The 1064845-nt window shown below is 41.2% G+C and overlaps 11 protein-coding genes, 1 long non-coding RNA gene and 1 other non-coding gene across 38 annotated transcripts; 4 read left to right on the top strand and 9 right to left on the bottom strand.

The window, feature by feature from the left end:
- Positions 1-20526: 20526 nt before the first annotated feature.
- On the top strand, positions 20527-54708 carry PANX2 (pannexin 2). Of its 4 annotated transcripts, XM_061640222.1 has the most exons (5): positions 20529-21614; positions 22190-22517; positions 45175-46626; positions 50099-50235; positions 51839-54708. In XM_061640222.1, the coding sequence occupies exons 1-5, from the start codon at positions 21534-21536 to the stop codon at positions 51887-51889; spliced, it is 2049 nt and encodes a 682-aa protein (XP_061496206.1). In that variant the 5' UTR covers positions 20529-21533; the 3' UTR covers positions 51890-54708. The 4 variants fall into 4 exon arrangements, with proteins under 4 accessions (XP_061496205.1, XP_061496206.1, XP_061496208.1 ...); XM_061640221.1 differs by having other exon boundaries at positions 20527-21614; positions 50099-54708; XM_061640224.1 differs by having other exon boundaries at positions 21258-21372; positions 50099-54708.
- Positions 54709-106383: 51675 nt separating this feature from the next.
- Positions 106384-107469, bottom strand: LOC133390819 (tetraspanin-7-like). Its single transcript, XM_061640219.1, has one exon. It carries the CDS (start codon positions 107119-107121, stop codon positions 106384-106386), a length of 738 nt encoding a protein of 245 aa, XP_061496203.1. The 5' UTR covers positions 107122-107469.
- A 16440-nt stretch (positions 107470-123909) lies between these two features.
- On the top strand, positions 123910-157681 carry TRABD (TraB domain containing). 3 transcript variants are annotated; one of them, XM_061640215.1, is made up of 10 exons: positions 123910-124209; positions 136049-136111; positions 136988-137066; positions 139066-139232; positions 139975-140115; positions 145617-145727; positions 146077-146216; positions 152130-152302; positions 152859-152970; positions 154580-157681. In XM_061640215.1, the coding sequence occupies exons 2-10, from the start codon at positions 136088-136090 to the stop codon at positions 154755-154757; spliced, it is 1125 nt and encodes a 374-aa protein (XP_061496199.1). In that variant the 5' UTR covers positions 123910-124209; positions 136049-136087; the 3' UTR covers positions 154758-157681. The 3 variants fall into 3 exon arrangements, with proteins under 3 accessions (XP_061496199.1, XP_061496202.1, XP_061496201.1); XM_061640218.1 differs by having other exon boundaries at positions 123911-124209; positions 152859-152985; positions 154580-154667; XM_061640217.1 differs by lacking the exon at positions 123910-124209 and adding an exon at positions 124291-124685.
- A 3090-nt stretch (positions 157682-160771) lies between these two features.
- Positions 160772-176047, top strand: SELENOO (selenoprotein O). Its single transcript, XM_061640214.1, has 9 exons — positions 160772-161476; positions 164428-164631; positions 165186-165366; positions 167260-167390; positions 168126-168406; positions 168597-168747; positions 172379-172564; positions 173028-173184; positions 174113-176047. Exons 1-9 carry the CDS (start codon positions 160914-160916, stop codon positions 174305-174307), a joined length of 2049 nt encoding a protein of 682 aa, XP_061496198.1. The 5' UTR covers positions 160772-160913; the 3' UTR covers positions 174308-176047.
- Positions 176048-193618: 17571 nt separating this feature from the next.
- TUBGCP6 (tubulin gamma complex component 6) lies at positions 193619-225947 on the bottom strand. Of its 4 annotated transcripts, none has more exons than XM_061640205.1 (26): positions 225763-225947; positions 223529-224356; positions 222247-222410; positions 220526-220736; positions 219664-219837; positions 218089-218210; positions 217145-217220; positions 216569-216678; positions 215590-215681; positions 214205-214344; positions 212782-212931; positions 210307-210388; positions 210124-210212; positions 209876-209991; positions 208257-208395; positions 208040-208156; positions 205203-206472; positions 204621-204676; positions 201368-201560; positions 200343-200511; positions 198713-198854; positions 198185-198379; positions 197843-197975; positions 196709-196922; positions 195340-195539; positions 193619-194067 (listed from the first exon to the last, which is right to left on the bottom strand). In XM_061640205.1, exons 2-26 carry the CDS (start codon positions 224273-224275, stop codon positions 193976-193978), a joined length of 5193 nt encoding a protein of 1730 aa, XP_061496189.1. In that variant the 5' UTR covers positions 224276-224356; positions 225763-225947; the 3' UTR covers positions 193619-193975. The 4 variants fall into 4 exon arrangements, with proteins under 4 accessions (XP_061496189.1, XP_061496191.1, XP_061496190.1 ...); XM_061640207.1 differs by having other exon boundaries at positions 198185-198313; XM_061640206.1 differs by lacking the exon at positions 225763-225947 and adding an exon at positions 225525-225630.
- Positions 225948-229922: 3975 nt separating this feature from the next.
- On the bottom strand, positions 229923-257911 carry HDAC10 (histone deacetylase 10). 3 transcript variants are annotated; one of them, XM_061640210.1, is made up of 22 exons: positions 257738-257911; positions 256861-256978; positions 254663-254731; positions 252771-252905; positions 251225-251321; positions 250921-251018; positions 250367-250471; positions 250206-250274; positions 249184-249310; positions 248377-248442; positions 247428-247487; positions 247214-247303; positions 246114-246220; positions 244213-244280; positions 241517-241802; positions 239228-239318; positions 235236-235321; positions 234288-234341; positions 233347-233428; positions 232720-232905; positions 230621-230780; positions 229923-230340 (listed from the first exon to the last, which is right to left on the bottom strand). In XM_061640210.1, the coding sequence occupies exons 3-22, from the start codon at positions 254725-254727 to the stop codon at positions 230315-230317; spliced, it is 2058 nt and encodes a 685-aa protein (XP_061496194.1). In that variant the 5' UTR covers positions 254728-254731; positions 256861-256978; positions 257738-257911; the 3' UTR covers positions 229923-230314. The 3 variants fall into 3 exon arrangements, with proteins under 3 accessions (XP_061496194.1, XP_061496193.1, XP_061496196.1); XM_061640209.1 differs by lacking the exon at positions 256861-256978; XM_061640212.1 differs by lacking the exon at positions 256861-256978 and having other exon boundaries at positions 229923-230335.
- Positions 257912-263082: 5171 nt separating this feature from the next.
- Positions 263083-273229, bottom strand: LOC133390813 (phospholipase A2 inhibitor and Ly6/PLAUR domain-containing protein-like). Its single transcript, XM_061640213.1, has 5 exons — positions 273133-273229; positions 267861-267977; positions 266583-266738; positions 264705-264845; positions 263083-263666 (listed from the first exon to the last, which is right to left on the bottom strand). The coding sequence occupies exons 1-5, from the start codon at positions 273179-273181 to the stop codon at positions 263452-263454; spliced, it is 678 nt and encodes a 225-aa protein (XP_061496197.1). The 5' UTR covers positions 273182-273229; the 3' UTR covers positions 263083-263451.
- A 7785-nt stretch (positions 273230-281014) lies between these two features.
- LOC133363356 (secreted frizzled-related protein 2-like) lies at positions 281015-287927 on the bottom strand. Its single transcript, XM_061582758.1, has 4 exons — positions 287653-287927; positions 286075-286244; positions 284768-284860; positions 281015-281691 (listed from the first exon to the last, which is right to left on the bottom strand). Exons 1-4 carry the CDS (start codon positions 287925-287927, stop codon positions 281381-281383), a joined length of 849 nt encoding a protein of 282 aa, XP_061438742.1. The 3' UTR covers positions 281015-281380.
- A 17988-nt stretch (positions 287928-305915) lies between these two features.
- MAPK12 (mitogen-activated protein kinase 12) lies at positions 305916-353716 on the bottom strand. 5 transcript variants are annotated; one of them, XM_061640202.1, is made up of 12 exons: positions 353515-353716; positions 349142-349266; positions 344062-344120; positions 342480-342591; positions 333944-333973; positions 332736-332783; positions 313322-313436; positions 310725-310796; positions 309458-309537; positions 307799-307877; positions 306835-307008; positions 305916-306102 (listed from the first exon to the last, which is right to left on the bottom strand). In XM_061640202.1, the coding sequence occupies exons 2-12, from the start codon at positions 349154-349156 to the stop codon at positions 306032-306034; spliced, it is 855 nt and encodes a 284-aa protein (XP_061496186.1). In that variant the 5' UTR covers positions 349157-349266; positions 353515-353716; the 3' UTR covers positions 305916-306031. The 5 variants fall into 5 exon arrangements, with proteins under 5 accessions (XP_061496186.1, XP_061496182.1, XP_061496187.1 ...); XM_061640198.1 differs by having other exon boundaries at positions 349142-349271; positions 353456-353658; XM_061640203.1 differs by having other exon boundaries at positions 349142-349271; positions 353515-353608.
- A 6836-nt stretch (positions 353717-360552) lies between these two features.
- MAPK11 (mitogen-activated protein kinase 11) lies at positions 360553-424060 on the bottom strand. 5 transcript variants are annotated; one of them, XM_061640196.1, is made up of 13 exons: positions 423675-423763; positions 389928-390099; positions 381984-382113; positions 380108-380166; positions 378224-378335; positions 375214-375243; positions 375061-375108; positions 371980-372094; positions 371784-371855; positions 370287-370366; positions 366474-366552; positions 365105-365278; positions 360553-361413 (listed from the first exon to the last, which is right to left on the bottom strand). In XM_061640196.1, the coding sequence occupies exons 2-13, from the start codon at positions 389951-389953 to the stop codon at positions 361340-361342; spliced, it is 999 nt and encodes a 332-aa protein (XP_061496180.1). In that variant the 5' UTR covers positions 389954-390099; positions 423675-423763; the 3' UTR covers positions 360553-361339. The 5 variants fall into 5 exon arrangements, with proteins under 5 accessions (XP_061496180.1, XP_061496181.1, XP_061496176.1 ...); XM_061640197.1 differs by having other exon boundaries at positions 389928-390038; positions 423675-423760; XM_061640192.1 differs by lacking the exon at positions 389928-390099 and having other exon boundaries at positions 423675-424060.
- LOC133390807 (uncharacterized) lies at positions 371764-380027 on the top strand. The gene is made up of 3 exons (XR_009764474.1): positions 371764-371959; positions 376764-376822; positions 379790-380027. It is a non-coding gene; the product is annotated as an uncharacterized LOC133390807 (long non-coding RNA).
- Positions 424061-438435: 14375 nt separating the features above from the next.
- On the bottom strand, positions 438436-438504 carry TRNAA-UGC (transfer RNA alanine (anticodon UGC)). The gene has a single exon. It is a non-coding gene; the product is annotated as a tRNA-Ala (tRNA).
- An 84924-nt stretch (positions 438505-523428) lies between these two features.
- Positions 523429-1043179, bottom strand: PLXNB2 (plexin B2). 8 transcript variants are annotated; one of them, XM_061640183.1, is made up of 39 exons: positions 1042572-1043179; positions 1042246-1042342; positions 879680-879857; positions 755933-755993; positions 668560-669676; positions 659221-659403; positions 657887-658009; positions 650909-651009; positions 646651-646777; positions 640200-640350; positions 627873-627984; positions 626808-626910; positions 626247-626348; positions 618946-619038; positions 617067-617145; positions 606931-607091; positions 604807-604955; positions 603405-603513; positions 585972-586108; positions 583045-583215; positions 581027-581165; positions 573938-574150; positions 573156-573332; positions 571286-571422; positions 569318-569418; positions 565870-566099; positions 564750-564931; positions 563588-563654; positions 560348-560494; positions 552517-552673; positions 551777-551877; positions 550416-550500; positions 542984-543138; positions 540483-540643; positions 539499-539646; positions 537463-537527; positions 529951-530026; positions 528466-528540; positions 523429-525880 (listed from the first exon to the last, which is right to left on the bottom strand). In XM_061640183.1, the coding sequence occupies exons 5-39, from the start codon at positions 669661-669663 to the stop codon at positions 525776-525778; spliced, it is 5526 nt and encodes a 1841-aa protein (XP_061496167.1). In that variant the 5' UTR covers positions 669664-669676; positions 755933-755993; positions 879680-879857; positions 1042246-1042342; positions 1042572-1043179; the 3' UTR covers positions 523429-525775. The 8 variants fall into 8 exon arrangements, with proteins under 8 accessions (XP_061496167.1, XP_061496168.1, XP_061496169.1 ...); XM_061640184.1 differs by having other exon boundaries at positions 1042246-1042338; XM_061640185.1 differs by lacking the exon at positions 1042246-1042342 and adding an exon at positions 1041367-1041492.
- Between the last annotated feature and the right edge of the window lie 21666 nt (positions 1043180-1064845).

Genomic DNA, 1064845 nt, shown 5'->3' with positions numbered 1-1064845 from the left:
TCAATCACGCAGCTTCCTAATGACTATTTCCTCTTAAGGTCAAAATTCCGCTTTCCCTGGTTACCTTGGTAACTGAGCATGCTCAGTTTGTTCCAGAGTAAGTTCATAAAAAAAAGAAAAAACCCTGAAGTGCAATTATTTGTATTTTCACAATCTAAGCACTCTTTGGATTCAAATCTATATCCAACTGTGGATTCACCTGATTGTTCCATCCAGCCCACATTTAGTTCGCTTGCTAATCAATTATCATGAGGCATTTTGTCAAAAGCTTTGCTGAAAGCAAGATATATTATGTCCACAGCTTTCCCACAGTCTACCAGGGCAGTTACCCAATCAAAACAATGGGGTAAAATTAATCTGGCAGGATTTGTTCTTGACAAATCCATGTTGGTTTCTAGCAATCACTGCATTGGTTTCAAGGTGCTTATAGACTGACTGCTTTCTAATCTGCTCCAGAATTTTCCAGGGATTAATGTTAAGACTGACTGTGTTGTAGTTCCCAGGTTCCTCCTTTTTGAACATAGGGACATTACCCCTCCTCCAGTCATCCGGCACTTCACCTATCCTCCATGATTTTGCAGATATAATAGACAGTGGTTCCGAGAGTTCTTCAGCCAGTGCCTTCATTACTCTAGGATGCAGTTCATCAGGTCCTGGAGATTTGAACTTGTTCAAATTAATTAGGTATCCCTTGACCATTTAGAATCATAGAATAATAGTAGAGTTGGAAGGGGTCTATAAGGCCATCAAGTCCAACCCCCTGCACAATGCAGGAATCCAAATCAAAACATTCTCGGTAGATGGCTGTCCAGCTGCCTCCTGAATGCCTCCAGTGTCGGAGAGCCCACTACCTCTCTAGGTAATTGATTCCATTGTCATATGGCTCTAACAGGAAGTTTTTCCTGATGTCCAGTCGAAATCTGGCTTCCTGCAACTTGAGCCCATTATTCTGTGTCCTGCACTCTGGGACAACCGAGAAGAGATCCCGGCCCTCCTCTGTGACAACCTTCCATGTACTTGAACAGTGCTGTCATATCTCCCCTCAGTCTTCTCCAGACTAAACATGCCCAGTTCTTTCAGTCTCTCCTCATAGGGCTTTGTTTCTAGTCCCCTGCTTATCCTTGTTGCCCTCCTCTGAACATGTTCCAGTTTGTCTGCATCCTTCTTGAAGTGCAGAGACCAGAACTGGACACAGTATTCAAGATGAGGCCTAACCAGTGCTGAATAGAGGGGAACTAATACTTCACGTGATTTGGAAACTATACTTCTGTTAATGCAGCCTAATATAGCATGTGCCTTTTTTGCAGCCACATCACACTGTTGGCTCATATTCAGCTTGTGATCAACAACAATTCCAAGATCCTTCTCACATGTTGTATTTGTTTATCATTCTCAAGCTACAATCCTGCCCCTTCAATTTGTACTTCATGATTGCCAGGAGGTTAATAGACCCTCTTTGGGGAGAAGACCGAGCCAAAGTAGGAATTGAGCACTTCTGTCTTTTCCACAGAATTCCCATAACTGCCATTTCATTCACTAAGTCCTCTATTAGAATCAAAGATAGCTGATCCTCAAGTTACTTCCTCCACTTTCTGTAGGAAAAAGTTATCAGCAACACAATTCAGGAATTTTTTGGAGAGCCTGTGTTTGGCAGAATTTATCACCCAGTAGATATTGGGGTAATTGAAGTCTCCCATTACTACTTCATCATGCCTCCTTGAAACATTGGCAGTTTGCTTTTCAAAAGATCCATCATCACTTTCTCCTTGATTGGGTGGTCAGTAGTAGACTGAAGCAGAGGGAGAAACTGCTGGGGGGGGGAATGAATGCTATATTTGTATGCCTGGTGTTCCTGTTACACCTATAGATGCATCTCATTTGTAGTAATATTCTTGCTGATAACCCTAGTACCAAAATGCAGTCTTGCAATTTGATTCACAATTATTTATTTAAAATATTTCTATCCCACCCTTCTACCCTGTAATAGGGCACTCAGGGTGGCTTACAATAAAATTGAACATGTACATAATAAGAGTTTACACAATAAAGATCATAAAAGCATTAAAATAAATTAAAATACATAAAATGCAATATATATATAAACACACACATATATACATGTGTATATATGCTTATATATGTATGTGTAGATTGTCACGTATTCAAAAGCTGCAAACATCTGTGTGGTAAAGGTATGTGTGAATCCACCTTTGGCTACTGCTAGCCCTTGGAGCAAGGATGGTATATTTGCTCTTGGCCCACCCTTTGGGGGCCACGTCCAAAGTGGCTGTGGTTGCCACACGCACACAAGCCACACCACACATACATCATGGGCTGTTCTCATTCCCCTATGAAATGTTGGGACTACTGATGTTTGATTGGGGGTGGTGTCATTGAATCTTGTCATTGCAAATATTTTAAAATAAAGACTGCAGGTCTCTGGCACAAACAAGGTGTGGAGTTGGGAAGGGTTGGTGGTATGGGAGAGCAGCTTATAAAGGGGGGGCAATGCAGCAGCAACCACAGACCACCATGTGGTTCAGTCGTTCCTTTCTTAAGAGCTTTTTCCTGAGACTTGGACCTTGCCACTCAGCTGATAATGTGCCGATTATCATTTGATTTAAATCACTTCTCTGATGGACTCAATTTTAATGATTTCAATTACTAGTGAGGAAGATTCTATTTAATCATCATTTTTAGTAGAAGTACATAATTGTTTAATATAACCTTAATACTTATTCAGAGAGCTAGATTTCATTAGAAGGTAGGTAGAAATTAATCAGTTATCAGATTAATTTTCATTAAAAAATGGGATGATAATTTGATCATTTTAGTACTAAAGCAGAATGAAGTTATTCAGGAGATGAACCAGCTCCAACTGTTCAATTAATCATGATATTTTTGTCATGATGTGCCAGAATCCCCACAACCCAAACAAGCGTTTAAATTGTACTAATAAGATAGTTTATTCTTCTGGTTAGTTTTCTTCAACAAGCAACAACATTAACAAAACACGCACATAGATTTTTGAATGGCTATTTCAGATTTTAGATAAATGTAAAGTTCTTTTAAAAAATTTTAGGCCATTTCAATCAAGTCAACATGAGAAACTTAAAATATTGGGTGGTAAAGTAAACTCAGTTTTCTTCACCTCTGTTTTCCTTGTTCATTGTCTGGCAAAGAAATATTTTTCCTGCTTTTTCAGTTCCCAATTTATTTCTCAATTTAGCATGAATTATTCCAAAGGAAGAAAAAAAATTCTGTACAGCTGCAGAAGAGGCTACTGCTGTTAAGAGCTGAATTACCACTTCAGTGGCCTCTCTCTCTAAATTCTCTGTTCATTGGCCTTCTCTATCTTTGCACTTAGAGAGGAGAGAGAGAAAATGCACTTCATGTACACCATCTGCAGAATCAGGTTATCTCTCATCTCCAGAACCGGCTGTTAACAATTCACAGAATATAATTAGAAGTTGTATCATTAATATTCATGATATCTTTAATCTAGGCTCTATTTTACTAATTGCTTTAAGACAATTTTGAAATCTGATATAAATTTTAAACATCAGATTTTTTAAAAAAATATCATGATTTTTATCAACCCTGATCTGAGGTCACTTAGATATAGCAAGAAGGGGCCTAGACCAGTTTGGTGTCTCATTTGACTTTGCAGCATGTGTGCATTACTTCCCTGAAGGTATAGCTGAACTGTAATCCATATCAGTCGTTATCATATTCACTAATAGGCAAACAATTTTTTTGCAGTTTAAGAAATTACCTATAGCCCATAGATATTTCTATCAAACTTTAAAAAGGGCAGCTATAGTGAATGCACCAGGGGAGTAGGAGACCTGACCACCTCTCTGAGTTATTGGACTGCCCTACAAATTTGTAAAATGCAAACGCAATAATTGTTTTTCAGGGTTTTCCTCCCTTTTTTTATTCTACAGCAGACACATGTAGTCTCCCACCTAAATTTAAACCAAAGCTGTCGCTCGCCACATCCACACCAGACCTTTATTTCACTTTAGACAGTTTGTGAAGGGTTCTGAGAGTTGCTAGGAGAGGCCCTATTCCTCTCACATAGTTACAATCCCCAGAAGAGGGGCTGACTGTTAAACCACTCTGGCTATTGGAGCTCTGTCAGGGGAACAGGAGTCTCCTAACAACTCTCAGCACTCTTCACAAACTACACTTCCCAGGATTCTTTGGGGGAAGCCATGACTATCTAAATTGAAATAAAGGTCTGGTGTGGGTGTGGGCATCTAATTAGCCAAGGCAAACAGCTGTGAGTCTGGCTTTTAGAACACTGACGGTTCTTAATGAGCATGCCTGGTGCTATACAGTAATAGACTTCAATGTTAAATTTCTTAAATTAATTAAAAATCAGCCATGCATTAACTTTTAAACTCCAGAAGCAGCTCAGAATATGTGGCAAGGCCAGTAATAGGATTACAGGTACTCTGTGAACATGGCTGATTTTTAATTAATTTCAACAAATTATGAGAACTCTGACAGAAAAAAGTCCAACAGGTCTGGTTTTTCTCTCTTTTTACACTTTGAACTCTCAATTCCTTCTGACTGTTTTGTATATCACCATGAAAACTTAGAGGATTGTTAAGCTTGCATTTCTGAGTTCAGGACTATAAGTTTTTGTTTTGAAATGAGTTTATGGGAAGGATCAGAATGTCATGGGGGTATTTTCAATTTAACATTGCGGAATGCAAAAAATCCATGTTGGCTATAGTGTATAATTTCCAATCTGAAGAAGTCTTTTAATGGGGAACTGTTAACAGCTTTAGCATGCTGTGGTATTGGCCTAGCAACAGAGACCAAAATGAAACTCTGTCTCCAAGTGCTAAACTGATCCTATTATTACCTTAATAGTGTACTTACTCTGTGATGTGGAAAGATAACTGTGCCCATTTGACTGGGCAATCAAACAGTGTTTTTAAAATAGAAGATCCTGAGGGAAGCTGAGGTGCTGACCTAAAGTATTTTGCTGCTTGAACTAGAGTCCAAATAGAGTCTGTCTGTCCATCCCATCCTAGGCCAACACTTTATGCACCATTCAGATACATTCTTCTACATGGCAGGGCCAGGCCTGTGCATGTTGAGAGAAACTACAAACGATTTCTGTTCTGGTAAAGTCTTCATTGCTATTAAATTCTGTAAAGGGATAATTTAGTGAGCAAAGAGATCTACTACTACTACCAGTTCTAAATTATTAAAAAGACTAGCCAAGAATCTTTAATAGGGATTTATGTAACATTTATAAACCATTAAAACAGCTGTATGGTGCTCCTTTGTGTACTCTGTGATAGCCCCAAGTACATATTTTTTTTCCTTTTGACTATTTTTGTGATATCAGGATTACTATTCCATCAGCAGCTAACTGGCACCTATGAAAACTATTTGTGTATTGTGTTTATTTAATGGGGAAAATTGGAACTCCAATGAACATTACAAAGTTCTTTGCAATCTTCACTTAAGAGATTATGAAATCTCTTGAAGCAAAATGTGAACTAACACACTTGAAGCTCAGAGAGGTAGGGGAGAGTTCAGCTGAAGTCTGATTTTATTTATATAAAAAATGTGGCCGGTACCAGTCGTGACTGGGCTCTTAGGCACCAGACTGCCCCAGGCCTGTATTGTCATGCTCTCCAACACCCCCTCCCAATTCAGGCAGTGTGGGCTTAAGTAGGCCAGCCAGCCTGCCCCGCCTACCTCCCACATCAGTGTGCTTGCACACCTGCCATCACCCAAGATGGCAGTGGGGGCATCAACCCCATAGGGACATCCCTGCAGCCATCTTGGGTGATGGCAGGCATGTACGCTGATGCAGGAAGTATGTGGGGCAGGCAAGACTATTTAAGCCCACTCTGCCTGCATTGGGTGTGTTTCCTGGAAGGGTGGAACTCCTGCTGTGTGATCTGTGGTAGCGTCAGGCCACTGGGCCCCACAACCAGATGGTGGTGCAGATTGTGGAGCAGGAGCTCCACCCTCTCAGCCTAAGGAGGGGCCCTTGGCCAACGCCAGACCTGGCCACCAGCTGGTGCTGTATAGGTGGAGAGAGACATGCATAGGAGGCTTGTTCTCTTGTTAGGACAAGTTTAACAAGGACATGTATGTGAATGTAGCAGCTCACTGTGAATAGTCACAGTACTGCAATATAGGCTCTATGTTTACACCATTTTGCTTCATTACAAAAAAGCTTCCAGATGGGAATGTAAATCAGGTGAAATAATTTTCCTGAATGTATTTACATGTGTTCTTACAAAGAACAGGCTTGATAGATACCTATCCCAAAGGGCTTACAATCTAAAAATATGCACATGGAAAACATCAGAAAGGGAGGGGGCAAAGATAGACAGAGGGAGAATATATAATGACCACTTACCTGTACTTGAGGATTGGCTCAATAGAACATTGCATTGAGACCAGAGGCTAATTCCAAAGACTAAACAGAAAGGGTGAGTTTTGAGGCACTGAAAGGAAGTAGGAAGCAGCCTCTCAGCCCTTTTGTGGCACAAGTCAAGGCATAAGTTTGAAAGCTCTTCAGAAAGCAGAGAGCTTTTGTTCAGCTGAAGGTGGTGGAGTTGGTCAAGTGGAAAGCATAGGCAGGGATATGTCAGGATCTCAAGGGGGGGGCACAAGGCCTTGGAGGATTTTGAAAGCAAGAATAACAAACCTGTCCCAAACATGGAAGTGGACAAGAAACCAGCATAGAGATTTAAGGAGGGGGTGTTGCATGATTAGTGTGAAGAGAGTGACCTGGGCAGCAGAAGGTGGGATGGGCATGAGCGAACCAAGTTTGAGACAATGGAAAAGTTGCGTCGCAGTAGTTTTCATTTTGTATCCCTTATTTTCATACTTGTTTAGAATGGTTCTTAAAAAGTAACTTGCAAATAGGGGAGTCAAGAGTTAGATTCTGAGCAGGGCCTTTTGTATTTGTATTACGTTTGCACCAAAAGAATTAGTGTAAAACACCTTTGAGTTCCTAAAACAGCACAAAGTTGGAGGAGTTTGTGTGTTTGTTTATTCAATACCAGTGATTAACACAGGTACTATCCAATAGTTGTCCTACACATACCTGCAACTTGCCAGGACCAGACTTCAGGATCCCCCACAGCACAACGCAAGTAGACCCCCTGCCACGGATGCCCCATACACACAGCTGATGCCCCCACACCCAATGCAGCCCGCTGCCTGGCCCAGCACCGCCCGTCATCCTCTCCACAACCATTCCCACCATCATCTTCCTTTGCCCCTGCCATTCCAATAGTGGCAGCTGTGATGGCAGCTTCCCTGTCACCTCCTCCCTTTGCCTGGGCTCTGAGAAGCCCAGGAGCTCCTTCTTCAGAGCTAGGCAAGGTGGCCAGAAGAATCCCTGTGCCACCGGCATCGTAGTTTGCCACAGCAGGTAGAAAATCCTTTTAAGCTTACAATTTTTAATGTGGTGAACTGCAGCGGTGGCAGCACCAGCATTCTGGCCCCGTCACCTAGAATGCCTCAAGGACCTTCCTGGTCTTTCTCAGTGCCCAGGCAAGAGAAGACAGGAGGTAGAGGTGGACAGCCACTAAGCTGCTGTGGATATCACCAATAAAGCATGTCGGGTCTGATGTCCAGCACTGACCAGGCAGCAGGGTTGGGCCAGCAACGGACTCTCTGGCAACGCCCAACCTGACTGCGGTGCAGGACCTGCAACTTTCTGCTATCCCAGCAACAAGCCATTGCTGCTTCAATTCTAGGAAAAGGCAAATTTCCTTGTGACAGAAGTGTAAGAAACTGACAACTTGAATAACAAATGCACACACAAACATAATAATCTTGGATGCCACTTCTAAGGTTCAGGGAATGGAGAACCTGTTGCCTTCTAGATGTTGATGCTGACGCCAACTCCCATCAGCCCCAGCCAGCATGACCAATGGTCAGGGATGCTGAGAGTTGTATCCAGCAACAACAAGAGAGCCACAGGTTCCCCACTCCTGCTCTAAGCGTCTGGATCTGGCAACCCAGAATAGGTCCCTAAATGTAACAGTTAAACTAGAAACCCAAAGCCAAATTTGGGATAACTACGGCAGTGTGTATTTATCTACTCTTAAAGCATAAAAGCAAGATCCTCCATGGCGCAGAGTGGTAAGCGGCGGTAATGCAGCCGAAAGCTCTGCTCACGGCCGGAGTTCGATTCCAACAGAAGGAGGAAGTCGAATCTCCAGTAAAAGAGGTCGAGGTCCACTCAGCCTTCCATCCATCCGTGGTCGGTAAAATGAGTACCCGGCATATGCTGGGGGGTAAAGAAAGGCCGGGGAAGGAACTGGCAATCCCACCCCCTATATACGGTCTGCCTAGTAAATGTCGCAAGACGTCACCCTAAGAGTCGGAAATGACTCGCACTACAAGTGCGGGGACACCTTTACCTTTAAAGCATAAAAGTAGTCTGAAGCTAGGGGGAGACATTACTGTTGTTTCCCCATAATACTACTTAAGACACTACTCATACCTGTTTCTGTAGTTCTTAAAGTCCAAGATCCAAATTTTGGACAGTGAGAGACAGAACATTCAAACCAGACAGTTGTATGTGGAGTATTGCCATCCTAAGTGAAGCATAGCGGTAGAAGCAGCATCCTGTGTACCATCTAGGACTTGAGGGAAGTGGCCAGTGAGCACATTGAGGGAGTTACAGGAAGCTTCTAATCTGCAACCCATCACTCTCTAGAGATAGGCCTGTAATATATTAGCAGTAAAGGCAAAACATTCACATACAAAAATGCCCAGCCAACCAGCAATTAAATTTTCAGCAGCACCCAAAATCTGCCTCTCGAGGCAACCACTCCCTGCCTATGGGTAAACTAGTCCTGCACAAGGAGTTCTGCTTGTCCATTCAAAAGTAATAGCTGCTTCCAAGCTTATTCTGCTTTGCTGCTTTACATCATGGAAGCCCTTACCCACAGACAGAATAACTACAGGGCTTACGTTACCTCCTTTCCTTCAATTCATGCATAAGATGTGCTTTCTTTTTCCAACAAACAGTGCCTGCATCCCTACCATATGCTTTATGTGAGTCTTCTCTATGCTGGGCCCAAATCATGTTCTCTAAAAAGTACGGTGTGGAGCCTACCTTTCCAGAGGTCCAGAGTTGTAAGGTTTAGGTTCCGAAGAATGTCCTTTAGTTGAATTTTTTTGCTAGTACATACAGATACATAATTTGTTAATAGTGTAACTATTTTTATAAATTAAGTAAACAATTCTTAAGAATTAATTAAGAATTCTTAAGAATCCTAAGCAATTCTTCCACCTCAGTGAAAGCATCTGCATCATCTGGTGACTGTTTACAATTACAGTAAGAAATTTGGTGTAAATGTTCTACTAGACCCTCTTACAAAAGAAAAAATCCAAGACTTCAAAAAAAAAACATGGAGCTTTGCACAGATTTCTGACACCACTGAATATTCCCAGACTTCTGTACTGTATGAGAAAGTCTTTGAGCAAGCCTGCACAACAAGCCCAACCTAAGAGCAGGGGTGGGTGGGACAGGAGCATGGGACAAGAGAAGGGAGCATGCCACACTAAACCTCCTCGGCCCTCACATCAAGATGTTTTGCGGGTCAGCTGGCAATACAGTCCCTAACTCTGAAAAGGTTTTTTTAAAATATCAAAAGAGAAAGGAACTTTCCAATTTTCTGAGTGCCCCCAGATTGGGGAGAAGGAGGAAATAGGCCCCTTGGTCTTTTTTTAAAAAGGTTTTTTACAAAAGGTTATCAGGCATGCTGCACCTTGATGGAAGGCATGACTGATGTTAAAAAAAAAAGTTAAAATAAAAGGACCCTGTCAACACCTGGAAACAGGAGGAAAAGCAAATGACCAAGGTGGTGAGAAAGCAGGGATGGCCAGGCAGGGGGGAGGCAGGAGTAAATCCAACTTGGCCAGAGCCTCCTCAAACCTAGCAGCATCACTGCTACAGCTTGTAACATTTGAGGAGAAGCATGTAGAAAGTAACTTGGGAGGCTATGACACTTTCTTGCTTTTATGGAAGGGTGGAATTCAAGAAAAGGAAGGGAGAAAAGATATACTAGTTGATGTTTTAAAAAAATCAAATAAAACTAAGCAACAGTAGTCTATTCAGGAAGATGAGTCATTGCCAGTATTAATAATGCAGTCTAGACCATGCATCCCCAGAAATACATTTTAATTGAATCATTAGCTTCAATAGAATCAGTAGTGCTTGGTAACTCTACAGTGAGGACCTATAGCCCTTCCCTCAGCCCCAACCAGCATGACCAATGGTTAGAGACAATGGGAATTTTAGTTGATTAACATCTGGAAGGCCAAAGGTTCCCCATCCTTGCTCTATAATTACAGGTGGTCTTAATTTTTGAGCTTTGCAAAGTGCCCAATTCTCACCGTAGGTTGCTGTGTCTTTGAATTTGCTTACAAGTGTGATTAACGGATGTCAGAGATTGTATTTTCCCCACTCAAGGGCAGGTGCAGTAAGGGCTGAAGTAACCTATATCACTATCACTACCATGACACACAAACCATGGCCACAAAGAAGCTTTTGGCTACAGTTCATGCTTTGCTTTGGGGTGAAACAAAGCATGAGATCAGCTTCGGATGTACGCTTAGCAATTGTTTGGCTTAGCATTAAATGTGAACCAGGTCATTGTGTTGGACTTGGTCCAAGACAGTCTAGGTTCAAATCCTGCTTGACCGTAAACACATGCTATGAGGTTAGTCACTCTGTCTGCCTAACCTACCTCACAGAACTGAAGTGAAGATCAACAAGAACTCCATGAAGTTTGTGTAATACAAATGCACTAAAGAAGACGGGAATAGTAACCTCATACAGTGAGTAGAAGGGGTGATTAACAATATCATTATTAAGGGCTCTACACTTCTTTAAAAAACTCCCAAAATCCTGAAACAGGAAAGCAAATCTAGTTGCTTCAATAAATGTGTTCAGTTGGTTTACTTCCCCCTTTAGGATGCACACCTTAACGTGGTGAGTGGGTTTGACAGTGTTGAAGACGCTGAGAGCAATGCTGTCAGGAGTCTAAACCAAGAGGCCAGACTCCTATCAGGGGCACCCAAGGCGGAATGGTCAAAGCTGAGACACCAGACTAAGATGCATCCAAACTCAGAGGAAGGCAATGGTAAGCCACCTCTGAATATCTCTTACCACAAAAACGCTATGAACAGAGTACCCAAAATGCAACATGAGATAGTGCTGGCAGATGAGACCCCCAGGTCAGAAGGTACTCACCGAGCTACTAGGGAAGAACAAAGGACAAGTATGAGTAGTGCTGTGACTAATGATGCAGCTGGGTCAAAGCCAAAAGGAAGCCCAGAGGCTGATGTGTACAGATGCAAAAGGAGAGTCTGGAGTTGTACAATGCACACAATAGGAGCGTGGAATGTAAGAAACATGAACCAGGGAAAGTCAGAAATTGTCAAGCAAGAAATGGAACGCATTAACACTACAATACTTGGCATGAGTGAATTAAAATGAACGGGAATGGGACATTTTTCAATCAGGCAACTACAAAATATTTTATGCAGGAAATGAAATTAAGAAGAAACGGGTTGCTTTAATAGTGAGAAGTGATGTAGCAAAAGCAATTAGGAGCTACAATGCAAGGTCTGAGCAAGTGATATCAATGAGATTAAACGGGAAACATATTAACCGTCATCCAAGTCTATGCTCCAATGGCAAACACAGAAAAAGAGGAATTGGGAGAGATTTTACGCAGAGGTACAGGAAGAAATTGATCACACACCAAAACAAGATATGCTGATAATCATGGGGGACTGGAATGCAAAAGTAGGGAACAGAGAAGAACTAGGAATTGTGGGGAAATGGGGCTTAGGAGACACAAATGAAGCAGGAGACTTATTGAATTCTGTGAAGCCAATAATTTGTTTCTTGCAAACACATTTTCTGAGCAACCGAAAAGATGACTGTACATGTGGACACCACCAAATGGTCAATGTAGAAATCAAATTGATTATATAATTGGTAGCAGAAGATGAAGAAGTTCCATACTTTCTGCAAAAACAAGACCAGGAGCAGACTGCGGTACAGATCATGAACTGGTCATATCGAAAATCAGAGTAAAGCTAAAAAAACAGCAAAGCAATCATAATGCCAAAATACAGTTTAAATAACATGCCAGAAGCATATAAAGATCAAATAAGGAACAGATTTGAGGCTTTAAACTTAGTTGACAGAGAACCAGAAGAACTATGGAGTGAAGTCAGAGACATTATCAGGGAAGAATGCTAAAAAGAGAGAAGGACCTCAATGGATGACTGAAAAAACTCTTAAAATGGTTAGAGAGAAGGAAAGCAAAAGGAGATAGAAACATGGTCAGAACCCTAAATGCAACAATACAGCGACTAGTACGTAGGGACAAAGAACTATTACAATAGTTATTGTATAGAAATAGAAGAGGACAACAAAAAGAGAACTATTCCAAAAGATTAGAGAAATTAAAGGGAAATTGACCAAGATGAAATAAAAGGAAGATGGAAGCAATACACTGAAGAACTCTATAGAAGAGATGCAAGGATGACAGATTCATTCACGGAGAAATCGTATGATGAACCACCAGAAATTTTAGAATGTGAGGTGAAAGCTGCTCTTAAAATACTTGGAAGAAACAAATCACCAGGAACAGATGGCATACCAATAGAGTTCCCACAAGCTACTGAGACTGAATCTGCCCAATTTTGACAAAAATTTGTCAAGAAATATGGAAAACTAAACAATGGCCCATAGACTGGAAGCGTTCCATATACTTCCCAATTCCAAAGACAGGGGGTCTCAGGGAATGCAGTAATTATCGAACTATTGCCTTAATACCCCATGCAAGTAATGCTCAAGATTCTACAACAAAGGCTCTTACCATATATGGAGCGAGAAATGCCAGGTGTCCAAGCTGGATTTAGAAAGGGAAGAGGTAGCAGAGATCATATTGCAAACATACAGTGGATAATGGAACGGACCAAGGAATTTCAGAAGAAAATCACCCTGTGCTTTATAGATTACAGCAAAGCCTTTGACTGTGTAGATCATGAAAAACTATGGAATGCTTTAAAAGCAATGGCATTGCCGGAGCATCTGATTGTCCTGATGCACAACCTATACTCTGGACAAGAGGCTACTGTAAGGACAGAATATGGAGAAACCAATTGGTTCCCAATCGGAAAGGGTGTGAGACAGGGGTGTATTTTATCACCCTATTTGTTTAATCTATACAGGCATACCCCGCTTAACATTGCTTCACTTAACGTCGCCTCACTATAACGTACATGCTCCATACGCCACCATACCCCGCTTAACGTACGCGTGCTTCGCAATTACGGACACTTAATGGCATGACGCCACTGCCATGTAGTGGTGATTGCAGTGCAGTACATGCATAGATAATTGCTTCACTTTAAGTACATTTTCACTTTACATACATGCTCCGGTCCCATTGCGTATGTTAAAGCGGGGTATGCTTGTACACAGAACATATCATACGGAAAGCGGGATTGGGCCAAGATGAAGGAGGTGTGAAAATTGGAGGGAGAAATATCAATAATTTAAGATATGCAGACAATACCATACTACTAGCAGAAACCAGTAATGATTTGAAATGAATGCAGATGAAAGTTAAAGAGGAAAGCGTAAAAGCAGGACTACAGCTGAACGTCAAAAAGACTAAAGTAATGACAACAGAAGCTTTATGTAACTTTAAAGTGCAGATTGATCTAGATTGTATTTTACATATAAAATGTGAAAAATACCCTAACTTTTTCAAATACAAAATAGCAGGTTCCACCAAGGAGCAATAGATGTATAAGGGCAGAATGAGCAGACAGTATCCTATGATGCAGGAGAAATTAATGTAAACTGATGGCTTACCTAAACATTGAGCAAGCTTTGTATAATTGGACAAGCATGAATTCTTCTGGGTCATTGGAAAGTTTAATTCAGATGTGCAGAACCTTTGGCTCTCCAGATATTGCTTAACTACAACTCCCATCATCCTTGGCCGCTGGCTATACTTGCAGAGGCTGATGGGAGTTACAGTTCAGCAACATCTGTAGTGCCTAAGGCTGCCCTCAGCTGGAATCCATGCCTCCTTTACTTTCTAAGTACAGGCTAAACAACATATATGTTTTTAGGGTTTTCTAACAATCATGAAAATGAGTAGAAATGCATATTTTCAAATACAAAAACCCAGTTCTGGGGGAGAAGTTAGCTATTAGCTTCAGTTTGCATTTCAAGCTGAATCAAATTTGCACTTTTTGAAACAATGAGTCCAAAACACAGCCTTCCTTTGAAATTTGCATTTAATCAAATAATGTGTTGTAGTTTGTCAACCACTGTTTACAAAAATGCATATATTAAGGGAAAGTGTGCATAAAAATGGATAGGAGTCAAAATAATTACAAAAATGCATTATATGACAATAAATTGCTTGCAAATATGTGTATATTAGGCAAACTGCCTACAAAAATGTGTTTATTGGAAGAAATTCGCACTAAAAATGCTGGAGAATTTTCATGAGGATTTTTGCAGAAATGTGGAGAACTGAATTTATTATTGGAAAGATGAGGAAACCAAAATTGACAGATCTTTCCATCCCTAATACATATGCCTGTGTTTTAGCATGTTGCATACCTTCTCTATCTTCACGCTTAACAGAGGCCACTTCCGTTTCTAACGCTGCAAAGCCTATATTCAGTTACACCGGAGTAAGAAGCCAATGAAGTCAGTGGGGCTTACTTCCGAGTTGGCAAGATTGAGGCTTGCACTGTAAATTGTTTTTCCCCCTATATTATAACCAGGCACTTTCCCTTCCCAACCGTCACAAGTTTGTCTTCCCAGTAGGGTCTGCACGTACAGTCTGGCCTATTTTTTCCAGGGAACATTACACAAAGATGCTGGGAATTTTGCTCGGGCCTAGCAGGCATTTCCAGGCCCCTCTTGCAGGAGCGTTCTCACGCAGCAGGGCTGCCTTACCGACTCTTGAAGGAAGGGAGCTACTATCTATTACCACCTTTAAAAGAGCTGGCCTCCCCGCACGACTATTAAGCCCAGAGCCTCAAATTACGTAACTGTATTTGGGGATGGTGTAAAAGACAGAATGGAACGGGCCCTTTATAAACGAAATTGATGCCAAAAACACTGGGATGTGTTAGAAACACTTAAGAACAACATTTAGGAACAAAAACCATTCCAATAGGATTTTTATTAACCCTCTAACAACCAAAATGCCCTCCGGAACGGAATGAAACAGCCCGGAACGGCAATTTCCCAGCGAGCCAGACCTCTGAAATTTACCAGTCCCACATGACTACATGGGATGCATGCAATAAGACACAAAACATCCACACAAACCACATTCTGATACCCGTTCCGGGCTATAATACGCTTTTACGTAAAATAGCCCAGAACGGTGACTTCCCAATCAGCCAGACCCACCAAATTCACCAGTCCCACATGACTCAATGGGATTCATGCAAAAAGTCACAAAACTTCCATGCAAACCACGTTCCAATACTCGTTCCGGGCTATAATACTATAAACAATACAGTACGTTGTTGTTTTTCTTTCCTAGCAAGGTTTTTGTAGTAAGCTATACTAGTATTGAATGCAACTACAGATAGCTTTTGGTGCTAGAGAATAGCTGCAGTTTACTCTTCTTCCCACTAGGGGCACTATAAGATATGTTGGTCTCTGCAGAGACAGGATGATCCCTTCTTTTTTCAAACCAAAAAGGCAGCAGCCCAGGTATGCTATATTTATACTGTGGAGGTGGCTCAGTGGCAGCAAGTAGTGTCTTCTCTCATTACCTACAGCAGAAAAGCCATGAGTGTAGTATACATGTGTAAGTTTGAGCAACTTTCACCATTTGAAGCTCTTGAGATTTTGGAAAGCCCAGTAGCAGGGAAAATATCAACTCTCCCAGCTGCTAAGCCAAAATGTGGGCAACTGTTTGTCTATAGCTATGAAGGCCACAAACATAAAAAAGATGACTGGAGATGTGATCAGTACAAATGGATTCAAAAAGGAAGGCATTTGTTGCCAAGGGGGGATCCTCTGGTATGAAAGATATACTTTCAAAGACTATTTAGCGCAGAGCAAGTGTTGTTTCACAGATATGCATATGACGTGCCTGATGGAAGTGTAGGCAGAGTAATTGTCCATTACCTTGGACAGGATGAGAGACGTGAACCATCTGTGCCTCATGGAAATATGAAAAAATATCCCATGAGATGTCATGTACGTACCATGCCTTGTGTATTGTCAGAAGCTATGGGGCAGAAACACTTTGGCCCATGCAAAGTTTACCAGCGTAAAATAGCAACAACAATAGTTTCAGCTGAACATATGAAAGTAATGTTGCCTAAAGATACACAACAAATAAAAAATAAACTGAAGTATGAGAAACAGAAAAACAGAATCAGCCATGATTATTTATATGGTGTGTATGAGCTTCACTATGCTCTGGAAGGGTTTGTATGTGAATTCACTCTTGTCCCTGAAGTCTCTGTAATTTTGGCACTTCCAGAAATTATTAGCATATTTGAAGAGGTGATAATGTTGAAGTCAAACACACTTTTGTCTTATGACACAACCTTTCAGCTTGGAGACTTCTATGTGTCACTTTTAATTTTCCAGTGTGCTTTCTTTGAGGAGAACCCAGCAATCACTCTGGTCATACTCATCCATGATAAGCGCACAACAAATGTGGATGAGCGGGTTTTTTTATTTATAGGAAAACGTGTGCCCAAGATCAACAATGATTCCACTGTGATAGTCACAGACAGAGAAGCAGCCATTGTGCATGCTATTGAGAAAGCTGTTCCAGGCTGTGCACATGTCCTTTGCTGGAACCATATTATAAAAGATGTAGAATTCTGAGTCTCTGCACATGAAGGAGGGAAAGGTGATCGGAAAGTTTACACCAACAATATTCTTCAGCTTCTGGATAGTGAGAGTGAAGAGGAGTTTCTGAAATTGCTGCACAAATTGAAAGTAGAGTGCAGGCTTCCTCAACTATTTTGATCAGAAGCTGAGAAAAGTTGTTATGACAAACTGTGGAAGATGGCTCTTGGAAAAAAGAGGGATCTATAAGGGAACCAGTGGCATTACCACAAATGTGTCTGAAAGCATGAATGCAGTGTTCAAGAGGCTATGCAGTGAGAAGGAACTGAACATGGATGAAATGGTTTTGGTTTTTTATTTCCTTCAGACATATTACCTAAAAGAAATTTTAAGAGGATTGTGTGGAATTGGAAATTACCACCTCTTAGCAGAACATAATAGCAGAAAATTAAATCCTGATACTACACAGTTTCCAGTAGACTGTGTTCCTGTAGATGACATTGTGCATTTCATAAAGCAGGGAAAGATGGACACAGACCATGTGCCTGAACTTCAAAGAAAAGACCGTAAATCAAAGACTATGGAAGGTCTAGCAGATTTAATTGTAAAGCTAAACCGCATATTCTTACAAGCACAGTCTGGCTGTTTTCTTATCAGAGGATTACGTGAGAAGGAATATGTGGTGAAATTATTTCCAAAAGAAACATGTTCTTGCAACAGTTCCAGGACATGCTACCATATTATGGCAGTACAGATCTCTGTAGGAAAAAGTCTTCATCGGAAAAAGGTGATGTATTCTCTGAAGAAATTGAGGATGAGTGGACGAAAAGGAAAATCTGGAAGAAACCTAGACAAAAAGATGAGTTAACCATATTGGCTGCATCAGATTTCCTTCTGATGCATGGTTATACTACAACTGATGCCTCCCAACAGAGAAATGAGAAAAATGAAAATCAGGTTGATAGCAAGGAAAGGCGATTATCATCCTTTGCCTTTGATCTTGAGCAGGAAGCCCCCTATTTTTCAAGTACCCCTCAAAAACCTACTCAAGGAAAGCTGATGGGTGGGAAAAGAACATGTTTCATGGGAATCTATAACATGCTATCCACGCATGAGAAATTCAGCCATACAAAGGGTCTACATCAATGCAGATGACATGAAGTCTCTTCTGAATCAAAACTGGCTAGTTGACAATGTAATTGAGGGATTCCTAATTACTAGAACAAATCTAGAGACTGTGACAAGTACAGATGTTGACATGTCTTCAGCCCATTTATTATGCGGCCCATGGAATTACAGGGATACACAACAAGTGTTCATAACTTTGGCACAAACTTGGATGTTGTGATGAAGGACATCTGGCTCATCCCCACCAACGTACAGAGTTCTCATTGGGTACTAATGATTGTGTTCTTCAAGTGGAAAATTATTCTGTATCTTGATTCCAAATATGGCATCTCCACCAAGTACACCAACATTCTGCAAACATTTATAGAGATGCAGTCAGCTTCAGCAATGAATTGGTCAGAGTGGATCATTCATGCACCTCTTGACATACCAGTTCAAAAGGACTCTTCCAACTGTGGGGTGTTTGTATGTCTGTTTGCACATGTGTTGTGCAGTGGCTCTCCAATCCCAGTAGACATGGTCCCTGTACGGCAGTGGATTGCTACGGAACTGCTCAACAAGAATGCATTACTTCCACAACCAAGTGCAACTCAAGAGACGCAGCAGAGAACAAAGAAACAAATAAATCAGAAAGTCATGAACAATTTCAACACTCCTGTCTCAAAAAATGTGCCTAAAGAATCATTGTCTACAATTGCATTCTTACCTTCAGCAGTACAACAGTATTATAATTCATCTTGGTCATTGTGTTTAATGGGTAATCTGTGCAAGAAACCTAAGGAGGACACAATGGTTCTCTGCCAAGGAGTCTGTCAGGACTGGTACCATCTGTCCTGCCTTGAGATAAATCAAGCTCCTCGTGGCATATTCAAATGTCCAAAGTGTTGTGACAAATGAAGAATCCATGCCACAGGCAAAAATGTTTTCCTCTATAACATGATCTTGTCTAATGTTATATGATTATTTTCAGTGTTGATAAATACTGTTCTATACCTGAAATGATCTTGCACGCCTACCTGCACAAAAGAGTACATTTGTGTTCTATTTATTTTGCAAAATGTTTACAAAAATATTGGTTCAGTTGCTGCTATTTATATTATGTTACATTTATATCCTAATGTTGTTTTAGAATATATATATATTTACACATATTTGTATACATTGTTTTAGTTCTTGCTATGTGTGTTTATTTTTTACTGGATTCATATTTTTCCAAAGAATATAGCTAATGATGCTATATGTTAAAATATCTTTAGAAGAATGAAAAATCATTACAGTATTTCAGAACTACTCTTTATAGTTATATTTATTTATTTGTGTCATCGTAGCCATACATAGAACAGGTGTGCTAAACCTTTTCTGGGTGGAGGAATGGAAGCTTGCCCCACCACTTTGTAGGCCAGATAATGTCAGAGGGACTGACCTCAACCGTGACATCTGATTGCTTTGTTTTGTGATTTTGTTGATATATACTGGTACAGTGGTGTGGCATTTTCTATTATTATTATTATTATTATTATTCCCCAATGTAAATAGCAGGTGCAAGGACTAAAGCCCCCATGTCAGGACCCCATTAGGGATCAGCTGCCCTGTATCTTCAATTTAGTGTTGCAAAGCTCATTGTGCAATTGTTTATTGCATGATTGGTATCTCATCTAGTTTGGCCCTCAGACTGGCAGTGGCTTTCCAAGGTCCTGTTCTCCAGCCTTCTTGCCTGAGAGCCTTTTGACTGGAAAGTTCTTCTGCCTCCACCTCATGCGCTCTGCCCAATGAGTGGGAGTCCCTCCCACAGGTTCCAGACTTTAATAACCTTGATTTTGAAAGTAGTTGTGTCAGAAACTCATTTTACAGAAAGCAAACTGGTGAGGTTTCGCCCAGAACTTGAATGCAAGGCAGAGGTGGAGTCTGAGCCCAAGCACACAAGAGCACTTCTTTGAACCCAGTTTTTTTTCCTGTGATAGCACATCTATTTCACAGAAGGCAACAGGTATCGGAACATGGTTTGCGTGGAAGTTTTGTGACTTTTGCATGAATCCCATTGAGTCATGTTGGACTGGTGAATTTGGTGGGTCTGGCTGATTGGGAAGTCGCCATTCCAGGCTTTTTTACGTAAAAGCGTATTATAGCCCAGAACAGGTATCGGGTTTGCGTGGATGTTTTGTGTCTTATTGCATGCATCCCATGTAGTCATGTTGGACTGGTGGATTTGGGAGGTCTGGCTTGCTGGAAAGTTGCTGTTTCATTCCGTTCCGGAGGGCATTTTGGTTGTTAAAGGGTTAGTAAAAAATCCTATCGGAATGGTTTTTGTTCTTAAATGTTGTTCTCAGGTGTCTCTAACACATCCCAGTGTTTTTGGCATCACTTTCTTTTTTAAAGGGCCCGTTCTGGCCTGTTCCGGCTTTTACACCGTCCCCACAAAGATGCTGGGAATTTTTCTCGGGCCTAGCAGGCATTGCCAGGCCCCTCTTGCAGGACAGTTCTCACGCAGCAGGGCTGCCTTATCGACTCTTGAAGGAAAGGAACAACTACCTATTAGCACCTTTAAAAGAGCTGCCTCCCTCCCCGCACGACTATTAAGCCCAGAGCCTCAAATTACGTAACTGTATTTGTGTGAGTTTGGGGGTGTTAACAAGCTATCTAGGGCTACGGCCGGTCCTATTCCTACTTGCGGGGCACGTGAGGGGAAATCCCACTGAACTCTTAAGATTTATTTCTGAGTAAACATGCAGAGGACCTCGCCTCGGGGAACTAGTTGATGAGGGGAGAAGAGGGAGGATGAGGATCTGGCAGCTAGCAACCGCAAGGACTCTCCTGCTGGGTTTGGACTTGCGGGGTTTCTCCGCCAGCAATCGCCACACGTGCCTTTTGCCACTTCCGTTCTCCGACTGCTTCCACAGCAAGGCACAGAGGCGGGTTTCCTGGCCAACCTTTTCTCCACAGAAGCCTCCTCCGGGGTCTCGTTTGCTTCTGAGAAGGCCGCCAGCCTGAAATGGGGGGAGATGCCGCTGAGCCATTCCTGGGAAGCGTTTGTAACGGCAGCTGCAAGAAACAGCCGCAGCGAGCAGGGAACCGGGCCCATCCGTTTGCCGAGTCGCAACGTGTTGCGCTAGGTGACTCTGCAGCTTCGGTTCCAGTGCGTGCAGCCGCTGCTGCGTCTTCCCGCTAACCTCCTCTCCCAGAGTGAAGTCCCCGCCCGCTGCTTCCGGCTTCGCCGACTCCAAATGTTGAAGCAGAGACCTTAAAGTACCTCTGGACGATTTCATGCCGCTGGGAGGCTGCTTTCGCTGCTGCAGGACCAGCAAATCCCCGCCTTGAGTTGTTGCGCGCGTTGCCGCGCGGCTCCTGCTGCAGATGGCTCATTCTCGGCAAGTGCCAGAATAATTATCCTAAATAAGTCGCCCTTCCTTTATTGGAGGCAAATGTATTATACTGGGGGACGCAGATTCCCTTTTGGACCAAGAGGGAGGACTGTGTGAAGGCCGGGATCTTTCTATTCAACCGCATCGGTATTTATTTTTTTACATTTATGTTTTGCGGAGTCATCCTTTTGCTCCTCTCAGCTTTGGATCAGGAGCAGAGACTAAAACACACAAAAACCTTCACCAAGGTAACTGAAAAATGACAACTCTCCCGTTCAACAAGCCTCGGGGGGGGGGGTCCTTACCACCTACCTCTGATTGGCTTATATTACCCAGCAGAGCTGCCATTACATGTTTATTGCCTTGTTTTATGAAGGGTTTTTTTTCCCTTACCCCATTTTTACGCCGGTGGCATTTTCACGCAAGCTCGATTTTTGCTCTCCGTTACTCAGCCCGATTCGGTTTAACAAAGCTTGGCGCGATTTGGATTCACGTCTCTTCTAATTGCCGCGCTAGTGTCCCGCCGCCGTTGCCGCCTCGTCCTCCGCTACTGCATGGCGCTTAGGGCGGTCGTGGTAGTTGCCTGGGGAAGGAAGGAACCGCGGTGGGGGGGGGAGGTTACGAGCGTTCAGATTTGCGGCAGCAGATGCCCGGGGACAGCCTCCTAACCCCGTTGCCGCAGCCTCGCTAGGGACCGGGCTCTTATGCAAAAGAAGATGGTGCCTCTGCCGCTAGCAAGCCCGGGCCGCGTACTCCTCCCAGCCCTCGCCTCGGCCCGCACGCGCGCTTTCATTGGTCGCGGGTGTTGTTCTCGTCCCTGCAGGCTGGGACCATCCTCGGCTCTGGATCTTCTTCGGCCAGGCGACGGCGACGCTTTCCCTGCCGGAGGAGCCTGCTGACAGTGCCAGCCGCACCGCCGTCGCTTATGCAACACATCATCGAAAACCATCCGGACATGGCAACGGCACTGCTGGCTGGGGAGAAACTCAAGGAGCTGATCCTGCCGGGGCAACAGGACGACAAGCCGGGCTCGTTGGCGGCGCTGCTGCTGCAGCTCAAGCTAGAACTGCCCTTCGATCGCGTGGTCACCATCGGCACCGTCCTCATCCCGATCCTGCTCGTCACGCTGGTCTTCACCAAGAACTTTGCCGGTAAGGGCAGCATCCTGTGCCTTGGAAACGACTGCGTGAAAGGCAGAACTCCAGCCGGTGAAGCTTTTCCCCCACATCACTGCATCTCGAAATCAGGAACAGCTTCACCTGTTGAAAGCATGTCTTGTCAGGCAGCTCTTTAAAAACCGGGAGCGTCACCAGAAAAAAAAGGTAGAACAGACAGTCACAACATGCACCTACCTATCCCTTCCCTTCCATGGTAGTTGGATGAATGGGGGGAGAAGGCATCATTGTAGCCAAGAAAAGAGGCATTTATTGGGATTCCGAATTTTAAACAATCCTGCATAATAGAGAAGGAATGCTAAGTGGCTGAAAGGGATCAGAGAAGCAGAAAGGGCAATGTGCAAGGTAAGGGTCAAGGACTTGATAGGGGGCTAGACCTAATGTAGCACTGTGGCTGAGCTATGAATGGGGACCTCTCACTTACAAGCCTGGTTGGATCTCATCTCTTCTGTGAACCAGTTTGGTGCCCTTAGCCTGGGAGTGGGGGAACTTCTAGCCTTCCAGATGTTATTGGACTTGACTCCTCTTGGCCCTGACCATTGGCCATGCTGGCTGCGGCTGATGGGAGTTGGGAGACTAACCATCCACATCTGAAGAGTCATCCCAGCCTTAGACAAGCCACTCTCTCAGCCTTGGTCCCCCCTCTGTAATAGGAAGGTAAAAGTCCTGTTCTGCCTTAAAGGGTGGTTTGTTGAAAGGATTACATCAAAATACAGTATTTTAGTATGTGAAGGTCTTTGGATGCTCTAAAGTACAGTATAAATTCTTGCTTGTTTATTTATTATCTCTGCATGGATATGCTTAGTACCAGGCTGTGATACAAAAAGAGAGGGTAGCCGCAAGGCCATGGATAGAAGGTGGAACGGCAAACTAAAGATTTTGAGAGGAAGGATGGTGTATTGTTGACATGGAAATTTGAAGTGCAGCCTTATGTCACTTGGGGTCTGTGGCCTCATCAGTCAGCACTATTTTGGGGATGGGGGTGCAGAGTGGGCAGCAAGAAGGTAGAACTTTTCTCCCCGGAGCCACCCTTTTTATCCCAAACATGCTCCCTTATGTGCTAAACTGTTATTTCAGACCACAAAAGAGAAAATTCGTATGGGATGTTCCCCCTCCTTACGGACCCAGAAACATTACCTTCTCCTTTCCTGAAATTCATGGCCATAGTTTCCTTGCAGCTGTGATGTATGCAATGGGTTGAGTGATTCCTATTCTCCCCAGAGATGCTATTCCGCAATTGCCCGCATGCTCCAAGAGAGGTGCTTTGCAAATAAGCTGTCACTATTTTTTGTTCTTCATGGAGTAGTGCTTGCCATCCTTTCCATTCCCAGGTATCTTGGTTTCACCTTATAAGGTCCTAGCGTAGCCTACTTCCTGACATCTGGTTTTCTGTGTGGAGGGACACTTTTGTACAGAGGAGCATTCAGTAATGCTAACCCCCCATGTTCTGTCCAAAGTGGTACAGCCCAGACACAGGTTTGCTATCTCAGTGAAAACCCAATGCCCTATTATTGGCATGCAGTTTTGATTTGGTGCAGTTACGATGAGTTCATATAAGTGGTCTCTTTAATCATGCCTGTATATAATTTGACATTCCTTTGCCTATTATGCATAGGCCCAAGAAGTGCCATCTCGCATATCCAAAGCCATTTACATTTATTTTACTTCTAAGGACTTGGTGGCAGGTGGATAGATCACTGTACGTGTATCCTTATTGATTTCCTCCCGGATCTGTAGGCCTTCAAACGTTGTTAGGGACTATAGGTTCTCCTTCCCATCTATTGCTGGAGGTTATATGAATGCAATGGGATGTTAACTATAAAGAGGCTCTCTTTTTTTTTTTAAAAAAGTAACAGTTTCCAGACTAAGTTATTATGGCATAAGTGGGATTGCATTTTCATATCTGTGCTAGTTTGAATCTTGCTTCTGCTGTGAAATCACTAGATAGTGTTAGGCAAGCCCCTAATTCACAATATGGGGATATTAATTCTGGTATCCCTTACAAGGTTGTTATAGAGTTTACAAGATAACACATGTGACGTGCAAAACAAATGCTAAATCTTCTGATCTCCCACTTTCTGAAATTGAAATTGTATCCATTGCAAACAGTGTGGTGTGACCTTTCTGACATGAGGTGTTAAACTGTTGTGATAGTAAGATTTTATTTAAAAAATCATAGAAATATGAAATACAAATGTATTTGCAGTTTTAAATCTATTTCAAGAAGAACTGAGTTTTCATGTGAACGTTTTGTTTTAGAGAATGGGGTTGGCTGGGAACAATAGTTGGATGTTATACAGAAATTATTTTCTCTTGTGAATAGCTATTGATATTATATGAATCTGTATTGAGGCACTTAAAGGCACTGTTTTCAGCTTGGTTGAACATAGCATCCCATAAAGTCTTTAGAAAGAGCCTTTTGAAAGTGAATCATACTGCCCACTGAAAATTACCCATCCAACAAATTGTTTGGATCTGCAATGAAGCCATTGAGTTAGTCACATTAATCTCTTCGTAAGTTATGAGGGGAGCAAAGTGGCAAGAGGTAAATTGTAGGACCTTCTGTTAAACTGATTTCTGTTAATGTAGGAGTATGCAAGCTTGTGACTTGGAAAAAAGTTAACAACTCAAAAAGATACACACCTTTATAGCAACAAGAGTTATTCTATTATTATTTTGGATTAATTTCTTTTAGAAAAAAAGACAAGGTGATGTATAAAATTATGCACGACGTGGAATATGTAGATTTTAAAAAGTTTTTATTCCTCTGTCATAATACTAGAACCCAGGGTCATCCAACAAAAGCTGAATGATGGGACCTTCACGACAGACAAAAAGGAAGTACTTCTTCATAGAACACATAATTAAACTGGATATGTTTCCACAAAATGCTATGATGGGCACCACCTTAAAAGGCTTTAAACATGGATTAGTCACAGGCTGTCAGTGGCTACTAGTAATGGTGGCTATATACCACAGTATGCCTCTGAATACCAGTTGCTGGGACACAACAGCAGGAGATGGCTGGTACACTCATGTCCTTCTGATAGGGTTTCCATTGGGATGTTGTTGGGAGACAAGATGCTGGCCTAGATAGGCCTTTAGTCTGATCCAGCAGCACTATTATGTTCGTTTGTTTGTTTATAAAAGTATGCATATACCAGCCTTTCACAAAACAACAGGGCAGTGTACAGCAACATAAAAACATTTTGAAAGAATAGAAAACAAATGCTTTTATTCTAATAAGAGATTTGCATTTATGCTTATTAAGCATCATAATCATCTAGCTGAGGTTAAACACTACCAAAAGTTGCATTTCTTTAAATTGGAAACATGTAAGCACAATGTAGTCAACAAATCACTATGGTTTAGGCTGCAATCCTGTGCACATTTACTGGGAGTAAGTCCCACTGAACTCTGTGGGACTTGCTTCTGAGTAGAAACATACAACATTGCAGTGTTAAAAGTGCTTAACAGGTGATAGTCATTGACTTTAATGGCCTATATTAGGACAGTGAGATCAGACACTGACAATGCAACTGTGCATGTTTACTTGGAAGCAAGTCCTTCTGTGTTTAATGAGTCTTACTCCCAGATTAGTGTGCACTGCATAAGATTGCAGTCTGAATTATGTGAGATGGGTTAGTCCTATGTATGTCTACGCAAAAGCAAGCATACTGACCTCAAAGGAACTTACTCTAACTGTGGAGGAGACCATAGCCTATGGATACATAGAATTGCACTGTAAGACAACCAAGGAGAAAATGATACTTGAATGGCTTTTCAGAGTTAAGTGTCAAAGAGAGTTAAAAAGACAAAAATTATATGATGATACAGCTCAAACCACTAAAAAGTGTTGTTTTAAAAATAGCAGTGTAAATATGTTCGTATCATTACTCACTTCAGTAGGAACAAATATATTCAGTAGATGGAAAATAGTGAATACAAATTGATACAGTCATTATTAAAAAATCCCTGCACAGTGGCAAACCCTGAAGTTGAAACACTAATAGGTAGTAGCAATAACCATAAATCTTTACAAATTCTTTTTTTTTTCAAAACTTCCCAAATGGTAAAGGTTTTCACAGCCATATGCTGACAATTTGGGCTCCTACTGGGAGGAAGGGTGGGATATAAATTTAATAATAAAATAATAATAGCAACAATAATTTTCACAATGAATAAATCTCTTTCTAGGATAAACCCTTCCTTTATATAAGAGTTTTTCCCTTCCTTTAACAGAGTATGAAAAATATCTTTTTTCTATGGCAAGATAGACACATAAAAACAAAATATTCAGAGATAGCAAAGTTCTTGCTTTCATAAGAAGGTCATTAGCCATTGGACTGGAATGCACAGCACACTATATCATCATGGTTAAGTGAGATGTGCAGGAATAGGAAGGAGATTCTATGGGTACGCTGCCCTTCTAACCCACCTCCTGCGTGCAGCTGAGAGAAGCACTTTGGGAGCTTTTCATTTGAACTTGATTTATCATATCCTCCGGAACAATGATCATGGTTAATAACAGTGGTGGGGAACTTCCAGTTCATGGGCCTAATAAGGCCTCCCTATTTGGTCTGCAAGGCTATTTTAGCCAAGTCACACCCACCTGATGTCATATATAGGTGTGGGGCAGGAAAGATATGGTCTTCCTGCCAAAAGCAGAGGTTGCCACTTCACTTGGAAAGCCTTAATCCTTGCAAGGGCCACCATGATCAACAGCGCTTGCAAAGCCGTAGGGCTTGCAAGCACCAACTATCAGCTAATAGGCTGCACTTGCAAAGCACTGCACCTTTGCCCACATGATTTGATTTCAAACCCTGCAGGCAAAGGAAAACAGGTCACCTGATAACATTATGAAATCAGGCAAATGACAGGCAGGCAGCCCCACCCACCTGCCAGAGTTGGCATGCCCAAGGGAGTGAGGGAAGTTAGGATCTAGTTCCCTGCCCCTAGTTTATAACAAACTCTGGATAGTTCAACAAGCCAGCTTCAAAAACCAGCTTGAAGTTGGTTTCTTTTGAAACTGACTAGTTTATTATAAATCAAGATCCCTAACTGGCTAACAGGACAAGCCAAAATTCAGGGAAAGCAAGGGGGCAGGAGTTACCAAAGTTCTCTACCTGGCCATGAGGGAAAGGAAGGGGGAGCACGTGAACCCCAGGAAATGGGCCTAGAGTATGACTTGCAATCTGTAGTTTTTACTGTATATAACTTTCAATAAATGCAGAAATACATGCCAAAAGGCATTGTGTATTTTATTTATTTAAAATACTTATATGCTGTCCAGTTTAATAAAACTTCCAGGGTGGCTCATATTAAAAAAACTAAGAGATACAATAAACTCAATGTTACAAATGCACAGAAACCAGCAGAGTGCCCCTCCGACTAATGGATAATATGTGAGGAAAAAGACCTGCAGAAGCAGAGATACTGGATATGCATACATTTTCACACCCACATCCAAAGGTGGATGAAAACGTCACAGCCATGTTTTGTATGCGTGTGCCTCTCTCCTTGGTGTGCACTTATGGTCCAGTGGATCCACTTCCCTATTTGCATTAATTGTTTGGTTTTCTCACATGCAGTGATATCCAGTACTGATCTATGCACAGAGGTCAAATCCCTAGATGTGCCTGTTGGGCCCTCTGCAGTGGGACCCAGCGCAGACTTGCATATGCATAACAGTTGTGTTGCATGCACAAAGCCCCTATCATTACATAGTGGGGTCATCCAGGGATTTGGAGTGCAGTGTCATCAGTATGCAACTCTTATTTCTCCTTTACATCAGCAGGTGTGATAGTGGGTGTGTTAGACCAGTGTCTGGCCTCAGTGATGGACTGGATGAGAGCCAATAAACTGAAGCCCAATTCAGATAAGACTGTAACACTATTAATGGGTTGTTCCTATGACCGGATGGGTGGGGTTCAATCTGTTCTGATGGAATTGCACTCCTAAAGAAGGGTAGGTACCCCTGATGCCACTGATGAATTGATTTTGAGTTGGCTTTAAATGTTTGTGTTTGGATTCAACTCATAACTGGTTCCAGGAATGGGGAGGATTCATTCATTCTCCATTATGAGCCCTCATTTCCAAACTTTTGCACCATAACTAGTTATTACTGTAAAGAAAGCTTTGCACTTGTTGTTCTTACTTTGACATAGAGGGCAGACATACTAAATCATTTGGATAGGAAAAATTACCCAGGAAACTTTTGTTGAATGGTGATACATGAACTTAGGATAAACCGCCTCTTCAGAAAACCTTGTCTGCTCAACAAACGCTGAAATTATGCAGCAGAAATTCAAAAGTATAAAACCAATCTAAAAGATTTATTGAACAGACCAACAACCAATATCAAGCTGGGGAGGGGGAATAATGATTCTGTATCCTACACTTTGATGACCTAGCTTATTGGTTTTTCCCCCTGAAATATTAATATTATGGGAGACCAGGGTTCAAATTCCCACACAGCCATGAAGCTCACTGAGTGACCTTGGGCCAGTCACTGCCTCTCAGCCTCAGAGGAAGGCAATGGTAAACCCCTTCTGAATACCGCTTACCATGAAAACTCTATTCACAGGGTCGCCATAAGTCAGGATCTACTTGAAGGCAGTCCATTTTTCAAAATAGCAGCAGATACATTGCAATATTATTTGATGAAGTAACTGCAACAGCAGGAATGCGTGTCCCCAAAATGGACAATGGTGTTGGAAGCCCTCAGCAGATGTCTTCCCTTTAGTTTTTTCTTTTTTGTTAGGAACATCAGAAAGGCCTGCTGGATCAAGCCAATGGCCCATCTAGTCTAGCATCTTGTTCACACAGTGGCCAACCAGATGCTTAAGGGAAGTCTACAAGCAGGACCAGAGTGCAAGAGCACTCTCCCCTCTTGTGCTTTCCAGTGACGTGGATTTAGAAAATATAAGTTCAGCATAAAAACTTGGTTAACCTACTTAGGGAAAAGAAAGGAAAATTAGGCCTCAGCTCCCTTCCCCTCCCCTCACCCTTCCAAGGCTCCCTTCATGGAAATTGTTATCTGTAGAGACAGCCAGACTCAAGGCAGGGAGAAGGAAGGAGGGAAATTGTCAGAGTTTCAGGGAAGGTGAAAAGAAGATAACGGATGGGGATGTTTTCTGATTGCTGTAACTTTCCATGAGAAACATGCTTTACTTTCAAATGTGTATAAATATGTGTGTTAACTTTTCCTTGGGGAGTTCCTCAGTCCTACGATGGTCCGATTGGAATCTCCCCCAATGCATTGGCTAATAAAGACTTTTAACTTTTAAACTCAGAATGATTTTTCCACAACACCAGCAATTGGTATTTGGAAGAACGCTGCCTCTGACTATGGAGACAGAACATAATCATCATGGCTAGTAGCCATTGATAGCCTTATCACTCCATGTTGAACGTAGGAAAAGCTTGCAGAGGATATGGAACAAAGTATGGAGCTCTTAAAATGTAAATGTACTGCCTTCAAGTCGATTCCGACTTACGGTGACCCTTTGAATAGGGTTTTCATGAGGCTGAGAGGCAGTGACTGGCCCAAGGTCACCCAGTGAGCTTCATGGCTATGTGGGGATTCGAACTCTGGTCTCCCAGGTCATAGTCCAACACCTTAACCACTACACCACACTGGCTCTCGTGGAGCTCTTAACGTAGCCCATTTGTGACTCTGTTGTTATGGCATGGTTGCCAGGACAATCAAATATTGACTACAGATCCCTGGGATGAAGCATTACAAGAAAAGAAAAAACATTTCAGGCATAGAGCAGCTGCAGAGTGCAGCAGCTGGGGTGAATGTTCCCTGAGGTAAAGATAATGGTGAACAATGTGTTTGTTTTTTGTCTTTTGAACCAGATCAGAATCTGAATTTGAAAGGTCACAGGTTTAAGAGCAATTAATTATCTAACAGGGTATGGTCTAATTTTTATGCACTGTTAATATCAGCACACTATTGAGCCTGAATTATAGCTATATTTTAGACCTAGAATAAAAATATTAAGGGATGCATGCTAAGGGGTGCAAAGTATGGCATGCTATTATGCTTATTTCAAGAGCAGCATAGTGTGGTGGTGGTGTTTTTAAAAAGACAGTTGTATTACATAAGAACATAAGAAGAGCCTGCTGGATCAGGCCAGTGGCCCATCTAGTCCAGCGTCCTGTTCTCACAGTGGCCAACCAGGTGCCTGGGGGAAGCCCGCAAGCAGGACCTGAGTGCAAGAACACTCTCCCCTCCCGAGGCTTCCGGCAACTGGTTTTCAGAAGCATGCTGCCTCTGACTAGGGTGGCAGAGCACGGCCATCATGGCTAGTAGCCATTGATAGCCCTGTCCTCCATGAATTTGTCTAATCTTCTTTTAAAGCCATCCAAGCTGGTGGCCATTACTGCATCTTGTGGGAGCAAATTCCATAGTTTAACTATGCACTGAGTAAAGAAGTACTTCCTTTTGTCTGTCCTGAATCTTCCAACATTCAGCTTCTTCGAATGTCCACGAGTTCTAGTATTATGAGAGAGGGAGAAGAACTTTTCTCTATCCACTTTCTCAATGCCATGCATAATTTTATTCACTTCTATCATGTCTCCTCTGACCCGCCTTTTCTCTAAACTAAAAAGCCCCAAATGCTGCAACCTTTCCTCGTAAGGGAGTCGCTCCATCCCCTTGATCATTCTGATTGCCCTCTTCTGAACCTTTTCCAACTCTATAATATCCTTTTTGAGATGAGGCGACCAGAACTGTACACAGTATTCCAAATGCGGCCGCACCATAGATTTATACAACGGCATGATGATATTGGCTGTTTTATTTTCAATACCTTTCGTAATTATCGCTAGCATGGAATTTGCCTTTTTCACAGCTGCCGCACACTGGGTCGACATTTTCATCGTGCTGTCCACTACAACCCCGAGGTCTCTCTCCTGGTCGGTCACCGCCAGTTCAGACCCCATGAGCGTATATGTGAAATTCAGATTTTTTGCTCCAATATGCATAATTTTACACTTGCTTATATTGAATTGCATTTGCCATTTTTCTGCCCATTCACTCAGTTTGGAGAGGTCTTTTTGGAGCTCTTCGCAATCCCTTTTTGTTTTAACAACCCTGAACAATTTAGTGTCGTCAGCAAACTTGGCCACTTCACTGTTCACTCCTAATTCTAGGTCATTAATGAACAAGTTGAAAAGTACAGGTCCCAGTACCGATCCTTAAGGGACTCCACTTTCTACAGCCCTCCATTGGGAGAACTGTCCGTTTATTCCTACTCTCTGCTTTCTGCTTCTTAACCAATTCCTTATCCACAAGAGGACCTCTCCTCTTATTCCATGACTGCTAAGCTTCCTCAGAAGTCTTTGGTGAGGTACCTTGTCAAACGCTTTTTGAAAGTCTAAGTACACTATGTCCACTGGATCACCTCTATCTATATGCTTGTTGACACTCTCAAAGAATTCTAGTAGGTTACTGAGACAGGACTTTCCCTTGCAGAAGCCATGCTGGCTCTGCTTCAGCAAGGCTTGTTCTTCTATGTGCTTAGTTAATCTAGCTTTAATAATACTTTCTACCAGTTTTCCAGGGACAGAAGTTAAGCTAACTGGCCTGTAATTTCCGGGATCCCCTCTGGATCCCTTTTTGAAGATTGGCATTACATTTGCCACTTTCCAGTCCTCAGGCACGGAGGAGGACCCGAGGGACAAGTTACATATTTTAGTTAGCAGATCAGCAATTTCACATTTGAGTTCTTTGAGAACTCTCGGGTGGATGCCATCCGGGCCCGGTGATTTGTCAGTTTTTATATTGTCCATTAAGCCTAGAACTTCCTCTCTCATTACCACTATTTGTCTCAGTTCCTCAGAATCCCTTCCTGCAAATGTTAGTTCAGGTTCAGGGATCTGCCCTATATCTTCCACTGTGAAGACAGATGCAAAGAATTCATTTAGCTTCTCTGCAATCTCCTTATCGTTCTTTAGTACACCTTTGACTCCCTTATCATCCAAGGGTCCAATCGCCTCCCTAGATGGTCTCCTGCTTTGAATGTATTTATAGAATTTTTTGTTGTTGGTTTTTATGTTCTGAGCAATGTGCTCCTCAAATTCTTTTTTTAGCATCCCTTATTGTCTTCTTGCATTTCTTTTGCCAGAGTTTGTGTTCTTTTTTATTTTCTTCATTCGGACAAGACTTCCATTTTCTGAAGGAAGACTTTTTGCCTCTAAGAGCTTCCTTGACTTTGCTCGTTAACCATGCTGGCATCTTTTTGGCCCTGGTGGTACCTTTTCTGATCTGCGGTATGCACTCCAGTTGAGCTTCTAATATAGTGTTTTTAAACAACTTCCAAGCATTTTCGAGTGATGTGACCCTCTGGACTTTGTTTTTCAGCTTTCTTTTTACCAATCCCCTCATTTTTGTGAAGTTTCCTCTTTTGAAGTCAAATGTGACTGTGTTGGATTTTCTTGGCAATTGGCCATTTACATGTATGTTTAATTTAATAGCACTATGGTCACTGCTCCCAATCGGTTCAACAACACTTACATCTCACACCAGGTCCCGGTCCCCACTGAGGATTAAGTCCAGGGTTGCCATCCCTCTGGTCAGTTCCATGACCAACTGGTCTAGGGCATAGTCATTTAGAATATCTAGAAATTTTGCTTTTTTGTCATGACTGGAACACATATGCAGCCAGTCTATGCCTGGGTAGTTGAAGTCACCCATTACTACCACATTTCCTAGTTTGGATGCTTCCTCAATTTCATATCTCAAGGTCTCCCTGAGCATTTTGATCAGGGGGACGATAGATCGTTCCCAGTATTAAGTCCCTCCTGGGGCATGGTATCACCACCCACAACGATTCTGTGGAGGAGTCTGCCTCTTTTGGGGTTTCGAGCTTGCTGGATTCAATGCCTTCTTTCACGTATAGAGCGACTCCACCACCAATACGTCCTTCCCTGTCCTTCCGATATAGTTTATATCCAGGGATAACCGTATCCCACTGGTTTTCTCCATTCCTCCAGGTCTCCGTTATGCTCACTATATCAATGCTCTCCTCTAAGACCAAGCACTCCAGTTCTCCCATCTTGGTTCGGAGGCTCCTAGCATTAGTGTACAGGCACTTGTAAGCAGTGTCTCTCTTCAAGTGTCTTTGGCACTTGTGGTTTGGCCTGTGGTAATTTTGCTCTTCTGAATTGATATCCTGTGCCCCTGCTCTCACAATGCCTACTTCTAGTCCTACCCCTTTTAAAATTCTCCAAGGGTAATTCTCCAAGGGTAATTATTTTCTTTATTTTTATCTAGCTGTTTATTGCATCTCCATTGTTCATTACCCTTCTGTATTTATGTGGCGCTGTTGAGAAATGTTACAACTCTTTGCTAGTTCATATATTTCATCAGAGCTCCTTAATTAGCCAACTTTTGTGGCTACCCATATTTCCCAGTCATCAAAACTCACTGTGTTCGCCCTCATGTAAATCTTAGTGTATTTATCAGTGCACATTTATTGAGAGATTTGACAATCCAAAGAGAGCTGATGATCTTCTAGGTGATTTGGATGACATTTCACCTTTTTTTTTATTAAAACGTGAAATCATGAAAGCTTCCATACTGTGACCAAAGGGGCAGGGCTGGCTGTTCAAATGCTATATTTCACCAGAAGTGGCTCACTGGGTGGGCTAGAGCCTCAATACTTGCTTCCCAGCAGGTGGATCTCTGTTGCTTACTTGGAGGGAGAGGAGTAGCAGCGAGATGCTTGGGAAGTCTATGCACTGCAATCACACCAGTAGGAGTCCCGAATTGGCCCTGCAATGTATCTGCTGCTATTGGCCGAATTGGTTCATTTGCACCGTGCCAACCTCCCCACTGCCTCATACCTCCACCTCTCCCTCCTGGAAAGCAACAGCAACCTGCCTGCTGGGAAGCTACCATAGCAGCTTGGCCCCGCTTGGCAAGATGCTTTTGTATCTTGCCTACCCATCCCACCACACACACACCACCACTTACTCACCCATCTATGCACTCTGAGCTCAAGGGCAGGCCCTGGACTCACATACTACCTCTTCCCCCCTCTGCTGTGCCCCTCATCACATACAGCAGTGAACCTCAGACTGGGAGATTCTGTAATTATTTGAATGTCAGATGTCTCCTAACCTTGGATGTTGTTCTAGGGAAAACTCTGGCTCTTTGGAAGCTGATTGAGAAGCAAAGTAATGGCGGGCAAGTTTGCTTGACTACCCTTCTGGTCCTGCAGTGTCCAGCTGCAGACTAGTGATGGGTGTGTTTTAAGGTACGCACTCAGAGTTGCACAGGGCAAGCTCCAATAGCCTTGCCCAGTGCTCTACATAGCACCAGTTCAACATGTGGGTCAGAACCCACTCCTGGGTCATGGCCTGGTCTAAGATGGGTCACAACTACAGCACTAACATCATATACAATGCTAAATTAAGAAGTGAATCCCCAGATGCCTGCTTGGATTAAAGGGGGGTCCCAGCTCTGAAAAGGTCGAAGACTACTGCCGCAGAGCATCCTAAAACTTGCCCCAGAATTGTCTACAACACACAAGAGTTCTTAAGGCAGACTAGCCAAGGTGGAAAGCATCCCCCAAAGTTAGAAAGTTTACAAACCGACAGCTGTAGAGCTAGGGATTTCAGTATCCAGGAGTAGGGGATATCTCATTTCCAAATACTGTGAGATTTGGCTTGCTTCCAGATCTCCTCATCACCTGATACGGATTTGCTGTCTTGCTTTCACTATGACAGGAACAGCAAGGAAAGAGCTAGGAGCAGTTTAACAGTGCAATCCTATACAGGAACTATCCAGTTCATTCAGCTTGTTCCTCTTTCTAAGGGATGCTGCAGCAGTGGTGCCTGAACATGGGAGCTGTCCACCTCTGTTCATTCCTGTCTGGATTCATGGAGCTCGCAAGAGTAACGATTCATCATGAGATCATTTTCCAGCCACCCTGACATCTTAATGAAAGGAGAAGGGTTGTTATCTCCATCATTGGCTAGACATTTGGAATTACAGCGTTTTGAGGATGCCCTTTAAGAAGCTTAAGGATAGATCCTTTTAAAAAATGACAGCTTATATAATATTTAGCTATATATGTCAAAAGTGATACAGCATTTGACTTCCAGCAGAATGCACACAGTTTTCCTAATACAGATCCTTTTCTCTTCCCCAAATATACCCAAATAATTTGGGGTGGGAGGTTAAGAAGGCAAAAAAGCCAGACAGCGTTGTGCAGGTGGATCAAAAACCCATGCTTTGGCCTCTGATCTCTCATTACATTTATTTGAAATGGATTCCTTGTGGCAAAGTAAGCTCATGAATACTGTCTTTTTATGTCTCTTAGTAGTTCCCTACCTCAGCCCTCTACCACTCTCCTGCTAAAGAAGCGATGGAGAAGACAGTAAGCTGTATGGCTGATGACGAGTCTGTTCCAGCGTTTTGTTTTAATCCCCAATATATAAGAAGTTCCTGCATAATGCATACTTCCACTGTGTTAAGTTTAGGACATCTATTTGAATGGCCACAGCATCTCTTTATGCACTGTGTTATATGTACTGTCTTTCAATTAAAATGGCTGTGGCTTACTTTTACCTCTTGGCCAACCCTCCAGGAATCGCATGCCAGCAGTGGGTGTCTCTAGTCTACACTTTCGCACGTGTACACACTGCAAACATGCATATGGGCATACACATTTTTTCCTCCTCAGCTGATCCATCCAGCCGGTTTGCATCTTCATCACGGTGCGGGGATGCCCCAGTGCCACATCTGTGTAATAACAATAATAAACAATAACAATGCTGTCAAAATTAGTGAGGTCCTGGGGGTAGATCAGAACCTTCCCCCAAGCTGGGGTTAACCACCCTTCAATTAAAATACAGTCTAAAGATTCACTTGATACTGGTGGTATCTCTGAACCACATTTCCTATTAAGCCTCATAAAGACTGAGCCTGTATATATTTACTCAGCATATTGATTTCAATGGGGCCAGCCTACTCCCAAGTTTAAAATAGGATTGCAACTTCAGTGGACAGCAAACTGATCTATTAGGACATAATTGATCGGAAAGTTCAAGGTCTGTGTGCAGCTTTCCTAAAACATTTCAGTGCAGTTCTGTATGACTTGCATTGCTTGTTATTACGTTACCATTCTTGGACCACAGAGATCTGTAAATAGACATGGGGTCGTACCCATCTAAGTCGGAGCAGATTCATTGAAATCAACGGACTTGAGTTTGATACATTCCAAACAACCCGGGAGACCAGGGTTCAAATCCCCACACAGGCATGAAGCTCACTGGGTGACCTTGGGCCAGTCACTGCCTCTCAGCCTCAGAGGAAGGCAATGGTAAACCCCCTCTGAATACGGCTTACCATGAAAACCCTATTCATAGGGTCACCGTAAGTCAGGATCGACTTGAAGGCAGTCCATTTCCATTTCAATGTGTTAATGCTTATGCACATCCAAAACAGCTCTAGGAATGCAACATTTATCACTAAAATATCTTTCGATGTTGTGCTATCTTCTCCATTAAACTTATTCAAAAGAAGATTGTCTGGCAAAGTAAGATGAAGATTTCAATTTGTGGCACAAAATATCTACAAATTTAGAAATAATGATTTTCTGATTGGAAAAGAGAGGTCCATGAAAGAACTGTGATGTAACCAAAGCGAGTTAGAATTGGGCCTTTGCCATGCCAAATGATAGCTGTAGCTTTGATGTGTGCTAAGATTAGACTCTGGATTTGTACAGCTACTAATTATTTTTAAGAGCAGGAAGTTAGCCCTATCCAGTCTCCCTTTCCGATAAACAAAAGGTCAGAAAGAATTTCAGACAGTTTGAATATAACATGGGGTTCTTCATTCCTGTGTTTCTCTCTCTCTTTCTCTCTCTTTAATATTGCAATGTTATTGAGTAAACAAGAGATCAAATGGGTACCCATACTTAAGCTTAACATATTCTGTAACAGCAGCTACGTGGACAATAAAGCCACACCGATTTATATATAACCATTTCATAGAAATAGTATGTATACATTTTCCTACTGTTAACATAAGCAGGGACGTAAAGAACCACACACCTGTTCCTGGACACCAGTTTGTGTTTGTTGAACAGCAGTCTTCATGCTGCATGGCAAATGGGCGTTTGAAATTGAGGGGGACTTTCAAAAGCAATTTATTGTGAAAGAGTATGAAGGCCTGCTGGTTACCAAATATCCCACTGGGCATGTTCGAGCTGTTTGGCAAGTGCCTAAAGAAGCTCTGTGAATGCTGGCCATGGGCTATTAAAAGGCATTTCATTTGGTAGCCATTGCTACAGATAGTTTTATTGTCACCTTTGGCCTTCTAGCAATGGCTAGAAGCCAGTGAAAAAAAATTCAGGCTCAAATCAATTTTCATACAACTACCTTTGCTGCATAGGAACATCTTCACAGTAGTCTGGTCCTATGCCTCGTCACTGACATGGAAACTGAAACCAAATGGGACAGTTTGCGATTGTCGCAACCTGTGCCCTTGCATGCAACCCCATCAGATTTACAAAGCCCTGTGTGTTGGTTACACTTACAGGATTTGAAAGTCAGAGCTGGCTTCAGAGGTTTTGGTCCCTTTAATCAGCAAAGGGATGGCCAGATGGATTGTGCAAATTCAGAGAACCCTTCAGAAACCCTGCCTAGATTTTGTGGTACAAGCCAGCTAAGTTGCATGTCAAATTCTAAACGTGTTTTAGAGCTTTATTTATTTCATTCTTTTTACTAATCACTTCCTATAAAATAATCTTGAAGCAATTTTAACAATAAAAACATCAACAATTAAATCAATTTCATTGATAAAAACCATTTCAAATCCAACAATGATTAAAATGTATCATCTGTTCTTTCAACTAAGGGCAATCATAACCTTAGTTAATACTGGAAGGATGGCAAAGATCCTTTTATTTGAAGGTTTTCTCCAGCAACGAGGGCCTCATGTGGGTCTCAGGGCACTGGCAACTGTCTCACCTTGATGCTCTTGTCAGGACACAAGTACATTGAAACAGTAGCAGTATGGTAGGCTGCTTTAATATTTAAAAGAATGTCATTTGTCCCCAACTAAACTAAAAAGATTGAATCTCTAATCCTGAACATTCAGTCCCATGTATTTCAGAAGAACTTGCTTCCATAAACTATGTTTAGGAGTGCACCACTGTGAGGTCTGTATTTATCTGTACATGTTGTTGGAGAAGGTTTTCTCAAGAAAGTTGTGTTCACCATTGAAGATATTATTCTTAACTACAGGAAAATAGGGGGTGAGGAATACTTAAAACTAATAGTACCACTACTTACCATTTGAGCTATCATCCCAAAATATTTTGTTTGTTTTATTTATTACGTTTGTATACTGCCTTTATGCTTTTTCATGTACACATGAGCAACCAAATGATATGCTAATTTGAATCAGCTTTGGCTGTGTGAATTGTTTGGAGAGTGTTGGTACCCAGTCATAAGCAGTATTAGGATCAAACCCCAGTGGTGACTGAGCACAGATAATGTCTTGGTAAAGCTGGTCAAAAAAGAGGGATAAGTGCCACAAGTATGCAGTTCAGAAGTTTAAACCAGAGATGACTGTGGTTCAGATTCAAATCGCTAGCTACTAGCAGCCTCATACCTGGTGTTGCTTGGGAATTCTAAGAAGCAAAAAAAAGTGCCTTTTTTAAATCAGTGGTTAAAATCAGTGCAGCTTTGAAAGATTCAGTTTGCCATCTTGATTCAAAATAGCACCCAGTTGTATCAAAGCACAGACAAATAAATCCTTGATCTCAGGAACCATCATGCAAATTCGGTTACATCTTTTAAGAGTTGTTCAAATGCGTAGCAAACAGACAAACCACTTTCCAAAATATATAGTAGATGAGATGTATCCAAGATGTTGGCAGATTCAGCTGGGAACATGGGTGGAACTAGGAAGACTGGTAGGTCAGCCTTGAATTAAACAGCTCACCTGGTATCTATAGGCATCAAGGAATTCCATCCAGGGAAATAAGCAGACAGGCAGAGGAAGAATGTATCTTTTCCTCCACCAGTCTGCTTGGTTTCCATGCTGGCCATGGAGAAAGGGAAGCCCATCCCTTAGCTATCTCCCTTCACTAACCCACCTGGTAGAAAGCACTTTCAATTAATCTTCTAAGAGGCTAGCATCCTGCATTTCCATACCATGTGAGACTGGCATGGAAACACAGGCTGCTGTCCTCTTAGCAAAAAAATATATAAAAATTGCAGGGCAGTAACTTTTCTGGACGACTTACAAGGCTTGGGTAGGTAGATTGGCAGATTCTACAAGAGTATTGAAGGACTAGGCCTGGATAAGCCTAGATGCTGTTGGACATCCCAGCTCCCATCAGCCCCAGACAGCATGGCCAATGGTCAGGGATGACAGGAGCTGTAGCCCAGCAACTTCTGGAGGACTACAGGATCCCCATCCTGGAACAGGCAAAGCTAGAAGGGATATCTGGCAACAGAAAGCAGCAGTATTCACTCAGGCAATTCTCATGACTGGACCCCAAAGAGTTTTTCCCAAGATCAGCAGGAGCCAATCACATGCTTTGGCCATTGGCTTCTTGTCAGAAAGCACAGCCTCCACAAGCCATGCCTTTTGCCTCTGAGTGGCTCAACAAGAAGTGGTCTCTAAACATGGCACCAAGGTCCTTAATTCATCTACTCATGGTACACTTCATTTAATAACTATTCAAGGGCAGACATTTTTTGTAATAACTTACAGATTTACATTTTAAAAAATTAAATAACAAAAGTAAGAAAAGTTGATACATTTACTTTGTGGCAAACAAGATACAAGCATCATTTGCGCTCTTTTAACCAGTTTAAATTTATTTTCCAGAAAGAAGAGGATTCAGGACGTTGTTATCATTATCATTAATTTTCTTTTAAACTGATTCATAGGAACAATGGAATACCTACTTTTCATTCAATAAAAAAAATCAAGAAATTTGCATGCTGTGTTGTATTTTTATTTGTGAGCCCAGCCTTGAAGGAGTGCTAGGAGGGTTCTTTCCGAGCACATTTGTATAACATTATTGTGCAATACGAGCACAGTCTAACAGGTGTGCACTCTTGTGTAGTCCTCATTTATTTCAGCAACACTTGCTCATGCAAAGCTTTGGATGTGTTGAAAACAACATGCATCATTACATTCTTTTGTCATATGTGAGGCCTGTTATTCATGTACAATAGCTCTCTCTCTCGCTCTCTCTTAGTGGAACCCACTGTGCTTTTTCTCATTTTTCATTCTGAGCTCTGTCATTACAAAGGTCAGAAGATCTAGACTTTCTGTATTAACTAATGCCATAGATTATGTTTAAATCCAAGTAATGAATGCCTGCTTATTTTGAATGCTTGCCATATAAAACCCTAACGCTCTGTATTTAACAGAGACCAAGCACTTCAGAACAGCATGATATCCCCTGAGAGGAACCCTGTGTTTAGGGGCACAAGCTACTTAAATTCTGAGAACTGATTTTTCTTGTTTACAAAATACTTTATAAATTATTCTAGCATCCTTGTTAGGCTTTTCGTGCTAGTCTGTTGCAGTAAAAACAAAGGTCTTGTGGCACCACAAGATTATGGCATAAGTTTGAGAAGGACTGTAGGCCAGGGGTAGAGCATGCAGAAGGTCCCAAGTTCAATCCCCAGCATCTCTAAGTAGACACAGAGAGACCCCTGTCTGAAACCCTGGAGAGCTGCTGCCAGCCAGTGTAGATAATACTGAGCAAGCTGGATTGTAAGGCTTACTCAGTAGAAGGCAGTTTCCTATGTCCCTATGTTTTTGAAATCTAGAGCCACTACATCAAATGCATGAAATATTATCCCCGGTTGGCAGGGATGGATGGGGCGGGGGAATGTGAAAAGTGAGGTCAGAGGGAAATAAAATGCAGAGACTGCAGTCTGTGGCCATTAAAGCTGAAATATATGCAAAATAAGCACAGGGACCATTTGTAACAGCAGCAATTGATGATGGCACAAACATTCTAGCATTGATAAGGTGTCCAGCCTGCCATGCATTTTCTTGCTTGATCTTACTATTTTGAATGAGGTAGTGAAATCAAGAATGATACCAGTTAATACATGTTCATAAATTCAAAATTTTCCAAAATGTTAAGCCCAACGCTTTTTAGGACTGCTCACACAAGAGTATTACTCTTAGCATTAGGGAGTTTCTTTTGTTAAGATCGGTATGATATTATTGTTTATATAGTGCCATCAGCAAGAATGGCACTTTACAAAGTACAAGGCAACAGGTCCCTGCCCGGAGGAACTTCCAATCTAAAATTTGTCAAGTGGAGACAGACACACAACAGAGAAGCAATATGCAGTTGTTTCAGTTGCATGTAGCTTAAATTACATAATCCCAGTACAGCTCTCTTTGCACATAGTCATGAGGTCCAAATACAGGTATCATCCTGCTGCTAATTTTGGACTTTTTTTTTATAATGGACCAACATGGCTACCTATACTTTTTGCACAAAACTGGTTATCCATCTTTTTTTCTGCATTAAAATATGGTCCAATCTTACATAAGTAAGTGTTTTTATAGAATGGAAGAATAAGCAGATAACCCATTCCCAATGTGTTTCTGTGAACCACTGTTCTAAGTTCACCTTCTGATTGGAAAGAGGCAAGCTGAGAGCAGAGGTCTGTACAGAGGTATGCATTTGTGGATCACTGCCAAATAGGCTGATGCAGGAGAGACAGACAAAAGGATAGGCTCCTTTGTGGTTAGTGTGGAAACCAAGCAGTCTTGCAGAGGAAAAACTTGGTTGGTTGCTCTCTCCCAGTCTTAAGAAGATTAATGAGAATGTATGTTTCAACAGGGCTTTGGGATCTGTGGTTTAGAGGGTTGCAGGAGTGTCACTGACGCTATTTTTTCTAACAATATTATTTTATTCAATAAATTATTGTAACCCACTAACCTTGAATTATCTAATTTGGCAGGATTTTTAAAAAAATCAGTATACCTCCCTGAAAGGCTAAGGGTTCATCCAGGTTCTGGACCAATAGATTTCCAAAGACAGAAACATTGGCTGTCTGGATGTAACCCTGGCTTAGTGCTACGAGAACAAGCCCTAGCCTAGCTTCCCCCTGAGCTTGTGCCCTCCCCTCCTATGGTGTAGTCATGAGAAGTAGTGATGGGAAGCTGTTTACTGCAGTTTAGCATATTGTCTGAACCCTAATCTGTGGCTAATCTATTAACTATGATTTGCAGAAACAACTCAGCTTCATAACGTCTGGTTTAAAGTTGGCTTGTTTCCACTAATCATAGTTTAGAATAACCACGGTTTGTATAGGTTCAGAAGACATAGGAAATTGCAGTTTACCTAAAATGGAAGTGAAAGCTTCCAAACTCCTCCTCCTAGCTGTACCAGAGGAGGAGGGGTAATGTGAGCCCAAGAGGAGGCTGCACACATGGTTGTAATGCTTAACTATGGTTTAATGTTACAGCCAAACCTGCCCATTGTGTACTTAGATCTATACCAGGGATGGCTACTCCGTGGCTCTCCAGATGCTGCTGAACTACAGCTCCCATCAGTCTCAGCCAACACAGCTCATGGTCAGGGATGATGGGAGCTGTAGTCCAGCAGCATCTGGAGAGCCACAGAGTGGCCACCCCTGGTCTATACTCTTAAGAAGGTTCACAGAAGATTTGCATGGCATTGGACAGCTATATCTATTCATAGGAGAGAAAGATACACATACACACAGTCAATATAAGGTTGATAGATTTCTAAAAATCATATATGTTCTTCTGTCCACATAGAGAGTGCATGGCATTCACCACAAAAAACTTTCATGTTCAAATTACAGTATAAGAGAGCACTTTACATTGATTATAGGCTTGCAGCGATTTCTCATAAAAACATATACAATAGGAAATAAATTTGTTAGTGATCATCTACTAGTCTGGTGTTTTATAACAAAAAAAAAGCTCTGTCCCAGTTACAAATAGCAGTTCTTAACTTATCTCAAATATTGCATTTGTATTGTATTGCTTTGGGGGGTTCCACACTGCTAAATTCTTTTAATTTTAATATTTTAATTTTACTGTTTTAATATGCAGTAAGAGGGTATCTCACAAGAGTGATTATGTTTAATGCTTCTTTTAAGTATTGTTGTGCATTTGTGTATTTGTATATGTTCAGTTTGGTCTATGACTGTAAATAAAAATGAATCAATCAATCAAATTCACAGTGGTACACTTGCCCTGATTCCACAGTTTTGGAATATTGTGTGAAGGGAATCAGATACAGATTGTGTACTCTTTCCCATTGGGCTGTGATTTTATGACAGGCCAGATTGACTGCCATAAAAATGAACTGTGAGATAGTCCAGCACTTCGTCTGGTAGTGTATTTTGCCTGAGAACATATCTGTATTGAGACTGGGCCTGTCCTTCTGGACTTGTTTGTAAAAACTCCAAAATTTAGAACATGACAGCTGTTCCCGTGGCACATGAGAGGGAAGCACCTGCCATAGTCCCAGCTACAAGGTAATTTTGAACTACCTTTTTCTGGTTCAGTACAAGCCGTGGAATGAATTATACAAATTTCAGATAGAGGAATCTGCCACAGCAAGAGAACATGAGACTTGCAAATGCTGTGCAACGTGGAACATCCAACTTATTTAAATATACCAGGTTGTATTCACCTATTTCGTACTCAGAGTAGATGCACTGAAATTAATGAAGGCCATGAGGCCATTTTCCCCAAACCATGGTCACCTATCCCATACCTGATATCATATGTTGGGTAGGTAGAGATACATAATTGGGAACCTTAAAGGGCGCTCCTGAATGTGCATTGGTAAGGAAAAGCAAGCTTCAGGTGATGGGTGGTAAAGCCTGTTGTATCTGCTTGCAACTGAATTCCCCACGGGGAACATGCTTACAGAGTCAATGCCTGCAGAAAGCATTGCAAGCCCTGCATGGTGTTTTGAAGTCCTGACTTCAGAACTTCAGAGCACCCAATCACTGTGACATCAGGTCTAATTTGGCACACCAGGCTATGACCTAATACAGATCTGGCACACAGAGCCAAAAAGTATCCCCACCTCTGCTTTAAGAGCTAGACGGAAGTTGGAAGGTTCTCGTGCTTTATTCTCTTATTCTCTCCAACTACAGTGCTCCACCATGTGAATTTTGGCCTCCTTCAAATGTCTTAAAAGGAATCAAAGAATATGGCAAACTCATTTAGTTTTTTACAAAATGTATGTAGCCTTTTGTATAGTAAGTATGGATATGCACACTGAGAAAAATAATACAAACTCTTGTTTATGTGGACATACCCTCATTTATCATGTGGCAGTTATGGTCTGCATTGGAAATTACCACCAAGACAATTAGTGTAAATGTTAATGTTATTCCTAGTTCAAGAAAGTCCATTGGAGATTTTTGGTAATTTATATAAATTAAGGGATTATGATCTATAAATGTATAAATTTATATTGGGAGTTGGGAAGACAGATGTTAACATGATAGGAATGGTGCCATTTGAAGTATACAGCAGACGAAAATTGATATAGTTCATGAAATATTTATTTTGCAGAGCTCCTTTTTGTAGGTTAAATGCACAGCAGTGACTTTTCTCTCTGTTATACAGAGGAGCCAATATACTGTTATACACCACACAACTTCACCCGTGACCAAGCCTTGTATGCCAGAGGATACTGTTGGACAGAACTAAGAGATGCCTTGCCAGGAGTAAATGCCAGCCATTGGCCCTCCTTGTTTGAGCATAAGTTCCTTCCATATGCCCTGCTGGCTTTTGCTGGTATTATGTACATTCCAGCACTTGGCTGGGAATTCCTGGCCTCTACCAGGCTGACTTCTGAACTTAACTTTTTGCTCCAGGAGATAGATAACTGCTACCACCGAGCAGCCGAAGGCCGCGCACCAAAAATTGAAAAGCAAATCCAGTCCAAAGGCCCTGGGATTACAGAGCGTGAGAAGAGAGAAATAATTGAGAATGCTGAAAAGGAAAAGAGCCCAGAGCAAAATTTATTTGAAAAATACCTGGAACGAAGAGGACGCAGCAATTTCTTAGCCAAACTTTATCTTGCACGACATTTGTTCATCATATTTTTAAGTATCATCCCAATAACATACTTGTCTACCTATTATGCTACGCAGAAACAAAACGAGTTTACATGTGCTCTTGGAGAGCCTCCTGACAAAACTAGCAGCTCTAAGTTGCTCATCCGAGTGAACTGCAAACTGCCATCAGTTCAGCTCCAGCGCATAATTGCTGGGGTAGACATTGTTCTCCTCTGCTTCATGAACTTGATTATCCTCATTAATTTAATTCATCTTTTTATATTCCGCAAATCCAACTTCATTTTTGACAAGCTGAACAAGGTTGGCATAAAGACTAAAAAGCAGTGGCAGAAGTCCCAGTTCTGTGATATCAATATCTTAGCTATGTTCTGCAATGAAAATCGGGACCACATCAAGTCACTGAACCGCTTGGATTTTATTACCAATGAGAGCGATCTGATGTATGACAATGTGGTGCGCCAGCTGCTTGCGGCACTAGCTCAGTCTAATCATGATGTTACACCAACCGTACGTGATTCTGCGATACAAACCATAGACCCCAGCATTGATCCTGCGGATAACGACCCGAATGAACCACTGATCATTAAGCGACCTCGGAAGAAAATCAAATGGATCCCAACTTCCAATCCTCTTCCTCAGCAGTTCAAAGAGCAGCTAGCTATTATGAAAGTTGAGAATAACAAGCCAGAGAAGCCAAAGCCAGTGCGTCGGAAAGCAGCAACAGACAGTCTAGTTGCCCCTTTGCTAGAGTCCAACTCTAAAAACTCTCAACCATCTTCATCCCTCAAAACTGACTCTACCACCCTGTCCAGCACAGGTAATGAGAAGAAACATACACGTCACTTTTCCTTAGATGTTCACCCATATATACTTAGCAGTAAGAAATCCAAGCCAGAGATTCAACCCATTACCTCTATGGCAACCTCCAAAAGCCAAGGGAGTGGATTTTTAAGCCAAGAAGAGAAAGTCGTAGTTCACATCGCCTCTTCTCTCAAAGGTACAGTGATATTCAGCTATTTGTTCCGTTGCATTCAAGCCACATGCTGTAGCAATTTACAAAATTGCTTATGTTGGGAGGTTTCCCCCACAATTACTCAGATGTCACTGGGACATGGTTGCTGTTTTCCACGTGGTGAGTCTTGTACCACAGCAGTAGCTTCTTTATTGGAAGCCATGTGTGTTCGACTGGTGGAGATAGCACGGGGAGATGTTACTGCTGAGTCATGGGATTCTGACCACACACAAATGGCAAACAGATCCCAAGGATATATACTGAGCCTGAGACTTGTCAATAGGACTTTTTTCCTCCTAGAATATGTTTCATTAAGGATCATGATCTTAATCTAGAGGCTTGTCGCCCACATCTGCAGTTTATCTTATAATTTAATAATAATAAAATAATAATAATTTTTACTTGTTGGTCGCCTATCTGTCCAGATTAGTGGACACTCTAGGCGACTTACAATAATAAAAGCAGTACATGGTATACAATATAATATACAAGCAAAACACAATCAAATCAATTTAAAACCAAGTTCCAGTTAAAACCTCATAAAAAATTAATCCTCCCCAATCCCATAGGCCCGCCTGAATAGCCAGGTTTTAAAGGCTTGGCGAAAACCCATCAGGGAGGGAGCATGTCGGAGATCCAGAGGAAGGGAATTCCAGAGGGTGGGGGCCACAATCGAAAATGCCCTCTCTCTGGTCCGCACCAGCCTAGCTGTTCTAACCGGTGGGACCGAGAGAAGGTCTTGAGAGGCTGATCTTGTCAGGCGGCATAATTGGTGATTCTGGAGGCACTCCTTCAGATAAACTGGGCCGAAACCATATAGGGTTTTAAAGGTCAACACCAACACCTTGAATTGGGCCCAGTAGACAACTGGTAACCAGTGCAGATCTATTAACACTGGCGTGATATGATCACGGCGACGGCTGTGATTGATCAAGCGCGCCGCCGCATTCTGTACCAGCTGTAACTTCCGGACCGTTTTCAGGGGTAACCCCACGTAGAGCGCATTACAGTAGTCCAAGCGAGAGGAGACCAGGGCATGTATCACCTGTGGGAGCAGATGAACAGGAAGGTAGGGTCGCAGCCCTTAAATACCTTTTAATTCACTTTTATAACTGTGTGTTGTTGTTGTTGTTATTATTATTATTATTATTATTTTAAGAATTAGCCTTCTGCTCCATTCACATGCTCTGGTGATCCATTCTGGACTTGGGTTGGACCCCTGCAAAATCACGCTGTTCCTCCAGCCTTTGTGAATTGCTGTTCTTTAAGAATTTGATTCATTTTGAATGATGAATCTTAGAATTTGAGCACAGCCAGGATAAATGTAGAATGTAGTTATATTAATAGTGTAATTTGCAGCCCATTTCTCCAAGTGGTGAGGTTTCAAGGGTTTGAGTGCTTACCCTGGGTTTTGATTTCCTTTGAATGAAGTCAGTATATAGGCTATCAGTAGTCCAGGCCTTAAAAGGTCTTGCCTTAGGACAATGCACACAGATAGCTCTGCTCACCAAAAACTCAAGAATCTCAGAGCTGGAGGGGATCCCAAGGGACCGTCCAAGATTACTGTCGGAGGTGAGGCATTTTGGAAAAGGGGAGGGACAGATTTGGCACCTGGGCCTCAGGTCCTCCATCTCTTTTATAATTTCCAAATGACTCAAATTTCAATTTTCAGTAATAACTAAGGTTTTCACTTCACTTGGTACAAATGTTGGGATATTTAAAGTAAAAAAATTAAATTGCTTTGTAGAATTTCCCTTGAAAAAAAATGTCCAAATTAGTCCCAATAAGTCACTTAGGAGTATTTCTTGACTAGGTACATTTATATCAGTTTTAAACTAAACTGTCATGGCTTCCACTAAAGAATCCTAGGAATTATAATTGAGGATACTGAGAATTCTCTGCTAGAGATCCTAGCCACCCTCTGACAGTGCTACAGTTCCCAGAAGAAAATGAATAGCTGTTAAATGAATAGCTGTTAAATCAAACTGTGTACTATTGATATGCTCTTAAAGCTTTCCTAGACGGTTTTTGCCCATAGTCAAATCATTTACTCCTGAGTAATCCCATTATTTTTAGTACCGCTTGTTTGCTATAAGCAGTTGGAGGTTTGTTTGCTTTTACTTAATGTATATGCTGGTTCCAGCTGTTCTGTTAACAATAATGCTATGTCTTGTTTTCACTTCTTTGGACTGGGGGGGGGTCCATCTGCTACTTATAACATCATGCTTTCTCATATGCTAAATTGTTAAAAGTGTTTTATTTTTTAAGAATTTCTGCAGCTTTCACATACTTTTAAGGATGACTGATCTTTTTTAAAAAGACAATACAAACAATAAAATCATGTAGCAGTTCATGAAAAAGATAAGCATAAGGGACCAGTAAATACTCTTTAAAATAATCGTCCAGTTAAAAGGAGGGACAGATATTTTAATATGCCATGCAAAACCTGGGGGAGCAGGATGGGCTTTATCTAGCACCTAAAAGATAGTAACAAAGGGACCAGGTGAGCGTATCTAGGGAGAGAGTTCTGCCATAATTTGGGTAGCAATGCAGAAAAGGCCCTCTTTAACAGCCACCCACTTCAAAAGGTGGGAACCACATAGAAAAGGGTCTCTGATGAAGATTCTAGTTGCCTGGCAAGTTCATGTGGGAGAAGTCAGCCACTGAACTATCTTGGCATTCTTCCTCTTGATGCCTCCTCAGAGAATTTTATGTATGTTTATCTGGGATAGCTTTTGTGTTAACAGTTATTTTGAGTCTGGAACCATATCCTCGCACCACCAGAGTCTAGAATAGCTTTCTAGTCATCTATGGTTTCTGTGCCTGCTTTTGGTCTCAGGATCTATTCACACGTAATAGCCTCTTTCAAAAGCATTGTGTGGATCTCCATGCTTCCAACAGCCTCTATGCATGCTCATGGCACAAGAGCAGCTATTGCCATGCACTCACTATCAGAGCAGCTTTGCTTTTTCTGACTACAAACAAAGAGAAAGTGAGTCACTGCCCCTGTTGTTGTTATTCCTTGTTCTCACAGATGCCAGCTGGCTTCCCTTGATCTTTCTCCTCCCAGGTGAAATCAAGAGCAGCCAATACTAGAAAGAACAAGGAAGGCAAACTGGTAACTTCCTTTTTAAAAGGGAGGTTGAATGAGCATTGGTTGCTATCTTCACCGTAATGGCTGTTGAAGCCAGTGACCACTACAGGGATATGGAGGCTTTGTTAGGCTAATGTGTCAACTAGCCCAGAGAGACTTAGTTGTGAGAAGATACAGCATCCTACTACAGATAGTTCTACCCAACTGTGTCAGAGTGTACATCCACGGAGAACATTGCAGCCTTTCAGAGGTGCTTTCACAGAGATGAACCCATAAAACATAAATCCCAGAACGGATTCTGTAGCAGTACAAAAAGTGAGTAAACTTGGTTAAGAGTTAATAAGTATTTTGTTTCTTTTTCAGACTCTTCCATTCCTGGAAAAGATACCCTTTACTCTCACGACACATGCAGGACTGTGCCTGCCACTGGGACTTTTCTCACTTGTAATCACAACCATATAGCAACTTCTGGTGCTGCAACAAAAGTCACTCTGCCCCAGGTCAGTAAGACAGAGCCGGTGCCTGCCCTAAACTGTAACCCTGCACATCCTCTTCTACATATCACTACACTGTATGAAAACCATGAAGAAGAGGCATCGAGCCTTATAAATGATTCTTTAGACAATAGAATTCACTCACCCACAGAGGCAGGAGACATAATCTCCATACCTTCCACAAAGCAAATCATGTTGGCGACGTTTGATGAACCACTGGCAATGGTGAACTCTGTAGAATATTGACGAGCCAGAGCTGGTGCCGATCAAAGTTTGATGGCCCACCTCCTAATACCACTGTAACACGAACCACACTGCCCTACAAATGCCATCCACTGCATGAACATGGAGTACTGTCCAACTCTGTTGTTCAGGGTTGCATTGTCACTGCTATCAATAGCTTGCAAAATATAATAACAATAATCATAATAATGACAACCAAATGATATATACTATACCTGGAACACCAAGAAACAAAAGCACAAAGACCTTAGCTGTAGCTTCATGAATTCTGTGTGGATTACTACAACTATTCAAATATTTAAAGTGCTTGAGCGCATGTCACACAATGTTTCTTAGACAAAGCACTTACAGCCTTGGTACTCCAGCTCACTCTCTAAAGTAGGAGTGGGAAAGCTGTGGCCCTTCAGATGTTGTTGGACTACAACTCCCATCATCCCTGACTATTGGCCCTGTGGGCCGGGGCTGATGGAGTGTTAACAGCATCTGGAGGGCCATTGGTTCCCCTCCCCTGCTGTAAAGTAATGAAGCACATAACATGTATGATATTTATTCTTCCATTTTAAAAGGCAGGAGTAAAATTGTGTTTTGTCTTTAACATAAAGCAAACAAAAGTTTCTTTTTTAAAAAAAAAATTATGTTGTATGCAAGCTGTGTTTTGGTCCACATTTATTGGGCTTGCCAGTGGCCAAGGCTGGCCCCAAACATTTTGCTGTCTGAAGGAGAAGGGTGCTCCTCCCTCCTCTGCCCCCCTCCATTTCACATACAGAGGCAACATAGCTGAATTTTACTGCAACACTGGCAGTGGGACAGCATTCTCCACCATCATATCTGAGGGCAACAGGCTAGTTTAGGGGGCACAGGGCAGGCCAGATGGCACACACAGCTCTGTCCTGCAGCACCTGAGGCAGCCATCTCACTCTGCCTAATGGTTGGGTTGGCCCTGCCAGCAACTTAAGGGCCAATTGGACTCACACCAGCATCAGAGTAAAGAGAATTGAAACCCGTCAGCCTGCTGCACTGCCGAATGAGGACATGAAGAGCTACGCCCTGCCCTTTGCTACATTTATATGTGCTGTGACTGAAAGATGATGAAAGCAAAGAGTTTATTTTTTTAATATCTATTTGACTGTGAATGAGAGTGTTAAATCAGACATTATCTTTTAGCAAAGCAGCGGGAAAGTTGTCCTACAGCTGCATATTTTTGTTAATAAGATGACGTCTGCAAACCAGGTTAGAAACTTTCTAAGATGCTTCACTGAGGTGAAGGATAATCCAATGCTGCTAAAAATATCCAATAAGAGCTGATTGCTCTAATTGTGTTGAATTTCAGTGGACTATTACTTGAGTCTTTTTCTCTCTTTTTTAGGACTTGTCTACACTACAGCTTACCACAGATCAAAACAAATACAGTGTTTGACTCATCCACCTTATAATGTTTTTGTATCTGAATGTTTGCTCGTTGAACTACTGCTGACCAAGAGCCAATTCAAATGTGCAGAAACGCCATATGGTGCAGACCTTGTGTGACTATGTCACTCAGAATTGTAGGTGCAGGATCACAAGTTAGAATGATGCCCCATGTAGGGGGTGCATTGGCGATCACTTGTGGCCGAGTAAGATTGCTTTCCAGGTAAGGTCTTTAACAGTGGGTCCGTAAGTGACTGTGGAGGTCAATTCTGGATCCACACAGCCTCCCACAGTGAGGATGGGGTGCAGGTCAGATGTTAGTATTCATATCAGAAAGGAAGGATTGCACCACATGGTATTTCTTTACATTTGAAGCAGTCTTTAGAAAGGCCAACAGAGATTCCAAGGCAGGACTGTTGTCATTTCACACAACTAAAGTGAATATTTTATTTATTTATTGTACTTATATACCGCCCCATAGCCGAAGCTCTCTGGGCGGTTTACAGTAACTAAAAATATATACAAATTTAAAAACACATATTTTAAAAACAATTTAAAACACAATTTAAAAATTTAAAACACATGCTAAAATATATATGGCACATATCCCCATGTTCTGAATTAAGCTTGTCACCCCCATTCACTAGTTGCAGTGGGCCAAGAGCCACTGATATGTACTGATTTAACACACACAAAAAGACCTGCTCCATTCAGGTGAATTCTCTGCATTCACAATCCCCCTTGAGAAAAAGGAAGGAAATAGGCTAAAATCAGCAAATGTTGCTTGCGAATACTTACAGTGATGCTCATATATAGGATGTGCTATCCTACCCACTGATAGTTGCTTAGCATCCTTCAAAAGCAGCCTTTAGGTCTTTTCTTCCCTGTCTTTTCCAATGAATCATTCTAGCATGATCTGCTTTCCCCTTCGAGTTCTGAGGGAAAATCAGATTCTACTGATGCATATGTGATATTTTGGAGTAGAAGATAGCGAAAAAAGGTTAGAATCTCTGCCGGGGGCTTCTGGAATTTGGGACTCTGCAATAGTAGCAACAGATTCCAGTGCTCAGTCAGCCCTGAAATAAATGGACACTAGAAGAGATCTGAAACAACATGTATTGATTTTGGCCTTTTCCTGGAAGCCAATACAAACAGATGGGATTCTGTACAGGGTTAAGTGTGAACCCAGCCAAAGGCAAGTAGGAGTAAAATGACAAATCACCTCTAACCATTGACAACAACTATGATGGGGTTCTATCCCAATTAGAGATTGGGGGAATTTGATTCAGTTTGCATTTAAAGCCAAATTTAGCAAATTTGCACTTCCCAAAACAACATGAGAACTGAAACACAGCCATCCTTGAAATTTGCACTTACCTGAATTTTGCAATGCAGGTCTCCAATTAAGCAATATTTGCAAAAATAAAATGCATATATTAGGGGAAAGTGTGCATAAAAATGAACACAGTGAAAATAACATACAAAATGCATTATATTGGAAGAAATTACTTGCGAAATTACATTAGTCAAAACAGCATATAAAAATAGCAGAAATAGTAAGAAAAATTCTCACTAAAAGAATTTTCATGAGGATTTTTGTAAAAGAAAAATCGCGCATTGCTGTAGAAATGTGGAGAACTGAATTTAAGAAAAATTGGAAACACGAAAAATAGAACTGCAGTTGACAGATCCTTCCATCCGTAATCCCAATGCACTAGGTCAGGGATTGAGAACCTTTCACCTTCAGATACTGTTGGTCTCCAATTCCCATCAGCCCTAACCAGCACAGCCAGTGGTCAGGAAGGATGCAAGCAACATCTGGAGGACCATAGGTTCCCCAGCCCTGAAGTAGGTGAAATCCATTGCTGCTGTTCCATTCATGGAATGGCTTTTGTTCCAATGGATACCCCTGCCAACTTAAGGGGGAGGTGTGATTTTCTGTAACTCCCCCTGAATCCCCCTGTACCATGCTGTTTTGGAGGGTCCTGCAATCCTCAGGACCAGATTTGGGGGGGCACAGGGGAAGGAGACACTGCCCCCCCAAAAAAACCCTCCTGTCTGGACAAACAGAAAAGCACAACTGGATTCTACACACAACTTATATTGTATTAAATATTAAAAACTGTTCACAGGGACATTAGGTGTTTTTAAAAGTGATGTGCTATTTGAATCATGCCAACACAGTTCTTGGTGGCACTTCTGGACACTTTTATTCAGGTTAGATGCTGCAGGTCAGCTTCTGGCTATGGCAGTTTCTGTTCAACATTCACCTGTGGTAAACCAGTAGTATAGAAAAGCCTGATGTAGCAAAGTACTTGAGTAGCTTTAAACACAAGTGCAGCTTCATTGAAATCAATGGGACATATATTTAAATCAATGGGATACACATGCTGCCCTAGGCTCCTAGTAGGAGAGAGGGCAGGATATAAATCTAATAAATAAATAATGTAAAGATAAAACAATACACTTGTAAGCACCTTGCTATTCCAGGCCATCCATTACCAGGGTAACACTTGTGCAGTAATAAACAGACTGTCATTTTCACGCCACGTTTACTTTGCTTGGGCCAAAGTGCATCCTCATGGCCTGATTCTTCCTCTAACATTGATGTGCAAGTTTCTTTCAAAAGGCACATAGAAAAAATAGCACGCAATAATAACCATTCGACAAATTTCTAGGTGAAGGACTTATTAAAGCAACATGGAAGCGGAAAAAAGCAATGATTTCAACATTTCTGTATAGTGGTAAAGAATACTGGGCATACTATGGGTCTACACTGAGTTTTTCATTTATTTTACCTCAGATATAAATATACCAGTATTTATTGAAAAATAGCACTGAAAGCAAATAAATGTTATTCTCAATACTGTTTATGTCTACTGCTTTATCATTAGAACGGTGCTCTATTGTCATAACAGCATTTATTAGGAAACAAGTGCTTCATCAAAAGTGTTCTGATAATGTGCTGGGCACTGCCAACAAGAAGCAATCACTGACCCTTACGTTCCAGAGAAGATAAGTGCATCGCCAACCGATGGTCCCTTCTCATGACTTCCAAATGCATGTTTCATAGAAACACCTAGCCGTTTTTAGAAGGGGAATTCAGAACATGTAACACTGCACAATCCCAGCACAAGTGCAAGAAAGTGATTTCATTAAAGCAAATTAAAAGTGAAATAACATCTCATGTAAGCTTAATAACTCTGCATAATGACAGACATGCAGTTTGTGAGGCTCCATCCTTGATTCCCCCTCCCTGTTTCTTAGTCAGCTCACCTGTGATGGGAAAGCCTGCCAAGATGCTAGTGCTATATACATTAGGCTCCTGAATGTTGCATTGACACTCCTCTGAACTATGAAGTGGCACATCTGTCTTTCTTGCGTCCTGCTTTATAATAAAATGGCTGCTCCTTGTTACAACTAAATATGACGATAAACTTCCAGATGCCCACTGGAAACCATCCTTGCTCCTTATATCTTTCTTGAGTCTTGGCAGAAATTCACAAAACTAACTAGCACAGTGCTTCTCAGACAATTTGAAATGGAACTTTACCCTACCTGGAACTTAACTCTACCTTGCCAGCCCCACCACAACAGAAAACACAGAGCTATTGCATCAGTAGATAACTAGGAAAAGTTTGTATCCTGTTTTTTAATGCTGATGTCAACTTGGTGCCCTCCAGATGCTTTGGACTACAATTCCCATCAGCCCCTGTACTGGAGGGCACCAGGTTGACAAAGGCTGATACAGAGTTTTATATGAAAATAATTTAAGCATGGCATATAGCAGAGGTGGGGGAACCTGTGGCCCTCCAGATGTTGCTGAACTAGAGCTCCCATCATCCCTTACCTTTGGCTGTGCTGGCTGGGGCTGCTGGGAGTTGGAGTCCAACAGCATCTGGTGGGCCAAAAGTTTCCCACCCCTGACATACTGGGAGGAGGGAACCTGTCTTTTACAGGAATGTGCCGCAACAGAAATAGTCCAGTGAAAGAAAAGCCCTCTCCGTGTATTACATGAAGGGGCAATGTAAGTACAAAGGCCTTCTGGTGCACCTCTGGCCCTCCCACACATTAGTGTGGACATCTGAGTCAGGGAAATCTATATACGTCGATCTGTACCCACATAGTCTTCCTCAGATCCTAGGACTCCTGTAGCTTTAATAATTGTGTAGATGAAAGAATGTCAGCTAGTGTAGCATCTCCTGCAGTTTGTGGCACTTGCTTCTGGATAAACAAGCAAGACGAGATGCACAAGCCATGGAAAGCAAAAAGGGCTTGTCAGACACAGGTTCAATGAGAGTTACAGTGCAATCCTAGACATCTCTACTCAGAAATAAATCCCATTTACTTATGGGGCTCACTCCTAGATAAATGGGCTTAGGAGTGCAGCCTTAATTGCAACAACTACATTTTAGCATGAAAACAAAATCATCTGGTCGCATAAGGCTGACTACATCTGGGTTTTCTGGTGGTTATGCTTATTTTTACTGAGAACTTTTAAAATAAAAATCCCCTTTTTTCCATGTAACTTTGGAACAGCGGAATTGTCATAGCATCAACTTCTGGTCTATTTTTAGTTCCTGTCCATCCCCTGTTCCCAGGAGGAACTACAAAAATGGAATGTCTGAAGTGCTAAAGCTTTTAACATAGATGCTTCTATATTTGTCTAGCCTTGATGTTTACACACACACCAGGTAAGCACATCTCACCACACCAAAATAAAAATAGCTGGGTAAATCATCTACAGTACCATCTGCCTACACACCCACATGTATTCTGGACACTTATAGTTTGTGGACAATTACATCATAGTAACTTATTTGTCCAAACATTCAGTCTCTATTATACAAAATGAGGCCGCAGAATTCTGGGCTGTACCACTTCAGACTGCCGTGGGGGAGGGGTTGATGTTTCTGAACGTTTCCCCACATGAAAGTTAGCATAAGAGGGAGAAAAGCGTAGCCTAGCCCTCCTCAGATACCAATTTGCTACCTGAAGGAAGCTTTTTATATAGGGGAGCCTTCAAAAACTGTTGGAATAGGCAAATATTGCATGTTCACTTTGGAGGTTATTTGGGGAAATATCCCATGTAACTGTTCACCATGATGTAACTTCCTTATGGGTGGGGTTAGTTACCTGGTTTCCTCCTTCCTTTGTCCTGGGGATTCTTTGAATATTCTCCATTGCTGATCTATCTACCACTGGGAGAGGCCGCATGGCGCATGGCTCTCTGCTGAGAGCATCAATACTAAAGACTAAGATGGACTGAGACTATTTTTCTTTCATCTAAGCTAGAGCCTATGTTTCTGAACATACGAAGAGGTTGTGAGTAAATGTTTATCTTTTACCTAAGAAGATTGTGTCTGTTGTTATTTGTATAGAAAAAGGTGTGGACTGGTTTATCTCACTCTGCTGCTTGTTTTTATCTCTGCTAAGAAATAGAACCACCAAACTTAGTTCCTATTTCAGCTTGGTATATTTTAAAATACTGAACAAAAACATGGCTCGCGCTTACTACTTAAACTAGTTCAGACCAGAGTTCACCCTTTCCATTGTGCAGAACAGCTGCAGAGCTCTTTTTTTTTCTTCCAAAAATCAACAAAGATGAACATTACTCTATTTGCTTGTATTTGTTGATATGTGGCGTGAGAACCAGTATGTTATACTGGTTAGAATGCTAGACTTGGAGTACGCAGACCCAGTTTCCAAATTCCCACCCAGCCATGAAGGTCACTGGGTGCTGACAGGAGGCTAATTGCCATCTCTCAGCCAGCTTGCTTCATTGGTTGTTATGAAAATAGTGGGAGGAGGGGAGGAACCATGTATGTCACCCTGTGTCTCTTGACAAAGGCTGCTTTCACACATTGGCCTAATAGCGCTAGTTTAACAGATTAAAAAGGTAGCGCTTCTGTCCCAATTTTTAATATCCCTTTCACACTGCAATACCTCTTGCGATAAGGAACAGTACTTTTTCAGCAGATATAGTGGCATTTCGCGCAACTGTCTTTCACACAGCTTGTTTTTGTCCCTCACCCATACACACTGTTCCCCACTGTGTAGGAGGTCTACGATCTTGTCCCGTCTCCATGCAAGCCTTCTCCCTTTAGGATCTGACTTTTTAAATTGTTTTAGTTGTATCAAGACGTGTGTGTGTGTGAAATCCTGCTGCTATCTGCGCCAATGCTGGAATACCGGTACAACGTTCATCAGGCAAAACAAAACAAAACACCGTGACTAAAGGGTGGGAACGCACTGCATGCTGGGATGCCTTTTACGTGAGCGGCAGCAGCTAGTGAAACACTCCTGCGATCTTCCAGGTTCCCAGCCTTGCCAATGGATTATTTCTGGTATCATTTATTGTGGAAATTAGCACTACACTTGCACTACATTCCACCAGAATTCTGGAGCTACCCGGTATGTTGTGTGAAAGCTCAAATATAATGTGCAAATTACCAGGTTAGAAATCATCAGAATAATGGAATAAAGTACAATGTGAAAGCACCCAAAGGGATGGAGGTGAGACTTGGGTTTCCAACCTCTCGCCTCCCTTGATAGTCCAGGCCTACAGGAACAAAACACACACTGCAGAAGTTTTCTATAATTCAGATAGAAATCAAGGAGCAAGCCTTTCTAGATAAAGAGGTCACCTTTCCAGCTGGAAAGACCCCATACACTGTAAGCAGAAAGACATGTATTTCCATGGGACTTGCTTCTAAGCCAGCACTTTTAGGATTTCAGCCTGAGGCCCAACATACAGCTTGCCCAACTGGGCACCCTCCAGGCGTTTTGAGCTACGACTACTATCAGCCCCAGCCAGCATGACTGTGGTGACTGGGGCTGATGGGAATTTAATATACATACTTCCTTGGGAGTAAGTACCATGGAGCGCAATAGGGCATACTTCTGAACAGAAACAGAAATACATACGATTGTGCTGTAATTTTTCATGTTCTACCATTCACTTCATTGTGCATTTTGCTTTATTAATATCTGGGCCTTATATACACACTTTTTAAATGTGAAACGATAAGGCATTTCTGTAGATCAGGAGGACGTATTTGATAAAAGAACGCCAGATGGGTCAGAATAAAGTTAACTGTATTCAACACAAGCTCTGTTAAGTAATAGTTTCCACAAATAGTTACCTTTAATGAGTTCTCATCTGTTGATTTACACTGTTGTATAATAAAGGAAGAAACCTATGGCTCTTGAGACACATAGATAAGACTAGTTGAGCATGGATGGCTGGGCCAGAATGATTTTATGACATCAAAGTAGCTTTAATCAAATGCAAATGCAAGATGTTACAGCTTTGGTTCTTCTATATGAGTAAATTTTATTTAAGCAGTAGCTGGATGAAAATTACAGTAATTTTTAAGAAAACGTGGAAGTCAGCTGGATTAGTAAAATATAATTATCAACACACATACATAAACACACACACACACACACATTCAGCTTGCATTCTGCATACACAGTTGTGATCTTGGCTGCCAAAATCTCGCCATTCCCAGTGTGAAAAAGGAAACACCTATGCCCCTTTATTCTTTGCATGTGTGGCTTGATGTACATGTTTAAATGACATTACTGGCTACCATTACAGATCCCCTTTCTCCGTAAGTGTCCCATCCAAAGCCAAGAAATCCAGGCACGCTCGGTTCTGTAAGTCGTTCTCTTTTTATTAAAGTTACAGCAACTTCAAAGACTTTTTGACTCATTCATCTAACTATGCTTTCTAGGAGCTATTTCCCTTACTAACTCTGACACAGCAAAGAATCTCCCCCCCCCGCACACCTCCTTAAGAAGGCTTGACTTTCATGCAAAGTCCCTGGCTCCTCCTTAAACCCGCCTGTTGCTCTTTGCACCTCAGAAGCCTTCGAGAATGGGGCAAAGGGGGTTGGACCTCAGCTTCCCTCTCTGACTGGTGGGGACTAGCGGTCTGTTCTGGCTTGGGAAGTTGCTGGGCACCCGCCTGGGGGTCAAGAAGCTGGCAAGGTGGCACCTCCAATGCGGGTGAGGGGTGTGTGTCCATATTAACAGTCTCTGACAGCCCGTGCTGCTCATGGGGGGGTCAGGTGACTGACCACACTGCCTGCTGTCCTCCCTCAGCTCATTGACCCAGTCCTCAAAGTCAATATCTCCCTCCTCCAAGCCACCCCCCTAACCTGGGGCACAACAGTAAGCCCTTTTTCAGCTTTACCCTCTATGCATAGATCAAACATTAAGAGGATGGAGCAGAAAACTGTCCACTGGCCCCAGCCCCAACATCACAGTATATCGCTGGGCCCAACCCTGACATCTTTGTATTTAGTGACATCAGAAAAGGAGTACCTTACATGCAGTCTGCAGTGCGTAAACTGCTTTGAACTTGCATGTCATGCACTCACATTTAGGCACTCCGTAAGTTCAGGAATTCTGACCTTGCAGCACTGTCAATCGTGAAGGCACCTCTTTCCAGATGACCTGCAAGGTTTGGGGGGGAGGAGGAGGTGAAGAAAGAAAAAATTAGCAGTTTTAATATGGACATAGAAGAAAGGGCTAAGATTGGAATTAGCTAAACTGAGAGTCTGATGCAAAGATCAGTGGATTTGCTGCCTGCTATAGGTGTGCCTATTTGCTGCTTCGATGCTCTGCTTCTATTTTTGTAAATAAAGCAGCTATTAAAAAGACACCATAAGAAAGCAGGCAGAGCAATCTTAATCAGGCACACACATCAAGAGGCTGATATACAAATAGGGGTGACAATGTAAACCATCTTCAACTCTTCCATTGACTCCTATGAGGTGAGTTTTAGTTTCACCCGCATTTTTGGTGGTGCAAGTTACACCAGGATCTGTGGGTGGGACTAGTGAATGAATGTGATTAGAAATGAATGGAGATTGTGTGTGACCACCCTGATAATATCATGAGCACGAATATATCACAAGCACACAATAAAAAGGATTGGAGGAGGGGAGCCTTAGATAAAATCCCAGCATAAAAGACTTGGGCACCTTGCATCAAACAAAAGATCAAGACGTGCCATGTGTACCTCCCAAAGCGCTCAGTTCCAAAGAGGAGGGGCTCAAAGAGAGAACACCCTATCTCTTGTCATCATCCCACTTCAGAAGGTGGTGGAACCTGCAATGCGGCCTCAGAAGCTGATCTTACCATCCAGGCAGGTTCATACTGGAATAGCCGATCTATCAAATAACCTAGTCTCAACTGCTTAAGAGCAGGGCTGACTTTTTCAGCCCGAGAGCCATATTCCCTTGAGGGCATCCTTCCAAGTGCCATGTGCCAGTGGTGGGCGGGGCCAGAGACCAAAGTGGGTGGAGCAGTGGGTGTGATTCTTACCTTTCGTACTTCATTCCAGCCATGCAAATGTGAGAGATTTCTAACACTTGCACACGCACACACACATATAGCCCTCTCCATCCAAACAGAAAGAGACATGACAGTTCAAGGACTTTTTCCAGCCAGGCAAAACTACCTGAGGAGGGTGCAGAGTGGGCTGATGAGGTATGTGGACCGGTGAGGGGCCATGGCCTGAGGGCCAGATGGAGAGGCCTGGAGGGCCGTCTTCAGCTCCCAGGCCTGAGCTTCCCCATGGTTGGCTTAGAGCTGTATAGGTCAAAAGCAAACACTTTGACTTTAGTGGTCCTGTGCCTTGGCTTGCCCAGCTAGAGCAAGAGACTGAGAGAGAAAAAGTTGCTGTCACCTATTTGAAGAGATCGACAGTCTTGTCAAAGCTAAATGCTGCCGACTTTGCTTGGTATGGAGTAATATCGCTACATCATATCTCTGCAGCATATAGGTACCCTATACAGCAATGGATAGTTTTCTCTCCAGGCAAGGAGGTGGGGAGATCAAGTCTACAGTATCTGGATAATGCTGGAAACATGCTAAAATATTCCTTGAGTAATCTCTTGAGCTAATCCATTTAGGAATGGACAAATTGGTCCATTTCAGTTTCTTCAAGTTTCTCATTTTTCCAATCTTAAGAGCAGCTCACCACATTGCCACATCAGTTTGCCTTAAAAAAAAAAAAAAAAAAGGCCTCACAAAAATTCATCAGCATTTTAGTGTGCATTTCTCCTAATGCACATATTTTTGCGAGCAATTTCCCCTAATACTGTATGTAATTTTGTGTGTTATTTTCACCCATGCATGCACACTTTAGTCAAATATATGCTTTTTTGGTACACATATTTTGACTGGAGAATAGCACCGCAAAATTTGGAGAAGTGCACATTTTGAAGGAAAGTTGTGTTTTGGTTTGCATACAGTTTCAGAAAGTGCAGATTACATAGATTCACATTGAAATCAAATTTTCCCCCATTTCTAAACACACTTTTTGTATCTTCTTTTTGGAGGGCTGTTTGTGGGCAGAACTGCCTTTTACTGGCCACTGCTGCAAACAGTCTGAAATATTCTACCCAAGCGTTTTGAACGGACAAGAGTTTCTGAAACTCCCTTGGAGGTGGTGATGGTGTAGAAAATAGCATAATCCAGGGTACCAAGTGTAAAATGGCACAAGGATTATTTTTCAAGGACTAGAAAAACTAGCCAGTGGTGAACTCAGAAGTGTTGTGTCTAGAAAATGTAGCTGAATAATCTTTTCCTATACTCAGGCTGGGCTGGATGCCATTTTTTCCCCCACGGAATAGTGAAGTCTGACCCCTTGTGGTCAAAAATACATCCAAGCACCACTGCAGTCAACTTAGGTGAAAAAAGATACAGACTCACTGTAGAATCCAATCCCATCCAATCTGTTTACTCAGAGGTTGGTCCCAATAAGTTCAGTGGGCCTTACTCCCATGTAAAAGTGCCAAGGATTGCAGCCTTAAGTATTATCAAAACTGGACGTTGTCATGTGGTTAGGACCATGAATTATGCCCTCCTTTATAAAACATTCTTATAAATCTTTGATATACAGAAGGCAAGAGAAGGACAGGAGGACACACTCTTTTTACATAAGAGTAGGAATGCTCCTTCACTCCCTGCATGTGAAAATCTAGTATTTAAGAAGACTGTGCTAAAGCTTTTGTCCCTAATATGTTAGCTTTCCATATGTGGGGACTTTTGGACAGGAGGAAGCATTCCAATATGCAACCCTCACCAACAGTCTGAAACCATACTTCTTGCTCTCATATGTTGACATGTTCTGATATTCTGCTGATCAACACTACAATCCACAGGCCACTTTCCTAAATCGGATTATTTTCATAGAGTCCAATCCTTATACCATGGGCCTAATTAGGGTCACAAGGCCATTTCCCCCAAACTATTGGAATTAATTACAAATCTGTCATTCACTTTAATGGCTAACACTGAAAGACTAAATTGCTTTACCTAGACCAAAGATCCTCAAGAGCATCCAAGATGCAAGGTGATTTGCTTCTGCTGCTGCTGCTGCTGCTGCAGTCACTGGCACCTTAAGCAACCAGCAATATGGGTAGCCCTTTTGGGCCTCTTTTCATTAGAGGAACAGATTGGGAGTGAAACAATGCTATCCCTATTTTTTCTCATTAGTTCCAGTTGAATAGGAAGCATTTTCAGTGAGAAACAGCCAATAGGTTGTAAATGCTTTCCTGGTAGGAATAAAGCTTTCCTGACAGTAATATTGTTTTTGCCTTCACTGCAGGGGTATTTGTGACTCATGCAGAGTCTCCATCTGGAGCCATTTGCTGGCCCTGAGTTAGCTAGTCAAAATAATAGCAGAATGCTTCAGCATTAAAAGCTTATCACTTTAACAGGCAAAAAACTGGTGGGGTTGCTAAACCTCTTAATAATACAGGCTTTTCAGATGTCTAGAATGTGTTATAGCTAGAGCGAAACAGGCACTGTATAGCACAATACAACCAACAAATCCACACTGACGCATCTCATGCCTTGCACTCTGACACCAAGTCTCAGGCTATGTAACTATGTTGGTTGACATTTACCTCTTGCTTTCATTTTTTTCTTTTATTATATAACATTTATATTCTATCTTTCCTCCAAGGAACTCAAGATGGTGCACATGGTTCTCCCCCTCCCAACTTAATCCTCTCAACAACCTTGTGAAGTAGGTTAGGCTAAGCGAGAAAAACTAGCACAAGATCCCCCTGCGGGCTTCATGGATGAATGGGGATTTGAACCCTGCTCTCTCATATTCTAGTCTGACACTCTAATCAAGCACTGGCTGTCTTGCCCTTTCTTCTCATTGTTGATTTTAAATTGTAAGCTCCTTGGGGCAGGGATCTGCTTAATAGTTTTAATTATTAAACTTATTTTTTACAAATTTCAGTGATTATGATGATCCAGCAACGGTATATAGATTGGTATAAATGTGATGTGGAGTGAGGTTGTCACCAACATGCAGGTAACATTAAGCATATATCTTTTTAATCAAATTCAGGTAAGGCAGTGAGCTTCTGAGGGCAGTAGTGGACTGGATGAAAGCCAGCAGACTCAGTTCTGACAAGATGAACATGTTGTTAGTGGGTGGCTTATCTTCCCAGTTGAGTGGTGTTCAGCATGTTCTGGAGGGGGTTAACTTCCCCTAAAGAATTTAAAGCACATTCAATGCACATGGCTCTTCCAACCCCCCCCCCAAGATTCCTGGGAACTATAGTTGTGTCGGGACAGCCATTCTGTCAGGTATTGTGGTCTCAAGCCATGTAAGGCTTTATAGATCAAAACCAGCACCTTGAATCGGGCTTGGAAACATATAGGCAGCCAGTGCAAACGGGCCAGAATCAGTTTTAGTTTTTTAGTTTATAGTTTATTTATATACCACTTTTTGGCCAAAAAGGCCCCCCAAATGGTGAACAACATATTAAAACATATTACCAAAAAAAATTACATAAGCAATAACCAGTAAAAAATATACAGTAAAAATACAATGCAACAAGACCAATGCAAATACAATGCAACACGAACAATGCAACAAGAACAAAGTAAGACATAGAAAATAACAGGAACTATGAGAGAATTTCCTCCCCAAACCCCTCCAAAGTCATGAAGAAATGTTTCAAGGAATTAGAAAGTTAAAAGGAAAACAAGTAAAACCTCACATTGATGACACTGTTCAGCCAGTGAGCCTACCACACAGATGTATTTATATGTTTGAACCATCTGGTCCCTGTTAACAATCTGGTCGCTGCATTTTGCACAAGCTGCAGTTTCCAAACCGTCTTCAAAGGCAGCCCCATGTACTGCGCATTGCAGTAATCTAATTTGGAGGTTACCAGAGCATGGACAACTGAAGCTAGGCTATCTCTGTCCAGATAGGGACGTAGCTGGGCCACCAACGAAAGTTGGTGCCACCAAGGCTACTTGAGCCTCAAGTGACAGAGATGGTTCTAGAAGAAACCTCAATCTATGAACCTGCTCCGTCAGGGGGAGTGCAACCCCATTCAGGACAGGTTGGACATCCACCATCTGCTCAGAAGAACCACCCACTAGCAGCATCTCAGTATTGTCTGGATTGAACCTCAGTTTATTAGCCCTCATTCAGTCCATTATCGCAGAGGCACCAGTTCAGCACATTGACAGCCTCACCTGAAGAAGATGAAAAGGAGAAATAGAGCTGTGTGTCATCAGCATACTGATGGCAATGCACTCCAAAGCTCCGGATGACTGCACTCAACAGTTTCATGTAGATGTTGAACAGCATGGGGGGCAGAACTGAACCCTGCAGAACCCCATACTGGAGAATCCAGGGTGCCGAGCAATGTTCCCCAAGCACCACCTTCTGGAGCCATGCAGTCCCTCCCACTCCCAACTCAGCCAGTCTTCCCAGAAGGATACCATGGTCGATGGTATCAAAAGCCGCTGAGAGATCAAGATCAATCAACAGAGTCACACTCCCCTGTCTCTCTCCCAACAAAGGTCATCATACAGGGCGACCAAGGCTGTTTCCATGCCAAAACCAGGCCTGAAACCCGACTGAAATGGATCCAGATAATCGGTCTCATCCAAGGGTGTCTGGAGCTGGCCCACAACCACTTGTTCAAGGACCTTGCTCAGGAATGGAACATTTGCTACCGGCCTATACTTATTAAGATTTTCTGGGTCCAGGGAGGGTCTCTTCAGGAGTAGTCTCACTACCGCCTCTTTCAGGCAGCCAGGGACCACCCCCTCTTGCAGAGAAGCATTAATCACTTCCCTGGCCCAGCCGGCTGTTCCATCCCTACTAGCTTTTATTAGCAAAGAAGGGCAAGGATCCAGCACAGAAGTGGTTGCACGAATCTGTCCAAGCACCTTGTCAACGTCCTCAAGCTGCACCAATTGAAACTCATCCAAGAAATCGGGACAAGGCTGTGCTCTGGATACCTCGCTTGATTCACCTGCTATAACACTGGAGTCTAAGTCCTGGCGGATGCTAAAATTTTTATCCTGGAAGTGCCTAGCAAATTCATTACAGTGGGCCTCAGATGGTTCTACCATGTCCCTGGGGCCAGAGTGTAATAGCCCCTGGACAATTCTGAAGAGCTCCGCTGGGCGGCAGATTGATGATTTGATAGTGGCAGCAAAATATTGTTTTTTTGCTGCCCTCACTGCCCCTAAATACAGCTTACCATAGGCACTTAGCAGTGTATAACTGCCTGGGTGAACAAGTGAGTCTTAATTGTATCTAACATAATTGGATATCATAAAGAGAATGTAAATTAATCTATTATTCTAAATGAATATGGTTGGAAGAATGTATGTGGCTGTGGAGGCTGGCCAAAGAACTGGGGCCACTTAGTCATTGCTACTGTTCCAGCTGCAGTGGCTAATTACAGTAGCACAAGGAGTCAAGCAAGGAGAAGTCTGACTCCTTCCTCTAAGTCCATTGCCCTGATCTAGCTGGCCGTAGAAACCTAAGTATTGCTCTCCCAATGCACACAGGGCTGTAGCCCAGTGGGAGTGGCTTGCATGCAAAATGTTTCAGGTTCCATTCCAGCCATCTTCAGGTAGGGCTGAGAAAGAGCTGAGTCACTGCAAGTCAGCATAGACATGGTGTGGGGAATCTGTGGCCTTCCAGATGTGGTTGGATTCCAACTTTCATCAGCAATAGCAAGCCAATGATCAAGGAGGATGCAAGCTGTAGTCCAGCATCATCTGGAGGGCCACAGGTTCCCCATGCCTGGTGTAGACTAGCCTTTCCCAACCTTTGGGTCCCCAGATGTTGCTGGACTAAAATTCCCATAATTCCTGACCATTGGCCCTGCTGGCTGGGGCTGAAAGGAGTTGCAGTCCAACAACATCTGGAGACCCAAAGTTAGGAAAGGTTGGTATAAATAAACAATACATTGCAATTGCTTGATGAACCAATAATCTGACACAACATATTGCAGCTATTTCCTATGTTTATCAGCACACAAAACATCTGCTAGAGCTCACATACATTAAGATCAGTAGACATATGCTAACAATGATTGTGGCCACCATTGTTGTGAAGATGTAATTGTTTAGGGGCATCAGATTCCAGAAAAAAACTTTTCCTGGTGTCAACTTTCATTTCCACCCATACCCTAATCACTTGAACTCCTGTCATAATGTAGATGTCATCCAAGAGGCCATGCAATGAAAACGTGAACATATCTGTCAGAATTAAAATGATTAGGAGGTGAGAGAACAATTGTTTTCTGTCTTGCTTTCTCTTTTCATCAGACTGTCTTTGGTATCAGATTTACATTGCTATTGACTTTGAAAACAAGAAGACATTTCAGGATTGGTAATTATGTATTTTTAGTGTACGGGGTTGCAAAAAGCATAGGGTATATAAAGAACAATGAAATAGGGGATCATTACATAAGGCCATTAAGAAAAGAGCATGAAGTTAGATTGCTCCATTGTGAGTTATGTCAAAGCTAGAGATATTTGTCTTGTAACCGATGCTTTTCAGACACATCCTACTACTTTCTTGAAGACATGATTTGCTTTCGTAGTCTTGCAATAAGTACTCGTCTGATCTTTTTTTTTTCTTGGCAGAACATAATAAATCTGGATAAGCTTGGATGGTTTCTGATTTCCAAGGGCCCAGTAATCTCTTCCACTTTCAAAGGAGACACTGTTTGGCTGCAAAGGGGAATTAAAATAATGAATGGCGACATAGTCAGCCCTCTTGACAAGGGTCTAAAATAAATCTGTGTGATGAAATGGAATCCTCTTAGTGAATGTCCCAGTGACATACAGTATGTAAAATTTGATTGCCTGTAGAGCTTTTGTTTTAAGAGAAGCACGACTATAGACCTCAGTTGGTGAAGAAGAAAATGTGTGAGTAGTGCTTGATGTTTAAGGTCCTCTGCAAAGGGGTCTCACTGCACTGACTTGTCTGTGTTGGAAGCTTCACTTCACTCAATGCAATGGTCTCACTGCGTGCGCTGAAGCTATTGACCACTAGGGACAATGGATATAATTAGTCAATTGAAACGGTCCCTGCTTGAATTCTCTTCTTGTTACTTTCCTCCGGCTTAAGCATGCCTCTGATTGGTTAGACTGATATTCTCAGGGCTATCATTACTTCCAGTTCCTTCTCCTTCTTCCCAAAATTTTCTCTCTAGTGGTTAAGGTGCTGGACTACAACCTGGGTGACCAGGGTCCGAATCCCCACACAGCCATGAAGCTCACTGGATGACCTTGGGCCTGTCACTGCCTCTCAGCCTCAGAGGAAGGCAATGGCAAACCCCCTCTGAATACCGCTTACCATGAAAACCCTATTCGTAGGGTTGCCATAGGTCGGGATTGACTTGAAGGCAGTCCATTTCCATTTCCACCTTTTGAATTCAGCTAGTTTAGATTATTATGCTTTCCTACCCACGTGTATTGTCTTAATAATATGAGTTTATTTTGTTTAAAATAAACACCACTTTCTTTCATATTCTTTTATATCTCCAGTGAACTCTTCTGCATAAAGCAACTCTCTTCAGTCTGGAATCTGCCAAATCTCTGAGAATGTATCTGGCTATATTGGCCCATGAATTTTGGGAGGGGGTATTATTCCATAGAAGTCTATGAGCTAGCTTCATCCATCCCTATTATTTTCCTTTCTCAGAATTCAACCACATGGACTGTGAAGTCCAATGCTGGTCGCTTTCAATAGTGTGAACCAAGAGAAATTTTCCTCATACCTCACACATGTGGCTATGCCCTCCTAGGACCTACAGATTTAAATGCCTTCTCAAATCTGCAAGCACCTTGTGGGAAAACAGTGCCAATGTGAGTGACATCAGAGGAGGAGTGGGGTGGGGAAGGCAAGCACCCCCCATAAGACAAGTGGCTTACCTCACCTTTGTTAGATTCCTATGACTACTTGAATGTAAGTATGTACTGTCAACATACTAATCATAACTGATTCAAAACAGTATAGCTGCAATCCTAAGGATGACCTGTCAAAATCAATCGGACTTAAGTCAGAGAGAATTTATTTGGCATAGAAGTGTCAGTGTGAGGAATACAGTTATTACCCTTTCAAGAAGCTAACATAAGATACAGCTGGCCTCCCCAGCCCAGAATGCCATTTCCCCTTCTGTGCCACACCCTGTCCCCAACAATATTCCTTTCTAGTGCTGCCACAGATTTGCTACTTTACTACTAAAAAAGTGTTGTCTGCAGGCTGCTTTGGTGAGTTCAAACTACATGTTAAAGAGAGACGTGTGAATGATAATAGGCCCACATTTTCCCCTATATCTTTCTGCTAACATGTAATGGGGGAAGAAGTGTGAGGTGAAGTCATGTTGTTGTTTATCTCATCTGTCAAAAAAAGCAAGAAAGTAGCTTGTGGGACAAAATAGGCATGGAATTGGGGAAACAGTAATGCAGAAGTGTTACACGGGATATTATCAGACAGAGATGGGTCAGTAGTACCCATGCCTCTCCTCCCAATGTGCCTCTCCCCAAAATGTTTGGTTCATATCCTAAATGTGTTCTATGGACACAGCTTCATAATTTTGATCATGTAAAGCTTCTCCTTGAATTAGATTTCAAAAACTAGACACCACAGGGCTTCTCTGATTTGATTTCATGGGAAATCCTGCTTAAGCTAAGGATAATGGCCTATATTGAAGTTTAGTATGTAAGTACAGACAGGGGTATAGTTGCTGCCTGAAATTGAGCTTTGTGTAGGTAGCTCCTTGCGGCAAGCCATTATTGAAGAGTGTTCCATATCGTTCTGGAAACTTCAAAAATGCAATTACAGATTTTGGGGGGTGAGCACAGGGGCTTATGTTTGAGTGGCTAGAATCACCTAATTCACAGAGAGCTGGGGTAGTGTTGTGTTCTAAGACTGTGAGCTGTAAGCCACAAAGTCCCTGGTCTCTCACTAGAAGGTTTTAGAGGGAACCACTCTCACATTCTGAATCCCCCACCAGCAATACACGTAGGGTTGCCAGGTTCCTGGCCTGAGACTGATCCTGTATCTTTAGGAGAAGAGAAAGACAGCCAAGTGCAGGTGTTCTTGCAACCCTGTAATGGGAAAAACCACATGGTGGAATTCTCCCTTCCCCCTGCACAACTTTTAAAGATACAGAAGACCTCTTGGAGGCCGGGCCCGGCAACCAAGAGCTCTTCTGTATCTTTAAAAGTTGTGCAGGGGGAAGGAAGAATTCCACCTTATGGTTTTTCTCATTACAGGGTTGCAAGAACACCTGCACTTGGCTCACCTTCTCTTCTCCTAAAGATACAGGATCAGTCTCAGGCCAGGAACCTGGCAACCCTAAATACAGGGATAATAAAATTGGCTTACCTTCCAGAATTACTGTTGTAATGTAGGTGAAATGCATCTGAAACACTTTGAACACTCAAAAAACACTCCATAAACACAAAGCATTATTATAATTGTTGTTTTACATAATAAATGACAAAAATAATTACTCAGTACAAATGAGACCTGCAACAAAATGTCACAGTGTGGACTGCTGTTCGGTATTCCAGCCAGCCAGTCATGTCCTCTTCCAGAATATTCCATTGCATTCCCTCTGCCTCCACTGATCGTCCATTTCCTTTCCACAGCAGACATTCTGCATTCTATGGCCGTTGGGTATGCTCATTTCTCTCTTTTTTTTTTTTACAATAATTTTTATTCAAATTTTCATGAAACAAACAAAACAAAATCATAAAACATTCAAAGACAAAAAACAAAACAAAACAAAAATGATTAAACAGTAAAATAAAATGTTGACTTCCGATTTGTCGCAGATCAGTTATAGGTCTACAATATATAACAATCCTGTCTCTTAAATTATATTATAAAATCACTTTCCTCCAGTAGTTATCTTAATTAATCATCAAATCTCATAAACATTACTTTATTCTTTCCACAAAAAGTCAAAGAGAGGTTTCAATTCTTTGAGAAATATATCTATCAATTTTTCTCCAAATAAGCATGTCGATTAATCCATCTCATTCAAATCTATTAGGTCCAATAATTTCAATAGCCATTCTTCCATTATCAATGTTAATTCCATCTTCATCTTCACTAATCCTGTTAAGTCCAGTAATTTCAGTAGCCATTCTTCCATTATCAGTATCCCATAATAATCTTATTGTCATAGCCATAGTCCAAATAAACATATTGATTAATCCATCTCATCAAATCTGTTAGGTCCAATAATTTCAATAGCCATTCTTCCATTATCAATATTAATTCCATCTTCCATCTTCAATAGTCCTGTTAAGTCCAGTAATTTCAGTGTCCATTCTTCCATTATCAGTATCCCATAATAATCTTGCTGTCATAGCCATAGTCATATAATAAGAGTCTGATGGGAATTTCCTTTATCACAAATATTTCCTTGCCATCAATTCTGAATATGTTGCTGAAATATTGTTGTAAAGTCATATCTCTGTTCTTCTTTTTTACAAAATGCACTGGCTCGTCTCTTGAGAGTTTTTCCATTGTCACATGGCTGTAGTTAATTCCATAGATTTTCTCTATGTCAAGCTCCATCACATCATTCCAGTCCAGAAAATTATCCAAGACATTGATAACTTTATCTCTAATATCTTCATTAATTTCTTCAGAGACAACGTTGAATTCCAAACAGTAGATTTTGTTTCTAATATCCATAAACTCCAGATCTTTTTCCAATTCCACATTTGTTCCAATCTCCAGGGCTTGTATCTTCCCTTTATTTTTTCTTTTCTCATCTCTGATCTCATTCTCCTCTCTCACAAGATCCCCTATTTCTTTAAGCTCCTGCGTCATTTTACCCAATTCAATTTTCATCTCCTTTCTACCCTGTCTCAGGGTTTGTTTCGTTATCTCAATCTCATCCATTATTTTCTGAAACATAATTACTTCCAGATTCTCAGCCACTTTCTTAATTGCCATTCTTAAAACCACGAAAACAAAACAAAAATAAAGAAAAACCACTTCTTATTTCAGCAACAATTGGGTTAATATTCCAGGCTTGATGACATCACAGTGTAAACAGAACAGCCTGCCTTATCTCTTATATGTTCAGGAATACAAAACAAATTTAGTTCCCAGCATCAAAACAGTTAGTGGCATCATGAACAAGCAGATTCGTCAAAATGAAATAGACCAAAAAGAAAATAGTCCCAGATATATAATGTTCCAAAGTTCATAAATCAAATTTATTTATTTATTTTTTCTCCTCGGAATAGAAATCCTTCTTCCGTTTATATCTTTAGAATGCACTTCCAGGACAGCTTTTTGCAATAGAAACAAAGATAAGCTTTTTCAATTTCTTTCCTCCTTAATTTCGTGAATAACAGAGAAGAGTTATAACTCACCCAGGAATTCTTTATAGCTGATTCATTGACAAATCTCTTTTTGCTGCAACAATTTAAACCAAGTGAAAAAAAAATAGAAAGAAGGGTGCTTGCCTGTTAAAAGTCCGTTTTTCTTTGAAGAAAAGATAAACGTGTCGCATTAATCAGTTAGAGCTTGTTTGGAAGTCCGTCCGGCATTGCTGGCTGAACCTTCTCTCATAAATTAATGAAATCCAGTCCTCCCAACAAAAACAGGCTTTTGAGGTTAACCTCTACATTTCTCCCTGCCTGGGAGAAAATCTTTACCAGTCAAAAAGAACGTTCTGACTGATTTTATAACTGAAAAAGCTTCTTCTGAGACGGGAGCTCGTCTCAAAAAGTAGGCACAAGCGAAGTCACCCTTCCCGGAAGTCGGGTATGCTCATTTCTCATGGTGCTGTTGTTTGGGGAGGGTTACTCCCTTCAGATTTTTTTCCTGTAAATATTTTGTTTTATTTCATACAACTGTAAACCCTGGGACTCTCCTACGCATGATGATAGCGCTTGTTTCTCAGCAGCACCATTCTAACTAAAATCCTGTTGACACTCATTGGGTGAATTTGCCATTAGAGGGAGTAATAAAGCTTATCTTCATGTGGGGAGCCTCTTCACATTGGGAGTTTCAACCCCGCTGTTGCCTTTGTGTCTGAACTGCGTCTCAGTCTGACAACATACTTCAGAAGAAGGAATTTTTAAAGACGCCTGCGTTGATGCTTCATGAATCTGTGAGCATACATCCAACACTCATTTCTCTTTGTGTTTTTAATTATCCTAAGTTTAAAAATCCACTAGCACAACAGTCAGTATTTTCCAGCTCACAGCACCACAGTACTTCCTGAATCTAGAAAAGCCTTTGGCCTCCTGGTGTTTAAAGTGATGCACAGCATGGGCTAATCTCACAGAACAGCACATTGTTTAATGAGGACAGTGCTGTGATCCGACCTTTAAAGCTCTGGGCAGCAGCTTATCGTAAAGAACAAAACCAAACATTTGTCTCATTCATCTGTGAAGGAGAGCTTATAATAATCGTCTGCACAACAGGATGGATTGGTGTTTCTGATGTTTTTGTCATTACCACTCCAGCACCCTCCAAACTTATAGTGAATTTCACTGATTTTAGAAGAATCGTCCCCATTACAGGAATGGGCATTGTGTCCTAAGAAAGTTAAAGAATTTACAGGAAAGGAAGCACATTGTCTCAGCATTATTAACAGTGAGCAAGACTGCATACACACCATACATTTAAAGTACATTTATAAAGCTCATCCCCCCCCAAAGAATCCTGAGAACTGTAGTTTGTTAAGGATGCTGGGAACTGTAGCTCTGTGAGGGCTAAACTACCATTCCCAGGATTTGGGGGGTGGGGAAAATGTGTATGTATGCAGCCCAATTCACATAATAGCTATTATGGACATCTACTTGATTAGAGAACACATTCCACTTTATAGAATGCTACTTTCCCAGAAATGAGTAACTGAAACATTAAAAGTACTCTTGTGGCTGTGTGTGACATATTCACAGCATGTCATACAGCTCTGGCACAAACAAACCTTCCTTGCTTTAAATGCCTTTCCATTCACAAGATGTTCTGGTTGTTCTGATGGTTCCCAAGTCCATGCTAAGAGTGGGTTCCAGTTCCTTTCTTCTACACCAATATGACATTTAGCAAGTTTGGCATCCTTCACCTCAGGCTGAGGTGACTAACCTGCCAGCTCTCATTTCCATCCCTATGCTGTGACAGTTGTTGTCTCCCACACCAAAAGTGGGGCACAACCTGCTGATTATGTCTTTGCTGTGGGGTTCTTCAAGGAATGGGAGCTTCATTATGCATGGTAACTGGGCATTTTGGTCCAAGTCAGAATCAGGAAACCACTGTTGTCCTCTTGGAGCATAAGATATATTTGCCCTCCATGTGCAGCTGGGATTGTTGTAGGGCAAGGGTAGGGAAACTTTTTCAGCTGAGGGCCACATTCCTTTTTAGGCAACCTTCTGGGGGCCACATGCCTGTGGTGGATGCAGCCAGAGGAAAAAGTTGGCAAAGCAATGCATGTAAATTTTACCTTTGTACAGAAGGGTAGTTCACACAGGCACTCACACATCTTTCTCTATCCTCCATCCAGAGAAGCAAGAGGCATTATCAGAATTCAAGGACACTTTGCAGCCGGCCAAAAACATTTGCCATGGCCTGGAAAGAGGGGTGTGGCCTGGGAAGCATTCTGAAGGCCCCAAAGAGAAGGCTGGAGGGCTGCATTTTGCCCCCAGTCCCGAGGTTCCTCGTCTGTGACCTAGGGGAAATATTCACAGTTCATACCTCTTCCCCATCTGCAGTTATACTGCCTAGAAAGGGATCTTTGGTACATTTATATCCTACCTTTCTTGTACCATTAAACTCAAGGAAGTATCCATAAAGTCTCCCATCTGCTTAGCTTCAGCAACATGGTTGCATCGCTTGCCCTCAGGCCATGCCCTGGGACCACATGCAAGTTTGAATCAGCCCTGGGTTGCTTTGTCTCAGTAACAACTACGTCTCAAAGTGAAAAACTCTACTTACAGGGTCCCAGATCCTATGGAAGGAGGGTGTGCAGCGCACACATACAACCATGTTATGTTCATAGGTTCTATGCACAATTGGTCTCATGAGGGTAGGGTCTGAAGACACATGAGAACATGCTGCTCGACTAGATGGGCCATTGGAGTTATCTAGCAGGCTGTTCTCTTGGGGATACCACCTTTCTGAAGCTAAGCAAGTCTGGGTCCGCTCAGTGCCTGAATGGAAGACTGCTTGGGAATCACATGTATGGATTCCACAAAGAAAGAAAAGTGGAATATCAATGTGCAAGGATATTAAAAATAAAAAAATCTCCACATGGATGTTGGCCATGAAGCTACAGTCTGCTTCCTGTTTCCAGTTGTCTAAACAGGGATAATTACTGCTGTTAACGCCTGTATAATGTGGTAGTTATTGAGATTTATGCTGACATTGATTCCAGATCCACTGCCTAAAGGAAATCAATCTATGACTGCGTACACACCATATATTTAAAGCACACTGCTTCCCCCCCAAAATCCTGAAAACTGTAGTTTACCCTTCATATATCTACCATTTCCAGCACCCTTAACAAACCAGTTTCCCATGATTCTTTGGGAGAAATAATGCTCTTTAAATCAGTGGACACCTCTCATTAAGGTCAGGTGGGGCACTGCCAACCCTCCATCCTAAAGCTCCAGACCCATAGCCCAGTCCCTTCTCTGTTCCTTTCATTTATATTCAATATATTACCTATAGGCCAGTGCCCTTTCTCTCCTTACATTCACATTCAATATAGTACCTCAGTTTAGACACACTCTGGACTTCTTTCTGTCCATCTTCTGTTCTGGCCAATCATCTCTGGATAGCACAGCCAATCATAATCATTGCTATGGTCCCACCCCTGTCTCCAGGGGTAAAATTCTAGTAGGAGTGGCTTAGGGAAAGCAGGGGTCCCCTTGGCACCAGGGCCGGTGCCAAAGGGCAGCTGGGTTGGGCCCTGGCAGAGGGCCCTTGTGGCCAAGAGGGCCCCTGAAGGGCCCCTCCTTAGGGTGGGAGGGTGCTGCTTCTGTTCCATGATCCACAGCAGTGTCAGGTCCTGCAAGCCAACCTGCTGTGAATCACAGAGAAGGAGCTCCCAGGTACCCCTCTCAATACAGACAGCGTATTCCATAAGCCCACACACGTGCCCCACCTAACTCTCGTGTCAGTGTGAATGCCATGCATGCTGTGTTTGCATGCTTGCAATCACCCACGATGACAATGGGGGCTTCCCTAAGGGGTTGACACCCCCACTGCCATCTACATCACTCACATGACACAAGAGGTAGGTGGGGCACACAGGGAGGCTTATTAGCCCTGTGCCGCCTACATTGGGGTGGTGTTGGGCTATGGTGCCGTGGGCCCAGGGCAGGCTGGTGCCCAAGAGCCTAGTCATGCCTGGCACCAGCCCTGCTCAGACCTAGGACCTCCATTTTGATTTTATTTCCCATATAATAAGCTCTAACAAATCAGGAGGATCATGTTATTTGGGACTGTATTAGATATGTGGCAGATAGAGAGCCTCTCCTCCAAAAGATTAGAGGTTTGGGGATTAGAAATTTGGATGTGAGGTCGGCCCTTCAAGACAAAAGTCATTGGGGCATGGTACTGGAGGCCATGTGGCAGTTTGTTAAAGTTACCAAGCTTTATAAGTGGCTGTGAATGACTTGTGTTTTCACAGTTAGTCAGTAGGTGGCGATAATAGGGCCTTTTCCTGGCCTTGATTCGCCATTAAACACCAGACGAAGAAGAAGAAGGAATCTCTCAGAAATGCATTGGAAGTTCCATAGCATTAGGGCAGGACTATGAAGAGCCTCCCCAATGTATTTCAGTCTGAGTCAATTTGAGCCAATCCGATGCATGCATTTGCAATCTGCATTGGCTCTTGTCTGAGTTTGCGTTGCTATTCCCTCACTTTTGCAAGCAGCAGGCTAAAGCAGCAGGAAGCATGATTCTTTCCCTGAAGCCAGCCTTTGAAAGCAGCAGCAAAATTTCTATGTGAGTTCAGTTCAGTATTTGATTGCACAGCAGGGTTACCAGGTGTCCGGTTTTTGCCCAGAGACTCCAGATTTTTGGGGTCCTCTCCGGGTCTCTGGGCATGTCAGCTTAATCTCTGGACTCTCAGCTTTCATTTAAAAAAAATTAAGTTTCTAGGTGGTCTGGTTCATGAGATATACACCAAAATGTCCGCCGTCACCCCCACCCCTCGCAACTTCAGTTAAATAATCTCTTAGCTGGCTGCTCTAATCCCACCCTTTCAGATTTGCAGCCAATAAGTGAAGTCAGGGTTGTGATTCACAAGGGATTTCTGGATCTCCAGGCAGTACCTAGACCCCATTGCAAAAGTAGAAAACTGTTGTTTTTTTCCTGTTTATCTGAAAATCTCATAAAGAGTAAGTATATAGCTTTCAGCAGTACCAAAAGTCTTTTTTTCTCTTGTGTGCAGGAGTCAAACAAGTTTAAATTTTTCTGGGCTGTTGAAGAGGGCAATGTTTTGAAAACCTTCCCAATATGAAGCTTTAATCCAATAGTTTCTTTTCTGGGAGTAATAATAATAATAATAAAAAATTATTTTTGAGTCGCCTATCTGGCCGAATTAACGGCCACTCTAGGCGACATACACCAACAGGATAAAATACAATATAAAACCAATACAACACACTCAATAATTAAACCAACCACCACTCTTATATTTAATCAACAACATTAAAAGCTAACCCACCCCAGAGCTCCCGTAGGCCTGCCTGAACAGCCAGGTCTTCAAGGCTCGGCGGAAATCTATCGAGGATGGGGCATGGCAAAGATCAAAAGGAAGGGAATTCCAGAGGGTGGGGGGCACAATCGAAAATGCCCTCTCTCTGGTCCGCACCAGTCTAGCTGTTTTAACTGGTGGGACCGAGAGAAGGTCTTGTGTGGCTGATCTTGTCAGGCGGCATGATTGGTGATGCTGGAGGCGCTCCTTCAGATAAACTGGGCCGAAATCGTATAGGGTTTTAAAGGTCAACACCAGCACCTTGAATTGGGCCCGGTAAACAGCTGCAAAGCTGCAATGCTAATCCCACATACCCAGAGAAAACTCCACTGAATTCAATAGGACTTACTTTTGAGTAGACATGGTTAGGATTCTGCTGTAAATTAATGGGACTTTTGAGTGAACATAGCAAAGGATTGTGCTTGTGTTGTAAATCTTTCTCTCCCTTCCCAATCCTATTTTTAAAGCAATTAGGCAGGGCTTACATAGGTATCACTGCTTTTATTATGTAGGAAACTAATACTGATTTTTTAAAAATGTTCTGCAATGACCAAGTGGTTTTGACAATAAACTATTGTACGGGGTCTATGTATTTTCACATCTGCATTGTGTGTGCATATATGGAATCTTCCCAACAACCTTGTGAGGCAGGATTGCCAATCAGAAACCAAGGCAGCTCACAAGAAAGAAATCTCTTTAAAATCCAATAACCATAAAAAGTATAAACAGTTGCAAAACAGCTTAAAGTGGCATGATTCTGAATTTTGGGTTGGGTGAGTATTCCTTGTCACTTGAGACTGCAGTTCTGTGCACGTGTCCCTGTTTGAGGAAGTCCCATTGAATACATTGGGACTTGCTTCTGAGTAAACAAACATAGGATAGCACTACAAACTTCTTTGAGAGGCATGCTTATATAAATATTTCTTCATACTAAGTCCCAATAAGTATTTGATTTCACACTATGGCTATACATTATTACTTCCTCTACATTTTAAGTATGCTCTTCTTCCCTGGGTGTTCATGGTTCCCCTCTGTTGTTTTCATCCTGAAGGGCAGATTAGGCTGAGAGATGGTCAGTAGCCCATGGTCACCCAGTAAACTCTATAGCTCATTTCCATTTTAAAAATTAATTAAAATGATTTACATGCAGGCAAAGTTTATTAAGTAGATCCACACAATACATTTAAAGCACATCCAACTCACATTTAAAGCGCATGACTTCCCCTAAAGAATCCTGGGAAGTGTAGCATTCCCCTCACAGTTATTGTTCCCACTATCCTTAACAAACTACAGTTCCCATGATTCTGTGGTGGGATTCATGTTCTTAAAATGTGTGTTTAATGTGCTTTAAATGAATGATGTGGATCTGTCCTAGATATGCTGTGCATTCATTAGTGAATTAAAAAAACAAATTTAATAGATACTTTTTAAACAGGGAAAGGGCTGTAGCTCAGTGGCAGGGCATATGCTTTGCATGCAAAGGTCCAAAGTTCAATTTCTGGAAAAGACTATTGCCTGGAATCCTGGACAGCCAATCCTAGTCCATGTGATCAGTACTGAGCTAGATGGTATCAAATGTCCAGAGTTGGTATAATGTAGATTCCTTTGTTCCTAAAAGTGGAAAGAGACCCAAGGGCCACAGGGACTCCAAAATTGATTTATGTATTTTATTTCCAACATTTATATACAGCTTTATTGTAAAAAATCTCAAAGCAGCTTATACAAGGAATTAAAGCAATACAATTATTGGCAAAAAGAGTTAAAGACAGGTATTTAAAAACATTCAAAATAATAAAACTAACAATGAGTTAAAAACAGATAAAAAACACAATAGCTTCTACCTCCCTGGGTAGGCTTGCCTAAACAAAAATGTTTTTAGCAGGTACTAAAAAGAGTACAATGAAGGTGTCTGCCTAATGTCAACTGGCAGGGAGTTCCAAAGTGTAGGTGCTGCCACACTAAAGGACTGATTTATTACAAGAGCAGAACAAGTACTATGTGGCACCCGTAACATGGAAACCACACCTTGAACTTGGCCTGGTAGCAAATTGAGAACCAGTGCAGAGGTATTATGTGCTGATAGGACCTCACTCTTGTCAGCAATTATGCCACAGCATTCTGCACTAATTGCAGCCCCAAGTCAGGTTATGTTGCATGGGGATTTCTGTGACCTTGGCTGACTGGCTGCCAGGATTTTTTTAGTTTTGGTTTTTGGTCAGGAATCCTGACTGGTTGTGGGATTCTGAGTTTTCTGCCTTATTCATAAGAATTTTGTTGTGGTTGGTATGGTATTGCATTTAGGAAATCATCACTGTCTTTTCTTTTTCTATTTGCATTTTATTTACCTTTAACCTCACTCCCTTACAACCATAGAAAAAACAACAGTGGTTTCATGCGCTCAGCTCAACCCTCTTAAACCTACTGATGATATGCCTTGTTGGTTGCATGACGATTTGTTTCATGCTCAATAGTGGTAAAAGAGAATTCACTTACTGGGCAGCGTGACTGCAATTGTTGTGCCCAAGCTGCTGCCTGTGACCGAACCATGTGTGTTTTCTCTTTGTTAATTATTCACTGGAATTGGGTTGGCTGTCAAAGTGGTTTACAGCAGTCCACAAGGTAGACAGAAAAGAGAATCTTCTTACTCTTATTAATTTCTCAAACCTCTTTCTGAAGTGAAGGGTCAAATCTGTAAAGAAGTTTGGAGCAGCCATGTTAAAAGGTACAGGCACGACATTCCAGGCAGGGGGTTGTCAACTCTGCTGGGATATGGATATCTTTGCAGAGGATCCCTAGTCAAGCATTACCAACAGCACAATCCAAACCATATCTACTCAGAAGTAAGTCCTATTGAGTTTTATGGGGCTTAGTAGGTGTGTTTAGAATTGCAACCTTCAGGGGCATCCACCTTTACTCCTGAGTGCTCCTATCTAATGTCTCCACAACACTAGTCTCCTTTCTTCCTACAATGGCCTTCTGGTGACTGGGCTGGCCTGAGGGCACTTAAACCCTTTTTGCAAGAAGCAAGTTGGCTAGATTAAATGTTCCCTACCCAGGCTCTATCTTTTAGCTAAGATTTCTATCTTAATTTCCAATCAGAGAAATGATTTGGTTTGAATTGTATGCTCCAAGCAACTGTGGTTGATGCTTAATATAGCATGCTTAATGATATCACTATGACCTGCCCCTGTGACATCACTAGGGCCCGCCCCTGAAATCTCAGGGTTTGGGATGCTTGTGACCTGGCAACCCTATATAATGCGCAGAGTAGGTGGATGGGTGTATGTTGCAGCATGGGGAGCAAGGGAAAAAACTGCAGAGTGGTGCATGGACGGGTATGCGTTGGTCTTGATGGGCCTCTTGCTGACTGTTGGAGGGGGAGGGAGAGGAAGATGGCAGTGTTGGTGGGGGGTAGGCCTTGGTCCTGGCCCTGCTGGGCCTTTTGCTGACTGTTGAACGGAGAGGTGGAGGCGGATGGCAGTGGTGAGTGGGGTAGGCCCTGGCCTTCATGGGCCTTTTACTGACTATTGGAGGGGGAGGGAGGGGAGAAGGGAAAAGTAGGAGTCAAATGGATTGTATGATGCATACACCACTGCTTCCTTTTGTTTTTGAGTGATCCACTACTCCCCAATCACAGCTACTCTAAAATCCAGGGATGCCTGAATTCTTTTCTATGGGGCAGCAGTCAGTCCTCCACCATGGAAGATCAAGAAGCTTTGAAACAAATCAAAATGGAGAGGAGAAGGTTGACAGTGGCAGGTGGGGTAGGCTCTAGCCCTATGAATTCTTAGAGGCTAGATCTACCAAGGCCCCACTACCATTCAATTAACAGATCTACTAGAAATGCTAGACCTGTTCTCCGATGCTGGTTATATATGTTTATTTATTAGAGTATTTACTTTGCCTACCCACCACCCGAAAAATTCTGGCAGATGCACATATATGGAAATAATGGATTGCACTCTTGTTGTAAGCTACCTGATCAGCGCATAAATCAATACGTAAATAAATACTGGCACTGGGATTTGTATAATCGGGGGTAATTTTAAATGTTGGCATGCTCAACAAAACTAAATGTTTCACTTAATCTAAAACCCATCTGAGCTAGAAACAGCAGGAAAGGTTTGTGCCCTCACTTCTGCCTTGAGGAATATTTAAAAATGGTTTCTCTATACAGATAATGAAATTGTTCTCTCTGGGTTTTTTTTTTAATCCCTTTGCTAAACTATAATTTGTCATGTACCAGGAAGTCAGGGAGTGAACATATGACTGAGATAGCATGTAAAAGCCTGAGGACTGGCCTTTCATAAAACTGACCCTAGTAAACTATGGGAAAAGGCCATAACTCAGTGGTTAAGCATCTTGCATGCAGAAGGTCCCACGTTCAATCCCCAGCATCTCCAAATAGGGCTGAGAGAGACCTTTGCCTGAAACCCTGGAGAGCTACAACCAGACTTTGTAGACAGTACTGAGCTACAAGGACCAATGGTCTGGCTTGGCATAAGGGCATCTTCCTATGTTCTCTATGTCACTAGTCAGCTTTGTGGCTGAGCAAGGATTTGGAGCTGAGGTCTGGTGATTGCACCACACTTGCTCCCTTATTCAAGTTAAAACTTTACCAAACAATTGGAAATGAAAAAAGGGTTTGTGATGCATAGAACAGATCAGCACAAGGCAGGGCAGTAAAACTATGAAGGCCTGTAAGTGTTGGCTACGAATGATCCATAAGACAAGAGAAGAGGAAAAGAAAGAAACGAAGTTGCTGCATGAATGATAAATGACACGCCAGCTAGCCGTATTTTGCCAGTTCTGCAATCTTATAATTAAAAGTGCAGGGAAAGCAGCATGATGGTAATAACATTTAAAATAAGTTGCAAGCAAGGCAAGCATTCCTCCAAAATATAAATAGGCATACTCATCAGCAGAGCAGTTTAAATGATAAAATGAAGTCCTTGCAGTTAAGATTGATGGGAATTTTGGAAAACAATAAGGAGCAAATACAATATTTCAATGAACGAGGAAGAGTAAAGCCATTTTCCCAAGACAGGAACTTGCAGAAAAGCTTTAGAGAAGTGTGATAAAATTGGTATAAAAAGAAGCAAAGATCAATGTTTCCTTCAATTGTTTTAGCTGTACACTTAAAAAAAAGAGAGCATGGCATGTTGTAGAAATCTATTGTGGTATTTAGCAGGAATATTCATTGTAACATGCCAGGGGTAAAAAATACCTCCTGATGTTGTAGGTAGCAGGGAGAAACTCTAATCTCTTTGAACGGTGGAAACATACGAATCATTCTTTAATTTTGTACTTTTTAAGTTGAGCCATGTATTGCCTGATTGTGGATTTACCTCTTAACCATCTCCTTCCAAATGTTCAACGCAATTCTGATAATATTTACTAGATTCTAAACTTACTCAATATACTTCAAAACATTATTTTATTATATGAGATACTAATTTGATTTTAGGTTTTGAAGCTCCAGCTTTTGTATTACCCTAACTAGTTTTATTTATTTTACAAAGCAATGGGTAATATCAAAATTAGTCCATTTATTTCATTGGGTTTACTCTTGAATATGACTTAATTAGATATCACCAAATAAAATTTAAATGCATTCTAAGCTATTTCCACAGTACTGGATATTCGAAATGCACACAATAAAATAGATGTGGTTTTATTTAGAGTTTAAAAGTAGGGGAAAGCAAACAGGGATTGTGTCTTAGATTCTCTTCTTTAATATTATTGATTCTTCCTGGCTAAATCTTGCTTGCTTGGAGTAAAAAGCTCACATCCCATATGGACCATCCTTACTAGAACTATTGTCCTGGCTTCCAACCAGAGAAACAGACTCAGGACTCAAAGACTGGGTTTCACAAGAAGCTTTATTCCAGAAGTCAGTACAGGAACACAGCATCAGTCTCTAGGCAGGATTCAGTATACAGAACACAAGCAGACTAGGCATGTCTCAAGAACAGACTAGGCATGTGGAGGCAACAGCAGATGTTGTCACAATGACCTTATCACATCCAATCACTCTCAGTTGCAAGAGACTGCGGGGTGGTGGTGGCTGGCAACATTCACCTCACTAGATATGGAGCTGCCAGAGGGTTCTGGAAGGTCTCTCCCAAGATTTCCCCAGCCCCTTCCTAAACATCTGCAACTCACGTTCCATCCTCCCAATCTTGCCAAAGGTTCATGGGGTCCATGACAGATATTTTAAGCAGTTTGGAAAAAACGAAATAAGAAAAACTATTTGTCTTTTCACAGAGTCTCAGAAATAAAGCACATTCAGGTCCAGTTACCTTGGACACATGTTCATATAAATGTGATCTTTAAACTGAGGTGATCATATGCAGCTGCAGGAATTCCCATGATTTGCTTCTTAATTCCCCTCACTGACATCACTGCAAAAGCAAATACCAGCTTCAAAGGAGGCATTTTCCTCAGGAGCGCAGCAGGGTCTGAAAGTTCAAGCACTATGCCTGCTGAAATTCCATAAATTAATCAGCCCTCCCAGTTGCTGCTATTTGCATTTTTAAAACCCTGCATGTTAAATGCCAAGATGCATTTAACTTCTAGTTTGACCCTCACTTGTTATAATAATAACCTTCTGAAGCTCCTCTGTGGAAAAATATTGATCTTATTCTGGTTAAACTTTATTATGTGCTTTTGGACTGCTATCGCTGTAATGACTTGGTTAATTGTTTTGGTAATACTAACATTGCAATGACCTGTCTGGAAAAACAATAAATGTGATTTGGGCTGACACTCTATTGACAACAAGTCAACCCAAATTAAAGGTTTGTTCGTGTTTTGCAATCTTATTTGAGCCTCTCTCATGCATGTCAGAGAACTGGTAATGCAAAAGAGAATGCCAAGAAACATTTGTAATGCAACTGAGCATTTTGCCAAGTTTTATATCTGCATTAAAATAAACCAACTTGAAGTAAAAGTCACGTTAGGTCTCCTTTGTGAATTCCTATGCAAGAAGTCCTCTTCAAATGCCTAAACTGCATGGAGCAAATGGGCATGAAAGAAGTTCAGAAGAGGGCAACCAGAATGATCAAGGGGATGGAGCGACTCCCTTACGAGGAAAGGTTGCAGCATTTGGGGCTTTTTAGTTTAGAGAAAAGGCGGGTCAGAGGAGACATGATAGAAGTGAATAAAATTATGCATGGCATTGAGAAAGTGGATAGAGAAAAGTTCTTCTCCCTCTCTCATAATACTAGAACTCGTGGACATTCAAAGAAGCTGAATGTTGGAAGATTCAGGACAGACAAAAGGAAGTACTTCTTTACTCAGCGCATAGTTAAACTATGGAATTTGCTCCCACAAGATGCAGTAATGGCCACCAGCTTGGATGGCTTGAAAAGAAGATTAGACAAATTCATGGAGGACAGGGCTATCAATGGCTACTAGCCATGATGGCTGTGCTGTGCCACCCTAGTCAGAGGCAGCATGCTTCTGAAAACCAGTTGCCGGAAGCCTCGGGAGGGGAGAGTGTTCTTGCACTCGGGTCCTGCTTGCGGGCTTCCCCCAGGCACCTGGTTGGCCACTGTGAGAACAGGATGCTGGACTAGATGGGCCACTGGCCTGATCCAGCAGGCTCTTCTTATGTTCTTATGTTCTTAAGTGGGATTGCAGCAACAGGCCCTGTCCATGATCTACCCACGTTTACTAGACTGCCTGCACAGTCCCTCTGTGCATACAAAATATGTGCATGTAGGCTTTATTCCAGATTGGCATGTCACTGCCCCATGTGGTGAATTGCAGGTGGCAGCTTCACAGTGAAGTACTTTGAGGTCCTGGACTGTCTCTACCCACCCAGGCTGGCCATTGGATGCTTTAACTTAGCAGGGGGTTGGCTCAATAGCCTTATGGCCCCTTCCAACTCTACTATTCTATGATTCAGAACAGGAAGGTGTATAAAAGGGCATCCTGTTGCAGTTGAGCTTGTTTGAGCAACAAGCTGTACTTGAATTTTGGTATGGGCCTTGGCTATGCTTCAATTTTGGCTTGGTCCTTGATCCTGCCTCTTGGTTTGTCTGTTGGTTCTGACTACTGCAGGGGGGTGGAACCTGTGGCCCTCCAGATGTTGTTGGACTCCACTTCTCATCAGTTCCAGCCAACGTGGCCAATGGTCAGGGATGATGGGCATCATAGTCCAACAATATCTGGAAGGCCACAAGTTCTCCACCCCAGATTACTGGCTTGACTCATTGCTTCCACCTCAGAGAGTTGTCTATGGCCCATCTTTGACACTGATCAATGATCCCTGCTTTTTGTTTTGCTTAGACTCTATGTATGTGTCATCAGAGCAATGTGCGTACATTTTGTTTGTCCACAAGGACTTTCCAGATCATCTAGTGAATGTATGTAGATTAGGGGGAGGCCCAATTGCCCTTAACCCCAATCTCCTCCCCTCCCCCTCCTCCTCTGCCTTCCTCTGAGGCTGAGAGGGAGTGACTGGCCCAAGGTCACCCAGGGAGCTTCATGGCTGTGTGGGAATTCAAACACTGGTCTCCCAGTCATAGTCCAACACTGAATTGGGGAAGGGGAGGGGAGGAGGAGGGGGAGGAGATTGGGTGGGTGGGCACTGGGCAGAAGGGAAGCCCCTTTCCAAAAGGAAAACATTGTGAACAGTATCGTCGCTTTTCAGCATTTCCCTCACCTTTTTATTCTACAGCAGGCATATGTAGCCTCCCACTCAAATTTAAACCAAGGCTGTCCCTGGCCACATCCACACCAGGCCTTTCTTTCACTTTGGACAGTCATGGCTTCTCTCAAAGAATCCTGGGAAGTATAGTTAGTGAAGGGTGCTGAGAGTTGCTATGAGATGCCATGTTCCCCTCACAGACCTTCAATCAGAGTGGCTGACTGTTAAACCAATCTGGCCACTGGAGCTCTCTCAGTGGAATAGGAGTCTCCTCTCAGCACCCTTCACAAACTACACTTCCCAGGATTCTCTGGAGGAAGCCATGACTGTCTCAAGTGAAATGAAAGTGTGGTGTGGATGTGGCCCCCTGATTAGGCAAGCCCAGCAGCTGTGAGTCTGGCTTTTAGAACACTGACAGTTGGTTCTTACTGAGCATGCCCGACGCTATCATTCAGCTCAATGCAAAATTTCTTAAATTAATTCAAAATCAGCCAGGCATTTTTTTAACTTTTAAACTGCAGAAGATGAAGGTCAGAGTATCGGACAAGGTCAGTAATAGGATTACAGATACTCTGTGAACATGGCTGATTTTTAATGAATTTCAACAAATTATGACAACTCTGATAGAAAAAAGTCCAAAAGGGCTCTGGGTTTTTTTCCTCTCTTTTTAGACGTTGAACTCTCTATTCTCTCTGACTGTTTTGTGTATTGCCATGAAAATTTAGAGGGTTGTTAAGCAAGTGTTTCTGAGTTCAGCATTATAAATTTTGTAAGGTTTTATTTTGCAATGAACTTATGGGAAGCATCAGAATGGCATGGGGGGTATTTTCAATTTAACATTGCAGAATGTGAAAGATCCACGCTGGCTATAGTATACAGCCACTGTCGTGGCTGTATGATACAAGGTTGTTAGCTCAATGGAATATTTTAGAACCAGGACCGGCCAACAGATCCCATCCCTTACACCATACATTTAAAGCACTCATACCACTTTTTCATGGCTTCCCCTAACGAATCCTGGGAACTAAAGTTTATTAAAGGTGCTGGGAATTGTTTAGTGTCCCCTCACTGAGCTACACTTCCCAGCACCCTTAACAAACTACAGCTCCCAGGATGCTTTGGAGGAAGACATGACTGATAAAGTGGCATAAGAGTGCTTTAAATGTATGGTGTGGACATGACCGTAAAAATGAAAAGACGAATGGACAGAAGCCAGGTTCTTATGAAGTGAAGAAGCAAAGGACAAAGGGAAAAGAAATGTGGGGCAAAGCCTGCTGGAAGAGAAGTTGGGGCTGACACTTGCCTACACTCAGGACTGGCCAAGACATTTTGCTGCCTGAGACAGAAGAGCAAACGGCAGTCTCTACCCCAAATCAAGGTCCATAGTACCCAAATCTGGCCAAGTTATTTTAAAACCAGAGGCAGAAAATGCCACAAGCACCTCTCTGGCAGTAAAAAACAACAATAATAAAATTAAACAGTGACACCCAAACTGTGCCTGAGGCAGCCACCTCACTTTGCCTAATGGCAGGGCCTGCTTTGGCCGTACTCAAGCTATAGCCTAGCATCATAGGCAGATTTCTATACACATTCATATCCGTTTAGCTAGCATTTCTCTAGCAAGAAAAGCAATGGGTAGGGTAGGCCTAAGCCTGGTTGTGCTGTTCTCATCTCCTATCTAAACGTAAGAGTGCATATGCATAATGCGTCATTTCTATTGCCTGTTCCCACCATGTGGAGGACAAAGAGAGACCTGAAAAAGTTTCCTTTCACAGAATCATGAACACTGTTGCATGAGCTTCCCATTGAATCAAGGCTGGGACCCCCATCAGCTTTTGCAAAATGGCAAAGCAGCTGGAGGAAAAACAAGATGGAAGCAGAAGTTTGCCCATTTCTAAACTTAAGAGTGCAACTACATATTTTGAGATAGATATGGAGCTCTCTGCTCTGAATCAGTTCATTCTCTGTCTGCTTTGTCTAGTTTTTTTCCTCCTCCCAAAATCAATAGTGATATTTTGAAAGGAAATATCAATAAATGAAAGGAAATATCAATAAATGAAAGGAAATATTGATAAAATTATAGTTCTTAATATCAATGTTTTACAGGTTTTTTAAAAGAAGTTTTCAAAAATACAAGCAGAAAATCGCTACATAAAAATCCAACCCGCAACTATAGTAAATAAATGAATTAATTTAAAATTCAGTATCAAATCTGGTTTGGGCTGAATTCTAGCACATCCATAATGGTGTGGATGTGACCGTATTTCCCCAATTCCTCTCAGTTCTATTCAGCTGTTGCTCCTCTTTGGTCATGCAACAAGCAAACACTGGGCTCTCCCAGAGGAAACAAAAGACAATAACAGAAGCACTTAGGTTAACAAACTTGTTTAATACATTTTATATATAAACAAGATTTACTTACTGCAGAAATTTCCACAATGATTGCTTCACAATGAGAAGTGGCTCAAAGCCCAAACGTAGCTAAAGTATAAAAGTCTTCATAAGTATAATATATGGGTTTGGAAGGATGACATGGCTCTGATAAATGCCTGCATTCTCAGAGGTTATTGCTCTTTGGCAGGCATTCACTATAGAATTACAACAGTTGTCCAAGTAACAGTTGGAGAAACCCTGTTGATCCTGCCAGGAGTAGCATATGTTTGCCCCAAAGATTAAACCACGCATACATAATTACACAGGTGGTACCATGAAAATGAGAATGGCTCATTAAATTGATTATGGTTCCTTTGGTTGCTCCAACTGTTAAGTGGGTAATTGTTGTCACACAATTTACTGGAAAAGATTGGTGCAGAGTTGGTTCCCCTCTATTTTCAAATTGTAACTTCCTCCACCTTTATACACATTAATGTTCAGCAGTGACTGTCATGGGCATCACTTTTCTTTTCTTTTTACAGCAGCAAATTCTGATTTACAAGAACTCTTGCAAGATGTTTACTGTACTTTAATTATTGGGATGAGTGAAGGTGAACAAGCTGAGATTAAATTCAGGCAAGACAGAGAACCATTATCTTGGACAGAGATGTTCAACCTATCTTAGATGGGATTGCACTCCCCCACAAGGGCCAAATTTACAGTTTGTGGGTGCTCCTGGATTTGACACTGTCTGGGGAAGTTCTAATGGCAGTGGTGGCCACAAATGCTTTTTACCAGTGACCCTATTTAGAGAGGTCCGATCTCACCTCAGTTATCCATGCACTAGTCACACCTAGGCTTGATTACTGTAATGTGCTTTGTGGGTCTCCTCTGAGAATTGTCTGGACCAGTGTTAGCAAAGTGGTGCCCTCCAGATGTTGTTGAACTACAACTCCCATCAGCTCCATTGCTATGGAGAGGGGTTATGGGAATTGTAGTCCTACAGCTTCTGACAGGCACCGCATTGACTACCCCTGGCCTGGTCAAAATACAGGTGCCCATTAACTGGTTGGTGCCAAGCAGTCAGAACATATCACCCTGGTCTTGTACCAGTTGCACTTGTTGCCTGTGCATTTCCAGGCCCCATTAAAAGTGCTGGTTATGGCCTTTAAAACCCTGAACTGTTTAGGACTGGGTTACTTGAAGGATTGCCTTCAGCCATACCAACCTCCTTCATGCCACCTCACTTCAAAGAAGAGGAGAGTTCCCAGTTTCTTAAACCACAATCTGGCTGTGATGTTGTAACAGCAAAATTGTAACTTAAGCACTACAAACCAGGATTGCAAACCATGGAAATGTTATGTCCAAACCAGGCCTTAGAACAGATGTTGCTGAACTACAACTCCCATCAGCTCTAGCAGTCACTGTTGTTAGGTCCAAACCCAACACGCAAGCCGTCACTGTCTACTCAGCTCACATCCACCCGGGAAGGTGCGGAGTTGAGAGCAATAACCCACTGCCAGAGATCAGGAAATAAGTTGCCAAAATTACCTTTGCAAAGGGGTCCCAAAACCTGCCAGCAAGTTGCCTTTCAGAAGTGGGAACCCAGTTTATTGAAATACAGTAGATTATATAGATTCCCCAGTGGTTACAAAAATGGGGAGCAGACATCATAAACTACAAGAAAAATAACTGTAGACAAAGTAACTTTTAGATATGTAAAGAGGGGTGCTTAAAGTAACAAAGCTAGGAACATCTTGCTTCTTTTGCAGACATTCACTTGCATAGTTTGTGCAACCTTGAGATAAGCGCTAGGAGCCAAAAGAACAAAGTACAGATAGGAAAAGGGGAGTATTGAAACAAGAGAGGCCCTTCAGTACATTCAGGTTACATTTCTGCATTTACAAACAGATACGTGTAGAAATCTATAGACATGTTAAAAAAAAACATTAGCTTTCTTTGTGCTCAGGGTCAGCAATATGATACAATCTATAGGGTATTGATATTGAATGCATAAGGAAGGAAGGGAGTCATCTCCAGTTTATTCAGGCTTTTATTTACCCAGCCACCTGGAGTGTGGGGTCAGGTCAGGGGGAAATAAACCGATATCATGTTTATATCAACCTTCATTTTCTTAACCCAACAGTCCCCCCTCTCAGCACTGATCGAGCCCACGGATCAATCAGTAAGCTGCATTTAACTACTTGTGGTCTTAAGGGAGTTTACTTGAACTTAAGGTTAAGGAGAAAGGGGGCCAGGTATTGGTCTGAGGTAGTGAGGTTCAGTAGAGCCCACCATGCCGTGATCCAAGTTAAGTTAAGCACCACATATGTCCCATTTCAAAGACCCCAGTTGCTTTGGATGGTGTGTGTGTGCAAATCATGCCTCTATTACCTTAACTGTGTTGCTGACACATACTTCATTGCTCAACGTCCCGCTCAGCGTGAGCTCCCCCTCTAGTTCCTGGGCTGCTGTAATGTTTGGGAATGAAAATGGAAGGGGACAGACGTAACAGGTCCCCGTTTTGGAGCTGCAGTCTCTAAGGCGGCCAAAAGGGTGGTTGCCCCCGCATCCCTGGGTGGCTATGGGTGCCCCTATCTCACCTGTTAGGTCCAGGCCTATGTGTTCTTTCTTATTGCTGTCCTGGTGTTGACGTGCTCTTTTCTTGTCACGTAGAGTTTCATAGCATGTAAGGGCTCCTGTCTCTACACAGAACTTTGGGGTCTGTGTATTTCGTGGGCAATATGTGATCACGTTGTGCTCAATTGCAAGGGTGGTTTCATCTATTTTTGTTGGACATGCAGTATGTATTGAGTTCCCCATTTGCCATGTGTGGTCAATGTGAAAAGGAGTCTTAGTGTGAGGAGACCCCATATGCGTGTGTGTATATCTGCATGTGTATTTCTAACTGACACCAAAAAAAACTAAGGCTCTTTCTAACGAACAATGGAATTCACTGTGGGTGGGGGGAAATCTGCCAAAGTATAAGATAACATTTATGCAACAGCGTTTAACTCTGCCCTTGTTCTCCTTTGCACAAAACCTCTGGAACACATCACCAGCCATGCCATCAGGTGGGGGTGTGTGAGAGTTGGGGTGGGAGTTATAGCTCTTGGCCTTGCACCTCCTAGAGTCCACTTGAACTAACATGGGGTTAGCCAAGCCGTACCAATCCCCCCCCTTTTTTTTGAAAGGCAGATGTACACAGCTGTCCTTTCACATATTAGTAATCACAATCCTGCCCCCGGGCTCCAATGCTGACTTCCAATCGGTGTAATTGTGCTATATGAGATGGAAACACATTACAAGGGCCAATTAGACAAAGATCAGAATTTTCTGGAAAGCCAAAACCACCACAACGGGGTGCAGTATAAGGTTGAAACCTCCTTTGGCGTTCTCACCCCAGCCAAACAGGGAATTCCACCATCCATGTGCCTCTATCTGTGAGAGCTTATCTATGATACGAGTGACTGCATGACGATCGTGTGTTATCTGACATGTAACTTGCACTCCTAAACATTGCACTATTCCTAACCATTGTTATGACAGAATGGGAAAGTAAACGAATGGGCGCGAAAATAATTATGCAATGGGCCAAAACTCTACACTGATGAACCCCACATCTGAAATAGCCAAATTCTGTAAATCCCCTGTTACAAAATCACTCAGAGGGATTTGAAAAGCAAAAACATCCTAGGAGCAAAACAGCCATAACATATAAATTATGAAAGGAAAAAAACAACAACAACGGTCAATACATCCTTAAAGGACAATGCATAAATAATTACATTCAATATTATAATGGACATAAAACAAGTATCATGGTATTGAAACATGCTGTGGGATGACTTGCACAAAGTTCATCCTCTGGAAACCAGCTGGTCATGTTCAGTGGAAGCTGTAACTGAACTGTGTATGGTTTGCTGATGCTAGGCAGAAAAACTGGAATAATGAAAAGAATAGTCATTCCCCCTCCCCCCGAGTGACTGTGATAAAGATTGCAAGCTTGCACAACATGGGACATCTCGCCAGAAGAAATAGTGGTGTCCATTTCAGGTCAATGGCCAAGTAGACCTGTCAGTTCTTATAGTTGGGGAAGAATGAAGCAGGCCCCTATGCTGTTATTGTAGCACATGCTGGAGAATGGCACGCCAGTTGCATAGCTATGTCCTGGCCCAGGGCGTTGGTACCGGCTTCATATCAGTGATCTGTGAGGCTCCAGTCAAAAATGCCTGCAATAAATCTCCTGTGACATACACGCAAAAAGAAAACGTTCCTTTTGGAGAAAATGCTTCCTTTACAAATCATTCAGCGCAGGAGATTAAATATAAAAAAATAAAATATATTAATGGCCACAGAGGAGACTTCTGAACAAAAGTGGACAAAAACCAAAATATTGTGTTGCAACTAACAATTTTAGCTGCTTTGCACCTTGCACTAAATATTCCCACTAGTAGTGAAAAAAAAGATGTAATTAAAAGGTTTCAGACAGACGAACACATAATGATACTACACATTCTAACTTTCGAGTTTCCCTAGCTTCTGGCCATGTACAGATGTTGCCCAAGAAAGTAGCCACGAAAAGCAGCCTTTAGGAAGAAGGGGGGTTACTTTGCAGCTTCTACACAGACTGGAGAAGACAACTTTAAGAAACTTAATAAGAGAAGGGAGCTCCGGAGGAAATAAAATCTTGCACAGAGGAATACAAGGAGAGAAAGAAAAAACAATTTGCAGCTGCATTCTTAAATTACCAAAATATACTTATGCTTTAAATCAGACAGTAGAAAACTTCTTAATTTCTTAACACTATACCAGAGTGACAAAAGGGAGATCCTGAAGGTTCTCCTTTATACCCATGTAAAAACAAAACAAACATTGTTAACGTTTATCAATCAAGACAGACAAATGAAAACCAGTAATAAAGGGAGATTCCTGGCTTCTGCTTCGTCCTGTAATCGGAAAGGCAAATGCGATAAAAAGATTAGACTTCTGATCATATACAAATGCATAAAGAAAACCCTCTGTCCGTGCAGTTATCAGCAGAAAATCTCGGGTCAGTCAAGAACTAATTCCTGTAATTAAATCATTATTTATATGCACGGAAACAACCGCAATCACACAATGAACTGAAAGATATAATAGAATTATACCGGGCTGCAAGGGGCAGCGGCTGCGTTGCTCTTTTGACTGTTTACCTGTCAAATGGGGGAAAGGAAGGAGGGGTTGTAATTTTAGACACGCACATACACAGAGAACAAGCTGCAGTAATGAAAACAAAACCCAGTACTGGAGCAAAGAAAGAAATGGGACTCTGACATTATAGAACAGAAATTATTCTCTTTTCTTCTCCCTAAAACAATCCACTAATTTGCCCAAGACATTTCTTACCCATCACAACTGGCTCTTTAACCTTTTCACTGTCTGCGTAGCTCAAACCTTCTGTCTACATCCTGTATGCCTCAATCTTACAACTGCCCCCATAGAAACTGGGGTTCCTTCCACATACCACCCTTCATTAAAGGTTATGTCACTATGCTCTTGCCTGCTGTAGGGAAGCCTAAAACTTCCAGGACCATCTCTGTACTCCCTTTTCCTCACCCTCCCCTTCTCTATCTCTGTTAATCACTTGCTTAAACAAACAGAGCAAATCTCTTCACACTAACTTAAAAGATTGCTAAAAGCTACTAAAGGAACAGATTAGGTTCTTTAAATCCTATGAAAAACAAGGACAGCCAGCAGAAATAGTATCATGGACGGCACAGCCGATCCAAGCAGCAAGGAAAAAGCAACTTGTTTTAGGAAGTGACAGTAAACGGAGGAAAGTTCCCTTATAACATTCCCACAGAAAACCTTCACACAGACACTCAAAGAAACCTTCACACCTTCACACATATAACCAATTCACACTTGATCAATTCATACACGTCTATTTAAACAAAATCATTCCTAATACCACTCTTATTTCCCGGGAAAATACTACAAACCTTACACACATGGGAGCCTGACAACTGGCTCCATTCCTTAAGATTCCATTCCAACCACATCTTGTGCTCAACCACCATCCTCTTTCTCTTTTTCTTTCTAATTTTCTCTTTTTCTCGCAAGCGCGTGACCATTTCCCCTGAGGCCCCTTCTCCTTTCCCCTTTTCTAGTTCATCATCTGAATCTGGAAAGGTATCCTCCTGCCTCACCTGAGGAGTTCCAGCTCCGGGGTTGGGAGGTGGAGGCGGGGCAGAGGGTATTATGGAACAACTCAAAATTGTTCCCCTCTCTGATTCTTCATCAGCAAAATAACTGGGAGGAGGGTCCTCACTGGTCAAAGATCTTACTGCCATAACTGTGAATCCTTTCCATTTCTGCGCTCCTGCCTGCCACAGGAGCCAGAAATCCATTTGATCTGGGTGGTTTACCTCAATCCGTCTCCTTACTCCCCTTAATGGAACGGCTTCAAAGGAACCACCTCTCGGCCACCTCTCACTAGGGGCCGAAACTGCAGTTGTCCGCGGCCAAACCTCCATGCAGAGCTCAATCATCTTTTTTTTTTCATGCCTTTTAACACCGGCAACTTTTTCTCCTCCCACAACTTACACATCACCCCGAGAGGGCCTTCCTCCACCGGAATACTCCCCCTCTGTCCCATGATATCTGGCAGAGATTTCTCAACTGCTACTTTACCCACGTGCTGTCGACTAGATCCTCATCTCTAGCAACCGAGAGAATAACTCTCGTGGCGCCTGTTGCCCGAGGAAGAGGGGTACCTCCGGCAGCACGAGGTTCGCACAGGAGATCCTGGACGAGCCCCCAATTGTTAGGTCCAAACCCAACATGCAAGCCGTCACTGTCTACTCAGCTCACATCCACCCGGGAAGGTGCGGAGTTGAGAGCAATAACCCACTGCCAGAGATCAGGAAATAAGTTGCCAAAATTACCTTTGCAAAGGGGTCCCAAAACCTGCCAGCAAGTTGCCTTTCAGAAGTGGGAACCCAGTTTATTGAAATACAGTAGATTATATAGATTCCCCAGTGGTTACAAAAATGGGGAGCAGACGTCATAAACTACAAGAAAAATAACTGTAGACAAAGTAACTTTTAGATATGTAAAGAGGGGTGCTTAAAGTAACAAAGCTAGGAACATCTTGCTTCTTTTGCAGACATTCACTTGCATAGTTTGTGCAACTTTGAGATAAGCGCTAGGAGCCAAAAGAACAAAGTACAGATAGGAAAAGGGGAGTATTGAAACAAGAGAGGCCCTTCAGTGGGGGATACATTCAGGTTACATTTCTGCATTTACAAACAGATACGTGTAGAAATCTATAGACATGTTAAAAGAAACATTAGCTTTCTTTGTGCTCAGGGTCAGCAATATGATACAATCTATAGGGTATTGATATTGAATGCATAAGGAAGGAAGGCAGTCATCTCCAGTTTATTCAGGCTTTTATTTACCCAGCCACCTGGAGTGTGGGGTCAGGTCAGGGGGAAATAAACCGATATCATGTTTATATCAACCTTCATTTTCTTAACCCAACACTGTCAATGGCCATGTATGAAGGGAGTTGTAGTTTGTCAATGTCTGGAAGGCTAAAGGTTCCCAATGCCTGCCTTAATGTTCATATCAGCTGCAAGGAGTAGGGGTTTAGTACTTTGCTGGGGGGGATTAAGGACTTTTGCCAAAGGGCAAGCCTATATTAGATGCTCTTTTAATAGGATTAGATAAATTCACAGTTTTTATGTTCCATTGTTTTCAATGCATGGTGGATTCTAAAAGTTTATCTCAATTACAAGGATGGGGAACCTCTGGTCCTCTAGACATTGCTGAGCTAAAAAAACCCATGATCTGTAACCATTAATCCTGCTGGCTTGAGTGCATGGAGTCCAACATCGGGAAGGCCACAGTTTCGCCATCTCTGGTCTAGTAGAAGTTCTTGTGCAGAAAGAAAGATTATCACAGTGTCAGATAGCAGAGAGTAATACTGAGACTGAGACTGAATATTTAAGGCTAAAATTTAATTTAATTTACTGTCCCGGATCATTATTAAGTATGTTGCCTTGTTACCTAATGAGATAAGTATCCATGAATACTTACAGACATAGCAAAAAGGGTAACATCAGGACTGTGATTTTTTAAAAACAGTGTAATGGAGAAATTGACAATTTGCCTGAGAAAGGTCACAAGGCATAAAAAGAATCTCCACGGCCCTGGAACACAAAGAGTAATGTAGGCATCACTAAAGCTCCTCAGCGTTTATAGTCATGTCTGTTTATTTCTCTGAAAATTCATTAAGAAGTAGGGAGAAATTCTAAAAGTCCTTTAATCAAGCAGGCAAAAGTATAATGAGAGACAGTGGCTGGAATTTTTACACTGGCTTTAAAGAGAAAAAGCCCCAACATTTTTAACCGTCAGGTGAGCATAGCTTCTCTACCACTTCTCATCTCCCAGCTGAATACTCAACTGCATCTTTCGGGGGGGGGGGCTTCTGTGCCATAGAAAATAGTGGTCAATAGAGCAGGTTAGAGCTAGAGATGTGAAGGGGAAAAAACAAAAAAATTGGGGGGGAAACATGTTGGGTTTTTTTTCATTTTTCCCCAAAGCTTCCCCCCCCCAAAAAATGGGAAAACTTGAAAAAAATAAAGAAGAAATAGATTATGGAATGTTTTATTTTAGCATGATGAATAAAATGTTTCATTGAAACTTGGTCCCCCTCTTTTTCTCAGTTCTTTTTATGGGCATGGAAGCTTTATGTCTGCTTGACACTGTGGAGGACTAGCGGAGACATAAATATTTTTCTTTGTTATTAATGTTGATGGTTTCTTCTGGGTTTTTTTAAAATTGATTTTGCCTGCTCCTCATAAACTGGCAAAATGAAAGAGGTTCCTTACAGTTCAGGATCTTGCAGATCCATTTGTTACAAAAAAAAAAGTAAAAATTTAAAGAAGCAAATTCAATTTGTAATAATTGTTTGAATAAAATCTACGTTTAATATACCAAATGTGATAATTTTATGCCAAACCTACTTGTACATAATTACATTTGATGTTCCTGAAGTAAAAGTGACTTTCAATCTGTAAAAAGCGCTATTGCGTTTTTTCAATTTTTCCAAAAATTTCTGTTTTTTTCTGAATTTTTTTTTAAAGTGACCATCTGAACTATATCAACTATCTTAATATTGTTGCTTTCTCCTTGCTAAAACAAGACCCGCACGTCTTGTTTCTGTCATTTGGGCTGATTGCAGGTGTTGCCACCACTCACCATATGCTCAGAGGCACATATTACCTAATTCTTCCAAGCTACACAGTAAGTGGATTGGACTGTGAAAGACCAACCCAAATTGTGTTTGCATTTTGACAAATTTGTAGGACAGTACAATATCTCAGAGAGGAGGTCAAGTCTCCTGCTCCCCTGGTGCATTGACTATAGCTGCCTAATTTCCCTGCTATTTAACATTTGATAGAAATATCTGCTGGCTATAGGTACGTTCTTAAACCGCAAGGGTTTTTTGCCTGTTAGTGAAAGTATTTGTTTAAATTATTGTTGCCACCTGTCTGTTTTTTCCTGTTACTAGATTGCCACTCTGCAGCTACCACTGCGGCTCATTGCTTGTGCTGTTCATCAGAGTAATATGGGAAACCACTTTCTACCTGGCCAGACCATTTGTCCATTAAGCCCCATATCATCTACTCTGACTGGCAGCGGTTTGCCAGGACCAGTTCCAGTTTAACTGGAGATGCCAAGGATTGACTAGTACTGTGTTGCAAATTAGTTCCCCTCCCCTGGCCATTCTCTGTCAATTAATGAGAAAAGAAATTGCAACCGAAAAGAGGAGATAAAATTGTAGTGAAATTCTTACGGATTTTCTAATGCTTACTTTACTTTTGAAATAGCTGAGGGGGACTTGAGTGTTGTTTATTTCATTCTATCAACCATCCCACCACTTTCCGTACTCTGCAGCCTTCTCCAGTGCCCATGCTTCAGTTAAAGCCCAAAGAAAACATCAGGCAATGTGGTGTAGTGGTTCGAGTGTTGGACTATGACATGTGAGACCAGGGTTCAAATCCCCACTCAGCCATGAAACTCACTGGGTGACCTTGCTCTCAGCCTAACCTACCCCATAGGGTTGTTGTGAGGATAAAATGGAGAAGGGTGAACCATGTACATGACTTTCAGCTCCTTGGAGGAAAGGTGGTATATAAATGTAATTAATAAATAAATATAATTAGGTAATTCCTCCCATAGGGCTTTTCTCAGATGAGAAAGCACAGGCAGCCAGGGAAGCCACACAATGCTGAAGATGAGTTTACTGGAAAGAGAATAGCTCACACCACCCTTGGCCGCCTCACAGCAGTAAGGTAAGGTCAAAACCCCACACCCACTGAAAATTTAAAGTGCTACCTGGGAATGAGGCAGAAAAATGGAAGCCTCTTTTGCATGGAAAGAAAACCTTTTGAAAAATTAGAGGCCAGATTTTGGCACAGCCCTACCTTCTGCATTCAAAGCCAGTGCTTAGCAATATTCCTTCCCAAAGAGAGACGGCTGGGGAAGAAGTAGACTGATTGGGGCATTATTTTTCCCTCCCCATCCCCTATGACTGTTCTCATCAGGCTCACCCAGGGCTTGGGTTCAGGCTGCTCTGCTTTGTCTATGGTAGGAAAGAAAACAAGGTTCAAATTTGGCAAGAGTCACAGTAAATGCAAGAAAATTGTATGAAAGTGGAATTTTCCCCATTAAAAAATTGCTAGAGTGGTTGTGAAGCATAAGGACTATTTTACCATATGTTTCAGATAAAAATGTTTTCAGAATGTAATAAAATCAGTGGCAAGCATGTGCACCATATACCCCAATAAGCATGACTGCCTTTATTTGTTGAAGTAAAACGTTACTGTATAAGAAAATGTTCATATTCATGATGATGGCAGCAGGGCAAATCATAGGTAAAAACTGAGGGTTGTACCCAGCAAAGTATTATTTATTTATTGTTTATTAAGTTAAGTGGTCCTGTTTGTGCAAAGACTTCTGCTTGCGCATCAGAACTTCCCCTCCCTCTCCTCTTCCCGTGTGGCCCACATGCATATCCTTTCAAATCTGCTTCAGAAGGTTGGAGAAAACCCCAGAACAAATGGGAGGGGCACCCAGGGAATGGAGAGGGAGGGAAAGTTCTGCTGTGCAAGGGGAAATCCTTGTGCTAATGAGATGACTACAATGAATATCACTTTGGAAGACTCAAACAGGTTAATGTGCCATTGGTCCACAGATAAATGTTACGGCAGTAAAAATAAGGGACACATAACATCTAATTCCCAAACTAATCTGTGAGCTTCATTCAGGTGGTCCATGGCATGTCTGTGGATTTGTGGTTGAAGACAGGAGATGGCACACCCATTGCATTCAGTATTCAAATTGATTTTAATTGTATTTTTATTGCCTCTTTTATTTTTTATATTGTATTTTATTGTATTACAATTTGAACTCTTATGGAATTACAATTGCTACAACAGGCAGAATAATCATTAAGTGGTCCGCCAACACCCTCAACAATTTTCAAGTGGTCTGTGGGAAAGGAAAGTTTGGGAACAACTGATCTAGAGGGCCACAAGTTTCCCATCCCTGAGTAAACATGTTATACATGACTGCAGCCTGGGTGAACCAGAGTTCTAATATTATCAGAGAAGGATAAAAACAAAGTCCTTAATTCTCTCCACACCACTGTCTTCAATAAAACTTCATAACAGAAACTAGTGCCCCCCCGCCTCACATACACAACTACATTTTCCAATCAAGAATATCAGAATATGGTTCCCAAATGCTTGTGCCAGTTATAGAAGCCTCCAGGGCTGGTGCCAGAGGGCCGCCAGGTTGGGCCCTGGTAGAGCGCCCCTGCAGCCCAGAGGGGCCACTCCTTAAGGTGGGAGGGTAGCGCTTCCATTCCGTGGCATTCCATTAGCAATCCGTGGCAGCGTCTACTCCCAATCATGGAGAGGGAGCTCCCAGGCACACACACTCCCAATATAGTCAGTGTGGGCTTCAGTAGGCCTGCACGCACACCCTACCTACCTCTCCCATCCCTGTGAATGACATGCATGCTGCACACAATGCTTATTAGCCCCACATTGCCGTATGGGGGGTTAGGCTATAGTGCCACGGGCCTGGGGCAGGCTGGTGCCCAAGGGTCCAGTCATGCCTGGTGCTGGCCCTGGAAGCCTCCTTTTGCTTTCACCAGAGTGGAAAAAATAGCAAAGGGCACTTCTTCATGGAGTTTCTTCCCCATGCCAGTGCTACTCTGACATTGCAAGCCTAATGTGCTGTATGCACAGAAGTAACACGTAAGCTTAAATGTCTTAATCCCAGGCTCGGTTCTGCCGCCTTTGTTCTGCGTCACAGGGGACTATTAAACTGGAGCATTTACACCACCATGGAGTTGGTCTGAATATATTATTCTGTTTTCCTTCTTCGTGAAAGATCTACCTGTCTGCAATGTTAGTGTGCACAGTAGCTTTCTCAAAGAATGCAATTTCAGTAAAATGGACAAGTGTCATTCATGGTTTCAAAGCTTTATTAGCTCATATCAGGAAGACTGTAATGATAAGCATACAAGGCTTCAAAATGTGTAGATTTTAACTGGACATTAATAAGAGGTATTGCAATAGATATTAATCATCTGTTATGTGTTTAACACATAAAGAAATGTGTTTAGTGTGCAGTTCTGTACAAAGTTGTAGATGAATGTACAGTGCTCACTAGTGCAGTGCTCCTGGTAAGAACAAGTGTTTTGTGGCTCCCTCAGTAATTGATCAATAGACCGTTGCACATGCATTTTCCATGCATAAAGATGTCTTTTCATATATGCAACATTTTTTCCTTGATGCAGACATTTTTTTCAATTTACATTTAATGACTTGCTGTGTTTCAAGAGAAAATATACAAATATAGAGAAACAAAAATATCAATGCAACTGTCATTTCAAAAGTATTGAAATATAAGCCAAAGCCCTGTCTACCATGGCATTGCATCATGCCTATGTTACATATATATATTATATAATATACTTTATGATGGGGAGCAGGTCATATTTGAATTTTATGAGATAAGCCTAAGTGCCATAAAACAAAACAAAACCATACACACAAATACCTATAAGACTTCAATGTACGAAACTTTCTCATGGATGGATTTTGACCCATAGCTGAAACTACAGCTGGCCACGCTAACTGGAACTAATGAGAGTTGAAGTCCAAGAACATCTACAGAGCATCCACTTGGGGAAGGCTGGTTTAGTGCATTCCAGAGAATGTTCAGGTTTTAAAAATATCGCAGCCTGCCCTCAGCTTTCAGGATAAAATGGTTAATACAATAAATAAAAATTAGATAGATACGCTCCTGTGTTTTTGTTGTACACAGTACTGCATCAAGATACTCTCTCGGCTGTAAATTAAGAAGTAAAATACATTATGATCTCAATACTATGAGTTTAAAACAATAATATTTCTCATGTGCTGAGTTTCACTTGAATAAGAATACATTCATACCTTACAGTTACAATGACTTTGCATATTGCATCAGAATTTACAAATTATCAACTAAAACTATTAACACAAACCAGTGACATTTATTCAACTAATGAACCTCTAAATAATGAACAAAGGCATATGATGGTTCATTTCTCTATTAATATTGCACCATCTGAAAAAAAATTATACTACAAGTCAGGCACAGAAATGGATATCTCAAAATATCAGCTCCTTTGAGAAAAGGTAATCCTACAATTTAATTATTTTTTTAAAGAGCCTTGAGGAATCAAATAAAAGAGAACTAAGTAACAAGTACAGAAAATGCCCTAATAAAAAGCTCCCTTCTCCTCTTCCCCAGACATCAAGGTCTTATATTCAGATGTTAAGTTTTCAATCGGAATATTCACCTTGTGGCTTTTTCTCCCTATGATGAGCTGTTACATTTTCCTCTACTGAATTTATACTCTTATAGGCATCACCAATCCTGAAGACTTTAAAAGAGTCTCCCATAATCACCTATGGAAAGGAAAAGACCCATGTATCCAACCCTCAGGTTTATGTTTTGAGAATTAACTATGCAGAAACTGTATGCTTGAAGACTTGGGATGGCATCCAATAATGTCAGCTCTACTGGTTTGACTGCCAGACAGCTTCCATGAGTCCAATTATTATAATGGATATACTCCCTCACAAGGAACATGGAGGACCACCAAAGTGCAGCTCTGAAGAACACTGGGGTCTGAAGGGCTCTGAAGACATAAAAGGGAACACTCTGAAAAGAGAAAAGTAATGAGCAGACAGATCTTTTGTCCTAGTACAGTAGGTGGACTTTTTCAATCGCAAGTTTGCCTATGGAAACTGCTACTTCCCAAGACATGTCTGGTCCTATTAAATGGGCTCACAGATAAAATATTAGATGTCACATAGGAAAGAACAAGGACAAGTTATTTTGATGTTCTTACACCTGTGAATCACATTTTGAAATACTCTCTAAATGCCACTTCTCAGAGATATGGGAACTTGAGGGAGGAGGAGTTGCTGAATCAAAACTAGTAATACAACATCGTATCATTTTTCATGTGCAGGTTCTATTGCTGTACAGCAATTAGGTTGAAATCCTATGTACACTTACCTGGGAATTAGTCCCATTGAACTCAGTGGGACTTCAGGCATGCATAGGACCGCACTCTCAGTAAAAAAAAAGTTTTAACTGAAATATACATTATGTAGAGAATGGGTTAGGCATGTTATAAAGAAGAAGCAATTGATATGATTTCCTCAGTCTAAAAACCAACATGATCCCCAAAGATTAATTTCCTCCCAAAGATTAATTTCCTCAGCAAAATATTATTTTGAAATGATGGCATATCCCATGTTTCATATTATAGGGTTGTATCCAGCTAAATCATACTCAGAGAAAATCCATTCAATGGACTTGACATAATGACTAACTTAATTCCATAGATTTCAGTGGATCTACTCTGAGTAAGACTTAGCCATATACAACCCATAATCATTTATATATATAGGGATTAATCATTTTAAAGAAAGGGAAATCAGTTAGGATTGCCTCTGAAAATGTACGGAAATCAGCAATTTCTTCACTAGGGCAGGGTGAAGGTCCATTATTATGAGCTTCATCCTATAGTTTTAAAGTTCAAAAAAAAATTGTCTAGTGAAGTTGGTCTGTGATACCTTAATTTATTCACATGCTAGTGATCAAAACTGCCAATTGGTATTAGATAGTCTGAATGATTTTCCTGGTCCTTTTAAATTGTCCCAGGGAACTGAAATGCTGTTTGAAGTGGCCATTTATATCTGTTACAGATTCTCATTTCTACTTGGCCCTAGTATATTCTTTGCATTTCATTCGAGCAACACACACGCTGCAATATTTTTGGTGCAATACAATCCTGTGCATGTCTACTCAGAAGCAAGCCCTATTGGCACCAGTGGGATGCTCTCCCAGGTATGCATGTATAGAGTTCCAGCCTTAACCTTTATCAAATGCCATGGCCCCATTTTGTTTGCTTAACTGGATACAGCAGTCTCTTAACTTCCTGCCTGGTACTGTTTGTTTGACTCCTTTGAGTAATCTGAGGTCTCTCTTCCCTGTCCTAAAGCTTCTCTTTCAACCTTGAATTTATTGACCACTTTTTCTTGTCAGTCCAAGGGTACTGGCTTGTTGAATAGACAGCAAGGAGTTTGTATGTATTTTACAGATGGAGAGTCTAACACCGACATAAACACTCCCCAAAGTGCTTTGACAGTAAAAGTTTCCCTGCCCTCCAAGCCTCCCTTTGAAAACCTCTTCTCTGACCCTAGGGCTAATCAAACAGAAAAATGAGCATGCTGCAGCTATTCACTTTCTATTCATACTATTTAAGCCAAGAAACATGTATAAGTATGATAATAGCACCAGTTTTTATTCCAGCCTAAAGATTTTATATGACAGCTCATCTTGTGGAAAAGCTGCAAAGGAATGGTAGCTTAACAGTGGCGGGACTATTTAGATCTCTCATGGTTACAAATTCTGCAGCATCTTCTATGAAACCCCTTTACTACAGTGGAATTAGCACCCCATTTCCCAGCCAGCCAACATTAAAATTTCTTATTGTAAAGATTAGTTTAGAAAAAGTCACCCTTCATATCTTTTTCATATTTAAATCAAACAGCAATTTTAGCCATCAGGCCTTGGCCAAAATATGATCTGATTCCTAATGTTACATTTAAGTCAAGCATCGGGATTATCAAGTAAAGCTATGGAAAGGTTTTGTAAAAAATTAGTAAAGCTGGAAATTTGCAGCTGGTAAAAAAGATGATGACAACTCTACTTTTCACTAAAACAACAATGCAAAGATGTTCCTGGGAGTGGGAGGAAATCACATACAAAAATAACATAAAGCTGCTACGAAGGTTTAGAAGGGTGTACATTCAAGACATATTTTCCTGGCAGCAATTTTGGAGAGAAACACAACCCATTGACAGTCTTCTTCATTTTCACTGATTTTGCCAGGAATTAGCTATCCTAGCATATTAAGAACACAAAGGGTCCTTTGAGAATCTTTTCACAGTCTGAAAATTGGAATTGACTATTATTTTTCTAAGATAAGCCCCTTCCGAAACCATCAAAGCCATTTTACACAAGGAAGTACTGTACATCTCACCTCATCTGGTCTTCCATGGTTGAATAACAGAGTGCTAAAAGTTCCAGTCCCCCTTTCACTGTCATGATCTTTCCTTTGCCACAGATGACCCTTAATTTTCCTTTGCCTTCCCAAAAGAAAGTAACAAAGGCTATTCTCCTACTGTCATCCCATAACACAGGGACTAATTTACTATACAAGTCTCTGTTTCTTCCTTTGTTTTCTCCATTATGCCCCCCCACCACGTCTCTCTCACTGCGAAACACTTCTGTTAGCTGCCCCAGGAAAAGGTATGAGCTTTTTTTTCTTCCCACCATTGTTGATGCAAGAAAGTGGCTTTAAGAAGCACCAAAACTGAGAATAGATTTGTAGGTGGTGGGGATGACTGCCCACCCACTGTGAGTGAAGTCAGCAAAAGGAACTTCAGCAGAATTCTAGCTTTGCTATACCATTCCAGTCCTTGGAAGGCATTAAAGGGAGGCTGCGTTAGATGGGGAACAGGGAGATACTAGGCAGGCTCTCTGGCACAGTGGCACTATTAGCAGGGAAAAGGAGGACAATGTAGATAAAGGGGGTTGCAGTGGGAGCAATGGGATGGTAATGATAATGAGGTGTAGGGGCAGTGCATGAGCACTGTGTGGTTGAAGGCTTTGGTCCTTGCCTGGCTGGTGGTGATGGAATTGTTTGGAGGATGGAGATTACAGTACCTTCTCAATCTGAAGAGTGGCTGGGGAAAGAAAAGATCTCAGTGCTGTTGCCACATGAGATATGCACCATATTCAATGTGGAAGGGCACCTCTGGATAGCTCAGCACGGGGCAGAATTCGAGCAGCCAGTAGGCAAGCCAACACAATGCCCACCACCTGCATGAGTGCCAGCCCAAGGGCCGCAGTAGCAATGTAGAACATGTTGTCAATGACGAAGTCGTAGACCTTGCTGAAGCACCCATCACGGTAAATGCCCCAGGCATCCAAAGGGAGAGGGCTGTGCAGGCAACCTTTGCGTGCCTTGCAACAGCTCATGGGCACTGAGACATTGGGTGCCTGTTGCTCCATAGACCAAGGTGAGAAAAACCAATCACGGTAACTCTCTACCCCACAGCAGTTCAAGGCACGCTGGACAGAATCCAGAGCCTCTGCCTTGTCCTCATCCTCAGTGTAGGAACGTATGGCTTCCCGGAGCCCATTCTGGAAACCTTCTGCAATATCCTTGCGATAAAACAAGCTAGAGAGCCCTGCTGCTAAGCCAGCCATCAATACAGCCAGCTGAAAGCCCCCGTAAGTGCACAACAGGCAGCGGTGTTCAGTGGCAGCACTGAAGCAACCAAGAAAGCCCCACACGACGACAGCTGTGCCAGTAGCCAACAAAATGAAGGCAGTATTGGGGTATTCATTGGTGGAGAGCACCAAGTAGGTGCCCAGTGAAATCTTGGCCCAGATGCCAATGTTAAGCATGGTTAGACCTGCTGCCCAGAAGACAAAGCTGAAAGCCATGAGCGAAAGCTTGAGCATAGCCATGGTACCTTTCTGGTGATGGAAGGTAAAATTTCTTAGGTGCCGGTGACTGGTTTGGGGGAAGGAGGTGACGCTTGGGGGCTGCTGACAGATGGTCCTCAGTGCTGACTGATGCTTAATGCCACCTTTAGATTATGTTTTCTTGAATCTTCTCCACCTTGTATGTTGGATAGTGGTGATCACCTTCAGTGGGGATCCTTGAAAGACATTGAATGCTTCCTAGGGAAGTTTTTGACGGTCAATAGTACTGGGATAGTGTTGAAAAAGCTCTTGTATGCTGGTGGAGGTTGTTCCTGGGATCCTAGAGCCACTCTTGCCGAGGAGAATGTGTAGAAATCTCTGCCTGGTTTCCCTTGTCAGAATCCAGGATACAAATCTTTTTCTATCTATTCCACAAAATGCAAAGAAGTGTGCACAAAACCGCAAAGCTGAACTGGTCAAATTGGTATCCTGGCTGATGCACAGCTGTGCTTGTAGTAATCGCTGTTTCTCACACACCAGAGGAGATCAGGACTGCCCCCTCCCTGGTTGTCCCTCAGTCACTCCAGAGACTGCTATTCTAGCTTCTCCAGTCGCATGCCCCTCCTTGGTATACCAGCTGCTAATTCACCCGTCATGGGCTCTGGTTTCCCTATTCAAGCAAGTTTTATAGTTCACAGATTGTTTTTCATTTAAGTGCCACATAGCAAAACCAGCCTTGGTGACAGAGCTCATTTCCCTATTACCAGCCAACTACTGGCTGGTAGTTCACCCTTTTGATCCTCCACATCTCAAGATATAGGGATTTTTTATATAAATGTAACATACCATTTTTTTTTTTTCAATAATTTTTATTCAGATTTTCATAAAACATACAAGACAAAATCATAAAACATTCAAAGACAAAAAACAAAATCAAAAATAGTTAAACAAAAAGAAAAAAAGAAAAAAAAAACAAAAATAAAAAATAAAGAGTAAAATATTGACTTCCCATTTGTCAAAGATCAAATCAGTTATAAGTCTATAATATATAACAATCCTGTCTCTTAAGTCATATTATAAAATCACTTTCCTCCAGTAGTTATCTTACTTAATCATCAAATCTCATAAACATTACTTTATTCTTTCCACAAAAAGTCAAAGAGAGGTTTCAATTCTTTAAGAAATATATCTATCAATTTTTTTTTCCAGATAAGCATATCGATTAATCCATCTCATTACTAATTATGATAATCTTATTGTCATAACCATAGTCAAAATAAACATTTCAATTAATCCATCACATCAGAATCTGTTAGGTTCAATAATTTCAGTAGCCATTGTTCTATTATCTCTATTAGTTCCATTTTCCATCTTCCATCTTCAGTAGTCTTGTTAAGTCCAGTAATTTCAATATCCAATCTTCCATTATCAGTATTCCATAATAATCTTGCTGTCAAAGCCATAGTCATATAGTAAGAGTCTGATGAGGATTACCTCTATCCCAAATATTTTCTTGCCATCCATTCTGAATAGGTTGCTGAAATACTGCTGTAAAATCATATCTCTGTTCTTTTTTTCAAAATACACTGGGTCATCTCTTAAAAGTTTTTCCATTGTCACATGGCTGCAGTTAATTCCATAGATTTTCTCTATATTGGGCTCCATCACATCATTCCAGTCCAGAAGATTATCCATGCCATTGATAACTTTATCTCTAGAATCTTCATTCATTTCTTCAGAGATAACATTGAGTTCCAAACAATAGATTTTATTTCTAAAGTCCATAGACTCCAAATCTTGTTCCTGTTCCACGTTGGTTCCAATCTCCGGGATCTCCTCTCTCACAGGGACCCCTATTCCAGTCTCCAGGGTCACCTCTCTCACAGGGACCCCTGTTCCAATCTCCGGGGTCTCCTCTCTCACAGGGACCCCTTCCAGGGTCACCTCTCTCACAGGGACCCTTATATCTTTAATCTCCTGCTTCATTTTACTCAATTCAATTTTCATTATCTCAATCTCATCCATTATTTTCTGAAACATAGTTATTTCCAGATTTTCAGCCACTTTCTTAATTGCCATTTTAAAAGAAAAATATAGGAAAACCACTTCTTATTTCAGCAACAATTGGGTTAATACTCCAAACTTGGTGACATCACAGTATAAACAGAGCAGACAGCCTTATCTCTCCAATAGTTAAGTAAACAAAATGCAGTTCCCAGGATCGAAACAATTAATGGCAATCGTCAAGAAACAGATTCGTCAAAATAAAATAGACCAAAAAGAGAGTAGTCTCAAAACAGTATAATATTTTTCAAAATAAAAATCTGGAATAGAAATCCCTCTTCTGTGTATATCTTTAGAATGCAAATCCAGGACAGCTTTTTGCAACAAAAACAGAGATAAGCTATTAATTAGTGCGTAGCAGAGAGAAGTTATGGCTCCCCAGTGAGATGTCAAAAACTGATCAATCTGGCAAATCTCTTTTAAACAGCAACAATTTAAGTCAAGTAAAAGAAAAATATAGAAAGAAGGGTGCTTGCCTGTTAGTGCGTTCTCTCTTAGAAGATAAGGTGAACGTTCGCTTTATCAGATAGAGCTTGCTGTTAAAAATCCGTCCCACCTTCGTCGGCTGGACCTCGTCCCATAAATTAATGAGATCTGGTCATCCCAACAAAAATAGGCTTTGAGGTTAATCTCTTCGTTTCTCCCTACCCGGGAGAAGTTTAATCAGTCAAAAAAAAAAGAAAAAACTGACTGATATATCTGAATAAGCTTCTTTTGAGGCAGGAGCCCGTCTCAAAAGCAGGCACAGGCTAAGTCACCCTTCCCGGAAGTCTTAACATACCATTTTTTGACCCCAAAGCTGAATATCACAAGATTTTCCAATGCGTCCCAACTGACGGTAAAAGATTAGAAGATGTTCCCATTTCTGATCCTTAAACAGGTGAATTCCTCTTTGTGTCACAGACAGCGCTGATAATTTTCAGATATGGAGAAGGGCTGTCAGAGTAAAATGTGAATGAAATAGTAGGATATTATGCAGCTGTGGTGCTCCATGATATACATTTCATGGAGCTACAGTGTCCTGAAATATGGGATGATCCTTCAGTTACAAGGCATCTGATGACTGCATGCTGTATTATGGAGATGAATGAGTCTTGCAACCAGCTATTCCCAGAATCTACTTCGCTAAACCATGCATTAATCAAAAGAAAATAAAAATACTGCAGAAAACCAAGCTTCTCCACTGAGATAACGAGGATCCCTGAGCTACACGTCAGCCCCTTTCACTCCTCTGCTGCCATTCATGCATAGCAAGCAGGATGGCTTTCCAGAAGGGAGAAATTAGATAGATTTATGGCATAATAAATAGAGGACTGTATAGCAGATCAATTATTCACTCTTTCCTTGGAGTTGCAAGTTGTAAAATGAAAGGATTCTGCAGCTGGCAGCACAAGATTAGTCCTGAACACAATATATGGTAGCCCCAGATTACATGCACCAAAACAGCAAATATCTCCTAGTCACTCACAATTTATATTAACATACAGAGATTGCCACCAGAAAAGAATCAAATGTGTTTGAAGAAAATTCACAAAAGTATATTTTATTTCATTCTACAGTAGTAATCTGATGCCTGTTGGGTTTCCCCCAGAAAATAGTCTAACGGTTATGCAATTGCCACAGAGCTCAAGGCAAAATCATTATTTGCTTTTATTTGTTTCATTATTATTATTTTTTAAAAAACATGCTAATTGGAAAAAAGGCCCACTGTGGGAAGCCTGCATGAAATTGTTCCACTTCATCTTTGGGGCTATTTTTTCTGTACCAGCACAATTTTTTCCCTTGTCGATATTTGCAGTGGTATAATTGTTTCCACAGTGTCTTGTATTACTCCACATGTGACAACATTAGTTTGCTAGAGCCCTATGACAGTCTTTTATTTTGAAGGGTTGTCAGAGGACAGTCCTCTATTTGAGGGCTGTCAAAGCTAGTCTGGCTTAACGATAAGGAACCATAAAAAGGGAGAGCAGGAGGGGCCTTGCAGTTAGCAGGAGCCATCAACAGTAAGCAGCACTTGGTCAGCAGAATGAGCAGGCAGAGTCTTTACCACTGTGGTAAGGTGTGTTATATGTCTATTTAAATTATAGTAATTATCTCCAAATTTGCACCTATTTAAAGATTACCAAATATAAAATTTATGGAAATTAGTGCACTAATAAATCCATGATTCTATACTGGGGGGAAAACTCTCACTAATGCCAGACAAATGTTTACCAAATCTGGGATTTTTTAGACCTGCGCAACAAAGAAGACTGGGCACAAAGTTTTATTATCTTCTTGCAGTACAAGTTGCTCAGGATGCACCAGAAGAGACCCAGACTGCACAGAGGACTTGGTGAAGATAACCTGGGTTGCCAACAACATATAACGATATATGGAGGCTGTTATCTCACAGGTTTAAATGTGTTCAGGTATGCTGCGTCTGTGTAACATTAAAAAGATGTAAGCTCCCTCTAGTGACTAATTTATGATAAGCCATGTACTTCTCAAAACTAGCTGTACTTTCAACATGCCTCTCTGTAAAATGGAAATAATTAAATATTGTTTCTGTTTGGGCTTTGTGTCTGTGGTATCATTGTTTTTCCTGCTACCGGATGACAAATATTAGGTTATGAAAGTTTTAAATGTAGAACCATAAGGCCATTACAGTTGTCTGCTTTCTACATGGAAAGGTAGCAAAAAGAGAAGCAGGAATGTACAGATGGCTCTACTTCAGGAAGTTTCAGCTTTAGAAATGCTGGAACTAATCCAGTGAACACTTAGGTCTCCTTTAACTGTATTTTTCACAGCTAGGCCTCTCAGTATGGCTGTTGGCAAAAACCTGGAAAAACACTTCTTACTTAGGGCACCTTGTGTTAGGAATGGGCGAGAATTCCACTGAATTCGGATTTAGCACTGGATTTTTTAAATAGCCCGCATATTCTCTGTCAAGAATGCCTGGTTTGAAAGCTTAAAAAATAAAATGGTTCTGAGGCAAGTAATTGGGCAAGGGGAAATGTCCAAAATAATAAATGCCTAGGATTTCCAGAGGGGCTGGTAGTTATTGGGCAGAACAATGTTTCTCAATGAGATGGCAAATAAGGGCAAAGTCTGACTTTTATTAATTCCTATAGGAGAATAAAATTCCCTTGGTGAATTCTGACTTTTATACTGTGTTTATGTATATATTTATATATCAATATTGTTTATGTATTTTGCTTTGATTAATCTGATATGTTTTATTGTACCTTGTGTATTCTATTGTAAACCGCTTTGAGATGTTTTAGATAGTAAGCAGTCTATAAATGGAAATTCCCTCTGGAATTCTCTGCCTTCTGATCTTCGCCATGCCCCCTCCCTGATGGGGTTCCGCCGGGCTTTGAAGACCTGGCTATTCAGGAAGGCCTACAGGATCTCGGGGGTGGATTAATTTTTATGCTGTTATTAACTGGAATGGGGTTTTAGATTAATCATTGATTGTGGTACTTTTATATTGTATTTTATTGTGTACTGTACGTCGCCTAGAGTGGCCTTTAATTCGGCCAGATAGGCGACTCATAAATAAAATTTTATTATTATTATTTATAATAATAATAATAAAAACAACTTGGGGCCTCTGAGAGGCCATGAGATTGCAGTTCTCACAGCTGAAGCTAGTTAATTAAGCTATAAGCAAGAACACCTGCTTATCAGTTGAGACTGGTATTTCAAGGCCAATTGGCTTTATTATTATTATTATTATTAATATTACTATTAACAATACTAATAATATTTCTATCCCACACTTCTACCCTATAATAGGGCACTCAGGGCGGCTTACAATAAAATCGAACATGTACATAATACAATTATACACAATAAAGATCACAAAAACATTAAAATAAATTAAAATACATAAAATGCAATTAAATACATAAAATACTACACACACACACACACACATATACACATATATATAGGGAGCGGTACTGAAGGGACTACAGACGTAAAAATTAACATAGAAGGCATAAAATCAGTGTCAGGCTCTACCTTCAGTCCCTCCCAAAGGCTCTCCAGAACAAGATCATTTTCAGACGTCTCTGGGAAACCATCAGGGAGGGAGCAGAGTGGTCTTCTTGGGGTAGGGTATTCCAAAGCTTGGGGGCCACAGCTGAAAAGGGTCTCTCCCATGTGCCTGTCAATCTAACATCTTTCATTCCAGGCACACACAGGAAACTAGAGGCAGATGATCTTAAATCCCAGGCAGGTACATATGGGCATAAGCAGTCCCTCAGGTACATTGGTCCAAGGCCGTTTAGGGCTTTACAGGTTAGAACTAGCACTTGGGCGACCAAGGCAGTCTCTGTCCCATGACCAGGCCTGAAGCCTGATTGAACAGGGTCTAGATAGTCCGATTCATCCAGGAAAACTTGCAGCTGAGCAGCCACTACTCAAGGTTGGTGAGTGCATGACCGTTAGGCACAAAAGCTCCAGAAAGTTTCATCATCAGAAAGCCTCCTCATTGGCTAATTAATTCTGGCTGTTGCTGGGCATTTTCCAATAAGAATATGATCCAGAGTTTGGGTCTTTGTTCCTCAATGTTCTTGATGTTGCCTGATGTTGCATTTCCATGTTCCATCTGCTATTCAGGCTATGCATCTCTGGGGAGATGTGGAACCATGACGTGGTTTGCTGTTTACCTCTATTGTAAGTATAGATTAGGCTAGACGGTTTTGCTATTTTTATCTGTGACTGTAACTCTCTGTATTTTACCTGGCCCTCAGGGGTGTGGGTTTTAAGGAATTATTTTGCTGCTATATTTGTGTACTTATATTTTATTTAATAAAGCTACTTCTTATTTACCAGTGTGTGTTCATTGCATGGGAGATTTGGCACTGAGTCCAGCACCTTGGCCAATAAGCCACAGACTACCGTATATTTGAATATTTTGCCTAAGGCTCCAAGACAAGAAGTGCATTCTTGGCTTTTGTCTCCTGGAATCCTTGGCAGATCTTTTTCTGGCACCTTCAGTTTCCCCTTGGTCCAGAGTGGGTGACCAGGATTAAGGGTAGTGGCAGTCTACCTACCTTGCAGAGTTGGTGTTGGTTTACTCAGCCCTGGTAAGGGAGGCACAGGTTGTGCTTTGCTAGGATCAATTGCCCTGAGTTTGGGAATTGACTCCCTGGGGCTGAACCAGGGCGGTTCATGATATTCTCCATCTTTGTGGAGCGATCCTGTTTATTCCACTTGTGGCTTTCCCCTGACATCAGATTTCCCCCCCTCAAACATTCCCTCAAATATATTGTTCTTTTGTTTATTTTAGTCACAGCACAATAGTACAGCACTCTCTCACTCTCTCTGCCACACCTCCCTCCACTCAAATAATCCAAGCTCCAAGCAGGGAGGAAGCAAACCAAGTCTATAATAGCCTATAGCAGCAGAAGAGGAGGAAATGAAGCCACTTGCTTTTCAAAATATTAATAGTTCCTTTCAAAATATCAATAACTCCTTTCAAAATATTGATAACTCCTTTCAAAATATTGATAACTCCTTTCAAAATATTGATTGTTTCTTTCAAAAATATTGATATTAATATTGATATTGTTGGGGAGGAAAAAATTGGACAGGTAAAAGCAATGGATAGTGGACAAAGAATGATCTCAAATCAATACCTGTTAGGTAGACGGAATACCTTCAAGGTAGCACTGGCCAACAGATCCCATCCCTAGCCTGTAATACAGGTTAATTTAGTGTGACTCTTTCTTTGATGATGCATGTCCTAAGCAGAAGCCAGTACATTGCCTGGGAGATAAAATGACTAGGAGAGAAAATGATCAATCCATCCCCCCTCCCCCTCTCTCTCATTATCATTATTTTAAAAATCTCCCTTTCCCACCTAGCTAAATCTAAACCGTGAAGGAAAGGGGGAAAGAGAAAGGTCATGGATAGGAAGAGAAGCCTTAGGCTTGAAGTAGTGGAATCCTGTGGTGATAGAGGCTGCATTACACAGCATACATTTAAAGCATATTGCTTTCCCCAAATAATCCTGGAAATTGAAGTTTACCTCTCACGGAGTTACATTTTCCAGCACCCTTGTGCTTAAAAGGACCTCCCTGGACCCAGAAGTGTTAAACTATCATCCAGTGGCAAATAACCCCTTTGGGGGCAAGGTGCTCAAGAAGGTGGTGGCAGTCCAGCTTCAACCATGCTTAGAGAAAACTGATTACTTGGATCCATTCCAGTCTGGCTTCAGGCCTGGCCATGGTACTGAAACTGCTTTGGTCGCCCTCAATGACATCTGTCTGGAGAGAGAGAAGGAGAGTATTCTTGATCTCTCAATGGCTTTTGACCACAGTATCCTTTTGGAGCATCTAAGGGAGGCTGGCATTGGGAGCAATGTGCTTCCACTCGTGCCTCCAGGGCCACTTTCCAAAAGTAGTTGTGGGAGGCTACTGTTCAGTACTATGGGAGCTATCCTGTGGTATTCCCCAAGGTACCATCTTGCCCTCGCTGCTATTTAACATCTATATGAAGCTGCTAGGAGCTGTCATCAGGAGATTTGGAGGGAGGTGTCATTAGTATTCAAATGACACCCAACTTTATCTCTCTGTTCCATTTGAATTGGGAGAGACAGGTGAAGTGCTGGACTGGTGCTTGGAGGCAGTGATGGGCTGGATGTGGACCAATAAACAGAGGCTATATCCTAAAAGACGGAGGAGTTATGTGTCCAGAGTTCTCATTGGGAGATGGGGAGATAGCCTGTTCTGGACGGGGTTGCACTCCCCTAGAAGGAGTAGGTCTGCAGCTTGGAGGTACTCCTGGATCCAATATTGAATCAGCCTTGGTCGCCCTGATGGATGACCTTTATCAGGAGAAGGACAGGGGGAGTGTGACCGTATTACTCTTACTTGATCTCTCAGCAGCTCTTGATACCATTTATTTATTTACATCATAAAAACAAACTTTAAAACACATTAAAACAAAACATCTTTAAAAACATTTCTTAAAAAAAGCTTTCAAAACATCTTCTAAGATTAAAAACATTTTAAGAAAGAAGGTTTAAGAACATATTAAAAAGCAATTCCAACACAGATGCAGACTGGGATAGGTCTCAACTTAAAAGTCTTGTTGAAATAAATAATAAATAAAATGAAATAATAAATAGATAGATAAATAAATATTGTCACTGGAGGCTGATGTGGCCTCAGTGGCTAGGAGTGTTTTTTTCCAACTCCGGCTGGTTCACCAGCTTCGGACCCTTTTGGACAGAGACTTGGACTTGGGTACAGTACTCCATGCTCTGGTAACTTCCAGATTGGATTATTGCAATGTGCTCTATGTGGGGCTTGAAGACAACTCTGAAACTTCAACTGTTCCAAAATGCAGTGGCCAGATTACTGGCTGGGGTTCCTTTTAGATCTCATACAACCCCTGTTTTAAAACAGCTGCATTGGGTGCCAGTTTGTTTCCAGGCCCAATTTGAGGTGTTCACATTGGTGTTTATCTATTGTTATGCAAAATTTGATATTGTTGCGTGCCACCCCAATCTCTGAGTGATGCAAGACTGCCAGGGGTTCCAGCGCTTAGCCAGGGTTTGGTTTCCTTGGAAAGAAGGTCAACGGAGACTGCAGTGTCTTTTTTTTTTTTTCAATTAATTTTTATTCTAATTTTCAAAACCAAAATAATACAAAAAGAAAACAACACAAATCAATAACTAATACAATACAAAAAAAATACATATATATAAAAATATTGACTTCCGATTTGTCATAGTTCAGCTATAAATCTATAATATATAACAAACCTATCTCTTAATAGATTATAAAATCATCTTCCTCCAGCGGTTATCTTAGTTGGTTTCAAATCTCATTAACATCATATCATTTTAATATTCCACAAAAAGTCAAAGAGAAGTTTCCAATCCTTGAGATATATATCAATTTTTTTTCTAAATAAACATGCCAATTAATCCAGCTCATCAAATCTACTAAATCCAGTAATTTCAAAACACTATAATTCAACTATAAATCTATAATATATAACAGACCTATCTCTTAATAGATTATAAAATCACCTTCCTCCAGCAGTTATCTTAGCTGGTTTCAAATCTCATTAACATCATATCATTTTAATCTTCCACAAAAAGTCAAAGAGAAGTTTCCAATCCTTGAGATATATGTCAATCAATTTTTTTTTCTAAATAAACATGTCAATTAATCCAACTCATCAAATCTACTGAGTCCAGTAATTTCAAATCGCTCTTCTGTCATTATCCATATTGGGTCCATCTTCCATCTTTACGCACCCAAAAATCTTGCTGTCATAGTCATATAATAAAAGTCTGATAGGAATTTCCTCCATCACAGATATTTTCTTACCATCAATCCAAACGTAACACTGAAGTATTGTTTCAAAGCCGCATCTCTGCTCCTCTTTTCCACATGATACACTAGTACATTTCTTGAAGGTTTTTCCATTGACACAAAACAGGGATTAATTCTATTAACTTTCTCCATTTCAAGTTCCATCAAATCCTTCCAGTCCAGGAATTTTTTTGAACCGATAATATCTTTATCTCCAATCTCTTCAATTCCTTCAGAGACAGCGCTGTATTCCAAACTGTAATATTTATCTCCAGGATCCGTCACAACCAGGAAATCCAAATCTTTTTTCATGTCCATATTTAAGCCAATCTCCATAGATTGAACCTTGCCTTTAATTTCTCTTTCATCCTTTTTTTGTTTTCCAGATCTATCTTTATTCTCCTTTCTCATAGAATCCTGAGTTTCTTTCAGCTGCTGTCTCATTTCATGAAATTCAGTTCTCCACGCTTGTCTATTATTTCTCAGTTCTTGTTTTATTCAGTTAATCCCATCCATTATTTTCTGAAGCATGTCTAGAAATAAAGTCCCTTCTTGTACATCCATGATCTTCTTAATTGCCATTCTTAAAACCAAAAGAACAAAACTCCTTCAATTTTCAATGTCCCAAGCAAAGAGCAGTTTATTTCTTTATCCAGTTACAAAGGAGTTAATCTTTCCAACCAACTAACGTCACACGCTAGACAGTCCTTATCTCTTAAATGTCCAGAAGTGCAAAAACAGCTTTTAGTTCACAGCGTTCAAATAACTAGTAGCAGAAAGAATGAGCAGATTCGTCAACAAAAAAAAAAAAAGTAGATCAGAAAAAATAGTCCCTTATATATATTACACAAAAGTCTTGTAAATCAAAAAGATTTCTTATCTCTCCCAATCAGAAAGCTCTCATCCGTTGTAATCTTTAAAACGCAATTTTCCATGTCAGCTTTTTGCAATAAAAAAAAAAAGATAAGCTATTTATATTTTCTTCCCCCTTAGTTCCGTAAATAAAGAAGGAAAGTCTTACCTCATCTAGGTTATCTTAATTGCTGTTACTTTGACAAATCTCTTTAGCTATATAGATAAGAAAATGATAAATGTAGACAGGAGGTTTGCCTGCTAGTCCGTTAAAAAAAAACGGGTCACTTATCCAGCTGAGCTAGCATAAAATCCTCGCTCTGTCTGAACTGCTGGAAGACAGACAATTCTGACGAATTCCAGGCTCCAACAATCAAAACAAAACTATGTGGCAGATCTCATGCTTCTTCCTTATCCGGAAGAAATCATTCCCAGTCAGAAAAAACCCTTCTGACTGAATTTAAAACTGGATAAGTTTCATCCAAGACGGGAGCCCGTCTCAGAGGCAGCACAGGCGGAGGGATCCTCCTGGGAAGTCTGGAGACTGCAGTGTCTTTTTGAGATATGGTTTATTTATACATATTCACAACCTGAGCTTAAGATGGAGAGGTTCTCAGTATTAACAGTCCAATAGATCTTGCCTTTCCATCAGGCTTGTAGGAAAGCACCCAAAGCCATGGTGCAGAGAGCAGGCCTCTCTGTGTGTCCACCTAGTTCCCAGCTTCTCCTGACTAGACTATAAACGCAAGCCTCTCCTGGGCACCAGAATGGGGGGAGGAGGGCCTTTCCCCTGAAAAGAGTTGCAATAGCAATAGGATCTCTCTTGGCCACATCGCTTTGGATACGCAGATTGACCAGTCAATAAGTCCATTAACTAACAGGCTAACTTGGTTAAACTATTAGCTTAACAAAGGAAACCAGTCTGACCAGTGGAGCCGGTTCCTTTCTTTGCAGATCTCAACTTCCAGATGCAAGATCACAGGCTTAAAGGGGACCCAAAGAAAGCATCTATCCCAACCCCCAATCCCATAACAATATGAATGCATTTTAGTTGCCATAGCGCATATTGTTTCATTGCGCTTCATTTGGAGAACACATTCTGCTCTGCCCAGAGCCTGTATTAATAAACTGCCTTCATGAAGGGCCTTAACCAGCCCTCAACCTTCTCACCCACCCACCCAGCAAAGTAATATACCCCTCATATAGTTGTAATGTGCAGTGATTGACATACGTACATATAAGTGTGTTCATTTTCACTTAGAGAAGAGCAACTTCTTTCACAAATTTACTGCTGCAGCAGTAATAATCTCTCAGCACTAGTGTTGCACAGATGGGGAGGGATTATTATTATATATTTTTTAAAATCACATGAATAAGGGGAGGAATTAGTTTTATGTTATATCCTAAGACTCAGGGTGGGGGCACCCTGATTTAACTGAATGATAAGGTGAAAAACATTTCTGTAGCACAGAACTGCAGCAACTATTCCTTCCTTCCACTTCAGGATACTTAGTAAATTCCCTCAACCAACCATAAACCTTCTCTAAAGGTTTTGGACAGAATTCCACCATTTGATATCTCCCCAGTAACTCCTGTTGCTGTCCTTGCTTCACCATGCTCATAGTAACCTCCCGCACCCCTGCTCTGAATCTCCTCTAGCACCATCCTACCACAATGTTAAGGGCTAAACTACATGTGACCTTAACAGCCTAGTTCTACCCTTGAATGCAGGTTACCCCACAGTACACACACACAAATTGCCTCTGTGTGTGTGGCAATTCAGATTGGGACCTTAACATGGAGGGTCAGGGGAAGTTAACCCTTTGCCCCTGCTGCAGTCCCCATCTGGATCGGGTCTCCTCCGTCTATAATCTAAATTACAACAATACATAATCTACTTGCATTTACAGCAGCACTGTTCTCGTTGGGGTGGCTTATGCATGAGAGAGGTGGGGTTGAAAATATTGATTAGGAAACATTTACTTATTTGTTAATTATTCAGTTTGCAGCTTGCTCTTTAGCTTCATTTAATATTTATTTCCCGTTTTCCTATTCCAGGAATCAAAGGGGCTTGCAACAAAAGAAGAAAACACGTCAGAATAAAAACAAAGCTAAAAACAACTCATTAAAAAAACACAATAACAACAATTTATAACAATAAAGCAGCAAGATATCTGCAATTAAAATATTAAGAAACAGCAGTACAAAAATGCACACTTCAGAAGATAGCATTAAAAATAGTAGATTATACATTAATAGCTAACTGGAATTTTTAAAAAGTATCACCTAATTAAATATGGGCATAAACCTCAAATGGGGAATCTGTGGCCTTTCAAATGTTGTTGGACTGCAATTCCCAACATCCCCGATCACTGGCTAGGCTAGCTGGAGCTGATGGAAGATGGAATCCAGCAACATCTGGAGAGCCACAGATTCCCCACTCCTGGGCCCTGGCATAGAAGGACCTCAGCAGATCTCACTTGGGAATGAATTCCACGGTCTCTGCAGCACTACTGAGAAGGCCCTATTGCACAGAAACACAGGAAACTGTCTTACACAGATTCAGACCATTGGTCTATCTAGCTGAATATGTCCACAATGACAAGCAGCAGATTTCCAGGGTTTCAAATACAGATCTTTCCTAGTCATAAATGCCAAGGATTGAACCTGAGACCTTCTGAACGCAAAACATGTCTTTTATCACTCAGCTATAGCCATTCTCGCATACCAGCCTGTTCTAACCTCACAGGTAGGTAGAAAAAAGAGCAGGAACTCCAAGGCCAATCATAAAACCTGGCAGGTTCACATGCAAGCAAACAGTTTCTAAGGTAATCTACCCTTCTGCCATTTAAGGTTTGAAATGTTAATAGCAACACTTTAATCTGAGGTGGGGAAATGGCAAACACTGCTGATGAAACAAAGTTGGGGCTATATGCCTACAGATCTCCAAACTAGCTAATAACATACTGAAAACACTAAAATTCAATGCAAAATTAAAAACCCCAAATCAAAAGAAATGTTAAAGTAAGAGTTAACTTTTTTTATAATCCAACAGTTTATAACAAATAAAATGTAAATGTACTGCCTTCAAGTTGATTCCAACTTATGGCGACCCTATGAATAGGGTTTTCGTGGTAAGCGGTATTCAGAGGTGGTTTACCATTGCCTTCCTCTGAGGCTGAGAGGCAGTGACTGGCCCAAGATCACCCAGTGCGCTTCATGGCTGTATGGGGATTCGAACCCTTGTCTCCCAGGTCATAGTCCAACACTCTAACCACTATGCCACATTGGCTCTCTATAATAAATGGCAAGGCCAAAAAGAGAGAGAGAGAGATTGGTCCTGCCTCCTAAAACTGACAGTAGAATGAATCTAGCAGGTTTCCCTCCTGGAAAGAGTTTCACAAACAGATGTGAATGCTGACCTCACCTCTAATGGTGGTGGAACTGGCAGGACAGCCTCACTTCCTAATTGCAATTCATGGAGGGATAGTCACACTGGACTACAAAAATCATTAGACTACAATGATTTCTTTCAATACGCATAATTGGGACAACCTGAAAAAAGGTTTTAATTACCAAGAACAAGCAAAAGAGCACTTAACAATTGTGTTGGTCTGATTTAAGATTTTGCACTCAAGGACTCTACTGATGCAGCTTGTAATTAATAAGGTTTTACTCCACTGATGTTCTCCCCCTGGTTTTGTGAGTAAAACATGAACAATTCAACTTCAACCTACAGAGAAAGGTCTATTGGGCAAATAAAAGGAATGATTGGGATTTATATTCACAGCAACCTTTCATTTTGGACTGTGGTCTTCAATTCTTAATGCATCGAAGCATTGGCCAAGGTATCTAAAGCACAAGCAAATGTGTTTGCAATATATTTTTATATGTGGTAGAGGAAAGTGAGAAAGAAATTTCTCAAAGGTTACATTATGGGGAAACTCTGGATTTGAGCCCACAGGTTTACTTGCCACATCAGAGTGAAAGCCCAATGACTAAACCACCCAGTTGCACTTTTCTGTCATTGATGGCTCTCCACAGTCATGCAAGTTGGGGAAACAAGACACACAGGTGTACATTGTCATTTTCTGCTCAGTCCCACAAGCCTCATCCGCTGCCCTATCATTTTTACAAGCTACTTGTTTGTGTGACAAAGGGGGAGACATATTTATAAAGGGTTGGGCTGCAGCCCTCAGCACAGGGTAAATTATTCAAATTTGTGAGTAAAACATGAGCAATTCAACTTCAACCTACAGAGGTTGAAGGGCAAATAAAAGGAACAACTGGGATTTATGACCACCATGATCACAAAAATATTGTGTCTGAACTTGGGCAGTGTGGTACAGTACATGCACTTAATAAGATTTACTTCTAAGTCAGTGATGGGGAGCCTATGGCCCTCCAGATGTTACTAAATTACAACTTCCATCATCCATGACCATTGGCCATGGTAGCTGAGGCTGATGGGAATTGGAACCCAACAATATCTGAAGGGCTACAGGTTCCTTTCCCCTGTTCTAAGTACATGTATATTATTATTAATTATTACCATCATCATCATCATCATCCCTTCACCAGCAGGTCTCAGGGCAAGTTACAACAGTTTAAAAATTAATATAAAAACAATTAAAGCCAATTATAATCACAGGAATAGGGTGGATCCTGAAAACATGTATCTCGGGTGTCAAAACCATGTTTGTACATCACCTTGAACTCCTTGGAGGAAAGGTGGGATATAAATTCAATAATTAATAAATAAATAAAGATCAGGGTAAAGAGGTGTGTGTTCAGCATTCACCGAAAACTGTACAGTGAAGATGCCAGATGCACCTTTGTGAGGAGGGAATTCACAGCTGTTGATGTGGCACAACTTAGGGGCTGCCACAGAGAATGCCATCTTCCAGGCCACCATCCCCTGAACTTCTGAGGGTGACAGAACTATCAATATCAGCTTGGGAGTTGTGCAACCTGGTCCTATGCTCATTTAATTGGAAGGCAGCCTCATTGGGGCATATGCATAAGTAAGTGTGCGTAGGATTTCAGTTTTACACCATAATCCTATGCATTGTTTACTATGTATCCTGAGGTTCCATAAATCATACCCTAGACAGCTAAAAGGGCTGAGTTGAGAGGAAGGGTGGGGTATTAATTAATTAATTCAAGTGGGGATTTGAACGTTGGTGTCCCGGGTCCTAGTCCAACACTCTAACCACTACAATCACACTGGCTCTTTCAAGATCTGCAGCCTTAAAATGTTTAAGGGCTGCAGCCCTTTTTTCCAACTTTCCTTCTGTTATTATGATGCCCGCTGTTTCAAAGCCTCAATCTTATCTGCACTTACTTGGGAGTAAGCTCCACTGGACTTAAAAAGATCCAAATGATCAGGCTGCAGTTCTGGGAGACACTGCATTACAGGCAACTACAGATGTTTATGCACCTGAGACGCTTTTGTAAACTCCTCGCTAGAGTTTATCTTCATGCTTGTCCCTGAGTGTATTTAATAACAATAATAAAAAAACACTCATCGAGGAGTCGCAACACAGGCGGATAAAGGGAAACGACTCTCACAGCACATGCGCTTGCCACTGGAGCTTGGGAGATGTAGGCGGGCATTCTTCTCCCCGCCTTTTGCTTGGGCAGGGGCAAGAGCAGGAAGCAAGGGCGAACTACAACTCCCAGAATGCACAGCGGCATATTTCCCCCCCCCCTTCCATATGAATGACTAATACAACATGTTGTCACGCTAATGTGTTGCGAGTACCTGGAGGGCTCGATTTCCTTTTGGATCTTTTTTCTTCTCGAAGTTCAGTCCCCGAACATTTTGGAGTTTAAGCTGGTGGTTCTCAAGCCTAAAGCACCTCCCTTGGCAGGGAGCGGCACAGCTTGTAAAGTAAGTAAAGGGCGAAGGGGGAAGATATACTTACCATTTCCTGCTTAATTGAGCGGGGGGGGGGAGCGGTTGCCTTACACGTCGAGGAGTGTCCACCGCATGGCGTTGGCAATCCTGCAGCTGTGCAACAAGGACAAGTCCTGTTGGTGTTCAGACAAACCTCCCCCTCCCTTTTCCTGCCTCCAAAATGGCCAAGAATTAAGAGTGAATTGTAGTGAATTGTAGGAAGGAGAGGAAGATACGAATATCTTATTTCTTATCCAGCTTGGAGTTTCTTAGCAAACGTGATGCGGCATCTGTTTTGTTTTGCTTTTTTTATCCTTTGGTAGAGGGACTGAAGTTTTAAATACTGCAGTCGGGGTGCCTGTTTTGTGTCAGCTCTAAACTTTCTTTCCCTTCCAGTCCTTTCCCAACTTGCCTCGTCAGGGTTTCTCCTATGAGCCGAGGCTATTTTCAAGGCTGCGAATTAGTTGCAGGTAGGGTTTCGGTGACGTGTGGCATTGGGGAGGCTGGGATCTAGAAAACTTTTCTGGGCCTGCTTTTGTGACCAAAGGTAGAAGCTAACAATACTGTCTTTAAAAGTGTGTATCATACTTGAGGCAAAAGCAAAGATAATACGAACTCATCTGATTTACATATTTCTCTTCGTCACCCATCTCCCCGTTCTCCAAACTAAGTTTTCTTTTCCAAGAACAGAGAGGGTAGTTTGTGTTGCTTGCAACAGTTAACTTAATGGGAACGCTGTGCTTCTGGGATGTATCGGTAGAACAATGTGGGTGGCTCAGTTTAGATTGCTGTTTGTCCTAACTAATAATTCTTCTATAATGAGGAAGTCTTGATATTCGGTCATGGGTGTTAATTGGTAATGCAATCGATTTTGAACAAAAATCTGAGAGATTTCAACAGGCAAATTTCTTGAAAACCTAAAATTTCACATCATGTTATTACTGATGTCGTTTTAACAGAAAACATCTGGCTTCCTTTAGACAGTGTGGACAACTTGTCTTAGAAATGAAAATATTCTGAAGTTGTGGGGTAGCCCTGCTATTGTAATAATAAAGCCTTGATTCAACTGTCTGGTTTATTAGTAGAATGGCATGGAAATATTCTGCATAATACTGCCTTGTCTGCTTGCTTTAAAAAATTGTTTGAGGCATTTTATGAAAGTTTATTGTGTATGATAGTAGCATTATCCTAGCAGTAGCATAGCTCAGAACAGCTATAGAGCCTGTGAACAAAACAAAACAAAACAATTCACTGGATCAGTCTTTGCCAACCTGGTGGCTATCTGATGTTTTGGACTATAACTCCCAGCCAGCACAGCAGGGATTATGGAGGTGCAAAACATCTGAAGGGCACCAGGATGAGGAAGCCTACATTGGACTGAAGGCAATTCCATGTGGTCCAGATTTTGATTTTGCTGTACTACCTGAAAGGTGGCTAACACATTAGTCATGCAAAAGTTGTTGCCAATGGTTGACCATGTATGAACTCTTTCTTTCTGTAGTCAGCCAGAGAAAGAAGGTTGGTTGTAATGGAAATTGCCCAATCATACCTACTGAACATTGGAAAATGTGATGACAAGCATTACATGGAGAAGTTTAGACTGGCCATAGGCTCTTCTATAATTTCACATCATAGATGTCAAAATGCCTTGGGCTGGCAATGATGGCTGTAAAGAGTTGGAATTATAAAGTTAGAAGGGATCTTGAGGGTCATCTGGTTCATCCTCCTGCTCAGTGTAGGACTGGCAATGCAAGTTGCAGCTATAGCATCCCTGTTAGCACTATGGGCCCTGATAACAAAAAATGAATTCCTTTTGAATTCAATGGGACTTGTTCCCTACAAAGAGTCCTGAGGATTGTACCTTTAAATTGTCCTCCTTCAGGGTGCTTTTAGATAGCCATTGCCAGCGCTGGTGAAACCAACCTCACCTACAGCCTTGTGTGCTGAATATTTGAGAAGCCATTCTTGTCCCATCACTGTTTCAAATGCCTGCAGCGAGCCCAAGGTCAGGGTTCAGGTCAGCCAAGTTTAGAATAAACTTGGGTCAGCTGCAGCCATAGGAGACAGTTAAGCTGACAAAAAATCAGCTTACCAACCTATGCAGCTTCTGAATACTCTGTAGGGTTTGTCTGCCAGCTGAGTTAGCTTTACCTGGCGGGCTGTGTGTCAAAACATCTCTAGTTGTGCCAACCCACAATACAGTACTCAATATCTCAAGTCCTTAGCCAAAATCAAGTTCTTGGGTGCCAGCCACCTAAAATCAGTGTTTCAAATTAGTAGACCCAGTCATGAAAGATTTTAAATTCTACTTTTGTTCACTTTCTTAAACTTCCAGGAAGCAGTAGTAGGCTGTGTGTGATTTGCAGGTCAAAGAGAGGTCACCCCATGTATATTGCAGAGAACTCTGTGAGTATCTTCATGTGTTACAGGTTAGCCAAGTGCACTACATATATCTTTTAATACATGAAGCAGGTAATGGTCCATTTCTTCATATACTGCTCTCTGGTGTCCAGCGATGTGTTCTCAAGATGAAGTAAGCACTTGTATCCTCCTTCCGCATCATGCGTAGGGCCGACGAGAGGGGGGGAAGCTGGTACAAATTACCGGGACCCGGCGGCCCAGAAAGGGGCCCAGGGCCCAACTATGTTGCATATGTTTTTGTCTTTCTCGGTAGTAACATTATTTGTCAATTGTTTTTGGCATCCATTGTAAAACCAGTGAATTTCAGAGAAAATAATAATGATATAAAAGTGTAAAGATTTTTAGCCGATCTGCCCTTGCTGGGGGGGCCTGAAAAAATTTTTTCACCATGGCCCAAAACCACTCTTGGTGGCCCTACAGTTCACCACAAGATCATCTGATGTGTGCATTATAGATTGGCAGAGCAATCCAAATTATGGCTGGGCAGCGGCAGGGTGTGATGGAGTGGCATAGCCACATTCGTAGACCCATTGTTCATTCCAGCCTGAGCATTTCATTCCAGCCTGGAGCTGGTATAGTAATTGGGCCTGATGCCATCAAATGACGGCAGTGCGGCTAGCTCAGGATCCAGTTGATCCTGGACCCGCTTAGGCTCTTCCTCCTTCCCACCATACCCTGTTTTATGGCTTCCCGCTAGCATGTTTCCACTCACCCCCATTTTTGCACCAATGGAGTGACACTATCATTAGTCAGCTGGCGGAGCTCTTCTAGACAGGGAGGAGAAAGACATTGCCCATTCCAGTCCACTTCCCCAGCACAGCAGATCGGTGGTTTGTATTGCATCCTTAATGTGTGAAATAGTTTTTGGTTCTCCTCCCCTTAAATATGACTTGGATTGGGAGAAGTCTAGTTCAGCAGGTTTCCAGCGACTGGAAAGCACATAAAATGATGACATCAAATGATCTTGAGCTGGAAAGATGAGCTAGTTTGATGGGAAACAAATACGTCAGGGTGATAATTCCAGTGCCTTAATTATTTCTTGGTTTACATTAGCGTATGTTGAGCACTTGACCGTTCATTGGTTCAACCAGTGTGACTGGTCTGGCAATCAAATCTTGTTTGTGATTCTGGGTGATTTATGTGTCAGAAAACTGATTTAGAAGCCAAGTGTTCATTTCCAACAAAGTTGGAAGAGTATTTTTACAAAGGTCAGTCCACTAGGCTCTATAGTAAACTAACAGAAGATCAGGCACTGATATTTCTTAGGTAACAATGACACTAATGTGTAATAAGTTACCCTAGCCTGGTAGATCCTAGGTTTGTGTTTTTGTGTTTTTGTTCTTGTATCAAAACAAAAATCAAGTTTCAGGGTTGGGTAGTAAGGCAGGTTACAAACTTTCCTAGCTTGAGAGCTTTTGGTCCGTTTTGTTCAGCCAGTTGACTTTGCTAGTATTTGTTCAAGAAACCCTTGAAATCTAAATGCACCAAAGCCTCTCATGCATTTTAATGGTGGTAAGAGTGAGTAGAGCTCTTTTCATAAGTTATACTCACGTGTAAGATCAAGATCAGCGTGTGAGTGGGCAGCAGGGCTATGCCCGCTAACCGTCCCCCTGATGATTTGTGTGCTGACTAGTCCCACCTCCTGGTGTCCACATGTAAAGTGCAAATGTCTGCAAGAAGGAAGTCTTCACGTGGACAACTGCACGTGCAAAGGCACCTTCTATGTGTACAGATGCCAGAGGCATTGCTAGTGGCACATTCACCTTGCACATTAGTATAACTTCTGAGTAGGGCCTAGATAGAATCCAAAGCACTTGGTTTGTAAAAAAAACTGAGTGCTGCCTTGGAACCACATGAGGGACAAACTGATTTTAGAACTACTATATAATACTTTCTTTGCATTTATTTGTTACATTTTTATAACATCCTTCTGCAAAGGGCTCTGGTCAGCATACATGGTCCCCTGCCCTTTCTCAACTTTTATCCTCTCATCAACTCTGTGTGATAGGTCAGGCTGAGAGATGATGCTCAGCTCAGTGTCGCTCAATAAACTTTGTGGCTACACTGATATTTCATCCATCTGCTCTGACTTCATCCATTCAGAAATAACTACTTCCGCCCCCTTACGCTGATCCAGCCCAAACAGCTGATTGGTCAGAGTTTAGCTTTTAGGAAAGGGCTGCAGCCTCAGCAGCTTTGCATGTATTATGTTGGTTTGAAGCCTCTGTAACCATGTGTGCGTTGAGAGAGTGCGGTGGGATGGAAGGAATTACAGAACAGTAGAATTGGAAGGGGCCAAAAAGGCCGTCGTGGCCAACTCCCTGCTTAGTGCAGGAATCAACCATTTATCACTTCACCTCATCCCTTAAATAAGTATAGCGCATTCAAGTATGAACAGAGGCCACATTCACACCATATGTTTATCCCACTATTATTCCATTTTAAACAGTCATGGCTTTCCCCAAAGAATTCCCCAAAGGGTGCTGAAAGTTGTTAGACTCCTAATCTCCTCACAGAGCTACAGTTTCCAGAGTGGTTTAACAGTCAGCCCCTCTTCTCAGAAAACTCAGAGAACTGTAGTTCTGTGAGGGGAATGCAGTAATACCTCAGTTGATGAAGTGCATGCGCTCCTAGCCATGTTATTTATTTATTTATTTATTTATTTATAGAATTTATTAGTCGCCCATCTGGCTGGCTGTCCAGCCACTCTGGGCAACGTACAACACAGGCATATAATACCTAGACATTGAAAATCTAAAAACAATGAAGATAAAATCTAGCCCACCCCAAAAGCCTGCCTGAAGAGCCAGGTCTTCAAGGCCCGGTGGAAACTCATCATAGAAGGGTCATGGTGAAGATCATTTGGGAGGGAGTTCCACAGGGTGGGGGCCACAGTTGAAAAAGCCCTCTCTCTAGTCCTCACCAGTTTGGCTGTTTTGACTGATGGGATGGAGAGAAGGTCTTTTGAGGCTGATCTTGTTGGGCGGCATAGCTGATGATGCTGGAGGCGCTCCTTTAGATAGACTGGGCCGAAACTGGGTTTTAAAGGTCAAAACCAACGCCTTGAATTGGGCCCAGTAAGCAACTGGTAACCAGTGCAGCTCTTTTAGCCATTACTTCTTTAACAGAAACTTTAGTACCAGAGGTAAGAATAACATGGAAAGAACAGGGATAGGTTCCTACACCAGAAAAAGGAGCAGTTCAATGTATTTCGCCAAACTTTTTATTCAAAACCAACAGTATGCATGTCTGAAATGGAACAACCAGGTCAGGTAAGCCTTGCATACAGACCACCTGAGGCTTCTTCCAAAATGCATCTAGAGATGCCTGCCTTGCCTTCTTTCTTTTATCATGTAGCATCTTGTCCCAGTTATTGTACAGTGTTCCGATTTGGATCCAGGGGTTTAACTTTGTTGTGGAGAGTGTTCTTTTAAAATTCCTGAGATCTCTTTTCGGAATGCCAAGATGTGTTACAGCCACAGGTTTACAACTTGAGGCTGGTCTTGCATCAATAGAATGTATTTTTTAGATACTGGCTTAAGGTTGCTTACAGTGATTCCTCTTTAGGATATTTAAGTCTTCTTCAGAAAGATGTTTATACCAGCTCTTGGTTCAAATCTTTTATTACTAAATTGCATTTATTAGATTTTTCTGTTGATTTTCTTTATACACAAGATTTCAGAGCTGCCAAATTTATTTTAGATCAAAGAATTATTGATTTTCAATATTCCATATTAAATGCCCTTAAAATTTGTTCCCCTATTTATTTTGTATTGAGTTTTCAGTTTCGCAGATATACCACCTATTTGGAGAATCTGACTATCCCTAAGTATTGCCGTGTTTTTTCTAGAGCTGGGTTTAATTGTCTTTTTTCCACTCTTGGATGGGTGGTTTCAAGGTGTCCCTCATGAGGATCGGTTGTGCCCCTGAGGAAATGAAGTTGTCAAATCACTGGATCATATTTTTTTTACATGTAATTTTTGTAGGGAGGAACATAACAGACTACTTGGCCCTGTCACGAGGAACTTTCCTGATAGGACACTGGACTGGTATTTGAAATATTTTGTGGCTGATACCAGTAAGCTTACAACTGAGTCAGTGGCCAAGTTCCTCTTCTCCGCCCAAAGTAGTCATAAGAGGCTTCTTTTTTTCTTAATTATAATTTCTTTTATATCTTATCTATTGTATTTCTGTAGTTATGCCAACATTGAACTTGGCATGATGTTTCAGTGACATTCCTAATAAAGGGGAATGCCATAGTTGTCCTGTTTCTGAGAAGCGTCCTCTGATTCACCCACTACTCACTCCCATCTTGGCCAGATAGCCCTCTGATGTAGCTCATTACTGCAGTTCCTATCTGCAATATCTGCCTAGATTTAGATGACGGTGGTGTGTGTCTGCAAGTGAGGCTGCTTTCAAACATGGAGCTTATTACATTGGTTTAACAGATTAAAACGGTAGCACTTCTGTCCTGATTTCTACAATTCCTTTCACACTGCAGTACCTGTTGCATTAAGAAACAGTAGCTTTTTCAGCCAATATACCGGCATTTTGTGCGACTGTCTTTCACACGACTGCAATGAACATCTTGTTTTCGTCCTCACCCATTATACGCATGTGCACTGTAGTTCCCCACTGTGTAGGAGGTCTAAGATACCATCCTATCACCATGTAACCCCTCTTCCTTTAACATCTAACATACTTTTTTTTTAGTTGTATAGACATGGGAGGGTGGCAAATGCTGCTGCTACCCGTGCCTATGCTGGAATATCAGCACAATTTTCATCAGGCAAAAAAGCCACACACACCTAAAGGGCAGGATGCTGAGAAGCCTGCTATGTGAGTGGCTGCAGCTAGCGAAAACTTCCAGTGATTTTCCAGGTTCCCAAGCTTGCAAACAGATTATTTCTGGTACTATTTATCATGAAAATTAACACTAAACTTGCACTGTATTCCACAAGATTTCCGGAACTAGCTTGTACGTCATGTGAAAGATCAAGTATAATGCGTAAATTACCAGGTAAGTAATCATCAGAATAAAGTGCAGTGTGAAAGTAGCCCACGTGGATCCACCGGTGCTTGGCTACTATGCAAAAGAGGGCCAAAATACTTGTTACTTTAAATCAGCCTTTCCCAACCAGTGTGCCTCCAGATGTTGTTGGACCATAACTCCCATCTTTCCTGACCATTGGCAATGCTGGCTGAGGCTGATGGGAGTTGTGGTCCAACAGCATCTGGAGGCACACTGGTTGGGAAAGGCTGCTTTAAATGCATAATTTCTTCTTGCTTTGCTGTGTTTTCTTCTTAAAATAGCATCCTTCTGTGTAAGAGTAGTAGTAAATATCCACCACTGAAAGCTTCTGAGAGTATTCCTGTAGTTCTGTAAAACTGGACCAAAAATATTATGTTCTGTGTTTACTGCACTTGAAAAATAGAAAAATTATGCAAACAGGATGTAATTCTGGAAGCATAGTTTGGCTGTTGTATTGGAGCATTCAGGAGCTTGTTCCTATCATGTACACAAGTCTAACTGCTATAGTTATGACAATGTGCTGTCTTATTAGAAGACATATCCCATCATGCATTCCTCCAAAACTAAGCAGAATTAACAATGAACCATTGTGAACATATGGGGACAGAACTGGAGTTGCCTAGGGTAATGCAGACTGAAATGATAGTAAATATAAGTACTGCAGCATTTCTTGATTTTTGTTCAAAGTGGCCGTAGGGATGGCAATTCACAATACCTTTAACAACTCTAGTCTTCTAACAATAGTCATTGTCAGTGTGTATCTTAGAGAGATTCAATTTTTTTGCATGTATTATTTATAGCCACATACACATTTTTGTGACTAAGCCCTAATTTTATATGGCTCTTCCAGTTAACACTTCCATAATCCTAGTTTATTTGTAATATTTGTAAATATATTTATTTAGGGAAGAAAAATTGCATACTTTTAAATGGGATTGCACAGTGTAATGTGCTACTTGCTTGTATCAAATGCACACCATCTCAGAGTGTTGTCTCTAATAAAGATGTGAGTGATCTAGACTTTACATTGGCCCTCCCCCCAGACCCTGTACCTGGACTTGGTGGGGGCAGGGGAAGATTTTTCTTTTGAGCACATTATAAGACTGTGACTTTTTATGGGCTGTGTACATTTCTGGAGTTGGAGCACACTGTTTGTAAGTAAACAAGCACTACTGATTTTGGTGTAAGGTTTCTAAAGATGTCCAAGCACAGGAAATCACCAGTGGGAGTGACCACATGTAAACTGATTCTCCCTAGGGCAGTGGAACAAAATCCTAAAAGTCACAATAAGATAAGTGGAGGATTATTTAACCAAAATTGTAATGCTGGCCCATCAGATTTAGAGGCCCAGGTAATACCCAGCACCGCAGCTATGTATTGTCACAGCTATATATTGTCACCCATCAAATGCTGAACAAACCTCATTTTTGTGGTTCCAAGTACACCAAAAAGGGGAGAGGTGGAAAGTGTGTATGTGTAAGCTGAGTGAAGCTCAGGGCACAAGTCACAGGTACAAAAACAATGCAAAAATGTTTAGGCCTTTTCCCATTAAGTTCTGAGACACCTTTGAGTCCATCTGCTATTTGTAACATCTGAGTTTTGGGGCAGTCTTATAGATGTTGATCTACCAGGGTTTTTTTTAAGAAGTATTAGAAACGAACCTGCAGTTAGAGTTGACCTCAGAATAGTTTCTGTCATGCATAATAAACATGCAGCTGCACATTCTAATCTATTCTCTAGAAGTGTTCTGTTCTTGTCTCTTGTTCATTTAGTAGTTAGTAATAGCTAAAGATGGTTGCTGATTTTAAGCCCCACTGTAAAAGTGTAATCTAATCAATTTTTGAACGATAAAAATTTCAAAATTAGACTGAAAATCTTGATGCGCATTCAGGAAATGTCTCTTTCTGTGCTAGAACTTGAAGATGGTAAAAATGTAAATGTATTGGTGAAAGAGTTGTCACTTCTTTTTTTAATATGTATAGTTCATTCTTTGACTCACTAAGCCAAAACTTGGCTACAGCTTGTGGTTAGTGAGGAGAGAGCTTAACCACGAGTTCTTGTTTGAACGGCATGCTAAGCCAAACCTTGGCTTAGCTTAGGGTGGCATGGCAGGAAAAAAGGTCTGGGGAGGAGCAAAGTTGCTGTGAGCTCCTCTCTGAGGATGTTTGCTTAGTTTTGCTAAACCAAGGTTTGGCTTAGTGTGCCATGCAAACCAGCTCAAAGTATATGCATACACACCCGCACGTGCACACACCTTCTCCAGCTTTAGGTTGGAATAGTCAGATCTGTGGCTACTCCCTCTTGAAAGTGAAGAGCTCATATTTGTTCACTGGTTTTGAGACTTGGCTTCAGAACAAAACGCAGATATACACCAAAAGAAAATATAGACAGCAGTCAGGCCATTCAGAATTGCCAAAATGCAGCTTTGGGCATGGATAGAGCTGAGTCAGGAGGTCAAACATGCTATCATGCCTCCTTCCATCCCACCCCAAAGTCTCAAGTTTCCTTTAACACAGCCTAGCCAGGTTGACCAGCTCTGCCATTGTTGAGCTGTTGAGCTTCCTAGACCTCCTCTTCTCTGAGGCTGCAAGCTTATGCATGCTTACTGTAAAAACGTGAACTCCCATGGAACTTGCATCAGAATAAATATGCATAGGATTAAGCTGCTAGATACATTTTGTGTTCCATGGTGGAAAAACCTATGGTGGGAATTAAATACCTTCTTGGTTTCCCTGCAATGAAATGTGGTGGCAGATTTCAGTCTGAAAAGCATACTGACTTCTTGTGCTATCTTGATGGATATCGTTCTTGTTTTAATACCCTTCCTGTTTAAATTGCAGACAAAAGGTAATTGTGCAAACTAGAAATTTAGCAACACTCAAGATGATCTTGCAGTGCTGCCCTACTAATAAGTAGTGATGTCGTAGATGCTTACCAAAAAATCTTTGAGAGTTGTTATGTGCCTTCAAGTTACTTTCTCTCAAATTTTCAAGTGTAGAAAAATAAGTCATGAAAGAAGAATCCTCAAAGATGGCTGACAAAGAAATGATCAATGTTCATTTATTTTGCAATGTTGTTTATTTCCACCACATGGTGCACCATCTTGGATTCCTGCAATGAGCATGGAGTTGGCCTCGATGGCCTTACAGACCCCTTCCAAGTCTACTATTCTATGATTCTATCTTACAAATACCCCCAATAGCTATTAGAGGTTGCTTGATGTTGCATTGTGGATTATCTTTAACATGTTCAGTGTTGTTTAATACATCACATGCACTTAGTGCTAAAAGAGAACAATAAAAGATTTTCAGTCTTGGAAAGCTCTCTTCCCAATATGCCTTCCCTATAAAAACATTTACATATTGCCATAAGTTTTCTTGCTGTTCTAAAACCCATGCTGGAAGCTTCTCAGCTGCTATCTGTATTGAGACAAATGGGGGGGGGGTTAACCTTTTGGCAAGTGTGCAAAAAGAGAAGATTAAAAAAATGAGTCTGTGCCACTTCACTGTAAGCTTAATTACCTGTGTAGTGCCTTGGTGTACTTTTGCCTGCAGCCCTCTGAGCCAGACGTAGCACAGCACAGATGAGGCAGGTGGGTATACTGGTCTGACTGCTATAGCCAGCCCACAGCTTCTCTTGCTTCAGTCTAGGACACTACAGACTCCTACCACATGTGCTATTTACCACACCTGTGGTGCAGGCACACAGACCATTGGTGAAAGTTTCAGCTTTCAAGGACTTGCTCTAATGTGCTTTTTTAAAACAAAAATCAAACTCCTGATAATTTTCAGAGGAATTGCTCTGTAGTCTGATACTGCAAAAGTATCAGATAGTTTTGTGGCATTTTAAAAATTAACAGGTTTATTGTGGCATAATCTTTTGTAAGCTAGATGCATGGTGCATTTTGGATTACGCTATGTGGGTTTATTGGTAGGAAACAGTTTCTAAAATGATCCTGAACCACTTGAGGAGATACAAGTGCTTTCTTTGTATTCCTGTGTTTCTGATTTGAGGAAACAAATTCTCTTTGGGGGGTGAGGAAGTAAATTGAAAGCTAGCTTAAGTATGTTTGACCAAGCTTTGCATGCCTCCGGACAGAATGTTCAGCCTTGGACTTCCCTATATTTTGTCTCTCTCCGCTTTTTTGGATTAATCGGTAGGCATTAGAATCCCAATTGGCAACAGAGATGCATCTTATCACTATTTTTGAGTATTTTAATATCATTATTTGTACAGTTTTGGTTTTAAGTGTTTGGTTAGGGAGAAGGAACTTTTTTTATTACCAAACATTAACCAATTGTTAAAATAACTCTCTTCAGTATATACTTCAGACCTTGCTAATCATAGCTTCTGAAGTCTTTCCTCCTAAATGTTTTGCAGGTCTAATCTGGCTGGTGAAATTTGAAGAACATTCCTGTGATGGAGGGAGAACAGCAGCAGGAGGTAAATTTGGGAACAGCAACATCCTGTGTAGCTAGTAGAAAATGCTGCGCTAGATATTTGGTTTAGCAAAATTTCTAGAGGGCTGCTGTGTTTAACTGCAGAAGCAGAAATCAAAGTGCACTGAGACATTTCAGAGGGACAAACTTGAGTTATTGTGGCATTTGTTTCTTGTAGGCAACAGCTAACTTGATCAGAAGTAGAATGTGTGTGTTGCTGTGCATCCATCTTCATTATCCAGGGCAGGAATGGGAAATCTTTGTCCCTTCAGATGTTGTAACTCTACCAGCCCCAGCCAGCATGGCCAATAGTTAGGGATGATGGGAGCTATAGTCTAACAACATCTGGCAGGCTACAGGTTCTCTATCCCTGCTTTATATAATGTAACTATGGATTGCTTTCCATTTAAAACTGTTCATGGCTGTGTGCTAAGCACTGCTAGTACACCCCAAGAAGCGAAATTGTGCATTTGTCCATTGTCTTTTATGGAGAGAGCAGGATGTGCTTGCTTTCCACCCAGCAAGATGGCAGATGGGGATAATGTGCTAGCAAGTTGTGACTAGAAGGAGCACAGGGTGTAAGATTGCACTCCTAAACACACTCACTAGGAAGTGAGATCCCTAGACCTTGCACAAACCCCACAAATATATCTTGAGCTGCTCATGACTTGAGTTCACAGCCATGTCATTCTAACAACATTTCCATAAAGCGAAATAGTTGTGGAACAGGATGCAAAACAACTTGCCTTTGAGCTCTGTCTATGTTAAGTTGATCAACTTCCAGTATTAGTTAGAACTGGTGGTTTATCAATGAATAATAAACTGTTTTATTCAAAGTCTTCTCTCTTCCCCTCCCCCATCTTCTTTTCATCCAACACAGACAGCTGCAGAACCGGAACCTTCACCTGATGTACAAGGAGATGGGCCAAAAGATGCTTCAGACATTGCGTCAAATCTTTGTATGTTGGAGTTGTAGACACTAAGGCTATTTTGCATCATACATCTGTCTTGGTTCAAAACAGTTAATAGTTTTCATTCAAGCTAGAGTTTGGTGGGGGGATTAAGTCTGGCCTAAATGCGCAACAGAATGAGGTAGCAGAGCTTGAGGTGATAGAATGGATTGTGACCACATTCACCCCGCACATTTATTCCACTACTATTCTGCTTTAAACAGTCAAGTGTGGTTTGTGAAGGATGCTGAGAGTTGTTAGGAGACCCCTATTCCCCTCACAGAGCTACAGTTGTCAGAGTGGTTTAACAATCGGTCCTTCCCAGAGAACTCTGGGAATTGTAGCTCTGTGAGGGTAATAGGGTCTCCTAACAGCCCTCAGCACCCTTTACAGACTACACCTCCTAGGATTCTTTGGGGGAAGCCATGATTGTTTAAAGTGGAATAATGATGGAATAAATGTATGGGGTGAATGTGGCCTGTATCACTTTAGAATGGATTATGCCACTCTATGTGGAGTTACTTAGCTGTGTTTTCAAATGCTTGTCTATATTTAGGGTGGAAAAAACATAAAACTTCCATGCAAGTAGACAACTGGTATATTACGCTAGGCTGGAACTTTTTTTCTTGATGTGTTAATTTTTACTTGGCAGGTGCGCATACAGATATGAATCTGCAGTGGTACAGTACAGTCTGTCACCTTGTTCTGCTGTATGTGTAGATAAGATCCTAACTGCATAGAAAGGCTTGACTGGAAGGAGCACAGGATCTGAGACTGCACTCTAAACACACTAGGAAGTAAACCCAGTTGAACACTGTGACATAAGTTATGGGGGGGACAGTGGACACCACGCCCTTCCTGGGTATTGCTGTTTGGAGTGTTGCCTTCAGTAATCTGTCTGGGACCTGTTTTCATTAGATTAATAGCTAAAATATTTTTGTCCTGGTTTTTTATACAGAATTTCAGCATGTGTTTAAAGCAGCTAAACAGAGTTTTTAAAAGCAACATTTTCAGCACCAATGGAATCATCAAGCTTATAATAACCACCCAGTATGATGGGTAGAGAATTATTTTCTTGAAGGGACATTGCTGATTCTAGACACTTCAGTGTCCATGAAGCTCACTAGGTGACCTTGGGCTAGTCAGCATTTCTGAGCCTAATTTATCTCAAAGGTTGGTTGTGAGGATAAAATAGCTCCTTGGAGGAAAGGTGGTTAGAAATGTAATATCATAAAGTTGGTCTATTTATCTATTTAACATATTTGTATATCACCTTTCAGGGCCATACAGTCCATGAAGGCGGTTTGCATTGCAAACAAAAAGGATAACATACCACGTTCAAAATAACAATGATATATAAGGTTTTCCTGTATCGAGACCTTCTAAGAAAAGACTGTGGTGTTCTATTAAAGGCTACTGCTGTGTAACACATGAATTATAATATAAACAATGTCAGTGCCAAAACAGGAAGTATTCTCTGGAAAAGCTGCCTCTGCAAAGGGCAACTTCCCCCAGTTTGGTCATAGGGGAAGGGCTGAGAACCATGGTAAAAATGTTGGCCTATCAGATCGAGGTAGCAAGCATTGCCTTCCCTCTGATCTGGCTTTGTGACTTCATACAGACAAATCTGATTGGCTGTGTGACAGTATACCATCAATACTCTGCCTTTGTTATCCCTTATTTGGCTGTAATTACCTTGCTGTGAAGCTCCTGCTTTGCTTTGTTTTTAATTGGCACCAAAGCTGCAAATTACAGGAGAACGTAGCTGCAAACAGGTGATGATTGGGGCACAGAAATTGTAAGCAGGATGGTTGTTGTATGATACATTTCACGCACGCATATCCTGAAACCCTCTATTTGTTACCAAAATGTTAATGCGCAAATATTTGCCTTGGCTTCATTATAAACATTTCAGTCCGTTCACGCCCTTTTTGTAGATATTGAGGGTAATGTCAAAGCTGGGGTATAAATACTCAAAATAAATACAAATGTATTTAAATATTTGCAGCTGATGCAGATGCTTTAAAAATACTTCTGGAAATGAAGATGAAGAAGAGACAGAAAAAGCCCAGCCTTCCAAGCACTGTGACTGAACTTTCCACTGAAGAGGGCTCCAAAGTGTATGTTGTTGGCACTGCTCACTTCAGTGACAGCAGCAAAAGAGATGTAGTGAAGGTAAATTTTAAAAAATTTGGAATCTTAAAACGTTTTTAAGGGTGCCCCTCTGAAAGTCTTGACTGTTTTTGTAATGCTCAAAAGAAAGGAGTTGCCCCAAACCCTTTGGGGTTGAGAATATAGCAGCGGTGGTGGTGGTGGTTGGTAACTTTAAACAGAACCAATTCATATAGCACTTCTTACATGGACAGTGCTCTCATATACATATTTTATTCATCCTGATTAAATACCTATAAGGAGATCCTCTTATTATTCATGTTTTGATCACAGCAACCCAGGCCAGGGGTGGGGAAGAATGTATATGTGTGGGAAACTTTCTGGGGATTGAGGAGGGCAGGGTTCTGTTTTCTCTGAGGGCTGATATGGAATAAATAGGAATTTGGGGGGAACTGAAAAATCTCTTCTGGCTACATTTTTATTGTACTGATGAGCAAAAACATATTATTTTTCTTGAAATATTTTTAAACTGTAAGCTGCTCTGGAAGTTTTGGGGCTGATAACAATGGAATACAAAAATGTGTAATTAAAAATAAATACATTCTTTTCTGAGAGTTTCCTCTACTATAAGTGTATGAGAAACTGTATATGTTCCTCCACTTAAAAAAAGCATTCAGTTTTATTAAAAAATAGTTTGTGGAATGGGATGTGACTACTGTATGTTTGGAAAATACTCACACAGAAACATCAATACAGCCTTTTGTAATCGTGTCTGCAAATATATGACTGAATCCATTTTTTTCAGACAATACAAGAAGTACAACCTGATGTGGTCGTGGTTGAGCTATGTCAGTACAGAGTTTCTATGTTAAAAATGGATGAAAGAACATTGCTAAAGGAAGCCAAAGAAATCAATCTGGAGAAACTTCAGCAAGCTATAAAGCAGGTATGAGTTCTTCAGTGATAAAACCATATTTTTGTGTGTATGAGAGGTAATTCATCACAAATGAATTGAAATAATGCTTTCCCCAGCTTTTTATAATTCGCCACAGTTGAAGCTTATGAGAGCACACGGTGCTACAGAAGAGTTTAACTGCATAGCTGTTCGCATTCAGCTTTGTTCTGTAGGGAGTCATAAGAGCAGAAGTATGCGGGGAGCAGCTTTATACCACAGCAAAGCTGTGAATGCTCATGTAAAACCAATTGACAGGGTTAAAGTCCAGTCTGATACTCATGCAAAAATTCCCTGCAGGTCAACACCTAGAAAGGGCAACTAAAGAAGGATGACGTAACAAAATATGGTTCCTTGTAACGGCAAAAAAATAAATTTGAAATAAATAAACTTTTCCTTTTTTTGTTTTGGCACAGAAAGACTTTATTTTCTATATAAATTCTGAAACCAACACACTCTTGACTTGTACATGGCACACTGGTATCTGCAACTTCTAGCCGCCTCTCCAGTAAGCTTTTTAAAGATGTGTGAATTATAGAAACACAACCTCAAACTGCCACCATTTCCCTACGGAAGAAAAGCAGAGAAACAAGTGCTAAATCATTAACACCGTTTTGGTTGGCATGCTATTTTTAGCTAGTAATTTTATTTATTCTATCATTATTCTTTCAGATTATTTTTGTTTGTATTAAGAATTTGTTTCTGTATGTTGAGTGAACAATAACTACGTCATTTGCTGTATATTATAATTTTCTTCAAAAAAATTACTTTCTTAAAAGACAAAAAAAATCTTATGCAGGCAAGCAATTTGGCTAATAGTCGGGTTTATATTTGTACTAGGTCAAATAATGACCTCCATGTATGAATTGCTATTTGCATCTGTAGCTAAGTTAGTCAATGCAAAAAATTCAGGGCCTATTGGAGGCGTTGTAGATATGAACAACAGTGCAGTTTCCAAGATCCCCATTCCTCCATCTGCCTATGACCATGTTCAGAGAAACATCTCTGCTTGTTCATCTCTAAATAAGCTGAGATAGGAACAAGCCTTTGTGCGAGATGGCAAATAAACTAGGAAGTCTTCCCTTAACTATAGCTTCCTGTTTCATCCAAACCAGGAAACTGTGGCCAGCAGTTTCAAAACAAACCAGGCTACTAAGCCATAGTCTGAATTCTGTTTTAAAGAATTTAAATCTTGTTCTAAAGCTGTTAAACCTTTTGGCTATCAGATGAGATATTGTCATTTGAGCTTGTACATTATCTTCATAACCATACCATTTATCTAGATGTTCCACATCTTTAATCTGGAAGCAATCAAGGAGCACTTGCCTGGGAATTGCCTTGTTTTTCCCTCCCTGCTGCTCTCCAGAACAGGCCTTGGGTGAATTGTAGTGAACTGTGAAGCCAATATGAAGGTCACAGTCTCAATTCCTGCTCTGCCATGAAGATTGCTAGGCAGATTTATGGAAGTTGTACTCTGTGTCCTGAAGTTATTGGGTAAGGCTGAAATAAGTCCTATACATAAGGTAGGGAGGAAATTAAATCGAATAGCAGAAGGAAAGGCTTTTTCCAGTGAAGAGGAAAGGGGAACATGTTATTTTCCCCCAGCCTCTTCACCCACTCCTAAACTTGCAGGCACAAGGAGGTAATTCCAGTGGTATACACACTTTGCATGTGAAAGTTTGCAGTTTCAGTCCCTAGCATCTCAAAGGATCTTTGCTGGCTAAATGGACCAGTGTTCTGGCTTGGTTTACAACAGTTTCATATGTTCAGTTTCCCTCTGGGACTCTTGCCTAATTCTCATTGAGGTGGACTCAAGTTCTTCCTGAGGGCTGTACTCTAGAGTGGTACAGCCCAGATAGGTTTGCCACTCTGTCAGTCAGAAGTAGGTGTATGTATCACATGTGAGTATACCAGAATTTTTTAAAATTCATTTTCCCTTTCAGCAATTGCTCCTAAGGAACCTTTAACTGATGTTTACAACTCTGCCTCAAGGAAAAATGGCTTTTGTGTCTTACAGCCCTCTTATGGTATTCTTAGGCTGAACTCTTTAAAACAACTTCAGTCCCAGGCTATGGTCTGAAGGTACAAGAGGCCCAGCACCCTGCTGAAGCTAAGCGGGGTCAGGTCTGGTCAGTGCCTGTATGAGAGACCGCCTGGGAACCATATATAAGCCGCCTTGGGTTTCTATCATAAAAAAAGGTGGGGTATAAGGAGGAAAGGTGGAATAAAAATGTAATATATAGCTTAAATAGCTTGGGAAACATATAGATCAGCATTTCTGAACTTTGGGTTCTCAGATATTGTTGGACTGCGACTCCAATCAGCCCCAGCCAGCATAGCCAATGGTCAGGAATGATGGGAATTGTAGTCAAGCAATATCTAGGACCCAAAAGTTGGGGAAGGCTGATATAGATGATCAAAGCAAGCTCAAACAAATTTGAGTTCTGTTTTTAACAAAGGGTCATGGCCTACATGGGAGACGTACAGTAGATACGGATAATTGGGTAGATTTGGATATCTACAAGATCCTGATATGCTGAGATTTTGAAATCACAGCTGTTGTGTATTTAATGTAACTTCACCAATATGCTGAAAACAGAATTGTGACACGTCACACATCTTTGACATGATGGATTTTCCTTCAGTACCCTTGGCATGCTCATTGATGCAAGTAGCGTTTGGACAACTATCCAGTTAGCAGCAAGTTACTGCCTGAGTAAGTGTGGGCAAGGGGATATGGCTAGCCACTGACCTGTGACTCAACACTAACACAACAATTTTTCCTTCTTGTTGCATTTTTTAAAAAACATTGCAACATAAACTCTGTCGCACATGCCTATATGAAAGCAGGATCATAACATTTTCTTGGCTAGTTAGCTGCAGGAGTAATAGGAGCTAATTGATGACATGAGATTTTCCTGCATCTGTGTACATCCTCAGCTAGCTGACAGGTTTAATAATAATTTTAAACACCCAGTCTTTCAGCTCTGATGCTTTTATAGCAACTTGCCTGTTGCCATGTATTTTGATGGAAAAACTGGGATCCCCCTTTTAGGAGGCTTTATTACCCTGACCTTTGAGCAAGAGGTGGGGCACTGAGGTTTGAGCAGATTGAGAATAAAAATGGCCCCTCTCTAAAGCAAAAACATGTATAAGAGCTTCAGTGGTTGGGCAGAACCAAGCAGAAACAAGAGATTTATCTATATCTGCCCTGGGCTCCTACTGGGAGGGAGGGAGGGATATAAATCTAATAAATAAGTTCTGAGCTTCTGGCATGTGTATGATTTCCCTCCCTACCCCATCTTAGATTAGGGGGGGCTTGTCTGCTATGTGAAAACATTTTGCCTCTCTAACGTGCCTAGAAACTGGGTCCTTAAGCAGCTGTTTTTTGCTGAGTAAGACCATTGTTCATTTAGCCCAGTATTGTCTTCTCTTAACTGTCAACTGCTCTCAGCCAGAGGTTTTTCGAAGGCTTGCTATCAAACATCCATTAACTGGAGATGTCATGATTGAACTTCAGACTTACCCTCATGCAAAGCTTGTCTACCACCGTTAAGACATTGTCACCCTTTTCATAGTTGTATTATGAGCATATACGTGTAGATTTTCTTTCCTATTGTGTGTGTGCTGTATTCTTCAAGTTCTACTAATTTGCCTAATTCTAGTTTTGCTATGTATTTGGGGGGGGAATGAGCTTTGAAGAGCACTGAAATCTATTCCTTAGCTATTGGAAAATGTATTCAACCCTGCTCTGGCTTTTGCACACTTTCTTTGAAAGAAATCTGCACAGCATTCTACATTACTTTTTATGCTGTGGAATCCAGAGCATTTGTGCAGCCCTGTCTATATCCCTGTGAAACAAAAGGGGCTAGTAAGCTTAATTCTTACCTGGCTAATTAGCTGAGCACTGAAAAATGAAGGCCATGGTAGTACTCACATCCCTTACATGCAGGTGAGAGGTTGCACTTGTGTACGTGTTTTTCCAGTGTCCTTTCTCTGATTCTGCAGCCTCCCAAGCTAACACACTAGTGAAGGGTAGCAGTAGCTGCAGTGGCTGAACCAGGAATCAGGAAAGGACACCCAGTCCCATGATGTGCTCATTATGGGCTTCACTGCATTGTGATCTAGGTTTGTTTCCCATTTTAACTGCAGCTGCTGCTGAAGTTTCATGCTTTAGCAAGAGAAATGGTGAACAGAAAAGTAATCCTGAGCAAGGATAGATTTCTAGAGATACAGCTACTATATTTTTGCTTATTTGGTACAGATTCAAGTGCCTTAAATTTTCGTTTCTCTTATTTTTCAGCGTAGTGCCTAAATATATATGCCTCACCTTTAAATTCTAAGACTAATTTGTGTCATAGAGAATCTGTAGCGTAATAGTAATGTTAGTAAAAATAATAATCCCCCTAGTTTAAACTGCCAAAGTTAGCAGGTGTCTCCTATGTGGCAATTGTCCAGCTGTATGAATGGAAAGAAAAAAGAACTGAGGTGGAATATTTTTCAGTTGACTACTGTTGCTACTACTGACATAGAACCAGACTTCCTATGCCTGGATTACTTCACTGATTGCTTTTGGCACATAATCTCCCAGTAAATCTGATCTCCCTGTTCCTTATTCCTAGCAAGATAGCCTATAGAGAAGTGGTTTTATGGTAAGGATCAATTGTTTGAAAGATTTGGATGGATAAACAGGTACAACCAGATTGGGTTCTTCAAAAGATTTGGATGGGTGAACAAATGTGAAGGCAGGTTAAGAACTCCTTCTACAACGTAGTCCATAACAAATCTGTGGATCATGGATAATTATAGCTCCATAAACCTTATCTAGGTAACCTAGTACACCATCCTTACAATGTTGCTGGCAAGGCATATAAATATGGCATTTGGTTAGCAGGTCAGGTAGGGATCTTATGGGATCATACTATTATGTACATGTTTCAGGTATTTCTAGACTGTTTAGCAACATAAAGCTTTGTTTGTACACTGTGTGTGTAATATATACACATACCAAACTGTATGTAGCTAATGCACTTCTGAGTTGTGCAAATGTTTCATGTTGCAGCCCCTCCTTTTTTAATGCAGCAGATAAATAAGACTGTTTTAATTACAAACCTATGCAAGGAATTACTCGTTATTCACAATACTTAGTCACTTACTTCTCTTGGGGAGAGATGGGTGGGTAGAAACCATAAATATTATGCCAAAGCCAGGCAGGTTTATTTAGTAATATTTTCTTCCCTTTTCCTCCACAAGGAAACAAATTAGCAGATGACTAAAAGGCTTTTTAGCAATGATCCTGTATATACATGTTAAAATAATGGGGATTGTGTTCAGCAATAAATCAGCTCCCAAAGGCAGAGATTATGTTTTTCTCCTTTGCCAGAATAATTCATGTTTCTCCACAACTGTTAATGGCATCATTGTCTTTTCTAGTAATCTGTAAAAGGTTATCTCATTCATTTTAATGTTTCCTCTCCCCCCCCCTTTTATGACAGAATGGGCTCATGTCTGGATTGATGCAAATGCTGCTGCTGAAGGTCTCTGCACATATCACAGAGCAGCTGGGAATGGCTCCTGGAGGGGAGTTCAGGGAGGCTTTCAAAGAGGTGAGATTGTTTTAAAAAAAATACTATGTGTGTGTTTCTCCCTGAGGTAAAAATGCTGCGTGAACTGTAGGAGGCTGATAACTAAATAAACTGGTGTGGCATTTCACTTGGATCACATTCTTTGTGTCTCTTAAAAACAAATCAAAATCTGAAAAAATACTTGTGAAAAGAATGTCTGTTTTTTAAATCTGATCCTTCCTTCTACAGCTGTCAGTCTTGAGTGTGCAGGAAGCATACCTTGACTGACAGCTCAGTTGAAAACAAAAATGTTTGTTTGTGACACAACCTGCAGCATCTTTGCCTTCTGCTGTATGTAACATTAATAACTAATGTGCATATTCTCTTGCAGGCTAGTAAAGTACCTTTCTGCAAATTTCATCTTGGGGACAGACCAATTCCAGTCACTTTCAAGAGAGCTATTGCTGCACTTTCTTTCTGGCAAAAAGTCAAGCTTGCTTGGGGCCTTTGCTTCCTTTCTGACCCAATCAGGTAGGGATGAGCATGATACCTTGTGAACCAAAATGGTTTAATCTCAGGAGCTATAGGACACTCAAAGCCTGAGGCATCTCTGAGCCCTGTGATACATTTCAGGGCTTTGGCAAGTATTTTTGGTGCCAGTAATAACAAAAGAAAGGCTGACAGTTGTAACAGTAGATCAGAGATGGGAACCTGGAGCCATCTAGATGTTGTTGGACTTCAACTTCCATCACCCTTGGCCATGCTGGCTGGGGTTAATTGGAGCTGGAGTCAAACAACATGTGGAGGGCCCCAGGTTCCCCATCCCTTCAGTAAACAGCAAAATGCATACAGCTGTTGCATAGATGAATACAAATCCACTGCTAAATATAATGCAACATTTAATACCTAATAATAGCAAAAGAATGCTCCATAGCACTGAATGATCATAACACTGAAATATAAACAGGCAAAGAACGACATATGATACAAGATCCTTTAAACTATTCATTTAAGTGTCCTTAATCCATGCAAACAGCTCCTTGTGACAGAGGGCATTTAGTCTGGAATATCAATTCAAATTTGGAGTTGATTGCACGGACGTCTAGCAAGGGGCACCTGAAGAATTGTTACGAAACAGGGTGAAAACCAGATGCCTTTAGTGCTTTTGCCACTTCACATCTTTGAGAAACTTGAGTCCTGTTCACACGTTTACTCAAGTGTAGGACAATTGTGTGAGGAGTAGGGGAAGACTTTTAGCTCCACCCCTGAAATCATTGTACAGTTGTCTGTAAGGAAATTTCAGCTGATAAGCTCCTGTTCATGTGTAGGGAATCCACAAAATCAGAACACCTAGTGGTACGGATGTCCCGATTGCGCAGAGCCTGTACATTGAGCAGGAGTTGATGTGTTGAGGATACTTTACAGATGGTTGTGGTTCTAGAAACAGAATGAAGCCAATGGGGCTAAAAGCATGGCCCTACTCCCCAGTCACCATGCAACTGCCCTACAAATGAATAATGCATAAATAGGACTTTGTTTACTTTGCGTTGGTAGTTGGATGATGTGATATACATTGCTATAGAGTTTTTTTTCTATATATGTGGTTCTTTTTATCATAACAATTATCAGTCTGTTTTGATCAATCACACAGTGGCAGTAGTGCAGTGATCTTTTTATAGTGTCCTTTACCATAAGTAGTTCTCTGCATGCTTATATTTCAGTGTGACGTATATGCATTAGTGTTCAATGCCAGAATATTGCCATGTATGAAATGTTGCATTATATACAGCAGTGGATTTCTCCCATATGCCAATAACAGTTGTATGCCTGAGAGCATCTCACAGTCTACAACAGAATGAGCAATGTGTTTGGTAACAAGGGCCAGTTGAGGAATATAGCATGCACTGGAGAGCTGTAAAAATAAAGAGAGAAAGAGTGCCAAGTTGTATATTTAAAGTGCATGTATTAGCATTATTTATATGGTAGTCTCAGGAGCATTGTAGCAGTTCCAGAGCTCTGTATAAGGCAACTGCATATGTTTTGTGGATGCCAGAATACAGTGGATGGACATAATTCATTATTTCTACAATACTGGTGTTAAACAATTACCTTCAAATGTGGAAAAGAAGCAGTGTAACTATTTGAGACTCTACCTAGAGCACACAATATGTTTTGTGTTATACAAAACTGAGCCTTTTCAGAATAGTTGTGTTTAGAGAAAATAAATGCAACAAAAAAAGAGAACAGAGTCCAACAAATGTTCCATAAGTTTCTACCATGAGCCTAATAAGAACAGAAGGAATTTGAATCCTCCAAGTGAGAGAGAAAGTTGCTGCTTTTGGAACTGCATGGTGGTGCATCACCAATGCAGAGGTATTGTTTTACAATATGAGGCAGGGAAGGCCAGTGTGGGTCAACTTTGTCATTCATTATTGTACATTTGACCTTCTTATAAGGTGAGTTAAGACGGCATTGCACTTTAACATACTTCACATGGACAGACAGGAGCCAGAAATGAACTAGCAAAGATGGAGTCTGTGTTTTACCAGTTGGCCAATTAGGGTTGGGGGTGGTGGGATAAATAATGCTGCAGTTCTGTTCTCTATCAGTGAGGAGTAAGTCCCATTGAACTCAATGGGACTTATGTCTGAGTAGACATGCACAGGATTTCATTACAAAATATGTATTTTAGAAAAATTAACTCAAAAACTTGCAATAAACTTATTGCTGAATACAAGGTGAGACTGCTTACGTAAGAAATCATTATGACCATCTTTGCATGGAAAGTATGTCTGTCTCAGCTTTGAATCTGAATACAGAAGAATCTTTAAAATAGGAAGCATGATCACCTTACCATCCACTAATTGGGTAGCCCAAGAAATAACTTACACTTGTGTAGAGGTTGAACGTCTTAACCAAAAAAATTCAAAAAATTATCATAGAAGATATATCTTCAAGCTATTGAAGAAAATATTCTCTCATACAGCTGTCCTGATGTGACAGATAATACATCATAGTGTGAATTTTCCATGCAGAAGTAAAGGAGACACTATGTCCCTTAAGGACTGGTTTAAAAAAAATATAAAAAGTATCAGAAGAAGTCATAATGGCCAGTGATGATAAATTTTCCTCTGTGTAGTTTGAAAAAAAGAGCCTTTCTCACACTCTCACATATGTCACAGCCATTTATAAAAATCATATCCACCTGCCTATCATCTGACATCAGCATATGGGCGAGGTGGTGGGATTTGATTCTGCATTGGCTGCACATGTGAGTAGCCAAAGCAGCAGAATTTAACCACTGCTCACCAGCTGAGTGGGAGTTAACATCTGCTCAGTTTGGCTGCATGTGCCTATTCCCAGCAGCACAGCCGAACATGCACACTCCTCCCTAAATGCCATACAATACCTACTGATTAAATCAGTTTATATATAAGGGGGCATTAACCACAGTAGTTCAGATATGAAAGGACAAGTAGAAGAGGTGACCACCTTCTAGTCTTAAGACTTGGCTATTGCAAAATTCATTGTTCCCTAATAAAATGATCATGAGTCCCATGTTAACAGATAATCAAACTAGGAACACTTTGATACTGTCCCTCAGTACTGAGTCAGACAATGTTACATGCTGATGCTGGAACCATTGACTTGCTAAAGGGTGCATCTTGTGCTACTGCTTTTGAGTTTTGGCATCATTGAGGCTTCCAGTTATATGAAGTACAACATAACCATAATAGCAGAGCAAGGCTAAACTTCTCTCCAAGGAAATTGTTGTTGTTATGTGCCTTAAAGTCGATTACGACTTATGGTGACCCTATGAATCGGCGACCTCCAATAGCATGTCTTGAACCACCCTGTTCAGATCTTGTAAGTTCAGGACTGTGGCTTCCTTTATGGAATCAATCCATATCTTGTTTGGCCTTCCTCTTTTTCTACTCCCTTGTTTTTCCCAGCATTATTGTCTTTTCTAGCGAATCATGTCTTGTCATGATGTGTCCAAAGTATGATAACCTCAGTGTCATCATTTTAGCTTCTAGTGATAATTCTGGTTTAATTTGTTCTAACACCCAATTATTTGTCTTTTTCACAGTCCATGGTATGTGCAAAGCTCTCCTCCAACACCACATTTCAAATGAGTTGATTTTTCTCCTATCCATTTTTTTCACTGTCCAGCTTTCACATCCATACATAGAAATCGGGAATATCATGGCCCAAACGATCCTGACTTTAGTGTTCAGTGATACATCTTTGCATTTGAGGACCTTTTCTAGTTCTCTCATAGCTGCCCTCCCCAGTCCTAGCCTTCTTCTGATTTCTTGACTACTGTCTCCATTTTGGTTAATGACTGTGCCAAGGTATTGATAATCCTTGACAAGTTCGACGTCCTCGTTGTCAGCTTTAAAGTTACATAAATCTTCTGTTGTCATTACTGTAGTCTTCTTCACATTCAGCTGTAGACCTGCTTTTGTGCTTTCCTCTAACTTTCATCAGCATTCGTTTCAAATCATTATTGGTTTCTGCTAAGAGTATGGTATCATCTGTATATCTTAAATTATTGATATTTCTCCCTCCAATATTCACACTTCCTTCATCTTGGTCCAATCCCGCTTTCTGTATATGTTCTGCATATAGATTAAACAAATAGGGTGATAAAATACACCCCTGTCTCACACCCTTTCCGATAGGGAAACAAACAGTTTCTCCATGTTCTGTCCTTACAGTAGCCTCTTGTCCAGAGTATAGGTTGTGCATCAGGACAATCAGATGCTGTGGCACCCCCATTTCTTTTAAGGCATTCCATAGTTTTTCATGACCTACACAATCAAAGCTTTTGCTGTAATCTATAAAGCACAGGGTGATTTCCTTCTGAAATTCCTTGGTCCATTCCACTATCCAATGTATGTTTGCAATATGATCTGGCATTTCTCGCACCATATAGGGTAAGAGTCCAAGAAAATAACATGTTTCTGGTTAGAGTTAGGTTGATATGCTTTGTCTTATCCACACCTCCCTCTCACTACTTGAGCATGAAAGGGTAACAACTTTACTTTCTACTGCACTTGCTGTAGAAATGTCTGCCAAGTTTTTTTTTTTTAAATGAAAATTGATTTCCTGGGAAAACAGATTTCTGTACCAAGTTCCTACCACCTCTAAATCTATGGAATATGCACAGTACTTTTTATGCAAAGCTTTTTAATCTTGTTTGTGTGTGTGTGTTATTGTAGTTCATGTTGTAGCTGTTTGTGAGCTGTCTTTTAGTAAGGCTTTTTCTGCAGAAAAGGTGATCAACAAATTCAATTTTTATCACTGCCACCACTTTTGCAGTTAAGGAGCACTTTCTTTCCTGCAACATAGATGTCCTGGTTCTGTTACATGCTTGCTTTAATTGTAGGCTTCTTGAGCATAGTTTCAAGTGACCAACTTTCCACACACGCTGTTCAGTACTGTGTAGCTACCTCTTTTGTAATAAGCCCTGGAAATCCAGCTTGCTGAAAGGCTACTAGCTATGCCGGACCACACCCTTATACTCTCCATTAGTAGTTATCACTGCCTGGTTCTGTTCTCCCCATCAGTAATAACAGGTTAAACATCTAGTTTCATCTGTAAGAAATGTTGTTGAAAAAATGGAGAAATCTCTCTTGGTGCTCTTTTTTATTGATGTTGAATTTCAGTGTATTATTTTTATCACTCATGTCTGCAAAACAAAATTTATAAAGAGCAGCAAATTATAAACAAATTATTACTGCTGCCTGGAACAAAGAGTTCTTAACTGATAATTGAGAAGCAAATAAAGAGTATGGCAGATATCCATTGGCTGAGAGTTGCATAATTTTTGCATCACCACTGAAAAAGCCCTGCCTCTTATAGCGACATGACTGATCTTACGAATCAAAGAACTGAACAGGTCATCTGTCACTGATCTTAAATGCTGGGCACGTCCTTATGGGAGTGGCTAGTTAGGTAGGTAATCTGGCCTCAAGGCTTTAGGAAAGCTTTAAAGTACAGTAAAAGCATTAAAATGTGTTAGCACAGGGTGGCTGAAATGTGCAGTTGTAGGATGAGCGTCCTACTAATTATGCACTTCCATAGTCCTTTTTTCACAAATGGAAGACTGTGTGTAAAATGGACTTGTGAGGTGTCACACGATTGTTGTGAAATGGTAAGTATGAGCATAATGATGTATCAAGCAAGTCTTAGAGAAGAGACCATATTTTTACTTCTTCTGCTTATCAAAGATCATTTTTTATTTATTTATTGAATGTATATCCTGCTCTTCCTCCCGAAGGAGCCCAGAGCAACATGGGTGCAATATTTCTGATCCCTAGCATAAAGGCTGGTATATTGCATACTATAGATGTTGTCATTGTTGGAAGTTACTGTTTTTACATTTGCTTTCATTCATCTCTGAGAATATAATACAGACACTGGGACTGTTTGTTTCAGTAAAGATGATGTGGAGAAATGTAAACAAAAGGATTTGTTGGAGCAAATGATGGCAGAGATGATTGGTGAGTTTCCTGATCTTCATCGAACAATTGTCTCAGAAAGAGATATTTACTTGACCTACATGTTGAAGCAAGCTGCAAAGCGAACAGAACTACCTCGTGCTTCTGAAGGTAAGTTAACATTTTTCAGTAGGAAATGCCCTCCTCCAGTCATGTTATTCTCTAACTATGCTGCTTCTCAGGAAATCTAAACTCGTATGTATAGATGATGAATGTGTCAGCTTGAGTAGAGAGTCTTGAATTATTCCAGCTTCAAAGAATAGCCCTTAGCACAGGGAGAGGGAATCTGTGGGCCTTCAGATCTTGTTAGGACTCCAACTCCCATCAGCCTCGGTCAGCATAGCCAATGGGTAGGGGTGCTGGGAGTCGTAGTCCAATAACTTCCCTATTCCTGCCTTAGCTAACTATTTCGGACTTTGCCTAGACATCATTTGGGACTTAGACTCAGTTGTGGCTAGAGTGCTGGGTCTGGATTCAAATCCTGAACTCTGCCTGGAACAGACAAGTAGAATTGGCTGCATTTGTGTCTTGCTGTTTAAAGATTTTCCTGTATCTTTGTTTTTCATTGCGTTGACTATAGAGCAGCCTAAAATTATTAACAATCATTAAAAAATGAACATACTGGATGTGATCTTCTCGTTTTGTTTGTTTTTCTGCCCTCTCTTAGCGGAACCTAGAAGATGCGTCCCTTCCATTGTAGTTGGGGTGGTTGGAATGGGTCATGTGCCCGGGATTGAAAAGAACTGGAATACGGACTTGAACATCCATGAAATAATGAGGTAATTCTCTCTCTGGTAGGTTTGGACATTTTCCTTATGTTACAATTTCTGCAGTTAGCCTTGGGCAAGAGGGAAAAAAAAGCCAGTGAATAGGTATAGTGGCAGGCTGCTCATTGCAGTAAGATGAACTTCCAGAGATTTGGGCGATGAGACTAAACCACAGAAAGTTTTGGGACTGCATGCTCCTCCTGCTCCTCTGGTACAGCAGTAGACTTGTTCACACAAACCATGGATCAGTGTGAATAAACAAGCATGTTTGTGCGTGAAATGAAAACTGCTCTTTCATCACTTGGACTGCTGTGCTGGAAGCTAAGCCATGTGAACACTTAACATTATATGCGAACTTGGGCTCATGGTTTGTCTCACTCTAAACTAACCACAAGCTATAACCAAGGTTAGATCTTGCCTTGCCATATGTGGCTTTTTGGGGGGTGATGAACAACAAGCCCCGGTTCGTACATAACGCTAACCCAAAGCATGGCATATCTCCCAGTAGAACAGCAGGAGCAGAGGAGGAGCAAAGCAGCCATGATTTTTGTCGTGTGCACCACACTGCTTGCTCGTTCATGCATAGCCATGGGCTAGCTTAGCACTGCATCTGAACAAGGCCAGTGTGTAGTAGATATAGACTTCCACTTCTGATTTCCTTAACTACAGCTTGTCATGCCTTTTAAACTGATAAACTATAGTTAACATTAACAATGGTTTGTTTGAAACAAGTCTATTGCAAATCACGGATTATATTACAAGAACATAAGAAAAAACTCTGCTGGATTAGCCAAAGGCCTGTCTAGCCCAACATCCTATCTTCCACTGTGGTCAACTAGATGCCTATGGGAAGCCCACAAGAAGGTCATACGTCACTCCCTTGCTCACATTCTCATTAAGGGTTTTAGAGTTTGGGTAAAAAACTAAACTGTGGCTAATGGAGAACACAATTGAAGGCTTTCTAACTACTTCTATTCTGCAGCTGTGTCCAAGGAAGATTTTTTTGGAGGAGGGGGGTCACAAGCCTGAAAGTTCACTGTGGCTCATTCTTATCATGCTAAATATAGTTTAGCATGACATATGAATGCAGCCAGTGAATGTTCGTTTAAATGAAAATAATGGTGCAAGAAAAAAATACGTTCCAATATGTATGAATTAACTGATTTTCCAAACTCCTTTTTCTACATTGGAAGGCTCACTGTAAAATACAAAGAATTTCAAAAATTGAATCCATTGTTATATAAATAAATCATAGGATGTGTAATAACAAATACCACTGTTAACTATTTAGTTCATGACCTGATTCATATGAGATGATTTTCATTTCCAGCAATTAATGTTTGAACTTTACCTTATATGCTGTTACTGGCAGAATGGGGCAAAATGACTATAGGGGTGTTGTGTGTGTGAGGCTATCAGCTGTTACACTCCCACCACTAAACAATTAAACAATATATTGATTGGGGAATGAAAACTGCAGCATGATACATACTGAATTCTCACCCACCTAAGTAATGAAGATAATGGCAGAAATGATAGTGTTTGATGCAAGTAGCGTTTAGTATTTCTTCTAGCACAGCTGGATGGTAAGTCTCTTCTCCCCCCCCCCTCCTTGTTTCAGTGTGCCACCTCCATCACCCTCAAGTAAAATCCTCAAACTTGTTATAAAGGCCACGGTATTTGGACTAGTGGGCTATGGCTGCTATAGGATGGGACAAAGGACAGTCCGGTTTATTCTCTCTATGCCCGTTGCACAGAACTATCTTCAGAAACTGGCAGATGTAAAGCCTCACCACTGAATTGGAAGACTCTGCAACTACCTAGAGCAAAATGCATCATACTTAAAACTGGATTGGAAAGAAATGACTGTCGAATTTAACAGAATTCTGTCCAAAGGTCTTATTTGACTCTTGAGTTACAGCATAACCAGTGGATTGTCATTAAATGCTACACCAGCTGGGACCTAAATGAATAAGCATTCACTCGCAAACCTGGCTAAATGTGCAGCATAAAAGTACATGCCAGTATAAGGTACCGAAAGTATGTACACATATATATTATACTATTATGTGTATATTGTGTATTTATAAAGATGATGATATAGTGGACAGACAACATTGAATCTAATATTCTTGGACACAGTTCACTGGAAAGTTCCAATGTGCACGCACCATTGAAATGAATGAGACCTGTACAAAACTGCAGCCATTCATTCCAGTGAAGCTAGCACAGAAGAATGTCCTGGTGGATTGTGTCCCTTGATTTCTTTTTCCAGAACAGAGCAAACAATATGCTAGTTGCATTCCTATTAGAAAGCACAGTGGCCCATTAGGTATGTGTGTGTTCGGTATAAGTAATGCCAAGCTATCCTTCCTGGTGCCAAGCACCTATAAAATTACTTAGAAGGACCTCTTCTTACTGAAAAACATTTATACTTAGTGGCTTTTTAAAAGAAAACAAATGGCAGAAGCTTTTGAAATATCAGAAACTTGCTGGCTGCTATTGATAAAACCTCTAAATGTCTTTTACAAGCCTTACTGACTTTAAAAAAAGTTGCCTTCAGCATTGTACCCAGTGGACGTGATCCAGCCAAAATTAATCACTTTAAAATCCTGGCTTTAAAATTTCAAAGGGATTACAATCACTTTGAATTTTAATGGAAGGTATAAGAGTGCTTAAGTTTGGCCAGCTTAGCCTTCCCTAGCCTGATGCCCTCCAGATGTGCTGGACTAAAACATGGAAGGCACCAGGTTGGCAAGGCTGGCCTAGATCACACCTTCCCAACAATTGTTCTCTCAAATGAACTGTTCAGTTGTAATCTGACTGATTTTTTTAAAGTTGCTGTTGGGTAACTTCCTATGTTTACAGGGCACACAGTTCCTCCAAGATTAGATTTAATTTTATTCATATTGGTAAACCAAATCCTCTCAGTGTAAATTTCAGTACTGCAAAATTGTTGAGACTCGTGTAGCCCTCCTACTATTGAGGTTTCACTTCAGTTCTTTGGGGAAAAATAAATCTGGAACTGTTGTGTATGTAGTATTTACCCTTCATTCCTCAGATGCCATGTAAGCTATTATCACAATTCCAGTGGAATATAATAAAATACTGATTTAAAAAAAATCAGCGGAATGTTATTTTAACAGATATCAATCAGTATTTTTAACTGCCTAGGTTTTGTTTGTGTAGCTTTTATGGATCCTTTTCAATAATTCTTTTTTTAAAAACATACATTTTTTAAAAAAACACATTTTGTCATGTATGCTTTGTAGACATTTATATGCCCTTCAGATTGCCTTTGAGTGCATACTATGTGTTGCCATCTCAACAGAATATTAATCATAAAAAATATGGCTGTTAATCTATCCTGTGAAAGCATCTTGCCTTTTATGCAATTGTTGTCCATCTTTTTTGGAGACGGTGCTGTTTGGACAATGAGCGAGAAACTGAACACTGAAATCGGTAGGATCCATAACCTGACTGCATGTTTAGCAAAGCAAATGTGAGGAGCACATTTCCAAATGAATACCACTTATGTAGGTTTTCTTCTCACCGAACGTAATACAGAACAGATAAGTGCACTTGGGTCCCATGGGCCGGCAAGAAACAAGAGTTATGCACAATTAGCTGTGTAATGAATATGGCTGTGTTTAGGTTTTGGTGCTTACTTAAAAGAAGGCTATCATTTTGTTTTCTTGCTGGTGATATTGCAGTAGCGGTGTTTAGGGGAATTCCACATTGTTGAATGAGGCTTATAATGGATTGTTTTATTGAACTTAATGGAAGTAGTACACTTGCAGGGCCCAATGCACTGTATTCCCCAACATCAGAGGAAATAAATATTCCTAAATGAAATTTGACACTTTTTTTGCATCATATATTGTAATTATATCTGCAAAAAAAACCAAAACCTGATGTTTGCTTGTTAATAGCACTCAACACAGTTTACACTGGAACTGTAACACTTAACTGTATTATACAATTAAGTGGTTTGTGTTTGAGAACCAAAGTAGCAGTAAGAAATGTGGGGGAAATAGTCTTCCCCCCACCATTCATATGCAAATCTTTTGAATAGCTTATACACTTGATTAAACAAAAACATTTTTAACTGAAATGTGAAATGATGGGAGAGGGTCGGTAGGTTGTTGTTTTTTTACAGGTGCAAATCCAACACAAGGTGCAAGAAGTTAAGGATCATGTCATTGGACCTCACCACGTACTGCTTTGCTGACAATTGTCTGGAAGAAAAAGGAGACTGAGCTGGAAAGTACTATGTGTATGCAACTTTTCACCAGTTGGAATGATTATTTTAATTATGATGGTTTCTCCTTTGTTAACTCTTAAGAAGTTTGATAAAATGCTTCCAAATAAGTTTATTTTTTATCATACTTCGGGGAATATGTTAGAAAATGAGATAAGAGGGGCTATTAAAACTAGCTTTTATGTCTTACCAAAACATGTCACAAACCTGTTAGATCTCTTTGTGTTCCCCCACCCTCATTTTGTAAGTTAACTGTATTATGTTTACTTCAAAGTATTTCATACTCAGGTAAACTTTGCAAAAGATTAAAACAAAGTTGAATGGCAAATGTGAGCCTTAAGCTTGAATGGACTAATGTTAATGATGGACTGGAGGCATGCTGTATTCTATGTATTGCCATATGCCAAAAAAGAGAACAAGAATAAAATGATTTGCTGTAAGCTATCATTTCATAATTATTAATTCAGAGTGTGTTTTATTCAAAAGTGTATGAAATGACCATTCCATATCGCAAAAACTTCTGCCCAATGCATTTGAATGGTGCTACCAGTATTTGATACTATACTGAATGCTTCTCAGCACTGGACCTAAGTAAAATTGTCATTAAATATTCCCCATGAATCCTGAGGAAAGACCATTCGTAGAAGAAGGTTCTGCTTCATGAAAAAATGCAACTTGTAATAATAAAAAGTGGATTACTGAGTCCGTTGTTTTTTACTGTAGTGTAGAAAGAAGATACAGCACTTGAAAATTGCTGAGGGTTTTGGTGGACTACTAAATGATTTTTCTGCCTGTTGTAGAAATTAACGTGCTGTATGATTTAATTGTATTGCTTCATTTATTTCTTATATATTGGGGTCCTCCTGGGAGGAAGGGCGGGATACAAATCAAATAATAAATAAATAAATATTTTATTGTAATACAATAAAATACAAAAGAAAGAAGCAATTAAGATACTGTTAAAAATCAATACAAATATTTAATATGACAGGCTGTTTCCCATCTTCAACCACAAATGTACAAACACGCCACGGATCACCTGAATGAAGTTCACAGACCACTGGTAGCCTGTAGACCACAGCTGGGGAACCCCTGATATAGCATATTCTATAAGACTACTACAAACATAGATATAGAGAAACTAACCCATCACATTCTCAGCATCAGCCTTAACCATTTTGGTGACCCAGGCAAAAGATTAAAAGGGCTGTTTTGTGTCTGCATTGGCTCTGGTTTTATAGGCCTGTAAACATCACTCCCAGGTAAATGCAGAAGATGGCTTTGTTTTAACAGGCTGTATTATTAGTACAGCAGTGTAAGACAGCTTCTTTCTCTGGTGAAGCTACAATTTTTCTCTTTTGTTTGTGTTAGGCTGCAGCTGTAGGCTACCTAACCCAACTCTGGATGACTTGCAGATCAGTGTGTGAATTGATTCTGTGGGAAAGCATTGACTATTTCCTGCATGATCATTACAAGCCCATCCTAGCTGTACTTTTGGGGAAGTGAGACTTGCACTGATTTTGATGTGAGTACAATACTGTAAACAAAAAAAAATTACACAGCCACAACAGAGCTTTTTTGGCCATGCTAGCTGGGGCGGATGGGAGTTGTAGTTCAAAAAAGTAACTTTTCCAAGCTTTGAGCCATAAGACTACTATACTATAGCCGGCATGGATCTTTTGCATTCCTCAATCTTAAACTGAAAATGCCCCTCATGCCATTCTGCTGCTTCCCATAAGCTCATTTCAAAACAAAACCTTACAAAACGTATAGTCCCGAACTCAGAAACGCTTGCTTAACGACCCTCTAAATTTTCATGGCGATACACAAAACACTCAGAGAATCGAGAGTTCAAAGTGTAAAACGAGGGGGGAAATCCAGACTCCCATTGGACTTTTTTCTGTCAGTGGTCTCATAATTTGTTGAAATTAATAAAAAAATCAGCCACGGTCAGAGTACCTGTAATCTTATAACTGACTTTGCCCCATACTCTGACCTTCATCTTCTTCAGATAAAAAAAATGCATGGCTGATTTTTACTTGAGAAATTTAACTTTGAAGTCTATGGTAGTGCAGGCATGTTTAGTAAGAACCAACTGTCAGTGTTTTAAAAGCCAGATTCACAGCCGTTTGGCTTGGTTAACCAGGGCCACACCCAGTCATGACTTCTCCCAAACAATTCTGGGAAGTGTAGTTTGTGATGGGTGGTGAGTGTTGATAGGAGACTGTTATCCTGACAGAGCTCCAGTGGCCAAAGTGGTTTATCAGTCAACGCCTTTTCTGGGGAGTTTAGCTCAGTGAGGGGAATAGGGCCTCTTCTAGCAACTCTTAGCACCCTTCACAAACTACACTTTCCAGGATTCTTTGGGAGAAATTAGGACTGTAAAGTGAAATAAATATCTGGTGTGGATGTGACTGGTGACAGATTTGGGTGGGAGACTACACATGCCCGCTGTAGAAAAAAAAAGTGGGGAAACTCTGAAAAACAATGATACTGTTCACAATGCTTTCCTTTTGAAAGAAAAGGGGCTTTCCCTCTGCCCAGTACCCACCCACCTAATCTCCTCCCCTCCCCCTTCATCCCTATCCCTACCCTTCCATTCTCTCCCCCTGGTCAATTTCACCTATCCTAAGCATGATTGTACAGGAGTAAATCCCACTGAACTCAAAAAGCATGCAAAGATTACACCTCTCCCCTCCCTCTTGCCCCTTCCATCCCTCCTCTTTCTGTTCCGCCAGGCAGCAGAGCTTGGCAAAGTTACTTTTTTGAACTACAACTCCCATCAGCCCCAGCCAGCATGGCCACTGGATTGGGCTGGTGGGAGTTGTAGTTCAAAAAAGTAACTTTTCCAAGCTCTGCCCAGGGTTACGCAGACCTTTGTTTTTATTGTATTTTAATGATTTTATTCTATGGTGGTGGTGGTTTTTAAGACGTAAACTGCTTTGATGTTTTTAACCAAATAGCAGTATACAAGTATCTTCATAATACATATAAAAAATCAATAAAATTTATCCATACTTTCCTCGCAGCTTCATGTACAGCATTAAGTGAGTTATGCCTGACTTGCTTCGATGCTGTTAAGGGTCCTCAATAACTGTGCTGACCGGAGCCCCCCAAAACCCTACAACCACCACTGCTCCATGGTCATAAAGTCACACTGAGTCGCAACTCCTCCCTTCCCTCCGCCCGCCCCCCACACTATGAGGATAGGGTGTTTGCAGAGTAATTTTTTTAAAACGTTTTTTTAAATGTTTTTTAAAAATCGTACCAAGAAAGAGCTGAATTAAAAACTCTCTTCTTCCGCTTCCACCTTGGCGGGGCAGATGGACTGTTTCTGCCCAAGCATAGGTACGCCGAAATCCTGGATTTCTCGATTCCTATCCGCGGCAATCGCTTCTGCCCGGCTTTGCTAGATTTTTAAAACACTGTTTCCACTGTGTCTAGACAAGGAGATGATGTGTCACTCGTAACATAGGGAAAAGGTTAGTAATTTACATCTCACTCTTTGATTGGCTAGTCTCCTGATGCCTGTCTGATGGGGGGGAGGAATTAGGAGGTGCTTGCGCATGTGCAAGGCCAGAGCGGGAGAGGCTGAGAGGGAGGCGTTGAGGACGCGAAAATAGGAAGGCCTGACGAGGTTGCTCGCCAGCGCCCTCCCTGGTGAACGGTGGCCGAAAAGACAGGGGAGCGGTGAATGGCAACGGCGCTACGTAGTAAGAGTCGCTCCTTCAGCTGTTTACTGCCGTTGCCTTTTTCGTACGTCTCTGCAGTAGCCTCGCGCAGGTTAATTATTATGGAGGCTGCGGCATCTTCCCCCTCGTATTCTTGTAGTCCCGGTGAGGCCGTTTGGTGGCTCGGAGTGCTTCGGTTTGACAACCGGGCACTGCGGGCGCTTCCGCTGGACCCGAGTGAAGAGAATGTGCCTCGGCCTGTGGCGGACGCTTGCTTCTCCCGTGTGCGGCCTACCCTAGTGCAGACCCCGCGACTCGTATCTGTGTCTCAGCCAGCGCTGGCGCTACTGGGCCTGAGGGAACCGCGGACGCTGGAAGAGAAGGCTGAGGCGGCGCTTTACTTCAGCGGGAACCGGCTACTGCCGGGAGCGGAGCCCGCCGCCCACTGCTACTGCGGCCACCAGTTCGGCAACTTCGCTGGGCAGCTCGGTGACGGCGCTGCCATCTACCTGGGCGAGGTGTTGAACCCGCGCGGCGAGCGCTGGGAGATCCAGCTTAAGGGCGCCGGCCTCACCCCCTTCTCCCGGTAACAGCCCCCGCCTCGTCTGTCAAGTATTCCCATCCAGGGAAGGCACACGCGCGCACATTGTTTTCGGGAGAGGGAGTGGCAGAGACCCGGTCCCCTTCTTGGTCCTGGAAGAAACCAGGTTGTATTAGCATACGATGTAGGCTGCAGAACTTTGCCGTGGGAAATAAGGCCCATTGGGTTTGATTGGACATATTCTGAGTAAACATGCTTAGGGTGCAGCTGTTTGTGAGCTTACTCAGAAGTAAGTCATTGTAGTGTCAGTGGGTCGTATTGTCTTTAGTCTTCTCCCTTCCTTGACAACTTGAATCAAGGTTTAGCGCCGTACACTTCTCCATTGTCTAGTCAGAGTCTGGGATATGTAGTATCAGCTAAACTGCTAGAGAGTGATTCAGGTGTATCATTTGATATTGTATCACTCAGTGGCCTGCAGATGAATGTGTGGACAGTTTCCATTGATTAAGGGGTGGTACTTGAATGAGGTGTCCTAAAACCTCTCTTTGAGGTGGTATGATACGAGATGGTTGTTTCTGCTGTACTTGCCATTGCGTGGTACTGCACTCTGGCTGTCACATTTATTTATTTATTTATTATTTCATTTGTATCCCGCCCTTCCTCCCAGCAGGAGCCCAGAGCGGCAAACAAAGCACTAAAAACACTTTAAAACATCATAAAAACAGATCTTAAAATACATTAAAACAAAACAGCATTAATGAACATGTATCCGTGCTTAACCATTGTCAGTCCCTATCCATGTATTAGCAGGGGAAGGTTTTAAGTCAGAAGTCTTCTAATAGGTTTCTTTAAAATGCAGCTGATATAATTTCCTAGAGGTACTAGATGTATATGTCTATTCATAAACATTTTTACTGTATTTCTTGATGTACTTTTTTAAAGAAGGGCATTTTCCTATAATAGTGTTTGCTGTCAAGTTGGGAAGGAGGGCACAAGGTAGTCCATTATCTTTACACACCATGTGTAGTGTGAAAAGATTGCTGTTTCTTAGGATTGCAGACAAAAATAATGCTTTGTATATGGGTTTTCTATGGCCATATGTTAAAGAAACATAGAATGACATTTATTTCAGAACACTTAAACTTTATTGGTGAGAGCCAGTGTGGTGTAGTGGTTAAGGCAGCCTTTCCCAACCTTTGGGTCCCCAGATGTTGCTGGATAACAACTCCCATCACTCCCAGCCAACAAGGCCAATGGTCAGGAATTATGGGAAATGTAGTCCAGCAACATCTGGGGACCCAAAGATTGGGAAAGGCCTGGGTTAAGGTGTTGGACTACAACCTGGGAGACCAGGGTTCGAATCCCCACACAGCCATGAAGCTGACTGGGTGACCTTGGGCCAGTCACTGCCTCTCAGCCTCAGAGGAAGGCAATGGTAAAACCACCTCTGAATACCGCTTACCATGAAAACCCTATTCATAGGGTCGTCATAAGTCGGAATCGACTTGAAGGCAGACCATTTCCATTTTTTAAACTTTATTACCGGGCAATAAATGCAAATATGACTGCAGCATTCTACCAAGTGCTCTTAGTTGCAGTGTGTTTGGGGTGTTAGTTGTAGTTGTTAGATATTTCTTGACTATTTCTCTACTGCTGGGTTTGTTTCTGAAAGAATGTTAGAAGTGGCTGTTTCTGCAGAAATGGTGGCAAGCCGCACCAGGGAAGCGATAACCTTTTATCTGCTTGTCGCCCTCCTCCATGGTCAACATAATTTCAGTTTTCTGACACTTTCATAGAGAGGGAGGGCGGCTTATGGGCTTCCCTTGGTGAATTCTTACTTTTATACTGTGTTGATGTATATGTTTATGAATATTATTCATGTATTTTGCTTTGTAAATTAATTTGATATTTTTATTGTACCGTGTGTATTGTATTGTAAACCGCTTTGAGATCTTTTAGATAGTAAGCGGTCTATAAATGGAAATGATGATGATGATGATGTTAGAAGTGGCTGTTTTGCAGTTTGTGAGCCCCCATTTTTCTAAATTTTTGGAGATTATTTTTGGAAATTATTCAAAAATTAACAAATTAATTCATTAAGTACGCTTACAGTCTTCCCTATCCCATGAACAACAGCAAGCCACTAAGGATTCTTGCTGGCAGTTCCTGTTATGACCAATTATGTTCTGGTGGCATTTGAACCAGGGGTTACCATGTTATTCTAATATTGAAGATAAATGCCAAACCATTACAGTATCATAAAATAGAAATGGACTGCCTGCAAGTTGATCCTGACTTATGGTGACCCTATGAATAGGGTTTTCATGGTAAGCGTTATTCAGAGGGGGTTTACCATTGCCTTCCTCTGAGGCTGAGAGGCAGTGACTGGCCCAAGGTCACCCAGTGAGCTTCATGGCTATGTGGGGATTCGAACCCTGGTCTCCCAGGTATAGTCCAGCACCTTCACCATTACACCACACTGGCTCTCTACAGTACCATAACCTATCTTCTATTTATACAAAAATAATTGATCACTTCTATGTGAGGTAAAATCTATTCAAGGATTCTGTTTTGGTTTTTATTGTTATTAACAAAGGGTATATTCCTACTTAACATCAAGAATAGCAGTAATATCAGTAGAAGCTGTAGTGGCAAAGTAGTTTCATCTTCATATGTACAGACACACTAAGACTATGATCTTATATGCACTTAGCCAAAATTAAGTCTTGCTCATTCATTGGGATTTACTTCTGAGTAGACATGTCTAGAACTGCCCTATAAAGTAAGCAAAAGTAGTTTACTGCCTGCTTTATTTTCAGTACAGAAAAGAAATATTTTTACTGCTGGAATAAAATGCTGTTTAAGAGCAGGCATAATTTTTTTATATTGAGTGAACTTTTCATAGTGAATTTGATCCTTCCATTTGTAAATTTGAAACTATGCTAAGATCTTTGATTTTTTAAAAACTTACTGTACTATTTTTCCATCTTTTACAGACAAGCAGATGGTCGTAAAGTTTTACGATCAAGCATACGAGAATTCCTTTGTAGCGAGGCAATGTTCCATCTAGGAATACCTACAACCAGAGCTGGAGCCTGTGTAACATCTGACTCAGAAGTTATTCGGGACATTTTTTATGATGGAAATCCAAAAAAAGAAAGGTGCACCATTGTCTTGAGAATAGCACCAACATTTATCAGGTAAATGTCCTGGTTTGGATTTTATGTTAAATCAGGATTATCTGCAGTTTTTAGATAAGACGAACATTTCAGGTACCTGGGACTTTTGCCTATTACTTATAAATACTGGATTGCTTATATTTAACTCTAGACACAAGGACATTAGTTTTCAACAGGTGGTTTAGGACCCAATACTGGGTTGCAACCACAGCACTACTATCATACAAGTACACGGTTAAAAAAAATGAAGAAGTAATTTCCCAAATGCTTGTTTGAACTAAAAGTCTTTAAAAACCTGAAAACTGCTGGTAGTTCTATCTTTGAAACACAATTCAGTCTCCCATCTCTAACAGCTAATAAAGTAATGAGTTTTTAAAATCTCTATAAAACACGTTTTAGCATTAGGGCTTATCACTATGCTGTTACCTTTTGTTGCAGTACATCAAGCCAAAAAAAATTTATTTACTTGCTGTTGTTTAAAAATGTATCAAAATAAACTATACAGAAGAAAACCTAAAGAAAATATCTTCATATTCTGCTGTTTTATTTCAATATTTGATAATCATTTTATTTAGATTTGGATCATTTGAAGTTTTTAAACCTGCTGATGAACATACAGGACGTAAAGGCCCCAGTGTTAATAGAAATGATATTCGTATACAAATGCTTGATTATGTGATCAGCACTTTCTATCCAGAGATTTTACAAGCACATCCAGACAATAATGTTCAGAGGAATGCTGCTTTCTTTCAGGAGGTAAGACAGGTGCTATCTGATAATTTAAATACATTTTTATTAGATTTGTATTCCACTCTTTCTCCAAGGCACTCTGTAAAATTACACAACAGAGATCATCATCATTTATTACCTATCTTTCACCCAAAGGTCTCAGGACAGGTTACAACAATTGTAAAATAGGACATTAAAAACAATTTAAAAACAACCTAAAACCCCCAAATAGGGTGGGTCCTAAAAATACATTTCTCAGATGTCAAAGTCCAGGGTAAAGAGGTGCATCTTTAGCATTTGCCTAAAACCATACAGCAAAGTTGCCAGATGCACCTTGGTGGGGAGGATGTTCCACAACTTAGAGGCCACCACAGAGAATGCCCTCTTCCAGGCCGCCACCATCTGAAATTCTGAGGATGGCAGAACTACCAAAAGGGCTCCTTCTGCTGGTCTCAGCACCCAAGAGGGTTTGTAGGGGGCAGTCTTTCAGATATTTGGGTTAAAGTAGTTTAGGGCTTTAAACACTAGCATGAGCACCTTAAATTGGGCTCAGAAACGTAACTGGCAACCAATGCAGCTGTTTTAAAACAGGTTTTGTAAGATCAAAAAAGGAATTCCAGTCAGTAATCTGGACCAGTTTGGACCAATTGAAGTTTCCAAGTCATCTTCAAGGGCAGCCCCACACAGTGCACTTTGCAATAATCCAATCTGGAAGTTACCAGAACATCACTGTCCAAAAGAGGTTGAAGCTGGCGAACCAGTTGGAGCTAGAAAAAGGCACTTCTAGCCACTGAGGCCAGTGACAATATTGGATCCAGGAGTACCCCCAAGCTGTGAACTTGCTCTTTCAAGGGGGTGCAACCCCATCCAGAACAGTCAAGTCTCCCCACCTCCCAGACATGAGAACTCTGAACACATAACACCTCTGTCTTTTCAGCATTCAGCCTCGATTTATTGGCCCACATCCAGCCCATCACTGCCTCCAGGCACCAGTGAAGATGGTTTCGGAGGTTTAAAAGCAACATAAACATTTTTAGTTTTTAAGGGTTACTTAAATGTTTTGACATCTTTGAAAAACCACCATCATCAGTATGAGTAGTTTTTAAGATTGTAAAAACATATTCTCACATTAACAATAAACTTACCTAAACAAGAACCAGAAGATAGTGAGAAACCACTACAACAATGCATGACTAGGTCTTCACTCCATAGAAACCAAACGAATCAGTAACTAGGGGTGGAGTAATAGAAGTGAGAATACTATAAAGCCACCCATAATTATCTGCACTGCTGCATTACCTTTCGCACGCATTTAAGAAAGGGGCTCACGTTTCTTCATTAACAGGATGGGAAATTAGTAAATTGGTATCGGTAAAAACAACCCACTTGAGTTTAGAATTAAAATATAAGTGACCTATTCTTTTTACATTGGTTGTGTTTTTCAGGCTAGCTATCTTGACATTTCATGCTCATGTCTTTGATAGTGGCCAGCTTTACCTGAATATATATGCCACCTCTTGCTGCTCATTTGTCCAGAAATAAGCAGGGGAATCAGCTCATTAAAGTGTGAACATCAAGAACTTCTGAATTTCAGTACAATCATGTCGTTGAGACTTGTGTTTATTGCCCAGTGACAGTGGATTTATTAAATGTACTGAGATCTGAGGTAGCCATTTTATTTTCTGTTCCATGCATGCAAGAGGTATCGACAGAAAAGAATTAGTCTTTTATTGTCCATTGGATCTGTGGTTAATTTTTTAAAAAAATATATGGGTAATGGGGCATATAGATGGAAAATGCTCATTATGCACATTTGTAATTGTCTAATCTTTAGTACCACTCTATTTAATATGCAGTGTATATGAAAAATTAAAGTTCATAGATGAAAAGAGACAAAACTAATCAGGACATATTTTTAAGGTAACAAGGCGGACAGCAAGGATGGTTGCTGAATGGCAGTGTGTTGGATTCTGTCATGGTGTGCTCAATACTGATAACATGAGTATAGTTGGACTTACAATTGATTATGGACCTTTTGGATTTATGGACAGGTTAGTGTATCTCAGTACCGTTATATTGACTAGAAAATGGCACCAGGGTCTCACTTTTTTTCTTTGATTTTTGAAAAATAATTTAACTCTGTGGAAGTATGCAGTAATATAAAAACTTCTAAAATCCTTGTACTGGATTATACGTATTGGTGTTAATGGGATAATCCAGAATAATTTTGCTGTGTATTGCAGCAGCATTGTTGTCAACCTTGTTAGATCTATAGCTGTCAAAGGTTTATATTGGTTTCTTAGCATCTTATCCATGTTCAGTATTTGACTAACTGGTCCTGAATGAGATTAAGATGGAGTAAAATACAGAACCATTGTTTAGCGTGATATACGATTCTTATATATGTAAAATTGTATCCAGTTGGTGTCCACGATCCAGCAGAGCCTTCCATCAGCAGAATAGGAATTGAAGCAATCTTCAACAGTTGCCCTTCCCCATTGTGACTTCCCACAGCTCCCCAAACCTGCTCCAGTGGATTGAGGAAACCTTTTGGAACAGTGTGGAATGTGATGTTGGGGAGCTGCAAGGGGAGGAGGAATCATCAAAGATTGTGTCTCTTACCTGTTCTGGTGATGGAAGTCTGTGCTAGATGAGAGAGACTTCCATCAATGGTGGGACACCAGTTGGATAACTCTGTAATGTTTGTATTTCTATAGTATCTAGTGACTGCAGTATTACTGGTCACTCATATAAATTGTATTGTACCAAATATTACTGTTTTGTAGATACGATCCTGAACATATTTGCAATGGGTCTGATAACACAGGGCGCTATGCTTACAATAAACAACCAGAGATTTGTAAGTGGAATATAGGCAAACTTGCTGAAGCCTTAGTCCCAGAACTTCCATTGGAAATCAGTATACGCATACTGGAAGAAGAATATGATACAGAATTTGAGAGACATTATTTGCAGACAATGAGAAAGAAGCTAGGACTAATTCAGCTCCAGTTGGACGATGATAATAAATTGGTATCTGATTTATTGGAAACTATGCATCTCACAGGTTAGTGTGCGTTCTATATTTATATTTCAAATAACAAGGTATCATTCATTTGATATTCCATATAAAATCATTTGGATCATATATGTTAATACATTGAAAATAAGAACATTATGCTAGTACAAGATAAAAACAATTTGAACTGAATTATAGAAACAGCTGAATTAAAGTTCCCATTAAATTTGTTTCTCAGGTGCAGATTTTACAAATACTTTCCGCTTGCTGAGTTCTTTCTCAGTAGACTCTGATCCTTTAAAATTGGAAGACTACTTAGATAAGATTTCAAAGCAGTGTGCGTCTTTAGAAGAACTGAAAGTTGCATACAGGCCTCAAATGGATCCCAGGTATATTGAGCTGTGATGCTGTGCAGTGATACAGTATGTTTTTAGATATATTCATTTCTGGAGGAAAATGATGGATTCATTGTTGAGGTATAAATCTGGAAGGTTGAATGTGAACAGTAGCAGATATTTATTTTGTTTTCTACAAGATTCTAGTACTAGATTAATATGGTAGTTCTAGTCGGGTTGAAAGACCCTCCGTGGCGCAGAGTGGTAAGCAGCGGTAACGCAGCCGAAGCTCTGTTCATGGCCAGAGTTCAATTCCAATGGAAGGAGGAAGTCGAACCTCTGGTAAAAGGAGTCGAGGTCCACTCATCCTTCCATGGTCGGTAAAATGAGTACCCGGCATACGCTGGGGGGTAAAGAAAGGCCGGGGAAGGAACTGGCAATTCCACCCCATATATATGGTCTGCCTAGTAAACGTCGCAAGACATCACCCTAAGAGTCAGAAACGACTCGCACTATAAGTGCGGGGACACCTTTACCTTTACTTTAGTTGGGTTGAAAACAGGAGACTTGTATTTAAACTTTGAGAGACATTTTTTAGTTAAGTGGCAGACATGTTTTTGTGTGTACTGCATGTGCTGAGTTCAAATGTGTACTTCAGCTCTTTTACTCTAGAAACTAAAAAACAAAATGGAAGCATACTTTTATTGAGAGTGAAAAGCCAACATTTTTTAGCAGGAATTTTTAATGTTTTGCGGGTTTTAAGGAAAATGATTTTGGGTTTGCTACCTGATTCAAGATAGTTTTTGCTTACAGTCCTGCTCTCTTGTTGCTATGAAGACCTAACAGATTGGTGGGAATGAGGGTCTTTTCAGTGGTGGTCTGACACCTTTGGAAATCACCCCCTTGAGAAATATTTATGGCACCCTGGTTAGTGACTTCTAAACAAATTTGAATTAACATTTTTGTTGTACAGCTTTTCATTGATGGTTTTATGCTGGCTTCGTGCTGCTGGTTTTAGTTGTTTGGAATGGATCCAGAGTCCCCATGAGCAGAACTCTGTTCCCTTTTTCCTGGACCAAGAGGAGAGGTTGTTTTTGTCAATTCCTCCTTCACTCTGTAACCCTCTGTGTCCCCCCAAAAAACTGCTTCAGAAGGACCCTACAATACAGCATGTAAAGTTGTGAGGCTGCATGGGGAAGGAAGAATCATCTCCCTTTCTCCAGTGGGAACCTTTTCGTAGATGGGAGAAACTCTTCCATTCACAGAAGGGTACTCTGGATAGCAATGTGAAAGCTTGGGGTGGAAACTGGAAAAATTCAGACTTCAGGGGGGGAAAAGGGGGAAATTACACACACACACACACACACACATTTTCCCTTTCTTTTTTCCTAGGCCTTCACATCTCTACTCTCGATTCAACCCATTGTCTTTATTAGTTGTAAACCACCTTACAGCATGCACCTTAAAAGGCAGGATATAAATAAGTAATAGTTGCTTTAATAATATACACACATACAAATATATTTGTATGCAATACTTTCCATGTATAATTAGACTTTAAAAACTTACCTTAGAAGCTGAGAATGTGAGATCTTATGAATAATTTTCAATGTGCCCAGTACACAACCTATCTTAGTGATATCGGTGCTATGAAACAATATGGTAGGAGGAAGTTTCAAGATCTCTTGAAACAAGATCTCAGAGAGGAAATTATGACCACTGTGCTTCTCCTCCCACAGTCCTCCTGCCATGCTACCTGACACTAAGCCATAGTTTGTCTTAACATGTTACCTGACTCGTAAAGGCCCAATTCCTATATTGTATGGAACTGACATGCTGATAAAATGGCATCTGCAGGAGGCCTTCCCAGCAGAGCCTAGCGATCAGTTGAGTATATAAGGGATGAAACAATTTTTTAGGTATTCTGGTCCCAAGCTGTATAGGATTTTGTATACTAATACCAGCACTGGTAGCTAATTGGCAGCCAGAAAAGTAGGACAGCTGATTATGCAGTTTAGTTTTGTGCCATCTTTTCTGCAACTGAATGAATGGAGATGTATTTTTTCTCCATTCCAGCTTTTCATCTTTTTTTTTTAGTTTTCCTCAAGAAGGTATATATGAGAACATTATCGTGACATCATTATTGTGTGAAGCTCCAACAATAACGTGTTATATCATTGAGTTCCACCTGTTGACCATCTAAGAATGCTATTATAAGTCATTTCAACTTTCTGTTTTTCCTTTCTTTGAAGTTGCTTTCCTTTTGACTGCATACAAAGAATTGAAGGTCAAGGCATTGTTCTTCATTGTGTCATAAAACTTGATGTTATCATTGTTCGTTTTGTGAAGTCTTGTTTTGACAAACATATCTAACTGTTCTTGTCTTAATTTCCTAGTACTCAGAAGTGAATACTGAACAACCAATATTACTAAAACCTTGTTTCCAATGTTCTGTAGAGTAGTTGGAGCATAATCTACTAAATATTTGCTATTAACTGCCTCATCTTTTGTTAGTCCCCACCTTTGGGCTTATCTTTCTTAAAGACATAACACAAAAAGAAAAGGGGATGAGCAGGTGAACTTGTATCACAAGACCCTTTGCTGTAGGTCCCATCTTCTCAAACCTTTTAAAGGGTTTTTTTGTTGCTGTACACCACCCTGATGGTTTGTGATATATGAACAGTTTTATAATAAAAATAAAATAAAGTTTTGGTGCTGCCACTAATACTTCCTTTTTTGCCAACAGCATTTTAACCTAGACAAGAAAATTTCCCTTTCTTAATTCCTCTTTAATTCATCTGGTACCTGTAAATCTCACTCAGGAGTATGGTTCCCCAGCATGCATAGTTAATGTGATTTTTTTTAAAGGTAGCATTGATTGGAAAGAATCAAGTTATGTCCGTGATGCCATCCCTTTGTGCTTGTTCATACGCTTCCATCAAAACAGAAAAAATTAAATGTTCTTGTCTCTTCTGAAGGAGTGTATTGCCATTAGCCCTGAGATTAAATTGATCGCATGCAACCATTTTAACTTTCAGTCTTCAGGTTAAACCAAGTTTCTGAATTGGAACATGTATCTCAATGTTTTGGAATGTAAGCTTGTGTACCCTCGTACCTCTCACATAGGATTTGCCTAATACCACCCATCTTGTAGAATTAGTACCTAGCATACCACTTTGTTTGCATAAAAGCATCCATAGGCCTGAAAACTGAGTGTATTGACCAATACATTTCACAGAGTTTTTGTCATAGATAGTCCACCCAACCATGCTATCAAGAAATCTTGGTACAGTATTTGAAAACAGCTCACATTATGATTAAGCTTGCAATATAGTGAGAACTACAAACAAACTAGCCATCAAAAGTAGGATTGAGCTGAAAGTTAAAGGATAATATGTGGGAGAGTTTAGTTTCTTCCTAAACCTTTTGTACTTTATACTCCTTGTTGACTGCTTTGCTCTTTCATTCTCAGTGGAAACATGCTGCCCTCTTGTGTTTAGGCTGAAAAGGCAGAAATACACCCTGGCACGCAGTAGAGATAGACTTGGCACAGCCAAAACATATGTCTGCAACTTCCGCTTAGAAGTCAAATGTTTTTTCTGTACAATTATTTCAGAAACCAAATTAACACACAACTGATAGTAACTAATTTCTGTCATTATTTTTCCTCCCTCTTTTTTTCTAGACAACTTTCAATGATGCTGATGTTGGCACAATCTAATCCACAACTTTTTGCCTTAATTGGAACAAAATCTAACATAAATAAAGAACTTGAACGCATAGAACAGTTCTCTAAGCTACAGCAGTTAACAGCATCTGAACTGCTTAGTAGCAATAAAGGACACTGGAAAGACTGGCTGCAGAACTACAGGTGAGACTAATATACGTCAGCAAAATTATCTGATACTATTTTCATTCATTGAAACATGATAAGTTGCCTATTCAGAGTTACATACTATGAAAAGTGAATGTACGTTTATAAGTTTTATTAATGCACATGTACATTAATTAAATTTAGCCCTAAGGCTTTTATACTGCAGCACTTATTATTGGAGTATATTCCAAATAATATCTTTTAAATAGCCTTCTTGAAATCAATTATTTGTATTCACTCTCTAGCATACATTCCTCAAAATAAATTTTAAGGATTTCCTCTCAGCATTGTGCTCTGGACATCTAGTGCTCTGGAAATCCTATCAAAGTGTTACTATAGACTTGTCCTCTTAAGATGCTTGTTTGTATATTTCTGAGTTTCAGGACTGTGACATCAAAGGCTTTGTTTAAAACACTTGCACTAGACTAAGCTCTCAGTGTTTGCTTCTGTGTGCTTTCAGAGGTCGTCTAGAAAAAGAAATGGAACATGTTAGTAATGCTGATACCTGGAATGCTGAACATGTGAAAATTATGAATTCAAACAATCCAAAATATATCTTGAGAAATTACATTGCTCAAAATGCAATAGAAACAGCAGAAAAGGGAGACTTCACAGAGGTAAACAGTATTACTAAACCTTGCAAAATGTGGTATTCACAAGATACTGGATAACCAAGCTTTGGTGTTCCCTGAGGCCAAAAAGCCGTATAAAAATTCACTAATAGGCAAAAAATCTTGCGGTTTAAGAATGTACCTATAGCCAACAGATATTTCTATCAAACTTTAAAAAGCAGGGAATTTGGTCAGCTATACTGACTGCACCAGGGGAGCAGGAGACCTGACCACCTCTCTGAGATACTGTACTGCCCTACAAATTTGTCAAAATGTAAACACAGTTTGGGTTGGTCTTTCACAGTCCAATCCACTTGCTGTGTAGCTTGGAATAATTTGGTAACATGTGCCTCTGAGCATTTGGTGAGTGGTGGCAACACCTACAATCAGCCCAAATAACAGAAACAAGAAAGGTGCTGCCCTCTGTACTCTGGCCACTGGATTTCTTAAATTAATTAAAAATCAGCCAGGCATTTTTTTTAACTTTTAAACTTCAGAAGATAAAGGTCAGAGTATGGGGCAAGGTCTGTAATAGGATTACAGGTACTCCGTGGCTGATTTTTTATGAATTTCAACAGATTATGAGAACTCTGACAGAAAAAAGTCCAAAAGGGTTCTTGTTTTTCTCTCTCTCTTTTTACACTTTGAACTGTCGATTCTCTCTGACTGTTTTGTGTATCACCATGGAAATTTAGAGGGTTGTTAAGCAAGCGTTTCTGAGTCCAGGACTATAAGTTTTGTACAGTTTTGTTTTGAAATGAGCTCATGGGAAGCATCAGAATGGCATGGGGGTTATTTTCGATTTAACATTACGGAATGCAAAAAGTCCATGCCGTCTATAGTATACAGCCACTCTCGTGGCTGTATAATAATAAAAACATTATTTCTTAAAATATAATTCAGGTTTGGTTGTAATAATTGTCTTCTTTTCCAGGTGACTGAAGTCTTGAAACTCTTAGAAAAGCCATATGAAGATAAAGAATGTTACAGTGAAGTAACTGAAGATACTGAAGTGGAAGGAATTGGGGCTGCAGCTGCTGCCTGCAGTTCAGCAACCAGGGGAAGAGTTCCATATAGTAGTAAACCTCCACTCTGGGCTTCAGAACTCTGTGTTACATGATCTTCGTAACTGCCTTGCTTGTATTTTCCACAGAGATCTTGATCTTCCCAAGTGGAAAGTGCAACAAGGCACAACAGAAGTGCTATTAAGTCTCAAACAGTTTGGTTGGATATCTTCACAGACTCACTTGAGCCATGATCATTTATAGCATGTAACAATCACAGCTGTCCATGCACTCTTGAGGTGTTGGAAGAGAAACCAAAGTTGTATCTTCTCCCCATCACGCACAAAGTGCAGTTATATTTTCTGCACATTGATCTGTGAACATCCAAATGAAATCTGTGTTTGTGAAGACAAAAATAGCAAACCAGGTATTGGAAGTATTTTTGTCTGAAAGTGATCTAATAGTACTGACAATGTTTATAACATTTTTATTATGCAAGGATATTTTGATTCTGTCTCAGTGGGAAGTAGGTTTAAGCTCATCATTGCTTATTTGAAGCTGTGTTTCATTTAATTGTGTAGTTCATGAAATGTGAATCTTCATATTTATATCAGGTTTTTAGAGAAATAATAGGCAAGTAAGGAAAATATGGCAATAATGTATATTATAAAAAAGAATGAAGAAAAAAGTTACAGCTTAACTACTTTATATATAGTGGCTTCATTTCAGCTATGTTGATGTCCATATTGAAGCATATAGTTCAGGACAGTATCCTGCTTCTGGATCTGTGCATGCAGTTCATTTTACTGGATCTCGAATGATTTGTACAGTCCTAAAAAAAAGAGGTTTGGTCATCAATTGCTGGAACAGCTGGGGAGACTGAATCCTCATCCCTCTTCTGTCTTCTTATAGTGTGGAGTATGGCTAAGGACTGCAGCTTAGATTTCTTCAACAGGATAATTTTTGTCAAAATACACTGTGATATTGCTTGGGGTGTAAACAATGCCTTCAGCATTCAGATGATGTATGCTTTCACATTTATATAGCATATTTATTTTGTATGTAACAACTTTGCTACCTCAGGAGAGTCTTTCATTCTCACACTTTCTGCTTTTGTGGTAACTGCTGAAATATTTTAATAGCATTTTCTCAATCAGATACATTAACAAAACAGCTGCATGAAGACATTACTGTTCTTCAGAAAAGTAAAAGGAGATGTTGCTAAAATAAATCTCACTGGGTGGGTGACCGACCATTTCTGTAGTCCTAAGGCCCATTCATTAGTGTCCCATTAAAATAATTAGGAATGTACTTCCAGGTAGCATAGGCCATCTTCATATTTTCATTGATCCGGATAACTGACGTGGCAATGCACCTGAGATACCGTGTCCTTTCTGCCTTATAATGTAAATGTACACTAGTGGGTGGAAAAAAACAGTACTTTGAATGTGGGATGGGGACAAATGGTAGGTATAGAAATTTCTGTGAAGAGCAGCATACAGACTTTTCTTGCTTTTAATTTAGAACCCTGTACATGTGTTCACTCAAATGCATGAATAGGGCTGCTGTGAGCCTGGCTATTAGGAGATCTTTTTTGTGGCTTCTGAGGGTCTTTATGTACAGTTTTTAATTTTAAAAAATAGTGCTTCGGACAGCTGTTGTGAATGGGAAACCTATTGCCCATAGTCAAACTTCAGTTAATTTTTATCCAATTTTAGCAATAAAAACATATGAATGTTCTTGTGATTTTTTTTAAGTATTGCGCTCTACCTTTTTTAAAAATTGGTGTTCCAGCCTTTTCTCATTCTGCAAATAGCAGCAACAATCTGGAAATTATTACCCTGAGCTGGGTTTGTTGAAAATAAATGAATTTGACAATACTCATACAAAAAGGTGGTCTTTTGTTATTTTTAGACTAATTAAGAAATCCAGAAGATAATTAAAATAAATATCTACTACAAGTAGGTACATCCACTGTAGTGATATTTCTGAGAAACCCAATTTTGAAAATTTCAGATTTTTATTATCTACTGCTGTACTCTGTTTTATCCAATGTTTTGACCACTGTCTCCGAAAGAGTTTTGAATCATTTTTGTTTTAAATAGAAAGACAGACACTGCCAGCAGGCTTACGATGACACACATGGGAAGAGAAATAGAAGGAAAAGATAGTCCTTTAAGTGATGGATTATGAGTATTTTTACCCAGTTGAGGTCAGGTTGGTCTTACTTTGTTGGCATTCTTGTTTGAGTAACAGAACTAAATGGGTTTTCTTCTAGGTAAAGGTGCATAAGATTGCAACCTTGCCTACTTTGGCTTTCTGTTATCACTTGGAACATAATGGCTACCTAAACTTCCAACCATTTTAAGACTCAGGGTTTTCTCTCTTCCCCACTCCCCACATGTGCCCAGAACACAGACACATCATGTTCCTTTTAAATCTGTATCAAAGTTGCTGTTAATTGTGATCATTCTACATTGAACTCAAAATGGCAATTAATCCTGCCCTATCACTTCACAGAAGTCTGAAACTTGTCTACTGTTACAATCATACATTTAGGAATTTTTCCCTTAGTATAGGACACAGGGACGGGCAGGACTTGTGGTCTTCCAGGTGTTGGATTCCAACTCTTGTCATGCTCTGCAGGCATGGCAAATGGTAAGAAATTATGGGAATCTGGAGGGCCATCGTTTCTTCACCACTGGCACAGGGAAATGTTGACAAAGGGCAGTGAAAAGAAGTGTTTTGTTTTCTTTAAGAGACTTTTATCTGAAATTACAAGTAGAAAATATTTTCTAATTAGCCATATTTCCTTTTGTTGTAGCCTTATATTTGCAGAAATCTGTTGTGTGTGAAGACTACTGTCAAGTCACTATGCATCTGGAGCATTATTACTACATTTATATACCACCTTCAAGGAGCTCACAACCACCATGTGTGGTAGAATAGGCTGAGAGGCAGTGACTGGCCCAAGATCACCCAGTGAGCTTCATTCAGATCAAGTGGTGATTTGAATCCTGGTCTCCCAGGTCCTAGCCCAGCACTCTGATCACACCACCCACCACACTGGCTGTCAGGCACACATCTATACCATCCCTAGGGGCCACTTATTTCAGACAACAGTTTTCTAACACCTGAAACACTAGGGTTTGGATCCAAACTTAGTCATACTTTGAGTAGACCCACGGAAATCAATGGGATTTAAGTCACTGCTACCTGGTTCAATTGATTGTCTAAGTCTGGATCGGGTATAGTTGTCTAGAGTCTTGGGATCTTAGTCCTCTTTTTTCGGAGCAAGTCACAGCAGGATTTCTATGTCTCTAGCATCCTATGAGCCAATCAGCATGAAAGGGGAGTGTGTTAGCCACTGGGAAGAGTCTTCTAATGTGCTTGTCCTTTCCTGATGACTGGTGCCAATCAGAGTGAAAGAAGCTGAGTCTGCCACTGGGAAGACTCTTCTCAGCAGCTAATGCTCTCCCCTTTCATGCTGATTGGCTGCTAGGGATAGCCATTGTTGTGGGAGAAGGCATTAACAAGGATCGAATTTTCAGCCCAGCAGCGAAGGGGTGGTGGTAGCTGTGACTAACATGAATTTACTTCTGAATTTGCCACTACACTAGGGTCTGGAACCAAGCCTAAAGGTTTATTTATGGCATAAGCTGTTGTGCAGATATATTGTTAGGCTAAAATGGCAGGTATATACAGATGATTTGAAGGTTGTAAGCAATGAGGAGGAAACTGCAAAAAGTACAGACTGACAATTACATTAAAGGTTACAGTTACAAAGGGTGAATTGTCACTAATGATGTTTAATGTACTTGTCACAGACTGCACTCTGTATGTCCTCCTAGCCTCACTGCTTATCCCCCACACACACAAAAAACCCATTTGTATATAATACCTGCCAATTTAGGATAGCGCATCTGATGAAATGGGCTCTGGTCCACAAAAGCGTATGCCATAATAAATTTGTTAGTGTTTAATGTGCCACTAGACATTCTGTTGGTTTTGTTGCAGCAGAGTAACACAGCAGCCACTCCCTTCTGGAAATTCTACGGGCAAGGTGATCAAGTGTGCTTGGGTGTGCTTCTGAAACAAAGGTTTCACTAACAAGGTGGTGGGTGTTTTTTTTTAAATTGGGGCTTTAGTTCATAAATCTTGTGATAATATAATTCTTATGGGATTTTTCCCCTCCCCAAAGGAAACATTTTATGCATATTGTGGGATATTTGCTGTCTACAAACATTGTTTTTATGTTTGCTAATCAGCAGTTCTTTGAACTATCGTAAGGAACCATTATAAATGATTATAAATTATAAATGATTTCTTAGCCACAGTATGCTACCTCTGACCTCTATAGCAGTGGGGTGAATGAGCTTAATTGCATCATCTTGTACATATCTACTCAGAAGTAAGATCCATGGTCACTTACTCCAGGTAAGCGGGTATGAGATTACAGGCTTACAAAGAAGTATGCAGGGCCTGAGCTCCTTATTTCCTCTTCTCTTCTTCATTGGTAAATTGTTTGGCAGAAAAGCAGGGAATAGTTCTTGATATAGCAGAACTGTATTATCCTTGCCAAATCAGTGACCAGACAGGCATTACATGGAGACTCACGTCTCTAGGAAACATCACACCAGCAAATTTATCTCTAAAATGTTATATTATTATTAGAACAGTAACTGTAATTCGTCTCTGCTGTTGCTGGATGATGTGACAAGTCTTCTGTTTCAGACTGAGACAAAATGTAAGCCCCGCATTTGTGATTAACAGTTTTGTGAGATCCTAGATCTGATCATTGCATTGTTTGTAATTTGGTGAGATGTCCTCTTTATTCACTTACCATTAATGTCTCTTAGCGGTTCTCTCTTTTCTTCTGGAAACTCTTCCTTATGGAAATGTGAATCAGTAAGTTTAAATTGAGGGCAAATCTAAATGTGATGTGAGAGATTGTGAACAGGATTTCCCACATTAAAAACAAAGTTATTGGGGACAGGAGCAATTCTGATCAGGACTGTATGGTGGGAGCCACTGGGTCTGTATGTGATAAACCGTTGAATGGCAGGTGGCAGCTTCTCAGTGAAGTATCTTCAGGCCCTAGACTGACTGCCTTCCATGCTTGCTGTTTGGATCCACCTGAACAGGTAGGATAACAAGAGAGCTTCCCATTCCACTTGAGCCTTGCTTGAGCAACAAGGTCTTTGGTATATGCTTGTATTCTTGATTGTTCTTTGGGCCTGACTTGCTCCTTAATTCCACGTCCAGGTTTATCCTCTGGTTCTGACTTCAGTCCTAACTAACTCTAGGCTTGCACCTCGATAACCCTACCACCTAGTTTGCCCTGCTTTTATTACTTCTCATTGGCCCACTCCTGACTACTTGCTGGCCTCAGAGCTATTGGTTCCCAATTGTAAATTCATCCTAGATTGCAACCCATGACCCATCCTGACCCTGTGGCACTGGAAAAGGGGGAAGTAAGCCTTTTCCCCCAAAGTCCTTTCTCCCAGATTAAAGATGGGTGTGTATGCACACACTTTTCACATTTTCCACTTGGATTAAGATTTTCAGATACCCATATTCAGATGCTTAAAAAAAAAAATCTGCAAGTTTCCACAACTCCCAATCCTCACTTTAAGGAACTTCTAAATTCATCAAATGATGTATAGTACTAGGGGGACTCTGCCCTCCTCCCCACTCAACTTTCCACCCACCCACTTGCTCCGCTTGCCTCACTCACCCCCCCCAGGTAACCCCACTCCCCTCACCAACCCCCCACTCCCCTTGCCAACCCCCCACTCCCCTTGCCAACCCCCCACTCCCCTTGCCAACCTGCTTGCCTAGCCTGTTCCTCTACTGCCACTGCCCCAGAGACAAACTGCCACTGTGCAGTGCACCTAGGTCACAAACCCGCCCACCTCACTTGCTCCACACCCACCCACCCATCTTGCTCGCCCATCATCCTTGCTTCCCTCAAGCCCTTGCCTCACACCTGCTACATCCTGCCCCCCATGCCCCACCACACTCCCATGTACATCGTACATGCAGCGTGACAGGTTTACAAAAATATTGGATGGCTGGATAGTGGTATGCTACACTTGGCTATATGTTGTATGGTTGATAAATGTAAGAACTGTGCTATGGAATGCAACTATTTGGACAAATCTGTATTTTTTTATTTCAGTTACGAGAATGAACCAGTGTTTCCAGTTCAAGAGTATTGTAGGGTTTTTATTGATCCTGGATTTTCAGCAAGGCAGGACAAAGGTAGTAAATAATTATATTGGCACTTTCATAGAAGCCAAGGGCGGAAAACATTTTTTTAGTCTGGGGGCCACATTTTGTTGTGGGTGACCTGCTGGGGGCCATATGCCAGTGGTGGGCAGGGCCAGAGGCAAAAGTGGGCAGAACAAATGAATGTGATTCTTCCCTTTGTATAGTAGGCCCCATACTCGCCTCTATTTCTGTCCTCCCATGCACTTCTATATCCACCACCCTAGCAAGCAAGAGGCATTGTCACAGTTCAAGGGACACATTCCAGCCAGGCAAGAGCACTTGAAGAGGATGTGAAGTAGGGCTGGGGAGTGGACTGGTCTGGGAAGAAGGGATGTGGCCTAAGGCGGGAGGCAGGGCCTAAGGAGAAACCTGAGGTCAGGAGAGAGAGGCCTGGAGCACCACATGCAACCCCTGACAATGAGGTTCCCCATCCCTGGTTGAAGCAAAAAAGCAAACAACAGTGCTTTACTTATTTGGCTGAGCCTGACTTACTATTTGGCCATGTTGCCTCTGGCAGCTTGAAAACATAACTGCAGGTGGAAAGGGGGGGGGGAGGTAGCAGAAGATGCATGAGAAGAAAAGTAGAAGGAGGAGCTTATTTCGAATGCAAGTCTTTGCCAAAGGCTACTATTCCTCATAAGCCATCTAACTGGAGAAGAAATAAGTATAGGAACTTTCTTCTGTCTGGAAATATCCCTTAAAAACTCACTTGGCTGGCCATCCTCCATGTGAGACTAGAATAGCCTTCCCCATCCAGTGTCCTCCAGATGTTGTTCGACTATGTCTTCCTGAGCATTGATCATGCTGGTTGGGGCTGGTGAGAGTTGGAGTCCAAAAACATTTGGAGGGCCCCAGGTTGGATAAAACTGAGGTACATAAGAACAAAACAAGACCCTGCTGGATCAGGCCAGTGGCCCATCTAGTCCAGCATCCTGTTCTCACAGTGGCCAATCAGATACCTATGGGAAGCCCGCAAGCAGGACCTAAGCAAGAACACTCTTCCCTCCTGTGGTTTCCAGCAACTTCTATTCAGAAATATTCTGTGGCAAAACAAGGGCGGCAGGTTGATTTCCACCTCTGTTCAAAGTGAATAACACTGATTCCTTATGTTTAGAAGACTTATACCACCTAACAATTTTACAGTAATCTGAGGGTTTTTTCTTTTGCATAAAGACACACAGGAATAGTTTTTAAGTCTGTTCATTAGTAACATCAGAAATTTGAGTCATTAGAACAATGTTTGCAACTGTCTCCTATAAAGACAATTTAATCTCTCCACAGGCAGAACCACGTCAGGCAATTAAAGGTAATTTTTTTTGCTGTTAATACTTTAATTATGATTAACCTGATTTGCATGCAGTGCAACATAGGGGCACACATATCCCTGTTTGCCCAGCACATGATTGTGGACCCTGATTCATGATAGCCTCTGAAAGACGCACCACATGGGGAAGTCTCTCTGCTTCTCATACTTTATGAACACATTAATAAAGTATGTCACCTATTAAAAGAAGGACAAAAGATAGCAAAGTTAAATGCTTGGAAGTTGTTTAAAAACACTATATTAGAAGCTCAACTGGAGTGCATACCGCAGATCAGAAAAGGTACCGCCAGGGCCAAGAAGATGCCAGCATGGTTAACGAGCAAAGTCAAGGAAGCTCTTAGAGGCAAAAAGTCTTCCTTCAGAAAATGGAAGTCTTGTCCGAATGAAGAAAATAAAAAAGAACACAAACTCTGGCAAAAGAAATGCAAGAAGACAATAAGGGATGCTAAAAAAGAATTTGAGGAGCACATTGCTAAGAACATGAAAACCAACAACAAAACATTCTATAAATACATTCAAAGCAGAAGACCATCTAGGGAGACAATTGGACCCTTGGATGATAAGGGAGTCAAAGGTGTACTAAAGAACGATAAGGAGATTGCAGAGAAGCTAAATGAATTCTTTGCATCTGTCTTCACAGTGGAAGATATAGGGCAGATCCCTGAACCTGAACTAACATTTGCAGGAAGGGATTCTGAGGAACTGAGACAAATAGTGGTAACAAGAGAGGAAGTTCTAAGCTTAATGGACAATATAAAAACTGACAAATCACCGGGCCCGGATGGCATCCACCCGAGAGTTCTCAAAGAACTCCAATGTGAAACTGCTGATCTGCTAACTAAAATATGTAACTTGTCCCTTGGGTCCTCCTCCGTGCCTGAGGACTGGAAAGTGGCAAATGTAACGCCAATCTTCAAAAAGGGATCCAGGGGGGATCCCGGAAATTACAGGCCAGTTAGCTTAACTTCTGTCCCTGGAAAACTGGTAGAAAGTATTATTAAAGCTAGATTAACTAAGCACATAGAAGAGCAAGCCTTGCTGAAGCAGAGCCAGCATGGCTTCTGCAAGGGAAAGTCCTGTCTCAGTAACCTATTAGAATTCTTTGAGAGTGTCAACAAGCATATAGATAGAGGTGATCCAGTGGACTTAGTGTACTTAGACTTTCAAAAAGCGTTTGACAAGGTACCTCACCAAAGGCTTCTGAGGAAGCTTAGCAGTCATGGAATAAGAGGAGAGGTCCTCTTGTGGATAAGGAATTGGTTAAGAAGCAGAAAGCAGAGAGTAGGAATCAACGGACAGTTCTCCCAGTGGAGGGCTGTAGAAAGTGGAGTCCCTCAAGGATCGGTATTGGGACCTGTACTTTTCAACTTGTTCATTAATGACCTAGAATTAGGAGTGAGGAGTGAAGTGGCCAAGTTTGCTGACGACACTAAATTGTTCAGGGTTGTTAAAACAAAAAGGGATTGCGAAGAGCTCCAAAAAGTCCTCTCCAAACTGAGTGAATGGGCAGAAAAATGGCAAATGCAATTCAATATAAACAAGTGTAAAATTATGCATATTGGAGCAAAAAATCTGAATTTCACATATACGCTCATGGGGTCTGAACTGGCGGTGACCGACCAGGAGAGAGACCTCGGGGTTGTAGTTGGACAGCACGATGAAAATGTCGACCCAGTGTGCGGCAGCTGTGAAAAAGGCAAATTCCATGCTAGCGATAATTAGGAAAGGTATTGAAAATAAAACAGCCGATATCATAATGCCGTTGTATAAATCTATGGTGCGGCCGCATTTGGAATACTGTGTACAGTTCTGGTCGCCTCATCTCAAAAAGGATATTATAGAGTTGGAAAAGGTTCAGAAGAGGGCAACCAGAATGATCAAGGGGATGGAGCAACTCCCTTACGAGGAAAGGTTGCAGCATTTGGGGCTTTTTAGTTTAGAGAAAAGGCGGGTCAGAGGAGACATGATAGAAGTGTATAAAATTATGCATGGCATTGAGAAAGTGGATAGAGAAAAGTTCTTCTCCCTCTCTCATAATACTAGAACTCGTGGACATTCAAAGAAGCTGAATGTTGGAAGATTCAGGACAGACAAAAGGAAGTACTTCTTTACTCAGCGCATAGTTAAACTATGGAATTTGCTCCCACAAGATGCAGTAATGGCCACCAGCTTGGACGGCTTGAAAAGAAGATTAGACAAATTCATGGAGGACAGGGCTATCAATGGCTACTAGCCGTGATGGCCGTGCTCTGCCACCCTAGTCAGAGACAGCATGCTTCTGAAAACCAGTTGCCGGAAGCCTCAGGAGGGGAGAGTGTTCTTGCACTCGGGTCCTGCTTGCGGGCTTCCCCCAGGCACCTGGTTGGCCACTGTGAGAACAGGATGCTGGACTAGATGGGCCACTGGCCTGATCCAGCAGGCTATTCTTATGTTCTTATGTTCTTATGGGGAAAAATAAAATTATAATTGCTTAAAACAGGCCAAAATGTGACAGGGTGGGGGCAGGGTTGTTTAAAAAAGGCTTTAAAAAGTGCGATGTAGTTTGTGGATAGTCCTACTCTGGTTTTGGTGACTCACAGTGCCTTGCAAAAATACTCAGACCCCTGACCAATGCTTTTATATTACTGGATTACAAACGGTACATTGTAATTTCGTTCTGTATGATATTTTATTTTGAAACACTGAAACTCAACATCAATTATTGTAAGGTGACACTGGTTTTATGTTGGGAAAGGTTTCTAAGAAACATAAAAAACTGAAACATGTTGCTTGCATAAGTATTCAACCCCCACACATTAATATTTGGTAAAGCCACCTTTCACTGCAATAACAGCTTTTAAGTCTTTTGGGATAGGTATGTACCAGCTTTGCACACAGTGTTGGAGGGTTTTTGGCCCATTCTTCTTGGCAGATTTGCTCCAGGTTGTTCAGGTTGGTTGGACGTCACTTGTGGATCTCAATTTTCAAATAGCACGACAGATTCTCAGTGGGATTGAGATCAGGACTTTGACTGGGCCATTGTAGGACAATCACCTTTTTGTTCTTGAGCCACTCCAATGTTGTTTTGGCCTTGTGCTTGGGATCATTGTCCTGTTGAAAAGTGAATTTGCTCCCAAGGATTGGAAAAATGAGAAACCGAAATTAACGGATTCACAGAATCGTAGAGTTGGAAGGGGCCTATGAGGCCATCAAGTCCAACCCCCTGCTCAATGCAGGAATCCAAATTACTGCATACCTGACAAGTGGCTGGCCAGCTGCCTCTTGAATGCCTCCAGTGTTGGAGAGCCCACAACATCCCTAGGTAATTGGTTCCACTGTTGTACCGCTCTAACAGTTAGGAAGTTTTTCCCGATGTTCAGTTGAAATCTGGCTTCTGCAAATTGAGCACATTATTCCATGTCCTGCACTCTGGGATGATCAAGAAGAGATCCTGGCCCTCCTCTGTGTGGCAACTTTTAAAGTACTTAAAGAGTGCTATCATATCTCCCTTCAGTCTTCTTTTCTCCAGGCTAAACATACCCAGTTCTTTCAGTCTCTCCTCATAGGGGTTTGTTTCCAGTCCCCAGATCATCCTTGTTGCCCTCCTTGGAACCCGTTCCAGTTTGTCTGCATCCTTTTTAAAGTGCAGTGTCCAGAATTAGATGCAGTATTTGTTATGTAAATTTGTATAGATATTAGCAAAGATTGTCAAAAGTCTGAGATGTGTGTGTGCCAGTGTGTGTATTTACCTAAGTAGCAGGCTTTTACTCTGCATTGAGCTCACTCAAACTTAAGACTTAGTAAAATAAGAAAAGCTACTTTATTTATAGAAATACATAGTAGATAGGAAAGGCATACCTAGTTCTAACTAACTTAGTTGGAGGTGCAACACCCAGGTTTGGGAGTTGCCCTCATGGCTCAGGAGGCAGAGAGAAAAGACAAAGGTGTCTCCTCTCTCTCGGACAGTTGAAGAAGAAGAAAGGGAAAGGGCAGAAGGAGGAGGGGCAGCAGATAAGCTTCCCTAAGCATATCAGTCTAATGACGGAAGGTAGTCAGTCAGAGCATCACAGGTAAAGGTAGTCAAGGCTAGCCATCTGGAGGACCCTAACTCTTATCTCCCTTCTGGAACATAAACAAAAGAACAAAACAGGAGTTGCTCTTGCCCCACTTCCAACAGTATTCAAGATGAGGCCTAACCAGTGCCAAATAGAGGGCAACTAGTACCTCACATGATTTGGAAACTATACTTCTGTGAATGCAGCCAAAAATAGCATTGGTCTTTTTTGCAGTTTTACGTCTCTAGAGCTGGAAAGAAAGAAAAACATAAAGAGGGAAATTAAATCACCCATCTTTAAGCACAGCCACCCTCTTCCCTTGGCTCACTAGGTGCCACTCAGCTTTGCCTCTTTTGTATCAGGCTCCACCCCATTATCTGCCAGGTACCATCCCTTAGCTCCAGGACTTCATCCTTCCTTCTGCTTCTCACAATCTAAACGGCATAAGACTCATAAACCCTAATTCTTTATGCTGTTTTTTTTTACTCTCTGTAAATCTTTCCTTTCCATTAAAGGAACTGATTGTACAGCAATATTTGCTGCAAACACATATGCCACCCGTGGAGTTTACACAATCAAACCAAGTAATTTTCCTGACCCTTTTGAGGTAAGGTATGATTCCACAATAACACTTTGAGCCACCTATGTTTCATTTGGTCATTTATTAACAGTTCCTTTATATAAGATGCCAAACTCTCCTTGAGAGCATCCAGTTTCACAACATCGTCTTCTGAACAACTTTCTTTTTTAAAATGGGGTAGATTTTGGTGGCCAGAGCGGTGAAGATTTACTCAGATGCTGCCTTTCAAAGAGTACTAGGTTCCGAAGCTTAGGCCTTTCCTTTCTTCTTGTAATGTGAGCTTTAAAAAAAAAAAAGCATGCACGAAGCAGAATTGGCTCTTGTTCTTTGGGAACCCTGTTTGTGTGTAAGTAGCATGCCTACCTTTCTACATAGAATAATAGAATAGTGGACTTGGAAGGGGCCTATAATGCCATCAAGTCCAATCCCCTGCTCAATGCAGGAATACAAATTAAAGCATGCCTGAATGCCTTCAGTGTTGGAGAGTCCACCACCTCCCTAGGTAATTGGTCCCATTGTCGTACATCACTTGCATGCTCTTGTTCTGCATCTCCCTGTTGGTATGTGATTTCCTTAGGCTTGGAATTAGTCTGTTACGAAGGGACCTTGAACTTCCTCATGAGCATAGCTCACTAGAAATCCAAATTCCCCAAAAGAGAGCAGTAGGATCTTTTGCTGGAGTTACCCGCACGTCACCCCCAGAGCATGTATAATTTTACCCTTAACCCAATAACACATACACTGAAAGTAAAATAAAGAGTGGTTTTATTAAGAGAAGGAACAAGGGAAAATATTGCAGTATACAATTGCAGTTAACAATGAGCAGCTTTCTAACTATTATTCATTCATTCATTCAACAACACTGGATAGACTAAAGCAAAGAGACTAGCCCTATAAGCACTTTCACATTAAGCTCACCCACACAGAAAGAAAAGAAAAAAAGGAAAGAAAAAGGCCCAGATAGTTGCATATACCTTTCCTGGAGAGTTGCTGCAAGCCTAAAACTGAGAGAGACCTTTCGTATCTAGCCCAATGAGCAAAAGCTCCGCCCTTTGTAACCAGCGCCAGATTTGAAAGTTCTGACCCAAATCCATAGCTCTGAAATTGTCCCAAAGATGCTGGCGTGCGTTGATAAGAAAAGCAGTTGTTGCAGCCCCCCAGAAGAGGAACTGCCTTCCCCTTCTCACTCCTCATGTTTTATACCTTTTCCTAACTAAACTGACCCCAAAGTAAACCCAATGTAAATGTGATCAGGAAGGTGGGAACCCACTCATTTCCTGATAAATTCCCAGATAATAGGTGTGATCTCCTGCTGTAGATTCCTGATGATTCCTCAAGGTTAAGATTATCATAATCCTTGTGTAAAACAGTTTCTTTGTTTGACAGGAGTTTATCCTGTCTTCTCCAAAGGCTTAGAAATGCACAACACCTCCTAGTTTGAAAGGATCTATTCTGTTTCCTCCTGATGGCCTAGGTTATCATATGCATTTCCTTTGTTTGAAAGGAGCACCTATTCTTACTGGGTGACAAATCCCAAATTTCCATGGGAGTCAGGAAGTCTGTACCTTCAGGCATTGCAAGATATGTACTCAGAGGTCACAGAGGGGCTGTTTCCCAGGAATCTTTGCTGTTGCAGGCCTTTTCAAACTCTGGTTCACTGAGATGAATCAAAGATTAAAAATTCCAAATATTTGATACCTCATAACAAGTCCCACAGCTGTGCTTCAGCTCTGGGTCTCAATGGTCTCATCAGAGAAAGACTCTGGAGCAGAAATCTAGAGTCCCACTCAGCAGAACGAGCAGGAGGGTCCCCATATACAACAGGGCTGGTTTACCCCATCTTGATGGACACAAAGGATTGAAAATGGAAATGGACTGCCTTCAAGCCGATCCCGACTTGGGACTTTGTGCTAGATTTTGGTGCCTGCTTTGTGAGACCTTGGCATCCTGAAGAATGATTAAGATCAGAAGTGAGAAAACAGCCATGAAGCCAAAACAGAAGTGAAACCATAACATGGTTTTGGCAAGTCAGTGCTGGAGTGTGTCATTTTCCTGTGTGAAGAACTGCTGTGGAAGCAAGGGTCCCAGTTATTCCCCTGGTTCAGTTCCTGATCAGTTTAAAATGGTGTATAGCAAACAGTTTTGGTTAATTCTTTTTTGAGGGGAGGGTATGTTCTTTTATTACCTGTTGCCTGCTACCTGCTCTGCTTCACATGTTTTCCCCAGCTGAATAAAAGCCTCAAAATCCTGGCCTACTGCCCTAGATTGGTAGCTATAAACTTTATTCTAATTTAAGAAGCTAGGGAACTTAGAACTTTTGTTTTATAACTAGATGGGCTGGAGGAAGTTAGGAGACAATTGCAACAATGTTATTTACTCTGATTACTTTGCCAATGCAATTAGTTCATACCTTGATCCAGCAGGCTGTTTTTATGTTCTTACCATTATTAAAGCATAAATTAATTTGTGTAATTTAAATCACATTACGTTGCTGGTTTATTTTCTTCAGATGTCATAATGTGCAATTTGCTTTATTTTCTGATAAGTTTATTATCTTCAAATTTCATAATACCATTAGGCTTTGTACACCAAAAAACCGATTGATTTTTTCCATTACAATCTGGAGTCTATTTTGTCACTGGTTATGCTTATCCTGTTCCACTGGGTTGCTGCTTAGCAAATTTGAACCCTGGTTTTAAGACCCAATTAATATTGTTACACTAGCCAGGACTTGCCTTGAGTGGCTCCCCAAATTAACCATGTTAATTATGACTTTTTTTCTAAAAGGAAAGAACCACAAGACAGTTCCAAAAGAGATGAAGGTCTACTCCCCTTGCCCCACACCAGGATCTACCAGCTGAACAGATGCCTTGTTTGCAAACAATCTGACTGGTGTCCCATAGACCTTAAACAATGCTTTCTGTTTTATTAACCTAAGCCTCAAGTCCAAATAATGATATTTCTAGACTGAGTGTAACAGATTTTTAAACTGTGAAATATATTTTGGGGAATACAAGTGAATTCAGTTGCTAGACTCCTGCAGGGAGGAAGGGCGGGATACAAATTAATTAATTAAATAAATTTAAAAAATAGACTCACTTAAAGAATCTAAACCCTTTCATATTGACTTTGACCTAGTTAATCTAAAACTGCATCACCTTCTAATTCCATATTCACACTCATTTGCTACACTGGAATTGCCTTAGACTAGGCAGTGAATGAAATGGAATGGAACGCTAGATCACTTACTGTGAATGGGCTTTCTTGGGTGGATTAGTGAGCCACCCACACAGCCCCAATTCACCCAATGCAGGGACATGTGACTAACAGATTTAATATGGCTTTTTCTTTCCAATTTCCCCTTCATGTTTTCATCCATGACTAGGCTCATCCAGATAACAATTCTGAGAACCTAGATAAAGATAGGAAAGATGGCAACATTTGGGGCTTTTTAGTTTAGATCATCCATGGCACAGAGTGGTAAGCGGCGGTAACGCAGCCGAAGCTCTGCTCACGGCCGGAGTTCAATTCCAACAGAAGGAGGAAGTCGAATCTCCAGTAAAAGGGGTCGAAGTCCACTCAGCCTTCCATCCATCCGTGGTCGGTAAAATGAGTACCCGGCATATGCTGGGAGGTAAAGAAAGGCTGGGGAAGGAACTGGCAATCCCACCCCCTATATATAGTCTGCCTAGTAAACGTCACGAGACAACACCCTAAGAGTCGGAAATGACTCACGCTACAACTGCGGGGACACCTTTACCTTTTTAGTTGCGAGAAACGGCAAGTAGGAGGTCACATAATAGAAGTATATGATATTATTCATGACAAGGAGAATGTGGAAAGAGAAGCATTTTTCTCCTTCTCTCATAAAACAAATTTGTGGACATCCAAGGAAGCTAAAGGTGGGAAGATTCAGGACAGACTAAAGGAAGTACTTCTTCATTTACTGCCATTCATTCTTGTTAGGTCTGGTGGAGGGTTCTCATCAGAAGCTGAAATAGGGAAACAGCAGAGGAGTAGACTGGGAGACCATGGTGAGGTGAGTGCATCCATACCCTCTTTTTGTAGCGTCTGAAACCTGATGAAGCATTGGTGGGCTTGCTGTTGCATTTTGAGGCAAATTGGGTAACCCAGAGACTGGACATATGTGAATGCTGGTTGGCTCAGTGCCCACTCTTCTGGTAAGACACAGGTCCTGGCTCAAGTAGTCTGTTTTTGTGTTGGACTCTGCTGATGTACTAGGCTAGCAGGGATTTGACTCTGCTGGCTTTCTGCTGAAAAGTGTGAGACCTGGTGCCCCCCTGTGAATCAAGAAGCACCTTGATAGTAGTATTATCATTCAGGACCAGGACATACTGCTTGTGTAGGATGGGGGCAAATTCTGTCAGGGCCAGGAGGCAGTATGCTTCTGAATAGCAGTTGCTAGAAACTGCAAAAGGGGAGAATGCTGTTGCTAGTGAGCTTCCTACAGGCATCTTGTGGGTCACTGTGAGACCAGGTTGCTGAACTAGATGGGCCATGTTGTTATATATACCACCCTGAGCTCAAGCCAATTGATGCTGTGAATGGATTTTAGATAGGATATTGCACCCTGTGCTGTCCAGTCTTGGCAATGTGTCCCACATCTTTGAAAGCTGGTGTCTGTTGTTGGGACCAGTCTGTGAGGGCAGCTGATCAGATGTAGAGGGGAAAGCTGCTAGTGGAATTAGTGCTTGAGTTGGCTGGACTGGTGTATGGGCTTGCACAATTTGTTGGGGTTCTCATTTTGACATGGGAGCAGGGCCTACAGCCGTAGTTTGGAACAGAATGTTGCTCAAGGGACATCACACACAGCAGTTGGGCCGGTAACTTTGGGTCTGCTATTAGAGGAGTGTTATATGGTTTATTGGATGTTGGTGATCCTGTCTGGGGCTGGAGCTGGGGCCCTTGCTGAGATGGGTACTTCTAGGTGTGGCAGGTGGCTTTTGGTAAGGTTGACCAGGAACCTGTGGTGTTCCAGGCACTGAAGGGTGATCTGGCAGTTCTGTGTTGCTTTGAGGAGTGAAGGAAACTGATGAGAATGCTGTCAAGACAGAGATACAGGTGAATGCCCTAGAGGCGTAGGTGCACCACCAGGGTCACCATTAGTTTTGTGAATACTCTTGTGCTAGGCCAAATAATAGGGCTCTGTATTGGTAATGCCTCTGAGCAAAGCGTAGGTCTTTTTGTTGAACCTGTAGTTTAGGCACATTAAGTTGATGGAACTCAGGGGGTCGCCCTGGGAAAAACTTCCTTGACAGGGTTTCCATTCTGAACTTCACATAATTTATTAACTTGTTCAGGTGCTTTAGAGCCAAACACACTTTTCAGTCTGCTCCTTTTTAGGGAATCACGAAGACAACTGAATAAACACCTAAACAGTCTTCTCCTAGAGGCATGTATGAAAATGTGTTTATGGCTTGCTGCACTATGGCTGCTAGGAGACCAAAGGTTTGAGTTAAGAACATAAGAAGAGTCTGCTGGATCAGGCCAGTGGCCCATCTAGTCCAGCCTCCTGTTCTCACAGTGGCCAACCAGGTGCCTGGGGGAAGCCCGCAAGCAGGACCCGAGTGCAAGAACACTATCCCCTCCTGAGGCTTCCGGCAACTGGTTTTCAGAAGCATGCTGCCTCTGACTAAGGGTGGCAGAGCACACCCATCGTGGCTAGTAGCCATTGATAGCCCTGTTTATAACCATGAAGGAGTGTTTGGGTAACTTAATTGTCTGATGCGATGGACTGCCAAGTTGGAAAAAGTATTGCAGGTAGCTGTCTATATGGGCCCATGCCTGGAAGGTCTTGGCTTGGTTGTGGTGTAGCAACAAGGCCTAGAGAATCTGTTCTTATTCCAGGCTGGCTTGGGGGCTCTGAAGTCCCTGGAACAATAAGGATTTATTTAGGGCTGAAAGGAAGGAAAATATTTTTCGTCTGTCTTCTAACATCTTTTTTAGGCCGACTGGATGTCCTTAGTTTCACTCAGCACTTCCTTGAATGCTGCTGCTCCAAACAATCTAGTTCCCCAGAAGGGACAGATGCTGGGTAGCCTCTGGAGGTGCAGTCCACCATCCAGTAATTTAGCCTGATAGTCATGTGTACCATTACATTAGTAGTTGCTACTCTAGATGTGAAGGGTAGAGTGTCTAGGGTGGAATGCCTCCGTTGGGACTGGTTGATCTGCAGGACTCAAAAACTTCATGATGGAAGCTTTTTTGTTTTGTTTTTTGGCAGAGGAATTCGCAGTCATTTTTTCCTTTTGCTCTTTCTGCAAATTTGGAGCGTTCTTAGATTGCAGAGAACCTTTAGTCTTGTTCCTGCCTTCTAGAGACATGGCAGAGTTGTAGGACACAGACAGGTAAGTGGAAGGCAAGGGGAGGTAGATGGAGAGAATGGCCTTTTTAAGAGAAGAGGCAAATCAAAGAAATAAAGGGAAGGGAAACGCTTGATAAAATAAGGAAAAGGGGATAAATTCCTGAGCACAAGGCAAAATGGAGGAAAGAGGAAGAGAGACATCTGTAATGGGTAAAGACAGGGACTAAAATTGTCAGGGAAACTGAAAATATGAAGTCCAGTAAATCTGTTAGTCACATGTCCCTGCCTTGGGTGAATCAGGATCTCAACCTATGCATGGCTGGCTCATTTTCTCTATGCTGCCAAAAGCGTGTTAAAGTATGCTTAAATAATAACAAGGATCTGGCACAATGGCTAGATCAGGTTCCCCACCCCTGGGAACAGCTAACAAAGAAAAGGGCATAAATTCAGCATTCTTTTACAATGGAATATTAATTTTATCAAAGTTCCCAGGTATGATCTAGGAATAATTTCTATTTCCCAACATCTTCCAAACAATAGATTTCTTTAAATTCCAAAACAATATGCTTGACTTTTAGGTTGTAATCTTTCATCTTTTTTTAAACTTCCATTGTCTTTGGGCTAGCCTAACTGTGTGAAATAATAACTAAACTAAATTTCCTGTTCTTATTTTTCTGATGAGCACTAAAGTAACAGTCTAGTTATCTGATCAAGGCAAAGGTAACAAACTTTGTATGTCACCCTATTTATCTCATACTAACATGTCAGAAGTGATTTTAGTGTTTTTATTTGCTGCCCTGGGCTCCTTCTGGGAGGAATAACGAAATAAATGGGGCAGACTGGGCAGTACCAGCAATAGGGGTTTTCCATTTGGAAACTGACATACGAATGACTAAGTAGTATGTTTTTGCTTTGCTTTTTTATTTCTCACACATTTACATGAGAAGATTTCACAAGGCTACAAGGAAGAATTTACACATTAACAAATTTACAATGATGCATACATTACTGTATTGGCAACATGCTTTCGTGCACAGAGAATAAAAACTTCTGCCATGCTAAGGAAAAGTTATCTTCCTAAATCTTGATGATATTCTCCTTGGACCTCATTTCATTATTTAACAGTGTAATGGAAAAGTTTTTCTTCTTAGATCCATCTTGGCACTGGTAGCTTTCAGTGTTTCGTGGTTAGCTTAAATACATACACATAGCAGACTCTGTGTTCTATCATTAGTTTGTGACGTATTATAAAAAAGCTCAATTATCTTTGTAATAGTTATTGAAGTTGATTCTCAGTAGGAAATCTTCCAGGTGAGGCTGGTATCCTCTGTTTACAAGCTTAGTTACTACTGTAAGGAGAGAACAAAAGGAGAAAAAAGCTTAGAATGGTCAATTATGAAAAAGACAAATATTTGTTTAAAATGACACATGGCAAGAGATACACAATTCAGCTCCTTCATATATCTCTTTCTGGAAATGTGTCCCTCTAACATGTCTATATAAAAGAATGCACATGCTTGATGGGGTAAACAAGCTGTTGCACTCTTATCTGTTCTAGCAGAGATCTGATTTCATTTCAGTGAAGCCCATCCAGGAGCCTATTTATTTCTACAGGTTCTAACCAAGAGCATTTTTGGTATCTTCTCTCTTTTGTTGCAAAAAATTATTTAACTTGCCAATACTAACAAGACCATGCTTTAGTAAACTCAGTTCAACACAGTGATGCTCTACAGATTTAGCTTACTACTGCTACAAGCTTTGTTGAACTCTGCAAGCTTAGTTTACACTTGATTCTGTATAAACAAAAATAGGATGGAAATATGACTGGAAACAGAACAGTATGGGAAAGGACCACAGCTCAGTGGCAGAACACATGCCTCATCCCTGATTTTTATTTTTAAAAAAGAGATCAGGAAGCCGGTGATGTCGAAGAGCTCTGTCTGACCCTAGAGAGAACTGCCAGTCAGAGGAGACAATACTGGAAAAGATGGACATTTAGTCTGATCCAAATATAAAGCAACCTTCCATGTTCTCTTTTGTAGGTTAAGCCTTTCCTGTTGAAAACCATGCAAGCTTTACACAATGGCCTGGTTCAGACATAGTGCTAAACTATGGTTTAACGCAGCCTCTCCCAAACTAGAGTCCTCCAGGTGGTGGATTACAACTCCCATCATCCCTGGTCGTAACACTAGCTGGGTCTGATGGGAGTTGTAGTTGAACAACCTCTGGAAAGTACCAGGATGGAGGAAGGCTGGTTAAACATGACACACAGATGCAATCTTCAATCTTATGGCAGTCCCCCCCACTCAGCCTTAGGCCTTCAATACTCCAAACAAACAAACAAACAGAAGAAGGGTTAGTCCAGACCCCCAGGAAAAGCGAACTGATCAAGAAACACACCTGCTAACTAAAGGATTCTTGTTGCCCTGCGCAGGGCACATTTCCTCCCCCAATTGAGTACAACACATTTTCTCAACAAAGAGGTGGGTAAACTGTGGTCCTCCAGATGTTGCAGGATAACAGCTCCCATGATCCCTGATCATTGGCCATGCAGGCTGGAGCCAATGGGAGCTGAAGTCCAACTAATCTGTTCCCCATCTGTGCAACAACTCAAGTCTTACCGTTGAATAAGAAATGGGAGTAATATTTGAATGTGTTGTAAGATTGCTGCATTAAGCCAAAGTTGGGGTGAACAGCCATTTGTTTGCTGGTATCAAAACTCCATGACTGAGAGATTAACTGGCTACGGAACTTTAAAATGAGGCTGAAGATGCTGTGAATAATGTTCATTACAGGGGCTGCCTTTTCAGTCAACAATCCCCTGTCAAAAGAAAACAGACCGTTTTTATACTAGTTAGCAAGTGGCACACAAGTTCTTTTAATCTGCAATAAACATTTAGGGGGGGAAATGAAGGGATATTTTAAGGTTACAAAACTTGTCTATATTTGTATCAAGACTTCCATCCTGCTGATGTTTGCACTCAGATGGAATAATTCTGGAAAGGCAGGATATCAAGTTAAAAAATACCACACTAGTAACATGATGAAAGTTTGTAGTCTTTAGCCTCTTACCTTTAGGTAGAAGGGTATAGTCAGCCTAAACAGATAATGCAAATCAACTTGCCTGTCAGCTGGTTATTCTGGAAAAAAGCTTTGATGGGCCAAATACAGCCAACTTACTATATGGCATTTACTAAGGCTTCAATTGTTTTATTGTTGCTATAGGCCCTCTTTGGCCTGAGGGCCGCATTCACCCTTGACTGACCCGCAGGTGGGGGGGACACATACCAGTGGTGGGTGTGGCATTCCACATACTCACAAGCACCCACAGGCAAGCATGCACATACATCGCTCCTCAGATAATCCATGCAGATCAACTTGTGGAGGGTGGTTATTGCCACCTTCCCATTCATCAAATGATCAATCTGATGACTGGGGAAGAGCAATTTTCATCCACACATCAAGGTGCTGTGCTGAGGAGAGTGGTTTAAACCTCTCCACCTTCCCTAGCACTGTAACTGATTTCCCCCCTTTTTACTGCCAAACTCAGCAGGGTCTTTGGGAGGGCTTTTCTGGCCTCTGGGCCAGGGGATAGCTACCACTTCAGGAGAAATTTCTCTTTCTAGCTTCCCACTAGGTCCTGCTCCTACTCAACCTCTCCAGCCACAGGTTGGGGGTGGGGGGAGAAGCATCATGTGGTCTGTGAGAGAGGTGGTCTGGTTCCTTCTCTCAGACATTGCAGAGATGGCGATTAAGTTGAAAGCAAAGTGCAGTCCCCCTCAGTTTTTCATCCAAGATTCTGTCTTTGTAATGCGTAAGTGGCAGGACCTACTAGTGCCTCACATTACAGTGGCATCCAAACCAGCAACAAAAACCTATATAAAGGGTAGCCACATTTATGTAGCCTTCTAGTTAGATGAAAACTGTTGACCTCAGCATGCAAGCAAAGACAGACAAAATTTGCTATACTATATTAAACCACCTTCTTACCGGAAGATTGCTTTGTTGAGGTATTCCGCATGCGTTCTATAAATTTCCTCCAAGTTCCCTACAGAAGACAGTTTATTTCCAAATTCACACCATGTCACATGCAGGATCTGGTTGGCAATATAACCTTGAATAACTTTCACAAAGTGCTGCATTTCATGCTTATAAAGCTGGAGCTGTCGAAACTGAACCGAATTTGATGCATGTTTCACCAAGGCTAAAAAACCAAAAAGAAAAGGATGACTTGCAGCACCTGAAAAAGCACCGCTGTTGGTTAGCATGTCAAAATGGGCGCAGCCAAGGCACAAAGCAGGCACGGCCAATTTTTACTTTTTTAAAAAAAGGACAAATTTTGAGGTGTCTTCAGAGGTCACAAAAAAACAGTTGGCATCACTGTAACACAGGAGGGGACCAAAAAGTTTTAAATTACTTTTTTTTAAAAATCAAAGTCTTTTGAAAATAGAAAAAGTCTTAGAGGGCTGGGGGGGGGAGCACAAAGAATCATCTGGCATCATGCTATCACAGCAGTGGACCCAGAGGAGTAGTCAAGTGTTTTAAAAATTGTTCTGTTTTTTTAAATGACAAATGGGGAGTCTTGGGGGAACATAACCCTCTTGGGGTGGTGAATGCAGCTCACATGGTAACCATCCCTGGTTTAAAAGTTATAATGCTAGGAGGCCAGTCAAATGGACTTTGTGTAAACTCACCCTTAATCAATGTTATCTATTTGTCTTTTTGTACTTGGTTAGCTGGGACAGGGTGAAAGCTTTTGCATGTGTAACTACTTACGTTTCCCCCTTTGTTATTTCAAATATGCTCTTACGTAATGCTTAAAATGCACTAGGTGTTGTTTTCCCTGGTGATGCATTAACTCATAGAACAAACAGAAAGATCACCCTTGGAAGACAGCTGGCCTCTCCTTTGTGCTGTATGGATGGGAGACCAAAACCTTTTCAGCTGTGTCAGAGTAAACTGCATTCACCTTTAATTATATGGGTCTGATTTTGAATAATCAAACTCTCATGGAATACAGTTACAGGAAACAAGCTTGGAAAATTTAGATGTAACCTGCCTATCTGAATCATTTGGATAGGGTTAGGTTTCAGACTCAGTAAAAGCAGCCAGGTTTTATCTTACCAGTTCGCTTTAAGTGGAACCAAACATCCTTAAGAGTCCACACCATATGCTTCAATTGCAACAGGAAGGAGAAAATCTTGTTATATTTATTCATGCAGTTCTCAGTAATGACAATATTTATGGGCCAGTCAACCTTTTAAAAAAATAAAAAAGCTATTATGACTACATGTTCTCCTATCATCAGAATATTCTGCTGCCTATTTAAGATAAGGGTTGTGCAGCTGTTAACAAAACAGAATGCATGTATAAGTGGCATAATAGAACGGGCAGGATCAATTAACTCCAACTAATACAAAAGAAACCTAACATTCGGCTCATTTCTCATCTTGTGAGTCTTCTCACCTTATAGCGCAGTTCTAAGCAGTTTAGGGCATCAGGTGCATTGGGCTTGAACATCTCTGGAAGGTACTTCAATGCAAAAGAGAGATTGGAAGCCAAGTGTGTGTCTCCATGAAGACTGTACTGCAGAGCCTTATTTAAGATGGAATTGAGGACTAGTGGGTTTAGAAGTTCACCAGGTGTCTGTCCTGATCCAAGCTTGAATTAGCAAACACCATGTTAGAGACTGAGAATTCATTTGTCAGAATAACCCTTGCAGCAGAATACAATACTGTTTGCTTATGTTTATGTCAAGCCAGAAAGTTCCTTAAAATAAAAACTTCCAAGAGAGGCTCTTTAGGTTATGATCATTAAAACATAATATTGACTTTGTAAATATTACAACTATTGCCAGGCCTCTATATGGTGCCAGATGCTACACAAATCCCCTCTATTTAATAGCACAGACACACTGCAATGTGATTTCCTCAAATGTTGGCAACTGGATATATAGTCAAGAATCAGAAGTTTAGGGAAAGGCTATGCAGATACCTTTTCAAAAAGTAGGTCACTGAGTGACTGAGCAAACTCTCCATCCTCCATCAACAAAAAATGTCTTAGTGCTCCAAAATGCTTCTCAACATTTAGTTCCACAAAGTAATAATCAACAATGGCTTTGTTCACAAGGGAAACACTAGGAGCAAGTGAAAACAAGCACCAATTACTTTTTCCAAAAATGTAAATAAAAAGATAAAATTGCACTTTGAATCTTAAACCAAGCTTTACGGATAAATTAAAAATGGCCAACATTTTGATCCTGTACCCAAAATAACATCATAGTTCCCTCCAGTTATAGGTTCCCTGACTTGGTACCTTTTGGCAGTCACTTGCAGAAACTCAGGATGCACCAAAGATGGCAAGAAGACATCTTTTGAAAAGTAATCCTAGTTCTCATCCCTGTTCACCACACTTGCATGTAAATCATTTTGCACTATTCAGAATAAACAGCTATGGTGCCCAAACTAGCAGTATTACTGTTTCTCATTTTAAAACAAGGGTGGTGGACACTGGCTCATAGGCCTGATTCAGATCACCACACCTCACCCACTGCCCCCGATTCAATATTCCACCAGTGGCAGCACTTGCACTAGAAAAAAAAGTGTGCAGAAACAGAGTGACTTGCATTCCCATCCAGGTTCTAGATTGGGAAGATAATGTCTCTGCTCAGCACCTTAATGGGGATTGAAATTTCCACCTTATGCCCATGAGATGAGCATATCTGATTCTCGTGTTCCTCAGTGTTCCTCAGGTGAGCCAACTGCATCCCATTAAGGCGCTGGGCTGGGCAGAAAAGTTTAAAACTCTCTGCCCATCATCCTGATGGAGATGGAAATTGCCCCTCCCCAACACACCTGATGATCAATCTGGTGAGTGGGAAGGAGAGGGGATATAAACCTTCCCATCTATCCCAGAACCTTGATACGGATTCGGATTGCTCTGCACACTTTTCACCGCAATCCCTGAAGCCTGACTGCAATTGCTACAATTAAGTTTTTTTATGGGAACCATCCATACTGAGCTCTCCCACCTGGAGATCCATCAGTCTCAATGAAGGAAGCAAATCTCCATTCACATCCTTTCTGTCTGTGAACCTGATCCTCCAGTGAAAGAAATGAGAAGCCTACGTGTATGAATTCTGTGTACATACTGGATCATGCGTGCAGCTTTTCATAACAGTGATTGGTGGCATAGATTATTGTCTTTTGTGTGTCTGTGTCCTCTGTGTGTGTGTGTAGTTTTAGCCACATCCACTGCTGGCATGCAGCCCTCAAAGGGTTGGCCAAGAGTCAATGTGGCTCTCAGGCTGAAAAACAATTGCCACCCCTGTTCTAAAGTGAATGGATGTTGTATAGGTACTCTGAAAAAGAGAAGACGGCAGAGGAAATATGATTTGTAGTTTAAGACCCACAAAAGATGGCTGTGTAAAAATATATACATTTGAACTACATAGCACTGAATCAGTTTGCATTTGTTGTTGCAGCAGTCACTGAATTGTTTGTATTTCTAACCAAATAAAATGAAAGAAAGTCAGTGAACATATCAGTGTGGTCCTTGTTAAGGAAAGGATATGATCAGCAATGCCAACTATATATTACGACTATCGCTTCTAAGTACTACTTACTGAGAAACCAGGGGAGCAGTAATTGATCGTTTCATCAGCACTGGAAGTGATAAGAGCTCGCTCAGTTGTACGGCTGTTTCATCTGTTGCTGACTGTACTGATGGATCCACAGGGAACGTGTAGGACCTTGGGATCACATGACGCAGGAGATGGGAAACTGGAAGCTCTGCTGCATTGGAACATAGGTTTAAAAAAAGTCCAATGATTATTATTTTTAAGGCGCTTTCAAAACAAAATGCTACACAACAAATAAAATTAGAGATTAGCCCTGTCCGCAGCTTAAAATCGACAAACCCATTAACTACCCTGATTAAACCAGGATGAATGAAAGTATCTGTAAATGCTGTTCCAAAACTAAAAGTGATACGGGTGTTCCGATATCAGGAGGTAGGGCATTTCAGATGTCATTAAGAATGAGAAAAAAAGTGCAAGTGATGCAATTTATAGAGTTTAACCAAGAGATCTGCAAACCTCTGTGCAAACTTGTGCAATGACACTTAGTCTGGTGTATGAACTGTCAAACTGAGGCTGACTCTGCTAATCTACCACTTTGCCCTGTGGACTAGTGGGAATTAGCCCAGGGACTGGCATGATCTACCTGTATCTTACTGATACCAAGTGGGCCAAATCAGCATGATGGCACCCTCCAAAAAACCCTTCTCTCTAGGGCAACTTTTAAATGCTACTCTAATCATGATGGAACAGCTTTTCTTTGAGCACCTTGGACAATGCTTAAATGTCCCAGTAACATTGGTGGGAGCACGTTGCATGGATCCCGATCATGAAATTGACATCCTGAGACAGCCACCTATGTGACTGGGTCATTTAAATATGGCTCAAACTGATCATGGGGAAGAGCCTCCAAGGTGGTAAGGATTAAGGGCCTCAGAAGTAGTTTTAGTTAATGGCATTCTAGAATGTTCTACAGAATGCTAGACATACACACCAACCACTATTTTCCCTTGAGGGGTAACAGCATATCAAGCTGTTGCATCGTCTTAATGCACCTCACTGAGATTACTTACACATCAAATCATAGCTATCCTGATATTTTTCAAGACGATATTGACCAGATAAGGCTTTCATGTAATCTTCTTCTTTCTTCCATATGTCAGTATTGGCATTTCCTCCTTCTTGACTTTCAGATCCACTGACTTCAGAGAGATAAATTTGTTGAGTCATAAGAACCAATTCAGTTGATTTTTCAGGTTCCTCTACCTGATGAAAGAAGTGTCATGGGTATTAGAGAAAAATAATTCTTAACCTAGAAGCCTTCACACTCTTCCTTACACATGCTTGCTGTTGCATCTTGTGCTTTTCTGAACCTGTAAGACCCTTGCCACGTAAACAACCTTCCTTATAATTGTTGCTTATCTTTTGTAATAGACTATGTTAAAGTATGAAAAGATGGGCTAGATTTATTCTCATCGAACGCGATTCAGTCTCGTGATTTTTTAAATCTCTGCTTGGCTAAACAATCTGTCATGTCAGTGTTAGAAGTTTTGCACATCCCTAGAGTCAGGAAAAAAGACAACGTGGTTCAGATAAGGAATCCATAGCTGATTAGTGAGTACAGATAGTATTATTTTTTTTTTCTGTTTATGGCATAAATGAGTGAAGATAGGTTGTAATATTTTTGGGAATTAATAGAATTCAAAGTATTTCACACAGTTAGGCTAACCCAAAGACAATGGAAGTTAAAAAAAAAAAGATGAAAGATTACAACCTAAAAGTCAAGCATATTGTTTTGGAATTTAAAGAAATCTATTGTTTGGAAGATGTTGGGAAATAGAAATTATTCCTAGATCATACCTGGGAACTTTGATAAAAATAATATTCCATTGTAAAAGAATGCTGAATTTATGCCCTTTTCTGTTAGCTGTTCCCAGGGGTGGGGAACCTGATCTAGCCATTGTGCCAGATCCTTGCCTCCCCAACCTTTTGAGGGCCAAATCTGACAGGTGGGCATGGCCACCCACTTGTCAATCACTTGACATTATAATGGCATCAGGTGATGATTGTCAGAACTTCAAAGCACTATGGTATTTTGAAGTGCTGCTGATCAGCAGGCTTGAAGTTACCATCCATCAGCTGATGGGCGGTTTCAAGCCTGCTTTCTGCAGAGATTAGCAGGGCGATCAAATCCAGTTGCATCTCAACCTGTTCCTCAAGTCTCTTCACATATGACATCAGGTATGGGGAAGGTGGGCATGGCTTGGGAAAAATGGCCTCATGAGCCAAACTGGGACCCATGCCAGACTAAACTTGGCCCACTGGCCGGACGTTCCCCCACCCCTGATTTAGCGCATCAAGAATGGTTTACATTAGAGGGAATCATACAATAAATTAGGTTCTCTCACCAGAACCTCCCTAACTCCCAGGTCAGGATAGCTCCTTACTCCTGCATCTTGGTTTCTTCTCTTTTTCATTGGGACAGCTCAGAAAGAACTATTTGTGTAAGACTTTTAATCTTCACACAGAATCATCACACAGCTTTTCAAATGTGTTTTTTCTTATTACACCTACTGCATTTTTTGCCTTTTGTCTATGCTTTTAAACCATATCTTATTAACATGTAAATCTTGTTTGATATTTTGAAGTAGATTCTTTTTTTAATAAATACTTTTTCTTTTTTAACTATTCTTTGGTAGTGTAAAACCAGTTATGTTAGAACCCACTGCAAAAGACAGACGTGTATACTTCCTTCATGGGAGATCTTATACAGCCTGGTTTGCTGATATCTTAGTATTATCTAAATACCGGGAGGTATGAAACTCACCCAGGGCAGAAATGTGGTAAAAGCACACTTGCATTATCCTGCCATCTTCATTGAAGAATAAGAGCTCTATTGTCATAAAATGCTCTATAGAATTAAATTCTAATAAAATTCATATTATTTGGCTAGGCTTTATTTATTTAACATATTTATATGCTATCCTGTGTTTGACTAAATTCCAGCAGAGAGTTCAGTTACATAAAAATCCAAGAGAATACCAGCAATACAAAGGCACAGATGATCCTCGTGGCTTCCATGAGGCATAAAAAAATATCTTCCCTCTTAAACCAGCCATTAGTTACAACAAAAATGTACATCAACAGTGCATCAAGCAAAGTAACTGCATTATTGCTACCATCACCCATCAATTATTTTCTTGATTCCCCCCATAGCACCCAACCACTGCTCACCTGCCTCATGCACCCAGTCAGGAAACCTCCTTTTTAATAGCAGGAAAAGAGGCATTGACAGCATCTTCCAGTTCTCAGTAATCTTACTGTTACCTGCTCTCAATGGAGATGTCAAGTGTTTGGCTCTACCAAACTCCTCTCCCCAGCCTTCCTACTAAACTGGGGGTGGAGATCCCAGCCAAAGTTCCAAGGCAATCCCAGCCCACCTCTGCAGATTCAAACTGAAGAGACTTATTGTTTGTCAAACTAACCACATGGCATGATAAGCATAATTGCCACACGCTGGTAAAAAAATCTGCCTTCTGAAGCATGCCACAACCCAGGTGGTCACCTGAGGGGAGCTTTAACTGGATGGAGATTGGAATCCCAGCCCCACCTCCTAGAAGCTAACTGGGCAAACTCTGCCATCCAAACTCCTCTTTAGAATGGCATCCTTGAAAAATCCACTGTTTTAAGTGAGTATTGATAACAGAACCTAGACTCTGTTTAGACAGTCATACGTGTATGTTCATTAGAAATTTAACCGTTTATTTTCTTTTTATGTTAGCTATCTGATTTGCTCATTTTTCTCGAGCCTAATAAAGCCTTTGTAATTTTGATCTTGGAGAATGGGCTAAATGGCCTGTGACTCAAGACCCATTCCACAACCCACTACCCACGCTCAGTCTAGCAATAAAATTTTGCTACAGCTTAAGCAAAGGGCAAAGATGGGAGATATCCCAGTCACCGCTGGGTCTGTTTCTGCCAGGCTAGTCCCCAATACTGTTGCCTGGTGGTGAATCTCTCTAAGGAAGTAGTATTGAACAGGAGCTGGTGATGGCAATTTGCCTAGTAAGCTGGCAAACAATCCACTGCTGGAGACTATGGTTATTACGATTTTCCAACCACAAAAGCTAAATGGCTGAATTAAAATATTTTATTACAAAAGTAAATAAGTGGTCAAGATATAACACAATCGGCACAGCTCTACAGCAACATTATCCATTGAAACATCTTGCCCATTGTTTCAGAAATTTGACTTGAGTTCAACAAGGAGATTCATATACAATGTTTGGGGGCCAATATTTATAAATTAACTTGCTGCTTCCTCACCTGTACATTCTGAGGAGGATTTGCAGGGAGATGTTTGGCATCATATGGTATAATTGCTATATTATTTAAAAAGAAAAGAAAATTATTATTGGAGGGAAGAAACATGTGAATACTGCATTACCCAGATTGCTATAATAAATATAAAAATAGCATACAGCTGACAGAACCTCACAAAAACGACAAACATTTCAAACTCATAATTTAGTTTCTCATCCTTCCATCTGTTATTCAGTGCCACAACCGTAAAAAGCGATGGTGTCTTGTATTTATGTGGATTACGCTGGGTTACAGTCATAATCTTCGTAGGGAAAGAAATACTTAGGTCACATGCACAGTTCATTCTCTCCTGTTTTAAATGCCCACCAACATATTGTTTTCATTTAGTTAAACGTGACCCAAAAACCCATTAAGATATCTACTAAAATATCCAGATGTAAGCCAGCTGAGTTCCACTGAAGACAATGAATCCTAACTGGTTCATATCTCTGATTTAACAGACTTCTATTTTAGGGGCCCTTAATACTGTGGGGCGGGGCGGGGCGGGGATTCTACCAAATATCTCTTTGACTCACTGTCACTCACCCTCTTCCTCCTCATCTTCTAAGCTTCTTTCTGGCTTTTCATCCAAGTTATCACTTAATGCACAATCAGATGGTTTCAATTCTTGTTCTTTACCATTCTCTTTGATTGTGCAGAATTCCCTATTGTATAAGAATGTCTGAACGGTAGAGTCCGATGCAGGGCCAGAGACAGCTTTAAGGTGAGGTATTGGATCACTGTCAGTTGAAGGGATCCACTCCCCAATTTGAATGCTTGACTGTGATGAATGGCCAAAGGGATTCCATCGAGGCGTAGTAGTCTCTGAATCAGAAACCAGTTCTCCAATTTTAATGTGCGACTGAGAGGCATGCCCATGAACATTCCACCGAGGTCGAGAGGACACAACTTCAGACATGTTTTCCCCAATTCTGATATTAGCATCTGACACGTGGCCATGGATGTTCCACCGAGGTCTAGGTGGCTCTGTGTTTGACACATACTCGCCAATCTTAATGTTGGCATCTGAAGTGTGCCCGTGAATATTCCACCTTGGCCTTGAGGCCTCTACCTCAGAGGCACATTCTCCAAACTGAATATGAGCTGCAGAGACATGTCCATGGATATTCCATTGTGGCCGGCTAGGTTCTACCTCAGAGACATATTCTCCAATCTTGATGTGCGCATCTGAGGAATGGCCATGAGGATTTGAATGTGGATGGGATAGTTCAGGCTGAGGTACATATTCCCCAATTTTAATATTTGCATCAGATGCATGACCGTGAACATTCCAGCGAGGTCTCCTGTCCTCAACATCAAAAACATTTTCTCCAACTACAATGTGGCTGTGTGAGATTGAAGGCCTGAGGACAGTATTAAAGTCATACCCATCATATTCACCATGCAAGGAGACTTGGGTACTTGTTTCCCCTTCTGTTGCACCTTTCAGCGCAGAATTGCTTTCATCCATCTGATCATTCAAGGGAAGATCAGAGCTGATAGTTTGCAAAGCTTCATCTAACAAATTTATCTCTTGAGCACTGGGGACAACAAACAATTCTTCCTGAGGCTTTGGTAAAAAATCTTCAAAATCCAGACCAAGTTCAGACACACTTTTTGACACAGCAACTGTTTGCTCCGTACAGAGGACTTGTGATGCAGTTACTGTTTCTTCTGACTCAGAATAGTCATTAGACTGTGTATTTGTTGGCTGGAGTAAGAGTGATTTGTCATCTGATGTGTCATTCACCACTTCAGATCCTGCATCTTTGCCAGCATCCACACCATTAGGATACTCATGTTCTAAAGAAGATAACTGAAATGCAAATAATGAAAATTAGTTACTAGAACAGATATGTAACGTATACAACTGGGATCTTCACCCTTACTTCTTTCATTTACAGCTTCTGAAACTACTATGATGTGGCATTTTTATAGTTCCATATTACTGCATTTTCTAAAAAACTGGCTTTGGGTATTATCTTCACTAAGCTTTCCAAATGCTCCAACAGCTACTTCAATCATCATGGAAACAGCTGGTACTTGCTTGTATACCACCAATCTTTATGATCAAGGTACTGTTCAAAAGACATCTTTAGGGAAGGAACCATAGCTTAGTGGTATAGCACATACTTAGCATGCAGAATAGTCTGACCTGCTATAAGCTTATTATTATTATTGCATGAGTCATGATTGACCGCTATACATATACTAAAAAAAAAGATGGGCATAGTGCTCATGTATTCAAGTACAGTATGGATACACACAGCAGGCTGTTGTATACCTATTATTTACCCTAACATGTGAGACAGCCCTATGAGGTCCCAATTTAAAACCAGAGAAACAGGTAATTTTATACATCCATCACTGCAGGCAAAACAGTAATTATACTGGGCTTTAAAATGGGTATCTTAGTGTGCATGCTGTTTGTAACATGCAGATAATCTTACAGGATACAGACCTTAAAAAGAAGAGGCAGAGAAGGAGTTGTTGTTCTAGGAGTGCCCAGAGATGACTAAACCATTTTCAAAACATCAATAACATGGCATATGCAGTACAGAACGCTGTTTGATTTCACAGAACAGAAGAACCCATAAGGCAGGGCTTGCTAACCAGTTCTCCAGATTTTGCTAAACTACAACTCCCATCATCCCTGATCACTGGCCATGCTGGCTGGGGCCGAGGAGTCCAGCAACATCTGGAGGGCCACAGGTTGGTCAGCCTTGCTATGTTTTATTAGGCCAAATTTTAAAGAAACCACTATACCTGTTATTCTAACCGAAAGGGAGTATACTCTAGAACTGATCTACATTTGATTGTCCTTGGAAATACTGAGCAGTCAAAAAAAGAGGCAATTAGACCTGCAATACATGCAGACCATAGTTCCATACAACTAGTTTATAGGAATAAACTTCAAGGAATAAACCTCAGAGAATATGGAGATGAAATATGTTATTACTGAAAGATCCTGAAATATTGCAAAAAAGATAATGGCAGACTTAAGTCTCTGTTTTCAAGATAAACAACACCCCAGATGTCTCAGTGATGTTATATTTGTAACTATATCAGCCTGTTTATCTAAAGAAACAAATGAATTAAGAAATAATTCATATAATTTCATATATGAAAGAACTATAGGAGTTAAAAACGAAACATTAAAAGTTTTTTTTAAATGAGCATTTAATAACTACTATAAAAACAGAAAAATAATCAAATGGTAACAGAGGAGATAACTGAAGAATTTATTATCTACTATAATACCTTATATAAATCCCAAAACCAAAGGAATAGAATATATATGAAAGGAAAAGCTGTAATTGCCACAGTTTAATCAAGAAGACAGGAAGTTTGTGGGAGAGGAGCTTTCTTAAAGCAACACCAACCTGAAAGTTGGAATCTCTTACTGGCACAACTGCGACAGAAACCTGTTGGCACTGACATTCCGGAATTATGTCAATTTTCCTCCTGTACTTTCCACCAGGAAGTTTCTCAAGCATGTCCTACACATCAAATGGAAAATGTAAAAGATGCAAACGTGCCAATACATACATAAACAAACACTGTCAACTTGCTTTTTTTAAAAAAAGGCATTTAAACTACCTCAGTACGTTTTTGATCTTCCAACAGAAATCTGAGACGAGCCGTTTCCAATTTGTGCCTCTCAATTTTCCATAAGGCTTTTTTTCCTCTACGAGCTGCATCTTCAGATAGTTTGCTGTAATGATCAATTAACTCTTGCCTAAATGAAAGTAAAGGTAGAATAATGTTACCATGCCATTTTACAGGATATATACCAAGCTAAAACAGAGGAAAACAGGAAGTGTTTAGATGTCTTAGACCACATCCTTCAAAAGTAAAAATGGAGCCCCCAATCTCAAGGTTTAATGAGCTAGCAAGGTGTTGATTAACACCAGATAATGTATCAAGGTATCAAGCAGCATGTTGAAGGTTCTGAACAACTAATGCTTTGTGAGAAAAGCCAAACCTAATTATAGACTTAACTTCAACAAGTGAAATTTTGGGAGCTGTGTGCTTGTAATGATACGTACATGGTGCTGCACAGTCAGATATTTGTACAAGAGTAATGATGTTCTTTCACAACTCTACCACCCCCAAAAAATCTTTAAGCTGTTTATATCTGGTTGTAACACTAAATACCAATGGGTTCACACATACCCAATTTTTCCCCACAATTCTTCATTTGGATCTAGCAGCACACAGGTGATCCAATACACATGGCTTAGTTCAGACACAGCAATTATTTCTGAATTTCACACAAGCAGGGAGGCTCTACGTACGGAATAGCTTGAATGGGAAAGCCTTTCTAGTGCAGGAGCCTCTTTGTGTTGATTAAAATTCCTGCAGAGCTTTGGCTTGGTTTCCTATCCCCAGTTTACACACTGAAAGTTTCATTAATGGGGAGTGCCTCAACTATCAGCACTAGATCAGAAGATTAACGGGACTCCTACTGTAATGTTCCAAGCAATGTTGCAGTTAACATTTTATTTGGATGTGGAGACTCAGATTCAAATAACTGCTCAGCCTCAAAGACTACTGGCTGCTCTTGGGAAGCCATTAGCTCAGAGTAGCCTACCTCACAGGGTCAATGTGAGGATAGCTGATGATTTTGTGCTGTGTACCACTTTATAATAGACAAGATCATCTTGGACATCTTTGCTTCAATACAAGCAACATGTAGACTGAATAATTAGCATGTAAAGCTTTCCTGAAAACATCAGAGAACTGGCTTTCACTACTGTGCAACGTGTATCAGCTCAACCAGTGAATGGGCACATGGCTACAAGGCTATTTAGACTGAACTAACAGGGAGGAGGAAGGTTAGCTGGGCTGCAAGTAGGAAGACAGGAGCTGCTCAAATTATGCTGACAGGGTGAAGCCAAGGTGCTGCACCGACTCCTGGCGCGACATACGCACTGACACCTGGCATTTACATGGTTTTAGATGTTCTAAATACCCTGGGCTCCTTTGGGAAGAAGGGCTGGCTAGAAATTTAATACACACACACACAGCACAAGTAGGCTGACAGAGTTTAAGGAGGAGTTTGGAGCTTCTTACCAAAGCCTATCTTCCACTTTGAAAGCCAAGAAACTGGGATGTGTATTTTCCAGATCAAAATTTTCAAGGTTGGTAATGCTTTTTTGACCATGCAAAATTTTCATCATACCATTTAACAGCCTTTATTCCTTGTACTCCATTACCTTGCCCTTTTCTCCAAGTCCTCTTCTAAAGCCTTCAGTCTTCTCTCCCTTTCTCTGAGTTCCCGAGCATAACTGAAATCATCACCAATCTCCTCCTGTTTCAGAGCACGTCGACGCTATGTAAACATTCAAAAAGCTTTAGAAACCACTTTCCAAAAGCCACACATTGAGCTCTGCATTTCATAGTCAAACAAGTAAAGCTTCTCTATCTTTTTAAGCTACTAGAAGGAAATGTGCATCCCAAATACCTCTTTATCTTTTGCAAATTGTTCTTTCAATTTCTGAAACTGCTCCCGTTTCTTTGCATCCAGTGCCATTTTCTCTGCTATTTGTCGATCTAAATATAAGTTTAACATGCCATAACATTACAAAAAGAAAAGAAAAAGTTACTGAGAAAAACTAACTAGACAGCAAAGATATATGTAACTTACCAGTAAAGGCTTTTAGAGTTTTGCTAGCTGTTTCTCGAGCATGGATAATTAATTCCTGTTTTTCAATTTCCATACGCAAGTCCTAGGAGGCAATTTCACATGATTTACTGTGATTCTCAAGCGTTACATTGCAAAAGCATATCTTGGTTCACTTTAAGTTTATTAACAGTCCACCACAACTTCTAAAAACCAAATTATTTGGATTTCATACGATTAAACACAAAAATACAGAAAGGGCAATTAACAATACATTTTTACAGAAAATTAAACAAGATTAGTATCCAACTAGAATCCATTTACAAAATGTTGTTTACAAATCTTTACAGCTTGGAACACAAACTACAACTGATTTGTTTACTTAAGATTATGTAGGACATTGGTCTTTATCTGGTAGATTGGGAACTACTATTGAAGGTGTGGGGAACCTCTGGCCCTCCAGATGTTGCTGAATTACAACTCCCATCATCCCTGGCTGTTGGCTATGTCTTCTAGGGCTGATGGGAGTTGTAGTTTAGCAACATCTGGCGGGGGGAGGGAAGGTTCCTTACACCTGCACTAGCAAGTACAACCTGATCTACAGAGGATCACAAAAGCTTCATTTACTACTGTACAAAGGAGCGCGTCTTCAAATGCAAGTTTGGGTTAAAGGCAGGTCCTAGGTCAGAAAAGGTTGAAGACTACTGGTGTAGGAAGGCTGTATACCAGTCTAAAGACATTCCTGGGAAGGCACCAATTAAAGTACAAATAAGTATGGTTCTGTAGTCTCTATAAAAAAAAAGTTCAACAGTAACACACACAGTACACTTTCTAACTCTTTACAACCACACAGACATGCGTGATTCACATATGAAATGCCATTAAATCTTCCTCCCAAAATAACTGAGAGGAGAACATTGAAGTGAATTAATGTAACTGCTTTCCTATATTTTGGCGCAAAGCACCAAAACCATGTCTTCAGGTGTGCAATTTCATGAAGAACAAATTATCAGCCAAAGAACTATTTTGCCTGATAATTTGTGGTACAGTGGTTAGAGTGTCGGACTGGGACCTGGGTTCAAATTTCCACTTGGCTTTGTACTCTGGTCTGCTGACTAATTGTTGGCCTACATTAGCAGTTTCTACATTATGTAGACCTTGATTCTCTTTCACTAAACACAGCAGAACCTCAAGCACTCGCATAGCTTGAGCAATAACCAGATCAACTAAAATTTCCACTGTGCTACAAGCATTTGAATATTCTAAATTTAACTGCAGATGCATCCAATAAATGCATTATATGTAGATTTGTATGCATTGTTGTCAAAGGTAGGATGCCAAACTTTTTTAAAAAAGATGTCTCACTAAAACATCAAATATAATGTAGACATCAAATATAATGAGTGTGTTTGGATGGCATGGTAAGGAAAAACTGAGGCTTACCATGAATCAGCAGTGTGCTAGTGCACACTGTGGAATTGCTTCTACTGTGCTCCTCCCCTACTGCATGCAGGAGCAACAAACTACAGGCCTTGGTTTACTGTGATACCCACAGTATTTTCAGTTGACACACTACTCCCCAATCATAGCTACACTAAAATTCTGGATGCCTGAATTCTTTTCAATGGGGCAGCACTCACTCCTCCAACAGGGAAGACCAGCAGAAGAGGCTTAAAAACAAACCAAGAGTCTGGATAATGGGCGCTTTGTTCTCTTTGTCTAACTGGCTAAATCTGCTTTCCTAAATATCAGTCATTGCTAAGACTTCATTTATTGGCTAAAAACACTGAAAAGGTGGGAGAAGGCTAATTTTTCACAAAACAAATGAGAGTAGCGCCTGCACATTTTGCCAACACACAGGTTCTACAAATGCTAGAAATGTAGGCTGCAATCCAATACACGTCTACTCAGAAGTAAGCTCCACTGGGTTCAATGGTACTTACTCCCAGGTAAATGTGTATTGGATTACAGCCTTACTCTCTCTTTGAAATGAAAGCAGGGAATCTGGGGATTATGGTTCATCCAGAGGGGATAACTTCCCCCTGTGTGACTCCCCCGTGATGCTCATGACCAGCATTTAGGGTTTGTTTCCCTCCAACAAACTACAATCTGGAGCCAAAGTTTGTTCTTGGCCTCCTTCTCTCTTTTGGAGAGAAGCAAACCACAAGCACTGACTCAGATGTCACAGTAGCACAAGGCTTGTGACTTATTATCACCAGAAGCAATTCAGCAGTGTGTGCTAGCATACTGCACATTCACAGTAAGCTATGGTTTATGGCTTACTCTGTTGTCCAAATGCAATCACTGAACATATGGAACACTCCAAGACAGCAGCGGTCTATGGCTGAAATCCTATACCCACTTCCCTGGCAGCAAGCTGTTTTTGAGTAGACATGTACAGGATCATGCTGTGTTTTGATACACTATACACAGATGAAGCCCATGCTCATGGCAATAACGTTTACGAATACAAAAAAATGATTGGTTGAGTCAATGTACCTTTTCCTCCTTGCTGATGGTACTATAACGCGCAATTCTTTCCATTCGGCCCACATATACCGCACAGTCTCTCTCAATTTCTTTTAATTCGTCAAGGGAGAAAATTACAGAAATCCGAGGAACAGGAATATCAGACCAGCATATGTAGTGCTGCAAAATCAGTAGTAAATATTTTAAGAATAAAATCCAAGTTTTCATACAAGGTCTTGTTCAGTTTTAGATCAGGGGGAAACTTCAGGCCTGAGGGCCTCTCTATGTGGCCCTCAGGACTTTTTCCAGACTACACCGCCTCCCAGGCTGCACCTCTCATTGAGTCTGCTCTACACTCTCCTCCAATACTGTTGCCTGGCTGGCCAGAGAGAAGTATGCATAAAAACTGCTGACTTGTGTGTGGCTGGACTGCAGCCTACTGTACAAAAATAAGAGCCACATCCATCATCTCACGCACCACTGGGATGGATTTCCCAGGACAGTGTCCATGAGGCAATGTGGCCCTTGGGATGAAATGTATTCCCCACCCTTGTTACAGGCATGCAACAACATTTATTATATTATTCTACATATGGCTGGGCTGTGCAACTATAGTAACTGTTTCTGATGCTCTCTGTGAAAAGTGTGGTTGTGAACAGTTCCATGGAACACACTCTTTAGCTTCTTTCAGATTGTTTAATGCTGAAAAGTACAATTTGCATCCCATCAGTTTAGATAAAACATAATACAGTCAATTATTAAATGAAAATGTAAGCTTTCGTTACTTGACAATATGATATAGAAGATAAGCAACATTTTCATATCAGAGCATCAGAACAGAATGATTTGTAGTAAAATCAAAGCTTAATTAAGCCTACAGATGCTCTACATGGAAAGCTATCTTAGTATAAATATAGATGCGAAGGCCCAGAAAAAAAATAGGTTTTTTTCCATTTCCCCCCTGAAAAATGAAAGAAAAACAGAAAAATTATTTTTTCAAAATCCTTCCAGGCCTTCATATCTCTAAGTATGAACGGTGAACAAAAGGCAAGGAATTCAATCTTTTATTTAAATGAACCATAACTTAATATTTAATTTTTTTAAAAAAATATTAAACTAAATCTTTCAGTTATTGTTTGATCTCGACCAATAAAGACTAATCCAAGCAAAAAAGTGCTATAATACTTTTGGAAGATGCAAAGGCTTAGAGTTTGACAAGCATACAGGAGCAAAGAATTTCATAACTATGTAACAACAGTACTTCTCTCCATGAAGTCACTATACAGACCTGGTACCTGAATGCCACTGTTAGCAAGGTGCTCTCAGCTGATCCCACAGATTGCAAGGGGAGGCACAGTCTCTTTAGCTAAATTGACCTTCCAAGGATATAGGGTTTCAAATGTACTTGAAAACAATGTCCAATCCATGATTTTAAACAGCAACAAGTACTTACCCTGGGACAACACAACTTTAGTAAGTTTATGGTTTTTCCACAAATGTATACATCATTAGCAATATGTTTCAAGAATACAGGGACACAATCTTCTACTTCCTTTGAAATCAAAACGTACCCATGAGTCCAGTAGTGTTTGTCTAGAGATCCAAAAGGACAGAAAGGTCAGGAAGTCCTTTAGCACAATCAGTTTTTAATGCAATAAAAGTGCAGTTATTATCCATCTGTTGCATACAACCTAGATTATTTCCTTTGTGGCAGCACTTCTATTGTAGGGAGATCACACACTCCCTGTAGTGGTGATGCTCACTGTATTTTGTACCTAGGGAAGTGCACTACTTTGTCCAGATGGCACATCTTGTGACTATCACTGGGAACCTGCTTACACAAGTGCCACTGCAGTCTACTCGTTAGTGTCAGTGGTATTTTTAGCTGTGTGATCCCTGCACTGGATCATTTACCTGGCACTAGTTTGAAAGAGGTTTTCTTTGTTTCCCTTTGTTCTTATGTGCACAAGGCAAAACAAGCCTGCATACAGTAACAGGCAGAATATGCACACGTGGTTTAAACCAAACATAGTTAGAAACAGCTAAATTCATTAGCAGCAGAAAACAAACATAGTGTTGAATAGAAAGTTAACGCCATCTCCTGAGGAAAGAATAATGGGATAAATCAATTCAAGTGGCAAATCAATGATGTTAGCATTGAGAAAAAATTGATATGATCTAGCTAATACTAGAACAAAATATTTAAAAGCACAACCAATAGGAATACCTCTGCTGGATGTTATCCCGTATGTAATTAAGTTTTATCTACTTATTTCCCTCCTGGCTTATTTCTTAGAGATACAATAGCAGAGATGCAATTGCTCACATTCCCGCCCGCAAAAGACAGTGACGGCCACCAACTTGGATGGCTTTAAAAGAGGATCAGAAAAATACACGGACGAGAAAGCTATGTTAATGGCACTTAGCCATGATGGTGATCTTATCCCCTCCATTGCTGAAGTCAGTATACCCCTGAATACTAGTTGGTGGGAATCACAAGTAAGAAGAATGCTGTGCTCTGGTTCTGCTTATAGCCTTCCCACAGGCATCTGATTGGCCACTGTGAGAACAGAATGCTGGACTAGATGAGCCCTTGACCTGATTCAGCAGGGATGTTATGTGCCCCCATTAAGCAAAAAGTCGGGAAAACAGTAACACTACATTCTCTCCCATTACAGGATGACAGGAAGGAATGCTGTGGGACTTTATCAACGCTTGAGAGAAACAGGCTCAATATAATGTGGAGTTGAATCATACTTTTCCAGCTGCACAGCAAAGGCCCTTAGTCCCTAAAGCAATGTGACTGGAATTCAAAAGACAACTTAATTCATATCATACCTCTAAAGCCAAGATAATCCTCATTCACCTGAATCATGAATTCACCATACGCATCTCTGAATACACCACTATACACCCAGTCATGGATAAACCTAAAAGGCAAAACACCGAACATCACATTTGAACAAGGTATTCTGAAATATCTTCTAAAGTCTAAAATAAGGATAGCTGTTCCAGCAGAAAATAAATCATACAGAACACTACAACTAAAATAACTATTCAAGTGAGATGGCAATTGTAAAGAGCTATGGCACTCAGGTTCACAACTGCTCCCAGTGAAGATGCCTTAACTCTATAGCATTTCAGTTTTGCACAAGTTTGGAAACAGATGCATTAAGTATTATGTCAAGAATTATATAAAAAAGAGCCTCATATTGACTGGGATTTCTACTGTGGCACTTAATCATAGGATTTTCCCCAAAGGCTCTTTCAGTCTCTTGAACCTTGCGCAGGCCTTAGGGGAAAAAACCCTGCAACTCTACTATATCCAGACAATTCTTTTATCTTGCAAAAAAGAATAAATAAAAAATAGCTTTTAAAAGTCCCAGAACATATTTCAGTATAAGCATAGACCATTTTAAGATTAAGGCTGCAGTTCAAGGAATAAGCCCCACTGGCTGGCTTGTGCAGCTGTGGCAAGCTGAGCAGGCCCTAGCCAGCTCGGGAGGACTAGCCTCAGAGGGAGGCAATGGTAAACCCCCTCTGAATACCGCTTACCATGAAAACCCTATTTGTAGGGTAGCCATAAGTCGGGATCGACTTGAAAGCAGTCCATTTCCGTTTTTCCTTCTGAGAAGACATGTATATGATGGCAGTGCTAGTTTTATTTCAGTAGACTAAAAAAGGGTTACCACCACTCTGAAAAAATTCCTTGTGCAGATAAGGCAAGAATTCACACAAATGCCATCTATAAGAAATCCATTGGCTCATCTTTGTTATAGCACTATCCCAGCATACAATTTTAAACTGAAGCAACTACCTTGTGTATGGTTCACAACTTGTTTTTAGCAGTGAGAGAAGAACTGGGTAATGTTCATTGCTGCAGTTATTAAGAGCCTCTTGGTATAGATAGGAAAGTAGTTTCACTCCCTGAAATATAAATACACAAGCCACTCTTTGCATGGGAAACCATAAACACATGTAGGTACTTATGTGATCAGACTTAGCTTCATCAAATAATTTTGTCATTGGCAGGACTTTGCTGCCTTGGTTGAGCAAAGCCTTTCACTGATTTTCAGAGATTCCTTTTTATTGAAGCTGAATGAGAGTAGAAGAGGAAGGGCTGTGGACTCCCACTACTGATGTTTCTTTTGAAAGTAATACATTCAGCCTCATTTACGCAATCTGGCATTGTATTTAAAATACTAATGGGCAAATACATTACAAGCTGAACCATTTGTGGAAATCACTTTATTAGAAATGAAAGCATCCAGAACCGAGAGAGCTTCCAAAACATTTTGAGAGAGCACATTTATGCTTTAATTGCACACAGTGATTTCATATATACATTTCTTAATTTGCTGCAGTTGCTGAGGAGAAGCACAATCATACTCACTGTCGGAAATGAAGTGCCAGCACCACCACAAACTCCCAGTGCAGTCACTCCTATGCCACAGAGTTCAGCTAAATACCTTCACAAAAAACAGCAATAGATTACGCTTGCATGGTATTTTTAAGAGCAGGAGTGGTCCAGTAACAACTGGAGAGCTATTGTTTCCATTATTTCTGATAATTGGCCCTCTGGTTAGAGATGATGAGAGTTGGAATCTAACAGCTGGAGGGCCACAGATTCCTGTCTAAAATCATAAGAAGTGCTTTACTGGACCTTCTGGCCTAGCATTCTGTCTCCCCCAGTAGATAATCAAATGGCTCTGGGAAGTTCACAAACACAATGTTTAACTATTTCCCAGTGTTTGGCCCCAGGAGCTGGTGTTCAGATGCTCACTGCACTCGTTTGTGGAGGTTCCACTCAGCTATCAAGACTAACAACTGCCAACAGACTTAAGCTCCACACATTTGTCTAATCCTTTTTTTTAAAGCCAACTAAGCAAGCAGTCAGCACCATATTTTATGGTAAAATAAATCCTATGTAAATCATGCATAACCCTATTGAGAGAAAAAAATCTACACTCGCCCTCACCCCACCAGTCAAACTGCTCTTAAAAAGTCATTTGATTTCAAGTCAGTTCCACTGTCTAGTGGCTTGGTTTCTAACTCCATAACAGACAACTGGAGGCTCATGGACCAGATCTGGGCCTTAAGGAATTTTGTCTAGTCCCTGACAGCTAATTAATCCAGAGTCCAGACTACAGGGGAAGCATTACAATATTTACAACTAGTTAACCAAGCTTTAAAGGCTGGCTTGAGCGATTAGGACTGAAGGAAAGCAATGGCGCTGTCCAAATGCAAAGGGCACACATTGGATCCCTCTGTGTCTTGGCTCAAGCAGGTAAGGTTTCAAGACTTCCTTTCCATTAAACTGTAATACCATGATATTACCTTAGCTGGCGTCCTAGTTTTCTGAAGAGAAAGCTGATAGTTAGAAGAGTTAGAGTGGAAGGAGTTGACAAAACACATGCTCGGTAGTACTGCAGGTATTTCCTCAGCCCACTTGTGAATGCCTGACGGGAAAGAAAATGTGAGACGTTCTGCTATTAAAATGGTTCACGTACAGTATATGATCAACATGTGCTTATAGGAAGGTGGCAGTTGGGTACACTCTTCTTGTTTAGGCTGCAATCCAACACATGACTACTCATAAGTAAGCTCCATTGGGTTCAATGGGACTTGTTCCCAGGTCAGTGTGTATTGGATTGCAGCCACAATCCCCAGATTTCCTGCTTTTATTTCAGAGTAAGGCTGCAATCTAATACATACTTACCTGGGAGTAAGTCCCACTGAACCCAATAGAGCTTACTTCTGAGAAAACATGTATTGGATTGCAGCCTTAGTCTCTTTCAGGTGACATGGATCTCAGCAACCCCAGGTTACACCCTTTGGGCAGAACTCTACTAACTTTTTGGAACCAGGAGGGATCATAGTGTCATGCTCTGCATGCACAAAGACTCCATTTAATCCACATCCAATTAAAACAATCAGCTAGCAGGTGATAGGAAAGGTTTCTGCCTGAGACCCTGGACGGGCTCCTGCCAGTCAAAATAGATAATATTAGACTAGACAGACATATTGCCTGACGTACTACAAGATAGCTCCTTAAGCACTGCTTGCTCTACATGCACACAACTTTCTAACAAACTCAAACCATCCCTCTGTCCAGCTGCCGAAGAAGCACTAAGCCCCAAAGCTCCTGACAACTGCATTTGCAACATTGTGTATGTTTAGACTAGAAGCTCCCTTCCACCAAATAACTTCGCTTGATTGCCCTCACTGTTTGGATAAATTATCTTGCCTTTTGCCAAAGCTCCTTTCATCGCCTCTGCACCCCCACCTTCTGGTCCCAAGCTCAAGCAATCCACTTTGGGAAATCTAATTAGAGCTCTGCTTGAGGCATTTTTGTTCACAACCCAAGCACTCAGTTCCCGTGCCCCCAAAGTATACAACATTCATTTCCCTCATTTATCGTCACAATAAATCTGTGCAGTAGACCTCTGTTACTGCTGGCGGGCAGAGATGGGATTTCACCTTAACCCTTAGACCCAAATAACTTTCAATCATTGCACAACACTGGATTGCAGATAAAGGATTTACACATGGCTTCTAGGCACATTTGTTCCAAGAGTATCATCACCAACATCATTGCCATCTATTTATATAGGGCCATCAGATGCACATGTGAGTAGTGAGTGTACCTTTTCTCTGCTGCCCCCGTCCCTATCATGTAAAGAGTGTGGGTTGGCTCTGGTACAGATGCTCTCAACTCTTCTTTCCCAAAACTCTGCTCTGTAGGGTTGAGGGATCTTACAGACCATTGCTTGGGAGAAGGAACAGGAGGATTCAAGCTGCTTCCGCAAGCAAAATGGCACAACTGGTTCTAGCCAACAGACATCAGATAAAGACAAAAATGTACCAGGACATCCAACTAGATTTGCAATAGCCAAACTGCAGGCATGCTACCTGAAAAACAAGTCCTTTTCTGTATGAAGAATCCAAAACTGGTTGGACAGAGAAACGGCTCAGTCGTGTGTAGTAAGTTCCATATTCAGCAACTTCTGACAGGAGACCGCTCATACTTTCAGGTGATGTTCCAGATACATAGAGGCCCTGCTTGATCACAAACATCTGAGCTGCCTACAGGGTTGGAAAAAAAGGGAAACCACCAATTAAAATGCACAGCACACAAAATAGTTAGAAATAAATATGCAAGTCTCCTCAGTGTCATTTAGTACTACTAAGTAGGTGCTCTATTTGATTCAGATTTTTTTATATAAATCTACTTTGCAAAACATTCACTACATAATAGTTTACCGGCAACTTCACTATTATGTTATGAGATAAAACAAGATAAACTACACACATGGCAAAATTTTAAGGAAAATTAAATCCATAAAATGCACATTCATATGAAAAACCTTATTTTTCAGGACATTGTTTTATTATCCAGAATACAGTTTGTAAATAAATTTTGATAATACTCAATGAGCTATTATGTTTCACTGGATGAATACATGATTTCTTTTGCACCCAAATCATAATGCTTCTAACATTTCTAGCTACAACCTATATTAGTTTTTGTCTGCTTAGTAGCTCTTTAGAAGGGCTGTCCTAAGAGTATGCAAGTTATATTTGTAGCATCTTCTTAAAACCGAAGTCTAGTTCCATATGCTTTGCAAAATTCAGGAACTTGCATCCTCTCTGTATACAGATGTGTATGTTACTCTTCTTATATTATTTCTGATGCCATAAGAAACAAGCGTGCACATTAGGATTTCAAAAACTTCCTGCCCCTCAGCATTTTTTTACAGATGTTTCTGGATACCTGATTAAATGAGAAGGAAGTAGATACCACCCCAATAAGAACATTCAAAACATCTTTAACAAGTTCTGATTCTTTGATTAAAACGCGTTGTGGAAGCTGAAGTTTGGTACTGCTGAAAAACTGCAATTCCCCTTCTCGAAGTCTGCAAAATTTGTCAAAGGCTTCTCGGCCAGCTTCAGAAAGGTATGGCTCCTCTTTTTTTCCAGGCGGACTGCATCAGGAAAAAACAACAGAAGCATTAATCACAACTATAAAGCACCACACTGAAAACACAGGCCCGTAAGAGATTGTGGTGAATATTTTTACCTAGGCTGCAATTAGGGACGCAACCACAAATCACAATTGTGAATTTCCATTCCTATTCTTTGGTTTCTTATATTTACTATGTCTATGAACCTGATACAAGTTTCTGACACATTAAAATGATGTAGCCCACAGACAAGGAAGCATTTGAAACAGCATCAGAGAGTGTGCCTTGCAGTTCTCAAATTACAGCTGGGCTTGGCCCTTTTACCTATTAGTGACAGCCTCCTTAGCTATTGTTTTAGAAAGCTAAGGCTAAAATTGAGAGGGCAGGGCTCCTAGATTTCATTAATCCACCTCACCTTTTCTCACATAATTTGAGCACTGGTACCCATAGAATTTCCTGACAAATAATATAACTGTTAACAAGCACTTTGAAATATGAAGGCCAGCTTCAAGCTATGACCAAAGCAGATTTACTGTAATTATCTGTTCAGAAACACAACAGAGTTGTCACTAGCATCTAGACCAGCCTTTCCCAACCGGTGTACCTCCAGATGTTGTTGGACCACAACTCCCATCAGCCTAGGCCATTGGCAATGCTGGCTGAGGCTGATGGCAGTTGTGGTCCAACAACATCTGGAGGCAAACTGGTTGGGAAAGGCTGATCTAGACCTTCGTAAAAATGGTCACATTCATTTACTTTCATTTCTTTCAGGGAAGTTTTATGCACTGCTTATTCAGATAATTAAATGATACTATGACAAACTTTGTCGTTGTTGCTTATAGTTTATTCCTTATATTTAATGAATGAATGAATGACTATTTATTCAACATAGTTTATTCTAACAAGTATTAGGATTGGGTTCGCATGCTCCCCCACCAGGCAGAGCCACAAAGAGAAATTCAGAAGCTTTAGCTTTCATTTAGCTTTAGCCACAGCTTTAGCCTGCAGTGTTGTCTAAACCTAGGCAAACCTATGGTTTGTTGAAACAAACCAATGTCAAACTACAGTTTAAGAAGCTGGCTTGTTGTTATAAAATATTAAAATTAAATTTAGAGGTTCAAATGTAATGCAAAACTGCGGTAAATCTAATCTAAAATGGAAGAGCGATCTTCTGATCTCCTCCTTGCGGTCACACTGGAGGAGGAGCCAGCGAGCCCAAGGTTCACTGCGGCTCATTCTTATAATGACAGGCCATGGTTTAGCATTGCATGCAAACCCTCCCAGTGGGAAAGTACAAAGGGAAGTCCTGAAAAGCTGAGCTGCGTATGGCTTTTGGATTCCACTTTGTATTCAGCAGCCAACCTGAAGTCCCAACTTTACTGGAAACTCCAGGCCTTTACTTCTTTATCTTGTAACTAATTCTGGAAACTAAGTTTCAAATTCACTGACAAATCTTGACCTGATAATGTACTAATCACAGCAGCTTCCTTAACAAAAGCACCCATTCTGAAGCTTAAAGAAAGACGCATACCATCCAATCCTTTCCCAACATCTTCGCTTACTAGGTCCATAGGTAAGCACTGCTTCCCAGAGATCAATATCCGGTGTCACGCTGGGTTCCGACTGAGAGTCAGGGGTGAGATTAGATGCAGATTGGAATCCCTCATCTTCTGAAGGATCTATACTTTGTGGAACCTATAAAAACGTAATGGTAGCTTTAGTTCACATATATGCAGCCAATTATCTTTCAGCATAATGATTTTCCATAATTGTGAAGAGTCAGCTCCTTTAGTTGCCTCTCAGCTGTCTCCCTGCCTCCTCAGATTGTTCCCAATTATAATTTCTCAGTGCAGGATTGTATATTCTGTCTGCAACCTGGTGGGACAAGCTTAGTACTTTTTTGTTTACTCTAAAATAAGTGTGACAAAGCGTGTATTGCCTAATTGCAAGGAATTACTGGATAAACTAATTCTTACATTTGAGATTTTCTTTAGTGCCTATTGCTAGGTAAAAGACAGAAAAAGCTAAAAGATACAGTGCGAACCAACACTACCCAGTATTGACCATAAATGTGGGTTCAAATTCTTCCTCAGCCATGCAATAAGCTACAGTTCTCCCTCATCTTTAAAATTAGGACCTAATGAGCTCTCTTACAAAGCTATTGTGGGGATAAAAAAATACAGATAATGATCCATATACATTCAAGAGATTGTATACATGCAGCAATCCCTTAACACAAAACACTGCCTTCTCCCTCCCTGTTTCTTAAATTTCAAAAGCAGTTTACAATAGCATACATGGGAAGTGGTGGAAGAAAAATAAGCAAAAAGGCAACACCCAAAGGCCTGCTGCACATATAAATCCAGGACACATGCTGTCAAAATTGTGGCTCAGCTCTTTTGCCAATAGCAGTTTCCACTTGTTACGCTACTTTTGAAATCCCAAGTGGTGCAATCTGCACCACTTGGGATTTCAAAAGCAGTGTAACAAGTGGAAATTGCTATTGGTAAAGGAGCAGGTCAGACTGAACTCAACAGAAATCCTTAATTTGCAGCAAGTGCTCTCAGATGCCTAAGTAAAAGAGAAAGGGAAATGTCAAGTGGACAACAGAATGAATACACAACAAGAAAATTATGAACAGAGCTACCCTTGCAGAGTGTTTTGCTCATGATAGTCTCACTGAAATCAATAGGATTTACCAATAAAGTGTCACAATTTCATATAACTCCAAGTATGCTGCATTTAGTAATGCATTTTAACAAATACCTGTGGCTAACTATATATAAAATAAGCTCATTCAAAAAGGTCCACACCTTGATTGCAAGTCCAGACAAATCAGCACTGTCAGGCACTGGTGGCAGATCCAACTTGATGTCCATGTCATATGTACGACTGTGAACAAGCGCCCCAAAGAGTGAGACACGAGTTTCTCTCTCAAACTTGTCACCCACTGGGCAGTTCTGTGAAAATAATTCTACAGTAGGAAGACCTGTGCCAGGTGCTGCCTCCATGATCTGCAGTGTCTTTTGAATTGTATCACTAAACTGATGTTCCTCATTCACAATAAAAGCTTGGATATCGGCTTCAAACACACTAACATCATAATAATCGTAACCTTGGTATTTAGGGTTTCTCCCAACATATTTGTTGTTTATAAAGTAATCCTTCTTGGGGGGTAAACATTGAGGTGGTCCAGATCCCGCAAGCTGTACCAGAAGATCCAGAACAGAAGCAATCTCAGTAAATGGTAGACATGTAGACTTTTCCAAATCATCTACAAGCTCCTCCAGCCTGTCTGCTTCTGGGCCCATTCCAGCAACTCTCAAGTTGAAAGAGAGCATTAACATTCTGTTTTTCACTGGAAGTCTAGAAATATGCGACTGCACTTTCTGGGCCTCATCCAGGAAAAGGGTAGCAAACAAAGCATTGTATGCAATCTTCTTGAGGCTTTTGTTTGATCTTTTTTTGCAGATCTTTCCCATGCCCAAATGGACCTTCTTTGACAAACCTGCTACGTGGGCCTCACACAAATCGCCAAATAGCTTTGTAATACTCTCCATGGCAGCAGTAGTTACTAGACAGTCTCTTGAAGCCAAGACAGAATATAACTTGCGCTACGAATCAGACAGGGATCCATTACACTGCATGGAAAAGTGGAAGAAAGAAATAATAATTAATGTGCTGGTTTCAATTACTTTAATGCCACATCATTATGAAATGTGCACTGAAATGCTAGATTCTCAAACTGTGGGCCAAGCCCACTCACCAGGCATCACAAATAATGGGAGTCAGAGAGTGCTCTACTCCTGGAAGACAAGTAACAAGAACACAGCAGCAGTAGTTGCTGGCGGAAGGAGCTGTTCAGAACTTGTCCTTCAAATAACTTGCCAGACCAACACTCTGTTTTGTGACTCTTAGGTTCTAACCCTAGGCATGTTTACCTGGGAGCAAAACATAAGGTCTAACTGAACATACCAGGGATTATTTCCAAGTAAACATGCATAAGGTTAAGTCACATAGGAAGCTGTCTTATACAATCAGACCACTGGTCCATCTATACTATATATAGTGGTCCATCTATATTATCTATACTGACTGGCAGCAGCTCTCCAAGTTTTTAGATAGAATCTTTCCCCAGCTCTGCTTGCTTTGTGGGATTCATCTGTACTATAATCTATACTGTTCCGTTTTTGTTGGAAACTGTTTTACTTCATTTTATAAATGTATGGATATAGTGTAACCTACCCTGGTACCTTATAATGAAGGGCTGGTAAGACACGTTATAAATAGATAGATACAGGGATTGAAGCTGGTCCTTTTGCATACAAAGTGTATGCTCTGCCTCCGAGTTATATCCCTTTCCCTGAAAGGTACACCCTTTTATGTAGATGTCTGTAAGGAGTAATATTCAAGGATGTAATAGAAAACTGCCCTGTATTACATAAGTTGCCACTATTTTCTTTCATAAAATGTTTTAAATCATTTAATTATACAATTGATTATTACAATTTAAACAACGTTGAAGAACAGCTCTGTAGCACCACTAGCTTCTGAGGTTTTAATATGGATTCTCAGCCTTATACGTGGTATGTCTCACCACAGCGTTATCCATGAGAAAAGGTAAACAAGCCTCTGAAGCTTTCCGTACACCTTGCTAAGTCGCCTTAGCAACTGTTTAATTGAAATGGCGGCAAGATCACAAGATCTTAACGCAATTACTCAGGATGCGGAATTAGGAAGATCCCACCCCCAACAGAGCCTGTTTTTTTTAAAAAAAGTTATCAGGGCTTAATCAGAGCCTGGGCTCACCAGGGTTTTACACCAGGTCTTCTTTTCAATTACAAAATTCAATCCCAGGGCGTATGAAGTAAGACTAACAAGCGTCTCTCTGAGTTTGTACAGAACACCAGTCTTGCGCCACTGAGAAACATCAGTTAGGCTTTATACACCTGGGATAAAAGGTGGACAAGACTCCAGCACCTCCCACTTTAGAAACCAAAGACTCTTGCCCTATCCCATCCCCGGTATCCATGACGATGTCCCATACCAAAGACAGATGTTTCCGTATTTTGTTTTTTTCTTCTCTTCAGCCCATCACTCGGGCGGCAAGAGGAAAGCCCTGAGGAGTTTGGCCGCCGCTAACCCAGCGGCAGAGACGGAAAAGCGGGATCTTCTGTGGGTCGCGGTCTTGTGACGTCACGGGTGAGCGACAGGGACTGGAGGGGAAAGGCGGAGGTCGGGGGACGCTGAAAACTTGTATGGAGACGGAGGGGAAGAGTAGTTAAGAGTAATAATCTGGATGGAATTTTTTCACACACACGCACACACTGCATATCACACGTAATACCATGGGCTTTGTAAAAGCGCAGCTGTGGGGAACTTTATTGTGGTTCTACGGTGGTGTGGACAACACACACTGAACAATAAGGGATGCTAAAAAAGAATTTGAGGAGCACATCGCTAAGAACATAAAAACCAACAACAAAAAATTCTATAAATACATTCAAAGCAGGAGACCATCTAGGGAGACAATTGGACCCTTGGATGATAAGGAAGTCAAAGGTGTACTAAAGAACGATAAGGAGATTGCAGAGAAGCTAAATGAATTCTTTGCATCTGTCTTCACAGTGGAAGATATAGGGCAGATCCCTGAACCTGAACTAACATTGAGACAAATAGTGGTAATGAGAGAGGAAGTTCTAAGCTTAATGGACAATATAAAAACTGACAAATCACCGGGCCCGGATGGCATCCACCCGAGAGTTCTCAAAGAACTCCAATGTGAAATTGCTGATCTGCTAACTAAAATATGTAACTTGTCCCTTGGGTCCTCCTCCGTGCCTTAGGACTGGAAAGTGGCAAATGTAACGCCAATCTTCAAAAAGGGATCCAGAGGGGATCCCGGAAATTACAGGCCAGTTAGCTTAACTTCTGTCCCTGGAAAACTGGTAGAAAGTATAATTAAAGCTAGATTAACTAAGCACATAGAAGAACAAGCCTTGCTGAAGCAGAGCCAGCATGGCTTCTGCAAGGGAAAGTCCTGTCTCAGTAACCTATTAGAATTCTTTGAGAGTGTCAACAAGCATATAGATAGAGGTGATCCAGTGGACATAGTGTACTTAGACTTTCAAAAAGCGTTTGACAAGGTACCTCACCAAAGACTTCTGAGGAAGCTTAGCAGTCATGGAATAAGAGGAGAGGTCCTCTTGTGGATAAGGAATTGGTTAAGAAGCAGAAAGCAGAGAGTAGGAATAAACGGACAGTTCTCCCAATGGAGGGCTGTAGAAAGTGGAGTCCCTCAAGGATCGGTATTGGGACCTGTACTTTTCAACTTGTTTATTAGTGACCTAGAATTAGGAGTGAGGAGTGAAGTGGCCAAGTTTGCTGACGACACTAAATTGTTCAGGGTTGTTAAAACAAAAAGGGATTGCGAAGAGCTCCAAAAAGACCTCTCCAAACTGAGTGAATGGGCGGAAAAATGGCAAATGCAATTCAATATAAACAAGTGTAAAATTATGCATATTGGAGCAAAAAATCTGAATTTCACATATACGCTCATGGGGTCTGAACTGGCGGTGACCGACCAGGAGAGAGACCTCGGGGTTGTAGTGGACAGCACGATGAAAATGTCGACCCAGTGTGCGGCAGCTGTGAAAAAGGCAAATTCCATGCTAGCGATAATTAGGAAAGGTATTGAAAATAAAACAGCCGATATCATAATGCCGTTGTATAAATCTATGGTGCGGCCGCATTTGGAATACTGTGTACAGTTCTGGTCGTCTCATCTCAAAAAGGATATTATAGAGTTGGAAAAGGTTCAGAAGAGGGCAACCAGAATGATCAAGGGGATGGAGCGACTCCCTTACGAGGAAAGGTTGCAGCATTTGGGGCTTTTTAGTTTAGAGAAAAGGCGGGTCAGAGGAGACATGATAGAAGTGTATAAAATTATGCATGGCATTGAGAAAGTGGATAGAGAAAAGTTCTTCTCCCTCTCTCATAATACTAGAACTCGTGGACATTCAAAGAAGCTGAATGTTGGAAGATTCAGGACAGACAAAAGGAAGTACTTCTTTACTCAGCGCATAGTTAAACTATGGAATTTGCTCCCACAAGATGCAGTAATGGCCACCAGCTTGGACGGCTTTAAAAGAAGATTAGACAAATTCATGGAGGACAGGGCTATCAATGGCTACTAGCCATGATGGCTGTGCTCTGCCACCCTAGTCAGGGGCAGCATGCTTCTGAAAACCAGTTGCCGGAAGCCTCAGGAGGGGAGAGTGTTCTTGCACTCGGGTCCTGCTTGCGGGCTTCCCCCAGGCACCTGGTTGGCCACTGTGAGAACAGGATGCTGGACTAGATGGGCCACTGGCCTGATCCAGCAGGTTCTTATGTTCTTAACATGTTATGAAAGAAGTTCCTTATCACTTCCAGATCAGAAGCCTCTGCCTTGAAAACAGTCTCCAGAGCTGAGCTCCCATGTGTGCGCGCCAGGGCTGCTAGCTACAGATGGGCATCCCAAATATATACCCAGAAAGCCCGTGACTGCCCTGTATCGTGCATGCAAGCTTTATTTCAGTACTGCTATAAGTTCCGTAGTAGACCATTCCAACTTGCAGAAAAGGTGTAAGGGTTAATTATTTGGAACATGTTTTCTGAAAGCAAGAACTGCTGAAAGTACTTGGTTTCAGTATTTCTCAAAATGGGTGTATGAGATGGGGTGATGTCACTTTGAGTGAGAGTAACTCATTTTACCAACAAGGGCTGTTCTCTAATGTCACGGATACTCTCCTGATCCATTTCCCTCTCCTCTTATATTGATTATTTGTATGTATAGCCCATCCTTCACCAAATGGTCCAAGGTAGGTTTCAGTATATCACAACTGTTTTCTTTTTAAGTGCAAATTAAAAAGCATAAAACTAATCAGTAACAGAATGAACAAAACAGCAGATCACCAGAAAGTATAGTGTGATGATGCAATATGCACCTTGGAGGAAAGGCTCTCTCACATGCTGATGCCACAGGAACCTCAAAGGGTGGGAATACTGCCAATAGGGCCTCCTCTGCTGATCTTAAAACCTGAGGTCAATGTGGGAGACGGCACTCTTCAGTCATCTGGGCCCAAGTCATACACACCACCTAGATATTTTCATGATGGGTATGGGATTAAAAGCAAGCAGGGGCAGGGGAAAACACATGAGCATACAGACTAGCCCCCACAGTGTTTGCATGGTGGGCGTGGTTCATGCAGACTGACAAAACTCTCATGCAGTCTTTCAGTGAGTATGTGTGTGTCTTGTGAATCCCCTATTGGCATACAGGTTTCAATGCAGTGAGTATGCCTAACAAAATCCCAGTTGTCTACATTTCCAGTGATTAAAACTGATGTGTTGGATGTTATCAGTTCCATCACTCCCAGAAGCGAATTCCAAGATAATTCCTCAGTGTGATATGTTCCTGTCACAAGAGCATTTTCATTTTCAAGCAGAGTGGGCTCTCCACAAAATTTCTCATCTCTGTTAGGTCAGCTCCTGACGTAGGCAAGATACATGCTCTCTTCCAACATTCAGGAGCTTTGTTAAAAATTTGGTTCACCAACTACAGCTGTTCTTGGGCAAATAAGCCTGGCCACAGTAATCCAATGCTCTGGTGACTTCCAGGTTACATTACTGTAATGTGCTCTACATGGGGCTTCCCACAAAGATGGTTTGACAGCTGCAGCTAGTGCAAAATATCGCTACCAGGGTGATGATCAATTCAGCTGCTCAGAACCATACAAACACCAGTTCAGAAGAGCTTGTACTAGTTGCCTATATGCGACCGAGTCCCCTTCAAGGTGCTAGTAACTACATAATGAAGTCCTGAAATGATTGAGGACCCACTTACTTAAAGGAGTGCCTCTTCCTGTCCTACTTGGGCTTTAAGATGTGGAGAGAGAAGCAGTGCTGGCAGTTTCCATTAGCCTGAGAGCTAATGAGCAACAACAGCAAGCCAAGGGAGTAGAGATGTAAAATGTCTAGAAATTTTGAAGCCTTGGCAGAAAATGTTTTTTTTTCAGGTCAGGAGTGGTGATGGAAAAAACCCTGAAATGTTGGGGAAAACAAAAAATATGCAATACTTATTTGTTTAGCATCCCTTATAGACTGAAAGTCACTTTGTTACTTTAGGAACATAAAATGCATTGTATATAACTTGATTTGCCCACACAATTCATGTTTGGTACAGTATATTAACAATACAGTTTATTCAGACAATACTCATAAATTGAATTTACTTTTGACAAGACCAACACTGAAACCAAGGAGGAAGAAGGTGACAGCCATTGCCATCCTCTGGGCTTGTTGCAAGTAGGCAGGCAGGTGGTGGCGGAGCTGAGGGCAGACTGAGGTGGGTGGGCAGTGCCCCATTGTCCTAATGGAACAGCCTCTACTGGTAGAACACCTAAAGTGGACTATAGTTGTGAACGATTCTTGCAGTGTTATTCCTTATGTGTAGCTCACATTTCATTCTTTTTTCTGATTTCCTGGACAGTCTTTTCTCTTTATTTTTGTTCTCTGTGCGAAGATCAAAGGAGAGCGCCAAAATGACAGCCAAATAAATTTCATCTTTCAGCAGTGGAGACCTTTGCTATACAAAGAAGAAAAAAGGTTCACCATATTTTACAGCATACAGCCACACACAAAAAAGTTTTCCTCCTGAGCTTCTGTAAAGGCAGTTAATTCAGGGCCTTGAAGAATGGTATTAACAAAGTCCTATGCACATCAGCTCAGAAGCAAATCCCACAAGTTCAGTTAGGTTCACTTCCATGTAAATGGGTTTAGGATTGCAGCCTAAATTTAATGTCCATTTTAATTTTGTTCTCTTTTTATAATTGATACATATTACTTGCCTGAACTTGATTACTTGCCTGAACACTGAAGCAGTTTCCATTCCTGTTGAAATTGCTCTCTTAATTCCAATGTCCTTTGCACATTCTCTTTTAAATCTGGAGCATACGTTCCAAAGTACGGTATAAAGTCACCCGTCAAGGGTTTGATTATATCTTGCAAAAGTTTAACCTCTGTATCCTTAAAAAAACAAAAAGAACAACGTCATGTTCTGATAAATCCATACTAATTTATGGACCACAGTTTTGAAATTCCCTCTCCCAGGAAATGTGTATGGCTCCCTCGTTGATAACATTTAAGAAGATTTTAAGAACTTTGGTTTTTGTTCCACCTGGTGTTTGTTTGATGCTGGGTTTCATGTTTTAATTTATTCTATTTTAGTTCTTAATGTATTTTATCTTATTTTAACATGGAAGGGATGTAGCTCAGGTCCCAAGTTCAATCCCAAGCATCTCCAAGGGCTAGGAATGTCCTTCATCTCAAAACCTGGAGAGCTGCTGATAGTCCGCATAGACAATACTAAGTTAGGTGGACCAATAATCTGACTAAGTATATGGCATCTTACGTTCCTAATGTTGAATTGTTCAAAAAAGTATTTTCTTTGTCAGCCACCTGGGGGTTTTATGCTAAAAGGCAGGATATAAATATATTAAATAAAATAAATGTCTTTTATTTTATGTATGTTTAACTGAATTTGTATACCACTTAATTGTATAAACCTCTAAGCGATGTACATGAAATATAAGATAGACAATAAAATGACTGAATAAAAGTCAGAAGTTAAAAAAGTTGACCTAAACAAATTCAAATTATAAAAAAAGAGCAGTTGGAAATTTACATTATAAAGAATGTTGTATGTTAAAGTACACGCCAACTTTACATATTTGTGTAGGCTTGCCTAAACAAGAAAGGTTTTAGCAGGTGCTGAAAACAGTACAGCGGAAGTACCTGCCTAATATCAACCAGCAGGAAGTTCCAGAGTGTTGGTGCTGTCACACTGAAAGATTGGTTCCTAATGAGTAAATTAGATTCAACCTTTGACAAGAGACTGGGGAAACTGAGGCAATGGCACCAAGATCTTTAGTGCTAACTCAAAAACTATTTTGATCTTGAATCAATGGAGCTGACAGTGCTGTGGTTCTGAGGAGGTGGTATGAGTGGAATGGCTGCTCCACTATAAATAGACAGCTCCCACAGGAGAGGGAAGGAGAGATGTGATCAAGGTGCTTGACTGTGTTGTTTTTTACATGATCTCTGGCATTTTGTGAATTGCATGTTTGCTGATGTTATCTTGATTGTTTGCAGTTATTTAATTTACTTGTAACTTTTTGCTGTCATTTTGATGGTTTTATCTGGAATTTTGTTAATTTGTTTTGAGTCATATTTGAACCCTTACAGGGCAACAATGTGATCTATATTTGGCCATTTCTATGGGTGTAAACTGCCTTGAGCAGTCATCCAGACATGCTGGATACAAATTAAAAACTAAATGAAATTAAAATATTGTGCAGCAACAGGGCCAAGCTTATATAAGTATCATGGTGATGGTCTTCCTACAGTGTAGTCTGTGCTGTCCTGTACACTGCACAACAGGGCCCACACATTGTAAATACCAATTCTGTAGGAGGGTTATGAGCAGCCACTCCTTATCACCACAGCAGCCCTAGATCACTGGTACGGGGATAGCAAAAGCTAGATTGTAGTTACTATTAGAGATGCAACAGCCTGAAAAAATTGGGAGGGGGAAGTTGTTTCCTCCCCAACCCCCAAATGTTTCCAGTTTTTTTCCCAGGCCTTCACATCTCTAGTTGCAAGATAAATGTACATTTTCCAGGGAACCAGAGAATGTGGAAAAAATACAGGTGTGGTCCTGAAGAAAAGTAGTGCTATTTGCCCAATCAAGGCTACCCAAATGCTCATAACATTCTTTAATATGAAAAGGTTGTTTTCCATTGGTAGTAGCCAAGAAGACTGTGTTCAACAGTTTCTAGAATGAATAGGTGAAACAAAATTAAAATGCGGGGAGAGGCAAAATGTGGTATGTTCTGCCTGGATCTTTCACCCTAGTTATCAAAAAGCTATTATTATGTTGTCATTAAGATTAAGGTCAACTCCTTACCTGAATCAGAGTAAGAATGTGAGATTGTGCCAACCCTTGCAGCAAACTAATAAGCAAGGTAATCCCATTTTTGCCAACGCTCTGCTTTGGTCCAACAACTATGACTGTTAGGTCAGGCTGGTAGCTGTACGCTACTGGAAGAATGAATCCAAGGGCAGCAGAAAAGAAGTTGTTTGTCTCAACATCCTTCAATTAAAAAAAATGTAGCAGTTGTAAAGCCAAATCAATCCATTTGTTTTTGTTTCTAAAAAATCTGTATTTCCTAACCACTGGATATAGTTCCTAACCACTAGATATATGTTTGAGTACTACACTGTGTACAACACTCTTAGAACATAGTGTTTCTAAGCATTTTATGCTGGAGTTTATCCAGCTTTAAACAAAAAACGTGATTGCAGGACATACATTGGCACTTTCAGGAGCAAATAAGTAAAATGCAGGGTTTATACATACATAGATACACAGCCTTAAAAATATACACATATGTGGGATGTCTGATTGGGTCAAGGGTTCCCCAAACACATGCATGTCATACACAGTTTAAAATCAATGCTCAGCTTCAAGCTTGGATTCTTGCATCCCCAAATAAGTCATGCCTGGGGAGAAAAAGGATCAGAAAGAGATTACCTTTTTCCAGTTTACAGATATATTGTATTTGGTATCAGATTTTGTAGGGGGATTGGCATCAACATTGATCAGGAGAACTTCACTGTAAAATAAAATACAACATATTCTGCCACAGTGATGGGGAACCTGTGGGCCCTCCAGATGTTATTGGACTCCCATCAGCCCCAGCCAGCATGGAAGTGGTCAGGGATGATGGGAGGTGTAGTCCAACAGCCCCTGGAGGGCCATGGGTTCCAAATCCCTGTTCTACTAGTTGCCAACACAATATAAAACTACATTATAAATTACAGTAACAGGGCTACAGAACTAGTTTAAATCCATAGAAGAATCCTAAGAACCCATTCACTGTCTATATATGACATTTGAAACCAAGCAAACAAGTCATATTTGGGGACTGAATCATCTAGAGTTGTAGAAGAGATGGAAGAAACTGGCTGTAACTAATCATGATAGTCAACTAGTTTGTTTTTTCACTTTAGCAGATATATTTTCACAATGTTATAGAAAGCAGATAGTCTGACATCAGGAAAAAAAAGATTTACAGTTCAACGCTATGCATGGGGAAGAGCCATAGCTCAGTGGGAGAGCATCTGTCTTATTTGCAGAAGGTCTCAGGTTCAATCTCCAATGACTCCAGATAGGGCTGCTAAAACCCTACAGAGCCACTGCCAGTCAGGGTAGGCAATACTGAGCCAGATGGACCAACTGTCTGACTCAGTAACAGCAGCTTCCCATGTTCTTTTGTTCGCTACAAAGCAAGTCCTACTGATTTTAATAGGACTTACTCCCTGATAAGAGCATGCTGGTCTGTAGACTAAGTAATGAGTCTCCCTCCCTCTTTAACGCCCTTTCAAACTGTCCCAAATACTAACAGCAGCATAATTCTGTAGTTTGTAGTTGCAAATTTAAATCCATGGGGGGGGGAGGTGTGGAATTCTTACCCATCATCCAAATCAATCTTCATATCCATGTCACCAACAAATACACACAGAACTCTATAGAACAACATTAAGTGTTATAACTCGATATGCACCTTTATATATATATATATATATATATAAAACATTTAAATCAATTAGATATCATATGCAAAAATATCTGCCAATAAGCTGCATTGTAAAAAAAATGGCAAGGTAAGCAGTATAAGAAAACTAACAAAATACAGCCAGGTAATAAAACAAAAAAATCCTGGCAGAAACAAAGACCAAAGACACAGGGAACAAACTGCAAATGGATGATAATAAATTAAGTTTTGAGCCTTATATTGTAGGGGCATGTATACAAAGATACTCTTTAAAGAAGCTCTCTAGCCTACAAAAACCAATTTCAGGATTGCAGCGTCTAGAGCAAAATGTCTCACCATGCAGCGCTACCCAGAATGGTTAATGCTGCACGTGAGAAGCAACAAATTTATTTGCAACAAAGCAACATAATGACAGTGTTTTCCCTCACTGGGGAGCAGCCTATGTACCTTTTCACTACTTCTAACCCTATCTCCTGGGCCAATCTACTCAATTACACATACAGCAGAACATATACACAAATATTTTCAGATCAAATCAAATTCTTAACCCTAGTAGACAGTCCTGTACACGTCTACTCAAAAGGAAGCCTTACTGAGGTCAACGGGAGTTGCTTCCATGTGAGTGTGTACAGGATTGCAGCATAAGCCATGTGAAATGGCCCAGGTTATGGCAGGATCTGTGTTTTCTAGCCTGTCAAGAATTGTCCCAGTCCCAAAGCAGTAGACTTCGTTGCTCTGTAATACTGTATATATATATTCACTATAAATAGTACTAAGTAGTTTTACGCATGTTATAACCCTTTGATAATAACTGAACAACATGAATTGCAGAAAAAAACTCAAGATGTAAAACACTTTTACCCACTTTTGTATCTTCAGGTTATGGCAATGTTTCAGAGCAACAGCAGAAGAAAGCGAAGCTACAGATGATACTGCCAGACCGTTGGTCACCTAAAAAGCAAAATACTTTTACTATCATTGTTTTTATTATGAGCTGCAATCAAGATGTGCATACAAGCACAAGTAATAAAAAGTTGCTCTTAAAGCAAAATTCCGAGGACACCTAAGTCTCTGAAATATAGAGCAGGGGGTTGGGTTATTCCATTTGTTAAGGATTATGGGGCATATCACATACGATATCTGCTTATCTTTATGAATCCAGATTTGAATTCTTACTGGCCCAAATTGAACACCACTTACTGAAGGACATTCACCCATTAGATCTTCCATTTGTTAAGAAATATATTAAGCTTGATCAGATAGAGCAAAATTCATTCTCTAAGCCACTTTGGTATGTTTGGAAAACAGGTAAGGAGACACTAATGCCAGGGATAACACCTCTCATCCCTTTGGGTGAGCATCCGTTTTGCAACTGGAGATCACTTTTGTTTGGAAGCTTACAAGCAAGTTTATCTGTTCTTGACTTTATGCAGATGCTACTCCACTGCCCAGGGAATCGTGGCATACACAATTACACAATAAAAATATAACCTGGCTATCTTGGTATCAGGCTGGTAATTTTATTAGGTGACCAAATAACAAGAGACAAGCCCTGAGAGATCTCACTTTGTCTGAAGAATTGCTATTGAATGTCCCAAAGACATGCCCTTTTTATAGAGGGACATGAGTTCCATGGATAGCTTAAGGCGAATGTGGGAAATGGATATCTGCGTGGACTAAATTTCCATATAAATCTATATCTGCAGCAACAAAGGAACTGATGTGAACGGTATTTCAAAAATGGTATTTAACCCCAACAGAGTTATCCTATATCTCAAAGACTGCCTCCCCTCTCTGCTGGAGGGGTGTCACAGAGAAAGGCTCTTTCTCCCATATGTGGTGGGCTTGCAGTAAAGTTATTAAGTTTGGGACTCAGTATTTTCAGAAACGGAAAAGACTGCAAATTAAAAAAATATATAGAACTCCTGAACTGGTTTTATTAAAATTGGCTGTTCTGTTATTTAAAAAAAAATTTTTTTTTAAAGTCACTCTTAAAACAGTCAATTAACTAGATTGGAGGGGAAAAGAGAAAATGAGGCCCCCTTCACCATTATTGATATGTTCCTATTTGTGTGCATGAACAGAATTTTCTCTAGATTTACCCAACAAACAAGAAGGAAGGTAAAACAGAAATGCAGCTATCATCTCATAATTTGATGAGGAATGTCTTTCATACTGCGAATCCTGTAACGTTTATATCAGACCAAGAGATGATATCCAATTTCGGCTGCATTCCAATACATGTCTACGCAGAAGTAAGCTCCATTAGGTTCAATGGGACTTACTCCCAGGTAAGTGTGTATTGGATTGCAGCCTAAGTCTGAGCATGACAAATGGTAGATATCATTCAAAGTGTTTTGAAGCAGATACCTTGTATCAAGAATCAGATTTGTTTATTTGTATCTAGAAGCTACATCCATATGAAAGTACCACAAGTTGACATACCATATATTCCGGCATAGAAGACGACTTTTTAACCCTGGAAAATCTTCTCCAAAGTCGGGGGTCGTCTTATACGCCGGGTGTCGTCTTATTAGGGTTGCCATATTGCCCAGATAGCTGGGTTTTACCCGGATTCTAAGCATGCCACCCGGTGCCCGGCTAGCCCCTTAGGTGGCCCGGATTCTCAGCTTTCATTTAAAAAAAAAATTAAGTTTCTAGGTGGTGCGGTTCTCAAGATATATATAAAAACGTCAGGCACCCCCCCCAGTTAAATCTTTTTTTAAACTACTGTATAGCACTTCGTAGCTTTAACCCCGCCCATTCAGGATTTCAGCCAATCAGTGAAGTGTTTGTTTGGTGGCAGTGTCTGCAAAACCTCATTGCGAGGCCAGAAAATGGTGGTTTCCCCTCCTGTTTATCTGAAAATCTCATAAATTGGGTAGGTATATACATTTCAGTTTTTCCCCCTGTTGTGTGTAGGAGTCAGATCCTGGGCAGTGTTTTGAAAACCTTCCCAATAGTTGCTTTTGGGGGTAAAAACAGTGCTAATCCCATATGCCCAGAGTAAATCCCATTGAATTCAATAGGACTTACTTTTGAGTAGACATGGTTATGAATGTGCTCAAAATCAATGGGACTTTGGAGTGAATGTAAAAAAGAATTGTGTTTGTGTTCTAACTCTTTCTGCCCCCTTCTCCAGTCCTATTTTAAAGCAAGTAGGCAGGGCTTACTTAGGTATTACAGTTTTTATTCTGTAGGAAAGTAATACTGATTTTTTTTAAAACTAATACTGATTTTTCTGCAATGACCAACTGGTTTGACAATAAACTATTATATGGGCTGTATGTATTTATACATCTGCAGTGTGTGCGTGTGCGTGTATGGAGTCTTTCCAACACCCCTGTGAGGTAGGGTTGGAAACCAAGGCAGCTCACAACAAGAAATAAAGCCATTTAAAATCCAATAACCATAAAAACAAGTATAAAGTTGCAAAACAGCATAAAGTGGCATGATTCGGAATTTTGGGTTGTGTGAATGAAGTTGCTTATCACTTGAGGTTGCATTTCTGTCCCTGTTTGAGTAAGCCCCACTGAATACACTGGGACTTGCTTCTGAATAAATAAGCCTAGGATTGCACTATAAATATCTTTACAGTTTGTGTAAATAATAAATATATTTGATAGTTATGCTTATATAAATATTTCTTCATTTATCATATTTTTGGTTTTTGGTTAGGAATCCTGACTGGTTGTGAGATGCTGTTTTTTGCCTTATAGGAATCTTGTTGTGGTTGGTATGGTATTACATTTAGGAAAGTGTTACTGCCTTCTGTATTTTTTTTTCCTATTTGCATTTCACTTATCTTTAACCTCACTCCGTTACAGCCATAGAAGCAACAGCAGCATATGCAAGATAATTAACTCCCATTAGTGATAAGAACAAGAATTTATAATTATTATTTCAATTAAAACAAGAGGCTTATCAATACTTTGAAGAGGACCAGATATTTATTTTCTTTCTGAGCCCAGGACTGGGTCTTTCATGATGCCCGGTGTGTGTGTGTGGGGGGGGGAGAGCAGGAGAGTAGTCGATAAGACAGACATACTGGCATTGATAATCGAATTAGCAAGGTATGTGTGGGGTTGTTGTACACTTCCAGGCTCAGTTTCATTTTGAGTATGGAGGTGGAACCTGTGTAGATGTGGTTATCAAAGGGAGAAGAAATTTTGAGTTAAGCAAAGCTCTGCTTTTATAAAACCTAAGAAACATACAGTACTTTGAATGTCTGAGTGCCTGCACCAGTGGAATACTGGAGGAACTTGTAAAACTTGCTGCAACAGTTTTTAGAACTGAGCATGTGGTGTGAAAGACTCCTTTTCCTAACATTTTGGCTTGTTTTTCTCTGATTGTGTATTTTTATTGTTTTTACTATATTTGTAAGCTGTGCTGAGCTCTGTTTTTAACAGCAAAAGGGCAGGATATAAATTCTCTTAATCAATCAATAAATACTCCATAGTGTTGGAAACTAGAGTCTAGGCATTTAATGTTGCTTTTAAAAAAAAGATTTCTCACATCTTTCCCCAGTTTTTGGTGGTAATTCCTAGGCACAAAAACAAAACAACTGGACAATCCAAATATTAATATTTATAAGTTTATAAGTGACAGTTTTCCTGCTAAGTACCTGCATGTCATAAGCAGGGGTAGTCTTATACGGCGAGTATATCCCAAACTCTATATTTTAACTGGAAAAGTTGGGGGTCGTCTTATACGCCCAGTCGTCTTATACGCCAGAATATACGGTAAATGAAATTTACACTAGGCATGTGGAAGCTAGGGGCCTCCAGAGGCTTTTCAGCAGAGGCTTGATGGCAGACATTCCCAGACTAAAGAAGAATGTATGACTGCTGATATTACCTCCTTTTTAATGATTTTGTCAAGCACAGCCAACATGTTCACAAGCGAGTTAAAGACCTTTTCTTCTTTCACAAGTTCAGCATCAAATCCACTGTAAAATATTTATATGAAAACTGGTTACAAACTGGAAAGTCTGGAATAACTACATGCTGTACAACATGTAGAGTTTTTAACCATATACTAAGGTATATAATTCATGAGCAAAGGTTGTGCTGCTCTCAGTAAGGGGCCTTGTCCCAATTACCAAATATTAAGCATCACTTGGCCCATTTTACAAAATGAAAATAGGAAGGCAGAGAGATGTTAAGTAAATGGGATAACTCCAGTGAAGTCGTCAGCAAATGATCTATAATTGTACATCACTTCTGCTCTCCTAACTCAGTATTAACTGGCTTGACACATTTCGTGCCATTATTGGAGAAAGTGACAATGAAGCTTGTTGCAGGTGGTGCCTTACTCATTCCCCAAAAAGGACTAGGCATATTCCAAGGCCAAGAAAAATTTGCATTAACAGGGTTACTTAAAAAAAGTTTTGCACTAAATAAGAACTGTTAGAAAGAACAGTTTTTTTGCTGCTGCCTTTTCACACTTTTGTACCCACTGGTGCCCAAGACCAACTACATTAAAATCTTGGATTTTTTCTTTGATTTCTATGGGCAGTTATCACTTTCATCCTTGGAAACACTGAAAGATGGCTTCTTGGTGAGAATCAGGAAACTTTCTACACAGACAATCAAATGATTCTATCTACACTTTTTATATCTATGTGGCTCTTTCTCCATCCTCCTTTTCAGTCCATTCTACTCCATCCCTCCTGCAACGCAGTTTAGTGTGTTTTCTCCTTAACAGTCAGTCAGCAGTCCATGCCCAATCCTCACTAGCCTGGTTTTGGAGGGGGGGGGAGTCTCTCTTAGGGATTTTTTCTTAAGATTGTTTGTACTTCTTCAAACCTCAGGGTTCCCCCAAGTCTGCCAACACCTTCCCTCCTCAGGGGCCCTGCTATTTTGCTGCATGCGTGCAGGCACTCTCCCCTGAAGATGAGAAACGGAATGTAAGATAAGGCTACATTAGACGCATCAGTGGCAGATCTGTGTGTTTAAACCCAGACTGCTGCAAACACATGGAAGGCAGGGGTGGAGTGGTCTGATTTAAGGAGCAAAAGGGACATGCAGGTGTGACAAAAATGGAAACAAACCACCTCCCCCCAGGTTTACCTCCCCATTTTCTCTCAGCCAGGCCCATTTCCGGCATCGGAACCCTAACTGTACAAAGGGTCAGGTGAGGAGGGCTATGGAGGCCTAAGCTGCAGGTGAAACAATTATATACTCACTCATCTGCTCCTTTTGATCCTTAAAATTACATGCTTGCACACATCATTTTCTGCATCATACTCTGGCCCTTACTTGTTATTGCAAAAACTGGTTTTAGTTTTAAAATGACAATCACTTATGAAAAACCAGGGGAATGAAATAACCTGAGAATTATTTGCAATGAGAACCTAACATGTCGTATTGAGAAGCAGCCAACAAGGTAGCCTGGTCTTCTTTTGCAGACACGGTAGAATTTGCAGATGTTCATGACCTACCTAGGATGTCTCCTTGAAGTAATATAGTGCTGTTATGCAATGGAACTCATGCCATACAGGACCCAAAAGATTCACTTGTTTGCAGTTAACCTTTACATTCAACTGTTAATTTTATGCATACAAATTAAAATATAGGAAGTGGGAAGGAACGATGAAGGTACATGCTGCATATAATTATCTAGGTATAAATTGCCAGCACGAAGCACCTAAAGCCTCTTCAGGTGTTACAATAAGGGAAATGTACATACATGAGAGGGTCAGTGGAGACAAGCGGTGCAAGAATCCCCCACCACTGTCATCACTCCAGCTTGTGGGAGGGACGCTTCTGCAGTGGGAAGCTTTCTGATCCCTGGAAGTTCCCCATGCGTTTTAGATCCCTGGAAAAATCAGCCTTCCAAAATGAGCAGGGGAGTGTTATGGACACAAAAGCCTCTCCTGCTGCAGAAGTTGGCCTTCCTCCAGCTGGAAAACGGTGAGAACAGCAACAGGGGTGGCAGGAAAAGCTCCTGCACTTGTCTCCACTGCGCCCTCCCTCCCTTATTTACATTTTCCTTACTGTAACGGCTGAAGAAGGCTTTCAATTCCAATCATTTCACTGGGACTGGCTGAACCTATTGCTTAACTGTGTCATTGAAATCTGCGGTGTGTACATTGCCTACTTCACAAGCACACACTGTTTCTGACCTGGCCACAGTATGGCTGACCTGAGAATGGCTTTGAGCTCTTTCGGATCTGTTGCCTTCTCAACTTGAACAGATGGCGGTAGCAAGCATCTCTCCTTCTCATCAACAGCGACTGTTGTTTTAATGCGGGGTATCGGAAACGCAATTTTTTTCATATGCAGCTCCAAAAACCGATCCGTTTTGATGGCCTCGGCACTATTTGCCTTTCCAGATTCTTGTGGAGGTAGGAGCTGAGCCCCAGTCTGCGTAGACTTTGCCTCCCCCATCTGGTAGGGACTGGTACTGAGGTCTAGCAATGGAACTGTGTCTGAGAACAAGAAAAAGCATCTTTAGGCAACACAGCACAGCTTTATTATTTTATTTATTTATTACATTTATACCCCCCCGCCTTTCTTTTCTTGATAGAAAGCCAAGGTGGCTTACATATGGTTCCCAGGCGGTCTCCCATCCAGGCACTGGCCAGACCTGACCCTGCTTAGCTTCAGCAGGGTGCTGGCCTCGTGTGCCTTCAGGCCATAGCTTATATGGTATCAACACTGCTTGCTTCCCAAAACGGTGAGACCTGCCACTTCTCCAAGATTACCAGAAGTCTTCGAAACTGTAGAGCATTCTGAAATCTAGCACTCTAGCCCATAGATCAGGGACAGCCAATGTGGTGCTTTCCAAATGTTCCTGGACTACAAATCCTCTTACCCCTAACAATTGGCCACACTGGCTGGGACTGATGGGAGCTGGAGTCCAACAATATCTGCAAGGTACCACACTGGCTACGCCTGCCACAGAACATACTGCATTCATTACTTAATGGATGGAATACCTCAGCAGAAATGAACAGCGTAGTTTCCCAGAAAGGCAATGTGAATAGTTATGCACATTTTCTCATAATCTTGCTATAGTCTTACCTTCGCTAAAGACTTCATAATATTTAACAACCCAGGGGGAAAAGATCTGGCTATGACCTATAAGCCAGATTAATTAATTTATTTATTTATTGGATTTCTTAGTCGCCCATCTGGCTGGCCAGTCACTCTGGGTGACGTACAAAATGAACAAAATAACACAAAATGACACACCAATACAATAACATTAAAGTCTAAAAGCGATAATGATAAAATCTAACCCACCCCAAAGGCCTGCCTGAAGAGCCAGGTCTTCACGGCCCGGCAGAAACTCATTGCAGAGGGGGCCTGGTGGAGATCATTTGGAAGGGAGTTCCATAGGATGGGGGCCACAATTGAAAAAGCCCTCTCTCTAGTCCTCACCAGTCTAGCTGTTTTGACTGGTGGGATAGAGAGAAGGTCTTTTGAGGCCGATCTTGTTAGGCGGCATAGCTGATGATGCTGGAGGCGCTCCTTCAGATAGACTGGGCCAAAACTGTGTAGGGATTTAAAGGTCAAAACCAACACCTTGAATTGGGCCTGGCAAGCAACTGGCAGCCAGTGCAACTCTCTGAGCACTGGAGTTATGTGATCTCGCCGGTGGCTGCCTTTAATCAGGTGCGCTGCCGCATTCTGAACCAGTTGCAGCTTCCGGACCGTTTTCAAGGGTAACCCCACGCATTACAGTAGTCAAGGCGAGAGGAGACCAGGGCATGTACCACCAATGGGAGCAGATGATAGGGAAGGTAGGGGCGCAGCCTCCGTATCAGATGGAGTTGATACAGTACTGCCCGGCTCACAGCCAAAACCTGAGCTTCCATGGAGTCAAGAATGACCCCGAGGCTGCGGACCTGGTCTTTTAGGGGCGGTTGTACCCCATTGAGCACCAGGTCCAAATCCCCTAACCTTCCCTTGTCTCCCATGAACAGTACCTCGGTTTTGTCAGGGTTCAGTTTCAGCTTATTCCTTCCCATCCAGGCACTTACCGACTCCAGGCACTTGGACATGGTTTCTACAGCCAACCTCGGTGAAGATTTAAATGAGAGACAGAGCTGTGTGTCATCCGCATATTGGTGACACTGCAGCCCAAATCTCCTGATGATAGCCCCCAGTGGCTTTATATAGATGTTAAATAGCATCGGGGAGAGGATGGAGCCCTGCGGCACCCCACAAGTGAGAGGCCAAGGATCCGAAACCTCATCCCCCAATGCCACTCTCTGGTACCTATCAGAGAGGAAGGAACGGAACCACTGCAGAATAGTGCCCCCTATGCCTAACCCCTCCAATCGATACAAAAGGATACCGTGGTCAACGGTGTCAAAAGCCGCTGAGAGATCCAGGAGGATGAGGAAGGTGCCTTCACCCCTATCCAACGCTCTCCTCATATCATCCACCAAGACGACCAAGGCTGTTTCAGTCCCATGTCCAGGCCTGAAGCCCGACTGAAATGGATCCAGAACTACATTTCCTAATTTAGCCCCACTGACTTCAACCCAAACACACTGGCTAACTCCCCTCACCCACAATCAGGCTAGCCACTGTAAGCATGCCATCATTTCATTGGAATATTGGATAGGAAGCTGAGGGGGGGGAAGACAGAATATTCCTTATTCATTCCATTAGTAATATTTTCCCACTTACATGGCATCTCCCTCTAGTTACATCAATGTCTAGCCAAAATTTCAGTTGTTGCACTTCAATGGCAGTTAAACTTGACAACTTCCTCGAGTTGTAGATCTCCTGCAGGATTATCAGAACCTGAAAATATTTCTGTTGTCTTAATACCTTTTCTGCATTCATTTTATCAACTGCACTGCACACGAGAAAACATGCCATTACCTTCAAACATCAAACACTCCCAGTGTGGTTTGTGTACAGCTCTCACATTGTGGATTGATTCTACTGCGCTACAAAAGATGAGAGTATAAGAAAAGTTATCTGCAAAATGCATACAAAGTAAGTATTGACCCAGTCCCCATCTAAAGTAAGAATCTGCAAAGATGTTGCAGTATTTAGCTGCACTGGCACAGGACAGAAACAAGAGTACGGCTAAAAGCAATACAAAGTCTTGTGGCACTTTAATGACTAACAAATTGTTTATGGTATAGGGAGGCTAGGCTGTGTGCATGCTAACCTGTTTGTAGCACAAAAATGTAGCTGTTCTCAATCTGGAATAGTTCATGCTTGTCCCCAACATGCTGCTTTCAATCTAGATTGATTCTAGATCCTGCCATCCACAAAGCTGGATGTGATTAATTGATAAGTATTTGAAAACCCTCCCCTTGATTAGGTAATCCATGCCTTTTCCTCTCTGCACATGCCCCAAGTCAAAGAAAGAAGTGGTATATGCCAACCCACATTCAACTATCTTTCATTATGTGATAAAGGATGACAGGTATGTCCTCTGTTGCTGCACAAGTGTTTTATTATGAAAAATATTGCATGGTGCTCAGTCCAAACACCAACACAGTTAATATATACCAAGCTCAATGCCCAGCCTCTCCTCTAGGCTTGGCTACTGCAGTATTGTCTGTTCAGAAGCTGCAGCAGAATGCAAACTACCATGGCAGTAAGACAGTTGGAAGCCTAGTACAGTAGCATGTGAGAATTTGCATAGGCTTCCCATATCCTCTTTGGGACACAAAGCCCTTTAACAGCCCTAAACAGTTTGGATCCTATATATGCTAGAGACCACCTCATTCTCATGTCCCATCCTGATTCTTGACAAGTAATACACTCCAGCCACCACCTACTATGGCTATTCCTTTTGACTGCAAGTAAGATTTACTTATAGTACAAGACAGCCAGTGTGGTGTAGTTAGATTGTCGGACTGGGACCTGGGAGACCAGGTTCAAATCCCTGCTCAGCCATGAAGCTCAGTACGTGACCTTGGGCCAGTCATTGTCTCTCAGCCTAACCTACCTCACAGGGTTGTTTCGAGAATAAAATCTGGAGGGGGAGAACCACATTTGTACAAAACCTTGAGCTCCTTGGAGGAAAGGTGGGATATCAATGTACTACAAACAAATCAAGAGACAGACAGGAAAACACACATGCAGGCCCTACACCTTTTCTGAGGTGCAGTTTCGCTTCAGTTTTCCCTCTTACATTTCAGGAATGCTAGTTAACAATGAAATTTTAATTTTAAAAGAAACTTTGTTAAGTTTAACTTCTTCATTAAATAATATAGTATCTAATCCCAAAGATGCTACCAATGTCTTCCAAAAACAGGAGCCTCATTCACAAACATGGGATACCGGACTTGCTTACGTCAATAGGAAACAAGAGATTATTAACTTCCCAAATTAAATCAGTGGGACTTAAAATGTACTGGATTTTGGCTGAATTATGCCCACACATATATAGATAATCTTTACACATGAGCCCTCTTCAAGCATTACGGATGTGAAGGAGGCATGTGTGGTCACACGCTTAGCCCCCAAAGTTGCACAGTTCCTGCTGCCCTTCTCATGTTGGGGCATACATTTCTGAAGTGGGGAGCCTTTTCTATGCATGGAGGTTCCCTGTGCAATTACACAGAACAGATTTCCCATTTCAGAAATTATGCCCCAACAAGGCAGGGGTTCCAGGGGCCACTCAACTTTGGGAGTGGGGCTAAACATGTGACCTCGCCACCCTTTTCACCATGCTTGCCCCCTTCATGAGAGCAATGCCTGAAGAGAGCTTTAGTCTTTTATTCCATGTGTGCGAGGACATGCATGCACACGTATACATTTACCTTAAACATGGCGCCATTTCTCCAGACAAACGTGGCAAAGGATCTCCCAGCAACGTTTTTAGAGTCATACAAACTGATTCAGACAGTGACCTCAAATGATATCCACCCTAAATATAAACAAATGAGTGTAAAGCAGAAGGAAACATACCAAAACAAATCATAAATACCAGGTAAGTTGTTGCAATTTCTGCCCGTTGGGTATTATACAATGATCAACCAGCATTCAAGAGGCACCCAATGTGCAGTGGACTCAAGGCAAGTACAAGGTACAACAACTTCACTGAAGTTAAGCAGGTCTGTGTCTGGTTAATACCTGGAGAGAAGATTACCTAGATACCTCAGCATTTGCTACCTTGACTAGCAAGATGGGAAAAGGTGGGATATAAATGTAACAAACAACACCAAGTTTTGTTTTGTTTTTAAGATGTTTTTAGTGTTTTGTTTGCTTCTCTGGGCACCTTTTGAGAGGGAGGGCGGGATAGAAATTTAATAAATAATAAATAATAATTTGACAGTCGACAGTAGGCTGTGTGTGGAGTGCCAACCACCTTTATGTAATGCGGAAGTCAAGGTCTACTCGCATAGCCGCATGATGTAACCACCTGAAAGGAGCCATAGGAAGAATGTTTAAAATGCCTGCCAGTGTTGGCTCTGAGTATGTGGTAAACTTGTCAAGAGCACCCATTGCAAAGATAGGGAGAAAGCTTTCTCCTTGCTGTGGAACTGTCCCTGCATGCAGCAGTTTAGTGTTTTGAATACAGAAGAATGGCAGCCATTGAATTATGTGAAAGAAGAAAAAGCAATCATGTGAAACAGCCTACCCTCCGAAATAAGTATATACCAACTGGATTATGTTTCAACGTATGTTAAAATCTTCCTTGGTCACCCAGGCATTCCCTAATTGTTAATATTAATTTGGCACATATCACCACCTACAGTGGATACTGCGCTGAATTCCTGTATTTTGTCTTTATGTTGTTTTTACTGCTTTATGATGCATTTTAGTACTTTTGTATACCATTTTGGATATTTTTTTAACATAAAGCAGCATGTAAGTGCTTTAAATTAACTACAATAAATTCTTAGTATATAAAGTTTACCTCTAGAACAACACATAATTTTCCTTTTGCTAAATGCATTAGGAGATGAGTAAGATGTGCAAAACATTCTGGTGTAGCACTCATCTGACCCTAGAAAAATGGGAAACAAACAGCTCATCAAATCAGAAAGCTGCATGTGTATGCTCTTACATGAAAAGAGATTTTTAAAAACTAAAATCAGGAGGAAAGATACAGGGGGAAGGAAACTACTTACCTCTGGATCACCAATTCCAGAATCATAACCAGCAGAGACCAAAACAAGTTCTGGATCAAACTAGGAATAAAACACAAAAAACCAAACGAAACTTTCAGTGCACTACAGTGCAGTTCAACTGGCTCTAACACACTCTGAGTGAAGCTACAGAAACCTTCCAGTAATGCATTAAGCAGAGACAAAGCTCTGAAGGAGGCAAAAACTGATGAGGATGGAGCCTTCACAGACATTACACTGACATACCACTACGAAAGGTCTTTTTAAATGGACTGTGTATGCTGCAATGCCTCTCATTCTCTAAACTGTACAGAACTGCCTTAAGGCAATTCAGACCCAGTATTGCTTATGACAGCGTCCCCCAATCTGGTGCTTTCCAGATGTTTTGGACTACAACTCCCAACCGTCTCAGCCAGCATGGCTAATTGTCAGGGATGATGGGAGTTGTAGTCCGGAAACGTTTAGAGGGTTGGGGAAAGGCTGATCCACTTGGACTGGCAACATTTCTCCAAGGTCTCAGGAAGATGCCTTCCTCAGCCCTGTCTCTTTGCAAGCTCTTTCACTGGAGACCCCAGGGATTGAATCTAGAAACTTAAGCATGCAAAGCGTATGCAACTGAGATATGGCACCTCCACTGATAATCTCTAAGAGCCCTGCAAATCATCACCATCTCAAGATCTGTTTTCATTTTCATCTGGGTCTGCTGCTAACAGTTGTATATTTGTTTATTCGCCCTCTAGCCAATGTAGTTAGTTTTCCTATCAGATAGCCAACATCACCCCTAATCATCACTTTTCTAGAAACAAGAGCCTTTTTATAATAATCACCATTTTCCTATAGCTGAGGGTCATTTCTTAAAATGCCAGTACAAGGAATATGTTGCAATTGCTTTTAGATATTTTTTCTAAGTCATTCAAGTGCAGTTTTAAAGTATTTCAAATGAAAAAGTTACCTCAAAGGCCAACGGAAGTAACACATGAAGAAAAGCAGCTACATAATCTGAATTTCCCATTCCAATCTGCAAAGCCAATGCATGAAAACAAAATGAAAAAATCCCTGTTAAAGGTGCCAAGAAAGCCTACAAGATTTCATTAAGATCTCAGGGAAAATGATCCAAGGCTTTAAACAGAGAAGCAGAGTTGTGGCTCCTACAGTTATCAATAGGATCAAATCCTAAGATCAAATGCTACGTGAGGAAAACCTTATGTACATGTTTAATGCTGGACTGAGATCCAGCTGATAGTATGCAAACAGAATGGGGATGTGCGATTCAGTTACAGGAGTTAGCTATGTTTGTTATCATTACATCCTTTTGATGGAAGTCACGCCAGTCCACAATCCATTAGTGTACGTGGGAAGTGAGTTTCTCTGCTTATTAGAGATCTCTGCCAACCACTGAATGTGTGCATAGTGGGGGGAGCGATACTTTTCTGGTAGTTAACAAAGCATATAGAATACAAAAATATGACATCTTTAATGTGTTACATATCAATTTACAAATTCTTGTTTTACCAGTTATGCATGTAATCATTCTACGCAGCATCATATAATCAATTCCAAAACTTTCCATTTCTGATGCTCTTTTAATGAGCTGGGTTCCACCCATTTAATACTTCTCTCAATACCTTAGCACTGCAGTTAAACATATATGTTTTAGAAATAATAAACTGTTTAAAAAATACTTTAAAAAAAAGTCACACCAAGTACATGACTGCTAGAGCTCATTAAATTTGTATTTTTATGTTATCATGTGAAGCACCTTATTCCATGGTACATTTATATTGAATCCTCTTCCTTTCCCCTGACCAGCTGCATCATAATTAGATTCACTGAGTGAAGGCCAGTACTGCTGATGTTCAAACCGGTGCCAGGAAAAATAGAGAACACTGAAAGAACAAACAAAATAGTGTCAGTTGTGTTATTAATGCTCACCTGAAGCTTTTTTTTACCATACGTGGTCACCAAGTTTGTAACTCAAGAGTAAATTTGAAACATTACAACATTACATATTGGCCCGGTTCGCATGTCTGCTAAGCCAAACCATGGTTTGGCACAAATGTGTGGGTTCCAGAAGAGGAGATCACAGGCTCTTTGCTCCTCCCCTCATCAGTCTGCTGCTCAGTACTGTCCAAACCTAGGCTTATGGTTTAGCTCTCTCCTGACTAACCATGAGCTGTAACCAAGATCTCATGCTCATGGTTTGAGTTAACACCCAACTCATGGTTTGTCCAGAAACTTAAACCTCAAGCTCGGGTTCATATGACACATTACGCCAAACCATTATTTTTACAGCCACCACCCAAACCACTCTTTCAACCTTGGATGTCTAAGTTCACCCAACAAGTTCAAAGCTGGGTTTTGATTCTAGCTATTTTCAAGCCCAGCATTCTATCCACTGACCTAAAGACAGGCCAACCTGATTTTTTTTATATCCTGTATGGTATATGCCAGCAATTCCCAAAAGAATTACAAGATAAGCTGGAAAAATTAACTGACATAATCAAAAATGATGAGCTCCAACAGAGAGTATCAATAATAATAACAAAATCATGATGCAAGATATGTAATAATAAATAGTTATGTTAATACTTAACATCACTTTGTATTTCAGAATGATGCAGTTTTAATGATTTAAGCATGTTAAAGATACCCCTGGCTAAAAGTGCCAAAAAGTGGCAAGAACTGACATTTTCTATGATACCTGCTTCCAGATGAATTACAAGCATTATGAAAACAGTATACAGCTTGCTCCAAATATGTAAAAACCAGCAAACAACAAACCTTGGATCTTCATCAAATATATACTGAATTCCTTGTCCATGATGCACATCCCAGTCAACAATGAGAATTCTGCATGAACCAATAACAACAATATTCACTAGAGAAGCAAGAAAACTTCTAGGCCAGAAGGTAATAAATCTAAAGACAAATATATACTCAACCTCTGCAGGCCATATTTTCTTTTGGCATACTTGGCCGCAATAGCAACATTGTTGAATATACAAAACCCATTGGCTGCATTTCTCTGGCTGTGGTGACCCGGAGGCCTGCAACCAAGCAAAGTGGTTACTCAAGTACTAATTCATAGAACATAGATTTGAAGGGTGGGCTAGAGGTCATCTAGATGGCTGTCCAGCCTCTGCGTAGAGACCTCCAGCAAGGGAGAGCCATCAACCCTCTAGGTCAGGTGTGGGGAACCTCTGGCGCTTGAAGTGAAATTCATGCCGATGGCAAGGAAGAAAAAAACCCAGGGAGAAAGTGGGTGGCAGAAAGAAAGAGAAAAAGGGGGTGCCTGTCCCGCTTCTGGCTCTGGACCCACCTACCACTTCCTCCCGCCCCCTGCCAACATGCAGATTACCTCTGAGGAAACAGCCCTAACCGAAAAAAGGCTCCCCATTCCTATTCTTGGTAACTGGTCCCATTGTCAAATTGTTCTTGCTGTCACGATCCGAAGGATACTGAGAAATTCTGTTAAGAATTATCTCCACCTTGTTACCTTATTAGAGCCATCCCATTCTGTGATTTTCCTGACATCACAGCATCCACCAGTTCCAATGTTGCTCCCACAGCCAATTTGGCACAGCGATACGTCATCTGAAGAACAGTAGATATTATGGGTCAAATTTTTCATGACATCTCCAAGAGTCAGCATTTGGGTGCATATCAGCTCCTCAGATTGAACTTTGGATGTTCTCTTCCATCTCTCTTTCCTGACCTGAGGGCCAGCGAAGAGACACAAAGAGATCTATCGATGTGGAACATTCGATATAGAAAGTGATCATTACCATGCCTACACCTACCAGATGGAAGTAAACAGATTCATAATCAGCTGAAGTTTTTCGGAGTTCTTCTTCCGTCATTTTCGGAGTTCTCTTCACAATTTCCAAATAATCCAAACTGAAAAGGGAAAAAAAAGATTTAGACATGTAGGCAAAGGGATGACGGGAGTTGTAGTCAGATGCTGTTGGACTACAACTCACATCATTCCTTGGCCATGCTGGCTGGGGCTGATGGAAGTTGGAGTCCAACAACATCTGTAGGCTACCCATCCCTGCTTTAAGAGCTACCTGGGACACAGGCTAGTTTGGCTAAGGTTGCAGTCCGATCCATGCTTACTTAGGGGTAAGTCCCACTGAACATGGGAGATGTACTCTGAAGTAAACATGCATATATAAACATATCAGTATTTTGGGGGCACTGGCTGACAAGAGAGCGATGGTTAGCCATTAAGCAAGTGCTTCTATTCCCATCAATCCAAAAGCATCTGTTTGCAGATAGGTTGACAAGGCAGCCATCTACAGTGAGCTCATATGAAACCAAGCCTACAAAAAAAACTGTACTGCATTTTTGATCTTGGTCCACAAACTGAAACAAGAAGAATGAGTCTGATTCCCTGTCAGGAGCAACCACCTATAGTTCGATCAGTTTTACTTAAAATGTGTTTGGAGCCCCAGGTTTAGGAAGCATTTCAAATAAATAGCCAATGACATACAAAATACCAGCTTGCATGGGCATCTCATTCCCCTACACGGTCCAAGGAAAATGTAAGATTCCTGAACTCTCATGGATTTTGTCAGGACAGAACTTTATGGCAAGTCCAGGACCTCAGCAACAATGAGAAGGACCCTCAGATGCAACAGGGCTGGCTTACCACACTTTTGAGATAATATAAAGAGGCCATCTAAAGGAAGGCCCATTAAAGTCCAGAGTCTAAAATTTCCTAATAACGATGAAGAGATTGAGAACAGGGTACAGACTTCTATTCATCCTACTTTCTCTTTACACACAATTCCCCACCTCTTTCCTTTTTGGAGTTTTAGTGTGGTGTTATATCATTGTTAATGCTAATCCTGGTTAGCTTGAAGGAGCCTTTGCCACCGTGCTTAGAAATGGATCTGCAGCCTCTGTTTTAATTACCTATGGTTAGTGTCAACACCAGCACAGACATGATGCAGCACCATGATTAGGTCCAAAAAAGAGGGATGTCATGAGAGCCAAGGAAAGATGGGGAACAGATATTCCCACAGCCTATGTTACCCATGGTTGGGGAAATCAGAAATATTACATCTCCAATGAAAGAATTTTAAGTTAGTATTTTGGCTAACGTGTTGTGCTTGGATTGTTTCTTAACATCTTTCCCATGAATCGGTATGAAGCATTTCCTGATTTTCACTCTGGGCGTCATCTACTTTTTGCAATAGGCAGGGATTTCATTTCCCAGCTAGGTCTTAGGTTAGGCTCTTTCACTGTAAGAACAAATTGTGTGTGTAAGAAAAATGTCAAAGGTGAATGCCTTTTCTATTATTTCTCTAATACGGACAGGGATGGAAATAAATTACAGCAGACCTGTGAACCAACATGATCTCTTCCTCAGTTCCTTCTCTGACAGGAACAGATATGCATCTTTCAACCAGATTATAGCACTTAAGGCGCTCGTAGCAGGAAGAAAGCCTCTCAGGGACTTCAATATCACAGATTGGGCTGAAAAACAAACATTTTCTTTTTGCATTAAAAAAACCAAGGAACCATCCACATTACTACTGATAATACATATACTGTATATGTGTATCTATATATATATATTCTTCTTTCCTTTGAGGAGAAACTAAAGGTGGATTTTTAAAAAACACATATACACACCCTTTCCCACATCAGGCATCCTGATGAATTACTATTATTAATGTTGGAAAAAATGCTTTAAAATAATTGACAGGCTAGAACAAGAAAATAACTCATGAAGAATTGGTACATGCAGAATAACAACTTCAAAATAGCAACAGTTTATCAGAACCTCCCTTATACTGAGTTAAACTATTGGTCCATCTAGCTCAGTATTGTTTACACTGATTGGCAGCTGCTCTTCAGGGTTTCAGGGGAGAACTTTTCCTGGTTCTACTTCAAGATGCCAGGAATTGAATCTGGGACCCTTTGGCATTCAAAGCTTATGCTGTACCACTTATGCTGACCAAGTGGTCGAATAAACTGATTGATTGATTGATATGCTGTACCACTGACCGGCAGCCCTTCCCACAATGCCACCTTCTGCTCGAAGAACAGATAGAGAAGTAGAATGCCCACCTTTTTCTCTGGCTTTGCTTCCATATATCGAATAGCAGCCTGGCATACAAAATATTTTAGAAAGTGAAGCTTTCCTCACCATATCTCATGCCAGGAAATGCTTCACCTGCTAATTTTATGTAGGCCAGGTTGCTATTCAAAGCACAGTAAGAGAGTCAATAAAGAACAATAAAAGTCTTAATTTGTCCTTGGAATGTTAAAATCTCTCCTCTCACCCTAAGATGGCCACAGTTAACATTTTCAGTAACTGAAATGCACGGCTATTCGAAATACTCCGCCACCCCACCCATCAGCTGCCCCGAGCTGCCTGCCACCTCCATTCTATTTTTGGAGTGGTAGACATTTGCTAAGGGGGACAGTAATTTGGGGCTGGGGACTGGGGCCAGTCTACTTTTTGCAGTGGAAAGATATGGAGGCATTAGGACAGAAGCATGTTCGCCGATGCGCAATTTTAAAGGGCAAGGGAAAAACTAACCATCTCTGATGATACAGGTCACATCTACATTTAAAGTGCACTTAAAGTACACTGCTTCCCCCAAAGAATCCTGAGAACTGCAGTTTGCCAAGGGTGCTGGGAACTGTAGTTCTCTGAGGGATACACTACAGTTCCCAGGATTCTTTGGAGGAAGTTGTGTACTTTAAATGTATGGTGTGGATGTGACCACACTAGGCCAATAGTTAGGATATGCGCATTGGGTACCAAACTAGACAGGATGTTAAATGTGTTGTTGTGTTTCATGTGTGTGACTTTTAAAATGTAAATCGCATACAGTGAGGTGATTGAGACAACAGCTGCCAGGGAGTGGGAATTCAACCCTTTCCCTCTGCTATGATCCTGACAAAAATGGTTTCCAACTCCCCAATATTTGCATTAGGAGAAAAACTCCTATGGACCCTCTCATTAGGAGACATTCATTCCAATCTCATTCCTGGTAGATGCCCATGACCCTCTCTGCAGCCCTAGTCTGGACACCCAGCTGGTTTATTAGAAGATTTCAGTCCTGCCTTTCTAGTTCCCAAGACACACTCAAGGCAGTGAATGTAAATAACAAGCTGCTACCAGTCATGAGCTGCTTAGCGGAAAATAGGATGGCACATGCCATTCTCTTTATTGTTAAAGCAATGTTGGTAGCAGTTTCAATGAGAAAGGATTAACTTACTCATCCCAAAGTAGCTTATGGCTGGTCATTTCATTATCATAAACCAATGCTGTTCCAGAAGCCATGACTCTAAAAGTAACAAAACACAGACCATTTGCACACGTTCCAGGAAGAAACATTAACACATTTCTAAATCAGAAGTTATAAAAGTGACAAAATTCATAACAGAGTCCTGTAATGTTCCGTTTAATAGTTTGAATTGACACAGAAGACCACAGGCTCAGTGAAAACAATCATCACCTTGGCTCAGTCCAAACTCTAACCCATACTTCAGCATTATGGGAACAAGTCTGCTTGGGCCTGAGGCTTGAGTGCCCCTCCTTCATCTCTCTTTCTACAGCATGCGCTAGAAGTATCCTCTTTCAGGTTTAAACTACTTGAGGTTTGTTGTCACCTCTGACAAACCGTAGCTAGTTTAAACCAGTTCAGGGGTCTTCTCTAGCCCCTCAATTTTTTCTGGCTCTTCAAGACCCCACCAGTTTTGGTGACAGAAGTAAAAATATTGTGTTTTGTTTGTTGAAGCAGACCTTAGTGCCCTGAAGAGGATGCAAACTGCCCTCTCCTTGGTCATCTGATCCATCACAGAGAGGGGGTGATAATTCTCCTCTTCTCAGCTGATATGCATGGATTTTTGGTCACCCTCAGGCATGTGGCCCAAGGGTGAATTTAGCCCTTGGTCCAAAGAAGGTTTCCATTTTAAATTATGTTTTATTGAAACAAGCTGAGATCAAACTCAGGTTTCTGATCATGGTTTATTTCAATAAACCACAGATTTAAACTAGATATAAGGTAGATTGGAATATATTGATAGAACTCAGAGAGATCTGCAGTAGATCAGCAAAGGTTTCTAACACACAAATTGTTTAACAACAGCTACAACAAAACTCGGGGTTCTGGTAAGAAACAAAGCAGAGCCAATGTGTCTAAAAGTTGGCCATCCCTGGTTTAAACTAACCACATTTCCCAGTTCAGAAGTAACAACAAACTGCAAATTAGGGTTGCCAGGCTCAGGGCCTAAGAATGATTCTGTATCTTTAAGAGAAGAGAAAATTCAGCCAAGTGCAGGTTTTCTTGCAACACTGTAATGGGAAAAACCACAAGGTGAAATTCTCCCTTCCCCCTGCACAACTTTTAAAAATACAGAAGACCTCTTGGAAGCTGGGCCTGGCAACCAAGAGGTCTTCTGTATCTTTAAAAGTTGTGCAGGGGGAAGGGAGAATTTCACCTTGTGGTTTTTCCCATTACGGTGTTGCAAGAAAACCTGCACTTGGCTGAATTTTCTCTTCTCTTAAAGATACAGAATCATTCTCAGGCCGTGAGCCTGGCAACCCTACTGCAAATAGTTTTAAACAGGAAGCATATGGTTTCAAACTCTTCCTCTGGCATACACTGGTGGATGAAGTGTTTGAGCAGGAGCTCATTCCCATAACTCTCAAGTAAGGTTTACAATGTTGCATCTGAACCAGGTCAGTAAACGTGAATGTTATGATTTTTCAGCTAATATGCTCAGAGGCACTAACAGTGACTACAATTCAGGACTTGTCCTTGCATTCTAGTGATATGACTTTAACATGCCATGTGGAAAGAGAAGTAAGGAAAACTCAATGGATTAATGAGGCTACAGCAATTTACTGTGCCATTTCAACAATGGAGGAACCACATGTTAATTACTACTGCATCCATGCATACAGATACAGAAACTACGTAGTAGAAATAAAAAGCTGATCTCTCTTCTACAGTTTTTAAAGGCCCAGCATTCTGTTCCCCTGGATCAGTAGCAGGCAGATGGCAGATCAGGAGCTACTGGCAGATCAGGAGCTACTGGCAGACCTCAATCAATAGCAACAACTACAATTTATTTATTTATTTATTCGACTTAGTAGTCGCTTAGCTGGCTGAATTGTCAAGGCTTTCTTTCTTTCTAAAACAACTAAAAAAGTTGTTTTCTTTCTTTCCAGTTTATGCTGCTGAAACAAAGAACTCTAAGGAGGAACAGATTTTTGTGTGGAAAAGGCTGTGAACTCATTTCTGGCGCTGTAAACAAATTCCTGGGCCAAAGGCATGTTCAGAGTACCTAAATCTTTAATTCTCTCTGCACACACACCCCACACACACACACTGGTTCTGGCTGCTGCTGGGTTTCAGGGCTCTAATAAAAAGCAACTCAGCTCCCAAAAGAAGCAGACCAATCCACTTACCTCAGAGTAAGGAACTCAGTGGGGCTTACTTCTGAATAAACATGGTATACATGGCATGCCAGGTGCAATTCACAGGGCCCAATCTCAGAAACCGATTTCAATATTACAGCCAATTGTTCTAGAATATATGAAGTAATAGTGCTAAGCGTGCCTCTGAGCGTGCACAGAGTATCCCCTCCCCTGGAGAGACTACAACATGTGCCCACCACTTTAGAATTAGGGTTGTACTGGAGCAGAATATATGGCTTCCAAGCACCCTTAAGCCCCAGGAGCTCTCCAAAGGGATGTTCACACAGGAGATGGGTCCTCCTCTAAACCCAGCAGGATGGATCTCTTTGCATATACATTGATAGCCATACCCCCTCACACATTCGTTTCTTTTAACATGAGCATGGGCTAATTCATCTGAAATCCTAAAGTATGGCGGGATTAAGTAAGGAATGCTGACCCCTCTCTTGATAGTCAGCATAGCTGTCTTTTTACACAGAGCAACGCTCTCTATGAATTAAAATAGAAACAGGTTCAAAAAGGTCATCCCCGCCCCCAGCTTATTGAAGTGTAGGATCAGAATTCAAAAGACGACCAGTACTGAAACTGAGCACACATTTCACGCGGTTTTTAGAGCACCACCACGCATCTTCTTATCGAGGACTTGGATCTCAAGCAGGGCTGAGCCGGTAACATACGAAGGTAACCACAACGAATGAGTGCCTTTGAGCGTGTACAGAGCGCAGTTCTGTCCCCCACGAAGTAACTTCAATCAGCTGCATCCAGCACGTCTGAGAGCAAAGGGTCACGGCTGCCAGGGTATCTCAAGTGCACCCCCCCAATGCAGGATCAGGTCACTGATTTCATTCCAAAATTAATTTTAACCTACCTAAGGCAATAAAGATCGATGCTTCCTCCAGCCCCACACAACACGGGAGTAAAGGGTTAATCAAAAAATACCGAGTCGGACCTTTCCACACCTTACATCGGACTTCGACTAAACCTCAAAGAGGGGGAAATCGATCAAAGCGCTTGAAGGGCGGAGAAAACAAAAGAAGTTTCTGATTGGCTAGAGAATAGTACAAAGAATGTTTCGCCGCCCAAACAGAATCATAAATTCAAAGGAAAAGGCAGGACCTAGAAGTATCAGTCGGTCAAAGGTAGTCCTCCCTTGCCCGCCTCTCTCTCTGTATTACTGTCTGTGATTGGGCTAGAAGTCTGCCAGCTAACTCATTCTTTGCCGAAGTATAACAAAAGAGCAAGTCGCAAAAGCGGCAAAGTTACGGACATCATAATACATGTTTCCCCAACGTTAAAATGTGTGATAAATATTACATTAGAATTGGCTCGTTAAGTGACTTTAAGGTGCGAAAGGCATTATGAGTTTTCACTGAATTGGTGTTTTCCTCCAGTTTTGTCAATTAAATTTTTTGTTGTTATGTCCCTTCAAGTCGATTACAATTTATGACGACCCTATGAATCAGCGATCTCCAAGAGCATCTGTCATGAACCACCCTGTTCAGATCTTGTAAGTTCAGGTCTGTGGCTTCCTTGATGGAATCAATCCATCTCTTGTTTGATCTTCTTTTCCTACCCCCTTCTGTTTTTCCTATAGACCCTCTGTGGCGCAGAGTGGTAAGCTGCGGTAACACAGCCAAAGCTTTGCTCAGGGCCAGAGTTCGATTCCAAGGGAAGGAGGAAATAAAATCAGCCTTCCATCCATCCCTGGTCGGTAAAATGAGTACCCGGCATATGCTGGGTGGTAAAGAAAGGCCGGGGAAGGAACTGGTAGTCCCACCCCATATATACGGTCTGCCTAGTAAACGTTGCAAGATGTTACCCTAAGAGTCGGAAACGACTCGCACTATAAGTGCGGGGACACCTTTACCTTTTTTTTCTGTTTTTCCCAGCATTATCGTCTTTTCTAGCGAATCATGTCTTCTCATGATGTGTCCAAAGTATGATAACCTCAGTTTCATCATTTTAGCTTCTAGTGATAGTTCTGCTTTAATTTGTTCTAACACCCAATTAGTTGTCTTTTTCGCATTCCATGGTATGTGTAAAGCTCTCCTCCAACACCACATTTCAAATGAATTGATTTTTCTCTTATCTGGTTTTTTCACTGTTCAACTTTCACATCCATACATAGAGATCGGGAATACCATGGTCTGAATGATCCTGACTTCAGTGTTCAGTAATACATCTTTGCATCTGAGGACCTTTTCTAGTTCTCTCATAGCTGCCCTACCCAGTCCTAGCCTTCTTCTGATTTCTTGACTACTGTATTGTCTCCATTTTGGTTAAGGACTGTGCCGAGGTATTGATAATCCTTGACAAGTTCAGTGTCCTCATTGTCAACTTTAAAGTCACATAACTCTTCTGTTGTCATTATTTTGTCTTCTTGACTTTCAGCTGTAGTCCTGCTTTTGTGCTTTCCTCTTTAACTTTCATCAGCATTAGTTTCAAATCATTACTGGTTTCTGCTTGTAGTATGGTATCATCTGCATATCTTAAATTACTGATATTTCTCCCTCCAGTTTTCACACCTCCTTCATCTTGGTCCAATCCTGCTTTCCATATATGTTCTGTGTATAGATTAAACAAATAGGGTGATAAAATACACCCCTGTCTCACACCCTTTCCAACTGGTAACCAATCGGTTTCTCCATATTCTGTCCTTACAGTAGCCTCTTGTCCAGAGTATAGGTTGTGCATCACGACAATCAGATGCTGTGGCACCCCCATTTCTTTTAAAGCATTCCATAGTTTTTCATGATCTACACAATCAAAGGCTTTGCTGTAATCTATAAAGCACAGGATGATTTCCTTCTGAAATTCCTTGGTCTGTTCCATTATCCAACTAATGTTTGTGATATGGTCTCTGGTGTCTCTTCCCTTTCTAAATCCAGCTTGGACATCTGGGATTCTTGCTCCATGTATGGTAAGAAACTTTGTTGTAGAATCTTGAACATTACTTGCATGAGATATTACGGCAATAGTTCGATAATTACTTCATTCCCTGGAATCCCCTTTCTTTGGAATTGGGATGTACATTAAACGCTTCCAGTCTGTGACCATTGTTTAGTTAGTAAATTAAATACAGGTCATATATACCAATGCTAACTGAAGATCCTAATTCGAGTGCACAAATCAAAGAGTTTTGACTGAAGCCAATAATTAGTCACGTGGACAGACGGTGTATGTGCTACTGCACTTCATATGTAAGAAAACAAACTAGATTGCTACTTTTGGTTTCAGGTTTTAGCTAAGACTGAGGATGGGAAATCACAGGTATAAATCAAATTTAAATATGAATCCCCACCCCCAGTGTGAATAACATCTATTGTATCTCCATTGCATTAAACCCATTCCCATTCTAGCACAAATAGTTGTACATAAATACCTTTTGAAAAGGGTGATGTTTAACCTTTAAAAAGAAGACTATGGCATGCTCCTGTTAAGAATTTTGGGTAGATACATATTGCAGCAGCGCAGAAATAATCTAGATCAAAGTCTCAAACTTCCTTCAATCCAGACTTTTAAAACTCTGTCTGGACAGTCCAAGAAAGCAGTAGCCTACCTTGAGTCAAAGCCTTCTTCCATCTAGGCCCTTCAATCTCTATTTGCCTATCCAACCAACCTTCCCAGGCAGAACTGGAAGAATCCCAGGACTCAGGAGTGGCACTGCTGGAGAATGGGGTTCTTGCCTCCACATTCTATAACATTCCCTTTCCAACCTCTAGAAAAAATGAGGGAACTTCTGGCCTGCCCAATGTTGCTGAACTACAATTCCCATCATCCATGGCCCTTAACTGTGCTTGCTTGGGCTCATGGGAGTTGCAGTTCAGCAACATCTGGAGGGCCAAAGGTTCCCCACACCTGCTTTAGAAACAACCTTTATAATGAAAAATGCTCAACATTTTTTCTCTCCCCCACCCCAAGTGTTCTCCATCCATCCAGCAGAGAAGTACGGATCTGAAAAGCATTTACCGCAGGGAAGAGAAAACCACAGGCAGGAAAGCAAACAGACTTTGCCCCCAAGGCTATAGTCTCCTTCTTCCAAGCAGTCTGCCCTCCCTCTGGTTAGGCCAGCCATCAGAGAGGTGGGAGCAGGATTTTCCTGAGCCAAATAACATTTTTATAGTCTAAGAACTGACTGGTGTATCTTTTGATTAAAATAGGCCAGAAAAACACTGAAATTTATTTTTTAATGTTTCTGTTGTTTTCTGTTAACCTAACACAAGAAAACTCCAAGAGAACAGCAACTAGATTGGCTGTGCCCACTCTGTAATCTGTGCAGAAGCAACTTTTTCAAACTAAAGTATCCATTGGTCTTTTTCCAATCACAGCTAAAATGTCAAGGAATGTAATGACATTCATGGTACATAATAAACTCCCCTTTTCAAGTGAAGACCTGGGGGAGGGGGAATCATTTTGTTTCAGAAGCCTTGTAATCCACCCTTCTGAATTCCACCCAAATGGAATGGAAGAATTTAGCCATGCTATTCAGCCAAGCTATTGTCAATTACCTAATCATGCTGGGAATAGTTAGGACACCTGTCATCCACACAGTGGCTGGCTGATGGCCCAGATGTCAATCACAGAAGCATTCCTTCCAGTGATTTGCTATTGCTTCTGACTACCTGGCAATCAATGATGTGGTCTAACTTCCAGGCTCCGGGGCAGAAGTTGTTGCAGATGAATTCAGTGTACCTATGAATACCAGATAACTGGAGACAACAGCTAGAGAGAGAGATGTCTTCATGACTTGCTTCTAAGCTTCTCAGAAGCATCTACCTGGCTTCTACTGCAAACTGTACGCTAGAGCAGATGGCCTCTTGGCCTTATGTCTTATTTCTTATTTTGTTATCCTGCAGTTGTCCTGGAGAAGAGCCACAGAGATGTCTGGGAAAGAACTGAATCTTTCCTCTGCTCTCTGGGTGTGTACACGCTCAGTTTTCAAGTGCATTCAACGCACTCTGGGTGCGTGTCTTTTTTGCATTGTCCACACAACAACATCCTTAAACAGATCCTGAAATGTTGATCTAATGCATTTCTTCCCTTTCAGCCTATAATTGACTTGAGATTAGTCCAATGGCAGCAAAAGACTCCGCTCGGACATGATTCTCAGCATCAGGATATGGACATCAGACATAGATCTTCAATTCCTAAACTGCCTAAAGCACAGACAGACAGCTACCCTAATGCAATTACGACTACAAACGATCAAATGAGGGCTCCTCAAGTTGACCTGTTTCTTCAGTCATCCTGAGTTGCTTGCACAAAGCCTACATTAGGTGGCTAGATTAGACTACGTCTGGTTTTTACTGAGCATTTGTTGATGGGGCAGTTATATGACAACAAGCATTCATCCTGCATTAATCATTTGTTCATCCCACGCTTTTCAATGCTCTAACATTGTTTAATGTTAATCAGGTATGGGCACACATTCCTTTAGAAAAAGCAGGTTAAATTTAATGTAGAGGGAGGCCTTGCAATGGCTTCAGTGCTTAGTATTGACTTGTACATTACCAGTTTAGCCTGTGTAGCTAAAGTCCACAGCTGCCACAGCCTGAAAGGACTGGGTGAAGAGGCCCTCATTGTGGAGGGGAAAGCTCTTTGCACAGTCTTCCGTACACTTGTGTTCATAGTGACCAGGGCAAAGCTGGGACACTTTAAATATGCTCCAGGGCAAATTGATAACTTTCAGAACTGAGTAACCATAATCTTTGCAGATGTTGGATTATGGCAGGGAAGGTGAACCTCAGGCCTGGGGCCCGAATGTAGCCCTCCAGGCCTCTCTGGTTGGCTCTCAGGACTCTGCCCAGCCACACCTCTCACTGACCCTGCTCCATGTCCTCCTTGAGTGCTTTAGCCTGGCTGGGAAACTGTCACAACGCTTTTTGTTTGTCTGGATGAAGAATGCACAAATGTATGTATAGAAACCTCTGGTGCTTGTGTGGCTGGGATGTAGCCTGCTATTCAAAGGTAAATCACGTATATTGCTATATCCACTCTTTGCCGTTGGCCTCACCCACCACTGACATGTGGCCCTCAGAAGTTTGCCCTTGAGGGAATGTGGCCCTCAGGCTGAAAAAGGTTCTCTACCATGGGATGATGGGACAAGGGCTTCCATGTCACAAATTGTGGCTTGTTTTATTACTGTTTTGACCTCTGGAACCTCTCTCTAAAAACTATATATACTGGTGTAAAAAGATGCAAAAGCCAACTTAATTAATTAATTAATGTGCCAGATGATGTGACTTCATTGAACAAGCAATGGGTGAATTCTTTCCCAGACTCATCAGTTATGTCAGTATATCACTGTATCAAAATAACAATAGTTGTTATGACCATGACATCTGACAGTATGGTCCTGTGATATTGTTGTAGCTGAACAAAACCATAAAATAATATAAAATAATAAAAAAAATTCCTTGATTTGGGTGTAAGACTTAAAGTGATCACAGTGTCCATGCCTTAGTCCTTAACACATGAAAGGAGCTCATTCTCAGGTCATCCCAGTTGTCCAGTTATGTTAAGAGAGAGCACACGTCTTGGCTTAGCACTTCCATCCACTTGTTAATGCCTGCAGTGGATCAGTTAGGACCAGAGCTGAATAATCAAGAAGCCAGCAATGGCTGAAAGGAGGAGTCCAGGTGGTCCAAGAGGCATGCTGGCTGGGCTGGCGGCTGCTGCACATTCAAGCTTTGTGATTGCTGAGCTGATCCCTGTAAATGTTGCTGCGCCTCCCACACTAGCAGTGCAGACGGCATGGGTAGCGCAACCCTTCATAGCAACTTTTTCAGAAGATTCACCTGGTAGATCGAAAACAAGATGGTTGTCAGCCACAAGGGGGCAATAGTTAATCATCTGTCCATTTCTCAAAAGCCAACCAAAGATTCCCCTGCTCACTCGTTCCCAACTGTCATACTTGCTGGATTGATTGATATCCTGCACCTTTACTAAACATTTCAAGGCAGCTAACTATCAAATGTACAACAGTGGGGGGGGGGGGAGTGTAATTTTGGTAAAAAATGCAGAAAACAGAATCAATAAAATAGACTAGCCCAGAATTGAGTAATAACTTTGCTGTCTTGGCTCATTCATTTGGTATCTAAAGATCAGTTGGAAGTTGGTAAGCTCAGTTACAAGTTAGTACATTCAGTTAAGTTCCCAGGGTATGGTCTGAAGGCACATGAGGCTACTAATTTGCTGAAGCTAAGCAAGTGTGGGTCTAGGTAGCATCTGAATGGATGACTGCCTGAGAAATCACATATATGCCTTCTCAGGTTCCAAGGTGGAAGAAATAAATGTAAGAAAACTTAAAAATTAGAACTTGATTTGCAGGGTAACAAAAAGGAACTTATTCCAATGGGCATAAATTCACATGGAAAGTTGTTAGTCATCTGTTGCATCCACCAGCATGGCGAGGAGAATTCACCACTGTTTAACTCCCCCAGTGTTCTGATCCAGTGAAGCAAGGCCAATACAAAGTTCGAAGGGGCCTGGGTGGCTGCAATGTGGCGGGTCCCATACTCTGTTGGTGGACTCTGACGGGCTTACTTGGTGGTGGTGGGCAGCAGCAGTAATACTCCAGAAAGAACCAAGTGGCTGGGTCTAGCTGCCATTTTAATTTCCCACAATGCCCCTGCTTTAACATTTCTCCAGGGCATTGTGGGGGATTAAAATAGTTGGAGCTCCTTGGAGTGCCAGGCCAGCTTTTTGTTTGGGGGAGGGCAGGACAGGTGACTGATCTGCATTTATGATATGAGAATAATTGCTGACATCAATAAGAACCCAAATGAAATGCATGCATGCATAGGAACAAATAAATTACCTATTATCAGAATTACCTAAATGTATGTATCCAGCCAAATCGATGCACTGAGATTCAGATCCAACACAATCCACTGTTTCATCACTGCATGAATCATTAAATAAAGCATAGCAGGCTGGGCACTGCAGGCCATTGAGTTTCGTATCTAAAAGTGGCACTGAACAAACAGAAAAAGTTAACTTCTGGGAATGTTACTAGCTGTTTAGAATATAACTGTGTTGCACAGTGGCTTTTCTTTGGGCTAAATCTTGACGGGGAAAGGATATTTGCTCTTCCAACTAACACACAGGAACTTTTGCCCCCAGAGATAGAAAAACATACCTGTACTGAAAGTAGTACTAACCCCCACAGATCTTAGATCGTAAACTTCTCTTAAGTATACAAGGTTGAAAGCTTTTAGTTTTTAAGTTCCTCCGGCCAGAGACCTATTTGTTTATTTACAATGATAGAGTGCCATTGATGATGGTATAATGGAAGATACTGAGTGAAGGAAAATTAAGGGGGGAGATCTTTGCCTTCTGTAAGAAATTCCTTACCTGATGGGATGAAGGGATCCTGGGGAGATCTGTATTGTGTTCTGTGACTTTTTGGGCTGGAACACTAGGCCACCTCAGGTTTACTCTATCTCCATGGGACTCAATACGTGAGGGGATCTTGGTGACGCAGCGTGGCGCACTTAGTAAAAGATCCCAGTGAGGATATTTGGACTAAAGGGGAAGGCTTGCTCACTCCAGCCCTTCCGCTCATTGGAGTCAGGACAGATGTGGCTTGCTGAATTCATTTTTTGAGCGCAAGACAACCCCTTACAACAGGGTTGGAGAACTATTTTCAACCTGTCGGCCACATTTCCTAATAGGCAACCTTCAGGGGGCCATGTGCCTGTGATGGGTGTGGCCAGAGATAATACTGGAAGGGCCAGAGGCACATGTGAATGGAGCAACGGATGTGATTATCTTAACCTTTGTGCAGGAAACAACATACCAGCCAAGCAGAAATGGGTGGTTTCTGTCCTCACCTGCATATCTCCATCCGCTATCCAGGCAAGCATCACAATTCAAGAACACATTCCAGCCAGGCAAAAGCACTCCAGAGGAAGAGGGGCTGGGATGTGGTAAGGGGTGTAGCCTAAGGAGACGGGGTGTGGCATGGGAGAGTCCCAAGGGTCATGTAAGGAGGCTGTGGAGAGCTGCATTTGGCTCCTGGGCCTCAGCTTCCCCACCCCTGCCTTAGAATAACCTCAGAGCTGATGGGGAGAAGCGAGTATCGCTCCCACCCTTTTAACCTGAACCCATCATGGAGGGCAGCGGGGGGAGGCAGAGGAGATTCTGAGGAAACTTGGTACTGTACTGCATTGTGAGAACTCTCCAAATGCAGCACTAGGCCTCCTCAAGAGTATGCTTACTTGGGATGCCATGGAATCCTAAGGGACACAAGGTAAACCAGGACAACATCCCCTTCCACTTCCCATTATAGGTTTCAGGCAGAAGTTTGTTCACATTCATCACCTGAGTCTAAGGTGCTCCAGCCACAACAATCATTTTGCAGCAGAAGGATGGGGTGTAAAGAAGCCCCGTCCTTTGGTCCCAAACCCATCTTTTGCTAGACCTAAAGAAAGCAAGTGAGAGGCTGCTTGCTTCCCTTCACCCACCCAAGCCTTTGACCCCCTATGTCCTTGCACCCCAGCCATATCTGTGCTGCCAGAATTTTCCCCATCAGTGATGAGCATCACACATACAACTCTTAGCCTGAATCAGTTCTGGGGGTGAGAGTCTTTACCATGAGTTACGGGCCACCACCAGTCCTGCAGGACCCCCAAACCCAATCTCACTGCTTCAGCATCCCGAAGCTCAGAAAGCAGCATGCAGATGGATGAACAGGACAGAGGGATACCTACAGTTGGCAGGGGAGGCTGTATTGCAGGCATCACTTTTACAGCAGGAAACTTTGGTCCTTGATCTTCCTTTTTTACCCAAGTTAATATCAGCAGAACCAGCTTCACAGACATTGGATGGAACACAGTTCTTCACAATGCCATTAACCTTCACATCTTCTGCAGGTGGGAGTAGAGAGAAAGGCATGAGACTTTCTATCAGAGGATGAAAATGATGCATGCAGTACAGACCCTCAAAAGTGAACAATGTCTATGAAACACTATGTTCCAGAGAAGTGGCGAGACTAGAGGCCCTCGTTGCTAGCTCTCTCTCAGATTGATGCAATGTTTTAAAATGTTGTTTATTTTTTATTATTCTTATGTATTTATTTACTACATTTATATCCCAACTTTCCTCCAGGGAGTTCAAGGCTGCATTCATAGTTACTCCTCCTGCTATTTCATCCTCACAAGAACCCTTTGAGATAGATTAGCCTGAGAGATAGTGACTGGGCCAAGGTCATCCATTCAGCTTTGTGGCTGAATGGAGATTCCCCAGTCCTAGTGTACGCTGACTCCACTATCCACTTCCCAGACAATCTTGGTCCCTGAAGCACCTTACAAAATTAACCAAAATATACATAAATAGAATAGAGTACAATAAGAGTCAAAAATCTAAAAACACAATGGCCCGGTTTGCAAATAATGCCAAGCCAAACCACGGTTTAGCATCAATGTGTGAGAATGAATGCAGGCTAGGGAGAGAAGATCATGGCTCCTTTGCTCCTCAACAGTCATTCTGCTGCTGTGCAATGGCTTGGGTTACTATGCCATCTGAATGCAAGCTTATGGTTTCTCTCCAGGCTAACCAAGGTTTGTCTCATGGAAAAGTGCATTATCAGTTTGAACTGCCAAACACAACTGGTAGTCAACAAACAGTGCACTCCTAATCCCCAGATACACCCCATCCTAATCTCCTCCAGATGGTGTATCTCCCCTCCCCCTGGGTGTAAATGATTTACACAGGTGTAAACCTGATTAATCTCTCTTCCCCCTCCCCCAATTTCTCTAGTGCTTTTAAGAAGGAAACACATAAACCCCTAGTTAACTAATTCTTCCTAAGCAGAGATTTACCATGAGAGAGGGTGACGCCCCTGAGAAGGCCCTTAACAAGTCAGCCACTTGCAGCACTTCCAGTAACATAATATAATGTACGCTCTCAAATATAAAACAAAAAAAAGAGTACCAGGTTCTGAACTTCAAAAAATTATACACAGATTATAAAACACCATTTTCACTTACCCCGTTCACTTTGAAATAAAGTTATGCCACAAAAATCATGATCTTGGGGGCAAGTCACCAAGTCACCACTGCAGTTGTGGCCTACACCTGTGCAAACTTCACATTGCAGAGCAGTCCCTGGAGAACAAGAAAGAAAGAAAAGGAAAGCTATTGTCTGAATTGGTACCAATTTCATATTGTTTCCGTGTGCTAATTTCTGTTTTTCTGGGAAGAAAATTGCTGGACCTAAACAGTTCTAAAGACTGAAGTTTCTTCTTAGATCTCACATCCTGAACCAGAAGTACTTGTCTGATAAGATCAAAAACTGTCCCCACACTTAATTCACTTAAGTTATGGGTGTATATATAGTTGTAAGTTTACAAGAAGTAGGATGGGAAGTAGAATGAGTATGATTAATTCCTACCATTTGGAATAGCATCAGATTAAACAAGCCAAAATGCAGAAGTCACCTTCTTACTTCACAAATATTAGGACAATGTATTGAGGCGATTCTTTTTATTTTCATCAGCATAAAAGACAATGGATGTGTTCTAGTATTCATTTTATGAAGTTCTTGCTAAGTTGACTTGGGTACAGCCAGCATCACCAATAGCCATAACTTGTTCATCTGGTTCATATACCTGCTCAGCTCAGCTAAGAAACATTTTGGCTGACTTTGGATGAGTCATTCTCTCTAAGTGTAAGCTAATTCAAAAGATTGCTGATAGAACTATATATAATCTGTACTTTTAAAACAAACAAACAAACACCAGTCTTCTGCAGCAAAAAAGTAGAATCTTGAGACCTCTAACCAGGGCCAGCGCCAGAGGGCAGCCAGGTCAGACCCTAGTCGAGGGTCCCTCCTTAGGGTGGGTGGGTAGCACTCCTTTCCACAATCTGTCGCAGCGTCTGCTCCCAACCCTGCCGCAGATCGCAGAGAGGGAGCTCCCAGGCACCCCCCACCTACCTTTTCCTTGAAGTAAATGCTGGCTGTGCAGTGGGCACATGCCTGCCATCAACCAAGATGGCGGCCGAGGCTTCCCTAAGGGGCTAATGACCCTGTCACCATCTTGGTTGATGGCAGGCATGTGCCCACAGTGCAGCCAGCATTCACTTAATGGGAAAGGTAGCTGGAGTGTGCGGGCAGGTGCCGGAGCCTGGGACAGGCTGGTGCCCATAGGCCTTGGCATGTCTGGCACCAGCCCTGCCTGTAACATTATGTAAATTAGACATGTTTGCACATATTTGCATAATTTATTCTCCTCAGGGAAGGCCCAAGACATTTTACTGCCTGAGGTTCCACCATTCTTTGTACAGGAATCAACTGGAACGGCAGGTGAATCTTATTTCAATATTGACAATGGGATAAGTATCCTATAGTGCACCTGAGGGCAGCAGGCTAGTTCTGGGGATGGAGGGCAGGCTGTGTGGCATGCACAACTCTGTCCTGCAACAGAAGAATATACCCAAGGGGCTCAGGAAGACCAGCCAGGGGTCTGCCATTGCTGCCCTCCCTGCCTCCAGCGGTCACCTCATTCTGCTTAACGGTAGGACTGGCCCTGATTGTGCTTTTCTTAGGGGACATATGCAAAAACTATGCAGAACTGTGAAGCTCCGCCTCTTGGCCTGGCTTCTGAGAATTTGTCAGGCATTTCCCACACATATTTCAAGTTTATGTTTGCAGCTGTAAAAGCTAGAAACATACTTTTACATGGACAGAAAAAGTTCATGCTCTCAGATGACAGATCACCAATCCAATTTCTATGAACACACAGCTCTGTTTGTGGTTAGGACAAAAGGAGAAATGGAAGGATGTATAACAGAAGCTCACTGGTTTCTGTGGGCAAGCCACTTTTTCTCAGGAGAGACATTTCCCATTGAATAATGGAAAAGTTCCTTTTTTTAAACTACAACTCCCATCAGCCCCAGCCAGCATGGCCACTGGATTGGGCTGATGGGAGTTGTAGTTCAAAAAAGTAAATTTTCCAAGCTCTGCAGTCAATAATAAACTGTTGTATTTGTGTTATTTTAATTAAACCTATTATTTCTGTAACACCATTTATTAAAGAAAAAGAAAATAAATAAATCAAACTCATATATACCATCCTAGAATTATTTTGATTTAAGGATGACATAAAAACTCAGAATTAGCTGTATTTCAGTGGCAGATTCTTCAGCTTACTCCCTAGTCACTGTTTCCCCACTCCCCCCGTCAGATATTTCCAGGCTCCAGAGAAAGTCCAGAAATGACTTCACTGGGAATTTGGCCCTTAATAGATTCAAGCTGACAACTCGGGTTGACAACATCACAATCCCGAGTCATTGTGTAGGCAGACATCAGGAAAATAATCTGTCAGATCAGTATTATTTGTAGACCATGACCTAAAGAGTTTGCCCATCCTTACCATATTCAGAGGACAGAGACACACTTACTGTTCTGCTGGCTCTAGTGCCTCTCCACTTCTCTTTTCTGAAAACAGGTACACATAACGCTAGTCAATCCCCACCCCTTTTTACTGTAAAACCTGGTAGGATCAGCTTGATTTTTCCCTTAATTTGCTTCAAAGAGATTTTGCAACTAATCAGCAGGTCAACTCATTCTCCCTCTAAGTGTGGCCATGGAAACACTTTGCTGTAGGCAACTAGTATGCTCACAGCCTTAGATTATTATCCTCTAGTTAATTACAACACAAAAGCAGTAATAAGAATGCAATGCAAAGCCCACAAAGCAATTTTGCTTGCTCACCTTGCCCCAATTAATCCAGGTCTTTCCATCCAACTGAATTATTATATTTATGTACCTGCTATACTAGATTATTATTATTTCCACTTGGTTCTCTAATCATTGCCTGATGGCCGCAAAATCTTACTCTGAAGCATGGTGAATAGGATTAGAAACCACATGATCAGGAAAAATGTATTCCAACTGCATATTAGCCTTTGTGCAGTTTAAAATAAGGTTCATTTTCAGTGTCAGTAGCATGATAAACTATCCACCTTTCTGTCCAGAAATTATTGTTCATATTAACTTTGTTTTGGAGAAATCCTTGATATCTGGGGAGGTGAACGCACTCTTAAATTACATCCCTTTCATGTGGGAACTAACAGATGGACAACAAAAGTGAATCTGTACCCATTATGTGACTTTAGAGACTTATATTGCAAGGCTGGAAGGAAAAACACCAGCCACACACTACCCAGTGGTCTGAAGATCTCACTGCCCTTTCTGTGTTTGAATACATGACTCATAATCGTCAGTCTCATTTATCAACCTGTTTGAACATATGGACTGCTTCTATGAATCCATACATTTAAATTAGGATTGATGGAATATTCTTATTGCTAATATCAGTTGCCGATGTTTTTCTCTCTCTGTTTTCTTTATCTTTCTGTTACATTTGCAATTAAAAAAAAAAGATAAACCATCTGCAGCCAAACAGATGCAAGGAAAACTGTGCTGGTGTTCACTCCTTGTTTTTCGTTTTGATCAAACAATAACAACAATGCTCCATTGCATAAGAAATGAAATGTATTAGGTGGCATTCAGTGGTAGCCCTACACAGAGTTGACCCGTTGACGTTAATAAACATGACTAACTTAGGTTCATTAATTTCAGTGGGTCTGCTCAGAGTAGTTGAATGTTCTTAGTTGGATCATTTGTTTATTTTATTATTTATTTATTGGATTTATATCCCACCCTTCCTTCCAGTAGGAGCCCAGGGCGGCAAACAATCCCATAGCTTCCAGATAATGAAAAATAAGAACATAAGAAAAGCCCTGCTGGATCACACCAAATGTCTAACTCGTTCCATATCCTGTTTCCCACAGTAGCTAACCACCACCCTCTGTGACATGCCCTGGGTAAGTCCACAAATAAAGCAGAAGGGCTCCTACTGGGAGAAAGGGCGGGATATAAATCTAATAAATAAATAAAATAAAATAAGGGCTATAACCCTCCTCCAATGTAGTATTCAGTTGCATACTGCCTCTGAATCTGGAGGTTCCATTTAGCCACTAATAACAAAGCAACCCTAAGGTGGTGGTGGTGGTGGTGGTGGTGAGAATCTGTGGCAGAGAAACTGCCACTTCTGAAGCCCCGCTGGATTGTGCCAGCCATGGCAAAAGGTGGAGGGGTGGATTTTCCATTGCCCCCCATTTGGCCTTTTAAAAATTTTCCCTCTCGTTGACACTGAGAGGAAAAATATATCAGGTCCAAAGCTCAGTGTCTTTGTTCATCCTTTCTGGGGGCTCATAAAAATGAGGCCTCTATCCTGACATCCTCCACTCCAGAATGATCTATTTCCAGGAATGCCAATTTCCACTGCTGGACTAGGGAGGCTTCCCTCTCTGCCAGTGGAGAGGAAGATCCACAACATCCAACAGCCCCTCAGCTGCCTTACCTGGAAGCTTAGCATTACTCCATAACTGATTTTGTATACCCTAGATAAAATTAAGGTATGCCACAAGTTCACAACATGGTGAGGTACCTCTGGGTGTAGGGAGATGGGGAGGAAAGAAGTGATGGGTTAACGACTTCTATTCATCACTTTTGAAATAAAGTATTGTTGGATCATGAGAGCTCTTGTCTTGGAGCTGTTCCTCATAATTTCTGCAGTTTTTTTAAACATTAATAAAATAAAACTTAATGGAAAGAGGAGGGACATAAAACAGTCCAGACATGCAGGAGAAACATTGAGAGAGGCATGCAGGAGAGACATGCAGGAGAAACATAACATAATATATATCCAATAGGTACACATTACAGCTGCACAACTACATTCTACATAAAAATGGCATTAAATTAGTTCTTGCTCGCTCGCTCTGTGTGTGTGTGTGAGTGTGTGTGTTCCACATCTTCCAGGCAACAAATTTTGGGTGAAAAGCCTTCAAAATAATGTCAATTCTCATGTGACATTCTGGCAGGGATTTAGGGAGAACATTTGATTTAGTTCAGCAGTGATATCTCTCACATCTCTGTGAAGGGCTATGTAGCTGACATATATTTAATGCAAGAACATTCCAGAAATCAGGTGCATCCAGATTCATAAATAAGAAGCATGCAATTATGTCTTGTAGAGCTATAATATTTCAAAACAAAGAAGATCATACTGAGGACTCTGATGTTTTGTGACAAGGAATAGATTGTTAAAGTAAAGGATATCAGTGAATCCATGTACGTATGTGCATGCACATGTACACACACACATACACCCCATAGGAGAAAGCATGTGTTCTAGTGCACTAGCTCCCCCATACTATATATAATGCTACCACCATAGGATGAGATACTCACCTCTGACTATGAGTGCTGAGAGGAGGCAAATGCGGAGACAGACCTGCATTGTTGCTGGGTGAAATGGGTTAAGCCTCTGATGTGGCCAACTCTTCAGATGGGAGTTGTAGTCATACAGACAATTACTGCAAATGAGGGAGGAGTATTCAAAAGCTTTTTTCTTCCTCACAATCACATTGGACAGGAAGTTGTGCAATGAAGGCTCATTTATTACATTTTTATCTCACCCTCATTCTTTCTCTGAGGAGCCTGAGAGGATGTACATTTCCTCCATTTTATCCTTACAACAACCCTGGGAGGTAGCTTAAACGGAGAGATAGTGACCAGCCCCAGATTACCCAGTGGCCTTTATGGCTGAACAGGTATTTGAACTTGTTCACCCTAACTTCTTCACATAGTGGGCTCCATGTCAATATTGATGTCATCATCTATTATAGGTTCTACTTGTAAAAGTTAAAAGAGGGTTGATCATTCCAGGAATGAGCTTAGGCAAGCCTCAAGGTTACACATTGCCCCCTCCCTTCTCTTCTGCTGGCACGGCTTCTGCTTCCATTTTTGATCAACTGTTGTTAAGGGTTCTGTCTGAAGCCTAAACTGTGGTTAATCTTAAATTGGCTTGCTTCATTTACCTAAAGTTTGTCTGTGTTTGGACATAATGTTAAACTATAGTTGGTCTAAAGGTTCTAGTCTCCTCTTCACAACCATACTAGAGACGGAGAGGCTGAGACTGACCTAGGCTCACTCCAGGAATGAGAATCCATAAATGATGAACTGCATAAGGCCAATGTCATCAGCTTTGCTGCTCACAAAGCCCTGGCTAAATGAACCTGTATTTGACAGAACTTAATCAGAGCACCTTCTCCATGATGCTGACTGGGAAACATAGTTTCAGTAAAATAACTGTGAAGTGAGCAATTCAAATTTCAAATGTTACACAACATAGGGGAACAACCGTATTCCACCCAACTTCACTTCTCTGCAATGTTCCATATTACATTTCATGCCTCTTTCCCTAAATTCCATATCTCCCTCCATACTCAGAGGCATATTGGGAGTTAAAGCATTCTACCACAAAGACTTTGTGCCGAGTCTCAGAACGTCTGAAGCCTATCAGTGTTTGGTGGAAAACTGAATCTGTTCTCAAAGAGGACTGACAAAACATCACCATTATTTATTTATTCATTTATCAATCATTTCATGAAACACAACTCAAGAGTAAGGAAATATGACTCAATGAAGAGAAGGCCATAGGCTTTGGATTTAAGAGACACTGGTTCAAGTTGTTCCTCAACCATGGAGATTGCTTCATGGCCTTGGCCTGATCTGAGGATAAATGGGATTGTTAAGAAATGTTTGAATTGTTAAGGGTGAATGTTAGGTAGGTGTGCTTGCAAATAGCTAGAGAGAATCAGACTGCCTTGGCATAAGACATATGATGCAATAATTTATTATTCTCTCTCTCTCTCTAGATGTGGGCACCCTCTTCACTGAAAATATCAGCACTGTCCCCACCCCCCCAGTAACGTTATGGGTTTGCCATCAGAATAATGTAAATAGTCACAAATAGTGTGAATCTGACAAGTGTGAATTACTGAGTGTTTGCCTTAAGACAATACGTGGCCAGAGTCTTGGACAAAGGAATGCTGATAGCTGTGAATCTTTAGGTGATGTCTCTTAATGGCATCCAATAGTCAGGTCTGGCTATATCTTCCTTTTGTTAGAGAGATTGCTGGCTAAGTGGGCACTAGATGCTCTCTCAATGGCTAGAAAATAGATGGAAGGTCTTGGATTGTTGTGTTTCAAATAGGGGTGTACTTTCTTTCCCCCACCCTCCATCTAATGGTAATGTAATCCAGGTCTGTGTATGTGTACAGGAGAAAAGATAATGCAGCTTTTGAGAGAGACCAGAGAATATTGAGACAGAGAGGACAAAGGGATGCCTCCCTCTGCCAATCTGATATAGGATCAGTGGAATCTGCTGATTGTGGGGTTTTAGTTGTGCCTCTACCAGTGATGAACCCCACACCAAACTCAGGTAGGTGAGGTGCTGCCCTGGGCTCTACTGGGATAAAGGGCGGGATATAAATATAATAAATAAACAAATAAAAATTGGGAAAGTGGAGTATCTCTCTCTCTCAAAACAAAAACCCCAGTCTTGTGTGGCACCTTAAAGGCTAACAAATTTATTATGGCATAAACTTTCATGGACTGCGGTCCATTTCATCAGATGCCAAAGCACATTTGATCAAGTAGTCTGTAGTCCATGAAAGCCTGTTTCATAATAAAGTTGTTAGCCTTAAAGGTTGCACAAGACCCCCCCTTTTTTTACTGCAGGATACCCCTCTGGACATTGGATCACACAGTTAGGAGTATGGCAATATGCTATTGCATGTTTCATTCCACTGATGGTTTGGTGTGTTTTTTTAATTAAAGAAAAGCAGCCTTGGAAGCTGTAGTAGAGTTGGAAGAAACAGCAGGGAGGAGATCAAAACAGTCATTCCAGTTATGGACCCTTGTAGGTGATCCTTCTAGTACAGCATCAAGTTTAACAGCGATCAAATAGATGTCTCAGGAACTTGATAAGCAGGGAATGAAGGCAATAGCTCCCCCCCAAAAAAGTTGGGGCAGCATAGTGGCTAAGATACTAAGCTATGAATCATTAACCTCCAGGGTTGAATCTCACCTCCATCATCAGCCTTAAGGCCAAACTAGATGAGATAGAAGAAATATGGGATCAGAGCTCACTAACTTAGGGGAGGGACCACAGCTCAGAGATAGAGCTCATGCCTTTGCGTGGGGAAAGTCCCAGGTTTATTTTATTTATTTATTTATTTATTGCACTTGTATACCGCCCCATAGCCGAAGCTCTCTGGGCGGTTTACAACAATTAAAAAAAAAAAAGGTTCAGTCCTGGGTTCAGCTAAAAAGGATTAGGTAGCAAGTGACTTGTACACAGGAACATAGGAAGCTGCCTGAGTCAGCTGTCTGAGTCAGACCATTGGTCCATTTAGCTCAGTATTGTCAACAATGATTGGTAGCAGCTCTCCAGGGTTTCAGGCAGGGTTCTTTCTCAACCCTACCTGGCAATGTTGGGGATTGAACCTGGGACCTTCTGCATGCAAGACAGATGCTCTACCACTGAGCTATGGCAAAAATTCTGCCGGAGACCTTGGGAAGCCAGTGCCGGTCAGAATAGCCAATACTGGGCTAAACTGATAAATATGCTGACCTTGGTATAAAGCAGCTTCCTCGGCACAGTTGTTAACTAAAATGGAGACCATAGTCAAGAAATCAGAAGAAGGCTAGGACTGGGAGGACAGCTATGAGAGAACTGCAAAAGGTCCTCAAATGCAAAGATGTATCATTGAACGCTAAAGTCAGGATCATTCAGACCATGGTATTCCCAATCTCTATGTATGGATGTGAAAGTTGGACAGTGAAAAAGGCAGATAAGAGAAAAATCAACTCATTTGAAATGTGGTGCTGGAGGAGAGCTTTGCGCATACCATGGACTGCAAAAAAGACAACTAATTGGGTGTTAGAACAAATTAAACCAGAACTATCACTAGAAGTTCAAATGATGAAACTGAGGTTTTCATACTTTGGACACAAAATGAGAAAACATAATTCACCTGAAAAGACAATAATGCTGGGAAAAACAAAAGGGAGTAGAAAAAGAGGAACACCTAACATGAGATGGATTGATTCCTTAAAGGAAGCCACAGATCTGAACTTACAAGATATGAACAGGGTGGTTTATAGCAGATGCTATTGGAGGTCGCTGATTCATAGGGTCACCAGCTATAACAATATTTCCCAGTGTTTGCCCCTAGTATCTGATATTTAGAAATAGACTAGCACAGCCTTCTCCAAACCACTGTTATTGGCTATCAGTTCCCATCAGCCCTAGCCATCATAGCCAATGGTCCAAGATAATGGGAATTGTATACAGCAACATCTGGAGGGTGCTAAGTTTGGGTAAGGCAGAACTAGCAAACCTGTCACTTCTGCCCAGTTATGAAAAGTACAGCAACTCTGCCCTCCTCTAAATCTGGTCAATGAAGTTACAATTACATTATGATGTTGCTCCAAACCTCCACATAGACAAGCCTGTGTAGCTATTAAAACCTGGGTGTAAAGACCAATGAATCACACACTAACTTCCTTTGAAACCCACAGGCACATGTAAACAAGCTTCAGGCTTCCCAAACACAACACTTCAGCTGCCTCCCTCCCACATGTCTCCTCTTTTCTCAACAGGAAATCTGTCCCTGATGGACACTTGGCCTTGGCCCCTCCCTCTTCAAGCATGCTTAAACCTTTATGGGGGTGGCAGAGCTCTGCTGGCTCACCCTGATGGAAGATTTCAGCCTCCCAGGTGTCTCAACCTCCACACTAAACAGTTCTTGTATTATCAGTGGAATCTGATCAGCAGTGTTGGCTTGCCTTTGTTTGCTGTTGTTTTGGTTCACAGGGCTAATACTATATTTGTATTGTTTTATTGATTGCTGCTATGGTTGCTGCTGTTGTTCCGTATTTCAGGACACAATTCTTCCAAAGTGGCTTCCAAGAAACATTAAAATTCATTGCAATCACAGCAAACAACTAGAAGCCATCAGGATCCTTTCCACAGAACTGTTAATGGTAGATCTCCTGGGGGTGGTGGGGGAAGAGAAAGTCCAGGTAGAGCAGGCACTGAGGTGGACTTCATCTGCCTGCCTGCCTTTCTCTCTCTGTGTGTGTATGTCTTTCTCTGCCAGAGTCCATCCCACAAGGCAGTTGATAAATAGATTGCCCGGCAGGGGTAGGTGTAGGGGAAAAGCCCTGCTAGTCTTTCTGGTTACATACTATGCCATTAAAAGTAGATTCTGTGTTTACACAATGGTGGGTTTATTTTGCAACCAAAAAGCTGTGGTTAGTTCTCGCAGGGATGGTTTTCTATTCCTGCCTTTACTGTAAAACCAAATGAATCAGGGCCTTGACAGCCTGAAGTTGCATCCTAGTCTGAGCTCAAAACCCATCCTGCTAACCCTAGCTTAGATCTGCTGCTACAACTGACTGGTCCTGAGACAAAGTGGGGTATCCTGATTGTCTAGAGACAATTCTGCAGGAAGTTAGGCAGGCTCCCTCCCTGCATTACTTCCTGTCTGCTGCAATATATAGAGCAGGGATGGGGAAGCTGTGGCCCTCCAGATGTTGTTGAACTCCAACTCCCATCACATCCAGCCAGCATGGTCAGCGTTCAGGGATGATGGGAGCTGTAGTCCATGAACATCTGGAAGACCACAGGTTCCCAACCCCCAATATACAGCAATACATTTTACTGAGGAAGGGCCATTGCTCAGTGGTAGAGCATCAGATTTTCATGCAGAAAGTCCTGGGTTCAGTCCCTGGAGTCTCCAGGTATGGCTGGGAGGAAACCCAGTCTGAAACCTCAGAGGGCCGCTGTCAGTTGGTGTAGACAATACTGAGCTAAATGTGAAAGTTCGGAGCGGATTCCCTTGCCCCACTGACATGGAGCCACCAGCTGCCATTGCAGACAACAAATGGCCAGGCCTTAGCATGGCAAGACCCCCTGAACACCTCATCATTGAATTCTTAAAAGGTGATGTGCCCTCTGACATGGCCTTCCTGGCTTTTGCTTTCCCTCAGAGCACACAGGTCTTATGTAGCCCCAGGGAAAATGAGGGAGATCCTGGCCCAACAGTTTTCTCAGACAGTTGACCAAGGAGCTCCCAGGCCTGGGCTTCCTTACTTCATGATTGCTTTTTAGTGAGGAAGATGAAGAGGCCTTTATGTTTATTGAGATGACTGCCTGGTGGAACTGGGGGAATGCTTGACTTCTGCTATTATTGTTAGTGTTTGTTGTGATGCTTTGTATGCTTTTAAATTGTTTTATATGTTGTAAGCTGCCGTGGGAAGATGATATCAATTTATTACGTAAATAAATGCAGAGACAGGAAACCTGCCAAAGGTTTTAATCTTTTTTTTTGTCCTGCTATGCTCCAGGCAGCAAAATCCCTGTTGTAGGCAATTGCATGGTTTGGTTGGGTTGCATGTGGAAGATGTTTGCATAATGACATGGGGCTAGGGAGAGTAATTGTCTAGCTGATATTTCTTGTTCCCGGGATTAATTTGTACTGAAGCTGTAATTGGAACTGTGATAAATTCCAATGGCAGCTCCCACATGGAAAACTTCCGTTGTTGATATCGCCATGAATTCTTTTCATACATATGCATACAATTATTTACCTGTCTTGGATGTTGGATCTAGGAGTCAGAAGTGGCTACACCAAAATATTTCAGTATGAAGTCCTTTGGGCTGTTCAGGGTTCCAGCCAAGCCCTCTTCTAGAATATTCTATTCCATTCCCCACCCCCAACAGTCAGCCAGCATTCTGTGACCACTGGGCATGCACAGTCCTCATTGGTGGGTTAGTTTTTTTGTTTTTGTTTTGGAGGGGGTCCCCTCTGAAGAGTTTTTTTCCTCCCCTAAATATTTTTGTACCTCTGTAAACCTTGGAGTTCTCTCAAGCTTGCCGATACCTTTCTTGGGTGTGGATGATACTTTTTTGGCTATATAAGGACTGGCCATTGGAGATCTGAGCTTGCTATGAGTATATGCAAGGGTGGTCCCACAACAAAATGTTTCATTGTATGTCTAGTTTACATGTGAGTTAGCTGAAACGGTGGCTAAAAACGAACAAGAGCCAGTGTGGTGCAGTGGTTAAGGTGTTGGACTACGACCTGGGAGACCAGGGTTCGAATCCCCACACAGCCATGAAGCTCACTGGGTGACCTTGGGCCAGTCACTGCCTCTCAGCCTCAGAGGAAGGCAATGGTAAAACCTCCTCTGAATACCGCTTACCATGAAAACCCTATTCATAGGGTCACCATAAGTCGGAATTTATTATTGTTGTATTTTTACTGCCAGGGAAGGGTTGGGTGGGAGAGAATCTTCTGGGATTTTTCTGCCTAGTAACTTGGCTGGCCTTGGGTATTCTGCACCTTGATTTTGGATGGGGAATGCCTTTGTGGGAGCTGGACCCCATGCTGACACCTAATGTTAGGAAGCACAGGGCACAGAGTTGGGGGGGGGGGCAGAAATGCAACACTATCCAGGACAGGAAATGTGATCTATATATTGCTTATGTGCAGCTTAATTCTAAATGGGCTTTTGCAGGAGAATGTTTATCAGGGGTATACTGTATATGATTAAAACAGTGCTTTTTTTAAAAAAATGAGGTGCAGGTACCCATATCGTAATAAATTATAAAATGACCCTCCCCCTTCTGTACTGATAATAAAAATACATAATACCTTAACCCCAGTGAGTCGGCTGTAAGCATGATAAACATTGGTTGGGTACAACCATTAGTGGAAAAGCAGCATCGGGAACGTATAGCAAAATGGAATAATGGATATTATTATTAAAACTAATATTCTGCCCATGATGCCAAACAAGCAAAAAACCCAACAACATTAAAACATCTATAAAACATATTAAAAACAAAACATCTTTACAAAAAATCTTACAAACAATTCTTTCTTTTTTTTACAGTACCTTGCAAAAGTACTCAGACCCCTGACCAAAATGGAGGGGGGAAGGGGAGGCGAGACACAAGGTGCATAAAGTTGATGTAGTATGCAGGGTGATGGTATTATCTGTTTGCATAAACTGAAAATGTCAGCAAAATTATAAAATTTTGGAGACACCCAAATCCAAAGAAGGCATCTTTAGGTCTTTTGCATTTTATCAGTAAGTTTATTATATCTCTCTAAATATTCTACAGTATTATACAATCATATTTCCAAAGGTCTGAAGATATGAAGCTTTACCACAAGGCACTGCAACTCTCGTGATCCCACAGAAAATATGCACACTTGTACCAAGTAAACTGAAGAAGTCGACATTTATCTATTCCATCATATGTCAGAAAGAGCTGTGACAGTAAGGCTTGACACGTGGTTTGTGGTACACTGGTATTTACAAGACACCCTTGCCCTGACTCACTGGCCTGTTCTGGGCATGGAAACTCCAAATATGTACACAGCCTTATACCCTTGGCTTCTTCATTCATTTCAAAAAGAAACAAATTCATGCGTCTTCTGCTCCAGACTAGCTCCCTCCCCTGGAGTGAAAGGGGATGCCAGCAATATGCAGGGTTTCTGCATGCACATCAGAGTGCTCATGAAACTGTAGAGTGAAGCACTAAACATTTACAAATGGTGGAAGTTGTATAATAGAGTTATACACATTTACGATGTCTCCACTTCCATGTTGCTAGGGTCAGCCTGTAATCCCACTTCTGCCAGTGATACACTTGGTTGACTAAGACATTACCTTCCTCAGCTGTCCCCACAATGAGATACACCATGGGACAGTGAGCGTGGATCATTTGCCGAGTGCAGTTTTCATTGATCAGAAACCATTGCTTGATCGCACTGCAAGCATCATAAGGCAAGAGCAACCCCTGGTTAATGAATTCCACCTGGCAGTCAATGTTATACTCTTGAACATGGAAGGCAGATCGTTTCCTGGACAGCTTCACCTTTGCAGCTGCGAGAACAAAAGAAAATGTTGATGTGTTGCTACTTTGTACAAATATAGCACACAGGACTGCCTCAGATCATGCTTGGAAATAGTGGAATACAATCCAGAGGATATTAAATGTGGTTAAGGTGCGGGACTACAACCTGGGAGACCAGGGTTCAAATTCCCACACAGCCATTAAGCTCACTGGGTGACCTTGGGCCAGTCACTGCCTCTCACCCTCAGAGAAAGGCAACGGTAAACCCCCTCTGTATACAGTTACCATGAAAACCCTATTCATAGGGTCGCTATAAGTCAGAATCGACTTGAAGGCAGTCCATTTCCATTTTTCAGTCCCATTGAGCTGAGTGGGATTGAAACACATTATCTGGATTTTGCTCAATGTATACACATTTCACACCTACTGCTGCATAAGCAAATATATGAGCCCTGGCTTCCACATAGGAATGTGTATTATCTATTTCACGGGAGGGCAAACCTCAGGCTTTCAGGATCTACTTTGTGTTTTTTCCCTCAACCCACCCGCAAAGCCAGGTGCAAAAGACATACACTTAGAATTGAACAATTCTGAGCCCAGGAATTCACTTGTAGTACCAGAACTCAGCTGAGTTCACAATCCTTCCACATAAAAATGGCTACTGGTAGATCCTGTCCTACCTTCTGCCCTCCCCTGATCTATTTATTTTAAAATACTTACATCCCATCTTTTGTACAGTTGTCATACAATATAAGAGACAAGATAACAAGCCAGCAACACAAAAACAATTTTTAAAAAATCAGAGGCAGAAGGATAGTATACTAGTGATGGGAAGGACGGGCAGCCAGTATAGTTTAGTTTCTAAATGCCAAGATCTTTTTAAACGGGAAGGTTTTAACACTGTGGTAAAAGACCAACAAGGAGGGCAAAAGAAATCTCCCTAGGGAGGGAATGCTAAAGTCTGGGCACAGTAACGAAAAAGCTGTCTCCCTCATCCATCTCTCTCCCTCATTCCAGCTAAAGGTAGGTTTGGAACCTGCAAGTGTACCTCTGTATATGATGTTAATACCTGGGAAGGTTCATACAAGATAGACCAATCCTTTAGTCATCCTGGCCCTAAAATATATAGAGCTGAGCAGAGCAATCCTAACGGGGCAGAAGTGAGAGCATATATGAAGGAACCACCAAATCCAAAGTCCTGCTTTATTTATTTATATTTTATTATTCCATTTATCTCCCACCTGGACGCCAAGGAACTCAAGGTGGTGCATACAGTTATCCTCCCTCTCTAGTTTATCCTCACAACAACCCTGTGAGGTAGGTTAGGCTGAGAGATTCAAGGTCACCAAACAAGGTTCATGGCTGAGTGGGGATTTGAACCTTGGTCTCCCAGGTCCTAGTCCAACACTCCAACAACTACACCACACTGGCTTTCTGTTGGGCTCCTGCTTGCAGGGGGGAAAGTCAGGAGGACCTTATCTCTAATCACCCCCAGCATCCATCCTTTTTCTTATTTTCCTTTCCCTTCCCTTGGTTTGAGGGTTTGTGTGGGGAATGAGTACATCAGCATGTCTTGAGAAGGTGGGTTTTTGGTTCCTGCACATCCAAGGCTTTTCCTAACATGCTCCCAGAATGCCCCCTTTTTGCCTTCTCCAATAATTTATTTATTTGTGTTATTAAAATACTTATAGACCACACTTTCATAAAAATGCAGCAAGGGGGTATACAGCATACAAAATGCCAATAGGGTACATAAAATGCCAATAAAAACATCAACACATCCTAATTGTTAAAAAGACATTCACATAGCAAAGACCTGTCTGAATTACCGTTTTTAAGAGGTGTCTAAAAGAAGGCATGAATGGCTCCTGCCAAATTTCTACAGGCAGGGGGTTCCACAGGGCAGAGCCTGCCACACTAAAGGCTCAGTCCCTACTAGCAAGGGCTGACCGAACCTCAGGGGCATGGGAAACCACAAGAAAGGCTCCATCAGAGGATCTCAGTGATCGAGGCGGAACATAAGGAATCAGGTGGTTCTTAAGTTACTTTGGGCCCATGTTGTTTAGGGCATTGTGAATTAACACAAGAACCTTGACCCTTCAGAGGACCAAAGGCAGAAGAGAAATGGCAGCAGATCTTTCTGCTACCACATGGGATTGCATTTGAGGATGGACCTCCCTCTTTGCCCATAGAGAAGATCTGCTGTCCTATGGCCCTTGGAACCCCCTTCCCGGGACTGCACTGTTAAAGGTCGTAACTAGCACTTTGATTCCGGCCCAGGAAACCAATCCGTTTGTATTGTTTGCTGTACAACATGATCCTTTCATGGATGCTCCAGTTCTACAGTAAAGTCATAATCACTTAACAGAAGAGGCTTTATAGTTCTAGAACACACGTACTAATGTATGGCTAGGACATTACATACAAAGCCCAAAGAGAGATTGGTGTGTATCCCACCTTCTTTTCACAAACAAACAACAATATTAAAAATATAACAATCCCCGTTAAGATCCAAATATTGACATAAATAAACCTAGTCCACAATAACAAATTCTAAAACAATAATCAAAACTGAAACTTCATAAATAAACCAGCAGAAGGAAAAACAATCAGCTGAAAGCATGTTAAAAAACCCACCCGTTTTCACTATGTGAAAATACTTAATAGAGCACCGTAATTTCTGGAGATAGGAGGGGAATGGAGCAAGAAAATGGGACGTTTGTAATCAACACCTGTAAAAAATTCTGAAAAATCTGCAATAAACATGCATCTATATCTATGTATATATTAACCCATGTTTTTACCAGTTGCTTAAAACAATACAGCGATGGGGCCTGACACAACTCACTTGACAAGGTATTCTAAGTGGACCATTGCTCAGTGGTAGTTCGAAGGTCTCCGGTCCAGTCCCTGGCATCTCCAGCTAGGGCTGGGAGACACCCCGTCTGAAACCCTGGGGAGCCACTGCCAGTCAGTGCAGACAACACTGAGGTTGATGGATCAATGGTCTGATTCAGTATAAGGCAGCTTCCTACGTTCCACTGGATGGGCACCACAACGAAGAAGACCCTTGTTATAATATTACTTTTATCAATATGAACTTACCAAAATTGTCAATACAAAAAATGTCTAGCACTTTCTTGCGTGTCAGGAGCTCATCAATGGCTGGACAAGTCTGGCAGATAGGCTTTGGAGAGGCTGGGGATGAAAGAAGAAAAATCCAGTTTGTCATGGGGATGTGCATTTGATTCCAGAGAAAATAAAGCTGTCATGTCTTGACATCTCCCGAAGCACTCTTAGAGTTTTTCAATAACTAGGCACTGCTGAGATAGGGGACTCAGTAGATTATAACCCCTTCAGATAGAAATTTCTAGCAAGTCATCACATGAGTGTCACTTGTCATATCTTAAAGGCTATATCTGAGTAACAGTGCAATCCTAACTATGTCTACTCAGAAGGAAGTCCTATTGAATTCAGTGGGACTTACTCCCAGGTAAGTGGGGTTAGAATTGCAGTCTAAGGTTGCAATCCAACATTTATCTACTCAGAAGTAAGCTCCATTGGGTTCAATGGGACTTACTCTCAGATAAGTGCGCGTTGGATTGCAGCCCATGTCATACTCAGAATGGACCTATTGAAATGAATGAACTTAAGGTAGCCTTTGGACTTAAGTTCATTGATTTAAATGGGTCTGCTCGGAGCATGACTTACTCAATTCAAGGTGTTTTAAACTCAACAGAGAGGATGAGATCTGAACCATTCTCTCTAGGACAGGCAGTGTTGCCAGCATGCTAAGCTAGGCGTGTGTGGGTCTGGTTAGTGCCTGGATGAGAGACCACTTGGGAACCCTGTGTGCACCATCTTGATACAAGAAAGGTAGGATATGAATGTACTAAATAAATGGGTTAGGTTTCTACCTATGTGTGAAACAGTGGCGGCTGCTGGTGCCCAATAAAACTGGGAGGGCAGAAGGCAGGGAGGCCAACAGTATGTGGAACCAGAGCCAACGGCAAGCAGGGCCACCCAATTCTAGTTTTGCCCAATCCTCCTTCTGGCTGAGTTCTGCAAGGGTAACACAGAGACTTAAACAGGAGGAAATTGACAGCCAGTGTAATTCCCCTGGACTGATTGCAAGTAAAAAGGCAGAGCTGGTAGGGGCTGGCTGAGGACAGCTGGCAGAGCAATGCCCCTTCAGAGCTTGGAAAAGTTACTTTTTTTGAACTACAACTCCCATCAGCCCAATCCAGTGGCCATGCTGGCTGGGGCTGATGGGAGTTGTAGTTCAAAAAAGTAACTTTTCCAAGCTCTGCTTTAGCTGCAATGGGTCAGCCTCCCCTGCGAAAATATTCTCTGTTTGCGTATTTTTAATCAAATCTTTCACGTCCGCCACCCACATGCCCCATATAAGGTACCTCTGAGACCACGTTTATACTCTTTGCCGAGGGATGCCAGGCACGTGTCCTCATCTGCAGGGAATCGATCACAGTCCAAACTGCTGGGCCAGGGGTGTCCTTGGCATTCCGAGACAGGAGCACAGCTATCCCGAACAGCGACACACATACTTCTGCAAGGCTGGACGAAGCTAGTAAGAAAGCAGGCCGCTGTTATGAGCAAAACTACTTTGGAATGCCATTCAAGGGTTTGTTTATTAGATTTCTGACCTGCCCTGAAAATTACCCCATGAACTACCAATAGATCCTGGCTACTTGCCATCTACTCCTGCCTGCACTATAGTACATAGAATAGGGCATATCAGCACCTGCATGTACCAATAGAAGGCACCTTAGCCCTACAGTGAAATATACCATTGTAAATATTTGGTATCTAGGTGAGAGAGATGCCCTTGCAAATATTGGATCCCCAGGTATAACTCCTAGGAAAAGTTCATTGAGGGAAGGTTTGAAATAACGTTACAATTTAATCAACTCTAATAACTAATTGTAAGCAGAGGGAAAAAATCATTTTTACTATTTGTTGTTGCCTGCTGCAAGAAGAAATAAAGTAACAGTGCAATCCTAACTATGTCTACTCAGCAGTAAGTCCTGTTGAATTCAATGGGGCTAAGATTGCAGCCTAAGAGTTGTATTCAACTAAATTCTGCTCAGAGTAGACCCACCGAAATTAATTAAACTACGTTGATCATGTTTATTAACTTCAATGGGTCTGCTCTGAGTAGGACTAGCACTGAATACCACCCTAAGGCTGCAATACTATACCTGGGATTAAGTCCCAGTTGAACTCAATGGAGCTCACTGCTGACTGGTATACAATTGCACTGCAAACAAATCTACCATTCAGTCAAGACCACCAGTTCACATTCTCCACCATCGATGCTATCCGGTAAAGGTATCAATTTTAGTTTTTTTTAACACCACTACTTTATTTATTTCAAAAGAAACCCAAGCTTATTTTTATTTTTTAGCATAAGAGGATGGACTAAACTGGGAGCAATTCCGGCTTTGGCTATTCGCTCACAGAAAGCACGCACGTCTGAACAGGCATCATGTAGACCAGTCATCGCATCGGTGTCAGGCAGAAGAGATCTTCGCTCTCAGCAACGTTTATTTATTACATTTATATACCGCCCCACAGCCGAAGATCCCTAGGCGGTTTACAGCAATTAAAACAATAAAAACAAATATACAAATGTTAAAATACAAAAAAACCCCAATTTAAAAGCAATTAAAAACAATTTAAAAACACATGCTAAAATGCCTCAGAGAAGCGGAAAGTCTTGACCTGGAGCAGAAAAAATAACAGTGTTGCCTATTTCCTTCCCGTTACTCTTGTCTCTTCAGTCGAGGGTAACTAACGTGGTGCCCTCCGTTTGTTTATTGGACTCCAGCTCCCATCAGCCTCAGCCAGCACGGCCAACAGAGAGGGGCGATGAGAGTCGCAAGCCAAGAATATCTGGAGGCACGCCCGCCCTAAGCGTTTGACAGGATTGGCCCGTGCGCTTGGGCTGTGCGCCCGCGTGTCCGCATACTTACGTGTCCAAGCAGACGGGCGCAAAGAGCGAGCACAAGAAAAGGCTCGCGAGGGGGTGGCAGGCGGTGCTCACGAGGCGGTGCCAGGCGGCAGATTTCTGGACGACCTCCGCCAGGCCGGTGTGCCCCATGAGGTTGGGCAGCCTCATTTCCGAGTAGCCGATGTCGCGACACAAGGCCATTTCCTCAGGGATGGCTACGCACTTGGTGGATAATCCGATATCAACACCCCCAGCCGGCCTCAGAGCAAAGGCGAGGATAAATGCCGCAAGGCGCATTTTTGGGATGGGGGGGCTCTGCCAAACTGAGAGAAGATGCCTTGCTGGGTCAGTCCTCCTGCGTATCTGCCAGCCTCGACAGTTTTGCGCTTGCATATATATAGGCCCCAGGGCTCCCTTCATTATCTGCCACACATCAAAACACTCGAGGTTTATAACCTCTTTGGATGCCTGATGAGATTAGGCAGCATGATGGACACACACAAAAAAGTATAGGATAGATGTATGTGTGTGTGTGAATGAATGAATGAACATTTTACAGATGAGATTTGTAAAAGTGTGAGATGTGCCAGACTTTAGGATTCTGCATATGAATGACATTGTGATCGACATGCAGGCCTTTTTTTTTTTTTTTGGCTAATTTATATCCAGTGTGAAACTGATTTAAGACAGACTCCTGGAAAGGGTGAGGGCAGACAGCCTGTCTCCTGGAAGATGGGTTTGTCTGCTTGGCCCTTCAGACATGGCTGGTTTAACAGACAATACAGACAAGATGGATTATCAAGAGAAAATGTTTTGCTTTTGCCGATTGCCTCCTGCCTTTTGCTTTGCTCAGGAGTGTCAAAGAAGACTTTTCTTGCTGGGTTCAAGTGCTAGAAAGGAGATAGCCCTCTGTTGTAAGAAGAATCTTAGGTGCAGAAACCTGGCAAAAAAGGAGCACCTAGTTTCAGAAGAAATTGGTCTAATAGAGCAGTAGTGATGCTAGCAGGGGCCCTAGAAGCCTTCTACAATTGTAAGACTTTATTTATATTCAAATGTATCACATCTACAGAATGCGTGTTTAGACATGTAATTTGAATTTAGGACCATGAGTATAACATTTAAACCCTTTGTGTAGAAATAACAAAAAACAAGCTATAAAAGTCACTTATCAAGCCCTTCTGCATGGAGTACAGCTCAGCAAATATTTGCACAATTTCCCCCATTGTCACTTGCACCATTTAAACATAAAAAAGGATATTCTTGAGCTTTACTTCTGAATTTTGTTTATATAGAATTTGGTATGCCCCAGCGTCCTTTGCTTCAGAGGCACATCTGCATCCAAAGCGATGCACACACAGTCCTCAAATGAACAAGAGAATCTGTGGTATCAGAAGCCTCTGTTTCTGTTCAGATTTACATCTGTAAATTAGATTTTTAAACAAAATAGGTTAAAATGACAAAACCTTTTCTGTGTAGGCAGTAATATGCTTTCATGGTACTGCACATGAGAAAGTGATATGTGAAATGTGGTTAAATTTGTAGAAACAATGTATATACTCGGCTAGATAGGCAGGAATGTATATCACGGCTAAATAGGCAGGGAATATCTGTGTGTGTGTGTGTGTGTGTGTGTGTGCGTGCGTGCGTGTGTCACATGAGAAGTATGAAAAGGAGAATCTGGGCTGGAAGCACTCCTTATTATAGAACTACAGAATTTCAGAGTGGTAAGGGATCCTGAAGGTCATCTAGTACAACCTCAATGCAGGATGTTCAGTGCAAGATGCAACGACAGTATAACAGGTGGCTGTCCAGTCTTTGCTCGAGCAACTCCAGCAAAGATAATGAGGATGACCAGATGCAAAGAAAGACATGGCTCCTGTATGCATGCAGTTGTCTAGAAGGGGATTTTAGCAAATGCAGTGGTTCTCGTCCTCACATAACTTAGGAACACAGGAGCTGCCTTATACTGACTCTCAAACCATTGGTCCATCTAGCTCCATATTTTCTACACTGACTGGCAGGGCCTCTCCAGGATTCCAGACAAGATTCTCTCCCAGTGCTATCTGGAGCTGCAGAGGATTGAACCTGGGACCTTCTGTGTGCAAAGCAGATGCTCTACAAATGAGTGATGGCCCTTCTCCATTGATTTCTTACTACATTTATATCCCACCTTTCTTCCAAGGAGCTCAAGGTGAAATGCCTTATGCTCCCTATTTTTTCCTCACAAAACCCCTGCAAAGTAGGTTAGGCTATAAGTCAGTGAATAACCCAAGGACTCCCAGTGAGCTTCATGGATGAGTGGGGATTTTAGTCCTATTCTCCCAGAGCCTAGTCCAGCCCTCTAACCACTACACCACACCGGCAATTTGACATGCTACAATTGCAAAAAAAAAAAAAAAACTTCATCAAAGCACAGGCACAGGAGCTCTGTCCTGCTTTGCATCTTATTTATTTGGGCCTTTTTCTGCATTTTGATCCCTCCAATGAGGCTCTTCCTCCTTGTATCTTAACAACAACCTTCTGAAATAGGTTACGCTGTGAAGTAAATTACACTGAGAGATAGTGACAAGCCCAAAGATGACTCAGTGAGTGTCATGGCTGAGTGGGCATTTGAAGCCGGGACTCCTCAGCCCTCCTCTGTCACTCTAACCATTACACCAACGGGCGACTCTAACCAGATCACTCTGCTGCAGTGGAGGGTGGGGGGAAAGGTGCATGTACCTGCCAAATGTGTCCCAGTGCCTACGTCAGAGACATGGCAGACACATCCTCAATGGAATGTGACAAGCTTGGATCCAATATTTCAGGAACTTGCTCTGTTATGAATTAAGAATTAACAAGAATAACAGAGATTCTTGCCCTGTAGGTCTGTACAGTTTCTCCAATAAGAATAAATATTTACATAGCACTTGAGCCTTCAAAGGACTTCACATACATTATCTCAGAAGTTCTTACAAGAACCCTGTAAGGTAGACCAGTATTGATTTCTAGTCATCTAAGGGTACTTAGTGAATTTATGGCAGAGGTTAGATTTGGAGCAGGGATTCCTGGCTCACTACAGTATTACCTTCAAAACATGTTCCCTAGAACAGGTGTAGGGAATCTGTGGCCTCCAGATGTTGCTGGACTATATCATCCCTGACTACTGGCCATGCTGCCTATTCAACAGCATCTGGTGGGCCACAGCTTTCCCACTTCTGATCTAGAACATTAAGAACTGGCCACACTCAACGCCTGGATATTACGTTAGATAAGGGTTGTCATTGCTGACCATAAAGGGCCCTTCTTAGGCTTTGATATTTGACTAGAAGGGAAGATGTTTTACACTTGCACCTTCCCTTTTTACTGCTTGTCCATTCACGTAGCCATTAACGGTAGGAGCCTTATCTGAATTAGGAGTTGGCAATACTACATGGTAGATAATTGATTTGGCCTAGGATGTCTAATATAATTACAATTTACAGCAATTTTATTAATATTATGAAAGCTGCCTCAGAGGTGCAAGAAGCGGGGAAACCTACGGAATACACATATAATTCAGAGTTAGTTTTTATATGCAACATTAATTGTTGCTTTGGCAGGGGTGTAGTCTTGGGGTTTTTTAGACCCTTTACTTTTTTGGGAGCAGGATCCCAGCAGGGTCCCTATGTCTCCAGCATCCTGTGAACATGAAAAAGGAGTATTTTAGCCACTGGGAAGAATCTTCTAACATGCTTCCTTGACCTTTCCTGCTGATTGGAGCCAATCAGTGAAAGGAGGTGAGTCAGCCACTGAGAAGAGTCTTCTCAGTAGCTAACACTGTCCCCTTTCATGCTTATTGCCTCCTTAGGGATGTCTATTGTGAGAGAAGGCATTAATAAGGATCTAATTCTCAACCATGCAGCAAGAAAGGGGCAGGGGCATGGCTATGACTAACATGAAGGGACCCTGCACTTCTGAATTTGCCACTGTGCTACCTTTTTGGATCCTATAAACACAAATGATGAACCCTTCTTGGAAAACTTAATAATTTCTAGTGCAATTTGTGGTGGGCAAGTGATCTGGAGCAATTATCCCATTAATTCCCTGCTCCCATGTACAGAGTTTGGTGCATCGATAAGACTTGAAATTGGATTTAGGAGCAACTCCCTCTGCAAAGGATTGAGCAGTAATTTTCACATCAGCTTGTGATGTAGTCATGGGGCAAAGCAATATGTGCTCTGGGCATAGCAAAGACTAAAACTGTTTAACATTCTTCACTAAGGGAACTCCATTTCTGTGCATAGAAAGCTCAGTTCTGATAACCCATAAAAATTACACAAATTTTCATCATTTCATACTTTTTCTTAATTTGCAAAAATGAATTTTTCAAGCATTTTCATTTCCTACCCTAAAGCAGACACTTTTGATCAAAGCAATGATGATGGAGGGGCGTGCGTGTGTGTGCGCCCTCTCTCTCTCTCTCTCTGTCCCCAATCAAAACCATCCCCATAAAGCTGTCATTAACCTGCCATCGTAACAGTAGAAAGCAATCCTTGTGCTATAGAAATACCTGAATAATTGTTTCAAGCTCAGGCCTCCTCAAGATATCTCGGAAGAAGGTTGAGTCTGCTGCATTAGCCTGTGGCTCTTTTTTATTGCCCATGGATATGAGAGTCAGTTTTCTGCTGTTAGATCCAGATAACTTGATTAGATCTTGGAGCCCAGCCCTTCCCTTATCCCCCCACTTTTCCCACTTCCTTTGACTGCTGCTTAAGAGAATGGCAGAGATTAACCAGGAGCCAAAAATCACCATCTTGTTTTAACCAGGGGACTGGAATGTTCTTCAAAGAAATCTAGGAGGTTGTTTTAGCAACGGAAAGTTAGAATGGCTTGTATTCCAACTAGAAAACTGGACAGCTGCACTTGTCTTTTAGACAAGGAAAACTTTTTAGGAAGGCATCTTCTTCAATTTACATCTACCCTTAAAACCTTATTGAGACAAGTAAAGAAAGTCAAATGACATTTTGTTATAAACCTCTTTCCTGCAATTGCTGAACTGCAAGAGGGTTCACACCAGATATAAATATGCCAATAGTCCATACCAATCAGTCAAGTTCATTACAGACAATAATCAAAATGTTCAATGAAGGAAATGGAGAGTGCCTTCTTTAGGCTGGATTATGTTTGTTGTTGTTGTTATATATTAAATTTCTATCCCACCCTTCCTCCCAGAGTGAACCCAGGGCGGCAATGAAGGGGCAAAACACTAGCAACATCTTAAAACATCTTTTTTAAAAAAATCTTAAAAATGAAACATCTTTAAAAATATTTTAAAACATCTTAAAAAGCAATTCCAACACAGACAGACTGGGATAAGGTCTCTACTTAAAAGGCTTGTTGAAAGAGGAAGGTGTTCAGTAGGTGCCGAAAAGATAACAAAGATGGCACTTGTCTAATATTTAAGGGGAAGGAATTCCAAAGGGTAGGTGCCACTACACTAAAGGTCGAATTCCTATGTTGTGCGGAACGGACCTTCTGATAAGATGGTATCTGCAGGAGGCCCTCATCTGCATAGTGCAGTGATTGACTGGGTATATATGGGTTGAGACGATCTTTCAGGTGTCTTGGTCCCAAGCTGTATAGGGCTTTGAACACCAAAACCAGCACCTTGAACGTAGCCCGGTAGCTAATGGGCAGCCAGTGCAATTCTTTCAGCAGCAGGGTAATGTTGGCAATATCCTGCCCCAGTGAGCAGTTGTGCTGCTGCATTTTGTACCAGCTGCAGCTTCCAGACCAAGCTTAAGGGCAGCCCCACATAGAGCGCATTACAGTAATCTAACCTGGAGGTGACCAGTGCATGGACAACAGTGATCGGACTATCCCTGTCCAGAAATGGCCGCAGCTGTCTTACTAGCCGCAGCTGGTAAAAGGCATCACCTTGGCCTCTAGTGACAAAGATGGATCCAGGAACACCCCCAGACTACGAATCTGCTCTTTCAGAGGGAGTATGACCCCATCCAAAGAGGCAATTAACCTATTATCTGAATTGGGAACCAACAATCCACAGTGCCTCTGACTTGCTAGTTATTATTAGAAAGCAAAGAACAATTTTACACTGATGCATTAAAACATTTGTGTAAGAAATGAGCCATCAAGGTGTGTCAACCACTTCTAGATGATCTGTTATAATTTCCTTTTTTACAATTTTAGAAAGGTTAATAGCCTAACACATTTGCCCATTTGTCCTCATAAATCTGTGTATATTTGGAGCACCTAACAAATCTGTGGGATATGTTTCCCAAGCGAACAAGATAGGATTGTACTGTGTAGGTATATTTCATGGGTTAGCACAAGTACTGAGTACAGATCAGCAACCAATATGTACAATTGTGAGAGAACAGGCACTCAAATTGGTGTCTGTTTAATAGTTAAAGGGGATTATCTCTTTCAGGTCAAGATGCTTTGAATATTCAATCCCTTATCCAAATTCCTAGATTTGACACAATTGTATAAAACACCTTACAGATTACATAGAATAAACAGTATTTCTGATCCTTATTATTGATTGTGTAAAAAAGAAAGAGTTAGGCACATTGTATCATCTCCAGTGGATATACCTAATGGACACGAATTAGAGAGATGATTTATAGGATAACAAACATTTGTGTAGTTTTAGATTTGTATAGATAAAAGTTTGTACCAATTGGAATTCCATTATATTTTTGTTAACCAACAGTTAACACAAATAGTACAATCTCATCAACATTGGAAGAAGGGCCTTGGGAGGTGATGAACTCTCTTTTGTTAGACATTTTTTAGCTGAATAGGTGGTTGGCTTGACACATATCATGAATGTTGTGGCAGTGTGTTTCCTGCATCAGCAGAGGGTTAGACTAATGGGGTTTTTTTTAATAATATGTTTTTAACCCTTTTTTAAAAGATGTTTTTAAAACTTTTTAAAAAAATGTTTTAAACATTGTTTTGTTTTAATGTATGTTAAGGTCTGTTTTTATGATGTTTTAAAGTGTTTTTAGCGTTTCTTGTTTGTCGCCCTGGGCTCCTGCTGGGAGGAAGAACGGGATATAAATCAAATAATAAATAAATAATAAAATAAATAATTACAGATCCTAATTTCTATGAGTGATATTCAGTGTTCATCATTCTGAAAACAGACTAAGTGAAAACAATGGACTTAAGTCAATTAACCTCAGTGGGTCTACTCTGAGCATAATTTACTTGGATATCGCCCTGTGATTCAGCTCATATATATTTGTAAGCTATATGTTATGGGGCAGCTGAAATGCTGAAAAGAAATAAGTAAATCAATAAAATATTATATACTGAAAAACAGAATATTCCTACTATAAAGGAATGGGAAAACAAAAAAACATGATGTTGCTATTTCTGATAAATTGACTAGCTATAGAGGACAATTTTGAAACTCTAGAAAACTAGTGACCTTTCATCAAATATTGGATAGTCATCCATGCAACTGTCATATTTTGATATGCTTTGAAAAATAACGTGCTCTTTGCATAGAATGATAAAACCAATTAAAAAGAAAAATAAGTATGTTGCACTAGGAGAGTTATTCTGAGTAAGGCACCTTGTATAGCCAGAAAGACAATGCAGAGAGATGTCAATTAGGGCTGAAGGGAGAATTTTGTAGGCGTGCCAGAGAATAAAGTCAATGTTCACTGGGGAGTTTGACTTTCATACTGATTGAGCTCCTTCTCCTATCAGCTGGAGGCCAGACAAGATTGTGAACTCTTGATGTGCCTCCCTTCCTTATCACAGTCATCAGAAGCTGGCCTCAAACAGACAAAGAAAGTGCTGGGAGGCAGACAAGATGACCCTGCTGACTTTTTCAATGGACCACAAAGAGGCTGCATGTGCTTCTTGTTTACTTTCATCCACATAAGTTGTTCTTTGGCCTTGGCACTTGTGAAGCAAATAGAGGTATCTCTAATTCGCTTCGGACTTCACAAAGCACAGGCAGATCCTAGCGATGACCTGGATTGCATGGCATGGGAAGTCAGTTATGGCTTAAAAAGACCACATGCATGTGCTGGCTCCTGGAGAGGAGCTCACAGCCACTTTGCTCCTCCCTGGTCCTTTTTATTGCTGTACCAAGCAAAGCCCAGTTTTGGCTTAGTGTGTTGTCCAAGCTGGGACTCTTGTTTAAGCTCTCTTAAACTCACAACCTGTAGCCAAGGATAAACCTTGATATTGTGTTGTGCGAACCAGCTCAATGTGTGCATTGTTTGATGGCCATGGGAGAAGAGCGGAGAGAGTAGCAGAGGAGAAAGTGTTCTTCTTTTGGAATGACCAAATATTCACATTGGCCAGGATTCACGCGGCTAGTTCTTATTGCTCAAGGGGGCTTTGGACTTGTATTTCTGAAACAGGCCCCCTTTCTAATGTAGTGTGACAAATCACTTTTGAAACAGAGGAATATCCTAAGTGGTTTGTAATAGCCTGAAGAATTGGGGGGTGGGGGAAGAGACAAAGTGGTTCAAAGGAAAAAGTCGAAAGTCCCACTAGTTGTGCCAACCCTGTTCCCAAAACAGGTTCAGCACCTTGGATAGCTTCTCAAAAGTTTAGACTAAAACCTGGAGCAGATTCTACTGCCCAACTGACATGGAGCCACCAGCTGCCACTGCCTGGGCATATTTAAACCAGATAAGACAGACATTGTCCAGTTTGAATGATCGTCATAACTCTGATGCCTCTTTCCTTTTATATTTTTGTCAATCTCCCCATCTTGCTGCCTCTGCTCCTCATCTTGCAGCTGAGTTTCTCCTGTGGCTCTCCCTTTCCCCCAAAATGAAAGATGGAAGCCAAAGTGGTTTGTTCTGCAAGAAAGCAGAGTTCTTTCCTCTGGGAGCCTAGAACTATTAGGCCACTAGGAAGATTCTGTTAGTGGTACCACAGTCTACAGATTATCAAATGGTGGTAACCCAAAAAAGGGCATTTTCTGGTTCTGCCATGGCATTATGGAATCCCCTCATCCATACAAGAAGCATCATTGGTCTTCTGTTTTGGGTGTCTTTTGAAGGCCCCTGTCCATTAAAGCTGGACACCCCTGTTGTATTTTCTGATGCTATATATTTTGTTGTTAGTGGTTTTATATGGATATTTTTATTGTATATTGAATCTGTTGTATTCTGCTTAGAGTTTTTTTTAATATATTAAGCAGTTTAGAAATACTGTAAAATACAACAAAGCAACACATCTGAACAGGAACGCCACCAGAACGCCTTCTGGCGTTAGCATTCTTATTTACTTAATTAAAAGCACTGATGAACTGCTTAATATTTAAAAAAATATTTTAAAAATCTCTAAGCAGTGCACAACATCAAAACAACAAACACAAAACACCCTTCCCCACAACTTCTCTACCCTTTCTCGCATTAATTCCTTTTTGTTGGGATCTGTAAACCGCTTGGAGATTTCTATTGAAATATGAAGCGGTATATAAATTAAGCAAATGAAGTAGCATTTCCACTTAGTTTGCAAAAAAGGCAGACAGGAAAACAGCCCATTGCCTCAGCAGATCCGCACCAGATGTTTAAAGCACCTTTGATGCACATTGAAAGTACATTACTTCCCCCAAAGAATTCTGGAAACTGTAGTTTGTTAAGGGTGCTGGGAATTGTAGCTGTGTGATGGGGAAACTACAGCTCCCAAGACTATTTGGGGGAAGTCATGTGCTTTAAATGTGCATTGGATGTGCTTTAAATGTATGTTGTGGAGTTGGCTAGTTCCCAGTTCCATAGTTTCATGAAAGTTCAAAACACAGCCCAATCACAAAACCAAAAATTTAAAGTTTATATGTCCCTAAATCCCAAGGTAAGCTTTGGAATACCATATATCATATATCTGCATGGCTGGGGGACTCTCCCCTTTGAGATCCAAAATATTTTTCCCAATTAAACTGTGTGATGATGTCAGAAGAAAAAAAAAGGAACTTGGGATGTGCACTCCGCAATAACCATGGGGCCACTCAAAATCATGAAGTTTCCTGGGATGCAAGACACTGTCAAATATGTCACTCCCACACCAACAATAGTTAAATGTGTAAAAGTGAGAAATAAACTGAGGGTGTACACCCAACAAAAAGTGTCATCATGTTCCATTTAGGGTCATACTTGTGCTGAACTACATGCATCTTTTAACTGGATGGATCAGAAAGAACCATCTGTTCTGAGGGAGGACTGAATCCAACCCACCACACCCCTTCGAGCACATGCTCAACACCACCCATCCTCTTGGCTCTGGCATTTCAGCCTGGGAAACCGCATGCACAGCAGCCCACTGTTTTGTGTCTTTATTGCTGGGTGGAGACCATCCACTTTCTGTGTTTTTTTGCTTTTTGCTTTTCTCCCATATCAATGCAGATTTTAAACAAGGCCATGTACATTTTATCAAAGGAACGAAAATCAAGTGGATACAGCCCCCTGCTGGATAAAACAATGCAGACTTGTGGCTGAAGATTAAAAAATCTGATGGTTTGCGTCAAGAGAGACAGAATTAATGAATGGCATTGTAGCAAAACTCTCTAGTTCAAAAACATGTCCAAAGCTTGAAAAAAAGAGAAGACTTTCTTCAGGCAGTACTCTGTCACCCTCATCTAGACAGCAGTGTGCATACTCTCTCTTGCTCTCTCTGCATAAGTGAGTGTATAATGTGCACATGCATATATATATATGTATGTGTATGTGTGGAGAAGGGGGGATGAGGAGATAAGAGAGTACTGCCTAAAGAAAGCCATAGTTTGCAAACTTTGAACATATTTTTGTGAACTGTAGTGTTTTGCTACCATGCCATTCACTAATTCTTTCTGTTGACAAAAATGATTGGAATTTGAGTGTTTCATTCATTCCTCCAAAGCAGTCTAATTTCAGAAATCCATGGTAGCTAAAAACTAATAAATAATAGACTTGACTCTTGGTGTCAAGTACTGTTAGTCCAAACAAAAGTATGAAGTATAGTTACAGTACTTAATATTTAAAACCAGTCAAGAACCAATCAAAGCCTGCCCTGCACGCACAGAGTAGTAGACATTGTTACTACTGTAGCTGCAAATATTAAACATCAGCCATGAATAAGGTACTATATAGAAAACTGTGATATACAACAGAGGGACAAGACAAAGATGGGGGACAGGACAGGGACTGACACATGAGAAATGTGGATGGGGAAAAGGAATTATCAGGTGGCAGCAGAGATATAGATGAGACTTCAGTGATTAAGGAAATAACTAACTACACCCCTTTTTCTGTTTTCTTTAATACCGAGTCTGAGGAACAGTTCTGCAAAACTTGAAAGCTGGCTCATGTGATTTGTGTTTGGTTCTAATAAAGCTATAATGATACTGTTCCTGTTTGAGTTTTAAGGTGAGACTTGAAAGGAGAAACTAACCAATTTTGCCTAATAGTATATATAATAAGACAAATTTGATAGATTTCTACCTCACCCTTCTACTGCTTGTGCATCACTCAGGATGGCTTAGAAAGGTTAAAAAAAGATCAACCAGAATATAGCTGAGGCAGGCACAGCAGATAAACAAAACCAACCTCAGATAAATGTGTTGTCTGAAATAAGAAAGTTCTCCTAATCTGTAAAGACGGCCATCTGAATGTAATGAGGCAAGGAATTCCACAATCTGGGTGCAGCCATTGACAAGGCCCTATCTCTTGTCACAGGCAACTGTGTCTCCACCTGATCTTTGCAAGCAGACAACAAAGATACTTTGAAGTGCACAAAAAATGGGACCTGTGGAAAGATGCTTCTACATCAGCCAAGCAACTAGATGCACTACCTCAGTTTGCATGTTGGTAACTGCTAGTTGAGGCATACTGCCAGTTAATGTCAAGGGCTGTGCCTTCCATTCATTAAAGTCAATATGCATTCAGACCCATAATACCTCAAATGTTTCTACTGTTGATTGTATTAAAGTAGAACCTCACCATAATGTGGCTCACTGAACCATGGATTCAGATGTCCCCGAGTAAGATACTGTTTACAGAACACAGCTTTTGTTATAATGCAGAAGCCCTATAATGCAGGCACATCCTTTGTCCTCCAACTCCTGCATCATAGCGGGGTTCTACTGTATTATGTCAATGCCTATTATGAGCTATGCACTTGACTTGTATGTAAAGCCTTACTTTTTCTAACCACTAGATAGCCACCTGCCATCCTCCATCAGGTTTATTTATTGGAACTGAGACAAAGGCAATTGCTGCAACTTGATAATCAGCTATAAAAACAGGTGGAGCCTCAATCATAACAATCCAATCAACCAAACAGCTCAGTTATTTCACTACAGTTGCACCTGGATATAGGGAAGTTATAGCTGGTACTGCCCAGACATCAACAAAATACTTTCCACAGTATTTTCCTAGGGCAGATTAGTAGAGACTCAATTATCCCAAGCCAGTGATCACAATCCATGCTTTTCAAATCCCAGAGAAAGAACCACTTGCAAGCATAATGAGTATTACCCTCAAAACAGTAAAGTACAGAGACTTCCGGGAAGGGTGACTTCGCTTGTGCCTGCTTTTGAGATGGGCTCCCGCCTCAGAAGAAGCTTATTTAGATATAAATCAGTCAGAACATTTTTTTTTGACTGATGAAATTTCTCCCGGGCAGGGAGAAACGTAGAGATCAACCTCAAAAGCCTGTTTTTGTTGGGAGGACTGGATTTCATTAATTTATGAGAAAAGGTCCAGCCAGCAATGCCGGACGGACTTCCGAACAAGCTCTATCTGATTAATGCGATACGTTTATCTTTTCTTCAAAGAGAAAACGGACTAACAGGCAAGCACCCTTCTTTCTATTTTTTTTGTTACTTGGTTTAAATTGTTGCAGCAAAAAGAGATTTGTCAAATGAATCAGCTTTAAAGAACTTCTGGGTAAGCTATAACTCTTCTCTGTTATTCACGAAATTAACAGCTTATCTCTGTTTCTATTGCAAAAAGCTGTCCTGGAAGTGCATTCTAAAGATATAAACAGAAGAGGGATTTCTATTCCGAGGAGAAAAAAATAAAAAATATGAACTTTGGAACGTTATATTGTCTGGGACTATTCTCTTTTTGGTCTATTTTATTTTGACGAATCTGCTTCTTCACGACGCCACTAACTGTTTTGATGCTGGGAACTAAATTTGTTTTGTATTCTTGAACATAGAGAGATAAGGCAGGCTGCTCTGTTTATACTGTGATGTCATCAAGCCTGGAATATTAACCCAATTGTTGCTGAAATAAGAAGTGGTTCTTCTTTATTTTTGTTTTGTTTTGTTTTCGTGGTTCTAAAAATGGCAATCAAGAAAGTGGCTGAGAATCTGGAAGTAATTATGTTTCAGAAAATAATGGATGAGATTGAGATAACGAAACAAACCCTGCGACAGGGTAGTAAGGAGCTGAAAATTGAACTGAGCAAAATGACGCAGGAGCTTAAAGAAATAGGGGATCCTGTGAGAGAGGAGAATGAGATCAGAGATGAGAAAAGAAAAAATAAAGGGAAGATACAAGCCCTGGAGATTGGAACAAATGTGGAATTGGAAAAAGATCTGGAGTTTATGGATATTAGAAATAAAATCTACTGTTTGGAATTTAACGTTATCTCTGAAGAAATTAATGAAGATATTAGAGATAAAGTTATCAATGGCTTGGATAATTTTCTGGACTGGAATGATGTGATGGAGCTTGATATAGAGAAAATCTATGGAATTAACTGCAGCCATGTGACAATGGAAAAACTCTCAAGAGATGAGCCAGTGCATTTTGTAAAAAAGAAGAACAGAGATATGACTTTACAACAATATTTCAGCAACTTATTCAGAATCGATGGCAAGAAAATATTTGGGATAGAGGAAATTCCCATCAGACTCTTATTATATGACTATGGCTATGACAGCAAGATTATTATGGAATACTGATAATGGAAGATTGGACACTGAAATTACTGGACTTAACAGGACTATTGAAGATGGAAGATGGAATTAATATTGATAATGGAATAATGGCTATTGAAATTATTGGACCTAACAGATTTTGATGAGATGGATTAATCGATATGTTTATTTGGACTATGGTTATGACAATAAGATTATTATTATTATTAACGAGATGGATTAATCGACATGTTTATTTGGAGAAAAATTGATAGATATATTTCTTAAAGAATTGAAACCTCTCTTTGACTTTTTGTGGAAAGAATAAAGTAATGTCTATGAGATTTGATGATTAATTAAGATAACTACTGGAGGAAAGTGATTTTATAATATAATTTAAGAGACAGGATTGTTATATATTGTAGACCTATAACTGATCGGTGACAAATGGGAAGTCAACATTTTATTTTTTTGTTTAATCATTTTTGTTTTGTTTTGTTTTTTGTCTTTGAATGTTTTATGATTTTGTTTTGTTTGTTTTATGAAAATTTGAATTAAAATTATTGTAAAAAAAAAAAACCAGTAAAGTACACAGAATAAAGCATGAGTAAAACCAATATCTGTAGTTCTAACTTGATGACAGCGGTGGATAGTGGTGTCATGCATTATGCAGAGATTATCTTTGATCAGAAAACTGTAAAGAGCAGTATTTAAATTGCATTGGGGGGAAATCGTGAGAAAGAATAAACAGGAATCGGTTATCACAGTGGTTTTGGGAAAGTTACAAATTGCCCAGTTTAAAAATAAGTTATTTATGTAACAATAAGGTAGCAGACTTGAAGGTGCATTTGGCAAGGCCAATAAAAGCCAAGTCAAGATGGAACAGTTGTGTTACACTTATCAATGAATTAGCAAGATCACACTCAAAGAATAAATTGTGCTTTGTTCCTCAAAGGAGCCAGTGACAAAAACATTGTTTCCTGGCTTGGAGATTAGGAGTTGTTGCTAGGTGGAGATGTCAGCTTTACTGTGTGTGCTGATATAAAGGTGAATAGCCTTTTTTATACTGCAGACAAGTCACTTGGCAACAAAGATAGCATAAAAAATGTTTATGTGCATGAAAGTGTCTTTCATGAAGGGTACTTTATCTTTACCACCAGTCAATATTTGCTTTCAAAAATATGCCACAGCTCTATGGAAAATTTCTGGGAGGAAATCAGTAAACTGTCTTTGAAATACTTGCCAGAGTATGTAAAATATGGGTAGACTGGATATAAGCTGATGGAAGGGTGGCTGAAAGTGCACAAGCAGTCTGGTGATCTTTGACCCACCGCCTTGCAAGCCTCCTCTGTTTATATAACACAACTGAGGGGGGAGGTTCCCAGCAAACAGAAGGCAAGCTTAAACCTTTATTGCTCTGCTAGGCAAAATCCTTTGCACTGCTTCTCACTCTTTAGAGGACTAGTAGGAATAAAAGTCATTTTGACACGCGATACTTTTCTTCTGTGCAGTTAACATGAATTTGCCCACTTCTGTACAGCAGCTCACTTCCATGATGGGGATGGACATTACACTCCTGCGTTGGCTTGTTCTTTTTTTGCGAACCCAAAGTAAGAGACGAATTTTGAATTACACAGACTTTTTACAGCTTGGATTCAACATACCCAAGAGGTTGCAAGTTTCCTCCACTGGACCTCTCAGGCTTGCAGTCTGAGGGCAAAGTAAGCACTTGAGCCTAATTCACTGGTGTTGGTGTCAGGGGCAGGCAGCATAATCTAAAAGCAGCTTCATTTTGACTCATGTATAAAAATTGCTCGTATTGAGAAGCTAGGCCTAAGACTATGGCCAGCTGAAATCCTACCCTATGTTATCAAATTCTTCCAAGCTACACAGGAAGTGGATTAGATTGTGAAAAACCAACCCAAATTGAGTTTGCATTGTGACAAGTGTGTAGGGCAGTACAATATCTCAGAGAGGAGGTCAGGTCTCCTGCTGCCCTGGTGCATTCAATATAGCTGCCCAATTTCTCTACTTTTTAATTTGTTAGAAATAGCTGTTGGCTATAGGTACATTCTTAAACCGCAAGGTTTTTTTTTGCCTATTAGTGATTTCTCTGCTTTTTAATCTGGGAGGTAAATGGGATCCTGTGCAAGTTTACTGAGAATGGATTGATCATTTGCATGCTTATTTTCAATGGGATTTACTCCCCTGTAATCATGCTTAGGATAGGTGAAACTGACCACAGTGGAGGGGGAGGGCGGGAGGAAGGGCAGAGGGGAGGAGGAGGATGGGAGCAGGCAGGAGGGCAGGTTTGATCATTTGCATGCTTATTGAGTTCAGTGGGATTTACTCCTGTACAATCATGCTTAGCATATGTAAAACTGACCATGGGGGGGGGAGGAGGAGAAGAGGGGGGAGAGTTGGAGTGGGCAGGGGAGGAGGCAGGGAAGGGAAGGAGGGGACTGGCAGGTCTCATCATTTGCATGCTTATTGAGTTCAGTGGGATTTACTCCCATGCAATTGTGCTTAAGATAGGTAAAACTGACCATGAGGAGGGAGAGGGGAGGTGAGAGGGAGGAGGAGGGGGAAGGAGGGGATTGGAAGGGGATGGGGAGGGAGGGGCAAAGGAAGGGGGAGGGAAGGGGCAAGAGGAGGGGATAGGAGGGAGGAAAAGGAGGGAGGAAAAGGAGAGGGCAGGTTTAGTCATTTGCATGCTTTTTAAGTTCAATGGGATTTAGTCCTGTGCAATCATGCTTAGGATAGGTGAAACTGACCATGGGGAGGGGCAGGGAGGGGAGAAGAGGAAGAGGAGATTGGGTGGGAGGGCCCTACCCTGAGAGAGGGGAAGCCCCTTTCCTTTCCAAAAGGAAAACATTGTGATCATTGTTTTTCAGCGTTTCCCCCACCTTTTTATTCTTCAGCAGGCACATGTAGTCTCCCACCCAAATTTAAACCAAAGCTGTCAGTGGCCACATCCATGCCAGACCTTTATTTCACTTTAGACAGTCATGGCTTCTCCCAAAGAATCATGGGAAGTATAGTTAGTGAAGAGAATTCTGGGAAGTATAGTTAGTGAAGAGAATTCTAGGAGACGCCCTGTTCCCCTCACAGAGCTCCAATCAGAGCAGCTGAATGTTAAACCACTCTGGCAACTGGAACCCTATCAGGGGAATAGGAGTCTCCTCACAGCACCCTTCACAAACCCCACTTCCCAGGATTCTTTGGGGGAACCCATGACTGTCTAAAGCAGCCTTTCCCATCCAGCGTGCCTCCAAATGTTGTTGGACCACAACTCCCATCAGCCTCAGCCAGCATTGCCAATGGTCAGGAAAGATGGGAATTGTGGTCCAACAACATCTGGAGGCACACTGGTTGGGAAAGGCTGGTCTAAAGTGAAATAAAGGTCTGGCGTAGGTGTGGCCCCGATTAGCCAAGCCAATCAGCTGTGAGTCTGGCTTTTAGAACACTGACAGTTGGTTCTTACTGAGCATGCCTGGGCTTATCATTGACTTTAATGTTAAATTTCTTTAATTAAAAAACATCTAGGCACTTTTTTTAACTTTTAAACTGCAGAAGATGAAGGTCAGAGTATGGGGCAAGGTCAGTAATAGGATTACAGGTACTCTGTGAACATGGCTGATTTTTAATTAATTTCAACAAATTATGAGAACTCTGACAGAAAAAAGTCCAACAGGGGTCTGGTTTTTTCTTTCTCTTGTTTTACACTTTGAATTCTTGATTCTCTCTGACGGTTTTGTGTATCGCCATGAAATTTTAGAGAATTGTTAAGCAAGCGTTTCTGAGTTCAGGACTGTAAGATTTGTAAGGTTTTGTTTTGAAATGAGCTTATGGGAAGCATCAGAATGGCATAGGGGGTATTTTCAATTTAACATTGCTGAATGCGAAAAATCCATGCTGGCTATAGTATACAGCCACTGTTGTGGCTGCATAATAAAATTTTCACACCACCTTAGTTTAGAAAACTGGTTGAGGAACTTCAAGCCATATCACACAATTCCTTTTTTGTCCATGCAAGCAGTCCCAATTGTCCCTGGTACCTGTTCTCATGACTGCAGTGGCAATTTTTCATGTTGCTGCTAAGGCAGAAATTTCTGCCAACTATATATGGTATAAACAGGTTCTCACATCCATACAAGCACATGTTGGGGACTTTTCTTAATGAAAAATGTATGGTGTGAAGCAGCCCGTTGCCATCAGAAATTGTGGCTACAAAGAGAGCCTATAAAATGTGAGAACTTGGAGGTTGAGAGAGCCCAGGTGGGAGGATGGGAAATACATACTTGGTGTAGGGTATAAGGAACATGGGGCAGAAACAAAACATTCACACAACCATGATATGCTGCTTATAATAGTACTGTCTTCCTAGCTAAAGTCCAGAATACAAATATTCCTTGGAATACTGGTTAGACAGATTACATCCAGTTTATTTATAAAAGGTTTGTACAATTAAATTATATATTTTTAAAAAAATTACACTCTCCTTCCTTTATTGGATTTCTGAGCAAACTTGTCCTTGTGGTTACACTGCTGTCTCTTTGGACTCAGGCAACTGTGGAGGCTTAAAGTTTATCACTTCTTTATATGTGATGCCTGAAAAAATAAAAATAGAAAAGTATTGCTTTTACATTCAGAAAAATAATGATTCACATCATATTTCTTTAAACAACAGTGTCATCATGAATTACCACCAGTTAGGAAAAATACCACACACATTAATAGTTTGAGAGCCTCTGATCTAGCTATAATTAATTATACTGTAATAATAAAACTAATATTATTGTTATACCTTTATTATTATATTATATATTATAATACCTATTGGAAATAGCTAGAGATAGCAAATGACCAGAAGAAAACAGCAAGGCCTACACTTCTGTCTAATCAGCAGATAGAGTTTTCATACGTTCATTCCAACAAGTCTTTCAAATACAGATCTTTCCCAATCAGTATCTATATTGGAATTGTTTTTAGATGTTTTAAACGTTTTATCACTTGAGTGTTTACCACCCTGGGCTCTTTTGGGAGGAAGGGAAGGATATAAATTAAACAACAACAACAACAATATAGCATAGGTCAAGGACAAGAAAAACCTGGGAGAATGGGAGTAGAAGGGAAAGGGAAACTGTATAGAACGCTGAAGGGGAGACAAATGTAGAAGCTAACAGTTTGATGCATCAGATTTCTAAATTTGCCTGAAGCATATTTTTAATTGAAATCAAAAAGGCCTCTTTGCATGACAATCTAAAATAGATAGCAGTCTTCTATCCTAAGCTACTCTTTTGACTGAAGATTGTCTGTCAATCACAACACCACCAAACGTACATTTCCATTCATCCAGGGGCAGATCCATGTTGTCAAAAGTGTCATCGTATTTCTCTGCTTCATTTTCTTCTTCAGGATCATGAATGGCTTCAAAATAAGGATGCACTAAAGCTTCTGCAGCTGTTATTCTTTTCTCCGCATCTAACACCAACATCTTCTCCAAAAGGTTCACTGCTGGCTCAGTGAAGGAGAGAGAGAGAGTACAAGCAAGTACAAGCACTAGATCCAGCACGAAATGTAATGACTTTAATTATATTTTAATTTTGCAACAGCAAGTCTGAGTTAGGAAATAATATCAAAACATGTGCTTAACTATTTTTGCTATCTGAAGATCATATAGATCAGGGATGGCTTTTGCATTTGCCACTTGGTTCTTCAGGACAGGAGCACAAGGTGGTTAGACTCTATAATACAGTGCACCCAGAAGTGAGAGCTTACGCTTACAAAACACATATGTATGGGCAGCATGAGGCCATCAGGGCAGGATGGGGAAGGGTCTGCTAAAAGAACAAGAGGCAGACTACAGTTTTTTGCCTTTCTGGAATACATGGGAGAGCATATAATAAAATATATGATATACAGATGGTTTCACATTATTTCTGAGTAGCTGCTGGTGTAGCATTACACAAAAAACCACCAAAGAGATATGTAAATTAAAAATATGGAATCTGTCAAACACACAACTTTTGAAAATATTTATTTCTGCCTGACTAATGAAACTGCAAACAATTTTTTACAGCACACCTTGATTAAAAGTTGGCCATCCTGATGGAGATGGATTTCCTTAGACTGAGAAAAATAGCCTATAGAGAAATATCCTATAGAGAGCAAAAAAATCTTGGAAAAGCTTATTAGTGAGGAAAGGGCAGAAAGTATCTGTCCAACTTCAGTTACACTTAATTGTTCACTGCCATGCTACTACACAGCTTCATAATTTGTGACACACACATATATATTTACTTACCTAAAGGATTTGCATACTTCAAGATAGCAGCAAAGTCTTTTTTCTGGACTTCTGGAAGGCTTTTGATATAATTTTTTGCCTTGAAAGAAGCCCAAGCAATATATTAAAATTTACAACAAGGAAATCAAATTGATTTAAGCTGGTCTGCCCAATCAGGTTTAATGTCAGAGCTATTCACAGAGTTCAGATTCAGTTCTCTCTCAGTCTGTTAAAAAAGTGCTTAACTTGTGTTTCTCCAGACATTGTTGGACTCCAACTCCTGTAAGTCTGAGCCAGCAAGACCAATGGTCAGTGATGATGGGAGTTGTAGTCCAGCAACATTTGGAGGGTCACAGTTTTGCCATCCTGCATCAAAGGTTCTTCCACACAGAATTTTACTCTTAATACAGGGATGGGCAACCCCAATCTACTTTCATGAGGCCCTTTAAACACAGTGAGCTCACTATGCTATGATGCAAACTCTGCCCACTTTTGGTTCTGGCCCCTCCCACTACTGGCATGCAGTCCTTGACAAATGGGGATGTGGCCCTCAACAGGAAAAAAAGGCTTCCTACCCCTGTTTTAATAAAATGGGATGGTTGAAGAAAAATTAGTGTTGCACATGTGACAGTGGATATCAGTTCTATAAACGTGCAGTGAACAGCACGTTTGTGCAGACACAACAAACGAGAGTTACATTACTGGCTGTATACACATGTTTGTATATACAGTACATATTCTATGAATTTAGAGCATAGTGAAAGAAGAAAGTATTACATATGGGTAATTCTTAACATTTTGGAATATTCTGTAGCATGTTGCTTTCTACAATTAATGACAACTGGATTTTGTCTTCTTAAAGTAACATCATTGTGGTCATCATTGCTGTGCAAGCCTCCAAGCCAGCCTTTCCTAACCTTTGGGTCTCCAGATGTTGCTGGACTACAATTCCCATCAGCATGTTCACTGGCCATGCTGGGGGGCTGATGGGAGTTGTAGTCCAACAACATCTTGGGAACCCAAAGGCTGGGAAAGGCTGCTTCTAAGCAATGACTTCTATCTCACTCGTTTTTGTTTTATGTTCATTTTTATGTAGAGTTCATTACTTAATAAAAACAAAACAAAAAGCTAAAAAAAACGTGCAATGAAAACTATGTATTATGAAAAAGCATATATTTAGAAATCCAATTTGTCTTAAGTATAATTACTCTCAGAAGCTATCATGATATATCCTTGTGCTAAACTTATGTTGGTTGTCTCCAAAAGTGAATGCAGTCTCCTCCTGTGGCCAAGTTTTTCTGGCAACTGTGAGTGGGTTTAAGTGTTAAATAGCAATTGGTTGAAAATAGGAACGTACTGCATGTTCAGAAACCTTACATTACATGACATAACCCTCTTGAAAATGTAACACACTTCATGCAACAAGGGGCTATTGTGTGTTAAGAGTATTTCTTCACATTAAAAAAAACTGTGGAAAGCTAACATATAAGGAAGAAGAGTTTGAGCCCAAATTTCCTTGATTTGCTACTTTTTTATGTTCAGGGAGGTTTTTTAAAACATGGCATTCACGTATGCAGTCTCCCATCTGAAGTCTGGATTGGTGCAACCCAAGAAGGCCAATACAAATTTCTGAACTGGTAGTTTGTCTTTTAGAAGTTAGGGAAAACAAGAGCTACTTACATCTTGGCTTTGCAGTTTCTGAACAAAATCTTGAGTTGGTGTGCCTGTTACTTTCATAATTTCTGTGAGCTGGTCCAGATCTGAATGCCAAAGTCAGGAGTTAAACCTTCAGTCAGTATGTTAAAATGAAACTATTCTATAACTTATCCGATTTTCTTCATGTTAAAATGAGAGCATACAACAGGTGTTAACAGAAGTATTCTATACAACCTGGGCTTCTACACACCAAAGACAACCACCATCTACACCTTCTCAAAACCACAACTGGCTAAGGATGACCTCTGAATACCATTTAGAGATAGGAATGGGGAGGATATTTCTATAAAGAAAAAGGTGTTAAATAAATAAAAAAAATCATTGTTCAGCTTTCAACCTGAGAATATCCCAGAATAGTATGTTTTAAAATTTGCACAAGTTTTTATAAGCTACATTAAAGGTCAGATACACTTACATGTCTCTTTCAAAATTAGTTCTAATGGCCTTCTCCAAGCTTTTGAGGGGAGGTAGGCAGGCTTCCTTGGGTTTAGATGTCACTGTCTTTCAGTAATACTTGTTGAGGTTCTACAGAATCCCATATCAGGAAAGGAAGGGACAGATATGAAGCTGAAAATCTTAGCTGACCTCAAAGTACATATGATAAACTAAAAAGCCAGCCCTGTGTGCCAAGGAGTATTACAAATGTGAATTTATATCTGCAATTAATAATGCAAAGAAGCTGTGATGAACTATCAAGTTTTTCTCTTTGCAAATTTTGGCAAAAACACAAACTTAAAAGATGACATTTACAAGTAAGAAGCTCAATGGATGATGATGATGATGATTATCTAAAATTTATTTGACGCCTGGCAGGACAACCTGTCACTCTAGGCGACACACAAAGGAATAAAAATACAAAAACAACATCAAAATAAAAATCAACAAGTACATAATAAAAATACTGTTCACATAAGACCCCAAAAATCAGACCACCCCCTTAGCCACCTAACTGTGGCATGTTCATTCATCTGACTGTACAAAAAGCCATGTCTTCAACTGCCTCACCCAAAAGTGAAGGGGCTAAGCGAGTATCAACTGGTAAGGTGTTTCATAGCGTGGGAGCTACAATGGAGAAGGCTTTAGATCTAGTACCACTTAATCTGGCCGCTCTGATAGATGGAACCACAAAAAGTCTAGGATAATTGTTTAAAGTGGTTTTGAACTCACTTTGACACCCAGATTCTTTCACACTTCTACATCTTAATGCCAAACATTCACCATGAAAGGATACGATCATTGCCTTTGAAGAGTGGCCTTCCTGTTATCATCTCAGCCATTATACAACCCACTGACCAGATGTCAACTGAAATACAGAAAATGGTGACACTTCTAAATTTTGTTTAGATCTGTCCTTTATGCAGAAAAACAAATCCTTTAATAGGCAAGCCACATCACAAAGTCAAACTATTTTGGATTGTAATGGTCAAATGTGTATTGGTTTCTGCAATAGGAGGAGCTCCTTAACACAACCCAATGTGTGCTTTTTGAGGGGGGGTGATGTAGGGCTGGACCACAAAAGTCTTTTCTCTCTTCTACTTTCAGGAGTCAGCATCCATGCAGGAATACGGCTAATTGTGATTCTGAGTTGGGGCCATCGAATTTGTCATTATGTTTTCATTTATTTATTTATTTTACACCCCACCTTTCCTCTATGGAGCTCAAGGTGGGGTGCTTGGTTCTCCCCCCACCCCATTTTATCCTCACGACAACACTGCGAGGTGTGTTAGGTTGAGATAGTGACTGCCTAAGGCCACCCACTGAGCTTCATGGCTGAGCTACTTAAGGAAGGGCAATACCTCAGTAGGATAGTGTCTACTTTGCATGCAGAATGGCCCAGGTTCAGTCTCCAGGTAGGGCTGAGAATGTCCCCTGTCTGAAACTCTGGACAGCCACTGCCAGTCAATGTCGAGACAATTCTGCGTTAGATGGTCCAATGCATAAGACAGTTTCCTGTATTCCTAACTACTGGGTTGAGAGTACTGTAGCTGGTTTATTATGGCATGATCTTTTGGATGTTTCAACATTCAATCATGAAGGCAACCAGGGCAGCAGTTTAGGGAAAGGAAAAACACTATAGGCAAGAATAAAATAAAATTGGTTTGGTCTAGCAGATTGAAGTAGGAGCAGGAATATATGCCAGTAAGGAAAACTGCATCGACGACAGACGGAAGGGTGAGTTGTTCTGCGAAGTTAATAAGGGCACTGAGATGAGCAGGTAGGCTGAAAGCCAGACAGATCCCAAGGTAGCTTGGTTGTCATATGACAATACCTTCGAATCCAAGCGTGGTAGAAAACTTCCTTGATTTCCTGAGGGGAAGGTGGAAGGGCTAAGAGACAGAAGTTTCTCTCCAGACACAGTGGCGTCACTAGGGTTGGGTAACTCCTTGGCGAGCCCCCAAATGTCCTGCTGAGTGTGCGCACACACGTGTGCACACATACAAGGCCAACCACCCATGCCCCTGGGAGGGCGCGCACCAAAGGGGCACCCAGCCGGAGAAGCAGGCCTGGGAATGCCGGCGCGCCTCCCTCGCCCCGCCGACGCTGCTCCTGGTCTCGCCCACCCGCCTGCCTGCCTCCGAGGAGGAGTTGGCTGTTCTGACGCCGACCCAGAGTGCTTCTCGGCTCCTTTGCTGGGCAACAGCGCGGGCACCCTGCCCTGCAACGGGGCGGCTCTGGGTGTCACTGTGACGTCCTTCCCTGGTTCTCCCTGTCAGTTTCCCACCAGCTTGTGGCTACTGCCTTTCACTAGGCACCACCAGGGACACCACCAGTCAGGACCATCCTTTATATGGTTTCTCACTCTGCTCTAGCACAGATCTCACTAGATCCCACTGCTAGGCAGCACCACCAGTCACTTCCTGTAACCAATACTCCCAGAGACCTTGCCTAAGTCTCTCTATAGCTTGTTACTTTGTGACTGTGTGCCTATGCTGTTCCCAACCCCTTTGTATCTTTATATGTAAAGCATACAACTCGGGGTTGCTCTGGATACTTGACTTGTTACAATATCTCCCTTCACCACTGCCACCATTAGATACAGTTTCTGTTCAGCCTTGGTAATTACCTTGCCCTCCCTTCTGGTCTGTATATTCCCCCAGCCAAGGATCAGGCCTTTGGTAAACCAAATAAGTATTTATTTACTAACAACAGGAAATAACAAATTACTTTAGGAATGTTTCACAAGCGTATGGTTTCATATATGGTCACTCTTTATGTTCCTGTTCATATATATACTCTTTAAATATCAGCCAAATACAATCTGAACTTCCCTCAGAACTCTGCCAACCAACCCTCACCAAACGACCTCACTCCAACCAACTCAACTTCTCTCCCCTCATCACTCACAAACCTCCATTTATACCTTCAGCCAGTCAGCCACTCAGCCACTCATCATCCAGCATACTTCAGCTTCTAACCCATGTACTCCCCCTTTCTCTCTCAGTCATTTACCATACATCACCTAATAGACCCGCACTTACCATATCTACAGATGCTTAACCTACAGGAACATCACAGTCACCCCCCTCATGGTGTCACCCGGGTGCAGTCCACACTCCCCGCACCCCGCTAGTGACGCCACTGTCCAGACACCTGAAAGGCCTCCATGGAAGTTTATACCTGACAGCTACCCTTATTTTTGATCAAGACATGCATAGATTAATGAATGCAATTAGCACAGCAGAGACCAGGCGATTATGAACAAAGTAATACCCCTTGGTTGGTATACTAAGAGACAAAACAGAACCATAGGATATCTTTTTGTAATGATGTCACTAGACTGCAATTTGAAGTGATCAAGTTATAATGTTAATCTAGAGCACAAATTACCTGTTTGTGTATAATGCATCCAATTCAGTATAACCTCCGGGGCTCTGTACCACCTGGTGACCACATAACCAGTCATCTCACTGTCTGTATGTCTTGCTAGTCCAAAATCCAGAATCTGTTATAGAGGAACCAAATACTCATTCACTTTACAGATCCAAATTAGTCATAAACACATTGAAAACAGGGATAATAAACAGAACATGTTGCACTGATGTTCAAAAACTGCAACTGAAAATCACAGTAGTAATAAGGTATACATTATATTTCTGATTTCCACTGTTGTCCATTATAATGCTGGTGAGACTGGTGAGAAAACTGAGTTGCTGTGCTATGTTAAGTTTTAAAATTACTTTTCTTCTTTGCTAAGAGTTCCTGCTCAAGGAAAGGTTCAGGGCGTAATTGGTGCGAGGGCTCTGCCCCATCATGTTTCCAAAGCCAAGGATCAATCTTTGGAACATGAGAAATGAAAGAGAAATTAATCACTTATTGACTAAGATGTATGCTTGAGAAATAATAATTGGCTTGAGAAATACAGGACAAAAATTTAAACTGCTATGGGAAAGAGACTTCCCCCTTCCTGCTGCACCTCTATTCCACTGAGTTGGAGAATCCTCCAGAAGAATGTGGAAGATGGTGCAGGGGGAATTAGTAGAAATCAGATGTGTCTGCTGGATCACCCATTGCTTACTTGGCACTAACTAAGAAAACAAGTATTAGTAATGGATCCCAGAAGAAGCGGCAAGATATATTTTGTATCTTTATTCTTAGCTCCTTACTTAGAGTAGACCACACTCTGGTTGATAGGAACCATGTGCATCCATCGATATTTATGAAGTTCTGTGTGCAAGGTTCCCTTCAGCTTTTTATTTATTTTTGTGCTCACAAACACTGTGGAATGGGCACCAGTTGGTGACCTCATCAGACAGTTAAACATGCTTGAGAATCTTAAGTGCAGTTGCACCCACTGTTACAAAAAGTCCCAGGATATAAATATTTTATCATTTATAGAGGTTAGTTTAAAATAAAAACAAGAAAAAAGTCTAAGGCTGTGCACATAATAAGCATTATTATGAGGGTCACATCACTCGAAAATGCTTGGAAGTTGTTTAAAAACACTATATTAGAAGCTCAACTGGAGTGCATACCGCAGATCAGAAAAGGTACCGCCAGGGCCAAGAAGATGCCAGCATGGTTAACGAGCAAAGTCAAGGAAGCTCTTAGAGGCAAAAAGTCTTCCTTCAGAAAATGGAAGTCTTGTCCGAATGAAGAAAATAAAAAAGAACACAAACTCTGGCAAAAGAAATGCAAGAAGACAATAAGGGATGCTAAAAAAGAATTTGAGGAGCACATCGCTAAGAACATAAAAACCAACAACAAAAAATTCTATAAATACATTCAAAGCAGGAGACCATCTAGGGAGGCGATTGGACCCTTGGATGATAAGGGAGTCAAAGGAGTACTAAAGAACGATAAGGAGATTGCAGAGAAGCTAAATGAATTCTTTGCATCTGTCTTCACAGTGGAAGATATAGGGCAGATCCCTGAACCTGAACTAACATTTGCAGGAAGGGATTCTGAGGAACTGAGACAAATAGTGGTAACGAGAGAGGAAGTTCTAGGCTTAATGGACAATATAAAAACTGACAAATCACCGGGCCCGGATGGCATCCACCCAAGAGTTCTCAAAGAACTCAAATGTGAAATTGCTGATCTGCTAACTAAAATATGTAACTTGTCCCTTGGGTCCTCCTCCGTGCCCGAGGACTGGAAAGTGGCAAATGTAACGCCAATCTTCAAAAAGGGATCCAGAGGGGATCCCGGAAATTACAGGCCAGTTAGCTTAACTTCTGTCCCTGGAAAACTGGTAGAAAGTATTATTAAAGCTAGATTAACTAAGCACATAGAAGAACAAGTCTTGCTGAAGCAGAGCCAGCATGGCTTCTGCAAGGGAAAGTCCTGTCTCAGTAACCTATTAGAATTCTTTGAGAGTGTCAACAAGCATATAGATAGAGGTGATCCAGTGGACATAGTGTACTTAGACTTTCAAAAGCGTTTGACAAGGTACCTCACCAAAGACTTCTGAGGAAGCTTAGCAGTCATGGAATAAGAGGAAGGATCCTCTTGTGGATAAGGAATTGGTTAAGAAGCAGAAAGCAGAGAGTAGGAATAAACGGACAGTTCTCCCAATGGAGGACTGTAGAAAGTGGAGTCCCTCAAGGATCGGTATTGGGACCTGTACTTTTCAACTTGTTCATTAATGACCTAGAATTAGGAGTGAGCAGTGAAGTGGCCAAGTTTGCTGATGACACTAAATTGTTCAGGGTTGTTAAAACAAAGAAGGATTGCGAAGAGCTCCAAAAAGACCTCTCCAAACTGAGTGAATGGGCGGGAAAATGGCAAATGCAATTCAATATAAACAAGTGTAAAATTATGCATATTGGAGCAAAAAATCTGAATTTCACATATACGCTCATGGGGTCTGAACTGGCGGTGACCGACCAGGAGAGAGACCTCGGGGTTGTAGTGGACAGCACGATGAAAATGTCGACCCAGTGTGCGGCAGCTGTGAAAAAGGCAAATTCCATGCTAGCGATAATTAGGAATTGAAAATAAAACAGCCGATATCATAATGCCATTGTATAAATCTATGGTGCGGCCGCATTTGGAATACTGTGTACAGTTCTGACTTCCGGGAAGGGTGACTTCGCTTGTGCCTGCTTTTGAGACGGGCTCCCGCCTCAAAAGAAGCTTATTCAGATATAAATCAGTCAGAACATTTTTTTTTTTGACTGATGAAATTTCTCCCGGGCAGGGAGAAACGTGGAGATCAACCTCAAAAGCCTGTTTTTGTTGGGAGGACTGGATTTCATTAATTTATGAGAAAAGGTCCAGCCAGCAATGCCGGATGGACTTCCGAACAAGCTCTATCTGATTAATGCGATACGTTTATCTTTTCTTCAAAGAGAAAACAGACTAACAGGCAAGCACCCTTCTTTCTATTATTTTTTTTACTTGGTTTAAATTGTTGCAGCAAAAAGAGATTTGTCAAATGAATCAGCTTTAAAGAACTTCTGGGTGAGCTATAACTCTTCTCTGTTATTCACGAAATTAACAGCTTATCTCTGTTTCTATTGCAAAAAGCTGTCCTGGAAGTGCATTCTAAAGATATAAACAGAAGAGGGATTTCTATTCCGAGGAACATTATATTGTCTGGGACTATTATCTTTTTGGTCTATTTTATTTTGACGAATCTGCTTCTTCATGACGCCACTAACTGTTTTGATGCTGGGAACTAAATTTGTTTTGTATTCTTGAACATAGAGAGATAAGGCAGGCTGCTCTGTTTATACTGTGATGTCATCAAGCCTGGAATATTAACCCAATTGTTGCTGAAATAAGAAGTGGTTCTTTATTTTTGTTTTGTTTTGTTTTGGTGGTTTTAAAAATGGCAATCAAGAAAGTGGCTGAGAATCTGGAAGTAATTATGTTTCAGAAAATGATGGATGAGATTGAGATAACGAAACAAACCCTGCGACAGGGCAGTAAGGAGCTGAAAATTGAACTGAGCAAAATGACGCAGGAGCTTAAAGAAATAGGGGATCCTGTGAGAGAGGAGAATGAGATCAGAGATGAGAAAAGAAAAAATAAAGGGAAGATACAAGCCCTGGAGATTGGAACAAATGTGGAATTGGAAAAAGATCTGGAGTTTATGGATATTAGAAATAAAATCTACTGTTTGGAATTTAACGTTATCTCTGAAGAAATTAATGAAGATATTAGAGATAAAGTTATCAATGGCTTGGATAATCTTGTGGACTGGAATGACGTGATGGAGCTTGATATAGAGAAAATCTATGGAATTAACTGCAGCCATGTGACAATGGAAAAACTCTCAAGAGATGAGCCAGTGCATTTTGTAAAAAAGAAGAACAGAGATATGACTTTACAACAATATTTCAGCAACTTATTCAGAATTGATGGCAAGAAAATATTTGGGATAGAGGAAATTCCCATCAGACTCTTATTATATGACTATGGCTATGACAGCAAGATTATTATGGAATACTGATAATGGAAGATTGGACACTGAAATTACTGGACTTAACAGGACTATTGAAGATGGAAGATGGAATTAATAGGGATAATGGAATAATGGCTATTGAAATTATTGGACCTAACAGATTTTGATGAGATGGATTAATCGATATGTTTATTTGGACTATGGTTATGACAATAAGATTATTATTATTATTAACGAGATGGATTAATCGACATGTTTATTTGGAGAAAAATTGATAGATATATTTCTTAAAGAATTGAAACCTCTCTTTGACTTTTTGTGGAAAGAATAAAGTAATGTTTATGAGATTTGATGATTAATTAAGATAACTACTGGAGGAAAGTGATTTTATAATATAATTTAAGAGACAGGATTGTTATATATTGTAGACCTATAACTGATTTGATCTGCGACAAATGGGAAGTCAACATTTTATTTTTTGTTTAATCATTTTTGTTTTGTTTTGTTTTTTGTCTTTGAATGTTTTATGATTTTGTTTTGTATGTTTTATGAAAATTTGAATAAAAATTATTGTAAAAAAAAAAAAGGAATACTGTGTACAGTTCTGGTCGCCTCATCTCAAAAAGGATATTATAGAATTGGAAAAGGTTCAGAAGAAGGCAACCAGAATGATCAAGGGGATGGAGTGACTCCCTTACGAGGAAAGGTTGCGGCATTTGGGGCTTTTTAGTTTAGAGAAAAGACGGGTCAGAGGAGACATGATAGAAGTGTATAAAATTATGCATGGCATTGAGAAAGTGAATAGAGACCTTTTTTCTCCCTCTCTCACAATACTAGAACTCGTGGACATTCAAAGAAGCTGAATATTGGAAGATTCAGGACAGACCAAAGGAGGTACTTCTTTACTCAGTGCATAGTTAAACTATGGAATTTGCTCCCACAAGATGCAGTAATGGCTACCAGCTTGGATGGCTTTAAAAGATTAGACAAATTCATGGAGGACAGGGCTATCAATGGCTACTAGCCATGATGGCTGTGCTCTGCCACCCTAGTCAGAGGCAGCATGCTTCTGAAAACCAGTTGCCGGAAGCCTCAGGAGGGGAGAGTGTTCTTGCACTCGGGTCCTGCTTGCGGGCTTCCCCCAGGCACCTGGTTGGCCACTGTGAGAACAGGATGCTGGACTAGATGGGCCACTGGCCTGATCCAGCAGGCTCTTCTTATGTTCTTATGTTCTTATGTTCATTGTTTTGCCTGGTCCTTTGTAAATTGCAGCTGAACCATAGACAGCAGTTACTTGAAAGGATTTACAATGGAGTTACATGAAATCTGTGGAATATGATTTTAAAGATTGGATGCAATCACCAGTCCTTCAACCCTTCTGTTAAAAGGTGGTAATTTGTCCACAGGGCTTACACTTCACTCTAAAATGTTTCAGGATTAATAAGGTCCACTTGCTTTGACAGCAGTACTTTACACTACAATTCTGTCATAGATAATAGGCCTATGGAGCATTGCTGATCTCTTAAAGATGGAAGTGGTATACAGCAAATTCTCCTCTTGGGAACTGAATGGTGTTTGTAAAGCATACACTGTTAAGGACTTAGATTTCCTTACATCCAAAAAAATTGACTTCATAAGCCTTATTTTCCTATCTCTCCATCAGCTATGGTCTATTTTTAGGTAAAATCTGATGTTTCAACTTGGGTGTCAAGGAGGTAAGGTTGAATCATTCAGATTTTTGCTGAAACCTTATTTCAATACTTAAAAGCCACAATTAAGCATAGCATTAAATAGTGCAAAGGATGAAGCATCTGCAAAGCTCTGACTTCATATTATGGGAAACCACCAAATGGCTAAATTTGCATGATACAATTACATCATTTATTTATTTATTTTATTTATATCCGGCCCTTTCTCGCAGTACGAGCCAGGGCGGCAAACAAAAGCACTAAAAACACTAAAACACATCACAAAAACAGACTTTAAAATATATTAAAACACAACAACCATTAAAAACATATTAAAACAAAACATCTTTAAAAACATTTTTAAAAAGGCTTTAAAAACATTAAAAAAGGTTTAAAAATATATTAAAAAGCAATTCCAACACAGATGCAGACTGGGATACAGTCTCTACTTAAAAGTCTTGTTGAAAGAGGAAGGTCTTCAGTAGGCGCTGAAAAGATAGCAGAGATGGTGCCTGTCTAATATTTAAGGGGAGGGAATTCCAAAATTCCACTACACTAAAGGTCCATTTCCTATATTGTGCAGAACGGACCTCCTGATAAGATGGTATCTGGAGGAGGCCCTCACTGGGTATATAAGGAATAAGATGGTCTTTCAGGTATCTGGTCCCAAGCTGTATAGGGCTTTGTACACCAAAACTAGAACTCTGGACTTAGCCTGGTAGCGAGAGATCAATTAAAAGTAACAGATTCACACTCCCCCATCCTTCTCCCAATAAAGGTCATCTGTCAAGGCGACCAAGGCCAATTCAGTCCCATAACCAGGCCTGAACCCAGACTGGAATGGGTCAAGATAATCTGTTTCATCCAAGAGTATTTACAATTGTTGCACCACAACCCTCTATCACCTTCCTTAAGTAGGGGGTATTTGCGACCGGGCAGTAGTTGTCTCAAATCAATGGATTCAGGGTGGGCTTTTCCAGGATCGGTCAAATCACTGCCTCTTTCAGGGCAGCTGGAACCACTCCCTCCTGCAATGATGCATTGACCACACCCTGGATCCACTCAGTCAACCCCCCTTGGCAAGCTTTAATAAGCCAAGAAGGGCAAGGGTCGAGAGGACACGTCGCTGGCCGCACTGTTGCAAGCACCTTGTCCACTTCATCAGGCCGCATCAACTGAAACCATTCCCACGTTCCCAATTATTCCCAAATCATAATTCCATGCAGGAGGAGGATCCCAATGAAAAACAGATGGGGCTAAATTATCATGCTATTTAAAAAGCTGCACATAGTGTGTCATCTTCTACATCCTCATGGGCTACAAAAAGTAATCCAGACACCGATGTCTGGTCTTTGGTGCCTGATACTTAGTGGCAACTAAGGAGGACATTTGGGTCTACTGAAGTATAAGGTGCAACCACTTTTGAAGCAACTTCTATGTCCAAACAAATTCATAAAATTGACTGAATATATCATTAGAGCCTGCCTGTCTGGTTGTCTTAAACATAATACATTTAACTTTGTAAAGATTACTCCCTTTCCCATATGCAAATCCTGTACAGCCATCACCTGGGCCATACATCTCCCGTCGCCGTCTGACTCCTGCATCTAAGTGATACATGTTTGCTCTGTAACGCGCACATATTTCTTCCTTTACCACGAGGTTCCAGCTTCCAGGCTAAGATAGATGGCAGAGAGAAGGAGGAAGAGCGGGCTGAAGCCTTTTCCTCTTTGATTGCAACTCCACAGCAAAAAATCTAAATGCAGCAGGGCAGAGGTGTCCTCTGTTAGGCTCTTGATGGGACAAATGGATTGGTAGCATGTCAAGATGTTTCTAGGTGCGAAGAGGCTCTGTTGTTTGTCCAGCTGAGACGCACCCTCTTTGGCCCATAACATCAACGGCGCAGTACGATGCGCCGTTTTCGGCCTGCGGCATCGACGATGGGGTGCGACGAGCCCTTCTTGGCCACCGGTGCACGGTGTGCCTTTTTTTGGCCCGCGGTGTCGGCGGTGTGGCGCAGCGCACCCTCCTTGCCCCACGGCATCGGCAGCGCAGTACGACGTGCCTTTTCCCGGCGGTGGGGTGCAACGCGCCCTCTTGGCCCGTGACACCGGCGAAGCAGCCCACTTGGCCCATGACATCGGCGAAGCAGCGACATTGACGACGACATTGATGGTGTGGCGCGGCGCGCCCTTCTTGGCCCATGACATCGGCGACGCGGTGCGACATGACTCGCCCTCCTTGGCCCACGGCATTGGCGGCATATCACGACTCACCCTCTTTGATTAACGGTGTCGATAACGCGGCTTTAGCGCGGTTTTTGCCAGCCATTCCCAAGGAGCAGACATTGAGAGGGGAGAGGAGAGGAGGGGTGGAAGACGGAGAGGCGAAGATGCCATGACGGGCTATGCTGGGGGGGCGGTGAGGGGTGGGGGTGGTCGCTGGGGTGGAGGCCCAGGAGTGGTGAGAGGTGAGAGCCTCACCGGCTGTGGGCGAGCCAACCCCACTTGGGGGTAAGAGAGATACGGGTAGGGGCAAGGGCCTGCCTGATTGACGAACAGGGAGGGAGATATGTGTAGACCGGGGGGGGATATTGGGAGAAGGGTGGGGAGCCATGACATTAAAAGGCTAGGCGGCAGATCCTGGAGAGGCGCAAGTGGCAGGCCACGCCAGCATAGGGGAACAAGGGATAGATGTATAATATCCATCCCCTGTTCCGGACCTGTCCACAACCAGAAGATAACTGGGGGATGCAGGACTCCATCCAATCTTCAACAGCTGTTGTGTAATGCCAGGTCTGTGGTACAAAAAACAGCACTCATCCATGACATGATCTTGGATGAGAACGCAGACCTGGTATGTATTACGGAGACCTGGCTGGATGAGGCCTCAGCTCCTATACTTGAGGCCATGTGTCCAGCCGGTTTCCGATACGCACAGCAGCCAAGAATTGGTAGGCGGGGAGTGGGAGTGGCAGTCATCTATCGGAGATCCTTGGTTTTTGCCAGACTCGATCTCCATGAGACCAAGTTTGTTGATTGCATGTACTGGAGGTTGGGCCCAAAGGGCAGTTTAGGGATCCTGCTTGTGTACCGCCCACCCCGCTGCACAGCAGACTCCCTGACCGAGGTGCTCGAGGTGGTCTCGAGCGTGCGGTTGCTTTCCCCCAACCTGTTGGTTGTGGGGGATTTCAACGTACACGCCGAGACTGCCCTCACGGGAGCCCCTCGGGATTTCATTGAAACCATGACTTCTTGGGATCTGCACCTTAGTAATATAGGGCCCACCCATGTAGCCGGTCATGCTATTGTCCTTGTGTTTGTCTCGGGAGGGGAGGGAAGTGTGTGATGTTCCTATATATTAGTGTATATATGGTAAGTGCTGGTTGTTTAGAGTATACATGGTAAGTAGTGAAAGAGGAGGGGGAGTGAATGGGCAATAGAATGCTTGATGATTGGCTGAATGTGAAAAATGGCTGACAGTATAAATGAAAGGATGACAGGTAAATCTGGGTGAATGTGAGGTGGTGAATTGTGGAATCTGGGGGGAGAAGAGAAAGAGTGGATTGCTTGGTGGGGTTTGAGAGAGTTGTTTGCCAGGAGAGAGTGAAGAAGGAGGGAGGTGGAGTTCGGATTAGTATTGAGTAAAACCATATGCTTATGTGCCTTAAGAAGAAATCTTGTTAATCTTGTTAGCTTTGTTATCTGTAATAAATACTTAATTTGGTTTACCAAAGGCCTGATCCTTGGCTGGGGTTTCACAGACCAGAAGGGAGGGTAAGGTAATGACCAAGGCTGAAGGGGAACTGTAACAAATGGTGGCAGCGGTGAAGAGAATAACAATACCAGTATTCAGAGTCTCTGGGAATACTAGTATTGGGACGTTACTGGTGGTTGCCTAGCAGGGGGATCTGTTGAGATCTGTGCTAGAGCGGGGAGAGAAATCATAAGAGAGAGCGGTCCGGACTGGTAGAGTCCCTGGTGGTGCCTAGAGACAGGCAGTAACCACGAGCAGGTAGGAACCTGACAGGGAGAGCCAGGGAAGGACGCCTCGCATGTGGTGGTAGCGGTGGGATACGAACAACAGAGAATCCAGATACGAACCAAAGAGAGTCCCAAAGACACGTGGTGACAAAGGAGACTACATCACAGGTGTTGGCTGTAGCAGTGAGATACGAATACTAGACAATCCCTAATAGTTGTGTGGCAAACAGAAATAACAAAACAAGATTTCTTGTGAGAGTGACTGGCAAAGAGTGTGTGGCAAAGAGTGAGTGAACTCAAACACCATGGCTGAATACATAAAAATGAAAAGAGAGGAGCTGGTGGAGAAGTGCATAACATTCAATTTACCTCATGAGGGTAAAGGGGTAGATGAATTGAGGGTAGCACTTATAGGATTTGCAACTGCCCAGCAAAAACAACCTGTCAGAGAAGAGACCCCAGAAGGATATTTAAGCAATCCCGCTTATATAGAGTACTTGAGAGAGAAGTTGAGGATGGAAGGTGCAGAGAAGGAAAAACAGAGAGAGTTGGAAGCTGAGAGATTGAGGATGGAGGCTGAGGAAAAAGATAAACAGCGGGAGTTGGAAGCTGAGAGATTGAGGATGGAAGGTGCAGAGAAGGAAAAACAGAGGGAGTTGGAAATTGAGAGAATGAGATTGGGGTTTGAGGAGAGGGAGAAGCAACGAGCATTGGATGCTGAATTACAAGTAGAAAAGTTAAAATTTGATAGAAATTTCACTCTGAGGAGACAAGGAAAGAGAGAGATGGAGCAAAAATAAAAATTACTCCAAAGGACTTTGCTGTCTATGAGCCTGGTCAAGATCCTCAAATTTACCTCAGCACCTTTGAAAAAGCAGCTCAGTTGTGGGGGCTACCTGAAGATAAATACATGCAGTATTTATCAAACCTGATTAAAGGGGAATTGGCTGAGGTATACCAATATTTCCCCTCAGACAAGCCCGTCACCTATGCTGAATTCAAAGAAGCAGTGTTTAAAAGATTCAGACTGGGGCCTGATTATTTTAGAAAGCTTTTCAGAAATTGCCAGATACAGACAGGGAGGTCTTTTGTGGAACTGGGAGCAAAGTTGATGGGTATATTTGGAAAGTGGATGAGTAGTGCCAAAGCTCAGTCAGTGGAAGAGGTGAAAAGCCTCATGATACTGGATCAATTATACCATCAGTTACCACCAGAAATAAGGCTCCTGGTCAAAGACCGTTCCCCTACATCTGTGCAGGAGGCTGCAGAGATGGCGGATCACTTCGCCTCCAATAGAACTGGCTGGGTGGGGAAAACATCAAGAGAGTTTAAACCCAGACCATATAGTGCTGGCAGAAGGGATGTGGTACCACAGCGAGTGAGTCCTCCATTAAAATCTGAAGGGCACAGGACACCCCAGAGTGGATCTGTGTACCCTAAAAGTGAGGAGAAATTATGCTACAAATGTGGTAGACCGGGGCACCTACGTTTTCAATGTGAGGTTGCCAACCCCATTAGTAATCCTGCTCAGATAAGGGCAGTGAAAACAGAGCCCGAGGCTTTAGAAACAGCGAAAAAGGTTCAGTTTTGCCAGATAAACTGGACAGAAGTAACAGACCTTGATTCAAGTCTGAGAGAGGAAGTGAGTGTACAAGGGGCAAATTATTGGGCATTGCTTGACACTGGTGCCGCTCAGACGTTACTGAGGCCAGATTTAATAAAATCTGAAGAAATATTACCTCAGGAAACAGTGACTATCCAAGGAGTGAGGGGTCAACCAGAAAGTTTGCCTGTGGCCCTGGTGGAAATGACTTGGAGAGGCCGAGAGGGCCGATATAAAGTAGACATTAATGCCCAGCAACAAGAACCAGTAATACTGGGAAGGGATGTAATGGGCGCCCAAGGAAAGATCTATGTAGTGACCAGACAGCAAATTGGCAGAGAAAAAGAAGCCATATTAAGGGGGGCTGAAACAAACAGGGTGGAATCTGTTAACCAGCCTCAGGTCACCATAGCAACCACTAGCAGACCTGCTGAAGAAGACAAACTGTATCAAGTGGTCTCTGGGGAAGAAGCAGAGCAATTCAGGGAAGAGCTGCATAAAGATATCAGTTTGAAGCAGGTAAAGGAACAAGCCCTGACCCAACAGATTCCTTTCACTGACAAACTGAGGAATCAAGTTGTGTGTGAGAATGGGATTTTATATAGACTGTGGATGCCTGCTGAGAGAAAGGATGAATGTGAACCAGTGAAACAAATGATGGAGGTGGTGAAAAAGAATCTCAGTCAAGCACAGCAGAACCAAAGTTACTGGTATGACAGAACAGCCAGAGAACGTGTGTATGATGTGGGAGATATGGTTATGGCGTTCATACCCAGGAAACATGACAAATTACAGGCTAACTGGGAAGGACCATATACCATCAGAGAAAGGCTTGAAACAGTGACATATGTAATCACCACAGACCAATTAAACAAAAGCAAAGTGGTTCATGTAAATATGTTGAAGCCTTACCATACCAGGGATGCACAGGTGTTGCAAGTTACCTTATTCCCTGAGGGAAGTGGGCCTGAACTTCCAGATTTGGTACAGGAAAGCAAAGACAAAGGAGGGGTAGATGAAGTGGAATGGTCAAAGGAGGTAGAGGAGGAAGTAAAAGAAGAGATTCTGAGAGTTTTGAAAACCTATAGGAATCTCTTTAGCAACAAACCTGGCCGAACCAGTATAGTTATACATTCCATTGATACTGGAGATCATGCCCCAATCAGATCTGTTCCGTACCGTGCGAATGGGAAAGTTTTGAATGAGATCAAAAAGGAGGTGGAAGATATGCTGGAATTAGGAGTGATCAGGGAATCCATCAGTCCCTGGGCCTCAAGTATTGTCCTGGTTCCGAAAAAAGATGGAACGACAAGGTTTTGCATTGATTATTGGCTAATCAATAAAATTACTGTCCCAGATGCGTATCCTATGCCTAGGGTAGACGCTATGTTAGAGTTATTGGGGGCAGCAACCATTATCCCTACACTAGATCTCTGTAAAGGATTTTGGCAAATGGAACTAGATGAGCAATCCAGAGCCAAAACTGCCTTCAGTACACCAGATGGGTTATATGAGTTTGTGACCTTACCCATGGGACTAAGGAACTCACCAAGTTCATTTCAGAGGCTAATCAATACTGTGTTGCGAAGCATGTCAGATTTTGCAGTGGCCTATATCGATGATGTGGCCATTTTTAGCAAGTCAGTGCCTGAGCATGTCCAACACCTGACAACAGTATTGGAGGCCTTAAGAAAAGCAGGCCTCACAATAAAAGCTAAGAAATGCCAGTTTGGACTAAAGGAAGTAATCTATTTAGGACATAAGGTGGGGAGTGGGAAAATCACCCCCTTATGGAGCAAGGTGGAGGCAATACAAGCGTGGCCGATCCCCTTAACCAAAAAACAAGTAAGGGCATTTCTGGGTGTGGCTGGTTTTTATAGGAAGTTTGTGAGAAATTTTGGGGAAATAGCAACCCCCTTGCATGAATTAACAAAGAAGAAGTGTTCTGAGCGTGTGGTATGGACGGATGAATGTCAGAAGGCTTTTGATCTACTGAAGCAAGCCTTGTGCCAAGGACCCATATTAATAGCACCAGACTATGAGCAACCATTCATCGTGGCTACAGATGCATCAGACCTCGCGCTGGGAGTCGTCTTGCTGCAGGAGAGAGAAGGCACCAGACATCCAGTGGCGTATCTGAGTCGCAAGCTGACGCCGAGGGAGAAAAACTATTCGTCGGTCCAGAAGGAGTGCCTAGCGGTCGTGTGGGGACTGAACAAGTTGCGCCCATACGTGTGGGGACAAAGATTCACAGTGACTACGGATCATCGGGCCTTGTTATGGTTGCAGACTATGAAAAACCATAACACTATGCTGCAGAGGTGGTCCTGGGCCCTACAGGACTATCAAGTGGACTTCCAGTTCATAAAAGGTAAGGACAATGTACTGGCCGATGGACTTTCCAGGCAAGTGGCTGGGACTGCAGTGACGTGACCAGACAGAGGAACAAAGAAAGACATTTTCCCCATAGAGACTTTTATTTGTTAACGCGACGTATAAATCCTGGAACAGGAATAATACTCTGCAGTTGTTTAAGGGGGGGGGGAATGTGATGTTCCTATATATTAGTGTATATATGGTAAGTGCTGGTTGTTTAGAGTATACATGGTAAGTAGTGAAAGAGGAGGGGGAGTGAATGGGCAATAGAATGCTTGATGATTGGCTGAATGTGAAAAATGGCTGACAGTATAAATGAAAGGATGACAGGTAAATCTGGGTGAATGTGAGGTGGTGAATTGTGGAATCGGGGGGGAGAAGAGAAAGAGTGGATTGCTTGGTGGGGTTTAGAGAGTTGTTTACCAGGAAGGAGGTGGAGTTCGGATTAGTATTGAGTAAAACCATATGCTTATGTGCCTTAAGAAGAAATCTTGTTAATCTTGTTAGCTTTGTTATCTGTAATAAATACTTAATTTGGTTTACCAAAGGCCTGATCCTTGGCTGGGGTTTCACAGACCAGAAGGGAGGGTAAGGTAATGACCAAGGCTGAAGGGGAACTGTAACAAATGGTGGCAGCGGTGAAGAGAATAACAATACCAGTATTCAGAGTCTCTGGGAATACTAGTATTGGGACGTTACTGGTGGTTGCCTAGCAGGGGGATCTGTTGAGATCTGTGCTAGAGCGGGGAGAGAAATCATAAGAGAGAGCGGTCCGGACTGGTAGAGTCCCTGGTGGTGCCTAGAGACAGGCAGTAACCACGAGCAGGTAGGAACCTGACAGGGAGAGCCAGGGAAGGACGCCTCACAAAGTGTTCTGAAAATGGGGGCTGTTTCTTCTAACCCTGTGTCATGGTCAGATCACTATCTGATGAATATAGATCTCTTGATGCCGCACACCCTCCGCAGGGGACAAGGACCTATTAGGATGGTCCGCCCCAGACGCCTGATGGAACCTCAGGGGTTCCTGAATGCGCTGGGTGATTTGGAGCTGACTGAAGGACGCCCGGTCGAAGCCCTGGTGATGGAGTGGAACAGGGAGATCACTGGGGTTTTGGATAGGGTGGCTCCGAAACATCCTCTCCCCCTGAATAGAACTCAGACAGCACCCTGGTACACACCACAGTTGCATGGTCTGAGACAGGAGGTGAGACGACTTGAGCGCCGGTGGCGGAAGTCTCACACTGAAGACGATCGGACACTGGTTAGAGTGGCAATAACTGCCTACCAAGTGGCAACAAAGGCAACAAAGAGGGAATTCTTTGCTGCCTCTATTGTGTCAGCAGAGTGTTGTCCCAGGAGATTGTTCCAGGTGGTTCGAAGCCTGGTCGGTCCAGTTGCCCAGGAACCTATGGAGCAATCTAAAATCTCCTCTGACATTTTTGCTAAACAGTTTGCTGGTAAAACCGAGCGCCTGAAGGGCATGATTCCGTTCGCCGTGGATACAGGTAGTGGGCCAGGGTCGGCGAGTTGCATTCCGGTCCAGTGGGATCGGTTTCAGCCTCTTCCCTCTGAGGAAGTGGACAAGGTGCTCAGTACTGTGAAGCCGACCACCTGTCTGTTTGATCCTTGCCCTTCGTGGCTCATTATGAGTTGCAAAGAGAGACTGAGCGAAGGGATCAAGGCAGTGGTGAATGCATCCTTGACAGAGGGTGCAATGCCATCAGCCCTCAAGGAGGCGGTGATAAAGCCCATCTTAAAAAAAACCTCCTTGGATCCCCAAGAGCTGAATAACTTCCGCCCAGTTTCAAATCTACCATTCTTGGGCAAGGTGATTGAGCGAGTGGTGGCCAAACAGTTACAGACACACTTGGAGGAAACGGATTATTTAGATCCATTCCAATCGGGTTTCAGGACTGGGCATGGAACTGTAACAGCCTTTGTCGCTCTGGTGGATGATATGAGGAGGGCGTTGGATAGGGGAGAATATACCTTCCTTGTCCTCCTAGATTTCTCAGCGGCTTTCGATACCGTTGACCACGGTATCCTTTTGGATCGCCTAGAGGGACTGGGAATAGGGGGCACTGTTTTACAGTGGTTCCATCCCTATCTCTCAGATAGGCACCAACGGGTAGCTTGAGGTATCAGACCCTTGGCCTCTTAATTGTGGGGTGCCACAGGGCTCTATCCTCTCTCCCATGCTGTTTAACATCTATGTGAAACCGCTGGGGGCCATCATCAGGAGTTTTGGGCTGAAGTGTCACCAATATGCGGATGACACTCAGCTCTATCTCTCCTTTAAGTCCTCACCAGAGTTGGCTGTGGATACCATGTCCAAGTGCCTGGAATCCGTAAGTGGATGGATGGGAGAGAACAGGCTGAAGCTAAATCACGACAAGACCAAGGTGTTGCTTGTGGGAGACAAAGGAAGGTTGGGTATTACGGACCTGATGCTTAATGGGGTGAGATTACCCCTGAAGGACCAGGTCCGCAGCCTCGTGGTCATTCTTGACTCCAGGCTGTCCATGGAGGCTCAGGTCTCAGCGGTGAGTCGGGCAGTTTGGTATCAATTACATCTGATACGGAGGCTGCGACCCTACCTTCCTGTTCATCTGCTCCCACAGGTGATACATGCCCTGGTCTCCTCTCGCTTGGACTACTGTAATGCGCTCTTCGTGGGGTTACCCCTGAAAACGGTCCGGAAGTTACAGCTGGTACAGAATGCGGCGGCGCGCTTGATTAAGCACAGCCGTCGCCGTGATCATATCACGCCAGTGTTAATAGATCTGCACTGGTTACCAGTTGTCTACCGGGCCCAATTCAAGGTGTTGGTGTTGACCTTTAAAACCCTATACGGTTTTGGCCCAGTTTATCTGAAGGAGCACCTCCAGAATCACCAATTATGCCGCCTGACAAGATCAGCCTCTCAAGACCTTCTCTCGGTCCCACCGGTTAGAACAGCTAGGCTGGTACGGACCAGAGAGAGGGCATTTTCGATTGTGCCCCCCACCCTCTGGAATTCCCTTCCTCTGGATCTCCGACATGCTCCCTCCCTGATGGGTTTTCGCCAAGCCTTTAAAACCTGGCTATTCAGGCGGGCCTATGGGATTGGGGAGGATTAATTTTTTATGAGCTTTTAACTGGAACTTGGTTTTAAATTGATTTGATTGTGTTTTGCTTGTATATTATATTGTATACCATGTACTGCTTTTATTATTGTAAGTCGCCTAGAGTGTCCACTAATCTGGACAGATAGGCGACCAACAAGTAAAATTTATTATTTTTATATTAGTGCTATACGAATACGGTGCGAACATTATATGGGCTGGTGCATGGAGAGACCACTTATCAAACTGTGTGGTAGCTATATCAGTACTGCTGAGGATCACAGCTTTGGGGGACATTGCACACAGGAGGTTTCATATTTCAATCAGCCCTAAGAGCTTGCATTTATAATCTGCTACAGCATCCTATGGAACAGCTCTAGCAGGCATCCAGGGCCACAGCCATCAGTGTTGTTTCTCTTGCATTCAGGAAAAAGTACCAAGGCAGAGGGACATTTTCAAAAAGGTTTTTGGAGATGTATGTATGTATGTGTGGGAAATACTGGCACATTTCTGCACTGGTAAAAATTTAAGATGAAGAAGAGGAAGTTTGAAAAGCAAGAAGTATACAGTGAGATGGGTGGTCCCTCTTGCCTCACCAAATTGTGCTACAGTTGTTTGTGGAGCAAGCATCGGCTTGTGCTACATCAAATACAGCAAACGATAAGATCAGGCTGACAGGTTGCAAATCCTATGCTCACCAGGTGATTTCAAGGGGTCAAGTGAAAAGGGGTTGCAAACTAGTAGATTAAAAACATCCATTTGATGTTTTACACTCTACTCTTATTTCCACTACCTCAACCCTAAATACATGTTCTTCAATAACAAAGGCAAATAGGAAACAATCTCTTTCCCTGCATCATCATTAATACTCCAAGTTTCAGCACTGGCCAAAGAATCACTTGCAGTGAAACAACAGCTTTGTATCAGAAAAATGCAGATGTCTACTCAATTTTAATACCCTTGTTCACAGTGAATAGCAGTTTTGCAAGGAACAGGGCATTTATCTGAAAAGGCCTATTCATTATACAAAGAGTATCACGAACATAGCTTCTGCTAGTTGTTTTTTTCTGGCAACAATAAGTGAGAGTTCCAGTTCACATAAGTCTTTCTCTTTTTGAACTGCACAATTTAATTATAAAACACAGGAGTACTCTTCACATCATTTGGGTCGATCATTCTTTTCTCACTTTCCTCTCTTGCACCAACAGTTCATGTCATTTTTTTTACTTAAACTTTTATTATTTTATAAATTAAGGAAGATATAATTATACAGTCAGTGTCATTCTCCTACTAACGGCACAATTCAACAGTGTGTATAGAAGAGTCAACAAGTGCCTTTGACAGTCTTTAGGTTTTGTTTCATTCTTTTTTCTGCAGCAGCAGCAGCAGCAGCTCCCAGCATTCAAATGCAAATATTTTCATACTCAAGCCTCCCTTTTGCCCTAAGGGAATATATAATGGAGCTTAGCAGCTCAAACACAGCACTGTTGTTGCAGCAAACACGAAGGAAATAACCCAGGTGCATGCACAGAACAGGGACTAGCCCTTGTGAGTTGGCAAGTCCCTCCTAGTAGTGCTGATTCCAGTTGTAATGTACACCAAAAATGAAGGGCACATCCCAGCAATTGTAGTTTTCGGAAGATACTAACAATACTCAATTACAGCCTTTCCAGATGGTTAAAAAGAATCTGGATTTCCTCCTTAACATTTTAGTCACGCTGTCCCAATCCAGTAGCACTAGCAGTTTATCTCCTGTTTATTATTTTTTGCAGCTTAATAAATTATCTTTGGCAAAGTTTATTCTTTGCAACCAAATGCTCAGCTCTGCTGTCCTCTTATAAACATAGCATCTTGGATGAAGTCCAGTAATTATCAATGAAACCAGTCATGCACAACCTTCTCAAAAGGTAGCTAAGAGCTTATGGTGGAAGCAACAATAATTACACACAATGGGATGCTGCAGATTACACCTTAGCCAGTAATTTTGAATCATGTTATTTCAGGCTTGATGGCACAATGGGCTAGTTTGGACAATCATATCTATTGGAGGTTGCTGATTCATAGGGTCGCCATAAGTTGAAATCAACTTGAAGGCACATAACAACAACAAATCTCAGCTTAATAAACCAAGATGTGAACGAGCCTCATGGTTATGCACACAGCCCCTTTTTGGCAAAGCCAAAAAGTTTTCAATAAGCTGTAATTTCCCATTTCATCTGAACTGGGAAGTTGTGATTAATAGTCCTTGATGAAGCCAAGATACTAAGTGAACTTCAACCTGTAGCTTAATATACTAGCTGTATTAAACCTGTTAACTGTAATTTCCTAGTATGGATGAAATGGAAAACTATAGCTGGTTGAAAATTTCTTGACTTGCTCATTCACTTCTGCAAAGGGGTTGAATCTGCAGCCACAGGGCTTGTTCATACAGTATATCTCAAGTTATGGTCCAAACACTGTCATTATTCTGTTATTTCAGAAGAGATTTTAAAAAACCCAAAATAAAATAATTATATATCACTGTCTCACCCTACTTTTAGAAGGTTTGCATCACATTTGTTCAGAGATCCTATCAAGTTCCCCTGTACCCATTTTGAGGTCTTTAAACTTCTGCATACCCCAGTGTTTATATTTCTTACCTTCAGTTCACAATCTTCATTTACTGCTAGGTTTCCAGGTTTTAAGTCCTATAAATACATTTAACAAAACAACTCTGAGATAGAATTCTCTACAGGCAGAAGAATGCATTTTTAAATGTCAGCATTTCTTTCAAATGAGGGCAGTGTTTCAGGTTGCTCAATGCAGCCTGAACACTATTGCCCAAATCTCAACATGGTGACTGAGCCATAAATAAGCAGAAGCAGAGTTAAGCTGCAATCCAATACACTCTTACCTAGGAGTAAGTCCCATTGAACCTAATGGAGCTTACTTCTGAGTAGACATGTACTGGATTGCAGCCTTAATAAGCCATAACATTAAAAAAAAACCTGGTACCCAAATCTGAAGCTACATATTTCAGGTAAAATTGCCACTGAATTTCTGAAATGTCCAGAACTTGTAGTGCAAACTGCCACCTGCCCAGAAAACAACCCTACACTGTGTGAATGCCAGGCACATCGAGCCTAGATCCAAGCCTAATGAGCAGGGACACACACACTCACGAGGTAATTAACAACAGGAATATCACTCTTCATGTTATGATTATTTACATTAAATTGGCAATAATTTCTGATCTAGCTACAAAAGGTTGAAATTTAAGTAGTATTTAAGTTGTGACGTCTTAAAAGAACATGCAAAAGAAGCCAAAAATATATCAGAAATTCACTGAACAAGCAATGCAGAAATTTTTATTCATAGAGTTTAAAAAAAATCTTCTAGGTACTATTTATTGAAACCATGCATCAAAACAATGACTCTTTGTATTTATTTTTCTTATCACAGATGAAATGAAAGATGACATGTGAATATGTGTGAATTTCTTTTCCTCTAATGAACAAAACTGTCATAGGGTTGGATATGGAATTAGAGCAGACCCACTGAAATCAATGGAACTCAAGTTAGTCATTGATTTCAATTGCTCTATTCCAAGCATGACTAGTTGGGATGCAAGCCATTAACTGTATTTTGCTAATTGGCAACAATCCTTCACTTTAGTAGTAGCAGCACAGATCTTATAATCAGAATCATGATAAATACAAATTAACACTGTGCTGACGACTAGATTTCTCTATAACTCATTGTGCATTTGCTTTTTAAATCAGTCTTATCCCTCTGATTTGCTTCTGTGGGAGAACCATCTAAAACTATAGAACAAAAAATAAACCCTGAAAAGAGATATTTTACTTACCCTATGAATTATCCCTGATGAATGGATATACTGTGAAAAGCAAATGGTATTTTATTTATTTGATACTGATAAACATAGTTCACAATGAAAAGGTTTGTCATGCTGTGGCTTAATTTCTGATCAATGAAAACTAGAAATCAAGGCTTGTTTTGCCTGTCAGAAATATTAATTACACTTTTATTCTAGATTTCCTCTAAGGAGCTCAATGTGGCATCTATGATTTCTGCCTTTCCCCCACCCGTTGTTTTCTCATAACAAGGCTGTGAGTTGTGCAAATAAATAAAAAAGCACAAGGGAGTCATTTTATAAAACTGTCCAGTTCATGAAGTCACCATAATAAGAATGCAATTGGCTTATTTCACATGTAATGCTAAGCCAAACCATGGCTCGGCACGAATGTATGGGCTCCTGGAGAGGAGACTGTGTTTGCTTTGCTCTCTTCTGGTCATGCTGCTGCTGCCCTATCAACAGAGCCATGGTTTGGCTTATCCTGTTGTCCAAACCTAGGCTTGTGGTTTCTCCTCCAGCCAAACCACAAGCTGCGAACCCAGAAGAAATTTACATTGCAACTCATGGTTTGTGTGGAGCGAGACAAACCATAAGCCTGGGTTTGTAGAACACATAAAGCCAAACCATGGCTTAGCTCATAGCAGCAGCAGGACTAGAGGAGGAACAAAGTAGGTCAGCTCAGCTTAGTAGTGTTGCCATGTAAATGGCTGGTCTGGTGTGTTCCACTTGCCATAGAAATTGAGGATGCTTCGTAAATCAGGGATGTGTTGAAGGCAGAAATCTGAGAGATGATCAGGGAGGCAGCCCAGCAAATGTATAAAAGGGCTCAAAAAGCCCTTGAAGGAAGGGGAGGATCATAGAACAATAATTAAATGGAATGGTGCAGAGGACTGAATCTTTTCCTCAGGTCTAGAAACAAAGATCTGAGAATGACCTTTTATTATACCTGCCATTATACCTGCACTCCCTAGCTTTCTTCTCACACTCCCATTCAGCAGTGTATGGAGAAAGTGGGGTAGTGGCCCCTGGTCTAGTCTCCAACATCTGTGCCTTGGGTGAAATGTGAAAATTGGTTCTGTGCATGTATAACCGGCATGCAAGCAAAGTCTCTCCATGCAGCAGGGAACCACGGCTCAGCTCAGCTAAATGTCTTTGAGAGAAGAGTTCCCTTGGCTGTGGGGCCCTGGCATAATGTACCATGACTAGTCCCACCCCCCCATCTTGAGCATGAATATCTGAAAGACAGTGCCTACATTTGTAGACTTCTATGCATACAGGCTTCCCTCTTGCAGATGTTCTATCTCAACACCTGGATGTTGGGGTGAGGGCCTTGCATCTCCTTCAACACATGGAGGCCCCTTTGTGTGAGTAACACATCAGGGCAGGCTAATTATACAAGGGGAAATATATGTATTTTGTATTTCACTTTCAAACTTTTCTGTTTACAAAGAAAAGGATTTCAGTGTGTATCTAACTAGTCCTAAGGATTAGTCTGAAGGCACATGGTGTATCAACCTTGCTGAAGCTAAGGATGTCTGCATCTATTCAGAACTCTATGACATGGCCTTGAGCTCTATGGAAGAAAGACAGGATTGGTTTATTTACTGCATACATTTAAGTAGGGTTATGATCTAAGAAATTTCTGCTCATTTCTTTGTTTAATTATGTTTTCTTTTTCTATCAAACAAAAGTTGTACAGTTTAATGCTACAAAATTAGCTGTTGTACTTATACAATGTTCCAGAGAGTACCTTCTACATTTCTTCTTTACTTTTTGTCTAAGATCGGGCTGCCAGATTTACTAGCAACCCCAGCTGTTGATGCTAAGACAGAATTGCAAGACGGACTAAACTTCTTGTCACAGTACTCTGTAAGCACAAACTTTGTCGTCTGCAAAGCCTGGTCACTGCTAACTTTAAATATATGTAATTCAGCAAACAAACACTATTTTTATCAACATAGTCTTCAAACATAGCACAGTTCCAAAGCCAGTGGCCTTGTTTTCACATCAGAGTAAACCAAAGTATGACTTACTGGAACCATGTGAATGTACTGGCTCCTGGAGAGAAGCTCACACCCACCTGGCTCCTCCCTAGGCTTTTTAGCTCAGTGAAGGATGGCAGCTAAGCCAAGGTTTGGTTTAGTGTGTCATCCAAATGTGGGAACATGGGTTGAGATCCCTCCTGCTTAACCACAAGCTGTACCCATAGAACAAATCTTAGCTACAGCTCGTAGTTGAGGAGAGACCTTAACCATGATCCTGGGTTCAGATGACATGCTAAAGCAAATCTTGGATTAGCTGCCATCCCACGCTCAGCTAAAAAGCCTGGGGAGGAGTAAAGAGGGTCAGATCTCCTCCTTGGGAGCCAGAGTGTTTATATTATGCCATGGTTTGGCTTAGCATTAGATTTGAATGCAACCACTGTTTCTCTCTTAATTGCATAGCAGGGATGGTGAACCTCCCCCACCTCCACAGGCCATGGGAAACAATAATGTCAGGTGACTATCTTTTTTTGCATTTGAAATCACACTGTGAGGTACAGGTTGTTTCAGGTACTAATGATCAGCTGATTATCAATGCTTTCAAAACTAATTGGCAGCGCCTGCCAAACCTTGCTTTCAGCAGAGAGCTGCATCTTTACCTGACCCGCACCTGACATCATATACAATATACAGACTAAGAGGCTACTGGTGAGCTTTTCTGTATCTGGATTCTGTTTATGTTTTTGCTTTACTTAAACAGATGGCTGTTGATGGAGCATACAATTACTAGTCAGTGTTTTCCACACATTCAGCCATGTCCCAGTCTGTGTCTGTATTGGAATTGCTTTTTAATATGTTTTTAAACTTTTTTTTTTAAAAAAACTGTTTTTAAACTTTTTTTTAAAAAAAGATGTTTTGAAAGCTTTTAAAAAAGAATGTTTTTAAATATATTTCGTTTTAATGTATTTTAAAGTCTGTTTTTATGATGTGTTAAAGTGTTTTTAGTGCTTTTGTTTCCCGTCCTGGGTTCCTCCTGGGAGGAAGGGTGGGATATAAATCAAATAATAAATAAATAAAAATGTCTAGCTTATCCTTCATTTCTTCCAGGTGCTCGTCTGGAGCCTAAACAAACTTCTAAAGCTTTAGAAAGAGTGTACATAGGTAGAGGAGACTTTTTGTACAAGGAAAAAAAATCTTATCACAGGCTCATAGAGTCATATAGCAGGACAGAGTTGCTAAGGAAACATTTCTAAATAAGTGAAGTATCCTAATGGCCTAATTACAAGACGAAACAGGAAAAAATAGGCATTTCCTGCCAGCAGTCAACTCCTGCTTCTGAGAAACAAATGCATTCCAATGAGTATATGCCTTCTCCTAAACTCCCTGTTATTCGGAACAATTAAGAACATACATTTGCAGCCAGTGAATGTATCCAGAGAGACTTAGGTCTAGAATCCTAAACACATTTATTTTAAAGGATGTTAATTCTACTGAACTCAAAAGCACTTATTTCTGAATACATATGTTTAGCTTGCACTTTTAAGTATTAGACCCTGAAATAAAAAAAAACATAAGCCAAACTGAAAGAGGCTTGCTAAGGCAGTAACCCACAACTCATTGATTTGAAGGTGACTATTCTTAAATAAATTAAGGACTCCAATTCTGTGTGCTCTATACTCACATTCAAGGGCTGCACTTCGGAATGAGAATTGCTGGCAGCCGCCTAGGCAAGTCTCACTCATTTCAGTTGGAAGTAAAATCTCCTCAACTTCCACACAGTAAAGGAAGTAAAGATTTTCCATTTCTTCCTCCCCCCTGAACAACTGTGGGATGGAGTTGCTGGGGAAAGGGGAAATTGCTCAAGAGTGGGCTTGGATCCTAAGGAAAGTTAACTGAAGGATGTTCATGGAAGCAAAGTTTCTTGTGGCCTTCTGTCTCCTGCACTATATCCCACATTGTTCAGGGACAGCCCCCTGACCCTGCAAAGAGGCTTTTTTGCTGGATTCACTGGGGGCTTCAAAGAGATATCTTAGGATACAAGCCATTATCCATTAGCAATAGTGTAGAGAGAAAAACCTATTAGAGAGAGGCTATATTGCTTTGTTATTCTCACCAAGAACATAGGACTAGTATTTGGGACTAATTCACACAAGAAGCAGTGGCATGGGTAATCAGAGCTTGGAAAAGTTACTTTTTTGAACTACAACTCCCATCAGCCCAATCCAGTGGCCGTGATGTCTGGGGCTGATGGGAGTTGTAGTTCAAAAAAGTAACTTTTCCAAGCTCTGCATGGGTTGTTGCTTTAAATGCTAATGTGTGGAAGCTTCTCTGTGCAGCAAGCTGTTGTGTGTGCATAGTGGCAGTTTGGGCTGCTTTCACTATGAGACTACAAACTGAGACTGAGATAAGAAGCAACTGTGTGTAATCAGAAGGACCATGTGAATAGATAAAACTCCAGCAAATAATGTAAAAAAACCAAACCCAGCCCAGTCTATTAAGCAAAACAATAGCTTAACAGCACAAAGGTGAACCAAGGACAGTGTAAGTGGGGTTTGTGTGATCACTGCTCAGGCACAGAAATGTCCCTCAAGGTAGATAATCACCTTACTGATTTTTTTGTTCCCAGTAACTATGTTTGAAGTTGAACACCAACCAGACAACAGTTCAAACATGTAATGATGTGCGTGGCAAGTAAGGAACTAATGTCTACATTATAAGCTTCACGTTCATCCATGTGGAACTGAAGTTGATTTACTTAGTCACGAACATGTAGGTCTATACTGAAAACATCTGGATCAACAAGAGCGGCACTGGAAGTTGTATTTGTACAGGTAAAGTTTCACCGTTCTGATGTGAGACAAATATTCTCAGCAAAGCTAAATACAGTACAAAAGTATGTAGAGACAGATATCAGAGTTAACCCTAAAGTTGACAACCATGTTTGCCAAGGCCAGGTCAAGCTATCTTGTGAACCTTCTTGCTATCTCCCTGGGACTTTATCCATGCTGCCTGTCACAAAAAGTGCAGTGATCTTTTTTCTCTGTTTTCTTTTTGTTTATTGGCTTTTCGGGATGTTTTGTACAACTGTGCAATGTATGTTTCTGTTCAATTTAGCACATTCTACAGAGATGCAAGATACATTCAGAATCCAAATGGAGACAGCAGGTGAACATCACCCCCACAATCTACACCAAATAAACCAAACAACCATTTCGGCAAGAGATAGACCATTATAGAACAACAGGTTTTTCAACAGCCAATGAATAACTTGCCCTATAAAGAAGGAAGGCAATCATTTCTACTGCAGGTTACAGAAGAATTAAGGCAAGCAGGTGGACCATTCACTCTCTTAAAACAATTCCTCGGTCTTTGATAGATTCACTGAAATTGGAATGCTGTCCTAGGTTGCTGTTCTTTTTAAATCTAGGCTGCCTGGATAACTTACCTTCTAGCTATGTAACACTTTTGTGTCTTCATTTCTTACTGAGATAATGGGCCAGTTCAGACTAACATGATAGACTGTGTAATGTAGGGTAGCAAAATTGTACCTTTCCACTCACCAGGTAAGGTTGTCCCATGTCTAGGCTCATTGTGTAAGGCCCAAATTGCATGGTTGATTCCCAGATTGTATATTTTTAAGTTATACAGGACAAATAAATATTAAGACACACTAAGGGTGCTTTCACACTGCACTTTATTCCATTATTCTGACGATTTCTTTCCTGGTAATTTGCACATTATATTTGATCTTTCACACGATGCACAACCTAGCTCTGGAATTCTAATGGAATGTAGTGCAAGTTTAGCACAAATTTCCATGATAAATGATACCAGAAATAATCCGTTAGCTCGGCTGGGAACCCGGAAGAAAGCTGGAGTTTTTCACTTAGCTGCAGCTGCTCACATGACAGGCATGCCAGCATGCAGTGCATTCCCGCCCTTTAGTCACGCAGGGTTTTTTTTTTTTTGCCTGATGAACGCTGTACCGGTATCCGGCATTGGCACAGATAGCAGCAGCATTTCCCCCACACGCCCCTGTCTTGATACAACTAAAACAATTTAAAAGTCAGATCCTAAAGGGAGAGGGCTTGCATGATGATGGGATGAGATCTTATACCTCCTACACAGCGGGGAACAGTGTGCACGGGTGAGGGATGAAAACAAGCCGTGTGAAAGACAGTTGTGCGAAATGCCGGTATATCTGCTGAAAAAGCTGCTGTTTCTTAATGCAAGAGGTACTGCAGTGTGAAAGGGATTTTAGAAATTGGGACAGAAGAACTATCTTTTTAATCTGTTAAACTAATGCAAGGTAAGCTCTCATGCTCTTGGGATGGATACAAATACTACATTAAAATCCCTGTGTTTTAGCCACTAAATCTAGGTCAGGATACAGTCTGCAATCACATTTCATTTATGCTGAGTCCCCACCCCATTTCTGAAGCACACCCACAGTAATAAGATCAGACAGCACGTTTTAAAGGAAGCCCTGTCCTTTCACAACAGAATCAAAACTCAGTAATAATATAACATTTCTATCAGAGAAAATCAATCAATCAATCAATCACATAATAAAGTCTGGCCCTGATCCAGTAGTGCCCACAAGCAGCCCTCTAAAAGAAATGGCTGGTGAAGGGAAAGGACTACCCTGCTCCCGCTTCCAAACAGATGATCAGTGCTGTCTTCAAGCCCTGCTTAGTTCAGCTAGGATCTTCTAGTGCAGCACAGATTGAACTCAAGATGTGTTGCAAAGGAAAAAATTTCCTTGGCAGAACAGCTTAAGTTCACGCTCCAATGCTGAGGAAAAATGGGTGACCTGACACTGTGATGTCAGGTGATTGACAGGTGGGCAGCCCACCCAACTGTCAAAGTGGCCTGCTGAGCCAAATCCTCTTCCCCACCCCTGCTCTACACCGTGGTTTAGTGTTATGGGCAAATGCAGCCAATGGATTAGCAAATTATAAATGCTACTTGGGTTTTAAGTGCAAACCCCAATTGCCATCTTGTTCCCATGCTTTTTAACATGTGCGTGAAACTCCTGGGAGAAGTTATCTGGAGGTTTTAGCTATGGTGCCACCAAAATAGGGATGACACTCATCCCTATCTCTCTTTGCCATCTTCAAATCCCAGGAAAGTTGTGGAGCTCCTGAATAAGTGCCTAGAGGTTGTTTTAGAATGAATGAGGGCAAACAAGTTGAGACATAAACCAGGTAAGACAGAGGTATTGTGGGTGGGGAAGTTGACCTAGGTGGGTGGAAGTATGTGACCAGTCTTGAACGGCACTGAATTTCTTCTGAAGTATCACATTTGCAGCATAGGGGTTCTCATGGATTTATCACTATCTGTGGAGGCACAGGTGATGTCAGAGGCTATGAGTGCCTTTAATCAAATTAGGTTGCTACAACAGCTGCAACCTTATCTAAACAGATTGCAACTAGCCTCGTTACCCACACAATAACAACTTCGAGACTTGACGACAGTAATGTATGCTGTAAGGGCTGCCTTTGAAGGTATTCAGAAACTTCAACTGGTGCAGAATGTGGCCACCTAGATATCAGTTGAGGATCAGTGGACAGAACATATGACACTGATTCTGTACCAAGTAGGCATTTCCAGGGCCAATTAAAAGTACTGTTTTTGACATGGTTAAGGACCAGGTTACCTGGAGGACTCTCAACATTCATATGAACTTGCTTGTGCATGTAGCTCTTCTTTGGGGACTCTGCTTGTAGGCCCGCTGGTATGATCAATTCAGCTGGCAGCCATGAGAGACAGGGCCTTGTCTGTGGTGACCCCCCAACTGTCCAACTCCTTCCCTCACTAGGCTGTGAAAGGCCTGACATTATAAGCCTTTAAAACATATTTGTTTCGGGTTGCCTTAAGGTATTTTAGTGATGCTGGTTTAAATTACTGAGCTGTCATAAAATATTTTAGTGTTATGTCTTAATTACTGGAATCTAAGCTGCTGTGTTAGTAATGTTTGAATTATCTTGCCTATATTTTTTATTTGTTCTGCAGCTGTTTAGATTTTAGGCTTTATATTACTGTGTAAGCTGAGGACTATGCCCTAAAATATGGCCTATATAAGTAAAAATAAATAAATATGAGTGAACCTTGCACTCTGAAGTAAATGTAACACTATTCCATGAACATTAGCCAGATTCTCTCACAACCAGGGTTTGAAAAACCACTTCAAATCCTAATTTCAAATTCTGTTTATAAGGGTAATTCTGATCACTGCCAGTTGTGATGTGACACTATACCAGCCTTCCTCCACCTGGTGCCCTCCAGTTGTTTTTGGACTCTAAATCCCATCAGCTCCAGCCAGCAAGACTAATGGTCAGAGATTATGGGAGCTGTAGTTTAGCGACATCTGCACTATACCATTGTTAAAACAAACTATGGAAGGCCATCAGAAATTTGTGTGGGAGGGAGCCTGCAGCACAATTGTAATTTCCTAACCATGAGATCTTAGGAAAATGTTAGTGTATAAAAGAAAAGAGAGTTGGGGAGAGAGAGAGAGAGAGAGAGAGAGAGAGAGATTTAACCTTTAGGCCCTTTAACATTTGATAGACCAGGAACTGGATTCTGTCTTCAGTTAGTTTCTCATGCTTCATTATTTTACCCAAGTCTGTTCCCATAAATGGCATGACAAGATAGCTAAAAAAAAAACCCAAACATAAACTCATTTAAGTTTTTTAAAAACTAACCATAATAAAACATTAATGTTATGGAACAATAATTTCTCATAATTATTTAGCTGATTAAATAACAATGAGGTGTTATTTTGCAAGGTTTCATTTAAGGCAAGACTTATTTAACCAAACAATACAATCAGTTTATGCTTTGGCAAATGATCATACACACATCACTTGAACTCAAGTGAAAAATATCAATTGGTAATGTCATTAGTGCTGGACACAATTTTATACTAGACATAAAATCAGATTGATTTAATACAATAAGTGCTTTCACATCTGTTCATTAGAGATCATTGATAAAACAACAAAGAAAACAGGAATCCCTTTCAGAATGCTTCTTTGCTTGGATTAAGGCAGAAAACAAATGGCTTGGATCCAAAAGAGACTAGTGGAAAGGCACCTCTAACTGTGCAAGAGAGGAGGTCCACAATTTCTATTTATTGCCCCATCACCATAACCTACATTTTAAAGGGTCCCCTTTTAAACAGAATTGGCTGGGTGTTTATGTACTGTAACAGGGAGCAAAGGCCAGGAAAGCCCTTCTGTGTGTGGAGGGCTGGTCACATTTTTACGAATGCATGCTAATATCTTGGAATCTCTACCATTGTTAAAGAGGGAAATAAATATTTGTAAAGCTGTAAACAGTAATAAAATAAGGCAATTACATTGATAATTGGCCACTTTTGGCTTCTGGCGCTGCTACTGGTATGCAACTCCGAGAAAGTTGTCCACAAGGGAATGTGGCCCTCAGGTTGAAAAATGTCCCCCCCCATGCAAAAGGTTCCATACTAATTTGCACTTGAGAGAAAACCAAAAGAAAAGCCTGAGTCCATGGAGGTAATTAATTACCAAAACAACAAGATGAGTAAGGCAGGAGTATAGTCAAAGAACATAGGGGGGAAATATGTAGTACAATGTTCAGCAATACTTTGCTATGTGAACAATGTCCTCATTTTTATTTCAAGGAATCTCTACCAGAGTAATTTTCTTTAATAATGCAATGGCACTGAACTCCCTGAAACAGGAGATAGAAGTTGCATAGTTCAATTTATTTGTGGTAATTTTTTAGCTGTGAGAAAAGAGACGTACAATTCAATATACTTTTTAATGTCTAATCAGGTCATCCAACACACGTTATCATGTCAAATATTAGTTTTAATATTAGTAAATATTAGTATATAAGAACATGAAAAGTAGGTCCCATGCTCCTGTTGATCAAGTTCAGGCCTAAACACTTTTACTTATGGAAGACAATAATTCTATTGATACACATAACAAAGCAAATGAAATCAGAATCTAACTTTTCTGCACATCACATGGATCTAAATGTTAAAGTACAAAACTTTCAAAAGCAACTAATTCTCATGGAACCTATATACAAATAAGAATATATCATCCAGACTTAATATCAAGAATATTATGGACTCACAAGTCATTAAATTTATCCAGCGACATATCGGGCGTGAAGACATCTAGTAGTCCAATTACCTATGAAAGGGGGAAGGAAAACATAAGGGCAGGGAAAAACCTGGCATTTCACAATCATAAAAAAGAAAAGCACTTCATAAAACAAGGAAGAATACACACACAAAAACTATGCAAGTTATTCACAAGGGACACATTGATCACTGAAGTAAATGGTTGTATATCAGTAATGCTACATGTAACAGATATAAAGGGCTGAATCCTAATTATTCAGTGCAAGTTCTGACTGCAGAATGGAGCTTTCTACTTCCTATACACAATAGCTCTCCAACAGCCTGAGGGTCAGGGAGCTCTCAAGAATAGTGAGGTAGTGACATAGGATACATTCAGATGTAACACTGAACTATGGTTTAGCATTACGTGAATAAACCTTGTGCTCATAATTTCCTGCCTCCCCTCTCATCCTTCCATGTAGCTATAAGAAAGATACGAGGATTTCAGTTCAGCATCTTGTCTGAACTCAGACAAACTGTAGTTAGTTTTAACTATTGTTTACTGAAATAAGTAAATGTCAAACTGTGATTTATGAAGTTGGCTTGGTTCAAGAAACTGTCATTAATATTAACCACAATTCAGTGGTTTTCTCAGGTTTTTGGATGGTTCCGACCTAGCAACCCTACTCGCCGCCTGGCGCACCTCAACGAGCCGCCTCCTGGCGCCCCTCACCGCCGCCGCGCTCCATCCCCCGGCCAGGGTCGCTATGCCTGCCCGGCGGCCCTGCACCCTCGCCGCGCCTGCCGGCCTGCCGTGCGCTCTGGCCCATGCTGGCTCCGCTGCTGCCGCCGCCGCCGCTGTGCGCCCAGCCCGGCCCCGGATGCCTGCTGCCTGCCTCGGCTGGCTGGCTGGGGCTGTGCTCTTGTCCCCTCAGGCGGGAATGGATGGAGAGGAGGAGGAGGAGGAGAGAGGCTGCAAGCTGACCCCTCTAGCAAGCCAGGCCGTTTTTTCCTCGGACTGAAATGGTGCAAGACCCAAACGGCAACTTAGGAGCCGGTCAACTCCCTTAACTCTTCCCAACAAGTTGAGACATCGTTTCCTCCTCCTGATCAGCTCTCTGCGATTTGACTTGGCACCAGCTTGCGGTGTTTGGCTCTGGGCGAGAGAACCCTCCCTTGTCAGATTGATCTTCATCCTGTGTTTTTTCCTCTCCGAGCCTGAGCCCTCGAAACCTCAATGCGTTGTCACGCTGGTGATGGTGCAAAAGTAGCTGCTTTTGCCTCTGGCTACGGCCACCACTGACATGTGTCCCCCCAAGGAGAATGTGGTCGTTGGCCTGAAAAAGGTTCTCCGCCTCTGTTGCTGTTGCCGATAATGATGAATTATGTGACTTCTCACCCACCCAGAGACCCAGGGCAGGTTACAACAGATTAAAAATTCAATATTCAAAACCGTTTAAAACAAATTACGATCACAGGAATAGGAAGGGCCCTGAAAACACATATCTCAAGTGTCAAAGGCCAAGGCATCTTCAACATATTGTAACTGAGTTGTTTCTATGTTTTTGTTTAGTTTTATTGCTGAGTTTTTGATGTTCTTGATGTTTTATATGTTTTTGCTTTGTACGTTGCTCAGAGTGGCTGGGTACCAGCCAGATGAGCGACTAATAAATCGAATAAATAAATAAATAAATAAATAAATCTAACACTAACATTCTGGTTAACTGAGAACTCAAGTGAAACCCTTCAATCCCCCCTTGCAGCCTCACTCGAGGGGTAGAGGGGTGTATACAATCCCTAGGCTCATTCATGTAATGCTAAATAGTTTAGCATTACATCCAAACCAGGCCACTATACCCCAAGATCTGTGACTAATTTTGCTCCAGTTCATGACTGATGAAGGTGGGAGGAGAAAGAAGAGCGTTGCACAAAAATTATACTTCACTAGAGGCACAGTAAAAACACCTGCTTTTCCTAACATGAAATCAGTGCATTTCAAAGCCATACATACGCAGTTTACTATTCCTTGGTAAGCTTATCTGAAAATTAATACAGTATGCTTTTATATACCAAAGGCATTTTGAGGCAAGATATGTTATCTCAACTGCACTCTTAGATGTTGAATTAATTGATACATAATGAGGGCATCTCTCTGAAGTTTTAAGCATTTCACCTTTTAGTCTTATGCATTAAAATCTTAGAACAGTGAAGCCAAGTTGTTTTGGCAGTCATGGAATACCATCAATATTTTTGCCTTACACAAAGCTCTTATGCAATCAGGTCTCACAGCTTTTGCATTTCTACAATGTAACTTACATTGTGTAAAGGTGTATGCTCTACTAGAAATGTTTTTATTTGTATTTCCTTCATTTCTATGGTACTACAGGCATCACTACAATCACTTATTTCAAATTATCTTGAATCCTATCATATTCACTCTTAAATGTAAATGTACTGCCTTCAAGTCGATTCCGTCTTATGGCGAACATATGAACAGGGTTTTCATGAGGCTGAGAGGCAGTGACTGGCCCAAGGTCACCCAGTAAGCTCCATGGCTATGGGGGTTCAAATCCTGGTCTCCCAGGTCGTAGTCCAACACCTTAACCACTACACCACACTGGCTCTCATAGTCACTCTTACTCCTGAATAATTATCTCATTGGCTATAGTTTCATTCTATCAGTCAGCAAAGCTAGAATAAACTTCTTTGTCACTTCCCCATATACTGTTAACTTTGCCTACATGAATCCCAGAAAACCTATCACATATTGATACCAACAGCATACAGGATTATAATGATGGGTATTTATATTTTCCCTCTCTCATGAGGACTGTGAATCCTGGTGAATAAGAGAGGCTGTTTGCTAGCAATAACCCCTAAGGTCCACAATTTTGTTTGATTTCCCCCTCAACTGTCTCTTTTCCTAGATCTGTCAAAGTTACATTTACATACAGTGCAATCCTGTTCATATCTATTTGAGAAGTTCAGTGAGACTAGAATTGCAGGTGATAGCATGACTGGCTGCATGTAAACCTGGACCCAAACACTGAGAACAATCCTGAGAAGATACCGTTTATTTTTCATCATGGAGACTATTGGAAACAGTGCCTTATTTATTAACAATTTTAACTGAGGTTTTTGTAATAGCATAGTATTCTCATGTCATTGGTTTCAGCACAAAATGTCCTGTAACAGTTCACAGTAAACCACATGTGACCCAGTACTTGCTGAGACCGCAAGTCCCAACAACTTGAGCATCCATCAGTAACAGCAGTAAAGGATCCTTGTCAAACAAAAAATGAAAAAAAAGATAATAAAAAGAAAATAAATTAGGGGGAATAAAACCTGAAACAAAGTTGACCTAAGTACAGTTATACTCTTAAATCCTACCGAAATGTGGAAATCTCCAAATAAACTTCCTAAGGATTCCGCTGCAATGCTACTGTCGTTGCAATCTAGTCCCCTTGAACGTAATGGGGCTTAGTCCAAGCAAATCTGCATAGCGCTCAGGTGCAATGGTACCGAATATTAGTGATACTACAGCACATTTAATATTCTTCTAGATTGAAGCCACTGTATTGAAATACTGTTTGTATTTTAAAGCCTGTCTAACAAAAATCCTTTTTGTTACTGCCTTCTCATCTTTTCATTATTCTACTCAAAAGACAGTACACATTAATTCTATATAAATATTAAAAAGTCCATCTCTATTCCCTTCAAAACAAATTATCTGTTCATATATGAGATAATCTCTAGACAGGGGCAAAACGCATGTGCACAGACTAACAGACTCGTACATCTTCAGTCACCTTTTGTACTGACCTCTTTCTCCTAATGTGTTCTACATTACCGCTTATCTCTCTTGAGATTTCAAAAGGCTGTCAAACGATCAACTTAAATTTAACTCACTATCATTCTGCTAGAACTTCTACTTTCTTGTTGTTCTGTAGGGTGGATCACAAAATACATTTTTATCCTTATCTTGACTCCTCACGGCATGCATTCACATGGACAAAGATAAAGAACACAATAGTAACAGGAACTTTTATCAGTCACATTCATACATTGACATGAATCCCAGGATAACTTGCAGTGCAAACCTATACACATTTCAAGCCTAATCAGCAGCAAATCCCACTGAGTTACTTCCAGGTTGAGTGCACATAGGATTGGAGCCTTAAGGAAGTTCAAGGAAGAAACATTTACCATTGTCACCTCCGCAGTCTGCTCCTCACCCTGCTCTCCATCCCACATTGTTAGGAGAGACCCCCGAACCTCCCAGAGAAGCTCTTCATGGGCTGCATGTGGATTCAGGGCTGAGGAGGAGATGGGAAACATTCCTTCGGTGAACTGTCTGAAATGTACATATCTGGGATACCTGGGACTGAGCTCCACTGAACGCAGTGGGACTTTCTGAGTAAATATGTGTAAGATTGCACTGTTAGGATCCAAGCCATTGTATCTGCATATAAGCATGTACTTGCAGATGGGTGTTGTCGCTTGCATGAAATAAAATACTGTGTGAACTGCCCTTAATGTTTCTATGATTGTATCATCACATAAATCAAACTCATCTGTAACACTTAAGTATATTTTTGTCCTTCTCATTACTTGCATTCTAGGAATATGCAAAATGTGGAAGATTTTGTACTGCCACGAAGTACAAAATCTTGTGCAGCTAACAAGAGTTTAATTAAAGTTGCAAACAGTAGCAACAGAACAGTTTGAAACAAGAGAAGACACGTTAACTTGATATAATGGCATGATTATCCAAAGAAACAAGAACATATTCACAGACATTATGCATATGTGCACACATGCATAAACTAAGATATGTGAGGATGTTGGGGATAGTAGTAGTAATTTCTGGACACATAATATGGGCATCTTGCTATTTTTACAAGAACACCCACAGATATACATATTTCATATTATGACCCAATCTGCTTTTTTAAAAAAAAGCTAGGTGCATATTTACATATTTGAAATAATTTCAATTATGGTCATGCTACTACTCACAGTGTGCAAGAGCTAACTTTGTAAAGTGTGGGATGAGTGAAGGAAGAGAGGTTTGCTAGCATCTGTACTTACGTTTTCATGCTTCATGTGTTTCAGAAGCCGCAATTCCCGGTAGGCTCGTTTGGCAAAAAGTTCAGACTGAAACGGACGGTACAACTTCTTAATAGCCACTTTGATTCCATTTTTCCTGTCAACAGCTGAGCTTAAAGGAAATGAGAACAGAAATTTTTCGAATCAGAGCTAGACAGAAGGGTATAGCTGCATCTTGGAACACAGACAGCACGTTAATTGACTCAGCTCAGGGTGACAAAATTCAGTTTCTGTCTTCATAACTTCTGCCAGGTAGTGTGTCTTTTCCAACAGGAGGGTATGTGTGACTGGATAAGGATGGGTGAGTGCATAAGCCTACTTTCAAACCTGGCAAATTTCATTGTAGCAAGCAGTTTGCTTGTTAGCTCAGAGCTAGGACAGGAAGGTATACAGTCAGTTTCAGAAATGCATTGTAGCACATCTAGCCAAGTATTGTGTCCTGCTTATGGCATTTGCATAGGCAGCTGGTTGGCCACTGTGGGAGCAGAATTCAGAATAGGCCTTTGGTCTGATCCACTGGGGATCTTCCTGTGTTCTGAAGTCTGCTCTAGCTGGAACTAGTTCTCTGGATCTCAAAGCAAAGGTCTTCTGTCACCTCCAGCCAGCATGGCCAACAATCAGGGATGATGGAAGTTGTAGTCCAACAACATCTGGAGGGCCATAGGTCCCCCCATTCTGGCATTAGGCTAAACTGCTAAATGCCTAGAGATGGGTGGATAATACAGGTCAGCTTAAAGTACCATAGCAGTTACATTTTATTATTATATTTTGGGTGATTAAAACACATGAGGCTGGCCATAACTTTATACTCCTGTAAGAACAGTTTCTCCTATCTCAGCACAGCTGTGTTTCATGCATCTGCCCAATCCCCACAAATGCAGCAATCAGGGCCATTTGCTAGGCCGGGAGATGAGAAAATAGCAGGGGTAGGCAGGACACAACATTGTTATTGAAGACAATCTCTGCATGTAAAGTAAGGTGTGACACAAAACAGACATAAAATAGCAAACAACATGAACACCTGGAATGTGAAATATTGACAAGGGCAACTCCTATAAAATGTCAACATATGGAAAAGTGCAGTGACAAGCCAATACTCGTGGCTAAAAAGCCATTGATGTAAATGTTCAAGAGAGGTAAAGCTTATTCACACATTTTAGGACTCATTCAGATGTAAAGTTTGAACATAATAACACAGTGGTCTAACACAGAGTCAGGTATTTAGTCCACCAAGCTCAGTATAGGATATAGTGATTGGCAGCAGCTCTCCAAGGTTTCAGGAAGGAGTCCTTCCTAACCTTACAGGAGATGTCAGAGACTAACCCTGGACCTTCTGCATGAAAAGCTATGGCTCAGTGATAGAAATAGTAACCAAAATGATCCTGCAAATGCTAAAATGTAGAAATATTACACTGCAACAGGTAACCCATATTATCTAGGATCCCGCTTATGGATCTGTCCCTAGGAATGTTACATGAATGAATAGATCCTTATATTAATTCTTCCACAAGTACAGGTTCAACCGCTCACAAACTTATTTCAACAAGTGATCCTGTGAATACCATACATTGTTATCAAAGGGATCTCTAAACACTGCCACAGCTATTTTGATCCTTGCCATCATGAGAAGACATGATTCACTAGAAAAGACAATAATGCTGGGGAAAACAGCAGGGAGTAGAAAAAGAGGAAGGCCAAACAAGAGATGGATTGATTCCATAAAGGAAGCTACAGACCTGAACTTACAAGATCTGAACAGGGTGGTTCATGACAGATGCTCTTGGAGGTGATGATTCATAGGGTCGCCATAAGTCGTAATCGACTTGAAGGCACATAACAACAACAAACTCCCCACACACATATCATTCATTTCATTCATTGGCGATCACTTGTGGCTGAGTAAGATTGTCTTCCAAGATAAGGTCTTTAACGGTGGGTCCGTATATGTGGCTGGCTGCGTATAGCCTTAGCTCCACTAGTCTCTCCTTCTTTCCCTCTCTCTTCTTGCCACAAAACAGAGATGACAAGAGAGGAAAGGAAGAGAATGAGCATAGACAAGCCAGTGCTAAGACCCAAAGAGCCACATCTCTCTCCTGTGTCTAAAACCTGCAGAAAAGGGTAAAGCACACCCACAGGAAGCCATCCATAGGTATGCCAACATTTTGGAAGTAGCTTGGCAGCTGTCCTCTGAGACAGATATGGCTTAGCTGTGTCATTTTTTAAAAGGATTTTTAGACAGGAATACAAAATGAGAATGCACTTCCGTGTTGCTAACTGGCACAGCCACATGCTGATTCAGCGCTTTAGCAATGTTGGAAGTAATACCACAAAAGGAGCTGCAGTGTCACGCAGCATTCACATGGAACTTACATGATTCTCTTGGTCTGCAGTGTGGACATGGAGGATCAGTGCTGGGTTGTGGGGACTGGCATGTAAGCAATGTAAGGGAAATGGTGTCGCTCAGAAAGGCAGAACACATACAAAAGGTCTCAGGTGCAATCCCTGGCATTTTCAGTTAGGAATGGGAATCTCAGAATCTGGAGAGCTGCTGCCAGTCAGTGTAGACAATACTGAGTTAGATGGTTCACTGGTCTGACTCAATAACAAGACAGCTTCCTACGTTCCCAATGTTCTTACGAAGGAATTCAGTTTGCAGTATTTATGTATTTATGTTATTTCTACACCTTACAGGGCAAATCCTCAGAAGACAGTTTATAATATTATTATTGTTGGTATTATTATTATTATTATTATTATCATTATCATTATTTGCATTTACATCCCACTTTTTCTCTAAGAAACTCACGGTGGCATACATGGTTCTCCCTCTCCTCGTTTAATCCCCACAACAACCCTGTGAGGAAGGTTAGGCTGGTAGGCATCAACCAGCCCATGGTCACCCAGTGAGCTTGATGGCTGAGTGGGGATTCAAACCCTGGTCTCCCAGGTCCTGCTCCTGCACTCTAATCACTACACCACACTAGCTCTCTATAAAATAAAAATCTAAATATGATACAATCCCCATAAAATAGCCTTGTGTTACATAAGTACCCTCTATGATGCCACTTATTACTTCATAACTGTTTATGTTTGAGTGGCCAAGTTTCACAGCAGTTCTCAGTGGAATACAACGAACAGAAGTAACTGCAAAAACAGGCACCTGAGCAATACTCACCAAAAGGAAGCTTATCTATGTCACACAGTCCTCTCTGTACATTGCTCTATGTCTGACAGCTGTCAGCCTCCCATAGTTTAATCTCAACACCTTTCTGTGTCTGGACCATAACTGATTCTAGAAGTGTAACTTCTTTAGACTTTAAACTCACTAGTGATCAACTCTCACACAGTATGTCGGAGACAGTGAAATACTGTATGTGTCTCCCCCACAGGGGTTGTCAGCACTTAACAACTGTAGAAGAGGCAGAAATTCAGCAGGCGAAGACTAGAAATGCAAATGATGGGGGAAAGTGATCTGTGAATTCTGACATGCAGCCATTAATGACAGAAGGAATCCTGCCAGGGGAAGAAAAATGATGACACCCATATGAATGACTGGAAATCTATTTCCCAAGAGGAAATTTTGCTTCCTGTGCGCCCCACCCCCACCCTAACAGGAAGCTTTATAACACCATAGGAAGCAAGGTAAAAGAGACAGTTATTTGAAAGAAAATTTCAGAGTGTGGAGGGACATAAACATTTCCCGCTTAGCCGTACACATTTCTGAAATATTTTCTTCAAATGTATATTTCCCTACACAACCTTACACCCCAGAATTCTGTACTTTTGATCAACACACAATAACTTGGCTCCCCAGATCTTAACCTCCGCACAATCTCTCTCCCCTGCATGAAAAAGTCACGGTCACGAGATCCAGCCCTCAAGTAGACGAAATATTGGATCCAAATTCAAAGCCCACCCGCAGCCTGCGCAAAGCGTGTGTGTGTTTGTGGGGGAGGGGAGAAAATGCACGCGTCGAATACGTCCAGTTGGAAGACCTGACAGAAAAAAGCGCTTGAGGGGTGGCCAACCGGCGCCCACGCCTTTTGCTTCTGGGGAGTCGCGTGGAGCCCAGCCCCATTCCAGAGTGGGAAAGCAGACGTTCCGAGGCGGGCAAGCGACCAGCAGGAAAGTGCCTATTGTTGCCTTCCTCAGCGGGGACAGAGTCCAGAGTATTGGGAGGCTAGAGAGAGTTCCCTCCGGGGTTGTTTTGTCGGCTTCTCCTGGCCGCCGCAAAAAAAGGGGCCGAGGCGCGCGGGTCCTCCACACCCCGCCCGGCTTCCTCAGCTGCCCACTCACCAGACGGCGCCGTAAGCTCCGGACCCCACCGACTGGAGCTCCGGGTAGCAGTCCCTCACCTCCCAGACGGTCTTGGTGATCTCCTGGCGATAGAAGCCTTTCTCGGGGGAGGACATGGCAGCTTCCTTCCCGCCAGCCCCCCTCCCCGCGCCTCCAACAAAGAGGGAAGCTACGAGAGACAGAGGAGGGGCTGCCTTTGGAGTTGCTGCTCCTCGGCTTTGCGCGGGCGCGCGCGCGCGCGCGTCTCTCCCTCTCCCGTGTGTGTGTATGTTTCTCTTTTCCAGCCTCTGTTGAACGTGGCTCTGGTATCTCCCTCGCCTCCCTTCCACCATTCACTCTCTTTGGTGGGAGGAGACCATGCTGCCTTCAGTGACATGAATGAATGGAGAGGTCTCATGCCTCCTCCTCCAAGCTGTTTTCAGGGGCGATTGTGAACGTTACTGACTGTACTCACTAACTCTTTGCTCAGCCATAAAGACCGGGCAGGAGATGTCTTTTGTATCTTCACCAAAATAACCACTCTGGTTTCCTTCATTGTTAAACGTCGCGTGCGAGAGCTGCGGTTCCCTGAAAGCTGTCTTTGATTGCCCAGTATCAGCGAGAGATGGTTGTCCTGAAAGCCGCTTTCTGGTTGGATGGGATAGTTATCGGGTTATTTTTTTTAGGGGCAACAAATGGTTGTTTTTAAGTCCTGTGAGCAAGATTGACGACCTGATCTTTTGCATGTTTCTTCAGAAGTAACTTAGTCACCACACCAATACGACTTCTTAGGAGATGTACATGGGATTATAACTTTTCAAACTTTTTGACTGAACATCAGGAAAAACTTCCTAACTGTTAGAGCCATACAACAATGGAACCAATTACCTAGAGACGTAGTGCGCTCTCTGGAGGCATTCAAGAGACAGCTTGACAGCCATCTGTCGGGAATGCTTTGATTTGGATTCCTGCATTAAGCAGGGGGTTGGACTTGATGACCTTATAGGCCCCTTCCAACTCTACTATTCCATGAAATAGTGGTCAAGGAGAGTGGCAGAATTGTTGAATAAATAAGTCAATTTTACTTGAAATACTTCTGCTGATTCAAACCATCCAGTTTCCAACAGTGCTCAATTAGATGCCTCTGAAAAGGCTACAGCAGGCCACAAATGCAACATCTGTTATTCACAAATATAGTGTCTTTGTACTTGGAAGCTACACTTGGTCATGATGCCCAAGTGGAACTTGCAAATCCAAAAGCAGGATACTTTGTTTACTTGTCATTAGAGTGTTGCTATTTTTCATTCATATTTTTCATACCCCAGCTACCATTTTTTTGCCTAGGGCCTTTTTTATAGGTTCTACTTACAATACATAAACAGGCTTACTCTTAATTCTTTGAAAGTGTCTCTGGTAATTATTCTCTCTTTTTTTTTTTTTACAATAATTTTTATTCAAATTTTCATAAAACATACAAAACAAAATCATAAAACATTCAAAGACAAAAAACAAAACAAAACAAAAATGATTAAACAAAAAATAAAATGTTGACTTCCCATTTGTCGCAGATCAAATCAGTTGTAGGTCTACAGTATATAACAATCCTGTCTCTTAAATTATATTATAAAATCACTTTCCTCCAGTAGTTATCTTAATTAATCATCAAATCTCATAAACATTACTTTATTCTTTCCACAAAAAGTCAAAGAGAGGTTTCAATTCTTTAAGAAATATATCTATCAATTTTTCTCCAAATAAACATGTCGATTAATCCATCTCGTTAATAATAATAATAATCTTATTGTCATAACCATAGTCTAAATAGTCTACGGCCATACTACCCTGAACACGCCCGATCTCGTCTGGTAATTATTCTCTAGCTACACTTTATCCATTGTTTCTTTTCATGCATCTTTGTTTCCTTATCTTCCGTAACAGCTTGTCTCAAACAAATGAAGTTACTGAGTGACAATAGTAGATCAGAAACAGTCTTGTGACACCTTGAAGACTAACAAATGTTATTATGGCACACAGTTAGATTGCTTGCCATTTGTTGCTAATAGAGGAGTCCAGAAATTACACTTCACATTTTTCTACAAGTATCAAGACCATTAATGTTAAGTACGAAGTTGGTGTGACTTTTGCAAAGTTAATCCCATTCCTCTCTCTTTCACAAGCAGGGTAGCTAAGAAATGGGAAAGGGTGCATGCATTCCCCTCATTTTTTCTAATACATGCTTGTGACTTGAGTGTGGAGTCGGTTTACTTTAGATTGCTGGATTTGTGGCAGATTTTTTTTTCACAGATCCGTGACTCATTCACCATGAGCAATAGCTGTTGGTTTGCATGTCATGGTTAATCCTCATTAACCTTGCTTGTAAATGGGATGTAAAAAATTGTGATCATGGCAAACCATTGTGGTCACCAAAAGGGAGACTTGCCAGACTAAACTAAAGAGTAGCTGCGGTGACCCAGTATTTATGGGAATTGGCCCCATTCCAAATGGTCCCAGGAGAGTACCTTTGTTAGGGCTGTTTCAGACAATCTCAAACCTAGCTGTTTCTCCATGTGTGTGGGCCAAAAAGGCAGTCATGAAAAGCATTACAAAAGTGCCTTATTTTCTGTTGCACCTCTGGGCTTATAGGCCAGGACAATTTTTGAAATAGAAGCTTCATATATATATAAAAAAGGCTTGGTACAATGATTGTCTCTCTGCATGGTAGCAAATAGCACACAGTGGGAGGAAACTGCTTTAATGGAATGGGTCCTTAGTTTCTAGCAGCAAGACCACAAAACTGTCAATAGTACAGTGAAAAATAGCTGGTTTGTTAACAGTTTTCTAGCCAGCAGCCTACTTCATTAAATGCATGAAGTGGATTAAAAGAAGTTGAGTTACAGGAGGCTAAATCAGGTTAACAAAGTGAAAACTAAAGATAACAGGAATACAAAATAAATCTAGTGGGTAGGAATATATTCCACCTGGTAGAAAGTATTTATTTGGGCAGACATGTATACTAGTAAAATTAAGGCTAGCCCCCTTAAGAATTGCTTTCATGGAACTCCGGTTCCAAGTTATGCCTACAGTGGTACTGGATGGTCATTATCAGAAAGTGCCATTTGAAAGAAGACTGTGTATTTGTGATCTAGGAGAGGTGGAGGATATTGTGCATTACATGTTAAGATGCCCTCTATACGATCACCCAAGAGAGAGATTTATTAAACCTTTGTTGTCCCAGGGAAATGGGAACTCCCTGGAGGAGACCTTATATCTCCTGAGTGATGTTAACAGCTATGTGACCCACAAGGTGGCTCTTTTTGCCCTTGCGGCAAAAAAGATCAGAAAAAAAGAATTAGACAACATAGCAATTAACTGCCAGGGAGACTCTGCTTGTTAATTTTTATTATGTATATTTTCTATGTCTTTGTTTATATTCAATATTAAAGTTTTTTTTACAGTATTTGTCATGGCCTATGGCTAGCACAATAAACATTTTTTGACTTGTATACTAGTACAGTTTTGGAACAGGAATATATTGTATAAATGGCTCATTTGCTGGAATGTTATACATAAATATCTTAACAGTTTTAGGAGCACAAATCCAAAAGTACTGCAGAATCAGAATGGAAGGTCTTTCATTTTTGCATTTGGGAAACCTGCCAATAATCCTTGTTTGGACTCTGAGAAACCACAAATTTATTGCAACTTCCAGTTTTGAAGTTCCTTGCTTCAACTTCCTTTTGTTGTAATGGATTTCCTGCTTTAGAAGAGGGTTGGAGGAGTTGACCTTTGGAGTCCCTTTAAACTCTGATCCATTGCTTACTCCTCCTGTATACCAGTGTGCAGGGATCTATCAACTGAGGTATTTCATACATCTGATGAAGTGGACTCTAGTCTACAAAAATCTATGCCACAATAAATCCATTAAGTCTTTTAAAGTGTCACAAAACTGTCATGTAGGAGAGTAAACCAGAAATTAAAGATGGTAAGCTGAGACAAACTGAATATTCCACCTCCCTGGGTTCTGTTACATTTTACTGTCCAGTTTTAACACCCATTCAATTCCTTTTTGAGGACTTTCAAAAGGGCAAGTGCTTGGAAAGGGAACTCCATTCCACATTTGTGTAAAAGTGGCTTTCTGCACTAAATGACTTCCCCTATAGCTCTCCAGATATTGTTAGATTCCAACTCTCATTATTCCCAACTACTGGCTATGCTGAAAGGGATGGTGGGAGTTGGAATCCAACATCTGCAGGACCACAGGTTAAGAACATCAGAAGACCCTGCTGGATCAGGCCAATAGCCCATCTAGTGCAGCATCCTGTTCTCACAGTGGCCAACCAGATGCCAATGGGAAGCCCACAAGCAGGACCTGAATACAAGAGCACTCTTCTCCTGTAGTTTCCAGCAACTCATATTCAGAAGCATACTGCCTCTGACTGTGGAGACAGAGCATGGCCATCATGACTAGCAGCACTGATAACCTTATTCTCTGTGAATTTGTCTAATCCTCCTTTAAAGCCATCCAAGTTTGTGGCCATCACTGCCTTTTGTGGGAGTGAATCCCACATATATGCTCTGTGAAGAATTACTTTCTTTTGTCTGTCCTGAATCTCCCAACATTCAGCTTCATTGGATTCTATGAAAGAGGGAGAAAAAAGTTTCTTGCATCTACTTTCTCCATGCCATGCATGATTTTATGCATTTCTATCATGTCGCCTCTCATTTGCCTTTTCTCGAAACCAAAAAGCCCCAAATGCTGCAACCTTTTCCCATAGGGGAGGTTCACCATCCTGGTATTACACCAACAATACTCGGGAGCCTTTTGCACTATGGTTCAAATTGCTGACCCATGCGGAAAACTTCCTTTACAAAAACGGCTTCTATATAGTTCCTTATTCAAGTGGCTAATGCACCATTATGTAATTTATGTTATTAGTTTATCCCAAGAGATGCTCTGGCAGCTGATCTCCAATTCTGGAACCTTCTTGCCCAAATTATAATGTAATCCAAACCTTAGTAAGTATTTTAGAGGGGTTGTTCCATAGTAAAACCTACTCTTTTTTTGAGGGGGGGAATGTAATCTGGCACTGAGCCTAAGGGATAGAAGGGGTAGGGGTAGGAAAATAAAACGCTGCCCTGCTGTACAAAGGTAACATTTGCATATGTTGCTTTGCCCATTGTTGTTTCTGGCCCTGCCTATTCCCTATCCCTGGCATAAAATTCCCTACCCCTCATCCCAGCTCAGCCAGGGATAAGCTGGCATAACTCTCTTATTCTGGCTGAGCCAAGGCTACGCTGGTTCAGCCAGTGGAATTTACACCAGCATAAGTCCCCAAAAAGGGATGTGACAGAACAGGGCAAGGACAGACTTACACTTATGCCTAACCTCTTTCAGCTCAGTCTTGTGACCTGGCAATCCAGTGGAACTTGCACCTGCTTGTTTTCCCATGCCAGGCTCAGACTGCCTCAGCTGTCAATAGCCTCACTCCTGAACAGAGCTTGGAATAGAGGCGACTTAAGCCAGTGTGAATTCCACCGGCTTTTTAGAGTAGTCAGTTTCTTTGGATGGTGATAATGTATTTAGGGTTAAAGTACTTATGATTCTGATTCTCTCTACACCAATAAAGGCTATTTCCTCACATTTTCCTCTTTCTCCTCCCAACCCCAATTAACCTTTGGATATTTTACTTTAAAATGAGTACAATTTTATCATTGTATGTTCACTGGAACATGTAATGTACACGGAAGAAAAGAAAATTATTCTCATCAATCATTCTCCTTAATGCTTGGAAATACAGTAAGTTAATACTAATGATCCTCTTTGCTGGAAATCATTTTGAAGGTACACTTGCTACATGAATCTGGTAATTCTGTTGAAGGTGATATAGAGATTTATTTCAATTAACCTTCACAAACAATATCTGAGCAATACGTATCTTCCTTGTTTTAACTTTTCTTTCTTAGTTCATTGGTAAAAATGGCTGAAAACTGTGTCAGGTAAAAGTATAGATTCAGAACAGCAGCTCCCCTTCATGGCTATACTGGCAGCAAGCCCCTGAGCACAGTGATACTTACTTCTGAGTAGACATGGATAGGATTGCACTGCAGGTCTCAGTAAGTATGTAAGAAATAAAGTTCATTATTTCTAACATATTATCAGATTTAAAAGATTTTTACCCTGACTTGCAAGGCAGACTGCCCTCATAAGGTAGCTTGGAATGGAATGGACTGCCTTCAAGTCGATCCTGACTTACGGCAACCCTATGAATAGGGTTTTCATGGTAAGCGGTATTCCGAGGGGGGTTACCATTGCCTCCTTCTGAGGCCGAGAGGCAGTGACTGGCCCAAGGTCACCCAGTGAGCTTCATGGCTGTGTGGGGATTCGAACCCTGGTCTCCCGGGTTGTAGTCCAACACCTTAACCACTACACCACATTGGGTCTCAAAGTAGCTTACAAGATGAAAATACAATACAATTACAAAGCAAAACCCTGCCGTAGCTAAAAGATTTTTCCCCGTGTAACACAATTCAGCCAATGACAGATTTGAATAAATGTGTCTTCAGAGATTTCTTAAAAAAAAAAAAAGTCCAGCAGTGCTGAGGCCATATGCATCTCCCAGCAGAAGGAGTTCCAAAGGTGTGGGACTACCACTTAAAAAGCCCTATCCCTAGTATTGTCAGCAACACGGCTCTGGTTGGCAGGCTAGGGAACGGGGGCTCAGAAGCTGATCTTAATGCTTGGGTAGGCACATACAGCAGAACAGAGCCATATACAGAGCACACACAGAAAACTATTATCTAAAGCTGCTTTTTCCAGATGAGGTCCTGAGGAGGGTATAAAATAGGCAGTTAGCAATCATTTATCAGCTTATCTTTTAGGGGCAGGCAGAAGCCTACTACACACTTCATATCTGAACTCTATGTATCTAATTCACATAATGACATAACTTCCATGCAAGTATGTTTAGCATGTCCATATGCCAGATCTGTACTTAACATGTTCAGGATGCTTCAGATTAGAAAAAAAACTCCAAAGAATCTCTAGTTTCAACTCACAACACTCATGTTTTTGCCTAGATTAAAATTGACTGCCATCTTCAAAAAATCACAGGAAAATGTTTTGTTTTTGAAAGAGTTTATTGACTGGAGGAACAGGCACTCCATAATTACAGAGAAAATGCTCTAGTGGGGAGCTAGATCTTCAAAGAACTCAAATGTGTGAGATAAAACTCCACTCATTAGAACTTGACACTGGACCACTTTAAGGCTAGATCACTAATAAAACTGTGCTCTGCAGTTTTCTACAGCTATAGGAAAAATGATGGCAGACTTTAATGACAAAACAATTTGACTCACTGACTTCCAAGTGTTGCTCAGTCACTCAAGAAACTCTTAACATGGTCATGAAACCGCTACAGGTATATATTATGCCTAACTTACAACAGCAGCCCCTTTTCCTAAAGGCACTATCTATAAATTAAGAAAAGAAGAAAAACACAGAATTAAGGTAACTCTTAAAAATAATAAACTGCTTTTATGGACTTCTATTTTTGTTTCAACATACATTCATGCTTTAACTGTACAACTTCAAAATAATATTAAAATCACAATTTTTGGCATCACAACCAATAAAATGAGACATGCAGAGAAGACACAGTTAAAAAACACCTCAGTGCATCATTTGCCAGAATGAAGCAGTTCTTAATGTTCTGTAATTATTACATTTGTAGCACAAGGCAAAACACACCCCAGATACATTTTCCTTCAGTGTTATTTGCTTTTCCATAGCTTTCCCAAGGTCTTTGGATAGTAAAAACGTACACTTGTGGTATGTGAAATTAATTGCAATGCTATGTGTTTAATAGTCTTCATAGTACAGCATGGCAAAAAGATAAGTTTCTGGATTTATTGTTCAATTTCAAGGCTATCCATCTTTAAATCAGGTGGTTTGAAGCTGATCACCTCTTCATATGTAAGTTCTTTAAAGAAAGAAAGAGAAAAGGTAGTGAGAATATGAAATATCTTAATATAAAATATTAATAATTTTAAAGTGCATCAGTCTTTGAAGCTATAAACTCTTATGAATTCAGAATGAAAATAAAAATTCAAGGAAGTGTCTTTTTTTTAACACAGTGTCTCTTTTAAAAAAAATAACAATTGGGATGCACAATCCATAGGAGCTCCCAGTGTAATTTGACTAATTTAACTGTGAATACAGCTGGAGTGACCTGGCACAAGGGTTAAAAAATGCCCCCCATGCCTGTTTATGACCCTATTAACTACAAAAAACTTTCCTATAAATTTGAATGGAAGTACCTACTTATGCAAGTATTTGCTCTGAATGACCCTGGTGTTAGGAGAACAACAGTCTTTTGTGAATAATTCAATATAGCCATTAAATTAAAAAAAAACCCTACTCCCATCTCATTTAAAAAAACAGGTAAGGTAGCTCTATGGGGAAAGTTTCGTTCCCATCAGCACCCAGATTCTAAAACAAAAGTATTCCGAAACCCAATGTAGCTTCCTGTTGATTTGCAGGAGCAACGCTTTGAAATCAATGGTTTTACAGCAGAAACCATCTAACGCATGGGGAAAAACTTTTATGAACATAAAGCATACATTTTAAAATAGAAACGTAAGAGATACAGAATCAAAATGCGTTAAGACTGATTATGGTTGGCCATATGACAGCAATTATCTCCAGGAAAACAATGTTCTGGTCTGAATCTTTCTTAATCTACTTCTGCTTTTTCTTTGCGAATTTTGCTGGAAGGCATTTCTTTGAAATGTTCCTTATATAAAACCTATCTTTTGGTCAAGTGCATGTGAATAATAAAATTAGCTGTCTCAACATTTCAAGTGGTCGAAAAGATACAATTATACTGTTTTCTCCCCTGCCACCTTTATACCAAGAGTTTTTATTTAAATAAATGGAGGTTATTGCATTTTACAGAAATAACTGTTTATAGGTAGTCAAATGATGTTACCGTGGAATGAAGAACTTTCCACTCATTGTGTGACTACACTTCCCCCCCCACTCCTGTGAATGGTAACTTCTTGTCCCAAGGTCTTGGAAACTAGGTGATTTCATAGGGTCTAGCACAAGGAAGACTCCCTGGCTATAACAGCTGGGCAGGCTATGGAAATGAATCTTATCCAAAATTGGTGGGTAAGAACCACCACTATCCCCAGGTTGTGAAAAATATACAATGAAACTTTTAGATACCAGTATTTCCAAAATGCACTTGTGTGCACTAACCTTGCTTCTTTTAATTGGGCTATAGGATACACTAGGAGATTTGCTATGCACACTTACTTGGAAGTAAACAATACTGAACTCAGTGGGACTGAACTACCAAATAAATATGCATAGGATCAGGCTGCAAAACAAAGGTTTACAGGTGTTTAAACTCCACCTAGTAAGAAAAACCTGACTATGCCAGTCACACAGGGATAATCTCTAGCAGCAAACTAGTATTTAGAAGCTTGCACCTAATGAGATAGCAATTATCTCTTGGCTCAGCAATCAAAAGATAAAATGTAATGTGTGCATAGATGAAGATGCCATAAGGAAGTTCGTGCAAAGAAAAATGCCTCCTGAAAACCTTATCTGGAAGATCGGGTACCCACATGAACAATGTGGGATGGGATGCTAAAGGAAGAAGGAATGGGAAGCAGGAAACTTTTGTTAACTTGATTAAAAAAGTAAAGGTGTCCCCACACTTGTAGTGCGAGTCGTTTCCGACTCTTAGGGTGACGTCTTGTGACATTTACTAGGCAGAAAGTATATATGGGGTGGGATTGCCAGTTCCTTCCCCGGCCTTTTTTTACCCCCCAGCATATGCCGGGTACTCATTTTACCGACCACGGATGGATGGAAGGCTGAGTGGACCTCGACCCCTTTTACCAGAGATTCGACTTCCTCCTTTCGTTGGAATCGAACTCCGGCTGTGAGCAGAGCTTCGGCTGCGTTACCGCTGCTTACCACTCTGCGCCACGGAGGGTCTGATTAAGTTATATGTTAAAGCTAAATTTTGGGGAATCACCTCCCTCCCCAGCATCCTCCCATGCACCATTGCTGATGTAGGGGGGGCTTCAGTCCTCCAAATAGTTTTTTTTGGGGGGGTACAATGGAGAGACTAGGAAACTTCTGTGTACTTATGTTAACGCAGAATCCAAGACATATTGCACATTTTGCTTAAAGCAGGTTGCAGGTTTATTTAATTTTAAGTGCGTGTCTTCACTCATTCTTAAACCAAAACCAATATCCCTTGCTAGCAAAACATGTTGTCTATGACATCACTTAAAACGTCAAGGTACCAATAAAAGCCTTACTCTATTTAAATAATGTCACAGGAAAACTGTTTTGCTAGCAAGGGACATTCTGTATCATTTTAACCTGGACAGAAATAATACTGTGTATCCCAGATGCTGTTAACATCTGGATGCCAATCTTGGGGCCTGCTCACATGACTACAGTGTCCAGGGACTGCAGTTGAAGCAAATGTCTGAAGTACTTCTAGCAGAGCAATTGTAAACTATGGGATTTGTACCTTCTTTTATTTTATATAAGGGGCTTAGTTCCTAAAAAATGTTTGCAGGTTCTGCACAAATGGTTTTTTATTTATATGTATGTATTTTTAAAAAGCCAAGGTACTAATAGCCATTGAGCTAAACCAGGCACAGAGATTTCATTTTCTCATGCAGTTCTTCAGTCCTAAAAAGGGAATCAAAGGGTTCTGAAAAATAGTTTCAAACCCCAATTTTCTCTTGCCTTCTAGAATTTTGAATAGATTCCATGAAGCTGTTAAAGAAAAGCCACTTGAACAAGTCTTTAAAGAGAAGCCTTGCTTGCGTAATATTGCCTAGGCACTCAATTATTCCCAGTATGGAATAAATCATATATATTTGCTTGAGTACAGAAGCTGAAACATTTTTTCCAACTGCTTGAAGAATAGTTGGAGCAGCCAAATGCGTCTGCTTATATCCACATAAATTAAATGTCAAGGCAATAAAAGAGCACCACAAACCCTTCGATTTCTTCCTAGCATTTTTAAAAGGAAAAAGTGCTAGTGGAAGACATTTTTCTGAGGCTAGATAAAAATCACATCAGAAGTAATGAAAAACAGAATTGCAAGCACAGATTCCATTATTGACTTAGATGAACTTGAAACAAGGTTTGGATGAAAAATTTGTCAAATTGCTACCTGCTAGTCCACCCCAAGAGGTTTACACCAAATAACAGCTAAGTCACAACACGACTCACAAAATCATGAAAACAGTATAAAGCCAGTTTACAGAATCCTTGTGAAGTTCATAAACACCCAGTTCAGCAGTTTGAGAGTAGGGCCATCCAAGTTCCTTTGTCTTTCTTCGAAGACCTGTCAGACTAATGTGTTTTAATACATTTCCCAAAAACCTTCACATATTATCTACAGTCAATAGGAGACTAACAGTCTATAGGCGCTTAATGACAGCTAGCTCTGTCCCACCAAAACTTTGAAATGAATTTTCTACATTCACTCCAGCTACTTCATCTATGCACCACCAGATAAAATCTTTTACCTGTCATTTATTTAAGATTATCCTTGGCTAATGTTTTACACTTTTTAATTTGCTGTGTGTGTGTGTGGTTTTAAATTTCAACTACAAAATAAATCAGTTCCTTACCTTTCCATTCATCTATAATCCGTTCTTTATTCTCTATTGATTCATCATACAGTTCTGCCTCAGGTTCGTCATCAGGATCATGATATTGTACAAAGTAAGGGTGTGCAAGTGCTTCTGAGGCAGTTATTCTTTTATCGCTGTCCAGTATAAGCATTTTCTCAAGAAGATCTACAGCTAGAATTTTAAAAATAAAACTCAAAATAAAGCTGGTAATTCGTATTACCATAATCACAAGGAAGCCTTTATATTTTAGGACTTCAGAGTAAAGCATTACACGCCGTTCACAACCTAATCTTAAGGTTGCAATTCTTTTCCTATTCAGTGGAGAACTAGAGAGCTTAGATGTTGAATTCAAAGATCCATGAATAACTTTTGATAAAACTGTTATTGAAAAGTAAAATGTCAGACTGATAGCTTATGCAGTACTGAAGCTAATCTTCTAACCAAGGCTGTATTTAAGTTCTGCAAAATCACTCTGCAAGTGCTGTAAAGGCAAGATAGTGTGTAGGGTGTGGTTCCCTGAGCTAGGTTTTTTTCCCCCTTGGCAGAGTACAAATTTGGGGGTGGGATATGGACTACAATAAATATGAGCCTTCACTATCCAGGGCTCTTATGCTGGTATTTGCTGAAAAAGAAGGGGCTGGGGAAGAAGAAGAAGAAAAAGATTTGCCATTCTAGTCCACTCTGCCAGGCCTGTAGGGAGACCAGTAGCAACAAATAAACATAGACTGATGATGTGTTGCCATTCTCATAACAACCAGAAGAATAGATTCAAATAATCAGGAGCCACATGTTAGCTGCTTATAAGCTAACTTACAGTTCCTGAAACTGCATGTATAGTTGGCCACTTGTACCCATGAAGTTAAGCCCATTGTTAGTACCTCTCAAGATTTCTGACCAACTGCAGAATGGCTGTAATGGGTGAGCAATGAAATGAGAAATCTGTTTTTTTTAATTCTCCAGTGCCCTCTATTGCTAGTTCTAGGATTACCTTCTAGAGGCAGCATGCCAGTGGCTGATGGGGCCAGAGGCAAAAGTGGACAGATCAATAGTTGCTAGTATTACCTGTGTACAATAGGCTACATTCCAGCAGATGTTTCTACGCACCCACATCTCACCATCCTCCATTCACATAAGCAACAATTCTAGCCAGGCAAAAGCTCTCGAGAAGGGTGCGGAGCAGGGGCTGGTGAGGAGTGTGGCCTAGGAGAGAGCTGCAGGACTGCATTCAGCCCTCAGGCCTGAGGTTCCCCATCCCTGTATCAGAGTGAAGGTATTTGAAAAGTCGCAGCACTGTACATTTTCTATTTGAGTTGACTGTGCCTTTGCAAAACAAGCAGATTAAATAGTAAAACTTCCAAATTCATACCTAATGGGTTGGCTCCACGAAATACTGCTTTCAGATCCTGCTGAGGCATGTGTGGTAGAGATTCTATATACTTTCTGGCCTGCAATAAAAAAAGGTGGATGCATTTACGTTTGTGGTAAAAACATAAGTACTCACTCTTGGAAAAGTAACACACAGAACTCTTATGGTACCTAGACAAAAAAATAGCTGCAGCCATCCTCAAATATTTGAAAGATTCAGAGATCTCCATCGAAGGTAGAAAGGTAATAGAATTGCAACCCAAAGATGGAGGTCTGAATGGAAAGGTAAAGATGGAGGATGGCTGCAGCTATTTTCTTGTCTAGGTACCATAAGAGTTCTGTGTGTTACTTTTCCAAGAGTGAGTATTTATTTTTTTACCACAAACTTAAATGCATACATATATATAATAAATCATTCATTGATGTTAGCAGGTCAAATATGCTTGATCTCAACTCCCCACTGAGCACTCATCTGTTCAAAAATTGCACCCTTCTGAAGCTGCTTTTCATTAAAAAAAAAAAAAATCTTGTCGAGCCTTTGTTAGGTGTAGTTGAATGTCCAGTTTGACTCTCAATAGGACTTTCTGCTTATCATACAATAGGAGTTTAACCATCTTACTTGCCAGTCTCCACAGGTACCCATAATTAGAACCTAGAACATTTAGTTGTGATTCTGGTAGAGTCTTAGAATTAGCTCTGTACTTTAATTCTTAGGTATGCATCATACAGTAAAACACAAATATTCATTAATCCATGACAAGCCATGTTACATTACTCTGCATGTGGTTATGTCCTTTGGTGACACTCCAGGCAAATGAGGAGACTTTTCTCCTCCCTGTTGCTGATAGGTATGAAAAATGGCAAGTCTCTATTACTGTCTGGAGGAAAAGAAAACTGTTGAGGTGAGGACCAAGGAGTATCTTCCTCCATGCTCTTCAGAGAACTGCAGCTGCCCCCCTTTCTATTTCTCAACATTTCATAGCACTTTTGCATCCAAAGCGATGATCAACCCATTTTTTTTAAAAAAAACACCTCAATATCATCAGTTACGAAAATGGCCTTTCTTCTCTTAGTCCACATGGCCTGTGCTGTCACCTGCACTTGCTTCCAGTCTGTTTCTGGGTCCAATTCAAAGCACATGTTTTAAAGACCTAAACAGTCTGCATCCCACACAGTGCTAGCTATATATGAAACAAGGAACCATATGTGATAGGCACGGTAACACAGTCACTTAACATGAAGGCAACATATGTAACATTATTAATTGGACCATAAGAGTAGCATTTTAGACTCATCTATCCTGTGAGATACGTTGGACTGGCTGTGCTTTGTTCACAGCCAATGAGTGATCTTCACATAAAAGCAGGGGTTTCAATTTGGGTTTCTCATACCCATGAAACACTTTGGCTATTCCACAACATCAAGTCTCAGCAAATTGTCAAGGAATGATATGGCCAACCAACCAAGAGCACCTTTTACTACAACAGAGGAACAGGAAATGCAAGCATGCTTCTCCATTAAATCTGAAATAGAACTCTCGTATCTCCCTACTGAGGGAGAGGCAAGATGGGAAATATTGATTTATGATGAGACAAAGAGACCATATAGATGACCAAACTGAACCATCTCAGCTATCTGTATCATCCTGCCAAGCGGTATTTTACCACACATCAGGTATGAAAGTATGGTAAGGTGAGTGATGTTATCTGGGACTAGATCTATCCAGAGACGCACTTAGTGTATCTGCACCAAAAAATATATAAGAAGTTGTAAAATACAATTTTGAGTCTGCTATGGTCCTGAATTGCAGAACATAATTGTAGGGAGATATGACCATGTGGAACAATAGTTTGCTTTACGAGTTCGTCATTTTACAGCTGCATCACCTTAAAGAAGGGTAGTTTGTCGAGAATTAATGTAGCTCAAAGCAAGGCAGATTGAAGTTAAAAACATGTAAGTAAACTAGATCATTAGTAATTCTGATAATATTGGCTTTGGGCATTTTCTGGAGTACCTGCAAGTTTTAATTTCTCTCCGTAACAGCTTTTTACGCTCTTTATAACAAAGCTACTATCACTGCATCCTATTTAACAGTCATACTTTTTATTGCATGTAATCATTATTTGTCTACAAAATGGGAAGATAATTAATCCCTCATTACCCCCTTTAATCTCGCTACTATTAATCCTTCAATTATCCCTTCAAATCTCACACAGTAAGTTTAATGGTGTTTAAGTGTATAATTTGCAAAACAGGCTTTTATTTTAAACACTACTGGCTAGCATTTAACTAAACACAAAGGCATATTTGATTTAACCAGTTCTCATATGCCCTCGGAAGTCTGGTAAATTTTTTAAAGATCACATTTCCAGTGTTCAGTGGTCTTGAATATGTAACTACAAGGAACGGGATGAGAAAAAGTATCATTTGACCAATCTTCACTGGACGGTGGCAGAGAGGGGGGAGTGGATTCAGGCCCCCGGAGTATTCCTTGTCAGGACAGGATATATTGATTGCTGCAGCTACACCAGTAGTCCTACTAAACACACATAAAGCATAGAAAGTGACAAAACATTAACTAGTAATGGGCTCCTGCTGGGAGGAAGGGTGGGATAGAAATTAAATAAATAAATAAATAAATAGTAGCCTGGTTTGCAAGCCACACTAAGTCAAACACCTTGGTCACAGCTTGTGGTTAGTCTGGAGAGAGCTATATCACAAGTCAAGGTCTGGACAACACAAGCCCTAACTTAGCTCAATGCAGGGCAGCAGCAAACAACTGTGCTGGGAGCCTGCATGTATTTGTGCTAAGCCATAGTTTGGCTTAGTGTGATGTGCAAACCAGGCCAGTGTCTTCTATTGTTCCACCATAAACTACTAAAATGATCTAGAGCTAATCCTAGGCAATGCTACTTCTTTCTCAAAGCCCTTGTTTGTCACAATATGGCATCAATAATGCCCCAATAATTTCTGAATATGGCCAATGTTTCAATCTACTGTTAACCTCATAGTCACCATATTTCACCATAAAAGACTTCAAAAGGAGGCTATAACATAACATTTATGAACTAGAATTTATCAGCAAGTTCACTCTTCTTCAAATTGGACTTCATCAGGACTGTGTGTTTCTTTCCCACCACAAGTGTTAAACTAACAAAGCACAGCAAGAAAGATAGTATTATTTCCAGTAACTGTATTTATGAATACATCTGCCAACTGAAGCTAATACTTGAAGAATCCAATGTCATAGGTTCAAGTCCACAAAAGCTTATGGCATGATAAATTCTTAGTCCTTAAAAAGGTGCCACAGAGTGATGGTTGTTTTTACTAACCTAGATACTCCCTTTGGAATAAGTAAGAATGTATATATAAAATACCCACATAATTAAGCACCCATATACTTGTGCCTTTGAACACAGATTGGATTCTAAAGATTCTGGAATAGCATCCACATTACATGTTTGCCAGGGCAAATGCTGCTCTACCCAAGGCAAGCATCTCTTCTTGCAGAAAGTATAGCACTTCCCAGAAAGTGCTTTCCTATTTTCTTTTCTTTCACAGGTTGCTTAGATTATGTTAGCCACAAACCAAATGCTGTTGCTGGGTCTCCTGGGTTTCACAAATCTATAATGGGATTTTATTAAAAACACCTAACTTCTTTTAATATTCTAAAATTTTCTATTCACACGATTACCATCAATGACTTAACAAAGCTTTGCAAATTGAAGACATGTTGTTCCTGCGCAACTCAGAAAGCCAGTATGAGCCAGCTAATAGATCTTAATAGCTAATGCTGGTGAAACATTGCACTTACGTGCTCGGATGAGATTTTCTTGAGAAGTTCAGAACTGGGTGTACCAACCACTTCCATTATTCTTTTTAACTGGTCAATATCTGCTAGGATTAAAGAAAACTACAGGAAAGGTGGGAAAACAGCAGATGAGTCACTTACTTACATAAACTGACAAACCCATGTACAGCGTCTGCTTTGTCTACTCTGCTATGTAATGACAGAAGGTTAGATAGTAGACATATATAAATGAGTGTCAACTCTAGTGAGAGAAAACTATGTTCATATGCAGCGGATAGGGTCTCTGCCTATGCCACAAAAGTTCTTTGCAGGCACAGTGCAGCCTCATTCTTGGCCAAACATTGGATAACTGATAAATAGTTATTTATGCCTCCAAGTCCTTAACTATATTAGCAGAATGATCCAGTGGTATTTTTAGAAAAAGGCTGAGTAGAAGTCTCAGATTCTTAGTCATTATGAAAATCCAATCCATCGCCAGTTAATACCAAATAAAGTTTGTCGTTCTATGGGTAGGCCATGATTTACTTGAAACCTAAAAATATATTAACTCTCTAGATAAAAGAATGACTTAACTTTCCATTCTCCTGAAACTGAAAGTTTTTGCACTTCTGCCTACAGAATGTGGTTTATGATGACAGCGGTCAGTGCACATGATTCCCAGTGTTGGCTTTGAAAGGCAAAGATCTTGTTTTCAGGGGCTACATATTGTTCCTTTCCTCACCACAGGTGAATGAGAGCCCTTATCCACCCATAGTCTTTTGGATCAGAGTCATCATCTTTTGTATCACTCATTCTCCAACAGCCCTATTAATAATTGTAGGGGGGGATTTTCCCCAGTCTTGATATATGCAGCTCCATGTCCTTACAAAGGAAGCTGCCTGCCTGGTTCCTATGGTAACTTTGCTGAAAGTGCTGCTTCCAACATGAGCCATTAAATAATGCCTGGACACAGAATATAAGCCTATCACTTTCAGGTTGAGATGTGCATTCAAAGCAACATCAGCACCTAGGATTCTTAATTCCAATGTGTTGGTTGGTACTGGTGCTACAGTTCCCAAACAGATTGTTTTCAATATGTTCTAAAACTAGAAAAGAACAGATCATTTTTATATAGTACTGGGTGTTGCTAAAGAAGAGAGGGATCTTGCATTTTCCAAGGGAGTTATGAATCTTCTGTGCAGTTCTGTTTTCCAACACCAACCCAGCAACCACCATCTACTTCAAGCTGTTTTTATATCTGGGTCATTATTTAAATGAAGCATACAAAAAGAATTTTTTTAGGCAGCCTACTGTGGCTTAAGGACACAATGTTGTTACTCTTTACAATTGTTATCCTGTCCAGCTGTGAAAAAACAGTCACTTTAACGATTAGCAATATGTTTGCTGTACCTTTTTTGTTAAATGACTAACCCTGCCTTAAAAGCATATCAGTGACACCAGCACAGCAAGACCCAGAGTATATTTGCATTTGTGTGACTTCATTTGTAGAAGGAAGGATACAGTCATTCCCAGGAAAAAGGGCCTTCCCTTTCAGCAACTCTGCCATGATGCATCCAACTGACCAAATGTCAACTGTCAAAACACAAAAGAAGAAGCGAGGAGGTTGGGAGTGCAATGGGCATGACAAAGCTCTTCCCATCCAAGCCCTTATTTCATAGCACAACACAAAGAAGGAGGTAAGAATTTTCCATCTTACCTGTTTGATTATAATGCATCCAATTTAACATGATTTCTGGGGCTCTGTACCACCGTGTGGCTACATAACCTGTCATTTCATCGTCAGTTTGCCGGGCTAAACCAAAGTCTAAAATCTACAGAATAATATAAAAAATCCTGTTATTTTTATTATAGAAATGTTTAAGCCTGCCTTTATTCTGATGACTCATCTAAGACAGGGATTGCCAACAGAAACATCTGGTCCATATCTAGTTCAGAGTACTCATCAGTTGATCTGCCAACAACCAAAGATTTCCTGCCTTCTCTCTGTTACCTGAAAAGATTATCCTGCAACCCCCTAATCTGTTAAGTGGCTTGAGGGGTATCACAGAAAATAGCAGGATGATTTGAAGAAAAATCATGTGTGACATTGCTAGACAATCATACAACCCCTGTCACTTCTGACTAGAACCCAGAAGTGACAAGGAACATCTGGGGTGTTTCTGCTACCAGTATGACTGACTCCTTTGGTTACTCTGTCTTCTCTTCGCTGAAGAAGCCTAAACCCAGTAAGAAGTAAATATGAGGCTGCCTAGAAAACTGAATATAGATATAAGGAGCCGACACTGGAACATGGAACTTGACAGATCAGCCATGGTGGTAAAGGAGTTAGGTATATTTTTGGAAGGTACTAGAGAGGTTTCCCACCTCAGTAGTTGGTGCAGGATTAGCATACCAGGCAAATCAAACTGCAGAGGACTAACCTAAAGAAAGAGTTCTCAAAGCACAAGGAAAAGGGTTCCAGAAGGTACACAGGAAATTGCCTTCCATCAGGTCAGGCTGTTAGTCCATCTAGCACAGTATTGTCTGCTCTTACTAGCAGCAGCTCTCCAGGGTCTCTGTCACAGGTCTTTCCCATCACCTGATACCTGATCCTTTTCACCTGGTGATTCCAGAGACTGAAACTGGGCCCTTCTACATTCAAAGCATGTACTCAAAGTACTCAATTACCAAGCTATGGTCCTTCCTAAGTGCAACCTTTTCTTCCTAATTATCTCACCTGGCGGATAGTGACAAAACATACACATAAAATCAGACAACATAAAGCAGAAGATTATGTTCTCTATCCATTATTTTGATTATCATTTTTCACAAACAACAGACTAAACCAGTATTATTTGTAAGATTTTTATTTTCCTAATGTTTGTCTAGTCAAGTAACCATGGACTTCATCTTTCCTTTCTTGGTGACTGTGGGATGAGGGCAAAAGTGCCACCAGGTGAACCATCTGTGTTGTAGGTCTTAGTTATACATGGAGAGGCCTGAATAGTTGTTTCCTTGGCTAAGGGAACCTTCTGAGGATATTTGGTTGAGAAAGCTCATCAGTCATGAGTTGACTGTGCCAGGCTTAATTCAGCTTTTTATCTGCCTCATTAACATTTTCCGTGAACATTAAGAGGATAATTCAGAGACCATATGCTCTAGTATGTACACTATGACTGTAAGTGTGTAGTGAATTAGAGACTGACATCTTTTAAGATGGTGCCTTGATGTAAAGTTTTGATCCTAATTATCCAGCTGCAACACCTATTTACATTCCTTGCAAAAATGTGTTGTTCTATGTATAGACAACATCCTAATCATTTAATGTTTTGCAGTAACAAGCTCAAGTCATAAGGCCCTCCCTCTATTTTACGGTACTGTCTGTCAAGCCTTACATCTATTAAAGTTCATAATTCTCTGAACTGGTGCTGTAGATCTGGGATGAAAATAAAAGCATTTTCTATTAATTCAAACCTTTTTTTAAAAAAAAAATCATATACTTTAAAAATAACCCTGACACATGGAGAGATTGGGTCAAATTTTCAAGAGCAGCTGAATAATCCACCAATTTAAATATTATTTAATTTAACCAACTATTCAGGAAGCATACCCTAACTGAAAGGATTCAGGACTATCTAAATGTACAATGCAGTCCATAAACCAATCTATGCCAATGCACATGCTTTTAAGCCACAGAATTTAATAGGACTAGGCCCAGATTTATATACTACCTGAGGCAGTGCTCTTCTTCACAGAGTAGAGGAGCAGGTGTACCCCTTCCCATTTATACACAAATATGACCTTATCCACTTTTTTGGTGGAAGAATCTTGAAAACTGAATCTCAAGTTGCCCACATGCTGAATGGGAGGAATATGCTCCACCACATGAAGAGAAGCACAACATATGAAGGAGAGTTTTGGGGGTCACAACAGCCATACAAAGATATATAGACTTGATTTCACAAAGCAGAATAAGGAATACAGCAAACAAATCTAATCAAGTAAAATTTTACCTGCCAATTCATACTAAACCAACATGCTTTCATTCCCCCCCTTAACTAATCACTTATGTAAAATTATTTATCTCAGTAATAACAGGTTAACAGCCAGCAAATGAAATGAAACTCGGGCCAAAGGATGAAATGTTTAGACTCGAGAATAGACACCCTAAACAGTACTATGCTAGAAAATATCTCCCTTCATATATCTCATTGCAATCCTTAAGACTGATTAAAAGCAATGTTACCAAGTTCAAATATAAGGACACATGAAAGGGTGTGTTTAGTAGCTTCTCTCACTATATAGGAGAGAATGTGGGGTACAAAGATGATTAACCAAGATTTTTCAGTGTGGGATGATATGCTGATATCAAAAATCAGAAATAAGAGCATCTATAATAACAGTACAAGCAGACATGGTTAGGAGTACACTATTAGTTATTATGTATCTTGATATCTGCCACATCTACTATTTAACCTAGTTATCCAGGGCCTGAAAATGGAAGCAACATTCTTGTGAGGAGTTACTATAGAAATCAAGAGGATTACTGCCCTGAAGAAAGGACCAGAGTATCCACAGTAGCTCATTTAGTAGTCAGTTTTAGATTGGTCAGATTTACACAGCTCAAGCTTTTTGTAAGAGTATTAGATAATGGTTCATAAAGATTTTGACATGAATTTATGTTCTTACCTACTATCAGAATACAATTAATAATGGATGATAGCATTAAAACAGGCACTTCTCTGTTGCATATTTTGTTCAAAATGTCCTGAAAAAATCAAAATAGCATGAATCCTACCCTTAATTCACAGTCTTCATTTACAGCTAGGTTACTAGGCTTCAGGTCCTGCATCAGAACAAAGAGTTAAGAGCGTTAAAACGGAGCTAACAATAATAAGGTAGTGATAGTCTTGTAACATGCACAGTGCATTATAGCCCAAATGCAACTTACCCGATGAATGATTCCAGCCGAATGAATATACTACCAAATAAAAAGAAAATAGGTGAAGTCAGAAACTGAAGTCAAATGCAAGTGGTTAATATAGGTACTAGCTATCATTCCCTCAGAGTGATGTTTCTGCTACAGAACAAAGAGATTAAGATTAGCCTACATTTCCATCTATGTGTCAAGTTCACAGTGACGTAGGTAAGAAGCAAAAAGCTGCAGGGTAACCACACCTGACATTTGTATTTTTTTCAAGACAACTTTTAAAATGTAAACCCTTTGTTTTGAAAGGCTGCTGGTCTTTCGCAATTCAGTCTATAGTCATTGAAGTTCAACTTAAAATTTAAACTAAACCACATTCTCAGGAGAGGGTAAAGTGAAAAAAGAAGTAAGTCAGGTTTCCCTCACTGTAGTTCACGTACTGAGATACCCCTCCACATCTCAACTCCTGATGTACAAAGGATCCTATGTTCTGATAGGAGACAATTTTTCCTTCCCTTGATCAGGTTTCATGGAATCTCAGAGCATCAAGAACTGATGTATCTCATTCTGCATGTTCTGTCTCTTACGGAGGAGGACCTTTCTTGTTAGCAAGCCATAACACAACAGAGGTGGAACTTATATATATTATTATACATGCATTAGGTTCCCAGTGGTCAGCCATCTAGACTGCTGATCAGATGTACACCTGCTTAGGGTTACCAAAATGGAAGTGTGTTCTCAGACAATTCACTGGGCCCAACAGAGACAGAACGTCCTTTCAGTTAGCCATAGCTTATCAGGGCAGTCTCAGAACTGGTTTGCAACAGCCAACCACAGTCCTAGAACATGTGAAGTATAATAAACATACATAGCATGTATAGATGGCTTCTATCTCCCCATCAGATATTTATTTATATATGTTTAGATGCCAGGTAAATATTTTTAGAGGCAGATGGGTGAAGTCATTTTAAAGTTATGATGCTGCTAATTATGGTATTTGTATATTTTATGAGAATTACGTTTAATATCCTTGCTTATTATATATCATGTTTTGTATTGTCTTATTTGTTGTAAACCATTCTGTTTATGACCGTTTTTGGTGAAAGGCAATACAGAAACATCTGAACAAATAAATAAACCAAAACTGGCCCCACCCATCTGGCATTCGAGAGAAGGATTTTCCAAGTCAAAGGCTATTACTTCCATAAATCGTTAATTAATCATAAAATGTTAATGCTGAAACAGCAGAGCCTCACATGCAAAGTCCTTCCCACCTATATATTTAAAACAGACTCACGAAGTCTACAGGAAGGAGCAATAACCTTTTCACAGGTAAAGAAACTGAAGCAAGAGCCATTAAATTTTGATCCTGAAAATTCTCTGATCGTGCAATTTTTTGCTACACGAAGAATCTCAACTAAATCAATAAAGCCACTAACTCACAGGGTGCTGGCTTACACTTAGCCAAAAGCAAAATCCAGCAATAGAAGGCAATTTATTTCTGAACTACTGGCCCAAGCCTTGATAATTAAAGTATTTCATTCCTTATTCCTTGCCAATCTGTCTATCTGCAGTTAATTAAGACTGATAGTTCAAGCTGCTCAGGGGATAGCATCAGTCACCCCCAAGAAAGGTAAGTATTTATTTTACTTTTATTTTTTTGCAAAAAAAAAGCAGCTAAAAGTTGTTGCTGGAGGTAGCTATGGGCCACTTACATTCACTTGTACTAGATGCCAGTGGAAGGACTCCTCCTCCCTTTTTCTGGAACTCAGCACTGGCAGAGGGGATCCCGACTACATGCCTTCCAGAACAACCTGTGAATGATGCTCCCCATGTTGGAAACAGCAAATACTTTCACCACTGTCTTGCTCAACAGTTCTAATTCTTCTGCAGTCATCTAGGTTCTGGCCACACAGGAAACAGAGCACTACTCAATTTACAAATCTCTGCATGGCAGGGGGCAGCCCAGAACATAATAATGGTCACCCCATTGCACAGGCAGATCTTGTAGCTCTCCACACAGTTGAAGAAGCCACAGGGGAGAAATGGTCACTCTCAGAACTCTGTACAGCTGATTTCCCTCTTCACAAATCAGGAAGAACAGAAGAATAAGGCAAGAGCACTAAGGTTTCTGCCTCTGACATCACCAACCCAGGGCTTCTCTACTATTACTGCTCCCTATATTAAAACAGCAAAAAACTTCAACTACAATATATGTGCCAATTATAGAGGAACTTAGAAGTCGCTAATGCATTAATTTTAATTATAATGCTACTGACATCTGCGTAGCAAATTGAGCTGTAATATTTAAGTGAAACATTTTGATTAACTGAAAAGGTTGATCAAACCAGTTAACCGAGGATTAAAATATTATGATAGAAGTATAATATTATACAAGTAGTTGTTAAAAAACTAGTGCTTACTCAACATGTATTTTCTGTTGGGTAAGTCATTTGTGGAATATGAATAAAAATAAATAAACTAGGGGCTCTGCCCCACTCACTTCGCTCACTACCACAGTCAACTCCCCTTCTCCCCTGGGTCACCAAAGCCCCCCTCTCCCCACAGTTTGCCATAGCTCTCTCCCATTCCCCCTCAGGCATTGCGAGAGCTCCCCTCCCTCTTCTCCCCCCCCGGGGCACCATAGATCCCCTCCCCCCCACAACCCCAGAAGGTGCCATAGCTCTCATTCCTCTTCTCCCCCCACAACCCCAGTGGGTGCCAGAGTTCTCTTCCCCTGGCCGGCCTCCCACCCACCTGGTGAGGGTGAGCTCCGGGTCTGCCATTGCTCCCCCCACTCTCACGCACCTCCCTAAACCATCCACCTCCACTACTTACCTTCTTGCTGCCACCCCTCTTGCCGCAGAGGTTTATCTCGCCTTGCCTGCCTCACCTGTAAGCATCACATTACCCATGAATGCTTACAAAAATATAATATAGGTAGGTAACATGGGTGGCAAGTTTTATAGTTAAAAAAGGTATTTCATCCTGTGTTTTCGCTCTAGTATGGTTTTGCTCCCTCTACGGGTTTTACCTTAAGTCCTCGAAGTAACTGATATATAAGAAACTGTATATGGTCATCCGTCAATTTCTGGCACTTCACTATATTATTCAGGTCAGCACCCATTAAATTTGTGACAAGATATCTGTAAATACAAAATATGATTATGTCTTACAGAAGATATTTAATGGTTTCTAAAGTTTTTTTTTTTAACTATAACATTGTTTCTCTTTGTAAACAGCTGGTACATAAGATATCCTTGAGAGTCTGGAATCTGTAGTCAGTGACACAGTAAGACTTCCAGGCTTGAGCAGGATTGGGCCTCGCATTCATTTTATATGGTCATGGGATTGAGGAATGGAAAAATATGAAGTGTCAATTGACACCAATAGTGGCTAGGGGTAACTGGACTCAGCATAAGGTTTCTGTAATCATAGGAATGGATGCAAAGTTTCCCTCCTCCGATAAAAAGAATCCTTCCACTAGAGAAAGGGAACCTTTGGATCCTACTCACAGAGTTTGGTGGAGGCTTGCGCCAAAGTATAATATACTAAAGATGAATGACAAAGGCCAAGGCTAAACGATACTATCAGGCCAGTAACACATAGCGAAATATAGTTTCCTAAAAGGTGTTATTTGGTTATCTACAGAAGCAACATTTCAAGGTAACATACAGACAAGAGATCAGTGTCCTATGTTTATTTATTTAAACCTTTTATATATCAGACTTTAGTCAAAGAGACTACCAGAGCAGCTTACCAAAAAAATCAATAGTCCCTGCCCTTAGGCTTCTAACCTAAAAGATGTGACACTCGAGGAAAAAAGGCACCAGTTCTTAAAGCTCAGGCACCAGTTCTTGACGTTAGAGTTCTTATAATATAGCTAAATAGTTCTGTCTATATCTAGAATGGAGAACCTGTGTCCCTCCAGATGGTACTGGACTCCCATCACCCCTGACAATTGGCCATGCTGGGTGGGGTTGATGACAGCTGAAGGCCAGACAACATCTGGAGGGCCAAAGGTTCTTAACACTTGTCCTATACAAAGCACCACACTGCAGGTTCTTACTGTCCATTTCAAACTATACCTTCCCCAGCTCTGCCCCAGACAGAAGTTCAGATGAAATTAATGACAGCTAGGATACTTCCTTCCTTGGCTACGTATGTGTAGTTAAGAAATAGTTAACTCTGCTCTGAGGCCAAAATAAATGGAAAGTTAGTATTTGCAAGATGTATTTGTGTTAATATGAAACTAATCTCCTTTCTTCCAGTTAGATTCCTATGACAATTTAATGTTTTTAAAAATACCTTACAGTTTATAAAACATTTAAATTAACTCTTTACAGGTTTTGTACAAGAAAGGGCAATTACATTTTAGAAATAAACCTATTATTATTAAGTAGCAGTAGTAAAAACCAACAAAAAGTCATTCACTTTACACCATATTAATGACATGTTGTAATGGAAAATCACAATACAACTGTCTTTCCAAAGCCCATTTCATCTGCCTTGATGCTAGAAAATTGTATTACCTTTTCAATTATTATGTATTCTTTGTTATTATTTCTTATGCTTATACCCCATCTTTCTTTCATCATAGAACCCAAGGTGGCATACATGTGGCTCCCAGGTGGTCTCCCATCCAGGCACTGACCAAAGCCAGACCTACTTAGGTTCAGCAAAGTGATGACCCCATGTGCCTTCAGACCATAGCCTGGGATAATTGTGATTACTGGATCTGATACAGCCAAAATTAAGTACTTGAAGGTTCTGTAGACTTCAACAGAAAATAGATAAGCACATGCTTAACTGTTCCATTGAAATAAACGAGATTTAGACATGCCTAACTTTGGCTGGACCATGCCTACAATGTTTATCTTAGCAGCTTGCCAACATGTTTAGATCAAATTTTACTTACACTTCATTAAAATTTTCTATTGATGCTGCAGGTGTGAAAACATCTAGTAATCCTATAACCTGAAACAGAAAAAGAGGAATTTTCCATTTTCTCTAGAGAAATGCATGAGGAAACATAGCATTTTCACTATCTCTACTTCCAAGTTTCTAAAATGAAGGTTAATGACATAATATAACATATCACAGCATAGTATAACAGGGTTAGGTATACTTAAAGCCAACGGAATCAGCTGTGTCTAACTTTTGGATTCTGGGCCCACTAACAGTGTGTATGTACATGGAAGTTAAGATGCGTGGAGTCTGTTTTTTTCTCCCACTGTTCAGGTCTAGCTTCCTCCTGCCTTCATGATATATTTTACATGCGTACTTGCCAGCAAACTGAATACCGTTTCATTAGTCTATCCTGTCTTTCCCCTCATGCTTCAGACATGCTGCCTGCCTTTATGCTGCATGTATATTTAATTAAATGAATTTTCCTTTTAAAAAAATCAAAAGGCAAGCCTATCCAAATATGCAGAGAACATGAGGGGAAGGGTGGGATATAAATTTAATAAATGTATTTTAATATCTAATATGTTTTTTTATTATGCATTTTTTTGGCTGCCGATCTCATTTATCGTGTGAAATCTTTTTAAGCTAATTTGTTTTTTACTTCTGGCCTTTATTGATAATTGTAACATATATTTTATGTAAAACATTTAGAGTTTTTTATTATTAAATAGTATACATATTCTGTTAAATAAATAAATATGTTGAAAAATTGCTTCAGAGAAGAGGAGGAAGATGGGTTAATGATGTCACCAGTTTCTAGACAATCAGCTCTGTTTTCAGCTTCTCCTGTAAACACATAGAATTGGATTCTCCTGGGCTCAATCTGAGACAGAAGATTGTACATCTAAACAAAACATGTAAACTATATTTATAAGCAGGCTCACTGCTCAAATTATGTTTTATTGTGACTTCTAATTGTATGATTTATTTACATCACAGTTCTTTGGGTTGGATATAACAGAAACCTATGGTTTCTCAAAAAAGAGGTAAGTGTGGAAAGGTGAGAAGGGAAGAGGGAATGTGGTAGACCACAGCACATTTCCAATCCTCTAAACCAATTGAAAGAACTGGATGTTAAGTCTGAACCAACAATATGCAAAGATTGCAAAACCATCCTCTTTTTAGCTAAAGGAATCCTTACTGATGTAAAAAAAAAGCTTTATTTATTTTCCAAAATTAATGGAATATTCAATGTCAAAACACAGGAGACATATTTTCTGTTATAGAATATTAATAGTTAGTAGTTCATGATGTTGTAGTGAAATAATAGTCTACATTTTGGGGGTCTATAGTTGCACCAACAACTCCAACTTTGGTCAATGTGTTTTCATATACTGCACTTCTACTTTAGAAGTTGCTGCTACAAAACTAAGGTCAGTATAAACAATTTTAAAGATTATATGAAAGAGGTCATCAATACTGTGGCCCTACATTGCCCAAGATAATGGCAGCACTGGGTTAAAGGGGCTGAGGAGAATGTGCAACGCCTCCTCAGTAGTTCAAATCTCCCACATTCTTGAGTTTCCCAATCCTCATACTATCTGTATGTGTACCCTCAGTTAACTTGCTTGGGCTCACCCAGTACTTGCTTGTATCAGACCAGGATGGTCTTCACTTAAGGGTAAAGCTAAATTAAGGAATCCGGATGCAAGAGACAGAGAAAGGAACAATAGGTCCAAACTGTCTTGGCTTACTAAAGCGTATAAAACAAGTGGATCCTGTACACAGATGTGATTTTCTGATGAACAGTTTTAAAAACATCAAATGATAGATGAATTACAAGCACTCCACTAACAATTTACACAACACAGTCTTTTATGACTCACGTTTTCATGTTTCATGTGCTTGAGTAATCGAAGCTCCCTGTAGGTCCTTCTGGCATGAATAAGGGATTGGAAAGGTCTTGAAAGCTTTTTGACTGCCACCTTCTGTCTTGTTTTGGTATCATATGCTGAACTGAAACAAAACCAAATGTAAAAAAAAAAAGTAAAAAAGAATATAGTCTGGAGAGTTTTCCACTCTTATCCGAGTCAACTATATTCACTTCTTTTTAAACACATCTGTTGAATTCCTTCATTCATTCCATATGGGAAAAAGTAAGTCTCAGATCTTTGGTGTTCCCCACATTGTACACAGCATTTATCATTAAATATCCATCCACAGCCCCCCTACACACAAGAGGTTAATGGACCTGACCAGCAGGTCTACTGTGAGTAGAACTTAGCTGAATACAACCCATACTGTTGAACTGGCAGCAAGCATTCAAACAACAAACTATCTTGAATTCCTTTTAATAGGCTAATCTAATGGTCAAGGCAACAAGTAGACTGGGTCTTTTGCTCCATCTCCATGGTGCCTGTGGCACTGCACCACAGAGCTTGGAAGATTACTTTCAAAAAGTAATAAATTACAGTTACATGGCCCAAAAAGTAGTAATTACTGTTACAATTACAACTGCTCTGAAAGTAACTGATTGCTTTTTCTCAAAAGTAATCACTACAGTTACATTTCAGTTACTTTAAAAAATGCCTACAAGGTGCTGGCCTTGGCTGCTGCACATCTAAGCAGCCTAAAACAACATTAAAAATAAACACACACATACAGAGGTAGTAGAATAATTATTTTTATCCATAAGATAGCAATGGTGGTCTCTTTGCTGGTAAGGGAGGAGGGGAGGGAGGCTGAGGCCACTACTCAGATCTTTGTGCATCAAATCAAGTGCCACCACCCACCCACTCATAATCCCCCAGCAAGCATAATCTCTCTCACTTAACCACCTCCCAGACCCTGCTCTGTCAGCAACTAAGGGACACTCACCCAAGCAAACATTTTCCCCTGAGATGCAAAAAAGTTAAAATACTGCAAATGGGCACAGTAGCCAGAAAGGGTGGTGGAAGCCACTTTGTGTGCCAAAACATGTTGTCATCTTTAACCTCCACAGTTCTTTATCTCCATTTTGCTGGGGCCTCCTTCTGCTCCTTTATCCATGTTCTTGCCCTCTGGCTCCTTTTTCCCACCACTCCATTTTTTTAAACAATTGTTTTCTCCATTCCACCCTGTCTCACTCTCTACCTCCTCCCTTGTTGTCTCCTACCCACCCACAGACCATGATGATAATGAAAGTTAAGGAGGAAAGCACAAAAGCAGAACTACAGCTGAACATCAAGAAGACTAAAATAATGACAACAGAAGATTTATGTAACTTTACAGTTGACAATGAGGACATTGAACGTGTCAAGGATTATCAATACTTTGGCACAGTCATTAACCAAAATGGAGACAATAGTCGAGAAATCAGGAGAAGCCTAGGATTGGAGAGGGCAGCTGTGAGAGAACTACAAAAGGTCCTCAAATGCCAAGATGTATCACTGAACACTAAAGTCAGGATCATTCAGACCATGGTATTCCCAATCTCTATGTATGGATGTGATAGTTGGAAAGTGAAAAAAGCTGATAAGAGAAAAATCAACTCATTTGAAATGTGGTGTTGGAGGAAAGCTTTGGGCATATCATGGACTGCGAAAAAGACAACCATTATAACCAAGTGACTTCCTGGAGCTATTATTGCAAATAAATAGTCTGAATGCCAGCACTCCCCCTAGGCTCCTAGATCTGAGGCTTTGATTTGTAAGTCTGACAGTTTGATTTAACGTCAGTTCACAAAAGCACCAAACATCCAGATAAAAGCTGGCTGCAAGACCCCCAGTTCCAGTCTCACTTAAGGGTCCTCGATAAGTCATTTGAAATCTGCTGAATTAATGAAGCAATATTCCCGGATACCCCAATATCACCACACACATACATATGCGAAGGCAACTCCAGATACATAGCCCAACCACCTCTTTCAGAGTCCGTCTGCTACCTCAACACTTTCAGTAAGCTAAGAGCCTCCAGACAGAGAGTTCATATCTAAGTAGCAGAGGATATGTGTTTCATGTGCTGAGGTCCCATGTTCAATCTCTGACAGTTAAGAGGATCTCAGATGACAAAGCTAGCAAAAGCCCTTGGCCTGAGTGGCTGCCAGTCAGAGGCAGTAATACTGGGCTAGATGAGCCACTACTCTGATTCAGTATAAACCAGCCTCCTATGTTCAGAAAACACGTTCAACTTGAGGCATCTCCTTTCAAATCCACAGAACTTTCCAAACATGATATACACACTCTCCCCTATGAAGAATTCAATACCTGACAGAACTTCCTGGGTTTTTAGGACCCAAACAAAGCATCCATAATTCTTCCTTCATTCAGAACCTGGAGAACTAACAGTCTACCCTATTCATGTTTACTCAGAAGCAAGCCTCAATCCCGATCCATCTGTCCTTGACCGTTTGTGGGGAAGAAAGCAAGTATTTCACCAGAGAGCAGGAGGGTTTTTTTGGGGGGAGGGGGGGGTACAGAGTTCTATAACAAGAGCATTACGTTCAACTGGACTTGCTTCCAAACAAGCGTACTTATTATTCCAGTCACCATACAGCCCAATCCTATGTATGTTTAGCAAGATCAATGCAACTTAGTCCCCTGAGTGTGTGCCTGTGCACTAAGTACTGTGAACCAATCCTATGCATTCTAATTTTCTTTATGCTCAGAAGTAATCCACCAAATTGACCCCCATATCCAATTTTAGATGGTAAGCTCTTCCAGGCAAGCACCTGTCCTGTGCCTTAATATGCACAGTGTTACCTAAAAAAAAAAAAGTTCACCAGTGAAGCGTGCATAGCAGAGAGAGGGGGTGAGGGGGCAGCAGGGCAAATGAGTGGGTGAGCGAGCGGGAGGCAGGCGGGGGCAGAGAGGGGGTGGGGGGCAGCATCGGGACGAGTGAGCAAGCAAGGGCAGGTGGGGGAAGAGAGCAGGGGTGGGGGGCAGATTGACTGAGCGATTGAGCCAGCAGGGAAGGCAGGTGGGGGGAAAGAATGGGGTGGGGGGAACGAATGGGGGTGGGAGGGCAGCAGGATGAGTGACAAGCGAGGGCAGGTGGGGGAACTGAGCAGGGGTGGGGGGCAGATCGATTGAGCGATTGAGCCAGCGGGGAGGGCAGGTGGATTGAGCAATTGAACAAGCAGGAAAGGCAAGCAGGGGGAGAGAATAGGGGTGGGGGACAGGGCGATTGAGCCAGCAGGGAAGGCAGGTGGGGGGACAGAATGGGGTGGGGGGCAGGGTGATTGAGTGAGCGGTAAGGGCAGGCAGGGGGAGAGAGTGGGGGACAGGGAGATTGAGTGAGCGGGGGAAAGCAGGGGGAGGGTAATACACACACACACACACACACCATCGTCACTTGCCTCCATTCTGCTGCTGCCTTCTCCGTCATCCTTGCCCTGGCTTTCTCCTCCACCATCCATTTTTTATCTCTCCTGCGCTCCACCACCCTCTGCCTCTTCACTTCCTCCCTCATGCCTCCTAACACAGAGCACGAGGGAAGAATGAGGCTCCGCAGAAGCCCAGTGTGAAGCACATGTCTTCTGTCCACCAATCACAGGAACAGAAGACTTCCACTTGCTCCCTCCCAAGTAACGTTCAAACATAACACTGGAAATGTTACAATTGCTGCTAAAAAGTAGGAAAATTACTCGTTGTTCTATTACTAGTAAAATGTAATGAAGTTACCCACTTGTTACTTAAAAAACTTATTTCTAACAAGTTACTTCCAAGCTCTGCTGCACCAAAATGTTGACCTGGCAATTCTACCCAGAACCATACAACTGCACCAAAGTCTTACATGATTCAAACAGAAACTGAGTATGCGTGGGCAGAAAAAGGGAACAACAATGCTAAATATAATTCTACCAGCATCAACAGCCACAAGGACACTTCTTGTACTTCTAAACAGAAATCAGGAATAATAAACTCAACAAACTTGAACAACAGACTTCAATGCCAACAACTTCAACACACCAGAGGATACATCCCAGAAACAGGCTCACACTGGGACAACAGCATGTTTTTGCAGGCACTGACAGGACTGACCTTGCAGACACAAAACAGATCAAGAGATAGCTAGTATTTTACTAGGGTCTGCTGATTAGCTTACATTCTCTTTCATTTCATTAAACAAAATATTCAGATCCATTTTATTTAACGGCTACATATTTCCAACATAAACAAATAGTGTTTGTGCTTTCTTTAGGGGAAGAAATATTACTACTTATTTTATTTCTTTCATATCTCATGTAAACAATCTTTTACAGAAAACTGTACTCTCCTCAAATTAGTATTTCTTATAACACCACCACAAGGATTATCCCCCGGTAATATCCTTCTTCCATCTGCTATAACAAATAACCTGAGAATTAGCTTCATTAATTTGGCTTCCTATCTCTCAGGTTCCCAAGTCAAGGCTCCATAGGGAGCACTAAGATCTGAATTCTGGGCCCCTAGTGAACAGACAGGAGCCTCTATTAATTACAGAGTCTGCCATCCTGTCTAGGTGTATCAAGTGGTAATTATGCCTGGCAAACACTGGTATGCTGCATTCAGTCTTCTCTTGCTCACCATTAATTAAAGCCAATCAGCTTATAAGGCTATAAAAGTTTGCCTTAGGCGCCACTGAAAATAAACAAGCCTTCACTATAAATGCTTGAGGCTTTGATAATTTAGGCTTTGATGACTGAAAACCTTACAATTTTCTAATGAACTCCTTTTCATATCTGCTGATAGTTTGAACTTATGATCTTACGGCACTTTTCCTTATGATCTTGATGTTGTGTTCACTGTAACAATTCCCATCAACACAGCTTTACTTATGCTAAAAATGAGGCAATAAAACATGATTCTGGTCCTATGTATATTCACTACATCTAGCTGACCTATTGTATGCAAGACAGCTTCTAATGTGATCACAAAGTATAGCCACAGGTTGTTTCATTATTGCTCACAATCCCAGGACAATTACGAAAAGCAGAGCATGTACAAAACTACAATCATAGCAGAGAACAGGAAGCTCCTATACATGCATAACTCCATGTGTGCAACATAGGCCCTATGGGGTTTTGGTCTGCACTCATTATTTATTACATTTACCCCACCTTCCTTTCATCATAGAAACCAAGGCGGCATACATGTGGCTCCAGGCAGTCTCCCATCCAGGCACTGACCAGACCCAGACCTGCTTAGCTTCAGCAAGGCAACAGCCTCATGTGCCTTCAGACCACAGCCTGGGATTATAATGAAATTAAAAATGTTGAATTGCCAAGTTACATATTTATAATTGTGGAACAGACCTATATTCCTAAATGTATGCGGATATAAAAAATACCAAGGTGCTGAACAGATGCTTTATAGTGCTGAATTTGAAGGATTATCTTTTTCTTATGTATATATAATGAACTGATCTATAGCATTTATTATAATACTCAAGTTGCTTGCTAAGCTTATTTCTGAAAGGAAGTTTAGTTTGATCTCAGGATTTGCAAAGGTTTTCTTGCTAAAAACATTTGGCTATATTCAACTAAGTCCTACTCAGAGTACACCCGCTGAAGTTAATGAACCTAAGTTAGTCATGTCTATTAACTTAAATGGGTTCACTCTGAGTAGGACTAGCATTGAATACCACCCATTGTTTAGGAAACATAATTTAAAATATTTATTTACCCCGAATTTCCAAGATGGACATACAAAATCTATTTAAATACAGCCAAAATAAAAGTTAAAACAGTAGCAATTTTCAACAGCAACAGAATTATCAACGGCTATTTAAAAACATCATAGCATTGAGGGCTACAAAAAGCCAATTTAAAAGCAATTAAAAGTGTGCCAAGCAAAATCATTTTTACCTGGTGCCAGGTAACCCTAAAGAAAAAGAGTCGCAGCTCAGACACTCCATCAAGAAGGTCCTGGTATTCATCCCCCTTGCTTCAGAGGGTTGGGACATCCAGAATTAGACTTCTAATGAAGAGTGAGCAGGTTCATATGGGAGTAGACCAGGGATGGATAAACTCTGCCCTTTAATTGTTGTTGGACTCCAACTCCCATCCGCCCCAGCCAGCATGTTCAATGGTCAGGGATGATGGAATTTACAGTCCAACAACTGAAGGGCTACAGACAGCCCTTCAAAAATTCTGTCCTTACACCAATCAGGGTTTAAAGTTTAAAATTATCATTTTGAATTGTGCCCAGAAACAAACTGGCAGCCAGTGAAGAACTTTAATTCTGGCACAATATGTCCATACCTAGGAGCAGTAGATAATAGTGTCATTTTAGACCCTCTAAAGTTTGCAAGGAAGCCCATGTAAAGTATGTTACTGTGGTCTAATGTAGATGTCAGCAAAACACAGATAACTGTGGCCAGGCTGAATTTTTCCAAGAAGACTCACTTCTTTAACCAAAGTTGTTAAAGGCACTTTGCGCTGAAAAGACAATTGCATGTTCATATGTAACCCCAAAGAGCAAACTTGAACCTTTAAGGAGAGTTCAGCCCAATCCAAGATCTTATTAACAACCAACAATATTTTAATCTTATCTGAGTCAAACTTCAGTCTGTTGGTCTATCTACCCTTTACCAGCTCCAGACACCTATTCAGAAAGTCTATCGCTCTCCTGGTTTTGAGAAAAAGGGGAAATAGAGTTGGGTGTTATTACATTCTGATGGCTCTTCACTCCAAATCCCTAGACAACCTCTCCCAGTGTTTTCATGTAGTGGAAGTGGAAAACCTTTTTCAGCCAAAGGGTTGCAGAGCCTCATGGGCAATCTTTCAGGGGTTGCATGCCAGCAATGTGCACGGCCAGAGTCAAAATGGGTGCAGCAACAGTGCAACTCTTACCTTTGTACAGTAGGTTACATTCCAGCCATGGAAAAGTCAGAGGTTCACATATTTCTCCATTTGGGAAAGGAAAAGGCATTATTACCAGAGAGCTTTTTTGGCTTAGGGCGGTATATAAATAAAATAAATAAATAAATAAATAAATCACAGTTCAAGGCCGATTCCAACTAGATAAAAGCACTCAAGGGCGGCATGGAGCAAGGCCAGTGAGGGGAGGGCCTGAAAAGAGGACACTGCCTGGGGAACATCTGAGGGCTGTATAGAGAGGCCTGGAAGGTCACATTGGACCCTAAGCCTGAGTTTCCCACATGTGATGTAGATGTTAGGAAGCCTAGCAGACAAGACTCAGGCCAGACTAACACAGGCTACATTCACACCATACATTTTTTCCACTATTATTCTACTTTAAACAGTCATGGCTTCCTCCAAAGAATCCTGGGAAGTGTAGTTTGTGGGGTGCTGAGAATTGTTAGGACACCCCTATTCCCCTCACAGACCTACAGTTCTCTGGGAAGAAGGCCTGACTGTTAAACTACTCTGACAATTGTAGCTCTATGAAGAGAACAGCACCCATAATTCTTTGGGGAAAGCCATGACTGTTTAAAGTGGAATAATAGTGGAATAAATGTATAGTGTGAACGTGGCCTTAAAGGTTCTTCTGTTGAAACCATATAACTCTTAGGAAACAATATATTAAATGCTAAATAGACGTATGCAGGCCCAAAAATGAATGATGGCTATGAGATGTCAGGAATGGTTAAATGTTAAAGCTAAAAGTGTGTACTCCAGGAACAAAAATGGGTACACTTGAAATTGATGAGGCTTAAGTACACAAAAGTGTACTTGAGTCCTATTTATTTCAAGAGGACTTTACAGCACTTACCCTTCCTGAATTATATTGATCATGCACTCATTTTGAATTCTACTGATTCACAACTCAGACCAGGACTAACACCTCTCTTTTCATTTCAGCAGGCAGAAAATAAGTTTATAACTGGACATTCTGAGTATATTATACCTGTAATTTTTTTTTAAGTTGGCCATTTTAAAGTTGTTTTAAAAGCTGTGACGTATCCTCATAGCTGCTGCTCCTTCCTGGTTTCGTTTTTAGAGCTTCATCCCTAGTGAGCTTCAGGAGGAAGGAAGAAGAGTGCGAATGAGGAGAAAATAGGGGGAAACAGAGGGAAAAGCTGGAGAAAGAAGATAAAACTGTCAGAAGCAAAAGGAAAATAAAGAAATAAGAGCATTTGCATCCAAGCCTTGCCTGTTGTGTCCTCCTTACAAGTAACAAAATACAAAAAGCTCTGCCTTCTATTCCTCCTTATTCCAAATACTATTTTAATAGTTCGTGTTCCCCCATTTTCGTATACCAGCCATCCCAAACTCTGGGGTTTTTGTCGAGTCGAACTGGATGGATATTACCATCTTTGAACAGGAACAAGCCAGTTGGATCCAACTATGAAGCGGTACCAACATGCCTTTGATAACCAACCAAAGCAAGTACCTTTTGGTACATATTTATGACCAACGGCAAGCAGGGAAATAAAAGGCTTCACTGAGCTCTGTGGAAGATCCCATCACATGCGTAGCCTCATGTTTGTTTGATGCAGATTCCCCTGGTATAGAACCAATTGGCTCAAAATGCACTGAGATTTGTTTCTGAACTAATAATCTCACCTCTCTGTCCCTTTAGATTGTTGTTGATCTACATTTATTTGGGAGCTTCCCTCTCTTCTTATCATGTTTCACAAGAGAACGCCCAGCACATGATCAAGTCAAAAATACTACTGTTAACATGGCCAGAACAAACATTTGCTGCATATCTGCATGTAGTGGTTCACCACATGTATTGTGAAAGTTTCTCAGTGGCACCATAAATAGTCATACCATAAACATAAATGCTGGGGTGTGGTTAAAAAAAAAAGGCCCAGCTTCCAAAAAGAGACTTGCTGCATACGAATTATCACAAAACCACGTACCATAAGTGATCTAAAATGCTCTCCAAGTATAAACTGGCTAATATCAAAATAATGAGGCAAGAAAAAATAGACATAGAAACATTTCAATCACTTCTCCATCTCTACAAATGTTTTCTTGTTTTGTAGAATTTCCAGGAAATGGGCACATGATGGAGGCTTCATAATTTTAAATGAAATGTGAAATAGCTTTTCTGGCTAGCACAAAGAGAACAAAGACCTGATGAGGGCTTAACTCTGCCAATTTCCCAGCACTGCAAAATTTTCCCTACCCTTCTCGTGGCTTGCCTTAACTATATTAACGCTGACCACATAATAGTCACATTATGACCATAATAAATCATATTTAAGCAAAGATGCACATGAGCTGCATGATGGTGCACACAACTCGAGTGCTCCTACTTAGCTCTTTTATTAGTTGAGAAAGGAAACAAAGCACTGAGTGGTTGGCTTACCTTTACATCTGAACCCAGTGCTTGTGGTTTCTCTTTCCCAAACAAGTCTCATTCAGGAAACCAAGAATAAACCTTGGCTTCAGATTGTAGTTTGAAGAAGAACAAACCATGATCACTAGTTCAGACACTGGACTGGACACTAAATCAGTTCCTCTGTGGTTTGCTTCCTCATTTAAGAATGCAGCTCATGTGCATATTAATTAGCTTAACCATAGTTTACTGGTAAGAATTAAGGCGAAACAAAATTATATATGAATGCATTTCATGAATCTGTCTTTTTAATTGTTTTAAAATAGCAGCCACAGTGGCCTGACCAGGATTGGGACCAGAGCACAAAGGGAGGAAGACTTAACCCTTTCCTCCCACAATATGGCTCCAACAAAAAAATCCCTCACGACTGGAAGCTTCTCTCCCAGGGTAAGTGGGAGAAGCAACTTTCAGCAGGACCATGACAGGAAGAGAGGACTCACACCCTCCTGCGTACCATAGTCTAATCCTGATTGAGAGCCCCATGGCAGCTACTGTTAAGCAACCCCCCTCCCCCAAAAAGGCATAATTTGTAGTTGCATGAAAAGCCATGGTTAAAAGATAAAAAAGGGAACAACAGGAAGGAAATGTGCCCCAAATTGCAAAGGAAGTACCTGAGCACACAACCCACTCTTACTTAATTAACCCTTCCTGTTTCTTAACCATGGTTAAGTCCGCACTAGGCTTAAGGAGATAAATTGAGATATATTTTTACTAAGCTAGACAGATTTCATGTTGGAATATGGCAATTTTCAAACTTCAGAAAACTCTTGCACCAAGCAAAAACTGTGCTATGTAGAACTTGAAAATATCCATGCTTCGGCACCAACTACACTGGCTCAACAAAACAAATCCTTTAATTATTTTGTATATCCACTTCTGTGGGACAAACAAGGCAAGCACGGTCAACTAAACCAGATGAAAATACAATAAAAAAAATAAAACCAGGTTGAAAATATAATGACGAAAATCAACACACAAAAGGAGAAAATATTAATAATGGACTTCAAATTATCAGTCATTCTGCCCCAGAGTGGACCGTGTTCCTCCATCCTGTTAAAAATAGAAAGTGACAATAATTTAATTTTGTTGCTTATTACTTTAGCTCCTGAACAAGCAGGGTTAGTTAGCTGTAATTAATTCCTCCAAATGAATGAAAAAATATATTTACACACACACAATCAGTAAAACCTTTATTAGCTAATGCCATACTGAAGATGGGATGTGATTAAAACATACAATGTTTTATTAGCTTTTTAATCAGTAACCTGAAAAGGGGAAAGAAACCTAGCTGTTGGGTACAAGTGTCCATCAACAACAATATACATGCGTCACCTAACCATTTTTTATGAACACAATGTTTCACCTAGTATCTTCCACGGCTCCCATCGCTGAAAAACAAATTTGTGTGGGCTTTTCTTTAAGGCACCGTTATGCAACTATATATTATCATTTGAATAGTTTTGAATAAATAAAGACTAATAATGCCAGTCACATTATCTTGAAGAGATTGTGAAATGTCCGTTTCCCCAGCACAGCTGGTGGGAGCAGGAGTGCCTTTTGTACCCAGTGTCAGAAAGATGACCTGGGGCCAGCTACAAAACAGCTGTTTTTGTTTTGGCAGGGAGGGAAGCTGGCTGCCTTTCACCACTTTTGTTCAGTGCCATCTTCTCTCCCTCACAGTTGGGTCCTGGCTGGCACTGTTGGAGCCATGAATGATCACTTTTCTGTAGATCCTTATTTGAATTTGGAATCTACAGGGTTTTTTAAGCTATGTCAGACTGGGCTTGGGCTGTTTTGGTGGATGTCTAGGGCTTTCCCCCTTTTTCCTGTTTGGCAAATAGAGTGTAGAGTTAGGTGAGCTGGGGCTGAAGAAAAATACTGGTGAGCAACTTGAGACACCTTCTAGGAGACCCGCCCACCAATGCCACAAGGCTCATGGGTGTGGGCAGGAGCCCTCCTTAAGAACTGGCCTACTATCCCATTCAATGCTTCAAGGCTTGAGGCGAGTGGGGAGCTCAGAATTCCCTTGGTATGAGGGCATAATTGTACAGACACATACTATAGCCAGCGTGGATTTTCTGCATTCCGCAATGTTAAATGGAAAATACCCCTATGCCATTCTGATGCTTTCCATAAGCTCATTTCACAACAAAACCTTACAAAACGTATAGTCCTAAACACAGAAACGCTTGCTTAACAACCTTCTCAATATTCATGGCGTTACACAAAACAGTCACAGAGAATCGAAAGCTCAAAGTTAAAGAGAGAGAAAAAAACAAGGCCGATTTTGGACTTTTTTCTGTCAGAATTCTCATAATTTGTTGAAATTAATTAAAAATCAGCCATGTTCACAGAGTACCTGTAATCCTAATACTGACCTTGCCCCATGCTCTAACCTTCATCTTCTGCAGTTTAAAAGTTTTTAAAATGCCTCGCTGAATTTTAATTAAGAAATTTTGGCTTGAACTCAATGATAATGTCGGACATGCTCAGTAACAACCAACTATCAGCGTTCTAAAAGCCAGACTCCCAGCTGCTGTGCTTGCCAGACTTTGATTTCATGTGAGACAGTCATGGCTTCCCCCAAAGAATCCTGGGAAGTGTAGTTTGTGAAGGGTGCTGAGGAGAGACTCCTATTCCCCTGACAGAGCTCCAGTGGCCAGAGTGGTTTAACAGCCAGCCACTCTGTGAGAGGAACAGGGAGTCTCCTAGAAACTCTCAGCTCCTTCCTCCTCCCCCTCCCCCATGGTTAATTTTACCTATCCTAGGACTACGACCTGGGAGACCAGGGTTCAAATCCCCACACAGCCATGAAGCTCACTGGGTGACCTGTGGCTAGCCACAGCCTCTCAGCCTCAGAGAATGGCAATGGTAAACCACCTCTGAATACCATTTACCATGAAAACCCTATTCATAGGGTTGCCATCAGTCAGAATCAACTTGAAGGCAGTTCAATTTATTTTCAAGCATGTTTGCATGGGAGTCAATCCCACCGAACTCAATAAGTATGCAAATGATCAAACCTGCCTTCCCCTCCTCCTTCCTCCCATCACCTCCCTTTTGCCCCTTCCTTTACCCCTCCCCCTCCCCTTCCAATTCTTTCCCTACCCCTCCCACTCCTTCTGCTTCCATCTCCCCATTCTTCCTTCCCTCTACTCTCCCCTCCCCCCTCCCCATGGTCAGTTTTACCTATCCTAGCCAAGATTGCACAGGAGTAAATACCACTGAACTCAATAAGCATGCAAATGATCAGATGTGCCTTTCCCCTCCTTTCCTTCTCCTCTCCTTTCCTCCCCCCTTCTTCCTCCCCCCCTCTTCCTTCTTCCCCTCCCCTGCCCACTCCAGGCGTCCCTCCCCATGGTCAGTTTTACCTATCCTAAGCATGACTGCACAGGAGTAAATCCCACTGAACTCAATAAACATGCAAATGATCAATCCTCCTCCTCCTCCTCCTCCTCCTCCCCTCCCCATCCCCTGTGGTCAGTTTCACCTAAGCATGATTCCAGGGGAGTAAATCCCACTGAACTCAATAAGCAAGCAAATGATCAATCCATTCTCAGCAAACTTGCACAGGGTCCCATTTCTTACCTCCTGGATTAAAAAGCAGAGAAATTCACTCATAGACAAATAACCTTGTGGTTTAAGAACATACCTATAGCCCACAGATATTTCTATCAAACTTTAAAAAGCAGGGCAATTGAGCAGCTATAGTGGATGCACCAGGGGAGCAGGACACCTGGCCTCCTCTCTGAGATATTGTACTGCCCTACAAATTGGTCAAAATGTAAATATAATTTGGGTTGGTCTTTCACAGTCCAATCCACTTCCTGTGTAGCTTGGAAGAATTTGGTAACATGTGCCTCTTAGCATATGGGAAGTGGTGGCAACACCTGCAATCAGCCTAAATAACAGAAACAAGATATGCTGTGCTGATCTTGTTTTAGCAGGGGGGAAGCAACAATATTAAAACAGTTGATATAGTTCAGATTGTCACTTTAAATATGTTTGATTTACTTTGCAATTTTAGTGAAGTGTCCTATAGTAAATCATTCTCTTTTGCTTCTGTTTCTCTGAATATGTGAAGTAGAGCAACACTTTGCAAAACTAAAAAAAGCTCCAAAAACAATTGTGGAATAATGGCACTGACTGTTCTGCAGAATAGTTTCCAATGGACATGAGGAGTGTTTCAGTTTGCACAAGATAAAACAATGGGAGGTGAAATATATTTTAGCAAAATTCTAGGTGTGCTCTACGTTTTTAATTGACCATGCCCACCTTTCCTTAAGTGGAGTAGTTTAAGCATAGCAGGCTGAAAACATGCATCTTGGGCAGGCTAAGTTTGTTTTTTCCAACAGCTAAGTAGCAACATACTGTATTGTAATCAATCTGATTTTACATCAAACTGCAGTTTCAGATTCAACTGTTAATGTGCTCAAATATAGAGCATAATCTCCAGTTTGAAACACAAAAGGCTGTTTTCACCATCATGACATTGACCCATAAAAAGGCTTTGAAATTAATAAAAATAAATTTGACACAGATATCTAGGCTGAATAATGAGAGAAATATTATTTTCTAGGTTAGATTCTCTGTAGAAAGAGTAGTAACACAGAGAAGAAGCAAAGTAAGAAGAACATCAACAAACATACAAAAATATAATACTCCATCTTTAGATATGGCAAGCATTGCCACCAGTCACCATATGCTCAGAGGTACATATTACCAAATTCTTCCAAGCTACACAGGAAGTGGATTAGACTGTGAAAGACCAACCCAAATTGTATACTGGATTTGTATACAGCTTAATTGTAAAAAACCTGTAAGCAGTTTACATGAAATATAAAATATTCATTACAATTATCAATAAAATGTCAGAAGTTACAAGTAGACCTAAAAAGCTTAATATAAATAAAATCAACCATTAAAATATATATATTATAAAAATATGAGCCCAGATATGTAAAGCTGACATGCATTTTCATATGCATTTAACATTGTGTGGCACTTGTAAGAGCACTAGCTCCACAGATCAAAGTGGGCCAAGTGCATGTATATGGAGTAAAGCCATCTTTCAAGTAAACTGCATTCATAGCAGCAAGTTAGCTTTGTGAGTACAATACCTCAGAGAGGAGGTCAGGTCTCCTGCTCCCCTGGTGCATTCACTATGGCTGCCCAATTTCCCTGCTTTTTAAAGTTACACCTTTACCTTTTATAGGTACATTCTTAAACTGCAAGGTTTTTGCCTATTAGTGAATTAACCTGCCAGCAAGGAAGGGCTAAGAGTAGAAAGTTAGGGGCCCTAAGCTAAGGGACTTGCCCCAGACTCTGATCCTATGTTTAAGATTTACCAGATTCTGGATACATAGCAGTTCTACCAATCTGTAGATCCTTTAGATTTATTTTCTGTGATAAATTTGTTACCAGTTTTTAAATCAAGATAGTTGTGTCTTGTCTGTGATTTGCAGCAATCAGCTGTGGTAAACTATGAGCATTAACACAAAACAAAACACATTTCTTCAATACAGGGTCTCATGAACATCATGCCACTGGACACAGAACAAGTGCTGAAGTATTTACTAAAGTAGACTTGCAAATGTGACACTCCATGTCTACACAAGAGCATAGAACTTACTAGCCAGTAACATCTTCTACCAATCCACAGGTACCTTTGCTATACATTTATGGCATTTGTAACATCCTGAAAACACACAGAAAAGAACCAACTCTATTCCAATGTATGAAAGTGCCTCCCATATATACTGACCGTCAGATCCCAAGATCATCTTCCGAGTTCCTTCTCTGGATACCCTCATTAGTTGAGGTCTGGCAAGGTGGCTACTACAGAGAGGGCCTTTTCAGTGTTGGCACACCGGTTGTGGAATGTACTCACCAGAAAGCCTTGCCTGACACCTATGTTACCATTTTTTGAGTGTTGGGAAAAAGCCATTTTATTTCTCCAGGCTTCTCAATCTTAAAGTATTTTTAGTGCTCTTCTCTTTCTTATGCTACTGGAACTACTTCCTTGGAAACCGCCCTAAAAATAAAGCTTCCTTGCCTGGTTGCCTACAGCTAATTTTAAGTTGGTCATATAAGTGACCAAATAAATGGCTGTTTAAAAATTATGGTATGTCCTTGTTCCTGAGTCTTCTGCCTGGTATCTTATCTAGATTGATCCATAGGTATCGTCAAAATTGCATTTTATTTCATCTTCTAACTTTCACCAGCAAGAAAAAGGCCAAACAACATTATCTTATTTTTATTTACGTGGAATAAGTTATATTTACTCGGAAGGAATGGGAATTACTCCCTGGTAGTGTTACTATTTATGCCTTGCTAAAAGAGAGGAAATGCCTAACACCCACCACCACCAAAAAGAAGATGCAGGGTTGCATAAATTTTATATATGTAGATTCGTAAATTTAGAAACAGTGGGGAAGACTGTGATCAAGTGTCCTGTGTGCCTGTCCTGATGCTAAACATTGGACCACTGCAAGGCCCCTTGTTTTCCTTCTAGGGTTGCCAGGTGTCTGGTTTTTGCCCAGAGACTCTGGTTTTTGGGGGTCCTCTCTGGGTCTCCAGGTGAGTCACCTTAATCTCTTGCATTTAAAAATATTAAGCTTCTTGGTGGTCTGGTTCAAAAGATATAAAGCAAAATGTCAGCCTCCACTGCAACTTCTGTTAGTATCAGCTGCTCTAATCCCTGCTCTTTCAGGTTTGTAGCCAATATTTGAAGTCAGGGTTGTGATTGACAACATTTGTTGACTAGCTAAATCCACAGTTTCCTTTTCCTGCATGTCTCACATTAGGAATTCAGTAAATGTATAGCTTTCAGCAGCATAAAGAGTACTTTCTCTGTACAGGATTGGGACTTACTTCTGAGTAAACATGCATAGGATTGCACTACAACAGTTGATCACAGCAGGATCTTGGTAGGCATAGAAGTGTACATGCAGGTTTTTTTAATTACTTGCAAAAACATTTTATCTTTCAAACAATTTATGAACAGAAGTTTTAAAAAGTGTACATGCTGCAGTGTTATACTTTTCTAATTAAGGAGCCCAAGAAATTTAAATTTTACTGGACTGCTGAAGAGGGCAGTTTATTTGTCTTATTCATGACCTGTTTTGAAAACCTTCCCAATATGAAGCTTTTCTGGCAGTAAAGGTACAATGCTAATTCCACATACCTGGGAGTTAACCCCATTCAGTAGCACTTACTTTTGAGTAGACATGGTCAGGATTGTGCTGAAAATTAATGGGACTTTTGAGTGAACATAGAAAAGGATTGTGTTGTAAATCTTTCTCTCACCCTCAGATCCTTTTTTAAAGCAGTTAGGCAGGGCTTACTTAGGTGTCACTGCTTTTATTTGGCAGGAAACTAATACTTTTTTAAAAAAATTCTGCAATGGCCAATTGGTTTTGACAATAAACTATTATATGAGGTGTATGTATTTTTATATCTACTGTGTGTGTATATGGAGTATTTCCAACAACCCTGTGAGGTAGGGTTGGAAAACAAGGCAACTCACAACAAGAAATAAACAAATAAAGCCATTTAAAATCCAGTAACCATAAAACAAGTATAAAGGTTTGCACTATAAATATCTTTACAGGTCGTGTAAATAAAACATATTTGACATTTATGCTTATTTAAATATTTCTTCATACAATGTGTTGATGTGTATCTGATTTCACACTATGGTTGCAAATTATTATTTCCTCTACATCTTAAGTGTGCCATTCTTTCTTGGGGTGGTCATGGTCCCCCCCCCGTTGTTTTTACTCTGAGGGGTAGATTAGGCTGACAGATTGTACTGGTCACCCAGTAAACTTTGTAGCTTATTTCCATTTTAAAATTTAATTAAAATGATTTATACGCAGGCAAAGTTTATGCAGTAATGTAGATCTACATAACACATTTAAAGCACATCCAACTCACATTTAAAACACATTACATCCCCCAAAGAATCCTGGGAAGTGTAGTTTCCCACACACAGTTATAGTTCCCACCACCCTTAACAAACTAGAGTTCCCATGATTCTGTGGTGGAATTCATGTGCTTTAAATGCATGTTGAAGGTGCTTTAAATGCATAGTGTGGATCTGTCCTAACATGCTGTGCATTCATTAGTGAACTGAAAAGAATAATTTTACAAGACACTTGTTAAACAGGGCTGTAGCTCAGTGGTAGGGCACATGCTTTGCATGCAAAGGTCCAAAATTCAATCTCTGGGAGAGACTACTGCCTGGAGTCCTGGAGAGCCAATGCTAGACCATGTCATCAGTACTGAGCTAGATGGTACCAAATGGCCTGACTCAGTATAAAAGAGGAAAGAGCCACACTGACTCTGAGATTTATTTATGTATTTTATTTACAACATATATAACCACTTTATTGTAAAAAACATCAAAACAGTTTATAGAAGGAATTAAAACAATAAATTATTGGCAAAAACAGTTAAAGACAAGTATTAAAAACATTCAAAATAATAAAACCAAAAATGAATTAAAAACAGATAAAAAACATAATAGCTTATATATGCCTGGGTAGGCTTGCCTAAACACAAATGTTTTTAGCAGGTGCCAAAAAGAGTACAATGAAGGAGCCTGCCTAATGTAAACAGGCAGGGAGTTCCAAAGCATAAGTACTGCCACACTAAAGGATCAATTTCTTACAAGAGCAGAGCAAGTACTATGTGGAACCCATAACATGCAAAGCAACCTTGAACTTCGCCTGGTAGCAAATCAGCAATCAGTGCAGATTTCAGAGCAGTGGTATTATGTGTTGACAAAATCTCACTCGTGTCAGCCATTGTGCCACATCATTCTGCACTAACTGCAGCCCCCGAGTCAGGTCGTGCTGCACGGGGATTTCTGTGACCTTGGCTGACTGGCTACTAGGATTTTTTTAGTTTTGGTTAGGAACCCTGACTGGTTGTGGGATGCTGAGTTTTATGTCTTACTCATAGGAATTGCGTTGTGGTTGGTATGGTATTGCATTTAGGAATCACCACTGTCTTTTCTTTTTCTATTTGCACTTCATTTACCTCTGACCTTACTCCTTTACATCCATAGATGCAACAGCAGTGGTTCCATGTGGTCAGCTCAACCCCTTTAAACCCACTAATGATGTATCTTGTTATTTGCATGATGGTTTGTATCTTGCCCAATAGTGGTAGAAGAGAATTCACATACTGGAAAGTGTGGCTGCAATTGTTGTTCTCAAGCTGCTACCTGTGAAGGTAGACCAAACCATGTGTGTTTTCTCTCTGTCAATTATTATTCACTGGAATTGGGATGGCTGTCAAAGTGAGTTTATAGCAGCCCACAGGGTAGACAGAAATGTGTAGAGAATCCTCATTTCTCAAACCTCTTTCTGAAATGAAGAGTGTAAAGAAATTTGGAGCAACCATGCTAAAAGGTAGAAGCAGGGGCTGCTAACCCTGTTTTGATATGGATATCGTTGCAGAGGATCCTTAATTTAGCCTTACCAACAGTACAATCCTAACAATATCTATTCAGAAGTAAGTCCTGTTGAGTTCTATGGGGCTTAGTCCCTTAGTCAGTGTGTTTAGAATTGCAGCCTTCAGGGGCATCCATCTTTATTCCTGAGTGCTCCCATCTAACATCTCTACAACACTAGGCTTTCTTCCTACAACGGTCTTCTGGTGACTGGCCTGGCCTGAGCTCCCTTAAACCCTTCTTGCCAGAAGCAAGTAGGCTAGATTAAATGTTCCTTATTTAGGGTAAGCAGGTGAGAAGGAAAGAGATACCGTCACTTCAGCTGGACCTGGAAACACCCTTATTTAGCTAACATTTCTATCTCCAATCAGAGAATTTTTGTTCGTTTGAGTGGTATGCTCCAAGCAACTGTGGTTAATGCTCAATGTATCATGCTTAATGACATTACTAGGACATGCCCCATGGCATCACTAGGGCACGACCTTGAAATCTCAGGGTTTGAGATGCTTCTGACCTGGCAACCCTATTCCCTTCTTCTGGTAGATTGGAGAGCTTTTCAAACAGAGGATTGTCCTCCAACAGCTGCTCTAATAGAGAGCTATCTCCTATAAAGTAGGGCACATGTCCACCCAGCCTCCCTCTTTCAGCTAAAGGTATATAGGATTGCAGCCAGAGCCAAATAAGCTGAAGAACATTTAACAGTATTTAAAGAGTGGAGAGAAAAGGAAAGGGTGACAAGGGTTAGGCATTTTGGAATCTTGGAATGTCATCATTTACATTAACATGGGAGCTCCTAGCAATGGCTACTTCACAAAAGATAATACTGGTATTACTGCATGAATATCACAATATAAACATCAGCACCCTTGTAACGAGCAGGTGAAAACGCTCTCATGTAGCCTGAGCTTATGCATATTTACTCGTAGATGAGTCCCATTGAGTTTAATAGAGGTTACTTCCACTAAGTAATCCTAATATGCATGGGATTGCAGCTTTTAATCATATACTGATTATAGGTTCTCAGTGTAGTTGTTTCTGATGCCTTGCTATCCCAACAAGCCACAGCAAAGAACATCTGAAGAGATTTACATAAGATAAAAAGAAAATTGAATTTTAACATCTAATTTAAGAGCCCTGAACACTGAACAGCTGATCTAAAATGTTGATATGTCCCTAGAGTATACAGAATGTGACTATTGATTTACTGGTTCATCAGTTAAAAGTCAGATAATCAGATTTTAACCCATTCTTAATGCCTCGGGCAGTCCTGCTATTAGGTTGTTTGTGTAGCATTCCAAGCTCGTAATATTTATAGACATTTCAGTGACCCCTTCTAGGTTAATTTTCTCTTTCAACTTAAAGAGGTCAGCAAATAAAGATGGTCAGCTCACAGGAAAATTAGTGCTACATACAGAAGGTCAGATCAGAGTAAGACAATTAAGCTTTCCTGCTAGAATTTTATTTATTAAATTTATTTATTTCTTAAATTTATTAGTCGCCCATCTGGCTGGTTGTCCAGCCACTCTGGGCGACGCACAACATAAAAACATACAATTCACATTAGAGCCTTAAAATTCCAACAATAACACTAAAATCTAACCCACTTATGACTTATTTCCATGCCTAACGAGTCTAAGGATTATCACTAATAGGCAAAAAACCTTGAGGTTTAAGAACGTACCTATAGCCCACAGATATTTCTATCAAACTTTAAAAAGCAGGGAAATTGGGCAGCGATAGTGAATGCACCAGGGGAGCAGGACACCTGACCTCCTCTCTGAGATATTGGACTGCCCTATAAATTTGTCAAAATGCAAACACAATTTGGGTTGGTCTTTCACAGTCCAATCCACTTGCTTGCTATAGGTACATTCTTAAACCGCAAGGTTTTTTGCCTATTAGTGGATTTCCCTGCTTTTTAATCTGGAAGGTAAGAAATGGGATCCTGCCCAAGTTTGCTAAGAATGGATTGATCACTTACATGCTTATTTTCAGTGGGATTTACTGCCCTGCAATCATGCTTAGGATAGGTGAAACTGACCACAGGGGATGGGGAGGGGAGGGGGAGGAGGAGAGAGGGGAGGGGGAGGAGGAGAGAGGGGAGGGGGAGGAGGAGAGAGGGGAGGGGGAGAGAGGGGAGGAAACACAGAGGGGAGGACTGGGATGGGAGCAGGCAGGAGTGGGAGGGGAGGAGAAGGACAGGTTTGATCATTTGCATGTTTATTGAGTTCAGTGCGATTTACTCCCATGCAATCGTGCTTCGAATAGATAAAACTGACCGGGGGGGAGGGAGGGAGGGCTGGAGTGGGCAGGGGAGGAGGAAGAAAGAAGAGGGGAAGGGAGGAGGCAGGGAGAGGAGAAGGAGAGGAAAAGCAGGTCTGATCATTTGCATGCTTACTGAGTTCAATGGGATTTACTCCTATGCAATCATGGTTAGAACAGGAAAAACTGACCATGGGGGAGAAGGAGGAGGAAGAAGCACATTGGAGGGGGACAAAGGAAGGGGGAGGGCAGGTTTGATCATTTGCATGCTTATAGAGTTCAGTGGGATTTACTCCCCTGCAATCATGCTTAGGATAGGTGAAACTAACCACAGAGGATGGGGAAGGGAGAAGGAGGAAAGGCAGAGGGGAGAACTGGGAGCAAGCAGGAGGGGAGAGGAGGCGAAGGACAGGTTTGATCATTTGCATGTTTATTGAGTTCAGTGCAATTTACTCCCGTGCAATCATGCTTAGGATAGGTAAAATTGACCGGGGGGGGAGGGCTGGGGAGGAGGAAGAGAGAGGAGAGGGAAAGGAGAGGGAAAGGAGAGGGAAAGCAGGTCTGATCATTTGCATGCTTATTGAGTTCAATGGGATTTACTCCTATGCAATCATGCTTAGGATACAAAAAACTGACCATGGGGGGGAGGAGGAGGGGAGGGGGAGGGAGCATATTGGAGGGGGGCAAAGAAAGGGGGAGGGGCAGGCAGGTTTGATCATTTGCATGCTTATAGAGTTCAGTGGTATTTACTTGCATGCAATCATGCTTAAGATAGGTAAAAGTGACCATGGGGAAGAGGAAGGGGAGGGGGAGGGGGAAAGGGAAGGAGGGGACTGGAAGGGGATGGGAAGGGGAGGGGATAGGAGGGAGGAGAAGGGAGGGTGGGTTTGATCATTTGCATACTTTTTGAGTTCAATGGGATTTGTTTCTGTGCAATCATGTTTGAAAATGGAAATGGACTGCCTTCAAGTCGACCCTTTGAATAGGGTTTTCATGGTAAATGGTATTCAGAGGTGGTTTTACCATTGCCTTCCTCTGAGGCTGAGAGGCAGTGACTGGCCCAAGGTCATCCAGTCAGCTTCATGGGTGTGTGAGGATTCAAACCCTGACCTCCCAGGTCATAGTCCAACACTGACCTGGTGGAGGGGCAGGGAGGGGTGGAGGATGGGGAGGGGATGAGATTGGGTGGGTGGGCACTGGGGAAAAGGGAAGCCCTTTTCCTTCCCAAAAGGAAAACATTGTGAACAGTATCGTTGCTTTTCAGTGTTTCCCCCACCTTTTTATTCTACAGCAGGCACATGTAGCCTCTCACCCAAATTGAAACCAAAGCTGTCCCTGGCCACATCCACACCAGGCCTTTCTTTCACTTTGGACAGTCATGGCTTCTCTCAAAGAATCCTGGGAAGTGTAGTTAGTGAAGGGTGCTGAGAGTTGCTGGGAGACGCCCTGTTCCCCTCACAGAGCTTTAATCAGAGCTGCTGACTGTTAAACCAGTCTGGCCACTGGAGCTCTCTCAGTGGAACAGAAGTCTCCTCTCAGCACCCTTCACAAACTACACTTCCCAGGATTCTCTGAGGGAAGCCATGACTATCTCAAGTAAAATCAAGTCTGGTGTGGGTGTGGCCCCCTGATTAGGCAAGCCCAGCAGCTGTGAGGCTTTTAGAACACTGACAGTTGATTCTTTACTGAGCATGCCCCACATTATCATTGGGTTCCAGCCAAAATTTCTTAAATTAATTAAAAATCAGCCAGGCGTTTTTTTTAACTTTTAAACTGCAGAAGATGAAGGTCAGAGTATGGGGCAAGGTCAGTATTAGGATTACAGGTATTCTGTGAACATGGCTGATTTTAAATGAATTTCAACAGATTAGGAGAACTCTGACAGAAAAAAGTCCAAAAGGGCTCTGAGTTTTTTTCTCTCTTTTTAGACTTTGAACTCTCTATTCTCTCTCACTGTTTTGTGTATCGCCATGAAAATTGACAGGGTTGTTAAGCAGGCATTTCTGAGTTCAGGACTATAAGTTTTGTAAGGTTTTGTTTTGAAATGAGCTTATAGGAAGCATCAGAATGGCATGGGGGGTATTTTCAATTTAACACTGTGGAATGTGAAAAATCCACGCTGGCTATAGTATATAGCCACTGTCATGACTGTATAACAAACTGCTATTACTATTTAACATTTATTATCCCTTTTACAACTACACATGTTTATCTGATGTGACATTGGGAGGAAGTGGCATCTGCCTACAATATCTAGCAACACACCAGATATGTTTGGAGAGAAATACAAAGATACTTGATATCTGCTCTTTTAGTGGTTTTAGTGTACACTGCTCTGATCACCTTAGGGACGAAGAGCAGAATATTTATTTATTTATTATTAATTAAACTTATATACCACCCGACTAGCAATAGCTCTCTGCGCGGTGTACATCAAAAAATACAATAAAATTACACAATCTCATAAAACAGAATACAAGTTATTTCATATAAATATTTACTAATATCTGCGTTTGGGGATAGGGATGAGAGTTAAACAGTTACTAAACTTATTACCTTTGTTTTAGGAATACAGTTGCAAATGCTAAAACAACAGATTGTCATCATTACAGGGTGATGTAAAGAAGTCCAAAGCTAAGCTAATCAAGTAGTTCAGGAGTGGAGAACCAGTGGCCCTTCAGATGCTGTGACTTCAACTCCCATGAGCCCCAGCCAGCATGGCCAGTGGTCAGGGAAAATAAGGACTGTAGTCCAGCAACATCCAGAGTGCCACAGATTCCCCATCCATGAAGTAACCAAACAGGACTGAGACAGAACTAAGCTAAGTTTCACTGGAACACCCCCTTTTTTTCCTGCTGGATACCATCTGTCTCCCTTCCTCGGGTTATTATTTCACTCATCATTGTCTTGGACGCCCCATACTAGAGGAGCCATCTCTACCGCTCGAAATTCAGCCAATGGCATCCGAAGGTTCTTCTTCACTAAAGGAGGACAATATATTCCGGCTGCCATTAAGGTTTTTAGAGCTAAAACTATCTCCCAACTTCTTTACGGGGTACCCTTATGGATTGGCGCTTTCAATTCCTCAATGGAGGCGGTTCTATCCCTATTCCTTAGACAAATTCTAGGTGTTCCTAGATGTGTTCCATCGGCGGTCCTCAGGTTAGAAACTGGTCTAGCTTCACTCAAGTCCCAAGCTTGGATGGCTGCTCTAAAATTTTGGCTTAAAATGTCATATGATTATTCATCTGGTTATCTTCCTTTACTTTGGGAAGATCTTTTCATTTCAAAATGGGCCAAAAATTTTACAGATTATCTTGCAAGTATTGGCCTTTCAATTGAACATCTGGCGTCTCAGGATCCAAAGTTAGCTAAGCTTTCAATCCTGATGCATATCAGTGACATAGACTTTCAAAAATCCATCACCGCAGCCACTTCGACCTGTTCCCCTATTCACCTTGGTTTAAGTTTTGCGCCACTACTCAGTGCCCCATATCTGGAATACCTCACGATCCCTAAATATCGTCTAGCCTTTATGAAGGCTAGATTCAACTGTTTAAATTCTGCCTTACTAGAAGGGAGATTCCAGCGCATTCCTTATCCAAATCGTCTATGCCCTTGTGGTGTCAATGCTATAGAAACCTTATTTCACGTTGTTTTTGAGTGTTCCTTATATGATGATATCCGTTTTAAATTTATAACTCCTATCATAAATAAATTTCCTCATAAACCGCTAGACCGCCTACTTGCTTATCTTTTGTCAGCGGCTAGCAGAGATAATACCCTGCTAGCAGCAAAATACATTTTTGCGGTCCAATCAGCTCGGAGGGTATTCATTCCCCCAGATGTTCCCACTATTCCATGAAATTGTTTTATGTTCCATAGTTTTTACTGTTTTTTAATTATGTTTGCTGTCTCTGTATATTCTGTATATCTGTTAAAATTGTACATAGCTTTTACATCAACTTTCTGGTCTATGACTGTAACAATAAAGAACTGAACTGAACTGTCTCCCTAAATTTGCACTATGTAACTGGACAAAGTGTAACGTAGGAGTTAAGTATTTACTAGTGTCATCTGGTAAGTTCTGTCCTGAAAGGGATATGGGTCAGTTGCAGTCAATATGGGAAATGTGACACAATTCCCTATAGCCCATGCAATGACAGAAACCTTCCTAACCAAAAGGAAGATTAACCAGGAAGCTAGAATGTCACACAACACAGAGTAGCAGCCTTCTCATGCCAATATTCTGCATATAATCCCAGATGCAACGTGAAGTGAGGAAAGAAATCAACCAGTACAGAAGATACTCTTAGCCAACCCAAGGCCATAATGTGAACATTAATATTATTTGATTTCTTAGCCACCCTTTACCGTAAGGTCCCAGGATGGGTTACATCAATTAAAAAATATAGTATTAAAAACAGTTACAATCAAGAGAACAGGGTGCATCCTAAACGCTGTATCTCAGGTGTCAAAGGCCAAGGTAAAGATGAGCGTCTTCAGTATACAAGGAAAATGACACAATGAAGGTGCCACAAATCTCTCTTTGGGAAGGAAATTCCACACCTTTGGGCCTGCTATTCTCCCAGGGCATCACCCCCCCCCTCGAGGGTGGTGGAACTACCAAGATGGTCTCCTCTGCTGATCTTAACACCCAAGAGGGTCTTGCAAAGGAGGCGGCAGTCTTTCAGATATTTAGGGCCCAACATATAATATTGTCTGTTATAGGGTCAGGCCATTGGTCCATTTAGCTCAGTATTGAGGACTCTGACTGGCAGCAGGTCTCCAGAATCTCAGGCAAAGCCTTTCTTAGCCCTGTAGCTCAAGCTGGTTTTAAAGCTCAAAGATTCAACATGGGGCCTTCAATAAGTAGAGCATGTGCTCTACCACTAAGCCATGAGTTTAGGATAGATTCTGAGCCTTATCATCTCACAATGTCTACAGTCTCTATAGTGCATGGTAGGTCTAGTCCCAGTCTAAAAATCCCAGGAACTCCAATTCGATCTGCAGCCCTCAAACAGTTTATTTATGTGATACCTTAACTGTATTCACTGTCACAATCCAAAGCAGAGGCCACCAGTATGGTGTCCATGCAAGCACACGCATGCTTCCATACAGGTTCTTCCCTGGCACCCACAGTGACTCCTTCCCTTGCTGAAATTAGGCCAGAAAGAAGCATTCCATTGTCATCAATAGAATAAACTATGGTGTGTGCTTGGTGCATGTAGTGCCATGATAGTTTCCCTGGTTTGAAATGTGCCCACAGGCTCAAAAAGGTTGGCAACCCCGATGTAGACCAAAGACTGCTTCTTAGCTGCCTTTAAGGTAAACGCAAGCTCACAGTTCAATTATTGCTGATTTGTTTCATCTGCATGACATGATTCCTTCAAAGAACACCCAGAGGAGGCCATTTTCCATTCAGAAAATGGGCTATGCCGAGATGCACTGTGGTTCAGACATGAATATTTATCAGGTACTCCAAGCCTAGAGAGGCTTTCTTTAAAAAACAAAAACAAAACTTGATGAAGTACATCACAGGTGGTTGTCTTACAAGGTAATCCTATTAACCCACTATACAGATGGTTGCTATGCCAGTAAAAATGCTGGGTAACATAGGCCCCCTTCTCTACGTGAAGGCTTCTAACCAATGACTCTGAAAGTGGGTCCACACTGCTGGCCCTGCCCCCAGTGTCTAACACCACCCTCTGGATATCTACGTCAAAGTGTAATCGCTCAAGGAGTGGAACTAGTGTTGTGTTCTATGTTCTACTTCCACTGTTGGAGGCAATATGTTTCTGAACAACAGTTGCTGGAAAGCACAGTGGAGGAGACTGCTCTTGTGCTCAGATCCTACTTGCAGGCTTCCCATAGGCAACTGGTTGACTGCTGTGAGAATAGGATGCTGCACTAGATCCTGCAGGCCCTTTTTATGTTCTTAGGTGTCCAATGCTAGGAAGGACTATTACCATGATTTCATGTACTGCAAGCAGTTTTGAGAAGACAAGTGTTATTTGCTTGACCTTTATTTTTTTACCCTGACTTTTGAATATTTGCTGTTTGTTTAAAAGGCGCCCTTTGTGCAAAATATCCCATCATGAAGACCCCACTTGTGTGTTCCTAGTTTTCTAGATTTGGAATCAGAGTGATGGAGTTATGCCACTTGCCAGAAGAGATCTTCATTTCTTTGCTGCATGCTATACACTTCTGGTGGTGTGCAATGATTGGCTGCACAGTAAGTCAGAATCCTATACTCCTTTGTGGCTGTGGAAATGCAAAGGGACAAGGTAGTGATGGGGAGTCAGATGGGGGTCTTCACTAAAGGGTATTTTAACTTACACCACCCCTATTGCTGGCACGGCAATCCTTTATTGAGAGTGGCACTGCTCACTGATTGAACATGAAATTCTGATTGCTAATTTCTCCTACCATTTCGCGAATTCCATCCAGTTTCTCCCCTTGCACTATGTGAGTGCTATTGGTATAAGAGTTACTAGAAGTAGATTCTCATTGGCACAAGAGTACTGACACACCAGTGAAATTTTCCCCCTTTTTACAAAGAAGTGTCTTTTGGCAACCCAGGTTCAGAAGAGGGCAACCAGAATGATCAAGGGGATGGAGCGACTCCCTTACGAGGAAAGGTTGCAGCATTTGGGGCTTTTTAGTTTAGAGAAAAGGCGGGTCAGAGGAGACATGATAGAAGTGTATAAAATTATGCATGGCATTGAGAAAGTGGATAGAGAAAAGTTCTTCTCCCTCTCTCATAATACTAGAACTCGTGGACATTCAAAGAAGCTGAATGTTGGAAGATTCAGGACAGACAAAAGGAAGTACTTCTTTACTCAGCGCATAGTTAAACTATGGAATTTGCTCCCACAAGATGCAGTAATGGCCACCAGCTTGGATGGCTTTAAAGAAGATTAGACAAATTCATGGAGGACAGGGCTATCAATGGCTACTAGCCATGATGGCTGTGCTGTGCCACCCTAGTCAGAGGCAGCATGCTTCTGAAAACCAGTTGCCGGAAGCCTCAGGAGGGGAGAGTGTTCTTGCACTCGGGTCCTGCTTGCGGGCTTCCCCCAGGCACCTGGTTGGCCACTGTGAGAACAGGATGCTGGACTAGATGGGCCACTGGCCTGATCCAGCAGGCTCTTCTTATGTTCTTATGTTCTTAGGAGTGTTTAGGATCAATCGCATCCCGCAGGCATAAATTGAAGATACTGCAATCCTATTACAGTGGTTAGGAAGAATCAATCAACTTGATTAAGCAAGCTATCCTAGGACATCCCTCACCTTCTAATTTGCCTGTTCTTCCCACATGCCATTGCTCGATTGCAGTGAATTCTGAACTACACACACCACTGTATACCCACCACTGAATAAAGTTATTGAGTAGATATGAAAAAGATGTGAATCAAAAGTCTTCAATTATCCAACAGCTCTTTGCCTGCTTGCTTCCAACTCAATTATTCCTTGAAAGCAACTAAATGATTCTTTAAGGAAGGCCTGAAAATATATAAATTTGCAGCACCATTTTTTTTATTATAAAAAATAGTCTGTGCCTTAATGTTCTCCCTCTTTCCCTGGAAAATTTCTTTATAAGTAAAGCAGCTGGACACACAAACCTGCTGTTGAGAGAGAGGGGTGTGAGTGTGTATGTGTAAGAGTGTAAGACCCATTTTCACTGCCATCATTATGCCTGAAAAATAACTGGTACTCTCACTGCGCAAATGCTGGCTGAAAAATGCTCTTTACGCAAGGGAGGGGCTCTTTTTACTGCTTCTATAGATCTCAAATCAGCTTTCGATATAATATCTTGCGAGAGGCTGTGGGAGAAACTAAGGGACACAAACATTGATAGATGTTTACTTTGCTTAATTCAATGTTTGCACGAAAGGACCCAGATAAGGGTAAGATGCAATCGGGCTTGACATCTGTCTGCACCAATTGCATCTTTTAAGGGTATAAAACAAGGATGTCTCTTGGCTCCCTCTTTATTTAATTTTTACATTAATCCATTGGTTAAACGCCTAGAGACAGTAAATTCTCATCCCCCTGCGCTTATGAGGAGACATATCTCATGCTCATTGTACGCTGATGATATTGTTTTACTTTCTCAAATGCCAATTGGATTGTGCCGCTCATTAAGAGAACTTGCAGCCTTCTGTACTGATGAACTTTTAAAAATCAACTATGCAAAATGCAAGGTCTTAGTTTTCTCCAGGAAGAGACATAAGTACAGGTGGCAAATTGACAATCATTCTATTGTCCAAGTTAATGCCTTTAGCTACCTTGGTATAGTATTCCAGTCCTCGAGCCCTGCAGCTGTCCAGGTGTTTAATGCCAAGGCTCTTGCACAACTACTTTACGGGACCCAAATTTGTAGCGGGGGCAATTATACATTGCTGGAGGTGGTTCAATCCAACTTTCTGAGGTTGGTAATGGGTGTCCCGTGCTGTGTCCCTAATGTGGCACTACGTTTGGAACTGGGTGCCCTTTTAATCGAGACCCGAGTTTGGATGCTCAGATTCAGCTATTGGCTGAAGTTACTATTCATACCCACAGGATTGCCCCCTTTAACTCTGGAAGATTCCTTCCAGTCTCAATGGAAGCAGACACTGTCCAACAAATTAGAATCTCTTGGCTTCTCTCTGCCAGCGATAGGGGCCCTAGGGTATATGAGGGCCAAAACAACAATCATTCAACGCCTTAGAGACATTGAACTCCAGAACAACCAGTGCTTGGCTGCTGTCTACTCCTTAAGCCACATTAATATGAAACCCTTTGTCCCCGCCTCCTATATTTCGAATCTATCTACCCCGAAATTTAGGAGAGCATTTACCCTGGCATGATTCAATGTTCTTCCTTCAGCACTATTGGAGGGCAGATATAAGGGTGTCCCACATTCTGAACGTACCTGCTCCTGTGGTGCTGTGGAGGTGGAGTCGGTGTGTCATGTATTGCTCTGTTGCCCTTTCTATTCTAACCTTGCCACAAGTTTATTTTCCCAATTTTAGCTAATCTCTATCCTAGTTCTGAGGCTGAGTTTCTGCGATGTTTATTGGCGGATCGGGATCCTTGGATTACTGCAAAGGTCGCCTCATTCTGTGTAGCCGCTATGGTTCGCAGAAAGGAACTACACGCTGCCAACCAGCCCGACTCCCTTCCCCCCTGATTCTTTTATGACATTCCTGGACTACTTTTTAATCAGTCCTTGCTGTAATTTTGCATTTCATTGCTATTCCGATATCCAGCTGATTGTATTGTATTTGTATTGCTGATCCTCGATCGTAATAAAGACTCTGAAACGGCACAAATGCTTTTCACAGCTATATTGGCACTTTAAAAAAATCAAGTGCAATTAGGAAAACAAAGTCCTTTATGGATAACAATGGTGAACTCATTGGTTGAGAGTTATTGGAAAAAAGAGGAACATTCATGAAAAAAGCTGATATGACTCAAATAACAAGAGTGCCTGAGTTTACTCAGAGGTAATAAATATTCCCCCTGCCTGAATGTTAAATTGAAGATTTAACGTTTAAACTGAAAGACTGTCAAATTGAGATAAGCTGGATCTCTACACATACCCCTCACAACTACAAGAAAAAAAACTTGAACCTGTAGGCCAGGGGTGGCTAATTTATAGCTCTCCAAATGTTGTTGGATTAAAGCTTCCATTAGTCTGACCACTGGTCATGGTGGCTGGGGCTGAAGGGAGTTGGGAGACCAATAACATTTGGAAGGCCACAAGTTCCCTACCCCACTACAGGAAAAAGAAACTGTTTGAAAAGGCAAAACTTTGCAACAAATATGAGCCAAAACACAGAGCAAGCAAAAGTTAATTGACACTGGGACACATGGTGTACAGACAAAGCCTTTTCCCCAGAATGTCTTCCCTTTTTCTGGCAGGATATGCTGGCCACAGCTACACAACCGAAGGACAAGTCTTGGCTCATGAAGCTTCCGCTGACCTACATAGTGGAAACATAGTTGTTCTATTGTGTAACTGTACCCAGTACCTAAACATGCCACTTAGGACCACTTAAAGCATACCAGATTTCCAAGCATTATAACATTTCCATGCAGCAAAGCTTGAAAGCGTGTGGTACAGTGGTAAAAAAATTGGACTGGGACCTGGGAGACCAGGGTTCAAATCCCCACTTGGCTATGACACTCACTGGATGACCTTAGATCAGTCACTGTCTCTCAGCCTGCCTCATAGGGTTGTTGTGAAAACAAAATCGGGAGGGGGAGAATGTTTTTTGTACACCACCTTGAGCTCCTTGGAGGAAAGGTGGAATATAAATGCAATAAAAAACCAAAATAAAAACCATGTGCTCCTCCCATGGGGGGAGGAGAGGAAGGGGAAGTTTAAATGCGGAAGAAAAACTATGTTGTGTTAGCAAAACAGCAGCACTGGATACAACCCTGCTTAGAGTCAGGATTATTTACACTGAGGGTGTCTTTTGCTGTCTGAGCCTAACCATTTCATTTGGAAGAAAGCTCCGTTCACCTGAAAGAACTAGTCTCCTGTGAGAGTGAGCATAAGATTTCATAATTTGTTATTTCACATAATGATTCAAAGTACTGGTGGGGGAAGTACTAGACAACCTCAGAGCTTGAGCAATGCAGATGTTAGAAATATTTTTACATGCATTAGAGATGGTACTTTTAGGTTCACACTGTGTCCCACTTTAAACTCTGGTTACAGAGTGTGGTGAACTTAATCTATTGCTTCTGTCATCAGATGGCAATGACGGGTGAAACTGGTCTTTCAGAGGCTGCATGAATTCACACAAAAAAATGGTTATGACCTAGAGCAACTTGTCACTTGTGGGCAAACATTTCTACCAGAAAAGCTACTTCCTTGATTACCCTTTGTCCTAAAATTAAACTTTAAGAGATGTGGCACAATTTAGAGACTTACAAATTACACAACAGGATGTTCATTTATTAATCACCTTTTTATCCTGCCCCTCTTATTATTATTATTATTATTTATTAAATTTATATACCGCCCGACTAGCAATAGCTCTCTGGGCGGTGAACATAAAATAGCATAAAAATACAATGAATAACAAAATAATACTAAAATACAATCAACAATCCAATACAATAAACATTTTTAAAAGTAAATCAGTGTAACTTAAAATGCTTCAGAGAATAGGAAGGTTTTGACCTGGCGCTGGAAGGAGAGCAGAGTCGGCGCCAGGCGTACTTCCTCGGGGAGACTGTTCCATAGTTCGGGGGCCACCACTGAGAAGGCCCTAGATCTTGTCATCACCCTCCGGGCCTCCCTGTGAGTTGGAACCCGGAGGAGGGCCTTCGTAGCAGAACGTAGTGCACGGGCCGGTTCATATTGGAAGAGGCGTTCCGCAAGGTATCGTGGTCCCGCACCGTATAAGGCTTTATAGGTTAATACCAACACTTTGAATCTAGCCCGGAAACATATTGGCAACCAGTGCAAGCTGGCCAGAACAGGTGTTATATGCTCGGACCGCTTGGTCCTTGTCAGCAATCTGGCCGCCGCATTTTGCACTAGTTGTAGCTTCCGAACTGCCTTCAAAGGTAGCCCTATGTAAAGCGCATTACAATAATCCAAACGTGAGGTTACCAGAGCATGTACCACTCATGTAAGGTCCTCCTTACTCAAATAGGGGCATAGCTGGGCTACCAACCGAAGTTGGTAAAACGCATTCCTAACCACCGAGGCTACTTGAGCCTCAAGTGAGAGGGAAGAGTCTAAAAAGACTCCCAGACTACGAACCCGGTCCTTTAGGGGGAGTGTAACCCTGTCCAGGACAGGGTATATATCTTTCAAAGAGCTAAGAGCTACGTACATGAGTCTTCCCTACCCATTTTGTCCTTGCAACAAAACTGCAAGGAGGGCAGCTGGGAGATAACCCAGGCTGCATTCAGACAGCACTTTATTCTGTTTTCCTGACATTTCCTTACCTGTTAACATAAAATATGAAACTTATATTTCACACAATGTAAAAGCCACTTCTGGAAATCTAGTGGAATCAAGTGGAAGATTAGCACTCACTTCCATGTTAATTGCTTCCAGAAAAAAATCCGTTTGAAATCCCACCTGGAAAATTACAAGAATTTGACATTTTATTTTTCTGTAGTTTTCTTGGGATCATGCCACTGTCATTCATGTAATGAAACCTGGAACGGTATTCCAGCAAACAGAAGCATGAATATGCATTAAGAATGGAGGGTGTGTGTGATATGTTTGATGGCGTCTGCTGTTGTGTCACTCACACCACACCCACTAGTGTGAAAGAAATTTAGCCCAGCATGGCGGTATAGTGATGAAAAAATCCACAATTTCATAACACAACAGGTACTGCAATGTGAAAGGAACATTAGAAATCAGGACAGAAGCACTAGCATTATCATCAGGAAAAATAACACAGTAAAGCCCACGTCTGAATGCACCCCCAATGAGATTCACGGCATGGGGGGGATTTGATCCCCTCTGGTCTTACCAGTCCAGCACTCTAGGAGGGAATTTTTTCTCACACTGAAGGCTGCATTCCCTTCCAGGGGCTGCATGCCAGAGGTGGATGGGGCCACAGCAAAAGTGGGTGGAGCAACAGATGAGTCTCTTTAGTTTGTACCTTAAGCTATGTTCCAGCCTGGCCAAAGTCACATCTTGCCATGTGGGAAAGCAAGGGGTATTATCACATTTCAAGGACACATTCCAGGCAGTCAAGCACTCAGAGGAGAACACAGAGCAAGGCCAGTGAGGAGTGTGGCCTGGGAATGCTCCCACAGGCTGCAGGGAGAAGCCTGGTGATCCCCAACCCTCACTCTAGCTATTAAACCACAGCTCCTGTATAGATTGCACTATTGTAAACCTAGATCTTTTACTGAATTTAGGAGTTTCACTTTGCATTCAGTATTCTAAGCAATGTACACCATGCATAAAATGTCACAATAATAAAAATAAGTTAAAAATCAAGAGCCCAACAAAAAGACAAGAATCTAGAAAAATTACGAAGCAGCCATTTGCCTCTCTGAACAAAAATCTGTGAAGCTGAACCTCTGCTTAATGATATCTGAATTATATGATTTGACATGGAAGACATGTGTCTGGAAATATTTGCATCAGAAAGTAACCCTTCTCTCTAAAATGGAAAATTAGCCACTTTTCTGTTGTGCCGAACAAAGAGTTCCTTGAAACATAGGAAACTGCCCTATACTGACTCAGACCATTTGTCCATCTAGCTCAGTACTGCCTACACTGGCTGGCAGCTGCCCTCCAGGGTTTCAGGCTGGAGATGCTGAGGATTGGATGTGGGACCTTCTGCATGCAAGGCAGATGCTTGTCCACTGAGCTATGGCCCTTCCCCTTGGATACTCTTTTATTAGCATATATTAGGCCCATGTCAACAATTTGTAGCAGTGGTGAGGAACTTGACATCATATAGTCTATCAAAGGTCTTTAAAATTGAACATTGATCTTCCAAACAACAGTAGATCTCTGGACAACACAATTAGTGCAAGAGTAAAATAATAATTGATTTTAATCAAACCAAGATTTATCCTTAATTTCTGCAGAGTTTTATATGACAGAATATAACTATATAGCCAGTGTGGTGTAGTGGTTAAGGAGTTGGACTACGACCTGGGAGACCAGGGTTCGAATCCCCACACAGCCATGAAGCTCACTGGGTGACCTTGGGCCAGTCACTGCCTCTCAGCCTCATGAAAACCCTATTCATAGGGTCGCCATAAGTCAGAATCAACTTGAAGGCAGTACATTTTATTTATTAACTCAGAGACCGATTGAGGGAAGGAGAATACATAGCTATGAAAGAGGACTGTGGCTTCCTGTTCTTTTCTACATAGGCCGCTTCTTTCCCCCAAACTAGTATTGTTTCAACTGAGATTGTTGTTTTCCTGCCTTAAGTCTACACTCCCATTAACCAGTTTGCCATGAGTCACAGCACTTATACAAATACACAGGGAAGGCAATCATGGGAGCAAGTGAGAGGTAAGCAAGCCAGAGAACAAAATAACCCAAACCAGACAGCGCAGGACAGAAAGCAGCAGCTCTTCTCAGAAAGATGTTATCAATAGGATCTTAAAACACTCTTGCAAAAAAAATTCCCAGTATTGACACATTGCTACTGGTGCTTCTGAGAAATTAAAATTTTGTTTCTGATTCACACAATGACTCTGCAAAATCACTGGCATTGCTACGTCTCTGAGCACAAAGTGGTTAGGGAAAAAATAAATGTTTTGACAGATGGACAGGCTGTAAACATACACTCATTTCTTTCCTGTTACTAAGATTGTGGGATACTTTCCCCATGATAATGTCCAACTGATGCATTCCCGTGACTTACCAAATCTTGCAAATCATGCAGGTTTTTACCTCCACAATAATCTTGGGGACAAACAGATATGATTAGGGAGTTTCATGATCACTATGAGATCACGTTCTCATCTGAGAAATTGGCATGTAAGCAATATAAAGGAAAGGCTGTAGCTTGGTAACAGAGCTTTGCATGCAGGAGGTCCCAGCTTCAGGCCCCAACATCCCCAGAAGACTCCTGTCTGTCACCTTGGTGTGCCATAGGCAATGCACAGACCAGGGTGGAGAACATCTGGTCCTCCAGATGTTGCTGAGCTACAACTCCCATTAGCCGCAGCAAGCATGGCCAATGGCCAAGGAGATGTAGCTCAGCAACATCTGGAGGGTGAATGATTTCCCAGACCTGACATAGACAATACCAAGATAGATGGACCAATAGCCTATCTCAGAATAAGGCAGCTATTCAGTTTGTTGAAGCTAAGCAGGTCTGTGTCTGGTCAGTGTCTGGATAGGAGACCTCCTGGGAACCACATGTATGTCACCTTCGGTGCCACGATGCAAGAAAGGTGGGATATAGATGCAAGATAAATAAAACAGATGGTCATTTCTTCAAGTATACGAAGCTGGTCATTTCTTCAAGTATACGAAGCTGCCTTGAGTCAGACTGTTGGTACCTCTAGGCCAGTATTGTGTACTTCAACTGCAGAGGGTTTCACACAAAGCTCTGTCCCAAACACTGCTACTTGAGATCCCTTTTTTGTTTGGGGATGCTAGGGATTGAATCAGGAAGCTTCTGATGCAAAGCATGCGCTCTAACACAACACAACACACACAGGGTTGTGCCCCTGCTTGCTGTACTTGCCAACCCACTGCCACTCCCCTAAATTAACCCTCAGAGCTTCCCATTCCCTCATGAAACTACTAAGCTCCCTTTTCACCTTCCCAACCCCATTTCTGAAGCTGCCTCTCTTCTACTCTCCAGCCCTGCTTTGCACCCCATTTTCACCTTCAGCCCCATGTCCATACTTCCCCCTCCCCCTCTTTTTGGGTAACTCCACCTTGCACACAGACTACCCCCTTGGTAACCTCCTGTATCTTCCACCTTCCACATATACATCTACTAAGGATCCTTTTCAACCTTCCACCCAATTATGAAACCACCATTCCCTATTCTACAGACTTTTGTACCCCCTTTATCTTCACCCCAGATGAAGATTCATACCCCCATTCCCATGCATACTACTCCCTTTTTTTTGCAATCCCCTTTTCACCTTCACCTCTTTTTTCTACCTCTTCCCTCTTTTCAGCTCCCCCTTGCATACAGACCACCCCCAATTTACATGCCTCCTCCCCTCTCCTATTCCATTGCCCCCTTTGAACACCCATCCCATCTTCACCTTCACCCCCTTTCCCTACTTCTTTCCCTCCTTTTCCCAACTCCTCCTTGCACACAGGCCACCCCCATTTCCATGCCGCCGCCTCCCTCCTATCTGCAACCCCCTTTATACCCACACCTTGTTGTGATATTTGTTGCTTTATCTTTAAGATGAATAGACTCTTTAAGAGTAAGCCTGTCAGCTTGTTCAGTTAGAAAAGGTTAAATTCAGTTAATGGATGTTGTACGTATAAGGGCATTTACATATTAATAAAATACCTGTTATAAATTACTACATTGAATCTGGAACTTCATGTTGAAGACAACACATGGTACCAGGAGTGAAATACACTGTGTGAAAGTACTATGGAATATTTGAGGGCTCCACATCCTTTTTCTATCTCATACGAGGCACAAATGGAAGAGGGAGAAGTTTGAATACAGTGAGAAAGGAGGGACACTGAATGGAAAAAGTGGTGGTTTTAAACAACAGCAGAGGTTTGAGTGAAGCAGAGATAGAGAGACACTGAGAGGAAAGTGGTGGTTTTTAAAAAACAGCAGAGGTTTTAGTAGAGTGAGCAGGGGGAGACACTGAGAGGGAAAAAGTCCTGATATAAAACAAAATTTGAGTACAGCGAGAAAGGAGTTGAGAATGGTTCTGTTGTGTTAGTTCCTGTGTGGTACCCATCAGATGGTTAAAAAGTAACTGTATATTGAAATATGTATAAGCTGAAAAAATTAAATTCATGTTAACTGCCATTAATACTTGTATACTGATAGAGAAATGTTGTTAGCAACAGCAGCTTAATTTTGTATATATTTTTTCTATTGTCTTTCAGTTATTAGACTTCAATATGTAAAAGTATGTTTTTTATTTATGAAAAATTCAGATTTTGCAATAAAATTGTTGCAATACTACAAGTTTTGTTAATGTTATATAACCTTATAATTTAGATTGCTCAAACGTGTAACAAGTTCTTAATTTTTAAAAAATAAAATATTACTTTAGTGGTATCTTGTGTCCATATTACTGGTATATTCTGATGTTGTTTGGTTTTTGTTCTTTGTTTGTTTTGCTTTTTGATTTTCTTATATTTGTTCTATTCATATATTTTCTTGTTTATCCTCTATGTACACCGCCCAGAGAGCCTTTTTGGCTTAGGGCGGTATATAAATTAAATTAAATAAATAATAATAATAAATAATCTCTGGTGCTTCTCCTTGTTAAAACAATCCCTCAATGTCCCTCCCTTCCCAATCTATTCAGTTCTCTCCTGTTGTTTCCACCACTTTTCCCTTGTCAGCGTCCATCCCTTCTCACCCCATGCCACAGCTGCTGCCATCGTGCAACCTGCCTTCTCTTTTGTTCCTCCACCTGGCCCTGACTTCATGCAAATCCAGGACTGTGATGAGGCTCTACAAGTCCTCCAGTGGGGGCTGTGTGGTGACACTCTTACATTTTGTTAAATGTAAGATAGAACTGAACTTTTCTAGCCCAGGAGTTCTCAGGACTAAGATATTTTTAGCCTTCTCTGATCACTGTCATGATGTTAATGAGCATGCATGGTTCCATCCATCTGAAGAAACATATCTCTGGTCTTATCAGCAGTCATTGTTTAGTCAGCAAGGGCACAATATGTTCACTGCTGTAGCACTGATACACCAGCACGTGAAAACGCACACAACACTAACCTATAAAATGCTGCTTTTGTCTGAAACACACAAGAAACAGATAATGCATATGCCAACACAATGAATTCTGGGCTTTTCCACCACATCGTACCACACAACCAGGGCTTTCAATTTCCTGTTTCCTCCAAGCCACATGACCAAACTATACATTTACTTGAATCACACTAAGTGGATTCAGAGGATGGCATATTTACCCATCACACAGTGGCAACCTCATGCAAAATCAATTCTTTAGCATGTGATGGACACCAATGCAACAACAAGCTGCAGGCCTGAAGACATCAGAATCCTTTGCATAAGAGGCTAACTGAAACCATTGCAGTTCCACCAGGATCATATCATTAGATCCCAGCAAAACGCACCACACAATGACTATGTTCACTTGAGTAACATCACCATAAACACTTGGCATTTACATAACACATTTTGAGTACTCAAATCACTTCTCAGTAATCCTTACAAAAGCTAAGTAAGAACTTAACACAGGAAGAGCCCTGATGGATCAGATCATCTGGTCCATCTAGCTTGCATTTTGTTTCCAACTATGGCCAGCTAATGCCTCTGGGAAGCCCTCAAGCAGGGCATGAAGGCAACAGTTGCTCTCTTTGTACCCCCAGGGTCTGGTATACTGCCTCTGAACAGGTTCCATTTAGCTATCAGGACTTGGAACTGTGGATGGACCTATCCTCCCTGAATTTGTCTAGCCTCCTTTTAAAGCCATCTTAGCTAGTAGCCAATACATCCTGTGGCAGTGAGTTCCAAAAATTTACAAAGCCCTGTATGGAACTACTTCCTTTTGGCTGTTCTGAGCCTATTGCTGCTCAATCTACAGGAGAGAAAAGTCTTATCTTCAACCACTCCCTCCACACTGTTCATAATTTTTATAAACCGTCTCCTTTAATCATGTGTTTTTCTAAATTAAAAAGCTTCAAATCCTTTAACTTCTCATCATAGAGAAGGATCTCCCCTACTCCTGATCATTGTATTTGTTCTTTTCTGTACATTTTCCATTTTAAGATGTTCAGAACTGCTCACATATTCCAAATGTGGCTTCACTAAAGACCTATATGTGAGGCTGGCATCTTTACTTTCAATCAATTTCCAACACAGAGTTTGCCTTTCCCCCCATCACTGCACACTGAGTTGATGCCTTCGGTGAGGTGTCTACCACAATCTCAAGATATCCTTTCTGCATCATGCTCACAGGACCCCATCAGGGCATATATGTAACATTACAAACTGTTTTTGTTCCAATGTGTTTCACGTTATTACACGAATCCTATTTGCTAGTTTGCTTCCCAATCACCAAGTTTGGATAGATCCCTTGGCAGTTTTTCACAGAAGCTTCACCCTTATGAATTATTTGGTGTCATCCAGACGCTTGTCTAATTCACCTCACCCTGACTCCAAACTGTTGATGAACAAGCTAAATAGCACCAGTCCCAGTGTATTCTTGGGGAGAATGCCAGTGCTTGCTTCCCTCCATTATGAAAACTGTCAATTTACTCCCACTCTCTGCTTCCTATTTGACCACATAACAACAGGAGATTGTATGGTACCTGTGTTGAAAATATTTATGCATTTATTGCATTTCTATCCCACATTTTCCTCCATAGAGCCCAAAGGACCATACATAGGATTTCCCCAGGTGATCACTCACCCAGATACTGACCGGACCCAGAGACCCTGCTCAGTATCTACAACTTTGCTTCAGCCCATGCCCAGGGCCCTCAACCTGTGAGAACTCTCATGATTAATATTGTTAAGACAATGTTTCTTGCTTGCACAACACACACAGAGCCAGCACAAGGTCACCCCACATAGTATGCAGTGTGATAAGTGACTGGAAAAAGAAGAAAGTTATGTCAGATTAGGGTTTCTCACACCACTAGGCAATCTTTTTGAAGCTACTCTAGAGTGGTGGCAGCAGGGAAGAACCAGGACTAATATTTTGCTTATTTGGAGATGATTCTGGACTGTATTTCACAGCATGCCTCCACTTGTATTGTTCCCATTCTCCAAAACAACACAAGTTCAGGGCTTGACCACAATAGTGAATTAAAACATCACCCTACCAGAGTTCCATTCATGTGCGCAGTTCAGTGGTGAGCGGAGGAGGAGATCTTAAAAATAGTCTGGGGAAGCCTCTTTCAGTGGCTGGCATGGCCCAGCGTCACCCTTAGCAACCCGTGAGGAATTCCAAGCTGAATGGCATTGTGAATGTAGCTTAGCTCTGTACCCCAGTGGGGGCAGGGAAAAGGCAGAAATAAAAACACAAAACCCCTGCCATGCGCAACATTGGGCTATAGGTCAACACATGCACACACATGTATACGAGCTCATGCCCATCAAACTATGCCCACTTCACACAACTATCCACAGATACACACACAGGTTCTGCACACACAAGACCTAAGACAAAAAAGCTAAGCCTTTTCTTACTTTATGTATGTATGAATAGATGCACTTCTGTTCCGATCGCCTTACCCATCTTGAATCTCTTGTCCCCCACCCCAAAAGTCATTATCCATACTGAAGTATGATCAATTTGTGTCACACACTTTTCTGTACATACACACTGCTGCTTCTGGCTTACGAACGCACACATACAGACCTGTGCTCCTAGTTGCACACCAAGCTGTCCCCAAAGGTGGAATCATACCTGTCTCTAAGTGTACTTTGATGGACACGTGTTATATGTGGCTAACAGCATCACAAAACGCACAGCAGCCAAGGCCTCCCTGTGCATTTTCCACACCCACAGACACCGGGTGTACCTACATGGATCGCTCGCCTGCTTCTATGCACCCAAGGAGGCTCCCAATATCGGGCAGCCCAGTTATATAAAGCAAGGTTCCAACGCCAGCGGTGAACATGCCTCTGTATACATTCCAGGCAGGCAGCCTTGCTCCACATAGACCCAGTAGAGTTGCCTTGCTACGGGCGCACCTATTATGTGCACTCGCTTTCCATACATGCCCAGCCAGTTCCGAGAACGCACAAGGCAGGCCTAGTGGCTCCTGTGCCAAACTGTTACTTGCATTGTTCGCTCCCAGCTCTAGCAAGGAAAATCCTGCTGGGCTGGAGCTGAGCCTTTGCCTGGGGCTCCCCCTCCTCTTCTGATGCAAAAAGCAGCACCTGCCCTTTCCCTCCCTTCTTCCCCCCTTTGGAGCAGTCGCCACCTACCACACCGAGCCGTACGCTCCCGAGCCCACCGGGGTCAGGTGCTGGTAGCGTTGGGGTACCTCCCACACGGTCTTATTCAATTCCTGCTTATAGAAGCCGCCTCGCTCAGACATTTTCCAGACCCAGCACCGGCGGCAGCAGTAGCTGAGAGCCGGGGAGGTACAGCTGTGAGTAGAAGAGCAAGCCAGCCAGCGCCGGCAAGAAGGAGGGGCCAGGGGCGGGGACAAGGGAGGAGAAAAGGCCTGGAGCCTAGGAGGTGGAAGCGAGCGAGCGAGCGGATGAGTAGAGAGGCTGAGAAGTTGAGAGAAAAGGACAAGAATCCCCGGAGGAGGGCGGGATCTCCCTTCAAAAAGGAATTGAAAGTGACTCTTGCCTGATCAGTACAGGCTGGCAGCTCGAAAAAAGTTGGAAAAAGAAAGTGAGCTTAGGCCATTAAAGAAAAAAAGGAGGGGGGAGCTGTAACACCTTAGGCCAGGAGGGCGGAGAAGCTGTGGAGCGCCAGGTGTCGTTGGGACTCCAATTCCCATCTTCCCTGGCCATTGGCCCATGCGGGCTGGGGCTGATGGGAGCTGGAGTCTTATCAACATCTGGAATCAAATGTATCAGGAGAATAAGTATCCATACAAACTATTTTCTTTGCTTTGATCTATCTATGTAACTACATTTATATTTTTGATAACATGCTATATGGATATATATTATTAGTAATGCCTTTTTGTTATTCATATATATGCTGGAAGAAAAGTAGTTTTGTAAAAAGTTTGTTTTCTTCTTTTTCTTTTTTTCACTTGTTTATAATTTTTCCTTAATAAAGTTTATTAAAAAACAACACCAACAACATCTGGAGTGCCACAGGATAACTACCCCTGCTCTAGGTGAAGTTTGCAACTGTTAATGTCATTAAGGAAAACTGGGGAAAACATCACAGCAGCCCCAGAAGTCAGTGTTCTGCTGATCTTCATTCCATAATCAAGAAGGCATAATCTAGCTACTACCATAGGATGAAAGAACATACCGGAGCAAACTAGCTGATCAGATTGTTAATAGAACACACACACACAAAGAGTTGAGGTCATTCTAACTTTGGGCTTCTAGTGACTGCCCAAAGTGCACCTTTTTAAAATAAATGGCAGGCTCCCTTGCATTCCGCAGCGGCTACTGCAGTCTATTGATATATTTTCCTGTAGAGGAGGTTAAAACAGCTTGTGATACTGATAAATAAAGTACCTCAGAGCCAGAGAACATTTCCAAATTTATTATACTAATGTTTTCCACTGTTTTGTTTTATGGTGCTTCACCACAATTTTGGATAAGAAAGGTGATGCTGTCTATACAATGTTCATTAGTGTTTTTCCCCCAATAGGATTGACTGTGTTTGGCCTACAATAGGCTCAGTCCAAAACCTAAAGATACCCTAACCTGAAAAGCAAGGTTTTATCAATGTGAATCTGGATACCAATGAATTATACATGTGGGAGAGCAAAGGTCATCAGAATTTACTGCTTGGCAGTGATTGGGTGGAGGAGGACATCATCTTCCTATGAACCTCTTCTGAGCACCATTTCCTCTGACATTATGAATGTTTGAGGATAGATTTATCCAACTGGATGGTTTCCATTCAGATATGCTGTGTGTCAGATAGCCAAATATTTTGAATCTGATAATGCCTGTGTGGGTATAGTTTCTGTTGAAGGAGTACTGGGACAGTGGTTTTTCAAGGAACCCAAGTTCCAATTAGATCAGTAATATATTAATTAGATCAATTCGTTCAGTAATAAACTGGAAAACTTCCCCGACAGACAAGCTTGCACATCACAATCAATTGTCCCTTGCAATGTTCAGATGCAGGAAGGTGTTGGGTGTGTCCTTGGGACTTACTCTCAGTTCAGGTAGTACAATAATGAGGCCAAACAGGTTTGGCTAGTTCCCCACATGAACTGAATGTGCCCCATAAAACACATCCCAGGATCCTTTACAATGCATTGGGGTTTTCTCGTGGATACACTAATGCACACAATTTCCTAAAACCAGATTCTTTTTTTAAAAAACCACTGTAATAGGGGATACTTATACAGCAGCCTTCCCCATACTTGGGTCTTCAGATGTTGCTGGACGAAAGCTCCCATCATCCCTGACCATTGACCATGCTGGTTGGGGATGATGGTCATTGCAGTCCAACGCATCTGAAGAACCAAGGTTGGGGACATCTGCCATACATAAGGCGAACATATATTTTATTGTGATCCATGTCCTCAGAGACTAACATTTATGCTGTAAGCTTCCTTGGAAAAATTGTTGTGTAGTGGTTAGCGTAAGGAGAAAGAACCTGACGCCCTCCAGGAGTTGTCCAATTCCCATAATTAAAAAAAACTTTAAAAAATAATTTTAATATTTCTTGTAAACACTTAGAGGTTTTATTACAATCAAGTGGTATATGAATGTAGATAGATAGATAGATAGATAGATAGATAGATAGATAGATAGATAGATAGATAGATAGATAGATAGATAGAACTCATCTCTGACCATCAGCTGTGTTGGCTGGGGCTGAAAGGCATTAAGATCTAATATCTGGAGGGCTACAGGTTCCCCAACCCTGGGTTAGAATGTCAGACTAATATTGGGAGACCCAGATCCAATTACCCATTCAGCTACAAAGCTCACAGGACAACTTTGGGTCTCTCACTCTCACTCTCACTCTCACTCTCACTCACTCACTCTCTCTCTCTCTCTCTCTCTCTCTCTCTCACACACACACACACACACACACACACACAGAGTTGTTGTGAGGATAAAACCTAATCTAGACAGACCCCCAGACCCCATTACAATTGTTTCTGACAGCACAGATGGCTACTGGAGGGAGAATTTTATTTATTAATACATTTATATCTCACATTTCCTCCAAGGAGCGCAAGATGGCATACAGATATGGTTCCCCCCTCCCAATTTTATCACAATAACAACCCTGTAAGGTTGGTTAGGCTGAGAGACAGTAACTAGCCCAAGGTCACCCTGGTCTCCCAGGTCCTAATCTGATGTCTAACCACTACACCATATGGGATGGGAAACTTTCTGTCCATGAACTTCCTTAAAGTTACCTTATCTTATGCTCCAAGTATATGGTTTTAGGTTGGCCTTTTTTTTTTTACTGTGTGATCCTAGATCAGGGGTAGGGAACCTGTGGCCATCCCATCAGCCCCAGCCAGCATAGTTGATGGTCAGGGTTTATGGGAGTTGTAGTCCTGTAACATTTGGAGGGCACAATCTCTCTCTTTAATGACAATTTAAGACAATAAATAGGGGGTATCCATGTTGAGTTTGTAGCAAATATAATACACTTGCACTTTGCAGGAAATATGACTTGGTGTGTGTCTATGCTCTCTCATTCAAGGTATGCAGTGATGCATAGAAAGCATAGAAGGCCTGAGGTTGTAGGACAGGGCTAGCCAATGTGGTACTTTCCATATACTGTTGGGCTACAGCACTCATCAGCTATGCTGGCTGGGGTTAATGCAGTGTTCTTCAACTTTGGGTCCCTAGATATTGTTGGACTAAAGCTCCCATGATCCCTTGATCAGTGGCTAAGCTGGCTGGGGATGATGGGAGTTGCAGTCCAAGAACATCTGGGAACCCAAATTTGAAGAACAGTGCGTTAATGGGGATTGGAATCCAACAACATCTCTATAGCAAGTGTGGGAACTTTTGGCCCTTCAGATGCTGCCAAACTACAACTGCCATCATCCCTAGCCATTGTCCATGCTTACTAGGTCTGATGGGAGTTGTAGTTCAGTAACATCTGGAGGGCCAAAGATTCCACATTCCTAATCTATAGGATACTATGCTGGCTATCCCTGTTGTAAGAGAAGACAACATTGTCCTACAACTGGATGTGAAGTAGGGGTGGACTAGCAAAATCCCAGTAGTATTGGTGGTGGTAGGGAATACTACAAGTAAGATGGTGATATGGAAGAGGCTGATATGGCTGTGATAATGGGGAGAGGGTGAAAGAGAGACTTCACTCAAAGCAGGGATATAGAACCAGTGGCAATCCAGGTGCTGTTAGACTCCAACTCCCATCAGACCTGGTTGGGGCTGATGGGAGTTGGAGCCCAACATCATCTGGAAGACAGCAGGTTCCACATCCCTGACTTAGAGTTTTGAGAAGCCAGATGGGCTGCTACATATAGAATCTCCAGAATTTGCTGCAGGGTAAGACACCATCTTAATATTTCATCTAAACAGGAAGATTTAGATCTGACCTGATCTGATTAATTCAGATCTGACCTGATCTGATCAACAGTGTACAGCTGGTGTGGAACTTCTGCATTTTTTAATTAGCAACCCTCAATGAGTGTTAAAATCAGCAGATGATTGATATGCATGCTGAAGGCAACGGAGCTGAACATGTACGCTGGGTTTGTGCTTCTTGTTTAACAGCCAAAGTTTCGTTGCTTCTTTTCATTTGTATCCAATACAGGGATGCATATAAATCTGATGTTAGTATGTTCTTTCCTCAGCCTCTCTAAGCAGCAATTTCCAATATGACTTGGTGCCAGATGGAGTCAAATATTTTTGAAAATAAAGGAAAGCAGGTAAATCTTATTCTTGATTCTTGGGTGAGTTTTTTAATTGTTTACATGCATGTGTGTTGCAAAGTAGCAGTTAATGGTTTCCTTTTTAGGGAGGCAACCCATTTTGCTTTCATGAAGGAAGTTGAAGATGGCTATACACGACACCATTCTTTTCCTGGAAAACAACTTAGCAGTACTGCAGCTCATGTGTTTATTGTATCAGCATATTATATCCGTTCCAAATTCAGGGGTTTCCAGCCTTGCTTCTGTACATGGAGGATTTCCAACGGAAGAATTTTCAGGTGTCAAATGCACTGACTCATTGTGCTTAACCTTGGCTTGGCTTAACCTTATCACATTTAAACATAATATCTAGCTATCTTACAGGACTGTTTAATGTTAATGTAGTCTACATGTTGGAGAAATGTTATAACACACGCATAGATGTTCTTTGATTAATAATTCTGTTTATGTGGTAAGTCACTGTAGTTCCCATTTAACAGATGGCAATGTTATCATGAAGTAGTAATGTTCTGATTATGCCAACTTTATCTTTTGTTTGCCTTTACTTGTTTACATAATTTGTATCCTGCACCTTCAACATAATTTTATGTTCCCAGGGCAACTAAATGGAGGAGTTAGAAAGAAGCAAAAATATTAACAATAATAATTGTACAAATTCTACAAATACAGCAAATTAAAAGAACAAACTAAAACAGCAACAGCCCATTCAAATAGACAGCGAAATCAAGCTAAGTTAAACAAATGCCTAGTGTCCTAAATGCACTGGATGGTGACTAATAAACAGAATTCACACAAGACAGGGATATTGCTGGTAGGTAATGATGGTGTTCAATCTCTTTTGGATAGAATTGCACTTTCTTCTTAAGCATCAAGTTCATAGCTTGGGAATTCTGTTCGATTTGGACCTTTAGAGGCCTAAATGACTTCCATGGCATAAAGTGCTTTTCAGCAGCTTAGCTTGGTGTAGCAGCTGCAACTTCAACTAGACAAAGACAGATTTGCAAAAGTTATGTGTGCTCTGGTAACACCTAGAACTGATTGCTGCAATCCATTATACATGGGGCTGCTGTTGAAGATTGTTCAGAAATTGCAGTTGGTTCAGAATAGGGGTAGGCCAACATGGTGACCTCCAAATGTTGCTGGACCACAACTTCCATCATCTCTGACTATTGGCCATGCTAGCTGGGACTGATAAAAATTGGACTCAAGCAACATCTGGAGGCCACCATGTTAGCTGCCCATTTTGGAACACGGTAACAAGATTATTAACTGAAATGTGCTAAAGAGAACATTTCTTGCCAATACAGTATTTTTAAAAAACACCAGTGAGTTTCAATGTGTTCCTGGTCAGAATTCAAGGTGCTGGTTTTGACCCATCCAGCTCAATTTTGGGCTTGAATCAATATATCTGAAGAAGTGCTTCTTCCCATATGAGTCTACTCACACTTCATCAGAGGTCCTTCTCCAGGTATCCCTTGCTTCTGAAGTGAGATGAATGGCAACCAGAAGTGGAAGGTGAAGGCTCTGGAACATTTGCCAGGGACTCTCAGCTGGTGCGTATTCTTCTAAATGTTAGGTGCCAGATTAAAAGGATATTCTTCCAAGTTTTTAATTAGATGGCTTTACTGCGTGGCTGTATCTTGTTGCTCCTTTGTTTTTGTTTTAATTAATATTCCTGCACATGTTTTAACTTTTATAATTTTTCTTATTTATTTATTTTTAAATTTCTACTGCTCCAGCTGCTCATACTGGCTTTCTTGTATGTTTATTATTTTTGTACTGGTTGATTGTTTTAGACCTTGTTATTAGCTGCCTTGTAAACCTTTAAAATTAAAAGGTGGATAAAAATCTTGTAAATAAATAAATATGATCCATGGTCATTCACAGCATGTTCTCTGCTAATTGGGATATGAACTTAGGTTAATGTCTATGGATCATACTTGTTCACAAATGCACTCTTAAGCTGCAGTCCTATTTTAATTTCTTTATTTGAGAACATTTCTAAATGACTTAATCTATATTTTAAAAATCTCTGTGATGTATAGCAAACTCAAATATACAATAAAACCATCAGTCTAAAACCATAATAATGGAACAGCATAATGTAATACAAATATGTAGAGCATCATAACATACAGAGGTACAGAATCCACCTTCACAGGTGATAATCATCTATATCAGTGCTTCTCAACCTTTATTACAGGACCCCCTTTGTAAGCTAAAAAAAATTTGTGACACCCCCCCATGCTAATTGTAATTTTAGTCTCTGTTAATCGGGAAAAAAATGGTACGTGGCAAAATCACATCTCCAAATATCCCTTTCCATTAAAAGCTCCCTGCAGACAGGGAGGTGTTGCTTTCCTTTCTTAATGCAAAGGTCCAATCAAACTGGTATACCACTCCCCCCACTAGTCTGAAGATGTACAGTCCTGTCTCCCAACACTATTGGGTTACAGTGTTGGACTAAGAACCAGGTTCAAATTCCCATCCAGCCATGAAGCCCACTGGGTGACCAGACACAGTCTGTCAGCCTGCCCTATCTCACAGGGTCTGTGTAAGGATAAAATGGAAAGGGGAGGAGGAACCATGTACGCCACCTTGAGCAACTTGGAGGAAAGGTGGGATATAAATATAATAATAAACAGATAAATACATATATTTCAGCTGCAGTATGCGGACCCAAGCCTCAGCCAACTTGCTGAGCTTTTTAAAATCATCATCATCATCAAGAAGCAGCAATGTGGTCATGGTGGGGATGCTACACGGTGAATACAAAGGGGTAGATAGATTGAAGAGGAGGGTTAGTGTTTTTAGGCTTTGGGATGATCATCAGAACTGATGACTTGGTTAGCGTGCACTGTTGGCAAGTAAAGGGTTCCTGAGAGTATTTTTTCCATGGCAGAGTTACAAGGCCAAGACGCTCAGAGTCCGTGCAGATCTCAAGGACAAGTATTCAAGGCAACCAGCTGGCCTTATCTATAAGACTTGGCAGATCTGGCCAGTTGGTGTGGGGGCAAGAGAAAGGAGAAAAGCGCTTGTATAGAGAGAGAGCTTGTACTGTATTCTAAAAACCTCTAATGTCAGTAAAAGTGACTCTTAAAACCTATGTCTTGTCTGGCTGAGTGATTCAACTGGGATCTAGCCTGTCACTATTCTGTTCTGCATCCTGGGCATCTGCTTGTGCCCGATCCAACATCCAACATGCACTTGGGGAATGAGAGTGGAGCAGAAGACAGATCAGCGCACGCACACACACAAACACATCTGCCTCTCCTGCAAGCATCTGCAAGCGTGCACGCATTCAGGCACATGAGAAGGGGGAAGCCCTCAACTGCCACACCATCTTAAGAGAGTGAGATTGGGGGGGGGGCAAGTGCAGGTGGAGGAAAGGGGGGATGCTGGCATACACACTTAGCCTCAGAGATGGGGGTGAGCAAGTCCTGAGCATCTGCACTGCTCCTTGGCTCCATCTGGGCCAAAGGCAAGATCTGGGCAGCCTTGCAAATAAGAGTAATTTTTAAAAGGAGGTGGCAGTGAAGCACGAGCCAAGAAAGGCAGGCAGGCTGGCTGCCAGGAGGAAGGGGGAAAGCAGCCTTTCCTTGCAGCCTTCCTTCTTTTGCTTCACAAAAAGCCCTCTCCTCTTGTTCTGAGCAAGGGCGGCGGCGTCAGCAGTGAAGAGACAGGAGTCCAAGGAGATGGGAGTCAGCGATAGTAATCCCCTCTTCTTCCTGGTAGCTCTAACCTCAGCCTCCTTTGGCGTCTACCACGTTTTATAGGCAGATGTCTGCCCTCGGCAGGCCTGAAAGACGTTTTGCCACTTCAGCAAAAGTCTTCCCTTCTTATTTGGAGCAAGGGGGAGGTGTAGTCTGCAGTGGCAGTGGGGAGCAGGCAGCATCCAGGGAATGAAGACTTAAAAAAAATCATTTCTTTACTGTTCGTGGCCCCCCTGGGGGGTCATGGCCTCTAGGTTGGGAATAACTGGTCTATATACTGTATATCTATTTATTATATTTAGATCCCATCTTTCCTCCAAGGCCCTCAAGGCGGTATACACGGTTCCCACTTCCTCATTTTATCCTCAAAACAACCCTGTGAGGTTGGTTAGGCTGAGAGGCAGTGACTGGCCCAGGATCACTCAGTGAGCTTTACGGGTGAGTGGGGATTTGAACCCTGGTATCCCAGATCATAGTCCAACACCCTAATCATTACACCACACTGGCCGTCAATGGCACTCAATGACTAAGGGCACTTTCTTTTGCGAATCACTACCATACAGTGGCCTGCAGAATACAGGATCCTATGCACCTTGGAGTAATCCCCATTGACCTCAGTGAGCCCCACTGAATTTGCTTCAAAGTAAACATTCATGGAATTGTGCAGCAGAAGGGCCCTTCACACAAGCAATTTGTCATCGGATGAAAGCAGTTTGCAAGGCCTTGGAGCGGATGCAGATAATCAGGCTATATCTGCATGCAGATATGCCCTGTTCTGTCTGGCCATAAAAAAGGACGGGAAACTAGGGTGTTTAAGTTCATCAAGTTCATCCTTGTCCTGTAATCACAGAGTGTGCCAGGGTCCCTTGGTTCATCAAGTCATGCATCCTCCCTCCCTGCAGTTTGTGTCTCTGGGCTTCATAATTGGTCACCAGTGGGGTGTGACAGAAAGGATTTTTTTGCACACTTGGCTGGTTGGCACTTACAGAGATGCATTTTTCACCTTTCCCAGGGGCTAGGAAGGCATTGAATTTTGCTAATTCTTTTCTTTGTCACAACTTGGCAGGTGGACTAGTGGCCAGGAAGAAAAATCAGGTAAAAGTAGAAAAGAGATATCATCTACAGCAGGTATGAGGTTAGGACAGCTGCCTGAGCTGTCGTTTTGAGACTCTGTGTGTGTGTGTGTGTGTGTGTGTGTGTGTGTGTGCATGTATGCCTGTCTTTCAAATAGCCAGGCCAGACAGAAGCTGGATGGATGGCACCTCCCTCATGACTGCCAAAACAAGTAAAGTTCAGTGCTGAGCTGGCCCTTGGGGGTCAGTTGATGGCACATCCAGAGAGACAACATTCACTCTCCTCCATCATCAGCTTACAGTTATTACTGCAATCATTTGATATTGTTATTGCAATTATCTGCAAGTTTTATAAAGAGTTATACATATTAGCATTTTGTTAATAACATTTTGGCCTATTTTAATCCAGCCAATGTGTCTGTCTCTTCATTGTACTCGCAAAGCTAACTTGCTGCTGTGAATGCAGTTTACTTGGCAGATGGCTTTACTCCATATACATGCACTTGGCCCCCTTTGATCTGTGGAGCTAGCGCTCTTACAAGTGCCACACAATGTTAAATGCATATGAAAATGCATGTCAGCTTTACATATCTGGGCTCGTATTTTTTATAATATATTTTTTTAATTGTTGATTTTATTTATATTTTAAGCTTTTTTAGGTCTCCTTGTAACTTCTGATTTTTTATTGATAATTATAATGAATATTTTATATTTCATGTAAACTGCTTGAAGGTTTTTTACAATCCTGTTAAATAAATATAAATAAAATTTATTTATTTATTTATTTATTAGATTTATTAGTCACCCATCTGGCTGGTTGTCCAGCCACTCTGGGCGACGTACAGAATAAAAACATACAAATACATTAAAACATTAAAATCTCAACAGTAGTAATAAACCTAACCCACCCCAAAAGCCTGTCTGAAGAGCCAGGTCTTCAAGGCCCGGGGGAAGCTCATCATAGCAGGGGCATGACGGAGATCATTTGGGAGGGAATTCCACAGAGTGGGAGCCACAATAGAAAAAGCCCTCTCCCTAGTCCTCACCAGTCTAGCTGTTTTAGCTGGTGGGATAGAGAGGAGGCCTTTTGAGGCTGATCTTGTTGCGCAGCATCCTTGATGAAGCTGGAGGCGCTCTTTCCGATAAACTGGGCCGAGACTGTATAGGGTTTTAAAGGTCAAAACCAACACCTCGAATTGGGCTCGGAAAATAACCAGCAACCAGTGCAACTCCTTCAGCACTGGAGTGATGTGATCTCGCCGGCGGCTGCCTTTGGTCAGGCAAGCCACCACATTCTGTACCAGTTGCAGCTTCCGGACTGTTTTCAAGGGTAACCCCACGTAGAGCGCATTACAGTAGTCTAGGCGAGAGGAGATGAGGGTATGTACCACCGATGGGAGCAGATGGTTGGGAAGGTAGAGGCGCAGCCTCCGTATCAGATGGAGTTGATACAGCGCCACCCAGCTCACAGCCGAGACCTGAGCCTCCATGAATGCAATGAATGCAAGGGCTTCTCTTTGTGAACCCACACGACTTATCTACCATCCAAATAGGCAACTGACTTTGTTAGTTAGAACAGGAGTCACCACCTTCCTAGGTAGTGTGCAGATAGTGCAGAGAAGCAATACTGCTCATGCAAAGTGCTGAATGATTGTCTTCTGCATTATACATTTAAAGCAGTATCATACCACTTTAAACCACCATGGTTTTCCCCAAAGAATACTGAGAACTGTTGTTATGAGACCTCTGTTCCTCTCACAGAGCTATGATTTCCAGATCAATCCTTCTTCCCAGGGAATGCTGGGAACTGTAGCTCTGTGAGGGGAATAGGGATCATCTAATACCACTCAGCATTCTAAACAAACTACAATTCCCAGGATTCTTTGGGGGAAGCCGTGACAGGTGAAAGTGGTATGGTACTGCTTTAAATAAGTCACACATACCCATCTTGAACAGTACCCTTTTGCACTGGCAGTAGAGTTCTCTTGATTATTCACTAATAGGCAAAAAACCTTACAGTTTAAGAAGTTACCTATAGCCAACAGATATTTCTATCAAACTTTAAAAAGCAGGGAAATTGGGCAGCTGTAGCAAATGCACCAGGGGAGTAAGAGACCTGACCTCCTCCCTGAGATATTGTACTGCCCTACAAATTTGTACCAAGTGATCTGAAATAATTCTGCTGATGAAGTAAAATAAGCCTGAACTCTAGCATGAATGCAACAGAGTTGTCCTTATTACAGACACAAAGGACTTATCGACATTCTGCAGATACTGTGTTTTATTGTTATTACATTTCAAAATACTTCTTGCGTGTGCCCTCAGATTTGTTCCAGTAACCAGTCAGTATTTTGATTCCAAAAGCAACATGCTGACCTCGCCTTTCCTGCCTGTTTGGCAACCTTCTTTGCTGTCCCAAGGTCCTCTTGTACTGCTCCCTTCTGAAAAGTAGCTCTATTATTACAAGGCAGTAGTTCCTCAGACACATAAGAACTATTTTAAATGCGATAAGGATTCCAAGGATGCCATCTGTATCTGACCTGAAAGTTTTATCAGGCAATGATTTTCTGTTCCACTTCCACCCCTGAAAAAACCCAAAGCTGACTGATGCATACAGCTATTTTGAAATGGGAAATTTACATCACGCTTACTATTTCCTACTAATTGGGTGTGGTGAAATTACGGCATCACTATGCGATGATGCTATCACTGTTCCACACAGCCCTTTTTGCCTCTAAGCTGGAAAAGAGTGCCTGGGGGTGTGACTGCCAGTTGCTGATTTCCAGTATAGTCCTCATTTCATACAAAATATGATTTGCCCAGAACAAAGGTCTTGCAACTCAGAAGCCCACTTTTATGGCCCCACTGTGCATAAGTCAACACATCTGGGATAGGATGAATCAGGTTCTGCTTACAGGCTTCCCATAGGTATCTGGTTGGCCACTGTGAGAACAGAGTTCTGGGCTAGATGGGCCTTTGGCCTGATCCAGCAGGCTCTTCTTATGTTCTTATGATCTCCTATCAGGGTGCTGACCAGATCCAGACCTGCTTAGCTTCAGGAAGATAGTGTGCTTGTACAATATAATAGCAGAAAACACACAGTTGTGCAGGACAGTCCTATGTATATTTGCTTGGAATTCAGCCCCACGGTATTCAATGAAGCTTACTCCCTAGTGTGTTTAGGACTGCAGCTCTAATAATGTTTTGGAGCATTTAGGAGAAGGATTCAAAACATCAACATGTGGGGTGTAGGGGGTAATATCCCACATCATAAATGAGAAGGTGACTGAGTATATTTTTCAGGCATTCATTATTGGCTAATTCTTTGTTGAAATTTTCATTAGTAGCCTTGGATGTCTGAAAGTACACTGAGCTAATTGAATTGGCAAGTTTGTCAATGCTTTGGAATAACTCGGAAAATGTTTGAACCATTCTAGCAAATGATGTTTTGGGAGTTAAATATGTACACCCAGAGAACAGGTCATTTTGGCCAATACAATGGCATACTTGACAAACTGTGACAATAACCATCTGATAACTTTTCAATTTTGTTTGCCTGCTTTTACAGAATTTGCAATACGAAGCAAATAACGAGCAATAATATCCTTCAAATTATTTCTCCTAAGAATTTGCCAATTGGCACGCAGAGGAACTTCTTAACTGCAAAACACTATCCATCAGCAGATTTACTCTATGAAGAGATGCTGAATATTTGATTTGCCCTAAATATCCACTCTCAATTTATGCCACTAAGGCAGAGCTCCAGAATGTGTCTTCTTCAGTCAGTCAATATTTTAAGTGGTGTTTAAAGGCATCAGCATTTCCAGGTAAAGTAAAATAATCTCCAGGAATTTGCTCCTACTCTCTCAATTTTACAGAGCTATCTTGGAAACATAGATTACATTTACCCAACCTGCATTAATTTATAGGGTTGCAGCCAGCTAAGCTACTCAGAGGAGACCCACTGAAATTAATATACTTAAGTTTTAGGTGGGGTCCCTTTGGGAGGAAGGGCAGGATATAAATTTAATAATAAATAAATAAGTTAGCCATTTCATTAACTTCAGTGGGTTTACTCTGGATCAGTATTGGCTACAACCCACATAGTGGCTAAGAAAAATTACCAGTTAAGAGAAGTTACTTGCCTCTACCATGACCTCAGGCAAAACAAAATAATGAAGATTCTTATGACACTTTAAAGACTAACACATTTATTATGGCATATATTTTGGTAGGCTAGAGTCTTACATAGAGAGCAAGTGTGGTGTAGTGGTTAAGGTGTTGGACTACAACCTGGGAGACCAGGGTTCAAATCCCCACACAGCCATGAAGCTCACTGGGTGACCTTGGGCCAGTCACTGCCTCTCAGCCTCATAGAAAGGCAATGGTAAACCCCCTCTGAATACCGCTTACCATGAAAACCCTATTCATAGGGTCGCCATAAGTCAGGATTGACTTGAAGGCAGTCCATTTCCATTTCAGAATCTTACATAGTCAGATATATGAAGTTATCCTAGGTTGGAAGGGATATGCATAGTTCAGGGGGGGGGAGGCAAATATTGTAAGCAGCGGGGTCAAAGGGAAATGGAATACAGAAAGTGCAGACTGTGACAATCACTTTTAAATGCATATAAAATTGTTACAGTGACCATTTCCAAAGCAAACATTGTGGCACTGGTAACTTAACTGACACTAGCAACGGAATACAAGCCTGTTATATCAGTTCATGCTGTAGGTGATAAATTAAACTTCTTTATAAGTTGTAATTCAGAAGATTCACACTGGAATCTGCCTTTTAAGTTTTGTTGTTCAAGAATGATTACTTTAAGGTCAGTAACAGAGTGTCCTGATGGCTGAAATTTTTCTTTCTGGTTTTTAAATATTGGCCTTTCTGATGTTAAGATTTACATAAATTTATTCTTTTGCACAGAGACATGTAGAACACATGGCTATCGTCCCATGTAGAGTGCATCATCTGCCTGGCAGATGATAATATATATTACATTGGAAGAAGAACAAGTGAACAAACTGTTGATGTTGCGTCTGATATTCTTAGGTCCTATAATGGTGTTGTCAGAGTAGATTTGGCTCCAGCACTGGCATCTGAGCTTACTATTGCAGAATTTGGTTCCAGTGTTTATCTCTCTGTTATTGCTGGTGAGTAACTGGTTTGCTATTGATGACGTGAAGCTGTTTTCAGTTAGCAAATCAGGTCTACCACCACAAGAACTGTGAAAAGACAGTATAACTGTCTACAGGAACACAGGAAGCTGCACTTATGCTGAGTCAGACCATTGGTCCATCTAGCTCAGTATTGTCTACACTGACTGGCAGTGCCTCTCTGGGGTTTCAGACAGGATTCTCTCCTAGCCCTATCTGGAGATGCCAGGAATTGAACCTGGGACCTTCTGCACGCAAGGCAGATGCTCTACCACTGAGCTACAGCAGTCTAGGATGGCTGTAGATCACTGATGATGCATTGGAGCAGTTTGGGAGTTCTAGGTAACAAGTGGTGTTTTGTCACTCTCTCTTCTAGGTCTGCTCTATAGTAGACCATTCACTGAGTTCCTTCCAATACGGTCTGGGTGAGCTGTTTTTTCGCTTCATTGGGTGGGTATTGTAGTCTGAGAAGTGCTCAGTGTAGATTCTTAAATTGTGGATCTCCATCTAATAAGTTGGAATATATGCAGCCGTATTACAGGGCTTGGCTGTTCTGCAGTGGATCTTGTGATTTGCTCTGGATGGAAACTGGAAGATGTACAGTTGTCAGTGGGTTTAATCAAAGGTGGTGCTTATCTGTTCATTATGCCACAGTCCCTCAGCCTCAGTTTCTGCAAAATGGAGAATAGTAATTCTGAACTTACATTACAGGGTTGCTTGTTGTAAAGATTACATCCAGATAATACATGTGAAGTACTTTCAACACTTGAAAGCACTATATAAATTTTAAGTATAATGATAGATAGTATTTAGCTTTTTGTGCGTTTGTTGGGCTATGTAAACTGACGGAAGGACAGTGGGCTCATAAGCACATGTGAAGTGCCTATTGTTTACTAATGACAGCATTGCAAACCTTTTTCACTCGTGGAGCAAAAACTTAAAGTAAGGCCCACTCTTGAGTGGAGCTTCTCTCTCTCTCTCTCTCTTGGGTTGCATACACGTCATACATATAAAGCACTGCCCTCCCCAAATCCTGGGAACTGCAATTGACCCCTCACAGAGCTGCAGTTCCCAGAACCCTTAACAAAGTACAGTTCCCAGGGCTCTGGGGGGGTGCATTTTAAATGTACTGTATAGTGTACACGGCCTTAGAGACTGGACAAATATAGGTGCTGTGTCCCCTCTCGCATGTACAGTATCCAACAGCATATATTGTTGGTCTTATATTGTCCATGAAAATATACACACCTGGATGTGGAAGGCAAAACATCTGAGGGAATTTATGGTTTCAAGTTTACAAATCAAGCAATAACTGAAGCCTAGAGAATGACTGTGTGGGGTAGGAAAACACTCATTCACTCTTAGACATTGTGGGTGTGCTGACAATGAGCCTTGAATTAATCTGCCTAAAGGTTTCTTTATATAAGACTAGTTGGTTTATTTTTAATGTGCCCTCACATGCTTCCTTAGTTCTCTGGTGTTTTGTATTTGTGAGGATGGAGAGAAGTGCTCCCCTTTTGTGCTACATAAAATTCTCATCCGAGGTCCAAAGGATAAAAAACAGAAAACACCCTCTTTGTTCTTAAAAAACATATACAACAAAGGAATATAATGTGCAGTCTAAAGCCAGCTTGAGTCTGTTTCCAAAGTAGCAAAAACACCCACCCACTTTTCTGGGAACCATTAGCAGTGCCAGGGACTCTGTGGAGGGATGCCAAACCAGACTTCCTTACTGGAGAAATCAGCAAATGGGCCCCTTTTGACTCGCCCTCCTTCCCTTTTAATGGGGCACCCCCACATGAGGAAAACACAACCCCAACTCTCAAATGAGAAGGGAGAGATTTCCTCAAGTCACTTTCCCTGAACTCACAAGTCCCTTAGCCATTTTGGATCTATAATCTAATCTCAAAGGAAAAGCTTTCACAGCACAGACATCAGTACAGAAAAAACACACACAAAGAGCTGGTGGACTGGGGGAGTGGAAGAGAATGCTGGAAAATACAAGGCTGCTGTTCTGCCATCTCTTTGCTATGGCTTCTGAAGCTATGTTCAGCATTAGTTCTGGGATTATGTGCATGCAGGCATAGATTAACCAGATTTCAGCAGAGAAACATATGGAAATATATTACCCGGTGAGTGTGTGTGATCCCATGTCAGCAGTAGCCTATCTGCACAATAAAGAAACTAAAATATATAGAAATAGTATCTATTATACTAACAGAAAAGGTCAACAACATGACAATTTTTCATACACATATAAAATTCCAAATGACAATGAATACTATGAACCACCAGCTACAGATCAGCAGTAAAAAGTCAGTTTCAACTATGAGACTCTCTCAAGTTCATGGAACTTTGTTCTGGTATTTCTGATTCTAATATTATTATATGGCATATTATCAACAAATGAATTATATTTTTTGGGAAGTAATTTATTATAAAAAATGACATGCCTAGTTTGAAGAATGGCTAGCTTGTACCTATTGTACAACTCTCATGCTTATTAATGATTCACACTGGAACCTGACAAAGAACGTTCACTAAGAAATTAGAAGCCATCAATCAGGTGCATAAACTTGAGAAAGATTCATAATGGACTTTTTACCAGGGATCCATAGTTGGTGGTTCGTAAGATTATTTGGGATTTTGTATGTATCTGAAAAAAAATGTTGATCTTATATCTTAGTATAACATGTTACTATATATCCAAGTTTATTTATTTATTTATTGGGCAGATTATTGCACAACTCCTATAGTGATTAATAACCTATCTACAAAATAAGACTTAAGAGACTGAGCCAAAGAGCTCAGTGGTGGCATGGTGTAGTGGTCAGAGTGTTGGACGAGGACCTGGGAGGCCAGGGTTCAACTCCCTGCTCAGCCATGAAGCTCACTGGGTGATGTCGGGCCAGTCACTTTCTCTCAAATTAAACCTGCCCCATAGAGTTACTGTGAGGATAAAATGGGGATGAAGAGAACCATGTATACCACCTGAGCTCCTTGGAGGAAAGGTGGGATATGAATATAATAAATAATAAAATATCAGTTACATATGTATCCCACCTTCCCCTCCAGGAGGTCAAGGTGGAAGCAATTCTGTGAAAGAAAGAAAAAATGGCTGAGCCAAGATCATCCAGTCAGCTTCATGGCTGAGAGTCAAACTACACATTTCCATGCTTACAACTGCACACTGTCCTTCATGTCCCACAAATCTGCTGTGGTGAGGAGCCGTGATCCTAGTCAAGGCTGCAGCACATGGAGAAGGGGATTGGTATTTCAAGGTTGCTTTAGAGCCTCTTACAGAATCAAACAGACGCTGCTTTATAAACAAACTTTAAACTTTGCCTGAATAAGGTTTTACAGAGCTCTCCATGATTGTGGTCTCTCTCTCCTCTGACCAGAAGCAGCTCTTAACTGCTTCCTGGTTCCATCTACTCAAGTGGTATCTAGTGCTTCTTTCATATTGTTACAGTGAGTTAGGCCTTTCCTTCCCGTATCATTTTTGTCAGAAGGATCAGCCGTGACTCTGCCCTTGAAGGTGCTACTTGCACAGCAAAGAGCAAACACTTAACAAGAAAATGGCAGGCGGAGGAAAGGATTAAGCCATTCTCCCAATACTGTGATCCCACTCTGAATCAGGGGACCCCTATGGAGTGGACAGATATAACTTAACATGTAGTTTGCCCTAAGTGGGGATCTGAATCCAGGCCTCTGGTCCAGGTTCCACACTCTTATCTGGAGAATTGTATCTATCTCCCTTATTATTAACTTTCAGGAGGAATTTAAAAACACTTCTGTTCACCCAACCCTGAAATTTCTGGCCAACCCTGAAATTATTGGCTGTGAGTGTACATGACTGTTTTTAAATGTTTTTAGATGTTTTAAAATTTGTTTTTGCTTTAAATACGTTTTCATTTCATTTTTCATTGTATTATTTTATCATTTTGTTGTTTGCTGTCCTGAGCTCCTTTGGGAGGAAGGTGAGATATAAATTTTACATAAATGTATTTTTGCCATACCGGCTCTTCCAGTGGGACAACCCATATATGATATCAATCTCTTCCCCCAGTGCAAACATGAAGGAAGAACACAGAATAATAACATTCAATCCTTCCTTCAAAATAAATAGTTGATTTTAAACAATAAAGTTGTATATTATTAACTTTTCTTTTATGGACCATCCCTTCTCCCTAATCCTTCAGTACATGTCAGAGTAGTTCTCTTTGCAAATGTTCAATGTTTGTCCTCTCTGATAGGAAGCAACTTCTTAACATAAACAATTTAATATAAAGCCATGTGCAATACTTTCTCCACTGGCCTAGAGTAATTTAAAAAACAACACACACAGTTCCCCCCTCCCCAAACTTTTAAATTTCCTGTTCAGGCAACTGATCAGGAAGACAAACTTTATGAGCACTGTGCCAGATAACTAAAACATCTGCAATAGCAACACATCTTGTTCTCTGAGATGTAACTTTCCATGCTGCCTGATGTAGAGTTTATAGTACTTGAAAGACTGTATATGTGCCTCCACCAACAGAAGTTGGTTCAATAGAAGTTAATCCCTTTGTCAACTTTTCATTGTTTACTGGAACAAGCATGGCAACAAGAGTCAGTCTATAATGAATGCATGGCCAGTGGTAAAGTTGGTCATAGGTTTGCTGACTCATGACCAAAGTAGCAATCCCATTCAATTGGGGTTTCTCTTCTTGATTTCTATAATACAATTAGACTTGGTCTTATAATTCAAGCTCTCACTGCAGTCCTGAAAATGAACAAGATTTACTTCTGAAAGAAACGTGATCTAGATGTTGCTGTAAGAGCCAGACAGGACAGGACATGTTAATTGTGTGAATGCAATTAGTGTATTAATAATAATAATAATAATAATAATAATAATAATAATAATATTTAATTTGTGTGTCGCCTATCTGGCAAATAGCCACTCTAGGCGACGTACATTAAAATGGAATAAAATACAATAATATCAAAGCAGTCATATTAGTTACAATAAAATATTGGACAGTCATCAATACCTTCATAAAACATTTACATTTAGCTTATCTCTGTTTCTGTCGCAAAAAGCTGTCCTGGAAGTGCATTCTAAAGATAATAAACAGAAGAGGGATTTCTATTCCTGATTTCTATTCCGAGGAATATTATATTGTCTGGGACTATTCTCTTTTTGGTCTATTTTATTTTGACGAATCTGCTTCTTCACGACGCCACTAACTGTTTTGATGCTGGGAACTAAATTTGTTTTGCATTCTTGAACATAGAGAGATAAGGCAGGTTGCTCTGTTTATACTGTGATGTCATCAAGCCTGGAATATTAACCCAATTGTTGCTGAAATAAGAAGTGGTTCTTCTTTATTTTTGTTTTGCTTTGTTTTCGTGGTTTTAAAAATGGCAATCAAGAAAGTGGCTGAGAATCTGGAAGTAATTATGTTTCAGAAAATAATGGATGAGATTGAGATAACGAAACAAACCCTGCGACAGGGTAGTAAGGAGCTGAAAATTGAACTGAGCAAAATGACGCAGGAGCTTAAAGAATTAGGGGATCCTGTGAGAGAGGAGAATGAGATCAGAGATGAGAAAAGAAAAAATAAAGGGAAGATACAAGTCCTGGAGATTGGAACAAATGTGGAATTGGAAAAAGATCTGGAGTTTATGGATTTTAGAAATAAAATCTACTGTTTGGAATTTAACGTTATCTCTGAAGAAATTAATGAAGATATTAGAGATAAAGTTATCAATGGCTTGGATAATCTTCTGGACTGGAATGATGTGATGGAGCTTGATATAGAGAAAATCTATGGAATTAACTGCAGCCATGTGACAATGGAAAAACTCTTAAGAGATGAGCCAGTGCATTTTGTAAAAAAGAAGAACACAGATATGACTTTACAACAGTATTTCAGCAACTTATTCAGAATGGATGGCAAGAAAATATTTGGGATAGAGGAAATTCCCATCAGACTCTTATTATATGACTATGGCTACAACAGCAAGATTATTATGGAATACTGATAATGGAAGATTGGACACTGAAATTACTGGACTTAACAGGACTATTGAAGATGGAAGATGGAACTAATAGGGATAATGGAATAATGGCTATTGAAATTATTGGACCTAACAGATTCTGATGAGATGGATTAATCGAAATGTTTATTTGGACTATGGTTATGACAATAAGATTATTATAATTATTAACGAGATGGATTAATTGACATGTGTATTTGGAGAAAAATTGATAGATATATTTCTTAAAGAATTGAAACCTCTCTTTGACTTTTTGTGGAAAGAATAAAGTAATGTTTATGAGATTTGATGATTAATTAAGATAACTACTGGAGGAAAGTGATTTTATAATATGATTTAAGAGACAGGATTGTTATATATTGTAGACCTATAACTGATTTGATATGTGACAAATGGGAAGTCAACATTTTATTTTTTTTTGTTTAATCATTTTTGTTTTGTTTTGTTTTTTGTCTTTGAATGTTTTATGATTTTGTTTTCTATGTTTTATGAAAATTTGAATAAAAATTATTGTAAAAAAAATAAAATAAAACATTTACATTTACAGTATATAATAGATGACAATTCATGGAGATTAACCCATCCCAAGGATCTCAAAGGCCTGTTGAAATAGCCACGTCTTCAGGGCCTTGCGGAATACATCCAGGGAAGGGGCATGTCGAAGATCAAACGGGAGGGAGTTCCAGAGAGTGGGGGCCACCACAGAAAAAGCCCTCTCCCTAGTGCCCACCAACCTAGCTGTTTTGGTTGGTGGGATTGAGAGAAGGCCTTGCGTGGCTGATCTGGTCGGGCGGCATAATTGGTGGCGGTGGAGGCGCTCTTTCAGGTAAACTGGTCCGAAACCGTACAATATTTAATACTTTTAGCATACTTTTAAACATAGATAATAGCTATGGGAGAGGAATCAAGAATAGGATGGGGTTTAACACCCCCTTCCATGCTGTGCTCCTGATGAAAATCACCCCTTGTTTTTCACTCTAGAAGAGGAGCTTCCATTTGCATTACAGCAACACAAAAACCATACCAACACTATAAATGTAACATAGTATGGTAGGATGGCTGTAGGCATGGCCATACTAGTTGCTTCAAAAGCAGTGAGAATGGTTTTTCTGACTGCTTTTTCAAGCAACTCTGCCCTCTGCTGCCAGACCTCCCTTCCCCACTGCTGACTTCAGAACTTTCAGGCCTGCCCACAGCAAAGTGCTGGGCCAATCACTGTCTCTTCCTGAGACTACAGCAAAGTGTTTCCAGTGGCCACGCCTGCAAGAGCAACAGGTTGATCTACCAATCAGTTGCAAAATCTGTCTGAAGCTGAATTTTAAAAAATGCACTCTAGCTGATCTGACCTGGTTTTAGAATAAAAAGGGGTGGGGTTTCACTAGCATTGTGTGCCTCTGTTTTCAGAAAAGAGAAGTCAAGACACACACTGGAACCAGCACAACAGTAAGTATGTCTACCCTCAACTTTTCTTGACTGTTATCAATACATTTTCTGGCTAATTTGTCCTAAATTATGGAATGTGCCCATAATATCAAACATATCACATTTTCAGGCTTTAGCTTTTACTCTAGTATCTAAATTTGAAACAAAACTATCAAATTGTCAAAGTCCCCTTCTTTGTAACACCTACCGTGACAATTAAGTTTTCTGTTTGCTTACAGCTCATCTTTGACAAAATAGCACATAAGAATCAATATGAGATTTGAGTGTACCCAGTTACATACAAAATGATACAGTTGTGCAGAATAAGAAGTTTAAAAGCAGATCCCTTTCATAGTTTGCTGAATTCAGCACGATATATGACAGGAAAGCATCAGTTACCAAACACTTGCTTTTTAGGCAGGGGTTAAAGTCACAGTATCTATACCAGGAGAAAAATGGTTGGCTACCATATGGCAAAATGGTGTACAGCTAACTTGAACAGAAAAATGTTCCACATGCCAAAAGAAATTATAAGACCAAAACAATTGCTAGGTAAGCCGGCTGAAATGGATTATAAACGTGAGGGGTTTTCAAACTGACCTGGTCACTTGCAGCTGATTACAATACCCGAAAAGTTATCTCAGGACCATTATGTTTGTCTGATAACCTGGGAAGTTAACTTACACTAGTTTTTAATGAAAGTCAATACAGATTGCAATACACCTGGAACCTATCAGGGAAAATAGCAACATCTTATCTCTGCTCATTAAGCAGATACTGGGATCTAATGCTGGTTGCTTTCAGACATTATGATGTCTGAAAGCAACCAGCATTAGATCCCATCATCTGCTTAATGACTTATTATGATAAGTGTTGGGTTTCGTGGTTTCAAGTTGGCTTGTTTCAAACAAACCATAGTTTACATTAAACACAGTTGCTTAGTTCAGGTGTCACAACATGATAAGCTGTGGTTGAGTAAAAGTGGAAGCTAATGTCTCAAAACTCCTCACAGGTATGTTGGAGAAGCAGAAAGGATGAGGGGGCAGCATGTGAGCACAAAGCTCACAGAGGCTTGTTCCCATCACACTCAGCAATGGCTTTGTGTAAAGGCATATACAAATTGCCTTTCAGATTCTCCACCCTATTTGTGGACAGAGAATCTGGGGAACCATTTCATCAAAATTCTTAAGTGGGAGGAGAAATTCTCTAACAGTTTCTCAGGTGATTGGGCATACCAATAGCAATGGCAGTAACAGAGCTTCTTTCTCTTTCCTTGATTTTTTTTCTACTGGGAGCAGCAGCAATGTTGGTAGTCTGGCCACCATTTTTCACCTCCCACAATGTCCCAGGCCAGAGCACTGTGGAGGGAAATTATGGCCACCAGAAACACAAAGTGACAATAACAACAACTGAATTTTTTCTGAGAGAATTCTGCGAAATGGTCTTCTTTGAGTGAGACACACCCAAAGTGAGTAAAACACATCTCCACCTCTCTTTTCTGAAAACCGGGACACATAACACTAGTCAAACCCCAATCTTTTTTACTGTAAAACTGGTGGGATCAGCTTGAGTGTGGTTTTTTAATTCAGCTTCAAACAGAATTTGCAGCTGATCAGCAGATCAACCCATTGCCCCTTCAGGTGAGGCCAATGGAAATGCTTTGCTGTAGGTGGTTAGTGTGCTCACAGCCTTTATCAGGGGGGGGGAATGAGGGAAAAAAGAAAAGCATCTCATACACTTTTTCAGAAAAATGTCTTTTGAGAATTTTTGGCTTGAACTCAATGTAGTGAGACTTCCAAATGTGGCTAATGTGCTACATGCATCTTGTAGGAGGGCAGCATTCTATGCAGGCTGAAACAGATATACACGTTTAACTATATAAAAAGCATTGCAAATGTGCTTTGAGATAACTTATTAACATCTGTGCAGCTGTAGCATAGCAGTATATTGACATTTTGCTATGTGAGGAAAAGGACAAGATAGTACTTCCCCCTTCACCCCAATTCCATGCATAAAAGTCAATTGGGCTGGCAGCTGAATCTTACTTCAATACTGGCAATAGGGTAGCATCCTCCAGCACACCTGAGGGCAGCAGGCTCTATCCTCCAACAGAGGGAAATGGCCAAGGGCTGAGGAGGAACCACCAGGTGGCTGGTTTCAGCACCCCTCCAGCATCTGCCTTCTAAGGTGGTTGCCTTATTCTGCCTAATGGTAGGTCTCCAAGGTCATTTTCAAAGAATAGCATTTGGTGATTGTCTTTCCGCCCCTTGGCAGTTGTGCTGTGGGGTGCTGCAGGGTACCATCTTGTCCCCTGTGCTGTTCAACATCTATATGAAGCCCTTGGGAGTGGTCATCAGGAGATTTGGGATGAGGTGTCAGCAGTACACTGATGATACCCAGCTCTATTTCTCTGTAACATCTGAATCGGGAGAGGCCATGCAAGCCCTGGACTGGTGCCTGGACTCGGTGGTGGGTGGGATGAGGGCCAATAAACTGAGTCTGAATCCTAGCAAGATGGAGGTGCTGTGGGTTGGTGGTTCCCAAGTTCAGATAATTGGTCTGTTGTCTGCTGTGGATGGGGTCATACTCCCTCTGAAAGAGCAGATCCATAGTCTGGGGTGCTCCTGGATCCATCTTTGTCACTAGAGGCCCAAGTGACCTCAGTGACTAGGAGTGCCTTTTACCAGCTTCGGCGGGTAAGATAGCTGTTGCCGTTTCTGGACCAGGATAGCCTGACCACTGTTGTCCATGCACTGGTAACCTCTAGACTCAATTACTGTAATGCGCTCTATGTTGGGCTGCCCTTGAAGTTGGTCCAGAAGCTGCAGCTGGTGCAAAATGTGGCAGTGAGACTGCTCACTGGGGCAGGGTATCACCAGCATGTCACCCTGCTGCTGAAAGAATTGCACTGGCTGCCCATTTGCTACCGGGCCAAGTTCAAGGTTCTAGTCTTGGTGTACAAAGCGCTATACAGCTTGGGACCAGGATATTTGAAAGACCGTCTTATCCCTTATATGCCCAGCCGATCACTGCACTGTGCGGGTGAGGGCCTCCTGCAGATACCATCTTATCAGGAGGTTGGTTCTGCACAACATAGGAAACGGATCTTTAGTGTGGCAACAAGTACCCTGTGGAACTCCCTACCCTTAAATATTAGACAGACGCCATCTCTGTTATCTTTTCGGCACCTGTTGAAGACTTTCCTCTTTCAACAAGCCTTTTAAGTTGAGACCTTATCCCAGTCTGCATCTGTGTTGGAATTGCCCCTGATATAGAGCAAGTGTGGGGAAGCTGTTGGAGTACAATACCCATCATCCCTGACCACTGGTCATGATGGCTGGAGCTAAAGAGAGATGCAGTCAAATAATATCTGGAAAACCACAGGTTCCCCATCCCTGATATAAAAAGTGTGAGAGAGTATAGGATCCAATTTCAAGAGCAAAAACAGACAGAGGTTGAGAGTGCAAAACCTCCCCTCCACCACCTTGCAGCCTGCTCCCAACATTAATCACTCAGACAGGCTCTGATACCAGAAATAAGTCCCATGGTTTGAAAAACAAAAACATTTGGTGTAGGGCTGCAGGGAGGAGAAGGAGGCTGGCAGGGGAGGATTTTACAGAGAACCTCTTTATATCACATTCCTTGCTTTATAAGTGATTGGGGCAAATCCAGGTGTGATCACATGCAGCCCGAGCCTCCAAACTTGTGTATATCCCACACTGCCTCAAATGCGACACTCTTTCAACAGAAATCTGTTCACATATTCAGCAGTGAATCACCAACTAATAAGTAGGTGTTGTACATGCAAGTGTGACCCAGTCTTAAATATAATGCTAAACATTTTTTGTTTATCCTTCACCGTGAGTCAACCATGCTGGCTTAAACCTAATTGGTTTTATATTTAGGAGGGTGTTGGAATGCCTCTTTTGTCTCATGCAGGATGCTGCTCGGTCTGCACTGGGAGAACGTCATACACACACCTAAGCTTACCTTTAGGCTCCAGGTGGCACGTAGGTAACAAGCTGACCGATTAATTGTATTGTGAAATACACTATGATAACTTCTGCATTGTTTGATAGACAGCATTTAACGCAAACATGTTAATAAAATGGTTTGCTGAGGTGAGGTTTGTACCCCAAACTTCTTCCTTTGCATCTCATCTTCTTAACCACTACATTACCACAGATTTCATCTGACCTCTGTTAACATGATGAGATGGAGCATATTTTTCTATAGTCCACGTGAAGGAGACATTTGACTAAAACAATTGCATTGTGTGGGGAGGTTTCCCACAAAAAGAAGAATCTAGGTTACATCATCAGTTTGTCCAAAGTGATTTCAATTGACATCCTCCCACACCTACGTCTTTACTGAGAGAACATGTCTGGTCATAATATAGTTGGCTTTTGTGATGACAAGCTGTATGTCACACACACAAACATCTGACCACATGGGATTAGTCACACTAAATTATATTTGCGGACAAGAGGACACAAATTGCTTACATGAAGGTTGAGATTTTAGTGCCAAGAGATGAACAAGCACGTTTCTAGTCGAAGCATCAGCTGAGAATGGCTGGTCAAGAACTAGGTTAGCAGAGAGCAAGGGAAAGAGATGTGTGTGTAAAGCTGATCCATATAGCTGGACAGATAGGAGCACAGCTTGTGTTGTGACTGGGGACAGATGTATTCATTAAAGTCTGGCCCATCCAAGTTCTTGGAAGGGATGAACAGGCTGTCTCACCCCATTTCCAGGCAGATTTTTAATGGAAAACCTTCCAAAATCTGGCAACACACACTCAGTTGAAAGTATTTTCAAGTGACAAGGTGGAGTTGCATGTTCCCTCAGTTGTCCCAATTTTCCCCCCTTCAAAACTTCAGAAACTGCATATCCAGCCATTCAAAACCTGTGGCTAGTAGAAACTTTGATGCATGTAGATGTAGTTTCCCTGGGAGTGTTGGGAATTGTTGGTGTTTCACTGTTCACAGGGGGAATTGTACAGAAAGACAGACATGTTTTTTTCCATACAATTCCCCCTGGGAGTGATGGAATGCCATCAAGTCCCTTCACTCTGAGGAAGGCATCAAAGTGCACAGTGGCAAGATGTTTTGTGTGCTAACCACTTAGGCTAACTGAATCATACTCCAGTATCCTCCAATGCATCTGAAGGCAGTAGGCTAGTTTAAGGGTTGCAGGACAGATTGCATGGCACATGCACACACAGCTCTGTCCACTCACCGCCCCTCAGGATCTGCTGCCTGATGTATCCACTTCACTCTACCTAATGGTAGGGCTAGCCCTGACCTCTCCTCTTCCTTTGGCATCACTGCAATGAGATCAAAAGCTGCAATGAGAAGCTTTCACTTCTGATTGAATTAACCACAGTTTAGCATTACATCTGAACCTTAAACTGTGGTTAATCTTATTCATAATACATGGTTTGAAGTTGGTATGTTTCAAACAAACCATAGTTAAGTTTAACTATAGTTTTTCTGGTTCAGATGCTACAACAAGCTGTTGCTTATCATTTAGTTACCTATTTTTGTCTTTAAAAGTTTTGCTGATTTTTTAAATAAAAATATTTTAAATTAGCTATTGATAATTTATGTACACAACTTAAACATTTTCTGATTAAAAAAGCTACATAAATGAAAGCAAAAACTTCTCAACTTATCTTTGCAAGCATGCCAGAGGCAGAGAGGGGAAGGGGAGAGTGCAGAGGTGTGAACCTCACTTAGGTTTGTTCCTGTCCAAATGTAGTCATTGTGTCAACTAACAGGCTTATTGCCCTCATTACAATAGTGTTTCCTTCCACAACCCATTGTGCAATTGAGATTGCAAAATAAGAACACAATTATTTTCATATCTTTTGTGGTAATTCTACCTATCAGCACACAGTCTATTTTTATTTTGAATTGCAACAGGTATCTAACTTTCAAACATACATATGCCATTGTTTTTATCTCGACGTGCATCCTGAAGTATCCTTTCAATGACTAAACAATCCAAGAACTACTAAGTTAGAAAGCACAAGACCTAACCTATGAGTTCCACAGGCCGAATATCTAAAAAATGCACATTCAGATCACTCATGTCATATCATCATCTTGAAAATGAATATGGCAAAGAGAAGATGCTAAGGAACTGTATGGTTTTTATAAAACCAAAACATAAATGGCATGCATAAAAGTATGAGATTTGTTTTTGTTTTTCATAATTAAGGGTGAAATTCAACAGTATTGTCCGCCACCATGGACACTGTTGGTGGAATGGTTTCTTGTTCCAACCTATAATTCTCTGCCTGCTCCCCAAATCTGCTCCAGAGGGTTGGGGGACCCTTCACAGCAGATTTGGATAGAGCATGGGGGACAAGGGGGTCAGAAGAGAGGAAGGGGAAGTTCCATCACACGAGCGGAAGTCTGCTTACACAGTGTTGGCTGCTACCCAATAATTATATCCATTTTGGAGAGTTTGAAATGTTCCAGGCTCCCTGTACCGCATTTGGCAGTAGAAATAACATGAAACAGAGTGGTTTGGATCTGATGTATTCAGAAATATTAAAAAACAATATCTAACAAAAACAGCTCTTGGTGCAATCTTATACATGTTTGTCTACAAGTTAAGTCCAGTTGTGCTCAATGGAGCTTACTCAGGGTACATGTGCAGAGGATTGCAGCCTAAATTGGCAATATTGGTAACTGACACATAGTGGAACATAACAGATTTCTCCTTAAGCATTTAATAACACAAGTTTTGAAAGCTGCAAGAATTGTATCACCACCATACTGGAAAGGTCTTGTGAACCCTCCATTGTTACATGGTACTCTCCTGATGCAAATGTGGATTCATATCTACATGTTTAGGAAGTACTTCATCCATATTCTCACCAAGAGACCCTTTGCACATAGGTATCTCTGAACAAATCTAATTATGCATCTATGTACAAGGACTTTGTACTCCTCTGCATGGGATAGTGCAGCATTGGATATGCATCCCTGTTGCTTGTGAGGAAAAGCATTAATCTTTGCAATGAATGGGGAATATTGTTGCTTGCCAGGACCTCTGTGTACAAATTGCATTGGAATGGCATCATCGCCTCCAGTCTCCCTTGCATATTGGACATTGGATCATTGCAAGAACTTCATGATCTTAGCATTCCTTCCTGTCAGGGAAACCTGGAAAAAGGAACGTTAGTTTCAAGGTTATGGCGTGCCATTTCATACCTAGGCTGTAAACACACTAGTTGCCACATCAAAGTATTTCCATTAGCCACACCTGGACGGGAAATGAGTTGATCTGCTGACCAGTTACGAAATCTCCTTGAAGCTGAATTTAAAAAAAAAAAACGCACTCAAGCTGCTCCCACTAGATTTTACAGTAAAAAGGGGCAGAGTTTGACAAGCATCATGTGCCCCCATTTTCAGAAGAGAGAGGTGGAGATGCACTGTAACCGGCAGAACAGTCAGTATGTGTCAGGCCCAGGATGTGACTCAGGAACCAGACCAACGATTGTAGTTAATTCGTGTTTTATTAGGGTAATGTCCAAACAAAGACTGCGTTTTCTCATGAATCAATACAGGGATACAGGTCCTGCGGCATTGGGAGAAAGTTGACAGAGCAAGGGACTTCTTCCCGCCTGTTCTTTAAGAAGGGGCCAAACGGGCGCGCAATCTTTCGCTCCTCCTTAACTGCCCCTCAGGTACTGCCCGCCTTCCCCTCCTTCTCTCCTGTCTTTTCAGCTGTCTGCGTGTGCGCGGTGAGGGGGGAAGCATCACCCCCTCCTCTTCTGAAGTTTCCGATTCCAGGATGGGGGATAGGGGAGGGGCTGATGGTAAACTGCCTCCCCGCTTTTCGGCTGTGAGCAGCCCTCCCTCTTCCCCCTCTTGCTCTGCGCCTGAAAGAGGTGGAGGCATGAGAATGTCCAGGGAGGGCTCAGGCTCCCCGTTGCTAAGCGACCTTATCACTGGCAGTTCCTCTGTTTCGTCTTCGCTCCAAAGGGGGGAAGTTCCTCCCCCTTCCCTCTGCCATCCATCCGAATACTCTTCTCCCAACTCTCCGGGATCCAGCTCCCCGGGATTGGGACCCCAGCTCTGCCTTCCGACAGTATGTTTCTACTCCTAGAAAGGGTGGCAGCAGCAGCAAAGTATGACACCATAATTTCCCACAAGGTATGCGTATTCTTTCTGACACACCTCTAGTGAAATGGGTGGGTTCCTTCTACCCATACTCATTCCTTCTCAGTCACATCAGTGTCACACATGACTCATTTTTGCCCTGAACAATTCCAATTACATTGATGTAATTTTGGCATTCAAATAATTGCATACAAGGGAGGATCCTGTAAACAGATTTCCATACTGAGTTCATATACACAAAGATGGGGATTATCTATGAATGATCACATTACATCACATCTGGACCTTGGAAGAAAGAAATCACAGAAATCGTATTATGAGATTCCGCAGCTTTTTGCACTAGAGAACACCACCATATACTGTTCCTATGAAAAATATCTCGGGGTTTAGTGTAAGCCTAGTAAATCCACAGTTGTATGAAACAAAGTGCTTAGTTTGGACCACTATTATCCCCCTAACATGTCTTCAGAATCCCAAGTAAAATGATCCTCTAAGTTTTCCATTATCCCAGGTTATTATGAAGTAAAACACCTTTGGCTGAAGTAGACAGCCTGAGATTGCCACGCCTACTGAAAGGTAAGTCCTATTAAATTCAGTGGAGCTTTCTCCCAGGTAAATGGGGTTGGGATTACAGCCTACACCTCTAAATTAATCTCAGCAATTCTACCAGATATCCCATGAGAACAGTGGAAAATAATACTCAGTGAAGTCAATAACTTGAGATATTATAGCTGTGTACAAATTACCATTTACTCTGCATCCAGTGGGCTCCCATTACTAGTTTTTGAAGCCATGTGCGCATGAGCTATAATCCATACAGATCCTGTAGTTTCTTGAGAAATATCCTGTGCTCCAAACTAACTTCAATCTGATGGGAAAACTTAAAAGCCATATTCACTTTGCAGTTAAGCCAGGTGTGTACATTGGAGACAGGCATTGTGCATGTGCAGATGAGCATGCTTGTGCAGATAACAGCTTCAAGAAAAGCAGTTGGGGGGCTGAATGGGTGAGAAATCAAATGGATAATGCACATTGGGTGAACATGTTCCCCACCCCCTCTTTAGTGTGCACAGCAAAGTGCAAATGTTACTTGAAAAGCTGCAGGGGGAAATGACCTCACTGTTTTTTAAGCCGCTGAAGTGTACACACCCTTGTGTTGTGCTTTTTGTTGTAATACAATGTCCATTTTTGAATCAAAAGTTAATTTACTTTTTGTTATATTGTATTGATTGATTTCAACTTTTATTGTGGGTCATCCAGAGACCTTTAATTATTAGGTGGCATATAAATATTGTAAATAGATAAATATTAACATTAATAATTATAATTTGTATAGTACTTTCAAGGGTTTAAGGTGCTTTGTATGCACTATCTAGTTGCAGTCCTTACAACAACCCTGTAACGTAAGTCAGTATTATCCCTTGTTTTAGAGATGGGGGAAATGAGCTTGCTTAGGTATTGTAGTGAATTCATGGCAAGGATAAAATTGATCCAGAAACTTCAATATATTTTTAATTTTCTAAACTCGGAATGCTACTGAGTTTCCATCAGCATGCTTTGAGTTAGGTTAAAATGGACCCTGATTTAGGCTGGAAACCTTGTCTTGGAAACCTTGGTTTAGTCTAGAAATCTGTCAAAAAGTTTTCACAAATTTAAGAGACTGTAATTTTGTGCTCCCATGCTGGTTCCTAGTATTTTGCCTTAATCTACAGAACCTTCTAAAAACTGTCCCTCCCTCTTTATCTTATTGTTACACCATCTGACTTTTGTCAGGGCTGCCAGCCTTTGATCTAGGCTATTTTCCTTTACAGATATTTCCACACTGTATCCACCCTGAAAGTTCTTGTCCAAACATGTCTGCTATACCATTACTAAAGCTAGTTAAAGAATACAGATTTTATATTTCATTTAAAATGTTGCGCTCTCTCTCTCTCCCTCTCCCTCTCTCCCTGCCCCCCCCCACACACTAGCACTTGCACTGTGGCAGGGCAGGGAGATCCACTCTTCTACGTTGTAAAAGGAATACTATGGGAATGTATAAAAAGGGCTGTATCCCCAAGCCCTGTTTGGTGGCAGCTTGGTGGAGGTGGGGGCTTCAGTTGGCAGAAAGCACCCGAGCTAAACAGAGGGCAAAAACTCACGCCCACAGCAACACCACCACAACCAGCCAATCCCAACACACTAGCCACCATGCATGCATGCCATGCCCCACAGGCACACAGCCAGCCAACAACACACACACAAGCCTTGTCCCCCATCCTATCTCCCTCCAGCCTGACAGATCCAATTTGGACTGCACTGTATATGTAGTCTAAATGTTTTTGTATTTTCCTTTTTTTTGTAACACCATTTAAGGGGGTGTGAGTGTGTGAGAGTGAGTAAGAGAGAGAGAGTCCATTTTTAAAAAGCTAGTTTCTCATGTGTGTCATTCCAAGGTACATTCACATCTATTTCTTCCCAGAAATATATTCCAGTGGTGAACATTTGCAGCCTGAGGGACACGTGTCCTCCTGAACAACCTCCCAGGGGCAAGAGACAAAGGGCAGGTTGACTGCAGTATGGTTCATTCCAGCCCCGCCAAAATCAAGAGGTTTCTACACTCATGCACACATCTCCATCCAGGCAAGCAAGGGATATTCTCGCAGTCCAAGATCGTATTCCAGACAGGCAAAAGCCTTTTGTTATTATTACTAGTATTCATGTCCTGCTCTTCTATGAGAAGAACCCAGAGCTGCTTTAAAAAACAATAAATAGAAATGTTAATATGTAAATTCATTAAAATGGCCAAGAGCTAACATTCTCTTAATAAGGGCATCATCTTTATTTATTTTATTACTACATTTATATTCTGCCCTTCCTCCTAAAGAGATCCCAGGGCAAAAAACCAGAAGTGGTAAAAACGTCTTTTAAAAAATCTTAAAAACAAAACATCTTAAAAACAATTACAATACAGATGCCGATTGGGATAAAAGACGACTTTAAAAGCTTGTTGAAAGAAGAATGACTTCAGCAGGCACCGAAAAGTCCAGAGATGGTGTCTGCCTAATATTTAAGGGGAAGGAATTCCAAAAGATAGGCTCCACAACACTAAAGGCCCACTTCCTATATATCATATCCAAATCCTAGTCTATTATCCATTTTTAAAGTGAAGTATGTCTGGCACTCGCACATCATTCACACATGTCCCATTAAGAGTGCCTAAATCCTTCCCCAAGTGTTCGACAGTGGAGGCATCATAGTTGACTAAAGCATGTTGCTTGTATTGTGACTGCAGCCTCAGCTGACATGCGCAGTCATCTCTTCAAACAAAAACAAGCTCTCACTGCATCCTATAATGGGTCATGAAAAAAATGTAAATGTATTGCCTTGAAGTCGATTCTGACTTACGGCAACGCTATGAATTAGGGTTTTCATGGTAAGCGGTATTCAGAGGTGGTTTACCATTGCCTTCTTCTGAGGCTGAGAGGCAATGACTGGCCCAAGATCACCCAGTGAGCTTCATGGCTGTGTGGGGATTCGAACCCTGGGCTCCCAGGTCGTAGTCCAACACTCTAACCACTATGCCAGGTACACCAGGATGACAAGTCCACATCATAATCCCTTGGGAAAACTGAAGCGCTGGCTCATTGACCTAGCATCAGTGAGGGGGGGAGGAGGAGGAGGAGGGGGAGGAGGAGGAACTTAAGAATTCTTTCCGCCTATCTGTGTTGGTCTGGCTGTGGAAAACAGGGCAGGGTCAGTGAGACACAGCCTGGAAAGCAGGGATGTGGTCTGGAGATGAGGGCTGTAAACACACTAGTCACCGGATCAAAGCGTTTCCCTTAGCCCACCCTGGGGTTATCTGCTGATCAGCTGTGAATTATCTTTGAAGCTGAATTTTTTAAAAAGTGCACTCAAGTAGCTCCCATAAGGTTTCACAGTAAAAAGGGGCAGGGTTTGACTAGGGTTGTGTGCTCCAGTTTTCTGAAGAGAGAGGTGGAGACGCAGTGGAACTGGCAGAATAGTGAGTGTGTTTCTACCCAAGGTCTTTGCAGGAGGGGTCTCTGATTACAGCCTTAAAACACAGTGCAGCTGTTTTTTCTCACTGTCTTTCAATTTAGTTTTGCAAATTCTGGTACATATCACTTAGATGTGTTTCTACAAGCCCATTGTCTGTCCTCAGTTCATCCTCCACCCACCCCAATTCCTGTTGGTGAAGCTTTCATCCCTCCAACTCCAACCCACTGGAAATTATTACCTCCCCCCCTTTTATTTACCATACTTGATGTATTCTGGAAGCTCCACTTCTATTAAACCTAACTTAAATCCCTCCCCTTAAATATTAGACAGGTGCCATCTCTGTTATCTTTCCGGTGCCTATTGAAGACCTTCCTCTTCCAACAAGCCTTTTAAGTAGAGACCTTATCCCATTCTGTGCCTATGTTGGACTTGCTTTTTAATATGTTTTTAAAGATGTTTTAATATGTTTTTAAATATGGTTTGTTTTAATATATTTTAATGTAAATTGGGGTATGATCTTCCTGTGATCTTCCAGATCTTGTTGGATCCCAGCTTCTAGCAATCCTGACCATGAGGATGAAGGGAATTAACGTCTTAACAATATCCTGTGGGCAGTAGATTCCCCACCCTGTGGCCGATGTTTGTTAAAATAATTTAAAAAGGAATGTGAAAAATATTCAGAGCTTGGAAAAGTTACTCTTTTGAACTACAACTCCCATCAGCCCCAGCCAGCATGGCCACTGGATTGGGCTGATGGGAGTTGTAGTTCAAAACAGTAACTTTTCCAAGCTTTGAAAATATTTGTAGCAGTGTTAGTTGCTCACTCCAAGTTCTGGGGGCCCTTCAGTAAGGTGCTCCCAGGTGGTCCCCCTCCCCCAGGGGCCCCACCTCTTCCTCCTTGCCATTGGTGCCATTTGCTTGCCTTTCCCTCTGGACCCAACCTGCATCACTTTCCAGAGTGATGTTGCTAAAGATGTTACTACTCTTTTGCACTCCTCTTACTAAGCCAGCTCATTTGCATGGAGATGCCAGGCTCAGGTGCAGCTGCAGCTTACTAGGGTATGGCAGGGTGGCGGTGAAGTTAGGACTGCATAAGCACAGTGGTGGAACCAGTCCTGTGCTCCTGCCAGTGTACCTGCACAGCTCCACCCTCACACCATTCCAGTAAGTGACAGTGATGTCCCTGTGAGATGGATGGCAGCGTGACACCAACCCACTAGGCCAGCTGCTCCTGCAACAGTAAGGAGGAGATGCTGCAGGGCCACAAGGCTCCAGTCACTGGTGATGGGTCCCCTACTGGGGTATGGGCTTCATCAGGTGCCCAATGATGCCAACCCCGCAACAGGCCCCTTCATTTTGTCCCACCCAAACTCAGCATCCTTCAGCTTCTTGGCTTTATACAGTTTAAGGGTTGTTCCTGCGTCACTGTCTAGACCATTTTTAGACAATGACTTATTTGTAGCACTTCCTGCTTTATCATTGGTATCTTTGAACTGGGGCCATGGAATTTATCATCTTTCATTCAAACATCTTCTAAATCTCTTCAAGAAGTGCAAGTCCTATTTTGTGTTCAGCTGTTCCACGATTACACGAACATTACACATTCTTCTTTCCCTGTCATAAGGTTTTGTAAGATTTATTTAGAAAAAGTGTCAGGAATTGAAAAATATGGAAACGGCCATCAATATATTTTTCAGATAAAAAAAGGAGCAGAGTTGTTTTCCTAACTACATCAGGGCAGAAGGTAGGTTTGGTTTTTTTTACTTGGTTCAGCCTCAGCTTCAGAGGAAAGGCAATGGTAAACCCCCTCTGAATACCACTTACCATGAAAACCCTATTCATAGGGCCTCCATAAGTCAGAATTGACTTGAAGGCAGTCCATTTATGAGAGCCAGTGTGGTGTAGTGGTTAGAGTGTAGGACTACGACCTGTGAGACCAGGGTTTGAATCCCTACACAGCCATGAAGCTTACTGGGTGACCTTGGGCCAGTCACTGCCTCTCAGCCTCAGAGGAAGGCAATGGTAAACCACCTCTGAATACTGCTTACCATGAAAACCCTATTCATAGGGTCACCATAAGTTGGAATCGACTTGAAGGCAGCCCATTTCCATTTTCAGTGTAGGTGTGTTAAAAGCAGGCAGCTATGTCAGAGTGACGAACAAGATGTGGATGGCTGCCACCTCCAAAAATGGCCTTGATTGTCATCATATACCCAGTCAAGCACTGCACTCTGCAGGTGAGGGCCTCCTGCAGATACCATCTTATCAGAAGGTTCATTCTGCACAACATAGGAAGTGGAAGTGTAGTGGCACAGACAATTTGGAATTCCCTCCCCTTAAATATTACAGGTGCCACCTCTGTTATATTTTTGGCACCTACTGAAGACCTTCCTCTTTCAACAAGACTTTTAAGTAGAGACCTGATCCCAGTCTGCATCTGTGTTGGAAGTACTTTTTAAGTTGTTTTTAAAGCTTTTTAAAATGTTTTTGAAGATATTTTGTTTTAACATGTTTTGTTTGTTTCAATATATTTTAAAGTCTGTTTTTATGTTTTAGAGGGTTTTTAGTGTTTTTGTTTGCCGCCCTGTGAGAAAGGGCGGGATATACATTTAATAATAAACAAATTTTAAAAATCAAGATCACATACCACTGCATGGCGCAGGTTGAGTTACTTTTAGGAGAAGTGTCAGAGGTCAGTTCATCCATCCATCTGTATATTTCCATAAAATTGAGCCCAAAGTAGCTCACATCACGTCAAGTGAACAACAATAACAATTCAGAAAACATACCAGGATCAATTAAAAATAATCATTGTATCAGTCAGTAAATACAAAAAAACCCAATCTATACAAATTGTTGAACACAAAACAAATATACTAACCACATTTAACAGCTTAAAATAATCAGGAGAAGAGGATAAGATATAACACAGAGATAAAATGGTACTATATAAAAGAGATCTTTAAAAAAAAAATCACAATCCCCCCCCCCCAAAAAAAAATCCACAGAGGATCACCACAATTAACTTATATGCACTGGATTGTAGCCACACCTGTCACTTGTGGCATCTTTCCCTCCCAGCTCTCATTTCTGGGTTTCCTCTCTCAGCCAGTTCCCCATTCCCCACCTGGAGAAGTAAAGATTGCCATTTCTCCTTCAAGCCCCACATCCGCTCACAGTTGTGATTTTGCGCACTCTCTCTCTTCACCAAACATTCCTTCCAGCATTGATCTCAAGGCACTAAGAAACCACCAATCAAGTTCAGCCTCTAGAGTTCTGCTAGTTAGCCTGCTGGCCAAAGAAGCCCTCCTCCTTCTCTTCCTTCACCAGTTCAACAATGCTGGACAGCACTACACTGCACCACAATGAAGATAATGAGCTGTGCTATGCCAAACACACAAAGCAGTGGAAATCCACCTGTGACAGGTGAAGTGCTATAGGGTTGCTTGAGTGGCAAAAGCACCAGAAATATTGTCCAACATATGGCTTTGGAATGGCCTACCATTTTAATGGCCTACTATCCCTCACATTGTCACCCAATGATTGTGCCAATTGATCTGGCATGGCTGTTTTTAACACTCCAACTCTAGTAACTAATTTTCTAAAGCACTTTCTGGATATTGGCAGGCATACTAAGGAGTTTGAGCTTCCTGATTAACTGATTATAATTCCGCTGAACATACAGATATATTTGTGGCATTTCCTCTATGGGCCCATGAGAAATGAGGAATGCACAACAGCCAAGTTACTTATTAAGGGAAGCAAAAGCTGAACAATATGTTAATGAAGCATTTTAAAGAATAAATCTTACTTATTTTTGTACTCCATCAAGTGACTAAAATTGGACTGCTCCAAGAAAGACCAAGACCTGTTTTACAGACTTTGGACTAGTGATAATCAGTGAAGAGAAGTCTGGGAAAAATTCTTCCTTGGATGACATTGTTGTTTCTTCACCCCTTTGCAGAGCAAAACCAATGTGTCTAGTATAGGTGTGTCCACCCTGGGGGAGTGGGACATTGAATGCCCCTTGACCCATGGATTCCATGGGGGAATATGTCCAAACATGACCCTCAATTTTCAACAAGAGTGCAGCAACTGTAGCTTTGTTGAGGCTTTGGCCCTTGATACAGTCTCACACTCCTTTTTCCAAGTAATACAGCTCCAAATCCACACAAGATATCAAAAGTCCTTCCCATGACTTCCACCTTGCCCTGCTCTCTGATAGCTGCTGTAGCCACCAAGAGATCTGGTCTGGTCCCAGTGCACTTGGTGAGTTCACAATTGGGTCTCTTTAGCTTCTGAGGCCTGTGGCACCCCACTTTTCTCCTGGTTATGGGGCTTGTGAGTGACAAGTCTGGCAGTCCTCTTGCTGGTCCCTTCTGAGGACCCCCTAGGTGGGGATTCTTTGGACCTCCACATTTTACTGTCCATTATTTTCAAATGCATCTTTGTGTGCACTTTTCACTAATATACACATTTTTCTATGCACTCCTTGCTTGGAGAACTACATTGCAAAATAAATAAATAAGGATAAATTTCAAAGAAGAGCTGTGTTTTGATTTGCACATTAGTTCAGGAAGTGTGAATTTGGTAAGTTCACATTAAAATGCAAACCAAACAAATTTCTTCCCCATCCCTACCCTACCATGGTATTTAGTCCTGGGAATACTGTATTAAGTGTTTCTGTCCCGCATTTCAACAATAATAAATACTAAAGACACCCAATGAAGCTAAGAACCACTACCCCCAAACAAAGCTTACTCAGTCAATCAATACACCATAAAGGTAGTACTAAGCCACAAACATAATATGCACAAAAGCACAACGAAAGAAAAACTATAAGCAGCAGATAGTCTACATTTATTGGTTTGAGACAACTACTGCCCAGTCAAATATACCCCCTTTTTAGGAAAGGTGATCGAGACGGTTGTGGCATAGCAATTGCAAGAAATCTTGGATGGAGTAGATTACCTTGACCCATTCCAATCTGGGTTCAGGACTGGATCAGCCTTGGTTGCCCTGATGGATGACCTTTATTGGGAGAAGGACAGGGGGAGAGCAACCCTGTTATTCTTACTTGATCTCTCGGCGGCTTTTAATACCATTCACCATTCACCGTGGTATCCTTCTGGGCCAACTTGGTACTGGAGGCACTGTTTTACAGTGTTGTTTTCAGAGAATAGCATTGGATTATTGTCTTTTGGCCCCCTGGCAGTTGTGCTGTGGGGTGCTGCAGGGTACCATCTTGTCCCCCATGCTGTTTAACATCTTGGAAACGGTCATCAGGAGATTTGGGGCGAGGTGTCAGCAGTACGCTAATGATACCCAGCTCTATTTCTCTGTAACATCTGAATCAGGAGAGGCTGTGCAAGCCCTGGACTGTTGCCTGGACTTGTTAGTGGGCTGGATGAGGGCCCATAAACTGAGTCTGAATCCTAGCAAGATGGAGGCGCTGTGGGTTGGTGCTTTCCGAGTTCAGATAATTGGTCAGTTGCCTGCTTTGGATGGGGTTGTACTACCTCTGAAAGAGCAGGTCTGTAGTCTGGGGGTGGTTCTGGATCCATCTTTGTCACTAGAGGCCCAGGTGACCTCCGTGGCTAGGAGTGTCTTTTACCAGCTTTGGCTGGTAAGAAAGCTGAGGCTATTTCTGGACCAGAATAGCCTGACCACTGTTGTCCATGCACTGGTAACGTCCAGGCTGGATTACTGTGATGTGTTCTATGCGGGGCTGCCCTTACGGTTGTTCTGGAAGCTGCACTTGGTGCAAAATGTGCTGGTGTGACTGCTTACTGGGGGAGGGTATCGCCACCATGTCATCCTGTTGCTGAAAGAATTGCACTGGCTGCCCATTAGCTACCGGGCCAAGTTCAAGGTTCTGGTTGTGGTGTACAAAGCCCTATATAGCTTGGGACCAGGATATCTGAAAGATCATCTTACCCCTTAAATCACTGCGCTCTACAGAGGAGGGCCATCTTATCAGTACATCTATTCCACACAACACAGGAAGTGGACCTTTAGTATAGTGGCACCTACCCTTTGGAATTCCCTCCCCTTAAATATTAGGCAGGCGCCATCTCCGTTATCTTTTTGGCACCTACTGAAGACCTTCCTCTTTCAACAAGACCTTATCCCAGTCTGTGTCTGTGATGGAAATGCTTTTTAAGGTGTTTTAAAAGCTTTTTTAAAAATGTTTTTAAAGATGTTTCATTTTAATATATTTTAAAGTCTGTTTTTAAGATGTTTTAGAGTGTATTTAGTGTTTTTGTTTGCCACCCAGGGCTCCTACTGGGAGGGAAGGCGGGATATATATTTAATAAATAAATAAATACATTTATAAAAAGTATTTGTACACTGCTATTCCTAAAAAATATCAGTGGTTTATAACAACCATACATACATAAAATAAAAACCATGTAAAATTTTAAAATCAGAGATCATCAACTATTTATTACAGAAAGATATTTTCTTAATTGCCTGCATAAGCTTGGTGGCACAGAAGTTTTCAGCAGCAGAGCTTGGAAAAGTTACTTTTTTGAACTACAACTCCCATCAGCCCAATCCAGTGGCCATGCTGGCTGGGGCTGATGGGAGTTGTAGTTCAAAAAAGTAACTTTTCCAAGCTCTCAGCAGATGTTTAAAGGTTAGAAGGCACCACAGCAGCATATTTCCTAAAGTACCACATTCCCTAATGATTTCTGGAATAATTAAAAAAAAGGCTTTCGCCTCTGCTGGAACATCAGAAGAGTGGATGATAAATAGCCTTTCTAGAAGAAAGAATTCCAAAAGCCTGAGTGCCGTTGTGGAAAAAGTCCTTGCCTGCATGAAACCCACTCCATCCTGGAGGGAAGGGGAGCAGGCTCTCTGTTGATTATCTGAGCGATCAGGCAGGCTCATATTGGAGGAGGTGGTCCTCCAAATATGCTGGGACCAGGACATTTAGAACAAAGGGTAGCAAAAGTGGTGCCCTCCAGATGTTCTTGGATTAGAACTCCAATCAGCTACAGGCAGCATGGCTCATAGTCAAAGATGATGGGGGACGCAGTCCAATAACTTCTGGAGAGCATCACCTTGGCTGCCCCAGAGATGGTAAGGGGCATGAGTTATATGCTGATAAGAACATAAGAACAACCTTCTGAGGCTTATGTGCTTAGGAATGACTGGAGTCACCTTAAAACTATGTCCCCCTCCAACCCTTCACCATAAGGCACCCCAGAAGGATATTGTCAGTACTGTTACCGAAGGTATCAAAATCTGCTCTGAGAATCAGGATTATGCACTTTCCCTGTCTTTGTCTTGGTGTGAGCATCTTCCAGGGTGACCAAAGTTATTTTCGTTCCAAAACCCGGCTGTAACCAACTGATCCAGATCATCAATTTCACCCAGAAATAGGGATTTAGTAATGTGGTAGTAGAGAATGGGGAGCAGCACCAAAATGCCAGAAGTCTGGTGGAGGAGATGGGCCTGAAGCTGGTGCTAGAGAGCAGTCATTTATTTAATGCAGAATGCCCAGTTATACATTATTTATATGAAGGCCAGCTTTTTTATGGTTCCTCTTGAAATGGCATTTAAATATGTAATTTGTTTTAGTGCCCCTCTGTCAAAACATCGTGGACATTTTTCATAAAATTAATTACTGCCTTTGAGCACCAATTTGAGGTCCAAGTCTTCCTTCACTCTCCTGCATTAATAGAATGCAGAGTCTTTTTCTGCTTCAGAGAACCACAGCCATCACATTGTCACTTTATCCAATCCACGCTCGAGTCTGAGATCACCATCAAGGACGAAACAAGGTTACAACTCAGTCATTCAGAATTCAGCTTTTTTAGACAATCTCACTCTTAGCTTTTCATAGTGGTGTTGTCAAAGCAAGACTTTGGGGGAGAATGACCAAGAGGGCCCCCATATGCAGCAGGATCACCTACAGGTTATTGCATTTCTAGCCCATACTTCATCAGCTAATGATTCTAAGGCAGGTTACAGCATAAAAAGAAACATAACAGAGTCATCATCATATAAACAGTACCAAAAAACCCACATTCCAATTAAAATGATTATGGGGTCTCTCTCCCCCTGGGTGTATTCTGCAACATGTCATTGGCACAATGATAGTGCAGTAGTGGTGGATTGATACTGGACCATAAAATCATTGAATTGTAGCGTTGGAAGGGTCCTATAAGGCCATCGAGTCCAACCCACTGCTCAATGCAGGAATTTAAGTTAAAGCATACCTGACAGGTGGCTGACCATCCACACATCATTCCGCTTTCTTAGTTGTTCTGCAATGCTTCCCCACTGTTACTGCATTATTGTCATCTGGAGGAGCACTCTTGCACTATAGTGCAACCAAAGTGGGAACAACAAAACCACTCTGGAACATTTGTAGTATGAAAAATTATAGTATTTCAGGAGGAAGCTATGGGACATGCACTGACTGGAAACAAAGCAGTATGTTTAACCCAAAAGTTTTGCAGTTGCAAATAGTATTGAAAGTAGGATCACACATAACTATATATTGAGCCCCAACTCCCCCAGGAGGAGCAGGGAGAGGAGTCGGTCGAGCCCCAGCATGCTCAGATAGATCAGGGAGAGGAACCAGAGATGGATGAGATTTTTGAGGGCATTGAGGGAGGGGGTGAAGTCGACAGCCTGCCAGTTCCCACGGACAGTCCTCCCTACAACACAGAGCTTGCTCCACCTACAAGTGCCCCAACAGAGCTGTTGGGGGATGACCTCACGCGTGCGCTAACTCCACCCCCCCAGGACTCCCCACCTGGCACTTCAAATGCTTCCCTGCCAGTGGGTTCCCCGGCCCTTGAAGTCGAGTCGGCACCTAGCAAGCCTGCTTTGTCAGATGAGCAGGTGGAGGCTTGCCCCCCCTTGCCCCACGTGAGACACTGCGAGAAGCGGGTCGGTCAGAAGGTGGAACTTCGAAGGAGTCAGAGATTATGGGTGAAGACTTTTCCTATTTAAGGCGGTGCCCCCCTGATTGGGGTGCTGAGTCAACTTACTCCACAAGCTGCAGAGCATGCTTAGGTAGTCTAGTTAGGGGCAGTAGTGAGTCAGCATAGAGAGGTCTATGAAGTGCACTGCTTTCAATGTAACCATTATTCTAATAAAACAAGAATTAATTCCAGTCTCGTCTCCGTCTTGTCTCTCGGACTCTGGGCAGGACACTATACCAATACCATAATGAGCACAAATTGTCAGGAATGCACAATAAAAAAGACATATCGAGGGGCCCATAGATCCCATCATTAAACACTTAGACTCAGTTCTGCCAAACTTCCACAGAGGCCTGAGTGAAAACAGATGTTTTCAGTTGGTGGCAAAAGGTGAAAACCATCTAGTGTTGTGCTGAAAATCTCTCTTGTGTTTTTCCCAACCATTTCCCATCAGTTAATGAGAAAAGTAATTGCAATTGAAAATCATCGGGGGGGGGGATTTTCAAATGGATTCTCATGGGTGGGGTGCAAAGCTTTTGTGGCACTGACCTTACTTTTAAGGTGACTGGGGAGCATTTGTGAGTGACCTTTCTTTTAGTGTACAAACCTTCTCTCCTAAGGTCTCTTTTCTGCAGCCTTCCTGGGTGCCCACATATCCTTGGGGGCTTTCTTGTAAGCCCAAGAAGGTGGAGAGCTTGTTTACTGTGCTGCTGTGTTGTTTTTTTAAAGTGAAGTATTTATTTTTAAAGAAATCACTACAGAAAGACTTTTTAAAAGGCAAAAGGGAGGATTTCCCTTAAAAATAAGATCAGCGAGCATGTGCTGATCTCAGTCCTTCAGTAGCCAGCCTTCCCAGCTTCCTCTGCTTTGATTTAAACTCAGGGGAAGATGCATGAGGTAACCAGTAGTGGATGGCATGGTGGAGCTGTGCCACTCACCTGACTTCCCTCCAGTTACATTGCTGTTGCATATCGGGATGGAGAGGAGGAAGGGCTAGGCGGTGGCAAGATTGGCATGATGCAGATGTGCTAGCACGAATGCTGGGTTGGCTCTGCCAGTGCATTTCTGCCATGCCAAACTCACTATCCCCTTGCCCCTCCCTGTCTTGGCATGAAGCAACAACATAACCGGAGGGCTGTCAATTGAGCAATGCAGTCTCACCACACTGTCTGCTGCTGGAGATAACTCCTCCCATGGGGCTTTTTCAGACCAGGAAGTGTGAGCAGCCAGGGAGACTGCAGAGTGCTGGAGAAATGCTGAATGAAAAGCAAAGCATACCCACAGCCACTTCACAAGGTGAAAGCAGGCTCAACCCTACCCTAGGAATGGGGGAGAAATGTGAATGAATGAATGAAGTCTTTGTTGTTCAGAGCCATAGACTACCACAAATAAACAGATATAAAAGGAAGATACAAGATACATATTAAAAAAACAGATCATATTACAATAAAACACAGTTTGACATCATAGAGTGGTAGAGCAGCAGTACAGATCAAATAAAATTTCCTCTCTTGAGAGGGAGATACCCTGACCCACCCCATGGCTTAGTGTATAGATAATACGGTCAGAATAGCGCTGGGGCACATCCCTCTCATCATCCCACAAGGTGTTTTAGGTAACTAACTCTTACTTTTCGTGCAGCCAGGAAGTGTGAGCAGCCAGGGAGACTGCAGAGTGCTGGAGAAATGCTGAATGAAAAGCAAAGCATACCCACAGCCACTTCACAAGGTGAAAGCAGGCTCAACCCTACCCTAGGAATGGGGGAGAAATGTGAATGAATGAATGAAGTCTTAGAAATGTGAATGAATGAATGAAGTCTTTGTTGTTCAGAGCCATAGACTACCACAAATAAACAGATATAAAAGGAAGATACAAGATACATATTAAAAAAACAGATCATATTACAATAAAACACAGTTTGACATCATAGAGTGGTAGAGCAGCAGTACAGATCAAATAAAATTTCCTCTCTTGAGAGGGAGATACCCTGACCCACCCCATGGCTTAGTGTATAGATACTACGGTCAGAATAGCGCTGGGGCACATCCCTCTCATCATCCCACAAGGTGTTTTAGGTAACTAACTCTTACTTTTCGTGCAGCCAGAGCAAATTTTGCCACCTGAGTAGTTATAAATATGTCATTGCCTGCTAACAGGATGCATATCTACTCCAGGGAGGTCTATCTGACAAGGAGTGAAGGATGCAGGAAAGAAATTTTAATCTTGGGGACTTATATGGGGAGGGGGAAGAAATGTGATTCAGTTCACATTGAAAGGCATATATATCAAATTTGTACTTTCCCATACAATATGCAAACCAAAAGACATTTCTCCATTGAAGTTCGTGCTTTGTGGAATTTTGCAATAAACTTTTCCAACCAATGATTACAAAAATGCATATATTAGGGGAAGTATGCATATATTCATGAAAACAACATACATATAATATTAGGAGAGATTGCTTGCAAAAGGTGTACATTAGTCAAAAGTGCATACAGAAATGTGCAATTTTAGGAGAAATTTGCACTAAAATGCTAGAGAATTTTCATGAGGCTTTTAAAAAAAATCCAGAAAGAAGGGTATTTTGATGTGAATGAACAATTAATACATATTACCATCCAAAGAGGGGAATTCCCATATGACCATTAAGTCCAGAGTCTAATGTTACTGGTCAGCACTACTGATTCTTTTAAAAGCAAAAGCACAGAAATAACATACCAATGAATATGAAAGATGACATAATAAGTCTTATGCCTTTTCACTACCTCCAACCGCCACTCACCTCCAGGGTTTCAGGGGACACATATGTATTCTGCATTCCTAACACTTGCCCAGTTGTATAATGGGCTAGATAAGTATAGTACAGCTAGACAAAGGATCAGTCCTTTAAAGTCTAACAGGAAGCAGCACCTTTTAAGGTTAGATAGCTAGGCAAGTGGCCCACTTGTTTTAATGGCTGAAATACATAAATGAGCAGTGGCCATTGACCACCCTAAGTAATTATGTCACAAAGGCTTAATATTTAATCTTGAGAATGTAAACTAATGAACGAAGATAAAATCATGCCATTCTCATAGGTGCTTTTGAATGAAAGAGAAAATGCTGAATGAAAAAAAAAACAGTTGAGTTTCTCCCTCCACTTTTAAAAATGATTCAAATGGAAAACTGCCACTAGAGGGCTCTCAGTACTAGCCAAATAAGAAACGATGTTTTGTGCCCCACAAGTCAGCATGTCTTGCTTCATTTATCTTTCCTCACGGTGAAAAATGTTGCGAAAAGCTCAGCAAGCTGCAGGTTAAAACCAAACGGAAAAGGCACCAAATCATATTTTGGACCCTACATGATGTCCCATCATCCCCATTTACATCCTCAAAAGGCACGTAAGCTTAAGGCAAGGCAAGGGAAACAGGATTGTGCCCCTGGTCTCAGCCTCTAATCACCACACATTGATCCAAATGGTAAGAGAAGAGTATACAGGTAGACAATCTGACTCACTATTAGGAGGATACAGGATACCTATGTGTGTATACATGTAAGGAAAGGTGTAGGCTCTGTTCTGATCCTCAGATCAACATGTGGGGGATGAAGGCAGAACAGGTGTCTCTCTCTAACATGAATTGAGGCAACATGCTTTTGTAAGATGTGAATACTATGTTGGACAATCCATTTTCAGTACGATCTTAGCAGCCTTTTAAATGTCAGAAGGGCCAAGGCAGACCAATTTAAAAAAAGTGACAGAAGACTTCTTGAAAAGTCCAGATACCATTGGAATGTTAAGGAGACAGGAGGAATGTGTTAACCACTTCACCTCCACCCCCCTTCTTTGAATACCCAACCCGGACCCCATCTTCTTACTTAAGACCAGTCCAGCAGGTGGCAGTATTAGTCAGATTCCTTCTCTTTAGTCTCAGTGTTGCTCTTGTAGAAGCCCACAGGGAGGAGTCTGGGGACCAAACTAAGAAGTAGCTGGTTCTGCCTGTCCTTGGCTCTGGGGCCACCTACTGTTGGTCTCCGTGACTTCTGCCCTACTAGTCCCAATGGACACCAACCACCACTGATGTTAGAGGCCTGAATTAGACTTTTTAGATAGGTCCAGAAGAGAAATGGGTTCAGTTGCCCGCGAGGAACAGTCTCTTGACTCGAAACGTATTGGGCCTTAACAAGCTATCTGATTCCTATGCACTTTTGAGCATGTCCTTCAGCTAAATAAGCTTTCTTTGGAGAAAGAAGGAAGCCTTGCAGGAAATGAGCAAGGTCTCCTGTAACCTCATCAGGGGATGGTTATTGAAATTGTCAAAAAAAGCTTGAAATCTTCCCTCAGGCATTTTTAAACATTAACTCACTGGCAACAGTCCAGTCTGAATTTTCAAGCTCCAGATATCTTACACCACAAGGCAAATCTCAGCTAAAGTAGATGGGATCATGCTGGAATGAAATTGCATATTTTGTCCTTGGGTAAACAGTCCTTTCCTCTCCTCTTTATACTGTCCAAAACAGTTCTGCAAAAAACCCTGATTTCTTAAATAAACACACTAGGCAATGAGTCATAGGAAAAATTATTCTCTACAACCTCAGGCCTAGCTAACAAGGTGAATCAACTAACTGGCACAAGCAGAAACCCTGAGATACAGTTACAGCTGCTAATACACATATTAAATTGGAGCTGTAGGGATTAATGTCAATTGTGAATGTTGAGCATGCCCCAGAGTAAAGCAATGTCAACTATTTTACTAAAGCCATATGTAATTTCAGCCTTTGGCCACTAGCAGGTGCTGTGCCATAGCTGTAGCTAACCGACACATTTGTTGTGATTGCTTCCAAACAACTGGTTTATTGAGCATCTATCCTGATTTATTTGCACAGTTTGTAGGGAGGTTATACAACTGATGTTTGAGGATTCTTTCTGATTTGTTTGCAGGGAAGATATACAATGTCACATCAAGTAATTGCTATTCCCACACTTTCAAATGCGTTTTCCTGCCACTTTCCTTGCCACAAAAATTTCCTCACTGCAAAAACGTATTTTTTGGAAGTGGGTTTGTTGCACAAGAGCTCCAAATCCATGTTAATTGTGCAAACTGAATTTTTTACCTTCTGGTTTAAGCTAAACCATGAGCCTGGGTTTGGATGACATGCTAAGCAAACCATGGCTTAGCTCAGTGCAGCACAGCAGCAGACAAACAGGAGAGAGCAGAGTGGCCACAATATCATTTCCTGGAGTCTGGGCATTATGCTATGCCTGGAGTAGACAATGTGGTGCCTTCTAGATGTTGTGGACTACAACTCTCATCATCCCTGACCATGTGCCATGCTGGCAGAGGCCGATGAGAAGTGTAGCCCACAACATTTGGAGAGCATCATGTTGGCTACCCCTGCACCAAGGTTTTTTTTTAATGTGCAGCTGGTCACAAAATGTGGAGTTGGAAAAAAAATGAAAGCTTATAATGTGCAGTATGAATAATGGGAGGCAGATTAGACATGTTAGACATACGTGTTTATTAAGCACTTAAATGCCTGGAACAGCATCTACACAAAATATGTAAGTGTAGAATGCATTCAGTTTCCATACAGTAGGGCCCCGCTAATATGGTGGGTTAGGGACCCCGCCGTAAAGCGGAAATCGCCATAAAGCAGGGCCCCATAGACTATAATGGGTGGCGTCATGCGAAAATGATGTCAAAATGGCACGCGACGGAAAAAAACGCCGTAAAAGCAGAACAAGCGCCGAAATGCGGGGCCTTTCCCTAACTGAAAACCACCGCATGAACAAAGCGCCATAAAGCGGAACGCTGTAAAGCGGGGCCCTACTGTACTTACAACAAACTGCCCACACCACATTAAAACAAACCTTTTTGGCCAGAATCTTCTCTTCTTCACCTTAATCTTTGGGCAGGAAATACTTCGTCACATCCTGGTTTTGCACCTGTTACTGAAGTAAGGCAGATTCATAAATGAATTATAGCTGTATAGTAGGTAAGACTTCTATGGACTCCTATGGAGAAACCACCACTGATACAAGGTGCAAGCAAGGAGCAAAGCACACTTTGTGTTCCTTTGGCTTTTTCTTTTTTTTTTCTTTTTAGTGTGGGCTGTTGGAAAATCTGCTTTTAAACACTCTACTGACTTGAAGCAATGATTTGGCTTAGCATGACATGCAAACCAGGTGAATCCCTTCCTGGAAAGGTAGTACAACAGATGGCCCCACATTTTCAGCAAAAGTTATGAAGGCCACATCCCCATGACAGACAATGCTTGAAGCAGTTTTCCAAAGCAGTAAGTGAGACTCATCAACCACAATATACGGGGAATTTCCACAGGGACCCAAGTAATCTCATGCTGGTTTTGCTACTTACCCGGGACCTCAAAAATGGAGCAGATGTCCACTGCATGGAGCGAAGGATACTGTTTGGCGGCTTAAAAAGATTTACAAGCCTATGGCACTGAATATACCAAACCCTGAAAAATTCAACAAATCTCTTAACAGAAAATGGCAAACTCCTTTCGCTGAGAAACAGCACAAAATACAGGGCATAAAAAAACTAGAAATGAGGTTTGCAAGAGATTTGTTATTACCACAGTGTCTGCCACCATGGTAATCTGATTGTCAGTGCGGGTATTCAGAAGTGGCTTTCATTGAACTTAATTTTATTTATTTCCACACTGCTTTTTTCCCATCATGGAACACTAGACAGGATTCATGCTGTTTCCAGTCAGCCACCTATCCAGACACTGACCAGACCCAGACCTACTTAGCTTCAGCAAGTTAGTAGCCACATGTCTTTTCAGACCATATTTCAGACTCTTAGACATTAGAATGGAATGGTGCTGCTTCTCAGTAACTCAGTTCTGATGCAACTAGTCAAACTGGTGTACTGTTGAATGGGCGGCAGCCTACCTGAGGAAGAGGCTACGAAGATAGAATTTTTCTCTTTCCTATTCATTCGTAACTGGAGCCCCTTACTCATGTATGGAAACTGATCGCTTGCTTCATAAACTATACAAGTAGGAGTTGTTGTTGTTATGTGCCTTCAAGTCAATGATGACTTATGACGACCCTATGAATCAGTGACCTCCAACAGCATCTGTCATGAACCACCCTGTTCAGATCTTGTAAGTTCAGGTCTGTGGCTTCCTTTATGGAATCAATCCAAGTAGGAGTAGGTGTTATTTATAAAGGATCTATAGTTTCTAGGTATTGCACACACAAAGACACAGATATAGGCCTCACCTACAGGCTTACAATCTAATAGACAGCATACAAAAGGAAAAAGAGCAGGGAGGGAAGAGGAAAACAAGAAAATGCAAGTACCGATTCTTCATTGATGGTATGATGATCAAGTAGAATGGCCATTAAGGGGACAGGTGTGGGAGGAGAAAAGCCAAATGGTAGTTGGAGTGGTCTGTGCTATCTCACTTCTTTCTCAGATGCAGTCAAGTGGTGTGGCTTCTAACAGAGACAGTACTGGGAGTCGGGAGCTGGACGATGGGGTTGTCATCACACGGAGGTGAGTGCCGTTGTTTATGCAAGTAAAAAAAGGTCTCACCGGTGCCAAGAGGAAGGCATCAGCAGACTCAGAGGAACCCCTAGATTTACCGAAATAGACTGTTTCAGGGGGAGGAAACCAGACAGCCCAATGAAGACTGAGCATGCTCAGTAGCCTTGGGATACTGACTGACTGTTCAGGAGAGAGGGAATGAGAAAGCAGGTGGGAGGGGGGAACAGAATGGAGTGGCATGGAGGAGGGCACCACCTTGCAGGATTTTGTGGCAGGTTCCACTTATTTCCTTATTGCTCTGAAAAGCCTGTCAAAGAAATGGAACTGACAGTGAAGCAGGTTCTATTGATTTAAGTATGGAAACCCACAGAGTTCTTTAAAAAACCACAAAGAACGTTTAAAGCCTCTGCAGTGAAAGGAACTCACCTTTCCCCTGTTAATTTATCTAGGCAGCTATTTTTGGATATTTTTCTCACAGGCAATAGAGCTGTTTTCCTAATCTCATGGAAAATGACAGCTCATAAGACAAAAGATGGCTGAACAGATCAGTCCATAGTAGTGACTGCACTAGATACAAGAGTATCATTCTGGGCTTAGGGGCAGGCACATCTAAGGCACTTTCAAATGTTAGTGCCATGTAGCTGGGTGCAGGGTTGAAATCCAAGCACTTAGGAAAGCTACCACTGTGAACCACACGAAACACAAACAATGATGGCTGCAATCCTACACACTTGCCAAAGAGTAAGTGCGAACTCTGTGGGGCTTACTTCTGAGTAGAGACGCATAGGATTGTGCTTTATGTTGACCTAACTGTTCAGGACATTACACGTATGTTGTACAGTGGTCAGGGGTGGAAAGATCTGTCAATTTTGGTTCTCGCCATTTCTTATTTCTCCAATCTTAAATTCAGTTCTTCAAATTTCTGCAGCAATTTGCGATTTTTTCAAAAAAAATCCTCATGAAAATTCTTTAGCATTTTAGTGCAAATTTCTACTAATAAACAAATTTTTGGAGGCAGTTTTGATGAGTGTACAGATTTTTGCAAGCACGTTCTCCTAATACAATGCATTTTGTATGTTATTTTCACTAATAAATGAATTATCAGTTGGAGAACTGCACCACAATATTTGAACAAGTGTGAATTTTGAAGGATGCCTGTGTTTGGGTTTTCATATCATTTGAGAAAGAGTGGATTTGATGGATTCAGCTTGAAATGAGAACTGAATCAAAATTCTTGCCCATCCCTAACAGTCCCTAACACATCCTTGGATGAATTTAGCTGCATGACAGGTTAATTCAGTTGTTTTATTCAGGTCACTGATTTTTTAAAATAAAAAATGTATTGTAATTATTTATATCCTACCTTCAGGATGTAGATCCCTCCAAGGCAGCTTGGAAGTACCATTAAACTGCATTTTACCACCACCCCCACACCAATATTAACATCCTTAGCATCCTTTTCTGAGGTCCTGAAATAGTGTGAGCAAGGAGATAGCCCAGCAGGAGCGGGACCTGATGTTTTCTTCACACAGCCACCCCCCCCTCTCTCACCTGTACAGGTTGCCCACCTTTTTCAGCCAGTGAGCACATTTGGAATTTTGAGAACATGTTGCAGACACCAATCACAAAATGAGCGCTGTGGGAGTGTGGCATAACATAAAATAGCTACCAGCTATGAAAGAGTCGCAAAGCCACAAAATGGTATGGGTATGCCATCTCCCATCAGCACGCTCATCAATGGGGGACAAGACACTACTGCCCTTTGCATCTCTTCACTCTTCAGAATGGAAGGGAGGGCGGCATTCAATGAAATGTGGGCATCTTTAAGGGGACACGTTCAGTTTAGGAAAGTCTGTCATGCATTGTGATTTTTTGAGATGACATTTTCTGAGAACTTTTGTGGGTATGGCTGCCATGTTAGAAACCCCTGCAAGTCTACTGGGATCCTTCCTGCAAGGTGGTTTGTGATGGGGAGGGCACAGTGCAGCTGGAGCAGGCTCTGAGATGGACTTTGGCTGTGCCCCCTTTCCCCATCCTTCTCACGGGACTGTCGATGGTGGAAGGGCTCTGTGGGGTGGGGGAGGACTGGGCTGGAGGAGGCTCTGCAGGCTCTAGGGTAGCTCCAAGCAGTATTAGGAAGAGGGCATATAAAACAGCTAATGTAAATAAAAATATGCAAGAGGGAGTTTGAGAAATATTGTTCACCAAAAAGATCATACATGCTAACAAATGAGGTGAGTTCAATCTTCTGCGGGGTTGTTCAGTCTTTTTCCATGTGAATACATTTTAGGGTGAGCATTCACATTAAATTGGCTGTGTTTTGAATTGGCTCCTAATGCAAACATGAAACCTGTTTTGGTTGGGATGTTTATTCAATTTATCTTCCACAGTTTCTCTCACATGAATAGCAATGTGTGATTAAAAAGTGGTCGAAGACAGGAAAGCATGTTTTCAGGGCATATGTACAGTACGCTTAAGCTGTTTTAACAGCTATTCCCTTTCACAAAACAAGCCTAAGAATTCTAGTTCTGTAACTCAGAATTCACAGCACCCTCATCAAACTACAGTTCCCAGGAATCTTTGGGAGAAAGCTATGATTACTAAGGCTATGGGTGCCTCCAGACTGTCACTGTCTTGTGAAGGGAGTTAAGTGCATACTGGAACTTTAGGTTTGCACAATTAAAGTAGATTAAAGTGCTCTATTATCCTGCGGAACAAATCCAGTTAATTTTTTTTTTTGTGGTTTGGAAAGTGACACGGGAATTAACTTAAGGCAAGACATGTAAACACCTCAGAAGAAAATCAAAATGAATGCAGGATGAATGCTTGTTGTCATGTAACTACCATGTAAACAAATCAGAACGAAAGCTCAATAAAGACTGGATATTATCTAACAACTGTGTAAGTTTTAAGCAAGCAAATCAGGATGAATATTGAATAAACAAGTAATCTGGAGGAGCCCTATAACCTGTGATGGTTAAGGTGGTATAAAACTGCTGTATGTTTGTTTTATCTATCAGGCATTATCCATTATCAGACAGACAGCCCTGGCTTTATGTGAAGATCTATAGGTAGGGCTGGATTAGGCATCTAGACTATTCACTAACTGGCAAAAAACCCTTGTGGTTTAAGAGTGTACCTGTAGCCCACAGATATTTCTATCAAACGTTAAAAAGCAGGGAAATTGGGCAGCTATAGCGAATGCACCAGGGGAGCAGGAGACCTGACCTCTTCTCTGAGATATTGTACTGTCCTACAAATTTGTCAAAATGCAAACACAATTTGGGTTGGTCTTTCACAGTCCAATCCACTTATGTGTAGCTTGGAAGAATTTGGTAACATGTGCCTCTGAGCACATGGGGAGTGGTGGCAACACCTGCAATCAGGACTTTATCTCCAAAGATGGAGAATTACATTTTTGTATTTTTGTTGGTGTTCTTGCTTTCCTTCTTTCCTGTGTTACTACATTTCTACAGAGAATCTAACCTAGAAAATTATATTTCTCTCATTATTCATCCTAGACATCTGCATCATATTTATTTTTATTAATTTCAAAGCCTTTTTATTGGCCAGTGTCATATGATAGTGAAGACAACCTTTTGTGTTTCAAACTGGAGGTTATATTCTATTTCTGTTTTGGGTGCATTAATAGTTGAATCTGAAACTACAGCTCTGATATAAAATCAGACTGATTACAATATGTTGCTACTTAAGCAATAAATCTAGCGGATGGAAACAATAAACTTGGCCTGCCTGAGGTGCATGTTTTCAGCCTGCTATGCTTAAATCACTCCACTTAAGGAAGGGTGGGAATAGTCAATTAAAAACATAGAGCACATTGAGAAATTTGCAAGAATATATTTCACCTCCCACTGTCTTATCTTGTGCAAACTGAGACACTCCTCATGTCCACGGGAGACTATTCTGCAGAATAGTCAGTGTAATTGTTCTACAATTGTTTTCAGAGTTTTTTTAGTGTAAATTATGCAGTGTTGCTGTATTTCACATATTCACAGAAACAGAAGCAAAAGAAAATGATTCATTAAAGTTGCAAAGTAAATCAAACATATTTAAAGTGACTATCTGAACTATATCAACTGTCTTAATATTGTTGCTTCCCCCCTGTTAAAACAAGACCAGCACAGCATATGTCTTGTTTCTGTTATTTGGTCTGATTGAAGACCAAAACCTGGTCTTCAATCTGAGGACCTGGAGAGGGGTAGGAGGGGGAAGGGGAGGAAGAGTAGGGGTAGGGATGAAGGTGGAGGAGAGAGGGAGGGGAGGAGATTGGGTGGGTGGGCACTGGGCAGAGGGGAAGCCCCTTTTCTTTCCAAAAGGAAAACATCGTGAACAGTATCATTCTTTTTCAGGGTTTCCCCCACCTTTTTATTCTACTGCAGGCACATGTAGCCTTCCACCCAAATTTAAACCAAAGCTGTCACTGGCCACATCCACACCAGACCTTTTCACTTTAGACAGGCATGGCTTCCCCCAAAGAATCCTGGCTCTTTTGTGCCCATCTAGTTTTCCTGTTCATTTGTTTTTTTAAGGCAAGCATAGGACACATTAATTTGGTAAAAAGCTGCATTGCTAGTGTCTCACTGCAGCCTATATTAAACATACTGGATGCCTCCCCTCCCCACCCCACCCAAATGGCAGCCATTTCCAAAGCACGTAAAATAATTTTTATGGGATACAGCCGAAATAGCAAGAATGTTTATCAAGGAAAAAGAAAGTAATGAGCACATCAACCCTATTTAGATAGCATCTGTTTTCAAATTCAAACACAAATATCTTTTCATTATGCTACTTCATGGGTAAAGTACCATAGCTGCATTCCTGGGTATTTCCTTACTCCAGCAATTCATATGTTGCCTGCTAAGTTAATGTAATAACCGGCTAAAGCTGTTTGTTTCAGGTCCTAGAGTGGATTGAATTCATTTAAGTTCCACAGAAATCTAATTCCCCCCCCATAATAAAATCCATCTATGGCTCTTAGGTGGTTTTGGAAATCTCTAGCAGGTGACAACCGACTTAATATGGTTACTTCACATTTTATATGCGCATCTAATGCTCAGCAAAAGCACCAGACTGATGGCTGGGAAAGCATTTCCACTTTTATTAAAATAAATAGGGCTGAAAGAGGCAGAGCAGCAGCACAATGCAGTATCCAGCTTCAGTCCATTTCAAGCTCACGAATCAGACAGCTTGGTGGAAAAGACAATCGCACAGGGCAACACAACCATTTAGAGCTTTCAGCTATGATTGTTTGGAATGCCAATTGTTGTGTTTGCAAATGATCCACTCTGGGTGTTTACAGTGCCAGGCTTAAATTAGCCTGTAACGCAAAATGGACGCTGGTGAAAATGGATCTTCAGATTCTGCTCTGGGTGCTATTCAGACCTATGGTCAGAAATTCTGTATCACAACATGGGGGTGCCCATGCTTCAAATTAGTAATGTACAGAAAAACCAAATAGAAGAGGTGGCTGGTGCTCCATGTCAGTGTGGCAGTGGAATCCGCTCCAGGTTTTAGTCTGAAAGTTCAGACTAAAACCCAGAGTGGATTCCATTGCCCCAATGGCATGGAGCCACCAGCCGCCACTGGTTTAAAGTTCATTTGTGTACATAACGGATTGGCATCAGCACCTGACAGCCCTAGGCAGCTGTCGGGGCCCAAGTGCAAGGAAGCGCTAGAACCTCAGCAGAAAAAACAGGTTCCTCAAAGAGGAAGAACAGCCATGATGGCAGGAACAGCTGGAAGCCAAGGGAAGAGCTATTGTGTAACATCATCTTGCTATGCTTCGTATTGCCGCCACGAGCAAGAAGCCAGCCAGATGACCAGAGAGCAACACAGCACCGTCCAGAGAGTCACTGGGAAGTGGTCATCTGCCAAGAGCACTGCTGCTTGCAGCATTACTTTTGGGCCAGTATACTGCCTGGGAGTTGACACAGGCAGTGAGTAAAAACAGTTGACAGTCTGCTATCATGGCAGAAATAGTAGGAAGTGAGCGGAAAGTACTTTTATGTAACACTACTCCATTGTGCTTCCTATTGCTGCTATGGGTGAAGAGTTAGCTGGAAGACCACAGGGCAGCACACCAAAACCCGGAGCATCACTGGAAGGAGATCTGCCAAGGAAGTCCATTGACAGGTTGCAATGCTATTTCCAGGGTTGGGGTACTTCTTGGGGCTTGACACAGGCAATAGATCACCCTCTTTGGTGACACCAAAGAGGAACCATCTTTTATGTCCATCCTGCTGCTGAGCAGTCTCCCTCCCGAAGCTGGCAGAGGTGATCACACAATTGGTGGTGGGAACCTCAAGGCTTTTGGCTTTAGGGAACTTCAGCATACATACAGAGGCCACCTTGTCTGGGGTGGCTTGGTATTCCATGGGCACCATGACAAGCATGGGCCTGTCTCTGATTATATCTGGCTCATCATATGGGGCAAGACATACCGTGAAATTGACATTTTTGTACTGGATTAGGGGAAGGTTACCTGTGAGTGGGGGAACTGATAATGATTTGTTTTACTACTACTACTACTACTACTACTACCACTACTACTACTACTAATAATAATATCCTGCCCTTCCTCCCAGTAGGAGCCCAGGGTGGCAAACAAAAATACTAAAAACACTCTAAAACAACTTAAAAACAGACTTTAAAATATATTAAAACAAAACATCTTTAAAAACATATTAAAGCATAACATCTTTAAAAACACATATTTAAAAAGCTTTAAAAACACCTTAAAAAGCAATTCCAACATAGACACAGGCTGGGATAAGGTCTCTACTTAAAAGGCTTGTTGAAAGAGGAAAGTCTTCAGTAGGCGCTGAAAAGATAACAGAGATGGCGCCTGTCTAATATTTAAGGGGAGGGAATTCCAAAGGGTAGATGCCACTACACTAAAGGTCCACTTCCTATGTTGTGTGGTGTGAACCTCCAGATAGAGCTCACTACAGTAATCCAACCTGGCAGTTACCAGTTCATGGACAACATTGGTCCGGCTATCTTGGTCCAGAAATGGCCGCTGCTATCTTACCAGCTGAAGCTGGTAAAAGGCACTCTTAGCTACTGAGGTCATCTGGGCCTCTAGTTACAAAGATGGATCCAGCAGCACCCCCAGACTATGAACCTGCTCTTTCAGAGGGAGTACAAATCCATCCAAAGCAGACAACTGGCCAACTATTCAAACTCAGGAAGCACCAACCCACAGTGCCTCTATCTTACTAGGATTCAGACTCAGTTTATTGGCCCTCATCCAGCCCACCACCGGGTCCAGGCAGTCCAGGGCTTGCACTTCCTCTTGCATGATTTGTTGCCATAATCACATCATTATCTGCACATGTTTTGTGTTTTAACATGTGTATATTTGTTTTTCTTGTTTTTAATTGCTGTAAACCACCTAGAGAGCTTCAGCTATGGGGCGGGATATAAACGTAATAAATAAATAAATAAAACAAATAAATAAATTTTAAGGCCTACCTGTTTCTTCTGAACTCTGTAGGGATGGAGGATTAATTTTAATGGTGTGCCCCAAAGGCTTATGGATATCCATATGGTCTTGAGTTTCCCACAGATTTATTTATTTATTTATTTATTTATTTCGTTCAATTTATATACCGCCCATAGCAAAATAGCTCTCAGGGCGGTGAACAACAAGAGTAAAATACAGTACATCATAATGATAAAATCACAAAAACATATACTAGACACAAATAGGAAAACAAAACATCACTAAACTATTAGTCCTGCCATGCTGTGGCCCTGGTCTCTACTTGAAATAAGATGGATCAGATCATCAATATAATTACTCCCAAATGTCCTCAGGCAATTGTAGAGCTATGGTGGCTCCTTGGTCTTCTGAGAAACTAAGGGCAATGAAATAACTGGATCAACAACCAGACTGCAAAAGCCAGAAGACCCAGGGTGCACGAGATAGTACACAGACTAGTGCCCATTCCAAGGCCTATTCTGTGATGGTGAAGAAAGCTTTAGCAAAATTATAAGTACACAATGTTGGCTAGAGGAGCTGTGCTGAGTGGTGAGGGGCCATCTTCCCATAGGCCCAGTGAGTCAACTGGTGGAGTACTTGAAGCCTGGCTCTGACCAATTTGCTTTACATTTTGCAGAATTCCCTTCTCTTAAATATTAGATAGGTGCCATCTCTGTTACCTTTCAGTGCCTACTGAAGACCTTCCTTTTTCAACAAGCCTTTTAAGTAGAGACCTTATCCCAGTCTGCGTCTGTTTTGGAATTGCTTTTAAAGACATTTTTAATGTTTTTATAAAGAATATATTTTAAAGATGCTTTGTTTTTAAGATGTTTTAAGATATTTTTAGTGGTTTGTCCCTTATTTGCTGCCCTGGGCTCCTTCTGGGAGGAAAGGTGGGCTAGAAACTTAATTAATTAATTAATTAACAGGACCAGAGACTGATGCAGCGAGGTTACCATTGGATCATGCTGTTATTTATTTATTTAATTAATTACACTTTTAAATCGCCCTATAGCAACAAGCTCTCAGGGCGGTGTACAACAAATTAAAACCACATTTAAAATCCGAGTAAGTGTGGTTAACACTATACAAAGTTAAAATACAATAACAATAAAATTTACAGATTGCAGTTAGATTTAAAATTGAAATTAAAATTAAGCTTAAAATGCCTGGGCAAAGAGGTAGGTTTTCACCTGGCGCCGAAAAGATATCAAAGAAGGCGCCAGACGTATTTCATCTGGAAGGGCATTCCATAGTTCGGGGGCCACTACTGAAAAGGCCCTAGATCTAGTTGCTGTTCTCCGGGCCTCCCTATGAGTTGGGACCCGGAGAAGGGCCTTGGATGTCGAGCGCAGTGAACGGGTAGGTACATAGCGGGAGAGGCGTTCCATCAGATATCGGTCCGATGCCGTTCAGGGCTTTATAGGTAAGAACCAACACTTTGAATCTGGCCCGGAAACATATTGGTAGCCAGTGCAGTTGGGCCAGAATAGGTGTTATGTGGTCAAATTTTCTTGTCCACGTAAGAACTCTGGCCACAGCATTCTGCACTAGCTGAAGTTTCCGAACCGTCTTCAGAGGTAACCCAACATAGAGTGCATTACAGTAGTCCAATCTAGAGGTTACCAGAGCATGAATAACTGAGGCAAGGTTCTCCCTGTCCAGATAGGGTCGTAGTTGGGCTACCAGCCGAAGCTGGTAGAACGCATTCCGTGCCACCGAGGCTACCTGAGCCTCAAGTGACAGGAGCGGATCTAATAAGACCCCCAAACTACGGACCTGCTCCTTTAGGGGGAGTGTAACCCCATCAAGGGCAGGTAGAACATCAACCATCTGGGCAGAAAGCCCTCCTACCAACAGCATCTCAGTCTTGTCAGGATTGAGTCTCAGTTTATTAGCCCTCATCCAGCCCATTATCGCGGCCAGGCAGCGGTTTAGTACATTAACAGCCTCACCTGAAGCAGATGAAAAGGAGAAGTAGAGCTGCGTATCATCAGCATATTGCTGGAAACGCACTCCAAAACTCCTAATGACCTCACCCAGTGGCTTCATATAGATATTAAAGAGCATGGGGGACAGAACTGAGCCCTGCGGAACCCCATATTGGAGTACCCAAGGACTCGAGCAATGCTCCCCAAGCATCACCTTCTGGAGACGATTCCTGAGATAGGAGCGCAGCCACTGCCAAGCAGTGCCTCCAACTCCTAACTCCGTGAGTCGTTCCAGAAGGATACCATGGTCGATGGTATCAAAAGCCGCTGAGAGATCAAGGAGAACCAACAGAGTTACACTCCCTCTGTCTTTCTCCCGACAGAGGTCATCATACAGGGCGACCAAGGCCGTTTCTGTACCAAACCCCGGCCGAAAGCCCGATTGAAATGGGTCAACATAATCAGTTTCATCCAAGAGAGCCTGGAGTTGACGAGCGACCACACGTTCTAGAACCTTGCCCAGGAATGGAACATTTGCTACCGGCCTGTAGTTGTTAAGATTATCAGGGTCCAAGGAGGGTTTTTTAAGGAGCGGTCTCACCACCGCCTGTTTCAGACAGGGTGGGACCACTCCCTCTCGTAAAGAGGCATTAATCACCTCCTTGGCCCAGCCGGCTGTTCCATTCCTGCTAGCTTTTATTAGCCACGAGGGGCAAGGGTCCAGAACAGAGGTGGTCGCCCGTACCTGGCCAAGCACCTTGTCCACATCCTCGAGCTGCACCAACTGAAACTCATCCAATAAAACAGGACAGGACTGTGCTCTGGATACCTCATTAGGTTCAACTGCTACAATATTGGAGTCAAGGTCCCGGCGGATGTTAGTGATCTTATCTTGGAAGTGTCTCGCAAACTCATTGCAGTGGGCTGTAGATGGTATTGTTACGTCCTGAGAACCAGAATATAAAAGTCCCCGGACAACTTTATAAAGTTCCGCTGGGCGGTTACAAGATGACTGAATGGAGGCAGCAAAGTATTGCTTCTTCGCTGCCCTCACCGCCTTCACATAGCGCTTAGTAGAGACCTTCACAAGTACATAATTACAGCTGTCAGGAGTTCGCCTCCATTTGCACTCAAGCCTTCTCCTTTCTTGCTTCATCACTCTAAGCTCCGAGGTGAACCAGGGAGCCAATTGAGTTCTGCACAGGAGAGGGCGCACCGGGGCGATCGTGTCAACTGCCCGGGTCATTTCCGTATTCCACAGAATGACCAGGGTTTCGACAGGATCGTCAGTTTTATCAGCTGGAAAATTCCCCAGAACCTTTTGAAAACCCCCAGGATCCATTAGTCTCCAGGGACGGACCATCTTAATTGGTCCTCCACCCTTGCAGAGGGAAGAAAACAATGTGAGTCTAAACCTCAATAGGCGGTGATCTGTCCATGACAAAGGAATAGATGTAAAATTCCTCACTCCCAGATCACCATCCCCTAATCCAGTGGCAAAAATCAAGTCTAGAGTGTGCCCCGACACATGCGTAGGGCCAGTAGCAAATTGAGACAGCCCCATGGCTGTCATGGAGGTCATGAAGTCCTGAGCTACTCCAGATAAAGCGGTCTCGGCATGAATGTTGAGGTCCCCCAACACCAAAAGTTTGGGGGATCGCAACAGTAAATCCGAGACTACCTCTGTCAGCTCAGTTAGGAAGGCTGTTGGGCAGCAGGGTGGACGGTACACCAACAGTAATCCCAGTCTGTCTCGCTGACCCAACGTAATGTGCAGACACTCCAGACCATTAGCCACCTGGATAGGGTGCCTAACCAGAGGGATGGAATTTCTATAGACCACAGCGATTCCCCCTCCCCGACCCTCGAATCTACCCAGATGCTGGACCGAATACCCAGGTGGGCATAGCTGGGAAAGATTAATGCCTCCCAGATCGCTCACCCAGGTTTCGGTAATGCATGCCAGATCGGCCACCTCATCCACAATTAAATCATGGATGAGGGAGGTTTTATTATTTACCGATCTGGCATTAAAAAGCAGCATCTGCAGATCCGAGAGTTGGCTGATAGAACTACCAGCAATCCTGTGGATGTGAGGAGGACCGGAACATGGCACAGCTACCAATTGTCTGGGCCGAGTTCCCCTCAACTGGCATGTCCGCCTCCCAACGCCATACCTCCCATTACCCGTCACTACACTGACAGGGGCCCCCTCTGGTCCTCCCTCCCAATACACTATCCTCTTGCCCAGGCACATAATAATAATAATAATAATAAAAAAACTCCCAATCTATAAACAATCACACACTCACTCCTACAAGCCATTCATACATCCAAGCAGCACAGCAGCAGCAACGATGTCTCAGCAGCCGGCAGGGACGTAGCGGCAAGGGCCCAGAACAAGGCCCCCAGCCGCACAACAGCTTCCTCCTGCAGGCACTGGGTCTCCCAGGCCACCTCAGCCAGCCGGCTTATGTATCCCTCCAAAGAGGGACAGGTGGTAATAATCAGTCCTAGCTGGCTGGGTACCTGGGGCCTGGTCCTGCCAGGCAGAAGTCCCACAGGGAAGGGTGGTGGAGGTGGTGGTCCCACAGCAGCAGCACAGCAGCAAGAGCAGCAGCCTCTCCTTCCCTTGGTGATGATGGTCTCTTCCTCTTGCAGGCACTGGGTCTCCTGTTGTGGCTATGGTTCAACTTGTGCAGCCAGAGGATATGAACAAGCTGATTGGAAGAGGAAAGTTGTAGCCTCACCTCCTAATCCTTAGGTTCCTGCTCTTCTTGTTTGTTGAAGGCAGCTGGGACTAGGCTGTCATTTTGTCCCAGCATGGCAATTTCTTATATTGTTGACCCATGATTTGGGTTCAGCCACAGGGTTACGGTATCACAAAGCTTCTGGAATCTACAATAGTTGCTTCTAAATTAGATTCTGCCAAATAATATTTAGAATTAAAACCCATGTCCCACATTTCTGTATATCAACATTTCATTAGGAAGCAGATTAAAGCCCTGCCAGAAATGATTTTGTACTTAATAGAACATTCCTACGTTTCAATCATCATATTGTAGGTTCCTTACAGCTGTACTGCAATAAATATTGTTTGCAGCAAAGAGATCTTAATCACGAACACTTCAGCTAACATTTGTTGAGAAACCCAGCCGTATCGCTAATTTTAAAGATTAGCATGTTTCATTTTAGATTAATCTTTTGCAGCTGAAAAGAAAAAGAAAACCAAACTGCTTATGGGAAATGATAATGAAAGAGCCCAATATTATACACTTCTGAATTGCATTACTTAATATAGTCCATTTTCAGACACGCAATTTAAGCTCAGAGAATTAGGCAAACAAATCACTGACAGGAACAGGATTGGTGAGTCTGATTTATATATGCAAAGAATATGCAAGAGAAAGACTGAAGCCCTAACCTATCCACTTCTTCTGATATCTCTAGTAGTCACCATCTTGGAGTGCCTCCCCCACTGATTTCATATACATCTATGTATGTATTCATTTGCACATGGAGCTCTGCTTCTTCCATTGAAATTAATGGGAACTGTCATGCATTCAACAGATCTGCATTAATACCAGCAGTTCACAGAATACCAAGCAGGTAGGAGCCACTGCATAAAGCTGTATAATTACTCCATTCATCTAGGTAAGACAGATGTATTGTTAGATGGATAAACTATGGATTATGGGACAGGTGAAAAACCTGGTGTAATCCCTCTAAAGCAGCAGGTTTGCATCTTGGGGAAGGGGTACTCCTGGATCCCTGGGTGGGGATGCTGACAAAGAACACCTTTAATCAACTCTGTCTGGTATACCAGCCACATTCTTTCTTGGGAAAGCTGGACCTAGCTCAGTCATACATGCCTTAGTAATCTTCAGGTTGGGTTATTGTGATAAACATTGCAAACTGTTCAGAAACTTCAGTTAAGAACAGAGCCCTGCTGGATCAGACCAACGTCCCATCTAGTTAGGGCCGGTGCCAGCCTTGACTGGGCCCCAGGCTCACAGCTCCGTAAGGCCAAACACCCCCACTTGATACAGGTGGCATGGAGCTTAAATAAACCCGCCCATCCTACTTACATGCCCCATGCACTGCATGCACATGCCTGCCATCACCCAAGATGGTGGTGGGGTATCAATTTCTTAGGGACACCCCCAGTGCCATCTTGGGTGATGGCAGACTTGTGCACAGGGAGTGCACACCAATGTGACAGGTAGGTGGGTCCAGCAAGCTTATTTAAGTCCCATGCCACCTCTATTGGGGTGTGTGTGCCTGGGGGCTCCTGAGAGCTCCCACTTTGCGATCCATGGCAGTCCCACAACCCAAGCTACCGCAGATTGCCGAGCAGGAGCTTCATCCTTCCATCCTAAGGTGGGGTCCCTTGGCCAAGGCCCAATCTGGCCACCCGCTGGCCACCGGGCCTGCATCTAGTCCAGCATCCTATTGTCACGCTGGCCAACACATGCCTATGGGAAGCCCGCAAGCAGGACCTGAGTGCAACAGCACTCTCCCTACTTGTGATTCCTAGCAACTGGTATTCAGAAACATATTACCTGCAACAGTGGAGGCAGAACATAGACATCATGGCAAGAAGCCATTGATAGCTTTATCCTCCATGAATGTGTCTGATCCTCTATTAAAGCCACCCAAGCTGGTGGCTATCGTTACATCTTGTGGAAGTCAATCCCATAGTCTTCCTCTGCATTGTGTGAAGAAGTACTTTCTTTTGTCTGTCTTGAATCTTCCAATATTCAGTTTCATTGGATGTCCCTGAGTTCTAGTATTGCAAGAGAGGGAGAAAATGTGGCTTCCAGAATTCTCACAGAGTTGGTTCAGGATGTAGCTCCTGGAGTTTACAAAAGCCAGGAGATCAGAGCACATTGTTCCAGTATTTTGTACGCTTCATTGGTTATCAATTTATTGCTGGACTCTGTTCAAGGTGTTGGCTTTGACCCTTAAAGCCCTACATGACCAGAGCCTGGGGTATCTTCAGAACTCCTTGCCTTGTATAAACCTATCTGAGAACTTTGTTCGGCTATGGACCCCTTGTCCATGTTCCCTTGCCATCTGAGGTACCATAGGTAGGGAGGAGAGTGAGGGAGGAAGGCAGCTTTCTCAGACATGCTACCCAGTATTGGGGTGGCAGTTGATGTTCTTTGATCACAGCAGTAATGAGACTGATGTGGGCAAATAATTTCAAATAATTGGGACTGTACTCCCATGCACCCCAAATTTAGCAACAGAAAATATTCCAAGGTCTAGCAGCAAAACAGTAGCGGCATTCATAGTCATCATCTCCATGATGCAGTCAATCCTTGGCTCTCACCCTCCCCAAGCTGGATGTTAAGGTCAGTCGGTTACAAGGAGCTAATGGCAGAAAACGTTCAGGTCAATGAGTGCAGCAGCTAGGTGGGTTCCTTCACAAAGCAAGTATTGTTGGTGGATCCTCCTGGGAGGAAATCTGGGAATCACGAAATTATCCTCGGTAGATGAAACACAGAAATATACAACTGGTGCCCAGACCCGATTGCAATCAGTATAAAGTGCTCTGCCGGCAGATTCCAGGCAATTCTAATCTCAGAAGGACCATTTAAAAATATTTGTGCTTTTCCCTGTCACTCCCAGTGCAAGCTATATATCACTCTGTTTAATTATCATGACTTTTGTACTCCCTCTGTCCAGACACTGAGGTAATTTTTAATTAAAACCTCTCCTCTTTCATTTATCTGATGTCGCTTAACAAGAATTCCTTTAGATTCCCTTAAATACCTTTCCCCTTAACCCTTATTGGCTTTTGTTCAACAGGGACATTGTGGGTGGCCGTGAGGCTGTGCTTATCATCCAGTCGAAGGAAAGTTTTGATGACAGACATGAAATGACATTGCAGGAAACGTGCACCTTGGCATACTACTGACATGTTTTAGGCATGTCTGAACAAATTGCTGCCTAAAGCTCCACATGGGAGGGCAAGGAGGGACGTTTCCATGGGTGACAAAGCGGAGAGCATATACAGGTGTATACAGGGCCAGAATACTACACCATCACACGGCTGCATACTGCAAGTGCAGAAACCGAGGTTTGGTATGCAGCTCCGTGTGATGAGCATCCCAGTGCCAAAATGAGATGTTACAAAAATACTCTGCTTGCTAAAAAGAGAAAATGGCACCCTATGTCAAGGATAGCCTCCTCTTCTAGAATGCATAGGGAGATTTACTGCCCTCCCCACAGCATGTCTTGAGAGATAGGAAGTTACCTTATACTGAGGCAGGCCCATTGGTCCATCTAGCGGAGAACTGTCTGTACTGCCTGGCCAGCATTTCAGGCAGGGTTCTCTTCCAGCTCTATCTGAAGATGCTGGGGCTCAAGCCTTGGACCCTTCGCATGCATGGCAGACGCTCTACCAGGAAGCTACAGCAAGTGGAGCAGAGCAAGGATGGAAAATATCCCCCAAAGTATGTGATGTTGTGAGTTCCCCTCCAGGGCCAGCCAATGAAGCAGACCAGGACAAACTTCAGAATGGGATGCGGTCAGGACACAGGCACTACAAACTATGAAGAAGGTGGGGACTTGACTTAGGGATGGCATTTCTGGCAGTAGCTCCATGTAATCAGATGGTGTTCCATCTCTAGATCTAGTTTTTGGAGATTGAGATTCTAGATATGGCTGAAAGGTGTATGAGTAATGCTTGAGAAAATCTTGGAACTTGTGGTGGGAACAGGATTTTTAAGGTAGGGTTTCAATGCTGTCATGCTCAGATCTTTACCAGATCTTTGTCAGTCCTGATGATTAATTGCAAAAGTTATGCAAAAGAAGCAAACACGGATCCTACATCAGTTCCAGAGGTAGCAGAATTCAGCTATTCTTGGTGATGAGTTTTGGTTTGGGGAAACACAAAGCTCCTTGCTGCAGCAGCAGCAGCAGTGTGCTGTAGTGAGCTCCTGCATGTGCATTTCCAGGTCTGAGAAACCAAATCCCATAGTCAGATCACAGGCAATGGCTTCAATCATCTGTGTGGAAGTGGTGCAAGTTGCAAATCCAACTCTCCAGTCCTCCCGCTCTCTTCCCCACCAAACAGATGCTAGGTACTATTGTTGACTATCTGACTGGGGTAGGATATATGCAGCTTTGTTTCCTGGATTGGCTTGTAGTCTAGATCAGATATGGGGAGCCACCCCTTGTTTGGTCAAGGCCCACATTCCCTTGGGTCTGTTGAAGGCTACATATTGGTGATGGGCAGGATTAGAGCCAAAGTGAGTGCGGCCACCCATTTTCTCAACCTTTATCTCACTCCCCAGTGGGCTACCAAGAGAGGAATAGATTAGCCATGCCACAGGTCTGAACTGACTGCTGGCATGGAGAAAATCTTCTGTAATCTTATTTGCCTAACTAAGTAGATCTCTACACATAAATAAACATGCACATGCATATTACTTTCTTGATTTGGAACCATGATCATTAGATGAACATCAAAAAGAAGCAGCAGTCAATTTATACTGCATCGCTTTGAATGGGAAGCACGTTCTCATGCCTTGATACACATTCTCAAGTAACTTGACATATGTTGACAGCCTGTTTATGCACTAAAGCTGAATCAGCACCATTAGCAGCAATTGCTCTCCCTCCTGTGCTTCTAATGCTGTGACTTTCCAGATTTTGTTGGACTCCAACAGCCCCTCCCAGCCAACATGACTAATGGCCAGGGATGATGGGAGTTGGAATCTAACATCATCTGATGGGCCACAGGTTCCCTGACCCTGTTATAACAACTTTTCCCTGCCCAAGGAAACTGGGTTACTTGACTTGTCAAGGTATTTTGCTGGTCAGTCGAGGTATCGCTGATTAGTCAATTCCATTCTGAGTAGCTTGTAACAGTATTACAAAAATGAGTAGATTTTGCTAAATGCAGTGGATTGTGATTACACTGACATATTTTTCCCCACATCCTGACCCCTTCTTAGTCGCCTGGACTTCTCAGCTGCTCTGTATGATGGCGATTCTAAGAAGGGTTTTTTTTTTACAACTTAGGGTATTTTTAAAAATAGCTACAAGGAAGCAGCAGCTCTCAGTCTAATGGCATCCATGGGAATGCTGTACGTGGAGGCTCTCAAACCCCATAACACAACAAACTGTCCTTGTTGAAATTCCCTTTTCTAAAAGGAAGGGTCCTCTGCTCCGTTGCATCTGGGAATTCTACAGGTGAATCAATCAATATTTGAACTGATGCTTAACTCTGACACAATCTCTGTCAACTGGCCTCCAACTTTACTCTTCCAAATCGGGTAGTCCATAACAAAACGTTCTGAGCCAGCTGAATCAAAAAGTGGCAACCTTGCACAGAAGAATGCATATATTTCTCTATGCACTTGGACTCGAAAAAGAGTATGTGAGACACCAAATCTAAATATTTAAGTTGAAATCAAATGAATAGGAACATAGGAAGCTACCTTATACTGAGTCAGTCCATTGGTCTATCTAGTTTGGCACTGACTAGCCAGTGGCTCTACAGGGTTTGCAGCAAGAATCTTTCCCTGCCCTACCTGGAGAACAATGTCATCAGGAGTCTAGACCAAGAGGCTAGACTCCTAGCAGGGGCACCCAAAGCGGAATGGTCAAAGCTGAGATACCAGACTAAGATGCAGCCAAACTCAGAGGAAGGCAATGGTAAGTCACCTCTGAATATCTCTTACAACGAAAACCCTATGAACAGAGTATCCAAAATGCAACACGAGATAGTACTGGAAGATGAGACCCCCCAGGTCAGAAGGTACTCACCGACCTACTAGGGAAGAACAAAGGACAAGTATGAGTAGCGCTGTGACTAATGACACAACTGGGTCAAAGCCAAAAGGAAGCCCAGAGACTGATGTGCACAGATGCGAAAGGAGAGTTCAGAACTGTACAATATACACAATCGAAACATGGAATGTGAGAAGTATGAACCAAGGAAAGTTAGAAATTGTCAAGCAAGAAATGGAATATATATCAATATTACAATACTTGGCGTAAGTGAATTAAAATGGACAGGAATGGGACATTTTCAATCAGGCAACTACAAAAATTTTTATGCAGGAAATGAGAAATTAAGAAGAAATGGGGTTGCTTTAATAGTGAGAAGGATGTAGCAAAAGCAATTAGGAGCTACAACGCAAGGTCTGAGCGAGTGATATCAATGAGATTAAATGGGAAACCTATTAACATAACCATCATTCAAGTCTATGCTCCAACAGCAAATGCAGAAGAAGAGGAATTGGAAAGATTTTACGCAGAAGTACAGGAAGAAATTGATCACACACCAAAACAAGATATGCTGATAATCATGGGGGACTGGAATGCAAAAGTAGGGAACAGAGAAGAACAAGGAATTGTAGGAAAATGAGGCTTAGGAGATAGAAATGAAGCAGGAGGGAGACTATTCAATTATGTGAAGCCAATAATTTGTTTAATTCATTCACATTTTTTGAGCAACTGAAAAGATGACTGTACATGTGCACATCACCAAATGATCACTATAGGAATCAAATTGATTATATAATTGGAAGCAGAAGATGGAGAAGTTCCATACTTTCTGCAAAAACAAGACCAGCAGCGGACTGTGGTACAGATCATGAATTGGTAATATCAAAAATCAGAGTAAAGCTAAAGAAGAGCAACAAAGCAATGATAATGCCCTAATACAATTTAAATAACATCTCAGAAGAATATAAAGATCAAATAAGGAACAGATTTGAGGCTTTAAACCTAGCTGATAGAGAACCAGAAGAACTATGGAGTGAAGTCGGAGACATTATCAGGTAAGACTGCAAAAAGACAATACGTCTAATTAGAGAGAAATATCTCAATGGATGACTGATTAAACTCTTGAAATGGTTAAAGAGAGAAGGAAAGCAAAAGCAAAAGGACAGAAACACAGCTGGAACCCTAAATGCAAAAATACAGAGACTATTATGTAGGGACAAAGATAACTTCTACAATAATTATTGTACAGAAATAGAAGAGGATAATTAAAAAAGGTAGAACAAGAGCCCTATTCCAAAAGATTAGCAAAATCAAAGGGAAATTTAAACCAAGAGTAGGGTTGTTGAATAGTCAACAGGGGAACACACTGACTGACCGAGATGAAATAAAAGGGAGATGGAAGCAAGACACTGAATAATAATATAAAAGAGATGCGAGGATGACAGATTCATTCACGGAGTAACCATATGAAGAAGAACCAGAAATTTGAGAATGTGAGGTGAAAGCTGCTCTTAAAATACAAACAAATCACCAGGAATAGATGGCATACCAATTGAGCTGCTACAAGTTACTGAGATGGAATCTGTCCAAATTTTGACAAAAATTTCTCAACAAATATGGCAAATATAAAACAATGTCCCTCAGACTGGAAGCGTTCAATATATATCCCAATTCCAAAGAAAGGGGATTCCAGGGAATGCAGTAATTATTGAACTATTGCCTTAATATCCCATGCACTTGCAAAAAAATTAAAAATAATAAATAAATAAATAAATAAATAAATAAATAAAAAGTAATGTTCAAGATTCTACAACAAAGGCTCTTACCATATACGGAGTGAGAAATGTCAGATGTCCAAGCTGGATTTAGAAAGGAGGCATCAGAGATCATATCACAAACATACGTTAGATAATGGAACGGACCAAGGAATTTCAGAAGGAAATCACCCTGTGTTTTAGAGATTACAGCAAAGCCTTTGACTGCGTAGATCATGGAAAACTATGGAATGCTTTAAAAGAAAAGGGGGTGCCACAGCATCTGATTGTCCTGATGCGCAACCTATACTCTGGACAAGAGGCTACTGTAAGGACAGAATATGGAGAAACCGATTGGTTCCCCATAGGAAAGGGTGTGAAACAGGGGTGTATTTTATCATCCTATTTGTTTAATCTACACGCAGAACATATACTGAAAGCAGGACTGGACCAAGATAAAGGTGTGAAAATTGGAGGGAGAAATACCAATAATTTAAGATATGCAGATGATACCATAATACTAGCAGAAACCAATAATAATCTGAAATGAACGCTGATAAAAGTTAAAGAGGAAAGCACAAAAGCAGGACGACAGCTGAACATTAAGAAGACTAAAGTAATGACAACAGAAGATTTATGTAACTTCAAAGTTGATAATGAGGACATTGAACTTGTCAAGGATCAATACCTTGGCACAGTCATTAACCAAAATGGAGACAATAGTCAAGAAACCAGAAGAAGTCTAGGACTGGGGAGGGCAGCTATGAGAGAACTAGAAAAGATCCTGAAATGCAAAGATGTATCACTGAACACTGAAGTCAGGATCATTCAGACCATGGTATTCCTGATCTTTGTGCATGGATGTGAAAGTTGGACAGTGAAAAAAGCAGATAAGAGAAAAATCAACTCATTTGAAATGTGGTGTTGGAGGAGAGTTTTGCAGATACCATAGACAGCCAAAAAGACAAATAATTGGGTGTTAGAACAAATTAAACCAGAGCTATCACTAGAAGCTAAAATGATAAAACTGAGATTATCATACTTTGGACACATCATGAGAAGACGTGATTCACTAGAAAAGACAATAATGCTGGGAAAAACAGAAGGGAGTAGAAAAAGAGGAAGACCAAACAAGAGATGGATTGATTCCTTAAAGGAAGCCACAGATCTGAACTTACAAGATCTGAAGAGTGTGGTTTACAACAGATGCTACTGGAAGTCACTGATTCATAGGGTCACCATAAGTCGTAACCGACTTGAAGGCACATAACACACCCACATCCCTGCAGATGCTGAGGGTTTAACCTGGAACCTTTTGCACTCAAAGCATGTGCTCTTCCGCTGAGCCATGGCCTTTTAGAAAACCTGATAGTTAAAGGAAATTATTAAAGGAGACATAAGAAAAGCACCTTTTTGTCTGCTAATACGGAAACAAATAAAAATAGAGTAATAAACGGGAGACATTTGAACTCTGCATCATCACCCTAAGTTAATTTGAGTGCAGAGCAAAAGTTTGCAAAGGCAAACAGCTACAAACTTTCAAATCACAATGAACAGGTTTACCTCTGTTTTAAGAGAACCTTCTAAAATATGGCACATTCCACATACATTTCACTATCTTTGTGAACCTGTCTTCCACCAGCCCCATTTAAATGAATAGGCATATTTAAACCCTACCATGCCCCATTCACTTCAGTGGGACTGGAATAGGAGAAGTGCTCATGTTGTTCAGCTCACAGCCTAACAAAGGTATCCTTCCTTCACAGCCGTAAAGCCACAACCGTGGATAAAGACTGTAGTGGCACTTACATAATTGTTGGATGCTTCTACAGCTAATCTGCTTGACAGAACAAAGCACAGACCTCATGAAACACCAGGAAAATCACAGACTCTTGTTAACTGCAGAAAAGAGGGCACGTACGCAGTCACTTGTCACTATTAAGCAGTCATTGCTGTAAAACTGAGATAAAAGCTCTGGAAAGAATGAAGGATTCAGCCATGGCCCTCAACTTGCCAAGTATAACAAAGCAAGATTACTGACCTTTGGAAACGCAAGCCAAATGGCTAGCAATGAAAATCAAGATTCCAAGGAAAGCAAAAACAAGCACAATCCCTAGGAGTCAGATAAGTTGTGTTCCCCCCCCCCCGAAAAAACCCCCAGTGGAATTTTGACAGGCAAGTTATGGTATCCATCTCCACTGCGCAAGAACCTCATAACCCAGCCACTGGTCACTTGAAAGAAAAGCAGGGGATCAAAGAAAAATGAAGACTGAAATCTTTTTGGTACAGCTCTTTGGATGGTAAAGATCATTCCTATATGCGCTTTTCACCAGTGGTATCTGAGGGTGGACTGAAACCCCTATTCTGTTTAGTGGTTTGCCAGTCTGAAGCTTCTGAGGGATACTGCTTTGCACTGACTCTGCCTACGTACCTTCATAACACTGAGTTTGCATATGCACCTTTAGATAGCCTCTTGAAAAGACAATTGCATCTTTGGGATGTGGACAAGAATGCCCTTAACTCTCTGCCATCCAGGGAAGAGTCAAGCCTCTACTCCAGCATTCCTGTTTGTTTATTATATTTATTTATTTATTACATTTATATACCGCCCCATAGCCGAAGCTCTCTGGGTGGTTTACAACAATTAAAAACAATAAAAACAAATATACAAATTTTAAAACACAAAAAACAATTTAGAAACACAATTAAAAAATAAATAAAAACAATTAAAAAAATGCTAAAATGCCTGGAAGAAGAGGAAAGTCTTGACCTGGCGCTGAAACAATAACAGTGTTGGCACCAGGCGCACCTCATCAAGCACATCATTCCATAATTTGGGGGACTCCACTGAGAAGGCCCTTTCCCTTGTTGTCAGCCTCCCAGTTTCCCTCCGAGTAGGCACCCAGAGGAGGGCCTTAGATGCTGAGCGTAGTGTACAGGTGAGTTCATGTCGGGAGAGGCGGTCCATCAGGTATTGTGGTCCTAAGCCATGGAAGGCTTTATAGGTTAAAACCAGCACCTTGAATCAAGCGCAGAAACATTCAGGCAGCCAATGCAAGTGGGCCAGAATTAGTTTTATATGTTCGAACCGTCTGGTCCCTGTTACCAATCTGGCCGCTGCATGTTGCACAAGCTGCAGCTTCCGAATCATCTTCAAAGGCAGCCCCAAGTAGAGTGCATTGCAGTTATCTAGCTTGGAGGTTACCAGAGCATGGACAACTGAAGCCAGGTTATCCCTGTCCACATAGGGGCGTAGCTGGGCCACCAACCGAAGTTGGTAGAAGGCACTCTGTGCCACCTAGGCTACCTGAGCCTCAAGTGAGAGAGATGGTTCTAGGAGAACCCCCAAGCTACGAACCTGCTCCTTCAGGGGGAGTGCAACCCCATCCAGGACAGGTTGGAAATCCATCATCCAGGCAGAAGAACCACCCACTAGCAGCATCTCAGTCTTGTCTGGATTGAGCCTCAGTTTATTAGCCCTCATCCAGTCCATTGTCGCAGCCAGGCACCGGTTCAGCACATTGACAGCCTCACCTGAAGAAGATGAAAAGGAGAAATAGAGCTGCGTGTCATCAACATACTGATGGCAACGCACTCCAAAGCTCTGGATGACCACACCCAACGGTTTCATGTAGATGTTGAACAGCATGGGGGACAGAACTGACCCCTGAGGAACCCCATACTGGAGAGTCCAGGATCCCGAGCAATGTTCCCCAAGCACTACCTTCTGGAGCCGACCCACCAAGTAGGAGCGGAACCACTGCCATGCAGTCCCTCCCACTCCCAACTCCGCCAGTCTTCCCGGAAGGATACCATGGTTGATGGTATCGAAAGCCGCTGAGAGATCAAGGAGAATCAACAGAGTCACACTCCCCCGTCTCTCTCCCAACAGAGGTCATCATGCCAAAACCAGGCCTGAAATCCGACTGAAATGGATCCAGATAATCGGTCTCACCCAAGAGTGTCTGGAGCTGGCCTGCTACCACTCTTTCAAGGACCTTGCCCAGGAATGGAACATTTGCTACCAGCCTATCGTTATTAAGATTTTCTGGGTCCAGGAAGGGTCTCTTCAGGAGTAGTCTCACTACCGCCTCTTTCAGGCAGCCAGGGACCACCCCCTCTTGCAGAGAAGCATTAATCACTTCCCTGGCCCAGCCGGCTGTTCCATCCCTACTAGCTTTTGTTAGCCAAGAAGGGCAAGGATCCAGCACAGAAGTGGTTGCATGAACCTGTCCAAGGACCTTGTCAACGTCCTCAAGCTGCACCAACTGAAACTCATCCAAAAAATTGGGACAAGGCTATGCTCTGGATATCCTGCTTGATTCACCTGCTATAACACTGGAGTCTAAGTCCTGGCGGATGCTAAAGATTTTATACTGGAAGTGCCTAGCAAATTCATTACAGTGGGCCGCAGATGGTTCTACCATGTCCTTGCAGCCAGCGTGTAATAGCCCCCTGACAATTCTGAAGAGCTCCGCTGGGCGGCAAATTGATGATTTGATAGTGGCAGCAAAATATTTTTTTTGCTGCCCTCACTGCCCCTAAATACAGGTTACTATAGGCACTTACCAGTGTGTAATTGCATCCACCAGGAGTTCATCTCCATCTGCACTCAACCCGTCTCCTATATTGTTTCATTGCTCTCAGCTCTGGGGTATACCATGGAGCTGTATGAGCTCTACACAGGAGAGGGTGCTCAGGAGCAATCATGTCAACTGCCCGGGTCATTTCTGTATTCCACAGTTCAACCAGGGTTTTGAAAGGAGTGCCAGCCCTATCAGCCAGAAAACTCTCCAGAGCCCTTTGGAAACCATCCGGATCCATTAGTCTCTGGGGGTGGACCAGCTTAATAGGTCTCCCACCCTTGCAGAGGGGAAAAGCTGCTGTAAATCTAAACTTCAGCAAGCAGTGATCTGTCCATGACAGAGGAACTGATGTAAGACCCCCCACATTCAGATCACCATCTCTATGTCTAGTTGCAAAAACCAAGTCTAGAGTATGCCCTGCTACATGTGTTGGGCCAATGGCATGTTGGGACAGTCCCATAGTTGTCATGGAAACCATGAAATCCTGAGCTGCTCCAGATAAGGTGGCCTCCACATGGATGTTGACATCCCCCAGAACCAACAGTCTGGGGGATCTCAACAGTACACCTGAGATCACCTCCGTCAAGTCAGCTCAGGAGTCTGTTGGGCAGCGAGGTGGGCGGTACACCAACAGAATCCCCAGTCTGTCCCGTTGACCCAATACAAGGTGCAAACACTCCAGACAAGTAGTCACATGGACAGGGTGCTTGCAGAGGGAGATGGAGCTCCTATTCTGTTTGTTTATTATATTTACTCTATATCCTGCCTTACTTCCATGGTGGGATTCAAAAGGGCATACAGAAAATATCCAGGTAGTCTCCCATCCAGGCTTGGTGACAGACATGAACCAGAACTTTGTAGTGTGAGCAGGGTGGGTGCCAGCCATGACTGTAGGGGTGCCTGGGAGATCCCTCACTGCGATCCATGGCAGGGTCGGGTTGCAGGACCCGATGCTGTTGCATATCACAGAAGATGAGTGCCATTCTCCCACCCTAAGGAGGTCTCTGGGCTGCAGGAATAGGGTTGCCATATTCCAGTTTCATAAATTTGGGTAGCCTAATTTGCACATTATGCAAATTAAGCATATTAATTGTTGCATTGTCCAGTTGTTTTGGTTTTGTGCCTACTAATTATCACCAAAAACTGAAGGAGAATGTGAGGAATAGTTTTTTTTAACTTACATTTTCAGCCTTAAATGCCTAGACTCTAGTTTCCAACACTATGAAATATTAATTAATGTATTTATTAAGAGGATTTATACCCTGCCTTTCCACTGTTAAAAACTGAGCTCAGGGCAGCTTACAAACAAAATAAAAACAATAAAAAAATACACAATCAATAAAAAAAATTAAAAACACAAAATAGAAACAAACATAAAACAAGCCAGTTCAGTAGTATAAAAATCCAGCATAGAACAAAAAGTCAGCAAAACATCAATTAAAACTGCTACAACTTGCAACACAGATAGAAATCAAGTTTCCATATTATCAGTTCAGTCAATCATCTTATCTAAAGAGAGCAGTGTCTAAGCATGTGAGAAATGTCCTTAGTACACTGATTCTCACATACTATATCAGGGAGAGGGGAAACACAGCCTTCTGTCATAAAGGCTGGAACTTGATGGAGACTTGAGTGCCAGCACCTCTTTTTAGAATAAATAAATAAATGCAGTGAATACTAGAGACCTGACTAGCTGTGCTAGCATTAGACAGGGCAGCTGTTCCATTCCTACTGGTCTTAAGGGGGGGGGAAGGTTGCACTCCTCCTGCACTGAATAGATAGACAGATAATGTTTGTGTGTGTGTATGTATGTTAGGGTTGCCATATTCCAGTTCCACAAATCCGGGCAAGCTAATTTGCATATTATGCAAATATTTGCATATTAATATTTGGATTGTTCAGTTGTTTTGTTTTTGTGCCTAGGAATTACCACCAAAAACTGGGGAAAGAGGTGAGAAATCTTTTTTTTAAAAAAATTTACATTTTCAGCCTTAAATGCCTAGACTCTAGTTTCCAACACTATGGGATATTTACTGATTCCTCCCTTCTGCTGTTAAAAACAGAGCTCAGCACAGCTTACAAATATAATAAAAACGATAAAAATACACAATCAATATAAAAACACAATAAAAAACACAAAATAGCAACAAACATAAAGTAAGTCAGGGCACCAGTCCGGTTAACCATTACATATATGATATATTTCAGAGATGTGGTGGGTGGAGAAAAACAAGAAGCCAAAATGTTAGAAAAAGGAGTCTTTCACACCACATGCTCAGTTCTAAATACTGTAGCAGCAAGTTTTACAAGTTCCTCCAGTATTCCACTGGTGCAGGCACTCAGACATTCAAAGCATATGTATGTTTCTTAGGTTTTATAAAAGCAGAGCTTTGCTTAACTCAAAATTTCTTCTCCCTTTGATCAACCACATCTACACAGGTTCCACCTCCCTACTCAAAATGAAACTGGGCCTGGAAGTGTGCAACAACCCCACACATACCTTGCTAATTAGATTACCAATGCCAGGATGTCTGTCTTATCAACTACTCTCCTGCTCTCCCCCCCCCCCCCAGGCATCATGAAAGACCCAGTCCTGGATGTGAAAGTTGGACAGTGAAAAAAGTGGGTAAGAGAAAAATCAACTCATTTGAAATGTGGTGTTGGAGCAGAGCTTTGCACACACCATGGACTGCGAAAAAGACCAATAATTGGGTTCTAGAACAAATTAAACCAGAATTATCACTAGAAGCTAAAATGATGAAACTGAGGTTATCATACTTTGGACACATCATGAGAAGACATCATTCACTAGAAAACACAATAATGCTGGGAAAAACAGAAGGGAGTAGAAAAAGAGGAAGACCAAACAAGAGATGGATTGATTCCATAAAGGAAGCCACAGACCTGAACTTACAAGATCTGAACAGGGTGGTACATGACAGATGCTGTTGGAGGTCACTGATTCATAGGGTCACCATAAGTCATAATCGACTTGAAGGCACATAACAACAACAACCTCTTCAAAGTACTGATAAGCCTCTTGTTTTAATTAAAATAATAATTATAAATTCTTATTTATTTATTTATTTATTTTATTTTATTTATATACCGCCCTAAGCCAAAAAGGCTCTCTGGGCGGTGTACATAGAGGATAAACAAGAAAATATATGAATAGAACAAATATAAGAAAATCAAAAAGCAAAACAAACAAAGAACAAAAACCAAACAACATCAGAATATACCAGTAATGAAATACTGTTTTAAGATACACTATAAAACATTTTTTTTTAAATAGAATATTTAAAAATTTTTTAAATGCCTGGGAGTATGAAAAGGTTTTCACCTGGCGCCGAAAAGATAGTAGCGTCGGCGCCAGGCGTACCTCATCATCTTGCTCTTATCACTAATGGGAGTTAATTGTCTTGCATATGCCCATAGTACATTTCCAGATACTTTCAGACCCTCAGCAATTTTCAAGTGGTCTACGTAGAAGAAAAGTTTGGGAACCCCTGGTATAAGACATCTGCTTATGTCCCTATGCTGCTCTCACTCCTCATTTAGGTGCCTGGGATGCTTGCATGTGGACATACCTCCTTACAATTATGGAAAGTGATTCTTAATAATAAGTCTCCAGACACAAGGTTACATAGGTATTTATCAGTTGTTTAGCAGAAAATTCAGAAGTGCAGAGTCCCTTCATGATAGTTGCAGCCACGTACACCCTTTTTTGCTCCTGGATTAAGAATGAGATCTTTGTTAATGCATTCTCTCACAACAACAAACATCTCTAGGAGCCAATCAGCATGTAAGTGGAGAGCGTTAGCAACTGAGAAGAGTCTTCTCAGTGGCTGATTCACCTCCTTTCACTCTGATTGGCTGCAATCAGCAGGAAAGGCAAGGAAGCATATTAGAAGACTCTTCTCAGTGACTAACACACTCCCTTTTCATGCTGATTGTAGGATGCTTGGAGACATAGGGACCCTGCTCCTAAAAAAGCAGAGGGACTAAGACCCCCTGGGCGACTACCCACCTGGTGCTTATGGACATGACCATAAAATATTTTGTGATGTGCAAGTTCGATATGACATTATTTATTAAGTGTGCTTAGGATCACACTAATGGCATTCCCAAATATGTACTTTCACACAGACTTTGGTTTTCCATAACACAATGTTCGTCCAAGCCTCCACACTTGGGGGGGGCACTACTTGCGCACCCCTTCCATAAGCACATCAAAGTTGGATACACACCTGAACCAAGACCCAGACAACAGGGCACTCAAAACAAAAAGGTAATTACAGTGGCTGAGTAGATCTTGTACAGTGGTTATACTGACTGGGCAGCCACTGTCCTTCATATTTTACAAAATACTTTTTCCTATACAAAGATTAAATTTCTGTGTATGAAAAAGTAATATATGAAGTGGTCTCAATAGTGAGAAAAGTAAACAAGTGAATGGTGATCCAAATGTTTTTCATTCTCACGGTATGAAGCTAGCTGCCAGATGATGTATCACCTTCCCTACGGATGCAGCGTAGACTGAAAAAAACAGCACCCAAGCCACCATTCAATACGTGCACGTGTTCTTTCCAACATGAATCTACAGGTCTCAAAAAGTAATGTGTGACAAAGTCCACAAACACCTTATAACATGCCTCAGACATGATCTCTTGTTCTACCAGCATGCCTTCACACCATCACTTTGCCAAAACATGAGGATAGGTAAATTGCTTTTAGGGAGGTTCACAATTATGATTTCCTATTTATTTAATCTAAAAATATTTAAAATACATAAAAACAGCCAGGGGAAGATATTGGAGAAATATAAAATAAATACAAATAAAAAAGGGGGGGGGAGGTGAAGAGACCTTAAATGTGCTACTCACCATCTCTCAGCCTATCCTCCCCTCAGGATGAAAACAACGGAGAACCATCACCACCCCCAGGAAGAAGAGCACACTTAAGATGTATAGGAAAAAATCATCTACAACCATAGTGTGAAATCAAATACTTATTGGGACACAGTATGAAGAAATATTTATATAAACATGACTATCAATTGCGAGTGAAGGGGCGAAATAAGACAAGGACACATCAGCTTGGGTTGAACAAGGGCCACTTTATTAAACTATACAAAAACACCTTTTAAAGTGACCTGCAGAGGGAAACCTAGGTGCGGAACTATCTATAAGCAAGCATCTTGCCATACAGCTCATGGGCGACCAGCCCCTGCTTGGGACAAGGGCAAGCCCCATCTGCTTACCCCTTCCGCCAGCCACACCCAGTAGGTGAGTAGGGGGGCCTTCTCAGGTCACCACCCCCCGGGGCCGCACAACCCTCGGGTGGATGAGTTAAGTTGGCCCCAAAAGCAGCCCATATCCTGCCCTCAAGCCGCAAAGCTCTGACAGACAGGCCTCTGGAACTGCCAATCACCTCCAAAGGTGCCTAAAGGGGCCACCGAGCTGTCCTTACCTATTTCCCTTTCCGCACCTTCCCGCCACAAAAAGGGGACAAATCTCTATTTAGTCCCCTTTTACCCACTGCCGAGAAGCACCTCTCGCAGACACCCCTGCAGGTCTGCCAAAAAGACGTTACCTGCGTCAGACAGGTGAACGCCATCGGCCCTGTACAGTTCACCCATCCAATGCTGAATGCAGGGTGTGAAATAGCCAACCCCCCCTGCCCCAGAATAGCCAACCGAATTTGCCGGTTGACCTTCTTTTGCGCTTGGTCCATCCCTATCGGGCTCCAGACACCACGCCAAACCCTTCGCAGGAGTATGTCTGACCAAAGCAGACATACCCAAGGCAGGCCGACATCGCCTTATTAACTGCATGCCATGCATGCCTGCCAAACTGAGGGCCATGCCCTTTCGTTGCAACTGAGGGCCATGCCCTTAAGTAACCGAGGCCATCGTTGCCTCCTGAACTGCATGTCCACACATGCCTGCCAAACTGAGGGCCATGCCCTTCCGTTGCCTCCTGAACTGCATGTCTGCACATGCCTGCCAAACTGAGGGCCATGCCCTTCCGTTGCCTCGCCAACTGCATGTCCGCACATGCCTGCCAAACTGAGGGCCATGCCCTTAAGTGAACCGAGGCCATCGTTGCCTCCTGAACTGCATGTCCGCACAAGCCTGCCAAACTGAGGGCCATGCCCTTAAGTGAACCGAGGCCATCGTTGCCTCCTGAACTGCATGTCCACACATGCCTGCCAAACTGAGGGCGATGCCCTTCCGTTGCCTCCTGAACTGCATGTCCGCACATGCCTGCCAAACTGAGGGCCATGCCCTTAAGTGAACCGAGGCCATCGTTGCCTCCTGAACTGCATGTCCGCACATGCCTGCCAAACTGAGGGCCATGCCCTTAAGTGAACCGAGGCCATCGTTGCCTCCTGAACTGCATGTCCACACATGCCTGCCAAACTGAGGGCCATGCCCTTCCGTTGCCTCCTGAACTGCATGTCTGCACATGCCTGCCAAACTGAGGGCCATGCCCTTCCGTTGCCTCCTGAACTGCATGTCTGCACATGCCTGCCAAACTGAGGACCATGCCCTTCCGTTGCCTCCTGAACTGCATGTCTGCACATGCCTGCCAAACTGAGGGCCATGCCCTTCCGTTGCCTCCTGAACTGCATGTCTGCACATGCCTGCCAAACTGAGGACCATGCCCTTCCGTTGCCTCCTGAACTGCATGTCTGCACATGCCTGCCAAACTGAGGACCATGCCCTTCCGTTGCCTCCTGAACTGCATGTCTGCACATGCCTGCCAAACTGAGGGCCATGCCCTTCCGTTGCCTCCTGAACTGCATGTCTGCACATGCCTGCCAAACTGAGGACCATGCCCTTAAGTAATCGAGGCCATCGTTGCCTCCTGAACTGCATGTCCACACATGCCTGCCAAACTGAGGACCATGCCCTTCCGTTGCCTCCTGAACTGCATGTCCGCACATGCCTGCCAAACTGAGGGCCATGCCCTTAAGTGAACCGAGGCCATCGTTGCCTCCTGAACTGCATGTCCACACATGCCTGCCAAACTGAGGGCCATGCCCTTCCGTTGCCTCCTGAACTGCATGTCCGCACATGCCTGCCAAACTGAGGACCATGCCCTTAAGTAATCGAGGCCATCGTTGCCTCCTGAACTGCATATCCACACATGTCTGCCAAACTGAGGGCGATGCCCTTCCGTTGCCTCCTGAACTGCATGTCCGCACATGCCTGCCAAACTGAGGGCCATGCCCTTCCGTTGCCTCCTGAACTGCATGTCCGCACATGCCCGCCACCTGAGGGCCTTGCCTCAAATACTGAGGTCATTCCCAACTCAGGGAATGACCACCACATGCGGAGATATCTGCACTGAACCAAGCTGGGACAAAGTGGGTAGGAGCCCGTCCCAAAGTATTCCTCGCCAGCCAAGCCACCACACTGCAGCCCATTGACTGAGGCCTAACTGTAAGCCCAGGATAGGGTGTGCAGCTGCTCCATCCCTGTCCAGCAACATTGCCGGTCCATCAATGTTATACAGGTACAACTCCCTTCCATGGAGACATCTGATTGCTGGAGGGCCCGTCGAGACAAATCTCCCTTGGATCCGGCCACCACCTCACCTATCCTAAAAGCTCCAAAAACCAGCATAAGGGCTGCCACCTGGAATAGTCTGGCTTCATAGCTTGAGGAGCATACTGTTTTTCACTGGCCCACCATACTCAATAAAATGTCCCGTGAGAAAGGGCAACGGGGATCGAGGGTGGCAGGGTGTTCTCTAGCCCACCCAGCTAACATACGGCGGACTCTAAAGTCCCTGGAATAAGTGGGAAAATCATCAGCCTTTACCTCAAAGTGCTTGGACTGAGAGGCCCAGTCTCCAGCCATTCTCTAGGCAATCCCAGCAGGTGACTCACTGAATAGGCCACTCTGGTGCATAGCCCTTGCCGGCCCAGAAGTCCTGGGAAAAACCCCTCCTGCATTCTGGTAGCTGTTGAGCATGCTGGGGCGACAGACCGGCTTATGGCCATCTTTAACTCTGCTCCCCAATCTCCCAATGTGCGGTTGCACAGCACAGCTGAACCGCTCCACCTGAGTCTACCTTACCATGCCCCAAAAGAAAACATTAAAATCTGGGCACTAAAGAACAAAGGAACAGACAAGGGCCATAACCCTACCTAAAATGGACGGAAGAGTTCCCAAGCCTCACTACCTATAAGTCCAAGCCTGCAGCCAGCACAAAAACCCCGATGCATCCACGGACTTCCAGTTCTACCTCCCAGCCCTACCTAGAGATGCTATGGACCTTCAGCCTGCAGTTCAGAGGCTCTAGCCCTGAGCTATGTCACGTAATTCTACAGCAAGTTAGTTAGTTCTTCCCCAGGAGTGTGGGAAAACTAGACCAAATGATTTGGGCAAGAATATAAAATGTAACCTGCAGTTTGGCTCTAATTTCTTTTTTTTTTTTTTTTTTTCAATAATTTTTATTCAGATTTTCATAAAACATACAAGACAAAATCATAAAACATTCAAAGACAAAAAACAGAATCAAAAATAGTTAAACAAAAAGAAAAAAAGAAAAAAAAACAAAAATAAAAAATAAAGAGTAAAATATTGACTTCCCATTTGTCAAAGATCAAATCAGTTATAAGTCTATAATATATAGCAATCCTGTCTCTTAAGTCATATTATAAAATCACTTTCCTCCAGTAGTTATCTTACTTAATCATCAAATCTCATAAACATTACTTTATTCTTTCCACAAAAAGTCAAAGAGAGGTTTCAATTCTTTAAGAAATATATCTATCAATTTTTTTTTCCAGATAAGCATATCGATTAATCCATCTCATTACTAATTATGATAATCTTATTGTCATAACCATAGTCAAAATAAACATTTCAATTAATCCATCACATCAGAATCTGTTAGGTTCAGTAATTTCAGTAGCCATTGTTCTATTATCTCTATTAGTTCCATTTTCCATCTTCCATCTTCAGTAGTCTTGTTAAGTCCAGTAATTTCAATATCCAATCTTCCATTATCAGTATTCCATAATAATCTTGCTGTCAAAGCCATAGTCATATAGTAAGAGTCTGATGGGAATTACCTCTATCCCAAATATTTTCTTGCCATCCATTCTGAATAAGTTGCTGAAATACTGCTGTAAAATCATATCTCTGTTCTTTTTTTCAAAATACACTGGGTCATCTCTTAAAAGTTTTTCCATTGTCACATGGCTGCAGTTAATTCCATAGATTTTCTCTATATTGGGCTCCATCACATCATTCCAATCCAGAAGATAATCCATGCCATTGATAACTTTATCTCTAAAATCTTCATTAATTTCTTCAGAGATAACATTGAGTTCCAAACAATAGATTTTATTTCTAAAGTCCATAGACTCCAAATCTTGTTCCTGTTCCACGTTTGTTCCAATCTCCGGGATCTCCTCTCTCACAGGGACCCCTATTCCAGTCTCCAGGGTCTCCTCTCTCACAGGGACCCCTGTTCCAATCTCCGGGGTCTCCTCTCTCACAGGGACCCCTTCCAGGGTCACCTCTCTCACAGGGACCCTTATATCTTTAATCTCCTGCTTCATTTTACTCAATTCAATTTTCGTTATCTCAATCTCATCCATTATTTTCTGAAACATAGTTATTTCCAGATTCTCAGCCACTTTCTTAGTTGCCATTTTAAAAGAAAAATATAGGAAAACCACTTCTTATTTCAGCAACAATTGGGTTAATACTCCAAACTTGGTGACATCACAGTATAAACAGAGCAGACAGCCTTATCTCTCCAATAGTTAAGTAAACAAAATGCAGTTCCCAGGATCGAAACAATTAATGGCAATCGTCAAGAAACAGATTCGTCAAAATAAAATAGACCAAAAAGAGAGTAGTCTCAAAACAGTATAATATTTTTCAAAATAAAAATCTGGAATAGAAATCCCTCTTCTGTGTGTATCTTTAGAATGCAAATCCAGGACAGCTTTTTGCAACAAAAACAGAGATAAGCTATTAATTAATGCGTAGCAGAGAGAAGTTACGGCTCCCCAGTGAGATGTCAAAAACCGATCAATCTGGCAAATCTCTTTTAAACAGCAACAATTTAAGTCAAGTAAAAGAAAAATATAGAAAGAAGGGTGCTTGCCTGTTAGTGCGTTCTCTCTTAGAAGATAAGATGAACGTTCGCTTTAACAGATAGAGCTTGCTGTTGAAAATCCGTCCCACCTTCGTCGGCTGGACCTCGTCCCATAAATTAATGAGATCTGGTCGTCCCAACAAAAATAGGCTTTGAGGTTAATCTCTTCGTTTCTCCCTACCCGGGAGAAGTTTAATCAGTCAAAAAAAAAGAAAAAACTGACTGATATATCTGAATAAGCTTCTTTTGAGGCAGGAGCCCGTCTCAAAAGCAGGCACAGGCTAAGTCACCCTTCCCGGAAGTCGGTAGGAGCAGTTTGGCTCTAATTTCTTGATCAATATTTGATCACAACAAGCACTAAATTATTATACAGCCACAAACCTGAACCTGTAGTAAGGCTGTGGAAGCCCTGCTACGACCTCATAAACCACCGGAAAACACCTCTAATACCTGGAGGGCAGACAAGAAGAAACACTTTCTTGGCCTAACTGTCATGAAACCCTACTGACTGACCACATGAGTATGATTGGTGGTGAATTAGGTGGTATGCCCAGGAAGGTTAAAACAGGGCAGGATGGTCCATTGACACAGCCATTAAGATGAACCAGTTACATAGCCATTCCATAATCTGTGACATCAGGTGTTAACATGCACCCAATTTTTTATTTTTTATTTTTTTTACCCTCTCATCCAGACAGCCCCTTCAAGGAAGGAGCTGAAGCGCTCCATGCGAGAATAGAGCAGCCTATATGTAATGCTCTACCTCATAGAATTGACTGAAAAGGCAAAAACCCAGCAGCTATAAATCCCCTTGTATCCCCACAGTAGATGAAAAAACAGATTAGATGTCATACTTTCCCATAGGCAGTGCATTAACTAACTGGTAGGAAGCCATTACTGATTGCCATTGCGTCTATGCCCAAGACAAATTTAAGAGCGCAGTCCCTTAAGGCAAGCCCTGAGACTACAATATGGGATCCAGAAACTGAAAGAAAACCCCATAACAAAACAAACCTCCCCAGGAACTGGGCAGTCTGCAAGCAAGGTCCCAGTACCTCGAGCTTAACAGGGGAGGAACGCTTTCCTTGAGCAGCTACTGCTGGGTGCTTCTCCTCACTGCTGTGAGGGCCACTGGCCTCATATTTCCCTGTTTCACATAAAGAAAGGAAATAATTTATGAGTAAGCACACTTTCCCAGACGCCATTTTAGTGCAGCTAACCCAGTTCCCCAAAGCACAGATACTGGAGATATGGCGCTGCCACCCATATTTGGCCCACTGCAGCGGCCTCCCCCTTGTAGGCTTCCAAACACCTATCATAATAGATGTCCAAAATGCAAAATTAACATCCTATATCCCTTTCTAGTAAATGATATCATAAATCCAAGAGCAGCAGATGCCGAGGATGTGTTGCTGTCACCAATATGTGGCTGCACTATAGCAGGTTTTCCAACACATATCAAAATAGGTGAGCCAATGCAACAGTTGCACGCTATATGTAATTCCAGGTAATGATATCAGAAGTCCTAACTAGAATGTAATTTCAGGTAATGATGTTTCGTTGTTGGTGCCACAATCCTCAGTAAAGGGGGGAAGAGTCTGCCTGGACCTTAAAAGGCAGCCCTATGTCAATAAGAGTCTAAGATCCTGTAATATGAGGGATTTCTATTAGGCAAATCGGGCTTTCCTCTTTATTCCTATTCCCCAATCAATATGATTACCATCTGCTAAACTTTCCATTCCTAACTAAAATCAGGTAAATGCCTCTTCTGTCTCACTTAAGATACAGCGATTTAGACATTTTCTAGCAAACTGTTATCTCCGCCCTTATTATCATATAACTATGAAAGGCCCAAAGGCTAAAAAGGCTCACTAGGCCCCACCAATATACTAGTATGTAGTATAATAATCATATAATTAAGTACTTCAAAGCTCATACATGCCTGGGCCTAGCAAGAAGTTGTACCTATGCCTGGGCCTAGCAAGAAGTCATAAGCCTCACGAAAGGGCTCTGCCATCACATCATGCATCCACCCTGTAATAATATAATAAAGAACTAACCTGTGTATATCATCAGGGGGGGCTAAGCTGGATAACCTGCGGGGGTGGGCAATCCTCCTGCTATGTCTGGGCCTAGCAAGAAGTCATAAGCCTCACAAAAGGGCTCTGCCATCACATCATGCATCCACCCTGTAATAATATAATAAAGAACCGACCTGTGTATATCATCAGGGGGGGCTAAGCTGAACCTGTTGGGGGGAGAGTGCTCAGAGGGAACTTAAACTAGAAGGATTAGATACAATTTTTGTTCGTCCCTTTTATTCTGATTTATTTTTAATTTCCCTTTATGTGCATGAGTCTATCTTTAACCAGTGTATTAGCATGACTATATTTAATTTTGTTTGTATATCCAGTATAGTCTCATTTATTTTTAAACTTCCTGTGTCTTTCTTTTAACCAGCAGCAGCACTAACGTCACGCTGCTCAATAAAAAGCCTCAATCAACCCCTCCACAACTGCTAGGTGGGCGGGGTATCGGACGTGCCGCTGCTAGGCCCCACTACGAGGCCCACTGGTCAGGCCCCTTTACGAGGCCTGCCCCAGTCGCAGCCACGCCGCAACGCTACCACCCACAGCTGTTGGGGCTCCCAAAACCCCCTCTGGGGGTAACCAATTAGGCCTAATAGGCCCAACCAACGCCGACTGTCCTGCAGCTTTCTCTGCTATGTCCCTCATCGTCCTCTCGTCACTCATTGAAAGAGGAGGTAGGAGGGGCGGCCTGGCCTTAAATAGGCCCATGGCCCCTCCCCTCCCTGCCGCACGTCACACACACATAACGCTGCGACACATGATGTTGCCCTTAACGAAGATGGCCGTGGCAGCATCGCTCCCTCCTCGCAACTATGCCCCGCTTATCCATGCTGCACAGGTAAGTGGGGCTTCATATATGTTTATGAATTACACAATCTGTAAATATATTTATAGTGCAATCCGATGTTTGTTTACTCAGAAGCAAGTCCCAATGTATTCAATGGGGCTTACTCAAACTGGGAAGTGTGCAGAGAACTACAGCCTCAAGTGATAAGGAACTTGTTCTTTCAACTTGTTCTTTTAAGTTGAGAACTTATCCCAGCCTGAGCCTGTGTTGGAATTGCTTTTTAATGTTTTTAAGCCTTTTCTTTTTTTAAAAAAGATGTTTTTTTAAAGATTTTAAAAATATTTTCAAAGATGTTTTAATATATTTTAAAGTCTGTTTTTTATGATGTTTTAAAGTGCTTTTAGTGCTTTTGTTTGCCGCCCTGGGCTCCTACTGGGAGGAAGGGCGGGATATAAATCAAATATAAATAAATAAACTTCATTCACCCAACCCAAAATTCAGAATCATGCCTCTTTAGGCTGTTTTCCAACTGTTTATTCTTGCTTTATGGTTATTGGATTTTAAAGGGATTTATTTCTTATTATGAGTTGTCTTGGTTTCCAACACTACCCCACAGGGTTATTGGAAAGACTCCATACACACACACACACTGCAGATGTATAAATACATACAGCCCATATAATAGTTTATTGTCAAACCAGTTGGTCATTGCAGAAAAATCAGTATTAGTTTTTAAAAAATCAGTATTAGTTTCCTATAGAATAAAAACTAATACCTGCCTACTTGCTTTAAAATAGGACTGGAGGGGGGGACAGAAATAGTTAGAACACAAACACAATTCTTTTTTACATTCACTCAAAAGTCCCATTAATTTACAGCACATTCATAACCATGTCTACTCAAAAGTAAGTCCAATTGAATTGAATGGGATTTACTCTGGGCATATGGGATTAGCATGCTTTTACCCCCACAAAAGCAAGTATTGGGAAGGTTTTCAAAACACTGCCCAGGATCTGACTCCTGCACACAAGAGGGGAAAAAAACCTGAAATGTATATACTTACCCAATTTATGAGATTTTCAGATAAACGGGGGGGGGGACCACAATTTTCTGGCATTGCAATGAGGTTTTCTAGACACTGCCCAGGTCAACCAAACTGGCTTCACACTGATTGGCTGCATTCCAACGGGTGGGGTTAGACTGAGCTACAAAGTGCTATAAAGGACATATTTGTTTTAAAAAAAGATTTAACAGTGGGGGGGTGGCTGACGTTTTTATGTATATCTCGAGAACCGGACCACCTAGAAACTTAATTTTTTAAAAAAATTAAAGCTGAGAATCCGGGCCACCTAAAGGGTAAATGGGCGCCGGGTGGCATGCAAGGAATCCGGGTAAAACCCGGCTAACCAGGCAATATGGCAACCCTAATGTATGTATGTATATGTTAGTGTGTGTACATCACTGGGGAGGAAAAGAAATAGGGTGATCTTTGGCGGGGAGATGCCTGCCAGTCATTTTGAAGAAGGATATGCATTAAAAACACATTTTAGCCCTTTCTGGATTGCTGAACAGAGGCTTTGCTGGCACAGGGTGAGTGAGGCTGCATTCCAATGCAACTTTACTTGAGAGCAAGCACCATTTAACAGGGCATGGGCAGGGCTGAAAAATGCAAATGCTAATACTGCAACCTTTTCTGCAGAGAGATTTGCTTTTATATCTTGTATTTGTTCAGGGGAGGGAGTGTTTGGTGGATTCAAACCCCTTTATTCCATCCTCTATGATGGCAGGAGACCCTCCCACTGCATTCTCCACTTAAGACACATACCTTGAGACACAGAGGCAAATGAGATGAACGCTGCTTCTCCTTGCTGACTCAGCCAGAAAGTATCTTGATCAGGAGTGGAGCTGCATGTGTTGATCAAGTCAGCATGTGCACTTTTCTGAACTGCATGTATTCTGCATGTGCAGCAGGCAGGCTGGCTAAATTCTTGATTTTCCCAGGACAGCTATGGTCTCCCTCATTGGCTAAGAACGATGGAAGGTGGGAGTAGGCTGATTTCTCACAAAATGGCCAGAAAACCACCTCTGCATTTTTTCTTGTATCTCTGGATCCACAAGGGCTAGAAATTTGCTTTTTTTTCTTCTTCAAATGAAAGCTGGGAATCTGAGCCACCTAATGGGCTAAATGGGCACTGGGTAGCATGGCTAGAATCTGGGTAAAACCCAACTAACCAGGCAATATGGCAATCTTATACAGTACAGGAGCCCTCCGCCAGGGCCCAACCTGGCTGCCCTTTGGCATTGGCCGTGAGCTTCAGCAAGGTTGCTATGATGTGTCTTCAAGATTATATAGATTTCTTAGGCACTGGAAAGTAGTTGCAGTTTTCTGTTGGCCATTGAGGCCCAGTAGGGCAGCAGCTCTGTTCTGGTGACACAGGCTGCAAGCCTATGCATACCTCCTTGACTGTAAGGCTACATACACCATACATTTAAAGCACATGCCTTCCTCCAGAAAATCCTGAAAACTGTAGTTTACCCTTCACAGAGTTACAATTCCCAGCATCCTTAACAAGCTACAGTACCCAAGGTTCTTTGGGGGAAGTCATGTGCTTTAAATTGTGTGTGGTGTTTATGCAGCCTTAGCCCTATTAAGCCCAGTGGGACCTACATCTGAGTTAACGTGCACAGGATGTTAAATGTGCACAGGATTGCACTGACAGTTTGATGGCATGCAAGCCTACAGTAGGGCCCTGCTTACCGGCGTTCCATTTTGCAGTGTTCCACTGATGCGGTGGCTCTCAATTAGGGGAAATTCCCCATTTTAAAGCCGATTTTGGGATTTTACGACATTTTGTGACATTTTCGCATGACGCAGCCCATTATAGTCAATGGGTTCCGCTTTACGGCAATTTCCGCTTTACGGCAGGGGCCTGGTCCCTAACCCGCCGTATAAGCAGGGCCCTACTGTATTTTGAAGTCAAAGAAGCTTCAAAAGTAGGATCTTCTCTTTCAAATTTTAAAACAGTGTTCCTTAAAAGAAACACCTAGAGGATTATTTCATCCCACTCGCAACACATTTTGCAGTGGTTCTCAAACTTTTTTGGTTCGCGGCGCACTGTAAAACATACAAAAATTTTCTGGCACACTTCGTGTACAAAATTAAAAATATATTAATATATTTTAAACTATGAATAAAAATAAACTATAGAAAACTATTACCCTATACAAATGGGTTTCTTCTCATTTTTAAAATATGCTTTCATAATATTTGAGGCACACCTAGCCACCTCTTAGGGCGCACCAGCGTGCCTGGGCACACCGTTTGAGAATCACTGCATTAGAGGCTCTGCCCTTTCCCTCCTTACTGACTTTATACAGTATTATGTTTATATCCCGCCTTTCTTCCAAGGGATTTAAGGTGGCATGCATGGGTCTCTCTTTCTCCATTTTATCTTCACAACAATCCTGTGAGGTAGGTTAGGTTAAGAGACAGTGACTGGCTCAAGATCACCCAGCAAGCTCTATGGCTGAGTCGGGTTTTAAACCCTGGACTCCCAGGACCTAGCCCAACACTCTAATCGCTACATGCCACTATATTATTTTTGAGGCCCATGCAAATTTACTGGTGCTTCCTGCTGAATTATTTATTTGTTTATTTATTATTAAATTTATATCCCACCCTTCCTCCCAGAAAGAACCCAGGGAGGCACTCTAAAACACCTTAAAGAACAAAATACCTTTAAAAACACATTAAAACAAAAGATCTTTAAAAACATATTAAAACAAACAGCTTAAAAACAGCTTCAAAAATATCTTAAAAAGCAATTTCAGCACATGCAGACTAGGATAAAGTTATGTGAATTATGTAGAGCTAGGCTATTGCACCACTGACATATATTCCTGCCAGTGCTGTATAAATACCTTCAAGCCCTTATTGCCTGAAAAGGTTGGGATTGCCTCTTTTCTCTGGCACCAGGCTTCACACATTGGCCTTTAGGAGGAAAATGATGCCTTTACAGGAAGTGCCACAGATTCATAAAGGTGTAAATCAGAGCATAATCTAACAGCAGGAGAAGAGCAACAAAACCAGCCAAGACCTTTTCACAATGAGATTCCAAGAAAGACCCTTGATGCAGTGTTACAATTGGCAGTGCTGCCGCCTCCACCACAAACCAAGACAGCAGCTGCAGGAAACCCTTATTTTTTAATAGCCCAGGGACCGGCACTCAGGCCACATAACCTGCGTGAGCGTCATCTTGCACTGAAAAGGGCCAAGCCACAGGAGAGAAAAAATCAAAGGGACACTTTTCTCCCTATTTTGCTTTTTTTCTTGTTAACACTGGATTTTTTTTAAAAAAGTGGGTGGTGGGGAAACCATTTTGCTCAACACTCAATTCTGAGGAGAATTAAATTAGATCAAAAAATTGTTCAGAAGTAGAAGAGCGAAAAAGGGATTTTGGAAACACAGTGTGTGGCTTGGAGGTATTTTCCCCACCAAAACTAAGCTATATAAAGCTTTTAAAATGGAGCTATTATTGTACTCTAGCCAACCAATGAATCAGTTCCCCAATTCTTTTGATAAGTACCTTTGAGATTTTTTTAAACAAGAAAAACCTCTGCTTCAAAAAGCAATTTTCCCCACAGATTGCATAGAAAGATGTTAGCTGAGCCATTTAATTCTGTTAAGCACTACTGGTCCCCCCCCCCCATGCTTAAGATTAGCCATTTGGAAATCAGCACTTCTTGGCTAGAATGCACATTACGACTGACATATATTCCTTTCATTTGGGAATATCTTTGCCTTAGTAAGTCCAAACCTAACAGAATCCTTATTTTGTAACATTGAAGGTTCTAATTACTCTTATTTTTGCATCTTTGATTGCCATACACCTTGGAATGAGGGAGGGAAATGAAGAATAGCATGATAACCATGTACAGGCTATGGTATGTTATTTTTTCCCTATTATTAATGAACTTGAGATGAATTCTGAATGCATTGTTCATTTAATGAATTCTAGCTTGTGGTTGTTGTTATGTGCTTTCAAGTCGATTACGACTTATGGCAACCCTATGAATCAGTGACCTCCAACAGCATCTGTCATGAATCACCCTGTTCAGATCTTGTAAGTTCAGGTCTGTGGCTTCCTTTATGGAATCAATCCATCTCTTGTTTGGCCTTCCTCTTTTTCTATACTCCCTTCTGTTTTTCCCAGCATTATTGTCTTTTCTAGTGAACCATGTCTTCTCATGATGTGTCCAAAGTATGATAACCTCAGTTTTATCATTTTAGCTTCTAGTGGCAGTTCTGGTTTAATTTGTTCTAGAACCCAATTATTTGTCTTTTTCGCAGTCCATGGTATGCACAAAGCTCTCCTCCAACACCACATTTCAAATGAGTTGATTTTTCTCTTATCTGCCTTTTTCACTGTCCAACTTTCACATCCACACATAGAGATCGGGAATACCATGGTCTGAATGATCCTGACTTTGGTGTTCAGTGATAAATCTTTGCATTTGAGGACCTTTTGTAGTTCTCTCACAGCTGCCCTCCCCAGTCCTAGCCTTCTTCTCATTTCTTGACTATTGTCTCCATTTTGGTTAACCACTGTGCCAAGGTATTGATAATCCTTGACATGTTCAATGTCCTCATTGTCAACTTTAAAGTTACATAAATCTTCTGTTGTCATTACTTTAGTCTTTTTGACGTTCAGCTGTAGTCCTGCTTTTGTGCTTTCCTCTTTAACTTTCATCAGCATTCGTTTCAAATCATTACTAGTTTCTGCTAAGAGTATGGTATCGTCTGCATATCTTAAATTCTTGATGTTTCTCCCTCCAATTTTCACACCTCCTTCATCTTGGTCCAATTCCGCTTTCCTTATATGTTCTGCGTATAGATTAAACAAATAGGGTGATAAAATACTCCCCTGTCTCACACTCTTTCTATGGGGAACCAATTGGTTTCTCCATATTCTGTCCTTACAGAAGCCTCTTGTCCAGAGTATAGGTTGCGCATCAGGACAATCAGATGTGGTGGCACCCCCATTTCTTTTAAAGCATTCCATAGTTTTCCATGATCTACACAGTCAAAGGCTTTTCAGAGTCTATAAAGCACAGGGTGATTTTCTTCTGAAATTCCTTGCTCCGTTCCATCATCCAACATATGTCTGCGATATGAACTCTGGTGCCTCTTCCCTTTCTAAATCCAGCTTGGACATCTGGCATTTCTCGTTCCATATCTGGTAAGAGCCTTTGTTGTAGAATCTTGAGCATTACTTTACTTGCATGGGATATTAAGGCAATAGTTCGATAATTACTGCATTTTCTGGGATCCCCTTTCTTTGGAATTGGGATATATATCGAACGCTTCCAGTCTGTGGGCTATTGTTTAGTTTTCCATATTTCTTGACAAATTGTTGTCAAAATTTGGACAGATTCAGTCTCAGTAGCTTGTAGCAACTCTATTGGTATGCCATCTGTTCCTGGTGATTTGTTTCCTCCAAGTAGTTTAAGAGCAGCTTTCACCTCACATTCTAACATTTCTGGTTCTTCATCATATGGTTCCTCCGTGAATGAATCTGTCATCCTTGCATCTCTTATATAGAGTTCTTCAGTGTATTGCTTCCATCTTCCTTTTATTTCATCTCAGTCAGTCAGTGTGTTCTCCTGTTGATTATTCAACATCCCTACTCGTGGTTTAAATTTCCCTTTCATTTCTCTAATCTTTTGGAATAGGACTCTTGTTCTTCCCATTTTGTTGTCCTTTTCTATTTCTATACAATAACTATTGTAATAGTTTTCTTTGTTCCTACGTACTAGTCGTTGTATAGTTGCATTTAGGGTTCTGACCATGTTTCTATCTCCTTTTGCTTTCCTTCTCTCTTTAACCATTTTAAGAGTTTCTTCAGTCATCCATTGAGGTCTTTCTCTCTTTTTAACTAGAGGTATTGTCTTTTTGCATTCTTCCCTGATAATGTCCCTGAGTTCAGTCCATAGTTCTTTTGGTTCTCTGTCAACTAAGTTTAAATCCTCAAATCTGTTCCTTATTTGATCTTTATACTCTTCTGGGATGTTATTTAAATTGTACTTTGGCATTATGAGTGTTTTGTTGTTCTTCTTTAGCTTTACTCTGATTTTCGATACGATCAGTTAATGATCTGTACCGCAGTCTGCTCCTGGTCTTGTTTTTGCAGAAAGTATGAAACTTCTCTATCTTCTGTTTCCAGTTATATAATCAATTTGATTCCTATATTGACCATCTGGTGATGTCCACGTGTACAGTCGTCTTTTTGGTTGCTCGAAGAATGTGAATGAATGAAACAAATTATTGGCTTCACATAATTGGATAAGCCTCCTGCTTCATTTCTGTCTCCTAAGTCCCATTTCCCCACAATTCCTAGTTCTTCTCTGTTCCCTACTTTAGCATTCCAGTCCCCCATGTGTATCAGCATATCTTGTTTTGGTGTGTGATCAATTTCCTCCTGTACTTCTGCGTAAAATCTTTCCAATTCTTCTTCTTCTGCATTTGACGTTGGAGCATAGACTTGGATGATGGTTATTGTTAATAGGTTTCTCGTTTAATCTCATTGATATCACTTGCTCAGACCTTGCATTGTAGCACCTAATTGCTTTTGCTACATCACTTCTCACTATTAAAGCAACTCAGTTTCTTCTTGATTTCTCATTTCCTGCATAAAATATTTTGTAGTTGCCTGATTGAAAATGTCCCATTCCTGTCCATTTTAATTCACTCACGCCAAGTATTGTAATGTTGATATGTTCAATTTCTTGCTTGACAATTTCTAACTTTCCTTGGTTTATGCTTCTCACATTCCATGTTCCTATTGTGTGTGTCGTACAACTCCGGACTCTCCTTTCGCATCTGTGCGCATCAGCCTCTGGGCTTCGGCTTTGACCCAGCTGCAGTCACAGCGCTACTCATACTTGTCCTTTGTTCTTCCCCAGTAGCTTGGTGAGTGCCTTCTGACCTGGGGGTCTCATCTTCCAGCACTATCTCGTGTTGCATTTTGGATACTCTGTTCATAGGATTTTCGTGGTAAGAGATATTCAGAGGTGGTTTACCATTGCCTTCCTCTGAGTTTGGATGCATCTTAGTCTGGTGTCTCAGCTTTGACCATTCCGCCATGGGTGCCCCTGCTAGGAGTCTAGCCTCTTGGTCTAGACTCCTGATGGCATTGCTCTCAGCTTCTTCAACACTCTCAAACCCCCTCACCTCGTTAAGGTGTGCATCCTAAAGGGGGAATTCTAGCTCACATCCATTCAAAAACTGCCTAGTTTCCCCCTTTCCCACCCTACAGAGGAACCTATTTTTTTTGCCTAAGGATGGAGACAGATCAGGCTTAGAGCTGGTTTGTGTATTTCCAGAGATGGGGAAATCAGCCATTTTACTTTTCTCCTTCCTATTATGCCTTGGTGAAACCTGAAACTGCAGAGCAGTCAAAGAACCCGATTTGAATGTTTGCTACGTTATCCCACATTCCATCATGAGACCCTTATCAGATGCAGGCTCATGGCTTTACTACCCAATTTCCCCCCTCCCTTCTTGCTTCGCTCACCATCCAATGATGAGGTCTGGAGAAAGCTTGCACACAATTTTGCGACAGTTTGCTTGGCCTAATATAGGTAGTGTCCTAAAGACCTTGAGCGAATCGCTCTCTCTCAGCCCACCCTACCACAACAGGGTTGTTGTGAGGATAAAATCAGAAGAGAACCATGTATGCATGCCACCTTGATCTCCTTGGAGGAAAGATGGGATATAATATGTATATATTATATCTCTGCTATATTTTTGGTGCCTTTTGAAGACTTTCCTCTTTCAACAAGCCTTTTAGGTTGAGACCTATCCCAGTCTGCGTCTGTGTTAGAATTGCTTAATATGTTTTTTAATGTTTTTAACCCTTTTTTAAAGATGCTTTTTAAAAAAATGTTTTAACGCTGTTTTTAGCGTATTTTAAGATGTTTTTATGATGTTTTAAAGTGTTTTTAGCGCTTTGTTTGCCGCCCTGGGCTCCTGCTGGGAGGAAGGGTGGGATACAAATTAAATAATAAATAAATAAATATAAGCATATATTTCTAATATTTACAGTAATGCTTAATATCTAAAACTAGGAGTTGGGATCCCAGACAAACTATTAGGTATATTCCTTGTATTGGACTTTCTGGATCTTTCCCCATTCTCTGCAATGCTGAGCTGTCCTGCCATCCCATCCTAATCTCATTGCTGCATCAGTTAATTGAGTTTCAGGATCTCATATATGTATAAGGAGCATCAAATTTAAGAGGATTCATGTTACTTCTGGGATGTCTTTGTTCACAGCCTGTCTCTTGCTTGCCAACATGGGGCCTTTGTCCTTCATTGGTCTCCTGACATTATTGAGTAACTGAAGGATTTCCCCCTGCAGTGGCCCTTGGATAGAAAATCGCTCTTATCCTTTTGTAGGCAAAGCATCAGCCCTGAAATGACCTGTCCTAGGCAGTCACATGCAATTACTTGTTTCTACGTTTCTATTCTATTTTTTCCATCAACTAATGTCCTGAGAGCTGTACACAGTGCACAGCAAGATGATAATCAGTCCCAAAAAAGATAGAAGTTTACAGTTTAAAGAAACATGTTTGTAGTGGTGTTTTTAATATGGGTTAGAGAGTTTTTCAGGTGGATCCTGACTTGAGAGTTAAGAAGACAAATGCTGCAGAGCTGGGAAATCAAGAGAAGCTGCAGGACTGAAAGGCTCAAGAAGCCCATATTGTGATCTTGATCATGTGCATCAAGCTTAGATACTCAGCGATATCAGCTGGATGAGAGGATTTGGAATCTCAATTTATTTTCAATGTTACTTGGTTATGGTACAGAACACATGCTCCTTCCAGAAGTGGATACTGAAAGAAATGTGCTCAGAATAAGCACCAAGTATACAAGAATAGTCCCAAATATACTCTTGAAATGCACAGGATTCACCACCATCCCACAGCAACACATTTTTGTAATGATATGATTTCTATGATTCTGTCTGAGCTGCACTGGCTGTCAATTCACTGCAGAGCCCAATTTACAGTATTAACCTTAGTGTATAAAGCGCTAGATAGCTTAGGACCCAGATTCTTGAAAAAGAGACACCACTTCCCATCTCTGCCAATTTGGGCCATGGGCTCTGCAGAGGAGACCCTGGCCACTGCCGAGTTGTTCAATGATTGCTGTCTTTCAGTGGTTTTTCAGTTTTTTAAATTTAACGTTAAGCTGTTAGTGTATCTTGTTTTATTGTACACTACCTAGGGATCACATAGAATGGTGATTTAGTAGTATAGCAAATAAACATACACTTGTTTTGTTAAGCCTTACCTCTGAGGCTCAATCTTTAGACAACACCTCTGCTGAATATTATCTATACCCCTTTCTTTTTTGACTTACTGACATCTTATTTGGTCCTAATAAAGACAATACATTTATTGGGTAATAAAGTGGTGTTTTGGGTTTTCTTCTGTAATGGACCAATGCAGCTGCCTACAGTTTTTATCTGTATACTGGTGCCTTTCAGAGGCAAACATGACACATTAAATGTGTAAATGTATTTAATGTGTCTAGTCCCCTGTTAAACAACAGCCAGAGGTGGGAGATCAGTTATGTGTGGGGAGAGGAGCTTAGCCTTGTCCTCCCGCAGTTGACCCACTGAAAATGATCCTCCTCTCCAAAGCTACTATTAGCTGTGGGAGGAAAGCTTGCTTTTGACCCAGTAAGAGCCATGTTCCGTTTCTCCCAGTTTTTAATTTTTCTGATTGTAAGTTCAGTTTGCCACATTTCTGCATAAGTTTGTGAAAAATCAGCATCTAATATAGATATATTTATATACATATTTCCCTATTATAATGCATTTTTGTATTTTATCACCACTAAGCATTTTTATACCACTTCCCCCTAATATATGTATTTTGGGGGGTAGAATTGTAAAATTCAGTGAAGTGGACATTTCAAAGGATAACTATGTTCCAATCCACATATTATTTGTAGAAGTGCAAATGAATAGGTTTATATTAAAATTTCTCCCCCATTCCTATTATCTCCTGGAGCTAAAAGCAACTTTGGGAGGTTTGTGAGGTCCTCAAAAATTAGGACCATGGCAGTGGTGAAGCTTAAATCCCTCCTCACATGCCATAGTTCAGATTGGGCCCTCCATGGCTCTTCTTTTTGGGGAGACGCTGCAGACTTATTAAATACATTCACACAGAGAGTCTTGTTTACAAAAGGTAAATGCAGTATCTGCGTTTGTTGGGTTAATCTTCCCATATGAACGTACACAAGGGTTCCACATGGGCTACACACAGAGAACTGGAACCTGATCATATGATCAGTCATCTTGCCTGTCTAAATAAAATTGTATCCCTTAAATTATTGATATCACCCACACCCATGATCGCACATGGAAACTGAAGGAAGGGGATTCCAGAATATGCTGTAAGAAAGGCAGAAAAATACTTACACTCAATGACTATAGGAAATTTACTAAAGCCTCAAGATTGTGATGTAATGCGCAATGATCTGTTTGCGAAGATTACTGAAAAACCAACGATATACTTATAGGTCCACTCAATTCAGTGTTAACATGTCTGAAGAACATACTTAGACGATTCAAATATAACACTTTGTGGAAAAATTGTATTTGATTTACAATTAACAGGATTTACAAATAATGACAAAATAAAACAGATTAGCAAGTTTGGATACCTTTGTTGATCAGACAGAAGGCAAGTATAGAGGCATAATTTGACACATAATTCTTAGGTAAAACTGATCCAAACTATTCATAGTTCCTTACATTCCAGGTGTGCTGAGCTGCGCATACAGATGACGGCAAATGTTTAATATAAAAGGAAATATGAAACGTGACTCCCTGCTTCTGCCTGTCCTTTAACTTCTATGAGAATTCACAGCTGCCTTCCCACTGCAGCCATCAGAGTTCCACCACTAGTAACTTGCTCCACAGAAATCAAGAAGAGATTACTGATACATCTGAGGATGAACGTAACAGCAAAAAGTTTGGACTAACTCCAGTACAGGGAGAGGTAGCAACTGAAACTCTGTCACTGTGTTAAGAGCCAAGCAAGTTTAAGGTGTTGCAGGACAGAAAACACAAGAGCAACACCAAAAGATAATGAGCGTTGATGGCAGTGCTATGTGAATAATGCTGCTGAACTGCCCAAAAACTAAGGTGAGAAATGAATGTAACAAAGATTGCTTTTTTTGTGCAACATAGCAATTTAAGATAACGTACCAAGCTTTATCAAAGTGCCTGGAAGCTGACTAATATTGTAAACAAACATTATGTCTTTGACAGGTTACTTTAATTTCCACAACAAAGTTAATGATGATTATCCCATCCATTGCAGCATTCCAAGGCTCAAGTGGTGTTTAGGCTCGACAGGGCACAGGATTTTCTTACAACGAGTATTTTACATTAAGAACACAGATATTTTCTCCTAAAACATACACACACACACACACACACACACACACACTCAAACCAAATAATGTTCTTCCTTGGACAGCATGAAGATTCATTTAAACAAATTCCTATGAATCATTCCGACAAAAGATTTACATATTGGAATCATGTCAAACAGCACACTATTGGCAATAAGCTAATTACAGGCATTCTGCTGGTCAATTTTCTCACAAAAGTCATCAAACCACACATAAATATTTTTGATAGGATTTTCTTTACAAAACCATTCAGATCCACATAATTAGTACAAGTAAGGCACATTAGCATATGTAATAAAATTATAATAAAAAAAGACCAATTTGATTTGCCACAATTTCTGAATCAAAATAGTAGTCAGCAGTACTTTCCATCAGGAATTATAAGAGACACTTACAACTCTTTAGGGAAATCTACAGACTCACTAAATCCAGATATAGGTATTTCTGGGTCTTGAATAATAGACTTTTACTACCATTCCTTCAGTACTACTAAAGCAGCCCTGTATATCACACTGAACACAGACTCTCCCCATGATATTTCCCCTCATTGTGTAATTCAGAATCCATGTGGCAGCAACAGTGTCAACAAGTGTGAACAATCACTTGCCTAAAACCTACAGAGAGTGATTGTCCATTCCCAGTTGTCTTCATGTCAATGGCACGCTGGACCAGTATTGGTTATATGGAAGTACCTTGTGATTTTGATCTAAGTTCATATTGTGGACCTTAGGTGCCTTGCACATTCCCCACATTGAATACTGTGCTGAAGCACACATACATCATTGTTAAGATCTATGATCTTAGACATGCGCTTTCCTAGTTAAATGATCAAACCATCCCAATTATTCTACAATATTGTCCATTTTGACCCTGGCAAAGTGAGTTTGAGGGCAGCAGTTACAACCACTATTTTTAGCACTTAGTTTTCATGTATGTAAAGATGTATGGTACCAAATCCACTGCAATGTCTTAAACAGAAAAGTCACAGCAAGTGTGTCTTTCATTCTACTCATTATGAGTAGAACACAGACAACTGGATTCTTAAAAGAGTAAGAAAAAAATCCATTTCCAATTACTGAAATTAAAAGGGGGATATTGCATTTATTTTTCCAATATGCTATCACTGTTCTAGTACACATATTGCTTAAAAAGTATAAAGAATGCTATAGGTAGTGAATTTACTAGCATAATGAATTCTAAAAATGCTGATGCTTCAAGATTGTACTATTTGATTAAATGAGCTATAAATTTACCCTCCCCGCCCCCAGAGGACTTCCCTCATTTCCCACTGAAAATTCATTTACACACAACACAAGATTTTAATTAGAAGCATAATTTACAGTAAAAACTCTTTACATTACAGCTTTGCTATAAAAAAACCAAGAAATCTTTTGTTTTTCATTTAAAATTGTAATTACACATTAAAAAATAGAACACTATTTCCTTATTAGGAAGAATGAATTTACACATCTTCAGATCAGACTTCTTTATCGCAGCTTTTAAATCAAAGGTCAGTCACTTTATTCTCTAAAGCAGCTGCTATCTGTTGTAATCGAAAAGCAAGCTGCATTTTTTGTGCAGCTGGGTCCTCTTCCAGCGCATTTATGATCTAGACAAAAATATAAAGAAAGCAAGATTCAGGCAAGATATTCAGCTTCACTTTCAGTTTTCACGGTCACAGCCTAATCTGATATATTTTATATGGAGGAAAATCCCATGGATTTTGAAGGATCTTATTTCCAAGTATGTGCAAAACTGGAGCCACATTGCTCTATTAGACTGAAAAGTGGTGAGATTAAAGAGATTGCACAGGCAAAATCCACCAGCAAGAGGGTAAGACTACCACTGCAGAGGACTGCCTTGCCCCAAGGATCCTCTGTCCTCACTCCAGTGTTCTTTGTTTCTGCAACCGATATACCGCAAAAGTTTCCCAGACAGAAGAGTTCTGTCCTGGCTGTCATTTAACTGCTGGTGATGTGGGAGGCTTGCAAGCAAGCCCTGACTGTTGAGTTGCAGGTGTTGGGAGAGTGTCTCATTCAGACTGGCTGGGATGTGAGTCAAACCATTTTCTTTGTTTCCCTGGAGAAATGCCTTGGCATATATACAAGCCAGAATGATATGAACCACGACAGCTTGTCCATCTGTAACTATTCAAGGATGAGCACCATAAGGATTTGAAGCACTTTTGCAGAACATCATTACTACTAGCAAATAAATAAAAAAGCATGGCAGAAATAGGAATGCTCCTTCATAGTTTGTGGATGCTGAACTGGAGGAAACATAATTTCTATTGTGTGATGTAAAGTTTCCATTTGGCTAAATTATCCTCCCCCCAAATCTCAGAATAAAGGGATCAGCAGCAACAACTATCAGCTTTTCAAATGGAGAGATGCACATGCTAAGCAATTAGCTAACTTATAAATTCTTTCTAAGTGTAGGTGCCCTTTCCTCTGAAGGTCGAGGAGGTTTCTCCTGCTTCTTCCATCTTTCCGGAACAGCGTCCATGGCTCAGGGCCAACAGCTGGTGTCAAGGAGTGTCTGCCCCCATCATCCTCCAGGCTTTGCAGCTTTGTGTGGGTCAGAGAGGCCTCATGTCGAGGTCCTGTCCCCACTCCTCAGAGCTTTAAAGGAGCAGATCTGAAGAAGCTGCCTTTCACCTCAAAAGATGCTTCCGGTTGCTCATAATTGTTTTCATTATCTTCCCCCAAAACCCAGACTGCACCTGCCTGCCAAGCTGATTGACCTTAATTCAATCAGCCTCTCCATCAGGTGAGCGTGACATAAGCAAAAGAACACCCTGCCAGCTACACAGCTGATCTAGGCCTGCAGGGCAATAGATAAATAAATGCCTGCATAACAGGTGGTATATAAATATCTCAATAATAATAATAATTCCTATGCAGCTCTGTCAATCAGCAACCCCATACTGTAACTTGGAAGGCTGGGCGCTAAGCCAGAACCAAAAAGAGGAGTCCTTGGGATGAAGCAAGGCTTTGAAGTGCCCTGTTCCACCCCCTTTTTGATTTGGCACATCAGGCTTGCAGTTAGTGCTTCATCTCATGTCTGCCTCTAGGGCCGGATGCAAAAGCCCCCCACATAACAAAGCTGAGGTGGGGGAAAGTAACATAATTGTCAATGTTCAAACACACCCCTTTACTAAAAGAAAGGCTATAATATATGGCAGGGGATGCCAGTGTGGCACCCTTGGGTGCACATGTGCCCAGAGTGCCTTTCCTGAGGACCACAGGATCCCCCCCTTGGAAATTAGGTTTGAAAGAAGCATTCTATTGTAGCCAACAGAATAGGAGGCTGTGGTGTGCATATGGTGTACCCACAACAATTCATCTGGTCTGCAAATGTGCCTAGGTACACAAAAAGGTTGGTGACTCCTGGTATATGGAAATCAGATCATCTCAACTCTAACCTTGCAACTGACAGCTGTTTTGGTTTTTAATCTGGTACTGATAGAATCCTTCTGGTTTTACTGTTGAACCTTAGTGCTCTGTGTTTATATTATCTTAATTGTTATTTATATTCCCATCCTTTTTTGAATCATGTAAGCCACCCAGGAGCATGATAGATGAAGGTGGTATATATACATTATCTCAAATTCAGGATTTAATCCCATACACAGAACAAAATGCTTGTGTTTGATAGCTGCCTATGGCTCTACTTACACACAGCTCCTGCGGTTCAGTTAGGAATTTTTTAGACTCTGGACTCCTTTATAGGGGCCTCTTCTTGACCATGAGTATTAGAATTCACTTACTTTGAAAATGTGGGAGGCAATCCTTATTCTGTAAGGGGGGCCCTCCTGCTCATTCTGCTGAAGGGAACCTGGATTTCTGCCCCCAGGTCCAGCCCTGAGTGCACCACTGCACAGTTCATCAATATGAAAACAAAAAACACTACCCTCCATCATCCCTCCCCAATTGCTATTAGAGAACATGGACCTATGAGATCTGCTGTTTGTTATCACCACCACCTCTGGATTCTTCTGAGTATACTTCAAAGTGTAGCAGCACCTATTCCCCCAACCCCTAGTGGATCGGAACTACAGCCTCTTTGTTTTTGCCAAGCACCAGGTAAGCCAGCAAATCATGTGCCTGCAGCCTACTAGCCTGTTAAATCTTATTCCTGGTGGACCTTATTACTGTATTGCATAATAAAGCTATTTTGATGGTGGAAACTTACCTCATCATAGTATTTGTTAGTATACTGGTAGAGCTGGTGTAAAGCCACAAGGGTGTTTAATGAGTCTGTGTGTGCCTATTAAATCAAACAAGAAGAAAAAGAATGTGTCTGTCAGGACACCATCCTGGCTGCATAAGAGCTTTAATGAAATATATATAGGAGCACCAGACATGATACAAATCCCTTTTCCATAGCCCATGATTGGTACTTAAATCTTTTAATAGCTGTCTGGCTTGGTGAGGAAGTGAAATTGACAATTTGCAGAACTCTCATGTCAAGGTATCCTGCTGGATTTGTTACTGCCAACTGTGCTGCTTTCCTCATTACAGAAAGGGGTAAACAGCAACCTCAGTCAAATCACAGGTTGGCTCCAGACATGTCTACAGGTCATATGGGCAAATGCTCCAAATAGTACAGACGTCATCTGGTTGGATGGATATGGACTGCCTTCAAGTTGATTCCAACTTATGGCGACCCTATGAATAGGGTTTTCATGGTAAGCGGTATTCTGAGGGAGTTTACCATTGCAGAGCCAGTGACAGGCCCAAGGTCACCCAGTGAGCTTCATGGCTGTGTGGGGATTCGAACCCTGGTCTCCCAGGTTGTAGTCCAGCACCACTACACCACACTGGCTCTCCCTCATCTGGTTAAGAACCTCATAAGAGCACTGTTGGATCAGACCAATCTAGTGATCTATTCCAGCATCTAGTGGCCAACAAGATGCCTCTGGGAAGTCAACAAACAGGACATGTGAGTAATAGCCCGCTGCTACCAGTTTTCCCCAGCAACTGGGGTTGAGAGGCATATTGTACCAAACTAGTAGCCATTGATAGCCTTATCCTTTATTAAAATGACTAATCTTCTGTTAAGGCCTTCGAAGCTAATAAAACACAAAGTTAAATGGTCTGTTGACTGTAATAAAATGTGATATGACACAAGAACAGAAGAGATTTAGATTAGTTACATCTGAATTTCATCCTTTTGCAATCTTTTACATTTCTTTTAACAACTACAGTGAAGCAAACAATACGGGAGACCTCTATATGAACTGAATTTTGAATAATTCTTGAGGATGTGTTGCATGTAAATTCCCTAAATAAAGCAATTTTGAAAGTGGTCATGGTTTTCCCCTCAACAGCCTTGCCTTACACATAAGAACACAGTGTTTTTCTTTGTGCCATTATATTTAACTAAGCTATTATAAACCCAATCCTCTCCGAAACTGAAGTGAATGTTAGCCATTGCACGAAATGATACACACTCAAATTGTTGACATTACTTGAGAAAATTACCTTAAAAGGATGTTTGAACATCTTTTAAAATCAATAATTCACAACAATATATTATAATTACATGAAAAAAATTCAAAAGATTGCAGAGGACATGTAGAAGTTCTAATTGGATGTGAGCACAAAATGACAAATATCAGTACTGTGCATCTCTATTCTCCAGTTCCCAAGGGAAAATTTTCAATTTTATACTTACCCTGGAAATCTCTGCTAAATGTGTATTCATATCCTGGTCACTCACTTGTACCATTTGACGAATACCTTTGTAATAACTAGAAACAATTAAAAACCCAACAAAAATGTTTAGTTGATGCCATACAACATTTTTTATGCATTTATGCTTTCTGGCAATTTTATGACAATTTTCTGTAGGCCTAAGTTCACCAGAGGTTTAGAGATGTTTGAGGAATTGCAAATTTTTCTATGAAATGATCTGATCTGCACCTCTTAGACTAATTTGAGGACCAGAACTTAGCTACCATATTCTGCATTTCTCCAAATGTTGCAGTTCTCAGTTTAATGCATCTCAGTTTAATGCATCTCAGTTTAATGCATAATAATGAGTTTTTTCTTTTAAAAAGTTAAGATTATGGTTACAAACCTGACAAATTTGACATGGATTTGAAATGTTTATCTAATACAGCATCCTATCCAGTAGAAGTTTGTGGGGCAGTAAAGATGGGGTGAGGTTGTGTACCTGGTTTTTGGATGGCAACCATCACTGCTGTTTATCGAGAGGGAGAGGGAGCACAGGGCATCATGGGCACAATGATGGAGTCAATATGATGCTCCTGCTGCCATGCTAGTATGCTTGCATTGCACATGCTTTGCCCCTCCTCCTCTTGGTAAGTGGCAGTGATGCTTTCTGTCTAGGAGCCAGGTGTGCAACCCTGCCCTGCCTTCACTGCCTCACAAACCAGTACTGTTCCCGTCAATTTGCACTAGATGGAAGGTTTTTGTTTCTTCTTTGGTTAAATGTGTAATGGGCTTAATCCATCAAAGCACAACTACCTAAGAATTGTGGCTCTGAGAGGGGAATAGGGGTCTCCAAACAACTCACAGCACCCTTCAGAAACTACACTTCCCGTGGTTCTTTGGGGAAACAATGACTGTTTAAGGTAGAATTCACTAATAGGCAAAAAACCTTGTGGTTTAAAAATGTACCTATAGCCCACAGATATTTCTAACCAACTTTAAAAAGCAGGGAAATTGGGCAGCTATAGTGAATGTACCAGGGGAGCAGGAGACCTGACCTCCTCTCTGAGATATTGGACTGCCCTACAAATTTGTCAAAATGCAAACACCATTTGGGTTGGTCTTTCACAGTCTAATCCACTTCCTGTGTAGCTTGGAAGAATGGTAACATGTGCCTCTGAGCATATGGTGAGTGATGGCAATATCTGCCATCTCCAAAGGTGGAGAATTACATTTTTGTATGTTTGTTGGTGTTTTTACTCTGCTTCATTCCTGTGTTACTATTGTTTCTAATCTAGAAAATTTTATTTCTTTCATTATTCATCCTAGAAACCTGTGTCAAATTTATTTTTATTATTTTCAAAGCCGTTTTATTGGTCAGTGTCCTATGATGGTGAAGACAGCCTTTTGTGTTCCAAACTGGAGTTTATATTCTATTTCTATTTTGGGTGCATTAACAGTTGAATCTAAAACTGCATTTTAATGTAAAATCAGAATGATTACAATATGTTGCCCCTTCACGTATGACTCTAGCTGTTTGAAAAAACAAACTTGGCCTGCCCAAGATGCATGTTTTCAGCCTGCTATGTTTAAACCACTTCATTTAAGGCAAGGTGGGCATGGTCAATTAAAAACATAGAACACACCTGGAATGTTGCTAGAATATATTTCACCTCTCACTGTATTAACTTGTGCAAACTGAGACACTCCTCGTGTCCACTGGAGACTATTCTGCAGAATAGTCAGTGCCATTATTCCACAATTATTTTTTGAGTTTTTTTAGTGTAAATTTTGCGAAGTGTTGCTGTACTTCACATATTCACAGAAATGGAAGAAAAAGAAAATGATCTCCTATACGAAACTTCACTAAAATGGCTAAAACAAGATCAGCACAGCACATGTCTTGTTTCTATTATTTGGGCAGATTGCAGGTGTTGCCACCACTCACCATATGCTCAGAGGCACATGTTACCAAATTCTTCCAAGCTACACAGGAAGTAGATTGGACTGTGAAAGACCAACCGAAATGGTGTTTGCATTTTGACCAATTTGTAGGGCAGTCCAATATCTCAGAGAGGAGGTCAAGTCTTCTGCTCCCCTGGTGCATTCACTATAGCTGCCCAATCTCCCTGCTTTTTAAAGTTGGATAGAAATATCTGTGGGCTATAGGTACATTCTTACACTGCAAGGTTTTTTTGCCTATTAGTGAATTACTCTGCTTTTTAATCTGGAAGGTAAGAAATGGGATTCTGTGCAAGCTTGCTGAGAATGGACTGATCATTTGCATGCTTAGTGGGATTTACTCCCCTGCAATCATGCTTAGGATAGGTGAAACTGACCACAGGGGATGGGGAGGACAGAAGGAGGAGGAGGGAGAGGAGGAAAGGCAGAGGGGAGGACTGGGATGGGAGGAAGAGCAGAGGGGAGGAGGGGGATGGGAGCAGGAAGGAGGGGGAGGGGGAGGAGAAAGACAGGTTTGATCATTTGCATGTTTATTGAGTTCAGTGGGATTTACTCCTGTGCAATCATGAGGAAGAAGGAAGAAGGGAGGGGAGGAGGAAAGGAGAGGAGGGGGAAGGAGGAGAAAGCCAGGTCTGGTCATTTGCATGCTTATTGAGTTCAATGGGATTTACTCCTATGTAATCATTGTTAGGATAGGTAAAACTGACCATGGGGGAGGAGCGGAGAGAGGGGAGGAGAGAGGAGAGGGAAGGAGAAAGGGGAGCAGGAGGAGGGGGACAGGGAAGGAGAGGATTGGAGTTGGAGGGGCAAAGGAAGGGGCAGGGGAGGGCAGGTTTGATAATTTGCATGCTTATTGAGTTCAATGGTGGACTTCCGGGAAGAATTGCTTAGCTTGTGCCTGCCTCTGAGGCGAGCTCTCGTCTCAGAGGAAGCTTTTTCAGTTTTAAAACCAGCCAAAAGGTTGTTTTTGACTGGTAAAACTTTCTCCCAGGCAAGGGAGAAACTAAGAGATTATCCACAAGCTTCGTTGTGTTTGTTGGGGGACTTGAATTCATTAGGAATGAAGGACCTGCCAGCAACATCGGACGGAGCCAGGGAACTTCAAGCAAGCTCAAACTGATTAAGCAAGACATTTTTTTTTCTTTAAAGAAAAACGTATTCTAACAGGCAAGCATTCTTCTATCTACTCTTATCCTTTTGTTATTGTTACAGTAAAAGAGATTTGTTATAGGATCAGCAACAAAGAATCCCTGGGTGAGTTATAACTTTCTCTCATATACACGGAATTAAGGAGGAAGAAAATCGAAATAGCCTATCTTTGTTTTTTATTGCAAAAAGCTGGCATGGAATTGAGCATTTTAAAGATATAAATGGATGAGGGGCAACTAATCTAAAGAGGAAATCTGATTTTATGACATTTGAGACTATTTTTTCTGGTTTACTTTTTTTTTTTTGACGAATCTGCTTACTTTTTATGCCACTAATTTTTTGGATGCTGTGAACCAAATTTGTTTTGCACTTTTGGACACATAAGAGATAAGGCGGTTTGTGCTGTCTAGAGGGTGATGTCAGCAGGCTTGGAGGATTAACTCCTTTGTGACTGGAAAAAGAAATAAACTGTTCTTTGCTTGGGAATAGTTAAGAATGACAATCAAGAAGGTGGCTGAGACCCTGGATGTACAGGAAGGGGTTCTCTATCTAGATATGTTTCAGAAAATAATGAATGAGATTAAGCTGGTGAGACAGGAGCTGAGACAGAGCAGACAAGAGATGAAAAGTGAATTTGGCAAAATGAGACAGGAGCTGAAGGAAATTCAGGATTCTGTGAGAGGGGAGGTGGATGAGACCAAAGATATGGCTGGACAAATAAAAGAAGATGAAAGAAAAATTAAAGGAAAGGTTCAAGCCCTGGAGATTGGAATAGATATATCAAATATGGACTTGGAAAAAGATTTGGATTTTATGGCTGTGATGGATCCTGGAGACAAATATTACTGTTTGGAATTCAGCGCTGTCCTTGAAGGAATTGGTGAAGAGATTAGAGATAAAGATATCAACGGTTCAAAAAAATTCCTGGATTGGAAGGATTTGATGGAACTTGAAATGGAGAAAGTTTACAGAATTAATTCCAGATGTGTGACAATGGAAAAACTCCCGGGAGATGTGATGGTGCATTCTGTGGAAAGGAGGAGCAGAGATGCAGCTTTACAACAACATTTCAGTGGTACATTCGGAATTGATGGCAAGGAAATATTTATGATGAAAGAAATTCCTATCAGACTTTTATTATATGACTATGACTATGACAGCAAGATTATTATGGGTGCAAGGATGGAGATGGAAGATGGAATTAACACTGAGAATGGCTATTGAAACTACTGGACCTAGCAGACTTGATGAGATGGATTAATTGACATGTTTATTTGGAGAAAAATCGATGGATATATTTCAAGGAGTGGAAGCCTCTCTTTGACTTTTTGCGGAAAGAATAAAGTAATGTTAATGAGATTTGATGATTAATTAAGATAACTACTGGAGGAAAGTGATTTTGTAATATATTAAGAGACAGGTTTGTTATATATTATAGATCTATAACTGATCTGCGACAAATCGGAAGTCAACATTTTATTTTATTGTATTAGTTATTAATTTATTTTTTGTTGTTGTTTTGTTTGGTTTTGCTCTGTTTTGTTTTTTTAAACTTTGAATAAAAATTATTGATACAGAGTTCAATGGTATTTACTCCCATGAAAACATGCTTAAGATAGGTAAAACTGACCATCGGGGGGGAGGAGGGGGAGGGGAAGGAGGGGATTGGAGGGAGAGGGGATTGGAGGGGAAGGAAGGGGCAAGAGGGAGGAGACAGGAAGGAGAAGGGAGGGCGGGTTTGATCAGTTGCATACTTTTTTAGTTCAGTGGGATTTATTTCTGTGCAGTCATGTTTGAAATTGGAAATGGACTGCCTTCAAGTCGATCCTGACTTATGGTGATCCTATGAATAAGGTTTTCATGGTAAACGGTATTCAGTGGTGGTTTTATCATTGCCTTCCTCTGAGGCTGAGAGGTAGTGACCTGCCCAAGGTCACCCAGTGAGCTTCATGGCTGTGTGGGGATTCAAATCCTGGTCTCCCAGGTCATAGTCCAACACTGACCTGGCGGAGGGGCAGGGAGGGTAGGAGGAGGGGTAGGGTAAGATATTGGGTGGGTTGGCACTGGGCAGAGGGAAAGACCCTTTCCTTTCCAAAAGGAAAACATTGTGAACAGTATCACTGCAGTATCATTCAGGGTTTCCCCCACCTTTTTATTCTACAGCAGGCACATGTAGACTCCCACCCAAATTTAAACCAAAGTTGTTCCTGGCCATATCCATACCAGACCTTTATTTCACTTTGGATTCTCTCAAAGAATCCTAGGAAGTGTAGATAGTGAAGGGTGCTGAGAGTTGCTAGGATACGCCCTGTTCCCCTCACAGACCTTCAATCAGAGTGGTTGACTGTTAAACCAGTCTGGCCACTCTCAGGGGAATAGGAGTCTCCTCTCAGCACCCTTCACAAACTACACTTCCCAGGATTCTCTGAGGGAAGCCATGACTGTCTCACGTGAAATCAAAATCTGGTGTGGCCCCCTGATTAGGCAAGCCAAGCACCTGGGAGTCTGGCTTTTAGAACACTGACAGTTGGTTCTTACTGAGCATGCCCGACATTATCATTGAGTTCAAGCCAAAATTTATTAAATTAATTAAAAATCAGCCAGGCATTTTTTTTAACTTTTAAACTGCAGAAGATGGTCAGCGTATGGGGCAAGGTCAGTAACAGGATTACAGGTACTCTGTGAACATGGCTGATTTTTAATGAATTTCAACAGATTATGAGAACTCTGAGAGAAAAAAGTCCAAAAGGGCCTGTTTCCCCCCCCTTCTTTAGACTTTGAACTCTTGATTCTTTCTGACTGTTTTGTTTATCACCATGAAAATTGTCAGGGTTGTTAAGCAAGCGTTTCTGAGTTCAGGACTATAAGTTTTGTAAGGTTTTGTTTTCAAATGAGCTTATGGGAAGCATCAGAATGGGAAGGGGAGTATTTTCAATCTAACATTGCGGAATGTGAAAAATCCACACTGGCTATAGTATACAGCCACTCTCGTGGCTGTATAATAATAGTGGAATAAATGTATAGTGTTAATGTGGCCATTGTTTATAGCCATAAATAGTTGGAAGTTAGAAAGTGTTCTAACTGGAATACAATGTACATTTTCATCTTCCTATGTAACAGAGACTTGTACCTTTTCGGCCATTCTAAAAGCCCTGAATGAAGGATCTTGCAAGCAAAAAAACCCCAGACCCCAAGATCTGTTTTCATCATGAAACTGGATTTAAAATAACACCAAAGTATAGCATTGCCAAGTCCTGTTAGCAGGCAGTTTCAATGATCTAGCTTGAAAAGCTTCATATGAGACATATACTCTAGCCTATGAAAACTCTTGCTCCATGCTGTCAAGCCTTGAAGATGCTACAGGTCTTTTAACACTTTGAAAGACTTGTTAACATTCTTTCTTCATTTTTGTAGTGCAATTTATTGGACAGGAAATTCAAATAGGCATCTAACTGTCGAAAATATACCTTCCACACATTTTGGGTTTTGTAGAAAATACAACTGCTGTATTATATCAGAGAACTTCATAAAAAATATTCTATATATGCAAGGGGAAAAAAAGACCAGTCTGAAAAATTGGAAAGGCCAAAAGCTGTGAAATTAATCCCAGATCAGAAGTTTAAAATATCATGTAATGTGTTCATTAATTTATATAAAGCCTGACACATTTATACCTAAGTCTGATTAAACTGATATCTGTTTTGAAAATGTATATAATATTATTGCAATATTTGACTTCACATCTGGCTAGCAGGAAATAATGGCTAGTTATCAAGCCCAACTAGAGTTTGTACAACCATTTATACACATTTGATTAATCTAGGGTGAATTGGACTCTGTGTATCATTCCACAGATCCTTGAACAATTCAAGGAGATTTTTAATTCTGATGTACCATTTCCCATGTACCACATGATGAACCACTTTCCATTCTCTTCAGTGAACATGCATTCAAATTACGTCTACCACATTTTAGAATGTACATCTGTTTTAACCTAGAGTCTGACCCTTCTTGGAACTGGCAGTGTAGAGCTGTCTTCCTAACCTGGGGTCCTCCAGATGTTTTGGACTATGTCCCATCAGCCCCAAAGAGCATGGCCATACTCACTAGGGCTGTAAACATCTTTTGGACTACAGTCCAAAACATCTGGAGGGCACCCAATTGGGAAAGGCTGCTCTAAAGACTATCGTGATTATTGACAGAACATGTATTCTTCCTTTTCCAAATCCCACATTAATTTCTGAACTGGTAAAAATCAAAATGAAACTATTTTCACCCTGTCAATTTAATATAGGGAATATTTCTAATAAACATGTCCTGAAGTGGTGGCGCCTTCTGAGAAAAGAATTTGTTTTCCTGCTGACAAAGGCCCAGACACAAAAACACTTTTCTCTTTACTTACTCTTCCACCATCTTCTTATATGTTGAAATCTCTTTTGCATAGAGTAACTTATTACTCGGAGAATCCTGAAAAAGACATACAGAGATGACTGTTCAAGTTCAATCCACGTTAGGTTTTACTTGGAATTTTAGAGATTTATTTGTACAGGTGGAAAATTCATTTATTTCAACCAAGTGTGTATATCATGATAAGATCTGAAAAACAGGCTGTGGGTATACTGTGGCATTTAAAGAAATAACCTTCCCTATGTATGTGTGAGAGAAAGAAACTATATCCATCACCTGCAGCTTCTGAGGCAAAGAGCCGCCATCTCCCTTCTTCATGAGGAAAGTTTACCATACAGGCAGCAAAACAGTGTGAAAAGACTTGATTTGTGCTATTTCCCCTGTCTTCTTTGAAGGAGAAGATTCACACTCATTGAACCTCTGCATCATTGATTTGTCTATAGGTCTATTCCCCTCCCTCCCCCCCCAGTAAATATCTTTATTAAGTATAAATCGTAAGTCAGAAATTATTACCACATGAAATACAAAGAAGAAAGACAATTCATAGTAGTACATCATCAAAATAAAAGCTTCATGGTCCAGTCTTACTGGATCATGGTCAACATGGCACTACATCCATTGTTTAAAGACAGGAGATTTCTCCCCCTTTCAACTTTACAGACAAGTTTCTACATGTTGGTCTCGTCTTGCCATGCCAAAATTCAGGACTGTGAAACTACCCTCCCACTATTCCAGTTATCTACAAAATATAGGTCTATTCCTGTGTCACCATTGTACCTTATACCAGGGGACCCCAACTGTTTTGAGCCTAGGGGCATATATGGAAGCTAAGAAACTGTCATTGGCATCACAAAACACTCATTTCACAGAAAGAAAACTGGTGATGCCCAGAACCTCCTTCCCAGCAAAGCACCTATCCTCAAAAAACAAATAAAACACAGAGAAAGGAGGAGGAGGAGGCAGCAACACCCCCTCAAGGCAACTTCCTCACTAAACAACCAAAATAACTAACTCTCAGTTTGAAAAAAAAGGGAGGGGGCAGGGGGCTTTGGTTGGCAGAAAGTTGCTTTGTAATACCAAAAGGCAAAACAGGCATGGATAAAACAAACAGGTGAAAACAAAGCTTGTAGCCATTGTTAGAAGGCCAGGGAATCTCTGGCATGTGGGCTAAACTTGGCCTGCTAGGACTCCCCATTTGGCCTGCAAGGCCGTTTTGGGAAGCCATGCCCACCTGCCTACACCTGATGCCATACAGGATGTCATGTGTGGGGTGGATAAGGGCGGGGCTTCAAATGACTAATCAGGAGCTTAGAGGGGGTTCCCAATTGTTCCTTTGCTGGAGCAAGACACACTCCCAATAGCCCATCAGTGGTAGGGAGCATGCCTTGCTGAAGGAGTGGAAACCACTTCTCCCTCCCAACATTGCTTTTTGAAGCCATCCTGTGCTTCTCCTTTCCATCTTAGACATAGAGAATGGAAAGGAGAAGTGTTGGGAGGCTTGCAAAGGGCAAGGGATTTTGACAGGTGGGCAGAACAACCAACTGTCAATCATGTGACATCATAGTAACATAATGTGATTAACAGGTGGGTTGTCCCTCCACCTGTCAAAGATGGATTGTGTGGTGGGGCCAGATAAAAGTTCTGGGCCCCAGAGCCAAAAAGGTTCCCCTCCCTTTGGGTAGGTAGTCAGAGCTCAGAAATGGTGGCTGTTGTTGTAAATTGTCTGGGAACAGCATGATAGGGGAGACATCCATTATTTTTCAAAATTCAACTTGCACCGTTTAATAGCTAAAAATATATTAAAAACAGTAATCAAGCTCTATTCTAAAAGCACTAGAAAATAACTCTTTGTATGCACCACTAAAGATTAAACACTGAACTTTCCTTTAAGCTACAAAACAACATAATCATCCTTACAAGAAAAGGCAAAATGAATTGACCTATGTACTACCTTCTATGGTTTGTCTATCATAACATACTTAAAACATTCTTCCTCTCACACAGACATAGAGCGGAATGTAAAATACTTACCCTGCTTAATTTGTGCTCTGTTCTTGTGCAAGCATCCATGAAAGTCTGTGCAATGACTGACAAGGAAGCATCCACTACTTCATGAACATGAACATCAAAGATGAAGTGGGGGTTTTTCAATATGTTTACCCAGAACCTAAGTGGCAAGCTGTGAAGAAAGCAAAGAAATAACACAACCCCCTATTAAAGAGTGAAGGTAAAGTGTAGAAAATCAAGCCTTGACAGGCAAACCAGGTTGCTCTGCTTCAAACTACTATACCATATTTTCACTGTAATTATATGCTTAAGCTACTAAATGAATCAGTATCCACAATGTGCTTCTGTGTGTATCTTATACAAAAAGAATATAAAAGATTTCATTTAAAAGACAGACAGCAGTTCCATTGCTATATACCTCACTATTTTAGCAAAACTATTGCTTTGTGATGCCGAGTCCTATGCAACAATAAGGCTGTCACTAAGGTGAAGCACAGATCCTTTAACTTTCATGCTGTTGGGGCATATCACTTCAAATGTGAAAGCCCAGATTCCGGTAGAACAGGAAATCATTGTAGAAAAAAATAAAAAAGTAAGGCTGCCATATATACCTATGTACTCTTTCTACATATTCTGTTCCACTTATATTTTTTAACGCAGGGAACACTTGACATTTGACTCTGTTTTAAAGCTTTCATCTCTCTCCCTCAGTGCCTTTGCAAAACCATTCCTGCTGTGGTTGCCATCACTTTTAGAGGCACTGCCCCAGTTTTACAGGACTGTGATTGGACAGTTAAAAGCACAAAGAACAGCTGCTTAAAACAGAGGCTGTGGTCCAGGAGCCACATATATACAAGCAATTCTGTTGACAGTCATGAGTGAAATGAGACTTTCTCTTGCCATATCTGATAAAGAGAGAGCTCCAGCTTGTAATGTTAAAACCAGTATGTTGCTAATGAATATGTAATATTTTTCAGTTATTTCTTTCCATGAACCCCAACAGCTTACCTGTTTGTTTTCCAGATGTGGATAGTATCCTCATCTTTGATTTCGTGCTTTTCTGCTTGCTCATCAAGAAAATCAAAGAAATATTTCACAGCGGGTGGCACAACATAGTTTGAGTCAAGTACACTGTGAAAAAAGTTATCTACAAACTGCTGAAGTGTACCCTGAAGAAAAATTAACAAAAAAGAAAAAGAAAACATACATACATGCATTAATAATTCAGGCTGTAGTGCAAGTGTAGCATTTTTCAGAATATTGTTTCAAATGTGCAAGAATGCTTTCTAAACTGATTTGTAGTCATCTGTACAGGCCTCTGTCCCAAATGACCAAGGAATTGCAATAGCTTGAAGTGTAGCATTTTTCATTTCTAAATGGGTAGCAAATGCTCTTATGAACAACATGAAATAAACAGGCGTAAGAAACGACCCAGGGAGCTCAGGAAAAATAATTCTCTGCGCAGTTTTAAAGAGGTAGATTTCAGTATTGTTGCTTAGGGAACACAGAAGGCCTGACTCTGAAATAGATGGACAAGCAAAGAAGGGAACTGATGGTGGAGTAATGCATTTATAATTATGCTTCCTGGATACATTTTGATAATTACAGACATGAATGTTTATGATCTAGTAACTTAATTATAATAAAGGGTTGTATTTCTAGTCCCTATCTTTTTTTGATACTGTAAAGGAAGAGTTGCTTTTAGAAAACAGTTCCAATATTAAGTGGGATGTCAAGAAACCACAAAGGACTTCTGCCATCCAATCAGCCATGGTTTTCCACAGAAAATCTGTCTAGTCGGTCAGATTCTAGCTGGTAGTGTCTGCTGTGCCACATTTTCTGTAGTTACCATTACTGAAACCTCAAATATCTTCATGAATGGGGAGCAAGCTCACAGTCTTACCACATCACAGGTTTCATAGTCTATTGAACATCCATCTGGCCCTTGGCTACCCCCACCCCACTGCACCAGCCCTCTCTCCACATTCTTCTCAAATAATTTTGCCTGGCTGGAATGTGTCCTTGAACTATGATAATGTCAGCTACTGTACAAATGAATGAGTCACATTCACTGCTCCACCACTTTTACCTCTGGCCCTGCCCCCCACTGCCATGCTAACGCTGGACGTTTGCCCATACAGCCTTCAGGCTGAAAAAGGTTTCTCAACCCTGCTGTAGCAGATCCACACACAAGTGATAATTATTTTACAGGCAAAATAGCTATAGACACACATAACAAAGGCCATGGTGTAGTATCAGGAAATCGCTTCTGGATCTGAATCCTAGGCAGAAGACCAAAAGGAACCATTTTAAAAAGTCAAGCATTTTTTTGGTCAATATTCTTTTTTCAAGTTCACGTTTAATGAGAGCATTCAAGATTCCATCCTGCTTGTGGGCTTGCCATAGGACCCTGGTTGGCCACTGTGACTAGACTAGAGCCTTTTCAGTTGTGGCTCCTCATTTGTGGAATGCGCTGCCCAGGTAAGTCTGCATGACACATTTGTTGTTATCTTTTTGGTGTCAGGTAAAGACTCACTTCCCACCCGCCATGCTTTTAATAGACAAACATTATGCTTGTTATTAGTGTGATGCAAATGCTTCCAATGACTGCTATGGTTTTTTGTTGTTGTTTTTTTGCTTCTGTTTTATGGTATATTTATTTGGGTTTTTAACTGAGCTGTAAGTCACTTGGAAACCTTTGAGAAACAAGTGACTAACAAGTCTACTACTATTAATAATGATGATGATGCCTTTAGTCCAGCAGGGCTCTTATATTTTTTCTGTGAATCTAATTCCACATTGTTTTGTATTGAGGAAGTTCAAGCAAACTGCAGAACACCTTCCCATCAGCACTGACGCAACAGTGTAAGTCACCATGTACAATTAGCCTTTAAGGCTACTAGAAGAAGAAACAAAACTAAGTGTGCAGTTGGCTCAGTTTGAATTTACCAGAAGACAGCACTGAGGTTATTCTACATTAGGTTCACCTTCTGTAGGCTTATGAGCTAGTAGGCCAATGTTAGAAGGAGAAGCACAGTCACAGCCAGGGTCATTGCAGATATGAGGACAGGGGAGAGGAGTAGGTAGTAGGCAGTTTAGGCAAGTAGAACAGTAGTTGGTAAGTGTTATGTAAATATTACTTCACAGAAACTATGTGGAATATCCTGATGATTCTATGAAAGATCATGGCACAATAAGCTAACTAAGCTTGAAGTATGTCAGGACTTATACTTTAACTGTTGTTGTGTGCGTAAACCAAAAGCAAGCATCTTTGTGCAGATAGTCCTGGGTTTCTTCTTTGGATTCTTTGTCAAATAATGAACACAAAGCGCATTATTTCTGGAACTAAAAACAGACTCATAAGGACAAGAGAGATACATTATTTTTATATTAAACCTCAATTCTAAATTATACACAGTAACTTATTACTTTGTATATCGACACCTAACACAGCAAATTAAGAGTATCCCCTAGAGATGATAGTTATTAACTTGACGTCTCAATCTTACCTTCACAGAGAGGAGTCTTGTCAGATAGATTTCTGTAATAGCTTTGGTTCTCTCCTTCTCTTTCATACTCCCTCTTTTTGATTTACCTTCATCAACTTCATCTACTGGCCGAACTAGATGCCAAATCTTATTTTCCTCTTCCAACAATGCATGCCCTAAAAATAGCAAAGGCGACACATTTCAAAACAATCATAATAAAATTAAATTCACTGATTGAGCACTGATTGCCATGCCATAAATAATGTGTCAGAGAGCTGCAACTAATCTGCATATTTAGTTGCAGGTAATTCATATTATTTGCATATAATAAACACAAGGATGCCAAATTGAAGTCTAAAAATGTGCTGATGCTGTTCTACAATGCTCTTGTTTAGAAGGTCTTATTTTCCAAGGTAAGAAAAACCTTTTTTAAAAAAACTATCCTGAATGTTTTAAAACAAACTGCAGTCCATCAGCTCCAATGCAGAATCCCAGCACTTACACAGGCTTCCAAATGAGTAGGAGTTTACAGTTCACTGCAACAATAAAGAATGGCCTGCATTTCTAATGGGATTTGGGGTTTAGGACATTCCTATGCGTATGATATTGACCTGTACCTGCTTGCACAGAATCCTGTGTGTGCATCAGAATTTTAGAGATTAGACAGGCACTCTCCTTGTTGAACTTCAGGGACATGATTAAACCTTTTCTTTTACAGCAGGCATTTTAAGGTAGTGTTTGGTTTTATGGTTACAGGCTACTTGAGATAATGTACAAAATACAGCAATACAAAATACCTGCTGCTGCTGCTACTACTACTACTGTAATGAAGAGCACCAACAGACAAAGAAATTTGTTGAAAGTCCAGGCTAACAATTCAATTTGTGAACTGGGATGCAAAAAATATTTGAGCAATCAAACTAATTTCTTTGGAAAGTCGCACTGAAAAGAACAGGAATGCCACATTTGTGAAACTCTCATTCATTTCAACATGCAATTTGAAAATGTGAAATATTACTGCACTTAATTCACTGGACTTTATAATCAGCTAACACATCTCTCTTTGGAAAAAAAAAAAACACCAGAAAGCAGAACCGTTAAACCATTCAGACATTGTTTCACATTTTTTTTGGAACAAGATGTAAACCCTTTCTTTTTCTTTATATCATTAATGGAAACCAGCTTCTTAAAACTGCCTAGCTTCTCATGAAATGACTTCAATAAAAACAGCCAAACCTAAGCATACAAAAATCCTTTTTAAATCCCTATTTTTTAAAATTGGCAGGAGTGGTTCTGTATTCAGACCTCATAACAACCTTTTTTTTCCCCAGAGGAAAACATTTATGCAATAAAGAACCCCACAAATCATTGTTAGTGCAGGCTCTAGTTCTGCCCTGGCTCTCTAACATTTTATAGCTTTCCTAATAAACAAGCTGGTACTGGATAATTCTAAGAGACCTAAACACTATTGGAAAAAAAATTAGCTAGGGATGAAATATTGCCTTTCCAGAATTCCCCTGAAAGCCATTCCCTGTGTAAAAAAGGTCACTGAGTGGTTGGAAGCCTTCATCTTTGCAGCTCAATTGATCACTTTTGCTACCTGATATAGCTCGTGGCATACATGTCATCAGAATATTCTGCTTTTAGTCTATCACTAAGTAGATTCTAGTTCAAAGGTCCTCTTAATTTCAATATATTTTTCATCTGTTATTTTACAGACAAACTCAGGAAACAAGAGACAACAAAATAGGAAAGCAGCTCATGATCATATATGGCCAGAACTTGGACTGTGCAAAATACACTAGGAAAACAAAGCAGGAGGCCTGGGAGGGCACACTGTGTATTTTTGCACAAGTTTTGCATTTTACTCCCCTACCACCAGAAGAATCCTGTAGTCTCTGATGTAAAGAATGATGAATATGTCAAAGACATGACTTATTATACAGCCACGGCATTCCAGAATGTTGAATTGAAAATACCCCGCATGCCATTCTGATGTTTCCTATAAGCTCATTTCAAAACAAAACCTTACGATACGTATAGTCTTGAACGCAGAAATGCATGCTTAACAACCCTCTAAATTTTCATGGCGATACACGAGAGAGAGAAACACCAGACCCCTTTTGGACATTTTTCTGTCAGAGTTCTCATAATCTGTTGAAATTAACTAAAACTCAGCCATGTTCACAGAGTACCTGTAATCCTATTATTGATCTTGCCCCATACTCTGACCTTCATCTTCTGCAGTTTAAAAGTGAAAAAAAAATCCTGTCTGATCTTTACTTAATTTAAGAAATTTAGCATTGAACTCAATGATAAGCCCGGGCATGCTCAGTAAGAACCAACTGTCAGTGTTCTAAAAGCCAGACTCCCAGCTGCTGGGCTTGGCTAATCAGGGGGCCACACCCACACCAAACCTTGGCTTCCCGCAAAGAATCCTGGGAAGTGTAGTTTGTGAAGGGTGCTGAGAGGAGATTCCTATTCCCCTGACAGAACTCCAGTGACCAGAGAGGTTTAACAGTCAGGTGCTCTGATTGAAGTTCTGTGAGGGAAACAGGGCATCTCCTAGCAACTCTCAGCACCCTTCACTAACTACACTTCAAGGGATTCTTTGGGAGAAGCCATGACTGTCTACAATGAAATAAAGATCTGGTGTGGATGTGGCCAAGGACAGCTTTGGTTTAAATTTGGGTGGGAGGTTACATTTGCCTGCTGTAGAGTAAAAAGGTGGGGGAAACCCTGAAAAAGAATGATACTGTTCACAATGCTTTCCTTTTAGAAAGGAAACAATCTTCCCCTTTGCCCAGCGCCCACCAATCTCCTCCCCTCCCCTGCCCCTCCCCGCCCCTCTCCCAGGTCAGTTTCACCTATCCTAAGCATGACTGCACAGGAGTAAATCCCACTGAACTCAATAAGTATGCAAATGATCAAACCTTCCCTCCCCTCCTCCTCCCTCCCATCACCTCCATTTTGCCCCTTCCCTCCCCCCTTCTTCATCCCTCCCCCTCTCCTTCCAATCTTCTCCTTCCCCTTCCCCTTCCAATCTCCTCCTTCCCCCTCCCAATCCTTTTGCTTCCCTCTCCCCCCTTCCTCTTTTCCTCTACTCTCTCCTCCCCCTCTCCCTCCCTCATGGTCAGTTTTACCTATCCTAGTGATGATTGCATGGGAGTAAATCCCACTGAACTCAATAAGCATGCAAATGATCAGACCTGCCTTTCCTCTCCTTCCCGTCCGCTCTCCCTTTCTCCTCCCTTCTTCCTCTCCTCCCCTGCACACTCCAGGTCTCACTCCCAATGGTCAGTTTTACCTATCCTAAGTCTGACTGCACGGGAGAAAATCCCACTGAACTCAATAAATATGGAAACAATCAAACTTCCCCTCCCCCTCCCATCTGCTCCCATCCCCCTCCTCCCCTTCCTATCCCCTGTGGTCAGTTTCACCTATCCTAAGCATGATTGCAGGGGAGTAAATCCCACTGAACTCAATAAGCATGCAAATGATCAATCCGTTCTCAGCAAACTTGCACAGGATCCCATTTCTTACCTCCCGTATTAAAATGCAGAGAAATTCACTAATAGGCAAAAAACCTTGTGGTTTAAGAATGTACCTATAGCCAACAGATATTTTTATCAAACTTTAAAAAGCAGGGAAATTGGGCAGTTTTAGTGAATGTACCAGGGGAGCAGGAGACCTGACCTCCTCTCTGAGATATTGGACTGCCCTACAAATTTGTCAAAATGCAAACACAATTTGGATTGGTCTTTCACAGTCTAACCCACTTCCTGTGTAGCTTGGAAGAATTTGGTAACATTCTCTGAGCATATGGTGAGTGATAGCAACATCTGCAATCAGCCCAGATAACAGAAAGAAGACATGTGCTGTGCTGATCTTGTTTTAGCAGGGGGGAAGCAACAATATTACAACAGTTGATATAGTTCAGATAGTCACTTTAAATATGTTTATTTACTTTGCAATTTTAGTGAAGTTTCCAATAGTAAATCATTTTCTTTTGCTTCTGTTTCTGTGAATATGTGAAGTACAGCAACACTTCGCAACACTAAAAAAAGCTCCAAAACAATTGTGGAATAATGGCACTGACTATTCTGCAGAACAGTTTCCAATGGATATGAGAAGTATCTCAGTCTGCACAAAATAAAACAGTAGGAGGTGAATTATATTGCAAAATTCTAGGTGTGCTCTATGTTTTAAATTGACCATGCCCACCTTTCCTTAAGTGGAGTAGTTTAAGCATAGCAGGCTGAAAACATGCATCTTGGGCAGGCCAAATTTGTTTTTTCCAACAGCTGGAATCATTGCTTAAGTAGCAACATATTGTAATCAGTCTGATCTTACATCAAACTACAGTTTCAGATTCAACTGTTAATGCATCCAAAATAGAAATAGAGCATAAACTCCAGTTTGAAACACACAAGGCTATCTTCACCATCATATGACATTGACCAATAAAAAGGATTTGAAATTAATAAAAATAAATTTGACACAGATTTCTAGGATGAATAATGAAATATATTTTTCTAGGTTAGATTCTCTGTAGAAACAGTAGTAACACAGGAAAAAAGTAAAGTAAGAAGAACACCAACAAACATGCAAAAATGTAATTCTCCACCTTTGGAGATGGCAGGTGTTGCCACCACTTCCCATATGCTCAGAGACACATGTTACCAAATTCTTCCAAGCTACACAGGAAGTGGATTGGACTGTGAAAGACCAACCGAAATGGTGTTTGCATTTCGACCAATTTGTAGGGCAGTACAATATCTCAGAGAGGAGGTCAGGTCTCCTGCTCCCCTGGTACATTCACTATAGCTGCCCAATTTCCCTGCTTTTTAAAGTTGGATAGAAATATCTGTGGGCTATAGGTACGTTCTTAAACCGCAAGGTTTTTTGCCTATTAGTGAATTACAATCCCTATCAGGACCAGCCCTACCATTAGGCAGGCAACCAAGTGACCACCTCAGGCATTAAGACTGGGGAGTGGGCTGCAGGGGTGAGGTGTTAACCTTCTAGGTCACCTTCTGTATATGGAATGGGGAGTACCACTTCCCCTTTACCTTGCCCTTCAGTCCTTTCATTTACTTTCTTCTATTATGAACTTATCTTTCTTTATATATATATTCTTCAGAGCAACAGTCACCAACTGTCATCCGTGGGTGCATTCTAAAATTTCTGGTTCTTCATCATATGGTTCCTCTGTGAATGAATCTGTCATCCTGTCATCTCTTTTATAGAGTTCTTCAGTCTGGATAGCAGGCAATGGAAATTCCTGGGGTCCCTAAAGAGCTGTTGTTTCTCCCTTCCCTGGAGTCCTAAACAACTGTTGCACTTTTCCCGTTTCTACCTTTTTTGCTAGTCCTTGGAATCTCCATAGTTTGCCCTTTTACCATAGCAATCTGGATGCATCTTTCCTCTGCTGGGTTCACCTGATATCAGGTAGTGCCTAGAAGTTACATTCTGCTACAGATTAAGTGTGGGTGAGTATTAAAGAAGAATGTTAAAGAATCCCCTTCCCCCCAAAAGGCAGATGTGAACACTTTGTAAAGATGCTTAGGGCTTTGATTTAGTGTTGGCATTGCTATATGGCAGACAGAAATCCAACAGGTCAAGCCCTTTCTAGTATGAAACAATTATGGGAAAACTTCACCATGACTACTGTTTAATTTTGTTAATTTTGTGTTATGTCACGCTTCCCATGGCAGCCATTTTGTGACTGGTACCCCCAGTACTCTCAAAATTTGAAAGGTGCCCACTGGTCTAAAAAAGGTTGGTGAGCCCTGCTTTACAGCTTTTGAGAATGGGTTTTTTTTTGCTAGTGCCTCATCAAGTATGCTTGTCTATCTTTGTTTCTGAGTTATGTGCCTTTGTCACACTCTACTGTAACAACAATCCAGGACAGGAATATGCAGATAAGGGTGGGTTGGGGTCCTCCATGGCTGCCACTGGGAGTGATATATTGGCAAAGTGAACAGGAAGCAAACTGACAAAAAGTCAGAGACTGAGAAACCTGCCCCCTACTCCATATATGAGATAAAGCAGGGCTCTAGTTGGCACATCAGTGGTCATCATGGTGTGCACATAGAACATGGAATAATCAGGGACAGGTGAAGAATTAGTCACCACCCCAATATAATCTGAGGAGATGCCTTGATTCCCTTCCCTATATATGGCTTTCCTTCACTCTTATGGGAAGTAATGAAAATGCTGCACTTCAGGAATGCATGTGGTAGAGCCCAAACCTACCTCCTGCCCCTCAGTAATGGGAGTGTGGTTGCAATGTGTGTCTACACACAGAGCTTAATAAGATGCATTGCAATTCCCAGGGGTTTGATACAGCCCCAGCCCTCATAATGCTGGATGTTCCAGTAATATTTTCAATAGCTTTAAAAAAGCAAATGGGCAAAACCAGAATGCCTATATATTTCATTTTGAGGCCCAATGAATGCTCTAGAAGCATCTGATGCTAAGCTGGAGTGATCCCTATTAGTTCCATGAATGGAAGACTGCTGGTATATCCTTGTATGAGCAAGATATAATAATTATAAATATTTAAAAAACACATTCTGCCACGTGAGAAAACCCACATCAGCTATGTGAAACCCGATAGGCATAAAGCAGAACTGTTGTACAGTATTCAAATATCTGAATGCTGAAGATATCAGGTTTGTCTTTAGAGAACCCATGGCAAAAATGGGCACAGCTGGTGGCAAGGGAAAATTGAAGTAAACTAAAAATGGAATTGCAATGGAAATACTTCAGGGCCGTGATATGAGTGGAAAAGTGGTCATAATCACTGGAGCAAATTCAGGAATAGGCTTTGAAGCTGCAAAGTCTTTTGCACTCCACGGTGCGCATGTCATCCTTGCCTGCCGAAATGTTTTAAGAGCTAATGAGGCCATCCAACGCATCTTGGAAGAATGGTCACAGCCACATTTGTTGCATAGAGCTGGATAAAAATCATGCAGGAGACGCAGGCATGACAACTCACGCCAGAACTTCCAACAAGATCAGAAGGATCCAGTAGGATACCTACTATCGGAAGCTTGTAATTGCTGTTTTTCCTTTCTTTTTAATAATGTTATTTGTTATTTAATTTTGAGAATTGTATTATTTTATTGATGTATTATGCTCTATTGATGTATTGCTATATTCGTGTTATTTTGTAAGCCGCCTTGAGGGCCTTTTGGCCACAAGGCGGGGTCTAAATTTAATAAATAAATAAATAAAAATTTAAAAATCACCTTAAATCTAAGGTTCTTTAAGTAATAGTCCTGTCGACAGTGATGAAACCACTCTGCTTCCTGCATGTTGAGAAACAGCTTTAGCCATGACGACATGAGGGCCAAATCAGAATAGGGCAACAACAGCATTACCCACAGGTAATGTGTTACATGTCTCTACTTTCGGAGCCTTAAAAGGAGCAAGACATCATACTTACTTTCCCCTGGCATGTCTTGCTGGTGATCCTCTGGCTGTTGTGAGACCCCCATTTTTGACAAGATGAGAGTAGCACCATCCCGTACCTTCAAGAAAATACACAGGAGGAAATAGGTTAGAATGGCCAAAATAAATCTTACTTCTGTGAATGTCTGCCTCCTATGTAAGCAGTGTGTTCAATAAAAAAAAAATTGCTATCCCTTGCTCACTCTTCCTTTCCCTACATTCCCTCAAATTGTTCATTTAGATGTCCACATGGAGTTCCTGCAGACAAAAAGCTTATTCCTTGATTTCATAATCTGATAGGATATCAATGGTCAACTTGCTGGTGGAGAGGGAGAGGGAGAGCATAGCCCCTGGCTGGCTGCAACAGCCCCAGGCTCAAGTTCTGAGCATTCAGCAAAGAACCCAGCAAATTCATGGGTGGCAGGAAAGATCCAGCATTCAAGATTGTTCCCAGGCTTATAAAATGTGGGTTCTAAATGCCATCCTTGGGATCCCCTGGGAACAACCTTTCTCCTGAGACTTTGGGGAGATTTGTGTGTGTTTGGGCTCTGAGTGAGAGCCATCTTGGATGGGTGGAGTCCTGGATGGAAGCTAAGACGTTGAGAGATGTTGAGTGGGGTGAAGGAATTTGGGCCAGTATTTATTTATTAATAATTTATATTATGTATGTATGATCTGTATTATGGTTATACATTTTTCATAATACTTCTTGTAGTTTTACTTTTCTGTACACCGCTTAGAGATCTTTTTATTTATTAAGAGGTATAGAAATAGTCTAGATAAATAATAGAGGGGACACTCCAAACATGCATCCATTTGTGTGCACGAAGCTATGCCCAGCTTTGAAGTGCATTCGGAAAGATGCATTTTCAGAGTTTCTAATCAAAGCAGGAATCCAGTGATTACTGAAACACAATTAAAAATTCAACCCTTTAGATTCTTTGAATATGGGACTGACACTCACTAAAGAGCAGAGAAGATGCATTGTATTCTTCATGTACGAAAGTGTCACTGGAAGTGCTTCTTGCTTGAGGCACAACTGACAGCCAGCCTTGAGTACTGGCAATATACAAACCTGACTTTTATCCTGAGCAAAGACTATGCCGCGGATTCAAAAGAGGCTGAAATTTGTCCTCCTAATAGATGAGGTACTCTATAATCACCCAGTTGCAGCAAATGTTAACATGATTTTGTTGCCTTTTAGTATTTATAGTCTGGCCTTTATAAAGGCAACAAAAAAGATCTACTCATATATTTGATAGGAGAAGGAGTGCACGTTGCTCAGACAGTTTTTAAAGAAAAGCTATGTTAACTAAATCGCAATCAACAAGCAACTGTTTCAAAATACTTCCTTACATTATAGTGCATCAGGGTATTGATGCGTCTCCACCTGCCGTCTCTTTGAGATGTTAAATCCAAATCTGACAGTATTTGTGCAGTAGAACCTGGACGCCACTCTGAGGAGCAATTACAAGAAAAAAACACATCTTATTGATTTGCAACTAAGAACAATATGCATCAGAAATGGGGCTTCCATTTAGTAAACCACTAAAGCGTTACAAACCTCTTGAATATCTGCTCTCCAACCCCCCTACCAGATTAGTCTTGTTTCAAAAAGAAAAACAAATTATCTCTCTCCTGAACAAAATATGACAAATGAGAAACAACTTTACATGCAGTAATTTCCCCAAAATATATTCCCCCAAATCAGTTTTGTAACAATAGATAAAATCTTGAACAGTAACTCAATATGTAAGTAGCAAAGTGAATAGATGTTTATACGTACAGCATTACTGAAACTCAGTTTATTTAAGACATTTCTTGCTTGACAGTCACAATGTCTTTCTTTTCTTACCATTCTTAACCAGTTAACAGATCTTTGTTTTATCAACAACTGACTATTACTCTGGTTTACATATTTGTGAATATGTACAAATTATTCTAAATCAAATGCTTTGTTTATAGGTTATTTTTGTAATAAGTTATTAATATGAAGGTAAGATAACTTACTGAATCAGTCCTCCTTGCTAGTATCCTCTTGGACACCAAAGTATTTATTAAATGGCATTAATAAAGCAACAAGAATAAACACATACCAAGAACTACACTCTCAGGCTTTGGCCACTGTGAATAAGGCAGATTTCGATAGACTTGGTCAATGATCTTTTCTTTTACTTGAGAAATGGTATCACAGTTGAGCACTTTTACTGGTACAGATTCTGTGCCTTCATCTTGTACAATCACATTTACAGTCTGGATGGTAAGAAATTTCATGGTTATAAAATTAGACAAGAAAAATCAGTACTGATGTTTACATGAACAACTTCTTCATTCCAGATGAGCAAAATTTAGACAGCACTTACAATTCCTTTATTGCTCTCAACTCTATCAAAAACAACGACAAGATGTGGTAATTTGGGTCATACAGAGATCTCCATTGTTAACTAGTCAATGAGTCATTTTAGTGTCTTTTCCTATTCTGATTATACATAATTAGGGGGCACAGCACTCCTAATGACAATGCCAAGCAATTTAAAAAACATTCCCCTACCAAAAAACTCAAAGCTGCACACTCTTTCCTGCCCATACACTATTTTATTGTTTCTGCAATTTACAGAGGCTTGTGAAGGCATTTCTTTCACTCTCCTATTCTCTCTGGCCAATCAGCTCTCTGCACCACTCAGCCAAGCCTAATCAAAAAGTGTAGCTATGGCAAAGAGGTCCCACCCTGGAATGCCTGTTTGTCAGTCCTATTAAGAAGGCTCCTGCTCCATATGTTGTTATGAGGCTTAATCCAGCACAGCCAGTATAGCAGATTAGGGAGGATTTAGGCTTGAATCAGGCTTGCTTCAAGAACAACCCTATGAGGTAGCCTTAGCCTGACTGTGAGCGTGTTCAGAGCTGTTTCCAGATCTCCTCATTGGTGACCAGAGAAGACACAGAGGGTGTTTCCTATTTGAGGTGCTTTTTTGGTTTAATATTTTTTTATGACAGAGAGAGAGAGAGAGAGAGAATGTCCACATGCACGCAACGATAAATATCTATATTTTGCGTTTATTTTTGCAAATTGGGATGAGAAATAGTGGATGGCTTGTGTATGTGTTGTAATAAACACGGTATTAACAATTTGCTTTCATTCACTCCTTAAAAGCTGGGTGAAGCAGGGCCAGTTGATTTGAGCCATTTGCAATTCCAGAGTATTTTTCAGAGTTTTTCCAGACCCTAGCTTAATTTCACAATATTTCCAATGCAGAGAAATGGAGGAAAATGCTGATGCTTTTATTTCTGACTTTATGAATTTTGTCAGTGAATTCCAAAATGAAAGGTTTGGGCTCTATGTTTGGATATGACTTCATATCCTTCCACAAACCTGGAAGATATTCTCCGTAATCTCAAACATAACAGAGGCTGATTATGATTAGTCTCGTGTGATGTACTCTGCACATGAGCAGTGATTATTACTTCATATTTTCAGGACTGAGCCATACATTGCAAATATGTTTTGCTGTGCTCTAATCGTTGGAATAAGCAAACTTGCATGTTCCCCCTGTAAAAAAGGGAGATGTTCCTTCTAACCAATATTTGGGGAATATCTCTACGTATCTGTTTACAGTGATGTAACTTCCTAAAGGGTGGGGTTACCTGGCTTTCTCTTCCTCTGTCTTTTCTGAGGGGATTAAGATTCCTGCATATCCACCATTATTGACCCTATCCTTTAGCAGGGGGTGCATGCCGGATGCTCTTCCATGAGCATAATCACCAAAGACTGAAAAATGGACTGAGACTACAGATTATTTCTGTCTAAGCTAGAGCTATTTGACTAACTAGTATGTCTGAGGGAAAGGTGGGCTGGTTTATTCTCAAATCCGCTGTTGTTAGTAAATACTTCTGCTAAAATTAGGACTATATAATGTTCCTAATTTTTCATTGGTTTTAAAGGGAAAAACCAAACACTAATGTACTCTGGTTCAAATGATTTTTTTTCATCTATTTGTTGGAATACTTTCTTCTTTTAATTTAGAGGAAAAAGTGTTTTGGATAATGAAAAGTTAAATTGATTTTTGTGGGGAAGAAAAATGCATGCAAAAGGTTTTGAGTGGGTGTTTAGTTTTTTGGCAATGGATGTGCAAGTATAATCAATACATGAATTCAGAACTTACATCATATGGTATGGCTTAATTATACAGCCACAAGAGTGGATGTATACTATAGCCAGCATGAATGTTTCACATTCCACAATGTTAAATTTTAAGGGGAAAAAAACTCCATGCCATTCTGCTGCTTCCCATAAGATCATTTCAAACCAAATCTTACAAAACCTATAGTCCTGAACTTAGAAATGCTTGCTTAACAACCCTCTGCGTTTTCACGGTGATACACAAAATACTCGGTGAATCTAGAGTTCAAAGACTAAAGCAAGAGTACAAAAATCCAGACCCCTGTTGGAATTTTTTCTGTCAGTGGTCTCATAATTTGTTGAAATTAATTAAAAATCAGCCATGTTCACACAGTATCTGTAATCCTATTACTGACCTTGCCCCTACTCTGCCTTTCATCTTTTGCAGTTTAAAAGTTTAAAAAATGCATGGCTGATTTTTAATTAATTTAAGAAATTTAACATTGGAGTCTATGATATGCAGGCGTGCTCAGTAAGAACCGCCACTGTTCGAAAAGCCAGACACACAGCTGTTCGGCTTGGCTAATCAGGGGGTCACATCCATGCCAGACATTTTTCCCACTTTAAGCAGTTATGGCTTTCCCCAGAGAATCCTGGCAAGTTTTGTGAAGGGTGATAAAAGGAAACTCCTGTTTCCCTGACAGAGCTCCAGTGGCCAGAGTGGTCACCCTCTTCTGGTGATTGTAGTTCTGTGAGGGAAATAGGGCATCACCTTTCACAAACTACACTTCCCAGGATTATTTGTGGGAAGCCATGACTATTTAAAGTGGAACAAATGTCTGGTGTGCATATGGCCAGGGTTTAAATTTGGCTGGGAAACTACACGTGTCTGCTGTAGAATAAAAAGGTGGGGGAAACCCTGAAAAAAATTATTCTCTTCCTCCTTTTCTCTCCCTCTTCCCCCTCCCTGTCATTCTCCCAGGTCAGTTTCACCTATCCTAAGCCTGACTGCACAGGAATAATCCCACTGAACTCAATAAGCATGCAAATGATCAAACCTCCCTTCCCTCTTCCTCCCTCCTGTTGCTCCCCTTCCTTCCAATCCCCTCCCTCTCTCCCCTCCTCCTCCCTCCCTCCCCCTTCTCCTCTTCTGTGGTCAGTTTCACCTATCCTAAGCAAGATTGCATGGGGTAAATCCCACTGAACTCAATAAGCATGCAAACAATCAAACCTGCCCTCCTCCTCACCCTGCTCCTATCCTCCTCCGCCCTTCTGCCCTTCCTTTCTCCTACCCCTCCCCATGCCCTCCCTCCTCCCCTGCATAATTACAGGGGAGTATATCTCATTGAACTCAATAAGCATGCAAATGATCAATCCATTTTCAGCCAACTTGCACAGGATCCCATTTCTTACCTCCCAGATTAAAAAGCAGAGAAATCCACTAACTGGCAAAAAAAACCTTGCGGTTTAAGAACGTACCTATAGCCAACAGATATTTCTACCAAACTTTAAAGAGCAGGGAAATTGGGCAGCTATAGTGAATGTACCAGGGGAGCAGGAGACCTGACCTCCTCTCTAAAATGTTGTACTGCCCTACAAATTGGTCAAAATGCAAACACCATTTCGGTTGGTCTTTCACAGTCCAATCCACTTCCTGTGTAGCTTGGAAGAATTTGGTAACATGTGTCTCTGAGCATATGGTAAAAATGTAATTTTCTGTCTTTGGAGATGCAATCCTGATTGCAGGCGTTGCCACCATTCACCATATGCTCAGAGGCATGTTACCAAATTCTTCCAAGCTACACAGGAAGTGGATTGGACTGTGAAATTATGTTTGCATTTTTACAAATTTGTAAAATATCTCAAACAAGAGGTCTCCTGCTCCCCTGGTGTATTTACTATAGCTGCCCATTTCCCCTGCTTCTTAAAATTTGATAGAAATATCTCTTGGCTGTAGGTACGTTCCTAACTGCAAGGGTTTTTTTTGGTCTGTTAGTGAATTTTTCAATAAGAGCTATGGAGTCAATCATGTCTGAAAATCATACTTGGCCCTCTTTCATGGAAGCTCTTCTATTGTCCATAGATGTGCAGAGAACTGATATATTTTTAGTGAGGAGACAGTGGCATTCTGCACTTGTGTAATAGCACACTTTCCTAAATAATTACTGTACAAGTCCTATTATGATGAAAACAGCAAGGTTAAAAATTGTAGCCCTATCAAGTCACCAGCTGCCACTGGAGCCTTCAGTGGATTTTCCTCTATGATATATTTCTAAACCACCGGTATTGGATATTGGGGACTTATTAAAGACAGGTTTTAAACAGAGGCGAGTCATCCAAGTAGCTTAACTGTCTACCATCTATGCCTCCTTAGATAGTGAATGAGGTACCTTTAACAGAAGAAAATCACTTTTTAAAAATTCTGTCAAAATGAAAGAGAGATTCTAAGAATAGCTACAGTTATTCTGGTTCAAGAGGAATTCCTGTTCTTATCATAGTACTACAAAATTTTCAACCATGCAACATCTATTAATTTTAAACAGTATGTATTTAAGCAGGTGTCAAATTTAGTCTACAGAAGTCATATATGTTTGGGTTATGAGTGTTTTTTAATTTGATCTGCAGTTTTAATTGTATTGTTTTTATATGCTGTAACCTGTCCTGAGACCTTATGCTGAAGGGTGGGCAATAAAATAAATGCTGAGGTTGATATTACCACTGTTATTAACATGAGAGCCAAGTGGTTTCAGTAAATGCCAGGACAACTAGCATAGCATATATGATACTACTGAGCAATTAACTCTTTTCCACTTGCATATATAGCAGTATGAGATTTATTCCAAATTACCTCTGTAGGTTTGGTTTGGCAAGGCTATATTCCCTATCTGTTCCTCTCCTTATATTCAAGGTTCTGGCCACACTGAACTAGCATAGGGAATGTTCCCAAATAATGACCTTGGGCACACAAGGCTGCCACTTATTATACTGGCAAGTACGGCAGTATTTAATAGTGTGGTAGATAAATGCTGGTAATTATCTTTGCTAGTAATTACTTTTCCTGGTATTAGGGTCCTCTGGTTTTTCAACTGGGAAAGCACACAATCCTAATAGTCTATTCTCCCACAACAGAAAGAAAATACATGTGATGATATATGTTATTTTTGTCTTCTACTCATAGACACATTCAACTCACAGACACAATAGCAAGGATGCCTGCTGAATGACTATCTGGTATTAAGCAAAACAGAAATGGGGTGGTAGAAGAAAGCTTTGAGGGGGAGAGTTCAAAAGGGTCTTGATGGGTCCCCTAAGTAAATGTTTGGAGTTAGGCAGTATTCACCGAATACTAGCTTGGGCCAACACATGGATCATAGCAGTCAATCAAATAGTGAAAAAGAGAATCCTGCCTCTTCATCTTCATATTTATTTATTTATTTACAGAAGTATTTCTATGTCTCCAACTCATTTAAAATATCAAGGCAGTGTACAATGTACACAAAACATAAAACACCACTACAAATACCAAAGAATTCTTAAAATGACTGGCTAATTAAGAAAATTTAAACAGCTGCATAGGCTTGTCAGCACAAAAAAGTCTTCAAGTGACATGCGAAAGTCAAAAGCAAGGATGCCTGTCAAATCTCTGCTAAAGAGCATTTTATAGCATGGGATTGGCAGTATTAAATGCCTGACTTCTAGTAGAGGACAGTTAGGCCTCTGTAACATAGGAGACAAATAAAAGGACTCCTCTGGATGATCTCAATGATAGGGCTACAACGTAAGGGCTCAGGCGGTGCTTACGTTATCCTGAACCAAAGAAAATGGCCTGGGATAATATGCCATATATTTATAAAAACATGAAGAGATTGAGTTAAGAGCTTGACTAGAAAGTGAGTTTTGGTTACACACAAAATGGCAGTGCTGACTATTTCCCAGGCTGTTTTATTTCGTTTATCAAAATATATTCCTCCCTTTCCCCCTTGAAGCTGTCTAGATACAAACAGCTGTAAACTATGTGCAAAAGATTTTGCTCTTCCCACACTCCCCCAACATTTTTTTCAAATATATATTAAATGTGCTTTCAAACAGCACTTCATAAGTTTTTTTTTATTAAGTTTCTTCTGATGCCACGGATGTGCCATTACACAACTCACTGTCAAACAAAATGAAATGGTTTCTAGTAATGTCAATAAACCTGGAGAAATCTCCCAGTAGAGTGATTTTCTAGACGAAGGATATGACAGCACACTTCTGCAAAGCCCAGTCCCACAGTCTATTCATATTCACTACATTTTTAAATCTTTCATAAGCAAATCAGAGCCAGATTAGAAGTGATGCAAAATGTGTTTTCGTATATAAGAGGCAGGTTTTTAAAAACGCAAATTGCATCAGCTGGTGGGGTTGATAATTAATGGAAACAAAGCAGGAATGCAGAGTGAATTTGACAATTTCTTTGTCTGCTTTGGTCCAAAGGAATTAAGCCGTCCTCTCAAGCTAAATCTTGAAGAGGGAGGAAATCTCACACTGGTGCCAATGGGAGATTTCTCCCCAAAGCTAGTATCGGCTTCTGAAGGGGTATTTTTAAAAAGCTGAACATTTGATGCAGAGAGGCATTTGCCCTCAGATTTCTTACAAATAAGAGCTTATGCAGGCCTAATCATACCACTTTGAACAATGCAGCTCCTACAGTGCCATCTGGCCAAGCGCGTGAGTAGAAATATGCCCTAAGCTGTTATGGCCTTCTGCTCAATGGACAACAGAGGGGAGGACAGCAAACAGATTTGAGTAAAGAATGCTGGCTACAGATTGTATCATGAGTAATAGAATTAAGTAGAGAGACTCAGGACCTAGAAAGGAACAGAAAGTGTTGGGACAGAAGTGAGGGACAGGGCCCCACCCATGTGCTCTCTGCAGCTACAGACAGTTCTGACTGAGGCCTGATCCCACTTGTTCAATTGAATAAAGATCTAACCTAATGCCTGCAAGTGCTTTGACTAATGAAACATGGTGGCAGCGTAACACAGATGGAATGGGGGGTGGTGTTAAAAGGGTTTTTGGCATGAATGTAATACATAATGGGTGGAGAGAGACTGTGAGGCTAGGAAGTTACAGCATTCACTGGAGATTACGGGGCAGGTTAAAAACTTAAACAGAGTCCTCCTGGAGATCAGAGATCAGATGAAAGAATCCTTCTAATCCAACCAAGGATTCAGCTATGGTCAGCCAGATGCTTCCAAAAACCTTACAGCAAGGAGATGAATTATAGAATAGAGTTGAAAGGAGCCTATAAGGCCATTGAGTCCAACGCCCTGCAACAGGCCTTTCCCTTTGTTTGTTCCTGCCATCTGATACTCAGTGGTATACTGCATCTGAACATGGAGATTTGATTCAATTACACCTAAATAGCCATTGAGAGACCTGTTCTTACTCATTTGACTAATTACCTTTTAAAACCATCTGAGTAAATGGCCATCACAGCTCCCTGCAGTTAGGAAGAAGCAAAGGGCAGTTTTTAATTTTGTGTGGGTTTTTTTTAAAGAGAGACTTCACATTGGAAAATGTCATTAATGTTTCTTTTTTGCCCAATTCACTAAGTACCAAAGGATTTATACCAAACTGATTGTGCTCATGTTAGGGCAACAAAATTAATTACATTATCCTTTTGGAGGGGGGGGCTTATGGCACTTCTCTGTCATCTACATCTTCTGTATCGTTTACAAAAAAACACATCAACTGGAAAATGGAGGATGTATTTCAGAAGGATTCTATTTTACTGATATCCTGAAAAAACATATAGAAAATTTACGTACCAGCTGTGAATATTCCACATCATCTCCCAACAAACCAGTGTCATTCAGTGTATATTTGGCCTTCATTTGCACAGCATCCACAGGGCCTTTTTCTACCTGATGTTTGATAGCTTTGAACAACTTATAAAGAGGCTCTCCAGCATTGTCCTGTAAAAATTGGGGAGGAAAGACACTGTCAAGACTAGCTACATTTTGACAGATAAACAGTGGCTGTGTTTGAACGAACCAGTCTGACACTGTAAGAACAAAGAGGCTCACACGCTCCCTCCTTCCTCTTGGAGATGGATGTTAGCAACTTCTGATCCCATTTTGTGGCAAACCATAAGCCCTATTCATGCAGTTGAGTGAAGACATGAGGGCTTAAAGTGAGGTGGGTAAGACTAGGCATGCAATCTCCCGCCTCCCAAAGCCTGTATGTACTGGCTGCTTCTGGGCTTCACGTGTTAAATAGGATGGTCTGGAGGAAGATTCTAGCCATATTCAGCTGCATGCACACAGAAGTCCTACACATTATCTGAGTTTCTAATAACAGGGAGGCTTCTAAGCACATTCACCAAATATTCTTAGAATTCCCCTTCAGGTCTTTGTACTGAAGGTGAGAAGGCTGGAAATGAAGTGCTTTGCACTGGGATGTTGGGGGCGGGGTTTGTGTCTGTTCCCTATCACTTCCCCACTCTACGTCCACATGCGTTCACACTGGATGAATGAATAGGGCTATAACTTTCCATTTTATCTAAATAAGTAAGCTATTTATATTTTATTTATTTATTTATTAATTAAACTTATATACCGCCCGACTAGCAATAGCTCTCTGGGTGGTGAACATCAAAAAATACAATAAAATTACACAATCTCATAAAACAGAGTATATAAAAACTGTACAAACTGAAAGCAGATTACAACAATTTAAAATTAAATTAACTTAAATTAAAATGCCTCAGAGAAGAGGAAGGTTTTAACTTGGCGCCGAAAGATTATAGTGTTGGCGCCAAGCGCACCTCCTCGGGGAGACTATTTCATAGTTCGGGGGCCACCACTGAGAAGCCCTAGATCTTGTCACCACCCTCTGGGCCTCCCTATGGGTTGGGACCCGGAGGAGGACCTTTGTAGTAGACCGTAGTGAACAGGCGGGTTCATATCGGGAGAGGCGTTCCGACAGATATCGTGGTCCTGCGCTGTATAAGGCTTTATAGGTTAATACCAACACTTTGAATTTTGCCCGGAAGCATATGGGAAGCCAGTGCAAGCGAGCCAGAACAGGTGTTATATGCTCAGACCGCTTGGTTCTTGTTAGCAGTCTGGCCGCCGCATTTTGCACTAGCTGTAGCTTCTGAACCGTCTTCAAAGGTAGCCCTACATAAAGTGCGTTGCAGTAGTCCAGACGCGAGGTTACCAGAGCATGTACCACTGATGTGAGGTCTTCCTTACTCAGATAGGGACGTAGTTGGGCTACCAACCGAAGTTGGTAGAACGCATTCCAGGCCACCGAGGCTACATGAGCCTCGAGTGAGAGGGAAGAGTCTAAAACGACTCCCAGACTATGAACCTGCTCCTTTAGGGGGAGTGTAACCCCATCCAGGACAGGGTATATATCCACCATCTGATCAGAGAAACCATCCACCAACAGCATCTCAGTCTTATCAGGATTGAGTCTCAGTTTGTTAGTTCTCATCCAGTCCATTGTCGCGGCCAGGCAACGGTTCAGCACATCGACCGCCTCACCTGAAGAAGATGAGAAGGAGAAGTAGAGCTGCGTGTCATCAGCGTACTGATGACAACGCACTCCAAAACTCCTGATGACCGCACCCAGCGGCTTCATATAGATGTTAAAAAGCATGGGAGACAAAACTGAACCCTGCGGAACCCCACATTGGAGAACCCACGGTGTCGAGCAATGTTCCCCAAGCACTATCTTCTGGAGACGACCTGCTAAGTAGCAGCGGAACCACTGCCAAGCAGTGCCTCCGACTCCCAACTCCACAAGCCTCTCCAGAAGGATACCATGGTCGATGGTATCAAAAGCCGCTGAGAGATCACTCTCTCTGTCTCTCTCCCGACATAGGTCATCAAACAGGGCGACCAAGGCCATCTCAGTGCCAAAACCAGGCCTGAAACCCGATTGAAATGGATCTAGATAATCGGTTTCATCCAATAGCGCCTGGAGCTGGTCAGCAACCACTCGTTCCAAGATCTTGCCCAGGAATGGAACATTCGCCACTGGTCTGTAGCTGCTGAAATCCTCTGGGTCCAAGGAAGGTTTTTTCAGGAGCGGTCTCACCGCCGCCTCTTTCAGACAGCCAGGGACCACTCCCTCTCGTAAAGAGGCATTAATCACTTCCTTGGCCCAGCCAACTGTTCCATCCCTGCTAGCTTTTATTAGCCAAGAGGGGCAAGGATCCAGTACCGAAGTGGTTGCACGAACCTGTCCAAGCACCTTGTCCACGTCCTCGAACTGAACCAACTGAAACTCATCCAACAAAACATGACGAGACTGTGCTCTGGACATCTCATTTGGATTAACTGCTATTAAGTAGGAGTCTAGGTCCTGGCGAATGCAGAAGATCTTATGCTGGAAGTGCTCAGCAAACTCATTACAGCGGGCCACCGATGTATCTACCATGTCCCGTAGGCCTGGATGGAGTAGGCCTTGAACCACTCTAAAAAGCTCCGCTGGGCGGGAGAGAGATGACTGAACAGTGGCAGCGAAATGTTGTTTTTTCACCACCCTTACCGCTCCCACATACAGCTTGGTAGAAGCACGAACCAGCTCATAATTGCATTCGTCGGGAGTTTGTCTCCATCTCCATTCAAGCCGCCTCCTATCTTGTTTCATCGCTCTCAGCTCTGGAGTATACCAAGGAGCTGTATGAGCTCTACAGAGGAGAGGGCGCGCAGGAGCGATCGTGTCAACAGCCCGGGTCATCTCTGCATTCCACAGATTAGCCAGAGCTTCGACAGGAGCGCCAGTCCTATCAGCCGGAAAATCCCCCAGAGCCCTTTGAAAACCTTCAGGATTCATTAGTCTCCGGGGGCGGACCAATTTAATAGGTCCCCCACCCTTGCAGAGGGGAAAGGCCACTGAGAGTCTAAACTTCAGCAAGCAGTGATCTGTCCATGACAACGGGAGAGATGTAAAGCTATGGTTTGCAGGCAAGCCAGGATCGTAGACCAAACTGTGGTTTGATGGGACCAGTTTATTACACTTGAACACAGCAAATGTGCATGCATTTCAGATGTTACCTTGAGGTACTGATATAGACAAATTGACATCCAGTTGGAAAGCATTCTCTCCACAACAGTTTCTGATCTAAAACAAAAGAACAAAAGCAAATGGTGAACTGTGCGGCTAGAAACTGTAGTCTGCAAACATGCATTTGTCAAGTGCTAAAATCCATTACCAGCATCTTTTTCCCATCCTCCTTACCCAACATATATAATGTCAAGTAGATGCAAAATAGGTAATGGTGTTGTAGTGCTCATTCCCAGTGACTCTGTGAACAAATATGGTATAGTGCTTAGAGTGCATGACTAGGGGGAGGCCCAAGTTCAAATCCTCACTCAGCTGTGAAGCTTATTGGGTGACCTTGGGCCAGTCACTAAGTCTCGACTTCGCCTACCTTACAGTAGTGCTATGTGGATAAATGGGAAGAGAAGAACCAGACATATTTTATCCGGCCCTGCAGTAATACAGTATATAAAACATCCTCTCAATGGGCAAGTAGCGTATGCTTTCCTGTCATATGATATAGGAACAACAGTAAGTGGTGGGAAATAGTAAAGCTCTCCAATAGGATAAGCATCCTCCCTTGGGTGTTTCTCTCAGATAACTACAATACAGTGAAGACCTCAGAGATTTTTCATGGCATATTTGGTATAGCAGTTAATTTAATCCATCATTCTTAGGGTACTCCCCTATCACTACTGGTATCAAAACACATTCATCTACTTTCAATATTATAATAGAAAGTAGAGGCTTGCACTGAGGACTGCATGTCTTAATCTATTGATTTCGTGCTGTGCTGTGAAGAGCCGCACTCTCAAATGTGTAGCAAAATTCTCCTAAGAATTCTGATGTACAAAATCAAATTTTCATTATGTCTTGGTCTCTGTATATAGTCATAGATATATTTGAGGAGGGGAGGGGAACAGGCATAGTTCATTGTGATCTGTTCTGTTAAAAATAATGGGAGTTTTGTCATTTACTTCAGTGGAAACTGAGCAGCTCCCATTTATTTATTTATAAAAGTATTTACATACCAGCAATTCATACAATATAACATGACGGTGTACAACAATATATACAATAAAATATAAAATGCCATAAAAACAGTAAAAATGATCATTTAAATATATTTATTTAATTTAAGTATTGGTACTGAATTACTGAAGAAATCTTCCCTACCTTCTGAGCATCAATTTAGGATTTTTGGCCCCAACATACTGCTCTATCAGCTCCAAAAATAATGTCCTCATGATGTCAGTATAGTATTCTAGCTTCCCATGCAAAGCCACAGTCAAGAGAGATGCAAAATATACTTTTGCACGGGCAGAGAATTCTTTTTGGTTTTCCAATGTGTGAATGAACTAGACAAACAAAAACAAAAAGACAACAGACATGATTGAACAACTGAATTTTGTTCAGTTCAATTCATTATTTCATTGCAAACACTTTACAAAAGAAACTGCTGGGTCCCTTTTCACATGTTTACTCTTGTGTAGCAGCAGAAATGGGGACGTGCTTCTGGCCAAGCCCCAACATTGCTTCACCTTCTCCAATCTTTGCAGCTTGAGCATGGATGTGTGAAAAGAGAAACCTTCACTTGAGCAGCTGTTTTGCACTAGTCTGAGGGTTCCCTTTTCAGACATTCATGTTTAACATGAAAATATTTGGTACAGTGTTTGTGACAGGATGCTATGGCTGGATTGGGGCAGCTCTTTTCCTGTTGCCACTTGTGGGTTTGCTGCATGTAAGTAAACATTGAAACATGGCTTGCGGCAAAATATATTCCACCAGTACCAACTACAGCTTTTGTGTTTTTGGCCAAATGAAGTGATGCCTTTGTTTAACTGATCCATTCAACATTTTGCCGTTTGTAAAATGACAACTTCCTTGAACAATGAGATAGCACAGTGACATTTGGTGTATATGTTCAGGATACCATTCATTAAAGAAAAAAGCCAGAAACAGGGATTTATCAGTAAGTCTCAAGGAAAATAAAAAACAAATGAATAAAATATACAATCCTTTAATTTCCATTAGATTGAAATTTTCTATGTAAATAACTTTTAGATCTAGGTTTTTCAAAAATATTACCTCTACTTAAAATTGTTACTCTAAATAGCTGATGCAGTGATCAAAATTGACAAAACTGACAAAACTATGTGAGATATTACGTATATCACTCAGACAGCCTTTTGCAAAATACATGGTAAAAAAAACACAGACTAATTTGGTTGTTGCTGTAAATATACAGCAGATAAAAATGCTTTTCAGGAAGACAAAAGGGGCTTTTTTAACTTACATTAATAAGAAATGATTTACTATTGAGCAGATTGGAGAATTGATTCAATCCCTGTTCTACAGTTTGCCGCCTAGCTTCAGGAATATCCAGTTTCCCAGTGATCATGACATCTTTTTCTCCATCTTTGGATGGCAGAAAGAAGACTCTGTCGGTATAGGTTTTGTAGTCCAGCACAGGAATTCCAGCTTCATTAACATCATTTGTCTGATCTTCCATTTCTATCATCAGATCTACAATAGGCAACATTTTTCACATTTAAGTAGAAAGTATATTATTGATTCAATTTTTGCTACTTTGAAAGGTCAAAAAATTCATGAGGAAAAAAATATTTTCATTGACATCCCTTCATTTTGGTCATTTAGCAGAATTTGCATCTTAGAGTAAAGCTTGTTTTCCCAGTGGAAGCTTGCTTAACAGAATTGATTCCTTGTCTAAATTAGTTGCATGCAGACAAGAGTTTCAATTTAGAACACAGTTGTGAGTAATTGACTAATTAGATCTACTTGCGAGTAAATGCATTGTGCATTCTAGTCTTAGATGCAAAGCATTTGGAGCCAAAATCACCACTGTCCTGTTAATGGAATGCAAAATAATGTCTTATAGTGCAACTGATATATTAGTGTTCTACTTACCCCATGTACATTTCAAAGCAGTTTATGATTTGTTGTATTCTGCCACACATGACCCACTGAGACTGAGAGGCTACCATACTATACGGTGCTTACACCAAGGTATCCTAGTCAGCCTTTCCTAACCTGTGGGTCTCCAGATTATGCTGGACTACAATTCCCATCATTCCTGTCCATTGGCCATGCTGGCTGGGGCTGATGGGAGCTGGAGTCCAACAACATCTGGGGACCCAAAGGTTGGGAAAGGCTGTCCTAGGTCAAATTCTATATCCACTAGATAACATTGTCTCTTAATAATGATTCACCTCTAAAAGGTCTATCAGGTTTGTATGCTTATATAGGAAGGCAATTAATACAGGAAGAGCAAACTGTGGGACTAGTCTAGTTTTTCAAACTGTCCTTGGCCTTGTTACCTCAAACCAACATACATTCAGGCGTAAAAGAAAATGCTTCCTCCTCTGGACTCAAGAGGAGCACCACATCCTGCCCATTCCAAATCCTACTATTGCTTTGGACAGTGGGGGAGAGGTATGAAACACGGGGAACACTGTCCTGTACACAGCAAGCTTGAACTGTTTTGAAAAGAGAAATTTGTTAAGTACAGCGCAGTATCCCCATCAGTGGATGCAAGGTCATCTCCTGTCAGGAGATCTTGTCTCCGATCATGTTTTACTGTTGCTTTGATAGCAGCCACTAAAAATCAAGCTTGCTACCAACTGCAAAGCCTCATCCTGGCTTTCTGCTTTGAGCTCAATTGTTACAGAATGCTAGAAACTGGAATGCTTAAAATGAATTGTAAGAGTTGCTTTAGATCACCTCAGAGTAAACCTGCTTTGAGGGATTTGGCTTTGAGGAATTTAGCAATCTCTCATGTGATCAGTATAGGCTGCTTTACCTTTGAAATTGGTTTGGAAGCTATGGCTAATACAGAATCCATAGACTGCTTCTTTATAGGGGTGAGTCACAGGAAGCATAGTATTAATGTCTTAGCTTAGACTGATGGTTTAGTTCTGAGCTCAGTTCGCAATGACTTTTAAAGATCCCAATGATCTTGGTCCTATGTACCTTAAGGAGAATCTCTCTATGTCTTTAGATCAATAGACAAGGCCCTGTTCTGCATCCCATTCTGACAAAGCTGAGCACAGTAAAGGGCACATGGTCAACCTTTCTTCATGGCAGCATTCATGCTATAGAATAGCCTTGCTACAGGGATGTATCAGCCCCTGCTTCCAGAAATAAAAAACATTGCACTTTCAGAAAGCTATTCCTGCAGGCTCATCATTTTCAACTGTTGACGTTTTAGCTGGCTGAAAATTCACTACAGAGCTGTTATGATTTTCTTTTCATTGTAAGCTACTCTAGGTGCTATATGGATGGCAGAGAATCTAGTACAGTATAGGAATATTTAAATAAACAGAATGCTGCTGATTTATAACCATGTAACTTATTTTATCAGGAACTTGGGGGCCAGCATTCAATGAATCAGTTATTGTGCACACACATGATTGTTCTGCGCACTAAGGTAAACTACATCATGGGATTGTTAGTGTACATGATATATATATAGATGTTTGTGCATGAACAGGATTTTACCCTTTCCCGCTTCCCTTGTGTGTGTTTTGTTTTTTAGACTGTAAGCCTGTAGGCAGGGACTGTCCTATTTTAACTGATTGTATGTACGCCACTCGGAGTCTTTTTGGCTGAAGAGCAGGGTACAAATATTCTAAATAAATAATGAACAGCAATATTGCAGAATTTGATATGATTACAAACTATAGTTTCACTCAAAAGGGTTCACATGTGAAGATATGCAAGGACAATGAAAAACTCCTTTTAGTATCTTAATAAACCATAGTGGACTTTTGTATAGCTGCTAAGAATTTTCAAACCAAGATTCTGTCTTTTCAGAACTTCAGTATTTCAACCAAATTGTGTTTATAGCAAAATTTGGTTAAGAGTTGCTGATGCAAAAACAAACAGAATCTAAAGAATCATAAAGAAATCCATCTCTAATAAAGCGCAAGTGACTGACAGAGCAGAGCACAAGAGATTAGCTCATTTGCCTTTTTTGAGGGTGGTGGTGGTGCTGCAGGGCCATAGTTGCCATTCCAGTAAGTCTAAAGTCTCTCTTTTATTGTTTTAAAAATATCAGTGATAGATACAACAGTGGTTGAAGAAGCAAAGATCAATATGCAAGCACAACTATTCTACTGGCAGGGAGGCAGACTAGACAGTTTCATCCGACATTATTAACAACACATCAGGTTGATTCAGGAGTGTTTAAGTTTTGACACAGGGGACAATTACTTCGTCTCCTTACAAATACACTTGAGCTACAGGGCTTCTGGTTTTTTGACTGACTAGAACTCCAAGTTAATTAATTTGTTGTCTCAGCAATCTTTACTGCCTACATAATTCACCCTTCATTTTCTTTGTTATCTATGTTCAGAGAGCATTTCTGCCTATTGTTCCTTACCCCCTGCCCCATTCCATGCTGCTGGCCCAAATTGTGTCAAAGTTCTATTAGAAATATCTTCAGGGTAAAAAATGCGCAACTATTTCCCTACAGCCAATTTAGTTCCTGGCACTTATTTTTCTTTTACATTAACACCCCCTTCAGTTTCTTTTATGCACACTCTTATAGATGGCCTTTGCATTTAATTGCCAGATGACTATGCAATGCATCAACATGCTATAATAAAGAACGGTTGTGTCTCCTGCATATTCTCAGAAGGCAGTTTAAGGCAGAGAGTAGCAGAATTTTGGCACATCTTGTGATTTCTCTGGAGGACCCACAAGGAATTGGGCATCAGTCATACCTGTAAATTCCTTTTTGCACCGGTCTCTGACGCTTTCTTCCAAGCCTTCAAGTTGTGATTTAATTTTTTCGTATTCTCGTTCTGCTTGTTGGCTTTTCCGTCTATAAGGAATAAAAACAGAGAGTACAGAAAAGTTACAGGCTGTAAAAATAAATCATTTTACAACACAGCCGTGCAAAAAGCCAGAGGGATATTTTAGAAGCACAGTCCTTTTCCTCTTGATCTTTTAAAGCTGAGAAGGCAGAGGTGAAAAAGAAGACAACAGGATGAAATTTAAGCTGGCATAAAATTAACAAGGCTTTATTGATTTTACTGCATCAAGTACTGCTTAAAAATCTACCTCAAAGTACAGTTTTTATTCAAAAGAACACTACTGACTGTTGAATGAAGTTGAGTTATAATTGCTGCTGGCCTTTTCCACAGTTGTTTATGAACTTGGACTAATGGCTGCATGTTCTTATCAATATAATTCTTAACGACCAGGTTAATTGCAGCCTTTCAATAGCTGGTCATGTGTCAATTTCATTTTAAATCTCACTGCCACAAGCACTCAGACCACCCTCTGCATTGTTTTTCTGAATATGTGTGTTTAAATAACACTCATGTATTCATTCAGAAGGAGAACACACAAATTTCAGCATGGGTTCATAAGAATCATGTTATAACAAGTAACACCTGAGTACCCCACAGGGTGCAGTGGTATTCGCATGCTGCACAGAAATTCAGATCAGGAGTGGGGAAACTTTTTGGCTCTGGGGGTCAGATCTTTATCTGGCCCCACCCTGTGGGCCAGCTTTGACAGGTGAATGGGCAACCTACATGTCACTCACATATCATTATGACATGATATGACAGACAAATGGGTTATTCCGCCCACCTGTCAAAATTCCTTGCTCTTTACGCGCCTCTCCATGATTTCCCTTTCCATCCCTGATGTCAGAAATAGAAAGGAGCCATATGGGGTGACTTCAAAGAGCAGTGCTGGGAGGATGAAGCAGTTTCCATAGCTTCCCCTCCTTTAGCAAGGTCTGCTTCTACTGCCCATCAGCTGATGGGCGGTTCAGAGCACATGTTGCTCCAGCAAAGAAACAACCGGGAGCCCACTTTAAGGTCATGATTGTTCTTTTGAAGCCCCTCCCTTATCTGCCCCACACCTTAAGTCCTGTATGACATCAGGTTTAAGGCAGGTAGGTGTTACTTCTCTAAAATGTCCTCGTTGGCCAAATGGGGAGGCCTGGCAGGCCAGGTTTGGTCTGCAGGCCAGACATTTCCGTCACTGCTGTAGATGTTTCAGTAGTGTGTCTCAAATACCGGAGTGGTGATATCTCTATATATGAGCTTCCTTCTACTTGTTTTTTTTATAACTGTCATCTTTAAGATTACCCCAGTATGAAACAATTTCTCACTTTGGAAAAAGACACATTACAAAGATCTTAGAATTTAAGATTGACATAGATTTTTCCAGGAAAAAATTCTAAGCACAAGTGGTAGGAACCTAATATCCTGACTCTTTCCTACAAAATACACATATACTTTGCATTCCAAGGTCACACATGAAGAAAGAAAGATATAATGGATTTTTCTTGTCTTGCCTCCCCAAAAATACCCATCCATCCACACCTCTCTGCACGGTATGCACAGAAAATGCATGGTAAGCCAAGCAGCTCAATATTTAACCACTTCAAAAGCAATAGGAAGAAACGCTAATCACATCTCCACACACCCCGTTTAGCACGTATCTTTGACTGCACATGTGTATAGCTCCAAGACATGATACGTAGCATCAGTGATGTCAGAAAAAAACCTAAAGCAATATGGTATTTTATTTCACACAAAACTGCATATGTGAACATAGGGAATTATCACAAATAATTCCCTTCATGTTTCTCTGCAGACACATTTCCCTTCACCATCACCCTTTGCCTTTGGCATTTCATTAATGTCTGATGATTGATAACCGCATCTTACCTGTAGCAAAAGATTGAGATGATGATAATGGCCACCATGGGAATAATTACTGATGGCAAGATCAGGCCTAGTGGTATGTCACCCACTTGTGTATACTCCACTCTTCCTAGGACCCATTCTTTGAAGCCAAATCTCACCTAGATAAATAATTGCACTCCATAAGGCTCAGACAAAGTGATTTTACTATGCATTATAACTTTTTGTTCTATGCCCCTTTGTTCATTTTTTTCAAATTAATTCAGATCCTCTTCCCATATATGTCCAATTCATCATCTAGACTAAACAGTACAAAAGATTCAAATTCAGGCTATAAAAATACTGCCCTTATAGAGTATTACAACTGTCAAATTTACTAACAGAGCAATCCTAACCATGTCTACTCAGAAATAAATTCTACTGAATTCAACGGGGCTTATTCCAAAGTAGGGTTAGGATTACAGCTTTATTCACTAACATTTACTACATGGTAAGGAGTCAAAATGATAGTGGACAAAGGAAGGCCATTGGGCAAGGAGGGCATGAACATATGCTGACTTCGTCCCAAACCACAGTGAACAGAATCCCCAGCATTAACATCAGATTTAATTAGAAATTTCTATCAAAACTTTCAGTATTAAAAGGGCCCCAAAGTAGCTTCTAAATTTAAACACGGAAATGAAATAAAAGTAACAGCAGTTAAACCACTACAACAAAAACAAAAATAAAGACCACAACCATACAATAAATTAAAACAGCAGCAAGAAGAGAGAATAACAGGTCAAATAAAAATAATACAAAACTACAATAGGGCAGATTAAAAGCACGGCAAAATAAGAAAGTCTTTTCACTCTCCTAAAATTAAAAAAGAGGAATCTAACCAAACCCTCTCAGGAGAGAATTACATTAGCAGCCTATTGCAACTGAGAAGGTCTCCCCTGTATCTCAGCCAACGGTACCTCAGAAAGTGGTGGGATGTGGAGTAAAGCGTTGGAAGCAGTGTAGTGGGTGTGCAGGTTTATTTGGGAGGAGGCGGTCCTTCAGACAGCTAATACCCTAACTCTTTATCTGAACTGGACAGCCCCCTAAAAAGCTTTCAGCTCTATAAAGTTGCCAAATTTAACACAGATGTAAAGGATAATAAAGCAATACAACAAACATAAAAATCAAACACAAAGTTGTTCAATCGACCCATATGTTTTTAAAAACAAATCTTTTGACTCAACATCAAAAAGAAAAAAAGCAAAGGAGTCTGCCATTTCTGTATACCAGAAGTAGCCAACATGGAGTCCAACAACATCTGGAAGGCACCATCTCACATCAATCCCATCTGCAACAGATGATGGTCAGGGATGCTGGGAGTTATTGTCCAATAACAGCCGGAGGACACCACACTGACTACTGTTGCCATAAACACATAATTTGTTGCATCATGTATCAGATGGATTTAATGCATCTTATTGTTTTACCTTTGAATATATTTCCTTTTTTTGTACACCACCATAATATTTTCCAATAGTGGGTGGTTTATAAATTATTTAAACAAACACACACTAAGGATCACTGGGGTGCATCTCTCAGATCACTTGCTGTCTCACTGACACCCCTAGAAGCATTGCTTCCCTAAGAACCACTTAGGGTATCTTGTGCTGTTGGCCCTGAATCTAAATGCACACATGTTAAAGTACCAGTACAGCCTAGGCCTTAGCAAAAGAAAGACAACAGTTTTCTTTCAGACATTTTGTTCCTAGGCAGGGAATGGCAAACAGGAGAATGGTTTTCTTCCACCAATGCTCTGTGGAATCACAAACGATGAGCAAAGGAGAGCTCTTGTGTCCCTCTGTGCTACACTCCCTATATATGTTGTTAAAAACATAAGACGAATGTGACATACGCTGAATTCTGGCAGGTTATTAACTGTATCTCTCTTCTGCCTTCTCTTGGGCAGGGGCTGCACTTCAGGTGGTTCACAGTACAAATCCTTCTCTGTCAGGATTTTTATGTTGCAGGGCTCCTCTCCCACAAATGCTTGAGCCTCATCCATTGTCATAGCTTTGTTGAGATTACTACCCTAGACAGAAACATAGAACATTAAGCCACGTTAGGATCAGATCACTTCAGAGTGTTTGGGGGGGGGGAGGGAAGGAGAGGATAATAATGATTAATACATTAGTCCTTTGTACAGTTTCATCTTAAAATCAAACAGTGGCATTTGATATCTAGGTGGAAGAGGAAATACCCTCTAGATAGTTGACAGAAATTCTGAGGTAATCTATAGTCTTGTTTACGGAAGCTGTTCCTGCAAGACAAGGAAAGGGCAGGCCTGATTTACAATATCCAATACCATCCCCTTCTGGCAGACAGACGTATAAAGAAGTTCAAAGAATGTTAAAAGAAGCTAGTGGAAAGGGACTAAATTCTTGATTTCAACAAGAGGAAACTCCACTGATAAAGAAGCCATTAGAGGTATTTCTAAGCAGCCAAAGGTTTCCTCCCCTAAGTAGCATCAAAAAGCAATTTATGTTCCCCACAATTACACTGTATTAGCCTTGGAATTATCCCAACCAATTACTTGCATGAGCCTAAGCTGACATAAATAGGAAAGAAAACATCAAATGTAAATATAAAAAGACTAAGCACAATGGAAAGGAGGAGTCATTTTCTCGACACACCTACCTTTGCCTGAATAAGTTTGTTGACCTGCTTTTTGACACCATCAGTGAAGTTTTCAAAGGTTGGATCAGCAACGTATTGAAAGTCCTTTTCCTCCTGATGACCATCCATTTTAATAACTATAGAAATTCTATAATTTTCTGGGTCCTCCAGTACTGGTGGAGATAAGAAGACTAGTGCGGTATCATTGATTTTTGAGATGGTTTTTCCTTCAAACTGAAAAACAATATAGTAATACCTCAGTTAACAAATCCTCCAGGAAAGCTTCTTTTAACAGTCTTTTTTTTGTGTGTGTGTGGGGGGGACACACACATTTTGACATAATCAGAATGTGGCTCCTTATCTACTGGATTGTGGCTGCTGCAGCTCTCTCACATGTGGCTAGAATGGGGCTCCTTGCCAGGTGGTGCAGATGTGTCTGCTCACATGTAGGGGAGGGTGGCAGAGAGCAAGAGAGCGCACGCAAGCACAGGGTGGTTGTGGTGGCTGCCCATTGCGGGCCTTCTTGAGTGCACGGAGAGAACTGTGCTCAAAGCTTTAGATTGCTGTAGCAAGATGATATATGATAAAAGAAAAAAGGCAAGGCAGACATTTCTGGATGCATTTTGGAAGAAGTCTTCAAATGGCCTGCATTCAAAGCTAACCTGACCTGGTTGTTTCATTTCAGACATGTGTATTGTTAGTTTTGAATAAAATGTTTGCTGAAATATGTTGAACTGCTCTTCTTTTTTGTGGTGTAGGAATCTATCCCTATTTTTTCCATGTTATTCCTACCTCTGGTACCGACGTTTCTGTTAAAGAAGTAATGTCCAGGAATGCATCTACTTCGTTAACTGATGTATATACCATATAGGAGCACTGATAATTAATACTTAAAATATACAATTTCTGCTACTGGAATTGTGCAACACTGATAATGTTAAATCCTAATAAACACTGATAGAAGGGGAATTAGCTCAAATGACAGAGCACTCCTTTAGCATGTAAGACGTAGTGGGATTGATGCCTGCATTCTTCAATTGGGTTTTCAGTGCTCTGCAACATTTTTTATTAATGCCTTGGATGAGGAGGTGGAGGGAATTCTTATCAATTTTGCAGATGATACAAAATTGGGAGGGACAGCTAATACCCTGGAAGACAGAAACAAAATTCACAGTGATCTTGATAGTCTGGAGCATTGGGCTGAAAACAACAGAATGAAATTTAACAGAGATAAATGCAAAGTTCTACACCTAGGAAAAAGAAACAAAATGTACAGTTATGAGATGGGGGATACTTGGATCAGCAATTCTACATGTGAGATGGATCTTGGAATTATTGTTAATCACAAGCTGAATATGAGCCAATAGTGTGATGTGGCTGTAAAAAAGTCAAATGCTATTTTAAGCTGCATGAACAGAATTAACAGAATGAGGTTGGGCTTCATCGTGAACACTGCATCCAGTTCTGGACATCACATTTTAAGAAGGATGCAGATAGACTGGAGCAGGTTCAGAGGAAGGCAACAAGGGGACTGGAAACAAAGCCCTGCGAATAGAGACTGAAAGAACTGGGCATGTTTAGCCTTCAGAAGAAGACTGAGGGGAGATACGATAGCACTATTCAAGTACTTAAAAGGTTGTCACACAGAGAAGAGACATTTGGTCTTACCGTGAAATCGGTCTTCTCTGTGCATGTCAAAGATGATATCAGGTGGGTAACTAGCTCCACCTAGTGGTTGAAGGCAAAAGAGTACTGCTGACGTTTTACTGTAGGTCCGTTCCCAGTCTGCGCCTGCTCCGTCCGCAGTTTTTTAATAACAAGCCCACAGAAAGAAATGAAATAATACCACAAAAAGACAAGACAACAGTACTCATACACTCTCTGCTCAAGGTCTAACAGCGCTTGGACAGGCAGCCCAGCCGTCATAGGGAGTGGCCCTGATATCATCTTTGCACAGAGAAGACCGATTTCACGGTAAGACCACATGTCTCTTCTCCTGTGCATGGAAAGATGATATCAGGTGGGACATACCAAAGCTGACCCATGTAGGGTGGGAATACTGCTGGGCTATGGGTACTAGTGATCTGAGAGGACATGCTGTAGCACCCTCCTACCAAAGGCTGCCTCGGCTGAAGCATAGGAGTCTATTTTATAATGTTTAATGAAGGTATTGGGAGTGGCCCATGCGGCTGCCCTACAAATCTCCCCCAGAGAGGCATTATGGGAAAAGGCCGCTGATGTGGCCACCGTCCTAGTAGAATGAGCTACCAACCCGGCGGGCCGGGATAATCTTAGAGAGGCATATGCCAAGGAAATGCATGCCTTGATCCACCTGGCTAGTGTAGATGTGGTGACTTTATTCCCCATGGATTTTGGGTGAAAGGAGACAAACAAATTATCTGTTTTCCGAAATGATTTAGTCTTGGAAATATAAACTTTAAGGGCTCTTCTCACATCAAGAGAGTGCCAGGCTTTTTCTAAAGGATGGACAGGATTTGGACAGAAGGATGGTAAGACCAGCTCCTGCTGACAATGGAAGGCAGACAACACTTTGGGACGAAAGGAAGGGACAGTATGGAGGACTACTCTATCCTTATGGAATACACAAAAATTTTTATGGACAGACAGGGCATTCAATTCAGACACTCGACGGGCTGAAGTAATGGCCACGAGAAACAAGACCTTAAAGGAAAGAAGACGGAGAGAAACTTGACTCAGGGGTTCGAACGGAGGTTTTTGAAGGGCTGACAAAACCTTATGCAGATCCCAAGTTGGGTAGCGATGCACCGTAGGAGGTGCAGTTATCGTTGCTCCCCTGAGGAAATGCTTGACGAAGGGGTGAGATCCGATTGGCTTGTCCGGGGATCTGGAGAGGGTTGCCGATAAGGCTGAAACTTGGCGCCTCAGGGTGTTTGGTCTGAGACCCAAAGATACGCCATCTTGCAGGAAGGACAAGATTTCTTTTACTCCCGCCTTTCGAGGAAGAACCCCTTGTTTCTGCGACCAGGATGAGAAGGCCTTCCAAGTGCTTTCATAAATTCTGAGCGTGGATGGGCGTCTAGAAGCCATCATGGTTTCTACTACTTGCGGAGAGATGCCTCTTTTCAAGAGTCTCTTCCGTTCAAGTTCCAGACATGAAGTGCCCACCACTCTGGGTCTGGGTGCTGGAGCTGTCCCTGAGAGACCAGGTCCGTTCGCACTGGAATCTTCCATGGTGGTTCCACCGACAGGTCGAGAAGGTCTGGAAACCAAGGTCTCCTTGGGCACCATGGAGCCACCAATAGAAGTGCTGTCCTTTCGGCACGAAGTTTTTTGAGTACCCTGGAAATCACTGGAATTGGAGGAAATGCATATAGTCTGCCACTGGGAAGTTAAGGCATTTATCCCTTCCACGCCTGGTGACGCGTATCGGGAGAAGAACCTCTGCACCTGCCGATTGGCACTGGTGGCAAAGAGGTCTACTTGAATGTGGCCAAAACGTTCCACTATTTGACGAAAGGACTGTGGGTGAAGTCTCCATTCTCCTTGAATCAGCTTCTCCCGACTGAGCCAGTCCGCTTGGCTGTTGTCCTCCCCCTTGAGGTATTCTGCCGCTATCGATATGATATTGGGCTCCGCCCACTGGAAGAGGAGAAAGGCCTCCTTCTGAAGAATGAGGGAGCGTGTGCCTCCCTGATGGTTTAAATACGATTTGGCCGACACGTTGTCTGTTCTGACAAGCACTGCCCCTAACCGTCTGGTGTTCACAAAGTGCCTGAGGGCCAGACGAACTGCGCGTAGTTCGAGTAGGTTGATCGGCAGTGCGGATTCCTGAGCCGACCACGTGCGTTGAATCATCAGCCCGTCGCAGATGGCTCCCCATCCGGATAAGCTGGCATCGGACGTTATCAGGGTGTGGAGTGGATCCTGGAAAGGGACGCCTCGCATCAGGTTGAGCTCTTGGGTCCACCAGAACAGCGACTGACGAACCTGTGGCGACAGAGCGACCATGCGGTGGTGCCTGGACGCTATGTCATTCTGGAATGGCAGCAGCGCCCACTGAAGAGTGCAGGAATGATGACGTGCCCATGGTGTCGTTTGGAATGTGGATACCATCAAACCGAGAAGTGCTGCCAACTCCATCAGGTCTGTAGAGGGGGAGGATAGGACATGCAACACCACTTTGCGGATCTTGCTGATCCTGTCTGAAGATAGCGTAATGAGGCCATTTTGAGAGTCTATAGTTGCTCCCAAATGTGTGATGCGTCTGGACGGAAAGAGATGACTCTTGGCTTCGTTGATCAGGAAACCGTGATCCTTTAGACAGGTCAGGGTGACATGGAGGTCCTCCCATGCCTTGTGTAACGATGGTGAGCGGATCAGAAAATCATCCAGATAAGGAAAAATATGAATCCCCTGTGTCCTGAGGTGTGCCACCAGGGTAACCACTATCTTGGTGAATGTCCTGGGAGCGGACGACAGGCCAAAGGGCATGGCCCTGAACTGATAATGGTCTTGTCCCACCGCAAAGCGCAGATACCTTCTGTGAGGGGGAAAAATTGGAATGTGCAGGTAGGCTTCCTTCAGGTCGATAGATGAGAGGAAGTCCCCTAGCCTCAGCGCTTCTTTGATGGAAAGTAAGGTCTCCATCCGAAATTTGCGGTATTTTATGAAGCAATTTAGAGTCTTGAGGTCTAATACTGGCCTGGATGAACCGTCTTTTTTGTCGACGGTGAAGAACAGAGAGTAGTTTCCCAGGAACCTCTCCCCTGGAGGTACTGCCTCGATAGCTGCCATGCGTAGATGGGAAACTGATCTCAAAACTTTGCCCCTTTTGTGTGGATTTGCTGACAGAGGGGATGGGAGGAATCTCGCCAGGGGGGTGGAGGAAAACTCCAGGCGAAGGCCGTATCGAAGAGTGCGGAGGACCCAGCGATCGGAGGATAGGTTCTCCCATCGGTGAGCAAAGCGTTGGAGACGGCCTCCCACCGGCGAGGTGGAGGCGTCAGAACTGATTTCTGTTTCCACGTGCCTGGGATGCAAGGCCGGATCAACCTGGGAGGTGTTGCTGGGACTTAAGTTGGTTGCGCTGTCTGTTCCAGAAGGGACGGCTGGAGCGGGCGTCCTTCTGTCTTCCGAAGGGACATGTCAGTGGTTCCAATCCTATCTCCAGGGTGTTTTTCAGAGAATAGCATTGGGTGATTGTCATTTGAGCCTCTGGCAGTTGTGCTGTGGGATGCCGCAGGGTACCATCTTGTCCCCCATGCTGTTTAACATCTATAAGAAGCCCTTGGGAGCGGTCATCAGGAGATTTGGGGCAAGGTGTCAGCAGTATGCTGACGATACCCAGCACTATTTCCTTGTAACATCTGAATTGGGAGAGGCCGTGCAAGCCCTGGACCAGTGCCTGGAGTCTTTGATGGGCTGGATGAGGGCCAATAAACTGAGACTGAATCCTAGCAAGACAGAATTGCTGTGGGTTGCTGGTTCCCGTGTTCAGCTAATTGGTCAGTTGCCTGCTTTGGATGGGGTCGTATTCCCTCTGAAAGAGCAGGTGTGTAGTCTGAGGGTGCTCCTGGATCCATCTTTGTCACTAGAAGCCCAGGTGACCTCAATCGCTAGGAGTGCATTTTACCAGCTTCAGCTGGTAAGACAGCTGCGGCTGTTTCTGGACTGGGATAGCCTGATCACTGTTGTCCATGCTCTAGTAACCTTCAGGCTGGATTACTGTAATGTGCTCTATGTGGGGCTGCCCTTGCAGTTGTTCTGGAAGCTGCAGCTGGTGCAAAATGCAGTGGCCAGACTGCTTACTGAGGCAAGGTATTGTCAACTGTCACCCCGCTGATGAAAGAATTGCACTGGCTACCTATCAGCTACCGGGCTAAGTTCAAGGTTCTGGTTGTGGTGTACAAAGCCCTATACAGCTTGGGACCAGAATACCTGAAAGACCATCTTATTCCTTATATACCCAGTCAATCACTGCGCTCTGCAGGTGAGGGCTTCCTGCAGGTCCGTTCCGCACAACATAGGAAACGGACCTTTAGTGTAGTGGCACCTACCTTTTGGAATTCCCTCCCCTTAAATATTAGACAGGCACCATCTCTATTATCTTTTTGGTGCCTACTGAAGACCTTCCTCTTTCAACAAGCCTTTTAAGTTGAGACCTTATCCCAGTCTGTGTTGGAATTGCTTTTTAATGTTTTTAAAAGTTTTTTCTTTTTTTAAAGATGTTTTCAAAGCTTTTTAAAAAGATGTTCTTAAAGATGTTGTGTTTTAATATATTTTAAAGTCTGTTTTTATGATGTTTTAAAGTGTTTTTAGTGCTTTTGTCTGCTGCCCTGGGCTCCTACTGGGTGGGATACACATCAAATAACAATAAAAATAATAAAATAAAATAATAAAATAAATAAAAATAAGTTGCAGGAAGCTAGATTTCACCTGAACAAGGAAAAACCTCCTGTTAGGACGGTCCGACAATGGAACCAATTACCTAGGGAGGTGGTGGGCTCTCCAACACTGGAGGCATTCAAGAAGCAGCTGGACAGCCACCTGTTGGGTATGCTTTAAGTTGGATTCCTGCAATGAGCAGGAGTTGGACTCAATAGCTGCTGCCTACCTGCTCACCTCTCCCTCGGTCATTCGCTTGCTTGATCTCCAGGCAAGCGGTTAGCGGTTGGGAGTCAGTGAATGAACAAGTGAACGAGAACTGCAAATTGCAGCATGACTGAGTTCAGGGGGAACAAACTGAGTAAACATCCACAAATATGCATCCGTAGTGGCAGCTGGCAATGGCCTAGCCGACTCACTTCATGGGAGGCCTCGTGGTAGGGGCTGGCTTGGCGGCTTGCTCATGCTGCTGCTGCCCACTTGCTCACCTCTCCCCAGTTGTTCACTCAGTCAATCTCAAAGCCATGTGGTCTAAAGGTCACAGGGGGGAGAGTGGGAGCTTACAGAGGTCAATGGGGGGGAAGAGAGGGGGCTTACCAGTTGCAGTAGGTGAAAGGGGAAGGTCTAAGGGGTTACCATGGGTGAGTTGGAGTTAGTGAGGGGTGGGGGGAGTTTTGTTAGGATAGGTGGAGTTGGCAAATGAAGCAACCAGAGTCTGCAGCCCTTAGTCTCTACAATTGCTACCTTTTGTAGTTCCTCTGTTTGCCTCCTCCTCCTCCTCCTCCTCCATGATATATCTCCAAAAGGTTTAAATATAACTTCCACAGAGAAATTCTGAATTATATCAAAACCAGCTCCGACAACAGTAATATTTCGTCCTCCGCTGAAATATAAAAGCACAAATAAAACCATGTATCCCAACTCTCATTCTAATTTATGTTCAGCGTTACTGGAAGGTGACTCTACCTTCATTATTTTACACCCCATATTTCAATGATAGAGGAAGAGAATCATTATGCCTACATTAAAGATACAAAAAATGAAGGCTTGGTAGATTTTTTCTTCTTCCTAGTAAAACATTAATATTCCTCCTAATATCTGTTTTTGAGTCTTTTAGTCACGTCTTTGTTCCTTTAAAATATTCTGCCACTCTTGTTTTTTACTGTAAAAAAAGAAATCCTCCAAAACCAAAAGGGTGCACGAACAAAAGTGTTGCCTGTTTTTCCCGTGGCTGATAACTCAATTAGACAATAATAAACCATAAAACAGTCCTTTTTCTTTGCTTAGAAAAGCATAAGTTGTTTTAATGCCCTTATTGGCTGTGTGTATTATTGCACGTTGGCTTAGGTAAAAAAGTGGGGGATACACTTCCCCCCCAACAATGAATAAATCATCAAGCCATTTGCCAGTAAATGGATGGTGCGGCAGGAGTCAAGCTACTTCTAGACTGAACAAAAATCTCCACCATAATCCTCCCTAGCAATCCTGCTTTGGGGATAGAAATATTTACTTTAATGTGGTGATAAGAGAACTTTCTACACTTTGAGCAGGAAAAACCAGCCCAGTACCATGCAACTGCATGTAATTTACAATAAAGATAACTGTACTCTGTGCACAGAGGTGGTGGGGAACCTGTGGTCCTCCAGCTGTTGGTGGACCAGCTGCCACCAGTCCTACCCAGAATGGCCAGTGGTCAAAGATGGTGGGAGTTGCAGTCCAGCAACAGCTGGAGGACCACAGATTCCTCATCCCTGCTATAATATGGCAAATTTTTGCTGTTTTCCTTCTCATCCACATATTGCTAAGCCTTTTACCATTTGCCTCTCTGTAGAGATTATTGTGATCTTGTTCACTACTTCAGTAACTCTGTATAACATATACTTTCATGCATGCACAAAGGCACATTAACAGCTCCAGTAAACACAATCAAGTACTCATCTAAAGTACCTTTCCGGTCATGATTATGATGAACTCCTGTACTCCTTAGACCAGCACATGCAATTCAGGCAGAGATCAGGAATGCAGAAACTATGCAATTCTAAAACGTTTAATACTGGGAAATGCAATGCCATGTAGCAGAGAACCCATGAGTAGCTAGTTTCTAAATTCAGGTCACCCATTGGTGATCTACTTTTAGAAAAGAGCCTCTTCAAAGGATTATTGTGAAAGCTTTCTGTTCTAGAAAGTCAAATTCTGTGACCACTAGCATAGCCCCAATGCAAAAGGCAGGACCCTTTGAATTTCAGGACGAGATACAGAAGAGTGGTAGAGCGCATGCCTTGTAGGCAGAAGTTTCCAGTTTAATCCTTAGCATCTCCAGGAAGTGCTAGGAAAGGCTACTGTCTTTAATCTTGGGGAGCCACAGCAAGTCAGATGGACGTTGCTAGATTGGTCTGACTTGACATAAAGGCAGCCTCCTATGTTAATTGTCATACTGATAGTTTTACTTTTTGTTAAATTCAAATTCAGCTTTGCAGATCAGTTCAGCTTTGCAAATCAGTTCATCATTTTCAGATGGAGTAGGAAGCAAGTCATATGAACATCAATTAATTTGAGACTCATTCTTATATGAAAGAAGAGAGCTCTGCCTTCTCTGAAGGTGATGACTTCTGTTTTAGAAGATACAATTATATTACATTTATTGTGATTGCTTAGACCCAGGATAGTAGTTATCTAATAATTATATTCAAAGGGGGAAAAACCCTTATAATTTCAGCTCATTAAGGCTCAACACATTTTTTGTAAAAGAAACATTTAATTACCTGCAAATGCTGGCTTCAGGTGTGATCTTGTTAACTGTAGGATTTTCACTGTAGGTAAATTGTTCATTTTCTATTCTCTTTTTGTTCCTTCCATGCTGTACAGTTACAGAAACAGGCCCTTCCTTGCTATGTGGTCCAGTAACACAAACAATTTCTTGCCCAAATTTGATACTGAATTAAGGAAAAGGGGTGGGAAATTATGTCAGAAACAACTTCTGCAATCTGCTTATTGTGTAAAAGTCACATTTCTTCACTTATCCAAGGGAGATCAGCATTATTTAGCCTGACATTTTAAATATAAAAATGTGGTTACATTTGGTATAAGGGCTACATAAGAGAAACAGAGAATGATAATCAGGCAAATCTGAGAAATCATGTTCACCACCCTCCAATGCAGGGACACCGTTGTGCTGGGTATTTGGTGGTCGAAAAGGATACCTGGAGGGCAGGAGAGCAAAGGAGTGATATGACCATGGCTATTTGGCTTAGTTCTGACTGGCCTGGGGATGGAGCAACACTATCTTATTCAGTGTTGTACTTCCATTTCTTTTTCAATATCACAAGTGGCTGAGACATTGGAAAGAGATCATAGGGTCAGGGCTAAGCATGTGGAGAGACCTTCTTAAGGGTGCATATAAGTCCAGTCCATCATGTGACTGTAGGGACAGAATCCGACTGTTGCTGCTGATCTCCATCAATCCACACCATGCCTGTCCACCCCCATACCATACAGAAGGAGGAGACAGGAGAGGAGTATCCCCTATTGGAGATGAGCAACTTGCAAAGAATTCACAGTGGGCCTCCAAAGTCCCACTATTGTTCCACCGGGGGAGGCTCCTCTCCTGCCTTTTCCTTCTCCCTGGTGAGGGGTGGGGTGGGCATGGGGCAGATTAGTGGTGAGCCAATTCCACCTCTAAAATTTATGCCAACTATATGTCCAGGTTATTAGGCTGCCAAAGCAGTCCTTGCAGATAGTGTTTCAAGCCATTCTTGTCCCCAGCCCCCCACATAGATGGGTTGGGGGTTCTATTGTCAGCAGACAACCAAACAACAATATTGGAGCGTCTCTGCTCACATGAAGACAAATTCATGGAAGTTATATTCTCTAAGTTTTGGGCTGTTTTGGCCTAGTCCTGTGTATGGCTTTCATCCTTCTCTAATTTCCCATTCAGATGTCTGAGGACTGTTCTTACTTTAAGGTTTTGAGGGGGAATGTTATGGAAGGTTGTCTATTTTATGTCAGACCTCTAGACCAAGATGATCTGGTGATCCTTTCTGACTATAAACTTATTTTACCAAGTGTAAAAAGCACAGAAAGTCCTACCTTCATTCTTCTATATTTCCTTATGTTTTGTTAAGCTTCCTTTCTTCCTGATAATTTCATGTCTATGTTATACAGCTATGTTCTCAACAGCCAAAACAAACATAAGGAAATTACAATAGTAATGCCCTATTTAAGGCATCAGGGCAACAGACTGAATATGACACTTGAAGACAACATTATATGCTGCTTCTGTACAAATTACCCATTTTACTTGTCTCTTCATTGTTAACATTTAAGATGATCTTCTCAGATTTAAAGCACTCCCCTAGATCTGTTGTTTTGAGCACTGCAATCAGGTACATGTCTTCACTGTCAGGTTTTGACATGTCCATATCTGTTAACATACTTGCTGATATGCTGTTGGTGCTCTAATGGTAATGCAATATTACTACATTAGACATGTGTCATTCAATGTACTAGCAATTGATGGTTTAAAACATGCAGTGTAGCATGATCAGTTCTCAAGAAGGGTCATAATCTGCATTATATAAAAAGAGGTAATCTAATGTATGGAAAATGTATACAGCCAGTGCGGCGCAGTGGTTAGAGTGTTGGACTGCGACCTGGGAGACCAGGGTTCAAATCCCCACACAGCCATGAAACTCACTGGGTGACCTTGGGCCAGTCACTGCCTCTCAGCCTCAGTGGAAGGCAATGGTAAAACCCCTCTGAATACCACTTACCATGAAAACCCTATTCATAAGGTCGCCATAAGTCAGAATCGACTTGAAGGCAGTACATTTTACAATCTAATGTATATTGTTTAGAAGTCCTCAAAGGTTAGGTGGTATTCAAATGTAATAACCAAACCAATCAAGGCTGATTCTATGAATATCTCAACATGTGTCAAAAATCTCATTTACACATTGTCCTGGAGCATCACAAACCCAAGGGGTTTTAATGGAGGCAGTTCACATACTGCAGGGCCAAAGCACATACTACATTAACCATGGGGATTTTGCCAAAGGAGTCTCTGAAGTGAGTGATATCTATCACAGATCCTGCTGCATCTAGGGTTACTTACCATATGGATTGCGACTGTCATTTGAGAGTTTCCATATTCCTTATGTCTGTAGATAACACTATGGCAGCAATACACCTGGTAAGTAGTTCAGGATAACTGCTATAACTATTATTTGTTTTGTTTTGGGGAACAACAGCCCTAATGCTCACGTTGAATGAAGCATGAACTATTGCTCTTAGCTTAAAAGTGTCTAAAACTGTTTGCACTGCCTCCACTAAAATATATTGTGCAGGATTGGGACAATATAAAAATAATCCTTTGATGGTTAATATTTGATACTTGTTTTCATTCTTTTAAGTGGCTGATGCTTTGTGAATTCACCCGATTTTGATTTAGATAGATAGATTAGACAGATACATAGATAGATGTTTCCATTGTGGAATCAGGATGATTTGAGGAAACAGCAAAACAGGATAACTTGCTGATATGCTATTGGTGCTCTAATGGTAATGCGATTTAAATACCACTTAGGTGAGGCTAGGATAGTTCAGATTATCTAAAATACCAATGTATGTATAATATAGATGCCATAGCCACAGCTAAAGGAAAAACGGCACCTAACGTGGGCCTTATACTTACACTTGACAGAGTTCATTATCGAGGTAAACTTGAACATCTTGAATAGAGCCAGTGTCCAAGTTTGTGCCACTGATAGTCAGGATGGTCCCCCCAGCTTGGGGACCTTTTTGTGGATTTATTCCTGTAGGTTCAGGATCCTGTGATGAAGAGATCATCACAAACTGGTTAAATTCAGTTGTTACTCTAAAAAAGGCACTTGTATAGTAATAATATCTGGGGGGAAATGGATCATTGAAGAAGAAATGAAAGAGATTATGAACATATTTAAAACTTATACTACTATAAGCTTACACTGCTACAAGGCCCAAGCTACAAAATAATAGCTGCCTGATCATTTTTTATAGGCTTCATTTTGGCTTCTTACTGTTTTCAGTCACAGTTTCAATGTTTTTCCTCATCCTTTCCTTGGATATAATTATATCAATGACAGGAAGAACAAAGCAAGGCCTGGAGCATTGTGAGGAAGTGTATAAGCTACTAGTTTTGATATGAAAAGCAACTCTACCCTCCTATCATCTATAGGAAGTTGGCTAATTTGGAAAGTATCAGCTAAAGCAGGACTGCACAACTTGTGACAATCTGATCCAAATACAGCCTAATAAAAGCTGCATAAACTTCCTGCCTGAGACTGCAAAAAGTGGGGAGCTGAGGAGCATCTGACAGGCCACATTACGTGGCTGGTGGGCTGCGTTCAACTTGGTGGATGATATGTTGTGCAGGTGGGCCTAACTTAGGGACTGGGCCTATCAATTCTGTGAAAACTTACTGTTTTGTGACCATCCAGAATTTGCTGATCTACTAACAGGTTTTAAAAACTGTAACCTACACACACCCTGTGTCTCATTCTAGCCTCTCATGCAAAAATGTTCTACACTGTTCTGGTGTAATGTGGTACACTCACTTCCTCCCCCTTCTGGTACATCCTACTTCCCACCCACCCCATTGTGAATCCTACTACTACATTGTTATGGTCTAATGTGGTACACTCCACTTTCCTCCCCCCACTCAAGGAACCCATTTTTGGTATATACCCCTCCCCTCAACTTTCTATCTTTCTTTCACAAACATAGAAAACAAGAACACACATCCCTCCTTGACACACATGCATACATAACTCACCCTCCCTCCCTCTCTCCCTCCTTCATGCATAGAATACACAACTCTCCCTTCCAGACACATACGCATGCATACACTCCCGTCCCTTTCAGAAACATGCATAGAACATACATCCCTCCTCTCAGAAATGCATGCATGCATGCATACATACATACACCCCCTTTCTTTCTCTCACAAACATGTACAGAACATGCATCCCACCCCCCAGACACACATGCATGCCTACACCCTCTTTCTCGGTCTTTTCAGAACAGGTTAAGAACATGCATCTTTTCCTGCCAGACACATAGGCATACATACACCCCCTTTATCTTCTATCTCTTTCACAAACACACCCCCCTCCCTCCCAGACATGTAGGCACAGATACACACCCCTTCTCTCACACACATGCAGACAACTTAGTACTTCCCTCCATTTTTCTTGTGCACGCCAGCACACAAACATGGCTGTTTCTATTCTGCAGCCCCCTTGCATACACCCCATGTATATAAGGTGATATATAATTAAAAGGAACAGGGGATGCTGTGGGGGTGGGAGAAGTAAGAGAATTGCTGCCTGCCTGCCTAGCCCTTTCTTGGTGTGGTGGTAGTAATGGCAGCAGTGGCGGCGGCGGCGGCAGCAGCAGCAGTGGCAGGACCTTCTTTCAGTCATTTCCCTCAGCTCGGCTCCCAGCTCAGCAGCAGATGGCAAGACTCCCCTCAGGACACCTAATTAATCATCCCTTTCTCACCCACTCACTCATATGCCCACCCGAGCTCTTCTTTTCCCTCATAGGCCATGCCCGGTGTGCATGCAGGGAGAGAGAATGATAGGGAGGATGAGCTGTCAGTCACAGCTGGCTGCGTACATGATGAGCATGAGTGTGATGACATCCTTACACAAATAGAGAACAGAAGAGAAAACCAAAAACCCATCAATATATTTTGACTAACCGGAACTGAATGCAGACTTGCTCACTTTCTAATGTCAGATGCTTCATGTCTTTTGTTCACCACAATTATCAAGACATTCTATTAATAGCTGGAATAACATGGACAACACAGTCTGTTGATATTTACTTGAAAGTAGGTTCCACTGCATTCAATAAGGCTTACTCACTAACAAGTACAGTCTTAATGTCTAAATAAGTGCCTCCTTAATGTCTTGATGGAGTGTCAAAGTCTTTTCAAGTGTAAATGGCAGAATCTATACAGCCTTCAGAATTCAGCGCATGTAAGATTTGAATTTAAAGAGATGTGGGTAGCTGTGCAAGATCAGAATCCTTGTTCACTTTGACATAAGCACTAGCACAATGAATCCCACAGTACTAAAGGATAGGAACAGTTTACACATGACATACAAAATGTGTTACTTTCAGCAGGTGTTTTAAGTGCTCTTTCAGGAGACACAATTGCAACATCAGGGATGTAAAGCAATGTCCATGGGTGCCATGGTGCATGAGAGGGCCTTCACCGACACCTCTGGGCAGGGCTCCTGGACTCAAAACTTTCATTTTTTAAAAAAAGTAAGTCTTTAGCCTTCCTAGAAAGAAAGTTATGGAGCAAAATGTGCAGGTAAACATGCTTGGCTGCTCCCACTTGTCAGTGTTCTTAGCCAAGGAGTGAAGTCAGAGCTGTGATTTACAAGTGAGCTTTTTGGAAAACTGGCACTAGCAACCCCTTGGGGTCTTAAAGAGCTTCTGTTTTTCCCATACCCTTTAGATCACTTTTCCTGCTTCTGTCTTATTTTCCCTAGCAACCAGACGACATCTTTCCTGCAGTGGGTTCATCAGAGATCAGGTACTCCCTAGATGTAATTTTCTGCAAATACCCACAATAAGTGTGGGTGGATGTTAAAGAATCCCCCCTCCCTGCAAAAGGCAAATGGGATATAAACAATATAAACAAGTGTAAAATTATGCATATTGGAGCAAAAAATCTTAATTTCACATATACGCTCATGGGGTCTGAACTGGCGGTGACCGACCAGGAGAGAGACCTCGGGGTTGTAGTGGACAGCACAATGAAAATGTCGACCCAGTGTGCGGCAGCTGTGAAAAAGGCAAATTCCATGCTAGCGATAATTAGGAAAGGTATTGAAAAAAAAACAGCCGATATCATAATGCCGTTGTATAAATCTATGGTGCGGCCGCATTTGGAATACTGTGTACAGTTCTGGTCGTCTCATCTCAAAAAGGATATTATAGAGTTGGAAAAGGTTCAGAAGAGGGCAACCAGAATGATCAAGGGGATGGAGCGACTCCCTTACGAGGAAAGGTTGCAGCATTTGGGGCTTTTTAGTTTAGAGAAAAGGTGGGTCAGAGGAGACATGATAGAAGTGTATAAAATTATGCATGGCATTGAGAAAGTGGATAGAGAAAAGTTCTTCTCCCTCTCTCATAATACTAGAACTCGTGGACATTCAAAGAAGCTGAATGTTGGAAGATTCAGGAAGTACTTCTTTACTCAGCGCATAGTTAAACTATGGAATTTGCTCCCACAAGATGCAGTAATGGCCACCAGCTTGGACGGCTTTAAAAGAAGATTAGACAAATTCATGGAGGACAGGGCTATCAATGGCTACTAGCTGTGATGGCTGTGCTGTGCCACCCTAGTCAGAGGCAGCATGCTTCTGAAAACCAGTTGCCGGAAGCCTCAGGAGGGGAGAGTGTTCTTGCACTCGGGTCCTGCTTGCGGGCTTCCCCCAGGCACCTGGTTGGCCACTGTGAGAACAGGATGCTGGACTAGATGGGCCACTGGCCTGATCCAGCAGGCTCTTCTTATGTTCTTATGTTCTTAAGAGACTTAGGCATGCCTCCTGTGCAGGAGCTAAAGACTAGGCACTCATTAAGAAGGCACTTACAGGACAATGGTATGTGTCTATTCAGAAGTAAGCCTCTTTGTGTTTAATAGGGCTTACTCCTAGGTAAGTGGACACAAGAATGCAGCCTAGGATTTGGTTTAGGGTTGGAATGGGGAAAAACAGGATTATTGTACCTGTGTATGGCAGGCAGAACTTCAGCAGATTAAGCCTTTTCTAGTATGGAAATAATTATGGGAAAGCTTCACCATGACTGTACTCTCTATAATTTTGTATTACGCTATACCCCTCACAGCAACTATGTTGTGTTATACCACACCCACATGGCATCCATTTAGTGACTGTGCCCATAGTGCCCTCTCAAAATCTGAAATGTGCCCACTGGTCTATAAAGCTTGGCGACTCTTGCACTATCTCATAAGAACTGGAACTGGAACACCATACCACTGAATCAGATATGACATTCTTATAGCAAAAGAAAGACAGAGATGTGAACCCTTAGATAGCTTACCACCAGTAGGGCCATAGTGGATAGAGAATTGAATTGCACTGAGGAAACCAGATTCAAATACTGACTCAGTCATGATGCTCACCAGGTCACCTTAGATCAGTCAATACTTGCTCTCTGCCCAACTACCTCACAGGGTTGTTGTGAGGATAAAATGGGACAACTTCCCAAATATGCCATTTTGAGCTCTGTGAGGGAAGGGGTAGGAACAACTCACTCCTAGGGGTGGAGGTATACTGTATTTTAATGCAGGCTCCACTTGTGAGATAACAATTTTGAGGCACTTTATAAAAAAAAAAGCACTAATGAAATTTGGAAAAGTAGTAATTCAGGTGGCTTGAAGGGAACATCCATAACATTTGGATAAGCAGAGGTGCGCAGTCCCTTGTCCCAAAACATGCCTTGATAAGGGTTTGGGCAGTTGGGGCGGGCGATGCTATTACATTATCTTTTAAAAAACAAAATAACCACAATCTATTAAGCATCTTGTCCTCTTTTTTAAACAAAATCAACATCATAAAATGACAGAAGCACAGACCGAGCAATGAGAAACACCTGTTTCTTGCTCTGCTCTTCATAAATCATTAGGTTTGTTTTGAATATGGTGCACACCTGGTTATGTTTTACTGCCAAGATTACTTGCCAAAAGATATAACAAATCCTCTTCTTTCTGTACAAAACAGAGTAAACTTTCTTGCACAGTAAATAGCTTCAATTAATCTTCTGCCCAAGCATGCTCTCTTGTGTAGTATATCAGCTTAAAAGCTACAAAAATAAAGCTCCTGTAATATATTGGTTTAGATGGATTTCTGACAAAACTTAATGGCCTGGGCTTATTTTACAACACATAAAATAGGGTTAGTTGGGCCAGGCTAACTGCAGTTGAAATATATTCATTACATGCTGTGAACTGCAGAACAGCTGTCTATTGCTCTCCTACAGAGATAGGCACTACATGTGGCCCATCTACAAAAATCTGCTTGCATGCTCACAGGGACATTCAACCCTTTGCATAAAACATCATTTGGGAGATTATGACACAGCCCTTTATAGACACACTTTCCTTTCCTGTGAATATAAGTTCAGTTCAGGTTTTGAAACCTAGGCTCTTCTCCTGGTGATATCACACCTGCAAAAATGGTTCTTTGTGTTATGACAGCATCAGAGGCAGATTTGGTGAAAACATGAGACGGGCTCTTTCAGTGGGTGGATCCAGCTGTGGAACTCCCTACCCAAGGAGGCCTATGTATGTATGTATGTATGTATGTATGTATGTATGTATGTATGTATGTATGTATGTATGTATGTATGTATGGGCCACTCAATATTCTATCTTCTCTGGATTGCTCACAAAAAAAAAAAATCTCAAAAACAATAAATTGTGTGGGTTTTTCTTAACCAGCACAGAAAGTGTGAGATCCACTGTGGTGCGGTCCGTAGAGTGCTGGGCTAAGACCTGGGAGGCCATGGTTCAAATCCTCACTCAGCCATGAAGCTCTCTGGGTGACCTTTGGCCAGTCACTATCTTTCAGCCTAACCTATCCTATAGGGTTGTTGCAAGGATACAATGGAGGGGATGATCTCAGCTCATCGGAGAAAAGGTGGGATGAGATCCAAAACAATACTCCTCCCAGCCCCCAAGGGCTTTTTTTAGTTGTTCTTATTGTGGTGACTGATGCCCATTGGGATTGGTAGGGCAGAAGGCAGGTTGAGCCATAGCAGGTTGAGCTATAGTCAATCACAGGAAAGCCAACTTAGTTTTGTCCAGTTCCTCCTCCCTACTGAGTTCCACTCAAGGCAACACTGAGACTAAGGAGGAGGAAGCTGACAAATACTGCCACCCCCTGGACTAAGTAAGAAGGCAGGCAGGTGAGTGCTGGCTGAGGGCAGACTGAGGTTGGGGGCAGTGCCCCATTCACCACAATAGAACAAATTCGACTGAGTCACAGTCATCACCATCATCATAATCTAAACCAATTTAGCAGCACAAATATACAGTAAGTCACAGATCAAACATTAAGAGCCCAGAATTTAAGTTAATAAATAATTTAAAAGACCTGGGTAATAAAAAGGTCTTCAGCTAGCACTGAAAATATAATAAAGAAGCTGCCAGGTCAGCCTCTTTGAGGAGACTATTCCACAGCTAGAGTTCCACTACCAAGAAGGTCTGATCTAGCTCCTTCTCTATAGAGCTTTTGTTGGATGGCAGAATTTTCTTTTCTACATAGAAGATATTTCTATTCTTTTGAAATAGCAGGTTGCTCTCTTTCTTGTCCCCATGAGATATGGTTTTATTGCTATATTGGTCTTACATTATTTTAGCTGGTTGTCAGTTTTAACTCTTGGATTAATTTTGTATATATTACTAGCCATCACTTTCTCCTGTTTGCTTATCATAATAGGTGTTTGAAGTTTCACTTTTAATATAAAGTTTTCTTTAAAAAACAAAGCAAAAGCCTTGTTCTTGGTAGCTGTCCATGACTTAGTCCTAGCTACCATACTTTCTTCTACTGTACATACACACTTGGATGAGCAGTGCCATAAATAAACATGCAGGCTGAGGCTGGAGCATGCAGTGTCACCAGGAAGAGCAGGTTCATGAGTCAGAAGATGGACACTGACATACTTCCAGGTGCTGAGATTGGCTCGCCTGACAATTCAGCAGCCTAGTAACTGGCTTACAGCAATTAATCACACTTTGATTTCACTGCAGTCACATATTTTTGTTTGGCTCAGGCAGCTTTCATACAAAACACATCAGACATGGGGGTTGGGACTACTCTAAATTCAGGCATGACAAGAAAGAAAAAGAAGAGTTAATATTTTACATGATCCTTACAGTTTACAGGAACCGGAACACACATTGAAAATGATAGTTCCTTCCCTATTCTTACAAACACTGATTTTGCAGCAGCCCAGGGAAGCAGCCTTCTTTGCAGAATACATTCACTGTTCAGCTGGACTGCCCTAGAATGGAACTCACTGTAGAGCAGTGCAAGTCACAACAATTAACATTTTGCTTTGATACTGAAGAGTACAGCACTCTTATATAACACTTAAGGAACTATTTTCAATTTTCAATTGAATATCAGATGGTATTTACTCTCCCACTAGAAGTCTGGATTGTGCGTGTGTGTTCAAAAACCATGTTTTTCTATGGCATTTTGTTACTGTCTCCTTTTTCTTACAGGTTCTAAAATGAAAGCAGGCAACAGCGGGAAAATGTCTTGCACCAATCTGATTGAAATGAATGGGAGTGGTGCAAAAGCACCCTGAACTCATAGCTGAGAGTAGGGAATAAAGTTCTAATGCAAAGGCCAGAGGCAAACCTGTTAGATACACAGAATTTCTGCATGTGCATGCTTCCCAAAACCAATTAAATGTTGATGGCAGCTGCATGGAAACAATGATTAAAGTGCCCCTACCATAGCAGTGAAAATGCACATTGAACTATGTTGTGTACATTAACGCCAGGGTCTATACTCACACCTGCTGAGTTAAGGAGAATAATTGTAGCCACCTTGATAGAAATATACAACCTAATCACATAATACCTTACCAGTAACTATCCAGTTCAGCTGAAACACTTAAAAAGTCTCACTGATTTCAATGAGATATTTACCAACAGCAATTTATTAAGACTTGTTAGTTGCTTGTTACTCAAAGGTCTCCAAGTCACTTACAACACATTTTAAAACGTAACTATGCTACTGAAATCAATGGGACTTAAAAGAAATTAACTTGTTGGATTGTGCCTACAATTTAGTGAGTCTTACATCCAGGAAAGAAATTGTGACCCACCCAATCTTTATTTTGTTTTTCTTTCTTTTTGTCTACTAAACTGAAAACTGTAACTCAACGGAAGGGCCGTAGCTGGATGATAAACCATCTGCTTTGCATGCAGAAGATCCCAAGTTCAATTCCTGGCGTCTTTAGGTAAGGCTGGCAATGATCCTTATCTGAAATCCTGGAGAGCCATATAGCCACTGAACTAGGTGGACCAGTGGTCTGACTCCACAGAAGGTAGCTTCCTATGATGCTATGTGCATAGTAACAAAACTGGTTAAAAAAGTCATGCACTTAATTTTTAAGTTTGAAGAATCCTTTCTGCAACATAAAACGAAGCACACATTTCCTTGTCCTTTTAATATAATCATCTGGCGCTCAACAGAGCTGCCTCAGCACACCTAACGTTTTTCTTAATGGGCCAAAAAAGTAAGTGCTATAAACATAATGAAAGGCACTCCTTAGTATGTAACTGTGCACATTTGGGTTGCATGTGAGGTTTCAGATTTCATACTGTTTGATTAAATAATGCTGGTCTCACAATGAACTAGTTACATCTAGCTGGATTGCCAGTATCAAATTATTTCATATTATCATGGTGAATCAGAACTAATCCTAAACACATAACATTTTTTTTCTTGCTTAGATCAACGTGAGGTGTTCTCAGTGATTTGTTCAGTTAGGGCAACACTGCATATATATTCCAAAATGCTAGAAATCTTATCTGTAATTTAGCATTCAAGATCACTGCACATTATCTTTTACTTGCTGTTGCTTCTCTAACTATTAAGATGAACCATAATGAAGTTATACATTTACAGTGGTTATTCTCATTTTGGAAAGGTAATGTTTTGTGTTGTTAACCTGCTTAATATGAAATTTATTAATTTATATAAATTGTAACCTTATCCTTTTTCTTAGTGTTTGTCATTAACAATGAAGAAGATAAAGTTATGGGACACTTGCATGATCTACTGCAACATCTGACAAAAGGCCATGTTTGGACATCAACATGCTGGAATGGCTTGCAGTGAATCTTAGGACTGCACACTCTCTTCTTTTCTTCCTACAAGTCAGTGAGGAAGAGTTTGGAAGCTCTTATGTTATTTGAACTTACAGCTTCTTAATTGAACTTACAAAGGCCTGGTTCACACACAGAATTATGCCAAACCTTAATGAAAGCGAAGGTACTCACAGCAAAATCTGCGGCTGCTTTGCTCCCCCCCCCAATTCTGCTGCTGCTACACAACCCTGAATTAAGCCTTGGTTTTGTTTAAGGTTATATCTACACCTGGGATTGTAATTTGTCTCACCCTAGACAAACCATAAGCCCAGGTTCAGATGTAATGCTAAATCAAACCTGGCTTAGCTCAGGGTAGCATGGCAGCAGGAGCACTGGGCAAGGAATGAAGTGATCACCATTTTTGGTGAGTACGTACCTACTTGCTTCTTCATCGTTAGCCATGGTTTTGCATAGCAATGTGTGTAAATTGGACCACATTGTGGTTAATATTAACTAAGTTTTATTTAAAACAAGCCAACTTGAAACCATGTCTTCAAACAAATATTAAATCCAGTTGGACATTTTTTTAAAAAAGAACCATTTAAGGAAAAGGAAACATTTAATTCATCTGTAGAAACTCTATATAACAAGAAGAGATTTAAGTCAAGTCTGTTCTCTAGAATAAAAAGAGTCTTCAAAAAGATAAATTACCACAAACAATACCCACAGGTGATCTCAGAGACAATGGCTGTTGAGACAACATAATACACACTTGATTGCCTGGTTTGAACTTCAGCTTCTGTGACAAAGCTGTAAAAGATCACACTATGCTTTTGGAGAATTGCGCATTATTATTATTACATTTCACCTTTCCTCCAAAGAGCTCAAGGTGGTGTACATGGTTCTTTTATCCCCACAATAACCCTATGAGGTAGGTTAGGCTGAGAGATTGTGACTGGCCCAAGGTTACTAAGCAAGCTTCATGGCCGAGTGGGGATTTGAAGCCTGGTCTCCCAGGTCCCAGTCCAACACTCTAACCACTACACTACACTGGTATGTAGCATTCTTATACTAATTCCTCTGTAGTCAGAAGCGGTCTCTGTCTCTTTAGGTAATAAGAAAGGCAAACCAAGTGAAAGGATATCAGTATCAGCAAAATCACCTATACTGCAATGGCCTTACTCACATATCACATTAAACCAGGGGTCACCAACCCCTTGCCACTAGGCAGAATGATGTCCACAAAGGCTTTCAATGACATCCCCAGAAGGTAAGCCAGACTGTGTTTTCATTTTAAAAGAAAAATAAATCTCTAGCTGTCTTAGAAAGTTATAGAGGTTATATGTGCAAGTATACTACTAAGCAATTTTTCTCAAATGAGTCAGCCTGGCTGTTCCTGCCTATCAGTGGTATTAGCCAATAAGTGAAGTAATAGGTGTAACTGACAAGTGAGTTGTTTGGATACCAGGCAATAGGAATCCTTGGAGTCCTAAAGAGCTGCTGTTTTCCCCTCCCTTTTAGTGCACTTTTCCTGCTTCTGTCTTTTTTTCCATAGTCCTTGGAACCTCCATAGTTTGCCCTTTCGCCCTAGCAACCAGGATGCATCTTTCCTATGCTGGGTTCGCCTGAAGTCAGGTAGCGCCTACACATTTTCTGTAAATATTTCTACACAATAAGTGTGGTGAATGTTAAAGAAGCCTCCTCCCTCCAAAAAGGCAAATGTGAAAAATTTGCAAAGAGGCTTAGGAATGTCTCCTGCTTTGCAGGAGCTAAAGACCAGGCACTCATTAAGAATTCACTGTATAGTTAATTTATAGTACAATGGTACACATGTCTACTCAGAAGTAAGTCTCTTTCTGTTTAATGGGGCTTACTTCCAGATAAATGGGTACAAAATGGCAGCCTAAGCTTTGATTTAGGTTTGGCACTGAGGAAAACAGGATTGTTGTACCTTTAACAGCTGTATGGCAGGCAGAAATTAAGCAGGTCAAGCCTCTTCTATTATGGAAATACAATTATGCAAAAAGCTTCACCATGACTGTACTTTTTCTAATTTTGTGGTATGCCATGCTCCCATGGTATACCAATTTCGTGACTGGTGCCCCCAGCACTCTCTCAAAATTTGATCCAAAAGTGTTGGTGACCCCTGTAATAAATGATAGCTAAAATTAACTATGGTGTATGCTGCTGTGTTGCTGGGAAACACGCAATTGTCTGGTTTAGTGTTATGAACAAACCTGAGCAGTTTGTTTCCCCCAGAGTGGTAATCCAAGAATAAACATTGGTTACAGCTTACGATTTCTTTGGAGACAAACAAACCATGACCCTGAGTTCAGATGTAATGTAAGCCAGACTAGTGCTACCACTAGCAGCAGGAGCAGGAGCAGGAGCAGGAAAGGAGCAAAGTGCCTGTGATTTCAGCAGTCGGAACTAATATGCTATGTGTTCACATTAAACCATAGTTTATTTCAACTATGGTTTAATGTGACATGTAGACTAAGGGCCCATCCAAATGGAGCGGGATAACCCACGTTTTCCATATCCGGTTCGTCATCTGACAGTCCTCACTTTGCCTGTTTGTTCGCTCTTTCCCAATAAAAAAACCCACTTTCTTTGTGCCCACACACACAGCGAGAGGACCCGTACTTCTCGCTTTTTCCCAGCTCTGCCCATAATACTGCCCCCTATCAGCCAATTGGTCTGCAAAAATATGATGTATGCTCCTCTCCCCCTTTGCAACAAAGCACAACAAGGTGCATGCGCTTGAACGTACGAGCGCAAAAGTTTGAATTTCCTGATGGTTTGGTAGTAGTGGCTGTAATGCAGTTCCTTGTCGCTCATCACTCTGGAGCAGCGCCGGCCGGAGGGGGGTGTCTCCAGGTGCCCCTGACCATCCAGAGGGATTGTGGGCAGTGCAAGGGATCAGCACTTATAATCGCTGGGTGAATCCCCCCGTAACCCTTGGGCTCATTCACTGCAGGGTTCAGACCCGGACTGTTATGCAGCTCGGCAGCAGGAATGCTGCCCCTGAGGGAAGCAAAGAGCCCCCCCATGGGTGGCCGTTCTTGGCTCAGGCAGGGAATGCGGGCAAACAGCCCGCGTGCTGCTGTGTCAATCTGCGCTGAAGCGACCAGCACAGGCTTTGTGGTGTTCCCTCTGATAAAAGAAACATGCAAACCACTTATATGCCTATAATTCCTGTATTTTTGTTCATTTGTATTTGCGATATTTCGCAAAACCGACTGTATGCTTTTCTACCTTTAACGTTTCTGGAGATACACATGATTGCAATTCCACTTATTTCTCCAGAACAGCAAGTAGCGATGTGTCATGTCTAGGAAGGTAGACCACCAGTCTCTATGGTTGCGGGTGGCTGAAACGCTCTAGCAAACCACTTATATGCCAATAATTCCTGTGGGGTTTTTTGCTTGTATTTGACGGTATGCTTTTCAGCTCAGCTGGGCTGCGGAGAACCTGCAGGCTGTGGCTGAAATTGACAAGACTCAAAAAGAGTAGCCTTGCAGGCAGGAAAGCGAAATTGATTAAGGGTGCATGAGTGTCTGTAATCCAAGAGGAAAGCCTCTATTTCTCTTCTCCCCCCCTCTCCCTCGCCTCTGGATGCCTGGAAGCAAAGACCAATACGTTCAAGAAGGGCATTTGATGAAGGGGGGGTGAGGGGTGGGAGGTGGAGGTTAGGCAAAGATAAGAGGGACTGATTTAGTGATACTTGGTGCTAATACATATTTGGTATATAAAGCCATATTAAATGTTTCCTTTGTCCAATTAAAAAAAACCCAGCAAAGTTTTCAGTAACAGTTTAGTTAGTCATGAAAGCAAATGTAGGTTATGGCATGATGCATCTGCAGTTTTCAGACACAAACTGTTATGCCGATGTCTATTTATAGAAGCTGCTGCAAGGAAAGGTAGTCAAAGAATGTCCATCTCCTTTTAGAAGAAAAATTATCTATTACTCTTTTATCTGAGAGGGAGGGCAGGAAGGAGTAAAAGATAATTAGCACAGAATGGAGTGAAAAGTCAGAGAGATGAAAGGGAATTACTCATAGCTTGGTGACCTCATTAAATTAACAGTTCAATACTCCCTTTTTCTCTTACACTGCATCTTTCCAGTAACTCTGTAAGAAAGTTTTCCAGCTAAAATGTAAGTTATACTATTCAATCCAATGATCCTTAACAACTGTCCTTTTGGACTATGAAAATAAGTACAAAACCATGTGTCTTCACTATGTTGTTAAGACAAAACAAGACTGCAAAGCACACTCCATTGCTATCAGCCCACTCTCCCAGTCATGAGGTTTATCAAGTGCAATTTTTAAAGGTCTTCATGGGACATTATGGATGTTTTTTGCTGCAGCATATCCCATCTCATCTCTACCTAGAGTGCTATGGAACAACCAGTGTAATGCACTGACTAGAACGCTGGATCTAGATCAAGCAAATCTGGTCTTAAATCGCCATAAAGCCATGAACCTTGTTGTTAGACCTTGGGCTAATCTCTTATCTTTCATCCTAAGCCACCTCATAGGGTTCTTTCGAGGAAGGAAAAAAGAGTCTCATGTATACCACCCTGAGCTGCTTGAAGGTGGGATGCAAATATGATAAACTGTGTTAGAAATGTTTGTCACCATGTACTTTCACACATAACTCTGCAATAGTGAAGATTAGAAATGAATGTGTGTTGTTAATATTATTATTGTGAGCTAGAATTTCACACTGAAAGTCTCATATACTGCAAGTTGCCTACACCTGCTATGAACTAACAACACAGATCCAGCATGTACAACCCTTGTTTTGTAATTCTGGCTTAGCATATATTTCTACATATATCCAACTTCTTCCTTCTTGTGGGTTGACCATATCCACTTCCTCTGTGCTGTTACCCAGCCTGAAAGCTGAAATTGCACAGGCAGAAAAATGAATGCTCAAGAGAATAAACTAACCTTGACTTTCTACAACATGACACATTTCACTATTTTGTTTTAAACACCAGAAGTGACAGCTGAATTTAAAAATAACTCTGTATTTTGAATCTATCCATGTACAGTTTAGAGGGCCACTTATGTATGCCTTGCAAGCATTATAAGGTCTTGAAATTTAAAGGGCCACATCTGTGGTAAGGTAATTTAAGGCCTATTGTTTGCCATGGTGACAATATGACTAATTATATTATCTCATGTGATGCCACAGCATGCCACAGACTCCTTCCACTTATGGCATGCTACTGAACTAAGCAATCAACTGAAAACATTTGAAGATTTGTGGTGCCGGTGGACTTCCGGGAAGGGTGACTTAGCCTGTGCCTGCTTTTGAGACGGGCTCCTGCCTCAAAAGAAGCTTATTCAGATATATCAGTCAGATTTTTTTTTTTTTGACTGATTAAACTTCTCCCGGGTAGGGAGAAACGAAGAGATTAACCTCAAAGCCTATTTTTGTTGGGACGACCAGATCTCATTAATTTATGGGACGAGGTCCAGCCGACGAAGGTGGGACGGATTTTCAACAACAAGCTCTATCTGATAAAGCGAACGTTCATCTTATCTTCTAAGAGAGAACGCACTAACAGGCAAGCACCCTTCTTTCTATATTTTTCTTTTACTTGACTTAAATTGTTGCTATTTAAAAGAGATTTGCCAGATTGATCGGTTTTTGACATCTCACTGGGGAGCCATAACTTCTCTCTGCTACTCACTAATTAATAGCTTATCTCTGTTTTTGTTGCAAAAAGCTGTCCTGGATTTGCATTCTAAAGATATACACAGAAGAGGGATTTCTATTCCAGATTTTTATTTTGAAGAATATTATATTGTCTGAGACTACTCTCTTTTTGGTCTATTTTATTTTGACGAATCTGTTTCCTGACGACCGCCATTAATTGTTTCGATCCTGGGAACTGCATTTTGTTTACTTAAGCATGGAGAGATAAGGCTGTCTGCTCTGTTTATACTGTGATGTCACCAAGTTTGGAGTATTAACCCAATTGTTGCTGAAATAAGAAGTGGTTTTCCTATATTTTTCTTTTAAAATGGCAATTAAGAAAGTGGCTGAGAATCTGGAAATAACTATGTTTCAGAAAATAATGGATGAGATTGAGATAACGAAACAAAACCTGCGACAGGGTTGTAAGGAGCTGAAAATTGAATTGAGTAAAATGAAGCAGGAGATTAAAGATATAGGGGTCCCTGTGAGAGAGGTGACCCTGGAGATTGGAACAAACGTGGAACAGGAAAAAGATTTGGAGTCTATGGACTTTAGAAACAAAATCTATTGTTTGGAGACACAGGAGATTAAAGACATAGGGGTCCTTGTGAGAGAGGAGACCCTGGAGACTGGAACAGGGGTCCCTGTGAGAGAGGAGACCCTGGAGACTGGAACAGGGGTCCCTGTGAGAGAGGAGATCCCGGAGATTGGAACAAACGTGGAACAGGAACAAGATTTGGAGTCTATGGACTTTAGAAATAAAATCTATTGTTTGGAACTCAATGTTATCTCTGAAGAAATTAATGAAGATTCTAGAGATAAAGTTATCAATGGCATGGATAATCTTCTGGACTGGAATGATGTGATGGAGCCCAATATAGAGAAAATCTATGGAATTAACTGCAGCCATGTGACAATGGAAAAACTTTCAAGAGATGACCCAGTGTATTTTGAAAAAAAGAACAGAGATATGATTTTACAGCAGTATTTCAGCAACCTATTCAGAATGGATGGCAAGAAAATATTTGGGATAGAGGTAATTCCCATCAGACTCTTACTATATGACTATGGCTTTGACAGCAAGATTATTATGGAATACTGATAATGGAAGATTGGATACTGAAATTACTGGACTTAACAAGACTACTGAAGATGGAAGATGGAAAATGGAACTAATAGGGATAATAGAACAATGGCTACTGAAATTACTGAACCTAACAGATTCTGATGTGATGGATTAATTGAAATGTTTATTTTGACTATGGTTATGACAATAAGATTATCATAATTAGTAATGAGATGGATTAATCGATATGCTTATCTGGAAAAAAAAATTGATAGATATATTTCTTAAAGAATTGAAACCTCTCTTTGACTTTTTGTGGAAAGAATAAAGTAATGTTTATGAGATTTGATGATTAAGTAAGATAACTACTGGAGGAAAGTGATTTTATAATATGACTTAAGAGACAGGATTGTTATATATTATAGACTTATAACTGATTTGATCTTTGACAAATGGGAAGTCAATATTTTACTCTTTATTTTTTATTTTTGTTTTTTTTTCTTTTTTTCTTTTTGTTTAACTATTTTTGATTTTGTTTTTTGTCTTTGAATGTTTTATGATTTCGTCTTGTATGTTTTATGAAAATCTGAATAAAAATTATTGAAAAAAAAAAGAAGATTTGTGGTGCCATTAGATATTGTTGAGTGGTTATGCATGCATTCTCACCATTAAGATTATTGATTCAGCAAGAAAACATGAGCTGTTTTCTGAAGTACAGTCCATTTCAAAGCAAATTCATTTTTTTAGGAATGGGTGATAATTCAAGCAGGAGTACTCAACTGTGTAACTACCCGTTTACATGGTTGCAGGCAGAGCAGCCTGGTCTTCTTGCACATCATCTGTCCACTGGCTGTTACTCCTTTCCCAAGGCAAAGTATCCCTTACCTTGAGGAAGAGTGACAGTGTAGCAGCCAGTGGAGAGCTCCAATGAAGCCTGATAGGCTGTTATCCAGTGGCAAATGATGCACAGAGCATCTTTTTCTACTGTAGAATCCATGGCCTATAAGCTCCACAATTTCCTGGCAGGAAATGATGCTATGTGCATAATTTGCTATTATTTAGGCAGCCCCCCAGGATGTTCCAGTCTTCACTTTTGAGCATAAATTCAAATGCCCTGAAAGCCCTTTTGACCATTAGACTTTTATGCATTTTGGGGTGAGCACAAGGTTGTCCATCCATCTCTTTTTCTTCTTCTGTAGTATAGATGCTTTAAGCACGCTGCTTACAACAGGTTGTCTTTTTATTTCTATCATATTTAGTAGACTTATAAATTCTGTTTCAAGAGAGTTTCAAATGTATGAAATCTGACAAAATATTTCCCAACAAATTGAAGGACTAAAGGTCAATGCATTGATGACACACTTCCATTTGTCCCAGTAATAAATGGAAAACAAAATGCTGTGTGTTAAATAAAGTAAGTTATTGGCAAAGACACTCACCTGATATGTAAACTGCACTTCATGTGTTGATCTGCCTACTTGTCCATTTATATCAACTTCAATTTTACCTTCTATTGCTTTTGGCACTTTTCCAACCTCACATACAATCCTAGTTGGAAACAAGACAAGTTCATACATAAAGGATCTCTTTCCTGCAGTCCATTCTTAAATAAAATAAAATGAAATAAAATCTAATGATGAAAGAAGCTATCATCTTAGAAGCCTCAAAAGGGACAAACGTGAAATAAAGTAGCATCAGTCATGCAAATTGGCCCTTACGATCTTAAATCTCTGGGAGAAGATGGCCCTCATGCCTTCATTATACATAAACAATTAAAAATTGGTATATTGGTTCTTTTAACAAAGTGAACGTACAAGTTTATTTCTCAAAGAAATATCAAAACTGACTAATCTTGTTTGTACCATCTGTGGTGCATTCTGGCCCCATCTAGACTGTTAATTTTTTTTTTTTGCAGGTTTATTCTGCAACATTTATATGGGACCATTCACATATCATTCCATTTTATTAGTTCTGCAATACTTCTCCAATGTTACTGTGTTATTGTTGTCTGGAGGGGCACTCTTGTGGTATAGTGCAGCAAAAGCAGGACAAAAAAAGCCCTGGAACATTTGTAGTATGAAAATTTACAGGATTTCAGCAGGACCCTATGGGATATGCACTGATTGGAAACGACACAGTGTGTCAACCCCAAATGTTTTGCAGTTGCAAACAGTATTAACAGTGGGATGGCATATAATCACCCCAATACCATCATGAACACAAATAATCATGAATGCACAATAAAAGGACATCTGGAGGGATCCTCCATCTAACATTAACCAAAGGGAATTGAAATATTTCAAATGTCAATTTTAGTAACGTCTTTTTAAAATGAATGTAAGAAAGCTACCTATTCATTATAGTATTTGTGTACAGGATTACAGAAGATGATTTTAAAAAAATGTGTATGAGGTTGTAAATGTTTAATATATGTGTTTTTCCTGAAGCGACACCACTGGAAATTTGACTGCATGAGGTAACTTACTAATGTATCTAATTCAAAATAAATTAGTGAGTAACTGAATCTGAATAAGCAATAAACAAGGGAGTTAGAGCTATAAGATCACAAAGAGGTGGCTGTTATCACATGTCTCTTACATAATGACATATATAAGCTACCACAGAACAAGCATAAACATTGTAGCTATCTCTAGAATTATAGCTGAACACATTAAATACTTACAACTCATAAACATAAACAAACACCAATGGAGTTACATATTTAAAGCCACTAACTGCCATTTTTATCAGGACAGCTTTTTATTTTACATTTCTATGATCCTTTGGTATATAGACTTCAAAAAAATTTCCTGGCATTCAAAACATTTGACAATTACTTACTTGGTAGAAACAGAGTAGAGTGGTTCTCTAAATATACATTCTGTTCCTGCCACCATTATATTTTTGACATCTTCAGCTGTTATGCCCAAATTAGACCCCATAATTGACAACAAAATTCCACCATTTAGTGGTCCATTCTTTGGTTCAATCTGAACATACAGAAAACATATTTAAATAGTCACAATAGCATTTTAACAATCAACTAGCAGCTTAAACAGTAGTTTCTCAAACAGGAAGGGGGAATACAAATGATTGATTTTTGGCAAAAATCTTGAGAACCTCAACTTTTATTCTGGTTATAGAGGATGGGCATGCAAACTCTGCAGTTGAACATCCAGTGTTTGTGGAAAGATTGCTTAGGATGAATCTAGGACCTAAGACATCAGCATTTAACACTTTTTATGCACTTTTTAAAATCAAGACTTCCTGCACTGTGAGTAGCTACTCAGCATAACTTGACTAGCTGTAAAAGGTATTACAGCTTAGTCTGCCATTGTATAGTAACTATAGTTCAATGATTATTCAGAACTCTTTTGTTGCCATAACACTCTGACCTACATGCATACATGCATGGACACATGATCTGCCTTTTTCCTTCAAGTGGTTTTACGCAGCCTGAGGAAGAAAATGTATGAGAGCTTAACACAATTCTCTGCACCAAGAGGGACATTTTTTTCCCACCCTGACAAGATCATTGCTGAACTTTCAGAACCACTTCTTTTGACTCTGGAACCAACATTTTTGAACTGTTGTATATGTGGAAATATGTAGACATTTAGACACCTCCTGAGAGCAATAATATTTGATATCCTACAGAGTACTAAAGGCAGTATGTACTACAGAATATGCCACTGAAATATCAGACTGCTTGTTTTAAGTATTAAACATAATGAGCTATAGACTGTGTATTACCTTTGGGTTTAGGCAGGGGGAAAACATCTACGCTATAGGAGTTTTATATTCTAGGAGTATACTGAAGAATCCTATTGAGATCCACCTTTTTCATTGGCAGCTTTAAGGAGAATGATATATGATTTTTTTCTTGAAGATTTAACTATTAGAATGGATTGTAACATCATTATGTCTGTCAAGGGATTATGGCAACAGAGGAGCAGTGCACAGCTAGGAAGGATGGTGGGATACTTGCAGATCATGGATGGCCGACTGATAGCTCTGATCCATAGAGAGTGGACCTGTGCAGGTCAAGACAGACCAAACAGATTTGTACAGAGCTTCTGATCTTCCCCCTGCTCTAGGCAAAAATATACTTCAGAAGTCTCTGAGTCATGTCTTGTTGCCTCTGAGAACCTGAGTTCTGTGACCAGGTGTAAAACACTGCCCACTCTTGAAGGAAGAAGGAAATGACTGAAATTTTGTAAGTCTGAGATTCAGCAATATTAGTACAGAACTTTGTATGGACTTTCTGTGCCCTCTTGCTTATCTGCCTGCCTGCTCCTCATAAATCTTGATTGCCTTCTTTAAAAATTGAAAGTCAACAATTTGTTTACAGTAAAATGTCAGATTAAATGCTTTTCAAAATAGTATAAAATTAATAATAAGCTGCAGCATCAGGTTATAACTATTATATATATTTCTGTTTAGAGTAATACCTGGTATTTCATTCTGTTTATATCTTGTTGTGGCCACTTAAAGAACCTGATACTGTCTCCTAAAAAAACCCCATTCCTTTAGTTGAATGTCCATCCTCTTAGGCAGGTTGCTAGCAGGCAGAGGCACCTTTTGAGGTACTACTCTGCTTACAAATGTTCTTTGATGCTCTGTAATGTTCTGATAAAAATCTGGGCCAAGGGAAGGAGCCATGCTATGAAGTCCTCTCATGTAATTTGGTATTAAGGTAATACTGGAAGAATCCCCTAGGATGTGTGAGTATAGTCTCTTATTTGTTGCTGTTGTTCAAGAAGCCAGTTCTAACTCCCCAGTTTATCATTCAGCACAGCAATAATTCAAAGTCTGGGGTAAGATCTTAAAAGAACGACAAAGAGATTCTTTATTATGGGACTTGACAAGTTTGCAATAGGACCTCAGAATTTCATAACGTCGTTGCAAGTTGACTTGTGTAATGTCCCTTCATGGCATGTTTTGAATGATGTGGAACTCACTCACCCTAGTAATGACTGGAGCAGGGCAGGTGACAATAGGAGTAGAACAACCTTTCGTGTAAACACATCTGTCAGTGCCGTCACACCAGACACATTTATACTTAGGATCAGAAGCAAGACACAAGCTGCAGTCATCCCGACCATATGAACAGCTGTATAGAGTCACTATAAAAATGAAAAACAAGTCATATTCATTTGTCTAATGTCAGTTACTGCTATACCACTCAAAGAAAGTCAAAACCCACATAAGGCTTGATGTGTATTCATCAGGGCAACATCATTAAGGCGCAATAATGGCCAGTGGCACATGTGACTAGCATAGCATGTGACTAGCTATCAAGTCAACTGTGTGAGCTTATCACTGTGTGGCAGAAGCAGCTTTCTCCTAGCCTGGGCATTATCATCCGGTCTGCTCCCAGTTCTGATTGGGGGTGGGGTGGGAGAGGTGCTTCAAGGTGGTGGTTGTTCTTTGACAAGGCCAAGAAAGCCAGAACTGTCATGACCATTGGCAAGGAAGGAAGGCAACTCATCAACAGAATGTGAGAATGTCCAGGTGCCTTTTTGGCTTAAGATACATAAAGGGGCACAAATGCTTTAAATAATAAATGAACAATCAATCTGAGTATCTGATCACCTTTTTGGCTTTCAGTAATGTAGTTAAGTATCCTAAACACTTAGCTTCCTCAAATTATTGTCACATTAATGCACTATTAATGAATACTGTAATTTACAAACGAAAGTAAAATAGCATCCATGCATAAATCAACCTGCAAGTCAAGGGCAAGAGGCAAAGCAAAGCAATGAGAGTAACAGAAAAGAACATGGTCACCTCCATGTTTCCTATTATTGCATTCCGTGGATTGACCATACTCATGCAGAGACAGACCACCAAACGTGGGGTTGGAAAGAAATTTCCCCCAGATCAAAGTGGGTAGAGACAAGTGAAGGTCTGTTGTTATTGTGTTGTCTTCCCACATAGTACAAGTGTGGAGTCTCCTGCTTGAGTCTTCTAGTGATATCTGCTTAGCAGGCTGCCTTTCCTCAGATTAACACCTTGTAGTCTGAATTGTACAACAGACAGATAGGTGGATAGTTCTAGTTTTAGGCAGGGGGATTTCAACAAGATGACTATGATATCTTTAAGTTCTGTTGACATTTTTCAGAATAAATATGGGTCATAAGTTGGAAACAAAAGGATAACGGAGAAGTAACAACACATACACTCTTCCTGCTACAAAGGACAATACGGGAGATAGTAACAAAAATTAAGTAGAATCAGCTGTTTTGTTAATTAAATACAGTGGGTTCAATTCAGATATTATTTCAAATAAAATGCACATGTGTTAATGGGCAAAGAGGGTTGTAGAAGTGCTATGTTTAGAGGTTTGTGATAAGCAAGTTCATTCTTGTTTGGAGTTTTCTTATTAAATCTCAGATGTTCATGGAAGAATAAGTTTGTTTGTTTGTTTGCTTATTATTTGATTTATATCCCACCCATCCTCCCAGTAGGAACCCAGGCCAGTTGAAGTTGCTATTCATATTTAACTTTAAGATAAACAGACCACACTAAAGTTTCCAAATTCCTACTGACAAAATGAAGCTGTGCAACAAAAAGCAGAATTCAGGTAGTTTTTATTAATATATTCTCATATACACCAACTTGATTTAACTTATTTCTCCATCCAAGGAGTCCTGTAGCAAGCAACAAAGGTTGACAGACGAAGGCAGATACCAGGGGTGGGAGGGCACTGGGGAGCCTTGGAATCTTGATAAAGAATGTCCTGCCACTTCTGGTTATAATGACTATGAATCATTGAAAAAGACAGAGTGCCTCGACTTCCGGGAAGGGTGACTTAGCCTGTGCCTGCTTTTGAGACGGGCTCCTGCCTCAAAAGAAGCTTATTCAGATATATCAGTCAGTTTTTTCTTTTTTTTTTGACTGATTAAACTTCTCCCGGGTAGGGAGAAACGAAGAGATTAACCTCAAAGCCTATTTTTGTTGGGACGACCAGATCTCATTAATTTATGGGACGAGGTCCAGCCGACGAAGGTGGGACGGATTTTCAACAGCAAGCTCTATCTGTTAAAGCGAACGTTCATCTTATCTTCTAAGAGAGAACGCACTAACAGGCAAGCACCCTTCTTTCTATATTTTTCTTTTACTTGACTTAAATTGTTGCTGTTTAAAAGAGATTTGCCAGATTGATCGGTTTTTGACATCTCACTGGGGAGCCGTAACTTCTCTCTGCTACGCACTAATTAATAGCTTATCTCTGTTCTTGTTGCAAAAAGCTGTCCTGGATTTGCATTCTAAAGATACACACAGAAGAGGGATTTCTATTCCAGATTTTTATTTTGAAAAATATTATACTGTTTTGAGACTACTCTCTTTTTGGTCTATTTTATTTTGACGAATCTGTTTCTTGACGATTGCCATTAATTGCTTCGATCCTGGGAACTGCATTTTGTTTACTTAACTATTGGAGAGATAAGGCTGTCTGCTCTGTTTATACTGTGATGTCACCAAGTTTGGAGTATTAACCCAATTGTTGCTGAAATAAGAAGTGGTTTTCCTATATTTTTCTTTTAAAATGGCAATTAAGAAAGTGGCTGAGAATCTGGAAATAACTATGTTTCAGAGAATAATGAATGAGATTGAGATAACGAAAATTGAATTGAGTAAAATGAAGCAGGAGATTAAAGATATAAGGGTCCCTGTGAGAGAGGTGACCCTGGAAGGGGTCCCTGTGAGAGAGGAGACCCCGGAGATTGGAATAGGGGTCCCTGTGAGAGAGGAGACCCTGGAGACTGGAATAGGGGTCCCTGTGAGAGAGGAGATCCCGGAGATTGGAACAAACGTGGAACAGGAACAAGATTTGGAGTCTATGGACTTTAGAAATAAAATCTATTGTTTGGAACTCAATGTTATCTCTGAAGAAATTAATGAAGATTCTAGAGATAAAGTTATCAATGGCATGGATTATCTTCTGGACTGGAATGATGTGATGGAGCCCAATATAGAGAAAATCTATGGAATTAACTGCAGCCATGTGACAATGGAAAAACTTTTAAGAGATGACCCAGTGTATTTTGAAAAAAAGAACAGAGATATGATTTTACAGCAGTATTTCAGCAACTTATTCAGAATGGATGGCAAGAAAATATTTGGGATAGAGGTAATTCCCATCAGACTCTTATTATATGACTATGGCTTTGACAGCAAGATTATTATGGAATACTGATAATGGAAGATTGGATATTGAAATTACTGGACTTAACAAGACTACTGAAGATGGAAGATGGAAAATGGAACTAATAGAGATAATAGAACAATGGCTACTGAAATTACTGAACCTAACAGATTCTGATGTGATGGATTAATTGAAATGTTTATTTTGACTATGGTTATGACAATAAGATTATCATAATTAGTAATGAGATGGATTAATCGATATGCTTATCTGGAAAAAAAAATTGATAGATATATTTCTTAAAGAATTGAAACCTCTCTTTGACTTTTTGTGGAAAGAATAAAGTAATGTTTATGAGATTTGATGATTAAGTAAGATAACTACTGGAGGAAAGTGATTTTATAATATGACTTAAGAGACAGGATTGCTATATATTATAGACTTATAACTGATTTGATCTTTGACAAATGGGAAGTCAATATTTTACTCTTTATTTTTTATTTTTGTTTTTTTTTTTTTCTTCTTTTCTTTTTTTCTTTTTGTTTAACTATTTTTGATTTTGTTTTTTGTCTTTGAATGTTTTATGATTTTGTCTTGTATGTTTTATGAAAATCTGAATAAAAATTATTGAAAAAAAAAAAAAGAAAAAGACAGAGTGCCTCTTAGGCCCATAACAGCTTTGTGCCTGCTGAGGGGTGAGGTTAAGAACTGAATTTGTGATATGTGAAAGCATTTTCAGATAAAACCGTATTCATCACGTGACTGAAGAACATCATGGCTTAATTCCAGAACATGTGGATTAAATCCAGGGTACTGGATAATTAGGACTGTGGACCAAGTAGTCAGTTAAGAAGCAACAACTCTCAAGCATGAAGGCTATAGTATACTTTGATGGGTAGACAGATCACCATTTTAATTGGAAGCAATTAGCACTCAAGTTTACTAACTACACTTTAGTTCTGCTTTGTGAAGAAAGCTGAATACAAGGGCAGGGAGGGGACCTCTCTGATTATTTGGCTCTTTAAAGCTATCATTAACCTTCATGACTACACTGGGGGGAAAAAGCAGTCCCCAGAATAGCTATGCTTTCAGAATAACTCACATTATGCACAAAGAACTGTTATAATGCATCACTGTGTTCTGAAGCCAACCTTTTTAAAATAGCATCATCTTACTCAGCAAGTCCCACTGTATTTCTTCAAAGAATTGTACATTTGCTGGCTGAGTTGAGGTTAATTTTTATTTTATTTTTGCTAGGAATCCAAAACTTGAGATTTTGTTTTCTTTTTGTTTGCAGGACACAGTCTGTCTACTCTATCACTGCAAACCTATTCAAGGTAATATGGTTGCACACGTGTTGTTGACCAAGACTTCAACATTTTCCGTGTAATTAATGACTAACTAAACGGAGAACTAAATGAGGCTGACCAGGGCTGGTCAAGATACTGACTACCTGAGGCTAAGAACAGGAAGGGAATCCCTCCTGCCATGTACAAAAGCTACCCTGGTTTCCAGTATAGCAAATGCACACCTTTTGCAATAAATAATCCCTCAGGCCATTGGCATGCCTCTGATCTCCTTATTAAGTTGGTGTGCAAATGTATGGGCCAAAGTCTGATAGTGGATACATGCTTTAGATTGAAGGGTTTTTTTTGTAGTGTTTTGATTCTGGCTAAGGAATGTGCATTCACACATTCTATGACTGAAGAGAGCGCTGAGCCACTAGGTATGTAATGTACTGAAAGCTCTCATGGTTGTACACAATACAGAGACAGAGTTCAAAGTGTTAATCAGTTTTGTTACTGATCAGCTTGTTAAATGTACCAGCAGCAGGCCAGCCATCAGATTCTAACCCTTATCCATCATCTTTAGATACTAGCTGTGAAACCATTGATAAAACAGGACAAAGGATAAAAGGCATATATTGGATTTCATACTGTCTCTGAGTCTCCAGTGGCTATAAAACTAAATTAAATGCCAATGCTACTTGGTATTCTCTAAATGTGTTATAGAAAGAAAGGATTCATTTATATTTGGAAATTCAATAATTGGTCGCCTTCTCTTTAGTAACTACCAGAACAACCAAAGTGACTATCTTTCAAAGTGTGATGTGTTTAAATTGAGCTCTATTAAGGGCCTGCAAATAGATTCCAGGAGAATCTGGATAGCATCAATACAAAAAAGTGACCTTTCCATGTTCTTTTCTGCTTCTGCTTTTTATAGTTAATTGTAGAGTTGAATGTGAGCAGCAGCACACACATAACATTCAGCTACATCCTGCTGTTACCAATCAAACTATGAACATTAATCAATTAGTATGTGTGTGTGTGTGTGTGTGTGTGTGTGTGTGTGTGTGTGTGTGTGTGTGTGTGTGTGTGTGTGACCTTGGGAATTTAGTACAGAATCACTGATTTGTGAAGCTGGAAGGGTCAAGAAGATTATCTAGTCTGGGGTGGGATGTGTCAGTCAATTTCTGGTCCATGCCAGTTTTACATGTGTTCTTTCACAACTCTATTCTATCTCATTTCAGCATCAATCTCCAATCTTTTTTTTAAAGTCACACTAAAATGTGCAATATCTCTAGTACTTTTTAAACAAAGCAATCATTTTTTGTAAACATTTAACTCTTAAAAACACATACTGATACACTTTTTCAGCTGAGAACCATGCCACAAAATTTGGAGAGGTGCAAAAATGGAAGGATAACTGTGTTCTAATTTACATATTAGTTTGGGAGCTGCATATCAGGTAAGTTTACTTAAGATGAACCACTGAACAAAATCCTCTAGCATCCCTACTCTAGACACACAAGATTTAGAATCCTCTCTGAATTTCTTTGCATTTATTCCAAGTTCAATTCCTCCTGCTTGAACACTGTTGACCAAAAATGGATAAAGGGGAAGGCTGCCAGTGTGGCATACAAAAGGTAGAAACAATTTGTAGTCCTTACTGGAAATGCCATATTAAATTCATCCAAGATTATAATTTGCTTTTTACGTGGCCACAATGTATTAGTGGTTCACAGTAATTCCATACAGGAAGATGATGTATGTTGTTTGGGTGGAGGAGCTATTAGTGTATATATATATATAAAGAGAAAAGTTCTCGAGCAATGAATTTTATTTGTACTATCCATTAAAAGTAAATCTATTAAATACAACTGTACCTATAGAATGATTTCCAGCTACGCAAGATTTATCAGTATGGGCACATCAGTTATAAGTGTCACTGAGTCACAGTAATAAGCATACAGATTTCTAAAAAACATTTGGAAGGTCATGGCTCTTTCAAGCATAATTACTCATTGTGCATGGACTTCTCTGCCTGCCAGGAAACAAGTGTTCACATTCGACCTGTGCCTGGACAAGAATAATTGCAAGATTGGGATAGTAATCAGTAAAAGAACGTAAGAACATAAGAAGAGCCTGCTGGATCAGGCCAGTGGCCCATCTAGTCCAGCATCCTGTTCTCACAGTGGCCAACCAGGTGCCTGGGGAAAGCCCGCAAGCAGGACCCGAGTGCAAGAACACTCTCCCCTCCTGAGGCTTCCGGCAACTGGTTTTCAGAAGCATGCTGCCTCTGACTAGGGTGGCACAGCACAGCCATCACGGCTAGTAGCCATTGATAGCCCTGTCCTCCATGAATTTGTCTAATCTTCTTTTAAAGCCATCCAAGCTGGTGGCTATTACTGCATCTTGTGGGAGCAAGTTCCATAGTTTAACTATGCGCTGAGTAAAGAAGTACTTCCTTTTGTCTGTCCTGAATCTTCCAACATTCAGCTTCTTTGAAGACCAGAGCTAACTGATCTATAGCAGAGGGGGCAGCAGCAGCAGCAGCAGCACAGAAGAGCAAGTTTTGACTGACTTTACACAGAGTGGCAGCATTAGAATCTTGAAAAAAATGTACCTTTTATTAGTAGACTTGGCTGCTGCATATGATACAAAGCTTTTAAAAATTATATATTCATATACATGTGGAAGTTTTCGGAGTAAATCTTTTGAATCCCCTGTTTTTCTTTTTCTTATTGCTAGTTTTTACTCTTGTAGCAGAGGAAAATATTTCTTTATAAATAGAACCCTGTGTTATTAAATTATTTACTCCAATAACTTCCACATGTATAACAAGATCACCTGACATAACTTACAGAAATGACTCCACAACAATAATAGATCTCACTGCAGGCAAAATGTCACCTAATGAAATTAGGCTTCTATCTAAAGGCCTCAACCCTTGCTCGACACCTAGAGAGCACCACATAGCACAAATGAAATGTGACATCAAAGCATTTGAAAGACAACAGAGATCCTCTGCTACAGTTTCTGCTACCTAAATCTTGGACACCGGATATCAACAGGAATCCCGTCCTAGAAACCTTTTTCTTATCAATAAACAGAGTCATTAACAACCATACAGCAACTTCTATTCATGACAACCTTTCAAAAGAAGAAAGAATAGCCCTAAAGAACCTTCAGATGAGAAGGGATGTCATCAAGCCTGCGGATCAGGGTGGTGCTGTCGTGGTACTTAACGCTACAGACTACATAGCAGAAGGTCAAACACAACAAAGGAGGAAACAACATATAGATGTCTTGACAAAAACAAAACAAATCTCAATACTCATATCATTAAAACTATACAAAACCTTACAAGTAGGAAACTTCTTAAAGAGGAGACTGCTGATCTCCTTGTTAATCCAAATCCCACCCCTGGAAGGTTTTACATGCTGCCTAAAATCCACAAAGCCAACAATCCTGGTCGCCCAACTGTCTCAGGTAACAACACAGCTACTGAAAGGATTTCTCTGCACACTGACTTAAATTTACAAAACATGGCACAAAACCTCTCATCATATATTGAAAACACTAATGACTTCTTACTTAAAATTGAGTCTTTAAACAAGCAGTATCAATTCCACAACAATACTATACTAGCTACTTTAGATGTCACATCTCTTTGCACCAATATACCATATAATGTTCAGGCTTTAAATGAGTTCCTTGACACCAGAGATAGAAACAATCCTCCAACAGAGGTTATCACAACTTTAGCTACACTAGTCCTGACTTGCAACAACTTTACATTCAATGGAGAACACTACAAGGCACAAGCTATGGGGACTCACATGGCTCTATCATATGCAAATCTATTTATGGGTAAATTGGAACAAGAGATCCTCAAAAAGGCCATTAACAAACCACGTACATAGTGGCGATACACTGATGACATCTTTATGGTCTGGACTAATGGTAAAGGGTGTTTAGAACAATTTAAAAATTACATAAACTCTATCCATCCATTAAATTTACATTTAATAGTACAAATAATCCTCACATCCCTTTTCTTGATGTCCTTCTCACCATTGAAAACAACAAAATAGCCACTGATCTCTACAGCAAACCCACTGATGTCCACACCTATCTAAAGTGGAAATCCTGCCAACCTAAGCATATCAAGAAAAACATTGTGTATAGCTTAGCTCTGAGAATCAAACTTATTTGCAACAATGAGGATAAATATCAGAGAAGGATCAGTGAACTTAAAGAACACCTACTTCTGAGAGGATATCCTCCACATATTATTGATTGCAACATCCACTAAGCTCCATTCTGTCCAGAGAAAACCTCCTCCATCATAATGAGGTGTCAAAGAACAACAACAGATTCCATTTGTGGTAGATTTCCATCCAGCATCTCCTAACTATCACTGAGCAATGAGGACTACCCATCGCTAGCAAACTCTGAACATCTTGTTAGAGCCATCAACAAGCCCTCCTGTTGTAGCCTTTCGCCAGCCTCCAAATTTACACAGACTGTTAGTGAGAGCTGTGCTTAAGCCACCCATCAGCAATCCTGGGTCTCATCCTTGTCACTCCAAACGCTGTATCACCTGTGTGTAACTCAGGGAGTCAGCTACTTTCAACAGCACTAGGACAGGAAGAACATATTACATGAAACAGAACATCACCTGCAGGTCCCGCAATATAATTTATGTCACTGAATGCAAAAGACCAGGATGTCATATCCAATACGTAGGAAAAACTACAACTGACCTACGCACACGCTTCAGAAACCACAAATCGGCAATCTTGACAAAAAAGTGGAGCAACCAGTTGTAAAACATTTCAACACAGAGGGCCATAGCCTGTTTGACTTTTCTGTAACAGCAATAGAGATGCCAACAGATCCAGCAGCATTGACTAAGAGGGGGAATTTTGGTATATACTCTCTGGACACATTGGCAACACATGGCCTTAACTTGGAGGACAGTACAAGTATTACTTAGCTTTTGCAAAGGAAGCTGCTCTGAGCATTCCATCCTCAAAGCTCTATAACTTGGTAACTGCATTTGTATGTTAGCAGCTGATGAAGGTGGAAGCCAAAATGTTTTGGTAGAACAATAAAAACTTCTGTTTTGTTAATCACAATTATGTGCATATATTTTTAGGTGAACGGCATCCTTATAGGGATCGAGAGCAAGCTTGGGTGAAGTTTTGTTTGTTGCTTTCAAAGCGCTCTCTCTCATTTTCTCAAAAATAAACAATACATTCAACATATACAAATATAGAGAACATCACACATAAGTACATAAACCAATTAGAGAAAAAACATTAATCCAAAATGCATACCCAGGTAAGGATAAGAGGGTAACAAATTAAAACTCCCCTGTGGTCTCCAGATCTGGTCACTCTTGCAGAGATGCATCAGGGCACATGCTGAAGAATTTGGAAGGAGTTATCACAAAACCTGAAGCACTGATTACTGGAAAAAATATTTTTCATACCCAAGCAAGCAAATGCCAAGACAATGTTTTAATGTTCAAACTCATGCTAATAATATTTTTTGCCAGGGTAAAATCCTATTTAAGGCAATAGGATTTATATAATTGTTAGTTCCTTATTAAAGCAGTGAAAAATTAAAAGGTTATGGTCTTGGAGGTGCTGCATACTTACCAATCAGTTTGCTATCAATCTTGCCTTTATCCATTTTAATGAATAAACTAAGTGGTAGAGTTTCATTTTCAACAGGAATCTGAAGGGTGAGGGAAGACAATGGTTATCTCCTTCAGAAATAATCTGAAGTCTTAACCCATTCATCCCAAATCAAGTAGCTTATTACCATGGTCATATTGTGATTGCTGTATCTTCAAAATTGATGGCACCAATTCTTCTACTAGGAGATTCATTCATAGCCATGTTATTTTAACACTGAGGCTGGAATCCAATACATTTCTACTCAGAAGTAAGCTCCATTGCATTCAATGGGACTTACTCCCAGGTAAGTGTGTATTGGATTGCAGCCTTAATTGTTGTAACGTTTCAGAAAGCATAGAAAACAGATGAATATAACAGAAAATGTTCACACACACACACACACACACACACACACACAAGCTCATCCTTACAGGCACACAAAGTGGAAGTGTAATGTTTAGTCACTTTTTAAGCGACAAATATCAGTGGGTGTTTTGTTGTTTGTTAAATAAATGGTTCCTTCTAAGAACCGAGTAATACATGAACACAAACACACATTAAATGGCTTTCATTCTAGATGTAAAGATACATTTAGAAAGTGACTACCACAGCAAATCTCTGTCTTGCAGAGAAAGCAAAGAGGGAAATTTAACAATCTTTTATTATATCATATATGTAGTTTGTCCAAAAACTTAAATATATTCTTGGCTGCTACAACAAATATGAATGACAGAAATGGGGAAATCTCATCAACATTCACAAGCAAAGTTCAGCAATCCCTCCAGCACTGGACTTTTCTTAAGATATGTCATCAACATTAAGCCATGCCCAGCTCTGTACATTTGTAGTAGCATGCACATAATATACGTAACAGAAAACAAGACAGATTTCCTGCAATATGGGACCAAAGGAAGATGTTCCTTCTCATACTATATTGGCCTTTGGTCAACGCAACAGAATGGGATATGGCTTATGAGTCGGCTGATCAATGTTAAACCAGAGTTCCCCAGTTCAAATGTGGAACTCTGGCTTAATACAAGCAACATTTCCGTCCCAAAGATGGCACTCAAAGGAAGGAGGGGAGGGGCAAAGAAAGGAAGTCTGAATATGGCCAATATGTTGATTGCAGGTGGCAAGATGAACTTGATGATGAATTTATTTTTATTTTATTTAACAAAATGTATGTACTGCTAGATTGTAATAAAGCCTCAATGCAGTTTACAAAACAATAAAAAATTCAAATTATCAATAACAACCAGTTAAAAAAGGCATTTACAAACATTCAAAAATAAATTAAAATCAACAATAAGCTAAAAATAGATTAAAACATATGTAACTTCTACATGTCTGGCTAGGCTTACCTAAACAAAAATGTTTTAAGCAGGTGCTGAAAAAGGTAAAATGAAAGTGGCTACCTGATGCCAATAGGCAGGGAGTTCCAAAGTGTAGGTGCTGGCACACTAAAAGATGGATTTCTTACAACTGTGGAATGAGTATTATGTGGCACCTATAAGAGTGCCAGTTCCACAGATCGAAGCAGCTGAGTGGGCATATACAGAGTAAGGTGATCCTGCAAGTAAACTGGTCCCAAGCTGTTAAGGGCTAATAGCAACACCTAGAACCTGGCTTTGTAGCAAATCGGGAACCAGTGCAGTTCTTTTAGCAGAAGTGTAATATGCTGCCATGGTCTCCCATCAGCAGTCGCGCTGCAGCACTGTGCACTAACTGGAGCTTCTTGATCAAGTGCAAGGGAGGCCCCACATAAAGTGCATTGCAGTAATCCACTCTTCAGCTCAGCCTTAAAGAAAGCAAAATACAAAGAGATCTGTAACACTGCCTCTCAATTCCTAATATTTACCGGTTCGCTTTCAAAGACGAAAGTTCCATCAGATGTTTTTTCCACTGTGGTCTCAAACTGAACGTGGTTATTTCCAATTATGAAATGGCTACCCTGTGAAAGGCAAAATATTAGACTTAGAATACCAGCAGTAGACCAATAGTAGTTTCACTGAGCAATATACCTTCCATCTCTAGAAATAACAAGATCAAACAGAGAACCTTAATCATTAAGCTGTGACAATTTCAATCACAAATATAACACAGAAAGTATAAGCACTTTAGGCAGGATTTTACAACATTTTCTGATGCCCCAAATTTTTTGTATAAAACTTTTATTGGTTTTCACAATAATATACATATTTGTCTCAAAAACCATCAGCAGGCATTACAAATCACATAGATATAACTCTTATACCAATTAAGTATTCAGCATATCTAAGAGAAAATCCCAGCTGCCCTCTCAACCTCCCTTCCCTCAACTACCCTCCTCCAACCCCCAAGGTGGTATAACTTAGAAAACATATCACCTATTTATTTGTTTGTTTTTCCCATTAATAGCTGATGGGACCTATGGTACTTCACATATGTCAAGGCTGTCTGTTAGATGCTAAAGATACATGCAGTGTTACTCATTCCAAATACTAGTGTAACGGGATGGGTTTTTTTGGTTATTTTCTTTCCTATAAACATAGGCTATGAATAGAAACCTGTAATGACCTTATATGTTAAAAACTGTAAATATGGTAAGTGCGGGTTTATATAGGGATATATGGTAAATGAATTGAGTAAGAGGGGAGTACATGGGCTAGAAAGCAGGAGAATGTTGGATGATGATTGGCTGAATGTTTGAATGGCTGAAGGTATAAATAAGAGGATGACAGGTGAGTTGGGGAGGTTGTTGGGGGGAGTTGAGAGGAGAGTGATTGGAAGGGAGTTGAAGTGGGAGGCAGTTGGGATTGAGTTGACAGAGTTCTGAGGGAGGTTTGGATTCTATTAGGCTGATATTTGGACACAATATATATAACTGGAAACATAAGAGTGATACTATATGAAACCATACGCTTGTTAAACATTCCTAAATTAATCTTGTTATTTCCTAGTGTTATCAAATAAATACTTTTATTGGTTTACCAAAAGCCTGATCCTTGGCTGGAGATATACAGACCAGAAGTGAGGGCAGGGTAAAAAAAGTAAAAAAGGAATGGGTGCATGCAATCTGAATATAAATGAACTTAGACTTATCTGACATCTATAGAAGTCTGTATCTCTCTCTTTCAGATGCTTTTTTTAAAAGCATAGGAATTTAATGTAATTCAATGATAGTGAGATTGTAAAGGGTTCTGCAGTAAGTACAGATAAAAATTGCAGACAATTTTCTTGCTATACCAGTATAAATGGTAATCAGATTGTTGTTAGACTGAACAATGTTCACAATACAATTGCTGGTATCATTTGGGGTATCACATCTATGGAAGCTGGGGGCTTTGGATTGTGCTGTCTTCTGCAAAGGGAACCCAAGGACAGTAAAAAGCCTTGGGTGGAGAGTATATTGATTTAGACTCCTTGCCAAAAAGGTCTTTAGGTTTCCAGCCACAGGTTTCATGTCTGGTAACCTCCTCAGAGATTCCTGATAGTGTCCCCCCTCAGTAGAAGTTGCCTATAAACAGCAGTCCCCTTTAGGATGCACACCTTAATGTGGTGAGGGGGTTTGAAAGTGTTGAAGAAACTGAGAGCAATGCCATCAGGAGTCTAGACCAAGAGGATAGACTCCTAGCAGGGGCACCCAAGGCGGAATGGTCAAAGCTGAGACACCAGACTAAGATGCATCCAAACTCAGAGGAAGGAAATGGTAAACCACCTCTGAATACCACGAAAACCTTATGAACAGAGTATCCAAAATGCAACACAAGATAGTGCTTGAAGATGAGACCCCAGGTCAGAAGGCACTCACCAAGCTACTGGGGAAGAACAAAGGACAAGTACAAAGCAGACTGCGGTACAGATCAGGAACTGGTCGTATTGAAAATCACAGTAAAGCTAAAGAAGAACAACAAAGCAATCATAATGCCAAAATACAATTTAAATAACATCCCAGAAGAATATAAAGATCAAATAAGGAACAGATTTGAGGCTTAAACTTAGTTGACAGAGAACCAGAAGAACTATGGACTGAAGTGAGGGACATTATCAGGGAAGCAGGGCTGTGGAGTCGGAGTCGTGGAGTCGGAGTCGTGGAGTCGGAAGCAATTTTGGGTGGAGTCAGAGTCAGAACAAATGTACCGACTCAGACTTCAAAATAAATTTTGATTGACAATTTTTTAAAAATATAAATTCAAAATGTCAAAGAAGCTTCCCATGAAGTCAGCTGTAATTGAGCATTTCACCATAACTCACGATGGAAAACATTTTGTATGTCAGTGTATGACACAGGACCCAGATGAAGACAAATGCTGTGATGCCAAGATCAGCACATATTCAGGCAGCGATAAAAATGCTCCTATGAGAGCTTCCAATTTAAAAAGACATTTACAGCCCTTTCCAGGGCTGTGGAGTTGAACAATTTTGGGTGGAGTTGAAGTCGGACAGTAGAAAAATAGAGAAGTCGGAGTCAGAGGTTTGGCGTACCGACTCCACAGCCCTGCAGGGAAGAATGCAAAATGACAATACCTCTAGTTAAAAAGAGAGAAATACCTCAGTGGATGACTGAAGAAACTCTTGAAATGGTTAAAGAGAGAAAGAAAGCAAAAGCAAAAGGAGATAGAAACACGGTCAGAATCCTAAATGCAACAATACAGCGACTAGTATGTAGAGACAAAGAAAACTATTACAATAGTTATTGTATAGAAATAGAAGAGGACAACAAAAAGGGAAGAACAAGAGCCCTATTCCAAAAGATTAGAGAAATGAAAGGGAAATTTAAACCATGAGTTGGGATGTTGAATAATCAACAGGAGAACACACTGACTGACCGAGATGAAATAAAAGGAAGATGGAAGCAATACACTGAAGTACTCTATAAAAGAGATGCCAGGATGACAGATTCATTCACGGCGGAACCATATGATGAAGAACCAGAAATTTTAGAATGTGAGGTAAAAGCTGCCCTAAAAATACTTGGAAGAAACAAATCACCAGGAACAGATGGCATACCAATAGAGTTGCTACGAGCTACTGAGACTGAATCTGTCCAAATTTTGACAATTTTTTTCAAGAAATATGGAAAACTAAACAATGGCCCACAGACTGGAAGAGTTCAATATATATCCCAATTCTAAAGAAAGGGAATCCCAGGGAATGCAGTAATTATCGAACTATTGCCTTAATATCCCATGCAAGTAAAGTAATGCTCAAGATTCTACAACAAAGGCTCTTACCAGATATGGAACGAGAAATGCCAGACGTCCAAGCTGGATTTAGAAAGGGAAGAGACACCAGAGATCATATCGCAAACATATGTTGGATAATGGAACGGACCAAGGAATTTCAGAAGAAAATCACCCTGTGCTTTATAGATTACAGCAAAGCCTTTGACTGTGTAGATCATGAAAAACTATGGAATGTTTTAAAAGAAATGGGGTGCCACAGCATCTGATTGTCCTGATGTACAACCTATACTCTGCACAAGAGGCTATTGTGGAGACAGAATATGGAGAAACAGATTGCTTCCCCACAGGAAAGGGTGTGAGACAGGGGTGTAGTTTATCACCCTATTTGTTTAATCTGTATGCAGAACATATCATACGGAAAGCGGGATTGGACCAAGATGAAGGAGGTGTAAAAATTGGAGGGAAAAATATCAATAATTTAAGATATGCAGGATACCATACTATTAGCAGAAACCAGTAATGATTTGAAAAGAATGCTGATGAAAGATAAAGAGGAAAGCACAAAAGCAGGACTACAGCTGAATGTCAAGAAGACTAAAGTAATGACAACAGAAGATTTATGTAACTTTAAAGTTGATAATGAGAACATTGAACTTGTCAAGGATTATGAATACCTCGGCACAGTCATTAACCAAAATGGAGACAACAGTCAAGAAATCAGAAGAAGGCTAGGACTGGGGAGGGCAGCTATGAGAGAACTAGAAAAGGTCCTCAAATACAAAGATGTATTAATGGGGAATTTTATATATCCACACATATATAATCATAGATATTAAAAAGGAATATGTTTTATGGTCATAAGGAATTTAGCATAGGCCTGAAGGCTTGTTGAGAACAGGCTCACAGAGAATCCTAAAAACTATAGAAAAAGCAGGCAAAGTAAAAGTTTGAACTCTTGGGTTCTTGCCAAATCAGCCGGTGCATGAGTGACATTTATTAATTGATCTATTGTTCTGATTCAAAGCAAGCATTTAAGATGGTAAGCAGTGATTGATATGATATTTGTTTTAATCCAGGGAAATAATTTCTTGTACAGAGCAAGAACTTCCTCTAGGGAAAAATTATGAAACATGTATCAAAAGTTATAATGGGACAAACAGTGTGATTTTACAATGATTTTAAAATAACCCAGTGTGTTACATTATATTTACAACTTTGTAAGTGTGTTTTTATTAAGAAAAAGGTACTCTGGGGTGGCCTGCCTCCTCTATATCTCTAAGGCTGAAAGATACTAGTTAGCCAGAGTCACCCAGTCTTTTCCTTAGTCTGTGTGGCTTCAAAATAAAACTCAGTGTTTTAAAAATAATTCCCTCTCTTGAGCTATGTATTTTATAAGTAAAGAAATGGGATTTCTGAGAAAGTATAAGGACATAAAAACCCCTATGGCAAAGGAATAGGATTGGGGGGTGCTCATACATTCCCAAGCACCCTAAGTTGAGGCAAACTTAACTCAAAGAACCTGTTCAAATATCTCCAAGAGTACCTGGGTCAGCGTGGCCAATCAGAACAATGAAAACAATGAGAACAATGTAAGTACAAGGATGCTTGAAAGCACATTCACAATGGTACTGGCCTGAAAATTCATTAGTCAAGGTGGACAGCAGAACAATGGTAACATTAATGAGATGGACAGAATTTTGGAATCAGCATGGAGTTGCCTAATGCTTTCTGATTGGTTTGGAAACAATTGTAGAGATGAAGAACTGTGATGTTAGGTGGGCAAGAACTCATGAGATTGTCTGTCACATGCTGTAACTGTACTCTATAAAAGAGCTTGCACACAGTTGTCTCAGTGCAGTCTCTCCTGGATGTTTCTGGGAGGCTGACCCTGCATATGCTTGTAAAGAATAAAGGCCTACCTTTTTGCTTCAAGCCTGTCTCTTAGAATTGTTTTTTTTAAGGACCCCCAGCAAAAGATCCCAATGGAGAAAAATTCTCCATCAGTATCACTGAACACCAAAGTCAGGATCATTCAGACCACGGTATTCCTGATTTCTATGTATGGATGTGAAAGTCGGACAGTGAAAAAAGCAGATAAGAGAAAAATCAACTCATCTGAAATGTGGTGTTGGAGGAAAGCTTTGTGCATACCATTGACCGCAAAAAAGACAAATAATTGGGTGTTAGAACAAATTAAACCAGAACTGTCACTAGAAGCTAAAATGATGAAACTGAGGTTTCATACTTTGGACACATCATGAGAAGACCTGATTCACTAGAAAAGACAATAATGCTGGGAAAAACAGAAGGGAGTAGAAAAAGAGGAAGACCAAACAAGAGATGGATTGATTCCATAAAGGAAGCCACAGACCTGAACTTAAAAGATCTGAACAGGGTGGTTTATGACAGATGCTCTTGAAGGTCACTGATTCATAGGGTTGCCATAAGTCGTAATCAACTTGAAGGCACATAACAACAACAACATAAACAGCAGGGTCAGGCATTGAGATAGCTCCTGGGCAGATGATCAAGGTCATAAGTATCACTGGAATCAAGGAAGTGTGTCACATTGTCTTTGTGGTGCTGTTTCAACCATGAGGACATACGACAGATGAACTGAGTCCTGCATTAACCATCATTTTGTCATTACTTTACAGAGAGCTTTTGGGACTTAATGCTTAATACAATATGGTGGCCCTGCCTGAATTGATAACTGAACTTGTTTCATGCTTCTGCTAGATATACTCCTGGTGCTATAGGCAAATCATCATCATAAATGAACATATTTAGGAATAATAATTCTTCCTCAGAGTATTCCTGCTTAAGTCACTTCAAAAGTGTATGCATGCACAGAGAGAACAGTATTACATATGTATTCCTGTTTATAGCTCAACACAGCTGCATTAGACCCACACCCAAACGTTTTTTATTTTTTCCTGTAATTAAAATCCCACAAATATTGATTTCTATATTCAAGCTGAAACATAGAGAGCTCTGAACTACATTTAGAACAGCTGCCCACTGAATATGAAACACTAATTTCTCAAGGGGCTGTGTCACAATACATAGAGACCTATGGAGGAGGGGTAAAACTTTGCTTAATGGACTATTTCATAATAATCTGTATTCACATAAAAGTATCATGCTAACTCAAGACTCTAAGCACAGAGCTCCATGTATTACTACATTGAAGATATAACCTCTCAAATACGGTACTTCAGATACAGCCACTGAGGCAAGAAAAGTGGTGGAATTCTCTGGAAGGAATGGATGAGATAGCTGAAGGTAGAACATGACTGAGAAAGAACAGAGCCACCATTGATGGGTCACACTTGGCTGCCACACCCTCTCTTTATTTTTCAAGATTGCAGATTATTCTTTTTCCGTACCAGTCAGTGGTCTCTAAACCGGAGACCCACAGCAATAGCTAGAGAGCTGATTTAAGAGCTGTTTATATAATTCACTTACATTCCACATAGTAGAGATTAGAGCTATTTTGCAACATTAGCACATTTTTGCTGACCATGGAGAAAGGAAGAAAAGTAATAGTTTTATCATCACTGATAAGTTTCAAGGAAATAATTGTGGCTACAGAACAAAGGTATGAAATACAACAGTCACTTCAACAAAAGACATAAACTAGACAAACATATTCCTCTGTTCATTATAACATTATTATTTAAATGCAACAAATAGTATAAGTAAATCAAAAAACTAAAAACATCTAGGTTCTTAATTATTTACCCCACAGCTAGTCTACACTATTGAAGATTAATATGAAATTTACAAATTATTTATGAAAGCAAGCTTAACGAAACTGCACAATCATCAGTCATGTATAAATCCAATTACTAAATGGCTACTTGGAAACGCATGACTTTTTTGCACAAGGAGTTTGTAAATAGTGGAATTCAGAAGAGAACACCCATAACACTATTTGACAACTGTTGGGTTGTATACATTAAAATATATTCAAGCACTTCATGAAATTTACCTGATAGAAATCTAGATTCTTTCCTTCAAAATATACTTTTGTTGAGACTTCCATAGGAATTATGTTAGGGCTGGGATTTAGAAAGTGTGGGCATTCTTCTGCCTAGGAAATAAACATTTTCATATGTGATTAAAAATAGAAATATTGCATCATAAAACATCTGAACATACTTGGGACAATATAATTTTTGGTGTTCTGAAGATCTTCACACTTTGCTCAGAGAGTGACAGATTTGACTACAGTTTTTCAAATTAGACATGCTAAAAATGACTGCAGCATATGCTGAACTATCATTCCCATTCTTGAAATTTCTTTCCACCTATTAAAGTAAAACAGCAAAATGGACTGTAAAGAAAACACTGAACTGCTTTTTAATCACTTAACCGAATATTTTTATTTTCATGCCTCTACCAAGGCGTTAGAAAAGCTGCAGAAAAATATTTCAGAATGTTGATCTTTCTTTGCAATTCATTTACAGTTGTTTCAGAAAAGAAGGAAAAATACACACCACCTTCTTAAATGTTTAAATAAGATCTGCTCATTCTATTTTAAAAAATTTACCTTGTTTTGTTTAATCACATCTTCTTCTAAAGAAGAGTCTTCACAGATATGTTTCTTCCAATCCCACTGGCAATTCCATCTACTGCTTGCACAGGAATAGCACCTGCATGGATAAACCAGAAGGTTAGAACTGTTTTTGTATTGCATTTTCCATTGTTCCTTTCTTTCCAGTTCTTTTATAAGCCTCCCTAATAATTTCATTATATATAGCAATAAATATCACTTCATTTTCAGAGAAAAAAATTAATATGGATACTTGGCTGCTACATGAACAGCCAAGGATGCTCTTGCAGAATTCCAGGTGCAACACACAGTAACAAAGTGTTTTGCAAGAGGGAACACAAAGTAAGTTGGAAATTCAGGACTCTGAGAGGAGTCATGCCCTCAAGATGGCCAGGCCATCATGGAATAAGCAACTATATTGTAAGTTGGTCTACTGTAACTATATTTTTTCCACCCAAGATAGACCTAAAAAGTGTAGAAAGGTGAGAGACTAAGTAACTGGTCTACAACCATTAAATGCAAAGTACTCTGGATTTTAGAAAACATTTACTATTTCACAAATCCTAATACAATTCAAGGACTCTTAAACTTTGTTTTGAGTGAAACTTACTTAATAAATGAAGAAAATAATTTCTTTGTTCAAGCATAAAATTGAAAAAGCAAAGATGGACAGAACAAAACAAAGATGGACAGAATGTATTGCTACTTTAGAAATATCACCAAAGATCAAATCCAGTGGAATATGACATAACAGACAAATTACAAGAAAAGCTGAAATAGGGCAACATGCTTTTCGTAATGTATTTTATTGATCCCGATAGAAGAGCTGTGGAAGGCAAAAGGCTTATGGAAAAGAATAAGAACACTTCAGTTCACTTAAGACATAAACAGGAACAGTCAAGAAGTTGTTTGCACATCTTTTGCTGATGCCCCATAGGAAAACCTTCCTCTTACTTTGAGAGACTCCACTTTGATTTGAAAAACATTAACTATTATAATATTTGAATGTGTATAGGATTAGGGGGAGGGGGAGACATGAGAATTAAGCAGCTAGATACTTACGGTTCATTTTCAATTCGGTTTATAGCTTTTTCACAATCATAAAAAGGATATGTGCCCGATGCAAGCAATATATTATCACCAATGGTCAGACGCAGTGGAACCAAGACATAATCTACAAAAAAAATTAGAGATTTATTTGACTGAGATTGCTTTATATAGCCTTCTGAAGCATTCTTTGAACCTGTGGGGTTAGAGTGTGAATCGTTTGTTCACTCTGAATGAAACAGCATTAAATGCTCAGGAACTAAAAGGAGAAAAAGCTGATGGGAGAAGTATGATAAAATATTTAAAAGCTCTAAACTATTAAAAGTAGGAAAATGCCTATAATCTATTATACTTCTGAAACATGCAAGTCAGAAAAACCAAAAGAAATAAGATGCATGAATTCAGAAGATTAAATATTTTTTAAAAAAGTTTTTATATTGACAGTGTGTGCAATTTATGAATTCTACACTATGAATAAAACAGATGACTTTAGGGTTTCTGAAATAACCAATATGTGCTCAAAATAACAAGCTAAACCTAGCATTTTGGAAAGCTATTCTATAGCAAATACTTCCTATATTAATAGGTTTCTAATCTGGATTATTACTGAACTAAAGATGATGATCTATACATATAAAATTGGAACTTTCTCAATGAGGCTTCCAACTATTTCTCTTATGGAAACCATTAAGCCTTTCTGACAATCTATTTCACATGCTATTGAGCAATTACAAACTCAGCTTTCTTGTAACAGCTTTTTGAAAGAGTGGTGACAGCTTAGATTTAAGTCTACTTTATGAAGAATTCTGTTGAAAATCCCAGGTTGTTTTTCACTTTAGCCCATGTTCTGGGGTCAACCGAAAATTGGATTTTGAAAATTTTATTTTTAAAAAAGTACCAGTTCAGAGTTTTTTTTTTAAAAAAACCTAATATTTACATATTTAAATAGCATAGATTATTGCCTTTTGCCAATCTTCTCAGGAGAAATATGGCTGTGACTGGAAGCGTTTGTTAGAGTCCACGGGGAACCACTGACTCTCACATGCAACAATCTGCAAGAGATGGCATCATGTAGCAAAACTTGTGTGCACTTTACTTTCTAGAAAAATATACAGATTCTAACATATAGAAAATGCATATACAGAAAGGCCACAAATCAACTTATTTGTGTGGTGTCCAGTAATTACTGAACACTGAATACTTAATTCCATAAACTGCCGCCCTGGGCTCCTTCTGCGGGGAAGGGTGGGAAGGGTGGGATGGCGTGCGTAACTGAAACCTCGGTGGGCGATCAGGGAGGAGTTGCTCTTTCCCAGCTCTGCCCACCTGGGTATACGGTTCAGCATCATGGTAGAACCGAAGGATGGGGAGGTGGGGTTGCTGTGGTCTATAGGAGTTCTTTCTCACTCACCAAGCACCCTGTCCAGGTGTCGACTGGTTTGGAGTGTCTCCACCTTGTGCTGGGCCAGAGAGACAGACTGGGAATTTTGTTGGTGTACCGCCCACCCTGCTGCCCAACAAATTCCCTAACTGAGCTGACAGAGGTAGTCTCGGAGGTATTGCTGCGGTCCCCTAGACTATTGGTACTGGGGGACTTCAACATCCATGCCGAGACTGCTCTATCTGGGGCGGCTCAGGACTTCATGGCCTCCATGACAACCATGGGGCTGTCTCAGGTTGTTACTGGCCCAACGCATGTATCGGGACATACTCTTGATTTGATCTTCGCCACTGGACATGGAGATGGTGATCTGGTGGTTGGGGTTTTTTCATCTACCCCATTGTCATGGACAGATCACCGCTTGCTGAAGTTTAGGCTCACAGCGACCCTTTCCCTCTGCAAGGGTGGGGGACCTATTAAATTGGTCCGCCCCCGGAGACTAATGGATCCTGAGGGTTCTTTTTTTTTACAATAATTTTTATTCAAATTTTCATAAAACATACAAAACAAAATCATAAAACATTCAAAGACAAAAAACAAAACAAAACAAAAATGATTAAACAAAAAAATAAAATAAAATGTTGACTTCCCATTTGTCACAGATCAAATCAGTTATAGGTCTACAATATATAACAATCCTGTCTCTTAAATTATATTATAAAATCACTTTCCTCCAGTAGTTATCTTAATTAATCATCAAATCTCATAAACATTACTTTATTCTTTCCACAAAAAGTCAAAGAGAGGTTTCAATTCTTTAAAAAATATATCTATCAATTTTCCTCCAAATAAACATGTCGATTAATCCATCTCGTTAATAATAATAATAATCTTATTGTCATAACCATAGTCCAAATAAACATTTCGATTAATCCATCTCATCAAAATCTGTTAGGTCCAATAATTTCAATAGCCATTATTCCATTATCCCTATTAATTCCATCTTCCATCTTCAGTAGTCCTGTTAAGTCCAGTAATTTCAGTGTCCAATCTTCTATTATCAGTATTCCATAATAATCTTGCTGTCGTAGCCATAGTCATATAATAAGAGTCTGATGGGAATTTCCTCTATCCCAAATATTTTCTTGCCATCCATTCTGAATAAGTTGCTGAAATACTGTTGTAAAGTCATATCTGTGTTCTTCTTTTTTACAAAATGCACTGGCTCATCTCTTGAGAGTTTTTCCATTGTCACATGGCTGCAGTTAATTCCATAGATTTTCTCTATATCAAACTCCATCACATCATTCCAGTCCAGAAGATTATCCAAGCCATTGATAACTTTATCTCTAATATCTTCATTAATTTCTTCAGAGATAACGTTAAATTCCAAACAGTAGATTTTATTTCTAATATCCATAAACTCCAGATCTTTTTCCAATTCCACATTTGTTCCAATCTCCAGAGCTTGTATCTTCCCTTTATTTTTTCTTTTCTTCTCATCTCTGTTCTCATTCTCCTCTCTCACAGGACCCCCTATTTCTTTAAGCTCCTGCGTCATTTTGCTCAGTTCAATTTTCAGCTCCTTACTGCCCTGTCGCAGGGTTTGTTTCGTTATCTCAATCTCATCCATTATTTTCTGAAACATAATTACTTCCAGATTCTCAGCCACTTTCTTGATTGCCATTTTTAAAACCACGAAAACAAAGCAAAACAAAAATAAAGAAGAACCACTTCTTATTTCAGCAACAATTGGGTTAATATTCCAGGCTTGATGACATCACAGTATGAACAGAGCAGCCTGCCTTATCTCTCTATGTTCAAGAATACAAAACAAATTTAGTTCCCAGCATCAAAACAGTTAGTGGCGTCGTGAAGAAGCAGATTCGTCAAAATAAAATAGACCAAAAAGAGAATAGTCCCAGACAATATAATGTTCCTCGGAATAGAAATCTCTCTTCTGTTTATATCTTTAGAATGCACATCCAGGACAGCTTTTTGCAACAAGAACAGAGATAAGCTGTTAATTTCGTGAGTAACAGAGAAGAGTTATAGCTCACCCAGAAGTTCTCCAAAGCCGATCAATCTGACAAATCTCCTTTTGCTGCAACAATTTAAACCAAGTAAAGAAAATAATGGAAAGAAGGGTGCTTGCCTGTTAGTCTGTTTTCTCTTTGAAGAAAAGATAAACGTATCGCATTAAACAGATAGAGCATGTTCGGAAGTCCGTCCGGCATTGCTGGCTGGACCTTTTCTCATAAATTAATGAAATCCAGTCCTCCCAACAAAAACAGGCTTTTGAGGTTGATCTCTACGTTTCTCCCTGCCCGGGAGAAATTTCATCAGTCAAAAAAAAATGTTCTGACTGATTTATATCTGAATAAGCTTCTTTTGAGGCAGGAGCCCGTCTCAAAAGCAGGCACAAGCGAAGTCACCCTTCCTGGAAGTCCCGATCCTGAGGGTTTCCAAAGGGCTCTGGGGGATTTCCTGACTGAGAAGACTGGCGCTCCTGTCGAAGCCCTGGTCGGATTGTGGAATACGGAGATGACCCGGGCGGTTGACACGATCGCTCCCATGCGCCCCCTCCTATGTAGAGCTCATACAGCTCCATGGTATACCGTGGAGCTGAGAGTGATGAAGCAAAAGAGGAGGAGGCTTGAGTGCAGATGGAGGCGAACTCCTGACGAATGCAATTATGCCTTGGTGAGTGCCTCTTCTAAGCGGTATATAGTAGCGGTGAGGGCAGCAAAAAAGAGATATTTTGCTGCCACAATTAAGGCATCTCTCTCCCGCCCGGCGGAGCTCTTTAAAATAGTACGAGGGCTTTTACATTCTGGCCCTCGGGACATCATAGATTCATCTGTAGCCCGCTGTGATGAGTTCGCGAGGCACTTCCAGGATAAGATCGCATGCATTCGCTGGGACTTAGACTCCAATATTATGGCAGTGGGATCTAATGAAGCATCCAGAACACGGTCTTGTCCTTGTTTATTGGATGAGTTTCAGTCTGTACAGCTTGAGGATGTTGACAAGATCCTTGGACTGGTGCGGGCGACCACATCTGTGCTGGACCCTTGCCCCTCTTGGCTGGTGAAAGCTGGCAGGACCGGAACCGCTGGCTGGGCCAAGGAGATAATAAACGCCTCTCGGAGAGAGGGAGTGGTCCCTGACTGCCTAAAAGAGGCGGTTGTGAGACCGCTCCTGAAGAAACCCTCTTTGGACCCAGATAACCTGAACAACTATAGACCTGTGGTGAATGTTCCGTTCCTGGGCAAGGTGCTAGAACGGGTGGTTGCCGGCCAGCTCCAGGGGCTCTTGGATGACACTGATTATCTTGATCCATTTCAATCCGGTTTCAGGCCCGGTTTTAGCACCGAAACAGCCTTGGTCGCCCTGTATGATGACCTTTGTCGGGAGAGGGACAGGGGGAGTGTGACTCTGTTGATTCTCCTTGATCTCTCAGCTGCTTTTGATACCATCGACCATGGTATCCTTCTGGGAAGACTCACGGAGTTGGGAGTTGGGGGTACTGCTTGGCAGTGGCTCCGCTCCTACTTGGTGGGTTGCCACCAGAAGGTAGTGCTTGGGGAACATTGCTCGATGCCCTGGACTCTCCATTGTGGAGTCCCGCAGGGATCAGTACTGTCCCCCATGCTTTTCAACATCTACATGAAGCCACTGGGTGTGGTCATCAGGAGTTTTGGGCTGCGTTGCCATCAGTACGCTGATGTCGGAAGGCAGAGCTGGGGTCCCAATCCCGGGGAGCTGGATCCCGGAGAGTTGGGAGAAGAGTATTCGGATGGATGGCAGAGGGAAGGGGGAGGAACTTCCCCCCTTTGGAGCGAAGACAAAACAGAGGAACTGCCAGTGATAAGGTCGCTTAGCAACGGGGAGCCTGAGCCCTCCCTGGACATTCTCACGCCTCCCCCTCTTTCAGGCTCAGAGCAAGAGGGGAAAAAGGGAGGGCTGCTCACAGCCGAAAAGCGGGGAGGCAGTTTACCATCAGCCCCTCCCCTATCCCCCATCCTGGAATCGGAAACTTCAGAAGAGGAGGGGGTGATGCTTCCCCCCTCACCACGCACACGCAGACAGCTGAAAAGACAGGAGAGAAGGGGGGGAAGGCGGGCAGTACCTGAGGGGCAGTTAAGGAGGAGCGAAAGATTGCGCGCCCGTTTGGCCCCTTCTTAAAGAACAGGCGGGAAGAAGTCCCTTGCTCTGTCAACTTTCTCCCAATGCCGCAGGACCTGTATCCCTGTATTGATTCATGAGAAAACACAGTCTTTGTTTGGACATTACCCTAATAAAACACGAATTAACTACAGCCGTTGGTCTGGTTCCTGAGTCACATCCTGGGCCTGACAGCTTGACAGAGCCACCTAAATCACCCTCAACGCTCTCTTCACTTGACTGGGACAAGATGTCAAAGGGAGCAGCGGGGGGGACGAATCCCACTTCTGAGATGAAAGAAGTGGAACTCTTGAGGACTAAGGTAGCTGATTTGCAGACGGATGTTCAAGCCCTGCTAGCAGCAGTCAAGGCGCTGAAGACGGATAATCAAACCTTGAAGGCCACGATAGACCAGATGCGAACAGCCCCTCCAGCTGCCGTAGTAAAGGTTCCCATTGGATTGCCCCCAAAATACGCGGGACAAAGTGATCAGTTGGCAACCTTCATGGCTCAATGTGAGTTATATCTGGATGTCAAGCACACGGAATTTCCAGACGATGGGGCTAAAGTAGCTTTCGTGATTAGCCTCCTGGAGGAAGAAGCTGCAAAATGGGTGACTCCGTATCTCGTGAGAAAGGATACTGTCTTAGGAAGGTACAGAGGATTTATACAGGAGATGACTGAGATGTTCCAAGACCCGCAAAGAGCTGAAACAGTAGCGCGGCAACTAGGCGCTCTGAAGCAAGCTAAAGGGACTGTTTCCGAGTACACTAATGCTTTTAAAATTCTGTCCCAGGAAACTGGTTACAATGACGCCACCCTGATGTTTATGTACCAGAGTGGATTAAATGCTGAAATCCTGGATGAGTTGGCCAGGACCTCCCCCCCCGCTGACCTACCAGGGCTCATCCGGCTATGCCTACAGATAGATCACCGGATGGAAGGAAGGCGCCTGGAAAGGAAGCAGGAGGTCCCGAGATACTCAGCCTCGGCATCCCGCAACAAGACCCTTCCCACTGCAGGGATGGCAGGTAATGCAACTGAGGGACAGGGAGGGGCTAGGCCAAGACTGTTGGAAGAAGAAAAGGAAAGACGATGCCGGGAACGTTTATGCTTTTATTGTTCAAAGCCGGGCCATGTGGCCAGAGACTGTGGACTGAAAGGGGGGAAAGCCGAGCCGTCGGGAAACTAGAACACCCAGTCCACGTGCAGGCCGGTGGACTGGGGGCAGCGTTGTATAAAGGCCCCCCAACGATCCAACCTCCCTCAAAGGGGGTGTTGGTCTTGCCTATTCGGATTACAACTTCCAGAGGAGTGGTGTTTAATTCCACTGCCTTAATTGACAGTGGAGCCTCCACAAATTTTATTGATGCAAAGTTAGTCAAGCGTCATGGAATTTCCCAGTGGAAACTGGACGCTCCCCTAGCTGTGGAGACTATCGATGGGAGACCCCTGAAGTCAGGAGGGGTGACACAAGTCACGGAGGAAGTGAAACTTCAAATCCCTGGGCACGAAGAGTTCATTTCGCTATACGTGTCAGATCTCTCGAACTTTGAGATGATTCTGGGAATGCCCTGGCTAGCAAAGCATGTACCCAAAATAAGTTGGAAGGAGGTGGTGGTGTGGTTCACCTCACAGTATTGCCAGGAGAACTGTCAACCTGAAGGAATCAAGAACACCTTAGCGGGGGCAGTGCAAGAGATCGAGCAAGTGACCCTGCCGCCAAAGTATGAAGAATTCAAAGATGTGTTTGATGAAAAAGAGGCAGAGACTTTACCCCCCACCGCCCTTACGACTGTGCGATTGACCTAGTGCCAGGAGCCAGCATCCCATCAGGGAGAATCTACTCTCTCACAGAGAATGAGAGGGAGGCCCTGAAGGAATTCCTGGATAAAAACCTGAGGCGAGGATTCATACGCCCCTCACAATCCCCTGCTGGAGCACCACTATTGTTTGTGAAAAAGAAGGGGGGGGACTCAGACCCTGTAACGACTATCGCGCATTGAACCAGATCACCATCCCCAACAGCTACCCGCTGCCCCTGATCTCAGAGTTGCTGGACCGACTGCGCTCTGCAAAAATCTTCACGAAGTTGGATTTGAGAGGAGCGTACAATCTGATCAGAATGAAGGAGGGAGATGAATGGAAAACAGGATTCTTGGCCGCTTACGGACAGTATGAATACCTGGTCATGCCGTTCGGGCTTTGTGGAAGTCCAGGAATTTTTCAAAAATTCATGAACGACGTGTTTAGAGACTTGTTGGACACGTATGTAATCTGTTACTTAGATGATATCCTGGTGTTCTCAAAGAACCAGGAAGACCACGACCAGCATGTGAAGACGGTGTTGAAGAGACTGAGAGAAAATCACCGGTATGCTAAATTAGAGAAATGTGGATTTGACCTCAAGTCTCTAGACTTCCTTGGATATCGAATCTCAGTGGAAGGCATGGAGATGGACCCAGGGAAAGTAAGCTGCATATTGGACTGGGGCCAACCTGTCACCAAAAAGGATGTACAACGGTTTTTGCGGTTTGCCAATTATTACAGAAAGTTCATTCCAGGGTTTTCCAAATTAACAGCTCCTCTGACTGACTGTTTAAGGGGGAAGAAGAAGTTTCAATGGACAGAGAACGCCACCGAGGCCTTTGAGGAGCTGAAGAGAAGGTTTGCTACTGAGCCCATTCTGCGCTTTGCTGATCCGAACCGCCCTTTCGTAGTGGAAGCAGATGCTTCAGATTTTGCCATCGGGGGGGTCCTGCTACAATTAGACCAAGAAGGGAAGGAGCTGCACCCCTGTGCGTACTTCTCTCGGAAGTTAAAGCATGCAGAGAAGAACTACACAGTTTGGGAGAAAGAGCTGCTGGCCATCAAGGACTCTTTTGAAAACTGGAGACAATACCTAGAGGGGACCTCTCATCGAATTGAAGTGCGCTCCGACCACAAGAATCTTGAAAGCCTCCAAACCGCCAGAAAGCTGAACCAGAGACAGATAAGATGGTCCCAGTTCTTCACTAGGTTTAACTTCCAGATTACTTACCATGCCCAAGCCAAAAACCAGAGAGCGGATGCCTTATCCAGACAGCCACAATACAAAGAAAGTGAATCCGAGGACCAGCCTCAGTACGTAATCCCGCCAGAGAAATTAACGTTGGGAGTATGCCAGCCTTCATGGGAAGAGGAACTCAAAAAGGCACAACAAGAAGATGCAGACATGCTAAAATATCAGCAGGAGACGGGACAAGGTCAAGACTCAGAAGTAACCTTTCACTGGAGAAATGGACTGTTATGGTTCAAAACCGCCAGATATGTGCCAGAAGGGGAAATAAGGCTCAGAATCCTACGCCAGTGTCATGATTCCATCACAGTGGGACACTTTGGGATTTACAAGACCATTCAGAACGTGGCCAAGGACTTCTGGTGGCCTAAAATGCGTCGGGATATTGAGAGTTATGTAAAGTCCTGCTCTGTCTGTCTGCGGACAAAAACACAAACAGGGACACCAGCAGGACTGTTACAACCGTTGCCTGTCCCACACGAACCCTGGAAGGACCTCTCCATGGATTTTATGACTGATCTACCCAAGTCCCAAGGAATGACAGCCATCTTAGTAGTGGTGGATCTACTTACCAAAATGGCACACTTTCTTCCTTGTGCAGGGGGCTTAGAGGCTAAAGAAACAGCCAAGTTATTCATAAAAGAAGTCTACCGGCTGCATGGATTGCCAAACAGCGTAGTCTCAGACCGAGGAACTCAGTTCACAGCCAAATTTTGGAGAGCAATGTGGAAACAGTTGCAGACGGAATTAAAACTCTCCTCCGCCCATCACCCCCAGACAGATGGGCAGACGGAACGCTTGAACGCCGTTTTGGAAAGATATTTAAGAAGTTATGTGTCCTATCAACAGACTGACTGGGTATCATATTTGCATTTTGCAGAGTTCGCCTACAACAATTCTCAGCACTCCAGCACTCAACAAACCCCGTTCTTCGCTAATTATGGATTCCATCCTAAAGTCTTTCCAAGCAGCTCAGAAGGAATGCTGGTACCGGCAGCTGAGAACTTCCTTAAGGAATTGCAAGCGGCGCAACAGACACTGAAACAGCAGTTAAACGAAGCCAAAACGGAGTACAAGCGAGTTGCTGACCTGCACAGGAAGGAGGCCCCCCCCCTTCAACCGGGAGACCAGGTATGGCTGTCCACCCGCTTCCTCCAGATGCCGGGCAAATGTAGAAAATTACAAGACAAGAGGGTGGGTCCTTTCGAAATAGAAACTCAAATCAATCCCGTGGCGTACCGACTGAAGCTGCCTGACACGTTTAAAATACATCCTGTGTTCCATCGATCCCTCTTAACGAAAGCCGCCCCTCCCAGTGAGTTACGGCCGGAGGAACCTCCCGGAGCTCCACTCCTGGTAAATGAGCAGCTTGAGTTTGAAGTTGAGGAGATCTTAGATTCCAGGATCAGACGCCACAAGCTGCAGTACTTGATTCACTGGAAAGGCTATGGGGTGGCTGACAGATCATGGGAAGATGCAGCTGATGTGCATGTTCCAGAATTGGTAAAACTTTTCCATCAACGTTTTCCCCACCGTCCCAAGCCAGACAAGGGGAGGGGGGCACAGCCTGGGAGGGGGGATGGTGTCGGAAGGCAGAGCTGGGGTCCCAATCCCGGGGAGCTGGATCCCGGAGAGTTGGGAGAAGAGTATTCGGATGGATGGCAGAGGGAAGGGGGAGGAACTTCCCCCCTTTGGAGCGAAGACGAAACAGAGGAACTGCCAGTGATAAGGTCGCTTAGCGACGGGGAGCCTGAGCCCTCCCTGGACATTCTCACGCCTCCCCCTCTTTCAGGCTCAGAGCAAGAGGGGAAAAAGGGAGGGCTGCTCACAGCCAAAAAGCGGGGAGGCAGTTTACCATCAGACCCTCCCCTATCCCCCATTCTGGAATTGGAAACGTCAGAAGAGGAGGGGATGATGCTTCCCCCCTCACCGCGCACACGCAGACAGCTGAAAAGACAGGAGAGAAGGGGGGGAAGGCGGGCAGTACCTGAGGGGCAGTTAAGGAGGAGCGAAAGATTGCGCGCCCGTTTGGCCCCTTCTTAAAGAACAGGCGGGAAGAAGTCCCTTGCTCTGTCAACTTTCTCCCAATGCCGCAGGACCTGTATCCCTGTATTGCTTCATGAGAAAACGCAGTCTTTGTTTGGACATTACCCTAATAAAACACGAATTAACTACAGCCGTTGGTCTGGTTCCTGAGTCACATCCTGGGCCTGACAGCTGATGACACGCAGCTCTATTTCTCCTTTTCATCCTCTTCAGGTGAGGCTGTTAACGTGCTAAACTGCTGCCTGGCCGCGATAATGGACTGAATGGGAGCTAACAGACTGAAGCTCAATCCAGACAAGACTGAGACGCTGTTGGTGAGTGCCTTCTCTGCCCAGATGGAGGATGTTCATCCTGTTCTTGATGGGGTTACACTCCCCTTGAAGGAACAGGTTCGTAGCTTGGGGGTTCTTTTTGATCCTTCCTTGTCACTTGAGGCCCAGGTGGCCTCGGTGGCACGGAATGCTTTCTACCATCTTCGCCTGGTAGCCCAGCTACGTCCCTATCTGGACAGTGACGACCTCGCCTCAGTTGTTCATGCTCTGGTAACTTCTAGACTGGACTACTGCAATGCGCTCTACGTTGGGCTGCCCTTGAAGACTGTTCGGAAACTACAACTAGTCCAGAATGCAGCGGCCAGATTGCTGACGCGGACCACAAGGTCCGCTCATATAACACCTGTTCTGGCCCGTCTGCACTGGCTTCCTGTTTGTTTCCGGGCTAGATTCAAAGTGCTGGTTTTGACCTATAAAGCCATACACGGCATGGGACCACAATACATGGTGGACCGCCTCTCCCAATATGAACCTACCCGGACACTACGCTCAACATCTAAGGCCCTCCTCCGAGTGCCATCCCATCGAGAAGCTCGGAGGGTGGTGACTAGAACCAGGGCCTTTTCCGTGGTGGCCCCCGAACTGTGGAACAGCCTCCCCGATGAGGTGCACCTGGTGCCGACGCTACTATCTTTTCGGCGCCAGGTGAAAACCTTTTTATACTCCCAGGCATTTTAAAGTGTGTTTTAATAGCATTTTCATCATTATTTGTATTTTGGATGTTGTTTGGTTCTTTTATTGTTTGTTTGTTTTGTTTTCTTGATTTATTGTATTTATTGTATTTATACATTGCTTGTTTTTTATCTTTTTGTACACCGCCCAGAGAGCCTTCGGGCTTAGGGCGGTATATAAATAAAATAAAATAAAATAAAATAAATAATAAATAGCAGAGATTGCCTCTGTAAATGCTCTTGCCTTTGGAACTTTGATATACAGTGGGCATTTTAAGAGGTCACTCTTGCTTGATTTTGGGAACGTGACGGGACACAGAACAAGCAGGACTTGTCAGTTCACTGCTGTTCTCTATACAGTTTTCATTCTTTATTATTCTGGCTTTACCAGTCAGGGCTGTATAGCACCTGCTAATGTTTAGGGTGAATGCTTGTCCTTCTCTCTTTACATTTTTAGTGCAGTAAATATTGGGGTACATGTGGCAAACCTGACTGTTGCATAAAGCATGAAGTAGCTGTCAATCTTTCAAATAAAAAAAAGGATTACTGCTACACATCTCAAACCAATACAAAGAGAAATGGGTTGTGGAAAAGGATGCATCCTTTCCAAGCAACTACTAAAAATAAGTAAAATCAAAGTCAGAAAGCATGGGCATATATTAAATGTGACATCCTGTACGCTTCTACCTTGGTCTTTTGTTGTTGGAGGGATTTCATTAGGATGACGGCAGACAATAGACCCTTCTTGTAACCCTGCCTGATGACTTGTTTCACCAAAGTGACACCAAAGCTGGTCATCTTCATTTAAAGCCGGGAAAGGGCTGAGAGTCAATTCTACCTGGAAACACAAGCAGAAAGGAATAAAAAAGACTGTGGACTTCCTGGTTGGGGTAGCAGAGAAGAAAGGGAGCAGGGATGAAAGTAAATGTTGGTGGAAAAACAAAGAAACCTTATCAATAACACGTGATAATTAATACTACAATAATGCACTCTTCACTGATATCTATGATTGGTGCAATCTTATTGTTGTTGTTAAGGGGCCATAGTTCAATGACAGTGTTCAAGTCAGAAACAGCATCACTGCAAAAGGAGAGCTCCCACCAGAATAGGTAGTACTAGATGGACTGGTGGGAAAACACTGCTTCATATGTTCAATCCCCTTGCTAAAGGATGGTTAAATTCAAAAGCAGTGACAGAATTACTTTAGATAAGCACTATATACTATAATAGAGTGCCTGAAACTACTTTGTATTATACATTATTTTAACATACACACACACACACACACACACACAGAGAGAGAGAGAGAGAGAGAGAGAGAGAGAGAGAGAGAAGAAAAGTCTTTTAATGTAATCTATTTAAAGTATACTGATGAAATTAAACTACTTTCCTTAAAAGGTAATAAAAATGAACCATAACTAAAATCCCACACAAGACTCTATAGGAGTATCCTTAAATCCTACTGCCTCCACATCTTCCACAAAATTAGTATTGACAGAGATAGCTGTTCCCAAGAATAAAACCAAGGTAAAATAATTCCAAATATATTGAGAGATTGTTCTTTTTGAACAAGTTATATCCTTCAGTTGCTGTACTCCAGTCATGGAAGTCATCCCACCTAGTTTAACTTAGCTATCAAGCTGTACTTACTCTCCTGTATTAAGAGTCCAAGTTTGTCCTATTTGTTTCTCATACTCTTGTCATTAGTATATAGACATCAAAAACCATGTGATTTATGGTTTGGCTTCCTTCCTCAGTTTTTATGAAAACTATTATTGGGCTCCATTAGATCTGTTCTCTAAGTTCCTCTTACTGTACATAAAGCTTCACCCACCATTAGCTTCCCACTTACGTCTCCTTCCCCATTAGGATTTAGTTTAAAGCCCTCCTGATTATGTTCTCTATGCTGTGGTCAAAAATATTCTTCCCAGTCCTTGAGAGGTGCAATCCATCACTTGCCAGCACATCTTCCATGAAGTGTGAATCGTGGTCCCAGAATTCAAATCTCTCACACTGACACCATCTTCGTAGCCAGTCATTCACTCAGAGTATTTTTCTTTCCCTTTCTACACCTCTCTAGTACTGGAAGGATGGATGAGAAAACTATCTAGGCCCCAAAGTTCTTGAGTTTCCTTCCCAGAGCTTCAGTCTGATGTGATTTCTTTGTAGCTTCGCTTCGCAGTATCATTCCAAATGGATGGGAAGAAAGGGATACGTTTCAGTGGGCTTTATAAATGATGGCAACCCTTCAGTCACATCCCTAATCTGTCCTCCAACAAGATAGCATACCTGGCGAGTCCAAGGGTCTACTCTGCATACTTGGGTTTCAATCCCACGCAGTAAGGCATCTCCTCCTCCTCCTCCTCCTCTTCTTGTTGTGGGGCATGGTTTCATTGCCTCTGCTCGACTGAGCTTCAGTCTCCTGCTCACTGTCCCACTGGATCCTGCAATTTTTCCTCTGCAGGCTGTCCTCCAGTCTCATCCTCAAGTGCCTGAAAGCAGTTCCATAGTTCCACCAGTGCAGAGCATTTTCTAGCTCTTCTGCTTCCAACTGTCACCCTTTTCTACTGTTTCCTCCACTTCACTGTTCCTCTCCTTAACACTCTCCTCTTCTGCTTCTTGTTGTTCTTCCACCTCCTGTACTACTTTTTGTTGTTATTGTTCCAGCACTCTAGGAACTCTTAATCTTTTCTTATTCCCTTGAGTGTGGACACTTGCTGCTCCAGGCCTCTCACTTTTTCTTCCAACAGTGCAACCAGTTTGCATTTGTTGCACATGTATACCATGTTGTTCTCAAGTAAGAAAACAAACACTACACACACCTTGCAGATCACCACCACTGGAGTGTCCTTTCCATACGTAATCTCTATTACCTTGTTTCTATGTTTCTACTTGTATTGGAATGTCCTGTGCTTTGTTCTGTCCTCCTTGAAGGATAACAGGCAAGTCCCACTGGTTATATAATGCACACTACAAGGGTTTTTTTTTTTTGTTAGGGACCTCCCCTGCCAAACACCTGTTAGCTCTTCCTGTTTCTTCACTTGCTCTCTGAGAGCTGACTCCCTTGTATACCCTTTAGACGATCTGAGGCAGCTCTGCTCTGCTCAGTTAGGAGTCAGGAAACAGAATGAGACTCCCAGCACAAACAACTGCTGATAGTTGCACTCAGCAGTTATCAGGACGTGGCCCTTCAATCAACAGTTATCAGGACACACCCCCTCCACTCAAGTTGGTATGGAGCTCTTCAGCCTTTCCATCTACCCAACTGAGCCCACAGTGACTCAGAACCGCTGAGCCCACAGTGACTCAGAACAGACGGCCTCCTGGGGTTACTCCAGGTCGCTCACCTCTTTGCCTTTGTCTCCTCCTCCGCTACACCTCTTCCTCACTACATCCCCCCTGCTAAAGTCCTGTTAGCTCTCCCTGTTTGCTCAATCTCTGAGAGCTGGCTCACTTGTATACCCTCTACATCAGCTAGACAGCTTCCTCAGCGCTGCTCATTTAGGAGTTAGGCTGTGTGTGTGTGTGTGTGGATTGGGCAGAGGTGTCCCTTCAGCCAGCTCTGCTGGTTTCCACCCACAGAGTGATGCCAACATCAATCCATCAATGAGGACTACCTGCTGCATCTGCTGAATGGGTGGTAGACGAGTCTCTGGCAGGGTACCCACTAGTGGCAGCCAGGGAAAAGAAGGGGTTGAGCCAGCCTAGGATCTTTTGGATCCTGAGCTGGTCACATTGACATCACTTTCCAATTTGCCTGCACCACACCTTCTACCCCAGCTTGCAAGTGGCAGGACTGCAGATGTGGTTGTAGCCCCACCAGTTACTATCTGGAGTTTGGACAGTGGTGTGACATTTGCATAAAACTGCCTTTAAAGAAGAGCAGATTTTTTAAAATCTGAAGCCAGTTGGATTGGCTGTATACTACTATGTTTTGGGGAAGTGGGTACCCTGTTCTCCCTTCTTATGAATGTTGCAAGCTAAACATGTATACTTCAGTTGGTGCTGTGCTGATCTTTTTCAGTTGTTTGGATCAGCATGTCCCAGCACAAACTTAAAAACAACAACCCCACACCATTTAAATTGTGGGAACCAGAAGTGCTAGCACTGAGCTCCTGATTGGTGGAAACTTCCAGAAGAACCTATAGTGTGCTTTGATAATTCTGTCCTATTCCACCTAGAAAAAGTCTGGGGGATTCATTTGAGATCCCTAGTAAGTATCAAATCCTTGACTGAAAACTTTTCTTTTCCCCTTTGGGTAAAACTCTTGGTAAACCCTTGGCAAAGATGGAATTACACTCTGTCATCTTGACCTAAAATCTGCTCGAAAAAAGAAGTTCTGCAGGGGTTTGCTTGGTTTTTTGGAAAGTACAAATGCAACATCTATTGAACACAAAAGTTATTTAAACTTTTCCAACATAATTAAAGCACGTTAACCACACAACAACAATAGCCAGAGGATACAGAAGGAGTTTAACCCTGTAAGTGTCATTTCACAGTCCAATCACAGTCCAATCCTTTCACAGTCCAATCCACTTCCTTTGTAGCTTGGAAGAATTTGGTAACATGTGCTGTATAATATCTTTAAAATGTTAGAAACCTAGGAATCTGCCTCATACTGAGTCAGATCATTGGTCCATCTAGCTCAGTGTTATCTACACTGACTAGAAGCAGCTTTCTAGGATTTCAGACAGGAGTCTCTCCCAAGTCCTACCTGGAGTTGCCAGGGATTGAACCTGGAACCTTCTGCATGCAAAGCAAATGCTCTACCACTGAGCTATGACCCTTCCCCAAACACATTGCATGCTTTGTGAGTATGAACCACTGATCCACCATAATTTGCTAATGTATGTATGCTTTTGCAGCTCTCTCCCTCTCTCTCTCTGTCACACACACACACTCAATCATCAGTGCAATTTTTCAATGCTTTGAACACCTAAGACTGAACAGAATTCTGATTAACTATGAAAACGCATTTCATGATTTTAAACTTTAATTGACTTAACAGGAAATAATCAGTGCTTTTCATTCTGTGTGAAATGTACAGCATTCAGTGGTGACTGGTGCCCGTTGCAGCTAGGGCAGAAGGCAGAGAGACCAACAGCAGGTGGAGCCAGAGCCAATGACAGGCAGAGCCAACTAATTCTAGTTTTGTCTCCATCCTCCTCCCTGTGGAATTCTACATGGCCAACACTGATACTAAGGAGGAGGAAGCTGACACCATCCCGGACTGGTTGCAAGTAAGAAAAAAGGCAGGTGTGGGCTGGACAGCAAACATACTGGTGGGGCAGTGCCCCATTTGCCCTGATGGACCAGGCTCCACAGGTATTTGCTAAGAGATATCTGCACCAGAAGTCCCTCCCCCTCCCAATTTAGGGTGGCACCCCAGGACATGCACCTCATTCCAGATGGGGCTCCCAATTAGGGCTTGACTTCTGATTTTTGATCTCAGTTCCCCATTAAATTTACCTAAAATCTGCAGGGCTGTTTCTCAAAAATACTAAGATCATTATGATTGAACTAGACCAGATAAACCATGGTTTATTGGGATGAAAATTAGTGCTGTATTTGTATGCTCTCTTCTCCACTAATTTAAGATTTATGTGGTTTCTTAAACCACACATTCTGGTTTGTAGTTAGAGCTTAAACCACAGTTTCTTGGTTTGAATGTACAGTAATTGAGAAACTGCTTTAACAAACCCTTGCATCTCACATTAAGGCACATGACAGAAGGGAGACATTTCACATTAAGGCACACACGAGAAGGGAGTTATTATGGTTATTATAACCATGATAACTATGTCTGAACTGGGCATATTTCAAGACAAGCAAGCTGTAAACACTATCCTTCTGAAGCCTTAAAGTGGCTGGCTGGATCACCTTTCTACAGTTAATTTACATAAAAGCTTGCCATCTGAATGGATAGCTTCCACTGCACAAGCAAACTCTTACCGTATATTCTGGCGTATAAGACAACCCCCAACTTTTCCAGTTAAAATATAGAGTTTGGGATATACTCGCCGTATAAGACTACCCCTGCTTATGACATGCAAGCGATGCACCTTACCGGCGATTGGCTGGTTGTTGTATACAAAGCCTATCGTGCGAAGGCAAGAATGTCTTTGAAGTCAAGACTAGGGGCGTCAGGCCCCTCCCACTCTCCAGTTCATTCTTGCCTTCGTACGAACAAGATTGAGATCCTATAGCGTAGCTTAGCTAAGTTTTCTGTGTTTTTTGTTGCTGTATTTGTTTGACAGAGTGTGGAGGTTTTGTGACTGTGTGTTTACCAAGTGTTCCCTTCCCTCTGTCTTGTATCTAACGTCGTGTTTTCCATTCCTGGGGAGTTCCCTTGGGGGGGTTCCCTGTTGCCCGGGCCGTTGATTTTCCCAGCCTTTCATCCAACGGCCATCAGAGGGACCGCGGCTGCAGCTCCCGTCGTTATTTCCCTCCCGTTCCTGGCCGTTTGAGTCTCCCCCGTCCCGGGAATATTTCATTGAGAGTCTGCGGCTGCGGCTCTCTCTCTCCCTTTGCGGCTTTTATCTCGGACTGCCTTGAGCCTCGCTGCCTGACAGTTTCGCGCCGCAACGGTCCCTGCATACGGCGGCTGCGGCTGCCTCCTCCTGCTTCCTTAGCGGTAGCGGCTTTTTTGCCTTTTTTACCTAGCTGTTCCTTTATTGATTTTCTGCGCCGCGACCTTGCTTATCGGCCCCACGGCTGCAGCACAAGCGGCTCTACCCCCGCCCGCCATTGCCACTTTGTTATTGTCCGCCATTTTTTGACTTAATTTTCCCGCTCTTTTTCAGCACCCGGCGTATAAGACGACCCCCGACTTTTGAGAAGATTTTCCTGGGTTAAAAAGTCGTCTTATACGCCGGAATATATGGTAATTCTGCTCTAAAAATACTTTTTTGTGAATAATATTTTAAGATTTTGTACATAAATATTTTAAGATTTTTGTACAGAAAATAAGCTGAAACTTCAGTAGATTAAGCAAGTCCTTTAAGGAAGCACTTTCTTAAGATTATTGTAAATCAAATACACACATAATTATATGCAAGCATAACTCCTGCCCAATACACTATGATTTCATAAATTCTTTAGATTTCTATGGCAAAAACAAAAATCCTGATGCATTTACCTCGTCTGGGCTTCTTCTGCTCATATTTTGAGGGTGAGCACTTGTAATATTCAAGCAAATGCCATCTGGGCTCCAGAGCCAGTTATTTTCCTTAACTGATCTTGCACAGTCTTTTTTCCTTGTGCATCTGAATCAAATTCAAAAATCAAAGTTATCCAAAGTAATTAATACTTTTAAATCAGCACTCATTAATCAAAATGCAAAGGCATTCAAATGTATATGAACAGACAGAAGAAAGCTGGCCAGATGTGTGTTATTTCATTTCTTTTCTTCAGTTTATGTATTGTTCTTTATGACAGGATAATTACCTGTTAGCATTTTCAAATGACAACAGGAAATGTACAAATATTTGTATACTGTACAACAGAGAAAACCCTAACCTAATAACATGTTAACAGAAAAGTCGTTTAACTGTTAAAAGAGGATATTGTTGCTTATTAAGTGTAGAAAATTGAAATGTTTTGCTTATTCCTTACACACTGCAAATTTGCCACTGGGTCTTTAGCCTCAGCCCAAGGCTTAACTGTTTGGGCTCATGCTTGCGCCATGGAAGAAAGCAGACATCCCTGACTGAGGGGTTGGCTATTTCTCATTGCTAGCAGAAAAGTGAACTCAGGGCAAATTCTTTAAATATGAATCCACTTTCAGGTTCTTTCATTCATTATGCTGAATATAGTAATTGCAGTAGTGCAAAGCACCCACTATGGCCTTTCTTTATGGGTACAAATATTGTTTATAATTTGGTACAGGTGAACATGCCATCTGTACAGAAAAAAGAAAAAAGCAACCACATGCTGACTGTGATTCCCACCTCATGTTTCAAAAGTGGTTGATTGGCTCACTAGAAGTGCTAGTAACACACACCCAAAAGCCCCAGGGACAACAAAGGCAAACCCTTATAAGGTTCCTGGGCACTTGACTGAGCATCAGACTGATTGGCCATAATCCAGACAAAGTTAATCCCTATTAAAGTGATGGAATTTCAGCATTTAACTATTTCTCTGGATTGCTAACATTTTGTCATCCTGTAAGCAGCTTTTACACAGTGCACTTTATTAAGCTGTCTGCAATACATGAATCTAGATGACAGGAAATAACTAGGGGAAATACCGGAGGACAGTGGAACTTGTAACAGAACAGGGGCTCAAACTAGTCAGGTGCAGAGCCTCATCCTGCTAAACAGCAAGCAGAATTTTGTTACATGTCAACTCCCACTGTTGCAAATTGGACAGTGGTAAAGTGTCACTGGTATGGTCTTCCATCTCTTTTATAAGGTGGACACTGTAGCTCTGACTAGTAGTATTGTGCTGCTTTCTTAATATTTCAAAGTCATGCAGTTTCCATCTTTTAGGACACACGCAACACAAATCTGTAGGGAAAGGAGGATCATGGTGGGCCAAACGTGAAACCCACTGACTAGGAAAGGAAGTTCCTTATATTCCACATTATTCTTCAGAACACAAAAATCTGGCAAGCACATTGGTATGCACTTCTCTATCTTTCATCCCAACCTGCTGAAATGAGGCTGAGAGGGCGACTGGCCCAAGGTCATGCAGTGAATCTCATTGCTGCATGGGGATTTGAATCAGGGTCTCACTAGTCCTATTCCAACACTCTAGTCACTACGACACACTGGCTCTCATAATATTAGTATCAAAAAATATAAATGGGATCGGCAACAAAATGTTGCTGTGTGGAGTGCACCTATTCAGGATTCAAGCCATGCCTTCTTCTAGATATTCCATTCCACCTGAATTTCCATTCCATTCCCTGGCAGCCAGCATTGCATTGCACCGAGTTCATTGTCACACACTCTTGGGGTGTGCTTGTGTCCCTTGAGGCACTTGAAGAATTGAATTGTCTTTAAGTATATATGATCAAAACTGGCTGTTTGCTGACAAAGACCTTTAAAACAATAATGTCAGGAGCCACCATGAGAAGTCTTGGGGAAAAGCTAAGATTTCCTCCCAGTATGCCAGAATGTCTTCATGTTCACAGGTAGCAAGACCCTCATTCAAATTAAATTGTGTGGTCTGAGGGCACACAATCCCACTGCACTGTAAGTATATATGTACAGAGATATTCCTTGTTTGGCTTCACATCAAACTTTTAGGTAATTTTATCATAGTAGTTCAAATGTTTGCAGTGGTAGTAGGATCCCTGAAATCCATCTTCCTAAAATTAAGTACAGTAGGGCCCCGCTTTACAGCACTTCGCTTTACAGCGCTTCGCTAATGCAGCAGTTTCAATTAGATGCAATTAGACTAAAGCCCCATTCATACGGCGCTTGTTCCGCTGTTATGGTGGTTTTCGGGTGTTGCGCGCTATTCTAATTAGTTCCGCTTTTCCACGGTTTTCGCTTTTCAGCGGGGGTCTGGAACGTAACCCACCATATGAGTGGGGCCCTACTGTAAGCCTTATGTGCCAACAGCATGCACTTCATATAAAAAAATCCCATATGGTTCTACCATGGGGTTAATTACCTTCAAAGTTTGAAGCAGAGTTGACTGACTTAGAGCCATACTGCCTTCTCTTACTTATTTAAAAGTAAATCTACAGACCTACAAAAGGTTCGGTTCAGTAAATTTTAAACTTATGTCTGACGTATAATTTAGTTACCAAGGCTGATAGTCAGCCATGGCAATAGTTAGGCCAGTGTGTTCAGTGACAGGCTCAAATGAGGCTGGTCTTTAATTTCAGAATAAAAACTAAGTTTTTTTAAAAAAAATCTAGGAACAGTCAAAAAGTGGTGGTATGTTCCCCTCCCCCTCCCCAATAATGCCTTGCAAACGATTGCAAGTTCACCCAGTTGACAGTGCCTTGATCTCTGAAAAAAGGAAATACAGCTTTTAGGAACCACAGAAAGTGATGTAGCTCAAAATAAGCAATTATAAGTAACAACGAGAGACAAAAAGCACAGATTTGGAAATCCATGGATTAAAATTGCCGAATTCAAACTCATGGAACATTTTATTCAAATTAGGAGAAAAACTTGCTCTCTTCAGTTTTTCCTTAAAGGTTTCTACTTAGATTTGAAAGTTTGAAATAAAATTTGTTTTACACATGGCTTTCAGGTCTAGACATAAACATAGCTATATATTTTTAAAAATTCAGACTAACTTAATTTTGTACTTCAGAAGAAGCAGTGGGAATTGTAGTTTTGTGATGAGAAAGAAGTTAGAATATTTGCATAGAAAAGATGCCAGGTTGACTGTCTTGCACAATGCTGGAGGTAGTTATGGGAAAGACTCCTATTTGCAAACCCTGGAGAATTCCCATAGAACAGTATTCAACAAACTAATTTTGTCAGTGCAAGGAATGCCGAGCAATGGAACTGTCCTTCCCTCTCCTCTCCTGTGCCCTCTACACCCCCTAAATCTGTTCTGGGGGTTCCCTCCACTCTGCAAAGCATATTTGGACAGGGTGTGGGTCTTATGTGGGGAGAAGAGGGGTGAAGTTCCATTGTGCAAATGAAAATCCTTGTGCTAACAAAATGAGTGCATTAGATACAACCCATAGTTTCTAGCTTGGAAACAATTAGGGCTAAGTGAATTGATAAGCAAATAACACTACTTCTTCCCTTCTTTTATGATCCTTACAATTTATACATTAAGGATGAATCAGACTTCTGATTTCCTGGTAGGGAATCATTACAATGGATCTTCATCAACCCAACTGAATGGAAGCTGTAGATATTGAAAAAGGACTCAGAAAACTGATGCCCAACATATCCATGGTCACTGTATTTGGTACAAACAGAAGGTAACTTTTTTTGCTCACAGCATCTATAAATTTTCAAGATGGCCCTCAATAGAAGACAAAAACTTTGCATTGTGAAAACATCAAAAACCTAAATGCATAAAAAAGGAATCAAAATTCAGTATAGTTTCCTTCCTCCCCCCAAATCTAATTATTTTCAAGTGCTTTTTTTTTCAACTGAAGGGACTACATTAGGGAATGTTTAAAGCTAAAATCCTAGAATAAGACTATCACCAGATAAATGCTAGATATTCACCAGCTGTGGCTTGGCAACCACTATTTTCATGCAAATTATATACAAGCTACAGAGAAAAAATATGCAAATTAGCTTCCTCTCTGCTGCTCATTATATGTTTACACTGTGGTAATTTGTGATGAAGAATTTTTCCAGTTCTGGTACAAATGCTTTGAAGAAATTATTCAGCACACATGATATTCTGAAAAGAATTAAGATGCATAATATGATATATCCCTCTTAGCTGTAGCTTGCAATACTTACTTTCCCTCTGTTACACACCAGCCACAGAAAGGATCCCGGGATTGAATACACAGATCACAGGTAGAGTAACTAGCACATTCTTGGACTGGCAAGCGAAATACCTAATAATAATTTTAAAAAAAGATAAATAGCAAAAGAGTGGATACATTTAATGGGAAATTATGGAAACCTAGTTTGGTCATATATACATTATTTACCTTTAATACACTCCAAATTCCTGATGACTTGTACTCCTAGCCCGTTCACAATTTGATCTATGCCCATAGGGATTTGTTTGCATCATAAATACTTAAGGTAAACTTAAGGTCACACGTATGGACAAATGAGGACCCATGAGTTCTCTCGAAATTTATAGTTTGTTTTAAAAGTAGCTGTGAGTGCCTTCTTAAGAGTGATGCTGGAAGAGTGTATGCATTAACCCTTTCCCCTCTGCTGTTTTCCCAGTATAAATCCCCCTACTCTAAGGCTATAATTTTCCCAGTTAGAACACATAGTTACCTGAATACTCTCAACTTTCCACTAAAAACTAACATTACAGGCTGGGTATTTTCCCAAGCATAATTTTAAACATTGGCAGATTTTACATTTCATTTCTACTATGATAGGCTCAATAGTTACTATGACGCCATGTTTGCATAGTCTTCAAGGAATAGTAATTCTAACTATACCAGCCAATTAGCTAAAAGCATAGGAATATCCCAAACAGTATCTATACATGCTCAGATTCAGATATACCTGTTGATATTGGATGTGGTCTGTAATCCCAAACATATACTTACCTGGAAGTTTTAGAGCATTTATTTCCAAGCAATTGTGTTTAGAATTGGAATGCCACATTTCATTAGTCCTTCACTTGGAATACGTTCATAAGTAATTTAATATGAATGAGATTGCTTTCTGTTACCAAGGTACTTAGTTAAGCTGCCGCTCTGCACATAACCCAGAACCTTTCAACTCTTTTAGTTTTACTCTAAGATGACAGTGCAATGAGTGTGGAATCTTTGTAAGTGTACAAACCTAAGCATTGACTAGAGATTGTGTGTCCTCTTAGGACAGAGAGGTGAATATATGCCAGTGCCTACTTTAAGATATAATCCAGCTGCCAATTGATAACACAAGAAATCATCTCTATTCAGTCATTCATTAGCCATGATAAGGTAGACACTTCCTTCTAAATGGCACTGTTCCACTAATTAAAAAACAACCACAGCCAAGCAACAAAACTGGGATAGCATCATTAGCAGGCCAAAGGGGGGTTATTTTAAATTGTTGTAATATACTTCTACGAAGAAACTTGGTAACTTCTAATAATGTCACATGAATTTGTGAAAATATATCTCATTCTGTATTAATTTTGTACCAATTATCCTTTTTCTTACTTATGTCATTTGTACTTTTATAGTGTCCTTGTGAAAATGTTTTTCTCTGAAATGCATTGGGCTCTAAGTAAACACTGTTTTGTACGATCTGGAGTTTCCTCCCTCCCCTGGTAAACTGTTCTACAGTAACCTAAACATTCCCTATATACAGTAACTTAACCAACTGCAGCATTCCCTCAGGTTAAGCTCTTCTGCTTCTGTTCTCCATGTTGGACATTCTTGTCTATGTTCCATATATGGTATGGATTTAGGATACTTTGTTTTTATTGGCTCACAGTTCTCACCTATGCTTCCAAGGGCCACCATCTCCAGTTTGTAACAGAAACACGTACGGTCACTTAGCATTTTGAAAATCTGCTTTGACCTCTGGCATCAATCTCATTCTAGCATTCCCTTCTGTCAAACCTAAGCCACTTTTTGTTTCAGATAATCTCTCCCTTTGGGCAACTCTTTGCCTCAGAGAGACCATTTTGTCCAGTCTTCCTTCTTTGTCTGTTCCATGTGTTCAGTTGTGGTCTTGCTGGCTGTTCCACAGTTATCTGTTTGATTTCTGTGGGACCTCCTTGACAGCAGATTGCTCCAACTCTAGCTGATTCTTTCCTTGACTCCACTATCCCATTACCTTGCCTTTTTTCTGTGCTTGCTACTTCCTTTGGGTCAGTAAGGAATCTTGAGGGAAAACAAGCCTCATGTTCTTTAAGGAAGCTTTGGCTACTTTTGAACCATTTGGGAAGTGTTTTAAAGAACACAGGGCTCAAGAGTGCACTATGCAAAATTGTCTACCTTTGGTCCCTGCAATCATTACCAGTGTTCTGGGTGATCCATAGTCTGCCTCTCAATATCTGCAGACCGTGGCATACATCCATAAGACTCATGTCTAGTTCATGTTTCAAGAATCCCTCTATGCAGCTATGACTGAAGGACTTTGGGTCATGGCGAAACTCCTCAACCTTGCTCCTTCCCCTCATTGGAGCAGGTAATTATTAGTGTTCATTCCTTCATTTCTCTCTGTTTCCACCATTTCGTATGTAATTTGTACCAGACCTCCATTTTAGCCCATTGGATATCTAGTGTTGTTCTCTGCACTTTATAGGGCAACAATAAGCTTCCCTTTCTCCATCTCTCTTTATCATAGCAACAAGTTAAATGTGAGCTGCTGGTCCAGACAATGTGATTTTGGGTAGCCTGTGTCAATCTCCATGTGAACTAGCCATTTTACTCTTCAGTAAACATTGCATTTGGTGTAACAAGCTGCTAAATCATTTTATTTACTGCCTGCCATTTTACTCACTAGTTTTGTACATAAATAAATGTTCTTATCTTTGGACATAAATTTGGACTCAGTGGTTCCCCCAAGTAATTAAGCTGATTGAGGCGATTAAGGTATAGTGCAATATTTCCCCATGGCATGCAATGAATTCTGGTTAAAAAAGATCTCAAATATCACACATCATGACTACACACAGGCCAATATTATCATCATCACCATCATCATCAATATCAATAATAATAATATCAATATCAGTATCAATAATAATAATAATAATAATAATAATAATAAAATTTCTATAACGCCCCATAGCCGAAGCTCTCTGGGCGGTTTACAACATAAAAACAAATACAATATATAATATACAATTCATATTTGGTACAATTAAAAGGAAAAATACTTCACATTTTAAATAAAAATAACTAAACAATAAATCTCAACAATGTACATAACAAAATAAATAAACTGAACATAACAGTTATAAAAAAAATAACACGTGAAGAGGGACAGGTGCAGCCTTGCAACACTCTCAGTCATGTGACACAAATCAATAATCCTAGTACTAAGAAGCAAGTCATTAGAGAACTACAAATTAAATTTAAATCTACTTTTCTTTCTTAAAAAATATTTTAAGAGAATCCTTTTGCAGTGTTGATTACACTAATCATGCCTATTGCACAAACAAGCACCTGTTGATTATTCTTAATGATGTTTTGAATTTGCTATGGAGGAAGAGACCCTGAGTCACAAAGCAAGCCAGAATAATGCTGTGAGCTGTTTTATTTTCTAAAGGGAATACTACTAACCTTGAGAGCCACTGCATCTGCTTATGTATCACATAAAACAAAAGAGACCATGGGGGATGGATTTTCTGATATCTACATAAACTAATGTAATGTGCTGCACGTCGGGCTGTCTTTAAAAACAGTCTGGAAACTGCTGTTGGTCCAGAACAGGGCTGGAAGATTATTAATCTGGATTGGGTGGTTTGACCATATTATACCTGTTTTTTCATCAGCTACACTGGCTTCCAGATAATTTCTGGGCACCAATTTAAAGTGCTGGCTTTAACCTTTAAAGACCTAAATTGCTTGGCACTAGGTTAACTGGAAGATCACCTTTTGCCGTATGTACCTACCTAAACCTTAAGATCCCCTTCACAGGCCCTGCTCCTTGTGCCCCCCTTAACGAAGTGAGGCAAGCAGCTACCATGGTTATGAGATTTTCAATAGTGGCACCGCAGTTCTGACATAGCCTTCCCAAGGAGGTTTGCCTGCCACCATCTTTGTGACCTTTTCGGTATAAGGGGAAGACCTTTTTGTTCACCCAGGTCTTTTAAATAAAATTAGCCAATACCATTCTGTGTTTTTTTAAACCTCTTTTTTAATTTGGGGGGTCTGGCAAGTTCTGTTCTGTTGTACTGATTGTTTTTAAAATCTTATTTTTAATGGTTTTGTGTTTTTACTTTGTATTTTCATTGTTTTTAATTATTTACTGTAAACCTAGAGAACATGTTACGTTACGGAGTGACATACAAACTTCATAAATAAAACACACATGATCTGGGATTGAAATTTAAAAGATAGTTGCTCCAAACTACCCTCTGCTTATTTAATCACAGAGAACTACATAAATGGATATGATATAGAAGAAACCAAAAAGCATCTAACAGTTCCTCTGTTGATTTCCATCTCCATCTTCTTTCTCTCTCCAGAAAGATGTATCGTATCCTCTTTATCCACACATTACTTGCTAACTGTTTTTTAAAAATACTATTCACTGTTCCATAACCAAATGGTCCCAGCAAGCGTCAACCAGCATTCGGATCACCACAGTAACTGATGATAAGCCATGTGGTCCAGTGGTCAGCATGTTGGACTAAGGCCAAGCTAAACCAAAAACTGCAGAAGGAGATCTTCTGGTGCGTTTTGCTTTGTTCATTTGTTTTCACTAAAATGCAGTAATTTTCCTTTTGTAAATAGCCCCAGGTTCTTTTTGTTCCATGGAGATATAAAATATAGGTGCCTGTCTGCATTAAGCCTGTATTTCTCCCAAGCAGGGTGTCTTGGTACTGTGTTGATTCCCCACTTCCAAAAATTTTGACAATCTGAACCAAGAGTAATCTATTTTATTGGCAATCTGTAAAAGAGCAGGGCCTGGTATTACCAGGCCTGCATGTGTTCCTGCACACACATTATGTGGTGCAGTTGTAACCACAAAGGTGTGATGTTTGCAATCTTTAATCTGGAGCTTGTTGCATGCCATGGGGGATATCTCAATTATTACTGCTCAATTTGATTTAGACAAAAACTACGGAGTTCCAATCTGGGTTCAGATGAACTGCCTTGTATCATATAGTGATTTATTTATAATTATTTCTAAACCACTTGTTATTAAAATAATTTCATAATGGTGAATACACACATAAAATATACAATAAAAACCATCAGTAGAAAACCGATCATAATAAAATAACATCAAAGGAAGAACTATACAAGGGTACAGAATCTGGCATTAATTGGGGTGGGGGGAGCATGTGCAAAGAGGCATGTCTTCAAAAGGGGTCTGAACCATATATAGATGGTACTTTGTATATCACAGAGGGAAGGGCATTTCAGAGTACAGACTCAATGGCAGAACATGCCTATTTCTGTGTCACCATCAGATAGTAATTTGCAGGGTGTGGTGCCACGAATTGTGACTCCCTGATGAACTTAGTGATCTAAGGGATCTATACAGGGGATGCTGGTCTTGTACATAGACATCATAACAGTGAGAAGAGTAAAATGGCTTAGCAGCTTGAAACTCCAAATGCAATGTTACAGAATGGCAATATGGTTAGTCACAGCAAAATGGCTACTCAAACCCACATACCTGGATCACCATTTTACACTGAAGTTGCTGCTATGACAGAGATAGAACAGATGGAGGTGATGAACCTAACAGTGGTGACATAAAGAGCAAGGAATGGCACTAGGGAATCCACTGGACTGGCCCTTGACTCCTTTTGGGAGGAAGGACAGGATATAAATCTAATAAATAAATAAATAAAACTAGATGCCTAAGCACACAAGAGAGAATGTTCAAATGCAAACGTAACTGGTTTGTGAGGAAAAGGGTAGCAAGATTTAGGAAATGGAGGGTAAGCAAGGAAAGGAAATGCTGATGGTTTTCTTTTACAAGGAGAGAAAAACAGAAGGAGCACTTTCACAGATTCACTGTGACCCCAGGGTGTGGCCTTGCAGCTGTGTAGCAGAGTTTATTGAATGGCTGGGCTTGTGGATTTATGCCACAGTCTGCCTCTCAAAGTCTGCAGATGGTAGGTTTCCACTTTCATCAGAATTTAAAGCTAGTGGTAGCCTGGGTTCCTTGGAACCCTTCCAGTATTGTTCAAAAGTAGAAAAACTGTCCTTAAGGGAGTGCATGAGACTTGTGTTCCTTTAAGGTACCTGACTAACCTGAGCAAAACAAATAAACTAACAAACAACTGCAGAGAAAGGAAGCAAGGTAATGGGGAACAGCGGAAGCAACAAAGGGATCCAGCTGGACTTGGAGCAATGTGCAGTCATGGAGGAACCGCAGAGACCAAGCAAACAGATTGAACAATGTGGTGTAAGGGGAGGGGAGAGGAGGAGATAGCTAGATACCTGAGACAAAAAGGGATTAGACTGAGGATGAGGCTGGATACAAAAGAGAGAGAGGGAGAGAATTGGGACAAGGTGTCTTAAGTCCATACCATGTTTGGACTTGAGTGACAGGTGTCCCACATAGGAAGCAGAGGCGATTGGGGTTTAATCTTAGGGAATACAAATGGCCATTGATTAAATTAGCAGTGAGACAGTGCTAGTTAGAAGGAAGCCTTTTTTCTGTGCAAGGCTCATGGGGACCAAGTAAAGGGCTCATGCTTGTGTTGACAGTTGGCTAATTATTAGGTGCATAATTCAGTATTAGCATACATGCAGAGTTCTTGCACCTCTCAGTCTCATGAGGATAAGCAATCTACTCTCAATTAGGAAGTTAGTCTATCCTATGGGCTGCTTTCTCTGTGCACTTTCAACAAGTCTGCACAGTCACCTGCTGAGTGAAACTAAAGGAATCACACTTCTGTGGCATGTGCAGACTACCAACTGAAATGAGCACCTCAGTAACTCATTCTTTTATGTGACAAAATTATGTCCCTACTCAAGGGACTATTCGTATGTATTTTTGTGATTGTCACTGAGCATCACAATGGAGAGTTGAACTACCCTGTAGATATGCCCTAAGAAACATATGTTCAAACTGAACATGATCATTAAAGTTTCCTTACTGTTTCCAAACATTTTGTACCTCTTTTGCAGTCATCACATACAAGTTCTCATGGCGAGCATCAAGGACAAGATCCTTCTTGATAGGCTTGTTTTTTTCAACAAGAACACCGGCATATTCCTTTTCAGGATTATCCAAAAACACCTGAAATACATATTAACTACATTATTTTAGCTGTTTTAGTTAATAAAGAACAAAGATTTCTTAGGCTGTAACACATTTAGATTTATGACATTTTTATTTAAAAATAAATCAAAGAAATAATTTGAGATAAAAAAGCACTGTTCTTTCAAAACATTATTGCTCTTTCAAAATCTTGTCCTGTTCAGGCTAAATTATCAGTTTCTATTTGACCAGCACTCTTTGCTATTTTCTTTCATGTGTTATGATGGAAATATGGTCCAGGTTTCAAAATTACAGACAAGATATTACCAAATTAACGTAATCTATTTTCTGGTCCTTTTTCTAATTAAGGATATCTATTAATGCTTTAGACTTTTATTCTAAGTCATATTAGTTTTTCATTTGGTACTGATATTGAGTCATTTGGTCACTGGATCTAGCTTTGCTCATGTGCTCCTTTTCTTTCAAGTGGTCCAATTTGCTCCTTTGCTCTCCTGTTCATCGGAAACCAGAGTTTGATGTTATATCTAACTATGATTTGCACAAATCATTTGCTTGCAAGTCATAATTGGAGACATCAATTGAAGTGGGCTCCCAATTTTAGTTTATAGGCCATATGTACTTTGAACAAATTATAGTTTTGCCATTTTGGACATAACAGTGAACTATGGTTTTCTGAGAACCTGAGAGAATCTGACCATACAAGGAGAGGAGGGAGAGCAATGTTCGGTTGGTATGGCCATTTGTCTATATTGGCTCATAAACATTTTCTATCTCCAAATCTGCACTGTGCAGATTTATTACACTTCCAATAATTTGTTGAGAAGGGAACAAGAAAGATGCTTTAACACAAGGAAGAATTCTTGCAGGCTTTGATTAAGTGAAGATCTCACTCTACTAACTCTACTAAATACCAATTGCAACAAACGGGAAGCATGCTAGGTTTTTGCCAGCCTAATGGGCTTGTGTTTATTTGAATTTCAATACAAATACACAGGTACAGGCTTAAAGTCTTTGAGAAGGACATCTTTGAACATAAAGTTTTATTGATGTTGGACTGAAAGATAAGTTAAGACTATTCACAAATTGTGATCTCAAAGTTTAAAAGTCAAGCAACATCTCTGATAACTTTATGTCTGTAAGCTGATTCATGTTGAGCATAGCTTTTTTATATTTTAAAAAAGGCCACCATGTTTTTTTTAACTTGAAAACATTTAAAACATTTAGGTTACCTTCAGGATTCTGCCATCCGATGTTCCAACAAATGCTACAGTGTGCCCATTCTCTACTGCAAAGGTCACTGCAGTTAAATCAATGCCCTCCTTCTTCAATAAAGGTTCCCTAGTAATTCCCTCTTTGCTTCCCAAAGGGTATGGTAAATGTTCAGAACCACATGGAAATGTTTGGCTTGAATTCTAAGAAATGAAGCAAGAAATAGAAACAAAACATTCAGATGGCTAATTAGGATGCAACTAGGATGAAGTTGAAATTATTTACAATTTTTCAGTTTTGAACCATTTGGACACCCTAACCATGTTTTCAATCAACATTCAAATTACTCCCTAGAGCAGCCTTTCCCAACCGGTGTGCCTCCAGATGTTGTTGGAGCACAACTCCCATCAGCCTCAGCCATTGGCAATGCTGGCTGAGGCTGATGGGAGTTGTGGTCCAACAACATCTGGAGGCACACCGGTTGGGAAAGGCTGCCCTAGAGAGTGCACACTATGTAGTAATTGCCATCTTGGATTACATGTATAGACACGGAAAGCTATATTTATTTTCCTCTTCCCTTCTCTCTCTTTTTTTTTTACAATAATTTTTATTCAAATTTTCATAAAACATACAAAACAAAATCATAAAACATTCAAAGACAAAAAACAAAACAAAACAAAAATTAAACAAAAAAATAAAATGTTGACTTCCCATTTGTCGCAGATCAAATCAGTTATAGGTCTACAATATATAACAATCCTGTCTCTTAAATTATATTATAAAATCACTTTCCTCCAGTAGTTATCTTAATTAATCATCAAATCTCATAAACATTACTTTATTCTTTCCACAAAAAGTCAAAGAGAGGTTTCAATTCTTTAAGAAATATATCTATCAATTTTTCTTCTAATAAACATGTCGATTAATCCATCTCGTTAATAATAATAATAATCTTATTGTCATAACCATAGTCCAAATAAACATATCGATTAATCCATCTCATCAAAATCTGTTAGGTCCAATAATTTCAATAGCCATTATTCCATTATCCCTATTAATTCCATCTTCCATCTTCAATAGTCCTGTTAAGTCCAGTAATTTCAGTGTCCAATCTTCCATTATCAGTATTCCATAATAATCTTGCTGTCATAACCATAGTCATATAATAAGAGTCTGATGGGAATTTCCTCTATCCCAAATATTTTCTTGCCATCAATTCTGAATAAGTTGCTGAAATATTGTTGTAAAGTCATATCTCTGTTCTTTTTTACAAAATGCACTGGCTCATCTCTTGAGAGTTTTTCCATTGTCACATGGCTGCAGTTAATTCCATAGATTTTCTCTATATCAAGCTCCATCACGTCATTCCAGTCCAGAAGATTATCCAAGCCATTGATAACTTTATCTCTAATATCTTCATTAATTTCTTCAGAGATAACGTTAAATTCCAAACAGTAGATTTTATTTCTAATATCCATAAACTCCAGATCTTTTTCCAATTCCACATTTGTTCCAATCTCCAGGGCTTGTATCTTCCCTTTATTTTTTCTTTTCTCATCTCTGATCTCATTCTCCTCTCTCACAGGATCCCCTATTTCTTTAAGCTCCTGCGTCATTTTACTCAGTTCAATTTTCAGCTCCTTACTGCCCTGTCGCAGGGTTTGTTTCGTTATCTCAATCTCATCCATTATTTTCTGAAACATAATTACTTCCAGATTCTCAGCCACTTTCTTGATTGCCATTTTTAAAACCACGAAAACAAAACAAAACAAAAATAAAGAAGAACCACTTCTTACTTCAGCAACAATTGGGTTAATATTCCAGGCTTGATGACATCACAGTATAAACAGAGCAGCCTGCCTTATCTCTCTATGTTCAAGAATACAAAACAAATTTAGTTCCCAGCATCAAAACAGTTAGTGGCGTCGTGAAGAAGCAGATTCGTCAAAATAAAATAGACCAAAAAGAGAATAGTCCCAGACAATATAATGTTCCTCGGAATAGAAATCCCTCTTCTGTTTATATCTTTAGAATGCACTTCCAGGACAGCTTTTTGCAATAGAAACAGAGATAAGCTGTTAATTTCGTGAATAACAGAGAAGAGTTATAGCTCACCCAGAAGTTCTTTAAAGCTGATTCATTTGACAAATCTCTTTTTGCTGCAACAATTTAAACCAAGTAAAAAAAATAATAGAAAGAAGGGTGCTTGCCCGTTAGTCCGTTTTCTCTTTGAAGAAAAGATAAACGTATCGCATTAATCAGATAGAGCTTGTTCGGAAGTCCGTCCGGCATTGCTGGCTGGACCTTTTCTCATAAATTAATGAAATCCAGTCCTCCCAACAAAAACAGGCTTTTGAGGTTGATCTCTACGTTTCTCCCTGCCCGGGAGAAATTTCATCAGTCAAAAAAAAAAATGATCTGACTGATTTATATCTGAATAAGCTTCTTTTGAGGCGGGACCCCGTCTCAAAAGCAGGCACAAGCGAAGTCACCCTTCCCGGAAGTCCATTTTCCTCTTCCCTTCTCCTTGCCCAGCACCACCTAGTGGCCCTGGTGTTCATACAGCTAACGCCACAAAGCCAAATCAGAAATAAAGGCATACCATCATCTAAGTTGGTGTTTATTGTGGGTTGCACTCTGGAACAACCTGATACTGTTGACGACACACTGCCATGAATGCAAACAGCTTTTCTGACTATAAAAAATTACTTACATCAATGACAGCAGCAGGCAATGCCTCTAGAGTATGGAAACTTGGAGGACCATTCATTTCTCCCATGAGAATCTACCCAATACCTGCTATCTTGGATGGCTGTGTATCTGATTGAGTTTGCAGACCCATAGTGATTTTAACTGAAGTAGTAACTGCAAAACATGGCAGCAGAAAGGGTAATAAAATGACATAAAATTATTGTGAACAACTCAATGTTTGTGTGTTTTGAATACTGTTAGCTGAACTGTTCTCCACTATTGGAAATGTATATTTGAAGGGGGGAAAATTTAATTGCAATTATTTCAGTGAGCTCTATTTGAAATAGTTTACTTCTGTGTTGTGCTGTGCCTCTGGCACAGCAACTGGCAGACCATTGTTTTATCCTATTTTAATTCGTTTACTTACAATCATTCCCTTACCCAAGCTGCTTGCAGAGGTATCCCCTGTAAAGGGGTCTCTGGATGGCTGGCTGCACACATACCTATATAAGTGCAAATATTCTGTGGGTTGGATATATGGTACCAATGACACCAAATTCACTCCAAACTGCTGCAAGTGGCTTTAATGTAGTAGTGGGAAATGCTCTGCATCTATATCAGTTTATTTATTTATATTTGTATACCGCCCTATAGCCGAAGCTCTCTGGGCAGTTTACAGTAACTAAAAACATTAAAAACAAATATACAAATTTAAAACAGATCTTTTAAAAACAATTAAAAAAAATTAAAAAACACATGCTAAAATGCCTGGGAGAAGAGGAAAGTCTTGGCCTGGCGCCGAAAAGATAACAGTGATGGTGCCAGGCGCACCTCGCCAGAGACATCATTCCATAATCTGGGGGCCACCACTGAGAAGGCATCCATATCAGTTGTTTGGACTTGAGGATTCTTGGTAAGGAAGCCCTTGCTTGCAGAGGCTGTAGCAGGGAGCTCTCCCGTGCTTGGGTGGAGGCACTATGGATGGTATAGAGAAGGGAAGGCCCTGAACAAAACTGGAAAACTGTTTTTCTCCTTGGTGAATTCCTTCCCCCCCCCATTTTTAAAATGGAAAAATAGGGAATTTGGGAGAACCCTAAAAAAACCCGTTATTAAATATTTTCTCTTTTAAAGTGAGGGAAATGCTTTGAAAGATTGTTTTTTTTAAAAAAACACTGCCATCTTCATAGGAGGAGGATGCGGGGCTTTGTTGCTTGTCAATTGCTGCTAATGTTTTTTCTTTGGTCTATTTTGAAGATACTAGAAGCTAGTTTTGACCTAGCCCCTCTCTTGTGGTCCAATGTTTCACTTCTCCCCTCAAATGAGTATGACACAAACATCCTACTATACAGATTGGCAAACAAGCAACTTATCACCCTGTCTTGCTGGAGGACAAAAAGGTCATGAGGTGGGGCAGAAGCTGTAATAGAACAGTTATAGGGAAAATCTGAAATTTTGGCTGAGAATTGAACTCTAGCCAAGACCCACAAAAGGAAGTGGATTACAACTTGGTACATCTGCAATTTTGGTTGTACAAAACCAAAGCATTTATACTTTTACATTTCATAAATATGCCAAGTAGCACAATTTCATATTCTAACAATTAATTATACATTTTATGTGGTAAAGGCAGTAAAATAGTTTAGGTCTGGTAAGAAAAGAAGCATTGCAAATATTTAAATTTTCCTCCAAATTTCTGCTCTCCCCCTCAACCCCCCTCCCATATATTTTTCCATGGCTTCAAAATTTCCAGAACTGTGATATCTCTACTGTGGTCTGATAAGATTTTATGAGAAGGCTGAGACTGCTGGAGGCAGGGTGGTCATTGTGCATGGTGAACCCAGTCTTGTCTCAGCTTCCTGAAAGCCAGTGATGCCAGTAATTTTTCCCACCCCCACCCCATAGACTATAACTTGTACAGGCAGGAGCACAGTGTCCACATGTAAGCATGGCATCATGCTGTTGACCTTTCAGGAGTACCATCTTGACAGTTGAATACAAAAGGAATAACTGAACTCAAGTTTATGTCATGTTGAAAAGTAAATCAATTTACTTCCTTCATAATTTGTTTATTAGGCCTCTGATCTCCGTGTCAAAAGTTATGCAAACATCTCTTTTAAAGATCAGAACTTTTATTTGAATTGTACTGCTGCTCTTCCATTTTATGCTGAAGAATTCTGTTTTCTTGTAATATGATCTGTTTTTAAATATGTATTCTGTATTTTCTTACATTTGTTTAATTGTGGTGGCCTATGGCTTTGAACAACAAAGATTTCTTCATTTTTCTTCTTCAAAAATCAGATAACAAATGAGCATTAACAAGGAAAATGATAAGTTGCACATCTGAAGCTGTAACTGACTCTCTCCAAAGCACATGCCGAGATGCGTCAGTGCAAGGCAGTGACTTCAATATTGACCTAAACTTTGCACATGTAACACCCCCTTTCTCCAGCATTTCATGTGTAAAGCTGTCCCGCACTGAGTGCTAAGCCCTTGTTACCATGGGAGATTTGTGTTTGCACTAGAGCTCTTATAGAGCTTTAGATCTCATTGCTTTTTCAAAGACATTAGGACTGATCTTTCAATAAATCCCAAAATGAATTTTCTTACAATTGCAAATCACATGAAATTTGACATTTGACTGAACTGCAAAAGCATAATCATGTGTTACTAATTGCTGACATCATGCTGTGCTACTTTTTACTCTGGTTGGCAAGTGGAGAGGGAGGGGAGGAATGACAAGTGTCAGTAGTGGTGTTCACACATTACGTTCAATGTGTCTACAATCTGTGCATATGTGTACCCAAACTGCTGACCTGTACACTTGTACAGTTATTCACATGTAACAGATCATCCATTGCATTGTAATCCCTATATTATCATTATTTAAATTTAAATCTATATCCCACTCATCCTCCTAGAAGAAGCCCAGAGCAGCAAACAAAAATGCTAAAAATATCTTCAAAACATCTTTAGAAGCATCTTAAAAGAATTAAAACATCTTTTAAAAAACCCTTAAAAACATTTCCAACATATGAGAAAATAAAAAGAGCCTGCTGGATCAGGCCAAGGGCCCATCTAGTCTAGCATCCTGCTCTCACAGTGGCCATCCAGTTACCCATGGGAAACCCGCAAGCAGGACCTGAGTGCAAAGAGCACTCTACCCTCCTGCAGTTTCCAGCAACTGGTATTTGGATTCAGACTGAGATAAACTATCTAAAAGACTTGTTGAAAGAGGAAGGTCTTCAATGGGCACTGAAAAGGCAACAGAGATAGCACCTGTCTAATATTTAAGGGGAGGAAATTCCAAAGGGTAAGTGCCACAACATTAATGGTCCACTTCCTATGCTGTGCAAAATGGACCTCCAGATGAGATGATATCTACAGAAGACCCTCACCTGCAGAGGTCAGTGATTTATTGGGTATATAAGGGGTAAAATGATGTTTCAGGTATCATGCTCTCTAGCTGTACAGGACTTTATACATGTGTGGTCACCCAGCCCCCAATCCAAGCACACATTGTAATCTATTCTATTGACTACAATGGAATGCTTCTTTCATGCCTAATTTTGGGGAGGAAACCCTGTGGGCGCATGTGCACCCCAGGGCACTATACTGGTGATTCTTGCTGAAACCTTTTCATTGCTGCTGCAATACTGAAAATTCTTGATTAACAAACTGTCAAAACAAGGAATTCTTGGATTTGGAGTAAATTGGCTAATGTTTTTAGTTTGATCCAGCCATTAAAACGCAAATGATTCTTGTTGCTTTTATATTTAAAAGCTGCTTACAGTAGTAAGTTCTAGTGTGTTCAATGGGGCTACTGCTAAAATGTGACTTTATAGCCAGATAACTAAAAATGTTTAAGTACTCTGTGTCATTCAAGTCTTTTTTGTTGTTTTAAGAATGTTTTCTTAATAATCCTATTTTTCAGAATATTCTGAAAATATTCAAACGATATTTCTGGAAAAAATTAGCTGATGATTAATGGCATAATCATAATCTCAATCAACCTCATAATAAAAGGGAAATCATGCACATAAGATCAAAAAGTTTTATTATTTCTGAATTTATATAAAGTTTGGAAAATCATTTGGATTTTGTTAAACACATGTATTTTCAGAAGCAACCACTAGAATTACAGACCTTTAGATATCATATACTCATATATATTACTTGAAATAATGTAATAATTGTGTGAATGACAGATCCAAATGGTGCAAGTATAAGCATCCTTTTAAAAAAATGTCAGTTACTGTTTTGACCACTCTGTGACCACACTGCACAAAATTCAGTTTTACGAGCAATTCCATTCTTATGTAGCAACGATGTTAACATGGCAGAAAGTGGGGTTGGAAGATGCAATGCTTCCTTCATTATCAAGATCCCTCTGAATTTTCTGGGTCTGATCACTCTAAGCCTATCAGGCCTTTCTCACAGACACAGACATACCCACCCACCCCTGCTATTTACACTAATCCCTGCGAACCCTTCACACAAACCCAAACACATCTTTAGATGCTATGGATAATAACCATTGATACAGACATCTTCCATATTCCTTTTGTCATTGCTAAACCTGACCTGGGACAGCACAGTAAAACACACACAGATATTCTGAGACAGTCAGACCTCCCACTCCATTCCAACACTAGCACCCAACTTCAAAGAATGAATTACAGAAAGAGGGGCAGCACACAACTACTATCTGTGCTTGGACACATCAGGTCTCAGTACACATGCACACAGAGCCAACTTTCTACTCATCGCCTTAGCAGTTTCATCCTACTACTGGGGTCAAACAGCTCCTCCTGCTGCTATCAACCACATGAGGTATGACACAATTTAAAGCCCGTCCCACACCCTGTTCCTTCATTTTCTCCCATACTCATTCTTTGCCTTAAACATTTCTTTGACACTTCTAGGGTTACATAGGATCACATTTTTTCCTCCTTATTGGGAGACAGCTCTATGATCCCAAGTTCTAAATAACTGCAACTGCAGTTCTGGAAACAGCCCTCTCCCTCGCCCTGGAAAAACCGACAGAAACAGATAGTTTAAAACAAAGACTTCCAGCCACTACTGCTGTGGGGCAAAAATTGGGCAGCTGATTTTTAATATCAGGAAAGCAATCTTCTCTTGTTCGCCCCTCCCCAACAAATGCTTTATTTAAATTCAGTTGTTAGAAATATATATATATTTGCTCACATGGATACAGTCAGTATATTGTGGAAAGCACAGGCAGCCTTATTCATGGCTTCAGATCAGTAAGGGAGGAGGCTGAAGGCACCTTGTTTGAACCAATTTCCCTCCTGAACATTGGAGGGCTATCTACTTTTGAGCCAGAAGGGCTCTCCCAAAAGCCTTGCTTGTGCACCCCACTGGTGCTGCCATCCCTCTGGGGCTTAGAAAATCTTAACGGGGGAATTCTACCCTTGTCCAAACTGTCTTTGTTGTCCCAGCAAGTGAATGCAGGAAGGTACTTTGTCACCTGCTGTCTTACACACACAGAAATCAGAAGGGGACAGGCGCCTCCTCCTCTCACCCTCATTTGCTCAAGTTTCTCCTTTACAAAAAGTGTGCAAAGTTAGCCGACATGCCAGAGAAAACAGAGAGGCACAAATTACCTCTCTACACTGAGAGGTTAGGATTGTTAACTGAGTACAGATCACACACAAAACACTGCAGGCAGTCATATGCAGGTACACGTAACTCAGCTACAGCAGTATCGGTGATTGATATTTTACATTTTTTAAGGTTGACTGTTAAAATGAAAATGACCTCAGTCATTCACATGACACATTTGTACATGGGTACAGACTCTTGTACAGTATAGTGTGTGAAGTGCCCTTGTAAAGTCTAGGAATGCAAAAAAGGCAGCATTTTAGGCAGTTATTTAAGAAAAGAATTGCCTAAGTTTCAAATACAAGCCATAAAAATCAGACATAAGCTTGTCATAATTACTCTGACACTTAACATTGTTCTGCCTAAATTATTCTCTCGAGGAATGAGAAAAATGAATCTTTCAATTGTAGCTTTTCCAAAGTAATTAGAAACCCAACTGATAACAAATGCCTTCTTAAAGAAAAAAAAACCAATTTTGTCCTCCCCAACTGCATAAATCAAGGTTTGTTCAGTGGGATCCATAAAGCAAAATCCTATTGCTGATTTCTGCTATGAATTATAGTGATGGAAGTTGGAGACATTACCCAGCTAAAGTGAAGCATTTTTAAATTGGATTTATCTCAACATGAGACATTCAAGCACATGCAAAATCTGTGTAATTCAGATCAATAGGATTTTGATGCTTAATTTTGACTGGATTGTGTCCATTTAAAATTCCTGAATGGGCAAATTTATATTTTGCTTTGAAAGTGAATACTAGGAAGATTACTGTTTTGCCAGTTGAAATATTAATCTTATAATATAATATATTGTGAAATAATATTGCCAGAGAAGAGGAGGATTGCGCATATTATGCAAAAATATATCCGGAGCCAAAAACACAAACAAAACAAAACAAAAACCCTGTGCTGAAATATTTTTTTCTCCAGCCCCTAGATTGCACACTTTTGCTTCACAGACTGAAAATACGAACCACTCAACCACTGGGTGACCGCTCAACTGTTCTGTCCCATAAAAAAATAAAATAAAAAAGGTTTTCATATTACCTGGTGAGATGAAGTGGTACACGGAGGACTTTCTGTTCGAAATGGTTTGTAAAATACATTTCGTGCATCCTTCATATAGCATTGTTCCCTTTTTTCTTCCATTTTTTCATTGATCTGCTCCAAGGAAAACAAACACATGGCAGATTCTACCGAGTTTTTATCTTTGTTGATCCTCCTGAAAAGTGCAATTAGCTTTTTATCCTGTGATGGGACACCATCCTCTTGTCCTGATGATGCTGGAATCTGACCGTGTACAGAGGCATAGGCCGCATTACACTGGTTGTAAGGACCACTTACATCTTTACATTCCAAGTCCATTTCAAAGTAGGAATGATAATGTTCATCTTCCTTGCAGAGTCGCCCAATTAGTGTCCGGTTTTTAAGGGGCTGCTTTTCATGCTGATTGAAAATAAAATATACATATTTTTTGTGTTCAAAGATGTAAAGAAACTGTTGTGTGCCTGAGGAAGTATATAGTGATTTAATAACAGCAGCATCTGCATATAGTTCAAAAATCTCTCTCCCATCCCCATTAAAAAGTTGTCGAGTGCTGACAATGATCCCATTGTCACTTGGCCCATTTCCCTTTCCCACAAACATCATTCGACCTTTTTTCAAAGAGGTAATCAACCCCACTGTGGCTACCTTCTCATCATTGCTTGCAACAAATGATTTCTCTCCACTGCCATTCTCATAGTAAGTTATATTTGAAATGTTCTCGAGCTCCCTAATGGAACAAATGCCCTTAAACAGGCTCCCACAAACCACAATTCTTCTCTCCTGTATGTCCAGCAAAAGGATCTTGACATGATTGTTAGTCCATTTTGCTTCAATGCACTGGCTTTCATCAATGGGAGGTGTGCACATTATGTTATCAAGATGTGGCCCAGTTAATACCTCATCCACCGATGGATAGGGTTTCAATTCCTCTGTGAGTTGATGCAAGGCATTTACTGCTCCTAAATAGACTGTCCCTGTGTCATAGTTTACTGTCAGGTGGCTCAGTTCTGTGTTACTCAGGAACGAATCCCATTTCCTAGGCCTTAATGCACAGGAAACACAGGAGTAGGTCAGAATGCTCAACGTCCAAATCCAAACAGCCATTTCTTTGTGATACCTGAGAAATAAAGACAGAAAAGATATTACATAGAGGTAAAAATCAAAGTTCTTTGTGGAGGCTATAATTTAAAGGAGAGCCTCCCCCCCAATACTGAAAAATATTGAAGGTTTCAATTGTAAATCATTTCATTAGCAAGCCCTGATCACCTGACACATGAACGGATATTCCATGCTACGTAGCTGTCAAGGTTACCACTTTTCACCCACTCAATCCTGCTTTTAGATTTTCTTTCCCATCTGAGATTCTTCTCTTTCAGCTGAGCAACAGACAAAACAAACATTTTGCATGGACCAGAATGAAGCAGGTAAGGACAGGGTCAGGTGGAAGAGAGACGTTGCCTTCGCATTGCAGTGCTTTTGACAGTGATATGCCTCAAAGTAACTGGAGGATTGTTTTAGCAACAGGTTGGGCACTACGGGAGGAACTATTACTGTGTACAGTCATGTTTGGTAATGCCTGGAGAATCATTTAAGGTCAAGTTGTTCTTCTTATGAAAGATGTCAGTAAGATCTTAGTCTTCACTATTAAACAACAGAATTATGAAAACTCCGAGAAGAAACTTCATTTTAACTGATAGCTGGAATATGGACAGGCAGGTGGGTTTTCCCCCTAGGATAAACATTCATCTACATATCCTTTTCCTGTATATTAATGACATGCATAGCATAAAAATGTAGAGCATCTCTTGAATAAAGCTAGGCCTGTCTGGCATACTTTGGAGTTGCTGTATTAGAAATACAAGGCTTTTGTTTACTAAAGAGGTTGTCAAAATTAGAGCAAAGAAACAGCTTGCAAAAAATAAGGCATTTTATTCATATAAGAATTTCTATCCTACCCTCCTAATGTATATGGAGCACTTTGGAGGCCTTATATCAGTTAGAATCACAGCAACATTATACTAAACAATATTTGTTCCATTGGTCCCATAAGTATTAGTTGTGTGCTTGGCACTTTTGTGCTTGCTTCAGGCCCGGTTTTGGCACTGAAGTGATGGTGGTTGCCCTGAGTGATGACCTGTACCAGTAGAGAGACAGGGAAAGTGCAACCCTGTTAATCCCCCTGGATCTCTCATTGGCTTTTTGATACCATATCAGAATATCCTTCTGGAGCTGGTCTGTGGTTTGAGGGTCTAAATCATGGTGAAATGTTGGTTCAATTCCTACTGGCAGAGCCCTTTCCAGAGAATGGCAGTAGGAGATTTCTGCTCACCCCCATGATTATTGTGTTGTCCAGACCTCCATATTTCTCCTCCATGCTTTTTAATATCTATATGAAGCCACTGGAAGAGTTCACTGGGGGATCTGGGGGCACAGTGCCTCAAGGCAGTATTGGGCTGAATGAGGACCAATAAATGGAGGCTGAGACCCAACGAGATTGAGGTCCTGTAGGTAAGTGGTTCCCATGCCTGGCAATTGAATAGATTACCTGTTTTGGATGGGGTTGCACTCCCTCTAACGTAACAGGTGCATAGTCTGGGGTGCTCTTGGATTTATCTTTGATGCTGGAAGCTAAAATGGCATCAATGGTTTGGAATGCTTTTTGCAACTGATAATACTCCAGCTGATCCACCAGCTCCAGCTGTTGCTGGCATAGTTAGCCATGCTCTGGTAACTTGCAGATTAAATTATTACAGATTAAATTACTGTATTAACCAGAGCGGGCTACCCTTGAAAACATTTTGGAACCTGGGGCTGGTGCAGAATGCTGCAGCAAGAGCCTGCACTGACTGCCTAGATGCTATCAAGCCTGCTTCAAAGTTCTAATGCTGACTTATAAGGCCCTAACAATTTCAGACCCTATTACATGAAGGAACATCTTTCCCTGTATCATCCTGTCCACATATTAATATCAGCTGGGGATGCCGCACTTGCTAGTCTGTCCCTGAGTGAGATTTGTACCTTTAAAACTCATGAAGGGGCCTTCTTAGCTGTGGCTCCTCAGATCTGGAACGTCCTTCCTCTTGAAACCTGGCTGGTGCCAACATTGGTTGTTTATTGTTGCTGCTTAAAAACCTAACTCTTTAGCCAGGCTTTTATTGGATGTGGGTACCTAATATATTAGGCCACTAAACTTTGTTGTAAAGAAAAGTAGTTACCTCAATTGATTTTATATTGTTTTAAAGTTTACTGGAATGGTTGTATAGCTAGCTTGACTTATTTGTTGATAATAGCATATTTGATGCACCCTGCCCTGGGATCACTTGTGTGATGAAGGGCAGGTTAAAAATGAAAGAAACTATGCACAATGAGGCACACAGGGTTGCCATAAAAATGGCAGCTCTGTATCTAGTTTTCTCTTGTTCTAACATGGAGTAAAACTTGCTCCCTGTCCAGATGTCACAACATTGTGCATGTTCCTACTAGTGGCTGTCATTTTTGGCAGCAGTTTTCTTATTAGCTGCAGTTCTACCTTTTTTAAAATTTTATTCCCAAACTTTATACCCCACTTTTTGTCTCTACACAAGTTGTTCCAAGTGACTTATCAACAGAAATAAGAAAAAATAAAAACCAATAACTCAGTGATTAAAAGTACAAAGTATTAAGCTAAAAACAGTAGCAAAACCAAAAAATGGCACTTGTATTCAATTCCTTAAGCAGTAACAGAATCAAAAACCTGTTTTTTGTAAAAATAAATAAAAAAATGTTTTCAGTTGCCAGAAAAACACAAATACAGAGGAGAATGACCTAACCTCTTAGGGCAGAGAACCCTACTTAGGTGGTACCATGACAAAGAAAGCCCTCCTGTGCACTGTCAGCAACTTTGCCTCAGAAAACAATAGCATCTACAAGGGTTATGTATGCAACAGCTGATTGACCTTTCAAGCAGCTTCGTGCCAAACTGTGTAGGGCTTTATGGGTAGCACCTGCACCTTCAATTGCACCTGGAAACTAACTGGAAGCCAGTGCAGCTGATACAATAAGGGGCTCACATGATCCCAGCAATTTGCCCCAGTTTGCCCCAGTTGAAGTTTCTGTGTAGCTTTCAAAGGCAGCCTCCACACAGAGCTCAATACAGCAGTCCTATCAAGATGAAGGGGGGACCATTGCCAGGTCTGACAATACTAGCAACAGGTTCAACTGACCTACCAATCAAAGGTGGGGAAAAGCATTTCTGGCTACAGCCAACAACTGAGCATGTAATAATAAGGCTAGGTTGCAGAGTACTCCCCCAAGCTACAAACCTGGTTTTTTAAAGAGAGTTCAAGCCCATCCAGAACAGGCTGAAATACTATCCCTGGACTGGTAAGCCTCCTGACCAATAACCACTCTTCTAGATTTAATTTCTGTTTGTTAACTCTCAACCGGTATATGCTCAAGCACTTTACCCAAAAATAGAGATGCAACTTTTCTGAAATTTTGAAGCCAATGAACTATTTTTTTTTCTGGGGCATTTTCAGTAAAAAAAAATTGAAATCTTAGGAAAAATGGAAAAGTATGCAATACATACATACATACTTAGCACCCTTTACAGATCAAAACTCTTACTTTAGGAACATAAAATGGATAATATATAACTTGGTTTTCCACAAAATAGTCATGCTTGGTATATTAAAAATATAGTTTGCTTCAGACAATAATTACAAATTGAATTAACCTTCTTAAACCTTTTTTAAAAAAATAATTCTTACAAGTGGAGCTACAAGCTGCTGAACTGCCGGGAACCTAGCATTTCTTTGGTTTTGCCTTTTTATAAGAAACAGGCAAAAAAAATAAGAAACCATCAACATTAAAGAAAAACAAAGACAATTATTATATATTCTGAAAATTATTGTCTCCTGCAGTCCTCCACGGGGCAAGGCATTCCAGGCAGGGGGTTGCCAACTCTCGTTGGATATTGTTATCTTTGCAGAGGATCCCTAGTCAAGCCTTACCACCAGCACAATTGTAACTATATCTACTCAGAAGTCTTGTTGAGTTCCATTTGGCTTAGTCCCTTAGTAAGTATATTTAGAATTGCAGCCTTCAAGGACATCCATCTTTTCTCCTGAGTGCTCCCATCTAACACCTCCACAATACTAGGCTCCCTTCTTCCTACAATGACCTTCTGGTGACTGGCCTGGCCTGAGGGCACTTAAACCTTTCTTGCCAGAAGCAAGTAGGCTAGATTAAATGTTCCCTACCTAGGGTGCCTAATTAAGTGAGAAGGAATGATTCCGTCACTTCAGCTGGACCTGGGAACACCCTCTTTTAGAAGATATTTATGTTAATTTCCAATCGGAGAAAAGTTTTTGTTGGAATGGTATGCTCAAAGACTGTGGTTGATGCTTAATGTATCATGCTTAATGACATTACTAGGGCTCAGGCTTTGGGATGCTTCTGACCTGGTAACCCTAGATACCATACATGAAACACTCCTTGGGGAAGGGCTGTAGCTCAGTGGTAGAGTATCTGTCTTGCATGCAGAAGGTCCCATGTTCAATCCTCATTGGCATCTCCAGGTAGGATTTAGAAAGACTCCTGCCTGGAACCCAGAGAGCTGCTGTCAGTCAGTACAGATGATACTAAGCTAGATGGACCATTGGTCTGACTCAGTATAAGGCAGCTTCTTATGTTCTGACCATTCATGAAAAAGCATTATGTATATATTATTTCCTCAGTGACTGAAAAAGGTGATTCAGTGCTCCTCTTCTCCATAGCCCAGGCATGAAGGGTGCTTCAGCCTGCGTTGATTCCTACCACTCTTCCTGGCTAATATAATAAACAGCACCAGCTGTGATAACTAAAGGAAGTGGCTTTCCTCAAACTTCTCACACTGTAGCACTGAACCAGTGCAAGAACCCACCGGGCAGCCATTTATTATAGCTTGCTGGACAACTACCATCTTTTCGCAATCACATGTAGGCAGCAAAATCAGTTTAGCTGCCTTTGACTTTAGAGGTTCTCTACTCTAGGGACACTAATGTCTCAACTTATAACAAGTCTTATTAATTAATTTAAGCATTTCTAAATCGTATTCTCTGCTACCAAAAACCACTGAAGTGATGTACACCCAAGCCTTGTGCCTGTCAAAAATCTTGGTTAAAATTAATTTCATTAAAACAATACACACATTAGCACCCCTGGTCATCTTATAGACCACCCACACCAAATCACAGTTCTTCTTCTCTTTTGATGCCTGCTTTGGTTGTCTTGTTGCCTTTCTGCATCAATAATTACTTGAGACTCAGCTGGTTTTTTACTTAGCTCTAATATACAATCAATAAAGCTGATTAATGAACTCATAAGCAACAGGATACAGTGGAGTATATGCACCTTCAGGAACAACAAATACTCCACCATCTATTACAGAACACTAATTCAACATGCATGCAAGTCTGGCAGATGGTACACAGGCAGCTGTGCTTGTGCCCATATGTAAAACAGAAGAAACAAAGCACTGAAGGTTTGAGGGGCAAGCAGAGGAGGGGGAGGAGACTCGGCTGGGTTGAAATCAGAATAAGTTAGAGAGATGTGCAATGGGATTTCATGAACTTTAATGAATGTGAGGATTCCTGAGCACACATTCTGTAATAGGCCACAGACGTGCCTTTTAATATGATTCCCATTCAAAAGTAAAAATAATGTCAGAAATGACCATCTGCATTTTTAGCTAAAATCTCTAAGTGGGAGAGCTGGCAGAAATCTAGTGTAGATCTGCCTTGAAAAATCTCCATGCATATTTATTTCTAATGTAATTATTTGCATGTGTACTGCTTGGCAGACATCATTTTGAATGATCTTTAGTAAAATGTTACATTGGAACCAGCTCTGTGATGACTGAATTTTAAGAGATTAGTTGTTAGGATTTCTCCAGTGTTTCAAGTGCTTTCACCCACCTCTGCCTTGCATAATGTTTCCTCACTTCCTCACACTTTAAATGATTTTCCCCATTCTGGAGTAGTAGTCTTAAATGTTTATCTAGCAACTGTATAGTCCTAGAAAATACAGATAAAGGCTCTCTCTCTTTTGTAACCTCAGTGGCTTCCAAGACATCCCACTCCTTCAGTGGGGAAAAAAAACACCTAATGATAGGCCTGCGAAGCACAAACTACTATTCTAAGAGGGAAAAATCAGGGAAAGAGTCTGTGATACAGCAATCACATTCTGACCGTTAATCACAGAACCATCTACCACTGACATTACGGAGGAAAGGTTTTGGAAAGCTCAAAGAGTGCTCAAGCCAGACCTAAAAGCTCTAAACCGGCAAAGATAAATGCCAGACCTCCAGGAACAACAATTTAAGACAAGGAAATCTAACCTAGCAGAGCAAGAACACACACACACATTTGTGTGTGTACACACAGCATGAAGTGCTCAAACAAAAAGCATAGAACAGGGATGGGAGGGGGAGAAGGGGAAAGAGAATCTCACAGACTATGCCAAAACAGAAGTCTAAGTTGCCTGGACAGTAAACTGCTTGCTGGAACTGCATGTCTCATCAGTTCTCCTGGCTAATGAGACCAAAAAAATCAATACTCAATCTTCAGGAAAGTTTCAGGCAAGGGAGGGAAGAGTCATATGCCCATGCCCAATGACCATAATGACATTTATAGCCACCCACTAATTCTGCTCCTACCTGGTAGCAGTTGCTACATTTTTATGACCAGATACATAAACAGAGTAAGTGATAGTGCACATAGCTTCCTTTGGGGTCTTAAACCAGGCTGCGGGAGGATAAAAACCTATAAAGGCTCTAAAAAGTTAGGGAGAGTGTCTAGTAAAACAGAGAGAGATCACAGACATAACTACAGACCAGCTGTATTTAGCAAACTCCTTATACTTAGACAAAGGCCTCCTTCTGGACATAACGGACTTGTGAGCTACTTTGACAATGTTTCTGTCTCATTATGCATTTGTTTACTGTAAGCATTTGTCACCCACCTTTCCAAGGTACAAGAAACATAAAAAAGAAAATACTCCACACCAAAAAGCTATACTGAAAGCAAAGTAACAAAGGTGTGGCTAATATCCCCTTCAAAAAGTCCACAGAAACAGGTGATTATGCACTGCAGGAGTAAGATCATTCCACAACCTTGGGACAGAGAATTCCAGGATCCTCTTGCAGGGTTTGACAAGATGATAGGAGCAAGTGTGGAAGACAGTACAAGGAACCTTCAATATTTGCATTTTAGGGATCCACAGAGGTACACCGCCAGCACCACCATCACATGACCACCACCACCATACATATAGTGGTCCCCCCCCAGGTTTATGGGATCCAAGGATTCCTGACTGCTCTGGGGGATTTTCCAGTTGGCATAGTTGGCACATGATTGTTCCAAGATGCCCTCTCTGACACGAGCTGCAGTGCAGTGGTTTTCAGCGGAGCTCCAGGCAATGAAACAAACCAGATGATGGCTGGAATTCAGGAGGCAAGTTTCCTAGCAATTGTGATCAAGCATAGGGGAGAGCCTACTATGTTGAAGAAATCTTATTGGCAAAATGAATGCATGTGCCACTGAGCTGCACTGGTTGTTATTTGCTACTGGGCCCAATTTAAAGTGTTTCTTTTGATGTACAAAGCCATACATGGCTTGAGACCCAAGTATGTGAAGGTCAATCTCTTCTATTCTCTGTTGACCCTGTCTTAAGATCTGTAGGATAAGCCCTGCTTGTAGTTCCATCAACAGTTATAGTCACTGTGTGACAGCACTGAGCAGGGCTTTCTCTGTTATGGATATGGAGCTCCCTCCCACTGGAGATATGGCTGTCCCCCATTGTTAACAGTTTTTTGATGTCAAGTTAAGAAGTATCTTTTCCTTCAGGTCTATGGAGATGGCCAATTTAAATGTTAAGTTTTTCTGCTGCTTGATTATCGTTTCATTATGTCTATTGGTTCAGTTTTGTTATACTTGATGTTAGACTTGCTGTATTGGATTTTAATGTCATGTTGTGTACCCTGAGAACCTCTGGATCGAAGGACGGATGATGACGATGATGATGGTGATGAATACATAAAAAATATGCACTGCAGCCCTCCAGATGTTGGTAGACTGCAACTCTCACCATCCCTACCCACTGGCCAAAGTGACTGAGGCTGATGGGAGTCCAACATCACCTGGAAGGCCACAGATTCTCCACCCTTGTTCTAAATTGTTTCTCTATGTATGACAGTTGTAAAAGATTACTTAGATAAAGTATGAGGTAGGATAACATTATTATCCCTTTGGTGACTTCCTAGCTCACTGTTGGCATTCTTAGCCACAACATCACACAGACTTGTACGATCCACAATTTCATTAATGTCATAGGTGCAGCCTAATTAATGAAAACCTGTGGGAAATTTCAAATCCAGAAAGATTGTACATGTAGTGGGCCAAGGATTGCCTTGCCTCGCCTTCTGCTCCACTGTATGATTAACATGTGAGAAGGATGTATGCACAATGTGCCCAATTTCTATTATCCTCCTCACTTCTTCAAAAAGGGCATCATGGACACATATGAGAGATTCCAAGTTGTCCAATGCCACCCAGTGAATGAGCCTCAGAACATGGGTTTCCCATAGCCAAGCCCAGCATCCTAGTTACTGTATCTTACTGATTTGATAGTTTCAACTTAATCTGGGATTATTTGAAAAAGGACTGGGTAAATTACAGTAAGACATCCTACTGCTTTTAAGAGATGATCAGCTAAGAAGTTTTCAGCAGTGCTGGAATCTTGCTGCACAAAGTTAGGCATGGATAGCATAATTGTCACAGCACAGTTTCCATGCATCTTCAGATGCCATAAGGCATATATTTAAGATGAAATACTGGAAGTGGACCTATGAGATTTGTCGAAAGATGCAGAAGAAACCTCCTTGGGAATCTGACACTAAAACCAAGCTTTGTTATGCTTTGCTCTGATGCCCCAAATCAATCTTTCTTCTCCACCTATATTTAAACTCCCAGTTCCACAGCAGTACAAGTCCAGGGTTGCTCTCAGAAATTTCACAGAACTGTGAACTATAAAGAGTCTTTGACACAGCATCTGATTAGTTATGCAGTCCTTTTCAGCACCAATCTCAAGCTGTGTGCATTCTTTCTTCTTCCCTCCAAAACTATCAAGGCCCCTCACTTGCCCAGGACATCTGTTGGGATTAATTGAATTGCAAAGCACTTTCCCCTAAGAAACCTGTTCCTTTCCTGCCCCCATTCACACCCTGCAGGGGCTGCTGTTACTTATTTAAAATTCAGTTTAAGTTAATTCCTTTTGACAGGAGGAAACCCTTCAAGTTATTTCCAGGGGTTTCTACTACAAAAATGGCAACATTAAGTTACAGAATAAAAATACTTATGAATATGTTATGTAGACACCATAAAAATGACCTATGTTTCAAAGGAGGATACTGGGATGACATCATTTTGCTGGTGTCTCCTCCCTAACAGTAGAAAAAAATGCTCAGCTTTTAAGGATGGTGCAGCAATATCTGCATGCAAACTATTGTAGATGGCATAGTAGTTGCATTGCAAACCCTTTGTAGAAAGCTTCACTGGCACCTTTAGGAATAAATGATACAAACAGCTATATACTAAGCAAACCATTTCCATTGACAAGAAATAGTGAGTTCAGAATAGTTATGAAGATGAGGACGAATGCTGATAAAAGTTAAAGAGGAAAGCACAAAAACAGGACTACAGCTGAATGTCAAAAAGAATAAAGTAATAACAACAGAAGATTTATGTAACTTTAAAGTTGACAATGAGGACATTGAACTTGTCAAGGATTATCAATACCTTGGCACAGTCATTAACCCAAATGGAGACAACAGTCAAGAAATCAGAAGAAGGCTAGGACTGGGGAGGGCAGCTGTGAGAGAACTAGAAAAGGTCCTCAAATGCAAAGATGTATCACTGAACACCAAAGTCAGGATCATTCAGACCATGGTATTCCCGATCTCTATGTATGGATGTGAAAGTTGGACAGTGAAAAAGGCAGATAAGAGAAAAATCAACTCATTTGAAATGTGGTGCTGGAGGAGAGCTTTGCACATACCATGGACTGCGAAAAAGACAAATAATTGGGTGTTAGAACAAATTAAACCAGAACTGTCACTAGAAGCTAAAATGATGAAACTGAGGTTATCATACTTTGGTCACGTCATGAGAAGACATGATTCACTAGAAAACACAATAATGCTGGGAAAATCAGAAGGGAGTAGAAAAAGAGGAAGGTTAAAGAAGAGCTGGATTGATTCCATAAAGGAAGCCACAGACCTGAACGTATAAGATCTGAGCAGGGTGGTTCATGACAGCTGCTCTTGGAGGTGGCTGATTCATACGGTCGCCATAAGTCGTAATCGACTTGAAGGCACATAACAACAACAACATGAAGATGAGGCAATGATTCTCAAAGCAACAAGGTAACAATGCAATTTCTTCTTCTGACTGGGTCAATTTTAAGATCCAATAACATAATTACATGTTTTTAATAAGCAAGTCCAATAACCAAATAGAATTCACAGAACTGAACATAAAGCAGCAGGGAAAATGAAAAAAATGCCTTCAGAGAGCCAAGAGCAACTGGAGCTTCTGAGCTTCAAAAAGTGCCCTAACAAGCATTTTCCAGTTCTAGGAACCAAGATAATCCATAGCTTTTTCTTCCTCAGGTGTGTTACACTAATTCAAAAGAAAACCAGTTTGCTTTTGAGGAATGTGCCTGTCACTGGGTGGGCCTAAATCCCAGATGAATCTTTTCACTGTAGAAATATCTGAAGAAAATGGTCAGGCTACTTTCTTTATGATATCAAATATCAACGTAAGTCATTAAATCCAGTCAGTCTGAATTCATCTGAAAGGGGAGATGTGGGTAACAGAAAGGGGATACTAGATAATCTGAAGACAATTCTGTCTGTGTATAAAAGGGACAATTAGCTTATGAATACACACCCACATAGACACACACACAGAGAGAGGGGGGGTTCCCCTGCTCACACACACAAAAAAGGTAAAACCATAGGTGACCTGATCTAGAGAAACAGCTCTGGGCATATAACATCACTTTCTAGTCCAGGAGCTGAAGGAGTAAATCAAATATTGATCCAAATATCATCCACATGTGGATTTTGTCTGGGTGTTGGATGGACATCCCCATCCCAGCTCAAGGACCAGAATATTTCCAAGTATGCAATTTCACCTACCTACTTATGGAAATAACGTGTCACGTGTATAAAAACGACTTTATTATCAACCACATCTTCCCAGGAGATTAACATTCCATTTTGAAAGAACTCTGAATTTTACGACGTTCCAGAATAGCCATTAATTCACTGTTTTATAAGACAAACATCAGTGCATTACCAACAAATATGGTTTCTGAACTAGTATTTGGAACAGTTATTCCACAAGTGTGTGCACTACATTATCAGTAACTGTAACTAAAAATTAGTCTGTGTCAGAATTGCTTAATACGTTTTTAATAATGTTTTTAACCCTTTTAAAAAGGTTTTTTAAATGTTTTTAACGCTGTTTTGTCTTAAAGTGTTTTGGGATTTGTTTTTGTGATGTTTTAAAGTGTTTTTGGTGCCTTGTTTGCTGTCCTGGGCTCCTGCTGGGAGGAAGGGCGGGATACAAATTAAATAAATATATAAATAAATAATAAAAATTAGTAATGCTTTGCTAATAGGCCTGAACATTTTCTTAGTTGTTTGAATCTGATTAATTTGGGAATTCTAGGGAATCACTGTCTATCTACTATTGCTCTAATACAGCCATTTCTTCAGGACAGATTTTCTGTGCTTTTCAGTGGAAGCAGAATATTCATGTTTTTATTCCTTTGCATGCAAACGATCCAAAATTAACAGGGCAGCCTATCTATGTGTGTGCTCAGCAGAGCACACTCAGGGATCTAGCAATTGTGTTCCATCTACAAAACATTTCTTAGTATTGCCATATAATAGATTTTCAAAATATCATCATGGTAGATACCTAACACATAAAAGTTTGGAGTCAATGGAAAACTAATATTAGTTATTCTGTTTCTGTTATTCACCACCTAGATGGACATTGAAAGTCACCTCTCATCATCTATCAGCTATTATGTGGGCTCCTGAAAGACAAAGCAGGAAGTCTGCTGAAATCAAAGAGTAGCTTCAGAAAGACCACCCGGAATGGTGATATGAGTTAAATTTTAGAATTCCTCTAAGCCATATATAAACTTTTAAATAAAGTCTGCAGAGGGGAAAATGCTGTCAAGAGCTTTAAGTTATTTAATATTATGTATTAAAACAGTTGCTTTTTTGAATAACCTCAAATAAATCTCTTCAAGTAACTGCTGCAAAATGCTTGTGATAAGGTATGAATTTTTTTTAGGGCCAATTCAAGACAGATTGTCGTCTGCATATGCACTTCACTACATACACTGAAGTGGCACTCGCGCTTTGGACTTGACTAGTGGCACCACTGTCAAAAATAATAATGATAATGTTATTTATTATTTAATTTAATTTGTTATTATGATGCTATTTGTTATTTAATTTAATTTTTGTAAATTGTATTGCTTTTATTGTATTTTTGTTGTATTTTTATATTGTATTTTTATACCTATGTTTATTTTTCTTTGTTAGCCGCCTTGAGGGCCTTTGGCCGAAAGGCAGGGTATAAATAAAATTTAATAATAATAATAATAATAATAATAAAAGTCTGCCAAACAACATTGTCTTCTAGACAATGAGTTTCTCTAGTGATCATACTACCTCAGCTGGTATGTCAGAGTGCAAATCAGCCACAGGCATTTTGGAACACAGTTCAGTTTTGCATCTTCTTAAAAAAAAGACGCTAGAACTGAGCAGCTATGAATTTCATTTAGGAAGTTTCTTAATAATGGTAACCGTATGTCCCAACATGGATGGGGTGCACACAGCAGAGACAGCCAAGACAGTGGCTAAGTTCATACAAGGACAGCCAGCTTCTGAGAAAGAGACTCATCCTACAAAACAGATGAAATTGATAAAAGGTGCTCCCAGGTATGACTAATATGTGCCTAACCTGATCAGATAGGGAAACTACCATCATCTATCAGAGAAAGGACCAACCAAACCAGAGCAGCCTGTTCAAACTCTGCCTCAAAACACAAATTAGATGCAACACAGGTGCTCTTGGATGCTTACTTAGTGAAATATAGATCTGGATATCATCACTATATTCATTGCACAACCTCTAAAGGTCTAAATAGTCTTCCAGCACCTTCATGTTGATGTCAAATTATTATTATGGTTATTAATTATATTTGTTGCCCAGCCTTCACCATGAGGTCCTGGAGGGTCTGGAAAAGATAATTCAATAGTACTGGTGATAAAACTGAGCCCTGTGAAACACTTTGTCATGCCCTCAGGAAGCTGAGCCCAATATTGTCCAAGCTGGGTTAACTGAAAGTCATCATATCCAAAGCAGCTGCTTAGAGGTCCAAAACTATAAAGAGTGAAGAATTCCCTTTGTCAAGCTCTGGACATAATCACCCATCAATGCCACTAAAGTCATCTTGGTCTCTTGGCCAGGCTAAAAGCGTGACTGATATGGGTGGAGGAACCATGTATCATCCAGATGTGCCTTCTTTGCTACTACACATTCAATTATCTTCCCTAAAATGGGAAGATCTGAGATGGATGTAAGCTGGTGAAACCATCCATATCTAAAGATGGCTTTTTCGTAGGGTATAAAACTGCTTCCTTCAAATACACTATTCCCTGCTACTCCAGATTTTGATGCACTACAACCTATTAGCACCAGCCAGCTTGGACAATAATCAGGGATGATGAGGGTTGCAGTCAGGGGTTTGTTTTGAAAAAGCAAAAAAGTCAGAGCAAAATTTTGCTTGGAAGCTGTTACAGTAGGGCCCCGCTTTATGGCGCTTCGCTAATGCAGTGGTCTCAGTTTGACACAATTAGACTAAAGCCCCACTCATACGGCGCTTGTTCCACTTTTACAGCGGTTTTCGGGTGTCGTGTGCCATTCTATTCAATGAGTTCCACGTTTCAGTGGTTTTTGCTTTTTGGCGGGGGTCAGGAACGTAACCAGCCGTATGAGTGGGGCCCTACTGTATTTGCTAGCCTGGACATTTTTATTTCTTAATCCTATATGTGTTGGAAGTGGTTGTGGTAAAAGAGAAGCCACTTTGGACAAATCAAAGACACTCCATTATCACTACTTCACATGTTCCAAGTAAAGTTGTAGGTTGCCCTCCCTTCTTGTAGAGAATCTTGTGTGTCGTCGTCCCCCACATATAACCCATCTCCTGAGTCCAACAATGGATTTTAGGCAAAAAGGCATTACCAGCTCTGTCCTTATCCTTATTTATGTATTCTGAGTAGGATCAAAAATAAGGATTAGAATGTTTCTAAAATACCAAAGATAACATATTGACCAACTAAAGAAATACAGGGACATTATTTTTATTTATACTTATTGCTGTGCAACAAACAAAATCTAGCAGTTTGTTGAATTTGTACCAGCAGCAGTTAAGCAGCAAACACCAACACTTAGTGGATCTACCTGTCACAGCTCCAGAGCAAAAAACTAAGCTCTAATGAGTTCTCTACAGTTGAAACAATGAGTTTATTTAAACACTCCTTTTTTTACTACAAATTGTAAAATTATAAAACAAATAAACAAACAACTCTTTCAACAGAAGCAGTAACTCAAAATAAAAAGGGGTCCATTTTTCATTTGTACTAAAAGTTTGTCTGATTCATAAAATTATCTGGAATGGCCAGGATTCTATAGTAACAGATCCTAGTGATTAACTATCACTATGATATTTGCTATGCAAAAATAACCTTTTTCTTTCAGAAGTTTGGGAAAAAAACCATTCAGGAATCACATTTTATTTTGAGGGGGTACTTAGGTTCAACTAAAACCTACTCAGAGTAGACACACTGAAATTAGTAAATCTAGTACATCTATTAACTTCAGTGTGTCTACTCTGAGTAAGACCAGCATTGAATACCACCCTATGTTTCTGAGAAACAGAGATATTTCTGTCAAGCAGAGGCCCAGGCTAATTTCAGTACCTGGTAACATGAAGTCATAAACCCACAGGACACTGCACTTTAAGATGCATGTAGACAAACTGGAACAGGTTCACAGGAACAAAACAAGGATGATCAGGGGGCAGGGAAAAAGCTCTGTGAGGAGAGGCTGAAAGAACTGGGCATGTTTAGCCTTGAGAAGAGAAGACTGACGGGTGACATGATAGCTCTTTTCAAGTACTTGAACGGGTGTCACACAGAGGAGGGCCAGGATCCCTTCTCAATCATCCCAGAGTGCAGGACACGGAATAATGGGCTCAAGTTGCAGGAAGCCAGATTTTGGCTGAACATCAGGAAAAACTTCCTAAGTGTTAGAGCAGCGTGACAATAGAACCAATTACCTAGGGAGGTGGTGGGCTCTCCAACAGTGGAGGCTTTCAAGCTGGACAGCCACCTGTCAAGTATGCTTTACCTTGGATTCCTGCATTGAGCAGGGGGCTGGACCTGACGGCCTTATAGCCCCCTTCCAACTCTACTATTCTTTAATTCTATGAATTCTTTGGTTCTATGAATGCATGATACATAACCGAGTAATGCCATATCAGGTTGTGGTAGAAATGAATCTATTTGTGCTACAGTATCAACCCCACACCCCAATCCACAATTTTGTCCATTGTCAGACATGCTGGTAACATTTGCTCTTTCACTCTTATACACTTCCTGGTTTTGTTTTTAAAGGTGTGTATGCAGGCACAAATCCAGAATGGAAAAAAAAATGGATGGCAGGGGAGAAGTGTCTGAGAGGAGGAACCAAAAAACTACATACATTCTTTCCTAAGCTGCACTTACTTCAAACAGCAAGTGGCAGAGTAGCAATGAAGACTAAAAAAATGTGCCAGTTGAGCACACAGAAAAACTGGAGCTGCCTGAGCTGTTTGCAGTATGAAGTCCCTGTCTGGAAAGCCCCTTACAGAAACAACGCTGTCTAAATTCTCCACTATGGGTAAAGCAGGCTGGGTGCTGCTAGTTCCATATTTCATCAGTCACTTGCTTGTTTACAGTACAAAGGTTATTTTCAAGGACTATGTTTGGACTTCCCCTGGATTAAACAAATAAGAGAGAACTTTCCACAACGCAAATGAATTTGGGTATAAGCATGACTACACAAAGAGGAAAATGCTACAAACTGTACAGTAACCAATCTGGGCTAGAGATGCTTTATTCTTTAATTAGTACATACAAAAACCAAACAAGTCCTATGATTTTTACCTTTATATCACATTAATTAAATCCATTGTTTAAGATATCACACAAATATATCAAAACACAAGAGAGGGTTTGAAACTAGATTAGAAACGTTAAACATAGATGTACTCATTGGGGTAGCAGTTTACAAGCTGACAAATGCCCTAATCCTAAACATATTTACTCAGTAGTAAATTTCATTGATTTCAATGTAATTTACTTATAACAAGTAAGTGTGCTTAGCACTGCAGCCCTATTTAGGATGAGAGTACACATTTAAAAGGGAGCTGGCTTCCTTTGATAAAGGTGGATAAAATTGCAGTTCAACTTTCCATGTTAAGCAGCAATTTGGCACCAAGTAAACTTTTAATTTCAGTTAATAAATTTTATCATCCTTTTGAGTACCTCTATAAGAAGACAGATCCTAATTTGCTCTCAGAGTTTACATTTCACATGATTCCAGTGCAGTATAGTGGTTAGAGTGTTGGACTAGGACTTGGAAGACCAGAGTTCAAATATTCACTCAGCCATGAAGCTCACTGGGTGACCTTGAGCCAGTTACTATATCTGTCAGCCTAACCTACTTCACAGAGTACTCAAGAAAGAAGATAGAAAAAAGAAATTTCCTCATCTGAGGAAAGCATTTCTACTTCAGACCTGAGCCATTTAAAAATGAATGAAATTTGCTTATGAAATAAAAAAAGAACACAAAATTTGTATAGCACCAATGTTTGCAAGATTGTGTTCACTGTAAAGTTGCACTGGCACATAGATTCTTAGGACAGAATGTAAGGTTAGAAGGAGAACGTAACTCTCCATTTTTGTTGCAACAGGTCATAGAATTTGGATATTTATTGCACTTTTTAAAAACACATCATTTTTGCGTTGAATTTCTAAAGACAAGGCAAAGGGGACCTATGTAGCACAGGAATTAAGCATGTGGGTTGTGATGGGCCTTGGACTCTGGTTTAAATCTCGTCTCAACCATGAACTCATTGCAGCTACAGCTATTGAACGGGGAAAGTGGCCTACTTTACAAGACAGCTGCAAGAGTTACTTAAATAATATTATGTAACATTATTAAAGTCATGTATTGAATGCCCCCACTTAACCAAACTTTGTACATACTGTATATGTGTGGTGAAGGTGAAGAAAATATACTCTCGTCATTAGAAGTTACTGTTTCCTGCAAAAAACCACATAGTTGTGGAGCTGGAGATTTTGAGGGTTTTTTTTTGTTTTTTGTTTTGCTTCCCTCTTCTATAAATAACTCACATATTTTAGGCTGGCTTGTTGCTTATTAGGTCTTCTCATTTGCTGGTTTTGTCTTCTTAAATTTATCTAATGCCTTTTGGTCCACCTAGTTTTCTTTTGTAAAGTACATCTAATTTTCCACTTCGTTAGGTTTTCTTTCTAAGCCTTAACTGCCTAATATATAGGCAGTTAATATGTAGACACAGCAATTGCCTCCCCTTCCCCCAGGTATGAGTGTTATCTCAGTTCAGGAAGCTGAAATAAGAACAACCTCCCTGCAGTCCAACATCAGTCTGGCTGTTAAGGCAACACCCCATTATTATAGAGTGTAAGTAGAGCACAATCTAATGCACGATAAAAGCATCCAGCGTGGCACTAACATAGCATCCATACCCAGATCTTCTCCTGACTATAGTTGCCTAAGCAGGTTCTGTGGCACTTAAAGGTCAACAGATTTATTGTGGGCATAGTTTTTTGTGGGGTAGGATCTACTGCATCAGAGATATTAAGTATTTCATCATAGGAATGTGTACACACACACACGCAGAGAGAAATAAACTGAACAGTGAGACTAAAAGGCCTTGAAATACAAGAATACAGCACAAGATTTTTCTCACACATGTAGAAGACAAAGACAATGATCATGGATAACATGTCATTGGTAATAACATAATCTTCTTGTCATAATCCAACACCTATAGGTAAAGAAAACAAGTTGGTTCTGATTGCATCCCAACAAATGCAGTAACAGCTTCTGAGTCTATACTTTATTTCAGGATTCTATGATGCCCACCATCCTTACTCCTCCCTCTGTTTCTAATACAACAGCAAAGGAGAGCTGGAGTGGCTTTCTGACTTTCACTTGTTTCTAAACAGAGGGCAATGAAGGCAATGCTCTTGAGCTTAGTCAGCTGGCAGCAGTTTGTACTGATTGAATCTACCTGTGTAAAGAACTGGGTGCACTTGCTCTCTATTTCTATTCATCACCTTTCGCTTCAAATTTACACAGCCAGTTAAACAGTAACTAGTGCAGATCTGACAGTAGCACCTACCATGTCTGTCTGTTTAATGGCCTGTCAGTGCAGCCATTATACAATCAATTTTTTATGGATGTACAGCGTGGCCATTAGATGATCCCCCAACCTACTCAGTTTGGGAAAGGTGTCCAACAGGATTTTAGGTCTAGGAACATTTTTCTTTTTTAATTTTTTTTTTGAAGTCTGCAACATTGCTGATTTAGGGACATTCTCTTGGAGGGCTTTCCTAAAGAGACTGAATTCTAAGCTTTTTGGAACTTGCTTAGAGACTTCAAATGTGTGTAACAGCATGGCAACAAATATGCTCAGTTCTTAAAGATTCAACAGGTTCTTTTGACTGTGGCATCTGCATGTAAACAAATAAGACTGGAACAAGTGTCAGATTTATATTTATTTGCTTCAGGAAAAATAACTTATGTTTCTGGAGCCCACTCAAGGTCAATGGGGTTATACCTAAACTCATGCTGAAAATTTGACCTCTTTGTAATGGAGTACAGAACAAAATTACAATGGACCATTTGTAATTCAGTAATATGAGAGCATTGGTCAGGGGTCTGAGTACTTTTGCAAGGCACTGTATTTTGCACAGCTACTGCCTGCAAACCCTGTCCATGTACAGAAACAGTACCCAAAGATTTGGAGCAGCCTTCATCTACCTTGTGCCCCCCCCCGGGGTTATGGACCTTAACTCCCATAATCACTGACCACTGGCCATGCTGACTGAGGTTGATGGAAGCTGTAGTCCAACATCTGGAGAGCACAAGGTTGGGAAAGGCTAATATGGATGTTCAAATTTAAGTTTCAGAAACTGTTGCTGAATGATGAGGATTTTGCAATGAACTCTACATAAGCAAGCACTGACTGACCAACCTAAAATTTCATGCCATTTTTTACTACTGCATGAATGCCAAGTTAAGCAATAGCCTGTGCGTCATTGAACGCTTCTTCATAAACCTACAATGTAAAATGTAGCAGCTCAGAGGCAAAACTAAATAGAAAAATCCTTAAGGGCTTCACATCAGAGCTGCGCAGGACAGCTTTCTTGTTTGGTCTTCTGTTTCCAACCACCCTAAGGTGTACTTTGATTTCTTAAACTAAAGAATATATGAACAGAACTTGAAATTCCGCTGATGCCAATAAGCTGAACAAGGCCTTATGTCAAAGTTGCCCAAAACCAGAGAGTCAATGTTTTGACTGAAAGCCATATGGGCTCCTGCTCAATATCTCCCCCCCCCTAGCCTTAAGCTGTTTCCTTAAGTGAAGTCCCAAATGAAGCAAGAAGCAAATTAAACCTATGTGATATCATCAGACATGAGGGCCCATATTTCTGTAGTAATGTAAAATCTTAACATTATTCACATTTTGGATGTGTATTTAATTGGTAGATTTATGAGCTCTTTCTCTTTCAGACTCTGGAATTTTTGTTTTAGTATTTTGGACAAGGATCAGAAGAGGAGGCATGCATTTCACTACTGCTGCTGCTGCTGCTAAGTAAGGAGGGACAGGGACAGGAAACCTGTGGAACCACAGATGCTGATGTGCTTCAACTCCCATCATCTCTGATGGCTGGCCATGCTGACTGGGATTAATAAGTGTTGGAAGTCCACAACATCTGGAGGGCCAGGGGTTCCCCATCTTTGGCACAGGATGTGGGGACATATACTGAGCAAAGTGCTTTACTACCAGATGCATTTCAATTCCTCTGGGTACAAAGCACACAGATGCAATTTTTCTTTGCAAATGCGAGAGTTAAACATTTTGCTTAAATCAAAATGTAAAAGTAGAAGACAGAATGGCAGTCATCATATACTAAGCTTATTTTTCTAGAGTGGAAGTTATGTTTGTCTACTACAGCAAATAACAGAGTCCTATGGCACCTTAAAGGCTAGCAAATTTATTCATTATGGCAAGTGCTTAATTGGAGATTTCACTTGATGCATCTGACAGAATGGACTTTAATCCATCAACGTTTATATCATAAACAGATTCATTAGACAGTTCATCAGGACTTGTACATGAACAATAAAACTAAAACTAAAAGTGCAAAGTTTTTAAACCATTGCATCAGTGAAGACTACTCATAAGGCAAATGGTACACCATCTGGTTGTTTCACTTCCACATTGGCAGTTTTCATGGGAGTGGAGCAACATAAATAAAAACCCTCTGGGTTGGTAGGCAATTGCTGAAAGGGATATTAACCACTTCCAAGCCAACTTGGAAGTTCATAAGATTTTATTCTCCATCATACCTAGGTATATTGACTTTAACAGTACAAATGAACACACTTCCCATTACTTGAGTATATTAGATGGGGTGGGGGAGAAGGAACTGCGATGGGGGGGCAGTCATGGGAGCTTTAGCCAGCTGTCACACAGAACTGAATATAGACAGGCATTTACATATTTTGTGTAACAAATTGGGAACCCACAGCGTGGGTTGATCAACAGCTGCAGGCCATGTCATATATGTGTGTGTGTGTGCACGCGCACTACAATACTAATTCAGCATAACCAAGTGGGTAAAACCCTAGGCACAATTTAAAGGGCTACAAAAAATAAGCAAATATAGTCATATGCATGACTAGTTCCACCCTACATGCCTAATAAGTGAGGCAATCTTCAAAAGATTTTGGGTAAGCAGTTTTAAGCACAGACAATCCCTTTCCTCTTGAGTTACATGCTTCTCTTATGACTCTTGTGATGAAGGATAAACTAACTTTGAAAAAAATTACCTAGTATATCAAGCCCTGCAAAAACAAAGGCAGTTTCTGCTTAATTTTGAATGGGATGTTTTATATTTCCAAACCCTGTTTTGGAGTCAAATCATCTGGAGTTTTTTATGCAGCAAACCACAGTTTTAGGAAATAGTTCATAATGTAATCAGCATGAACACATACTTTATCAGTGTGATTAAAGCATATTTAAACAATGTGTATGCACAGTTGTCACTGTCTATAAAGTTGAGTCATTCATGCGTATTTTAGCACAGAAAAATAATCCCATAGTAATTTACCTCAATTACTTTAAATTATTGATGTTATACTGCATGTTTTCATTTGAGCTAGACTAAATTCTGACAATGTCAAAAAATTCACAGAAACTCCCAAAGTAACCTATAATTATGTAGATTACATGACACCAAAGCAGTACTGCTAACATTCTTCCATGTACACATGCACTTGCTTTGCAATGAAGATTTCCAATTCTTTCCACTGCTATAGCATCTAGCCTCACCAGGACTCGAGGACAAAAGCTGCACGCAAAAAAACCCTAGAGACTGAGATTGCCTTTGGACATCACATCAAGCATTACCAGTGTCCTGCCTCTTGCACTGTCAGTTGGCAATGCTTACTTGTATAATCCAACAGTGAACTTGCTCATGCCATTTTTGAATTACAGACTGTGCAACCATTCTAGGCAAAACTTGTTGGATGATTCAAGCAAGGCCAACCACTTGACTACAGAAAAGTGTGAAGGTAATTGGCAGCATTTGTCTGTTGCATCTGAAGCTGCTCTGAGATATTTATTTGGAAGGCTTCACTTAGTGCACTGAAACTTTTTATACTGAAATTTTAAAACTATTCTCCAGGAATTAATAGGAAAAGGCATTGCATTTGAAAATTATCAAGTGGGAGATAAATGTTTGGAGAAATTCTTATGAGTGGGGTGAAAACTTTTTGTTGCACTTACCTTAGGGCTGATTCAACGGGAGCTGAACTTTGTATTAAAAACAAAGCTTTTGCCATCGTGTTAGATTTGCAAGGTTCACACTTCCTACCTTCCAATCTCTGTTTTCCATTCACACTGAAGGGAAAGGATTTATCACATAGCTTCATAATAACCATGCTCTCTTAAGGTAAAAATACTACTTCCTGTGACTACCTTGGCAACCGAGCACGCTCAGTTTGTTCCAGAGTAAGTTTCACTAAAAAACCTCTGAAGTGTGATTATTTGTATTTTTACTGCTACAATCCAGCTGAAATACAAATATTTGTTTGAACAGTGTTATGCTTTTTTGCACCAGTTAGGGGAGAAAGAAAAATAAAGCACCATTTGCAGCAGGCAGGCTTGCAGAACTGGAGCCAGCAGGAGAAGGAGGGAGTGGGAGTAGAGAGGGGGATGATTGACACACCCACCTAAAAGCATTGGTGCACAGTGCCTGCAAGCACTAGAGATACAAAGTGGAGACTTTTTTCCTTCCCTTTTCAGATTAAAAGAGGACTGGGTTACTACGGATTTAAAGGGGAAAATTGCGTTCTAGCTGTTGATTACCTGTAACGTCATGTGAACCATTCAAATTAAACGGGGATGCAAGTAGCACCAGATTCACATTAAACCTCTGTGTGAATCAGCCCTTACTTTCAAGGTGGCCAAGAGGTACTTGTGAGTGTCCTTTCATTTTACAAATCATCTCACCTATGGTCTGTACTCTGCAGCCTTCTTGGGTACCTGTATTTCTTTGAACTCCCAAGGCATCTTCAGCTGAGCTTTCTTATAACAACAGAAAGGCAAGAAGGCTGTCTACTGAGTGCCCGACAGCTGTTTGCCACTTTTAAAAAAAAAGAAAAAGATTTTTTTTCTTTTAAAGAAATCAGTACACAAAGGGTTTTTTTTAAAGCTAAAAGGCACTCAGTAGTCAGCCATCCAAATTTCCTGTGCTTCGATAAAACCTCAGGAGAAGACATCGTGCAGTAACTTCTCCCATGTGCTTTTCCAGATCAGGAAGTGCAAGGCACCCCAGGAGTTTATAGAGTGCTGGAGAAGCATTTAATTGAAAGAAAAACACCCACACTGCCCACAGCTAACTCTCAAACAATAAGATAGGCTTAACCCCACACCTAACAAAATGCTAAAGAAATCCATAGTACTATGAGCAAGTAGCAGAAAAATGAAACCCTCTTTCGCAGGGGAAGAAAACATGCAAAATTGAATAAAAGGTTTCAGCACAACACGCAGCCTCACTGTAGTGAGGCTTTTTATGATTATCTGGATGTGCTGGCATGATTTTGGAATATGATTTTTTAAGCTGTGCTGCTTTATGGTATTTTGTCATTTTATTGCTTTTACAGATTGTTGCATTTTACAGATCTGATGTATTTTAATTGTTTTTGAATGTTGTTAAGCTGCTTTGTAAGGAGTTATCTTAAAAGGCACGGGAAGGATGCAAAAAATAAATAAATGGAATTTTAACAGTGAAATGGGAAGATTCAAATAATGGTTTAAAATATGCATACAATGTGCTGAAATCATTTACATATGCTTAGATTTGCTTAGAAGATGCTTAAGACTTATTGAACTAGTGTATAAAGTTTGCTACAGGTACAGGAGCCAAACAGTAAAACAGGAGTAGTTTGAAATTGCCCCCTTTAAGAGTTGGAGAAAAGGCATTTTTAAAAAAGACAAGTATTTCTGTACCCATTCTCCCCTCCAGGAAGTCTAGATGTATAGCCAAGATAGCATATTCAAAATAAACAAGTCTGCATTAGAATGGACACAATGAAGAGAACAAGAAAAACCTTAGTAAGATTTTCTGAATCGCTGGCAGTAACCTGGCCAATTCACCTATGAACTCATATGAATCTCTGAGAACATTTACGTTTATAAAACAGAAATATATGAGAATGGACTTTGTAAGACTGTCCCATGAGAATGTTTATGACAAATCTGTGGAAATGAATTCATGAGAAAAGACCATGGGAAAACACCTTCCCATAGAAAAGAAAGTGTATAAAAAGCCAGGTTTCATAGCACTTAGGGCCCCCTCAGCTCTGCTAGAGTGGGGAGGTCAAAGAAAGCAGAAGCCATCTATTCCATCCATAACATCTGATGGGTGATGTATTACTATGTCCTTTGTATTTTGGCTCTTAAGAGTTTAACTCAGTCCTTTAACTATTGTAACTTGTTTTAATTAAGATGTGCCTTCAGAGTTTTGATGTGATGTTAAATGGATATCCAGTAATTTCTTTTGTGCATATATATATTCACCAATCCTGGGCCTCATCCTTGTCATTCCAAACACTGTATCACCTGTGCGTAACTCAGGGAGACAGCTACTTTCAACAGCACTAGGACAAGCAGGACATATTACATCAAACAGAACATCACCTGCAGGTCCTGCAATATAATTTATGTCACTGAATGCAAAAGACCAGGATGTCATATCCAATACATAGGAAAAACTACAACTGACCTACGCACATGCTTCAGAAACCACAAATCGGCAATCTTGACAAAAAAGTGGAGCAACCAGTTGCAAAACATTTCAACACTGAGGGCCATAGCCTGTTTGACTTTTCTGTAACAGCAGTAGAGATGCCAACAGATCCAGCAGCATTGACTAAGAGGGAGAACTTTGGTATATACTCTCTGGACACATTGGCGACACAAGGCCTTAACTTGCAGGACAGTAAAAATATTACTTAGCTTTTGCAAAGGAAGCTGCTCTGAGAATTCCATCCTCAAAGCTCTATAACTTGGTAACTGCATTTGTATGTTAGCAGCTAATGAAGGCGGAAGCAGAAACGTTTTGGTATTATAATAAAAACCTCTGTTTTGTTAATCAAAATTACGTGCATATATTTTTAGGTGATTAAAGGAATCCTTATAGGGATCCAGATCATGCTTGGGTGAAGTTCTGTTTGTTGCTTTCAAAACTGTCTTTATCTGTTTCTGCAATGATGGCTAAGGCCACCTAGCATACATTTTATTAGTTATAATGTGCAAAATATGAATAGATATCATATATTGTAAAGCCTGTTCTGCTGTCTGAAGTCTGACTGGCAAATAGAAAATTTCTGGTACCTCCCAAGAAATCTTGAGTAGGGTCTCCTCTATTATATTCTCCACCTACACTATACAACTGCTGTTGATAACTTGTGAGTTTAGGTGGCCTAATGTTTAACATACAAGGACTCTGTGCAGATACGGGGGAAGGGAAAAATCAAGAACCTTTGGTCTATGCATACACTGGCAAGGGGGTAGTCTTGCCGGTAACAATAGCTACCTGTAAGAACTGCATGCAACAGAGATGTAGAGGGCTATTGATATTACTCCTATTTCACCAAGTTGCGGGTAAGTTTTAGCTAGTTTTTTCCACACATTGTTTTCTACTAGCTTCCCTTCAAAGCCTATACTTAAATGAAAGGCTGCAAAACGGAGCTTTGTACAAGCCTTCTCAATGTCCATATTCAGCTGAGATGCAAGCAGTTTGGGAGTATGGGAAGAGTCAGGCTGGTGGATAAAGCCAGTGGCAGACATGGCATTCCTACTATACTACTGCAGCCATGAAGTTGTCTCATAAGCAGCTTCAGGGCTTCACATCAGAGAATTGATACTGATGTAAATTGGATGGCTTGCATGCCTTACTTTTTGTGGATCAATGAACTTATCTCTTATAAACAGAAAGCAAAAGATGCATAGATGTGATTGCTAGTATTTGAATCATTTGTGGTTCATGCCAAGTCGATCTGGAGTACTAAATTAGCACCCAAACCCAGCTCTGGATGAGCTTCAAACCACTCAGAATAGGATGAAGCTACTCAAAAGATACCTGCTTCAAGGTTAACACTTTTTTTTGTTTCCAACATTGTTATTCTCTAAAAAAGCAAGAGAAAATGTGCAAAATGGGCACTTAGATGGTATGTGCTACCTTCTTTTTTCCTGAGGTCAATATTTCTGAACATAAATATAACTGTATCACCCAACGGTAGAATGCTACTTTGAAGGCTAAGTGGCTACAAATGGCTATATGAACCAATCTAGTATTTTTCTGATTTTTTTTTTTTGTGATATATTAGTCTATCTTGGATTGGCCATATTTAAATGTTAATCTGATTTTGTGAGGGCAAATGAATGCAAAGCATTAATATGGTTCTTTTTGCCCTTGCATAAGTTAAATAAATATACAAGTAGGCATCACATATAAGAACATAAGAAGAGCCTGCTGGATCAGGCCAGTGGCCCATCTAGTCCAGCATCCTGTTCTCACAGTGGCCAACCAGGTGCCTGGGGGAAGCCCGCAAGCAGGACCCGAGTGCAAGAACACTCTCCCCTCCTGAGGCTTCCAGCAACTGGTTTTCAGAAGCATGCTGCCTCTGACTAGGGTGGCAGAGCACAGCCATCACAGTAGCCATTGATAGCCCTGTCCTCCATGAATTTGTCTAATCTTCTTTTAAAGCCATCCAAGCTGGTGGCCATTACTGCAAATTCTATAGTTTAACCATGCGCTGAGTAAAGAAGTACTTCCTTTTGTCTGTCCTGAATCTTCCAACATTCAGCTTCTTTGAATGTCCACGAGTTCTAGTATTATGAGAGGGAGAAGAACTTTTCTCTATCCACTTTCTCAATGCCATGCATAATTTTATACACTTCTATCATGTCTCGTCTGACCCGCCTTTTCTCTAAACTAAAAAGTCCCAAATGCTGCAACCTTTCCTCGTAAGGGAATCGCTCCATCCCCTTGATCATTCTGGTTGCCCTCTTCTGAACCTTTTCCAACTCTATAATATCCTTTTTGAGATGAGGCGACCAGAACTGTACACAGTATTCCAAATGCGGCCGCACCATAGATTTATACAACGGCATTATGATATCGGCTGTTTTATTTTCAATAGCTTTCCTAATTATCCCTAGCATGGAATTTGCCTTTTTCACAGCTGCCGCACACTGGGTCGACATTTTCATTGTGCTGTCCACTACAACCCCGAGGTCTCTCTCCTGGTCGATCACCGCCAGTTCAGACCCCATGAGCGTATATGTGAAATTCAGATTTTTTGCTCCAATATGCATAATTTTACACTTGTTTATATTGAATTGCATTTGCCATTTTTCCGCCCATTCACTCAGTTTGGAGAGATCTTTTTGGAGCTCTTCGCAATCCCTTTTTGTTTTAACAACCCTGAACAATTTAGTGTCGTCAGCAAACTTGGCCACTTCACTGCTCACTCCTAATTCTAGGTCATTAATGAACAAGTTGAAAAGTACAGGTCCCAATACCGATCCTTGAGGGACTCCACTTTCTACAGCCCTCCATTGGGAGAACTGTCCGTTTATTCCTACTCTCTGCTTTCTGCTTCTTAACCAGTTCCTTATCCACAAGAGGACCTCTCCTCTTATTCCATGACTGCTAAGCTTCCTCAGAAGTCTTTGGTGAGGTACCTTGTCAAACGCTTTTTGAAAGTCTAAGTACACTATGTCCACTGGATCACCTCTATCTATATGCTTGTTGACACTCTCAAAGAATTCTAATAGGTTACTGAGACAGGACTTTCCCTTGCAGAAGCCATGCTGGCTCTGCTTCAGCAAGGCTTGTTCTTCTATGTGCTTAGTTAATCTAGCTTTAATAATACTTTCTACCAGTTTTCCAGGGACAGAAGTTAAGCTAACTGGCCTGTAATTTCCGGGATCCCCTCTGGATCCCTTTTTGAAGATTGGTGTTATATTTGCCACTTTCCAGTCCTCAGGCATGGAGGAGGACCCAAGGGACAAGTTACATATTTTAGTTAGCAGATCAGCAATTTCACATTGGAGTTCTTTGAGAACTCTTGGGTGGATGCCATCCGGGCCCGGTGATTTGTCAGTTTTTATATTGTCCATTAAGCCTAGAACTTCCTCTCTCGTTACCACTATTTGTCTCAGTTCCTCAGAATCCCTTCCTGCAAATGTTAGTTCAGGTTCAGGGATCTGCCCTATATCTTCCACTGTGAAGACAGATGCAAATAATTCATTTAGCTTCTCTGCAATCTCCTTATCCTTCTTTAGTATACCTTTGACTCCCTTATCATCCAAGGGTCCAATCGCCTCCCTAGATGGTCTCCTGCTTTGAATGTATTTATAGAATATTTTGTTGTTGGTTTTTATGTCCTTAGCAATGTGCTCCTCAAATTCTTATTGTCTTCTTGCATTTCTTTTGCCAGCGTTTGTGTTCTTTTTTATTTTCTTCATTCGGACAAGACTTCCATTTTCTGAAGGAAGACTTTTTGCCTCTAAGAGCTTCCTTGACTTTGCTCGTTAACCATGCTGGCATCTTCTTGGCCCTGGCGGTACCTTTTCTGATCTGCAGTATACACTCCAGTTGAGCTTCTAATATAGTGTTTTTAAACAACTTCCAAGCATTTTCGAGTGATGTGACCCTCTGGACTTTGTTTTTCAGCTTTCTTTTTACCAATCCCCTCATTTTTGTGAAGTTTCCTCTTCTGAAGTCAAATGTGACCGTGTTGGATTTTCTTGGCAATTGGCCATTTACATGTATGTTTAATTTAATAGCACTGTGGTCACTGCTCCCAATCGGTTCAACAACACTTACATCTCGCACCAGGTCCCGGTCCCCACTGAGGATTAAGTCCAGGGTTGCCATCCCTCTGGTCGGTTCCATGACCAACTGGTCTAGGGAATAGTCATTTAGAATATCTAGAAACTTTGCTTCTTTGTCATGACTGGAACACATATGCGGCCAGTCTATGTCTGGGTAGTTGAAGTCACCCATTACTACCACATTTCCTAGTTTGGATGCTTCCTCAATTTCATATCTCATCTCAAGGTCTCCCTGAGCATTTTGATCAGGGGGACGATAGATCGTTCCCAGTATTAAGTCCCTCCTGGGGCATGGTATCACCACCCACAACGATTCTGTGGAGGAGTCTGCCTCTTTTGGGGTTTCGAGCTTGCTGGATTCAATGCCTTCTTTCATGTATAGAGCGACTCCGCCACCAATACGTCCTTCCCTGTCCTTCCGATATAGTTTATATCCAGGGATAACCGTATCCCACTGGTTTTCTCCATTCCACCAGGTCTCCGTTATGCTCACTATATCAATGTTCTCCTCTAAGACCAAGCACTCCAGTTCTCCCATCTTGGTTCGCAGGCTCCTAGCATTAGCGTACAGGCACTTGTAAGCAGTGTCTCTCTTCAAGTGTCTTTGGCACTTGTGGTTTGGCCTGTGGTAATTTTGCTCTTCTGAATTGATATCCTGTGCCCCTGCTCTCACAATGCCTACTTCTAGGCCTACCCCTTTTAAAATTTCATCATTTCTTTGGTTTTTATCCCAGGGGGGAGGTTTATTCCGAACCGGACCTTTCTCAGCTCCTGTCGGGTTTCCCCCCTCAGTCAGTTTAAAAGCTGCTCTGCTACCTTTTTAATTTTAAGTGTCAGCAGTCTGGTTCCATTCTGGTTCAAGTGGAGCCCGTCCCTTTTGTACAGGTCCGGCTTGTCCCAAAATGTTCCCCAGTGCCTAACAAATCCAAACCCTTCCACCCGACACCATCGTCTCATCCACGCATTGAGACTGCAAATCTGGGCCTGTCTGGCTGGTCCTGCGCGTGGAACCGGTAGCATTTCAGAGAAAGCCACCTTGGAGGTCCTGGCTTTCAGCATCCTACCTAGCAACCTAAATTTTGCTTCCAGGACCTCACGGCTGCATTTCCCCATGTCGTTGGTGTCAACGTGCACCATGACCACTGACTCCTCCCCAGCACTATCTACCAAACTATCTATATACTCACACATGCAAATGCAAACACTGTATTAAAAGCAAGGGTATTTATATTCTACAATTAAGGGATGGGCAATGCTTCCATGATAGGTAAAGCAAATTCTGCAACTTTTGTACATGTGGAAGCAAAATTAAATATATTTGCTTATTTTGCTTAAAGCTCTGTTTCTGCTTGTTATGGGGAAGGGGAAAGTACAATATGGGGAATTAAAGTCCCACCCCTTAACCACTGCAAATTCTACTGAGTATTCCCCCCTCCCCAATTTACCTCTAAGATTTCACCAGGCATGATCATACACTTGTAAGCCTATCTTCAGAGCCTGTAAGTGCTAGAAAATGTATTTTAAAAGGCTATACAACACAGAACATCCTGGTTCAGGATGCTGAGTTCTGAACCCAAAACAAAATTATGAATTTAACCCTCATTAAATATTATGGATTATATGCTGCATAAATAAGATTAATATCATTATAACTGCAATACAACAGATCAAACAAATTCCTGGACAGGGAAGTGGAAAAGCTAAAAAAAAAATCATTACTAAATAAGAAACATGAGTCATAACTGCATTTATTAGGATGGAAGAACTAAAAAAAACCCAAATATTATTTTGGTGTATTAGCAATTAGCAGTTTACTTTTCCTCAAGCTGTTATGCTGACACCATACAAGTTAATAACTGTGCAAGGGTCCTAATGAACAACAAGAGAAAGCTAGAATGTGTCCCTGGATAGGAAGTGCCTTGCATGAAGAAGTTGGAAACTAGGCTGCAATCCAGGCAAGATGTGGATTTACATTTCAGTTACTTGCACTGGCTTCTCGGTGCAGCAAATATCTTGACACAAGATGGATTGCTGTTGTCAACTCTGGTAGCCAAGTCAAGAAAGATCTACACTCTGTGGGCTAGAAAGTGACATTCCCGCCTCTGGTGCTGTACATATTTTATTTAAATTGCATCACCCCCTACTGATTGGGAGACACATGCCTGCATCCAAGGGCAGTCTTAGGTGTGGATCTGGATGTTAACAAAGAACAAAAGGGGAATCACACAGTAAACTCTTATAGAAAATGTAAAAACTTACTCTATCTTAACCATACGGTGACAGGCAAATAATAGGGGAGGGTATGGCCAAGATATTGAACCACAGAAATGTTTGGAGAGTGGCACCAGCTCCCCATACTCTGTGCATGTTTGAGCTTGTCTCTCATAGAGTCTGAAATATTTACTACCAACTAGCTCTGTCAAGAACTCTGTGTCAAGCAAACTGATGTTACCTATGGCTTGATCTACATATTAGTGTTCCATTAGCATCTTTAATCATCAGGATTTTATTCAGCCAGTGTCATTTGATATCATACAAGGAATGAGACAGGAAATGCTGGTATAATGCTTGTATTATACAGGGAGGAAGTGCTGGTATAGTGCTTGTGGTTGAAGAATAAGGATGACATATAAAGAATCTGGCTTAGGTCCCTGGTTTGTTAACTGCTTGGCAGCTGTTCTCCCAATTCTCTCTTGCACAAAATGGGAATTACTGAGTACACCTCTTTTCAACTTCTTTCTGAATATTACCATCCATTGCATTGTAATCCCTGTGTTGTTGTTATTATTATTGCAACATGATTACCAGTGATACGGTGTGGAAATTTTTTCCAGTGTTTTATTTTTTCCATGGAAAATTGTTCTGTTTTATAAATTCATTAGTAACAATGCTAAATTAGATCACTCTCCAGGCCCTAGACACTCTAGGGCAGCCTTTCCCAACCAGTGTGCCTCCAGATGTTGTTGGACCACAACTCCCATGAGCCTCAGCCAGCATTGCCAATGGTCACAAAGATAGGAGTTGTGGTCCAACAACATCTGGAGGCACACTGGTTGGGAAAGGCTGCCCTAGGGCATCAAAAAATTTCCCAATGCAAACTGAAAATTTCCTGAAGCAAATTACCCTAATCTGACCCAATTCAAAATTTTCCAGAAAACTAACATCTTTGGTTATTTACAGTATAATTTCAATCTAATAAAAAGGATAGGTATTTTTTTTATCATGTACGACAGATTTCCAAATCATGCAGATGGATCATAATCAGACTGAAATGCTTTGCACCACTAACAATAAAGCTATAAAACTGATAATTCAATCCTGTATGACATAACAACCTCTCTGCAAAGATGCACCTTCCATTTAATTGTTACAGGTAAAAATTTCTACCTTATTTCTTTCTCTGATTTAAAAGCAGAATTACAAGTCAAACATAAAGCACATTCAATAAAGGCAGCTCCCTCAAATGTCATGTTATTCCAGTGGTTTCAACTGTGATGAAGAGCAGGGTCCCACAGATTTTGGTTGGTCTTGCTACCTAACCAATTAATTTGTCATCACCAGAACCCTGCCTCTCCCTTTGGACTCTGCTCCTTAATCTGGGTGGGGGTGAGAGATGTCTTGTATCTGACCTAGTGCTACACAAAGGTCAGGGACAAACTACTGCTGTTCTCTCTAGCTAAGGATGGGAGAGAAATTGGATTCAGTTTGCATTTAAAAGCAAACTTACCTAATTTGCACTTTCCAAATAATAAGAGAACCAAAACACAGCCATCCTTCAAAATTTGCAAAATTGCTTACAAAAATGTGCCTATTAGGAGAAATTCAGCTAAAATGCTGATAAATTTTCATGAGGAGTTTTTAAAATAAACACAAACATGTGGATATGTGGAGAACTGAACTCAAGATTGGAAAAATGAGATACTGAGAGAAACAGAAATTGACAAGTTCATTCATCCCTATCCATAACTCCCAAGTTTAGAGGTAGGAAAATACAGGAGGCAGACCAAACTTCCTGGTTCTCTTAGGCGCTATAGTAAGAGTTGTCCCTAGAAAACAATAAAGATGATTGGACAAAATTTTCAGCATAGGTGATGCTACCCCCTGAATCTAGCAGCGATCTGGACATGGAGTCAGAGGCTGCAGGGGTACCAGATGGGGGAGCTGGGTCAGGTTCAGGGCCTGGAGCTGACTGCTGAGTCTGTTGTGCAGGAGCCCAAGAGTAATCTTCAGATCACCAGTGTTTATAGGGCCAGAACCTGGACCCCCATAGGCACTTTCCATTGAGTCTGAAGTATCAGATGCCTCCTACAGCACATCACCAGTCCAGTGCAGGGAGCACACTAGGAGGGAGGCTATGGAATGGAGGAGACATGCCTGTCTTCAAGCCAGATGGTTGGTCCTTTAAGGCTGTGAAGCTCTCTAAAGAGGGGGTGGAACCTTGAAGAGGTAGTCTGGAGACAGAGGTTTAAAAGGCCTCCGTCTGATGCCAACATTTGTTGGAGCAAGTTGCTTACTTGGAGCTATCAATGGTCAAGCAACCTTTGACCTGCCTTGCTTCGCCTCTTTCTCTGTGGGATCTGGCACTGGACAGAACACATTAGCCATGACTGGACAGCAGCTTGACAGCCCAGAAATGACAAGCGATAGTAAAGATGGGCTCACATTTCAGATATTATTTTATACAGAAAACATTTTTTAAATTTTTAAATATTCTAAAAATCCTCTGCTAATGTTAATACAGCTCATTTCAGGTTTGGGTAGGGGGCTGTAGCTGGGATAGAGTGGCTTATGGCAGCCCTGAAATTTAGTATACTCTAAATATGGGAACTTAGACGTGGGGCTCATGTTGATTTGGATTCCCAGCCAATGTCCCTCATCCAAAACACCTCTCAAGATGCAGCCAAAGTCAGTCAGATGCATCCAAAGTCAACCTACTTAAAATCCCCCCTCTAATTCCCACGGAACCCAAATTCAGCACTAAGTTACATGCAGGAAGACTTGTGCTACACTGCCTTTCACGTAGACACATTGCACTTTTAAACTGTTTGAATACTCCCAAGAAAGAACAATGTTTTCACATGAAATAAAGCTTGAGTTAGAAGGATCATGAACTTCTATCTTTGCCGCTACTTTGGGGGGGGGGTGCCTAATCACAAATTTCAGCTTGTAAATAGTTTTTTTCATATATGTGGAACTGCCAAATAAACTTTGGTGTGTTTTCTAAGCCTTGTATTGTATTTTTGCATCATTTCCTGGTTGTTTGTAAGTTGTGTGCTATGTTGGCTCTTTTGGAAGATATTTTCCTAAAAAGTGGGATACAGATTTATTAAATAAACAATAGTAAAATACAGGGTTTCATAACTTTTTTTCGTGGACAGCTGTCACTTTTGCCCTAGAGATGGGATCAGAAAATGGTGCCCATCTCAAAAGTGAAACTGGAAGGTGGGCTCTGTATGATAGAGTTGTTTTAAAGCTGGGGAAGAGAGTGGGGGCTTGTGTGGTCACTGGGCTGCAAGGAGTGCCTTGGCAGCATAGTACCAAAATAATAAGCCTTAGTTTGTTTCCAGAGTGTGAGAGGAGGGTTGGAGTTTGTTTTGGTGCTGGACTGGTGAGATGTTCAAGCCTCTGGGCAGCCAGCACAACTCAGGAAGCTTCACCCTGCTCTCCTCTCCTGTTTGATGCTACAGGAAGTAGGGGTCTTCTTCAAAGCTGAGGTCTGCTTCTGAGACACTCCAGATGGCTCTACAATGCAATGCAATTGGAGTGGAGGGAGGGAATGTTCACTTGATCATCCTTACCTCAGCTTATTCAGGAATAGCCTGTCAGACAGAAAAAACACAGGGAACTGTCTGTGTATTGTTCTTATGGCTTTTAAAAACCTTGCAATAATTAGATCCTGATAAATACAGCAACACTGATAATTAGGACTGGAGCTAGCCTAGACTGTAATCAAGTGCATTTTTAAGAGGGGATTTCAAAACTGCATTTCTATTACACAATGCACTGGGTTAAACAGTGTATAGTGTGTAGTTTAATATTAAATACTGTTAGACTTTTGATTAAATATGTTATCACACAAGCCGAAACAAGGTCACCTTGTTCAGTCTTCTCATTTTGCAAAGCGGAGTTACTTGACAACAGAAAAGCTACCAGAAGAAAAAGGGTTGATCTGTTTGTCTGCTTAAAAAGAAGGGAAAAAGAAATCTAGGGATATTAAGCTGAGAAGGCAATGTTTTTACCACAGCCCATTATTAGATATGAACACAGTCAGAGGCAATGGGAATGTAAGTGAACAGCTAAGTAATTAAACAAATGCTTTATCCAGATTAAAAATAGCTTCTTATTAGCTCGAATGCTGCTCTGAAACTGGCCAGGAAGGTCCAATGTTGCCTTACTAAGCCAAGTGACAGCTAGGCAAGTTTTGTTGCTTCCAAAAAGTAAGCTACTTTTTTCCTTCTAAAACCAATTGGGTTTTGGAGTGCATATTTATAACACACAATAGTTCAATATACAGCAAGGTCTTCTCTTTGCAACATTTTCAACCACCAAACCAAGCATAAGAATACAGAATGTCTAAGAGTGCATTAGTGCTCAGCACTGAAAAGCCATGATTTATTTTTGAATCTCTCTCCCTCCTCCAGCCCATTATAGCATATCTGTGTTTGTTCTGAATTCACCTTTCAGTCCTACTGGTAAACTGAAAGTCATCCATCAATTAGACCAATAAACACCAAAAACTAGCAGCCTTTTTATATGCTCATGGGGGGGGGGAGGAATTGCCATTTTGCATCACTGGCCAATTCTGTTTACCATCAAAGGGGAAAAAAGCAACATTTTACAGAAAGCCATAGTTACTCCCTCCCCCCTCCTTTTTTAATTACCTCTCCCACCCTTTTCCAAGGTTACTAAGGAAGTTTATTTTTATCTAAAACTGAATTTGAACCTTAGTTTTGTGCATCACCTCTAGGTCAAACACTCTGTCCATATTTGTTCTCACTGACTTCTTCTTAAGGGACCAGTGCAAAATTGAAAACTTATCCAACCAAGTTAATTGTTTTAAATAAATGGAATATCTGGCTTGCTAGCCTGCCTGCGTAATATGATGACTTTCACAGTGGTCCTGTTAGCTTGTTAAGTATATGCACTTTCTTCGTCACCCTTTGTTAAAGTGTACTGCTCCCCCTGTGTGATTTATGTTTAGAAGCCGGATAATTTACAGAATTGTAAATTGTGATATGCTATATATAGAAATAATTTCACTTTACTCAAAGCATGTGTGGTGGAAAATACCAGTCTTCCTCCCTCTCCCACATGCTAGTTACCCAAGACATCACTTTTGGGATACAGCCTTATCCAATTAAGTAAAAGGAAAGTTTTTGATAGGCAGCGGTAATTACCACAGCTGGCAACTGGCCCAGTCATTGTACACATTCATTTTCAAGAAGTTAAATGGGTTCTTCACTTAATTTGGGGGGGGGAGGAAAGAGAAGAGTGTAATTTTAACTCTATATTTCCTTGAATATATGAAGCATTAGTGTGTATACTGAATTAAAATGCTTGTTTGTGCGTGTGTATTATTATTATTTATATATTATTACTATTATTATACCAATAATATCACATTTGCACCTTTTAGCAGTTGTAAATTTGAACTGTGCAAAATATTCATTTCCTTATCAAAAACTGGGTACAGCCAGGTCACCTAGAAATGGGATGGCCTGTGGACCACATCTGTCCTCAAAGCAATTTTATCATGGCTCTCACGGACCAAATGTAAAATAAGGTAAAAAGTTGCATTATGCAGTACCATTGATAAGTAAAAGGTTGCTTTACCCAAATTGGCACTAGAATTTGCTTATTTTCATCTTTTCTCTCTGCTTCCCCACCCCTTTTAGAATTGTATCTATTAAACTGTAAGCCATTGTTTTAAATAGTAAAGTGCCTTGGCCCTTGACTGCACTGGCAAAAAGGTGGTATATGTGGTAAGCAAATTATAATAGGGAAATTTGTTTTCATTTCTCAATAGAACAACCCCTCTTAATGGTATATTTCTTTGGATTTGGTATGTAGTGCCATACCTGTGTCTGGATGAGTGTGCACCATAGAGAGGCTGAACATCTGGGCTCAACCTTTTAGCACTTCTCAGGCCAGTGATTGAGGGGTGCCATCAAGATGTTGTTGGACTACAACCAGCCCCAGAAAGCATGGAGGATGGACAGGAATGAAGGGAGTTGTGATCCAACAACATCTGCAGGACACCACATTGGCTACCCTAGATTACACCATTGCAACCCTGATTAATTATTCCTGATCTAGAAAAACACATCCTGCTTTCAGGTAAGATTTTTCTAACTGTCATCCACAACTACCATTCCCATTACCCAGATTATATTGTGCTATTGGTGGATAATTCACGTAAGCAAATTATTCCATGGCAGAACAATAGTTGAATTAAGCAATCGAATTAGTATTATTTATTTTTTTATTTTATTTATTGCACTTGTATACCGCCCCATAGCCGAAGCTCTCTGGGTGGTTTACAGCAATCAAAAACATTAAAACAAATACACAATTTAAAAACATATTTTAAAAACAATTTAAAACACAATTTTAAAATTCAAAACAATATAAAAACAATTTAAAAACACATGCTAAAATGCCTGGGAGAAGAGGAAAGTCTTGACCTGGCGCCGAAAAGATAACAGTGTTGGCGCCAGGCGCACCTCATCAGAGGGATCATTCCATAATTTGGCGGCCACCACTGAGAAGGCCCGCTCCCTTGTTGCCACCCTCCGAGCTCCCCTTGGAGTAGGCACCCAGAGGAAGGCCTTTGATCTTGAACGTAGTGTATGGGTGGGTTCGTATTGGGAGAGGCGTTCCATCAGGTATTGTGGTCCTAAGCCGTGTAAGGCTTTATAGGTCAAAACCAGCACCTTGAATTGAGCTCAGAAACATACAGGCAGCCAATGCAAGCGGGCCAGAATCGGTTTTATATGTTCGGACCGTCTGGTCCCTGTTACCAATCTGGCTGCTGCATTTTGCACAAGCTGCAGTTTCCGAACCGTCTTCAAAGGCGGCCCCACGTAGAGTGCATTGCAGTAATCTAATTTGGAGGTTACCAGAGCATGGACAACTGAAGCCAGGTTATCCCTGTCCAGATAGGGATGTAGTTGGGCCACCAACCGAAGTTGGTAGAAGGCACTCCGTGCCACCAAGGCTACCTGAGCCTCAAGTGACAGAGATGGTTCTAGGAGAACCTCCAAGCTATGAACCTGCTCCTTCAGGGGGAGTGCAACCCCATCCAGGACAGGTTGGACATCCACCATCTGGTCAGAAGAACCACCCACTAACAGCATCTCAGTCTTGTCTGGATTGAGCCTCAGTTTATTAGCCCTCATCCAGTCCATTGTCGCAGCCAGGCACTGGTTCAGCACATTGACAGCCTCACCTGAAGAAGATGAAAAGGAGAAATAGAGCTGTGTGTCATCAGCATACTGGTGGCAACGCACTCCAAAGCTCCGGATGACTGCACCCAATGGTTTCATGTATATGTTGAACAGCATGGGGGACATAACTGACCCCTGCGGAACCCCATACTGGAGAGTCCAGGGTGCCGAGTAATGTTCCCCAAGCACCACCTTCTGGAGGTGACCTGCCAAGTAGGAGTGGAACCACCGCAATGCAGTACCTCCCACTCCCAACTCAGCTAGTCTCCCCAGAAGGATACCATGGTCGATGGTATCGAAAGCTGCTGAGAGATCAAGGAGAATCAACAGAGTCACACTCCCCCTGTCTCTCTCCCGACAAAGGTCATCATACAGGGCGACCAAGGCTGTTTCCCTGCCAAAACCAGGCCTGAAACCCAACTGAAATGGATCCAGATAAACGGTCTCATGCAAGAGTGTCTGGAGCTGGCCTGCAACCACTCGTTCCAGGACCTTGCCCAGGAATGAAACATTTGCTACCGGCCTATAGTTATTAAGATTCTCTGGGTCCAAGGAGGACCTCTTCAGGAGTGGTCTCACTACTGCCTCTTTCAGGCAGCAAGGGACCACCCCCTCTCGCAGAGAGGCATTAATCACTTCCCTGGTCCAGCCGGCTGTTCCATCCCTGCTAGCTTTTATTAGCCAAGAAGGGCAAGGATCCAGCACAGAAGTGGTTGCATGAACCTGTCCAAGCACCTTGTCAATGTCCTCAAGCTGCACCAACTGAAACTCATCCAAGAAGTCGGGACAAGGCTGTGCTCTGGATACCTCGCTTGATTCACCTGCTATAACACTGGAGTCTAAGTCCTGGCGGATGCTAAAAATTTTATCCTGGAAGTGTCTAGCAAATTCATTACAGTGGGCCTCAGATGGTTCTACCATGTCCCTGGGGCCAGAGTGTAATAGCCCCTGGACAATTCTGAAGAGCTCTGCTGGGCGGCACATTGATGATTTGATAGTGGCAGCAAAATATTGTTTTTTTGCTGCCCTCACTGCCCCTAAATACAGCTTACCATAGGCACTTACCAGTGTATAATTGCATCCACTAGGAGTTCGCCCCCATCTGCACTCAAGCCGTCTCCTATATTGTTTCATTGCTCTCAGCTCTGGGGTATACCATGGAGCCGTACGAGCTCTACACAGGAGAGGGCGCTCAGGAGCAATCATGTAAACTGCCCGGGTCATTTCTGTATTCCACAGTTCAACCAGGGTTTCGACAGGAGCCCCAGCCCTATCAGCCGGAAAACTCCCCACAGCCCTTTGGAAACCATCTGGATCCATTAGTCTCTGGGGGTGGACCAACTTAATAGGTCTCCCACCCCTGCAGAGGGGAAAAGCCGCTGTAAGTCTAAACTTCAGCAAACAGTGATCTGTCCATGACAGAGGGACTGATGTAAGGCCCCCCACATTCAGATCACCAACTCCATGTCCAGATGCAAAAACCAAATCTAGAGTATGCCCTGCTACATGTATTGGGCCAATGGCATATTGGGACAGTCCCATGGTTGTCATGGAGACCATGAAATCCTGAGCCGCTCCGGATAAGGTGGCCTCGGCATGGATGTTGACATCCCCCAGAACCAACAGTCTGGGGGATCTCAACAGTACATCCGAGACCACCTCCATCAGCTCAGCTAGGGAGTCTGTTGGGCAGCGGGATGGGCGGTACACCAACACAATCCCGAGTCTGTCCCGCTGACCCAACATAATGTGCAAACACTCCAGACCAGTAGTCACATGGACAGGGTGCTTGCAGAGGGAGATGGAGCACCTAGAGACCAGAGCAACCCCCCCTCCCCAATCCTCAGGTCTACCCTGAAGCTGGACCAGGTAACCTGGTGGACATAGCTGGGAGAGACTGACTCCCCCCTGCTCACCCACCCAGGTCTCGGTTATACATGCCTCATCCACAATTAAATCGTGAATGAGGGAGATCTTATTATGCACCAATCTGGCATTTAGCAGCAGCATCCGGAGGCCTGAGAGCTGGCTGATAGGGCAACCAACAAACCTGCGGGTGTGGGGAGGACCAGAACAAGGCACAGCCATTAACTGCCTGGGCCACATTCTCCTTACCTGGCAAGTCCTCCTCACAACACCATATCTCCCTCGACCAGTCACTACACTAATTGGGGCCCCCTCAAATCTCTCCACTTGGCTCTGAGTCCTCTCTCCCAGGCACATAACTGAAGACCCAGAAGAAGAAAAGAAAAGAAAAGGCAGACAAAGCAGGAGCCACCTCAGCCAGCCAGCTTATGTATCCCCTCCAGAGAAGGAACAGGTGGAAAAAAATCAGCCACAGCTGGCTGAGTACCTGGGGCCTGGTCCTGCAAGGTGTGACCCCCACAGAGCAGAAGTCCAACCGGGAAAGGGTGGTGGTGGTGGTAGCCGAGCAGCAGCAGCAGCAGCAAACGGTTCTCTTTCCCTGGAAGGGATGGTGGTGTTCCCCTTCCTCCTGCAGGCACTGGGTCTCCCAAGCCACCTCAGCCAGCCAGCTTATGTATCCCCTCCAGAGAGTACAATAAATTTGAAGTGGCTCAAGGAAATGAGGTGTGCAGTACCTGACTTGTTAAGAGATGGAACAAGAAAGATCTTGCAGGGTAGATATGACTTATGGCTGGCACCCTGTGGTGCCAAATCCAGTAGGATAGCGCAACAGCAAGGGGTGAAACACTGTGTTGCTCTTTTCCTACTACCACTCACATGTTTGTCACTTAAGTCAGGGGCTGTGGGATTTCCACTGTCTCCTAGTGGTTTACTCAGGGAAAGGGAAATTGCCAGCCAACCTGCAAGACTCCTGCGTGGCAGCCTCCCGATATCCCACGTCCTTTAACTCAGTAGCATAGCCTAGGCAGTCCAAGCAACATGGGGCACAGCCAGCCCATGAGTGTGTCCAGAGATCAGTACATCCCCAGAAATTAATTAAGAAATGTATATAGATGTTAAGTATAAAAAAAGGAAAAAGGGAGGAACAGTAAATATGTGCAACTAAAAGGAAAATAAAACAATAAACTAGAAATAAACAATAAACTATAGGCATGCTAAGATACTAGAGACATGCATGTGGTCACTGCAGCTGGTCAGCCCGGGAGATGATTGACAGTTGAGAGAGAGGGGATATGGGCATGTTGCCATGTCTTGTGCTGTTTAATTGGGGTGTTCATTACTGACAGCTAGCAGGCAACTGATCCGTGAGGTGGGGCACACAGGCAGGGGACGCTGAAGGAAGAGGAGATTAACATCAGCAATCAACTCTAGAGAAGTGAGAGGTAGGGTGGAGATGGCTAGGCTTTTCCTGCTTGACAGTGATTTGGAATCAAAGGGATGCTGGTTTGGTACATGACTGGCAGGACATCCTGATATGGAACCTGCTACTCCAGCCAACTCTATGGAAGATTTAAAATGTCAGTCTGGGTATTTTTAGGAATCCATGACGGCATGTACTGAAAATATGGTGGTGTCTTTGACTAAGTAACTTACCACTCCAGGGTAGATCATAATGTAAACCTCACTAGCTTTATTTCATTAGGTCTACTAAACCTTTCCAACAACGTGAAATTCCAAGTGAAATATGAAAAGAGAGAAGGGTTAGGGAAGTACTAATGGGCTTGAAAATCATGCAGATTTATTATTTTCCAGTTTTGTAGAGTTTTAGGAATGGAGTCCCAGACAAGCCCACAGAAATGAAAAGAGCAATATATATACCATATGGAAAGGGATCATAGCTCAATGATGCACATAGCTCAAACCACATGCTTTGCATGCAGAAGGTCCTAGTTTTGATCCCCATCATCTCCATGTAAAAGGATCAGGAAGCAGGTGATGGGAAAGGCCTTTGGCTCAAGACTTTAGAGAGCTGCTGCCAGTAGACAACAGTGGGCTACAGGACAAATAGTCTGATCTAATACAAGACAGCCTCCTATGCACCGAACTTGCCAAATACATTAATATATTTTATCCCACCTTTCCACCAAATGGTCTCAAGTCAGCTAAAAGCAATAAAACAATTACAATACAGAGGGGAAAGCGCAAGTCAAGTAAAATATCAATAAAAATGTCCAGTTAAAAGAAAAATCAACTTATTTGAAATGTGGTGTTGGAGGAGAGCTTTGCAGATACCATGGACTGGGAAAAAGACAAATAACTGGATGTTAGAACAAATTAAACCAGAACTGTCACTAGAAGCTAAAATGATGAAACTGAGGTTATAATTCTTTGGACACATCATGAGAAGACATGATTCACTAGAAAAACAATAATGCTGGGAAAAACAGAAGGGAGTAGAAAAAGAGGATGACCAAACGAGAGATGGATTGATTCCATAAAGGAAGCCACAGACCTGAACTTATAAGATCTGAGCAGGGTGGTTCATGACAGATGCTCTTGAAGGTCACTGATTCATGGGATCGCCATAAGTCGTAATCAGCTTGAAGGCACATAACAACAACAATCCAGTTACAACCAGTTGCAACACAATGTAACAAACCAATTGGATCACATTTACAACAAACCAATTGGATCACACTTATAATATTTACAAGTCAGCTTATGGGTCAAAGGCCAGTCTGGAAAAAAATGTTTTTGACTGTAGATAGAAGGTCATAAGGAAAGGAACTAGATGGGTCTCCTTGGCATGGAGCTCCAGAGCCTGGGAGCAACCACTCATAAGTCCTCCTTTCAAGTTCCCACCAGATGATGTTGGAAGGAGGTATGGCTTGTCCTGAAAATCTGAAAACCCAGGCAGTCTTATAAGGAAGAATGCAGTCATTCAGATAACTCATCCAGTAGTGGAATGGTAGCCAATGAACTGTTGTAACATGGGAGTCACATGCTTCCTATAACCAACCCCAATCAATAGTCTGTCTGTAGCATTTTAAACCAGCTGGAGTTTCTGAACAGTCTTCATAAACAGTCTTCATAAACAGCCTTATGCAGATCACGTAACAGTAGTCCAACAAGAAATAAGGCATGTGTCACTGTAGCCAGATCAGAGATTTCCAGGAATAGGCAAAATTGGTATACTACCCTCAGCGGTGCAAAAGTGCTTCTGGACACTGCAAAAAACTGAGCATCAAAGTTCAAAGTTGAATGAGTAAATCCAAGATGACCCTTCAAGAAGAGCTCTATCCCACCAAAGACAGGTTAGCTTTTTCACTAAACAGAACACCTCTGACTTTTCTGGACTAAGCTTCAATGTGTTTGTGCTCCTCCAATGCATTACTGATATCAGGCACTGATCCAGAATTTGAACAACTTCCTTGGATTAAGATGGAAAGAAGAGATGGTTGAGTAACATCAGCAAATTGGTAACATCTAAATCCAAGACCTCGGATGATCTCATCCACTGGTTTCATGTAGATGTTAAACAGAATGGGGATACCATAGAACAATGGTCAAGACACCACCCTTCCAAGAAAGACTGGAACCACTGTAAATGGTGCCTCCAAGTCCCATTCCAGCTAATCCAGGAGGATACCCTGATTGATGATATAGAAAGCCACACAGGAAGATCCAGCAGAAACAACATACACACACATCCCAATCCGGTTACTGGCACAGATTGTCCACCAAGATGTCCAAATCTGTTCTACAACCAGGCCTAAAGTCAGAATCAAATGGATCTAGATCCGTTGAACAGCATTCCTGTTGAGATGCAACAGAAGCCCATTATCTTCACTTTCCAGAAACAACTGAAGACATTTTTGTTCTGACAAGCTTTCCTAGTTGGATGAGTAGGTCTCTGCCATGGTTGTCTACTTTGGATTGTTTTTAAAATGTATCTGCTGCTGCTTTCTGTGTTGTTTTCAGCTGTTTTCACTGTATTTTGTACATTGCCTTGAGATTGTGTGGAAGGCAATTAACAATAAGATAACAATAACAACTTAGATCAGGAGTTGCCAACAGTTTTATGCCATGGGCACATTTGGGTTTTTGAGCAAGTGCCATGGACACCACTCACTCTGGTCACTACTCTCCCCACTGCCTCAAATCAGCCCCCACAGAGAGACAGAAAGAGTTTACACACACTTCACTTTTTCAAGGAATCCAGGTAAAAGTTGGAATCAACAGAATTAATCTGAGTCTTGAAAAGTACATAGAGCTGAAAGACCATCACTATTCCAACTTCCCCCTTCAGTAATATGCAGTTTTCCAAGGAGAAAAAGGTAACCACCACCTCATGACCAAGGGGACAGTGAGGGGGAGGGTAAAAGGCTTCGTGGGCACTAGAGAAAGACCTCAGTGACACCATTGGTGACCCTGATCTAAATAGTTAACCTCCTCTAGGAACATAATGAGTCGTGGCTACACTAATTGCTCAGTTTGACGTCCCTCAGTGTGATTCTTTGGGAGCAAAAGCATACAAAACGTAACCTTTCATACACCTAAAATTTTAGATGTAAGGAAAACATACAGAAGCTTAAGCCTCTTAATTCAGAGCAAATCACTGTAGGACAGGGGTAGTCAATGTGGTGACCTCCAGATGTTCTGGGCTACAACTTCCATCATCCCTGATTATTGCCCATGCAGACTGGTACTAATGGGAGTTGGTGCCCTCCAGAGGTTGTGAACTACAAGTTGGCTACCCCTCTGTAGCAGGAAACAAATCTGGGTATTCACATCACTAATTTTGGGTCGCAGTGGGAGAGTTTATTTCCCTATTACTAGCAACTTGAAAGTACTGAAATGCCCATATTTATTTATTTATATCCCACCCTTCCTCCCAGCAGGAGCCCAGGGCGGTATACTCCATACTCTTATCTTGTAGTATACTGCTAGTTGCAGCAATTGATGTATTACCATTTCATTATTTAACTGATTGGAAGTTATTCATGAAATGTGCATCACACAGTAATGATTGTGTATTTCACTAAAACAAGGTTAATATAATACTACAAAAAGCTGAATATGCATTTCACTCCCCCTCCTCTCTCCTCTACTCCTCCCTTCCTCATCCACTTCTCTCCCCACTTCATCCCTCCATCCCTCCCCCTTCTCATCTTCCAGCCCAGGAAGAAGCCCCAAATCCTCCCAATAAAAAACTCAACACTTTTTTTTTCTAGATAGCTCAGGCAAGCTTGCCAACTGGCTTCTTTCACTTGGCCAGTCTTACATCTGGGGACCCAAGGTTGAAGAATGGTGCTTTAAACCTTTCAGCCATAGTTGTTTGCCAATTAGATGCATTTGTTTGAGAAAATATCTCCTCTTCCAGTCAGAATAAACAAACTGTGAGGCTTCTACAGAGATATAATTCATTGTTATAGGAGTCACGTGATCTTCTGAACCAATCCCCCCCACACACACGTCTTCCCTTTAACCTCTGAGCTGCTTTCCCTCTCCCCCTTTAATTTGTGAAATTGTCCAACCACTATTTTCCTCTATGGAAGGAAATTTCACTTTTAGTAGTTTACTAACAGTACATTGGCTTTTGCTTTTCACACAGGAGGTTGGAAATTGATTTGCTGTGTTGAGTTTGACATTTCATGCCGCTGAAATGAAGCACAATTATGGAACAATTATTTTTAAATGTGTGATTGTGGTGCCATAAAAGCTCCACAAATAAGGCCAATTTTAGGTGGAATTTCTTTTACCTTCCCTACTTTTTTGTGCACAGTTGGAAAGCTAGTTACTTTTCATTGCGCTTAAAAATGTTGCCTATTGGCCTATTCTTTTCAGACTCCATATTGCTGGTGCCAAGGCAGCAGAAGAAAACACATGGGGCTGCAGCAAAGAGCTAGCTAGAATTGTCAAGTCCTGCTATATCCCACAAGGGGAAGGAGGGAAAGGGCATTTTGAAGAATAAAATAGGTTCTCTATAGTACTGGTCTCAGTGAGGGTCAATTAATATATTTATTTCAGACATGGTAATATCCACATGTGCTGACTTTACAAGGACACTGTGGTATTTTTGGGGGGGTTAGAAGGGGAGGATTCTTGTGAAATCTCCCATGCTAACACACAGGAGAAAAGCCTGTGTATATAAAGCCTTGATTTCTTTTTTTTATTAGGAAGATTTTCAGGTAGATTTCAGACAAATGGTTCTTCACATGAACACAAGGAGCTAAAGTTACCATGTGCAGACTTTACCTTAATAATTCCTACGACCAGCATGCAGCCTAGTAAGATTACCATTCTAGCAGAAACTGGAGAGATTGTTTGATGTAATTGTCATGAACCTGTAATGTTCATGAGTTATTAAAAATCTAATAGCAATACTTTGGCTCCAGCAAGGGACTCTGGGAGATGGTTACAGTTAGAAAAGACAAGCCTTTGCCAATTTGCAATTCTGAGTTTCACTTCCCAGCTGAAGATGGTTAGAGAAGTCTTAACAAGTTGCACCTGTTTATCTTTGCTGATTAGCAAGTGCCTGGTACCCAAGGTCATCCTTGGCCTGTACAGTTGGAAAACACAGTTGGGAGGGGGGCCTGAAGGCGCGAAAATGTGAGAAACATCGAGAAGAAAGTTACATCAGCCAATTCCTGATTGGTCAATTAATCTTGGACCGTTAGGATCTTTTTCCTTTAAGTATAGGGCTAGAGACCCATAGCCTTTGTTCTCTGTTCTCTGCCTATGCTGACTTGGCACCAGAGTTCCACACCTTCTGCCTTATGGTTCCAGGGGTTGCTTATGGGAAGGTAACCTATGTCTGCTTCCATTGCTTTATGTTGAACATCCATCTCTCTTAGGAGAGGTGCCACGCAACCAACTACCTCGTATGTAAGTAGTTAGGTGAGTTTAGTTTGTTATTTTCTTGTTGTGTGTATGAATTCTCTTGTAAGAACCTAAACCCCTGTTTGGGTGTATGGTCTTAAAGGATTACTTGCTGCTATATTTTATGTGCACTTATATATCTTAATAAAGCTACTTCTATTTAACCTGGTGTGTTCATTGAGAGAAAGGGTGGTTCTGGATTCAGTACCTTGACCAATCTCAGTCACTAACTACCAAAGAGGGTTAAGAAGTTAAAGGCTTGGATTTTAAGTGTTAAACCAGAGGTGCCTGGCAAGGAGTGTAACTGTGACTCTTGTCTTTTAGGACCTTGGTTTTTATATATCCTCTGGGCTCAGAGATCCCCTGGCTCTGAGTAGACCAGTATACAGGGGTGGTGGCAGCCTACCTTCTACCTTGCAGGGTTGTTGTGAGTGTACACAGCCTTGGCAAGGGTGAAGTATTAGCTTTTTGGTTCCAGTCTCATTTCCCTAAGGATGGGGGTCTGAGCCTGATGCATGAACCCAGTACCTTGGTGGTCTAGGGGGCATGACAGTAATAACTAACCAATCCGGAGAAAAATATCTGGACCTTTACCTTCTTTATTCAGACATAAGAGATGCATATAGAATGATGATGACATGTTATTTCTAGACCATCTTTTGTCTGAAGATCATTTGGTAGTATACATAAAACCATACAAAATAAATTACATACAATCATAAAACATTGTGTCAGTCTAAGACTGATCAGCGTAGGAGGCGCATTAGGGTTAATTTGGCTGCTTCCTCTGTCGGGGAGCTGTGCCCTGTCAGAGCCATTAAAATTTTTCTTTATTTGCGTGGGTTCCAATCTGGCCCCTTTTTCTGTCACCAAGATGGCCAGCCTCTTACCAATTGCCAGTTTGGGATTGTTACCAAGCGTGCCCTTACATGGATGGGAATCGAGGTGGCTGATTTGGGTACCCCACTCGTTTTGTCCATGGCAGCCTGTCTTGGCCTGAGGAATGTGGACATTCAAGTGGTGGAGCGTTGGAAGTTGGGGGCCTTTCATGGTTATATTAGGACTTTTAAGAGCCCACACTGATGGCAGTGTTCATTGATTCCGTTGGTCACTTATTTTGTTTTGGCAGGTGGCTGGAGGGTGCTGGAGTGGATCAGAGTGCTCATCTGTGGGCACAGTATGATTTTTTGAACTAGCCACAGAGCATAGCAGACTGCCTATGGAACCCAGTTGGGGCTCAGTCACTGTGTGGTGGTCCAGTGGCTTGGTAGGCAGGGCATGCAATAGGATCAGATCTTGCCTATGTTGTTTGAACCTGGGTTAGTGCAGCACCCTCCACATGTTTTGGTTATCCATTTAGGGGGTAATGACTTGGAGCTATTGAAGAGTAAGGCCCTTATTGTTCAGGCCTGTTTGGACTTTGGGGTTATTCGACAGAGACGGCCCCAGACACTAATTGTTTGGTTGGACATGCTTCCCAGGTGGGTTTGGAGGGGCAAGGGAGGCCCTAGGTGCCTTACTCAGGCATGTAAAAAAGTAAATAGGGAAATCCGCCTTGCCTTTGCAGGCTTGCATGGGGAGGTTGTTCATCACCCAGAGGCGTGGAACTCTATTAACCGGATGGAGTTCATCTGTCAGACTTGGGCAACAATTCCTTACTGAAGGATCTGCATGACATCATTCATCGCTGGTGGGGGAAGAAGGACTAAATGGAGGCTTGTCCTCTTCTGTGGTGGCTATGTGCAGGAAATTTACAGGTTAGGGTATTGGCAAGCACTCTTAGGCACCTTTAAGGTGAAAGGTGGCACCTGAGACTGGTCTTCCGGTTTGTGGGGGCATGTTGGCCGGGTAGGGATCTCCTTTGGGGCTAACCTGGGCTATCCACTCGGAGTTGTGGGGCACCGGGAGGGGGGAAGTCAGGAAGGCCTCTCTACCCATCTTTAGGGTGGGGCTGATGCAAAGGGAGTGGAATTTAGGCACACACACACACCTTTTATGTGGCAGGGTGGGTCTCGCCCAAGGGACTGAACATGAAATTTCCTGCACATGCACATTGCAGACAGTTGGTCCATTTGAATAAAGTTTATGGAAGTTTATTAAAGTTTATCAAGTTTAATAAACATGGCCCAAGTTTTCACCCAACTTCACCTGTGTCTCTCCTCTTTATTCCATGGTTATGGTCACAAAAATATCTGGACCTTTACCTTCTTTATTCAGAGACATAAGAGATACATATAGAATGATGATGATGATGTTATTTCTAGACCATCTTTTGTCTGAAGATCACTTGGTAGTATACAATATATAAAACCGTACAAAATGAATTACATGCAATCTTAAAACATCATAATACATATAATACAGTAGGGCCCCGCTTTACAGTACTTCGCTTTACAGCGTTCCGCTAATACAGTGGTTATCAACTGCAGAAAGGCCCCGCTCTTATGGCACTTGTTCCGCTTTTACGGCGTTTTTTTGCTGCCGGGCACCATTTTGGTCAATGTTAGTCAATGGGTTCCGCTTTACAGTGGTTTTCGCTTTACAGCGGGGGTCCGGAACGTAACCTGCTGTATGAGTGGGGCCCTACTGTACAGCAGAGACCAAAAATCAGACAACTCTGAATATCATATACAGCCAAAAGTGTTTCGATTGAATGAACAGATGTGTCTTCAGAAGGCACCAGAAGGATAATACTGAGGGAACCAGTCATATCTCCTGTGGAAGAGAAATGGTGCCACTATGAGGAAGGCCCTGTAACATGTCACCGCCAAATGGTCAGCAACCATTGGTGGCATCACCAGAAGAGGCCTCCCCCCCAATCTCAAAGTGCAGGTTGGCTATACTCCCAGGCATTTTAATGTTCAATGTGTTTCATTTAATGTTTTTCGTTTAATTTGTTGCTGATTTTATTGTAATTTTATTGTAATATTGTATTTTAATCTTGTTTTGTTCACCGCCCAGAGAGCTACTCGCTATGGGCGGTTTAAAAATGAAATTAAATAAATAAATAAATAAATAAATAGTGGAAAAGGTGTTCCAACAGGTATTTATATGTTCTAAATGTTTTCAGTTGGTTAACTGTTTTAAATATGTTTTCAATTTTATTTTAAATTATATCATTTTAGTGCTTTGATATTTGCTGCCCTAGGCTCCTTTGGTAGGAGAGATGGGATGGAAATTTAACAAACAAAATAAAACCAACACTAAAATAGATTGTATACAGAAGGAGAAACCCTCAGTGTTTGTGACCAACGAATTAGTGCTATCGTTATCTGAGATATATATTTCAAGTTCTGGAGTAGCTATATTTTTAAAATGAACTATTTTTAAACATTTCAATAATTTATATGCTACTTCATCTTTACTGAATGTCAGAATTTGATCTGGACACTTTGGTATTTGTATCCTTTGTTGCTTCTGAAAGATGTTGAGCCAGAGACTGTTCTTCGGGTCTGGGCCTAGAAGCATTTGGAAACTCTTGTCAACAAATTATTTCTTTCAAATCCATGCCCTTTCTGGGAAGAAATCCAGTGGTAGCTGTTGTCTTCTTTTGAATTACAGAAAACAATTCTTGCATCCGTCTATGAAGTGTTCATTGGCTCTCAAGCAGGGAAGTGTGTTATTAACTCAGTGTTCCTTAACTATTTTCTGATTCTGAACAGGATACCTTTGATTTCAAGTCCTTTACTAGTTATTGCTACAATGCATACACTATAACAATACATGCATTTTTGTAGTCTGCCTCTCACTCAGAATGCGGGTCCCAAGGTGAATTACATGGATTTAAAAATACAAAGCACACATAAAGCCATACAGAAATTTTAAAAAACAAAAACATACAAAGAAGCATACAGAAACAAATCCATAAAATCCTTAAAAACATCCATACAAAGGGGTAAAATTTTAACTAAATTTTAACTAAAAGTTTAACTAAAAAGATGGATCTTCAGCAGATGTCTAAAAATCTGTTGGGGGAAGATCCCAAGATGGCAACATGAACAGTTGCCTTCTATCTTCAGCTCCGTTGTTTGTTTTAATTTTGTTATTTTTTTTAGCTTTTGACAAACTTTTAAAAAAGTTTCAAGTGCTTTATTTTCCCTCTCTTGTGCTGAATCCTGAGTAATTTTTACTCAGGAATTCTAAAAACTTAATACAATAATATCTTTTCCTGTGGTTTTTATCTTCTCTGGCTGCCTCACTTGTTTCAGCTACGTGGGAGCCATTGGCAGAGATGTGGATGAAAGAACACAATCAATATAAATTCACTTTTGGCCTTGGAAAGGAAGAGGAAAGCAGTAACCATGTGAGACTTTGTGTGAGAGAGAAAGAGAGCGTTTGATGGTGGACTTACTCATCACCAAGGTATATGCTCTGGTGGGACTACTGCTGTTTCATAAGCGTATAATCACTGCTTTTCGGAGCTCAAGAGTTATTAGATAAATAAAGACTGAGCAGCTCCTCTGGGATAGTAAAGAGGAAAATATTTAAATAGGTATTCTAGTAAGGAACCATGGTGACCACTAGAAAGCAAAAAGGAGACTGGGCTAGATTTCAGCTAACCAAAGTAAGCTCTCTAATTACTTTGCCCCTGTTAATGAATTAAAGATAAGGAAGAAAAGCTCTATTCCAAGGTTAAATGAGAAGCCATCATCCGTGAAAATAAATTTAGAACAGGATACTTCTCACTCACCAGACAGCTGTTTGGCTTTAACTGAAGAATATGCCCAGGAGTTAGGCTCTCTATCTTTGCCTCAAATAGAGCATTTGTCAATTTGGGAAGACTGAGCTCTCTGATTGGTCTAACGTGAAGCTTCTTAGCTCACAATATATATTGCAGGGTACAATGCATAGAGAAATCCAAATGGATTTTAATACAGATGCCTTAATCCAGACTACTCATACAGATCAACTATGCTAAATTCACACAATCCTACAACACTGAAGACCAACAAATTACTTCTAGCAATGCAGCATTATATGTGTAGTAACACATGTATTACCCCAATATGCATCCTATGTGGCAACCTGCGCGCACACTGAATTTCCATGACTGTAGTAACATGCACCATTACCAAATCTCCTCCTGCTCCCACAGTCCTCTGTGGCTGCACAACTTACAATTATAATGACACCAGAAAACATGTAGATGGGTTCTAGAAAATGGTTAGAAATCACATGACAATTTGGAGGAACTTTCTACAGCTACCAAGCAATAAACCAACTTTTCCCCCCATTGTGGCTGCTAGCTCAACTTCAGAAACTATGCATTGATTGTCATTATACATTTATCCAAAACTCCCATAACATTATATCAGTGCACTAAGCTTAAATTATAGAAGTAATGAAAATATTTTGTCAGTCCACCCATTTGTTCTTGCACTTTGGCACTATGGGTTGTCCTCCACAGTCCTTTATAAACTCTCAAGCCCCACTGTTTTCTCAAATGTGTGACTGAGTATTAGAGAAAAGGTCTCAAGTCATGCAAAAATAGCTGAGATTAAAACAATTATTGCAGGAAAATAAAGCAAGTACAGAGGTGTTTGTGCAGAGTTGCCAAATTTGCATGATTTGTTCAGTTCAAAATTGTTTAGCACAGTAATAAAATCAATGAGACTTGTGCATACTTAAGTTCACGTAAAACTGCAGCCTGTATTATTTTTCTGACATACTTTTATTGAACTCTTTATTCCTTCAGTTTGGGAAGCATAACTTAGCTAAGCATACTAATGTAACTCTATTTTGCTCAACTGTCAAATTCTTCAGCACTTGATTTCTAAAAAAAAAATGTTTCACCAGTATATTTTTAAAATCTCTTCACTGAGTATATTTTGAAAATGTATGGGTTATTAAAAATACCTTTCACATATTCACTAAGTACTTTGGGGCAGACTTAATACCAGACTCTGGCTGTCCAGTACTCTAAGTGCATTGTTCTTAAAAGCTCCATGCACACTCATAGCGCATTCATGGAGCTTGTAGAACTGAGGTTCAAGACCATCTAGCCATAACTTATCATATGTAGGCTGGATTTTGGTTTACTACCTAGAACAGCAACACCAGCAGAGTCCTTCAAATTTATATGCAAGTTTGCAAGCCCCACTTAGCTTACCTTTTACCCCCTCTTCCTCCTTCCCACCTCCATTAGCCCACAGATAATCAAGAGCTCTCACAGGGATAAAAGCAAGGAAGCTTCAAGTCTGCAGCATACATTTTTCTAAATGTTGCCATGGTGATCTCCAGAATGTTGATCCCCTGAGAAATCAACTCAAAATTCAGAGCAAACTGGGGCAGGACAGATAAATGACACCAATGCAAAAAGCAATTCTGAAAGAGGTTATTTCTGAAAAACGTATGGCTAAGAAACAGAGTGGCTAGTAGTTGCACAAGGTTAAGAGAAATATTAACAAACGAAACATCACAAACCTGGTCTAGTAGATTAAACTGCAGAGCCAATGACTAAGATCAAACCCTAATAAGCTCCCATATAAATGCTTGATTCCTCTATTTCCCTAGTCATGAAACAATCATTTTTACTTATTGTTTGTTTCCCTCTCTTCTGTCAAGTAGCTTAGGGTCATATACACAAGGTTGTTCCATTTACTAATCATTTCAACCCAGTAAGGTAGAGGTTAGGCTGGAAGATGGTGACTTACCATCAAAATTACATTGTTGGTCCTTGACAAGCACAGATTTGAACCGAGGCATCACCTCATATTCCAGCAATGTAGTTCTGTCCTCACTTTCCCTTCATGTATTCAGTCAGTGTGTGATTGGAGAGGAGGATCACACACATTGGCCTCATCCCTGAACTCTATGGATGCAGCTGAAGCTATGAAAGGAAACTAAACATGGGGAGGTGTCATCAGGGTTATGTGCATAGAATCCCTTTCACACCTTCTGCTGAATGCATGGATGATGGGAACAGGGGCAGTGGGTACAATTTGCTCACCTTCCACATCTTCAGTCAAAAAGCAATTGAAGGTGAGAAACTATTACAACACGCTGCATTTCAACAGGTTTGGAAAAGATTCTTCTGTCATTTGCATGCAACAGTATCAGTATGATTATACAACTTGTATTCATTTTAAAGTTATTTCATACTACTGAAATTCAGCTCAAGCAGAAGTCAGCTTTGCCCTTTGCAACCATGTTTCTCTTAAGCTGGTGAATTAAAAATGTGTATCCAAACACAAGTCACGCATGCTGACAAGTGACAAGCTGACATTTGTAAATTAATTTGAAGGAGAGAAAAATATTTTACACATCTTCCAACTCTTTATTGAAAGCCATATGAAGTAAGGTTTTGCATGAGGACTCAGAACATGGAAAGAAAAACTAAAACAAACCACAGATTCTCTCCAGCCTACACAACACTTGAACCATTTTTCAGGTATTCCTTTCCTATGTTCAAGTGAACAAACAGAGGAGGAAGGACGGTCAGGCCTCCTGAATCCAGTGGAAGATCTGAAAAGGAACCTTTGTATGTGTGCAGCTGTACACATGAAGGGTCTTCCATGTGATCAAGAGCCCAAGAGGGCTACTGTATGGGGTAGGGCCAGTGGACTCACAAACCCTTTCCCCTCTCAATGCATTCACTGGACACATGCAAAAACCCATGAATGGGCTTTGACACAAGAATTCCCAGATAAGGGTCTGAAGGCACATGGCAGAGTTTAACTGATGAACCCAAAGCAATGGAGCCCTTAGGATGACACCTGCTGAAACATGCTGTTTGATGGAATAATAATTATGCTGGACGGTGGCACATGATGCAATCCTGAGTGCTGAAAGGCCCCTGTTCCTATCCTTTTTCATCATGCTGGCTATTGGAGGCACTGGGGAAGTGGCAAGAATATCTTGCTTTTTCAGTGCTTCTAAAGTTCATACAGGCATGAGCTCTCTGCTTCCCTGTCCAACGTAAGAGTGTGGAAATTTGCCCACACAGCTGAGCTGTTTCCAGGTGCTTTGAACAATTCCAAAGTTAGCAGGATGAGGATGAGTCCCTCTTTCCAGCCTCATTCTACATTTCTGAAGTTCACCATGATGTCATTTATGAGACCTTGTATCTTTCCCTGGAGTCTGTAAAGCCCGGAGGCAAGACAAAGCCCCCCAAAATAAGTGGACCCTGTTTTCATTCAAAATTTACTGTGAAGTCTTGTAGATGCAATTATTCCATAGAATAGTGATCCCACGTATGTTTACAAGTCTCTTCCCAAATGTCCAGCTTCATTCCATATATTCTCAATGTTCAGATCACAGACATGTAAGCAGCAATTTCTGCTCTCTATCTTTTTTCTTAACTCTAACCGAAATTTAAGTATTATGGCAACATATTTAACTTTAAATAAGAATGTAAATTTTATTTATGTAGGAAGGCTAGTTCCTGCCAAGTCATTTTGGTTAGCTAATGTACTTTGAAAATGTAATTATACCTCTTTCACCCCTACTATAGAACTTTTAAACTTCAACCCAATTATTCACCACATAACTACAGGCAGTACTTTACTTATATTGCACAGAACTCCATTTTAATGTGAAACTACCCAGTAAGATGTTAATCTCTAAAATGTAATTATACCTGTTTCACCCCTACTATAGAACTTTTAAACTTCAACCCAATTATTCACCACATAACTACAGGCAGTACTTTACTTAATGTTATCTTTGGACTCTGCCATGATACATCTTACACAGTCTAATGAGTATATACTGCTTATACATATTACACATACCTGAGATGACTCATATTTAAAACTTCTATTACAAAGGTTTATATTGCACAGAACTCCATTTTAATGTGAAACTACCCAGTAAGATGTTAATCTCTAAAATATTGAATACGACGTCTCTTTGTATATGAGATTAGGATACTGAGACACCTCAATGATTATTCCTTCACATACTCCAACATTCTCTTGGCAAAACATTATTTTAGCTTTGTACAAGTTATGTTTTAACTTCTTATATTTAAAAAACACATTATACCAACCAATGCAAATCTGCCAATTACTTTTCTGAGCTTTTCCAAGCCAGCATTTTTGTAGGTATCTTCCCAGCCAGTTTTAGGATATCCTTCGACAGCATTTTGTGTCTCTTTCAAAACCACGTTATTTCCATATTACTATGTTATCTGATAAAGTTTTTCTACAGTCACAGTGCTTCAAACACTGATGATGTTCAGCACTCCACCAAGAAGCATATTCAAAAGATATTCCCAAATGTTTTGTCAACTATCCTACAAAACTGACATATATTGTACATGGCAGGCCTGTTTGAAACTATTACTATTTCTGAAACAAGAGAATTACCATTATTTCAGTTCTTCCTACTATGCATGTAGTCATTTCTGTCTTTATCACATACCAGCCACACATTCATTATGGAAAGTCCTGGCAGAGCTACATTGACAAGGATGGAGAGAGAAAGGGATAATATTATGGCACCTACTCTCCTGTATCCTTCAGAAATGGTCTTTTATTTATAAAGAATGTTCAATGGCCTTCAAGATGATGCACAAGTTGTGAAAGGTTTGATCATCCTTGACAACTGCATTTAACATCTTTAGCATAGTCCACATTAAGGAACAAAAAATAACTGCTCAGTCAAGATATAAAATGTAAGAGGAATTCTCCCTTCCTCCATGAAATCATTGGGTAATCTAGTTTACAGGATTTACTCACAGAAATACAATTTAATGCAATTTTCACTTACGTAATTTGTAATTGAAACCAATTTACACCTTGTGCAGGCATATTCATTTTCCTGGGTAAGAAACAAAAATTTAACAAGCCCCAGTAGACTTTCATCTTAGGCGTGCCCCAAGGATTTCACTTCTAGCAACAGCCCAATTTCTTGTTCTTCTTTAGAACTACAGCATCAGAGTGCAATAGTGTAACAAAGAAAAGCTAGCTGTGGCCAACACCATTGGATCATGCCAACTGCCAGACCATACTGATTATCAAAACATTAATATTTTGAAATAAAAATGTGGCTGGGGGTGGGTGGGGGCACACACCTGTGTCTTAGCTCATTTTTTCTGCATGTGCATTAAGCTAGTCATTTTAAAAATAAAATACAATAAACTAATGAGTGATGGATGGAAGCAGGCTGGAACCCTAAGTATACTTAGGGGTGGGCTTCATGGATTTTTAGGGAATGGAGCACTGCAATAAGAGCTGCTTAGAACCAGCTACTCTAGAGCTGCAAGAGCTATACCATAGTAAGGCAAAAAAAGCCCAAGTGTGGAAAGGATCACTATCTCCAAGCAGTCATACGTCTTCTTAACCCAAACTGATAGATAATCAGAGACCCCCCCCAAAAAATGAGTAAAAAGAAGAATGCAGAATAAAGGAAAGGGAAATTTAATTATTTGTTTTCCATTGCTCAACTTGAGTGAATGTTCTTTCCACAAACAGATTTCAGTCTGAAAGAAAGTGAGCATTTCCCTCATAAGATAAGAAGCAATTTTGGCCCTAAGCTTGTGAATTCCTTTTGGCTACGTCTGGACCAAATACACTTTCAGGGGCCAAATGCAGCCCTCCAAACCTCTCTGACTCCCGGAACTCTCCCCAGGCTACATCCCTCACTGGCTGTGCTCCATGGCCTCCTCAGGTGCTTTTGTCTTCTTGAAATGTACCCTTGAACAGTGATAATGTCTTTTGCTTGCCTGGATACAGAGGTAGAAGTGTGTGTGTGTGTGTGTGTGTGTGTGTGTGTTTCTAGAAAACTCTCACTATTGTGTGGCTGGAATTTGAAGTTCTGTACAGAGGTGAGAGACACATCCATTGTTCCATACACTTTTACCGCTGGCCTTGCCCATGGATTGTGATCCTCAGGATAAAAAAAAAAGGTTTCTCAACTCTCTACTGGAAAAATCACTTGGTTTGTAAAATAGGCTTCTCTTCATCAATCCAGGTACAAGTACAGTCGGGCTTGCATGTGTGTGTGTATATATACTGAGACACAATATTTTTCAGCTGGTCATCTCAACAATGTTTCACACTTGACCTTAGAAAATGGTTTCATAAATGGCATGTACCATAGCCCTAAAATATCCCTGCAGTCTAATCAAATTTGGCAGTCATATAACTATAAATGGAACACACTTCTCATCTTATACCAAACAGCCAGAGAGAAATACTGCAGTTCATTTCTAGAATACAGAGAATGTGTTTTGTGAAACTACCATAACAAGAAGTGGCAGCAATATATATGGACAGGGCCCCACCAGAGAGTAGCCAGGTTGGGCCCTGGCCGAGGGCCCCTGAGTCCCAGAGGGGCCCCTGAAGGAGCCCTCCTTAGGGTGGAAGGATGGTGCTCCTGTTCCATGATCCACAGCAGCATTAGATCCTGCAACCCAACACTCCTGCAGATCATAGAGAGGGAGCTCCCAGGATTTCCCCAATATAGACAGTATAGGCTTCAATAAGCCCACACGCACGCTGACACCTACCTCTCCTGTCAGTGTGAATGCCATAAATGCTATGCGCACATGCCTGCCATCACCCAAGATGGCGGTGGGGGCTTCCCTAAGGGGCTGACAACCCCCCACATTGGTTGACGGCAGGTATGTGCACTATGTGTGCACGTCATTCACATGACACAAGAGGTAAATGGGGTCCAAAGGTGGCTTATTAGCCCCATGCCAACTGTATGGAAGGATGTTGGGCTATGGCGCTGCAGGCCTAGGGCATGCTGGTGACCAAGGGCCCAGTTGTATGGAAATGGTTCCTACATATGACTGAGTCCTTGCATAATGGACAGTCTCTTTCCTTCCCCCCCCTTGTATTTTTGCTGTGTTTTCCCCAGATCTTGGCTAATGGATCTCTCTGCTTTGCAAAAGTCCTATATCTTCACTCAGTTGTGTTTTCAAAGTATCAGTGGTTTACCAAGTTGTTGCTCACCTCTGAAAGCTTTCATTCATTCTTAACATTTGCTTCAACCAGGTCTGTTAAATGAGTCAGTTCTTTGCCAAATTTCCTCAGTAAAAGTTAAGTTGGTTGCTGGACACACAATTTGCTAGGCACACAACTAGGATGGATGGGAATAGGAATAATGGTTGCTGATGTCACAAAGACAATAATATTTCCTTAGAGAAAGGAAAATAAATTGTCTTATATGGTTTGTAGAGAGAAGGGCCATTTGTGAGTCTCCTCCATAGAAGGCTGGAGGTTACCCAAACACAGATTTTTGTTATCCTGCCCTGCCCCCCAATCTGTACAGATAAAGCAATTCTGGTGGAGAAGGCTGACAAACAAAACTGTGAGGCATTGTTAAAGACTATGAACTAAGGGTATAGTCATACAGGGTCTCAGGGGGTCTTAGTTCCCTTACTTTTTTGGGAGCCAGGTCCCAGCAAGGTCCCTATGTCTTCAGCATCCTATGAGCCAATCAGTGTGAAAGAGGTGTCAGCCACTGAGAAGACTCTTCTCAGTAGCTAACACACCTCTCTTTTATGCTGATTAGCTCCTACAGATGTCTGTTGTTGTAGGAGAAGGAACTAACAAGGACAGAGAAGCAGAAAGCAGTATCCAAACCTGGCCAGACTATTCTATAATCTTAGAACGTTGTATAATCTTAGAAGGGGTGCGGCTGTGATTATCATGAAGAAACCCTGTACTTCTGAATTTGCCACTACACTACTGCTATGAACATTCCTGAAAGAGACTCTAATTCTATCAAACTCTGAGAAAACGCATTAAATGGAACACTGGTTTGTGTTAAGTCATTTGATGTAATCATACATACACTAATTTTTCAAATGTTCATCAAATAAAAACAAGTCACTTAGTCTTTTTAAAAATGTGCTCATATGTACAGCATAAAAGTGACTGTTTTAAGGTCCAAGCATTTTTTTTTCATATTCAACAGCAAGCAGAAGCAAATGAAGATGCTATATTCAAAACAAACCATCATATTAAATATAATACATTCTGATGTATAATTACAATATTTTGGGTTGACACCAGTTCACATCAAACAACAGATTAAACAGCACTATGAAAACTACAAAAGTAAAGGCCAATGGCACATAACAACCATAAAATGGCATTTCAAGGTAGTCTGGCCCAATTTCTTATGCTGATCTTTTTAGGCATGGAAAAACATTAATATGAGTTCATGTGGTGGTGTGTCAACAATAAGCTCAAAGTGCTTTTAAGTAAAGGCCTAAATATATTATATATGCATACTTCACTCTCAGAGAATTTGTTGAGCTGAGTCATTGTATAAGCAACTGGGAGACATAAGCTGACTTTGATTCTAAGGAGAACTCTACATAATTCTGCATTTCCCATGTCTGGAAAAGCTACTTTACAACATCCATTATTTTAGCATATTTGGTGGGGGTGGGGTGGGAGGGAAGCACGATCAACAAAGCCTTGTCATCTCCCTAGCCCCAACTGAAATACTCATACAAGCCAAATTATTCCAGGATTAAATTTCATCAAGCATGTTAACAGGATATAGTTGCAATACCAATACATTTGCATTTGAAAAAGCACTCTCTGCTCCATGTGCACTGTTTACCTTGATTGTGATCCAGAGACATGCCACATACATCTGAGACTACCTTAGCGCATAAGTGCACTGGCAACATATTCCACTTCTAAAAGGTCTCATGATGAATCCCAGACTGCTTTAACTCAGCAGAGTTTAAAAAGCAAAGTTTCTGTGGAGCTAGCCTGCGGATAGAGAACCCTGAGAAATATTTCAGGTGTGCATGTGCACACTTCTGAATCACAGCTCCAATCTGGACTGGGGAAAAAAGAGCTATGGTGTTGCCAAGATTTAACAACAACTGTGAGGCATTGTTAAAGACTATGAACTCTTGGACATGGCTCTTCAGGAAGGCTTTTGGCATGGCCTAGGCTTTTACTGTTATGTTTTTAAATTTTAATGTTTGATGTATTGTTTTATTCTGTACGTCGCCCAGAGTGGCTGGTAAACCAGCCAGATGGGCGACTAATAAATTCAATAATTAAATTAAATTAAATTAACTTCTGGACATGGCACTGGATATATTTTTTCTATGTTGAAAATTCAACTGGTTTGAAGAATAGGGCAATTTCCTTCAAAATATGTATTCGAGAGCCTGAGAATTCAAATACTGCAAATGTGTTTTTTTCTCAATTGCACAAAGTAAGTCATATAAAGTTTCTGTAAGAGTTCATATTACTCCTATGATAGTAAGAAATATTGTCAGGCGTATGCAGACAATTAAGATGTCTTTTTTCAATAGTAGATCTCTGTTTTTACTGTATTTTTAATGGTTTTTACTGTGTTTTTAATGGTTTTTACTGTATTTTTTAAAACTTGTAAATAGGGTTGCCATATGCCACATCCACAAATCTGGGCTGGCTAATTTGCATATTATGCAATTATGTAAATTAAGTACATTAATGGTTGCATTGTCCGGTTGTTTTGTTTTTGTGTCTAGTAATTACCACCAAAAACTGGGGTAGGATATGAGGAAGCTTTAAAAAAAAACTTACATTTTCAGCCTTAAATGCCTAGATCTTAGTTTCCAATACTATGGAATATTTATTGAGAACTGAGAAGCCTTGGCCCATGAGAGTCCCAATTGGAGGTCGGCCATTATCAAAGGTGCTATGGACTTTGAAGAAGCATGAGTACAGGGTGAAAGGGACAAACGAGCTAAGCTGAAGGCACGTCAAGCAAATCCTCATCGCGACTATGTCCTCACTGTGGGAGGCTGTGTGGATCCAGAATTGGCCTCCACAGTCACTTACAGACCCACCGTTAAAGACCTTATCTTGGAAGACAATCTTACTCGGCCATGAGTGATCGCCAATGAGCTTACTAATTCTGTATTGCAATACCGTAATGTTGGTCTGTATAGAAGACTGTAAAATATATGAAATATCTCTTACTGACTTGTGAAACTTAACACTGAACATCTATGCTAAATAAGGTAGGCAGAACAACCTTAACTGGGAACAATAACAATATATTCCAGGGCTGTGGGAAATTCTGATCATATCCTCAGTATGAGGTAGTGAAGAAAATGAGCAAAATCTATTTGAATTACTCCACATAACTTTTTTAAAACAAACAAACAAACAAACATATACATAGAAAATCTAATAAACATAAACATAAAAAATAATTAAGGCTGCAATCCAATACACACTTACCTGGGAGTAAATCTCATTGAACCCAATAGAGCTTACTTGGGTAGACAAGTAGACAATGTATTGGATTGCACTGTAAATGATACAAGTTTACTAGTCTCAAAAAGCATATCTAAAATATATTTAAAAGTACATCTAAAGAGACAATCTGATCATATATTCTACTAATGTAATCAACACATTTTTTCTGTTTCTCTAAAAATATGTATTTTGTCCCTCTACATTTAATATTTACTCATCTTTTTAGCTCCGTTTTAAAAAGCCTATACAGTAACACAGGGACAGAATGGCAATAATATGTGATCAGTGCAGTTTGTAGCAGTGTACTACACAGGAGAATGTTATTATAAACAAAGTCTATATAGAACATTGGTGTGATATTAGAGTTACCCAAGATAAAAGGTTTTAAATCTTTTACAGAAATTGTGAAAGGATTTTTAGACTTGATTTTGTAGACTAGACAAGAGATTAGCAGGACCTCCTCTATGACTAAAGCATGCTCTTATATTGAACCCTTTGGGTTGAACAGTGCCTGGGACTCAGGAGCCGCCAGTCTTCCCCCCTCCCTTCAAGGGCTCGTGGCACAACTCAGCTCACGCGTGAGAAACACCATCCTCTGGACTCACTATAGCAACCAGACCAAGCAAATGGTGGCTGCGGTAACAACAAAAAATTACTTGTGGGCAGCACGTACGCCTGCCAAAGCTCTACAAGAAAAAGCAAGGAAGTGACGTAGGCTTATGGGCTTGATGGATGGAGACTGGTGCCGCTCTAAAGCTCTGGTCATCTCTATGGTGAAAACTCTAAATACTTTGCATTGGAAGTCTGGGCAAAATGGGCAGAAAACTGCCTCCATGGTTTGCCTTCTATCTCTGGATCTACAAGGGCTACAGACTAGCTTTTTTCTAAATGAAAGCGGAGAATCCGGGACACCTAATGGACTAAGCGGGCACTGGGTGGCATGGATACAATCCAGGTAAAACCCGGCTAACCGGGCAATATGGCAACCCTACCTGTAAATCACTTTGATGTTTTTAAATGAAATGCCGGTATACTAACATAATTATAAATATGGAAACATGTACAATGTATGCAATAATGAGAAGTCTTGAATATGCCATTCTAAACAATCCTGGACAGATGAGAATAACTGTCCAAGGATAGCCCATCATCCACAGACACAGGGGCCCAGTTGGTACATCACATTAAAGCAGGCCCGGCACCAGCAGGCAGCCAGGGAGGGCCCTGGCCAAGGTATCTTGAAGCTCAGAAGAGCCCCTCGTTAGGCTGAGAAGATGGAGCTCCAGCTCCACAATCTGTACCAGCATCAGGTTGTGGGACCCAACAACCTGCTGCGGATCACAGAACAGAAGCTCCTAGGCAACACACACACCTGATAGAGGCGGCATGAGCTTAAATAAGCCTGCTCGCGCCACCTACCTCCCATGTCAGTGTGAATGCCCCATGTGTTGCATGCCAATGTCTGTAATCATTCAAGATGGCGGTGGGAATGTCCCTAAGGGGTTGATGACAGGCATGTGTTTGCACTGATCCAGAAGGCAGGTGGGGTGGGCAGGTCAATTTAAACTACCTGTATTGGGAGGGGGTGTTAGGAGGTATGTGGGCCTGGAGCAGGCTGGTGCCCAAGGGCCCAGTTATGCCTGGTGCCAGCCCTGCATTAAACCAAAGTTACAAACAAATGATGATTTAATGTTAATGACCAGTGTCCTGGAGCATGCTGCTCAAAAGTTTTTGTTTTGGTCTTCCCCTGTTCCTGCTGCTGGAAACCACCAGGAAAAAAAGCCAGAGTCTGGCTTGTTTTGATGTTCAAACCCAGGCCTATGGTTTGTTTCTCTCCAAGCAAACTACAAACAGTAAACAAAGTTTGTTCTTGGCTTACTGCTTGTTGTTTGTTTGGCGGAAACAAACCATGAGTTTGGGTTCCGACATCACAACAAGGCAGACTCTGACTTGTTTTCTGATGGTGCAACAAACGCAGAAGGGGAGCAGTGGAACAAGAACCTTTGAGCAGTGTGCACCAGGATGCTGATCTTTACATTGAACCATAGTTTGTTTAGAACTTTGGTTTAATGTGACATGCAAATTGGGCCCCAGTGTCTGTGAATAATTAAATAATCTTTTGTTTTTTAAACTATGGTTTTATGTGACATGCAAAACAGACCAACGTGCGCTGCCTAAATAGGATCCACTTGAAACAGTGCAAATAAACAGAGGCAAACTGGATGGAAATACAGTAGGCCATAAACTGTAATACAAGAAATAATATTAAGGAAGACAGACTGATCACTCACACATGAAATACCTACTTCTATTTCATTCACAGAATGCAACGCTCTTAAAATTCTGTGGAACTTTAGTTTGAGTCGCAAAACACTATCAAATGTATATCTTGAAAATCTTTAGGAACAAGCATCATTACCATAGATATTGAAAAATGTTTAAGGTTATTTTGTCTGTCAATTTATCAAACATTTTATTTTGAAATCAGTTCCAACCATCTTAACAACAAAAGGTCTGCATCATTTTGCCCATTGTAGTTTCCACTGAAATCAATAGTTGAAATCAGCAACACAGCCCTATCTAGTTGAAGAGGATATTAAGAGTCTAACTCTACATGCATTAGAATAAGGGTGCAAGAGCTCGGAATAACTTAGGTTTCCAACACAACATGAGGCCTGATTTAAACCATTAAGCTGGTTGCAATAAAGAACTTGCACATGCTATATTTCCCATGGCTGTTTAAATTGAGCTTCTGGTCTTTATGAATGCATGGAATATTAATGTAGGCTGGCAAACTAATACTGTGACTATAGAGGCCAACAATTCAACTGAAACTGGAAACTGACCATATGAAATGCAACAACAGATAAGTGTTTTTCAGATTACTAGCTTCATATTTAAATCAGGCCTAAAGGTAAAGGTAAAGGTGTCCCCGCACTTATAGTGCGAGTCGTTTCCGACTCTTAGGGTGACGTCTTGCGACGTTTACTAGGCAGACCATACATATGGGATGGGATTGCCAGTTCCTTCCCCGGACTTTCTTTACCCCCCAGCATATGCCGGGTACTCATTTTACCGACCACGGATGGATGGAAGGCTGAGTGGACCTCGACCCCTTTTACCAGAGATTCGACTTCCTCCTTCCGTTGGAATCGAACTCTGGCCGTGAGCAGAGCTTCGGCTGCGTTACCGCCACTTACCACTCTGTGCCACGAAGGGTCCTAAATCAGGCCTAGCCTGCAGTTATTTCTAGAGTTCACATTTTCACTGCAAGGAATAGCCATGAGTTCCTGTTGTGCATGTTACTTCAGAACTTGGGCGTGCAAGTTTAACATGTGAAGTGATTCTTTACAGAGCACATATTTATGAAGTTGCCTAACGATAAGACAAGAGACAAAGAGGATGCTAGGGAAATCAATCTGGTGAGATTCAGAACACAGTTCAGGGACATCATCTAAAAAATACAAGAATACAACTTTTCACCTTTTCCATCAACTTGGTTGTTGTTATGTGCCTTCAAGTCGATTACGACTTATGGCAACCCTATGAATCAGCGACCTCCAATAGCATCATGAACCACCCTGTTCAGATCTTGTAAATTCAGGTCTGTGGCTTCCATTATGGAATCAATCCATGTCTTGTATGGCCTTCCTCTTTTTCTACTCCCTCCTGTTTTTTCCAGCATTATTGTCTTTTATGCATTGAGCAGGGGGTTGGACTTGATGGGTTTATAGACCTCTTCCAACTCTACTATTCTATGATTCTATGATTCTAGTGAATCATGTCTTCTCATTATGTGTCCAAAGTATGATAACCTCAGTTTCATCATTTTAGCTTCTAGTGATAGCTGTGGTTTAATTTGTTCTAACACCCAATTGTTTGACTTTTTCGCAGTCCATGGGATGCGCAAGCTCTCCTCCAACAATTTCAAATGAGTTGATTTTTCTCTTATCCGCTTTTTTCACTGTCCAACTTTCACATCTATACATAGAGATCAGGAATACCATGGTTTGAGTGATCCTTTAGTGTTCAGTGATACATCTTTGCATTTGAGGATCTTTTCTAGTTCTCTCATAGCTGCCCTCACCAGTTCCAGCCTTCATCTCATTTCTTGACTATTGTCTCCCTTTTGGTTAATGACCATATCAAGGTATTGATAAGTTCAATGTCCTCGTTGTCAACTTTAAAGTTACATAAATCTTCTGTTGTCATTACTTTAGTCTTGATGTTCAGCTGTAGTCCTGCTTTTGTGCTTTCCTCTTTAACTTTTATCAGCATTGGTTTCAAATCATTACTGGTTTCTGTTAAGAGTATGGTATTGTCTGCATATTTTAAATTATTGATATTTCTCCCTCCAATTTGTACATCTCCTTCATCTGGGTCCAATCCCACTTTCCTTATGATATGTCCATCGCATCCACTAGCTATCTTGTATTCTGCCAACTGATCTCTTTCAGATTCCAAAATTTTAATTTAGCATTTATTCCTGTCTGGTCATTCATGAATGCTATTTTTTGCTAATGCAGTACCACTATATAGTAATATTCACTAATAGGCCAAAAAAAACCCCCTCATGGTTTAAGAATGTACCTATAGTCAACAAATATTTCTATCAAACTTTAAACAGCAGGGAAATTGGGCAGCTATAGTGAATGCACCAGGGGAGCAGGAGACCTGACCTCCTCTCTGAGATATTGGACTGCCCTACAAATTTGTAAAATTGCAAACACAATTTGGGTTGGTATTTCACAGTCCAATCCACTTCTTGGGTAGCTTGGAAGAACTTGGTAACATGTGCCTCTGAGCATATGGTGAACGGTGGCAACACCTGCCATCTCCAAAGATGGAGAATTACATTTTTGTATGCTTGTTGGTGTTCTTCTTACTTTGCTTCTTTCCTGTGTTACTACTGTTATTGCACTTATTATTCATCTTAGAAATCTGTGTCAAATTTATTTTTTTAATTTCAAAGCCTTTTTATTGATCAATGCCATACGATGGTAAAGACAGCCTTTTGTGTTTCAAACTGAAGGTTATGTTCTATTTCTTTTTGGGGTGCATTAACACATAATGAGAAGACATGATTCACTAAAAAGGACAACAATGTTGGGAAAAACAGAAGCTCTTGGTGGTCACTGATTCATAGGGTGGCCATAACTCATACTCGACTTGAAGGCACATAACAACAACAAAAGAGTTAAATCTGAAACTGCAATTTGATGTAAAATCAGACTGATTACAATATGTTGCTACTTAAGCAATGGAACTAGCTGTTGGAAAAAACAAAGTTGGCCTGCCCAAAATGCATGTTTTCAGCCTGCATTCACCCGACTTAAGGAAAAGTGGGCAGGGTCAATTAAAAACACAGATCACACCTAGAAATTTGCTAGAATATATTTCACCTCTTACTGTTTTATCTCATGTCCAATGGAGACTATTCTGCAGAATAGTCAGTACCATTATTCCATAATTATTTTTGGTGTTTTTTCAGTGTAAATTATCCAAAGTGTCGCTGTACTTCACATATTCACAGCAAAAGGCAATGATTTACTATAGGAAACTTACTAAAATTGCGAAGTAAATCAAACATATTTAAACTGACTATCTGAACTATACCTACAGATTTAATACTGTTGCTTCCTCCCTGCTAAAACAAGATCAGCACAGCACGTCTTCTTTCTGTTATTTGAGCTGATTGCAGGTGATGCCACCACTTCCCATTTGCTTAGAGGCACATGTTACCAAATAAATCTGCACAGGAAGTGGATTAGACTCTGAAAGACCAAATTATGTTTGCATTTTTACAATGTGTAGGGCAGTACAATATCTCATAGAGGAGGTCAGATCTCCTGCTCCCCTGGTGCATTCACTATAGCTGCCCAATTTCCCTGCTTTTTAAAGTTTGATAGAAATATCTGTTGACTATAGATATGTTCTTAAACTGCAAGGGGATTTTTGCCTATTAGTGGATTTCTCTGCTTTTTAATCCTGGATGTAAGAAATGGGATCCTGTGCAAGTTTGCTGAAAATGGATTGATCATTTGCATGCTTATTGAATTCAACGGGATTTACTACCCTGCAATCATGCTTAGGATAGGTGAAACTGACCATGGGGGGATGGGGAGGGTAGGAGGAAGAGGCAGGGGTAGGGGAGGAGATGTGGCCCCTGATTAGCAAAACCAAACAGCTGTGAGTCTGGCTTTTAGGACACTGATGGTTCTTATTGAGCATGACCCAAACTATAATAGACTTCAATATTAAATTTCTTAAATTAATTAAAAATCAGCCAGGCATTGTGTAACTTTTAAACTGCAGAAGATGAAAGTCAGATTATGGGACTAGGTCAGTAACAGGATTACAGGTGCTCTGTGAATGTGTCTGATTTTTAATTAATTTCAACAAATTATGAGTCCACTGACAGAAAAAAATCCAACAGAGGTCTGGATTTTCCCCCCTCTCATTTTACACTTTGACCTCTCAATTCTCTCTGAGTGTTTTGTGTATAGCCATGAAAACTTAGAGGGTTGTTAAGCAAGCAGTTCTGAGTTCAGGACTATAAGTTTTGTAAGGTCTTGTTTTGAAATGAGCTTATGGGAAGCATCAGAGTGGCATGGGGGGTATTTTCAATTTAACAGTGCGGAATGCGAAAAATCAGTGCTGGCTATAGTATACAGCAGCCACTCTCATGGCTGTATAATACCTCGCAGAGCTAATGCCAGTCAGAATAGGCAACACTAGGCTATTTATTTATGACTGACTGACTGAGGCTATTTATTTATTTATTTATTTATTACATTAATATACCGCCCCATAGCCGAAGCTCTCTGGGCAGTTTACAGCAATTAAAAACATTAAAAAATATATATACAAATTTAAAAACACATTTTTTAAAAAACAATTTAAAAACACATGCTAAAATGCCTGGGAGAAGAGGAAAGTCTTAACCTGGCGCCGAAGAGATAACAGTGTTGGTGCCAGGCACACCTCGTCACAGAGATCATTCCATACTTTGGGGGCCACCCCTGAGAAGGCCCTCTAGGCTAGACAGTCTAATAGTGTTACCTGGTAGAAGTCAGCTTCTTATATATCTGCATGACTGGAAATAAATACTCCAGTTAACTGAGGACTAGCTTATGAGACCTTCTGGTTTGTGCCTTTATTACCAGCTATAATAGATCCATTCCTTGTTGGGTCAGAGGTAAGAAGAATGGAATTCATCTAAATCTGAGATCTAGACAACAGTGTCATCCACTGTACTGAACAATTAAGCTGACATGCGTTTTGTATCCAAGTTTTCCCTTTCTCACGTGGCATTCCTCTCATCCAAAACACCTATTTTTGCTGTGATTTTGTTTTCAGTCTTTCCTATTTCATTGAAAATGAAAAGCAATAACGGCCATGCGGCAGTAAGCACAGTCTGAAGAAGGGAGTGGGGGTGGGAGGAGGGGTAAGAGAATCAACATTACAATTTCAGTTTGGAAAGTAAACAGGCTGCAATTCCAATTTACAAGGCATTAGAGTACTTTTAGAAACACACATTTAATGTGTTACTATAGGCCATTTGAGGAAACTGCATATTCAACATGCCCAATTACCTAATAAATATCACAGCTGATTAGATTTACTAAAAGGAATGCAGCAAAACAAAAAGAAAAAAGCCACCTACACCAAGTCTGATTGTGCTGACTGTGCAACTGAACTGAGCTAGGAAAGCAGGAAGCACAGCAGAGGCTGCAAGGTAGAAGCCAGCATTTGTAATATTGCCAACAGTGAGAGGTAGATAAATTACCCGTCAATGTTTCTGGTTTTGTCTTCTGACTTTGGTTCACCTTTCTCATTACCTAAAAAGCGTCAAGATTGTTCCAAAACCTGTCTATATTTGTAGAAATCTCTTTTTGTTGCACCAACCAGAAATAATTTTCTGCCTGTAGGTATTTAAAAGGGTGAACTCCAATGGAGGGGTGTGTGTCCTCCAATGTTTCTAGCTTTGGTCCCTTTTGACTTCTCCTGAAATTCTGAGCAAGCAGCTACATTTCAACAGCGACAGCAGTAGAGTTCATGTCACTTATTAAACAAAAAAGGCCCATATTTACACATCTTCATAAGTTATTCTACATTTGAAAGGCAGATCTTCACATTAATTCCACATTAGACTCCGATGTTGTGACAGATGAATCCAGTGAAGTGTCCGGAGCACGGCCTTGTCCTTTATTATTGGATGAGTTTCAGTTGGTGCAGCTCGAGGAAGTGGACAAGGTGCTTGGAATGGTCCGGGCAACCACGTCTGTTCTGGATCCTTGCCCATCTTGGCTAGTGAAAGCTAGCAGGGCTGGAACCACCGGCTGGGCCAAGGAAGTGGTTAATGCCTCCTTGAGAGAGGGAGTAGTCCCTAGTAGCCTCAAGGAGGCAATAGTGAGACCTCTTTTAAAGAAACCTTCCCTGGACCCAGATAATTTGAACAACTACAGACCGGTGGCGAATGTCCCCTTTTTGGGCAAGGTTTTGGAGCGGGTGGTTGCTAACCAGCTCCAGGTGCTCTTGGATGAAACCGATTATCTGGATCCGTTTCAATCCGGTTTTAGGCCCGGTTTCGGCACTGAAACAGCCTTGGTCGCCCTGTATGATGACCTTTGTCGGGAGAGGGACAGGGGGAGTGTGACTTTGTTGATTCTCCTTGATCTCTCAGCGGCGTTTGATACCATCGAGCATGGTATCCTTCTGGGGAGACTCGCGGAGTTGGGGGTACTGCTTGGCAGTGGTTCCGCTCCTGCTTGGGGAACATTACTCGACACCCTGGACTCTCCATTGTGGAGTCCCTCAGGGGTCGGTTTTGTCCCCCATGCTTTTTAGCATCTACATGAAGCCTCTGCAGTCATCAGGAGTTTTGGAGTGCGTTGCCATCAGTATGCTGATGACACGCAACTCTATTTCTCCTTTTCATCTTCTTCAGGTGAATCTGTTGATGTGCTGAACCGTTGCCTGACCGCGATAATGGACTGGATGAGAACTAATAAACTGAGACTCAATCCAGACAAGACTGAGACACTGTTGGTGAACGCCTTCCCCGCTCAGATGGTGGGTGTGCATCCTGTTCTGGATGGGGTTACATTCCCCCTGAAAGAACAGGTCCGTAGTTTGGGGGTCCTTTTTGACCCTTCCTTGTCTCTTGAGGCTCAAGTGGCCTCGGTGGCACGGAACGCGCTTTACCATCTCCGTTTGGTAGCCCAACTACGCCCCTATCTGGATGGCGACGACCTCGTCTCAGTTGTTCATGCTCTGGTAACTTCGAGATTGGATTACTGTAATGCGCTCTACATAGGGCTCCCCTTGAAGACAGTTCGGAAGCTTCAGCTAGTGCAGAATGCGGCAGCTAGACTATTGACGAGGACCAGTTGGTCTTCGCACATAACTCCTTTTCTGGCTCGCCTGCACTGGCTACCTATTTGCTTCCGGGCGAGATTCAAGGTGCTGGTTATGACCTATAAAGCCTTACATGGCGTGGGACCGCAATACCTGGTGGAACGCCTCTCCTGCTATGAACCCACCCGCTCACTTCGTTCAGCATCTAAGGCCCTCCTCCGGGTACCAACTCATCGTGAAGCCCGGAGGGTGGTTACTAGATCTAGGGCCTTTTCTGTGGTGGCCCCCGAGTTGTGGAATAGCCTCCCCGAAGAGGTACGCCTGGCGCCTACATTATTATCTTTCCGGCGCCAGGTAAAGACCTTCTTATGCTCCCAGGCATTTTAATCATTTTAATCTTTTTATCTTTTTAATCTTGTAATACTAATCCTTTTATCATCTTATATTTTGTTTAATTGTATTTTGTTTTCATTGTGTCTTATATGTTTTGTGATTTTATTATTATGATGTATGTATTTTATCCTATTCTGTTTACACCCTGAGAGCTACTTGCTATGGGCGGTATATAAATGCAACAAAATAAATAAATAAATAAATTTCCATAATAAGGTCAAGTTAGAAAGGTCCATCCAAGAACCCTTATTTGCAAGTGCAGGGCCATACATGAGCAGCCTTGCTTCACTGCAGGGGGGAGCTGTATGCATACAAAGAGCTGCTCACACAGAAATAGCTTCCTCACTGAAATAATAGCATAGTATGTAGAGGGGCTCAACTCTGCATCAGAGCCCACAAAGTTCTGGATTAGGGTGCTAAGGATAAAAATGATGCCTTTATGCAAATACTGCACTCATTTGTTTATATTTAAAGCATTTAAACAAAATTAACTATGGATTTATTGCCAGCACATCCTTAACAAAGTCTTGAGAGACAAAATATTGGTGGAAAGTTTATATTTATTTAAATCTAACAATTGGAAGAACTGCAAAAGGTTAAGACAATCAGAGAAATGTGGGCAGGTGAGGTTGAATCATTAGTATGAGGGAAGCATCCCTCAAGACCCCTGGGCATGTTCCTTGACTCCTCAGCCAAGGACTGGGAGAAAATTCTTCCTCGTTTCTAAGTGATCCTTGGGTATGAGAACCCAATATGAGCACCTGGGCCCTGCTGTCCAGCATTCACCAATGTGTGCACACTAGGGTTGCCGGGTCAGAAGCATCCCAAAACCTGAGATTTTGGGGGTGGACCCTAGTGATGTCACAGGGTGTGTCTGAGTGATGTCATGGGGCAAGCTCAAGTGATGTAATGGGTGGACCCGAGTGATGTCATTAAGCATGATACATTAAGCATCAATCACAGTTGCTTGGAGCATGCCATTCCAACAAAAACATTTCTCTGATTGGAAATTAAGATAGAAATCTTAGCTAAATGATGAAGCCTGGGTAGGGAACATTTTATCTAGCCAACTTGCTCCGGGCAGAAAGGGTTTAAGTGCCCTCAGGCCATGACAGTCACCAGAAGGCCATTGTAGGAAGAAAGGAGCCTAGTGTTGTGGACATGTTAGATGGGAGCACTCAGGAGTAAAGATGGATGCCCCTGAAGGCTGTAATTCTAAAAATACTTATTAAGGGACTAAGCCCCACAGAACTCAATAGGACTTACTTCTGAGTAGATATGGTTTGGATTGTGTTGTTGGTAAAGACTGACAAGAGTTCCTCACCAAAGATATCCATATACAAGTAGAGATGGCAACCCCCTACCTGGAATGCCTTGCCCCTACATTTTGAACATGGCTGCTGCAAATTTCTTTACAGATTTGACCCTTCACTTCAGAAAAAGGACTGAGAAATGACTAAGAGTAAGAAGATTCTCTACCCTTTTCTGTCTCCACTGTGGGCTGCTATAAACTCACTCTGACAGCCAACCCAATTCCACTGAATAATAATTGACAGAGAGAAAACATACATGGTTTGGTCTACCTTCATAGGCAGCAGCTTGGGAACAATTGCAGCCATGCTGCCCAGTATGTGAATTATCTTTTAACACTAATAGGCAAGAAACAAACTGTCATGCAAACAACAAGGTACAACATCAGTGGGTTTAAGGGGGGTGAGCAGAGTGCATGGAACCACTGTTGTTGCTTCTATGGATGAAAGGGAGTGAGGATAAAGGGAGTGGAGTCAGCTGGCGCCGCTGAAAAAACCATGGAGCCGCCACCCCCTTCAGTTGGAACAGGATGCCCAGCAGCAACCAGAGCGGCTGGAGCGCTGGTGAGAATGGCGTCTATGGGCAGGACTTGCCCCAGTGGGGGAAGGCCAGCGTGCTGTGCTGCCGGAGGGGCTCAATGCCATCAATGCATGCAAACCCCTCACCAACTTCAGCATCCTGGCTGCTGCCGCTGGTACACTGTGGCTCGCCCTCATCCAGCGGGACGGCAGCTGCAACTTCTCCAAGAAGATCAATGTGGCCGCCAAGCAGGGGGCCGCCGCCGTTATTTACAACTATGGTGGCGCGATGGGGAACGACATCCAGGCCATGACCCACCCTGCTTCTGCGGGACCAGCTGGTGCTGGGGAAAGCTTACTCGTATTTTGCCATCAGAGAAGCTGATCAGAAGGTTCAATTGAAGGTGTCGGACTTATAAATATAGAAGGAAAGAGAGAGAACCAACCCACAGCTTTGTTGGGGGTAGCATGAGATGTTTCTGCCGCTCCAGCCGCCTGCACCACTTTCATTGGAAGTTTTGTAATTGCTGTTTTTTAATAATGTTATTTGCTATTTAATTTTGTAAATTGTATTGTTTTATGGATGTATTCCTGTATTTGTTTTTTTCTTGTAAGCCGCTTTGAGGGCCTTTTGGCCATAAGGTGGGGTATAAACAAACAAACAAACAAATAATAAAATAAGTAAAATGCAAATAGATAAAGAAAAACAAAAGACAGAGATTATTTCCTAAATGTAATGTCATACCAACCACAACAAGATTCCTATGAGTAAGACAGAAAACTCAGCATCCCACAACCAGTCAGGATTCCTAACAAAAAACCAAAACTAAAGAAATTGTGGCAGCCAGTCAGACTAGGTCAGAGAAATCCCCATACAGCACAACCTGATCTGGGGGCTGCAGTTATTGCAGAATGCTATGGCACGATTGCTGACATGAGTGAGATCCTATCAGCACATAATATCTCTGCTCTGAAATCTGCACTGCTTGCTGATTTGCTTCCAGGCCAAGTTCAGGGTGTGATTTCCATGGTACAGGTGCCATGTAGTACTTGTTCTGTTCTTGTAAGAAGTCAGTGCTTTGGTGTGGCAGCACCTATGCTTTGGAACGGCCTGCCTATTGACATTAGCAGGTGCCTTCATTGTAATCTTTTGGCACCTGCTAAAACATTTTTGTTTAGGCAAGCCTACCCAAGCATGTAGAAGCTATTATGTTTTTATCTATTTTTAACTCATTGTTGGTTTTATTATTTTGAATATTTTAAATACCTGTCTTTAACTATTTTTGCAAATGATTTTATTATTTTAATTCTTTCTGTAAACTGCTTTGAGATTTTACGATAAAGTGGTATATAAATGTTGTAATTAAAATACATAAATAAATTTTAGAATCACTGTGGCCCTTGGGTCTCTTTCCGTTTTTAGGAACAAAAGAATCTGCCTTATACCAGCTAAGGCCATTTGGTGCCATCTAGCTCAGTATTGATGACATGGACTTGCATTGGCTCTCCAGGATTCCAGGCAATAGTCTTTTCCAGAAATTGAATTCTGGACCTTTGCATGCAAAGCATATGCCCTACCACTGAGCTACAACCCTTCCCCTGTTTAAAAAAGAATCTTTTAGAATTGTTCTTTTCAATTAACTAATGAATGCACAGAATATCTAGTGCAGATCCACACCATTCATTTAAAGTACATTCAACACATATTTGAAGCACATGAATCACACCATAGAATCATGGGAACTGTAGTTTGTTAAGGGTGGCGGGAACTATAACTGTGAGGGGGAAACAACACTTCCCAGGATTCTTTAGGGAAAGTCATGTGCTTTAAATGCAAGTTGGATGTGCTTTAAACGTATTGTGTTGATCTACTTCATAAACTTTGCCTGCATGTAAATAGTTTTAATTATTTTTTTAATGGAAATAAGCTATAAAGTTTACTGGGTGATCATGGGCTTCTCACCATCTCTCAGCTTAATCTGCTTCTCAGGATGAAAACAACAGAGAGGAACAATGAACACCCCAAGGAAGAAGGTGTTGACCATTGAACCGCACTGTCACTGAGTTTGTTTTTCATCAAGTCTGAAAAACTGTAACTAGGGGGAGTTATGTCTTTGCCCAGTCTGGGAACGGACTGCCAAGGCCGTTGCTATGGTAGCCATCGCGATAAACTGGGAAAAGTTCTAGCAGCTATCTGTGTTAAGCTGAGTCTTCTGTGCATTGCCTCTGAACTGAGAGGTTGTCTTCTGTGTTTACCTTTGGAGAGAGAGGTACTAGAAGGGGGGTGAAGAAACTCTACATGTATTTACTCTTAAGCCTTTGGCCATAATGTCTTAATAAAGACTCTTAACATGCTCTAATACTCTGAAGAAGTTTCTTGCTCAACTTAACTCCAACGTAATGTATGCTGTTTCACGCAACAACGCACACACGTCAACAGGGTTATGGGCCCAGATCCACAGCGCATTACACGGGAGTAAGTTGCTGGTCTGAACGGCAGACGGAGTTCCAGAGGGCAGCTTGATTGATTGTACCAGACAGAGGTGAGCAACATGGCTGTAAACCTGTCTGGGGGAGGCTTGCCAATGGAAAGATTGATGGAAAAGAATTATGGCAGCTGGAAGCCGAGGATGCGAGCTTTGCTGATAAAAGAGGATTTATGGGACACAACAGATGGACCCACTCCGGCGGTACTGACTGCGACCTGGACGCATAGAGATCAGAAGGCGCAGGCTTTTATACTTCTGGCTCTATCTGACTCTCAACTGCTACACGTGAGAGATGTTACAAACGCCAAACAGATGTGGGACATGTTGGAGGCTCTTCATGTGCAACAGACTGCGGGATCTAGATTGTGTTTGGCACAGAAGCTTTATCAAATGCGCTTCACGGGTGAGTGCGAAATGTGTGAGCATCTCACGGAATTCAGATGCCTGTTTGCTGAGCTGACGGACCGAGGCGTCGAACACTCTGAACTTCAGAAGACCTATCTGATCCTGGCTTCGCTCGATGGGACTTGGAATAATATGGTCATGGCTTTCGAAGCCATGCCTGACGGAGGTCTGAACGTTGCGTTTATTGAGGAAAAGCTGACCCAGGAATGGCAGCGGAGACAAGAGGCGAAAAGTGCTGAGGAAAAGCAAAGAGCCAAGCTGAAAGAAGAAAGCAGCAGCAGACAGGAAAACAAGCAAGAGCATCAAAGGCTGAAGGCTTGTTATGCCTGTGGGGCTCGTGGGCATCTCCGAAAAGACTGTGCAGTCAAGCGAAACTCCAGGGACGGAGGCTTGAAGCAGGGAAGTGTGAACTTTGTTTGTAAACAGAAGCCACAAACTTTAGCACCTATTGACTGGCTTGTTGACAGCGGGGCAAGCCATATATTAATCAAAGACAGAAGTTTGTTTTATGCTTCAGAAGAAGTGCAGGATTTTGTGCAACTTGCGGATGGATCACAGAAACGGGTGGAAGCCCGAGGACTGGTGAGATTTAATAAACTTGGGATAATGTCAGAATGTTTGTTTGTTCCGGAATTGGCTCATAACATATTGTCAGTCAGAAAACTGGTGAGTTGTGATTTTACTGTATTGTTCCACAAAGGCCAATGTTATGTAATGAGGGGAGATCAAGTGTGTTTGCAGGGAAGCCTTAATGATTCACAGTTTGTAATAAAGAGCAGTCAAACAGGGTGTGCTGTGTTAAACGCTGAGGCACAGGTACATCAGGGCTGCGTTCATGAATGGCATCAAAGGCTGGGGCATGCAAACCTTGGCACGATTAAGAAAAACCCCATGCATAGTGAAAACATGAAATTGAAGGATTGTGGACAGATAATGGATTGTGATTCTTGTCATAAAGCTAAAATGACTATTGCACCAATTAACCGGGAGGCTGAAAGAACCACAGCTCCCTACCAGCTAGTTCATGTTGATTTATCAGGGCCAATAAATGCTTCAAGAGGAGGTGCAAAATTCTTTATGGTACTGGTTGATGATTTTACGAAATACACTCATGTTTATTTGCTTAAGCAGAAAAGTGAAGCTGAGCAGAAGCTGAAACTGTTCATTAAGAGAATCGAAACTCAACATGACGTCACTGTGAAAGCGATTCACTCAGATCAGGGGGGGGGGATTCACAAGCAAAGCGTTAAGTGACACACGTCAACAGAAGGGCACACTGAAAACGTAGAGGAAGTAATACTGTACAACCATAATGTGAAATCAGACACTTATCAGATATAGTATGAAGAAATATTTATATAAACATGACTATCAAACATGTTTATTATTTTCACAACCTGTAAAGATATTTATAGTGCAATCCTATGTTTGTTTACTCAGAAGCAAGTCCCAATGTATCCAGTGGGGCTTACTCAAACAGGGACAGAACTGTAACCTCAAGTGATAAGCAACTTCATTCATGCAACCCAAAATTCAGAATCATGCCACTTTAAGCTGTTTTGCAACTGTTTATACTTGTTTTGATGGTTATTGGATTTTAAAGGGATTTATTGCTTATTGTGAGGTGCCTTGGTTTCCAGTCTGCAACCCTACCTCACAGGGTTGTTGGAAAGACTCCATATATATACACACACACTGGAGATGCAAAAATATATACACCCCATATGATAGTTTATTGTCAAAACCAGTTGGTCATTGCAGAACATTAAAAAATATAAAATCAGTATTACTTTCCTATGTAATAAAAGCAGTGATACCTATGTAAATCATGCCTAATTGCTTTGAAAAAATAGGATTGGCAAGGGAGAGAAAGATTTACAACACAAACACAATTCTTTGCTATTTTCACCCCAAAGTTCCATTAATTTACAGCACAATCCTTACCATGTCTACTCAAAAGTAACTCCTATTGAATTCAATGGGGTTTACTCTGGGTATGTGGGATTAGCATTGCAGCTTTACTCCCAGAAAAGCAAGTACTGGATTAAAGCTTCATACTGGGAAGGTTTCCAGAACAGTGCCATCTTCAAGAGCCCAGGAAAATTTAAACTTGTTTGTCTCCTGCACACAAGAGAGAAAAAGACTGACATCTAAATCCTTAATTGATGAGATTTTCAGAAAAGCAGGAAAAAAACACATTTGCTGACTTGCAAGGGGCTCTAGTTACTGCCTTGTCAATCACAACCCTGACTTCACTTATTGGCTACAAACCTTAGTGGAGCCAGCTATGAGCCCATCTAACTGAAGTTACGGGGAGCTGACATTTTGGTGTATATCTCGGAAACCAGACCACCTAGAAACTTAATTTTTTTAAAATGAAAGCCGAAAGTCTGGAGATTATGGTGATTTACCCAGAGACCTGGAGAGCACCCAAAAATCCAGAGTCTCTGGGCAAAAATCAGACACCTGGCAACCTTAGTGCACACAAGGCCCAAAGGGCACTCCCAAGTACCCCCCAAGCTTCAGTCTGTGGGTGATGACTCCAGAGTTCTCCCAATCCAATAATGCCCCAGGATGGCTGTCAATATTGACAGAATTTCACCTACCTGTCTGCACTGAATGCGAAACAGACCAAATCAACCACATGCAAACAACTGAACCCCACAGTGTGAAGTAGGCAAAAAAGGGGAGTCCCAAGTGCTAATTATGGCCTCTCAAAAAAAAATCCTGCTCAGCCCCAGAAAAGCCAACTAGCAAAAAGTGCACACTGTAGAGGGAGTGCACTGTGATGCAAAAGGAAGGAGAAGAGGCAGTGAAACAGCCCTAAATACTGTTTTTTGTTTGATGAGGGCCTCTAACAAGGGATAAAAAAAATACATGAACACTGGGTAGGCAATGCAAGGCCTTTTGGCTCTACCTCACTCACCAAATTTTTCCTGCTAGTTCATGCAGCCAGTATATAAGATACTTTGAGGAAATATTTTGGGCATTTAAAAATTATTTAGTTGGGGGGAAAGTACCACAATTGTTTTGCACAAAAAACCAAAAGAAAGCAATGGAGGTCTCTCTCTCTCTCTCTCTCTCTCTCTCTCTCTCACACTCACACACACACACACACACACACACACACCCTCTGGTCTCAAATAGTATCCAGTGTGAATGTTAATATATTTTACTCTTCTTGTCTCCAAATATTTTACATATACTGTATACTACTTCTCACATTTATGTTTCTTTGTGCTACTAAATCAATAATTTCAAATATTTCAAAGGAATTCAAACACATTATTGCAGTAGTCTATTATATCACTGGGGAGTGGAGAGAATTATGATACTAGCTAGATATATTCAGGAATGTGTCTGAAACATTAAGCAATCAGTCACCACCACTTTCCATATTCAAACACTCCTACATGCAGGGTATTACTATAGTTTGTCCTTTTCAGTCCATTGAAGCCCACTGTTCTGTGTACTCACAATCCTGGACAGAAAGTAAACAGTAAGGCTGAGCATTTTTTCATTATTTTCTATTATAGCTGTTCCATTCATACCCATTTAGTTAATATCTACCAAAATATGCATAAACTCCCAATTTTTTAAAAAAAATCTTCCTTCAAGTGCTCTCCTCTTACAGGATGCACTGATGCAAACTAATTCTGTCTGTTGTAAGAGTTGTGTAATAGAAGCAGAAATATTAGTTAGGGGAAATGGTTAGCTGTTCAGCAAAATCAGAGAATGTATGGATCATCCTTATCTAATGAACAGTACAGAATACAATTTAAATTCTAATGTAAAATGCCATATTTACCATTTCTTTTTTTAACCAACTGCTAGAATAATAGAATCATATAATAGTAGAGTTGGAAGGGGCCTATAAGGCCATCAAGTACAACCCACTCCTCAATGCAGGAATCCAAATCAAAGCATTCCCGACAGATGGCTGTCCAGCTGCCGCTTGAATGCCTCCAGTGTCAGAGAACCCACTACCTCTCTAGGTAATTGATTCCATTGTCATATGGCTCTAACAATTAGGAAGTTTTTCCTGATGTCCAGTCGAAATCTGGCTTCCTGCAACTTGAGCCCATTATTCCGTGTCCTGCACTCTGGGACAATCGAGAAGAGATCCCAGCCCTCCTCTATGTTACAACCTTTCATGTACTTGAAGAGTACTATCATATCTCCCCTCGGTCTTCTCTTCTTCAGGCTAAACATGCCCAGTTCTTTCAGTCTCTCCTCATGGGCCTTTGTTTCCAGTCCCCTAATCATCCTTGTTGCCCTCCTCTGAACCTAAGGTATGACATGTCAGAATTCATGGAATACTTATGTTTCAAGCAGAACTACAGGCCTGAAAAACAGGCCAAATTGCACCTTCTGATTAGATTGGTATTTTCTCCCTGCTGCATAGACTGATTTTTGTGCTTGCTTGCTCTCATATTGCTAAACCATGGATTAGAATTATGACTAAACCAGATCATTATGTGTACAACAGCCTTCTGAGAACTGGACAAGTGAGATTTAAAAAATTTTCTGGGTCATTCCTAAAGGATAGTTATAATAAACATATTTTGCAACACAACAGCCTTCAAACTAGTCTAAAACTAACAATCCATCAAATTCCCTATATTGATTCATCTTGAGTGAATATATCAAAATACAAAATTCAAACAAGGTTTTATGGTTCAAAATAATGTGCATTGTTATATAAAAACAGGACAGCAGTAGGTCAAACGTGATTAAAAATTCAGCCAGCCATGAATAATTTTGCTTGAAATTGGTTCAAAATCTGTGAATTTAGAGATTTCCCCTTCTTGTCTCTCAAAGACTGCTAAAGAACACATTACTAATGAATGTATGCAATGTAACTGTTGATTTTTTTCCTGACTCACAGGATGACATAGCAGAATCAGTCTGCATCTGTGTTAGAATTGCTTTTTAATATTTTTTTCAATGTTTTAACCCTTTTTTAAAAAATATGTTTTTAAAGCTTTTTTAAAAATGTTTTTAATGTTGTTTTAATGTATTTTAAGGTCTGTTTTTATGATGTTTTAAAGTGTTTTTAGCATTTCTGTTTGCCGCCCTGGGCTCCTGCTGGGAGGAAGGGCGGGATATAAATCAAATAATAAAAATAAATAAATAAATAAATCTACTAATTACTCTTCCATTCCTCTATAGATATGATCTGAATATGGTATAGCTTTGGCTTAATGTATCTCTATAGTCTGTACCAACAACAGCAATTGGCAATGCTTTTCTACACAAGTGCCTACAGTAACAGAATCTTTACTGAACATTTTTACAAGCCTGTATGCTGATCTCGACGTGCTTTAGAATAGGGTAGGCAACATATGGTGCCAAGTCACTTTCATGCACCATGAAGTCCTGAGAAAGCCATTTTAGTGTATATGGAACATTACCTCATGTTGGCTGAAATATATTTGAAAATGTAATGGTGAAAGTACCCACAACTACAAACAAGGAAACAAACTTTTTTAAAAAGGCCAGCTCGTCTTCTATGATATATCATGACATTTTAAGAGCAAATTCATTCCATTTGCCCCCTTCTCCAGCACCTGAGGATACAAATTCCTGAATTAGAACTTCCTGTATTTTCTATCACTGAGAGTTTTGGAAGCAATACAGGAAACAGAAAAGCAAAAAAGGGGGGGGGGATACCAAGTGGACTGCACCCTCAAGCAGGCCTATCATTCTACTACTGTGTCATGTGGACTATTAGAGAATAGGTGCCTGTGGCTTGCAGAAGTTGAATCTGCTGTCATTAACGCAGAAATATTCTACTGATATCCAATACTGTAAGTGTATTGTGAACATCATCTATTACCTGATCAGCTTTATTATTTTAAAGTTATGTTAGTAATACACAATAAACATGGTGTGTACGTTAGCTGTGGCCCTTAAGCTTAAGATACATTTTCATTGCAGTTCTCAATATTAGACTCACGTCTTACCACACAACTTCATCTATGCTTTCAATAGTAATAAATGCCACTTGTAAATAGAGTGCATTTTTTGGCTTTTTTGGAGGCATGTTTGGAAAATGGCAATTAAACAGCAGATAGCAGGGAGCAGAGGGAAATAAAGAAGAACCAAGAGAAAGCTATGTAGACACCATGGCCAATATTATAACAGATTGCAATGGGACTATGGAATCTTAGGAGTACATTTTCCAACAGTCCCTGATGTGACCTGTATCTCTAATCTAAAAAGAAGAGGGTTGCTTTCTGAGAGACGGTGGGAAAGAAGAAACAGAATTTTTGAAAGGACTACACTTTGGAAACAGGTCTATGATGACTGGTGAAGCACTTGGCGGTTGAACAGAAGACTCTTGACAAAAATAGCTCAGGGATTATTGCTATACTACTGACTCTGTAGAAGAGCCCTGAAAAGGAAGGCCTAACATACTGATGAACTGATAAACACAGAAGCATGAACTGTTACCTTTTGAATCCATTTCTTTTGTTTCATCCCTTGAGGCACTACACTCACAAAAGGTGGTAGGTAGAAAACCTAGCACAATGATCGGACTTGAGAAAAAGATTTGTCACAATAACAACTATAAGCAGTGACAGAGCTGTTGGAAGACTACCATGCTGATTTCTCTAAAGGGTATGGTGATCTGGGGTGTATTGGTTTAACAAAACACCAACTCAGGACAGGAGATCAGACCAACAGGATACCAAGGCACTATTGCTAACAGCACTGGACTGGGGAAAAAATAATAATCCATGCCTTTGTAAGTCCCTGTGCTGTACCAGTTAAGTCCTGGTAAGGAAGAAAAATGGGAGATGTGTGAAATATGCCTGTCCTCTTCCTAAGGACTGATTATCTGATTGCTAATACTTGTTGTTTGTTTGTTTGTTGCATTTATATACCGCCCCATAGCCGAAGCTCTCTGGGTGGTTTACAATTAAAAACATTAAAAACAAATATATAAATTTTTTTAAAAAGAAATTTTTAAAAAGAAATTTAAAAACACATGCTGAAATGCCTGGGAGAAGAGTAAAGTCTTGACCTGGTGCCGAAAAAATAACAGTGTTGGCACCAGGCACACCTCGTCAAAAAGATAATTCCATAATTTGGGGGCCACCACTGAAAAGGCCCTTGCCCTTGTTGCCATCCTCTGAGCTTCCCTTGGAGTAGGCACCCGGAGGAGGGCCTTTAATGTTGAGCATAGTGTACGGGTGGGTTCGTGTCGGGAGAAGCGTTGGATCTAGCAAGTGGCTAATGGCAAACAGAGGTACATTCTAATGGCCATTCCACAACACTAATGTTCTGGGACACTTCAAAGGTTGTTGAAAATTGTGTTGCAAGATCTAAAAGACCCATCTTGCTTGGTGTACTTGATGATATAAGTGCCAATGGAAGATAATTTGAGTAACACCTACAGAAAATGAAGACTGTATTAGAGAAATTGTGCCAGGGCAACCTAAAGATGAAACTAGCAAAATGCAATTTGTGCCATGACAAGGTAAAGTACCTAAGGTGTATATTTTTAATTAATTAATTACATTTATATCCCACCTTTCTTTTCATGATAGAAACCCAAGGCAGCTTATATAAGTGTCACAGGGCTCAGCTACACCCTGTCCCATGAGAAGGGAAACTGGGCCTGCCCCCCTCTAGTTTGTCCTTCCTTTCCTGTGACTTTTCCACTGAGGTGGAAGCCTTTATTTTCTGTGGCTGCCTCGATACAGCAGCCTAAGCATCCCTGGATCTTCCAGAGGACTCTTTGACATAGTGTGGGGTTTGGCTTGTAAGGGTGGGGTAGGTAAAACCATAGGCAAAGAGACCACAAGGCTTCATGAACAAAGTTAAAAAAGGTTGTTCTTAGGGAAAAGTTTTAACATCTGAATTGTTACATGCACACAAAACAATCCTACAGGAGCAAAAGGGTAATGAAAATAAAACAGGATAAACACATCCAACAGTCTGATCTAAACTGCCCCCTGCTTGCTAAAATTCCATTAAGCAAAATTATTTCAATTAGAGTTCTTAGGATCTTACACTGGTTAGCAATGGTCTTCCCCCAGCACCAAGCTTGAGTTCGGCTCCCGGCAAACAACTTTCCCTTCTATATTCCTGAGATACTCTTATATCTCAATCCACCAACAAACAAGCAACAAAAAAGTTCACTTTTGCCTTAGTGCCCTCTACGGATCAGACTGACCACCAATTCACACTTTACCTCATCAATTTCATACCTCCTGAAGTGTTTATCTGCCAGGCACAGTTGGCTCCAGGAAGTAAATTAACTCCATAATTCACAAACCAAACTATATACAAGATTTTTATTTCTTTTTGAAGAGTCCAATTCCTTCACACCAAGATACACAAAGAAACTGCTCCAACTTCACCTTTTAGCACTTTGTTTTGGCTGCTATTCAGATGTTTCTTTAACTGTTCTGAACCAGAATACCAGTGACCAAACAACAAGATAAACTGTTTGTTTGTCTTCAACTACAAGTTAATGGTGGAACTGTACTATTCAAGCAATGTCAAGAATCATGAGTTCCAAATCTGTACGTAGTGCATTTGCAGATATCCACTGAGTTCTGCTTTATTTGTGTACATAATAAAATCAAACAAAACTGCAAAAAAGTCATTCTTCAGTTTTTGTATTACTTTCTTTGCCTCTTTCAAATCTTTCCAAAACCTTATAAACATCATCCTTAGAGCTCTTGACAAACACCCCATCAATTCCTTACTGCTAAGATCTGTGTTTTGACCATCTCTAATCTTCATGCTCTTAAGCATGCATTCTTGTTGCTTATTTTTTTTAGCAGCGATCGTGACATGGTGTAGTTGAGTGCTGTTATTTGTATACGTGTATCTACTCCCACAGCCAGCAATAAAAATAATAAATATATAGGTTTTAAAAGAAAGCAATCGCAAAGAAAATGTATCAGTCCAACACTATTTTCAAATGTTTAAACTGGGCTTGTTCCTATGATTTTTGTAAAATCCCAAAGAAGCTTCATAATTGTGTTCCAAAGGATTGTGCTAATTTGTTTATGTTTGTATAACCTACAATCTACAGTTATAAAGCTTCTCCTTCAAATAATTCTGAACCCAGTTATTTTTTAAAAAATAAACATTAATTGGCAGCCTTGACATTAGGGCTGGCGCCAGGCATGACTGGGTCCTTGAGCACCTGCCTGCCCTGAGCTCGCGGCACCCACCTGCATGCCTCACCTACCTCTCCCATCTCTGCGAATGCCATGCACGCTACAAGTGCATACCTACCATCAACCAAGATGGTGGTGGGGATATCAGCCCCTAAGGGAAGCCCCTGCTACCATCTTAGTTAGTGGTATGCATGCACATGCAACACACACGACATTCACAGTGTCGGAAGAGGTAGGTGGGGCATGTATACGGGCTTATTGAATGAGGGGGTACCTGGGAGGGGGTGCCTGGAAATTCCCTCTCCTCAATCTGTGGCAGGGTCGGGAGCTGCTGCTGCCACAGACCACAGAACGGAAGTGCTACCCTCCTACCCTAATGAGGGCCCCTTCAGGGGCCCCTATGGGCTACAGGGGCCCTCAGCCAGGGCCCAACTGGCTGCCCTCTGGCGCTGGCCCGCTTGACATCTTATAAGCTTTTCAACAGGGAGAAGCACTTACGTTCTCTGGTTCTTCTTTCACTTCACTTATTTCCACAGATATCTTCTGCTTTATTTTTTACCTAAATAAAAGGAAAAAGAACAATTTTTATAATGTTATATAAACTGATTTCTTTTTCCAGCCCTTGCCAATTCCAGTTAACAGATGAGAAAATATTTTTACACATTAAAGATTCCAATGCATTAAGTATTTAAAAGGGAAGCTATTTGTTTTAAACAGCTAAGAAGGAATTATTCCTCAGTACTAGAGCACATGCTCTTTAGGCAGAAGGTCATAGGTTCAATCCCAGGAAGTTCTGGTAAAAATATCTGGTAAAGACTGATGCCTCCTTGAAACACTGTTGCTAGCCAGACAGCAGAACTAGTAGATCAACAGTCTGACTCAGTATAATACAGTTTCATTGTTACTAGAAATGATATTTCATTGCTCACTTGGATAAGAATTCAACCAAATGACATACAAGGGATAACATACCAGTTGTAGAAGTGTTTATATTGCATGCATTACACCTGCTGATTTTTTGTATAGATTTAAATGTTCTTAAATCAAGCTGGATATTACTGCTCAATATACAACTAAGTCACTACTCAGAGCAGACTCACTGAAATTAAGACCATGGACTTAAGTTACGTAAGTCGATTGATTTCACTGGGTCTCCTCTGATTATGATTTAGTTGGATATCACTCAATTGGATCACAACATGCTAGCTAAACCTGGAAAGTTGAGTTAGTGGCAGTCAGGAAATCTTACAGTCCTTGGAAGACATCCTTTGAGAACTAGCCATTGTAAAGAAGTTCCATAACTGAAAAACAAGAACTGAGAGTGACTCCCTTCTCTTGTAGGACAAGTTTGGTTCATAGATGGTATTCAAGAACGCTCATTTGGTCTAGTCTTGGATATTGTAACAATCTTTGCCATTGCCAGAAGTATATAATTTTGCTCCTTTCCTTCTAATCTGACTCCAATTGCAGAGAAACCTTTTTTTGGGGGGGGGGATACAACTCTGTATATGTATGTGGATAATTTCTGCTCTTTCTAGTATCTATATTTCAATTAATTATGGACAGACCTCTTTGTCAGTCCACAGTAGAAACAATTTTGGGGGACTGGATTATCTTGCTGAATGTCATACAGATATTTGGGAACATAATCTAAACTGCAAATCGAGCACCATCCCAACAAGAGCCTTCCATGCCTTTTGCCCTACTTATTGGATCCAGCAGCAGCAGTAATGGCTTGCATTGGATGCCACAGTAGGCCCTCTATAAGGTAGGCTCTCCATTAGATGCTACTGTGACAACATACATTTTCAGTGGTTTTGGGCATCTATGTGCACTGCTGTGCATGACTGTGACAGTGCTCATAGAAGCTGGGAGATCTATTGCATTGCCAGACATGAGCCTTTTCAGCCTTGTCTGAACATTCTATTCCAGCTTTTACTGCAAGGTGAAAGTTTCTTTTAGGAGCAGTTTAGGAGCATTTCCTTTAAGACAACACTGTCTCTTTTCTAATCTACATGACCTTGGTGAAACCGTACTTTCTGACTCTGACATACTGCTTTCACTTTGCTCTCTCTGGACGACTCCAGGCTGTTCATTATGTTTAATCTGTTCAACAGCTAGGTACGGGCTGCTTGCCTGTGAGAATTCCTTTCTCCCTATCATAATCTTGGGGGGGGGGAATAGGCACTGTTTGACTCATCAGACTCAGAGCTACCCAGAGATCTCTGGAAACATTTATCCCATGTTTTCCCCTGCCCCCTCAGTGACATCTGTAACCTACTCTTCATCCTCCCAATCTCGCCAAAGGTTATCCTTGGGGCCAATTACAGAACCAGGGAAATGGACAAAGAGGAAAGTCAGTTTCACAATTGTTTAGATAGCAGATAATTTTCAAAGTAAGGAACAGCATCAATTGGTGAATTTTCTGAAGACGCTTTATTTACAGGGCTCAGGACATGACAGTTTAGGGCTCAGAGGTGTGCTTAAATAAAAATGTCTAATGAATAGATTACAAGGCAGTTTATGCTTGAACAGGAAATAGACCCATTCATGAGAAATTTCCAACCCTGCTATTATATTTCTTGATTAAAACTTCTTTTAAAAATTCCATTGTGAATACATTATGTTATGGACAAAGAAGAGGATTCCCATTATTCATTAATTATTTATTAATATTAATGTATTATTAATAAATGTCACACTGGGATTGCTTTATATATATATTATTTTACAAAAGTGTTCAGAAGTGTGCATTGTACCATGAAATATTAGTGGAACTTGCTGCTAGAGGATGGTAGAATTTTATTACCTGGCATAGCTCCACTATCCTATGGCAGAACAGGCACTGTGCCACATTTCAGAGTTACAACCACAGGTGTCAATGCAATGCTATTTTTATCTCCTAGCAGGCTTTTCTCTTTCCCCCTCCATTGTCACACACACATGCAATTGGCCAATGATGCTTTTTATTGTACTAGAGGCATAACTTTAGACTATTGCTTATATGGACATTTGGATTCATTATTTGTTTCTATAAGACTTTCAATAATGGCCTATCTAATTATAAAGAAGACTTCTGAGTCATAACAAGACCACAACCTAAGCCACAGCTATGACTCCAATGTCTTTTTTTCTTCCTAAAATGATGGCATATGCTTCCAGTTTCAGCTTCTGCTACTAGATTATTTTTTAAAGCTTGGGGGGCAGAATGCTCACAACAGTTTCCCCCCCCTTTACATCAAGCAACCAGAATAATATTGCATACTCATTTTGTTTTTGCAGCCAGGTAACTAAGTGACTGCATAGGAAACATACACAGTAGTGCTAGTGTAGGATTGTCTTTTGGCTCTAGGCATTCAAAATGCAGCAAGATTCTTGGGGGACACACAGCAACTCACTGCAAGCTGGAAGGTTATCCTAGCATAAAACCTGAGCTTCAACCAAGCTGACTAACCTAACTTTGACATATGCAAGCATCGCCAATACAGTGTTTCACTCAACACTGGCATATTCTTTACATTATAGATTCCTTGAGGGCAAAGGATGAAGAACACAGTTGGTAGAGCAATCAAGACTATTTAAATACATACGATACGATACGATAAGTTTATTGCGGTCACAGACCAGACATATCATAGAAGCTTTCCAACATAGAAATAGTTAAAACAACTATTTTAAAAACAATTCAATACAAGTTAAAATATTATCACATTCAGAGCATCATATTTTTCCTAATCTGAATAGCTGAGGCACAGAATTTAGCAATTTTTTCAGTGATTTTAAAAAGTCGATCGGATAATAAAAATTCCACATAGAAACTGTCATTTTTTCCGGAAATCGAATTCAAAATAGGGGTAATTAATTGAGTTCTAAGAGTATTATAAAACGGACAATATAGCAAGACGTATGCAACTGTTTCTATTTCATCAATGCCACATGGGCATTTTCTTTCAATTAAAGGGATTTTTTTGTACTTACCCTGTAGCAATGCAGAGGGTAAAATGTTAAATCTTGCTAGAGTAAAGGCTCTACGCCATTTAGGAATCGTCAAGTTTGATATATAGGCCATCGGACTCAAAGGTTTTAAGTTACATCTATGATGTCTTATGAGCATCAAATGCTGTTGGTAGTCAATATCTTTGATCCGTTGGATAATAATTGTTTTGGCTCTTTCATAGCCTAGGTCTAGAATTATTTGAGTAGAAAAACCTAAAGACGATATTTTATTTAATATCATTAGTTTCCAAGTAGATTGGTGATTATCAATTAATGTGTGAGGTGCCAGACCTACTGGATTAAATAGAAGTTTCAGCCAAAATGAGATTCTATAACTCCAAATACGTGATTCTACTGACGGTAGTCCTAATTCTAATCTAATAATAAAATTTGGGATACAACGAGAAACTGCCAAAATCGACCTTAAAAAGAAATTTTGGACTGCCTCAAGTGGTGCGAAATTTAGACAGGTATTGGATTGCATACCATATGTCAACTGAGGGATTACTTTTGCCACAAAAACTTTAATAGCAGCAGGAATAATTTGACCCCCTTTGTAGTAGAAAAAATATAGCAGAGCTTTCGATGTCCTCATCGCATTTAAGGTAATCATTTTTATATGTGATTTCCAGGATCCAGATGGTTGTAAAATTATCCCTAAATATTTAAAAGCAGATACTTGTTCTAATACTTGCCCATTTAATCGCCAAAGATGGGTCGGCGGTCTATTATTTTTTGTAAAGGTCATAACTTTTGTTTTGCCATAATTAATTATAAGGTGCTCTTTATCACAAAAGTTCATTGTAGCGGATAGTAATCGTTTTAAACCTATAGGAGTTTGGGATATTAAAACTAAGTCATCTGCATGTAGTAATATATATCTAGGTGATTCTGCTAGTATTGGGGGATGAGACGGAATTGCTGCTAAAGAGTTTACTATTGTGTTTATATAGATGTTAAACAAAAGTGGGGCCAATATACAACCTTGTTTAACGCCTTTATGGGTACGTATAGAGTTTGATAGATGGCCTTTATTATTACATCTAACTCTAAGGTAAGTATTTTCATAGAGGGCTCTTATCAATGATAGTAGGCGTAAGTCAATATTGGTACCTTCTAATTTTTCCCATAGTTTGGCTCTAGATATCGAATCGAAAGCTGTCTGAAAATCAATAAAGGCAGCATAAAGAGAGCCCTTTGTTCTTTTGGTATATTTCTCTATTAGATGTTGTAAAACCAGGGCGTGATCTATAGTTGAATGACACGCCCTGAAACCCGCTTGCTCATGATCCAAAATATGTTCGTTTTCAGTCCAAATTATTAATTTATTATATAAGTGGGCAGCATATAATTTGCTAATTACACTTAATAAACTTATTGGTCTGAAGTTAGCTGGATCAGACATTGCACCTTTTTTATAAATCGGGACTATTATTGCCATACCCCAGTCGGCTGGTATTTGCATAGAATGATCTATATAAGAAAAAAGTATTGCAAGTACCGGGGCCCACCATTCTGCATTGTTTTTAAAGACTTCTGCAGGAATATTATCTGGCCCAGGAGCTTTATTTGATTTTAGTTTAGATAGTAAATCTAGGATTTCCTTTACATTAACTGGTTGCCATTCAGGTATATTTATAGCAGTAGATTTTTGTGGGATTTGAGAATCTAAGCCATCCTTATATAAATTCCTAAAATAGGATTCCCATGTTTGTGCCGGAATATAACATTCTAGGTTTATAGAAGTTTTTAACCAATTATTTGTTATTAATTTCCAAAATAAAGATTTTTTTAATTTGGCTGCATTATTTAAATTAATCCAGATTTCTTTTAGCCCTAGTTTCTTTTTCCTGTTTACAAGTTGTTTATATTGTCTCTTGGCTTCACAGTATATATTCAGCAGTTCTTGTGATCTATTAGTCTTATAAGCTTTAAAGGTGGCAATTAGATATTTTTTTTCTCTACACATTCATGATCAAGCCATGATTTGGAGTTTAACCTATGATTTTTTAGGTTATTTTTTATATTTGGTTGAAAAATCTGCTGGAGATCCTTTAATATCTGTTGGACTTGATTATAAGGATCGGTCTGATGATTGTTAAGAAGTATAAGGTCTTTTTGGGCCAGATTGCCTTCATAGTTCAATCTATCTGCAATCTCTTCTTCTAGTTTCGGAATCCACTTAAGTCTACTTGGACAGACTTCACAATCAGTAATCGAAAATGTTTGCAGGTCGGTATATATTTGAACCTCTTTGAATTTTATAATTATATTAACAGGTGAATGATCACTCTCAGGCCTATCAATTATTGCAAATCTCTCTATGGAATGATAAAGTTCTTGAGAGACTATACAAAGATTTATTGTGGACGCACCTCTAGATGCAAAGTATTTATTTAAATACATAAGTAGTTCAGCAATTCTCAGGATTTTGGTAACTGGAAGACTCACTTTCAACTAACAACTTGGACCTTATTTTTCCTTTGGAGATCTATTATGTCTCCACACATCAGTGCCAACAGTAATTTATTCTTGCAGCAAGAAAATTAAGTCACATATAGTTTCCCCAAAAGGCATTCCCACCAGAGTAGCATCTATGAATTGATTTCCAATGAATTAAATGTTTGTTTTTTTAAAGTTCAAAACAAGGTTGTATAACCTGCTTCAAAGCCAATTCACACTGTCAAGTGACCGTTGTTCTTTGCTACCTCTAGATATCAAATGTGAAAGGAGACATGGGCATATCCATTCCACACAGTGCGCATATACTGATGCTGTCCAATGACAGTCATACTCATAATAGACCCATCACAATCAATGGACTGAATATGACTAACATTGGGTATCACCAGTCTGCAAAGGTGGCAAAAGATTGCCATACAAAGACTAAACTGACTCTCATATCACTTAAAGAGCAAAACTGAGTAAACACAGTGAAGTGGAATGGATTAGTGGTAAAAAGATTGATCATGATCAGTTTTCTGCTGTTGGACAAAAGGTCCACGGCCTAACTCTGGGGATGGATAAGAAAGACCTTATCAAAATAAAATGAATATGTGCTGCTTATAACAGGGGGTGTGGAGAAGGTGTGTGACAAAACCTTCAGCAAGGCACTGCTAAGAGCTCCTGATCCTCTTAGGACTACATACCTGCTTGCAGAGCATTGATAGAATGCTGTGGCTTCAAGGCTATCAGAATAATTTCTAACCTACTGAGTAATTCTAAAGGTAAAAGCAAAGCCTGTTATTAAATTTTTTGTAATCTATTGTTCCTGTGACTTCCATTGAGCTTTACATTGTTATTACAGTTCAGCCTCAGATGACTACATTCATTTTGCTTTTAATTTGAGAAAAGCCATCTAAAGAACCAAGTCTATCAAACATTCTATTAATTCTGGTTATTTATTTTTAAAAACTTGGAGCACCTGAAGAGAAACTAGTAGTGAATCAAATTAAGTTGCGTACTGTGAATATGAGCTTTAAAAAACCTCTCACACACTCATACAGTTCAGAGATTTTCATTGCCAATTATCAATTTTTTATAAAAACATAATCTGATGTGCCTATGACTGCTATAAAATCCCAGAGAAACTAGATGTAATAATTATTTAGAACCAGCCTAAGATGGCTTCAGAGGATATATGCTACAGCTTGTAAGAATATTTTTTCTCCTCCAATGAAAAATGAACAGCTCCCCACAATATACTCCACACAAAACATTTTGACATGGAGGGGACTACCCCATAGTTCTCTGGCATCTAAATTATGGTCCTTTACCTCATTTTTTATTTTTATTTTTGTGTGGGATGTGTAAATGTTATTAGTTGACATTAACATATGATGTAATACTTTATTTGTAAAAAAAAACCACAAAGCACTTATTGGTGTCTTGTTTCTTAAAAAAATTAAAATGCAACATAATGTTTTACTGAATTAGATGTGCTTGAATTATAACAAGTACCTCCTGCCTAAACAGTGCATTCAGTCTCCATGGCATGGACTTGCGTTCTACAGATGTGTGTGCATGGGTTCTACATAAGAATGTGGGATGACTCCATATGATCCTCAGATGGTTTTGCTTAAGACAGGAAAGACAGCAGTAGCTCTGTTGCAGCTTTGGGTCCTCATATATTGCTGGACTACAACTCGTGTCATTGCTGACCAAAGACCATACTGGCTGGGGATGATGGGAGTTGTAGTCCAACAGCTTATGGGGACCCAAGGTTGGAGAAGGGCGGAAGGCTGCTTCATGGTCTCATATAACTGCTATAACAGTGCCAAGAAACCTCTGCATAATATTGGCAGGCATACAGATGATTATGCTGAATCAAGAGGTAACCCAACATCCAACTCTCTTTCCCCCCTCCTTCTCAGAACTCTAGGAAGTAATTGCCATTATTCTTTAAGCGTTACCCTATCTCCTCCACTCCCTCCATCTGCATCTTTGCAGCCCTCAAAAATCAAGAAGAAAAAGACGAGATGAAAAAGAGGAGTTAAAGCATAATTGAAAGCTTTTGTTGCCAAAAAAAAACTTTGTGGAGAATAATAAGGAACTGATCTTGTATTAGTATTAAAACATGGACAGGTTTACATTTAATGTTTCAAAAGTGATACAAATACTTGGTGTAGGCAGTTAGATCATGACAGGGTGTGTGTGGAGGGGCTGTGTTCAGACTGACAAGCATCTATTCTTTTTATACAATATTTTCCAGTTGCACTACCTCGGGGGCAGCATATATACTGAAATTGTGCTATCATTATTTTCATATTACTGATGGTGTTTGATAGCTTTCTCCCTCAAAATACACCAGTATTTGCTCTATTGCTGCTCTATTACATTCATCTCCATCTTCCTGTAGGTGAAGGGTTATCATAAACACAGTATTAGCTCAAGATCCCACCCCACCTCAGATAATCAATCTGTGGGAGCTGGGATTTGAAATACGATTCCAGGTAAAACTGAACCCTTACAGGTCCAGATATGCTCAGGCTTCACTGGAGGCTGAACAACGTGCTTTTCTTAGATATTGAGTATAGCTGGAGGATACTATTTTATGGAACATTTTAAATGACTTGTGTAATCTCCCAAAGCATTTTATCGCGAAATTGTACACAGACTCTTAGAAATGGCATGTGTCTGTTTTTAAAATGTACAACCCATGTGATACAGAACAATACAACCAGCTCTTCTTGCTCACTGCTGCTTTTGATTTAGTGATGGTTTTCATAGGCAAATCACCTCAAAATGATTCCTACCAACTGTCAAGCACTGGGATTAGCTCTAGGGCTTCAACCTTGGTTTCCCAGATGCTGTTGGACTACAACTCCAATCGCTCCTAACCACTGGCTTAAGCTGGTTGGCAATGATGGGAGTTGTAGTCCAAGAACAACTGGGGACCCAAGGTTGAAGAACACTGCCCTAAAGGATTTGGCATTTTCTTCCTTTGCACAGTAGCTTGTTGTGCCGCACTGATACATTGCAAGCGACTTTTGAAACAATTTTTGAGTGGCTTGACACATGGCACAGGAGGCAGCAGTTTGATGAAAACAAGGACTAGTCCTCACAAAAGTCTCAAAACCAGCTGCACCTATAGGCTAAAAAGATTAGGGTGTTTTTTTAAAGTGGAAATTGTGCTTTATGTTATTTAACACCCTCTCCTTTTTTTTAAAAAAAGTTCAAAACAGAAAATTACACATCATAATAAGCTCAGCTATTTAATATGTCTATGCTGAACATTGCACTGTGCTCATAAATTGCTGCTAAAAGCAATGCTAGAACAAAGAAAAACCAAACATCTATTATAATCTAGATCAGCAGTTCCCAAACTGTGGTTTGTGGACTACCAGTGGTCTGCGAGTTTCATTCAGGTGGTTGGTGGCGTATCTGTGGATTTGTGGTTTAAGATGGGAGATGGCATATCCATTGCCCAGAATATTCATACTGATTTTTAATTGTATATTTACTGTCTCTTTTATTTCTTATCTTGCATTTTATTGTATTAACAGTTTTAATTCAATGAGATTTCAATTGCTATAACAGGCAGAAAAATAATTAAGTGGTCTGCCAAGACCCTCAGCGGTTTTCAAGAAGTCCACAGAGAAAAAAGTTTGGGAACCACTGACCTAGATAACAGCAAAAATAATAAAACATGTAAAATAAACACAAGAAAGAGAAGGTGAAGTGAGGTGAGGGACAACGTATTAAGTAGATATTGAAGAGTTTTCTTTTTCTTCTACCAGTACTTACTAGTAGCTAGAATACACTGTCATCGGGACCATATACTTAGTTACCAATGTGAGTTAGAGTCTTGCCTAAACAAAATTAGAATCTTCAAGACCCAGCTTTACTACGGGAAAAGCAAAGAACCAGGAAGGAAAAAATGTTAGGATTCCCCCCCCCCGCAAGACTCAGAGTTGGGCAAGATTAGGAAAATACAATTAGATAGAGAGAAGTGGAAAGGTTGAGATGCTATATTAACTTGTACCAACAAGTCAGGAATAGAATGGAAGTGCTGAATCCAAGCCTCCAGAGCTTTTCACTGTGACTAGTGGGTCATTCCATCTGTGAAAATGGTTCCTACAGGTGACAGGTTATCCAACCCAAGGCGACTCCCCCTGTCCACAACAGATAGTTTGTACCAAAATTAGGTTAAACATAGAAATATCTCTCCTTTGGAAAGACATGGGTGAGTGCCTTTCCACAGTCTCAAGAAATATCCAAAAATACAACATAAAAACCATAAAACAATATTATAAAAACAGAAATTCAGTAAGAACCAGATCCAACCAGATGGGTCAGGGAAAGCCTGGGCAAATAGATGCCTTCACAAGACATCTGAAGCAACATATGGATGCTGCTTCACATTGTTGTTGATATGTGTCTTCAAGTCGATTATGACTTATGGCAACCTTATGAATCAGCGACCTCCAAGAGCATCTGTCATGAACCACCCTGTTCAGATCTTGTAAGTTCAGGTCTGTGGCTTCCTTTATGGAATCAATCCATCTCTTGTTTGGCCTTCCTCTTTTTCTACTCCCTTCTGTTTTTCCCAGTGTTATGGCCTTTTCCAGTGAATCATGTCTTATCATGATGTGTCCAAAGTATGATAACCTTAGTTCCATCATTTTAGCTTCTAGTGATAGTTGTGGTTTAATTTGTTCTAAGATCCATTTGTCTTTTTCATAGTCCATGGTATGCGCAAAGCTGTCCTCCAACACCACATTGCAAATGAGTTGATTTTTCTCTTATCCGCTTTTTTCACTGTCCAACTTTCACATCCATGCATAGAGATCGGGAATACCATGGTCTGAATGATCCTGACTTTGGTGTTCAGTGAAACATCTTTGCATTTGAGGACCTTTTCTAGTTCTGTCATAGCTGCCCTCCCCAGTCCTAGCCTTCTTCTCATTTCTTGACTATTGTCTCCATTTGGGTTAATGACTGTGCCGAGGTATTCATAATCCTTGACAAGTTCAATGTCCTCATTGCTGCTTCACATACAGTGGGGGAAAGGCATTCCAGAGTGAAGAGGCAATAATGGAACATGCCCATTTTTCTGCCACCACTCTGTTATCTTCTGTAGAATGTGGAGCCATGAGTAAAATCTCCCCAGATGATCTCTTACACATTTTGTACAGGGGCAGGTGGTCCTTCAGGTAACCTGACACCAAGCTGTGCTTGCCGGGTTGCTTGCATTAGACAGAGTACTGGAATTAATTGGGGTAGGGTGAAACCTCCTACTTGTGACTAACATGCTGGGAGTAGTGCTGATTCATGCAACAGGGGCTTTTTCTGGGGATCACAATGAAGTTCTCATTGCTCATGGCAAAGTTAAAGCACACATACAATCTCAGCTTAGTTTAAATTCAGCCATGCATTTTTTACTGTCAGGGAACATACTCCTTTTCTGGTAAATGTCAGATTTTTTTTAAAAAAACTTACAAATACTTTTTTTTAAAAGGGAGTTGTGTACCATAAAAGAAGTCAATCCATTCCCCCCCCACTTCTGTCATGAAATCAGAGTCACTTCATAAAATTTAGGATGGCAACAATGAAATATGGCCCTTAGGGTCCAATAAGTTCCTCACACTTACTACAAATCTAATTACTCTTCCAGCTTTTGAGAAATGTGCTTTCCAGCTAACAGTAACAACACTGTTACTGCTTTCCCACAATTTAGTAATTTGGGAGCCTTAAAGGGACTTCCCCAAGGCTGCACACACCAGCTCATCCATATTTAAGATTCTTCCTATTTCAGTTCTTGTACCAATTTCCCCAAATCCAAGCACTGGCCCATATGTTCATTGGTCCCCCAGTATGCATTATACATTTTTAACTCTATAAACCAGAGCTCCTCTAGAATATAGTGCATCCCAAATGGAAACTTGTATTGTCTCTTAGTCACTTTGCACACTATAGCATAACTTTCAACATATGCTATTGATGTCTGCATCTAGCCTTTTAGCCTCTCTCTTCCATATAATTTAGCTTAGTGCTATTCAACACTATAATTAGTGTACTGTAAGATTTATGCTTTTAAAAGAACCCTCAATTGCATCATATATTAAGTGAAGCATTTGTGTGTTATCTTTCTATATTAGACAAAACAATAAATAAAGACAAAGGGTGGGAAGTAACATTTAAGGACAAAATATATTGATGGGGGCGAGAGACTGTGAAAGGGCAATAAAGTACAAACAATGGGGAAACAATAGTCAGCGGTGGACAAATCAAGAACCACCTCAATGATGGAAGAAAGTGGATGATGGGAGGAGTGTGGTGAAGTGGCTGCTTACTAAAAAGATGCACGCAGCTGTGATCTTGTAATTATACATTTTTTGAAGATGGAAAGCATAGGCTTACTTCAAATGTTCTTCTATTTGTAGCAATTTGTGAGAGATTGTGGGAAGATCCAGGCTCAAATTAGCAAGATGACACCATCCAAATCTAAATATTAATCAGTTATTTTCCACTGGCTAAAATTTTCAAACTGGAAGCTTTGAGTAAATATTGGTGCTGTGGCAGAGGTGTATGGGTATGGTTAGACAAGATGCTCCATAGTAGATAGGTAACGAGTTCTCTCTTGTGTCCCTGTAAGAGCTGACAACAATTCAGTATTTAATCATGTATACAAACCCCCTTTCATCCATGGAATGTAAGGATGTATACATAGGATTTCCAAGCAGTCTCTCATCCAGGCACTCACCAGAGCAACACTGCTGTATGTTGTGCCTTCAGACTATGTAACCTACCCTCCTCCCAGTACTGTAGCCACTTTAAAATAGGTAGTCATCTGCTACCTTTACGTTCAATAAAATGAAATAAGACTACAAAGGCTCTAGTGAGGACTCTTGTTCCTCTTCAAACAGCAAAAGGTACTCTCTTCCAAGCATCCATACAGCCTGATTACCTTTATGAGTCTACAAGCTACAGTGATGGGTGGGTAGAAGCAGAGCCGGTTCTAAAGGGCGGCCAGGTTGGGCACTGGCCCAAGGGCCCCGGAGCTACAGGAGCCCCTGAGGGGCCCTCCGCTCCCCTTCCGCGATCCGTGACCCCCCATGCCCCCCACTTACCTGTCAGCTGGCTTTGTAGTATTGCCCTTAGTGAAGATGGTGGCCGCAGCTTCCCTAAGGTACTGAAGCCGCTGCTGCCATCTTAGTTGATGGCAGAGATATGCACGCGTAGCACGCACATGTGCCATCAACAAAGATGGTGGCACAGGCTTCATTTCCCTTAGGGAAACCGTGGCTACCATCTTCATTAAGGGCAATGGTAAAGCCTAGACAGGTAGGGGGGGTTGTAGGGGGTGTGGGGGAGCTGCACGTACACCCACCCACCCACCGGAGGGCCAGGGCAAGCTGATGCCCAAGGGCCCCTGCATGCCTGGAGCCGGCCCTGGGTAGAAGGTAGCTTGGTATCTATAGGTAGATCGGCAGGGATTTCTGACTCAAACAGCTGAACAATAGTAAAAATAATAGCAAAAACCACACACACACATGTTCTCTCTTTCTCTTTCTCTCTCTTAGTTGGACTTCGGAAATGTAGAAAATTGGAAGAGGGGAGGATAACCAAGAGTGCATTTTTGTGAGGAAGGATGGTCTGCTCAGTTCTGGTAATAAAAAGCAACAACAAACTCCTGGCCTCAAAGTTCTTTTATTCTAATAGTATGTTTTTGGGCCTTGCTCTGGTTGGTAGGTCTCTGGTTTCTAGTAAAAGAGCAAAGTACATCACACATACCTAATGTCTGCCCATCCTAGAACTAAATGACTCTAGGAAGCTGTGACAAAATACTCTATTACAGGTCCTTGTCACCTTTAGGTGGGCTGTCACAGTCTCCTGACCCTCGGGCCACAACATTATTTTCTTAAGCACAACTTACAGGCTCTTTTAGGTAGGAAACTGTGAACCAAACTGATTTTGTTGTCAGCATCTTATAGTACTGCCCATATATGTGTTACTTATGGAAAGGATTTCCCCTTATTCCAGGTTACAGACTCGCAAATAAATGTTTCTCATTTAGCACACTCTACAGTATTACATCAAAACTGGAACTGAAAATATTAATAAATTGCACCTTAATAAAGATCAGATTACACTCTTTTTGTAATAGAATATTATGCCCCACTCAAGTGATGAGCCTAGCTGTCAGGAATACAAAAGTGACCCCTGCTACTAAAGATAACATTTGTTTTAATAGTGCAATTCACTGTTTTCCTAGAGAAATTATACTCTAAAATAACATTTGAGTAAAGCACCAGCCTTTTAAGGATGGTTGTGATATGAAGGTGTTAAATGTTGACCATTTTTATACAAATAATCAAATTGATATACATGAAAGTAAATGTTATCAGGAAAAAATATTTTCCTGTGAAAGCTAAGTAATCTTAATTCCCCTCTGCCTCCATTTATATGAACAGCTTCTCATAACAGGAAAACAATGTTTTGATGCAGTTTCCTTTTTTAAAAAATGTGGAATAAAAGGAAAGGGTTAACTCACTAGGGAGAGTCTGTCAAATTCTCGTAACTAATTTACTCTTCCTGTAGGCATGAAGGAAATCCACAGTGGTCACAGACATTCCTTAGTCCTTTCAATGGTGCTCTTTGTGAAATGAATGTTAATGGCAAACCAAAGTGATCCAAACCACAAACAATAAAAACAGTTTAAAAAGTGGCTCCACTGAAATGCAGAGAACTCTTCTTCCTTGCAGGCTTTATTTCTTACTTAACAATTTTCTACTTTTTATCACAAAATCACACAAAAAATTGTACAGTCAAAATGTGGTTCTCTCCATAATGTTTATCACCTAACAAAGAACACATTAGTCATCAGTTTACGACTAAAGAAAATCAAATGAAAGAGCAGTACTTGCAATCCACAGTCTGTAGTTATTGTTCTGAAGATTCAGAAGAACTCTCTCTGTACTGTGACTATAAACTTTGCCACCCCACCCCCCACAATAAAATCTGATCCATTTATTTTCATCATGTGAGATAGAGAGGGGAGAGAGGGAGAACTGAAAGGATGCCCTAACCCAAATGTTTTGGGTTGAATGGGATACATACTAAAAACATATCTAGCTTCCTAGGTGTCTGCACACACAAGCTTTCTATATAAAGCTGTAGCTCTTGCACTTAAGAGAGCAGAATTACCTTTGGGCGGTTTTGAAAGGTATGCATAGTAATTATATAATCCTCACAAACAGATGAGGTGATCAACTACATCACTCCAAATCTTAGGTGGGAGCTCACACAATTGGATGTTCCTCCATACAAATAGTCTTTATCTATATATCTCTCTATATATCTATGTCTATATCTATATCAACCAAATCAGTTCTAAACCTAAGCTCCTCTGAATGTGTTGCATTTCTATACGCAGGAGGTATATGGAGGAGCATTCCATTATGTGACATGTCATCTGTAGTGTGAAGTGGTACAGTCTTGACTCAGGCCCACCACCTCATCTGCTAGTTGTGAAAATAAGGCCAAGGGGAAGCCTGAAAGATGGTTGTCACGGGCTTTTTCTAATTATCTCAATCCCTATCCAGGGCTCACTTTCTAAATCTAGTAATACATTTTTTCAGTCACTTGGTACAACTCTGTTTACTATGGAAGCTAACAGTGTGGGAAGCCACATCAACCCCCAAATACAGCATTTGTATTGCCTCTCAGAATTATGGAGAAACCAGATAGTTTTGTGGATCCTTCAAGATTTTCAGCAAGCTTTAATCACATAATGATAACATATACAACAATTAATCCCATCTTATTAGGAGGTCCAATTCTGCACAACACAGGAAGCAGACCTTTAGTATTGTGGCGCCTACCCTTTGGAATACTCTCCCCTTAAATATTAGAGAGGCGACATCTCTGTTACCTTTTAGGTGCTACTGAAGACCTTCCTCTTTCAACTAGCCTTTTAAGTAGAGACCTCATCCCGGTCTGCGTTTGTGTTGGAATTGCTTTTCAATGTTTTTAAAGCTGTTTTTTTATGTTATTAAAGCTGTTTTGTTTTAATATGTTTTAAAATCTCTAGTTTTTAAGATGTTTTTTAGTGTGTTTTTGTTTGCTGTCCTGGGCTCCTTCTAGGAGGAAGGATGACATAATAAACAAACAAACAAACAAACAAACAAATAGCTAATTAGTTAGTTAGTTAGTTAGTATCTTAAGCATTTCTAGCCTCAAGATCAATAGTGCTGACATTTACAGTTAATAGTAATAGTCTGTGTATATCACACATTTATTGTTGTGTCTTGATATCAACACATCTTTTGCACAACTGGTATGTGATATAACTGAGCCACATATAAGTGTCTGTATATAATGTCTTGATTTTACACTTGCTTGTGCTTGGTCTAGACTCTAGACTGAAAGAGAAGCTCTGAGTCTATTAGCTATCCCTTCAACTCCTAAAAAATGTGGGTACTAGTTATTAATAGCTTACATCTTAAGTCTACAGCATACTTTCTGATCTGTCCTATTATTCCATTATATATTTTATGAAGCAATCTTCAAGGGAAGTCCAAGAAGATCAAAGCAAAGAATGCTAGCCTCATCAAGGCCTATGGGACATTCTGAGCAATATGATAAAACGGACTTTATATTTGCAATCATACGAAGCCTTCCTTTTTAAAAAATAAGCCACATACTGAAATGTCACTTACTTCTCTGATAAACGAATGTGTCTTAAGATGGCCTTATATGAACGCTGACTGAAACCAAATTTATATGCTAGCTGTGCCATAGTGCAAGGCAACTAATGCTTACCAATTCACTATGGAGATCAGACCCTACTGTTCTTCCTTGTGGCATCCTATCACTCAGAGGTGGGTAACCTGTGGTCCTCCACATGTTGTTGAACTCCAAGTGTCATCAGCCCCAGTCAGCATGGCCAATAGCCATGGATGATGAGAAGGAGTCCAACAATATCTAGAGGACCACAGGTAACCCATCTATGCTGTAGATAAGCCAGCTGGAGAAAACCAATCCTTCGGCAACAGGGTACATTCAAAATTGTTCACTATGTGGCTATCTAAGAAAATGAAATAAAACGTCCTCACATTGATTAAATGCGTAAAGCATACAATGTAAAAGCCCTTTGGATCAAAAATAAACCACAAATGGCAATAAAAATAAACACAACCCACCATTCTCTCTCTCTCTCAACTTTGGGAGTTAGAGTCAGGGTAGGGGAAGCAGGTCATATCCTTCAGATGATGGGGTTTTCATCAGAGACCATCAGTCGCGGACTCTATAACTAGTAGCAGTGGCCTATTTCCCTTAAAAATGAACATCAAGAATCGGCATTTTAAATGACAAGAACAAATATGCTGCTAAAATTTCTATGAATAATTAAACTAGGAAAAAATCACAGAAAAGCTTCAGGTCTATTTGACCTATCATTTCCCATCACTTTTCATCTCTTAATGGCCACTATAATAGCATTTTTAAAATTGATTACTCATGGATTATGACTCCAGAAATGACTCTTAGCAAACGTGACCACTTGGAAATTTCAGAATCCATACAAGGCATTTCACTTAAAAAAAAACAAAAAACAAAATCTGGTTTGCATCTTTTTAAAAACAAAATTCCACTCTGATTGCTTACAATCAAGTGGAACACACTGTATAAACAAGTGGAACATATTGTATAAACCTTCTAACAAATCACACATCCTGCAAACATGATATTCATGTAAGGAAGACACAGAACTATCTAGCAACTTATAGGAGGGTAGAATAATGAAGCGTTGATTCAACATATTTAGGCAGGCATTTGCAAACTTTCCAAAGTGGCAGCTAAAACATAATTAGCACAGAAGATCAATCCTTGATATAATTTTTGAAGGCAGATCTGTGCTTTAAGGAGCTTAGAGGAAATATGCAAAGCTAATGAAAGACATCCTATCAGACTTCTCACATTATATATTTTGCCTGCAGTCACATAAAGGCCTGTTCTGGCATGAGGAGCTAGGCAAGAGTTATGCTGCTTTCTAATTCCCTTTACTAGGCTGAGAGGGCTATCTGACCATGTCCTACACTGGCATGCAAGAAGAACAAAAACTAGAATAATCCAAGCAAGTAACATCTACTACTTTTCATCCATCTTAACAGAAATACTAAGTATGCATTTAGTAAAATAGTACTGTTTCGCAACTCCTTCCCATCAGGGGCTCCTTGATCCTATCAGAGCAGAATTAACAAGTAGGAATGTATGAATCTGTCAATTCAGGTTTCTCTGTTTCTCATTTTTTCAATATTAAGTTCAGTTCTCCACATTTCTGTATCGGTTTGCAATTTTTAAAAAAATCCTCATAAAAATTCCATTAGCATTTTCATGCTATTTTCTACAGACACATTTTTGTATGCAACTTTCTCTAATATGATGCATTTTAATGTTATTTTCACTAATATATGCATTTTATGTACACTTCACCCTAGTGTATGCATTTTTGTGTGTCTGGCTGGAGACTAGACTGAAAAATTCAGAGGACAGCTGTGTTTGTATTGTTTTGTAAAGTATGAATTAGGTAGGTTCACCTTTAAACGCAACCTGAACCAAATTTATCCTCCATCCCTACCAGGTAGAAGTGGATAGTAATCAACGTGCATGCAGTGCACTCTAGGGATGAGCCACCTCTGTCAAAATCATTCATTGGCTCTAGGATTTGTACCCTAAATCTTCAACATGAAGCGCTGTCAGGAAATTCATGAACTGCTAGGACTTTGAAGTCCAAGTGTAGCATGCAGAAATTACACATTCTATTTCTCTCCTCCCACTCAGAGTTCATAGTTAAGCCTCCTAGGACTGATGCATGAAGAATTCATTGTCTATCTCTCTTGCTTGCCTGAAAGGTAAACTCTATCTTAGTAATATTCTTAGCCAGAAATTCCTCTCTATTTTGTTTCTGATCAAGTCCGTTCAACGGCAGCCACAACTGATGCTTCTGCAGGTGCTTAGAGAAATGGAGGGATTGCTTCTCTTTAGACTGTGCCTCAGGATTTTTTTCTTGGCCCCCTTCCAAAATCATCAGGAATACAAGTGAAAGGTGGGGGGAAAGGCATATTTTACCCCAGGGCTTTTCCCCTGCTGAATTAGCAGCTGCAAACAACAGATGTGAGAAACCTGCACAAATAATGGCCATAAGAATGGTTTACAACAGAAAGTAGTAGGCATCCTAAATATAAGATGCCTCACTGTTTCTTCAGTTCGGACATCCAATCAGATAAACCTTTAGGCCCTTTGTTAAAATATGAATTGTCACTCTTCTTATGGCTTAACTGTTTAACCTTCCCTTGCTGCTTCTAGTACTGTTTACATGATAATCACACAAATTGTGTGTTGCATTGTATGTGCCCACAGTTCATGTGCTTCCTATGGACAACTCTCTACACTAGATAAATCCATTTACTGCTTTTCACACTGTCACACCCAAGGTTTATTTTTACATTGCCTGCTATCTTATGTAGAGCAGAATATACATCTGTTAATGTGCCATAGTGTACTGTGTTGTAAGAAAACACCTTTCATTTTTCAAACAAGAAGAGGGACACTACTGAGAAACTAATGGGAGAAGGGTGGAGTGAAAGAATATATAAATAAAGTTTATATTAACATATAATCTTACTATAGAACTGAAACAACCCTCTAGAAGTGGTTCCCAACCTGGGGGCCGGGACCTCCAGGGGGGCTGCGAAGTAATCCAGAGGGGGCCGTGAACAGTAAAGAAATGAATTATTTATTAACTTTTTTAAAAAAGTCTTCACTCCCTCGACACTGTCTGCTTTCCACTGCTGCTGCAGATGACACCTCCCCCTTGCTCCAAACGAGAGGGGAGGCCTTTTGCTGAAGCGCCAGAGTGTCTTTCAGGAGCACTAAGGGCAGGCATCTGCCTATAAAATACATGGCAGATGCCAAAGGAGGCTGAGGGTGGAGCTACCATGAAGAAGAGGGAATTACTATCACTGATTCCCATCTCCTTGCACTGCTGCTACTGACAACACCCTTACTTAGAATGAGAGGAGAGGGCTTTTTGTGAAGCAAAAAGAAGCAAGCCGGCAAAGAAAGGCTGCTTTCCCCCTTTCTTCCTGGCAGCCAGCCTGCCTCCCTGGGGGGAGGGGGTCACAAAAAAAATTCAGCTTATAAAGGGGGTCCTGTGCTCATAAAGGTTGGGAACCACTGCTCTAGAACAATACCAGAGTAAAGGGAGTGCTTTGGAGATGGACAAGAATTAATTATCCTAATCGAACATGTCTAACAGCTGCCCCCAGTCCACCAAGGTAATCTTAGAAAATCATAAAGTCTGGTCTAGGGAATCTAAAATTAGTCTCATTCTAATGCAAAATTAATTCTGGTGAGGAGGGTTTTTTCTAGCATTATTTTTCAATATGTGCATGCTTTACACTAATATTAAAATGTCCCTGCATGAACACTTCTCTAGATCTCATAACATACTATTTGTTCTTTAAAAGATGCATTTATTTCTCTCTATGGATGATTGTTGCTCTCTTCTTATTCAAACCATACAGTGTGAATAAGTAGAAAGCAAAAACATAGTTTTCACAGTATATTTTATTTCAATAATATCCTCTGAAGTTTAACTTTTACATTCTTGCAGTTGTTCCAGACTTTGAAAACTTGGATTTAACCTACCACTCCCGCCAAGATTCCCCCTCTTTTTTTTCTCTTGCTATGGAATGCTATAAAAACAAAGCAAAAATAAAAGTAAAATCGAGATGCGTTATTGGCTAAAATCACCAGTAAAGGATATGATTCTTCAGAGACAGAAAAACAGATTTTAAATTTGAAACCCACTTATAATACTATGGTTAGAATCCATTCATTTGTATAAGGAAATCTATGAAACTTTAAATAGAGTAAGAAAGAGAAATAAATCCAGTGGTTGATGAATAATTAATCTAATTTTCTACTTGTTTTGCTTTACAATTAGTCACACACCAAAGCCTACAGTCTATCAGAGTTAGAGAAGTATGCAATTATGAGTTACTTACATTACTGTTCTAATTTATTTGTGTACTAATTATTTCAAGGGAGTTCAAGGCCTATGGTCATTCTGGGAAAATGAATTAAAAATCTTATGTATAGTTCTCTTAGTCCACTTCCACCTCACACAGAATTGTTTTCAGAACACATCAGCTACCTTTCAAAAACCACTGTTTGTATCAGCACACAAATCCTGTATGCAATGTGAAAAAAGTAATGTTTCCATCAGTACAGTATCTAGCACAGAGTCCACACTAACCAGCCCTAGAAGATAGAAAGAGAATCCAGAAGTACTGGACTAGGAAGTGAAAACAGTGTGAGCAATTATGGCTGAGGCTGACAGGACAAGAGAGATGGAAGGCTAAACAGTTTAAGGCCATTAAATAGCTAACAAGGAGCCACGTTCGCCCTTGTTCCCCCACCCAACAAATTCTGAGGCTTATTTTCACAGACAGTTTTTTCACCCACACTCTTGCAAAGAAAATGTTAACCAGAAACATATTTGCAGTTTTTGATTCAAAATACGGCAAAAGAAAGAAATACAACTTTCAAAATACAAGAAAAGAAGGTGAAAGAAATGCTATAAGCAGTTAGAGAAATAAGTAGACTAAGAAAAGTCCCCTGACAAAGGCTGATATACAATAGAGCCAAAACGCGTTGGGCATTTTAAAGGAGACAAAATAAATCATTTTGCAATATTTGGTCATTTTGGGTTTTGAACCCCCCTGTTTTTTGTAATCAATATTGACCGGCACTATTTCTTCTTTTTTAAAGAAAATGTTAACCAGAAACATATTTGCAGTTTTTGATTCAAAATACGGCAAAAGAAAGCATCAGGATAGAAAGACTTGTCACTTAAGACAACTGACAAGCACTCCCTCCAACCGTTAGTCTCTATCTGTGCTTTCTCTCACATACACAGACAGAAACTCTGTCCCTGAAAGATGGTTTAAAAATACATTAAAATATTTTTTAAAAAACAAAAGCATTCCTCTAACTGATTTGCATATATTAACTACTGATGCAGGCTCTCTTCACTTATTTGCAGGTTATTCCAACTGCAGAGTTTGGGAATTTCAGTATCTGAAGTATAGACTATAATAAACTTCGCTAATTTTAGTGTGTTTCAGCAAGACAGGCATGTATACTGATTTGTGTTCAGTGAAACAATTTGCAGTGCACTGCAAGTTTCACATACTTGTGAGGCTGATTCATCAGCACCACTAAATAATTTTAGAGGAACAAGAGGATATTAAGTTGCTGAGTCGTGTAATCATAGAATAGTAGAGTTGGAAGGGGCCTATAAGGCCATCAAGTCCAACCCCCTGCTCAATGTGGGAATCCAGATCAAAGCATTCCCGACAGATGGCTGTCCAGCTGCCGCTTGAATGCCTCTAGTGTCAGAGAGCCCACTACCTCTCTAGGTAATTGGTTCAATTGCCATATGGCTCTAACAGTTAGGACATTTTTTCTAATGTCCAGTCGAAATCTGGCTCCCTACAACTTGAGCCCATTATTCCATGTCCTGCACTCTGGGATGATCGAGAAGAGATCCCGGCCCTCCTCTATGTGACAACCTTTCATGTACTTGAAGAGTGCTATCATATCTCCCCTCAGTCTTCTCTTCTTCAGGCTAAACATGCCCAGTTCTTTCAGTCTCTCCTCATGGGGCTTTGTTTCCAGTCCCCTGATCATCTTTGTTGCCATCCTCTAAACCTGTTCCAGTTTGTCTGCATCCTTCTTGAAGTGCGCAGACCAGAACTGGACACAGTATTCAAAATGAGGCCTAACCAGTGCTGAATAGAGGGGAACTAGTACTTCACGCGATTTGGAAACTATACTTCTGTTAATGCAGCCTAATATAGCATTTGCCTTTTTTGCAGCCACATCACACTGTTGACTCATATTCAGCTTGTGATCAATGACAATTCCAAGATCCTTCTTACATGTCGCATTGCTGAGTCAGGTATCCCCCATCTTATAACTGTGCATTTGGTTTCTTTTTCCTAAGTGTAGAACTTTGCATTTATCCCTGTTGAACTTCATTCTGTTGTTTTCAGCCCAATGCTCCAGCCTATCAAGGTCCCTTTTAATTTTGTTTCTGTCTTCCACAGTATTAGCTATGCCCCCCAACTCTGTATCATCTGCAAATTTGATAAGCATGCTTTGTACCTCCTCATCCAAGTCATTAATAAAAATGTTGAAGAGCACTGGGCCCAGGACCGAGCCCTGTGGCACCTCACTCGTTACTTCTGCCCAGTTTGAGAAGGAACCATTGATAAGCACTCTTTGAGTACGATTCTGGAGCCAACTGTGGATCCACCTGATAGTTGTTCCATCCAGCCCACATTTAGCTAGCTTGCTAATCAGAATATCATGGGGCACTTTGTCAAAAACTTTGCATAAGTCGAGATATATTATGTCCACAGCATTCCCACAGTCTACAAGGGAGGTTACCCGATCAAAAAATGAGATGAGATTAGTTTTGACAGGATTTGTTCTTCATAATCCATGTTGGTTCCTAGTAATCACTGCATTGTTTTCAAGGTGCTTACAGATTGACTGCTTTATAATCTGCTCCAGAGTTTTTCCAGGGATTGATGTTAGGCTGGCTGGTCTGTAGTTCCCTGCTTCCTCCTTCTTGCCCTTTTTGAAGATACGGACAACATTAGCTATCCTCCAGTCATCTGGAAGTTCACCAGTCCTCCATGATTTTGCAAAGATAATAGAGAGTGGTTCTGAGAGTTCTTCAGCCAGTTCCTTCAATACTCTAGGATGCAGTTTAACGGGCCCTGCCGATATGGTATTTCTTGACCATTTGTCTATCAATCTCAAGCTCCAATCCTGCCCCTTCTACTTCATGTTTTGTGGGTCATAGACCCTTTTTTGGGAGAAGACTGAGCCAAAGTTGGAATTGAGCACTTCTGCCTTTTCTTTGTCATCTGTTACCATTTTGCCATCCTCATTGAGTAGCTGTGCCACCATTTCTTTTCTCTGTCTTTTACTATGGATGTACCTGAAGAAAGCTTTTTTGTTGCTTTCAGCATCCCTCACTAGCCTCAGCTCATTCTCAGCTTGAGCCTTCCTGACACCATCCCTGCAATTCCATGATACCTGCCTGTACTCTTCCTTTGTGGCCTGGCTTTTTTCCACTTCCTGTATGTGTCCTTTTTTGTTTTCAGGTCATCTCTAAGCTTTTTGTGAAGCCACATTGGCTTCTTCTGCTGTTTCCCCCCCCCCTTTTTTTCCTTGTTGGAATTGCTTGCCATTGCACTTTTAGAATTTCCTTTTTTAGAAACTCCCACCCATCTTGGACTCCTTTTCTCCTTTGGGTGGCTTGCCATGGAACAGTACTTACAATTGTTCTGAGTTTATTAAAATCAGCTTTCCTGAAGTCCAGGGTGCACGTATGGCTTCTCTCAGCTTTTGTTCTGTTAAAATCAAGAATTCAAGGATAGTGTGGTCACTTTCCCCCAGCGTTCCCGTAACTGCCACTTCATCCACCAAATCATCTCTATTGGTTAGTATCAAGTCCAGGATAGCCGATCCTCTGGTTGCTTCCTCCAGTTTCTGTAGGAGAAAGTTATCTCCAACACAAGTCAGAAATTTCTTGGAGGGGCCGTGTTTGGCGGAATTTGTCTCCCAACAGATATCGGGATAATTGAAATCCCCCATTACTACTGCATCATGCCTCCTCGAGACATTGGCAATTTGCTTTTCAAAAGTTACATTCTCATCTTCTCCTTGATTGGGTGGTCGGTAGTAGACTCCAAGCACCACATTCCTTTTATTACTTGCCCCATTAATTTTAATCCAGATACTCTCGGTGGAGCTACCAAGCTCATCTTCCTGTATTTCTGTGCAGGGATATATACATATATATTTAACATATAGCACACCTCCACCTCCCTTTTTATTCCTTCTGTTCTTCTTGAACAAGTTATATCCTTCAATTGCTGTATTCCAGTCATGGGAGTCATCCAACCAAGTTTCAGTTATACCTATCAAGTCGTAATTGCCCTCCTGTATTAAGAGTTCAAGTTTGTCCTGCTTGTTTCCCATGCTCTGCGCATTAGTATACAGACATCGAAGACTATGTGATTTATGACTTGGCTTCCTTACTACATTCTTCTGAGGACTGTTACTGGTCCCTATCACAGCCGAACTCTGGTCCTGCTACTGTGCATAAGCTTTCATCAGTCGTTACCACCACATTTACGTCTCCCTCCCTTTAGGATTCAGTTTAAAGCCCTCCTGATGAATTTCTCCATGCTGTGGCCAAACACATTCTTCCCAGTCCTTGTGAGATGCAGCCCATCACTTGCCAGCAGTCCATCTTCCAGAAACCATAGCCCATGGTCCCAGAATCCAAATCTCTCATGTCTGCACCACCTTCGCAGCCATTCGTTCACACGGAGTATTTTTCTTTCCCTTTCTACTCCTCTTCTAAGTACTGGAAGGATGGATGAAAAAACTATCTGGGCCCCAAAGTCCTTGAGTTTCCTTCCCAGAGCTTCAAAGTCTGATGTGATTTCTTCATAGCCCCATTTGGCAGTATCATTTGTTCCCACATGGATGAGGAGAAAGGGATACCTGTCGGTGGGCCTGATGAGTCATGGCAACCTTTACGTCACATCTCTAATCTGTCCTCCTGATAGACAACATACCTGGCGAGTCCACGGATCTTTTCGGCATACTTGGGTTTTGATCCCACCCAGTAGGGAGTCTCCCACTACTAATACTCTTCTCTTCTTGTTGTGTGGTGTGGTTTCATTGTCCCTGCTTGACTGAGCTTCAGCCTCTTGCTTGTTGTCGCACGGGGTCTCCTGTAATTCTTCCACCACAGGCTGTCCTCCAGTCTCATCCTCGAGTGGTTGAAAGCGGTTCCATAGTTCCACTGGTGAAGGGTGTCTTCTAGCTCTTCTGCTCCTGTCACCCTTTCCCACAGAGTTTCCTCCACTTCGTTGTTCCTCTCCAAAGCAGCCTCCTCTTCTGCTACCACATGCTGTTGATCTTCCACCTCCACTTCTCTTTGCTGCTGTTGTTCCAGCGTTTTGTCTAAGAACTCTTCATCTTCTCTTATAGTCCTCAGTGTGGCCACCTGCCGCTTCAGGACTCTCACCTTTTCTTCCAACAGTGCCACGAGCTTGCACTTGTTGCATGTGTATGCCATGTTGTTCTCAGGCAAGAAAACAAACATGGCACACACCTTGCAGTTCACAACCACTGGAGTATCCTTCCCATTCATACTCTCTTCTACCTTTTGTTTCTTTCTAACTACTTGTTTTGGAGTGGCCTGTGCTTTGTCCTGTCCTACTTTAGGGTAAACTTGAGAGTCACACTGGTATGCAGTGAGCTGTAGAAGGGGAATTAGTAATTTGTTTGGTTTTTTTTTCTTTTTTAGGGACCTCCTGCTTGACCTCCCCTTTCAAACTCCCTTGTCAAACTCCTGTTTGCTCTCTCTGTTCGCTCTCTCTCTGAAAGCTGGCTTGCTTATATGTCCACACCTGTAGACCAATTGAGACAGCTCCCTCTGCTCTGCTCTGGTCTGGTCTGGTCTGCTCCGTTCTGCTAGGAGTCAGGAAGCAGAATCAGGAGTCAGGAAGCAGACTCCAGGAAGCAGTAATAGTGCCTGCAGATTTTGCACCATGTTCCCCTTATTGCAAAAGATGAAGACCATGAACTGATGTAATAGGCAACAAATAATAAATTATTAATAAGCTTCTGCTGTGCACATCTGAGTTTAAATTGGTTTCTATTGTGGTTTGGGTTCAAGCCAGCTATAAAAAAAGACCAAAGCAAAGATTTACCATACAACTTCTATTTTCTGGAATCAGTAAAATCCTAATATATGAAGAAAAATGTAGTTTAATTCCTCAGATGGTGTGGGAGCCTCAACAAGTTTTGTCATCTGTTCTTGTTATTTGCCTTCAAGTCAATTACGACTTATGGCGACCCTATGAATCAGCGACCTCCAAGAGCATCTGTCATGAGCCACCCTGTTCAGATCTTGTAAGTTCAGGTCTGTGGCTTCCTTTATGGGATCAATCCATCTCTTGTTTGGCCCTCTTTTTCTACTCCCTTCTCTTTTTCCCAGCATTATTGTCTTTTCTAGTGAATCAGGTCTTCTCATGATGTGTCCAAAGTATGATAATCTCAGTTTCATCATTTTAGCTTCCAGTGACAGTTCTGGTTTAATTTGTTCTGACACCCAATTATTTGTCTTTTCGCAGTCCATGGTATGCGCAAAGGTCTCCTCCAACACCACATTTCAAATGAGTTGATTTTTCTCTTATCCGCCTTTTTCACTGTCCAACTTTCACATCCGTACATAGAAATCGGGAATACCATGGTCTGAATGATCCTGACTTTAGTGTTCAGTGATACATCTTTGCATTTGAGGACCATTTCTAGTTCTGTCATAGCTGCCCTCCCCAGTCCTAGCCTTCTTCTGATTTCTTGACTATTGTCTCCATTTTGGTTAATGACTGTGCCGAGGTATTGATAATCCTTGACAAGTTCAATGTCCTCATTGTCAACTGTAAAGTTACATAAATCTTCTGTTGTCATTACTTTAGTCTTTTTGACGTTCAGCTGTAGTCCTGCTTTTGTGCTTTCCACTTTAACTTTCATCAGCATTCTTTTCAAATTACTGGTTTCTGCTAATAGTATGGTATCATCTGCATATCTTAAATTATTGATATTTCTCCCTCCAATTTTCACACCTCCTTCATCTTGGTCCAATCCCGCTTTCCGTATGATATGTTCTGTGTACAGATAAAACAAATAGGGTGAGTATAGGTTGCGCATCAGGCCAATCAGATGCTGTGGCACCCCCATTTCTTTTAAAGCATTCCATAGCTTTTCATGATCTACACAGTCAAAGGCTTTGCTGTAATCTATAAAGCACAGGGTGATTTTCTTCTGAAATTCCTTGCTCCGTTCCATTATCCAATGTACGTTTGCGATATGATCTCTGGTGCCTCTTCCCTTTCTAAATCCAGCTTGGACGTCTGGCATTTCTCGCTCCATATGTAGTAAGAGCCTTTGCTGTAGAATCTTGAGCATTACTTTACTTGCATGGGATATTAAGGCAATAGTTCGATAATTACTGCATTCCCTGGGATCCCCTTTCTTTGGAATTGAGATGTATATTGAACGCTTCCAGTCTGTGGGCCATTGTTTAGTTTTCCATATTTCTTGACAGATTTTTGTCAATATTTGGACAGATTCAGTCTCAGTAGCTTGTAGCACCTCTATCGGTATGCCATCTGTTCCTGGTGATTTGTTTCTTCCAAGTATTTTTAGGGCAGCTTTTACCTCACATTCTAAAATTTCTGGTTCTTCATCATATGGTTCCTCCATGGATGAATCTGTCATCCTTGCATCTCTTTTATAGCATTCTTCAGTGTATTGCTTCCATCTTCCTTTTATTTCATCTCGGTCAGTCAGTGTGTTCTCCTGTTGATTATTCAAAATCCTTACTTGTGGTTTAAATTTCCCTTTCATTTCTCTAATCTTTTGGAATAGGGCTCTTGTTCTACCCTTTTTGTTGTCCTCTTCTATTTCTATACAATAACTATCGCAATAGTTCTCTATGTCCCTACGTACTAGTCACTGTATTGTTGCATTTAGGGTTCTGACCATGTTTCTATCTCCTCTTGCTTTTGCTTTCCTTATCTCTTTAACCATTTTAAGAGTTTCTTCAGTCATCCATTGAGGTCTTTCTCTCTTTTTAACTAGAGATATTGTCTTTTTGCATTCTTCCCTGATAATGTCTCTGACTTCACTCCATAGTTCTTCTGATTCTCTTTCAACTAAGTTTAAAGCTTCAAATCTGTTCCTTATTTGATCTTTATATTCTTCTGGGATGTTATTTAAATTGTATTTTGGCATTATGATTGCTTTGTTGTTGTTCTTTAGCTTTACTCTGATTTTCGATATGACCAGTTCATGATCTGAGATGGTCCAAATACTTCTATTTCAAATGAGCATCTATACTGTCATGTAACGCTTTGTCCATGGAGAACCTGAAACTCTGCTTGTAAGCTTAGTGTTTACTTCTACTCCCTCCCATTACATGGATACAAAAATGTCATCTACAAACATGCTTCATTAGGTAAACCAGATCACCATAGTTTGGCCAGCACCATAAGATGGTGAAGCAAAAGCAATCATTTTCCCATGGATATCTAGCCTGTAAGTGTCATGTGACTTGAAACCTTGTATACAATATTTGATAAAGACTACAGCCACACTTTGAAAAGAAGCCCATAACTTGATTTGAGAAACATATAAACAAAATACTAATTTCACCACAGTGCATAAATGTGACAGACAGAAGGACATTATATTTACTGTGCACAAGCCTGACCTGAATAAGTTGATACCAAGGTTAACTCTGTGATTTAACACTCTCTCTTTCTCTCTTTCTCTCTCTCTTCAACAGATTGCAACAGACATTCACCCACTGTGAGACACACTTTCACCCAAAAGTAAAATAGTAGGCCAAGTGCTTTATGATTCTGGCAATTTTACCTTTGTATGAAAAACAGCATATCAAAGCACTGAACATGCAATTGTGAGAAATGTCAATAGTCATTTTTCCTCTAGAAAGGAGCCTAATACACTATCATTTGTCATATGGGCTACTGGCTCTAGCTCAACACGTGTAAGTTTTGAACTATATTCTATGATCATGTTTCTTCAGACAATATAACATGAGCTCTTGCAAGGGCACTACTACATTGCAAATGTAAAGGCAAAACTGTGCATTCCTTCAATCTATTTCAGTGTTGGTCTGACATCCTCCCCAGGAAGATTTGGAGGGTGGGAATTGACCCCAGGAGCCTGAACAAGGCTAGTAAAAAAGTAAATAGGGAGGGCCGGCTCAATCTTGCTGATTGGCAGAGCGAGGTAGTACACCATCCGGAGGTGAAGTGTGGGAAGGCTGACCTTTCCCGGCCAAATGGTGTTCATATGACTGACTTAGGTAACAATCTGTTTCTTACTGATCTGCAAGTGCCCTCTGTGAAATTATTGGCCTCAGGGGGGAAAGAGGGACTAAGCTGAGGCTTGTCCTCTTTTGTGGTGGATAAGTGCTGGAATTCCACAGGATAGGGTTTGGTGAGCACCCTTAGGCACCCTTTCAGGTGAAAGGTGTATCTGAGGCTTACCTTCTGGGTTCGTGAAGCCTGTTGGCAGGATAAGGTTCACCATTGGGGCTAACCTGTTACACTCACTCAAAGTTGTGAGGCCCTGAGATGGGATGGAGCAAAAAGGCCTCCCTAACCACCCTGTGGGGCTGTGGTCTGGAGAAGGGGATTGGGTTTGGACCACCCACTTTTCCATAGCAGGGTGTCCTCACCTGACTGGGTAGGAGTTTGGTCCCGCACTTTTCTCTGCAGATCATTTTAATACAATCGATCAGTTAATTGGCTTTATTTAAATAAACGTGACCCTTGATTTACCCACACTTCATCTTGTCTCGCCTCTTCATTTCCTGACTATGGCTGCAATATAACATGTGCTCTTGCATGGGCACTACTACACTGCAAATGTAAAAGCAAAACTGTGCATTCCTTCAATCTATTACAGTGCAGACATGAAGTCAGTAAGATTCTTTGCAAAGGCTCAGCAAAAATGTCTAGATAACTCTCACTGAACTGGGCATTCTTTCTCAATAAACTATGTATCAGTCATAACAGGCAGATAACCCCAAGACACTGACCTAAAACACCAAAGGCCTGCCTCATTACTTTACAAAGTCGATTCCAAACATGGTGGAGCAAACATGCACTCTTTTCCTCCACCCCACAATGTCCATCCCAACGATGAATGCAAGGCATTTCTCTTTGAAGCTATCCACAATATTCTTGCTCTGCACAGAGGAAAATGCAGTAAGTGAGGTATGGCATAAATGGGCATATGCACAAACCCCTCACTTTACATTATAGGAAGGTGAGTGGGATGTGCCCCAGCACTGTAGTATGATTGTAGTATTTATACATTAAGGCATGGGGTGGGTCAGGGTATCTTTCGCTCGGGAGAGGAAATTTTATTTGAAATGTATTGTTCTTTACTGTATGTTGTTGAACTGTGTTTTGTTGAAATGTGACTTGTATTTTAATATGTATTTGTATTTTCCTTTTACATGTGTTTAACTGTGGTAGCCTATGGCTCTGAGCAATAAAGATTAATTTCATTATAGGAAAAGCACAGTGAGGAAAAGTGGGAAGAGATTTTGACTGGCTTCATATTTCCACCACTCAATGGTGGCAAAGCACAATCAGGAGCCTCAAGTGTTGTTTAGGTTGCTTGGCTCCACCAATTCAGATTGAGATAAGAGACTATGGTTTCATACAATTCCCAGGATTCTTGGGGAAGTCATGTGGTTTAACGGTATGTACACAGAACGTATTCATGAGAACTTTTATGTGCACTAAGGAGTTTCTCCATACACAAAAACCACATGCTAAGGAGAAGACTAACCTAGAAATCAGTCTATAACATTTTACATAGAAGAGCATTCAAGTGCATGTTAATATGGTACAACAAAATTTTCTGTGTATGCTTCTTCAGTAACACCTACTTGTCAAACATGACAGCTGAAGCAGTCAATCTGTGCAATACTGTATAACCAGACTGCATATAGGTGCTCAACTGATGAAATGATCTTCCATTTTAACTCCTCTCCCACCAACATACTGGCACATGAGTTAATCACCGTTCCCCTGAAATGCTAGTTTTCTATATAAAAAAAACCCTATACTTTTTCTGTACTTTTCACAAAGGAACACCACCATCTGCAGGTAGTAAAGGTTTTCCACCTTAACCAATGTCTTGTGAAAACTCAGCTTAGGAATTATTCTGTACAGTAACAACAGCACAAAAATATTTTTGTAGAGAGCATCTTTCCTGAAAAGACTCCCTGTTAATCTGTGAGTAATATCACACAACCAATAACTTTTCAAGCACTCTTTCCTTCTTCTTTTAGTTTGCTCTTCTTTTCTCTTAGGTCACACCAAAAAGAGAAATGCAAGACAGAAGGGCAAGATGAATCCCAATAACATAAATTTTTATTATATAGTTATTTATTTATTGCTTAGTCCGAAGACCATTGCAAGGGGACACTGAATACAAAACATTAAAATATTTAAGACTTCCATTTGATTTCAAAAATCACAATTAAAATTGAATAAGAAAATATATGATGGACCTTAGAATAAATAAAATTTAACTTATAAAGCAAATAAACCTTACAATGGCAAAGAGTAGAGCGACATAACATCTGATAACATAGCAGAGAAAGTAAGTAAAATTTTATTTTTGAGTCGCCTATCTGGCCGAATTAACGGCCACTCTAGGCGATGTACAACATACAATAAAATACAATAAAATCAATAAAGATCACAATTCATCTAAAACCCCACTCTTCCAATTAATGACCACCTTAAAAACTAACCCATCCCAGAGACCCCATAGGCCTGCCTGAACAGCCAGGTCTTCAAGGCCCGGCGGAAACCTATCAGGGAGGGGGCATGGCGAAGGTCGAAAGGAAGGAAATTCCAGAGGGTGGGGGCCACAATTGAAAATGCCCTCTCTCTGGTCTGCACCAGTCTCGCTGTTTTAACTGGTGGGACCGAGAGAAGGTCTTGTGTGGCTGATCTCGTCAGGCGGCATAATTGGTGATGCTGGAGGAGCTCCTTCAGATAAACTGGGCCGAAACCGTATAGGGCTTTAAAGGTCAACACCAACACCTTGAATTGGGCCCGGTAAACAACTGGTAGCCAGTGTAGGTCTATTAACACTGGCGTAACATGATCACGGCGACGGCTGTTCTTAATCAACCATGCCGCCGCGTTCTGTATCAATTGTAATTTCCTGACCGTTTTCAAGGGTAACCCACATACAGCGCATTACAGTAGTCTAAGCGAGAGGAGACCAGGGCATGTATTACCCATGGGAGCAGATGGGCAGGAAGGTAGGGCCGCAGCTTCCGTATCAGATGTAATTGATACCAAGCTGCCCAGCTCACTGCCGAAACCTGAGCCTCCATGGACAGCTGGGAGTCAAGAATGACCCCGAGGCTGCGGACCTGGTCTTTCAGGGGCAATCTTACCCCATTGAACACCAGGTCTATATCTCCCAATCTTCCCTTGTCTCCCACGAGCAACACCTCGGTCTTGTCGGGGTTTAGCTTCAGCCTATTCCTTCCCATCCATTCACTCACGGATTCCAGGCACTTGGACATGGCCAACTCTGCATTTAATACACTCATATCTACGAATCTCTATGGCAATTAACAGAAATGGAGTCCAGGAATTTTTCCCTGCATCTAGCAGCCTTCATCGCAAATGCAGCAACCCTCCGGATCACATACTGATTTGTTGTTTGTAACAAGAAGCAGAGTTTCTCTTTCACACCCCAAAATTTCATTTTCTTTAGGAAAGGCTGTAAATAACTTTCTCTAATGTCAGTATATAGCTGGCACTCAAGTATGTAATGAGCCAAATCCTCCGGAACTGGATCTCCACAGACACACAACCTATCATGTATTGGCATACCATAAAATCTCCCCCATTTCATCATTGTGTCCATTTGTTCAAAGCGTAAATGTGTGAAGGCTTTACACAATTCCATTTTCAAGGGGAATGACAGGTATTTTTCATATTTATGCTCACGTTTTATGCTAGCTAACCATTTCACTGTTCCTGCAGATGAAAGGGCAGTTATGTCAGTTTGTGCACCTACATTGGATACTCTTTGTTTAAAGATCTTATTAGTAACGTTCAGCCTCGGATTCAATGCCCAAACAGAGAAACCAAAATTTGGGAGAAGTTTTAAAAGTTTCTGCAACCAAAAGTTTCCTTGGGCGAATGTCCTCTGTTCCTCCAGGCAGATCTTAGGAAGCCTGTCTTCTGTTATTTATTCTGCACCAGTAATTTACCATCCTGACATATATTAACCCTGAGATCTTGTCCGTGCCCAGTTCAGCTCTAGTTAAATAAGCTGGCATAGATTTTGAAACCCCTAGAATCGTACTCAAAAAGCGACTTTGAATATTTTTGATTTTAGAAAGATCCGCAAAGCCCCAAATTTTGGCACCGAAAATTAGCATTGGTATCACCTTTGCTTTAAAGATGTTTATAACAGGGCTTAGTGAGCCTGGGTATCTATAGTTTAACAATCTGTTTAAGGATTGCAAACTGGCGACAGTTTTCATTTCAGTTTTCTTTATATCATAAATTTTTATTACCAAAATGAAGTCATAATAACAATTTTCATGAGTAAGCTTAAAAACGTTAGCAACCAGAAGCAGAGTAGCATAACGGGCATTTCTGACATCTGTTTATTTAGGAGTGGGTGGGTGTGGGTAGGAAGAGTGCTGGTCTGACTGTTCAAAATTATTTTAAGATCAATAATTACTATTCCATTGGTCCACATGTCTTATCAGCAACTAGTTTTACTGGCAAGATACTTGCATGAGGAGGTGAACATCTGGTGAACCAAACCTCCACCACCAAACTGGGCATCTTGCAAGTCTCTCGGCCATAACAACCACCTTTTCCCATACTCTTCTATTATACAGCCATGAGAGTGTCTGCATACTATAGGCAGTGTAGATTTTTCACATCCTACAATGTTAAATTGAAACTACCCCCATGCCATTCTGATGCTTCCCATAAGCTAATTTCAAAACAAAACCTTACAAAACTTATAGTCCTGAACTCAGAAACACCTGCTTAACAACCCTCTAAGTTTTCATGGTGATACACAAAACAGTGAGAGAGAATAGAGAGTTCAAAGTCTAAAAAGAGAGGGGAAAAACCCAATCCCCTTTTGGACTTTTCTCTGTCAGAGTTCTCATAATCTGTTGAAATTCATTAAAAATCAGCCATGTTCACAGAATACCTGTAATCCTATTACTGACCTTGCCCCATTCTCTGACCTTCATCTTCTGCAGTTTAAAGGTTTAAAAAATGCCTTCCTGATTTTTAATTCATTTAAGAAATTTTGGCTGGAACCCAATGATAACATCGGGCATGCTCAGTAAGAACCATCAGTGTTCTAAAAGCCAGATTCACAGCTGCTGGGCTTGCCTAATCAGGGGGCCACACCCACACCAGACTTTAATTTCACTTGAGACAGTATTGGCTTCCCTCAGAGAATTCTGGGAAGTGTAGTTTGTGAAGGGTGCTGAGAGGAGACTCCTGTTCCACTGAGAGAGCTCCAGTGGCCACACTGGTTTAACAGTCAGCAGCTCTGATTAAAGCTCTGTGAGGGGAACAGGGCGTCTCCCAGCAACTCTCAGCACCTTTCACTAACTACACTTCCCAGGATTCTTTGAGAGAAACCATGACTGTCCAAAGTGAAAGAAAGGCCTGGTGTGGATGTGGCCAGGGACAGCTTTGGTTTAAATTTGGGTGGGAGGCTACATGTGCTTGCTGTATAATGAAAAGGTGGGTGAAACACTGAAAAGCAATGATACTGATCACAGTGTTCCTTTTGGAAAGGAAAGGAGCTCTCTGCCCAGTGCCCACCCACCCAATATCCTCCCCTCCCCTCCTCCCCCCTCCCCCCTCCCTGCCCCTGCATCAGTGTTGGACTACGACCTGGGAGACCAGGGTTCAAATCCCCAAACAGCCATGAAGCTCACTGGGTGACCTTGGGCCAGTCATTGCCTCTCAGCCTCAGAGGAAGGCAATGGTAAAACTACCTCTGAATACCATTTACCATGAAAACCCTATTCAAAGGGTCGCCATAAGTCAGGATCGACTTGAAGGCATTCCATTTCCATTTTCAAACATGATTGCACAGAAATAAATCCCACTGAATGCAAAAAGTATGCAAATGATCCCTCCTCCTCCCTCCTATCCCCTCCCTCTTGTTCCTTCCCTCCCCCTTCCTTTGCCTCTCCCTCCCTATCCCCTTCCCCTTCCAATCCCCTCCTTCCCCTTCTCCCCCCCCATGGTCAGTATTACCTATCTTAAGCATGATTGCATGGAAATAAATACCACTGAACTCTATAAGCATGCAAATGATCAAACCTGCCCTCCCCTCCCCCTTCCTTTGCCCACCTCCAATACACTCCTTTCCCCTGCCCCTCTTCCTCCCCATGGTCAGTTTTTCCTATCCTAATCATGATTGCATAGGAGTAAATCCCATTGAACTCAGTAAGCATGCAAATGATCAGACCTGCTTTCCTCCTGTTTCTCCTCTCATCCCCCTTCCTCCTCCCCTCTTCTTTCTTCCTCCTCCTCTGCCCACTCCAGCCCTCCCTCCTTCCCCTCGTCAGTTTTACCTATCCTAAGCATGATTGCACAGGAGTAAATCACACTGAACTCAATAAACATGCAAATGATCAAACCTGTCCTTCTCCTCCCATCCCCCTCCTGCCTGGTCCCATCCCATTCCTCCCCTCTGCCTTTCCTACCCTCCCTCCTCCTCCTCCCCATCCCCTGTGGTCAGTTTCACCTATCCTAAGCATGATTGCAGGGGAGTAAATCCCACTGAACTCATTAAGCATGCAAATGATCAATCCATTCTCAACAAACTTGCACAGGATCCCATTTCTTACCTCCTAGATTAAAATGCAGGGAAATTCACTAATAGGCAAGAAACCTTGCGGCTTAAGAATGTACTTATAGCCAACAGATATTTCTATCAAACTTTAAAAAGAAAGGAAATTGTGCATCTATAGTGAATGCACCAGGGGAGCAGGAGACCTGACCTCCTCTCTGAGATATTGGACTGCCCTTCAAATTTGTCAAAATGCAAACACAATTTGGGTTGGTCTTTCACAGTCCAATCCACTTCCTGTGTAGCTTGGAAGAATTTGGTAACATGTGCCTCTGAGCATATGGGGAGTGGTGGCAACACCTGCAATCAACCCAAATAATAGAAACAAGATATGTGCTGTGCTGATCTTGTTTTAGCAGGGAGGAAGCAACATTATTAATATAGGTGATATAGTTCAGATGGTCACTTTAAATATGTCTGATTTCCTTTGCAATTTTAGTGAATTTTCCTATAGGAAATCATTTTCTTTTGTTTCTATTCCTGTGAATATGTGAAGTACAGCAACTCTTCGCAAAATTTACACTAAAAAAACTCCAAAAATAATTGTTGAATAATGACACTGACTTCTGCAGAATAGTCTCCAGTGGACCTCAGGAGTGTCTCAATTTGCACAAGATAAAACAGTGGGAGGTGAAATATATTCTAGCAAAATTCTAGGTGTGCTCTATGTTTTTAATCGACCGTGCCCACCTTGCCTTAAATGAAGTGGTTTAAACATAGCAGGCTAAAAACATGCACCCTCTTTTTTCCAACAGCTAGAGTCATTGCTGACGTAGCAACATATTGTAATCAGTCTGATTTTACATCAAACTGCAGTTTCAGATTCCACTGTTAATACACCCCAAATAGAAATAGAACATAACCTCCAATTTGAAACACAAAAGGCTGTCTTCACCATCATATGACATTGACCAATAAAAATTAATAAAAATAAATTTGACACAGATTTCTAGGATGAATAATGAGGGAAATAGAATGTTCTAATTTTGATTCTCTGTAGAAACATTAGTAACACAGGAAAGAAGCAAAGTAAGGACACCAATAAAGATACAAAAATATAATTCTCCAACTTTGGAAATGGTAGCTGTTGCCACTATTCCAAGCTACACAGGAAGCGGATTGGACTATGAAAGACCAACCCAAATAGTGTTTGCATTTTTACAAGTTTGTAGGGCAGTCCAATATCTCAGAAAGGTCAGGTCTCCTGTTCCCCTGGTACAGTCACTATAGCTGCCCAATTTCCCTGCTTTTTAAAGTTTGATAGAAATATCTGTGGGCTATAGGTACATTCTTAAACCTCAAGGTTTCTTGCCTATTAGTGAATTACCTCTAGCTTGGTCACTCCTGATTAGATGACCGGGGAGAGTACATTAAGCCAAATCCAGCCCCCTGGGAAAAACAAAGACGGGCAGCTGCTGATCTCTAGTCTAGACAGAATACATAGGAATATACATCATTTCCACATAACATTCAAAAGCAGTGAAAGTATAGAGAAAATTCTAAACACAGAGATGATATATGGCAGAAATATGGAGCTAAAGAAAATGTCTGTTTAGAAACCACATTCCAAACAGTGTTTCTTCTTCTGGATAAGCCTTCTAAAACTGGCACATTTTTCCCCACACAGATCATAAACCACGTGATCTACCCAAGGGATTATATTAACTACAGATGTTTTTGTATAATAAAATAATCCATTCAGCTACAGTATTTTGACACCAAATAGCGCTCAAGCTAAACTACCCTTGTCTAATGGCTATATGCATATAATACACTCACTCAGTTCATTCCCATGGTTTCCATTTCTCTAATATAATACTAAGTGACTTTGAAACTATCAGAAACATATCACAAGGCAAGGACAATAGGACTAAAATTTAAATGTCAGTTGTAATGACAAGTTTTAGGCATTTCAAACATGCAGAATTTATTCTTCTCCCTTTAGGAACCAGCTGTCTTTGCAACTTCATGTTCTACAGAAAGATTTGCATTTTATACCTTACCCCTCCCCCTCTTTCTCTCTCTCACACACACCTACCTCAACAGATCCTTAAAGTTAATATTTATCTTGGTATCTTCCTTCCCAAACAGATTATTTATACCAAAACTAAAAAAGAACACAAGCAAAAGTGTTTTAATCCTTCCTTTTAAAAATATATTCAGACAACTCTGCCAGTGACCCACACACTTATTAATTTGTTCAAATAAACATCCTCATATGAAAAGAAATTCCTGAGATTCCATTTTGTTGGAAACCAGTTGGACTGATGCACAGCTGAGAATCATCAAAACATTCATGCAGGATCAAGAATGCTTTGTGAGAGGATAAAGAAACAAGTAGAACAAGTTACTTATCCTAAGCAAGGAAGGCATGAAATTCCTATACAAATGTGCCTGTTCCTTGCAACTTGACAATTAAAGTGATGTGTTGCAGCTTCATTTTCTTCAAACACTTTTATCAACATGTTATATGCCAGTATAATACCTTTTACTGTCAGAGGCAATATGAATTAATCATTGCACCAAACTAGTTTTGCAGTTGTCAGAAGTAAAATTTCGGTGTCTTTTACGTAAGAATTAAAACAATTTCCCACTCCTTAGATTTCAGGTATCTCAACAACACTTAATAGTTTCACTTGTCAGAGAAACACATCAAACTGTTTACCCTGTGCAGAAAGTCTCCTAATGCCCAGCCATGAACAGCAGCTCAATGATTTAGTATTTGTAGTGTCTGAGCTGTGCAGGTCCCTTTTCTCTCTCCCCCTGCCAATGAAGTAGTCCTTATTTCTTTTCCTGGGCTGCAAAGTAGCCCATAATGGACCAAACTTCTTTATGCAACTTTCTTGTCCATAAAAACCAGTTTGTATGCCACACTTTTTATGGGCGTCAGCATTCCATGGGGTGTTTCCCTATTCTTGGCTGTATTGCTTAGTATGATTCACTAGTTGGGCTCATCATAGACAGTTACCCCACCCATGATCTACATCAACAGCACTTACTAGAAGGGAACAGCAATCTTCACTATGCAAAGGTCTTGACTCACATTGCAGGTTGTACTAAATTATATGCCAGGAGGCGGACAACTCAACATGGGCATACTGCTCCTTATAGTAAGAGCAACATATAGAACAGCTCTTCTGTGCACCTGCTATGCATAACAATGTTCCTGCCTTTGGCAGGGGCGGATTTGCTTCCACCTCCCCCCTCTGAGTTAGGAAGACGAGAGGTGGTTTGGTCCAGAGGAAGGGAGTGTGGCATGTGGCCATTGTTGGCCAATCAGGGTTGTGCGGGAGCTAAGCTTAAAAGCAGGCTTCACGCCCAATTCCTCCCTCTTTCGCGAGTTGCGGCACCCACCCTCCCGCCCTTTCAGTATGGACTTGTCCTGTTGCCATAGGGGCTGAGTAGGAATTTTTTGGGGGGATATGTGTTTGGCATCCCCCTTGTTTTGCCTACTCCATACTGCAGGGCTTAATTCGTTTGGCTTTGGGAGTGGGTGGCTTGCATTTTGACATGGAGTCCGGGCAGGTGAACAGTTTGGGGCTTAATGTAGGTATGCTGAGGCATTTAGGGCTCAGGGGCACCCTTCAGGGGTATCCTGGGGCTTCATGCCTCAGGGCTGAACTGGGGGGTGCCCTTGCTATCCTGGCTTGCGCTTTTTGGATGAGCACCAGTAAGGCAGGGCCCAAGGGAGCGGGTGGGGTCAACATCCTAGGCTCACTCAACAAGAAGGGGGGTAATTCCTCTTCATTCTTGGTTGGGGAGCCACAGCCTATGGCTGTTAGCATTCCCAGGGATTGGGGGGGGTTTCCCCAGAGTTTGAGTTATGTTCACCTACCCGGACATTTGGATTTTGGCATAATTTGGTTAATTCAGTGGAATTGGAATGCAGGTTCTCCAAAAACGTGTTATATTTTAATAAAATATGACTTCAACCCATTTCTGTGTCTTGAGTATTCCTTGGGTGTGGGAGCAAATGTAACCAGGAACATGAGAGTTTCCAAGCAAGCAGATATCCCACTTTCAAGAAAAACAAACTCATGCTTCAGTGTAGGTAAGTTGCTGGTTATACCACTACAGCTGAACTACAACTATAGAATCTTCCCAGCTTTGGGTTCCCAGATCATTGCCCATATTGGGAGTCCTGCAACATCTAGGGACCCAAGGTTGGGAAAGACAAGTTATATCATACAAAACTTTCCCAGACTCGTCAGTATATTGAACCCCTAAAAGGTATTTGGGGCATGACATAGACAGCTATGTCAAATTTGCATAACACTGGAGAATTAATGGAAGCTTATTTCTTTATTAATATTTTTATTCCTTGCTTCAGATTTATAAAATATATACATATCTAATCCTTCTGTATTACCACTCTCTGAGAACCTTACAAAATATAAAACAATAAAACCAATAGTTCAAACACAGTTAAACACAACAGGACAATAAAAATAGCATCAGTAGTACGACTAAGACCAATTTATTTTATTTATTTGTTTGTTTTAACAAGGTGTTTGCCCAACACTGAAAAATGAAAATGGGTATTAGGAGTGCTTGCCTGGGGAGAGCATTCTATATGCCATGCCACAAAAATAAAGTCGTGCCAAAAGAGATCACACCTAACATTAGCATAGGACAGCCCACTGGCTAAACACATAATTTCACTATAATCATTGCTATGCGTACGCCAATGATTGGGAAATCTGAGTACAGAATATCCTACTTAGTTGGTGGTCATACAGTTAGCTTTGATGCCTTTCATCCCTCTCTTTTAATAGTACATAGACCTAACTTACTAATGGATACATTTCTAAAGAGGCACCGTGTTATTTTTTTAAAGTAAATCAGATTTAGAAATAAAATTTCCAATTCATGAGTAAAAAGGCAAATATGTATTAATCCTTACTTATATTATTTATTTATTTATTTATTTAATTACACTTTTAAACCGCACTATAGCAACAAGCTCTCAGGGCGGTGTACAGCAAAATAAAACCACATTTAAAAACAAACAAGTGTGGATTAAAACATACAATATAAAACATATTTAAAAACAAAATTAAAATACGAATAAAATAAAAATACAGTTACAGTTAAGTTTAAAATAAAATTAAATTTAAGCTTAAAATGCCTGGGCGAAGAGGTAGGTTTTTACCTGGCGCCGAAAAGATAACAAAGAAGGCGCCAGGCGTATCTCATCTGGGAGGGCATTCCATAATTCGGGGGCCACCACTGAAAAGGCCCTAGATCTAATTGTTGTTCTGTTATATAATTGCTGTTTTGAACAAATATGATGTGCTATATCACTATCTAACAAACTTTATAAACTGTTGGGTTTTCGTATTAAATTCAATTGCAAAAGTAATTCCATTACTCTTCAGAACAGTTCTCCTTCCAGATAAGAACTAGAATCCAAAGAGGAACTTTGCTTATAATAGCCATACACCTCTCACTGGGGAGCTTTTCTGTTTGCATAAGCAACACATGATAGACACTTGTGTAAGGAAAATAAAACCTTGCCCAGAGATTTAGTCCCACATGCACAAGCTTTCCAAATAATCACAAGAGTGGTCTAGCAAGAGTGTCAGGCTAGAAAGACCTGGGTTTAAAACCATGCTCAACCAATGAAGATCATTTGAGTCAGTCACACACTCTCAGCCTAACGTACCTCATAGGGTTGTTATGAGAATAAAATGGAAGATTATGTACATCAGGTTGAGCTCTTTGGGGGAAGGACATGATAATGCAACAAATCTTAAAAATGAACAGATGTGCATATTCTAAGTCTCACACATGGCTTAGCTTCTTGTACAATTCTGTGTATGATTATTTCCCTTATGCTCATAGATTTTGGATCTTGGTGGAAAACCTTGTTTTCTCTCTTTTTCTTCTTGGAGGGGGGAGGATCTAGTGTTAATATGCAAGCACAAAAAGAGAGAGAGAACACTAAGCATATCTCAAAAGGTAAGGTACAATGAGAATTTAGACATACAAATGATCACGACTACAAGTCAATTGCAGAACCCTTCACTTTGAAAACATGGGTATCTTAAATACCAAGCTCTTGATTGCTCATCTCCAGCTGTCTAGCAGGCTCAGATGGTGAACAGCAGAGTTCTCATATTTTCTAAACATGCAAAACAATACAAACCTTAATACTGTAGTTGAAGATGTATGGCTTATTTAGAGAACAGGAAAAAGCTAGAACTTCCTGTGCTGGTAATTCCACAAGTCTTTTTTCAAGAAGTTAATATATGTGAATTGGCATAAAATAAGAATAGAAACCTAAAACATTTTCCAGAAACTTCAGTTATATGCAAATGTAAAATGGAATTTAAATTTAACTATAGAATATGTAGAAAGCATCCTAAGAAATGTCAGCCTAATTTAGAAGCAATTTTCAACAAACACTTTGAAATTCAACCCAATTTTATATCCATTAGCAAGGCCCCATAGAATCTAGTGTTTATGCATAGAAGCTGGAGTTTATGCATAATGTTACATATAAAGTAAACCCACACTCCAATATCATCCTAAACAGTAACAGTCAATGAATCACTTACAAAGTAGGCCACTCTTGCATGTGCTATAGTATGGCCTAGTTCATATGTAACAGTGCACTAAGCCAAACCATAGCTTAGCATGAATAAGCAAGCTCCCAGAGACAAGAGAGTGGCTGCTTTGCTCCTCCTAGAGTTCTGTCACTGCTGCATTGCTGTGAGCTAAGGTATGCTTTAGCTTAGTATTATGTCCCAACCAGAGCTTGGAAAAGTTACTTTTTTTAACTACAACTCCCATCAGCCCAATCCAGTGGCCATGCTGGCTGGGGCTGATGGGAGCTGTAGTTCAAAAAAGTAACTTTTCCAAGCTCTGGTCCCAACCCAGGTTCATGGTTTATCTCCCCAGACAAACCACAACTGGTAAGCCATAGAACAAACCATGGCTACAGCTTATGGTTTGCCCAGAGCAAGACAAACCATGAGTCTCAGTTCAGACTAGGAATGGAGGATAAATTCAGTTCAGCTTACATTTAAAAGCAAATCTATCAAATTCATGTATAAGTGCACATAAAAATGAATATATTAATGAAAATAATTGCTTGCAAAAATGTGTACATTAATCCAAGCTGCATACAAAAATGTGTTTATTAAGAGAAAATCCCTCTGAAATACTGAAGAAATTTCATGTGAATGTTTAAAAAATATTTTTCAAAAATAAAGCTAACCCAAACAATTGCTTAGCTCATAGCAGCCTGGCAGCAGCAGGACCAGAGGAGGAGCAAAGCAGACATGTTCTCTCTGGAAACCTACGTTTGTGCCAAGCCACTGTTTGGATTAACCCAAGTCTGAAATGGGTCATTGTGATGCAAATGCTGCCCCACTGTTATGATGTTGTTCCCCCTCTAGTCCACTGTAGCGGGGAATTGCAGCAGCTTATGAGAAATAGGCAGAAGTTTTTTTTTTTTATCAGTTATAGTTCCTGATAAAGGAAGGATATAGTTCTCAGTGGTTTGCCTATTTACAATTGTTAGAGAGATATAAAATGGATAAGAAAATGTATGGGTTTGAAATAAGTAAATCTGATTTTGAAATAGGTTTGTGTACAAATGATGAAAATATAATTGCGAAAATGTATAAATTTTTGCTGAAAATGGATATGGAAGAAGAACAAGTAAAAGAGTGTATGGTAAAGTGGGCAAAAAACTTTGGTTATAATATACAAATGGATCAATGGGAAAATATGTGGAAAAAAGGCTTGAGATTTACATTACGCTATAATCTTAAAGAAAATTTCTATAAAATGATGTATCGTTGGTACATGACTCCAGAAAAGTTGTCAAAAATGTATAGTAATGTTTCTAATGTTTGTTGGAAATGTAAACAACAAGAAGGATCATTTTATCATATGTGGTGGTTGTGTAAACAGGCAAAATTATTTTGGGCACAGATAGGTAGGATGATGCAAAAAATTCTAAAGATAAATATACAGTCAAAACCAGAATTTTTCTTATTGGGTTTTATGGATAAACAAATCGAAAAGAAATATGGAAGAATAATATTATATATGATTACGGCAGCAAGATTATTATATGCACAAAAGTGGAAAATGGAATCAACACCAACAACGGAAGAATGGCTACTGAAATTAATGGACTTAGTAGAGATGGATAAATTGACATGTTTACTTAGAGAGAAATCGACAGATACATTTCTTAAGGAATGGAAGCCTCTCTTAGACTTTTTGTTGAAAGATAAAAATGAAATGATGATAATGGGATTTGACGATTAATTAAGATAGACTATGGAGAAAAGTGATTTTGTATGTATTAAGGGACAGGTTTGATATATATTATATATTTATAGCTGATCTGTGACAAGTCGGAAGTCAAAAATTTTTATTTTTATTGTGTTATGTTTTTGATTTTGTTTTATGAAAATTTGAATAAAAATTATTGTAAAAAATAAAAAAGAGAAATAGGCAGAAGTTCTAGATGCCTCACAAAGGATGCCACAAACCCTTCTTAGCATCCATACAGAAAACTGGCTACCCCCACCCCAATGCTAACCCCCGATGCTGAACTGGATTGTATTCCTGTACCTGGCACAGACACAATAGCCACACTGCCAGACTGCTTCCCCCCCAACAGTGTATAAATCACACTGTATAAAGAGCTGTACTTTAGAACTTAAAATAAGCAGTACCATTGTTAAACATTTAATGGTATGTGCAAAGAAAGATCAAAGCACAGCTTGACAGTATCAAATTATTTTAGCTTGCTTTTTAAAAATTTGCTTCAATTTTACATTGCTTTTTAATTTCACTATAATTTGTGTTCTCATAGTCTCTTGTGAAGAGAATTAACTTCTCTTCATCAGCAGGGAGGGGGTGAGACGAGGGCCAAAATTTTGAAACTGGTCTCTTCCTTGTCTCCTAAACCTTTATTTTAATTAGATTTAAAAGTCAAACTTAAAATTATGGAGGGACCCTCAAGCAATTTAAACTCAGCATTTTGGGGTAGAACAGGTATTTTAAAAATGAAACAAGGGAGTATGATGTATCTTTATTTTAGAAACTGCATTGGAAACATTTGGCTTGAATTTACATGTCTCCATTCAGTCTTTATCCTGCTGATCAAGCTGGGAAAGAAAGCTACCACAGGCTGGATTTGGTCTGAGACTACTTTTACAACTGTCTGAAATAGTTTCAACCCTGCACAAATATATCTAAATGTATTCTCTGCCTGACTTGCTCCTCATTGCTGCTCTGTGTGGGTATAAATAAGTTATCCATTACCACCACTTCCTTTGTTTTTCCAGTGGTTGTTCAAGTGGCTGGTGGGCAAAGAGAGGCCTTGGATCCACCCTCTGTTCCTCCTCCTTGATGCGTGGGAAACAAGTTACCTGCAGAAACTTGGCTCATTTAGGCGGCAACTAAGACTTGTTTCTGAGTAATGAACTACACTTGCTTCTCAGTAAAAATATTTAGGATTTAATTTTCAACTCTACAGTAGGAGATGACTCTTAACGAAACAGTAGTATGAAATAAAACATAAAACATATGAAGTAAAATACTAGCAGATAGTAATTCAAGTTTCCTGCAGCAATGCTTTACTTCACTGTCTGGTATATGGTGAGATGAAGCTAATATGGCTTTTAAAACAACTCTTGTCAAATGCATCTGGCATGGATATTCCAACTTTTGTGAAAAGTAAATCTATATTTTGCCATCTATGTGGTTTGTAGGAGCATAATATGCCTAGCAGAAATGTACACAATATCACACACAGGTGATATTGCCGCCACTACACCGCCTGTAAGTGCATATTTGAGATTGGGGTATATTTTGAGCCATTCTACAAGAAATGGCCAGTACTTCATGCATCAGAGTAAAGGTTCAATTTGGATTAGGTATGAGGTTCACTGCCAAGTTCCGATCTGCTTGTATTACGATAGTGCATTGTTCCATCCCAATCTGCCCTTTTTTTTGTTCCCGCTTGCTTTGGTGCTTGCCGATTCAATCTGCTGCTGCTGTTTTTTTGGTTGCGAAATTTTTTTTTAACATAAATGCTTATGTAAATGATCACAGTTTATTTTTTCCTATTTATCACACCTATACACTGTTACGAATGCACCCACAGATGAAATTATGAAGATAATTATGTAAAATTGGCGGGGAAATTCAAAAAAATCCATGCTGATGACAGCTGCAGCCTGATGCAAAAAATCTGTGCTGCTTACAGCTGCAGCCTGCCGCAAGAAATTAGTGCCGGTCCGAAAAGATAGTGGACTGTCGAATTCAGTCAGAATCCTGTACTAAGTCTGATTTAGCAGATATTCTTCCCCATCCCTAATTTGGATACTGCATTAGTGCAGTTCTGAAATACAGTAAAATAGGTTGGAGATCGGGAACATGCTACAGACTTGCATGCTTTCTCCTCTTGCCTCCCATTCTAGTTTGTCATTAACTATCAGGCGTGTTCAGGCATTTGCCTATACACACAAACTCTGTATCCATGGACGTAGGGAAGGAGCATGCTGTGATGTTCCTATATTAATGTATATATGGTAAGTTTTGGTTGTTTAGAAGATATATGGTAAGTGGAGTGAAAAAGGGGGAGTGAATGGGCAGTAGAATGCGAGATGATTGGCTGAGTGTTTAAAATGGCTGAATGTATAAAAGGAAGAGTGAGAGTGGAATCAGGGGGGGAGAAGAGAACTGAGTGGATTGCTTGGTGGGGTTTAGAGAGTTGTTTACCAGGAGGGAGGTGGAGTTCGGATTAGTATTGAGTAAAACCATATGCTTATGTGCCTTAAGAAGAAATCTTGTTAATCTTGTTAGCTTTGTTATCTGTAATAAATACTTAATTTGGTTTACCAAAGGCCTGATCCTTGGCTGGGGTTTCACAGACCAGAAGGGAGGGTAAGGTAATGACCAAGGCTGAAGGAGAACTGTAACAAATGGTGGCAGCGGTGGAAGAGAATAACAATACCAGTATTCAGAGTCTCTGGGAATACTAGTATTGGGACGTTACTGGTGGTTGCCTAGCAGGGGGATCTGTTGAGATCTGTGCTAGAGCGGGGAGAGAAACCATAAGAGAGAGCGGTCCGGACTGGTGGAGTCCCTGGTGGTGCCTAGTGACAGGCAGTAACCACGAGCAGGTAGGAACCTGACAGGGAGAGACAGGGAAGGACGTCTCACATGTGGTGGCAGTAGCGGTGGGATACAGAGAATCCAGATACGAACCAAAGAGAGTCCCAAAGACACGTGGTGACAAAGGAGACTACGTCACAGGTGTTGGCTGTAGCAGTGAGATACGAATACTAGACAATCCCTAATAGTTGTGTGGCAAACAGAAATAACAAAACAAGATTACTTGTGAGAGTGACTGGCAAAGAGTGTGTGGCAAAGAGTGAGTGAACTCAAACACCATGGCTGAATACATAAAAATGAAAAGAGAGGAGCTGGTGGAGAAGTGCATAACATTCAATTTACCTCACGAGGGTAAAGGGGTAGATGAATTGAGGGTAGCACTTATAGGATTTGCAACTGCCCAGCAAAAACAACCTGTCAGGGAAGAGACCCCAGAAGGATATTTAAGCAATCCCGCTTATATAGAGTACTTGAGAGAGAAGTTAAGATGGGAGGCTGAGGAAAAAGACAAGCAGAGGGAGTTGGAAGCCGAGAGATTGAGGGTGGAAACTGAGAGAATGAGGATGGAGGCTGAGGAAAAAGACAAACAGTGGGTCTTTGAGGCTGAGGAAAAAGACAAACAGAGGGAGTTGGAAACTGAGAAGTTGAGAATGGGGTTTGAGGAGAGGGAGAAGCAACGAGCAGTGGATGCTGAATTACAAGTAGAAAAGTTAAAATTTGAAAGAGAGAAGTTTCATTCTGATGAAACAAGAAAGGACAGAGATGGAGCAAAAATAAAAATTACTCCAAAGGACTTTGCTGTCTATGAGCCTGGTCAAGATCCTCAAATTTACCTCAGCACCTTTGAAAAAGCAGCTCAGTTGTGGGGGCTACCTGAAGATAAATACATGCAGTATTTATCAAACCTGATTAAAGGGGAATTGGCTGAGGTATACCAATATTTCCCCTCAGATAGGCCCGTCACCTATGCTGAATTCAAAGAAGCAGTGTTTAAAAGATTCAGACTGGGGCCTGATTATTTTAGAAAGCTTTTCAGAAACTGCCAGATACAGACAGGGAGGTCTTTCGTGGAGCTGGGGGCAAAACTGATGGACATATTTGGGGAATGGCTGACAAGTGGAAAAGCTCAGTCTGTGGAGGAGGTGAAAAACCTCATGATATTGGATCAATTATACCATCAGTTACCACCAGAAATAAGGCTCCTGGTCAAAGACCATTCCCCTACATCGGTGCAGGAGGCCGCAGAGATGGCGGATCACTTCGCCTCCAACAGAACTGGCTGGGTGGGGAAAACATCAAGAGATTTTAAACCCAGACCATATAACGCTGGCAGAAGGGATGTGGTACCACAGCGAGTGAGTCCTCCAGTAAAATCTGAAGGGCACAGGACACCCCAGAGTGGATCTGTGTACCCTAAAAGTGAGGAGAAATTATGCTACAAATGTGGTAGACCGGGGCACCTATGTTTTCAATGTGAGGTTGCCAACCCCATTAGTAATCCTGCTCAGACAAGGACAGTGAAAACAGAGCCCAAGGCTTTAGAAACAGCGAAAAAGGTTCAGTTCTGCCAGATAAACTGGACAGAAGTAACAGACCTTGATTCAAGTCTGAGAGAGGAAGTGAGTGTACAAGGGGCAAATTATTGGGCATTGCTTGATACTGGTGCCGCTCAGATATTACTGAGGCCAGATTTAATAAAATCTGAGGTAATATTACCTCAGGAAACTGTGACTATCCAAGGAGTGAGGGGTCAACCAGAACGTTTGCCTGTGGCCCTGGTGGATATGACTTGGAGAGGCCGAGAGGGCCGATATAAAGTAGGCATTAATGCCCAGCAACAAGAACCAGTAATACTGGGAAGGGATGTAATGGGCGCCCAAGGAAAGATCTATGTAGTGACCAGACAGCAAATTGGCAGAGAAAAAGAAGCCATATTAAGGGGGGCTGAAACAAACAGGGTGGAATCTGTTAACCAGCCTCAGGTCACCATAGCAACCACTAGCAGGCCTGCTGAAGGAGACAAAATGTATCAAGTGGTCTCTGATAATGATGAGGCAGATCAATTCAGGGAAGAGCTACAAAAAGATATAAGTTTGAAGCAGATAAAGGAACAAGCTCTGACCCAACAGATTCCTTTCACTGACAAACTGAGGAATCAAGTTGTGTGTGAGAATGGGATTTTATATCGACTGTGGATGCCTGCTGAGAGAAAGGATGAATGTGAACCAGTAAAGCAATTCATAGTACCTAGCAAATACAGAACCAGATTGCTAGAGGTAGCCCACGATGTCCCATGTGCAGGACATCTGGGAATAAAAAAGACCAAGAGGAGATTGGCTGCACACTATTATTGGCCAAACATCTCCAAAGATGTAAAACAACATTGTCTATCTTGTGGAATATGCCAAAAGGTGGGAAAAAGTGGAGTAAAGACTAAGGCACCCTTAAAGCCCCTTCCTATAATTGGACAACCCTTTTATAGAGTGGGAATAGATTTGGTGGGCCCTTTTTCCAAACCCACAAGGCATGGCAAGAAATATCTATTGGTGGTGGTGGATTTTGCCACCAGGTACCCAGACGCAGAAGCACTAAGATCCGTGGAAGCCCCTGTAGTGGCAGAGGCTTTATTAAAAATCTTTATGAGGCTGGGTTTCCCTCATGAAGTGCTGACGGATCAAGGCAGTGTATTCACGCGAGAAGTGATGCAATGTATGTGGAAATGTTGTGGTCTAAAACATCTAAAGACCACTACTTACCATCCCGCCACTAATGGATTAACAGAGAGATTCAATGGCGTTTTGAAGGGCATGATCAGAAGCTATGTTCAAGATCACCCACAAGACTGGGATGAACGGTTGGGATGCTTCTTATTTGCATACAGAGAAGTCCCTCAGGAGTCAACAGGCTTCTCACCCTTTGAACTCATGTTCACTAGAAAAGTGAGGGGACCTTTGGAACTATTAAAAAATTCATGGGAAGGAACCCTGGGAGAGTACAAAACATCTGTAGTAGATTTTGTATTGGAATTCCGCAATAAATTAACATCAATGATGGAGGTGGTGGAAAAGAATTTGAGTCAAGCACAGGAGAAGCAAAGTTACTGGTATGACAGAACAGCCAGGGAACGTGTGTATGATGTGGGAGATATGGTTATGGTGTTCATACCCAGGAAACAGGACAAATTACAGGCTAACTGGGAAGGACCATATACCATCAGAGAAAGGTTTGACACAGTGACGTATGTAATCACCACAGACCAATTAAACAAAAGCAAAGTGGTTCATGTAAATATGTTGAAGCCTTACCATACCAGGGATGCACAGGTGTTGCAAGTTACCTTATTCCCTGAGGGAAGTGGGCCTGAACTTCCAGATTTGGTACAGGAAAGCAAAGACAAAGGAGGGGTAGATCAAGTGGAATGGTCAGAGGAGGTGAAGGAGGAAATAAAAGAGGAGATTCTGAGAGTTTTGAAAACCTATAGGAATCTCTTTAGCAACAAACCTGGCCGAACCAGTATAGTTATACATTCCATTGATACTGGAGATCATGCCCCAATCAGATCTGTTCCGTACCGTGTGAATGGGAAAGTTTTGAATGAGATCAAAAAGGAGGTGGAAGATATGCTGGAATTTGGAGTGATCAGGGAATCCATCAGTCCCTGGGCCTCAAGTATTGTCCTGGTTCTGAAAAAAGATGGAACAACAAGGTTTTGCATTGATTATCGGCTAATCAATAAAATTACTGTCCCAGATGCGTATCCTATGCCTAGGGTAGATGCAATGTTAGAGTTATTGGGGGCAGCAACCATTATCTCTACACTAGATCTCTGTAAAGGATTTTGGCAAATGGAACTAGACGAGCAATCCAGAGCCAAAACTGCCTTCAGTACACCAGATGGGTTATATGAGTTTGTGACCTTACCCATGGGACTAAGGAACTCACCAAGTTCATTTCAGAGGCTAATCAATACTGTGTTGCGAGGCATGTCAGATTTTGCAGTGGCCTATATCGATGACGTGGCCATTTTTAGCAAGTCGGTGCCTGAGCATGTCCAACACCTGACAACAGTATTGGAGGCCTTAAGAAAAGCAGGCCTCACAATAAAAGCTAAGAAATGCCAGTTTGGACTAAAGGAAGTAATCTGTTTAGGACATAAGGTGGGGAGTGGGAAAATCACCCCCTTATGGAGCAAGGTGGAGGCAATACAAGCGTGGCTGATCCCCTTAACCAAAAAACAAGTAAGGGCATTTCTGGGTGTGGCTGGATTTTATAGGAAGTTTGTGAGAAATTTTGGGGAAATAGCAACCCCCTTGCATGAATTAACAAAGAAGAAGTGTTCTGAGCATGTGGTATGGACGGATGAATGTCAGAAGGCTTTTGATCTACTGAAGCAAGCCTTGTGCCAAGGACCCATATTAATAGCACCAGACTATGAGAAACCATTCATCGTGGCTACAGATGCGTCGGACCTGGCGCTGGGAGTCGTCTTGCTACAGGAGAGAGAAGGCACCAGACATCCAGTGGCGTACCTGAGTCGCAAGCTGATGCCGAGGGAGAAAAACTATTTGTCGGTCCAGAAGGAGTGCCTAGCGGTCGTGTGGGGACTGAACAAGTTGCGCCCATACGTGTGGGGATGAAGATTCACAGTGACTACGGATCATCGGGCCTTGTTATGGTTGCAGACTATGAAAAACCATAACACTATGCTGCAGAGGTGGTCCTGGGCCCTACAGGACTATCAAGTGGACTTCCAGTTCATAAAAGGCAAGGACAATGTACTGGCCGATGGACTTTCCAGGCAAGTGGCTGGGACTGCAGTGACGTGACCAGACAGAGGAACAAAGAAAGACATTTTCCCCATAGAGACTTTTATTTGTTAACACGACGTATAAATCCTGGAACAGGAATAATACTCTGCTGTTGTTTAAGGGGGGGGAAATGTGATGTTCCTATATTAATGTATATATGGTAAGTTTTGGTTGTTTAGAAGATATATGGTAAGTGGAGTGAAAGAGGGGGAGTGAATGGGCAGTAGAATGCGAGATGATTGGCTGAGTGTTTAAAATGGCCGAATGTATAAAAGGAAGAGTGAGAGTGGAATCGGGGGGGAGAAGAGAACTGAGTGGGTTGCTTGGTGGGGTTTAGAGAGTTGTTTACCAGGAGGGAGGTGGAGTTCGGATTAGTATTGAGTAAAACCATATGCTTATGTGCCTTAAGAAGAAATCTTGTTAATCTTGTTAGCTTTGTTATCTGTAATAAATACTTAATTTATTACAAAGGCCTGATCCTTGGCTGGGGTTTCACAGACCAGAAGGGAGGGTAAGGTAATGACCAAGGCTGAAGGGGAACTGTAACAAATGGTGGCAGCGGTGAAGAGAATAACAATACCAGTATTCAGAGTCTCTGGGAATACTAGTATTGGGACGTTACTGGTGGTTGCCTAGCAGGGGGATCTGTTGAGATCTGTGCTAGAGCGGGGAGAGAAACCATAAGAGAGAGCGGTCCGGACTGGTGGAGTCCCTGGTGGTGCCTAGAGACAGGCAGTAACCACGAGCAGGTAGGAAACTGACAGGGAGAGCCAGGGAAGGACGCATCACACATGCACACAAGCACTGTCCCTAACATCGATGTATGCGTGCCCCTGCAACTCTCAGTCCCTGACAATCCCAGTGTTGAGCAGGGAAGATCTGCAGTGGGCTTCTTTTTTTGTCCTCTGATCCAGATATTATGTGCTGCCTGGCTCTCTTACCATACTGCTTCTGTCTAACCATTCTCTGGTACTGTTCTTCTAATTTAATTTTATCAAGCCAGTTACAATGCCATGTAATGGCAATGAAATTTGATAGAGCAAACTGCCTTACTTCAGTTGAAAAGAATAATGTTATAACTTTAACTTTGTATGAAGCATAATAAAAAAGAAATATATTTTTTCTTTTCAAGCAGATGTACTCCCACAAACTCACTTTGTCAGATATAAAAGCTGTATCATTAAAAAAAAATTGGTTCACGTTACATTACAGACAAAGTTTGCATACACATGTAGGTTCCAATTTATAAAATTTTACCCAAATGTTTCATGGGGAAAGGATCATGCAAACCAATACTTTATCTTACTTTATTTATTAATGTAAATATTTCTAAACCATGTTTTCATATAAAATATTGCAAGGCAGTACACAGACTAAAAAACACAGTATTACATTAAAAACATCAAGCACACCAGTGAGAGTTGGTTGGCATGCAATCTAATTAGCAAAGAACACATGGAGCACCTAAATCATGTGCCATCTCATACGCACATTCTTTATCAGCTTTATCAGCGCTATCATAAAGCAAATGTTAGTTTATTCTCAAAGTGAATTGTGGGGGGCACTTGTGCAAGAAGGGAACAGGGAAGAGAAAGGAAGGCGGAGATAAGGATATTTGGAATTGTCTAACAGTGTTCTGGGGAGTGTTACATCTGCACCAAGCTTACTTTTGAGCAGGAAAGTGATGAACAGGGCAAGAGACATTGGTTAACCCAATTCTCTACCACTGTATTATATTAGGACTAGATCAATTTAAGGTCAAAGAAGCTAGCTAGAGTGTCTTACAGAACAATCATATGTAAGTCAGAAATGAATTCCATTCTGTCCAATGAGGTTAACTCCCTAGCACATGTGTTTAACATTTCAGCCTTGGGCTGAAATCCTATGCACATTTACCTAGAACTAAGTCTCACTTAACAGAGTCAGACTTGTTTCTCAATAAACTACATAGGATTGCACTTAATTCAATTAAACACAAGATAATCAAGACAGCTCTTGTGCAACAATTCATTGCAGTTCAGTTAGATGCCAAGTTTCAGCTGTTGGTCTCCTAGTCATTCAGGTTAGGCAGTTTTATGCTCAAGAGAAAATGACACCTTCACTTAGTTCTTGTTGTTCAACTTGCAGGTACCTCTCAGAGCCATGGAATATTTGGTTTTAATTTAAAATGGCACCATCAATTTAAAACAGAAAAGCATCCTGGTTTCTCTTCTGCAGGCGCTATTGTTACCTACATTTTTGTACATACTAAATATTTTCATACAATTGCTTGAAATTACTAACTCCACTAAAATGTTCTGATTACAACAGGCTACTATTAGGGTTTCTCTGAATTTGTTACATTCAGCCAAATTGTATCAAAGCATGCTACATCATTAATCAATAAAATAGAAGGGCTGCTACAAATTTTTGAGTGTGAATTAAGTTTACACAGAACTTATTTCATTCCCCACAAAAATTGGTAAGTTTATTTCTTGGGTTTTCTATACGCTACAAAGACTTTCATTTATTTTCACCACTGGTGGCAAAATGATGGCTGAGGCTAAGTGAAAGTTAACTCTACGCAGCTATTCCACACAGCAAAAGATTTCTTTAAAAAATCATTACAACCCACAGAGTTCAGAAAACCGAATCTTCAGCAAAAGCTTGCAGACGCGGTAAGTGGAGAGAAAACAGATTTAACAAGTTGTGCTATTATAACCAGTCATCTTTTCCTGATATAGAACAATGCATACTTCTTATTAGAAACATCTGCTCTGGCATAACTAGTTAAAAGTAAACACAATTATCAGATAGAGTAATTAGGAATAAATAGCATGAGAAAACTTCCTTCCATGGTACCCCATAGTGATTTTGTGCTCCTATTTCACTTATGCTTTTGGGAAGAAGTGGTAGATGAACAGGGCAGGTTTTTAAACATGTACATGAATATTCAATGATCTTAATTATCTATTCAACAAGGGGGGAAATGCAACAAGCATCCACTCATTAAATCTAGAAGAGGCATTCCCTCAAAAGCAATTAGAAATGACAGAATGGTAAACTCTTCAATTAACTACACTCCCGTCATGTAAGGTCATTGATAAAAACCTGCAATCTTTGTGCAGTTGGGCACATGCAAGCTCTAGTCTGGCCACTGTTTTCGGGATTGTTGACCTGAAGAAAGCCACACACTTGTAAATAATTTGTGACATGTACATTACCTGAAAGAAAGAACACCAGCTCTCTTCCAATTTACAAAAATTGCCTGCCAAGACACCTGTAACCGAGAACTTTATTCAGATGAACAGGCAAAACAGCACCCCTGCCTGGTCACCTAGAGGCAATTGTTCAGGGCTGGCAGCAGCCTGGCCCAGCCCATAGCTCCCACCCACCCACCCAACTCTCCCATTGCTGTAAATGCTGTGTGCATATGCCTGCCATTAACCAAGATGGGGGGGGAATCAGCCCCTTAGAGATGCCCCTGCCACCAACTTAGTTGATAGTTGGCATGCGCATGCAGCACACACAACATTCATAGCAACAGAAGAGGTAGATGGGGCATGTATGTGCACTTATTGAAGCCCACACTATCTGTATAGGGGATGCCTGGGAGCTCCCTCTCCTCAATCTGTGGCAGGGTCGGGAGCTGCCACTGCCACAGATCTCAGAATGGGTCACAATCCCCCCACCCTAAGGAGGGGCCCTTCAGTGTGTTACAGTAATTGAGTCTTGGGATTACCCAGAGCTTGGAAAAGTTACTTTTTTGAACTACAACTCCCATCAGCCCCAGCCAGCATGGCCACTAGATTGGGCTGATGGGAGTTGTAGTTCAAAAAAGTAACTTTTCCACGCTCTGGGATTACCAGTGTGTGAATCACTGTGATCAGGCTGTCATGGTCCATGAATAGTTGCAGTTCGAGTACCAGCCAATGCTAGAAGAAAACACTCCTGGCCACAGAGCTCACTTGAGCCTCTAGTGACAGAGATGGATCAAAATGTACCCCCAGATTGCATACCTGCTGCTTCAGAAGTAGTAGTAATTGACCAGACACGGGAACTACCCACCCACAAGGCCTCTGTCTTTCCAGGATTCAAGCTCAGTTTATTGACCCTTATCTAGTTCACCACTGCATCCAGGAACCAGTCCAGGGCTTGAACAGCCTCTCCTGGTTCAGATGTAATGGAGAAATAGAGCTGGGTATCATCAGCATACTGATGGCACCTTGCTCCAAAACGTCTGAGGACCATTCCCAACAGCTTCATATAGATGTTCAACACTACTGAGGACAAGATAGTGCCTGTGGCACTCCATAGTGTAAATACCAGGAGGCAAAGGAGCATTTCCCCAATACTACTCTCTGGACACTACCCTGCAGGTATGAACAGGACAGTGCCACCAATGTCCATCCCACAGAGCTGGTCAAGAAGGATACCATGGTTAATGGTATCGAAAGTTGCTGAGAGATTGAGCAGGATGAACAGGGTTGCACGTCCCCTGTCCTTCTCTCTATAAAGGTCATCCATCAGGGTGACCAAGGCTGATTCAGTCCCAAATCCAGGCCTAAACCCAGACTAGAATGGATCCAGATAATCAAGTCTCATTCAGGAATGTCTGCAGCTCTGACTTCCGGGAAGGGTGACTTAGCCTGTGCCTGCTTTTGAGACGGGCTCCTGCCTCAAAAGAAGCTTATTCAGATATATCAGTCAGTTTTTTCTTTTTTTTTTGACTGATTAAACTTCTCCCGGGTAGGGAGAAACGAAGAGATTAACCTCAAAGCCTATTTTTGTTGGGACGACCAGATCTCATTAATTTATGGGACGAGGTCCAGCCGACGAAGGTGGGACGGATTTTTAACAGCAAGCTCTATCTGATAAAGCGAACGTTCACCTTATCTTCTAAGAGAGAACGCACTAACAGGCAAGCACCCTTCTTTCTATATTTTTCTTTTACTTGACTTAAATTGTTGCTGTTTAAAAGAGATTTGCCAGATTGATCAGTTTTTGACATCTCACTGGGGAGCCATAACTTCTCTCTGCTACGCACTAATTAATAGCTTATCTCTGTTTTTGTTGCAAAAAGCTGTCCTGGATTTGCATTCTAAAGATATACACAGAAGAGGGATTTCTATTCCAGATTTTTATTTTGAAAAATATTATACTGTTTTGAGACTACTCTCTTTTTGGTCTATTTTATTTTGACGAATCTGTTTCTTGACGATTGCCATTAATTGTTTCGATCCTGGGAACTGCATTTTGTTTACTTAACTATTGGAGAGATAAGGCTGTCTGCTCTGTTTATACTGTGATGTCACCAAGTTTGGAGTATTAACCCAATTGTTGCTGAAATAAGAAGTGGTCTTCCTATATTTTTCTTTTAAAATGGCAATTAAGAAAGTGGCTGAAAATCTGGAAATAACTATGTTTCAGAAAATAATGGATGAGATTGAGATAATGAAAATTGAATTGAGTAAAATGAAGCAGGAGATTAAAGATATAAGGGTCCCTGTGAGAGAGGTGACCCTGGAAGGGGTCCCTGTGAGAGAGGAGACCCCGGAGATTGGAACAGGGGTCCCTGTGAGAGAGGTGACCCTGGAGACTGGAATAGGGGTCCCTGTGAGAGAGGAGATCCCGGAGATTGGAACCAACGTGGAACAGGAACAAGATTTGGAGTCTATGGACTTTAGAAATAAAATCTATTGGTTGGAACTCAATGTTATCTCTGAAGAAATGAATGAAGATTCTAGAGATAAAGTTATCAATGGCATGGATAATCTTCTGGACTGGAATGATGTGATGGAGCCCAATATAGAGAAAATCTATGGAATTAACTGCAGCCATGTGACAATGGAAAAACTTTTAAGAGATGACCCAGTGTATTTTGAAAAAAAGAACAGAGATATGATTTTACAGCAGTATTTCAGCAACCTATTCAGAATGGATGGCAAGAAAATATTTGGGATAGAGGTAATCCCCATCAGACTCTTACTATATGACTATGGCTTTGACAGCAAGATTATTATGGAATACTGATAATGGAAGATTGGATATTGAAATTACTGGACTTAACAAGACTACTGAAGATGGAAGATGGAAAATGGAACTAATAGAGATAATAGAACAATGGCTACTGAAATTATTGAACCTAACAGATTCTGATGTGATGGATTAATTGAAATGTTTATTTTGACTATGGTTATGACAATAAGATTATCATAATTAGTAATGAGATGGATTAATCGATATGCTTATCTGGAAAAAAAAATTGATAGATATATTTCTTAAAGAATTGAAACCTCTCTTTGACTTTTTGTGGAAAGAATAAAGTAATGTTTATGAGATTTGATGATTAAGTAAGATAACTACTGGAGGAAAGTGATTTTATAATATGACTTAAGAGACAGGATTGTTATATATTATAGACTTATAACTGATTTGATCTTTGACAAATGGGAAGTCAATATTTTACTCTTTATTTTTTATTTTTGTTTTTTTTTTCTTTTTTTCTTTTTGTTTAACTATTTTTGATTTTGTTTTTTGTCTTTGAATGTTTTATGATTTTGTCTTGTATGTTTTATGAAAATCTGAATAAAAATTATTGAAAAAAAAAAAAAAAAAGGAATGTCTGCAGCTCTGACAATCACCTTTCCCAGGAAAGGAATATTTGCAATCCGGTGATAGTTTTTTAAATCCATTGGGTCCAGAGCTAGATTTTTCAGTAGTGGCTGCATTTCTCTGTTTTAAGGTGGCAAGCACTACCCCCTCACACAAAGAGACACAGCACTCCGGGACTCACCCAGTCAACTCTTCTCTGCTTGATTTCAATAGCCATGATGGGTAGGGATTGAGAGGCATGTAGTTCATGGATCCCTGCAAGCAACCTGTCCATATCTTCAGGCCTCATAAAATGAAATCGATCTCAAAAAGTCAGAGAAGATGTAGCATTGGACACCTCAGCCGGAACTATAGCGACAACAAAAGTATCCAAGTCACTGTGGAGTTGAGCAACTTCATCCTCAAAATGATAGGCCAAGTGGTCACAGTAGGCTTCCACTGCGTTCAGAGGCCCACCACCACCAGCAAGCAAGTACAGATGCTGGATGACCCAGAAGAGCTCTGCTCAACCATCACCTGAGGACGTAATAGGGGACGCAAAGTAAGCCTTCTTCACTGCCTTTTTGCCACATGGTAGGTGTGATTATAGTCTCTAACCAGTGCTTGGTCAGCCTCTGAGCGATGTCTATGCCATCAGCGCTCTAGCTGTCATCTGGCCTGTTTCATCACATGCAGCTCCCTAGGGTATTATCGGCTCCACAGCTCTGGAGATCATCAGCATCTCACAATTCCATAGCGAGATGAGAGCCCTGACAGGATCAGCTGCTCTAGCCATTAGAAAATCCTCCAGAGCTTTCAGGACTCTATCAGGATCCATAACTCTCCGGGGTGGACCATCTTAACTGGTCCCCCACCCTTGCAGGGGGAGATATTTGTCATGAGCGGGTGGTTGCCAATCAGCTCCAGGTGCTCTTGGACGAGACCGATTATCTGGATCCGTTTCAATCCGGTTTTAGGCCTGGTTTTGGCACTGAAACAGCCTTGGTCGCCCTGTACAATGACCTCTGTCGGGAGAGGGACAGAGGGAGTGTGACTCTGTTGATTCTCCTTGATCTCTCAGCGGCGTTTGATACCATCGACCATGGTATCCTTCTGGGGAGACTCGCGGAGTTGGGAGTTGGAGGCACTGCTTGGCAGTGGTTCCGCTCCTACTTGGCGGATCGTCGCCAGAAGGTAGTACTTGGGGAACATTGCTCGACACCTTGGACTCTCCATTCTGGAGTCCCTCAGAGGTCGATTTTGTCCCCCATGCTTTTTAACATTTACATGCAGCCTCTGGGTGCCGTCATCAGGAGTTTTGGAGTGCGTTGCCACCAGTACGCTGATGACACGCAGCTCTATTTCTCCTTTTCATCTTCTACAGGTGAGTCTGTGGATGTGCTGAATCATTGCCTGACCGCGATAATGGACTGGATGAGAGCTAATAAACTGAGACTCAATCCAGACAAGACTGAGACACTGTTGGTGAGTGCCTCCCCTGCCCAGATGGTGGATGTTCACCCTGTTCTAGATGGGGTCACACTCCCCTTGAAGGAACAGGTTTGTAGTCTGGGAGTTCTTTTCGATCCTTCCTTGTCTCTTGAGGCGCAAGTGGCCTCGGTGGCAAGGAATGCGTTCTACCACCTTCGGTTGGTAGCCCAGCTACGCCCCTATCTGGACAGGGATGACCTCACCTCAGTTGTTCATGCTCTGGTAACTTCTAGGCTGGATTACTGTAATGCGCTCTACGTAGGGCTGCCCTTGAAGACAGTTCGGAAGCTTCAGCTAGTGCAAAACGCAGCAGCCAGACTGCTGACGAGGACCAGCCGGTCAGCACATATAACACCTGTTCTGGCCCGTTTGCACTGGCTACCTATTTGTTTCCCAGCCAGATTCAAGGTGCTGGTTTTGACCTATAAAGCCTTACACAGCGTGGGACCGCAATATCTTGTGGAATGCCTCTCCCGCTATGAACCTACCCGGTCACTTCGCTCAGCATCTAAGGCCCTCCTCCGGGTACCAACCCATCGAGAAGCCCGGAGGACAGTTACTCGATCTAGGGCCTTTTCTGTAGTGGCCCCCGAACTGTGGAACAGCCTCCCCGAAGAAGTACGCCTGGCGCCTACGCTTCTATCTTTTCGGCGCCAGGTTAAGACCTGGCTATGCTCCCAGGCATTTTAAGCGTTAATGTTATAATTTAAATTTTTTATTTTTTATTTTTTTCTTTAGTTGCTGCTTGTGTTTATTGTTTGTTGTCTGATTTTATTGTTGATATTTTGTATTTTAACCTTTTTGTACACCGCCCAGAGAGCCACTCGCTATAAACAAATAAAAATAAAATAAATAAATGAATCCAAACTTCACCATGCAACAGTCTGACAATGACAATGGACTCACAGAGACCCTCCCCCAATTTCCAGACCACCCCCTCCCCACTGGGAGCAAAGACCAAATCAAGGCTATGTCCTGCTCTGTGCATTGAGCTGATGACAACCTGAAATAGTCCTGTGATTGCCATGGGGGCCTGAAATCCTGAACCAGTCCAGCAGCATCCTCAGCATGAATGTTGATGTCACCCAGGATTATTGCCTGGGATTCCTTCAAAACCATGACCAAGACTACCTTGGCCGGCTCAGTCAGAGAGGTAGCTGGGTGGGTGGTACACCATTCCTAGTATGTCTCTAAGGTAGAGAAGTTCCTGGTGATGGAGAATGAACTCCGGTAAACTCTGACCCTCTAGCCTGGGCTGGTGCTGGACCGAGTACTCAGTGGGGCAGAACTGGGTAAGACCTGGCCCACCTGTCTCCATCCAAGTCTCAGCGATGCAAGCCTGGTCGGCACTCTCATCCACAGTTAAATTGTGAATTAGCATGGTTGTCTTATATACTGACTTGACATTTAGCAACAACACCCACCAAGCTATTGGGCACAGTGGAAGAGCACCTGACAGTATCATGGGGCTCTGGGGAGTCGGACACAGGAACAAGATGCAGGTGTCTGTTGTCCTGTCTCTGCCCTCCCTATTAAGAGGGGGAGGAGAAAACATAAAAAAAGTTCAAAAATTAAGATGATGATGTAGCCCTGAGGTCTAGTTGTAGACAACATTCCAAAATGTGGGGTGCTGACTGAGTAAGTTCCTCCCAAGAGCTACAGATATCTGGTAACACATTTAGAATTTCAGAAGGAAGAATCAATGGCTGGCCCCATTTTTGAAAAATGGATCTAAAGTAGGGGTGGGGAACCTGAGGCCCAGGGGACAAATGCTTTGGTCTTCATATTGTCCTCACACTAAACCCCCTCCCCAGCCACATCCTCTCTTCCTTCTTCTGATTTCTTGACTATGGTCTCCATTTTGGTTAATGACTGTGCCAAGGTATTGATAATCCCTGACAAGTTCAATGTCCTCATTGTCAACTGTAAAGTTACATAAATCTTCTGTTGTCATTACTTTAGTTTTTTTGACGTTCAGCTGTAGTCCTGCTTTTATGCTTTCCTCTTTAACTTTCATCAGCATTTGTTTCAAATCATCACTGGTTTCTGCTAAGAGTATGCATATCTTAAATTATTGATATTTCTCCCTCCAGTTTTCATACCTCCTTCATCTTGGTCCAATCCCGCTTTCAGTATATGTTCTGCGTACAGATTAAACAATAGGGTGATAAATTACACCCCTGTCTCACACCCTTTCCTATGGGGAACCAATCGGTTTCTCTATATTCTGTCCTTACAATCGCCTCTTGTCCACAGTATAGGTTGCGCATCAGGACAATCAGATGCTGTGGCATCCCCATTTCTTTTAAAGCATTCCATAGCTTTTCATCATCTACACGGTCAAAGGCTTTGCTGTAATTTATAAAGCACAGGGTGATTTTCTTCTGAAATTCCTTGCTCCGTTCCATTATCCAACGTATGTTTGTGATATGATCTCTGGTGCCTCTTCTCTTTCTAAATCCAGCTTAGACGTCTGGCATTTCTTGCTCCATATATGGTAAGAGCCTTTGTTGTAGAATCTTGAGCATTACCTTACTTGCTTGGGATATTAAGGCAATAGTTTGATAATTACTGCATTCCCTGGGATCCCCTTTCTTTGGAATTGGAATATATATTGAATGCTTCCATTCTGTGGGCCATTGTTTCCTGACAAACTTTTCTCAAAATTTGGACAGATTCAATCTCAGTAACTTGTAGTAACTCTATTGGTATGCCACCCGTTCCTGGTGATTTGTTTCTTCCAAGTATTTTAAGAGCAGCTTTTACCTCACATTCTAAAATTTCTGGTTCTTCATCATATGCTTCTTCCGTGAATGAATCTGTCATCCTGTTATCTCTTTTATAGAGTTCTTCAGTGTATTGCTTCCATCTTCCTTTTTTTTCATCTCGGTCAGTCATGTGTTCCCCTGTTGATTATTCAACATCCCTACTCGTGGTTTAAATTTCCTTTTCATTTCTCTAACCTTTTGGAATAGGGTTCTTGTTCTACCTTTTTTGTTGTCCTGTTCTGTTTCTATACAATAACTATTGTAATAGTTCTCTTTGTCTCTACGTACAGTAGGGCCCCGCTCATACAGCAGGTTATGTTCCGGACCCCCACTGTAAAGCAAAAACCGCTGCAAAGCGGATCCCATTGACTTACATTGACCAAAATGCCACCCGGCGGCAAAAACCGCCGTAAAAGCGGAACAAGCGCTGTAAAGCAGGGCCTTTCTACAATTCACAACAGCTGTATTAGCGGAACCCTGTAAAGTGAAGCACTGTAAAGCGGGGCCCTATTGTACTAGTCACTGTATTGTTGCATTTAGGGTTCTGACCATGTTTCTATCGGCTTTTGCTCTTGCTTGCTTTCTCTCTTTAACCATTTTAAGAGTTTCGCCAGTCATCCATTGAGGTTTTTCTCTCTTTTTAACTAGAGGTATTGTCTTTTTGCATTCTTCCTTGATCATGTCTCTGACTTCACTCTATAGTTCTTCTGGTTCTCTGTCAACCAAGTTTAAAGCCTCAAACCTGTTCCTTATTTGATCTTTACATTCTTCTGGGATGTTATTTAAATTGTATTTTGGCATTATAATTGCTTTGTTCGTCTTCTTTAGCTTTACTCTGATTTTCGATAAATCAGTTAATGATCTGTACCGCAGTCTGCTCCTGGTCTTATTTTCGCAGAACGTATGGAACTTCTCCATCTTCTGCTACCAATTATATAATCAATTTGATTCCTGTATTGACCATTTGGTGATCTCCAAGTGTACAGTCGTCTTTTCGGTTGCTCAAAAAAAGTGTTCGCAAGAAACAAATTATTGGCCTCACAGAATTCAATAAGTCTTTCTCCTGCTTCATTTGTGTCTCCTAAGCCCCATTTCCCCACAATTCCTAGTTCTTCTCTGTTCCCTACTTTTGCATTCCAGTCCCCCATGATTATCAGCACATCTTGTTTTGGTATGTGATCTATTTCTTCCTGTACTGCTGAGTAAAATATTTCCAATTCCTCTTCTTCTGCTTTTGCTGTTGGGAGCATAGACTTGGATGATGGTTATGTTAACAGGTTTCTCATTTAATCTCATTGATATCACTCGCTCAGACCTTGCGTTGTAGCTCCTAATTGCTTTTGCTACGTCACTTCTCACTATTAAAGCAACCCCATTTCTTCTTAATTTCTCATTTCCTGCATAAAATATTTTGTAGTTGCCTGACTGAAAATGTCTAATTTCGGTCCATTTTAATTCACTCACACCAAGTATTGTAATGTTGATGCGTTCCATTTCTTGCTTGACAATTTCTAACTTTCCCTGGTTCATGCTTCTCACATTCCATGTTCTTGTTGTGTGTGTTGTACAACTCCGGACTCTCCTTTCGCATCTGTGTGCATCAGCCTCTGGGCTTCCTTTCGGCTTTGACCCAGCTGCAGTCACAGCGCTACTCATACTTGTCCTTTGTTCTTCGCCAGTAGCTCGGTGAGTGCCTTCTGACCTGGGGGTCTCATCTTCCAGCACTATCTCGTGTTGCATTTTGGATACTCTGTTCATAGGGTTTTCGTGGTAAGAGATATTCAGAGGTGGTTTACCATTGCCTCCCTCTGAGTTTGGATGCATCTTAGTCTGGTGTCTCAGCTTTGACCATTCCGCCATGGGTGCCCCTGCTAGGAGTCTAACCACTTGGCCTAGACTCCTGATGGCATTGCTCTCAGCTTCTTCAACACTCTCAGACACCTTTATCACATTAAGGTGTGCATCCTAGTGGGGAAACTTGCATATTACCATTATAAAAATGTGTGCCTAGAGAAATGGAGTTTATTTATAAAAGTATTTGCATACTGCAATTTCATAAAAAATATAAGCAGTTTACATCCATTATAATTTTTTAAATGCACAAAAAATTACAACAGTTATAATATAATAAAAACCACACAAACAAAAATAAAAGTTATCGAACACCATCTAAATTGTGCTTGATCAATAATGTCATGTAAGACTTTTGGAGAAGTAACAAAATTAACATCTAAAGCCTGCAGTGGAATAAGCCTAAATAATATGTGTGCTGTACATCTCATTTCAGAATGTAGCTTGCTCAAAACTCAGTCCTATCCTCCTTCTGTTCATCACAATAACTTCTGTGCACTTCATGTACATCAAATGTACTAATAAATGGTCAGCAGCTTCTACTGGTGAAAACTAGTGCTTCAGTTATGCAAAGCAATCTGTTCCAGTATTCACACAGAGATGTAAAGTATATGCATATTCAAGGAGGAGATGCTTCTGACTGTTCTTTTTGAAAATACAGTAATGTAGATTATCACTAATTATGCATATCATCATGCTTCAGTAGTGAGATAAATGAAATATTTAGAAAATATCTACCTTCTTTGTTATATGAAACATCATTGGTTTGAACTACACTATATCACCTCAGGCTGAAGAAAAGACTATTTAATAAAACTGTCCTGAATCTTTTTGTTTACATATATTTTCTTTAGCAATTTATATTGTAATGGGCTTTTGCTATAGATAATCAAAAATTCTTTAAAGATATAAAAATGAACATAAAAACATTACTACTCCACATAATGAAAACAATAAATCAATCACGTTATCAAAAATATCTGTATACTGCTATTGATAAAAGGCGGTTTACAACTCTCTCTCTCTCTCTCTCTCTCTCTCTCTCACACACACACACACACGCACACACACACACACAGATCACACAAAAATTTAAAATCAGAAATCACTGACTAACAATTGTAGAAAAATATCTTCTCAATTGTCTGGCGGCACAGAAACAGTTTCAGCAGTTGAAACAGAAGGTGCCTGCTGAATTTCTATTGGCAGAGCATTCCACAGGACTGAACTGATGACACTAAAGCAGTGGTTCCCAACCTTTATGAGTATGGGATCCCCTCTGTAATCTCAAAAACTTTTGCAACCCCCACATGCTAATTGTTGCTCTGTTGCTGCTACTCTGGCCAGCACAGTGATTTGCATGCAGGTGGGGAAACAAGAGCCAGTAGAGAGAGAAAAATCTGCCTGGCAGGAAATTAAAGCCCAATAAATATATAATAAATTTAAACATGCAGTTCATGCAAGCCTATAGGCAAAATCAAAATAGGAGGAAACTTGGGTGCCGGGGGTGGGGACAGGCAAGTATGAATGGGCAGACAGAGAAGAAAAAGAGAGACAGAAGTAATGCAAAGGAAAGGGGCAGGGTTAGAGGGAGGAAAAGTATGTCAAGTTGTGGGTGGAGGAGAGGTTCGGTGAGTCAGAAGGCAACAAGCAAATAAGAGGCGGTAGTGGCTGGAAGAGTGAAGAGGAGTAGCCATGTGGGATTGAGGGCACTCGAGACATGAAGGCAGAGGCAGGGGGAGGAAAGAGGAAAGAAGAGGGTTAGAGTAAAGTGGACTGTGTGTCCATTCTAGGTAGGTTGCCTTTCTCACTCCTCGGAGTGACCTGTGGTGGCAATGAGGCCTCAAAACAAATGCACATGGTCTTGCTCCTCTTCTTTCTCTCCCTGCTCCCTCCTGTACCCTTACATCAAAGGAAGCGTGTCCCATGGTGGGGGATGAACAAGAGTAGATGGTGAGTGTGAGGGTGCAATCCTCCTCAACTGCCACCTCCTTTCTCTCCCTCTCTTTCTGAGGCAAAGTGGCATGGAGTGACCTCACCTTCTTATTTTCTCTCCCTCACCTCCCTCTTCATCACAACCACCTTCACCTTAGCCTGGTAACAGCCTGTGTAGGACTATAGGAAAATGCATGGGGAGGAGGGTAGAGTGTGCTGCTGCAGCCGCACGCCTCTTTCTGTGTGGTTCACATTTCAGGAGTCTGGTGGTTATGGGAAGGGATCATAAGGAGACCAGAGGACCCCCCCTTCTCCCCCCCCATACCTTCCACTCAAGTCATGTCTGTGCTCTCCTTCTTACTGCTGCTGCCTCCACTGATCCAGACAGTGTGCACAGGCTAGGGCCACCCTTCTCCATAAGGGCTTAAGGAGCTGGGAGTCCAGGAAGAGCAGTCAGCAGCTGGTCTCCTTTGGGGGTGTGTGTGAAGAGCTGGGAATAAAAGTTGCTCACACCGGCTCAGTTTGTTTCACCCAGTATGAAGACTTTTTCAAAAATAATAAATAATTCCTCTCTTGGCTCTTTGCAACCCCCCCCTCTGGAGGATGACTTCCCGCCCCCCTTGGGAGTCGTAGCCCCCAGGTTGGGAACCACAGCTACAGACCAACTGCATATATAAATAAGCCACTGTAACTTTCAATAAACAAATTCCAATTTGGATAATGACATGGGTTCTTTTGTTCAATTTTAATAAGCAGCCAACTTCTGAGCTTTGTCGTAAGGAATTCTAACAAAGTTGCTGTTGATTGTATGAGTTATACTTAAAATTATTAGGAAACACAGAGTTAAATATTTCATATCATCATTCACACACACACACCGCCTTCAAAGAAAAGCAGTTATATAAAAGAGAAAAATGTAATCTGTGTTTTGGTGTGTTGAAACTTAAAGTAAATAAAAGGATTTAATTTTTTTAAACTTAAAGCTTTAATCTGAAACTTTTTTCTTTTGCAAAATGGCGGGAAAAGATAAATGTGATATAGGCAATGGTAATCGAAACTGAGCTACTTTAAAACATTATATGACAAATGTGTTTATTTCAGAAAATTAAGAGCAGTTTCTTTCCCCCATGTGATATTTACACATGTGGGCTTTTCTTTTTAACTGAAGGAATTTACATTTGTCTTGGCTGAATTTTGTTTCAGACTTTGCAAATCAGTGCCCCAAGTGTTCTCAAATAACATGACAGTTCTTTGTAACAGGAAACATTCTAGTGCTTGGAGGCTAAGCAATATTTTGAGAGTTATGGGTAGGGAAGTCCTTCTGCTCCAATATTGACTACTGCTTCAGTTGTTACGAGGGCATCTAATTTTCAGAGAGGCATAAGCTTGTTGCATACCTTAAAATATATCTTAATTTGTCTGCATATGATTTATGAAGAACAAAGAGCAAGGTTAATCAATGCATGTTTCCATTTTTAAAATTTACACTTATACAGAGCTACAGCTGTCCCTTTAAAAACAAAGTATGTGATCATCCATCATTATAAAATTCAATATTAAGAACACACACACCACACAACTAACTATTGCAGGCACCGACTGCAACCTATGTGTAACCTATGAAGTCTGAGCTCCAGGAGTGAGCCAACTATAATCAATATGAAGCCTACAGCAGAAAGTGCATTTTAAAAACCTTTGGAAAATCATATTGATCAAACTGCCATGTGCTGACTTGTTTCTAACTGCTTTCATAGGTGTACTTCCACACTGTAGGTTCTCACTTCAAGCATGCTCCTTAGAAGCTGTTTTTAAATGCTCCAAGTACTAAATGGTTCACCCCACTCATTTCTCCTAGCAGATAACCTAGCTCCGGAATGCAAAATAAATGATTCAGAGAGGGAAAAACAGAGATTGCTTTAGGCTTGAGGGTTTAAGCAACAAAACAAAAAAAACGACCACTGGTATGCACAATGTAAAACAGATGTGTTGCAACATGTTTAGGGGTGGGAAAACCGAAATTTATTCACAATATGAGAATGCAGGAAGTGAATGCCTAACACAAGGTATTTCATATAATTGAAGAAGAGGCAATAAAGTGGTTAAATCAGTATACTTTTTTTGAAACTTGCTTACACAACCAAGGTTACCTGAAGTGGTTTAACAGGTTGTCCATTCTGAAGTTAACGATCCTTGCCCACATAGTGAGCAAACTCCAGTGTATTTAAGTCATTTGCCACTAGTCACTGTCTCCAGAGTGCTTGAAGTGAATTAAGAACTCCAATCATCTCTGGAAAGCAAGGCAGTGAATAATGCCTAATAGGCCTATGCAGCATATTATTGTTCTTCCTTTATTGAGAAATACTGGGCAAATTAAAAAAAAATCATCCTACATTTCCTCCTTATCTGAATCCATTTCCTGTTAAAACATATGTTTTCAATAATAAGTTTCTTAATTGCTTACTGCAACATAAAATATAAACATGAAGTAATAGGGCTAGGACTAATCTCCCACTCGTACATTTCATCTGTATTCCATTATGAACATAGGACCTACACAAATGCTCTTCGCTGACAGATAATTAACCACAGTGCAAGTGTATGCCCTGGAACTTGATGGATACTTGGTAAATAATAAAGCAACATCAGAGCTACACTGCTAATCGGTGCAAAACTCAGTCTAATCTAGTATTCTGTTGAGATATCCTTGCGAAGAACTGCATATGGGGATTGAAGATGGAACCTCTCTGTTCAGAGGTAGCACAAATCAACATACATTCAGAGGCAGATGCTGGGGACAAACTGTGGGAGGCTTTCACACCAATAATTATTCTATAGTTGTCCAAATCTTTTTGGAATTCATTTATATGGATCAGGTCATGGTCTGAGGGCACATGATGTAGCTACCTTCTGGATCTGGTGAGTGCCTGGGATGGGAGACCACATCATTAAAATGTTATATATAAATGTTGATTGCTTCTGCACCTGACTCAAATTTTAAATAAAATGCCGAGTTACATGGTCATTTTTTCACTACTGATCAGGATATATAGGCAGAACAAAACCTTCACAAAAAGTGTCAAAATTACAATTATCCCATTTTCTTCCCATTTCTGTGCTGGATATACAACAAATTAACTGAGAATGCTTTTTAAAACAAAGTGTTGGTGGTATTGGATAGAAACACAGATATGCACATCTGAAATAAACGTAACTGCTGGACCGAATATCTCATAATAGATCATAGCTAGATACACAGAAACCTGTGTTTAACTGGCTTACCAGTATGCATTGTATTCAAATATAATGACTTCACAACACTTTTTTAAAAAGGAAAGTTAGGAACGACTTTGAAACACATCAGTGCTATTCTCACCTCTTTTATTCCTCTCTTCCACTCTGTAAACAAGCGAACAAACCATGAAATTGCCTGGTTCCAAATTAACCCATCCATTCAGCTACTTCACAGGCACCCAAGCTTATTATGCTGCAACAGCAATAAAGCAAGGACTTAACTGTGGAATTTAAAAAATACATTCATTTGTTTACTCATACTAAACCATATGCTTGATCATTACCAAAGGCAATATAATTAAAATCAAATCTGTACTCCTTTTCATAGCTAAAACTAAAAACCCCACAAAAACACAATTGGACCTTAACTTGAAATGTTACTTAGGTGACTGTTTGATTAAATGGTCCTTTATCCATCACCAAGAGTACAGCAGTAAGTGCCCCACTATTAATTAAAATCTTTTAAGAACCACGTTCCCCATTCCATCCTTTATCCATGCTGCATTAAATGAATCTACCCACAGATTTCATTAAGAGCTGAAGCTGATGCTTACACACCAAGAAGTAAATGAAAGACTGATGTTAGGATAAGCACAACAAAAATAGGTGTGGGGTAGGGAGGAGATAGAACGTTGAAAAAATTTGTCTGTAGGGGAAGTAGAAAAGGTACCCAAATTTTGACAGCAATCATGCAAAAAGGGTGTCAGTATCATGGTGCATATAATGGAATGAGCAAAGACATACAGTTAGACGTGGCATAGAACAATAAGGCTACTGTGGATACAAACACCTATAGAAATAAGTGGTCTGGGAGTACCTGCTAAAACAGGTGTAGGGAAACTCTGGCCCATAAGCCAAATATGACCTAGCGCGGGTCCAAATTTGGCCTATAAGGCCATTTTCCCAAAACCACACCCACCTGCTCCACACTGGACATCATATATGATGTCTGGCATGGCACAGGTAGAGATATGGCTGGATTGACTGTGCAATAGTTTCCCTGATTCCTTGAGAAAGCAGGCTTCAAGTTGCTGCCCATCAGCTGACAGGTGGTGATTTCAAGCTGGCTGATCAGCAGCACTCCAACGTACCACAAAGGTCCTGCAGAGTGCTCCTAAGTCCAACAATCATCATGTTATTGTGCTGTCAGGTAACTGACTAATGGGATGCCCTGCCCATCTGTCAAATTTGGCCCACAAGGAGGTATGGGAGATAAGGATCTGGTTCATTGGCCAGATCAAGTTCCCCACCCCTGTGCTAGAGGAAAGTAACCCTCATTAGACTTTCAGTTGGAAGACCAGTGGGTTTTCATTGTAGAAGGATACAGACATTTTGTTATGGGATGGCATAGAAATATCATCACTACAGAAAGTTACCTATACAAGTTAAATACAGAGAGGAAAAAACTCTTACATTCCTGTCTCTTCTTGCATATTTGCGGTATCTATGTAACTAAAGCTAGAATATCAAGTTTAAGTAGAATTCCTTTGTCTTCCTTGTAAATATCTATTTCTCATTTTATTGATTTAAAAGTAAAGCAGAATTCATATTTGTTCACTGTCCAACAATCTTAGGCGGGGCAAGTAAATTCACTGCAATCTGGGATGTGAAGGCGAATATGGAGCCTAGTCTCTACTGTGCTTCAAACCTACCCTTTATCCTTACTAGCGATGGGCTCCATTTCTGAAGGAATCAGATTTGCCATTGGATTAATTATTATTTCTGATATTCTCTATCTTTGTGGAGAGAATTTTGAAGTAACAACTCTCTGTGCCTGGTTTCCGATTCATTCTTCTACTTTTTTCCTTTTCTTTTTTAGATTCGTTTTGAAATCATCAATAGTGTGAGTAATACTTTTATCGATCTACTTTCTATGTGAGATCTTCAAATGTGTATTCCCTTTCACTGATGTCAATGAGGTGTTGATTGTAACTGACAGAAAGCAGCAGAAGAGAAGAAAATGACTTCTGCCTAACATGTCTGCAGTAAACTTGAAAAAGAATGTAAACAGGCAATCATTAGAGTGGAGACTCATGAATAAATAGAGATTATAATATCGATAATTCTCTGCAAAGCATATCTACACACACACACACACACACACACACATATGGGAGATCGGAAAAATGAAACATATCAGAAGAAAAAGGAATCTGATTGTTAACGATCACCATGGGGCCACACTTAAACATGAAATGTAAAAAAGGAGAGGATTCCATCCCTAATCCTTACTACCATTACCACAAGAAAATATTGATTGGATTGAAAGTGTAATGTATTAATTTGTCTATATTCAAATGCTTTTTTAAAATTATGATAATGCAATGAGGATGAGCCTGTTCAGCTTTTTCAACCTTGCTGTTAGTTGCTAACTCGGGGTGTGAGACAATTAATTCCAGAAACTAAAACCATTGCTTAAGCTATCTGCTGACACCTTACAGACTCAGCTAGGAAATGTTGATAAGCTTTTTATATTTTTCTGTAAGATTCAACGAATTCAAATACAACTATTAAGCATGTGTTATTTTTTTAAAAAAACACACATATCTTTTGAGAATACATTTTATTTTATTTTATTTATATCCCACCCTTCAATAGGTTCTCAGGTTGGTATGCAAAAAGATAAAACAAAAACATTAAAAAGAATACAGTTAATTAATTTGTACCATTGTTCTTTCTTTGCTTGGGCTGGCTTTGGAGAAAGTCAACAGATTTCTCATTAAATACAAAGCTACACTACAGACTAGGGTTGCCAGGTCAGAAGCATCCCAAATTCCTGAATTTCAGGTGTGAGCCCTAATGATGTCACAGGGCAGGCCCAAGCATGATACATTAAGCATCAACCACAGTTGCTTGGAGCACACCACTCAAAAAAAATTCTCTGATTGGAAACTAAGATCGAAATCTTAGCTAAATGAGTGTGTTTCCGGGTCCAGCTGTAATGATGGGATCATTCCTTCTCACCTGCTTAGGAAGTCTGGGTAGAGAACATTTAATCTAGCCTACTTGCTTTCAGCAAGAAGGGTTTAAGTGCCCTCAAGCCAGGCCAGTCACCAGAAATCCATTTTAGGAAGAAAGGAGCCTAGTGTTGTGGAGATGTTAGATAAAAGCACTCAGGAGTAAAGATAAATGCCCCTGAAGGCTACAATTGTAAACACACTTACTAAAGGACTACGCTCCACAGAACTTAACAAGATTTACTTCTGAGTAGATACGGTTAGGATTGTGCTGTTGGTGAGGTTTGATTAGGAATCCTCTGCAAAGATATCTGTATCACAGCAGGATTGGCAACCCCCTGCCTGGAACGCCCTGCCCCTACCTTTTAATATGTCTGATCCAAGCTTCTTTACAGACTTGACTCTTCACTGCAGAGAGAGCTTTGAGAAATGAGGAAGAGTTATGAAGATTCTCTACTCCTTCCTGCCTACCCTGTGGGCTTCTATAAACTCACTTTGACAGCCAACGCAATTCCAGTGAGTAATAATTGACAGACAGAAAACACACATGGTTTGGTCTACCTTCACAGGCAGTAGCTTGGGAACAACAGCAGTTGAAGCCACACTTCTCAGTATGGGAACTCTCTTTTACCACTATTGGGCAAGCAACACACCATCATGCAAATAACAAGGTGCATCATCAGGTTTAAGGTGGTTGAGCTGAGCGCATGAAACCACTGTTGTTGTTTCTATGGATATAAGGGAGTAAGGTCAGAGATAAATGAAATGCAAATGGATAAAGAAAAACAACAGATAGTGATGATTTACTATATGCAATACCATACCAACCACAAGAAGATTATGAGTAAGGCAGAAAACTAAGCATGCCACCAACACTCATGGTTCCTAACCAAAAACCAAAACTAAAAGAATCCTGGTAGCCATTCAGCCAAAGTCACAGAAATCCCCATGCAGCACGACCTGGCCCTGCAGTTAGCTCAGAATGCTGTGGCACGATTGCTGACATGAGTGAGACCTTGTCAGCACATAATACCTCTGCTCTGAAATATGTACTGATTATCAATTTGCTACCAGGCCAAGTTCAAGGCGTGCTTTCCATGTGACAGGTGCCACATAGTACTTGTTCTGCTCTTGTAAGGAATGGATCCTTTAGTGTGGCAGCAGCAGTACTTTGGAACTCCCTGCCTATTGACATTAGGCAGATGCCTTCATTGTTCTCTTTTTGGCACCTGCTAAAAACATGTTTTGTTCAGGTAAGTCTACCCAGGCATGTAGTAGCTATATACTTTTTATCTGTTTTTAATTCATTGTAAGTTTTATTTCTTGAATAATTTAATACCTGTTTTTAACTGTTTTTGCCAATACTTTTATTGTTTTAATTCCTTCTGTAAACTGCTTTGAGGTTTTTTACAATAAAGTGGTATACAAATGCTGTAAATAAAATACATAAAGAGATTTCAGAGTCACTGTGGCCCTTGGGTCTCTTTCCTCTTTTAGGAACAAAAGAATCTGCCTTCTACCCACTCAGGCCATTTGGTACCATCTAGCTCAGTATATTGTATAGAAATAGAAAAGGACAACAAAATGGGAAGAACAAAAGCCCTATTCCAAAAGATTAGAGAAATGAAAGGGAGATTTAAACCATGAGTAGGGATGTTGAATAATCAACAGGGAAACACACTGAATGACCGAGATGAAATAAAAGGAAGATGGAAGCAATACACTGAAGAACTCTATAAAAGAGATGCCAGGATGACAGATTCATTCATGGAGGAACCATATGATGAAGAACCAGAAATTTTAGAATGTGAGGTGAAAGCTGGTCTTAAAATTCTTAGAAGAAACAAATCACCAGGAATAGATGGCATACTAATAGAGTTGCTACAAGCTACGGAGAATGAATCTGTTCAAATTTTGACAAAAATTTGTCAAGAAATATGGAAAACTAAACAATGGCCCACAGACTAGAAGTGTTCAATATATATCCCACTTCCAAAGAAAGGGGATTCCAGAGAATGCAGTAATTATCGAACTATTGCCTTAATATCCCATGCAAGTAAAGTAATGCTCAAGATTCCACAACAAAGGCTCTTACCAGATATGGAGCGAGAAATGCCAGACGTCCAAGCTGGATTTAGAAAGGGAAGAGGCACCAGAGAACATATCGCAAACATACGTTGGCTAATTGAACGGAGCAAGGAATTTCAGAAGAAAATCACCCTGTGCTTTATAAATTACAGCAAAGCCTTTGACTGTGTAGATCATGAAAAGCTATGGAATGCTTTAAAAGAAATGGGGTGCCACAGCATCTGATTGTCCTGATGCGCAACCTATACTCTGGACAAGAGGCAACTGTAAAGACAGAATATGGAGAAACCAATTGGTTCCCCATCAGAAAGGGTGTGAGACAGGGGTGTATTTTATCACCCTATTTTTTTAACCTGTATGCAGAACATATCCTACGGAAAGCGGGATTGGACCAAGATGAAGGAAGTGTGAAAATTGGAGGGAGAAATATCAATAATTTAAGATATGCAGACGATACCATACTCTTAGAAGAAAGCAGTAATGATTTGAAACGAATGCTGATGAAAGTTAAAGAGTGTCGGGAGGCAGAGTTGGGGTCCCAGGGGGTTGGAAGAAGAGGATTCAGACGGATGGCAGGGAGGAGGGGGAGCAACCTCGCCCGAGTGGAGCGAAGACAAAGCAGAGGAAATGCCAGAGATAGGGTTGCTTAGCAACGGAGAGCCTGAGAGCTTTGGAGTTTCAGAATCTTCCCTAGACATTCCCACGCCTCCCCTGCTCCGAAGCTCAGAACAGAAGGGGGAAGAGGGAGGGCTGCCCAAGGCAGAAAAGCCTTGAGTCACTTTACCATTTTACCCCCTTCACCGCGCACACGAAGGCACTTGAAAAGACAAGAGACAAAGGGGGTAAGGCGGGTAGTGCCTGAGGGGCAGTTAAGGAGGAACGAAAGGTTGCGCGCCCATTTGGCCCCTTCTTAAAGAACCGGCGGGAAAGCAGCCCCTTGCTCTGTCAAATTTCTCTCAATGCCGCAGGACCTGTATTTCTGTACTGCTTCATGAGAAGACGCAGTCTTTGTTTGGACATTACTCTAATAAAAACTGAATTACTTACAACCCCTGGTCTGGTTCCTGAATCTCTTCCTGGGCCTGACAGCTTGACAGAGCCACCTCAATCACCCTCAACGCTCTCTTCACTTGACTGGGACAAGATGTCAAAGGGAGCGGGGGGGGGAATGAACCCCACTTCCGAGACGGAAGAAGTGAAACTCTTGAGGACTAAGGTAGCTGATTTGCAGACGGATGTCCAAGCCCTGCTAGCAGCCGTCAAGGCGTTGAAAACGGATAATCAAGCCTTGAAGACCACTTGGCTTGTGTGCGTTGTTGTGTGAAACAGCATACATTACATTGGAGTTAAGTTGAGCAAGAAACTTCTTCAGAGCATGTTAAGAGTCTTTATTGAAAGACATTAAGGCCAGAGGCTTAAGAGTAAATACATGTAGAGATTCTTCAGTCACCCCCCTTCTGGTACATCTCTCTCCATAGAAAAACACAAAAGACAGCCTCTCAGCTCAGAGGCATAATTCAGAAGACCGACAACACATAGACTCTGTTAGAACTTTCCCAGTCGCTATCAGATGGCTACCATAGCAACGGCCCTGGCCGTCCGTTCCCAGACAGGGCATAGACATAACTCCCCCTTAACCAGAGTTACATCTTCACACTTGCAGGCTTCATGGAAAACTACTAGAGACAGTAATGCCTACTGGTCACCAGCCCAACAGCTTCCCTTTTTTCCATTAAGACTGCAAAATACACATGAAATACATCTCCATAATACATAGTCATACAGTCATACATTTCTACAATACCTCTTGCAATACTTTTCAGTACATTGCATTTTCAGTTCAGTACAGTTCAAAACTTTATTCACTCAAACTTTGGTTCAACACATGTCAAATAAAGTGTCTCAGGATCCATGTCTACAACTTTATTCATTCCAGGACTTGTTATTAATCCCACAGTAAATCTGTCAGGCGGTTTGCCTAAATTCGCTCTCGTGGAGCATCTTAAAGGAACCAGAGCCTTGGCTCTCTCTGCCCCCCCATTTGTGCTTGTGCTTGGCACAACCTGCGCAGGAGCTTCCATTTCCTCAGCTTTTCGTTTCTTTGATCTGCGTTTTCCAGAAATGAGCTCATTCAAAGCATCTCTGAGAGGTATTTGTGTACCTTCCACTTTAACGTTAACATCTGGCTGAAATTTCTGTGATTGTGTTCTTGTTTGTGTTTGTGTGTCATTTGTTCCTGTAAGAAGGACTGTCTCCCTTTGATCCCAAGGCTTTTCTGAGACTTTAATGCTTCTGCTCAGAATTAACTCTGTGTTTCTGGACACCAAACTCTGTAATATGCATTCTGAGATCCCAAAACAAAACCTTGCTGTGCTCTGGGCGCAAGCTTGCCCCTCCTTTTTCCCTGTGGAATGTGGATCCAGCACCTTGCCCCGAATTTTTGAATGTGTTGTATTCTAGGCTTTCTGCCAGTAAGTTTCTCATAAGGAGACATTCCAATAGCACTGTGTAACACCCTGTTGTGAATGTAATTCGCATAAAGAATTGCTTCTGCCCAGAAAGAATTCCCTAAACTGCAATCCAGCAGCATGGCTCTCATTGCTTCCCCAAGCACCCTATTTTTTCTCTCAGCAGTTCCATTGGAAAACGGGCTGTGTGGAGCAGTGAAATTCTGGTTTATTCCCTTACTCTCCAGAAAGTCACTCAATGCTTTACTCGTAAATTCCCCACCTTGGTCCGAGCGTATAGCCCCTACCGTGACCAAGTGTTGAGTTTCGATTCTCTTAATGAACAGTTTCAGCTTCTGCTCAGCTTCACTTTTATGCTTTAACAGAAAAACATGACAAAATCTTGAAAAATCATCTACCAGTACCATGTAGAATTTCGCACCTCCTCGTGAAGCATTTATTGGCCCTGCTAAATCAACATGTACTAGCTGGTAGGGAGCTGTTGTGGTTCTCTCAGCCTCCCGGTTTATTGGTGCAATAGTCATTTTAGCTTGATTACAAGAATCACAATCCATTAACTGTCCGCAATCTTTTAAACGCATGTCTTCACTGTGCAAAGGGGTTTTTCTTATCGTGTCAAGGTTTGCATGCCCCAGCCTTTGATGCCATTCATGGACGCAGCCCTGATGTACCTGTGCCTCAGCGTTTAACACAGCACACCCTGCTTGACTGCTCTTTATTACAAACTGTGAATCATTAAGGCTTCCCTGCATGCACACTTCATCTCCCCTCATTATAAAACATTGGTCTTTGTGGAACAAAATTGAATAATTACAACTTACCAGTTTGCTAACTGATAAAATATTATGAGCCAATTCCGGAACAAACAAACAGTCTGTCATTAGTCCAAGTTTGTCAAATTTCACCAGACCTTTAGCTTTTACGGATTTCCGTGATCCATCAGCAAGTAAAACAAAGTCTTTCACTTCTTCTGAAACGTAAAACAAACGTCTGTCTTTAATTAATATATGGATTGCTCCGCTGTCGACAATAAAGTTAATTTGTTCCAAGTCTTTAGACTTCTGTTTACAAAGTTCACACTTCCCTGCTTCAAGCCTCCGTCCCTGGAGTTTTGCTTGATTGCACAATCTTTACGGAGATACCCACGGGCCCCACAGGCAAAACAAGACTTCAGCCACTGCTGCTCCCGCTTGTTTTCCTGTCTGCTTTCGGCAGCCTGCTCCAGTTCAGCACATTTCTCCTCCTTGCTTCTGACAGCCTCCACCGGCTGGGCTCTCTGCGCCTCCTGCCTCCGCTGCCATTCCTGGGACAAATCCTGCAACGCGTACCAGAGCTGTTTAGCCGACGGCTCATCTCTCACACACATCAGTTGAGAATCCGATAGAGCCAAGATTATAAACGTCTGCGCCCTCTGGTCTCGACGCTTCCAGGCCGCGGTCGGTACCGCCGGGGTTTTTTCCTCAATCATGTCCCATAAATCCTCTGTTATCAGCAAAGCCCGCATCCTCGGCTTCCAGCTGCCATAATTCTTGTCATTAAGCCGTTCCATCGGCAAGCCTCCCCCAGACAGGTTTACAGCCATGTTGCTCACCTCCGTCTGGTTCAATCAATTAAGCTGCCCTCTCTGGAACTCCGTCTGCAGTTCAGACCAGCAACTTACTCCGGTGTAATGCGCTGTGGAGCGTAACCATCCTCTGCTACCACTGTTGGCTTGTGTGCGTTGTTGTGTGAAACAGCATACATTACATTGGAGTTAAGTTGAGCAAGAAACTTCTTCAGAGCATGTTAAGAGTCTTTATTGAAAGACATTAAGGCCAGAGGCTTAAGAGTAAATACATGTAGAGATTCTTCAGTCACCCCCCTTCTGGTACATCTCTCTCCATAGGTAAACACAAAAGACAGCCTCTCAGCTCAGAGGCATAATTCAGAAGACCGACAACACATAGACTCTGTTAGAACTTTCCCAGTCGCTATCAGATGGCTACCATAGCAACGGCCCTGGCCGTCCGTTCCCAGACAGGGCATAGACATAACTCCCCCTTAACCACAGTTACGTCTTCACACTTGCATGCTTCATGGAAAACTACTAGAGACAGTAATGCCTACTGGTCACCAGCCCAACAGATAGACCAGATGCGAACAGCCCCTCCAGTTACCGCAGTAAAGGTTCCCATTGGATTGCCCCCAAAATATGCGGGACAGAGTGATCAGTTGGCAACTTTCATGGCTCAATGTGAATTATATCTGGATGTCAGGCACACAGAATTTCCAGACGATGGGGCTAAAGTCGCCTTCGTGATTAGCCTTCTGGAGGGAGAAGCTGCAAAATGGGTGACTCCATATCTGGTGAGAAAGGATACTGTCTTAAGAAGATACAGAGGATTTATACAGGAGATGACCGAGATATTTCAAGACCCGCAAAGAGCTGAAACAGTAGCGCGGCAGCTAGGCGTTCTGAAGCAAGCTAAAGGGACTGTTTCCGAATACACTAACGCTTTTAAAATTTTGTCCCAGGAAACGGGTTATAATGATGCCGCTTTGATGTTTATGTACCGGAGTGGATTAAATGCTGAAATCCTGGATGAGCTGGCCAGGACCACCCCTCCCACTGACCTGCCAGGGCTAATCCGGCTATGCCTACAGATAGATCACCGGATGGAAGGAAGACGCCTGGAAAAGAAGCAGGAGGTCCCGAGATACTCAGCCTCGGCATTCCGCAGCAAGGCCCTTTCCACTGCAGGGGCGGCAGGTAATGCAACTGAGAGACAGGGAGGGGCTAGGCCAAGATTGTCAGAAGAAGAAAAGGAAAGACGACGTCAAGAACGTTTATGCTTTTATTGTTCAAGACCGGGCCATGTGGCCAGAGACTGTGGACTGAAAGGGGGGAAAGCCGAGCCGTCGGGAAACTAGAACACCCAGTCCATGTGCAGGCCGGTGGACTGGGGGCCGCATTGTATAAAGGCCCTCCAACGATCCAACCTCCCTCAAAAGGGGTGTTGGTCTTACCTATTCGGATTACAACTTCCAGAGGAGTGGTGTTTAATTCTACTGCCTTGATTGACAGTGGAGCCTCCACAAATTTTATTGATGCAAAGCTAGCCAAGCGTCATGGAATTTCCCGGTGGAAACTGGACACTCCCCTAGCTGTGGAGACCATCGATGGGAGACCCCTGAAGTCAGGAGGGGTGACACAAGCCACGGAGGAAGTGAAACTTCAAATCCCTGGGCATGAAGAGTTCATTTTGCTATACGTGTCAGATCTCTTGAACTTTGAGGTGATTCTGGGAATGCCCTGGCTAGCAAAGCATGAACCCAAGATAAGTTGGAAGGAGGCGGTGGTGTGGTTCACCTCACAGTATTGTCAGAAGAAATGTCAACCTGAAGGAATCAAGAACACCTTGGCGGCGGCAGCGCAGGAGAGCGAGCAAGTGACCCTGCCGCTGAAGTATGAGGAATTCAAAGATGCATTTGATGAAAAAGAGGCAGAGACTCTACCCCCCCACCGCCCTTATGACTGTGCGATTGATCTCGTGCCAGGAGCCAGCATCCCATCGGGGAAAATTTACTCGCTCACAGAGAATGAGAGGGAGGCCCTGAAGGAATTTCTGGATAAAAACCTGAGGCAAGGATTCATACATCCCTCACAGTCCCCTGCTGGAGCGCCACTATTGTTTGTGAAAAAGAAAGGGGGGGAACTCAGACTATCGCGCATTGAACCAGATCACCATCCCTAACAGCTACCCGCTGCCCCTGATTTCAGAGCTGCTAGACCGACTGCGCTCCGCAAAAGTCTTCACGAAGCTGGATTTGAGGGGAGCGTACAATCTGATCAGAATGAAGGAGGGAGATGAATGGAAAACGGGATTCTTGACTGCTTATGGTCAGTTTGAGTACCTGGTCATGCCATTCGGGCTTTGTGGAAGTCCAGGAGTTTTTCAAAAGTTCATGAACGACGTGTTTAGAGACCTGTAGGACACGTATGTAATCTGTTACTTAGATGATATCCTGGTGTTCTCAAAGAACCAGGAAGACCATGATCAGCATGTGAAAACGGTGCTGAAGAGACTGAGAGAGAATCACTTGTATGCCAAGTTAGAGAAATGTGGATTTGACCTCAAGTCTTTGGACTTCCTTGGGTACCGAATCTCAGCGGAAGGAGTGGAGATGGACCCAGGGAAAGTAAGTTGTATATTGGACTGGGGCCTGCCTGTTACCAAAAAGGATGTACAACGGTTTCTAGGGTTTGCCAACTATTACAGAAAGTTCATTCCAGGGTTTTCCAAATTAACAGCTCCTCTGACTGACTGCTTAAGGGTAAAGAAGAAGTTTCAATGGACAGAGAATGCCACCAAGGCCTTTGAGGAGCTGAAGAGAAGGTTCGCTTCCGAGCCCATTCTGCGCTTTGCTGACCCGACCCGCCCTTTTGTCGTGGAAGCAGATGCTTCGGATTTTGCCATCGGGGGGTTCCTTCTGCAATTAGACCAAGGGGGAAAGGAGCTGCACAATCTTCACTGGCTTCCAGTTATTTTCCGGGCTCAATTCAAGGTGTTGGTATTAACCATTAAATCCCTATACGGTTTCGGCCCAGTATACCTGAAGGAGCGCCTCCAACATCATAAAGTGTGCCGCCCTACAAGATCTGCCACTCAGGGCCTTCTCTCGGTTCCACCGACTAAAGTGGCTAGGTTGGTAAGGACTCGAGAGAGGGCTTTTTCTGTGGCAGCCCCCACAATTTGGAACTCCCTCCCAATGGATCTTCGACATGCCCCTTCCCTAGATATATTTCGCCGGGGCCTGAAAACTTGGCTTTTCCATCAGGCCTTTACGACCTTTGAGACTTCCAAGGTGAACTGGTTCTAGAACTGTAATATGAACAATCTACTAAATACTGTAATTTTTGCATTGTACTGTACTGGCTATATTGTTTATTGTATTTTATCATGTTTTATTGTACGCCGCCTAGAGTGGCCACTGGCTAGATAGGCGGCCTATAAATTAAAGTTTATTATTATTATTATTCTCTAGGAAGTTAAAGCCAGCAGAGAAGAACTACACAGTATGGGAGAAGGAACTGCTGGCCATCAAGGATTCTTTTGAGAACTGGAGACAATACCTAGAGGGGGCCTCTCATCAGATTGAAGTGCGCTCCGACCACAAGAATCTGGAAAGCCTCCAAACAGCCAGAAAGTTGAACCAGAGACAGATAAGATGGTCCCAGTTCTTCACTAGATTTAACTTCAAGATTATTTATCATGCCCAAGCCAAAAACCAGAGAGCAGATGCCTTATCCAGACAGCCACAATTCAAAGAAAGTGAATCAGATGACCAGCCTCAGTACGTGATCCCGCCAGAGAAATTAACGTTGGGATCATGTCAGCCTTCATGGGAAGAGGAACTCAAAAAGGCACAACAAGAAGATGTAGACATGCTAAGATATAGGCAGGAGACGGGACAAGATCAAGACTCAGAAGTAACTTTCCACTGGAGGAATGGACTGTTATGGTTCAAAACCGCCAGATATGTGCCAGAAGGGGAATTAAGGCTCAGAATCCTACGCCAGTGCCATGATTCCGTCACAGCGGGACACTTTGGGATTTACAAAACCAGAACGTGGCCAAGGACTTTTGGTGGCCTAAAATGCGTCGGGATATTGAAAACTATGTAAAGTCCTGCTCTGTCTGTCTGCGGACAAAAACACAAACAGGAAAACCAGCAGGACTGTTACAACCGTTGCCTGTCCCACACGAACCCTGGAAGGACCTCTCCATGGATTTTATAACTGATTTACCCAAGTCCCAAGGAATGACAGCCATTCTAGTAGTGGTAGATTTACTTACCAAAATGGCGGATTTTCTTCCTTGTGCAGGGGCCTTAGAGGCTAAAGAAACAGCCAAGTTATTCATAAAAGAAGTCTACCGGTTGCATGGGTTGCCAAACAGTGTAGTCTCGGACCGAGGAACTCAGTTCACAGCCAAATTTTGGAGAGCCATGTGGAAACAGCTGCAGACGGAGTTAAAACTCTCCTCCGCCCATCACCCCCAGACAGACGGCCAGACGGAACGCTTGAACGCCGTTCTGGAAAGATATTTACGTAGTTATGTGTCCTATCAACAGACTGACTGGGTATCATATTTGCATTTTGCAGAGTTTGCCTACAACAACTCCCTGCACTCCAGTACTCAACAAACCCTGTTCTTCGCTAATTATGGATTCAAACTGAGTTTGAAGTTGGGGAAATCCTAGACTCCAGAATAAGACGCCGCAAGTTGCAGTACTTGATTCACTGGAAAGGCTATGGACCAGCTGACAGATCGTGGGAAGATGAAGTTGACGTGCATGCTCCAGACTTGGTAAAACTTTTCCATCAACGTTTTCCCCACCGCCCCAAATCAGCAAAAGGGGGGGCAGCTTGGGAGAGGGGATGATGTCAGGAGGCAGAGTTGGGGTCCCGGGGGGTTGGAAGAAGAGGATTCAGATGGATGGCAGGGAGGAGGGGGAGGAACCTCGCCCGAGTGGAGCAAAGACAAAGCAGAGGAAATGCCAGAGATAGGGTTGCTTAGCAACGGAGAGCCTGAGAGCTTTGGAGTTTCAGAATCTTCCCTAGACATTCCCACGCCTCCCCTTCTCCGAAGCTCAGAACAGAAGGGGGAAGAGGGAGGGCTGCCCAAGGCAGAAAAGCCGCGAGTCAGTTTACCATCAGCCCCCCCATCCCCCATACTGGAATCGGAACCTTCAGAAGAGGAGGGGCCGATGCTTCCCCCTTCACCGCGCACACGAAGGCACTTGAAAAGACAAGAGAGAAAGGGGGGAAGGCAGGTAGTGCCTGAGGGGCAGTTAAGGAGGAGCGAAAGGTTGCGCGCCCGTTTGGCCCCTTCTTAAAGAACCGGCGGGAAAGCAGCCCCTTGCTCTGTCAACTTTCTGTCAATGCCGCAGGACCTGTACTTCTGTACTGCTTCATGAGAAGACGCAGTCTTTGTTTGGACATTACTCTAATAAAAACTGAATTACTTACAACCCCTGGTCTGGTTCCTGAGTCTCTTCCTGGGCCTGACAAAGAGGAAAGCACAAAACCAGGACTACAGCTGAACGTCAAAAAGACTAAAGTAATGACAACAAAAGATTTATGCAACTTTACAGTTGACAATGAGGACATTGAACTTATCAAGGATTATCAATACCTCAGCACAGTCATTAACCCAAATGGAGACAATAGTCAAGAAATCAGAAGAAGGCTAGGACTGGGTAGGGTAGCTGTGAGAGAACTAGAAAAGGTCCTCAAATGCAAAGATATATCACTGAACACCAAAGTCAGGATCATTCAGACCATGGTATTCCCAATCTCTATGTATGGATGTGAAAGTTGGACAGTGAAAAAGGCGGATAAGAAAAAAATCAACTCATTTGAAATGTGGTGCTGGAGGAGAGCTTTGCGCATACCATGGACTGCGAAAAAGACAAATAATTGGGTGTTAGAAGAAATTAAACCAGAATTGTCACTGGAAGGTAAAATGATGAAACTGAGGTTATCATACTTTGGACACATCATGAGAAGATATGATTCGCTAGAAAAGACAATAATGCTGGGAAAAAGAGAAGGGAGTAGAAAAAGAGGAAGGTTAAAGAAGAGCTGGATTGATTCCATAAAGGAAGCCACAGCCCTGAACTTACAAGATCTGAACAGGGTGGTTCATGACAGATGCTGTTGGAGGTCGCTGATTCATAGGGTCGCCATAAATTGTAATCGACTTGAAGGCACATAACAACAACAACAAGCTCAGTACTGATGACATGGAGTAGCATTGGCTCTCTAGGATTCCAAGCAATAGTCTTTTCCAGACACTGAATTTTGGACATTTTCAAGCAAAACATGCGCCCTGCCACTGAGCTACAATCCTTCCCCTGTTTAAAACAGTATATTTTAGAATTGTTCTTTTCAATTAACTAATGAATGCACAGAATACCTAGAGCAGATCCTCACCATGCATTTAAAGCACATTCAACATACATTTGAAGCCCATGAATCACACCACAGAATCACACGAACTGTAGCTTATTATGGGTGGTGAGAACTATAACGGTGAGGGGGAAACTACACTTTCCAGGATTCTTTGGGGGAAGTCATGCACTTTAAATGCAAGTTGGATATGCTTTAAATGTATTGTGTGAATCTACTTCATAAACTGTGCCTGCATATAAATCATTTTAATTATTTTTTTAAAATGGAAATCAGCTACAAAGTTTACTTGGTGACCATGGGCTACTCACCATGTCTTAGCCTAATATGCCCCTCAGAGTGAAAACAACAGAGGGGAACCATGACCACCTCAAGCAAGAAGGGCACATTTAAAATATTGAGGAAATAATAATGTATAACCATAATGTGAAATCAGATATATATCGAGACATAATGTGAAGAAATATTTATATAAGCATGAATGTAAAAGATGCTTATTATTTACACAATTTGTAAAGATATTTATAGTGCAATCCTATGCATGTTTACTCAGAAGTAAGTCCCAATGTATTTAATGGGGCTTACTCAAACAGGGAAGTGTGGACAGGACTGCAATCTCAAATGATAAGGAACATGACTCACCCAACCCAAAATTCAGAATCATGCCACTTTAAGCTGTTTTGCAACTGTTTTATACCTGTTTCATGATTATTGGATTTTAAATGGATTTATTTCTTATTGTGAGCTGCCTTAGTTTCCAACCCTACCTCACAGAGTTATTGGAAAGATTCTATATATGCACACTGGAGATGTAAAAATACATACATGCCATGTAATAGTTTATTGTCAAAACCAGTTGGTCATCGTAGAAGTTTTTTTTAATTAGTATTAGTTTCCTACCAAATAAAAGCAGTGACACTTAAATAAACCGTACCTAATTGCTTACGAAAAAAAAAAGAAAGGATTGGAGGAGAAAAAAAATTGCAGCACAAACACAATCCTTTGCTATGTTCACTCAAAAGTCACAGCACAATCCTAACCATGTCAACTCAAAAATAAGTCCAAGAGTATTGAATAGGGTTTATTCCCAGGAATGTGGAATTAGCATTGCAGCTTTACTCTCAGAAAAGTCAATATAGGATTAAACCTTCATATTGGGAAGGTTTTCACAATAGGCTATGAATTAGGGACAAAAACTGCCCTCTTCAACAGCCCGGGAAAATTTAAACTTGTTTGACTTCTTATAACTAGAAAAGTATAACACACGTAATGGCATCATATGTTGCAGCCAGGGCCGGCGCCAAAGGGTGGCCAAGTCGTGACCTGGCTGAGGGCCCATGTGGTGCAGAGGAGCCCCTGAAGGGTCCCTCATTAGGGTGGGAAAGTAGTGCTTCCCTGCTGGGATCTGCTGCGGATCACAGGGAGGGAACTTCCAGGCCACCCGCCCATTCGCTCGCTCCACTTATCTCTCTCCTCTCTTCTGCTGCTCTGTGCACAGGGCTGCCATCAACCAAGATGGCGGCAGAGGCTTCTTTAAGAGACTGATGCCCCTGCCACCATCTTAGTTGATGGTAGGCATGTGCGAGCACGTAGCATACCGTGCATGCGTGCCATCAACCAAGATGGCGGCAGGGGCATCAGCCCCTTAGAGAAGCCTCTGCCACAATCTTGGTTGATGGCAGCCCTGTGCATACAGCAGAAGACAGGAAAGAGATAGGTGGAATAGGCAGGCGCCATGTGCCTGGGGCAGGCTGGTGCCCAAGGACCCAGTTATTGTTGGCCTGTGGTGCTATCTGTGTGTCTCACAGACAGAGGTTCTTGAGAGGAAAAGGAAACCTGAAGAAAAAGGGTTAACCAGAGCAAGAGAGAATGCCAGGTCTGTCAAGGCCAGCAGCTGGTTGGCAAGGGCAACAGCTCTGATAAGAGCAGGACTCGCAGCAGCTCTGGTGTGGGGGAATGTTGTATGGAACTGTGTTTGAGAAGTTTAGTGTCAGTAAAAGACTCTTACAAAGTACTTTGCCTGGCCTGGATTATTTCTGTTCAGAACTGCTTCACAGCCGACTCTCTGGACCGTGCCAACACACGCACCAACAGTTATGCCTGGTGCCGGCCCTGGTTGCAGCATGTACATTTTTTCAAATTTGTGTTCAAAAATTATTTGAAAGATAAAATTTATAATATGCTATTTTTCAAATAATTAAAAAAACTGCATGTTGTCAGGCCCAGGATGTGACTCAGGAACCAGACCAGCGGTTGTAGTTAATTCGTGTTTTATTAGGGTAATGTCCAAACAAAGACTGCGTTTTCTCATGAAGCAATACAGGGATACAGGTCCTGCGGCATTGGGAGAAAGTTGACAGAGCAAGGGACTTCTTCCCGCCTGTTCTTTAAGAAGGGGCCAAACGGGCACGCAATCTTTCGCTCCTCCTTAACTGCCCCTCAGGTACTGCCCGCCTTCCCCCCCTTCTCTCCTGTCTTTTCAGCTGTCTGCGTGTGCGCGGTGAGGGGGGAAGCATCACCCCCTCCTCTTCTGAAGTTTCCAATTCCAGGATGGGGGATAGGGGAGGAGCTGATAGTAAACTGCCTCCCCGCTTTTCGGCTGTGAGCAGCCCTCCCTCTTCCCCCTCTTGCTCTGAGCCTGAAAGAGGGGGAGGCGTGAGAATGTCCAGGGAGGGCTCAGGCTCCCCGTTGCTAAGCGACCTTATCACTGGCAGTTCCTCTGTTTCGTCTTCGCTCCAAAGGGGGGAAGTTCCTTCCCCTTCCCTCTGCCATCCATCCGAATACTCTTCTCCCAATTCTCCGGGATCCAGCTCCCCGGGATTGGGACCCCAGCTTTGCCTTCCGACACATGTACACTTTTATTATAATCATAATTGAAATTGTTTACTGTGTGTGCATACCTAGGCCCAGCTCCAGCAGTGGCCCAGATGGGACACTGGCTGAGGGCCCAGGAATGCAGAGGGGCCCCTCACCGGCCCCAGCAGAATGGGATCTGCTGTTTTTGCTGACCCTATCCTTTCCAATGGACAGGAGTTCCCCCCACTGCGGGCTAGCTTCTGTTTTTATCTGATTCATGAGAGTGGAGGGGAAATTGAGGGGTTAACACCACAGAGATGAAAAGTTGAGCGTGGAGAGTATCCAAAACTTGGCCACTGTCTTACTCAGTGCCGCTGTTAAGGAGATTGTCTAAGCTCGTTGCCTACTAATCTCTGTGGTTAAATGCCCTCCAGCAGAAGGGCAGAAGGATCATAGAATTGGAAGGAGCCTACAAGGCCACCGAGTCCAGCCCCTTGCTCAATGCAGGAATCCAAATTAAAGCATACCCGACAGGTAGCTATCCAGCTGCCTCTTGAATGCCTTCATTATTGGAGAGCCCACCACTTCCCTATGTAATTGGTTCCATTGTCATACTTCTCTAACAGTTAAGACATTTTTGCTGATGTTCAGGTGAAATCTGGCTTCCTGTAACTTCAGTCCATTATTCTGTGTCCTGCACTCTGGGATGATCGAGAAGAAATCCAGGCCCTCCTCTGTGTGACAACCTTTCAAGTACTTGAACACTGCTATCATATCTCCCCTCAGTCTTCTCTTCTCAAGGCTAAACATGCCCAGTTCTTTCAGTCTCTCCTCACAGGCGTTTGTTTCCAGTCCCCTGATCATCATCCTCTGAACCTGTTCCAGTTTGTCTGCATCCTTCTTAAAGTGCGGTGTCCAGACTGGACACAGTCCTAAAAATGAGGCCTAACCAGTGCCGAATAGAGGGGAACCAATACTTCAAGCAATTTGGAAACTATACTTCTGTTAATGCAGCCTAAAATAGCATTTGGCTTTTTTGCAGCCACATCACACTGTTTGTTCATATTCAGCTTGTGATCAACAGCAATCCCAAGATCCTTCTCACATGTAGTATTTCTAAGCCAAGTATCCCCTATCTTATAACTGTGGGTTTGGTTTCTTTTTCCTAGGTGTAGAACTTTGCACTTATCCCTGTTAAATTTCATTCTGTTGTTTTCAGCCCAATGCTCCAGCCTACCAAGATCCCTTTTAATTTTGTTTCTATCTTCCAAGGTATTAGCTATCCCCCCAATTTTGTATCATCTGCAAATTTGATAAGCACTCCTGCACCTCCTCATCCAAGTCATTAATAAAAATGCTGAAGAGCAGTGGCAGCAATTCCGAGCCAGGCTGGATCGTGAAGGGGAGGAGGAAGGAGAGGCTTTCTTGCATGGCATGCTCTGCTGCAGGGCAAGCAGCAGGGACTCGGTGGCAGCAGCAGGGGCTTTGAAGCCATGGCAAGAATGCCCCCAATGCACTTACAGGCAGAGGTTTGGCATTCCCCCCCCTCCTGTCTTATTCTTCTGTCGTCCCAGTGTTTCTGTTCAGGTTTTGTTTTAGTTTAAAAGGGTGAGGCCAAAAGGGAGGAGGAGTGTGGTTTGAGGAGGAAAGCAAGAGGGCAAGACGCCTTTGCCCATGGGCCCACAGAAAGCTGGAGCTGGCCCTGTGCATGCCCACCAAGATCCTGCTGTGATCTTCAGTTCTAGATTTCCTGCTATATTATTGTAGAAAGGCAATCTTACAACTGCTGACAGTTATACACTTACTCAACTTCTGATGTGCAGACAAGCAGGAAAAGGAAACTATTTTCAGGATTTGCAATGGCTTCTAGCTATTGCCTGGAGGTCAACAAATCTCTTGTCAATCACAACCCTGACATCACTTATTGACTAAAAACCTGAAAGGGCAGGAATTAGAGCAGCAGGTACTAACAGAAGTTACGGGTGGGGGGTGGCTGACATTTTGGTGTATATCTCTTGAACCAGACCACCTAGAAACTTAAGCTTAAAAAACCTTAAAACTTAAAAAAAATGAAAGCTAAGTGTCCAGTGATTAGAGTGACTCACCCAGAGAGGAACCTCCAAAACCAGAGTCTCCAGGCAAAAACCGGAAACCTGGCAACCCTACTACAGAGTAGCCGCATGGATATGATTAGGATGAACCAAAGCATCTATAAAAATGCTACTTTCAACCCAAAAATCAAAGCAGGCAATAATTCACTGCAGCTCTAGTTTCACTTATACATATAGGGCCAGAAAACAGTAGAATTCTGTATTTATGGCCAAAATATAATGTACTATAGTTCTCTTAAAACAGATTCAGAAAATTGAAGGCTGAAACAAGAAAAAATAGGCAGAAACAAGAAAAATGTGCAAGTGTGTTTTCTAAGTTTGTTAATACTAAGTTGTACTGTTTGGATTCAGACTTTACTCCATAGGAGAAAACCATCACCAAAACAGTTAGTGAAATGCACAGGAGTGCAAAGCTCAAGGTGCACTCTCCACCCAGTTCCAGTACAAAGTTGATACATGGCTGCCAAGACCTCTGGAAAATATGAAACAGTGAAGATAAAAATAGCTTTGAACATATATAGGGGCAACCTACAGGATTAGAAAGGGATAGAACAGGATCCGACCTCTAATGGTATAGTCACGTCTCCAACACTTCAGTTTTGCAAAAAGAAGAAGAAACTTCACTCTTGGAATTTAGCAGGGCTAAGCTTATATTACAGGCATGCCTGAACTAAATATTTTTCACACAATTTGCATCTGGACATGCTTAGAAACTCTCTACACTGCTGTAAATTCCCCAGAAGGAAGGTGGGATGTAAAGCTTAACCATTACCTCTCATCACATGGCATGGATTATAAGGGTTTGTATCCACTTCCTGATATATTACGGGGAAGACATATTAAGTTACGGTGTACATCTATGATTTTTATTAAAATGTACCCTTATGATTTTCAAAGTGTGAAGGCAGCAAATATGTTTTCAAGTATCTACATGATATAGAGACATGCAGAAAGCCTGGCTTACTGCTGTATAATGTGTGACATGGTCCTCAGTTATCATTAAAGAATTACACAACTTTATGTGCTGCTTCATTTGTGTAATCTAATGCTATGCCATGGTTCTTCATCCTGGCCACTGTCTGCTATTGGACTTTTTCTTTAAATTGATGCAAATATGCATGTTGTCATCTAGTCAACCATTTTCAACAACTAAAAAAAAATTGTGTTGCTTCTAATAGCATTGTATACCCCTGGGTACTGGTATCCCTGGTTTGCATTTTAGAAAAGATTAGCAGTGAGATATTTGTGTGCAATATGATTACTTATATTAGCAATTTGTATATGTACATACATGCATTCTGTTAGAGGATCCCACTAAGATTTGAATATATTTATAGAGGGAAGGGCTGGCTGACACAGCACATGCTGTAACAGAGTAAAAACTATTTAGTTTATTGTTTTTCTTTCCCAAAAAAGTTTTGAATTTCACCACAGTCACAGGAATAGGGTGGGTCCTGAAAATGCATTTCTCATGTGTCAAAGGCCAGGGTAAAGAGATGTGCCTTCAGCATGCAATGAAACTATGTAATGAAGCTGCAAGTCCATGGTGAAAAATATTTAAGATTTTTCAGTATTATGACTGATGTAAGATCTTAGGCAGTAAACTTTTCTGTGAGATATATTTAACATTTTGTTCATTCTTGCTTTAAGAGGTAGGAAAAATGCTATTTAGCCAAGTTCTTTTACAAACTCTGAAATCTCCTGCAGATGGTTCTCTCTTCCTTGTTTGAATCTCTGGGAGACTCATCTTTTCCAGCTACACCAGCTCTTAATAAGACCATGGGTCAATCTACCTCCCAAGCACTGTTATCGATGAAACTTGGTTTGACATTTGTCATAAAACCATTGGACATTTAAACACCACAATGAATTGTCACAGTAGGGCAGATAATTTCATTTAAGTTAAAAGAACCTGCGCTTTAATGCTGCAAGAAAATCTTCAGGGTTTTTTTTTTCCAGAACTTGGCTAATGAAAACAGCACACAAGAAAATTCTGCAGCCATGATCACTCCACCTGATGTGCTTATTAATATTATTGACCACGTGTAAGGTAACATACAAACAGTGTATGTTAAGTGTATGAAAAGAGTGTTAACATAGCAAAGAGGGTCATAAGTTAAAGTTTTTTGACCACTGAAATTGGGAAGACAAACTGAACTGCAGACTACAATATACAAGCCTCAATAAAAGCTTTGCTCTGCATAAAACTAAAGAAAAACATCATTCTTATTGAACATTAACTGAAGATCCGTATTTTTTGAATTATGATGACCATACTTCAAATAAGTATTTTTCCTTTCCTGAAAAAAAATTGTATCATAGAATTTCTTTTTTAAATGGATAAACTATTTTTTTGTGGGAGAAAGAGAACTTCAATTTGGGGGAACATTAGAAGCTGCCTTATACCAAGTAGACCCATTGGCCCATCTAGTTCAGTATTGTGTACACTGACTGGCAGCAGCTCTTCAGGGTTTCAGGCAGGAGTCTCTCTCAGCCTGACTTGGAGATGCTGGGGATTGAACCTGGGATCTTCTACCTGCAAGGCAGATGCTCTACAACTGAGCTATGGTCCTTTAGTCCATAAATTTTACTTATTTATAAAAATATTGTGTACCACAATTTCATAAAACTATCAAAGCGGTTTAAAACAATTATAGTAAGCTAAACACCACACAAAAATTATAAAAGTTCACCAGCTGTCTATTATGGAAAATATTTCTTAATATTTCTTACATTTATATCCCACCTTTTCTCAAAAATCCTCAAGGGGGCATACATGATTCTCCTCCTCCATTTTCCCATATTTTAATCTCACAACACCTCTGTGAGGCAGATTAGGCTGAAAGATTAGTGACTGGCCCAAAATCTTCAAGGTCGAGTGGTTATTTGAACCCAGGTCTTCCAGGTCAACTGACAGTCCGTTATATCCCACTAGCTTCATTTGTGTTTAAATTATCAATTAACATTTTCTCAACTCCTTTTTTAAAATCTCTCAGGGTTCTTTTTTAAAGATTGCACAAATGTTTGTCATGTTGAATACTAGCTAGGATTAGTGAATAACATAGAAATTAAAAACTAAACCTTGTCTGTTTCAAGGCTCAGGTAGCTACAGGTCTCTCTTTGGCCACATCAGGGTTTCCAACATCCCTGCAGCTCCAGCAAATATATTTTGGGCAACCAGAGGAAACAAAGGAATCCGTCATCTATCATAAATAGAATACCTCATGACAACAAACTGCATTAGCTCAGGAGGGGAAATTAATCCTATGAAAGAGTATCCTAGTTTTGAGCAGCCTTAATTACAGCCTTCCCAGTTTGTTAAAATAAGCAATTTTGCGAGATCAATACAATTTTCAGCTGTTCAATATAATAATGAGTGCAACACACAACAAATGTAGCATACTACCTTATGCTTGTCAAGGGCCATGTTTAGTCAAGTAATTTCAAGGTTAAATTATGTTGACTTTTGGAAGGGAGATTCATCCCCTTTTATGTGATCCCTTAAGAAAAGAAAAAAAACATTTGACTCTTCCCTGTTGATAGGCAAATTAGTCTGCAGAATAATTTATCTCTCAACTGTTCAGTATTCTTCTTAAGAGGACAGTAAAGGAACTTGAAGTTCACATTAAAGCAGCACCCAGTGCAGTCCTCTGTTAAATCTATCTAAAGCTTTTCCTTGCAGTGTCACCAAAACTATCCCTGAAAATGTCAATGATCTTGAGAGGCTTATTGTATAACCAGATGTGTCCCCAAATAAAATTGCAGCATCTTAGAAGTAATTTTCACAGTTACAATACTTGAAAAACTACTGCCCAGACCCTAGAAATCATTGTTAAGAAGTTGCATCTGGAGTCGTGTCAGATCACATCTGAGAGCATTTGGATAATCATATCTCAGCTTAATGAGATGAGGTACCAGCTAATCTTTTGGCCATGTGGACAAACTGTTTGCTTGAGTTGGCAAACAATCAGGAAGTCTTTCATTAACTAACTACAGTTTCCCATTCTGTCTGAACCAGGAACCTATGGCTAGCAGCTCAGGAACAAGCCAAGATATTAAATCAACTTCAAAACCATGGTCCTGGCTTGCTTCAACACTGTTAACTATCATTTCCCAGTTCTGAGAAAATAGTTAATGGAAAACTTGCACAAAAGAAGCTGCCAGGGCCAGTACCAGGCATGACTGGGCCCCTGGGCACCAGCCTGCCCAGGCTAGCAGCACCGTTTGCCCCAACACTCCCCTCCTGATACAGGCGGCGCAGGGCTTATATAGGCCGGCCGGCCCCACCTACCTCTGGTGTCAGTGTGCACGCATGCCTGCTATCACCTAAGATGGTGACAGGCTGTCAACTCCTTAGGGATGCCCTGCACCAGCATCCTGGGTGACAGCAGGCATGCATGTGCATCGTGCAGGGCACAGACACTGGCACACAAATGCAACAGGTAGGTAGGCAGGCAGGCTTATTTAAGCCTGCACCACCTGTTTGTGGTGGTGCCTGGGAGCTCCTGCTCTGCAATTTGCAGCAGCTTTGGGTCATATGACCTGACAGTGCCACGGATTGCACTCCACCCTAAGAAGAGGCTCCTCAGGCCCCCCCAACCATGGCCTGTCGGGATGCAGGATTGGGGCCCTGATGTTTCAGAAGATGAAGAGAGGGAGGGGGTCATTTGGCCAGAGCCGTGTGAAGAAGACGCAGAGGAGGGGGAGGGAATCTCAGAGATAGAACTGTCTAGTAGCAAAGACCTTGAATGTCCAACAGACACATAACCTTCCCAGGAGTTTCCCACACCCCCTCCCCCTTCGAGCTTAGAGCAGTTGGAGAAGGAGGGAGGGCAAGGGGGAATCCAACCTCCTCCTGATCCAGGGAAAAGCAAAGAGAAGCAGCCAGATGGTTTAGGCCTTGCCCCCCCGCTTTCCCCCATACCTGAATCAGAGTCCTCAGAAGGGGAGGGGGCGGTAGCACCTCCTTCACCACATACAAGGAGACAGCAAAAGAGACAACAAAAGAAGGGGGAGAGGAGTGGGGTGGATGAGAGCACTTTGAGGTGGAGTGAGAGAATTCGCGCTCGATTGCCCCCTTCTTAAGGGACAGGGGGAATAGTGGTTCCTTGTTCTGTCAACTCTCTTTCAAGTCGCAGGTTATGTTTTGTAGTGAAACTTCATGAGAAGACGTAGTCTTTGTCTGGATATTACTTTAATAAAAACAGATTTGCTTTCACCAACTGGTCTGGTTCCTGAGTCCCAACCTGGATACAACATGGCCCAACCTGGCTGTGTGCTGGCGCCAGGCCAAGAAGCTACATGCACAGTCAAAAGGCTTGTTCATATATTTGCTTATTAAGTCAAAATATGATTGTATGACATGGAACCAGTTAATATGGAGGAGCTTTAGACCATCAACACTGATGTTATATGATATCTACTATAAGACAAGTGAAATTCATTTTTATAAATGATGTAATGCAATTCATATTACATCATGATCCCTGTAATTTAGAATTTTCCAACATGTTGCTTTATGGAGTTCAAAATGTGCCCCAATAGATTCACATGAAAGGACTAACTAAATGAAAGCATAACTGGTTTGCTGAAGCTAGCTAAAGATCAGATCAATAGTTTTGCTTTCTAAAGCTCTATTCAGGGACTTTGGATTCAGATTCTCTTTACACTAAATTCTATGTACCAATTAAGCAAAACAAATGTTTTTTTTAAGTTGACTAAAGGAGCATGGAAGATTAAAAGTGAGACCAAGTGTAAATAACATAATGTTGGTATGTATTGTCTTGAACAACATCCATGAGGAAGCAATATTTTCTACCTTTAAGAAAGATCAGGTTGTGAATGTTACAGGTCTACTCTACATACATGTGGTCGAACCTTTAAAAATTCTGTTTCAACGTCTCAAAAAAACTGACACAACAGAGGCTGAATATGAGTTTGCATTTCTTTTTTTTGGTGTCTACAATTTATACAAATATATGAATTTAAGATACACATAAATCAAGACCTGCAAAATACATATAGGATTTTACCAATACATCACAATTTATAAATATATGCTCCCAAACTTGCTCATCTTAATTCATCTTAAAACTTTAGTGTGGATTTGGCATTAATTAATTAAAGTTTACAAAAATGAATAAATGGTACCCAATTATTCTTAAACTTGTACCATTTTTTACAGTTTTTCATCATAAAAGAGGTTAGATCGGGCATTGCTGCAAAACCCCATAGTTTATCTATCAATTTATATACAGTTAATTGCCCATATTTCGCATATAGTAAGCTTTTTACTTTCTTCCTATGTTGCTTAGTGAAAGAGCACGCCTTTCACATATATCCTTGGCCTTTTGGACACTTCCTATAACTATTATTATTATTATTATTTATTGCAATTATTGTCACCAGTGTAAGCTTACAAAAAAAAAGGAAACAGTCAAAAATTACATGCAAAAAAGATAAAACTGCATCTCAAGGATGCCAGAAAGAAGGATGGGTTCAAACGTGCATTTATAACCGAAGACAAAGCAGCATGCAAAGAATGCCTTTAACATATTTTGTTTCTACTTATTTGGGGAAAAAATACATTCTAGGTAAAGCAAGCATAAGTATTCAGATAAGATATGAAGTCACAGAATTTCTTTATAATTCTCGACAGGTGACAAGAAATCTTTGTACTTTATTTATATGCACACACTTTATTTCCCAGGATATCTAAAGTGCATTCAATCTCATATAAGGGCTTTAAATGGCAGGCAGAAATTGATCTTTCCTTTTCTTGGAAAAGCTCACAAACATTCACAATACTCAAGTGAATGGTATGAGTTAAATGCCTCCAAAGAACAAATCTGGTTTACCTCTGGAAATTGGTCCAACATTTTTAGCTAGAGACTAAGAAATACATTGCATTGAACCACGCTTTCTCAACAAGCTAATATAATTAAAATCCATTGTTTATGACATATGAAAAGAATATATACAAATCACCATATTTGTTTTCCTGAAACAGCATTTTCATGGGACTGATATAATAACAGCCACACTATTTGAATTTAACAAATACTAAACAGAAACTGTGGTTTTCAGTTGTGTTGTATAAATATTGTTAAACCAAAAGACCCATCAACAGATTAGATAAAAGAACAGGTAGTCTCTTCTTGTTATGGCCGTATGAAAGTTAAATTCTGTTCATGAAACTATATAAATGCCACATGTAGATAACAATTAATTGTGACTGCTGCACTGTTTGTGTACATATACACTTATTTTATTTATTTATTTATTTGTTAGAGTTTTATACCGCCCCACTAGCATAGCTCTCTGGGCGGTGTACAACCAAGAATACAAATATATACAATAAAATTCCATAATATGATACAACAGAGACATATAAAAGAATAAGAAATCTAAAATCAGTTACAGCAGACTTAAAACAAATTTAAAGTTAGATTAAAATGCCATAGAAAAGAGGAAGGTTTTAACTTGGCGCCGAAAAGATAGCAATGTCGGCGCCAAGCGCACCTCATCGGGAAGACTATTCCACAGTTCGGGGGCCACCACTGAGAAGGCCCTAGTTCTTGTTACCACCCTCCGAGCCTCTCTGTGAGTCGGAACTCGGAGGAGGGCCTTCGATGTAGAACGCAGTGTACGGGCAGATTTGTATCGGGAGAGGCGATCCAGCAGGTATTGTGGTCCCGCGCCGTATAAGGCTTTATAGGTTAAAACCAACACTTTGAATCTAGCCCAGAAGCGTATTGGTAGCCAGTGCAAGCGAGCCAGAACAGGTGTTATATGTTCAGACTGCTTGGTCCTCGTTATCAATCTGGCCGCCGTGTTTTGCACTAGCTGTAGCTTCCGAACTGTCTTCAAAGGCAGCCCTACATAGAGCGCATTGCAGTAATCCAAGTTTTCAAGCATAGGTTAGCAACGTACACATCAGGCATTCATGCCATTTCCTAGACGGAGCTCACTTCCACATAGAAAATTTGCAATTTTTGAAGTGGTCCTTAGTTCTAACACTTAACTCTAGTAGTATATATGTTCTCTGCCCAAAGCAAACTAAGCCATCAAAAGACGCTCACAGGGAAAGTTAAATATACATTCTTTTATAAACAATCTTCTCTTGCTATATTATGAATGTGTAATTTGGCAAAGCCTAAGGTTCACAGCTGCAGACCAAGTTATTTACTTATTTTTTAAAAAGAAATCCCATTGTACAATGAAATAAATATATAATCCAAGTGTTATACACAATTACCATATCAGAACCCCAGGTGACTGTCATAGTTGAGATTTTAATCAATCTACAAAATTAAAATAATGCCCTGCTTTATTTTAAGAAGACTTTAGTTTGGAATTCTGATAGGTGCCAAAGGATGAACTTAACTTTACTCTCTCTTTTACTTAACACTCTGTAACTCCTCCAAATCACAGTACTTCACCTGTGCTTTCGTTACGGACACTCCATTATTTAACTTTTAGGAACTCTTTACTTTACACCTTACTATGGTTGTAACTCAGCTCTGGGGTTTTCTGAATTAAACTGATTATTTAGATCTTTTTCCAAATAGTCAATTATAATGCCAAAATACAATTTAAATAACACCCCAGAAGAATATAAAGACCAAATAATGAACAGATTTGAGGCTTGAAACTTAGTTGACAGAGATCCAGAAGAACTATGGAGTAAAGTCAGAGACGTTATTAGGGAACAATGCAAAAAGATAATTCCTCTAGTTAAAAAGAGAGAAAGACCTCAATGGATGACTGAAGAAACTCTTAAAATGGTTAAAGAGAGAAGGAAAGCAAAAGGAGACAGAAACATTGTTAGAAACCTAAATACAACAATACAACGACAAGTACATAGGGACAAAGAGAACTTTTACAATGGTTATTGAATAGAAATAGAAGAGGGCAACAAAAAGGGTAGAACAAGAGCCCTATTCCAAAAGATTAGAGAAATTAAAGGGAAATTTAAACCAAGGGTAGGGATGTTGAATAATCAACAGGGGAACACATTGACTGACTGAGATGAAATAAAAGGAAGATGGAAGCAATTCACTGAAGAACTCTATAAAAATAGATGCAAGGATGACAGATTCATTCACGGAGAAACCATATGATGAAGAACCAGAAATTTTAGAATATGAGGTGAAAGCTGCTCTTAAAACACTTGGAAGAAACAAATCATCAGGAACAGATGGCATACTAATAGAGTTGCTACAAGCTACTGAGACTGAATCTGTCCACATTTTGACAAAAATTTGTCAACAAATACAGAAAACAAAATATAGAATGTCTGGAAGCGTTCAATATACATCCCAATTCCAAAGAAAGGGGATCCCAGGGAATGCAGTAATTATAAAACTATTGCCTTAATATCCCATGCAAGTAAAGTAATGCTCAAGATTCTACAACAAAGGCTCTTACCATACATGGAGCAAGAAATGCCAGACGTCCAAGGGAAGGGAAGAGGCACGAGAGATCATATCGCATACATTGGATAATGGAACAGACCAAGGAATTTCAGAAGGAAATCACCCTGTGCTTTATAAATTACAGCAAAGCCTTTGATTGTGTAGGTCATGAAAAATTATGGAATGCCTTGAAAGAAATGGGGGTGCCACAGCATCTGATTGTTCTGATGCACAACCTATATTCTAGACAAGAGGCTATTGTAAGGGCACAATATGGAGAAACCAATTGGTTTTCAACCGGAAAGGGTGTGAGACAGGGGTGTATTTTATCACCTTACTTCTTTAATCTATATGCAGAACATATCATACAGAAAGTTAGTATTGCACCAAGATGGAGGTGTGAAAATTAGAGAGAGAAATATCAATAATTTAAGATATGCAGACGATACCATACTCTTAGCAGAAACTAGTAACGATTTGAAACAAATGCTGATGAAAGTTAGAGGAAAGCACAAAAGCAGGACTACAGCTGAACGTCAAGAAGATTAAAGTAATGACAACAGAAGATTTATGTAACTTTAAAATTGACAACGAGGACATTGAACTTGTCATGGATTATCAATACCTGGGCACAGTCATTAACCCAAATGGAGTCAAGAACTCAGAAGAAGGCTAGGACTGGGGAGGGCAGCTATGAGAGAACTAGAAATGGTCCTCAAATGCAAAGATGTATCACTGAACACCAAAGTCAGGATCATTCAGACCATGGTATTCCCAATCTCTTATGTATGGATGTGAAAGTTGGACAGTGAAAAAGGCGGATAAGAAAAAAATCAACTGATTTGAAATGTGGTGCTGGAAGAGAGCTTTGCGAAAAAGACAAATAATTGGGTGTTAGAACAAATTATACCAGAACTGTCATTAGAAGCTAAAATGATGAAACTGAGGTTATCATACTTTGGTCACATAATGAGAAGACATGATTCACTAGAAAAGACAATAATGCTAGGAAAAATAGAAGGGTGATGCTATTGGAGGTCGCTGATTCATAGGGTCGCTATAAGTCGTAATCAATTTGAAGGCACATAACAACAACATTTAGATCTTTTCCAGTCTGATTTTAGAATTGGATTTTTAACAGATACTGCCTTGGTATAGGATGGGAGTTTTCAAGTATTTTCAAGAGAACCAAAGTGTCTCCTACCACAAGATCCCCATTTCATTTCTTAATTCACTTCATCTTATGCAGAGTCCCAGTCAGCTCTCATCCAACAAAAAAAAAATTGTAGAAAGCAGAGAATCTTTGGTTTATTACACAGATAATGGGGGGGGGAAAAACAATATTTCCCCTGTGAATGAGTTTGAGGAAAACTTTGCAGTAAATAAACAGCGAAGAATTCTATTTCCTTCAACCTGCACCAATGTAAACTACTCTGACAATGGCACATCAGTTCTGACACAAATATTGTCTAAAGATTCACACTTTATGTAATATATATATATATATATATATATATATATATATATATTTGTGCAAGAGCCAGTGTGGTGTAGTGGTTAAGGTGCTGGATTACGACCTGGGAGACCAGGGTTCGAATCCTCATACCGCCACGAAGCTCACTGGGTGACCTTGGGCCAGTCACTGCCTCTCAGCCTCAGAGGAAGTCAATGGAAAAACCCCTCTGAATATTGCTTACCATCAAAACCATATTCATAGGCTCGCCATAAGTCGGAATCGACTTGAAGACACCCCATTTCCATTTTTTCCATATATTTGTGCAAAAGTGCAAAATCATGCAGTATTTATAGCCATGTGTACAATGCTCTTATCTTGTTACATGCCTTTTTAGAGCCCTCAACAGCATCTTGAGTTGCCTTAAGGAAAATAAATTCAACAATTACTAATTTTAGTTACCAAGCTACAGAATTCAAATGAAATGTAGGATGACATTTTAAGAAAAGTTATAAGAGATATCAGCTCTGCAAATTGTTAGTTAATGCATAATTAATTCTAAACTTATAACTACATTACAGCCATGGAAGTCTTCTCTGTGATGAGAGATTGGAAAGATAATGAAAACATTTATCTTACAAGCCATGAATGAAACAGGAAACAATGAAACCATAAAAAGTAATAGCAGAAAGCACTACACTGTCTCTCTCAATACCAACTGCAAAACTAAAACAATTATATGATTTGATATCAAACATTAAACTATTTGCTTCTTTAAACTAATGGGAATGAGTGGATTTTTAGTGACTGTGGCTGCCATTTGAATTGACAGCTTAAGAGTGTTGTTATATTCACAAAACCAATACAGTTTAATTTAGCTCTCAGAAATGTAGATTCCAGTTTCTATTTTCAATAAGTTAAGTCAATCTTCAACAATTACCAGGAGACCTGCTCCTCATCTTGAATTCGATGGTTCATGCAGTATAAAATAAAGCTTTTACTAGACAAGAAAGTAAGTCTAATTTTTTAGTTGAACAAGACAATTTTTCCAATGTGTTTGAGTAGCTGGCAAAAATAATAATTTACATAGTTCTTTCAAGTGCTTATATACATTATCTTCTTGTAATCTTTATCTACCACTATAAGGTGGTTTAGTATTAAGGCTACCTAATGAATTCATACCCAAGGTGAGATCAAAACTGTGACTTTCTTGGTGTGTACTACAACCTCTTTGCTACTGTGCTAGGCTGTGCTAGTTCTTACACTAAGGCTGCGATCCAATGCACACTTACATGGGAGTAAGTCCCACTGAATCCAATGGAGTTTACTTCTGAGTAGACATGTATTGGATTGCAGCCTAAGATACAATTTCATGTGAGTAAGGTCCATGGAACTTAATAGAACTTATTTATAAGTAGATAGTTATATGGTTCTGCTGTTATACTGTATATTTGTGCTGTACAGTTCCTTAGAGCGAATCACCAATAAGAAATGCAAATATTGCTCGTTTAGACCACAGAAGGAAAAGGTTCCCTACGTTGACAATGGAATAGCAGAGGACCATATGGAGAACTTTCTCTATCTATAGCCAATTATAAGAAAATGTTTGTTGTGTACACAGTCTCAACCAGTTTAAAATAAACTAAGTCAGACAAATGTACTACTATTGGGTGCATTTGTTTGCCTGTACTCCCCCGCAAACAGATTTGTTGCCTTGTAGCATGTTAACATACAACTGGAATTGCAATACTGCCTGCTGGATAAATACTTGAATACATATATGAAGAACAAAATAAACCAACAAACCAACCATGCACAGTAAGAGGTAGTGAAAACTCTTAGCAACATGTCACTGCTCATAGAGGTCTAGTAGGAACAGTTCCCTTGCTTAAATAAGAATCTCCATTTGTAATACAAATGTCCAAACCAGTGCTGGTACTTGGTTGTCTTTATAGCATTGAAGCCTATAGGTTTATACAGGAAACTATCCTTTCAAAAACCATTTCCACACCGTGATTTAACATTTAAATAAGCTACCCTGGAGGTTTGGACTAAATGTTGTTAGTATGCAGATGACACAGTTCTACCTGTCTATTCCATGTACTAGTCCCAGGGGAACAGTGGAAAACCTTAAAAAGGTATCTGGGGGCAGTTTTGGGATGGCTGAGAGCTAACAAGGTGAAAGAATTAAGCTGATATGGAAAGCTATCCCCAAAAACTTAACCTTAGTCTTCTATCTTTCATAATTTCACAATTAAGCTTTGAATGAATTCTTTATTGCATAGTCAACAGACCTCAGCAATCAAAAAATAAAATACAGAGAAATAGATAAATACATACATGACCAAAAAAAACAAAACAGAAACATAAAATCAAGGCTGCACGCCAAGCAGATTCTTCCTTATCTGCATGGCCTGATTTATAAATTTGCCTACAGCAAGGGTAATAAATTCATCTGTACCCTGTAAAAGAAGAATTAGCAATGTGTTTTTAGATCGGCCTGGGAAGGTTAAAAAGATAGGGGATAAAAGATTGTTTCTAACATGATCATAAAATTTACAGTGGAATAAAACATGCGAAACAGTCTCAGTCTCGTAGGCATTGCATGGGCAAAACCTAAGATTTCTTGGGATCTTATTGAATCTTCCTTCAAGAAATTTGGAGGGAAGAGTATCGAAACGGGCCAAAGTAAAGGCCCTCCTATATTTGGGAACAGAGAGCCAGTGTAAATAACGCTGGCCGTCAGCACTAGGTAGAACACTCAGGCCCAAAGCCCGGGGAGAGCAAGGGCCTGACGCCTTGGCCAGTAGCTCTTGGTTGTCGATATCGGTTAGCCTACGTCTAACCACAGCCTTGGCCGCAGTAAGATCCATATTTAACAATTCTGAAGAAGAGAGCCCGACTGATAGAATTTTTTCTACGATAAGTGATGGCCATGAGGCGTTAAAAGAGCTGGCCAGTGTTCGCCTGGCGTAAAATTCTGGGGTAAGTGTGTAGAAGCAGCGGAGCCAGAAGTAGATGGTGCATAGCCAAGTTAGACAGTATAAAGAATTTAGTCCTGCTTCAAGTAGAAGCGTAGCCCCAGAAACGCATCTGGGGACACCAAAGATGGATCTTAGGGAAGAATAAAGAATGCCATCAATGCGGCCTTTGGAATAAGGCAGCCAAATTGGGGTTCCGTATGTCAGCATCGGTATAATTTTGGTGCGAATTATGCGTGTTGCTGCTGGGATACACTTTCCACCATTAGTAAAATAAAAACGAGTGATAGCTCCAAAATTTTTGCTTGCCTTTGCTTTTATATAATTGATTTGGGAGGTCCAGCAGCCCGACTCTTGAAACCATATCCCAAGATATTTATAAGAATTAACTTGCTCAATTCTAGTAGAGCCTAGGCGCCAGGGAAATCTAGCCTTTTTCTTTGAAAAGACTACCACTTTGGATTTTGTGTGATTAATAGATAAGGTATTAGCATTGCAGTAAGCTGCAAAGCCAGTCAATAGTCTTGTCATGCCTAGTTGAGTTCGTGATAATAAGACTGTGTCATCCGCATAGAGGAGGATATGCACTTTGTCAACACCTAGTTTGGGAGAGTGTGATTGTATATCCTCCAAGGCTGTAGGGAGATCAGCCAGATAAAGGTTAAATAGCATAGGCGCCAGTACGCAGCCTTGCCTGACACCTCGTGTAGACCGTATCTCGTGAGAGAGGTGGCCTTGAGGGTTACACTGAACTCGGACAGAGGTGTTGTGGTATAATGCTGCTATTAGGCATAAAAGTCGTTTATCGATATGTAAGGATTCTAGTTTATTCCAGAGACGAGGCCATGAGATGGAATCAAAAGCTGACTTTAAATCGATGAAGGCAGCAAAGAGTTTGCCTCCACCTGGTCTAGAGTATTTATAAGCCAGCTGGGCCAGGGTTAGACAGTGATCTAAGGCCGAGTGGCCTGGTTTAAAACCAATCTGTTCGTTGCCCAGGATATTATTGGAGCTAACCCATGAATTTAGCTTATTGCCAAGATAACTGGCATAAATCTTGCCCACGACCGAGAGCAAGCTTATAGGTCGATAATTGTTCGGGTCATTGCGTGGTCCTTTCTTGTAAATTGGGATAATAAAAGCCTTGAGCCAAGAGACCGGGATCAATCCAGATTTGTTAATATTCGTAAAGACAGAGGCTAACATAGGGGCCCACCAGGTTATGTTAGACTTGAGTAATTCAGGTGGGATGTCATCGGGTCCTGCCGCTTTGCCGTTTTTTAGTTTTATAATCAGATCGGCAATGGAGTCAGGTTCAACTGGGGGCCATTCAGGAGTATCTTTCAGTACAGGGAAAGAAGAGTAGATATCTAAAGGGACCTCATTGTTAAATACATCATGAAAGTGTTGTTCCCAGGTTTCAGTGGTTATGAGGCAATCGGGGCTGTCGTTGTTGTTGGATAGAGCTCCTGAGACTAGCTGCCAGAAAGTCTTGGAATTGCGAGTTGCAATTGCAACCTCAAGCAAGTGCCAAGATTCCTGTATAGCCTCGTGTTTCTTTTTAATTATCAGTTTTTTGTATTCTCTGCGCAGAACATAATAAGAGTGTGGAAGCTGACGTTCGTTGTTACTGCGATAAGTGCGGTATGCAGAACTAATCTTGCGCTTTAAGGCTCTACAGTCTTTATCGAACCAGCGGTTGCGTGGAGCTTTATAATGACCGTGGTTAGACGCTAGAGACTTATAGATTATAGCATTTACAGATTTAATCAGGTCAGCATAAATGGTCAAGCCTACACTCGGCAAGTCAGTCAGGGTCAGTTGAGTTACCAACTGCACTGTATGTGGAAATTTGACAAATTGGGAGAATATCTGGTCAAATTTAGGTGACCACGATTTTATTGTAAGTATCCAGTGGGGATGGATTTGGGAAACACAAAGGAGGTTTATATAAATGGGCTTTACCATGAACATTAAAAGAATACTCAAGAGGTAAATGGTCACTGTCTGTGCGGTCAGGAACTCTGAAGTGATGATTAGTATAGTCCTTCTGGGTAGGTATGATGATATAGTCGACTACATTTGAACCCCATGAGGAAACGAAAGTGCATTCTCCCCAGTCATCTCCCGGGCAGGACCCATTTAGAATAGACAGTTGGTGTTTAAATACAAACTGAAGGAGGGCAATTCCAGCTGTATTTAAAAGGCAGTCTTTTGAATGGCGAGCTTTGCTCTTGAGATGTTTCTTGTCGACATTCAAAAGAAAACCTAGCTGAGGGGCATCCACCAGGTAAGACCCAGTCCTTGCACTGAAATCACCAGCTAAGACAGGGCAAGCTTGAGGATACATAGAAGACCAGTAGACATACAGGGAATCAAACCAAATCCAGTTAGACAGGATAGTCTCTCTGTTAGAGGTAGGAGAGAAGTAAATATTAAAGACTAGCAGGGACATATGAAATGACCTAAATTCCACAAGCAGGATAGAAACCATAAGGCTATTAGTCATTGGATCAGGAATCGGGAGCTCGGTTACTTTAACGTCTAGCGCAGAGAAGACAAAAGTACATAGGCCTTGTCTGGCTCTTCCCTTTCTTCTGGAAGAGAAAGCTGGGGTGCAGAAGGAAGCAAATCCATCAATATAGATCTGATTTTCACACCAGGTCTCCTGAAGTAAAATAACATCAAAGTTAGTTAAATAAGCCAGGAGACCTGGGTCACTACGCTTGCAGTTCCACCCAGCAATGTTCCAGGATAGAATTTTTAGAGAGAGAGGAGAGAAGAAAGGGGAACTAGTCAGTCACTCTCATCTATAATTTCTAGTTGGGGAAGAGAGGCCATCAGAACACAGCAGTTGTTAAAAGGGGCAGAAGGAATCAAAGGTTGAGACGGAGATATCAATGATCTGCTTTTAGTATTTGGGGATCCCAATTGATGGGGGTCCAGAAAGCGGGCGGCCTGCCAGTCGAGGGGTTTCTGGTTAAAAAATTTTGTATGGTCATAATATACCGAGGTTTGAAGTGGCTCCACATTTGTTTTGGGAGCCGTTAGGGGAGATGAGATCTTTAAACATTCCCGTTTAGGTGGACTTATGAGGCCCCTACATAGGGGCAGCTTAGATCGTGATAGAAGAACTATGTCAGGGCTTAAAGAGGGCCTGTTATTGAAGTAGTATTATGATGGGTAATTACAGGGGAAGCTTCAGGAGATAGGTTGGTGTAAAACTGCTTGTCAGAGGACATGGCCTCGTGGGATAGAGAGGGCATAAGAGGAGAGGGGATTAGGTCAACATTGTTAACGTTATTGTCAGGTAAAGTCTGACAAGTGACTTTTTGTTTCTGAATATTACCACTGTTAGTCCTGTTTTTTTTAAGGAGGGCAGTTAGAGATAGCAATCGGGACAGGATTAGGTGCTGTTCTTGAGTAGGAAGGGCGTCAAAACTGTTAACCAATAGAGATTCTTCTGGGTATAGACGTTCCACAACAGAGTCTAAGTTAGACCTGGGGAAACTTTCTGTACGGCCTTTACCAAAGGAATTTGACAAGACCAGTTTGGAAGGCACTGGATCATCTGTTGGTAATTTTATAGGGGAAGAAACTCCTATGTCAAATTCTCCAGTTGAGAGTTTCTATGGGTTTAGTATTTGACTAACGGATCGTGACTTGTTGTTACCTTTAAGCAAGGGAAAAGGAGAGGAATTGTCACTAAAGTATCTCTTGAGCTCAACACCTTGGAGTAGGAACTTCGCCTTGCAAGAATACACTACGTCGGCAATATAAGGAGAAGTAAACATGATCAAAGCACGTGCCGTTCTTGAGTTATAGTAGAGGTATTCAATCTTTTTGAAGGAGTCAGGATCCATCCGATGATTAACTACTGGAGACAAGAATTCCAGTAGATATACTATACGATCTTTCTGCGGCAGCCACCCATAGGGTTTCGGAAAATTGGTAAAAACCAGAGACAGTTGGTCTAGCTGAAGGCGCCACCTACGGGTTTCTAAAGATAGAAGGTGGGGATCATCAAAGTTGATGGAAGTGCCAGTTCCAACGGGAGAAGAAGCTACTCCTGTTTCCAGTGGTTGTATAATTATGTGCTGTTCAGTGGAGGTGGTGACAGTAGAGCATGAAGAGCAGGCTTTGGCGAGATGAATGAGCTGAGATGATTTGAGTCCGGAGCCTGGATTTACCGAAGTTTTGTTTCTTCGATTCAGAGCAGCTTTCCCCTTTTCCTTTCTGTCCATTAATTTAAAAAGTCTATTAAAATTCATCTTTGAGACCTTCCTAGAGTTGCCAGTAGTTTTAATGTTTTTTGTTTTCCTTTTTAAGTTGGGTGGAGCTTTTACAGACTTTCCTTTGATGTTCTTTTTGGCGATTGTTGCCACATTACTCCGAGGTTTACTGCAACTGGAGTTTGGGCTTGTTGTGTTGGAGGGTCTTACAACAGAGGTAAGGGTTTCTCTGGGTGATAGCTCAGATGGAAGACCATGTTCAGGTATAAGGTTAGAACCTTTGACTGGCTGAGATGGCAGAGCCAGTTCTCGAAAGGGCGTAGTAGATGTGGAGGACTGAAGCAAAACTGGATCCCCTTGGCTAGGCTGGAGGGAAGCTGTAAGCAGTGAGAGTTGTCCCATGCTTTCCGTTAAAAGATTCTTTATATGTTGTAAATCCTCAGTCCATCTGAAAAACAGGCTCTTTATTAAATCAAGTTGCATATTTAGAAGTTTAGTTGTCGTATTCTGATCCGTGGCGCCCAGGGATACTTCTTCCACATTAGGGGGCTGATTAGAAAAAAAAGAATGAGACTGTAGAGACGGCGACAGAATAGGAGATCTCACTGCCAGTCCGGGGTCGGTTGAAGTAAAACATGCAGGGCTTGCAGGTAAAGAGGGCTGAGCTGGGCTGAGGACCTGCGTAAAGTTTGGAGCAGGAGTGTTGGCAGACTTCCGTTCCGCCGCCAGTTCTGCTGCCAAGGAGCTTTCACCAGCTCTAATTCCCTCCCCTGGGTGGGGTTTCATTAGACATTGAGGGCCAATCGACCAGTCCAAACAGGCATCCTCATACGCCAGCATAGAGGTGTTACAAGAAGCCACTGACAAAGACTCGGGACTGTCAGGAGCATAAAAGTCAGTGATTTTACATTGTTTGGACTTTTTAATGACTGTAGTTATGTCGTCAGTCAGTGGGACCATACTAAGTTCTTTATATCTTACTCTTGTAAGAACCATGATACCAGATTTGGAATCTCCAGGCTGTCTGTCTCTTTAAATTTAAGGCTTTAGAGTCGAGAAAAGAAAAAAAAGAAAGCCACAGCTAAAGTTTGAACTCAGCGTCCATCAGGTTTTTTAACATCCAGTATAGAAAGACATTATCAGACTGAAATCAGAAACTCCCACCAGCACAGGAAGGGCCTCTATAAAACCTAGGGGTGGCAACATCGAATCAAAAACAGCAGGAGTAAAAACAGTTCCCTTTGAAAACGTGGAAGTATCTTCCGAGGGGCTCTAAAACAGAGGCTCCAAGCCCCAGCTCAGCTTTCGAAGTGAAACTTGATACAAGTTGAGGTGAGAGCATTAGTGCCACCCGGCAGATACAGATAGGAACAGCACAGAAAACAAGGAAACAGGTTTAGTAAAATATAGGCAACAGAGAGCTCCACAGAGACGTCTTACCAGGGAGCAGCCATTTTCCCCTCACACAATTAAGCTTTGAAATCTCCAGAGTATTCATCACTAAACCAATCTTGTAAGGGGCACTAAACTGAATCATCAGTGAGTGACTCAGAAGCAGCTGAGTAAAAATCACTCTGTTTATTTACAAAGTTGCTGATTTTTGAGAACTAAAATGAGAACATTCATTAAAAGCTGACCGCAAATAGAGTAGAATATCACTGCTTGGCTGTTAAAAGAAAAGTTGAAGCCCACATTTCTGTTTGCTAGATATCTGAAACTTTAGTATGCTCAGAGATCCTTTGGGTTCACTTTACTTTTTATGCTCCCATGGTAGGATAGTCTGAATTGATAGTATTATTTTTGTGTGTGTGTGTTTATATTATAGTTGTAAACTGCTCAGAGAAGCCTAGCTGCTAAGAAGAGGCAAGATGTAAATGATGCTATAATTAAAGTAGCATATGAAAATATGATCTGCATGAGCCTTGGTGCAGAGGACTAATACATTAAACATTAATTATAAGTACTCAGTGAAAGAAATTGCTGAATGGAGTACAGACCCATATAACATCATGCTTCGATCATTCAAAAGAATTTTGCATACATCCTCTCAGTAACCCTTACAATAACCTAGTGAGGACATCCCGTTTGTAGGCACTTGAAGATTGCAGGGGAAGTAAGTTGTGTCTGGTGAAGTCAAGTCAAGGCAGGTGAAGTTTTAAAGAAGCATAAGACATGTCAGGCAAGGCCAGACAAACAGATAAAGTCAAGTCAAAAGCTCTCTTCTGCAGGGGGCAGTCAAAAAAGGGGGGCTTCGACAGATCCAAGTGAACCCTGCTCATTGAAGCTCTCTGTGGTAGCTATAAGAACATAAGAACATAAGAAGAGCCTGCTGGATCAGGCCAGTGGCCCATCTAGTCCAGCATCCTGTTCTCACAGTGGCCAACCAGGTGCCTGAGGGAAGCCCGCAAGCAGGACCCGAGTGCAAAAACACTCTCCCCTCCTGAAGCTTCCGGCAACTAGTTTTCAGAAGCATGCTGCCTCTGACTAGGGTGGCAGAGCACAGCCATCACGGCTAGTAGCCATTGATAGCCCTGTCCTCCATGAATTTGTCTAATCTTCTTTTAAAGCCATCCAAGCTGGTGGCCATTACTGCATCTTGTGGGAGCAAATTCCATAGTTTAACTATGCGCTGAGTAAAGAAGTACTTCCTTTTGTCTGTCCTGAATCTTCCAACATTCAGCTTCTTTGAATGTCCACGAGTTCTAGTATTATCAGAGAGGGAGAAGAACTTTTCTCTATCCACTTTCTCAATGCCATGCATAATTTTATACACTTCTATCATGTCTCCTCTGACCCGCCTTTTCTCTAAACTAAAAAGCCCTAAATGCTGCAACCTTTCCTCGTAAGGGAGTCGCTCCATCCCCTTGATCATTCTGGTTGCCCTCTTCTGAACCTTTTCCAACTCTATAATATCCTTTTTGAGATGAGGCGACCAGAACTGTACACAGTATTCCAAATGCGGCCGCACCATAGATTTATACAACGGCATTATGATATTGGCTGTTTTATTTTCAATACCTTTCCTAATTATCGCTAGCATGGAATTTGCCTTTTTCACAGCTGCCGCACGCTGGGTCGACATTTTCATCGTGCTGTCCACTATAACCCCGAGGTCTCTCTCCTGGTCGGTCACCGCCAGTTCAGACCCCATGAGCGTATATGTGAAATTCAGATTTTTTGCTCCAATATGCATAATTTTACACTTGTTTATATTGAATTGCATTTGCCATTTTTCCGCGCATTCACTCAGTTTGGAGAGGTCTTTTTGGAGCTCTTCGCAATCCCTTTTTGTTTTAACAACCCTGAACAATTTCGTGTCATCAGCAAACTTGGCCACTTCACTGCTCACTCCTAATTCTAGGTCATTAATGAACAAGTTGAAAAGTACAGCTCCCAATACTGATCCTTGAGGGACTCCGCTTTCTACAGCCCTCCATTGGGAGAACTGTCCATTTATTCCTACTCTCTGCTTTCTGCTTCTTAACCAGTTCCTTATCCACAAGAGCACCTCTCCTCTTATTCCATGACTGCTAAGCTTCCTCAGAAGTCTTTGGTGAGGTACCTTGCAGCTATAGCTTCACAATGGGGAGCTAAATCCAACTGAGGCCTTATGCAGGCTAGGAAGACCTGTAGTGTGGTTGGCTCTATCTCCCACCCCACAGAGGAGCTGGTTTTGTTGCAACAATGTATTTTGTGATTTAGCAGTCCTTGACTACTACAGGGCTGGGGAGACAGAGGTAATGCGGGATACATCCTGAGTCCATGGATGATGGTAGGGGTGTGTTCACTGGCTGCGAGGGCCATAAATAAGTTACTGGAAGTGCTCCCCCTAAAATAACCTGTCTGAGCCTCATCTTCAGCATAATCCTCCACTGCACGCTGCCAAGGCCTTACAGTTGGGGATCATGATAGTTGGCAGGAGGTTATTAGCATCCTGTTGGGGCTGCAGGAAACACTGGCTTGCCCAAAGCCACCTTCTGTGTTCATGACTGATGGTACCTCTCAAGTAATGCAAGAGCAAATAACAGACATTCACGAACAGAATACCAGTGTAACTGCCATCTCCAATTTACTGCTGTAATTCCCAGACTGTGTGCAATGGCATCCTCCTCTGATAGCAGATAATACTTCTGTGGGTCTGCGCTAGGAATGATTGAATGATCCAATCATACCAGATGCAGCAAGCAGCAGAATTTACCTGACCCTAGTGCAAGCTGATTGGAAGGAAGGCAAAAGCAGTGAATCATACAGTGGCACAGCAGCAGCCTCATCTGTGGGTAAGAACTTTGGGCTCACAGAAGCCTTTAATTGGGGAGTTCAAATTTTTGTGGCACACTAGCAATTTTCTCACAGCTCAGTCTGGGTATGGCTGTTATACACATTATATTGTCAAACAATGAATATACATAAAATGTGTGCAAACCTTTTCTATTCCTGTCTAGGAACACATACCATTGTCTGATTCACGGGTCACGTGCACCAGTTTCTCTTCCTTTTTTTCTTTTTTGAAGGGAAAAGAAATCGAACCCTGCAATCTAGTCATCATACTGCCAGTGACTTAATGGCCATTGCCGTGAAGAGATTCTTTGTGTGATATATTAAAAAAGTCAGGGTATCATTGGGCCCTTTCAAGGATAATAATGTGGTTTTACCCTGCAATTAAATCAGTACAAATGTGCAGTTATAATACTAGATTCAGCTGCAACCTTTCAGTCACACAAATGTGGCTGAAATCCCATGTTTTAAAAAAGAAAATCCATTATTGTAGGGCGACAATTATTTGTTTAATTTGCTGCTTCTCAATTCTCTCTTACCAAATACATGTTTTGAGCAGACAGAAACTGTTAAAACAGTTAAGCATGGAAAAGCACCTAAAGCAAAACAGGACTCTCACATATTTTTACCAAGATAGTAAAAAAATTCCCCACAAGGAAGGCTTTGACATTATCAGAGCCATCAATATTCTGAGCAGACATACTCATGTAAGCAGAAAACACCACAAAACGTGGGATCCATCTCCATTGTCAGAAAAATGTTTTTGTAAAAGGTTTGCTTATGAAGCTTTTCAACCCCCATTAAATAATATATATTGAAAATCATCAAATTGAATGTTGAACCTTAAAGACATGTTTATTTAATAAAAAAATTAAATACTATAGTACTTTAAACTTACTGAAAACTAAAGCTCAGCAGGCATGAATAAAGAAAAGTAAGTACTAGTACACTGATGAAAAAGCAGTCTGCCAAATTAATCTGACACTGGCAAGGCTTTGTAGGTGTTTCAGTTATCTATCTTATCTTTTTTAAAAGGAAAACAAAACCACCATGCTGTATAATTCTGGTAGATTTAATTACTTGTCTCACTCTAAACACAACGGAGAACTTACTGATACCAGCTGATATAAGTCACAGTCTCCCTTCCAGGCTGATCTACTGTTCCCCAAAATACATTTCTATGCTTTTTATTTCACCAGCTTCTCCTTTTCTTCTGGAGAAGCGCTGAGAACAAGGAAGTAAATCTGCACATCATCAGCATCTCTCTAGTCTAGACAACACAGAAGCATAGCTATACAAATGTACCACATTTTAAAGAAATCTCTCCCATGAATGCAAGTGAACCTGAAAGTAGGAGCACTTCTTGGCGAAGTGCTTTTATTTTACTATCAATTGTCAACTTGTGTTGGTCAGTTACATTCCAAATAAAATGTGGTACATATTTTTAGGATACAATTCTACACTGCAGGTTTGTATACCTGCTCAATTCTCTCATTCTCTCAAGTGAGGGACAAAACTTTAAAAAACAATGCAATAAATTTCATGTTCAAATTGAATTCCATCACCACAAGTAAGAGGTTTAGGTGTGAACAAAGACTCTGAACAAAGGAACACTTTCATGTGGAGCATATAGGTTATCTTGGTACTCTAGCAATCTGCGTGTGTAATGCAATGGGAGGATCTTCGCTATGTTAGAAAAGATCTACATGAAATGGGAGGGTCAAACAAAAGAGATGCTAGATTCCTTCAGTTCAGAAGCCTCTCTCTCTCATAACACTATAACTTGTGGAATCCAATGAAGCTGAATGTTGGAAGTTTCAGGGCAGACCAAAGAAAGCAATTTTTCACACACTGCATAGTTAAACTATGGGAGTGATGCAGTGATGGGCACCAACTTGGATGGCTTTAAAAGATTCACAGAGATAAGGCTAGCAATGGCTACTAGCCATTAAAGGTGATGCTCATTCTCCATAGTTCGAGGTGATATGCTTCTGCCCGAAACCACAGGAGGGGAGAGTGCTCTTCTGCTCAGGTCCTGCTTGTGGGCTTCCCATAGGCATCTGGTTGGCCACTGTGAGAACAGGATGCTGGACTAGAAGGGCCACTGGCCTGTTCCAGCAGGTGGTCTGGAAAAGGGCTTTCTCTGTGGCAGCCCCTAAACTGTGGAATGCCCTCCCCACAGAGGTGTGTCTAGCAACGTCACAGGATAGCTTATGTCATCTGCTGAGGACACACCTCTTTACTCTGGACTCTGACAGTTAATTTATATTGTTCCATTCCATTTGGAACATGTTTTATTATCAGAATGGTTGTATTTGTTTTAACAATTGTAGATTCTATTGCTGTAATCCATCCTGGGACCTTATAGTGAAAGACAGGTACAAAAATATTATAAACAAACCAACTTAAGAACCTGCCTTATACAGAGTCAGATTACTGGCCCATCCAGCAGGGGTGGGAAACCTTTTTGGCTCCATGCTGTGGGCGAACTTTGATAGGTGGGTGGGGACAACCCACCTGTCAAAATCCTGACCTTAGAGGTTGAAAGGCGGAGTGCAAGAAAGCTCTTTGCAATCCTCCCCTTGTCCTTTGCACCCCAGATATCAGGGGCATGAAGAAAAAAAGCAAGGAAGATCACAAAGGGCTTTCACAGCCTCCACACATGGCTCCTTTCCACCTCTTATTTCGGGCTTTAAAGAGCAGTGCTGGCAAGGAGAAGCAGTTTTCATTTAATGGAATCTGCTTACCACTCCTTGAGCAAGGTATGCTCCTAGTTGATGGGCAGTTAGAAGCATGCCTTGCTCCAGCAAAGGAACATCCTGGAGCACACTTTAAGCTCCCAGTTGTTCCTTTGAAGTCCCTCAGCTTCCTTACACCTGATATGGGCCAAATGGGAAGGTCTGGTAGGCCAAGTTGGCCCATGGGGTGGAGTTCCACTCCCCTCCCCAGGGGCCACACCAACTAGTGGAGGGTCTTCATTTCAAACACATTGTGATATATTGGTTTCTCAATAAGCTTAACCTCTTGCTTACCTCTCAGGTTATCCATATATAGACAGGGCCATAATTGCAGGCGCATATCATAGTTTATTGAATCATATCAGTCTGGGCAACAGGCCCAAGGAAGAAAGGGGCACAGAGAGGATAAAAGCATCCATTTTCACTTCTCTACTCATCACTGTGTTTCTACACTGCCAACAGGGAAAAGAGGAAGAGTGAGGAAAGGCAGCAGAGATCAAAAGTACATTTTTTTTTTGCTGTTGAATTATATTATTATGTTTTCCTCGTTTTACAGATTTTTTTTTCCTGGAAACCCAGAAAATCCTAATTCAATCAGAGGAGAGCCTCAAAGAGCTTTACAGAAAACTCTGGAAAGCTGATGTCAGTTTCACACATCTATTCTTTATATGCATGGATTTTTATATCCTCAACAATGTTTATCCCAACAAACAGAAACTTGACATATTTTCTCCATCCCAAGCAAGGATGGCTACATAATATCAGACTCTAGCATTCAGAATATTGATACTGACATCCAAGAATTTAAAGTGTCATCAAGCCCTGATACAGACCTAACTGAAGCTATTAAGAAGGTGATCTTTCAGTTTCATTAACTTTCTTTATTCCCCTTCCCACAGTTCAGTTTTTATGTGTTTAGATACTGGCAAAACAATTTGCCGTATGAAAGCTAACAGAAAGCTGCAAGATTGCAGAGATTAATTTTGCTAGAAGTTCATCAGTCTGCAAGAATCAAGTTTATGTTACTTGATACACAGAAGTACAAAATATGCTTCATGGCATTTGACATAAAAGTGTATCATACAATATTTATTTTTTAAAAGGTGCTGGAATATCCTGTCCTATTCAGACCATCACAGTTACCGTACAGCATAGTTTTAGCTTTGGGCAAAAAGTTTACATACTTCCAAACTAAAATAGTTAGATTATTTACTATACACATAGTTGGTGACTTGGTTTCAGAAGCAAGCTTCTAAGCAACAAACCACACAACTTGCCATATGGTACTATAGATTTTCACAACAGTATAGTACCAAAATATAAGATGTAGTCCTTCCCTAATAGTTTTTCATTTTCTCCGAATTAAGATGCAAATAAAACAACTGCCTGACAATCTCTTTCCACCAATTCTAAATAAAGTTTTTTCCCCACTGTAAAAATATTTTATTTGCCTGTTGAATTTTCATTCTGCCACTACTGCTGGCAATCCAGCCTGCATCCCTTGGGATCTAATTATTCCCCAGAATTAGAAAAAGAAAGCACTCCATTAGTTGGTCCTGGCATAACAACTTCTTATAAACGTATGAAGACTTAAGTACCAATATCTGTGAAATGAAATGTAAAACCTTTAAAATGCAATGTTGCTAGGGGTGAAAAGAGGATAACAACATGCATGCTGTTAAAGCACTTCAAAAAAAGTTAATAGATTTATGTTGACTAATAAATTCTAACTGAAAAAACTGCTAGGAAGTATTGGAATACCCTCTGATTATACTCTTCTCAAAGTGCCTTTGTCAAAGCCTCTTCCCTTCCACTCTCAAATAATCCCATCAACAATTCCCAGGTGAAGTATTTTATCAATACCCATTGGGATCTGAATGCATCTTTAATGCATTCTTTTCTCAACAGCAGTAAAATCCTGTATTTCCCCTATCAAATGCCAAGTAATTTTTCAGAAGCTAACGGGTGTTTTATTGAGTGCAGATTAAAATGCTATTCTGTTAAAATAATTCATTTAAATACAGGAGTGTTCAACGATATTCGATGAAATAACCTTGACAATTAGGATCTTATTTTAAAGGAGAGCTTTTTAAGATAAAGCTGCAAGTTTTAATCAAAGTCATTCTTTACCAAGGGATTCAGATTAACGAATTAACTCACAGATTCCTGTAGATTTCAAGGAGCTTTTAAGGTTAATTACATTTGACAATATTATGATTATATTTTCCTATTATCAATACTGTGGAAATCTGTACCACATTTGCAGTGGTTGAAACGCTTTCCACACATGAATCCATCAATGGAATCAGATGCTATGCCCCGAGGCACATAAAATATCCACAGCTCTTGAAGACTTTAAAAGAGATAACCAAGTGAATCAAAATATTTCATTTAAGTATGAAAGGAGCCAAAAAGAAAACTGTGTCATATGTTGATGCCTCTTTGGACTATTTTTGCAAAACAGGTTTTCTACCAATCACACCATAATGAATAAAAAAAAATACAATTAAGGCTGCAGATACAAGAACAAACCTTGGCATCAACTTGTCAATTGTTTGGAGAAAAACAAATCACAATCCTGGGTTCATTCTGGCTTGTTTCCCTTCCCACATAGCAGAGTCAAGAAATGGAGAGGACTAAAGTACTCATTCATGTTCAGCCATAGTTTACTGAAATTGTGGTTTAGTGCTGCATGCAAACATTTGTTTTAAAGATTGCTGATTCAGAATGAGCTTTGCAAGCAATTTGATTACTATTTAAATTTTAGTAGCAAATTCTTACTGTGTCTTGCAAAGTGCTTCTACCAAATAGTTCGGCCAGCCAGAGCATCATTGCTGCAGCTAATGCTGAACACATACACGTACAAAGGATAATCAATTGTCAGTTAGTGACTTATCTTGGGATCCCTCTGTCACTAGTTCAGCTCGGGATCCTCAAAGGAAGCATTTTTGCAGACACCCCTACAAATTGAGATGTGGTAGGTGGCTACCAAGGAGATAGCATTTTTAGTGGTGGCACCCCAGTATCTCCAAAGAGACTTGCCTAAAGCCAACTCTAATGTATGTTCAGCACGAGGCAAAGACGTTTCCATTTCCCACACTTTTTAACCTTTGTTTTTGTTTTCCTAGGTATCATTTTTACTCTGCTTTTACTGATTTGCTGTTATTAGCTATTTTATGGTGTTTTGTTTTATGATAAGCTGTCCTAATATTGTTTTCAAAGGGCAGGGCATAAATCAAAATTTTCCCAAGTTGTTCTAGGACATAGTAATGAAATCAGTGGCTCACATGGTTCAAAACACACAGTCTATTTCCCCTCTGCTTCCAGTGATGGCTTTCATACTACGGCCAACACAAAAACATTATTCTAATTTCACCTTCAATGACTCCATACTCAAACCCAGGCCAAGGAATTTACTTCTGTCTTGTCCAGTACACAGAATACAGAAAAGTCTGCCTCCACTTTGCCTTTCTGTAAAGATGTCTCTTTCATTACCACCCCCAGTATGTGATCATTCTGGACACTGCCAAAAAAAGAGAGTCGCCATTTAATTTCACTAATTTTGTATAATTTGGGGGTGGCATGGTGAAACAGTAAACAGCACTAACCTAGATATGAGCAGTATTAAATAAAGAAAATTAATACAAAGTAAAACTGAGAAGCAAGTCCCTGTCAATTATCCCAGAGTTTTTGTGCTTGTTGGGTAACAGGCTTACTTCTTCTAAGCATGTTATATTGCCTGCACATTTGTTCTTGTATTAGTAATCACTATTAAATAAATTATTATTAATTTATATGCTGCTTACCTGCTAAAATGGCTTTTCCATAAGGAAAAGGAAGTTTTCATATATCCTAGCGGATATTTTTTTTAAATCCCACCCACCAGATTTCTGGCAAATAAATTACAGTTAGCAGTCCTTTTTTTATACATTTTTGATGTAAGACATCTGTACAATTCCATCTGAATATTAAAATGGAAATGTGACCAAATCTCATACACTATATCTTTGTTTATAAATGTGACATGTTCAGTGGCCATCCTGGAAAATGAATATTTCAAAATCATTATTAACCACCCTCTCTAAGTTTAAAAAAAAATCACTTGTGTGAAAACTTGCAAATGAACTTTTCTTGCTGAAATATTTATACTCCAATTGTCTTTATAGCCCATCCTGTTAGCTAGATCTTTTAAATTTGTAAAACGGACTGTTCTTTGTACCCACTATTACATATTAAGTGAATCCAAGCTTCAAATAGTGTTGTCATTCCTTACCTGCCTATGGGAGCATTGCAAGCAGTGGCTGATCTGAAATTAGCATCTTAAGCTAGCTCACTCCTTCTGGAAAGTTGACAGGGCCAGCACTCAAAACCCTAAATGCTTTCTTCCTGGTGTGTCCAGGAGAGTCTCTGTCCATCTTTTAGTTGAAGATGTAAATATAGCTTAGTAACCATCTGTGTGCTGTTGATGTGTGCGGTATTTGCGTTGTAAGCGCTGTTACACTAGAGTATAAGTGGTCAAGAAATCCAAGAACACGACATAGTATTAAGAGTCCATTTACTCCGGACATTAAGGCATGTAAGCTTTACAAGCAGTTTCGTTTTTCCCCATAGCAAGAGCACACACAGAAAGCTGCTTCTTCTTCAAGAACAAAACCCCCACAGAGAAACTGGCTGCTCTGGCTCCAGCCCTTATCTCCCGTTGCCTAGGAACCAGCAGGTGTTGACCTTGAAGGCCTGCAAGTTCCTACAAAGACATAACAAAAACTCTTCCTTGCTCCAGGCTTTCAGACTTGATGAAAATAACCAGAGGTAGTATTGCCTAAGGGTCAACATGTGCTTCCCAATAAAGATTACATTCTTGTAAAAGTTCTAGGCTAATATGCCTAAAATGCTATTGACCTAAAAGTTTTGACACAGAGTATGGGGAATGGGAGATCCTGTTCCCAGCTTGATGGAAGAGAAAAATCAGAAATCTTGTCCCAAGAAAGTATTTTCATCCTCTACAGGTGGCTGTAACCTAACAGTGATATAATATAGAATGCGCTGGTACCGGTGTACAAAGCCCTATACAGCCTGGGACCAGGGAATCTAAACGATAGTCTCGCCTTTTATATACCTAACTGATCACTGTGTTCTACAGGAAAGGGATTCCTGCAGATATAATCTTATCAGGAGGTCCATTCCATATGACATAGCAATCAGGCCTTTAGTATGAGGCACCTATCCTTTGGAATCCCCCTCCCCCGCAGTTACATATTAGACAGGCACAGTTGTCTTTCCAGCACTTACAGAAGACCTTCATCTTTTAACAAACCTTTTAAGTTTAGATATTTATCCCAGTCTGTATCTGTATTGGAACTATTTTAACAGTTTTATATGTGGAACTGTTTTTAAATGTTTGTATTGTTTTATATATAGAATTGTTTTTAATTGTTTTATATATGGAATGGTTTTCTAATTTTTTTATACTTTTTTTGTTTTATGGTTGTAACTGTTTTATTTTATAATTGTACATCTTATTTCCGTAACTTGTCCTGGGACTTTATAGCAAAGGGTGGGTAAGAAATCTAAATAAATAACAGATTTTTTAAAAGCTGGTGGAACATAAAGAACACTCTTAAAAGTTCAGATGAGTACATTCTGGTGAAATATGTAAGAAATTTATACATAGGTAAACCTCCTTGAGTGCTCTGTTCCATGGCAATGTCCTGCATACACAGTTAAGCCTCCCTTATTTAACTGTGGAACAAAGTTTTCTTTACAAATGGATAAAGAATCAATATTTTTTATGAATTACATTTATATCCCATCTTTCCTCCAAAGAGCTGAAATCAAGGCACATAGTATCCCCAGTTTTTATCCTGTAAGGAAGGTTAGGCAGTGACACAGTGGCTGGCCCAAGGTCAGCTTCTCAGCAGGCCAGGGATTTGTACCTGAGTTTCCTATGACCTAGACTGACACTCTTCACCACTATACCACACAGAGTCTTCCAAAGGTTTTTTGTTTTGCTAATATGTTTCTCAAGATCCAGGGAAAGTTTTAAAGTCTCTGTAGTCAGCATCCTATTAAGGTTGTAGAAACAAAGCACCTTCTAAGTATTAAAAACATACATAGTCATGTAACCTCTGCCATATTACTCTGGTCACGTATTCTTCTAGTAACGACTGATAAACCACACACCCTGCAATTAACCACATTGTATGAATCTAGCTTCCATAATTAAATTTTCTCTTCAGTTTTGCTTTTCAGGTGCTTGCAAATTACAGGCAGATGTTTTCATCAAATTATTCCTAAGGGGAAGTTTAAACTTGTGCTGCACTATCTATACTAACACAAAATAATCACTTCATATGCAGCTGGTTATGTACTTCATGACAGAATACACTGTCTCATTAACAATCACAAATGCCAAATTCACTTAGATTTTTGTCAAATGCCATTTTATTCTTCTTGCTGCTGTCTGTTGCAAGACTCTCCTTGTTTTCAATGGCTACAGTTGTCATATCCTGAAGGATTTGGTTTATAGACAATAATGGATTAATTCAAAACAAAACAAAAACCAGCAGCAGCTAGACCACTTACATTATTCTGCAAATGGTATAGTAAGACATAAAAACACAGAATCTGAGTAGTGAGAAAAAGGTCCCAAGCCCCCTTGAGCCTGCCAAGATTCTTCCCACCATTTGTACGGCTCTGCACTGCAACTATTGTGTTACACTTCTTTGACAGTCTTATCCTTTCAGGGTAAGGGCCTTGAAACTTGGCAGCAGGATAAGACCCATGGAATTTAAGTTTTCTACATTTGCCAGGAGGTAATGTTTATAACTAATGGGAAATAGTGGCAAAAAAGATGTCTACCCATTATTTGGAGAGGCGATACATATGTGAGTGTGCATGTATATAATTTTCTCATTATAAAAGGCTCTTTGTATGAGTGTGAAATGTGCCTTAAATATCTGTCTAGAAAAAATCCTGTACCCCAATATCAAAAGGGCTCCTTTGGGAGGAAGGGTGGGAAACAAATTTAATACATTTAACAAATAAATAAAAAGTATGGAATTGATCTAGAATTACCTTGACCAAGTCACAGATCAATGAGGTCCCACATTATTATACACACTCAGCCCATATACATGGCAATCGAAACAACTACAACATTCAGATGGATTTCAGTTGTTACTGATGACATATCAGCGGTATACCAAAACATATTTGGTATACCAAAATGCAGTGAGGGACGTTCCCTGATATTCCAAGAAGGTAGCCGTCAAAGACTCCTAACTTCATACATACAATGAAAGCATCTAAATTAGCTATAATTGCACTCAGAAGAGCTTTGAAGACAGACAACAGACAGACTCCTTCAAACAATGGAATTCTCTACAAGATGTGGTAATGGCCATATGGATTAGAGAAATTAATGGCTATATCCACTTGAGAGGCACCATATTCTTCTAATAGGAACACGCCAGACCTATTTGTTCCCAGCAGTTCCTTTCTTCACTACCCACTAATTTTTCCCAAACTTCTTAAATAGGGTGAAGAGTCTCTCTAGGCAGTTCTTCAAACTACAATTACTAGATTATACAATATTAACTCTGAAACATGTCCCAAAGAAATCCAAAAACCATTCAAATCAGTATCAGTAATGGAAACTCATAAAGATTGCCAGACCTAGTTTGTCATTCTTAAGATAATAATTACATACTGTTCAGATATATTATTTTAACATTTCACAGAAATTTGCAAAGAGTTTTAAAAGAAAAGCGTAAGTATTGCATAAATGTTCTTTAGAAAGAAAAATTAGACAAGTTAAATGAGTTCTTACCTACAGCAAGTCATATGACAATCTTTGAACTTCAGAATTAGGAAGAGACTCCACCTCAGGTTTTCTTCAAATACCATAAAATGCTCTAAAAATAAGGAAGACAGACTGATGCAACCATTTTTTCCCCTTCAGGTCCCACAGGAGCCAACAACTCCAGCTCTGGATAGGTCTGCCAAATCTGTCAATAAAGGAAAGAAAGAAAATTATGTAAAAATCAGAAGCCACATGAATGTGAGAAATTAAAAAAACTCAATTGTTCTTGTCTTGAAGGACTTCGTTATTATCAGCTAACCCATGCCTTAAGATCTGTGGGATAGGCCCTGCTCATAGTCCTATCACAATTTGTATTCTGTGGTACAGTGACATGGAAACTCAGATGTGGAATTCCCTCTCACGGAGATTCAGTTCTCCCCTATTTTAATTACATCTAATTTATTTATTTAGTATTACATTTACATCCCACCCTTACTCCCAGAAGGAGTCCAGGGTGGCAAACAAACAATAAAACACTTAAAAAAAAATATCTATAAAGTATCTAGGTGTCAGCTCAAGACACGCCTGTTTTCTCAGGCCTACTGGTATTCACAAGTTTTATGACTGACTGTTGAACTGTTTGTAACTTCTGGGTATTTACATTTTAATGCTTCTGCTTTGAAATATCTAGCTTACATTGTTTTTAGTGCATTTTGTATTTATTTATTTATTTTATATTTTGTCATGTACACCCCCAAGAACCTTCAGGCAGAAGGGTGGAACGTACAGGTAATAAGTGCTAGAGGGCATTCTCAGTGGCGGCCCCCACCCTCTGGAACTCCCTCCCACAAGATCTACGGCACACCTCTTCCCTAAATGTATTTCGTAAAGCCTTAAAGACCTGGCTCTTTCAACAGGTCTTTGGGATTTCCGGGGAGGGTTAACTTCTATGACTGAAATGCCTCTTACCCTGCACTAGTATTGTTGTTGCTGCTGTATTGTTTATATATTGTATTAATGTATTTTATCCCATTGTGTTTTAACTGTTTACATGTACGTCGCCTAGAGTGGCCATCGGCCAGATAGGCGACACATAAATTAAATTTATTATTATTATTATTATTATTATACTTACATGGCTACCTACAGAATCAAAGCAGCCAAATATATATAATCACTAATAGGCAAAAAAGCCCTTGCAGTTTAAGAATGCGCCTATAGCCAAAAGATATTTCTATGAAACTTTTAAAAGCAGGGAAATTGGGCGGCTATATGCGAGTGGTGCCAACACCTGAAATCAGCCCAAATAACAGAAACAGGACATGTGCTATGCTGATCTTATTTTAGCAGGGAGGAAGCAACAATATTAAGATAGTTGATATAGTTCAGATAGTCACTTAGTGACCATAAAAGGCTTTGAAATCAATAAAAATAAATTTGACACAGATTTGTAGAATGAATAATGAGGGAAATATACTTTTCTAGGTTAGATTCTCTGTAGAAACAGTAGTAACACAAGAAAAAAGCAAAAGATGAACACAAACAAACATTCCAAAAATGTAATTCTCCATCTTTGGAGATGCAGTCCTGATTGCAGGAATTGCCACCACTCACCATATGCTCAGAGGCACATGTTACCAAATTCTTCCAAGCTACACAGCAAGTGGATTGGACTGTGAAAGACCAACCCAAATTGTTTGCATTTTTATAAATTTCTAGGGCAGTATAATATCCCAGAGAGGAGGTCAGGTCCCCTGCTCCCCTGGTGCATTCAGTATAGCTGCCCAATTTCCCTGCTTTTTAAAGTTTGATAGAAATATCTGTTGGTTATAAATATATTCTTAAACTGTAAGGGTTTTTTGCCTATTAGTGAATTTCTCTGCTTTTTAATCCAGGAGATAAGAAATAGGTTCCTGTGCAAGTTTGCTGAGAATGAATTGATTATTTACATGCTTATTGAGTTCAATGGGATTTACTTATGTGCAATCATGCTTATGATAGGTGAAACTGACAATGGGGGGAGGAGGAGAAGAGGAAAGGGAAAGGGAGGGAGTTCTGGAGTGGGCAGGGGAGGAGAAAGAAGGAAGGGAGGAGTAGAAAGGAGGAAGACAGGAGAGTAGAGGGTGAGGGGAGAGGGAGGGGAAAGGCAGGTTTGATCATTTGTATGCTTATTGAGTTCAGTGGGATTCATTCCTGTGAAATCATGCTTAGAACAGGTAGAACTGAACTGGGGGAAGGGTAGGAAGGGAAGGAGGAGGAGGAGGAAGGATAGCGCAAGTAGATTGGGTGGGTGGGCCTTGGGCAGAGGGAAAGCCCCTTTCCTTTCCAAAAGGAAAACATTTTTAACATAATTATTATTTTTGGGGTTTCTCCCACCTTTTTATTCTACAGCAAGCACATGTAGTGTCCCACCTAAATTTAAACCAAAGCTGTCACTGGCCACATCCACACCAGGCCTTTATTTCACTTTAGACAGTCATGCTTTCCCCCTAAAAATCCTGGAAAGTGGAGTTTGTGAAGGGTGCTGACAGTTGCTAGGAGATGCCCTCACAGAGCTATAATCCCCAGAAGAGGGGCTGACTTAAACCACTTTGGCCACTGGTACTCTGTCAGGGGAATAGGAGTCTCCTCTCAGCACCCTTCACAAACTACACTTCCCAGGATTCTTTGGCAGAAGCCATGACTATCTAAAGTGAAATTAATGTCTGGCGTGGGTGCAGCCCCCCAATCAGCCAAGCCAAACAGCTGTGAGTCTGGCTTTTAGAACACTGACAGCCACGAGAGTGGCTGTGTACTATAGTCAGCATGGATTTTTCACATTCTGCAATGTTAAATTGAAAATACCCCCATGCCATTCTGTAGCTTCCCATAAGCTCATTTCAAAACAAAATCTTACAAAACGTATAGTCCTGAACTCAGAAAGGCTTGCTTAACAACCCTCTCAATTTTCATGGCAATACACAAAACAGCCAAAAGAGAATAGACAGTTCAAAGTCTAAAAAGAGAGAAGAAAATCCAGAGCCCTTTTGGATTTTTTTCTCTCAGAGTTCTCATAATCTGTTTAAATTCATTAAAAATCAGCCATGTTCACAGAGTACCTGTAATCCTAATACTGACCTTGCCACATACTCTGACCTTCATCGTCTGCTGTTTAAAAGATTAAAAAATGCCTGGTTGATTTTTAACTAATTTAAGAAATTTTGGCTGGAAGCCTATGATAACGTCGGGCATATTCAGTAAGAACCAAATGTCAGAGTTCTAAAAGTCAGACTCACAGCTGCTGGACTTGCCTAATCAGGGGGCCACACCCACACCAGACCTTTATTTCACTTGAGACAGTCATGACTTCCCTCAGAGAATCCTGGGAAGGGTAGTTTGTGAAGGGTGCTGAGAAGAGACTCCTATTCCACTGACAGAGCTCCAGTGGCCAGACTGGGTTAACAGTCAGCCACTCTGATTGAAGCTATGTGTGGGGAACAGGGTGTCTCCTAGCAACTCTAAGCACCCTTCACTAACTACACTTCCCAGGATTCTTTGAGAGAAGCCATGAGTGTCCAAAGTGAAATAAAGGCCTGGTGTGGATGTGGCCAGGGGCAGCTTTGATTTAAATATGAGTGGGAGGCTACATGTGCCTGTTGTAGAATAAGAAGGTGGGAGAAATGCTGAAAAGCACAGTGTTCACAGTGTTTTCCTTTTGGAAAGGAAAGGGGCTTCCCTTCTGCCCAGTGCCCACCCACCCAATTTCCTCCCCTCCACCTCCCCTCCCTTCCTGCAAGTCAGTGTTGGACTATGACCTGGGAGATCAGGGTTCGAATCCCCACACAGCCATGGAGCACACTGGGTGACCTTGGGCCAGTCACTGCCTCTCAGCCTCAGAGGGAGGCAATGGTAAAACCACCTCTGAACACCGTTTACCATGAAAACCCTATTCATAGGGTCAACATAAGTCCGAATTGACTTGAAGGCAGTCCATTTCCATTTTCAAACATGATTGCACAGAAAGAAATCCCATTGAACTCAAAAAGTGTGCAAATGATCAAACCTACCCTCCCTTCTCCTCCCTCCTATCCCCTTCCTCTTGCTCCTTCCCCCCCCTTCCTTTGCCCCTCCCTTCCTATCCCCATCCCCTTCACATCCTCTCCTCCCCCTCCCCCTCCTCCCCCTCCCCCTCCTCCCCCTCCCCTTCCTCCTCCCCATAGTCAGTTTTGCCTATCTTATGCATGATTGCAAGTAATTACCATCGAAATCTATAAGCATGCAAATGATCAAACGTGCCCTCCCCTCCCCCTTCCTTTGTCTCCCTCCAATATGCTCTTTCCCCCTCCTCCTCCCCCATGACGAGTTTTTCCTGTCCTAACCATGATTGCATAGGAGTAAATCCCATTGAACTCAATAAGCATGCAAATGATCAGACCTGCTTTCCCCCTCCTTCCCCTCTCCTCTCCCTTTCACCTCCCATCCCCTCTTCCTTCTTCTTCCTCCCTTGCCCACTCCAGCCCTCCCACCCTCCCCCCTGGTCACTTTTACCTATCCTAAGCATGATTGCACGGGAGTAAATCGCACTGAACTCAATAAACATGCAAATGATCAAACCTGTCCTCCTCACCTCTCCCTCCCTCCCATCCCAGTCCTCCCCTCTGCCTTTCCACCCTTCCCTCCTCCTCCTCCTCCTCCCCTCCCCATCCCCTGTGGTCAGTTTCACCTATCCTAAGCATGATTGCAGGGGAGTAAATCCCACTGAACTCAATAGGCATGCAGATGATCAATCCATTCTCAGCAAACTTGGACAGGAACCCATTTCTTACCTCCCGGATTAAAAAGCAGGGAAATTCACTAATAGGCAAAAAAAACCTTGCAGTTTAAGAACATATCTATAGCCAACAGTTATTTCTATCAAACTTTAAAAACCAGGGAAATTGCGCAGCTATAGTGAATGCACCAGGGGAGCAGAAGACCTGACCTTTTCTCTGAGATATTGGACTGCCCTATAAATTTGTCAAAATGCAAACACAATTTGGGTGGGTCTTTCACAGTCCTATCCACTTCCTCTGTAACTTGGAAGAATTTGGTAACGTGCCTTTGAGCATATGGTGGATTGGACTGTGAAAGACCAAGCCAAATTGTGTTTGCTTTTTGACAAATTTATAGGGCAGTACAATATGTCAGAGAGAAGGTCAGGTCTCCTGCTACCCTGGTGCATTCACTATAGCTGCGCAATTTCCCTGCTTTTTAAAGTTTGATAGAAATATATGTGGGCTATAGGTACGTTCTTCAACTGCAAGGTTTTTTTACCTATTAATGAATTGGTTCTTACTGAGCATGCCTGACATTATAGTAGAATTCAATGTTAAATTTCTTAAATTGATTAAAAACCAGCCAGGCATTTTTAAGCTTTTAAATTGCGGAAGAAGAAGGTTAGAATATGTGGCAATGCCAGTAATGGGATTACAGGTACTCTGTGAACATGGCTGATTTTTAATTAATTTCAACAAATTATGAGACCATTAACAGATAAAAGTCCAACAGAGGTCTAGATTTTTTTCTCTTGTTTTACCCTTTGAACTCTCGAGTCTCTCTGACTGTTTTGTGTATTGCCATGAAAACTTAGAGGGTTGTTAAACAAGCGTTTCTGAGTTCAGGATTATAAATTTTGTTAGCTTATGGGAAGGATCAGAATGGCATGGGGGGTATTTTCAACATGGCAGAATGTGAAAAATCTATGCTGGCTATAGTATACAGCCACTCTCTTGGCTGTATAATTATATTTGTTAGACCCAGGTAAGTGGTTATTTGCACCTGTCCCCTAAGGTGTGCAGATAAGAGCACTGTGAGTCCCATATTCAAATGTTTCTCAGTCCTTCTCAGAACCTTTTACTGCCTCAAGCTAACCTCCATATCTGAGTGGCAGTAAGATAAAATGCAGTGCAGATGTGGGGGACAGAAAATCATATAAAATAAAACAAATAAATAATTAAATGAAAGTTGGCTCTTTTTAGGAGATCACAGTTCAACTAACAAGAGTTTATCTAGATTCAAATTTTATGACAAGCTATGGTTAGTTAAAAACAGAAGCAAAAACTTCCAAACTGCTCCTTGTGACTGTGCCAGAGGAGGAACATAGAAATCTGTGTCATACCGAGTCAGAATATGGATCCATTTAGCTCAGCATTGTCTGCAATGACTGACAGCAGCTCTTCAAGGTTTCAGGCAGGGATCTCTCCCAGCCATACCTGGAGATAGCAGGGACTGAACTTTGGCAAATGTCTACCACTGAGGAATGGCCTTTCCACAAAGGAGGAGAGGAAACCATATGCTTAAGGACAGCACAGGCTCATCCTCTAATGCTTCATTATGGCATAGCATAGGATTTCTGAAGCTTTCTACTCCCAGGTTCCACATTATCCAGCTAAAAATTATTGAGACCCACTAGTCACAAAATAGTGGTGCATGGCCAGTCACAAAATGGTGGCAGATGGAAACAGAGTTTGATATAATTACTGACATCACTTTTCACTGATATCTAATCCATCTTTGGAAATTTCTAAATTCTTTGCCACAGCATTTTTCTTATTGCAAGGAGTTTCCACAGCCCAACTTTCCTCAAACTAAGTACAGACATATTAGGCAGAATTTGCTGATTCAGAGCTCAAAGTGAAGAAGACTTTTTCTGTTCAATTCATTTACTGATAATAATGGTAATAAATATTAACATTTTATCTACCTTTCTAATTTCCTTCAACACCTTCACTGACCCTTTGCCCTCAGAGAAGAGAGACCTTCCTTCCCTTCTTCCCCCTTGAGCTTGTCTCTCCCAGTTAACTTTACTCAGCAAGCAAGGAGTTGCTGGTCCAATCAAAAGGCTATGGCAAGGCTGGGAGGGGGGAAGTGAAGATGCTATTCAACATCTATGTAAAGCCGCTGGGGGCTATCATCAGGAGATTTGGACTGCAGTGTCACCAATATGCAGATGACACTCAGCTTTATCTCTCGTTTAAGTCCTCACCAGCATTGGCTGTGGATACCATGTCCAAGTGCCTGGAAGCCGTAAGTGGATGGATGAGAGGGAACAGGCTGAAGCTAAATCCCGACAAGACCGAGGTATTGCTCATGGGAGATAAGAGAAGGTTAGGAGATATAGACCTGGTGCTTAATGGGGTAAAATTGCCCCTGAGAGAACAGGTCCGTAGCCTTGGGGTCATTCTTGACTCTCAGCTGTCAATGGAGGCCCAGATCTCGGCAGTGAGCTGGGCAGCATGGTATCAATTACATCTGATACAAAGGCTACGACCCTACTTTCCTGTCTATCTACTCCCAGGGGTGATACATGCCCTGGTCTCCTCTCGCTTAGACTACTGTAATGCACTCTACGTGGGGTTACCCTTGAAAATGGTCCGGAAGTTACAGCTGATACAGAATGCAGTGGCACGCTTGATTAAGAACAGCCGCCGCCGTGATCACATCACTCTGGTGTTAGTAGATCTACACTGGCTACCAGTTGTCTACCGGATCCAATTCAAGGTGTTGGTATTGACCTTTAAAGCCCTATACGGTTTCGGCCCAGTTTATCTGAAGGAGTGCCTCCAGCATCACCAATTATGCCGCCTAACGAGATCATCCACGCAAGACCTCCTCTCGGTCCCACCAGCTAAAACTGCTAGGCTGGTACGGACCAGAGAGAGGGCATTTTCGATTGTGGCTCCTACCATCTGGAACTCCCTGCCTTTTGACCTCCACCATGCCCCCTCCCTGATGAGTTTTCGCCGGGCCTTGAAGACCTGGCTGTTCAGGCAGGCCTACAGGATTTCCGGGGTGGATTAATCTTAATGCTGTATTAATTGAAAGGGTATTTTTTAGATTGATTCATTGATTGTGGTCTTGGTTTTATATTGTATTTATTGTGTTGATGTACGTCGCCTAGAGTGACCGTTAATTCGGTCAGATAGGCGACTCAAAAATAAAAATTTATTATTATTTATTATTATAAGAGTCTGTTACTACTACTACCACTACCACCACCACCACCACCACATAAAAGAATCTCATTCTGCCCAATCCAAGAGAAACTATTCTAAGAGGTCTTTCTATAATCCACCACAAGATATAGCCACTACTAGTGGACACTAACTTCAATTGCTTTTCTAATTAAGGTATTTTAGAACTGAGGGAACATCTTCTCACCCCCTGTGAAGCAAATATAAAGTCTGGAAGTCCTACTGTGAATACCACCACCATTAGCCACAGGTTATAGGTTACTAGAAATAGGGCATTTTTCGTAAGTGAGAAACTTGACAATTTGTGTCATTGTCTCTTTTAGAAGGGCTGTGAAGACCTTCCTGTTCCAGAAGGCTTTGAACTGTGTTGCAGCTGTTGGTTTTATGATGTCCTGTATTACTTCTCATAGCCTTATATATTACTATTTAATTCTTTTATCATTTCAATTTACTATAATCTCCTTTGTTTATATCCAAAGAATGTTATTTGAAGAAGAAAATGAATTATATTGGTACCCAGAGCAACTGATTCCATTATAGTTACACTTTAATCCAAAGGAATGCATTTTTATATAAAACATCAGAAGATACAGGTACATTCACTCATTCCTATAGTATCATTCATCTGGCAAGAATAAAGGTAAACATACTAAGAATGCAAGATCATGTGTTGTTACTAACAAAAATCATTAAGAATTTCTGTCAGCTTTCCTGAGGAGAACAAGAAAAATACGTCTAAACTTCATGCATTTATCAGGGTTCATAAAAATGTGCAACCTTGACATTGCATTATGTTGTAAAAAAGCAAGAAATTGCAAGTTTTTATTCAAGCTGAATCTAGGTATTCTACTAAAAAAACAGTTTCTGGCATGGACTCATTTTACTCTACAGTTCTCAGCACTAATTCAGCCCATACAAGGACAACAGGAAAAATCCTCCATCTTGTTCAGCCCATGCAATCTTTCCCCTTCACTGAAAAGCTTACCATTACTGTGTCTAGTACCTATGACATTTTCTAATCAACTGCCCAGTGAAACACTGATAGAGGTATATGAAATTGTGTATTCTCTTATACTTTCCATGTCCTGTCTTCCAGAATCAATTAAGACCAGACATGAAACAACCCAGTAGTTCAAATACCAGTGGTATTTGCTTCTGGCATCAGATTCCACATTCTTTTTGTGCACAAACAAAATTGTACAGTATTTGCAACAGCAGCTGGACAAGAGTGAAAACAAAGTGAAATGCACTGACCAAACACACACACACACACACACACACACACACACACACACACACCCCACTCTCAAGTTAAGAGTTCATTTTGAGAACGTCTGCTTTCAAATCTGCTTCAGAAGACTTGTTAACCAGTAAACATTACTGGAACATAATCGGTCAACATTTAATTTTCATTCATATCCTTGGGAAAAACACACACACACACACTTAAAGTCAACAGTAACTCTTCCAAGCCATTAAGCTGGATATTATATATGAATTACCATGATCTCATTTCCTTCTCCCTCAATTGCCTTCATCCATTTCCTCTTACAACCTCTTACCATTTGAACACTGTGTACCTATATTTCATTGCCTCATCACACTTGAAATCCCTGCTTTACACACACTTCACCATTGCTATCGATATGAAGTGATTTAGAAAAACTTTCTGCCATCACTGGTAATCTAGTCTGCCCCAGAGAGATGTTTGTCTTTAATGTTGACTACGCAGATTGAATGCTTACAGGAGGGTTCCAGTGAGCACACAACACTTTGCACATGCAGATCTGCCTATTCTCTTCTATCAACCAGGAAGTAATTCCTCCTTCTGCGCACACACCCCAAAACAGAGAAGAATGGGGCAGCCCCCCCTCCAAGCGTTCTCGAAGCACCAAGGAATGCTGTTGAACTTCCAGCAATGCCTATGTCTGTTCTCTCCATGGTAAAAGTCTGTTACTGTTAATTAATTAATTTATTATTAATATAGATGCCAGTGGGACATCTGTCTTTATCCCAAGATCAAATATTTTGAAACAAATTCAAGTCACATCAGAGTTTTAAAAAAATCTCCATTTAAAAAAGCAAAATAAAATATTTTTACACAAATATCTGGACATTGTTAACAACTAGTTATTACATATTCTTGCTATCTGCCTTTCAAAAGGTTTGGAACCTTCATTGAGTTTCAGATAGTTATCTTAAGCTAGATAGCTTCACCTTATACAAAAACTTTTTGGTTTTCTTCAAAATCATCGATTACAGTGAAAATCCCTAGCACAAAGCATCAGCTACGAAGCGCTGAGGCCTGAAATGGCCCACTGCAAAATATTATTTCAAGGGCAGCCACCAAATGAGCTTCAATTTACCCTAATCATCATCACTGGAACAGGAGAAAATAATTATATATTTTGTCAAAAGAAGAACAATTTCTCAGCATTTGCCTAGGCAAGAGAACAGTCTCAGTCAGCCTTACAGCTCAGCAGGCACTGTTAGTAGGTGGTAAATGAGAGAGTCATGCAGAAGGGGCACTTCATCTCTGGGAAGAAAAGGAAGCAGGGGATGGTGCTCTGCTAGGCACCCTGATGGAACAAGATTTATACAGCCAAACTGATGCCTGTCATAGTGTAAGCAATTTGTTCAGCAGTTTCAGCTGCAGGCCTGTTCACTGGTGCCTGAGAAAATTACATGCCTAACAATGAAATATTAAAACTAGAGGGAAATGGCAGTGAGAGTAAAAAACCTCTTGATAAGAAAAATGCAATTTAAGTGAGTTTAAGTTTAAGAACCAAAAAGCTTTATTTCTTTCACACATGTTCTAAAAGAGAAATCAATGAGACCAGGGCTCATAACGCCATACTGAAATAATTAAATGAATAATCCCCTCACTCAATAATTGCACAAAGAATTAAGGCAGATGTGCCAAAGTCTTTGACTTTGACTTAAGACTGATGTGTGTTTATTTAGGTGCAGACTGGCTGCTAATCATTTTCCTCAAAAACTATGCTATTTCCATTTTAAAAAATGGAAATAAAAAAATTAAAAAATGTCAAGTGAAGATCTGGCATTTAACCTTTCTCTGTCAGGTTAAGTCACTTTGGAGATATTATGCTTAGGACACTAACTAGCGGCTTAAATTTAGAAAATCTGTGGCAAATCAGAGATCTCCTAGTTACTGCACAGTAGGCAGCTCCTTAAAACCAATTGGGAAGGTCTTGTAAATCAGTTGAGCATTGAAGCTTACATGAAGCAATTTATCATGTTTACTATGATCAAATGAGGGAGATCTTCCCCACCCCCAAAATAACGTAGCTTTTCCTTGTCCAGAATTTTATTTTTAAATGCCATTATTACAAGAAGGATCAACTGGCTTACCACTGTACATAAAAAGAGAGAGGCCAGAATGGTTTCTGACAGCTGTTGATAAGTGACAGCTTGCACAACAAACTGCTTCCTGATGAGCCACCATGTCAGATGTAGCTGAAGCTAGACTTTATAAAAAATCTGAAAAAAACTATTAAGTGCACAGAATATCATCAGTGTGCTTGTGAGGAATCAGTGGGACAAAGAGAATATATGGTATGCCTTACAACGACCGAAAACTGCTCCCACAGCCAGAGCAAAGCTGCTGGCAGGAGGGCCATCTGCAGCTGAGAAGAGGGGAAGAGAGATGGGATGTAATGTGTGAATAGCATTAATCCCCCCGCCCAAGACATTCTCACTGTTTTAGGAGGTAATATATGACTGTGTTTCTGAGCACTGCTGGAGCAACACCTCAGCTTCATATCTTGGTTATCAAAAGAACTCATTTCCTAAGACAATTCCCGCTATCGACAGACCCCAAGGGCTCTGTCGAAGGCAGGCCTTTGCAGCCATGTTGGGCATGACTTCAATGCCCCCCTGACTGCAGCGTGGCCATGCACACCGCATCATGCAGAGGGTGGGGCAGGGTGGCTATTTAAGCCCTGCTCCACCCTCCCTTGGCCTTTTTCTGGTCTTGTGCGACACAAAGCAGGGTGTGGCTCATATAGGGTGACATTGGGACTGGGATGGCTGAGGACCTGTTTCATTGAGGCGGGGTGGAAGAGAGGGCACAGCTTGCAGCACGCAGATAGCAGCGGCACTGGTAGGAGAAGAGAGGCTGCAATGGCACTGGTGGGAGAAGAGAGGCTGCAGCGGCGTGGCTTGCAACACGCAAGCCGGCAGGAGTACCGGGACAGCGGCAGTGTTGTGAAGCCTGCACCATTGTTGGCAGGCTCTTGTGAGCCCACAAGCGTTTGGAGTTCATTAGGCCTTTCTTAGGCCCAGGGGCTGAGTGACTGGGACTTCCTTTGGACCGATGGGCAGAGTGACTTGGTCCAGTGGGGCTGAATGGCCGGGACTTTCTTTAGTCTGGTGGCTTTTTGCGGCCTTTCTTTTGCCTCGTGTGCAGCAGCCATTTTGCGGCAGCCATTTTGCTGCCTCGTGGGTGGCGGGCTGCTGCATGACTGGGCCTTTCTTTGGCCCGGCGGCCATTCTGTGGCCTTTTTTGGTGGGGCAGCCATTTTGCTGCCTTGTGTGTGGTGGCCATTTTGTGGCAGCCATTTGGGGAGGGTTGTCTAGGTGGCCATTTTGGGTAGGTCATTAGTAGGGCAGTCATTTTGGGTAGGTCATTTGCAGGTGGCCATTTTGGGAAGGTAGTTTGTGGGCAGCCATCTTGGGAAGGTTATTTATAGGTAACCATTTTGGGAGGGCTTTTCCAAAGGTGGCCATTTTGGGCAGGTCTGTCATTTTCCCTTAAGGGTAAGCCAGGTTGGTAGCACCATGCCTCCCAAGAAGGGCGCAGGTGGCTTGAAGGGGAAGGCCTTGAAGCAGCCAGCACAATGGCCACCTCCCCCACCCCAGGAGTCTTCATCCTCTGAGCATGAGGGGCCTGATATGGCTTCGGTGTTGGCACATACTGAGTCTCTGGAGTGGTGGAACAGACAACCTCAGGAGACTATGGGGAAGAAGGCAAAGGTGGCTAAAGATAGGAAGGGTCAGCATGATGATGATTGGAATTCTGTTTTAGACCACTTAGCTGCACTGGAGGACTTATTGGACCAGTTTGCACCTGTGTATTTGGTGCCTGAGGCGGAGTTGGTGGCTGTAGGGTGTCCTGAGGTGAAGGCTGCTGTAGCTCAACTGGGTTTTGTTGAGTCCACTCCTCCAGGTAATGTTTGGGGAACGCCTGGGTGGCCTGGGATGAGGCCTTGGGCTGTGCCATGGGGAGCCGCTCACGGGTGGCCTTACCTGGCATATTCAAGGGTGGTACCTGCTAGATATGGACAGGGTGTCTTTCCTTCTGCCCAGCAGCAACCAATGAGTGAGGCTTGTAGACAGGTTTGGACTGCCGTGGGCACTCCTACTGCAGGGGCAGTCCAGCTCAATGCTGTTCCTTTCTCTTCTGTCCAGTCTGGCGCAGTGCCATTTGGGGAGACATCAGCTCCTCTGGGGGCTCGTTGTTGGCAACAAGGGAGCATATTTGGAAGGGAGAATACATAGATGTGTTTTCCCTGTTATACTGGGAGCCAAGCAGAAGGAAAAGGATAAGCAAGAGGAGAGGAACAACATGAAATTTAAAAGGGAAAAGGTGGTTATGACCTGGGGTAATTGGATGGCAGGATTTTTAATTTATGGGGGGGGGTGATTCAGCACCAGCCTCTGAGGGCAGCAGCTTTGGTGAAATACTTGGACATAATATTTAGGACACATATAGAATTCATGGGGTCAGCATGGTTGGCTTATGATGAATTTTTTATGATGAGAGTGGTGGTGAATGTGAACCTTAGTAGGCCTCATCATCAGGTTAGAATTACCAGGGACATGAGAGATGATTTGCTAATTTGGTCACAATTTTTGGATCAGTTTAATGGGGTTTCTTTTTGGCATAGGGATGAATTATTGGAGGCTGAGTTGCAAGTGCACTCTGATGCCTCTGGGGCTTTGGGGGTTATTTTTCAGGGTAGCTGGTGTGCAGAGGCATGGCCAGTGGCCTGGGCTGAGGCTCGCATTACTAGGGATTTGACCTTTTTGGAGTTTTTTTCCCATAGTGGTTGCAGTACATGTGTGGGCAGCTGATTTGGCTAACTCAGTGGTGCATTTTTGGTGCGATAACCAGGCCACGGTGCGCATTATCAACTATCTTACTTCTAGGAATGCTAGAGTGATGGTTTTGGTACATGCTTTTGTAACTCAGTGCCTTCAATTTAATATTCTTTTTGTTGCTCATCATGTTTCTGGCCTGGATAACGGCGTGGCTGATGCCCTCTCGCGTCACCAGATATCACATTTCTGGGAGTTGGCCCCTTTGGCCAAGCCTCTGCTAGAGCTGATGCCAGTGGCACTGTGGGAACTTGGCAGTTTGAAGTTGAGAAGGCCATACTGTTATCCCTTACCACTAGCACAAGAAACTCATATCTAAGAACAGGTAGGGAATTTGACTATTTTCATTTGAGCAGGGGGTATTTGCTTTTTTGGCCTATCCCAGTGGATCAGCTGGTTGAATTTTGCATGGTTTTTCACCAGCAGGGCCTTTCTGTGAATTAGGGGTAAATTAGCAGGGATTGGATTTCTGGCCAAGGTTAGGGGTGTACCTGACCTATCAGGTGATTTCAGGAAAAGGAAAAAGCTCGAAGGGTGGACTAGGGCCCATCTTCTTGCACCAGACATCCATTGCTCTATCTCACTAGCAATTTTGTTGGGTTTTCATGGGCTTTGTGTGTCTTTAAGTAGTTCTAGCTACAAGGTAGTTCTATTTCATGCAGTTGCTGATATAGTGTTTTTGGGGGCCTTTTGCATGGGAGAGTTGCTTGCTGCTTCTAGAAATGACAATTCCAGTTGGGCTTTGGAGGTAGGTGGTGTGATGACAGCAGTGGCGTGCGGACTTGGCTGCACAAGTCGAAGACTGACCAGAAAGGGCGAGGGGCCACTATCACCTTGGCGTCTTTCTCTGTTGGTGGGCTGTGTCCAATCCTGGCCTTAGGGTCATTTTTGCAACTCAGGGATATGTCTGGGACTTCCTATTTCACCACCAGGATGGTCAGCCTTTGACTAAGTTCCAGTTTTGGTCCATTATCAGACGGACTTGTCATGTTTGGGTTTGGATCCTGGGCTTTTTGGTATGCAGTCTTTCAGGACTGGTGTAGCTTCCACGGCAGCTACTTTGGGATTGGGGAGCACAGCGATTCAGGTGGTGGGGCAATGGCGATCAGGTGCTTTCCGTGCCTATGTCGGGCCAATCAAGGGCCCATGTTGATGCACTAATGAGGTTTATTACTGCTTCTGTTTAAACAGGTTGGAGGGTGCTGGAGAGAGTCAAGGCACTCATATGTGGCCACAGCATGGTGTTCTGGGCCAAGAGGAGGGCGTCACAGACCAGGCACGGAACCCAGTTGAGGCTCAGCCATTGCACTTCGGTTCAGCGGCTGGGTAGACATGGCATGCTGTGGGAATGCCTCCTACCAATGCTCTTTGATGCTTCATTGGTGCAGCACCCTCCACAGGTTTTGGGAATGTTGAAGGGAAAAGCCCTTATCATTCAGGCTTGCCTGGACTTTGAGGCCATAAGTAGAAGGTGGCCTGGGACCATGATTGCTTGGTCCGATATCCTCCGCAGGAGGATTTAGAGGGGTGGGATTGACCCCAGGAGCCTGAACAAGGCTAGTTAAAAAGTAAATAGGGAGGTCCAGCTCACTCTTGCTGATAGGCAGGGCGGGGTAATACATCATCCGGAAGTGAAGTGTGTCAGGGCTGATCTTTACTAGCCAAATGGTGTTTATATGTCTGAGTTGGATAACAATCTATTTTTGACTGATCTGCAGACTGCCCTGCATGTAATTATTTGCCGCAAGTGGTGAAAGAGGGACTAAGCTGAGGCTTGTCCTCTTTTGTGGTGGATATGTGCGGGAATTTCACAAGGTAGGGTTTGGTGAGCACCCTTAGGCACCCTTTAAGGTGACAGGTGGGATCAGAGGCCTGCCTTCCGGGTTATGCAGCCTGTTGGCAGGATAAGGCTTGCCTTTGGGGCTAACCTGTAACACCCACTCAGAGTTGTGCGGCCTTGAGGGAGACTGGAGCAGGAAGGCCTCCCTAACCACCCTACAGGGATGAAGCCCAGAGAAGGGGCTTGGGCTTGGACCACCCCCTTTTCCATGGCAGGGTGTCCTCACCCAATTAGGTAAGAGTTTGGTCCCACACTTTCTCTGCAGATAATTTATTATACAATCAAGCACTTAATTGGCTTTATCTAAATAAACACTGCCTTTGATTTACTCATCCTTCATCTTGTCTTGCCTCTTCATTTCCCAGCTATGGGCTGCAATCCCTCATCATCCTGCTATGGCATGATCAGTTGCTGAGATCTGAACCTCAAAGTTCCTGTTTGCCACTATCAGCCCTATCCAATTTGAAGTGAATCATGTTGGCCGCTAGGAGAACCATGCAACAGTTGTTGTACCTGTTTGTTGTTGGAAACTACTATTTGGCTGATCCAGTAAGTTTATTATACCACCTTGCTGCAGCCCAGGAGAGTTCTGTTGTGGACCAGGTATCAATAATTTTAAAAAGAATCATGCAAGCATCACTCGGTCTTTAGGGAGGACAGGATGTGGGGAAACCAACTGTTTGAAAGTGATCCAAGTGCAACACTTTAAATGTGGTTCCTTGCTGCTGTGTTTTAGCTTTGAAATGGAAACATTCATTTCTCACCTCAGCCTTGTCAGAGAGAGATGCAGTATGCTATCACTTGCCTCAATATTTACACAGTTGGTATTAAAGCAATTTTTAACACACACATACACACATTTACTTTGATGTTCTGCCCTCTTTACTCCATCTTCAGTGAGTACACCAAATGATAATAAGGAAGTCTATCAGTATTTTCCATCATGCAAGGGCAGAAGTGAAAATGAAGTCATTTTTGCAGTTCAGATTTCCCATCTAGCACTATAGCCTTTTTATACAAAACAAAATGTACTGCTATGTACGGCTTTTCTGTGAAAAGCTTTAAAACACACAAATGCTTTTTTTTTTTAAAGTCATAATAACCCATAAGAAAAAGCCACATCTGCTTGAAACTAAAACTAAAAAACAATACAGAAGCCACCTGAGTATATCAAAACAACATTTCACAAAAGCCACTGATATTTATTTCAAAGACTTCCCATTACAAACCACCCACTTCACTGATGTATTTAAAGTCATCAGTATTACAGAACCACCTTCAAGACGTATATTTGCCTGTCAACCAACCATGTTATGACATCCAAAAAGTGTCACAAGCTAGAAATGCCAATGGTCCCTAGGTTCAGTCTAGCAATAGACAAAATGCAGATCTTTTTCCAATGAAGGCTTGTCATTCCACAGGGCTCTTCCCCTGCATAAAATGTCAGAAAACATCTGTGGCATTCACTAAAGGACATTCAATGTCTCTGTCACAGGCCTGTCGGGCATAAAGTATTTATTCTTCCTTTGTATAGTTCATTTTGCAGTGTGCCTCCCTTTGATACATGCCTTTCACTAAGGTATGTGGTCCACAAACATTTTCCAAGTATTAAATAATATGATCATAAAATATTTGTTTCATTTATGAATCGCTTCCCACGAGGCATCCCAAAGTGACTTGCAATATAATAAAAGCATATATAGAACACCCATATATATAAAAACCGTTTAAACTATTGTACACCTAATGGCAATTAAGAAACAAATACAGATATATAAAAATAGTTTAAAATAACAACAGCACATATGTAAAATCAATTCAAAGCCAATGCAGATACCAAATGGAATAAAGATCTCCATTTAGAAGGCTTGTTAGAATAATAAACTGGGTAAGATTGGCAAGCCAGTGATGGGTCATGTGTCCATCTGAAAATATCTGAGAGGGATGGTTAGACAAGAGGAGACAGAATAATAAGCAACTTCTTCAATCGCAGGGTATGGTCTGAACACACGGGGCTACCCTGTTGCTGAAGATAGTAACTCTGGATGGACGACCTCCTGGGAAGCACATATAGAACTACTTTGGGTTCCATGATGGATGAAAGGTGAGATATAAAATATGTATGAATGAATCAACAAACAAATGAATAAAATAAAAGAGCACAGCTTGATGGGCTTTTAAAAAGTGCTTCATGTCCTCTCTAAAAGGTATGTTTTGCATATAAATGATTAAAGTGGCTTCAAATAAAAAACCTTACTAATGAATTAAGGAACATTCCTAAAGTGGCAGTATCAATGTGAAAAAGGTTAGATGTCCCAATATATGATCCAGTACTTTTGAGGTTATTTTCAACTTAACGTAGCAATTATACATTAAAGAGCTGCTCTTTTATCTTCAGATTACATAAATTTAAAGCTGCCCAAGGGCTAAGGTACATGATTTTTAATACTGAAGCCTCTATCCATTTGAGACTGGGATAAGGGTACAATTCACAAGTGTGAGCAGTCGCAGAATTACTGCTTCAAACACTGCCTTACCAGTGGTGCTCCACATGATGTGCCATTTGTGTGTTTCCAAATTTTGCAATGATGTGGTCAAATGGCATGTGAAGCAACTTCAACTCGGTACCTTTGAAGCTGTCACTGTGCCACTGTTTGCTTCTTTTGGGAAGTTGAACTGCAATTTGTTGGCATGGTATCTGATGGCATCCGATTATAATGGTCAGAGAGCACCGCATAGGTGAAAAGAAGCCAAAGTACCAATTAAAAGGTGCATAAGTGGATTCACATATTTTGAGCCACAAAACTGGAAATGTTGTACCTTACAAAAAATAAATAAATATCCAGTTCATGATCATTCTAGATTGCATTATATTTCACTGAAAACTTTCCCATATACTCCTTTGTTATATTTTATGTTTTATTGTGCTAGCATTATTTTGTTGTACATTATCTTGGTAGTTTATATTGTATTTTATATGAGGAAACACTCTATAAATATTGTTACAAAATAAATATGCAGTAGCAGTGTCACTGCCTAGAATGGGTTAGCACCTATTTGTGGGAGAAATGGGCTGCCAGTTGTATTGTACAGATTTTTCTTCTTCCTTTAACCCACACACTGTTAGCTATATTTCAAAGAGAGGGTGTTAGAAATACTCCTTAATACACAGACTTCACCACATAGCCTAACTACAGATGCCACCTTGGTGGCAAGCAGCTTTGAAAAACATTTGTAAATGATTGAAGTTTAATACAAAGGTTACATTCAAGAGACTCTTCTTGTCCCGACCAACCACGTTTTGCAATTGCCCAGTTTTTGAATGTATCACTAAAATGCCTTATTCTTGAAAGAAGAATTGTCAAATCACTGCTACGCTAGGCCAAGATACAGCTGGAGTGTTCCAGTCAGCATTTTCACCTGCCATGACTGTTATTAAGTGTTTGCTTTAAATTAACCAAAAGCAGTCTGAGCATTACAAGGTATGCTTTCAGAACTTAAGAACAGCCCTGCTGGATCAGATCAAAGGACCAACTACTCCAGCATCCTGTTCCCACATTTATCAACCAGATGCCCATGGGGAATCTGCAAGCAAGAAAAGAGCACAATAGCCTCTTTCCACTCAAGTTCCCCAGCAACTACAGGTGGTACAAAATCACTAGTAGCCATTTACAGTCTTATCCTCCATGGATTTCTCTAAACCTCTTTTAAAGCCCTCCAAGCTGATGGCCATTACTAGCTCTTGTGGAAGTGAATTCTATAGTTTAACTACATACTGTATAAAGAAGTATTTTCTTTTGTCTGTTTTGATTTTTCCAATATTCAGCTTAACAGGATAACCCAAATTCTATTATTATGTGAGAGGTAGAACAACTTCTCTCTTTAAATTTTATATACCTGTATCACACACCCCATGGCCATACTACCCTGAACACGCCCAGTCTCGTCTGATCTCAGAAGCTAAGCAGGGTCAGGCCTGGTTAGTACTTGGTTAGTACCAGGTGCTGTAGGCTTAGGGGAAGACAATGGTAAACCATCTCTGAATACCTCTTACCATGAAAACCCTACGAATATATCCAAAAAAGATCCATAGGGTTGCCATAAGTCGTAATCAACTTGAAGGCATATAACATAATGTAAACATCACACCCCTCCCCCTTAATGCCTTGGCCTTTTTCTAAACTAAACACCAAATATTGTAATTTTTCCTCATTTTGGTTGCCTTTTATAAACTTTTTCCAACTTTACTATACCCTTTTTGAGGTGAGGTAACCAGAAATGCACACAGTATTAAAAGTACAGTCATAGCATAGATTTGTATAACAGCATTATTGACACTGACACACTTTGATATTGACAATGCTGTTCTTGATCATCTCTACCATGGAATTCACCTTTTTCACAGTGGCAACACACTTGGTCAACATCTTCATTAAGCTATCCATGCCCCTAAGCAGTGATGTGAGGAGTTCATTTTTCTGCAGAAAATTTTCTGTAAATTGATTAGTAACAATGAATGGATGCAAACTACTAATAAATATTACATAAGCTTGGCAACTTCAATGTTTAGCCTTGTTTACTAAATAGAAGTAAAATAAACTTGCTAAATTAGATTCACTCTCTAGGGCAGCCTTTCCCAACCAGTGTGCCTCCAGATGTTGTTGGACCACAACTCCCATCAGCCTCAGCCTCATTGCCAATGGTCAGGAAAGATGGAAATTGTGGTCCAACAACATCTGGAGGCACACTGATTGGGAAAGGCTGCTCTAGGGCATCAGAAAAATTAGATTTACTCTCTAGGGCAGCCTTTCCCAACCCCAAGATCTCTTTCCTGGTCAGTCATTGTCAATTCAGACTCCATTTGTGAAATTAGAATTTGTTAACCCAATGTGCATCACGTTACATTTGCTTACATTGAATGGCTTTTGCCATCTTAATGCCCATTTACTCAGTTTGGAGAGATCTTTTGGAGTTCTTCACATTCCCTTTTTGTTATAAGAACCATGAACAATTTGGTGTTAACAGTGCTCACACAACTCCAGATAATTTATGAACAAAATAAAAAGCACTGGTCTCAATACCGATCCTTTGGGGACCCCATTTCTTACGCCCCTCCTTTGTGATTTATTCCTAACCTCAGGTTCCTTCACTGTGAGAACTGTCCATTTATTCCTACTCTCTGCTTTCTATTCTTTGTTGAGATACTTTCTGAGCATAATAAGGAAATAGATTTGTTACCACATTGTTTGTCCACACTGTATTTGTTCTTGTTTAAATTCAGTTGGCAGACACAATTTTAGAATATTATGCAGAATGGGAGTATAGGAGAGTAGGGAGTCACTACTGTCATGAAGAGAATATCCTACAGCACAGCTTGAGTTTGGGACATATGTTCATACCAGAATTTAAATCTTGAGATAAGTGGTACACATGGTTATCTCCCTTCCTCTATATTGTCTCTTCACAACAACCCCGTGGCATCGATTAGGCTGAGAAATACTGACTGGCCCAACATCACCTAGTGACCTTCATGGCTAAGTGGGGATATGAACCTTAGTCCCCAGGTGCTAATCTGACACTCTAGCCCAGCCTTTCCCAACCAGTGTGCCTCCAGCATTGCCAATGGCTGAGGCTGATGGGAGTTGTGGTCCAACAACATCTGGAGGCACACTGGTTGGGAAAGGCTGCTCTAGCCACTACACCACACGAGGCCACTGTTACATCTCTTTATTAATCATTCCAAAGTTTATATTGATGAAAACATTTATGAACATTTTAAACTAAGAATTCCCTGCATCAAACATGTATGTTGGGGCTCTACCAGATTCATTTCAGTTCTTTAGGCACTTTACCAGGCAACACCTGGTAATAAAAAGTAATTGTGTAGGAAACCACATCAAGGATGACACTAGAAAAAAAGCATGATGTTCAAAGCTCATTTTCAAAGCAATAAGTGTATAAAACAGCATACCATGCAGAAGTTAAAGGCTTGCTCTCTCTGCAATGACAAAAAAACGTAAGCAGAGCTTTAAAAAAAACCCATCCCCCACTTATAGCCTCAACTGTTATAATCCAGAAAGAGTTCTGGATCATATATTGACACAGCACATTACAGAGGAATCCTGAATGATCTATTTGCTGTATCATAAAAAGCCTGTTCCTTATTCTGTTATGTTTTCATCCTGAACTTGTCACCTCGAAGTATAAAGTCTATCAAAGTCTTCACATTTTAACGATAAATGATAGTGCAGTGAAAATTTAAAAGTTTCTATTTGTTCTCTTTGAATTTGTGGTTTTGCGATCAGATTGTCAAGAATATCCCCAATACTTCAATCATTCCCTCTAGTTCCCAAAAGTGTCAATATTGCAGAGCCAAAACTGCATCACTTGTGCACAACCTGGAGATATCAGCAGGTAGGGGCAGGGGGGAAGAGCCCTGAGTTTTGTAGAAGCACAAAAATGCAAAGGGAGTTAAAACACACACACACCAGACTGAGCATATGTTTGCTTTGGGGTTGTTGTTTTTAACCCCCTTTGGGTTGAGCCACCCCTTCTCAAGAGAGGACACCTTCCCACTCTGTAGCCTGTCATCTTAGAAAGGAGAGCTTTAAAGGCTTCCCCACCCAGTCAAGCAAACAACATTTTGTTGTGGGGCTCCAGGTGTTCCTTCCTTAAAATGAAGGATGACAGGGTCAAGGAATTCGAAGGTCACAGAGGAGATCACAGCCACTATTCAACTCTGTTTTTATCTACAGGGAACAGCAAATTTTGGCTGGCCTTGGCAGCTGGCCAGTTTGTGCTTAGCCTAAGGCTGCTTTCCCCTGCAAAAGGAGGGGCACTGTTTGTTTGAAATCATACCATGCTCAAGGCTCAAGGTGGGGCCTGCCTTCTGAGCTGGGAAGGCGTGTGAGGGCCCATTGCTGTTGTGCTGAATCTTAGACACTTAAAAGAGAGCAGTTTCACTACTTTCCAAGTATACCAAGGCTTTACTTGCTATCAAGGACAATCCCATCTAGAAGTATGGAAATTATCTGTTGCTTTGCTTGCTAACATGCTCACCAATGGCAAGTTGGTATGGGTGTACCCTTGTTTATCTATTTACATAATCACAAAGGATGGTCAAGTCCATTTATACATTTCCTATGTTGTTGGGTGCCATCGAAGTCACAAAACATGGAGATGGGTTCATCTGCTCACACATGAAGGACCTCAACAGAGAGCCTGTGCACATTTGTCTCCCCATACACCATTAACGTAATGACATAGTCATCATCATCCTGAATATTCAGGATTCTTCTGTAATGTGCTGTGTCAATATACAATCAAATAAGACAAATAATCCAAGTCGCCTTGTTAAAAGCAAAAGGAAGTTCTCTCTGATAAAAGCAGGGTGTAATCTGTTTAAACAGCTTGGGTCCAAAGTTCAGCATTATCTAAATCAATAGTTACAAGTCAGCTCTTGGGCAATTCAATTAGGAAACAGATCCAGATGCAGGAGGGGAAAAGTACACCCTAAAGCAATATTATGGCACCAACAAAATCATCATTTAACAAATGGGTCTGTACTATGTGCACACTGTGTATATTTACTAATAAAAATTCCTAAACAAAAACTTGAACAAATATTGATGTGTCAAAGTAGAAACAATCTATAAAAAAGACTGCTGCCCACTTTGACAGTTATATTATTTTTATAGTTTTTCCTTGGCTTCTTTTTCATGATAAAGGTTGATAACCATTTAAAACACCCAATAGTTTAGTTCAGATGATTATATCTCAGTTTAATAAGATGAGATATGAACAAACCTTTTGCCATGCAACCAGCCCATTCACTCTTTTCGTGGTGCAAGCCATCAAACTAGGATGCCTTTAATAAACCACAGTTTCCCATTTCATTCAAACTGGGAAACTACTGTTACCAACTTTGGCACAAGTCAGGATATTAAGCCATGGTTTGAAGTTGGTTTAATAACCTGACTTGTTCCAGAATTGGAAACAACAGTTATCCAGTTTGGATGAAATGGGAAACTGTAGGTAATTAGAGTTTCCCTGGCTTGATCACTCACACCACGAAGGGAGAAGCAAAGGCAATGCTTGCATGGGCAAAAGGCTTATTCATGATTTCTGCTTATTAAGGAATGTGAAAGAGAAGAAGGTAAGAAAATGTGGGTACAACTATTACATAATCTTCTATAAAGTTTATATAATGACAAGTTGAAATGAGGACAGTTCTAGGCTGATAGGCAGGCCTCACTGTGCCATTTCATTTTCTGATGCAGCCAGGCAGAACAGCTAGAGATGCACATGGAAACAGATCTGTGTATATAAGCACTGATTAAGTAGAGAAAACCCATGGACTTCAGCACTCCAGACCCAGCCTTGCCACTGAGATAAGTTTTCTGCAGGCTAATAAGATGCACAAAACAGTCAAACATTAGTGTCTTACCATATCAATATCATGCAATATCAGATGTGAGTCCCAAGTTTAAAGTGATCATTTTGGGGGGGGGGGTTTGCTTCTAGTGAACATAATAAACAACTTTTCTCGAACCATGCAACTTAAAAGTATGAAATATGCAAGTGCAGAATTTCAGACTCCTAAGACTTTGGGGATAATCAGGACTTATGGATCAGCCCACTAGCATGGAACTGAATGGAAAAAGCCATTAAAGGTGATGAGATTAGTAAATCAATGGGCACCTTATCAAAGACATAGGGTACAGGTTTGGACAAGCTGCTTCACAATTTACAAAATAAATGTTTTGTTTCTCATGAAAACACAGGATGCTGAGCATTCAAAGTAAAACTACTGTACTTTTTTTTTTAAAGTTAAAATTACCAATAACTCCAGAGACGGAATTCAGGTATACATTTCCCCTCCTAACAATTCATTTCCAAACATGGTATACTCCTTTCTCCTGTGCTATATTTGCCCAAGAATGTCATCACGCTGGAGGGGCAGGCCTCATCTCCATGGAGATCCTCTCCTGCCCTGGTGAAGCACTGAGGACAGGGAGGGGCAGTGAGAGGGGGAAAGTGGTGGTACAAAACAACAGGAGAGGTCTAAATAGACTGGGAAGAAAGGAACAGTGAGGGTTGGGTGTGTTTTTTTAAAGTTTTAATAAGGAGAAATAGCAGAGATGGGTACAACACAAAAACTACAAATAAAAAGTTAAAATAGGTACAACAGAGTTTTTCCTGACTCCCTTCCTGCTATATTCAAACCTCTCCCGTTGTTTAAAACCAACACTTCTCTGTCCCTCCATCACTGTATTACTCATACCGCTCCCACTGTTTAAAATGGGGTGTGTGCGCAAAGCTGGCTTCAGAATAGGAGGGAGAGGAGGCATGGAAATGGTGGTGGTCTATGTGCAAGGGGGAGTTGAGAAAATGAGGGAGGAGGAGGAGGTAAGAAAAAGGGGTGAAGATGAAAATGGGGAGCAAAAGGTATATACAAATAAAGGAGGGAGTAGGAGACGGGATTGAGAGTGAAGATGAAAATGAGTACAAAAGGGCTGAAGAATAGCGGTGGCTTCATAACTGGGCAGAAAGTGAAATGGATACAGGCATACCCTGCTTAACGTCACTTCACTTAACGTCGCCTCGCTATAATGTACATGATCCATATGCCGCCATACCCTGCTTAATGTACGCGTGCTTCGCAATTACGGACACTTAATGGCATGACGCTGCTGCCATCTAGTGGCGATTGCAGTGCCGTACATGCATAGATAATTGCTTCACTTTAAGTACATTCTCACTTTACATACATGCTCCGGTCCCATTGCGTATGTTAAAGTGGGGTATGCCTGTATTTAGTAGTTGCAATGTGGGGGAGGAGGCAAAGGTTACCATGTGTGTGGTCTGGGTGCAAGGAAGGTTGCGGAAAAGGAGGAGGAGGAAGCATGGACATGGGGGTGAAGATGAAAATGGGTGCAAAGTGGGACTGCAGAACAGAAGAGAAGTGGCTCACAAATGGGGTTGGAAAGGTGAAAAGACAGCTTAGTTGTACAGGGTAGGAAGGGGAAGCTCTAGGGGTTACCATGGTGGGAGTTAGCAAATGGAATGAGCAGGAGCACAGCCTCTCTTTTCAAAAAATGATGCTATAGGATATTCAGACTACAATGGGCTTCAAGAGAGAAAGTCATTTTCAGATGCAATCTTCCCCAACTAATAGAGCAATGCCATTACTCCTGTCTCTTTGTCAAAAACAGCAATTTTATCCAAAAACTGGTCTGTGATACTCTTCAACATTTCCTTGACTGGTCATACATCTACAGGCTTGCTTTCCTTGGCCACTAAGTGAGGCATATATTTTAAAGTTCTCAGTCATATAAACAAAGCATACAAAATCAGTAATTAATAAGCTTCACATTAAAAGCCAATTCGGCAAGTGAGAAGATTTTAAAAGTTAAAAACATTTATTGTTAAATGGACAAATCTGTGTTTTACCTAACACTTAATATTTCACTTCATCTATAACTCTTCATATAATCTCAAGTGCAAATGCATCAAGGAAGCATGTACTGATGCTCAAAGTCTTTTTATATCTCTGGTAGCCTATTTCATAATGAGAAATGTTCATTGAGTTAACAGGACATTAACTATCTTCCAGATAACTGGATGTTAACTGTGTATGATGTTCACATGGCTTGGGGAAAGAAACGAGAAAATGTAAAGATAGAGGGGGTAGCAGTTTCACGCTAGCATGTTGTTGTAGGTCTCATATGCAAGGGCACCCAGTGAAATCAGAAAAATACAGCTTTTGGTAGCAATGATACAATGAATATTCTAAGCATACTAATATGCTAAATTGGAGCACCATCCAAACAAAGAGAGATAGGATTGATTTATATCCTCATTCAGTACATGCTTGCCTCCCAGCAGAATGCATGAACTAGCTCTCTCGAAAACCGTGTTTTGGCCATATGAAAACTTATCCTATTCATGCAAGTTATTACCTGATGCTGCAATTAGGTGATGAGCATGCATATGTGAACCAACTCATGCTCTCATTTCATTTTCCTGCCCACCCTTACTGAAGGCAATTTAGGGCAGATGTATGTGTTCCTTAGCTCAGGAACATGACAACTGCCTACCTGTGCATCCTGTCATGTGACATGCCTCTTTCAGCACTACTTCTGCACATAGAATTTTATGGTGTCTGGAACATTACTGGGCAATATTTACAATGACCCAACATAATCCTATAATTTTAGGTTAGCTAAAAAAATACTATTCTAGAAATCAATAGGTTGTGTCCTGCTGTGTCCATCAACTAATGAAAGGCTCTTTGTTCCAGTAGAGGTTTCTGTGAATAGAGGAGGAAAGGCTCACCAGTTTCACCAGTTTCCTTTTCCATCTGCAGCCCCTCGTGCCCTCTCCCCATCACCCCAAATCTGCATCAGAGAATTGGAGGAGCCTTTGGAACAGCATGGGAAATGAAGTGGCAGGCTGCAGGAGAGAAGAAGAATTTGCAATTTCCTCTCTCCGCTTTCTGTTAATGGAAGTCTCCACTGGAGAAAGATTCTCCTGTGAGTGGTGGGACACAACTGGATAACAACCCAGTAACTACAGATTAGCCAATCCCAGCAAAGGAGATCCATGTGTGTGACACACATTTCACTACATATCCAGTAGTGGTTACGGACCTCTCTGTAAAGTCTTTGATAAGAGGTGCTTGTTTGGTCCCCTCCTACCCTCTGGTCCCATTCAATTAACGTAATGCTCAGCTTTCTGAAAAAAGAGGTATTTTGATGCTCTGGATGCTTCCTTTCTGCAGTGTGTTCAATTGACTTTCACACAACTCAGCTAGCATTTATAAAGGAGACTGATATAATTTCTTTTCCAGATCCTGGTCAGTGTATTGTACTAAGTGTGCACCAACTTTTCTATTGTAAGCAATTAAATGTGTGTTTACAGCTTGTATAGGCAGTAAGTAATCAGATTGCGTTTGCTGAGGCTCAGATCTATTTTGTCCTGGCTTGTCAAACAGAAGAATCTTCTATAGCCAGGGTCAGGTTTGCTACCAAGCAAAACTGTAAAATGACTTGAGTTATCCCTGTAACAATAGTACAATACTAATTAGGATTAAAGTGTGTGCTTTAACTTTAATGGAATTACTTAAATAACAGAAGCAAAGACACTCAGGGCCTTTGCACATGACCAAGGAAAGCATTCCACAACCACGTTTTATTCTTTTATGTTATGCACACACAAGCTCTGATAATCTATTCCTATCTAACTGGTGTTGGAAGGGGCAGGAAAAAAGAAAAGGAAGGCTGTAGTGTTTCTATTAGGTAAGGGCTATCGCTCAGAAATAGAGCATTTGTTTTCCATGCAGAAGTTTCCCAGTTCAATCCTCTGCATCTGCAGGTAGGACTGGGAACATCTCCATCTGACACCTTGGAGAGCCACTGCCAGTCAGTGTAGACAATAATGAGCTGGATGGACCAAGGGTCTGCATCAGTGTAAGGCAGCTTCCTAGGTTTCTATTGAGAATATTAATCAGTATTACTAATTAAAAATATGGGTGATGGGCTGCATATTATGAAACTTTACAGAACACAATGGGTACAATAATGATGTAGTCTTGCGACTGTAAACCAAGAAAAAATAAGAAGAGATCTGCTAGATCAGATCTAAAGGTCTATCTAGTCCAGCATTCTATTCCCAACAGTAGCCAACCACATGTTTGTTGAAATCCCATAGGCAAGGCATGAAGGCAATAGCCCTCCATTCTTGTTTGTCCACATTTGGCATTCAGAAGTATGCTATTCTCTGAGCACAGAGCTCCATTTAGTTGTCATAGCAATAGCCACTGATAGATCTATATGAATTTGTCCAATGCTTTTAAAAACAAGTCTAAGGTAGTAGTGGCCATTGCCATATCCTGTGCTAGTGAATCCCCTTGAGTTAATTATGCATTGGGCAACAGCTAACATTTAATTTAGAGCCATATATTAAAACCACATTTTAAAACTCATGCACACATCCTTATCATGCATTAAGAATTAATTGTAAAGGATCTATTTTTGCAGCCTGATATGGCATTCAAGCCTGCTGTTGATAGTTGGAAATATGGTAGTGATATCAGAGTCTATGAACCTTTCCAGAAAAGTGTAGGATATATAATATTTCATTTCCTCTGGCAAAAGCCCCTTTTCTTGTGGGTGGTGCTGGGGCTGAAAGCATTTATTTTAAGCAACCCTGCTTTTTAACTGCTGACAGTTCTGTGCCTACATTTTAAAATAACACTGTACAACTTTTGCATTCTGCTTTTTAGCCACAAGCCATCCTAGTACTTCATGGGTTCATATGAGATTAGGGCTTCATAATAGACTTTCTTCTTCTTCTTCTTCTTCTTGGCAGTAGTTCTTACATTGGCAGTATTCCACCACAGAATTAATTGATTTCAGGGATATACACAAGACTCAACCTTACAGTAGTTAATAGCAGCAGTTGCTCCCATTATAGTATATTGGGGAGTATTCTGCTGCTAGTGGGAAGGAACTATGACAATATTCAGAGCTAATACCACTGATGCTATATCTCCCTCTAGTATAAACAGACCCTAGGTTGACTGAACTAGCTAGTAAATTGCTACAATGCAAGCTGGCTTGAATAAAAAGAAGCAAGCAAGCAATTTAAATGAAAATAATCTTACTGAGAAAATAAAGTGGTGTCTAAGAAGTGTCTTATAGATGTCTGACCAATGCAGAAGTTAGGTTTACTGAAATACGGGTAATTTCTATGGTAATGCATGAGGTCCCTCTGGGAGGAAGGGCGGGATATAAATTTAATGAGTATGCATTGCAATCAATAGAGAAGGGAGTTCCTCTTATGCAGCCTTTGGCACTTGGTGTACCCATGGAAAGGTCATGGACATAAGTCTACCGCTGGCAATAGCTAGTAGCCCCCAAAACAAGGCATTCCAGGGATGGGGACTGGGCAGCCTATGATCCATTAGATCCCAAGCCTCTGTGTTTCCTTAAGAGGCATGAGGATCAGGCCCAGTAGCTTGGAGCTGGTGTAGTTAATTTCCTCGCACTGAAACTAATGTGTGTCGGGGTTTTTTAAAAAACAACAACCAAACCATCAAGAACCATCAGAACAAAGAAAGGGCATTCTTCTGCCTTGCTTATAACAAGCCAACAGGGCTTTGGAAGTGGTGGATCACCCTACTTCACTCTCCTTCCAGCTTCTCCCTTAGGATTGCACTATGCAAAAGGTTAAATGCCTAGAAAGAAAATGCCTCATTTCACTACACACCAAATCATAAAATGGTATTGGCTGTATTTGTAAACTTTTTACAGTTATTTATTTTTTAATTTGTACCTAATTACGATGCAATTATGAAGTTACTAAATCTTCACTCAGGTATAGTTCAGGTTATCATTATGGAAACAGAGTTTCGACAAAAGTCCCAAGCAGGCCCAGCAATTTTTTTTTTTAAAAAGGAAATGTTTTGGCAACTTTGACATATTAATTTTTTTAAAGTCACAAAAGCTATTTGTTTACAGAGCTAGAAAACTGTTACTTAGCACAATACAGGTGCTTCTAATTGGAGGACTGAATTAATTTTCCTCATCTCCAATGAGCTATTTTATGAAACTGGCACACTTATTCATTCTGACTGCTAATTACTGAGGAGAAGTAAGATCATAAATGCCATGTTCAACCTTTCAACAAGGGTCATTAAAAATTATAAGCTTTTCTAGGATTTTCAATATTCATGAACTGCTCCAAGCCACATTCTCAAGATATACTTTCCATGAATGACTAATATTGGCCACAACCCAATTAGTCAATTTACATGCAAGTAAGCAAACTAAGCAGGCAGCCAAAGCTTTCTTCGAAGGTTTCTCTGCAGTAGCTGACATTCCTGAAGAGGCAAACCACTGGTCTAAGTGGCTTGCCTCTCCTGGAGCAGGAACAGCTGCAAAGAAATCTTTTCCTAATGTATATTTGGTCTCCTGATTCACAATCAAATCATCTCTTTAAATTTCATTCTTTAATGGATTTCTATAATATGCCAACAAAAGAATAGAATCCTATCCAAAATGGATTGTGTCATTTTCATGTGCACTGTCTCCTTTGAAGTTTTTGAATGGTCATTTTCAAACGTATCACCTACATCTGGTACCCAGGTGCTTATATGAACACAAATAGGTTTGTTCTCTCCAAATGCAAAGAGACTTAAATTATTTTTTTCACAATAAATGTTTGGTTCACTGAAGAGAGCCCCATATAAAATACAAACACATGATGCTTAGATATAATTAAAATCCTATATGGCCTTCTCTGTTATCAGAATACACGTTTGTAAAATATAGTTTAACGACCTGAAGAGACATTTTTATTTCTACCTATATTTCTGTAAGCATCACTCTACCTGTGAACGCTTCTGAGCAGTGACACTTAAAGGCGTGATGTTTATAGGCGAGGCCCCAAGCAGCAGCAAGCCCACACCATAAGCTCCAAGCAATCTCACCAGCTAAGTAGGAGGCCAGCTAAGGGAGTGAAGTTCTGCCACCCCTGGGGTGGTGGTGGGTGGGTGAGAAGGGGGGAGTTTTGCCCCTCCCAGGGGGGGTGAGGCGGAGAAGGAAGAGGGGAGCTCAGGTGACACATGAGGGGAACGGGGGAGAGCTACAGGGAACTGCGGGGGGAGACAGGCTTTGGTGATGGGGAAGGGGGGTGACGGTAGGTGGGGTTGGTGAGTAGGGGCAGAGCCGCTAGTAAGAGAATATACTGCAACTGACAACTACCATGAACTTTACAGGATATCTACCTCTGACATAAAAACAAGGAATAAGCTCATTTTAACATCTGGGGAAAAGCACTTGTTTGGACTATTGTTGTAGCAAATCTAATCAATATGATGGAAGAGTCTATTTTTAAGAAGTTCAAGATTGAATCCAGGTCTACTAAATCTTCAAGTGCATTGACAGAAAAGATTCTGAGTTCATTGCACTTAAAAACATAAAGGCCAACTTACTCCAGTCTTAACAAATGCTTCAAAGGACTTTTTAGCCTGTGCATTCTCTTTTCCAACTGTGAATAACAATGCTTTCCTTTTAATACACATCAATCATTCTTTGCCTCTCAAATCCATCTTTCAGATTCCCAGTGATCTAAAAGTTCTTTTTAAGAACATACATTCCTTTCTAGTGTTTTTTTTAAGAACACCTGTTTCTTTGAACACTAGCATATTTACTGACTGCTGTTTTAAAACACTAACCAGATTAGATATAAAGCCTAGTGATAACTGACTAAAAATATTGTTGGAAACTATAGACCACCTAAGGGACCTCTAAAATGACTGAACACTCCACAGCATTAAATGCATCAACCCTCCAAAGAGGGTATCTTTTTCTTAAAACAACCAAACAAAGCACATTATGCAAGACAGCAAGACTATAAAATAAGAGATTAGAACCTCTTTAAAGATTTGCAACAATTAACTATATCTGTTCCTAATGTAGTGTATTGGCCCTCCAGGCTTGCCATACCAGGAACTGCTGAGTCAGCCCAGGCTGTGGCAGTTTCAGTTCTAGGCCTGCCTTACAAGCAGCACCATGCTGTGGGCCTTGTTTTCTGTATATAATTAGTTATAGTAAAGTTCTTGTTATTGTTTAGATCCTCTCTGTGGCCTCTTCATGATACTTTTCACTGGCGACAAGGATGGGATTTACTGAGGCACACAGAGTGTTTTCTTCATGCATTAGAGGCTGAAAGGGAGAGAACATTTATTTCTCCTTAGACTGGATTTGGACATTAGCTTGGGCTTTGCAGAAACCACTGCAAAGCACTCCAGGTCAGTGTGTATCTTGTGGAATATGGCCACCCAAGGGCATCTTGAAGAATTTAACCCCGCATGTCCCAGCAAGTGGGAAAGTTATGCAACCAGGCTGGAGTTTTACTTGGCAGCAAATGGCATTAGAGTCAGAGAAGAAGCATGCTGTGTTACTTAGTGTCTGAGCCAAACACTTTTGAACCAGCACAGGCCCTCCTAGCACCAGCAAAACTTGCTAATATGTCTTATGAGAATATCCTGAATGCTTTACAGGGACATTTCTCTCCAAAACTGTCTGAAATAGCACAACACAATTCTTTCTACAAACGAAATCAGGGCCCAACAGAGTGTCACTGTGTGTTGCTGAACTTAGATGCATGGCGAAACACTGCAGTTTTCCCAACCTTGAGGAGATACTGTGTGATCGCCTGGTCTGTGGGTTGCATGATGTGGGCCTGCAAAAGCGTCTGTTTGCAAAAGGACAGCTCATGTTCAAGACTGCATTAGAGGAAACTCTGGCTACAGAAGCAGCAGCAGCAAGCACCCAAGAAGTGTGCTTGGCAAGAAACTCACCCTGTTCAGGAACCCAGCTGGCATAAGATTCAAATCAACAATTTCTAGAGATCCACAGGCTGCAAGTGCAAATGCTCATCAACCAGAGTAGGTGCTGCAGGACCTCTGAGATCCCAACAAGTTTCTCCAGTGAAATGTAAGAGCTGTGGTGGATCCCATGAAAGGCGTGCCTGCCGTTTCAGAGGTGCACAGTGTTGGTATTGTCAAAAAGTTGGGCATATTGGGCACACCCTACATGGGAGACGCCCATTGTCACCCCACTGAAGGCCAATGGCGATATCTGCATTTGTGGTGACTAGAAGTGCACTGTCAATAAAGCCCTGCATAAGCATCCATATCCAATCCCAGTGGTGAGTCATCTTCTGGCATCACTTTCACAAGGAAAAGTTTTTGCAAAGTTTGACTTGGCCCAGGCCTATCACCAACTGTCTGTGGATGATGCTACTGCCGATGCTCAGACTATCACCACTCATCGTGGAGCATTCAGAGTAAAACGCTTCCAGTTTGGTGCTTCTGTGGCCCCTGGAATTTTTCAGAGCTTCATGGAGGACATTCTCAAAGGAGTACCATACTGTATTTTGATGCTGTCTTGGTTGATGGCAACTCCACTGCTGAACTTGCCTCACGGGTGTGGGATGTACTGCACCGTTCTGCTGTTGCTGGTCTCCGGGTCAAGCATGAGAAATGTGTATTTGGTGTTTCCCAAATTGAATTCCTTGGCTACAGTATTGATGCCACTGGCATTCGGCCTACCCTGGAAAAATTTAAAGCAATTCATGAAACTCCAGTGCCCCATAATAAACAGGAACTCCAAGCCTTCTTGGGACTCTTGAATTTCTATCACACCTTCTTGAAACATAAGGCTACAGTGGCAGAACCATTGCATCGCCTTCTTGACAAGCATGCTGCATGGCAGTGAACAGCCTGGCATGATAAGGCTTTCTGTGATGTAAAACACCTGTTATCATCTGGCAGTGTCTTGGTGCACTATGATGAACGGAAGCCCTTGATTCTCACGTGTGATGTATCTCCATATGGTATTGAAGCTGTCTTGAGCCACCAACTTGAGGACTCTCGTGAGGTGCCTATCGCTTTCTACTCCAGAACAATGTCTTCAACAGAACGGAATTATGCCCAAATTGATAAGGAGGCCCTGGCTATTGTAGCTATTGTAAAAAAATTCCATGACTACGTCTATGGTCGACCATTCACTATTGCTATTGACCACAAGCCATTATTGGGATTGTTTGCCCCTAAACAGCAGACGTGTCAAATATTATCGCCACGCATGTTACGGCGGGCGATTTTCCTGGATGTATACAATTACACATTGCAAGATCAGCCTGGCAGGAGCATTGCCCATGCTGATGCTTTGAGCCACCTTCCTCCCCCTTCTCCTGGGGTTGATGAAACCTCTCTGCTGGACATGCTGTTACAGTAGTTACTGGAACCACCCCTCCATGCTGGGAATATTGCCACTGCGTTGTCCAGGGACCCAGTTCTTGCCCGTGTTTTCAACTGGGTGTGGAGGGGATGGCTATTAGGGAAGCTTGAGGAGAAATTCAGACCATTTGCATCAAAAAAACCATGAACTATCAGTTCACAAGGGAGGCCTGTGATGCGTCCTTCCCTGGCTCTCCCTGTCAGGTTCCTACCTGCGCGTGGCTACTGCCTGTCACTAGGCACCACCAGGGACTCCACCAGTCCGGACCGCACTCTCTTATGGTTTACCTATCCGCTCTAGCACAGATCTCAACAGATCCCCCTGCTAGGCAACCACCAGTAACGTCCCAATACTAGTATTCCCAGAGACTCTGAATACTGGTATTGTTATTCTCTTCACCGCTGCCACCATTTGTTACAGTTCCCCTTCAGCCTTGGTCATTACCTTACCCTCCCTTCTGGTCTGTGAAACCCCAGCCAAGGATCAGGCCTTTGGTAAACCAAATTAAGTATTTATTACAGATAACAAAGCTAACAAGATTAACAAGATTTCTTCTTAAGGCACATAAGCATATGGTTTTACTCAATACTAATCCGAACTCCACCTCCCTCCTGGTAAACAACTCTCTAAACCCCACCAAGCAATCCACTCTTTCTCTTCTCCCCCCAGATTCCACAATTCACCACCTCACATTCACCCAGATTTACCTGTCATCCTTTCATTTATACTGTCAGCCATTTTAAACATTCAGCCAATCATCAAGCATTCTATTGCCTATTCACTCCCCCTCCTCTTTCACTACTTACCATGCATACTCTAAACAACCAGCACTTACCATATATACACTAATATATAGGAACATCACATTTCCCCCCCCTTAAACAACGGCAGAGTATTATTCCTGTTCCAGGATTTATACGTCGCGTTAACAAATAAAAGTCTCTATGGGGAAAATGTCTTTCTTTGTTCCTCTGTCTGGTCACGTCACTGCAGTCCCAGCCACTTGCCTGGAAAGTCCATCGGCCAGTACATTGTCCTTGCCTTTGATGAACTGGAAGTCCACTTGATAGTCCTGTAGGACCCAGGACCACCTCTGCAGCATAGTGTTATGGTTTTTCATAGTCTGCAACCATAACAAGGCCCAATGATCCGTAGTCACTGTGAATCTTCGTCCCCACACGTATGGGCGCAACTTGTTCAGTCCCCACATGACCGCTAGGCACTCCTTCTGGACCGACGAATAGTTTTTCTCCCTCGGCGTCAGCTTGCGACTCAGGTACGCCACTGGATGTCTGGTGCCTTCTCTCTCCTGTAGCAAGACGACTCCCAGCGCCAGGTCCGACGCATCTGTAGCCACGATGAATGGTTTCTCATAGTCTGGTGCTATTAATATGGGTCCTTGGCACAAGGCTTGCTTCAGTAGATCAAAAGCCTTCTGACATTCATCCGTCCATACCACATGCTCAGAACACTTCTTCTTTGTTAATTCATGCAAGGGGGTTGCTATTTCCCCAAAATTTCTCACAAACTTCCTATAAAATCCAGTCACACCCAGAAATGCCCTTACTTGTTTTTTGGTTAAGGGGATCGGCCACGCTTGTATTGCCTCCACCTTGCTCCATAAGGGGGTGATTTTCCCACTCCCCACCTTATGTCCTAAATAGATTACTTCCTTTAGTCCAAACTGGCATTTCTTAGCTTTTATTGTGAGGCCTGCTTTTCTTAAGGCCTCCAATACTGTTGTCAGGTGTTGGACATGCTCAGGCACCGACTTGCTAAAAATGGCCACGTCATCGATATAGGCCACTGCAAAATCTGACATGCCTCGCAACACAGTATTGATTAGCCTCTGAAATGAACTTGGTGAGTTCCTTAGTCCCATGGGTAAGGTCACAAACTCATATAACCCATCTGGTGTACTGAAGGCAGTTTTGGCTCTGGATTGCTCGTCTAGTTCCATTTGCCAAAATCCTTTACAGAGATCTAGTGTAGAGATAATGGTTGCTGCCCCCAATAACTCTAACATTGCGTCTACCCTAGGCATAGGATACGCATCTGGGACAGTAATTTTATTGATTAGCCGATAATCAATGCAAAACCTTGTTGTTCCATCTTTTTTCGGAATCAGGACAATACTTGAGGCCCAGGAACTGATGGATTCCCTGATCACTCCTAATTCCAGCATATCTTCCACCTCCTTTTTGATCTCATTCAAAACTTTCCCATTCACACGGTACGGAACAGATCTGATTGGGGCATGATCTCCAGTATCAATGGAATGTATAACTATACTGGTTCGGCCAGGTTTGTTGCTAAAGAGATTCCTATAGGTTTTCAAAACTCTCAGAATCTCCTCTTTTACTTCCTCCTTCACCTCCTCTGACCATTCCACTTGATCTACCCCTCCTTTGTCTTTGCTTTCCTGTACCAAATCTGGAAGTTCAGGCCCACTTCCCTCAGGGAATAAGGTAACTTGCAATACCTTTGCATCCCTGGTATGGTAAGGCTTTAACATATTTACATGAACCACTTTGCTTTTGTTTATTTGGTCTGTGGTGATTACATACATCACTGTGTCAAGCCTTTCTCTGATGGTATATGGTCCTTCCCAGTTAGCCTGTAATTTGTCATGTTTCCTGGGTATGAACGCCATAACCATATCTCCCACATCATACACACGTTCTCTGGCTGTTCTGTCATACCAGTAACTTTGCTTCTCCTGTGCATGACTCAAATTCTCTTTCACTACTTCCATCATTGATGTTAATTTATTGCGGAATTCCAATACAAAATCTACTACAGAAGTTTTGTACTCTCCCAGAGTTCCTTCCCATGAATTTTTTAATAGTTCCAAAGGTCCCCTCACTTTTCTAGTAAACATTAGTTCAAAGGGTGAGAAGCCTGTTGACTCCTGAGGGACTTCTCTGTATGCAAATAAGAAGCATCCCAAACGTTCACCCCAGTCTTGTGGGTGATCTTGAACATAGCTTCTTATCATGCCCTTCAAAACTCCATTGAATATCTCAGTTAGCCCATTAGTGGCGGGATGGTAAGTAGTGGTCTTTAGATGTTTTAGACCACAACATTTCCACATACATTGCATCACTTCTCCCATGAATACACTGCCTTGATCCGTCAGCACTTCATGAGGGAAACCCAGCCTCATAAAGATTTTTAATAAAGCCTCTGCCACTACAGGGGCTTCTACAGATCTCAGTGCTTCTGCGTCTGGGTACCTGGTGGCAAAATCCACCACCACCACTAGATATTTCTTGCCATGCCTTGTGGGTTTGGAAAAAGGGCCCACCAAATCTATTCCCACTCTATAAAAGGGTTGTCCAATTATAGGAAGGGGCTTTAAGGGTGCCTTGGTCTTTACTCCACTCTTTCCCACCTTTTGGCATATTCCACAAGATAGACAATGTTGTTTTACATCCTTGGAGATACTTGGCCAATAATAATGTGCAGCCAATCTCCTCTTGGTCTTTTTTATTCCCAGATGTCCTGCACATGGGACATCGTGGGCTACCTCTAGCAATCTGGTTCTGTATTTGCTAGGTACTATCAGTTGCTTCACTGGTTCACATTCATCCTTTCTCTCAGCAGGCATCCACAGTCTATATAAAATCCCATTCTCACACACAACTTGATTCCTCAGTTTGTCAGTGAAAGGAATCTGTTGGGTCAGAGCTTGTTCCTTTATCTGCTTCAGACTTATATCTTGATGCAGCTCTTCCCTGAATTGCTCTGCTTCTTCCCCAGAGACCACTTGATACATTTTGTCTCCTTCAGCAGGCCTGCTAGTGGTTGCTATGGTGACCTGAGGCTGGTTAACAGATTCCACCCTGTTTGTTTCAGCCCCCCTTAATATGGCTTCTTTTTCTCTGCCAATTTGCTGTCTGGTCACTACATAGATCTTTCCTTGGGCGCCCATTACATCCCTTCCCAGTATTACTGGTTCTTGTTGCTGGGCATTAATGCCTACTTTATATCGGCCCTCTCGGCCTCTCCAAGTCATTTCCACCAGGGCCACAGGCAAACTTTCTGGTTGACCCCTCACTCCTTGGATAGTCACAGTTTCCTGAGGTAATATTACCTCAGATTTTATTAAATCTGGCCTCAGTAATGTCTGAGCGGCACCAGTATCAAGCAATGCCCAATAATTTGCCCCTTGTACTCTCACTTCCTCTCTCAGACTTGAATCAAGGTCTGTTACTTCTGTCCAGTTTATCTGGCAAAACTGAACCTTTTTCGCTGTTTCTAAAGCCTTGGGCTCTGTTTTCACTGTCCTTGTCTGAGCAGGATTACTAATGGGGTTGGCAACCTCACATTGAAAACGTAGGTGCCCTGGTCTACCACATTTGTAGCATAATTTCTCCTCACTTTTAGAGTACACAGATCCACTCCGGGGTGTCCTGTGCCCTTCAGATTTTAATGGAGGACTCACTCGCTGTGGTACCACATCCCTTCTGCCAGCACTATATGGTCTGGGTTTAAACTCTCTTGATGTTTTCCCCACCCAGCCAGTTCTATTGGAGGCGAAGTGATCCGCCAGCTCTGCGGCCTCCTGCACCGATGTAGGGGAACGGTCTTTGACCAGGAGCCTTATTTCTGGTGGTAACTGATGGTATAATTGATCCAATATCATGAGGTTTTTCACCTCCTCCACAGACTGAGCTTTGGCACTATGTGAGGCGTCCTTCCCTGGCTCTCCCTGTCAGGTTCCTACCTGCTCGTGGTTACTGCCTGTCTCTAGGCACCACCAGGGACTCCACCAGTCCGGACCGCTCTCTCTTATGATTTCTCTCCCCGCTCTAGCACAGATCTCAACAGATCCCCCTGCTAGGCAACCACCAGTAACGTCCCAATACTAGTATTCCCAGAGACTCTGAATACTGGTATTGTTATTCTCTTCACCGCTGCCACCATTTGTTACAGTTCCCCTTCAGCCTTGGTCATTACCTTACCCTCCCTTCTGGTCTGTGAAACCCCAGCCAAGGATCAGGCCTTTGGTAAACCAAATTAAGTATTTATTACAGATAACAAAGCTAACAAGATTAACAAGATTTCTTCTTAAGGCACATAAGCATATGGTTTTACTCAATACTAATCCGAACTCCACCTCCCTCCTGGTAAACAACTCTCTAAACCCCACCAAGCAATCCACTCTTTCTCTTCTCCCCCCAGATTCCACAATTCACCACCTCACATTCACCCAGATTTACCTGTCATCCTTTCATTTATACTGTCAGCCATTTTAAACATTCAGCCAATCATCAAGCATTCTATTGCCTATTCACTCCCCCTCCTCTTTCACTACTTACCATGTATACTCTAAACAACCAGCACTTACCATATATACACTAATATATAGGAACATCACAAGGCCTCCTGTGGGGAAATAGTTGTCACTCCTACTGTGTTGAAACATCTGGTGTTGGAGGCCCTACATGTCGGACACCCTGGTATAGTGCGAATGAAGGATCTGGGGCACAGCTGTGTATGGTGGCCCAAGATGGACAGTGAAACTGAAGAATATGTCAAGAGATGTGAGAAGTGTCAGCTTTCAAGACCAGTTTCACCACATGCCCCTGTGAACCCATGGGAATAGACAAAAACACCATGGTCACGGCTTCATATCGACTTTGCAGGTCCTTTCCAGGGGCAAATCTTCTTGATTGTTGTTGATTCATACACCAAATGGTTAGAAGTGGTTCCGGTATTGTCAATGACATCTCGTATTGTTATCAAGACCTTATGCAGGCTTTTCACAACACATGGGTTGCCAAACACCATTGTCTCAGACAATGGGGTGCAGTTCACTTCTGCAGAACTCCACACATTCCTGGATAATGGACTGATTCGGCATGTCACTTCTGCCCCTTTTCATCCAGCAACCAATGTCCAGGCCGAGGATGGTCAGGACAACAAAGGATGCATTGAAATGGATTGTAGAAGATGACTGGGACCAATGCCCTGCAATTTTTCTCCTGACACAACACATCACACCTTGTGCCATAACTGGAAGGAGCCCAGCCGAGCTATTAATGAACAGACGACTAACAACTCTGCTTGATCGGTTGCATCCTGACTTGACCAAGGACCGACCAAGGGAGTCTGTTGCAGTTCAAGAACCTGCACGGGTGTTCACCCTATGTGACCATATGTATGTCAGGAACTATGGTGCTGGTGAAACGTGGATTCCTGCCACTGTGACCCAAGCCACAGGCCCATTGTCCTACAGGGCTCAAATAACAGACGGCCATGTGTTACGTCGACATGTGGACCAGATGAGAGGACAAAGCCCAGCTCCATCATTTCTCTCTGAGGATGCTGGAAATACTCAAATGGAAAGAGAAAATGAGCCAGTGGGTGCTCCTGATGCCGGAGAAGAGCACCTGGACCCTGAAGTGGACCAGCATGAACCAGAGCCAAATGGGGAACTAGAGGATGCCCTATCAGCTTCAATGCAAAATTGTCATTAATCGACCCGCACCAGGGCTCGTCCCAAGTATCTTCAGGACTATGAGAGCTAGGGGGAAGGGGTATAGTGTATTGGCCCTCCAGGCTTGCCATACCAGGAACTGCTGAGCCAGCCCAGGCTGTGGGCCTTGTTCTAGGCCTGCATTACAAGTTCTAGAGTCAGCCCAGGCTGTGGGCCCAGTTCTAGGCCTGCCTTACAAGCAGCACCATGCTGTGGGCCTTGTTCTCTGTATATAATTAGTTATAGTAATGTTCTTGTTATTGTTTAGATCCTCTGTGTGGCCTCTTCATGATACTTTTCACCTAACATGGGAATACAAGCAAGATTAGTAATATCCAGAGCTTGGAAGATTACTTTTAAAAAGTAGTAAGTTACAGTTACATGGCCCAAAAAAGCAGTAATTACCATTACAATTACTATTGCTCTGAAAGTAACTGATTACTTTACTTTTACTTAGAAGTAATCACTACAATTACATTTTAGTTACTTTAAAAAATGTCTACAAGGTGCTGGCCTTGGCTGCTGCACATATAAGTAGCCTAAAATAACATAAAAAATAAGAACACACACACTGAGGGTAGTAGAATAAAAAAAATTATCTGTAAGATTAACAGAATGGCATAACAGAATCTCACATCCCCCCACCCCACCCCCAGCAATGTTACCCCAACACACATATAATTCACTTGAAATTAAATTTTACATTTGTAATGCTGCTTTTACAATGCATTTCTGTTATGTCTCAAAAGAACAGGATGCTCAAAGAGCACATCAGACAAGGGATGTCTTTCTACAGATTATGTTGCCATCAGTACTGACCAGGTGTTCTACAGCGGTGCTTGAAGGCATGCCTGTGTTGTGCTATAAAAAACAATGCAGCACCCCTTCAACTAAAACACATTTCGATCAATATGGCAATCCCCTATCATCAAAGAAAAATGCAAACTTTAGTACCTGTACTTTACTAGTTGCCTTTGTAATTTTTTTTGTCAACAGTATAGCTTAGAGGTAACTTAATCCTGTACATACTTAGCAGTAAGTAAGTCCCATTGAACTCATTGGGTAGACATGTATGCACAAACTGAACTATCAGAAGCAGAACTTAAGAGACATAACGTAGGTAAACAGAAAATGCACATATCAAAAGTAATCCACCAGCATAAACGTTATCCCTTCTCTTGCAATTAAAAATGTGGTCTTGCCCAGCATATAGTGAAACTATGAAATTTACTACCACAAGAAGCAGTGATGGGCACCAACTTGGATGGCTTTAAAAGAGGATTAGACAAATTCATGGAGGATAAAGCTATCAGCGGCACCTAGCAATGATGGTTATGTTCTACTTCCACTTCAGAGACAGTATGCTTCTGAATATTAGTTGCTGGAAATACAAGTGAGGAGAGTGCTGCTTGTGCACTCAGGTCCTGCTTATGGGCTTCCCTTTAGGGCATATGATTGGCCACTGTGAGAACAGGATGCTACGCTACATGGGCCACTGGTTGGATCCAGAAGGCTCTTCTCAAGTCCTCCTTTATTCATGTTCTTGCCCACTGGCTCCTTTATCTCCCCACTCCATTCTTCACCACCACTACCCATTTTTTTAAAACAATTGTTTTCTCCACTCCACCCCATCTTGCTCTCCACCTCCTCCCTCCCTAAGCACCCATAGAGCACAAGGGAAGAGCGACACTGCACAGAAGCCAAATTTGAAGCACATGATTTTTATCCACAAATCAGAGGAGCAGAACACTTCCCCTGCTCCCCCCCCCATGTAATGCCCAAAAGTAACTCTGGAAACGTTACAGTTACAGCTCAAAAGTAATGAAGTTACTACTCGTTCTATTACCAGCAAAATGTAATGAAGTTACCCACTTGTTACGCAAAAAAGTAATAAATTACAAGTAACTAGTTATTTGTAACTAGTTACTTCCAAGCTCTGGTAATATCTACATTTTTATCGGATCAACTAATGTGCAAACACAGAAGATGTTCTTATTACTTAAGAAATAAGGTTTTATTCTGAATGACACTAATATGAAGCCAGTTTAAAACCAAAATGTAAGCATGCTGAAATTATAACCCCTCCAGTTCTTTTCATGAAAATATAGTTGTAGCTGATCATGCATTTTTTTAAAACAATGGAATAGAGAGGATTAGCACAATATAATAATTCCTTCAACTAATGAGTCTAAGGAGGCACAGAGACGCCTATTTTCTCCCACAATCTCTTGTGGGAATAACAAATTGAGATCCATAAAAAGCATTTTCAATAAATCAGGCACTGAAAGGATCATTTTGTCCATACAGATCTTCTGAAAGATCTTCTTTGGAGAACCTTTTCCATATTCCCCTCTAATAAAGTGGGGCGGGTGGTTTCTTATGGAATACCTTCCCAAGAAAGGCTCACTGGCTCCTATGGTACAATCTTTCACTTGCCAAATAAAGACCTTTTAGAGCACAATCCAGATGCTGCCCACCTCCTGGTGGGGCTTAACAGAGTTGCATCCACAGCCTCTAGCTGTTGCGGGAGGATCAGGCAAATTGCTATACCAGCTGGCACAGTGATTGAGCCTACATCAGGACCACTGATGTCACGTAATGGCAAAGAGGCTGGCTCAGCATCCAATGGTTCCCAGTCCAGCTCAGTCCCTTTTCCTCCCCAGAATGCCCTGTTTGGGGGCTTTCCATTGACTCCCACTGGTGGGAATCCTGCTGGTGGCACTTCTGCCCATACACACATTTGGCAGATAGAGGGGGTGCTCTGCTCCGCAGGTAGGGTCTAGCAGGGCTAGCAAAGGGGCATTTTTGTCCAATTAACCCCCTCCCCAGCTGAATGCAAAGCGGGGTTGGATTGTACCCTTAAATACAATCTACAGCATGCTTCAGTTTTTGAACCAAGTTCTCCTTTGCTAGTGGGAAGGAATTGGACTTTGCTGTCCTGGACTGTTAATATTGACTATGGCTTTTTATGGAATGATCTGTATAATATGAGAATGCACATTTGTACTCATTTGTTCATCGGGGATTATAGGATTATCTGCCCTAATCACCTGGTCTGGCTGATGAGATTACCTGTCCTGGAGGCACAGGTATCAAGGCAGTGTAACTGCCATTGAATATATGTGGAAAGTCGCATCTTAGTCTGGACTGTTGAAGACTTCCTATGACCTACTGGGGTAGGGAATACGTTTGACAGGGACAGTCTTCATCAAGGAGTAGCTATTCTGAAGATTTTTCAGTATAAGGCAGGGCTCTTGAGAGAACAAGCCTTTAGACCAAGGTGGATCTCAGCATGATAAGGAAAAGCTTCATAAACCTGGGAAGGATGCAAAAACCAAGAGGAAAAGTTGCTAATTGAGAGTAAGATTCTCCTGAGAGCCTAGTAAATTTAGGGATTGCTTCAGACTAGGGCAAGCGGATTGCATTTAGCCATTTTAAATTTGTTTTTGCTCCAAAGGGAAAATATACTGATTTTCTGAATTTTTTTCTGTATTGCATATCTTTCCTCAAGTCACATATTTTTCGTTGTGTTTTAGTAAACTCTTCAGTTGTTCATAAACCTAGGGTGGTCTCTCTTTAAGCCATTATACTGCGTTATCTACAACGTTATCTACAACAAGAGGCTTCCGAGGTATCCCAGGGAAATTTAGAGACTGTTTGATAAGGGGTGGCCTTCTTAAACTATTTAATTCCTCATCTGGTGGTGTCGAGAAACTCAAACAGGGTGAGGGTGTTATGTCTGGATTTCCCTTCCCCAGGCAGCCAGGGAGTTAACTGGGTATGGCCATCACAGCTGAGTTTTATGCTTTAGCAATTTATTTTCTATTAATTGTTTTTATTATATTTTGTATCTTATTGTTTATGTAAACTGCTCAGAGAATTTGGTTAGATGGATAGTATACAAATGTTAATTAATTAATAAAAATTGTCATCTAAGAGACTACCTGTATAATAGCCAATACGATTATGCATTATGAGATGGCCTGGTATTTCACCATATTACATGCCTGTAATCGAGCTCTTTTCAAGATCCTTACAGCCATTTTCTATACACGTGCCACTGGGAGAAAGGCAAGCATCCTTATTTCAAACCAGTATTCCCCTGTGAACCATTAATATTATATAGGACTGGGCTGAAATGTCTCATTAAGGAACTACCGAGTGAACCTGTCACATACTGGAAATGGAAATTGCTCTTAGAAGTCAGTGACCAAAATAGTGTTTACAAGCTTGGAATATCATAGCAGCTTGCCCAGTATCAACATAGCATCCTTAGTAACCATCAGTTTAAAGATGGATACTATTACTTGTGATCCTCTTTCAATAGGAGATATTTCTACAAGGAATCTTGTTGCACTAAGTATATCCTGGGGGTGGAGAAAAATCCCATTATACCGTTTCAAAGATAATCACAGTAATTGAAGTCTTACTTCACAACATTGAAGAACGTTTACAGGTAAATATCAGAAAAGATATGTGCAGAAATGATGAGGAAACAGATGGGGAAAACAGGCCAGACAGAAGGGATTGGCACCTATTTGTACATGACTACGCTCATGACTAAAGGTAGTAAACTTAAGCAAATGGAACAGCTAGGCCAGTAGTTCTCAAACTTTTATTCATCCAGACCACTTGAAAATTGTTGAGTCTTGGCAGACCACTTAATGATTTTTCTCCGTCTAGAAATTGCAGTGCACTGTTAGAAGCTAAAGTATTTTTTTTAAAAAATGAACTATATGGAATTCAAAATTTAATACAATAAAATACAGTAAAAAGCAATAAAAACAATTAAAATCAATATGATTTTTTTAGAAGTTGGCTACTATCCTTTTTTATAAACTGACAAGTCCCACTCTGAATCTCTCTCCCTGCTTGCTTCTTCCCCTCACACTATTTCTTATATTCCCATGTATTGACTCTCCACTCCTTTCAAGTACCTTGTTGGTCTCTTTTCCCCAGATGGAACCTTCCCATTTTGCTTTATTCCTCTTAGGAAGGTAGAGCCTCTCCCCCCCCCCAAAAAAAAATCAGGCTAAATGAATTCTTTCCATCTGTCTTCACAATGTTGGATATGGGGCAGATTTCTGTCCCTGAATTAACATTTGCAGAAAGGGAGTCTGAGGACTGAGGCAAATATTGGTGATGAAAGATTAAGTTCTAGGCTTAATAGACAAAATAAAAACTGACAAATTGCCAGGTCCAGATGGCATCCACCCAAGAGATCTCAAAGAACTCAAATGTGAGATTGCTGATCTTCTAACAAAAATATGTTAACTTGTCCCTCAGTTCCACCTCCATGCCTGAGGACTGAAAAGTGACCAATGTGATGCCAATCTTTTAAAAGAAAGCCAGGGGGGAACCTGGGAAGTTACAGGCCAGTTAGCTTAACATCTGTCCCAGGAAAAAGTGGTAGAAAGTATTGTTAAAAATACAATAACCCTGGACTTTCAAAAAGCTTTCAACAATTACCTCACCAAAGACTCCTGAGTAAGTTTAGCAGTCAAGGAATAAGAGGAGAGGTCTTCTGGGGGATCAAGAATTGGTTAAGTAGCAGGAAGCAAAAAGTTGGAATAAATGGGCAGTTCTCCCAATGGAGGGCTGTAGAAAATCCCCTAAGGATCAGTACTGGGACCTGTGCAAAAGCTTGTTCATTAATAATCTAGAGTTAGGGTGAGCAGTGAGGTGGCCAAGTTTGCTCATGATACTAAATTGTTCAAAGTTGTTAAAACAAAAAGGGATTGCGAAGAGCTCCAAAGGGACCTCTCCAAACTGAGTGAATGAGCGGTAAAATGGCAAATGCAATTCAATGTAACCAAGTGTAAAGTTAAGTATATTGGAGCAAATAATCTTAATTTCACACATACGTTTATGGGGTCTGAACTGGCAGTGACTGACCAGGAATGAGACCTTGGGGTTGTAGTGGACAGTGTGATGAAAATGTTGACCCAGTGTGCAGTGTCTATGAAAAAGGCAAATTCCATGCTAGGGATCATTAGGAAATGTATTGAAAAGAAAACTACCAATATCATAATGCTGTTTTATAAATCTATGGTGCAGCTGCATTTGGTATACTATGTACAGTTCTGGTCACCTCACCTCAAAAAGAATATTGTAGAGCTGAAAAAAAGTTCAGAAAATGGCAACCAAAATGATTGAGGGGGTGGAGCAACCCCCCTATGAGGAAAGGTTGCAGCATTTGGGGCTTTTTACGTTAGAGAAAAGGCGAGTCAGAGATGACATAATAATAATAAATAATAATAATAATAATAAATTTAATTTCTTCGTCGCCTATCTGACCGATGGCCACTCTAGGCGACTTACAAAATTGTTAAAATACAATTGATAAAATACAATAATACAATATAAAAACAATACATCTGCAGCAACAATATTAAAACTGGGCAGGAGGCATTACAATTATAACAATTAACCCTCCCCGGATACCCCGAAGGCCTGCTGAAAGAGCCAGGTCTTTAAGGCTTTCCAAAACACATTTAGGGAAGAGGCGTGCCAGAGATCTTGTGGGAGGGAGTTCCAAAGAGTGGGGGCCACCACTGAGAATGCCCTCTCTCTAAGACATAATAGAAGTGTATAAAATTATGCAAGGCATGAAGAAAGTGGACAGAGAAAAGCTTTTCTCCCTCTCTCATAACACTAGAATTCGTGAATATCCAATGAAGATGAATGTTGGAAGAATTAGGACGGACAAAAGAAAGTACTTGGATTCCTGTATTAAGCAGGGGGTTGGACTTGATGGCCTTCCAACTCTACTATTCTATGATTCACACAGCACATAGTTAAACTATGGAATTTGCTCTCACAAGAGGCAGTGATGGCCACCAACTTGGATGGATTTAAAAGAGGATTAGCCAAATTCATGGAGGAAAAAGACAATCAATGGCTGCTAGCCATGATGACTATGCTGTGCCTCCACAGGTGGAGGCAGTATGCTTCCAAATACCAGTTGCCAGTAGCCACAGGAGGGGAGAGTGCTCTTTGCACTCAGGTCCAGCTTCCAGGTTTGAAAAGAGGATGCTGGACTAGATGGGCCATTGGCCTGATCCAGCAGGCTCTTCTTATGTTCTTATCACTTCTGGTCAGCACCACTCACCTTCTGGGCAGACCATTGGGTTCCAAGGATGACAGAGCAGCAGCCGTTGCATCCTCCATTCTTCACACACATGCATCATTCTTCATACACACAGCTCTGCCACTCCACAGACCTGAATGATGCTCGCAGACCACACTTTGGGAACCCGAGCTAGGCTATATTGCATCATGTTAGCTTTGTTTCAAAGGCCTGAGACTTTTTTTATTCAGCTATTTGATCCCTATAAGTCAACCAATGTTAAGAAGAGAACAGTTTGCCAATAAAGCTCAAGAACCTGAATAAAACTTGTCGATTTGAATCTTAGTTTATAGCAGGGAACAGGATATGCAGAAAGTTCTGCTGCACACTTGAGAACCTTCAGCACTCTAGCAAAATATATTTTAACAGTGAGAAGAACATTACAAGCCTTGGATATGGGTGCCTTTCTCCTGAGTAGATACTTATAGGTAGGCACCCTGAGCTCATTTTTTAACTGAATCAGGATAACTTTCATAAACAATTAAATCTTATAAAGATTTTGTTATACAAGATAGTCTCACCTTAAATATTAAAGTAAAGCAGGCTTGGCTTCCCAATCTTCACTGAGAGCCTGCTGTTCTTGACATAAAATTCAAAACTCTCAATAAGTATCAAACGCTTTTTCATTGCAAACAAAAGGCATGTCTGAGACTGTTCCTGCAGTACAATAGAACATATTAAATAAACACTACTTCTAATGGGATTTGGACATGACTTCAATGACACCATGGTTACTTTACCATTGGTATTGTCCTACATGAGGGGAAAGACATCATCAAAGAAAGAATATATCTGAAGAAAACTGAAGAAAAATAAACTTAAAAATAAAAAGATAATCATCATACAATATGACCAACATAAATGAATTTCTTCTTCAGGTGGGCCTGAAACCCATCTGAACATTTCATTGAACATTTGTCATGTTGTGGCCTTTAGCTGTTCTGCTGCATATAATTCCATTAAGGCACTAATTTAACTCCCTCTGTTGTTTCAGTTAAGGAAGCTAAGTAAGTAACAATATTCTGTTGTACACCGCCCTGAAAGCTTGTCGCTAAAGGGCGGCCTAAAAGTACAATAAATAAATAAATAAATAAATAGGTCTTGATGGCAAATTGGCTTCTAGACTATATAATGTACCATACAACTGAGAAATTATTTATGCAGGGATGCTACAAGCTTGCATTCACACACCAAGCTTTTTCCACATTGTGCATTTAAGTAGCACCTCCTTGTGCTCTTTTCACAAGGAGCAAGTACCTCCCTGCTTTCTTCCTGAGTCTCCTACAGGTTTGAGGACAGCGTCTTAAATATCACATGTAGCATGAGGGTTAGAACCCCCACTTATTGACCAAATCACTACATAATTCTTGTGTTGGGTATTTAAATATTTATTTATTAAATTTATATCCCACCCTTCCTCCCAGAAGGAGTCAAGGCCAGCAATCAAACAACTAAACATCTTTAAAAACATCTTAAAAACAAAGCATTTAAAAATAATAATTAAAAACATCTTAAAAACAATTCCAACACAAATGTAGACTGGGATAATGTATGCCCCAAGAAGGGATCCTAAATGCTTGATGCATTGTAAAGGCACACTACATGAATGTATATGTCATCTTTCCACAGGTATTATGAGAATCTTGTAGACTTCCACTTTTAGTATAGATACTACTAAAGGAACCACAGTTTCAAACAAAAATAGAAGGGATGGAGATACAAGAATTGACCACAGGTAGAAAAGGAGAAGAATATCTGTTATTTAGTCATAGCAACACAGAACTGTAAAGCAGACTCTTCAAAAAGTGCACTAAAGCACAGGTTCCTGGATCTGACTCCCCACATGAAACCAACCAATCAACCAACCAACAGGGAGAATAGCTGTGACTTAATTTCAACTGGGAACTGACCTGTATGATTTCTACTAGACATATGGACAGAAAAGGCCTCATGTTTTGAATATGATGCCTCATACCACAAGTGGGGTATTGCTGTGCATTAGAAGCAAGCAAGAAAAATGAGTGACTGCTGCCAGTGTCTTATGCCACCCACGAAAGTTGCTTCCATTTCTTATGAGGGGTGCTAATGGCAATCCAGTGCTTCTCGGCAACCCAACCCATTAACAGAGCAATCCTATGCAGGATTACTCAGAAGACATTCCTACAGAATCAATGAAGTGTCCTTCTGAGTGTGCATACAATTACATCCTGAAAATATGAAGCCATAGAGTACGTATGATGCACCGGTGTCCTAAATGTGCAGCAAATCACGACCATTTTAGCAGATTCAAGCAACTAAGCCACGTAATACAGAACAATTTTTACCTCTCAATCTTTACAGAAATAATAGACCTCAGAGAGAGGAATCTGAAGATGTCTGCCTTAAGGGAAACTTTAATTTTAGAATCAATTTTTCATCAACTGCTAAACCAGCTGTAAACTAATCATTTTTAATTAGTAGTTGAATGTGACAAAAACTGATAATTAAAAGTATGAGCGAGAAAGAAACCATGTAGCCAGAAATTTACTGCATCAACTTCTATGGCAAGCTATACACTGTTATCTTATTTCTCCGAATTATATATGCACGCACACATGTATATGTATACACATACACACGCACATAGACAAACTAAGGGTTTATAAATGTATATGTGCTCAAAAAATCTGTATATACTTGTGCTCTATGTGTGCGTGTGTGTATATGAATGTTATGCCTTGGTGGAAATGACCATCACACAATGTGCAGAATGTTGAAAGTGGCATAAAATGAATAAACTTCCTTTTATCAATCTTCTGGCAAAAACATCTGGGAAGGAACATGTGTCCAGTTCTGGAATTATGAAAAACAGTTGTGTGTTTATTGAAGTTGTTAATTGAAATGCCTTGAGTTTATTCTGAGAAACCTTTCATTTTCTCTTTTCTATGGGTGAGTAGAAATGCTAGTTAATTAGTGTAACAGAAACAAATATTAGATAAGATTTGTTTATCATAGCAAAACACTGTCAGAACAATCTGGTAAAAATGACTAGAAGAGCCAAGGGGCCTGGTTCTCTCTTTCCATAAAATATTTTGCTTCTAAAGATTACAATCAGAGCAGAACAAGCTATGTTGTTTGACATAGGGCAAACTCCGAAAATGGAAGCCCCATGGCTAGGTGTCCAATCTGTAGTATTTAGGCACACTTCTCAGTGTTGTGACATCACGATGTGCCTTTTCCCACCCCCCATTAGTGGCAGCCAATGATATGAAGTAGGGTCAGGAAAATGTCCAATGTGATGTAACAACACGAAACATTAGGAGGAAGAGAGATGTTAAAGCAAATGTTTTTCTGAGCAACAACCTCACGTCAAGAACAGTGTCCAGTTCCACCCTCAAAATGTATAATATACCAACTATAGGTCCTTTCAGGATGAAGACCGAATGAGACCCTGGCCTATAACAGAATGAACATCCAATATATGAGGAGCCTAGCAACTCTTTTGGCAGAGGATGATGGCCAAGCTTGCTAGCAGTCCACACTTGTGCCGATTAAATGTTGCCTATTTTGGTTTCCAGGAGACAAGCTTTTGTTTCTCTTACAGGTCATCACTATGCCACAAATGACTAGCACGGATACATACAGGGCAAATGAGTAAGCAGCTTTTATGGATTTGTTGCAATTACAGTTGCCCGCCCCCACCATAAATCATCTTGGCTTAAGTACAAGGGAACAGAACACAACATATACTGAAATGTTTGTTTTACAAAATAGAAATGCTTCTTAAAGACAGATAACATTCTTGATTTATCTTCTCTACCTAGTAATTGCACAGGTGCATACTGTTTTAAATGCCCATTAATGAAAGATACAGATTTAACACATTAAACCTTAACAGCTTTTTGGGAGACATTAAACTTTATAATCAGAGCCTGCTTTGAATTTTCATTAAGAGTCACCGATCCAACAGACGAACAGCTGCAAATTGGACCTAAAAATAAAATTAAGAACAGAGGCATTAAAAACACAATTTAATGTGTTGATGAGGCAGAGGCTGATCAAATCTAATGAGCTAAAACATACCAAAAGTAAATTCATAAGAAAAGGCAAATTACTGACTTTCATAGAGGCAAATTTATCAATCGAAGAAAAATTACAAAGAGAAGTCCTAGAATTTTGAAACACAATCTAATGCTGTTATTTGCAGGTCTCCTGACATTTATTTCACTGAAAAGTTCAGACTTCAGTCAAATCAAAATCAGCTGTGATCAAGTCCCACTGAAAGCAGTAGAAGTTCAGTTGTTTTCAGTGTTGCTTAGCCATTACTAATGCCCAAATTGAGCTAGAATTTTGTAACTACTATAGGAATGAGAATTATGAAGTATGTGAAGTATGGAAAGATGATTAATTTATTTACATTTCTTGGCAATCTCATTGCATCCACAGGTATTTTCCTTTAATCTAAGTACATGCTGGGGTTAACTCTTATAACACAACTCCTAGTTCTTTGCCAGATAAGTGCTCAGGTGTTCTTATACAGTGTTTATTCAAATAAATTAACCTGCTGCAGGAATGAGAACCTCATTAGTCCAGGAATTCCTGTCCTTGTTTGCAGAAGGAACAATAGAGTTCATTACCCCAATGCAAGAATTAACTTTGAGTGTGTTTAGGATTAGACTTTTTTTCAGGACGCAGGTATGTTGGAATGGGCTAGTTAACAAGTATGGCAAAAGAGTAAGGCAGCAAACCTATTTCTGTGAATGCACTATGATAGATAGCTTGGTATGGTTGGCTCCTGAATACACAGGGAGAGGGGGAAATCTGAAAACTATTGTCATTATGTGGCAATTAGAACCACAGCAGGGAAAAAGGAACTCCTAGTTCCATATAAGTGTCAAAAACAATCTCATGTCTTTAAACCATAACGTCAAAACAAAATGTTCATCTGCTCTGCATTCAATCATATAATTTCACCCTAGAATGCAATTAGTAAAACCATACCCCCTACCAACCTCCTCCTTTTAAAAACAGTAATTAACACAAGCATCACTAGCAATATGGGAATACAAACTGAAAACAAACTACATCTCCTGAAAAAGGTAGAATCCCTAATGCTTTAAAATATAGCTGCCACCCACTACCAGAAGAGGTTCAGCTGCAGAGTTCAAGTAGTTTAAATTGGCCAAATCTCTGAATTTCACACCCTCTAATCATGACAGCATTGGAGATTTTTCAGAAGACTGCAATCTACATAATTTCGTTCTCAGCAGTGAACACACTCACTTATATTATAAATACACACTTTATAGTAAGATTTTTTCTTATTAAAAAAGCACCCTCACCCTGAACTTAGTAGAAATCATGAGTTCACATTTTCTTACATTTAGGTTAATGAGAAGCAGACCTTCAATGAGACAGATCAAGGGCACATTAAAGACAGATATAAATTCCAATATGTTTGCTATACTTGAATCCCAGGAGGGACACGTTTCCCCATAAGGGATCATTTTGGTCCATAAGGGAATCCTACACATGTATTTATATTACTTTTTGGCAGGGCTGTGGAGTCGGAGTCGTGGAGTCGGAAGCAATTTTGGGTGGAGTCAGAGTCAGAAGCAATTTTGGGTGGAGTCGGAGTCAGTAGAAATGTACTGATTCCAACTTCAAAATAAAATTAATATTTTAATATTAATATTAATTTATTATTAATATTAATTTATTAATATTAATACATTAATATACATTTGCCATTTATGAAGGAGTCACAGTCGGACAGTAGAAAAATAGAGGAGTCGGAGTCGAAGGTTTGACATACCGACTCCACAGCCCTGCTTTTTGGGCATAGGCCACCAAGGCTGCTCACTACCAAATGCAGGGATGGAGAACTGGATCTGATAGCAGGCTGGATCTCCAATTTCCACCGCCACCCATTGGACTAACTTTGACAGGTGGGCAGGACCACCTACCTGTCAATTGTCTGATGTCATAATGATAGGTGATTGGCACCTGTAAAAGTTCAAAGGTGAGCACGATAACTGTTAATCAACTGAAGATATCAGGTGTGAAGCATGTGGGTATGGTTTGTGGGGAACAGCCTCACAGGCCAAATTGGCACCTGTGCAGGACCTAATTAGTCCCTCAGGCCAGAGTTTCTCCACTGCTTAAATACAGTAACAAGCATAAAACTAAGAGCCAATGGCAACAATATAAACAACCATTTTAAAACATACACAAAATATAAACTAGTTAAGGACAAAAACAAAACATGACAACAGTGTCACAACAAAAAACTCCCCCTTCATAACCAGCTCCTTAAAAAGACATTACTTATTAAAGATACTCAGAATGAGATGTGTATTTAACATCTGCTTAAAGCTTTGAATCACTGAGACCATGCACACAGGAGGAAGTTCCACAAGCTGGGTGCAACCATGTTACACAGCTGGTGTTTTGACATCTCCACAAGGACCAAGAGGCAAAGCCATAGGCAAGAAGATAGAACAATTACCAGGAGTTTCCTTGCCAAGTTGTATGTGGGATTTACAGTACATAAGAAATGTGAGCAAGTGTAAAATGATGCAATTAAGCCAATTCTGGCACATAAACTACAATAAAACAAACAAGGCTAGGGTTGCCAGGTCAGAAGTATCCCAAAACCTGAGATTTTAGGGGCTAGCCCTAGTGATGTCATGGGAGCGGGCCCTAGTGATGTCACAGGGGCAGGCCAGAGTGAAGTTATTAAGCATGATACATTAAGCATCAATCACAGTTGCTTGGAGCATACAATTAAAAAGAATCTGACTGGAAATTAAGATAGAAATCTTAGCTAAAAGACGGAGCCTGGGTAGGGAACATTTAATCTAGCCTACTTGCTTTCGGCAAGAAGGGTTTAAGTGCCTTCAGGCCAGGCCAGTCACCAGAAGGCCACTGTAGGAAGAAAGGAGCCTAGTGTTGTGGAGATGTTAGATGGGAGCATTCAGGAGTAAAGATGGATGCCCCTGAAGGCTACAATTCTAAACACTTACTAAGGGACTAAGCCCCATAGAACTCAACAGGACTTACTTCTGAGTAGATATAGTTTGGATTGTACTGTTGGTAAAGCTTGACTAGGAATTCTCTGCAAACACATCCATATCCAAGCAGGGTTGGCAACCCCATGCCTGGAATGCCCCCTTATCTTTTAATGTGGCTGCTCCAAACTTCTTTACAGATTTGACCCTTCACTTCAGAAAGAGGTCTGAGAAATGAGTAAGAGTAAGAAGATTCTCTACCCTTTCTGTCTTTCCTATGGGCTGCTATAAACTCACTTTGACAGCCAACCCAATTCCAATGAATAATAATTGACAGAGAGAAAACACACATGGTTTGAGCAGCTTGGGAACAACAACAATTGCAGCCACACTTTCAAATATGTGAATTCTCTTTTACCACTATTGGGCAAGAAACAAACTGCCATGCAACCAACAAGGTGCATCATCAGTGGGTTTTAGGGGGTTGAGCTGAGCACATGCAACCACTGTTGTTGCTCCTATGGATATAAGGGAGTGAGGTTAAACATAAATGAATTGCAAACAGAAAATGAAAAACAAAAGACAGTGATGCTTTCCTAAATGCAATATAATACCAACCACAACAAGATTCCTATGAGTAAGGCAGACAACTCAGCATCCCACAACCAGTCAGGATTCATAACCGAAAACCAAAACTAAAAAAATCCTGGCGTGGCAGCCACTCAGTTAATGCGGAATGCTGGGGCATGATTGCTGACATGAGTGAGATCGTATCAGCACATAATGCCTCTGCTCTGAAATCTGCTTTGGTTGCTGATTTGCTACCAGGCCAAGTTCAAGCTGTGCTTTCCATGTTATGGGTGCCACATAGTATTTGTTCTGCTCTTGTAAGAAATCAGTCCTGTAAAGTGGCAGCATTTTGGATACTCTGTTCATTGGTTTTTGTGGTAAGAGGTATTCAGAGGTGGTTTACCATTGCCTTTTTCTGACTTTGGACACATATCATACTTTGGACACATAATGAGAAGGCATGATTCATTACAAAAAACAATAATGCTGGGAAAAACAGGAGTAGAAAAAGAGGAAGACCAAACAAGAGATGGATTGATTCCATAAGGGAAGCCACAGACCTGAACTTACAAGAACTGAACAGGGTGGTTCATGACAGATGCTATTGGAGGTCACTGATTCATAGGGTCGCCTTAAGTCAAAATCGACTTGAAGGCACATAAGAAAAAACAACAACAAAGTGGCAGCACCTATGCTTTGGAACTCCTTGCATATTGACATTAGGCAGACGCCTTTTTTCAGCACCTGCTAAAATCATTTTTGTTTAGGCAAGCCTATCCACACATGTAAAAGCTAAATCTGTTTTTAACTCATTGTTGGTTTTATTATTTTGAATGTTTTAAATACATGTCTTTAACTGTTTTTGCCAATAATTTTATTGTTTTCATTCTTTCTGTAAACCGCTTTGAGATGTTTTACAATAAAGCAGTATATAACTGTTGTAAATAAAATACATAAATAAAATAAATAAACTTCATTCAACCAACCCAAAATTCAGAATCATGCAATTTTAAGCTGTTTTGCAACTGTTTATACTTGTTTTATGGTTATTGGTTTTTAAAGGGATTTATTTTTTATTCTGAGCTGCCTTGGTTTCCAATCACCAACCCTACCTCATAGGGTTCTTGGAAAGACCACACACACACACACACACACACACACACACACTCACACACACTCACACACACTCACACACACTCACACACACTCACACACACTCACACACACTCACACACACTCACACACACTCACACACACTTGCAAGTGTAAAAATACACCCCATATAATAGTTTCTTGTCAAACCAGTTGGTCATTGGGGAACATTTTTTTAAAAATCAATATTAGTCTCCTACATAATAAAAACTGTGATATCTAGGTAAACCCTGCCTAATTGCTTTAAAAATAGGATTAGAGGGGGAGAGAAATATTTACAACACAAACACAATTCTTTGCTATGTTTACTCAAAAGTCCCATTAATTTACAGCACAATCCCAACCATGTCTACTCAAAAGTAAGTCCTAATGAATTCAATGGGGTTTACTCCAGGTACATGGGATTAGCATTGCTTTACTCCCAGAAAAGCAAGTATTGGATTAAATACTTTCATATTGTGAAGGTTTTCAAAGCTTCAACAGCCCAGGGTCTGACTCTTGCACACAAGAGAAAAAAAACTTTAAGCCATATTCTTACTTACTCAAACAAACTGAAAATCTCAAAACCACCATTTTCTGACATTGCAATTAAGTCTAGGCACTGCCTGGGTCAACAAATCACAACCTTGGCTTCACTCTTGGCTACAATCTTGAAAGGGCAGGGTTAGAGCTAGGAGCTGCTATAACAGATCTGTTAAAGAGATTTAATAGTCGTGGGAGGGGGCGGCTGACATTTTGGTGTATATCTTGGGAACCAGACCACCTAAAAACTTAACCTTTTTTTAAACTGAAGCTGAGAGTATGGAGATTAAGGTGAGTCACCCAGAGACCCGGAGCAGACCCCCAAAAACTGGAGAATCCGGCCAAAAACCAGACACTTGGTAACACTAAACAAGGCACCTTTCTCCACAGCATCTTTTTGACTTTCTATTGTCAAAATGTCTTGGGCAGTGGTCTTATTTATGGGTGGCAGGAAACCTACAGCCTTCTAAACCCACAGCCACATATGCTAAGTCAGTGCAAGCACAGGACTTTCATAAAGCCACAGCAGGTCACAAGATGTTGCAGACATCTTGGAAGATATGTTGACAAAGCACTGCATGCAATAACATCTTCACATTTGATGTTATCTTCAGATGTCAATTGTTTGGCACCATAAAACATTGCATTTTTAACTGGTGTGGCACAACAGGAGGTTTGTAACACAAAAGCTGAAGCAGGATGATCTCACAAGGCAAACAAGCCAGGGACATCCTGCTCTCGCCATTACCTATGCATTCAAATAGCTCTCAAACTACCCTAATTCAGAGATTTGCCATGATCAAGGAGTGTGTGAAAAACAATGCCAACTCAACAGCCCTTTTGATGTAATACAAGGCATGTATTTTGGCTCTGCTAAAAAAAAAAAAAAACATCCATGGTGTAGGTAAGCCATACAACTCCCATCACTCTCAGCCAGTATGGCCAATGATCAGAGATGACAGGAGTTTTAGTCCAATAAAATTAGAGGACACCATATATGTTACTCTGCACTAATAGGTACAGATTGCGCAGCAAAGACAGAAAGGTTCTCATCATGAAGGCACTGGAAGACTGTACAGCAGCCTTCAATTGACAGCGACATGCAACAGATTCTAAGACTGCCAGACAGTGGCTTGTTACAAAACAGTGCACCCATTTAGCCCAGTACAAACCTTTCACCACATCAATTTATGCAAGCATCCATATGCATACTTCTAAAATTTAGTTAAAGGCAAGTACATGACGTGATCAGTGTAACTGATCAGATAAGGCAATGCAGAGTTGGGGGGAGAGAAAGCTAAAGTGTCATTATAAAAAGCTTATTTCAGAAAAATCCCATTAAAATACAATTTGCTTCCTTGGCCTCATTTTTAAACTAGAGCAGAAAGGGTAAACACCTCACCATTTTCCACTTTGCAGCAAAACTGCTGGATTAAAGCAATTAATTGTAGAGGAAAGTTGCAATTGATGTGGAAAATAATCTGCTTCTATAGAGAACCGTTCTGCTTTTAAAAGCCTATTTTACACTTTTCTGCAGGAGGTATGACAGTTCAGCTTATTAGCAATTTCTTTTGCAGCATCAAGTATTTTTCTTTTACAGTAAGCCCTAAACAGCATCTTAAAACATCAAGGAAACCCTGTGGCTTTCATTCATATGCACTACTCTTTATAGACCATACATACCTTTGTCTGTCTGTCTGTGTGTGCATGCGTGCATGTGTATGCATGAGCATGAGAATACACACACACATGTAACTGAATTACACGGAGTTGCACCTAGGGATAGAGATTATTTGTCAGGAGATTTCTATTGTCATCCTTTAGAGAATTCCTTACTCTTTTTTTAATCAGTTCCCCATCCTTAGAGAATGCTACTAGCAACAAGCTTCCTGGAAGAAGTCTAGTAAATGTTTTAACTTGTTGCCTCTTGCAGCCATTTCTGCCATTTTAGGGTCCTTGAATAATAGCCATGCTTGGTAACTGTAACTTTGGCTTTGTTGTCTGTGCAATGAACTCAAGAAGCATAACAGAATCTGAACCATTCTCAAATACGTGTTGTGGAACATTTGTTAGAGTTAAATTTTTAAAAAAACTGGAGCTGGGGGGGGGAGGTTATATATGAAATAGCTACGTTTGGTATTCTCTCAGCAAGCATAGCCCTACATTAGCCACCCTGGGCTCCTACTGGGAGGAAGGGTGGGATATAAATCTAATAAATAATAATAATAATTCATCTTCACAGAAGCATTCACTATATTAAAGCCATGACCCAGAAAAGCATGCATAAATGGCTCCTACAGAAAAATAAACTATCCTATATCCAGCATCCATGCTGCACTCATGCAGTAATCTCACTGGCCATTCTGGAGTTCATTGGGTGAATCCACATTTAAACCATAGCAGTGGGGGGCACAACCTTTCCCAACCTGGTGCCCTTCAGATGTTTTGAAGTACAACTCACATCAACCCTGATCACTGGCCATTTTAGCTGGGGTTGAGTTGTAGTAGTTTTGCTTTCAAAGAATCTTGGCTTAACTTTACATATGAACCAAGAATCCTGATTTACAACAAACAACAGTTAGTTCAACAAGCCTGCTTCATAATCCATGGTTTGAATTTGACTTGTTTATTGTTTGTTGGAAAACAGAATTCCTGGTTCCTGAGGTAATAATGCTAAGCCAAGAGTCTTGGAAAGTGACACTAAACTCTGCAGAAATCCTTCCCAGCAATATGGAGGAGGGGGAAGTGTGGTTTGTGCTATAGAACCTGATACAACATTAAATATCAACATGAGCTTTATCATCATGGTGCTGCTGAGAAAGTTTTATTAGTATGCTTAGAAGCAACACTATGGTAAAGCTATTGTTAAAAAGTTGCATCCATTAGCAAATCTTTATTAGATTTGTAAAAGTTTGTTGACTTTCTGCATTGGCTTATTCATGTATTTGTCTTGACTTCTTATAGGCCTGTTTAAATGTTTGCAATTAACTACAAAGCAAGAAATATATTTGTTTCTTATGAAGAGGCTTGCATTGAGCAGGGGTTGGACTTGATGGCTTTATAGGCAGGGCTGTGGAGTCGGAGTCGGAGAGTCAGAAGCAATTTTGGGTGGAGTTGGAGTCAGTAGAAATGTACCAACTCCGATTCCAGCTTCAAAATAAAAACTTTCATAGCAATTTAGGAAAGTTTTCTTGTTCAGAAATTTTAATCAAATAAATATATTTTATGTTCTATCAATCTAGCCTGATGATTCACATGGTGGTGATGAAATGCCTTGTCCTACCATTTTACTACAGTAAATTTGTTATTACTAGTTAATATACATTTGCCATTTATGAAGGAGTCGGAGTCGGACAGTAGAAAAATAGAGGAGTCGGAGTCGAAGGTTTGGCGTACCAACTCCACAGCCCTGCTTATAGGACCCTTCCAGCTCTACTATTATATGATCCTATGACATTATTTCTGGCACAAAAGTTTCTTCTTCCTAACTGTTAAGCCCTCAGACCTCATATTTTCATACTGAAAACTGGTACAAGCATAGAAGATAAAAGGAGGACACTTTTTGATTCTGCAGTTAAGCTGATTTATCTTGTTAGGTTGACTACCCTGACCGGGAAAGAAACACCTTCAGGAAAAAGGAGGGGGAAAACTCTTGTTATGTCTGTTGTCTTCCCATAATAAAATTCAGATCAAACTTGGAAACAATTTAGAATGCTTTGTAAACAAAACAGTAGGAGAGTTTTAACAGTTTGTCAGCAGGTTTGATTAGTGCATTTGCTTTGTTATTCCCCAACACAAATTCAGAACATACAAATGTTCATACACACACACACACCACACACACACACACACAAAGTGCAGTAAAAACTCTCTTCATAGGAAAATACAATTGTCTCAGTTGCCTACTCAAGCCAGATACAGGTTTCAAAACACTACCACTGCTCCCTTCATCCATCATTGGTTACCAAACATCTGCCTAAATCTTAGCCCCTAAAGCTTTTTTAAAAGAGCCAGGTCTTTTTCTCTTAGCATCCAGATGATCAGTTCAAACCACTCCTTTACTTTGTTTTAAACTTTGCCAGATAATCCTGCAAGTCTCAATTCAAAGTGAAATCCTTTCCAGTAACAGATGGTGCAAAACCTTGCTTGTTGGGCAGTGGAGGGAGGACTAGCTATACTGTTTCCCTACACATAAGAACAGTGTGCGGACTAGACTTAGCCCCTTTCCCAATGTTGCTCCCAAGGAGCGGGCATTCAGTGGCATACTGCCTCTCAACCTGGAGATTGGATATATCATGACTAGTCCATCATTGATAGACCGAATCTAATTCCTTTTAAAGCCAACTAAGCGAACAAGAGAATATGAAAGTTGACAGTAACCAAACCCCTGCATATAAACAAGTATACCTCAGCATCTAGTCAAATTCCTTTGCCAAGACAGAGTGCTGCAAGATGTCACAGAGATAAGTCATGGTCACAAGTTAGCTCCCAACTCACATTTTTTGAGTTTTCCAAAAGGATCCCCACTGAATTCAGTATTACTTACTTAGGAGTAGACATGGTTGATTGTGTTGTAAAGCACCGCATGACAGTGTCACCAATTTATTAGCCATTCCAAAACAGGTAGCATTCTCATTAGCTAATTACTAAATGCAGCAGGAAAAAGAATCAGTATGGAATCAGTTCAGCTGGACAGGATAAAAAACCATTTCGATCAAACTGTAGTAAGAAAAGGCAGAAACACCTCTACCCTTTTGCTGTCCCCATATAGGTCAACTTGTACAGAAGTGAGAACAGAGTCACTACAAAAAAAAAGTGTGGACAAGAGTAGTTGACTATGTTCATGTATACATTTCAACGTTTTTGTATTTTTAATGACTGTATGACACAACTGTAGCATATATCTGAAGGATTACCTGAGCTTCCTTTGGAAAGAAGTGCAGGATATAAATTTAATATTTGGATTAACAAGGAGATCAGCAGTTTCCTCTTTAAGAAGGTTCCTACTTGTAAGGTTTTGTATAGATGTAATGATACGAGTATTGAGATCTGTGGTGATGACTTTTTCAAGAAGTCTGTATGTTGTTTCCTCCTTTAGTTGTCTTTGACCTTCTGCTATATATTCTGTAGTGTTAAGTACCACAACAGCACCACCCTTATCCGCAGGCATGATGACAATATCCCTTCTCATCTGAAGATTCCTTAGGGCTATTTTTTCTTCTTTTAAAAGTCTGTCGTGAGTAGGAGTTGGTGTGTGGTTGTTGATGACTCTGTTTATTGATAAGAGAAAGGTTTCCCAAATCCCACCCCTGGAAGGTTTCACATGCTGCCTAAAATCCACAAAGCCAACAATCCTGGTCGCCCAGTTGTCTCAGGTAACAACACAGCTACTGAAAGGATTTCTCTGTACATTGACGTAAATTTACAAAACATGGTGCAAAACCTCCCATCATATATCAAAGACACCAAGGACTTCTTGCTTAAAATTGAGTCTTTAAACAAGCAGCATCAATTCCACAACAATACTATACTAGCTACTTTAGATGTCACATCTCTTTACACCAATATACCACATAATGATGGGATTCAGGCTTTAAATGAGTTCCTTAACACCAGAGATATGAACAATCCTCCAGCAGAGGTTCTCACAACTTTAGCTACACTAGTCCTGACTTGTAACAACTTTACATTCAATGGAGAACACTACCTGCAACTACAAGGCACAGCTATGGGGACTCGCATGGCTCCATCAAATGCGAATCTCTTTATGGGTAAACTGGAACAGGAGATCCTCAAAAAGGCCATCAACAAACCACTTATATGGTGGCAATACATTGACAACATCTTTATGGTCTGGACAAATGGTAAAGAGAGTTTAGAACAATTTAAAAATTACATCAACTCCATCCATCTATTAAGTTTACATTTAATATTACAAATGACAATCTGCACATCCCTTTTCTGGATGTCCTTCTCACCACTGAGAACAACCAAATAGCCACTGATCTCTACAGCAAACCCACTGATGCCCACATCTATTTAAACTGGAAATCCTGCCATCCTAAGCATATAAAGAAAAAACATTGTGTATAGCTTAGCTCTGAGAATCAAACTTATTTGCAACACTGAAGATAAATACCAGAGAAGGATCAGTGAACTTAAAGAACACCTTATTTTAAGAGGGTATCCTTTTACATATTATCGATTGCAACATCCACTGAGCCTCCATTCTGTCCAGAGAAAACCTCTTCCATCATACTGAGGTGTCAAAGAGCAGAGAGCAATGGATTCCATTTGTTGTAGATTTCCATCCAGCATCTCCTAACTATCACCAAGCAATCAGGGAGAGCTACCCATTGCTAGCCAACTCTGAACATCTTGCTAGAGCCATCAGCAGGCCTCCTGTTGTAGCATTTTGCCAGCCTCCTAATTTGTGCAGACTGTTAGTGAGAGCTGTACTTAAGCCACCTGTCACCAATCCTGGGTCTCATCCATGTCACTCCAAATGCTGTATCACCTGTGTGTACCTCAGGGAGACAGCTACTTTTACAAGCACTAGGACAGGCAGGACCTATTACATTTATACAATAAAAACCTCTGTTTTGATAATCACAATTACGTTCATATATATATGTATATGAATGTAATTGTGAGATATATATATATATATAATTTATTATTGCTCAGTCAACAAAATTGCTCTAACCTTCCTTGCACAGTGAAGCTTAGCTTAAGCTGATTTTTGATGCCTCCATACCAGTATTCATTTACTTCCTGAATTCTCTTCAGTATAAGCCTTTATCTCCTCAGGTTTTATAGAACCAAGTATCTCACAGCAGGTGTTTATTAACACATTTCACAGGTGACTGCTTACTGTAAAACTATGTGGTTTAACATGATGGAAATACCTTGTTAAGACCAAGATTTTTCCAGATGCTGGAACAAAACAATAGTTGTTCAGTGGATAGTCAAAACAAATCCTTCATAGTGTCTCTTCAGAAATCTCTGTGAATCTCCTCATAAGAACAGCCTGCTGGATCAGGCCAGTGGGCCAGCTAGTCCAGCATCCTGTTTTCACAGTGGCAATCAGATTTATTATTTATTTATTTATTTATTTAATTTTATTTATATCCCGCTCTTTCTCCCAAGTAGGAGCCCAGGGCAGCAAACAAAAGCATGAAAAACACTTTAAAACATCATAAAAACAGACTTCAAAATATATTAAAACACAACAACCATTAAAAACACATTAAAACAAAACATCTTTAAAATCATTTTTAAAGAGAAGGTTTAAAAATATATATTGAAAACCAAAAGATGCCTATAGGAAGGCTGCAAACAGGACCTGAGCACAAGAACACTCTCCCCTCCAGCAATTGGTATTCAGAAGAGTACTGCCTCCAACTATGGAAGCAGAGCATACCCATCATGGCTAGTAGCCACTGATAGCTTTACCCTGCATGAATCTGACTGTTCCTCTTTTAAAGCTATCCAAATTGGTGGTCATCACTGCCTCTTGTGGGAGTGAATTCCATAGTTCAACTACACTATGTGAAGAAAAGCTTGAAAAAGTGTGAACATACTCCTAAATTCAACATCATTTATAGACAGCCATTTAGCAAAAACAGGAATTCATCACTGAATGAGAGATTAAATATTACAAAAACACCTAGAGTCAGTTAGCAAAAATATATTGCAAAAAACAAACAATTAGTAGATTTTGACAGACAGTAATGCAGCAATATATGCAGTTTAGGACCAGAAATATTTTTTAAGCAAATAAAATTGTAGCTCGGCTATATTCAAAATCAGAGATGGGAAACCTGTGGCCACACTGGGGGAGACGGCAGAAGAGATCTGGATCTCTCATGTGCACATGATCTAATATCCATCATAACCCCACAAACCCCAAACACATTAATCATAGCCACAGAACATAATAAATACCAGTTGAAAAGTAAAATAGGTAAGGGCTCCTACAGTGTCATGAAACCAGCCTACAACAAAAACGATGAATATTATGCCATGAAAGTCCTCTCCAAAAAGAAGCTATTGAAACAATACGGATTTCCATGCCGGCCTCCACCTCGAGGGTCAAAAGCGGCTGCTGGTGGGCAGCCGAAGCCGATGGCTCCACTTGATCAGATTTACCAGGAAATAGCCATCTTAAAGACACTAGACCACGTCAACATTGTCAAGCTGATTGAGGTACTAGATGATCCCACAGAAGACAATCTGTACATGGTCACTGTCACAACTCCGCATCTTAGCTTGCTGGTAGTTTTATAGAAGCGGGATCGGCACCAGAATCGGGCTGGTGGTGGTAAAGTCTGAGGGCATTTCATCTGCCCAAGAAAAAGCTCAGAGGAACAATTCTAAGAATGCATTTGGGAAGAACGTCAAAGCGACACAATCAGCAATGATGAGATTCACGTGGATGGCCCCATCAAAGGTGCCCTCGAGTACGAGATTGTGCAAGTGGTGGACCCTGCAGGGCCAATCCTGCGGTGGATCACAAGCACCTGTACATCCTCTCTGACAAACAGATCCTAGGAGGCTAAACACCAGAGAATGGACATCCCCCTCATGCCCTGCTCAAGAGCTCATGGACATAATTCATCAGCAGCAGATTGAGGGGATAAAAATGCCAATCCTCCATTTCCCATCACCGCTGCTATTACAGGAGGCCTCCATCTGTCGGCAGCTGAGGAAGAAGAGGCAAAATCCTGCCGTCCTTTTCCTACCATTTCTGACATTGACAACAGCTAAAAGAGTGGCTCACTAGAAAAGACAATAATGCTGGGAAAAAATCGGAGACGAATCCAATGATGTTGGTGAGCGAATCCTTTACAACAGCTGCTCAATGTTTGAGGACTAAAATTCTTGATGTGGCAGTACTACATTTTAAGGACAGATTATCTCCAGGCCTGTAAAGAACCTTGTTTTTTTTTTAACAATGTTAATATTTTGTTATTTAAATTTTTGTGCACTGTATTATTTTCTGATGTGTATTTTGTATTTGTATTTTTGTATTTTATTTTTTTGTGAGCCACCTTGAGGGCCTTTTGGCCAAAAGGCGGCATAGAAATAGAATAAACAAAAAAACAAACAAATAAATAAATGTCAAGGTCTAGGGAAGCATAACAATGCTATATGCTTGTGTCCATGAAGTTTACCAGCAAAGTTGTGAACTGGGAATGAAGACAGGCACTGGCTCTGCATCAGATTTAGACAAATTAGCTGGGGAAACAGAAGAGATAATACCAGGCCAGACAATATTTCCTGAAGAGTTGTGAAATCCAAAACATAGCTGGTGAAAACAAATGGATCCTCCAGGGCAAAAGCATAGAGCATTTGAAAAAACATAAATCCTGAAAGATTATCATGCCAAAAGAAACAGCAGCATCTTAAAAAAACACCCCAAAACAAAACAAAACTCACTGTACTAACATGAGTTCAATTATATCTATCAAGAGGAAACAGCCTGAGGTGCTGAAGAGTGTTTTTATTCTACCTATTGTTTTTTCTTTATTTTCTTCTCTCTCTCTTTTTCTTAGTTTTCATCTCAGCCACATTCTCATTATCCTCTCTCATCATTTTTTTTAAACCCCAACCCTATGTGATCTCGGGGGAGGCATGCTTAAATTTCACAGTCCGTGCTCAGACTGTGTGCACATAGTGATGTTCAGTCTCCAATTTGTTGGTACAATCCGGCTTGTTTTGTTTCTGGTTACATACCAAATCACCATGCTCCTCAGTGGCATCCCAAGCAGGGGGCGGTGGGGCAGCCCGCCCCAGGTGTAGTCAATAAGAGGGTGCAAGATGGAGTAGGTGTCTGATTTTCAGCAGGAGTTTCTGGTTTTGGGGGGGGTCCCCTCTGGGTCTCCGGCTAATGTACCTTAATCTCCGGACTCTCTGCTTCAATTTAAAAAAAAAATTAAGTTTCTAGGTGGTCTGGTTCCCGAGATATACACCAAAATGTCAGCTGCCCCCGCGACTGTTTAATCTGTTTATTAACGGATCTGTATAGCAGTTCTTAGCAGAGCTTGGAAAATTTACTTTTTTAAACTACAGCTCGCATCAGCCCCAGCCAGCATGGCCACTGGATTGGGCTGATGGGAGTTGTAGTTCAAAAAAATAACTTTCCCAAACTGGGGCTCTAACCCCGCCCTTTCAGGATTGTAGCCAATAAGGGAAGCCAGGGTTGTGATTTGTTGACCCAGGCAGTGCTTGGGCTTCATTGCAACGTCAGAAAATGGTGGTTTTCAGATCTTCAGTTTCAGTAATAAGTAAGAATATGGCTTAACGTTTTTTTTCTCTTGTGTGCCCCAGGCAGACACTGGGCTGTTGGAGAGGGCAGTGCTTTGAAAACCTTGGCAATATGAAAGTATTTAATCCAATACTTGCTTTTAATGCTAATCCCATGTACCTGGAGTAAACCCATTGAATTCATCAGGACTTACTTTTGAGTAGACATGGTTAGGATTGTGCTGTAAATTAATGGGACTTCTGAGTAAACATAACAAAGAATTGTATTCGTGTTGTTAATCTTTCCCTCTCTCTCCAATCCAATTTTTAAAGCAATTAGACAGGGTTTATCTAGGTATCACATTTTTTATTATGTAGGAAACTAATACTGATCTTTTAAAAAAATGTTCTGCAATGACCAACTGGTTTGACAAGAAACTATTATATGGGGTGTATTTTTACAAGTGTGTGTGTGTATGGAGTCTCCAACAATCCTGTGAGGTAGGGTTGGTGATTGGAAACCAAGGCAGCCCACAATAAGAAATAAATCCCTTTAAAAACCAATAACCATAAAACAAGTATAAACAGTTGCAAAACAGCTTAAAGTGGCATGATTCTGAATGTTGGGTTGGGTGAATGAAGTTTATTTATTTATTTTGCCAGGGTGGCAAACAAAAGCACTAAAACACTTTAAAAATCATAAAAACAGACTTTAAAATATATTAAAACAAAACTTCTTTAAAAACATTTTTAAAAGCTGTGACTCCAAAAATTATTTATGTATTTTATTTATAACAGTTATATACTGCTTTATTGTAAAAAATCTCAAAGCAGTTTACAGAGAGAATTAAAACAATAAAATTATTGGCACAAACAAAGACGTATTGAAAAACATTCAAATTAATAAAACCAACAATGAGTTAAAAACAGATTTAAAAACACAATAGCTTTTACATGCATGGATAGGCTTGCCTAAAGAAAAATGATTTTAGCAGGTGCTGAAAAGGCGCGTTTCCCTAATGTCAATAGGCAAGGAGTTCCAAAGCGTAGGTGTTGCCACTTTGTTGTTGTTGTTATGTGCCTTCAAGTCAATTTTGACTTATGGCGACCCTATGAATCAGTGACCTCCAATAGCATCTGTCATGAACCACCCTGTTCAGATCTTGTAAGTTCAGGTCTGTGGCTTCCTTTATGGAATCAATCCATCTCTTTTTTGGTCTTCCTCTTTTTCTACTCTCTTCTGTTTTTCTGTATTGTCTTTTGTAATTAATCATGTCTTCTCATTATGTGTCCAAAGTATATGTGTCCAAAGTCAGAGAAAGGCAATGGTAAACCACCTCTGAATACCTCTTACCACAAAAACCCAATGAACAGAGTATCCAAAATGCTGCCACTTTACAGGACTGATTTCTTACAAGAGCAGAACAAGTACTATGTGGCACCCATAACATGGAAAGCACAGCTTGAACTTGGCCTGGTAGCAAATCAGCAACCAATGCAGATTTCAGAGCAGAGGTATTATGTGCTGATAGGATCTCACTCATGTCAGCAATCATGCCCCAGCATTCTGCATTAACTGAGTGGCTGCCACGTCAGGATTCTTTTAGTTTTGGTTTTCGGTTATGAATCCTGACTGGTTGTGGGATGCTGAGTTGTCTGCCTTACTCATAGGAATCTTGTTGGGGTTGGTATGGTATTGCATTTAGGAAAGCATCACTGTCTTTTGTTTTTCATTTTCTGTTTGCATTTCATTTACCTTTAACCTCACTCCCTTACATCCATAGAAGCAACAGCAGTGGTTGAATGTGCTCAGCAAAAACCCCTAAAACCCACTGATGATGCACCTTGTCGGTTGCATGGCAGTTTGTTTCTTGCCCAATAGTGGTAAAAGAGAATTTACATATTTGAAAGTGTGGCTGCAGTTGTTGTTCCCAAGCTGCTGCCTGTTTTCTCTCTGTCAATTATTACTCACTGGAATTGGGTTGGCTGTCAAAGTGAGTTTATAGCAGCCCACAGGGTAGACAGAAAGGGTAGAGAATCTTCTTACTCTCACTCATTTCTCAGACCTCTTTCTGAAGTGAAGGGTCAAATCTGTAAAGAAAGTTTGGAGCAGCCACATTAAAAGATAAGGGCAGGGCATTCCAGGCAGGGGGTTGCCAACCCTGCTTGGATATGGATCTTTCTGCAAAGGATCCCTAGTCAAGGTTTACCAACAGCACAATCCAAACTGCTCAGAAGTAAGTCCTGTTGAGTTGTAATTTTTTTTTAATTGTATGCTCCAAGCAACTGTGATTGATGCTTAATGTATCATGCTTAATGACATCACTTGGGCCCGCCGCATGACATCACTCAGGCCCGCCGCATGACATCACTCGGGGCTGCCTCTAAAAACTCAGTTTTGGGGATGCTTCTGACCTGGCAACCCTAAGATGGAGTGTTCATTATGAAGCTGGACGTGCAGCTATGGAGGCCGAGCCGGGTGGCGGTGGCCTGAGCCAAGCTGTGTGCATCATGACAGGCACTTCGTAGGGCTTGGGCCGGAGCCTGGCATGCCTCCTGGCCCCGTGGCTGGTGCCCGGCTCGGCCCTGCTGCTGGTGGCTTGCTCGGCCGGTGCCCTGGGCGAGATGGAGGGTGAGCTCACGCCGCCTGCCCAGCACTGCACGTGTAGGGCCTGCCTGCCAGCCAACCTGGCCTCGAACGAGGGGCTGCAGCGCATGCTCCAGGCCGGGCGGGCGCTCCACAGTGGTGCTGACCGGCTCCAGCGGCTTCTTCTCATCAACAACACTAGTGAGTGCCCTCCCATTTGAAAGAGGCGCCTCTGAGGCTGAGTGAGTGCAGAGTGCTTTCGCTCTTCATGGTTTGCCAATCTCCCCCCCCCCGGCAAGTTGCCTTGCCCTGCTGTAAGTAACCCTCCACGGGGCGCCTTCTGCTTCCCCAGCCCCCGTGGAAGTTTAGATTGGAAGCTCCTGGGGGCAGGGACCTCTCTTCTTGTACCCTGTAAAGCACTAGGCACAGTGATGCCATCATATAAGCAAATAAAGTACCCCCCCCGTGCATGGTTTAAGTGGGATGGGAGCTTGTTAAATAAATTCCAAGACAGTTTTGGGGTCGGCGGCAGGAATTGCCTTGAGGTTGTTACTGTGGGAATGCCAGTAGAGAGGAGCCAAATGTTTCCACTTTTAAACATGTCTGTTTGTAGTTCATGGGGGGGGGGAAATCTAGCGCAGGGGTTCCCAAACCTTTCCCCCCCAAGGACCACTTCAAAATTGCAGAGGGTCTTGGTGGGAGGGGACTATTAAGAGGAGGGGGTGTTTAAAAATGATCCATCCCAGGTGTCAAATACGCTAGGTATGCCACTGATGCTCCTATCCAGTTCACCACAGCATCGCAAGGATATAGTAGTGTGCTTTGTACTTCACAAAGGGAGATAACATTATTTCCTTCCATCATATCAGTGCCTGACAACCAACATGAGCTACTACTTGTTCAAAGACAGCAAGAGGTCAAAGGAATGAAACTTATACAATCAAAGAGGCCATTAGCTCAGGATTGCCAATTTAGCAATATCCCATAGTATAAACACTCATGCCAGAACTCAGAGCATTAGCCTATTCCTAACACATATTTAAATGCAGTTGGCATATTAAAACAAAAGGTACAGATCAAAAGAGCAGTGCTTTCCTTTCCTCAAAAAACTGAGCTATAGCCAGAGTGCAAAGATTACCACCATTGAGCAGCACATTATAGTGATCTAAGGCATCTAGAGCACAGTGGGGAGGAGAGCCTGGTTGGGAGTCCAGAGTCTGTGAGTTCAAATCCCCGCTTGTGTCTCTTGGGTGTAGAGAGCCAGCTAAAGATCAGCCCCACACTGAGTGACTCAGGGATTACGTGCCCTGCCACCTGTGCAGCCGTGGGCAAAGTGTTGGTATTAACCTATAAAGCCTTATACGGCGCGGGACCACAATACTTGTCGGAACACCTCTCCCGATACGAACCGGCCCGTAATCTACGTTCTTCTACGAAGGCCCTCCTCCGGGTTCCGACTCATAGGGAGGCCCGGAGGGTGGTGACAAGATCTAGGCCCTTCTCAGTGGTGGCCCCCGAACTGTGGAATGGTCTCCCCGAGGAGGTGCGCTTGGCGCCAACATTGTTATCCTTTCGGCGCCAAGTTAAAACCTTCCTCTTCTCCGAGGCATACTAATTTAAGTTAATTTAATTTAAAATCTGCTGTGATTGTTTTTAAATTATTTTATTTTATATGTTTTTGTTGTATTATACTATGTGATTTTATTGTATTTTCTGAGTTCACCGCCCAGAGAGCTATTGCTAGTCGGGCAGTATATAACTCTAATAAATAATAATAATAATAATAGTCCCAAGGAGCCCAGTTGCCCCCCAGCTGGCAGTTGCGGAAAAGGAAGAGGCTGGCTTGTGCAGCTGTGACAAGCTGAGCAGGCCCTAGCCATCTGGGGAGGTCTAGCCTCAGAGGGAGGCAAAGGTAAACCCCCTCTGAATACCGCTTACCATGAAAATCCTATTCATAGGGTAGCCATAAGTCGGGATCGACTTGAAGGCAGTCCATTTTCGTTTTTCAAGGCTTCTTCAGTAGACCCCCCCTGCTGAGAGACTGTGCCTCAAGTCCATAGTTTATAGTTGAGAGGCTGCATTCAGACATTACAATAAATATCAGATGTTTCATTGCAGCTACAATGAGCCTAGGCGAGCTCTGGCCTTCCGCTTTTCCCCTCCTCTTTCCACTATAGCTCCAAGGAAGAGTTCAGAAGCTTTTATTTTAAAACGTGCCGGCTCCAAATCATTATTAAAATTAATCACAGTTAAGAGTTCAGCTGTAAACTGTGGTTAACTGAAACAAGAAACAAAACCTACCAGTCTCCTCCTTGCAACTGTGCTAGGGAGGGTGGGAGAGCACAGACAAGACAGAGGCTCACCTAGGCTCATTTCCATAGTTAATCATGATATCTGAACACAACCAGAGTGCTCATCTTTGAATATGCTTAACAGTATAACTCTAATTTACATACTATTAAGCATATTCAAATATGAACACTGGTTGTGTTCAGATGTCATGATCTGAGGGCCAAAGCTCAGCTGAGGATTATTATGATTTGGTATGTGTATACACACACACACACACACACACACACACACACACACACACACACACACACACACACACACACTCCTAATAAAAACATCTTCAAGAGACTGGTTGTTCTAGTCAGGAAGATGCACCTTGTAATGATGAGAGCCTCACATTTTGATGTTTCAGACCTGTTAAAAGAGAAGACGAAAAAGCAGCTGCAGACCAGTGATTCAGAACTGCATTCTGCCATTTCAGACTCTTTCATATATCAGGATTGTAAAATACTGCCAGATTAGTATGTCTAAGGACTATAGATCAACAGGAGTCTGGGTATTATTACTATGCCATGAACCCATTGATATAATTAACAACAAAACCCTGTTATTGTTGAATCTATCTATTCTTTGTTCTGCAGTTGCCATATTAAACCCAATAGTAAAAAACAAATCATAAGTTGTATACATGTTGTATATCAAAGACTAAATCCGCTCCCCAAATGCAGAGAGGGAAAATCGTAAAATGAAAGCATTAGAATTAGGAAGCCATGCAACCAAAGAGTACTGTACATAAAATGAGAAAGAAGCACTTCAGGAACTGGAAGTGAATAACGCTTTCCCTCCTGGGCAATGCTCAAAAGACACCATCACCACCACATCTAGGGCTGAGCTCTGCATCTCACCCAACCCATCCAAATCTACTGTAGAGTTTTCAACAGGAGAAAAGCAAGAAGGCAGCAGTGGAATAATCATTTGATATCTTATTTATTTATTTATTAAATTTGTATCCCATTCTTTCTTCCAGAAGAAGCCTAGGGCAGCAAACAAAACACTAAAAACACTCCAAAATATCTTAAAAACAGATTTAAAATAGATTAAAACAAAGCATATTAAAACAGAACTAAAAAAAAAAAAGCTTTAAAAACATCTTAAAAGACAGTTCTAACACAAAAACAGACTGGGATAAGGTCTCTACTTAAAAGTCTTGTTGAAAGAGGAAGGTCTTCAGTAAGCACTGAAAAGATAACACAGATGGTGCCTGTCTAATATTTAAGGGGAGGGAATTCCAAAGGGTAGGTGCCACTACACTACGGGTCCGCTTCCTATGATGTGCGGAATGGACCTCCTGATAAGACGGTATCTGTAGGCCCTCACCTGCAGAGCACAGTGATCAACTGGGTATATAAGGGGTAAGATGATATTTCAGCTCTCCTGGTTCCAAGCTGTATAGGGCTTTGTACATCAAAACTAGAACCTTGAACTTGGTCTGGTAGCTAAGGGAAGCCAGTGCAATTCTTTCAGCAGCGGGGTGACATGTTGGTAATACCCTGCCCCAGTAAGCACCGCCACATTTTGCACCAGCTGTAGCTTCCGGAACAACCTCAAGAGCAGCCCCACATAGAGTGCATTACAGTAATCCAGCCTGGAGGTCACCAGTGCATGGACAACGGTGGACAGGCTATCCCAGTCCAGAAACGGCCTCAGCTGTCTTTCCAGCCAAAGCTAGTAAAAGTCACTCCTTGCCATTGAGGTCACCTGGGCCTCTAGCAACAAGGATGGATCCAGGAGCACCAATTATCCGGACTCAGGAACCACCAACCCACAGTGCCTTCATCTTACTAGGATTCAGACTCAGTTTATTGGCCCTCATCCAGCCCATTCATTCACTCATTCAGAGAGAGAGAGAACAGTTTATAAATGTTGTTAAATAAAATAAATTATTCAATAACTATGCATCTTTAAGATTAGTCCTGTTGCTTAGTTATGAAGAGATGAAGATAATGTGAAGCCCAAACTATCCTTTTAAAATTATCAAATGGAATACAATAGCATGACCATGCACTGGTTATAACTTTTTTTTTTTTTGGCAATGGGAGTTGTAACTGTAGTTTACTATACCTATCACCTGTTAAGTTAAATAAACTGCATTTTACTCATTTAGTTTTGCTAGAACTTAAAGGAGGGGGGAGACTAAACACTGGAAATGAACGTTTTAAAATGTTGATGTTTCCAAATTATCTGCACCATCATTTACCACACATCATTGAAAAAGCATTTGAAAGAGTGAGTTGTAATCGAATGTAAGAAGCCCAACAACATTGTGGATTCCTGGAGGTCTAAAGAACAGGGGAAGTCCCTGTTTAGGAACTAAATGTACTACAGATTAATTTTGTATAAGAATGTCAACTGTATAATCCACACATCAATCTGTTTTCTATGTAAACCTCTACAGATGTTTGGATCTGTCCTTTGTATTGATATAGATGAACCATGTTATTTACATCCTGTCTGGAGCAATCCACACTTTCTGCATACCTTGTGATTTAATTATTTAAAGACCTTGCATTTTTATGGCAAAAGCAGCTGCATTTGGGAAGCTGAAAAGGTATGTCAATCCAAAATTCTTAGAATAAAGCATATACACAAGTAGAATGACAATGGGAAGAAGACTCTAATGGATCACCTATGAGAACAATGGCTAAAATCCAAAAGGCCATTTGAAAGTAATAGTAAAGTAAAAGTAAATGTTAAATTTCATGCTTGATTTAAAAGAGACTGTCTAAAGCTAGAATCCCAGTAGTAAACCTTTCTTTGTGTGGATCCTTATGCAGCCCAAATGGCACCAGGCACATAAAAGAGGGAGGTATCAGCAGGCTAAAAGACCCCCAATGCTTGCAGAGGTATAAATATTTGGTGGCAGGATGGGAGAACTCTAAAGCAAAACATTCCAATGAGGTCAAAGCAATGTTCAGTGGACATAGAATGTTAACTGATGGTTGGGAGGGGAAAATGAAAAATCAGGGAGAGGCGGAAGCGGAACTGAGTATCCCAGGAGATGGCTTGGCTGCTTTTATTTATATTTTGATATTTTTTTAGATCAACTTGTTTTTAACATCTGATTTAACCAGCAATGTTAATTTGTTTTTTGTCTTTTATGTAAATTGCTTAGAGGTTTTGATGATTAAGTGGTATATAAATCCTGCTATATAAATTAAAATGGCTGATTGAATGGCACCCTGACTAGGGGCACTCATTCGTCATTCTAAATCAGATATGGGGTAGCTGTGGCCCTCCAGATGTTGTTGAACTCCAGTTCCCAAAAGCCCCAGCCAGCATGGGATGATCAGATCTGGAGTCCGACGTCATCTGGAGGGCTGCAGGTTTCCTACGCCTCTATCTTTTCTATATCTTAGAGGGGTGTTAAGATCTGTAGCTCTGTAAGTTTCACTGCATCTTCTGTTTTAAGCAGTCAAACCATTGTAAGTCTAGATTCAGTTCCAGCTCACCAGTATATATAGGAACTCTCTGGTTTGGATTCCTAGTGGATATGGTATTAATGAATGGATAACATATTTAAAGATATACATTTTACCCACATTAGATGTGAATCTTTGCATTTATTTTATTTGACTTAGTGTCTATTACTTCTTGAAACTCTTGCCGTCAGGGGTATCTTGAGGTCATAGTCTGGATTAGCCAGTCGTTTCTGATTTATTTATTTAAAACACACTTAAGTCATCATTTTAAATCTAAGTTATTAAACATTCCAAATTAGTCCCAAGTTTAGTCAGATTACATTTCGTTTGTTATTATCAAATAGAGGTCAGCATCTTGCATCCTTGGGCAAGACCTACTGCTGATGCCTTCCCTGGTCCATCCGCCCTTATTATTTTCTCTCTCTGTAATGTTCTAATGGGAATGAGTGAGGCGTAGTGGTTAAGGTGTTGGACTACGACCTGGGAGACCAGGGTTAGAATCCCCACACAGTCATGAAGCTCACTGGGTGGCCTTGGGCCAGTCACTGCCTCTCAGCCTCAGAGGAAGGCAATGGTAAACCACCTCTGAATACCGCTTACCATGAAAACCCTATTTGTAGGGTCACCATAAGTCAGAATTGACTTGAAGGTAGTACATTTACATTTACAGTGTTCTAATAAGCACAAGATAGCTGGGCTTAGCTGCCATTTAAATTTCCTAAAATGTCCCTAATGTAGTATCCGTCCCAGGCATTGTGGGAAATTTAAATGGCAGGTAAAACCACCTGGTACTGGTGCTGCTTGGGGTGTTGCTGCTGCCCACCACGACTTCCAGGGAAGCCCACCAAGATCCACCTAAGAAAGGGTCCCAGGCCCCTCTGAAACTGACCCTGACAGAGATAGCCTGTATTTAGGGTAAATGCAAGAGACAGAATATATCAGTCTAGAACCTTAGAAAATAAAACAGAATCTATTTTGCCTGCTCTTCTAAGGTTGCAAGACTGAGGTGTGTGGGTTTTTTTACTACCATCAAAAGACATTATCAACACACTTATACTGAACTAGTCACCACCTAGATAAATTTAGAATAAATGCTTGGCCCATTCAAGGCAACAGGCAGTATAGGTTTTCAGCTCTGGCACATTGGGAAACAAACCATCTCTGAATAAGCAAGCAAGCAAGGTTCAGTTTAGCACCTAGACTTCATGTGAGATTTTCTAACTGTTCTACTAATATGTTCTTCTCCATCCCTAACTGGTTGGAAAGGGTCTCTGAAGGGAAAGGGGTACACCCTTGGCCTGGAGAAAGTTATTAAACCACATGGGCATCCTGTGATGTTCCTGCTTATAGTGTAAATATGGTAAGTGCTGTTTATATAGAAGACATATGGTAAGTGGAGTGAAAGAGGAGGGGGGAGTACATGAGCAGTAGAATGCTGGATGATTGGCTGAGCGTTTGAATGGCTGGGAGTATAAATGGAAGAATGACAGTTGAATTGGGGTGGATGAAAGGTGCTTGAGGGTGGATGTTGGGAGTGTGGAGAAAGAGGTGTTTGAGGGTGGAGGTCAGGAGTGTGGAGAAAGAGGGAGTTGGAGTTCTGATTAATAATAAGTCAAGTACAAAACAGGAATAGATGAAACCATACGCTTGTGAAACATTCTAAAACTAATCTTGTTATTTCTGATATTTAATAAATACTTATTTGATTTACCAAAGGCCTGATCCTTGGCTGGGGGATATACATACCAGAAGGGAGGGCAAGGTAATTACCAAGGTTGAACAGAAACAGTATCTAATGGTGGCAGCGGTGAAGGGAGGAATAATAACAATTCAAGTATCCAGAGCAACCCAGAGTTGTATGCGTTATCTATAAAGATACAAGGGGGTTGGGAACAGCATAAGCACGTGGTCACAAAAGTAACCAGCTAGAGAGAGACTCAGGCAAAGTCTCTGGGAGTATTGGTTATAGGACGTGACTGGTGGTGCTGCCTAGCAGGGGGATCTAGTGAGATCTGTGCTAGAGCGGAGTGAGAAACCATATAAAGGACGGTCCAGACTGGTGGTATCCCTGGTGGTGCCTAGTGAAAGGCAGTAGCCACAAGCAGGTGGGAACCTGACAGGGAGAACCAGGGAAGGACGTCACACATCCCCACTCATCTTTCTGGAATGATGAGTCATTAAATCTAACACCACTACAGTCAATATTCAGGTCCAAACTACAGGTAGAGACATGACGTACTTGTGCCAGTCACTAGGTGTAGCATATTGACAAAAAACACATTATTAATCAGTAAGTTTAACCACTTAAGACTGCAAATGAAAATTTTTCCAAATCTGAACTATAGCCAAAAAAAAAAAAAAACCCCTTAAAATTCATTAAAATAACTTTGGGAAATAAATATAAATTTCATGTTTATGGACCCCACATGTACCCCTCAGCTCATAACAAAAGTGAATTATGAAGCTTATTTTTCCTGGTATTGTCCTGCATGCCATTCAAACCAGCAAACTAATTTAGAGGTTTACTTGATCTCAAAAAGGATATTATAGAGTTGGAAAAGGTTCAGAAGAGGGCAACCAGAATGATCAAGGAGATGGAGTGACTCCCTTATGAGGAAAGGTTGCAGCATTTGGGGCTTTTTAGTTTAGAGAAAAGGCGGGTCAGAGGAGACATGATAGAAGTGTATAAAATTATGCATGGCATTGAGAAAGTGGATAGAGAAAAGTTTTTCTCCCTCTCTCATAATACTAGAACTCGTGGGACTTCCGGGAAGGGTGACTTCGCTTGTGCCTGCTTTTGGGACGGGCTCCCGCCTCAAAAGAAGCTTATTCAGATATAAATCAGTCAGAACATTTTTTTTTGACTGATGAAATTTCTCCCGGGCAGGGAGAAACGTAGAGATCAACCTCAAAAGCCTGTTTTTGTTGGGAGGCCTGGATTTCATTAATTTATGAGATAAGGTCCAGCCAACAATGCCGGACGGACTTCCGAACAAGCTCTATCTGTTTAAGCGATACGTTTATCTTTTCTTTAAAGAGAGAACGGACTAACAGGCAAGCACCCTTCTTTCTACTATTTTTTTTACTTGGTCTAAATTGTTGCAGCAAAAGGAGATTTGTCAGATTGATCGGCTTTGGACAACTTCTGGGTGAGCTATAACTCTTCTCTGTTATTCACGAAATTAACAGCTTATCTCTGTTTCTGTCGCAAAAAGCTGTCCTGGAAGTGCATTCTAAAGATATAAACAGAAGAAGGATTTCTATTCCTGATTTCTATTCCGAGGAATATTATATTGTCTGGGACTATTCTCTTTTTGGTCTATTTTATTTTGACGAATCTGCTTCTTCACGACGCCACTAACTGTTTTGATGCTGGGAACTAAATTTGTTTTGCATTCTTGAACACAGAGAGATAAGGCAGGCTGCTCTGTTTATACTGTGATGTCATCAAGCCTGGAATATTAACCCAATTGTTGCTGAAATAAGAAGTGGTTCTTCTTTATTTTTGTTTTGTTTTGCTTTGTTCTCGTGGTTTTAAAAATGGCAATCAAGAAAGTGGCTGAGAATCTGGAAGTAACTATGTTTCAGAAAATAATGGATGAGATTGAGATAACGAAACAAACCCTGCGACAGGGTAGTAAGGAGCTGAAAATTGAACTGAGCAAAATGACGCAGGAGTTTAAAGAAATAGGGGATCCTGTGAGAGAGGAGAATGAGATCAGAGATGAGAAAAGAAAAAATAAAGGGAAGATACAAGCCCTGGAGATTGGAACAAATGTGGAATTGGAAAAAGATCTGGAGTTTATGGATTTTAGAAATAAAATCTACTGTTTGGAATTTAACGTTATCTCTGAAGAAATTAATGAAGATATTAGAGATAAAGTTATCAATGGCTTGGATAATCTTTTGGACTGGAATGACGTGATGGAGTTTGATATAGAGAAAATCTATGGAATTAACTGCAGCCATGTGACAATGGAAAAACTCTCAAGAGATGAGCCAGTGCATTTTGTAAAAAAGAAGAACAGAGATATGACTTTACAACAGTATTTCAGCAACTTATTCAGAATGGATGGCAAGAAAATATTTGGGATAGAGGAAATTCCCATCAGACTCTTATTATATGACTATGGCTACGACAGCAAGATTATTATGGAATACTGATAATGGAAGATTGGACACTGAAATTACTGGACTTAACAGGACTATTGGAGATGGAAGATGGAACTAATAGGGATAATGGAATAATGGCTATTGAAATTATTGAACCTAACAGATTTTGATGAGATGGATTAATCGAAATGTTTATTTGGACTATGGTTATGACAATAAGATTATTATAATTATTAACGAGATGGATTAATCGACATGTTTATTTGGAGAAAAATTGATAGATATATTTCTTAAAGAATTGAAACCTCTCTGACTTTTTGTGGAAAGAATAAAGTAATGTTTATGAGATTTGATGATTAATTAAGATAACTACTGGAGGAAAGTGATTTTATAATATGACTTAAGAGACAGGATTGTTATATATTGTAGACCTATAACTGATTTGATCTGTGACAAATGGGAAGTCAATATTTTATTTTTTTTGTTTAATTATTTTTGTTTTGTTTTGTTTTTTGTCTTTGAATGTTTTATGATTTTGTTTTGTATGTTTTATGAAAATTTGAATAAAAATTATTGTAAAAAAAAAATACTAGAACTCGTGGACATTCAAAGAAGCTGAATGTTGGAAGATTCAGGACAGACAAAAGCAAGTACTTCTTTACTCAACGCATAGTTAAACTATGGAATTTGCTCCCACAAGACGCAGTAATGGCCACCAGCTTGGATGGCTTTAAAAGACGATTAGACAAATTCATGGAGGACAGGGCTATCAATGGCTACTAGCCATGATGGCTGTGCTCTGCCACCCTAGTCAGAGGCAGCATGCTTCTGAAAACTAGTTGCCGGAAGCCTCAGGAGGGGAGAGTTTTCTTGCACTTAGGTCCTGCTTGCGGGCTTCCCCCAGGCACCTGGCCTGATCCAGCAGGCTCTTCTTATGTTCTTATAAATTGAGTGAAGGAGTATCGACTCTAGGATAAATGGAGTGAAAGAGTCATATTGAGTGAAAAATTGCATTGCTAGATTCCTTGTGGCTGCAAGGCAGAGTGTTTTGCTAAAGGTCTGGAAAAATCCAAAGTGTCTATGTTTCTAAAAGTTTGATACTTGCTGCTAGTGAGAGGCAGCATGCTTCTGAAAACCAGCTGCCGGAAGCCTCAGGAGGGGAGAGTGTTCTTGCACTCGGGTCCTGCTTGCGGGCTTCCCCCAGGCACCTGGTTGGCCACTGTGAGGATGCTGGACTAGATGGGCCACTGGCCTGATCCAGCAGGCTCTTCTTATGTTCTTATGATTACATATGTCTGATCCACCACTATCTTCTTAGAATTCCAAAAGTAGCAGGCCAATGCAATAAAAGAAAAAAATCTCCCTGTGAGTCAGGGTGAAAGAAAACAGGGTGCTGCTCTTTCAAACAAGATACTTAGAAAATTCTGGGACCAAAGTTCAATCCAGAAACAGAGACATGGAAAAGGCATACACATCAAGAGCAAAAACATATTGATGGTTTTATAATGATTTCATGGAGCAAGTCACATACCCAGAAGACAGAAGAGATTTCTGTTATAAAGATGTTTTGAGGGTCAAAAATATAATCCAAAAGGGCTCTGAGTTTTTTCTCTCTCTGTTGACACTTTGAACTCTTGATTCTCTCTGTTTTATGTATTGCCATGAAAATTGAGAGTGTTGTTAACCAGGCGTTTCTGAGTTCAGGACTGTAAGATTTGTAAGGTTTTGTTTTGAAATGAGCTTATGGGAAGCATCAGAATGGCTTGGGGGGTATTTTCAATTTAACATTGTGGAATGTGAAAAATCCACGCTAGCTATAGTATACACCACTCTTGTGGCTGTATAATAATAGCAGCATTAATTTAGCAATTTTGCAAACTAAGGAGTTGCTTTTCTAGTTCTTGTGTTTGTTTTCTCTCCGAGGTTCATATTATTGTTATTGCCACTTTGAACTATATAATTTTATTCTGCTGTGTTTTCTAATTTTATGTTATTTTGCACCTTAATGCCATTGGCAGAAAATACATTTTTAAAAAGTATAAGTTTAAATAAAGTCCCAAGCTATATGAACACTGGCCATATAAAGAAAAATACATCTTGATGCTGCCTGTATTTAATGGAGTGAAAGAATTAATTACTGACCTTTTAAGAAATGGCAGGATGAAATGATATACTGGTACATTAATAAAATCTGGATGGTAAATGCTCTCATACTCTCCTAGCTGAAGCATGGTCTCTCCTTTTGCACCCTTACCCATATGGGTACATTAATAAAATCTGGCTGGTAAATGCTCTCATACTTTTCAGGCTCTCCTTTTGCAGCTTTAAAATGCAAGGAATCAGACTATTTTCATCTGGTTTACCATGAACAAGCAAGCTGTGCAGAGAACCTCAAAATAGTTCCTCTCCTCACTAATTCATACTTTAGATAACTATTATAAAGAGTCAGCTCCGAATACACACACATACACACACTTCAATCCTGTTATTACCAGGCAGCTACAGTTCCCCTCCCCCCCTCACCAAGCTATCCTTACTCTCTCCATCCAGCTGATCCCCACCACCAAGACATGGTGGTTTGAAAACACCTGCTGATGTTCAACTTAAGAACCAATTTACACAGATCTATTAAGGAAATGTTTCTTGAAGTTTATCAAACTGAGCAATCTTGTTAAAAAGAACAAAACCTTACCTTATGTTGCCAGTTTCAAGCTACTAGCTGCTATCTCTTTGACAGATGGCACACACAATCTGAACACATATTATGTATTTTTAGTCTGCACCCGTACTGAAGGATCTGTGGATTGGGGCACTAACTCCATATATACATTAAAACAGTGGTAGTCAAAGTGCTGCCCTCCAGATGTTGCTGGGCTACAATTCCCATCATCCCTGACCACTGGCCATGCTGGCTGGGGCCAATGAAAGTTTGAGTCCAACAACATCTGGAGAGCTCCATGTTGGCTAGTCCTGCATTTAAAAAAAAAAAAAACTACAACAGGACATTTCAAGACTCCCTCTAAAAACCTGAAGACCAAAGCCAAGGTGAAAGTGTAGATGTTTTGGGCAGAAGCTTCAATAAATTGCCTTCCCCTTTGCTATACTCATGGCAGAGGTAACATCAAGGGAAGACTTTGGGGCAGAATTCCACGGCCCCACTCAACAGAATGAGCAGGAGGAAACAGTGCAGATGGGCTGGCTTATCACATTCTGAAGTTTATTTAAGCCATACACATTATAATCTAAAGAGCACCACCCTCATAAGACCATTAAGTTCAGAATCTAAAACAGGGATGGGGAATCTGATCTGGCTCTCCGGCCAGATCCTTATCTCCCCCACCCCTCTCAGGACAGATCTGAACGCTGGGCAGACCCTAACATCACAGTGACATCAGAAGATGATCAATTGGGACTTCAAAGCACCACATAGGGCTTGCAAAGAACCATGTGGTGTTTTAAAGTGCCGCTAAACAGCAGATTTGAAATCACTGCCTTTAGATTCCAAAAGTACCTAACTGCACCCCTACTCCCAGTGGGCAGCATAGCAGTTACAGTGAATGCAATGCTAACCCTTTGCTGCTGGGAAGAAAGCCCTCTGCCTGCTGCAGGAACATCTCTCTCTCTGAAAATTGCTGTTCACCTCCTGTGAGTTGCACAAATAAGGTAGGCCTTCCCAATTTGTTTGAACATTACAACTTACAGCATTTCTTCTAGTACTACTACTATTACTACTACTATTATTATTATTAGCCCACACATCCCCAATAGGTCCCAGAGTGGGTAACAAAATCTAAAATACAATATTAAAAAAAAACACATTTCAATCACAAGAATGGTGGATTCTGAAAACATAATTTTCAAGAAACAAATGCCAGGATAAAGAGGTGTGTCTTTAGCATTTACCAAAAAGTGTATAGCAGAGGTGCTGGACACACCTCTGTAGACGGAATTTCACAATTTAAGGGCTGCCACAGAGAAAGCTCTGTCCTGGGCCACCATCCCTCAAACTTATAAGGGTGGTGGAACTACCAAGAAGGCCCCCTCTGCTGATCTTAACACCCAAGAGGGTCTGTAGGGAAGGAGATGGTCTCAGATATCTGAGGTCTGAGTCATTAGGGATTTAAACACTAATGTGAACACCTTTAATTGACCCTGGAAATGAACTGGTAACCATGCAACTGTTTTAGAACAGGTCTAAAAGGAACCCCAGCCAGTAATCTGGCTGCTGCATTTTATACTACTTGAAGTTTCCAAGTCGTTTTCAATAGCAGCCCAACGTAGAGTGCATATCAATAATCCAATCTGGAAGTTACCAGAGCATGGAGTCTTGTTGGCAAGTCATCTCTATCCAAAAGGGGTGAAGCTGGCAAACCAGCCGGAGCTGGAAATAGGTACTCCTAGCCACTGAGGCTACCTGAGCCTCCAGTGACAATGCTAGATCAAGGAGTACCCCCCCCCAAGGTGCAAGCCTCCTCCTTCCAGGGGAGTGCAACTCCATCCGGAACAGGTGGTCTTCTCGTCTCCTGGACTCAATAACTTGGAACACACAACACTTCTGTCTTTTCAGGATTCAGCTTCAGTTTGTTGCTGACATCCAGCCCAACACTGCCTCCAGACACTTGTCTAGCACCTCAACTACCTCTCCTACTTCAGATGGCACAGAGAGGTAGAGCTCAGCATCATCCGCATACTGGTGACACTTCACTCCAAAGTTCCTGATGACTGTTCCCAGAAGCTTCATATAGATGTTAAATACTATGGGGGGACAAGATGGAAACTTGCAGGACACCAGAGGAAAGCTCACATGGTGTGAAGCCTCCCATAACTACTTTCTGAAAACATCCTTGGAGGTAGGAGCAGAACCTCTGAAGTAAAGTGCCCCAAACCACCACCTCCCTGAGCCTCTCCAGAAGGATTCCATGATCAATGATATCAAAAGCTGCTGAGAGGTCAAGGAGAACAAGCAGAGTTGCTCACTCGCTCTCAACAAATGTCATCGACCAGGGTAGTTTCAGTGCCATAGCCAGGCCTAGCCCTTGACATCACCCACTGCAGTGTACAGTAACTTACTATAATAGGGCACATTTCCATGAATTTGCTTCTTTTGGTATTATTTATTTCAGATATACAAACTATATTCAATTTCTTCTGCAGATATTCTTTAAAAAACACCAACAGCCTGTTCCTTTAGAAGACACACACAACTGATGTTAGAGACAAATGTGAATCAAAACAGGAGGTGGACAACCTTCCCAGAGTCATTATTTACATTCACAACAACATAAGCAAATAAGTTTAGAATCTTGCAAAAATCCTCTATATACTTGTTACAAAGCTTTTCCTCTAAGCTAAAAGTAAGTGTTGCATCTGTATTTAAATACTTGGGAGGCAACAAGATATGATGAAATGGAAAGATGCCGTATTAAGAGAGAGAGTAATATATTCCAAGTAACACGAGCAAAGACACGTCTGTGGCTCTTAACACTTGATCGTTGCCAGATTAGGACACACAATTTTAATTAAATCCTACCAGGAAGCTGCAATGAGCAGTACAGAATGACTCAGAATGGTAATTGCTAGTTGGTGCCATCATGAAGGTACAATTTTAGAAGCCATGCAGGTGTTACTCTTTTACAAATGACTCCAAAAATTATAATCAGACAGTCCTCTAGGTAATTTCACAGTAAAAGCTATAAAACTTTGAAACGCATTTCTAAGATGTCCCAAAAGAGGCATGAAAATGAGGCTATGCTTTAATGCTACACAGCTAATTGGTTGTCAGTGCTCAAATGCAATGCCCTTCTAGTGGAAGGTTTGGTTTCACTGATGTGTCACATAGTGGCTGATTGCTAAGGACCTGGCAAAGCCCTGCTCTTCTGTAACAAAGGGAGAGAGAGATTTCATGTCCATTTCCAGAAAAGGGTGAATACTGAAATTCACATAACACAAGCTACTCACCCTTTTAGCACTCTGTTGCACTCATCATTGAAAAGACTTGTTAAAGAATTATTTCACATACCATTTCAATATTGCCATTATTTTATTTAGAATGCTTATATGATTACGGGTGACACAGCAATTCCAAATCAACATTAGTTACTGAATACTGAATATAAACCCTGGGAATCATAGCTATTTCTTATTAAATAGCATGAAACACCATTGCGGAGGATGATTATGTGGTGTTAGCCACCACTCTCCCTGCTTTATTCCAACACAGTCCAGCAGGAAGTTAATATAGCTTAGGGTATATAGCTTAGGACATAATATAGCCCTGGGCTACTTCTGGGAGGAAGGGTGGGATATAAATTTAATACATAAGTAAACTGGATAGCATACATTCTGGCTATAGACCCTAGCAAACAGGTTTCAGGTCTGGACATTTATGCAAGACAGCAGTTCCGAAGCTTTGCTTTCACTACACATATATAAAACCTATTTGCCTGCTTCTTCTCTCTCTCTACTACACCTAAACAAAATTGATACACAGAATATGTTTTATATCTAACAGTTTATACCATCAATCAAGTGATTGAGGAATATATATAACTTTCAGACATACTAAAAATGTACTCCAACATTTAATCATTTGCAGGAGCAACTGAAAGGACTGGAATTTTCCTCTCAGAGTGTTACAACAGTTTCTTCAATTAGTCATGAAATAGCTAGATGATGGAATGTTGCGGATTTTGCTTTGGGAAAATGGTCTCAAGAGGAAAGGAAAAGCCATTTACTCAATCCACACCGCTGGCAGTGTGGTCAGCAGTTTCCCCAGGGCATATATTACAAATTCCCTAATCACGCCTCTAAATCAACTGTCCCATTTTACAGATAAGAAATTGAAGCTGAGGCATAGCAATTCACTAGCCCTATTCTCCTAACCAAAGACAGAACCTATTTCCCCTAGTCTGTCCTCAGTTGCACATACTATGTTTGAATCCCAATGCTGGGAGAATCCAATTGTCTGAAAAACTGATTTATATAATGATGATGAAAAATATACCAAGAATGCTGTTTGCCAAAAGATTTAGACCCAGCACTCCTCTTCTAAGTTGAGAGAGCTTACTTTTTAAAAAAAAATCTACCAATTTCTCCTGACAAGAATATTTGGGATAGGTTAAGGTGAGAATGGCCAAAGGTCACACACTGAGTTTCATGGAGAAATCGTGATTTCCTAGGATGAAGCCCTACACTGTAACACATCAGACTATGGGTGTTACTATACACCCTGAAAATCATTTACTAACACTACTAGCTTGCCAATTCCTATAGTGAGCTTTATTTTCATGTAAAATAAAAGAATAGCTATTTTCATCTGTCATAGATGGGTGGTTGTCAACAACTAACGATCCAGTGATACTGCACACTGGATAGAGCCATACCCTCAATAAAAGTCACTATATGGAAAAGAATGCTTTTGTGCAAGAGCGCTGAGTTCTCATTTCTAGACCCAAATCAGCATGTGCAATATGCAAGCAAACACTCTATAAGTCTTCATTATTTTTTAGTTACATGAATGATGTACCAATAAGGTGCACATGTCCAAGTGACAACTGCTTTCATTTCAAATCGTTTTTTTTCCTCAAAATGAAAAGAAAAGAAAAAAGGATTGGGCTGTTACAGATACTTGCCTGTTATTTAAGGCAAGTATCAACATAACCCTGGGCAAGGATTCCACCAACTGAACACGTCTATCTTGGGTGTGCCAAGGAATTCCTCATACCATGAATGCAATAACTACGGCCTGCACACCTACTGCCATGTTTATGAGATGCTGATGCAATGCCTTTTAATGAAACATCTAGATTAAAAGCTCAAAGTAGTTTGAGCCTTAAGTAATAAGAAAAAAATTGTTAATCTCCAAGGAACAGCAGAATGAACCAGAGTACAGAAAGGCATATATTAACCCTCCCTGTCTTCCTGCCACAGAAATGTTTGTTTGCTTTCTGCACGTACTTTTAATACATCGTGTTCCAAATATTAAAAAATGTAGGTAGGGTTGTGGATAAACCAAGCCCCTTTCACCAAACTATTCAAACAAATCAGAACCATTCCTTTATAACCGAAGTTTACAACATTAGTATGGATTCAGCAGCTTTGTGAAAAGTAGCTACTCCATGAAGTGACTGGTTTAAAGGTATGCCACCAGTTTATCATACAAATTAATCTTCACAGTGTGTCTAGTCTTCACATCAAACGTTCCTGGTATGCAGTTCAATAGAAAATGGTTAAACTTGTTGAATTATTCTGTAATCCAAAATTGGGCAATGCTACCTTTTTTTGAGGAGCTATGAAATTTATGAAGGACATTTAGCCTGATTCAGTGGAATTCATCATCCCTTTGGAAACCAGCATTAAGCTCATATATTTCACTTGTACAATGTATGGTTGCTTTGGATGCAGTTGCTTAGGGAGCCAAAAATCTAGCTCTGTGTTTTTCAGAGACAGTAGTGCTTAAGGCTAATCATTCACACCAACACTTCTGACATCAAAAAGAGTACAAAATATGGAAGGAAAGCACACAAGGGAATAGGGCAGCCAGAGTTTAAATGCCAAAGCCGTCCTTCAATTAAAAGTTAAATGTAGTTTTAATATAAAATTAGCTACACTAATGGAGTTGAATCAGCTTTACTTGTTGGCATAATGTTAGGCCCACTTCCCCTGAAAACCATGCCATTACCAAGTGCTTAGGCACCTGGAAACAAAGAGGAAGCAATTTTTTAATAATTTTAAACAAAGCAAACCTTAAAGTAATGTATCTTGGCACATGGGAAAGCTGGTCAAATGATGATGATCCCAGTCCACCGAGGCATTGGAAGTTGATTACAAAGATCTTAATCTCTTCTCATTCACCTCAATTATAGACAACTACCAGCACATTTTCTGCATCTGTGATAAGCCTTGTTAATATCTGCATTAGTCATTAATTCCCACAAAATCTTACAGGAATCTGTACATTCGGGGGGGGGGGAACTAGATACTGTAGGAAGCTAATAGGATTTTATTTTTAACAAGACAAGCTATTTAACCTTGCAGTTTACAGCAATAATTTAAATGTCGTCAACAAAAAATGTTTACTGATCCAATTATAGTACCATATTTTGAATAATCTTCAAGAAATCAAGCAAATGTGATCACACCCAGGGGAATGTTCATTTTTTTACACCTACAACAAAATGAATTTAAGAAACAGAGTTGGTCTCAGAATTGGGGGGGTTTTCCAAGGGAATTTGATGGGTTTCTCTGTGTCAAGACACTGTGAAGGCAGAGATTTCCATCATTTATATTACAGTCATTTCACTAGAAGGGTGGTTTATTAGTAGCTTAGAAGTATTGACAGAACTGAAAGTCCCTCTCTCTCCCAACACACACACTTCCTTGAAATCTACTTACTATGCAATATCACTGCTACTCAGCTTTCTCTAATAGAAAAACAGCCAAACTCCATACAAAAAAAAATCATACCCGTAATTTTCTTTTTCTGATTAACGGAGACATGATGAGACAAAACAGACGTGCTTTGATTATGCCATCAATGAAAGAGCTACCTGTCTGTCACACCAAGCAATCTTCTGTATAAACACAAGAAGATTAGTCTGAAATGTACAACATTTGACAGGCTTGCAGAAATCACGTCTGCTAAGCTCATTCTCTTGCACAACAGTTTACACATGGCTTCATCTTCCCCTCCCTCTTAACATGCTCCACTATTCAAGTGGCACTTGTACTTGAATTAAAGTTGAAGATTAGAAGGTTCCCTCCTCCCCACTCCCACTGTGAGAACAGGATGCTGGACTAGATGGGCCACTGGCCTGATCCAGCAGGCTCTTCTTATGTTCTTATGTTCTCCACTCCCATTATGACCCAAAAGAGAAGTTTTATGCAATTTGTGTTTCAATGCTTAGAAACCTGTTTGGCTGCAGCACTCATGACAGGCACTTGATATTAGGACAATCAGAATTCCAGAACAAAGTCTACTTACCACCAGGTGTCTAGGGAAATACTCAAAATGTTTAGATGAGATATTTGTGCTCACATGAGCAGTACTGACCTAGAGCTGTATAACGAAAGGGATATCCAAATTTGTTGTACATCCAAGAAGTATAAATATTTTGGAGAAGCATAACAGGTCATATGTATGTACACAAGTGGTGGGGTTTTACTGTAATTTCTTCTACACAGCCATTTCCATCCCTGCTTCAGACTCCTTCCCTAACTTTAGAAAGATGGGAGTAGTGACCCATCCAAGCTTTTTAGTTTTAACTGAAAGATACGAAATGTAAGAGATATTTAATGCAACCAATTTATAGGTCTATAAAATAGCCATTGACTTCATGGGCTACATTAGCTCTCAAACCAAGGACATCTCTCATGACACACACACATGAAGAGCATATAGATCTTCCATACTAGGATGTGGTGAGCTTGGAGACGGTGGGATACAATACATTAATGTAATTTCATCAACAGTAGGCTCTCTTTGGCTCTTCTCAGCCAGTCAACATGCAATACCTCAAGAGCATTCCCCAAGAAGGCAGTGGTGTCAGTTTTATGTACAATCATCTTTCTAAAGGCTGCAATAAATGCGTTTAATGATCAACTATAAACCTTTAACCAATAGGAGGGAAGCAACATTAATGGAGCACAGCCGTGGCACTAAATATAGGAGCATATTGTTTGGAGAATAACTACTTTCATTATAAGCCTGTCACATTGGAGCTACCACAGTGGAGTTGTCTGCTGGTTTTTTCTACTTCTGTCCTTTGCTCCTAGGTAAAAGGTTTTCATGTTTTAAAACATACCGAGACTAAACCCTTATTTATATTACATTTACATACTAGTAGACAATATAAAAAGCAATTACCAGGGTCTCACAACTTAGCTGCACATTGTAAATATATGCAGAAAAATAAGCTCTGTGTCTGTGTGTGCATGCACACAATTTACCTCCAGTCTATAAAAGCCAGGAATTATGTCCTTAGAAGGACAGTCAGGACCAACATGCAAATACTAAGCATACTCAACCTGAAGCAAACCTACAGAGTCTCCACTCCTACTGTTGGAAGTAGGAGGATCACAATTTGTACAGGACAGTTCGTTTTTCAGAGTTGCAATACAACTCTTCTGATCTGCTCCTAGGCCACAGATTACTAACTAGGTTCCATCTTGGCTAGCCACGTTCCTTAGCCTTCACACACTCCCAGTACAGTGCAAGCAGAAACCCCTTTCCCAGTGGGCTAGACCATTCAGCACTCACTACAGTGGGGAAATGCAACTCCTCCTAAGAAAGCTACATCAGTCTAAGAGCTTTTTATTTCCTTGTGAAGCAAGCACATTTTGAGGTAGTGAAGGGTGGGGTGGGGATGGGGAATCATTCATTTGTCTTGCAATGGAATAATCAGTCCAGTGGCCTTTTGCCATTCATCTTACAAACCAGAGTGCAACCCAGAACTCTGAGCCATTTATCATCATCAAAGATAGCTTCTTACAAAAACTGACAGCACTCACAGCCCTATCAGCACACCATGGGCTTTAGATTACAGCTGTGATCAAGGAACATCAAGAAAAACAGAGGCAATATTGATCTATACAAAAAAAGCCAAATTAATAGCTGAAAAGCCAGTGTTCTAAGTAAAAATGCAAACAAATCTGTAAACAGCAGTGCACACATTTTGGAACAAATAATTATTTTTCTCTTTTCCTATTCCCCCTCCCTTCATGCTCTAATTCCTTATTTTTGCCATGTTGTTAAGAGACTGGGGACTCTAAGAGTGTTGTTTTTTGCAATGAAATTCATATGCTGGATACTTAAAGATCTGAACACTATACAGCCACGAGAGTGGCTGTATACTATAGCCAGTGTGGATTTTTCACATTCCGCAATGTTAAATTGAAAATACCCCCATGCCATTCTGATGCTTCCCATAAGCTCATTTCAAAACAAAACCTTATAGTCTTGAACTCAGAAATGCTTGCTTAACAACATTCTCAATTTTCATGGCAATACACAAAACAGAGAGAATAGAGAGTTCAAAGTGTCAAAAGAGAGAGAAAAACCCCAGAGCCCTTTTGGACTTTTTTATGTCAGAGTTCTCATAATCTGTTGAAATTCATTAAAAATCAGCCATGTTCACAGACTACCTGTAATCCTAATACTGACCTTGCCCCATACTCTGACCTTCATCTCCTGCAGTTTAAAAGTTTAAAAAATGCCTGGCTGATTTTTAATTAATTTAAGAAATTTTGCTGGCACCCTATGATAACGCTGGGCATGCTCAGTAAGAACCAACTGTCAGAGTTGTAAAAGCCAGACTCACAGCTGCTGGGCTTGCCTAATCAGGGGGCCACACCCACACCAGACTTTGATTTAACTTGAGACAGCTATGGTTTCCCACAGAGAATCCTGGGAAGTGTAGTTTGTGAAGGGTGCTGAGAGGAGACTCCTGTTCCACTGAGAGAGTTCCAGTGGGCAGACTGGTTTAACAGTCAGCCACTCTGATTGAAGGTCTGTGAGAGGAACAGAGCATCTCCTAGCAACTCTCAGTGCCATTCACTAACCACACTTCCCAGGATTCTTTGAGAGAAGCCATGACTGTCCAAAGTGAAAGAAAGGCCTGGTATGGATGTGGCCAGAGACAGTTTTGCTTTAAATTTGGGTGGGAGGCTACATGTGCCTGCTGTAGAATAAAAGGTGGGGGGAAAGCTGAAAAGCAATGATACTGTTCACAATGTTTTCCTTTTGGAAAGGAGCTTCCCTTCTGCCCAGTGCCCATCCACCGAATCTCCTCCCCCTCCCCTCCCTGCCCCTCCCCCAGGTCAGTGTTGTACTACGACCTGGGAGACCAGGGTTCGAATCTTCACACAGCCATGAAATTCACTGGGTAACCTTAGGCCAGTCACTTCTCAGCCTCAGAGAAAGGCAATGGTAAAACCACCTCTGAATACCATTTACCATGAAAACGCTATTCATAGGGTCAACATAAGTCGGGATCAACTTGAAGGCAGTTCATTTCCATTTCCAGACATGATTGCACAGAAATAAATCCCACTGAACTCAAAAAGTATACAAATGATCAAACACACCCTGCCTTCTCCTCCTTCCTATCCCCCCTCTTCCCCCTTCCCTCCCCCTTCCATTGCCCCTCACTCCCCATCCCCTTCCAATCCCCTCATTCTTCTTCCCCCTCCTCCTCCCCATGGTCAGTTTTACCTATCTTAAGCATGATTGCACAGAAGTAAATACCATTCAATTCTGTAATAATAATAATGTACTGCCTTCAAGTCGATTCCGACTTATGGTGAACCTAGGGTTTTCGTGGTAAGCGGTATTCAGAGGTGCTTTATCATTGCCTTCTTCTGAGGCTGAGAGGCAGTGACTGGCCCAAAGTCACCCAGTGAGCTTCATGGCTGTGTGGGGATTCAAACCCTGGTCTCCCAGGTCGTAGTCCAACACTCTAACCACTACACCACACTGGCTCTCCCATTGAACTCTATAAGCATGCAAATGATCAAACCTGCCCTCCCCTCCCCCTTCCTTTGTCCCCCTCCAATATCATCCTCCCCCCTCCCCTTCCTCCTCCCACATGGTCACTAACCAAGATTGCATAGGAGTAAATCCCATTGAACTCAATAGGCATGCAAATGATCAGACCTGCTTTTCCCCTCCTTCCCCTCTCCTCTCCCTTCCTCCTTCCCTCCCTTCTAACTTCTTCCTCCTCCCCTTCCCACTCCAGCCCTCTCTCCCTCCCCCTGGTCAGTTTTACCTATCCTAAGCATGACTGCACAGGAGTAAATCGCACGGAATTCAATAAACATGCAAATGATCAAATCTGTCCTTCTCATCCCCTCCCCCTCCTGCCTGCTCCTATCCTAGTCCTCCCCTCTTCATTTCCACCCCTCCCTCCTCCTCCCCTCCCCTTCCTTTGTGGTCAGTTTCACCTATCCTAAGCATGATTGCAGGGGAGTAAATCCCACTGAACTCAATAAGCATGCAAATGATCAATCCAGTCTCAGCAAACTTGGACAGAATCCCATCTCTTACCTCCTGGATTAAAAAGCAGGAAAAACATATGGTGAGGTGGCAACACCTGCCATCTCCAAAGATAGAGAATTATATTTTTGTATGTTTGTTGGTGTTCTTCTTTGCTTCTTTCCTGTGTTACTAATGTTTCTACAGAGAATCTAAACTAGAAAATTTTATTTCCCTCATTATTCATCCTACAAATCTGTGTCAAATTTATTTTTATTAATTTCAAAGCCTTTTGATTGGTCCATGTCATATGATGGTGAAGACAGGCTTTTGTGTTTCAAATTGGAGGTTATGTTCTATTTCAATTTTGGGTGCATTATCAGTGGAATCTGAAACTGCAGTTTGATGTAAAATCAGACTGATTACAATATGTTGCTACTTCAGCAATGACTCTAGCTGTTGGAAAAAAGAGGATGCATGTTTTCAGCCTGCTATGTTTAAACCACTTTATTTAAGGAAAGGTGGGCACGGTCAATTAAAACATAGAGCACACCTAGAATTTTGCTAGAATATATTTCATCTCCCACTGTTTTATCTTGTGCAAATTGAGACACTCCCGATGTCCACTGGAGACTATTCTGCAGAATAGTTAGTGCTATTATTCCACAATTATGTTTGGAGTTTTTTTTAATGTAAATTTTGCAAAGTGTTGCTGTACTTCACATATTCACAGAAATAGAAACAAAAGAAAATGATTTCTTATAGGAAACTTCACTAAAATTGCAAAGGAAATCAGACATATTTAAAGTGACCATCTGAACTATATCACCTGTCTTAATAAAGTTGCTTCCTCCCTGCTAAAACAAGATCAGCACGGCACATGTCTTCTTTCTATTATTTGGGCTGATTGCAGGTGTTGCCACCACTGACTATATGCTCCGAGGCACATGTTACCAAATTCTTCCAAGCTACACAGGAAGTAGATTGGACTGTGAAAGACCAACCCAAATGGTGTTTGCATTTTGACAAATTCATAGGGCAGTCCAATATCTCAGAGAGGAGGTCAGGTCTCCTGCTCCCCTGGTGCATTCACTATAGCTGCCCAATTTCCCTGCTATTTAAAGTTTGATAAAAAGATCTGTGGGCTATAGGTACGTTCTTAAACCACAAGGTTTTTTGCCTGTTAGTGAATACAAAGATGCTTTGACAGAGAGGTTAAACTCTTCTAAGTTGTTGACAATTACATCATGAATAAATTACAAATTAAGGTAATCTTTCATTTACATTCTGTGTGCTCCAGTAGCTTGCTCCAGTAGCTAGTTCCTTATGATGGTTTAAAGATTCCTTTGTGTTATTTAAAACACACTCAAAGCCACTTTCATGTTACTTCTGGTACAGAGAAGAGGTAATCATGATGGAAAATAGGTAAGCACACATATACTTATTGTGCTGCTATAGAGGAGAAGCCACTCTGAGTAAGAACAGAGGTTTGGTGGAGGGGAAAGGAGGTGACACACCTTAATTAAACACAGAATGACTACACTGTAGCCCACCCATGATGCCATATAATGCAACAGCCATATTAACAGTTGCTATGTATTACTGTAATACCCCTGGTTAAAAAGAGAGAAAGACCTCAATGGATGACTGAAGAAACTCTCAAAATGGTTAAAGAGAGAAGGAAAGCATAGGCAAAAGGAGATAGAAACACAGAACCGTAAATGCAACAATACAGTGACTAGTACATAGGGACGAAGAGAACTACTACAATAATTATTTTACAGAAATAGAAGAGGACAACAAAAAGGGTAGAGCAAGAGCCCTATTCCAAAAGATTAGAGAAATTAAAGGGAAGTTTAAACCACGAGTAGAGATGTTGAATAATCAGCAGGGGAACACACTGACTGACTGAGATGAAATAAAAGGAAGATGGAAGCAATACACTGAAGAACTCTATAAAAGAGACACAAGGATGACAGATTCATTCATGGAGGCTCGGTAAGATAATGAACCAGAAATTTTAGAATGTGAAGTGAAGAAACACATCACCAGGAACAGATGCCATACCAATAGAGTTGCCATAAATTACTGAGACCGAATCTGTCCAAATTTTGAAAAAAAAATTGACAACAAATATGGAAAAGAAAACAATGGTCCACATCTTGGTACACCAGTGAGCTAAGGGCAATGAAACAGGCTGGACAACGGCTAGAGCGCAAGTGGCAAAAGACGTGCTGTGAGGCTGATGGGGCATGAGTCTAACATCATAACTGTGCCTACTGTGTGGTGGTGAGGGCGGCAAAGAAGGCACACTTCTTGGCCTCCATCGCATCCTCAACTAGCCGTCCAGTGGAGCTTTTCCATATTGTCAGGGGTCTGTTGACATCAACTACAGGAAATGGAGTCTTAGACCCTTCGGAGGCCCACTGTGAATTGTTTGCAAAGCGCTTTGAGCGTAAAGTTGCTTGCCTCTGTAGCAATCTTGATACCTCATCCACATCTACTGCAGTCCCCAGTGAGATATCCAGTGCAATGTGGACTTCCGGGAAGGATTGCTTCGCTTGTGCCTGCCTCTGAGACGAGCTCTCATCTCAGAGGAAGCTTTTTCAGTTTTAAAACCGGCCAAAAGTTTTTTTTTGACTGGTAAAAACTTTCTCCCAGGCAAGGGAGAAACGAAGAGATCATCCACAAGCTTCGTTGTGTTTGTTGGGGGACTTGAATTCATTAGGATTGCCTATGAACGAAGGACCAGCCAACAACATTGGACGGAGCCAAGGAATTTCAAGCAAGCTCAAACTGATTAAGCGAGACGTTTTTCTTTTCTTCAAAGAAAAACAGATTCTAACAGGCAAGCATTCTTCTTTCTATCCTTATCATTTGGCTTAAATTGTTGCAGTAAAGAGATTTGTTAAAAGAATCAGCAGTAAAGAATCCCTGGGTGAGTTATAACTTTTCTCTTTTATACACGGAATTAAGGCGGAAGGAAATCGAAATAGCTTATCTTTGTTTTTATTGCAAAAGGCTGGCCTGGAATTGAGAATTATAAAGATACAAACGGATGAGAGATATCTAATCTGAGGAGAAAAATTTTGATTTATATGAACTTTTGAGTATTATATGTCTGGGACTATTTTTTCTGGTCTACTTCATTTTGACGAATCTGCTTGTTCTTTATGCCACTAACTATTTGGAAGCTGTGAACTAAATTTGTTTTGCATTCTTGGACACGTAAGAGATAAGGCAGTTTGTGCTGTCTACATTATGATGTCATCAGGTTTGGAATATTAACTCCTTTGTTGCTGGAAAAAGAAATAAATTGCTCTTTGCTTGGGAATAGTGCTATATTGGAAATTGAAGGGTTTTTTTCTTCTTCTTGGTTTTAAAAATGACAATTAAGAAAGTGGCTGAGACCCTGGAAGTAAATATGTTTCAGAAAATAATGGATGAGATTGAGATAACGAAACAAGAACTTAGACATGGCAAACAAGAGTTGAAAATTGAATTTGGCAAAATGAAGCAGGAGCTGAAAGAAATAGGGGATTTTATGAGAGAGGAGGTTGATGAGATCAGAGATATAACTTAGACAAGCAATAGAAAAAGAAAGAAAAATTAAAGGGAAGATGCAAGCCCTGGAGATTGGAACAGATATATCAAATGTGGAACTGGAAAAAGATTTGGAGTTTATGGACCTTAGAGATAAAGATTACTGTTTGGAATTCAGCGTTGTCCCTGAAGAAATTGATGAAGATATCAGAGATAAAGCTATCAATGTTTCAAAAAAATTTCTGGCCTGGAATGATGTGATGGAGCTTGAAATAGAGAAAATTTATAGAATTAATTACAGATATGTGACAATGGAAAAACTCTCAAGAGATGTGCTAGTGTATTTCGTAAAAAAGAGGAACAGAGATATGACTTTACAACATTTCAGTAACACATTCAGAACTGATGGCAAGGAAATATTTGTGAGGAAGGAAATTCCCATCAGACTCTTATTATATGACTATGACTATGACAGCAAGATTATTATGGATGCAAGGATGGAAGATGGAAGATGGAATTAACACTGATAATGGAAGAATGGCTATTGAAATTACTGGACCTAGCAGACTTGATGAGATGGATTAATCGACATGTTTATTTGGAGAAAAATTGATGGATATATTTCTCAAGGACTGGAAACCTCTCTTTGACTTTTTGCGGAAAGAATAAAGTGATGTTAATGAGATTTGATGATTAATTAAGATAACTACTGGAGGAAAGTGATTTTGTAATATATTAAGAGATAGGTTTGTTATATATTATAGACCTATAACTGATCTGCGACAAATCGGAAGTCAACATTTTATTTTATTGTATTAGTTATTAATTTGTTTTTGTTTTGTTTTGCTCTGTTTTGTTTTTTGAAACTTTGAATAAAAAATTAATGAGAAAAAAAAAAAGATATCCAGTGCAATGTCTGCTGCAACGTCTTGGGAACAGTTTCAGTTGATGCAGCCTGATGATGTAGACAAGGTGCTTGTGATGATGCGGATGACATGTTCTCTAGACCCGCCCTTCTTGGCTTGTTACAGCTTGCTAAGGGGGTTTCACCAAGTGGATCCAGAGTGTGGTCAATGGGAGGGAGTGGTTCCAGCCGCCCTGAAAGAGGCGGTGGTCTGACCGCTCCTGAAAAAGCCCACCCTGGACACATTGCTCTGCCACTACTGAGCAGTTGCAAATATCCCCTTTTTAGGGAAGGTGATTGAGAGGGTTGTGGCACAGCAATTGCAAGTACTCTTGGATGAAACAGATTATCTTGACCTGTTCCAATCTGGGTTCAGGCCTGGTTATGGGACTGAATTGGCCTTGGTCGCCCTGATGGATGACCTTTATCAGGAGAAGGACAGGAAGAGTGCAATTCTGTTACTCTTACTTGATCTGTCAGCATCTTTTGAAACCATTGACCATGGTGATCTGGGCTGACGGTGAGATGCGTATTGGAGGCACTGTTTTATGGTGGTTCCGATCCTATCTCCAGGGTTGTTTTCAAAGAATAGCATTGGGTGATTGTCTTTCGGCCCACTGGCAGCTGTGCTGTGGGGTGCCGCAGGGTACCATCTTGTCCCCCATGCTGTTTAACACCTATATGAAGCCCTTGGAAGCAGTCATCAGGAGATTTGGGGCAAGGTGTCAGCAGTACGCTGACAATACACAGCTCTATTTCTCTGTAACAACTGAATCGAGAGAGGCCATGCAAGCCCTGGACTCAGTATTGGGCTGGATGAGAGACTGAATCCTAGCAAGACGGAGGCACTGTGGGTTGGTGGTTCCTGAGTTCAGATAGTTGGTTAGTTGCCTGCTTTGGATGGGGTCATACTCCCTCTGAAAGAGCAGGTCCTTAGTCTGGGGGTGCTCCTAGACCCATCTTCCTTGCTAGAGGTCCAGGTGACCTCAGTGTCTAGGAGTGCTTCTCACCAGCTTCAGCTGGTAAGAGAGCTGCAGCAGTTTGTGGACCAGTATAGCCTGACCACTGTTGTCCATGCACTGGTAACTTCCAGGCTGGATTACTGTAATGTGCTCTAAGTGGGGCTGCCCTTGAGGTTGGTCAGGAAGCTGCAGATGGTGCAAAATGCAGCAGCGAGACTGCTCACTGGGGCAGGGTATTGCTAACATGTCACTTCTGAAAGAATTGCACTGGCTGCCCATTTGCTACTGGGCCCAGTTTAAGGTTCTAGTTTTGGTGTACAAAGCCCTATACAGCTTGAGACCAGGATACTTGAAAGACCTTCTTATCCCTTATATACCCAGCTGATCACTGTGCTCTGCAGGTGAGGGCCTCCTGCAGGTACCATCTTACCAAGAGGTCCGTTCTGCACAACATAAGAAACAGACCTTTAGTGTGGCAGCACCTACCCTCTGGAACTCCCTACCCTCAAATATTAGACAGGCACCATCTCTGTTATCTTTTCAGCACCTATTGAAGACCTTCCTCTTTCAACAAGCCTTTTAAGTAGAGACCTTATCGCAGTCTGCTTCTGTGTTGGAACTGCTTTTTAATATGTTTTTAGATTTTTTTTAAAAAACAATAGGTTTTTCCTTTTTTTAAGATGTCTTCAAAGCTTTTTAAAAATGTTTTTAAAGTTGCTTTGTTTTACTGTATTTTAAAGTCTGTTTTTATGATGTTTTAAAGTGTTTTTAGTGCTTTTGTTTGCCATCCTGGGCTCCTGCTGGGAGGAAGAGCAGGATATAAATTAATTAAATAAATAAATAAAATTAATATCCCATGCAAGTAAAGTAATGCTCAAGATTCTACAACAAAGGCTCTTACCATGCCAGATGTCCAAGCTGGATTTAGAAAGGGAAGAGGTAGCAGAGATCATATCGCAAACATACCTTGGATAATGGAACAGACCAAGGAATTTCAGAAGGAAATCACCCTGTGCTTTATAGATTACAGCAAAGCCTTTGATTGTGTAGATCATGAAATACTATGGAATGCTTTAAAAGAAATGGGAGTGCCACAGCAGCTGGTTGTCCTGATGCACAACCTATACTCTGGACAAGAGGCTACTGTAAGGACAGAATATGCAGAAACCGATTGGTTCCCCATCGGAAAGGGTGTGAGACAGGGGTGTATTTTATCTATATGCAGAACAAATCATATTTATCTATTCAGAACATATCATATGGAAATTGGGATTGGACCAAGATGAAGGGGGTGTGAAAATTAGAGAGAGAAATATTAATAATTTAAGATATGCAGACAATGCCATACTATTAGTAGAAACTAGTAATGATTTGAAACCAATGCTGATAAAAGTTAAAGAGGAAAGCACAAAAGCAGGACTACAGCTGAACATCAAGAAGACTAAAGTAATGACAACAGAAGATTGATGTAACTTTAAAGTTGACAATGATGACACTGAACTTGTCAAGGGTTATCAATACCTGGGCACAGTCATTAACCAAAATGGAGACAATAGTCAAGAAATTAGAAGAAGGCTAGGACTGGGGAGGACAGCTATGAGAGAACTAGAAAAGGTCCTCAAATGCAAAGATGTATCACTGAATGCTAAAGTCAGGATCATTCAGACCATGGTATTCCTGATCTCTATGTATGGATGTGAAAGTTGGACAGTGAAAAAAGCAGATAAGAGAAAAATCAACATTTGAAATGTGGTGTTGGGGGAGAGTTTTGTGCATACCATGGACTGCGAAAAAGACTAATAATTGGGTGTTAGAACAAATAAAACCAGAACTATCACTAGAACCTAAAATGATGAAACTGAGGTTATCATAGTTTGGACATATAATGACAAGACATGATTCACTAGAAAAGACAATAATGCTGGGGAAAACAAAAGGGAGTAGAAAAAGAGGAAGACCAAACAAGAAATGGGTTGATTCCATAAAGGAAGCCACAGACCTGAACTTACAAGATCTGAACAGGGTGGTCCATGACAGATGCTATTGGACGTCACTGATTCATAGGGTTGCCATAAATCGTAATCTACTTGAAGGCATATAACAACAACATGGATTACTGTAAACCTCAGGATACAGTTAAGTGTGAATTACATCCTGAAAGCAGAATGCAAGACCATTGTTTCAGGTTGGTGGAGAATAAGCAACAGGCGTGAGAAACAGGCCCCAGGATTGATACACTGGCAAGAGAAAGGGTTGTGTTTTTTTTTAGAGAGACAGTACAAATGACTTTTTCTGAGTATTTGACTTTTTCTGAGCCTCTGCAACTGTTTAAAATTTCATCCACATGCCAATGCAGGGAATAGGAATATTTCTTCCAAGCCAAGAGGCATACCCTAGACTTTCTAAGGAAAAAATTGCCACCCCTAGTTTCCCCTCTCCCTTCAGACTAATGCTGCAGTCCAACATAAGTCTACTCTGAAGTAAGCTCCATTTGGGTTCAATGAAGGTAAGTGTATTTTGGATTGCAGCCTAAGTAGCATCCTCTGGTAGTAAGAGATTAAAGATATATTCAACATTCAGCAGAAAATGCAGGGTATGGATTTAATAATTAAAATAAGGGGAGGTATCCAACAAAGTAGATGCACTAGTACAGTGGTTCCCAACCGCTATGTAACCTCAAAAATTTTTGCATCCTCCACATGCTGCAATTTTAGTCTCTGTTAATTGAAAAAAATACATAATGAAGCGTTGTATAATGTCACTTTTTATTCATCACAAAAACAAATATGATAATGATATTTATTACCTGCCCTTCACCAGAAAGTTCCAGGGCAGGTTTCAGCAATGTAAACAACTTTTAACAAATTTTGAAGGAAATGAAAGGAAGGTGATAAAAGTAAACTACCCAGAGTGGTGAAGAGACCGTGGTTGATGCCAGGGCATCTGGACTCCGATTTAAAGTGTTCCACCTGTATATAATGATGCCTCCTCTTCATCACTTGGCTCAGGAAGCTCCACATGACAATAATAATATGTCTAACAGCAGAACATCAACAGATGAAGCTTTCCCCATAATTGTATTTCCATACTAGAAGAGGCTTAATTTAATTTATGTTTAATTTCTGCCTGCCATACAGCAGTTAAAAGAACAAGAGCCCTGTTCTCCACAAAGCCAACCCTAAACCATGCCAAGCACTCAAGTTAAAGGTAAAAACAACAAACTCTGGGCAACTTAATGTATTTTAAAATATTTAAAATGAACATATATATAACTGTATAAAAACACACTCAGTCGTGATAAACATCAACAAAAATACACTGAGCATGTGCAATTTCACACTTTTAAAACTCACTTTACCCATCATTTTTTTCTCAGTTAGTGCCTTGGGTCAGCCACTAACTCTCAGCCTAACCTACCCCATATGGCTGTTGCTCCCTTGAATTCTATAGGACCTACTTCTGAGTAGACCTGGTTAGGATTACAACCTAAATCCTTGTATTTCAGGCATAAATTTTGACTTCCTTTAACCAGAATGATGAATCTTTGTACTAAAAAAGGACCCAGCCCCCCCCCCTACAAAACAGTAGTACAGCTTCAAATCTTCAACAGAATCTTAGTCTGGTTTGATTACTGCAATTTGATTTATCTGAGAGTAAGCATCACTAAATATGAAGAAACTTACTTATGAGTAGACAAGTATACATTGTATTATAAGTTAATTGAATAAAATGAACTGCCTTCAAGTTGATTCCGACTTATGGCGACTTAGGGTTTTCAAGGTAAGCGGTATTCAGAAGTGATTTACCATTGCCTTCCTCTGAGGCTGAGAGGCAGTGACTGGCCCAAGGTCACCCAGTGAGCTTCATGGCTGTGTGGGGATTCGTCGTAGTCCAACACTTAAACCACTACACCACACTGGCTCTCATAAGCTAATTACACAGTCAATTTTTAATGAGTGCCCAGGTGTGTATGTGTGTGTGGGGGATGCTCCGGGACTCCGTCCTGTTACTTTTTAGACAGGTGCCCCCCTCCTGGGGTCCTTCTATCTCTACAGGCAGAGCCAATCAGCTTGATCAATCTTCCCTAACTGCTGTTGATAAAAAAGAGGAGGTGGAGAGGCACTAGAGCTTAAATAAGCCCAGTCGGTCCTTTCTCTTGAACACTTCACTTGAGCACTGTACTGCTCAGCTCTCTGTACGGTGGGAACTGACTGTGCTGGGTGGAAGGAAGGAAGGGGAGGCAGAAGCAGCTGTGTGCACATGCAGTGTAGGCTCACAAGTTAGTGATGCACAGACCAACCATTCATTACCAGACATGCTCTGGTAACCTCACGTTTGGATTACTGTAATGCGCTTTACGTAGGGCTACCTTTGAAGACAGTTCGGAAGCTACAACTAGTGCAAAATGCGGCGGCCAGATTGCTGACAAGGACCAAGCGGTCCGAGCATATAACACCTGTTCTGGCCAGCTTGCACTGGTTGCCAATATGTTTCCGGGCTAGATTCAAAGTGTTGGTATTAACCTATAAAGCCTTATACGGTGCGGGACCACGATACCTTGCGGAACGCCTCTTCCGATATGAACCGGCCCGTGCACTACGTTCTGCTACGAAGGCCCTCCTCCGGGTTCCAACTCACAGGGAGGCCCGGAGGGTGATGACAAGATCTAGGGCCTTCTCAGTGGTGGCCCCCGAACTATGGAACAGTCTCCCTGAGGAAGTACGCCTGGCGCCGACTCTGCTCTCCTTCCGGCGCCAGGTCAAAACCTTCCTATTCTCTGAAGCATTTTAAGTTACACTGATTTAATTTTAAAAATGTTTATTGTGTTGGATTGTTGCTTGTATTTTAGTATTGTTTTGTTATTTATTGTATTTTTATGCTGTTTTATGTTCACTGCCCAGAGAGCTATTGCTAGTCGGGCGGTATATAAATTTAATAAATAAAATAAAAATAATAAAATTTTTAAAATTAATAAATAATTATACTCTTGGCTCTTTGCAACCCCATGGGGGTCCTGACCCCCAGGCTGAGAATCACCAAGGACTTTTGGTTGCACAATGGAACTTCCCCTTCCAATTTTCTTCCCATTTGCCCCCCCCATGCTTTACATCTGTTCTGAGGGTTCCCCCAACCATCTGGAACAGATTTGGGGAGGGTGCACTGGGAGGAAAGGGGAAGTTACATTGCACACACAGAAATCCTTGTGCTAGCGGATATACTTTGATGGGATACTGCCCCGTCTCTGTTTTAGCATCACCGAACCTATTTCACTTGCACTGTACTTTTTCACATTGCTTCATGCTTACATATCACAGCATATTTATGCACTACACAGTGTATTTACACAGAACAGGAATTAGTGGCTTTTATACAAAAACAGTGAGATCCAGCTGTGGCAGCTCACTAGCACAACAGCCACCCTGCTAGGAGAAGCCCCATTTCTAGCAGAGTTCAACTGCGAAATCTAAATGGCTTGAGCTGGTGGAAGTGTTGCAGAAAGTTAACCTGTTGTATCCTGTGTTGTACTGTTCTGGTACTTATATTTGTGCCACTGCTTGTGCAGCAAAAGCAGCTTCTGCAACATGACCAGTCCTCCTACTTCTTGTACTAATGTTATGTTGGATCCTGTCCAATGTGGTTTTAGCCAGAAACATGAGAATGGGAGTGAAATTATAGGGTTTCTCTGACTGAAAGGAAATAATGGATGTGAAACATGGATGAATCACATCAGACCATTAAAAAAAAAAATAGAGCATGAATATTTTCTAATCAACAAGAAGCAGCTGGTAAAGTCATGCTGTAATGCAAAATCTCAGTTTTAAAATACCAGAACAGTAGATTCATAGACATCTACTCATTCAGGCACATTAAAAAATTAAATGCACTAATTAAAACTCTTTACAGACTCCAGGGAGTAAAAGGCAAGAAAGTTAATATGGAACTTCAAACCATGCAGGTTTCTAATTTAATTGCATTCTGGTGCCCCATCTCTAAGAAGCACATTCTTCTCTGAAAGTTGCATCCTCTCCGACACAGAATATTCCACAGTCCAGATCTTTAGGTACAGGATATTGGGGGCAGGGGAGAATAAAAACCGGAGAGAATGAGAGACAGAGAGAGAGTAGGTATAGCCACAAAACCTAGTAAAAAAACCCCACCACCCTACACATTCAAGCAGCTGTTTCTAGACTATTGGGAAGTAAATACTTGATACCATACCGAATGTATTGATCTCACACTGAGTTTAGAAGTTGTGAGAGAAAACACAGTACCTTTGCCTTGTAATGACCCATTCAACTAACAATGCTTTTTCACTTTATGCTCACCATCTTTGCTTAGCAAATTCAGCTGCTCAGTAGGGAACCACGAAAGTCTGCCCACCTCTTCATTTTAAACAGCTGATCAAGTGTATTCATGAAAGTGCCAACTGTTCTCACCTCCAGCTTCCTCTCTAGCTAGTGCAGGAAATTAAGTTCCCTGTTCTCATTCGCTAAAGTTGGCATACTCTGGATATTTTGAGTACTACTCTGCTTTGAGTGAAACACATTTTCTTAGGATTGGTTAACAGTTTTTCAATGTAGTCCTGTTAAAACCAAGCTCCCGCAAATTAAAGGTTATACTAAAAACAGAACACAAATCAGAGTACTGATGCCAAATGGTTTTGGTCATATTTATTGGCTCAACAGCCTGGTTGACACTCTCAGACTAAAATTCCAACTAATTTCATTCTACTCTATACAGCACATCACTTCTATTCAATGATACTTCACTAGAAGTGCAGAAATGAAGTTACCCAAATACCCTAGAGCAGTGGTTCCCAACCTGGGGGCCATGACCCCCAGGAGGGCTGCGAAGTAATCTGGGGAGGCTGCGAACAGTAAAGAAATTATTTATTTAAAAGTCTTCTCTCCCTGGATGCTGTCTGCTCCCTACTGCCACTGTAGATGACACCTTCCCCTTGCTACAAACGAGAGGGGAGAACTTTTGCTGAAGCAGCAGAGTGTCTTTCAGGTGCACTGAGGGCAGGTGTCTTCCTATAAAACACATGGCAGACACTGACGGTGGAGCTACCAGGAAGAAGGGGGGATTACTATCGCCAACTCCCATCTCCTCACACTGCCACTGCTGACAACGCCTTTGCTCAGAACAAAAGGAGAGGGCTTTTCATGAAACAAAAAGAAAGAAGGCTGTAAGGAAAGGCTGCTTTCCCCCTTCCTTCCTGGCAGCTGGCCTGCCTGCCTTTCTTGACTCCTGCTTCTCTGCCACCTCCTTTTAAAAATTATTCTTATTTGCAAGGCCACCCAGATCTTCAGCCCAGACAGAGCCAACAAGCAATAAGGAAGCACAGGATTTGCTCACCCTTCATTTCTGAGACTGTGTGTGTGGTTGGGGAACCATTGCTCTAGAACGTCCATCTCCTATGAACATCATATGCAGAACAAAGAGCAAGAAAATCAAAAGGAGCATGAACACAGCTGCCTGGAAATCAATTGCCTTCTCTGAAATCCCAGTGGAAGAGCTGGAATCTGAGGGTGACTATGGTGAAACTGAAGAAGTGCTGTACAGTGCTAGATTATTATTCAGCTGATGTTAGGCCAAATTACATCTTTCCTTCTCATAGAAAAGGCTGAAGCACTGTCCTATCCAATACAGAAGTGTATTGGACAATCATTCTCTATTGAGAGGCAAGCTTACCTAGAGAAGACAAGATTCTGTTCATCATTTTCACTGTGTGTCCATGCATCTTAATTTGAAAGGGAGACACACTGTTTCCATGTCCCTCCACAATCCAGTACCTAGGATGATTTGGTGTGAGTACTTTATTCAGAATCATCCCATCCTACTGAACTGAAAACCGCAATGGACATTGCTATTTAGAAATGTTTCAGGTAAACTTAGCCATGACTACACATTTCAGTTGCCCATTTTACCAGCAAGATGCTTGTTCAAAAACCCCAGATGTCAGCTGGTTGAAAGATTCGGCACACTGAACTTGTAACTACTCCAAAGGGACAATGAACTTCTTCATAAAGTGGTAGCCTCAAGATGAGTGTTTTAATAAGTAATGTCTGAAGCTGAACAGAAGTGGGTCATGCTTTCATTCTGCAAGCCAGCTGTATCTCTGGGAGAAGAGAATATGCTACAGGAGCACATGGCTCCTATTCCCACTTGGTATTTTGGATCTGGCTGTCAAAAAAAGCTGCTGAAGATAAAGAGCCTGCAAAGGGATAAATCTATGTTTGTCAAACACATTTGCTTAGAAGTAAGCTGTGGGATGGACCTCCAAAGTACATGTGTGTGGAGTATGATGTTAATTGCAACTGTGGAAGTTTTGATTAAATATACAGCCCCTGGTATAAGTTTTTTTAAACTTATAATTATTCACTAATAGGCAAAAAAACCTTGCGGTTTAAGAACGTACCTATAACCCACAGATATTTCTATCAAACTTTAGAAAGAAGGGAAATTGGGCAGCTGTAGTGAATGCACCAGGGCAGCAGGAGACCTGACCTCCTCTCTGAGATATTGGACTGCCCTAACCCTTTTTATTGTACAGCAGGCACATGTAGACTCTCATCCACATTTAAACCAAAGCTGTCTCTGGCCACATCCACACTAGACCTTTATTTCACTTTAGACAGTCATGGCTTCTCTCAAAGAATTCTGGAAAGTGTAGTTAGTGAAAGGTGCTGAGAGTTGCTAGGAGATGCCCTGTTCCCCTCACAGACCTTCAATCAGAGTGGTTGACTGTTAAACCATTCTCTCAGGGGAACAGGAGTCTCCTCTCAGCACCCTTCACAAACTACACTTCCCAGGATTCTCTGAGGGAAGCCATGACTGTCTCACGTGAAATCAAAGTCTGGTGTGGGTGGGCCCCCCTGATTAGGCAAGCCCAGCAGCTGTGAGGCTTTTAGAACACTGACAGTTGGTTCTTAACTGAGCATGCCCCGCGTTATCATAGACTGCCAGCCAAAATTTCTTAAATTAAAAATCAGCCAGGCATTTTAAAAACTTTTAAACCGCAGAAGATGAAGGTCGGAGTATGGGGCAAGGTCAGTAACAGGATTACAGGTACTCTGAACATGGCTGATTTTTAATGAATTTCAACAGATTATGAGCACTCTGTCAGAAAAAAGTCTCTGGGTTTCCCCCCCACTTTTTAGACTTTGAACTCTCAATTCTCTCTGTTTTGTGTTTCGCCATGAAAATTTAGAGGGTTGTTAAGCAAGCATTTCTGAGTCCAGGACTATAAATTTTGTAAGGTTTTGTTTTGAAATGAGCTTATGGGAAGCATCAGAATGGCATAGGGGTATTTTCAATTTAACATTGTGGAATGTGAAAAATCCATGCTGGCTATAGTATACAGCCACTCTCATGGCTGTATAATTTTTTATAAAAATACTTGTATACCACAATCTCAAAAAATCAATGCTGTTTACAACAATTATATATACACAATAAACACCACATAGATTTAAAGTTACAGATCACCAGTCGACTTTTACAGAAAATGTTTTCCTTAAATGTTTTTCTGCATAGAATTTTTTTTAGCAAATGTTTAAAGTTTAATGTAGTAGATACCTGTTAAATTAGGGTTGCCATATTGCCCGGATAGCCGGGTTTTACCTGGATTCTAAGCATGCCACCCGGTGCCCGGCTAGCCCCTTAGGTGGCCCGGATTCTCAGCTTTCATTTTTTTAAAAAATTAAGTTTCTAGGTGGTGCGGTTCTCGAGATATATATAAAAACGTCAGGCACCCCCCCCGTTAAATTTTTTTTAAACTACTGTATAGCACTTCGTAGCTTTAACCCCGCCCATTCAGGATTGCAGCCAATGAGGGATTGTGTTTCAGTTTCATTGACCTGAGGCAGGTCTAGAAAACAAAATGGTGGTTTTGCCCCGTTTATCTGAAAATCTCATAAATTGGGTAGGTATATACATTTCAGTTTTTCCCCCTCTTGTGTGTAGGAGTCAGATCCTGGGCAGTGTTTTGAAAACCTTCCCAATACTTGCTTTTGTGGGGGTAAAAGCATTGCTAATCCCATATCTCCAGAGTAAATCCTACTGAATTCACTAGGAATTACTTTTGAGTAGACATGATTATGAATGTGCTGAAAATCAATGGGACTTTGGAGTGAATGTAAAAAAGAATTGTGTTTGTGTTCTCTTTCTGTCCCCCCCCCCCAGTCCTATTTTAAAGCAAGTAGGCAGGGCTTACGTAGGTGTTACAGTTTTTATTCTGTAGGAAGCTAATACTGATTTTTTTTAAACTAATACTGATTTTTCTGCAATGACCAACTGGTTTGACAATAAACTATTATATGGGCTGTATGTATTTATACATCTGCAGTGTGTGCGTGTGTGTGTATGGAGTCTTTCCAACACCCCTGGGAGGTAGGGTTGGAAACCAAGGCAGCTCACAACAAGAAATAAAGCCATTTAAAATCCAATAACCATAAAAACAAGTATAAACAGTTGCAAAACAGTGTAAAGTGGCATGATTTGGAATTTTGGGTTGTGTGAATGAAGTTGCTTATCACTTGAGGTTGCATTTCTGTCCCTGTTTGAGTAAGCCCCACTGAATATGCTGGGACTTGCTTCTGAATAAATAAATTTAGGATTGCACTATAAATATCTTTACAGTTTGTGTAAATAATAAATATATTTGATAGTCATGCTTATATAAATATTTCTTCATTTATCATATTTTTGGTTTTTGGTTAGGAATCTTGACTGGTTGTGAGATGCTTAGTTTTTTGCCTTACTCATAGGAATCTTGTTGTGGTTGGTATGGTATTACATTTAGGAAAGTGTTACTGCCTTCTGTATTTTTTTTTCCTATTTGCATTTCACTTATCTTTAACCTCACTCCGTTACAGCCATAGAAGCAACAGCAGCATATGCAAGATAATTAACTCCCATTAGTGATAAGAACAAGAATTTATAATTATTATTTCAATTAAAACAAGAGGCTTATCAATACTTTGAAGAGGACCAGATATTTATTTTCTTTCTGAGCCCAGGACTGGGTCTTTCATGATGCCCGGTGTGTGTCTGTGGGGGGGGGGAGCAGGAGAGTAGTCGATAAGACAGACATCCTGGCATTGATAATCGGATTACCAAGGTATTTGTGGGGTTGTTGTACACTTCCAGGCTCAGTTTCATTTTGAGTATGGAGGTGGAACCTGTGTAGATGTGGTTATCAAAGGGAGAAGAAACTTTGAGTTAAGCAAAGCTCTGCTTTTATAAAACCTAAGAAACATACAGATACTTTGAATGTCTGAGTGCCTGCACCAGTGGAATACTGGAGGAACTTGTAAAACTTGCTGCAACAGTATTTAGAACTGAGCATGTGGTGTGAAAGACTCCTTTTCCTAACATTTTGGCTTGTTTTTCTCCACCCACCACATCTCTGAAATATATCGTATATATAATGGTTAACCGTGCTGCTGCCCCGACTTACTTTATGTTTGTTGCTATTTTATTATGTTTTTATATTGATTGTGTATTTTTATTGTTTTTATTATATTTGTAAGCTGTGCTGAGCTCTGTTTTTAACAGCAAAAGGGCAGGATATAAATTCTCTTAATCAATCAATCAATACTCCATAGTTTTGGAAACTAGAGTCTAGGCATTTAAGGCTGAAAATGTTGCTTTTAAAAAAAAGATTTCTCACATCTTTCCCCAGTTTTTGATGGTAATTCCTAGGCACAAAAACAAAACAACTGGACAATCCGAATATTAATATGCAAATATTTGCATAATATTTGCATAATATGCAAACAATTTGCATAATATGCAAATTAACCTGCCCGGATTTGTGGAACTGGAATATGGCAACCCTATGTTAAATCTCTACCAACCCACAGAGCCTCTGTCTTGCTAGGATTCAGCCTCAGTTTACTGGCCCTTATCCAGCCCACCACCGAGTCCAGGCAGCGGTCCAAGGCTTGCACGGCCTCTCCTGATTCAGATGTTATGGAGAAATAGAGCTGGGTATCATTAGCATAATGGTGACACCTCGTCCCAAAGCTCCTGATGACTGCTCCCAAGGGCTTCATATAGATGTTAAACAGCATTGGGAACAAGATGGTACACTGCGGCACCCCACAGCACAGCTGCCAGGGGGCCGAAAGACAGTCACCCAAAGCTATTATCTGAGAACGACCCTGGAGATAGGATCGGAACCACTGTAAAACAGTGCCTCCAATATCCATCTCACCAAGTCGGCCCAGAAGGATACCATGGTCAATGGTATCAAAAGCCGCTGAGAGATCAAGTAAGAATAACAGGGTTGCACTCTCCCTGTCCTTCTCCCAATAAAGGTCATCCATCAGGGCGAACAAGGCTGGTTCAGTGCCATAACCAGGCCTGAACCCAGACTGGGATGGGTCAAGATAATATGTTTCATCCAAGCGCTTGCAGTTGCTACGCCACAACCCTCTCAATCATCTTCCCCAAGAAGGGGGTATTTGCAACCGGTCAGTAGTTGTCACAAACCAATGGGTTCAGGGTGGGCTTTTTCAGGAGTGGTTGGATCACTGTCTCTTTCAAGGCGGCCGGAACCACTCCCTCCCGCAATGATGTGTTGACCACTCCCTGGATCCACTCGGTGAAACCCCCTTGGTAAGCTTTAATAAGCCAAGAAGGGCAAGGGTCGAGAGGACACGTTGCTGGCCGCATCATCACAAGCACCTTGTCCATGTCATCAGGCCGCATCAACTGAAACTGTTCCCAAGAAGTTGCAGCAGACGTTGCACTGGACACCTCATTGGGGATTACAGTAGATGTGGAGGGGGCATGAAGACTGCTACGGAGGAGAACAACTTTACCCTCAAAGTGCCTAGCAAACAATTCACAGTGGGCCTCCGAAGGGTCTAAGACTCCATTTCCTGGTGTTGATGTTAACAGACCCCTGACAATATGGAAAAGCTCCACTGGATGGCTACTTCAGGGTGCAACTGAGGCAGAGAGCAGAGAAGTGGGCCTTTTCGCCACCGTCACCGCCACACAGTAGGCATGGTTATGATGTTTTACTCGTGCCCGATCAGCCTCATAGCACATCTTTTGCCACTTGCGCTCTAGCCGTTGTCCAGCCTGTTTCATTGCCCTTAGCTCACTGGTGTACCAAGGTACAAGCCGGGCTCCACAGTGCCGGAGAGGGCGCTTGGGGAAAACCGTGTCGAGAGCCCGATGCACCTCACTGTTTCACAGCGTGACAAGGGCTTCAACAGGGTCACCTGCTCTATCTACTGGGAACTCCCCCAGGGCATTCAAGAATCCAGTGGGTTCCATTAGGCTCCGGGGGAGGACCATCTTAATCTGTCCACCACCCCTGCAGGGAAGGATCGGAGCCATAAGTCTAAACTTCACCAGGAAGTGATCTGACCATGACAATGGGGTGACATCCACCACCCCCTATCTCCAGACAACCCCTTCCTCCATCTGGAGCAAAAACCAAGTTGAGGGTGTGCCCTGCCCTATGTGTTGGGCCAATAACAACTTGAGACAGCCCCATGGTCATCATGGAGGCCATGAAGTCCCGAGCCGGACCACTAGAGGCAGCCTCAGCATGGACGTTGAAATCACCCAGCACTATCGTTCTGGGCTTCTCCAACGCCACAGCCGAGATGAGCTCCACCAGCTCAGTCAGAGAAGCTGCTGGGCAGCAGGGTGGACAGTACACCAGCAGCAACCCTAGTTTACTGTCTCCTCAACCCAACACCAGGTGCAGGCCCTCACAGCCAGCTCCAAGACAGAGTGGTTTCCTGGTGACAGAGATGGAAGTTCTGTAGACCACAGCAACTCCTGCAGCCTGTGCTGGTGCTGCAGCAAGTATCCAGGTGGGCAAAGTTGGGTCAGATCAACTCCTCCAGGCTCACCCACCCAGGTCTTGGTAATGCACACCAAATCGGCACCTTCATCCACAGTCAAGTCATGGATGAGAGTGGTCTTATTATGTACCGATCTGGCGTTAAACAACACACACAGGCCAGTGGGCACAGCAGGTGAGCAACGAGGAACCCATCCATGAGAGGAGTGGCAACAAGGAACAAGGTGCAGATAGCCTTGCCTTTACCTTCTTTCTTCCACTTTACTGCCACTTTTATAGGGTATTTGTTCTGTGAATTTACAAGACAGAGAATGGCCCCTGAATAAGAGATAAACACTGGCAGTGTACACACCATACATTTAAAGTACATGACTTCCCTCAAATAACTGGGAACTGTAGTTTGCTAAAGCTGCTGAGAATTGTATATTTGTAAGGGATAAACTACAGTTCCCAAGACTCTTTGGGGAAGTCATGTGCTTTAAACATATGGTGTGTGAGTAGCTGCTGTCATTTTTTTGTTCAAACCATAATTAAGCCAACAAGAGAAGCCTTGTACACTACTTACAAAAAAAAGAGAATCATTTAAAAAGAAGCTAATTAAGTTCTAAAAACAAGTATAAACTAAGGGTTGTATGCATTGTTAGTCCTACTCAAAGTAGACACACTGAAATTAATGGACACAACTTAGTCATGTACATTAATTTCAATGGGTCTACTTTGAGTATAACTAACACTGGATACAACCCTATGCCTGCAACTTAGGAATTCTCTCAAAACTATTCCCTCAAAATGTAACCCAGCTTAAAAACACACGATACTATTTTTTTATTTATTAAATTTCTATCCTGCCCTTCCTCCCAAATAAGTGCAGGGTGGCAAACAATAAAACAGCAAAATGATACTTTAAAAAATATTTTTTTAAAACAATCACATATTTACACAGCTAATAATTACAAGATTGCCAGGAAACAGGTGAATAGGAATGTTTTAAAATTCCTCCTGAATATTAATTATGAAGGAAGCAGACTCATCTCACCAGGAAGGGCACTCCATAAATGAGCAAACGCTACAAAGGAGGCCCTGTCACAGGTCAGTGCAAACAGGGCAGCACCCAGTGGCAACATCATCAATAGGGCTTCCCTCATTAACCCAGTGGACCCAATGTTGTTGGCAGAGATTTTTATTTTATTTTTTGTAATACTTCTATTATATATCAATGGACCTTGGGATAACATTGATGAGGTTATTGGATTTCCACAGCAGTGAGGTAGGTTATGTTGCAAGAGAGACAAACAAACCACTGAGCTTCATGGTTGACTGGAATCTGAAACTCGTTCTCCCTAGCCCAAGCAAGACATGCTCTCAGCAAAAACACAGATGAGCAACCTTCAGCCTGGGTGCTACATGCCAGCCAAAACTCATTTTATGATCCCCCCAAAACACCTCCTGAAACTACCCCATTCTTCCATCCCATCAAACTTACTTCCTGCCTGTTCATTTCCTTACTATTTCCCCTTTTTCTACGTAATTTCAGAAATCGAAGGGGCAATACTGATATTTGCTTATTTGTTTTTTTCCTAGTTGTATGGCTTCAGTTAAAAGGCCCTACTCAGCTGTCTGAGAACAATGCTTTTTTTTTTGCTATGTGCGTCTGTGACACACAAAAGTCAGAAAGAAATTACTTTCACTTGCTTTGCAGAAGAATAGCATTATTAGTCAGTTTTTCTGAAATAAACTACAAAAAATCTCTGTATACCTTTTGAGAATAACAGGTCTGAACTCTATCTCTGAATAGACCTCCATAGGACTCAAACATACTCTTGGATGAAACAGATTATCTTGACCCATTCCAGTCTAGGTTCAGGCCTGGTTATGGGACTGAACTGGCTTTGGTCGCACTGGTGGATGACCTCTATCGGGAGAAGGAGTGTGATCCTGTTATTCTTACTTGATCTCTTGGAGGCTTTTGATACCATTGACCATGGTATCCTTCTTGGCCCACTTGGTGAGATGGGTATCAGGGGCACTGTTTTATAGTGGTTCCAATCCTATCTCCAGGGTCGTTTTCAGAGAATAGCATTGGGTGAATGTCATTTGGCCCCCTGGCAGTTGTGCTGTGGGGTGCCACACAGTACCATCTTGTTCCCAATGCTGTTTAACATCTATATGAAGCCCTTGGGAGCAGTCATCTGAGATTTGGGGCAAGGTGTCAGTAGAATGCTGACAATACCCAGCTCTCTCTGTAACATCTAAGTCGGGAGAGGCCGTGCAAGCCCTGGACTGCTGCCTGGACTTCGTGGTAGGGATGGGTGAAAATTTCAATTCAGTTCGCATTTCAAGCAGAATTTATCAAATTAGCACTTTCCGAAACAATATGAGAACTGACATACAGCCATCCTTTTAAATTTGCATTTATTAAAATTTTGGGATGCAGTTCGCCAACTAAACAATATTTACAAAAATGAATATATGGGGAAAGTGTGCATAAAAATGAATATATGGATGAAAATAACATGCAAAAAGGCATGATATCATGAGAAATGGCTTGCAAAAATGTGTACCTTTGCCAAAACGGCCTACAAAAATGTGTTTATTTGGAGAAATCTGCACTAAAATGGTGGAGAATTTTCATGAGGTTTTTTTTTTAAAAAAAATTGCAGATTGCTGCAGAAATGTAGAGGACTGAATTTAACATTAGAAAAGTGAAAAACTGAGAGAACCGAAACTGACAGATCTTTCCATGCCTACTTGGTGGTGGGCTGGATGAGGGCCAATAAACTGACTCTGAATCCTAACAAGACAGAGGCGCTGTGGGTTGGTGGTTCCCAAATTTGGATAATTGGTCAGTTGCCTGATTTGGATGGGGTCGTACTCCCTCTGAAAGATCAGGTCCGTAATCTGGGTGTGCTCCCGAATCCAGCTTTGTCGCAAGAGGCCCAGGTGACCTCAGTGGCTAGGAGTGCCTCTTACCAGCTTCGGCTGGTAAGACAGCTGCAGCTGTAATGTACTCTGTGTGGGGCTGCCCTTGAAGTTGGTCCGGAAGCTGCAGCTGGTCCAAAACACGGCAGTGAGACTGCTCACTGGGGCAGGGTATCACCAACATGTCACCCCACTGTACTGCTGAATGAACTGCACTGGCCACCCATTAGCTACCGGGCTAGGTTCAAGGTGCTGGTTTTGGTGTACAAAGCCTATACAGCTTGGTACCAGGGGACCTGAAAGACCGTCTTACCCCTTATATACCCAGACGATCACTGCGCTCTGCAGGTGAGGGCATCCTGCAGATACCATCTTATCAGGAGGTTCGTTCTGCACAATGTAGGAAACGGATCTTTAGTGTAGTGGCACCTACCCTTTGGAATTCCCTCTCCTTAAATATTAGATAGGTGCCATCTCTGTTATCTTTTTGGTGCCTACTGAAAACCTTCCTCTTTCAACAAGCCTTTTCAGTAAAGACCTTATCCCAGTCGGCATCTGTGTTGGAATTGCTTTTTAATACATTTTATGTTTTTAATACAAAATATGTTTTTAAAGATTTTTTTTTAAATATATTTTAAAGTCTGTTTTTAGGATGTTTTAGAGTATTTTTAGTGCTTATGTTTGCCGCCCTGGGCTCCTACTGGGAGGAAGGGCGGGATATAAATCTAACAATTAATTAATTAATTACGCAATTGTGTGGATGCAATATTGCCCATTCAAATATAGCCCTAGCTCAGGATAATTAGAAGATGTTTCAAAGATGTGGACTGCAATCATGAATCCACTTAAAACCTCTTCATGCCTAACATGACCATTATTATATTACTTGTGAGACACTCTGGTCACATTATTTCAAGTTGCAATTCTCACATCATTCCAAGAAAAGTGAAGGGGAAAATGCCTCAATTGGATTCAATCCTAAATTAGAGTCCGCTGTAAACTATTTTGTAGTCCATGTGGGTGACAGAAAAACCAACTGGATTCAAATCTCAGATCCTGTTGTGGACAACAGCTTTGCCCACATCACAAATATTCACTTATGCATAAACTGATCTCGTATATCACTTAAGTAATAGCCAAGCATAATTTCGTACACTTGCATAGAAATGCCACCACTCCATGTTACAGATCCAAAGACCCCAAAATATATCAGGAAGCCTGGCAACTGAACAAACCTCTCAGCAAAACAAATCCATGTTTAACTCTTTCAGTGACATTTTCATTCATATTAAGAGGTAAATCCCAATACAGACCTGTAAAAATAGTCCTCATTATTGTAGCCACAGGGATCCTATCTGCCTTGACATTTTTGGTAAAAATCACTAACTGGTGAAGCCCCTGAGCAGAATCCCCAGTTGCTGAATAAAACAAATAAAAGGTAAGGCAGAAAATAACAGTAGCAGAAACAAAACTTCCAAGTGGGCCACTTTGGAACTGGAACTTTGGCCCACCAAACCCCTGTTCAATTCTTTCCAAAGAAACCTTCTGGTAGGGTTGTGCTCCATATTCAGCCAAGCCCCAAGCCAAATCAGACCTTTTTGGAGGCTTTTGGACCTTGGCCAAGTCGGGTTCAGACAACCCGATGGATGGTGGATATATACCCTGTCCTGGATGGGGTTACACGCCCCCTAAAGGAGCAGGTTCATAGTCTGGGAGTCTTCTTAGACTCTTCCCTCTCACTTGAGGCTCAAGTAGCCTCGGTGGCTTGGAATGCGTTCTACCAACTTCGACTGGTAGCCCAGCTACGTCCCTATCTGAGTAAGGAGGACCTTACATCAGTTGTACATGCTCTGGTAACCTCGCGCTTGGACTACTGCAATGCGCTCTACGTAGGGCTACCTTTGAAGACAGCTCGGAAGCTACAGCTAGTGCAAAATGCGGCAGCCAGATTGTTAACAAGGACCAAGCGGTCCAAGCACATAACACCTGTTCTGGCTCGCCTGCACTGGTTGCCAATATGCTTCCAGGCCAGATTCAAAGTGTTGGTATTAACCTATAAAGCCTTATACAGCACGGGACCACAATACCTGTTGGAACGCCTCTCCCGATATGAACCGACCCGTACACTACGGTCTACTACGAAGGCCCTCCTCTGGGTTCCGACTCATAGGGAGGCCTGGAGGGTGGTGACAAGATCTAGGGCCTTCTCAGTGGTGGCCCCCAAATTGTGGAATAGTCTCCCCGAGGAGGTGCGCTTGGCACCGACATTGTTATCCTTTCGGCGCCAAGTTAAAACCTTCCTCTTCTCTGAGGCATTTTAATTTAAGTAATTTAGTTTTAAATCTGCTGTAACTGTTTTTGATTGTTTTATTTTATATACTTTGTTGTATTATATTGTGTGATTTTATTGTATTTTTGTTGTTCACCGCCCAGAGAGCTATTGCTAGTCAGGCGGTATAAAAATCTAATAAATAATAAAATAATAATAACCCTGGATCACTACAGGTTGGGTACGGCAGCCCAGAGTGATCTGGTACTATCAGGGGGTGAGGTGTAGTGGGCAAGCGGCAACATCCAACACTGGGCACCAGCTTCTAGAGGGAGGCAGCCAGGGAGCGGCTGCTGCAGAGCCCCCTAACTGATACCGAGCTCTTTTGCGGCTCTTGAACAGTCCACTCCATGTCATCCCTTCAAAGCCAGCAGGCAAGGGAAGAAGCAAGCATTGGGCAGACCTGGGCCTAAGGCCTGGCCTCGATTCCATCCTGGGCAAGCATGGGCAGGAAGAAGAATCTCCCTCTCATCACTCCACGTTTTTGACCAGAATCCAGTACTAATAACTGTCATTTTAGGCATCACTGTTAAGCTATAAGAGGAACAAAAAGAAAGGCCAAGGAATGCAGTGCAAAGTCCCTAAAAAGAGGCATAAGCAATCAAATTGTAATTTGAGAAAGACAGAACCCAGAAAAATGGTAATAAAAATAAACTGATCTTTAAAGGTTTGTAGGCCATGCAAATTGCAATAGTGAAAGATAGAGTATTTGCTATCAAAAGTATTCTTGCGTATTTCCCATCATCTAAATTGTTTCTGTAACTACTTGTACAGCAAATGCTGCAAAGCAGGCATGGCTGTAAACCCAAAACAACCATTGAAAAGTGTTATTTCTTGAAATCTTGGCATTAGCAATGCATTTTCCTAAGCTTCAGGACAGCTGCAATGCCAAAGGCTTATCACATATGAAGATTTCTTTTATTGCTAGATAATTTACTAAAGCATCTATAAACTAGATGGAAGTCTGGAATCCAATCTGTACAAGCTTATATTCTGTATAATGGGTGCGGGTTGCCTGAGGTTTTTTAATTGCTCATATATGATGGTACCTCTGGACAATTCAACAAAATCTGTCCTTCCATAGGCACAATATCTGATCAGCATACATGCATGCGAAGGAAAAGGAACACTACATCTAAGTGAAACACAAATACCTTAGATTTTCAGGGAAACTCAGTTTTATATACTGTAACAGGATTTGTACTAGCATACTAGATATCATTTTAAAGGTGATACTGACAGACTACAACAGACTTAGCACAGCAATGGTAGACATATTTCAAGGGAAGTGAGTATCTTAGCAAACTACTACATAGTTTGCCCTGGAGAGAATCCTCTATAAAGAACATCTAGTATTCTTAACCTAGTCCTGAACAAATTTACTTGGGAATAAGCCACAGTGGCTTCTGTTAGACTTACTTCCATGCAAAATGCAGATCACTACAACATTAATCACTCAAATACACTCATCAAGCTGATATACCAAGCCAAGTATTGCTGCTCTACAGAATGAGACTTTTGAGAGGTATCCCGTGAATTTAACTCAGGGCCATTGGTGGGGGAGGAAAACCAATAGTCCAGAAACAGCACCCACATAGCACAGATAACAGATGGGAATAGCCTTTGGCTTAATTATCCAAGGACTGCTTTAGACTTTTTCAAACTTTTGTTTATTTACTTGTAAAATAAGAGACAATTCTTTCAAGTCTCCAGACAGTGCTAGGTGGATCATTTAGATAATGCAGTGGTAATATTACTTTGACTTTTCAGTAGCTAGCAAGCATTGTATAAATGAAGCCATTCATATAAAATCAGAAGTGCGGAATTAAATACTAGCTCCTTTTGATTTAAAAGTTAGTTTTACTTCAATATTTTGAAGTAATTAATCTTTGTGTCATTTAGTCTTTATGTCTGCTGCACCAACAGTTCCTAATGTGTTGTAATTCAGACAGATGGGTTGTTCCACAGGCATCTTTCATGAATTCACCCACAATTCATAATTCAAAAATAGAATTAGTGACACTGTGATATATTTTGATGAATGAGATGCCTTTGTACCCCACATGCTACATTTCTCACAGGATAGAATAGCACACGCCTAACTTAGTGTAACAAATGGCATGGGTACATTTTTTGCACCACCCACACACTGCTAAATCCATTTCATGACAGGATTTCAAAATTGCTATAACCCTAATCTCTCAGTAACTATATCAGTGAAGAGAAGTATATTTACAGAAACTACCTTTTGCTGACTCAAACATTATCTCCATGTAATATAAAAGCAACTGAATGCCAAAATCTTGCTGTATTCTGTGTTTCTCCTGTAAAATACAAGCCTGCTTCATTAGGTTGTAACAGTGAAAGGTATCAAGAGCTATACAGCGCAACTCTAAGCAGGTTAAGTCCTCTTGTGTTCAGTGAGGCTTACTCCCAGGTAAGTGTTCACATGATTACACCGTTAATCTCTTTTTAGTCTGGACAATTAATATATACTATTCTCAGCTCAGCTAGAGAAATGTGATTCTGTTAAGGGAAATAGTCCATGCCAACTTAAAGGCCAAAAAGGCAACACACAAATCTAACAACCACCACAAAACACAATTTGTTAAGAGAGACAGCAGTTGCCCTCCTCACACCAGCATTTGAACAGGATCCAAGATATATAGGACTCTCCTTTAGGAGGAGGAGATTTCTGTCTCTATTTGCATCAGACTGTCTATTGAAAAACAGTAGTTCCACCCCATAAAAAGTTCAGCTAGTAGGGAGGTTTCCCCTTGTATTTTTCCGTTAAGTGTCTCTAAGATGCACCACAGAATTCAGTAAGAAACAGCTTGCAGCCAACAATTTCTGGCATTCCTATGAATAAAACAGCTTAGCAGTAATCCTCTATGGAATGTATCCCTGAAAAAGAGAGAGAATCAGGAAGTAATACACTCAATCTCAGATGCTTAAGTACTAATATATTTGTTCTCTAGAAGCGGCATTAAAATATCACACTTTGTCCAAACTGAACAGAGACCCAAGCCAAATTATGACTCATAACATACTATAAATGTATTTGTGTTATGTAACAGTTCAGTTTTTGTGACATCAGAAATATTATATTAACAAGTTATTACAAAATTAAAGTAGAGGTACTGAACTGAATGGGGTTCATTAAAGTTAATTTTCATAAATCCTAAAATGAACGCAGAGAGGAATAGCTGGACTTCCATTCTGCCCATTCCTTTCAATCGGAAGTTGGGGAGGCATTTCCTTTCCAAGCAGCCACCATTTTATTTTTCCCAGAATACTACAGGGCATTCTAGGAGGTAGAATGGTGGGCATGAGTTGGTAGCTGATGTTTCTCCCACTATCATGCAATATATGGGGCATACTGGGAAAGACAAATTGGCAACTATATGGAGTTCATCATACAGTGAGTTCATCACAGAGCAGACAAATGTGAATGCCAAAACAGAGATTTTAACAAACGAAATGCAGAATTAGGTTTTTTAGTAACAAAAACAAACAAAAACACAAAATAAAAAATACTTTCTTGCACACACCTAATTCAGTTGTTTGATTTTGTAGAAGCTGAAGTCCTAAAACTTCGACCTCTGTTGGGTACTAAATTTTAGGTTCAAAATGAGTCAAACTGTCCCACTGCAATCTTATGTGCAATGACTTGGGAGAAAGTCCCACTGAACACAGTGGGACCTCAAAGTAAACAGGGTAAGGTTACACATGGTAAAGCACACAGTGCCATTGCCGTGGGAATTCTGCTGCAAACAACATTCCTAAGGTGATTTTTTCAACATCATGTCAGGTGTAACTTAAGAACGCTTTTTAAGGCAGATGGTCAGTGCATCACATGCAAATTTATGCTCCTAATGGCTGCTAGTGAAGGTGAAGTCTCTCCAGGCAATGACTCCTATTTATGTGGTAAGCCACTCAAACACTTGTGTCTGGGGGTGATTCTGGTTTTGGAAACATCCCCATGGCAATAATAATATGTTTTCCACCTCCAAATTGAAATCCAGATTGCCATTCAAAAAGCTGCTAGAGTATTCCTAAGATTTCTTGAAACTCTTCAAAGTTTCCCTGTAGCAGAGTTGTGATCGTTTCGCAGCAGAAGAAAAAGTTACAGAGAGTTTATCACATATTAAAATTGGGGCATTTCCAAGTTTAATTATTAAGACTGAGCTACTATTTTACTGTAAAGCTATTTGGAAGGTTTTAGTATTTTAGTAACATTATCTGAGGACTGTTTCATTAAAAGCAAATGTAACCAGCCCTGTGGCTCCCACAAAATAAATAAATCTGCATCATACAGGGTGGTACCTACTGTACCTAGGATTATACAAACATAAAGGCATGCAACTACATCATCCCCAAAACAATCCCTTCAGATTACACTGAAGTAGAAAACAACTGAAAAGCCTGTTGAACTGGCTTTTACTCTTTATTCAAATGGGGACTGGGGCAAGGGAGAGGAATCACCTTTTGTATTTATCTTCATGCTGCAATGAAACATGAACAAAGTTCTTTAAAATGTTATATGGGAAGGTTATTCTCTCTTTGTGGCTGCATTAATTGCTCATCTTTCTTTTACTTTACAGTGCTACTGAATTGTTTTTCAAAACATATGCCTCCTGCAAAAACATTTAAAAATTCAGAACTGCAGCTATAGTATTACCCACACTAGCAATAGAGTATGCACTTCCCTGCTGGTTTTGCCTCTCTCTTTTTTGGCATGCAAACTGCAATAAGAGTGAATCTATAAGAGGCAAGATATTTTAGTGTTTTGATTTATTTAAACAGCTCTGTCTTCTCAAGAATATGCTGTAAAATCTGTCTTGTACCTTGAGTGTTTGGATTTGTTTTGGGGTTTTTTGCAGATGAGGTTATGGCAGATGGTGAAGATTTGAAAGTAACTGAGAGTCAGTATGCTTAATGTACTTTAGGAAAAGTACTTTGCACAGCATAGTTCTATTTTTGTAGAGACTGGAAGATAGAGTGAAAATTTGTTAAATAAATCTGAAGTGGTTGTTTCATCTAGCCTCTACAACAGAGCAGGAAACTGCAGACTTGAGAAAGGAAACATTCTTGCTTTGAAATTCTAGCTCCTTAATCCACTCTCATGTGGGAGCTTCAGGTAGCTAGGTCAGTGTTTATGGTCTCCAATTTATATTCAGTTAACAATGTCAGAGTGAAAGACAAACAAAAATACATATCAATATTATACATAGCTGGCCCCACAGTCACAAAGTGTTTTAGACCTTCCATTGCTTTTAAAGAAATAAAGTGAGAAGGCTATTACCTCCTTGCTAAATACAGTGGGGGTGGGCAGGTTACTGGAAAGAATATCCCCTCATAGAGAAGGGAAAGATAATACCTTTATCTAGCAGACCACCTTCAGTCCTTTTTTTGTTTAACATAGCTTTTTAGGAAGGAGACATTCATTAATTTTAACACACTATACCTGCTGAATTGCCAGCATAGTTTCTATTCTCTTTCAAAACAAAATAAAATGCAAAATAATTGTTTTTCCACTTTACCATTAAGCTGCCCAGTGGGTACGCTATCATAAAACTCAAATGTTTAACGCTGCTATTGGAACTTGCAATTGCTTGATCAATATTTAAGTGTAAAATATGGCTTACTTGGCATCAGAACTAAGCAAAGTTTTGAAAAATTAGTCTAAAACAAGAAGTGACCATCAGGTGTGACTAACAACAGTCCCTTAGCTGTCTCTTCCAGCAGAAGTTCTACGATCATTATACTTTTCTTGATGGTGCCCAGCTTTCTGGTTCTGCAATATGCAAGGCAGATCAGCATTCTCTCTCTATAGGGTGACCAGTCTATAGACAGCAACTTTCTTATTCTGTGTCAAGACAACCACTAGTCAACCATTAACTAGTCAACTTCCTTCAGAAGGATATTTGATAGGGCCCCTGCATAGATGGAGACCTTGTATACTCAATAACCATTGACACACTATCAGAGATTGCTTCCCCAGATGACAACCCACCCAAGGGGGCTCCAGCTTTGGACCCCCTCTTTATTGCCCCCGTGATTTCAGAAGCAGAAACAGGCCCAGCAAAAACTCAGGTCCAGCAAAGCAGTTAGCAGCCCAAGGCCTCCCATCCAATCTACCCAGGAGGAAGAGGTAAGACCCAAGTGTACTTCAGATCCTAGACATGAGCGATTGCAGGAAAAGGAGAGGCCATCAATCTCTCTCCATGAGCCATCAGTAACTGTATTTTTAATGAGGATTCAACAGCTCTGTGAAGCAGCTCCCATTGTGGGATAGCTTCCCTGCTTAACTACAAAAACTAAAATAGGACATAGCTTCTATCTAGTCTTGAATTAGGCAGCCAGCTCTTGGAAAGAGAATACCATGCTCACTGAATCAAGAAGGATCACAGAGGGCACTCCTTCAGATGTCAATAATGAAGCCTTGCACCAACTCATACCAGAAGATTATCCCCATCAGTGTTCTAATTATGATACAGTCTACAAATGCAGACTCCTCCACAGAATCGTTGTGGGTGGTGATACCATGCCCCAGGAGGGACTTAATACTGGGAACAATCTATCGTCCCCCTGATCAAAATGCTCAGGGAGACCTTGACATGAGATATGAAATTGAGGAAGCATCCAAACTAGTAAATGTGGTAGTAATGGGTGACTTCAACTACCCGGACATAGACTGGCTGCATATGTGTTCCAGTCATGACAAAGAAGCAAAGTTTCTAGATATTCTAAATGACTATTCCCTAGACCAGTTGGTCATGGAACCAACCAGAGGGACGGCAACCCTGGACTTAATCCTCAGTGGGGACCGGGACCTGGTGCAAGATGTAAGTGTTGTTGAACCAATTGGGAGCAGTGACCACAGTGCTATTAAATTAAACATACATGTAAATGGCCAATTGCCAAGAAAATCCAACAGTCACATTTGACTTCAAAAGAGGAAACTTCACAAAAATGAGGGGATTGGTAAAAAGAAAGCTGAAAAACAAAGTCCACAGGGTCACATCACTCGAAAATGCTTGGAAGTTGTTTAAAAACACTATATTAGAAGCTCAACTGGAGTGCATACCGCAGATCAGAAAAGGTACCGCCAGGGCCAAGAAGATGCCAGCATGGTTAACGAGCAAAGTCAAGGAAGCTCTTAGAGGCAAAAAATCTTCCTTCAAAAACTGGAAGTCTTGTCCAAATGAAGAAAATAAAAAAGAACACAAACTCTGGCAAAAGAAATGCAAGAAGACAATAAGGGATGCTAAAAAAGAATTTGAGGAGCACATTGCTGAGAACATAAAAACCAACAACAAAAAATTCTATAAATACATTCAAAGCAGGAGACCATCTAGGGAGACGATTGGACCCTTGGACAATAAGGGAGTCAAAGGTGTACTAAAGAACGATAAGGAGATTGCAGAGAAGCTAAATGAATTCTTTGCATCTGTCTTCACAGTGGAAGATATAGGGCAGATCCCTGAACCTGAACTAACATTTGCAGGAAGCGATTCTGAGGAACTGAGACAAATAGTGGTAACGAGAGAGGAAGTTCTAAGCTTAATGGACATTATAAAAGCTGACAAATCACCGGGCCCGGATGGCATCCACCCGAGAGTTCTCAAAGAACTCAAATGTGAAATTGCTGATCTGCTAACTAAAATATGTAACTTGTCCCTTGGGTCCTCCTCCGTGCCTGAGGACTGGAAAGTGGCAAATGTAACACCAATCTTCAAAAAGGGATCCAGAGGGGATCCCGGAAATTACAGGCCAGTTAGCTTAACTTCTGTCCCTGGAAAACTGGTAGAAAGTATTATTAAAGCTAGATTAACTAAGCACATAGAAGAACAAGCCTTGCTGAAGCAGAGCCAGCATGGCTTCTGCAAGGGAAAGTCCTGTCTCAGTAACCTATTAGAATTCTTTGAGAGTGTCAACAAGCATATAGATAGAGGTGATCCAGTGGACATAGTGTAGTTAGACTTTCAAAAAGCGTTTGACAAGGTACCTCACCAAAGGCTTCTGAGGAAGCTTAGCAGTCATGGAATAAGAGGAGAGGTCCTCTTGTGGATAAGAAATTGGTTAAGAAGCAGAAAGCAGAGAGTAGGAATAAACAGACAGTTCTCCCAATGGAGGGCTGTAGAAAGTGGAGTCCCTCAAGGATCGGTATTGAGACCTGTACTTTTCAACTTGTTCATTAATGACCTAGAATTAGGAGTGAGCAGTGAAGTGGCCAAGTTTGCTGACGACACTAAATTGTTCAGGGTTGTTAAAACAAAAAGGGATTGCGAAGAGCTCCAAAAAGACCTCTCCAAACTGAGTGAATGGGCAGAAAAATGGCAAATGTAATTCAATATAAACAAGTGTAAAATTATGCATATTGGAGCAAAAAATCTTAATTTCACATATACGCTCATGGGGTCTGAACTGGCGGTGCCCGACCAGGAGAGAGACCTCGGGGTTGTAGTGGACAGCACAATGAAAATGTTGACCCAGTGTGCGGCAGCTGTGAAAAAGGCAAATTCCATGCTAGCGATAATTAGGAAAGGTATTGAAAATAAAACAGCCGATATCATAATGCCATTGTACAAATCTATGGTGCAGCCGCATTTGGAATACTGTGTACAGTTCTGGTCGCCTCATCTCAAAAAGGATATTATAGAGTTGGAAAAGGTTCAGAAGAGGGCAACCAGAATGATCAAGGGGATGGAGTGACTCCCTTACGAGGAAAGGTTGCAGCATTTGGGGCTTTTTAGTTTAGAGAAAAGGCGGGTCAGAGGAGACATGATAGAAGTGTATAAAATTATGCATGGCATTGAGAAAGTGGATAGAGAAAAGTTCTTCTCCCTCTCTCATAATACTAGAACTCGTGGACATTCAAAGGAGCTGAATGTTGGAAGATTCAGGACAGACAAAAGGAAGTACTTCTTTACTCAGCGCATAGTTAAACTATGGAATTTGCTCCCACAAGATGCAGTAATGGCCACCAGCTTGGATGGCTTTAAAAGAAGATTAGACAAATTCATGGAGGACAGGGCTATCAATGGCTACTAGCCATGATGGCTGTGCTGTGCCACCCTAGTCAGAGGCAGCATGCTTCTGAAAACCAGTTGCCGGAAGCCTCAGGAGGGGAGAGTGTTCTTGTACTCAGGTCCTGCTTGTGGGCTTCCCCCAGGCACCTGGTTGGCCACTGTGAGAACAGGATGCTGGACTAGATGGGCCACTGGCCTGATCCAGCAGGCTCTTCTTATGTTCTTATGTTCTTAATTGTTCCGCCAAGGAGTGAAAACAGCACACTGATGATAATATCAAGAATAGTCTCATCACCTTCTTGAAAGGGTTTCCAAGTGGTTTTAAAAAAAAACAGTATCTCCAGTCCAGCGCGTGCCAAAGGGTGATGAGTTTACAGTTCAGAAGCCTGCAAATGCTGTCCCATGAACAAAGGAAACAAGGTGGAAATATACCCTATTTGCAACTTGTTGTGCAGTTTGAACAAAATTACAAAACACAAACTTCTGAAGAAAGCTAATAAAGCATTGAAAATGATGACCAGAAAAAGCATCTCCAGCTGCAGCACCAGTTTCTGGCAAACCTACATAAGTAAAGGTTTTCGCAGCAAGTTAAGCAAATACAGAGGCAGAAGAGACAAAAGGCTGAGCTCCCCCAAACAAGCATTCAGTTCTGTGAGTCACTTAAGCAATTTGCCCTCACCAGGATATGCTGAGGGGGATTTGGCAAAACTAGTTGAAGAATATGGGAATGGAAATGGATTCAAATTAATAAAAGTGCAGAATCAGGCTTTAACAGACACAGAGAAACGAGAAGATGCTGTGGAAATAGTAGAGCACTGTTCCACCACCACTGTTAATTTCCAAGCATGATACCTAAAGTTTACTTTTATGAAGAAAACATAAAGGACTAGAGTTGGGAGAAAAGATAAATCCTGCAAGAGAGAGCTTTCTCCAAATAGCAAAGACTCTGGTAGTGCAAAATGGGAAAAAGAGGATAAGGGATATGCAGAGAACATAAGAACATAAGAGGAGCCTGCTGGATCAGGCCAGTGGCCCATCTAGTCCAGCATCCTGTTCTCACAGTGGCCAACCAGGTGCCTGGGGGAAGCCCGCAAGCAGGACCCGAGTGCAAGAACACTCTCCCCTCCTGAGGCTTCTGGCAACTGGTTTTCAGAAGCATGCTGCCTCTGACTAGGGTGGCAGAGCACAGCCATCACGGCTAGTAGCCATTGATAGCCCTGTCCTCCATGAATTTGTCTAATCTTCTTTTAAAGCCGTCCAAGCTGGTGGCCATTACTGCATCTTGTGGGAGCAAATTCCATAGTTTAACTATGCGCTGAGTAAAGAAGTACTTCCTTTTCTCTGTCCCGAATCTTCCAACATTCAGCTTCTTTGAATGTCCACGAGTTCTAGTATTATGAGAGAGGGAAAAGAACTTTTCTCTATCCACTTTCTCAATGCCATGCATAATTTTATACACTTCTATCATGTCTCCTCTGACCCGCCTTTTCTCTAAACTAAAAAGCCCCAAATGCTGCAACCTTTCCTTGTAAGGGAGTCGCTCCATCCCCTTGATCATTCTGATTGCCCTCTTCTGAATCTTTTCCAACTCTATAATATCCTTTTTGAGATGAGGCGACCAGAACTGTACACAGTATTCCAAATGCGGCCGCACCATAGATTTATACAATGGCATTATGATATCGGCTGTTTTATTTTCAATACCTTTCCTAATTATCGCTAGCATGGAATTTGCCTTTTTCACAGCTGCCGCACACTGGGTCGACATTTTCATTGTGCTGTCCACTACAACCCCAAGCTCTCTCTCCTGGTCGGGCACCGCCAGTTCAGACCCCATGAGCATATATGTGAAATTCAGATTTTTTGCTCCAGTATGCATAATTTTACACTTGTTTATATTGAATTGCATTTGCCATTTTTCCGCGCATTCACTCAGTTTGGAGAGGTCTTTTTGGAGCTCTTCGCAATCCCTTTTTGTTTTAACAACCCTGAACAATTTCGTGTCATCAGCAAACTTGGCCACTTCACTGCTCACTCCTAATTCTAGGTCATTAATGAACAAGTTGAAAAGTACAGGTCCCAATACCGATCCTTGAGGGACTCCACTTTCTACAGCCCTCCATTGGGAGAACTGTCCGTTTATTCCTACTCTCTGCTTTCTGCTTCTTAACCAATTCCTTATCCACAAGAGGACCTCTCCTCTTATTCCATGACTGCTAAGCTTCCTCAGAAGTCTTTGGTGAGGTACCTTGTCAAACGCTTTTTGAAAGTCTAACTACACTATGTCCACTGGATCACCTCTATCTATATGCTTGTTGACACTCTCAAAGAATTCTAATAGGTTACTGAGACAGGACTTTCCCTTGCAGAAGCCATGCTGGCTCTGCTTCAGCAAAGCTTGTTCTTCTATGTGCTTAGTTAATCTAGCTTTAATAATACTTTCTACCAGTTTTCCAGGGACAGAAGTTAAGCTAACTGGCCTGTAATTTCCAGGATCCCCTCTGGATCCCTTTTTGAAGATTGGCGTTACATTTACCACTTTCCAGTCCTCAGCCACGGAGGAGGACCTGAGGGACAAGTTACATATTTTAGTTAGCAGATCAGCATTTTCACATTTGAGTTCTTTGAGAACTCTCGGGTGGATGCCATCCGGGCCCGGTGATTTGTCAGTTTTTATATTGTCCATTAAGCTTAGAACTTCCTCTCTCATTACCACTATTTGTCTCAGTTCCTCAGAATCCCTTCCTGCAAATGTTAGTTCAGGTTCAGGGATCTGCCTTATATCTTCCACTGTGAAGACAGATGCAAAGAATTCATTTAGCTTCTCTGCAATCTCCTTATCGTTTTTTAGTACACCTTTGACTCCCTTATCATCCAAGGGTCCAATCGCCTCCCTAGATGGTCTCCTGCTTTGAATGTATTTATAGAATTTTTTGTTGTTGGTTTTTATGTTCTTAGCAATGTGCTCCTCAAATTCTTTTTTAGCATCCCTTATTGTCTTCTTGCATTTCTTTTGCCAGAGTTTGTGTTCTTTTTTATTTTCTTCATTCGGACAAGACTTCCAAAGGAGAGCAAGCGCTCACAAAAGTGCGAATAAGAAAACTAAGAGAGTTTTATTGTTTTCTGAAGATAAGCTGGAAGAAGGTACTGCCAAACATCCACTTTATACAGGTATGGGAGGAGGGGGTAGGAAGAGAATTCTTCTACTGAAGTAGTTTCAGCAAACTTGAATGAACAGGATGGACAAGAAGACTCAGTTCCCTTCTTCCATCCAACGTAAATCTTGAAAAACAGAACAAAATATCAACATCTGGCCAACTCTTTTGAGAGATTTGATATGTGCACACACTAGGATGTGAGGAATTCACTGCAGACAGACATTACATCTTTGAAGAGTAATAGCAAGTATCTGTAATTCTGAAGGTGGCCTTTGTATCCTGACTACTGCAAATCTGATCAGACTCTGGTAAACAGGCCTTAGAAGCCTGAGCATTGTAAACCTGGCATTAGAAGTGCCATACTAAAACTATTTGTGTTATTCAGTAACAAAAAGCTTGAATAAAATAGCCTCAACATATTACCCCCAATAAGATATAACATTTTAGTTTGTCATCTAAAAAGCATATAGAACATATATTGCATACACAAATGTCTACACAGTCTCCATTCATTGCAATAGGGTATGTGCCAGTGGCCAAATTATTTGACATCGTTAAGTTACAATAGCTGATGGATTGTATCCCAAGTGTTCTTCTGAGCTGGACATCTGCTTTGTTGATTATGTTTTGGACTGCACATACAGGGGGCAAAGGGAACAGATAATCACTCTGAATCTTTCTACATCAAATTATTATGGCACTAAAGATAGACCTACTGTTTTGTATGTGTGAATTAAGTTAAATAAATAAATAAAATAAAGTTAGGCAACATTAAGATATCTCAGTGTTGTCAGGCATAGACTTCTCTCTACCACAAATACTATATTGTATGATCAAATGTATTTTCTAAAAGGGAAAAAAAGGATAACATTAGTTAGGGCTGTGCCAAAACATGAAGTAGGAATGTTTCAAGAAAGACTTTCAGTTGCCATAAGATTCCCCTCACTACCACAATTTCAACTATTGTGGGAGAAGCTGCAAAACATTTGCAACTCCACAGTGAGGTCTGCAAGCACTGTTCTCACTCCCATATGGGTTTTGAACATCAATTTTATCAAAGATATTTCTTAATAACATCAGATAGCTACAATGAGACGTTTCCTGACCTAACTCTGATTTGGCTTTGTAATCTAATCAAGCAGTCTAATCTGACTAGCTGCAATGACAAGGTGATGTCATCATGTTACTTAAAGGATCCCTGATTGGCTGAGATGGCCTCTGGAAGAATTTCATGCTGGGGGGGGATGCACCAAAGCTGCATATCTGGAAAGAAACCATTGCAAACAGTATGTGGAGGGGGGGAGTGAGCAAGAAAGCTTCCCCCCAACTTCACAACATTTCATGGGTGAAAATTTGGTGCAACCTTAATATTTATGACCTGCTTATGCTTACATTTTGATATACTTTCCACTTTGAACTGCAGTGTTCTTTGTACAGAATTCTTCTCTCACAATCTTCTCTGCAGCAACACTTAAGAGACTTTTGAGTCATTATTTCAGAGGGAAAGCTGAGGTCGAACCTGTGACAACTCAAGGAGTTTGCCTGGGGCAACCCATCAGGCACAAGTCCAAACCATTACCTCCTAATCAACAACTAACTCTCCATCATCCCATTAATACACTGACTACATTTATCTGATTGCCTAAAAATTAGAAACAAAAAATTCAAATCCATAAAGGTGTCCCTTTTATTTAACAGCTGCATATTCCGCAGCATACGAATATGGTTAGAGAAAACACTTTTTAAAAAAATATATAAAGAGAAAGGTTGAAAAAAGTTCAAAAGTTTAGACTGCCCTAAAATAAAGTGAGAAAGAATACAAAAATAATATTAAGGTATACATTCTGTGGGAAGAAATTGGCAAGGAGGTTGTTTATTTAAAAATTATCACCCAATTTACAGGATTTAAAAGCCAAGGCTGATGAAGTGAGCTGACAGGAAAGGGAAATGAATTTGTGTGTAACAAGTACTACATTACCAGCTCTCTTTGCTAGTTAAGCAATTAACAAAGTAGCAGGTCAGGACCTACCAGTATGTCAATGGGAATCTTGTATAAACTTCACTACAATGGGGGAGGGGGGGAGACTTTGGTTATAGCCTTGGATGCAAGTTTCAGTAGAAGAATGAATCAATTTTTAAGAGGTGGGTAAAGCCAAATCAGAAATTTAGACACACGAAAGCAAACATAGAAGTTTCTCACTTTATTTTAGGGCAGTCTAAACTTTTGAACTTTTTTCAACCTTTCTCTTTATATGTTTTTTTAAAAAGTGTTTTCTCTATCATTTAAGTATACAGATTAGCAGACTTCATTGTTCGTATGCTGCGGAATATGCAGCTGACAATATGGACCCTGTGGGAAAAGGGGCATGAAAAGTACTGACTGTAAAAATGTAGTATGACAATGTTTTAGCTCAGTTTTTTTAATCAGCATGCATGCCTGAATTCTCTGGAGATAAACAGACTATAAGGAAAATTATCCTATGCCTGGAAGTGATTGCCTGGTTCCATACAAAATATTGAGAGAAGGGACTGCTTTAGATGACCTAGGAATCAATAGACATGATCTTATTCTTAGGATAGGCTAATCCAACTGTAAATTTAGGCCCTGAATACACATGGAGGACCAACTCCCACATACTCTTCCCTGCTCACTGAGGTTATCTGTGGAGGTCTCACTTTACATTTCTTCCCTTAAGTCAAACAGAGTGCAGCACTGTAGTCCATTTTCAGTAACAGGGCCCAAACTGTGGAATGCCTGACAGAGACAGTCATATAAGATAAGATTTCTACCACCTGAAGGATTTTTGTTGCTGTTTTAGAAGGCAGCACTGGTTGATTATTCCTGCTTTCTTTTTTTTGCTGCTCTCACGTCATGTTGGGTTTTGTTTTTATTGTGTTGTGCTAGTTTTTAATTGCTTTTTGAATCCATTTTAATCCATTTGAGCACAGGTTCTGAGTGGAAGGTGACTCAACTGGTTTAAGGCAGGGTTTATAATCTGGGACTGCTCATGGACCCAGCAATGGTTGTGGCCTATTGCCAAAATAAAACACAAACACCATTCATTGGGTTAAATCATGGGCCACTTTATTAAACGGAATCAATTAGAATAATGAACCTGCAGAGGGGAAATCAAGTGCGGGAGCATTCTGATGATCCAGGCAAAGCCTGCTTGCAGCCATAGGGCAACCAAACCCTTGCCTGAGCCCGGGGCTGCCCTGTGCCAGACCCCAGCTCAGGCCACACCCTGAAGATGTGTAGGGGGTCCAACCCACATCACCGCCCCCCAGAGCCCTGAAACTCCGAGCGGATGAGGCACGTTGGCCCCAAAGGCAGCCCGTGTTCTGCCCCCGGGCCGTATAGCCCTGAGCTGCAGGCCCCCAGACCGCCAATCACCCCCAAAGGTGCCTAAAGGTGTCACCTACCTGCCCTTTCCCTTTTAACCTTTCCCCCGCACTTCCTTGACCAGTGAGCATTAACATGCGAAGCCAAAACAGACCAATCAGCCTATTGACCCCAAAGGCACCCGTGCTAACCCTTGACCCTTCCCCCCAACCACAGTGTGGAGTAGGCAAAAGAAACCTGCCAGCAAAGCGAGGCAGGCAGGCCAAAAATTCCTAGTCGGCCCCGTAGCAACCAAATGAATCACACTGCAGCAGAGGGAGGGTCGGGCAGGCGCCGCCAAAATTCAAAGGAGGGTGGGAGGCTGGCGGAGCAGCCTTAAATGGCCTTCAGCAGCCCCACCTCCTATTGTGTGTCACGCAGGCGCGCTAGCGCGCTGCGTGCACACACACATCCCTCACGATGGCGGCCTGGGCTACGGCTGCGGCCGCAAACTCGCCCCTTTGCCCGGCATGTACCGGGCGCGGAACGGGATTGTGGCCTATTGCCGAAATAAAACACAAACACCATTCATTGGGTTAAATCATGGGCCACTTTATTAAACGGAATCAATTAGAATAATGAACCTGCAGAGGAGAAATCAAGTGCGGGAGCATTCTGATGATCCAGGCAAAGCCTGCTTGCAGCCATAGGGCAACCAAACCCTTGCCTGAGCCCGGGGCTGCCCTGTGCCAGACCCCAGCTCAGGCCACACCCTGAAGATGTGTAGGGGGTCCAACCCGCATCACCGCCCCCCGGAGCCCTGAAACTCCTAGCGGATGAGGCACGTTGGCCCCAAAGGCGGCCCGTGTTCTGCCCCTGGGCCATATAGCCCTGAGCTGCAGGCCCCCAGACCGCCAATCACCCCCAAAGGTGCCTAAAGGTGTCACCTAGCTGCCCTTTCCCTTTTAACTTTTCCCCCGCACTTCCTTGCCACAAAAGGGGGACAAGCCTCTGCTTAGTCTCCCTTTACCCCACACCCGATAAGCATCTTGTGCAGACCCCTCTGCAGGTCCGTCAAGAAGATGCCATCATTGCCTCACAACTGCATGTCCTCACATGCCTGCCACTGAGGGCCTTGCCCTCCAGCAGATGACCAGAGGCTATTGTAGCCTCAACTGCATGTCCTCACATGCCTGCCACTGAGGGCCTTGCCCTCCATGTCTGACCACGGCAGACAACCAGAGGCTATCATGGCCTCAACCGCATGTCCTCACATGCCTGCCACTGAGGGCCTTGCCCTTGAGTAACCAAGGTCATTCCCACCCAGGGGAATGACCACCACCTGCGGGACCTTCCGCACTCAACCCTGCTGGAACAACATGGGTAGGAGACCATCCCAGTGCATACTCTGTCGACCCAGCCACCAATCTGTGGCCCACCATCAGAGGCCCAGCCGTGAACCAATGTGCATTTGCGGCCCCAAGGGCAGCCTATAAGATCATGCCATGGCTGCAGAGTAGACTGCGCATCTGCTCCATCCCCGTCCAGCAACCTGCCAAAAACAGAAACAATCGTGAACAGTTGGGTCCTGGACCTTCAGACTCGGCCCAGGGGTGAATGCACTCCAGGTGCCCCATAATTCCACCTTCCGACGGCCTACACCTGCATATACCAAACCAATTGCCCAGGTAGGCAATTCCCCAGCCCCAATTCCATAGGAGCATGTCCCCCAAAACCCCATGTGTCTGCTGCCAGGCTCTGCAACGCTAGACCAAAACTTTATGGGGAAAGATCCCTCCCCCTGAGTATCAGGCAACCGGGCCTGTAGCTACAGGCCAAAAAAACACTGTGACACCCTCACGGGACAAGTGTCCAGTCCCGGGGCAGGATAAAATAATGGTGTGCCTCTTGTGCCCCTGGTCTGCCTGGAAACAAACTTCGGACAGCAGGATGGCTCGTAGGGAAGTCTGACCTGGACCCAAACACTCCCGCCCTCCATCTGGAAGGCTCCAAAGTTAAGTGTGAGGGCCACTGCCCGCAACTGCTGGTCACAGGGCACCTCCCTGAACAACAATCCCTGGCGGGTCAGGTGAACACGGAGGATGAGGATAAGGGGTACGGTGGTGTGCATGGGCCAGCCGGCCAGCACATGACATATCCCAAGCCATCTGAATGGTCCCAAAGGCCAGCCTACCTTGCAACACTCTGATGGACAGGCTTTACTCCTACCATCCATGATGAATTCCTGCGCGTGATTCATAGGAATAGGCCACACTTTGCATAGCCCGTGCCGGCCCCTAACTCCCAGAAATCCCCTCCTGCCCTCTGATAGCTGGTGAGCATGCTGGGGCAACACATAGGCATATGGCCATATCTGACTCCCCTCCCCCATCTCCCAGTGTGTGGTATGGGACTAGCAGTTCTCCTCCCCAGAGTCGTTCCTTCCTCTAACTAAAAACACCATTGACACACTGTCGGAAAGGGGGGGGCACGCCTCAGGTTGGCACATAAGGCAGCCAAAAACAAAAACAAAACAAACCCTGAAGCTGTGGTAAGGCTGTGACATCCCTGTTATGGCACCATAAACTCCACCGTCGAAGGCCCCCAACACCTGAAGGCAGAAAGCAAACACTTTCCCAGCCCCTGAATACTCCAGGATCTTGATCTGCAACGGTTCAAGCCCTTTTCTCGGGCAGCCTGCAGCCCTGGGTCCAAGAGACAATCTTAATACCCTGGAAGGTGAACCCTAGGGCAGGATCCTCCATTTTCCCAGCTGCCAAAGGAACCCCCCAGTTCATAGCCACACCATAAATGGTGCCATCAGGTGCTAACGTGCACCCAAAGTCTGCCCTACCCGTGAACCGTAAATCATGAACATAGTGCCCCACTGCTTCTGAGCCCTCTCGTCTCCTGACTGTCCCTTCCAAGAAGGAGCTGAAGTGCTCCATACAAGAATACAGCAGCCCATAGGTAATGCTCTGCTGCATAGTCGACCTAAAAGGCAAAACTCAACATCCGGCAATGCAGGCAGATTAGCTGCCACCCTTGCCCATAAGGCACCTCTGCCACAGGCGCGCACCATATGGAATGCAGTGTAGCGCACTGTGCATAGTCTATCTGGTATGAAGCCATTACTGACTGACCCACTTGTATGATGGATGATGAATCAGGTAGATTCCGCCCACTGCCACATTGGGCCCTATGGGGGGGCATTGTGAGAGCAGAGGTAGGGGATGATGGGAAGGGGCCAATAACCCTGCCCAACTGTATGTCTTTATCAATCGTCCCCTGGACCAGTGCGTCTGTACCTAAGATTGATTTAAGATCGCCGGCCATAAGGGCAAGCCAGGGGCCACAGTATAGGACCCAGAAGAACCGCCTAATAAAGAAAAAAAAAACCGCATCATAAATTGAGTCTCCCCATAAACTGGGCAGTCTGCCAGCAAGGTCCATAGCACCTCGAGCTTAGCTGGAAATGGACACTTTCCTTGAGCAGCCTCTGCTATCCTTCTGGCTTGTTGTTGTGACTTCAATTGCGGGTTCATATGCAGCAGTTATTAGATGGCATGGAGCTGAGCAATGTCATCCTCCAATGTCTACAGATCAAACGACTCCCAAAAAGCACAGGACTAGTGGCCTGCAAAAAGGTGTCCATCTCATCCACAGCCAGTTTGCAAACTAGCTAAAGAGAAGATGCAAGCAAATGTGCAGCCTGTACATGATTACTGAAAAGAATTCCATTATGTTTAAATAATTTACTCAGAGAAATATGACTTGGACCAATTCTATGCGTACTTACTTATGAGAAAATCCCACTGAGTGTATTGTTACTTCTTCCCACGGAAGGGTGCACATGATTGCACCCATACAGCAGAATCCTAAGTATGTTTACTCAGAATATCACAGGTTAAATGGGTCTCTGGACTGAGGTTTATAGGACTTAACTAATGGAAAGGTTTGTATATTCTTACCTGGGTTGTGAAGAACGTATTTGGGGAGGGGAAGCTTGACAGTGAAAAGAGGGGATGAGCTCCCTTTGCATTAGCGGGGTTGAGGTAGTTTTGGAGGTGAGGTTGCAGCACTAACTGGGATCCCTACCGGCTCCTGCAGCCTCCTTTCTGTCTCCAGCTGCCATCTGCCCTCCCCAAAAAGCCTCTGCTCTTCATAATGTCATTGCATTGATCCAATCCAAATGGCCTCCAACTGGTGGCCACCATATGTTTCTCCTCAAATGCTCTGGGATGAAACATCACCCCCATTATCTTTTAGAATATATCTCAGAATATTGCCACGTTATAACAGAGCATCTTTCTAGGGTACAGGTAAATTTTGCCCCTCTCATCTTCAAGTTCTCCCTAATTGACTAACCCCTTCTCCAAATTTTCCTGGTTTGCAAAGACAGTGTGGAAGTGGAATGGCTATTTCAGTACATCCCTAATAAAAGCATCCCCACCCCTGGCTGTCCAGCTGCCTTTGGAATGTCCCCAGTCTAGGTAATTGGTAAATGAAAAGGAACATTCGGTTTAAACTAAAAATACTCTTCAGTATCAAGAAAAGGAGTCTATTCCTATTTCACTTACTGTAGTGGGTGAGGGGGCCCCCATAGAAGTATCTCCTGGCCCTAACTGGAGGTGCTGAGGGCTGAACCTGAGGACCCTCGGCATGCAAAGCAAGTGATCTGTTACTGAGCTACACTCCTTCATCTCCAGGGTCCGAGACCCCTGTAAATGGTAGAATAATCCTAGCACATGAAGTGCATTGGCTATGTTTCACTCCTCCGCAGCTGGGGGTGGGCATCTACCCTCCGCCCTGGGGGCCCTGCCCTTCTGGCCCACTTTGCCCTTTTTGGGTGGCATCCTGGTATTAAGTGTGTAGCCGGGTCTATTCCCTTCCGCTAACCCCCCCCCCCCGGCCTATGCCCCATTGCAGAAGCCAGGGGAGTGCCTCCTCCAGAAAGGAAAGGTGGTAAGCGTGAGGAAGCACTAAAGGGAGACCCAGCACCTTCACAGCCCGGCTGGACTGTGCCCTCTTCTCATCCTGCACCCCCCCAGTCACCAACCCATTGGCTCCCTTGTCCAGCCCCAGACAATCCAGGCCTCCTGGGCCACCAAGTGACCAAATAGGGGGTGTGATGGAGCTGGTGCCCAGCACCCAATTCCCCTACTATGTGGTAGGGTGAGGGGCTGATGATCTTTCCCACCCACCCCCACGGGGATCCCCTTGAGGAACCCTCAAAGAAAGAACGCAGCCAAAGGCCGCCTCGCCTGTGCTCTTGAGCCGCCCGTCACGCAGGCGCGCCAGCGCGCTGCGTGCACACACACATCCCTCACGATGGCAGCCTGGGCTACGGCTGCGGCCGCAAACTCGCCCCTTTGCCCGGCATGTACCGGGCGCGGAACGGGATTCTGGTGGCAGCTGTATCTTAGAGCACCATTTATAAACTTGGGATAGTTCCCCATCTGTACCCACTGCTAGAAGATATGATTCTCAACTACTGCTATTCATGCCTTTGTTACTTTCAGAGTACAGTAGATGATCATGCATTTCATGTGGGACTGGCTGTAAAAATGGTCCAGAAACTTCAATGGAACAGTACATAGCTGCCCAATTGTTAACAATGTAATTTAGCCTGGACAGTTTTTGAAACAACTTAAATTGGCTTTGTTTTTGGTCCCAAAATGCAAGCTGCCAGATTTCTTTTCTTTTTTGAAAGCCCTACATATCTCAGAAAGCCCTAAATCCCTCAGGAAGTCCTCATCATCCCCACCCACCTATGGGAATTTAAAGATTATCCAGTAAAGCCCAGCTCTCAATGTAGTCTTTTTTTGGATGTTTGATTGGCATAAACAAAGAATAGGGTCTTTTCGATAGTAAATTCAGGGCTATGCCTTCCAAAAGAGATCTCCTTTCTACTATACTTGCCTCCTTCCCACAAAGGTAAAACATTTCTTGTTTTCTCCAAGCCTTTGGAAGCTAGCCTTGCAGCTGCAGTTTTTTCTCATATAGATTTACCACCTTTGTTGATGTTATTTTTTTCCATTGTGACAGAAAGTTTTACTTTTCACACCACATAGCCACAACATACCCAATGTGCAGTTCAATTGTGTGTGTGTGTGTTTATTTACCATTCAAAATAGCTTATCCTCTTGTTTTGTACTTGACATTGGCTGTATCTATACCTCACACCAACACATAGTCCACTCTTGTGGGAATGAACCACAGCAAACCCTAGCCCTATACTATCTACCCAACTCTCATGAAAAGGAGCTCAGGAGACCCCACCCTGTCCTTAACCAATCACATGTTAGTGTATGTCTGAACCCCAGACTGTAGTCAATCACAAACATGGCCTGTTAAAAAAAGCCAGCTCCAGAATCCATAGTTTGAAGCCGGCTTGCTTCAAACAAACCATAGTCAAGTCGAACCATAATCTGTCAGGTTCAGACATGTCAACAAGCTATAACAGACAAAAAACAGAAGCAAAGAGGACAGGAATATTAAAAATTCTTTTCCCTTATACTCATACCTGACCTTCACCCAAAGGTGCCAGAGTGGGTTACAACAAGTTTAAAATACAGCATTAAAAACAATTAAAACAACCTAAAATCACAAAATAGGTTGAGTCCTAAAAATATACGTCTCGGGTGTCAAAGGCCATGGTAAAGAGGTGGGCAACTAGCATATAAATATCGTTTTAAAAAATCTGTGCATATTTTCAAGGTTCCAGATGGATTTCTGTTAGGAGACATTCTCATTAAGTAGATTTATTTATACTACGAATGACAAATATTGGCTGGTGGCTTCTTGACGTTAATAAAGAGGTGGGAGGTGAGAGAAGAGTCACTAAAAATTTAGCTATTGTTTATATTTGTGAAATGCACTTAGAGGACTGAAATGAAAAGTTAACGACTAATTGCTACAACTGGGAAAAGCAAATCCAAGTCTTTACAGAGTACACCTGTACATGATAATCTTTGAATAGCAGCAGTATAAGAAACACAGATTGCAAAATTTTAATTAACAAGCACAAATTGTACCAATTGAGATACTATGTTTTGATAACCAGATTAGCCTGTGAAAGTGGAAATCCCTAAAGTAATTTACATTAAAATCTTGATGTATAAAAAAACATACATAAAAATGAGAACTGAAGAAATACTGGACTTTTGGAAAACACTTTAATTCTCCATATTCAGGTCACGCTCAACATACTAAACGTTATACAACTTCCAGTGGAATGTTAAATCCCAGAAGGCAATCCATAGCATGATAAAAACTATCCAGCAGTGTATCTAGACTGAATATGCAAGAACCTTCTGCCACAAACTGAATCTTCTGCCTTCCAGAGCACCTTGAGACAAATCCTGGAAGTATACTCCGTACAATTTCAAACCATTCCGTACAGATGCTGCATACTTTCATAATCTACATTGCTAGATTTCCTCAATTCCCATATTCCTTAATCCAGAAACTGAAAACTGATAGGTTCGTAGGCAAAGAAATGGGGAGAAAATGAGGACTGCTAGTCCCTCCAGCCTAGGCAGAATAAAAAGCCAAGTCATACAAGCCTCAACCTGTACTATGTTCCAAATCAAATAGTGTAGACAGTCACATAACTACAGCTGGCACATGGTGAGCTCAGTTTTCATCAACTTTTAGCATGCAACTACCCACTTATATCTAGTTGCTATGACATGCTGAGAGTCAATCTGCACAGGATTCATTCACAGTACACCAATGACTGTTATGTTCTGTGAGATCCCCAGAATCTGCTATTGGGGAAGCATACCACTATAATCGGACTCTCTTCAGATGGTAGCTACTCAAGGGGCACAAACACTTAAGGATGGGTAATATGTACCAGCTGGAAAACATGCTGACTTGGTCAAATATAGCTACAAGGAATTCTTGAAATGTGGCATAAATGCAGAGGTCAGCCACAAATAAGGTCTGTAAACCCTGTATTATTTTAGGCAAGCTACTTTCAATAGTACTTTCAATATGGAAGAACCCTATGAGGAAGAACCAACAATTTTAGAATGTGAGGTAAAAGTTGCTCTTAAAATACTTGGAAGAAACAAATCACCAGGAACAGATGGCATACCAATAGAGTTGCTACAAGTTACTGAGACTGAATCTGTCCAAATTTTGACAAAAAACTGTCAACAAATATGGAAATGAAAACAATGACCCACAGACTAGAAGCATTCAATATACTTCCCAATTCCAAAGAAAGAGGATCCCAGGGAATGCAGTAATTATTGAAATATTGCCTTAATATCCCATGCAAATAAAGTAATGCTCAAGATTATACAACACACGCTCTTACCATATACGGAGCGAGAAATGCCAGATGTCCAAGCTGGATTTAGAAAAGGAAGAGGTAGCAGAGATCATATCACAAACATACACTGCATAATGGAACGGACCAAGGAATTTCAGAAGGAAATCACCCTGTGCTTTATAGATTACAGCAAAGCCTTTGATTGTGTAGATCATGAAAAACTATGGAATGCTTTAAAAGAAATGGGGGTGCCACAGCAGCTGATTGTCCTGATGCTCAACCTATACTCTGGACAAGAGGCTACTGTAAGGACAGAATATGGAGAAACCAATTGGTTCCCAATCAGAGAGGGTATGAGACAGGGATGTATTTTATCACCCTATTTTGTTTAATCTATGCAGAACATATATGGAAAGCAGAATTGGACCAAGATGAAGGAGGTGTGAAAATTGGAGGGAGAAATATTAATAATTTAAGATATGCAGACAATACCATACTATTAGTAGAAACTAGTAATGATTTGAAACCAATGCCGATTAAAGTTAAAGAGGAAAGCACAAAAGCAGGATTACAGCTGAACGTCAAAAAGAGTAAAGTAATGACAACAGAAGATTGATGTAACTTTAAAGTTGACAATGAGGACATTGAACCTGTCAAGGATTATCAATACCTTGGCACAGTCATTAACCAAAATGGAGACAATAGTCAAGAAATTAGAAGAAAGCTAGGAGTGGGGAGGGCAGCTATGAGAGAACTAGAAAAGGTCCTCAAGTGAAAGATGTATCACTGAACACTAAAGTCAGGATCATTCAGACCATGGTATTCCCAATCTCTATGTATGGATGTGAAAGTTGGACAATGAAAAAAACAGATAAGAGAAAAATAAATTCATTTGAAATGTGGTGTTGGAGGAGAGTTTTGTGCATACAATTGCAAAAAAGATTAATAATCGGGTGTTAGAACAAATTAAACTAGAACTATCACTAGAAGTTAAAATGATGAAACTGAGGTTATCATACTTTGGACACATAAGGCATGATTCACTAGAAAAGACAATAATGCCATGGAAACAGAAGGGAGTAGAAAAAGAGGAAGACCAAACAAGAGATGAATTGATTCCGTAAAGGAAGCCACAGACCTGAACTTACAAGATCTGAACAGGGTGGTTTATAACAGATGCTATTGGAGGTCACTGATTCATAGGGTCGCCATAAGTCGAAATTGACTTGAAGGTACTTAACAACTTTCAATAACTCAAATGCCCAACTTAGAGCCTAACTCTTTAGTATTGCAATTTCCAAACATCCACCTCCTCAAAATTAAAAGATGAGCTTACAAGTTATTAGTTTTCAGGAAGGTGCTTTATTACATACTTGGTATACACAAAGGGAAGGTTTGTTTTCACAGCCCTTCATGCTATCTGCGCTTTTCTCCACAATTATATAATGCAGATAATAGTGTTGGACTGGATTGGAAACAGTTTGCTTTAAATCCTACTCCACCTTGAAACTCAGTAGATGGTCTTGGGCATCTAACCCTTTGCACATTGAAAGACATTAACTACCACTGCAGAAGTGATTAACTACCACTTGCTAAAAAGGAAAATAACCCAATTAAGAGCTAAATGAAGGGCATCAACTCTTCTATAAAACTTATTCTTGTGGTCATTTAAAATCAGTCTAAGTATCACCCACCCTAATTAGCAGCCTTTCTCAAAAGAAAATATAAAACAGGCATACCAAAAGATTTAGCAGGTAACACACTGAAAGCAGTTTGCTTCCTAACATCCTTTTGTATGTAAATCTAGTTCAGAAAAATGAAGAGGAAAACCATTAATGGTTGTGTCCTAACTAATCTGCAAAGAGAAAATAGTTAAAGCAGTAGAGGACAATATCATGGATAATCATTTAGGTTCAGGGGCCTTCTGTTGTATTTATTAATTGCCTTTCTATACAAATATTCAAGGTTACATTGGGAGTCTAACACAACAATTAAAAAAACTATTTTGTGCATTAAGTTATGCTCTCTCCCTGCCCTGATATCACTTGCATAGCTAATGGGTTGTCAAAATCATGAACTCAACCCCTGAGAAAGGAACAACATTATTTGTAGGGTTGGGGGAAAAATAACTACCCGTCTCTTCAATTAATAAGAAGCAAGCCTACTCCTGTAGAACCTTACTAACTTTTGCAATTTAGCTACAAAGGCAATTTCTGCTTGCATAAAAGCATTTAAGATAAAATTAGACTGGTGTTTAGGTTCAGGGGGAGGACTCAAAATAAATCTAAACTGTTTATCTGAATTTGTCATTTATACCTTTTTCAAAAGTGGTGTACGTTCATTACAATTACAATTGGAACTTCCATGGGCTGTTAAGTAATTCACTAGGGGAAAATAAGTTCAACTGCTAACGTGACCCACAATGCATATTAAAAACTTCTTTAAAGCACTTTCCCGCTCCCACTGGAGTAGGAAACAGAACAAGTAGGACTATTGCTTTTATTACTTTTATATTCAATAGGCAAAGTGTAACATTTCTACCCAGTCAAGTTTGTTCATCCGCTAAAGTATATCAATCATATTTGACAGGCTTTAACAATATGTGGAATTCCATTATAGATGGCAAACAATCAATCCTTTGGTTGAGTATTTAACTAAGAAATGTATGTGTTTGCCTACTATTGCAAACAAAGAGATTTGTTCTCTCAAGTTAAGTAATTAGAAGCAAGCATTTTAACACAACTTCATTAAATAAAAGGTGTCAATATTTGAGGAATTCTTTGAAACCTAACTTCACACTTCTGTCGGCAGACTAAAACATCCAAGCATTCAAATTCTGATCTCAATCTTTATAAAACAACTATTTAAAAAATTTTACGGGCTGAGTCACACATATAAAATTTGCTTATTAAATATATTAGAAAAGGATTGTTTGTACCACCACTTTTGCTCAGTTGCTACTGGGATAATATTCACTCAAACACCCTCTCTCCCCCCCCCAAGCAAAGTTGTAGCCACAGAGAAACTGAGTAGTAGCTGTATACTTCTAGATTCTACTGTTGACTTACATAAAAATCAGTGCTGAATGCCTGTTGCCCAATTTTTCACATTGGCTACTATGATCTAAGTGTTTACTCAACCAAACACCTGTTGTGTATGGAGCTTTCAGCTAATATACATGACTGCTGTACTACACTAAAACGGAAATGGACTGCCTTCAAGCCGATCCCGACTTACAGCGACCCTATGAATAGGGATTTCATATTTATTAAAGCATTTTTCCCTACTCTTCAGCAAAAAAAGGTTCCCAGAGCAGCTTGCCTACAATCAACAAAAACATGGCAGTCCAGACCCACAGGCTTACAATCTAAAGAAACACAGCACAAAAGGGATAAGGAGGGAAGTGGAAAACAAGCATGCTCAAGCACCAGTTCTTTAAGTGACATAGTATATTTTATAGTGACCAGCTTTAACAAACACAGGGCAGGGAGAGGAGAAGCCAAATGGAATGGATCTCTGTAGCACAGCTGATGGAGAGGCCCCGATTCCCACCTCCCCCTCTGCTGCAGTCTAACTGAAAGGCTGCTACTGAGTGATGGCTGAGGAAAAGGAGGAGCCACTCTCTTTTGATGTGTACTTATTATTATTGTTGTTATTATCTTTATTTATACCCCACCCTTTTTCCAAACTAGAACTCAAGGCGGCTTCCTGATAAAAATAAGTACACATGATTAAGAACATATAAACATATAAAATCAGCATTAAAACAGGATTAAACTATTGTGATGTTAAAACCAAATAGATATACAGTTAAAATACTGCAACCCAATTTAGGAGCATACAATTAAAACAATAATATACAGCACCCTCTTCAATCACTACCCTTAAAGCTTTCAGTTCCAAAGGCCTGCCGGAAGAAAAAAGTCTTTAGCTGTTGGCGGAAGGACTGCACAGAGGAGGCCATTCTTGCCTCCCTAGGGAGCGAGTTCCAGAACCTAGGGGCAGCCACCGAAAAGGCCCTGTCTCGTGTCCCCACCAGTCGCACTTGTGAAGGTATTGGGATCGTGAAAAGGGACTCTCCTAAAGTTCTCAGGGCCTGGGCAGGTTCATATAGAGAGATACGGTCTGATTTAGGATTATATGCGACCATCAAATGCATCACGAACAGGGTTCAAAGACCAATAATTACTGATGTCTGAGTAAGGACTGGGAAGGACCTGCCTTGCATGTAAGAGGTCCCAAGCTCAAACCCTGGCATCTCCAGATGGGGCTGGGAGGAAACTCTGTCTGAAACCCTGGAAAGCTGCTGCCAGTCAGTGCAGACAACATACTGAGGAAAGTAGGCCGATGGTCTGATGCAGTAAAAGGCAGCTTCCTGCGTTCCTAATTGGGCCTGATTAATAGCACGTGGGTTCCTGAAGGAGAAGGGGGACATAAAGCAGGGTTCTTGTCATCTCATGTGTGCTGCTGGATGTAGAACTGTGCTTCTTCTCACTCCCATATTATCTACTTCACCCTTTCCTAGTTCTCTCCATTCCTTTGAGCCACAATGCAGCTTCACTTTAGATTGACTGACATTTGCTCTTTGCACTCAAACTGGGGGGAGGGAGGGAGGGAGAGAGAGAGAGAGAGAGAGAGAGAGAGAGAGAGAGAGAGAGAGAGAGAGAGAGAGCACCAGTGTACTGCAGTGGTTAGATTGCTGGACTAGGACCTGGATTCAAACATCCTCTCAGCCATGAAAGTCACTGGGTGACCTTGAGCCAGTCACTGTCTCCCTTCCTAACCTACTTCACAGGGTTGTTGCGAGGATAAAATGGGGAAGGGATGAATAATGTGTGCCACCTTGAGCTCCTTGGAGGAAAAAATGGAAATGGACTGCCTTCAAGTCAATCCTGGGTTTTCATGGTAAGCGGTATTCAGAGGTGGTTTACCATTGCCTTCCTCTGAGGCTAAGAGGCAGTGGCTGGCCCAAGGTCACACAGTGAGCTTCATGGGTGTGTGGGGATTCAAATCCTGGTCTCCCACGTTGTAGTCCAACACTAAAACCACTACATAGAAATGAAATAAATAAAATTAGCAGCTGTGGGAGAGGCCTCGCCGCCAAGGCTGTGGAGTCGGAGTCGTGGAGTCAGGAGCAATTTTGGGTGGAGTCGGAGTTGGAGTCGGTAGAAATTGGGCTCATAGGAGTTAGTTCAAAAAAGTAACTTTTCCAAGCTCTGGATTCACGTGGTGGTGATGAAATGACTTGTGCTACCATTTTACTACAGTAAATTTGTTATTACTAGTTAATATACATTTGCCATTTATGAAGGAGTCGGTGTCGGAAAGTAGAAAAATAGAGGAGTCGGAGTCGAAGGTCTGGCATACCGACTCCACAGCCCTGCTCGCCTCCACCCATCCTAGCCCAGCTGAATCTTATCTGCTGCTGCCACTAGCAAAGTCTCAGGGTCTGAACAATGACAGCAGCTGAGGTGCCTCAGGAACCAGGAGAGAAGGGGAACAAGTTAGACAAGCACAATTACAAGCCCCCCCTGCCCCGCGCATTTGTGGCACTGGAATATGGCAACCCTACCTCCAGATGATGTTGGACTTCCATCAGTCCCAGACAGCATTGCAAGTGGTCAGGAATGGTAGCAGCTGTTACAGGTTCTCCACCACTGCTCTAGGGGAATTTATTTATTACATTTATATACCGCCCCATAGCAGAAGCTCTCTGGGCGGTTTACAATTATCCAAAGGCTTCCTGGAAAATGCAGCTTTTGAGGAGGGACTTAAAGGAAAAAGAGAAAGGTGGTTATACAGAGGGAAGCAGTTCCAGAAAACAGGGCAGCAAGGAAAAGTGGCTGGAGTCAATTCAAGGAGCAGGACATATTTCAATGGATCGGGTGACAGAGTGGGACAAGCCCAGGAAGGAAAGTATCAGGAAATTCGTGCAGAGAGATAATGAGGGTCAAGCCTTGGAGGATTCTGAAGGTGGGGACAAGCAGCTTATGTAGGATAGAAAGCTAGTGAAAGGATTTAACAAGTAGAGTCAAATGGTCCAAAGTGGTAAGAGAAGTGAATAATTTTGGAAGCAGAGTGACAGACAAATGTTAGTGGATAACAGTGAGACAGACAGAGGAAGAACTATCATGACTGGTTAAATCTAGCCAAGGAGAACCAAATGGCCTATCAGAATGGCAGAGCAATCCGATTGCTGGGCAGCCAGCAGAGGGGGCAGTGGTGGAAAGCTCCACAAGATCCTCCTCCTGCTTGGGAGCCCCCAGCCTGGATTAATGCCAGCTCCTCCCGCTCGGGAGACAGAAAGCATGAGCTCCAGCCAACAGGCCTCCCAGGGAGTAAGAGCTCCCTGTAAACCACAATGGGATTTTAAAATTTGTTTTTACTCCACCGGCTTTCTGGCCAGTGAAGGTGGATTGGGACCCAGGGGAGAGGTCCGAACATGAGAAGGATCTCATGTAAGTCCCCTCCTTGTGGCCCCGCCCCCACCAAACCTCTGGAATGCCCTGCTTTCGGGCCTCCCGCCAGGCCTCCATCTGCAGGCTGACCATCCCCAGAAGACCCCCAGCGGCTCCAGGAGGCTCCTAGTGGAGCCACATCTCTGCCGTGGCAGAGGGCTGCTGCCAGCGCAGGCTGGCACAACCAGGAGCCTGCCAACAGTGCTGGAGAACCGTGGCATCCAACTCAGCCCAGCCCAGCAGAAGGGAGAGTTGGATTGCACCCTAAATTATCAATTCCTCCTTACAGGGTAAGTAAGCTCCTTCAAATTTGACTATTTTAGTACACAATACAAGGAGCAACTTGAAAATGGTCCAGAAACCCTAGTCCAAAATATAGCTGCAAGACTGCTAACCAAGATCAGACATTATGCATATACTAGTCCAGTGTTTTGAAAAAATATTATGGATATTTTACTGTATATATCTGCTCCCAGTCTGCTTCTGGCCCCCATTCAAAGTGTTAGTTTTGATTTTTAAAGTCATGGGATGTTCTGGGGAAATAATTTTTTTTAAGTGATATTGCCTCCCCAGAAGGTTTTGCCTGGTACCTTCTTTGATGCCTTTCTGATGCCAGATGAATGCCTTTTTTAAATTTCCCAGGCCTTTAAAATGTATTGGTCTGCATCAATAATTTTTATATCTACCAAGGGATTAGAGGTTGCTTACATGGATATTTAAAATTAGGTGTTTGATTGTATTTAAAAATGTGTATTTGATTATTGAGAACCTTGTTGAAAGGAGAAAGACAAATATCCTAAATAAATAAATTCATACTCTTCACTTTCAATGCTGATCAGCATTCCCAAGGTGGTTTCCAAATGAAAGTATAGTATGATATACATGGACACACACACAAATCTAACTATAATAAAAATAATTATAATGCAGCATCACAAAGCAACAAAACAATCCAGTGAAATTAGAAAATTATAGCACTTTAAAAGCCTTTTAAAGCTTGAAGGTTTTAGAAATCCTGGGAAAATATAAACACTTTTGTCTGGGGCCAGAATAACAATAAAATAATATCAGAAGAGGCTCCCCAAGGATAGAACTCTACAGGTGGGGTAAAACTACCATAAAGGCTGGCTCCACTTTACTTTACACTGTCTGCAACCCTACGCACTTGGGATTGTAGAGCTCCAGGAGAAGAGCCTCACATAAAGTTATGTGGGCATGACCAGGTTGATGACAGAGAAGATGATCCAGCAGGCACCTAAGTCCACTTTTTAAAAAAAACAACCTAACAAAAAAACAACTATCTTTGAACAATGGTGATCTTGCCAATTTTAAACTTTTGACCAATCTACTTTTTTAAAAAAAGAGTAAGGTGACTGAGCATGATGTGGTGAAATAATCCTAAGTATCCCCAGATGTCACATCTCTTCTTGACTTTTCCAGTCTAGCATCCAGCCTGGTCATGGGATGAACATTACTTTAATGTTCCTGATGGATGACAACCATATGGACACTGATAGGGAAAAATAGATCTTGTTTACATCTTTAGATCTTGCTGAATCTCTCAGATGCTTTTGATATAGATCACTCTACACTTGTGGGCTGTTCAGAACATCTGGCTGGTGTCTCAAGGAATTCACACTAGTCACTTCCATTCCTTTTTTTTCCTGAGGAACTCAGAGGGTGATCATAAGGATACCACAAAGGTTTTGGTGTTCAGTGTAGCAAAAACAATGAGTCCAGTGACATCTTAACATATTAAGCAATGCAGCTGAGTGATGACACCTAATTAGGGTTGGATTTAAGAACTTTCAATCCCTCCACACTGAATGAAACTCTGAGGCACCACACATTTCTTTTCTATAAGCCTTTTACGTCAGCACTCACCTAAATAAAATAACCACAGTATCAGAGATGTAATATAACACTAGCCTGCTGGTACTATACTACCTAATAGGAACCATACTTTTGTAAACCTAGAACCAGCCTTTGTCTCAACTGCCAACATGGAATCCACTTGGCTTTATCTTCAACACAGTACAAATAAAATATTTACATCAGTTCTCTTCCCTCTTGTGTGTGTGTGTGTTCATCTTTACCCTACCTTTTCCAAAATACAGACATCACTGGTGTAATCCACCAGTTGAAATCCAGTGTCACCTGATGGCCAAGCTATCCATATTTCATTTCAACTCAAAACTTGAAAATATGCCCACTGCTTATTGCTGAGATGGCCAACATGGTGTCCTCCAGGTGTTGTTGGACTCCAAATTCCATCAGCCCCTGGCCAGCATGATTAACAGTCAGGATGATGAGTGTTGCAGTACAGTAACATCTGGCTTGAAGAATTTTGTGACACCTAGCACAATAAGGCAAATCTCCAAACACACGGTGCCCCCAGGTAATGAACAGGATCTTTTTTTGTCTAGCCACCTTACTCGGCCAAGTTTATTGGCCTTATCTTCCATCTACAGATCTATATCTATAGACAGAAGTGAAGGCTAATAAACCTGGTCTCAATCATTGCCATCCCAGTCCAAAAGTCCAAGGTACCATAGGTCAGCACTCACAGAATGAGGTGCACTCCTTGTTATGTCCTCATATTAATAAAATTGACTTTTCAGATGTTGTTTTCCCGTGTCTCTCCTTGGAGTTATACCAAAAATAAAAATGGTAACATAAAAATAAGATCCTGGCCAAGGTGGTATTTCTGGCACTAAACTGTGTCAATATGGACAGTAAGCCTCATATTCCACTTCATGCTTATCATGTAACTAACAGTGTAATCCCTATACAAATATACATGTATTAGTTTGTTTGTTATGTGCCTTCAAGACGATTACAACTTATGACGACTCTATGAATCAGCTAGCTCCCATAGCATCTGTCATGAACCACCCTATTCAGATCTTGTAAGTTCAGGTCTGTGGCTTCCTTTATGGAATCAATCCATCTCTTCTTTGGCCTTCCTCTTTTTCTACTCCCTTCTGTTTTCCCCTGCATTATTGTCTTTTCTAGTGAACCATGTCTTCTCATGATGTGTCTAAAGTATGATAACCTCAGTTTCATCATTTTAGCTTCTAGTGATAGTTCTAGTTTAATTTGTTCTAACATCCAATTATTTGTTTTTTTCGCAGTCCATGGTATGCACAAACCATGTATACTTAGCTCTAAATCCCACCAAGCAGAATAGGATTTACTCCTGATTACATATAGAATTACAATTTGAACTGTGTTAGAAAAAACTCCGCCAATATTAAAATGATCACAAGGAAAAATCTAGTAGCCAGCTAAGTAATATTTGTTGTTCAAGACATAGATTTTTAAAGTCACTATAGTATTTCCTCCAGAGAGTACAGAGCAAGGTACTTAAAATCCAATTTTGAATTCTTGAAACACACATTATTGATTTTGAAATAATCTACATTGATTTATTCATTTTTGTAAAATCTAAGTTGGTACCATGTTATACTTTGCATAATAATCTTTGAAAATACTTATCTGCTTTAATTAAGCATTCCAGTGTGTGAAGTTATCCAAGAACTAAACACACACATCCAATGGTTTTCCTAAGGCATATACAACAAAGCACCGCAGGTCATTTCTGGTGCATAGAAGTTCAGAGCACGAATTAAGTGAAACTCCAAACAGTTATTTCTGTTCAGAAACCAAAATAAGACATGGCATAAGCTGCATCACTTACTTTAGCAATTTTTTGTACAATGGAACAAGTGCAGCAAGTTTCATTTTTTTGTCTTTGGTTTTTTTACTTTTCCTATATTTGCTTTTACAGACAACCTTTCTGCAGTACTTTGCTTATGGCACAGTATGGACTACAGAAAAGCATGGATAGTGGTTCCTCTTCATGTTCAACTATCAAGATTCCATCAATCATAAAAACACAGCCTTCACTGATTTCTTTTAATTGAATTAATTTTCTGTTGATGTAAAAAAGTATAAAGTGAGTTCGTCGATTGGTATTAGTCACCAACAGAATGAACACAATGATCCCAATATACAACTTAGACACCTTTATATCAGCAAGGCAATCAATCCATATACTTCAGAATCCTTTCCACATTACCTTGAAAGCATGATAACACCTTCCTGTGCCATGAAATCCACGCTGTCAGTCCTGGAAACTGGGGCATGTTTTGTGTGAGAAGAGACTGCAGTGTGGAACATCCTCTTCTGTGACCTGTGGCTTCTGATGTGACCTTTGCAGCAGCAGAAGGAGCTTCACTACAGTGTTTCCCATGCCACAAAGCAAGACCCCTCAGACATTTCCCTTGAAATTCAATATAAAAAGCAGGTCTAGTCATGTAAAAATATAGAGTTGCAGCCAATGTTAGATCTACTGAAACAGACCAGTGAAAATAACGGACATTATTAACATAGGTCCATTAATTTCAATGTGTCTGTTTTGAGTAGAACTTAGCTGGATAAACTCATGGGGGGTATAATTTAATTTTACAAGGACTGTCCCATGCATGAGAATTTACAGCCTAGTAACATAATATCAAGTGCTATGATCATGACTTCAAACAAGGTAGCTGTGAAATTCTACAGTGAATTTTTATAACATCTGTGGAGCTTTATTCTGTTTGAAGAATAGAGCACAACTAGAAAAACAGCAAGCACAAAAGCATGGCTATTAATATTATATTTGTTCATTGCAGTCACAAACACTTTGAAGCAGTGCTTCCAGACCTTCATGGAGAAAATCCTGGATATATATACATACATACACATATACAATATATGTGTATGTGTGCGTGATGCTGAAGATTTCAGGAATCAGGGAGGTACAGGTGTTATAAAACTGTTTTGTTTTAGTATGGTGCCCAATGCTCCTGTGGCTGTGGGGGGTGTTATTGTTTTGTTGTTGTTTATTGTTATGTTTTTATAGTATGTTTTATTTGTTTGAACATTGTTTAAGTCACTTGGGGACCTTCAGGTATCAAGCAACTAATAAATCTAATAAATAATATCCTACTTTTTTAAAATTCTCAGGTATTTCAAGGATATTTTCACTCAGTTAAGAGTTATTCCACCTTATAGCAACCCCATTCTCCATTTTCACCTCCCCAAACTACAAGGTACTAATGTTTTCCGGTACTACTCCTACAAGGCAAGGATCCAAACAGGTTTCAACATAACCACAAATTGCTGTGAGTTATTTCATACAAATTCCTGAACCATTATAGGATCTAACATTTCAGAGTTTGGAAACTTTCTGAAATCATTCCAAGTTTACAATATTTTAGACCTTACTTGAACAAATTCTCTTCTACAGTAATAGAAAAGAAGGAAGGAGACTGACTCAAACACTGGTACATCTCAGGACGGCTAGTGCCAACAGCTGCAGTTTCCAAGAAGCTGCCCATTCCCTTGTCCTGTATATGGGCCCTAGAGCCAAACTCCCTGTCTCTTCTATTAAAGCTTGAACTAATAATTGCTACGCAAGAAAGCAAACTCCGTACGGCTGTTCTTACTACCCTTTGGTTTCTTGCAAGATCAATACAGTTCCTGAGAGTATACAATACGGTGCAGCAGTGGGTCCACAGAACAAAGAACAGGCAAAATAACCAGTGGTGAACCTACAAGGGCTGACCTTCAGTGGCCTACTACCCCTGGGATCCTTGAAGCTGGGGAGCCAACTCTAAACATTTTATATGTTATATTTTCATACAACCTCATTAGAATTGGTTAACCCATTTTTTAATTCAAGACCTTTCCCAATTGCCACTCCCCAATGTGTTTTCTAAAATTAATCTCCTACACTAGATGCAAGGATAACAACTGCAATAGCTACTTTTAAAACCTATAAAAAGGACAAAGTTATTCTCATTATGTACAGAAAAATTCAACCAACTGCAACAGTATGAGAAGACATACTGACCTTGTTGCAACCACTGTAGGACCACAAAGCTGCATACTGTGCCAGCAAACTACTTAAATATATGCAAATATTAAGGCCCAATACATTCTTACATTTGGGTTGATATATGTGGTCATCCTCTTAAATTTGTCTGCTTGGCATCTTAATTTTTCATGTTTGTCAAGGGTACTCTTACAGCTGTACATTTTTTTTTGCTACACATGATGATGCATTGAAATCACAAAACAAAAGAGAAAACCAGTAAGACCACATAAGTTTTCAATTCCCTTGCTTGCTTAATACTGAACAAAACATGCAACTTTAAAGTTAAAGAAATTGCACTTATTTCTTCAAGAATTCTATATTTTTGTTCATGTCGGCCTTCTAATACTGGTAGTTTCGACAGATGGTAGATTTCAATCTACTAGCAGATTACTGGGTGATCTCCAGTAGATTGGCAAGGGTTCCTGCCTCTTAATTAGCAATAGCATCCACAAAATTCTTCCCATCCCTGCAAATGAGGCTGTTGGAATCTCTGATCTGTAGTAACTCAGATGTGAATGTGAACTTGTATATGCAGGTTAACCTGCTGTATGGCTCACAGAGTACTGCAGAAAACTGTCACCATTCTCTGATGTACATTTTGTTTCTGGCTCTGCATCCCTCCTCCCACTCCCACAAACACTAATTTGCACCTAACTCCAGTTAGTGGATCTTGGGCTTCTATTTTTTATTATCTACTCCATTTCTAAATCACCCTTTGTCCATTAAGATCCCATGGTAACATGCCTAGTCCTGAGTTGATGCCATACACCGAGTCCTTGGAGGATGAACCAGACACCCCACAGGTCAAGGAACTTGAGAAGTCAGGGCCCCCCTGAATTCAGTGCTGAGGATCCCCTTTGAGAGGCCTTCTGGGTTGGTACCTGATGAAGAACCCCTGGACCTGTCAGAGGAGGAGACAGAGACACTCTCCAGTCCTCAGGAATGCTGATGTCAACAGTAGGGCTGCCAGGCTCAGGGCCTGAGAATGTTTCTGTATCTTTAAGAGAAAATTCAGCTAAGTGCAGGTTTTCTTGCAACATTGTAAGCTCTTGGTTGCCAGGCCCAGCCTCCAAGAGGTCTTCTGTATCTTTAAAAGTTGTGCAGGGGGAAGGGAGAATTTCACCTTGTGGTTTTTCCCATTACAGTGTTGCAAGAAAACTTGCACTTGGCTGAATTTTCTCTTCTCTTAAAGATACAGAATCATTCTCAGGCCCTGAGCCTGGCAACCCTAGTAACAGGATGTGTCTACAGACCAAGAGACATCAGTCTACTTGTGAGTAAGGAGCTTACTCATGAGAAGGCAACCCCTGATACTCCTTAACTGCCACCAGCTGTGGGGGGTGGATTAGGAGGCCAGAGTATATAAGGCCTTTCTCTTGAGGCTTCCAGTTGTTAAAAATAACATAGATTTCTGGTTCTTCTTAGCTGAACTCTGTGACATTGACCCTGGGCTGTTTCTGGATCACATTTTGAGCTTAGACTGATTCTCTGTGCTTCACCTTGATTTCTTGAGACTATACATCTTGAGCCCAGCTCTCTGGGGTAAGCATTTGGGTAAAAGCTGTTATCCTCCTTTGGTTTAAGATCCTAGCCCCTGAGGGTATCCCCTGCCGGTGTATGACACAGGCCTATTTACAACATATACATTAAAATAATATAACAACCTGAAGACCATAATTTAAAGCAATCATATTAATAAAGAAAATGGACCTCTACAGCTGGCTGTAACCAAATCTCTTCCTCACCCCAAAGGTCTAAGTTAAATGATGTATCTTTAAGCAGTGCCAGCAGTCCAAGTGCAAGCTAGTAAAAAACTAAGTAGATCCTACAAGACTGCCCACACCTGCTTTAACGGACCTGTGACCTGAAGTCAAAACATATGACAATTGGTACTGATGTTGTACTATCTTGCTAAAGCCATGTGAAGCAAGGGGCAAATTTCTTAGTTTGCTATTCAACGAAAACAGACATAAGAACTTTCTGTAGGATGAGAGGGGGGAAGTTTGTGTTGTAGTTGATTAAAATATTATAGTATTGCAAAACGAGCGTGCCTCTCGATTATTTCTGTGACCCAGTCTACATGGTGCTGGTCTTGAAGAATAAAGAACCTCTGCAAAGTGTTGTTACCAAGATGTAAGTTAGGCCTAGTCAAAGGGACCATATTTCTCCAATTCTATATGATCTGCACCAATAACCCATTCATTTCTGCACGCCCATTTGTTTTAATTTAATTACCTTTAAAGCCCTAAATCATTCGGGAACATTAATAACTGCCTTTTCTCATATACATGCTACCTTTTATGTTCCATTCAACATTTTAGGCCTTGCTCTAGAATCCCTTGGTGAAGCAAGGCCTGTTTTGACTGTAGTGCCAGTTTCCTTAGGAGAACCTACTGTTTGGTCCGCAGGATCATGGAAAGGGCCTATAACGCCATCAAGTCCAAACCTCTGCTCAATGCAGGAATGTATGATTTGCCTTCAGGCAACAGGTCATGGCCTGGCTCTTCAGGAAGGCTTCTGGGCCTACTTGATCTGATGTTTTTGTTTCATCTGCTAGCTGATACTTGATTTCTTGTCATGTTGATCTGACTTTTTTAAGTGCTGCTGTTCTTGTGTTTAATGTTAACTTATGCTGTTTATTGTATTCTTATTGTTGGACTTTTATTGCAAGTGACTGTGCCTCATTTTTGAGAAAAGTCATAAAAGTTTTTTTAAAAAAGAATTGTGAAGTGCTTCTATCTATGGAAATAAAGAGTTGCTGGGAAAAGAGCACAATAATCCTTTTGTGCAGTTTCTGTTCCTTTCAAATGAGACTTCCACAAGAAACCTCCTGGGTGGATTGTGCCCCACATTAATTAGCAAGAGGGGTGTCATTTGGATTTTCTGCCTCAGGCACTAGTATGTCTTGGGATAGCCCTAAGGATAGGAAGTGTTAATCTAAAGCAACGGCACAGAATTATATGTAACATCAAATCTAACCATGATTTCTTCTAGTCTTGATACTGTCAAAGAGATGAGGACCTTCAACAGAGTAGGCGAATCTAGTGATTTTTCGTTCTCTTACTTGTACAGAATCACCAGAGAATGTGACAGTAAGGAGTCTTGAAGGACACTATTGACCAGCTCCTTATACTTTGCAAGGGCCCATGCACTCCCACACATTTTATTGTACCCGAAGGAATTATTTAAAAGGCAAGACTTAAGAAAAATCTGAAAACAGAACTTGGTATTAGGCATAAGGAGGGGGGCCTGGACCGCTGGAGGGCATGGGCCATGACAAAACAAACAACAAAATGAATTTTGGTGTCTCAACAGACCAGAGAGTGGCTATAATGTCTGTTGCTAAATCTCAGCATATCCAAGTCTTCTATAAGCACCAACATGTATTAATATGATTCAGACATGACGAAGTACAACATACAACTTGAGACCAGAACTAAATGGACTACCTTCAAGTCGATCCCAACTTATGGCAACCCTATGAATAGGGTTTTCATAGTAAGAGTTATTCAGAGATGGTTTACCATCGTCTTCCCCAATTCACAGAGCTGTTTTAACACTACTAATTAAATACAGTAGGGCCCCACTCATACGGCAGGTTAGGTTCCAGACCCCAGCCGAAAAGCGAAAACCACCAAAAAGCAGATCAGCTGTAGTGCGGCGGTCTGGAACCTAACCCGCTGATAGCGCCGGAGGAGGAGATCAGCTGTAGAGCGCTACAGCTGATCTTCCCCTCCTCCGGTGCTATCAGCTCGAGCGCAGGAGTCTGATCGCACCAGAAGAGATCAGCTGTAGTGCTCTACAGCTGATCTTCCCCTCCTCCAGCGAGATCAGCTGGAGAGCGGGGAGCTCCAGCCCCCCTCCAGCTGATTGCCCCACTGGTGCCATATTAGCAGAACGCCAAAAAATGGGGTGCCGAGAAGCAGGGCCCTACTGTAGTTTAGTAATGTAGTAGTACTAAAAATGTTAAGTTTATTTATTTTCACTTGGGTTTGTAAACAGTGTTATTTCTAATAAACACATTGGCTATCTCATTCTGATTTTTTTTGTTTATTTTCAATCTTTCTCACCCTAAGTCACTTTAAAAAGTTGATTAAAGAAGGTAAGTAACATTTGATTTGTAGGGAGATTTAGGGAGGGGGGGCAGTCATGCATCTTGCCACAGGCCCAATACCAGCTCTCAGTGGCCCTGGTTGACATAAGTAAAAAACTCACTGTCAATAACCTTTTAAAAACTAGGAAGTAAAGCGATCACTTATTTTTATGCATATAATATAAACGGGAATTAGTCATGCAATTGTTTTTGCTTATGGTTAATAGAAGCTTCAGAACTTTCACTGAAAAATAAAATAGTAACAAAATGTCAGTGAACTTTGTTCCACATGTCTATATCAGCAAGCATGCCTGTCACTGAAGTGTAAAGCTAAGAGGTATGTAGAGAGCTATGGCACAGAGATCTCTCCATCTCACTCTGAAGTTCACTCAGCACCCTGGCAGAGAATTAGATATTTCCAGTAACAGACCAATATAATTTAATTGGTTGTCAAGATGATGTTAGTCGATCTCCTGCTAAGCCCAAGGAACTACCAACTTCAGCAAACATTGTGATAGATCAAAATGGATGACAATAATGGAACGTTTAACTCTGTCCAAGTTGCTTAGAATTTGTTTGGTGAATCACAGTGACTGTCAGTGTGAAGCCTTGGCATCTTGGGTGATAAGGACTCAATAAGTATGAGATAAACTATGTCCTTAATAAGAAGTTAGAAAGCAACAATGCATGTCAGAGCAGATATGGAATTATATTACTGAGTTGTATTGAAGAATATGCTGAAATGCGTCTAAGTGACCTGAGCAAAGACCTGCCAAAAAGTAAGGGTCCCAGTTAGGATTATGAGCATCCATATCTACATCTTACTCTATTCAAATATTCTTATTTATTGCTTTGTCAGTGCAGTTATAATATTATTCCATGTTATTTTCTAGTAGTATTGCATTTTAGAATCATAGAATAATAGAGGTGGAAGGGGCCTATAAGGCCATCGAGCCCAATCCCCTGCTCAATGCAGGAATCCAAGTTAAAGCATGTCTGACAGGTGGCTGTCCAGCTGCTTCTTGAATGCCTCCAGTGTTGGAGAACCCACCACCTCCCTAGTTAATTGGTTCCATTGTCGGACCGTCCTAACAGGAGGTTTTTCCTTATGTTCAGGTGAAATCTAGCTTCCTGTAACTTGAGCCCATTATTCCGTGTCCTGCACTCCAGGATTATTGCAAAGAGATCCTGGCCATCCTCTGTGTGGCAACCTTTCATGTACATGAACAGTGCTATCATATCTCCCCTCAGTCTTCTCTTCTCAAGGCTAAACATGCCCAGTTCTTTCAGTCTCTCCTCTTAGAGCTTCATTTCCAGTCCTCCTGTTGCCCTCTTTTGAATCTATTCCAGTTTGTCTGCATCCTTCTTAAAGTGAGATGTGCAGAACTGGATGCAGTACTTCTTTATGTTGCTATTTCTTCAAAATTCATAACATTATTTTCTTTATGAAGATACCATTTTCTGAATTAAACATTATCAATAAACTGACTAATTCATTTCAACTTCAATTTTAAATTTGATCTCTGCTTTTGCCTTAAGTCCTGAATCATCAGTTGCTAAAGTGCGAATTCATACCCAGCTTAGATCACCTGAAACTAAGGTGATCAACTATAGGTGCATTCTATAGCTTTCTCTATGACTTCCATGGGGAAAGCTATAGAATAGCTTTTCTGCACAGCAAAGCAGTGCAAACGCCCCATACTGCTTGGTATTCCAAATCCTGGAATTTTGTCCCCCACCCAAAAGCTTGTAACACATCAAAGGGGTATACAGTGTCCCATTATGGTCCAGGTAAGTGAGAAGCCCACTTCCCAGCCAATGTCCATTCTTCTCTCTCTCCATTATCTTGGAATCTTACCCTCCCTTATTTTTATACTTAATTTGTTGACACACTGCAGCTGTATTCATTTACTAAATTTGCCTTTAGCCTTGTTACATTAGTCTAGAATGTCCAGATGTAAAATGTGCCAGCCCCAAAGATGCCAACCCCTTAGCTTCTTTTTGAGGGTGATGCTATTGTAGAGATTATTTTTTATTAGGAAATACAAAGTTATTCTGGGAGGAAGAAGCACCTGTGAATAGGAAAACATATGAAGATCAAAAATGAAGAGGTAAAACAAGAAGTTACACTTGTAATCCTATGTCTTCTACTTGGAAGGGAATCTGAGAAAAGTAATGAGCTCAGCAGAATATACTTTTCATACTATACAACAGGGTACTAGTACAAATGCATTCTACATCCCTAAACACTGCAAAATACTTGTATTATTTGAATATATCCAAAGATACAGGGGTTCACTTTTACCAAAATGCACACAAACATCATGTTCTCAGACTGAACAAACTGGGTTGCAGAAAGAGACACTGAAGATATGCCGCATATGGCCAGATACAACAGGTGAGCACTGATTAGTACAGGTTAAGAGTCTTTCCTTTGGTGAAAGGCTACTGAGACACAACCACATCTCCTACCCAGTTGAACTTCAAAGCTGATGAGACACTGAAAATATAATCCTCTATATTGCTAGATTTAAAAGTGATAAATGAGTCTTAATCCACCATTTCAAGGAGATATATTTTGTCTTTCAATGTATATGTGTGGTGCTTTTTTTGTAGGGGTGGGGAGTATAAGAGAAAGAGAAAAGCCAGTTACCTCATTGCATACTTTACAGGAGCCATATAGAAATTGAACTTGCCACAACGTCATGAATGTTAAAGGACAGAGTGTCACTTGGATCACAGCATGCCAAAGCCCAGAAAGACAAAGCTGCACAGTTCCCTAAGCAAATAAAACCTGAATGAGTCACAAAACACGCACAAAGCTCTCTATTTGCCTACAGCAAAAGTGTGCATACAGTATTCTCCAAAGAGCTGTTTAACAGGAAAGTTTGAAGACTTGTGTTTCTACGACAAGACAAAACTGGACGTGCTTTCAAACCTCAAATTAGGATCCAAGACTAGTGGTCTCGAGAACAAGGGTTAAAATGAAACTACCAAGGACTAGCCACACACACAAATGAGAATGAATGGGATCTGACTGAATGAGTTTTAATTATCTGAATGGTGGAGTGGCGATTATGAAACTCATGAGGATAATAAGGTACAGTATTATAAAATCCAGCTCTGTGTTCCAGAAGCTTGGTGCTAAAAGGGGAGGCATGGAAATCTCTCTCATACACACCCTATTCCCTCTATGAATAAGATGACCTTTTTCTGACAACGTTTCTGCTAGGAATCTGAAAAGCTTCCTGTTCCTCTCTGCAGTTTGGTTATTTATTTTTTAAAAAAAATAAGGAGAGGTTAGACAAGCAATCGGAGAAAAAAAACAACAATCACAGTCGCAGCACAGTCCTTGGGAAAGTTTCACATTTTGCTAACTCGCGCAATGAAAGTCCACAGCCACACATTTCAGCAGAGAGCCAAGGCTTTGCTCTTAATGGAAACCATCTGCTGTTCAAACAAGGCAGGACGAGCAATTTTTTTAAAAAAAAAAATCTAGTTACGCAGCAGCAGTAACTAGAATTAAACCCACCAGGGCAATTAGGTCCACTTTCCCCTTCCCGGGCCTCACTGCAGCCCGATCGGCTGCTTCAAACAGACGCCTTTAGGATCCTGGATCTCCCAACTTCCTTAATGTACGAAAAGAAAATAAAGTGGCGGTCGATGGTAGTCGCCCTCTGAATGAAAGCAGCGGGGGGGGGGGGAAGCTTCCCAGAGGGTTGGTCGCCGGTGGATTTGTTTGTTTATTGGATCAGCAAATCAGCATTCCCGGGAGGGATTTCGGGGTTTTCAACAGGTGGAGCCACCCTTCGCCCAAAGGAGAGATCCGAAAAGGCGGCAGGGGGGGGGTGAACTTACCCAAGTTGGAAAGCAGAAGAGGCTGCTCTGGTCGCGCCTTTGTGTGCGCGGCTCTTGGGCTGCAGACGGCGCTCCCTCCCAAGTGGCCGCGCCTCAACCAAGCAGCCCCCCGAGGCAGCGCTCAGGACCAGCAGCAGCTGCCGGGGCCGGTGGACTGTCCATATTCCGAAGAGAAAGAGAAAAGGAGGTGGTGGCGTCGTCACCCGCCGCCAACGGCGGCTGAAGCTAAGCAGCCTCCACAAGTCAGCGCGAGAGCGGCGGCGGCGGCAGCTTCCAGAGCCTAGGAAAGGCGGCGAGGGAGAGGGAAGGGGGGAAAAGAAAGGCACGCCGCCACAGAGAGCAATAGGCTCATCACATGATGCGCCTCAGCGCCCGCCTCTCCCCTCCTCGCGCTCTCCTGCCAGCCCTGCCCCGGGAAGAGAGAAAAGCAGCCAGGAGGAGACACACCTGTAGGCGCTGCACATATCCGTTGTGAGCACAAAACCAGACAGGAAACTGAGAGAGGAGGAGGAGGAGGAAGGGAAGAAAATAATAATAAATAAAAAAGCAAGGAACCAGCCCTGAGAGAAGAGAAAGGCTCTCGGCCCGCCCTCTAGTCCTCACCTCCTCCAGCTCTCATAGCAAGCTGGGATTTTCTCTTTTTTTATATATACGCTGACAGAGTCTCTGGTGCGAGAGAAGGAGGAGGAAAAGAAGGGGAAACCTCCCGCTCTCGGGGTCGCTCTCGCTAGCCTCTCAGCGTTGTTTGTTTATCTGCCAGCCACTCAGACTTCCCGGGGCGCTGAGGGGGTTTGGCTTGCTGACGTGATAGGGAAGGGGGACTTAGGGTAAGCTTTCTGCCGTGGAAGACAAATCAGTTTGGATGGGTGTAGGCAGGACACAATTTAGCTCTGGAACCAGGTTTTTTAAGACCAGCACAGTATCCGGGATTACCTCTGCTATCATGGTTTAACTGAGGCATTTTTTTCTTCCTATAAGCATTTAAGCTGGTGGAGTGGGAAAGTGCCATCGAGCATGTGCAGAGTGCCTTTCATTTGAGTAAGCATTTTGCGCTTTTAAAAAAAATTAAATGTATCTCACTTGGAGTTTCCCCTAAGGATTTCGGGGCAGAATACATGAGACAGTTTCCTTGTTTTTCTTAACAGCATAGCCAGGTTGTCTGAGAGATTTTCATTCCACTAGGTAGGTTTCTGAATCCTAGTTTCTGCAGTCCAGCACAGTATACTCTGTGGCTACACTTCACTGTCTTGTCTATTAGACAATCCTTCCACAACCTTTCATGAGGCTTAGAACAAGACTTATGGATGGCTGCTTTTTCTGTATTTTTAATTGCCATCATTAGTATGGATCGCCACAGATCCTTTTATTACCTGTCAGTTGAAAAGACAGAAAAATAAGCAGAGATATGGCTGAAATTGGAAGCCTTTAGATTTGTTTGCAAGTAAGATCTACTGCTGAGTAAACATGATCACAATTCCCTCAACGCAAATTAAGGTGTGATGTGTTTGCAATGGAGCATGAGGCTCATTAGTTTTTGTACACAAGAAGAGTAAGACCTAGGATCTTTTACAGGTATTTTCTTTTTCATCAGATAATTTTGGACTCTGGAAACAAATCTCTGGAGAGAGCAACCTGACCTCATCTAAGAAAGAGAAATCTGACTTCTAATTTGCTCTTTGGAACTCCCTGCCTATTGACATCAGGCAGGCATCTTTGCTGTATTACTTTTGTTGCCTGCTTGAAACTTCCAGACACATAGATGTTGATCTGTTTAATTTTTTTAGTTAGTAGCGGTTTTAATTATTTTAAATATGTTTTAATTACTTGGTTTAACTGTTTTATTGATCATTTTAATGTTTTTTGTAAACCGCTTAGAGGTTTTTACATTCAAATGGTATATAAATTTTGTTAAATTCAAAAATAAATAAGGTTGTACACATGCTACTCAATTTTCTTCTGAACTTGAAACAGTTATACCTACCTACTCAGAAGTATGCATGCTTATTCAGAAGTATGACCAACTAATAATGGGACTTTCTCCCTAATAAGCCTTGTGATCCTATGAGCACTTGCTTAGAAGCAAGCCCCAGTAAATTAAGTGGCATTTATTTCCAAGTATGCATAGTATTGAACTGTAAGTATGCTTGTGGTTACAACCTTACTTATTTAATGTCTGTTTAATGTAGGTACACATTTAATGGGCACAGTACCTATTTTCTCACCTATGTGTGCAGGTTGCTGGGCTGTAATCATAATACTTAGATAGAAAATGTAGCACATTTCAAGTGTTTGAACTACTTCCCATGTATTTTCTCAGTAATTCATACAATAGTCCTCTAAGGCAACTTAGCATATTAAACCAATATTGCTGAGCATGGGGGGAAAGGGGCTAGACAAGGCTAGGCAAATGCTTGCTTAAGGCCTCCTAGTGAGTTTGTGGCTGATGGGTAGATTACAGCTCACACGCTTAGCCCTTGCATCACATCAGCATTAATAGTTTGACTTGCCAATTGCCTCCTGTCCCTACAAATCAGTGATAGTGCCAACATATACTGAAGTGAAGCAGTGATCAGGAAACATCAAGCTCCCTCACAAAGAGCAGAGACTGATGCAGCTGTGATGGTATGAACAACACCAACTTGAAAGGCTGTCAAAAGCATGGGTATCTGGAGGTTCCCAGATTTAGGAGACTTGTAAGGCCCTGTGAGCTATAATCACAAGCGTATGTGTGCCTATATGGAATATGTGCATCTGTATGGAGTATATAGGCATGTGCATGATTAAACAACGTCGTCCTAAATGTAATCCCATAATGAGAAATTGCTAATAGGAATAACCAGAACTGTTAAAAATTGGGAGACTGGAGTAATGGGGGGGAGTACACAGACAGGGAGAAAGGGCTGAATGGCAACAGAAGAAGCAAAATGGCCGTAGGAAAACCATGGAAGGATGTATTCGTTAAAAACATAGGAGCTTTACAATCTGTTTCTCTAGATCAGTATTGTCCACTCTGACTGGCAGCAGTTCTATAGGGTCTTTAAAGGATGATCCAGTTCTCAACACAGGACTGGAGTGGATCACTTACTAAAGGGAACGTCTTTCTCGAGTTCCCAAGAGTTACTTTCGCTGTTGCCTCTGCTGATGTTCCTTCTACTATTGGCCATTCCCTTTGCCCAGTCTGTTTTCCTTTTCCTGCCCCCACCCCCGTTAAGAGCCACACGGCAATTCCTTGCAGCAGTTTCCTTTGGTGGCACGACTCTGTTAGGGTTCCAGGATCAGGGATGAGTGGGACTTTGGGGACGATCTGGGCGCTAGTGACCTCGTGAGACATCCACCTGGTACTCAGGGAGATCACTGATGTAACGACAGGGCTTGTCAATTTTGACGGCACCGCAAGGGTTACGAAAGAAAGAAAGAAAGAGAGAGAGAGAGAGAGAGAGAGAGAGAGAGGAGAAGAGAAGAGAAGAAGAGAAGAGGTGGTGCAGGAGGCGCTGGTTCTTCATTGCTCTGGCTCCGCCTGGCTTCCACCCCTCCAGCCCAGGCCAGGAGGCAGCGAAACCAGCGAAGTTCCCACGCCCCGCCTGGCCAACTCTGCTGGGGATCAGTGACTGCCTGGAGTCCGGAAGTCGCGGACTCCAGGCAGATGCAGCTTCTTTGATGGCCTTTGCCTATGGGAAGAATGGCTGATTCTCCTTCCTGTCCCTTATGGGCGGGAAGAAGAAGGGAAAGTGGTTCAAGACGAACAGGGAAGCGGTACTATCTCACTCTTCTCTTCCTCTGTCCCCCTCCTGCCTGTTCCCGGGAGCGAACGTGCCATCTTGGATGCCTTGTCACACCAGTCATGGTGGGCGTGCGCGCAGCTCTTCCGTCTCGAACATCTGCCGGGGCTGCAGGAGACGGGGAGAAAACCTGATTTCATTCCCTGACTTCCCCCAACCCCCCTCCCCCATTCATCCAGTAGGATCTGCGAGATGTCAAACTAGAATGACCTTTCCTTAATGTATCACGACATTTTGTTTTTCCTACCTCTTGCAAATTATAAAGTGACAGAAGAGAAAAGTGAAACCACTGGTTCCCTTCCAAGCTAAGCAGAAGGGGAATCGAGTTGCTGGACTGAAATCTAGTGGATGGGATGTGTCATCAAATGAAAATCCACGGAAATTAAACTGCTGGAGAGAAAAGGGGTTACTTTGGGATCCCCCTTAAGATCTAAACCAGAAGGGAGAAAGTGAAAGGTTATAGGCTACCTCTCTAATTTAAATATAATTCAGTTTCATATAAGTGGTCTGTATAGGTAGAAGCAACTCTGAATTTTAAGTGGGGTATTGGACCTGTAGCCCTTCAGATTCCAACCTGCATCATCCCTAGGCAGCATTATTAATGGTGAGAGATGATGGGAGTTGTAGTCCAGCAACATCTGGAGGGTCATAGGTTTCACATTTCTGATTTAAGCACAAATCATTGTTTCCCTTTTTCTTACATGGCAAGCCTCAAATGACAGACCTTTGGGGCCTTGTAGGGTCTCTTCAAACTAAACTCCTCCGGGTGCCTATTCCAAGGGAAGCTTGGAGAATGGCAGCAAGGGAGAGGGTCTTCTCAGTGGTGGCCCCCAAATTATGGAATGATGTTCCTGAGGAGGTGTGCCTGGCACCAACACTGTTATCTTTTCAGCACCAGGTCAAGACTTTCCTCTTCTCCCAGGCATTTTAGCATGTGTTCTATATTGTTTTAAATTTTAAAATTGTGTTTTAAATTGTTTTTTTAAAGATGTATTTTAAATTGTATTTATATTTAGTTATTGTAAACCTCCCAGAGAGCTTCGGCTATGGGGCAGTATACAAGTTTAATAAATAAATAAATAAAAATAAACCACTTACAGCTTCACCAGATGGCAATCTCCCATGAAAATTGTGATCTGTGACTATTTTGCAGTTATTTAGTTAATAAGGTAGTTGTATCCTGTCTTCCTATGCCAGACACCTCAAAGTAACTCACAATCAGATTGGGCAGGGGAATAATTAAAAACATCACATGTTAAAATAATATTTTTAAGAACACACAAATTTAAAAAAATTGGCAGGAGTAGAACATAAAGTTATGCTTACACCGAACAGAAGCCCAGATAGCCCCAAATGCTTTCTGAAATGTGAGGGGGCAGAATATACATACCTCAGGATATATAGACTACAATCCTAATTCACTAATAGGCAAAAAAAAAACCTTGCCGTTTAAGAACATACCTGTAGCCAACAGATATTTCTATCTAAAAAGCAGGGAAATTGTGCAGCTATAGTGAATGCACCAGGGTAGCAGGAGACCTGGCCTCCTCTCTGAGATATTGGACTGCCCTACAAATTGGTCAAAATGCAAACACAATTTAGGTTGGTCTTTCACAGTCCAATCCACTTGTTGTTTAGCTTGGAAGAATTTGGTAACGTGCCTCTGAGCATATGGTGAGTGGCCCAATAGCTGGGAAAGGCTGGTTTAAGTGGTTATAAATAGCCTGGTTGCCTTTGTTGCCACATGTGCATTTTCAGGAAATATGCCATGAAGAACCTCTTGTAGGGTTGTATCAAAGACAGCAAAGTCATTTTCAGCCATAGACAAATTCATGTATACAGTTCTCAAAGGCTTGTTATAGGGGATGTTCACTAGAATCCCATTATATATTGAAAGAATGTGTGAGAATTCATGGGCTTGTCCTGTATTGCCTCAACACCACTGCACACACTAGCCCTGCCTCCTGTGTTTGGTGGCCATGTAAAGAGGCTCCTTACAAATGGGCATATATACTCATGTAGAATCCTCCACCCAAGGAAGAATCCTCATTGATGACCCCACAACCCCTTCCTAGTGTGAGGAGATTTGAGTAAAGCCTCGTTATGATAGCCAAATTAAACCTCCATATCCAAAGGCAGGATTCCTCTGAATTTTAGGTACCGGGAGAAAACAGTAGTGGATGGGGAAGGTGCTCAGATCAGGGCCACAACAATGGGGGTTAATGGCTTCCCACTATGCCATTTTCCGGATTTAAACTTCCCCGTGAAGCGCAGTTTGTACCAATCTGGTACTTTGGTACTTATATGGTTTCCCTTAATCCTCCTCAAATATAACTTGGGATAATTTAAACTGGGGAAACAGTGGAGGAAACTGCTGGAAACTCCTTCTTTAGTGGCTGCTTTTTATTTTATTTTAAGTGCTGGAGATCTGGTTCTTGGATCATGTTATAATGTGGAGTTGTCCTGGCTCAAGGTTCCAGCTAGCCAGGCTCCAGCCTTGCCCTCTGCCAGAGTATTCTGTCACAGAGGCAGCAAACCAGTAGCCCATGGGGCCTCCCCATCTGCCCTGCAGAGTCATTCTCGACCCATCCCCATCCCCATCCCCACCCCCCACCCCCAATAAGAAGCTTTTAAACAAGATCAATGCCTGGCTGACACCCCTTCCTGCCAAGAATCATACCCACTGCAATTAGGCTTGAAAAAAGCAACTTTAAAAATATCTAATTGCTATGCTGGAGACTATTTTTGTGTGACTGCAGCTGGTGAGGGTATCATTAACCCTTTCCTCATCATGCATTGCATACCCCTCCTCTGGAAATCACTCACCCTGCATAGCTTGAAAACAGCCTTCTGTTGAAGCCAATGGAGAACCAGGGGTTTAGTCATCCAGCATCTCAGAGGGTCTTAGACACCTTACTTTTTTGGGAGCAGGGTCCCAGCAGGTTCCCTATGCTTCCAGCATCCTATGAGCCAATCAGCATTAAAAGGGAGTGTGATAGCCACTGAGAAGAGTCTTCTAACTTGCTTCCTTGTCCTTTCCTGCTGATTTGAGCCAATCAGAGTGAAAGGAAGTGAATCAGCCACTGAGAAGACTTTTCAGGAGCTATCACTCTCCCCTTCCATGTTTATTGGCTCCTAGGGACCTCTGTTGTTGTGAGGTAAGGCCTTAACAAGGATCTCATTCTCAACCCAACAGTTCCAGAAAGAAGGGGGTGTGGCTATGACTATCATGAAAGGACCCTGCACTTCTGAATTTGCCACTATACTGCTGTGGAGAACTGTTTTCAAACCTAAGTGCCTCATGGGGGGTGGGGCTTTTGGGGGCTCTCACCTCATCTGAAAACTCCAGAAAACTCACTCACACCCTTCTGGCAATTAGGCTTTTTAAAAATGCTTTTTTCAATACTAACTTCTTGGGAGGAGGGGAGTGAAAGAGTGTATGTGTGTGTGCTGAATGTGTCTGGTGTGTGCATGTATGTATGCTGGATCTGGCCCTGTTCATTGGCCACACCCTCTTTTTGTTTTGATCCCACCCAATGGGAAAGCCCCCAGGAGATTGGTCAGATGGGTATGTGGCCCTCAAGTTGGAAACGGTCCTCACCAGTACTCTGTTCCATCTCCCTACCTATTTCTTGGTCATCAGGTCCCCCTTCCCAATCAGTTAGGATTCCTTGCCACTGAACATGCTCAGTCTTCAGGTTTGTTTTGGTTCTGTTTTGTCTGTTTCCTTAGAGACTTCTAGTACTGCAGCAAACATTGGGGTTCCCCCAACCTGCCAATACCTCCCTCTTGTGTGTGGATGGTCCTGTTCTGGTTTCATAAATACCCACACCTATAGACTGAATTCACTCATAGTACATAAGAAAATATATGAAAATAGGAGGGGGGAATCCACCCTGCCATTAAGAGCATGCCTGATACAGTGTGCGCACTAAGGCTAGTGTTGTTAACCTTACATGTTAAGTGCTCTTGAGTCGAAGCCCTTGCTGTCCTAAAGAGTAACTTAGCAATGAACTGAACTTTAATTACAGTGGAAGCCATTCATTCTCATACGCAGAAAGTTCCAAATTCTAGTTAATCTTTTTTTTTAGGGAAGCAGCTGCAAGTAATAAAAATGAAAAAGAATAATCATATTTGTGTGACTGAGACATGGGTAGCCCTGGAACTAAAATGCATCATAGACCTCTCTGGAGTATTGAGTCATCCTCACTGAAAACTGAATCTGTGGCTCTAGCTGTAAAACTGGGATGTTATAGCCGTGCAGCATAACAGTGAGGACTAATTAGTTACTCCCCCTCCCTCCAAGTGCTTTGGAAATTAACAAAGTTATAAGTATGGATTGTTATTTTCAGTGTGCTTACCCTTTAATGAGAGAGGATTTAAGAAAATGAAACTTAATTTTACCTCTTGCTAAACAATTAAAGTCCCACCTTAAAAAAAAATCCCTAAACATGCCTCTTTGAAGAGATCATGAAGCTGCTAGAATCATTATTATAAATTCCATTTGAGCCCCACTCTTTCTTCAAAGACAGTAGAGGGTAGTGCATGTGGGGAGTGCTCTTATTTTATAGCTACAACATAACCGGGGAAGGATAGGCTGAGATATATCGTATATGGATGAAGTCTCTCTTTAGATGGAAATACATATTACTTCACTTAGTTCAAAATGTGGTAAGCTAACCATGCTGAGTTTAGGGTTTCTCCTGCTTATTCTGTTGTATGATGCCCTGGACATCTGTCCCAAAGACCTACCCTGATGGCCCCACTGAGAGTTGGGAATTTCTTTTTCAGTTTTTGTATAATGTGATGCCCTTCAGAACTCTAGCTGAGGAGAGGATGTAAGAAAACAGCTAAACATGATAAGCATGCTTCGTTGGGGAGAGAGGGAGAGGTGTGGGGTTTTTTTTAGCTAACTTTGGCTAGAAACTGGGTTGCAGCCTTAGGGATGGTGCTGCACAAGTTTTTTTTATGTTTGATGCATGTTCAGTCTGTTTATAGGATTATGCCATGCTTTTATTCTTGTAAATAAATGTAATTATGCCACCAGATGCATTTGTGAAATCAGTCCTGACAACCAACACACCCTGAAATTCCAGGTAGATCCTACATTCAGGAGCACATCAAGAAAACATGCTTGTGAGTGACCAGAGAAGGGTAAACCAGACCACATCAGTGGCAAGTGGTCATATACAATGAAAAATGAAATGGACTGCTTTCAAGTTGATTCTGACTTATGGGCGACCTATGAATAGGGTTTTCATGGTAAGCGGTATTCAGAGGGGATTTACCATTGCCTTCCTCTGAGGCTGAGAGGCAGTGACTGGCCCAAGGTCACCCAGTGACTTTCATGGCTGTGTGGGGATTCAAACCCTGGTCTCCCAGGTCGTAGTCCAACACCTTAACCACTACGCCACACTGGCTCTCGTTGTATATATTACCAGTCTGCTAACCTTTGTTACTTCAGTCTTGCCTGGATTCATTGTCATTCCATTTGCTCACATCCAGTCCTAACCATAGACAGCCAGTGGGAAAAGTAAAAAGGAGAAACTCAGATAGGAGCTTCATGTGTTATTTAAAGGCAACAGATAATATAATAGACATGAGGTTCTCCAAATGGGATTTCCATGAGAGGATGTGTTTACTACTACCTAGTAAAAATGAACAGAGTACCTTATGAACAGTCTTGCAATGCTCACTTGGTCTAGCACAAGGGTCGGGAAACGGGGGGCTGAATGTGGCTCTCCAGACCTCTCTGTTTGGCCCTGGAAACTCTCCCTTGGCTGTGCCCTGTCCTCAGACCACATCCCTCACTGACCCTGTTCAATTTCTTTGAGTGCTTTTTGTCTAGTTGGAATGTGTTCTTGAACTATGATAATGCCTCTTGATGGAGGATGCATAGGTATGGATGAATGTGTAGAAGTAGCCTCACGGAATAACGGGCTCAAGCTGCAGGAAGCCAGATTTTGACTGAACATCAGGAAAAACGTCCTAACTGTTAGAGCCATAGGACAATGGAACCAATTGCCTAGAGAGGTAGTGGGCTCTCTGACACTGGAGGCATTCAAGAGGCAGCTGGACAGCCATCTGCTGTGGGGAATGCTTTGATTTGGATTCCTGCATTGAGCAAGGGGTTGGACTTGATGGCCTTGTAGGCCCCTGCCAACTCTACTATTCTATGATTATGTGACTTTTGCCTACTGTACAAAGGTAAGAGTTAGATCTATTACTCTGCCTAGTTTACTTCTGGCCGCACCCTCCACCATGTGGCCACTTAAAGGTTTCCAATGAGGGAATGTGGTCCTCTGGCTGAAAAAGGCTCCCCACTCCTGTTCTAGCATGATATGATCACTATATTGTGGGTCACAGGAAGATCACAGGACACAATTGCTATTAGCAACCCTTAGCTGGAGATCACTATCTAAACTCCCATAGGATCTGTGTCAGTCCCATTTTGAGACTGAAAGACTCTCAGAGCAAATGGACAGTAGGAGCAACATGCTCTCGGCATCTTTTTGTAATTGAAAACAGGTTAAGAACAAAAAGTTACTCAGATGCTTTAACTGTCACTGGATTTTGATGGGTGCAGTCCTGCCATTTCTCTACAGGTATTTATTGTAGTCCCAGACATTGGGAAATGCCATTAGGCTGCAATCCTTAAGCACACTGAATAGTGGGCAAGTCCCCTCTGAACACAGGTTCATATGATTGCACTAATACACTTTGCCATTTTCTAAGAAAACATAAATTTATCTGGGAGCTTTGGAGAACTAAACAAATTAAGTGCGGGAGAAAAAATGAATTCTTTCAGTGGTATTTTGCATGGTTTTGTTAATCAAAATCCATGTTTCATTCTGATGCGGATGTGCTACATACCTGTTAAGAAGGTCATGAACTGAAGATGTCACAGGAGGTTTTAAAAAACAGAAACCAAATGGTCAAATTCTGAAGGAAATGGGGTATCCATAATTTGAATGAAGATGGAGAATTGTTTATTTTTCATTTATTTATTCAACTTTAGGCGGTGTTAAGACTCTGCAGGGGCAAATCATATATAGCAATTGAAATTTCCTCTTGAATTACCTCATTCCATTTCTCTCTTTTGGCAGAAACAGATGGAATTTGATTTTCTCCCAATTACTCTGACCTGAGAATAACCACACTTTAATGCGAAGCTAATGAGGTGGAAATGGTACAACAACAACAACAACAAAAAACCTTCAACACTGAATGCAGACAGTGAAAAATAGCTATATGACAGGTGGAACAATAACAAATGACACATGATTTATTGATTAGATTCCATCACATGATAGAACCACAGCAAGTCATTTACACTGTTTCTATTAGAACTTGGATGCCAGCCTAGGGATACAAAGGTGATAGACAAGCTCACTCTTAAAGTGATATGGCAGCAGAAGCCCCATTTGCTTCAGAGTGATTTTGTACTGGTACAGCATTTTGAGCGACATGATGGCACTTTGCAAGTCAATGCACTTTTTGCTGCCTTGTCTGAACTGCAGTCGATTTAATTCACTGGCAAAACAAGCTGTCTCCTCACCTTTGTTGACATGATAGAACACTTCTTCACGTGCTGATTAAATATGTGGATGGGAGGGAAGGAAGGCTGCCTATGCATCTCCTTCTCCACCTCCCCTTTTGATGCCAGACTGCCTCAGATCACTCTGGGTGGACCCAATTTAACCTTGGACAATCTGGGAAGGCCTCAGCTCAGTCTGGACAAAGCCCAAGTTGACCTGAATCAGCCCAGTTTGGTTCATTATCTGGGATTTGGCAGGATCTGGTATGTAGCCGTAATGTGTTGTATTTCTTTTCTGAGGGAGCATATCTGGCTGGATCCAGAAAGTAGTGTCCACTATGCTCAGACAAGGGCTAAATCCCATTTCCTTGAAGGAGGTGGCTGTGAGACCACTCCCAAAGTTTCCAAACACTTTTCAAAGTCATCCATCTAACATCATGCTAACATTATACCTGTGCTGCCCAACTGCATTGGCTCCCAGATTGTTTCCAGGCTCAGTCTGGAACCTTTAAAGTTCTTCATGACGTGCGACTAGGATACATGAGTTGTCCCCATATGTGCCTCCCTGAACACTCAGATCTTCAACAGATGCCCAGTGGTATGGTGGCCTGACTGTAGGATGCTGTTAGACAGGCTCACCTGGCACGTACCTTGAAGTAATTTTGGTGTCAGGTGAAGAACACCATTATATTTCCCCAGACATTTTAATCCTCTTCAGATGCTTCTGTGCTGCTTTGTATTTGGTTTACTTCCACCAACTGCTTTACTACTGCCTTTATGTTGCAGTGTTGTTGTTTTAAATTGTTTTATTTATGTATTTATTTTTATAAACCACCTGAAGAATTTGTTGAAGGGCAGAACAATTACTGAAAGAAACGTCCCTAAAAACAAACAAACAACAACAACAAACCCCTGTACATTGCTGTAATCAAGTCTGGAGGTTACACAAATATGGATAACTGTGGCCACCACACTATCATTTCTTGAGAAGGTAATGCAGCTGACATACTGACAAAGGTTAGTGAAAAGCCCTTCATACGACTGATACTACTTAGATCCAGCTTTGCTCATGGATGCTAGAAGCATCTCCATGCTGTGGACCTGATCTTTAAAGGGGAGTGTAACCCTATCCAGAACTGGTTAAACATCATTTTCATAGCCTGATGAATTCATTTACTCACACCATTTCCTCTTGCCTGGATTAAATTACACTTTAATTTAATGGGACATCTTCAGCTGCACTTGAATCAGATGAAAGGGAGAGATATGAACTGAGAGTCATCTGTATATTGATAACACCTTACTACAAATCCTAAGAAGTTTTCCCAGCATTTTTATGTAGATGTTAAATAATGCAGGGAACAAACTGGAGGCCTCCAGAACCCCGTAACTCAATTACCATGGTGCAGAGCAACAGTCCCATAGTCCCACTTGTGCTGTGACATCATAAGGACATAAAACCCAACTGTTACTCCCTTTGCTGCAGAGTATGCTATTTTCTATTTCCTTTTCATATTCCAGAAATTATATTTACATTTTCATTCATAGATCTCTTTAAAAATGTTATTTGGTTACTAACAGGACACAGGGAGCACAATCACTTTGTATATGTGCTCTGAAGTGGCACCTACTATTTTTTCTTCTGCATAGGGATGTGCAAGTTCCTTTTTGCCCTGATGTTATATGATAGTGACATGAAGGTGGAAGCATGAGAATGTGCCTCCTTTGCATGATGGCTACTGCATCCAAGGCTCATATGTAAAACCACCTCATGGTGAGGAATCATCTCAGATGATAATTCCAGATGAATTCCTGTGATGTTGAAAGATACATGAACAAAAACAGAGGCCTCCTTGACTTCATGCAATTCATTGCCAAACACCTTCAGCAATGCTGTGCAAAAATTCAGTACTTTGCTTCTTGTCTATTAGTCCCTTGTTGGATTTTGCTAGTCTTCCCTGAGGCGAGAAAAGGCTGCCAACCATATTTTATCCAATAATACGGAAAACCTCAGAGAAAGGATTCAAACCACTTCATTTTTATTAATGAAATACAGATTGCCTTACGCTAGCAACACACAAGCTTTCTTTTGTATGCCCATCTTTCCTGTTAAAAATAGCTGTTCATACAATTCCTGCTTTTCTTTCTGTTTATATAAATTTATCTTTCCAGAAAATCTGATGGGTAATTGTAGATTGAAAATAAACAAAGAAGTAGAAAAAAGGAAGATCTGGATTACTCATGTATGCTGCACAATTGACCATTGTACATATTTCCCACTCATTTTGCGAGGCTGCATGCATAACATTCTTTGTACACCTGGTTTAAATTTATGTACATCATTTTAACAGGCAAAATGGCAGGCAAGCAAGAGGGACTTTTTGTTGTTCACAAAAAAGGAGATAAATTCTTTGTAGGTTCTGATCCACCAAAACTGTCATTTTTTTCAACTTTCAATACTGTATACCTCTACATAATTAATGGTTCTTTTTGTATTGAGAATAGATTGGCCCCAGTCCAGTATCAGTACAATAGTTAGCAGAACTATGCAGCCTTTTGCATTCCATCTAAAGCAGAGTGTGACAGCTCTGTTGTAACCACCTGCTGCCATCTGCCCCCATTCTTGCCAGCTAATAGGGAATCAAGGCAGCAAACAAGCCAGCAAAAGGCAGACATACTGTAGCATGGGAAATAGAAATAGCTGGAGAATGAAACCTGGCAAGCAGAGGTCATGAGGAAGGTTGCTCCTCCAGCTGATTTTGGTAGGATCTTGGCATGTCTGGTCCAATAGTGACAATAAACACTAAACTGCAGAATATATCCTCTGTGATCACATCAAGTATTTGGCTATAGTGATAATGATATAACAGTCTCCACCATGTTTGCTTTATAATATTGTCAGATGAGTGCAATTCAAATAGTAGACTCTTCCCTCAAAGGTATGCCAGTGGTCGCATGCACATTCACACAGACACAGACATCCACACCATTACCTGCACACAGGTTTACTGAAATTGCTGTTCTTTTCAAAACATTGGGTTTGGCTTAATTCTGTGAAATTCCTCTTTCTATCAAATACATGGGCACATAACCAAATGGAAGAAGACCACAATGAACCCAGCTATACATGTGACTACTGTAGTCAGGAGCCCTTTCTGTGATGGCAGCTGCACCTTTTCCAATGTGAACAGGCCCCCAATAAATGGTGGTTCTTTCTCCAATGGCAACCGTTGAAATATTTGTCAGCTAGCATATTTAGTGGTGAGAAAACACCCTCGGCTTTCATCAAAGAAAAGGGAGCTTTTTCTCCACTCACTGAATATCATACTGTGTGAGCAGTTACATTCTTAATGTGGAGCAGAGTTAAAAGAAAAACATTTCTACAGAAATGATGCTACATTATATGCTGGACATTGTATCACTTTGCTACAGATGCTGAAGGAAGGGCTCTCTTTTCCCCTGCAAGACAATTGGCTCAAAAAGTTATTTGAAGGTAGGATGAAATGGGTCTTCTCACATCATTATATTCCATCCCTAGCCCCAGCTTCTGAATCAGCCAATGGAAATGGTTATGCACTTACAGGCTCATCTTTTGTGTGCAATAAGCAGAGGGAAATGAAAGCCTGCTGCATAGGAAGTCCTGTTAGTATGGCTCCTTTCAACAGAGATCATTGAAATTCCTTCATCCTGGTCTTGGGTTAGGCAGACAAAGAAAGAACAGCTGGAGGCAACTGAATGTGACAGACTCCATCTGCATCCAGCACATAGCCTGCGTGTCAGGAAAGCCTGCTTGCTTTAGTTTATTTTAAACACTTGTGCCTGTGTCAAAGTATGCATTCGACATAGGTAAAATGGGGGGGGGATGCCAAACTAAAATATCTTTATATTAATTATAGTCATCAGAGTACTTTGTAAGCACATAACCAATAGATGCAGAGGTCTAGAGCAAACATAAGACACACATTACTTCAATCATCAATATTTTAAAAACAGGTCTGAATACTGTTAAAGAGACTAGAATTGCAAATTTAAAAGCAAAACACTCAAACTGATGTTTTGAAAAGATAGCAGTTTCAGATCTGCAAGTCTGCAGTTCAGTGCATGTGTGTGCGTGCGCGGGTGATGTGTGTGTGTATGTTTGTACCATGTTCACATGACAATTAGATCATTTCCAAGTTTGGCCTGCAGATTTTTGGCACCCTTTTGTGGCAAACTAGTTGTGTAGGAGTCATCTGTTGGGATCCAATCACAAATATCTGAAAAGCAACGTGAAACATGTATGTTAAACTTGCATGTATGACATTGGATGAGCTTCACCATAGGATGTGAGCCAACACTATTCACCTGGGTGTTTGTATGAATAGAGTTTTATGAATGGCTTGGGTAAGACATGCTGGAGGAGGCGTGGGTGGAGTCTCAGCTGGATGGTAGCCGTGACAAAAGGGCAGATGAAATCTTGGTGCAACTTATATCTCCAGCTCTCTGCTGGTGAAGAGCATCCCATATTAATGAAGTTTCATCTGTTCATGAATTATTGGGGGTGGGAGAGACAGGAACAGCCTCCTTTTGCCCTCACAGTGAGGAACACTTCAGAGATATGACCACCAGGAACAGAGACATTAAGCAGAAAACTGGAGGGATTAAGGATAATGTTCTGGGGAGGCCTGGGAAATAATAAGCAAGATGTAAGTAGTTCAGGAAGGAGCCTGCAGAGAAGCTAAAGAGAACTGTGGGGAGTCCAAGGTCAGGAATGCGGGAAATGCTGTTCGGAGACAGATGTTGCTCCACAGACTGCATTTGAAATATTGTTGTGAGTCTGTGGAATTTCCAGATCACGAAGGGGGTTGGATGAGTTTTCTGGGTGGAGGGGTTGCTTGATTATGAAGGGAGCGGTAACTCATTTATGTTAATAATGTTGGAAATTGGAAGGTGATCCTTCAGGAAAAGACAAACTGTTCCATGTTGCGTGACCCTATAACCCATCATTAGTTCTTAAGAGTGGATCATTACTCAGTGTTTTTTTTTAAGAGAGAGGTATGGGGGTTCAAGGACATGCCCCTGGACCTGGAACCCTTTTCTTCAGTCCCAGATGTATAGTTTTGGCTGTGTATAATTAGTGATGAAGGAAAGGCATTCTGCATATGCTCAGATGAACTCTTACTAAGGTCTCTGGGAAGAGGAATTTATTGTTAAACTAAAATTGTTAGGGAATTGTAGCTCTGTCAGGGGAATAGTCATCTCCTAACAACACTCAGCACACTTAACAAACTACAGTTCCCAGGATTCTTGGGGGGGCCCATGAAGCCATGACTGTTTAAAGTGGTATGATACTGCTTTAAATGTATAGTGCAGATGGGGCCATGGTCATGTGGCATTGAATTCATGTTTCAAGGCTGAGCCCCAGATAGAGAGTTGTATAAATAATAATTCTTCTGTATACTTACTGAAGAGAGCCAGTGTGGTATAGTGGTTTGAGTGTTGGACTATGACCTGGGAGACCAGGGTTCGAATCCCCACACAGCCATGAAAGTCACTGGGTGACCTTGGGCCAGTCACTGCCTCTCAGCCTCAGAGGAAGGCAATGGTAAACCACCTCTGAATTCCGCTTACCACGAAAACCCTATTCATAGGGTCACCATAAGTCGGAATCGACTTGGAGGCAGTACATTTCATTTTTCATACTTACTGGAACTCTCCTGATAACCCACTGGAGCTTACTATTGAGTAGACTTGCATCGAATTGGTAATTGTAAGCCATGGTGAAAATTGAAGATGGTCAATCTTGATTCCAGATTAGTTAATCCAGAACACGTTTGACTCTGGCTAACCCTCGTTGCCTCTAGTTCCCCCTGACAAGATTCATCCATCCATTACAAGATCATATTTTGCTCCATGTGGTTCAGCTACGTGAAAGAATGTGCTGGCTTCACTTGGCTTTAGCTTGGACCTTGTTTTTAGATGTAAACAAGCAATTAATTTTTTTAAAAAGCCAGCCTTCATTTATTATAATTTCCACCTGCCACCTGCCACTTAAGGTTACTTTAGTTTCTCTCCTGAATGGAAACCTGTTGTGACAGACCTTCCTTCATATAGCCGCAGATAGGTTATTTTGACAAAATCAATGCTGGCAATTGAATTTAGCTCATAGGTGAGCTTGGCATTAATAAAAGCTCTGAGGAAGCTCTCCTAGCATGTACCTACATTGTCACTCATTAATCAGTAATCCTTCATAAGCTGGCCATGTCATCCACTGGGCACAGTTGCTCAGCTTGTATGTTTAAATAAAATACCAAAGCAGTCAACTGTGAAGGGATATTGGCAGTCTGTTTAGTTAATGTTGTTCACTTTTTGAAGCAAAGCATTATGTTCTCAGGCTGCAAGGAGACAAACCTTATATTGTGCCAAACCAGCAAAACGGTCTTGTTTCTAATTCCATTTGTTACCTTCTTCGAACATGTCAAAAGTCCCAGGGAAGGGGAAAGTCCAGGTAATTTTCCATTGATCTCAATGCAATGTCTCCATGTGATATTTAGCTTTGAGGGAGACAGACCTGGTCTACACGTAAAGCAGAATATGGTGGAAATGAGGGGCTAGGGTTATGAAGTGGTAGAATGGACTATACCATTTCAGACCACAGGAGGGAATGCTCCCTTGCTTTTTTTTTTTAAACCTCTCTTGCAAGTAGAAAACTAGCAAAGCAGAGAGTTGACTGTACTAGAATCTTTCTCCCTGGTGTGTGGGTTTATAGGGAGTTTTTAATGTATTTGACTGTGTTTTTTAAAAAAGTATATTATTTTTCTGTTCTATTGCTAGCCAGCCTGACTTTCTTTGGGAGGGATATAAATTTAATAAATAAAGAAATAAAATGTAAGGAAGCAGTCAAAAATGACTTCCACCTTCTGCAGTGGTACAGTCTACTCTGTCACCTCATTATTCTATTTTCTCATGCTCCTGCCTACATACAGACCAGGCCTCACTCTTGCATCATTGTAATTACTCCCTGTGTCTCCAGTTTGGTTTCCAGGAATTTAGAGAAGAGAGGAAAAACTTTGTTGTCACAAAACAACTATCGAAGTACTACACTAACAGAGGAATCCTAACTCCTGATTATATACACTGCTGGTGGTGGTTAGGATTTGATGGAGGCAGGGGTGTAGTCTTTCAGGGTCCTGGAGGGAGTCTTGGACCCCTTACTTTTTTGGAAGCTAGGTCCCAGCAGGGTCCCCATGTCTCCGCATCCTACAGGCCAATCAGCATGAAAGCGGAGTGTGTTAGCTACTGCAAAGAGTCCCCATGGGTATTAATTGCAATCAAACCTTTATGAATTCCTGTTTTGGAGGGAGAAATATCAATAATTTAAGATATGCAGACGATACCATACTACTAGCAGAAACCAGTAATGATTTAAAATCAATGCTGATGAAAGTTTTAATAATAATAATAATAAAATAATAAAATTTTATTTGTTAGTCGCCCATCTGTCCGAGTTAATGGACACTCTGGGCGATGTACAACAATACAAAATACAATATAAAACAATATACAGTCAACAAATCACAACATCAACATCAATTCTTCTAAAACCATCTTTCAATTAATACACTATAAAAACTAGTCCGCCCCAGAAATCCCATAGGCCTGCCTGAATAGCCAGGTCTTTAAGGCTCGGCGAAAAACCATCAGGGAGGGGGCATGTCGGAGGTCAAAAGGAAGCAAGTTCCAGAGGGTGGGGGGCACGATCGAAAATGTCCTCTCTCTGGTCCGCACCAGCCTAGCTGTTTTCACCGGTGGGACCGAGAGAAGGTCTTGTGAGGCTGATCTTGTTTGGCGGCATAATTGGTGATACTGGAGGCGTTCCTTCAGATAAACTGGGCCGATACCGTATAGGGTTTTAAAGGTCAGTACCAACACCTTGAATTGGGCCCAGTAAACAACTGGTAACCAGTGTAGATCTACCAACACTGGGGTGATATGATCCCGGCGACGGCTCTGCTTTATCAAGCGTGCCGCCGCATTCTGTACCAGCTGCAATTTCCGGACCGTTTTCAAGGGTAACCCCACGTAGAGTGCATTACAGTAGTCTAAGTGAGAGGAGACCAGGGCATGTATCACTCGTGGGAGCAGATGTACAGGAAGGTAGGGTCGCAGCCTCTGTACCAGATGTAATTGATACCAAGCTGCCCGGCTCACTGCCAAAACCTGAGCCTCCATGGACAGCTGGGAGTCAAGAATGACCCCTAGGCTGTGGACCTGGTCCTTCAGGGGTAATCTCACCCCATTAAGCACCAAGTCTAAATTTCCCAACCTTCTCTTATCACCCACGAGCAACACCTCGGTCTTGTCGGGGTTTAGCTTCAGCCTGTTCTCTCCCATCCATCCACTTATGGACTCCAGGCATTTGGACAAGGTATTCACAGCCAACTCTGGTGAGGACTTAAATGAGAGATAGAGCTGAGTGTCATCTGCATATTGGTGACACTGCAACCCAAAACTCCTGATGATGGCTCCCAGCGGTTTCACATAGATGTTGATAGCATGGGGGAGAGGATAGAACCCTGTGGCACTCCACAATTGAGAGGCCAAGGGTCTGAAACCTCATCCCCCAATGCTACCCGTTGATGTCTACCGGAGAGATAGGAACGGAACCACCATAAAACAGTGCCCCCTATTCCCAATCCCTCCAGGCGGTTTAAAAGGATACCATGGTCAACGGTATCGAAAGCCGCTGAGAGATCCAGGAGGACGAGGAACGTGTATTCTCCCCTATCCAACGTCCTCCTCATATCATCCACCAGAGCAACCAAGGCTGTTTCAGTTCTGTGTCCAGTCCTGAAGCCCGATTGGAAAGGATCTAAGTAATCCACTTCATCCAAGTGTGTCTGTAACTGTTTAGCCACCACTCGCTCAATCACCTTGCCCAAGAATGGTAAATTAGAGACTGGGCGGAAGTTGTTCAACTCTTGGGGATCCAAGGAGGACTTTTTCAAGATGGGCTTTATCACTGCCTCCTTGAGGGCTGATGGCATTGCACCCTCTTCCAAGGACGCATTTACCACTGCCTTGATCCCTTTGCCCAGTCTCTCTTTGCAGCTCATAACGAGCCACAAAGGGCAAGGATCAAGCAAGCAAGTGGTTGGCTTCACAGTAGAGAACACCTTGTCTACTTCCTCAGAGAGAAGAGGCTGAAACCGATCCCAGCAGACCGGAATGCAACTGGCCGACTCTGGACCACTACCTGTAACCACGGCGTGCGGAATCATGCTCTTCAGGCGCTCGATTTTATCGGCAAAGTGTTTAGCAAATGTGTCACAGGAGGCTTTAGAATGCTGCATAGGTTCCTGAGCAACTGGACCGACCAGGCTTCGGACCACTTGGAACAACCTCCTGGGACAGCACTCTGCCGATGCAATAGAGGCAGCAAAGAATTGCCTCTTTGCTGCCTTTGTTGCCAGCTGGTAGGCCGCTATTGCCACTCTAACCAGTGTCCGATCGTCTTCAGAGCGAGATTTCTGCCACTGGCATTCTAGTCGTCTCACCTCCTGTCTCAGACCGCGTAACCGTGGTGTATACCAGGGTGCAGTCTGAGTTCTATTCAGGGGGAGAGGACGTTTTGGGGCCACCCGGTCTATCGCCCTAGTGATCTCCCTGTTCCACTCCATCACCAGGGTCTCGACCGGGCGTCCTTCAGTCAGCTCCAAATCACCCAGCGCATTCAGGAATCCCTTAGGCTCCATCAGGCGTCTGGGGTGGACCATCCTAATAGGTTCTTGTCCCCTGCGGAGGGTATGCGGCATTGAGAGATCCATATTCACCAGGTAGTGATTTGACCATGACACGGGGTTAGAAGAAACAGTCCCCATTTTCAGAACACTTCCCTCCTCTCCCGAGACAAACACAAGGTCAATAGTATGACCGGCTACATGGGTGGGACCCATATTACTTAGGTGCAGTTCCCAAGAAGTCATGGTTTCAATGAAATCCCGAGGGGAGTTAAAGAAGAAAGCAAAAAAGCAAGACTACAGCTGACATCAAAAAGACTAAAGTAATGACAACAGAAGATTTATGTAACTTTACAGTTGACAATGAGAATATTGAACTTGTCAAGGATTATCAATACCTCGGCACAGTCATTAACCCAAATGGAGACAATAGTCAAGAAATTAGAAGAAAGCTAGGAGTGGGGAGGGGAGCTATGAGAGAACTAGAAAAGGTCCTCAAATGAAAGATGTATCACTGAACACCAAAGTCAGGATCATTCAGACCATTGTATTCCCAATCTCTATGTATGGATGTGAAAGTTGGACAGTGAAAAAAGCAGATAAGAGAAAAATCAACTCATTTGAAATTTGGTGTTGGAGGAGAGCTTTGCAGATACCATGGACTGCGAAAATGACAAATAATTAAACCAGAACTATCATTAGAAGCTAAAATGATGGAACTGAGGTTATCATACTTTGGACACATAATGAGAAGACATGATTCAGTAGAAAAGACCATAATACTGGGAAAAACAGAAGGGAGTAGAAAAAGAGGAAGGCCAAACAAGAAATGGGTTGATTCCATAAAGGAAGCCACAGACCTGAACTTACAAGATCTGAACAGGGTGGTCCATGACAGATGCTCTTGGAGGTCGCTGATTCATAGGGTTGCCATAAGTCGTAATCGACTTGAAGGCACATAACAACAACAGCAAACTTCAAAAAGCCAAGACAAGTTGCGGAGAGTGAGAGTTCTGTAATTGCAGAAGAAGAGACAGTGAATCCTGATGATAGCTTCCCATCTACGCACGGTTGGATTAAGACATGCTGAGACCCTAAGCCGTGTCAAGATTCAGAGGCCCCATACCATAAAAAGTAAAGAGAAAAAGTGTATTATGTTATAATCAAAAGGGTAATGAAAAATTAAATGGTAAACCATTATATTCCCATATATGGGCCCATCTACATGGTGGTTTACTG

The sequence above is a fragment of the Rhineura floridana genome, chromosome 8, assembly GCF_030035675.1.
Source record: "Rhineura floridana isolate rRhiFlo1 chromosome 8, rRhiFlo1.hap2, whole genome shotgun sequence".
In the NCBI taxonomy this organism is placed as follows: Eukaryota; Metazoa; Chordata; class Lepidosauria; order Squamata; family Rhineuridae; genus Rhineura; species Rhineura floridana.
This window is presented reverse-complemented; position numbering and strand designations above follow the sequence as displayed.

What these genes read in the sequence shown, in the direction of transcription:
- PANX2 (XM_061640221.1), top strand. Translation starts at nt 21,534, where the DNA reads ATGTTTTGCGGAGTCATCCTTTTGCTCCTCTCAGCTTTGGATCAGGAG. An exon ending in CTTCACCAAGAACTTTGCCG is followed by an intron (nt 22,518 to 45,174) that starts GTAAGGGCAGCA and finishes TCTGTTATACAG; the next exon opens with AGGAGCCAATATACTGTTAT. An exon ending in CATCGCCTCTTCTCTCAAAG is followed by an intron (nt 46,627 to 50,098) that starts GTACAGTGATAT and finishes TTTCTTTTTCAG; the next exon opens with ACTCTTCCATTCCTGGAAAA.
- LOC133390819 (XM_061640219.1), bottom strand. Translation starts at nt 107,121, where the DNA reads ATGGCTATGCTCAAGCTTTCGCTCATGGCTTTCAGCTTTGTCTTCTGG.
- TRABD (XM_061640215.1), top strand. Translation starts at nt 136,088, where the DNA reads ATGGAGGGAGAACAGCAGCAGGAG. An exon ending in TCAGGGAGGCTTTCAAAGAG is followed by an intron (nt 145,728 to 146,076) that starts GTGAGATTGTTT and finishes ATTCTCTTGCAG; the next exon opens with GCTAGTAAAGTACCTTTCTG. An exon ending in TTCCTTTCTGACCCAATCAG is followed by an intron (nt 146,217 to 152,129) that starts GTAGGGATGAGC and finishes TGTTTGTTTCAG; the next exon opens with TAAAGATGATGTGGAGAAAT.
- TUBGCP6 (XM_061640205.1), bottom strand. Translation starts at nt 224,275, where the DNA reads ATGGAGAGTATTACAAAGCTATTTGGCGATTTGTGTGAGGCCCACGTA. An exon ending in CTTCCTTCTCATTTAATCAG is followed by an intron (nt 219,838 to 220,525) that starts GTATCCAGAAAC and finishes CCAACCCTGTAG; the next exon opens with GCAGCTCAGATGTTTGTGAT. An exon ending in AAGATCAAAAACGTACTGAG is followed by an intron (nt 208,157 to 208,256) that starts GTAGTTTAAATG and finishes TTTGATGTGTAG; the next exon opens with GACATGCTTGAGAAACTTCC.
- HDAC10 (XM_061640210.1), bottom strand. Translation starts at nt 254,727, where the DNA reads ATGGCTTCTGGAACAGCATTGGTTTATGATAATGAAATGACCAGCCAT. An exon ending in CTGGAATTGGTGATCCAGAG is followed by an intron (nt 247,304 to 247,427) that starts GTAAGTAGTTTC and finishes CCATTTTTCTAG; the next exon opens with GGTCAGATGAGTGCTACACC. An exon ending in GAAACTGCTTCAGTGTTCAG is followed by an intron (nt 230,341 to 230,620) that starts GCAAGTAATCAA and finishes TTCTTTGTATAG; the next exon opens with CAAAGGTCTCCACTGCTGAA.
- LOC133390813 (XM_061640213.1), bottom strand. Translation starts at nt 273,181, where the DNA reads ATGCAGGTCTGTCTCCGCATTTGCCTCCTCTCAGCACTCATAGTCAGA. An exon ending in TACAGCCTCCCCTGCCAACT is followed by an intron (nt 264,846 to 266,582) that starts GTAGGTATCCCT and finishes CTGTTTGTTCAG; the next exon opens with TGCCACTTTTAGATACGAAA. An exon ending in GGCTGGATACATACATTTAG is followed by an intron (nt 263,667 to 264,704) that starts GTAATTCTGATA and finishes TCGATCTACCAG; the next exon opens with GTGAATCTTCTGAAAAAGTT.
- LOC133363356 (XM_061582758.1), bottom strand. Translation starts at nt 287,927, where the DNA reads ATGCGCCTTGCGGCATTTATCCTCGCCTTTGCTCTGAGGCCGGCTGGG. An exon ending in GTATAAACGTGGTCTCAGAG is followed by an intron (nt 284,861 to 286,074) that starts GTACCTTATATG and finishes TTTCATCCCCAG; the next exon opens with CCTCTCCAAAGCCTATCTGC. An exon ending in TTTTTGTATTGACAATTTTG is followed by an intron (nt 281,692 to 284,767) that starts GTAAGTTCATAT and finishes TTGTTCTCGCAG; the next exon opens with CTGCAAAGGTGAAGCTGTCC.
- MAPK12 (XM_061640198.1), bottom strand. Translation starts at nt 353,571, where the DNA reads ATGTCCTCCCCCGAGAAAGGCTTCTATCGCCAGGAGATCACCAAGACC. An exon ending in GATGCATTATACACAAACAG is followed by an intron (nt 310,797 to 313,321) that starts GTAATTTGTGCT and finishes TCTGTATTTCAG; the next exon opens with TTGACATCTGGTCAGTGGGT. An exon ending in GAAGTATGCAAATCCTTTAG is followed by an intron (nt 307,009 to 307,798) that starts GTAAGTAAATAT and finishes TCACTGAGCCAG; the next exon opens with CAGTGAACCTTTTGGAGAAG.
- MAPK11 (XM_061640192.1), bottom strand. Translation starts at nt 423,787, where the DNA reads ATGTCTGAGCGAGGCGGCTTCTATAAGCAGGAATTGAATAAGACCGTG. An exon ending in GGAGCGTACGGCTCGGTGTG is followed by an intron (nt 382,114 to 423,674) that starts GTAGGTGGCGAC and finishes GTTTTGTTTCAG; the next exon opens with TTCAGCATATGATACCAAAA. An exon ending in ATGAAGACTGTGAATTAAGG is followed by an intron (nt 372,095 to 375,060) that starts GTAGGATTCATG and finishes ATTATTCTGTAG; the next exon opens with ATTTTAGACTTTGGTTTAGC.
- PLXNB2 (XM_061640183.1), bottom strand. Translation starts at nt 669,663, where the DNA reads ATGGCTGTTTGGATTTGGACGTTGAGCATTCTGACCTACTCCTGTGTT. An exon ending in GTGCAAAAAGGAATTTACAG is followed by an intron (nt 566,100 to 569,317) that starts GTATGACTGATG and finishes TGCCTATTGTAG; the next exon opens with ATCTGATGATAGAAATGGAA. An exon ending in ATACCCTGATGCACTATAAT is followed by an intron (nt 550,501 to 551,776) that starts GTAAGGAAGTAT and finishes ATTTTCTTGAAG; the next exon opens with GTACGGGATGGTGCTACTCT.